At 33.0% G+C, this 1,153,433-nt stretch overlaps 97 protein-coding genes, 5 long non-coding RNA genes and 3 pseudogenes across 160 annotated transcripts in view; 62 read left to right on the plus strand and 43 right to left on the minus strand.

Moving 5' to 3' along the window:
* Window positions 1–18,199: 18,199 nt before the first annotated feature.
* Window positions 18,200–32,706, minus strand: LOC144847568 (centrosomal protein of 162 kDa-like). The gene is made up of 29 exons (XM_078703997.1): window positions 32,646–32,706; window positions 31,913–32,000; window positions 31,550–31,658; window positions 31,062–31,132; window positions 30,607–30,688; window positions 30,039–30,069; window positions 29,886–29,935; window positions 29,295–29,490; window positions 28,826–28,937; window positions 28,544–28,568; window positions 28,098–28,229; window positions 27,175–27,866; window positions 26,970–27,027; window positions 26,547–26,654; window positions 26,252–26,379; window positions 25,823–26,080; window positions 25,184–25,324; window positions 24,815–24,927; window positions 24,516–24,663; window positions 24,118–24,267; window positions 23,659–23,820; window positions 23,168–23,251; window positions 22,831–23,067; window positions 22,206–22,596; window positions 20,543–20,673; window positions 19,872–20,096; window positions 19,428–19,577; window positions 18,772–18,824; window positions 18,200–18,646 (listed from the first exon to the last, which is right to left on the minus strand). The coding sequence occupies exons 2-29, from the start codon at window positions 31,982–31,984 to the stop codon at window positions 18,412–18,414; spliced, it is 4,344 nt and encodes a 1,447-aa protein (XP_078560123.1). The 5' UTR covers window positions 31,985–32,000; window positions 32,646–32,706; the 3' UTR covers window positions 18,200–18,411.
* Window positions 32,707–32,851: 145 nt separating this feature from the next.
* Window positions 32,852–41,439, plus strand: LOC144847583 (1-acyl-sn-glycerol-3-phosphate acyltransferase gamma-like). Its single transcript, XM_078704017.1, has 9 exons — window positions 32,852–32,990; window positions 33,696–33,955; window positions 34,910–35,079; window positions 35,191–35,352; window positions 37,241–37,394; window positions 37,881–37,977; window positions 38,461–38,539; window positions 39,670–39,883; window positions 40,443–41,439. The coding sequence occupies exons 2-9, from the start codon at window positions 33,778–33,780 to the stop codon at window positions 40,577–40,579; spliced, it is 1,191 nt and encodes a 396-aa protein (XP_078560143.1). The 5' UTR covers window positions 32,852–32,990; window positions 33,696–33,777; the 3' UTR covers window positions 40,580–41,439.
* A 2,640-nt stretch (window positions 41,440–44,079) lies between these two features.
* Window positions 44,080–51,273, minus strand: LOC144847572 (uncharacterized). The gene is made up of 3 exons (XM_078704003.1): window positions 51,169–51,273; window positions 48,055–48,457; window positions 44,080–47,501 (listed from the first exon to the last, which is right to left on the minus strand). Exons 2-3 carry the CDS (start codon window positions 48,439–48,441, stop codon window positions 45,147–45,149), a joined length of 2,742 nt encoding a protein of 913 aa, XP_078560129.1. The 5' UTR covers window positions 48,442–48,457; window positions 51,169–51,273; the 3' UTR covers window positions 44,080–45,146.
* Window positions 51,274–52,085: 812 nt separating this feature from the next.
* On the plus strand, window positions 52,086–55,093 carry LOC144847526 (putative tubulin polyglutamylase TTLL2). Its single transcript, XM_078703928.1, has 2 exons — window positions 52,086–52,219; window positions 52,596–55,093. Exon 2 carries the CDS (start codon window positions 52,656–52,658, stop codon window positions 54,690–54,692), a length of 2,037 nt encoding a protein of 678 aa, XP_078560054.1. The 5' UTR covers window positions 52,086–52,219; window positions 52,596–52,655; the 3' UTR covers window positions 54,693–55,093.
* A 1,122-nt stretch (window positions 55,094–56,215) lies between these two features.
* Window positions 56,216–69,271, minus strand: LOC144847569 (uncharacterized). Of its 3 annotated transcripts, none has more exons than XM_078703999.1 (21): window positions 69,152–69,271; window positions 68,504–68,618; window positions 67,971–68,079; window positions 66,836–67,086; window positions 66,576–66,676; window positions 65,971–66,113; window positions 65,227–65,563; window positions 64,514–64,744; window positions 63,887–64,005; window positions 63,065–63,278; window positions 62,260–62,433; window positions 61,971–62,072; window positions 61,542–61,854; window positions 61,050–61,166; window positions 60,115–60,336; window positions 59,535–59,620; window positions 59,114–59,290; window positions 58,597–58,759; window positions 58,203–58,274; window positions 57,786–57,927; window positions 56,216–56,997 (listed from the first exon to the last, which is right to left on the minus strand). In XM_078703999.1, the coding sequence occupies exons 1-21, from the start codon at window positions 69,174–69,176 to the stop codon at window positions 56,869–56,871; spliced, it is 3,342 nt and encodes a 1,113-aa protein (XP_078560125.1). In that variant the 5' UTR covers window positions 69,177–69,271; the 3' UTR covers window positions 56,216–56,868. The 3 variants fall into 3 exon arrangements, with proteins under 3 accessions (XP_078560125.1, XP_078560126.1, XP_078560124.1); XM_078704000.1 differs by having other exon boundaries at window positions 63,887–63,996; window positions 65,971–66,116; XM_078703998.1 differs by having other exon boundaries at window positions 65,971–66,116.
* A 118-nt stretch (window positions 69,272–69,389) lies between these two features.
* Window positions 69,390–73,673, plus strand: LOC144848156 (U3 small nucleolar RNA-associated protein 14 homolog A-like). Its single transcript, XM_078704850.1, has 7 exons — window positions 69,390–69,473; window positions 69,708–69,759; window positions 70,028–70,095; window positions 70,407–70,620; window positions 70,849–71,002; window positions 71,385–71,509; window positions 72,566–73,673. Exons 1-7 carry the CDS (start codon window positions 69,451–69,453, stop codon window positions 72,662–72,664), a joined length of 735 nt encoding a protein of 244 aa, XP_078560976.1. The 5' UTR covers window positions 69,390–69,450; the 3' UTR covers window positions 72,665–73,673.
* A 16,638-nt stretch (window positions 73,674–90,311) lies between these two features.
* Window positions 90,312–106,388, minus strand: LOC144847571 (uncharacterized). Its single transcript, XM_078704001.1, has 15 exons — window positions 106,253–106,388; window positions 105,806–105,878; window positions 104,890–105,423; window positions 101,611–102,165; window positions 97,160–97,322; window positions 96,414–96,517; window positions 95,098–95,301; window positions 93,903–94,084; window positions 93,346–93,435; window positions 92,895–93,053; window positions 92,515–92,760; window positions 91,906–92,100; window positions 91,518–91,682; window positions 91,152–91,428; window positions 90,312–90,393 (listed from the first exon to the last, which is right to left on the minus strand). Exons 2-14 carry the CDS (start codon window positions 105,819–105,821, stop codon window positions 91,231–91,233), a joined length of 2,811 nt encoding a protein of 936 aa, XP_078560127.1. The 5' UTR covers window positions 105,822–105,878; window positions 106,253–106,388; the 3' UTR covers window positions 90,312–90,393; window positions 91,152–91,230.
* LOC144848232 (uncharacterized) lies at window positions 98,556–100,610 on the minus strand. The gene has a single exon (XM_078704947.1). It carries the CDS (start codon window positions 100,608–100,610, stop codon window positions 98,556–98,558), a length of 2,055 nt encoding a protein of 684 aa, XP_078561073.1.
* A 26,508-nt stretch (window positions 106,389–132,896) lies between the features above and the next one.
* Window positions 132,897–221,364, plus strand: LOC144847586 (3-oxoacyl-[acyl-carrier-protein] reductase FabG-like). 2 transcript variants are annotated; one of them, XM_078704021.1, is made up of 10 exons: window positions 132,897–132,909; window positions 218,979–219,094; window positions 219,602–219,732; window positions 219,870–219,962; window positions 220,116–220,201; window positions 220,512–220,605; window positions 220,695–220,764; window positions 220,895–220,931; window positions 221,025–221,088; window positions 221,206–221,364. In XM_078704021.1, exons 2-10 carry the CDS (start codon window positions 219,043–219,045, stop codon window positions 221,362–221,364), a joined length of 786 nt encoding a protein of 261 aa, XP_078560147.1. In that variant the 5' UTR covers window positions 132,897–132,909; window positions 218,979–219,042. The 2 variants fall into 2 exon arrangements, with proteins under 2 accessions (XP_078560147.1, XP_078560148.1); XM_078704022.1 differs by lacking the exons at window positions 132,897–132,909; window positions 218,979–219,094; window positions 219,602–219,732; window positions 219,870–219,962 and adding exons at window positions 214,698–214,837; window positions 215,977–216,107; window positions 216,231–216,323.
* LOC144848837 (uncharacterized) lies at window positions 142,128–145,665 on the minus strand. The gene is made up of 5 exons (XM_078705764.1): window positions 145,555–145,665; window positions 144,403–144,469; window positions 143,325–143,858; window positions 142,660–142,737; window positions 142,128–142,215 (listed from the first exon to the last, which is right to left on the minus strand). Exons 2-5 carry the CDS (start codon window positions 144,416–144,418, stop codon window positions 142,175–142,177), a joined length of 669 nt encoding a protein of 222 aa, XP_078561890.1. The 5' UTR covers window positions 144,419–144,469; window positions 145,555–145,665; the 3' UTR covers window positions 142,128–142,174.
* Window positions 163,487–165,645, minus strand: LOC144848908 (uncharacterized). The gene is made up of 5 exons (XM_078705860.1): window positions 165,621–165,645; window positions 165,453–165,571; window positions 164,625–164,838; window positions 163,814–163,987; window positions 163,487–163,626 (listed from the first exon to the last, which is right to left on the minus strand). Exons 1-5 carry the CDS (start codon window positions 165,643–165,645, stop codon window positions 163,487–163,489), a joined length of 672 nt encoding a protein of 223 aa, XP_078561986.1.
* LOC144848909 (uncharacterized) lies at window positions 168,832–171,435 on the minus strand. The gene is made up of 2 exons (XM_078705861.1): window positions 170,841–171,435; window positions 168,832–170,810 (listed from the first exon to the last, which is right to left on the minus strand). Exons 1-2 carry the CDS (start codon window positions 171,433–171,435, stop codon window positions 168,832–168,834), a joined length of 2,574 nt encoding a protein of 857 aa, XP_078561987.1.
* On the minus strand, window positions 171,444–334,193 carry LOC144848910 (uncharacterized). The gene is made up of 3 exons (XM_078705862.1): window positions 334,156–334,193; window positions 177,699–177,944; window positions 171,444–172,368 (listed from the first exon to the last, which is right to left on the minus strand). The coding sequence occupies exon 3, from the start codon at window positions 172,155–172,157 to the stop codon at window positions 171,444–171,446; it is 714 nt and encodes a 237-aa protein (XP_078561988.1). The 5' UTR covers window positions 172,158–172,368; window positions 177,699–177,944; window positions 334,156–334,193.
* Window positions 177,956–180,360, minus strand: LOC144848911 (uncharacterized). Its single transcript, XM_078705863.1, has 5 exons — window positions 180,186–180,360; window positions 179,915–180,015; window positions 179,309–179,454; window positions 178,563–178,899; window positions 177,956–178,125 (listed from the first exon to the last, which is right to left on the minus strand). Exons 2-5 carry the CDS (start codon window positions 179,991–179,993, stop codon window positions 177,956–177,958), a joined length of 732 nt encoding a protein of 243 aa, XP_078561989.1. The 5' UTR covers window positions 179,994–180,015; window positions 180,186–180,360.
* LOC144848610 (uncharacterized) lies at window positions 180,314–182,008 on the minus strand. 2 transcript variants are annotated; one of them, XR_013613888.1, is made up of 4 exons: window positions 181,921–182,008; window positions 181,269–181,383; window positions 180,736–180,844; window positions 180,314–180,399 (listed from the first exon to the last, which is right to left on the minus strand). It is a non-coding gene; the product is annotated as an uncharacterized LOC144848610 (long non-coding RNA). The 2 variants fall into 2 exon arrangements; XR_013613889.1 differs by having other exon boundaries at window positions 180,385–180,419.
* On the plus strand, window positions 182,170–193,071 carry LOC144847576 (U3 small nucleolar RNA-associated protein 14 homolog A-like). Its single transcript, XM_078704009.1, has 12 exons — window positions 182,170–182,257; window positions 182,539–182,590; window positions 183,598–183,665; window positions 183,988–184,201; window positions 184,430–184,585; window positions 188,857–188,979; window positions 189,585–189,679; window positions 189,925–190,048; window positions 190,664–190,741; window positions 190,869–191,671; window positions 191,974–192,073; window positions 192,411–193,071. The coding sequence occupies exons 1-12, from the start codon at window positions 182,235–182,237 to the stop codon at window positions 192,666–192,668; spliced, it is 2,094 nt and encodes a 697-aa protein (XP_078560135.1). The 5' UTR covers window positions 182,170–182,234; the 3' UTR covers window positions 192,669–193,071.
* Window positions 185,850–187,731, plus strand: LOC144847579 (zinc finger protein 862-like). Its single transcript, XM_078704013.1, has one exon. It carries the CDS (start codon window positions 186,186–186,188, stop codon window positions 187,710–187,712), a length of 1,527 nt encoding a protein of 508 aa, XP_078560139.1. The 5' UTR covers window positions 185,850–186,185; the 3' UTR covers window positions 187,713–187,731.
* On the minus strand, window positions 193,070–196,803 carry LOC144847580 (centrosomal protein of 57 kDa-like). Its single transcript, XM_078704014.1, has 9 exons — window positions 196,673–196,803; window positions 196,006–196,180; window positions 195,690–195,869; window positions 195,359–195,600; window positions 195,167–195,244; window positions 194,898–195,086; window positions 194,299–194,510; window positions 194,023–194,167; window positions 193,070–193,780 (listed from the first exon to the last, which is right to left on the minus strand). Exons 1-9 carry the CDS (start codon window positions 196,691–196,693, stop codon window positions 193,544–193,546), a joined length of 1,479 nt encoding a protein of 492 aa, XP_078560140.1. The 5' UTR covers window positions 196,694–196,803; the 3' UTR covers window positions 193,070–193,543.
* Window positions 196,883–204,321, plus strand: LOC144847584 (protein FAM76A-like). Of its 2 annotated transcripts, XM_078704020.1 has the most exons (9): window positions 196,883–197,141; window positions 197,580–197,644; window positions 200,031–200,091; window positions 200,210–200,362; window positions 200,594–200,766; window positions 200,921–200,989; window positions 201,606–201,771; window positions 202,180–202,281; window positions 202,797–204,321. In XM_078704020.1, the coding sequence occupies exons 1-9, from the start codon at window positions 197,037–197,039 to the stop codon at window positions 202,857–202,859; spliced, it is 957 nt and encodes a 318-aa protein (XP_078560146.1). In that variant the 5' UTR covers window positions 196,883–197,036; the 3' UTR covers window positions 202,860–204,321. The 2 variants fall into 2 exon arrangements, with proteins under 2 accessions (XP_078560146.1, XP_078560145.1); XM_078704019.1 differs by lacking the exon at window positions 202,797–204,321 and having other exon boundaries at window positions 202,180–202,517.
* On the minus strand, window positions 204,740–207,884 carry LOC144848912 (metabotropic glutamate receptor 7-like). Its single transcript, XM_078705864.1, has 3 exons — window positions 207,294–207,884; window positions 205,613–207,094; window positions 204,740–204,904 (listed from the first exon to the last, which is right to left on the minus strand). The coding sequence occupies exons 1-3, from the start codon at window positions 207,882–207,884 to the stop codon at window positions 204,740–204,742; spliced, it is 2,238 nt and encodes a 745-aa protein (XP_078561990.1).
* On the plus strand, window positions 208,534–214,593 carry LOC144847585 (3-oxoacyl-[acyl-carrier-protein] reductase FabG-like; annotated as a pseudogene). Its single transcript, XR_013613757.1, has 10 exons — window positions 208,534–208,580; window positions 209,014–209,116; window positions 209,265–209,395; window positions 209,539–209,631; window positions 212,569–212,662; window positions 213,055–213,148; window positions 213,421–213,490; window positions 213,608–213,644; window positions 213,736–213,799; window positions 214,093–214,593. The product of XR_013613757.1 is annotated as a 3-oxoacyl-[acyl-carrier-protein] reductase FabG-like (transcript).
* On the minus strand, window positions 220,944–225,414 carry LOC144847577 (uncharacterized). Its single transcript, XM_078704010.1, has 9 exons — window positions 225,169–225,414; window positions 224,564–224,705; window positions 224,353–224,471; window positions 223,741–224,123; window positions 223,387–223,643; window positions 222,580–222,781; window positions 222,194–222,267; window positions 221,947–222,063; window positions 220,944–221,801 (listed from the first exon to the last, which is right to left on the minus strand). Exons 1-9 carry the CDS (start codon window positions 225,286–225,288, stop codon window positions 221,605–221,607), a joined length of 1,611 nt encoding a protein of 536 aa, XP_078560136.1. The 5' UTR covers window positions 225,289–225,414; the 3' UTR covers window positions 220,944–221,604.
* Window positions 225,588–228,187, minus strand: LOC144849238 (uncharacterized). The gene is made up of 2 exons (XM_078706302.1): window positions 226,270–228,187; window positions 225,588–225,954 (listed from the first exon to the last, which is right to left on the minus strand). Exons 1-2 carry the CDS (start codon window positions 228,119–228,121, stop codon window positions 225,872–225,874), a joined length of 1,935 nt encoding a protein of 644 aa, XP_078562428.1. The 5' UTR covers window positions 228,122–228,187; the 3' UTR covers window positions 225,588–225,871.
* On the minus strand, window positions 228,331–237,478 carry LOC144849237 (uncharacterized). 2 transcript variants are annotated; one of them, XM_078706299.1, is made up of 3 exons: window positions 237,404–237,478; window positions 232,361–232,426; window positions 228,331–232,104 (listed from the first exon to the last, which is right to left on the minus strand). In XM_078706299.1, exons 2-3 carry the CDS (start codon window positions 232,411–232,413, stop codon window positions 228,927–228,929), a joined length of 3,231 nt encoding a protein of 1,076 aa, XP_078562425.1. In that variant the 5' UTR covers window positions 232,414–232,426; window positions 237,404–237,478; the 3' UTR covers window positions 228,331–228,926. The 2 variants fall into 2 exon arrangements, with proteins under 2 accessions (XP_078562425.1, XP_078562426.1); XM_078706300.1 differs by lacking the exon at window positions 237,404–237,478 and adding an exon at window positions 236,843–236,861.
* Window positions 238,159–246,381, plus strand: LOC144848422 (DNA mismatch repair protein Msh2-like). Its single transcript, XM_078705153.1, has 21 exons — window positions 238,159–238,283; window positions 238,709–238,758; window positions 238,907–238,942; window positions 239,131–239,218; window positions 239,686–239,831; window positions 239,953–240,141; window positions 240,259–240,475; window positions 240,758–240,816; window positions 240,952–241,072; window positions 241,269–241,379; window positions 241,590–241,840; window positions 242,238–242,352; window positions 242,557–242,702; window positions 242,999–243,170; window positions 243,275–243,338; window positions 243,534–243,756; window positions 244,206–244,373; window positions 244,591–244,682; window positions 245,198–245,352; window positions 245,706–245,881; window positions 246,058–246,381. The coding sequence occupies exons 1-21, from the start codon at window positions 238,250–238,252 to the stop codon at window positions 246,214–246,216; spliced, it is 2,772 nt and encodes a 923-aa protein (XP_078561279.1). The 5' UTR covers window positions 238,159–238,249; the 3' UTR covers window positions 246,217–246,381.
* On the plus strand, window positions 246,529–252,208 carry LOC144847368 (peptidyl-prolyl cis-trans isomerase sig-7-like). The gene is made up of 12 exons (XM_078703667.1): window positions 246,529–246,686; window positions 247,442–247,509; window positions 247,617–247,681; window positions 247,790–247,907; window positions 248,215–248,357; window positions 248,554–248,650; window positions 249,004–249,120; window positions 249,363–249,487; window positions 249,884–249,950; window positions 250,207–250,318; window positions 250,605–250,675; window positions 250,968–252,208. The coding sequence occupies exons 1-12, from the start codon at window positions 246,617–246,619 to the stop codon at window positions 251,487–251,489; spliced, it is 1,575 nt and encodes a 524-aa protein (XP_078559793.1). The 5' UTR covers window positions 246,529–246,616; the 3' UTR covers window positions 251,490–252,208.
* Window positions 251,644–257,647, minus strand: LOC144847369 (uronyl 2-sulfotransferase-like). The gene is made up of 8 exons (XM_078703668.1): window positions 257,233–257,647; window positions 256,494–256,738; window positions 255,766–255,909; window positions 254,707–254,786; window positions 254,124–254,271; window positions 253,524–253,621; window positions 252,976–253,133; window positions 251,644–252,633 (listed from the first exon to the last, which is right to left on the minus strand). Exons 1-8 carry the CDS (start codon window positions 257,456–257,458, stop codon window positions 252,455–252,457), a joined length of 1,278 nt encoding a protein of 425 aa, XP_078559794.1. The 5' UTR covers window positions 257,459–257,647; the 3' UTR covers window positions 251,644–252,454.
* Window positions 261,107–278,886, plus strand: LOC144847330 (protein mono-ADP-ribosyltransferase PARP4-like). The gene is made up of 27 exons (XM_078703619.1): window positions 261,107–261,141; window positions 263,679–263,839; window positions 264,280–264,466; window positions 264,640–264,703; window positions 264,903–264,981; window positions 265,285–265,413; window positions 265,811–265,972; window positions 266,411–266,548; window positions 266,811–266,987; window positions 267,903–268,063; window positions 268,527–268,667; window positions 268,930–269,028; window positions 269,168–269,351; window positions 269,491–269,644; window positions 270,064–270,194; window positions 270,696–270,914; window positions 271,125–271,330; window positions 272,213–272,294; window positions 272,392–272,532; window positions 272,925–273,111; window positions 273,810–274,071; window positions 274,290–274,389; window positions 274,933–275,103; window positions 275,483–275,563; window positions 276,000–276,182; window positions 276,693–276,875; window positions 278,786–278,886. The coding sequence occupies exons 2-27, from the start codon at window positions 263,708–263,710 to the stop codon at window positions 278,810–278,812; spliced, it is 3,780 nt and encodes a 1,259-aa protein (XP_078559745.1). The 5' UTR covers window positions 261,107–261,141; window positions 263,679–263,707; the 3' UTR covers window positions 278,813–278,886.
* On the plus strand, window positions 280,079–298,090 carry LOC144847578 (uncharacterized). The gene is made up of 20 exons (XM_078704012.1): window positions 280,079–280,261; window positions 280,435–280,539; window positions 280,853–280,888; window positions 281,370–281,435; window positions 281,608–281,643; window positions 282,161–282,214; window positions 282,751–282,822; window positions 283,221–283,310; window positions 291,219–291,290; window positions 291,675–291,719; window positions 291,939–291,962; window positions 292,398–292,433; window positions 292,580–292,660; window positions 293,021–293,071; window positions 293,608–293,693; window positions 294,470–294,563; window positions 295,135–295,434; window positions 296,013–296,107; window positions 296,577–296,676; window positions 297,115–298,090. Exons 2-20 carry the CDS (start codon window positions 280,494–280,496, stop codon window positions 297,330–297,332), a joined length of 1,602 nt encoding a protein of 533 aa, XP_078560138.1. The 5' UTR covers window positions 280,079–280,261; window positions 280,435–280,493; the 3' UTR covers window positions 297,333–298,090.
* LOC144847582 (tubulin alpha-1A chain-like) lies at window positions 281,657–348,485 on the minus strand. Of its 2 annotated transcripts, XR_013613756.1 has the most exons (5): window positions 348,318–348,485; window positions 344,285–344,507; window positions 343,723–343,871; window positions 341,572–343,303; window positions 281,657–281,666 (listed from the first exon to the last, which is right to left on the minus strand). XR_013613756.1 is itself a non-coding variant. In XM_078704016.1 (4 exons), the coding sequence occupies exons 1-4, from the start codon at window positions 348,318–348,320 to the stop codon at window positions 342,326–342,328; spliced, it is 1,353 nt and encodes a 450-aa protein (XP_078560142.1). In that variant the 5' UTR covers window positions 348,321–348,485; the 3' UTR covers window positions 341,409–342,325. The 2 variants fall into 2 exon arrangements, 1 of the variants encoding a protein (XP_078560142.1); XM_078704016.1 differs by lacking the exon at window positions 281,657–281,666 and having other exon boundaries at window positions 341,409–343,303.
* Window positions 298,422–307,388, plus strand: LOC144847520 (putative E3 ubiquitin-protein ligase HECTD2). The gene is made up of 21 exons (XM_078703923.1): window positions 298,422–298,501; window positions 298,889–299,038; window positions 299,276–299,386; window positions 299,524–299,732; window positions 299,944–300,007; window positions 300,111–300,614; window positions 300,734–300,986; window positions 301,328–301,429; window positions 301,674–301,847; window positions 302,106–302,305; window positions 302,653–302,769; window positions 302,919–303,024; window positions 303,118–303,195; window positions 303,306–303,509; window positions 303,841–303,958; window positions 304,339–304,574; window positions 304,890–304,967; window positions 305,275–305,343; window positions 305,498–305,646; window positions 306,417–306,513; window positions 307,028–307,388. Exons 2-21 carry the CDS (start codon window positions 298,896–298,898, stop codon window positions 307,211–307,213), a joined length of 3,198 nt encoding a protein of 1,065 aa, XP_078560049.1. The 5' UTR covers window positions 298,422–298,501; window positions 298,889–298,895; the 3' UTR covers window positions 307,214–307,388.
* Window positions 307,755–309,685, plus strand: LOC144848049 (interleukin-1 receptor-associated kinase 1-binding protein 1-like). The gene is made up of 3 exons (XM_078704716.1): window positions 307,755–308,113; window positions 308,238–308,434; window positions 308,690–309,685. The coding sequence occupies exons 1-3, from the start codon at window positions 307,850–307,852 to the stop codon at window positions 308,961–308,963; spliced, it is 735 nt and encodes a 244-aa protein (XP_078560842.1). The 5' UTR covers window positions 307,755–307,849; the 3' UTR covers window positions 308,964–309,685.
* Window positions 310,686–312,021, plus strand: LOC144848168 (carbohydrate sulfotransferase 1-like). The gene has a single exon (XM_078704867.1). It carries the CDS (start codon window positions 310,762–310,764, stop codon window positions 312,007–312,009), a length of 1,248 nt encoding a protein of 415 aa, XP_078560993.1. The 5' UTR covers window positions 310,686–310,761; the 3' UTR covers window positions 312,010–312,021.
* LOC144847694 (uncharacterized) lies at window positions 324,760–325,756 on the minus strand. Its single transcript, XR_013613774.1, has 2 exons — window positions 325,689–325,756; window positions 324,760–324,891 (listed from the first exon to the last, which is right to left on the minus strand). It is a non-coding gene; the product is annotated as an uncharacterized LOC144847694 (long non-coding RNA).
* LOC144847575 (protein-glucosylgalactosylhydroxylysine glucosidase-like) lies at window positions 326,041–332,823 on the plus strand. 2 transcript variants are annotated; one of them, XM_078704007.1, is made up of 10 exons: window positions 326,041–326,315; window positions 326,709–326,986; window positions 327,832–328,043; window positions 328,652–328,862; window positions 329,256–329,854; window positions 330,049–330,255; window positions 330,545–330,754; window positions 331,309–331,553; window positions 332,033–332,339; window positions 332,581–332,823. In XM_078704007.1, exons 1-10 carry the CDS (start codon window positions 326,166–326,168, stop codon window positions 332,637–332,639), a joined length of 2,478 nt encoding a protein of 825 aa, XP_078560133.1. In that variant the 5' UTR covers window positions 326,041–326,165; the 3' UTR covers window positions 332,640–332,823. The 2 variants fall into 2 exon arrangements, with proteins under 2 accessions (XP_078560133.1, XP_078560134.1); XM_078704008.1 differs by having other exon boundaries at window positions 326,041–326,306.
* Window positions 332,809–339,108, minus strand: LOC144847581 (24-hydroxycholesterol 7-alpha-hydroxylase-like). Its single transcript, XM_078704015.1, has 11 exons — window positions 338,926–339,108; window positions 338,514–338,652; window positions 337,992–338,166; window positions 337,563–337,709; window positions 336,222–336,306; window positions 335,891–335,983; window positions 335,582–335,803; window positions 335,056–335,151; window positions 333,762–333,850; window positions 333,515–333,602; window positions 332,809–333,338 (listed from the first exon to the last, which is right to left on the minus strand). Exons 1-11 carry the CDS (start codon window positions 339,106–339,108, stop codon window positions 333,273–333,275), a joined length of 1,383 nt encoding a protein of 460 aa, XP_078560141.1. The 3' UTR covers window positions 332,809–333,272.
* On the plus strand, window positions 339,465–341,169 carry LOC144847587 (protein jagunal homolog 1-like). Its single transcript, XM_078704023.1, has 3 exons — window positions 339,465–339,590; window positions 339,975–340,146; window positions 340,693–341,169. Exons 2-3 carry the CDS (start codon window positions 340,058–340,060, stop codon window positions 341,144–341,146), a joined length of 543 nt encoding a protein of 180 aa, XP_078560149.1. The 5' UTR covers window positions 339,465–339,590; window positions 339,975–340,057; the 3' UTR covers window positions 341,147–341,169.
* A 1,220-nt stretch (window positions 348,486–349,705) lies between the features above and the next one.
* LOC144848268 (tubulin alpha-1B chain-like) lies at window positions 349,706–354,185 on the minus strand (annotated as a pseudogene). The gene is made up of 3 exons (XR_013613838.1): window positions 353,954–354,185; window positions 351,059–351,207; window positions 349,706–350,677 (listed from the first exon to the last, which is right to left on the minus strand). The product of XR_013613838.1 is annotated as a tubulin alpha-1B chain-like (transcript).
* A 1,641-nt stretch (window positions 354,186–355,826) lies between these two features.
* LOC144848913 (uronyl 2-sulfotransferase-like) lies at window positions 355,827–360,021 on the plus strand. The gene is made up of 8 exons (XM_078705865.1): window positions 355,827–355,980; window positions 356,761–356,978; window positions 357,279–357,422; window positions 357,763–357,842; window positions 358,068–358,200; window positions 358,406–358,503; window positions 358,817–358,980; window positions 359,327–360,021. The coding sequence occupies exons 1-8, from the start codon at window positions 355,827–355,829 to the stop codon at window positions 359,485–359,487; spliced, it is 1,152 nt and encodes a 383-aa protein (XP_078561991.1). The 3' UTR covers window positions 359,488–360,021.
* Window positions 360,022–361,981: 1,960 nt separating this feature from the next.
* Window positions 361,982–388,595, plus strand: LOC144848915 (uncharacterized). Its single transcript, XM_078705866.1, has 35 exons — window positions 361,982–362,069; window positions 362,198–362,292; window positions 362,692–362,817; window positions 363,476–363,652; window positions 364,106–364,223; window positions 364,952–365,275; window positions 365,700–365,963; window positions 366,254–366,358; window positions 366,501–367,588; window positions 367,706–367,789; window positions 368,119–368,242; window positions 369,087–369,173; window positions 369,330–369,527; window positions 370,757–371,032; window positions 371,439–372,344; window positions 372,954–373,307; window positions 374,631–376,829; window positions 377,171–377,394; window positions 377,649–377,800; window positions 378,051–378,169; window positions 378,246–378,466; window positions 379,313–379,659; window positions 379,705–379,924; window positions 380,269–380,507; window positions 380,992–381,149; window positions 381,703–381,815; window positions 382,175–382,318; window positions 383,001–383,065; window positions 383,412–383,613; window positions 383,991–384,204; window positions 384,317–384,352; window positions 384,444–384,528; window positions 384,679–387,380; window positions 387,780–388,031; window positions 388,281–388,595. The coding sequence occupies exons 1-35, from the start codon at window positions 361,982–361,984 to the stop codon at window positions 388,355–388,357; spliced, it is 12,183 nt and encodes a 4,060-aa protein (XP_078561992.1). The 3' UTR covers window positions 388,358–388,595.
* Window positions 388,596–398,367: 9,772 nt separating this feature from the next.
* Window positions 398,368–400,293, plus strand: LOC144849108 (uncharacterized). The gene is made up of 3 exons (XR_013613949.1): window positions 398,368–398,449; window positions 399,390–399,623; window positions 400,144–400,293. It is a non-coding gene; the product is annotated as an uncharacterized LOC144849108 (long non-coding RNA).
* A 632-nt stretch (window positions 400,294–400,925) lies between these two features.
* Window positions 400,926–409,828, plus strand: LOC144849073 (uncharacterized). Its single transcript, XM_078706053.1, has 21 exons — window positions 400,926–401,231; window positions 401,617–401,752; window positions 401,898–402,014; window positions 402,171–402,241; window positions 402,850–402,898; window positions 403,320–403,348; window positions 403,791–403,949; window positions 404,371–404,412; window positions 404,612–404,720; window positions 404,885–405,007; window positions 405,108–405,174; window positions 406,033–406,144; window positions 406,258–406,325; window positions 406,917–407,132; window positions 407,352–407,457; window positions 407,831–408,072; window positions 408,218–408,284; window positions 408,487–408,566; window positions 408,669–408,834; window positions 409,049–409,120; window positions 409,234–409,828. The coding sequence occupies exons 1-21, from the start codon at window positions 400,944–400,946 to the stop codon at window positions 409,285–409,287; spliced, it is 2,373 nt and encodes a 790-aa protein (XP_078562179.1). The 5' UTR covers window positions 400,926–400,943; the 3' UTR covers window positions 409,288–409,828.
* Window positions 409,829–409,947: 119 nt separating this feature from the next.
* LOC144849067 (uncharacterized) lies at window positions 409,948–433,578 on the plus strand. Its single transcript, XM_078706038.1, has 27 exons — window positions 409,948–410,039; window positions 410,449–411,205; window positions 411,628–411,701; window positions 420,790–420,892; window positions 421,759–421,838; window positions 423,282–423,501; window positions 423,781–423,980; window positions 424,236–424,412; window positions 424,534–424,725; window positions 425,032–425,262; window positions 425,704–425,915; window positions 426,008–426,194; window positions 426,472–426,576; window positions 426,780–427,005; window positions 427,226–427,401; window positions 427,614–428,259; window positions 428,591–428,797; window positions 428,914–429,057; window positions 429,490–429,692; window positions 429,971–430,061; window positions 430,139–430,401; window positions 430,908–431,169; window positions 431,257–431,495; window positions 431,626–432,180; window positions 432,535–432,670; window positions 432,790–432,900; window positions 432,994–433,578. The coding sequence occupies exons 2-27, from the start codon at window positions 410,486–410,488 to the stop codon at window positions 433,204–433,206; spliced, it is 5,973 nt and encodes a 1,990-aa protein (XP_078562164.1). The 5' UTR covers window positions 409,948–410,039; window positions 410,449–410,485; the 3' UTR covers window positions 433,207–433,578.
* A 196-nt stretch (window positions 433,579–433,774) lies between these two features.
* LOC144849101 (SUZ RNA-binding domain-containing-like) lies at window positions 433,775–435,949 on the minus strand. Its single transcript, XM_078706099.1, has 5 exons — window positions 435,811–435,949; window positions 435,299–435,351; window positions 434,985–435,117; window positions 434,720–434,885; window positions 433,775–434,626 (listed from the first exon to the last, which is right to left on the minus strand). The coding sequence occupies exons 1-5, from the start codon at window positions 435,874–435,876 to the stop codon at window positions 434,568–434,570; spliced, it is 477 nt and encodes a 158-aa protein (XP_078562225.1). The 5' UTR covers window positions 435,877–435,949; the 3' UTR covers window positions 433,775–434,567.
* A 1,496-nt stretch (window positions 435,950–437,445) lies between these two features.
* LOC144849084 (uncharacterized) lies at window positions 437,446–444,124 on the plus strand. Its single transcript, XM_078706076.1, has 7 exons — window positions 437,446–437,602; window positions 438,577–438,915; window positions 440,091–440,207; window positions 441,054–441,167; window positions 441,349–441,462; window positions 441,767–441,883; window positions 443,366–444,124. Exons 1-7 carry the CDS (start codon window positions 437,542–437,544, stop codon window positions 443,626–443,628), a joined length of 1,125 nt encoding a protein of 374 aa, XP_078562202.1. The 5' UTR covers window positions 437,446–437,541; the 3' UTR covers window positions 443,629–444,124.
* A 925-nt stretch (window positions 444,125–445,049) lies between these two features.
* Window positions 445,050–448,889, minus strand: LOC144849078 (putative arginine--tRNA ligase, mitochondrial). The gene is made up of 13 exons (XM_078706066.1): window positions 448,739–448,889; window positions 448,343–448,419; window positions 448,001–448,112; window positions 447,834–447,920; window positions 447,647–447,735; window positions 447,192–447,555; window positions 446,995–447,101; window positions 446,660–446,893; window positions 446,237–446,361; window positions 445,876–446,062; window positions 445,549–445,719; window positions 445,389–445,452; window positions 445,050–445,216 (listed from the first exon to the last, which is right to left on the minus strand). The coding sequence occupies exons 1-13, from the start codon at window positions 448,775–448,777 to the stop codon at window positions 445,130–445,132; spliced, it is 1,743 nt and encodes a 580-aa protein (XP_078562192.1). The 5' UTR covers window positions 448,778–448,889; the 3' UTR covers window positions 445,050–445,129.
* A 47-nt stretch (window positions 448,890–448,936) lies between these two features.
* LOC144849077 (chromatin assembly factor 1 subunit B-like) lies at window positions 448,937–460,201 on the plus strand. Of its 2 annotated transcripts, none has more exons than XM_078706064.1 (15): window positions 448,937–449,005; window positions 449,390–449,516; window positions 449,667–449,799; window positions 450,160–450,271; window positions 450,377–450,480; window positions 450,571–450,667; window positions 457,279–457,366; window positions 457,550–457,725; window positions 457,830–458,057; window positions 458,362–458,487; window positions 458,824–459,123; window positions 459,335–459,411; window positions 459,565–459,690; window positions 459,782–459,877; window positions 460,003–460,201. In XM_078706064.1, the coding sequence occupies exons 2-15, from the start codon at window positions 449,397–449,399 to the stop codon at window positions 460,161–460,163; spliced, it is 1,944 nt and encodes a 647-aa protein (XP_078562190.1). In that variant the 5' UTR covers window positions 448,937–449,005; window positions 449,390–449,396; the 3' UTR covers window positions 460,164–460,201. The 2 variants fall into 2 exon arrangements, with proteins under 2 accessions (XP_078562190.1, XP_078562191.1); XM_078706065.1 differs by having other exon boundaries at window positions 459,782–459,850.
* Window positions 460,202–460,477: 276 nt separating this feature from the next.
* LOC144849094 (spermatogenesis-associated serine-rich protein 1-like) lies at window positions 460,478–462,547 on the minus strand. The gene is made up of 7 exons (XM_078706092.1): window positions 462,399–462,547; window positions 462,018–462,162; window positions 461,537–461,640; window positions 461,268–461,429; window positions 461,039–461,162; window positions 460,848–460,910; window positions 460,478–460,610 (listed from the first exon to the last, which is right to left on the minus strand). Exons 1-7 carry the CDS (start codon window positions 462,442–462,444, stop codon window positions 460,478–460,480), a joined length of 777 nt encoding a protein of 258 aa, XP_078562218.1. The 5' UTR covers window positions 462,445–462,547.
* A 218-nt stretch (window positions 462,548–462,765) lies between these two features.
* Window positions 462,766–466,137, plus strand: LOC144849089 (cilia- and flagella-associated protein 298-like). Of its 3 annotated transcripts, none has more exons than XM_078706085.1 (8): window positions 462,766–462,827; window positions 463,269–463,412; window positions 463,598–463,765; window positions 464,131–464,198; window positions 464,557–464,715; window positions 464,980–465,111; window positions 465,226–465,321; window positions 465,572–466,137. In XM_078706085.1, the coding sequence occupies exons 2-8, from the start codon at window positions 463,274–463,276 to the stop codon at window positions 465,671–465,673; spliced, it is 864 nt and encodes a 287-aa protein (XP_078562211.1). In that variant the 5' UTR covers window positions 462,766–462,827; window positions 463,269–463,273; the 3' UTR covers window positions 465,674–466,137. The 3 variants fall into 3 exon arrangements, with proteins under 3 accessions (XP_078562211.1, XP_078562210.1, XP_078562212.1); XM_078706084.1 differs by having other exon boundaries at window positions 462,771–462,838; XM_078706086.1 differs by lacking the exon at window positions 462,766–462,827 and adding an exon at window positions 462,873–462,891.
* Window positions 466,138–468,230: 2,093 nt separating this feature from the next.
* Window positions 468,231–473,974, plus strand: LOC144849086 (putative G-protein coupled receptor 45). Its single transcript, XM_078706080.1, has 2 exons — window positions 468,231–468,282; window positions 470,766–473,974. Exon 2 carries the CDS (start codon window positions 471,149–471,151, stop codon window positions 472,238–472,240), a length of 1,092 nt encoding a protein of 363 aa, XP_078562206.1. The 5' UTR covers window positions 468,231–468,282; window positions 470,766–471,148; the 3' UTR covers window positions 472,241–473,974.
* A 254-nt stretch (window positions 473,975–474,228) lies between these two features.
* Window positions 474,229–480,472, plus strand: LOC144849079 (WD repeat-containing protein 76-like). The gene is made up of 13 exons (XM_078706067.1): window positions 474,229–474,379; window positions 474,824–474,979; window positions 475,204–475,361; window positions 475,667–475,781; window positions 475,879–476,021; window positions 476,187–476,340; window positions 476,745–476,903; window positions 477,487–477,620; window positions 478,042–478,140; window positions 478,235–478,387; window positions 478,627–478,686; window positions 479,282–479,384; window positions 479,542–480,472. Exons 1-13 carry the CDS (start codon window positions 474,305–474,307, stop codon window positions 479,689–479,691), a joined length of 1,659 nt encoding a protein of 552 aa, XP_078562193.1. The 5' UTR covers window positions 474,229–474,304; the 3' UTR covers window positions 479,692–480,472.
* Window positions 480,473–481,366: 894 nt separating this feature from the next.
* LOC144849074 (ras and EF-hand domain-containing protein-like) lies at window positions 481,367–502,506 on the plus strand. Of its 6 annotated transcripts, none has more exons than XM_078706055.1 (19): window positions 481,367–481,482; window positions 481,602–481,649; window positions 486,375–486,549; window positions 486,861–487,027; window positions 493,854–494,003; window positions 494,702–494,792; window positions 495,070–495,165; window positions 495,405–495,604; window positions 495,738–495,806; window positions 495,888–495,954; window positions 496,566–496,654; window positions 496,784–496,854; window positions 497,215–497,351; window positions 497,873–498,136; window positions 498,647–498,797; window positions 499,058–499,254; window positions 499,533–499,652; window positions 499,972–500,048; window positions 500,326–502,506. In XM_078706055.1, the coding sequence occupies exons 3-19, from the start codon at window positions 486,388–486,390 to the stop codon at window positions 500,423–500,425; spliced, it is 2,208 nt and encodes a 735-aa protein (XP_078562181.1). In that variant the 5' UTR covers window positions 481,367–481,482; window positions 481,602–481,649; window positions 486,375–486,387; the 3' UTR covers window positions 500,426–502,506. The 6 variants fall into 6 exon arrangements, with proteins under 6 accessions (XP_078562181.1, XP_078562185.1, XP_078562182.1 ...); XM_078706059.1 differs by having other exon boundaries at window positions 497,873–498,058; XM_078706056.1 differs by lacking the exon at window positions 481,602–481,649.
* Window positions 502,507–504,231: 1,725 nt separating this feature from the next.
* LOC144849070 (syntaxin-binding protein 5-like) lies at window positions 504,232–538,339 on the plus strand. Of its 7 annotated transcripts, XR_013613947.1 has the most exons (29): window positions 504,232–504,509; window positions 506,358–506,455; window positions 515,641–515,722; window positions 516,308–516,408; window positions 517,993–518,127; window positions 520,153–520,216; window positions 520,604–520,811; window positions 521,142–521,223; window positions 521,529–521,686; window positions 521,804–521,879; window positions 522,114–522,267; window positions 522,370–522,437; window positions 522,723–522,763; window positions 522,914–523,119; window positions 523,568–523,938; window positions 524,219–524,447; window positions 524,767–525,016; window positions 529,242–529,358; window positions 530,067–530,105; window positions 530,990–531,112; window positions 531,436–531,570; window positions 531,691–531,791; window positions 532,124–532,214; window positions 532,755–532,866; window positions 533,285–533,380; window positions 533,503–533,627; window positions 534,320–534,441; window positions 534,784–535,005; window positions 535,053–535,070. XR_013613947.1 is itself a non-coding variant. In XM_078706044.1 (28 exons), the coding sequence occupies exons 1-28, from the start codon at window positions 504,387–504,389 to the stop codon at window positions 534,919–534,921; spliced, it is 3,645 nt and encodes a 1,214-aa protein (XP_078562170.1). In that variant the 5' UTR covers window positions 504,232–504,386; the 3' UTR covers window positions 534,922–538,339. The 7 variants fall into 7 exon arrangements, 6 of the variants coding, with proteins under 6 accessions (XP_078562170.1, XP_078562171.1, XP_078562176.1 ...); XM_078706044.1 differs by having other exon boundaries at window positions 534,784–538,339; XM_078706045.1 differs by having other exon boundaries at window positions 521,529–521,683; window positions 534,784–538,339.
* A 188-nt stretch (window positions 538,340–538,527) lies between these two features.
* LOC144849097 (NADH dehydrogenase [ubiquinone] 1 alpha subcomplex assembly factor 4-like) lies at window positions 538,528–539,863 on the minus strand. Its single transcript, XM_078706095.1, has 3 exons — window positions 539,628–539,863; window positions 539,261–539,382; window positions 538,528–539,150 (listed from the first exon to the last, which is right to left on the minus strand). The coding sequence occupies exons 1-3, from the start codon at window positions 539,743–539,745 to the stop codon at window positions 538,824–538,826; spliced, it is 567 nt and encodes a 188-aa protein (XP_078562221.1). The 5' UTR covers window positions 539,746–539,863; the 3' UTR covers window positions 538,528–538,823.
* A 4,123-nt stretch (window positions 539,864–543,986) lies between these two features.
* On the plus strand, window positions 543,987–552,344 carry LOC144849072 (SWI/SNF-related matrix-associated actin-dependent regulator of chromatin subfamily A containing DEAD/H box 1B-like). The gene is made up of 18 exons (XM_078706052.1): window positions 543,987–544,328; window positions 544,599–544,794; window positions 544,944–545,146; window positions 545,431–545,747; window positions 546,093–546,180; window positions 546,458–547,035; window positions 547,225–547,466; window positions 547,646–547,736; window positions 548,065–548,164; window positions 548,473–548,608; window positions 548,929–549,064; window positions 549,362–549,496; window positions 550,036–550,146; window positions 550,376–550,609; window positions 550,868–551,056; window positions 551,328–551,446; window positions 551,588–551,770; window positions 552,167–552,344. Exons 1-18 carry the CDS (start codon window positions 544,103–544,105, stop codon window positions 552,333–552,335), a joined length of 3,453 nt encoding a protein of 1,150 aa, XP_078562178.1. The 5' UTR covers window positions 543,987–544,102; the 3' UTR covers window positions 552,336–552,344.
* Window positions 552,345–552,410: 66 nt separating this feature from the next.
* LOC144849099 (DNA fragmentation factor subunit alpha-like) lies at window positions 552,411–554,629 on the minus strand. Of its 2 annotated transcripts, none has more exons than XM_078706097.1 (4): window positions 554,529–554,629; window positions 554,042–554,319; window positions 553,637–553,764; window positions 552,411–553,065 (listed from the first exon to the last, which is right to left on the minus strand). In XM_078706097.1, exons 2-4 carry the CDS (start codon window positions 554,286–554,288, stop codon window positions 552,904–552,906), a joined length of 537 nt encoding a protein of 178 aa, XP_078562223.1. In that variant the 5' UTR covers window positions 554,289–554,319; window positions 554,529–554,629; the 3' UTR covers window positions 552,411–552,903. The 2 variants fall into 2 exon arrangements, with proteins under 2 accessions (XP_078562223.1, XP_078562224.1); XM_078706098.1 differs by having other exon boundaries at window positions 554,494–554,615.
* A 61-nt stretch (window positions 554,630–554,690) lies between these two features.
* LOC144849081 (splicing factor 3A subunit 2-like) lies at window positions 554,691–558,363 on the plus strand. Its single transcript, XM_078706071.1, has 7 exons — window positions 554,691–554,806; window positions 555,328–555,476; window positions 555,852–555,970; window positions 556,238–556,347; window positions 556,570–556,757; window positions 557,067–557,135; window positions 557,239–558,363. Exons 2-7 carry the CDS (start codon window positions 555,351–555,353, stop codon window positions 557,869–557,871), a joined length of 1,245 nt encoding a protein of 414 aa, XP_078562197.1. The 5' UTR covers window positions 554,691–554,806; window positions 555,328–555,350; the 3' UTR covers window positions 557,872–558,363.
* A 1,636-nt stretch (window positions 558,364–559,999) lies between these two features.
* Window positions 560,000–568,653, plus strand: LOC144849071 (uncharacterized). Its single transcript, XM_078706051.1, has 13 exons — window positions 560,000–560,021; window positions 560,418–562,776; window positions 562,899–562,960; window positions 563,059–563,209; window positions 563,312–563,472; window positions 564,193–564,344; window positions 565,058–565,138; window positions 565,288–565,399; window positions 566,199–566,276; window positions 567,047–567,174; window positions 567,363–567,479; window positions 567,794–567,904; window positions 567,993–568,653. Exons 2-13 carry the CDS (start codon window positions 560,433–560,435, stop codon window positions 568,078–568,080), a joined length of 3,585 nt encoding a protein of 1,194 aa, XP_078562177.1. The 5' UTR covers window positions 560,000–560,021; window positions 560,418–560,432; the 3' UTR covers window positions 568,081–568,653.
* A 146-nt stretch (window positions 568,654–568,799) lies between these two features.
* On the plus strand, window positions 568,800–571,900 carry LOC144849107 (uncharacterized). The gene is made up of 4 exons (XM_078706105.1): window positions 568,800–568,939; window positions 570,120–570,226; window positions 570,666–570,771; window positions 571,365–571,900. The coding sequence occupies exons 2-4, from the start codon at window positions 570,133–570,135 to the stop codon at window positions 571,489–571,491; spliced, it is 327 nt and encodes a 108-aa protein (XP_078562231.1). The 5' UTR covers window positions 568,800–568,939; window positions 570,120–570,132; the 3' UTR covers window positions 571,492–571,900.
* A 1,726-nt stretch (window positions 571,901–573,626) lies between these two features.
* Window positions 573,627–581,776, plus strand: LOC144849106 (beta-microseminoprotein A1-like). The gene is made up of 4 exons (XM_078706104.1): window positions 573,627–573,767; window positions 579,739–579,863; window positions 580,906–581,014; window positions 581,400–581,776. Exons 2-4 carry the CDS (start codon window positions 579,752–579,754, stop codon window positions 581,530–581,532), a joined length of 354 nt encoding a protein of 117 aa, XP_078562230.1. The 5' UTR covers window positions 573,627–573,767; window positions 579,739–579,751; the 3' UTR covers window positions 581,533–581,776.
* A 465-nt stretch (window positions 581,777–582,241) lies between these two features.
* LOC144849091 (crk-like protein) lies at window positions 582,242–588,542 on the plus strand. The gene is made up of 7 exons (XM_078706087.1): window positions 582,242–582,674; window positions 583,327–583,446; window positions 583,925–584,072; window positions 584,426–584,542; window positions 585,036–585,167; window positions 585,993–586,124; window positions 586,350–588,542. Exons 1-7 carry the CDS (start codon window positions 582,649–582,651, stop codon window positions 586,488–586,490), a joined length of 816 nt encoding a protein of 271 aa, XP_078562213.1. The 5' UTR covers window positions 582,242–582,648; the 3' UTR covers window positions 586,491–588,542.
* Window positions 588,543–588,887: 345 nt separating this feature from the next.
* LOC144849095 (gamma-secretase subunit Aph-1-like) lies at window positions 588,888–591,642 on the minus strand. The gene is made up of 7 exons (XM_078706093.1): window positions 591,500–591,642; window positions 590,807–590,978; window positions 590,576–590,719; window positions 590,207–590,313; window positions 589,906–590,028; window positions 589,682–589,809; window positions 588,888–589,573 (listed from the first exon to the last, which is right to left on the minus strand). The coding sequence occupies exons 2-7, from the start codon at window positions 590,917–590,919 to the stop codon at window positions 589,418–589,420; spliced, it is 771 nt and encodes a 256-aa protein (XP_078562219.1). The 5' UTR covers window positions 590,920–590,978; window positions 591,500–591,642; the 3' UTR covers window positions 588,888–589,417.
* A 295-nt stretch (window positions 591,643–591,937) lies between these two features.
* On the minus strand, window positions 591,938–600,506 carry LOC144849103 (uncharacterized). Its single transcript, XM_078706101.1, has 3 exons — window positions 600,457–600,506; window positions 600,153–600,259; window positions 591,938–592,597 (listed from the first exon to the last, which is right to left on the minus strand). The coding sequence occupies exons 2-3, from the start codon at window positions 600,255–600,257 to the stop codon at window positions 592,277–592,279; spliced, it is 426 nt and encodes a 141-aa protein (XP_078562227.1). The 5' UTR covers window positions 600,258–600,259; window positions 600,457–600,506; the 3' UTR covers window positions 591,938–592,276.
* Window positions 600,507–600,777: 271 nt separating this feature from the next.
* Window positions 600,778–607,417, plus strand: LOC144849083 (GPN-loop GTPase 1-like). 2 transcript variants are annotated; one of them, XM_078706074.1, is made up of 12 exons: window positions 600,778–600,943; window positions 601,479–601,572; window positions 602,378–602,522; window positions 604,088–604,166; window positions 604,517–604,611; window positions 604,724–604,769; window positions 604,994–605,140; window positions 605,360–605,442; window positions 605,683–605,722; window positions 605,855–605,963; window positions 606,072–606,152; window positions 606,646–607,417. In XM_078706074.1, exons 1-12 carry the CDS (start codon window positions 600,788–600,790, stop codon window positions 606,717–606,719), a joined length of 1,149 nt encoding a protein of 382 aa, XP_078562200.1. In that variant the 5' UTR covers window positions 600,778–600,787; the 3' UTR covers window positions 606,720–607,417. The 2 variants fall into 2 exon arrangements, with proteins under 2 accessions (XP_078562200.1, XP_078562201.1); XM_078706075.1 differs by having other exon boundaries at window positions 605,855–605,951.
* On the minus strand, window positions 607,344–608,437 carry LOC144849102 (uncharacterized). Its single transcript, XM_078706100.1, has 2 exons — window positions 608,143–608,437; window positions 607,344–607,853 (listed from the first exon to the last, which is right to left on the minus strand). The coding sequence occupies exons 1-2, from the start codon at window positions 608,239–608,241 to the stop codon at window positions 607,509–607,511; spliced, it is 444 nt and encodes a 147-aa protein (XP_078562226.1). The 5' UTR covers window positions 608,242–608,437; the 3' UTR covers window positions 607,344–607,508.
* Window positions 608,438–608,584: 147 nt separating this feature from the next.
* On the minus strand, window positions 608,585–610,526 carry LOC144849105 (transmembrane protein 35B-like). Its single transcript, XM_078706103.1, has 2 exons — window positions 610,289–610,526; window positions 608,585–609,724 (listed from the first exon to the last, which is right to left on the minus strand). The coding sequence occupies exons 1-2, from the start codon at window positions 610,385–610,387 to the stop codon at window positions 609,431–609,433; spliced, it is 393 nt and encodes a 130-aa protein (XP_078562229.1). The 5' UTR covers window positions 610,388–610,526; the 3' UTR covers window positions 608,585–609,430.
* A 940-nt stretch (window positions 610,527–611,466) lies between these two features.
* On the minus strand, window positions 611,467–612,821 carry LOC144849104 (uncharacterized). The gene is made up of 2 exons (XM_078706102.1): window positions 612,664–612,821; window positions 611,467–612,222 (listed from the first exon to the last, which is right to left on the minus strand). Exons 1-2 carry the CDS (start codon window positions 612,760–612,762, stop codon window positions 611,926–611,928), a joined length of 396 nt encoding a protein of 131 aa, XP_078562228.1. The 5' UTR covers window positions 612,763–612,821; the 3' UTR covers window positions 611,467–611,925.
* Window positions 612,822–619,008: 6,187 nt separating this feature from the next.
* On the plus strand, window positions 619,009–649,197 carry LOC144849068 (afadin-like). Of its 5 annotated transcripts, XM_078706039.1 has the most exons (26): window positions 619,009–619,239; window positions 623,326–623,518; window positions 623,868–623,888; window positions 626,754–626,860; window positions 627,391–627,492; window positions 634,039–634,165; window positions 634,517–634,651; window positions 635,466–635,572; window positions 635,907–636,110; window positions 636,388–636,414; window positions 637,605–637,694; window positions 637,823–637,925; window positions 638,240–638,445; window positions 638,642–638,885; window positions 638,982–639,068; window positions 639,320–639,585; window positions 639,734–640,076; window positions 640,418–640,500; window positions 641,280–641,324; window positions 642,495–642,599; window positions 642,799–642,864; window positions 643,028–643,101; window positions 643,261–643,379; window positions 645,234–645,596; window positions 646,487–646,589; window positions 646,795–649,197. In XM_078706039.1, the coding sequence occupies exons 1-26, from the start codon at window positions 619,108–619,110 to the stop codon at window positions 649,106–649,108; spliced, it is 5,766 nt and encodes a 1,921-aa protein (XP_078562165.1). In that variant the 5' UTR covers window positions 619,009–619,107; the 3' UTR covers window positions 649,109–649,197. The 5 variants fall into 5 exon arrangements, with proteins under 5 accessions (XP_078562165.1, XP_078562168.1, XP_078562167.1 ...); XM_078706042.1 differs by lacking the exon at window positions 641,280–641,324; XM_078706041.1 differs by lacking the exon at window positions 636,388–636,414.
* Window positions 649,198–650,650: 1,453 nt separating this feature from the next.
* LOC144849088 (uncharacterized) lies at window positions 650,651–652,827 on the plus strand. The gene is made up of 6 exons (XM_078706083.1): window positions 650,651–651,088; window positions 651,506–651,605; window positions 651,724–651,772; window positions 651,855–651,954; window positions 652,154–652,212; window positions 652,402–652,827. The coding sequence occupies exons 1-6, from the start codon at window positions 650,794–650,796 to the stop codon at window positions 652,729–652,731; spliced, it is 933 nt and encodes a 310-aa protein (XP_078562209.1). The 5' UTR covers window positions 650,651–650,793; the 3' UTR covers window positions 652,732–652,827.
* A 622-nt stretch (window positions 652,828–653,449) lies between these two features.
* LOC144849080 (5'-nucleotidase domain-containing protein 1-like) lies at window positions 653,450–668,867 on the plus strand. Of its 2 annotated transcripts, none has more exons than XM_078706069.1 (11): window positions 653,450–653,618; window positions 654,159–654,250; window positions 654,558–654,739; window positions 662,116–662,198; window positions 662,858–662,942; window positions 663,163–663,337; window positions 663,598–663,698; window positions 667,357–667,469; window positions 667,936–668,088; window positions 668,324–668,504; window positions 668,731–668,867. In XM_078706069.1, the coding sequence occupies exons 1-11, from the start codon at window positions 653,514–653,516 to the stop codon at window positions 668,829–668,831; spliced, it is 1,371 nt and encodes a 456-aa protein (XP_078562195.1). In that variant the 5' UTR covers window positions 653,450–653,513; the 3' UTR covers window positions 668,832–668,867. The 2 variants fall into 2 exon arrangements, with proteins under 2 accessions (XP_078562195.1, XP_078562196.1); XM_078706070.1 differs by having other exon boundaries at window positions 653,465–653,599.
* Window positions 668,868–668,932: 65 nt separating this feature from the next.
* LOC144849096 (protein Mis18-alpha-like) lies at window positions 668,933–670,995 on the minus strand. Its single transcript, XM_078706094.1, has 5 exons — window positions 670,808–670,995; window positions 670,263–670,329; window positions 670,062–670,181; window positions 669,773–669,869; window positions 668,933–669,500 (listed from the first exon to the last, which is right to left on the minus strand). Exons 1-5 carry the CDS (start codon window positions 670,959–670,961, stop codon window positions 669,264–669,266), a joined length of 675 nt encoding a protein of 224 aa, XP_078562220.1. The 5' UTR covers window positions 670,962–670,995; the 3' UTR covers window positions 668,933–669,263.
* A 273-nt stretch (window positions 670,996–671,268) lies between these two features.
* LOC144849092 (mitochondrial transcription rescue factor 1-like) lies at window positions 671,269–672,893 on the plus strand. 3 transcript variants are annotated; one of them, XM_078706088.1, is made up of 4 exons: window positions 671,269–671,400; window positions 671,677–672,236; window positions 672,431–672,503; window positions 672,589–672,893. In XM_078706088.1, exons 2-4 carry the CDS (start codon window positions 671,689–671,691, stop codon window positions 672,757–672,759), a joined length of 792 nt encoding a protein of 263 aa, XP_078562214.1. In that variant the 5' UTR covers window positions 671,269–671,400; window positions 671,677–671,688; the 3' UTR covers window positions 672,760–672,893. The 3 variants fall into 3 exon arrangements, with proteins under 3 accessions (XP_078562214.1, XP_078562216.1, XP_078562217.1); XM_078706090.1 differs by having other exon boundaries at window positions 671,287–671,400; window positions 671,724–672,236; XM_078706091.1 differs by having other exon boundaries at window positions 671,370–671,400; window positions 671,840–672,236.
* An 8,779-nt stretch (window positions 672,894–681,672) lies between these two features.
* LOC144849082 (N-acylethanolamine-hydrolyzing acid amidase-like) lies at window positions 681,673–699,546 on the plus strand. 3 transcript variants are annotated; one of them, XM_078706073.1, is made up of 9 exons: window positions 681,675–682,040; window positions 682,447–682,611; window positions 682,826–682,952; window positions 683,057–683,147; window positions 683,344–683,435; window positions 683,580–683,752; window positions 683,968–684,030; window positions 686,987–687,082; window positions 699,186–699,546. In XM_078706073.1, exons 1-9 carry the CDS (start codon window positions 681,751–681,753, stop codon window positions 699,259–699,261), a joined length of 1,173 nt encoding a protein of 390 aa, XP_078562199.1. In that variant the 5' UTR covers window positions 681,675–681,750; the 3' UTR covers window positions 699,262–699,546. The 3 variants fall into 3 exon arrangements, 2 of the variants coding, with proteins under 2 accessions (XP_078562199.1, XP_078562198.1); XM_078706072.1 differs by lacking the exon at window positions 699,186–699,546 and adding an exon at window positions 687,180–687,864 and having other exon boundaries at window positions 681,681–682,040; XR_013613948.1 differs by lacking the exon at window positions 699,186–699,546 and having other exon boundaries at window positions 681,673–682,040; window positions 683,580–683,862; window positions 686,987–687,064.
* LOC144849087 (tryptophan--tRNA ligase, mitochondrial-like) lies at window positions 688,021–695,102 on the plus strand. Of its 2 annotated transcripts, none has more exons than XM_078706081.1 (7): window positions 688,021–688,159; window positions 692,237–692,482; window positions 692,880–692,960; window positions 693,135–693,220; window positions 693,301–693,419; window positions 693,511–693,997; window positions 694,759–695,102. In XM_078706081.1, the coding sequence occupies exons 1-6, from the start codon at window positions 688,052–688,054 to the stop codon at window positions 693,957–693,959; spliced, it is 1,089 nt and encodes a 362-aa protein (XP_078562207.1). In that variant the 5' UTR covers window positions 688,021–688,051; the 3' UTR covers window positions 693,960–693,997; window positions 694,759–695,102. The 2 variants fall into 2 exon arrangements, with proteins under 2 accessions (XP_078562207.1, XP_078562208.1); XM_078706082.1 differs by having other exon boundaries at window positions 688,068–688,159; window positions 692,268–692,482.
* On the plus strand, window positions 695,219–712,050 carry LOC144849085 (mucin-5AC-like). Of its 2 annotated transcripts, XM_078706078.1 has the most exons (11): window positions 695,219–695,340; window positions 695,468–695,526; window positions 695,730–695,806; window positions 695,966–696,146; window positions 697,343–697,419; window positions 697,581–697,762; window positions 709,360–709,438; window positions 711,024–711,204; window positions 711,469–711,548; window positions 711,678–711,858; window positions 712,022–712,050. In XM_078706078.1, the coding sequence occupies exons 2-11, from the start codon at window positions 695,472–695,474 to the stop codon at window positions 712,033–712,035; spliced, it is 1,107 nt and encodes a 368-aa protein (XP_078562204.1). In that variant the 5' UTR covers window positions 695,219–695,340; window positions 695,468–695,471; the 3' UTR covers window positions 712,036–712,050. The 2 variants fall into 2 exon arrangements, with proteins under 2 accessions (XP_078562204.1, XP_078562205.1); XM_078706079.1 differs by lacking the exons at window positions 697,581–697,762; window positions 709,360–709,438.
* On the plus strand, window positions 707,838–708,350 carry LOC144848233 (tryptophan--tRNA ligase, mitochondrial-like). The gene is made up of 2 exons (XM_078704948.1): window positions 707,838–707,914; window positions 708,007–708,350. Exons 1-2 carry the CDS (start codon window positions 707,842–707,844, stop codon window positions 708,348–708,350), a joined length of 417 nt encoding a protein of 138 aa, XP_078561074.1. The 5' UTR covers window positions 707,838–707,841.
* A 1,136-nt stretch (window positions 712,051–713,186) lies between the features above and the next one.
* LOC144849098 (uncharacterized) lies at window positions 713,187–718,198 on the plus strand. Its single transcript, XM_078706096.1, has 7 exons — window positions 713,187–713,289; window positions 715,774–715,916; window positions 716,164–716,228; window positions 716,661–716,698; window positions 716,807–716,886; window positions 716,988–717,050; window positions 717,142–718,198. The coding sequence occupies exons 1-7, from the start codon at window positions 713,229–713,231 to the stop codon at window positions 717,244–717,246; spliced, it is 555 nt and encodes a 184-aa protein (XP_078562222.1). The 5' UTR covers window positions 713,187–713,228; the 3' UTR covers window positions 717,247–718,198.
* Window positions 718,199–719,316: 1,118 nt separating this feature from the next.
* Window positions 719,317–724,432, plus strand: LOC144849076 (scavenger receptor cysteine-rich domain superfamily protein-like). Of its 3 annotated transcripts, XM_078706061.1 has the most exons (11): window positions 719,324–719,557; window positions 719,640–719,972; window positions 720,576–720,685; window positions 720,829–721,006; window positions 721,098–721,266; window positions 721,415–721,563; window positions 721,925–722,236; window positions 722,530–722,832; window positions 722,983–723,171; window positions 723,746–723,851; window positions 723,958–724,432. In XM_078706061.1, the coding sequence occupies exons 1-11, from the start codon at window positions 719,491–719,493 to the stop codon at window positions 724,211–724,213; spliced, it is 2,172 nt and encodes a 723-aa protein (XP_078562187.1). In that variant the 5' UTR covers window positions 719,324–719,490; the 3' UTR covers window positions 724,214–724,432. The 3 variants fall into 3 exon arrangements, with proteins under 3 accessions (XP_078562188.1, XP_078562189.1, XP_078562187.1); XM_078706062.1 differs by lacking the exon at window positions 723,958–724,432 and having other exon boundaries at window positions 719,317–719,557; window positions 722,983–723,177; window positions 723,544–723,851; XM_078706063.1 differs by lacking the exon at window positions 723,958–724,432 and having other exon boundaries at window positions 719,317–719,557; window positions 723,544–723,851.
* Window positions 724,433–725,099: 667 nt separating this feature from the next.
* LOC144847798 (mannosyl-oligosaccharide 1,2-alpha-mannosidase IA-like) lies at window positions 725,100–734,676 on the plus strand. The gene is made up of 11 exons (XM_078704318.1): window positions 725,100–725,800; window positions 726,144–726,359; window positions 727,461–727,541; window positions 727,691–727,785; window positions 731,152–731,275; window positions 731,384–731,477; window positions 731,659–731,774; window positions 731,878–732,097; window positions 732,209–732,381; window positions 732,660–733,284; window positions 733,327–734,676. Exons 1-10 carry the CDS (start codon window positions 725,132–725,134, stop codon window positions 732,870–732,872), a joined length of 2,001 nt encoding a protein of 666 aa, XP_078560444.1. The 5' UTR covers window positions 725,100–725,131; the 3' UTR covers window positions 732,873–733,284; window positions 733,327–734,676.
* A 661-nt stretch (window positions 734,677–735,337) lies between these two features.
* LOC144848012 (centrosomal protein of 85 kDa-like) lies at window positions 735,338–747,430 on the plus strand. Of its 3 annotated transcripts, XM_078704672.1 has the most exons (13): window positions 735,338–735,461; window positions 736,622–736,650; window positions 736,751–736,876; window positions 741,027–741,789; window positions 742,125–742,242; window positions 743,967–744,061; window positions 744,213–744,303; window positions 744,487–744,639; window positions 744,783–744,916; window positions 745,011–745,164; window positions 745,272–745,442; window positions 745,664–745,883; window positions 746,097–747,430. In XM_078704672.1, exons 2-13 carry the CDS (start codon window positions 736,644–736,646, stop codon window positions 746,258–746,260), a joined length of 2,196 nt encoding a protein of 731 aa, XP_078560798.1. In that variant the 5' UTR covers window positions 735,338–735,461; window positions 736,622–736,643; the 3' UTR covers window positions 746,261–747,430. The 3 variants fall into 3 exon arrangements, with proteins under 3 accessions (XP_078560798.1, XP_078560799.1, XP_078560797.1); XM_078704673.1 differs by lacking the exons at window positions 735,338–735,461; window positions 736,622–736,650; window positions 736,751–736,876 and adding an exon at window positions 737,834–737,915; XM_078704671.1 differs by lacking the exons at window positions 735,338–735,461; window positions 736,622–736,650; window positions 736,751–736,876 and adding an exon at window positions 740,236–740,482.
* Window positions 747,431–748,057: 627 nt separating this feature from the next.
* Window positions 748,058–756,428, plus strand: LOC144847562 (cGMP-dependent protein kinase 1-like). Of its 4 annotated transcripts, none has more exons than XM_078703984.1 (11): window positions 748,058–748,421; window positions 752,003–752,224; window positions 752,416–752,575; window positions 752,759–752,927; window positions 753,102–753,259; window positions 753,686–753,759; window positions 754,101–754,201; window positions 754,291–754,404; window positions 754,483–754,600; window positions 754,931–755,170; window positions 755,346–756,428. In XM_078703984.1, exons 2-11 carry the CDS (start codon window positions 752,032–752,034, stop codon window positions 755,486–755,488), a joined length of 1,470 nt encoding a protein of 489 aa, XP_078560110.1. In that variant the 5' UTR covers window positions 748,058–748,421; window positions 752,003–752,031; the 3' UTR covers window positions 755,489–756,428. The 4 variants fall into 4 exon arrangements, with proteins under 4 accessions (XP_078560110.1, XP_078560111.1, XP_078560112.1 ...); XM_078703985.1 differs by having other exon boundaries at window positions 752,007–752,224; XM_078703986.1 differs by having other exon boundaries at window positions 748,083–748,199.
* A 905-nt stretch (window positions 756,429–757,333) lies between these two features.
* Window positions 757,334–768,970, plus strand: LOC144848841 (26S proteasome non-ATPase regulatory subunit 2-like). The gene is made up of 19 exons (XM_078705769.1): window positions 757,334–757,449; window positions 758,338–758,394; window positions 758,644–758,808; window positions 759,179–759,300; window positions 759,816–760,046; window positions 760,135–760,293; window positions 760,394–760,538; window positions 760,686–760,743; window positions 760,982–761,134; window positions 761,340–761,446; window positions 761,835–761,962; window positions 762,887–763,137; window positions 763,236–763,337; window positions 765,983–766,200; window positions 766,298–766,466; window positions 766,579–766,800; window positions 767,256–767,374; window positions 767,496–767,610; window positions 768,062–768,970. The coding sequence occupies exons 1-19, from the start codon at window positions 757,366–757,368 to the stop codon at window positions 768,127–768,129; spliced, it is 2,673 nt and encodes an 890-aa protein (XP_078561895.1). The 5' UTR covers window positions 757,334–757,365; the 3' UTR covers window positions 768,130–768,970.
* Window positions 768,110–770,955, minus strand: LOC144848842 (tRNA (guanine-N(7)-)-methyltransferase B-like). Its single transcript, XM_078705770.1, has 6 exons — window positions 770,824–770,955; window positions 769,318–769,430; window positions 769,021–769,205; window positions 768,818–768,931; window positions 768,626–768,727; window positions 768,110–768,535 (listed from the first exon to the last, which is right to left on the minus strand). The coding sequence occupies exons 1-6, from the start codon at window positions 770,901–770,903 to the stop codon at window positions 768,398–768,400; spliced, it is 732 nt and encodes a 243-aa protein (XP_078561896.1). The 5' UTR covers window positions 770,904–770,955; the 3' UTR covers window positions 768,110–768,397.
* A 2,354-nt stretch (window positions 770,956–773,309) lies between these two features.
* On the plus strand, window positions 773,310–776,544 carry LOC144847904 (uncharacterized). The gene is made up of 3 exons (XM_078704481.1): window positions 773,310–773,437; window positions 773,559–773,790; window positions 776,280–776,544. The coding sequence occupies exons 2-3, from the start codon at window positions 773,662–773,664 to the stop codon at window positions 776,523–776,525; spliced, it is 375 nt and encodes a 124-aa protein (XP_078560607.1). The 5' UTR covers window positions 773,310–773,437; window positions 773,559–773,661; the 3' UTR covers window positions 776,526–776,544.
* Window positions 776,545–776,850: 306 nt separating this feature from the next.
* Window positions 776,851–784,085, plus strand: LOC144847903 (membrane-bound transcription factor site-2 protease-like). Of its 3 annotated transcripts, XM_078704477.1 has the most exons (11): window positions 776,851–777,083; window positions 777,276–777,778; window positions 778,128–778,232; window positions 779,316–779,582; window positions 779,680–779,783; window positions 780,043–780,289; window positions 781,007–781,187; window positions 781,857–781,960; window positions 782,926–783,118; window positions 783,435–783,510; window positions 783,735–784,085. In XM_078704477.1, exons 3-11 carry the CDS (start codon window positions 778,155–778,157, stop codon window positions 783,955–783,957), a joined length of 1,473 nt encoding a protein of 490 aa, XP_078560603.1. In that variant the 5' UTR covers window positions 776,851–777,083; window positions 777,276–777,778; window positions 778,128–778,154; the 3' UTR covers window positions 783,958–784,085. The 3 variants fall into 3 exon arrangements, with proteins under 3 accessions (XP_078560603.1, XP_078560604.1, XP_078560605.1); XM_078704478.1 differs by having other exon boundaries at window positions 776,851–777,778; window positions 778,119–778,232; XM_078704479.1 differs by having other exon boundaries at window positions 776,851–777,778; window positions 778,130–778,232.
* A 2,820-nt stretch (window positions 784,086–786,905) lies between these two features.
* On the plus strand, window positions 786,906–787,694 carry LOC144848916 (uncharacterized). Its single transcript, XM_078705867.1, has 2 exons — window positions 786,906–787,449; window positions 787,555–787,694. Exons 1-2 carry the CDS (start codon window positions 786,969–786,971, stop codon window positions 787,692–787,694), a joined length of 621 nt encoding a protein of 206 aa, XP_078561993.1. The 5' UTR covers window positions 786,906–786,968.
* Window positions 787,695–788,386: 692 nt separating this feature from the next.
* LOC144848917 (uncharacterized) lies at window positions 788,387–790,839 on the minus strand (annotated as a pseudogene).
* Window positions 790,840–800,430: 9,591 nt separating this feature from the next.
* LOC144847799 (sodium-dependent glucose transporter 1A-like) lies at window positions 800,431–816,489 on the plus strand. 2 transcript variants are annotated; one of them, XM_078704320.1, is made up of 4 exons: window positions 800,431–800,486; window positions 812,881–813,033; window positions 813,674–813,959; window positions 814,268–816,489. In XM_078704320.1, the coding sequence occupies exons 2-4, from the start codon at window positions 812,887–812,889 to the stop codon at window positions 815,728–815,730; spliced, it is 1,896 nt and encodes a 631-aa protein (XP_078560446.1). In that variant the 5' UTR covers window positions 800,431–800,486; window positions 812,881–812,886; the 3' UTR covers window positions 815,731–816,489. The 2 variants fall into 2 exon arrangements, with proteins under 2 accessions (XP_078560446.1, XP_078560445.1); XM_078704319.1 differs by lacking the exon at window positions 800,431–800,486 and adding an exon at window positions 811,394–811,570.
* On the minus strand, window positions 803,378–811,066 carry LOC144847807 (uncharacterized). Its single transcript, XM_078704333.1, has 7 exons — window positions 810,943–811,066; window positions 808,276–808,341; window positions 808,009–808,077; window positions 806,469–806,563; window positions 805,920–806,010; window positions 805,407–805,490; window positions 803,378–805,063 (listed from the first exon to the last, which is right to left on the minus strand). Exons 1-7 carry the CDS (start codon window positions 810,979–810,981, stop codon window positions 804,707–804,709), a joined length of 801 nt encoding a protein of 266 aa, XP_078560459.1. The 5' UTR covers window positions 810,982–811,066; the 3' UTR covers window positions 803,378–804,706.
* Window positions 816,490–826,317: 9,828 nt separating the features above from the next.
* Window positions 826,318–832,387, minus strand: LOC144847803 (uncharacterized). The gene is made up of 7 exons (XM_078704327.1): window positions 832,266–832,387; window positions 831,121–831,234; window positions 829,908–830,035; window positions 829,682–829,783; window positions 828,497–828,578; window positions 827,876–827,975; window positions 826,318–827,265 (listed from the first exon to the last, which is right to left on the minus strand). Exons 1-7 carry the CDS (start codon window positions 832,333–832,335, stop codon window positions 827,040–827,042), a joined length of 822 nt encoding a protein of 273 aa, XP_078560453.1. The 5' UTR covers window positions 832,336–832,387; the 3' UTR covers window positions 826,318–827,039.
* An 8,724-nt stretch (window positions 832,388–841,111) lies between these two features.
* LOC144847806 (uncharacterized) lies at window positions 841,112–867,982 on the minus strand. The gene is made up of 2 exons (XR_013613793.1): window positions 867,421–867,982; window positions 841,112–843,583 (listed from the first exon to the last, which is right to left on the minus strand). It is a non-coding gene; the product is annotated as an uncharacterized LOC144847806 (long non-coding RNA).
* A 12,610-nt stretch (window positions 867,983–880,592) lies between these two features.
* Window positions 880,593–912,314, minus strand: LOC144847802 (exodeoxyribonuclease-like). The gene is made up of 11 exons (XM_078704326.1): window positions 912,038–912,314; window positions 911,417–911,461; window positions 911,200–911,244; window positions 910,634–910,716; window positions 909,815–909,872; window positions 908,367–908,565; window positions 907,887–907,958; window positions 901,758–901,788; window positions 895,699–895,811; window positions 886,585–886,768; window positions 880,593–882,757 (listed from the first exon to the last, which is right to left on the minus strand). Exons 1-11 carry the CDS (start codon window positions 912,239–912,241, stop codon window positions 882,640–882,642), a joined length of 1,152 nt encoding a protein of 383 aa, XP_078560452.1. The 5' UTR covers window positions 912,242–912,314; the 3' UTR covers window positions 880,593–882,639.
* Window positions 912,315–912,542: 228 nt separating this feature from the next.
* On the plus strand, window positions 912,543–915,158 carry LOC144847804 (guided entry of tail-anchored proteins factor 1-like). The gene is made up of 4 exons (XM_078704328.1): window positions 912,543–912,738; window positions 912,987–913,152; window positions 913,965–914,032; window positions 914,495–915,158. The coding sequence occupies exons 1-4, from the start codon at window positions 912,649–912,651 to the stop codon at window positions 914,720–914,722; spliced, it is 552 nt and encodes a 183-aa protein (XP_078560454.1). The 5' UTR covers window positions 912,543–912,648; the 3' UTR covers window positions 914,723–915,158.
* Window positions 915,159–921,047: 5,889 nt separating this feature from the next.
* On the minus strand, window positions 921,048–929,767 carry LOC144847797 (DDB1- and CUL4-associated factor 6-like). Its single transcript, XM_078704317.1, has 15 exons — window positions 929,537–929,767; window positions 928,773–928,834; window positions 928,276–928,446; window positions 927,380–927,484; window positions 927,045–927,158; window positions 925,468–925,603; window positions 925,125–925,351; window positions 924,782–924,872; window positions 923,899–924,695; window positions 923,701–923,759; window positions 923,109–923,253; window positions 922,801–922,957; window positions 922,250–922,335; window positions 921,396–921,501; window positions 921,048–921,177 (listed from the first exon to the last, which is right to left on the minus strand). The coding sequence occupies exons 1-15, from the start codon at window positions 929,622–929,624 to the stop codon at window positions 921,128–921,130; spliced, it is 2,394 nt and encodes a 797-aa protein (XP_078560443.1). The 5' UTR covers window positions 929,625–929,767; the 3' UTR covers window positions 921,048–921,127.
* A 30-nt stretch (window positions 929,768–929,797) lies between these two features.
* Window positions 929,798–941,900, plus strand: LOC144847805 (mitochondrial pyruvate carrier 2-like). Of its 4 annotated transcripts, none has more exons than XM_078704330.1 (6): window positions 929,798–929,887; window positions 930,679–930,862; window positions 931,715–931,755; window positions 934,933–935,017; window positions 935,612–935,723; window positions 937,569–938,890. In XM_078704330.1, the coding sequence occupies exons 2-6, from the start codon at window positions 930,685–930,687 to the stop codon at window positions 937,630–937,632; spliced, it is 480 nt and encodes a 159-aa protein (XP_078560456.1). In that variant the 5' UTR covers window positions 929,798–929,887; window positions 930,679–930,684; the 3' UTR covers window positions 937,633–938,890. The 4 variants fall into 4 exon arrangements, with proteins under 4 accessions (XP_078560456.1, XP_078560458.1, XP_078560455.1 ...); XM_078704332.1 differs by lacking the exon at window positions 937,569–938,890 and adding an exon at window positions 939,388–941,900 and having other exon boundaries at window positions 929,875–929,970; XM_078704329.1 differs by having other exon boundaries at window positions 929,875–929,970; window positions 937,569–938,889.
* Window positions 941,901–954,796: 12,896 nt separating this feature from the next.
* LOC144848276 (uncharacterized) lies at window positions 954,797–981,322 on the plus strand. The gene is made up of 4 exons (XR_013613839.1): window positions 954,797–954,901; window positions 972,588–972,632; window positions 978,685–978,845; window positions 980,061–981,322. It is a non-coding gene; the product is annotated as an uncharacterized LOC144848276 (long non-coding RNA).
* An 8,842-nt stretch (window positions 981,323–990,164) lies between these two features.
* On the minus strand, window positions 990,165–1,062,205 carry LOC144847796 (SAM and SH3 domain-containing protein 1-like). 2 transcript variants are annotated; one of them, XM_078704315.1, is made up of 18 exons: window positions 1,061,597–1,062,205; window positions 1,027,324–1,027,458; window positions 1,026,892–1,026,944; window positions 1,024,851–1,024,885; window positions 1,019,533–1,019,622; window positions 1,014,489–1,014,592; window positions 1,012,631–1,012,690; window positions 1,012,220–1,012,301; window positions 1,010,996–1,011,381; window positions 1,010,611–1,010,661; window positions 1,010,308–1,010,373; window positions 1,009,776–1,009,872; window positions 1,008,577–1,008,728; window positions 1,003,650–1,003,859; window positions 1,003,304–1,003,454; window positions 1,000,756–1,001,843; window positions 999,434–999,565; window positions 990,165–992,362 (listed from the first exon to the last, which is right to left on the minus strand). In XM_078704315.1, exons 1-18 carry the CDS (start codon window positions 1,062,086–1,062,088, stop codon window positions 992,102–992,104), a joined length of 3,645 nt encoding a protein of 1,214 aa, XP_078560441.1. In that variant the 5' UTR covers window positions 1,062,089–1,062,205; the 3' UTR covers window positions 990,165–992,101. The 2 variants fall into 2 exon arrangements, with proteins under 2 accessions (XP_078560441.1, XP_078560442.1); XM_078704316.1 differs by lacking the exon at window positions 1,061,597–1,062,205 and adding an exon at window positions 1,035,759–1,035,864.
* Window positions 1,062,206–1,063,138: 933 nt separating this feature from the next.
* LOC144847850 (uncharacterized) lies at window positions 1,063,139–1,069,656 on the plus strand. Of its 3 annotated transcripts, none has more exons than XR_013613802.1 (7): window positions 1,063,139–1,063,210; window positions 1,063,668–1,063,900; window positions 1,064,642–1,064,764; window positions 1,065,872–1,065,934; window positions 1,066,445–1,066,522; window positions 1,067,875–1,068,699; window positions 1,069,004–1,069,656. XR_013613802.1 is itself a non-coding variant. In XM_078704384.1 (6 exons), exons 2-6 carry the CDS (start codon window positions 1,063,683–1,063,685, stop codon window positions 1,068,005–1,068,007), a joined length of 615 nt encoding a protein of 204 aa, XP_078560510.1. In that variant the 5' UTR covers window positions 1,063,139–1,063,210; window positions 1,063,668–1,063,682; the 3' UTR covers window positions 1,068,008–1,069,656. The 3 variants fall into 3 exon arrangements, 1 of the variants encoding a protein (XP_078560510.1); XR_013613801.1 differs by having other exon boundaries at window positions 1,067,875–1,068,062; window positions 1,068,177–1,069,656; XM_078704384.1 differs by having other exon boundaries at window positions 1,067,875–1,069,656.
* Window positions 1,069,657–1,070,873: 1,217 nt separating this feature from the next.
* Window positions 1,070,874–1,079,731, minus strand: LOC144848657 (transmembrane protein 183-like). Of its 6 annotated transcripts, none has more exons than XR_013613898.1 (5): window positions 1,079,387–1,079,522; window positions 1,073,948–1,074,037; window positions 1,073,092–1,073,425; window positions 1,071,949–1,072,744; window positions 1,070,874–1,071,905 (listed from the first exon to the last, which is right to left on the minus strand). XR_013613898.1 is itself a non-coding variant. In XM_078705492.1 (4 exons), exons 3-4 carry the CDS (start codon window positions 1,073,415–1,073,417, stop codon window positions 1,072,165–1,072,167), a joined length of 906 nt encoding a protein of 301 aa, XP_078561618.1. In that variant the 5' UTR covers window positions 1,073,418–1,073,425; window positions 1,073,948–1,074,037; window positions 1,079,599–1,079,731; the 3' UTR covers window positions 1,070,874–1,072,164. The 6 variants fall into 6 exon arrangements, 2 of the variants coding, with proteins under 2 accessions (XP_078561618.1, XP_078561617.1); XR_013613899.1 differs by having other exon boundaries at window positions 1,070,874–1,071,707; window positions 1,071,791–1,072,744; XR_013613901.1 differs by having other exon boundaries at window positions 1,070,874–1,071,529; window positions 1,071,593–1,072,744.
* Window positions 1,079,718–1,086,760, plus strand: LOC144848660 (glycerol-3-phosphate phosphatase-like). Its single transcript, XM_078705494.1, has 8 exons — window positions 1,079,718–1,079,850; window positions 1,080,353–1,080,420; window positions 1,081,071–1,081,163; window positions 1,081,599–1,081,739; window positions 1,082,163–1,082,225; window positions 1,082,724–1,082,874; window positions 1,083,986–1,084,085; window positions 1,084,779–1,086,760. Exons 1-8 carry the CDS (start codon window positions 1,079,757–1,079,759, stop codon window positions 1,085,008–1,085,010), a joined length of 942 nt encoding a protein of 313 aa, XP_078561620.1. The 5' UTR covers window positions 1,079,718–1,079,756; the 3' UTR covers window positions 1,085,011–1,086,760.
* A 361-nt stretch (window positions 1,086,761–1,087,121) lies between these two features.
* LOC144848659 (dnaJ homolog subfamily C member 25-like) lies at window positions 1,087,122–1,095,014 on the plus strand. The gene is made up of 10 exons (XM_078705493.1): window positions 1,087,122–1,087,281; window positions 1,088,309–1,088,337; window positions 1,088,706–1,088,765; window positions 1,089,101–1,089,203; window positions 1,089,438–1,089,544; window positions 1,092,066–1,092,203; window positions 1,092,352–1,092,416; window positions 1,092,726–1,092,921; window positions 1,093,275–1,093,340; window positions 1,093,833–1,095,014. Exons 1-10 carry the CDS (start codon window positions 1,087,185–1,087,187, stop codon window positions 1,093,950–1,093,952), a joined length of 981 nt encoding a protein of 326 aa, XP_078561619.1. The 5' UTR covers window positions 1,087,122–1,087,184; the 3' UTR covers window positions 1,093,953–1,095,014.
* Window positions 1,095,015–1,095,098: 84 nt separating this feature from the next.
* On the minus strand, window positions 1,095,099–1,101,276 carry LOC144848656 (GDH/6PGL endoplasmic bifunctional protein-like). The gene is made up of 6 exons (XM_078705490.1): window positions 1,101,181–1,101,276; window positions 1,100,129–1,100,324; window positions 1,099,435–1,099,764; window positions 1,098,279–1,098,434; window positions 1,097,482–1,097,598; window positions 1,095,099–1,097,191 (listed from the first exon to the last, which is right to left on the minus strand). The coding sequence occupies exons 2-6, from the start codon at window positions 1,100,313–1,100,315 to the stop codon at window positions 1,095,600–1,095,602; spliced, it is 2,382 nt and encodes a 793-aa protein (XP_078561616.1). The 5' UTR covers window positions 1,100,316–1,100,324; window positions 1,101,181–1,101,276; the 3' UTR covers window positions 1,095,099–1,095,599.
* Window positions 1,101,277–1,101,421: 145 nt separating this feature from the next.
* LOC144847679 (uncharacterized) lies at window positions 1,101,422–1,116,438 on the minus strand. Its single transcript, XM_078704168.1, has 10 exons — window positions 1,116,340–1,116,438; window positions 1,113,371–1,113,593; window positions 1,111,877–1,112,182; window positions 1,111,387–1,111,516; window positions 1,110,266–1,110,484; window positions 1,105,897–1,106,043; window positions 1,105,282–1,105,442; window positions 1,104,337–1,104,471; window positions 1,103,692–1,103,774; window positions 1,101,422–1,103,566 (listed from the first exon to the last, which is right to left on the minus strand). Exons 2-10 carry the CDS (start codon window positions 1,113,582–1,113,584, stop codon window positions 1,103,411–1,103,413), a joined length of 1,551 nt encoding a protein of 516 aa, XP_078560294.1. The 5' UTR covers window positions 1,113,585–1,113,593; window positions 1,116,340–1,116,438; the 3' UTR covers window positions 1,101,422–1,103,410.
* Window positions 1,116,439–1,119,182: 2,744 nt separating this feature from the next.
* On the plus strand, window positions 1,119,183–1,122,433 carry LOC144848363 (arylsulfatase A-like). Its single transcript, XM_078705084.1, has 4 exons — window positions 1,119,183–1,119,428; window positions 1,120,198–1,120,833; window positions 1,121,055–1,121,313; window positions 1,121,739–1,122,433. The coding sequence occupies exons 1-4, from the start codon at window positions 1,119,202–1,119,204 to the stop codon at window positions 1,122,195–1,122,197; spliced, it is 1,581 nt and encodes a 526-aa protein (XP_078561210.1). The 5' UTR covers window positions 1,119,183–1,119,201; the 3' UTR covers window positions 1,122,198–1,122,433.
* Window positions 1,122,434–1,144,229: 21,796 nt separating this feature from the next.
* LOC144848235 (NXPE family member 4-like) overlaps window positions 1,144,230–1,153,433 on the plus strand; it is an 11,468-nt gene continuing 2,264 nt past the window's right edge. The window contains exons 1-6 of the mRNA XM_078704950.1: window positions 1,144,230–1,144,235; window positions 1,144,483–1,144,557; window positions 1,148,298–1,148,363; window positions 1,148,516–1,149,108; window positions 1,149,481–1,149,539; window positions 1,150,260–1,150,412. Coding sequence (XP_078561076.1) covers window positions 1,144,230–1,144,235; window positions 1,144,483–1,144,557; window positions 1,148,298–1,148,363; window positions 1,148,516–1,149,108; window positions 1,149,481–1,149,539; window positions 1,150,260–1,150,412 — 952 coding nt within the window. The remainder of the gene's footprint in view (window positions 1,144,236–1,144,482; window positions 1,144,558–1,148,297; window positions 1,148,364–1,148,515; window positions 1,149,109–1,149,480; window positions 1,149,540–1,150,259; window positions 1,150,413–1,153,433) is intronic.

Here is a 1,153,433-nt window from a genome sequence, read left to right on the forward strand (position 1 = left end):
TCACACGTCTGACCATTGATTTATAGCTTACAAACGGAAACATTTGTTTTCAAGTGTTCCTAAGACGAACAATCTTACCGTCTGCAAAAAAACACCATATTAATAGATTGAAATAGTCGACACATGATTTATATCGTATATCCGACTATAAAATCACACGTAGGCTAATTTAAACGTGTGAGATAATAGTATTAAGACTGTGAACTTCTTCTGCAAATGGACAGTAGCAGACGGTAGTTGAAGAAATGGGTCTGGTTTAACATTAGTTCCCACTTGGAGGTAACACAACGACGTTATAGGCACATCGTAAGTGAGTTGACCATTCCTAAGTGACATTTCGGAGGATCCATCGCGTCCTGATTGGGCGAATTAATTGCGGCGCGCTTACGTAGAAACCAAGATTTAAACGGCGCGAAAATATATACGTATAGTTTGAAGAAGCTGATGCAGACGGTGCAAAAATATCAACGTTCAACGTTTGTTGTAGAATAGAGAAAATGCCACCAAGACAATTTACTATTAAAATAGTGATTTATTGTCTGATGTTCTAATCGCTATTAACTCGCTCTGTAGCATACCTCATGACAAATTATGTCTTGTTGCAATAAAAAAAAATAATTTAAAACAAGTCAACGGAAAATTAAAATTGTACCAAGACATGTACATATGTTCTAACTGTTATAGAAAACAGATTGTTCAAACTCTCGCGATATCTTCATCACATTCGTAGCTTTTGTGATATTGTTGCTAAATAATTATAAATATTTAATATGTGTTTTGTATTCACATTGCGTCGGATCAATATTTCTCACGTTTTAACCATTATTATGATCTTAGTGCTGTATATGTATAGAAAAGTGATTTACGGATCAAGAATGGAACTATGTAGGCTTAAGTGTAAACTTTCACAAGTTTCGTTCTGTCCACAGCATGGAGATAACTTAATTTGACGACGTCATCTCAAACACACAGACGTGTGAGTATGGGGAGTATGCATTTAAATTGCACGAAAACATGGAAATGCATGAGATGTTGTTGTCTTCTAAATTAAAGTAATACACATCAAACACGTTTCTATTCACTCATAAGGTTGTACTAATTAACTTATAGAGCCATATATTACATTTTGCAGACAGACAATAATGTACTAACGTTAGATGGCGCACTTCTGGTTATTATATTGTTTTTATTTCATACTAGACTTATACGCATGCGCAGAATAATAATTCGAATAAATTGCCGTTTCCTTCCATCTACCATCCCAAAACAAAAAGTTGCTAATTACTTGTTCATAGAACCTAAATCTAGATTTATGACGACAGACCAGACAATAAATTTCAAAACTATACTATGCGTCGTAATGGCGGCGGTTCGACTCATTTAACCAATAGGTTAACTGTACTGTTTGGTTGTACAACATCGACAGTGCATTGAAAACCGTCAGATGCGAATTCAGGCCTGTTTTATTACTTTTTTCTTATGCACGATCGAATTCATTATTGCACTAAAAATACATAATGCATTGTTAATGATTTCAAGGTTTTGTGATAGTTTTAGCCATGTGTTATGTTCAGTTCATTTCACTTTTTTCTTGTTTACTATTTTGAAGCTTATTTTATCTGATGGTGTGTTACAATTAGACCTGTTTCAAAGACAATTGAAAAGAATGTGACGAAATGTAGGAACCGTTTACTATTGGTATAAGCCCAACAGCATGGTAACAGTGTCAATTCGACGGCGGTATGAAAAACATTATTCTACAGTACATTGAATATTTGTGATTAATATTATGAAGATAGTTTTAGTTGAATTCATTTGGGAATGGCCGAAACGTAATCTAATACATGAAAGAACCAATATAACGTTGTGGAGATAGCAACACCTACGAGGACGCATACAATTATCAACTAAAACCAATCATAAGCACATTATACTGAAATAATTGGAAACTAATGAATTCTTACCTTAAGAATAAACCAACTAGTATTTTGTTGAAGACATTTCTGAGTTCATTCATTGGAAACCAATCTCAAACTAGTTTTACTCTCCAAGATATGAATGAAATAACTAAAAACGTTTTGCCTATGATATATACACTCCTCACATCTCTAAGATGTATGTTTTCAAAGTTAGTCGATAACTATTTTTACTCTCTTATAATGAAATAACTAAATAGCACTTTGCCTATGGTCTATACACTCCACACATCTGTAAGATGTATGTTTACAATGTTAGTCGATAACTATTTTTAGCAAGCAATGTGTGACAATGTCTTACCTTATAATCCGAAATGACATATTAGATAGTAAATCCTAAAATATACGACCTGTCATAAGCAAAGTGTTAAATTTTACCCTTAAAGGTTGATCAGTAAATGAATATTTAAAGAGCAGTCTATCTTACAAAAATGCTAAGCTTAGGTCATAATATAACAATATCACTACATGATACAATGTTTTTTTACAACAGAAAGAGCAACAATAATATCGCCAGAGAGACACAATATTGACGCGTGCGTACACAAGTCACATACTATTCAACAGCGTTTGAACGCGCGCGTGAAATCGTTGTTCAAAATGGTTTTTTTTATGTGCATGATCAGAGATAAGATACTATTAAACACAACAACTATAAATACATCTGGACAATGTTATATAACAACATAACGTTTTTCCCCTAAAATTCAAATAATCATTATGATACTGTAAACTCTTTTGAATTGCTACATAACATTACATGACGTTGAAATGCAGCCGGAATACTGAAACTCAAGTACTGTACTGAAATGAGTACTAGTTGGATCAAATTTCATATTATGAGTGAATCAGATTTAGTCGCATAATGCAATTGATGGAAGTTAATTAACGAATAACAAAATGACCTAAATAATGCCATGTTAAATTACCACCTCCACTTAAACATTTCAAAGAAACACAAAAATGAAATCAATTTAAAAAGCCACTAATGAGTCCCTTTTACAAATTATGTGAAAACAGTGGAGGCGTTCCAGTCTGAAGGATATAGTCGAACGAAGTTTGAGACCTACGCATCAACAATTCCACACCTACAACTGATGCAAACTTATAGCAAACGCAAATATATAAAAAAAAAAAAAACAAAAAAACACTATTAAATCTAGTAAATAGTTATTTTTAATTACAATGCATTCAGTTTGATTCCGCTGTCAAATTTGAGAAAGACCAACAAGTGAATACCGCGCGTGATACGCACGATGGAACGCACTATACTGTACGCACATGTACCACGTCATGCATTGCAACCGTAATGTAACCACCACACCATAACAAAATCAAATTTGCGTTCGAGCATTCCTTCGTGTTATACATTATATCCAACATTTGATTTGATTTTTTCCTACCGAATGTTCTAAACATAATTGGCATCGGAAATATCTTAATTTACCATCGCATATTGATTTTTTGTTTTTATTATTTCATAGAAAGATATAAAACACTTATGCAAATTGTTAGAAAATGAACTTTAATACTTACAACAGAGTCACGTTCCACGAGAAGGAATACTTGATATCTGACAGATAATATGTTGTGACGTAATATCGTCTCTTCTCTTTCAAAACATTATATATGCGAATATAATGTGTAAGAGAAATTATACAGATAAAATGTTTACGCATAAAAAAGAGAGGCAGCAGCTGTATCATCTATATATCGTTTATTTCACATTTATAATTTCACTAGCACGTGCATCAGAATGTATTGAACGAGGGGATACTGATCGGTTTTACAGGCCTACGCGTTAATAATATAGACCTACAGGTTTTGGTATGAATATGGCATTTTCAGTTACAAACTATTTGCAAATTTAAAGGATATATGCACAGGCAGTGGATGGGACTGACGTATGGACGAATATAATACTGTAATAATTTGTGTTCCTATAAGCCTATAAACAATTTCCACAAAGGACCTGTGCCCGAAATGTTCCTATACGAAATTAATTTAGTTAAAACAGAGGGTATCAGTTTGTAATTGTTCAATTTCTTATGTTATTTGTCTTATGACTTGACTCTAACCCGAATCTACTGATATACATTCATCAAATACGCGTCTAATAGACACATACTCATCTATACTGGCCGGATGGACATTTGACAACGTCCCTGGACAAACATCACATTAATAATGAAGTGTTACATCATGTTTCGAGTCTATTTTAACGAATGCTGAACAGTGTGCATACTAATATACCTGGTAAGGGTGAACTAACATACTTTATGTGGTTTACTAATCTTGGTACAAGTGGGTTCCTAGCATAAATAGAGATTATTGCATTCAATTATTGGTATAATGGTTTTAAAATGTATGATGGATAAATCAAAAGGCAAATATTACTGAAAATTACAATGATGTGAGTATCAGTGGCTGCATTTCAATGGAGATACAAATATAATAAGCACAAAGCTAAAGCCAAAACAGCCAGAAAGAAATTGCAGAGCTTTCGGGTAGAGAGTACTTGGAGATAAGTAAGTATATAACGAGCTGCCTGAGTAGATTGGAATACAAGAAAGTATAACAAAGGAGGCTGAAAAAAGTGTGTATACAAAAATTCATGATTAATTGAAAGATTGTCGAAATTGACCAAGTACAAGTTTTACTTTTAATATGCGAAATTCTACAAGCATCACTAAGTTTAATATAATAATAAACTCAGAACAAAGAGACAAAAGCCATTATGATAAAATATACTATAACAAAATAGGGCCTACAGTTCAAAATATTGAATTGTTGAAGTTAAAGATTCCTTTTGCGAGAAAAGAATGTTTCTCCACAAGTTTTAATGTTGTTGGTGCAACCCTGTGGAATAGCGTCGAAGAGGAGTTAAGAACCATCACATCCCTAGGGTTATTTAAATCAGAACTTCATAGGAAGTATATTTAGCAAAATGATATTATGTAAATGGTTTTTAACTCAATGCAGGGCCCCAATGGAAATCAGTTTTTAACTGTTTGGACTTACCCTGGGTAAACACAGTAATAATAATAATAATAATAATAATTTTTCGGAATGTCATTTATCTTCAACAGTTTTATTTGGGAGAAAGAGAACTGCTTCAAGAAATTGTCAAAATCTACTAACTAAAGAGAAGCAAAAAAAATATCTGTTTATACAGTAGTGTTATCTTTGAGTATCTTTCTTTTCTAAATGTATTCATGATATTATAAAGACATTATCATTATACGACACGAAACGTAATAAATGCACAATAATTCGAAATACCTGACCAACACGATTCAACGAATAACGACCTCATTACTCAGTACTGCTTAAGCTCTGTCTACACTATCAAACTTTATGTGATGTGCCCATGGACATGATGATATCATATCACTACCATATTTGGGTATATCACTATCATATTTGATGTAAGATTGGAAATAATGTTACCACTTTGTTACACGGTTTATATTTTAATTTGTTTTCTAATTACTTGTTAGATGTACCCAAATATGGTAGTGATATACCCAAATATGGTAGTGATATGACATCATCATTTCCATTATTATGAGCACATCACATTTGTTGTCACATAAAGTTTGATAGTGTAGATAGCTAAGCTTAACATACTGTTGTAAGATTGGAAATAATGTTACCTCAATGTTACACGGTTTATATTCAAGTTAATTTGTTTCTTAATTACTTGTAAAACTAAATCAAACAGGTGGCCTACATTTGTTTCTACCTCAGAGCTTGGGTCTCACGAAGTAAAGCAACGACGTTTAGGCAAAACGCAAGTGACCAATCACAAGCGACAGTTCGGAAGGTGTTGCGATTGCTCGAACTTGCGGCGCGCTTACGTCACTTGCGTTGCATCCAAATGGAAACCAAGATTTAAAAAAGAATCTTGATTTTCTACGACCAAAGGACCTACGCATTGATGAAAACCATCAAAACTGTGTCGATAAATGAAGTGAGGAAGCGCATGTAACCTTTCTCGCGCATGCGCACAATGAATTAACATAAATTGTCGCAAAGTTCCACATTAGAAACGCACAGTGTGTGTTTCCTATCTACCATTATTAAATACATCTTATTGTATTGAATTGAATATTACTGTGTGTGTTTCTTTAACTAGAAAATATTAAGAAGTGAATAAAATGAATGATAGAGTAAGTCTATGATAAAGTAATTGATACGAAAGCTGAATGATGTTTAAGCGTTTACGTGTTTCATTATTGAAGTATTATATCGATTGACTTAAGTGTTTTCAATTGAGGCTAAAATAGGAAGTTAAGCCTGTAAAATCAAAATGTTAGGTAAGAACATATATAGTTCAATTGGACTTGAGTTGGTGAAGAATTAGAAAATAAGAAATAAGATAAAGAGGCAAGATGAAAGAAGACACGAGCATAAATGTATTAGAAGTACAGGTATAGTCTGTATTAGTATATTCTTGTGTTGTAGGCGTTTTGACTATTATTTCAGAGAAGTTATTAAAAACATAATTATGGTTGAAATAACGAATTGGTATTTACAAAATGTTATTCTTAATTGAACAGAATGATATGTTCACGATTCCTCTTACTAATATATCGATGTAATTACCTCCGCCAAGGAGGTTATGTTTTCACCCCTGTATGTTTGTGTGTGTGTTTGTGTGTGTGTGTGTGTTTGTGTGTGTGTTTGTGTGTGTGTCTGTGAACAGCCTGGAGGCCACAGTTTTTATCCGATTCTCATCAAATTTGGCAACAATGATCTATGCCCCAAAAGCTCGGACGAGTTCGAATTTGAGGGGAAAAGGTCATAGGTCAAGGTCACAACTAACAAAAAACTATTTTACTGCCTAGAGACCACAGTTTTTATCCGATTCTCACCAAACTTAGCCACAATGATCAATGACACATCATATAAGTGTAGTTAAATTTTGAAGGGTCAGGGTCAAAGATCAAGGTCCACAAAAAACTAAAAAAAAAGAAATAAAAAAATAATAAAAAAAAAAAACTCAGTGGGACTTGAACCAGCGATGTCAACTGTGAGAGGCTGGATACATAACCATTACACCACACTGTCATCCACAACTTTGTAGTGTGCAGTTAACATATTTACACTTAGATCTAATAAAAAAAAAAGTAAAAAAAAAATATTCAGGGGGCATTTTATGTAGGGGAATTTTACAGTAGGCGGAGGTTTGTCCTCTCGGAGTACCCTCTAGTTTATTATTTAAATGTAGTATTTCAAATAGAAAAGATAATATGCCAATTAAAGTTTAAAATGCAAAGGTATTTTGTTCATAATATTTTCCAACAAATGTCATGAGTGAGAAAAAAATAATTATTAATCAAATAAATAAACATGTGGATGAAAATAGTTCACCGGTGTCCAATGATGACACCATTATATCAGGCGATAGGTTTACAGTTTAAATAAGATTCTAGCATTATTCAAGTATAAGCTTGGAAGAAATTTATAGTACTAATTAAATACTGTAATCAATAGTACTGTAAAAAATTGACGAAAACAATTAATTAATATTGCTACACATCTACACAAAGTACCGGACTTGGCAACATGATCTCTATGGAGTAGATTTAGTTCGTCCATTAGTACTACACCAAACGCTCTATTAATTTTAATGGGATTTATAATTCTGATTGATGTCACACCTGACTTGTATTTGAAAAGGAAAATTGTGGAATAAACACGAAATAATAATAAATCATAAAAATGAGGTGGTTGTTGAAAAATGATAAATATTTAATATCAACCCTACAGTAGATCTCTAAATTTTAAAAGTTGGTACATACATGAGTGCTGATTAACATTTAAGCAGAAAAATGGAAACAAATCGTTGAAAATGTTTGAATGACGAAAAAAAAGATACGAGAGTAAGATAAGAATTTATACATTTTAAATAGACAATATCGTCAGCATTATTTAAGTTGCATTTAGAAAAACCTGTCAAAAACTTGTCATTAGTACTGCGAGCATGTTATATACATAATATCGACCTAAATTAAAGAAGTATCCAAATACGTCTCACATTTGTATATTAACTCTAGCATATTTAATAGTATGTTTGCATGCACTATCTGATACATTCTTACATCTAGCAATGTTTCCATATACAATTCAGTATATGACAACTAGAAATTGATTTGACGCTGTGTACGCTACTAAATTATGATGACAAAAGTATGCCAAATCTATAGCTTACTAACTCAGTGTCTTACCAGAATTCCAAGAAAACGTTATCATTTAATCGGTTCTTGCATTCACCTGACAAAATAACTCATTTTATTCCGTCAACAGATACTATTTGGAACAAAAAAATCCCTGTTAAGAAACTGTCAAACGTAAAAAAAGACACAGCGTGTTATGATATTCCCTTATGCGTATATTGCATCTGATCTCCACTACGGTACGGTTCCTGTTGCTGCTACGCGTCCTGCAAAAATGATGACGGTGTCAAATCTAATTTATAAGCAGTTAAAGCATCTCGGGACTTGGCGCAATCAGCCTATGCTGCTAAATATTTATTGTAGTTTTTCTTCGTTCTTCGGATTCACTCGGTCATCTATACTCAAGAAGATAATGTCGAAAGGCATTTGGTTTACTTTCTTTAAGGTCATAAGAATCTGTAAACTACTCAGTTATTCCCAGACGTGATTAAACAATTAATGATATTGTTTGAGCCTACTCGACAGTTCTATTGACGATGGTCTGCTGAAAAAGTCATTCAACGAATCGTCAGCCAAACACACGCGCGCGTTTGGAATTACGTCATATAAAACGCGCACAACATGTTATACTGTCATGTGATTCGTTAGTGACAAGCGCGTTTAAACATTGATACAATATACTATGGCATTTGTACGCACGCGTGGTTAAATTCATTGTAGGTACCCAATCTACAATATGAAATAGAATAGTTTCTACTTTGAATTGGCTTTTGCAATTAAGCATACCTATCATTAATTTTTCAACATTACATCTATGATGGAATTTTAAATACATATATATAAAACATATTGTTTATTTCACTTCAATTCAATCTAGATGTATTTTAATATCAAGACAAAAATAATTTCTGTATTCGTATAAAATAAATTGTAAATCAAGTAGTGTCACTGTCAAACTTGTCACATTATTGAGATCAACAGAAGCGATTGTTGGCACGTTTATGCGATAGATCTATATTTTAAGTCTAATAAATTTATACATTCCGTTACAATGACAGAAAGCAACTGTTTCAGAGACTAATATATAATAAACTTGTTTGTTTATCATTCGTTGTACACCATTCGTTTCAATCAACATCGGCCAATGTTTCATGGCTCTAATTGTTCTTTTACTCCTGTGAAGTAAATTTCTATGAGGGACCTCCCTCTCCACAAGGCCCTATTATTAAGACAGTCCTGTTAATGGTTAAGTAACTACATTCTCTATATGAAGTCAATGTGTGTAAACTGACTTTGGGGTTGGGCCAACCGGCTCAGCTACAGTGATTAAGTTCACTTAGGCTGACCCTGGTCTCCCCAATTTCAGTTTTTTTTGTTATGTAGGCCTATATATACTGAAATAGACCGAATAAATAATGAAATGAAATAAAAACTAAGGGAAGAGCAGTATATCCTACAATATGGTGTTGACTGGGTTTCGTATCATACGCATCTATATATTTCTATCTAACATCTTTCAATTCTATATCTGTATTGAGCTTACTCTCTCCACGTTAATTTTAACATTTGTATTCCAAATATTGGTCAAGTGGGAAGATTGTTGTTTTAATTTAACTTCAATGCACGTATACTAACATGCAGAATGCTGCCGAAATCCCTCCACCGTTTGATTAAATCAAAGCGATGATTGCCGTGATGTAAAAGAAGGCTATTATGAAACAGTTCATTCATTATGAAAAACCATGGTAGTTGGATTATTCTGAAAAGGTGGTTAAGAAAACGAAATTATTGAAGACTAAGAAACACCAATATACAAGGGGAAAGTTCAGTTCAATATTTTAAAAGAAAAGTAAAGCTCTGTGTAAAAAAGTATGATGTTCCCAAATAGGGTAGTGATATGCCCAAATATGGTAGTGATAATATGACATCATCATGTCCATTTTTTGGAATTATGTTTCTACATTTAAAATACAGTAGCTGAACACTTTAAATGCACATCTAGGCGGACCAGTGGTTTAGATTTTCCAATTTCTACCATCTCCTCCTCTTAAAATCCCACTATCTTTTCACTGCAAATATATAATACCTCAATGTCGACGACCGGCACTAATTAAATTCACTAGTGTAGACTTATTAACTTAGTGCATAATAAGTAAATATTACACATGCTTAAGCAGGGATACATAGGAATATCTCATTAGACTTTAATGAAGTAAACAATACAAAGCAAATACTAGAGGAAAAACATAGCTGCATACTGAAAATGCCTATTTAGTATTATTAACAGAAATGACAACTCTCTTAAGACGAGATTTCCTCGTATTCAAACCACGATCAGTACACATTAGGTAATAATGATACCATTATCATCATCTCTATGTATTCAAATACGCCATACGTCAATCGTTTCGTTCTAATCCTTGCTGGATTTTAAATTGATGGCACTTAAAATTATTAGTACGACAATGGGTCTCTAAGTGTCACTTAAAGAATATTCAATGACATTATTCAAGATCTGTAAAATACAATTTGTAGTTTACATGTGGAAACACACACGTAAGATGTACCACCGTAATGAAATATAATAATAACAATACATTTGGCTGGACTTATTAAGCGCAGTTTTCAATAAATAAACTAAAATATATGGAACAGAAAAGGCAAAAATAACAACTGTAAAACTATGGGTCTCAAAGTGTCATTTAAAGAATGGTCAAAGATATTCAAGATCTATAAAATATAATTTGTAGTTACATAAGGAAACACTTAAACCGTAACATGTACCACCGTAATGAAATATAATACAATATATAATATAATAATCTTGATTATATCGTATACATGTCAATGTAATCTATGGGTATGTGTATTTGTTCAATATATATACTTCTATATATTTTTATATATTTGCAATATGTTATACCGTAAATACAAATTGTAAGTAGTAGTTGTACTAAGATGACATCGGGTATGAAGCGTCTCACATGCACACAGAGCCAAAATCGCATCTTGGACTTGCACAGTGTATGGACTCTAACCTTACGGTTTTCATTAAATATACCATTTCATGCTATCATTCTAAATAACTAACTTTCAATCTATTGCATTCCTCTTTTTTCATTCCATCCATCTTATCTTGGTGAAAAGGGAGGATACTACATTTTCCTCCTCTGAGTTTATAGCCTCTCTACTCGAACACAAATAAGAACATAGTTTAACAAGAAAATTTTAATCATGTATTTTACCGCCATTTTTCATTTCTACATTTTAATTAACATCGTATCTAAAATTTTAAATGAGAAAAAATATGGTTAATACTGAATTCTGGCATCTTATTATGTAAATATACCTGTATTTTAACTACTTTTAACACTTACTTTTAATTGTCACAAATGTACTTATATGTATATAATATATTCATCAATGAGAATTTAAATAAACGTGAGAAGAACTCACACAAGACAAAAAAAAAATATAATACAATAAATAAACTACAAAATATTATGTAAAGCAATTTTATTATTGAAGTGTTTGTCGAAGCAATAATACATTTGGATTAATTAAGCGCAGTTAAATGACAACTGTAAAACTATTTGATCATTTGAGAATGGAAATAGGCCTAAAGTGTTTGTCGAAGAGATGACGTTGACAAGGAGAAAGTTAGTGGACTAATTTGAATTCTACGTCATCAGTCGGACCTATGTCACGCGCTCCAATTCATCCACAATCTACAGATTATCAGCAGGAATAAACGTAAAGTCTCACAAATCCCCATATGAACATAATACGCTTTCAAATTCATATATATCTGATTGCTGAGCTGGCGCGCACGGTGTAGCGTGACCGATTCAATTTATTCAAAAAGAGAAATTATTACATTTGGAAAAGCATCGAGCATGACAATGGTTGATGATCGTAAATATAGAAATATATAAAGTACACGTGTGTTTAGACTTGCTCGCCCCAAGTCTGTAGTCTTTTTTAAACGTTTCGATTTTTGTTTGAAAACTACGTAATTGTGAGCTCAAGTATTATACGTATGGAACGCCATATGTGCCAAAATATTTATCTTTTTGCTAATATTAATTCGAATTATATTCGTGTTATACGCACGTAGTGGTGGACGCTTGAGTACGAAGTGATCCGCTATAATATCTAGCCGATTCCCAATATATAGTATATAAAATGAATCATGTATCATAGAAAAATCCGTGATACAGTATCATATGTGTAACACATGTGACAACTTTATAGGAGCAATGTCAAAGGTAACATAATTTACATGATATAGGACTCGCATGACGCAATAACATAGAAAAGAAACATTTAACAACATCATTCAACTTACCATTATTTCCTCTTTTTTTACGATTTGTAAAATGTTCAAATAGGCCTATGGTATGAAAGAACATAACATGTCAAAGAGACATTAAAATACAAAATAATAAGGCTCAAACTAAATACGAAACAGGATCATAATAACATTCTATTTCGTGAAATTAACCATGTTTAAATGTACCTATAGACATTGTATTAATAATAATTATCAAGTACACTTGTCATGAGCAAAAAAATCGACATTGTCAGGTAGTTAGTAAGGTGAATCAGGTGATCAGTATTTGAGCAAAGTTGGCGACCGAAGTGCAATTTGTAATATCTTCCTGAACTTTCTTTGGAAAATTACAAAAGAGGGTGTTTTAATGTAAATTTATTCTTTTGTGGTTCTTGTGTGGAAATCTATTAGTAAGCTTTCTCAGACTGAAAGAGGACCTGCATAAGTTACTTTACTGACATAGCGAAAGATTAAAACAGATTGAATATGATTGTAACCGTTAAATGATGATAATACATACGGTGATCTACCAGTACATTCTAGGTAGACCATTAAGGTAGTATCAATTAGAATTGCATTAATTTATGAATTTAAATGATCTGTCAAATAATAGGCCAAACCCTCGTTAGCATAACTATTAACTAAAACGCCAATCAACATACTGTACAATTGTTCACAGTTCTACAATAACAAAAACACGGATTCATAGATAGAAAAAAAAGTGCTTTTCAAATGGAAAACCGAAGGTAGAGTTCATGGACTATTTTAAAGTATAATACGTGGGGCAGATTTTAGCAAGTTGTATAAAGCAGGGAAAAGCTAGAACAGCTACAGCAACGCAACTCTTAACGCAAGTAATTTGACCTGCAATCACACAGTTGAAAGATCAGATCTGTTCCTTGTGATTGGTCAAATTACTTGCGTCACGCGTACGCCATTGCGCTGCGCCTACCGAAGGTAAAGTTTGAACTGAAGCAGTGTTTGTGTCAATTCAATGGTAATGGTGACAAGTGACAAAATCCATCTAATAGCAAATATTTCTACTATTGACAATTGTTTGGAATTGTATATGTACATATCAGCTTGTAATGGAATCCTAAGATGTATGATATATCAGGGAATAGTGATACTCATGTCTCCCTAGGTATAATCTAACTACATGGCACACGTGCACTGGAACAATTGTAGCCAAACAATGCCATTAATATTGAAATTCATATAAACGTTACCGTATAAAGCTCTGCCTACACTATCAAACTTTATGTGACAAAAAAAGGGATGTGCCCATAATATGGACGATGATGTCATGTCACTACATATTTGGAAATATCACTACCATATTTGAGCACATCACATATTTTTGTCAAACTAGTTTGATAGTGTAGATATAGCTTAAGAAACAGATAGCTTTAGTCTACTATTGCATGGAGAATTAAACTACAGTACCATACAAAGTTGAAATATTCAGTGTCAACGAAAATAATACCTTTTTCAAATGATTCATTATTAAGTATTGTTTCCAATTTCAAGTCTTACATTACATATCAATGAACCATTCATTAAATTAACTATAGGCCTCGAATTTCTTCTATTCATTCATTAAATTAACTATAGGCCTCGAATTTCTTCCCAGAGATACACGAGCCTGGGTGTTCTGGGCTAATGACAAATTTAAGCCTACATAAAAACTGCTGACATTTCTACAAAGTTAGTGCCTAAAAATGTTAAAATGAATTATAAATGTAAAATGGTTGAATAGCGTTCACTTGCACATGTAATGCGTTACACATTACCTTTTAAACGCGTTTTTGGAAGCACTATTAGTAGCCTATCTACTGCTTCCAAAAATTAGCTTGACTTCAGACGTGTGAAACAGTCTCAAGCATTAAGCACGAACTCTTCTTTCAAATTGTAAGATTTTACAGCACATTAATGTACAAAAATTTAATTTACACGATGCACATGGCTAACTATCATCACAAACTTTATAATCTAACTTCAGTTCGTGTAAATAATTTACAACACTGTTCATTCATTAATCATCCACACGTACATAATTCAGACAACGTGAGAGATAAATGAAACGATTTTAAATATAATATTGTGTGGTCGTTTTGTTCTGTTGAATGTATCATGTAACCTGTTTGTGTCAATAGCCATGCAACTACGTAGCTGTTGAGTCGGAAAGTCATTCTATACCACGCTTTGAAACACAACCGTGTGCAGAATGAAAGACTGAATAGAATGAAAATAGATGCGTATGCATAAAATGCATAAAAATACTGCACACGCGCGCACCAGGCTGGTAAGGTTATCACACATCGTTCATGGACTATTGTAAGGGCAGGTATGGTACTATGTGGGGCAGGATTTTAGCAAGCTAAAGCAAGAAAATACAGCTAGAACAGCTAAAGAACACAGGTGACAGTTCAGATCTGTTGCTTGTGATTGGTCAAATTACTTGCGCTGCACGTACGATATTTCGCTGCGCCTCTTAATATGGTAACCAAGCCTAAAATAAGAAGCAGTATCGAAGAATAAATTTGAAAATCGTAGAAATTTAAAACAAAATGGTAATTCATTTTCAGTCGACGATTTATGAATCTGATTTGGTGATTTATCTGTTAATAAAGCGGTTATTATTAATGCCTTATAGGCGCCTCTAATTTCCCTGGTAATTGGAACAACCTCTTATAAAACACATTTTAACCCCACAGGGAGTGATTTCTGTGATGTTTTAATCATTAAGTTAGACACAGTATGATTAGAAAGGGTTATTTTATGCAATAATTAAGCGTCGGTTCTACTGAGTTTGCAGGATGACATGTAGTAATACTGTAGGGCCTACACCAGGGAGGCGGCAACAAGCCCGTGGTCCTGGAATGGGTTTGTTAAGAATGTGCTGGGCATTTGTGGCAGTGAATCTTAGCACAATCTAAAGATAAATTTAAACCACCAAGACCAACATGATCGGCCATCTGTATGATACTTTAGGTGGGATTAAATACACGGGGTGAAATTCTATATAACTTGGCCCAATTTTGGTTATTACTGTTGAGATCATTTTCCCTTGCTGCACCCTCTCGCGACAACAAGACCCATGAGCAAGCAGTGAATAGAGCTCTAATTAGTAAGGTAAATTAGCGATGTCTTCAATATCAATCGTTGGGTAAATCTGTATTAGATATTCAGAGAGTAATTACTATACTGTTCTCGTGGGGAAAGGAGAAAATAAATGTGAACTGAATGAGTGAACACATAAACGTTAGGGCTTTAACCACGTGTAAGTTACTCATTAACACACACTTCCACCATATCATCAAATGTAGTTTTGAATGAAGCGAAAATGAAGGAGAAAGGAACCCGGATACCTTTTGAATATACCTAGGCTAAACCATAGAGACCAGCCTACCTGTAAAGATTGTTTCTCATGTGCACGCAACGTAAGTTGACCAATCACAGGCGATAGTTTGGATGATCCGTCGCGTCGTGATTAGTCAAATCAATTCCGATGCGCTTAGGTCCCTGCGTTGCGCGTGGGCAACAAGCTTTAAGCGTGGTTCCCACTGGAACGCAATGCAGCGACGTATTGACGCAAAATGATGTATTGCGTAATCACAAGTGGGAGCCGACGACGCAACAGTGCTGCAAAAATCGCAGGTTTGATTTCACGCAGGCGGGGGCAAACACAATTATTGGAAGGGCATTTGCTTATGTTGCGTAGGTTGCGTTACGTTGCGTCACTAGTGGGAACCAAGCTTTACGCGCAAATTGTTTACGTCGTTGCGTTGCGTGGGAATCAATGGGGCCTACGCTCAGCAGCTCTTAACAGTTTTTTGTTTGTACACCTTCGAACTAGGGATAATGAAGTCCGATTCTAAATGTATGTGCCAACAATATACTGTCTTTTCTGAAAGATTATGGCTTTTGGATTTCTTGTATTACGATACTTTTTATTGAAGTTCTTTATTTGGACTATTTACGTATAATCTTTCTTATCACGCACACATATAATTTGCATACGTCTTTGCCAACATAGAATAAGTGTCATATAATATAGCATTACAATTCAACAAAATTTGAATTTAGAGAGAATATGAATAAAAAATACAGTATTTGTGAAATGTTAACATATGGGTCAGCTTTCAAGATTAGTTAGTCATTTCAGGACATTCATGTAAATTATGAAGTGAAGAGCTTTACGAAACATTATCTCCACCGCATACATATCTAATACATCCGTGATATTACACTTTAAACTAATGTCATTGATGGATATAAATATGTTTTAAACATTTTTGTTTTTTTGGTCGCTTGTATAGAAACAGCTGTGATACGTATACAATTTAATGATCGATTTGTGCTTCACGCCGCTATTGCGTATGCCTACTATAAAATGGCCAGTGTAGTCGTGATATTAAAATATTCTGAAAAGGTGAACTCATCGTAAAACGTACTGAATGTGGTTGTACATGTTTCTATATTTGCTTAGTACTATTATTTACTTTCTTATTTTAAGTGTTTTGTATCCGTTGTCTAGTTTTACACTGCATATGCTTGGTCCCCCAAGCTGTGACCTAAGTTGTTGGTTACATTCTTATATTAAGCTTATTAACCACCAAGCTAGCTACAGCTCCACTATTTGCAATTGCGTTTCATATGAATTATAAAATAAGTAAGTTAAGCTTAAATCTGTTCTTTTTCGCGTTTTGCCATCAGAATCAAGAATTTTTTTTAAAGAAGAGTTTTTATTCGCCTGGAGTGTACCTCTAATCTCAGCGAATTAAAAAAAAATGTATTTTTTCAGTATTTGTTAAGTTATATGTAATGTATGTTAAATTAACCACTAGCCTACGGTGTGGTTGCAAATTACTTGAGCACTTTGTACCAGCCATTTGATTCACTTCATTTTCTTTAGTCACCCAGGAGTATAATAGGCACATACAATCCATGAATACTAATGCGTTTATTACAACATCATTAAGCTTGGTTCCCACTAGGACGCAGCGCGCAAGGACGTACGCGCAACGCAAGTAATTTGATCAATCATGACCCGTGTACGTATCATCTAAACTGTCGCTTATGATTGTTAACTCACTGGCGTTGTGTGTACGTACGTCATTTCGTTGCGCTTTTAAAGCTTGGTTCCCACTAGGACGCAACGCAAGGATGTAACGGCAACGCAAGCGTGTTGACCAATGACAAGCGACAGTGCGAATAATCCATCGCTTGTGATTGGTCAACCAAACTGCGTTGCGTCCTGGTGAGAACCAAGCTTAAGAGGGATGCAAGTTTTAGGACGTACTCCCGATAGATGCTAAATAAATATGCATTTCTTTTAAGGTGTGGGTAGCGCAGTGTAGTGAGGCCTATAGGACTGTTATATAAAGAACCACTATCATTTATAAATATATATTTTCACGAAATGCCAATATTATATTTATCTTAAATCCATATGGGCAATAAATCATTTTGAAGTAGGCCTATATAGTTGTGTACTTGTAGAAATATATTTGTAAGCAAATAGAGGGCGATAGACTACTTTAAAGTCTTTTGATTTCATTTATGCAGCTCTTTTTCCTACATATTTCATTTTTAAATAAATAAAAGTCACAGTAATGAGAAAAAAAATCTCAATAATTACTTAATTATTATTATTTGTTTTATGGATACCTTGATTTTATGAGTATTTATCTTCAACTACGATAAAAAGGATATTCAAGTCATTTAGTGTGCCAATAAATAAGAAAAAATATCGATATAAATGTATACACAAACAATAATATAAATATATTATATATAAAATAATGAAAACTATAAAAGGGTAAAGTGAAATCAACAAAATAAACTTTAAACCAATGCACTTTAAAGCACACGCTTAATTGTTAGAATCAAATAAATTCTAAATACTAATTTGTTTTCACATCAATAATGAGTTTGAATTGGAAGTTAATGTGGGTATTACAACACCTTGTCGTTGTAGCTCTTTTAACACGTCTAGGATTGAATCTAACTCCGCACGAAACCGTTGTAATTCGGTGTTTTTAACAAGTAGTAATTGTTTGTATGTTGTTAATTGTTGATTAGTTTCGGTCATCAACGTCTCCTGGGTTTTCTCCATCACATCTTTCATTTCTTTTTCGCGGTCAAGATGTCTGAGAAGAAATATCAGATTGCAAGATTCATTGATCATATAAATAGGTCTGTTACCAGATAATTGTTTAATATCGCTGTAATTACTGATTGAGATACAAAATTTGTCAAATTAACACGCACTCACCTCGTTTCCATGGCAATTATCTTGGCTTGCAACGCTTCAAAATGCTTCATTTGCTGCAATTAATGGAAAAAAATTTGTTTACAAAATATATTAGGGGTTGAGCGCTGTTTGATCATGGAGGTATACTAACTCCATGGTTCCATGTAGAACACAGCACTTAATCGGGATTAACTCTGATAAATTATTGTTGAATCATAGTCATTCTGTAACTCTTGTTTTGTAATATTGATGTGGTATACTCTGTGTTAAAATTGACCTTTCAATAAATTTTGCACAACTGATATGTCAACATTTTATTTTGGACAGAACAAAGTAAATTACCAAGTAATCAAGTATATACAATACAGGAGAGAGAGAGAGTTTGTACGGAAACTAAACTTTCTATGTAAAGATCCCTGCAATATTGTATATAACAATGTAAATATATTGCTGAATAAATGTGAATGAATGGATGAGGTTGTTTTGTTATACAAAAAGAATGCTATTGTACGCATCAATACACACAAGGTGTTAAAATGACCAGAATTTTACTTGGAATGCTTTAAACTACATTTGAACCGCCCTAGACTGGGTGGATATCATAGAATAACCTGAAAGCAATGATTCAATGATTACTTTCATCACCTAATCTTTATTATTAATCCCCAAATACTCACTGGACTATGACATGCTTTTGCTTCCTTCAACTCTAACGACAACTGTTCTATTTGAACTTTTAGCGACTCTTCTTGTATCCTAGCAACAGCAAGGGCATCTGCATCTATACGCAAACTTGATAGCTGATGCTGTAAATGTTTTATGGAAACCTAGCAGAGAAAAAAAAATGGTCAACATAGATATTAAATTTAAGTTTTATTTTTCTTTTCTCATTTCTGTTAATATTCATTTTGTTTGTTTTTGTATGGGAAAAACACCTTTGAGAAAAACCACCGAATAAAACCTCCGGGACTTTACAGATCAAAGCTTGAATCCTGTCCCACTAACACCACAACGAAGCCCCCCCCCCCCATGCCCCACCTAACTAGCTCTCAACCCCTCTCATCAGCTCCCAGCCTCCCACACCCGGTTCTCCCTCCATCTATCTGTTCCAATCTACCTACCTCTTGTGCTTCAACTTTGCTTTTTAATTTCACATTCACAGATTCTGAATTCTTTATCGCCGCTTCACTAACAACTCTTTCAATTTCTTTTCTATGATTTGAATTTAATTGTTCAATTTCTTCCATTTTGTCTTCCTTTGCATGTCGTATAGCACACTCACTCTCGGCAAGTGCTGCTTGTAATTTTAGTCTTTGTTGTTCCATTCCTATAGATAATGTATTGCACTGCAAAACAAACAAAATATATACAGTCAACTCTCCCAATACGAGACAAATTTGGGCTGTCCTAATATGTCTGGTTTTCTGAAAAGTTTTTGGGAATGTGTTTCTAATGGTAAAACTGAAATCGGGACCTTATGAAAAGTCTCCTTTTTGGAGAGTTTACAGTATTCAGAGAGTCTGTTATTAGGAGAGTTTTTCTATCTACCCTGCCTATGCAGCTCTTAATATTTATCACCAACTAAAAAATACATTATTTTACTGGCAATTCATTAAAACAGTGGTTATATTTTTAAAACAATCAAGTATGTTCAAGTAAACATAAATTTTTCAATTTCCAGGTATACAAAAAAAACCCATTACACGACCATGTGTTAACGGGGCACCACAAACACACAACAACATTACCATAAAACTTTCAATTAGAAAATATTAGTAAGTGTTTGACTAACCTGTTCCCTAAGTTGTTCATTTTCTTGTATAACATCTGAGATATGAAGGCCAGCAAAGTTATCTGGTTGGTATACTTTAGGCTGCCTACCCACGTCTGTATCACTAGTTGACTTCTTGCCTTTTTTGCTCCCTAAAAATATATAAAACACTTTTTTTCGAACAAGAATCATAGAGAGATGAAATGAAAATTATTATTTATTTCATTTATTTATAAATATGATAAATCTGGGAAAAATGCTGAACGTTTTACAATTCTTTAAGAAATTGATATAAGAGGATGGAAGAGCATTTACATAGAGATAAAAATTCGCACATATATAAACACTTAATTAAAGATACAAATTGTAAGACACACAGTAACAAAACTTGTTTTAAAATAATTGATAAAGCAAACACGAACTATCAATTAAAAATTAAAGAAGCCCTCCAAATTAAATGGAAGAGTCCAGAACACAACAAACAAGTTCAAGGCTATGCAATTAACTTAAGTATTTAATGCAAAGTAGTTCAGTACGTATTATATTACTACTTATTTATTTACACCTGTTATGCACAAACAAACATATTTAAACCTCAAGTGAAAATGCGTACAGCTCACTTCACTGATAATGTCGTATAAGAATACGACGAAACATGTCTGACATTAAAAGTTTTTATGTTGCTATCAAATTCATGTGTTAATTCTACTTTCTGTTCGGAAGTTTGGCCACATCATTAATGACTTTCCTCGACTAGTACAGTAACCAAGCAGGACCTTAGACAGTTTGAGAAACTTAACAAGGAGGTCGCAAAAGCAGACACGGATATCAATTTCTTAAAGAATTTTTAATAAATTCATTCACTACTTAATTTCTTCTGAATTAAATAATTGTAAATATTTTATATTATTATTAAAATATACACAGCATATTATTATGGTATTTGACCTGTATTTGATATTCAACACAAAAAAACAACTTTTAATGTTTGATTTGACATAAGATTATTTTACAAAAATGATAATTTGAGTTCTATCGACAAAATATGACGAAAAATATAAAATCCAGTATTAGTAATTCAGTAGTTTCAAAATATATTCATGTTACTTCTATAAAAGCAGTCAGAATTTATTTGAGTTGTTCTGGAGACAAGTGGTTATATAGACAATAATTCTGAATTCTACTTTGCAATGTCGTAAAACACACATGTAAATATATTTCATTTGTGACATTAAATTTACATCATTTTGGCTTCAAGTTTTATTGATATCCTTTGAGTACTGTTAAAAGTTTTTCACATTTTGAGGTTTCAAAATTTTGTTGAAATGTATTTCGAAGTCATTAATTTTCGCATTCAAATTTATATGATTGTTTTAAAGCTTTTTTTATTAATGTAATTTATCGTTTAATTTAAATTGTTTGGAAAATCCTGAAAATAATTGAATTGATAAAGTGTAATGAATACAGAAAGATAGCTATGAGGCTTTATGGGTAAATGGCTTAAAACAAGACATACTCTACAAGTCTAGTGAATTGGAAGGTATGTGGTTTGGCGATTCAGATTGATTGATAGACAGACTTATTACTAGACTCCTTTCCAGCAGTTATTTTCTTCTGCCTAGCCTCCATTTACAGAAATTAGAGATTGACAGACAGTATAAATTTGAAATGGGAAGCAACTGACCTTTTGTGGGTACTGGTTCATTTGCTGTCATAGCTGTTATAGTTCCAACTCTTTCTTTCATCAACCTATCACATGTTCCCTTTAAAAGCTCAATTTCATGATTTTTCTCATCCAATTCATTTATTAACTGTTTAAGTTGACTAGACTGCGCACCAGGTGTTTTGTAGGGTTCAGACTTATTACTAGACTCCTTTCCAGCAGCTATTTTCTTCTGCATAGCCTCCATTTCCAGCTCCATTTTCTGTATTTTGGCTTTGTATCTATCTTTAATACTCTGTAGTTCCTTTTGTAATACTGTGACACTGGTGTGAGGATGACTTTTGGAGGACACATTTGTTGTGTAAATTAATAACCGGTTTTCCAGTTGCTTTATTCTTTCCTCGTATTGAATCTGAAAATTAAAACACAAATCACCATACCTGTACATTAAAAATATAAAAATTCATTCTTGTTTTAAGTCACAGCCACAAAGCTCTGTCTACACTATCAAACTAGTTTGTGTGATGTGCCCAAATATGGTAGTTTTGTCACATTAAATTTGATAGTGTAGACAGAGCTTAAGGAGTAAAACTAATTTGCAATACAATATACATACAAAATATTTTTAAAATTACTAACTACTAACCTTAATATTGTTAAATTTTTGTTCCATAACTCTAAGCCCTCTCTTTGCTTCTTCATCCTTTTCTTCAAGTTCTTCTTCCAGCTTGTGAACCCTGTTTTCCAGGTATGACATCGTGTGTGACTTGGGTTTTGGAGCACCATCATCTTGGGCCTGGCCTGGGGCTGAAGCAGCCGCATATATCAAGGCAGGTAAGGAATTTGGGTATCGCTTTTTAATAATTTCTTCCATTTCTCTTACCTAAAAAAACAATGTTATTAAGACAAATATAGTAATGTAATGAAACACAAAATAATAATAATGTTTAGTAAGTCGTGATTGGTCAATTTAAAATTCTAACCTGTCTCTGAAGGTCTTGTATTCTGCGTGCATCTGCTGCTCTCTCTTTTGCTCTTCTCTGCGTTTCAGAATTCTTCTGGTTTTTCTAAAAAAAAATTGTCTTTTTACTACTGTATGAACATTTCAATTACAGTATTTTATTAGAACACAGAAGAAAAAATGAAAAAAGTGAAAACTGAAGATGAGTTCTAATGGCGTAACACAGAGGAAAAGGCATCTGGTTTAGCACTCCTTAAGCCCTGTCTACACTATGAAACTTTATGTGACAAAAAAATGTGATGTGCTCATATATGGACATGATGATGTCATATCACTACCATATGTGGACATATTACTACCATATTTGGGCATATCACTACCATTTGGGCACATCACACAAACTAGTTTGTACACAGAGCTTAAGGAGTCTTCCAATGCTGGGTAGTTGCATTGGCTTAAGCTGTTACACCACTGACTTGGCTCAGTGTGAATAAAATATTAAATTCCAAATACCTCTTTTCTATAATTGTCCAATTCACTTTTCAGCATTTTCAACTCTTCATCCTTGTCCTTCAATGACTGGTAGTCTTTGTCTAAAAGATCTTGATTTTCTGCGTACCATTTCAGTTTCTTTTTTAGCTTCTCAACTTCTTCATCATAATGCTTTTGAAGACCCTGTACAAAATGTATACATATTATTGTTACTTAAGCTAGATTTCAACTGAATAATAATAATGGTAGTCTTATATACTGTCTAATACAATGTTAAGCGCTTTACACACTAAAAAGATCCATAAAATATCTTATCTCCATATAATAACAAAAAAGAAGAGGAACAATTTACACCGCTCCATTCTCCACCACTTTGAAGCTTTCAATAGAAGTATTACAGTGGGACAGTGTTTACAAAACTTGACGAAAATAGTTACAACATGCAGAATAAAATACTTGAAGAATAAAATGTACTTGTACCTGAAATTCATTAATTTTGTCATCTCTCATGGCTTGTATAGTATTCTGTGCTTGGTTCCGTTCTCGTATCATTAACTCTAACTGCTTCTTGATCTCGTTTTCTCCATCTTCCAATAACCGAACACGGTGTTTCAACTCAGATTCCACAATCTATAGTATAAAAGGTTGAATTATTTTACTTGCACTATAAGAATTACATAAAATGATGGATGTAAAAGCCTAACTCCAAAATATTTTTCTTTGAAAATATAAAACATTGTAAGGAGCTCATACTGCGTAAGTATGTACTAAAAAGGTTAAATTATGTTTGTAAAAGTGGTGCATCAGCTTCTGCAATCAAAAGACCAAGAAACTTGAAAATTATTAAACATTATTTTTCAAAAGAATACTGTACATACTTTAGCTTCAACTGCTTCAGCCTCCAATTGAGCAATCCTACCAGCCCCAAGCACAGCTGTTGCCCCAGCCCTGATGTCATGCTGTGCTCTGTCACTGGTGATGATTCCCTTGTGTCTTAGGGCTAGCTCCTTTCGCTCCAATTCCTCCCTGCCAAAATAAGATACATTTAAAATGGCAAATTGATAAACCATAAATGTAAAAAAAAATTATGATAAGGCCAACTATAATGTAGGTCGTGCTGAAGTTAAATAGAAAATATCTTGTGATAAAATTGATAAAAGAATGATCAGAAAAATACCTGAGGTTGCCAATGTCTGTGTTAAGTTTCTGATTCTCTTTAAACAATCTTTCTTCTGTATCCTTTGTAATAGCCTGGTATCTCTTCACTTCACTGTACAGGCGTTCATTCTCCTACAGTAGAAAACAACAATCATTGAACTGCACACTGTATATTCCATATCATTAACGTCCTATTTGATACCTTTGCAACATATATAGAGTAAGGCAATCTAACAACAGGATGCATAAAGTGATAGTATTGACAGAGCTTTAGTGGATGTTTGATAGCCCATATATGGACACGATGTTATACTACCATATTTGGGCACATCATACTCTTTTTCTCAACTAGTTTGATAGTGTAAACAGAGCTTTAGTGTATGTTTACCTGTTGGTAGCCTTGTAGTAGTGTTTCCTGTTCTATAACTTCTTTATGCAACATTTTAATTTCTTCTTTATTATTCTCATCCACTGACCTCCCTGACATTAATCGTTTCTTTGCCAGATTTTGGTCGTCTTCACTGTTGATCTACATGGCAAGAATAAACAAGATTATAAGACTATAAGAGAAATTGAAGTAGAAAGTCTTTCATGTGTCGTTCAATGCTCATTAAGAGTTCTTACTTAGTAATCCTAAATCCTTAGTTGTCATCTTACAAGAAAACCTACATTCCATAAATCTTTTAAACCTAAACAGATCAAATGTCTTAAAAATGGTTTTATTGGTAGTAATTCAAACTTTTACTTTGCTTTATCATGAGGTAGAGATTTGTTGTAACAATGTATTTTAATTTTTATTGAAGAGGCTCTCTGAATATCAATCAGTTGACCCACTGGGCTAAACTGGAAGGGTTTAATCTCTTTAAAGATGGTTAAAATACAATTTTAATTTAAAAATATAGATATATTTAGCAACAATTTTTGTGTGTTTCATAAAATTATCAGAACTTTTCATGTACAGTATTTTATGCATGTATTCCCTACTGTGAATATTGGTGAAAGGAGCCAATTTATTATAATTAAATACCTTTGCTTGTAGAACGAAATTATCTTGTTTTAACTTGAACATTTCTTTCTCATGATGTAATTTTGTTTCTTCATTCTTCCTGTTAAACTCTCGTTCCTTTGACGCAATCTCTGCTTTTAATTTCCAGTTCTGTCGCTGCTCCTCCTTCCATCTCTGCTGCCATTCGGCCACTTCTGCAACAAGCGCCCTCTCTCGAGAAATTATCTGAATCTTTGAATCCATTAAACTTGCTGATAAATTTGGTTCATTGTTGGACCACTGAAAGTAAAATAATTATTATGGCTATGAAACATGAGAACATCGCTATATAGATAAAGATTGGTTGAACTTGTTAGGACTTCATCCACACAAAATTTTCTATTAATTAACAACACTGTTTTGTGTGAATGTAGTTGTACTGACACAGAAGTACACCAAAATTCTTCTTACTTCTGGAGGTGGTGACTTCTTTCCACGACTGAAGTGGTCTTGAATGTAATGAGCGAATGATTCAACAGATTCCACCAAATTCTTGTCTCCTGCCCTCGTTCTACCACTTTTTGTACCAACCTCTGAACCTAATAATAATAATTTTTTTTTTTTAAACCATTTTATTTTAATGACATCCAAAAATGAAAAAAACTAAATATCTGAACCTAAATGATGTTTTTTTAAGACAATTTTATTTAAATTTTGACTTTCAAAAAAGAGAAGAAAAAACTAAATATCTGGTAAGTTTACTAACCTTTGACCTTCTGTTTAGTGACTTGAGCAGGTGACCATGCGGTGGTTGATTTCAGCTTTGGTTGGCCATAGCCTGAACTCTTTACACTATCATACTTTCCTTTAGTACCTAAATACAATTCAGTTTAAATGTCAATCTCTTTCACAGAATATCTTGTAGTCTGGTTTCCAGAAGTAGTTTTTATGACTTATTAGTAAAACGTTAAAAATTTTGGCACATATGGCGTTTTATATGTATACTACTTGAGCTTGTGAACTGTACTTTCAGACAAAAATCGAAATGTCAACTGGTTGGTGGACTAACATAAAAAGACAATAAATACAGACTTGGGGCAAGTCTAAATATCTTGCTACGCTGTACAACATAATTACTCATTTAAAGTTGCCTTGTAAGTTTTAACTTTACACATATAATTAATATTACCTTTCTTATGTGGTTTAGATGTTGATAGCAAGTTGTTGAAAGAGTCTTCGTCATCAGCCTGCCATAAAAATACATAAATTTATTATTTTTCACTAGAAAAGAGCCAAGGGAGAAAGATGCTAAATGTATACAATCACTACTTACACTTGCAGTCTAGAAAAGAGCCAAGGGAGAAAGATGCTAAATGTATACAATCACTACTTACACTTGCAGTTACTAATCTGTCACTGCTAGGAACTTGGGAGGCTGGACGGAGACTAAACCCTGCTTCATAGTCATCTCTGGTGGCTGGTTGGAGACTAAAACCTCTACCATCCCCATTGGATGGTTGAAGACTGAATCCTCTGTTATTTTCATCCTGAGTGGCTGGTTGGAGACTAAACCCTCTACCATCATTTTCATCCAGAGTGGCTGCTTGGAGACTAAAGCCTCTATCATCATTCTCATCCAGAGTGGCTGGTTGGAGACTAAATCCTCTACCATCATTCTCATCCAGAGTGGCTGGTTGGAGACTAAACCCTCTACCATCATTCTCATCCTTTCTAGCTTGCTGTAAACTAAATGCACTATTGCTTGTGTCTCTCTCAGGAATTGATGGTAACCCAAATCCTGTGTCATATTGCGTCTGATGACCCGTCTCATTCTGTGTTGAAAACAGACTATTCACATCATATCTGGTGCCGGCCTCATCATCACTAGAATTAAGAACCTGGTGGCGCTGTCTATCCTCTTGAACTTCACGAAGGATATCCTCCACAGTCCTTGAATGAGGATCTCTCAACGAATCATGTTCGTCTTCTTCAGTTTCTGACCCATGACCTACGCTGCCACCACTAGCTTTCTTCAAAGCTGCATGTAAAGCTTCAATTTGTGTTCCTGTTCCTGCATTTAGTAAATCTACAGGGAAAATATTACTTAGTGTTATTAAGTTAATTAGCTGTTATGATGTGATGATATACTGTACTTTTTATGCCATTTTTTTAGCAGGTTTTTAAAATAAAAAAATCGCCCAGAAATCTGTATCTATTTTGAATGCATGTTCTCTTGTCAATTGTTTCAGTAAATCAAAATAAATCGATACACATTTTTTTATTTATCTTTTGTTTCAAAACTGTTTCAAAACATTACCTTCATCCTCAACTTGAGTTTTAATTTCAGGTGAATTTTTCTTAGAGTTTCCTGTACTCCTTTTGCCATCCTTCCCTCTAGTGCCACCTAACTTATCAATCAGGGTTGAGTCTCCTGTATCTAACAATGCAACTGTGTGCAATAAAACAAAAGTAAGTTATCTTATCATTATTCATACTAATTAAAGATGTAATGTCCCCCAAAACATGAAAAATGAAGATTAATTAAATCACACTTTGTAGTTTTAATAAAGTTAATCACTTACGTAGAAAAAAAAATGAAAAAAATAATGTTTTCCCTTATAAAATACTGATTTTTCAATTGAGTTCCTATGAGTTCTCCTTTTGGGGACTGAAATGGTTCTACTGGTTTTTTAGAAACTTCATGGCTTGTTTTTATTTTTGTGCTTTAAGTTCTGTAAATGTTATTTAAATAATATTCCTTACCTTTTGAAAGCATACTTGGATTTTTCTAAAAAGAAAGATGATATAATAATTATAATTAGATTATAATGATTTGAACAAAGTAGTAATATGATGAAGGTTTATACCAGATTCAAACGTATAGAAATCTATTTAAAAAATATTTTTAAAATAGTGACTATGTCGCTTTTTTTCCCTGAACTGTTTTTATTGTTTTTTTTTGTCAAATAAATAAATGAAATTTATGTATTTTTAAGGCCTAATGATGATTATACTGCGCAAGAGAGTTACAATTATTGTGCTTACTCCTTTATTGCTTTTAACTTCTGGAGAAGATTCCTCAATACTAGAATTTGATGAATCCAATTTCTTTTTACTGTTTCTCTTTTGTGTTGTTAGATTGTTGCTTGCTTCTAACCTGCAAAAGAAGAAACATTTAGAGCCTAAAAGCATGGACCTATAAATAGGTTTCATCAAACCACAGTTACGTCTTGGATTTGTGATATTAAATTTCCTTTTTTTATCATTTGTGTATGGTTTTGTGCAATTTGTTCTGGACCTCAATGGAATTAAGTATTTTAATTTTTTGGGATTTCCTTTTAACTAGAGTCTTACTGTTTTTCTGATTTTTTAATTGTTTTATATGTTTATAGTGTATGTATCTGTGTGACTGTGGTTAATAAAGTAATTAATCAATCAAAAGTTGACTGATTACCAAAACTAATTTAGGACTCATATTTATTAATAACAATGTGTACACTCCTTGAGTACATACTTAGTTTGCTGTGTTGTCATATTAAGTGTCTTAGTGGAATCTGCCTCTGCATTCAATCTGCCAAAATCTATCGTCCTTCCTTTATTGTTCTCTTCCAGTTCTTTAAAGAACCGTTCCTTATCAGCAATTTCTGCTAACGTTTCGGCCCCAGGGCCGGTTGATGATAAGCGATCCTTCTCTGGTCCCTCAAAATCATCTACAGTATATAAAAAAGTTATATCTAAATGCAGTGTTTAAAGAAAAAGTGCAATCTCATTCTCTATCTTGCATCTAAATGAATGATTTAATAACTAGCAATTTACAGTATAGTACAGTTGTACTCGTTTAACTTTGTATTTGTACAATTGTTTATGTATATGTACAGTATTGTGTATATTCCATATGTTTCTCAGTGGTTTAATTGTTATCATTTTTTATTGTACTTTTATCCTTGATTTTATGCATGTTAATTTTAGACAGTAGTTATTAATAAATGTAATTGTTTTAGATGTAATGCCCAATGAAACAAGAATAGATTTAAACATTTATAATTTGTAGAGTTTTTATTCTACTTTATTATTATTTATTTATTTATTTATTGAAATTTAATACCTGTATGAGTAAGACTTTCATCTAAGCTTGACTTTGAAACCAACACATCACTATTGAAAGGAAAAACAAAACATTTAGCAATTTCAACTATCCATGCTAGCTTCTCTTAACATTTATATCATCAGTATAGACATATACAAAAATAGTACTAACCTTTTTTTAGTTTCAATAGCTGATTTATACGCTAAAAAGTAATTTACAAAGAATTAATATTAAAACATTATATCAATTATAATCATTGCAATATTTCCTCTTTCAACTAAGGCATTCTAAAGAGATTTATTAAGGCATAAGGTGCCTGGGCGTAAGGTGCCTGGGCGTAAGGTGGCTGACGTAAGGTGCCTGGGCGTAAGGTGCCTGGCGTAAGGTGCCTGGGCGTAAGGTGCCTGGGCGTAAGGTGCCTGGGCGTAAGGTGCCTGGCGTAAGGTGCCTGGCGTAAGGTGCCTGGGCGTAAGGTGCCTGGGCGTAAGGTGCCAGACGTAAGGTTCCTGGCGTAAGGTGCTTGGGCATAAGGTGGCTGACGTAAGGTGCCTGGGCGTAAGGTGCCTGGGCGTAAGGTTCCTGGGCGTAAGGTGCCTGGGCGTAAGGTGCCTGGGCGTAAGGTGCCTGGGCGTAAGGTGCCTGGCGTAAGGTGCCTGGGTATAAGGTGCCTGGGCGTAAGGTGCCTAACAAGAATCAATCAATTCAATTAAGTCTTAATTAAACTGTGAAGTTAACATACGTTCTTCTAGACTGTCTCTACTCATAGCTACTTCTGCATCGCCTCCTGGTCTGCCTGTTTTCACAAACTTCTTTTGTTCACCCTTTAAAAATAAATAAAATAAAGCCTTGTGTAAACAATAGTTTGGTAGTCTGCGTTTTAGACCTACAGTACTGCAAGTTTTATAATTCAAATATATTTTATAATTGTTTGTATAGTAAAAACAAACAAATATACACACATATCAGGTACATACATTTTTGTCATGAAATGTTTTTTATTTCAATATGACATGAATACAGAAAAAGTTTACATAATAGACAATAAAGCAACTAGAATCATATTGAGGATCAATACTAGAAGAATAAATTATTCTTTTCATGTATAAGACCATTTTTAAACTAAAATAATATAATTAACTAAGTAGACAGATAAAGTACAAATATATCATATCTGGTTCTAAGTGCAATACTCACAGATACATGTTCAGGTTCTTCTTCTTTCAGTGGAGTTGACTGCTTCTTGGGTTTCAGCCACTTATTAGCACCTAAAAATGGGATACAGCTGCTGTCAATCTATGGAATTCATTACCGGAGCATGTAGTTTCATTTATTTTCCACTCATTTAAATGCATTTAAACCAACATACGTATACAATGTATACTATATGGGTGGAAGGAGGTCACAAGTAGTATCTTTAAGATGAACTAATCAATTCAAGTCAGGTCTCCAACAGGCATGGACCAAACACCCTTCAAAATTTGCACCGTATTCGAGATTTGATGTCATTTTCAAGAGGGCTTATAGGCATAGCCTCGCCTCGACTTCGGATCCAGCAGATGCTGAGCTCCGGAAACAAGTAAAAAATCAACTATGTACTCCTTTAAAGACTGAGAGAAAGAAAGCTAAAACTGAGAATTAGTCTCATCTTTCTTCTTTCTCATTTTGTGATTCTATAGCCTTACCTATAGAGGTATCGTTATCGTCTTCTGTCATCCACCATGGAAGATCTTCTTTTACTTTAGATGAGTTGGCACGGTAACGTTCACCATCAAAAGATTCATCCGATACAGACTATATTAATTTAAAAATATTCTAAAATGTATATTATTGGAATTAATATATCCTGAAATACATGGTTTAATGTTATTATTTATTTTAATTTTATTTGTTTAGTCAAATAAAACAACTTGATATTTTACTGCAGAAAATCACTGGAGGAATGATTTAAAATAAAATAAAGATAAAAACTAATGTGTAAATTTATTAATAGGCCTATTATTGTTTCTATATGTACATTTTTGTATAATAAAAATAATTTTCCAAACCTCTTGAAGGAATTTTTCAAAGGCACTATCAAGTTCTTTCTTGGACCACTTTTGATTCTTCTTTCTCGACATTGTGTCAGTAGTTGAGCTTCAATAAATTATTAATAAAAGAAGTTAAGTAAAACACTACACTACAACATTTTTGCTTAATTAAATTAAATTTACATACTGACTGCATCTACTCCTAGTTGTAGATACAACCTACAGATTATATTTACACCACCACAGCGCCTCTTTGGCCGATTGTCTCAATAGGCATAGATATAGCACGGGGATTACATCTACGAATACGCGTACTAGATGTAGTAGTAGTAGCCACTGCGTAAAATTGATAAACAAATTATAACAAATCTGTATAATTTATTCCTGATGATAGTTGATTAAATAAAAAATGAAATAAAAATCAATAAATTCAGTTTCAAATTGTATTCTTAAGTTGACTAGCACATATGAACAATGTGTTACATTATTAGGAGATCCCATTATTATTTATAATATACAGTATGCATATACTAGGCCTAGCTACTACTAAGTTGCAGATACCTAGGCCTAGCCTAGGCGCGCGTAACACAGTGACACTGAGGACAGGCAAGCAGCTCGGCGGAACAGCACTCTCTGAAGAGCCCTATCTAGGCTGGGCCTAGCCTACCATTTTCAGTCCTCTTGATAGCTTAAATATAATTATACTTATAGCCTATACCTAACTTAAATTCATTATAAAATATCAAAATACCTAAAATGTATTTTGAATAGAATTACTTCTTCCCGGAATAAAATTTAAACTTCGCTCTCTTTCATTATTATTATAAATGTCATCAAAACATTGTATATAATTGAGGGCGGTATGGTCGACTTTTCCATCACTGTACGTCTGTATGAAAGTCTAACCATATACACGACTGTACATGGTAGACTATCGTCATGTCAATCATTCACATTTTTTTCACACACACCACACAAAAACAAAGGTCACCCGATCCAGATCACATCACACACCACATCGTTTTTGTTGAGAGCCTGGAATTTCTGGTGGTAAGAAGCGTGCTAGCGAGTAGTAAAAGAAACAATACAGTGACAGGTAAATCTAGAAATATTATGTTTTGTTTCGAGATTGGTTATATATAGATTAGAATAAAAAATACTACAAACATCATTCTACTAACGCCTAGCCTCTACTAGTAGTAGTAGGCCTACTGAAAAGGCCTAGCTAGTAAGAGTACGTAGTAGTAGTACTATATAGGTATTACTACACTAGCCAAAGGGCGCCTAAAAGTTAAAAAAACCTATACAGCCTAGCTTATCATGACCATGTGCAACAAAAGAGTATAGTCGCACAGGGCCTAAGCCCTGAAATAGCCTAGTTTAGGTAGAGTAACCCTAGAAAGACTGTAGACATAGGCCTATATTTTTGTAACAAATATTTTAAGACGAATAAAACATTGTGATTTAATAAGTGGGGGTTGTATACATTTTACTTATTATTTTATTTTCTTTGATAATCTTATTTATGGCAATACTATATTTATATGAAATCGTGCAGGAAATAATATGAAACTATAAAAAATAAAATGTTTCTTTTTCCAGGAACCTGTTTAATAGCTGTTGTTTGTTCTTTGTTATCTTTTTGCTTTCAAGTTTGAGGAAGTGCTAATAATTTAACAAACTTGAATAAACAAAGAAATTTGAAATATGTATTTATTTAAATAAATAATATATTGAATAAGTCTTGATGACACAATTCAATATTAAATTAAAAGTTCTCTAAATTTTTACTTTATTTCAGCATAGTCATCTAAGTGATCAAAGTACAGACTAATCTATCGGTATATGTTAATTTGAGTAACATTTACAAGAAGAGTCACATCATGTCACTATTGTCCATCATTCAGAAGACTTACATCGTACCGCTAATTGTAGGCTACACATTCCTTGTTAGTGGTGTCGTCATATGGATATTGCAGGCTTGCTGCTTAGTTATCTGGCCGTTTAGTAAAAATCTATATAGACGTTGTGTTTGTGTTTTGGCATACCAACATTGGGTCCGTAAGTTAAGTTTTCAGTTGTGTTTGTCCATGTACAAAAAAAAAATTTCAAAATTCAAGTGGAGACAAGTTTGTAAGATTGTGTCTAAATAGAGCACATATCTTTATGCTACTCGTATGCACACTTAGAATAAAATACAGTAAAAAAAAAAACTGTTACATTTTAAAAATAATATCTGAACTTAAGTACATTCTTAAACATAATTTCTTTGTTACTCAATAATAGTTTATCTTATGCTCAATTAATTATTAATTAATATCAACATTTTTAAGTGCATATGCTTTCTATTTAAGTAGAAATCATTAAGTCAATATTAAATATTTTGGTATTTTTAAACTTAGAATCAAAATGTGGTACACATGGGTACATCATGACCACAAAATCTCAACCCTATACAAATACAACATAGATAAAGGTGACTCCAAATGGGTACATCATGACCACAAAATCTCAGCCCTATACAAATACAACATAGATAAAGTTGACTCCAAAGTTTGAAATTAACAAAAAATTAAATAATGCTTAATCATTACCGCTCACACCACATGTGATTCCTTAAATTAATTGTAGAATTTAAATTGTAATTTTGTTTTTCTTGTTGGTTTATTTGTGCTCTGTTCTGGGTTGACCAACTAGCATAGGTGTTTAGAATAGCACCTGTTTGGTCTTTCCTTGCCTTTTATATATTTGTTTAGTTTTTTCTATGTATTGTATATGGCAGAAATTGAATAAATAAAAATAAAATAACTAAACCAAATGTGTATTTTTAAATGTACACTTTCACATACTGTAGGTACATATACATTTAAATGATGATACTAATTTTGAACACATGGTTTCATATTATTAACAATGTCTTTTGTTATTTTTGCTGGCAGGTAATTCACAGAAAACATGCTTTAGTGCATGTGCACAAGAAAACATAAATAAAATACAAAAACTATTCTTTTTCAGAAATGGTCTTCTTGTTTGACCACTGGGCAAAAGCAGAAATCATTTTCTACCATGACGGAAAACTAGTAGATTATTTAGCGAAAGAGCACTCCCTCATCGTTATGAATCATCGTTTTGATGTCGATTTTTTAGTGACGTGGTCAACATGTCAAAAGTTTGGTATATTAGGGGTAAGTGGTAGAAATTAACACTCAAATTTGGTATCTCTTCCGTACCTCGCATTCCATTTTGCTTTTATTTTAAAAAAAAAAGAAAAATAAACATACTATTTTTCTTTTCAGTCGTCCAAATCTTTTGTGAAAGAAGAATTGAAATATATTCCAATTGTAGGTTGGGGCTTTTCTCTGATTGAGATGGTCTTTCTGAAAAGGAATTTTCAGAAAGATCGAAAGGCTTTGGTTGATGGAATTAGTATATTGAAAGATTATCCATTGAAATCTTGGGTAAGTTGTGTTGGAATTTATTTATTTAAAAACATATTTATACAGGATAAAAAAAAAACATATCAATGGGCCTGTTTCTGCTGCAACTGCTCAAAATACGGTATAAAATACGGTATTTTTTATACCGTATTTTTTAGTACCACGTTTCTGCTAACAATACTTCTTGGGTCGTATTAAAATTCATCCTTTTTACCCAAATTGCCATTCATTTTTATTTGGTCGACAATTAAAAGTCGTAATAAAGGAAGTTGTACGCCTCACTTTCAACAGCCTAGCCCTAGTGATAGAGATGTTGTGAGAGCACAGAAAACATCGTAATGGAGACAAGTAATTCGTTCCCTCCCCGAGTTATTTCTTTTGCAATGTTAATTGTACTGCTTTCGCAGGCTCTTCAGCTTTGAGTTTACTCTTGCTTTGGAGACAAGTCTATTCCGTACTCCTTTATAAATGTGGTTGTCCCTTTTATTACCTTTTAGTTGGCCGGACATTTTAGCTTTGCCCCCTCCTCCCTCCCCACACAGATTTATATAGTAAATACTGTGACGTCTTCGCTCCACATTTTCGCCGAATATATCTATACACGTGTGTAAAACAGCTGACAGTGACAGAAAATAAAAACACGATGTTGACCTCATGTCGCAGGTCAAAAAAAATACGGTATTTTTTATTGGTAGCAGAAAAGGGTACAAAAAATACGGTATAAATTTGTAAATACCGTATTTTATCCACAAATTTTGTGGGGAAAATACAGTATACAAAATACGGTATTTTTTTTATGAGCGCAGTTTCTGCTGCCAAAAAAATACGGTATAAATACGGTATTCAAAAAATACCGTATTAAATACGGTATTTTCTTGGCAGCAGAAACAGGGCCAATGTCAGGTATAGATATTGCACCTATTTTACAAATGAGTCCTGTTTTTTTAGAGCAATAGATTATGATGTATTGTCTTATAATGTGACCTTGAGTACTGTAAAACCAGAAACTTTCACAACAAGTTTCACTTTATTTTCCAAAATGCATTTTATAAGATAATTTGATGAGAAAAGTGCTAAACATAAAGCAAAAATGGAGGGAAAAAAACAAAAGAGCAAAGCTGGTTTTTATGGTATACCTTTTACATATCAAACGGACAATGACAATAAAAACATGACAAAAACAGTACAATACATAAACTTTCACAAATTGGTTACACCGACCATTTTCGCAACATAAAGCTTTTGCGAATTTGAAAAATACTGTTTGTGAACAAGATTGCAACCATGACCTTTCGTGGTGTTGAAATGCATGTACTCTGTGTGTAATGCATTGTAGTAAAATTCAGTATTCCCTAAAATGAATTATAGGATAAACCTAGAAGATGAGTTGTCAATGTCATAGTGCACTGACCTTCAATGACTTTCAAGTTTCTTGACTTTGAGAACAAACAATGATAATGGTTTGTTTGACCTGATATCCTACTACTACTATTGTAGTACTGAATTACTCTATGTACTGTATAAACACAAAGAGATAATGGACAATTTAGTGCAATAAGATTAATGTCTTCTGAAGTCTTTCAGTAATCACATGTAACTTAACAACTGGTCATTTTTAACATTCAATGTATATAAAGATAGCTATATATTTATATAAAGCTATCCTTAATTTTTTTTTATTTAGCTCATAAAAATGCATCATATAGAAATTTCATACAAAATTTTAGTACTTTTCTTCCATAAAGTTCTAGTTCTTTGAGAGTTATTATGCACTATTTAAGAATAAACTTATTATTATGAAAACTACACTGTACCTGAGGTACATTGAAAGTAGTAACGCAAATGTTGTTATTTATTACTGTACCTGAGGTACATTGAAAGTAGTAACGTAAATGTTGTTATTTATTAGATGTTACTATTTTGCGAAGGCACCCGCTTTACAAAACAAAAACAAGAGAAAGCAAACGAGGTTGCAAGGGAGAAAGGACTGAAGGAATTAAATCACCATTTATTACCACGTACCAAAGGATTCTCAGTTATAACGCAGGCGATGAAGGGCGTTGGTAAGTTACAAAACAACTGAGAATGAGAGAAATAAACTTTTAATGCTCCATATTGTTTATAGTGGACAAATATCTATTTATTAAGAGAGAATTTACTAGCTTTTTAGACTAATAATAATATTCGTTCTTGTATAGCGCTTATTGCACAATACTTCACATTATTACCCCGGCCATTTTTTGGATTAATCACGTGTGGAAACATATACTCCCATAATGCAGCTAGTAATCAGCGCAAAGTTGTGTCTTCACCTAACCAAGTACCCATGTATACACCTGGGTGGAGAGAGGGAAACGTAAGTGTCTTGCCTAAGGACACAAGCAATGCGGCGAGAGTTGGATTCGACCTCACAATCAGTAATCCAACGTCCAACACACTGCACCACATGCCCAGAATTTAAACTCGAACCCAGGACAATGGAATTTGAAGTTGAGCACCTACAAGCTACATTATTAAGTAATAAGTAACATATCTTCATTTTTCAACAGTTCCTGCTGTGTATGATGTAACATTATGTTGTAAAGACGACCCAACATTTATGCAAGTAATGTCAGCTAAAAAGCTAAAATTTCATCTATTAGTAAAGTAAGTACATTTATTCTTCCTTTTTTTAAAATTTTATTAATTATTAATAAAAAAAATGTTTTTTTTATTTCATATTTTATTGTATCAAAAACAAATCAAAAATGTGAACAGCAGAGCAGTCAATTTAACCAACCTGCAAACTTGTAAATAGCCTATTTCTTTCCCAAAAAGTTCATTACAAAATCCCAATAATAATACTACCGTAATAATAATTGTCTTTTGTATTGCGCCTAACCAAAATAAATTTTCTCTAAAGCACTACGACCACAAGGCTTGATCTATGTAGAAATTACGTGTGCTATGTGCTATGCGAAAGAGGTTTTCAGCAACTGTTTAAAGATGTCAATAAAGTTGGCATTTTTGATTGATTATGGAAGAGCATCAAATGAAATATACTTACTATCCTCTCCAAATTTAAACATTCCAACCTAAACCAAAACACTGCATATTAGCTTTATTTAACATTTTTGTTATTGTGTATAGGAGAATACCTGCAGAAGATATACCAACAGATAATGATGATGATAGCGCAGCATTCTGTCATAAACTATATCAAGAAAAGGTGAAATAATTATTAACAGCTAAACATCAATTATTTATAACTAGGATTTTGTGTTAAAAGATATAATATTTAAACTCTACTAGAACAAAGTGCCACTGTGTAGACATTTTGCAGTCAGTATAATTTTATATTACATAGCCTATGTAAATACGTGTACGTGATTGGTTGAAAGTGCATCACATGACTACCGCTGTGAGGATCGTAAATCCAGCAAATTCTCGAGTACGATGATATTGACTGTGTAATTTTCGTGTGGCAACACTCGCGTTTGCGAGTCATATACTGGGTCTTGAACTCGCGATGAAATTGTCAAGTCTCCATCACAAGATGCGCTTCATGCGCTGCGCCACGGAACTTGCTTGAAGAAATTAATCAACTAAACTATTTAAACTATGCATACATAGCGCCCTCATTTGTTATTAGTCCTCCGTAGATGTGATGTGATTGGTTAATACTCACAGTAGTAACCGGTACGTGCTCGACGCACTGAACATCCGGTGATTTGGCGCGGCTCGAAGAAGACGAATTATTATTTATTCGGCCTACCTGATAATATTATTATTATTAATGTAGGCTTATTGATGGAAATTCTTCTGTTATTATTTAAACAACCTAGGCTAGTGAATATTTTATTGCCAAGGAATCATTAATCAGTAATTATCTGTATATTATTCTTCGCAAGGTAAGGTGTCTAGGCAGCTTGTTTACATACAAAATACAAAAAGGAGGCCTAGTCTAGCTACCCAGCAGATATTCTACTTGTTGTTGGCTATGTAATATAACAGATATCACCTTTTATATCGGTAAAATATAAGATTTAACATCCCCTCGGGGAATTATATATTTCCCGAAGCGCAGCTGAGGGAAATATATATTCCCTCGAACATAACATCATTCCCTTGGGGATGTCAAATCTTATATTTCACCTCTAAGCAGGCAATATCTGTATAATATGAAATATAGCCTAGTAAATACTAGAACATGACTACCATTCCAGTGCATCCAAAATGTTATAACAGACAAATAGGTCGGTTATACGTATAGTCCTTCAAGAAAAATATAATTCCCTCAGGGGATCTCAACTGTTATAATACACCTCTAAGCAGTCAATATACTATGTTTTATGACAGGATGAAGCAGTGAACCATTTTCATGAACATGGCACATTGGACGGGTACCAGGGAAAATATAAACCATTGACGTTAAAAACCAACAGTGGTCCGGTGTCAGTTGTACTCTTCTGGTCTACTCTACTATTTACACCATTTGCTTACTACTTAATGTACTTACTTTACACAGGATCTATGTATACTTACTTAGTGCTAACTATTTGTACATACTTAGGTAAGTACACTAACATTTCAAGTACAGTTTTATTTATTACATATCTATATATTTTATTTGCAATTAAAGTCATAGTAAAAAGTACATGGACTGGATACATTTGTCAGTTACAAATTTTTAAATTTGTAAATGTTATCATGATGGAAATGCAAGAAAGAACAATTGACCTGCCAGCAACACATCCATTACCTCATACCATCATAATAAATCCAGCATTATAGATAGGGGGAGGGGGTGCTAAATATTGAAAATGATCCATCGGCTTGCAGAAAAATAAAAATAGTCATTATTTTATTTTTAAAAGACATGGCTGTTAAATTTTAAGGGGGCCTAAAGCCTGTTTAGCCTCCACCTAAATCTGCGCCTGTACATGGATTGAATACAGTTTTCAGTCAAATACAGTAACCATAAGACACAGTAACACAAGAATTTAATTGACCTGCTATACCAATGACCAGTTCATACCTCCATCCAACACCCCTAATACACTGCCGATAACATGTATAAGACTCTGGTGGAATTAACTTAGCAATATGATTTTTATCTTCTTTTTTTTTAGTGTATCTACTATGCAAACGAATGATATCGGAGACAGTATCATCAAAAGGTTCAACATATGGATCAACTATAAGTAATGGTAGTGCTACAAAACAAGAAACACAAAATTCAACAAATCAAGCTGAAAAAAAGGACTAACAAACATAGATATACGAGCATTACCAAATAAGGAAATATAGAGGGAGACATATCAGAATGCTGGCATTTTAGTTTTTGTATTCTGATCTAAAATGATTAAATAAATTGATAGTTACACAATATTGTATATGATGTAAATATGTATGTTGTGTTTACCTGTTGTTCCAACTGAAGCCTATAATGTTACCCCCTGGTGATCTGGTTCACAAAATAGCCCCTGTATCAGGTACCACCTACCTGATAGGACAGTGATTAATCTACTATTGGTAATCCTTGGCTACATTGCCTAAAGACATAAAATAAAAAAATAAATAAATAAAAAATGTTAGGTTTTATTAACAAATAATATTGATTGTTGTAGATAAACATGTCTTCTTAATATTAATTTTAAAGTGTATTAATAATAATAATACAGTATATTAATTATATCATTTTAAAGTCATATTTTAACTATGAAATAGATGAACCCAGGTAATAAATGGTGCAGTATTGTGTTTTACGGTCAAGCGTTGACATCTGAATTACAGTGCTGACATTGTATGTGGCTACCTAACAATTATAAATAGAATTGAGTTAAATTTATCTGATATCTTGAGATTACAAATAGAAGAGTGAACTTTACACTGTATTAAGCACACAATGTATGCTGCATAGTATTGTTGATAGATGGACAAAAACATTTGAATATTGATATACGGTACTACAATTACAAGTAATAAACTTAATAACATAAGTCAAGTATTGGTCATAATTAAACTCCTCCAACTTATTATGTTTAAATTATTGTATATAATATTAGCTCAGAAGTCAATAATTAAAATATAATAACATTCCAAATAATAGAAATAATAAATATTCTAGCAACCTCTTAAAATTACATTTTTTTTTTTATTATAGAAATGATGTTTTGTTAATTTTGTGTGCAATAGAATAGCATACATTACAAGCAGTATTTTAATACCAAATACTGTCATGAGTAAGTAATTTTAATTTGCCGACACTGATTCGGTTGTTTTTTTCCCCAAATTTTTAAAAATATTTTAGAATCTATTTTATCTTTTAATTTCAAGCAATGTGTGCGATATCAGAATTCTTTTTATTTAAAAATTATTAATAATAATAATAATTGAAAAAAGGGTGTTTATTTTAATTATATTAGTGTTACTTGTTAGGTGATCATTTAGAATAAAATGATCACCTATTGTTATTGTATAAAATCTTTATTATTATTTTTCTTTTTTTTTTTCTTTTTATTGTTTCTGTACACTATTTTGTGTAACAATTATCTCAAAAAGTTTAATGTCAATGATTACAAAAATTTCAGAATATCTTTCAAATAATATAACTTAATCCTAATAAGCTTTCCAGCGTGATCACTCATCCGTGACGACATTTATACGCCATTTTGCGAAATCACATTATCAATCATATCTCCATAATTCATTATCACATATTAATGAAATTCACTACACGTAAACTTCAGATCAAGGGTAAAAATATTAGCAAATAAAAACGCACGCGCACGTAGGTTCATGCGCGTGATATCGCGCGTTAAAAATTTAAAACGCTCAAAATTAAGTTTTGATCAATTTAGAGCATGAATTAGGCCATTTGCGTGTTTCAATAAATTACTGCGCAAAAATGCGTTTTTGCGCGCGCGATACTTAAAAAGCGTAAAAAATATGAATTTTTTTTACAAATCTCATTCTACTCACCATCCTTAGTACATTCACCAAATTTGAATCAGTTCCGACTTAAAATAACGCTATACGAGCACGTTAAAAATGACAAAATGCGCATATTAATTTTACAAAAGTTCTGAAAATGGTGAAAAATAGGTCTTTTTTAAAATGAAAATAATTCTTCAGAATGCAAGATGACCCCCGATTTTTGAAGCCATTGAGTTGTAGATATGAATTCATGTACACACTTTACGTACAAAATGTTTTGACGTCATCAAATGGCCACTTGAATTTAAAAATTAGGATTTGTTATCTTTTTGTGTAGATTATCACATTCAACAGAGTGCATCTTGGTTATGTGTGCTCGAATTTCGCACAACTTTCAGTATGTGCTTGCTTAATTAATTATCTTTATCATGAGTTGACACTATCTTCATTTTAATGACGTCATCACGCGTAAAAACTTGAATAACGTAGGCCGTGTAATTTCACCTTCGCAGTAAATTTGAATATCTTACAGCTCTTCAGAATTGAAGGTTACCTTGATGATTATAATTTATTATGAAAGCTGATGAAATGTAGATATTAATTCATATAAAAATTAAGCCTATCGGATGTTGTGACGTTAACATATGGCCAGTTGAAGTGAAAAAGTAGTTTTTTCATATTTTTCGTCAAAGTTATACACAATTCAAAGAGCGCGCACAGCGCTTCTACGTGCCAAATTTTTTTCCAAATCTTATATTTTTTTGCTCAATTAATTATCTTTCGAAATTGTCATCTTAAAGTTTAGTTTGATAACGTCATCATGCCAAAAAATTAGAACATGTGTGTCCCGTAATTTCACCTATGCTACACTGTATATAGATATACAGTATATACTGTACATATTGTATATGGCATATAGGCACAACTCAGCACTATAAACATATAATAGGATGGCATACATCAACATTTTCCGATCGTATGTTAACGTACGTGCATGTTTAAAAAAAATTAATTTCAGTAAAATGATAAAAATGATCACCTATAATTCGTCAAAGTGACGAATTAAATTCTAGTTAGTTTTAAGACTGTTGTGTCTGAAATTAAATATGAAAATTCTTGTTTTAATCTGATTATTACGTTTGATTTTAATTTATGCAAACAAATCTATTAACAAACATCTGTATAATGATGTAGATAATTTTTAAGCAATTATTTCCAGTATTACTTTGATAAAATATTTCATTATTCCAACATTCTTATTGTCATGTCTAAATAATTCAGGTAGAGAATTCTGTTTTTCTTCTAAATTTAAAGTTGCCGTTTAATAACAAATCATTTTGCTTTATCATGCAATATTACATCTTTTTAGATGACACCATGAGACCTAAGTATGTCATGTCATGCTTAGTCTTTGTACTTTAATCAATGTATTGTAAGCCTGCCCAGTGCCCACACAGTGATTGAATGTAATGTTGTAATGGAATAAATGTATGAAGTATTGTACATTAGCACAGGATAAGCCAATCCTGGATAGATTGATTGAATGAAATGTTATAAATTGGAATAAATATACGACTATTATAATTGAAAGTTTTGTTGTGTCTTGTATTCTTGAAATCTTATTTCTTAGCATTGTTGGCAGAAAATTTCAATAATTGAAGTTATCTTGGGGGTAGTTCGCGAAAAAAATCCAACCTGTAGTATGCACCGCCTGAAACAGTCTGCAGCAAAAATCACCTGTGACTCTCACATTTACATCAACATTTCTGAATCCACAGAAAAAACAGCAATTAAATTGAATTCTAAAAAAAAAGACTTTAAATTCCAACATTTTAGGTTTTTATTTGTTCCAACTTAAATGCATTACAATACATAACATGAATTGGCTTTTCTTTGATATAAACCATCTATTTCATCTAGTTTATTATAAATGACAACAATATAACACCTTTATAATATTAAATAACAATATTGAATATTCCACTAAATGTATGACAACAAATATTTCTTTTTAATCAACTAAATGATTCCAAATTACATCATTTCCAGTTCCAAAAACTCTTCTTTCTACTTATTACGGCTAGTTCATAAACAAATCAACATCTATTAATATTTCGGCATGAAATCAGTCAAACAGAGCACACACTTTGTACTTGCATTGAAATGTTTAACATAGGGGGGGGGGGGGGGTCCTAAATTATTTGTCTGTTGAATAAATAAAATAAAAAATTCAAGATGAAATAATGAATATCTGATTTAAAATCATATTTGAATAAAATTAAACATAAAATAAGATTAGAGTCCTTTTAAGTACAGGACTTAATTACAATATTGCAGCACGTTGTAACTTAAACTGGACATTTCTTTCTTTAATTTAAAAAACAAAGAATGATTGTCTGACGTATGTAGAACTATAATTAAAAATATTGCTCTCCGTTGTTAAACTCAGACATCCATTTTTTTAACACTATACATTTTTTTAATGGAACAAAATGGAATGTACTGTACAAGGAAAAAATATATATAAACAATATATTGGTAGTGTCGTGAAGGTCAATTACTGGACCTCCAGTGGCATATACTGTAGGTACCAAAGATGTCAATATAATATTTAGTACACACATCAGTACATTATCCAGAAAGTTTATGTACAGCAAACAGCATTCTAATAACTGCCTTCACCTCAAAACAAAATTGGAATCTTTTTTTTTAATGATAACAATTGCTACTATAAGAAATACGATTTCAAATTTTGCAATAGCGACTGTATTATTAACACACTGCTATTGGCCCAGCTTACACATTACACTGTATCATGTTATTAATGATTCTTTACTTCTTGGCATGCTTTTGCTAAATTTAACTATTATAATACTGTTTTTTGTTTATTAATGTTACTACAATTCAATCTGTCTTACACAATTGGCATGCATGTCTACCACATAAAGTACAGTCCTGGCACCTCGTTTACCCACCGCCATTCCTCGAGGGAGTTTAAGCTTGTCTCCTTGGACCGTAACTATTCTTATGAATTTTCCCACAGGATTATATTCATAGATAAGCGGTGGTCCATCTTTGGGAGTGCTACTAATAAGTATATTATCATTAGGGGCAACCGCCACTCCTGTGGGGTAGCCTGTAGGATTACCTTTGTTAAGGACTCTGAATACATTGAGAACTTGACTCATTTCATTGACTATCTTCACGTTGCTCTCGGCAGAATCGCATATGATGAGATGCCCTTTGCTGTTAGCCGCAACAAACCACGGCTGTTTAAAGATATTGTGAGGGGGTCTACCAATAATATTAAGTAGCCAGCCTAGGGTGGAGAACACTTTAACATTTGCTGCTTTGTGATCTACTATATAAATTCTATTATTGTGGGTTGTTAATCCCATTGGTGTTTGAAGATCATTTGAAAAGAAATTCCCTTTCAGGTTGTTGTCGGCATCTAGGTGATAGAATTTATGTCTTTCTGCATCTGTGACGTAAAACGTGTTTGGACTGCATGGGTCTGCTGCGATCCCTGTAGGGTTAAATGGACTTTCTTCGCTTTGTGGTACAGACACGTTATGCGAGAAATCACCTTTGCTATCCATGACAGCAACTCGTCGAGAAGCACGATTTGTTATAACCAAGCGTCCGTCACCAAGCACCGCGACATCTAGCGGTTCTCGGAGCTTAGCATCGACAGCAATTACAGACGGCAAAAAAGATAAGGACATAAGAGGGGCTGCTTGATTTCCGTGTTTTCTTCTATGAGGACTGGAAGGGGTTTTGGAAACGGAGATCATTGAATCTGATCCGAACGTGCTTTTAAGTCCAGAAGTTACGTTCAAAGTGAAAGGGTATCTTTTAATGGCTTGGTCATTAATCCTAGCAAAGATTTTATGTATACCTATATCAGATGGGGTGAACTTAATATGGCACTGATCGCTACCTCTATCTCTGACCTTTATTATCTCTCGTTTACCACAACCACTGGGTCGTTCTAACTCTACCAGTACATTTCTATCATTAGAGGTATTCCTTACAGGTTGGTTCTTTTCATTCTTCATCAACAATCTAAGATGTATTTCTTTGCTGATCACGCATGGTTTTTTTGGATTAGCATTTATTATAAAAGACTTGGCGTAAGACGTAAAGCCTACATCTGATATGAAACTGATGTCAGATGTGGTGGAGTCATCAGACAAGGCTTCATCCCCTTCTGTTGGCAGATTTGAAGTCGACTGAACAGGACTTTTCTTCTTCTTTCCTCTCCCTCTTGCAGGTTTCTTTTGTTTATTAACCTGTGCGTATTGTGGCTCCTTATTTGGATTTTCAGCGGGTTGTACATTTTCAGGTTCTAAATCTTTCGGATTCTCTTCTTTTGCAAGATCTTCTTCTTTTCCTTCACCACCTCCCTTATTTTCTTCTTCAACTTTGCTTCCTTTCTTTTTAGGTCTAGGACAGGTTGCATCTTTTGCTTTCTCCATCAATTTGTTTTGTTTTTCAACACTACCAATGCTCATCTCTTTTATTTCATCCAGAAATTCATGGTTTGGAAAAAACTGCACTTTGAAATCATACTTGTTTTGTTTTGGGATGGACTCACCAATCAAAGATTTCAAGCGAACTGAAGCTTGCTTAGAGGTAGTAGTAACTGATATAAAGTTACCAAACTTAAGCAAGTTCTCAGCAAAGTAAACTCCTTCTGTGATTTCTTTGGAGAAAGAAGCGATCTTACTGCGCCATGCTTCAATAACCGCTTCTTTATTGTTGTAGTCTTGTTCAATTTCCATTCTTAAGATCGTCATGTTCATGTCTAACATCGCCTTGATAGATTCGACGTGATTCTCAGCTTCAAACAAAGCTTGAATATGCTGATCTTGTAACTCTTCTTGAACGTGTTGCATTGTGTCTAGCGCCCTTTTCGCCGAATCCTTCTTCTTGCTTGCTTTTGTGATCTGTTCTTTAAGAGCTTGTGACATCGTGCTGTAGGTATCTTCAATCTCTTCAAGATTGTGCGCTTTATGTTGTACAATTGTGCAGTTTGAACAGACAGGAACTTCGCAGGTCTTGCAGAAAAACTCAATTTTGAATTTTGGATGTTTATTGCAGTATACCGGTTTTAGATGGATCTTTTGGGAGTCAGTAAGTTTATCAAATTCTTCTGTGGTGATTGTTTCATGTTCGGCTGCCATCATCTTGTGGATTGGGATGCATGAGGTGCACAGGTATAAGGCACAATCCACACACCACATTTCAACCTAATAAAACAAATGCACAATTAATGTTTTTTAACTTTACTTTTTGAAGTTACATCATACCTCTAAACATTTTGCTGTGAAATGTTGGTAAACTTTCATCTTTCATCACAAGATTTTAACCAAATGCTCAGGAATCAAGGTATCAACCAAGCTATTTAGTCTTAAGACCCTGAGACCAGCACATTAACATTATGAAATGTTGGGATGAGCAAGAGAGAAAGAAGTGGAGAGATGGTGTGGAGTGAGTGACAGTCAGTAACCCTTTGGAAGAGGGAGAAAGCTGATAATAAAAGATGATGATGATTATGATGTTGATGGATGATGATAATGATGATAATGATAAAGATGATGACGACGATGATGATGATGTTGATGATGATGGTGATGGATGATGATAATGACAATGATGATGAAAATGATGAAATAAACAAAAGACAATAACTATAATCTATTTTCTATAGCCTTTAAGGGTCTAGGCATGGTCTAGGTAATATTATACTGTAAATACAAAATGCTTGAAAATTAAAGCTTAAACAAAATGGTGGACATTTACCTCTTCACTCTTTTTACAAAGACCACAAGTATGAGTTACAGGTTCTCCTTCAACAGTTCCTTTGCTTTTACCTCCAATCTTCTGTAAAAATTCAATAAGGTTATTCAAATGGAAGTTATCCGGTAGAGCTTTGATGCCCCCTTCCGGTATCGGATGTTCCTTGCGGCATTCTGGACATTCAAGAACTCCTTCCTTCTTCTCTACCCACTGCTCCAGACAATCGCAACATACAGAATGGAGACAGGGTAGCATCTTGGGGTTTTCATAACGTTCTAGATGAATCGGACATTGTAGGAACCGTTCGTCCAGAGTGTTTGCCATGCTGTCTGCGTCCTCCAAGGACGATGAAGCGCTGCCGCTACCAATGCTTTCAGAACATGTAGCCATGGTAACAGATTGTTATCTGAAATTACAAAATAAACAATATGAAAAAAAAATAAAAATAAATTATTACTGGTGAATAATTCCTGATTACAGTATATAGGCCTAGCAACTTGTTTTTGTACTAAAGCTCTGTCTACACTGTCAAACTAGATTGACAAAAAAAGTGTGATGTGCCCAAATATGGAAGTGATAAGCTTAAATATGGTAGTGATATGACATCATCATGTCCATATATGGGCACATCACATTTTTTTATCACATAAAGTTTGATAGTGTAGACAAACCTTTAGAAAGTATTATGCACTATTAAGACCTTATTATCGTTATTGCTTATTACCTAACTAATACAGAAAATCACACTATTATCACTCCATTTAATATTACCTATTGCCTCTGACATGTCTAGTAATACATTCTATTTTAAGGCTGCTGTAGTAAGCATGAGACTTTATTGATCCTAAGTTACAGTATGCTGATGATCAAATTTATAAATCAATAACAAACCAAAGCTAAACACAGGACACGTTTCATAAGCCACACCATAGTCCATGAAGATTAATTAACAGTTAAACATTAGTACAGTAGTAGTAGTGTAATTAATCGTTTTAGAATTTTAGATAGATAAATTGAAGATAATTTATTGTCATGGTTTATGCAAATTTAATCAAATTATTATTCAAGGAATGTAAATTAGATTTTGTCTTTTAAAAAAAGACATCAGTAGGCCTAATCACAGAAAAAAAGTTGTAATTATGGTATTCTTACCATTAAACATAAATATTATACAGGGTTTAATAATTAGTAGAGGATATTAATCCATCTATTCAAAGCAGTTTTGGAGAGACGTTTTGGTCCATATTTTTCGCCTTATAAAATTTTCAAAAATAATTTGTTTCTTCATTGGAGACGGGGCCACATCATTCTCAAGATCAAGGTCAAGCATTCCAGGGCAAAAAACCCTCACCTCAATGTACAAAAATTACACTAGGACATATGGTACGTAATTATAAAAATTCACAACTGTATGCATTTTTTAATTGATGTGTTAAAAACTATGTCTAATAATGCAGAAATGATTATCCAATGACATCATATCATTACTCCAATCATTACTCCCAATCATTTAATAACAACAATCATATAGTCATCATACTATTCTATAGCCTGCATTCTATACTAACTGTACTACCTACTACTAATATTTTAATACCTTGAATAGGTACCTGCAACTTATGGTGACACGCCCCTTTTTGATGTCGCCAAAAAAGTGTGACCTGATATTCAGATCGCGCTGAAGGTCCTTTTTTAAAAAAATCTTTAAAATTACTTCTGGTTGGATAATGATGACATTATTGGTACCAAAATGTCAACAGGGAGTTGTTCTACTGCTGGGAATTTTTTTTTTCTTTTTTCTGATGTTTATTTCATGAGTTACAACGATTCAAAAATATACCTCATCAAAACACGTCTTTTTTTCATAAAAAGTGAGTTAGTCCATTATTTTCATGTTTCAGTCCATATACTACATGCTATTACGATTATTTTGACATAAGTTTTGTGTATATTGATAGATGTTACAATGGAATTTTTAGATGTTGAAATTTTGTATTTTTCCGCATGTTTACCTAGGCCTAGCATAGCATAGGATGTAGTGTTACGCAGGTATGTATCTCCCTGGTTAAAGAATAGGCCTTTGACGGTCTATGTAGACTCCTTTGTATACATAATATTCACTCTAAATCACTCTAAATATGTTTTAAAAAGTAGGAAATAAAATAAAACAATGTTTGATTTATAACATTCAATTATGTTTTGGTACTAAAGTTGTTAGAATACAGCGATTTTAAAAGATTGCAAATAAATATTTTTTATTAATAACAATAACCCGTATGAATATTAGTACGCTAGGTTGTCAGTTTACAATGCGGCCAATCAGAGTGCGTGTTTTTACCCAAGCTGGTGTAGATTTGGGTGTGCAAGTATAGTATGTTTGTGAATATCAATTCGACTGAAAGACAATTTGTAATAATTGTCAGAGGGTAGGGAAAAAGTTGTTATAACGTAAATGGGTTTGGTTGTTGTTGAGAAGAGGTAGATTCATGTTTGGAAAAATAATAAATTTAAATAATAATTTTCAAACAATTTTTAAGAATATTGCACTTCATTGCCACACTTTTTTTTTCTTATGCATTGAAATGCCTATACTGATTTTTTATGAAAAAAAAACATTAAAAAAATTATAAAAAATTACCATGTTGACGAATTTTAATTATTTTTGTGTTATTAAATTTCTATTTTTTTTCTTCATTTTTTGATGTATGACTCGATCTGTTTCAATAAGTTTGAATTTTCATGTTAGGTACCTACCTTGAACTAAACTCCCTACTATTTAGACAACTATTAATTATTTATTAGAAATAAAATAAGTAGGCCTAGCAAATCAATCCAACGAATATTCAAACGGTCAAATTTCCTCCATAGCGTTATCTAAATAAACCAATAATCCTATGCTTCATCAAATACATATATTCCCCTATCTAAGGCTAAGCCCTTCGTCCCGCCTGAGATTCAATACATTTCAGGGCGGCGAGACAATTTTCCCCCGGTATGATGAACGAATACATGGTGTACTTTCCAGGCCTAGCATCCCGAATTCAAAGCGAGTTTTTGTTCATAAAATACAACATAAAATAATGTTAAAATAGAACTAATATTATCCAAACTACTTACCCTGCTTTAGGTTAAGCTTATAACGTCTAAATGTCTAGAAATAAGGAATAATCCCATTTCAAGTTAACGGCTGTTGGGATTTTCCATTTTCTGCCAAAATCAGCAGTGACACGGTGTTGGCGCGCAGCAGCAGAGGGAGGAACTATGGTTCTTGGAATTAAAAGTTTTCCTATTTTGCATACAGTATATAATGTTTTAATTCGGTATTATGTATTTAATTTTATTTTATATACCTTCCAACTCACAAGCAAAACAAATAAATAATAATACACGTCAACTGTTATTAAAATTATATTAGAATATTAAAATTTACACTTTAACACTTGTACAACACGAAATGCATTGACGAATTGTTTATATTAAATTCAATGTACGTTTGAAATTGACGGTCCGATGGTTTTGGATTACCTCATTTCAGTGTGGTCACAGCTTGACCTTCATCGATCCATGCCGACTTTGACCGTCTTTTGCTATTTTTATTTTTTTTTTTTTTTGCTTTTCTATAGTATTAACTATTATTCATCCATCAAACGACGGTTTGTGAACAAACGAACGTTCAACCACTAAATAATTAAGACAATTTAAAAAGAAGTGCAGGGAGGGAGAAAAAAGCTTTAAAATTGATATATATTTTCATGATATTTAATATAATTAGGGCTAAGGGCTATTTATTATTGCAACATTCAATATGGTCATGATGATGTACAGATAAAGGCACATTATTATTTAAATAGTTTGTATTACAGTAAAATTATTTTATATGTATGGTATCAGTCTAATATAATAATATTTGATGTCACTCTCAAAATGCTCGGCTTCTTGCATGTCGCCCTCTCTCGATCAAATTAGGATTTGCGGTTGCTTAGCAACCATGCTATTTATTATGTAATCGATCTTCAAAAAAGTAGCTCTCACCACACACACGTAGGCCTACCAGCTGCTGACATGTGTGTGTATCATACCCGTTTGTTTTCTTTGTAGCCTCCTCTACTAGTTCAACATGTACTGTATCTTGAATTTAAAAAGTCAATATTAGGCTATGTTATTAAAGGTAAGATTCAAATTGTATTGTAGTCTAGCCTACCTAGTAGTAGGCCTAGCTAGGCCTAGTAGGCTACTCACTCCTCTAACCTAGCCTACGTACTACTAGGCCTAGACCTCATCTCATGGTAGGCAAACTAGGCTAGGCTAGCTGACCGAGGCTGTGAGCCCTTCCCCTGGAGGCTGTATCATGTATGGTGTGCTGAATACTTTAAAAATACTTTAAATAAAACTGGATATGGATGTAGCCTATTTTGATACAACATTTTAATTTATGTCAAAATATAAAACAGGCTTTTTTTTTATTCATTCTACCAAAACAAATTTTGAATTGTTTTATTTATATTTATTTATAATAATTTATTTTATAATAATTTATTTTTTAGGTCATGTCTGAACTACTAGCCTAGTAGCAGATTAATGGCATTGAACCACACTGTAAAGGAATGACTCAAAAGTCACAGAGCCCTACAAATCCTAATCCGTTTATTTTTCGCCTGAATGATAACGGGTCTGGACCAGAAGTTATACAAAATGTGTTCTTAGAAAAAGGATGGGAAGAGTTTGACGAAGAAAGACACAGGGACCATGAATGGAATCTATGGTGGAGAACAAGTCGATTCCGTTTGTCCGATTATCACGATATACATCCATGGCAACAACTCAACCATTTTCCGCGGACAACAGGAATCACGAAGAAGGATATGCTGGCCCGGAATATGAAGAGAATGAGAGGCGTGTATGGCGCGTCAATATTTAACTTCACCCCGCTCGCTTTTATTTTACCGAATGATTACACAAAATTTGTAGCAGAGTATTCAAAACTGCTTCAATCAGATAGCAGTAATAAAGAATTCTGGATTTGTAAGCCTGCAGATTTGTCTCGAGGTCGTGGAATCTTTTTGTTTAAAGATCTTTCAGAATTGGCATACGATTGCTCAGCTGTTGTTCAGAAATATTTATCGAACCCTCTGCTAATTAGTGGGTACAAATTTGATCTACGTGTTTATGTTGTTGTACTAAGCTTCCATCCTCTTGTTATTTACATCTACGACGAAGGAATTGTACGGTTTAGCACCGAGAAATTTGATTTATCATCAATCAACAACCAATTTTCACATCTGACAAATACGAGTATTAATAAACTAGGTCCATCATACACAGCTGATAAAGAACGCATCGGCCCAGGATGCAAATGGAGCTTTGCAACTTTACGAAACTACTTCCATCAGCAAAATATTGAGGGCAGTGTTCTTTGGAAACGCATTTCGAACATTGTTATATATACCATCCTCGCTCAAACGACAAGTGTGCCAAAAGTTTCAAATTGCTTTGAGTTGTTTGGCTTTGATATTCTTATTGATAATACTCTGAAACCATGGTTACTTGAAGTCAACTTTAGTCCAGCTCTGGGCTTAGATTGTTCCACAGATCACACAGTTAAAAGTGCACTGTTAAATGACATCATTGAGATGTTATCATTCACTGATGATCACAGAGAACAAAAAGAAATGTTGAAGTCTAAACCAACTTATGTAGGAGCTGCCACTAATCGTAATGTGCGAAGAAGTGAATCACCACAAAAAAGACTTTCTCTTCCCAAGACCATTTCAAAATCAAAATCTAAACTCTCGATATCTAGAAGTAGTACAACGTCTCTTCTGAAACCCGTCGGCAAAAGTAAAGAATTTATTGTTGATGAAAATAAAGATGTGAAGGCACCACCTCAACCTTATTCAAATGGTACTAAACCAAAAACAGTGGCTGTTTTATACAAGAAACAAATTATTCATCCTCGTATAGAACCTACAGTGACATCATCAAGTAAAGTGACCTCAGAGAATCCAAGTTTAAACTTAACTGATGGTACTTCTCAATTGACAAAAAAATCTGTAACTAGTGATGCAAAAATTGCCAACAGGAAAGCTGGAAATTTGACTGCTGGAAATGGAGAAAACGAAAAATTAAATTTAACTTTAAAGTCAACCAGACAAAAGACGAAGTCATTAAGATGTGTAGAGAAAACTCAGACTGGAAGGAATGAAACACATAAAAATGTAACAAGAGTGAATAATTCAAAAAGCACTGGATCATTAGAAACTACATCACGACCTACATCACGAGAAAGTTCTCTCCAGAGTTCACGGAAACCAGCATCAATTTTGAACACCAAGAAAGGTCCTCTGGACTTAAAGTTTGACCGAACAAATGGAAGTAAACATATCTTAAAACCTGCCGCAAAGATTGGTGATTTTAACTTAATATTTCCGTTTAATGAAGCCACAAAGCGTGCAAGCTGGCCGAACCTTGATATTCGGACTGTTATCCGTGAAGCACAAAAACAGCTGCGGCGTACCATGTGTCGTGGACATATAGTCCGAGGATCTGCCGGTACATTTACAGGATCAAAACCACATGGAGAGCAAATTATTCAACAAATACCTAATTTAAATATGACAAGAGGTCAAACTGTAAATTCATAATTAAGTCTAATATTTTAATAGATGACTTTTAAAAAAGTGAAAAAATATATTTTATTTATGAAAATGTAACTGAAATAAAGGTTGAAATAAAATATTTTCAATTTGCTTAATTCAAAAAGGCGAAAATTGTAGTTTTTTTTTATTGGAATTAAACTTGATTTGAAATAATATAGTATAAAATGTATCACTGAAAATGCCAAAGTAGAAGTTAGTAGTAGTAGGCCTACTCTGATAGCCCTATTTATGCTATAACAGGCACAATTGGTAGCTACTTATAAATTGAAATATGTCTTCCCTAGTAATATGTATGCCTAATTATTATTACTTTTGATCATATGTATAAAACTAAAATGTACAGTAAACACATAATGTGTCTCATCAAATTATACAGATCTATTTTATTTATTTTTAGTGTAATTATGTTGTGTATAACAAATAAAGTAATATTTTGAGATTTTTTAAATTGGAGAATTATTATATCAGACTAACTGAGATCCAGTTTTGGGTGGTCAGAAAGATATGTTTTCAAACTCAACATTTGTAACAATGTAAATTTAATTTAGCTTCAGTTTCAGTCACTTTCAGTAATAATGGAGAGAATATAAAAGCCCTACCGCATGCCTAGTACCAGTAGTACTATTCTTGTCTTCTAGTACTACTAGTGACCTGCTACTCTACTACTACTAGGCGGGACCGAGACTAGGGTCTAAGCCTAGTCTGGCTTCAACTCTAGGCCTACCTATCTAAGCCTAGGCTAGTAGTAGGCATATAGCAGCCTATAGGGCCTAGGCTAGGCATTTGCTTGCTTATTAATAATAAAATATTTATATACAACACAAAACATATAAACACAACAACTTCAGTGCTGACTTACTTTAAACTTACTAGCATGGTTTATTGATTCATCAATTAATTATCCTATATTTTGTCGTATCTAGCTAGGGCCTAGGCTTGGGTCAGTTTTTCTGTTTTAACAAAACAACGTGCGTACCACCAACATACGCACATGCGGCGATAAATCAAAACTATAAAAAAAAAGTTATATGCATAATATTACGCATGCGCACTTCAAAGTAGGCGGCAAATTACGTCGTTCCGAAAATGTACTCTAAGCCCTATATAATATTACTGTATGTATTTATTTAATCCGATTTGTTTCTTGTTTGACAAGCTAAAACAGTTGGGATAACCACTAAAATAGAATGATGTAAACTATCTGTCTATTAGTACAGTAATATTAATAATAGTATGTACATTTTCGAACAGAGGGTGTAAAAACAATAAATGGAACAGCCAGGTTGTCCCAAGTATATTTTAATATTCAAAGCGTAAAATTTGAATAACTGATATCATTTTTAGAACAGATTTTTAAAGCAATACAGTAGCAATTTTAGTTTAGTTTAGCCTAAATCAATGAGCAAGGAAAATAATGGGTTGACTTGCTTACTTTTGCGAGATGCCTCTCATCACAAAACAAAGTTACAATGACTAAGAACAACAAAATACAAGTGAACATTTCCAAATATTGTTTTAACTGTATAATTTATTATAACATTATTAATACTGTACACGTTATCAGGAAAGCTCCAAACACAAAGAGTATAGGTATGTCAAAAATAAGCCCACTGTGCACCAAGTGTTTGGAAATACAACATTTGAACTAATGTACTTTTAGGAACAACAATGAAACAAAAATAAGTAATAAATGCATAGAGTATTTTACATGGTATTGTTTACATATAAACATAAACTAAATCTGGTTGATGCAAGAAGAATTGTGAACAGAAGTTTGATTTTTCATTTAAAACTCGTTGTTTTGAAACATACTAAAAAATAACATAGTAATGTGATAATATAACATTTACATCACTGGACGCAGACGATAATTTAGCTTCAAATAAAAATAGCACATAATAATGCCCAAACAGCATTTTATAGCAGTAGTAAACTTAATGCGACATAGATATCTGACTTGCTATACATAGAAGCTATATACCACTATAAAACACTGAACAATACCCTAAGTCGTGGTAAAGGAAAATACAAAATAACATAATTTAAGTAAACATAATATAAAAATATCATTGAAACATCAACAAGTGTTCAATATAATACTGCATCCTGTGTATCCTATTCATATTTAATTCTGCCACCACTTCTGCCACCGTCTTCGTGGTCACCTCTTGTTTTGTTCGCTTAGTTGCGTTATAAGCTTCTTTATTTCATCTCTCTTGCAACTGACTTTGTCTTCTGCGAACCATTCAGACAAACCTCGTAAAGGACTGCTGTAGTTATTAATAGGCAGCTAGAACAAACAAGACACATCATTACATATCACAATTACACGTATTTATGGATAATTTTTATATGGTAAAGTTTGGTTCATTATTAATAATATATTGAGATTTAAATATTTTTCTAAATGGACGATTTGACAATAAACTAGACATTTAATAACAGATAATGATTTTGATTTTTAAAAAAAAAGAAGTATAACAACGAATTTTATTGAGATTTAAATATTTTTCTAAATGAACAACTTGACACTAAACTAGACATTTAATAACAGAATTATTTTGATTTAAAAAAAAAGAAGTAAAACAACAGATTTTAAGCCATATTGTATTCATTGGTAGCTGTTGTATTTCTATTTTGAATTTTACCGATTTGTAAAGCATACTTTTTAGCTTATAAATGTATCTAATAATATTATCAACTTTATTTTAAAAATGGATGCAACACCAGATTGGTGTTTTTTATGTCATATAAATCAACAGAAACAGAATAAATTCTAAACAGCCCGGTGATGTACTGAAAATTTGTTAGTAATTAATTTGAAATGATAAAGATTTTTTTATTTTGTTTCATATTCGTATTTAATGTTATATCATGGGGTGGGTCAAACTTAATGTCTTTCTGACTTATATGACCCTCCTCCCACATGATTACTTCATTGTATTTATTATCCTGTATGTTATTGTGTATTGTGGAAATAAATCGAATTGAAAAAAGATGAGAAAATCTGTGAGAATGAGTAAAAGCCACCCCAACCGAGATTCGAACCTAGAACCTTCTGTAATATAATATACTTACTGTAAAAAATGACTCGACATACTGCAGAAGATAAACGCCACAGTCATGATAGTTGCTCTGTTGTGGGACGTCAGGCTGCATTCCTTTGAAGTCAAAGTCACGCTTTTTACCCTTTCTGATTTTCCATTCAACTGTTAGATACCTACCAAAAGAAAGGCAATATAAAATGAAACTTATGGGGTTCTAAAGCTCTGTGATGTGTCCAAATATGGTAGTGATAGGACATCATCATGTCCATATATGGGCACATCACATTTTGTTGTCATACAATAGTGTAGACAGAGCCTAACTTTTATTTTTGACTTTAGGAACTTTGTTATTACACCAGATATTTTGGCAGAGTTTACCTCAAAACTAGTCAACATTCTTGTTGGTACGGTAAACAGATTTAAATTCTGTAGGAATTGATTTACTTACTCTTTCAATTTGTTTATACAAGTGTTTCTCTTCGATGTTCCCTTAAGTGAATCAAAGATTAAAATACATGGTCTGAAAGAAATACAGCAACAATAAATTATGGCATTTGTAAAAATGATGTCGATCAGAAATACTTTATTAGCATTTAAATTATATTCTTCCAAATCAAATTGTTAGACATTGAACTTGTTGTCCCAGACACGTCCCTCACTTTATAATATTGTCAAATCTCACATAACATGGTTTTTTTTATAGAAAGCCTTTTTTACTCCCTGTTTGTATGCAAAATTTTTTCGCATTATAACATGGTTTTTGGTAAGGCTTTTTACTCACTGTTTGAATTCAACATTTTGTAGCATTATAACATGATTTCTGGTAAGGCTTTTATACTCACTGTTTGAATTCATAGGACTGATGAGTATGGAATACATTGTTAGCAGTGTCTAGTTTCTTGTTAGTTTTGATTGGTTCTTGAATATTAGCAGGACTCGTAACTCGATCCTGTTCTGCAGTTTCAGTTGAATTCCTGTTGCTTTCACTCCCTCTGTTCTTACAATCTTTTATTAAAAAATCACATACTTGTCATATTAGGTGTATACAGTTTGAAATAACATTTAAAATAGAACATTAGTTATTTAGTTAATAATGTCATGCAGTTTATGGCTTTTATGTTGTAAAGGTGATTTACATTTATGTGAAGTATTAAACATTAAATACTTTGACAAAATTAAACTAGTTTGACAAAAAAATGTGAGGTGTTCAAATATGATAGTGGTATGCCAAAATACGGTAGTGATATGACGTCATCGTGTCCATATATGGGCACATCACATTTTTTGTCACATAAAGTTTGATAGTGTAGACAGAGCTAAGGTCTGCTTGAAAAATGTAGTGTACATTAGATAAACTACCTTCTTCTTTACTGTTGTTTTGTTTGCCATCCTCTTCCACCGATTCAGCATTTTCTTCCATTTTCTCTTCTTCATTGTTTGATTCCTCGGTTTCCTCCTCGGTTGAGAGACTCGAACTGATCACTTCAGGATTATCAGATTCACTTGTGTCAGTAATACTGATAGTAGTTAAAGACGCTATGGAGAAAGAAAAGCAAAATCTTTAATCACACTATTCTACCTACTGATCGGTATCTGTATATATGTATAAATAAAAACAATCTTTATTGTCAGTTGTTTACGCATATTTCGTCTAATTTACTGTACTGTATCACAAAATTATATAATATTTATATAAAGCAATAATAGTTTCAAATTGGAGGTTCCTCCATGTTAAAACATATTACTAGTGGTGATGCAGTATATACAATTTTTTTTGTACCTGATTGTTGGATATTGCTGTGTACATCAATCATGGCAGGCTTAACTAGACCAGGGAAACAAACAACAGCAACATACCAATGAGCACTGTAAAAAAATGTTTCAATAAATAAACTTTTAATCTAAAACTTCTACTTTAGATTTAAGAGTGAGTAAACAACTTTTGTATATGCAAAAAACCACAACCATGACTAAATCTGGGACTTGGTAGTTAAATAAAGTTAAACTACTTTAAAAAAAATCAAATTCAGGACCGACAATCGGTAGGTTGTAGCCGGGAACATGTGTTGAGGTAAGAGGCGAGGGCAAACATCCCTGCATGCGCACAGTGAAGGTTGGTTCCCACTAGAACGCAATGATGTATCGACGCAAAGTGTTGCATTGCGTAATCACAAGTGGAAACCGACGACGCAATAGTGCTGCAAACATCACAGATTTGATTTCACCCAGGCGGGGGCAAACACAATTATTGGAAGGGCATTTTCTTACGTTGCGTAGGTTGCGTTACGTATCTAGGGGGAACCAAGCTTGAATAAACATGATAATTTGTTCGTCGCAAATTGAAAACTCCCTCTCATTACCTTTCATTAACTGGAATAACAATGAAGTCTTTCTGGAAGAGGTCGATGTTTCTCGTCCATGACTTCACATGACTGTGTCTTCTTTCTGGTACTGACTTATGTGGTCCTAATTCAAATTTAGACAATGTATTTACACGCTTTGACAGACGTTTATAAAAGAACGAACTGAAAATGTGAGTTCGCTCTCTGACTTCCTCACTGAGAACCTCGTGCAAGAGATACCTGAATGTAAATAATAAAACAAATATCAAATAAACTTTGAAACAATTTACTTTTAACTTTTGTTGTACCATACATATCATTAACAAATATATTAAAAAAATACAAAGGCAAATTACTGAAAAAATGACAATGCTGTGGGTATCAGTGGCTGGATATCAATGGAGATACAAATAAAATAAGCACTGAAAAAATGACAATGCTGTGAGTATCAGTGGCTGGATATCAATGGAGATACAAATAAAATAAGCACTGAAAAAATGACAATGCTGTGACTATCAGTGTCTGGATCTCAATGGAGATACAAAATAAAATAAGCACTGAAAAAATGACAATGCTATGGGTATCAGTGGCTGGATATCAATGGAGAAAAAAAAGCGAAAAGGTAAATCAAAACGATAAAGTAAAACAGCCAACTAATATATTGTATATATATATTATGTTAAACTCATTTTTTTCAAAAATGGACACAAGCCCTTTTGCATATCAGCTCTTCATATATTAATAAAGTACTGTTTCAAACATCCCTTCACAAGTTTTTGATTTCTGGAATTTCCTCCTCTTAATCTCCTCTATTTATACTGATCATAGTCAATAGAAAGTAAATTGACTATGTACTGATTAATGTATTGAGATCCACTGTATGTATATATGACATGAGAGATTTGATTCGATTGCCAAATACAACTAAATTATTAATAATCTATTATTCATACTTCAAGTAAAAGTCGATAATGACATCGTTGATAAATTCCCCATCCTCTAAGCAACTCAAATCTTCACTTGTGACAGAGATTCTTCCCTTGGACTCATTCGGTGGGTAGATCAATTGCCTGCAAAAACAAAATGAAAATCTTTCATCAAAGAAATGAAAATAAGTTGTAGCTTAGCGAATGCTCGCCTACAAATCCTGAGGTTCTGGCAAACGATTATGAGCTGTAAACATTTAAGATATATTGTCCCCCTGAAAAAAATGATTATAAAGTTAATCACTTTGACCAAACATTAGATGTAAAAAAAAATGTAATTTAAAGCAAAAAATAGTCAAATTGTGTATCAGAGAATTGTTTTTGGTTAAATTTAATTGTTTATTTTATCTTTGTATATTGTGAAATTATTATTTTTGGTTTTTTTTTTAAGAAGAAATTTCTAATAATGTTATTATTAAAATAAGTAATAAACAAATGAATGTTAAATTAATCACTTACAAAGGTTGTTGTATTGGTGATGACCTGTTGACTATTGGTGATGACCTGTTGACTCTTGGTGATGACCTGTTGACTATTGGTGATGACCTGTTGACTATTGGTGATGACCTGTTGACTATTGGTGATGACCTGTTGACTCTTAGTGATGACCTGTTGACTATTTGTTGGTCAGATAAACTAGAAGTGGACGTGGACGTAGGCTTATCAGGTTCAAATGTTGATTTTTCTTTCTGAACTTTGACCTCTGTTGTTGGTTTGTATTTTTCTAAAATGTTGTCTATATTGTTTGGTGCTACTTCCAAACATTGCAGATCTTGAAAAGACAAAATAAATCTTTATTTCCCAAATTGTTTGTGGCCTTCAGTTATACTAATGTACTTATGTAAACTTAATGTTCTAATAAAGCAACTAGTACATAATGATTCTTACCCTTATTTGTGACTTGATAAGATTCGATAAGTTTTCTTATTTGTGCAATTTCATTCTCTGTTAATTTGTTGGCATGTATATTGATTGTCTTTTTTGATTGATCTGCAATAAAGTATTTTAATCTTGTATTAACATCTTACATAATATATATTTTAAAATAATGATAAAGAAAAGAAAATTACTATGATCAAGGAAAGGAGGAGTGTGAACACAGACTAATCTTTCATTGTTGTTGTTGTTCACTTTTATATATCTGGCTCTAGGTGACCCAGCACAACTGTATTCTTACCTGAGCTTCCTGGATCGTACCAGCTAGTTTTATTCATCTTTAACCTACTTCTAATATTAAGACCTACAGCTGGAACTGTTTGAAAAAATATAGAGAACTTTGAAGCACATGTGTAATATACGCACGACACCAAATCAACTGTCTTCAGCTCTAGTTGCATAAGTGACAAGGTATCTGTAAGAATTAAAGATTCAAGAAATGTTATTGGTCCATTTAAAATGGAAATTCACTTTGCTAGGCATAGTTAAAACAATATTGAAAAGATCATAGCACGTCAACTGTGTGTAGAAAAAATCTTCTTTGCTATAATTTTTAAACCTTTAGGTATAAAGCTCTGTCTACACTATCAAACTAGTTTGACAAAAAAAGTGTGATGTGCCCAAATGTGGTAGTGATATGACATCATCATGTCCATATATCGGCACATCACATTTGTTTGTCACATAAAGTTTGATAGTGTAGACAGAGCTTTAGACAGAACATCAAAATAGAGGCAACTCAGAATTAATCATGAAAAAAAGGGCTAAAGTTTGTTGCTTAGAAGGCATTTTTACAATGGCAATGTCAAACTTTTAGGTAAAAGACAGAACATAAAAACACATACTCCAAAAATCCATACAGAATTAATCATGAAAAAAGGGCTAAAGTTTGTTGCTTAGTAGGCATTTTTAAAATGGCGATGTCAAGGCAATCTGACAGACTTGCCTCACCCACCGGTAAATAGTAAATAATATAGAGGCACTCCTGTTCCTGCTCCTCTTCCTGTTTTATGTGTTTGACGAATCAAATTTTCTTTTTAACTTACCGTTCAAATTCAAAACTATTTTATTCCATTGAAAGTCAACACTTGTACAAGATGTATATTCTTTGCTTCCAATTCTAACAAGAGTGGCATCGAAGGATACGAATCGTAGACCATTTTGTGCGGTTATATCTGACTTTTCTAGGTTACAATCTGGTAGATCGTCTTTTAGTTTATCCTTTACTTTTTCACTACTTTTACAAGGTAATTCCCCATTCTAAAAACAAAAAAAATGAAGATAATAGAATTCAATACAAATAATAAATGCCATACTCATCCAACAGCAAGTGCAATAGATTGCCAACAAACTATTTTATGTAAGTCTCATTTGAGGCTTAGGAAGTGGAGTTGAAATTAAATGCAAAACAAAAATGTTTTAAAAAAGGTAAATATGCACTAGAAATATTATAGGCAAATTGTGAGCGAGTGTAAATGTGTTAAAAATACAGAATTTGGTTTTAAAGTGCATGATAATGTCATGTTATTAAAAACAAACGCTCATATTGTAACTTGTTTAAAAGCAGCATGTCTGGGCTGACCTAGATAGCTTGTTTACCTGCATACTTCTTTCTAAAAGGAGACAGCCAGACAGTGGCAAGTACTGTACTAATATTGACACAAGAATCATAGACAAATGGAACGCACTAGAGGGGGCAGTCAATACGAGTACTAACTCACTTGCCTCCTGATTCACTTAAAGGTAAGAACACTTAGAGGTAAGAGTTGTTGATTTGCTCTTGGAGAGAGAGGACCTGTTTTGAACTTGAATAAAACACTTAGATCACTGTGTATCTATTTATTACAAGTCATAAGGATAACAATAACCTGGTTTCTCATTTTGTTTTTAACCTTCTTCTTGACAGGTGTATTATAGCCACTTCCACTGTCTGAATCATCCAATCTGTGGTGACTGGTGGGCTTGAGTTCAGAGTAATCTGAAAACACTAAATATGTAAAACAATTCAAATCAATTTATTCTGGATTTTACAATACAGACAATAACACGTACATCACACATGCTAGACCCAGGGACTCCTACAGCGAACTCAATTGATTTTGATGGGACGTCCCAGCCAACAATAGTTGGCGTTAATTCTGTGTTTTAACCTTAATCTTACATTGCAAAAATAGCAAAATTATTGAATTATTAAACTTAATTTAAAATATAGTTGATGCTGATATGAAGTTTGCAGTACACTACATATGTAATTCTAAAAAGAACTGTTGAGTTTCTTAATGTTTTGATCAATATGCTTTAATCGCACTCAGGTGAAGACATCAAAGGATAGTTTAAGACAGCACTCACTCCAAAAAACTATTGTGAGTAATGTTTTACATTACACACACTCTACACTTCTCTAGCTACATTTTTGCAACATGTACATCACTGTATACTTTTGCAATGTGTACATAACTGTAGACTTCCAAAAATAACGTATAAAGAGTACAAACCTGAATCAGATTCCACACTACCATTGCTCTTCTTTTTATGAGAGCCAAATAACGCCGGTGAGTTACCATCGTCAGAATTGACACCATTAATTAACGCCGGTGAACTACAGTCGTCAGAATTGACACCATTAAATACCGCCGATGACCTACAGTCATCAGAATTGACACCATTACTTGTCTCCTCATCTTGACTCATTGGTTCCTCCTCATCACTAGATATTGATATACATACTAGATGGATGCAATATTAAATGTTTACTTGTATGAATAGAAAGATGAAGATGCTTTTCATGAATTCTTTACCTTTTTTGATCAATTTTTAACTAAAATGTATAATATGGCCACATCATTAGACTACTAATTACACTACTAATTACACTACCAATTAAACAAACCATGAAGGAAACATAAAGGAAAGTAAAAAAACACAAGGAAGAACGAAATATTTAAAGGAAAAAACATTGACACAATAACAAACCCTCTAGCCCTAAACAGAAAATAATTGAATGATAGAAAATGTTTGAGAGAGGGAGAGTTTTTTTTTAGTATTTTGACCATACTCTACATTCTCCTTAATTTAATCATTCTTCTTCTGAACCAAATTGGAAATCATTCTGGTTATAACCAGCCTTAAACGTGTACTTTATTTTTAATGAAATCAACTCAAATTAAAACGAAGAAAAGTTGATAAGTGAAACTAAGTAACATATTACCAGGTTGAACAGCTTGTTTTCTAGGCCTCCTTGCTGGGTAGCTCTTTGCTGGTGCCTTTAACCGATACGATTCTTTCCAATTACTAGATGATACTGTAGACGGAGGTGACTGCCGTTTCACCGGCAAATAAACTGTTTTTTTCTTGTTAACAAAAGATTCATTGTTCAAAGTTTTCATTTCTTCTTTTGGCACAGGGATAAGTTTCTGATATTTCTTAACAGAGAAATCACATTTACAGGAATCACATTTTACAAGGCTTCTTGATTTGATTCCACAATGCGCACACAGGGCAAGATTAACGGTATCTGTATCGTCATCATCTTCATTATCATCATCCTGAAATAATAAATAATAATACTAACTTCCATAGAAAAAAAACGACAAAAAAAATGTTTTCACTTATAAAATAACACAATAAATGGTTAAATTCAACCAAAAATCCATTGGCTGGCAGGCAATTTGACGATTTTTTGCTTTAAATTTCATTTTTTTCAGGTAACTAAATTTTGTTTAGATCCAATTTTTGGTAAAATAACTATTATGAAACATTGAAATGGCATATTCCAAAAAAAAAAATTAAAACAATTATTTTTTAGGGGAAAATACATCTTTAACCATAGTGTTACTACAATAGAAAATACAAAAACAGCCAAAACAATTTAACTGTGCTTGTACATAATCACAAAAAAAAAAATATTTCATATAATTTCTACCATCTCGTCATCGGGTGTACATTTTCTTACGTTTTCGGTTGAAAGGATTTCCGTCGTTGAAGCTGGTTCTTTCACTGGACGTGTATAATGGACAATTGTTGGTGGTGTCATTTGAGTTGGTAACGATCTAATAGAATGCTTTCCAGGTATTTTGCTGTTTGCATCATTTGTAGCTGCTGTTTAAAAAACAAAAATAAATTGTATTTGTATTGGTTCACTATAGTTAATCTTTATAGTCACCACTTAGTAGACTTTGTTATTGGTTGAGAACAGGAACACAATTTGACAAAACCAAATTTGATCATTACAACCATTCAGGAAAAATATTCTTTGTTATACACTTATTTGAATAAAAAATACCATATCATAAATCTTTCTTTATATATTTAGTTAAATTGCCAATGATAACCATAAGCGATTTCGTTCACTATCCTTCTTAAAGGTGGCAATCAATCAAACATATACAGTACACAAGATGCTCTATATAAACAAAGTCTTATTACAATTTTTTCGGAGTGGAGTTGTTATTTGTCATTTGAAAAAATCCTGACATGACAGGACTTGGATTGGTAGCCAAGCATCATAACCACCAAGCCACAACTCCACTCCAATGTGATTGGTCATATTGGTCTTACCTGTAAGTTGCTTATGTTGGATGATTTTGAGTAGTTGGGAAGAAGGTATTTGTATCACACCTTGCCTTAAGTCTGCCATGTTTACATTTGTGACATTTGAACTGAAATCAAAACACAGATTGAAGAAAAATATTGAAAAAAATCAAAAGACAATGCAATATCAAATATTGTACTTGACCTAGTAGTACAGCACAGAATATTATGGTACAGTATATTATGGTACAGTATTATATACCAATACAAATCATTTATATACCTACCGTTTTAGTACAATAATTGGTTGGTTTGTCTGTGTAAAGAGAGCTATTTCAGCATTTGTAACTGGGGCTTCTGAACTAGATTGTGTTGTAATGTAGGTCCTCTTCTGGGCTCTTGGTTTAGTGTTTGATAAGATGTTGGACTGGTACGGTTTAAAAGAGGCGGCTACTGTGCTGCCATCTACTTTGGGTAAGTTTGTAGATTGTGGTACTGACAGTTTTGGTATTTTACCTAATTTTTTGCTGTCAAATTCCTTTTGGAGAAGAAAGATTATTTTCAGCATTAAGAATCATTTTTTAAAACCAATTTGAAATTAAATTTCTTAAAGATGTATTGTCCCTTGAAACAAAAAAAAATGAATGTCAAAATATTCTAAATTTAAATTGGCAATATCAAAGTAATATTAAAGTTATTCACTTTAAGTCGAAAATTCGAGCCAAAAACAACAAGTTTACATAATTAACAGGTAAATTAATTTAATTACATTTCTTCTGGAAAATCGTCGCGAGCGAAAGTAAACAAAGATTTCAAACCACGAGTATGCATTATGCATGATGCTAATTAGGATTGTTTACAACTCGTCACAGTTGAGAAGGTGTTTTCACACAAATCTCGAGGAAATTTTTTTTGATTATGCATACAGAGTAGCCAAACAAGCGCGTTGCATTATGATATATGTTTTGATCGAAAACTTTGACTGGAAGTCAAAGTTATTTTTTGAACAAAAAAACGTCTGTATTTCAGTAAAATGATTTTTTTTTTGACTAGTTTTTGGTGAAAGTTAATAACTATTATGATACTTCAAAATGACCCACTTTTTTTCGAAATATTAAAAAAAAATTTTTTTTGGAATTAGTCAAAGGGACAATACATCTTTAAGATCTGTCTACACTATTCAAACTAGTTTGGCAAAGAAAGTGTGATGTGCCCAAATATGGTAGTGATATGAAGTTAGCATGTCCATATATGGGCACATCACATTTTTTTTCACACAAAGACTGAGCTTTATAGGCTATATATTATACAAATTAGTTATCCTGCAAAATACATGGATATAAACCTACAAACTTCATTCAATTTTATGTACAGACATAACTTATAATATAATTATATTAAACTTCAAGAATGAGTACTTACTATAGCACCCTTGTGTTTCCTAGATAATGGTGGTTGAACTACCACATGGCTTGTTCCTGTTTTCGTAAATAAATTCTTATGTTTTTCCTTATCAACAATGATAATATCACTGCAAAAACAATGTGGTTACATATAATATGTTTGTATATGATATATAAAGCCCAAATATCAACAAATTTTATAAATTGTATACACTTAGAAAGTATAATTTGACACTCAATTTTAAAAACATTTTAGAAATTACACACTGTACTATACGATTACATATTTGGTTTAACAGTATTTTGTTTGTATTTTTGCTTTTTTTCACATTTTTTCAAGACACAACTTTGCGCTGATTACTAGCTGCATTATGTGAGTATGTTTCCATACGTGTTTGATCCAAAAAAATGACTGGGCTAATAATGTTCAGCGCTTAGAGGTTTCACAACATTAGGTGTTATATAAATCCATGATATTATTATTTTTAATTGGGTCGTCCAGAATCTATTGTGTTTATATGTTTTTAGATTGGAAATAAACCAAACACATACTCATCATCAATTTCTTCTTCTTCTATTTCGTCAGAGGTTATGTCAGAGGTTATTTCAGAATTTCCGTATGCTGTTACGAAGCCTTGTCCTCTACCAGATTCCTCTGCATCTAAAGCTATTATACAATGATAAGACAATGATCTACTAAAGACCATGACATGATGTGTGATTTGAACTCCAAATTTGAAACAGCACAATGTATTTTTTTTATATATAAAAACCTGTTTCTGTTATTGCATTTATATATAAATATATTATACATATACAAATGTATATTAAAATAATTTACAATTGAATTTATTTTGCTTTTTATTGTTTATGTAAACTAAACAGCATTACCATATATTATAAATTTTATCATTACGATCATATGTTATGTTGATGGAATACAATCTTGTGACGCCTAGGGCCGGCCTAGTCAAGTCTCTAAGCCTTTTTTATATTCTCAGCATGCGCACATGAAACAGGGACGAGCTGTCCAACATTTTCCAGGTATGTCTCTCTCATCTCCACCACACACGCCGTCCATACGCCTGTCCTGCTGTCAACAATTACGGAGTTGGCAGACCAAAACAACAGACAATGGCCTTAATATAATCTCAATAGCATAAGACTGCATTTATAACAATAATTAAGGTTTATTCTTACCAGACAATAGATCGGAATAATTCATTTTCAGTAATGGTGTTTCCAGAACATTTTGAGATGATTATTTTTGGCTAGGCCTACCTAATCTCTCTCGCGCGAGCAATAATTTCCAAAACCTGAAAATAATCTTCTTTTTCGCCAATGTGACGCGTGTAGAGGGCGTTATTGCAGACTCTGCTGCCCCCAACATACTGTCAATCTTAAAAAAGAGGTCAAAGTTTATTTACATTCAACACATGTTTTTCTTTCACGTCGGCATTTAAATTGGAAGCTAGCTGTCTATATTTAGTATTATTTAAATGTTTAATCAAGGTATATTGTGGTAAGACTATTCATCAGTTTTGTTAAAACTGTATAAATCCTAAATGAACTATTTTTTGTTAAAATTAAAGGCTAAAAAAGGTCTAGTAAATAAAAAAGAGGCTACCCTCCCTCCGTTACTCGACCCACCAGCAGGAGGAGGAATGTTCATCCGTCCAGTGTGTGTTAGTCGGTTCGCCCCTTAATATATTTTCCAAAATCAATACTGTAATTTGCAGTCCTTGTTTACTTTCAGGTCAACGACAACTGACTCATCATTAAGGATCAGTGGTAGTGACAATGATGAGGTCTGGAACATTATTCATTATTAATTTAATTAATTAAACAACTTTATTTAGACAAATATTAAAATGTTAAATTTACTTTTTAATACTAATATAGACTAGGGCCTATTAGAATTACACAAAAATAATAATTTTTATTCATTTTGATTTTAACATTCTATAACTTTAAAAAAGACAGTATGTTTAATTATATATTGTTATTGATATTGTAGTTATTGATGAAATAAATTTATAATATAATTTTTGTTTAATATTTATTTATTGTTTTTAGGATGATGTTGATGATGAACAACATAGCAAACTTTTAAAGGCCATCGGATCTCTAGATGGAAAGAAAGGGTTAGTTTCATACACATTTTGATTATACATATTTATAAATGCTTGATGTATAAATAATGAAATTGTTTCTAACATTTCCGTTGTTTTTAGCTGGCTCAAGGTTAAGACTAGATCTTTAAGCTCTGTTCACACTATGTGACAAAACATGTGATGTGCCCATATATGGACACAATGATAACATACCACTACCATATTTGGACACATCACACTTTTTTTGTCAAACTAGTTTGATAGTTTGTTTACTGTGTAGACAGAGCTTTAGTTTAATAACAATTTGATAATATAAATAACTTTTTCATATCTTATTTTAGAAAAAGAGTTCAGCAGAGATCAGAGGCTGTTAAGGAAATATCAGAGTTTACCTTAGCCTCAAAAGATGGCAAATCAAGTCATGTCAGAGTTCATGAGTTGATGGGGACATTAAAGAGTACAACATCACATTCAGAGCTTAAGAAACAACTAATTAATGTTCAAAGAAAAAGTAAAACTTTGTCAGCTTCATTGCCAAAACATGAAGCATTAAAGGTATGGAAACTACACTTAAATACTGTTGAGATTACATGCCTTGTTGGCCAGCTAGAACAGACTCTTGTAATAGATCGAAATGAAACAACAGACGTGGCTTCTATGTACTTACTGCTGCGGAGGCAGTAACCTTTGGCTTTTATTTAGTCAATTCCTAATTAGCATACATAGTTACATGTGTGTGTGTATAGTCACTACAACTCTAACTAAAACTTTACTTATGTGTAGGTTGAACGTAAACTTGCTTATGAAAACACCAGTAATGAGCTCTCAAAATGGCACCAAGCTGTCCAGGCAAATCGAAGAGCCGAACATCTGTCGTTCCCTCTCAACCAATCAACCACCAGCCTTCAAACCACGGACACCTTTGTCAAGAAATTTAAGATGAAATACAAAGAGTATATTTAATTTAACAAAAGAGCATATCACTAAAGCTCTGTCTACACTATCAAAGTTTATTTTACAAAAAAATGTGATGTGACCATGTATGGACTCGATGACATACTGTAATACATCACATTCTCACTCCTGAGGATGATCAAATCATATTGATCAAAACGTAGAGAAACTCAACAGTTCTTTTCAGAACTAATATACATGGTGTACCGCAAAATGTTTATCAACATACATTATATCACTACCATATTTGGGCACATCACACTTGTTTTAGTCAAACTAGTTTAATAGGCAGAGATTTATGTAGCATACATTTGAATAGTGAATTGTTACTAATATTGTGTTTACATTTCAAATTGTTATCTTTTAGCCTGCAACACCACTTGAGGAGGAAATCTATACGTTGTTACACGGCAGTAAACACATGGAAAGACCTGACAAGGAGTTTACACAAGCAGAAGAGGAAGCCCTGAAGGCTATGAGTCTAGAGGAGGTATTTGTTAAACATCTTTACATTTTGAAATATTATAGATGACAGGCCTTGTCTTTTTTAAATTGTAGGTGTGCTACAAATTGCACTCCTCAATACATTCAGGGATGCTGTAGGTGTGCTACAAATTGCACTCCTCAATACATCCAGGGATGCTGTAGGTGTGCTACAAATTGCACTCCTCAATACATCCAGGGATGCTGTAGGTGTGCTACAAATTGCACTCCTCAATACATTCAGGGGTGCTGTAGGTGTGCTACAAATTGCACTCCTCAATACATTCAGGGATGCTGTAGGTGTGCTACAAATTGCACTCCTCAATACATTCAGGGATGCTGTAGGTGTGCTACAAATTGCACTCCTCAATACATTCAGGGGTGCTGTAGGTGTGCTACAAATTGCACTCCTCAATACATTCAGGGATGCTGTAGGTGTGCTACAAATTGCAATCCTCAATACATTCAGGGGTGCTGTAGGTGTGCTACAAATTGCACTCCTCAATACATTCAGGGGTGCTGTAGGTGTGCTACAAATTGCACTCCTCAATACATCCAGGGATGCTGTAGGTGTGCTACAAATTGCACTCCTCAATACATTCAGGGGTGCTGTAGGTGTGCTACAAATTGCACTCCTCAATACATTCAGGGATGCTGTAGGTGTGCCGTTTGTATTTTGGTGTGTAGAAGTTTACCAAATTTAAGTGTGTTATAAATCACACTCCTTAAGGGCAGTTTAGGAGTGTGTTAGGTGAGTGATCTCTCTCGCTCACCTAAAAAAAAAAAGGCCTGCTTAGATGCATGGCAGGATATGCTGGGTGAAACTTGGTTTATTGTATGTTGCCCAGTTTTGACTACATTAGAATAGATCAGCCTGACTGAAAATAAAAATGTTCTATAAAAAAAACTATTATACTTATGTGCCGTCAAATGTTACTGTAGTATGAACATATACAGTACTACCATATTTGGGCACATCACACTTTTTTGTCAAACTAGTTTGATAGTGTAGACAGAGCTTTACAGTATGTTATATGTATTTATATATATATTTTTTCACTAGGCAAAAGCTAGGCGAGCAGAACTACAGAAAGCAAGAGCTTTACAGTCCTACTACGAGTCAAAGTGTAAACGACAGAAAAAGATCAAAAGTAAAAAGTAAGCATATTAAAAGAAAAATGTGTAGAATGATAAATAATGAAATTCTCATTGTGAAGAGCTAGTGTTGCACATTTTCTGGCTGTTTTGATTTAGCTTTTTGCTTATGTGTACTGTATTTCCAATGAGATCCAGCCAATGATTGTCATTAATGTTATTTGTTGTATATTGTTAAGTTTATCCTATTATTTATCACTGTGCTCAAGTATACCAAAATGACTATAGTTGAGAACAGTGTTAAACTGGATCGTACATTAATGTTATTTGTTGTATATTGTTAAGTTTATCCTATTCTTTATGACTGTGCTCAAGTATACCAAATTGACTATAGTTGAGAACAGTGTTAAACTGGATCGTACATTAATGTTATTTGTTGTATATTGTTAAGTTTATCCTATTATTTATCACTGTGCACAAGTATACCAAAATGACTATAGTTGAGAACAGTGTAATAAACGGGATCGTACATTAATGTTATTTGTTATATATTGTTAAGTTTACCCTATTCTTTATCACTGTGCTCAAGTATACCAAAATGACTATAGTTGAGAACAGTGTTAAACTGGATCGTACATTAATTTTATCCTTTGCTTTACTGTGCTTTGATTTGCTGAGCAAGTTTGGTTGCCCCGCCCCCATATGCTGCCTACTAAATTAGGATTCCCTAGCTTTTCTATAAAAATTGAAGTACCCACAATGCACGTTATACGGAAGTCTTAGTCTTGTAAAATACAGACACAATAGTTTTTATCGTATTGTTTTCATTTAAATATCACTAAGATTGTCTTAAACTACAAACAACTAAAACTAGATTTGAACTCGTCACTAAGGACGAGTTAGGTTATCCGCAGCGCAAACCCCACGTGCACGTCATACGTTAGAATATTGCGCACAGAAAAACGATTATGCCATTGTAAAAATGTTAGTGTGCTCTCTATTTTGTGTCACGTCTAAGTATATACACTATATACTGTATACATACTACATAAGTATTTTTATGAGGAGTAATAAAATGTTCCCCAAAAGTTTGCTATCATTTGTTCATTTATTGTTAGTTCTTGATAAACCTTGGTATGATCAGTATGCCTTATTAATCAGGCCGCTCTTGTTTAACAAATTTAAATCAATTTTCCTACCAATCCATACAACATTTTCCCAAACTAGCTGAATTATTAAAAGCTGAATGTACAAGTTTAGGCTGTATTAGAAAAATAAAATTGTGCCACCCAGAATTGTTGTTTTGAAAATAGCACTAATTGTGTGTTTTATATTTTTATTTATTCTTCCTCACATCTCAAATGTGCAATAAAAATGAACTTGTATTTTGTTAAGTGGTACTTAATTAGGTTGACTAATCAATCAGGGATTTTTTTTCAAACAATGGCCATTTTTCAGTGTGTGCATTTTTTTGGTATTGAGGTTTTTAATTTTCTACAAATTTTCTTACGTTTTTCAAAAACTTATCGGCTTATTTGTGTAAAATGTATAACAAGTGCCTTTGTTTGGGACTTTAAAATGTATGTCAGTGACTAGTTTTCCTACTTATTAGTAGGCTACTAGAAATAGCACCAATTAAAATTCCTTGCACACACTTTCTTGTACCATGGAGGAAATATATATTTCTTCCACGCTTGTACTCAGCTTTTTTCCTTTTGGGTTACCATATATTTGTTTAATACTGTTTGATTACAGTACTGTTTAGAATTGGTATTGTGGTACAGGAGACATGCATAGTTGGTGATATTGTGTTCTTTCAACCAGTTAACAAAAGTGTGTAAAATTTTACGATGCTTAAAATCCATTATGGTTATAATGGAATTTCCTTTCTTCCTTTCAACTAAACTATGAAAACTTGTATGAAATGCCAGAAAATGATTGAGAAACACGCCAACTATCCTAGAGTTAAAACTTGGTTTTATATCAATAAGAGAGATCTGTTTTAATAAAGTTAAATTTGTATAATTATTTTGAATAGAAACCTTTTATTTTCAGTAAATTTATTCTCTATTTTATCATTGATCAAACAACAGTTGAGTTTTGGTACTGTAGAATTGAAAGTAGAATGTAATAGATAACCCATTTGTATGCGAGATGCAGAGTGAGATTAGAGATTGACATGGTATCCTACAATTCAAGGATCTACATAAAACAGTTTAATATATAAAAGAGATTTTATAAAATAGGCTAATTTAATTTCTTAATTTAATAACTTAATTATTAACTATTTTTAATGATATAATGTTTATTGTTCAAATCATTGTTTAAATCGATTTTGGGTGATTTATGTTTACTTTATGGTTTGTAATATTGTGTTTCTTTATAAGAGATGTATGCGACATTATTCTACAGAGAGAAAATAAAGGAAGGAAATAATTGAGCATAATAAACCACCAATAGCTGATTAAGGAAATATACAGCTTCCTCTACCTATTTTTTAAAGGATGAAAAAAAGAAAAGAATAAAAAAGCTAACAGAAAGATTTTGGGGGTGGGAGGTGGGGTTCTTGATCTCACTAAGAGTAAAAAAAAACTTTAGTAATACAGAGGGGTAAAGTATAGTGGGAGGAATTGAGGTCAGCCTTACAAAATTAAAAATGATTATTGTAATGAAAATTCTTTTAAACAGCATCAATCTGTGTTCAGTCAGCCGGCCCCAACCATGATTGGGGCTGAGGTGGATGGAGATGTAGGTTTAAAAAGAAAACATTGTACACAAAACGTTCTAGTGTTAGAGTGCCATTTCCAGGCATCTAGATGTCCATATTCCTACAATTTTACACACTTTTTAGCACTGATAGTGAAAGTTCTGCCTTTTTTTTGCTGTTAATTAGATCAATGTGTCTAAATATGCAAGTTGTCTGTATGTGTACAGCAAGGCTTCTGTGTGCACAATTATCATAGTATGTGTAATGGTTTAAGAGTGTGTATGTAACAGTTTCTCTTTAGTGTCAGGAGAGTGAATTCATCAATGATTATTAGATTAATTGCAACAAAGGCTATATTATACACCTATAATGCCATCAAGTGTTTTATAAAGTTATTTTCAACAGCGTCACCAATGATTTGTAATATACAGTAACTTTGTGTTGTATCTTCTAGTTGTGTTCCCTTTCAATGTTTGTTTATTTGTATTTTACATCCTTCTATTCATAGATAAATAAATGTCATAAATCCCATAAATAGACCTAAAAGTTGATAAGCAAACAAAGGATTCAAGCATATCTGTTTAATTATGGAATATATTGCGGTAAAGAAGACTTAATGACAAGTAAAAATACAAGTGTGTAAATATACATTATTTCAACCAATCATTGTCAATATTGTCATAGTTATCAGATGTGATTATTTGTGAGTTTTCATAATGATAACAGGCCTCGATTTTTGCATAATATATCTTGTAAATGGTGTATACCTATAACATTTACAAATTGCAAATTAATTTATATTTCAACCTTTTTACACTTTTTTTTACACATTGTTTTATAACTGTAAAACTATCAATTAATTTCTTGGTTTCTATTGTTTCTTACAATTTATTGTATTTTTGTTATATAATTATATGTCATACAAAACCATGATAAAAAATAAACAAAATGTATACACAATATATAATTTGTTTCACTTTTATTTACAAAAATAAAAGTATTTTATCCTTATTTATTTATAGCAATCAAATTTACAAATATACAAAAAAGTAAATACAAAAATAAGATATATGTAATAAGGTCACGAAAGGAACCTTATTTCAGGTTGCAAAATACAAATATATATATATATATAGAGTGTTTTGGTTCAAAACCATAAAAACTATGACCCAATCATGTGACCCAAGACAAACATATACTGACAAGATAGGAAATTTGAAAATCTTAATGCATAAATCTACAATATAAATGAGATAGCACATGTCCTTCAAAACTGTACAATTCAGGAAAAATATGTGAGTATAGTATATAGTAAACTATATACTATAGCAACCTACGGACCTAACATACATACCTAACGAAGTAATGTCCTATTTCTATCCTAGTGTAACACTAGGATAACGTATCTCAACGTATCAGTTTCTATTCTAGACTAGAATAACGGCTTGAAACGTATCTCTTAATTTCTATTTTAGGGAACACCCTAAAATATCGATTTTCAACGAATCATTGATAGCAAAGCCTGTACTAATTCATGTATTTCACTAGCGTGATAACAGATTACGCCACTTAGCTTCGTTATCTTTGTTTCTTAGTAGTTCAAATCAGGAATTCTAAGAACGTATCGGTTTATAGCGTGATTACAGAGTACGACACTTAGCTCTCCTTTCTTTTTTTCCACTCGGGAATTTCAAGGAATTCTTCAGTTCTTGTTGACGTACACACACAACAGCGTTACGAAAAGAAATGATGACAATCTGAGGTAGGTGTGTCTCATTAGTACGGTGTTAAACGGACTATACCGTTATCACGTGGGGTGTGGGTTTTGATATGGTTATTTATGTTAAAGTTCTTATATTTTCCTCTCTTAGGAGAGAGGGGCTATTGTTGGTTTATCCAGGTAAGCAGTGGCATAACGCAGAGGGCTGAGGCCCCTGGTTTAGGAAACCTAAGTGGACCTCCCAAGTTCCAACACTGGAGGCCTCGGAAGTTTTAAGCCTTTTTCGGCCATTTTTTTTTCGGCCCTCTGGATACTGCTAAGGGGCCCCCATAAGCTCCGGGAACCCTGGGTTTAGTCAGTGAGCGCTCATAGCCATTACGCCACTAAAGATAAACAGCACTCATAGACCAGCAACACCACTATTGGTTTGTGTAGTCCAACTTGGATCATTGAAGGAATGGACATATCAATTATCTAAACTCGTCAATGCATGAACTTCATTTTCTTCTTTTCTCCTACTCTTGAACTTGAGCTCGCTGATTACCATTTGCATCTTGTTCAGATTTCTTTGGGAATGTTGGTCACATCATCCAGATACAATTCATTCAAGTCCTGGGGCTGATAATTCTACAACAAAGTAAAGACAAATTACTATGTTTTTGTTTTTTGTTTTATATATATAAATTTATAATAAATTTGAAAAATAATTATATGAAATGGAAAAAAGTTTTTATTAAAATACCATAGCAATAATTTAATTTTTTAATTCAATAATTTAATTTCGCCATGATATTTACTGCTGGCCTAGGTACGTTAACTCGTGCGCTCGCATCGCGCTGCTAGCTTAGGCATGCCTGGAGACGGCGTAGAATCTAAGACCACATCATTGACTTCATATTGCAATGGTCTTAAACCTAAGAGCAAGGGTTTCATGGGGTCTTAAGCCTATTCTAAGACTAGGCTTAAGACCTTTATTGCAATCCGCCCCTGGTATTTTCGCCTATGAGTTACATGTATAAATACCATACTGTAAACATACTTTCTGCATTGCTTGATGGTCCAGCTTCCCTTCTTGATCGTTTACCTAAAAAGAAAGAATTTTAGGAAAATAATTACAATATCCATGTGGATGAATAGTACTAACTATATAACATTTTATTTAAACTTCCAAGAGACATTTTGAATAAATCATAAAATATTAAGATTTAACTTATTATTATTTGTATTTTTGGTAACTTTAAAGAACCAAACTCCTGACCAAACTGTAATACAATGATGAATTATTGGTGGCGTTTTGAATGTATAAGTACGTCAAAGTTACCAGTATTAAACACTTAATTTTTGCACTGATTCTGGAATAAAAACCGCAATCGAGTTTAATAGTAATCTATATTAGTGATTGATAAACGTGATTCAACCAGAAAGTGCTGTATTTATAACTTCAGATCGCTTTTTGAGCCCGGTTTTGAGTTAGACTAGCAAGTGCTTTGGGAGTTAGCTGATCGGATTACTAACGACACAGGTAAATAACCTCCGGTTAGACCCTTTGTTATTACCTAGCAACCGATCAAACACTTATTGCACAAGTTACGCCTCATTGAACAAGTATACCTATTGTTCGGCGAACCGCTTGTAACTATGGATACAGCAGATAAAGTCAATATAACAGTTAAACCGGTTTTCGCAAAAGATGACGAAATTCGAAATAATCATGAAGAATATCTAAAGAAGAAATATACTTTGCTCTAAGCAAAATAATCAATTGTGAGCACTTAGTTGGTGTACAAAAAGTAAAGAACCTTTGGCGAATATACATAAATGATAATAACCAACGGGTGAAAGTTATAACTACGGGTCTAAACATCAAGGGTAGACACGTAAACATATATGACACTAATCCATATCTCAACCGCACTGATAATGCAATCAGAATCTTGATAAAAGATGTACCTTTATCAGTAAGGAATGAGGAAATACTCGACACTCTGAAAAAAATGGGCTGCAAAATTGTAAGTACTGTACAATACATAAAGTTTAGAATCGATGGGAAACTATCACATTTTCTTAATGGAAACCGAGCGATATTTGTTGAACCGTTTAAAAATAGTTTGCCAAGATTCTGCAAAATTAATAACTTTAATGCCAGGTTATTCCACAAAGAACAAGTAGTTGACTTCAAATGTTTCGAATGTGGTATGCTTGGACATAAGGTAAACGCGTGTCCGAAGAAGCTATCCATAGTCGTATGTCATCTTTGCAACAAACCCGGGCATACCGCCAACAATTGCGACAACAAAGTTTTTGATGATGAAAACGAGATAGAGAGAAAGAAGCAAGAAGTTACTACTATCATAAGTAGTGATGAAGGGAAAGATAAAAGCGAAAGCGAAGAAGAACAAGAAACCATTGTTGATGACAGTGACACAGAAAATGTAGGTAAAAAAGTTCCAACTAAAGCAGAATATGTGATCGAAGTGCTGACAGATTTGCTTAACAAACTGGCAAACCCAGAAAATGCATCAGATTCCTTGGAACTAGACGGAAAAGTTCAAGAAATTGTGGAAGAAGCCTATCCAAATGGAAATTTGAGTCAAGAGGATAAGACACCACAAGATTCACAAGAAGTTCAAAAAACCAAACAAGAAAAGGAAAAACAAAAGAAACAACAGAAAAAAAGGTAAACTAGATTTGAACTCGTCACTACGGACGAGTTAGGTTATCCGCAGCGCAAACGCCACGTGCACGTCATGCGTTAGAATATTGCGCGCAGTATAACGATTATGCCATTGAAAAAATGTTAGTGTGCTCTCTATTTTGTGTCACTTCTAAGTATATACAGTATACACTATATACTGTATACGTACTACATACAGTGCAAAATAGGAGAAAATAAGTGACCAAAGTTATTGACGCTTTTGAACTTGATGACGTCATCACAATTTCAAAAATGGTAAATCATGCGAAAGATAATTGATTGACCTAGACAATATAAACAATTGGGGGAAATGGAATACGGATAAGTGGAGATGCGCTCTATTAAATGTGATGAGCTATGACGAAAAAGAAAAAAATCATATATTTTATTTTCGAGTGGCCATATGATGACGTCACAATGTCCGGTTAGCCATATTGATGCATGATTCGATATCTACAACTCATTTACTTCCAGAATCTGTAATTTTAAAAAATTTCACCACGTAGTTTGAAATCTATGACTTTTTAAAAAAAGGCATAATTTGACGAATTTTTGAACTTTTTCATCAAAAACACGCGCAAATTGTTCAATTTTACGTGCTCGTATGACATGATTTTAAGTCGAAATTGTTTGAAAGTTGGTAAAAATAGAAGTACATTCTTCAGAAATATTCATAAAATTTATAAAGATTTTAATGATGAGAGTTGTAAAAAGGTTATCATGGGAGGAGACATGAACTGTATTTTAGATATAGATGTAGACCAAAAAGGAAGTGTAAATAAAATAGATAAATCTGTAATTACTCTTAAAAATCTAACAAAAAATTTAAAGTTGATAGATGATTGGAGAACAATAAATCCAAACAAAATGCAGTTCACATGGCGACAAAAACTAAAAAATATTTATCGTAGGTTAGATTACTGGTTTATATCAGAAGATTTAGTAATAAATGGGGATATTATGTTTTGTGATATACGCCCGACGTTCTTTTCTGACCACCAAGCGGTCTCTATTAAGTTAGATATGCATGAACCAAGACATGGTCCAGGGCTCTGGAAATGTAATAATAGTTATCTGCAAGATAAAACATACACAAATTCAATAAATAACGTAATTAAAAAAACATTAGCGAACAAGTTCAGTCATGAAATTGGAAATTATAAAAACGAAAGTTAAAGAATTTTCAATTCAATACGGTAAAGCAATAAGTAAAAAACAAAATATAAAAAAAGAAAAATTACAAAAAGAAATAAAAATTCTAGATCAAAACATTATTAATGATTCTAATTATAATGTAGATGTTGAAACTATTATGGAAAACAAAAAAAATGAATTAGAAAATATTTATGATGTTGAGGCCAGAGGTGCTCAGATAAGATCGAGGGCTAAATGGATTGAAGAAGGTGAACGTAGTACATCTTTTTTTCTTGGTCTTGAAAAATCAAACTGTAAAAATAAACAAATTAAGAGCCTGTTAAACAATAATGGAAAGATTGTAACAAAACCAGAAGATATACTTGATGTTCAAGTAAAACATTTTAAAAGTTTGTATGAAAGTGTTAAAATATGCCCCAAAAAAATTGATGAATACCTGAAAAAGACAAAAGTGAATACACTCACTGATAAAGAGAAAGAGTTATGTGAAGGTAAAATCACTATTGAGGAAAGGGGCTGTTTTAAGTATGAAGAAAAATAAATCGTCTGGCTCAGATGGACTAGGTGTAGAATTTTACATTTTCTTTTGGGACGGTGTTATGTGATGCGTTAAATGAATCCTTTGATTCAAAGGAACTTTCAAACTCACAAAGAAGAGGTGTTATTACCCTTTTATTTAAAAGTGGTGAAAAACAAAATTTAAATAACTGGCGTCTAATTACACTCCTAAATACTGATTATAAAATTCTTGCCCATGTGTTAAGTTATAGACTACGTAGGGTCATTAAGTCACTAATTGATTCAGACCAAAAGGTTATATTAAAGATAGGTTTGCGGGGGAAAATATACGTTTAGCTAAAGATCTACTTTATTATACGGAAGAAAATGATATTGAAGGGGCTATGATGGTTCTTGACTTTAAAAAGGCTTTTGACTCGGTTAGTAGTAAAGTAGTAGTAAATTAGTAAAATTTGGTAATGTGTTTTGTGAATGGGTAAAAATTCTGTATAACAGAGTAGAGAGTGTCACAATTAATAATGGATGGGTATCAGAAAACATCAGAATGGAAAGAGGCATTTGGCAAGGGTGTCCGCTATCGGCACTTTCATTTATTCTTGTGGTCGAAATAATGGCTTCTAATATAAGAAATAGTAATATTTACAAGGGAATTAAATTACCAAATGTAAATGTCGAAGCTAGAATAAGTCAGTTAGCCGATGACACAATACTTTATGTTGGTAATGAAAAGAGTCTTCATACAGCGGTTAAAACTGTGGAAGAATTTTGTGAAATGTCAGGCTTGAAATTAAACAAACATAAATCAAAAGCTATGTGGATGGGTAAATGGAAAAATAGAAGTGATAAACCACTTGATTTATGTTGGGAAAAAAAGCCGATAAAGATATTAGGAATATATGTGGGATATGATTACAAGACTTGTGAAACTAAAAATTGGAGTGATAAACTGGTTGATTTTGAAAAGATTTTGAAAGTATGGAGTTCTAGAAATTTAACACTTTATGGGAAAGTAATTATATTGAAGTCACTTGCACTAGCAAAACTTACATACAATGCAAATATTATTACTGTACCAAAGTATGTTTATGACATAGTTAACAAAGTTATACATTTTTATGGAGTAAAAAATCTGAAAAAATAAAAAGGAAAACCTTAATTGGAAACCTAAACGAAGGTGGAATTAAAATGCCAGATTTTAAATTACATACAAAAGCACTTGTCACATGGCTAAAAAGGTTGTTACATGAAGATGAAGCAAAATGGAAATTTATTCCAAAATTTTATATTAATAATTTATGTTCAGAAAATATTCTTTTTAACATGACAGATGAAAACCACTTTATACATAAAATGCCTATGTTTTATGAGAGTATGTTGAAAGCATGCATAAAGTATAATAATTGCTGTAAAAGAAGTGTAGACACATATGATGATATAATGAATGAACAGTTGTGGAGTAATAAGTTTATAATACAACTTAAAAACCAATCACTATGTTATAAACATTGGATTGAATGTGGCATTATTTTAGTGAAGGATATTATAAAAGAAAATAGATTCATAACTTCAAAAGAATTGTTGGTAAAATTAAAGTACAAAGCAAACTGGTTAAATGATGTGCTTATTAAAAGCGATACCAATACAATGGAAAACTATAATCAAATACGAGGAAAATTGTTATTATAATATAACAGAAAATGTCATTAAGAATAGATATAAGGACATCACAACAAAGAGTATTTATCTCTGTTTTGTGGAGGAAATTTTTGACCTGGTTTGTCAAGGAAAATTGGAAAAATATTTTCATAATTTGAATATTGATTGGAAGTCATGTTGGTTATCTAAAGTTTGTAAAATGAAAGATAAAAAATTAATACACTTTAATTAAAAACTGTTAAATAGAATTTTAGCAACAAACAAAAGGTTGTTTATCTGGAAACTAAAAGATACTAATATATGTGGTAGATGTGGAGAGGTACAAGATGAGGAGCATATGTTTTTTACTTGTAAATTTATTCAAAGTTTTTGGACAAAAATATAGATTGTTTTAAAAGGTACCAATCATATAAACAAGTCTTTTCAAAATCTGGTAATTGGAACAAGAAGTATTCTTTTGCTGCTTTCACGGTTTATAAACAAAAGATACTGGCTGATGTTACAAATAAAAGTTATTTTAATTTATGGAAATCTTTTAAACAAGGAATTCTATTCAGAATGGAATGTGATATAGTGTATAAAAGAGAGGAAAGCATAAAAAAATGGGAAAAAGTAAAAAATATTATTTTAGCAATGTAAAAATGTATAATTGTTAAACAATAACAGGCTAAAAACACGAGAAAATATTATTACGACACAATACTTAGTATTCTAGTATGGTTTCTACCTTACTAGTTTTATTTACTGGTGCTATATGAGTTACAGTATATTTAGTTATCCGCTTGGTATACCAAGCGGATAACTCCTTGTTATTGTATGAGATCAACAGTTTTTTTCTGTATTATTCTTCTTTCCATCCTTCCTTTTTGTGGATCGCGTTTCTCTAAAATGTGTAAACATAACATTTCATAACTTTGACAACATATGGGCATTTACGTGAAGTTGTGCACCTCCTATTTTTGAATGACGTCATAGTTGCGCAACGTGACTTACGCGCAATTTTATGAATTTCAATGATTGATCATAGATTAAAAACCAAAAGTCATTTAGTATTGACACTTTGACAAAATTTAAGTCATATCAGGGGCAAACTTTCTACGGATTAAAAATGGCATGTTTCACAAGAAGTTACGCGCGCACGCGCATTTAAAATTTCAAAATGCGCAAAATTAATTTCTAATCAACTTTTTATGCGTTTCTTGTCATTTTGAGCATGTCATAAATTCCCACGGGCGCACAATTTTTTACGCACGCGGTACGCACGTAGCGTTAAAAACATATTTTTTTCTCTTGAATTATATTTTTCAAGCCTTTCCTAGTAATTTTGAAAACAATTTAGACCTTTTCCAATTTAAATAACGCCATACGAACACGTTGAATTAAACATTTCATGCGCGTTTTTTATGAAAAAGCTTAAAAAATTGTCAACATTTTGTCTTTTTTTAAACAGTCATAGTTTCTAAAGTAAACCGTGAACCGTTTATTTTTATTACAAAATCTAGAAGTTGATAAGGCTAAAAAAAACATTGTGACGTCATCGTATGGCCACACGAATGTAAAATATAGGATTTTTGTCTCTTTCGTTATTGCTCATCACATTCAATGGAGCGCATCACGCTTATCTGTATTCCTTTTTCTCCTACATTTATATATTGTGTAGGTCAATCAACTTTCTTTAGCATGAGATAAAAATATTTTAATTTTTATGACGTCATCATGCCTAAAAATTTTAATTACGTGGGTCATTAATTTCATCTTTACAGTAAATTTTATTCTGTAATAGCTCGTAAGAATAAAATGTGATAATCACGATTAAAACGTTTTCTGGAAGCTATTGGATTGTAGATACGAATTCATGTAAACATTTTGCCAATCGGATGTTGTGACGTCATCATATGGCCAGTTGAATAAAAAAAGTTGTATTTTCATATTTTGCGTAATAGTTCATCACATTTAAAAGGGTGCGCATCTATATTTTACGTATTCAAATTTCTTCTACACGTTAATATGTTGTTCCTAAGATAATTTCCTTCTGAAATTGCTATCTAAGTGTTTCATTTTGATACCGTCGCCATGTTAAAAATTGGAATAAATTGCGGGTCCCGTAATTTCACCTATTCTACACTGTATGTAATATGTATACAGATTATACTGTTTGCATGTATATACTATATGACACAAAATTGACAGAATTCAGCACTAACAGCATATCATATTCTTCAGTTCTTGTCATAATGCCATAATCTTTATCTCTGTGTGCAATATTCCAACGTATGACGTGCACGTGGCGTTTGTCGTGGTGCGGATAACTAACTCGTCAAAGTGACGAGTTTCATGTCTAGTTTATTTTGTGATGTTGTAATGGCAATTGTGAACCTATATTATGTGATGTATATTTTTATATAACTTTTGTCTATTTTTTAAATGCTTTAAAGATGTATTGTCCCTTTGTCAAATTCCACAAAAAAAAAAAAAAAGATTTCGAAAAAAAAGTCGGTCATTTTGAAGTATCATAATAGTTATTAACTTTCACCAAAAATTAGTCGGAAAAAAAATCATTTAACTGAAATACAGACGTTTTTTGGTCCAAAAAATAACTTTGACTTCCAGTCAAAGTTTTCGATCAAAACATATCTCATAATGCAACACGCTTATTTGGCTACTCTGTATGCATAATCATAAAACTTCCTCGCGATCTGTGTGAAAACACCTTCTCAACCATGACGAGTTGTAAACAATCCTAATTAGCATCATGCATAATGTATACTCATGGTTTGAAATCTTTGTTTACTTTCGCTCGCGACGATTTTCCAGACGAAATGTAATCAAATTAATTTAGCTGTTAATTACGTAAAATTTTTGTTTTTGGCTCGAATTTTCAACTTAAAGTGAATAACTTTAATATTACTTTGATATGGTCAATTTAAATTTAGAATATTTTGATCTTCATTTTTTTGTGTTTCAAGGGACAATACATCTTTAACTTTTTATATATGTAAAATACTAAAAATAAGAAAAACAAAAAAAAAACTTTAAGCTGCAGAGATAGTTTTCTACTGAAACAAAATTGATATAGATTATTGTAACAATTGTAAAGAATGAAATAAAAGTGAGTGAATCTCACAAAAGACAAAAAAAAAAAAAACTGTAATACAAGTTGCAAAATGGCATTGAAATCATTCACTAAAGTACCACATCAGAACGTAAATCAAACTACACCTCATTAAACTTTTAAAATTATAATTATATCATTGTTATTAAATTATGAAATATGTGTATACTTAATTACAAAGTAATCTAAATATACTAAATTCAAGAAGTAAATGTTAGGCCACACATCATTTAAGCCAAAGAAACTATGTTTTTTGTATATTAAAGTTCACATACATTTTACATTATAAAGTACAAATAAGTAAAATTTGTGTTATTTGTTTGTGCATCATTGAATTTGAATATATATACGAATGCATTGGAACATAAAAAAAATAATTGTTTAGTATTTAAAAACAGTACAGATGCTCTCATTGTATGATGTAAATTCCATAGCTATATAGATTGTGCTAAGATTTGCGGAATACCTTCTAGAACTTGGACAGGCCTTATAAGTTGTAGGAGCTTTATGCTGTCAATAAATGGTTGCATATCTTCCTCACAAATTTTGTTTCTTTCCTCAAGGTCCATAATCAAATGCCATTTATCTTCATAATTCTGTTTTGCTTCATTAAAATGTGTATTCATTTTCTGCATATCTTTATTGGTCAGACTATCTCCAAACTCTATCAACATTAGTCTGTGTCGAGACAACTTTGAAATGGCAATATCACTAACATTTGGGAATGCTCCGATTTTCTCTTTAATTTTTGTTGCCAATCCAAATTGTTCCGTTACTTTTATGGTTTCATAAAACAAAGTTAAGTCATGGCTTGTTAGATGTTCTCTGTCTATTAAGGAATTTAGTAGCTCAGTTGTGTTAGATGCTTCATCTAACTCACCAGTTGGCAGGAGATCTTTATACAAGAGTTTCAGCTTATTGAGCAAACGACGATGATCATACCACTCTGAACAGTTTACTTTAATGAGTTTAAAGTTACAATCAGAAATTTCTATGAAAATAAAAAAAAACATATATTTAAAATTCCAGTACAGGCTAAGAATAAGTATAAATTTAATACTATAATCAAACAAAATTTTTCTAAAACTTTTGTCGGAATTTAAACCTATGGTAATGGTAACTGTAGGCCTATAGGAATAAAGTGTAATACATGTTGCAATGATATAATCTTAAATTATAAAATAAAACTGCCAATATTGCAGTCATCAATAAAGCTATCAAATATTGTTGAATATGAAATTCCACTAGACATTGCAGTTGTATATAAGTTTGAAAATTTAACTAAATATGAATAATATCTGCAAAGTCTATGCCTAAATTATGTGTTTGTCGGAAATTGTATAGCATAAATTGTTGGAAATCCAATTCAGATAAGAAGGTGACGACCTCATTACACAAATTAAGTAGAATATTGGCACCCCAACCCTATTGAAATAAAACATACTTTCTACATTGCTTGATGGTCCAGCTTCACTTCTTGATTGTTTATCTAAAAAGAAAGTATTTTAGTACATTAGTTACAATATCCATGTTGACATTTTATTTAAACTTCCAAGAGACATTTTGAATTAATCAAAAACATAAAATATTAAGATTTAACTTGTTACTTTTTGGTAACTTTATAGAACCAAACTGCCAAGTACCATGTCAAAACATAAATCAAACTGCACGTCAAGTTTTATAGCAGTTTAATAAGTTAAAAACATATTTGACTATATGGTAAACGCCTATCACAACCTTCTCTTCCCCTCTTCAAAGAATATAATTTTCTCCCATCATTAATCCGACTTCAATCCCACCATGTGCGAACAACCCGTTATTCCAAATCATTTATCCCTAAGTCAATTACAGTTTTCAACAACACCGTTACTAGATAATTTGGTTCTGTTTAAGTAATTTTTATATAATGTATTTTTATTATTATGTATAATGTTTTTGTGCAATTTTGTATAGTGTGTACTATGTTCTTATATATTTAAACGTTCTTTTTAAATAGTGTACAAAAAACGAATTTCCGATGTTTTATTGGACCTAATAAATGCTGTGAGAGCAGCGCATTATTATTATTGAAATTATAGTTGGGTTCACTGCCTTAATACCATTAATTACCAGCAGCACTTACAATGAATATTAAAGTATGACCATGGAGTAAAGAATAAGTAATATTCTTTACTCCATGGTATGACACAAATATTCATTGTTGCCATGTTTAAAATAAAAAATAATAATGACAGAAATAAAATTTAGAATAGAATCATCATGGCACTAAAGAAAAAAAAAAAACATACTTTTTGGGGTGCTTGATGATCCCCCAAAGTCTAGCTAGGCTTAGTTTTGTAGGGCCTAACTGGTAAACAGTGGTAATGTAGGAACATTGTATGCTAGCTATAGGCCTAGGCTGGCCTTGTCTCCTTGCTGAGTTAATTGTCTTTCTTTTTTTGGCAGAATCATTTTTTCCCTCAAACCATTCGACTACAGACCTATATTCCATTATAATGATGATTATGATTATAATTGGTTGGATGTAGACCTACTGGAAATATTTGATCCGATGGAATGAAAGAAGCACGTTTGAAGTTAATTATTCTTTATTTTTATTAAGGTGCTGTACGTGTATACGTAAATGTGTCAATAATTTTTTTTTATTTAAAAGGGGGGAAGAGTGCACTTTATTATTAAATTTATTTATTACTGCTAGTTAAATATTATATTGCTATACTAAGAATGACTGGTTTTTGGTTTTAGGTATAGTAACAATAACATAATAATAAATATAAGAAATAGTTTATAATTTTAGAAGTATTAAAAATATTATTTAAGTCTATTCTACTGTACCTGATATTAAAGGACGTGCATAGTCTGTCCTATCCACTTGTGACGGTTGTCGTGGTAGATTTGAGGATGTAGATGGCGCATCTAAAATTACAAAATATATTAATACTCTAATTTATTTAAATTCACCTTTGAATCTGTCACACAATGCAGTCTGGTCCAATATACAAAACAGAAAATGTTGAAAAAAAGAAAAACTGAAATATATACAAGCAAATTGGGGAGTTTTTCAAATTTATTTTCCTCATTTGTATTCATAGTGTCCATGAGTCATAATCATTAAAAAACTGTCATTAAATTTTTAAATCATGGACTTTTGATACATCTACATCCTTAACAAGATTGCTGCATTCAATTCAATTTTTACATTTTGTTCTACTTTTCAAGTTATGTTCTCCCCATCGAAGTGGAAAAGGCCTATGTTGGTTTATCCAGGTAAGCTAGCACTTATAGACTACCAACACAACTATGTGTATTTTATCTATTTTAATCACTTAATTTTTGTTGTTTTGCTGTTGTTAATGTATTTTATTTGTATAGTTGCCAAAGTAAAGTCAAATTTATTTCCTGTTTAAATAATTAAAAATCTTAAAGCAACAAGTGTATTAAACATTCTATTTAAAAGAACTTTGACAAACAAAATACATGAGTAGAAAAACTTTTATTCGGAATTGAAACCCCACCAATATAATTTTATAAATACAAAATCAACAAATATGTTTACCTTTTGTTAGTTCATCACCAAACAATTTACGGTAAGGTCTCACATCCATTTTCATTTCATCACAAGGTAAATAATCTTGGTCAAACTTGCTAATAACATGCATATGAGCATTGGTGTTTGGACTAGATGCACAAGGAATGCACATCCTCACTTTACGAACTTGTGTATTTTGAAAGTTTGGACTACATTCACAAGGGATGCACATTCTTACTTTAAGACCCCGTGCACCACTCTGACTGAACACTTTCAATTCCTCTTGGAGGAAACAAAGTACCTAATAGTATATAATATATAGAATATTAAAATTAATTTAAAAATTGTATTGCATGTAGAATCAACAGTCCCGAGTATCAGCTGAAGCGAAATAATCAAATCCAGAACATCGTGAAATAAAATCATTTATGCAATATTCAGAATGGAAACTGATTATGATCAAAATCAATTTTTAAGTATAGTACTATATTTTTCTTTAGTGAACAAAATCTATATCAAAAATCAATCAAAATACCTATACCAACTTTGTAAATAAAGTATATATATATATGATGTTGTTTAGTCACTTTCATATCTACTAGCCTACCTTCTTACAGGCTTCAGGTAGTGGCTTGATTTCATCTTCTGTAAGCTGCTGTTCTAAAGGACTATCATTGAAGCCCTTTGTTCTAACTATTGTTGTCTGAAATATTAAAAAAAATAAACAATTTATTTATATTTGGTCATTCACAATAAAAATACTATCTTCTTTGGGACCTTTGATACAATAGTATAAAACATGATACAATTTTAAAATGCAAAAACAATTCCTAAAAGTTACCTTTGAAAATATTTATTACAATTTTCAGGGGTGGGGGAGGGGGTGCAAATTTTTGGAATATTCTGTGAAGCTCAACTACAAAACCACCATTTTGTGGTGTGATTTCATCGATCAAAGCTGAGCTTTCCTGTGATTGGCAGAGCTTTTTTGGAATCTGGCTATTTGATTGGTGGACGCAAATACCCACAGTGGAACTCGTGTGGACCAATTAAGTCACATGGTCTCTCTGGACTGATCAAGTGGTAAATTTAATGCAAACAAAAGAAAGACATCAGCATGGGTTTTTTTATGGGCAAACCTCCGTAATCTACAGTGTGTTTCATCAATGATCGGATGAGCTGAAGCATCAATTTTTTTTTTTAATTCAAAACCAAACTGGCTCCTGTAGGATTACGTTGCGCAACAAATGTTTCTTTCAAAAGTACATCTGGTATTTATGTATTTTTTTTTAAACATCATATTATAGTAGCAATTTTACACAAAATTGTCAGCATTTACACAACACTAAATCACAAAATACATATTTCCTGCAAAATATTTTTAGTTGCGAAGTAATTTTATTGTAAATTTGGGTAAATTTATTACTGCATTAAAAATAGGGTACTAATTGTAAAATTTACCTGTAACATACGGCATTGTTTAATGGTAGTAACATATAGAATGACTAGGTGATCAGCATCAATGTTCAATTCTACATGCTCATAGGGGTAGAACAGGTTCTTTATCTTCCATTTGAAATTTCTCAATAAACTTTGTTGCAGCACGTTGGAAAAGATCATCTGGAAGATAGCTACCAAAATCATGAAATAGAGAAACTGCACGCTTTTTTTTAAATCCAGGTGGTGGTGAGGCATGTGGTTTCAAACGTGACAGAACGTAGAAAATTTTTTCATTATTCTGTGTAAACAAAAAATAGTTTAATAAGTAGATCAGTAGGCTATATATAGGCTAGAAAATTGAAATATTAATGAAATTAGTATCAATACCTTTGTATTTATTTGTTCACACACTAATCCAAACTTTTGCATGAGAGACGCAAAGAATGATAATATCTCATCAGAATCACAGAACTTCTCCCACAGATGTTTTAGCAATCCACCTTTTAAAATGCCTTGGTCCAGCATCCTCCAAGCTGGTCTCATAGCTGGTACCTATTATTTTACAAAAATAGAATACAATTAAAATTAAATTTTAATTTATTAATTCAGAGTAACATTGGTAGGCCTATAGTTGAAAAAATGTATTGATCTTTGAGTTCATATGATTGGGTACCTGTAACTTAGTGAAGTGAAATTTATTTTTAATTAAATTTAGAAGCCAGTAATATTATGTTGCTGCACAGTATGCAAAACATCGTTTTTGTTAATTACTAACCATATCGTCATGGTCTATTACAGTGATGATTGTTTTAAACATGTCAACTAGTCGCATCAAATCTACAACTATTATATCTCTTAGATCCTTGTCATCTGGGTAGTAGAGGATCACGCCAATGTCATGTAAATACTCAAGCAGAACTTTGTGACCGTCTGTTATTTTACAGATTTTTTTAAGTACTTCATCTTGGATCTGTTCAAAAATAGATATGAACATACGTAAAACAATTATAATGAAAAGTTTATTAATATACTTTCATAAATTTTCAAATAATATGACAATGTAACAGTACAATAAATACCTACTATAAAGAGATTTAACTTTATATATCAAGTACATCTATTAGTGAAAATGGTAGTTGACTGAAAGCTTCACTATAAGTAATTGTTTTATTCAGACCCGTATTAACTAGGATTTTACACCAATTACAATGTAAACTGAAAATAACATGGTGGTATACTGAAAATTGAGATCTGACTAATAGAACAAATACTGTAAACCTTATTTGTGAATTTTTCTTTATAAAAGAAATTGCCACATTTTTAATATGGTAATTCATTAATTGTTTACATTGAACGCTATTTTCTATTAATTCTTGCACCTAACCTCAAAAGTTGGTAAATAGATGTGCTTCTTTTTCAAGATTTGGATTTCCTGCTGGACTTGCAACCATTTTATTGGCAAAGTGCGGATCATTTTCTTTGACAAATCCAGTATTTGTTTCATGATGGCAGAAGCATTGCTCTGTTTAAATGGTACACTGTTTTCAATGGTAAAAATAGTTGAACACACCATAGTTTCATATGGTTTGTCTTTTAGGGCTTCCCAAATTTTAGATTTTATTTCTTTAACCTGAAAGAAAGAGACACTTAATCACTGTAGTTTCTCATGTTTAAAGCTATTATCCAACAACATGGCACTATCTTCCATTCCATCAAAAAATGATTATTAAAAAAGAGTCATTTCTCTACAGTCTTTCAACTCACCTTTTGATTATTTAGACCATTTAAATGTGTACCTATCAATAATACAGGAGGACAAGGCTGACCATTTATCTTTGCATCAGGTCTACTGTTTGTGTATATGGAACGAATCCAAGAAAGAATGAACTCCAGATTTGTCATTCTGTGGTCATACTTTTCACCCTAAATTTTATAAGTACATATGATAACAAAAAAATCATGTATAATACTGTATACAACAATTGAAAAAAACGTAATTGTTCAATCTATTGTTATTCATTTATTGAGTAATGCAGGAAAAGAATTATTAATTTAGTTTTGTGTTAAATTGTCTATGGATAAAATGTGAAAAGCTAATTGATAAGTCTTAAAACTTTAAGATGTGTTCATAGCAGAGGTATACATTTTTCACTATAAAGTAATCACAATATAGGAATTGAAAATTGTGTTTAAAAACTAATAAAAGTGAGCTTACAGTTGTTGGATCCAAAACTTTAGCTGGGGCATCAAGATCATCACAAAGGTTGAATACTACGCATACAACAGCAAAAGATACCATGAAGATCTATGAGATCAATAAAACAGTGACATTCAATGAATGGTAAATATATCAAAATGCTTGATTATCAATAACATTTAAATTTAGAATTGTATAGGGTTTTTGTTTCATAGTGTTTTAATTTTTAGATTTAAAATGTCATGTCTAAACATAGCTATTTTACCATAGTACTAGAATTCTTATGAATAACATTTAAAGTTTGTTTTGTTACTATATTAGTGTTGGCCTTTCCTAACTTTGTTAGTCTTATATTAGAGGAGGAAGACCTGTGCAGGCAGAACTAACTTGTTAGGCCTTTTCTCACAGAAATATATGTTGGGAATATATATAAACTAATACCATGCTGGTCTGACTTTCTGTCCGAGTGGGTAATGCAGGCATCGGGTAAAATATTCAATATATATATATTCCCTGCATTTTGCTTCCATGTCTGTGAGAAAAGGGCTTCATGTAATGAAATGTAACTACTTTACCCGCTGCATCACATGATAAATTGGCTGTCCTCCGAAATCCCAGATATTCATCACAAACTTGTCGCTAGTCACCTTGTCATTACTTCCTTGTTTCTGAAACTCAATCTCTATTAATTCTTCTTCTCTTTTTGAAGGAATCTTTGTCTCGTCATCACTTCCGTCTTTCTGAAATTTTTCTTGTTCTATATTTTTGGTTGTTTGTAATTTAAATAAATTAAAAATGTTAAAATATTTTATTAGTTGACAAATAAAATATCAATATCATGTTTCTGTATGTAATTTCTATAGGACTTTTTTTAGGAAAATTTTTTATAGGATTATTTTATAAATGGTAATTAAAATTAATAATTATTGTAGAAAAGTACATTGTCAGACAATTTAATTTTTAGAAATGAAAGTGAAAATAACGAAGGATCTACAGAATATCAACGTTTCTGATGATTTCAGGTCCTGAGTTTGCTTTTCTAATGATTCTACTTGGCTTTTCGTTTCCTGATTGACAAGAAGACTTGTCATAGTGAGTTTTCAATTGCCATATATCTTGAAAGAAAACCTTGTCAATTATTAAGAGGAGAATTTGGCACATGCCTCTTAAGATGTTCCTCTTTCATTGAGTTTGTTTGAGAATAATAACAAATATAGTTTCTGGTTAAAACATGAGCAGAAAATAGTAGGTCTAGTTATTTCGAGACGCAGAGGCCCATAGTTTTAAAAAACAAAAAATTGAAAGAGGCAAAGTATATTTGTTTTGAATTATGGATCAAACATTCGAAGACACCAACTGTTTTAAAGTAAACTTCTATTCAATTTAACCACCTCTTCCATCTTTTTATTTTATCGGTTATTTTTATTTATGACATGAATACAGAAAAAGTTTACAGGATCGACAATAAAGCAGCTAGAATCATATTAAGGATCTATACTAGAAGAATAAATTATTCTTGTCACGTATAAGATCCTTTTAAAACTAAAATAATATAGTTAACTAAGTAAACATATAAAGAAAAAGAGACAATAAATCAAATATCGAATAAATGAAAAAAAGTAATAAAAATAAATCGAATAGCCCAGGCCACAAGTCAGCCCATGTAAAATTCAGTGCTTAGTTTTGGTAGAGCAGACAGTGAAATATTAGGTGTGAAATGTAATAATAATACGCCCTGCACTTGAAATTCCTATTATCATTTTTTATTACCCTCATCCATTTTGCTTTCTTCTGTTATAGTTGATTGTGCTGGATTTTCTTTTGACTGTTCTTTTATTCTGTCTTCTTTCACATGCTTCATGGGAGCATTTTCATAATTGCCAGAAGCCTGTTTTGTAGATGCTGTTGCATTTTGTTTTCCTTTCACTTGTTTCACCACTTCTCTAGCAATTGCTTTCTCATACATTTCAGAAGCTTTAAAAAAAGTGTAATTTGTTTTTGTATATTATTGTTGTTGTGCTTGTACACTACGAATATGTTAATTATTTATTAAAATGTTAAAAAGGAAGAAACACACATTTAATTGATTCATTTGCCATGCCAGCTCAGGAGTCGCAAAAGCAGGAAACCCACTGTCGCCTGAAGGACGTGCGGCTCCCTAACAACAAACCAACAAATGCAATATAGTACAAAGCTTTCAAAACAAAAAATACATCACACACATTTGAATAATGAATATATCCATGATATTACAGAATAAATCCAGTTCTGTGTTATAAATAAATAATTTAGGTAAAAAGAAGCAAGTTAAAACAAATTATATGAATAACATCCATAAAACAAGACAATACAACTACATAATCAGATTAAATAAATAAATATTAAACAAGAATCATACATAAAATAACACAGGATTTAACATGGGATTTTTAAAGCAATAAAAGAGAAAAAAAATTACTATTTAATCACGGTGGATTGATTTGAATATTAGCCACTTGTATGAACTAATTTTCAAAGTTTTCAAGGGCCTTATCTATGTTATGTTCTATGATTGTCATCCAGTTTTATTTTATTAATTTAAGTTTGTCTCCAAACTTATTTTGGCCTCCTTCTGCACTCTCGTATTTTTCTACTCTTGTAACTTTTTCCTTAGCTATAAATTGTAAATGTGTGTGCAGAAAAGCAGTTTAGATTTAGTTTAAAATTTAGTTTCATCAAAGTTTCTGTAGTTTTTACTTGTTTTATATCTATGGTTATTAACATTTTCCTTTTGTTTACCATTACAGCATAAATAATAGAATAATCACTGATTATGCAATACACCGGCCTGGCTTACCCTTTTCTGTATTTGTGACATATATATGAAGGTTAATGTATTTTTTTAAATCTTGTAAAATCAGTTATTATATTTTATAAATAATGAGTTTACTGAAGCCAGAAAAATATGGGTTTGTCACAAAAGAAATATTTGCATACTTGTGTCAATAAATGTTGGTTGGTTTTGACAGTATACTTGGAATTATATGTACTACAAACAATTTTTTTAACATCTATGGAACCATTATTTCACGCATCTTAATACTTACATGTGTCTGGTAGTTCTTCTTTCAATGTTGTTTCATCGACATCATCTTGAGTGCACACCGTTGTTGTTGCTATAGCGTCAGTTATGTCATGATTTGGATTAAAACTATAAAAGAAATGTTGATTAAATTAAATATCGAATGTCAAAAATGACAAGAAAAAATGCTTTCTTGGTAGAGAATACTGTATTTGTTTATACTACGTCATATTATATTAGTTAAGTCCACAAAATATGCTTTTTTTGTAGAAAAGGCAAAATTACATTAAATAGGTATTTATGAATTCTTGGTATCAATGTCCGATGACTTAATGTGTTTTACACCCTTTTGTCAATCAATTTCACACTTCAGAAAAATGTTTGTATAATAGGAAATGTGGTAAAATGCGATGGTAAAGAAATGGTATTTTTATATTTTCAGTGTTTGTAATGTTCACAATTCAGTTCATTAGTGGAAAAAACTCTGGTTTTCAGATGGAGGCACACACATATTTAGTGACATGATCCTTTATTTTTCTGGCAGCTATTGAAGATGTTAAGTTGTTTATAATTTTGTAAAGTGTATCTTACATATAATGTAAATAATAATAACCTTTAAACAATATTGTAACATGAAACTAAAAGAAAGTGCAAATACTTCTTTTGAGAAGTGTATTTTATTGTTACTTTATTTGAAAATCACTTTTAATTGTAATTGTATGTGTTTGCTATCTTTTAATTTGACTTGACAGTTTTAATAGATTTGCTTACCTTTTCTTTAGCAAAGCATTGATAGTAGAAGTTTTTCCTACTCCTTCAAGACCTACAAAAATAACTCTGCCTTGTTTAACTTCAGTTTTCCCTTCTTTCAGAGCTTCATTGTATGCTCTAACTGCTTCTGGTCCTCGAGCCTGTATCTCCACAGGAGTGAAGTCTTAAAACATAAAACTTATTAAAATTAGTACACAATCAATGTAATTTACCAAATGGGGCATTCCACAGTATTTGGTCCGTGGGTTGAACAATTGTATTTACTGATTTTGATATTACTCTTGGCCATTTCTCAAAGTAGAAGTTTATTAAATAACATTTTTTTTTATTTTTCTGATATATAGTTTCTAAGTTATTGAATATTAAATATGAAAAAACCATATTTCACGGATAGGACATTTTAAAATTCTAATTATTTCATAAACTATGCATCTTATTACTGTTTTATCAACAGATATAATTACTTTATGTCTCAATAATACATAATTCAAGTATTTAATTAAAATGTTGTTGTTTATTAATTCCATACATGCATTTCAAATTCATAAATGTCCATGATGTTTTAGGCGGTTTTTTTTACATTTATTTTAATGATGCCAAAAATCTTGATATTTCATTTTCTCCTGAGGACTATCATTAGATTATTAACACATTTTTTGAAAATTTTATATTTTGATGAAAATATATTTCAAAAACATTTCAGGACATTTTTGTTACGGACGAGATATACAGTATCATTTAAATCCTTATTATTTCACAAACCATGAATCTTTTGAACATTTTTTTGCCAGATATAGTTACTCTTTGTCCCTATTGTACATGGTAAAGCATTTTATAAGACATATTGCATGGCGAAATCGAATGTTGATATAAAGTTTGCGGTACACCACGTGTATTAGTTCTGAAAAGAACTGTTGAGTTTCTCGACGTTTCGATCAATATACTTTGATCGTCCTCAGGAGTGAGAATGCAGAAAGTCCAGAAAACTTGGAATATAAGTGGGAAGGGTGGGACTGGTGTGAAAGCCAGAAACAATGGCAAGTTCACACAGTGGGAGGGATTGAAACTAGCTATAGCAGAGCATTGTTTCTCAAGAACAATAGTGAATGGAAACTTGCTATAGAAGAGCATTGTTTCTGATAGGTGTGAAAAGCAGGGTGAGACAAGCTAAAAACAATAGCATTGTCTCAAAGTTGAGTGTGGACTGGCCAAACAAGACCATGTGTCCAGACTGGGTTGTGAAATGTAAACTGGCCAGAAACTATGGCATTGTTTACTGTCGATGAAGATTCTTGTTGAATAAAGATAGCCAAATGTCACTAATAACAAATCCAATATCTTGATGAACAGTGTTGTGTTTGTAGATTTCAATAGCTTCCCTGGTTCGTCTGGAATGCTAAGAAGGAACGGTAGCAATTAGTTCAGCATCTTTCCAATTAACTCGGTGTTGTTGTTTGTGAGAATGCATAACTATTGATGATTTGTCTTGTTCTCCTCTTCTGGCATGGCCTTGATGTTCTTTGAGCCTGGTTTGAAGGTCGCGTCCAGTTTCCCCAATGTATACCTTTCCACATTCACATGGGATGCAGTATACACCAGGTTGACTGTGTTTAGCTGGTTTGTCCTTGTGTGTTTGAAGACACTGTGACAACTTGTTGACTGCACTATGAAATACTTTTATGTCGGCGTTTTGTAGTACTTGCTGGATACGATGAGAAAGCTGTCCCAAATATGGTAAACATACAGACTTTCTGAACTCTACAGGATCGTTGTTGTTGGTTGACGATGACTTGAAGTCCTTCCTGTTGTAACCATTGAGTTCCAATGCTTTGTTGACATGATGTATTTCTTGTCGGAGACACTTCTTGTTGCTGATGGTGTGCGCTCTTTTACAAACTGATTTCTTCGTTGACGGATGGTGGAAAGATCGCTTGTGTAAATATCTGTCCATGTGCGTGGGTTTGCGATATACTTTGTGGGACAGAGTGCCCTCAGGTTCCTTTGTGACAAATACGTCAAGAAATGGTAAACTGTGGTCGTTTTCCTCTTCCATGGTGAATGCTATGTTACAGTGTTGAGAGTTGAGGTGTATTAGAAAACTATCTAAGTCCACCTTGTTGTGCTGCCAGATGATAAAAGTGTCGTCTACATATCGAAGCCAAAGTTTTGGTCGCTTGTTGGCGAAGTAGAGTGCTAGATGTTCGAGCTCCTCCAGAAAGATGTTGGCAATGACCGGGGATAAAGGAGATCCCATAGCCGTGCCTTCAGTTTGTTCAAAGAATTGATCTCGCCACTTGAAGTTGGTAGATGTTAGACATAGTAGAAGTAACTCATGGATTTCTTCTGCAGAAAGTGCGGTCCTCTGTTGGAGTTTAGGGTCAACTTGCAGTCGATGTTTGACTATAGTGCAAGCTTCCCTGACGGGAACATTGGTGAATAAAGACTTGATGTCAAAGCTGATCAGCTTGTCTGTTGGTTCCAGGTAAACGTCCTTGATGATTTCCACGAAATGCTGAGAATTCTTCACATGATGACCTGTTAGTCCTACCAGTGGATACAGTATCTTGGCTAGATGTTTTGCCAGGTTGTACGTTGGTGAGCCTCTGGAAGAGACAATAGGACGTAGTGGTATGTCCTGCTTATGGATCTTAGGTTGCCCAAATAGTCTGGGACAAGTTGTTGCTGATGGTTGAAGTTGGTGGTAGGTAGACTTGGGTAGAGCTTCAGAGCGATGTAGTTGTAAAAGTTTAGCTGCGATCTTCCTCTCGATGGATTGAGTTGGATCTTTCTTGATTTTCCTATACGTAGGAGTGTTCAAGAGCTGCATAATCTTCTTGTTGTACTCTGTAACGTTCATGATGACGGTGGCATTCCCCTTGTCTGCTGGTAGGATGTGGACTGTTGAGTCTGCCCGGAGAGTTTTGAGAGCATCTCGTTCTTCCTTGGTGATGTTGGATTTCGGTTTGGTGTCCTGACGTAACAGTTGAGAGATCTGCATGCAGATACTGTCTGATGAAGTTTTGTCAAGACCTGTCAAAGTAGGTTCGATTCGTTGGATGATCTCTTCCTTCGGTATAGTTGAAGGTGCCGTAGCAAAGTCTAAGCCAAGTACAAAAACTGATCTCTCGGATTGTGACAAGTCACGACTGCTTAGGTTCACTACAGTCTTGGCGTTAAACTGAGTACGGCTAAGAGTTGGAGCTGGTGTTTTCTCCCTTTGGTTGTTGTTTGCAAGACGATTGAATTTCTTGATTTGCTTCTTGCGAGTGGTCTCGAAGGTGAACTGGCCAGACTTGTGGGACCATTTGTTCACCTTGTCGTAGTCTCCTCGTTGTAAAGCTGTGTCTAATCTGTGACGAATCTCCTCCAAGTTCCTCTCGGTAAAGTTGAGTATAAACCTGGTGTGGCTGAGTCCTCTTGAGATAATAGTAGTTTTGGGGTGTTTTTTCATTTCAGTTAAAAGTATTAATACCACAATTTAATATTTTTGTTTTCTACTTTTAATAACTATATGTAATACATTATAAACAAATATTTTGAAACTATCATATTAAAAAAAATATATTGATGACATTTTTCGTCGGAACGGGACAGACATTTTTGTTACGGATGGGACATATCATTTAAAACATTTTTATTTCATGCATCTTGTTAACATTTTTTCCCATAAATATACTATACTATTACTTTTTATTTTACAGTAAGCTCCAATTATTCATAATTTTTTATTAAAATTAATTTCATACTTGCATTTAAAAATGCATAATTGTTAATTCTGAGACATTTTGATTACGTTTTTCCTCACTTTTCCTCAATTATTGAAGTAATGGCTAGAATCTAAGACCACAGCGTTGATAGTCATTTTGTGTTACTTTTTGGTAACTTTATAGAACAAAACTGTAATACAAGTTGCAAAATGGCATTGAAATCATTCACTAGAGCGTTAAAATTATAGATTAGGTTAAAAAATATCAAATTGCGTGCGATGCATGCAGGTATGCATGGCAGGCCTTTTAAATTATCAGAATCGACTTATTTATTTATATCGTTTAAAGACGAAACATTATAGACCCTAGTATTTATTTTTACATATAATGCAGTTTGTGACCTTATTAGATCGTTAAAACGCATATGAATGCTATTAAATAAGTACAATACTCAAAGTGAATTTGTAACACAATGTTGACTTACAGATTGCAGTAACAGAATATTCACTTTTTGAAAAAAAAATTAAAAAACATACTTTCTGTATTGCGTGATGGTCCGGCTTCACTTCTTGATTGTTCACTTCCTAATTTTAGTACAGTATTACAACATCCGTTTTGATGAATATAATATTATAAAGCCTTTTATCAATAATATAATTTGTTTCCCTAAAACCATTCTACTACAGACCTATATTAAGTTATTTCTGCTGTATTTATGAATGAGCTTATACTGTTTTGGTTTACCTTTTAATGTTGTCAATGCCTCCACTTCTTTCGTCATCTTCATATCTGTAAGTAGTTTAATGAATTTGTCCATCTTCTCTCCTTCTGCAAGTGTGCCTTTCATTTCCAATTTTAGGATTAACAAAAACGGATCTGTGTCTTCGTTGACCTCCTTAATGCCTTTAAGGCGGCCAATAGTTACTATGTTCTCTGTATTCAATTGCTGACCAAACGCTATCAATTTTCTTCGATGCTCTGAAAAATGTTTGAATGGAATGCATTTGAAGTTTGGTAATTTCACAATTTTCGCAATCACGTCTTGCACCCCCTGAAGTCTGCATATATTAGTAGCTTCAATGAGGATACCAATGTCTGCCGGTTTGAGAAGTCCAGGACCCTTAAGTAAACTAATCAGATCATAGGGTATATTTTCATCCTCTATTTTTTTCAAAGTAATGGTTGTATCACGATTCGTGAACTCGCTAAGTAACACTTTCAGCATGTCAATGTTTCCATGTTTCTTCCACCAGTCTGATACCTCTACAAGCAGTTCATTGTAATCATCCTCTTTCAATTCTAATAATAGTAATAATATGATTCATTAATGATAATAATAATATCATTACGTGTTAAAGAATCAAAACTGTACCATATAATAATAATTTATTGATTTTATATTTATTCTGCTATTCTATTAAGGAATTTGACCTTATTGATTAAAAAGTATTTTAACAAAATAGGGAAAAGTGACAACTGACTAAACTACTACCAAAAGTTAAGACTGAAAGAGCAAAGAAATTCACCACCAACTTCTGAGTTTTCAACCCATAGTAGGAAATCTTTATTTATTTTTTCGGTGCTTACTTTTCCATTTCAATTGTTTTACATTTTTTGATGTTTTTTTTATGTAATAAAATATTTCTGACTGCCGAGGATTGTAATTTCGGCGTGAATCAGTGGAGCGGGGTGTGAAAGCTGAAGGAGAGCGAAATGTGTATGACCAAAAAACATGCGCATCATCCACAGTTCGTAACTCTTCTAAGAGAGAGTTTAAAGCCTTAGAATTCTCCAGTTTCACTGACGCCAGTGTTCGAGTGCGGATCTCAGTGCCATACCTTTGCTTAACATGTCTGTGAAGTTGGTTACTAGTTCCTAGTTCCTTATTCAAATTCAATTAAAGGGACAGTCACAAATATATAAAAAAAAACAGATTTTAATACGTAATAACTGTCTAATTGAGTTGTTATTGCATCAACTTGTTGTTGCAATACGGCGAATAAGTAACTGGCTTTTACGAACGTTATAACACTTGACCTACTTAATTTTTTCAAAATATTTTGGTATGAATCGATCACCCTTGACCTACTCTACCATTTGCCACCCCAGTTCCGCGAACTTTTTTGCGTCTACGCCCTCTACGGCGAATAAGTAACTGGCTTTTACAAACGTTATAACACTTGACCTACTTAATTTTTTCAAAATATTTTGGTATGAATCGATCACCCTTGACCTACTCTACCATTTGCCACCCCAGTTCCGCGAACTTTTTTGCGTCTACGCCCTCTACGGCGAATAAGTAACTGGCTTTTACGAACGTTATAACACTTGATCTACTTAATTTTTTCAAAATATTTTGGTATGGATCGATCACACTTAACCTACTTTATCATTTGCCACCCCAGTTCCGCGAACTTTTTTGCGTCTACGCCCTCTACGGCGAATAAGAACTGGCTTTACGAACGTTATAACACTTGACCTACTTAATTTTTTCAAAATATTTTGGTATGGATCGATGACCCTTGACCTACTCTACCATTTTCCACCCTAGTTCCGCGAACTTTTTTGCATCTACGCCCTCTACGGCGAATAAGTAACTGGCTTCACGAACGTTATAACACTTGACCTACTTAATTTTTTCCAAATATTTTGGTATGGATCGATGACCCTTGACCTACTTTACCATTTGCCACCCCAGTTCCGCGAACTTTCTTGCATCTACGCCCTCTACGGCGAATAAGTAACTGGCTTTACGAACGTTATAACACTTGACCTACTTAATTTTTTCAAAATATTTTGGTATGGATCGATCACCCTTGACCTACTTTACCATTTGCCACCCCAGTTCCACGAACTTTTTTGCATCTACGCCCTCTACGGCGAATAAGTAACTGGCTTTTACCAACGTTATAACACTTGACCTACTTAATTTTTAAAAAATATTTTGGTATGGATCGATGACCCTTGACCTACTCTACCATTTTCCACCCTAGTTCCGCGAACTTTTTTGCATCTACGCCCTCTACGGCGAATAAGTAACTGGCTTTACGAACGTTATAACACTTGACCTACTTAATTTTTTCAAAATATTTTGGTATGGATCGATGACCCTTGACCTACTTTACCATTTGGCACCCCAGTTCCGCGAACTTTTTTGCATCTACGCCCTCTACGGCGAATAAGTAACTGGCTTTACGAACGTTATAACACTTGACCTACTTAATTTTTTCAAAATATTTTGGTATGGATCAATCACCCTTGACCTACTTTACCATTTGCCACCCCAGTTCCGCAAAATTGTTTACATCTACGCCCTCTACGGCGAATAAGTAACTGGCTTTACGAACGTTATAACACTTGACCTACTTAATATTTTCAAAATATTTTGGTATCGATCGATCACCCTTGACCTACTTTACCATTTGCCACCCCAGTTCCGCAATTGTTTTTGCATCTACGCCCTCTACGGCTAATAAGTAACTGGCTTTACGAACGTTATAACACTTGACCTACTTAATTTTTAAAAAATATTTTGGTGTGGATCGATCACCCTTGATCTACTTCACCATTTGCCACCCCAGTTCCGCGAACTTTTTTGCATCTACGCCCTCTACGGTGAATAAGTAACTGGCTTTACGAACGTTATAAAACAAAATGCATGCAGTAGTCAGCTAGAAATATTAGTGTACACCTGAGTATGCAGGTAAATGAAATTAGTTATACTATTATACTATTTCTTTCGTAAAACCAATAAAAAGATGGATTTCACTAAACAAGAATTAGCTACAAAGTTTTTACTGTACTATTTTAATTAAACACAGAACTTAGTACATTGTTTTCTTCATTTTAAATTTGTATTTTTAATGCCGGTAATAAAACTAAAAAAAAACAATAGTTCATTCTCTACCAATACATTTGAATCTGTCTCTGTTACTGGTTACAGACTTTGATTGTTTCCAGTAAACATGTAATATTAGAAATGAACCATGATGTTATTAAGAATATAAAAACAAATAAACCAACCATCAACAAAAATCCTCAAAGCCCAGTTCATTCGATTGTCTTTTAAAGCTGTAAGAAATCTTTCCATCTTTGTTACATTCTCGTTAATAAACCCTCTGTGCTCAAAGTCTATAATCAAACTCCAGCTGTCCTGATATCTCTTTACGGGATTGTTATGTAAATAATCAAGTGTAGATACTTCATCACTATTAAGTTCTGCTCCAAGCTGAAAAAGCCTTTGTCTGTAAGTTTTTATCATTAATACTTTATGATCCTTTATATCTTCTGGGGGCTGATTCATAAGATTTGATTTAAAGCCAAATTGTTTGGTTATCTTTACTGTGTCATATAAAATAGTAAGATTTGATGAGCTCAAACTTCCAGAGGCTGTTAAATCCTGTAGTAGATCCATGACACTTTTAGCTCTCTCTACATGCACGTTAGACATAGCCAGATGGTCTTTGTATAAAAGTTTCAATGCAGTAAGGTAGTTATGTTGATCATACCATTCTGCTGTATCAGTCATCAATTGATTGAAATCATCCTCTGAGATTTCTAGAAAGAAAAGTAAAACACCATTATAATTTAAAATATGTGCTGCATCGGTACCAACAGTAAGTCAAATTCAAAAAAAATCTTGTAAAGAAAAGAACGAGAAGTTGACTCAATTCTAATAAAATATGATAACATAATCATAGTTGAGATGAAGGATATGCAAATCCTTTATGCTTGTTTAATTATGCTGTAATGCAGTTTTGTCTAATTGGCTATTAATTTCACTCACTTATTCATAAAAGCCTCTACCCCCATTTCCAACTCAATCTTTAAAGATAACATTCGAACCCAGTGTACAGTTTTGGTCATGATTGCCAAATTCCTTGTCAAAAAATATTCTAAAAACTGTTGGCTCATTAAACGTGTAAATAACAACCCTTACCTTTAGAGGACGCCATGTTGTTAATTAGATCTCCTGTCTTTGTAAAGTATTTGAGGTTTCACGCAAACTTTGTCTATAAACCATAGACCAAAGAAATGTGTTAACAAATAGCAAAATCTCATTATTTAATTGTGAAAAACATTAGAAAGTAACAACACTGTGCATTGTAAAAAGCATTAAAACATGTTTGGTGATAGGAAGCCAAAACTAAATAAAATATTTGTATTTGGCAAATCCATAAAAAAAATAGCATGACACAAAAATGTAAATACTAGTGAGTTTGTTATCTAACATTTGATTTTATTACATAATTGATTAATTTGTATAAACACAAACTTTCTTGCTAATCAAGTCTTTCATAAATAAAAGCCCCTCTAATAGAAAAACAAAGACTCCAAAATTGTACCATAGAATTGACTTTTTGATAATTGACTAAACATTACTTACAATTCACCAATGTACCTTGTACCACTAAGGTTACTATTCATCACATGCAAAGGAGGCTCAGGTATCTTGATGTACAGCATATACATCTTGATTTGCTGCAGAGCAGGTTTCTGTAGTCTCACTTGCACGAGCCACTCCCTACCGAATGCCAAAAACTGCTGATTGTTAATTATTTAATAGCCTGTAAAACTGGTTTTTACTGGTTTCAAAATAACTTTACTTTAGTTCCTGAATTGATAATTACTGATCTTGTATGCAAACAGATACTTTGTACTGTACTGGATTTATCACCAGTATCGACAGAGGTCACCTTGAATTGTCTGCTTGATTCTATTCTAAAGGAAACACGGGCATACAAGTAACATTATACATACATTTTGTCCTGCTTTACACTTCATTTCTCTTTTAGTTATGACTTCCAAATATCAAAAAAATATGAAGCTGATATTTTCTTCTTTTAATTGTGAGTACTGACTGACTGACCTTAATTGGGCCTACAATTAGGTAGCAACAATGAGGTATTATTATAGTGGCAAAATGCTGTTTTTGTAAATCACTGTTAATAAGTGAAAACAAGTTACTTTTCTATTATAAAGTTGTAATAATAATAATTGTCGCTTGTATTGGATTGGTAGTGGCAACCTATTTTCGTTGAATTTGTATAGGTCTACAGTTTGTACCAATGATACCATGCCTAATTGTTTGTACAAGTTTATCTAAACTGTGGACTTGGTTGCCATAGCAGGCTTATGCCTTTACACGTTTATAATCTAATTGGTAACTTATTAATGTACTGAAAGTCAAAGATACTGTGAGCCACAAGAGGAGGTGAAAAGTAACCGATGACGTGTCATCAGTTGGAACGTATGACTTCATATCACGGAATGAAATACTACGGTAATATAAGTATGTTTCAGCATACTTAAATTAACACAGTCTAAAAAAGGGTTTTAATAATACAATATATGAGTACTTTATTCAACGTAGGCCTAGTAAAATACAATATGATGATGTGACTCACAATTAGTGTGTTTTGAAGTGAGAGGTATGGTGTTTCTGTAAATGTCTGACTATACTAGGTGTGTTAGTTCCTGCTGGAATTGTTTGATGTATTCAATGAGACTTTACTGCTGAGTACAGTACAGTTTTGTTTTAGTATTTATTGAACATTATCCTATGTTATATTATTAAAGTATTTTTTTGAGCGTTTTATTCAAACAGAAACATTGCACTGTATCTGATTTTATCTCAGTAACGACAGAGTCTGCTTGTCCACTCTGAAACAAAAGAAACACAAATTACAAGTATACTTAAAACATACAATTGTCTGATTTACAATATATTTTCTTTTTAGTTATTACTTCTAAATATCAAAATGCCTTCAAAGCTCATATATATCTGCTTCTTTAACTCGTGAGACAGTATATTTGCTGGCCTGTTAATTCATAAGGTAGCGACAAGTTAGGCATTTGTTACAGTTCAGAGTGGCAAATTGGTGTTTTTGTAAATCACTGTTGACAAGTCAAGTATGTTATTACTTTTCTATTATTTGTAATAATAATTTTCGTATTAATCTGGTAGCGGAAACCTATTTTTTTGAGTATGGATATTTTATACATTGTACTAAATGATATCAAGTCTTGTTTGTACAAAAGTTATCTATTCTATGACTGGTTGCCATAGCAAACGTGTTCCTTTCAAAACTTGTCATAATCTAATTAGTAACTTATTACTGTAATGTTGATTATAGTTAGTGACATCTACTGAAAGTCAAAGAGCCACACTGCGAATTGTTCATTATTCAAAATCCCGTAAAACTGGTTTTTACTGGTTTCAAAATATAACTTCAGTAGTTTGAATTGTTGATTATTGATCTTGTATGCAAACAGAAACTTTGTACTGCTACCTGATTTATTACCAGTATTGACAGAGGTCACCTTGTCTGCTTGATTCTATTGTAAAAATCAAACAAACACAGAATAGGGAAAAAATACAAGGTTAAGGGGTCGTTAACATATTTGCAAACATAACGATTAGACAGAAAATTATGTACATATATTTAATTTATAATTAATATAAATTAATACATATAAACAGATGATTGATTGATTTTGTAACAAGTAGAGAAATAAAAGTGGACGAAACTATGTAATTGTAAGAGAAAAAAAAGTTCCAGTATATAAAACATAAATTGTCAGTCAACTGTATGAAGCTCATATGCCTATATTCGTTCCATCCGTTACACTCCATCCCCTTTTCAATTCAAATCTCTCCTGAAAACTCACCTATTTAAATAGTTATTCTTTTCATGTTGCGCCGTGAGATTCCGGTAAAGACCGCTTTATAAAGGTTCAATATTATTATTTTATTTATTATTATATATTTGCTTCTTTTACTTGTGAGACAGTGCATTAATACCTGATCTGTTACTTTAGTAATTTAAATAGATAGCAACATTGTAGGTATTTGCTACAGTATATGAGTGGCAATTTGCTGTAAATCTGTAAATATGTTACTTTTCTATTATAAAGTTTTAATGATAATTTTCGTTTGTATTCATAGGTATAAATGGCAACCTATTTTTGTTAATATGTAAATTGTATACATTGTACCAAAAGCCTTGTTTGTACAAGTTTTATCTAAAGTTAATATACTGTTGAATGGTTGCCATAGCAGGCGTATGCCTTTCAAAACTTGTCAAAGTCTAATGGGTAACTTATTACTATAACGTTAAGATTATATAGTTATTATTTCAGTTCGAATTTATGACTTGTATAAATTATATAAGTAGGTTTTATGATGCTTATACCACACAGTGTATCCTGATAAAGGCTTTTACTACATATGAATATAAAGAGTACTTTATTCAACATAGACCTAGAAAAATACAAAATTAATAAATATATACAAGATGATGTGGCTGTCTGATAGGTGTGTTTCGAAATCGGGGTATGGTGAATGTCTGGCTAAGGTATGTTAGGTTCTTCTGGAACTATTGACTGTCGATGAGGTATTTTAATGTACAGACATACAGATTTGCTGCAGAGAAAGTTGATGCACAAGCCACATTATTATAAACGATGATCTACAAAATGTCTAAACAATAAAAGCATTGTAAACAGCAATATCATGTAACAGTAGGCCAGCATTATAGCTTATGCAATTATGTTCCAGGGTTAAACGCACACGTCTAAGAAAAGCAAAACTGGTTTTGATATGTTTTATTCTACCACCACCACCAGGTCATTGCTTGTTTTCCTCTTTAGTTTGCAAATGCACAGAACATGTACAATTGATGTGTTTTCTGATTCATCTAATAAAATCAATAAAATATTTATTTTATACTTTATAATATGAATTGCAAACATCAAATGTATGAAGTTAATTATATTGTAATTAATTAATCAGGTACTGTGTCTCCTTTCTACTAAGTTATTGTATTCCCTGCCCTCCGTGTTTGTTTATCAGGTACTGTGTCTTCTTTCTACTAAGTTATTGTATTCCCTGCCCTCCGTGTTTGTTTATCAGGTACTGTGTCTCCTTTCTACTAAGTATTGTATTCCCTGCCCTCCGTGGTTGTTTATCAGGTACTGTGTCTCCTTTCTACTAAGTTATTGTATTCCCTGCCCTCCGTGGTTGTTTCCAAGATATTTCAGAGTTGTTGGCAGCACATGTGTAATTTAGCCTGATATTCAACTGACCAATCAGTGCATCTCTTGGAATGTAGTATGTCATCGTATAATTGTTTCTCATTTCAACATTTAAAGGCAAAGTAAGTAATACATTAATACAGCTAACATAAACAAAAATGGATGTGAACTTTAACTGGAATATATAAATATACCGTATTTATTTGAATAAATTCCCCGCTTTAAATAACCCCCTCTCATCCCCCATAGAATATCATTTAGAATAAATGTGTTATAGTTGCTCATAGGGGGTGGGGGTATTTATTTTATTATACATGTTAACATATGAATAAAATAAAATTACACACCAAAAAATAAACACCTACTCGAATAAAAGCATCCTCCTTTAAAAGCGCACAGTATTACATTTCTCAAACTATTTGGTCAGAGTAAACAGTATAAAAAAAGTAGAGCTCTGTACTGTTGTCGTTATTTCTGATCAAAATAATAATATTATAATTACGATCATATTGTAAAAATATAGGCCTACAAAAAGACAAACATTGAAAACGTTCTTTCTCTTTTTTAAAACTTTTATTCATCTACTTATCTTATCTAGTAATAATAGGTATAAAAAAATAACTAGAATTTAATTCGTCACTTTGACGAATTATAGGTGATCATTTTTATCATTTTACTGAAATTAATTTTTTTTAAACATGCACGTACGTTAACATACGATCGGAAAATGTTGATGTATGCCATCCTATTATATGCTTATAGTGCTGAGTTGTGCCTATATGCCATATACAATATGTACAGTATATACTGTATGTCTATATACAGTGTAGCATAGGTGAAATTACGGGACACACATGTTCTAATTTTTTGGCATGATGACGTTATCAAACTAAACTTTAAGATGACAATTTCGAAAGATAATTAATTGAGCAAAAAAATATAAGATTTGGAAAAAAATTTGGCACGTAGAAGCGCTGTGCGCGCTCTTTGAATTGTGTATAACTTTGACGAAAAATATGAAAAAAATACTTTTTCACTTCAACTGGCCATATGTTAACGTCACAACATCCGATAGGCTTAATTTTTATATGAATTAATATCTACATTTCATCAGCTTTCATAATAAATTATAATCATCAAGATAACCTTCAATTCTGAAGAGCTGTAAGATATTCAAATTTACTGCGAAGGTGAAATTACACGGCCTACGTTATTCAAGTTTTTACGCGTGATGACGTCATTAAAATGAAGATAGTGTCAACTCATGATAAAGATAATTAATTAAGCAAGCACATACTGAAAGTTGTGCGAAATTCGAGCACACATAACCAAGATGCGCTCTGTTGAATGTGATAATCTACACAAAAAGATAACAAATCCTAATTTTTAAATTCAAGTGGCCATTTGATGACGTCAAAACATTTTGTACGTAAAATGTGTACATGAATTCATATCTACAACTCAATGGCTTCCAGAATAAGTTAAAAAAATCGGGGGTCATCTTGCATTCTGAAGAATTATTTTCATTTTAAAAAAGACCTATTTTTCACCATTTTCAGAACTTTTGTAAAATTAATGTGCGCATTTTGTCATTTTTAACGTGCTCGTATAGCGTTATTTTAAGTCGGAACTGACTCAAATTTGGTGAATGTACTAAGGATGGTGAGTAGAATGAGATTTGTAAAAAAAATTCATGTTTTTTACGCTTTTTAAGTATCGCGCGCGCAAAAACGCATTTTTGCGCAGTAATTTTTTGAAACACGCAAATGGCCTAATTCATGCTCTAAATTGATCAAAACTTAATTTTGAGCGTTTTAAATTTTTAACGCGCGATATCACGCGCATGAACCTACGTGCGCGTGCGTTTTTATTTGCTAATATTTTTACCCTTGATCTGAAGTTTACGTGTAGTGAATTTCATTAATATGTGATAATGAATTATGGAGATATGATTGATAATGTGATTTCGCAAAATGGCGTATAAATGTCGTCACGGATGAGTGATCACGCTGGAAAGCTTATTAGGATTAAGTTATATTATTTGAAAGATATTCTGAAATTTTTGTAATCATTGACATTAAACTTTTTGAGATAATTGTTACACAAAATAGTGTACAGAAACAATAAAAAGAAAAAAAAAATAATAACTAGAATTTAATTCGTCACTTTGACGAATTATAGGTGATCATTTTTATAATTTTATTGACATTAATATTAATAAACATGCACGTATGTTAACATACAATCGGAAAATGTTGATGTATGCCATCCTATTATACGCTTATAGTGCTGAGTTTTGCCTATTTTTATGCCATATACATTATGTACAGTATATACTGTACATCTATATACAGTGTAGCATTGGTAAAATTACGGACACACATCATGATCTAACTTTTTGGTACTGATGACAATATCAAAATAAACTTGTGAATAACAATATCGAAAGATAATGAATTGAGCAATAAAATATAACAATTGGAAGAAAATTTGGCACGTAGAAGCGCGGTGCGCGCTCTTTAAAATTTGTATAACTTTGACGAAAGAGATGAAAAAACTACTCTTTAACTTCAACTGGCCATATGAAACGTCACAACATTCGATAGGCTTAATTTTTATATGAATTCATATCTACATTTCACCAGCTCTCACAATAAGTTATAAACATCAAGGTCAACTTTAATTCAGAAGAGCTGTAAGGTATTCAAATATACGTTGTAGGTGAAATTACGTAACCACCGTTATTCAAATTTTAAGACATGATGACACCATCAAAATGAAAATATTGGCAACTCATAAGTAACATAATTGGTTGAGGTAGAATATATTAAAAATGTAAAAAAAATCGATCACAGATAAGCGAGTTGCGCTCTGTTGAATATGGTGGTATATGACAAAAGGGGAAAAAACCATATTTTAAAAATTCATGTGGCCAACCCTTTGCAAAAAAGCCGTATACGAACGTATACGATTTACATACGTTTCGTATATGTTTCGTATAGGAAGTCCATTTCGTATACGAAACGTATACGTCAATTCGGAAGTTCCTGCCCGCATAATAAACATATACGAACCGTATACGATCATTTATAAACAATTTCCTAATTATACGATCCGTATACGATCCGTATACGATACGAGTACGCGTGTATACAAACTGCATCATATTACCAAGCGAAAAGGGACTGTCCCTCTTTTTACAAGACGACGATAGCATACGTTTACGCATGGTTTACGATGGCAGGAGCATCTTGACTTCAATAATTAATGTACAATTTGTTTGTTTTTTTTAGTCGGTATATGTACATTAAATTCCCTATGATGATTTAGTTCATAGTTTTCGCTAATGAAAAAAATTGGTGCTGTATTTTACAAGACGTTATTTTTCTATCAAGCATAAAAACCCACCCAGGCTGTTCCGTCTTGTTTATCCCCTCTGCTATTTCTTTACCTTTGGTACGTTCCATTAATAAGTGAATCATACAAAATGTGCTGTTATTAATTTGAAAGTGCTTTAATTAATATTAATGTATTTGGAAATAAATAAATAAATATTAAATTTGACCCGCAGTATATTAAATTTAAAACGACTAAGTAAAATCCATAAATTACGATGTAATAAAAATGTAGAATACATGTGGCTCCCTATTATATATATGGAATGATCCAAATAAATTCGCCCAAAACGTGCCTGGTGTGTGTGCTGCATTGCATGCATCACATGGATGGATCAGATTTCATTCATTTTCAATCATCATTGTTGTTATCAAACGGAATTTTTTTTGCTACGGGTTTTTAACTTTTTTTAACTCGCCATAAAAAAATAAAAAATGGGATGTAGGCCTAGTTACAGTAGGCCAAAGTAGATAGTAAATTCGATGACTTCTAGCTAGCTAGGCTATAGGCATATTGTAATTGTATAGATCGAACATGCAGTAACTAGCTACTGTAGCAGCTCTAGTAAACTAAGAGTAACTAGGCCTGGGAAAAATACGCCAAGGAAAAGAGTCTGTGGTACACTCATTGTGAAAATAAGCTAGCTAGCTTTCCCCCATATATTAGATTTGGTTATATTGGTTGTATTATTATAATAACCTACTCTAGCTAGTAGAAAATCAACAACGGTGAAATAAAAATATGACGCATTATGGATATCATCGTTGCAGAGTTAGGGGGTGCCAACAAAACATTCAACAGCCAAAAATACAAAAGAAGAAGCTCCGACGCTAGCATTTTACTAATTTAGGCATCAGAACTAATTGCTGTAAATTTACTAGAGTTGTCACTGATAAATACAATTTAACATATCCTACATGTAACTTAAAAAATCCAAATGATAAATTATACGCAAACGTAGTAAAACCAGGTAAATGTTAAATACTTATTTTACATCTCCCTGGTAAAAAGGTACCCCACGCCCCCATTTTTATGCCTCCATCATTGACGGGCCAAGCGGTATTTAATTATATTTTTATTTATTTAATTCGTAAATTAAAAAAAAAAAATCGTTAATATAAATAAGTGAACCTTTGTAACTTTTTGTTGCATATGCGCGGGCGCGAGATACTATTTAATAAGATAGGCTTTATTCATATCATATGTGTTGGAGTGGTAAACAACTATGAGGCCTAGTTGCGAGGATACCGCCTCGTAACTACGTATTAACGTATAGACGTTGAATATGTGTTACTTAAAAAAGGATGTAATAAATTGTGTACAATATTAGTAGCTAATAGTTTTTTTGTGCCCCCTCTGTACACACGGCTGCTGGATATTTGTTTATCATTTTAATTAGTGTAGTACGAGTCTAACTCCAAATAAAGAGAATTCAAAGTTTTGATTTTTTTCAAGAATCTGATAAACATGACTCATCTTTTTACATAATATACAGCATCAGCATGTACAATCTAATTTAATTGTCACACAATTGAATTAACAAAGGACAAGGATTTAAAATAAACTGTTACAAATAAACAATTATGAATGAAATAGTTGGGGGTATTGTTGGGTCCATGGGAAATCAACAATGTTTAGTAGACTTATTTAATTTGTTATTTACAGTTGAGGGTGGTTATTTTTTAAAGACATGTTTTATGATTTCTTAATCACCAAGCAGAAATACCGCTGAGATAAATGAAAGCAATTCAATCTGTTCGCTTAACCGGGAAAAAATTGAAATTCGATATAATTGTATTTACTATAACCACTAATTTTGTTTTTAATTTTTTTTAATTCAACTTCATATTCAAAATCCGATTGTATTCATCGTTAAATAATTATTATTATATAATATTAATGTACATATCAACACATCCCACTTCTGTTTTGGATCATGGTTTTCCTCTTCGGCATTATTTGCCAAATTATTGTTACTCCATCTCCATGCTATACTACAACACATGTCGCGGAATAATATCGCTTAACATAAACGATGTAATTTGACCACCCAAAGCTCGCACGTGGTGTGACGAATTGAGAAGATCGAACGACGCGACGTACCCGATGATATGCATGATTGGCCACCAGAGAGCCGAGTCGACCACGAGTTGCAACTGTAGGCAACCGAGCGACGCTCGGTCGTCGTCGGCGGCTGAACTTACTGACCTCTGTCTATTTTATAAAGGAAAACTGCAAACAACATCGTGAAAATGGCCCCTTGTCTTGTCCTTTCTAGGCCTACCTAATAGTAGTATACCTGTTTAGCGTATTTTATTGACTTGCGAAAAACGTTGTTTGAATTCTATCGGTAGCCTAGGCTATCTAATAAATAGAAATAAATATGGTCTAATTATGTCCTAGCTCCTATATTACTAATACTACTACTAGACTAGTGGCTGGTGCTAGCTAGGCCAGAGAGCCAGCCTACGTACGTATTTGTTGTAATGACAATTTAAATGTTTTATTTAGCTCTATTTTACTCATTACTACTATTATAATTTATAAAATGGCCTAGTTTGTTCGTATATGATTCGTATACGTCCCGTATACGATATTCTTATCATCAATAAACAACGTATACGTTACGTATGCTAAACGTATACGACGCCAACTCTTTGTGGAGCAACAGAGTGGAAATAATGTAAACAGTGAAATCGTATACGATCCGTATACGTCGTATACGTTTTCAGCGTATACGGATCGTATACGGCTTTTTTGCAAAGGGAAATGATGACGTCATACCATTTTTTACGTCTAATGTGTATATGCATTTATATCTACAACTCATTGGCTTCCATAATAAGTTAAAAAAATTGGGGGTCATCTTTCATTCTGAAGAGTTCTATTCATTTTAAAGAGGCCTTATTTTTTACCATTTTTAGCACTTTTGTACAATTAATGTGCGCATTTTGTCATTTTTAACGTGCTCGTATAGCACTATTTTAAGTCTGAATGGACTCAAATTTAGTGAATGTACTAAGGAAGATGAGTAGAATGGAATTTGTACAAAAAATTGTTATTTTTTACGCTCTCTATATACGCACGCGCAAAAACGTGTTTTTGCGCAGTAATTTTTTGAAACACGCAAATGGCCTAATTCATGCTCTAAATTGATCAAAACTTAATTTTGAGCTTTTTAAATTTTTAATGCGCGATTTCACGCGCATGACCCTACGTGTGCGTGCGTTTTTATTTTCTATTATTTTTCCCCTTGACCTGAAGTTTACGTGTAGTAAATTTCATTAATATGTGATAATTAATTATGGAGATATGATTGATAATGTGATTTTACAAAATGGCGTATAAATGACGTCATGGATGAGTGATCACGCTGAAAAGCTTATTAGGACTAAGTTAAAGTATTTGAAAGACATTGTGAAATTTTGGTATTCATTGGCATTAAACTTTTTGAGATATTTGTTACACAAAATCTGTACAGAAAGAAATTGGGAAGTAAAATTGTTTTTGTATAAAAACAATTTTACACTAGAATTTAATTCGTCACTTTGACGAATTATAGGTGATCATTTTACCGAAATAATTTTTTTGCACGTACGTTAACATACGATCAGAAAATGTTGATGTATGCCATCCTATTATACGCTTTAGTGCTGAGTTGTGCCTATTATATGCCATATACAATTATGTACAGTATATAATGTATCTATATACAATGTAGCATAGGTGAAATTACGGGACACACATCATGTTCTAATTTTTTGGTATGATGGAATTATCAAAATAAACTCGAAGATGACAATTTCGAAAGATAATGAATTGAGCAAATAAATATAAGAATTGGAAGAGAATTTGGCACGTAGAAGCGCTGTGCGCGCTCTTTGAAATTTGTATAACTTTGACGAAAAAGATGAAAAAACTACTTTTTAACTTCAACTGGCCATATGTTAACGTCACAACATCCGATAGGCTTAATTTTTATATGAATTCATATCTACATTTTATCAGCTTTCATAATAAATTATAATTATCAAGGTAACCTTTAATTCTGAAGAGCTGTAAGATATTCAAATTTACGGCGAAGGTGAAATTACACGACCTACGTTATTCAAGTTTTTCCGCGTGATGACGTCATCAAAATAAAAATAGTGGCAGGTCATGAGAAAGTCAATTAATAGAGAAATCACATACTAAAATTTGAGAGAAAATCAGGCACAAATTATTAGAGACGCGTTCTATTGAATGTGATAAAATATGACAAAAGAGAAAAAAAACTTAATTTTAAATTCAAGTGGCCATTTGATGACGTCACAACATTTTGTACGTCAAATGTGTACATGAATTCATATCTACAACTCAATGGCTTCCCGAATAAGTTAAAAAAAATGGGGGTCATCTTGCATTCTGAAGAGTTATTTTCATTTTAAAAATGCCTTATTTTTCACCATTTTCAGCACTTTGATGCAATTAATTTGCGCATTTTGTCATTTTTAACGTACTCGTATAGCGTTATCTTAAGTCGGAATGGACTCAAAATCGGTGAATGTACTAAGAATTGTGAGTAGATTGTGATTTATACATCAAATTTTATTTTTTACGCTTTCTAAGAGTCGCGTGCGCAAAAACGTGTTTTTGCGCAGTAATTTTTTGAAACGCGCAAATGGCCTAATTCATTCTCTAAATTGATCAAAACTTAATTTTGAGCGTTCTAAATTTTTAACACGCGATTTCACGTGCATGACCTTGAAACGCGCAACTTTTTATTTGCTAATATTTTTACCCTTGACCTGAAGTTTACGTGTAGTGAATTTCATTAATATGTGATAATGAATTATGGAGATATATTTGATAATGTGATTTCACAAAATGGCGTATAAATGACGTCACGGATGAGTGATCACGCTGGAAAGCTTATTAGGATTAAGTTATATCATTTGAAAGATATTCTGAAATTTTGGTAATCATTGACATTAAACTTTTTGAGATATCTGTTACACAAAATAGTGTACAGAAACAATAAAAAGAAAAATAAAGATTTGATACAATAACAATAGGTGATCATTTTATTCTAAATGATCACCTAACTAGAATTTAATTCGTCACTTTGACGAATTATAGGTGATCATTTTTATCATTTTACTGAAATAAATTTTTTTTAAACATGCACGTACGTTAACATACGATCGGAAAATGTTGATGTATGCCATCCTATTATATGCTTATAGTGCTGAGTTGTGCCTATATGCCATATACAATATGTACAGTATATACTGTATATCTATATACAGTGTAGCATAGGTGAAATTACGGGACACACATGTTCTAATTTTTTGGCATGATGACGTTATCAAACTAAACTTTAAGATGACAATTTCGAAAGATAATTAATTGAGCAAAAAAATATAAGATTTGGAAAAAAATTTGGCACGTAGAAGCGCTGTGCGCGCTCTTTGAATTGTGTATAACTTTGACGAAAAATATGAAAAAACTACTTTTTCACTTCAACTGGCCATAATGTTAACGTCACAACATCCGATAGGCTTAATTTTTATATGAATTAATATCTACATTTCATCAGCTTTCATAATAAATTATAATCATCAAGGTAACCTTCAATTCTGAAGAGCTGTAAGATATTCAAATTTACTGCGAAGGTGAAATTACACGGCCTACGTTATTCAAGTTTTTACGCGTGATGATAGTGTCAACTCATGATAAAGATAATTAATTAAGCAAGCACATACTGAAAGTTGTGCGAAATTCGAGAACACATAACCAAGATGCGCTCTGTTGAATGTGATAATCTACACAAAAAGATAACAAATCCTAATTTTTAAATTCAAGTGGCCATTTGATGACGTCAAAACATTTTGTACGTAAAATGTGTACATGAATTCATATCTACAACTCAATGGCTTCCAGAATAAGTTAAAAAAATCGGGGGTCATCTTGCATTCTGAAGAATTATTTTCATTTTAAAAAAGACCTATTTTTCACCATTTTCAGAACTTTTGTAAAATTAATGTGCGCACTTTGTCATTTTTAACGTGCTCGTATAGCGTTATTTTAAGTCGGAACTGACTCAAATTTGGTGAATGTACTAAGGATGGTGAGTAGAATGAGATTTGTAAAAAAAATTCATATTTTTTACGCTTTTTAAGTATCGCGCGCGCAAAAACGCATTTTTGCGCAGTAATTTTTTGAAACACGCAAATGGCCTAATTCATGCTCTAAATTGATCAAAACTTAATTTTGAGCGTTTTAAATTTTTAACGCGCGATATCACGCGCATGAACCTACGTGCGCGTGCGTTTTTATTTGCTAATATTTTTACCCTTGATCTGAAGTTTACGTGTAGTGAATTTCATTAATATGTGATAATGAATTATGGAGATATGATTGATAATGTGATTTCGCAAAATGGCGTATAAATGTCGTCACGGATGAGTGATCACGCTGGAAAGCTTATTAGGATTAAGTTATATTATTTGAAAGATATTCTGAAATTTTTGTAATCATTGACATTAAACTTTTTGAGATAATTGTTACACAAAATAGTGTACAGAAACAATAAAAAGAAAAAAAAAAAGAAAAAAAATAATAACTAGAATTTAATTCGTCACTTTGACGAATTATAGGTGATCATTTTTATCATTTTACTGAAATTAATTTTTTTTAAACATGCACGTACGTTAACATACGATCGGAAAATGTTGATGTATGCCATCCTATTATATGCTTATAGTGCTGAGTTGTGCCTATATGCCATATACAATATGTACAGTATATACTGTATATCTATATACAGTGTAGCATAGGTGAAATTACGGGACACACATGTTCTAATTTTTTGGCATGATGACGTTATCAAACTAAACTTTAAGATGACAATTTCGAAAGATAATTAATTGAGCAAAAAAATATAAGATTTGGAAAAAAATTTGGCACGTAGAAGCGCTGTGCGCGCTCTTTGAATTGTGTATAACTTTGACGAAAAATATGAAAAAACTACTTTTTCACTTCAACTGGCCATATGTTAACGTCACAACATACGATAGGCTTAATTTTTATATGAATTAATATCTACATTTCATCAGCTTTCATAATAAATTATAATCATCAAGGTAACCTTCAATTCTGAAGAGCTGTAAGATATTCAAATTTACTGCGAAGGTGAAATTACACGGCCTACGTTATTCAAGTTTTTACGCGTGATGACGTCATTAAAATGAAGATAGTGTCAACTCATGATAAAGATAATTAATTAAGCAAGCACATACTGAAAGTTGTGCGAAATTCGAGCACACATAACCAAGATGCGCTCTGTTGAATGTGATAATCTACACAAAAAGATAACAAATCCTAATTTTTAAATTCAAGTGGCCATTTGATGACGTCAAAACATTTTGTACGTAAAGTGTGTACATGAATTCATATCTACAACTCAATGGCTTCCAGAATAAGTTAAAAAAATCGGGGGTCATCTTGCATTCTGAAGAATTATTTTCATTTTAAAAAAGACCTATTTTTCACCATTTTCAGAACTTTTGTAAAATTAATATGCGCATTTTGTCATTTTTAACGTGCTCGTATAGCGTTATTTTAAGTCGGAACTGACTCAAATTTGGTGAATGTACTAAGGATGGTGAGTAGAATGAGATTTGTAAAAAAAATTCATATTTTTTACGCTTTTTAAGTATCGCGCGCGCAAAAACGCATTTTTGCGCAGTAATTTATTGAAACACGCAAATGGCCTAATTCATGCTCTAAATTGATCAAAACTTAATTTTGAGCGTTTTAAATTTTTAACGCGCGATATCACGCGCATGAACCTACGTGCGCGTGCGTTTTTATTTGCTAATATTTTTACCCTTGATCTGAAGTTTACGTGTAGTGAATTTCATTAATATGTGATAATGAATTATGGAGATATGATTGATAATGTGATTTCGCAAAATGGCGTATAAATGTCGTCACGGATGAGTGATCACGCTGGAAAGCTTATTAGGATTAAGTTATATTATTTGAAAGATATTCTGAAATTTTTGTAATCATTGACATTAAACTTTTTGAGATAATTGTTACACAAAATAGTGTACAGAAACAATAAAAAGAAAAAAAAAAAGAAAAATAATAATAAAGATTTTATACAATAACAATAGGTGATCATTTTATTCTAAATGATCACCTAACTAGAATTTAATTCGTCACTTTGACGAATTATAGGTGATCATTTTTATCATTTTACTGAAATAAATTTTTTTTAAACATGCACGTACGTTAACATACGATCGGAAAATGTTGATGTATGCCATCCTATTATATGCTTATAGTGCTGAGTTGTGCCTATATGCCATATACAATATGTACAGTATATACTGTATATCTATATACAGTGTAGCATAGGTGAAATTACGGGACACACATGTTCTAATTTTTTGGCATGATGACGTTATCAAACTAAACTTTAAGATGACAATTTCGAAAGATAATTAATTGAGCAAAAAAATATAAGATTTGGAAAAAAATTTGGCACGTAGAAGCGCTGTGCGCGCTCTTTGAATTGTGTATAACTTTGACGAAAAATATGAAAAAACTACTTTTTCACTTCAACTGGCCATATGTTAACGTCACAACATCCGATAGGCTTAATTTTTATATGAATTAATATCTACATTTCATCAGCTTTCATAATAAATTATAATCATCAAGGTAACCTTCAATTCTGAAGAGCTGTAAGATATTCAAATTTACTGCGAAGGTGAAATTACATGGCCTACGTTATTCAAGTTTTTACGCGTGATGACGTCATTAAAATGAAGATAGTGTCAACTCATGATAAAGATAATTAATTAAGCAAGCACATACTGAAAGTTGTGCGAAATTCGAGCACACATAACCAAGATGCGCTCTGTTGAATGTGATAATCTACACAAAAAGATAACAAATCCTAATTTTTAAATTCAAGTGGCCATTTGATGACGTCAAAACATTTTGTACGTAAAATGTGTACATGAATTCATATCTACAACTCAATGGCTTCCAGAATAAGTTAAAAAAATCGGGGGTCATCTTGCATTCTGAAGAATTATTTTCATTTTAAAAAAGACCTATTTTTCACCATTTTCAGAACTTTTGTAAAATTAATGTGCGCACTTTGTCATTTTTAACGTGCTCGTATAGCGTTATTTTAAGTCGGAACTGACTCAAATTTGGTGAATGTACTAAGGATGGTGAGTAGAATGAGATTTGTAAAAAAAATTCATGTTTTTTACGCTTTTTAAGTATCGCGCGCGCAAAAACGCATTTTTGCGCAGTAATTTTTTGAAACACGCAAATGGCCTAATTCATGCTCTAAATTGATCAAAACTTAATTTTGAGCGTTTTAAATTTTTAACGCGCGATATCACGCGCATGAACCTACGTGCGCGTGCGTTTTTATTTGCTAATATTTTTACCCTTGATCTGAAGTTTACGTGTAGTGAATTTCATTAATATGTGATAATGAATTATGGAGATATGATTGATAATGTGATTTCGCAAAATGGCGTATAAATGTCGTCACGGATGAGTGATCACGCTGGAAAGCTTATTAGGATTAAGTTATATTATTTGAAAGATATTCTGAAATTTTTGTAATCATTGACATTAAACTTTTTGAGATAATTGTTACACAAAATAGTGTACAGAAACAATAAAAAGAAAAAAAAAAATAATAATAAAGATTTTATACAATAACAATAGGTGATCATTTTATTCTAAATGATCACCTAACTAGAATTTAATTCGTCACTTTGACGAATTATAGGTGATCATTTTTATCATTTTACTGAAATTAATTTTTTTTAAACATGCACGTACGTTAACATACGATTGGAAAATGTTGATGTATGTCATCCTATTATATGCTTATAGTGCTGAGTTGTGCCTATATGCCATATACAATATGTACAGTATATACAGTACTGTATATCTATATACAGTGTAGCATAGGTGAAATTACGGGACACACATGTTCTAATTTTTTGGCATGATGACGTTATCAAACTAAACTTTAAGATGACAATTTCGAAAGATAATTAATTGAGCAAAAAAATATAAGATTTGGAAAAAAATTTGGCACGTAGAAGGGCTGTGCGCGCTCTTTGAATTGTGTATAACTTTGACGAAAATTATGAAAAAACTACTTTTTCACTTCAACTGGCCATATGTTAACGTCACAACATCCGATAGGCTTAATTTTTATATGAATTAATATCTACATTTCATCAGCTTTCATAATAAATTATAATCATCAAGGTAACCTTCAATTCTGAAGAGCTGTAAGATATTCAAATTTACTGCGAAGGTGAAATTACACGGCCTACGTTATTCAAGTTTGTACGCGTGATGACGTCATTAAAATAAAAATAGTGTCAACTCTTGATAAAGATAATTAATTAAGCAAGCACATACTGAAATTTGTGCGAAATTCGAGCACACACAACCAAGATGCGCTCTGTTGAATGTGATAATCTACACAAAAAGATAACAAATCCTAATTTTTAAATTCAAGTGGCCATTTGATGACGTCAAAACATTTTGTACGTAAAATGTGTACATGAATTCATATCTACAACTCAATGGCTTCCAGAATAAGTTAAAAAAATTGGGGGTCATCTTGCATTCTGAAGAATTATTTTCATTTTAAAAAAGACCTATTTTTCACCATTTTCAGAACTTTTGTAAAATTAATATGCGCATTTTGTCATTTTTAACGTGCTCGTATAGCGTTATTTTAAGTCGGAACTGACTCAAATTTGGTGAATGTACTAAGGATGGTGAGTAGAATGAGATTTGTAAAAAAAATTCATATTTTTTACGCTTTTTAAGTATCGCGCGCGCAAAAACGCATTTTTGCGCAGTAATTTTTTGAAACACGCAAATGGCCTAATTCATGCTCTAAATTGATCAAAACTTAATTTTGAGCGTTTTAAATTTTTAACGCGCGATATCACGCGCATGAACCTACGTGCGCGTGCGTTTTTATTTGCTAATATTTTTACCCTTGACCTGAAGTTTACGTGTAGTGAATTTCATTAATATGTGATAATGAATTATGGAGATATGATTGATAATGTGATTTCGCAAAATGGCGTATAAATGTCGTCACGGATGAGTGATCACGCTGGAAAGCTTATTAGGATTAAGTTATATTATTTGAAAGATATTCTGAAATTTTGGTAATCATTGACATTAAACTTTTTGAGATAATTGTTACACAAAATAGTGTACAGAAACAATAAAAAGAAAAAAAACTAGACATGTAACTCGTCACTTTGACGAGTTTGGTTTTCCGCCGCGCAAGTGGTGCAACATGAACGTGTAACGACGTACCTTACCGTACCGAACATTAAGGGGATAGGTTGAGGACAAAAGGAAGTGTCCACGTTGGCATTATGACCTGAACTGAAGAATATGATATGTTTTTATTGCTGAATTCTATTATTTTGATTCATATATAGTATACACAGTATGATCTGTATCCATATCACATACAGTGTAGAATAGGTGAAATTACGGGACCCGCTATTTATTGCAATTTTTAACATGTTGACGGTTTTAAAATGAAACGCGAAGGTAGCATTTCCGAAAAGAAATTATCTCAGCAACAACGTATTAGCGTGTAGAAGAAATTTGAATACGTGAAATATTGATGCGCGCTCTTTTAAATGCAATGAATTATGACGCAAAAGATGAAAATACGACTTTTTTCATTTAACTGGCCATATGATGACGTCACAACATCCGATTGGCAAAATTTTCACATGATTTCGTATCTAAAATCCAATAGCTTCCAGAAAACGTTTTAATCGTGATTATCAAATTTTATTCTTACGAGCTATAACAGATTAAAATTTACTGTAAAGATGAAATTAATGCCACACGTAATTTAAATTTTTAGGAATGATGACGTCAAAAAAATTAAAATATTTATAATTCATGCGAAAGACAGTTGATTGACCTAGACAATATCAAAATTTGGGTGAAAATGGAAAACGGATAAGTGGAGATGCGCTCTATTAAATGTGATGAGCTATGACGAAAGATACAAAAATCCTAAATTTTATATTAGCGTGGCAATACGATGACGTCACAATGTCCGGTTAGCCATATTAATATATGATCCGATATCTACAACTCATTAACTTCCAGAAAATGTCATCCACAAAAAGTTGACCGTCTAGTTTAGAAATTACGACTGTTTAAAAAAAGGCATATTTTAAACGAATTTTTTAACCTTTTCATAAAAAACGCGCGCAAATTGTCCAATTCGACGTGCTCGTATGACGTATCTTTAAGTCGAAATTGTTTAAAATTTGGTAAAATTACTAGAAAAGGCTGGAAAAACATAAATCACGCGAAAAAAATACGTTTTCAATGCTACGTGCGCACCGCACACGTAAAAATGTGCGCACGCGTGGGAATTTTTGACATGCTTAAAACGACATGAAACGCGTAGAAAGTTGATTATAAATTAATTTTGCGCATTTTGAAATTTTAAATTAGCGTGCGCGCGTAACTTTGTGTAAAACACGCAATTTTTTTTCCACAGAAAGTTAGCGCATAATATAAATTAAACTTTTGCAAAGTTTCAAGTTGAAATGTTATTTGGTTGTCGAGCTATGTTAAATACGAGAAAATCGTTAAATCGCGCGTACGTCACGTTGCGCAATTGTAAGCATCATGAAAAGCTTCGCTTGACGACGTTACATAAATGTCAAAATGTCAACATAGTTAAAAAAATGTTATGTTTGCAAGTTTTAGAGAAAAGCGTTACACAAAAATCATACAGAAAGAAAGAAGATGAAAAAAAAGATGATGATGATGATGATGATTTCGTACAATCACAAGAGGTTTTCCTGCAACTTCGTTGCGGAAAACCAATAAAGATTTCATACAATAACAATAGGTGATCATTTAGCATTCTAAATGATCACCTAATAAAGATTTTATACAATAACAATAGGTGATCATTTTATTCTAAATGATCACCTAACTAGAATTTAATTCGTCACTTTGACGAATTATAGGTGATCATTTTTATCATTTTACTGAAATTAATTTTTTTTAAACATGCACGTACGTTAACATACGATCGGAAGATGTATGCCATCCTATTATATGCTTATAGTGCTGAGTTGTGCCTATATGCCATATACAATATGTACAGTATATACTGTATATACAGTGTAGCATAGGTGAAATTACGGGACACACATGTTCTAATTTTTTGGCATGATGACGTTATCAAACTAAACTTTAAGATGACAATTTCGAAAGATAATTAATTGAACAAAAAAATATAAGATTTGGAAAAAAATTTGGCACGTAGAAGCGCTGTGCGCGCTCTTTGAATTGTGTATAACTTTGACGAAAAATATGAAAAAAACTACTTTTTCACTTCAACTGGCCATATGTTAACGTCACAACATCCGATAGGCTTAATTTTTATATGAATTAATATCTACATTTCATCAGCTTTCATAATAAATTATAATCATCAAGGTAACCTTCAATTCTGAAGAGCTGCAAGATATTCAAATTTACTGCGAAAGTGAAATTACACGGCCTACGTTATTCAAGTTTTTACGCGTGATGACGTCATTAAAATGAAGATAGTGTCAACTCATGATAAAGATAATTAATTAGGAAAGCACATACTGAAAGTTGTGCGAAATTCGAGCACACATAACCAAGATGCGCTCTGTTGAATGTGATAATCTACACAAAAAGATAACAAATCCTAATTTTTAAATTCAAGTGGCCATTTGATGACGTTAAAAAAATTTTGTACGTAAAATGTGTACATGAATTCATATCTACAACTCAATGGCTTCCAGAATAAGTTAAAAAAATCGGGGGTCATCTTGCATTCTGAAGAATTATTTTCATTTTAAAAAAGACCTATTTTTCACCATTTTCAGAACTTTTGTAAAATTAATGTGCGCATTTTGTCATTTTTAACGTGCTCGTATAGCGTTATTTTAAGTCGGAACTGACTAAAATTTGGTGAATGTACTAAGGATGGTGAGTAGAATGAGATTTGTAAAAAAAATTCATATTTTTTACGCTTTTTAAGTATCGCGCGCGCAAAAACGCATTTTTGCGCAGTAATTTTTTGAAACACGCAAATGGCCTAATTCATGCTCTAAATTGATCAAAACTTAATTTTGAGCGTTTTAAATTTTTAACGCGCGATATCACGCGCATGAACCTACGTGCGCGTGCGTTTTTATTTGCTAATATTTTACCCTTGATCTGAAGTTTACGTGTAGTGAATTTCATTAATATGTGATAATGAATTATGGAGATATGATTGATAATGTGATTTCGCAAAATGGCGTATAAATGTCGTCATGGATGAGTGATCACGCTGGAAAGCTTATTAGGATTAAGTTATATTATTTGAAAGATATTCTGAAATTTTTGTAATCATTGACATTAAACTTTTTGAGATAATTGTTACACAAAATAGTGTACAGAAACAATAAAAAGAAAAAAAACTAGAATTTAATTCGTCACTTTGACGAATTATAGGTGATCATTTTTATCATTTTACTGAAATTAATTTTTTTTAAACATGCACGTACGTTAACATACGATCGGAAAATGTTGATGTATGCCATCCTATTATATGCTTATAGTGCTGAGTTGTGCCTATATGCCATATACAATATGTACAGTATATACTGTATATCTATATACAGTGTAGCATAGGTGAAATTACGGGACACACATGTTCTAATTTTTTGGCATGATGACGTTATCAAACTAAACTTTAAGATGACAATTTCGAAAGATAATTAATTGAGCAAAAAAATATAAGGTTTTTAAAAAAAATTTGGCACGTAGAAGCGCTGTGCGCGCACTTTGAATTGTGTATAACTTTGACGAAAAATATGAAAAAACTACTTTTTCACTTCAACTGGCCATATGTTAACGTCACAACATCCGATAGGCTTAATTTTTATATGAATTAATATCTACATTTCATCAGCTTTCATAATAAATTATAATCATCAAGGTAACCTTCAATTCTGAAGAGCTGTAAGATATTCAAATTTACTGCGAAGGTGAAATTACACGGCCTACGTTATTCAAGTTTTTACGCGTGATGACGTCATTAAAATGAAGATAGTGTCAACTTATGATAAAGATAATTAATTAAGCAAGCACATACTGAAAGTTGTGCGAAATTCGAGAACACATAACCAAGATGCGCTCTGTTGAATGTGATAATCTACACAAAAAGATAACAAATCCTAATTTTTAAATTCAAGTGGCCATTTGATGACGTCAAAACATTTTGTACGTAAAATGTGTACATGAATTCATATCTACAACTCAATGGCTTCCAGAATAAGTTAAAAAAATCGGGGGTCATCTTGCATTCTGAAGAATTATTTTCATTTTAAAAAAGACCTATTTTTCACCATTTTCAGAACTTTTGTAAAATTAATGTGCACATTTTGTCATTTTTAACGTGCTCGTATAGCGTTATTTTAAGTCGGAACTGACTCAAGTTTGGTGAATGTACTAAGGATGGTGAGTAGAATGAGATTTGTAAAAAAAATTCATATTTTTTACGCTTTTTAAGTATCGCGCGCGCAAAAACGCATTTTTGCGCAGTAATTTTTTGAAACACGCAAATGGCCTAATTCATGCTCTAAATTGATCAAAACTTAATTTTGAGCGTTTTAAATTTTTAACGCGCGATATCACGCGCATGAACCTACGTGCGCGTGCGTTTTTATTTGCTAATATTTTTACCTTTGATCTGAAGTTTACGTGTAGTGAATTTCATTAATATGTGATAATGAATTATGGAGATATGATTGATAATGTGATTTCGCAAAATGGCGTATAAATGTCGTCATGGATGAGTGATTACGCTGGAAAGCTTATTAGGATTAAGTTATATTATTTGAAAGATATTCTGAAATTTTTGTAATCATTGACATTAAACTTTTTGAGATAATTGTTACACAAAATAGTGTACAGAAACAATAAAAAGAAAAAAAAAAAGAAAAAAAATAATAATAAAGATTTTATACAATAACAATAGGTGATCATTTTATTCTAAATGATCACCTAATAATAAAGATTTTATACAATAACAATAGGTGATCATTTTATTCTAAATGATCACCTAACTAGAATTTAATTCGTCACTTTGACGAATTATAGGTGATCATTTTTATCATTTTACTGAAATTAATTTTTTTTGAACATGCACGTACGTTAACATACGATCGGAAAATGTTGATGTATGCCATCCTGTTATATGCTTATAGTGCTAAGTTGTGCCTATATGCCATATACAATATGTACAGTATATACTATATACTATACTACTGTGTAGCATAGGTGAAATTACGGGACACACATGTTCTAATTTTTTGGCATGATGACGTTATCAAACTAAACTTTAAGATGACAATTTCGAAAGATAATTAATTGAGCAAAAAAATATAAGATTTGGAAAAAAATTTGGCACGTAGAAGCGCTGTGCGCGCTCTTTGAATTGTGTATAACTTTGACGAAAAATATGAAAAAAACTACTTTTTCACTTCAACTGGCCATATGTTAACGTCACAACATCCGATAGGCTTAATTTTTATATGAATTAATATCTACATTTCATCAGCTTTCATAATAAATTATAATCATCAAGGTAACCTTCAATTCTGAAGAGCTGTAAGATATTCAAATTTATTGCGAAGGTGAAATTACACGGCCTACGTTATTCAAGTTTTTACGCGTGATGACGTCATTAAAATGAAGATAGTGTCAACTCATGATAAAGATAATTAATTAAGCAAGCACATACTGAAAGTTGTGCGAAATTTGAGCACACATAACCAAGATGCGCTCTGTTGAATGTGATAATCTACACAAAAAGATAACAAATCCTAATTTTTAAATTCAAGTGGCCATTTGATGACGTCAAAACATTTTGTACGTAAAATGTGTACATGAATTCATATCTACAACTCAATGGCTTCCAGAATAAGTTAAAAAAATCGGGGGTCATCTTGCATTCTGAAGAATTATTTTCATTTTAAAAAAGACCTATTTTTCACCATTTTCAGAACTTTTGTAAAATTAATGTGCGCATTTTGTCATTTTTAACGTGCTCGTATAGCATTATTTTAAGTCGGAACTGACTCAAATTTGGTGAATGTACTAAGGATGGTGAGTAGAATGAGATTTGTAACAAAAATTCATATTTTTTACGCTTTTTAAGTATCGCGCGCGCAAAAACGCATTTTTGCGCAGTAATTTTTTGAAACACGCAAATGGCCTAATTCATGCTCTAAATTGATCAAAACTTAATTTTGAGCGTTTTAAATTTTTAACGCGCGATATCACGCGCATGAACCTACGTGTGCGTGCGTTTTTATTTGCTAATATTTTACCCTTGATCTGAAGTTTACGTGTAGTGAATTTCATTAATATGTGATAATGAATTATGGAGATATGATTGATAATGTGATTTCGCAAAATGGCGTATAAATGTCGTCACGGATGAGTGATCACGCTGGAAAGCTTATTAGGATTAAGTTATATTATTTGAAAGATATTCTGAAATTTTTGTAATCATTGACATTAAACTTTTTGAGATAATTGTTACACAAAATAGTGTACAGAAACAATAAAAAGAAAAAAAATAACTAGAACTTAAACTCGTCACTTGAGGACGAGTTTGGTTATCCGCCCGCAACAAACGTATCTTGCGCATTCAAGTACTTTTCAATCATGACTTTTCCAAAAAGTAGCCTATTCGATAATAAAACTCCCTTTCAGTGTAATAAGCAAACAAATCTTTTTATTTAATTATTTACCCGTGACGGGATTCGATCCCGGTACCTCTGATACCAAAGTCGGTTGCACTACACATCGAGCCATATGAGCAGCTGCTGAAGAAAATCCGAACAACAATTACTCGTTCATTCGGTATGTCGTGAACCCCTCGATGCAAGTTGATTATTACCTATCAAACTAAATCATAATTTTTACTAGGATGAAATCTTCACACATTTGAAACAGTAACATATTATGAAAGTTCATACTTTCAAGTTTTATATATTAAAATGTGAAGAAAAAAGATAAACGTTATGTTTATTGTTTTGCTCTTTGAAAATGTTAGTGTTTGTTTGATGATCAAAATTTCAAAAATTATATTTAATATGCATATAATGTAGCCATCAAACACGTTTTAGCATTCAAGACTATAATAAATCAGACCTATGATTCATACACTGCAAGAAAATAAAATAAAAAATGGGGGTAACCTTGCATTCTGATGAACTGTATCGTTTTTAAAAGTAGACATATTTTGCAACATTTTCACAATTATTAGACATTTTACGTGCGCAACCAGTCATGTTTAACGTGCTCGTGGAACGCCATTTCCAGTTGAATAGTGAATAAAATAACGCAAAATTGTTAACTGAAGTTTGAAAAACACAATCTATGCAAAATAAAGGCTCATACGCGTTCCCTGCGCCGTGCGCGCGTGAAAATGTGCGCATCTGGTGGGAATTTTTTAAACGCTTAAAATGACCTGAAACGTGCGCTAATTTAATCAGAAAATGATTTGAAGCATTTTAAAATTTCAAACTCCGTTTACGCGCGCACTTTCTAATGTTACAAAATTCGGTAGCGATAAAACAGTTTACAATTGATGTGAAGCAACCGTGGCTGAAAATTCGTTAAAAAATATTTATTTGTTTCAAAGTTATGATCAATTTAAGAATTTCATAAATTCGCGCGTAACTTACGCTACGTGGCTCTGACAGCGTTCAAAAGCTTCGCAGTACAACTTCAGTTAAATGTCTAAATGTTTAGAAAGTCACAACATGTTATGTTAACACGTTGCAGAGAAACAGCGTGCACAAAATCTGAGAAAGAAAGAAGAATAATAAAAAAAAGTAACACTACAATTCCAAGGGCTTATCCGCTTGAGGCGGATAACCAATAAAGATTTTATACAATAACAATAGGTGATCATTTTATTCTAAATGATCACCTAATAAAGATTTTATACAATAACAATAGGTGATCATTTTATTCTAAATGATCACCTAAAAATACATTCAACTAAAACCAACTACAGGCATTTATGTTAACAGATTAACTACACAATAAGCTATTATCAAATGTACAAAATGCTTCATCACAGAGCATTGAACAATCATAACATTTCTAAAATACTATACTACTTAAATTAATACTTAAACTTGAAATAGTATACTAGTGTATCGTATAGCAACACATGAACATAATGCAGTATTGTTTATTGTAGGCATAAGCTATGCGGGTGTGTCGAAAGCGAAGACCTCGAAAGCGAAGACCTACGAAATGGTAGTGTGCACAAAATCCGACCAAAATCGTGATAACACCTTGAATTTACAGATCCTGAAAAAAAATTTCGATTTTAATCGTTATATTTATATCAAAAATCATGACTTTATCTATGAACAAGCTCACGCGTTTTCGCCAATGGAGTTAATATGGGTTTTACGAACAAACACATCGCGCTATTTGCAAGGCGACGGACGCACAAGAAGTATATCGCACAGAGCATTGAATTGAATGCAATATTAAGTCACTTGTTCCGATAACTTTGTAGCACACGTCGCCTACAATTTAAAACCATAGCCAATTGTATAGAAAAGTAAAGGATGGCGATAGGCTTATTTAGGCTTATTTTAGAGCCTATATAAAAAGTGTCCGTATTTTGATTTTACACTTGCTTTTAAAAATGTTACGTGTGAATACAACTTACAGAGATCTTTTTTGCATTTAAATATGTTGCTATGTGTTTTTTATCTACAATATTTGCCTATTTCTATTGTTTATTATCTAAATGTATGAATAAATACAATAAGATATTCATTTTCCTGTATTGTATTTAAACTTTTACATTTTCCCCATTGTAGCAAAGATCTTATGTATCTTAGTATATAAGATCTTTGATTCATATTGTATACTATTGCTATTTTACTTAATCGCCAGTTTCAAAATGTTTTCTAATGTAGGCCTATTCATAATAGACAAATAATATATCAGTATCAGAATATTTAGTGTGGTTGGAGAAGCGACAGTACAGTACTATGTAAAGAAAAATGTAAAAAGGAAAATAAATATTTCACCACTAAACAAAAAAAAATCTGCCGCAACGTTCACGCGCGCAACAGAAAATCTATCTATCCACCTTCTATCTATTTTGCATCCCCTCTTACGATCGTATGATGAACGTAATAAAGCAGAAACGGTGTTGAACACATCGGTTCCCACTTGTGATGACACGCAAGGTTATTTCCTTACGGCGCACTTTGCTTCGATCTGAAAACCAATTTCAGCTCTTAAAATATTTCCCGGGCCAATGACAGTTCGTCCCAAGAGCTTACCGTGAACTAACGGAACTTTATTTTATATCTTTGTATTGTCAAAGTCAAAAATATAGATAGACATCACCCTCTGAAAATTTTGCTTGATCGTTAACCCGTTATAATAGTATGATTCTGTTAGATTTGTTTGTGTAGTGTCAATTCTATATTTAAATGGTCATTATACACAACCGGTAACCTGTTTCTTTAATTTTTTAAAATTTATATTTTCTTTTGTTAATGGAGACTCATGGCAGGGATGCAAACATTTAGAAGCGGGACGTCGACAATCGGGAGACTGTTGAATAGTCGTCTCATCCACAAGCCTGTGAGATAGAAGGTTGGGGGTTAGAGTGGTTAATTAGCCCGATAAACATTCACCATCACTTAATAAAGATTTATAGAGAGTATCTCTTTTTGTATTCACCACGGGCAATGCTTGAAAACTTATTCTTATTCGATGATGAGGACAATTGTGGTTGGCGGAACTGGGACTTCATTAAACATGTCTTTTGACAGTGTCGGTAAACGTAATACCGATTTGAATAAACACCCGTTTTAATCTTGAAAAATATATTAAACGTGAACACACTATCGTCACTAATTACATTGCAACCGTAACAAAATCGGCAACTTTATTTTGGAACGAATATTTTGTATTTCAATCTTTGATTTGAATGGCTTTTGTCTTTGTGAACGTTGACATAATGGCTTAATTAAATGTTATTCGGAATTATGGAAGCTGTGAAACTGATGATATGTCGCAGGAAACGATCGATTTATAACCAAAATTTGCAGAACGCGGATGCCTATCGTTCGTTCTTTTTAGCTTTTTGTCAAATCATAATTTGAATATATTCTGTCAAATTTTGCCCGGGAAATATTTTAAGAGCTGGAATTAGTTTCCAGATCGACGCAAAGTGCAAACTTGCGTGTCATCACAAGTGGGAACCGACGTGTTCAACACCGTTTCTGCTTTACGTTCATCATGATTCTCATCGTAAGAGGGAATGCAAAATAGATAGAAGAGTATTTTCTTAACCTTATGTTGCGCGCGTCAATACGATACGTTGCGGCAGGATGTTTTCGTTTAGTAGTTCATACGTTGGTTAATGAAATATTTATTTTACTTTTTACATTTTTTTTCTTTACATAGTACTGTCGCTTCACCAACCACACTAACCGATACTGATAATATTATTTGTCCATTATGAATACATTAGAAAAAACATTTTTAAACTGGCGAATAATTAAATCAGTAATACTGACTACAATGGGGAAAATGTAAAAGTTTTAAATACTATACAGAATAACTAAAGGAAAATAAATATATTATTGTATTTATTCATACATTTAGACAATAGGCAAATATTATAGATAATAAACATACATCAACATAATAATATTTAAATGCAAAAAAAAAATGGATCTCCAAGTTGTATTCATGCGTATAACATTTTTAAAAACAAGTGTAAAATCTATGATACGGACACTTTTTATAGGCTTATAGGCTCTAAAATAAGCCTAAATAGGCCTATCGCCATCCTTTACTTCTTACAATTTACTTACTGTAGTTTATTTCTATACTTTTATACAATTGGCTATGGTTTAAAATTGTAGGCGACGTGTGCTACAAAGTTATCGGAACAAGTGACTTAATTAATATTGCATTCAATTCAATGCTCTGTGCGATGTCCTTCTTGTGCGTCCGTCGCCTTGCAAATAGCGTGATGTGTTTGTTCGTAAATCCCATATTATTATTAACTCCATATTGGCGAAAACAAGTGAGCTTGTTCATATATAAAGTCATGTTTTTTGATAACATAACGATTAAAATCGAAATATTTTTTTAGAATCTGTAAATTCAAGGTGTTATCATCGATTTTGTGTGATTTTGGTCGAATTTTGTGTACACTACCATTTCGTAGGGTCTTCGCTTTCGAGGTCTTCGGTCTTCGATCTTCGCTTTCGAGGTCTTCGCTTTCGACACACCCTAAGCTATGCATATTATTGTTCTGAGATAAAATTGGTAATAATAAACCATTCAATTAATATCTAATTGTTCAGCCATTATATTCTGACTGAATCCTTTGTATGCCTCGTAAGGTATGCTCCTACTCTATGCCGGTGGTTGTAAGGTTTTTTCATTATATTCTGATTTTTATAGTGATATTGACCCAAGTAAATCATTTAATGTTAAGTTTGCAGATGATACTTGCCTAGTTGGTTTAATTTCAAATAATAATACATCCCTGTTTAATGAATATGTTGAACATTTTGTAGTCTGGTGTAAACAAAATTTTCTTGAACTAAATGCCAAAAAAACTAAAGAGGTTATTGTCGATTTTAGAAGGAAAAATAAAACTAATCATGTAAATATTGAAATCGATAATGAAATTGTTGAAATAGTAGAAAGTCATAAGTACTTGGGATTAATAATTGATAATAAACTAAATTGGGAGAGCAACACTAAAGAACTCCGTACCAAGGCTAATAAGAGAATGTACTTTATATACAAAATGAAACGGTTTAATGTTAGTTCTCATCTCATTCATATGTTTTATTCCTCTGTTGTTCAATCAATCATTTCTTATTGTATTATTGTTTGGTTTTCTCATATCAATGTAAACAGTAAAAGTCAAATTCAGAGATTAGTAAACAAGGCCAGCAGAGTGTAGAAGTGAAATCTTTAGATGAAATGTTTAATACATTCATACTTAAGAAATTTGACACAATTATGCAAGACCTATTACACCCATTACATTTAGACATCATTATAAGTAGATCAGGAAGGGTTAGACTGACACAGGAAAAAATATCCACAAACCGTTTCAGATTTTCACCAATGTACATAGCATGCAATTTATTTAACAAAAACTTTTCAAGATAGTCACTTGTATCATTTGTATTTATTTATATAGTTATCACATCGTATTATTTATTCTACTCAGGTACAAAACATATCTCGAACAATTTTGACAATAAAGTTATCTTGTATCTTGTATGCTCCTACTCTATTCCGGTAAAACTCCGGTATGTAGAGAAATATTTATATTTATTTATTTACATAATAAATGTGGAACTACTAATGTAAATTAATGATACTATTATAGAAAAATAAATTTTCCACTGTGTAGACCCATGTTTTGAAGGCTTAACAGCCATTCTTTGAGTGATTCAATTTGTTGTCAATAACATAGTATTAAATAGTATTTGTTAGATATCTCTATTGATTAATTTAATGTAATGGCAACCATAATTTTACAAATTCCCATCCAACATGCAATGAATGATCTTAGACCACAAAAAAGTAATCTTTAATATTGGATCAAGATCAACTGTACAAAATGCTTTATCACAGAGCAATTGAATTGAACAATAATAAAAATTAAAACATCTAAAATACTAATTAAATATTGTTCTGGGATATTGGTAATAATAAACCATTAAATTAATATCCAATTGTTCAGCCATTATATTCTGACTGAATCCTTTGTATTCCTCGTAAGGTATGCTCCTACTCTATGCCGGTGAAACTCCAGAATGTACAGAAATATTTCTGTCTCGTACACAGACGAGACAACGATTTACAACGTATCAACTTCAAATTATAACTATAATTTATAGGTATTTCTGCCCATGTTTAACAACAAAACAAGGGCAACGTATTCCAACGTATCTATTAGCAATAAAGATCAACTCGACTCGAATTTAGAATTCTATCGTTCTCATAAACTTTGTGCTGTCTTCACGACGTGGTCACACGAGATGGCGCTATAGCGGACTGTCCCATTTATTAAGGAGGTGAACTACTGTAAAATTCTTATTTTTGTAATTGTTTTCGCACATCGTGGAAAGAGGCTATTGTCGGGTTTATCCAGGTAAGCAGGCACGTAATAGACTCGTAATTATGCAATGAGTATTATAAAGACAGACTATTTACAGATTCTTGATCTTTTTTGTCTAAAGTGACATAACAATGCTGTGTCAACAAATCTCAGAAGATTCAAATTTTTACAATGAAGCAATTAAAAGTCAGAAATTCTTCGTTTTAACATACTGTACATCTCAATTTTAAAATGTATATACTTTGACTAAAAGCACATCCAAGTGGATATCTGCTCATTAATCCCTTTGACAAAATGACAATTTTACTAGTCAACTCATATGGAAATGTTTTCAAATTTACAATGAATTTTTATGAATGATGAAATTAATGATTCCATATATACTGTACTATTTTCTATGTCCATGACATTATCATTTGACAAGTTATCATCACTCCATTTGAAAAGATCATAGCAATATATTAGATTTATCAACTTGAAACACCTGAAAGATCATTCCACCTCAGGTCAAGCATGCCAGGTTTTAATACAACTTTGTTTACTTCACATACCTCCAATAAGTCTCTTATAATAGTACATGAGAGATTACAATCAACCAAGTCAAGATGACGTAATTCTGGTAAGAATTGTAATAACCAAGCTAATTTGAATCCTTTAATTGCAGCTGTTGCAGTGAAGACCACAAATATCTAAACGTTTCCATGTCAAAATACAACCAATCTGCAAGACTTTCTAGATTACCAACTGACAAACTATAATCACTCCATTTGAATGAATCCATTAGATTTATCAACGTGAAAAGTGAAACACCATCTATATCTGAAAGATCATTTTCCTCTAGTCTAAGCATACCAGGTTTCAATACCACTTTGTTTATTTCACATTCCCCCAATAAGTCTCTAATAATAGTACCTGAGAGATTACAATCAACCAAGTCAAGTTGATGTAATTCTGGTGAGAATTGTAATAACCAAGCTAATTTGGATACATTAATTGCAACTAAATCAAGACCACTTAAATCTAAACTGTTCCATGTCAACATACTACCATGTTCATGGCAGGCATCTGCAAGACTTTCTAGATTATCAACTGACAAGTTATAATCACTCCATTTGAAAATTTTAACATCAGAAGGCATGGATCCATAAATTATCCAAGCCAGAGGAGGCATGGATCTAGAATCACCGGAATATATATCACCATTAATTAGATTTACCAACTTGGAAAGTGAAACACCATCTATTGCTGAAAGATCATTTCCTTTTAGTCTATACATACCAGGTTTCAATACCACTTTGTTTACTTCACATTCCTCCAATAAGTCTCTTATAATAGTACCTGAGAGATTACAATCAACCAAGTCAAGATGACATAATTCTGGTGAGAATTGTAATAACCAAGCTAATTTGGATCCTTTAATTGCAGCTAAATCAAGACCACTTAAATCTAAACTGTTCCATGCCAACATACTACCATGTTCATGGCAGGCATCTGCAAGACTTTCTAGATTATCAACTGAAAATCTAAAATCACTCCACTTGAAACGTTTATCAGGTATATGTATGAAGACATACTTAACGGAAGAGTAAAACATTAGATTTACCAACTTGGAAAGTGAAACACCATCTATATCTGAAAGATCATTTCCCTTTAGATTAAGCATACCAGGTTTTAATACCACATCGTTTACTTCACATTCCTTCAATAAGTCTCTTATAATAGTACCTGAGAGATTACAATCAACCAAGTCAAGTTGATGTAATTCTGGTGAGAATTGTAATAACCAAGCTAATTTGGATACATTAATTGCAGCTAAACGAAGACCACTTAAATTGAAATGTATCCATGTCAACATACTACCATGTTCATGGCAGGCATCTGCAAGACTTTCTAAATTATCAACTGACAAGCTATAATCAGTCCATTTGAAAATTTTATCATGAGAATGCACGAATCCATAAAATCTCCTAGCCAGAAAAGACATGGATCTAGAAACACCGGAATATAAATCACCATTAATTAGATTTACCAACTTGGAAAGTGAAACACCATCTATTGCTGAAAGATCATTTCCTTTTAGTCTAAGCATACCAGGTTTCAATACCACTTTGTTTACTTCACATTCATCCAATAAGTCTCTTATAATAGTACCTGAGAGATTACAATCAACCAAGTCAAGATGACGTAATTCTGGTGAGAATTGTAATAAACAAGCTAATTTGGATCCTTTAATTGCAGCTAAATCAAGACCACTTAAATCTAAATGTTTCCATGTCAACATACTAGCATGTTCATGGCAGGCATCTGCAAGACTTTCTAGATTACTAACTGACAAGCTATAATCAGTCCATTTGAAAATATAGCAGTTCAATAGATTTACTAACTTTGAAAGTGAAACACCATCTATTGCTGAAAGATCATTTCCCTTTAGACAAAGCTGTATGTCGTTCGATAGCAACGTGGCTTGCTTGTTAAATAATGCATTGAAAACTGCACCAGATAATTGACAATCACTCAAATTTATGTCATAAGTTACCTTCATCATAATTGTCAGTGAACCTACAGAAATATTACTTAAATCATTATCACTGAGGTCAATCTTTTCTAATTCTAAGGATATGTCATTTGCTTGATCAATAACATGATTCAATACATCAATACTACCAGATTTGAAATTCAGATGCAGTTGTTTACAAGAAAATTGCAACAAATGAATCAAGAATTTACGATTTGTTGACTTCATAACATTAATATACCTAAAACTGTATTTAAATTGAAAATTTTCCATTACAGCTGAAAGGGTATCAATCTCACTGTCTTCTAACAATGAATGCAATTCAAACAACCTGCCATCATCATCATCTATATAATCATCACTCATTAGTCCATGTATAATGATATAGATATGAACTAGCATAGAACAAAATGGTTTTGTTGGTTTAGTGTCTTTAGTTTCTATGACCTTTAATAGTGTATCTACAATACACTTTGAATTTTTCTTAAACCTTTTAAAACAAATGTTCATAAGTTGTACTAAATGTTTATTTTCAATTGTTTCATCATAATGAAGAACATTTCTCATCTCACACACAGCATCAGTTGATATATTTGGTAAATCACCTATTACATGTATTTCATGTTCTGGCTTCACATAGCTGAAATACTTTACTAGTGAATAGTAGTTTGGAGCTGTTTTCACCTTTAACCAATGTTTCATAATTTTACCAGCTTCTTTCCCTAGGAATTCTATAGTGAATATGATTGTCATGTGTAGATATGGATTTAACAGCATCTTTTTACACTCTTCTTCATTCATCTCATTTGACAAACATGCATTAGCAAGGTAAAACCCAGCTAAAGCCTCTGAAACTAGCTTGTGTGTGGGTGCAAAAATTGCCTTTCTATCTGTTTTAATATTAGATGCTTTTTTGTAAACAAATCCAAGTTTAAGTGCTAATTCTACTGTATCCTTGTCAACCATACCATCAAACTCATTTTTATAGATATAGAGTTTGTTTTCCTTTAAGCCTCCAAGCATACATTGACCTAGTGCAAGTATAGCCTTTTTATATGGATCTTTAATATCCCCAAATTCTGCAATTTTACTTCCCTGTACCTTTGTATGTTGATTCAAAGTGCAACAAATTATTTCTTTAAACAAATCTGATATGGTAATTGACACAGGATTTAAATTGAAATGCAAAAATGATGTGGATTTTTCAAACATGCTACAAATTATAAGTAACAACAATGGAGAAGAACACAATTTAAGTATATTTGTGTATTCGATTACATCATCAGAATCTGAATACTCTTCATCTGAAAGCTCCGAGTCTGAGTAATCAATGGAGGTATACCTCCATGTGTAATCCATGTGTGAGTCAAGGTTTAATTTTGTAATTAACTGCTTTCCTAATTCAGAATTGTCATTAAAGTATTTCTCAATATAAAGCTTCTTCATTTTTGCACTAAATCCATTGACCTGAACATGTACATCACAATTTTCAACAAATGTTGTAATATTTTCAGGTCGAGATGTTATTAATGTGATATTATTGTAACCTGATCTAAAATATAACAGGTTTAGTCGATTTTCAGAACCTTTCTTTAACTCATCTAATCCATCTAATAGGATCACTATTTCTTGCCCATGTTGAATCATGAATTGTTTAATTATTCTTACAGAATCTTCTTTGGTTTTTAAATTCATAAGAACAGCAAATCTGTCAAGGTCAAGTTGATCAACAATACTATCTATGATTGTCTTTCCTACATCTATGTCTCTGATATTTATAAAAAACAATACTTTGTCAGAAAATGCATCATCCTTACCCTTAGCCCAGTTATAAGAAATGTATCTGAGAAGAGTTGTCTTTCCCATCCCTCCTTTACCTGTAATTAGAACTTTACATGACCTGTTAGATTTTATAATCTTCAATACTTCCTCCATACTTGTAGGTTTAGCCTCTTGTTCCCTCGTTGCCTGGTCAACCTGTTTTTGTTTTGTAGATTGAAGTAATGTGAGATCTGTGAATACATCTGCAATATCTACTTTGTGTTCTTCCCTGAAAACTGCTGTTCCCATTAGGTTCATGTCTTTGTATAAATCTTCTTCAGAAACATCTTAATATCTGGTAAGAATCAAGTAAAGAATAAATAAATAACAATAGCTAAAGAGTACTTTTCAATGTAAGTTTAGTAAAAGAAAAATATCTATGCTGTACAGTAGTACCAATGTAGTAATAGCTTTCTGTCTATAAATTTTATTCCAAATATGTTTTTGCTTTGTTTTATTTCTTTAATAATAATTTTAGAGAAACAACAAAAAGCATAAATTCATTTTATTTTCTTTAAATAACTCAGTATCAGACAACGCTTGCAACATTTTTTCAAAACATACTGTAAAATACATTTATGGGAATGGTTAATTATTTCTGGTATTAAATGGACAGAATATAGTATAAAAATACCAATCAAAGACAAACAAACAAAATTAAATTCAAGTATTTTCAAGATAATTATCAATAATTATTATACTATCAAATCAGGTTTTTCTTCTTTTGTACTTAACGTACCATTATTTCTTGGTGATAGCTTTTTTCCTTCAGAATTTGAAGATGGTGGTTTTAATCCTGTTTCATGCAATTTTGGATCTAAGTAAACAAAAACATGTGAGATTACCAAAGTAAGCAACATTGGGCTCAGTTGCATTCTGGATGGGAGACTGTCTGGGAATATCGACAGGTGCTGTATATATCAGAGAGTGATAATATCGGACTACCATGTGATAGGCATGAGTTCAAGCCTATCTCTACCATACTGATTGCATCCTTAGGATGCCTTACTCTCATTGACTTCGGATGGGATGTAAAGCTGTTGGTCCTGTGTACATAATGCACGGTAAAGAACTTGGTACACTATTCAGAAAGAGTAGGGGAGGGGATTGTCTCCAGGTGTGCTGATCTGGTAGGCGCTACACTGCTGGCTGCCATTGGTCCATGGAGGGCCTAATCCAAATTTCCTCAGTTTATTTGAGGACCAAGAATGAATAAATATTATGGATTAATGAATCCATGATAAATACATTTATTATATAATTTAACATTCTAGATATTAATGATTTTGATGACATCACAAAATGTAATACAATATACAGTACATTCTATATGCTCACTTTATCTGCCAACATCTATTTTGCCTAATTTCTTTTTTATGTATAAATACAAAATATAAAACAAACCATCAAAAAAAATCTCCAAAGACCAGTCCATTTGATTGGCTTTTAAAGCTGTAAGAAATCTGTCCATCTTTGTCACATCCTCATCAATGATCCCTCTGTGTTCAAAGTCCATAATCAAACTCCAGCTGTCCTGATATCTCTTTACTGGATTGTTATGTAAAGAATCAAGTGTATATACTTCATCCCTATTAAGTTCTGCTCCAAGTTGAAAAAGTCTTTGTCTGTAAGGTGTTAACATTATTACTTTATGATCCTTAATATCTTCTGGAGGTTGATTCATAACTTTTGATTTAAAGCCAAATTGCTTAGTTATCTTTATTGTATCATATAGAATAGTAAGATTTGATGAGCTCAGACTTCCAGAGGCTGTTAAATCCTGTAGTAGATCCATGACACTTTTAGCTCCCTCCACATGCACGTTAGACATAGCCAGATGGTCTTTGTATAAAAGTTTCAATGGAGTAAGGTAGTTATGTCTATCATACCACTCTGCTGTTTCAGTCATCAGTTGGTTAAAATCATCCTCAGAGATTTCTAGAAAGAAAAGTAAAACACCCTTATATTTTTAAGAGGGTTTTGTAAAGGACCAAAAGTCGACATAATCCTAATAAAACAAGGTAACATAACTAGAGTTGAAAGATGTACAAATCCACCAATCATGAAGTGTGGGACATGTGTGGGAATGTGAAGTGCTAGTTTTTACAAGCATAGCCATAGACTTAAAACAAGACTATATATCATTGCATTGAAGATAATCATGACTGACAGTGACATATGACGTAGCTCAATAACAAAGGTTTGGGTTGGTGTCCGGTGGGGCTTAGTTTACCTTTTAAATTATGTTTTAGTTTCTTTATGGTTACGTTCATGTCATTTTGTTTTTTACAATGTGTGGCCTTGCACCCTTGGGTGAATCAAATGTTGTCCATGAGAAAATAAAGTATATTATTACAGTAATACTATGATGCAGTGGCTTTTTGTGGGTCAACAAACAGAATCTAACTGCACAATATTCAAAGGTAAATTGACATTGACTCCAGGTGTATCATAAATCTACTCTTTAAATGTGTAAACTTACCTTTAGAGGATGCCATGTTGTTAACTAAATCTTTTAGCTTTGTAAAGATGTTTCAGACAAACTTTTTCTACAAACGGAAGAAATGTGTAAACTAAAAATTAAAATTAATTATCATTTGTATTATTATACATTAAGTCAGTAAGAGAGGACTAAAAATTGTAAAAACTTTTAAAAGTTACGGAGGCCATAAAAGGACATTATGTAAATGAACCCATTAATTTGAAATGGGAATGAAATACTGTACTAATAAAAATCATTTTATTTCTTCAAAATATTCCAACTTTTCTGAAAGTTTATAAAATTACATAATACAAAGATATTCTGTGAAAAGGAAAATTTAACACAAACATTGTGGAAAGGGAACAAAATAAAATGTTGAAGGAATGAAAAAGTATTTTGAGGAAGTGCAAGTTCTTTTTTAACCTTATTAAAGACTTTTCACTATAATTTTTCGATCTAATTTAAGGTTACAAACTGCATTTTATGCAAATATGAAATACTCCATGGACCTATTGCAATAATTGTTTCCGTCTTTAAACAGTTAAAAATGTGAAAAATAGTAGATTCTAATAATTTAGATTCTTGCTATAAATACCAGAATGCATTGTTTGCACGTGGATTGATATTTTCGTTTTGCTTTTGTGATGTACTCACTTTCGATTAATCGTGAAAACAAATGGAAGATCCACAAGATATCAAAAATTGCATCAAGTCTCAAAGCTCAAATTACTGATCACCTGATTTCATCATACTAACTTTATGATAATTTCATTTTTTCGTTTTTCAATGTAACTCATTTCTATTCTTTTGTATATCTAATTTGTATATTTGTATTGTTTTCATGTCATTTCAACTAAATTAAATTTGTTTCATTTAATGCCTAGGGCCTATGCCTATTGTGTGCTCCTGGCAAGATATTGCTTGATAACATGCCGAATACTATTATCATATTAATGGAAAAAAGCTTCAAAATTTCTTTTAAAAACGAAGTGTCTACGTCGACACCTAGGCGTAAATACAATCCCCATTCTATATGCCTACTACTATATTGAGACGATCGGGCCTCCGGCAATCTAACCAAAAATTAAGACGAATAAAAATATTTAAAAAAATACTATTGGGTGAAAATTCTATTAAAATGCATTTACTTACAATTCACCAATGTAACTTGTAGCATTCACATGCAAAGGCTCAGGTATCTTGATGTACAGCATATACATGTTACAGAGCACCTGCACAAATTCACTCCCAGGCCTCCTAAACGCCTTTAAAACTGGTTTTTCCTGATTTTATAAATAAACTCTGGCAGGGCCTGTCTGTCTCTACCTGATGTCTGTGAAGTTGGTTACTAGTTCCTAGTTCCTAGTTCCTTATTCAAATTCAATTAAAGGGACAGTCACAAATATTTTTTAAAACAGATTTTAATACGTAATAACTGTCTAATTGATTTATTATTGCATCAACATGTTAGCCTTAACCTCCTCTACTTCTTCCGGTCAAAGTTCAATAACATTTTATGCATTTACACCCTCTACGGCGAATAAGTAACTAGCTTTTACGAACGTTATAATACTTGACCTACTTCCTTTTTTCAAAATATTTTGGTATGGATCGATCACCCTTGACCTACTCTACCATTTGCCACCCCAGTTCCGCGAACTTTTTTGCGTCTACGCCCTCTACGGCGAATAAGTAACTGGCTTTACGAACGTTATAACACTTGACCTACTTAATTTTTTCAAAATATTTTGGTATGGATCGATCACCCTTTACCTACTCTACCATTTGCTACCCCAGTTCCGCGAACTTTTTTGCGTCTACGCCCTCTACGGCGAATAAGTAACTGGCTTTACAAACGTTATAACACCTGACCTACTTAATTTTTTCAAAATGTTTTGGTATGAATCGATCACCCTTGACCTACTTTACCATTTGCCACCCCAGTTCCGCGAACTTTTTGGCATCTACGCCCTCTACGACGAATAAGTAACTGGCTTTACGAACGTTATAACACTTGACCTACTTAATTTTTTCAAAATATTTTGGTATAGATCGATCACCCTTGACCTTTTCTATCATTTTCCACCCCAGTTCCGCAAACTTTTTTGCGTCTACGCCCTCAACGGCGAATAAGTAACTGGCTTTTACGAACGTTATAACACTTGACCTATATATTTTTTTCAAAATATTTTGGTATGAATCGATCACCCTTGACCTACTTTACCATTTGCCACCCCAGTTCCGCGAACTTTTTTGCATCTACGCCCTCTACGGCGAATAAGTAACTGGCTTTACGAACGTTATAACACTTGACCTACTTAATTTTTTCAAAATATTTTGGTATGAATCGATCACCCTTTACCTACTCTACCATTTGCCACCCCAGTTCCGCGTACTTTTTTGCGTCTACGCCTTCTACGGCGAATAAGTAACTGGCTTTTACGAACGTTATAACACTTGACCTACTTAATTTTTTCAAATTAATTTGGTATGAATCGATCACCCTTGACCTACTTTACCATTTGCCGCACCAGTTCCGCGATTTTTTTAGCATTCCTCTACGGCGAATAAGTAACTGGCTTTACGAATGTTTTTGTATGGATCGATCATATATTACATACTAGAAATCATACCCGCCCCAGGGTGGATTTTAAATGTACTTTAAAACCTTCGCAGTACAATGTTGATATTTCATTGCTCCCAAACGCCATTAGTTTCCTAATGTGGCTATTATGATACTCCATTACCTCTCCGAACCCTTCACCTTCCCGGTGATTGGAATAGTTTAAAACTTTCCAGTGCAATTCTGTTTTTTTTTCAAAGCAACCCAAAACACTGAAGATGCCTGGCGTTAGAGATGAATAAAGAAGACAGAGGTCCAAGAAAAAGAACGAAAAAAGGATAAATGGAATGAGGGAAAGTAGAGAATCTGCAGAAAAAAAATTCCTAGAAATATTATGGATGGATTTGGAAATGTATTTGAATACATATTATTATATTTGATAATAGTAAAAACATTTTCCTCTGGTTTAGATTAGATTGAGATTGAGATATGGTTCATTAATTATAAACCAGTATTAATTTAACATACGTGTTTAGCTGACAGCTTGAAGAAACTGTCTTGACACGGTAACTTAGATGAATAACATTTATTTTAGGTTTACAATTAACGAACTATATCTCAATATTTGATCATTTTTATTTACTTGTATGTATGTATCATTGTTTATATTTGATATGTTATGCTAAACTGTTAATGTTTTGTATTCTCAATAAAAATTCCAAAAATTGATTCAATAAATGTAATCGTTAGTGGTTTTAATATGGAATGAAATAGATTTTTTAGTAAAGAAACTTGAGTCTAAGGTATTTTAAAATTGTTTTGTTATTAAATACTGATTATCAATTCCTTCACATGAATGAATGAATAGACTCTTATCCAACTCACACACAAGACAAACCAGGGTTGCGCGTAATCAGGTCGGCAACTACCCACCATGTGTACATGACACTTTTTTGTGGTCGGCTACCAGAAGATGCTAACCACAACTCTTTTTGGAGCAAGCACTATCTCTACATTATTATTAATTAATGCCGCGCGCCGGTACGGTAGCTTAAGTTCGTTGCCTTAGTCGGACACTTCTAACTATTGTTATGTTATACGATACGCACATTATCTAGGCATCTGTATATTTGTTTGGTAGTTAGTAGGATGTTTTATTTTAAGGAGTGCAGTCACATTCTTAATTTGTGCAAGTTTTAAAAATGAAGAATGAAAAGCGTTGGTAAACGAAAACGTAAAACTCCGAAACGGATAAATCGGAAAGAATTTAAAGTATATTTGCCTAAATGTTTTCAAAGAAAACCAACGAAATCCGCAACTCCTCATTATAAAAAGAGATGGATACAATCAATTCTTGATGCTAAAGAAGTAAACGCTGATAGTCGGCATGCACTTTGTTCAAAAGAGGAAGAAGAGAAAAAAGTCATAGGGACAAGAAGTAAGATTTAAGATAATATAACAATATGTACATATATACTACTATTATGCGAAGGGCACTACTTTCTGAAAGAAATCAAAGATAATTTAACCGTTATGTTAAGTTCTCAATGGAATATGTATCCTGCAGTTTTTGTTGTTGTCAGGAGCGATTTAAACACACCATGGGTAGCCTACAGTAGCTCTAATATTTTTTAAGAAATACCCTTTTCATTCGTAATTCACAAAATGTATTCCAAGCACAGTTTATAATATAAAATATTAGATATTCAAATGTAAAATACCATAACAGTAACTGAAAAAGTCAATTTGTTTACATTGAGTAGGCCTAAATGTATGATATGGTGCTGCCGCCGTTGGTCTTTTCGGATTAGAAAGCAATGTATTACATGAACTTAATGTGTATCTACATTATGATATATTGTTATGTATTCCATAAATAGTTGGTTTGAATAATTAAAAAATCTAAAATAAACTAAACAAGAAAGTAATGGTTTTTAAATTTTGTTTGCAGTGGCCTTCCATACAATTTGATGACGCCCTCAACTACAACTTAGGTACTTAAACTTTAAACACTACATTATCGAATGCAAGTACTGTCCTATGCGATGGGAATTCAATGTTTTGTAAACTTAAAAGCATCCTTAATTGTCATATTTTAAAACAAATGATAATTCCAATATAAATTATAGAAATCTTAAATGTATAAATAAAATAAATTAAAGATTGATCTTGCAAATAGTCACTACTACATGGCAAGTGACCAATGACACGGTCAAACATAATATATGTAATTAATTATTTTTTATTGCCATGGTTGAGTATGTATACATTTATTAATTATTAATTAATTATTATTATTAAACCATGAAAGGATCATATTTATTTAATGCGAATCTCTAAGTAGGCCTACACATACTGTTTAAAGACTAAAGCCATTGTTTAGACTCCCTAACATGTGACACGTCACGTATGTCAAGTTAGTTGTAGGCGTCTAGCTCAATATAATTCCTCTGATACACCTGACCCTGAGTTATTATAGTTATTAATAATATTGTAGGTATTTGTATAGCGCCAGTATCAACTAAACCGAAGTAAAAATCAAAGGCGCTAGCATTAGATGTTAAAAATAGCAATGGATGGTGATTTTGTAATATGTCGAGGGAGAGAATTCCATAGAGAAGCAGCAGAGAACAAAAAAGACATTTGTCCAATCAACAATGATACAAACAGTTGTTAGGAATATTAATCAACTTGATGGAATATTCGCACATAATAATTTATAAAAAAAATAACCGCTTGGCATGCTCTATTTGTCATATAATTAGAATCTATTATAGGGTTATAAAATTCGTTTTGATAGGACATAAAATATAAATTTAATTAAACGGGGTCAGTTAACGAATTTTTGAGTGAGTTATATTAGTCCTATAATTTTCCTAAAGAGGCACGCCGCGTATCGGTGGTTCCAAGTCCGAAATTATTCGATAATTAACCTGTTGGCCTACGTTTTGCAGAAATAGCATAACAGAATGTTTCAAAAGAAAAAGGAAAGAAAAAACTTTAACTCATTTAGAAGGCCAATTGACACTATGAACCCCAGTTCCCGGTCAACTTTTAGGCATAAACAGTACGTATAACCGATATGACATCAACGAACATGGCACAGAAACAAGGCCAACAGCCATTAAGTCGCGTGCTACAATGCATAGTGATACCGGACTGACAGACAGACCGACAGACAGACCGACCGACCGACATAGTGAACTATACTGACCGAAATTACTGAACATGTTTAAAAATGTTGAAATGTTTAAAAACATTTATATTTTTTTAATTTACACGTGCGTAGCCTGTCACTTTTGACGTGCTCGTATAACGTAATTTCGAGTTGAAAAGTAAGTCAACAAAACAGAAATCGGGCAAAAAGAGTGAGCAATAACATTTAACGCGCAGTGCGCGCGCAAAAATCTGCGCACTCATGGCAATTTTGTAAACGCTTAAAATTGCCTGAAACGTACTCTTATTTCATCGAAAATAAATTTTGAAAATTTTAAGCGCGCGTACGCATGCGTTACATGCGCTACGCACGTAATTGTATTGCCATATGATGATTTATGCCCTTAAATTTATGAGTACCAAATTTTATTTAATTGTGATTCATGGTTGTGAAGATATGATTACAAACGTGATTTCGTTAAATCGTGCGTAGACCGCGTATTCTTTTATTGCGCACCGTGAAAACATAACCACATCGATTCCTGGCCATAAGGAATATTCTGTGAAAAATTGACTTAGCTAGATTAAACTGATATCAAGATAAGGTCAGAAAGCGATAAAACGCATAGTGATACCGGACCGACAGACAGACCGACAGACAGACAGACAGACAGACAGACAGACCGACCAACCGACCGACATAGTGAACTATAGAGTCGCGTCCACGCGACTAAAAAGAGCAAATTGACGCACATACTGGTTATGCTTGACTAAAGGGCCATACTAGGGACGATAAGTAAGTAAGCAAATAAATTATACAGAAAAAAAAATAAATCGAAAAAGTTTTTAACCTAACTATAGGATAACCATTCATGCTGGCTGTCATATATAATACATCCAATCAGATGACGTCATGATTAGTAAGAGCATGGAGAAAATTCCTTTTTTTAATGTTTTTCTCCATGGTAAGAGCAATAATATCGTGACGATACAACGAGTTTATTGTTCTTGTTGATCATGACTTTAAGACTACGACTAGGACGATACGATCGACGATATAGGTAAACATTGTTCTTACATAAAACAATATAAATTATAAAAGTTTCATTCTCCATTATATTTTATGCTGTTTTTGATAAATAATATTTTAGAATTAATCTTTAACTTTATTAATCCAATCAAATGATTGTGAAAGAACAATAAATTCGTTGTCGCGTCACGATAATTATGTTTGCTCTTACTAGCTATGACGTCATCAGATTGGACTTGTGGAAACATTAATTTCATTAAAGATATAATTGGTAATATCATATGTTGGTGCACTGGATTCCTCTTTGGGTATTTGCCAAATGTTTAATAAATAAATAAAAATAAATAGTTCGAGGAAGAAAACCTTTTCGATTTATGTTGTTGTTATTTATCAACTGTCGATCGTTATATTAACTGGACTTAATAATGTAAGAAATAAAAATTACGGAAAGAGCGAACGAGACAAAAATTACTGAAAAGGCAATAATCTGAAAAATAATTTGGCAAACAAGGTCTTAACAGAACAGCTATTTAAATGCGTGTACAGTCCTGTTATTATGTGTACAGTTTTAAAGTGAGAGAAACTAAAGGAAATGATTAAGATAAATAAGGCCATATACATGGTTGCAGTCGCGTGCTCAAATTTGAGTTAGTGTTTACCGACCGACCAACCGACCGACATAGTGAGCTGTAGAGTCGCGTTTGTACGAAACTAAAACAGTGTGAGTAATTTTTAAACATTAAACAAATACGAAGTTATGCATACATTTTGTTTTTACTTGCCTGTCTCGCACTGTCTCAAACGGTAAAATTAATTAATGATGTCATGTATTTTTTTTAATGGTATGGCGATGCTTTGTTTTCGTGCATCACGTGCCCTGCTGCCTTCACCGGTGGTGCTGGTTCACCCATAACCAAAGAAATGTAATATCTCTATGTTATCACGTATTCTTTTGCATAAAAATAAAGCAATATGGTATATCATACATCTAATTTTATTTTTTAATAATTTGTTAATCTAAGACTTAATAATAACTTGTACAGGTCCGTATACTATGAACTTTATCGTATTGTAAATTAAAGGGCTGTGTTTTTAAACTTTAATTTTAAATTCGATATTGCATACACAGTGTTTTAATGCTTTTGGGCTCTGAAATTCATGTTTTTAAACTTATAGGCATTGTATAGAAATCGCTTTTAAAATTATATTATATAAAAACATTACATTTCTAGTATTAAATACAGAAGACGTGGTGCGGTCGTATGAAGATGATGTTGATGTACACCAGATTGAAATTAATGAAGATTATACAGCGAAAACAAAATATAGGAGAAATGATGAAGACGATGAGGATAGTATGGATGATAAAAAGAAAGAAAGAGGAAACGTAGATACAGAAACCGAAAAAGGATATTGTTATCCGGGAATGAGACAGTATATGAGAAAAAAGGACACCATAACCAGTACGAGAAATGATGAAGACGATGAGGATAGTATGGATGATAAAAAGAACGAAAAGGGAAGCGTAGACACGGAAGCCGAAAAAGGATATTGTTATCCGGGAATGAGACAGTATATGAGAAAAAAAGATAACATAACCAGTAAGAGAAATGATGAAGACGATGAGGAAAGTATGGATGATAAAAAGAAAGAAAGAAGAAGCCTAGATAATGAAGCCGAAAAAGGATATTGTTATCCGGGAATGAGACAGAATAAGAGAAAAAAAGACAACATAACCAGTAAGAGAAATGATGAAGACGATGAGGATAGTATGGATGATAAAAAGAAAGAAAGAAGAAGCCTATATAATGAAGCTGAAAAAGGATATTGTTATCCGGGAAAGAGACAGAATAAGAGAAAAAAGGACAACATAACCAGTAAGAGAAATGATGAAGACGATGAGGATAGTATGGAGGATAAAAAGCAAGAAAGAAGAAGCCTATATAATGAAGCTGAAAAAGGATATTGTTATCCGGGAAAGAGACAGAATAAGAGAAAAAAGGACAACATAACCAGTAAGAGAAATGATGAAGACGATGAGGATAGTATGGATGATAAAAAGCAAGAAAGAAGAAGCCTATATAATGAAGCTGAAAAAGGAGATTGTTATCCGGGAATGAGACAGTATATGAGAAAAAAGGACAACATAACCAGTAAGAGAAATGATGAAGACGATGAGGAAAGTATGGATGATAAAAAGAAAGAAAGAAGAAGCCTAGATAATGAAGCTGGAAAAGGATATTGTTATCCGGGAATGAGACAGAATAAGAGAAAAAAGGACAACATAACCAGTAAGAAAAATGATAAAGACGATGAGGATAGTATGGATGATAAAAAGAAAGAAAGAGGAAACGTAGATACTGAAACCGAAAAAGGAGATTGTTATCCGGGAATGAGACAGTATATGAGAAAAAAAGACAACATAACCAGTAAGAGAAATGATGAAGACGATGAGGATAGTATGGATGATAAAAAGAAAGAAAGAAGAAGCCTAGATAATGAAGCCGAAAAAGGATATTGTTATCCGGGAATGAGACAGTATAAGAGAAAAAAGGAAAACATAACCAGTAAGAGAAATGATGAAGACGATGAGGATAGTACGAATGATAAAAAGAAAGAAAGAAGAAGCCTAGATACTGAAGCTGAAAAAGGAGATTGTTATCCGGGAATGAGACAGTATAAGAGAAAAAAGGAAAACATAACCAGTAAGAGAAATGATGAAGACGATGAGGATAGTATGAATGATAAAAAGAAAGAAAGAAGAAGCCAATATAATGAAGCTGAAAAAGGAGATTGTTATCCGGGAATGATACAGTATAAGAGAAAAAAAGACAACATAACCAGTAAGAGAAATGATGAAGACGATGAGGAAAGTATGGATGATAAAAAGAAAGAAAGAAGAAGCCTAGATAATGAAGCTGAAAAAGGAGATTGTTATCCGGGAATAAGACAGTATATGAGAAAAAAGGACAAAATAACCAGTACGAGAAATGATGAAGACGATGAGGATAGTATGGATGATAAAAAGAAAGAAAGAAGAAGCCTAAATAATGAAGCTGAAAAAGGAGATTGTTATCCGGGAATGAGACAGTATATGAGAAAAAAGGACAACATAACCAGTAAGAGAAATGATGAAGACGATGAGGATAGTATGGATGATAAAAAGAAAGAAAGAGGAAGCCTAGATAATGAAGCCGAAAAAGGATATTGTTATCCGGGAATGAGACAGTATGAGAAAAAAGGACAAAATAACCAGTACGAGAAATGATGAAGACGATGAGGATAGTATGGATGATAAAAAGAAAGAAAGAGGAAGCCTAGATAATGAAGCCGAAAAAGGATATTGTTATCCGGGAATGAGACAGTATATAAGAAAAAAGGACAAAATAACCAGTACGAGAAATGATGAAGACGATGAGGATAGTATGGATGATAAAAAGAAAGAAAGAGGAAGCCTAGATACTGAAGCTGAAAAAGGATATTGTTATCCGGGGATGAGACAGTATATGAGAAAAAAGGACAACATAACCAGTAAAAGAAATGATGAAGACGATGAGGATAGTATGGATGATAAAAAGAAAGAAATAGGAAGCCTAGATAATGAAGCTGAAAAAGGATATTGTTATCCGAGAATGAGACAGTATATGAGAAAAAAGGACAACATAACCAGTAAGAGAAATGATGAAGACGATGAGGATAATGATTTACAGACAAGTACCAATGAAGAACACGAAAATGATGATGAAATTGCTTCTGCTGTTGATAAAATTATACTAACTATAAGCAGAGAGGATTGGAATTCAATAAAACCAAGTGAATATTCTTCAGGTCAAAGAAAGCTCGTTGGTCCTTGGACTGATATCCTATACGAAAAAGTTAGTTCTGCATTTCCAAAATGTGTTTTGGCGTTCAAGTACAACCGTGTAAAATCTGTACGTAGTAGAAAACAGTCATGCAATTTTTTTACAGGAAAAGCGGTGTGCAAAGGAGACCAATGCAGTGGGACATTTCTCTTTCAAATAGAAATACAACCCAAAGACAACGAACCTATTACCATGCAGTGCACAATAAACGGAGAAATATCCCACAGTGGCAGTGACATCAATAAACGCCAAGTTACAGGGAAACGACGACAAGAGCTTGCCGATAGATTGTTGAAGGATGGGACAATTAATCATTATTATTCGTCTTTGTCGAACATGCCTATAGAAGCTTTAAAGGCTGGGAATTTCACTGAATGTCAAAACCTGCCAGTACTAAGAAAAATATTATCTGAATCAATTCAGCGGGAAACACTTCACCGTGATAACATTCAAGAGATATTACTTTTGAAAGAAGCATACACCAAAGATAATAGTGATTACATACAATATGTGGCTGCAGATCCATTTACTGTATTTCTCTATTGTGATGAGCAAATAAATGTAATACGCAAATTATCTACAAATCACCAACTAGATATCTACTTAGACGCAACTGGATCGATTATAAGCAAAATCCCACATCAAAAGATTCCTTTGTTGTACTCATGTGTAATAAGACAGGCAGATAAAGTTCCAGCTGTTTCTGTTGCCGACATGCTCACAAGCGATCACACAATACCAAATATCTCTCATTTCTTAGGTCACGTCAAACGTGCTGTAACCCTTACTGGTCGTCATATTCATGTTCGTAAAGTTGAAACGGATTACAGTTTTGCACTAATTCAGAGTGCACTTTCTGTCTTCAATCTTATGAACATTAAGTCATATCTCAGGACCGCATACGACATTTCCACCAAAAGTAAAACAGACATATTTGTGGACTCGTTTACAACTGTCCATCTCTGTGCGGCACACATGATCAAGACCATTTCGAGAAAAATGTCTAAATTAATACCGGTATCATCTTCCATCAAGGTCTTTGCACTGCAATGTTTCGCACTTCTTCAAAACTCTACACAAACTGACGAGGCATTAAACATATTTCACAATGTTTGCATTGTCTTTCTTTCAAGCAGTAAAGGTACACAGTTCGTGAAGGCACATCGAAGGCTGGAAAAACAGTTTGGTAAAAACATAATAGAAGACGAAGAAGAGAGTAGCTGCAAACAAGAGGGCCTGCAAAACCTCTTAAAGGAAGAAGAAAACGTTGGATTTGACAATAAAACCATTCGCGAAGTGTCCCATTTACTGTAGTATTCGATGAAATTTACGACAATGTCGTGCAAAGTACATCATGCCCACTGCTTCATAATGAAAAGAAGACAAATGATCTGAAATGTCCAGGATTTATTGGGATTTTAATAAACGATATAATGCCAATATACCCATTGTGGAGTGGACTGCTTCTAAGTATTAATGTGAAATCAAACAGTATCACAACTAGAGATACAAACGCACCTGTCGAGGGATGGTTTAAATCTATAAAAGTTGACGTCTTACGAAAGCAATGCTTTAAGCGACCCGGCTCGTTCATTGCTACCTTAAAGGGTACCATAAAGGGCAGGATCCGTGAAGGAAATTTCCCTAATGTAAGAAATGTTAAGAAAAAGACACAAGAAAGCATTTCAATAAATCTAAGCAAAGAAGGTTGGCAAAAAAAGAGACGAAAGGGCCGGACAAATGTGTTCCACCCAAAGCAGTCAACAAAAACAGTCAACGAAAAAGACAACATAACCAGTAAGAGAAATGATGAAGACGATGAGGATAGTATGGATGTTAAAAAGAAAGAAAGAAGAAGGCTAGATAATGAAGCTGAAAAAGGATATTGTTATCCGGGAATGAGACAGTATATGAGAAAAAAGGACAACATAACCAGTAAGAGAAATGATGAAGACGATGAGGATAGTATGGATGATAAAAAGAAAGAAAGAGGAAGCCTAGATACTGAAACTGAAAAAGGATATTGTTATCCGGGAATGAGACAGTATATGAGAAAAGAGGACAACATAACCAGTAAGAGAAATGATGAAGACGATGAGGATAGTATGGATGATATAAAGAAAGAAAGAGGAAACGTAGATACTGAAACCGAAAAAGGAGATTGTTATCCGGGAATGAGACAGTATAAGAGAAAAAAGGACAACATAACCAGTAAGAGAAATGATGAAGACGATGAGGATAGTATGGATGATAAAAAGAAAGAAAGAGGAAACGTAGGTACTGAAACCGAAAAAGGATATTGTTATCCGGGAATGAGACAGTATATGAGAAAAAAAGACAACATAACCAGTAAGAGAAATGATGAATACGATGAGGATAGTATGGATGACAAAAAGAATGAAAAGGGAAACGTAGATACGGAAGCCGAAAAAGGAGATTGTTATCCGGGAATGAGACAGTATAAGAGAAAAAAAGACAACATAACCAGTAAGGGAAATGATGAAGACGGTTGGCAAAAAAAGAGACGAAAGGGCCGAACAAATGTGTTCCACCCAAAGCAGTCGACAAAAACAGTCAACGACAGACTACCAGCAGTACCACGATGGGGTGGAAGAGTACAAGGTGTACAACTTAGTAATACATGCACTGTAGACAACTTCCTTACAATCATATACATGGCCTACATCCAGTACGATGCATTTAAAAATCACTTGGAACGCCAATCAGACACAACTGTCGTACAACACATCCTTACCTGCTGCCTTCTAATGTCAGAGAAGCATTTCTCAGAGGCCAAATTCACGTGGTTAACATCATTTACTGAAGGTGAACTAAAGAAAGGACTAAACTGCTATGGGAGTGAATACGAAATTTTCGCCAAACATGTTTCGAACATGTTGCAGACAACTGTGAAGAGCAAGTGCTCAAACAAACAGTGTCCGCATCCGTACAGAGAGAAGAATACTAAAGGAATTGCTATTGGGTATGTAGAGCATGATGTAATATAAATGCAATAATATGAATTTTGATCAAATTTAGATTTAATTTTCAAATGATAATCATAATTTTTGATGATATAATGCATACTGTATTGCGAAACACCCTGATTGCAACAAACATGACTATAGATGAATTAAAATAAAGTGTAGGTTGTGGAAATAATGGTTTACCGTGCTTATTATTGTTCATAACAGTTGTTATTTATTTATTTAAATAATCAAACAATAATTTGCAGAGTTCAAACACCTGACAAGGAAGAAGAAACAGACATTGAGCATATGGTAACCGACTGGCTAAACCCCCAACCAACACGATGCAGTGCTTCATTCGAAGGCAACAGTCAACCAGAAACCAACTTCTTTACCGAAGAGAAAACAATATTGGAAACTGGAAAAACTGAGTAAGTTTAAACAATTTTTATGTTACTGTAATAATTGCAATTTGTGTTTGTATAATTACTTTATTATATTCACTATATAAATTAACATGATACTGATAAATAATGTAATTTATAAAAATATATATTGATTCATCTGTTTTTCCAGAATGGGATATTATTGTGCTGGTGTGCGAACGTATTCCAGACATATTTTTCGTCCCCTTCCTGTGATAATAGTTATTCCGATTAGTGACCTCGTTTCAAATGAGTATCTGTCGAATAATGTACTTGATTATGCCGACACATTGATTATCAGAGGATGTACATTCCGACTTGTTGGAGTTACTATGCACAGACCAGGACATTTTGTAAGTGTTATCCAATCTCAAGAACATGGATGGTTATACTATGACGGTCTTCAAGGCAAATTAAAACAATATGAAGGTAGATATGTAAAGGATTGTGTTCCAGAACATTTAATTCTAGTTCAGGTTTAACAGCAAATATAACGATCAGACAATACAGTAGCCAATAGATTAGTGCTTCAACTTGATTTAGATGTATCAATACGAAAGTTTAGTCATATATTCATTTTTTAATATCAAGGTTATTTTTTTAACAAATATGAATCACATATGAGAGATGAACAATGTCATTGTATGTGGGTGATTTTAATTCAGAGATTTGTACAAACATTGTAGGTCTACAGCGGTAAAATATTTAGTAATTTATAGATTTTATAATGAAAGATATTTATGCCGTAAACGATATGCGTAAGAACACCATTTAAACAACTTAATGTGATGCTTAACATTTAGATACAATTATCTTCCTACATCATAACTTGGGTAACAAATGCAATTGACAGTTTTGAAAGAAATTATTGTATAGCCTAATGTTATATAAGTTATGAAAGAATAATATTTAAATTGGTAAATAACAAATACTGTATTTCCAGCTACTTAGGCCTATAGTTTAAAATTACATTCGTTACATTACAATTATTGTATTGTTTTTAAAACAACTTTTATCACCCAGGGAAGAATGTGCGATTTTTAATTAATTAGCGGATAAAGGATTATCATGTACCTATACAATTTATAGGCCCATGGGATTAATCATGAATATGTTAATTTTGCTATTATAAAGTATATAAACTGTTTTCAGTTGCTGTAATGACATTGTAGAAATAACATTATTTCACATAATTGTTTTCTTTGTACACTATAATGGGTAATGTATTAGGTAAAACAACTTAGTTAAAAAAATTACTTTCGATCAAAATTGTTGTATTCTCTTTACAACTTTTATACCTCATGGAAGAATATGTGCTTTTTAATTGGCAATATTAATGGTTAAAGGATTATTAATGAATATCTTAATTTTGATATTATAAAGTCTATTAGCCTAAACCGTTTTCAGGTATTTTTTAAAAACATTATTTCAACATTTATTTTTGTGCGCTTATATAGACGGGTACTGTAGAAAATATAGTTTAAAAAATATTGTTTGTATTGTGTTTAAAACGACTATTATCACTCAAGGACTAATGTGCGCTTGAATTGTTAATTAATAAAGGATTATTAATGAATATGTTTCAGGTAACAGTTGATATGAAATTTAAAAAATCCACATTAGTTCAGCTTTGTTTTTTTTGTGCGCTTATAGATGGGTACTGTAAGATGATGTCATTGTAGGCCTATGTGGGTGATTTTTAATTCAGAGATTTGTTCAAACATTCTAGGTCTACAGTGGTAAAACATTTAGTAATTTATAGATTTTATAATAAAAGACATTTATGCCATAAACGATATGCGTAAGAACACCATTTAAACAACTTAATGTGATGCTTAACATTTAGATACAATTATCTTCCTACATCATATTACCTAGGAAACAAAATGCAATGGGAAAAAAAATTGCTTTTGACAGTTTTGAAAGAAATTATTGTATAATGTTATATAAGTTATGAAAGAGTAGTAATAGGCATATTTAAATTGTTAAATAAAAAATTATTTCAGCTACTTACATTACATTCGTTACATTACAATTATTGTATTGTTTTTAAAACAGCTTTCATCACCCAGGGAATGTGCGCTTTTTAATTGTTAATTAATAAAGGATTATTAATGAATATGTTTCACATTAAAGGTTAAGGCATATTTCACAATATGTTAATTTTGTTGTTATAAAGTCTATAAGCCTAAACCGTTTTTCAAACACTATTTCACCCAATTGTTTAGTTTGTGAGGTATAGACGGGTACTACAAATATAGTTTTAAAAATATTACTGTATATTGTGTTTAAACGACTATTATCACTCAATGAAGATTGTGCGCTTTTTAATATTAACGGTAACAGTATTAATGAATAATATGTTAATTTTGCTGTTATAAGGTAGTGTAAACTGTTTTTAAGTAACAGTTGCTGTAATGACATTTAACAAAACCGTCAGTTCAGATTTGGTTTGTGCGCTTTTATAGAATGGGTACTGTAAGCAAGTTTAAAAAGATATTACATTGGGATCGATTGCAACTGTTGCAATTAACGAGAAAAATTAGCCCGGCATAACATTTATTGAAGTGGGGTGGTATTGAATGACTATGCAGTGTGTCGTCACATGTTGACGTAAGAAGTTATTTATCAGTTCTTAGTTTATATACTACGATAGAGCCTACTTTAAATGCTGTTTTAATTTCAGGTAGTCATGTTCTACTTGTGTTGAAAAGTGTTAATGAATAAAACGGAATAAATAACTTGTGGTTATCGTTTTTAAACAAACTGTTGTATTTGTGTTTGCTTCAGAAATTATCTTCTAGAATCGTAACAAGTCAAAACAAAACTAAAATGAATTCGCCGTAAAAGGACATAGGTAAAAGTTCGCGGAACTAGTTTGGCAAATGGTAAAGTAGTCAAGGGTCATCTACCCATAACAAATTAATTATTGGCCGTAGAGGGCGTCGATGCAAAAACTATTTGGAAAAAATTAAGTAGGTCAAGTGTTATAACGTTCGTAAAAGCCAGTTACTTATTCGCCGTAGAGGGCGTAGACGCAAAAAAAGTTCGCGGAACTGGGTGGCAAATGGTAGAGTAGGTCAAGGGTGATCGATTCATACCAAACTATTAAAAAAAAATTCAGTAAGTCAAGTGTTATAACGTTCGTAAAGCCAGTTACTTATTCGCCGTAGAGGGCGAAGATGCAAAAAAGTTCGCGGAACTGGGGTGGCAAATGGTAAAGTAGGTCAAGGTTGATCGATCCATACCAAAACATTTTGAAAAAATTAAGTAGGTCAAGTGTTATAACGTTCGTAAAGCCAGTTACTTATTCACCGTAGAGGGCGTAGACGCAAAAAAGTTCGCGGAACTGGAGTGGCAAATGGTAGAGTAGGTCAAGGGTGATCGATTCATACCAAAATATTTTGAAAAAATTAAGTAGGTCAAGTGTTATAACGTTCGTAAAGCCAGTTACTTATTCGTCGTAGAGGGCGTAGATGCCAAAAAGTTCGCGGAACTGGGGTGGCAAATGGTAAAGTAGGTCAAGGGTGATCGATTAATACCAAAATATTTTGAAAAAAATATATAGGTCAAGTGTTATAACGTTCGTAAAAGCCAGTTACTTATTCGCCGTTGAGGGCGTAGACGCAAAAAAGTTCGCGGAACTGGGGTGGAAAATGATAAAAAAGGTCAAGGGTGATCGATCTATACCAAAATATTTTGAAAAAATTAAGTAGGTCAAGTGTTATAACGTTCGTAAAGCCAGTTACTTATTCGTCGTAGAGGGCGAAGATGCAAAAAAGTTCGCGGAACTGGGGTGGCAAATGGTAAAGTAGGTCAAGGTTGATCGATCCATACAAAAACATTTTGAAAAAATTAAGCAGGTCAAGTGTTATAACGTTCGTAAAGCCAGTTACTTATTCGCCGTAGAGGGCGAAGATGCAAAAAAGTTCGCGGAACTGGGGTGGCAAATGGTAAAGTAGGTCAAGGGTGATCGATCCATACCAAAATATTTTGAAAAAATTAAGTAGGTCAAGTGTTATAACGTTCGTAAAGCCAGTTACTTATTCACCGTAGAGGGCGTAGACGCAAAAAAGTTCGCGGAACTGGAGTGGCAAATGGTAGAGTTGGTCAAGGGTGATCGATTCATACCAAAATATTTTGAAAAAATTAAGTAGGTCAAGTGTTATAACGTTCGTAAAGCCAGTTACTTATTCGTCGTAGAGGGCGTAGATGCCAAAAAGTTCGCGGAACTGGGGTGGCAAATGGTAAAGTAGGTCATGGGTGATCGATTAATACCAAAATATTTTGAAAAAAATATATAGGTCAAGTGTTATAACGTTCGTAAAAGCCAGTTACTTATTCACCGTTGAGGGCGTAGACGCAAAAAAGTTCGCGGAACTGGGGTGGAAAATGATAAAAAAGGTCAAGGGTGATCGATCTATACCAAAATATTTTGAAAAAATTAAGTAGGTCAAGTGTTATAACGTTCGTAAAGCCAGTTACTTATTCGTCGTAGAGGGCGAAGATGCAAAAAAGTTCGCGGAACTGGAGTGGCAAATGGTAAAGTAGGTCAAGGTTGATCGATCCATACAAAAATATTTTGAAAAAATTAAGCAGGTCAAGTGTTATAACGTTCGTAAAGCCAGTTACTTATTCGCTGTAGAGGGCGAAGATGCAAAAAAGTTCGCGGAACTGGGGAGGCAAATGATAGAGTAGGTCAAGGGTGATCGATTCATACCAAAATATTTTGAAAAAATTAAGCAGGTCAAGTGTTATAACGTTCGTAAAAGCTAGTTACTTATTCGCCGTAGAGGGCGTAAATGCATAAAATGTTATTAAACTTTGACCGGAAGAAGTAGAGGAGGTCAAGGCTAACATGTTGGTGCAATATCAACTCAATTAGACAGTTATTACGTATTAAAATCTGTTTTTTTTAAATATTTGTGACTGTCCCTTTAATTGAATTTGAATAAGGAACTAGGAACTAGGAACTAGTAACCAACTTCACAGACATTGCAGATCTTGAAAAGACAAAATAAATCTTCATTTCCCAAATTATTTGTGGCCTTCAGTTATACTAATGTACTTATGTAAACTTAATTTTCTAATAAAGCAACTAGTACATAATGATTCTTACCCTTATTTGTGACTTGATAAGATTCGATAAGTTTTCTTATTTGTGCAATTTCATTCTCTGTTAATTTGGCATGTATATTGATTGTCTTTTTTGTTGGATCTGCAATAAAGTATTTTAATCTTGTATTAACACCTTACATAATATGTATTTTAAAATAATGATAAAGAAAAGAAAATTACTATGATCAAGGAAAGGAGGAGTGTGAACACAGACTAATCTTTCATTGTTGTTGTTGTTCACTTTTATATATCTGGCTCTAGGTGATCCAGCACAACTGTATTCTTACCTGAGCTTCCTGGATCGTACCAGCTAGTTTTATTCATCTTTAACCTACTTCTAATATTAAGACCTACAGCTGGAACTGTTTGAAAAAACATAGAGAACTTTGGACCACATGTGTAATATACGCACGACACCAAATCAACTGTCTTCAGCTCTAGTTGCATAAGTGACAAGGTATCTGTAAGAATTAAAGATTCAAGACATGTTATTGGTCCATTTAAAATGGAAATTCACTTTGCTAGGCATAGTTAAAACAATATTGAAAAGATCATAGCACGTCAACTGTGTACAGTATGTAGAAAAAATCTTCTTTGCTATAATTTTTAAACCTTTAGGTATAAAGCTCTGTCTACACTATCAAACTAGTTTGACAAAAAAAGTGTGATTTGCCCAAATGTGGTAGTGATATGACATCATCATGTCCATATATCGGCACATCACATTTGTTTGTCACATAAAGTTTGATAGTGTAGACAGAGCTTTAGACAGAACATCAAAATGGAGGCAACTCAGAATTAATCATGAAAAAAAGGGCTAAAGTTTGTTGCTTAGAAGGCATTTTTACAATGGCAATGTCAAACTTTTAGGTAAAGACAGAACATAAAAACACATACTCCAAAAATCCATACAGAATTAATCATGAAAAAAGAGCAAAAGTTTGTTGCTTAGAAGGCATTTTTAAAATGGCGATGTCAAGGCAATCTAAAAGACTTGCCTCACCCACCGGTAAATAGTAAATAATATAGAGGCACTCCTGTTCCTGCTCCTCTTCCTGTTTTATGTGTTTGACGAATCAAATTTTCTTTTTAACTTACCGTTCAAATTCAAAACTATTTTATTCCATTGAAAGTCAACACTTGTACAAGATGTATATTCTTTGCTTCCAATTCTAACAAGAGTGGCATCGAAGGATACGAATCGTAGACCATTTTGTGCGGTTATATCTGACTTTTCTAGGTTACAATCTGGTAGATCGTCTTTTAGTTTATCCTTTACTTTTTCACTACTTTTACAAGGTAATTCCCCATTCTAAAAACAAAAAATGAAAACAATAGAATTAAATACAAATAATAAATGCCATACTCATCCAACAGCAAGTGCAATAGATTGCCAACAAACTATTTTATATAAGTCTCATTTGAGTGGAGTTGAAAATAAATGCAAAACAAAAATGTTTTAAAAAAGGTAAATATGCATCACTAGAAATATTATAGGCAAATTGTGAGTGAGTGTAAATGTGTTAAAAATACAGAATTTGGTTTTAAAGTGCATGATAATGTCATGTTATTAAAAACAAACGCTCATATTGTAACTTGTTTAAAAGCAGCATGTCTGGGCTGACCTAGATAGCTTGTTTACCTGCATACTTCTTTCTAAAAGGAGACAGCCAGACAGTGGCAAGTACTGTACTAATATTGACACAAGAATCATAGACAAATGGAACGTACTAGAGGAGGCAGTCAATACGAGTACTAACTAACTTGCCTCCTGATTCACTTAAAGGTAAGAACACTTAGAGGTAAGAGTTGTTGATTTGCTCTTGGAGAGAGAGGACCTGTTTTGAACTTGAATAAAACACTTCTCAACTTAGATCACTGTGTATCTATTTATTACAAGTCATAAGGATAACAATAATAAAATACCTGGTTTCTCATTTTGTTTTTAATCTTCTTCTTGACAGGTGTATTATAGCCACTTCCACTGTCTGAATCATCCAATCTGTGGTGACTGGTGGGCTTGAGTTCAGAGTAATCTGAAAACACTAAATATGTAAAACAGTTCAATTCAATTTATTCTGGATTTTACAATACAGACAATAACACGTACATCACACATGCTAGACCCTGGGGATTCCTACAGCGAACTCAATTGCTTTTGATGGGACGTCCCAGGCATCAACAGTTGGCATTAATTCTGTGTTTTAACCTTAATCTTACATTGCAAAAATAGCAAAATTATTGAATTATTAAACTTAATTTAAAATATAGTTGATGCTGATATGAAGTTTGCAGTACACTACATATGTAATTCTAAAAAGAACTGTTGAGTTTCTTAATGTTTTGATCAATATGCTTATTACTGTCGAGGGTCCAGAGAAATATATGAGTCGAGAATTGAAATATCACACGGTTATATGCTTCCTTTAAGTCTTTATTTACCAATACCGTGATAGAGTTGATTAACTGTGAAACAATAAAAATGACATAATAGTATGGTTAGCTATAAATTATAATGTTCTTGGTTCTTAATTTAAACTGGTTTAACATGACCTATTTAAACAATTGACAGAATGATAATATTAACATTGATCCATCAGCAACAACTGCAATTAATACAGTCTTCTATAATAATGCATAATTGTTGTCCAGTATTACTATTACTATTATAATATGAGCATAAATATTAGCTATTCAAACAACAATTTAACCAAAAAACAAGCATATAAACTGTTATGCTTTCATAGAAGCAACAGGTATCTGGGCTCGCACTGGCCGATCGCCAAGTCGCCATGGGCGAAAACGTTTCCAGATTGGCGAAAAATAAAACGGCTACTTTAGCCATTTTGGCTATGACAGATGATAAAATAGATAATAAAATAATCATTTTGGCGAAAACATAAAGTCCAACTAAAAGGTCCATTTGTCGATCTTCAAACATTTATTTTGTTCGTTATCATGTTGTTTACTTCAAGCTCCATTTTTGTCAACTTGTTTCGTTGTACCAGGCGTCTCTTTGTTATTTCAATATGATGGAGATAGCAGAGGTAGACTGCACAGAGAAACAGACGTTACACGACACATGGATGATGGAGTCTACTCAAACTATCACGTGTTGCGCTGCACAAACGATCGACGACTCGACAGCCGACGGTCGGCTATTTACCGGGATTGTCTATTTTTCGATAAGGGTGTTCTTTTCAGATTAAAAAAAACATAGTATCTTCAATGAATGATCTTATCGAAATCAATATTTATGCGTTATACATTTTAGTCTCCAATAGTGTAGTTTCATATTTTACCCTTAATAAAGTTTCCTCGTGCGTGCAGTGCGTCAGTAGAGTAAACAAAACAACATTCGGGAAATGGTAGAGTCTAACGGGGATTTAGCTAAACACACACGTGCATTTATTGCGGACTATATAAACAGCAAGGCCGGCCACCGGCTTCTGTGTTGTTGGGTAATAAATAATCGAGCCGGGATGGTATAAATTTCTCCCCCGACAGAAACGGCTTTTCCCTGTGCTTTGGCCTATATTATCTGCACGTTCAACAACGATACGAGTGTTCGTTTGCTAGAAATATTTTTAGCATATAGGCCTACGACGTACCGTACATAATTTTGTAGGCCTAGGCGTGCGCTACTGCACTTTCGCACCTCTTGAGCATACCCAATTTAAAAACATTCACCCGCTGCGCAGCGGTGGGTGACCGTGAAAGTCTTAGGATTTTCGCGTGTTACGGAAGCCACCAGCCAAGCGTAAAAAACAAAAATAACATAGCGTTCAGGGGATTTCAGAAAACTGTAAAATGTTTCTTATTAAATTGATAACTGTATGAATGCTGTATGATTAAAAACAATTTGTTTTGATCATATAAAATTATAAAATGCAACAACAATTATTTTTTTAAATCAAATATACAGTGATTTAGGCATGGCTCTCTTTCCCCAAATGCCTTACAAAAACGTTCAGGGAACAGTGTATAGACCTATTGACATAGATAAATTAACTAAAACGTTTTTACCATTATATTTCAACAATTTTTAATTTTGGCTAATGACCGATTCATTTGGCTAAATAAAAAAATTGGACTTCAGCCATTTTGGCTATAGATAAACTGATTTGACTAAAAAAAATACTTTGACTTTCGCCAAATGGCTAAACAAAATAAAATGTTAGTGCTACCCCAGGGTATATCTCACTTATGAGATGGTCCCTGAAAGTTAAAACAAAGTTATCTAGGCCTAGCCTACCGAAAGTACCAGCCATAAATAACATCTCAAATAACACAACAAAATGACTATATTCGATAAGAGAATTGAGCTTACCGAATTCTGTAAACTTTTCCTGGCTTATGGTTCAGTAATTTATACAAAACTTTCTAAAATCTCTCTCTATTTATCTCTTATAATCTCCAACTAACTTCTTAAATCCTGTCTTCTTTCCTTTTCACACAAAAAAGGCATGTTACCATGCAACCTCCTCATATTACAATAGGTTGCCACAGAAAACCAAATATTTTGCCCAATATTAATTAAACTAGAAGCAATGGCTTCTACATTCCGGCCCCTTAATAGTTTACTAATTTAAACTATTACTAAACTACTACAAAATCTACTAAAGAACTGAATCGGTCATTCAAAAATGGTATAAGTTTCAACAAACATATTACAAAACTAATCAATTTTCTCAGATTCTAAGAGTAAACATAATTTAGCTATAGGTCTTTCGAATACTGATGATTTAGTCTTAACAACACATGATCTAACAAAGTTCTTTGCATCTCTTCGTACTTCCATCACTCTTGCTAAAGACCATGAATTTCTCGGTAATGTGTTATCAGCTATGAGCACCACATCGTCTACTTGAAAATTCCGACGAGGATTCAACCACTTCTGTCGTTGCTGTAATGTTGGTAGGTATTCCTTTCGCCATCTTGTCCAAAATAGATCGCTCAAGTATTGAACTTGTTTCCAGCGCCGTCTAGCGTAAACATCCTTTCTGTCAAATACGCCTGGTGGTAGTGATTGTGTTGACCGCTGGGTCAGAAGCATGTTTGGAGTTATGGGACTCAGATCTTCATGATAGCTTGACACAGTAGTCAATGGACGGCTGTTCACAATTAATTCAATTTCACAAAATAGGGTACAGAGCCCTTCATCATCCATCTTTATAGCTTGTTCAGCAAGAAGTCCCTTCATTACCTGCCGAACTGTTCTAATCTGCCGTTCCCACACCCCACCAAAATGGGAGGCTGCGGGTGGATTAAACTTCCACTCTATGTTTTTCTGATGACACCAGGTTTAAATTTTGGCTTGGTTCCAAGAATTCACGGATTCTTTTAATTGCTTCTCTGCACCAACAAAGTTGGTTCCATTGTCGGTTCTTATGCACGTGACCTCTCCTCTTCTGGCCACAAATCTTCTAATAGCATTCAAACAAGAATCTGTATTCATTGTGTGCAAAACTTCCAAATGAATGGCCCGTAAGTTTAAACAAGTGAAAATCAGGCCATATCTTTTCAATACACTTCTTCCTCTTTTAATCTCAAAAGGACCGAACACGTCCATACCAGTGTTCGCGAATGGAGGCTTATCTGGGGTCACACGTTCCGACGGCAAATCTGCCATCTTTTGCTCTCCTACTCTTGCATGTTGTTTACGACATGTTATACACCTTGTAACTATGTGTTTGATAGCCGACACGGCTGCAGGTATCCAATATCCTTTTCTCAGCTCAAATAAAACTGAGTTTCTTCCAAGGTGGCCAAGTTGTTTATGGGTGTCGATTATCATAGCTTGTGCAATCTGTGAATCTTTAGGTATTATTAACTGGTGCTTGGCGTACTCATCAAGGGTTGACTTGTTCAAACGACCACCAACTCGTAATAAATCATCTTCCCATACCGGGTCAAGTTTGCGTATCGCACTGCCTCTCATTGCGCGGGCAATCAAACCATTATTTCCTGTTTTAAGTGCAAGGATCTCCCTTTTGAAGTATTTTTGCTGCTCATGATTGATTATTTCTTTCTCTGCAACCTGAAGTTGTAGCAAGTTTAGACTGTGATTAAGTGGTCCGTTCAACTTCTCTATTTCTGCCATAACCTTCTCGGTTTTTTCTTTAGAGGCAGGTTCGTTTTCATATTTCTTCTCTACAGATTTCCTGAATAATACCTTTTGCTGTAGTCTCCCTTTTATAGCCAACAGCCATGCTACAGCACGTTTCAGCTTTCGGAAACTTGAGTACCTTTCAACTAATCGACACATTGCAGATTGCGTTTCATTTACAACTGCTGCATGAGCCTGTCTTTTTACCTCTGGATCGTCAAGTGGTATCACATTTAAGGCTGGTGATTCTTGCCACTTCTCCCATTCTACGGAAGATTTCTGTAGAAACTCAGGACCATGAGTCCATCTATCATTTTTTAGAAACTCATCGATTTTCATTCCACGTGATGCTTCATCAGCCGGATTATTAGCACTGCGTACATATTTCCATTGTGTAGGGCTCGAGGCATCAAGTATTGCAGTCACTCTATTTGCTACGAATGTCTTAAATCGTGCGGTGGTATTGTTAAGGTAGCGCAGAACAGTTTGACTATCTGTCCAATAAACAGTCTCATCTACTCCATCTAATTTATCTAGCAACATCTTAGTTACACGAACAGCCATGGTTGCGGCAGTGAGCTCTAGTCTTGGTACAGTAACATGTTTCAAAGGAGTAACTCGGCTTCTGGCTAACACTAGCGAACATCTAGCTTTACCTTGTTTGTCCTCATATCTCATATATGCTGCCATTCCGTATCCTTTCTCACTTGCATCAGAGAATACATGAAGCTGACGTGAAGCTATTTCTCCAAGACCTTTACTTATGTAACATCTAGGCATGTTCCATTCTTGTAGCCGTTTTAGCTCATCAAGCCATTGTTGCCATCGCCTGAAGTCCACTTCTTCATCAATTTTATCGTCCCATCCGGAACCTTTACGACATAATTCTTGCAGAATCAGTTTAGCCGGAAGGACGAAAGGTGAGACTAATCCTAGCGGATCGAAAACAGAACTTATCACAGAGAGCAGTCCGCGTCGGGTAGCTGGTTTATCAGGTAACTTAATGTCAAAGCCCAACTTATCGGTTTCTGCTGACCAACATACACCCAGTGCTCTTTCGCTTGGTAACTCTCCATTATCTAAATCCAGTGTCTTAAATTCAGGTGCTCGTTCATTGATTGGGATTGACTCCAATACAGCTCTACTATTGCTGATCCATTTGGTCAGCCTAAATCCTTAAATTTCTGCGCATAATTCTCTTAGACCTTTGGCTAGTTCCATTCCCTTTGCTTCAGTCTCAACTGATACCAAACAATCATCTACATAAAAGTTTCTTTGTATGGCTGTCACCACCTCTTGAGGATATCTTTCACCTACATCTGTAGCTGTTCTCCGCAGAGCAAGATTCGCACATGACGGCGAAGAAGTCGCTCCAAATAGATGGCAAGTCATTCTATATACGCTGGGTTCATTCTCCATATTGCCGTCTTCCCACCAGAGGAATCTCATAAAATCCCGATCATGTTCAGGAACTTTAACCTGTAGAAACATACCTTCTACATCGGACATAAGAGCTATTTCATTTTGACGGAACCTTACTAGAACTCCAATTAAGCTATTTGTAAGATCCGGGCCTTGTAGTAGCACATCGTTCAACGCAATTCCTTGGTACTTTGCCGCACAGTCGAAGACGACACGTATCTTATTTGGCTTATTTGGGTTGTACACTCCATGATGAGGAATATACCAAGTTCTCCCATAATTGATGTTATCTTTCACGATTTTTTCGGCATGTCCCTGTCTTATCTGCTTTTCCATAAATGCAATGTAGTCCTCTTTAAACTTTTGGTTTCTCTCCATTTTCTTTTTTAACGACAGGTGGTAGCTAACAACCTCTCAGGTGTGGTGGTGGCTGGTAATTGACTGAGAGTAGGCATAAATAAGTTGGCATCTACGTTCACACCAGGTTGGTATGGTTGTGCAATGGAGACTTGGCTTTGAGATGAAAGGACTTCTTCAATCGCCCTTTGTTTGGCTTCTGAAGCCTCCAGTTTTGTTCTTAGCTCAAGTCTGGCTTCTCTATTTTTCAGGTCCAACTTAGCTCGCTCAATCGCCTCACGTTCTTCTATTGCCGCCATCTCTGCATTTAAGTCAGCTTGTTTTTGAATTTCATTCAATTTAGCATCGGACAAGGCAGATTGACCACCGCTTGACCTTCTGCTTGATTTACGAGAAACAGCTTGAGATACGCTATCATTAGGATCTATGCTCACTCTTTGTACTGGATCTTCGTTTAGTGAGTCTTCTGTCTGTTCTTTAAATTCCTTCAGAGCCCTCTCTGTAGGCTCGAAATTTTTCCAATAATCTTGATGCTTTTCTTCTTTGTCTAGTAATTTGGTCAACTCATCATGTTCATCTAAAAAGCTTTCATACAATCCAATCCATACCTTATACTTGTCTTGTATTTCCCTTTTGGATTGTGCTTCTTGAATTGACACTTGCATCTTTTTTAGTTCTTGAATTATACTGCCACGTTTCTTTCTTTTTACTTCAATGGCATGGGTCAGTCCCTTTTCTGTCATGGTTCTTTACCTTTGTGCCTTAGCATCAGGATTAGTATCTTTAGGTTTAGTTGCTGGAGTCGTTTCACTCATCTTCTTAGTTAAAAGAGAATTCGTTAATGATATTATTGTCGAGGGTCCAGAGAAATATATGAGTCGAGAATTGAAATATCACACGGTTATATGCTTCCTTTAAGTCTTTATTTACCAATACCGTGATAGAGTTGATTAACTGTGAAACAATAAAAATGACATAATAGTATGGTTAGCTATAAATTATAATGTTCTTGGTTCTTAATTTAAACTGGTTTAACATGACCTATTTAAACAATTGACAGAATGATAATATTAACATTGATCCATCAGCAACAACTGCAATTCTTTTCTTTTTCTTTTCTTTTATTCAATTTTTCACACTTCAAAAATAATACAAGTATATGTGAAACATTAAGGTAATCAAACTAATTTAAACAAAATATATAGAGATACTTGTACAACAAAGAAGTGTGAAAGGAGGTCAAATAAGTATGATACTTTAAGCTTGACCCCCTAACAAGACTGCAGTTACGGTACATGACAAAAAACAGCACATGAAATATTGATATTTGCTGTACAAAATGCCTAGTAAAAATTAGAGAATAACAAATATCAGTAATAGTTGTGATTAAAATATAATATATAAAAAATAGAATAACAATAAATTAACATTATTAAAAATAATCATAACACCTTATTCATCATATGCTTGGATTAGAGATTGCTTATATGTAATTTTAAAACTAAAAAGTGAAGGTTTCTTTATCAGTGATTGTGAAAGACTTTCCCAAAGTTTAGGTCCGGTATAAAGTATTGAAAGACGTCTAATGTGCGAGTCGCAGTTTTTAACAGTGTATACATTAGTATTGGAAAAACGGGTAAAATGTGTATGGGTATCAGAAGGTTTAGTAAAGAGTGAACATATGTGGGTCGGAAGTAGATTATTTGTAAGTCGGTACATGAATAATGCAGTTTGAAGTTTATTAACATCAAAGACGTTGAGAGATTTAAAGTTAAAAAATAAGTGTTTTGAATGAGATCTGAATGATGCCCCTGAACAGATTCGGATTGCACGTTTTTGCAATTTAAAAATTCGGTCAATATTGGTAGTTTCGAAACTAGTCCAGGGGCATAAAGTGCTGAACTTGCCAGGTGTAACGGCCCAGGCAATGTTGCAGTATGATATGTACGGAAGAATTAAAGTATTATATAAATTAAATAAAATGTTTGATGGAAGTGTGTACTTTAATTTGTTCATCATACCAGTGTTTCTCGCAATTGTGTTGCAGATTGTATTGATATGATGTTTCCAAGATAATTTTGAGTCAATGGAGACGCCAAGAAATTTGGTTTCCTCAACACGTGTGATTAACTTGTCATTAATTAAAACTTTTAAGTTATGAGAGATGGATTTTTTGTTTTTATGTTCAAATATAATATAATTTGATTTGGATTCATTTAGCGATAATTTATTGATTTGGAACCAATCAGAAACTTTGCGTAATTCACTATTAATTGTATTAACTAAAATTTGATCATTTTTATGAGAATAAATAATATTAGTGTCATCCGCATAAAGTATAAATTTGAGGAATTTGGAACAGTTGGGGAGATCGTTTATATATGTTAAAAATAATAAGGGACCGAGTATGGAGCCTTGCGGAACGCCGCATAGAATGGAGGATAGTTTGGAGTCTTTTATTTTTGATTTATGTAAGTGATATTGTAAATAATATTTCTTCTTCACTTTTTCAATTTGCTGATGATCACACATTATTAACAATAATGATTGTAAATTGCTTCAAAAGGATTTAGATTTAATTGCTAAATGGGCAAATGTAAACAAACTTCCCTTAAATCCTGTCAAATGCGCCGTAATGCATGTTACAAGATGTAAAGAGATAGTTAACTGGGATTATACCATAGAATCAGACAATATTCCTAAAGTTACAGAATTCAAATTTCTAGGTGTTTATGTAAATAGTTCGTTGTCTTGTCATACACAAGTTAATTATATATGTTGTAAAGCAAGTAGATTGCTTGGTTTCATTTCAAAATGTAGTAAAAATATGTCCTGGTTAGCTATGTTGAACTTATACAAAGCTCTATTACTTCCAGTGGTTACCTACTGTTGTTCAATGTGGGCACCATTTGAGAAATCATATATTAATAGAATAGAAAGTATACAAAGGAAAGCAACAAGGATAATAATGTTTAGAAAGGAAGGTTCCTGGGACACATCTTATTTTCATAGGTTGAAAGTGCTTGAATTATTATCTATTGATGACTTGTTTAAATTACATAGACTTTCATTAGGATTTAAGGTGTTGAAAGGTTACTGTCCCCATTCTTTCAATGAGTATATTAAAACTAGTGAAAGATGTCTGGGTAGGCTTTTACGTTGGAATTCGAAAGGCAATACTTTTCATAATTCTGTATTTGTTTCCTTTCCTAGACTATGGGAGCAAATACCAAATGACATAAAAGATTCACAAACAATTTCAATATTTAAGGCTGCTCTAACAAAACACTATATTTCATGTTATGTATAATTTATTTGTATTTTTCTTGTATATGGTTTTATCTTTAACTGATTGTATTGTATGGAGTGAGTGCAGAATCTGTTTGGGCTTTAGCCTATTCTCATTCCTGGTTATTTTTACATTGATGACCGAATAAATATTATTATTATTATTATTATTATTAAAAGGGGGGAAAGCAGTGAATTGTTGGCGACTGGTAAGGTAGCTTTTTAAGAGTTTAAGAGGAAGGCCTCTGACACCATAGTGCTGAAGTTTGTGAAGAAGTATCTCATGATTGATAGTGTCAAAGGCCTAATACTCAAGTCAAGAAAAATACCAACGGTGTGTTCATTGTTTGAAAGTGCAGAAGTCAGTTTATCATAGAGATCAGTTATTGCAAGGTCAGTGGAAAAAGCTTTTCTAAAACCATACTGATGCTTAAAGAGGATATCGTATTTAGAAAAAAAAGTATAAAGTCTGTTGTAGATTAGGCGTTCTAAAACCTTGGACAGGCAAGGCAGCAGGGAAATCGGTCTGTAATTTTCAAAGTAATGGGGATCGCCTTTTTTGAATATAGGAATTACTTTGGCAATTTTTAAAAGGTCTGGAAAAATTCCAGTTTTAAATGATAGGTTAAAAATATGGACTAAAGGCTTGGATATAAAGTTTATAATGTTTTTAATAATTTGATTGGAAAATCCATCAGATCCTGGACTCTTATTGTCCCTAAGTTTTAAGATTATATCAACAATTTCAGTTTCCGTTATTGGAGTTAAATAGAGAGAGTTTGAAATAAAGGAATGATTAAGAAATGATTTAAAATTTGAGTTGCCATTATATGAAATACTTTGCGCAAGGTTGTTCCCAATATTAATAAAATAATCATTCAAGTGTTCAGCAATAAGTGCGGGATTAGTAATTTTACAATTGTTTTTAAAAAAGTGAGAGGGTTGGTTTTGTTTTTTATTTTTACCTAAGATTCCATTGATTGTTCGCCAGGTTTTATGAATATTGTTGGTATACTGGTTGAATTTCGAGGCATAATACTCTTTATTTGCTATGCGAAGTAAATTAGTTAATTTGTTTCTATATTTTATGTATTTGTCCTTATCGGTCTGTTTCTTAGATTTGAGGTAGGCAGTATAGAGCTTATTTCTGGTACCAATTGATTTAATCAGACCGACAGTGATCCATGGTTTACGCTCTTTGCGAAAATTACGTTTAATACGTGTAGTTTTAATACTGGAATTGTACAGACTGGTTAACTTGTTATTAAACAATTGATAGGCACGATTGGGATTGTCATTATTCGCATATATATCGGACCAGTCTGTATTTAGGAGGTCAGCAGATAAAGATGATATAGATTCATCGTCAATTTTTTGTAGGAGGATGAACTTATTGCTATTGGAGTTAGGTGGCTGGGAATATTGATTTTGATGGGTTAAAGAAAAAACAGGAAAATGGTCAGAAATATCTGAGTAAGTAATACCGGTAGAAATTTTGTCATATGTATTATTAGAGAAAATATTATCAATCAAGGTTGCCGTTTTTGTAGTTATTCGTGTAGGTTTAGTAATTAAAGGGAAGAAGTTGTTATTGAGCATTGCAGTAAGGAATTGGGACGTGCTATTATGAGTATTGCATTTTAACAGATCTATATTGAAATCCCCGCAGATGTACGCTGTTTTATTTTCATTATTAATGATGTCAAGAATAAGGGAGATATTGATGTTAAATGAGGTCACCGATAATTCAGGCATACGATAAACAAGACCAAGAATGATGTTTTTCGGTTTGGCATTGATTTCAATAAAAATGGATTCGGATTCTTGAGAAATAAGCGATGAAAGATCGGAACGGTCGTTGTGTTGTAATCTCTGATCCAGGTATATGTTCTGGTTTTTCTAGATAGCTCAATCAGTTTGTAGCCCTCAATGTTATAAAAAGAAAAATTTGTTTTATTGGAGTTGAAAAAGGTTTCGGAAAAACATAAGGCAGAGAAATCATGACTAATGGATTTTAAATAATCTGTTACTTCACTAAAGTGTTTAACGAGACTACGTGCATTTAGATGAAATAAACTGAAAGAAGAAACAATATTATTATATTTAGAGTTAAAATTATCAATGTGGTCATAATTACATGGTTCATGTAAAGTAGCATATTCGTCATTATCACTACGACCATTCAGACTAATATCAAATGGATTTAAAATAAGAGAGTTGATCCGATCGTATTCAATATCATGGTCAAGTGAGAAATGCGTTAAAACATGTAAGAATTCATCATTGTCAACTATTGAATTAAAAGGAAATAAGTTTCCAGTGCAAGAGAGGCAGATCCATGAATTTACTTCAGACCTATGTATACATATTTTATGAGCCATAGAATTACAAGCAATGCATTTTAATAGGTCTGAGCCATGGACATTATTACATAAAATACAATTCATTGTAAGAAAATAAAATATTCAAATAAATACAAATGTTGTGAAGACATTCAGTTTGTAGTTTTGGGACAATATAGATACAATATGTATAGGCTAGTAAGATTAGGCAATGAAAAAATAAATAGTAAAATAAAACAATACAAAACAACAAAAGTAGAGCTATAGAAACGTTCTGAGACAGCGTGTTGAAAGTATGATGAATGCTGCATTGAGATGTACCGTATGCAAATTTGACATGTGGTAAGAGTGCTTTACAGAAGTAAATCAAACAGTTAATACAGTCTTCTATAATAATGCATAATTGTTGTCCAGTATTACTATTACTATTATAATATGAGCATAAATATTAGCTATTCAAACAACAATTTAACCAAAAAACAAGCATATAAACTGTTATGCTTTCATAGAAGCAACAGGTATATCTCACTTATGAGATGGTCCCTGAAAGTTAAAACAAAGTTATCTAGGCCAGCCTACCGAAAGTACCAGCCATAAATAACATCTCAAATAACACAACAAAATGACTATATTCGATAAGAGAATTGAGCTTACCGAATTCTGTAAACTTTCCCTGGCTTATGGTTCAGTAATTTATACAAAACTTTCTAAAATCTCTCTCTATTTATCTCTTATAATCTCCAACTAACTTCTTAAATCCTGTCTTCTTTCCTTTTCACACAAAAAAGGCATGTTACCATGCAACCTCCTCATATTACAATAGGTTGCCACAGAAAACCAAATATTTTGCCCAATATTAATTAAACTAGAAGCAATGGCTTCTACAATGCTTTAATCGCACTCAGGTGAAGTCAAATACCGTCAGAATTGACACCATTAATTACTGCCGGTGAACTACAGTCGTCAGAATTGACACCATTAAATACCGCCGATGACCTACAGTCATCAGAATTGACACCATTACTTGTCTCCTCATCTTGACTCATTGGTTCCTCCTCATCACTAGATATTGATATACATACTAGATGGATACAATATTAAATGTTTACTTGTATGAATAGAAAGATGAAGATGCTTTTCATGAATTCTTTACCTTTTTTGATCAATTTTTAACCTCTAAAATGTATAATATGGACACATCATTAGACTACTGATTACACTACCAATTAAACAAACCATGAAGGAAACATAAAGGAAAGGAAAATACATTGACACAATAACAAACCCTCTAGCCCTAAACAGAAAATAATTGAATGATAGAAAATGTTTGAGAGAGGGAGAGTTTTTTTTAGTATTTTGACCATACTCTACATTCTCCTTATTTAATCATTGTTCTTCTGAACTAAATTGGAAATCATTCTGGTTATAACCAGCCTTAAACGTGTACTTTATTTTGAATGAAATCAACTCAAATTAAAACGAAGAAAAGTTGATAAGTGAAACTAAGTAACATATTACCAGGTTGAACAGCTTGTTTTCTAGGCCTGCTTGCTGGGTAGCTCTTTGCTGGTGCCTTTAACCGATATGATTCTTTCCAATTACTAGATGATACTGTAGACGGAGGTGACTGCCGTTTCACCGGCAAATAAACTGTTTTTTTCTTGTTAACAAAAGATTCATTGTTCAAAGTTTTCATTTCTTCTTTTGGCACAGTGATAAGTTTCAGATATTTCTTAACAGAGAAATCACATTTACAGGAATCACATTTTACAAGGCTTCTTGATTTGATTCCACAATGCGCACACAGGGCAAGATTAACGGTATCTGTATCGTCATCATCTTCATTATCATCATCCTGAAATAATAAGTAATAATACTAACTTCCATAGAAAAAAAACGACAAAAAAAATGTTTTAACTTATAAAATAACACAATAAATGGTTAAATTCAACCAAAAATCCATTGGCTGGCAGGCAATTTGACGATTTTTTGCTTTAAATTTCATTTTTTTCAGGTAACTAAATTTTGTTTAGATCCAATTTTTGGTAAAATAACTATTATGAGACATTAAAATGGCATATTCCAAAAAAAAAAATTAAAACAATTATTTTTTAGGGGGAAAATACATCTTTAACCATAGTGTTACTACAATAGAAAATACAAAAACAGCCAAAACAATTTAACTGTGCTTGTACATAATCACAAAAAAAAAAAATATTTCATATAATTTCTACCATCTCGTCATCGGGTGTACATTTTCTTACGTTTTCGGTTGAAAGGATTTCCGTCGTTGAAGTTGGTTCTTTCACTGGACGTGTATAATGGACAATTGTTGGTGGTGTCATTTTAGTTGGTAACGATCTAATAGAATGCTTTCCAGGTGTTTTGCTGTTTGCATCATTTGTAGCTGCTGTTTAAAAAACAAAAATAAATTGTATTTGTATTGGTTCACTATAGTTAATCTTTATAGTCACCACTTAGTAGACTTTGTTATTTGGTTGAGAACAGGAACACAATTTGACAAAACCAAATTTGATCATTACAACCATTCAGGAAAAATATTCTTTGTTATACACTTATTTGAATAAAAAATACCATATCATAAATATTTCTTTATATATTTACCTAAAATGCCAATGATAACCATAAGCGATTTCGTTCACTATCCTTCTTAAAGGTGGCAATCAATCAAACATATACAGTACACAAGATGCTCTTTATAAACAAAGTCTTATTACAATTTTTTCGGAGTGGAATTGTTATTTGTCATTTGAAAAAATCCTGACATGACAGGACTTGGATTGGTAGCCAAGCATCATAACCACCAAGCCACAACTCCACTCCAATGTGATTGGTCATATTGGTCTTACCTGTAAGTTGCTTATGTTGGATGATTTTGAATAGTTGGGAAGAAGGTATTTGTATCACACCTTGCCTTAAGTCTGCCATGTTTACATTTGTGACATTTGAACTGAAATCAAAACACAGATTGAAGAAAAATATGGAAAAAAATCAAAAGACAATGCAATATCAAATATTGTACTAAACCTAGTAGTACAGTACAGAATATTATGGTACAGAATATTATGGTACAGTATATTATGGTACAGTATTATATACCAAATCATTTTATATACCTACCGTTTTAGTATAATTGGTTGGTTTGTCTGTGTAAAGAGAGTTATTTCAGCATTTGTAACTGGGGTTTCTGAACTAGATTGTGTTGTAATGTAGGTCCTCTTCTGGGCTCTTGGTTTAGTGTTTGATAAGATGTTGGACTGGTACGGTTTAAAAGAGGCGGCTACTGTGCTGCCATCTACTTTGGTATTTTACCTAATTTCTTGCTGTCAAATTCCTTTTGGAGAAGAAAGATTATTTTCAGCATTAAGAATCATTTTTTAAAACCAATTTGAAATTAAATTTCTTGTGATCTGTCTACACTATTCAAACTAGTTTGGCAAAGAAAGTTTGATGTGCCCAAATATGGTAGTGATATGAAATTATTAGCATGTCCATATATGGGCACATCACATTTTTTTTCACACAAAGACTGAGCTTTATAGGCAATATATTATACAAATTAGTTATCCTGCAAAATACATGGATATATAAACCTACAAACTTCATTCAATTTTATGTACAGACATAACTTATAATATCATTATATTAAACTTCAAGAATGAGTACTTACTATAGCACCCTTGTGTTTCCTAGATAATGGTGGTTGAACTACCACATGGCTTGTTCCTGTTTTCGTAAATAAATTCTTATGTTTTTCCTTATCAACAATGATAATATCACTGCAAAAACAATGTGGTTACATATAATATGTTTGTATATGATATATAAAGCCCAAATATCAACAAATTTTATAAATTGTATACACTTAGAAAGTATAATTTGACACTCAATTTTAAAAACATTTTAGAAATTACATACTGTACTATATGATTACATATTTGGTTAAACAGTATTTTGTTTGCATTTTTGCTTTTTTTCACATTTTTTCAAGACACAACTTTGCGCTGATTACTAGCTGCATTATGCGAGTATGTTTCCATACGTGTTTGATCCAAAAAAATGACTGGGCTAATAATGTTCAGCGCTTAGAGGTTTCACAACATTAGGTGCTATATAAATCCATGATATTATTATTATTAATTGGGTCGTCTAGAATCTATTGTGTTTATATGTTTTTAGATTGGAAATAAACCAAACACATACTCATCATCAATTTCTTCTTCTTCTATTTCGTCAGAGGTTATGTCAGAGGTTATGTCAGAATTTCCGTATGCTGTTACGAAGCCTTGTCCTCTACCAGATTCCTCTGCATCTAAAGCTATTATACAATGATAAGACAATGATATACTAAAGACCATGACATGATGTGTGATTTGAACTCCAAATTTGAAACAGCACAATGTATTTTTTTTATATATAAAAACCTGTTTCTGTTATTGCATTTATATACAAATGTATATTAAAATAATTTACAATTGAATTTATTTTGCTTTTTATTGTTTATGTAAACTAAACAGCATTGCCATTACCATATATTATAAATTTTATCATTACAATCATATGTTATGTTGATGGAATGCAATCTTGTGACACCTAGGGCCGGCCTAGTCAAGTCTCTAAGCCCTTTTTATATTCTCAGCATGCGCACATGAAACAGGGACGAGCTGTCCAACATTTTCCAGGTATGTCTCTCTCATCTCCACCACACACGCCGTCCATACGTCGTATGTGTACTTCTAGCTCCTGTCCTGCTGTCAACAATTACGGAGTTGGCAGACCAAAACAACAGACAATGGCCTTAATATCTCAATAGCATAAGACTGCATTTATAACAATAATTAAGGTTTATTCTTACCAGACAATAGATCGGAATAATTCATTTTCAGTAATGGTGTTTCCAGAACATTTTGAGATGATTATTTTTGGCTAGGCCTAGGGCTAGGCCTACCTAATCTCTCTCGCGCGAGCAATAATTTCCAAAACCTGAAAATAATATTCTTTTTCGCCAATGTGACGTGTGTAGAGGGCGTTATTGCAGACTCTGCTGCCCCCAATTACATACTGTCAATCTAAACAAAGAGGTCAAAGTTTATTTACATTTAACACATGTTTTTCTTTCACGTCGGCATTTACATTGGAAGCTAGCTGTCTATATTTAGTATTATTTAAATGTATAATCAAGGTATATTGTGGTAAGACTATTCATCAGTTTTGTTAAAACTGTATTAACAAATATAAAATCCTAAATGAACTATTTTTTGTTAATTGTTTATGTTAAAATTAAAGACTAAAAAAGGTCTAGGCCTAGTAAATAAAAAAGAGGCTACCCTCCCTCTGTTACTCGACCCACCACCACGTTCACCAGCAGGCCAGGAGGAGGAATGTTCATCCGTGCAGTGTGTGTTAGTCGGTTTGCCCCTTCATATATTTTCCAAAATCAATACTGTAATTTGCAGTCCTTGTTTACTTTCAGGTCAACGACAACTGACTCATCATTAAGGATCAGCGGTAGTGACAATGATGAGGTCTGGTACATTATTCATTACTTTATTTAGACAAATATTAAAATGCTAAATTTACTTTTTAATACTAATAGACTAGGGCCTATTACACAAAAATAATAATTTGTATTCATTTTGATGTTAACATTCTATATTATAACTTTAAAAAAGACAGTATGTTATTGATATTGTAGTTATTGATGAAATAAATTTACGCCGTGGCTAAAGTAGATACGGTACCGTATTCTAACTTCTATTTACTAAAGGTACGGTAAAATTGCATTACGTCATAACCAGCCAATGGGGTGCTGGTACGTGTGTGACGTCATCGTATAAGGACTTAGTGGATTTTTTTTATATCGCGAAAACAGTGATCAACCGCATTTTCTTTATGCTTTATTTATCGCTATTATCGCCGTCGTGTGTGACAAAAACTAAATGTAGCCTACGTCTGTTATTATTATTGAAAAGCCAAAACATGTTGATTTTAATTCTAGAATACAGAAAACCGTTTCAAAAGAGGCCTAGGCCTACTTACTACGTACTATATACCTCATTATATGAGTTTGTTTGTGTAGGGAAAGCGATGCCAGGCTGGGGCCAGCTGCATGTGTGCGCTGATTTCTGTGACTCGTCAGCCCTGGGGCTACTGTCTAAATCATAGTATTTTAGGGCCCCTTTATTGTCCGCATTTGCTTGTTGTTTATGGTCACCATTGTAAACAAAGTTTAATAATAAATAGGCCATTTGGAATAAAAATAAAACCCTCATCTGCAGCGTACACACATCCACGCAGCCTGGCGCCGCCAATAGGAATTCTTTACAACATACAACAGACGCGATATGAAAAAAAATCCCAAGTCCTTATACGATGACGTCACACACGTACCAGCACCCCATTGGCTGATTATGACGTAATGCAATTTTACCGTACCTTTAGTAAACAGAAGTTAGAATACGGTACCATATCTTTAGCCACGGCGATAAATTTATAATATAATTTTTGTTTAATATTTATTTATTGTTTTTAGGATGATGTTGATGATGAACAACATAGCAAACTTTTAAAGGCCATCGGATCTCTGGATGGAAAGAAGGGGTTAGTTTCATACACATTTTGATCATACATATTTAGAAATGCTTGATGTATAAATAATAAATTAAATTGTTACTAACATTTCTGTGTTTGAACCTTTTTAGCTGGCCCAAGGTTAAGACTACATCTTTAAGCTCTGTTCACACTATGTGACAAAAAATGTGATGTGCCCATATATGGACATGATGATGTCATACCACTACCATATTTGGACACCTCACACTTTTTTTGTCAAACTAGTTTGATAGTTTGTTTACTGTGTAGACAGAGCTTTAGTTTAATAACAATTTGATAATATAAATAACCTTTTCATATCTTATTTTAGGAAAAGAGTTCAGCAGAGATCAGAGGCTGTTAAGGAAATATCAGAGTTTACCTTAGCCTCAAAAGATGGCAAATCAAGTCGTGTCAGAGTTCATGAGTTGATGGGGACATTAAAGAGTACAACATCACATTCAGAGCTTAAGAAACAACTAATTAATGTTCAAAGAAAAAGTAAAACTTTGTCAGCTTCATTGCCAAAACATGAAGCATTAAAGGTATGGAAACTACACTTAAATACTGTTGAGATTACATGCCTTGTTGGCTAGCTAGAACAGACTCTTGTAATAGATCGAAATGAAACAACAGACGTGGCTTCTATGTACTTACTGCTGCGGAGGCAGTAACCTTTGGCTTTTATTTAGTCAATTCCTAATTAGCATACATAGTTACATGTGTGTGTGTATAGTCACTACAACTCTAAATAAAACTTTACTTATGTGTAGGTTGAACGTAAACTTGCTTATGAAAACACCAGTAATGAGCTCTCAAAATGGCACCAAGCTGTCCAGGCAAATCGAAGAGCCGAACATCTGTCGTTCCCTCTCAACCAATCAACCACCAGCCTTCAAACCACGGACACCTTTGTCAAGAAATTTAAGGTGAATTACAAAGAGTATATTTAATTTAACAAAAGAGCATATCACTAAAGCTCTGTCTACACTATCAAAGTTTATATCAGGGATGTCACCACGCTGGTCGGCGCTGGTCGGCCCCGTCCAGCACTCAAAATTTCCGACCAGGATTCACAGGCTGCCGACCACCACTATTATTTATTAATCATTACGATATTTATATTAGGCCTAGGCCTAACTAAAATTCGTACTAAAACATTTTACCTAGCACATCGTTAATCACAGACAAGCTAGCCTCATATAGATAAGACAAAAGACTACAGCAAATGTTTCCGTGGTTACGTACGTTACTTTATTTGTAACACAATACCAGGCCTACCCTGCCCTGGTATTCATTGTTACAGCTTGTGAGTCATGGCGAACAACGTGCAACACAGCACAGTGTACAAGTTTAAAGTTCACATAGCGACCATTCAAGCGTTTTATTTTGCACAGATTAAAAATACAAACAAGTACGCAGTAATTAAAAATATACAACTACATAGACCCATGGAACTATAGTTCCATGATAGACCCAAACAAAATAATTTTTAATTGCTGAATGTTTTGTCACCCTGCTTTAATTATATTATGTTACTAGTTTTACATTTTTGTACTCTACGAACTACTAAAAAAAATAAAAAAACATGTGCATGGTTCAGTGAGACCGGGCAAGTTCGTTCGTTTATGATCGCCGAGCATGGTACACATAATAATCAATGAACTTCTAGCTAATTGTGATTCGCTTGCGTGCACGGTAAGTATTGACGTATATTAAAGTGTCAAGCGCTCGCCGACTTTCCGCCGATTGTGTATTGTTATATAAAACAAAAGCAAGGGCGTTTTTATCGCACGTATCCCGCTCGCCGGTACTAAAAAGAAAACGGCATGTTCCAAGTGCAATTGTCAGAATTCTATACTTCGCACCTCGCATAGGCCTATATAAAGTTCTCGAAAACATTGATGAACACCATTTCTTATCCAGTTTTCAACAAGTTATTATCGTTCCAGAATTACTCTAATTATCGTCGTCGTTCCAGAAAAGTCTCGCTTCCGATCATGTCTCTAGCACGGTTTGGTTTTACCCCTAGTAGACCTAAACGGAAAAATGAGGAGAACCACCACCCGGTACCTCAACCTACAAAGAAGGCCAAAAAGGGAAAGCAGTCCACTCATTTCCGAAATGAGTGGCTAAATGGCCGTAAATCTTGGCTGTTTTATAAGCCTAGCGAGATTGGGATGTACTGTCGCCTCTGTCAGAAACACAATATGCGACCATATGACAGAGATACTTGGAATATAACACCTTGCAAACGGCTCAGACTTGGCAGCATCAAGGAGCATGAGACATCATCAGCACATCAAACTGCTATGAATCTTGAACTTGTTGTAGAAACTACGCACAACATTGCTGAAGTTATCCAACCAGAAGTGAACAACTCAGCAATTACATCTGCGTTCAAATGCCTCTATTTCCTTGCCAAACGACGTATCCCGCATATTACTTACACAACTGGGATTGAACATTAAAGAGGATTTAAATGTTGCGAAGAACGTTACATACTGTAGTAACAAATCAATACAGGAAATGTTATCGTTTATTTCTAACCAGCTGGAGGAAGCAACACTTCTTGCCGTCAAGAACTCGCCTTATTTTGCTATTATGCTTGATGAAACAACTGATGTCAGCGTATCTGAACAATTAACATTGAACTGCCGATACATTGATGGCAATGGAAATTTATGTGTAAAGTTTCTAAAAATGATCGAACCATTGAGAGCAGCAATCGACGGGGACGGTACAGTTGCCCTAAACGCCGGAACAATTACAAACCACGTTACTGGATATTTTAATGACAAAGGACTTAGTTTTGAACATCTATGTGGTATAGGTACTGATGGTGCTGCCGTAATGACCGGAAGGCACAACGGCGTCGTAAAGCGATTGCAGGAAATTGCAAAATCTGCCATAGGAATTCATTGTTGTGGACACAGATTACAACTGGCAACATCACAGGCTGCCAACGCCGTACCATTTGTGAAGAAATTTTCGTCGATTCTTAGACAACTGTACGACTTCTTCAATAACAGTGCAGTCAGAACTGCTGGTTTGCATGCGATACAAACGGCACTCAACGAGAAGGTGTTGAAACCCATCGAACCATCATCTACGCGATGGCTTAGCATTGAACATTCAGTTTCTCGTTTGAAAGACAGTTTTATAAGTACTCTTGTAAGCTTGGAAAGAGAAGGAGAAGAACGCGGTGACGCCAAGGCCATTGGACTTTTTCATTTAGCAAGGACTTACCGTTTCGTTGCAACGATGTTGCTTCTTTGCGATATATTGCCACACGTCAGTCGCCTCTGCAAGGCATTCCAGGCTCGGGAATTCCAACATTGTTTGATCCAACCACTTGTTAAAGCAACACTTGCTACGATATCTGACATGAAGACGACAGATGGTCCAACTTTACAGGAACTACCACAACTCTTGGATAATCTTAAGTCTTCCGACATTGATGTTAAAGAAAGAACTGATGATGCTGATTACTTTGATAAACACATCCGTGGAAAATACATTGACACACTCATGGAAAATATTACTCAAAGATTCCCAGTTGATGATGTTACTAAACTTTCACAATTTAGTTTGTTTGATCCAGATTTGCTTCGCACTGCCGACAAAAACTTTGGAAATGATTACATTGCTACACTAAGTGAACATTTTTTGGATAATACCCGCACTGCCGACGTTCAAAATGAATGGAATAATTTTATGAACTTTGCAAAAGGATCTATTCTTAAGCAACAAGATTCAACTACCGATGTCATTGTGAACTATCTTTGCACTAACCGCCTGGCCAGGGATGCATTCCCAAATGTGACAAAGTTGGCCCAAATCTATCGGATTTTACCATGTCATACTGCCGATTCCGAACGGACATTTTCTCAACTGAAGCTTATCAAAACTGTTCCACGAAATAGACTCTGTCAGACAAGCCTTGATGGCCTGATACGCATCGCTATTGATGGCCCACCGGCCAGTAACTTTGACTTTGTAGAGGTTGTTAAGAGTTGGGCTGCTACAACGAATCGTAGAATCCGAATGCAATAGCACAATTACAACAAGGAACGTTAATAACATTGTTATTATGCTTTACTTATGTTATGCCACCGAATTATTATGTTATGCCATGTTTCTAATTTTGTGAATATTATATGTTAAAAGTGCCAGTAAAATGAGATCGATTTACTGTAGAATGAAGTAAAAATAAAGCAGACAAACGAAAATATAAACTGTTTTTTATTTATTATTATTATTTTACTCTAAAACACTGAATACATTATCACTAAAGAAGACAACAACAACCACGCGCGCAGCGGCAGGGGACTTCCCCTGCTAACTGCTGGACGTCCCTGGATAACTTCAGGTTGCTGAACTTCAGTTAACCCATAAACACGTGTCTGTTCTTGCCGTCCATGCACTACATGCTTGCCGCACAGTTGTGAAACAACAAATCCGGAATTCACGAATACGCTAAAAAACTCTCGCGCAAAAGAACACATTTATTATTATATCGAACAACAAGTAGTAAGGTCTAGGCTAATAATTTATCTACAGTATTTGATTAGGGGTTAGGCCTAAATAAGGAAGCGCCTGTTTTTGTGGAATTCAGATTTTGGGGCATCTATCTAAGCCTTGGCTAGGCCTAGTGGTCGTAGTGTCCACAAGGCTAGGCCTGACGCGATCTATAATTGCTATTCATTTCGTAAGCGTTTTTTTGTTTTCGCGAATAATAACGGCGACTCCCCGGTGGTACAAGGTTAGGCCTAGACCTGACGCAATTTGTTGTTATTTATTTTCATAATTCATTATGTTTTGCTAAAATAACGACACCCCCGGGGGGATTTGCCGACCGGCACTCCAAAAAGCTGGTGACATCCCTGTTATATGACAAAAAAATGTGATGTGACCATGTATGGACTCGATGACATACTGTAATACATCACATTCTCACTCCTGAGGACGATCAAATCATATTGATCGAAACGTAGAGAAACTCAACAGTTCTTTTCAGAACTAATATACATGGTGTACTGCAAAATTGTTATCAACATACATTATATCACTACCATAATTGGGCACATCACACTTGTTTTAGTCAAACTAGTTTAATAGACAGAGCTTTATGTAGCATACATTTGAATAGTGAATTGTTACTAATATTGTGTTCACATTTCAAATTGTTATCTTTTAGCCTGCAACACCACTTGAGGAGGAAATCTATACGTTGTTACACGGCAGTAAACACATGGAAAGACCTGACAAGGAGTTTACACAAGCAGAAGAGGAAGCCCTGAAGGCTATGAGTCTAGAGGAGGTATTTGCTAAACATCTTTACATTTTGAAATATTATAGATGACAGGCCTTGTCTTTTTAAAATTGTAGGTGTGCTACAAATTGCACTCCTAAATACATTCAGGGGTGCTGTAGGTGTGCTACAAATTGCACTCCTCAATACATTCAGGGATGCTGTAGGTGTGCTACAAATTGCACTCCTCAATACATTCAGGAGTGCTGTAGGTGTGCCGTTTGTATTTTGGCATGTAGAAGTTTACCAAATTTAAGTGTGTTATAAATCACACTCCTTAAGGGCAGTTTAGGAGTGTGTTAGGTGAGTGATCTCTCTCGCTCACCTAAAAAAAAAAGGCCTGCTTAGATGCATGGCAGGATATGCTGGGTGAAACTTGGCTTATTGTATGTTGCCCAGTTTTCACTACATTAGAATAAATTAGCCTGACTGAAAATAAAAATGTTCTATAAAAAAAACTATTATACTTATGTGCCATCAAATGCTACTGTAGTATGAACATATACAGTACTACCATATTTGGGCACATAACACTTTTTTGTCAAACTAGTTTGATAGTGTAGACAGAGCTTTACAGTATGTTATATGTATTTATATATATATTTTTTCACTAGGCAAAAGCTAGGCGAGCAGAACTACAGAAAGCAAGAGCTTTACAGTCCTACTACGAGTCAAAGTGTAAACGACAGAAAAAGATCAAAAGTAAAAAGTAAGCATATTAAAAGAAAAATGTTTAGAATGATAAATAATGAAATTATCATTGTGAAGAGCTAGTGTTGCACATTTTCTGGCTGTTTTGATTTAGCTTTTTGCTTATTTGTACTGTATTTCCATTGAGATCCAGCCAATGATTGTCATTTTTTCAGTAATTTGCCTTTGGATTGCATATACTATAAATTTATATCAGCAGAATGTCTGCTTTGACCATTATTGTACGGTTTTACTTCTTGTTAGGTTCCATCGTATTCAAAAGAAAGCAAAAGCAAAAGAAGATATTAAAAAGATGCAGGAGGTGATGGAGAATGATCCTGAGGCAGCAAACGAAATGATGACAAAGATTGACAAAACGAGAGCACAGGTATAAAACACTATATTACAATTCAACATAACGTCAACATTACGTAGGCCAAAACTTGAGTAGCAAAAGCTGATTTAAGGCCAATTTACACAGATGAAAAAAATGCGTAGCCTGTCTCATGTAGAATCTATCTGTTCTGAGCAGAAATCTCCCGTCCACTCCCTGATTTGTGTAAAGGTCATAAGGAATAACATAGATTCTATATTTTTATTACTGTTACCGCTCGTCTGTGTAAATTTTATTTTGGTCTTGTTTGTTAATGAAGTTTCTATATTATGTTATCAGGAGTGACAATAAAGAATTTACACACATTAAATTACAATTATCATACTGTTGCACTTGTGCCTATACCTTCTCATGTCAAAATAAATTGTAAACATTCACCAGAGATCTGGGACCAACTTCCTTGTTCCCTCCATTACACTCCATCCCCTTTTCGATTCAATTAATCTCTCTTGAAAACTCACCAATTTCAATAGTTATTCTTTTCACTGTGCGCTGTGAGACTCCGGTAAAGAGCGCTTTATAAATGTTCGATATTATTATTATTATATTTGTATAGTGTCAATAACGTAGTGAATTGTAATAATTTGTATTTTATTTCTGCCATAAAAGGAACGTGTTAGCCTGAAGCATAAAAACACTGGCAAATGGGCAAAGAGTACTGTTCGCTTCGGTAAATACAATCTACAGGTATAATACTTTCATTTCAATTCCATTTGTATTTTGTTTGTAAAAAATAATTGTTTACTCTATCAATCTGCTAATTAGAGATAATATATTATCCATATTTTAATTCTGAGCTGTTGAATGTGTATAGGCTAGAGAGCAGATTCAACAACAGTTACAGAAGAGCAGAGACCTGACCCAAAAAATTGCGGAGATCAACAAGAGCGATGAAGAGGATCAGGAAGAGGGCTTGGAGGGAGAAGAAGTTTTGGCGCCATCATTGACAGATATCAATAATCCATGGTTTAATGCATCGGCTAAGAATGTGACAAAGGAGGAGTCTAAGACGACGTCAAAGAACGCCAAGGATCATGTTCGTATATCCGCACTTGAGGCTGTAACTGCTCAACAAGTTGATGACAGTGATTCTGAAGATGATGACGCTCCAGAGATTATACGTCACATGTTAGAGAGCGTATCAAATGCCGACGTACTAGAGACTCCTGTTGATGATCAGGAGTTGTTAAGCGAAGGAGTAAATCGCAAACAGACTCTTGAGGATTTTGAATTCACTGGTTCTGATGAAGAAACATTACCAGAGGTGAATAGCAGTGAAGTCACACAAGATTCTAAGGAGTATAGTACAGCAGATAAAAGGGGAAACATAAAAGATATTCATGTCGATCCTATGAAGGTATTCACCATCAAACCACGAGAAATAAAATGTCTTGAACCAGATATTGTTGTTGGCGATTTTGAAAAGGAAGATAGACCAGACAAGCACCTTATGAATATACAAGAGGCGTTTGCAGATGATGATGTCGTTGAAGATTTCCACCAGGACAAAAAGAGAAAGATCGATGAGAGTACACCAAAGGACATTGACCTTACACTACCAGGATGGGGAGACTGGGGAGGGACTGGGGTCAAGCCATCAAAAAGGAAAAAGAAAAGGTAAGAACATTGTTTTAGTAAAAGCATCCTTTATTTCAAATAAAGAATAAAGAATGCAACAATCATCCCAGGTCACAGCTGGGATGACCAAGCATATGCAGGTCAAAACAAGACAACAATATACAAAACACTTAAAATAAAAAGGTAAAAATAGTAGAAAACACATCCAAAAGGCACAAAATTCAGTTTGTGAAAAAATAATGCATGATTAATAAGGTAGTTAAAACTAATTTGCATTGCATACTGTACTTAACCTTACCAACCACTTACATTATTAAGTTATACCAATTTTCTGTTAACAGATTCATAATTAAAGCACCACCTGCTGCTCCTCGTCTGGATCGAAAACTAGCTCATGTGATCATCAACGAGAAACGAAATAAGTCTGTCGCCATGCATCAGGTAAATATTCAAATCTGCTTCTGCAATTATAAGCAGCAGTTAAATATTTGACAAGAAATATTTCTTACAAAAAAAATCGCATCACACGATAACTGCCGTCTACATGCATCTCAATATTTCTCAGCAAATGTTTTCATAGACTCTCCTTTCCCAGACATACTTTGGGGTGTGCGCATGCCCAGTCCGAGTTCCCAAATACTCACCCGTAGTAAACTTTAAGCTACCGCATGGTAACTGTTTCCTAATGTTTGTTCTCTTGAATATAACTGCCTAAAGGAGTGGCACGAAAACTTTCCAATGTGGTAAATTTATTTTTTAAATTTTCTTTGTTTTGCAGGTGAATAATTTACCCTTTCCGTTTAATTCAGCTCAGCAATTTGAATCACATATTAGAGCACCAGTTGGAAACACATGGAATACTGAAGCTGTCTTCAAGAAATTGACAAAGCCCAAAATAAAAACCCAAATGGGGGCAATAATTGAACCCCTATCGGAAGCAGACGCTTTCAAAGATACAGTTAGTATTGAGGCTAATAATAAAGAAAAAACAAATAAAATGGATAAATCCAAAAGGAAAAAGAATTTTAAGAAATAAGTTTTTTGTGGTTTTAATTTGGATCCAATTGTACACTTTGTGTATGTAGTATTATTATTTTTCTTAAAATTTGAAATTGTAATAACTTACACATAAGTTTGATAGTGTAGACAGAGCTTTAAATGTATTGTATCGTTATCAATATCAGATCAGAAGTCTATACAGCATCCAAAAACACAACTAGAACACTAATTGTTACCTGTTCCAACATGCAATGTACCATCTATGGTACACTAACACTCTCAAAAGGTTCATCATTTCATTGCAGTAGCGCATGTCAACTTCGACCTTTCCATCTGGAATATGTTGAAACAATCTGATTATTTTTACGACAACTATACTACATATAAAGTTTATCGAATTATAAATTTATGGAACAAATAAATATTTTAAAACAACTGTAGTTTCTCTGAAGATTTTTATTGTCTACTTCATAATTGGGTTATCTAAATTCACAACTCATGTTCACATTAACAGATTATTTATATACATTTAATCAGTAAATAAAGTACATCTAAAACATTCAGTATATCTACAGTCATTTCCCACGAAACAATGGAGTATTTTAAATTGTTAAATTAATTCCGGAAGACTTTTAAATTTTCAAAATAAACTAATTACAGTAGCATAATTTTTAGACAAATGTTAATATTTTTTATTATACAAACAAGTTCACAATGATCGGAAGCAGAATTTTTCTATTTATTTCCTTTAACTTAATAATCTGGAAGATGGTCTTTCCCCCCAATATTTTTTGTCCAATATCGTTGGAAAAGCTTTTTAAAATTCACTTTTCTATTTTACTTATAATTGTAGTACAGTAGTTCTTTGGTACAGTATATATTTGATCAACTTTATGCAAACAAGCACAAAGTTCATTCCCAGCACACATCATCACGCCTGAGTGTAGTCTGCAAGGTCTGTATGTCCCTTAGAAGTGTTTTATTCTGACGTAGTGGTTGATTCTTCACTGTGATTGGCTGTACTCTTGACCCTTTTGTTTTGACCGTTGTAATGACCTGAACTTCAGCACTGTTTGAACTTGATGGTATTGAGACTGATGATGAACGACTTATTGCTCGCTTCTTTGTTTTCTTTTTACCTTCGAAGGCCTGCAATATTTCAAATGGACAAAAATAAAGTTTTTCAGATTTGCTACATAGTTGGTCCTATTAAAGATCTTAAAATGCCAACCAAGATGACCCACTAAAGACTGAAACAAATTGAAATGATTGTGAATGATAAGGTAACAAACTAATGTATATTGTCAACTGTGATATGTAGATAAATTATAATAAAATGGATTGAAACATAACTAGGTTAATATGTTAAACTTCACTCATTGCACGGTTACCTTTGATTTGTGCCTTTTTAATTTAGCAATCTGTTCTCCTTTGGCTTCCATTCTAATCACCAACTGCTCCAGTTCTCGTTCCAAATCTTCCCTTAAATGTCGATCATCTGTTTCCTGAATCTGACGAGCTATTTCTTGATGCTCACTAATATTTAAAACAACAAAAGTGAGAGTCAGGGAAGTCTGACAGGATAAAAATATCAGTGTGTGAAAATATAAGGTGTGCAAATATAATAATGTCTACAGAAATATAACACTATATTTTTAAATACTTACAATCCCATCTGCCCAAATTCATCTTGTAATCCCAACATAAGGTCGGCAAGGTCACTTTCTGAGGTAGACGATGATACCGATGGCCGACGATGGACTGTTCCATTAACTCGCTTCATGAGGGGGCCATTGTTACACCACGCAGGATTGTGCGTTTTCAACATTGCTAGTACACTCTGCAGATTGGAACTTAGTGAATGGCTTGGAGTGGTTGACTGTTAAAAAGATTCATTTCATTTATTTTGCCATATTATATACAAAGAACAGTAAGATAATAAAAAAAGATTAATAAACAAAAATTATCTCCCCTCCCCCAAAAGTAGCGTAAACAAACACGGTCTAGTTGCTCTCCATGACTAGTGGCTCTCAGATATTGCATATATGAATACGAAATTTCCATTTTAATAATAATGAAATGTCTTTAATGAACAAGTGCCAATTATGCTATTAATTTTCCTTATATAGGAAACTGAATTTTTACAGGGTTTCTCATATTAACTGGTCCTTTCAACAAGAATATTGAAATGTAATGTAGTACAGTACCTATCATGTAACAACATTAACAGTCTTTTAATACAAGGTATAATTAAGATTAAACTTACTTTGCCAGCAACAAATGGTAGAGTCTTAAAGTTTGCCCTGTAATGGCTTCCTGTTGTTGTTGCTGGTTTAGCTTTAGCAGGTTGACTAGATTGCACATTCCTTCGCTTCTTCTTTTTCTTTGGTTTTGTTGGTTGAGGGGGTGTGTTTGACGCTAGCATTATTCGGTTCATTTCTGTTTCTGTCTGAAGCTAAAAGAAACATTGACGATAAACTTATGTTTTCAAAAAATATGATTTTATCTATTTTAAGAATTACTAGTCTGCATTACCTCTGCAGCTTTTTCTTGGACCAACCTACGATGGTGTTGCTCTTCACGCACCTTCTCTTCAAGCTGTTGAATTTTTTTCTGAAAATAATAAATTTTACAGCATAAATGTAATATGTTAGGTATACCTTAATACATGGGGTGGAGTGTCTGGTATTTTTAAAATTGTGTACTGATTATTATAAATTTATTTACTTGAGTCTTTGTTTGAGTTTCCTGCAATTTCATGTTATCTCTTTCCAATTTCTCCACCTTTTCCTGGTGTAACTGTATCTCTTCAACCTCTTCTTTTTCCCTAGCATTAGCAATCAGCTTCCGCTCGTGCAAGGCCCTGTTACGATCATGCTCGGCATTCTGCACCATTTTGCGCATATATTCCAGCTGCTTCTCCAATAGATTACACCTACTTTCTGCCGAGTCCAAATGTAATTCTACTTCTGTTTAAAAAAAAGTGAATAGGTTCAGTTAAACAATTATTTAGTTTTTAGGGTAGAAGAATGCATAATTATTTTAGTTTTTTACACACCCTTAGTTTGTTTAGATATCTCTGTTTGCGTCTCTTCTTTAGCTGTGTGTTCTTGCTGCAGAATTTCTTTGTATTGTGTTGTTTCCGATGCTAAACTTGTTAAGTTTTGTTCTGCTTGAGTGCGCTCTAACTCCAACTTGCGTATCTTGTCCTGTAGACCACGCAGTGCTGATATGATTGCTGTCAGATAAAAAATAAAAATGTTATACTTTATAATATGCATATCAGATAACACAGTAGGCAAATTGAAATTGTATGCTGTGTTACACAGTACAGTATATTCAAAACAAATTCAGCATACTGTAACAATACTAACCACGACTTTTAGTCTCTGGAGCAGAATTGGTGTTTCTTGGTGAACGCCCTGGTGCATACTGATCATCTAATAATGGCCGTGAGTGCGGATATTCATTGTAAGAGGAAAAAGAATCATTACGTAGAGAATAGTCCATGTCTGTGCCTAGGCCTACATGATACGATGACGGCATTGACTAGAGTAGAAAAACAAACATGTTACGTAAACATAGATAGGCCTAGGTTTATATTATAGAGACTAGCCTAGCTATTTATAATATCTAGAATACAGACAGAGGCTACAGCAGTCAGTACAGCAGTATATTTAATAATAATAAATATTTAAATATGTTGAAGAAGCTTTTGTTTATTTTTATTTAATCTAATTCTAGGGGCCTAGGCCTAGCCTAATATAAGGCTAGGGCCCTACACCTAGAATAGAGGAGAATTCGGAGCCTGAAACAAGTGGCAATTCCATGGCACACTCATCATGCCCATCCATGTATGAAGACAATTGGCCTAGCTAGGCCTAGCCTAAAAACACTAGAAGATTGGCCGGAACGGAAGACGTGGATGATGGGCCACTGCATCCATCATGCGTGCATTTGCCAATGTGGCCTAAATACAGCTTAGCTTATTTTAAAATATCATATGACAACACTGAACAAGTGTATTACGTTTATACTTACTTGCATAAAGTTTTCAGTCATTTTGATTTATATAAAATTAAGTAAAATGGTTAATCTGTTAATCTAATAATCTCATTTTTCCTGTTTTGGCGTCGTGCGGCGGAAACTTCAAAATATTGCAAAAGGTCAACAATTTGAAGAAAACATTCCATTGGTCCAAACAAAAAGCCCGCCCTCAGAATATTTCTAACCACTTCCTACTTCATAGTCTTCTTTGCAGTCGTAATATAAGAACAAAAAGAAAAGACAATCGGTCGGCGAATTTGTTGTTGTTTTGAATTTGAAAATTGTCAATTTTTTGTTAATTTTTGGATAGAAATCTAACTTAAATCTTCTTTCTGTTCATAGTTCACACAATCAACAAATGAAGAGTGAAATGTCAGCAGTAGCTGAGCCGTTATTTGCGTGTACTAAATGCAATAGCAGACACCCGTTCGACGAATTGTCTCAAGGCCAACAACTTTGTAAGGTTAGGATAGAAAACGTCAAAATTGTCGCCGTTGTGGTCACTTCCTATAGAGCCCCGAGGAGTAAAATTGTTGGCCTACCAAAATCAAGATGTAGGCCTAAACAAATAATACTTGATTACTTTGTATTTTATTCAAATAATTACTAATGTGTTATGGATCTTTTAATAACTGTATTTTAATTTTGTAATTAATGACAAATGATTTTAAAGAAAAAACAAATAAAAAAAGAAAAGTCAAAAACTGAAATTTGTGGTTTTAACAAAGAAAGCCGCAGTTTTTTAGAAGATTCATAATCACATTAAAACAAAATTGATGAAGACCTAGTAATAGTATACTACTACCCAAACCCTATCTGATTCAAATATGTATTAAATCTGTACAAATATGTAATATTCAAATTGATTAGTATTAATAAATAATAATTTGTTCTCACACAGGAATGCCGAGGTAACTATCCCGTGGTAAAGTGTACATATTGCAGAGCAGAGTTCCAACAAGAGAAGTATGTCACATTTTAATGGTCTTTTAGGCTCAGTCATAAACCTTACATTTTAATGGTCTTTTAGGCTCAGTCATAAACCTTACATTTTAATGGTCTTTAGGCTCAGTCATAAACCTTACATTTTAATGGTCTTTTAGGCTCAGTCATAAACCTTACATTTTAATGGTCTTTAGGCTCAGTCATAAACCTTACATTTTAATGGTCTTTTAGGCTCAGTCATAAACCTTACATTTTAATGGTCTTTTAGGCTCAGTCATAAACCTCACATTTTAATGGTCTTTTAGGCTCAGTCATAAACCTTACATTTTAATGGTCTTTTAGGCTCAGTCATAAACCTTACATTTTAATGGTCTTTTAGGCTCAGTCATAAACCTCACATTTTAATGGTCTTTTAGGCTCAGTCATAAACCTTACATTTTAATGGTCTTTTAGGCTCAGTCATAAACCTCACATTTTAATGGTCTTTTAGGCTCAGTCATAAACCTTACATTTTAATGGTCTTTTAGGCTCAGTCATAAACCTCACATTTTAATGGTCTTTTAGGCTCAGTCATAAACCTTACATTTTAATGGTCTTTTAGGCTCAGTCATAAACCTCACATTTTAATGGTCTTTTAGGCTCAGTCATAAACCTTACATTTTAATGGTCTTTTAGGCTCAGTCATAAACCTCACATTTTAATGGTCTTTTAGGCTCAGTCATAAACCTTACATTTTAATGGTCTTTTAGGCTCAGTCATAAACCTTACATTTTAATGGTCTTTTAGGCTCAGTCATAAACCTTACATTTTAATGGTCTTTTAGGCTCAGTCATAAACCTCACATTTTAATGGTCTTTTAGGCTCAGTCATAAACCTTACATTTTAATGGTCTTTTAGGCTCAGTCATAAACCTCACATTTTAATGGTCTTTTAGGCTCAGTCATAAACCTTACATTTTAATGGTCTTTTAGGCTCAGTCATAAACCTCACATTTTAATGGTCTTTTAGGCTCAGTCATAAACCTTACATTTTAATGGTCTTTTAGGCTCAGTCATAAACCTTACATTTTAATGGTCTTTAGGCTCAGTCATAAACCTTACATTTTAATGGTCTTTTAGGCTCAGTCATAAACCTTACATTTTAATGGTCTTTAGGCTCAGTCATAAACCTTACATTTTAATGGTCTTTTAGGCTCAGTCATAAACTTTACATTTTAATGGTCTTTAGGCTCAGTCATAAACCTTACATTTTAATGGTCTTTAGGCTCAGTCATAAACCTTACATTTTAATGGTCTTTAGGCTCAGTCATAAACCTTACATTTTAATGGTCTTTAGGCTCAGTCATAAACCTTACATTTTAATGGTCTTTTAGGCTCAGTCATAAACCTTACATTTTAATGGTCTTTTAGGCTCAGTCATAAACCTTACATTTTAATGGTCTTTTAGGCTCAGTCATAAACCTTACATTTTAATGGTCTTTAGGCTCAGTCATAAACCTTACATTTTAATGGTCTTTTAGGCTCAGTCATAAACCTTACATTTTAATGGTCTTTTAGGCTCAGTCATAAACCTTACATTTTAATGGTCTTTAGGCTCAGTCATAAACCTTACATTTTAATGGTCTTTAGGCTCCGTCATAAACCTTACATTTTAATGGTCTTTAGGCTCAGTCATAAACCTTACATTTTAATGGTCTTTTAGGCTTAGTCATAAACCTTACATTTTAATGGTCTTTAGGCTCAGTCATAAACCTTACATTTTAATGGTCTTTTAGGCTCAGTCATAAACCTTACATTTTAATGGTCTTTTAGGCTCAGTCATAAACCTCACATTTTAATGGTCTTTTAGGCTCAGTCATAAACCTTACATTTTAATGGTCTTTAGGCTCAGTCATAAACCTCACATTTTAATGGTCTTTTAGGCTCAGTCATAAACCTTACATTTTAATGGTCTTTAGGCTCAGTCATAAACCTTACATTTTAATGGTCTTTAGGCTCAGTCATAAACTTTACATTTTAATGGTCTTTAGGCTCAGTCATAAACTTTACATTTTAATGGTCTTTTAGGCTCAGTCATAAACCTTACATTTTAATGGTCTTTTAGGCTCAGTCATAAACCTTACATTTTAATGGTCTTTAGGCTCAGTCATAAACCTTACATTTTAATGGTCTTTTAGGCTCAGTCATAAACCTTACATTTTAATGGTCTTTTAGGCTCCGTCATAAACCTTACATTTTAATGGTCTTTAGGCTCAGTCATAAACCTTACATTTTAATGGTCTTTAGGCTCAGTCTTAAACCTTGCATTTTAATGGTCTTTAGGCTCAGTCTTAAACCTTACATGTGTTTTTTAATAAAATATAATGTATATACATTTTGTTGACATGCAGTTCAATTTTTTATTTTAGTAAAAGCAATACAAATACAATCTGTCGGAAATGCTCAGCTAATGTCAAGACGTATGGAACGGTAAGGACTTGTGTGTTTTTTTAAAATATTAGAACCACTTACCAAATATAGTAGATTGTAGTATTTTAATAAAATTTGATAAGAGTTTCTATATAATTTGTTATAATTAATCTTACAGCCAAAGCCATGCGAGTATTGCAATGTAATTGCAGCATTTATTGGCTCAAAATGCCAACGATGTTCTAACTCTGAGAAGAAGTATGGAGCACCTCGTGTGTGTGAACAATGTAAACAAAAGTGTGCTTTTGACAGGAGAGACGAACGGAAAAAGGTAAAGTAATGTGACTTATGAGATGAATGTAAATGATTAAATAAGAAATAAATCCTAACGATCAAAACTAAACCCAAAATCAGCTGTGAATACTGCCACCACACAGACTAGTTCCGTGATAATCAACATGATGATTGTGGGATGAAGGCGAAAAATTAAATTAGTTCTAATAAACAAAACTGCTTTGTTGTGTATGGCTTATATTCACCAAGCAAAATGTGTTTGTTTTAGGTTGATGGCAAAATTCTATGCTGGTTGTGCACCCTTTCCTACAAAAGAGTTTTACAGAAAGCGAAGAAAAGAAAGTTTGATCTGATGTCAAGTCACTCATCCAGAAGCTCATCTCGGGACAGTAGAGAGCATAGTGACACCAAAGAAGCTAAGAAATCCTCAAGTAAAGACAAGTAGGTGAAATGAAATTGGTCGCTGCAGCCTCAACCCAAAACTTATTTTTTTATTTTGTAATGAAAGTATTACAACCATAACAGTTTGTGTTGAAAATCAAAGGTTTGTTAAAAGACATTTCATTACATTCCATTTGACATTTTCTGCCAACAGATCATCGTCCAATCATGAAAGAAAGAAAAGCAAAAACGATCATTCCAGTAGTAGCTCTACACCACCTGTGTAAGTAGTCATTTAAGTATGGGCTTGACTTGCTATTAAGTACTCACTTGCTATTAAGTACTTACTTAATTGCTGTTGTTTTATACTCATTCTTTTAACTGTCTTCACACATTCTTTGTACCACAAAACATTCCATTGATGTTGTTAAGTACTGCTTACAATACATTAATTATACTGTACTTTTTGATAATACATATGTAACTATTTAAAAAAATAAATGACACCATTTTTAAAAAACATTAACATATAATTTTACAAATAACATATTTTTGTTTTAGAAATGTTTGAATGTTGATTAAAATGGTTCTCTCAATATATAGACATAATGGATTTCCATTGCCCTGTCCCTCTTTTTATGGAGGTTTAGTTGAACCATCTTTACCCATTTACACAGACGAGCGGTAACGGTAATAAGAATATAGTTATATATTATACTATGTTATTCCTTATTACCATTTTCACGCAATGCGGAGCGGATGTGTTTTTTCCGCTCAGAATAGATAGAAATTCTACACTTTACAAGCTACGCTGTTTCCCGCTTACCATTTATCTGTGTAAATTGGCTTTTATTATCGATTCTGTTTCAAACACACAGTTTCATTTCTTAATCCTGTAGATCTGCTCTTCATAAGATCGTCTTCAATAACTCATCTGAGCTGATGATGAATGATCCTAGAAATTCTGATCATGTTGTTGCCATGACGCAGCTCAGAGAACAGGTTGCATCACTTAAGAAACAAGTGATAGAGAAAGATAGATTTGCCATTCAAAAAGAAAAACAGGTACGACAGTCAAACTACTCTCATTCAAAATGCATAAAATGTCGTTTGTATATTTTTGTATTGTTTTTAAGAGGGCCTCTTTAAGTCAGCTGTACTGCTGTAGTACAGCTGTTAGAGCTACCCTTGTAAAACAAAGTTGAATAAATAGGAAAAAAATTGTGATTTTCACATCCAGTATGTGAATTTCCTTTCAATAAAAAATCATGATTTTTATTTCATTGACTATAAATAATTATTTTAAAATACTTTTTTTTACAAAATACAATAAAACAAAAAGCTATAATTTATGAGGCCAGGAACATGAAACTTTTAGTTCTCTTTATTTGTTTGTTTTGTACATGTTCTGAACTTTGACACCTTGTTTTAGTATCCAGTATGTTAACTATTTTTTTTATTTTACTGTTGTAGATTGCTGAGTTAAAGGCGACATGTTTGAGTGCAGAGAAAGATTTAAGAATAAGAATGTTACAACTCCAGAAACAGCACTCAGGAACTATAGAAGAGTTACAGGTAAAGCCTGGTTTCCATAAAATCGCTACACCGTTTCCATTGAAATCGCTACACGCGCAGATGTCGCCGACGCGCATCGGGGAGGTCTCCCCGATTCATCGCAGACAAATCTGATGTCGGCGATGAATCGTATACGCGTGTACCAAAGAATATTTAGCACTCGCGTACTAGATCCCCGATAAATTCTAGCGTTTCCATAGAATCGCTACGCTCTGTCGGCGACAGCAGTCGGCGAAACGGTGAGCGATTTTATGGAAACCAGGCTTAAGATACAAGGGTGTAATTCAGCTGCAACCAACCTACAGTCTTCTCATATCTCTCAAACAAATGTTCACAATTTTTAGACTAATTTTCACCAAACGATGACCTTTTTTATGTTACCTTTTTTACGCTTTTATTAAACAGTATGGAGTTAGTGTTTATTTGTAACAGGATTTGATTTCCTGGCTGCTTTTCCGGTTCACCATAGCTTATGATAATCTGTGTATCAAATTTTTCTCAATATTTTCTTTCAGTCAAGAAACCGAATGTTGAACAAACAGTTACAGCAGGTAAAAAACAAGCAGTCTGTGACTTAAACTGAAATGTTAACTGTTACTTAGCTTCATACTAAAGACACTGAGTTGTTGCCACATGCTCCAATACCTTTGAATGTCACAATTGTTTTTTAATGCTACAACTAACGGTTTCAAATGTAATTGGTATGTTATGGGAAAACCTAATCCCAAAAAATGTTTTACTGTTAGATTTTTAAAGATTTTAATAACTGACCAAGAATGATGGAATCAAAAATAAGATGAATAAATTGAAAATTGAAAACTGTTATTTTAAAATATTGGACATAAAAAAAATATTTTAATAAACCATGTAGAATCTTAAAAGTTTGTCCTACTAATTTGCCCTCTATTTTTGTTTAAGCTTTTTTTGTATTTCGTGTCCAAATATCGAGCCAGTTTTCAGCCTTTTTGATAATTTTTTGATAATTTTATGATATAGTCCATGCTAATTTGGCATTGTAAGACAGCTCATGTTATTTGTATATTTAAATAATGTATATACATATGTGTATTAAGCGATAATGATAATGATGTATTTTAGTCGACTGTATATGATGACATGATTTTATAAAATAAAATAAAAAATGTATGCTAATCAAAAAAATATTTATTCTACAAAAATTCGCTTACCAAATTAATGGACTAATAATTTGTAAACATTGTAAAAATTGTAGTGATATTATTTGTAGGACTCAGAACTTAATAATTCTGCTAAAAGAGCTACTTTAAACTTATTGTATATGAAGGTTCACATTCTGCTATTGTTATTTTGCTATTGATACTTTGCTATTGATACTTTGCTATTAATACTTTATCATACTCTTACTTGGTATACAGTAGGCCTATTAGGTTCTGTAGTTTAAGTTATTTTATTTTCAATGTTGATGAATACGCGACCAAGTAAAAATATTGTTGGTTTGTATGGAAAAATGAGTAACTATCCAATATTTGCTCAACGATGACCAAGGAACTGGTGACGCCATGTTAATTCATTGTGCGCATGCAAAGACATTGAGAAGTGCTTCCTTGCCTGCGCAGTAGCTTGACACAGTTTTGACGGATTATAACATGTCAAGAGGTGATGATCAGCAAAACAATTGGATATATCTAAAGCTCTGTCTACACTATCAAATTAGTTTGACAAAAAAAAGTGTGATGTGCCCAAATATCATCATGTCCATGGGCACATCACATTTTTTTGTCACATAAAGTTTGATAGTGTAGACAAGACTTTAGGTCGGAGATAGAAAGCTCCCTCTATCTTGAGAATTATTCAAGTAATGTAATTATGTATGTCATTAATAATGCTTTTTGAAGTTTTTTAACGAAGTTGGTGAGTGTATGCATAGTGAAGGATGTCAATATTGTATAGATTTTCTGTTAATAATATATTGCTGAGCCTGAGTTTATTAGTTAATAATTGTAGGAATATTTGTATGTTTGGGCGGCATTTGTAAATAAACTAACGATGTTATTTCTGATATTTTATTGTATTTTTCTTGTATTAACAGTGAATATTTACAAAGGATAGGCAACTGACGGAATATGCGTTAACTTTCGCGTTTGAAACGCAATAGTATTAGTTCAAACGTTAAAAAAAATGAGTGAACTAAGATAATGCGTTAATTGTCTCGTTTGAAACGCAATAGTATTGGTTCAAACGTAAAAAAGTTCACGCGTTGTAAAGCTTGGTTCCCACGTGCGACGCAACGCAACCTACCCAACGTAAGAAAGTGCCCTTCCAATAATTGTGTTTGCCCCCGCCTGCGTGAATTCAAACCTACGATGTTTGCAGCACAGTTGCGTCGTCGGTTCCCACTTGTGATTACGCAATACAGAACTTTGCGTCAACGTCGCAACGTTGCGTCCTAGTGGGAACCACGATTTAGATAATGCTTGGTTCACGTACTGCTCTCTCCCGACGCCGTGCTTAATGACCGTCTTTGTCTTTGTAAATACATAGAATTAACAAGAGTTCGCGTCGACGTTGCTGTCGGTGAACGCAATCTGGTATCCATGGGTGCTGTATCGTCTACTAATGGCTTAACGTATCGTATAGCATAAATCTTAATTACAAATATACAAATTAAAACAACCCAGCAATTCAATATAAGCGCACTGGATATGTATATACATTTCGTAAAAAGTTCTCTTTCATCAGTTACAAAATACGGTGGAAGAAATGCCAGCAGGATGACGACTGTAGTGAAAGAACAGAAACTTAAAAATCTTGATTCGTAATAATTATCAGGCAGGCGACGAGCCTTGAACACAGACGCACAGCAAACAAGGATGAAAACAAAATTGTAGGCTAGACTAGTGATCACTTCGTTTATTTGGATGTTACACGCAAGCTCTATTCTTGGTGAGTCTCCCAAGACCTTGCGAGGAAGTACGTCTGGTGGATACAGTAGTAACCAAACGCTGGATATTATAACCTGGAAATAAATAATAAAAAATAAATTGCTTTCAGAATTAGTTGGTTAGATCAGGGAGTTGTAATTAGTAATTACAACTCCCTGGTTAGATCATTAATTGAAGGTTTTCATGGCGAAATCTATTGATATAAAGTTTGCGGTACACCACGTATGTTTAGTTCTTAAAAGAACTGATAATTTTCTCGACGTTTCGATCAATATACTGTACTCTAATGAATGATCTCTAAAACAGTAAGTACCACGTATGTGTAAATACTTTTATAATTGAAATTTAAGGAACAAGATTCTTGTTGATTAATCTTTATTATCCATGCAAAACATAAATAATTGGTTTACCTGGATAGAAACAACAATCAGTAAGATTCCAAGTTGTTTCGGTCGTTGGATTAGTTTCGGATTTTCTGTTGAATCTGTAGCAAATGCAACCGAAAATATTTTCTGAAGTCTAATACTCTTTAGCGCCATTGATGAATACATTAGGCAGCCTCCGATGGCGGGAAGAAGCCTCGCCGCCGCACAAACAGTGTCGGTGGGTTTAACAGCAAACGTTATTGTAGATACCAACACTATCGTCTCACCAAATAAAATGAGATAGTTTAGAAGAGGCTCAGAAGTCTGAAGAATCTGCTCTTTTCGGTAAAAAATGAAGAATGTTAGTACGATTAAAATGCCTACAAGTCCGATCGATGCAGTTATAAGAATCAGAGAACCAAGATGGCTTCCCCAACTGACATAGACTTCCTCCAGTATAAGACATTCCATGTGCGAGTTGTCAGGACCGGTTGACCCGTTACATTGCCAACATTCCCTGTGATTATTAGGATCTACAATTGTGTCGTCAGTACATGCTTTACATTCCCAACAACATCTCACTCTTTCGTAAATCAATACAGTTTTAAATCCGGCTGGACATGTCTCACTACATTGGGATTGTGGAATCGACCCGTTTATTGATGACCTCACTGACCAAGTAATGTCATCATTAAAATCAGAAAAGCCGTCTGTAGTTGTCCAAGTTCCCACAGGGTAAGCGCGTAACCTCCCAACTACGGCATCACGTTGGAAATAACTCATCTTGTAACGCCCCTGGATGTCTCCGTGTGAATCGAACTCTATGCGACCGTTTACAAGACTGTCAAAAGATGTTCTTCGTAATTCTTCCAGCAAGATATCGCCTGGCACCTGTCGCATTATTTCAACACATTTGCCGGTGGTCGGTTTAGTATCGTGACAAAGCGAGCTTTGTATGCTGTGTAGTGCGTAAGCGAACGCGTATACGCTATCCATCACCAAGGTATCGTGCGAATCAGTGTCGTCCTCATCAATGCATGACGTCATTGAGCAATTTCTTTCGTAATACTCCGAAAACCAAGGATTGTTTGACGTTGATGGATTAGTTGAGATAAACGATAAATCAAAAGCTCGTAATCGTTCTGAATACGGTACCATCGTGAACGATCCTTCTGCTGCAGCTTCATGTTCTGCAATGCCTTTGACTCCAGCATTCCCAATGGCGTCACTTGCGATCCATATAAAGACACCAGTAGCATCGAGACGCTCTACAGCATCAAATACAGCGTTGGCCGTTTCTAAGTCTAAGAACAACACCACCGCCACTGCACCTCTGTCTAAGAGTATTTGTACTATCTGCTTCATGTCACTATCAACTGATACAGCTTCTTCGACTGCTAAACAGATTTGATCTGCTGATTGTTTCTGGAACTCGCTGTAGCCATTGCGACCGTAGCTGTCATCAGAGTACAGAATAGAGACGTATGTCCAGTTGAAGTGGAGAACCAGATCAATCATAGCAGTCACCTACGAAAGTGCAAGGATTAAGCAAAAATTAAAACAAACACTAACTGTATGTTTCATTCATTTCATTTATATAAAGATTAGTTTCCACTATTAAGACGCAACGCAAGAATTTAATTAATTAAAATGTACAAAATACATTGAAAGAAGAGAAAATAAATATGGTAATGCTTTAAGTATAGTTACGTTACAATCGACGTACCTGGAATCTATCAGGCGGTACAGTCCTAAGAAAATACTCATACTTAATTTTGTCGCTAAGTTCATCACTGGTTGACAGGTAACTAATCTGAGGAACGTTGAACAGACCCAAAGTAGTGGCTGCCTGAATACTGCTGCTACTCCTCTGAGCACCAACCACACCAGAAATATTACGGAATTGTGTACAATCTGTGGGTGGTGGAGCTATACAACTCCCATCACATGTCTCTGGTTCGTTTACATGTTCCTGATCTAGCACAAAGTTAACACTTTCCCCCAAAGCTACCGCATCATAGTAACATGTATCTCTGATATCAAATCCTAGTTTTATTCCAGGCAACATTTTTAAGTCTTTGTTTATTTTATCAACAGCGTACACTAATGCCTCGACTCGTTTGATGTATGGAACGGCTAAAATGCCTTCACATTCACCACTCGTTTCGTTGTAATCATGAACTGGCATCAACGCCCCAAGAATCAAGTCACCGTCTACAAAATATTTATCTGTTGAAGATGATCTTGCCAAGCAGATTAGGAGCACGAAGTTGACAACGTTCATCAGCATACATTTGGGCATGGAAGATTGAAACATGGCGAATATGTTTAATCACCAAATGTGAAGTCTATGTTATGGTTTTAAGTAGCTGATCTGGAGGAGACAGCATAGGCCTAATTAATGAAAATAGTTATCTTGTTGACACAATCATCAATAGTCTATTATTAGGTCAGTTAATTAATAATTAAACATTCGACATTCTGTTGAACATATGACAAGTTCTCATCAGTTGTCAATCCACTCTCATCCACTGAGTTCCTGTATAACAATAAAAAGGTATAGTACATACATGAATAATTCGAATATTTTATATATTTTGCACCAAGGGCTTCTCTCGTCCAGTGCCCACATTAACCAGAGGAGAGGCATAATCCAATACGTCTGAGGCAGATACTAGTCGAATAACGGTTTAAATATTACACAGGCTCGCAAACAAATATTAAGCCTACTGGTGTGTCCCATCTTACAAACTTTCAACCCCTTTAAACAATTTGGAAAAAACTACTAAAACTAATAGAGGCATCAGTTGCAACCGTTACAATAATTAAAAACAACATACCTTTTCATTTAGGGCCTATGTTGGAAATTGCTTTAAAGTAAAGATACGATAATATCAAACACACCATGTAGGCCTATAGTAGGTCTACTAGACAAGACTGTACACACTTTGTTTTGCGATTGGTTAATTTGGGCATGTAGAATGTTAACACTCAAAGTCCAGTAGATATATTGAGTGAGTAAACTTTACTTTATTCTATATTACCTAAGTATATTTACTTAATCTAAATCAGACTGATAACAAATTGATAACGTTTGTAATTACTTAATGATCATTATCGGTAGATTCGGAAACATTTGATGACAGCTTAACCCTTAACCCAATTTAATAACTTCTAGAAAATAAATAAATAAAATATAGTTAGGGTTAAATTGGTATATCAAGTAGTTTGGAAGAAAGGGAAACGGTTTGTCCATAGAGGTATAAAAAAATTTATAGTACCTCCATGGTTTGTCTTTGATTACACCATGGAGGTATAAAATACCTCCATGATTACACGGCCTCAGTTATGGTGCCGTTCGAAACATACAGTAGAAAAGATTTCGTGGTTGGTTGAACATGTCTGTTTTGTTATTCAAGGTTCTTGGACATTGAAAACGTACCGGTAATTTTCAGATTAGTACTGCACACAGTAGACACTGCTGAGGCACGAACATGGCTGTGGCTACACAACCTATATCACTTTCAGGAAAGGTTGCACTTATAACGGGTAAGAATTATTAATTTTCTAGAAAAATTCAATTTTGGATTTTATCCCATACCGGTAGTATAGAACGTTGTGTACCCGGCAACAACGTGTTTAAACTTTTAAGAAGAGAAGTTTACAAATTATAGGCCTATTGGTTTTTAAATTGCAGGTGCCAGCTCAGGAATTGGCGCAGCAACAAGTGTTCTTTTTGCAAAGCTCGGCGCCAAGTTAGTTTTAACTGGCAGACGGGTAGAACACCTGGAGCAGACTGGTAAAGATTGCGAAAAACATGGGGCTAAGGTATTTTATTTGTCAAAAATATAGATTTGAATTACATTGGCGTACTAAAAAAATAAACTTACAAATGAAAATCCTAAGACTAAAGTTGTATTGTAAATAACAAAACGCGCGTATATTAAGTGAAATTCTCTCTCATTTGATAGCCTTTGATTGTACCTGGTGACCTAACTAAAGAATCTGATAATGTGGTACTCATAAAGAAGGCAGTTGAACACTTTGGTCAACTTGATATATTGGTATGTAAAATAATTAAATCTTAATGAATGATAGTACGTTATCATAATTACATTCTGGTTCTATTACTATATCGTTATCTTTGACGTCATAATGGACACATCATCAAAATTAACAAATTAAATTCAACACTACACTATTCAACATTGATTGGTTGATGATGGAAGATAATCTCTGTTCTAGTCTGATGAATATGGGCAGTCTTTTTGTGGTGTGGTATTTGGATTCAAAATAATTCTAAACAAATTGTACAAAATGTTTAATTCGTTGGCGCCAGTATTCTTTTATCGAACAATCTAATCTTATCTAACAAAACATTCATTGTGCAATGATAAAAAGACATATATATTGTGTAGACAACATATTTATCCATGCGTTATGAACACTCAATTAGGCCTATTTATTTGGAATTACACCTTTAGATCGGTGGCACACTTAGCACAAAGGTGCATCCTTCACAATATAAAATATAACAATTAACAGAAAAGTAAAAAAAGGCAAAAGCAACTATCAACCCTATCCTACCCCCCCCCCCCCCCCCCACCCCCAATTTACATCGATACATACAGTAGATCATTACTTTACACAAATGAATACAAAACAAGATATAGTAAAAGTGTATTAAATAAAATCAACTGATAAACACAGCTTATTACGAAAAACTTTGTTATTCTCATAAACATAAGGGCAAGAAAGAGAAGAATGTCAAATGTCGTTATAGTCTATTTGCTGCAAGTGATGTGTCTGGAGGAGGGGAGCAGCAGGGGAATGGATTAGAAATATTGGCACTCCTCTATCGTCATTCTTCTCATATAGGCTAAAACACATAGATTTAAAGAATGCCACTTCCTATCTCATCACAAAGTTATAATAACCTATAAATACACATAAAACAAACTTTTCTGAAAAACCGTATCAGCTACGTCATGATCATATCATAAACGAATCATAAACGACTTCATCGATTACAATATTCTGACATTTATTTTATTTTATCTCAAACACATCCAACAGCGAGCACACACTCGCCAATTAAAGGATGGATAAAAACTATTTTATAATTTATCGTGCTTATAAACTAAGTTTCATTTGAGGCTTGGGAGTGGAGTTGAAAGAGTCGTGAGTTACAACCCTGGCAGTAGGTAAGGATTGAACCACGGACCTTTGGATTGGAAGGCAAGCACGTTAACCACCAAGCTACAGCTCCACTACTTGGTTTAGGATTCGTTCGCACCAACGACCCCATCTGACGACACCCCCTAAGCTGGGGCGGATCCAGACATTTTTGAGAGGGGGGGTCCGCCGATAAAAAGGGCACATCAGATATTGAGTATTTGAGCCACAGCCCCCCCATGGTGGGGGTTGTGGCGAAGCGAATTTTGTTACAGGACACACTTAGATGGCCGGAAATGGCACTCTCGCACGCAAAATCCATGATAAATGGCACCTTTCTAGTTCGCCGGAAATGACACTTATTAGCAGGGTATAACGATGCAAAATTAAAAGTTGTTATTTTTCAACCAATTTAAACATTATCTGTTGGTATTTTGTTTCAATATTCCAATAAAGAAAGAATTACGAAAATCTGACTTGTAGTTTTCGAAATATAGGGTCTAAAACATTGCCGAAAATGATCGTTTTTAGCCACGAACGTTGTAAACAAATTGCGCCATTTTTCGCTAAAATAATTACATATAATTACGTTTTATAGTAATTTCTTTTATATATTAACATTGGAAATATCAATAAAATATGTTATTAAATGTTTATAAAATATATAGAGTTGTTTATTTAACGGAATTCGTACAAATTCATTGCTCTAAATTTGTGTAGTACCGTTCAGTACAGAGAGATCACGTGACTTCTTGGTACACGCGAGAGAAAACATTCCGCTGTGGGTGATTCGCGTCCACCAATCAAATAGCCAGAATCCAAAATCATTCAACCATGAGCTCTGCCGATCGCGGGAAAGCTCAGCTTTGATTGGCTTACGATGACATCATATCACAAAATGGTGGTTTTGTAGTTGAGCCTCACGTAATTTTCACAAATATTGTTTCAAAAATGAAATAAATGAACCTTCTTTATGGTATGTGTGATTTTTCTTTAAAAGATTTGAATAATAAAGGCTTCATATCGAGAAAAAAACATTTTTTTTGGCACTTATAATAAATATTTCTCAGAGAAAAAAGCACATGGCTTCAACTTGTAGAACTATATTATCTTGGCATAGGAAGACAAACAAATCCCAGGTCATGAGAGGCTCAACTACAAAAACAAGGTTGAATAGTCTAATTTCGATGATTATTTAGTAAACAATCTACCGCGTATGGTCGTACGCGCTAGATAGTACGATATTTTAACTACATTTTTTACATGTTTGGTTGGATGTAATGGAAATAAAAAATAGTTGATCTGATGGAATGATATGTAAATAAACAAATACTCAAAAGAATTATGTTTACAGTTCAATTATTTTCAGAATAATAATACATAAAAATGTGTTTACCAATGGACAAATAATCGAGTCAATGACATAGCGCGCATGGTAACGTACGCGGAGTTGAATCGTAAAAAGTTTACATGCGCCCTCTGTAGTATGTGAAACGATCTATTTTTAGAAGTTTAAGTAGAGATCATCACTCGTCACCACCTCTCACGATGCTCTTTGATCGGCCGCCGTAACTTAACATCGCGCTCATTGTGATAAATTTCTGTTTTTATTTTTGGGGTTAGTGTAGCCTACTCTGTGCATACTAATATACACACAAATATGTCACACAAATAAAATATTGAACCTCTAAAAAAAGGGCACCCTTAAAATTTAGGGGGGGTCCGGACCCCGTGGACCCCCCCTCTGGATCCGCCCCAGCTAAGAGTCTTACAACCCTGCATATGTAGGCCGGGAATAACTTCTTTTTTTTTAAAATCAAATTCAGGTAAACAATGCTGGTATATTATTATCACTGGGCCGGGAACAATTGAAACCACGAGCTTACAGGATTTTGATTCTATCATGAACACAAATGTTAGGTAAGTCAAAAAGATCGTTCGGCACTGAGTATACTTTTCCCCTGACGACGACATAATTGACGACCCAAACTTAAATGAATATCTCTCTACTGAATAAAAAAGGATTTCCTTGTTAAGCTGAATTTTTTAGAATCAACTTTTTAATGGACTACTCTCATTGTTGAATGAACAAATTATGTTAACCTGAATTACAGATTGCTTAATGGATTGCTTCAAATTTGGCATGAATTTTAATGGAATTGTTATAAGGTGTAAAATGTTTGATTTTATTGTTGTTCACTATATAGCGTAGGCCTATGTCATTGTAACTTGCAATTTAGCCCCTGGCTACGAATTACAGGTCTGTTGTTACAATGTTTTTCTTACAATTAGTGCATTTTCTTTAATTTCAGATCTGTTTTCCATTTGACTTCACTTGCGGTACCACACTTGATTAAAACTGAAGGCAACATTGTTAATGTGTCTAGTATCAATGGTATCAGATCGGTACAGTATTTATTATATCATTATCATGTAGTCTCTATGATTATTGTCTGCCGGTGTGACTCAACGAAATTGACTAGGACGCAACGCAAACAAGCACAACGCAATTACGTAAGCGCAACGCAAGTATATTGACCAATCACGACACGATGATCCAATTATTATTTAACTCATTAATGTGTGTTGGATGTACGCCCTTGCGTTGTTGTGCAAGTGAGAACCAAGCATGAATGGTCTTAAATGAAGATTAACATACCGATATTTGGTTCTTATAGATGCCAGGTGTACTTGCATACAGTATTTCCAAGAGTGCAGTGGATCAGATGACGCATTGTGTAGCACTTGGTAACAAACATTTTAGTTAATTGTCCAACATATTTGTCACAATAATCTTTTTTTTACATTACCCTTAACACCATTATCACCAATATATCAGCCATTAAAATATTTTTTTTTATACAGAAATGGCACCAAAGAAGGTACGAGTTAACTGTGTCAAGTAAGTATACACTGATGATTAACAGTCACTTGATTTCCGAGATAGTTAAATGACAGTTTGTCGTTAAAATGGAGAATTTTTTTTGTTACAGCCCTGGAGTCATTGTGACAGACATCCATAAGAAATCGGGATTCTCTGAAGAAGCATATGCCGCAGTGAGTGCCACCTTAGCTTGTGTTTCCACTCTCCCAGCAGCTGCAGCAGAGGGACGTACGCGTAACAAACGCAAGGGCGTAGGCGCGCCGCAAGCAATTCGACCAATCAGAAGTTATGGATTATCCGAACTGTAGCTTTGTGTGATTGGTCAACTCACCTGCGTTGCGTGCGTGCGCCCATGCTCTGTGGGGTTGCCTCCAATGGGAACCATGCATAATTCATTCTACAAATAGCATACACTATTTTCAATGTTAATTAATAATAAAAGTACTAATTTCTTTTTCTTACACAGTTTCTTGAAAAATGTAAAGAAACTCATGCATTGGGTCGAGTGGGTGATGTTGACGAGGTGGCTAGTGCTATTGCATTCTTAGCATCAGATTCTGCTTCGTTTATAACTGGTGTCACTTTGCCAGTTGATGGTGGTAGACATGCAATGTGTCCATGATTTTAAAAAATAAATCATTTTACAGGGTAATCGAAGTAGGCCTTGGCATATAATTTGCAAATATTTATCATTTGTCGTATTTCATTATGAACAACCACCTGTGACACCCATGAAAGAGAAGAGGCATATAGTAACGCCCGTTTTTATTTAAATAAAAGTACTACTACTAGACTATAAATTAAAATACATTTAGGCTTATAATAATATTAACATATTGTTAATTTAGTTTTCCTGATCCACGAATATATATGACGTTTTTTTTATACTTATTATGTTTTATTAATCGATTACACTCGCACCAACGTTTGGTTTAATTTTGAAAATGCAAAATAAAACTGTATCACTGTCTAATATATTTGTGAATGCGTTTATATATTGCGCTTGAAACGAAAAACGATTTTACCTGACGCGTTTTTTGCCGTAATGACGTTCACGGTTGATATTCATCAATACGTACACGTGTTGGACGTACCTGGGAAAACCTTCTGCAGAAGAAAGGTGGCTGAACAATAAACAAACAGTTAATTTACAACTAAAATGTCAGTCTCTACGCCATTGTCACTTTTAGGAAAGGTTGCGATTATAACAGGTATGGTATATCAAATATTAATAATATTAAATAGGCCATGAATATTAGTAGATGAGTATTAAAGCCTAGCTAGGCCTAGCAACTAGTCAGCCAGCTAGTGGAGGCTAGGCTAGCTCGGCCCTTTCTCTAGGTAGGTCTATATGTAAAGCCTAGCAAGTAGATAGTCACTTATTTAGGAGTGTGGATCAGCTTGGATGGGCTGTAGGCCTAGCCTGGTAGGAGTGGGCATGTAACTGTTATGCGCGATTTGAACGATTTGCGCAATTTGAAATTGTGCAAAAAATTCCTTGCGCAATTTGAAATTGCGCAAAGAATTCTTGCGCAATTTGAAATTGCGCAAGGATTTTCTTGCGCAGTATTAAATTGCGCAATCAACTTGCGCAATTTCAAATTGCGCAAGAAAATCCTTGCGCAATTTCAAATTGCGCAAGAAAATCCTTGCGCAATTTCAAATTGCGCTGCACAATTTGTAAAATTGTCAAATTGCGCAACAGAATTCTACCAGAATGCGTGTTAACGTCGACGATTGGTTAACAATAATAATTTATTGGAAACTAATAACTCAAAATGAAACATAATAAATGCGAAGATAACATGTGTATAATACACAACACAAATGGCATACACAATTAAATAATATTATCACTCATTGTAACTTGAAATAAATCAAAATGAATGTAAAAATAACAAAAATTAAGGCAGTAATAGTAATACACAACATCTACCGCCACCACCATTTAGACTTGCTATCAAAACATAGCCAGTAGTAGGCTAGAGTAGTACCGCTTCGTTTTCCTTTGTCGGGTCTTCGTTGGTATGCTAACAATAACAACAGTTTCACTATTAAAATAAGGAAATGCGATATTATCTTTAATTTTTAATCATTCTTAGAAATTACTATAAAAATATGGGTGTGCATAATTTCACAATCTGTCGAAAAACCATGCGCAATTTGCAGATTACTTGCGCAATTTAATACGTTGCTTGCGCAATTTGAAACGGATGTTTCAATTCAAATTGCGCAAGGAATTCTTTGCGCAATTTTAAATTGCGCAAATCGTTCAAATCGCGCATAACATAACTAGTCTAGCAGGTTAGTTAACCCTGTTAATTAATTAATAAATTAATTCATATTGCAGGTGCAAGCTCAGGAATTGGCGCAGCGACAAGTGTTCTGTTTGCGAAGCTTGGCGCCAAGTTAGTCTTAAGCGGCCGACCAGAAGATAACTTTGAAGAAACTGATAACAATTGCAAACAACATGGCGCTGAGGTATTGTAAAAGGAAATCCAATATTTTTTGGATAATATAGCTCCATAAAATAAATCCATTCTGGCAGGTTAATTCAACCTCAAGTATATATGAAATATTTGTCAATTTGTTTTCTTCTTACAGCCTTTGATTGTACCTGGTGACGTAACTAAAGAAGCTGATAATGTGGCACTGATACAGAAGGCAGTTGAACACTTTGGCCAACTTGACATATTGGTATGTAAAAAATGTGTAACCATTGCCATGTTCATTACCTCATCTTTAAAAATTTTTTAATATCAAGTTTATCATTTGTATCGCAGGTAAACAACGCTGGAATATTGTTATTGGGAACCATAGAAACTACTAGCTTACAAGATTTTGATCATGTAATGAATACAAATGCCAGGTAAGGCAGGAGAAAATGTTGAAGGGAGACGTTGAGACATGAGAAAGAAGGGAGGAGGGCCGGGTTGTTTAGTTGCTTGTACATCTCTGACTAAACTATTGTAGTTTGACAAAAAAAAGTGTGATGTGCCCAAATATGGTAGTGATATGATGTCATCACTGCTTTAGGCAGGAGTAGCATGGAGATATACACTGTTAAGTTCTGTCTACACTATCAAACTTTATGTGACAAAAAAATGTGCCCATATATGGACATGATGATGTCATATCACTACCATATTAGGGCACATCACACTTTTTTTGTCAAACTAGTTTGATAGTATAGACAGAGCTTAAAGATGTATTGTCCCTTTTACTAATTCCAAAAAAATAAAAATAAAGATTTGGAAAAAAAGTGGGTCATTTTGAAGTATCATATAATAATTTTCACCAAAAATTAGTCGAAAAAAAAATCATTTAACTGAAATACAGACGTTTTTTTGTTCAAAAAATAACTTTGACTTCCAGTCAAAGTTTTCGATCAAAACATATCTCATAATGCAACGCGCTTGTTTGGCTACTCTGTAGGCATAATCATAAAACATCATCGCGATCTGTGTGAAAACACCTTCTCAACTGTGACGAGTTGTAAACAATCCTAATTAGCATCATGCATACTCGTGGTTTGAAATCTTTGTTTACTTTCGCTCGCGACGATTTTCCAGACGAAATATAGTCAATTAATTTACCTGTTAATTACCGTACGTAAACTTGTTGTTTTTGGCTCGAATTTTCGACTTAAAGTGAATAACTTTAATATTACTCTGATATTAGAATATTTTGACCTTCATTTTTTGTGTTTCAAGGGACAATACATCTTTAAGAAGGCATTTTATCAGTTTATTGCGAGAATGGCGCAGGAATCATTACAATAAACTATTATGTTTTGATGTTTTGATCAATTGAAATTTGTTGTATTTCAGATCTGTATTCCATTTGACATCACTTGCAGTGCCTCACCTAATTAAAACCCAAGGAAACATTGTGAATGTGTCCAGTGTCAACAGTATAAGATCGGTAAGGTCATGTAAACATTAATGTGATTTAGAAATGTTTAATCTGTCAAAAAAAAAACTTCAGATAAATACATAATTTTTGTTTGTTATAGTTTCCAGGTGTGCTTGCTTATGGGTCATCCAAGAGTGTTATAGACCAGGTGACACGTTGTGTAGCTCTCGGTAAAAATACCTTTTTTATTTATTTTTAAAAAATTATTTTTCACAAAAATCAACATTTATGATTTGGTAATTTCAATTTAAATGTGATTTTTTTTTTCAGAAATGGCATCAAATAAGATACGAGTGAATTCTGTCAAGTAAGTATGTTGTATTTTTTTTTTTTTGGTTCAGTATAATAATTAACATCAGGGAAAAGTTAAAACTTTACTGTTTATTTTTTTAATAATATTTTATTTGTGTTGTTTTATCCTGTTGCAGCCCTGGAGTAATTATAACAAATATTCAAAAAAGGGCTGGATTCACTGAAGAACAATATGCTGCTGTGAGTATAAAAATATTTCTTTATTATTATTCAAAGTCTCAATTGTATGATACGTCAAAAAAGTGACTTATCTTTAGGTGACCAACCATTTTTACACACTGTGACCATGTTGTTCATGGTGGGTGGTAAAGTGACGAACATTGACACACCATTGTTCATTGATGTGACGTACCATCTAGGTTTTTTGACACACCCCTGCGTCAATAATTATTTGTAAATGATGCACCCATTACGCGCCTCTCCTAGGGGTCATATTGTGGGTCATACAATTGACAAGTGCATTATATGGTGCACTATTATCCAATAGTACATACAAAATACAATTAATCATTTTACAATTTTAAATTCTCTCCATAGTACCTTGAAAAAAGTAAAACAACTCATGCACTAGGTCGGGCCGGCGAGGCAGACGAGGTGGCTAATGCTATTGCATTCTTAGCGTCGGATGCAGCGTCGTTTATTACTGGTGTTAATCTTCCTGTAGATGGCGGTAGACATGTTATGTGCCCACGATAAAAAGAACAAAAATATATATTTTAGTTTTCCACAGGGTATATTTGTAATGATCAATAATATTATATACAGATACTAGTATAGTGTGCATATTTAATTTAATTCATAAATTAACAAAGAAATTTTCTCATAATAATAATATTTATTATGTAATTCTGTGCCCAAAATTATAAAATTTGTGGTCTGGAAAGGAAGTATAAAAAGTTATTTGCATGCCATCAAATAAATATTTTTTACAAAATAAAAAATTGAAGTACAGTATTTTCTTTCTTTATAATAATTGGTGATGTGGTTTGTTGGAAACGTGTGGTACATTTGAAACTATAGGAACAATTTCAGTTGACGCATTTTTCTTAGTTTGAAACGAGAAAAACATTTAGTTGACGCATAGTATGATCTTTCGCTCGCCTGCCGTAAAAGAAGAAGGACGAGCACCTGGATTTCAGCCAAAATAAAAATTTGAAATTCACCTAAATTTATAATAACAGTTTGTAAGATGTCGGCGACTACACCATTGTCACTTTTAGGAAAGGTTGCGCTAATAACGGGTAAAAAATAAATTAATCTGTCATTATAATTTAGGGCTTTACCTACGAGGCCTAGGCTAGCTAGCCAAGTGTAGTGAACCGTCTGTCTGGCAAGCTACTACTCGCCTCTCTAGTTAGGCATCCTGATCCTGCTGAATAAAGCAAAGCGAGGCCTAGCCAGCTACTATCTAGGATCACATGTTGTTGTAGCAATATGCGCGATTTGCACAATGACATGAAATTGCGCAAAGATTTCCTTGTGCAATTTAATTTTTGTTTTCAAATTATGCAAATATAATGTATGTGTGCAAAACAGCATTTTGAAAACTGTGCAGCATAATTTGCAAAACAAATGGTTAGGGTTGAAAAGTTACTACCAACAATCCTTTTCACCTTCTACATACAAGCTTGTTAGTTATTATTACTATATGCTGTAGTAATAGTGTAAAAAAAGGTACAATGACTGAATTAATGTTGCAAACAAATAATTTTGAATTTAACAAAACACAATTCTTAAACTTTTTGCAGGTGCAAGCTCAGGAATTGGCGCAGCAACAAGTGTTCTGTTTGCAAAGCTTGGCGCCAAGTTAGTACTGAATGGCAGACAAGTAGAAAATCTTGAGAAGACTGGTAAAGATTGTGAAAAACATGGATCTAAGGTTAGACCTAGTAAAATTCTTGTTTTATACAGGTTAGTAGTACGACAGTATTGTGTGTATTAAATCGGTGTTTAATTTGTTCTCAATAAAAGAACAGAACCTTGTTGCATTAAATTAAAGCAAATTATTTATTTCAGCCTTTGATTGTACCTGGTGACGTAACAAATGAAGCTGATAATGTAGCACTCATACAGAAGGCAGTTGAACACTTTGGCCAACTTGATATATTGGTATGTAAAACCTTCTGTACATATACCTCCATTATTCACTATCCCTAAACTAATTCTGGTCAACTATACATTGCTTTGTGAGTATTTAGTAATTATATTAACATTTTTCATTTTGTACCCCATTAATTAATTTGATTCTTTTTGTACACCCAGGTTAACAATGCTGGTATATTGTCACTTGGAACAATTGAGACCACAAGTTTAAAAGATTTTGATCACATGATGAACACCAATGTTAGGTAAGAAGAGAAGGTCAAAGGTTGTCTCTAAGGAAGATAAAATAAGGACATAAATGTATTCTGTAAAGAATGGAAATTTTGGATGCCTGGAGGAGGGACTATGTTATATATTTATCAGAGCCGTAGCCAACAGTACGATTGGTAAGCCTGGTTTCAACCTGACCACCTTTTCACAGAAGCCTTTGACAACTCAGTGGATTGAACAGCGATTGTTCCCTTTTTTACGAAAAACGAACCACTTTATTTATTGTGGCTACATCACTGTTTACTGATAAATTACATATTATGGATCCCCTCATTATTATTTCAGATCTGTGTTTCATTTGACTTCACTTGCAGTACCTCACCTAACTAAAACCCAAGGAAACATTGTGAATGTGTCCAGCGTTAATGGATTGAGATCGGTAAGGATCAAACAAATTTAGAAATGTATATTGTTACATTTTGTAAATGTTAAACTAGATTACATCAATTTGTTTTTTTTTTATCTTAGTTCCCAGGTGTGCTTGCTTACTGTGTTTCCAAGAGTGCAGTGGATCAGATGACACACTGTGTAGCACTTGGTAAATTTGACTTCTTCTTCTCTTACATTACAACAATTTATCCATCAACTACTCTAGGCCTAGTAAATGTGTAATTATGTTATTAGTAGCAATTTAGTATAATTGTTTTTTTTGTTGGTTTTTTTTACAGAAATGGCACCAAAGAAAGTACGAGTAAATTGTGTCAAGTAAGTACTAAGTTTTTCTCAAGTTCAATTTTAATTAATTCTGACTGATCAGGCATGAAGTTTACAATTTGGTTTTCATGATTTATTTTGCAGCCCTGGAGTAATAGTGACAGAGTTGCAAAAGAGGGGTGGATTAAATGAAGAAGCATATGCTGCGGTGAGTAATACTATTACTGTACTACTAAATAGTATACAGTGCTTTAATATATATAGTGCCCTAATATATATTACCTGGTACACTATTTAAATTTAATTTCAAAATTTCTTTCCTTAGTTTCTTGAAAAAAGTAAAACAACGCATGCACTGGGTCGGGCCGGCGAGGCAGACGAGGTGGCTAACGCTATTGCATTCTTAGCGTCAGATTCTGCGTCGTTTATTACTGGTGTCACTTTACCGGTTGATGGCGGTAGACATGCTATGTGCCCACGATAAAAATGAACACTTAGTATAAAATATATTGAAGTTTTTAAAATCATGCTACAGATGGATTCATTATAAATGATGGTATTTATAAAATTAGACATGCATGATCTGCACATTTAAATGGAATGCTTTATTCTGTTATTTGATCAGTACTGTAATTTATGTTTTTACAATTAACAACAACATTTATTTAAAAATATATTATTTGAAATCATTTACAGTTACTTTAATTAGTTGCTCAGCGCTAACCTATGTGTTTGTAGGGAATGCTAAGCTATGAATGTGCTCTAAATTGGTCAGTTGTGAAAACACAACCTCTTTAGTTTCGATCTTGACCGATACAATGACCTGCGCTACCGAGTCTGCTACCTTCAGGACATAATAGAGGACGCCATTCACTTGATCCATGTTGATCACGTTGCCGCCGTAATAGTGAGAAAAAATTCCTAAAAAGAAAGTAATAAAAAGGAGATTGTGATTGCCAAGTAACTGGGTTTCCTCGGTGTTAAATTATCTTCCTTGTGTCCGAGATACATTGGAGCAATATTGGACGTTTACATTTGAAAACCATTATCTTATTAATCATCTTACCTGCAGGAGCGATATCCATTAATTTAGTTATTTTTCCATTTTCTGAATTTATTTCAACTAGACTCCATGCAGACAGATCTTCACTAAATAAGCCTGGTGAAAAGGCTAGCAACTGGCCTATAAAAAAAACACAAATCAATGATTCCTTGTGCCAAGTTTGTTGCATGCATCTTGTATAGAGAGAATATAACGCATATATAAAGCATATCTTGTATTCCAACAAGGGACTAATAAACATAATATTTACCTGTTTTCTCATAAACTTGAAATCCAGTTAAAGTAAATTGGCTGACATCAAGGTCAACTATTCGATCAAGGTGCCTATTAAATAAAAAATAAACATGGTGCTTTACTTCTTTCTTTATGTGACAACAAAATGTGATGTGCCCATATATAGACATGATGATGTCATAACACTATATTTGGGCACATCACTACCATATTTGTCAAACTAGTTTGATAATGTAGACAGAGCTTAAGTCTAATATCACATGATACTTATTTCTCCATTTTCTTCAATTGTACTTTTTTTATATTTTGAGTTAGCAATACACAAACGTAATGGAAGTGTACACATTTACTACTACTATTAAGCTTGTGCTTAAAACATTTTGTGGTTAAGTCCTTACTTACAAGGTAGTGAAATTGTAGCAGTAAATCTTGGAAGGCATTTTCACTGGTTCGTCCTCATGTAGCATTAGTACATAGTACATCTGGTGTGTTAAGTCTGATACTGCCCATTGTAAGTTCACGTATTCATTCTCAGGTGCTGACTGGTAATCACTGTATACATTACCCATATACGAAATACGTCCAAAGTTTAATGTAAAGTTACCTGAGGGACAATGTTTTTGTTTATTTCTTGCTTTAATGGAAACAATAATGCGTCTAGTTCTGTATTGTTCAAAATCATTTTCTTAAGCTCTGTCTACACTATCAAACTTTATGTGACAGAAAAATGTGATGTGCCCATATATTGACATAATGAAATCATATCACTACCACATTTGACGTCATTATGTCTATATTTGGGCACATCACACCTTTGTTTGTCAAACTAATTTGATAGTGTAGACAGAAATGTGTCCAGAAGGCTTGTTTTTTTAAATTGTGTGTTATTCAACTCTCCCATCACCAGAAATTCTTGTGCTGGTTTTCCAGAAATATGTTTTTAGAGAGAAAGTTTGGATTCATTTGTTCCTCTAGAAAATTCTGGTTTTAGAAGAGTTTCCAGTTTTCACAGAGTCTAGTGAGAAAGAAATCATAACAAAGACAACTCTCCCATCACCAGACACTCTTGATTTGCCAGAATTATGTTTTAGAGTTTGGAATCATTTGGTTCTCTAGAAAACTTTTAGAAGAATTTCTAGAGAAGTCTAGTATTGAGAAAGTTTTATAAACTAACATGAATTCGTAATTGGGTTGCCTCTATTAACCTACCAGGGGATGTATCCACTTCTACAATCTGTAATGTAAGAAAGTCTGTCCTCTTGTACGGTGTCAATGCAACAAACGCTTCTGGCTTTGATGTCTGCAGCTCGTACTCCCCAGCAATTACCTTAGCATACAAGTCGATCCATAAGATCTTGTTGGCACGATCTTCTAGACCACCATTTCGATGCTCAAGAAAGAAGGCATATGGAATCTCTGGTGAATATGCCACGATGCCATCCATAAGATACTTGTAACTCTGAACCCTGGGAATTTTTTAAAGAACGAGTAAGTGATATCTGGCAACAGTAATACTTCATTTAAGCATTTACTTACTCTTTCAATTTAAGTACAGGTACTTACTTTGGTGAAGTTGTTGCGTATTGAAGCCCTGATCCAAAACCAAAATAAAATGATTCTAGTTTCTCGGTCAATCCGGTCATCTGATCAACAGATGCCATTGCACTCCCTTTATGTGAAAATTTCTGCCATGAAAAACCATATAAAGGCTTGCTGAAATTCTGTCCTGATAGACGACGCTTTTCTCTGGACTTCAAATGCAGTTGATGAGCATCTTTGAGAGGTTTTACGTTTCCTTCTTGTGGGAATTCTACGTCGCTTGGGTTAGCTTCAGTGGCTTTGGTTATCTTGATGTCAGAACATTGGTAGAAGGGATGTTCACCAGTTTTGTGACTTATGTAACGGAGTCGAAGAACGCAGTGAGAGCAGTCTATGTTGGGAATCATCTAGAAAACAATTATACATTCAAATTCATGTTTAAATGGTACACATTCTTGGTATGATTGATGTACTTAATTACTTACTTGTATTTAGGAACTGCACTTACAATTGGAATGGTGTACAAACAAGAAAATGGTATACATTCAAATACCCATCATATATGTTTAAATAGTACTGTACATGTATTGGTATGATGTACTTAATTTCTTACTGGTATTTAAGGGCTGCACTTACAATTGGAATGGTGTAGTTGCGTTGGTGGTACTGTGCATACTCATTAACATCACCAATGATAGCTACTGTGTGGAAGTCATTCATGTCTGTTGCCATTGCATAAGATATATCCATGTACCCTGAGAAAATGAACAACAAATTATTGACAAAATTCTCATTTTTATTATTGATTAAACAAATAAAATTCAGAAATTGAATAAGTTCTAAATACCTGGAAATCCAGTCTCGTAATGATTTAAATTCTGTTGAAATTTAAAAAAGATTGTACTGCCTCCAACATAAGATACTTTGGGATCTGCTGCTGCTATTCCACCACATGGAGCCGTGTGTCGGGTGCATGTCTGGCTACCAGGCTAAATTTAATAAATACATTTATAATGATGATATAAGTAAACTGTAAATATTATATTTATATATAATTTTTACAGGAAATATAAATTTTATAAGCTACTATCAGATCGATCAAGAAGTGATTTTTAGATTGGATGGATATGGGGTTATGATTAATATGAATAATTATACACACTTTGTTTTTTTTATTTTGTATAATTTACAATGAACCGGTTTATGCAGTAAATCCGAAAATTAACGTAGGGCCTTAACATTATAAAATATTATGCAGATGTATTAGTGCACGTTATGGAATGCACAAGCTAAAGCGAATCCTTCCTATCCTTGTAAAGGTTTATCATCATTTAATATGCATAATAAAATACGTGAAAACTACAATAATGAGCGATTTCAATTATAATAATAATATAGTTATTTAACAACTCAACGCGTGCGTATGAGTGTCATGTGACGGGGGATACTTACCGTTGATATATCGAACGCACCTCTTTGCCGTGGGTAGATGATACAAACATGGCCTTTGACGATACCGCTATGCTGTACAACAACAGCAAACAACACCAATATCAAACTTAACTGTTTCATATCGGCCAGTCATATAATTGAAATGTAATATATTATAATTATGTATTTTCTTGAGGTATAAACTACAAAATCAAGTCGCGTTTGCAGGATTCCTCTCACCTGTGCACGATTTGGTTTTTGCACAAAAATAAATACACCGTCACATGACAAGATCCAGGTACTGGTTAAAGAGGGCGTTGTTCATATTTGTCGCCCCCTACAGTGTTAGTACTTATGGTTAGAAGACCGGCTACGCTTTCGTTGTACGTGTACACTTTTGTACTATATAGGCCTAATTAATTGAACACCATACGTTAATCTAACAAAATAATTTACTTTATTGAACGAAAAATGTTTATACATATTTTTTAAATATTTTTCAAACTTGACTTTAAGTGTGATTAGCTACAAAACATTAATTATCTATGACAATTTTTTTTTCAACAATTTTTTTTTATAAACAATACATTTTTTTGTGGCAAAAAGTATAATCAAATATTGAAAAAAAAAGAAATTGTTTTTAACTTTAAATTGTGTAGCCTATTCTAGGCCTATATACATTTGACGCAATGATCTCTGGCCGTCACGTTTCCATACTTAAGATTCATATCGGTTTAGGAGGCCTAGGTGGTCTGGCAGGTCCATAAACTGGATTACTTATTATGTAAATTGGTCTTCCTGCTGCGTCTAAAAGAAAACATCCATAACATTGTGTTTGAGAGAGAAACACATCATTTTCATTTTAATTACTATTGGTCAGATGTTTGCCCTACTTACGTAATTATACTTTATTTTTTTATCTTATTTTAAAACCCAACTAACAGCAACAAAGAATTGGCCAATAACAGGAGGGTTCAATATGTACTTAACGTACATATTGAGAACACTTACAAAAACTCTTTTGGATCATCCGAATGTAGGGTCAAACATCTGACCAATTACAAGTTATTTCAATACTGTAAAATTAAAGTTAAAAAAAAAGAAGCAATATTGTTTACTCACCAGAAGAATACAGATCAACAGGTCGGATCCTTCCATCTTTTCCATATTCGAATAGACAGTTTGTGTTTATGGCGTAACCTTTATGTCGATAATCTGGAATAGTATCCGCCGATGTCAACCCAGTGGTCGGCGGATGGAACGCCTGTGGAGTAGTACAGTGTGGGCTTAATTTGGGACCAATATGAGAATAATTGATTGGAGAACTTGTTGAACTCTGAGCTGCTTTGGCTGAACTTGAAGGGACAGTTTTTCGTTTCTTGGTGCTTAGATCATGGGCAACTGTCGTGCTTAGATCATGGGTAACTGTCATGCTTAGGTCAAGTGGTTCCTCGTCATTTGATGGTCGTTTTTGTCCGTGCTGCTGTGAGCTGCTGAAATTATAATAAGGCACTGGATATGGTGTCCTGGTCATCATGGGTATCGGTAGTGGGTGTGTAGTACTTCCGGCGGGCATCATGGGAACAGGAGATGGATACGACGTGTGGTGGTAAATATTATGTCTGCCTACTGGCAGAGGGGCTGCGTGAGGTGTCATCGGTTGTCTACAAAACCTTTGCACAATGTGTTGGTTGGCAAAGATTGGTGGATACAGTGAAGATTGCGGATGAGGTACGTTTCCAACTACTTGGCTTTTCCGATTTTGCAAAGGTGTTGGCAGGGGAATTATGTCTGGTGTATTATAGTGGGAGTACGCAACTGGTTTGTAAATATCTTGTACAGCTTGTGACAGTGCGATGGGAGATGGTAGATGGCTCACTGGACTACCATTGTTACCATTATTACCAAACTCTTGGCTTAGACCTACTGGAATTGGTATCTGTTGTATTGGCGAATCATCAACGCTTTGAGGGACTGTGTCGGATGACGTCACTCTGTGTTTGAACTGTACTTGGTAAGTATCTTGACTAACGTCTCCAGATTGCCTGTTTATACATTGGTTTTCTGGAGTTCTCATTTCTGTGTTGACAGTTTTGCCGCTAACAGCACTGGACAAAGCGACAGGAAATGGTTTACAGGGAGAGTCCTCAACGATTTGGAGGAGTGGACTCTCTGGGCTGGCCACCCCTTGTGGTGAATGTTGTAATGGAGACTCAGCAGTGCGATCATCTGTAGCATTTTGGAAGGACGCGACTGTACATGGTGTCTGTCCTGTCCTTACCGAATAATTACTATCACCATCGGCTTCGGGCAACGTTGGAGTGCTTTCATTACTCACTGCAAGATCTCTGTTATTGTATTCCAATTTCTTTTGGAAAGCCATCAGCTGCTGAGGAAATGAACTATCGACAGTTTCAATAACTTCTCGTAAATATATCTGATAGCGTATACGTAATTCAATGGTGTTCTTCTCGGTATTGTCAAAATGTTTACCATCAAAATTCAGAACCCAAAAGTTATCCTTTCCATGTGGTTTATCTGGTCGACGTAGGATCTTTTTGAAACAGTCATTGCAGCTTAAATTATGCCGAACACTGTTCTTCCAACCGGTGTATTCCCCTCGAAGAAAATAGAAAGCATTAGACATAAAATCAATGATATCTTTGAATGTCATCATGATTTTAGGGTTTAAGTCGATTGACAAAATTATCATCTCGATGTAGGAAAATGGAGAGTTGAAATATCGCATTGTGTCAGACTTTCGCTGTTTTTTATTTAATGTTAACGGTTTGGCCGGTGACATGTATGTGCCGGGTGGGTCAGATGAGGTAATATCATCCGGTTCCAATTTGACATAGACGTTGTCTGAGCTGCTATTCTCACATTTTTCCAATTTAACGAATTGAAGAGGTTGATCACAGACAGTTGAATCCGGAGAGGTTACCGCGCTTAATTCTTTCCTGACGTCAGACATGTTTGCTCCACCAATACTTGCTCGCTTTTTTTTTTTATCTGAAAATGGTAATACAGCAAGATCTAGTTACTATATCAACCGTAATCTCCCCAACCCACAATCTCCACCAACACGGTACCATATCGATATCAACAAATTCAAATAAGGCTCAAAACTGCTGTTTTTAACATGTAAACAACAAATTAAAAGAAGCGAGGACAATTGTATAATTATTTTATGCGACTATTTTAATGACGGCATCCATTCCTGTGCTACTGTAAGCCTAAACAACGTACAATTTTCTACTAGAGAAAGTGACTTACAGCTCAATCAATTGTGCGATATATGCCTAATAATTCCAACAGTAAAAGCTATAGCACTAGATAAATGGTAACACTTGTGTGTATATATATTTGAAACAGTACAATACAACAATTGCTACAAGTAATTAACTAATAAGCCTACCTATATACGAAACATCAGTTTGCTGGCTATCGTAACAATGATTGTTTACGTTGGTATCAATGGATTAAAAGCAGACGACAGCTATGCTGATTTGCATACATGTGATTTAGTCTAGCCTGGTATGCTAATTAGCATATTTAGTTTATATTAACCAACATATGAAACGTACAAGATACCAATCGGACATTTAAAGTTACGTAGTAATGAATTAAGTTAAATCTCATTTTACTTACTGTAATAATCTTATTTATTTAAATCTAAATCTATTGTACATTACTCAATAAGAATATATTGAAATTGTTATTGCGTATGCCTATAATTCTATCATTAGTAATTAATATTGTAAATATTTTAATTATTTTTAAAGTTCAATATGTCTTTTCATGTCAAAATACTGATTGTTGTTTTCGAATTGAATGCCAACATTCTCGGCGAATTTCTTATCACTGTCACTGAAGTCATCAGGTCGACCAGCCGCATCGCCGACATAAACAGCGTTTTCTTTGTCGATTGTCTTGAATTGGTTTAAAGTACAGCTATAGTAATCCCACATGCCGGTATCAGGTTTTCTATATTTGTTCTTAGTCGTGGCTGCTAACACGAACATTGGTACATGAAGGTCTGACGTGATCTTTTCCACTTTAGCCATCCACTCATCTTTATCTTGAGCACCAGATTCGATGCCGTTCTGGTTGCTCATAATCACATTATTAATGTTGTGATAGAGGTTGTCTTGTATGATTGATTTGACATTTGGAGATGTGAAAACCCAGTCGTGTTCATTTTGAGGATATGGTTTACCACTTTTTGTCTTGATAATAGTGCCATCCAGGTCGAATGAAGCCACCTGTTCGTTTGAGTGAACTCCTTTTGTTTCATAATACAACAGTCCATCTGAACGTTCAATCCACCATCCAGATTGGTCACTGAGAGGCGGGTATTGTCTAGCGGTTCGGATACCAGACATCTGATAAACATCTTCAACCAAGTACGAAGCTACGCCATACCAGTCGTCAGCAGAATTTGAAACCATCGAACCAGTTCTAAAGAAGACGGAAGAAACACCCGACTGTCTGGAGACAACTTTTTTTGTTGAGATGTAGTCAGTTACTGGCAAATTAAGTTCTGGTTCTTTATAGATTAGTTCTCTTGCTGTGTCGTCAACATAATTTAGGATAGAAACAAACTCAGGTTGACAGTTCAAAGTGAATCGGTTAGTTGAACCAGGTTGCCTGCCGTTATCGCCGTTCCATTTACCGACCTTACTCCACAAGTCGTCTGGTGAAGCTTGTTTAAAGGACTGGCACCACACCATGTATACATACGGTGACGGTTCATGCTTAGGTGTAGGTTCATTTGATGGAAGGGTTGCTTCTTTTCTGTTGAAAGAAGGATAGTCTTGGATACCACAGCCGTCAACAATTAAACCAAGTGTCGATTTAGCTGCACTGTCTGCAATTTCACGTTCATCGAGGGCTTCACTGCAAATGAGAGAGAGTTTGATTATAATGGCCGATGTACCCTTTCCTGTCGGTAGCCAAATTACTTCAACTGTAGCCTTCATACACTTTGTGACAGACAACACCAGTTCTTTTATAGCATCTTTAGGGGACATTGGTATGTTCTCATTAACCGAGATTGATAATTCATTTCTTACTAGTAAATTTACGTGCTTAAGATGTTGGTAAATAAGCATGTGAGTAAGTTTCTCTGCCATTGCGTAGAGCGTCGCCGCTGGGTTACCGTCGGTCTGAGTTGCAAACGCAGACGCGTCACACACCCTCAGGTTGGTAACGCCTCTAACTTGAAGAAACTCGTCTAAACACTCCGGCATTTTGCATGTTCCTACTGGATGCAAGGCTGAAACAAGCATACCTCTCATCCAAGCGTTTAGTTCGTCATCGGTGTCCACATCGAGACCCGGTGCCACCTCATCCAACACCAAATCACGTAAACTTTTATGAACATTTTCCCCAAAAAACATGTTTCGAAGTATTCGAATTTGATCTCGAACTAACCGAGATACCTTTTCAAATGCGGGTGTTGTGTCGTCGTTGACAGTGTAGTTCCAGCCATACTCGAGACTAGGTTTGTCAAAGATGTTTGGTGTAGTAGCATTGAGTGACCCTCGATACTCCGGCCATTGGTCAATTATACGAATCGTACCTTCGTTTGAACCGTCGCCGTTGTCATAATTGACCGCCTGTGGAAATTCACCCTCGTATAGATATTCTGTTTGCTCAGAATGAGAAGAGTCAGAAGTACATAGTGGGCCGACTTCGTCAAAAAGCTTCGAGTTACCCATCACATACAGTTGTACGTCACTCATTTCCTCTGGTACACGAGTATTATTCGATCGGTAGTGTATAATCCACGAAAACGGTCCATTAATACTATCAAGTTCCGCAGTTTTATAGATTTCTCCATCGATATTAATTTCTGGTGCTGAGAAGTCGTTTGAATCGGATCTTAGTTTAAGGACATATGGTACCGAAATATGATCCCATAGATGTTGGCCTACATGTTCGTTATCCGCAACCTCTTCCACTCCAATTCTTCTTAGGAGATCCCTGGGACCTACACCACTTACTTGCAATAAATGTGGTGTATCAAACGAACCACCACTCACAATCACCTCTTTACTAGCACGTCGAGTACGGATTTTGTTCGATACTACGTCTAAGTATGCGACGCCAATTGCTTTACCGTTTTCAAACATAATTTTCGTTACAGTAGCAGATGTGTGGAGGTAGGGTTTATTTTGTTGATCCTTATAATAACCAGTATAGCTGCTTCCACGACCAGTCTTCGAGGCCCGATTTTGTCGAGCTTCATCTGTAGGGACTTTGTTGTCCAGACGTAATTTGTACTGTTGGAAAACACTGCAGCTGATCCTGTCGTTCTCTGGACCATTGTAGTCTGCTGCGTATCCTTTCCATGGTTTTGTTTTATCTTCACACAAGTATTGCATTTCAATCGGGAATTTTCTAAATGCTTCTTTGATTTGACTGTTGAGTTGCATTGGACCACCTTTACCATGCCATTGTTCACACATGTCGGTAGTTATACCCGTTACTTTTTCTGAATCATAGTGACAGTAATGATCTTCTACCTTTTTGTAGTACTTCGAAAATTGGTCGTGCTTCCAGCCGTCGGGCCATAAGTTCAAAACCTCTGGACTTGCACGTCTAGCAATAGCGCCATACACGCGGGAAGTTCCACCACGTCCTCGAAATCGAGGGATGTAGATGTGTCTGGCGTCTTTATTCTTGTTGTAAGGCTTAGCATTCGGGTACGACTGCACGTTTGTACCTAAAGCTGGTTGTGTTAGCCAGAACGGATCGTGCGGTGATGTGAATTTGTAAGAATTGGTATACCATTCATCCATTCCACTTTCTTCTGGTCCTCGTTCAAAGACGCATATCTTCCAGTGAGGTATTTCTGCCAACCGACCAGCTACAGCTAGACCTGCTGTGCCAGCACCGACAATTATGAAATCACATGTATCGTCGTCACTGAGATGTTCATCAGCATTACAACTATGGGTAGAAAACACAAACAAAATTATCACCAACAGAATAATTGTAATTTGAATGTTATGGCCCGGCCCTCATTATAATCAATTTTAAAGAATGATCATTAGGCAATAATAAGTAGAAGTTCCAAAGAGAAGAAACGAAATAGAAAGCGAATAGCAATGATTTGTCGAAGGCGAGGAGATGTAAAATGTCAAGAAACAAGTTGAGTTATGGACGGGAAAATAATAAAGTACATTAACTACTGCATTCAACTTACGTAATTGCTATAAACACCAAGCCGATGAAAATGGGATGATACTTCCACATCATTGTTGTTGCTACCCTATAAGGTAAATGAAACCATTAAAGATGTATTGTCCCCAAAAACATAAAAAATGAAGATTAATGAATAAGACTTTTAATACATGAGTTGGTAGGTTATTTCGCAGTTTTTAGTCGCGTGGACGCGACTCTATAGTTCACTATGTCGGTCGGTCTGTCTGTCGGTCTGTCTGTCGGTCTGTACTGTCTGTCGGTCCGGTATCACTATGCATTGTAGCACGCGACTTAATGGCTGTTGGCCTTATTATAAAGTTATTCACTTCTGTAGACATTTAAAAAATAATGTTTTCACTTATAAAAGGACAAACAAACCCATTGACTATTTTTTACTTTAATGTACAGTTATTTAAGGTAAATATTTTTTTCGATACATTTTTTGGTCAAAGTGAACAACTATATTACATTACATTAAAATGTTATATTCAACAAAACATTCTGAGGGTTATAGGCCTAGATCAAACGTTCGGAGATATTGGTGATAAAGAAAAAATAAATGTCTTTTGGATCACCTTCTACTAAACTGCGGTTTTGTTTACAAGATAGCAATTTTACTAACAGTGACAGACTTCTATAAAACCTTATATTCCTTTTCCAAAGTAGAACATTGTGAATTAGAGAAATCGTTGTCTTCAAACTATGTAAAACGATTAGCAATATCTGAAAAAACTGCTTTAGAGGGCATTTTAACTATGTCAGAGATAACATCATCCTTAAAAAATATGAAAAATGGTAAATCACCTGGATCCGACGGTTTTACAGTAGAATTTGTTAAGATGTTTTGGGGAGACATTTCACCGTTTATTCTTATCACTAAACTATGCTTTTAAAAGTGGTAAATTATCAATTACACAAAGGCAAGGAATAATTACTTTGGTGCGCCCTAAGGGCTTAAAAGGTAGAAACAAAATAAGTAACTAGCGTCCAATATCTCTATTGAATGTACCATATAAAATTGCAGCATCAGCTATTGCTAATCGTTTAAAAGAAGTACTGCCAACACTTGTAAACAGAGACCAAAGTGGTTTTATAAAAGGCAGAAACATTATGGATGGCATTCGTTGCATCTATGACATCATTTTACATGCTGAAAATCATAAGCAAGAAGGTTTATTATTATTAAAAATGTACTTCATTTTGTTGGATTTGGCAAAGATTTCATTCAATGGTATCATGTTTTAAATGCAGAAGCAAAGTCATGTGTTACAGTTTGGTCATTTATCTTTTTTTTTCAATGTATTAAGAGGATGTAGACAAGGAGACCCACTATCGCCATATATTTTTGATCTGTGTGCAGAAATACTTGGGGATATGGTGAGACAAAACCAACAAATCAGCGGTTACCATTTAGATGGGTTAAATATTTCTATAAAGCAATATGCAGATGACACAACATTTATTTTGAATGGTTCAAAAGAGTCTTTTCAGAACACACTCTCTACTCTTGAAAAATTTTCAAAAATGTCAGGACTGCAGATAAATGTTGAAAAATCAGTAGCCATATGGATTGGGGCAAGAAAATACAGTAACATAAAATTATGCCCAGAGTTTGATCTCAAATGGGAAAAAAAATATCGGATCTCGGAATACATTTCTCACCTAATCTTAATGAAATGCTAGACCTAAATTATGGACCTGCAGTAGACAAAATTAACAAGCTTGTAGAGGCCTTCGAAAAGAAGGCTGACAGTTTTGTTTTAGGTAGAATTGTTGTATGTAAATCTTTGATGCTACCAAAACTTAACTATCTGTTTAATGCATTACCAAACCCAGACCTGAAAACACTTCAGAAAATACATAATTCCTTTTTAAAATTTATTTAGGGTAATAAGCCAGATAGGGTTAAAAGAAATGCAATGATACAAGGATACTCAGAGGGTGGAACAAAAATGGTAGATATTTTTGGTTATGTAAAATCTGTAAAAGTAGCATGGATGAGGAGAGTAAGACAGGATGACAATATAAATTCAATGTTCAACACTTTTGTAAAGACATCCTGCTCAATTTTCGATTATGGATCCTCTCCACTGTTGGAAATTTCAAAAAAGTTAAGCAACCCGTTTTGGAAGGATGTTTTGAATTCCTGGGCTGAATTGACAAAAATTAGAAATGCAAATTTAGATTTAAATGGAGTTTTAAGTTCATCTTTATGGAGAAATAGTGACATAAAGAGAGACAAAAAAACAGTGTACTATGATAGATGGTTTAAAAAGGGAATTCGTTTTGTTAATAATCTTGTTAAAACAGATGGAGATTTTTTGAGCTATGAAGATTTTAGGTTCAAATACAACATAAAGTGTAATTACTTAGACTACCAAGGTATTATCGATGCTATTAAGACACAGTGGAATAGACTGTTGCCGTTTAGGTGCAGCATTGAAAACCCAGTAAACATAAATTATAATTTTCTATTCTATAAATGTAAATATGGTATTAAGGGTTTCTATAAAATATTTACCTCCGATAAATTGGAAGTTTCGATGGTGAGAGAAAAGTGGTCAAAAGAAATGGGGAAAGAATTTGAAAAGGATGAATGGAAACGAATTTGCTCTTTTCCTTTCATCTCGACAAGAAATATAAAGTATCAGTGGTTTCAATATAGAATTGTCAATAGAATTTTAACAACAAACACCTTTCTAAAAAAAATTAAGATAAAGAATTGTGATCTTTGTACTTTTTGTAAAATTTACACTAAAACAATTCAGCATATATTTTATGGTTGTATCCATGCAAATACTTTGTGGGCTTTTGTTATTCAACAAATTAAAAGCAAACAAACGAATAGGAAAAATTATAATTTAGAGAAAACCGTTACAAGAGAATTCATTTTATTTGGTAATGCTTACAATGTTGTAAATAATCTTGTCATTTTGGTAAAATATTTTATTTACATATCTAGATGTTCCGATATTAAACCATTCGATAGTTATTTAATGAGGACTGGAAACTCGTTAAAATTTTGATTTTATAAGATTTTATTTTGATAAACCAAGGCGAAATTTATTGTCTTGGGTAAATGGAGAACTAAGAAGATAGGCCTATACCTTTTACATATTATGTTTGCCTTTTGCTTTTGCCTTTTGAGAATTTAATTTATTTTGTTTTGCCTCATGTCACCGCTGTGTCGGTTTTGTTTTTCTTTTGCATATTTATACTGAATAAAAAAAAAAAATAAAAAAAATTTTACTAACAGCTGAGGCCCTAATTCCAACTAAGTACACGAAGTAGGACAATAGACACTTTTTTGTTGTTGTTGCCCGGTGAATAATTAAGATTGCAACAAAGAGTAGGCCTACAATTTATATCAGGGAACGGAAGTGTTTTTCACTATTCCCTGATTATAATATTATTATAATAAAAATTTGATAAAGTGCCCGGCCGAATAAGCGTCTATTGAGATCGTATCATTCATGCAAACCATAAAGGAAACAAGGTAGATTTTGAGGATAATTAAACACGCCTGCTGAGATCATCTAGGCATCCGGTTTGTATGTTAAATAAAGAATTAAAATCATGAACAACTTATGTTTGTACGGATAGAAATCAGTTCTTCGTTAAAATAATAAGCAATTTTTTATAGTCATTAGTTCGCGTCAGTGACTGCTTTTATGTTTTCCTGGTAGAGGCGTCGTTTACTTATTTTGTTTTGTTCTATTCATAAAAATACTGAATTTCGTACTTATATGTATACCTAAATATGGTAAATTTCTTCCATCGATTCCATGTACTCAATGTTTAAATAAGATAAAATACAATTTTCTATAGTCATTATTCGCGTCAGTGACTGCTTTTGTTTTCCTGGTAGAGGCGTCGTTTATTTTGTTATGTATTATCTTAGTAATAATAATAAAAATACTGAATTTCGTACTTATACCTATTATGTTAACATTTCTTCCATTTATTTCATGTACTCAAATTTTTAAAAATTACCGTACGGCTGCTGTACGGAAAAATTCAACAGCATATATTTCTATCATGTTTATCTTTACGTTAAACCATAAATACGTACGTATAGCAACTAAAATCTAGTCATTGCCAGATGAAGACAAATCGAAACGTCGCACTCGTAAGTATTCATGAATGGTTTAACGTAAAGAATTATATACAGATAGTTAATATAAAAACCAGATAAGAACATTTTTCGAAAACCTATATTTCGTTGGGTGGTTTTTGAAGAACGGCCATATGGTGGTCTACTGAGCCGCACTAAAATCTAGCTAAATTTCGTATACCTCACATTATGGTAAATTTCTTTCCATTCATGTCTTCAAATATTTCAAAATTATCGTACTACTGCTGGACGTGAAAAGTTCATTCGACTGGTTCTGGAGAACAGTCGTAGTCACTGAGCCGCACTAATCTTAAGCTATTTAATTATATACTACATAAAATAAGACTTAACAACATATATAACACCTACTTTCTGTAAACTGCAAATCAAGATTTTGTTTGTTGCACCGAGTACTTGTTGTACAAGAAGTACTGTACCACCATGGACCTAATAGTATTTATTTATACTTGGTTGACACACTTTGCGCTCAACTAACTGTACCAATGTGTAATTTTAATAAACACGGGATTTTAGTCGTAATTGGCGACTCCTTGTCAGGGAAGTCGTCAACACCTGAGTTGTCTCAACACTTCCACTGATCACATTCAACTGCGAGTTCTCGTTGCTTTGGAAATAACAACATGGTGGGCGTGTCTAAGTGTTAACTTACGTGGTAGGCATAGGCTTATAGTGTGTTTTCTTGACTTGTAAATATATTTTTCTTTAAGTATTTGACCCCGTCCCTCCAATTGAATAGGCCTACACAGAAAAACGGTCGCTCAACACCATGATGTCCATGCACAATTCACGATAGACTAGTTAATTAATTTATAGTTAATTTTTCCTAAATACTAGGCCCTCCCTACATAAAATCGTTTAGGCCTATTATTCTCTGATAAAATAATTGACCATATCAGCTTTACTACATACCTAAAGAATACGGTTCCGTGAGTAAATTGCAGTAAACGCCCGGCTCCTATTACCAGCCCGTTTCAATAAGACCAACAAACTAAACGGTAAGAATAATTGTTCAACAATTTATGTGCGATCAAGCAGTCACACTGGAATGATATGCAAATTTGACAAAAATTCTGATTAATTTGTGATTTTAACACACCTGGTAGACGTACCTAACTCGTAACAATATCGATATCGTATACAATATTATTTTTAATTTTAACAATAATTCACCAAGTTAATATGGACTTTGTACATTATCGATGAAATCTATAAAATTGTAGGTTATTTCTTGACTTTTTGACCTATAGAATGAATAAGCCCACTTGAAAGTTTATCAAAATTGAGGATGATTCAGTTCAGTCCGGGAATAGGAATGTCCTTTTTTTAATAAATAGATCATATTATTGGAATTTTTAGCTTTTATAAATATAATATATTACAAAATTATATAGGCCTATACGAAATATTTATCTTTTTACTGATATTAAGTCAAAACTCCGTCTGGAACCCAGACTAATTTCCTCCATGTAAAAACCAACCATATGATGATTTACTACTACAGTATTCTCAAGCGGGTAATTTGTAAACAAACACCATGTGCGATTTTCGCGCAATTTTTCAGGCAACCCGGCTAGATCGCGAGTAATGATTGGATAATGTTTTCATTTGTCAATTCAACAGCCAATCATATGTGTCGTTGTCTACTCTCTATCGGATGTCAGTAGAGGAGTTTAGTTTAGTAACAAGCTGCCGCTGCTGAAAATTCGGAAAATTCATTGTATAAATTTGTAAATAAATTTAATTTTAAAGCTGAAAATGGCGGTGCAACCAAATCAACAGTTAACTCTGGGTTTGTTCAATTAGCTAGTAACATTATAACACTCAACTAGGCTAGTCGTTAATTATTTGGCAACCAAAAACTTTGAGTAGGACTAGGCCTAGCCTAGCTAGGCCCAGCTAGCTAGGCTACGTAGGTTGTTTTGCAGCACACACAGAGACCGTGACAGGTAGCTGCTATTTGTAGTGGTAATTCGTAGCTAGTATGTAGTTGGTTGAGATATGTTAAGACTTGACAGGCCTTTTCTCATTTAATGTACACATTATACTAGATTCACAGCGAAAAGAAATGTATTTATAAATTATAATGACTGACCTGTACTGTATAGGCCTATTGATTGTAATGTAGGCCATTCAATATTGATATTTTATTTTGTTTAAATAAAATGAATTTATTATTCATTCATTCATGATGTTATTTTATTTTGACATTTTTAGATGGAGTTCAGGAAAGTGGCTTGTTGTCCTTTCTTCATTCAATGCCGGAGGTGGGCAATTTTAATTTCATTATTTTTATCAACGTCTATCAAAATTACTTTTTTTATTATTTACTACTACTAGTAATAGTAGTAGTATAACATATATTCTGAGATTAATATTATCATATTAATGTAATATTTATTTTATACATTTCAGAAACCAGATACAACTTTCAGATTCTTTGACCGCACAGTAAGTACATTTATTTCGTCAATTTGACAATTAGTCTTCTTCCTGTTGCCCATAATATATATAAACAGAATATGTCCTTTATTGTCGTGAACCTCATCAAATTATTAGTGGCAATTACATTCTTCATCATCCTGCCGTTTCTGTCAACGTTTTTTAATCTTTTCATGTTCTTATGTTTTCATTCAAAGGAATACTACACTGTTCATGGGAATGATGCGGTATTTGCAGCGAAGGAAGTCTTCAAGACGTCAGGAGTTATTAAATATCTAGGATCTGGTATGGAGCCCCACCCTATGCTTACCTTTTGATTAATGTCAAATATTTTATATTCTGTTATAGAAAAATATAGAATATAGAATAGTGTAGAATTATGATATGCACTTGTCAATTGTATGAACCACTATACGACCCCCGGGAGAGGTGCGTCATTTGTCCGTCATACCTTATGAACATGATGCACCCATCTTGACGCATTTTGACCATGTTATGGTGAGTGTTAATGTAATGGACATTGTTTTTTTTTATGTGACATACCATCAAGTTTTTTGACACACCCCTGAGTCAATAATTATTTTTAAATGTTGCATCAATGACGCACCTCTCGTGGGGGTCATATAGGGGTCATACAACTGACAAGTGCATTATTTATAAAATGTATTACGGTACTCCTTACACTTATAAATAGAACATATTGTAAACAGGAATCAAAATTTATAGCAAAAAACCCCACTTTTTTTAAACAGGAGAAAGAAAGTTGGCATATGTGGTGTTAAGCAAAATGAACTTTGAATCCTTTGTGAAACATCTTCTACTGGTTCGGCAATATCGAGTTGAAGTTTATCAAAACAAGGCGACTGGAAAAGGCAATGACTGGGTGTTGGAATTTAAGGTATTGTCATGTCATGTTAGCTATATATGGATCATCCATACAGTTCAAATGTTTAATTTTATATACATAATTGATTGACATTTTATTTATTTGAATGTAACTGTTTTGTAACAACTTGCAGGGCTCGCCTGGCAACCTGACTCAATTTGAAGAGCTACTATTTGGCAACAGTGATATGTCAACATCACCAGGCGTAGTAGCAATTAAAATCGGAGGTCAAAGGGTACTGGGCGTTGGTTACGCTGATGCAACACTTCGAGAGATTGGAATCTGCGAGTTCCCAGATAATGACCAGTTTTCTAACCTTGAGGTATGCTGAAAAACAAGAAATGTATAAAAACATTCTGATGTTCAAATCAAGGTCTGTTATGTAGTCTATGGTATTGTACAACAAGATAATTTGTTCCAATTTGTTTTCTTAATTTAGGCACTTTTGGTACAATTAAGCCCAAAAGAATGTTTATTAGAGAGTGTTAGTGGAGAAACCAACCCTGAAGCAGCTAAACTAAAACAGGTTATTATGAGAAGTAATATACTTGTTACAGAGCGGAAACGAACTGAGTTCAGTACCAAAGACATTGTACAGGACTTAAACAGACTGCTTAAAAGTAAAGGTGATGAACAGATCAACAGTGCTGCCATGGGTAATTGTTATTACTTATTATGTACAGATCTTAATAGGCGTGTTCAAAACGTCATCATGCCTATTAAAGGGACACTTTCCCATAAAATTAACTAGTACCAATACATATTTCAACACTAAAGCTCTGTCTACATGACAAAAAAATTAGTTTGATAGTGTAGACAGAGCTTAAATCGGCCCACATTCAGGGACACCCCTAATAAAGAAAAACTTTGTTGATTCCTGAAAGTGTTACATTACATTCTATAATTATACAATTAAAGAAAATTCTGTTGTTTTTCAGTTGAAATGGAGCACAAACATGCAATGTCATCATTAGCAGCCTTGATTAAATACCTAGAGGTAAGTCTGTCCACACACGCACACATTTTTTCAGCCCCATACTGGGATGTTGTTGAAAACATCCAAACTTGCAATTCCCAAATTGAAGAAATTTTAAAACATTCGTATGACAATAATTTTTATTATTTTATGTAGTTCCTTGGAGATGAAACAAACTTTGGACAATTTAAGCTGCAGACCTTTGACCTGAGTCAGTACTTGAAGCTTGATGCTGCTGCAGTACGAGCACTTAACCTGTTTCCATCTCCAACTGATGGTTTGTACAAGTTTTATTCATTTTTTGCCTAGACTGGTTTGAGATGATCTAGCTCCTCTGACTCACTGTTTCTATATCCGAGCAGTGCCAGTAGATCTTGTGAGCAGTTTGAGTAGCCCCTATAAGCAACCACGAGTAAAAAACTTACATATTACTTTTTTGTCTCTTTTCTTATTCTTTTTTTTTTATATTTAAGGTAATCGGACAACAAGCTTATTGGGCTTATTAAATGAATGCAAAACAGCGCAAGGTCAAAGGTTACTATGTCAATGGGTCAAACAGCCTTTATTGGACAAAGCTAAAATTGGTGAAAACAACATTAGTTTTATTTCAAAATCAATAAATACATTTATGAAGTCATCTACAGAAAATTCAATCTGGATGGCTTATTGCTTAGTTTATCCATCCTGTAATTGGCGAGTTACTCGCTGTTGGATGCATATGGAATGAAATAAAAATAACTATATTTTAGTAATAATTGCTGTTATTTAATTTACTTCATTTATTTTATATTTAGAAGAGAGACTAGACATTGTTGAAATGTTCTTTGACGATTCAGAACTGCGACAAACAATTCAAGAACAACTCAAAAGAATTCCCGATTTTCAACGTCTTGCAAAAAAGTTCCAACGAAAGAAAGCTACACTGCAAGATTGTTACCAAGTGTACCAGGGTGTGGAGTATATGCCAATTGTGATGGAAAGTCTAGAGACATCAGAGGTCAAATGCAAACCATTGCTGCTGGATCTGTTTTGTAATCCTTTGAAGGTAACAGAAAGCCATGCCAGACTTATGTTAGAGTGCTTTCAATTTGCGATAACCAAACTATTTCATGATTAAAAATGTTCATCTGGTTTTGAATATCCATGAGTTAGTAGTTCTTTTTGAAAAATTAGCGAAACTAACCTGCTTGACAGTTTCGCTGTCCTGCTCGGAGACTCAAAGTATGTCATGTTAATTCATTGTGAGTATACGGGGATATTGAGATGTGTGTCATCGCTCCTCACCAAGGTGCAGGCGACAACACATCGATTGACCTGACTTTGAAAGCTCCATATTCTCATAGTCTTTGGTTTGGTTTCAACTTTGTACAGATATTTTGGTTATTATTTTATTATAACAATACAGTAATTTAATGTTAACACATTTAATACTTTATTTCTAGGAAATTTTAATGGATTTTGATAAATATCAACAAATGATTGAATCGACCCTTGACCTTGATCAAGTACAGAACCACGAGTTTATGATAAAGCCAGGATTTGATGATAATTTACAAAGTAAGTATGTATAGTATATTAAGTTACATGGCATCAAAGTAAGTATGTATAGTACAGTATATTAAGTTCCATGGCATCAAAGTAAGTAAGTATACAGTAGTATATTACGTTCTGTAGCATCAAAGTAAGTACAGTAGATTGGGATTCCTCTGTGTCTCTTCTTTTGTTTCTAAATTATTAAATAACTGGTGTATTTTTTATCAGGTCTCAGAGAAAATATGGATAAATTGGAGGACAAAATGAAAGTTGTTTTGAACAGGGCAGCAAGAGACCTCGGCCTAGAACCCAGTAAAACTATAAAGTTGGAAAGTAACTCACAGTTGGGGTATTATTTCAGAGTAACTAGAAAGGTAATCTATATATAAGTATAAATATCAATACTGTATCTATAATTTGTCCAGTTTCAGAGGCAAATTCTATAATACAATGTCACATATTTATCACATGTGATGCCTGTATCATAGCCTCACCTTAACCACTATTACACTGTATTACACAAATGTTACCAATGCCATTTGCCAAGATACAGTAGGCTAACAGAGAATCAAGTGATAAATATACATATAACTTTTTTTTTGTGTGTCCAAACATAAAATTAACATATTTATTGCAAAAATATAAGACTGCAAATATTTATAATCCACAGGATGAAAAATGTTTGAGGAACAATAAGAATTTCTCAACGATTGACACAAACAAAAATGGCGTACGATTTACAAATAGTAAGCTGAGAGAGTACAACGATGAGTACATGACAGCGAAAGATGACTACAACGAAACACAGAGGGCGGTAGTAGCTGAAGTGATTGATATTGCAAGTAAGAATAATCTGTTATAACCATGAAGTTTGTGAATTTGATGTCTACCTCCATCATTCTCCGTAATACTTTTATTAAAATGTTAAAATATGTTTCTTTTTTAGGTGGTTATGTTGAACCATTTTTGCAGTTAAACTCAATTGCAGCACAGGTAGATGCTCTTGTAAGGTACAGTAACCATTCTCATAATATATACATAAGAAATACTGTGAAACATAAAAAGGAAATTTCTCATTTAAAATTCTAATTTGAAATGATAATTGTATGTCTTTAGGCACATGTGGCCAAGGAATACCAATAGTAAATTAATCACTGTCCTATCAGATAATCCCCTGATAAATGAAAACTTTGTTTATTATATAGTATTGCACAAGTTTCAGCAAACGCACCAATTCCGTACGTTCGACCCAAGATTAATTCGGTGGGTGAAGGCGGCATCCGATTGGTTCAAGCTCGTCATCCGTGCATGGAGGTTCAAGACGATATTGCCTTCATTCCCAATGACATCATTTTTGACAGAAAGGATAAAATGTTTCATATCATTACCGGTCCAAATATGGGTGGTAAATCAACATTTATTAGACAGGTAAGTTTTTGATTGTCTTTTAATTTTATTTTCAATTAGAAATGTTAATTTTCTTTACTCAGAACATAATCAATACATATATCTGGTCATTATTAAGAGTTGACCCCTTAGTAGTTACATCCCAGGTCTATTAGTCAAAGAGCATTAGTTCATAAGTATAGGCAGACCTGGAAATTTCTTGTAACAAGCTGATTTTTTCAGGAAAGTTCCAGAACTATGATTGGAACATCATACTAAAAGTCCGGAAAAATCACCTTGTGCTCTCCGAGAAATATATATATAGTCTACATTAGTTAAGTGAATGAATGAAGTCCGGGAATGTGAGTGACATGCTACACATACATTTAAATGTTTGCTAGCCTATTGAATAATTGAAGTTGACAAAATCAACCAAAGAAAAAATACATTTTTTAAATCAAAGATCTTAAATCTTCCATTTTGTTTCTCAGATTGGTGTGATTGTTCATATGGCACAGATCGGTTGTTTTGTGCCATGCCAGGAAGCAGACATCACCATCGTAGACTCCATCTTGGCTCGTGTTGGAGCTGGTGATAGCCAGCTGAAGGGAATATCAACATTTATGGCAGAAATGCTGGAGACTGCATCTATCCTGAAGGTAAAAATTAATTAATGTAAAGTAATTTTTTACTTGTAATGAATTAAGTAGTTTCGTAAGTCCTTGATTGACACCGAAGTGTTTAAGGTGATACCATGAATAAAGTTGGTAAAGTTCTTGAAAAAAATCTGTAAAAGCAGCAGCATCCGTATAAGCTACTTTCAATTTAAAAACGTTTCCGAAATGTATACACAATTTCTCTTTTTTGTTAAAACAGTCAGCAACTGAAAATTCTCTCGTAATAATTGATGAATTGGGTCGTGGTACATCAACCTATGATGGCTTTGGTCTTGCCTGGGCCATTTCAGAGTAAGTTCCTAAAACCTTTTGTTTGCCATTTAGTAACTAGTAATGCTCTTAAAGGTTGTTTTGAAAATGGTCCTAAAGCTCTGTCTACACTATCAAACTTTATGTGACAAAAAAATGTCATTTGCCCATATATGGACATGATGATGTCATATCACTACCATATTTGGGCACATCACACTTTTTTGTCAAACTAGTTTGATAGTGTAGACTGAGCTTTATCAAAACTGGCAAGCCACCCACAACAATTTTCACTAGTTAAGTTACGATTTTTAAGATGATTTTATAGGCAATGCCTAGCATATACTCCAAAATTATTATTATTATTACAATAGTAATTCAGTGGTATTTAATAATCATAAAAAATGTCATTCTAATTTTTATTGGTCTTTTTTATTTTATTTCATGGATTACTTTTATTTTATGTGAAGCGCATAGAGGCTTTATGCATAATGCACTTAAAAAGTCCAAATTTATTATTATATTGTTATCTTTCACATTTTTATTTTTCAAATTAGATATATTGCGACAAAGATTAGAGGATTTTGCTTGTTTGCTACGCATTTCCATGAACTGACCGCTTTAGCCGATACTGTGTCGTCTGTGAGCAACCTACACGTGACAGCTCTTACTACCAAGGATACTTTCACGTTGTTATACAAAGTGAAACCAGGTGAGTAAACCTTGTTTATCCTCTGGTTCCATAAGCGAATTCATTCACTATCCTTCTTAAAGGGTCTTTCACACCTGTTCCAGTTCAGGTGTGGAAAGACCCTTAAAGGTGGCAATCTCGTTCACAAGACAAACATATACACAAGATGCTGCTCTACATAAACAAAGTCTTATTACAAGTCTTTGGGAGTGGAGTTTGTCAGATCCTGACACATGACAGGACTTGAACCCAGGACCCTTGGATTAGTAGCCAAGCATCATAACCACCAACTCCACTCCGAAGTGCCCTCCAAATCTCTGTTTCCTCATCACCTCCTTCTAGGGTTCATTATTTGAATTCTCATTTTTGTTAAGGCGTTTGTGATCAAAGTTTTGGTATACACGTGGCAGAATTGGCACATTTTCCAGAGAAGGTGATTGATTTTGCCAAAAAGAAGGCAGCAGAGCTTGAAGACTACCAGTCAACACCAGCTGCGGGAATGGAAGGTGATGATGAGCCAGCTGCCAAGAAAAGAAGGCTCACCAAAAAGGTCCCATAACTTAATTATCAGTTGTTTTTATGATGATGTTGTGATTTCAAACCAATTTGAAACAACATTTAAAAAAGTATGGTATAAGTTCTTAATGGTAAAGATGTATATTTTAAAAAGTTAAGAATAATTTTATTTTTTTTTTTTATTGAAATAATTTGTTTGTTCTTATTCAGGATGGTGAAGAGATAATCAAGGAATTTTTAGAAAAAGTGAAAGCAATTTCAATGGAGAATATGTCAGTAGAAGAAGCTGTCACAGAAGTCAATAGATTAAAAGAAGAAGTTAAAAAGAAGAATAACTCATATATTACAGAAATACTCGCACAAATCTGAACTATATTGTGTTACGTGTAGTTTTTTTTTATGTAATCAACTGTCTCTGTTGATTTTTTTATACACTGCTTACTGTTTTTTCAAAAGAATTACAGTATAGCAATATTGTTTGTAGCGATTCAAAATCGCATTTATATTTAGAAATAAAATTTAAAAAAAATTGTCTTGTTGGTCTTGAGAACTTTGTGAATCTACGTCATTATACTTAGTGTCTGTTTTCCTCCAATCAAAATTTGCGGTCACGAATAGCCTTTCGCGTACAGACGTGCTGTAGCTGAAAAGTCAACCATGCATGAAAACATCGTTTTTTCGATCGACGACGCGCGATCGTCAAAATTTCAAAACAAAATTATTATTTTCGTAGTACCTAGGCCTATATTAATATCAGAAAAGTACATTCATGGCCGTTCTACTTGAAACAACACTTGGTGATATAGTGATTGATCTTTATCCCAAAGAAAGACCCAGGTGTAAGTATTTATTACGAACGATGTTTGCTAGGCTAGCTAGGTACAGAGAGGAGGAGACACTAAAAAAGGTTTTGGAGCAGACGATCGTTACCACCAGGACGATCGGGCCCAAAAAACCGTTCATACTAATCTACGCCCGGTAGTGCCCGGTAGCCTTGCATGATATTTAAAGTACATCTTATTAACAATTATTAGTGGTAAAGTTAACTTATATATATTTCTTTCCGGAAACAATTTAAAATCAGTTAAAATATTGTTAAACTTTTCATTGTCAACGGCGAACGCATTCAAACGCTACAAGTACAAATCATCACTTATCACAGAGGGCGGTCTTCAGTTTCGGATTAAACCTAATCAGTATTTCACATTAAAAACGTACAATATTTTTAAAAAACGTACAATAAATATCACAATAGCATTAAATATAATTTTAACATATACTTGAGACAATTTTATATTGTCTCAACGCATTCAAACGCTACAAGTACAAATCATCACTTATCACAGAGGGCGGTCTTCAGTTTCGGATTAAACCTAATCAGTTTTTCACATTAAAAACGTACAATATTTTCAAAAAACGTACAATAAATATCACAATAGCATTAAATATAATTTTAGAATATACTTGAGACAATTTTATATTTAGGCCTATTCTTAATTATCATATCAGGTGTAGAGAATGACCCAGAAAAAATTGCTGTAAAACTAGCCTTAAAATGATCATAAACAATAATAAACTGTTTTTGTTTTTTTAGGTTGTTTAAACTTTCTGAAACTCTGCAAACTCAAGTACTATAACTTTTGTTTATTTCATTCTGTACAGGTAAGTCAGTCAAAATTTTATTATTTTACAGATTAATTTATTGTCCAATGTCTCAGTGTTCTGTGTCCTATTCTGTTTTTATGTATTTCAATTTTTATTTATGTTAGCGTAATTTCATCGCTCAAACTGGTGACCCAAGTGGATCTGGAAATGGCGGAGAGTCTGTATTTAGGTAGGTTAACAATTTTATTAGGAACACTCTATCCACAATTTATTTGTTAATGTAAAGAAGTGGAATTTATAGAACATGATTTTATAATTGGCTTATATTTTATTGCAGGCAGCTGTATGGGGATCAAGCCCGTTATTTTGAAATGGAAACAACGCCACGCATCAAACACACAAAACTGGGAGCAGTTTCTATGGTAAACAATGGAGCTAACATGCATGGTTCCCAGGTAGGCCTAGACAACGATTTTTAGAGTTTTACCACTTTTTTATTTTTTTCATTTCCATAAACACAATCAATAGCGGGACTAATTATGGGACAATAAAAAAAAGGTTCTCAAATTTTGACATTGCTCGATTAACAATTATTATGAAGCTTGAAAAATTAATTACTTAAAACATACAATAATAAAGAAAATTATAATTATTAATAAGTGTGAGATTAGTTAACCACTTGATATTTTGATCTATTTATTAAGTTTCAATATGATTTACTGTATTTAGATCTATGCCTAATAATCTATGTTTTTGTCTTAGTTTTTTATTACGTTGTCTGAGAACGTTGATAGCTTGGATGGCATGCATACTGTGTTTGGAGAGGTTTCAGAAGGTTTTGATATCATTACTAAACTCAGTGAGTCTTTCACAGACAAGGAGAATCGTCCTTATCAAGACATCAGGTATGGCTAAATCAATCATTCTTAAATGTTAAAATCAGACTTTTATTTATGAATAACATTCTACAACAACCATTGAGTCCTAGAATTGCAATAACCTCAAATGCAAGTCTGTTACAGCCAGTGACAAACATAATGCAGTGGCATCATTCATTAACAATATTTAAATTATTGTAATATTTTATTTTGTTTTATTCAGAATTAATCATACTGTGGTTTTAGATGACCCATTTGATGACCCTGATGGATTGACCTTTCCGGATCGATCACCTGAGCCGACAAAAGAACAATTAGATGTATGAACTTCACTTCACTGTAAACCTTCCAATAAGCTAGTTTTCTATAAACTTGTATTATATTGTATAAATGTACTAACTGTAGAAAATATAAAAGAAAAAGAAATTAAATAATGATGTGTAGTCATGCATCAATTGTGGACTGGATAAAGTCTAGATACTAATGTCTTAAGCTCTGTCTACACTATCAGACTTAATGTGATGTGCCCATATATGGACATGGTGATGTCATATCACTACCATATTTGGGCACACCACACTTTTTGATAGTGTAGACAGAGCTTTACATTTGTCTTTTTATATAGAGTGGTCGAATAGCAGCACTAATGCTTTACATTTGTCTTTATATATAGAGTGGTCGAATTGCAGCTGATGAGGAAGTTGATAAAGACAAAGGCAAAACAGAAGAAGAATTAAAAGAAGAGTTGGAATCTAAAGAATCAAAAGCCAACGCACAAATCTTAGAAATGGTTTGAATCCATTTTTGTATTATGAATCACTATTACCATATACGACCTACTCCTTCAAGTATAGTCCAAACCTCAAATATAGTCCCAACCTCAAATATTATTCTACCCTAATTTTGAAAATTAAGTAATGCAATCCAAGTATAATTCCACCCCTATTTTTTGCCAAATTTAGTACCCAGGACTATATTTGTTCTTGTTTGTTTTTTTTCTACATTTCACTATTCTTTTAATGTATTTTTCAGGTGGGAGACATACCAGACGCTGATATTAAACCGCCAGAGAATGTGCTGTTTGTATGTAAATTAAATCCAGTAACAACTTCAGATGATTTGCAAATTATATTTTCCAGATTTGGACAAATTAACAGGTAAATCATTTTGCACATTTGCTAGTTGTATATGTAAACATTGGGTATTGTGTGTAAAAACAAAACTGAATCAAAATCAAATTATTTGTTTTTATTTGTACAATTTTCTGTTTTAATATGTTTTCTCCTAAGGAAGGTGAATAAATTTAAATAGATTTTTTTGTTTATGATTGAATCAGCCTTTATTCATGGCATAACTATATTTCATTTATTCATGGTCAAACACAGTAAAAATATAGCACATGGTTTGAAATTAATTTTGTTTGTTCAAAGTTACAGTAGTACTACTGTTAAGCCTCAATGATGTATAGGTTTTACCATGTAATTTCTATTTACCTTGCTATAAATAAGTGGAAAAGTAAAAAATGAATTGTGAAATGTCTTTACCTTTCTAAGCTGTGAAGTAATTAAGGACATGAAAACAGAAGAATCTTTGCAATATGCATTCATAGAATTTGAAAGGGTAAGAACTGGACATTATTAAAATATATTAGTTTAAGTTCCATTTTAATTCTCATTATAGTGAACTAACTGACTCTGTGACAAATGGAAACTCTCCTAAAACCAGACTTTCCATGAGGTCCGAAAGTTCCAAAAGTCTGTTTTACAATTAAAAACGCATTCGCAATACCAACATTTCTGCAAAATCAGACATTTAGATCAGCCCATATGGGTGCTATTGGGAGAGTTGACAATTTTGCTTCTTAAAATTTTCTTAGGTTGAAGATTGTGAGCAAGCATACTTCAAGATGGATAATGTGCTCATAGACGACAGGCGAATACATGTTGATTTTAGTCAGTCAGTTGCCAAATTGAACCAGAAACAAAAATGTAAGCTTATACCTTAGTTTGTAATAATTGAATCAGTTAAGGCCAACTCAGACAATGTCGTACGACAAGTCGTATCGTCAGGAGAAAAGTAAACATGTTTAAAGTTCTCCCGACGACCTAAAATCTACACCTGACACTATCTACAGACGACTCGTCTCATCTGGTTTCAACTCAGACAGCACTGACGAGCCTTTATGAAACCGCTTTCAATCTACCACTAAATATGGGTGTTTTTTATGTAGAATAAATGTTTTGACAGCTCAATAACTGATCTTTTTCTTTGCAGTTGTTGGAAGTTTTCCAAGTTCTTCAAAAGATAAACCAAAGCCCAGACATGAAGAAGACAGACAACCAAAGGTGAGTGTGTACTTAGGTGGAACGAGAGTGGAATACATTCCGTGATTAATGCTGTAAACACAAGATAACGGTAAATGAAAAACCGTGTAGCTTGTCCCACGTAGAATCTTTATCTATCCTCCTCAGCGTAAACCGTCCGTCCCGTCACGTTTTGTGTAAATGTAAATTCTATATTTTTATTACAGTTACTGCTCGTCTGTGTAAATTGGCCTTACAGTAAAGTTGTTCCTGATTCTTACCAGTGCTTTATTACAAATAATCCAACCTTTATTTCGTCCTTTCAACCTTTCAGATTTCGTCAAGAAAACAAGAGTCAAGTGAATCAGACTCATCATCTTCATCAGATGATGATAAACTCTTGAAAAAGAGACAGAAAAAACAAAAAAATGAAAACAAGAATTCTAAAAGGGAGAGAAGTCCTGATAATTATAAGTACAGAAAAGAGAGGGATAGAAAACAGCAGAGAGAAAGGAGTAGGAGTCGCAGCAGGGATTGTGAAAGAGGCCCTAGGCACAGAAGTAGAGATAAAGACCAAGTCAAGTCAAGAAGAGACCGAAGTAGGAGTCATGACCGTGAGACAAAAAGAGATCGAAGTAGGAGTCGTGACAAGACAAAAAGAGATCGAAGTAGGAGTCATGACCGAAAATCAAAAAGAGACCGGAGTAGGAGTCGTGACCGCAAGACAAAAAGAGATCGTAGTAGGAGTCGTGACCGCAAGACAAAAAGAAATCGAAGTAGGAGTCGTGACCGCAAGACAAAAAGAGATCGAAGTAGGAGTCATGACAGACACAGCAGATATTGTGATCGAAGGTGATGTACTGGCATTGTATTCATTACAATTATAGATTAAGATATGCGGGGAGGAGAATACAATCAAAGATTAATGCTATGTAAGATTAACTAAAACCGAAGGTGATGTATTGGCATTGTATTCACTATAATTATAGAATAACGAGGCTACAAAAAAGTCATCAAAATAAATCATATTTATTGATTTTTATTTTTCTAATTGATAAAAAAATACACTACTTAAATTAAACACAGTACAGTACTTCCTTCCAGTTGAAGGAATTGCAATTGTAAAAAACAAAACTACACATAGTATTGTTTTAAGTAGATTTGCTGCATTAGTACATTTGTAATCACGAGATGATTACTATGTTTATAATGCAAATAAAAAAAATTTAGTGTTGTCCAATTACCCTGAGAGATATCAGTCATATAGTCTCGGTTCTTCTCGAGACCGAAGACAATAATACAGACAGGGTTTTGATAATTCGTCTTCTAAGTACTCTTGATACAGTATATACAAATTTAAGATTCAACATGTAGTACCATATAAATAAATGGAGATCGGAGATGAAAGAGTTCAACGCATAGTTGGTTGGATGCGGTCGGTATAAACCTAAATATAACCGTAACATGGATGAAATTACAGAATTAGAAATTAGTGACGCACCCTGTACCTTTATAAAAATAAATAACTGCTTAATACAAAATATTTACAAGAATTTTAGCACCAAAATTCTTAAACAGCTATTAACAATAGGCTTGCTACTACTGTGCAAATAAAACTAATATAAAATACTGAATGACAATACTCAATATAATTTGATACAAAATATTAAACCAGTATCAACATTGGCAAGTAAAAATGTGTAATAAATTATTCCTAATTCTCAAGGATTTGTTAAATAATTGATGTCCTGTAACAACTCTAACTGTCTAGCCACTTTCCTATGAAATAAAACACAATAACCCCCTTTTATATGAAATAAATTACTTTTCGGTCGCTCCAATACCAAGTTGAATTTTTAATTGTTCAAAGCGTTCCTTGATAAAATGGTAAAATTCATATTCTAATGACATCTGCTGCATGAGTACGGCGTGCACCTCTGGAGAGGGAGACTCCTTGTGATTTGTCATCGTTGATGAACGATTACGTGAATACGTGTTACCTAAATTTGAAAATGGATCATTGTTATTAATGTGTATTCAAAATATATTTAAATTTACTTATTTTTCCCCCTGAAAAAATATATAAATTTTTTTTAATATTCCATAATAGTTATTCACTTTGACCAAAAATTGGATGGAAAAAAAATTATTTATCTGATTAAAAAATACTAAAATTGGCTGTTAGCCAGCAGGTTTTTGGTTGAATTTAATTGTTTATTTTGTCTTTTTATAAGTGGAAACTTTATTAAAACTATAAAATGGCCTATTAAAAATCTTGTTTTTTGGGGACAATACACCTTTAATGACGTAAAGTGAAAGTTATAGTGAAACAAATTTCTTACCTGGAGCCCTCATGTAATCGACAGCACCCGCAAAAAAACGAGGCAGCATTTTTTCTAAGACGGCAAATGTGTTTTCTAATTCATCTAGAATTCCCACAACTATAAAGTCACGTTCCACATTTTTCTTGGCAATTTCTAACGGTGTTCTGTCTTGAAATCTTAATTTTAAAAAAAAGAATACATTCAGATGTTTTAAAATGGTACATTATAAAAACTGTAAATATCACACACTATGTCATTGGCAGTAGCAAAGATACTCTACCCACCCCAGGGCACAAACTCTTTCTCATATAGTACTAAATATACTAAAATGTTTTATATGTTCATTTATATATTTTTTTATTGGCCTATTTTATTCCTTTTTTGTTATTTCTCATTTTTCGTATTTGTATCATTCCCAGTTTTTAAGTGTTAACGGCCTCATGCATGTCAGCCTCGGCTGTTATGAGTCGCCCTCATTAAACAAAGTTTAACAAAAATAAAAATTTGTAAAATATTCTTAAATATGTTTAATTTATATGGAGCTATTATTTTATTTAACACATTACCTGCATTGAGGACTTTGACCACAGAAAAATGGTATTATATATTGAAGCTTGTTACGAGAGCATTCAGATTTCTTTCTCAGAACACATTCATTTATAGTCTGAAAACAAGACAAAAATCATTTCATCTTACAGTGTAATTAGGCACATAAAACTAATTCTATAACTAAAGTATAGAAGGTTTTAATATCAAGTCATAATTTAACAGGGAGATTTAATTTAATTTTATGAATTATCCAAATACTAAAGTATGCAATATAAAACATAGCATAAATTATTTATTTCAATACATTGTACAATCCCTTCCCTGTACTAAAGCTTTGTCCACACTATCGAACGAAATATGATGTGCCCATGGACACGATGATGTCATATCACTACCATATTTGGGGACATCACACTTTTTTTCTAGTTTGATAGTGTAGATAGAGCTTTAGTGTACACCTTGCCTTCTTTACCGTCTTTTATGACAAAAAGCAATTATTTCACCAACAAAAATGACAAAGGTACATAATGGCCACCCCACTGTTGACATTCTGAATGTAGCACCAAAATGCAAGTACAGCAACATGCTTCTATTGTTTACACCGTTTGTTTCACTACCTGGTATTTTTCTTCTTCTGTACCCTTAAATTGACGGGTACTCTTATCGTTCTTGCCGTCACCAAATCGTCTGAAGTAATATTGTGATGTAAATCTTTCAATAGGGTCACGAACTATGTTGATATATTTCACATATGAAGAGCTGAATCTATAAAAAAACAGGTTGAGAACATTGAAATAAAATGTATTTGGATCTAGCGCCATAAGCACTAGAATTATATAATAACATTCACACTTCATCATTTAATTCTTCGGTATCTTCCATTTGTTTCAAGGTATATTGTCCCCCTGAACAAATATTTTTTACACATTTTTTGTGTTGAATATGCCATTTTAATGTCACATAATAGTTATTCAAATGGATCGAGTCTGTCATACAATGGGTTTTTGGTTAAATTTATCACAGATTATTTTGTCTTTTTATAAATTAAACCATTATTTTTCTTAATTTTTTTAATACAGACGTAAATAACTTAAAACTACAAAATAACCTATTCAAAATCCAGTTTGATTAATTTAAATTTTTCGTGTTTTTGAGGGACAATGTATTATAAATTGATGTTGGATTTGGAAGAATACTTACTTGGTAAAATCAATGTAATGCAAATGTCGCTGAAATAAGAATGGTGGGTCTACCTTCAAAAGAACACTCACAAGCAGATTCTAAAAAGAAATTTAAACAATTTCATGTTTGGCGGATGCCATTGATTATTACCTTACGATTATTGAAAGTGTGTTTGTTAGACTTGCTCCAAGTCTGTATTTATTGTCTTTTTTATGTCATTCCACACGTCGTCGTTTTGATTTTTGTCTGAAACCAAACTCAAGTAATACATGTATGAAATGCCATATGTGCAAAAATATTTATATTTTTACTAATATTAAGACAAAACTCCGTCTGGAGCCCAGACTATGTGTTTGTATGTAGGATGACAACCATTTTAATTTAACTTGTGGATAAGTTTGCAGATTTTAATAAAATATAAAAAGAATGAAACATGGATTTACCCATTCTTATTTTCAATTTAATACCAAATTGTTATACAACTAGTAAAGTTAGGTTTGCTCAAGGCAATCTAACAACAGGACACTGAGCTCGCCTTGTCAAGATAGGAACTTGTAACATTCCTTTGATCTTATGTCTGGATGCAACAACTACCAACAGTACTGTACTATGTACATATTCTCAGCGGTGCAGAGTGTATGTTAAGGGGCTTGGCACTGATTGAGCCACAGATAAACATCAGCATCCTGTTGTTAGATGGTCTTTGTTTGCTGTACACCATGTGTTTCCAAAAGAAAATAAAGTATGGTTGAAAATGTCTCAACTTTTGGTTTTGGTGTCCAAATATGGTAGTGATATGACATCATCATGTCCATTTATTATATGGGCACATCACATTTTTTGTTACATAAAGTTCGATAGTGTGGACAACAGACGCGGATTTAGGCAGGGGCTAAACAGGCTTTAGCGCCCCCCCCCCCCCCTAAAATCTAACAGCAATATCTTTTTTAAAATAAAATAATGACTATTTTTATTTTTCTGCAACCTGGCGGATCGTTTTTATCATTTATGAAATATTTAGCACCCTGTAATTTATAACGCTGGATCGGCCCCTGGACAAGGCTTAAGAATACAAACCTTCTTTTCCTCTGATGTACGGGTTTGGTTATAAATAACCGAGTTGATCATGTTGTATTTGTTAAGCTTAGCGAGATGTTTGAAAACGTCCAACACCGACCGACTACCACATTTACCAACACGATTAAAAATAATACGTTGAGCCTGTAAGGTGATAAAATATTAATGAATTTTTTAAGTGTATAGTGATGTTACATTACTTAATTCACTCAAACTTAGCAAATTTTGGTGATTTATATCTACTAATCATAGATAGTATAGAATCCAGTATCATCCAGTCCAACCACCATGTAAGTAGATAATTTAATTTTCTATTTTGTTAATTATTTGACTTTTTGATATTGATAACTTTAGGATAGAGTTGTTTTGATATTTGTGTTTCTGTTATGTTTTATCTTTGTATGAGACAAGCACCATTATTTCCACTTGTTCTGTGGACGAAATAAAGTTATCTTATCTTGTGGAACATTTTTGTTGTTGTTTTCACAAGCACTTTACGTATACCCCTTTCACATCGTCCAGCAAAAAAGTCTGTGGAGTTTACACACCATGGCCTCAACACCTGCATTTTGTATGGTGTGCACCCAGGTGTAAGTAAACTCCAGAGTTTTCCTACGCCATGTGAAAGGGTATTTATTACTTAGTTGTTATAACATTTATATTCTAAACTTTTTAAAAGTAAAACCAATTATTGAAAACCGATTACAATATCATAACAGCATCCTTACCGTTGTATCTTGCCAGTTGCCATATAAGGGTAATTTTTCAACTCCTTCCTTGGTTTCGTTCCAGTCGTATAACCATTTCTTTTTTCCAACAAATACTGGTTTACTTATTATAGTGTTTACTGGTTCAACAACCTTTGTCATTTCTTTTACAATGTTACCAGCTACTTCTGTTGACTTGTTTTGTGAAACTTTGTTAGTTTCTTCAAAAATATTTTTTCCCTCTTGAAAACCCATAATCTTTCTCTCTGAAAAATAAATATTTTTTTTATTCGTTGAAAAATCAAATTCAGTGAATAGAGTACATTAGTACATGGAATGGAGTTGTAGCTTGGTGGTTATAATGATTGGCTACCAATCCAAGGGTCATAGGTTCAATTCCTGTCATGTATCAGGATTTTTTTCTAATGACAAATTAATAATAATTCCACTCCCAAGGACTTGTAATAAGACTTCTTGCGTATATGTTTGTCTTGTGAACGGGATAGCCACAGGAGGATAGTGAATGAATTCGCTTATGGTTATCCTTGGCATTTTGCCTAAATATATAAACAAAAACATTAAAATCTCTACAATTGTCACCTCTACCATACAAATTATTTTTTGCTTTGTCGTCTTCATGCTTGACTACACACAACGAACCATCTATTTGATTGATTGACCGCCCCATACATTACATAACAGTTATTTGCTCACAACAAAACCACGTTTTAAAGTTCCTGCTTAAATCTTTTTTACTTACCTTCTATATGTTTCCAATATTCCTTCCACTCTAGCTTCGGTTTTCGCGATGTAATTGGTTTTTTCTTAGGCCCAACTTTGTGTTTGCCGCCGATGGACAGTACTCCGCTTGCTGAAGATGTACCTTCCCCATAAGATAAGCTCCCATTACTGCCAATATAAACATAGCAGATTATTAGAACACCAGTTATCAGAAATAAAGTTAACAATATTTTTTTGCTTGCCATTTTAACTTAAAGGTCCGTCCATATGAATGTTAGATAATACTGGCCGACATGAAACTAGTTTTACAGTTTTATAAATGTTGACACGTCATAATATACAGCACAGGAAGACATGACACCCTTCTAAGCCGGTGTTCAAGCCGTGATTTTAAATACGCTCAAGTCTGGCCTTCCAACAAAAGGCTTCACAATTCCAACTTGTGACAGGTTGTGACTACAACGTCTTTCTATATCGCCCTCTATAGTTTTGAACAAATCGAAGGCAGGAAGCAGACGAAGCTATTTTAATCACAGTTAATTTAATCATAATTTAATCATGCAAATTTTGTTTTGAATGATATACATATTGAAGTATGTATTATTTAAAACCAAAATTGAATTGTTATTGTATGAAAAAATATATGAAGAAAACCAATTTATCATTATGATATTATCACCAATACATTTTAACCAATTAATCATTACTTCTTTTCAAAAATCTGAGTTAAGTAATTACTTTGCAGCAGTAATGAGAACGATAATACTGCCCCTGGGATCAAAATATGCGTTATTTTGTCGAGATTTATAATTACTAATAATTGCGTTGAGATGTCAACAAAGAGTTGAGTTGATCATGGAATTAATTGACTAATTATAAGGACTCGCGAATGATATTCACTTTTATCTACGAAAGAAGAAAGACATCACTAAACACAAAGGTGTGTGTGTTGACAGTCGTATCGGTACAACGCTTCATTCGATTTTACAAGTCAACCGTTTGGATTTTTGTCTTTAAAAAAGTAAATCCAATATCCGGGGTGACGTTTTTCTCCATCTGCAACACCGTCCATCAACTATTTTTGTCGTACCAAACAGTTCTTACGACGGCACAATGCACAACGCTTTATTCGATTTTACAAGTCAACCGTTTGGATTTTTGTCTTTAAAAAAGTAAATCCTATCCGGAGTGACGTTTTTCCCCATCTGCAAGATCGTCCATCAACCTTGTTGTCGTACCAAGCACTTCTACCTACGTACGACGGCACAATGCAAAACGCTTCATTCGATTTTACAAGTCAACCGTTTGGATTTTTGTGTTAAAAAAAGTAAATCCTATTCGGCGTGGTTTTCCCCATCTGCGAGATCGTCCATCAACCTTGTTGTCGTACCAAACAGTTCTTACGACGGCACAATGCAGAACGCTTCATTCGATTTTACAAGTCAACCGTTTGGATTTTTGTGTTAAGTTAACAAAAATAAATCCTATCCGGCGTGGTTTTCCCCATCTGCAAGGAGGACCGTCCATCAACTTTTTTTGTCGTACCATAATTTAACGGTTAAATGATGAATGATTCGGTAGAAGAACAAGTAGATACAACGATGTTACTAGCGTCTAGATGGATTATATCCATAATCGGAATCGTCGCAAATTCGTTGGTCATATTTGTGTTTGTCTACAATAAAACATTTAAGAAGTCGCTTTCGTTAAAATTACTTCTACATCAGACTGTGATTGATTTGATTGGATGTGTAATGTTTTTAATATTCTACAACTATGTTCTTCCTTCTTATGCTGATAACGACATGATGACATTATTATGTAAATGTCGATCATTGTTTTGGTACATGACTTTGGCATCTTCGTATAACTTGGTAGTATTGACCGTCGAACGGTATATTGCTGTTATTCATCCGTTATTTTACCGAATTAAGTCTTTAAACGGGAATAAACTAATCATAAACACTCTACCTTTACTTATTCCACATATACCAGGATTGCTGGCGGGAATTCGTATATTTGACATAATGGAGTATGATAACGGCGTATGCTATCTGAAAGATGAACACCCTATGTTTACAGGCGTTTATCAGTTTGTCGTCAATGTACTTTTTCCTATTAGCATTATGTCCTATTGTTACGGCTGTATTCTGTGGAAATTAAGTCAACGGTCCATAGTAGGAAGTTCAACACCTCAACAACCGGGCGCACCAGGTTCCAACCTTAATGCGCATGCGCCGCGTATTAAAACAAACCTGATATTCACACTTATGCAGTCCTCTGTCGTATTTCTGGTAACAATCACGCCGAATTCTGTCTTTATTTTCGTGTATTGTCTGTGCACGTGTTTCGAGTATAACTCTGTTTTGCATAGAGTAACAGAATTATTAATAGCTTCTAATTTAACCATCAATCCATTTATATATTGTATAACGTTAAAAGAATTTCAGCGCGGTATTTTGAAAATTAGAAATGCCGTCGTGAATCTGTAGTGTGTGCGCCCCAAACATGGTTTATTCATCTGAATTGGGTGTTTTATAGTGTTATTACACTATTTTCTTGTTCATAAGCCAATTTCATTATTTATTCTGTCTATTTCAGTATATATGTAGGCCTACATAACAAACAAAAAAATGAAATTGCCAGGGTCAACCGTACCTAAGTGAACTTAATCACTGTAGCTGAGCCGGTTGATCTATGCAACACTGAACAAACCAATTGGAATTTTTTTTTTAAATGGCCTATAAAAAATGATTTTTTTTATTGAAATTCCGACTGTTTGTAAAAAATACATTTCTAAGAACACTGTCGTACGTAGGTCGCCCACTCACTGATGTTGTTATTGTGTTTTGCGGGATGACTACTTTAATCAGAATGTTTAATTAAAATTGCAGTTTTATGGCAAACAATCATCTGATCTGATTAAGTATTATTATCCCGCACCCACGAGGCTCCGGATTTATGGATTTAATTATCATTAATAGACTGATGTGCAACTAAAGTAGTAAAAGAGACGGAAATAAATGATGATATTCGAAACTATGTCGAGATTTGTGTTAATTTTTGTTTCACTCAAATAAATGTATAATGGCGGGGAAAAGTGCTAAGAAGTCATTTGATCGCATTGTCGAGTCGAGTCCGTATTTAAATAAACGCCCCGCGCTTTGAATAAACGTCCCCACGCGCGCCCGTAAACATCTTTTGGAATAAACGCCCCTCTCCGGATAAACGCCCCGCCACATGCATTGTATAACATATTGCTATTTGTACTTCACTGATACTATTAGCATTTTTTTTTAATTCTACTGTATTTTATCACTTCTTGATATTAATTCTTTTGTACTTGTTCATATCTATGAATATATTTTTTTCTACATGTTACCGTGGAACAACTGACCTTTCATCTACTGAGACGCATGTAAAGATTTAACGAAGTGCCTTCTACCAAAAACAACGTGTTTTTCCCTAACGCCCGACAGGGAATTTTTACCGGACATCACAGCACCAAGACCAACGGTGGCAGCAGCCTACTTACTCCTCACCGCGTTTAGATGTTTTAACATAATTATTTTTTTTTATCATTGTTGTTTTATATGTTGTTTTTAATACTGTTTTATTCATAAACCTTTTTACTTGTTTTATGTGATTTTGATAAAAATAAATGAATAAATACATCCACAAAAATAAACACCTCCCTGGAATAAACGCGACCCCTTCCCCTTAAAACACTCCCGAACAATAAACGCCCAGTACACTCAGGGCGTTTAGCCGAATACGGTATAAGCTGTGTTATATGAGGGCGCCAGACTAATGATTTCCAGTTACGTAACTTCTATTTTTAGAAAGTTAAAAATCAAAACAAACTAGGCCTCTAGGCCTAAACCCAGACGGCCGACCAGGAAGGACATTAGGCTTGGCCTACTAGCCCGTTAGTTGTTACAAAAATACTATAGGTTGACTAGCTCTTCTTATTTTAGGCCTCTACTAGAATAATACAATATAGCCTAGCTAAGTATGGCGCTAGCTAGGCTAGTTCCAATTCGCACCTAGAGTAGTAGTAGTAGTAGTGGTGGGTGTAGTGGATTAGGCCAACTTCGGCCACAGACAATTTCGGCCACAGACAATAATACTACCATATCTATGGAACGCCCATAGTGCCATTGATAGAGGAACAATGAGACACGACAATGTAATACAGGATTATCGATTTCATTGTGTTTTACTTTTGTTTTTTGTTTTTACACAGGAAAACACGGACACAGACAAACTTGGCAATTAATTAATTAATGAAAATAAAATACGAACACGTATTTTGTAGCTAGGTGGCATGATGAGAGAAGAAACAAAGAATTACGTAGATACCGATATTTCAGAGTACAAAAAATACAATACGGTTGAAATTAAAATGTATAGTTTTTACAAATAAAAGAAATGAATTGAATGAGGCCTAAGTGATACTAATTGTATGTACATTTTTCTATAAATATAAAACGAATTGAAGTACGTAGGGATATATACTAATTTTATTGTGTCGAGGTACAATAAATATAACTTTGAAGGAATAAGAATCGGAAGAAACAATTAAAGAGTATATAATTATTAAGAATTAATGTTGTAAGATGTAAATGAAACACTGGTAAATAAATGTTAATAGAAATGCGTGCGTTTGTTTTTGCGTGTAAAATTTTACCTAATAAAATGAACTTGAAATATTAGTAAAACACCACTACCCAAGAGGAATTATGCGAAGGCATTGAAGAATTTTTTTTTAGATATGTTTCTGAACAGGCTCAGAATGAATTTCTGCCTGTGTGCGTCATGAGGTAAGGTAAAAACATTGAATTACTCCTGTTTGTATTAAAAACCAATCAAATTAATGAAGACGACAAAGTTTTATTAAATTTATTTTTTTTATCACTAATTTTCTTCTTGATTCTGCTTGTATTGATGTGTGAATTCCTGATATTCCTCTTTGTTCCTTAGGTCACCTAAGCAATGGAAGGAAAAACGTTTTAATTAAATTTCTTTTTTTTTCTTAGCATTTCTTTTTTCATAGCCAAACTATTAATACATGAGATGCGATAACTAATAGCAAAAACAATAGCACGGTCTAATATATGCGTGAATGGCGCGCCATAGAAATCTGTTGTGGCCGAAACTGTCTGTGGCCGAAACGGTCATATGCCTAGTGTGCCGGTGTAGTAGGCCTAGAGTAGTAGAGACTGATTGACTGAGATGAGGTCTCGCCCAGCAGGAATGGAGTGGAGAGAGGATAGGGTAGATTTTTTCTAGTTCTAGTCTACTATAGAACATGGGCTTACCTAGATATAATATATTTTTTTTGAAAATTGATGAGACTAAAGGTATGCGGTCAAATGTGGAAAGTTTCCCATTCGACTGACGATAATCAAATCTTGAAAAGCCTCATAAACTTAGACCTAAACATAACTTAGAAAACAAAACAGATATATTCAAGTTTTATAGAAGGTATGTTTGTTGCTCCTATTACCATTCCCAAATGGGAAAAAGAAATTGGTATTGAAATTACAAACTGGTTCGATATTTGGTCAAGAAAAGTAAAAAATGAGAAAAACAAAAAATATGCACAACTTAATTACAAATTGCTTCTTAGAATTTTACCAACAAATTTACAATTATATAAATGGAAAATTAAAAACACAAAAAAATGTGAGTTATGTGATGTAACTGAGGATGAAAACCACATGTTTTTCAAATGTAAAAGCAATGTCTTATTATGGAAAAAAATCAATGAAATATTAAAAAAATCAATGAAATATTAAAAAAATTAGATAATAGTAACTGTTCTTTTGAAGAACTAGTTTTTGGATCTGAATGCAACATAAAGAATAAGTTATACTCAATTGCTCTATATTCTATATATAAAATAAAAATATTGTCAGAATTAAATAGGTCAATCTGTAAAAACTCATGGATTATGTTTAAAAATATACTTACACAAGAGCATTCCATGAATGTATTTTATTAATTTTTTTATTTTTTTTTATTTTGAAGGTTACTGTAAATTAAGTAATTTGTACAAAAATGTAAATAGTATAAATAAAACAGAAAGAGAAAAAAAAAAGGAAAAACACTAAAAAGGAGAGTAAACAAGAAGCACGGAAAATGCTATACTATACAAGAAACTAGTTGCTTTTGATTCTATATATGTATTGATATTGTTTCTGTTTATATGTAATGTAAATGTATAAATGATTGCTTACAGACTTCTTTTATTTTTAAAGATGTAAGGGGAAACTTTATATTTATAAATGAAAATATTTATATATTTAAAAAGATAATACGCAAACATAAAAAAAAATTGTTTATTTATCAAAATGATTATGTTTTGAAATGAAATAAAGGTGAGTGAACCTCACAAAAGAAAAAGAAAAAAAAAAAAACTTAGACCTTGCAAATATAACTTTTGTGTTTTGTTATTTTCAGATTGATGTACCACGACATCTGACATAAAAATGTCAAATGTTTTTAAAGGTTACCAATTTGTACTAGATCTTGACTCAAATTTCAATTTTAAACAAAAGAAAGAATTGCAGAAGAAAATAACTAACAATGGAGGAACTATTAATGCTTCACTCACAAATGAGGTAAATCCACAGGTTCAAAATGGTTGCAGATGTTTTATGGGTTTCCAGATAGTTTTCATGTATTTTCCAGGGATTCATTTATTGAGTTAAATTTAATTACAATAAATGCAAATTCAAAATAACTTGGCTTTATTTTTGCTACACACAGAAATACATGGAGGATGCATATTTTAAGTTCTGTGCTACACAGAGCAGCATAACCCTGGACAATAAAAATATTATAAATAAATCAAATTAAATTAAAATAAATATAAAAGATAGAAATGAAAGCACCAATAGAAAAAAAATGGATTTATTTATAATTTAAAATATGATATAAAAAAAGTGTAGTTCTGTTATTGGTTTGGTGGGGAATGTAAATTTCTGAGAAACAGTGTTTACATTGTATATTGTATTAACATTGTAATAATATCAATTCATTGGAAATCTTTTTCTTAAAGACAAACTTTCTAATTGTAAGCAACACAAGAAAAACCAAACAATCATACAAAGGTCGAACTGCACAGAAGAACAGCACCCCTATAGTTTCTACAGATTTTGTTAAAAGATGCTTGAAAGAAAACCGTGTTGTTGATACCAGAAAGTTCATGAATTTAGGTTCAGAATTTGAAGAAGGCAAAATAAAAGGTAATTTCAATACAGATAATATTGTATTTATTCTTAATACAAACAACTGTAAATTTGTCGAATTAGCAAAAGAATTTTATAATCCAGCGCTTTTAATAATAGATTTGATTTTTAAAATTATAACCCCTGATAGTTCTATAGAGTAAGTTAAATATTTACATTTTTTAAAACAGGAAAATTAGCCTCCACAAAACTGAGCAGTGTAAAGGAAGCAAAGTTTAATTTCCAGGAAATCAGGTATGTAACCATATTATACAAATTACTAGTTGTATAAATGGGCATTTTAAAGACTCTTGAGAAATCTGGATACAAATATTTTGATATCTTTTAGATACTGTACTAAAGAGTAGCAAAAAATAAAAGACAATTGTACTTTTAAAATTAAACGTTACTGTACTTCTGTTTAAAAATATATATATATAATGTTTCTTTTTAGAGTGTGGAAATGGGGTGACAATAAGACACCAGAATTTAATGAGGACAATTATGAAATTGCCAAAACTAGTTTTCTTCTGGTAAATAGCTGCCTATGTTGTTAATTGATCTAAAACTCTGTCTACACATTCAAACTAATTTGACAAAAAAGTATGATGTACTCAATGGTAGTGATATGCCTAAATATGGTAGTGATATGCCTAAATATGGTAGTGATATGACATCATAGTGTCCATATATGAGCACATCACATTTTTTTATCACATAAAGTTTGATAGTGTAGACAGAGATAATACAGTCTTTTTACACTAACCATTTCATTGACACTAGAATTTTAAGTAGAGGAATTTAATGTTTAATGTTGTTAATGTTTGTTTTTAAAGCAATCAAACCCATTTGAAGCTCTATTTTATCAGCTTGAACTTCATGTCATACCAAAAACCAGAAGGTCAAAGGGCAACCATTTTAACTTTCGTGTTTTCTGTCACTATGGAAACAGAGATCAACTCAAGGTAAATTCTTTATAATATGTTATATGTATAAACTTACATAATACTTAATTAATAATTTTAGTTTGTAAATTGTCAATTTAAAACATGTAGCTTGTCCCACGTAGAATCTGAATCTATCCTGAGTGCAAACCGTCCGTCCACTCCTCATTGTGTGTAAATGTTCATAAGGAATAACATAGATTCTAATTTTTATTAATTACTGCTCGTCTGTGTAAATTGGCCTTTAGTCTGTTTTTTTATCTATAGACATTAAGCCTGTATTGACTGTTAGGGTTTAAAGCACTTGTGCTTAATTTGTATCCCATTCCATTATCATGCTTATTGTATTGTATTTGTATATGTTTGATTTTGATCTTGGAATAAAAAATGAAAACGGTTTTTACAAATGATTTTACAGGATACAAGCAGTGGTACAAAAGAATGTCGTTATTTGCAAAGTAGTTCCGAAGCTCTTGAAGTTTACAAATACTTATACAACTTGTATCGTGGTGCACCGCACAATTACATCAAATCTGACCAGTTTATCTCAAGATGGATTGGATCAGATAAACAAAGAAAGGTACTGCTTATAATGAATTTATACTTTGTAGAAATTGATTTAATAACTTTATTCCCAGTATCAAGAAACTTATTACCAGCTCTTCTGATAGAGGGCTGTATAACATATAATGTATCTCAGACATTACATTGGTTTTTATTTGATAACTTTATTCTCTCTTCTATTCCCAGTATTAAGACACTTATTACTAGCTCTTCTGATAGAGGGCTGTATAACATATAATGTATCTCAGACATTACATTGGTTTTTATTTGATAACTTTATTCTCTCTTCTATTCCCAGTATTAAGACACTTATTACTAGCTCTTCTGATAGAGCTAGATTATAACATATACTGTACCTCAGCCATTACATTGGTTTTATTTCAGATTTCTTTTTTGTAAACATTAATACATTTGATGTGTCAGTCCCATAAAGTATTTATATTCTCTCATTTAGATATCAATGGAGTCCAGTTTTGAGTCAGGTGCTGTATCAAAGGAAGTGATAGAGTTGATAGAACACATCTGGCAGGAGGCTTATGAACAGCTGAATGCCCTCATCTCTCTACCAGATGCAAATATCAACAAAACAAAAGTAAATATATTAGCCTTCATATATGCAAAAGATTCCAAAATGAACCAGAATGGTTGTATCCAGCATGTAGCAGACCATTTTCACCACCCATTCCCAGGCACAACTAATAATGTATATTAATGATTATATTTAAAAGATCTTTGCCTTTTTTTAACCTCAAGCTACGGCCCTAAATGAAGCACCTGCAATTAGATAATTATTTACTAATGTATTGGCCTTAAAATGTATTTACATTCCAACTAAATTTCATTTGTTTTTTAAGGTAGACAAAGCAGAAGCAGTACTACTGCAAATTAGACACATTCTTGACACAGACACCGGTGTAATGGAACTCAAACAACTTAGTGAGCAATTCTTCAACTTAATTCCTCTTGATAAAGATCGCATCGGTACAATTCAAGACAAAGCCTCACTTGCCAAAGTACATGACATTTGTCAAGTGAGTTTTTATTTTCTTGAAATCAAATAAAAAAGAGAATTGTTTTTATGTCATTTTACCTAATAATTTGCTAACTATTTTGCTAACTTTGTTTATAAAATTATTGTTGTGTTAACGTTGAAGAGCAGTTAATTGTATTCCATCTCCTGGCAAGATTGTGCTTGATATAACATGCTGAATAAATATTATATTAACATCTTGAATTTAAAAAGCGTTTAATGTTGTGAAACTGTACGTAAAAACTGAAAAGAAAAAAGGAGACAAACTCAAACCGAAATATAATGAGGTGGTTGACATACAGGTGACAAGCTACCAATTAGTATTTGTAGGCTTTGTCCTGGGTTGACACAAAGCTGTAAAAAACTTATAAACGTTCAGTTAGATTAACACTTAAAACTGACATTACTCAACCCAATTACTATCCCAGCTTGAGAAAATCTTAAAATACTATCAATTTGTTGTCATTTTATTATAATTATGGTGGTTGACATAGTAACAAGCTACCTACTACCTATAGTATTTGTCTTGGGTTGACACCAAGCTGTAAAAAACTTAAAAACGTTCGGTTTAAGTGAATACTTAAAACTGACACTTACTTACCTCCAGCCAATTACTATCCCAGCTTGAGAAAATCTTAAAATACTATCATTTGTTGTCATTTTATTATAATTATAGCTAATTAAAGGAGGTGGTTGACATAGTAACAAGCTACCTACTACCTATAGTATTTGTCTTGGGTTCAAGTTCAAGTTCAAAAAACATTTATTTGTTCAACAATGGCATATTATTTTACAGAGTTGTAAAAAACGTAAAACGTTTCATTAAATAAACACTTAGAACTGACTTTACTCCAGCCAATTACTTTTCCAGCTTGAGAAAATCTTAAATTTTGTTGTAATTTTATTATAATTATAGCTAATCAAAGACATAGAATGTGTAAGTGAGGCAACTAATTTCTCACCACGTAACACGATGCAGGCAAAGTTCCGTGCTCTACACTGTCATGTTGAACACTTACCAACCTCATCACCAGAATACAAGACCATTTCTGACTTAGTAAGATCCAGCACTGAAAGGTAAACTATTTGATTTCACATTCATAGTATTATTAACTGTCAGTATTACTTACTTAATCCAGTTTCTCTCTCTGCATACCAGTATCCGTCTCTAGTACAAGTACATAATATAGTACATAATACTTTACTTACTTAGTCCGGGATATACACAAACTTATATGACTTAGTACAGTATATGACTTATATGACTAGATTCTTCCATAACTTCCTATCTGCCATTGTGACAACCAGTTCCTCTCTCTACATACCAGTATCCGTCTCTAGTACTAGTACATATATAGTACATATACTTTACTTACTTAGTCCGCGACATACACAAACTTATATGACTAGATTCCTCCATAACTTCCTATCTGCTATTGTGACAGCCAGTTCATCTCTCTGCATACCAGTATCCGTCTCTAGTACATCAATGTAAGTATGTATTATATGCTCATAATGTAACTCCTTTGATTTTTTTCAGTGGTAGAAACAAGTTTGACATAAAGAATATCTTTGCTGTTAATCGAGCAATTGAGGCGACAAACTTTACACATCATCTGGCAAATAAAAGGCTTTTGTTTCATGCATCCAGGCCAGCAAACTTTGTTGGCATACTCACAAGGTCAGTTTTCCTTAAACATTTGCATGAACATTATTATTCACTCACAGCCACTGATCATATCTGGGCCCTCTGGGAGAGACCAGTCTTTGACCGAAAAGGTCACCCAGTTTAAATAAATACTAAATGAATAAATGGTGTAAGACATGTCTCCTTATGCAAGTTGTAACTCTCGTTACCTGCATTACACTTTGACTGCTGTAGGTCTTTACCAAATGTCATCATTTGAAGATGAATAATAATATATTATTTGTGTGATTTGCAGAGGTCTTCTTCTGCCTAAGATTGTAATAGATGATTTTGGTGGTCAGCTGACAGATCCTGGAAACCTAGGAAGTGGAATTTATTTTACAGACAGCGCCAGGTAATCGTGTTTAATAGGGAATGTATACATTATCAAATTTTTTAATGTAGATAGATAGATACTTTAAATTGTACAATCCTTGTTGTTGGTGGCAATTCAGACCCCACCAACTTATTAATAAAATTAATTTCTTTAATAGTACAAGTGGAAAGTACTCATCTCGAAGTAAAGTTAAAGGATCTCGTTTCATGCTTGTAAATGAAGTAGCACTTGGAAAGTGTCTGGATATGAAGTCTAAAGATTACACACTCTCAGCAGCTCCAGAGGGCTATGACAGTGTCCATGGAGTAAAGAAGACGCACAGAATGAGGACACATTTTGTGGTAATAAAATAAAAATCATTGTTATGATAAAATTGTCATGATTGTATTCCTGTTGCTGATTTTGTCTTTGTTGCAAGAAGAATGAAATAAAGATTTAAAAAAAAATACAATTTAACTATTTTGTGAATTGTTTTTGCAGGATGATGAATTTGTTGTGTATAATAAGAATCAGCAACGTATTCGCTATCTGGTTGAGTTTAAACTTCCTAACGATGCAATCAAAGACATTATACAAATGTCACTGCAAGAAATACGACCCAGTCAAGATAGTCATTCGCGTCCTGTAGATATTAGTAAGTACCTTGTCTAAGTCTATTATCTCTTTCAATAAAGCAGTAGTAGTCACTACTCTTTGGTCCTACAAATTTAAATGTGTTTATTCTCCTGTAACAAAAGTTATTATAATAGTATTTATTTGACATATCAAGCACAATATTACCAGGAGTAATCAATAGGCATAGACCTGAACATATTTAATCACTCTTACTCCAACATTGGAATATATTACAAAATTACTTGATTACAAAGCAGTATACAATACAAAATTTAATAATAATAATATTATGCTACAGAAAAAAATAGGTTGTGTGCCTAAAAAAGATCTCAGACAAACGAGACAGAAAACAAATATAAAATAAAAACATTATTACTTCAATAACAAGTTCAGAGCTTATACAAATCTTTTCATTGATATTTATTTAAAACATTTCAGATCTCAATACCATTGAGTCACTCAAGAATCCTATGGATAAAATACGAGCAGGCTTACAGTCAAAAAGTAATAATTCAGTTCCACTGACAGCAGTCCACATCAGAGCACAGCTAATAGATCTTACAGCACAGGTCAGAGTTCAACTCATTTATGCATCATTTTGCAGATCATTCCATTTTGTTTGGCCTTTTCCTTTTATTCATAAAATAACCATTGAATTACTCCAGAAGGTGGTTGTATCAATACATTTAAGACATCCTCAACTATACTGTCTTTTTAGAAACCCACGATGTAATGCAAACCATTTAATGAATAGAATTAAATAACTTTTTTTTTTCGTCAACGGTTATTTTTATTTCAATATGACATGAATACAGAAAAGTTTACATAATAGACAACAAAGCAACTAGAATCATATTGAGGATCTATACTACAAGAATAAATTATTCTTGTCACGTATAAGACCATTTTCAAACTAAAATAATATAATTAACGAAGTAAATAGATAAAGTAAATGAGACGATAAATCTTGCATACTAGTATATTAAAGCAGAGGGTCAACTAATAAGTTTGATATTATAATATACAACTCCTATACTAGTATAATAATGTAAACATTACTGTTTGAATAGGTTGTAGTGCTACAGGCCTATAGGAATGACAGCAACGTTCCAATTGAAGCCAAGTATGTATTCCCTCTGGATGACATGGCAGCAGTGTGTGGCTTTGAGGCTTTCATTGACGGTAAACATGTCATTGGTGAAGTTAAAGATAAAGAGGTCGCTCATCATGAATACAAAGAGGCCATCAGAAAAGGACATGGGGCTTACTTAATGGATGAAGAAACACCCGTAAGTTGCACAAGATGTTAGTTGATGCTTGGTATTATGCACATCTGAATGTCACAAGTATTTGTCACTCAAGCTTCAAATTCACTTTTAAGTCTAAACTTAATTACCAAAATTCCAATAAGAATAGTTCTTGTATCATTCCAATATTGTAGAAGCTAGTTAATATTTTTCTATCAAAGAGACACTCAATTTTTTTTTTTATTTTATAAGGATGTTTTCACAGTGAGCGTAGGTAATTTACCTCCAAATTCAGATGTGTTGATAAAAATCACCTATGTAGCTGAGCTTGGTGTTGAATCTGGCAAAGTCATGTTTAATTTGCCTGGTAGTGTAGCGCCGTGGAAAAAAGACAGCGCCCTCTCGGAGACTACTCAAGAACAGACGGAAACATTGAAAGTTTCAGGCCAGCCAACAGGGTAAATACTGAGCATGTGTACTAAGGATGTATGAGCCAATAGCAATCAGGAGGAAGCATTTAGCTTTGTATCCTCAGCTTTTACCTATACAGTGCGACTAAACAAAAATTCAAGATGGACCTTTTAAGCTCTGTCCACACTATCAAACTAGTTTAACAAAAACAGTGTCAAATATGGTAGTAATATGCCTCAATATGGTAGTGATATGACGGTTCTAGGACACCTACCCCCTAGACAGTAACCCCCCGGATGTTTACCACCCGGACAACTACCCCCTTAGGACAACTATCCCCCGGACAACTACTCCCGGACAACTACCCCCTTAGGACAACTACCCCCTTAGGATAACAACCCCCCGGACAACTACCCCCCGGACAACTACCCCCCGGACAACTACCCCCTTAGGACAACTACCCCCTTAGGATAACTACCCCCTACAACTACCTATTATACACTGTTGCAGAGTCAGGTTGTTCCTAGGGGGTAATTGTCCGGGGGGTAGTTGTCCAGGGGGTAGTTGTCCTAAGGGGGTTGTTGTCCTAAGGGGGTAGTTGTCCGGGGGGTAGTTGTCCTAAAGGGGTAGTTGTCCTAAGGGGGTAGTTGTCCAGGTGGTGGTTGTCCGGGGGGTAGTTTTCCGGGGGGGGTAAATGTCCAGGGGGTGAATATCCGGATACGGATATGACATCATCATGTCCATATATGGGCACATCACATTTTTTTGTCACATAAAGTTTTATAGTGTAGACAAGGCCTTAAAGTTTTATTCATTGCACTTATAGGAATTTAAAGCAATTCATTGTATAAAAATATTACCTATAGGAACGATTATAGTGAGGGAGTGTTGCATAAAATAATTACTTGTTTAATGTTTTTTGATTTCAGAGGAACTTCAATCCAGATTTCCATATTAATGCCATATGATATTTGTTCGATTGAGTCTCCAACTCATCCAATCAGATATAAGGTAACACATTTACAAACACGATGTCTTACCAGTGTTCTGTTAATGGTCAATCCAATCATGGTGATGATGCAAATATGATTTTGATTTATTATTTTAGAAATCATCAACAAATGCAACGGTTGAATTAAGAAAGAACGCACGATTGGAAGGAAGTGGATTTCAGCTATTGATTCAACTTGCTGAAATACATGTACCAAGAATGTGGATTGAAAGACATCCAGATAAGACTAACTCACAGGTATGGACTGAATCAAAAGACTGAAAACAAACGACTGAACTGTGTATGTAGGAGAATATAGGAGACCTTTGTTCAGACTTCTCGCTCCATGTTTCTAGTGCTAGAAGTACTCTCCGATTAAGAATATAAACCACAGATCCCTTCTGCCAGAGTTGATCCTGTGAGATGTATTCCAGTGTACTAATTCACACTGTTGCTGTAGTGGATAGTGTGTTTAGGCTGCTGAAGTCTTAGGGCAGGAGAAATGTTATTGATAGGTTTAAATCATTGAGATTTGGACTAATGGAACTTGCATTTACATTACTATGTTGAGTGTATTTGGTCATTGTTTAATACAGAACTATTATAAACATTTGTTCTTTCACCGCTGCTATTATTATCTCATTTTCTAGGCATGTATGCTAACGTTTTATCCTGATTTTGAAAGTAAAGAAGATGCATCACCAGAGATTCTGTTATTTCTTGATATGTCAAACTCAATGGATATAAAGAACCAGATGCAAGCTCAAACAATTGTAATGCTGATTCTTAAACATCTTCCTAAACAAGCAACTTTCAACATTATTACGTTTGGAACAAGTAAGTTTTTACTGAAGATATCAGTTAAAATAGTTTAATAGTTTATTAAATGGTTTAATGGTTTATAGCGCAAAATGCAAATAGTCTCTTTGCACTGTTTAGCAAAAGCTTAAAAATGAAAAAGTTGACCAGGAAAAAGCCTAATAAATAGTATATTTAAATATGTAATTTTTATGTAATTTGATCTGATTAACTGATGACAAATTCAAATGAAATAAGAGAAAAAATGGAAAGAGAAAAAAAGTAAAGAATGGGAAACAGTATTTAACAGTTTTAACAATAGCATTTAAAGCTCTGCCTACACTATCAAACTTTATGTTTCAAAAAAATGTGATGTGCCTATATATGGACATGATGATGTCATATCACCACCATATTTAAGCATATCATTACCATATCTAAGCATATCATTACCATATTTAGGCATATCATTGCCATATTTAAGCATATCACTACCATATTTAAGCATATCACTACCATAATTAAGCATATCACTACCATAGCATATCACTACCATATTTAAGCATATCATTACCATATTTAAGCATATCACTACCATATTTGGTGGGCATTTTATATCCATTTTATGAATGAAACAGAGATCATACCAGTATACATTACACCACATTTGAGCAAGAATGATGTCATCTTTGGCCACCAGTTGATGTTTATTGAAACGTTTATATTCTTTTATAAAGGTTTTAATGAGCTGTTTCCTGTTTGCCAAGCTGCCACCACAGCCAACATTAAGTCTGCTAGGACATTTGTTGCGTGTGCTAAAGCCAATATGGGTAATACAGATCTGTGGCGCCCTCTACACAGCTATTTCTTGTTGAGTGACGACACTTGTGTTCGAAATATCTTTCTTATTTCTGATGGACACATCAACAATGAGGAATCTACTCTTGCAGCGATTCGACTCAATGCAAATTGTAACAGAGTTTTTACTTTTGGGATTAGGTAGGTAAAACACTTTTATGTTGTTTTTATTTCAAATTTCAGTTGCAGTCCCAATAAATACCGGAAACTAATATTTCTGGTTTTCCAGAAAATTTGGTATTCCAAAAATGGAAAAAAAGAATGTCTTTGGACCTCAAAAAAGGAGAATCAACTGTATTTGTATTGCTTTTTATTTAAAATTTATTTTGTTAATATTTGATATAATTTTTTATTTTTAGCGCAACAGCCAACAAACACTTGTTAAAATCCATAGCTCGTGTGGGAACAGGAGCTTTTGAGTTTTTTGATACAAGTTTAAAGTCAAGATGGCCAAAAAAGGTTAGATAAACAATTCATCGGTTATTCATTATATCTTTATGTTATCTAATATAATAATAATTTATTTGGAAGCTACACTTTTGAAACAGTGGCACACTTCTTGAATGAAGATGCGTCCAGTGTAAAGTAAAATAAAAGTTAGAGAAAAAAATTTAACAATAGGCCTATTTACAGTACAAGGAAACTTAAACTAAATTATGTACAAGATATTAAAAAGTAACATTAACAAAAGTAATACTTTTGAAACAGTGTCACACTTCTTGAATGAAGGTGCATCCATACTACAGTAAATAAAATAAAAGTTTAAAAAAAAACTAGATTTGAATTCGTCACTATGGACAAGTTAGGTTATCCGCCGCACAAACGCCATGTGCACGTTATACGTTAGAATATTGCACACAGAAAAACGATTATGCCATTGTGACCTGAAGAAAATAAAATGTTAGTGTGCCCTTTATTTGTGTCACGTCTAAGTATATACACTATATACTAATAGTCATTTAACTCCAATTAATTTACTAATCCTTAAATGGCAAAATTTAGATTAAACGTCAGTTGTTGAAAGCAATGCAACCAGTCTTAAGCAATGTGAACGTTGAGTGGGAACAGTTAGAAGACAGCGCCCCCAAACCAATCCAAGCACCGAGTCAGATCACATCGTTATTCAGTGGATCACGTCAAGTAGTGTATGGATACGTTCCATGCTGTCGACAGGTAAATGCCTTCAGTTTGGTCGACTTTGAATAGAAAACAAAAGAGTGCCACTAGAGATTACAAGGTCAGATTCCAAGTTCATTACGTCATACGTTCACTGGCATGTCAACGTAAATGTCCACTTAACCTAAATGTTCACATACTGTCGATGAGTAACAGTCGACTAGGACCCATGTGGACGTGGTCTTCGTTTACATTCACTCAAATCTAAAAGTTTCTATTAACAAGGAATCACTCTTCCCTGATTGATTATTACTCATAAACTTACTAAAGATCATTTACTTAATACGCTTGAGTACATACTCAACATTTATAATCTCCACATTTTTGTATGTATTATAATTGTTTTAATATTTACTGTTATTCAATTGAACTTAAGGCAACTTTGAAAGCTGAAATTAATGGTGAGGAGATTTCAACAAAGGTATCCACAAATGAACTTAACATCACAAGGGGTAAGGTAAGTTTATGCCAATGAATTTCTTTATTACCATAATTGGTTCTTGTTTGTTGGAGCGACGTTGTTGAGATTGGCTATGTGTTGCTTTTGTGTAATTTCATTCTTTCCTTATCACATGTTCTTAAAATGTATTATCTTTTCTATTTTGAGCCATTTATATTTTTGTTTTTGTTGATATAAAGTTTATAAGTATAACACGTATATATGATTTCTCCATGAAAACCTTCAAACAATGTAATTTATTCATATCATGAATCGAGGGGACAATTTTACTTCTTTTTCCTCCTTCTTTTCTTTGGAATTTGTATTGAAATTTTAGTTTAATTATGTGATTCTGTATTGTTTATTGGTTGGACTGAAAAAAAGAATAAAGAATAAATAAAATTAAATCATTTTAATTTGACTTGATGGATTTAATATTTTTATGGTTGCATAGATACTACACCAACTGACGGCCAGAGCAATTATCCGTGACTGGGAAGACGGAACTTTGGATGTTGACCCGGTAGAGCATGACATTAAGAAAGAAGCTCAGAAATCTTACATCATTGACCTCAGTAAAGAGTATTCTATAGTGACACAGTTTACAAGTTTCATCGCCGTAGAAGAACGAAATAAGGTAAAATTAACAATAGTCATATAAATTGTAATGATTTTATATGACTATTGTCTCAAATATGAGGTAAATCTTTACTTTTAGTACTCAACATTTCCATATACCTGTCTGTAGAGACTTGTAGAGAAATTAATAATAATAATAATATTTATTCGGTCATCAATGTAAAAATAACCAGGAATGAGAATAGGCTAAAGCCCAAACAGATTCTGTATTCACTCCATACAATACAAACAGTTAAGATAAAACCATATACAGTACAAGAAAAATACAAATAAACTATACATAACATTAAATATAGTGTTTTCCTAGAGCAACCTTAAATGTTGAAATTGTTTGTGAATCTTTTATTGCACCGCCACCAGGTTTTTTTGTGTCGTCAAAGGTTTGTTTGATTTTTGTAATGATTTTATTTCTAAATATTTCCAGTGAAGCAACATGTTGATTTGATTCATGTGGTAAAAGCATCAATGTACTTCTATGTTTTATACATTGTTTGTATTTATTATTTAGACTGATTTTGTGGACGCTATTTTTAAGCCAAGTATCCACGACCTTGTCGCAAAAGAGGATGTAGATAATATTCCTTACGTTTCATGGGAAGACACGCTTAGAATTGAAGATGTTCAATCAGATTCGCAAATACCTCCAGAACAAACAACTGAAGATAATTTATGTTATTCTGCTATGGAAATGGTAAGTAATAAATTTAATTTAATAAATACAAATTTCACCTGGCCACTTTCATTGAAGTATTACCTGGCCACCTTCATTCAAATATCACCTGGCCACCTTCATTCATATATTACCTGGCCACCTTCATTAAAATATTACCTGGCCACCTTCATTCAAATATCACCTGGCCACCTTCATTCACATATCACCTGGCCACCTTCATTCACATATCACATGACCACCATATTCACATATCACCTGGCCACCTTCATTCACATATCACCTGGCCACCTTCATTCACATATCACCTGGCCACCTTCATTCACATATCACCTGGCCACCTTCATTCACATATCACCTGGCCATCTTCATTCAGATATCACCTGGCCACCTTCATTCACATATCACCTGGCCACCTTCATTCACATATCACCTGGCCACCTTCATTCACATATCACCTGGCCACCTTCATTCACATATCACCTGGCCACCTTCATTAACATATCACATGGCCACCTTCATTCACATATCACCTGGCCACCTACATTCACATATTACATGACCACCTTTATTCACATATTACCTGGCCACCTTCATTCACATATCACCTGGCCACCTTCATTCAAATATCACCTGGCCACCTTCATTCACATATTACATGACCACCTTCATTCACATATCACCTGGCCACCTTCATTCACATATCACCTGGCCACCTTCATTCACATATCACCTGGCCACCTTCCTTCACATATCACCTGGCCACCTTCCTTCAGATATCACCTGGCCACCTTCATTCACATATCACCTGGCCACCTTCATTCACATATCACCTGGCCACCTTCATTAACATATCACATGGCCACCTTCATTCACATATCACATGGCCACCTTCATTCACATATCACCTGGCCACCTTCATTCACATATCACCTGGCCACCTTCATTCACATATTACCTGGCCACCTTCATTCACATATCACCTGGCCACCTTCATTCAAATATCACCTGGCCACCTTCATTCACATATTACATGACCACCTTCATTCACATATCACCTGGCCACCTTCATTCACATATCACCTGGCCACCTTCATTCACATAATGACCACCTTCCTTCACATATCACCTGTCCACCTTCATTCACATATCACCTGGCCACCTTCATTCACATATCACCTGGCCACCTTATTCACATATCACCTGGCCACCTTCATTCACATATCACATGACCACCTTCATTCACATATCACCTGGCCACCTTCATTCACATATTACCTGGCCACCTTCATTCACATATCACCTGGCCACCTTCATTCACATATCACCTGGCCACCTTCATTCACATATCACCTGGCCACCTTCATTCACATATCACCTGGCCACCTTCATTCACATATCACCTGGCCACCTTCATTCACATATCACCTGGCCACCTTCATTCACATATCACCTGGCCACCTTCATTAACATATCACATGGCCACCTTCATTCACATATCACCTGGCCACCTACATTCACATATTACATGACCACCTTCATTCACATATTACCTGGCCACCTTCATTCACATATCACCTGGCCACCTTCATTCACATATCACCTGGCCACCTTCATTCAAATATCACCTGGCCATCTTCATTCAAATATCACCTGGCCACCTACATTCACATATTACATGACCACCTTCATTCACATATTACCTGGCCACCTTCATTCACATATCACCTGGCCACCTTCATTCACATATCACCTGGCCACCTTCATTCAAATATCACCTGGCCACCTTCATTCAAATATCACCTGGCCATCTTCATTCAAATATCACCTGGCCACCTTCATTCACATATTACATGACCACCTTCATTACATTTTAGATTATACTAATTCCATTACTAATGTAAACTTTTTCTGTTCTTTTTTTATTTAAGAAAATTTACACTTCGGATCCAATGTGAGTCATATTACTATTATTATTATTACCAAACTTTGATTTCGTCTTTATTCTAACTTCCTATGTCGTATGATTACACAGTGGCCGTATTCACCATTCACACGCTGAGGCAAACACTTTTACCCTTAAAATAATCTCCTATCTAAGTGAATACAATTTAAGGGAAATACTTAAATATTTATTGAGGGAAATATCTCAGTGTGAATTATCTCAGTGTGTATACGACCATTTTACTCTAGAACCTATTCGGGGGACACCCCTATAAAAGGGTCATATACGCTCCCATGAATTGAAAAAGGGGCAATATACATTTTAAAATAAAACTACAGCCAACCCCTATTTAAAGAACACTCCTACGCAGGTGAACTTTGTTAGACCCCAATGATGTCCCTTTAATACAAACTAATTTGTACTGACAACGTGCAGTAGTAGTCAAAATACTTGAATGTTATGTTGTTACTGCGGCAACGAGCCAGATTTGTTTTCAAAATCCAATATTATTGACGTAACTTCTACCTAAGCCTTGTGTTCGTAGCGATTTAGATCAAGTTCATTTTGGTTAGGTGCTATACAAAAGACAATTATTATTATTAATTTGTTGATTTCATAATGTACATGTATAACAAGTTTTTTTGGTTTTTTTTCAGGGAATTTGCCTGTAAGTTATTCTTTTACTAACATTATAAACAAAAAAACGTGTTGTTATGAGAATCAGTTAATGTACACTTGTGTGGTATTAAGCTCAGTCTACACTATCAAACTAGTTTGACAAAAAAAGGTGTGATGTGCCTAATGGTAGTGATGTACCCAAATATGGTAGTGATATGACATCATCATATCCATATATGGGCACATAAAAATTGTTGTCACATAAAGTTTGATAGTGTAGACAATTCTTTAATAAGTTTCACCATCCTCTTTTATGATCAAAACAAGTCTTGTGATTGTTATTAAAAGCTAAAATAATGTAATATCTTTACAATAAAAAGAATAGAATACAATAGAGAATATATAATGATACGCTCAATGATTTCAATACAATGAACGTCAAAATGTATTAGTTTTTTTAAGGGTGCATAATTAGCTTAAAGATCTGTGCTGTGCGTAGCACAGATCTTAAAATATGCATCTCCATGTACTATGTATTGTGGGTGGTGTCTGTGAAAATAAAGAATTGAATGTTAAAAATCATTGAAATAATAATAATAATAATATTACTGTAAAGCTCTGTCTACACTATCAAACTTTATGTGACAAAAATGTGATGTCCCCAAATATGGAAGTGATATGCAGAAATATGGGAGTGATATGACATCATCATGTCCATATATGGGCACATTCAAATAAAGAGAGTGTAGACAAAGCTTTAAGTTTCCTTGATTATTTATAGATTATGGTACTCCTGAATCAGTAAAGATTAAGAGTAAGAGATACAGACAATTAAGACAAGCAGGTTTGTATGAAACATTAGAATTAGTATTTCAATTTGTTATTAATAAACCAATACATTTTTAAACTCATAAAAATATTATATCACTCTCAGGTTTTTAAAAATATTATATAATCCATCAAGAAAAATATAATTATTTCTCTTTTTTCTTTTTGTTGATAAAACCTGTTTTTTAGCTTGCTATGATTTTGGTTTAGAACTTAATGTAGCTCCAGATTTAAGTGGAGCAGGTTGCATGGGAAATGATATTCCACCACGACGAGGAGGATTAAATATTAAAGGTATGTTTTCACATAGAAAATTAGACTTGAAATGTGCCCATCTATGCTGTGTGTTTTTCACTGTTTTAGGTATGGTATATTTATGTGAGTGACTAATTTGATTAAATTGGCTTCTTAGGTAATATTCAAGTTATGATTAAGTGTTAAAGTTAAGATCCTTCTTGCTTTCTTTTGTTTTTATTTTGTTTATGTATTTAAGAATTTATTTATTTTATATGTAGTAGGAGTGGCTGGCTTATTTAAGCTTATGATGTATGTATGTTATTTAGCTGGTCACAATCAATCCTACTAATTTCTTTTTCTTTTTTATTAGCAAAGAAGAGGAAAAAGCCAGTGAGATTTTCACCAGGTAATCTCTTAGAAGACACATGGTGATACCTTTTGTTTCCACTAATAGTATCTTATTTAATATTTGAATACAGTATACAAAGGTTCTCTAAGAAACTTGTTTTATTAAAAACTTCATATGCTTTCACTTTCGTTAAAGGTGTATCCCCAAAACATCAATAAAATATAATTTTAATAGGCCATTTTGCAGTTTTGATAAAGTTATTCACTTCTATAGAAAAAAAACCTAACAAAATTATTATTTCACTTATAAAAAGACAAAATAAATGGTTTATTTTAACCAAAACTCATTGTCTGACATACAATTTGAGTTTTTGTTGCTTTAAATTACATTTTCAGGTAAATCATTTTTGCGATTCAAAGTGAATAACTATTATGCGACATTAAAATATGCCATTTTAATGTCGCATAATAGTTATTCACTTTGAATTGCAAAAAAGAAAATGTATGTTCAACAAAAAATGTTTAAATTATTTTTTCAGAGGGACAATATATGCTTAAAGAGTATGCCTTAGGCGATTGCAGTGTCTCTGCACCAACAGCTAAAGGTTTGCTTTTCTTTCTATTTTGTTTATGTATTTAAGAATTTAGTAATGTTTAAATTTATTGCAATTTTGTATATCATTTATTTTGGCTGGCTTATTTAAGCTTAATATGATGTATGTATGTTATTTAGCTGGTCACAATCAATCCTACTAATTTCTTTTTTGTTTTTATTAGCATTAAAGAGTAAAAAGCCAATGTTGCACTCACAAGGTAATCACTTAAAAGACACATTTCTTTCAGTTTTCACATACTGTTCTTATGAATGTTAGATCTACTTAGGTACATGAGTGATTGATTCATCTCTGTCTGTATTTTGATAATCAGAAGTTCTTACGATGCGTTGGGTTGTCTTAAACTGTAAACAATAAAAAGCGTGGAACGTCCTTACTGTAATTAAAACAAATGAAATGGTATGACAAGAAAAATGGTATTGCACTACAAAAGATAAATGTTTACTTTATTGTTTTTCTAATGGTTTTTCCACTAATAGTATCTTATTTAATATTTGAATATACAAAAAGTTGTTGGTTCTTTAAGAAACATACCATTTCATGTTTTGTATTTTTATTTGCTTTTAATTCTATACTTATATCTAAAGAGTTTTAAGGCATCCTGTAATTGGCAATTTTTTGCTGTTGGATGTGGTTGAAATAAAATAAATAAAAAATAAAAATAAAGAAACATGTTTGATTAAACTTTCTTTCTTTCACTTTCGTTACAAAATTAGCTCTAACTCTAGATTGTTTAGATTTGGACAGTGTATCAGCACCAACAGCTAAAGGTATGTTTTTCTGATAAAACAAAATGCAAAACATGTATGTATCTATTGTACTGTTTCAGATTAGAATTTGTTTGTGTGCCAATGTGTTACACTAGGACGATCTGCATTTGTGTGTGCCAATGTGCTTATACTTAAGGCCCATTTACACTAGGACGATCTGCATTTGTTTGTGTGCTAATGTGCTTATACTTAAGGCCCATTTACACTAGGACGATCTGCATTTGTTTGTGTGCTGAATGTGCTTATACTTAAGGCCCATTTACACTAGGACGATCTGCATGATTTTATTGTTTTTATTAATCATGACGTCATTTGATAGGATTTTTAAAAATATTATTTTTATCAAAAACAGAATAAATGATTATCCTATAGTTCTAGAACAAAAACCTTTCTATTTTCTTTTGTTTTATGTAAGAAAAATGCATGCTTATTTATCGTCGATCGTTATCGTCCTAGTGTAAATGGGCCTTTATGTATTTGGATATCCAATTATCTTTATTATGATTAATATAATAATGATTTTTTTTTGTAATCAGCATTTTCTAACAGTAAAAGAAAAATGTATACTAAGTCATTTTCTTCAGCAAATTTGTATGGAGAGAGTAAAGGTATGATGTTAACTTATTATTCATGTATGTTGGTACAGTACCTGTATCTCCATAAGCATGATTAATTATAAAAAATGTTTTTAATTACATGTAGACAAGTGACAGAAATCAACTGGACTGGCTATTAAATCAGCTCTCATGCCATTGGTATCATTGAACATTTCAGAAAAGAATTTGTTGATTAAACCATTTTATTTGTTTATCCCATGCAATTTTTACTCATACTCTAATTGAAGACATGGGTATTTCAGTATTCAGTATTGATTAATTCATAATCAAACACAGTATACCAAGTGGAATGGATTTGAAAAGGGAGGTACAACTACCTTATTTAAGTAATTTGTTCTTTAAGAAACTTGTTTGATGACTTAGTGTTTTCAATTTATTTGTGTGTTTAGAAGAACTCAGTTTACCTATGAGCGGTTGTTTTGATATTGATGTTCAACCGCCACCGTCGCCGCCACCTGGCAGTTTTGACAGCATATCAGGTAATTTCAGAGTCATACGACAGCATGTTTTATTTTTTTAATCAGGTATTCTATTAGTGATACAGTAATGTCACTCAGGGAGAGACCTCGTGGGTTGAGCAGGAGAGACTCATGTTGTGTAGTGTTGACTCAATCCAATAAAGTAGTAGCTAGCTACTGTAAAGTTGTGTCTACACTATCAAACTAGTTTGACAAAAAAAGTGTAATGTGCCCAAATATGGTAGTGATATGCTTAAATATGGTAGTGATATGCTTAAATATGGTAGTTGTACTGGTTGCTGTTTGCGTGTAGCCTATAGCGTTTCAAGTCGAGTCGTAAAGCGCGTCAGCGGTAACGCAATTTTCACCAGTCAGTTCAACTCGTCGAAACAAAATAAAGGTCAAAGGTTAGAGCGATGGTTCCCAAACTTTATTCCAACGTGTAAACTATAAAGGAATACAATAAACATTCTAAATAATAAAATGCAATAAATCCAGCAATATCATCAATAAATCATTCGATCAACGTTATCATTATTAGTTGAAATGCCTAATTGAATCTACTTTACTTTAAACCTTATAATAGCCTCAAAGATTAGGTGAGGTTTAAATCAATATATATAAAATCTCTAATCTACAATTATAATACTGAAACTACAAGTAACTAAGGTTAAATTACTCACTTGACTGTGGATCCTATATAATTCTGTTGTTTCTAAAACCTTTAAACATTGTTTCAATCATGTAAATTCCGTATAATAAAAATAGGTGTTCTTCCTTTATAACAGTAAGGTGAAGTGTGGTTTCTTTAGCTAATTATCATATCTTCTAAGAGAGAGAGGGAAGGTTTCCATGGTAATCATCTATAAGGTCATAGCTTTGGGTTCTTAGGAATGTTGGCTTGTCATAAATCATCCCTGTCTTACTTAAAGTGAGGTATAAAATAAAAGGCTAGTATACTTGGTATACAGTCCACAACACTCCCTGCCTAAAAATGTTAAAACTTAAAAGGGAACATTTTTAATCTACCTATTCTAATCACTAAACTTGTACATAGTAATTCAATCATTCCTAGTATACTTTCAATCAGAATAATCAAGTCTAAACTAAGTAGAGATTGGAGCTTTCTGGATCAATACAAGCTCGGAGATTGGTCTTAAGTAGGTACGTTGAGTTCCATCTCGGCATATAAGGATGTCAGCTTTGCGAACCTTTCCATCCTCACTAGGGTATGTCTTAATTACACGTCCGAGTGGCCAGTTGCATCTAGGGTCGTCCTTTTCACGTAGAAGCACGACATCATCATCTGAAATGTCTGGTTTGGTATGGAACCATTTCTGTCTGGATTGAAGATTTTGGAGGTATTCTTTTTTCCAGCGAGCCCAGAACTGGTCTGCCAGGTACTGGACCTGACGCCATCTCTTCCTTCCATAGATATCCTCCTTTACAAAGTTTCCTGGGGGTGGATGTGGTGGCATAGATTTCTGAGTTAATAGCATGGAGGGGCTGAGGGCTATTGGATCATTGGGATCTGCTGATTGTGTGGTGATGGGACGTGAATTAACAATCGCGCATGCCTCGGCCATTAATGTCACTAGGACTTCATGTGTGAGTCGGTGTCCGCCCAGTTGATCAAACATTGCTTCTAAGATGCGTCTAATGGTTCCGATCTGCCTCTCCCAAACTCCTCCGAAGTGTGAAGCATGTGGTGGGTTAAAGATCCACTGACAGTTTTGAGAGGTCAGGTACCTGTCAACGAGTGTCTGATCCATCTGTCTAAGTGAAGCATCAAGCTCGTTCTTTGCCCCAATGAAGTTGGTGCCTTGGTCGCTCCTGAGTCTGGAAACTGGTCCTCGTAATGCAATGAAACGACGTAGTGCCATAATGAAGGCTGATGTATCCATTGATTCGATTATTTCGACATGAACGGCTCTGCTGCAGAGGCATGTGAAGATTACAGCCCATCTCTTAGAGTCAGCTGCTCCACCTCTGGTTTTTCTTGTTTTGACAGGCCATGGACCAAATACGTCAGTACCGACGTTGGTGAATGGCGGAGTTGCCTCTAGTCTGTCTTTGGGTAAGTCTGCCATTTGTTGGGTTAAAGGTTTTCCTCTGAGTTTTCTGCACACAACGCACTTGTCCACGATACTTCTTACCAAGTTGTTTGCTCCAAGTATCCACATGCCTCCTGATCGAATAGCCGCAGTTGTTAGCTGACGACCTTGATGTTGCACTTGATAATGAAAGTGTTCTGCGACCAATTTGGAGACGTAACTGTCTTTCGGGAGGAGAACTGGATGTTTGCCTCCAAGTTCGAGGTCAGCCCTTCTTAAACGCCCACCAACTCTGAGCAGTCCGTCTTGGTCTATGAAGGGACTTAATTTTTGAAGAGGGCCAGTCTTGATCGTAGGTTGAGTTTCATTTTCGGGTGTCAGTTCTAATGTTTCTTTGCTGAAGGACTGGTGCTGGACCTCTTTTAGTATGATCATTTCCGCACGTTGAAGTTCAATCAACGACGGCCGCTCTGGCAATCGTTCTGTCACATCGTGCTGCTTGTTTACCCTTTTTGCCTTCAACACTTTGGTCTTCAGTATTAAGGCTGCAACTGCTCGCTTGAGAGATTTCCAACTCGAGAAGCGTTTAAATCTTTTGGTTCCTAATCCTGGGATTACATTGGTGGCTTTGGCGTGAACCTGTGTACGGATTTCGGGGTCATTTTCATTCAGCGGCAACGCCTCTTTCAAATTGATGGAATTTGTCGGACTAGGCTGTGAACTCCACAGAAACTCGGGTCCTGTGAACCATGTGGTATTCATAAGGTCTTCTGCTCTCACAGATCTTGACGCAATGTCAGCTGGATTCTGGTCGGTAGGAACGTGGTACCACTGGCTGGAGTCAGATACTGAGTGTATTCTGTGGACTCTGTTTGCCACATAAACGTGGAAACGTTTAGATTCGTTGGATATGTATCCCAAAATCACCTGACTGTCGGTGTAGTAAGTGGTGCTGTCGATTTTCATGCGATCCTTTAGCTCAGGTTCGATTGTCTGTACAAGAGCGGTAGCCATAACTGCTCCACACAGTTCCAAACGTGGTATAGAAACAGCATGTAATGGTGTCACTCTTGCCTTTGCTAAAAGTAGGGAGACGTGAGGTATACCATCTTCATTGAATTGTCTTAAGTATACTGTAGCTCCAATTGCCTTTTCACTTGCATCCGAAAAAGCATGTAATTCACGGCGTTTCACGGTACCAAAATTGGCAGGCTGGTAGCAACGTTGAACGTCTACTTTCTCCAAGTGGTGTAGAGAGTTTCGCCAGCGGGTCCACTTGGGGAGGCATTTATCTGGGAGTGGTCTATCCCAAATATCTCGAGGTGCATTCGGTTCGTTCTTCATTTCTGACATCAGCTCACGAAGGAGAAATTTTCCTTCGATAGAAACAGGTGCAACTAGCCCCAAAGGATCAAATATAGAGCTTGCGATAGATAACACTCCCCGCCGTGAGAATGGTTTGTCGGGTAAGTCTACCGTGAATGTGAACGTGTCTTGCTTCAGATTCCAGTGGACGCCAAGTGATCGTTGGGCTGGAAGTTGGTCTTTCTGAAAATCCACACTCTTCATGTTGTCGGCTCTGTCAGTTTCGGGGAATGCTTTCATCACACTAACATTGTTTGAAGCTATTTTGTGGAATCTTAGCTTCTTCGTGGACAATGTTTCTTTTGTTCTCTGAATTAGGCTAATGGCACTTTTGACATCCGGTTGTGATGTGAGTCCGTCATCAACGTAGAAGTCGCGGTTGATGAAGTCAGTTACATCTTCACCATGTGTAGTCTTGCATGTGTTTGCTATCATTCTTAGACCATATGTTGCTACTGCCGGTGACGAAATACTTCCAAACAGGTGGACATTCATCCTGTAGTCAACAATTGACTTGTTAGGGTCGTTGTCTTTAAACCATAGAAAACGTAGGTAGTCTCTGTGGTTTTGGTCTACGTGGAAGTTGTGGAACATTTCTTCTATATCGCCCATAACAGCAATCTCCCCGATTCTAAATCTGATGAGAATTCCAAGGAGACTGTTCATTTGATCAGGTCCCTGTAGAAGGGATTCATTTAGGGATGTGCCGTTGGATTTTGCGCTTGCATCAAACACAACTCTTATACTTGATTTCTTGGGATGACGGACAGCAAAATGCGGTAAGTACCAGACAGTTCCATGTGGTGCACGGCTCTCTGGTACTGGCGAAGCATGATTTTTAGAAAATATTTTATCAAAGAATTTTCTGTATTCTTTCATCATCTCAGGCTTGCGCCGAAGCGTTTTTAAAAGATTGGTTAGACGACCTTCCACTTGGCTTCGGTTGTTCGGCAAACGAGTTTGTTTAACTTTAAAAGGTAGTGGAAACTCCAAATTTCCATGTTCATTGGTATGTGCGCCATCTTCCATCTGCCTTATAAACCTGTGGTCTTCTACCGACATGGCCTTTCTGTTGTCGCCAGTTGTTTCTACAAATATGTCAGGCAGGGTTACCACTTTTGATGTGAGTATGTCTTTGGTGTAGATATGATTTACACATGTGGCTGTGGATTGGTCGGTGTTTTTTAAGACTGTTCGCTTGACTGCAGCGTGTGGTCTTCCGTCGGCTGCGCCGGTACATATTTGTCCAGAGACTGTCCAGCCAAGGTTGGTTCGTTGGGCCCACGGTGTGCCTCTAGGTCCGTTTATAGATTCTCTTACTTTTAGTGCTTCGGGACAATCTCTGCCGAGGAGAAGTAATATGTCAATGTCCTCTCTCAATTCGGGTATAATTTCTGCAACTGAATTTAAGTGCTTAAACTTTCTGCACAATGCTGGTGTTGGGATTTCTTTTCTATCTGAAGGTATATGTCCGTTTTCTATTACAGTTGGTAGGTTTTCTTGGTGCCCATCTAAAGATTGTACTACAAGGCCACTGGATCGTCTTCCCGTTGTGACTACTCGGCTTCCGCCACATGTAGACAGTTCGTATTCGTAGTTTGGTCCGTCGAGGCCAAGTTGATTAAACATTTTGGGGTCTCCCAAAGATGCGTTAGATTGATCGTCTAGGACCACGTAACCATAGATTTCGATAGTCGGGTTTTCCTTGTGAAATATTTTAGCTAATACTATTTTAGCGCATGATCTCAATAAAGTGCAGGTAGAGGTTTTGGTGCAGTGGTTGTTTACTTCCTTTGGGGTTTCAACTGGTTTGGCCACTGTCTTGTCTTCTTCGTTTGGTTTTTCAACTGGTTCGGCCGCTGTCTTGTCCTCTTGTTTGACAGCTTCTTCTATGTGCATAAATGATGCATGTCTTTCAGATTGACATTTCTTGCACTTGACATTTGTTGAGTCGCAGTCTCGTGCTCGATGTCTTCCTCCACACCGAAAACACAGCCCCTTCTGCATACAGAATTGCTTTCTCTCTGCTATGGGTTTACGGCTAAAGGTAATGCAATCTGCTATCTTATGCCCTTCCATCTCGTGGAAGGCACAACTGTTGTTGGACGGTTGGTCTCTTTTGGCTGTTGCCATCACTCGCACTGGTGGCGGTGTGCGAAGCTCATCCGATGGTTTGGGTTCCAACTCTATCGGGTAAATTTCAAGATCATTCCTCATACGGGCCTGTTCAGATAGGAAGTCTGTGAATTTACTAAACGACGGGTATGTACCACTTTCACCTTTTAGGTGTGCAGCCCGTTTTCTCCATTGATTATGAATTTCGTTCGGTAGCTTCGAGAGAACAGGAAAGAGATTGTGTGGATAGTCGAGAGTTGTAAGTCCTGGAAGGTCTTTCATCTGAGACCGTATGTCTTTACAAAGATCTGAGAGGTCGCGCAGTTTCTTGTTTTCTTCTACCCTAAATCGTGGGAAAGCACTAAGGGTTTTCAAGATCTCTGATGTTATCAGTGTTTTATTACCGAATCTTTCTTGTAACTCCTTCCACGCCTCGTTATAGGCGGTTTCCGGGTCCGTAACGAAACGATGACGAAATCTGTCTACAAGTTGTTTAACTTCTCCCGATGTGTATTTCGATAAGAATGCAAGTTTCTGGGTTGCCGGAGTTCGAGCTTGGTGGACCATGGCCTCAAAGGCTGCTGACCACGGTTTGAACATTAGAGCATTTCCGTTGTAAACATCTGGCTCGTGGGTAGGTTGACGTTGCCTTGCTAATGATTCTGTGATCTCCCTTGTCAGATCAATTTGTTGAGTGGCTGGAGCAGACTGATTAGGTTGGGATGTTGGTAGTTTTGAAAGGTTAAATGTTGGTGCTTCAGGCCTTAAAATGGCGTTTGCTGATGTAGTGTGTTCGTCCATAGTACGCTTTACATGGTCGTTGGATGTGTGATCCGGTGAAAATAGGTTAGGTTTGGTTAGTTCTTCTTCTTCGACCACGCGTAGAATGGCTGCCGATCTGGCCTGTTCTGCGGCGGCAGTCTGTCTGGCCCTTAGGATCGTTACTTCGGCCTCTGCTGCTGCCTGCTCAGCGACTGCTTGTGCCTTTCGTAGAGCAACCTTCTCTTCAAAGTCTGCCATTTCTTTGGCTGCAGCGGCGGCACCCTTGGCATTGGCCTTCATACTAATTACTGATGATAAGGATGGCGATCTTGATGACCGAGATCGATGGCTCGTTGAAGATACATGAGACTTTGTCTCTGATAAAATATCATTAGCTTTTTCGCTAGCTTTAATAATCATATTGTTCAATTGATTAGTGTTGTCTAGGTATATGGTTTTGTGGTGAAGTAGTTCATCTTTATATGCATTTGTTTTGTCTAGTTCATACAGTCGTGACAGTTCGGTCCAAGTTTCGGAATAGTGTTGTAGTGCCCGCTTGGCTTCTGTAATCGTTACTTTGATTGCTTTGTCATCGTCAGGTGTTTCGTGTAATTCCTTCACAAATTGTTCTGTTTTCCGCCACTGATGTGAAAAGTGGTTAAAAGCAGCTTCAATTTTGCTTGAAAGCATTTTTGCAGTTGGCTGACGTTCCCTGTGAGGACGTGTGGCCGTTGATTCATCAGGCAATGATGTGACTTCATCTGTGTGTTGTGGAGTGACGTTATCCATTCTATCAGATTGTACAATATCTTCGTTTTCCATAAATATAAATCCCAGTCAATTTACTGTACTGGTTGCTGTTTGCGTGTAGCCTATAGCGTTTCAAGTCGAGTCGTAAAGCGCATCAGCGGTAACGCAATTTTCACCAGTCAGTTCAACTCGTCGAAACAAAATAAAGGTCAAAGGTTAGAGCGATGGTTCCCAAACTTTATTCCAACGTGTAAACTATAAAGGAATACAATAAACATTCTAAATAATAAAATGCAATAAATCCAGCAATATCATCAATAAATCATTCGATCAACGTTATCATTATTAGTTGAAATGCCTAATTGAATCTACTTTACTTTAAACCTTATAATAGCCTCAAAGATTAGGTGAGGTTTAAATCAATATATATAAAATCTCTAATCTACAATTATAATACTGAAACTACAAGTAACTAAGGTTAAATTACTCACTTGACTGTGGATCCTATATAATTCTGTTGTTTCTAAAACCTTTAAACATTGTTTCAATCATGTAAATTCCGTATAATAAAAATAGGTGTTCTTCCTTTATAACAGTAAGGTGAAGTGTGGTTTCTTTAGCTAATTATCATATCTTCTAAGAGAGAGAGGGAAGGTTTCCATGGTAATCATCTATAAGGTCATAGCTTTGGGTTCTTAGGAATGTTGGCTTGTCATAAATCATCCCTGTCTTACTTAAAGTGAGGTATAAAATAAAAGGCTAGTATACTTGGTATACAGTCCACAACAGTAGTGATATATCATCATCATGTTCAATTCAATTCAAAGTTATGGATTAAAGCATTTGTTTATGCCATAATATTCTTATTTATATTTGAATGTAGATACTGAATCTGCAGACATCGATAGTATATTATGTGGAATGGATTTCAGAAGTGAGGTACTCTCGGATTTAGGTAAGTTATTTCAGCGTATTAGATAACATGATTCAAAAACAAGAATAGACTGGAAAAAGTTGGTAAACCAAGAAGAAAATAATTGTTATTGTTTATTTCTTGCACACACATTGTGATTCTTTGGAATTGTTGCAATAGAACAGTATTTTATATAGGTAATGTTGTACACATGTCTAGCTTTAAAGGCGAACTGAATGTTTGCGAAACGTTGTAAGTACCATTTTAGTACTTTTGATCTTTTGGATCAACAAAAAAGAAAAATTCACAATATATACATTTTACAGGAACAGCAGCCAAGTGGTATACTGGTAATTAATTAATTCATTTATAACAGTTAGGACAAGGAATTATAATTACTCCAGCACTGTTTTCCTTTTTTTTCAGTGGAAAGAAGCGGTGTATTATCTGAGGAAAAACAGTTGAAAAGTGGTAGGTGCTGGCTTTTAGCAGCATATGTATTATTTATGTAATGCTACAATTGTTGCTAGGTTATTATTAAGAATATCAGAATAATGTAAAGCTTGTATCACTCATTCAATTCACATCAATGCTGTCATTTATTTGTATTGTTCATTTGAAGTTTTAGCTTTTGAATGTTGTTACTGAAATGTAGAATATAATTATTCTGTTTTTTTATACTATTTTTAGCAATGACATTCAAGAAAAGAAAGGGTAAGTTTCTTTTGATTGGAAGTCAAAAATATTCAAATTAGAAACAATTTAATAGTCAGGTAGAATTAAAAGCTGTGCTATCCAAGATACACTTTTGCCTCCCTCCACCCAGGTGTAGAAAAATGGGTACCAGGTTAGATCAAGACACAACTTTGCACTGATTACTAGCTGCATTATGGGAGTATGTTTCCATACGTGTTTGATAAAAAAAAATGACCAGGTGCTTAGAAGTATTGTGCAAAGCGCTATATAAGAACAATTATTATTATAGAGGATTTTGAAATAGTGGGTGGGCTTAAGGGCTGAACTGCTGAACCTAACCTACTGTCTTATCTTTACATTGTCATTTTCAAAACTTTGGAGCCGGTTGCCTGTTTTTTTTGTTTTTTAAATTGTAAAACACTTAATAAAAAATTATACTGTTTTATTTATCAGGATTTTCACTTGGTTTTCCTAAACGCAAAACAAATGGTAAATATGTTTTCATTATGTGTAGCTTATTTTGTTGTTCAGAATTACTATGTCAGTATATGACTAAAAATGATCCAGCATAGTACAGTGACAATAGTATGTATTTAAAGTTGCAAACTTTTTATATTTGATGATATTATATACAGTTTCAGAAGCCACAGCACGTTATTTCTCACTAGAAAGCTGCAGTTCAAATGCATTTGAAAATCGTTGTCATTTCCAAACAGGTAGTGTTCAAATTATTTATTGATTACTTTAAATAAGTTTACAAGTTATCAACAATGACATTACAGTGGTAGAAAATCTGTAATACCAGGAAGAGTATTAATGTCACTCTTTCCTGGTATTACTGTACTTGGTAACTAAGTTTGTCAAAATCAGGGAGAATGATCTACTACCATAAACTAAATTATTATTTTGGATTATGTTGATAGTTTTTGCCTTGAGTAAAAACTTCATTACTGTTATGTTTTATAGATATTACTTTTATAGATACAGTAACAATATTTATTTGAATCAATGAAGTCAATAAAAATTCTCTCCAGATATGAAATTTCATCAATATTGTCAATATATTTTTCCCCTAGATATCAAGAGCGATGATGAAATTGATTTTGATTTACTGTCTTACTATCGGAGTAAGTAAATACTTTAGTTTTAGTACAGTCTTACTATCGGAGTAAGTAAATACTTTAGTTTTAGTACAGTCTTACTATCAGAGTAAGTAAATACTTTAGTTTAGTACTGTCTTACTATCAGAATAAGTAAATACTTTATTTTTAGTACAGTCTTACTATCAGAATAAGTAAATACTCTAGTTTTAGTACAGTCTTACTATCAGAATAAGTAAATACTTTAGTTTTAGTACAGTCTTACTATCAGAGTAAGTAAATACTTTAGTTTTAGTACAGTCTTACTATCAGAGTAAGTAAATACTTTAGTTTAGTACAGTCTTACTATCAGAGTAAGTAAATACTTTAGTTTAGTAAAGTCTTGCTATCAGACTAAGTAAATACTTTAGTTTAGTACAGTCTTACTATCAGAGTAAGTAAATACTTCAGTTTTAGTAGTGTCTTACTATCAGAGTAATGAAATACTTTAGTTTAGTACAGTCTTACTATAGAGTAAGTACTTTAGCTTAGTATTGTCTTACAGAGTTTTTTTATATTTTCAGTGGAGAATAATGAATTGGCACTTACTTCTGCAGAAAGTGATGCCATCTACCATTCTGTGCAAAGAATCTCTTCAGCTCAACACGAGGTAATATACAAGTACTATTTAACGATCGTTAAATAGTGTGTACTATTGCACACTATGTGACCCACAATCATCCAATCAAATGACAAGAATCTATTTAGGTGTTATAACAAATATCAAACAAGTTATTGAAGCATTTTTGATTATCTTATAAAATGTGAATAATCTTGATTACCTCCGCCAAGGAGGTTATATTTTCACCCCTGTATGTTTGTGTGTGTGTGTGTCTGTCTGTCTGTCTGTGAACAGCCTGGAGGCCACAGTTTTCATACGAATCTGGCCAAATTTGGCCACAATGATCTATGCCCCAAAAGCTCGGACGAGTTCGATTTTGATTGGAAAAGGTCATAGGTCAAGGTCACAACTAACAAAAAACTATTTTACTGCCTAGAGACCACAGTTTGTATCCGATTCCCACCAAACTAATAGCCACAATGATCAATGACTCATCATATAATTGTGCTTAAATTTTAAAGGGTCAGGGTCAAAGATCAAGGTCCACAAAAAAAAAGAAGAAATAAAAAAAAAAACATCAGCGGGACTTGAACCAGCGATCTTAACTGAGAGGCTGGATACATAATCATTACACCAAACTCTCATCCACAACTTTGTAGTGTGCAGTTAGCCTATTTACACTTAGAACTAATAAAAAAAAAATTATAAAAATATATATATTTTCTGGGGACATTTTATGTAGAGGAATTTTACAGCAGGCGGAGGTTTGTACTCTCGGAGTACCCTCTAGTTAATTGATATATTTTGTTGATGTTGATTTTTAGAGCATTAAATCATGGAGGATACCATGTCTACGTGAATTATTAAAACTTGAAAAATTGATTGAAGAACATGCTCAAATTATTTCGCAAAAGCAAGGTAAGAGTTTCAAGTATCAGTACCACATTTATGTAATATTTAAGAGTTTTAAGTACTGTACTTAATTGATATCCCATTAGTTGGTTTTTAAAGGTTTTATTGAACAGAGAAGACACAAGTACAGTTAATATAGAGTTTTATGGATTGGGTGCTTTGTAACAATGATCTGAAATTTCTACATTTTCTTTGATTTCTGTGTAATTTGATTACTGTAGTAATGTAACTATTAGAAATACAATTTTGTGAATATTGATCTATTTATTTCATGTGTTTATGTGTATTATTGTTTTTATGTCTTTTTAATTAATTTGCTAACTTTTTGTTTATTAATTATTGTTTTGTTAATGTTGGAGTAAGCTCTGTCTACACTATCAAACTAGTTTGATGTGGCCAAATATGGTGGTGATATGCCCAAATAGTGATATGACATCATGTCCATATATGTACATATGTACATTAAATTTGTTGTCACACAAACTTTGATAGTGTAGACAGAGCTTTAGTGAGCAGTTATTCTGGCCTAGCTATGCCTATTGTATGGAGTTTGCTAAATAAATATTATTATTGTTAGATGAAATTGAGACCTGCAAGAGCATCTTAAGTACAGCAGTAGTGGTATGTTTGCTGGAGTATCTACTTGTGAATCTGGTAAAGGTCTGTCTAAATGGAACAAAGATTTGGACACGAAAGGTTTACAGAACTGCATTTTATTCACTTTGGGAAGGTGAAAGTTATATTGACAAAATGTCAAAAATGTCAAAAAGGGCTGACTGTGTATCGATGCAATTACACACGAAGCTTATACAGAGAGGACTAACTCTTACAGAGTATGTTGAAAAACATATATTAGGGGCTTTGCAGAATGTACCAGGTATTGTTGAATTTCTTTTATTTAGAATAATTTTAATTATGGATAATAATAATGGAGCTAAGCTGTAAGCAAGAGTTTTAGACGCAAAGCCGCTTTAAATGAATAAATTTAAAATAAATAAATAAATGAATAAATTTAAAATAAATAAATAATTGAATACATTTAAAATCAATAAAATAAAATCAATAAAATGTACCATTGTAACGATAATAATAACAATACTAACAATAGAAATATGCAGTCTTATGTCTAGAATTCACTAGCCCTCTTCAACAAACCACATATAATACATAAGATATACAATTTCATTTAACAATTTTTTAGTAACACTAATGCTTGGTTCCCACTAGAGACGCAACACAAGGACGTAACGCAACGTAAGTGAGTTGACTATTTACAAGCGATGGATTATTCGAACTGTAGTTTGTCATTGGTCAACATGCTTGCATTGCACCGCGTCCTAGTGGGAACCAAGCTTAAGTGTCAAGATTTACCTCTTTTATTTAAAATATAAATTACCAGTTCTATACAGTATCATTATTGAATTAACATTTTTACTTATACATACTTATATGTAGATCTAGATATCAGAAGTTTCAATTTTGCTGGTTCTGAAGTGGATTTGTCTGCATACATATTAAAACTGTTGTGGTCTGAATTTGATTGGGAAAGTGTGAGTTGATTGTACTTGAATCATTATAAAGCACTGAATTGTAATGTGAAGTAATCATTATGTAACCTACATAGTAATGTGATTTTACAACTAATCATTCCAGTAGAAAAAAAACCGGGAAAAAATGTTTTCACTTATAAAATGACAAAATAAATGGTTAAATTCAACCAATAACCCATTGCCTGGCAGCCAATTTGACTATTTTTTTGCTTTAGATTACAGTTTTTTATGTAAATACATTTTTTTTCGATCCAATTTTTAGTCAAAGTGAATAACTATTATTTGACATTAAAATGGCATATTCAAAAAAAAATTAAAAATTAAGAATTATGTTTTCAGGGGGACAATATATCTCTAATTATCTTATAGAAAACATTCAGAAGACACTCTTAGTGTTCTACTGTATATGAAGTGTAAGGTGGTTACATTTGTATGTGGCCAGTACTATAACTATTTAATTATCTTATAGAAAAGTTTTTGGAAATTTTCTGCAACCTTTGCTGTAATTTTTGCCATCAAACGGAGATTTGTTGTTGCTTTGCTGGAACGTTCTGGCATCAAGGCACTAGGTAATCCATTTGACATTTTTGGGAATGATGACTCTTGTAGTTATAGTAATCTTATTTACTTTAGCAGCCCCTGACCAATTCATCTCTGTAGGCCTATATTTTACATTATGGTTTGTTGGTCAAATAAATGAAATGAAATGAAAATTTATTCATTAATGGACCATAGTAAGCGCCTTGAGCACTTTGTGGATATGTGCGCTTTATAAATCTTATTATCTTATCTTATAGTAGTAACGGTAAACCACTTAAATCATTACAAGAAAATTTGGAGAAAGAGTTTAAAATAATTTGCTGTGACAATAAATTATTATGTAATATTATTATTTATTTTAAAAAGGGGCTTCTTAATGCTTAACAGCACCTCATTAAACAAGCTTTGATTATTCTTGAATATTGAAAAGGTTTCTTTTTAAGTTTCATAATTTTTTTTTTTGGTAGATCTAAAACTGCAGAAGAAAGTTCACTTCATGCTAGCTATTGCCATTGCTCTTGAAAGATTCCAGTCTTCGAAGAATTTAAGAGAAATAAAAAAACCAATAAAACAGCTGAAAGCATGGTTAGATGAGAGTGAAAACGATAACTATGGACTTGCCTCACATCTAGAACTTGGCCAAGACTGGCGCGATGTGGCATCTAAGTTGTGTACAAATAAGTGATAGCTTAAGTATAAAGACTCACTGTTATCTATGCCTTTACTGCTTTATGCTGTATATATGGCAGCAGATACATAGTTTTGTCAAAGATGAGAGTTTTGTGAACCCATAATTACATTTTGTATAGTTTAGTACAGGGCATGTGTGGTATGAATACATAAATTTCATTTTTAAAGTTTTGTAATGTGAATGTTGTCATACAGAATCTACAGTACTGAAAAATGTAAAAACTTAAATAGTGTACATAGATATATAATATATATTATAGATACTCAAAATTGAACTAACAGTTTTATATTTTTATTTTCTTTTTTGTGAGCCACTTTATTTAACTATGTTACAAATTGTATACATAGTCATTTATTTTTTTATGAATTAATCATTTCATGAGATATTCAACCTTTATTTGTATTTTTAATTTTTGCAATGTAAACAAACATTTTTGCAATGTAAACAAATAAATGTATTTAATCATAATATAATGTCGATGTTTAATTTAAGTTTAGTATGTTAAATATGTTTAATGAAGAATAATAAAATCAGACTTTTAATAGTAGTTTTAATAGAGTTAGGAAAATGTAGAAACAAACTCAAAAATATTTTCACTTATAAAAAGAGAAAATAAACAGTTCAACCAAAAACCCATTGACTGGCCGGTAAATATATATTTTGAATAAATTATAATATGTGACATTAAAATGGCATATTCAGGGACAATTAATATACCTTTCGGAAATGCTATAGATTGAGAAATAAATGTAATCAACTTATAAAATATAAACTGAATAATGTTATTTATTTGTTTGCCTATTCTTTATAATTATCTCCAACTTTACATTCAATACATTACTACAGCAAAATGTACTTGAATGTTGTTTGACTATTAAACAACAATTAAACATGGTTAAATAGACAGAAGACATGCTGAGAATGTTGTGGTTTTTTTATATCTCGGAGATTGGATTGATTGTCTTAAAAAGTTATACTTGACGTCCACCCTCTATTTTCGATTATCCAATCAGAATTCCGTTATCACAATGAACCCCCTAAGGTAACGAAGAATATGTATTGATTGGCGAGTCAAAAAGTGGTGGAGTTTCCAAAACAACCACAAACATGGTTGACCACAGATCATAAATCTGTCTTTTAAAGTTTAATAAAACATCTAAAAGGTAAGTAAATAGAGAAAAATGAAGAATGAAATGTTTGTCAATAAACAGTGTACTGTCTTGATATTTCAATTACTAGATGATACAGTACACTGGCTATTTTAGGTAGCCTAGCAGCTAGGCCTACAGTCACGCTCTATCAGGTCGCAATTTGAACCCAGCGAGGCTCAGAGCAGCACAGACTGGCAAGGAACATGATTCAAGGCTACCTTAACCTAGGCCTATAGTATAATAGTTGGTAGTACAGTGCAATAGGTAGATTTAGATAGGCTCTAGGCCTACTATTACTAGTGTATCTACAATTCTAAATACTGACACTACTTTAAAAGGTCCCTCTAGCCTAGCTCACCCAACAGATGAAATTAAACGATATCGCTTTGTTTTTGACAGAAAAAAAATGAGTAATGGTGGAACTTTCGCTGTTCCTGGGAAGCCACCCCCACGACCTGGTGGCCGAAAACCAACCAAATTTGCAGAAAGAAAAGGATCGTTACCAGCAAGTATTATTAAGGCTGACTCGAGCAGACTAAAACTTGAAAGGTAGAGTAAACGGTCTTTCACACCTGTTCCGGTCCGGCGAATCGCACGTCAATGTTTCACGACGCTCTATGTGGCTATGCATGCACCAATCGATATGCATGTAGTGTGAAAATGAAACAATGATGTTTGATTTGCAGGCTTCAGACCGGAACCGTGCCGGAACAGGTGTAAAAGACTCTAGTTTATATATTACTTTGTTGTTGTTTTACAGTTATATTTTATTTCACATTTTTCTAGACATCAATCGCAACCAAAACTCTCAAGAGATGAAGGTGGTGGCTCGATGAACAATATATTATTTCAACGAGGGCGCTCCAATAGTTTGACACCACTAGATAGTTTAAAAAAGTGAGTTAAATAGTTTTTTTACCAATATCTGTGTTGCATATGTTGACAATATTGAACTCTTTTTATAATTAAAATCTGACTCAACTGGGTTGTCTGTTATTTTTCTAAAAGTTTGTAACTTTTTAAAATTTGTACAGGACCTTAAGTGCCAGCAACCTTGCCGCTTTGTCAGACAGTAATCTGTCAATCACGAAAGCATTGCCGTTTAAAAGCTATGATAAACCAAACACGATGAGCAGCGCCCTCAAAGACCAATGGCAACAGCTAGTCAAGCGATATTATTCTCAAATAACCAATGGTTGTGGCAACGAGCAATGTAGAAATAAGTTTTGTGCTTCATGTAAAGGTATTTTGAAATTTATAATTTATTTTCCCGGTGTTTTATTTTGATTTATTTAGATAGCATACAGGAATATTAAATAGAGACAAAAACGAACATGAAACTTAATTACATGGTACCAGGGATAGCCTTCTAAATCCCCAAAAGGTAGTCCCCTTTGTTTGTATTAATAAGAAACAAACATTTGTTTTATCTAATTACATTCTTGTTTTCACAGATCATGTGATTGTAAATCGAGGCAATGCTGTCATAGTTTGTATACATCTGGCTTCCCATCAAAAGTAAATGGAAATATTTTGATTTTTGTGTACTTCTGTTATATTATGTAACTATTTAAAGCTCTATCAAACTTTATGTAGCAAAAAATTGTTTTGTTTTTCATAGGCAATATATTTGTTCATCAGAGAATTTGATTGGTTGTTCCTTGCCAAAAGATGTCTTCCAGCCAGAAGAAGGCCAATCAAAACCTTTCTTATATTCGTTATACTCTTGTACACCATTTGCATCATTGTTTGTTGATAAAGAAAATCCAGATGAAACAGACTCTATTAGTCAAATGGATAAAAGAAACACTCTAAAAGCATCTAGTCTTGATAATGTTATATCCACCAATAAAAACCAGAAGTTCAAAGTTCAAGAAAGAGATCAAAGGTCATTGGCTGATCCAAGGCAGCTAGTAACCAAGAAAACTGACGTCATTGACGTGGCTTCCCAGCATTCATCATCAACACAATGTCATGATGAGTTTAAAAATGAAGATCTTTTACCCAACAAACTAAAAAGCTTGTCAATTGATTTGAGTAAAGTTGGCGTGGGTGCTATTTCAAATGTCCGCTCTTCTATTGACTTGGATCATCATCACCATAGCTACGATACTTTATCTTTGAGGTAATTATTACCATCTAAATATCAACTTGGGTAAACAAGGATAATATAGTACATTTGATGCAACTTGGCAGTTAAATACAATACTATTACTTTGATATATTTTTTATTTTACTATTTAGGTCTGTTAGTGACCACCAGCTTCCTAATAGATACCATACTAATTTACCATGTTCTCAAGTTAGTCTACACTCAAATCAATCATTAAGTTCTCTCTCCAACACGTTACCTTTTACTCCAAGTCCAATACCAAGCCATGAAGCTTTGGTGGAGACGGAAGACTTAGTTGCCTTTGAGCGATCGTTATCCCGCGAAATGTCACTAGAAATACCATCCGAATTTTCACTGACACACTTGACCTTAGACATGTTACAGGTATGTAGTATAGATTGCCAATGTCACTTAAGTACATTAGTATTGTTAGTGATTGGTGTACATTCTTAAACAAACAACTAGATTAGTAACAATTAGTTAATTTTATTTTATATATTTTATTTACATATGCAGTCAACTCTACCAATACTCTTTGAAATTCTCCAAAAACCAGATTTACATCCCAAATCTCTTTATTATCACATTTAGAATTCTGTACCAGAATTTATGGAATATCATTAAAAATTCTGTACCAGAATTTATGGAAAACCAGACATATTAAGACAGGCCAATATTGGTATACTGTACTAATGCTGACTGTATATTTGATATTTATTTCTTAGGCACCAGTTGATCACTATAAGCAATGTTCTGATCCATCATTCCTGATCAACACAATAAGAACTGTGTTCACTTCATCAGATGCTCTCAATTCCAGCTTCCTTGTAAGTTTTTTGTTATGTATTGTAAAGCTCTGTCTACACGATCAAACTTAATGCGACAAAAAAATGTGATGTGCCCATATATGGACACAATGATGTCATGTCACTACCATATTCGGGCACATCACACTTTTTTGTTAAACTAGTTTCATACAGTAGTGTAGACAGCGCTTAAAGGTTACTGTATATAAAAACACTGGGCAATAAGAACAAATTAACTGATGTTTTTTTATTTATTTTTATGAAGGTTAAAGAAGATGACTTTAGTAGTGGTGTTGACCTGGAAGCAGTTAGTAAAGCATATGACCTTTTGTTGAACCTTTATCCATGTGATGTCTTTCAGTCAACAATGAACAATTCACTTGAGATTCTTATGTCTTCTATCCATCCTGCATCTGTTCACAATGATGATATTAATCAGGTAAAATCTCACAAAATAACAAACATTTAAACTAAACAGTGAAATCTAAGCAAACAAATGTATAAAGCTCTGTCTACACTATCAAACTAGTTTGACAAAAAAGTGTGATGTGGCCAAATATGGTAGTGATATGCTTAAATATGGTAGTGCTATGGCATCATCATGTCCATATATGGGCACATCACACTTTTCTTGTCACATAAAGTTTGATAGTGTAGACAGAGCTTAACAAATGTTATCACTATAATCTATTTTTAGTTTCAGATATTACTTGCAAACCCCTTATTTGTTAGTAACCATGAACTCTTATGCAAATTGTCTGCAATATTGGGGGCGCTGTCTACATCTACGAAGAATGCTTTAGTGAAAATATTAAGCACCTATGAACAAACGAGCTTCCAAAAACTGATCACAATGTTTAAGACTCATCTATCTGCAATGCTACATCCACAACAAGGGTTTGTAAGATTCAACGTTTACTTGTGGAGGGTGTGCGCAATTTTTAAATAGTATTTATTTATTCTTTCTTTATTCTGCAAGCACTTTCAGTACTAGTGCACTGATTTTCAATGTGGGATAGTAATTGGAAATATCATAACAACAACACAGTAAAGACAAAGATTAATCAAAATAATAAATAGAAAAAATACACATTAAAAATAGAAATCAATTTTAGAAAAGAAAACTTTAAAGTTTAACTGTTGCGTATAAATTGTATTTTGGAATGAAGTTATTGACATATTTTTAAAGCTAATTTACAAATGCACCATAAAATAAAGTTAGATTGTTTTTTTTTAATTTATAGTTCTGAGGACAATCTAATTGATGTTGCAAAAGTTCTTGAAATTCTTCATGACGCCAACACACTATCTGAAAAGACATTAGCATCATGTGAACAATTTTACTCTGACGAACTATCAAGGTATCTAAAGAAACTCAGTATTCTCCATTTATTGTTCCTATGGTAGAATACGGCGTAAGCACTAGTCTCAGTCAGTCAAGTAGATACATCTAACTCAATATTTTATATTAAATTGATACTGTATGATTGTTTTTTTAATTTGAAAATAGAAATCTTGATTACAAAACGGAATATAATAAGTGGAGGCTAAGCCAGGAAAGCAAGTCAGTAACAAGTGGTTCTTTACTCAACTATCCATTTCTTCTTAATCCAGCAGTAAGTCACTGTATTCATTACAAAACAACTAGTACTAGTAGTAGTTTTTATTATTTTCGTAGAGATTAACCGATTCTGTATTTATGTTTTTAGTCCAAAGTACTTGTTCTTCATTTTGATGCTGTCATCCAGATGAGAAAGGAATATCAGTCTGCTATTTTACATCAAGCAGTGAGTTACTTAAATCAAACTTAGTCTATGCTTAATAAAATATCCAATCAAATATATATGTGATATATAACTGATTTTGTTTGTAAAAGCTATTTTTTATGTTTTTATAGCGTGTAAACCAAGCGCAGAAATACATTCAAGAAGGAAGTCGTTTTAAGAACATGTCAGACAGCGTTAAGTCAGCCATCTGCCCCTTTCTGGTGCTGGAAATTCGTAGGGATCATCTTATAGCAGATACCATGGCTCAAATCAGAGGCAAACAAGTTGACCTTAAGAAACCGCTTAAGATTAAGTATGTAGGCGGTGGTGAACAGGTATGTATCAGATTTTTTGTATCAAGTTTAAATCATATGATTTTGTTTTGTTTATATATTTAGGCAAATTGCCAAGGATAACCATAAGTAAAATCATTCACTATCCTTCTTAAAGGTGACAATCCTCCATATACACAAGATGCTCTACATAAAGTCTTATTACAAGTCTTTGGGGGTGGAGTTGTAAATTGTCCAAAAAAAAAAATCCTGACATATGACAGGACTTGAACCCAGGACCCTTAGATTGGTAGCCAAGCATCATAACGACTTCACATTTGTCAAAAAAATCATATACGTTGATATAAACATAACAAAATTTAATTGACTGTAGGGATTGGACATGGGAGGCTTACAGAAGGAATTTTTTCAATTGCTGACGGCGTCAATCTTTGAGCCTAGCTATGGCATGTTTCTAGAGACTGACGAAACCAGACTTTTGTGGATAAATGGTGAGTTTTTACTTCTTTTTTTTTAAACACAAGTTGGATTTTTGTGATGATTTATAGAATTGAAGTAGCGTTTCTGCAACTATAAAAGAGGTTTACTTACAGTATGGTTGCGAGGTGTTTTCCCAAATCATTTGAGTACTGGGTATGATCAACTAGCACTCATGTTCCCAACTAATCATAGAAGCACTGATGAAGAAGTCAATCTATGGTGACTATAGAATGGACCTGAGATGGACCTGATTTTTTTCAGCTTTTAAATAATAGAAAGTTTTGAACAGTTTGTTAGAATAGCATGTGTGGAATCCTTCAAAGAAAAAATGAGGGCCCTTCCTCAAGGCCTATCTACCAAGTAACAAGTAAGTTACTTATTCTTTTTTTAGGTGGATCTTTAGAATCAGACAATGAATTTGAATTAGTTGGAATCATCTTAGGCCTAGCAATCTACAATGGTATAATACTTGACGTCCACTTTCCCAACCTGATCTATAAGAAGCTTCATGGTGTCAAGCTAAGCCTAGAAGATCTGAAAGAAGTCCAGCCTACGTTAGCCAAAAGCCTGCAAGAGTTACTAGAGTATGAGGGCGATGTTGAAGAAGTGTTCTGTCAAACATTTCAGGTAATGTGCTTTAGATTATGTTTAGATGGCTGCACTGTATGTTAGTTATTGTACCAATGTTTGTTATTGACATCTTTCTCACACTGTATCAGATTCTTATTTTAAAACTCTGTCTACACTATCAAACTTTATGTGACAAAAAAAATGTAATGTGCCAATATATGGATACGATGATGTCATATCAGTACCACATTTGGGCATATCACTACCATATTTGGGTACAGTACATTGCACTTTTTTGTTTGATAGTGTAGACAGAGCTTTATCCTTTCCAACCACAGATTGTTAATTAAATGAACTTAACGTTTTTTACAGATTTCCATAAACTGTTTTAGTCAGGTGATCACAGTTGATCTTCTTCCAAATGGTTCACAGGTGCCGGTTACAAACAAGGTAAGAAATTACTTTTATTTCTGTATTTATAATTTTTTTACTATTTGTAAATCATACACGGTATATGTTCATCATTAAGCTCTGTCTACACTATCTAACTAGTGTGATGTGCCAAAATATGGTAGTGATATGCTTAAATATGGTAGTGATATGACGTCACCATGTCCATATATGGGCACATCACATTTTTTTTGTCACATAAAATTTGATAGTGTAGACAGAGCTTTAGTTTACAGAATTTGTTATATGTTAACGGGAAAGGGGTGTCATGAAGGGGTTCTGCTGTAGTGATCTTTTTTTTTTCCAGAACCGACAAATGTATGTGGATTGTTATGTCCAGTACATTCTTACAACCAGTGTGTCAAAACAATTTGAGGTACGTTCTCTTTTTTCTGTAATTTTGTTTCTGTAATTATCCTGTTCCCATGTTGCATTATGGAATACTTTATTACAAGCCCAAATTGATTTAAATGTTGTGAAACACTGTACAACCTTATTAATATAATTATTTTGTTGTTGTTTGTTTGCAGGCCTTTTCACATGGTTTTCACTTGGTGTGTGGTGGTCCCGCTTTGAAACTGTTTCAAGCAGAGGAAACCGAACTACTTGTGTGTGGTAATCCTGAGTTAGATTTCATAGCTCTAGAATCTTGTACTACATATGAAGATGGCTTCACCAGGTAGGATTATCATTGCTCATGAATTTATAGTTGAAATGAGGTGCTTTATAATTTTTGCTTAATTTAACATATCAGTTATTTACTATATTCCAATGTTTCTTATTCAGATTTTTAATTCTCATTTATTTTATTTATACGCTTTTATTTTTCTTTAACTTTTCTGTTATTTTTGTATTTTGTGTATTGTATCTGTTCTGAGGGTCCCAAATGATCAGCAATTGCTGGATGGATCACTCTCATTAAATATGGTTCAAATAAAATTAAAAAATAAATGGCCCTCCCCACAGAACTTTGGAAAATTTTTCTATAAGTTTCTGCTATTCTTCTATTAAAATTATGGTGAAAACATTGATTATCATCATATTTAAACAGCTTTTTTAAAAACTCACCTTTTAAAAAATATTTTCACCCTCGGTAAACCATATTCAATTCAGTTGAGATCCATATATTTTATGGCCTGTCACTCTCAATTTAATTGCTCTTTTTTATTTTATTCTTTTCATGGATTACTTTTATTTTTATGTGAAGGACATGGAGGCTTTACGCATTATGCTTTTAAAAGTCCAAATTTATTATTATTTTTATTATTACAAGTTACTAATATGCTTACATAAAAAGGCTCAATATTGTAATGTTTTGTTATGAATTTGGTTGTATAGAGAGATAGATTCTTTATTGACAACTGGGGATAACAGTGTCTAACATGGCACACAAATAGTAGGCGATACAAGCATTAGACTTAGATAATATTATATACATTTTTCCCCCAGACACCATCGGACTATTAAAGCTTTCTGGAGTGTTGTTCACAGCTTAGATGAAACACAGAAAAAGAAGTTGTTGAATTTTATAACTGGAAGTGACAGGGTAAGGTTTTATATCTCTATTTAGATTGAGTAAAATAATAACTAAAAATCCTGGTTTCCATACAGCAAGTAGGGCCTAGTCATTGGTATGTCTCCTATTAATTTGTCTGTGATTGAATAAACATATTGGAACAGGTGTATTTTTCATTTTTGTTGTTGTAAATGAGTTTAAAACATATTACAAAGCAAATGTTTGTGTGCATTTCCTGAAAATATGGCAATAATAAACTGCCGATATATAAATTAACAGGCAAAGAACAACTAAACCACCCAGTGATATGTTGAAAATAAATTGATTAATCTAGAAATTATAACGATGAGGAAATCTGTTGTCTACACTATCAAACTAATTTGACAAAACATGTGTTATGTGTCCAAATATGGTAGCGATTGATGGTTGTGATATGACATCATCATGTCCATATATGGGCACATCACATTTTTTTGTCACAAAGTTTGATAGTGTAGACAGAGTTTAAGAATGAGAAACTGCATATATTATACATTTATTTCAGGTGCCTGTAAAGGGGTTATCAAGTCTTCCAATAGTGATCCAGCGACATGGACCAGATAGTGACCGCCTTCCAACTGCTATGACGTGTTTTAATCGTCTGCTTCTTCCATCTTACGCTTCCAAGGACAAACTCAGAAATCGTTTAACAATTGCTCTAGAAAATGGAAAAGGCTTCGGCCTTACATAACTATCAGTTATAAAGTTGATGTACACATAGCATGTGGCAAATACAGGTTTATACAAGTCTTATACATTCCACTACTTATCTATTGTATATCAAATGTATGGACATTTTTTATTTATATATTAATGAAATGTATTTATTTTGTATTGATTGCAATAAAAACAGTTTATAGAAATGATTTTAAATTTGTTCTTTTGTATTGATGATTACAAATAATTGATAACAACAAAAATGTCAACAAAACTGTGAAGAAGACTTTAGCAACTCATCTATTTTTACTATCATTCGTTGAAGAAGTTTGGAAGCCCCGCCTCCACTAAAGCCTCCCTAGCTTTCTATAAAACTTAATAACTTAATAATTCACCGTATTCGACGGGTCAGTTAAATTTCGTCAATATAATTATAAACGCGTTTATTAGTCAAACGTTACGTTGCTTCCACATTTTAGCATAGAGTATGCTACCCGCTGTTGACGCGAAAACAATGTGCTTGACGTAGTTGAGCAGACTTCACTTTCAAACGCATAACTCTCAAATGATCTGTTTACATGCGAAACGGCGGTTCACTTAAAAATGTTTTTTGTTTGCTATTACTTTAGCTATTTATTTGAATAAAATACTTTATCTTGTATTGGTTATAATGTCGTTTAAGCCCTCCAGAGTGTATGCATCGCTTGTAGACCAGTCAAATACCCCTAGTAATAATAAAAACCAAGGTAACCCTAGGCCCAAAACGTCAACAGAAATCGAGGTGACGGCGACAGCAGAAGCCAGGCAAGTGCCGAATAGAGCCAATGTAACAGTGGTTGTCAGTAGTCGTAAAGAGGTAGCTGCTGAGGCTAAGAATAGTGTGGCAAGACGAACAGATTATATTTTTCAAGCTCTACATACATTTCAAGTAAAGGTAATAATAATGCCTAACAGTTGCATAAATACACAGTACACAAATACAATAAATGAAAAAAGTATTCATTTTTAATATTAAGCCTGTTTTATTACAAAATGTTTTCCTTAAAATATTTTTTTAGGAAGGAGATGTTTCAAGAACTGATTCATTACAAAGAGAGGATGGCTTGTATGTAATGACTACAGAACTTTTAGTCACATTTGTAGACATTGAGAAATGCTTAGCTGTTACTAATCTTCTGGTAGAAAAGTTAGATGATTCTGTTATTATAACTCAACCAGATTTTCACCATACACCTCACAGTGTTGAAGAACTAAGGTCAGTTATAAATACAATACAGTAAGTACATAATAATTCCAAACTCTAACCCATCTTGTTTAAGCTCACCCCAATTAGAAAGTTTCATGCAAAATAAACTGTGTGCCTCATCACTATATTTTGATCCTCTTGAATAAATAGCTAAATTTGAAAAACATATACAGTATTTAAGAGTGTGGTACACTTTCAATCATGAATTTGTACAAAATAATTACCATTTGATATTGAATTTAAATGTTTCTTTTTTAATATTAGAAAACAAGTTTTAATAAAGGCAGTCTCCAACTGTCGACAAAAAGCAGATAACATCGGCCTTCTCCTGGGCCAAGTCGTAGGTCAACCAAACAAAATCATAGAAGAGTATACAAAAGAATGGGAAGGACCAGAAACGGCACCTACAACTGAAAGGATAGGAAAATCATTGACGATGCAACAAAGAATTGCAAATGCTACAGTGCATGTGAAAGCTAAGGTGAAGATTAACTTTGAGATGATGGCAAAGGAAAAAGCTAAAGCCACTACAAGGTAGCAAAGATATATTAGCTTTGAAGTGTGCTAACCATGTGTCTACTGGACTAACTATGATATGGGTTTACCATTAGCGTGTAACTCGGCAATTACAGGATCGATAAACTATTTAATAATTAATAGTTTTATATTTGAAGTTAAGTTGACAGAGTCGGGAGTTACAACCCTGGCACTATATCAGGATTGAACCCCAGACTTCGTATTGGAAGACAAGCATGTTAATCACCAAGCTACAGCTCCACTACTTTATAAGCCACTCATTGACAAAGTACATTAAAAAGCTTGGCACTGTTCCAATTCTCTTTTAAGCTTGGCTCCCACTATGATGCAACACAAGGACGTAGACGCAACACAAGCAAGTTGACCAATGAAACGCGACAGTTCGAATAATCATTTGCTTGTGATTGGTCAAATCACCTGCTTTACGTCTTTGTGTTGTGTCTCTAGTGGGAACCAAGCAGTACTAATAAATATTACTGATACTGGCCAATGTTGCCTGTAATTGTATTGTTCACTATTTGTTGTTTTAATTTTACTATCTTGGACTACTCTCTATTTATTACAGATTCTGTTGATATTTTGTGGTTCAAATAAAAACCTCAAAATAGGTAGAATTTTTGTAAATAAATTGTCAATTGGTAAATAATACGGTAATATTTGTATGCATTTTGAAAATTAAATTAACGTTTTCTTTACCTGTATTATAATTTATTATACAATATGGTATTTTTAGATTTTATATAATTTTGACCTTTTGTTGTATAAACACGAACTTAATTATTCAATAAATATTGATTTATAATAATCTATTGGTTTTTACTACCGACGACACAACCATCCGAAATCCCCTGATTTAGTGAGGTACACTTTTCATTGTCCGTGTATTAAATAGTGGATCAGAATTGATTGTATTATTGATTTTAAAGACGTTGTACCTGTTCATTGATGCGTTTGTAATCAGAACGATTGTGCAGGAGTTTGTTGATGAATGCACGAATCATTCACGTATGTGTATGTACTACTGTAAAGTAAACAAATACTGTAATAATATTCAATAACTTGGGAACGTTTCATCGAAGAAAATAACACAGTTTTGTAAAGAATGTACACGTATCGGCTGTGAACATCGATTATCGTTGACGTATTTTGAAAGCGTCTCCGTTGTTTACTACAGTAGTTCAAACCTGTATACAGCCATAGAAGCAATACAAGGAAGAGTATTATAATCCAGTGTATATGAGGAAAGTGGTTGTATGTAGCACGTAAGGAACGTATGGACACATTTTTGCCGAAAATTGCTGGTGTGATCCTTTCAGTTTACCGATTCCATTTTCTATTGATAACTAGGCCTGACTTGTCGCGTTAATTTTCGCTATTTAATATTTTTGGATTTAATTTGACTCAATATAGTTTTTCTTTTTAGTCGAAAACATTGCTGGTTTGATGTTATAGCCTACAGTGGTTTACCCTTTCCATTTATACTGTCGTTTTCTATAACATCTGGTAACTTCGTCATGTCAATTTTTGCTATTTTATAATTTGGATTTAATTTGAATCAATATAGTTTTTCTCTTTTGACGAAAACATTGCTGGTTTGATGTTATATACCCTACAGAGTTTTACCGTTTCTATTTTATACTGACATTTTCTATTTTCTATAACATCTGGTAACTTCAACTGGTCATGTCAATTTACGCTATTTTATAAAGAGGATTTAATTTTACTTAATATCGTTTTTGTCTATTAAAATTAATACGCATTGATCTGAATTTGGTCTAGAAGCTTCTATTCAATTAACAATGAAATCGACAAGGTATTCGTATTTTTCCATCTCGATTGTAGCCGTGTTTATATTTATTCTAATAAGAGCACCGTACGAGAATAATACAGTGGACAATAGCAGTCATTATTTCGCTAAACCGCTCCATAGGAGTTTTGTAGCAATGAGTGGACGCTTATTTTCTAAAAATAAATTTGATCCGATGAATTTACAGCAAAATTCCAGTGTAAATGCTAGAAAGCATACAGGTATACACATCCTGGCTATTGGACGAACAGGTTCGTCTTTCTTGGGTCAAATTATAGCACAGCATCCTCAGGTATTTTACATGTTTGAACCCGGTCGTATACTTGATAATCTACGGAAGACACCAGATCAGAAAATTTATAAGAATACAAAGAATTTAGTTAACTATGTCGATATGATCACCTCTATATACCATTGTAGATTTGATAATATGAAGTCGTACTTGAAAGCAATTATGCAACTTTCTTTAACGTCGAGACTACAAGAAATTCCAGATTTAACAGAGAAAAATCTTTGTAGGCCCACCAGAGGAGTGTCTCACCGCAAGCAAAATGAGTCTTCATCTACAGAATGTGAACCTGTCAGCCGTGAATTGACGCACAAATGTCAAAATAAAACGTTTACAGTCATCAAAACTATTCGAATTCATAACATCACAAACTTTACCAAATTAGTGAACGACGATGATGTTGATTTTAAAATATTACATCTAATACGAGATCCACGAGGCATGATTTTGTCAAATCTTAGAGCTTGGCATAGAGATGTGATTCACGCAATGAACGAAGAACACCGTTCTCTTTTTGATGCCAACGACTTGCCTTCAGAACTTTACGAGTATTTAAACAATTGGTGTAAAGATTGGATAGAAAATGCCAATTTTGGATATTCCGAGATTCCATCATCACAATACATGTCAGTCAGATACGAAGATATATCACTTTCTCCAATAAAATCAGCAACAAAGATATATGCAAAACTTGGCTTAGGTGCTCTTACAAGTGAAATCATTGAATGGATTAATTACAGCACATCCGGGTATAAAGGTGGTTCGTATGCTCTTTCTCGAAATTCTACTTTGAATGCTGAGAAATGGCGTCAAAGTATGACGTATGAACTTGCTAAACGAATACAAGAAATGGACAATTGTGGAAAGTATATGGATGTTTTCGGTTACAAAAAGGTTAAAAGTCCCGAGGAATTACATGATTCGAGTTTTTCATTGATTGGAAAATATTAGAAATCTTCGTTCAAAGCGTAACCATATAAAAATAATACAGGTTTTAGCAGAACTTCGGGGGAAATACAACTAGGAGATGTCTTTAAAGTACTTTCTTTAGTAATATGCCATTAACGTAACCGTCAATGGATTTTCGACGAAATGTTTGCTACATAATTAATAATATTATACTGCAAAAAATCTGTAAAATAGGCCTAATTGATATTTAGTTAGATAGGCTAGTTCATCCCTGTAGAACGCAACAACTGATAGGTTACATTTTTTGAAACAAATGTTTTATCTCAAATTGTATAACCAGGGAAAGTCACACGCGATTAATTACACGTGTAAATTATAACTGAGGCAACAATAATACCATTGTATATGATTATAAAAATAACGCAAGTGAGTTTATCAAAACAATCACAGGTGTGACAGTTCGGATGATCCGACTCACCTCGTGATTTGTCAAATTACTTTCAACGCGCTTAGTCCCTCAGTTGAGTTAAATTGGCCAGTGATTTGCTTTTATAAATGTTTTTATCAGGTTCATTAAAATTAGATAATACTGGACGTGTTTGTGTGTTTTTTTTTAATGAAAAATGCTTGTGAACAATGACGTGACAGCAGGACAGCAGACGATCGAGCGTATAGTACACTCTTGACCAATCACAATTGACAGTTCGGGATACGATGTTCATGTGATTATACGAAAGCATATCATTGGTGCGCGCAAAAGCAGCAAGAAGAATAAAGCACGTGTGATAATGAAGTGTTGGAGCTATATTGTGTACTTCGTTTATTGATAACTGAGAGCTATCAGTGTGTATCATCCTCGTATATAATTGTTTCTTAGTTGTAATAAAGATCACATTATTATAACATCTAGCATGTTATTATAATATATAAATTTATAGGTACCAAAACTAATATTTTTATTTAAAAAAAAATTCGATAAGTATTTTAATAACACTAAAACAACATTCCTAATATAACAAATGATATGTAGTACTACTAAATCAATGTCTAATTGCATAGGACTATGTGTACAGTATTATGATCAGTGTAGTCAGAATTTGATAACTGAGCACGCATCTTTTAATATCTACCTCATCAATAATTAGCATTGATATCATATATCACATTGTTGGATATGATCAGTGTAGTCATAATTTGATAACTGAGCACGCATCTTTTAATATCTAATATCTACCTCATCAATAATTATTATTAATAATCTATATCACATTGTTGGATATGATCAGTGTAGTCATAATTTGATAACTGAGCACGCATCTTTTAATATCTACCTCATCAATAAGTAATATTAATAATCTATATCACATTGTTCGATATGATCAGTGTAGTCATAATTTGATAACTGAGCATGCATCTTTTAATATCTACCTTATCAATGACTATTAATAATATCCTATATCACAATGTTGGATATGATCAGTGTAGTCAGAATTTGATAACTGAGCACGCATCTTTTAATATCTACCTCATTAATAATTATTATTAATAATCTATATCACATTGTTCGATATGATCAGTGTAGTCATAATTTGATAACTGAGCACGCATCTTTTAATATCTACATCATCAATAATTATTATTAATAATCTATATCACATTGTTCGATATGATCAGTGTAGTCAGAATTTGATAACTGAGCACGCATCTTTTAATATCTACCTCATCAATAATTATTATTAATAATCTATATCACATTGTTGAATATGATCAGTGTAGTCAGAATGTGATAACTGAGCACGCATCTTTTAATATCTACCTCATCAATAATTATTATTAATAATCTATATCACATTGTTCGATATGATCAGTGTAGTCAGAATTTGATAACTGAGCACGCATCTTTTAATATCTACATCATCAATAATTATTATTAATAATCTATATCACATTGTTCGATATGATCAGTGTAGTCAGAATTTGATAACTGAGCACGCATCTTTTAATATCTACCCCATCAATAATTATTATTGATAATCTATATCACATTGTTCGATATGATCAGTGTAGTCATAATTTGATAAATGAGCACGCATCTTTTAATATCTACCTCATCAATAATTAATATTAATAATCTATATCACATTGTTGGATATGATCAGTGTAGTCATAATTTGATAACTGAGCACGCATCTTTTAATATCTACCTCATCCATAATTATTATTAATAATCTATATCACATTGTTGGATATGATCAGTGTAGTCATAATTTGATAACTGAGCACGCATCGTTTAATATCTACCTTATCAATAATTATTATTAATAATCTATATCTCATTGTTCGATATGATCAGTGTAGTCAGAATTTGATAACTGAGCACACATCTTTTAATATCTACCTCATCAATAATTATTATTAATAATCTATATCACATTGTTCGATATGATCAGTGTAGTCAGAATTTGATAACTGAGCACGCATCTTTTAATATCTACCTCATCAATAATTAGCATTGATATCATATATCACATTGTTGGATATGATCAGTGTAGTCATAATTTGATAACTGAGCACGCATCTTTTAATATCTACCTCATCAATATTTAATATTAATAATCTATATCACATTGTTGGATATGATCAGTGTAGTCAGAATTTGATAACTGAGCACGCATCTTTTAATATCTACCTAATCAATAATTAGCATTGATATCATATATCACATTGTTGGATATGATCAGTGTAGTCATAATTTGATAACTGAGCAAGCATCTTTTAATATCTACCTCATCAATAATTATTATTAATAATCTATATCACATTGTTGGATATGATCAGTGTAGTCATAATTTGATAACTGAGCACGCATCTTTTAATATCTACCTCATCAATAATTATTATTAATAATCTATATCTCATTGTTCGATATGATCAGTGTAGTCAGAATTTGATAACTGAGCACGCATCTTTTAATATCTACCTCATCAATAATTATTATTAATAATCTATATCACATTGTTCGATATGATCAGTGTAGTCAGAATTTGATAACTGAGCACGCATCTTTTAATATCTACCTCATCAATAATTATTATTAATAATCTATATCACATTGTTCGATATGATCAGTGTAGTCAGAATTTGATAACTGAGCACGCATCTTTTAATATCTACATCATCAATAATTATTATTAATAATCTATATCACATTGTTCGATATGATCAGTGTAGTCAGAATTTGATAACTGAGCACGCATCTTTTAATATCTACCTCATCAATAATTAGCATTGATATCATATATCACATTGTTGGATATGATCAGTGTAGTCATAATTTGATAACTGAGCACGCATCTTTTAATATCTACCTCATCAATATTTAATATTAATAATCTATATCACATTGTTGGATATGATCAGTGTAGTCAGAATTTGATAACTGAGCACGCATCTTTTAATATCTACCTAATCAATAATTAGCATTGATATCATATATCACATTGTTGGATATGATCAGTGTAGTCAGAATTTGATAACTGAGCACGCATCTTTTAATATCTACCTCATCAATAATTAGCATTGATATCATATATCACATTGTTGGATATGATCAGTGTAGTCATAATTTGATAACTGAGCACGCATCTTTTAATATCTACCTCATCAATAATTAATATTAATAATTTATATCACATTGTTCGATATGATCAGTGTAGTCAGAATTTGATAACTGAGCACGCATCTTTTAATATCTACCTCATCAATAATTATTATTAATAATCTATATCACATTGTTCGATATGATCAGTGTAGTCATAATTTGATAACTGAGCACGCATCTTTTAATATCTACCTCACCAATAATTATTATTAATAATCTATATCACATTGTTCGATATGATCAGTGTAGTCATAATTTGATAACTGAGCACGCATCTTTTAATATCTACCTCATCAATAATTATTATTAATACTCTACATCACATTGTTGGATATGATCAGTGTAGTCAGAATTTGATAACTGAGCACGCATCTTTTAATATCTATACCTCACCAATAATTATTATTAATATCATATATCACATTGTTAGATGTGATCAGTGTAGTCATAATTTGATAACTGAGCACGCATCTTTTAATATCTACCTCACCAATAATTATTATTAATAATCTATATCACATTGTTCGATATGATCAGTGTAGTCAGAATTTGATAACTGAGCACGCATCTTTTAATATCTACCTCATCAATAATTATTATTAATATCTTATATCACATTGTTGGATATGATCAGTGTAGTCAGAATTTGATAACTGAGCACGCATCTTTCAATATCTACATCATCAATAATTATTATTAATACTATACATGACATTGTTGGATATGATCAGTGTAGTCATAATTTGATAACTGAGCACGCATCTTTTAATATCTACTTCATCAATAATTAATATTAATATCATATATCACATTGTTAGATGTGATCAGTGTAGTCAGAATTTTATAACTGAGCACGCATCTTTTAATATCGACCTCATCAATAATTAATATTAATAATTTATATCACATTGTTCGATATGATCAGTGTAGTCAGAATTTGATAACTGAGCACGCATCTTTTAATATCTACCTCATCAATAATTATTATTAATAATCTATATCACATTGTTCGATATGATCAGTGTAGTCAGAATTTGATAACTGAGCACGCATCTTTTAATATCTACCTCACCAATAATTATTATTAATAATCTATATCACATTGTTGGATATGATCAGTGTAGTCATAATTTGATAACTGAGCACGCATCTTTTAATATCTACCTCATCAATAATTATTATTAATACTCTACATCACATTGTTGGATATGATCAGTGTAGTCATAATTTGATAACTGAGCACGCATCTTTTAATATCTATACCTCACCAATAATTATTATTAATATCATATATCACATTGTTAGATGTGATCAGTGTAGTCAGAATTTGATAACTGAGCACGCATCTTTTAATATCTACCTCACCAATAATTATTATTAATAATCTATATCACATTGTTCGATATGATCAGTGTAGTCAGAATTTGATAACTGAGCACGCATCTTTTAATATCTACCTCATCAATAATTATTATTAATACTCTACATCACATTGTTGGATATGATCAGTGTAGTCATAATTTGATAACTGAGCACGCATCTTTTAATATCTATACCTCACCAATAATTATTATTAATATCATATATCACATTGTTAGATGTGATCAGTGTAGTCAGAATTTGATAACTGAGCACGCATCTTTTAATATCTACCTCACCAATAATTATTATTAATAATCTATATCACATTGTTCGATATGATCAGTGTAGTCAGAATTTGATAACTGAGCACGCATCTTTTAATATCTACCTCATCAATAATTATTATTAATATCTTATATCACATTGTTGGATATGATCAGTGTGTAGTCAGAATTTGATAACTGAGCACGCATCTTTTAATATCGACCTCATCAATAATTATTATTAATATCTTATATCACATTGTTGGATATGATCAGTGTAGTCATAATTTGATAACTGAGCACGCATCTTTCAATATCTACATCATCAATAATTATTATTAATACTCTACATGACATTGTTGGATATGATCAGTGTAGTCATAATTTGATAACTGAGCACGCATCTTTTAATATCTACTTCATCAATAATTAATATTAATATCATATATCACATTGTTAGATGTGATCAGTGTAGTCAGAATTTGATAACTGAGCACGCATCTTTTAATATCGACCTCATCAATAATTATTATTAATATCTTATATCACATTGTTGGATATGATCAGTGTAGTCATAATTTGATAACTGAGCACACATCTTTAAATATCTACCTCATCAATAATTATTATTAACAATCTATATCACATTGTTGGATATAATCAGTGTAGTCATAATTTGATAACTGAGCACGCATCTTTAAATATCTACCTCATCAATAATTATTATTAATAATATATATCGCATTGTTGGATATGATCTGTGTAATCATAATTTGATATAACGCATCTTTTAATATCTACCTAATCAATAATAATTATTAATACTTAATGTTGGATATGATCAGTGTGATTTTGTTAAATTTACTGTATACGAGAGATCGAGTCGATGGGTTTTGAAAATGTGTTATTCTTTTGTTCCTAATCACCCTATTGATTTGTATCCGTTTGCTGTTTAAATTTATACTTTTAAGAACGCATCGTTTATGATGAACGTGTGCCGTTGTATGTATTGTAGGGGCTATAATGAGACATGCTTTGGCTTCTATTGAGGGTCCCAGTTCTTCTTAACAGAATAAATGTGCAGTGAATGAATAATGTGTGTTTTAACATCGATCTATACAGACCGTAATAATACTCTTCCAGAAATGATATGTTGCTATAATAGGCCTATGACGAATTTCCATTACATTAATAATTCAATTAAAAAGGAAATGTGTCAGAAATACTAAAGAATCCAGTAATCTTATTGATTAATAATTAGTTGTACCATTTCTGATGAACGAACAGAAAACTAAACTTGCAGCCAATCAAAAAGCTGCTGTACTGTATAAGTAGGGAATTTTAAGTAGGAGTTGTTTGTCATTGGTCTCGGCTAATCAGTTATTGCCATTTGACTATGATAGGCATCTTTATTACCTATAACTATGGGTAGACCAAACAATATTAAAATATAATGACTTCTTTCACTTTTTACAAGCTTCTGACCTAGTTTGTGTTTTAAAATGATTTTGGATAAATTGACAGATTTTACCATGTAAACTGTGCAAACTTAATGCAAACTTTAAACAAAAACCCCACAAACATCATTCAAACCACTTAATATTGATTATATCACTACTAGAACTGTAAAAGAAGACAATTTTTGAAATCAAATTATTGAAATAGCTCTAAGTTTGACTTTTTAGGGTGAAAAATGTCAATTTTGGATAAATTGACAGATTTTACCATGTAAACTGTGCAAACTTTAAAAAAACACCCCACAAATATCATCCACACCACTTAATATTGATTATACCACTGCTAGAACTATAAAAGAGGACAATTTATGAAATAATTTTATTGAAATAGCTCTAGGTTTGATTTGTTAGGGTGAAAAATGTCAATTTTGGATAAATTTACAGATTTTACCATGTAAACTGCATAAACTTAATGCAAACTTAAAAAAAACACCCCACAAACATCATTCAAACCACTTAATATTGATTATATCACTACTAGAACTGTAAAAGAAGAAAATTTTTGAAATCAATTTATTGAAATAGCTCTAAGTTTGACTTTTTAGGGTGAAAAATGTCAATTTTGGATAGATTTACAGATTTTACCATTTAAACTGCGTAAACTTAATGCAAACTTTAAAAAAACACCCCACAAACATCATCCAAACCACTTAATATTGATTATACCACTGCTAGAACTATAAAAGAGGACAATTTATGAAATAATTTTATTGAAATAGCTCTGAGGTTTGATTTTTTAGGGTGAAAAATGTCAATTTTGGATAAATAGATAGATTTTACCATGTAAACTGCGCAAACGTAATGCAAACTTTAAAAAATACCCCACAAACATCATTCAAACAATTGAATACTGATTATACCACTACTAGAACTATAAAAGAAGACAATTTATGAAATAATTTTATTGAAATAGCTCTAGGTTTGACTTTTTTGGAGTGAAAATGTAATTTTTGGATAAATTGACAGATTTTACCATGTAAACTGTGCAAACTTTAAAAAAACACCCCACAAACATCATCCAAACCACTTAATATTGATTATACCACTGCTAGAACTATAAAAGAGGACAATTTATGAAATAATTTTATTGAAATAGCTCTAAGTTTGATTTTTTAGGGTGAAAAATGTCAATTTTGGATAAATTTACAGATTTTACCATTTAAACTGCGTAAACTTAATGCAAACTTAAAAAAAACACCCCACAAACATCATTCAAACCACTTAATATTGATTATATCACTACTAGAACTATAAAAGAAGACAATTTATGAAATCATTTTATTAAAATAGCTCTAGGTTTGACTTTTTTGGGATAAAAAATTTCAATTTTTGATAAATTGACATATTTTACCATAAATTGCATAAACTTTAATGCAAACTTTAAAAAAAACACCCCACAAACATCATTCAAACCACTTAATATTGATTATATCATTACTAGAACTATAAAAGAAGACAATTTTTGAAATCACTTTATTGAAATAGCTCTAAGTTTGATTTTTTTAGAGTGAAAAATGACACTTTTGGATAAATTAACAGATTTTACTATGTAAACTTAATGCAAACTTTATAAAAACACCCCACAAACATCGTCCAAACCACTTAATATTGATTATCACTACTAAAACTATAAAAGAAGACAACTTATGAAATAATTTTATTAAAATAGGTCAAAGTTTGACCTTTTTGGATAAATTGACAGATTTTAAAGTGTAAACTTTACAATGCAAAAAAGGCCATCTGCAAACATCCTTCAAACCACTTAATATATTAAGACAATATTAATATTTGAAGCAGATATAAAATGATGCATGCTCAGTTATCAAATGACTAGGCCTACACTGATCATATTCGATATTGGTATATAGACAATTAATATTAATTATTGTTGAGGTAGATATTAGAATATGTGTGCTCAGTTTATAAAACTATGACTACACTGATCATATCCAACATTGTGATATAGGATATTATTAATAGTTATTGATAAGGTAGATATTAAAAGATGCGTGCTCAGTTATCAAATTATGACTACACTGATCATATCGAACAATGTGATATAGATTATTAATATTACTTATTGATGAGGTAGATATTAAAAGATGCGTGCTCAGTTATCAAATTTTGACTACACTGATCATATCCAACAGTGTGATATAGATTATCAATATTAATTATTGATGAGGCAGATATTTAAAGATGTATGCTCAGTTATCAAACTATGACTACACTGATCATATCCAACATTGTGATATAGGATATTATTAATAGTTATTGATAAGGTAGATATTAAAAAACTAAACAGATCATATCCAACAGTATGATAAAGATTATTAATATTAATTAATGATGATGTATCTATATTAAAAGATTTTTGCTCAGTTATCAAATTATGACTACACTGATCATATCCAACAAAGTGATATAGATTATTAATAATAATTACTGATGAGGTAGATATTAAAAGATGCATGCTCAGTTATCAAATTATGACTACACTGATCATATCGAACAATGTGATATAGATTATTAATATTAATTATTGATGAGGTAGATATTAAAATATGCATGCTTGGTTATCAAATTATGACTACACTGATCATATCCAACAAAGTGATATAAATTATTAATAATAATTATTGATGAGGTAGATATTAAAAGATGCATGCTCAGTTATCAAATTATGACTACACTGATCATATCGAACAATGTGATATAGATTATTAATATTAATTATTGATGAGGTAGATATTAAAATATGCGTGCTCGGTTATCAAATTATAACTACACTGATCATATCGAACAATGTGATATAGATTATTAATATTAATTATTGATGAGGTAGATATTAAAAGATGCGTGCTCAGTTATCAAATTATGACTACACTGATCATATCCAACAATGTGATATAGATTATTAATATTAATTATTGATGAGGTAGATATTAGAAGATGCGTGCTCAGTTATCAAATTATGACTACACTGATCATATTGAACAATGTAATATAGATTATTAATAATGATTATTGATGAATTAGATATTAAAAGATGCGTGCTCAGTTATCAAATTCTGACTACACTGATCACATCTAACAATGTGATATATGATATTGATAATAATTATTGATGAGGTAGATATTTAAAGATGCTTGCTCAGTTATCAAATTATGACTACACTGATCATATCGAACAATGTGATATAGATTATTAATATTAATTATTGATGAGGTAGATATTAAATGATGCGTGCTCAGTTATCAAATTATGATTACACTGATCACATCTAACAATGTGATATAGATTATTAATAATAATTATTGATGAGGTAGATATTAAAAGATGCGTGCTCAGTTATCAAATTCTGACTACACTGATCACATCTAACAATGTGATATATGATATTAATATTAATTATTGATGAGGTAGATATTAAAAGATGCGTGCTCAGTTATCAAATTATGACTACACTGATCATATCGAACAATGTGATATAGATTATTAATAATAATTATTGATAAGGTATATATTAAAAAACGAAACAGATCATATCCAACAGTGTGATATAGATTATTAATATTAATTAATGATGAGGTAGATATTGAAAGATGGGTGCTCAGTTATAAAATTATGACTACACTGATCATATCCAACATTGTGATATAGGATATTATTAATAGTTATTGATAAGGTAGATAATAAAAAACTAAACAGATCATATCCAACAGTATGATAGAGATTATTAATATTAATTAATGATGATGTATCTTTATTAAAAGATTTTTGCTCAGTTATCAAATTATGACTACACTGATCATATCCAACAATGTGATATAGATTATTAATAATAATTATTGATGAAATAGATATTGAAAGATGGGTGCTCAGTTATAAAATTATGACTACACTGATCATATCCAACAATGTGATATAGATTATTAATAATAATTATTGATGAGGTAGATATTAAAAGATGCGTGCTCAGTTATCAAATTCTGACTACACTGATCATATCGAACAATGTGATATAAGATATTAATAATAATTATTGATGAGGTAGATATTAAAAGATGTGTGCTCAGTTATCAAATTCTGACAACACTGATCACAGCTAACAATGTGATATATGATATTAATAATAATTATTGATGAGGTAGATATTTAAAGATGCGTGCTCAGTTATCAAATTATGACTACACTGATCATATCGAACAATGTGATATAGATTATTAATATTAATTATTGATGAGGTAGATATTGAAAGATGCGTGCTCAGTTATCAAATTATGACTACACTGATCACATCTAACAATGTGATATAGATTATTAATAATAATTATTGATGAGGTAGATATTAAAAGATGCGTGCTCAGTTATCAAATTCTGACTACACTGATCACATCTAACAATGTGATATATGATATTAATATTAATTATTGATGAGGTAGGTATTAAAAGATGCGTGCTCAGTTATCAAATTATGACTACACTGATCATATCGAACAATGTGATATAGATTATTAATAATAATTATTGATAAGGTATATATTAAAAAACTAAACAGATCATATCCAACGGTGTGATATAAATTATTAATATTAATTAATGATGAGGTAGATATTGAAAGATGGGTGCTCAGTTATAAAATTATGACTACACTGATCATATCCAACATTGTGATATAGGATATTATTAATAGTTATTGATAAGGTAGATATTAAAAAACTAAACAGATCATATCCAACAGTATGATAGAGATTATTAATATTAATTAATGATGATGTATCTATGTTAAAAGATTTTTGCTCAGTTATCAAATTATGACTACACTGATCATATCCAACAAAGTGATATAGATTATTAATAATAATTATTGATGAAATAGATATTGAAAGATGGGTGCTCAGTTATAAAATTATGACTACACTGATCATATCCAACATTGTGATATAGGATATTATTAATAGTTATTGATAAGGTAGATATTAAAAGATGCGTGCTCAGTTATCAAATTATGTACACTGATCATATCCAACAATGTGATATAGATTATTAATAATAATTATTGATGAGGTAGATATTAAAAGATGCGTGCTCAGTTATCAAATTCTGACTACACTGATCATTTCGAACAATGTGATATAAGATATTAATAATAATTATTGATGAGGTAGATATTAAAAGATGCGTGCTCAGTTATCAAATTCTGACTACACTGATCACATCTAACAATGTGATATATGATATTAATATTAATTATTGATGAGGTAGATATTAAAAGATGCGTGCTCAGTTATCAAATTATGACTACACTTATAATATTCATCAATGTGATATAGATTATTAATAATAATTGTTGATGAGGTAGATATTCAAAGATGCGTGCTCAGTTATCAAAATTATGACTACACTGATCATATCCAACAATGTGATATAGATTATTAATATTAATTATTGATGAGGTAGATATTAAAAGATGCATGCTCAGTTATCAAATTATGACTACACAGATCATATCCAACAATGTGATATAGATTATTAATATTAATTATTGATGATTTAGATATTTAAAGATGCGTGCTCAGTTATAAAATTATGACTACACTGATCATATCCAACAATGTGATGTAGAGTATTAATATTAATTATTGATGATGTAGATATTAAAAGATGCGTGCTCAGTTATCAAATTATGACTACACTGATCATATCCAACAATGAGATGTAGAGTATTAATATTGATGATGTAGATATTATAAGATGCATGCTACGTTATCAAATTTTGACTACACTGATCATATTTGATATTGTGATTGATGATGATATATTCATATAAAGAGTTTGTTCTTCTGTACAATACTCACAGTATTTTTTAATCCATCCACATGAAGAAGAGACACAAGAAGAGTTGTTTGAAATTGTGAAGCCTCACAACCTTACTAATTGTGATGACATTTAATATAATATTACAGCCATACACAAACAGTAAGGTAGTTAGGGTCACTACAATCTATTAAAATAATTAACATTAATTAACTGGAAACATTGTTAATTATCAGTTTGAGTTTGACTTTTGTCTCTTTTGTTGTAGAATTGAATCTCTCTTTATCCATTGCTTTCAACCTGAAAATAAACAGGCCTAACAGTAATACCTTGCCATTAGCAATGAAATCAACTTACTTACACACTAATATTTTATATAGATAGGCTGTCTATGACCCCCCAGCCTATCCCTAGCTAGGCCTATGCCTCTCTATACCATTCTGCTGGCTAGCCAGCAAGGCCCTAGGCCTAGTCCTATAATTAATAGCACAGGTCTCATATAGATAGGCCTAGAGTGTTTAGACTGAGCCTGGTTATATGCCTATTTATTTAACTAAAATAATCAGCCTAAACTAAGGCCTAATAAACTAGTCTAGGCCTAGGCCCTAACTAGAATACATAGAGCTAGCTAGTTAGGCTAGCCTACTAGGCCTAGCTACTTATTAGCTAGTATAGTAAGTAGGCCTAGCCTAGCCAGTTCCCTAGTAGGGCCTAACCAGGTGGGCCTAGCCTCTAGCTAGGCCTAGTAGTAGTAGTAGGCCTAGGCCTAGAGTAGTACTAGTAGTAGCCTACTAGGCCTAGGCCTACTAGCTAGACTAGGCTAGGCCTAGCCCTAGTAGTAGGCCTAGGCTATAGGCCTAGTAATACTAGGCCTACCTAGGCTACTAGCTAGAGTAGAGAGATGCTAGCCTACCTAGGCCTAGCTAGGCCTAGGCTAGCCTAATAAGGCTAGTAGGCCTATATAGGCCTAGGCCTAATCTGCCCTTTTTGGAGGCTAAAATATTGTCTAAAATAAGCTATGACCTACAAACATAGCTTAACTATCTGTTAAGGGTGACACTTATGATGGGTAATCAATAATATGCTTCTAAATCTACCTTTTTGGCTTGCAATCTTAATATCCAGTCTGGCCTAGGCCTAGGCCTGCACGGATCAGGTAGCGAAACGAACGAAGTAATGGGCAGAGGAGGAGGAGGCCTAGCTTGGGCCTAGGTTTCAGGCAGAAAAGAACATCTCGTGTTTGTGTAATTATATATCTATTTATAGTTATTTTAAAATATATCCCTAACATTTAAAAAATTATATATACTACTGATAATTAATTATAAGAATGATACTCTACCTAATGATATAATAAATTAAATGTATTTTCCGTACGAAATTAATTATATACGAGGATGGCATAAGTGATAGTTCTCTGTTATCAAAAAACAACTACATAATATACCTGAGTGTTGTTGTTGTTGAAATCATCATCATGCAGTAGGCCTAGGCCTAGGCTAGTGTAAATTGATAGCACACGGTGGTTCAGATTTTTTATAATTCAGAGATAATATTTATATCACATTTAAAATATGAAATTGATTCAATCTAACTGTGAAAAAAACATCGAAACTTCACAAAGTCTAGGCCTAGAAAATCCTCCTCCGTCAAGAAGAGTAGTGAAAGAAGCCAATCCTCGCTTTCCCGGTGGGCGGTATGACCAGTTCCTGGTGGTGAGTACCGTAAGTAACTAGGCCTAGCCCCTAGGCTGGGCCTCAAAGGGCTAGCTAGGCCTAGGGCTATAGTTCAGTAGTAATACTTAATAGTAGCTAGCTAGCAGTATTGCTAGCTAGCTATACTATTAAGTATTACTACTGAACAGCAGAATAGTATTAGTAAGTAGCTATATAGGTATGGTCTACTCTACTCTAGTCTAGCTAGTGACTGGGCCAGCTTGTAGTAGTATTAAAAGTGAGCTATTCTACTAATACTATTCGTTTGATTAAATTGGTAGGCTAGAGTAGGCCTAAAATAGGCTAGTTAGACCAAAATAATTAAAACAATTTTTGCTATTCTCTCTTTTAATTATTTTTTATATTGTGATAATATAACATTGTAAACATTTTTTATCGCAGTATGAAATTGGTTTGTTGCAAGTGGCTGGAGCTGCATTAGTTTTACTTTTTTTCGTTTTGCTAAATATTTTACTCTCATCCTCCATGAACACTGAACTGATTGTGGACAACACTGATGATTACTCAATAACTATTCCAAAACTCTTTTTCGAAGTATCAAATGATTATCAACAATCACTATCGAGATGGCAAGATCAGTACAGTAGAGATGTATGTCTATTTGCAGGTCATCATTATGAATCATCATCTGATGACCCTACAGTGTTTACATCTACTGTGTAAGCATGTTTGATGACTTACTTGTTGTGCACTTGTCAATTGTATGACCCACTATACGACCCCCAAGAGAAGTGCATCATTTACAAATAATTATTGACGCAGGGGTGCATCCAAAAACCTAAATGGTACGTCACATCAATAAACAATGGTTTGTGAATGTCCGTCACTTTACCACCACCATATGAACAACATGCTAATTGTTCTTCAAAATTGGTGCGTCATGGTTACCTAAAGATAAGTCACTTTTTTGACCCAGGGTGTGTCATGGTATGACGCACATCGGACAAATGATGCACCTCTCCCAGGGGTTGTATAGTGGGTCATACAATTGTCAAGTGTATTGTGATTTATTCAGTCAGTCAAGCTTTTATGTTTTGTAACATTTCTTATTCTCCATCCAGGTTGGCAGGGTTAAAAAGATTAATCCATGGTTGTGACATTATTTATTTATTTTATTCAGTTCACAACCAACAGCGATGAAACTGCCACTAACATGGTTGAATCTAAACATAATAAACTATAATAATAAATTCAAATAAGCAACAATAACATAAACAAAGATTGGAACATAAACAACAATTTAGATTTGTACTTCTTAATCTTAGCCAAGAAAATGGCCCTGCATTAAGGGGATTCTTCTGTCATGTTATTGAAAGCAACCCTCATACTGTAACTTGTTTACAAGCAGCATGTCTGAATAACACACCTGGATGACTTGTTTTCCTCTCCTCAAACTACTCAAGAGTTAGCTTCTGTAGAGCATCTTAGTGTAATTTTACGAATGTAAAGGGATTTCGGTTAGTGAACATTAAAAAAAAAAAAATTGATTTTTCTATCTAAAAAGGTTTCCATCAAATAGCAAGCAGCAACCATCTGTGGGCAATGGGTACTTAGCCACAGTAATCTACAGTAACACTGTGTATGTTAACGGTCTTTACAATGGCAAGAGTACTAGTAGTCATCGTGCAAGAGTGCCATCCACTGCTGCCATCACTGCATCTCTGCAGGAATCACCAGTATCTGCTTCTCACCTCTACACCTTAGATGTTGCAAAAGGTAATGCACTTGTCAATTCTATGACCCGCTAAACGATCACCGGAAAAATGCGTCATTTTTCCCGATGTGCGTCATACCATGATGCCCCCGTGCATAAAAAAGTGACTTATCTTTAGGTGACCATGACGCACCCATTTTGACCATGTTGTTTATAACATGGTGGGTGGTAAAGTGACGGACATTGACGCACCATTGTTCATTGATGTGACATACCAGGTTTCTTTATGCACCCCTGCATCAATAATTATTTGTAAATGACGCACCTCTCCCGGGGGTCGTATAGTGGGTCATACAATTGCATAGTGTTATCTATTATAACTATAAGTTAAATGTGTCGAAACAAAAATAAGTTAGTTAAATATTATGCTTCGATCACCTCTGATGATTGCTTGGGTGGGTGCTGTGTTATTATTAGGATTTGTTATAGCAGGCCTAGAATTATATTTTAGGCTGAGCTGAAGGCTTTGAAGGTGCTTACCTTTAGTGATGTTAAAGAGGCAGTGAGTTAAAACTTGTAAGGGTTGTCTCTTCTCTTAGTGTTTGTTATGTGTCTGTCAAAATTGTTTTTGAATGATGAGGTGGGTTTCCCCATTCCTCCTATTTTTCAGGTGTGTTTGTGCACCAGATAACAACAGATGATATAGAGGTGATCCATACAACATATGCGCACCAAGTGTTGAATAGACTTCTTGTTAACCAGATTATTATCAGTAGAAAAAGTAATAAATCGGATGAAATCAGCGTGAAATTGGACACAAATTTTTTACCAAAGAGTATTGATATAAATTTCAAAGAAAATCCTTTAAAGGATAATATAAGGTAATTCTTCTAATTTTATGATTTTTAAACTTAAAATTTAAAAAATGAAAAATGTTAATTGTATGCATCCAACAGCGAGGAGCCAATAGCAGGGCGTCTATGCCTTGTCACATTCTATTAAAATTCTTTTAACTACTAACATTTGGTGGAACCAACATTTTACACAAGGGTATCAAATCGGAAGTAATAATATCAAGTATAATAAGTTCAATGTATACTATCAGTATGCTATTCATCTAACATTCATAATTGAATAAATGTGTAGTGGTTAGTTTATCGAAATTCATTATTATATACAAAAAGATGAAAAAAAAATGATTAGTGGGATGATTCGCAACTGACCAGAATGCAAAATGAAATTATTAATTGTGCATAAAATATCTATGTTTATAGAAGTATGCAAGGAGGAATAATTACTCCTGAACATGACAGCACACAAGTGGTTACAGCTTACGTCTACTGGACAGATGTCCCATCATGCATCACTTTACCAAAGGATGTTTCAGCGAGACAATACAACTTTATAACATCTATTTCTAAGATTAGTGGTGACGAGGCATATTACTTCCATACAGAAGGACTCAAAATGGCTGCCAATAATGAGTTGTATCTAAGCCATGTCGCTGCATGGGAAACAAAATGGCGTAATGGGCATATAGACATTGACAATGTGTACTTATCAAGAATAATATACAGTAGCATGTACTATATATTGAGCTCACTTCCTCCTCTAAATACAACAGGCAGACTTGATTTTCCATTTTATGGGCTAGCACCTGGAGGACTTGCCAATGGTGGGGGCAACCAGGACTACATGGGGCATGTGTTTTGGGACCAGGAGACGTGGATGTACCCTCCAATTATGTTGTTTCATCCAAACCTTGCAAAGTCAATGCTTAGTTCACGAACACGACATATAGACGCAGCAAGAAATATTGCTAAGTTTAATGGTTACAATGGGACAATGTACCCTTGGGAAATGGCTTTTTCAGGTAATAACATGATATAACAAAATATACATTATAGTACAGCAGTTTTTAGTTTTTAAGAAACTGGAAAAAAATAAACATTCTTTATCTTTGGCAGAATTTAACATATTCCTTATAATACAGTTAGCAAAATATATTTATGTCTAACTATGAACATTTATTTTATTAAATTAAATTTTACGTTTGATAAAAATTAGGTTATGATGTCTGTCCAGACAGAACCGTTGGTAAATTTGAACAGCACGTCAATGGAGACATAGCATATGCTCTCCAACAATATGTGAGAATGACTGAAGATGTACAGTTCCTTCTTGAAGAGAACGGGTTCGATCTGGCTAAAGGTCTTGCTGAATTTTGGTATTCGAGAGTATACAATATTAGCAACACCAAATATGGAGTGAAGGGTGAGTTTATTCAATTTTAATATAATTCAATTCTACACAATGCATTGATTTAAGCATCTATTGAAATGGAAATATTCCAGTGACCACGTCATGAACTTATCTAATAGTATTATAAGCCTCCTGAACTTAGTATAAAATACATTATTCATCATCATACTGTATTAAGTGAGTTTTGATGAACCTAATTCAGTTTTACAATAAATTGTATACCAGCTTACAATAAATTGTATACCAGCTTATTGTTTTATATTTTAAGTACTGATACTAAATTGTTCTTTTATTCCCACAGGTGTTATGCCTCCTGATGAATACCATAAAAACGTCAATAACTCTGTATACACAAACATGGTAGCAAAAATAAGTCTGCTACTACCAGAACAATTAGCACAGATGCTCAACACCAGTGTGCCTGAGTGTTGGAGTGATGTTGGTAATCAAATGTACATTCCGTATGATGCAAGTCTTAAGTACCACCCAGAATATGATGGTTACCAATTGGGTATGGATTATATTCATGCTTAAATCATTGCTCATGTTTTATCTTTTTTTGGATACATTTTAGAGACTAATTGAAAGTTACACCAATAATGTTTTAAGGTATTTTTGTCCACATCTATTGTTTTAGCCATGATACTTTAAAAATTCTACTGAATAAGTGGCCATTTAACCCATAATTGGTGAAACATAATACAATATACATATCCACCTTAATTGCTGTAGGCCATCTCTGCATTTTCCTTTTCCAAGTTTATTTTTACTTTAGAAATATTTTTTTAGATAACTATTTACTGAATATATTAAATTTATTTGTCACAAACAGTCAAAGAGTGGACCATGGCCAACACAGATAATTTGGAAGCTATTGATAAAAAATATGAAACATGTCTAAAGCTCTGTCAAACTAGTTTGTGTCCAAATTTGGTGGTGATATGCTTTAATATGGTAGTGATATGAAATCATCATGTCCATATAATATGAGCTCATCACATTATTTTGTCAAATAAAGTTTGATAGTGTAGACAGAGCTTAAAACAAAATTGTAATTTATAATAGGAACTGTTGTGAAACAAGCAGATGCCATCCTCCTTCAGTTTCCATTGATGTATGACATGCCTGATGATGTTCAGGTCAACGACCTTCTACTGTATGAAACTTACAAGGGGAAGCCAGTGACTAACCCCGATGGTCCTGCCATGACTTGGGCGATGTTTACCATTAACTGGCTCAAACTCAAGAATTTCACTAAAGCGTATAATGTATTCAATAAAACATTCGCCAATATACAAGAACCATTCATGGTAAGATATTAACTGATATATATTTCCAATCAACTACTTCAAGTTTTTGCAACAGTAGACCCCTCCTTTGGGACACCCCTGTTTAGGATACACCCCTATTAAATGGGATATGCACATGGTACAGAAATATATGTTTAATACTCAGCCAACCTCTATTCTGTGAAAATGGTTTGTCACTTTGTTTGGTCTCAAAAGTGATAAGGTTTCTACTGGGTATCAGTGTTTGTCTCAATAGGCCAGTGATGATAGCTATAATAGTTTGCAGGTGCGGATCCAGCATTATAGATTTGGGGGGGGGGGGGGGGTTTAGGGGTGCTAAATATTTCATAAATGATAAAAACGATCCATTGGGTTGCAGAAAAAAAAAAGTCATTATTTTATCTTAAATATGTTCAGCCCCTGCCTAAATCAGGTGCCTGGTTTGTGTTACAAAAGCTTTCATTTTCCTATGATGTGCAGACTATTTTGTTTTCAAACAGACATGGACAGAGAACCCAGATGGTACCGGGGCTGTCAACTTCCAAACTGGAATGGGTGGTTTTTTACAAACAATAACATTTGGGTTTGGTGGTATACGGATAAGATCGTGCTTAGAATTTGACTTTGTTCTACCACCAAAGTCTACAACGTTTAATATTACTGGGTTGAACTACCTCAGTTCCTCGCTGAATTTTGTAGCTCGAGAAACATCGCTAAGCATCACTTTAACTGAAGATAATTATAGAAGCATCTTTCCAAGTCTTCAGTTAATTGTATCAAAAACGGAAACTTATGACCTCAAATTAGGTAAGCCAATTATTTTGGTGAATTTATACTTTTAGCTGTATTAAATTGTTGCTTGTGTCAACTTTGTTGTACAGCTTACGTATTTGCATTCAAAATTGAACTCCAATATGTTTTTATTTCGTTAAGTTAAGTTAAATTCCAACATAATTAAAAATAGTATATTAATTTTTCTCCATTGTATGATATATTTTTTAGTAATTTGTATTATTTAATAATAAATTATTTTTTCTATTGTTTTCAGGAAAAACTGTGAAGATTGCAAGAGTTCCTGCTAGAATTTGTAAAAAACAGATTGTATAACATTTTATTAAAAAGCAGATGTTATATTTTAAAACTTCTCCAAAATGAACAATGTCTTTCAGTTACTAAATTTGTATCACTGTTACAGGGTTTAGTTTCAACTTTATTTTTACTGTATTTATAATATATATCAATAGTAAGCTTATAGAAAACTTATTTATAATAAAACTTAATTTTGTTGGTACGTCTCCCTGTGTGCAGTGCTTATTCATTACAAGGTTGACATTCAACGCAAAATATGTTATTTCTAATTATCTTACATTTTTTAAATATAAATTCATATAAAAATACAAATTCTATTGTAATTAAAATATTTCATTTTTTGGAATGTTTGACACATATTTAAGTAAATTGAAGACATTTAGGCTTTTGCTAAACTTTCACACCCAAGTAAGTACATTGGTAGTTGGATTACATTTACACATTGAGCAATGACAAACTGTAGTTGAATTCTCACTCCCAATATCTTAAAAATTGTATGTATAATTAATGTTTTATAATACTGTATTTATTCAATTCAATAATTTACTAAAATTTTAAGGTTTAAGTTAAATATTTGGTTAATAATTTGCATTTGCACATGGTTAATCAAAAGGTAAAAAGAAAAAAAAAATCACAACTTGTTTATTAGTTTCATTTAGAAAACGTAACTGGGTAGGTGTGCTTTGGATGTTGAGTACCAACAACATGAATTTGACTCTGAAAAACAAAACATTTTTGTGTAAAATAACTACATAAAGCATTTTAAATTGGCCGAAATTTTGATATTGCTAACAAAAATATTCTATATTTATATGTTTGACTGGATTTTAGTGGTAACCCTAAAGAAAATCTTATTGCGTAAATCATGCACTGAAGTAGACATGTATACTTACAGGTTGTGGCAATGTGCTTAAAGCTGTGAAAGAAAGCTGCTGCAGTAGTAGTGTTATTAAAACATGCATTTCCATCAACGCAAACCATCTAGCAGACAAGAAGAAAACAATTTGTAAATCAGTTTTATTATTTAAGTGTGCAGGACTTGGTCTGGTTGTATTAACTCAGCCTATGACTTAGGGAAACGAGAGAAGGCTTCCAAATCTAATTCTATTACTCTGAATTTAATAATTTAGACTAGTTTACCTTCCTGGACATTGGTATCGACCTCCGCCAAATCCTACAAACCCATCTAGAAACAAGTTCTTATCAAGATCAGCTGCCAACCAACGATCCTACGACAAAAAAAGAGATGCGTCAGAAATCAATTGTGATATTATATTGCTGAAACTGCCTTTAAGCTGATATATTATCTGATTGGTAAGCACACCTTTTTAATTTGTTTAGATTATCTAATAGAAAGACTCGCGTTCATTTCTTTCTATTGAGCTTTTACTGGTTGTTATTGTTTACTGATTTTCCACAAACATATATTTCTTTATAAATCATTAAAAATCATTAAGTATATATAAATGTGGATGGTGGTCAAAAAAAGTATAAAAATAGACTTTAAGCAGAGACGACCATTTACAAAATAGACAAGAAATATTTCTTACAAAAAACGCTGCTCGCTTATTGACGTAACAGTTTTAAAGATATATTGTCCCTCTGAAAAATATTTTTTATTTCAAATTTGTTTTTGAATGTGTCATTTTATTGTCACATAATAGTTATTTTACCTGAAAAAATATAATTTAAAGCAAAAATACTTAAATTGTCTGTCAGACAATGGTTTTTGAGTTATAATTATACGTTTCTTTTCTCTTTTTATATGTGAATAAATATTATTTTTTGTTACAGAAGTGAATAACTTTGATATGAAACACAGACTCAATTTCTGTCACTTTAGTACAAACAAAAACTTTTTTTTTTCTTTTTGTTTTGATAATAATTCAATGATTATCTGACAGCGAATTACAGTATTATATAATATCATGGGACTCATAAATACCAGAAATGCTTTGGGATTTATCGTTCAACCCAGACGTTTTTTGGGTCTAGCAGCTGGGACCTATAAATTATAGTGGAGTATGCATTTTCGCAAAAATGTCAGTCTCTCAGTACTAAAACTGCTGCTTGCTTTATATCTGATTACGTCATCTCTTGTGACGTAGCGGGCTAGAGCAGCAGCATGAAAAACATTATAATCTGGTCAATATGAGGGATGACATGACACGCTGTGATTTGAATTTACATAATATGTTCTATTTGGATCATAATTAGAAATGTAAGAGACTTCCAAATTAATTTATTTATGACTGTAAACACATCGTTTTGTTTTACAATCTATAAATTAATCTAATCTCTGTACATAAATTACATTTTTGTAAAGCTGTCTACGCTATCAAACTTTATGTGACAAAAAAATGTGATGTCATATCACCACCCTATTTGGCCACATCACACTTTTTTAGTCAAACTAGTTTGATAAAATACTTACCGGTTTGAATGCATGTGGATTTGGGAAGTATCTAGGGTCTCTATGAGCCCAATAGGGAGAGATCATCAGCATATCACCTGCTGGGATAGTGTAGCCCTGAAATAAAATGTCAAAATTAAAAGAAGTGGCAATACATTAATCTCATAGGCCTACTCATGGAATTTTGTATTTTATTTTTTCTTTCTCATTCCCGAGTCCTGAGGACGATCAAAAGTCGAGAAACTTAATAGTTCTTTTCAGAACTATATATACGTGGTGTACCACAAACTTTGTAACATTTGATTTTGCCATGCAAACCTTCATTCAAACAATATTTTGTATGTGCGTAATTGTGTTATGATCAAAGGTCAAGGTAAACAACGCAATTCAGCCTTTTGCTGCTATGTAAATATATATTTTATGTAAATAGATTATACCAGTGTATATACAGAAAACGACCTACAGGATTTGAACCAAAGACCATGAGATTGAAAGAAATACCATCAAGCCATTGATATTATAATCTAGCATGCATTGTTTTACAGACCTTGAGATGAAACGACTTGATAACCTTTCTAGCAATGACACCTGGTGAGCGAAGTCTAATCGTTTCTAGTATACATCTCTTGATAGAGGGCAGTTTACCAATAATCTCTTCATCTATTATAAGGTCAGTTTGTTTGTCGCCTAATACATCATTTAATTCTGCAGAAACCTTTTCCATTTCTTCTGGATCGTCGAGAAGAAATGCAATTACCCAAAAACTTATCTGGAAAGAAAAAAGATAATTATAGCAACATATATATTTAATAAAATGAACTGGTGATAAAAATAACGATGTTCAAATGTGACTCACTGGAATAGCATTGGCTTGAGACGCCCATAAAAGCATAAGTGCGAAATTTGGTCCGTATTTTCCAACCTCACTCATCATCTGTTGACCCAAAGTCTGGAAAAGAAAAAGAAAATGTTTAAAAACTGACAACCTTGTTTACTTACTTCACCTTTAGCCGTTTGGGGCTGTTGGGGCACCGTAGATGATTTAAAAACTCTCCTCCATGAGGCCCTGTCCTCCACCATCCTCAGTATCATATTGTGAGTCAGTTTAGTGTTTGATGGTACAGTAAAATTGAGTAAAATATTCTGGTTCATTTAAATATTACAGTAATTTACAAATGAACACTCACCATTGATTTTGATGATTGTGGTTTTATGTCATTTTGAAATTGTGTAAATAGTTTGAGAAGCCATTGTTTGCATGCAGCCCAGTCTCTAAAAAAAAAAACCATTGGAAATTTTATTTTAGATATGTTACTTAAAGACACCTTCCCTACGTTTTTTAGATCTATTTTAAGATCACAAGCTATATTTAATGTAAAAATAATACTATATGGTCCTATTGCGATAACTTTTTTCGTCTTTAAATGGTTAAAATGTGAAAAATAAGTCGATTCTAATAATTATAGCGGCCAGCTATAAATCCCAAAATGCATTGCGCTCGGATTGATATTTCTGTTTTTCTTCTGTAATTCACCCACTTTTCAATCGATTGTGAAGCCAAAACAAATGGAAGACTCCTAACTTTTAAGCGAAAATACGGGGTTTTCCCCAATTTGTATCAACAGAGTCTGGCAAAAATAGAAAGACAATTAATGCAGCAACTATACAACGTCAGGCTAGGTATATAGCTAGCGTACGATGTTCGTACGTTACCGATGTTTACCAGCTAGGCCTACAAAACTAAGCCTAGCTAGGCTAGGCCTAAAAACCGTCCACGAGAGGTCAGTTGCCGCGAGCTACTTAGGTAGTGCATTGTTTCTCACTTTTTATCATAATTTACCATAAAACGTACATTTAAGACAAGGAATGACCTGGTTTAATGTTTTTAAAGTAATATATATGTATTATTTTTACAAAACGTCACAAATTGTAGGGAAGGTGTCTTTAAAGCAAAATTTACATGCTCTTTAATTACAGTTAACAATTGAGACTGTTGGACATATATCGGAGCTATATCATAGTTTTATCAGAGCTATATCATAGTTTTATCAGAGCTATATCAGAGTTTTATCAGAGCTATATCAGAGTTTTATCAGAGCTATATCAGAGTTTTATCAGAGCTACATCAGAGTTTTATCAGAGCTACATCAGAGTTTTATCAGAGCTACATCAGAGTTTTATCAGAGCTACATCAGAGTTTTATCAGAGCTATATCAGAGCTATATCAGAGCTATATCAGAGTTTTATCAGAGCTACATCAGAGTTTTATCAGAGCTACATCAGAGTTTTATCAGAGATACATCAGAGTTTTATCAGAGCTACACCAGAGGTTTATCAGAGCTACATCAGAGTTTTGTCGGAGCTAAACTTACTTTAAATACAGTCAACAATTACAATTGGTAACGTATGACATATCAGATGTACCTCTAAAACTTGTTGGAGAGCTACCGGTGTTTTCTCGGAGCCAACGCCATGGACGTATAAGAGAGTTACTTTTCACACCAGTACTTAAATCAGATGTAACTTACCGAAGCAAAAAGCCTGGAATTTGTGATCCATACTCAAACTGATCATCAAATTTAACAAATGTATCTTCAAGTTCTTGCATCTTTTCTTCACCAGACACAATTCCTTCACCAAACAAGTTCTTTACAACTGCACCAAACATTACCTTTCTGTGGACGTCAATAACAGAATCATGTGAGTAACAATTGTTTTAGTTTTAATTAGGTCCGACTTAATCATGAGAACCCCTGATAGAGATTATTGGTAGACTTTTATTACAGATATTGCAAGGTACAAACATTTAATTGACACTTTCCAGTTTGGTATAGTCTTTAAATACAGGTGAATAATTTGAGTAAAGAATAATTGACACTTTCCAGTTTGATATAGTCTTTAAATACAGGTGAATAATTTGAGTACATATGTTTATTATTTTAATTTAACCTTGATACCTTATAAGCTTCATGAGATCCATCTCGCCCCTTTTAGGTAATTTACATATCTCCTTCGAAAACTTGTTGCTGAGGTCTGCGTAGTAATTATTATGCTGTGAGGGCGCTAATCTTCCTTTCATTAGATCATGCATGTCTGTGTGGTACTTTAAGAAAAGTTCAGGTGTTAGTGATGCTGAAAAATATAATACTTTATGATTATTCAGAGCTTACATAAGAATCGTTTCTCAAAAGACTTTTTTTTTCTTATTATTGTTTTAGTTATTAGTGCTTTTAAAACATTATACAATTGTTAGGGCTGATGCAGGCTGTGGGCCTGATGTAACAGGTGCGGATCTAATCGGGGCCCAGCTGGCCTGTTCCCACCCCTAAATTTTGCAAATTGTAATGCAAAAGATAGGACATCTAATTAAGCTCAGCCCTTCATTTCACTATTTTTATGCCCTGGGTATATTTAATCCTGGATATATATGTGAGCAGAGGGGTAAAATTATATTTGTTACAATGTGAATTGGAGCTTACCAGTGTTTTGTACAGCATCTACAACTGCTTGTTGGAAGTCAACGTTCTTTGAATTGAAGAAATATTGACGATGATCATCAATGTCCATTAGAAAGGTCAAGTATTTGCCAGCGGCAAGTACAGTAAATACTGGGCCATGCTGTAAAAGAATTTACATGAAGTGTGGATAAATGGTAAAATGAACTTGAAAAAAAGATCAAAAGTCAAAGGCTATTTCTATTATAATCTGATAATTTTTTTATTTGAAAAAATACCATTGGCTTAAAATACCAGTTGCTTAGTTTAATTGACCTTCTTGTCATATGTAAAAATTTCAGAAAACATCCTCAGCTAAACTTTAAATGGTATGCAACATAATGTACCAAAAAAGACCAAACATACATATAATATAGTACTGCACTTGTATACCTACCATGTGTTCTGCATTTTTTATGTAAATCAAAGGAGTGACACCGAACTCAACACCAACACCCATCCATGGTATCCAACCACTGATCGTGGGAGGACCGTTCCGCCGGTTCAGCTTAACCATAAACAAATTCACAATAATAATTGCAACAATGCTTGATATTACGATCGAAATTGTGAGCAACATTTTAGAAACTAGGCATACAAAGTACTGTATTTGCTAAAAATGTGGGGAAAAATACCGGTACTGTTGCAACATAGCTTCAGTTTCGATCCAGGGCCTACAAAAACAAATAAGAAGAGCGCCCTCAAAAGTGAATTAGAAACTATGGAGCGCTACTTAACACTTTTTAATAAATTTACCATGTTTACGGTAACGCAGTTAAAATGAGTATGCTTCTACTTTCAATTCCTATTTTTGAGGTACTAATATAAGTTACGTTCGGCTAATACGACGATAGATACTTTGAAGTCATCGTTCGATAGACATGAAATGAACATTACATCGGCGTTTCATATTTCGTATTCCCGACACGTCACACTTGAGTGCGTTTTGCATGTGTGTCGTGTGTAATATATTTTTTTAATTTTTTTACAGCTTAAAACTAATGTTATATATCTAATAAGCATAGTATTAATAGTTACTATTGTGTATCCTTCATTAGTAAGGTATGTTTTTGAAGTTTATTTTGGTTGATATAGGTAGACGTATGTATGGGATGGCCTAGTAACATATGGCCTACTGACTAGGACTAGGCGAGGCCTACCTAGTACTCTCTAAGTAGTACGTAGTAGGCCACCACTAGTAGTACTGCTACTGCTAGCAGTTAGAGGCTTAGTTTAGGTCGGCTTATAGAGGTCCACTACTTATTAGCTAGCCTAGCTAGAGGGGTCATACTAATCTACTTCCGGTACGGCCCGATAACGCGAGGTAGGGCCTGGTATAGCTTGGTATGCTTTTTATGATATAAAATAATGTCAAGTACATTTTATTAACAATTCAATATTTTTTTTAGTGGTAAATTTAACTTGTATATATATTTTTTTTTCCAGAAACAAGTTAAAATCAGTTAAAATACTGTTCATTCGTCACAACGCGTTCAACGCCGAACAAAACATCACTTACAGGGGTGAAAATGGCGTCGCGTACCGGATCAAGACCAAGTGGTTCGGATGGTAGTGATTTTGATCACAGAGAGAGGGTAGCAGATCACTATAAGATAAGGTGCAAACACTGTTTCTCTAAGTTGTATCCTTATGGCTTATAATAATAATGTTCAATTTAATATAGCGCCTAATGCAAATTAATTTTGTAAGTGCAAATTAAAAAGGTGGGATTTGAGGAGTTGTTTGAATGTGGCGAGTGATTCAGTTTGGAAGGGCGTTCCAGGGAACAGCAGCTGACAAGGCGTGTTGTCCATAATATTTTGTTGAAGGCCATGTAGGTATAGGCCTGAGTAAAACCTCTGATTAATATTTGTCTTTAGTTTAGCCTACTGTATGAATAGTTTAAAAAAAAGTTTGTTCACTGATAGATGATTCATGGATTACAGTATTGGGGATCATGTCAAAATTGTTCTATTTACTGCAGTTACTGCAGGTGTTATTGGGTATTACACACACTGTTTGTTGCAGTGTTTGCCTCATAAACTTCTACATTGAAACCAACTACACCATACATAATGTAGTTACATTAGTGACTGCAGTAAATTAAATTTGACATGATTCCTTTGTAGAAAACAAATTTTAATTTCTATATTTCTCATTCTAGTGCTGAACTGAAGCCAAAAATGAAGATTTGTATGATTCTGAACTTAATAGTGGCTGTAAAAATTGCCGCCCTGGATGGAGCTTTACACCTGAATCTACTGCCACCACCAATTGACAGCATCAAGAGCCAACCATGGCATTACATCATCATCTGTAGCTTTCTCTCGTCCATTGTTGGCCTATCATCACTTTCTAAGAGTAATGCCGCACTTCTGAATGTTTACAAGACTGGAACGTTGCTATTCTGCCTTGGTGGTACAGTGTTTGGTATGATTACTCATTACAAGGAACTCCAATTGTACTTAGAGACGGGTAAAGGCCTTTTGATATTTGGTGTACCGTTTATTGTTATGCAATATGTTGGACTTTCTATTTACTTTGTTTTTACACTGTTGAATTATCATTATGCAAGCAAGTTATCGGATTCGTGGCACTTGAAAACTAAACGAAAATAAATAAAATTATATTGAAATTTGAACTATATTATTTTTTGTTTGATTTATTGATAGATACTGAGATGTCACAAACAATTCCAAGATCTACCCCAGTTTAAAAAAAAATTCTCAGTCAGATTCTTTTTATCTATCCCTTCCAAATTTGTCTTAAAAGTGTTGATTAAGAAAAGAATTATATTACTAAACAACATTTCTGTAACTCCATCCAAGTACCCAAATAAGGTAGTGTTACGTCACAACAAGCCAATCACACAACACTTACTGCAGCTATTGGCAACTTTTATTAATATTTGACTATAAACACATAATATAAACCAAGCAACTACATTCTGAAAATGAAATACAGTAAGCTTTGAAGAACATGATACTGTTAAGATTGTGTTTTTTTTAAACATTTGTCAGTACCAGTCATCACCAATTGACACATTATTTATCATCGTTTATTTGAGTTAATTTCAGCACTATTTGTTTGTTCTGTTGTTTTTTTCTAACCATGTTTCACATTAATCTTCAATTACTTGACGAAACACTGAATGCCGTTAACATCTTAAAGCTCTGTCCACACTATCAAACTAGTTTGACAAAAGTGTGTGTGTGCCCAAATATGGTAGTGATATGTCCAAATACGGTAATGATATGACATCATCATGTCCATATATGGGCACATCACGTTTGTTGTCGCATACAATTTGATAGTGTAGACCATGGCGAGCTTAATGTGTTTAGACCTGGCGCCGAGCGTTTAAATATTCGACGCGTTACGCGCCAACTACATTAATCAATTGACCAGGTATCTACTACCACCAAGCAGGACGCATTCTACTTCTAACATCGACAGTTCATCATCCTACAGCAATATGCCATAGGATCATTCTTAACTACAAATACTTTATTTGGTCGATTGTTTGATCGGGTAGACTTCTTTAGGAAGACACTTTTGATCAGTTAGTTCGTAACAATTGCATTTATACACAATACACATAAGATAGCAAAACATTATACATGGTAATTTATATTAATGGAAGATACAATGTAAACTTTTGCTTTAGCCGACGTTAAGCGGGATGTGTTCAAGGCCCCGAACCCATATTAGGAAGACAACTCATTACTGTTTTAGACATTCAGCCATGCCAATGATATTGCACCCTATTTTGGCAACAAAAATTCACGATAAAATAATTAATACTCCTCGCCTTCTTCACCGGCGTCATCTGCGGAATCAACACCGACTTCTTCGTAATCTTTTTCAAGTGCTGCTAAATCTTCACGCGCTTCTGCGAACTCGCCTTCTTCCATGCCTTCACCAACGTACCAGTGGACAAACGCGCGCTTTGCATACATCAGATCGAACTTGTGATCAAGACGAGCCCATGCTTCAGCTATAGCCGTGGTGTTGCTCAACATACATACAGCACGCTGTACCTTAGCTAGATCAGCACCAGGAACCACGGTTGGTGGTTGGTAGTTGATGCCAACCTTGAATCCAGTTGGACACCAGTCAACAAACTGGATGGATCGTTTGGTCTTGATTGTAGCAATTGCTGCATTGACATCTTTCGGTACAACGTCACCTCGGTAAAGCAGACAGCAGGCCATGTATTTGCCGTGACGTGGATCACACTTCACCATCTGATTGGCAGGTTCAAAGCAGGCGTTAGTGATTTCAGCAACACTCAGCTGCTCGTGGTAAGCTTTTTCAGTGGATACAACAGGCGCGTACGTCGCAAGTGGGAAATGGATACGCGGATAAGGTACCAAATTGGTCTGGAATTCTGTCAAATCTACGTTTAGAGCGCCATCAAAACGAAGAGAGGCGGTTATGGAGGACACAATTTGACCGATCAAACGGTTCAAATTTGTGTATGATGGACGTTCGATGTCTAGGTTACGACGGCAGATGTCGTAGATGGCTTCGTTGTCGACCATAAAAGCACAATCACTGTGCTCAAGTGTGGTATGTGTAGTCAGAATGGAATTGTAAGGCTCAACGACAGCGGTGGATACTTGGGGTGCTGGATAGATTGCGAATTCTAACTTGGACTTTTTGCCGTAATCAACAGACAAACGTTCCATGAGCAGAGAAGTGAATCCAGATCCAGTGCCACCACCAAAGCTGTGGAAAACTAGGAATCCCTGTAAGCCAGTACATTGGTCAGCCTGTAGGAAATAAAAGAAAGATGTTAGAACAATCCGTTATCGTCACGATTTTTTCACGATATTTTACCGTCTTCCCATTATCATTCTCTGTACATTTCAAAACAGCATACGTTAAAGTATCGTCTACGGATTCGTTTACTAACGATTCGTTTGTCCAATAATTCGGACAGCGTCGTACGACGAGGCCCGACGAGTCATCTTGTCAGGAGAAAGTTAGACATGTTTAAAGTTCTCCCGACGACCTAAAAACTACGCCCGACGCTACCTCAAGACGACTCGCCTCGTCGGAATTCAACTAGACAGCACCAACGAGTCAAGACGTTTCGTCGGGCCTCGTCTGAGATCGTCCCAGGTCGCAATTGGTAAATACGTTTCAATAATAGTAGGCCCTAATATGATGAGAATCATAGATTTCTTACCAGTTTTCTGATCCTGTCTAAAGCTAGATCAATTGTGAGTTTCCCAACGGTATAGTGGCCTCTGGCATAGTTGTTTGCCGCATCCTCCTTTCCTGTTATCAACTGCTCTGGGTGGAACAAGCGACTGTACATTCCAGTTCGAATTTCATCTGAAAAATTGATATTGGATTTACAGTGCATTTTGCGTATCAAAACTCAATGATTCTGAAGATAATTGGAGATGTGTAACAACACAAAATACCTTGATTGGGAATAAAAGACATGGGAAAGACATGGAGCATGGGAATGGGATGGGGTATATGGGATGGATGGATGAATGTGCATACACGATTTATATGTACATCACAAAGAAAATTAGTGAATAAGATGAATGATTAAATGTGGTACACTACAAGAATGAAAAACAAGACAAAGAGTACGTTAACAAGAGTGAATTGAAGAAAAGGCAAAACGAAAAAGAAAGAAGACAAACAAATGGAAAACCAGTACGGGACGCTTTGTGACCATTTATGCAAACATTGTTGAACTACTATAACGTGACCGTATTTGGAATAAAACTTACCAACAACTGTAGGCTCTAAATCGACGAATACAGCTCGTGGGACGTGTTTGCCAGCCCCTGTCTCACTGAAGAAGGTACTGAAAGAATCATCTCCGCCTCCGATTGTACTATCGCTAGGCATGTTGCCATCCGGTTGGATCCCATGCTCTAAACAGTACAACTCCCAACAGGCGTTTCCCATCTGGACACCGGCCTGGCCCACGTGTACTGAAATACATTCACGCTATAAACAAACAAATGTTTTTTTATTATGAGTTAATATAGGCCTTATTTAGAAAACATGAACTGTTTTAGAAACTGTTACAGATACTGAACCATGAAGGTATATTCCACACGTTTTGGCATTAGGCCTACTACTATACAGTAATCATTGAATTCTTGGAAATCCCAAACAAACAGCATATTGTTATACGTGGGCCTATATACAGGACAACACGTATCCCGCTATTTTTGTGGGTTATATAATTTTCCCGTTAAATGAATGGTTAAATGAAGTCATGTGGTCTTTTGTTCAGTACTAAAACTTGTCAACATCTGACTGCATGTTGCAGCTAATATACTCTCATCATCGCTGCTAAAGTTGTACTGTAATAATATATACCGCAGCATATTAATGCCGGTTGTCTGATGAGCTATTGCAGAGTATAAAAGATATCCGCTTGATAACTATTATTGCATGACATTTCGTGCTCGGAATCCGTGACCAATGAAGACTGAGATCAGACGGTAATAAATTCAACCCTTTATGTCTTCTAAATTACAAATTACCATGAACGAAAAGTGTGTCACAGCGTACGCATTATGATAGGCTACATGGAAAGTCTTTATAACAGTAAATCAAATCAACCTCTGTATTCATCTCATCAAAACAATACAGTACACATAACAAAAAGGAGTAAAAAAATGAAAGAAGATAAAAGGGACCTCTAGGAAACCACAAGGGGCTTGTGATGGGAGGCCCATAAAAGCTAGTACAAAATAAATTTAAAAATCCGTATAGGATCAACAGGGGATGCGCATACGGTAAGGAATACCATTGCCAGGACTACCAGTAAGTTTGTTTGAAATTTGAATGAATTGAAATACGATGTGGTTTTGATTGTCAGGTTTCAATATTGTTTTATTTGAATAATTTATTTTTGAGCTAAAGTTTAGATTTGTGTAATGAATAAGCGTATTAAAAAGATCAATCCATAAAGATAAATTATGTTAGATTCAGTTGCATGAAGTATGATATACTTTCTCTGTATTTATTGTCTTTTTTTTTAAATACAAGCTCAAGTAGTATACGTATGAAACGCCATATGTGCCAAAATATTTGTTTTTATTAAAAAAATATCCGTCTGGAACCCAGACTAGAAGTATGTCTATGTCGCTCTGCTCGCGTTATTTATTCATAATACCAAAGAACTTATAACACAAGAATCTCCTGTTCGTCCGAAGCGCGTAACAATTTCGAAAGGCATTGTGGGATAGAATAGAGCTATGGGTGGCGCCATTGTGAGCCATGGAGTAGGGCGCCCGCATCAAATTAGAAAGTCAAAATCATAGAGGGGATCTGCTAATACTCTAGGGGGGGTCGAGTAATTGACTGAGGAGTAGGGCGCCCGCATCAAATTAGAAAGTCAAAACCATAGAGGGGATCTGCTAATACTCTATGGCGGTAGAGTAATTGACTTCCTAGTTTGGAGGGGGCGCTTCTCCATGCTGTGAAATGGCGTCGCCCAGTTTGACCTTTTAACCCTGTACTTCCGATACTGTGTTTTGAATGCAAATTGAAGAACAGGAGATTCTTGTGTTATAAGTTCTTTGATAATACTGTTGGCTGCTATCGCGTTTTATGAAACTTGACCTTTTATAATTAATCCGTATTCACACCAATGTTTGCGATTGCTCCTAGACATTCCCAATGGTTGCTTCCCATTTTAATCAGTTTGTGTAAATCGATACATATGATTAGTAAGTTTAATCGTTTGCATCCGGGTCGGATATCACGAGCTTTTTCTACTACAAATATAATCCGCAGGGATTACGTCATCGATACACGGATCAAATAAATCCCTTGGTATTTTATATTTTACCTTTTTAATTTAAATATTACTGTGAACCCCTTTTGTTAAATCATGGAGGTTTTATACCTCCATGGCTAAATGGTTCGAATTAATGCGATGGACCGAATGTTCGATGTATGACGTAACTGTCATCGGTATAAGAATTGGTTATTACCCTGTTAGTGTTAGTTAGTGTTAGTTAAAACTGATTAAGCCTGCTTGTCGTTATATTGTGGGTATTTGGTGCAAGTAAACCCCTGTAGTGATTGAACAAGACCATGATTTAAAGTAATATTTGATTTTTTTTTTTAGAGAATCCGTAAACACCAAGTGGGCTTTTCCATTAAAAGATTAAGCCTGATTAGCTAACATGATTTCACACTAGGCGAGTTGTGTGTTGATGTATGTTGTTGTCATCCATATTCGCAGTGTGACCGTGCTCACAATCTATGCCGAGTCCCATTTCACACTAGGCGATTTGTGTGTTGATGCATGTGTAACGGCCGACTGTCATCCATTCGCAGTGTGAACGCGCTGTCGTTTCACAATCTATGTCCAGTCCCATTTCCAATCTCATTTATCTTCAATAATTCATTTAATAGCACAATGATATTAACTTTATTAACTGAAAATTGTTAATATTCCTATTCTACACAATTGTTAATCGGTTTAAATTTAACTAGTTACAATAGGCCAGCTATATTAATTATTTTGGATTAACCTAACGCGATCCGCTACTAATTCAATTCGGTCGCCTTGTGTTTTCGTGTTTATTTTTCCACTGTTTTTATATTCGCATTCAAATTAATATTAAATTACCAAAACTTTAAATAAAATATATTCATCTATTAAATTCATAATTTAAACGTTCTTAACTTCAATGTGTGGCTGTATGCCGTGATGCATAATACATGTACGCCCTACATGCAGACAATGAGAACTAGGCCACTTTCAATTATGAAATAATATGCAATATGAAATATATTGTGATGCATTTAAATCATGGAACTATGGAACTATAATATTATATTATAGTTCCATGATTTAAATGCATGATTGTTTAACAGAGAACGACATTATGGTGATAATGTATATGCCCTTATTTGATGTAACCATCCAATGGTGTACCATACAATGTGCTCTCAATTCAAGACTAATTAAAAGTAACTGGCTAAAGGCAACTTTACACAGACGAGCCGCGGTAACGGTAATAAAAATATAGAATCTATGTTTTTCCTTATGACCCTTACACAACAAAACGCAGAGCGGACGGGCGGTTTCCGCTCAGGATAGATAAGATTCTAGTACGTGGGACAAGCTACGCGGGTTTCCGCTTACCGCTTTACTGTGTAAATTGGCCTTAAAGGCGCGACGACAGGTCACTACTAATCCGCAGTACACTAAATCTAACTCTTCCCTGATCTAATTGATAGGGCTGATTTGTATTGATTCATTCAATCAATATTTTCAGAGATACAGAACCCATTTTCAGCTAATATTTCTCCCGTTTACTCCAAATAACATTAATTATTAATGTTTGCATAGAAAAATAGAACTATAAAGCTATTAGTCGTTGAATTGTCAATAACATAGCTAAACGCATGATGATTAGCAAACAAATACAGAAACAAGCCTCACTTTAAACTAAAAGGCATGGTTACAATTATTTTTTTTTAACGGAAAGGTTTTTTTTTTTACCAAACCGTTGTCGAATACTAACCGATCACTACGTGCTAATCAGCATATTGAATCTCATTATGAATAAAGCTAAACTCCGGATGAGGTACAATACCGTGTTCAATTTATAATTTAAATTGAACATTAATGTTTGAAAACAACAAAAAACATTAATCGCGTCAAATCTATAAATTTAACCATCCCCAACTGTCAAAATAAATCCTGAAAATTTAAAAAAAATCAAAATTATTTATAATAGGGCCTATAGCTGAATAAATAAACAATAATATGATAGAAATACTTACCATTTTAAAAGTTTAGAATCTTACAATGTTACGTTGTGAAATGAAAGCAAAATGTAAGGCGTTGCCTTCTCCAATGTGATGCGTGGAAAGAGCACGGTTAATATGCACGCCTGTTTCAATCTACAACCCGATAGCATCGATTCGTAGTCCACAATGCGCATGCGTTAGCTGATTTACTAGAATACTCCATGCTAGGATTGAGGGTGCGCGAAAATAAATTGAATACAAAATTCATCTATACAGTAATTATATTGCCATTTTCTTTGATATGTGGAAATGAATGAATAAATCTGTTTACGTGTGTATCAATCAAATCAATCTCTTTATTCATCAAAAACAATACAATGCAATAGGCCTAGTTTTATTTAACTAAAATGTTTTACATTAATTTTGGCATATCTATTTTTTTTTGGCAAACTTACATGGTAACATTAACTAGTACATGCAATTATTTTTTTTACAATAATAGATTCTGTTATAATGTATGATATTTTAATTCCTAATGCATTTAGAATTTATAATTAATATATGTGCGTTTGTCTCTGGAGGTGATTGAAATATTCTTCTAATATGACTCGATGAGTCATCTGCTTGAAATATTCATTAAGATCTGCGTTCACACAGTGATACAGAAGATTACGCGAGCGTGCAAACGTTGTTATTGATACGCGACGTGTAACGCGGTGCTAGGTAAAACGTGATGTTCATATTGAAATGAAATCTCGTCAATTACAGTACCTTACGATAATCATGTTGACAACAAATGTGATTCATTTCGCACTGCAGATGAACTGTAATTAACATATTGTACCGTATGTAGTTTATAGTCAAAGCTTATGTGGGAAGCGCGGGATGCAGCGATTAAAAAGACGAGAAATCAGACCAGAAACAAGATAATATTAATGTACTATGTTAGGCCTACACACCGGTATTCATAGCGTTAATGATAATTGTATCTGTGTGCCATATGTTAAAGTACTCATGTCATTGTATACATTATGTTGGAATGCTTTAAATGAAGTTTATTTCAAATATCATAATGGAGCGTCGAATGAAGTTACTCATTTCAATATTGGAGAAATTATTGAAACAAATAATTCCTCCATGATTAAACTGGTTAACTTAACGATTGAATCATCAATGCTAAAGACAAATTAATTCTCATAAAAACATTTATTAAACATAAAAACATTTAAAACTGAGTTACAAAAATGTTATTATAAACAAATCTATAAACATTGAATGTTCTCAAATTGATTAATTCGCTTCACATACAATCATACATTATTAATTTTTTTTTATCAATGGTCAACAATACAATTATTTACATATTGATGTTATACTAGTATAGGTGAATTTAAAATATTGATAGCACAATTATTAATAAGCTAAAATTGTTCTTCACTACTTGATTCATCAGTATCCATCATTATTTCTTGGTAATCTTTTTCTAAACACGCCATGTCATATCGAGCATCAGTAAACTCGCCTTCTTCCATGCCTTCGCCAACATACCAATGGACAAACGCGCGCTTCGCGTACATCAGGTCGAACTTGTGGTCAAGGCGTGCCCAGGACTCGGAAATGGCGGTATTATTGCTGATCATGCAGACGGCACGTTGCATTTTTGCTTGGTCGTCATTTGGAAAGTTTGTCGGAGTTTGGTGGTTTATACTAACTTTAAAACCAGTTGGACACCAGTCAACAAACTGAATGTTCTTGTTGTGTCTTAAGTTAGATACTGCAATATTAACGTCTGTTGGTACTACGTCACCACGGTAGAGCAGGCAACATGACATGTAGTGACCATTCTGGTGATTACATTTGACCATTTGACTATCTTTTTCAAAACAGTAGCTGGTAATTTCTGGGATTGAACACGTTTGGTGGAAAGATTTCTCTGAAGATAATGTTGGTGCAAAAGCTGACGAAACGAAGTGGATTCTCGGAAATGGAACTAAGTTTGTTTGGAGCTCACTCATGTCAAAGTTCAAAACTCCTTGGTATCTTAACGAAGCGGTTATTGACGATATTGTCTGTACAATCAGACGATTTAAGTTCAAGTAGGATGGCCGCTCAATGTCAAGATCTCGCCTGCAGATCTCGTAAATTGCTTCGTTGTCAAATACGAAAGAACAATCACTCTCATCTACGGCCGACTTCATCGAAAATACGGCATTATATGGCTCTACAACAGCGGTTGAAACGAGAGGTGACGGATGAATGGAAAACATGAACTTGTTTATCTTGGAAAATTCTTTAGAAAGCTCGTCCATTAGCAAGGACGTGAAGCCGGAACCTGTCCCTCCTCCTAAACTGTTGAATATTAGACACCCTTGCAAACTGCTGCACTGGTCGGCCTAAAAGATAATATTAATGATAAATTGAACGTAAAAATAGAATTAAGAGACTACAGAGATGCATCATTTGCTTTAGACTAGTATCTAATCAAGGCATTAACACAGGATGCTGAGATCAAAAGGTTTATCTGTGGCTGCGGCACGATCAGTTCCATACTTCTTAGCAAACACCGCGCGCCGAGGAGAGCATGTACATAGTAGTACCGTTTGTGCACCACTTGTATAATTCTGAAGAGAACTGGTAAGTTTCTCAACGTTTCGATCAATATACTATGATCTTCATCAGGAGTGAGAACCAAAAAGTCAAGGAAACTTTTTCTGTTTCCAGACAAGACAATTAAAAAATACGTTTAAGCATCAGGGAAGAATAAAGAAACTTACCAATTTTCTAACTTGTTCCATGACGTCATCGATAACGCGTTTTCCCACCGAGTAACGCCCTCTTGCGAAGTTGTTGGCAGCATCTTCTTTGTCGTTAATCATTTGACGTGGACTGAAAAGACGTTTGTAACGTCCGGTTCGAATCTCATCTATTTCACAATAAAAGAAACAAACATTTTTTTTCCACTTACGATTAAATCAAGAACCATGGTTCTTTAATTTATTCCAAAAACGTTGTAAAGCTCAAACTTTATGTGACAAAAAAAATGTGGTGCCCATTTATATAGACGGGATCCAGTCAAGTCGCCCCAACGCAAAGTCGCCCCATACAAAGTCGCCCAATACAAAGTCGCCCCATCGCAAAGTCGCCCCAAAACAAAGTCGCCCCGGCACAGTCGCCCCATCGCAAAGTCGCCCCATTACAAAGTCGCCCCATCGCAAATTCGCCCCATCGCAAAGTCGCCCCAACGCAAAGTCGCCCCATCGCAAAGTCGCCCCATCGCAAAGTCGCCCACGGTTTTAATCATATTGGTTGCGTTTGATATCGATTGCGTTGTTACTTTGGTCGCGCTAAATGTCGTATACATTATAATGTTTATCCTATTATATACATAATTTGTGCTTTAATTTTTATTTTACAGGTTTTAATGGAGTGATGTGCTTTTTAAAAATCATTAAAAAAATAGTCCCTTGTTTGAAAGTTCTAAAAAGATTATCCCTGATTTATAGTTTCGAAAATGTTAATTTAATATGATTTTAAAATTAGTTACCAGAGCCACAATTACGAATCTTTCTTCAACCTACGCGTGGATACCAGCTAACTTTTTAGGATAATATAATAAATGTATAAATGTGTAGTAGGCCTTCGTATAGATTTACAGTAGTTAAAACAATAACATTAACAGTGTTGTAAGACAATGAGTGTTATAGGCTACTTATTGATCATTTTGCATTTATTGACAAGTTATGTGTCTTAATTTTATAATGACTTTTCAAAATGAAGAAAAAAAAAAGGATTTCATCGCCGATATGATTGTTTTACATGCAGGTATTTTAGTAAAATTAAAACGCTACATTTTGACCATGGAAAAACCATCGTACAGTATCGTGTGCGTGTTTTTTTAAAAGGGGAATCCCCGATGGTCAGCAGAAAGACGTAGCAGCTGTGAGGAAACAGATACCAGAAGGCGCAGCTCCGATTGGTTTCAGAGAATGTTTTAGATGGCGAGTCGCCTTTTATTCAACAGCACAATGATAATTTTACTGAAGAAATTCTTTTCAACCCTTTTGTTTATAGAACATTCTAATTATCATGCCTAACAAATATCCTCATATCGGGTGTTTATTTAATTTTAAATTAAACAAGACAGTGAAGAGGCACGGAATAATACGTACACGGACGTACGACGAATACACACACGCACGTCATCATTTACGACATATAGTGGTGATATGATGCAATTTTATAATGGATATAATGATGGGATTGCCTTTCCAGGCTTACAATCAATGTTCATTGTATTATAATAGTAAACTGAATTATAAATAAATTGTTTTACGTAATTTGTTGCATATAAAATAAAAGACACAGACGTAGCCTACGTTTCCTATAAAATATTTTACATTTAAATAATTATGTACTGTTAAATGACATTATGCTGGATAATACTATAATCTTAAACTATGTTTACAAATTATTAATATAGGCCTAATAATAATAATAAATATTCATCGACCAAAGTAAAAATAATCTAGATCGTATAACATCATTTTATCGCGACCAAAATTAAACGCGATCGATTTCGAACGCGACTGATATCATTGTAAAACTCCGGCGGGGTTTCCCCATCTTCAGATGGTGCGTTGTAGTGCGACAACGGCGGAGTAATTACGGGGGTTCCCTCTGGTAAGCTAGCACGTTAGTGCGACCGCGGAGTGATTAGTCGGGGGCTTCCTCTCTGATGATGGGGGTGCGTGCCGATCGTGTGACCTGAGACTACATGGCGGGGCTTCCCCTTTTATGCCTACACGTTCCGTGTTATTTTGTGTATCATTGCGACATTTTACGCACTTGTAAACTATTTGTTAACGTTTTGGGGCGACTTTGCGATAGGGCGACTTTGCGATGGGGCGACTTTGCGTTGGGGCGACTTTGCGTTGGGGCGACTTTGCGATGGGGGCGACTTTGCGATGGGGCGACTGTGTCGGGGCGACTTTGTTTTGGGGCGACTTTGCGATGGGGCGACTGTGTAAGGGGCGACTTTGTATGGGGCGACTTTGCGATGGGGCGACTTGACTAGCATCCATATAGACATGATGATGTCATATAACTACCATATTACTACCATATTTGGGCATATCGCCACTATATTTGGGCACATCACACTTTTGTTGTCAAGCTAGTTTGATAGTGTAGACAGAGCTTATTAGAAGCCTCTTAATTATATAAACAAATAAATAAAAAACTGAAAAAAGGGCTAAACTCAAAGAAGGAACTACCAATCAAGTTGCATTTGTTTGCAGTATAGAAGAACAATGTTTACCTCCATGTTTGCAGTAAGCCCAAATATGGAGGTATACCTCTATGCCCAAACTAAACTTTAGAAACATTTTATAGAGAAAACCCCAAAAGAACACACAATATTATGAATTAATTGTAAAAAAATGTGATGCAACGTATAAATGGTGTAAATTGTTTAATGTAACGTTTCTATGAAAATTTTAGTTTTTATACATTACCCTTTTTAGATAAAAAAAAAGAAGAAAGTATTGGTGTACACCATGGAGGTTACCGTACGCTAAATATTGTGCAATAATTGTATATTTATTCATAAGCTATTTTTTAAGAAATAAAAGTAGGAAGAACTCATAAAAGACAAAAAAAAATAATGTTACCTATAGCAGTTGGCTCTAAGTCAACGAAGATTGCTCGTGGGACGTGTTTTCCAGATTCTAGCTCGTTAAAGAACGTTTTACAAGATGAGTCGGGTTGTTCTATAGTTGTTGATTTTCCTCCATTCGCGTCTATACCGTGCTCAAGACAATACAACTCCCAGCATGCATTGCCTGTCTGCACCCCGGCTTGCCCAATGTGAATAGATAAACACTCACGTTGAACCTATCAAATAAATAACAACAAAATTGTAAATTGTGTTGTTTTTAAAATTTACATCTTTATTTTTTATATGGAGCCTGTTCAGTACTATACTACATACTACTATCTATACTATACTAAACATATAACAAAAACAATAAAAAGAACAATAACTTGAATACAAAAATACAATAAATAATTGTTTGTCTGTTAAAAGAAATAAATTTATTTTGAGATAGTGTACGTGTGAGTCAGTACGAAACTTGTTAACCCATTACATACAAAATTTAAAAAATGTTTTATGCTACCGCAAACCTGACCTAAAACATCGATGGGTAAGTGCTGTACAATACTGTTTTAAGTATACTGTACTGTATTAAGTACTGTATTAAATATTGTATTAAGTACTGTACTGTATAAGTAAAATTATTGCATACATACCATTTTGTATTGAAGAAACTTTTCTATAACAATCTCAATATTATGTGTCTACTTCATAAAGTCCACGATCATAATAACGAAATGCTAAGTAAGCCTGCAATATATCCAATATTGCTATCTACTTCCTGTTAGTTTTAAATAAAGTTTACTAGTTCAATTATGTAACACATAGACGGTCTTTATTAAGCTGTTACAAATTGTTAATTTACTTGTCAATCAAATAAATTATATCGTATCCGGTCGTTTCATCATGGACCAAATCAATTTTACATGATATCAAATAGGTTTCCGGTCGTTTTGGTTCAATCACGGAATTTAATAATAATTATTATAATATTATATTGGTGTCGTCACTTTTATAACAGTGACAATTTAAAATAAATGCGAACATACAGAAATATATATCAAAAGGAATTTTACATCTTTTGTACCGTCACGAAAAACAATTGACTGATTATTTTTAATTTAAAGATGTATTGTCCCCCTGAAAATATAATTTTTAACGAAATTTTTTTTGAATATGCCATATTAATGTAACATAATAGTTATCCACTTTGACCAAAAATTGGATCGAAAAAAAATGTATTTACCTGAAAAAAATGTAATTTAAAACAAAAAATGGCCAAATTGGCTGCCAGCCAGTGGGTTTTTGGTTGAATTTAACCATTTATTTAGTCAATTTATAGGTGAAAACATTGTTTTTTTTTCATTTTTTTTTCTATGGAAGTGATTAACTTTATTAAAACTACAAAATAACATATTCAAAGTCTGATTTAATTAATCTTCATTTTTCATGTCTTTGGGGGGGACAATACATCTTTAAAGGACACTACAAAAAACATGAATTGTCCCCTTCATAAGGGCTTTTGCGTGTGAAAAAAAAAATCAAAAACAAATATACCAAAAAGAACAATGATAACTCAAGAAACTGAGCACTAAGGGAAATTAGTGAAAAACCTTTAACAAACAAAACCCCAAAAAACAATCAAGCAACATACTCTCAGATTTCTACCGTCTAGTTTGCCAGGCTCGTGGTCATACCACGAAGGAGCCTCCTATATTATAACTGCTTATTTTATTCTTATGTATTGTCAAACTGATTAAAACTAGGGACCCTATAGATCCATGTTTAATCGATACGGTACGTTAGATAACCATTGTCGTGGTTTTTGAATAGCTATTGAATCGATGACTCTAAAGACACTCGCATAGAAATAACTACTGTGATACGAAATGGACAAACTATCAAAGATTGTAATTTTGTTGGTTATTTATAGCATTTTTCTGAGCATCGGATATATCAAATATTACGGAGAACGACCAATCAACAAGCTTCCAACAACATCATGTTGCCGCTCAGACTCTAATACGACGTCAGCTAAAAAAGGTACATGTATAGGATTGTACGGGAGAGGAAGTTATGAAACATGTTTGGTCCATGGTTATAGCATGGAGAAATAAGTTTCTCCATGGTTATACCATGGACCTATAAATTATAAACTAATTTATAGGTCCATGGTTATAGCATAGTGGACTACAGTACTAATCTTCCCTTTATTATAGGATGGTAGTCATGCGTTACTGCTTTGTTATTACGTCACAGTTCTGTTATTGGGAATCCAACCAAGGAGTTTACCCAATAACAGTAAACAGTACAAAATATAGTAATGTATGCCTCCTGCGTACATTAGTATCTTTTATGTACGTTTCTGTTTAAGATTTAGCATTTTACTAATATCAGAATTATTAGATTCACTGTCAGGCTAGAGGTATGCCCATCGCCCGATTGACTCTTATTTTCTTGTTTTTTGTTTGTAGGCCTAATTTTCACCGTTATTATGGCAATTAGAGTTACGAACATGTATTTACTTTACTTTGATCCAGCCTCCCTAATAGTTTGCATACAACGTGTTCTTCTTTTTTTATTATGGCGGTCATGTCCTGTAATTGTACTTGACGTGAATAGCCATTCATTATAGCTTATTCAAATACATAGGACTACGTACCTCAATAGACACTATACCCTAAGCAAACAATTTGTAAAGAGAGATTTATTTTCATATACCGATTGGCAAACGTAGGCATAACAATGGTTTTTGGCTTGTATTATAATTGTAAAGTATACTGTAATGATGTATGGTATTTGAATATGATTTTTATTTTACAGGGAAATTGTTTCTCGATAAGAAATCAAGTGACATGAACAAGTTTATTTTGCCAATCAAATCAAACTCGAAAAACAAAAGTAGTATGCCTATTATTACATCAAATAATGGTCGAGGACGAAAGTTTCCTAGGAGGAAAAAGAAGAGATTTTTTTATTGGGGAGAATTAAAACAGACAATGCGTTTTCTACCTTTAGGCAGCACATTTGATACAAACACGGTGAGTTGTATATAAGAAAGTATGTAATGATTCCAATTTGAATTTTATTATATACTGTATAATGAATTTAGGTATTACATCAAACGTTTTACAATTTTTAAAGAAATTGATATCTGCCTTTGCAAGTTTCTTGCTGAGTCGTCCAAACCTGCTACAATCTTGCTTGGTGACTGTACTGTGACGTCATTCACAGGTCTGTCAAACTTCCTAGCAGAAATAAAAACAAGAAAACAATGTATAAATATTACTATACTATAATATATTGTTAATTCCTTAAATTATGTCTATCTATATATCTAGGGTGAACGAGTAATCTTCAACCGAGTACCTAAGTGTGGAAGTCGAACTGTTTTAGATATTTTCAAATATTTAGCGAACAGAAACCAGTATAATATGATAAGCTCTACAATATATGGCCCTCTTCATCTACCAGAAAATAAAAAGGTAATATTTTAAATTTGATTCAATTCAATGGTTCTTTTGTCTTTTTTTTTAAATTCTTGTGAACTCATCTATATTATTAAAAAATTATACCTATGTCGGCAAACGGTTTTCTTGTACGTTAACGCCACATACTAATATAACAACTAATATAAGCCAGCCGCAATGGTATAGCGCTTTGATTTTGGACGATTCAACAATAATTATTACCTAGGACGACGATGTAAGATACAAAAGTCTTACATCAAATTAGGGAGCACACGTATCATAGGTCATAGGTCATATTACAGTTAAGGTTATTTAATGTTGATCGATTTTTGTTTATCTATTTGTCACAATTTAGGCTTTGATAAAAGAATTAATTCTGGCGACGGAACCTCCGGTTTTGTTCCAGCGTCATATGCATTTTTTAAGTTTTCCAAAGTAAGTAGGTACCATGCACTCTTGGGCCTGGTAGATACTGAATAATTCAATCCGATAATTAGCTGTGTCGATCGTGTGTGCGTGCTGTGTTGGGTGGTGGCTTAGGCTGTTATGAGGGAAGTCAATTAGCAAATGCATGCACAGTAATGTATCGACAGTAGTCCTTAGCTAGAATGAAAAAACACATTTTTTTTATGGTTTAATAATTAATTACCTTATCCATAGCTCATCAAGAGTTAGATATATAAACATTATTCGAGATCCCATAGAGAGGTTCATATCGGAGTACTACTTCATACGTTTTGGCGACGATAGAAATCCTATGAACTTTGTGGGTACAGATGGAGAGAAATTTCAGGTAATTCTAATATTATTTATTTGATTGGTTGTAATTTAGACCAATCACAACGCGATGGATTATCCGAACTGTGTAATTGGTCAATTGCGTTGCGCGTACGACATTGCGTTGCTCAAGTAGTATGTTACGCCGTGTGTGCCAAATATTTTACGAATATTAAGCCGAATTATGAACTTAAGAAGTAAAGTGTATGACTTACTTACAGACCATTAACGAATGTGTACTAAAGCGACGTCCTGAATGCTCAGGGAATAGACTTCAGTATATAATTCCATTTTTTTGTGGACACAGCCCTCAGTGCAGGTAAGATAGATAATTTTCAATATTGTTTATTGAGTTGTTTTAGGTTCTTTTTTTTATTCTTTTCTAAAGCTCTGTCTACACTATCAAACTGTATGTGACAAAAATGTGATGTGCCCATAAATGGACATAATGATGTCATATCACTACCATATTTAAGCATATCACTACCATATTTGGGCACACTTTTTTTGTCAAGCTAGTTTGATAGTGTAGACACAGAGCTTAATTAAACAGGGGACATACCCTGCAGGGTGTTTACGTTACGTAACGTTTACGTTATTTCTGACTCAACGATTATTATTTTTTTTAACAGTTTGTTAAATAGTTCAATTCCTTTGGAGATGGCTAAAGCTAACATAGAACGAAGCTTCGTAACGGTAGGATTACTAGATGAAATTGAAGACACATTTGCTGTCCTAGAAAAAGCATTACCTCGATTATTTCAGGGGGCTACTGCTGAAATTGTTCGACGCCAAAGTATGTAATCTCAAGTATATTATAGTTAAACAAGTATGATTATTTTAATTATGACGATGGTTAATAGGAGGATGGCGTGCCTTACTTAAAAGTGTGGTTCCCACTAGAGACGTGACGCGCGCAAGGACCGAAAGCGCAAAATAGTAATTTGACTAATCACAAGCGATGGATCCGAACTGTCGCTTGCGATTGGTCAACTCGCTTGCGTTGCGTCTCTCTAGATAGTGGCAACCAATATTTATAAGTAACGTCGTAATAGGCACCTTGTAGCCTATATATAATTATTTCTGTTCAATTGCATTTCAACATGTTAAGTTGAGTTATTTTTATATTTTTTTTTTTTCAGAGCAAAAGAAGAGCAAACAATTTCAAACGAAGTCTAAAGTAATGCCAACAGAGGAAGTCAACAAAATTATATTAAAAGAAATGTATTGGGAATATCAATTATATGATTATGTAAAAGAACGCTTCAAAAATCAGAAGAAAACTCTGGGTATCAAAAGGTGACTCAGGGGATATGGGTAATACCGCATGCTAACGCATGCGCAGACTCTCTGAATCGAATTTGATTTACCGGATGCTGATCCTAGTATGAATGATAATAAATGTGATACCGTATTTATTCGAATAAACGGAGAGGTTTTATCCGAGGGATGCGTTTATTCGGGGGAGGCTTTTATTTTTTGGGTGTACTGTGTACTGTATAACATGTATAATAATAAATACCCATTAAATACAACATAAGTGATATCGAGAAGTGATAAAATACAGTAAAAATTGTATTGAAATGCTTGGTGTACATCATGCCAATCAATAACTTTTACTACAAATAGAAATGTGTTCTAATACAATGTTGTGTATATGTGAATGTGGTGGGGCGTTTATTCGAGGAAATATAAAGGCCATGGGATTCGGGTAGCGTTTTATTCGAAAAGGTCGCCGATCGTATTCAAATGAAAAGAGAAATCTTCAATGCAATTTCTCGGATTGTTGATCTGAATTACGATTATAAAATTGTGCGGATTATAATACTAATCTAAACATCATAGGTGAATTGAAATGGAGATGCACCCAAAGAAGGGAATTATTATGGGACACCGTCATGAGCCTACTTGTTTACTTTTGTCCACAATGATTTCGTTATTAAAAAAGACAATAAACGTTAAATTTAATCAAAAACCCTTTGTCTTTCAGACAATGAACTTCCAGTTGTCTATTTTTTAAATGACATTTTTATTACGCACAATTTTTTTTCGAACTAATTTTTGGTCGAATTGCTGTGAAAATGGACAAGAATTCAGGACAGGTTTTCAATTGTATTTCAGAGGGACAAATCTTTAAATTTTTAACCGGCAGTAATCAATAATTAAAATAAATAACCCAATTGTTTTGTATTAATTGATTGATGGCCACCATACCTCCTGTATAACTTAAAGTGAGTGAGTGGCCGAGCGGTTATGACAGTGGAACCGTAATTACGTAGCCATAACATCGGCAAGGGTTCGAGGCTCACTCACTCCATGGTTCTGGTGGTAGAACGAGTCTTCTCGGATAAGGACTATAAACCGTAGGTCCAGTGTACACATAGCTCATGTGCACTTTAAAGAACATAGTACATCTTTCGAGACGAGTAGGGGGTTACCCCGGTGTACTAGTCCCCACAAACACAACCACTGTCGTCACACACAGCCACTGTGCAATTAATCAGAGACTAAATATCATGCATGCATGCAATAGCATGCGCACAAACCCTGCTTGTTTTGATCCTTAAGGATCGTTAAGCAGTATTCCGAAAGATGGTGGTGATGGTTCTGGTGGTAGAACGGATAAGGACTATAAACCGTAGGTCCAGTGTACACATAGCTCATGTGCACTTTAAAGAACATAGTACATCTTTCGAGACGAGTAGGGGGTTACCCCGGTGTACTAGTCCCCACAAACACAACCACTGTCGTCACACACAGCCACTGTGCAATTAATCAGAGACTAAATATCATGCATGCATGCAATAGCATGCGCACAAACCCTGCTTGTTTTGATCCTTAAGGATCGTTAAGCAGTATTCCGAAAGAAGAAGAAGAAGAAAAATGGTTCCAAAAAAGAGAGCGAAGTTCCACCACCTCAACACACGTACGTAGTACCAAGCTTTAATGATTTTGCGCCCTCTATATTAAGTATCTGCATAAACTTTTTACCGTGTACGAAAACAGAGCATGTGCAGCTAGCTAGCTAGCAGACAGTACGAGGCAGTCAGCGTGGGTGCTGGTGGTGTGTGCAGTAAGAGGGCCTATACTATAGGCTATACCTAGCCTACGGAAAGGTTCCTAGATTATTATATTTTCTCAATTAGTATGATTATTATAAATTGATTTTTATCAATTAATGAATACTGCGTAGGCCTATTTAGTTAGTAGTATATGTTTCTGAGTGACGAGATTAAAAAGGCATCGACTCTCTAGACTAGCTAGCTAGCCTAGGTAGTAGGCCTAGCCTAGCTAGACTTAGGCTAGGCCTAAGCTAGGCATGAGCCTACACTGTATTCTAAGCATAAACCTAGCCTAGAGGCCTACTGCTTAGGTAGGTATCTATTTACAGCGAGTCAAATGGCTGAGCGGTTAAGGTAGGGGCGTCAGGCCTTATTTATATTAAATAAGAACTGTACATAATATTAATAGGCCTAGGCCTAGTAATGTATTAGGCCTAGGCCTAGTAATGTATCGATAATTATTATTACATTAAATAATGCAGGCCTCCTAGCTAGGGCCTAGGCATATATTAATAAGGTTTTGATTTAGACTAGGCTACACCTAGTCTATCTAGCTAGTCTAGCCTAGGCCTTTCTAGCTAGCTAGGCATAGGCCTATAATAATAGTATATTATTTATTAAAGGACAAGCCTGTAGCATATACTAATGGTGTAGGTTGAAAAATAGCCATGGGTGGGCCATATTTCTTTATTTTACATTTATTAACATTTCTTATCTTACATAGGTACATAAATCATGGGAATAGATGCAGTAATTGCAGTGTTGTTTGCTGGATTCCTAACATTGAGAACAATCAATACAGTGTATTCTTCATCTGTTAATGGTAGGTATTTATGGCTTTAATTTTATTTATTTGATCAAATAATGATCCTTTCTTTTTTATTTCAGAATATCAATATAAACATAACATACTGGTACTTCAAAATGTTCAGCCTTTTGTTGTCTTTTCAGAAACAACTAAAGATTTTAAACAAGAAAATAGCTTTAAAAGTAGACATTTATTGAGTGTTGAAGAAGATTGGGTTGAAGAAACTCCTATTCCTGAGGTAATTGTGACTGACTTTAGTAACACTTACTGCATATGGACTGTTTTACACAGTCAACTAATCAGTGAATAACAAAAAGTGTGAGTGATAGCATTTGCAATGGATTTTCTGACAGAGGTGAAAAGTTGTAGGCCTAATAAGCAGTACTGTGCAATCAAGACTCTGTGAAATATACTGTGTGACTAGGTATGCAGAAAATTGGGCTCTTCACACAGAAAACCAGCGGGGTGTACATCTCCTCATTCGGTACTGGGAAGGCCTACCCGAAAAAAAGTAAAGTGCAATTACGACTTTAAATTGTTTATATATTACGTGCACGTTTTTATTATACCACGTCCATACTTCTATGATATCACATACCATGTCACAAATTTGTTTGTTTTCTTTTCCACATTAAAGTTGACTTATGAAATATCAGGTGACACTTATCCAAAGGCGGTGGATGGCGGTAGTGTACTTGAGTACACCTGCTTACTTGTCTACAAAGTGGAGCCAGAACATACTGCAATCAATATCTCATTTGAGGTAATGTTTTTTCGTTTATAAGACTTAATAAGAATTTTTTCATACATAAAAGTATACTAAACTTCATCAAATGATCCAAATCTGTAACTACGTCAACTACAGACTTTTTTCTGGTCAATTTGTTTATTAGGGTTTTGCCTTGTTTATTTAACAATAACACTTTCTTTTTACACTTGTTTTAAACAGCGCATAGAGACTATTACCATGTATTTTGCACTATACATTTAAAACCATTAACTATCCATGGCACTTTTAATTGAGCTGTAATTTGGTGGTTGGCAATGCTTTCCTTCCAATCTCAAGGTCCAGGGTTCGAATCCTGACCATCACGATATCACTCATTCCAATGTCATGGTTTTAACTCATGAATCTTTGAAAAAGAAAGAGATACAAATGAGACTGCAGGCTACAGTATAATATGATCAGTAATGTAATGCTGTATTGTAAATGCTAATTATGAGCATATGAACTGTTACTATTCTTATAGCATTTTCTTCTGAAGACAAATGGCCACGTCATTGATACTTAGTATCAGTTGACTTCACTGCTGGTGTACTCAAGATCTACGTTTATACCATGCTATACACTATTTTGATTATTGAGAATAAGAGATATGTTACTCAAATATTTATGATAATAACAAACAATATTGTTTCAGGTTGATCTACCATTCAGTTCATTTCATGAGGATTCTTTCAGCGTCACACTTTATAGTGAAGCCCTTGGTATTTTACCATTACTCCCCAACCAGACTACTGATGACAGTGTAGATGATGAAGAGTCTAAAGCTGCTGTGAAGATTCTCCACCTGTTTCACGATCCCATTGTAGAGAAGGTACTACAGCACTATAATTAATTTTGTATGATTCATTTACTATATATAAACGGCAATGTTAATTAGTCTTACATTGATCTGAATGATAAATGAAACTAAGCCAGGACCTTGGTTGGTGTCATTTTTATCATTGATCAAGGGCTTCTCTCGTCCAGTGGAAAGATATACGTCTGAGGCAGATACTAGATGCAGGGGCTGCCATAAGAGTCAGCAGTGCTGTGATTTCAAATGCTTGATAGAAACCAATCTTACATTTTTGTACCAACATATTATTTTTAGAATTATGGTTTTTTTTATTTGTCTTCTTTAAAGAGGGTAACCCATATCAGTGATATCACTGCTTTCCACTGGGGCCCTCTAATCACTACAATACATAAACGTTAGACTACAAGCAAAACAATCACACACATACAAACTAATTACTAAAAGAAAGTCTTGCTTTGTTCAACACAGCTATATGTGAAAGTGGATATATCAGAACCAATGTGGGTTAACTTGACGGAGCCATGGCAGCGTCCAGATTGCTGGTGGGTGCCTGCCTTTCCAGACTGCTATCAAACTGTATATTCCGGTAAATAATAATATTATGTAGCAATAGGCAATTTAGAAGATACTTGCTTGATGTTAATAGGTCGGTTAACAAGCTAAATAGAAAACATTACTTGCTTGATGTTAATAGGTCGGTTAACAAGCTAAAATAGCTTGTATGACCCTTCCTTTTCTTTCTTCTTTTTCAATACTGTAATTACTGTATAGACATTTGGGGGATCCAAGTACGAATAATGTTTTTTTGTATTAAAAAGATAAATGTAATGACAATATTAGGGATGATGTGCTTATAAGTGTGAAAAAGTAAACTTGCAGTCAAGAAATGTACTACCTCAACTTCAAGCTCTATTAGAATTATTTCTTTTAAACATGTGTTATAGATATTTGTATTTTTTACATTCTATTCAACAACAATGACTCAACAATTGCAGGATGGGAAACTTCTAAACCAAGTCTCATAAGGTAGTGACGCTATATTGAAAATCTTGAGACTATAATGAGACTATAACAGGATTTGAACCAATGACTCTGGGATTGTAAAGCAAGTCAACCATCACAGTGCCACTACTTATTTATTTAATTATTGTACAGTAACCTCATTGTAATTTTTTTCTATTTTGTTAATGGTGGTCTTAATGCTTAAAGTCTATTTCTAGACTTATTTTGACCACCATCCACATTTGTATATACTTAATATTTATTTTCAAACTCAAATAATTAAATTTATTAGATTGAGTTTTATTTCCTCAGATTGTGTGTTCTATGATAGATCACCAGAACAAACCTGGGAGCCAGCTTATTGCTATCAGTTTAAAGTGTCAGACTGTCTTCCATTTAACACTACTTCTGAATGTTACTACGTCGATACAACATCATGTCTCATGGCGTTGATCGCAGATGCAGAGCGCCCTCAGGACATGCTATGTCCAACGGATGTCAACGAGACTGATTGTATCCAGATTAATGATCGCGGATTGTTCTTTACTCAGTATGACTTCAGTGTTCCAACTGTTGCTCCAATCCCTGAAACATACGAGAAAGATTTTTGTGGCATGTCTATGGAAAGCATTTGGAGTATGTAACACATTTCATAATGAATTTTGTATTTTTGGATACCATCTAATCACTAATTAATATGTTTACAATATATTTTTAAAATTTTGTTATTACATACGCATCCAACAGCGAGCACAAACTCGCCAATTACAGAATGGATAAACTATTTTATAATTTATTGTGCTTATAAAGTAAGTCTCATTTGAGGCTTAGGGGATGGAGTTGAAAGAGGCGTTAGTTACAACCCGGGAACTAGGTCAGGATTGAACTCCGGACCTTGGGATTGGAAGGCAAGCACGTTAACCACCAAGCTACAGCTCCACTATTTGGCAGAATATCTTACATTCAAACATGTACCAAATGTTTTTAAGCTTTACATCTAATGTCCATTGTTATGATCCTTTAACATTTCTACCTTAATTATCATTTGTTTTCAATTTAGTGGCCGAGGAAACAGCATATGAGCGGCAGTATACATACGACAGTACGATTGAGGAAGATGAGAACGGTTGTGTGCGTGTAATTATGCGTATAAAACCAATTATTACAACACCGCCACCAACATACAATCCATATAAAGCTTTACGTAAGACCGAGAAGTACATAAATGCGAAGACTTGTATGAATGCAAACACTACAGGATTCTACATTCAACCTATTCAACCAATTGATTGGAAGGATTTCAATATTACAATTTTGTTCACTGGTTGGTGTTGCTACTTATCATTCACATTTATTCAGCAATATATAAATATTTACCAATTATTGACATTATTACAGGGATCTTACAGAGACAAGTGTCAATTAAATGATTATTAAAAATGTTCACAATTTCTTAAACTAGATATTATTTTCTTGGAATTGTATTTATGTATTTTATCTTATTACCGTAACTTCAGAAAAGAGTGTCTGTTTTACATGAATATAAATAAAAAATCAATTTATTTTTTGTTTACAAATATCATAATTGATCTTGTTTTAACTTTAAATTTTTAGGTGAAATTTTTAACTATGTTGAAGTAAATCAAGTTTTAGTTTCAGAAGTTTATGTAAACATAACACAAAATACTAAACTCATTAACCAAACAAAACGTGTATTTGGTAAGTAAAGTTTTTAAACTTCTTTATCTCTCCTTTTAATAAGTTCAATTTGAGACAGGCACCATTTTTTCCACTTGTTTTGTGGACGAAAAAAAGTTAATTTATCTAAGAAAAAATTTTTTTATTTTTTAAAAATTTTTAGCTGTTCAAGAAATACCAATAAAAAGACCAGGTTACTGGGTATACAATAACCCAACATTTTCTGAATATCATTTTATCCTGAAACATGAACAAATACTTCACCATGGTGTTTTGGTCCACCCCGAAGCGTTCAGCCGCGGTTTCACCATGACGATTGATGTTCCAAAGGTTGATGATGTATACTTGGCCAAATTTGAAAACATCACACCTTGGTGGAAGACGGGAAAACATTTTGTATCGATATCAGATTACCATATGTTCAATTCAACCTATAATACGAATGGTGATAAAATAAATTTGGAAACTGTAATAGATAAGTTGGAAGGTTATTATGATGGGGATAGCAGATTGCCAGATATCACTTCTGAATGGGTTGTCGAACAAAATGATTACGGAGAAGAAATAATCGTCCAGTGTATATTTACGGTCACACCATTTCTCAATACTAAAGACGTTGTTAGGCGTGACGATGGCAGAATAAATTTCTATTTGTATTCTCGAGTTCTTTCATCGGTGGTGACCGATGATGTTCTTAAATTTTCTATCAAAGCCGATTTTAAGTTCCCACCAGGAGATAAACTAATTCTGTCAGCGTCCAGGAACAGCACCGTGACTGTTCAACCGTTTGTGCCACGTATTCCATCAGTCAATGCCACGCAAGAACCAGACTGCCAAGATGACATCACATATACTTTTGAACTATTCAACATTCTGGAATTTTCTATCAAGGATATTTGGATGAACGTGACCTGTCCCGATTTAGTTATCATTCCTTCGACTCTTGAAGTTGAAATTATTCATGATGTTAACGTCACAAGTGATAGCAACGCTGATGTCATGCTTACTACAGATCAAACATATCACATACACTACACAGAGTTAGCTCCTCAAGTCCTTGCAAGAGGGCAGCAGACATTTCGACTGGTCAATAACGGTGTTGCGCCTCATTACTCCAAAGTGTATCTTTCATTTCGCAAGGATAATAAGGCATTAGTCCTTCCATATTTGGCAGGTGTCAGTAATGAACTGTTTACACCCGGGATTGAGTATATTTTATATGGGCGTGATTTGATTGAGGAGGAGGAGGAGGTGATAATATTGACAACACCAATGAGTAGGACTACTGTGTCGTTAGGGAATGCCACAGCTGAAATGCCTGTTATGGGGGAGGAGGAGGAAGAAGTAAGTGATGGCGTGGAAGAAGAGATAAAACCTCTAATGTACTTGATGCCTGTTGGGTCGAATGCAACCTTCATTATAAATATAACAGTACCAGAAATAACCACAGAGGTCAGTGGTAAATAGTAGTACATTGAAGCTCTGTCTACACTATCAAACTTTATGTGACAAAGTTTGATGTGCCCAAATATGGTATTTATATGCTTAAATATGGTAGTGATATGACATCATGTCCATTATGGTCACATCATAGTTTGTTGTCACATAAAATTTGATAGACAGAGCTTATATTGGTGTGAGTATAATATTAGTATAGGCCTATGTTTATCTTCATTTTATTTGTGTATATTATAGTAGTTTTTATAGTCAGATTTAATCTTTAATTATGCAAAAAGGGACTTTATTTCTCCCATTCAATAATATTTCATCTTTTTTTTTAGATTGAGATTGATTTCAGAATGCCAGCAGCAGTGTTAGCTGTCTATTATTCAAGAATCATATTTATTGGTGGAAATATAATAAACCTGGATATGGATGATCTGGAGAAAGGAAGCAATGTCATGGGTAAGAATGGACATTGATCGACCTTTTTTTCTCCTGTCAATGGTTATTTTTATTTCAATATTATTTATTTGAATACAGAAAAAGTTTACATAATATAGACAAAAAAGCAACTAGAATTATATTGAGGATCTATACTAGAAAAATAAATTATTCTTGTCACGTATAAGACCCTTTTAAACTAAAATAATATAATTAACTAAGTAACCAGATAAAGTAATAAATCAAATATTGAATAAATAATAAAAAGAATCAGTAGTACGACATAAAATTAATCATTATTTACAGAAATTAGGTATTTTTTAGCATTGGCCCGAGACACAATAATAGATTTTGGTGTCTTAAGGTTGTCATTAAGTCCATTCTATAAGCGTGGTCCGGAGACAGTAATGAAGAATTCTAAAGTTTTTAATTTAAACGAGGGTATTTGTAATTGATACCGTTTAGCAATGCTACGTAATTTATGTGTGTGGGATTTTGTTAGTTTATTAAATCATTTTGACGTGGTCACTGGTAAATTGTTATTGTAGAATTTGAAAATAAAAGATACAATTTGTAAATTATATAAATTTAGGAACAGAACAATATATCATATTTTTGTTGGTTACTCCTTTTGTTTTCCCTTTTCTCGTCTTTTTGTATTTGTTTTCGTTCCCGTTTTTTTAAGTGTTGAGGGCCTCATGCATGTCAGCCCCAGCTGTTTTGAGTCACCCTCATTAAACAAAGTTTAATAAAAAAAATAAATATAAAAAAAAATAAATAAAAAAAAAAAAAATTTTTTTTTTAATTAGAACCCAGAAAATTGAACCCCATTTATTTTGTATTTTTTTAATTTATTTCTTTAAAGAATCATGGGACATGGCTACCAGAACTAACTTAAAGCAGAAACTGGGAAACTTAACCAATATTGCAGATAATTTAAGAAACGAAAGTGGTAAGTTTCCTTAATATTCTTAATATAGCTACATATCACATAATTTCAAAGTAATGTACCTGTATTATACCCGTATTATTTATACAAGTCTGTTTAATTGACTTTGGTAAATATTTAGTCTATACTTAGTTTGATTATATTCTTCTTTTCTTATAGATAACATTGTTCTTGAGTTTAATGTTGTGCTCCTGGATGAACAAGAAACAGTTTTAAAAGATTCAGAACATGAGTTTAAGACCACCGTGATTTACACAAATGGAAAAGACTTGGTACAGCAACAAAGTATAGCAGTATTAGAACCTGACATCCAAGTGTTCTTGAGAGTGGCTAATGAAAGTACAAATGCAGATCCTGGTAGGTAATACTGTATACTGAAATTACTAATCCAGCTCACATACTGTACATGTTAGCATTCTTTTACAATACATGGTCATAATCAAACACTTAATTCCTATAACTTGAATATTCAAGAGTTTTAGGTGTACAAAATTAATATTAATGAAATATTTCAAATTTTGAAATGTTCAGTTTTGTTATTACTGGTAAGAGGTACCCACTTCTGTGTTGGGACATTGGCCCAAGGCTTTCTCTTGGGATTGTTTCCAAATTGTTACAAATAAAAATAAATTTCTTCAATGCTGTATCAAATATGAGTGAGTCGTGGCCGAGCGGTTAAGACAGTGGAACCGTAATTACGTAGCCATAACATCGGCAAGGGTTCGAGGCTCACTCGCTCCATGGTTCTGGTGGTAGAACGAGTCTTCTCGGATAAGGACTATAAACCGTAGGTCCAGTGTACACATCTGGCTCATGTGCACTTTAAAGAACCTAGTAAATCTTTTGAGACGAGTAGGGGGTTACCCCGGTGTACTAGTCCACACAAACACAGCCACTGTCACACACAGCCACTGTGCAATTGGACTGGACCGTTTTATAGAGGTGTTTACCACCTGTTGGTCCAGATACTCCACTAACAGAGTTAGTGAGAAGTTGAATAAATAAAAATAAATAAATAAATCTGTAACTTTTTATATAGATTTAAGTCATCTTTGTTTTTATAAATTGTATGTAATGTTGAAATTTGTAGCCATAACATCGGCAAGGGTTCGAGGCTCACTCGCTCCATGGTTCTGGTGGTAGAACGAGTCTTCTCGGATAAGGACTATAAACCGTAGGTCCAGTGTACACATCTGGCTCATGTGCACTTTAAAGAACCTAGTAAATCTTTTGAGACGAGTAGGGGGTTACCCCGGTGTACTAGTCCACACAAACACAGCCACTGTCACACACAGCCACTGTGCAATTGGACTGGACCGTTTTATAGAGGTGTTTACCACCTGTTGGTCCAGATACTTCACTAACAGAGTTAGTGAGAAGTTGAATAAATAAAAATAAATAAATAAATCTGTAACTTTTTATATAGATTTAAGTCATCTTTGTTTTTATAAATTGTATGTAATGTTGAAATTTGTAAGCTGGGATTTCTAGCTTGTGAGCCATAGAGCTTCATTGGCTCTTTGATCCTGGACGTTTCTTGTTGAAAAAATAAATGAATGAAAATGATTTTTACTTTTTTGTACTAGGTGAAATCTTCCAGTATTATATAAAAGTGAATCACTCGTCAGTATCACAGTCACCAGCCCATCACATAAATGTTACCATCCATCTACCGTATATGGTCATAAACAAACACTTCCTACCTTATGAATATTCAAGAGTTCCATTCAGAGGTCAAATATTCGAACCCGGCTTTGAACATGAAAATGATGAGATTATGTTGTTGTACCTTTATAAACTAGATCTGGAGGAAGTCATTGAAGGAACCTTTCTTGTGCAGATAACAACTAAACTTATGGAAGGTAAGCTTAAAATATGTTGACATGTTATGAAAAAAGCTAAGAGATATTTTATGTATATTATATTATGGATAATTTTTGTGTGTAAAGTGCTTAGAACATTGTATTAGGTGCTATATAAGACTACCATTAATATTATTAGAAATTGTATGAGTATGTCATATGACGTATTTTAAACATTATACTATTAGTATATGAGAATTTTCCGGGTGGGACTTGAACCCACAACCTCCAGATCAAGAACCTGGCTTTCATATTTCTAGATCACTGAGCTTAAGCTTATGAAAGAGTTAGATTCGAGCCCAAGTAAGCAGCGGGTATTGCACTAACAGGATGAATAAGCCATATGTTCTCTCTGTTTTGCATAGTTAGGCAGATTTTAAAGATATGTTTTAAAAATATTTTGCAGGTATTTGTTTACAAGCTGAAGTTGAATACGAAATGTCAAGTTTCTACCAGTGGGGGCGGTACTACCCTTACACGACAGTAAGTGAAAATGTCATCAACATTCGTAATGCAACCCTCAGCTTCATCGGAACTTCTCTTCGTGATACTCCTGACAAATTGGTTGCAATTCATGAGCAAGTTACGTACAAACTCATCATACCTCTGCCTCCAATATCCAGCAATTTGACTATGGAGATATTCCTACCTAAACGAAATGTAACACGAAAGATTTGGGAAGTTTTACAAATACAAAAAGAGATTCCAGAGGTTTTACCGATCGAAGAAACTTTTTTTGATAATGGTTGCTATGCTGTGATGAAACCATGCTTTTGTTATGGAGCTGGAAATGTGTCTTTTGATGCCAGCTGGTTCATATCGAAATTTTCTTGTGAATTGAAAACTGACCAAATGTGTACCAACTCAACAGATTTAGACACCGGAGAAAGCCAGATAACAAATTGTGATTATTCACCAGATGTTTACAGCAAATGTCGGAATTTATCAAAAGAAATGTGTTTCCAAAACGAAAATGTGACCAACTATCTACAAAGTCCAACATTACACTTCCATCAGATGGCCTGCAATATATCAAACAGTACTATGAATAACAACAGTACAGCATTTAACCATTCATCTATTAGCAATTCATCCATCTGGAACTCCAACTGCACAGTTCATCGGACAGAGGAAGAATTATGTCTGGAATTCTCTACCACTTTCTGTCAAAATGCTCTATTTACCGAGTGCAGTTTTTCTGGGGTTCCTCACCATCACAACGAAAGTGAGAGTATAAACGTCACTAAACTTCACCTTGACGATTATATTGGCAACTGGAGTTGTGCCTGTTTAAAGGAAACTGAAGATGATGGTAATCTTATCAAACTTTATGTGACAAAAAAATGTGATGTGCCCATATATAGACATGATGATGTCATAACACTATTATATTGGAGCATATTACTACCATATTTGGGCACATAACACTTTTTGTGTCAAACTAGTTTGATAGTGTAGACATAGCTTTAAGCTCTTTCTACACTATCAAACTTTATGTGACAAAAAAATGTGATGTGCCCATATATGGACACAATGATGTCATATATTTGGGCACAACACACTTTTTTTGTTAAACTTTGATAGTGTAGATAGACCTTTATTACTTACTTTACTTAACTAGTGTTTTAACGATACAGTGTAATATTTATTGTCATTAAACATGCTAAAAATGATATTTTGTATGAAAGCATGTTATGAAATTTTATTCAGAAATTGATAACTAATGTGGCCTTTTTGGGAAGGTATTGAATCATATGTCACATTTTTTTCCGTTTAGTAGGCCTACATCAGATGATGATGACTTATGCTGTATTCAATCACTCAACAATTAAAACCATACAGAGGTGAAATGTGTGAAATTTTAACAGAGATAAAAACATCAAATCATTATATAATTATTTCCAATCAATTCTTAATCTAGATATTCAAGATATTGAAGATCCGTTGGAAGGTTTAAATCTAACGGCCATATTGGAAGGACACTACAATGCATCCAAGAAGCCATATCAGGTTTGCTCCTCGTTGTTTGCTAACAAATCATTGCTAGCAAAACCCGTCAAACCTTCTGATGAACAACTTTATCAGAATCTATCATCATCAGATCATCAGAATCTAACAGAAGATGAAAGATTTTATGAAATTCCAGATTTCTGCTTCGAAGAGACAATAGTTGAACTAGGAATGGCTCAAGTTGTTCATACTTCAATTAAAACTACAAGAGAGGGCGTTATTTGCACTTTTGCAGGTGGAAATAATCACAACCCTTATCAACCAGGTGAGAATAAGTTTGTTAACTTAATTTTAATAAGTTTTATTTCCTGCTCAGAGTCTAGATAATTTTAATAATCAACAAACACTTCAATTAAAACTACAAGAGAGGGCGTTATTTGCACTTTTGCAGGTGGAAATAATCACAACCCTTATCAACCAGGTGAGAATAAGTTTGTTAACTTAATTTTAATAAGTTTTATTTCCTGCTCAGAGTCTAGATAATTTTAATAATCAACAAACACTCAAAGCGCTCTGATCTTTACGAATAATAGCGCTATTTAAATTTCGCATTATTATTATTATGTAACATTCAGAGCCAAGCACCTGAAGGTACTCTTCATGACAACCTGTAGTTCATTCAAATTTTCAAGTTAAACGACGTGACCATTTATACTTTAAATTAGTAGGTTTTTTCCTCAAAGATGTATTGTCCCTTTGACTAATTAAAATAAAAATATAAAAAAAAAGATTTCGAAAAAAAGTGGGTCATTTTGAAGTATCATAATAGTTATTAACTTTCACTAAAAATTAGTCGGAAAAAAAATCATTTAACTGAAATACAGACGTTTTACGATTTTCCAAACGAAATGTAATCAAATTAATTTACCTGTTAATTACGTAAACTTGTATTTTTGGGCTCAAATTTTTAACTTAAGGTGAATAACTTTAATATTACTTTGATATGGCCATTTTAAATTTAGAATATTTTGACCTTCATTTTTTGTGTTTCAAGGGACAATACATCTTTAAATTTTTATATTTCTTAAAGATGTATTGTCCTTTGACTAATTCCAAAAAAATAAAAAATAACAGATTTCGAAAAAAGGTGGGTCATTTTGAAGTACCATAATAGTTATTAACTATCACCAAAAATTTGTCGAAAAAAAAATCATTTAACTGAAATACAGATGTTTTTTTGTTAAAAAAATAACTTTGACTTCCAGTCAAAGTTTTCGATCAAAACATATCCCATAATGAAACGCGCTTGTTTTGCTACTCTGTATGCATAATCATAAAAATTCCTCACGATCTGTGTGAAAATACCTTCTCAACCGTGACGAGTTGTAAACAATCCTAATTAGCATGCATACTCGTGGTTTGAAATCTTTGTTTATGAAATGAATTACGAAATGTAATCAAACTAATTTACCTGATAATTACGTAAACTTGTTGCTTTTGGCTTGAATTTTCGACTTAAAGTGAATAACTTTAATATTACTTTGATATGGCCAATTTAAATTTAGAATATTTTGACCTTCAATTTTTTGTGTTTCAAGGGACAATACATCTTTAATATTGTAAAATATAAATATTTGTTTATTTTTAGGTGTTAAATATAAGGCTGTCAATCTTCCAGGCTTTGGGTTAGGAGGTGATTCAGTATCAATATATGTAACCATGGTGATATCTGATGAGGTAGAGAATGTTCGTGACGAGACTCTTTTCCTCAATGCTTCCTCTACTTTCATGTACTTGAATATACCAATACCGCCACCATTGTGGCACGAAGAGAACTGCACATGCTCAAAGCCGCTTACACACTATTTTGACTTTGACTACCCATTCGACTGTAGCTGTGAATCCATGTTTCTTGTGGGTCATAGGAATGACCTTTGCAACTGTACAACAACGTTTCATGAAATCGAGGAGGCATACTTTGGTGCTCCCTCGTGTAATTGTGTTAATTTTTGCGAGAATAATGTACAATACTTCTTTAATCAACCAATTCTTAAGAATTTTACAGACTTTGATAATTCAACATGTGATTGTAGAGCTTATACAGAATTTTCAAGTTCTCAAAATAACTTTGATTATTTATCAGAATGTCGAGAGATGTATTTTAGAAATTACACTTGTCAAAATGTCAATCATACTGTTAAGAAGACGGTGGAGGAATGTCGGAATATTACAAGCACGAAATGCTTGGAGGTCAATGAACTACAAGGGCTGAATGTCGCTTGGTTGTGTCGATGTTCATCTGATAGTTTAAACTGTTCCTGTAATTTTGACAGTTTTCCGTTGTCATCAAATGTTGCAAATTACTCTATAATAGAGTGCCAGAGTACGCCATGGGTTAAAACCAATGATGGTTACAACGGTGACATTTCATTGTGTGATTGTGCCGTTACAGACGGGACTACTGCAAAGTCTTGTCACTGTTCTGGAATTTGTATGATACTTATTACAAGTTCATGTATCACATTCAACCAGACATTTTGCGAAGATGTCACACGTTCAAGAGAATATCTTGTTAATGATGGACACTGTACTTGTGAAAAATTCTATGGGTCGAATCATACCATTCAAGACGCTTTAAGATTATATAAATACCAAAAGCATGGAATTATTTTGAATAACCAAACGATGAATGTCACTAATACTGGAACTGTTTTAAATGTTACAATGTATAATTCTACTAATTCCAATGGAACCAATGTTATTCATGTTTTGTATGAAGACCAATTGAGCTTGGATAACTTTGTCTTGTACTGCAATTGTTCAGATGTAGATATAACCATTCCAGACATCAAACCAGTACAATGTAAAGAGATCGTACCAAAAGAATTCTTTGACTGTGAGTGCTTTGTGCCACCAGATAACGAAACTCAACTAATCTTAGATAATTGGGATTATAATTTGACAATCATTGACGAGGCTGTAACTTACCTTAGCGACGAGTTTGTTGTTATTGAACCCGAGTTAGAGATATCATTTGTACGTATTGAACCGAATCCTGTTGACATCGTTGATAGTTTGGACTTTGTAAAGTTTGGCTATAAGATCCAGCATACTGATTCATCCAATTCACCAGCATACAACTTGACCCTATTCCTTGATGCTGTTAACTTTACCATTACAAACGGCAGTGGTAAAGTCTTACCAACTGATATTTTATCCAGCCGATCCTGCTTTGATGAAACTCTTTGCGAAATCTCTTACGATAATGATGTCAGACATTTCCATTTAGGATTCCTTCCAGTGGATGTAGAAGGCGCTTCCTTTGAAGGAACGTTCTCTTTAGCTCTCCGAGATGATGTTGATTTCGTTGCCAACAGTATCATCATTGGAAGAGGAATTCTATGGTATGATAGCTGTGTTGTAGACTTTTCTGGTCGTCTGTATGGTCCAATCAATTCCTCAGACATCTGCCATATCTATGCACCAAACATCACTGCAAAACTAGAATTCACTACTGCTTATGCTTATATGTATCAAAATGATGAGTATGATGGCATACCCAACACTTTCTCCATTGGTGACTATGTTGACATTCGTGCACATCTGTGGGTTCCTGAAATCACATTAAATGTTGCTAATTACAGCATCAGTGGGGATAACATTTTCTCTTTCACACCAGCGATGGCGGTGATGTTGTTGACGGACAGGATCTACGTAAGAAACGACACAGCAACTCTTTTTCTGGATCGGCGTCACAATCCGTATGATAATGAATTCCACATTCTCTATCCCGATGAACAGTACGACACAGCAGAATTCACAGACAAGGGAATTTCATTTGTACCAGGTAAACAGATTAGGAGTTTAATTTTAGAGTATTAAGCTCTGACCACACTATCAAACTAGTTTGACAAAAAAGTGTGATGTGCCCAAATATTTGGAAATAAAAAAAAAATCGAATGGTATACAAGTTCTTCATTGTGCACTGTGAGCAATGTATATACAGACACAAGACCAATGGCTTTACATCCCATCCAAAGGATGAGGCAATGAGAGTGAAGCATCTTGCTTCAAGCAACATAGTACAGACAGGCCTCAGACTGTTGTTTTCTCGTACTAGTCCGAAATCCCTTAATACCGTTACACCATAAAGTTCTTTTAAACATTTGTTGACTGTTTTTGTTTTAGGTGTTCTAGTAAACCAAGCAGATAATATAGCATCACCTGAAGATTATCTCCTGTTACAGTTCATATTTACTTTAAAGGATGACCCACTCTGGAAGCAAGATGACATCATCCCCTTCACGGTATCTGTGGTGTACTACAGTGATTATGACGGACAACTTTTGACATTGATTGACAAGAATGTTGAATTAAAGGTCGTTGAACCCAGACTGATACTTAGAGTTGAGGTAAAGGCTATATGCAGATAAAAATGCTACTGAAGTTCACTATTATACTGTGCTCAAAAACTGTCACCTACATTTTTTTGTGTTTTAAAATTTAAAAAAAATGTTCATACAGTGGCTTAACGGCTATGAGCACTCACTAGCTAAACCCAGAGACCCCAGAGCCTAAGTGGCCCCAGAGAATGAGCAGCCCAATGTAACTAACCAGCATTGGGGTCCTCCATGGCTGTTTTTAATCTTTACTATTTGATTTCCAGATCCTTGATTATAAGTGGCAGGTTGAGCAAGTACAGAACACAACAGGTTACACTTGTGTTGAGAACACATGCTGTGAAGATGGTGAGCCATGTGATACAGGGCGTGTGTGTGTCACAGACACTTCTGATATGGATAATTGTGATACTCATAGGTACTGATCCTTCACCACTTACTTCTAATACAATAATTTATCTAAACCTCTCTCTGCACTATCAAACCTTATGTGACAAAAAATATATTGACACAGGTGATGTCATATCCCTACCATATTTGTGCACATCACACTTTTTTTTGTCAAACTAGTTTGATAGTATACACAGAGTTAAAATGTATTCTGCAAACCTGCAAATATGTCTTCGTTTAAGTCTTTTGCATAAAAATGTATATCTATTCCATTCCAGGTGTTTATGCTATTCTGGATTTGCATTGAATGCTGAATCCACCTGTACTGCTGTGGGACGTACTGCTGGTGATATACTGGTGTTTGGACTGACTGTATTCCACAGTCAAAAATATACTGGTTAGTTGGCCTAAATAGTGAATTGAATAGATTGCAAACGAATTCAGTTGATTTAAATAAAATATTTTCATTTCAGGTAATGCATTTGATCTGTACATAACGTTACACAGTGACCTCAAGTCTGACCTTCTACCAGATGCTGACACAATGGGTCACATCCCTACAGATGGTTACCTTGGTAATGTGAGGAAACCACGATTAACACAAATAAGTGATAACGAATTTCAGCTTTATGTTCATCGTTTTGATCATGTAGTAAACTGCGAACGTTTTACAGTGCAAAGCGGGGCAAACTTGGCAAGCTGAGGTAAGACTCCTTGCATATATATTTGTGTACTCATACTAAGCCAGAATTGGCTGGTCTTGTCATTTAAACAAGAGTGTGATTAAATAGATAAATAAAAATAAATACAAGGCACAGCACAATTTGGTGCCTAAGCTTGTGCATATTTATCAGCCTACTAGATGTCTTAGATCAGGTGGCAAATGTCTGCTAGTAGTTCCAAAGAACTTATAACACAAGAATGTCCTGTTCGTCCGAAGCGCGTAACAATTTCGAAAGGCATTGTGGGATAGAATAGAGCTAATGGGTGGCGCCATTGTGAGCCATGGAGTAGGGCGCCCGCATCAAATTAGAAAGTCAAAATCATAGAGGGGATCTGCTAATACTCTAGGGGGATAGAGCAATTGACTTCCTAGTTTGGAGGGGGCGCTGCTCCATGCTGTGAAATGGCGTCGCCCAGTTTGAACTTTTAACCCTGTACTTCCGATACTGTGTTTTGAATGCAAATTGAAGAACAGGAGATTCTTGTGTTATAAGTTCTTTGGTAGTTCCTAAGACTAGGACATCTACATATTTAGCAACTCCAACTCTGGAATTCCTTACCAATTTCAATCAGACAGTGTACTACTCTAAACTCTTTCAAGACCCAGTTGATGTCTTTCCTTTTCAAACAAGTTTTTCATTAATTTAAATTATTGCCACTTCTCGTCTATTTTAATTTATGTACAGCGCATTGAGAACTTGCTTATATGCGCTATATAAGAATGAACTATTATTATTATTTTTAACTGAATGATCAGAATAAGATGTCTAGATTGTGAGGACCAAAATTTACCTGTAATGAAATATTCTTTTTGTAGGCAACAATGAACTACCGTTCTTCAAAGCCGTACGACACGCCATTCAACATTAAATCACGACTGTATGACATGAAAGACATGAATGATACAATCCGATTCCCATTATTCGCTCCAGCCCCAAGTGTCCGCTTTAAAATGTTACCATCAAGTGGTCAGTCTAGCCCAATCAATTTTGAGGTTTTCTCTTCTTCTACGGCTCAAAATGAAGTCATGGTGAATGTACGAGAAGAAGATAAAATTGTGTTTCAGGCCGAAGTTGTTATACCAAAGATTAAGTGCAGTATGACTTTTAAATTAAATCTACCAGAAGGTAAAAGATTACTTGATTACTTCTTAAATCTGGAACCATAATCCATACTTAAGACTACATTGATACATTAAGTACAATAAAGAAAATCAAATCACTTCATTGGGTTCTTCATTTTTATTCATTTCTTAGGGAGTGGCATTACACTGGAAAATGTTACCATGGTTTCTATGGGTACTGGAATAGATTTTCCTGAAACTAATTTTGGTGAACCACAAGTGACTGACAACATTGAAGGACACAAGTTCTTTTTTGCCTATTTCCCTGATATACACAGTAAAGCAAACTCATTAAATACTCCACGGGTATGTTATTTTAATTTTCTGAAATTTAAATATTTCAAAATATATGTACTGTATATTCGTCAATAGTGTTGACAAGTTTTACCATTTCCTGTACTTATATGGTGAAGTAAACTATATGCTGTAGTTTATTTCAAAATAATGTAAATCAAACTCATTAAATACTTTTGGGTATGTTATTTTAATTTTCTGAAATTTAACTATTTAAAATATGTATATTTCTCAAAAAATGTAAGTCTTCACTAGTATCTTGTGAAGAAAACTACATAGTTTATTTTAAAATAATTTGTTAATTTATATACTGATATCAAACAATATTACAAAACAAAAAAAAATGTGTTTTTAAGTCTTTAGATTCCACCAAGCAGCAAATGTTCAAGTCAATGAACAGAGAACAGCAGCCATACCCAACAATCCCAGAATGCAATGCTCTCAATTCCAGTTTATACGAGCAGAAAATTCTTCTTGGGTGTTACCATAATAAAATGTCTTACTTTGGTGGTTTTATAACAGACATACACCCGTCTTTACCTTTTTATAATCTATCTCAAGTGATGACAAGGCAGTTATGTTTGGATCATTGCAGGTAATGTTTCTCATAGACTATATAAACAATTTCATTGTCATAAGTTCCACAATCAACAAATTGATTATTGAGTGACAGAACTATGAGGCCTACTAGCTAGCCTACTGTAAAGTAGTGTCTGTGTGTGACAATGGCGGACTAGTACACCGAGTGTCTCTCGAAAAATGTACTAGGTTCTTTGCACATAAGCTAGATGTGTACACTGAACCTACGGTTAATAGTCCGTATCCGAGAAGACTACCACCAGAACCATGAAGCAAGTAGGGATTGAACCCATGCCAATATATGGCTACAAATATGGTTCCACTTTCTTAACCGCTCGGCCAGGCCACTCACTTGCTCAACATACTGTACATGCTATCAAGAATCCACCAATAAAACTCCTTTTTTCATTCAATAAATCAGCTATAGTCCATCAATCAATCAATAAACCAATGTATTGATGACTTTCAAATCAGTAATAGTGTGTATTTATATTTCATAGTGATAGAAGATATGATTACGCAGGCCTGCTGAAGGGTGCTATCTGTTTGTGTGGGACTGAAGAGCAATTCATGCAATACTATGAAAATAGTAGAACATTTGAATTTAATGGCACTCTACATCATGCAACCCTTGATCATTGTAGTACACTCTGTACAGGTACATAAAGCTCTGTCAAAAAGTGTGATGTGCCCAAATATGGTAGTGATATACCTAAATCTGGTAGTGATATGACATCATATTTTTGTTTCACATAATGTTTGATAGTGTAGACAGAGGTTTGATAGTGTAGACAGATGTGCCATATATGGACATGATATGATGTCATCATATGACATCACACTTTTTTTGATAGTGAGACAGAGCTTTAGACATACTTTTTTAGACATGTCAAATGTTAAATTACTTTTGGTAAATGTGTTAGGGCGTGCCACTACTGTAAGCCCTTGAATACTCCTTATTCATTTGACATCCTAGAGTTTAGCCCTTTTTCATGTTTTATATTTCAAAGTAAAAGTTTCTTTGTTTTTATTATTTTTTTTTTTTACATTTCTTTTTTCTTTGTTTATAGTTCTATTATCAATTATTAATGTTTTGGAGGCAATAAATATTTATTTGATTGAATTTTGTTCTTTTTTAAAGAAGTATGTATCGATAAAATACATTCTTTTCTTACGTAACCAAATTACATTGTGAATGTTGTGTCTTTTAGGTGAAAATGCCTCGTGTGGGTCGATGGAATTTGCTTTACTGTATGGTCCAATACCTGGATCTGTTCCTAAGCAACAATGTGACTGGTATTCAGGCTTGTATGATGAAACTGAGGTATGGACATTATCTAAATTATTTCTAAAGCTCTGTCTACACTATCAAACTTTATTTGACAAAGAATGTGTCCATATGATGTCATATAACTACTATTTGAGTATATCACTACCATATTTGGGCACATCACACTTTTTTTTGTCAAACTAGTTTGATAGTGTAGACAGAGCTTTAGTTAAAGGTGGGATTATACTTACTTATATTTTTTCATTGTCGTATATATTTTATTTATATTTAATTCAATTTAAATACAAGCAAACTGTAAATTTAATCATAATATAGATACCAGGCCACCTCATTGATAACAGCACAGATATTTAATTTTAATATATTTGAGAAATATATAATTTCATTTTCAGGATGTATTTGTGGTTGAATTCAGTTTATCTATTCATTCATTGGCTACCAAGGGTATAGAGGAATACCTACACTTACAAGTAACATACGATCATGGAGAGAACAAAACAAGTACACTTCTACCGTTAGCACCCTATAAAATAGAGGTATGCACATTAAATACAGTATATATAGTACATATTGTACAAAACAAGTACACTTCTACCGTTAGCCCCTTATAAAATAGAGGTATGCACATTAAATACAGTATATATAGTACATATTGTACAAAACAAGCACACTTCTACCGTTAGCACCCTATAAAATAGAGGTATGTACATTTATACTTTCACTCCTGAGGCCGATTGAAGCATTTTGATCAAACTCAACAGTTCTTTTCAGAACTGTATGCGTGGTGTACTGCAAACTATATATCATCACATTTATATATCTTAGTATCTATATCGACAAGAAAAATACATTTTCAAATACAATTAAAATTACAACATGCAATTATTAAATTGACATCAAAAACTTAAACTTTATGTATTTATTCTGTCTTTGATATTGAAATGTTGTATGTTGATCGATCTGATTATTGGTAACTTGAATTTAAACTACATTCATAATAAAATATCTTTATAAATAGGTATGTACACTTATACAGTATATATAGTACATATTGTTCGAACTCAACAGTTCTTTTCAGAACTGCATACATGGTTTATTGCAAACTTTACATCATCACATTTATACTGTCTTTGATATTGAAATGTTTTTTGTTGATCGATCTGATTATTAATAATCTGAACTTAAACTACATTCATCATAAAATGTCTTTATTTGTAGACGGGGATAGTTAAACTCTTGATGAATGTTTATGTATCTCCAAAAATGAGTGGCTATGTTCCAGGGTATGTTGTTTTACATTATTAATACAAACATTTTAATGTGTTCTGCCTTTAATATAAGAGGTATGATACAACATTAAAAAACACTTCTATTGTAAAGTACAATTCATTTTATACAGCATAAGAAATTCAATTTGTTTTCATTTTGAGACAAGTTTTTTACTTCTAATCATGACCCCAATGATGGCATTCCTTTCTCTTATTTACCTTCTCTTGTTTTTGTATTGTGTTACTGTTTCTTATTGTTTATCATTCTTGTAATAATTTGTCTTAGCATTATTGAATAATTATAATATTATATATAATATAGTTCAAAGTTTCAACAAATAATATATTTTATATTTTTTAGGGATTATTTAGAATATTTTACAGAGGTCCGTCATGCTGCTCATTCAACTGTGACTGCGAGGGATGTTTACATTTTATGGATGTTGCCTAGTTACATAGAGTATGTAAATGTAACGAATCACCCATCACTACCATTTAAATATAGACACATTGAAGCGGTAGAGAATGTTGAAACTGACCCTAGAGTTGGAATCAAGTTTTATGTAAGTGTAATTAAATTGAAAATAGAGCATGAATACACCAAGTGTAAAAAGAATGCATTGTGTACTGTATATATTTTTACTGTATTTCTTCTTCTTTCTATGGACAAATTTGTTCTCAGTATTATTTTGCTAATCTACTTAGTTATATGTGAGTACCTTACAATCAAAGTAATTCCTTACTTAATTACTGTACAATTTTTCAATTAACAGTACAATTTTTTAATTGACTCTACAATTGTTCAATTAACTGTACAGTTTTTCAATAAAATGTACATTTTTTCAATTAACTGTACTATTTTTCAGTTAACTGTACAATTTTTCAATTTTGTTTTATATTACTCTTCAGTTAAAATGAATCTAATTTGTTTTTTGAACAGGTGAAAACCTTATTCCATGATGACGTGATAGGCTTCCACTTTATGGTGAGACTGGACCCACTTCACACCCTTCCACAGGGAGAGTACCACTTAATGTCAATGACACAGGTGTATTATGACTCTTGGGGGATACACAACCATTTTGAGGAAGACTACACATTTGATGTTGTACCCCATGCTCATCCTGTTGTACCTATTAAAATTACATTTGAAGGTAGGTTCATTCCATGTTTTTAATGTTGAAAGGAAACTTGTTTAGATAAGTTAACATTGATTTTGTTGTTGGAGCAATCAACTATTGTGTTATTTTGTTTGTATTATTATAGTTCCGTCAAAGTATACAGGACGTGAGCAATTGGATGGTGAGAACATTTTTTTTTATAAATTTTATTCAAAAATTGTAATGAATGAATCTTGTTGTACAGTTTGTTACAGAATTTTGTTTTTTTACAGATATTAAATTGTCAACCTATAATGTTCTATATGATGAGATTAACAACATTGTGTATGCTTGTTTCTTTAACAATACAATTAATGTGTGAGTTGATCTATATTAATTGAAATGTAATCTAGTTTCGAAATTGAATGTGCTATACTACTACAGCCATTGTATAATACAATAATACCGTTATGCTATAATATTGCTAAAGCTATGCTAAAAAACTTATATTTTGGGGTTTTTTTTCAGTTACAAGGGTGGTTGTTTCATGACTGGAGATCTTCCATCCTATCTCACAGAAACACCTCACACATGTGAAGATTACTGTAACTGCACTTACTTAGACAATCATCTGACTTTTGATAACTGTTCTAATTATGAACCACGACCCTCTAACTGCACATGTGGTTGTGTACCAGATTGTATTGAAGATATGATGTCTTGTGAAATTGACTGCTTAAATAATACATTCAGTAACACTGAGTTAAGCTCATGCTTAGCTGGTTGTAAGCGTTTTCAGGTGAACTGTACACAGGAATGCTGCCAAGACACATGTGACAAAGATTTAGACTTGTGTCTGCTGAATAACTGTGTTGAGTGCCATTATTTTGGAAACTGTTCTGTTGAGTTGAAATGTGCGGAACAATGTATTTCAAAGAATGATGGCTGCCGTCAGACCTGTATTAGATCACCAGTAACATGCCACGAGAACTGTTCAACTGTATCATGGGAATGTTTATTAAATTGTGACCAACTTTGTGGAGAATCTACAAACACCGACTGCAAGGAGTATTGCTACTCAGAATGCCTAGCTGATGAGAACCGTTGTCTCAGCGATTGTTGTTACACAGATTGCAATGTGAATGCAACCCTTTGTACCCAGCAGTGTTCCACTGATTGTGGGAATGATGGTAACTGCATTACATCATGTTTATTTAACTGTAATTCAACTGGATTTAACTGCAATGAAACATGTGCTGCTCAAGTTTATGATTGCCAAGATAACTGCAACCAGAATTGTTCAGTGACTAGTTGTACAGTTATTGTAGAAACGGACTGTGCTGAGGAAGAGGTCAATGACCTCGTGGCGAACATCTTAACAAACTATAGTTTAACAAATCTACAGAATTATGGAATTATTGGTCTTAAAAAAGCTTCTTTGATGTTGACGTCTGTAAATTGTTCCGGAAACTCTTGCACAACAGAGTTCCAGGTGACAAATACAAGCAGTAATTGTTCTGCCACAGCTACAGAATACTGCCACACAGATCTAGATTCCACTTGTGTTATCAACTGCGTTGGTCTTTGTGAAGCAACGTCATCATGTATTGGTCAATATCTAAATTGTTTGGACACATGTGGCAGTGACTCCACTGGGACTTGTGATGTTGTCTTGTTAAGAAATGTTTCGATCGATTTCTGTTTAATTGATGCATTGAATTGTGTTCTTATTATGAGTAACTGTTATTTAAGTTGTAATTCATCAGAATCGTGTTTGAATTGTGATGACGTGTACTGTGCCAGTAATTACACCCAGTGCGTTGAAATGGTTACCATGGACAACAGAACATATTCAGCAGACAATGTCTCACATCAGACTTTGAATTTAACTGATGGTAACCCATGCCTGTCTGAATGTAATCGCAACTTAACCACGTGCCAGCAAGTTTGCAGACAACGTAGTAACGTGTCATATATCTGCCATTCAACATGTTTAAGAGGCCATTATGTCTGTGCGTCGCAATGCTTGACGTACATCAACGAACACTCTCTCTGTGGTATTGCTCCTATTACTACAAATACGAACGAAACAAACTTAGTACATAACAGTGAATGCCAAAGACAATGTGAAGATGACTTGGTTATCTGTAAACAGTTATTCTCGCACATAATGAACAGAACAGTTAATAATATTACAACTGAAAACTATTCTCTTGCTGTTAACTGCTCGAGTTATATAGAATGTGTGGACATCTGTAACAACCTCTGCGCCAACACGCCCAGCTGCAGTATGTCTTCATGCCAAGCACAGTGTGTTCAGGATGCAACACAAGGCGTATGTCACTCTGAAGTGAATTGTACCATTTTGAAGGTGTGCGTGGAACATACCCGGCGTCGGCGCAGAGATGCTGATTTCTTCCCGGCAGATGTAACGTTTGGTATCTCATATACGACATTTAGAAGATTAAACAAAGAACCACTTAACCATACCTTGTTGGATGAAAGTCGAAAAAGAAGAGAAGCATTTATTACTAAACAAAACTCATTTACAAGTGTTACAAGTGAATCCGATCATGGTAATGTATGGAGTAATACTTTTGATATCAGGCACAACATTCACCGGATCCGAAGGAGTTTACACGATATGAATAATACATATTTGAACATTAGTATTCAAGATGGCGGTGGGTATGTAGATTCACAATGCACCACTAGGAATCAGCACTTAGAGTATTTAAAATGCATTGACACTTGTCTCATTTATTCTAATGTATCAAAAAATAATGTTACCGGGGTTGATGTTATGAATAATGCCTCGCTCCAGAACACCTCTTCAAGTGTTGCATGTGATAACTGCCAGAACATACAGCCGTCGTCACATGCAAGATGTTACACATTTTGCTACCAAACGGATTCATTTTGTTCCACTAACTGCAGCAGTAACTGTACTACGTCTAATAACTGTAGTTGCAGTGAGTTCTGTAACAGACCTCTTTCAGAATGCTTAGCAATTTGCGATAAGACTTCTCTTAACAGTTGTAATTGGTGTCGGCCACTCTCTTGTCAAGAAGACTCGTTCTGCTTGTGTGACAGAGTTTGTGTAAACATGACATTTATCGAGGTAAATAACAGGAAATGTGTTAGCGAATCTAAGTGTACTAATTCGCAAGAAATGTGCTTCTACGACTGTGAATGCAAATTGCCGCAGTATGTATTCCGACATTGGAGAGGTAAGTGTCTTTACTTTTTATTTAATTTTGTAAGAAGTAAGCATAGTTTATTCACACTTTGGCTAATGGAAATATGTATCAAAATTTACCATTTAAATTATCTTTTACAGGAAAATATTGATTGACTGTATGATTAGTGGCAACATTAAAATTAGAAAATTGCCTTGCTAAATGAATCCAATACTTAGTATTTAAGAACAATGTATCCGTAAATGTGAATACGGCCACTGTTAGTACATTTGGGTCGTTGGTAGCGTCCCTACCGCACAATAATACACTGTACATGTTTATTGATAAATAATTATATTGAAATATCGCATGTGGAAGTAAAATAAGTGACGCATAGAAGGTTAACACAGCATTCTATATTTAGGTCATTTTTTCTAAATTGTTTAATAGGATTGGATTCTAACGTTGGTAACCTCCTTGGTTTACTACCAGAGCCATACACTCTGTACGGCCTCGCACACGATGGACGCGCAATCATGCAAAGCTTTGATTTTGGTGCCACGTGGGCGGCAATATTGAAAAGTGTATGGCTGGAAGCTAAAGAAAAAGAACAATATATCGAAGCTACTAACTTTGAAGAGATTTTGAATTTAGAGCCAAATCTTGTGTTTCAATCGGAATTTCAAAATGACACTTTTGGTGGTAAGTTTTTATTGTAATGTCGAGTCATTCTGCGCACGCTCAAATGATTAGAATGACTTTTAGATTCAAAAGCTGCGTTGCGCGTGCTTCATGAAAACGAGAGAACTCTTTATTGCAAACTAAAACGTCAAGTGACATAACGGAGAAAGATCAAGCTTATCGTGACTTTGGCTTAAATCTGATTTATAGCCGTTCATTATAACACAATTTGAAATAAAGGGTCATGTTTTTTTAATTTTTGTTTTACAGTGTCTGGTGTTGGAATCCATTTCTTAAAGACTGTCTACGAATGGAAAGTAGAGGGAACTTGGCACTGTTGTAAATGAACCCAGAGATAAAGCTGAATGAGAGGTCTATATTGAATGTTGTATATAAATTGAATGTATATAGAATTATGAATGAAAATTTTGTTCTTTCAGGAATAACATGTTTTGTAATTCAATACCAGTGTCTTTATAACGCATTACCATGATTAAATTGTTTGTACATCGTGGAGTAGAATCTTGTAAATTTGTATTTTAAATCGATTTTATTATTAAATTTAACGTTTTTGTTTCATTTTAAGTGTTTGTGATCCCTTGAGTAATGTGTCTAAAAACGACGTAATAGAACAACGTAAATAGAATTTGACGCAAAACATTAGGAATATTATTATTGGCAAACGGTACAAGTGTGGTATGAGAATTCTCATTTACGACGTGGCGTTTACCGCAACTGAAGGCGTGGACATAATATGATCGATTGGAGGTACAAAAAACATCATATCTGAAATCAAATTACAACTGTATATACAGTACAGTAATATCACATTTTTTATTATTTTAAACATTGTTAATTTACGTTAAACTGCAGTGCATTAACAAAGATTTCTTGTTTTTATATATATTTAGACCAATAAAGATGAATTGAATTGAAATTGAAAATTTGAACTAGAAAATAGCATTGCTAGTGACAGACGGCCGCGATTGCGATTTGAAAATCGTCTTCAAAATCTATAGGCTATAACTCCCTATGGTCAGGTGGTGCTTTATTTGTTTATTTGTATCATCAGTCGGAGATGTAGCTTCTCTATCCGTGGACCGTATAGCCTACTAAAACCTTCTTACTTTCAAAAGATCTAGTTCATCACATGATAAATAATTGGACATAAACGATGATATAAAACTTTTATCTCAAAACAAAAGCAGAGAAATTTCAGGGGACGTTTAATATGTAATTTGAGAGGCTGTTTGATATCTGTTTGTAATTACTGATATTAATAATTGGAAATAAAGAACATACTGCTTCAAAAGATGATGATGATGTTTTGTGTTTTGAAGTAAGCCAAACTATTATTAGAGAAATTCATTAGTTTATAATCAATGCTCATTTATTGTATATAATATATGCACTTTGTACCTTTATTTATAAAAAATGACTTTAATTTGGCGTTTAGTTAAGCTCTATCTACGCTATCAAACTAGTTTGACACAAAAAGTGTGAGTGCCCAAATATGGTAGTGGTATACCCAAATATGGTAGTGATATGACATCATCATTTTTTTGTCACATAAAGTTTGATAATGTAGTAATGTAATGTTGAAAACGTGACAAAACATCCCCATAGTAACAATAATACAATTAATGTGTAATGTAATGATGTAGTGATTAATGTACTTACATTTTTCTTATATTTCGTATGTGATATTACACTTTTCGTACCAAAATTATCTGAAATTTACAAAACAGTATAAACCATTTTATATAAGGGGCTTTCATACAGGTAATAGAGTCAATCAGTGTCGGTTTTCAGATCACGAAGAAGCGTGTATTGTCGAATGAGATTTGTTGTATCTTGTAAACGAACTAAACAAAGGTAGCGGCATAAGTATTGTCAGACAGTTAAATATTCGTTATATTGGAATCGATTGAATTGAAAGTAATTATTGCCACACACACACAGAGTTAAATGTTATTTAAGTTCGTCAGTGTTGAATAGCCTCATTATAGAATGTATATGTTCTCTAGATGACAGATATATTGTTACTGCTGTAAGACGAGGATGTTGTTATTTATGAAGTTGATGTGTTGTTTTTATTTTTTCGAACAAAGTACAACAGGTAAGATATTTTCTATATTTTGTAAACTTCATGCATTTGTTTTATGTTAGCATTTGATTACCATATGGTCTGAGTACTTGTTAATTAGAATAATTAAAAAATAAAATAATGGCATTAGATTTCCTTCCTCATTGATTGCACCCAAGATGAACATTAATCATCTTCTTTTTTTTATAAATTAAAGTTTCTACAACATGAGAAAAATATTAGAGATAGAAACAGATATTTTTTATGTTAAAACCATATCATATTTTACTTAGAGAACCGTTTTACAATTTGGATCAATGATTGACAAAATATTATTGTTGTATTTGTTGTTGAATTAGTTTAGTAGTTTCTGTTATATTTATTTTTTTTATTTATTCATTTAGCATTCATTCAACAATACATTTAAAATACATAAACAAGGAAAAAATACAAAAATTTTTGATTTAAAAATGTATAAAACCAAAGTGAATTGATGCAAGGACGACCCATAAAATTGAATTTATTTCCAATGGGGTCCATTGCAAGAAGAAAACGAAGATGTGAAAGTGAACAAGGATCATAAGTAAGACATATGGAAGTGTGAAGGACATGATAATAATATTACATTAACAATGTAAATAAAGGTAATATAAAAAAAGTACAAATTATGTTTCGATTCAAATGATTATTTTTCTTTTCAGTTTCGGCTGATTCTTACAGATTGAAAGATGGTGGTAGTTGGTTAGAAGGAAGACTAGAAGTTGAACATTCTTCGGAGTGGGGAACAGTATGTGAAGATTTATTTGACTTGAATGCCGCGCACGTTGCTTGTAATTATATAACACTTGGTAAAGCATCAAGTTTTAATACATGTGGAGGTGGCAGCGGTCGTATTTGGCTTAGCCAGTTACAGTGTAACGGTAATGAAACCAGTCTGGAAGAATGTACTCATAATGGTTGGGGGAACGAACCGCACGGCTGTCATCATTCGCAAGACATATGTATTGTTTGCGGTAAGTAAATGGAAATATCTTAGATCTAATATCTTTTAAAAGGTTTTGTAAGATCATGCGCGTATCTAGTCGATAGATAGACAGTAAAGATATAGGGGCTTTACATCGAAGCACGTTTTATCCGTATCGAAGTGTTGATGAGCGATATCTTCTGCATGCGATTCGAAATTCTAGGCTGTCAAGGTAAGCTGGGCAATCGCATAGTCTAACTGATTGAATTTATACTTAATAGTTTGTGTGTTTGTTTTTATTTCGAATTCATACATCATACAGGTCGATAGGTAAGAGGTAATAGGTAACAGTCAAATTATAAAACATCAGACAAAAAACAAAGGAGTAACAATTGATGATGAATAGATTCAGGACAACCCACTTAATCCTAAAAATGAATTAGTTTCCATTATACGCAGTTTGTGCGCAGTTAGGCTACACAAGCAGTCATATATCAGCTTTTGAACGCGCGTGTGGGTCTTTGCGCAAATATTTGCACAAAGGATTTAATTTCGTGCGACTTGAGACGGTGAGCGTATTTTTTTATTTTATTTTGCATTTAAACATTTATTTACTTTCAATGTCATGGTAACAAAATAAAAGGTGATACATATTATGACAAAGTAACATTGTAGGGATGTATTGCATTTACCGTTTCTGTCTGTGTATAACGCTACACCCTTTGCATACAACGCAACGTTACAATAGAGAATTGTAGAATATCATCTACATCTATTCACATCACACACCCGTACTGTATGGTTGCAGAAACGAGCACATTGATGACACTTTGTGTTCTTTAGTAGAAAATTCACTCTGTTTTGCTTGGTTCCCACTAGGAACGCAAGGACGTAGACGCAACGCACGCGAGTTGACCAATCACACGCGATTGTTCGAATAACCGATCCATCGCCTGAGATTGGTCAAATCTCTTTGCGTTGGGTCCTAGTGGGAACCAAACCTAATGAATGATCATTTTCTGATTATGTAACATGTTTTACTAGAAATTGACTGGTGCCAGTCATCCCCTTGTATACATGGACTTTGTGTGAACCAGGGATTACAATACAACTGTCAGCCTAAATACCCTAAACATTTTTGACATTAATAAATTGCAAACTGCCCTCTTCATGTATAGGTACTCAAATAACAAACTTCCAACCACTTTCAACGGTTTCTTCACTAAAAATAACGAACTACACACATATAACACTAGGAACGCAAACAACTACATTTCCAAAAACTATAACAGTAAGCAAATACTAAACTCAATACTACATACCGGACCCCTACTCTGGAACTCTCTTAATCCGTCAATAACTAATAGCAAAACAAATAATACTTTAAAAATAAACTACAAATCTTATCTAATATCAAAATATAAAGTAAATTAATTATTTTGATCATATTAATAACTTATTATTAAATTTAATTAGGCAAATCATATAAATACCGTTTGTCCTTCCTGTCGTCCTTGTCGTGTTTGTATCGTCGTACATGTCCGTCCCTGTCTGTCAGTAGCTAACCTTCACCTTATGCATATTATTATTATTTTTAACTTTTTTATTCTTTCTGGTGGATCCAGGCTTAAAGCCCCTTGGGGTTTAAATGGTATTCTCCAGGCATAATGCAACTATTATTTACTTAATTTCCAACCATTTGTATCTATTATATTTTGGTATTTATTTGCATTATGTGAATAAATTTGAACTTGACTGGAACTTGAGTGTAACAACGGATACGAAGGAACCAATTGCGAAAGGACGCGGCGTAAGTATTGACCAATCATGACGTGATGAATCGTCCTAACTACGTCGTGATTGGTCGACTCACTTGCATGCGCCTACGTTGTTATGTTGCGTTTCTAAAGCTTGGTTCCCACCAGGACGCAATGCAAGGACGTACACGCAACGCAAGCGATTTGACCAATGACAAACGACAGTTCGAATAATTCTCATCGCTTGTGATTGGTCAAATCCCTTACATTCCGTCATTGTGTTTAAAAGTTGTATTTTAAATGTGTATTAATGTCGAACGTTTTGTTTCTTTTTTTCTTTCCAGTTGTGCCTACATCTGTTTCTATGATAATACTAGGCCAAACGTATTATAATACTTTAACTAAAGCTAATTACACGGACGCTGTTGAACTGTGTGAAAGGTCATACAATGCCAGACTGCCAGTGTTCAAAACAAGATCAGAAAGCAGCAGGAGAACCTTCATACCAGTAGAACGATTCTGGTTGGCCCTGAATGACGGAGAAAATGAGGGAGTATTTGTCTGGAGTACATCCAATGGAAACTACCCATTGAAATATGATAGTAATGATGAATAATATGATTTTTAAAGCCTGGTCTATGCATGGCTAATGTTTACAATCGTTGTTACCTATCCTATTTACAACGAGGGTGGGGCATACTGCCAACACTAAGAACGATGTGTCACCTCGGCCCAATGGTGACGACTGAGGCTGCGAATTTTAAGCTCTGTCTACACTACAACAAAAATGCGATGTGTCCATATGAAAATGATGATGTCATATCACTAACCATATAATGGGTACATCACACTTTTTTAAGTCAAACTAGTTTGACTGTGTAGACAGAGCTAAACTTAGTTAATTGCTGCTTCACTCTCATACTTTTACATATTTGTATTGAAAAATATTCAATCAAACCAAACGTTTGACGTCACATCTTGCGTTAAAAAAAAAATAGTTATAACAAGGAAGAGTGAAATTATTGTATTGATCGATTGCTGTTTGGTTTGTTATTTCAGTTATCTGCTAAGTTAATAGCCTATAGTTAACCATCATAAGTTTGTATACTAAAACACGATGAAATAACTCTGTATGTATTCACTCTTCCCTGGTTATAATTAAACAATATAACTTTTAGTGTGGAAGACGAATGAACCAAATAACGTTGTAAATGAGGACTGTGTTACGTTTGACGAAACAACATGGAATGATATTCCTTGTAAGCAGAGAATTTCTGTCATTTGCCAAGGAGGTATGAAATGGATAAACCAGTTCTAAAGCTCTGTCTACACTATCAAACTAGTTTGACAAAAAAGTATAATGTGCCCAAATGTGGTAGTGATATGACGTCACCATATCCATGTATGGGCACATCACATTTTTTTTGTCACATAAAGTTTGGTAGTGTGGACAGAGCTTTAAGCGTAGTCTACACAATATTAGCAAACTTTGGTTCAAACAAACTCTTAAGCTTAATAGGTATCCAGAATAATATCACAGAGGTTTAAACAAAAGCGAATTGGAGGATTCGGATGTAGATGCACGGCTGAAGTGCAGTAGGCCTAATAATACCACATTTGTACTCACGCCGGACATCTCCAATTTGTTTTAGTGTTATGTTTTAAAGCGATTGATAACTGTATAAAAAGTTTAGAAACCCTCCTTCAAAAAGACATTGGTATTTACTGTCTCTTCTTAAAGAAACCAATCTAGACGTGCCCCAAGTCTGTATTTATTGTCTTTTTTAGCTTAGTGCACCAGCCCACGTTTAGATTTACAAGCTCAAGTAGTATACGTATGAAACGCCATATGTGCCAAAATATGTAGGCCTATCTTTTGACTAATATTAAGTCAAAACTCCGTCTCAGACTACAACCAATCTAATATGTTTTTTTTAGATGCACTTATACCGTACTTGGGAAACTTCCATTACGTGTTGGTTGGTGACATGACATTTAACGAAGCATTCTCAGCTTGTGACAGTCTAGGATTGAGTTTGCCAGTCATCACAACACAAAGAAAACATAACAGCTATCGCTTGCTTAATATTTCGTTTTGGCTAGCGTTGAATGACAAAGATGCGGAGGACAAATTTGTTTGGTCAATGAGTGAAAGAGACAAAAGTCAAGGTTCGTAACCTTGGTGATAACTTTCACGGTGCTTCTTCTCTGTATTGATTCATATGGGTTTGTACAGGTTTTAGAAAGTTAGTAAAATGTTGGGAAATTCAATTCCGTGTTTTCAATACCCTTGAAAGTCCTGGAAAATGACGATTTTCTTATTAAAAAATGTAAAACTTGTGTACGAATTTTGATTTGGAAATGTTTATTTTTGGCTCTTGGAAAGTCTCAGAAGAGTTATTGAATTTGTTCCATTTATTTTCGGTGGTCGTCGGTATGGAATGTTGTAAACGGAATGAACAACAGTTTATTTTCTTTTTTATTTCATGTTTTCTAGTTGGTTGGAACTTGCTGTCACATTCTGATAATGCTGTAGATAGAGACTGCACTGTGTATGTTGATGGCCAATGGAACATTGTGAATTGCAACGACACGTATAGCGTATTATGTGAAAAAGGTATGCTTTTCATAGTACTATCTATCTATCTAGCTATCTATCTATCTATCTAAGTTTTTATATGGCGCCCGTTTTTAGCATTATTAATTAGAAAGAAAAGTTTTAAAGTTGACGTTCAAATAGAGTTACCAAATCCGCTCCTCTTAAATCGACCGCAAGTACTCACTAAACATTTAAAATAATATAATTGTTTTCAATTATCTATTTCGGTGCGTTTCTATGATTTTATTTCATTTATTTGTTAAAAAAATAATGGAGGTTATATGAAACACTACCATGTTTGAGCTAAGGTGTACCATGAGTATATGAGTTACTGTTTTATTTGTTAAGACCTTTGTAGTAATGCTATTGGTATGGAAGATGGATCGATTCCTAATAGCAACATCTTGACATCAACCAATCAAGAGGCTGCGCGCTATAGCAGACTTAATCAACAGACGTCAGAAGGTGTATGGAACGTTTCTACCCCTCGAGAATCCGAATGGATTCAAGTTGATCTTGGTGTTGTTGACATCATAACTGGGTTGATGGTGCAAGGTTGTGGCCACCACAACATGTGGGTGACAAGTTACCACGTGAACCACAGTTCAGATGGTGTTTACTTTGAATATGCGATGAACGAAGGCAATGGCACCTTAATCAATTTGGTATTTAAACAAAAACAAAATTACTTTATGCACAATTTATATTAGTAGTTAGGATTAGGCCTAATACAAATGTCGAAACAAATGTAAAGAAAACAAATATCGGAATTATTATTACGTTATGGTATTGTAATATAATTGTGAGACACAACTGCGTCAACGTCTAAAGCTCTGTCTACACTATCAAACTAGTTTGACAAAAATAGTGTGATGTGCCAAATATGGTATTGATATGCCCAACTATGGTAGTGATATGACATCATCATGTCCATATATGGGCACATCACATTTTGTTGTCACATAAAGTTTGACAGCGTAGGCAGACTCTTTAGGTAAATATTTCTATGGCGAAGTGAACTGTTATATTGGTTATTTGTATAAAGTTGGTTCAGTTCTGTAATATTGTTGAGATGATATAACTACATTACAGTATTTACGACTTTTGACAATTTAACATTTAAAATGTGTTTAAAGTTTAAAGGAAACAACGATAGCGATTCAATTGTGACAAATCTGTTTTATAACTCGGTCAAGTCTCGTTTTATACGCATTGTTGCTGTCAACTGGGAAGCCGGTGTTTGTATTCGATTTGAACCTATTGGATGCAAAAGTAAGTCTGAGCAGGCTTGCCTCAAGTCTGTAGTTATTTTGAGGCTTTTCGATGTTTGTCTGAAATACACAAGTAGTATACGTATGAAACGCCATATGTGCCAAAATATTTATCTTGTTACTAACAGTAAACTCCGTCTGGAACCCAGACTGAGCCATTATTTAAACTTGTTTTCACACTAGGCAAATTTATTCCAATGACCGAGAGCGCTTTAGTTTATGTACAGTCATATTGAAATTGCAATACTTTTTGCGAAGTGTTTAAATCTAACCAAACATTGATATTCTCGGATAAGCACTAAACCGTAGGTCCAGTGTACACATCTGGCTCATGTGCACTTTAAAGAACCTAGTACATCCTTTGAGACGAGTGGGGTTATGCCGGTGTACTAGTTCACACACTGTCACTCACCGCATATATACACTGGGCCCTGGGAGAACAGTCTTGAAGAGGCTACCCAGTATAAAGAATAAAATAATAATAATATTAATAATATTAACATTTTACTTTTTTAGCTAAAAAGTACTGTGTTTATTACGCACCGTGTCAGAATGGAGGCATATGCTCAGATGATAAGTACACGTATAACTGTGAATGTTTGGATGGATATTTTGGGAAGAATTGCGAGCATGGTAAGAACAACACACTCCAGAAGCAGATCTTAAGAGTTCACATTTAGTAGGAAGGGGATATAGAAACAAATATTTATATTTATATATGCTTGTAATTTTAAGATTTATCATTTTATGAATTTATTTCATCATCACCCAACAGTGACGGCACCATTAACAGGGTTGAAAGACATAAAGTATAATATAATGTACAAGAAAAAATCAACAAATAACAAGACAAAATTTAGATATTACTGACAAAACATTATGACGGAAACAAGCAAGCGAATCAAAAAAAGAACAGACCCATCAACTTTACACAGTGTGTGGTATGTACGGCGCTCTGGTCTTTTCTTCTTTTTTTTTCAAAGGGCGTCTTATAAATGCCATATTATTATTATTATATTATCTTGCGTTGTCATGTTTCTATTATTAGTTCTTTGTTTTTAGTCAAACAGAATTACCTTGCAATAACAGCAGTGGGTGGCAAAATGTACTATACAGCTTCAAAGATAGCCAACAACTCGGCCGCAATGCAGTTGTGTGACACTCTATATGATGCGCATTTGCCTGTGTTTAAAACAAAAGATGAAAGCGAGCGTATGAAGGATATTCCACATGATTTATACAAATGGACTTGGTTAGCTTTGAACGATCGTGTTACCAATCGTGATTATTACTGGACAACATATACCGATAACTACCAATTAACGTATAATGATAGTAATGCATATGTTTTATAGACTTTTTTTTTCATTGATATAATGATGTCAAAATGAAAACAAAAGCTTGAGGTACAGCCTCCTTATCTTAATGATTGACGTTATTACCTGTTGTTTTGCTATTGAGAGGGGCGCCCAATTTAAAGCTTGCTTGCTGTGGCGTCCCTTCTCCACTATGTCCACCATATATTTCTTTTCTTGCATTATATTAATTATGTTCATTATCGGTTGTATATTTATTATGTTACTCTGTATTTTGCTCTATTATTTGTACTATTTAATTATTTCTGCTATACCTACAATCTTTTTAGCGTGGAATGTTGGTGAGCCAAATGGTGAAACCGACGAAGAATGTTGCTTTGCTTTCCCGATAGCCACATTCGGTGATGTTCCATGTGACTGGAATTTGAGTATCGTTTGTGAAAAAGGTAAAGCGTAATAGTATTATTGTTTTGATCTGTAAAGCTCTGTCTACACTATCAAACTTGTTTGACAAAAAAAGTGATTTGCCCAAATATGGTAGTGATATGCCCAAATATGGTAGTGATAGGACATCATCATGTCCATGGGCACATCACATTATTTTGTCAAATGAAGTTTGATAGTGTAGACAGCGGATGTGAATCAAATCGTAGTAATGTTCATGATGTAGTCTGTAAGGCGTGGTTCTCACTGGAGACACAACACAAGGACGTACGCGCAACGCAAGCGAGTTGACCAATGACAAGCCACTGTTCGAATAATCCATCGCTTGTGATTGGTCAAATCACTTACGTTGCGTTACGTCCTTGCGTTGCGTCGCTAGTGGAAAACAAGATTTAACACAATCAATACTATATAGGTGGTCTTTGTAAATAATCACTGTATATATCTTATATTACTTCACGTTATGGTTATTATTTATTTAATATTATTTTAAAATGTTGAAGTTCTAGTTGTTTTGCTATTGAGAGGGGCGCCCAATTTAAAGCTTGCTTGCTATTGAGAGGGGCGCCCAATTTAAAGCTTGCTTGCTATTGAGAGGGGCGCCCAATTTGTGACTAAACAAAATAATAATAATTAATAATATATTGTTTTGCATGGCGAAATCAAATGTTAAGTTTGCAGCTCTCCATATGAGTTCAATTCAATTACAACTTTCCAGCTTTATTTGTGTTAAGCCTTATCTACACTTTATGTGACACAAAATGTGATGTGCCCATGTATGAACATGATGATGTCATATCACAACCATATTTGGGAACATCACACTTTTTTGTCAAACTAGTTTGGTAGTGTAGACAGAGCTTTAAGATACTTGCAAACGTCAATGTAAAACCATTTGTAATACGGGATCCATAATGCAGTACTACTACAATGTTTTTTTAGTTGGAAGCCTTCCATTCAGCGATAAGCTGTTTTACATACTACCAGACATTGTACCCTTATCCAACGCTTCTGCACTGTGTAAAGATCTAGACGCCGACCTTCCAATCATCAAGACACAAAAGGAAAATGAAGCGTTTCGTTCGATTGGACTTTCGTTTTGGTTGGCGTTAAACGATAAAGATACAGAAGAGGAGTTTGTGTGGTCAACACGTATAGATGAAGATCAACAATTACGTAAGATTTTGATTTCCACTAAAGCGTGGTTCCCACTAGAACGCAACGCAACGACGTATAACGACCTGCGATGTTCACAGCACTATTGCGTAATCACAAGTGGGAACCGACGACGCAATAGTGCTGTGAACATCGCAGGTTTGATTTCACGCAGGCGGGGGCAAACACAATTATTTGAAGGGCATTTTTTACGTTGCGTCGGTTGCCTTACATTGCGTCGCTAGTGGGAACCAAGCTTTAGGCGGCGCAATACAAGAACGTAGGCGCACAACGCAAGCGAATTGACCAATCACAAGCGAAAGTTATGTTCACGTCACGTCCTGCGCGTCCTAGTGGGAACATAGTGGGAACTAAAATTTTAGAAGACATAGTTTTGCGTGCGTGTAATGGGTTTTTCCGTGACATCTTTCCATGCTTAAGTGCTATTCATATAGCTAGACTATACGTAGGCTTTGGACATTGTACTAGTAGTAAATTGATGCATTATTTTGAATTTAAAAGATGATTATTGTTTTTGCAGTCGGCTGGAACTTGCTACCAGTTTCCGGTAATGGTATAGATAGAGACTGTACAGCGTATGTTGATGGACACTGGGAAATTGTCAATTGTGACGAACAATATACCGTATTTTGTGAAAAGGGTGAGTTGAAGTTTTAGTATTATGCCTACACAAATGACTGTAAACAAGAAATGAGCTGGTAAAGGCCAACTCAAGACAGCGTCGTACGACGAGGCCCGACGAGTTGCCTCGTCGGGAGAAAATTAAAGATCCAATCGAAATTAAAGTTCTACCAACGACCTAGACACTACGACCAACGCAATCTCAAGACGACTCTTCTCGTCGGGATTCAACTCAGACAGCACTGACGAGTCAAGACGTTTCTGTCGGGCCTTGTCGCACGACGCTGTCTGAAATGGCCTTAATACAATAGCTTTAAAAAGAAACATCTTTGTTTTATTGAGGTACAGGCGCTCTAGGCTATAAATACTCTCAAGTCAAATAGTAGTTTCCCGTATAGGCCAATTTACACAGACGAGCGGTAACGGTACTTAGCGGAAAACCGCGTAGCTTGTTCAACGTAGAATCTGTATCTGTCCTGAGCGGAAACCGCCCGTCCGCTCTGCGTTGTGTGTAAATGGTCATAAGGAATGACATAGATTTTATATTTGTTACGTTACCGCTAAATTGGCCTGTACTCTTGATGTTTCGAATACACCGTATCTTCATTTTATTTACTTTCTATGGTATATTGTTAATAAAAATATTTTATTTTATCTTACGTCATTTGAACACCAGCGGTCTGTCGTAGCTCTCTTGGGATGGAAGACAGAACGATACCTGATGAAAATATCTTGGCATCTAGTAACCCTGAACAAGCCTTTCATAGTAGGCTACAAAGATTCAATGCAGGTTGGCGTGGTGTCAACTCGACTTCTTCGCAGGAGTGGATTCAAGCTGATCTTGGCGGTGAGAAACTTGTCGCTGGGACGATTCTACAGGGTTGTGACACTATGGAGTGGGTGACAAGTTACCATGTGAATTACAGTTCAGATGGTGTTCACTTTGAATATGCGATGAACGAACGAAATGCAAAACTAAGTATTCTGGTAAAATCTTATGTAGATGATATGTGATATGTGATATTAATGTAGTATTGTTTTATGCATCTATTTATGAAAAAAAAGTAGGGGGGCCTTACGCGTGGTTCCCACTAGAGACGCAACGCAAGCACGTATGTGCAACGCAACTGAGTTGACCAATGACAAGTTACTGTTCGAATAATCGCTTGTGATTGGTCTAATCGTCTCTAGTGGGAAACAAACTTAACTAAAATAATGAAATGCAAACAACAGGACTATATGTAGTTTAATGCTAATTTTGATTAATGAACCTTTTTGGTTTCCTGTTGGGTGAGAGAAAGCAATAAATAAAAATAGATTAATAAATAGATTAATAAATACTGTAATATTTTACGGTTTAAATTATTTAAAGTTTGATGGAAATGTTGATCGTAACACGCCGGTGACGAATCTGTTTTATTACTCGGTCACCGCTCGTTTTATACGTATTATTGCTGTGGCCTGGGAGACTCAAGTCTGTATTCGATTTGAACTTATTGGATGCAGAGGTAAGTGTTTATATTCATCAAAATAATGACTGTGTATCTATTGCAAAGAATATTAAACAATAAACAATCCTGGATTCGATCCTGATCATAGTAATTGAATTACTTAACTTATAAACATATTTGCTTTTTTTGAATAAAATATTAGAAATGGATTATTGTAGTTATTACTCGCCTTGTGAAAATGGTGCTGAGTGTGTTAATATGGAAAACACTTACAACTGTACCTGTCTGGATGACTATTCTGGCAGACATTGCGAAATTGGTAAGAACGATCGTATTTACATGTGCCAATTAAACTATTATTAAAAACCAGCAACCAAAAAAAATAGCATTTGAATAGAAATCTGCTGATAAGCTTATTGTTTGAGTTATTAATCTTACAAGTATAATGTTGTGCTTTCATTTATTTTGTTGGTAGTTGAGTCTACAACCACGTCTTTGACCACAGGTCAGTCTACAACCACGTCTTTGACCACAGGTCAGTCTATGACCACGTATTTGACCACAGATCATATATCGACAACAAACGAGGGAATAATATCAAGTGAACAAGCAGGTAATAATATTTGAATAATGAAATTAAAAAGATTCTAAGAAGTGTACAGCATTTGAGTTTTTCCGTTGGGAAAACCCCAATTGGGAAAACCACAATTGTGAAAACCACAATTGGGAAAACCACAATTGTGAAAACCACAATTGGGAAAACCACAATTGTGAAAAACACAATTGGGAAAACCCCAGTGGAAATATTTTATTTGAACACCTGTTCATAATTAAAAGCAACATTTTGTAGCAGCATAAATAAAATTATCACACTAGATATTATTTTTATTATAAGTGTACTTTCTTTATATTTTACTATAAAACTTTTACTTACTGACAAGTTTCTCACCGCCAAGATCAGCTTGAATCCACTCCTGCGAAGAAGTCGAGTTGACACCACGCCAACCTGCATTGAATCTTTGAATTATTAAAAACCAGCAACCAAAAAAAATAGCATTTGAATAGAAATCTGCTGATAAGCTTATTGTTTGAGTTATTAATCTTACAAGTATAATGTTGTGCTTTCATTTATTTTGTTGGTAGTTGAGTCTACAACCACGTCTTTGACCACAGGTCAGTCTACAACCACGTCTTTGACCACAGGTCAGTCTATGACCACGTATTTGACCACAGATCATATATCGACAACAAACGAGGGAATAATATCAAGTGAACAAGCAGGTAATAATATTTGAATAATGAAATTAAAAAGATTCTAAGAAGTGTACAGCATTTGAGTTTTTCCGTTGGGAAAACCCCAATTGGGAAAACCACAATTGTGAAAACCACAATTGGGAAAACCACAATTGGGAAAACCACAATTGTGAAAACCACAATTGGGAAAACCACAATTGTGAAAAACACAATTGGGAAAACCCCAGTGGAAATATTTTATTTGAACACCTGTTCATAATTAAAAGCAACATTTTGTAGCAGCATAAATAAAATTATCACACTAGATATTATTTTTATTATAAGTGTACTTTCTTTATATTTTACTATAAAACTTTCTTTTATATTCTAGATGAGCTAGAGGATCGTTCTACGTTATCGGTACGAACACATAATATTAATTAATTACAATTTAGATAAACAAAGAATCGCATATATAAAATTGTTAGATAATCATTGTGACAAAAAGCAATGAAGTTAGCAACGTTGGGCCTGGTTAGAGTTTTGCTGGGAGACCATCTGGGAATATCGGGTGCTGTGTATGGAGTTGGGGTCCCATTAGGCATTTGAAATCAGCACTACTGACTCTTATGGCAGCCGCTGCATTTATGTAGCTGCCTTAGACGTATTGACTTTTGCCTTTCCTCTGGTGGTCAAGGTGGGCACTGGACGAGAGAAGCCCTTAATCAATGTTAGGACCAATCAAGGTGCTTGAAACAGTTCATTCATCATTAAATGTAAAGTTAATTAACAGCTTGTCATTCGCGACAGACGTCGGCCATATACACACAGTAATGCCAGTGTAATGTTATTTTTTGTATAGTGGTCTACCAGCGCCTACACTATCGTGTACATACCAAACGAGGTAGTTAGGATGTTTTATGGGAAAGAAACCCAACTGCAAAGTCTTCACAGTCTGGATCAAATGCTTGTGCAAGTGAAACATAACGCAACATTCGAAAATATCTTCAATTTTGTGAAAGTATGATATTTAAATAATTATATTAAGAAAATAATATAATAGTCTAACAAAATATTAAAAAATATTGTTAATATTTGTCATCCAAATATATATTGGACCCCATTTTTTTTTCAACTTTTACTGGCTATCTATTTTTTTTCTGCTGTTTGTTGTCTTTTAGTAATATTTTGCCAAATGCGAAATAAATAGATGTTTGTCCAAATAAGAACACGCAAATCACAGTCATTATATTTAGATTCGGTTGGTTTGTAATCACTATGGATACAGTTTTGACTCGCAAAATGGCTTTCGTGTTTTACTTTAGAGTAAGGTCTCTAAGAATGTTTTATCATTATTCAATTATAAACTAAAAGAAATTAAACTTAATTATAATGTTACATTATGTTCTTATTTTCCTAAAAATATGATTTTATTATTATAGAATGTTTTGACTGTTACGTCGACGTTGTTACCGTCTATTGAGGTAAGCTAGTAACTAGTTTGACAAAAAAGTGTGATGTGCCCAAATATGGTAGTGATATGACATCATCATGTCCATATATGGGCACATCACGTGTTTTTGTCACATAAAGTTTGATAGTGTAGACAGAGTTTTAGGTTACAATTTATTGATCATTAGCATTCTACTGATGACGTAATCTCCGTGTTTGTGTTTTTTTTAGAGAGAAGATGATAAGTTTAAAATAGTTTCAATGATTGAAGTTTTATATAAAATCGCAGCTTCACTTTTGTCCGAAGATGATATAATTGAGATCGACTCCGAGTACCAATGTATGTACACCTATATACTTAATAATGATATATATCTGTAAGAACAGGCCCAAATAGAGTATGCACTTAATATATCAAAGCAACCATTTTTAAAATGTAATCAATATAACAGAAGAACACATAGTTTATTTCAATTTACATTGACATTTTCTCGTTTTTTTCAGTTGTGAATATCAGAAAGATTTCATCATCCTCCTCATCATTCGATATTGATTTAGACGTAGACAGAGTGAATGGAGGGAGTGGATGTAGTATTTCAATGTCTATTTCACTACCACTGATTCCGGGTCAGTACAGCTTAGTGTATAACAATTAAGTACATGCTTTAACTGAATCTATTTTAGCATCTAAAACGAAGAAATTACAACTCTCTTTATTATTTTTTAGATGACTTTTTAATTCTCGTCATTTTCTATCAAAACCGGCCATTATTTTATGGGACAACTGACTTAGAGTAAGTAATAACTTAAATGAACTTTTAAAAAGTAGTATTGGACCACATACACTAATACTCCCAGTTATATGTTCCTTGCTTCTTCTTGGTTTTCCCTCTTTTAGTTAGTAATTACTGAATTGATTAGTTTGTTGTATGAACAATTTATATTATCAGTGAACACTCGTCGATCGTGCACTTATTTAAGAAAGGCGCCTGTTACGGGTATTTCGAAGCTAAAGAACTAAATCTCTGTCTACACTATCAAACTTTATGTGACAACAAAATGTGATGTGCCCATATATGACATGATGATGTCATATCATATCACTACCATATTTGGGCATATCACTACCATATTTGGGCACATCACACTTTTTTTGTCAAATTAGTTTGATAGTGTAGACAGAGAGCTTTACATGAAAATGTCAAATAATCAATGTAATTACTGTAGTAACAATATAATTTTACAAAGGATACTTTAAAAATGTTCTTTTTTAGGTCTGTAAGTAAGGAACGTTTCATTGGTTCATGAGTAGTTACTTTAAAAATGTTCTTTTGTAGGTCTGTAAGTAAGGAACGTTTCATTGGTTCATGAGTAGTTACTTTGAAAATGTTTTTTTGTAGGTCTGTAAGTAAGGAACGTTTCATTGGTTCAGGAGTAGTTACTTTAAAAATGTTTTTTTGTAGGTCTGTAAGTAAGGAACGTTTCATTGGTTCATGAGTAGTTACTTTAAAAATGTTCTTTTGTAGGTCTGTATGTAAAGAACGTTTCATTGGTTCATGAGTAGTTACTTTAAAAATGTTCTTTTGTAGGTCTGTATGTAAGGAACGTTTCATTGGTTCATGAGTAGTTACTTTAAAAATGTTCTTTTGTAGGTCTGTAAGTAAGGAACGTTTCATTGGTTCAGGAGTAGTTACCATCACATTGTTCAATTCACTACTAAACAAGATACCGCTACATGTTAATATTACCATGAGACATCTGAAGGTAAAAAAATAAATCATATAGATTTATATAGCGTACATTACATTAAGTTTAAGACATAGTTGAAAATTTGTATTGTAAAATAAGAACTATAAATGTATTGGATATGTTTACAGAATGTAACTGAACGAATATTAGCAGATGACTTAATAACGCAATGCGTTTTTTGGAATGTTACATACAAGTAAGTATATTGTTTAGTTAGCCAAGTGACTTGACATAACTTGACATCATGGGACGTGACTTGACATGACTTGACGTGACTTAACTAGACATGACGTGGCTTGACTAGACGTCCGACTTGACGTGATTTGACTTGAATTGACATGACTTGAGTAGACATGGGACTTGACTAGACACGACATGACTAGACGTGACTTAACTAGACGTGCGACGTGACGTAACTAGACGCGACTAGACGCGACTTGACGTGACTTGACTAGACGTGATTTGACTTGACTTCACTTAGGAGTGACTAGATGTGACTTGACACGACATGACTAGACGTGACTCAACTTGATTGACAAGACGTGCGACGTGACGTAACTAGATTTTACTAGACGCGACTTGACGTGACTTGACATGATTTGACTTTACATGATTTGACTTGACGTGGCTTGACTAGACATGATTTGACTTGACGTGACTAGACTTTACATGACTTAACAACAAATTAATAATAATACGATAATATTATGTGGTGCTATAGTTTAACGCTTACTTTTATTCATATTCTATACATTAACGTACTCACTATATATTTATGCTGTCACAGAGAGTGGTTTGATAATGATTGTATAACTTTCCACGAATCACATAACTCGACCACCTGTATATGTGATCACACAACAAGTTATGCAATACTAGTCGGAAGTGACGTCACGAATGTAAACTCTGGCGCGCAAGAGGCATTATCAATGATAACCACAATCCTTTGCGTTTCTTCTGTTTGTTGCTTGTGTTTAACCTTATTCGTCTACATGTTTTTTGAGTGAGTATTATAAGAATAACAGAAATAACAGTCACATAGGCATCTATAGATATACATTTACGTTAGGATAAAATCGCGCGAAACGAGGCGGGGGCATAAGCTCTCGATCCACTATCACGTTTTTCTAATAAATTCGAACCTCCCCGTGATTCTCAAACCCAGCCCCCACCCACACGTACGCCCTCATTCTTAAGTACAATCCATTTTACTTTTACTTAGAGAATTAAGGCACTCGGAGCGAAATAACATTCACAAGAATTTGGTATTCTCGCTGCTATTGGCTCAACTATTTTTCTTGGTTGGCGTGGATAACGTTAAAGAAAAGGTAATCTATCTAGCAATACTACATTCAAGTTGTAACCACGGACAGTTATTGGATAAAGAAAAACGCGCGAGATTGAAGTTGGTTCCCACTAGAGATGCAGCGCAAGGACGTACGCGCAACGCAAGCGAGTTGACCAATGATAAGCCCCTGTTCGAATAATCCATCGCTGTGAATGGCCAAATCACTGACGTTGCGTTACGTCTTTTCCACAAGCTTAAAGGCTACGTGAAGTTGTACGTACCACATGGATCATCACCCACACTTTCTATTGTGATTGATATAATTACATGTTGCGCGTACTGTCAGTATCGTTGAGTGAAGACCAATCAGTCATTATGCCTAAATATAAATCATAGAAATACTTTTTTTACAGATACTATGCACAGCAATCGCCATTATTCTTCATTATCTATATTTATGTGTGTTTACATGGATGACAATCGAGGGTGTAAATCTTTACCTTAAAATCGTCCGCGTCTTCAATTCAGATCTACTGAGCATGCGTGCATATATGATAATAGGGTGGGGTTTACCAGTGGTTATTGTTGGTGTCTCTGTCGCATTCTGCATTGATGGTTATGGGATGGTAACCAATGACACGGACGAACCTTACATGTAAGTGAACAGTTAACTTGCAACTAATCCACGAAAGTAGGTCCACGATAACGTTAATGTTCATTTTAACATCAATATAGTTTGTATTATCATTACTATGCTAAGTTCAGCACAATTTTGATTGCATTTTTTTCTTTCATTGAAGATGCTGGATAGATATAACCAGTTCTCTTCTGTATGCATTTATTGGTCCAATACTTGTTACCCTTTTGGTATGTTTTTAATGTTCAATTTTTCTAAAATAAACGGAAAATTAATAAACCGTTAACCTGTCTGTCAATTGTCAACTTGTTACCATTTTTTAATGTTTTTAATGTTCAATTTTTAAAATAAACTGAAAATTAATATTAAAATCTATCTGTCAATTGATATTACCTGTGTCTTGTTTAAGAGGTTCACTCATTTTTTTTAAAGATAAATTCATTTGTGTCAGTAATCGTTGGCAGAATAATTTTCAAAAAAAGTGACAGCAACGACAGATGGAAAGATGCCAGGTTTGTAGACTGTATTACAAATCGAATGAAGCTCTGTACACACTATCAAACTAGTTTGACAAACAATTGTGATGTGTTATATTATGTTTTACTTATATTTAGGTCAACTTTGAAAGGTATGGTGACTTTGCTACCACTTCTAGGCTTGCCGTGGATACTTTGCCTGTTTGCCAAGAACTCAAGTATAGCTTTAGCAACCATTTTTACCGTGTGTAACGCGCCACAGGGAGTGTTTCTTTTCTGTACTCATTGCTTGTTCAGCAAAGAGGTTTGTATCACTTGCATATATGTAAATTACTCGACTATTTTGTCGCTCAATATTTTTTTATTTATACCCGTTTTATGCATTACGTATACATTAGTATCAACCAAGTGTAACGGATTGTACGCGTCATCACATGAGAGTACGCACAACGCAAGTAATTTGACCAATCATAAGAATGTATATATTTAACAGTAAAAAGAAGTGAATTGTATTGCAGGTTCGAACTGTGATGACGTCACGCTGGATGCGACGAAAAGCTCAGTCCAGTATCGGCCCACAAACATTGTCGGTAAGACAACCTTCTGCTTAGTATTTCAACCTTCTGATAATATTTTACGGTGTATGTGACGATTATGGTGCTTAATCAATTAAATGAAACTGTAATATTTCTTATTTCTTCAGAAAACATCAACCACGGTGACAACCAATGCTCTGCCGCGGGTTGAGAGCAACTAATAGCTGTGTACTTATTTTGTAGTTACGACTTAAATTGGCTTGCTTCTTGCTGAAACAATGCGAATGTGAACAATAGCTAGCTTATGTTAAAAATCCTGCGCACCACAGAGAAACTGAAAGGGGCAGTGGCCCCCACTTTATTCTTTCATCTTCATTATCGATGACACCAGTCGTCTATTTTTTCAGTGCGTTCTGAAACAAGCTACAACTGACGCTAAATATATATTTTTAAAACTAATTGATCATACCTAATATCAACCCAAGAAAATATACCAAACGTTAATATATTGTCCCACTCTTCTTAGCCAAACATGTGGTCTCCTATGTTACTTAGTGCACCAAAAGCTGTTAAGTATGTACTTAGTATCGTCTATCGCCTGTGCTATTCTGCTATCCGTTTCATACATTTATTATTTATTAACTTTTTAAATCATGTGGTATATATCATTATTAGTAGTCTGATTTCATAGACGTATTATATTACAACTAGAGGCATTTATAACAAAATAAATGGAGAACGACTTAACTTTATAAAAGTTAGCAAAGTTTTTGTTTGTAAAGTTACTTTATAGAGGGCGCTGTAGCAAACTTTGTCGAATCGATCGTGTGTGTTATCTTCTTCCTCTGCTGTGTTGTGCTGCTGAAAAAGTAGCCGCGAGAGAGAAAGAGAGCGCGAGTGTCATGTGTATTTAAATGTTTTAGCATTGAATAGCCTAGCTGGCAGAACGACGGTGCTGAAGGCGAGATAAGAGGTAAGTATGTATTTTATCATGCACTAATACAATTCATACTAGGCCTAGTTAGTAGGCTTAGTTTTGTGGCATTTCATAGTTTTATACACTACGGTACGTGCATAGCCTAGCTAGGCCTAGCTAGCCTAGTCTGAATCCGACTGTCACTAGTCAGGCAGCCAGGTCGGGTCCAGGAGGTTGACTGTTCTCTGAAGAGGGAGACTGTAGTGCCAGGTATGGAACGCCAAAATATCAAAAATGTACACAAATATAAAAAAGTAGGACTAGGACTATTAACACTAGGTAACTAGGCCCATAATAATTATTAATATAATTACTAGGCAGACCTACTTAACTTATGCTATATCATTAGTCAAGTTTTACCTCTGAGACTGAGTGACTCAACAAAGTTTGTTTTCTCATTCTGCAGATGGAGTATTCTTGGTATTACAGTACATCCGATAAAAATGGAATTTAAACGTAAGAGAATTCCTGGAAGGACTGTTTCCAGGGAGCTCTTCAAAAATCACGAAACACCAGCAAGGAACCAAAGAAGTAGAAGGAAACATCAGCAAGAGAATGTTGGTGTTCCATTAGAGATTGCGTCAAGACAATCTTTAAACTCTAGGCCAAATGCACTCTCATCATCTGCACTCAAAACATCCACACTCAAAACATCTGATAATTTAAGTGATATTTCAATTCAATCTCGAAATTCGTACAGAAGTCATTGTACGCATTATGACTGGATGAAGCAGGAGAATGCCCCTGCTCTGTCACGATCCATGCCAATGACATTAAAAGATCTCCACCTAGGAAATGATGATTGGAGGAATCCTGAAGAAAGCCAAAGAAGCTTCAGCAATTCTTCAATGTCAATGACATTAAACGACCTAGAAGATGAAGATTATGTCACAAGAAGGAACTCTTACCGCCATTCGCGACCTATGACATTGGAAAGCAACTTAGACCATCATCAGATGAGAAACAGTTACCGCTATTCAAGCTCCATGCCAGTTCATACTTCTTCGCAGACATCGGATGGTTCCTGGAATGAACAACCGGATTTATTCCTTCCGGATTATTCCCAACGTCTAAGGAATCTACTTGTAGATGACATTGATGCTAAAACAATTCAGAGACAAAGTCCATCGCCAAGAACGAAACTTAAAAATATTTTATACATGGTAAGTGATTGCGAGTTTACTTAGTATGTGGTAAGTCAATAGAAACCACAAGGTTTTATATGTGTAAAGTCTATACTTTGTTACTGCTTCAGTTTCTTCAATTTTTAATTTTAAAAACATTTTATAATTATTAATTCATATCTTATTGAAATCATTTATCCTTCTCAATGACTTTAATATTTCTTTGTTTCTGTTGTATAGTCTTTATTGTAAATTGAAATGCTGTTCCAACACTTTCAGGCAGTTTTGTTGTGTTCCCTTTGCATATATTTTTTCAACTTTTCAAAGTTTATTTTTAATAGAATAAAGTTATAATGTTTGTAAAGCAATTTAAGTGTCATAGGATAAAACATTAAAAATTGTATGCAAATATTTCAGAATGTAAGTTAAATCAGATTTGTTTAATCTTTTTTTTCATTTAGAGTGATGATTGTTGTATAACGTCTAACACTGTAAAGTCAACTAGTTTATCACTGCCGACAGGATATGGTCAAAGGTATGTTTGATTAAATAGTGAAAATGAAATTAATAATATTTGTGTTTTACTGTTGAACTGTACACTGGTCTAATAAAAGGACATAATCCTTTATATCATAACTTTTCTATTAAAGCTGCATGTTTTTCCAAAATAAACCCATTTTGTTGGGATAGTAATGGCAAAAGAAAATCAATATTTTAAGCCACTGTACTCAGTACTGTACAGTAATAAACATGATCTTTTTAGTATACTCTTAATGTTTGGTGATTTACAATGTAGGGAGAATGGTATAAGAACAGGGTGATGGGTTAGCGTTTGTTGCTATGGTGATAGTATTGTGTACTTGGTTGTTTTACACTCCAGGAGATTAAGCGATTAAATTGACTCTAGTGAAATCAGAGGTCATCCTGACCTTAACTGACATTTTAAAGTTTAATGATCTTATTTTTTGTAGTAAGAATTTATAGTAAGTATTACTTTAATATTGTAAATGGTATACGAGCACATTAATTTAGGAACATCTTTTCAACATTATCACCGCCACTAAGCAAATGTGTAAATTCATATTATGTTATTCAATGGTGGGTGGAAGTACAAATAAAAGTTCACAAAAAGATCATTGTTGTAGATTTGTGAACACTGCATTTGACAACTAATAATGACAGACTTAGACTATGCTTTAAACAAATACCGTAAAAGAAAGTACAAACTTAAACTCACTAAGTGACACATGTACACATCGTAAGTCAACATTGAGCCTACAATGAAATGAACGTTTAAGTAAATACAATATTTCCATAGAGACTTCTACTACAACAATATGTATTTGGTTAACTGATGTACATTATGTGTGTGCTGGGTTTTATTATAGAATACATTGTAGAATGCATTCCCAAAGGGCAATACTCTCGTTCAAATTATGTTGGGGGCATCATGGGATGGACCACCATTGCAGATATTTTATTATGTATTTTTCAAATTTCAACTGTATTTAATAAAATGTTGCAGTTGCTTAGTTGCAAATATTATTGGAGATTCTAAATATGATTAAGTGAAAACTACAATTTTGACAATCATACAGAAGATAATTAAAAGCTTTGTCGTAGTACAATAATATAGTGGATACACAACCAAACAAAGAATGTTGACAAACATACAGAAGAGTATTTTAACTCCATTTATAAAAATATAAATAAAAGCTTTGTCAAGATTTAGTAATATGGTGGTAGATACACAACAAAACAAAGATCTTTATTTACAGTATAATTTCACTTTATTACTGTTATTAGTGATGTAACCAAAGTGTCTTGTTCTTTGGAAATGCCATTATTAATTTGGCAAATTGAATCTGCTGCTGCCTGGGGCTAGTTCAGCTGAGTAAATCACGCTCTTCTCTCAGAATAATTATGGTAATGGAATGAGATTGGTTTTGTCTTTGATTGGAAGCGCTAAGGAGATGGACTTTAATGCTGTAAAACAAATGAATACATTAAGCACAGTGAATTTCTGATTTATAATTCATTAATACATAAAGTATTAATTTGTTTTTGGCTACAAGAGTGTAGGTGTAATCTATCATTCCTTTCAGGATTGCTCATCTAAAAATCAAAATTTACAGAAACAGAAAGTTATCATCATAGTATTATTTATTATTATGCGTTTATGTGTATGTATGTTTATTTAAAATCATTAAATTTAGTGTATAAGAACTGCATATAGAGTATAGAAAGTTTTTACATTAATTTACTATATGGTTTTTAAATGTAAATTTTTTTTCAACAAGAAATTGTTTCATGCAATTCAATTCAATTTATTCCGGATTTTGCAATACAAACAATAATACTGTACATACATAACAATACATATATGGAATTGTTACAAATGTTATTAACATTAAAAATACTCCGAAAAGGTTTAACTGTGAACTTTCCAACAATGATGAGAGCAGTAGACCATTATTGGTACATTAAATAGACAGATGTTAGAATGTCATTGATACCTTAAGTTGGTCTATTGCAGCACTACAAGCTAATTAATGCCCAGTGTTTGTATGCCAAACATTCCAAACGAACGAGTGTAAACGAACAGTGCATGCTGACAACACTATCCCCACTTGCCCTGTGGGGGTCAAATAGTATTTAATGAAGCGAATCAAATTTCATATGCACCACAATCCATGGAGGCTCAAATATTATACAGTAACTCCATGCATTAAATAATAATAATAATAATCTTTATTGTCAACAAAAACAAAATTAAGTGACAAAAAATGGTGATATGGTAATACTGCCAGACTTCATTAAAAATTGAAATTTGTCAAAAGAAGCTATTTTTATCAATATGTTAAAATTCATATACTATCTATATTCCATTGGGTAGCTACATTTGCAATAATAATTGTCTATTGTATTAAAAATTGTTGTATAAATTAATTAACAAATACTAGTATGTGATATTACTAATTACAACTTTTCCATTGATTTTGAAACAAGAAATTCAGATGTTAGATACATAATATGACAACATAACATGAGGCAGCCAGGCAGCGTACAGATAAGACGTGTCTCGATTACTCTCTCTCGTGAACTGGTTTTTCGCCAGTGTTTTTCAACTTAAATCGACACCGATCCAGAATAATTGAACAACATATGGAACAGTAAGATCTGGATCTACGCTCAGCCTGTATTTTAACTATTTTATCTGAAATTTTTAATCGTTTTTATCCAGTTTTAATCCTCGTAAGACCATACTACGACGAGGGCGAGTCGGACCCAGGCAACGATCAAAGGAGAGGTGCCCGGTCTGGGCGGTGATTTCATCCTAAGCCTAGCTCGACTTTTTGCTGTTTTTAAGCCTAAGTGCAATATTGATCACCTCGATCTAAGTATCAACGACATCATAAATACTTTTTAAAGAAGTTTTATATGGATATGTACAGTTTTTTGATGTATTTTGGTGTTTTTTTATTCCGTTTTTATCCTGTTTACATTTGATTTGCTTCGTTGCGCTTGGCGGGAAGTTTTAATCAGCTGACCAACACTTGTTTACCTGTTTGATTGACTTTGCTAAGCTCCTGGACGACATTCAACCACTGATAAGGTAATTAAATCACTCTTAATAATGGCAGCGATTACTACAAATGTTCTTATTATTTTATGCCTTCTAGTGAGAATTAACTTTACCTGCCGCCCAACGTTAAACTCAGACATTTTTTCTACGTTAAACTCCAGCATATATGATAGCTGGGCAATTCAACCGAAGATACATACGGATAACCTGAATATAATGTCTCCCTTATGGACATTGTACGGATCTTCTAAACCGTATCCAGTTTGCCGCTTAAACTTAAAAAACCCAAGTTTCCTGATGGTACTTATTATTATCGCTGGAGACGTTTCTCCGAACCCAGGACCAATCAGAAACCCATGTTCAATTTGTAAAAAACCGATTGCGAAAACGCACAGGGCAATGAAATGCACTGAATGTAAATGTAACTACCATATCAAGTGCGGAAGAATAAATAAAATTGTATATGATAAGCAACGGAACTCGAAAGATAATTGGTTATGTCAAGAATGCCTCTTCAATCAGCTTCCGAATGATGAATGCATCAGTGACATTAATATTCATGACGAATTTATTGCCGACACAAATAATGTGAATGAAACCCAACAAGATGGACATACATGTACAGAAGACATTTACGAGCATTTAAGCGAGGAATTCAACGTGTTTAACAAAGGCCTACATTTTATTCACCTTAATGCGCGGTCATTAGTTAATAAAATGTCTGAACTAAGGCACATCGCATCGAAGACCAAAGCTACTGTTATATCCATCAGCGAGTCGTGGCTGGACGAATCCATCACCGATAACGAGATCAAAATTGATGGATATACAGCGCTCAGGAAGGACAGAAACCGGTCTGGTGGTGGAGTTTGTATCTACGTAAAAAATGAACGCGCCTTCACACGTAGAAATGATCTGGATATCGACGATTTTGAAGCAATATGGATAAATATATATCTGCCTCGTTCAAAGGAAATTGTGATTGGTACATGCTACCGCCCACCAAAACAGAATGTAACTTTATTTCAGAACAACTTTGAAGAAACTGTATCAAAAATCAAAGAGAGTAGTGAAATTTATATTCTTGGTGACTTTAACATATGTACTTTAAATATTAATCCAGTATCGCAAAGATATAATGATTGCCTTATAAGAAATGGTTTTAGTAATGTTATTAAGGATATAACTAGAATAGGAAAAGAAAAAAGCTCATGTTTGGACCACATTGTTACTAATGTACAAAATAATGTGAAGCAATCTGGAGTAATTAACATTGGCCTTAGTGACCATTTTCTTATTTATTGCACTAGAAAAATACCTAAGTCTCATGTTCATAAAAATGAACACAACTCCGCAAAATTACGATCTTTAAAAAACTATAATGTAAATAACTATCTTGAAACACTTAACGATATCGATTGGTCTGTTGTCACTAATAATGCCGATGTAAATATCGCGTGGTTAACTCTTAAAGATATCATCATTAAGGTGATCGACTCAATAGCGCCAATAAAAAAAGTTAGACTTAAACAAAACATAGCACCCTGGTTTACCTCCGAAATTGCCGATGAAATCAAAGTAAGAGACACACTTTTAAAACAATTCAAGAAAGATAAATCTAATCTAGATATATACAAATATTATTGTGCCTCTAGGAACAAAGCTCAGCGGCTGATCAAAAAAGCTAAATCTAATTATTTTCTCAATAAGATTGATGAAAATAAAGACAACCCTAAAAAATTATGGAAAACCCTCAAACAGCTCGGATACGAGAAGAAATGTAAAACAAACACTAAAATCGTTCTCGATGACAATGGTAAACAAACTTTCTGTCCAAATAGTCAGGTGGCTTAGCGACTAAAACGTTACACGGCGGACAAAAGCACCAAATTTGGCATGAGGCTTCTTTTAGGCGTACTAATTGATTTTTGCCTAGGAGCCACCCGATCAGCTTCCGATTTTCCAAGATGGCGGCCAAAATCCAAAATGGCTGCCAGTAAATTGGTATATCATATATCTCTGGCTGTAAAAGTTACAAATAGACAAATAATGTACTGAATCGAGAATTTCTGAGGTCAGTAAAACTGATTCAGGAAATATTATATAAAGTGAGTTCCAAGATGGCGCCCAAAAATAAAAATGGTAGCCATTGAAATTGAAATACATATAATCGTATACAAAGTCACAAATAGCCCATTCCTAATGTATTTTAGTCTGCAAATCAGAAGGAAAGTGCAAGCATTGCATTTTATGAATTTTTTAACCATGCTAGTTATAAAAACCCATGTTATCAAATTTCTAAAGTTTTTCCTTGACCTTTGACCTCAATTTGAATATTTTAATCCAATTGAAAACAAAATAACCATATCTCCGCAACGCTTACATTAAATTAAATAATTTTAGTGTCAAATTATTTGGAAGATGCATATTAATATTCGTCCTAATGGAAACATTTGTCAAAAAATGACCGGAAGTATGATTTTTGGTATTTTTGACCTTTGACCTACATGTCATATAACTTGGTAACTAACAGTTGGACAAACTTTAAATAGGTCTCAAATTAATCAGAAGATGGATGTTTCTATTCAGTCTAATACAAACTTTTCCAAGAAAATGACCCAGATTCTTGTTACTGACCTTTGACCTGTACTGGTAGTACACATTTCTATATCTCGAAAACTAGTGGTCGTAAAAGTTTTTTTATGAGAAATTGTTAGAAAAATATATATTTATATGTTTTATAATAAAACAGTTTCTATGAAAATGTAAAAGAATCATATTTATGATAACTAAATTTGTAATTTGTTAACATCCAATAGTATTTGTTATGTATTAAAATGTGTTATATTTGCTGATTTTAGGCACTTAACGTAAATTTATCTGAACTATGGATATTTAATGTAAAATTTGTTTTCTTTAATATAAAGAAAATGTAATTATCTATCAAATAAGACCATTTAAAAAATATTCTGACAAAAACTTAGTTAGTTACAGGTAAAAAAGTGTACTTTTACTTATGTGAACAGCGCCCTCAATCTTTATTTTCCCAAAAATACCACATTTTCAGAAACTGAACTGGTTATAACTTTTTTTTAATAGATTTTTTTTACAGTTACTTGTAATTTACATACCACCTCTACCATTTACTACAGCTACTTCATTTACATATTACGTCTGCCGTCCACAGATACTGTATGTGATTTCCTAGTTTACTGGCAGCCATTTTGGATTTTCCCACCATCTTTGCAACGAGTGACCTATAGGCCTATTATGTACCATGTCTAAAATATGTTTCAATGACCATGATTAGGCCTACTCCATGTTTTCCAACTTCGTTTGATACCTATATGCGATTTCTGCAACCAGAATGATATTCCAGTTTAGGCTACTGGCAGCCATGTTGGATTTTGGCCACCATCTTAACAACAAATGACCCATGTCATGCAAAATGTCTAAAATATGTTTCAATGACCATGAATACTTATGTTTTGATAGTTCATTTGCCTATATGTGACTTCTGCAACAAATGAAATGTGATTTTCCAATTTATTGGCGGCCATTTTGGATTTTGGCCGCCATCTTGAAAAATAAATTACGACCAGAGTGGCTCCTAGGCAAAAATCAATTGGTAGGTCCCAACGAAGCTCCATGCCAAATTTGGCGCTTTTGTCCACCGTGTAACGATTTCCTCATTTTTTGTTGTTAAGCCACCTGACTAAAAAGGCGTTGCCTCTCGTTTTAATGAGTTTTTCACGAATGTTGCGTCAACACTCGTCAAAAAACTCCCAAAATGCATAGGTCTTTTCACCATGTCCACTAACGATCTTCTTAAATACTACGTTAAATTAAAAGGAAAAATGTTTAAGCTAGAGCCTGTTACCATAGAATTTGTTAAAACTCAACTCGAAAGCCTAAATGTAAACAAAAGCGTCGGTCTAGATAATATTCCCTCAAGATTCTTACGTGACGGTGCGATAATCTTGGCTGAACCGATAGCTCATATCATTAACCTTTCGTTTAAAACCAATTGTTTTCCTCATGATCTTAAAATTGCTAAAGTTACCCCTCTATTTAAGAAAAATACTAGAACAAATGTTGAGAATTATCGGCCGATTAGTATTCTGCCTACGGTATCTAAGATTCTTGAAAAATCTGTAGCTATACAAGTTGAAAGGTATCTTTCCAAAAATAATATACTTTATGCCTATCAATCCGGTTTTCGGCAGGCCCATTCAACTGAAAGCAACCTCATAAATCTCATCGACGGTTTAAAAAACAATAAGTCCAAAGGCCTTCTTACTGGAATGGTTCTAATTGACTTACAAAAAGCTTTCGATACCGTCGATCATGTGATTTTAATTAACAAGCTAAAATGCATGGGTTTTAAGTGTACTGACTGGTTTCAATCTTATCTCGCTATTACTAACCGCACACAAGTTGTCAGTGTGAATGGTACCTGCTCTGAACCTCTTATAGTTACTCATGGTGTACCGCAAGGTAGCATCTTGGGCCCTATTCTTTTTCTATGTTATTTAAATGATATTGCTTCTTGTATTGATTCTGATGTTCAATTATTGCTTTATGCTGATGATTCTACGATTCTGTATTCTCATCACGATGCCACCAAAATCGCTCATAAATTAAGTACTGTCCTAGCTAAGTGCCAGGACTGGTTAACTGAAAACAAATTATCTTTACATGTTGGCAAAACCGAAAGTATTATCTTTGGTAGCAGAGCGAAGCTTAACAAAGTAAAAGAGTTTTCTGTAGAATTAATGGGCCGTAGAATCAAAAGTACTAAGCAAGTTAAATATTTAGGTATTGATTTAGACCAATATGTATCATGTGATATCATTGCAACTAGTGTTATCAGTAAAGTTAAGTCAAGGTTGAAGTTTTTACATAGGCAAAGTTCGTGCTTGAATAAAAAATGTCGTAAACTATTAAGCACTGCTTTAATACAATGTACATTTGACTATTCTGCCTCGGCATGGTACGGCGGTGTCAATAAGAATCTTAAACATAAATTACAAACTGCCCAAAACAAGATGGCACGTTTCATTTTAAATGTTGGTCCGAGGTCTCACATAGGTGCCAAAGAGCTTTCCGATCTTGGGTTTCTTAATGTCAGCCTCAGAAATAAGTTTTTAAGATTAAATTATGTTCACAAAATTCGTTATAACTTTAATACGCCTTCTTTCCTTAAGGATAACTTTTTGTTAATTTCTGATCATCACAACCATTTCACCAGGGGTACAACATTTAATTTTGTCACTCCTAAGGCTACTGGCGTTAATGATACGACTTTTTATTTCTTAGGTATCCGTGACTGGAACAGGCTCCCCAATTCACTCAAATCAATACAAAATAATGCAACCTTCAAAATAAAACTTAAAGAATATTTTAATAATGAACAGCTTGGTATTTCAGTTTAATTAAGCTATTTTTAATATTGTTTTTTTGATGTTTTCTTGTCTTGTATGTATTTTCTTGTTTTTTCATTTTTACTGAGTCATACTTAACGATAATTGTACTAGGCCCAACCACTCACTTTTCAGTCATTACGGATTGGACCCCATTGGAAATAAGTTTACTTTTTTGTCGACTTAATGGGTTATCCAGGTATTCTTTTTATACATTGTATATTTTAACTTTTATGTATGAATATCAAATAAAATCAATCAATCAATATATAAATCGTAAACAATAACACAAAAGTTTGCATTTCAAATATTAATAAAAGGTCTTTTGTTTGTAAGAAAATATGTCCGTTTATTTTGATATTTGAATTGTTTTTCCTGATCAATGAATTAATCCAAGTTACTAATATTAGCCTTTGCTATGATACTGTTGTAAATGCCTTGAGGCTATGTCGGCTTTGTTCTCACAAGCTGCTATTCACAGTGGCAGTAAGGGTGCACTATTACCGTTCATCTTTCTGCATATACCGGTATTCATTCATTTCTTTTATTTTCTTATTTTTTATATATATATAAATAGTTTGTAACTTCGTGGCTGTTTTTTTAAATTGTTGTAGAAAAACGAGTCCAAGACGAACTGCATCACTTCTGTGGGTTTTCAAGTTGCTTGATATTTTACATTGTGTACCACCTGAGCAACACCAACAACTCATTACCAAGGTATTCTACATGTACATCTTGTACATATCTACATTGTCAATGTCAGTCATTTACTGCATATTAATGTTTTTGTTAAGATTCAAGAATACGAGAGTCCATTTGGTACCACATTCTAAGAAAGCCTCTATCCTTAAAAAAACGCAAAAAAACACAGCCACATAAAAGTCTCTGTGATTTTTGCACCAAAAACATTGTTTGTTCATCCAGAGAGAGACAGAGAAATAACATGTTTTGCCAGTTTTGTGTTTTTATATTTTTTTTACAGTATTAGTTGTATGTTAAAGATGTATTGTCCCCCAAAATCATGAAAAATAAAGATTTTTAAAATCGGACTTTGAATAGGCCATTTTGCAGTTTTAATGAAGTTGTTCACTTCCATAAAAAAAAAAACGGGGAAAAAAATTATTTCACCTATAAAAAGACAAAATAAATAGTTAAATTACCCAAAAACTCATTGTCTTCCAGACAATTTGACCATTTTTTGCTTTAAATTACATTTTTCTCAGGTAAATAAATTTTTTTCAGACCCAATTTTTTGTGAGAGTGAATAACTATTATGTGACATTAAAATAACATATTCAACAACAAAATTAAAAAAAATATTTTTTTAGGGGGACAATATATCTTTAACATAAAATGCATTGATATTCAATTTTTATAAAGGATAAAGTTGACAGTTTGAAAGAGAGAGTAGGTTTACAGCCTTATATAGAGGAGACTGAAGCTTAGGAAAATCAGAGAATCTAAAGTGTATGACTCATAATGTATTCTCTTGGGATTAATGGATTGCATGGCTTTGCATAATGCTCCCAAGTGCCTCATCTATTTTTTTTTATCTGATTTTTAAAATGAATTCATAATTTTAGGCCTATTGGTTACGAAGATGGCAAGCATACGTTAGAAAGGTGAAGGGAGAAAGAATGCTGTTTATTGAACAACAACAACGGTAATATACATCAACAGAATTTGATATAAAAATACATCTTTAGGCACATTTAATTAAACTTGTAATTTGTATACAACAATATAGATATAAATACAAAGGCAAGCACTGATAAAATGACAGTGCTGAGGTATCAGTGGCTGGATCTCAATGGTGATACAAAATATAATAAACACTGATAAAATGACAGTGCTGTGGTATCAGTGGCTGGATCTCAATGGAGGAACAAAAACAAATAAGCACTGATAAAATGACAGTGCTGTGGTATCAGTGGCTGGATCTCAATGGAGATACAAAATAAAATAAGCACTGAAAAAATGACAATACTGTGGGTATCAGTGGCTGGATCTCAATGTAGATACAAAATAAAATAAGCACTGATAAAATGACAGTGCTGTGGTATCAGTGGCTGGATCTCAATGGAGATACAAAAAAAAAGCGAAAAGCTAAATCAAAACTATAGGGTAAAACGAGATATAGATATAAATATCTTGCACTGCCAATAAACAAACACAAGCTCCAACACTAACAATGGATCGTCTTGTTAGGATAGAGGCTTATATTGGCTCATCTTCTATACTAAGTAAAGTATTGTTGGCCTTTTATTATTACTCATTTAAGAATCTCAGAGCTATTGTTAAGTACGGTACTTAAAATAAAATAGTCAATATTTAATATTTGCTTAGCTTTCAAATGCGTTACTTAATACAAACTTTGTAGAGTAAACAAATTATACATTTCAGCGTCTTTTTACTTTATTTAAAATCAAGTGACCTAGTAGAAACCTTAGCTAGCACTAAGTATACCAATGATATTTGAAAAACAGAAACAACAAAACAAAAGAAGAAACAAAACTACTTTTAAAAAAGGAAAGTCTTAAGATAGTGTTTATATCGTAAATCAGATTGCAAGTTCTTGGAGTAATTAAGAATTGCTATCAAACTTTTTTTGTCAAACTAGTTTGATAGTGTAGTCAGAGCTTAGACAAAAGTCAGTAACTTAAACATGTTAAATGCAGATGTCCAAAATTAATGCTTTTCATCATTCTTTATGTCAACGTTGAGATATATTATAAATTATGTTGTAATTAAATTTATTGTATAAACATGAATTCTGATGTTATTAGCATCCTCATCGTTCATTATATACAGTCACCTTTCACCTTCATTAGAAAACAGTATTCAAATTAATGCCTTTCTTCTGTATATTATAATAAAGAGATTATCTATTTCATTATCGAGATTTTAGTTTTCAACTTGGATGTCACAATGCATCTTAATCTTTATTCTGTAGTATAATACTTTAATAGTTACCACAAATGTATTTCATTTATTATTTCATGTCTATCCTTACCATGAAAGCCTTCCACCAATATTGTTAACTATAATGTAATATTCACAATTTAGTATTCAATTTATTTGAATTTAATTGTTTTTTATTTTCCAGTGCAATTGACTGCTATAACAAGAATCTACAACTGAGAGTACTCAAGTCATGGATGTTAGTTATTATACATAAGAAATCAAAGGCTGATCATCTACATGAAAACCATCTGAAAGCAAAAGGGTTGAAATCTCTGAGTTATTGTGTAAAACGTTGTAAAATTGATGCGGAACAAGCGGCTGATTTCCATTTGTCTTGCACCCTTAAGTCGTACTTTGTCATGGTATGACACCTGTATATTGTTGCTAATTGGTATACTTTCTACATCCTCAAATACATATCTATTGTCCCATGGAGATCCTATATTTAATACAGTAATACACACTTTTATTGTTATATTTCCTCCAATACATATTTATTGTCCCATGAACGATCCTATCTCTATCATTAATAATACATACTTTTTCTTCTTTTCTAAGAAATGCCAAAGTTGACCTTTTGCCTAAAGCTCTGTCTACACTATCAAACTTTATGTGACAACAAAATGTGTTTTTTTTTCTAGTGGCAAAAACGATACTATTCCAAGAGGAAACATCAACTGAAAGTTTTCTTCCAAAAATGGGAAAAAGCGAAACTGGATAAAGAACGTCTTCGTATTATTCAGCATTTTAGCATCAAACAAACGCTGTCAAAGTTCTTTAAAAGATGGAAAGAACAGTGCGAGACAAATAACAAAGAAAGAATCGCATCATTATATTACAAGTAGGTTTTGTTTATTAGTATTTATTACAATTATTGAAAATTTCATTTCTTTTCTAACAAACAAATGAGTTTGTCTAGAAAAGTTAACCACAGTCGTGCAGTCTTCTTAACCAGGCAATTTTATATATGCAAGTCTCTATTATATAAATTAAATTTTGCTATCAGTAATGTAATTTTCAAACATTTATTTTAAATGAAATACTAACATAACAATGGTGTGAATCATTAAAAACTATTTTTATTCTTTTTTTTTAGAGTCCTACTAATTTCAAGATATTTCGCATTGTGGAGAACTGCTGTTCAAAACAACAGGATAGCTTATCAAGATGTTAGAAAAGCTACAAACTTCCATAATTCAATGATCGCAAGAAAGATGATGCGAGAATGGAAAATACAGACAACGAAAGCAACTCTTGCTAAGATGCATTACAGGTTTGTTTCTCATCAAACTTATTTTTTGTAAATTTTCATCATGTACTATCTTGAAGTGCATTTAAATCTTAATGTTTAGAGTTTGTGGTACTCTGATACTAATTTTTTTTCTTTTAAACAGTAATCACCTTTCGTACAAAGTGTTCTCTGGCTTGAAAAGAGCAGTGCAAGTTTCCAGAGTAGAACGTCTTGAAGATAACAGTAAAGCCATGGAATTGAAAAGATTATGGCTGTGTCGACATTGCCTAGCGACATGGAAAAGGACACTCAGTCAGAAGAGGTTTCAGAAACGAATAGAAAGAAAACAAATTATGTACTGAAAAAATGACAGACTTCTTCTACTACTGTCTTTTTCATAAATATATAAATATATATAAATAGTTTTAGGTTGTAATATTTTTATTGTAATATTATATAATACAGCATTGTATTGTTTGTTTTTAGTATTTTGTCTTTTAATTTATGTTTTTATAGATTACGACGCTTTATATATTGTATTCATTTGTCTAATTGCATGTTACATTCAACCAATCAAATTTCATTTTTACCTTGTTGTTTAAATGACAATAAATACTATTATATTTCAATTAATTTTTTCTGTTTATCAACTTCCTTTTAGACGTGCTTTTCAAATATGGTGCTTAAAGTTACAACGAAGCCATATCCAAACACGACTCGTCTCGGCTCTTGCTAACAAGAATCTTTTGAAGCGATACTTTACAGTTTGGTGCACAAAGGTCAAAGAAGCTGAACAACGCCAGATTGGTGCTATTTATTTACTTAGAAATTTAAGGATGAAAATTGTCTTCCAAAAATGGCTGCAGATTACTAAAAGAAATATACAACTCAGGTAGGTCATTTAAGCTCTGTTCACATTCTGGTCCGGTGGCCTGATAACAAATTCTGTAAACTGTGTTTAGAAGCTCATGCGAGTGAGTTGAAAAATGTGACAGCCAGAGTTTTCTCTGGCCACCGGACCAAATGGAACAGAGATTTCAGCCATAACTTTATCAACATTGTTAGACTGTGAACCTTCGTAAAGCTCTGTCTATCAAACTTTAAAAAAAAAAATCTGATGTGCCTAAATATGGTAGTGATGTGCCCAAATATGGTAGTGATGTGCCCAAATATGAAAGTGATATGACATCATCATGTCCATATATGGACACATCACATTTTTTTGTCCCATAAATTTGGTAGTGTAGACAGCTTAATCCATTCCTCTACCTTTCCAGATTTAGAATATTTGCTTTGTGTACCATGTTTTACTGTAATAAATCAATTTTCACAGGGAAAAACTTGAAGGATTTCAATCATCAAAGCAAAAATGCTGCAAACACCGGATCCTCATTGGTTGGAAGTCTTTACACCTGGAACGTCAGAAGTGGTCACTACAGTGTGCAAGAAATGCATGGAACATTTGGGTGTCATTGGTCAAGCAGAGAAAAATGGAGCAGATATTCAACCAATCACAGAACAGAGTAGAGAATAGATTACTAACAGGTGAGATGTAAATATATTTTGGTACTGTAGGTTATTGTGGTCATTTATTGTTTAATTTTGTTTTAAATTAATATAAATAAATTGTCTTTTAGTTTACTTCAATTCTTGGCTTGCTGCCAAAAAACGAGTAGACTTGAATGCAGAAAGAGCATTATCATCTAAGAAGTGTCTACAACGGAGCCTACTACATCAAATGCTTCTTGACTGGCAATTGAAGACTAGAAAGTCAAAGGTCATTGCTCCCATGCGGCTTAGACAAGACAAGAAGCTGTTATGCAGGTAAAATAGAAATGGTTTCCTTGGAAACTACTCTCTTTTTAAATTAAACAAAAGCTCTGTCTACAATATCAAACTAGTTTGACAAAAAAGGTGTGATTTGCCCAAATATGGTAGTTATATGACATCATCATGTCCATATATGAGCATATCACATTTTTTGTTACATAAAGTTTGATAGTGTAGACATAGCTTAAGATCCATTCAGAGTTTACAACAAATTGGAAAATAAATGTTAGAAATTAGATATATATATAATACATATTTTGATTGGTTGCAGAGTATTTACAGCCTGGTCAACATGGTCAGCTACAAGTTCTGACCGTAAGCAAAAGTTGATAATATTTCAGCAACGCAAACTTTACAAGATATTCATCAACTGGAGGTAAGCATTTCATAATAATTTACTCTGCCTTTAGTAAAGTTTAGTTTGCCATGTACTGTATTTTAAAGTAAATAAAAAAAAGATTTTTTTTTAAACTATGGTGTATCAAAAACCTGACTTTACTAGTGGTTACCTTTAAACTTAAATATTCATTTACTTCTTAATTGCTTTTTATTAATACATTTAATTTTTTTGTTCTTCAGGTCACAAGTTAATTTATTAGTTAAAGAAACAGAGGCAAAAGATAAATTGTTGAAGTTGAGGATTCGTCAAGTTATCTGCAGTTGGCGTGCTGTTGTCAGTCGTCACAAAAAACAAGTTAAGTTCTTTCAGTCGACCCAGAAGAGAATGATGAATCAATTGTATTTCACTTGGAAAGCTACATGTGAAAGCTTGGAAATGAAAAGAGAGATTAATAGAGGCAATGAGGTATGTTCTTTGTTTCATATAAAATTGTTACTACAGTAGAACCCATCCTTTGAACACCCATATTAAGGGCACACTTTGCTGTGAAAGGGGATAACACTATGCCAAACTTCTAGGGCACTTTGTTGGTCACAAAGGTGTCCCTTACTGAAAGGTTTACAGAATGTGCTCTCTCACAGTGTTGTTTATGTTGTGCTCGCCACGTCCACTTTTCTTTTTTAAGGCTCGGGAGTATATTATGAAGATGACAACAATAAGAAATTGGAAAAGAGCAATTCAACAGCAGCTACATCAGGAAACTGAAAGTTGTGAAAAAATACAACAATTACAAGAGTGTAACAGACGAAATGCTGCCTTCTCTGTCTGGAGAAGGCAACTTAGTTGTCAAAAACTGGCAAGGTAAAAGGGTTATTAGACTATGGATGTGTATTATTGTCTTAAAACATTAAACTCTGTCTCAAACTAGTTTGCCCAAATATGGTAGTGATATGCCCAAATATGGTAGTGATATGACATCATCATGTCCATATATGGGCATATTACATTTTTTGTCACAAACTTTGATAGTGTAGACAGAGCTTTAAATTTAGTGTATTATTATCTTCCAACAGAGCAAAGTGTGATGAGTTCCAGATACGTCACTTACATGGAGTGTTTATCACATGGCACCAACTGACTCAAAATGTACTTCAGGATTCCTTCTCAAGGTTCTCTATGGCAGTGCTGTCTCAATGCCTTATAGAAGATAGCATTGAAGGAACTGAACAAACCAGCAGTGATCTTGCATACCAGAGTAGCCCTGAGGGTGATTGGAGTAGGTTTCCTCTGGATGAGTCTAAAAGCTCTTTTGAAGATCAATTGAGACAAGTTGACATGATTGATGGGACAAACCATAGGCAGCAGATTACAAGACTGCAGTCACTTCAGGAGAGTGTAAATAGCCCATCTCTTAGGATGAGGTCCCAGAGTTGGTCTTCAGGCCAGCAAACTTGGATGTCAGCAGTAACTTCAGATTTAAGGTGTCATAATGATGACCATGTGATAGCAGATGGCAGATCCAAGACAATCAGTATGTTTCCGGAACAAGTATCTGGACTGTTTGTTTGCAATGAGAGAGGTGATGGGAACCATTTAAGTGACACCTGGTGGTGCCTCGATGACAGCAGAGGGCGCTCTTCCAGCTTAATTCCTTCAAGTGGAACAATTAGCAGTAGAGAAGACTCCGTTCCTGGTCTTCCTAGTGAATCATACACTGTAGTAAGTCAACATTGTTTTGCCATTGAATTCATACATTTATTTTGTCATTCATCCTGGTAAATATATCAGTAGACGAAGTTAGAACGAATCAACTGGACTTAGTGTAAAAACATTTGTAATTGTTTGTTGAAAAGTGATTTGTACTTTTTACGATATCTATAATATTTATTTATTTATTCAACTTTGTTAACAGCTGTACTACAGCAGTACAGCTGACTTGAAGAGGCAATCTCAAAAACGACATTCAAACATAAATATGCAAGAGGTTTCATAAAAGTATTAATTTTAGAATACAATACAGTAAGTGTACAGTATTTGATTGATTTCTTAGATTAGGTTAAAGAAGATTATACGACATTGGAAGCACTGGCCAGTGAGCATAGCGTTTAAACAGTGGTGGAAATATACTCAAGACATGAAGCTGCTTAGAGAGTCACAGCAGCAATTGCAACTACGACAAAAACAACTACACCAGAGGGCTGTGTTTCCATATTGGCTTCAACAAACGCACCTCATGAGACAAGCGAGGGAACACTATGTAAGATACTATAATGCACCTTGTATTGGTTTATTCATGGAATTTCATGAAAATGTTTTCCCCATACAACTCATAAACATTAATTATTTGTATTGTATGTAATTTTCCATTTACAGAATGTTGTGTTGATGTCAAACTGTCTTCATAAATTACTCCATTATAAGAAGCAAAGACATAAGAAACACAAGGACACAGTAACGGCAAATAACTTCTCACAACGGACACAACTGGGTAACTCCTTTGACACATGGAGAATTAAGGTATGCCAGTCATGTTGGTAACTGAGTGGCTAGGACACTTATAGTTATAGGACTCTCATACAGAGAGACCCAGGCTCAAATCCTGCTAAGACCAACTCTCAGTCTACCAACTGTTAATGAGTACCTCGGTGAAAAAATACTGAGGGGATAAGATGGAATGGAATGGGCCACCCTACCACTTTAATAATGCCAAGGCTTAGTACAATGAGTTCTAACAGCTCACCCCCTTAAATTCAGAAGTTATACAGTACTCACCTATACTTTTATGCTCTAGCTTTATTTGTATTGTATTTGGGTTAGAGTTACCATAAATATTTATATATACTCTATATAACCATGGAAACCTTAAAGTTTAAAGTTCAAAGTAATATTTTACCATTTTATTCAACTTTCTTGTAAACTGCATATAAGGATTTTATTTATTTTCTCAAGTCACTTGAAAACCAGAAAATCATTGGTGTAATGGATACGTGGAAAGAATACATGGGGTGGAGTGAAGATGCTGAACACAAAGTGCAAGTAATGAGGGAAGAACTTAAGTTGGTAACAATCAAAGAATGCTTATATATCTGGAAAGTTAAGCACAAACAACTACAGATGGTTGATGAATATAGGAATAATGTTCTGAAAAGGAGGTATGTTACTAGTTTAAATCTAACTTCCAAGTACGTAGCTAGTTAATTATTTAGAATATATTGGCTAACTTTCAACAATATGGGCTATTTACACTAATACACAATATGGGCTATTTACACTTACACAATATAAGCTATTTATACTTACACAATATAAGCTATTTATACTTACACAATATAAGCTATTTATACTTACACAATATAAGCTATTTACACTCACTTTATCAGATATTGTTATATGGAAAAGTTTTTTAGTTTTTAGTTTACCTTTGTTTTAGGTGTTTGTTGGAATGGTTAAAGCAATCGTCATTCCAAGCGATATCAAACAAGAACGTGCAACAATTCAGGACAAAACATTTGCTTAAAAAGGTAAGTACATTATAAATTCCTATCTGTTAATTTTTCAAACAAAACATGTTTTTATTTCCATTTAAATCCATTTTCAGGCATTTGGCAAGTGGAAATTTCAATTACGAATACATTACATGACGATAGAGAACATACAGTTAAGACAGTCTGTACTACTTGGTCAGATAGTGAATATCTGGCATGAATACACCAAGAAAAGGTCAAAATTGAGGACATTAGCGTCAAATGGTCGGCAAACATTTGATCACCGCAACAAACGTATCTTCTTTCAATTATGGAAACATCAGGCACAGAAGATGCAAGAAGCTACACATATTTCAAATTTAACCTGTCTGAGAAGGTGACTAAATTCATGATCTTTGAACACACTACTTATAGTTATTATTATTATTTTTATTATTATTACTTGTATAGCGCACATTTATACAACATTTATAATAATATTTATCAGAAACATATATTACATGCAAGTATTTATGGGTATAGTATAAGTGTAATGGAAACATTTCTGATCTCTGTGAGTATAACTTGTATAGCTGGTACTGGTGGTTCAGGTAACCGTCTACATAGAGACATCTGGTAGCCATTGACATCAAGTTGCCATTGACATCAAGTTGCCATTTAGATTAATGCTACTTTTAAGTGTACACAATATTTGTTTTTGTTTTTTGAGAGTGACATACCACAGACATTGCACTAAATTACACAAAGTAGTTTATAATATACTAGATCGGAACTCATAGACTTCTAGTGAAGCTGGCCCTGATGTAGTTCCATCTAGCAAGTTGACTTGCTTACAGTAAATGTTTATGACTGTTATAATAATAACTTAGCTTTTTGTACTAGATGTCTTACCAGCTGGCATCAAGAGGTTAAGAAAAGAGCTGAACAAACAACAAGCCTACAAAATCTGAGAACTAAGACGACATCAGTTCATTTACGACAGAACTTTCTCGTTTGGAAGAGAGGTACAGAGTGTCAAAGACTTCTAAAGAACAGTTTGAAAATAAAGGAGGAATGTAAGAAGAAGGAGGTGATGAAAACCTGGAAAGAGTTTATAAGATTATGCAAAGCTGAGAAGCATCACAGACAACAAATGCTTTTAAAAGTAGGTGAAGACATTCAACCTACAATTCAAAGTTTAAAATGATTATATTGTATTTGATGTTTTATAATTATGTACTCTTATATTTAGACAATTAGATTATGGAGAGAATGGTTTGTGATTGAACAACAAACCAGACAGAGGCTACTTCAGGTTGTAAATCATTGGAGGTCAAGAGTAGACAAGAGTAAACAATTGGAGCAGTGTGTGGTGATGTTGGAGACGACAAGAACAAAGTCAATTCAACAGAGGGGGTTTGTAATTTGGAAGGAAGAGACAAAGAAGCAGAAGATAGCAGTATCTCACAGCAGACATATGACAATGAAGAGGTATAATTTGCCCATTTTTCGAAAAATTCTCTGTACTTTAACATAGAAATACTGTATACAGTAAATTTATCCGAAATATTGACACACAAAGTGGTAACTATCAAATTAAATTAAAGATTTTTTTTTCTAGGATTGTCAAGTCATGGTTGAATTATGCTAAACAAAATCATGATAATAAGTGCAAAGTAGGAGAATTCAAAGATAGAAGATTACAAGAACATATGTGGAGATTGTGGAGAGAAAAGCTGAACGATCAACACAGAGTAAGAGAAGCAATAAAGACGTTAGAAGAGAAGAGGCTAAGGCGTGTTATCAATGCTTGGCATATGCAGATAAGAAAACAAAAAGAGCTAGTGAACACATGCAAGAAAGTTAACCACGCTCTTTCAAATAAGAAAATGCAAAATGTGTTTAAAAAATGGAAAGAATCTTTGGATGTAGTTCTTGTTATGAAAAGACAAGCAGAGTCAAGTGCCCTCGTACGGTTGATGTTGCTAAGGGAAAGAGCATTCTATGAATGGAAGCAAGCTACATTGACACAGCGGGCAGTTAAGCATCGTGAGGATTGCCTAATGAGGGCAGTGTTCTGTGCATGGAAGCAGCACTTTAAGGAAGATAGAGAACAGAAACAATTTGACCAGGATCTTCAAGAACTTGCAGACTGGCATTATCAAAGACGTTTAAGGTAATGTACACACATTTATCGATTTAACTAGAGTACAAAGACATACTGTATATTATATTTGAGAAAGTGTAAAGTTGATCCTTAATCTCTGTAAACACTATCAAACTTTATGTGACAAAAAAATATGATGTGCCCATATACGGACATGATGATGTCATACCATTACCATATTTGGGTATATCACTACCATATTTGGACACATCACACTTTTTTTGTCAAACTAGTTTGATAGTGTAAACAGAGCTTAAGGTAACATAACATAATCAATTATTTTCTCTTCATCTTTATAGTTTATTCAAACTACCATTCAGATATAAATAAACATATTATTTTAAACAACATTACATTCTTTAGGAGAGTAATTATAAGGGAATGGTACTATGACGTGAAAGTAGAAAAGTTTAGGAGAAAGCAAAAACAAAATGTGATGAAACAAACATTTAATACATGGACTACGAGGACCAGCCAGTCTCTGATGGCAACGCAAATAGTAAGTGATTATTATATTGCCATTCTTCATCAATGTGCTTGTAGCATGAATGTGGGTTATTCTTTATTTACTGATAAAAAGCTGTATAATATTTTTTTAAACCCATATATTGTTTTCAGGTTGAGTACAAACTTTATTCTCGATTCTGGAAGCAATGGAGGACAGCTTTTGTGACCAACCATGTCCTCAAAAACATGGATGTGAAAAGAAACAGCCACATTTCATCACAGGTAATTCTGGTTTTTTTTCAAAATCTACTATACATATAATAATTCTACTAAGCAAATGGAAGTTTCACAAATGTATTTTCTACTCCATTTCAGGTATTTAATAGCTGGCAACGACTGTCCAGTCTGCATAGCTATGGGAATCAACTAAGGCAACAGAACTCGCAAGAAGTTCTGAAAACCTCATTTTCAAAATGGAGGGAGGTTTTCAACAGCCTAAGCTCTTCCAGTAATTGTTCTTCCACCCCACCTACCGATAATAACTCTTCATGTTCAAGTGAATTGGCTGCTATTTGGGAATTCCAGTAATAATGTAGAGTATATGGATTTGCTGCAAACTTGAGAGTTTGACACCGGAGTGTCAACACCTATGTTTTTGTATGGTGGTAAACTCTTTAGTTTTGCTAGGCCATGTGTGTGAAAGGGGTTTAAATAATTGTAATATTGTACTGTATATACTGTATTTCATATACTTTTATCAGAATTTATAACAATCTAAACAAATATATTCTACACAATTTTATATAAACTGTAAAGAGAATTTGGAATTTGTATTAATGGAAAACCATTTATGTATTCATATATTTTTAATAAAATTTATTTGGCAAATGCTGCATAGCAATATTTATTTTCTTTGCTTGAACACTAAAGGTTGTTTGTGTTTTTCCTCCCTATTTCAATGCGCATTTTGTTAATAAAAGAAAACATTTTCCCAACTATCTGTATTTTTTTATCATGTTCTAACAACCACTCGGCAGTATGAAAACAGATTTAATCACTATAGCTACTCTTACAAGGATTCGGATGAAACAGTACGGCGGCACAGTAAACTTTAGTCTCAGATTTTACAATAAAAAATAAACAACTACATAAAATGTAACAATATAATAAGAAATTTATTACTGTATAATCCATATTTTTCTTATTTAAAACTCCATTAAAAATTAGTCAATATTAGGAAATGGCTGTATTGTGGAAAAAGTATCTTGTTTAACATTGCACCTTGTAATGACGACATTTTGCAACAAATAAATGTTAAAACTTGTTGTATGCTATTAAATCAATATGTTAAAATAGGTCAGCATCGATACATTTCACCAACGCAGGATTCGTCTGTATTTTTATAACACAGTAAAGATAGGAACAATATTTCTTTAGTTACTACCTACCCTGTGGACATAAAAAGTATTAAAATACAGTACGCATAATAGGAAGTTAGTAACACCAAATTTCCAATAAGAAAGGCAACTGATCTGTAAGCACCACATTTCTTACAGCATGCAGGCTAAATAAACGTTATTACCTGTAAGTTACAGTATTCTGCTGATACTATTGGGTATCACATGGATCTGTTATAGGACGGAGTATCATTCTGGTGACTTCATTTGTTACTCTTGAGCATGGGTCCCGCATCTCCCAGGCATGGGTCTCGCATCTCCCAGGCATGGGCCCCACATCTCCTAGGCATAGGTCCCATACTTGTTCCTGGGCATTTGTTAGTGCTATGGTTATCTTTCACATTTGTTTTAATAGATGAATGCCATCAACAACCAATCACCAATCTTCCGCTACTCAGACATCTTCCCCTGCTTGGACATGTTCGTCTTTCACGTTTTAATAAATCTTTCCCCGCTCTGGCGCACGCGTCCTCCACATGTTAATAACCTTGGTTATCTGCATGTTGTGTGCATCAAACGCAGGTTTGCATCAATGCATGTCAATTTAGATTCTAGGGTTGAAGTGACATGCTTCAATATCATAAATAAAGTACACATTTTCTATAGTGTTGTTTGGTGTTATCTTTGTAGCATAAATCCACTACCTTCCTGTGGTCCCTTTGGCTGTCTTATTATATTCTTCTCCGTCACAGATATCGAGGCCACTGGTAGGGCAGAATCTGTAACACCTTCTTCTTTTTGATCACCCATTATCCTTTGTCTTGCTTCTAAGTATTCTGCCTCCCTTTGTGCAAATGTCTTTGGTAGTATCTAAAAGTATATGAATAATTAAATATGCATTGCTCAGAAAATGAACTTTAATTCTTGAGTAGGTTTACAGGTATTACACTGAACTTTAACATTGATTACCTTGGTTTTGACATCATCTTGTACTACTCTATCAGAATTTGGATTATCCCGTTTCAATATCCTTAGTTGCGGATGATAAGCTGTTCGCTGGCTATCTTCTTGAAGGACAACCTTTTCTCTTATTTTTTCTTGCCTGATTCATAAATAAAAATGAATTAAATTATGTTAAATATTAATATTGTTTACTTAAGAGAAAAATTACTAGGCTAGGCCTACTGACAAAATAAATCTATTTTTCTTTGTGCAGTGAGTAAATGCAGTCAGTATGAGTAAATTGTGCAACAGATGATTGTTTATGTAAAAAGTAAACTTACTGTGTTCTTTTATTAAATATCTTATCTTCATCTTTCAATCTTTTATCAAGTTCCTGTAAAAACAAATAAAAATAGGTCTATATATCGAGCACAATTAAAATTTTAAAAATGTATTTTCCATGCCATAGGCCTAGGTATTTACTAGCCTAGTATAGTAACTAGCCAGTAGTAGTTCAAGTACTGGCTGTATTCCTGTAAATACTACTCGGTAGGTTACTGTACATCCACTGTACCAACTCTAGGCCTAGCCCTAGGCTAGCTAGCTACTTATTCAGCTACTTGCTCTAGGCCTAGGTAGCACAACAGGTCCAACAGGCTAGGCTAGCCTGGGCCTATCTAAGCTAGGAAGTATTCATTTATCTGTAGGCTATGCCTAGCTAGGCTAGGTCCCTCTAGCTAGCTAGGCCTGCCCTCCTAGCCTAGTAGGCCTAGGCCTAGGCTAGCCCTAGTTTGACATGATCGAGATTTTAGCTAACTAGTGAAACATATTTAACATATAGTATATTACAAACCCCACTATCTAGCATGTCTTCCCAATCTCCTAGTTCATCAGATTGGGATGAATCTGTTTTTTCCATTTTTCTTTTCTATAATTTTGTTCGATAAAAAAGCAGACTACACAACAACAAAAAACGTCAGGCAATGGTTATTTGTACGGCCACCGTGTGAAAAAATACAATGAAACGAGCGGCCGTACGAATAGATAATGTGGAGTTGATCTCGTTTCATTCGTTTTATTTCAAATTTATGTCAGATGATTTATTTAAAATACACGGAAAAATTATAAAATAATTTAGGCATATGTTATGACTACATTTATACGGTTTTGAATTCTCTTCGAAGTTGTAAGTTACAATTAGCCTATAATTAAAATAATTATAATTATAGTAGGGGCCTTCCTACAGGTGACACAAATTATTTGCATATTAACTCGAACTATCCATAAGAAATACTCCTCCAGTTCGCTGTAGTCCGCGTGGCCATTTATAGTACAGTACGTGAGTAGGCCTATAGGCCCTTGTCGATCACTAAAATCTAATGAAATGTTGCACTTTCCAAATAAAAAAATAGGTTTATTATACTGAACAGAGTTATAAAGAAGAATCACAGGTCAATGTTTTTGTTACTCTATTTTGTTCAATAATTAAGTCTGGACAATAAGAACTTTATAATTTTTTTACAATTTTCAGTAGATATGTCCAGGCCAGGAGTAGGCCTATTCTTTAGTTAGTTGAACAGTGTGCAATGCTAGGTAATTTCAAAATTTTAGAAGTTCTTTCAACCATCATCATTCTTAATTTGAAGACATACCCCACACGTAATAAGACTAGTGTTTTGTGTATATATAGGCCACATATACATTTATTTATTTATTTGGAATCTTTTAGATCGGTGGCACACTTAGCACAAAGGTGCATCCTTCACAATAACACTATAAGTATAACAATTACCGGTAATTAATTTACATACAGAAAAGTATAAAGGCAAAACAACTATCAACCCCTACCCTACATTTTCAACAATAGACTCTCTTATTACAATTAGTCTATATAATGCATTCACACCTAATCTCACACTTTATCTCCATGAATCAATTAATAACATAAAATCGATTCATTCTAGTGAATATAACCTATTCAGTTACTCATGTTTGTCGATTACCATTGATATTCGATGTAAAATGATGTAAACTATCCGATGTTTGTGGAGCCATGTGCATCGGTGTTACCACCAACATACTTATAAATAGTTTTCACTCCGCACCTACTTCGAACATATCTATTGTCCGGTTTTGAGTACTATTCATCTGGCTCACCCTCTAACCATGGAGGTAAAAAACCTCCATGCTCTGACCAACCCTAAACTGAGGTGAACATTTAGTGAGGGTGTGCAATTCCGCAGTAATTTTGGGATCCTGTTATATAAAACAGTCGGGCATCATCTCAGTTTTTTTCTTAACATTCCAAAAGCACAAAGAGTTCGATAACATGAAAAACTAATATAGGTTGATCTTCCGCTTTCGTGAATATTGCTTATATAAGGCACCTCGAAATTACTTTTAGTTGAGGTAAGGTAATCAATGTTGTGATAATTTATCGATATAATAAAACAAAAGCGTAAGACAACCATTGACAGGTTCGATTGAATATAACGATTACCATTACGCAATTTGCTTTCGAAGGTACGACACTTGTTAGAGCTTCTTCTTCAGTCTTCGAGATGTTGTAATACAATCATTAAAAATGACTGATATATTAGGTTTTGGTATTTTAGTTCTCGTCTGTATCGGGTCTACTAACTCACGTAAGTTTTATATTATTTATATTGTATTTAAATTAATTGTCTTTGTTATTCAATATGGGCCGAGGTGCCCTGAACTAACTCCTTTATTGTGTCGTTTTCTTTTTTGATGTCCCGCATTTGTAAATAACATGTATTTTTATATTAATTATGTTGAAGAGATATATTTTTTACCTATATTTTTATATATATTGTAAGGTTTGCATGGCGAAATCAACTGTTGATATATAAAGTTTGCGGCACACCACGTATATTAGTTCTGAAAAGAACTGTTAAGTTAAAGAAACTCACCAGTTCTTTTCAGAACTAATTAATATACGTGGTGTACCGCAAACTTTATATCAACATATATTTTTATACGTACAATGTTTATATATTTCAAGTTTTGTGTTTTTTAAAGTGCTTTATTGTAGATTGCAATAAACTTTACTCGTATCGTCGTATCGGATCCTTAATCCTGACTATTATATTAGACCAGTGACTAGTTGGACTAAGTTCTCTGTCAATGCCTCCTCGCTGTGTTTGATTCTTGCACACATTATATAACATTATTGGTGTAATAAGGTGAATGTAATACTGAATAAAACATGTATATTAAACATTAGTGAACCTGTACTGAAATTGACTGAAATGGTAATCGGACATCGATAGAGAAATTGAGCTCTTGTTTGCTTTGGTATTAAGCTCTGTCTACACTATCAAACTTTATGTGACAAATAAATGTGATGTGTCCATAGGCCTATATGGACTTGATGATGTCATATCACTACCATATTTAAGCAGCTCACTACCATATTTGGGCACCTCATACTTGAGGTGTAAAGCTGATCCTTAGATAACATAACAAACTTTCAAAATTATTTCTCAACTTTAGGCCTAAATTTTGCATTTTGTCACATAAAGTTTGATAGTGCAGACAGAGCTTATTATTCTTGTAAAGGTCTTCTTCACTGATGGTTATGTTGATTGTGTTATAGAGAGCATAACGATGTCGGGTGGCAATTACTATTATGAGGGACGGCTGGAGATATGGTGGTACACATCTGGATGCTGGCTTTTTTGTGAAGATAGATGGGAATGGGGAACTGTATGCGACGATGCATTTGACATGAACGACGCGAACGTTGCGTGTCGCTCGATGGGTTACGTTGGAGCTTCGCATGTGTGGAGTTCTGCATATTTTGGCGCTGGGGGTGGTCCTATTTGGTTAGATGATGTCAATTGTGCTGGTCATGAGAGTGCCCTCTGGTACTGCTCTACACCAGGATGGGGAAATAATAACTGCGGTCATGGAGAGGATGTGGGGGTTACCTGTGGTAAGCGTGTTAACATTTTTTTAGTTAAATATAATTATATATAATTAATATATATACGGAGTAAAGATAAACTAACGTATTTCCTATAGTTAACAAAGTGTGGACCAAAAGTATAGTTAGTAGAAATACTGAGGATGTTCGTGTTGAAGTAAAAAGGCGGTAGTTTCATCAACATATATTGTAATTGTTATAACTGTACTGACAGACACCAGAAGAGAACATTGTAAAAGTTCATTATTTAAGAATTAATATTTATGTGTAATGTTACTAACCCAACCTGCCACTATTTTCGAAACGAAAAAGGTATAATCATTGAAATTCTAAAATTGTAGAAGTTATACAACATACAACACTTTCCCTAACTTTGTCTTTAGTCTATTTACGGTTTTCCATGGTCTACTGTGGATTATTGAGGCATAATGTTACTTAGAAATAAGTCATAAAAATAATAAAATTGATGTACTTATTGTGAAAAACAGTGTTATTAATGCATGTGGCAGGGGCGTTTATTCGAGAAAAAAACGCCGCTCGCTTGTTGACGTAACAGTTTTACAAATTATCAAAAACGTAAGTCTCTAGAACTATAGCTACCGCTTGGTATAGCTTCTGAATGAGTATGTCCTCTTGGAACATAGCTGGCTACAACTGCGGCGCGAAAACAAAGTATATTAACTCTTTTTTTTAAAAGTACATTTAACTTTAATATATTAAAAATGCAAAACGTGTGGCTTGTAAGCTTTTAAATTCATTCATAATTATTATGCTTACATATTTGTGTTATTGTAATGTTTAAATATATAAGTGCATATTAATAATTAAAATCATTCGTCTTTTATTTTACCAATATTCAGTATATGAAAATACGATATTAAACAAAATCTGTCATAACACTTTAACGTTAAAAATGTCCCACTAAACAATCAAATATACCGTAATATCCTCATCAAATGTTTTTGTTTATTGTGTACTTTTTAAACATTTAATTTAAACATTTTCAGATATTGACCACTGCACTTATCTGTCACCATGCATGCTGTCAATATATGTAAATACGATATTTAAACAAATCTGTCAACACTAACACTTAAAATTAAACATTCCCACTACCATCAAATATCCCGTTAATATCCCCACCAAATGTTCCTGTTTATTGTGTAATTTTTAAACAATTCCAGATATTGATCACTGCAGTTATCTGTCACCATGCCAAAATGGCGGTGCGTGTACAGATGGCGTAGGAACATACACTTGCTCTTGTGTAGCTGGCTACTCTGGTACCAACTGTGAAACTAGTAAGTATTTTACCAATATACACTTTTAAAAATCGTACATTCCTGTTTTTTTCTGTAGCCAACTAAATGTAAATAAAGTAATTGTAGACGACCTGCCAAAGCTGTACGTGTTCTTCAAAATACGCCCACTGTGGGCCTATTCAAAGGAGAGTGGGGGTGGGGTGTTATACACAGTCGTAGGTAACGTGAATGTTACACTGTGGCGGAATTGCCACGGGTTTGCAGACAATTATCATTTCTTTTTCAATGTCTCCTGAGCGTATAGTATATCGACCGCTAATATGCCTATATGCATAGAAATAAATCGAGGCTTATTGGCTGATTATAGAAGATCGTTTGCGAAAACGTCAAATATCTATTATTAGCCGAGAACCGCAATCCAGTCAATAATTTTTTTTATAATCGAACATTATTACTATGATTATTATTGTGTTGATATCCAATACAGTAATTATATAATTCGGCATAAACAAAAGTAGAGGGGGCACGTAGAAAAGCCGTACCATTTATTGAACGCGTGCGTCAAAAAGCCGTGTCATTTATTGAGCGCGTGCATTTAAAAGCAGTGTCATTTATTGAGCGCGTGCCTTTAAAAGCCGTGTCATTTTGAACGCGTGCGTACAAAAACCGTGTCATTTTGAACGCGTGCATAGAAAATCCCTGCCAATTGAGCGCAAATTTTCAAAATCATCCGTGTACAAAGGCCGTGCCATTTATTGAACGCATGCGTCTGTGCAATTTACGATCCAGTCAAATTTGTGATGTTTTTCCCCTATTTAATAAACAAATTAATATGTAGAATAGGCACGAAAAATTAATACCATCATCCATCACATTATTCACCAGATATAGACGAATGCGCATCGAGTCCTTGTCAACATGGAGGAGCTTGTAATGATGGTGTAAACCGATACACGTGTAGCTGTGTTGCAGGCTCAGTCGGAACACATTGTGAAACAAGTAATATGATAGATTCAAATTTGATAAAATTACAATGAACCAGTGATTGTCCGATAGGTTTAAAGACTATTGTATGAGGTATATCTATGAATGTATTTCATAATATTTGTAAATTCATTAATTCATCAACTTTTACAATCGATGAATTTCAGTTCTTTAACTATAAATTTGTTTTCTTCAGATGTTGATGAGTGCGCGTCGGCTCCTTGTGTAAACGGAGCTACGTGCGTAGATGACCTCAACCAGTACACATGCACATGCGTACAAGGGTATAGTGGAACACACTGCGAAATAGGTATTTTTAGTTCTTCCTATGTACTTTAATCGTGTCGTTATATTAATAAACAATAGTATTGTATAGTATACTTTCAAAAGTACTATTGAACGACCGTTCAATAGTGCGTACTATTGCACGCCATGTGACACACAATCGTCCAATAATCAAATGACAGGAATTTATTTAAGTGTTATATAATATATGCTTTTACCGGTTATAATGTCTCTATAGGTGTCTTCTATTCTCACTTAGAATAGCTTTGCTTTTGTTTCTTTTTTCGATAGGCTCTTTAAATTTGTATACATGTAATTTAATCTTGTAGATATCGACGAATGCGCTTCTAGTCCGTGTCTGAATGGTGGGACATGTACTGACGAGCTTAACGGTTACATTTGCACATGCGTACCATGGTATTATGAGTATAACTGCGCAACATTAGGTAAGCAAAGATTCAAAAGCATAATTTATTTACGTTTATTTAATATTATATGATTGGTGGTATTAGGCGGATGGTTGAGTTTTGTCTCATTGGCCTGGTAGCCATTTCTACACATCATTCTAGTATCATTAGACCAATATTAGAATATGCGGCCCCAGTTTGGGGATCAAATATTACGAAGCAACAGAATCAACAACTTGAACAAATTCAGTGAAGGGCCTTTAAATTTATTTTCCGCATGCTACTTATTCCGATGCCCGCAGCTTCCTTGGTTTTTCTACCTTAGAAGACCGCCGTGTTCGACTGTGCAAGGATTTTTTTGTTAAAATCAAAGACCCCAGTCACAGATTGAATCATTTGTTACCGGAGGCTCCTTCTGCTGCTTATAATCTTAGAAGACTCCGTGAGTTCTGTATCCCTAGAGTTAAAACTAACCGTTCAAAAACGTTTATTATTAATCACGGATTATTCCAAAAATGGTAAACATTTTGTGTTATGTTTCCGCGACCTTCCGTACCTTTGTGTGTAAATATTATTGAAAATTTTTGAAGTTTTTAACATTTTTTAAATTTGTAAACATTTTTAATACTTTTTAATTTTTATCCTGCAGGCCTATGTCTTTAACAATTTGAATTTTATATTTATTGTTTTTATAATAAGTGATTTTTAATTGTAATTTTGTTTTAATTTTTTGATTGTATGTTCTACATTTCTGAATGTCTTTTATATTTGTATATTGCATTTTATTTTTCTGAGTGAAACGCTTTTGTTAAACTTCAATCTTTCGTTTGATTGCAATAAAGTTCTATTCGTATTCGTATTCGTATTCGTATTCGTATCAACCTATTTCTAATTCATATTGATTTTTATAGAATGGTATGTTACTTGTTATGCTTGTTGGTTCCATTCCCACTATGACGCAACACAATGACGTAAGCAAATACTAATGACAAGCGACAATTTGAATAATCTATCGGGCTTTTGATTGGTCAAATTTTTGGGTCGCGCTTACGACGTCTTTGCGTAGACTTTCTCAAAGTCTGTAGTTATTGTCTTTTTATGTTAGTCCGCCAGTCGACGTTTCGATTTTGTTTGTTTCGAGTTGAAGTATTAACGTATGAAGTCGAAATGCAGTCTAAAGCTTGGTTTCCACTAGGACACAACGCCCTAAGCAACGTAAGTAATTTGACCAATCACAAACGATGGATTATCCGAACTGTCGCTTGGATTGGTCAATTCGGTTGCGTTGCGCTTACTTCCTTGCGTTGCGTCCTAGTGGGAACCAAGCTTAAGAAACTAGTTCTTGCGTTGCGTCCTAGTGGGAACCAAGCTTAAGAAACTAGTTCTTGCGTTGCGTCCTAGTGGGAACCAAGCTTAAGAAACTAGTTCTTGCGTTGCGTCCTAGTGGGAACCAAGCTTTGGATGTCATGCAATTTGTTTTTGGATGGAAATAACTATATAACATTTAATTTAAAATTAAAGATACATCGTATAGTACATCAGATCTGACACCGTTTCCAGACAGCGCACTTATAAACAAAGCGTATAAAATAAAACAAGTGCGCAGCAAGATAGAGTGTATAAAGCATTGTACGTCATCGAGTGGATGCCAGTCTGTCAACTACGAAACATCTACGGGAAAATGTGAAATCAACAGCGAGACGAAGGCTAATAATGATGATGTATTTAGTACAAGTTATTATGGTTATTATTACTATGAGTACGTAGCAGGGGGTGGAGGTTAATTAGTTGCAACATCACAAGACGGTGGATTCTTTAAATATCCAGACATTTTTAAAAGTAAATGCATTTTGTAGATTTTGTTATTGAAGATATAGTACAGTGTATAACACAATAACAGAATTAAGTTGCCACTTTGTTCATTAAGTGCTTTACCAAACTATAGTTAAATATATATGTATATATATGGCCTAATCCCGTCATGACAGACGATAACCTCAGTATTAATTATTTAACTAAGCTAAGTTCTGTTGGGTTCATTTATTTGTTAATACAGATTTTTTTTTTTAAAGGATTTAATATATATATGCAGTACAGTAAAACACAATCTTTTTTGGGACACCACTATTCTGGTGACACACGAAATGAAAGGCAATATATGATTTAACACTATCGAGGGACCAACCACTATCGAGGGACCAATCACTATCGAGGGGCCAACCACTATCGAGGGGCCAACCACTATCGAGGGGCCAACCACTATCGAGGGGCCAACCACTATCGAGGGGCCAACCACTATCGAGGGGCCAACCACTATCGAGGGGCCAACCACTAACGAGGGGCCAACCACTATCGAGGGGCCAACCACTATCGAGGGGCCAACCACAATCGAGGGGCCAACCACAATCGAGGGGCCAACCACAATCGAGGGGCCATCAATAGTATTAAGGAATCACTTGGATTATAGAGGTATAAAATTAGATTTTGTACCTCGATGCTTGGAGGGGCCAACCACTATCGAGGGGCCAACCACTATCGAGGGGCCAACCACTATCGAGGGGCCAACCACTATCGAGGGGCCAACCACTAACGAGGGGCCAACCACTATCGAGGGGCCAACCACTATCGAGGGGCCAACCACAATCGAGGGGCCAACCACAATCGAGGGGCCATCAATAGTATTAAGGAATCACTTGGATTATAGAGGTATAAAATTAGATTTTGTACCTCGATGCTTGGATTGTGAAAGTGTCATGTTAATAGATGTTCTACTCTAAAAGTTAGATGATGATGCAGTTTTTCTGTAACTATAATTTGTGTAAATTAAGTCATTATTTTTATACCATGATCTATATATTATAAAATTGATTATCAGACCTTAAGTACGAAAATCTAATAGAAAGAGATATTCCAACATTATAAAAATGTTATGGAAAAATAAATTTGTTGAATGAGTTTGTAACTAAAGCACTCTACACTTTATGTGACAACAAAATGTGATGTGACCATATATGGACATGGTGACGTCATATCTATATCCACTATTTTAGAGACTATGTATGCAATTTTAAGGAAATGTACAGATGTTTAAGTGACTTCCCGAACCAATGTAAAAAATATCGTAATTTGTTTGTGTAGTTTTGTTGCATTTCACTAAATAAATGAATGGAAACTAGGGTAATGCTTAGACCTAATATTTATTACCTGTATATCCATAATTTTATAGTTAAGGACCAACATTGTGTAAATAAAATAAGGTTGGTTGTTTGAATGTATGGTATATTCCTACATCTTTTGGAGTGGTCTTAAGCCGAGTACTTTCATACCGGTACTAAGAATACCCTGAGAATGGTTGAAGAGGAGCAACCTAGCCTGTAAATGAAAATTATAGAAAACTTATGTTTATGGAAACAAAGAATATGAAACATGGTCATGGAGTCTTTAATTTTAAAATTGTAAATATTTATTTTTAACAATGCAGGTTATTTCATAGTAGAAAACATGGAAATAAGTAACACAGTGTTTGTGCTATATTGTCCCTTACCTCTGCAAGGTCTCTGGGAGTTCCTTTAACTCGTAATACTTTGTTGGCTATTGAGATCAGGTGGCTAAAACAGAAAAATGAAAATTCACATTTGAGCCATCAAAAAGGGTAAGTAATAAAACAAACATCCAAAGAAATAAGATTGTAATTGGCAACTTACCAAAGTGTAAAAAGGTAATTAACAATATGACTTGCTTCATTTTCAGTGTATGCTGTTTGGATTGCTCCCTCAAACAGAGCAAGATGATGTACAAGTTTAATAGCCTCTTCTTCCAGGAGTAAATTAGTATCAGCATCTAGATTTAAAGACACACCACTCTTTCTACAAATACTACAGAAGTAAGATATTGAAAATCAAAATGAAGATTTGTAAACAAACATGAAGTGATAAATTTGTTTAGAAACTCTTTGATTTTCTGTTGGAAGGTCTGATCATGTGACATACCTACTAATCATGTGACATACCTACACTGATCATGTGACATACCTACTTAGTCTTGCATGAGTATACTGCAGAAATACACCAGTGTTTCCTTTGGCTTGTAATGCTCTATCCCATTCAAACCTGTAATCTGATGTCAATCTAGATTTCAAATCTTGAACTATAATAGCAGAAACGCCAAGTGTTTCAGCAACGTGTTCCTCATCATCTTCACTTTCAAATTTCTTTGTGGCTAAAATATTAAATAAATTGTTTATTAATCGTACTCTTGAGAATGATTATAAATTGTTGAACTAGAATTTGGTTTTGAGATTGATTATACTTTCAGAAAAAAAGTACAGATTAAAAACAGAATTTTGTTTTGAGTAAACACTTAAAAATAATTTATATCATTTAAATTTCTTACTTTTAGAGGCTCTCATGTTTTGTAGCATATGTAACTTAGCCTCTTCTATAATATCTTCCAAAAAAACTACATTGCCTTTCCGAGTGCTCATGCCGAGGACGCGTCCAAATGAAACATGATGGCACCTTCCAGAAAAAAGAAAAAAAATTCTTATTGTTGTTGCAGTTACTGTTCTTGTAGCCATCTTGTACTGCAGACACATGGCTGTCATTCACAGATACTTAGTATCAGTTGACTTCACTGCTGGTGTACTCGAGATCTACCATGCTATACATATAATTTACAATTGATTTCATTGCAAATATTAAATCAGTGCTGTATTAAATACTTCAATTGGGGAGCATCTTAGAACACATTCTCAGCTTTAGTGATTACATTTTATTATTTATCCTGACCAAAATCTTTTGGGATGTGATAGCATACCTATCTGACCAATCATGGCCAATCTTACTAAGAGTCTGGAACAACCCAGAAAAGTGATCTGCCTGGCTTTTATCTACTACATAATACATGTTGTCAAACTTGTAACGCTTGAATCGCTCGATCGCTGCAGCTAGATCACGAGTAATGTACAGTGATGTGCCATCGCTACGAGCAAGGGTCACAAACTTTGACATGGATCCATCAAGTGAAAGGTCAATTATGTCAGTTCCATTTCTGTTATTAAAAGAAAGTAAGACAATTATTTGTATTTTCTAACTTCTTGCAACCATTTTGCAAACCAACAAACAAACCAACAAACTCTGTGATGTACTTACGTGGCTTTCTGAAGTAGATTTGTTTCTTTGAGTTGATTCGTAAGATCTTGAGCTGATTGTCTGTACATAGATTCCCCAGAATATTCATCAAATTTTATTCCTAAACGCTTTAACAGAAGGAAAAAAGAATATTTAATAAAATTTATAGAAAAAAAGGTATAGTTGGAAGACATTTATCATCTGCTTGTCATTTTTACCTTGTACGTGTGTGAGTAATCAGAAACACTTTGATCACGAATTTCATGCCACAAACTTAATATTTCTTCATCGCCATCTTCCATTTTTCTAAAGATTTCTCTTGCCTTCATTTTGAACTCTGAGTTCACTTCAGCTTCACTGTTAGCTGCTACATAAACGTCAAATAATGTTCTTGTTGAAAATACAGTTTGGTTTTGTTTCTTCAATCCTGCTGCTAAGATACCAAACTGGGTTCCCCAGTCACCTAGGTAGTTGATACTGGTCACCTGGTGTCCAAGCAATTTATGCAAATTTGTTAAAAATTGACCTATAACGGTTGACCGCAGATGACCAGCATGAAATGGTTTTGCAATATTTGGAGAACTGAATGTAAGAAAAAATTTTACTTAAAATAGACTGTTTAATAATAAACTAAATTGGTATTCATTTGTTTAAAGAAAATTCATGCACCAACCTGTACTCAATTATAACTTTTTTCTTTGGCTCATTGGATCTTGGAACGCCATACTGCTGGCCAGCTGAGTTTATTTCTCCTAAAACATACTAACAACAAAAGTAAATCATGGAATGTGTCCACTTATAGTAAGTTTAGTAGTGAGAAGATGAAAAGTCTACAAAATATAAGCTCTTTTATTTCTTACCTCAACAAATCTGGATGGCTTTATCTTGAAACTGATGTGAGTTGAATCTATAGAAATATTCTTAATGTACTGTCCTGGATGTGTTATCTGAAAAATAAACTACAATGATTTTATCTGATTTGTTTTGGTAAGAAATAAAAGGAAATTCAATTTTGAGTTGTCTTTACCTTAGCAGCAACCTTTCCAGCATATTTTATGAGTTCAGGGTCTGAGAGTATTTGACCCGGATTCTGAAGATCACTTAAGGACTTGACAGACACACTTAATTCACCTCCACATCTAACAACAAAATTAAGTACCAAATTATTATTTATTTAGTATTAAAGTTACATATGCACAGTAGAACTACTATTTAGGGGATCAAACAAAGTGGCCCCTTAATTAGGATGTTCTCAGGGTTTGCTGTTTATTATTTTTGTCCTTATTCGTTTCGTGGTAAAGTGTATAAAACTAAAAGAAGGGATTTGATACTTAATTTTCAACTGAAAAATACTAGTTTGTAACTTCACCTTTTCTTTAACATAAGTTGAGGAAAATTAATCAGTGGTAGAATTTGCTCTTCTGTCAAACCTATTGCCATGGAAACCTGCAAATACAATTTCAACATGAATTATTCAATAAATATATAATTTTATTATATAAAAATTAAATAATATATTTTATACATACATAAATATAATTTTGTTTTCATTTATTATCATTTAATCAAAATTACACATACAGAATGTGTCGCAAATTGGGTACCGGTAGATTCAATTATCCTAGGCTACCACTGGATATCCTCGGAGATATGATTGTACACCGAAAATATTCCGTGTACCTTGGTTAAAATATTGTCACGCTTCATTGATCTTGTAATTCATGGGCCTAGCCTTTAACTTGCTTGAAAACGACTGTGTTCTTACCTGTTTTGCTACAATTTCTCGTAATTTTTTGGTCGCCATACTATTTAATTTTACAATATATCGATTACTTCCAAATCAATTACAAATTACAATTTCTATCGTCATTTTATCGGAACGAAGGATTACATAATCCGATATTTCTATGTTTTTGTTGACATGTGCGTTTTGTTTTGAGAGGGCGCTGTGTTATAAATATCTGAAAAACCCCGCGAAATAAATTTCACAACACCATCTGACTTTACTTGGCAAGAACGACTGCAAATAATAGTAAATATACTACTTTTTCTGACACATAATTAATGTATAAGTTTTTATATGATATTTATACCGATTTCTTTATTAGAAATATATCTGAGGATAATTTAATCCTAGAGTGTGCATCATAAAAATGCTCCGCTAACTCAGGCCTGCACTGCATCATCACATGATGATCAATAATGTAATGACAATCCAGAATCATGCCTGCCTGCTGGACGTGCTCGTGCTTGGTTGGTGTGAATGAGAAATAGGGTATTCGAGAAAGTTTTAACCAGCCTAAGGAGAAACTTCAACAGTTCCTAGTTGTTTTACTTTAGAAAAAATATATATATTTGTCACTTTAAAGTTTATTTTTGTTTTGGATTTTTTAAATTTTTATTTTGTCATTATTAGTAGAAAAATGAAGTTGGATACACCAGAGATATCATGGCATGGACGTGACCCTGTTTACAGCATTGATGTGCAGAAAACAAAAAAGCGTACACGCCTAGCAACAGGGGGTGCAGACAACAAAATACGTGTAAGCAATACTTATTTATCTGTACATTTCTATAAATTTAGTAGAATTTTTTCACAATTTGTGCTTCTGTCATTTATTTATTTATGACTAGGCCTACTGTATCTTAAAATCTTTATACTTCTGTATTTATAATTGTTGTCTTGAATATAGATATGGTATTTGACAGTTGATAATGATGGTAAGCCTTGGGTTGAGTTTGCATCTAACTTATCAAGACACACTAAAGCAGTGAATGTTGTAAGGTTCTCAACAACTCAAAATCTACTAGCATCTGCTGGTGATGGTTAGTGTTCAACCAATAATGAATGTTTATGAGTGTAATGGTACAAATAATGGCATGAGAACATTTTTTCCCTACGCTAAAAAAGTACTATTGAATGACCATTCAATAGTGCGTACTATTTGCACGCCATGTGACCCACAATCGTCCAATCAAATGACAGGAATTTGTTTAGGTGTTATATAATATTCAACCAATAATTCCACTTCTGTAAGCATGTGTTACATACAATTGGTACTATTGCACTGTAAATATGTTATATTCAGTGCTTCAATAGTACATTATACATAATGATTTAATACGGAAGTTGGAAAAGACTTAAACAATGATTTATTATATCTTTATATTGGTTTTATTATGTAGAGAGTGTAATCTATTTATGGAAACTTCAAGAAGGTCAGGTCGGATCATCATTTATGGACAAAGAGGAAGAAATAGAAAACAAAGAAAGTTGGACTGTTCACAAGATGTTACGGTAAATATATTTAGAAAATATAACTAGTTCTTCAAATTGTATTTAAATTTCCTATTATTATTGTATAAAAACTGTATCTTATTACTTAATTAATTTTCTTTTTAGAGGTCACTTAGAAGATGTATATGATCTGTGTTGGTCTAAAGATTGCAACCAACTTGTATCTGGGTCTGTAGATAACAGTGCAATTGTTTGGGATATAAACAAAGGTATCTTTTATTTTTACAAATAACCTTCTCATGATCATTAATTGTCTATTCTAATAATTATACCTCTACTGATATTTTTTTTTTTTGCAGGTGAAAAATTATTTTTATTGAAAGACCACAAGAATTATGTTCAAGGAGTTGCCTTCGACCCTCTAAGTCAGTATGTTGCAACATTCAGCTGTGACAGGTATGTTATACATTAATGTTGGAATCAAAAGACAAACTGCCTACTAAAGATAATGGGTATTTCCCCAACTATATATTTTTGGTTATCCGCACTTGGCGGATAACCCCTTGTTATTGTCAGGATCTTTTTTGGTTATCCGCACTTGGCGGATAACCCCTTGTTATTGTCACGATCTTTTTTTTTTTCTTCTATGTTATTCTTCTTTCTTTCCCGGAATTTTGTTGGCAGCGTATCTCCAATTCTGGTCAACATAAGATTGTTTAACTTTGTCATAAGAGTGACCTGTAGCTGTAGATGTGCAAGAAATTTCGTTATATGACGTTAGAGTCGCGCAGCGTAAGTTACGCGCGATTTTATGAATTTCAATGATTGATCATAGATTATAAACCAAAAGTCATTTTGTATTGACACTTTGTGAAAATTTAAGTCATATCAAGGGCAAACTTTCTATGGATTAAAAATGGCATGTTTCACAAAAAGTTACGCGTGCATGCGCATTTAAAATTTCAAAATGCGCAAAATTAATTTCTAATCAACTTTCTACGCTGATCATGACATTTTAAGCATGTCAAAAATTCCCGCACGCGCGAAAAAATTTACGCGTATGGTGCGCACGGAGCATGAAAATCATGTTTTTTTCTCTTGAATTATGATTTTCCAGCCTTTTCTAGTCATTTTAAAAAAGATTGACATCATTTCAAATTAAAATGACGTCATACGAACACGTTGATTTATACCATTTGCGCGCGTTTTAGTTGAAAAAGTTAGAAATATTGTCAAAATAATGCCAATTTTGAATCTATTATAGCTTCTCAGTTTTCTGGAAGCATGTCATAGGATGGCATAATAATTGTCGACGTTCATAATAGTTTAACGTATGTGCATGTTGCATTTCCGCGGATAACACGAACTCGTCAAAGTGACGAGTTCAAATCTAGTTTTTTTTATTTTTTTTCTTTTTTTTCTATTTTCTTCTTTCTTTCCACGAATTTTGTTGCACGCATATCTCTAATTATGGCCAACATAAGATTGTGTAACTTTGTCATAATATTGACCTGTAGCGGTAGATGTGCAGGACGTTTAGTTTTTTGACTTTAGAGTCGCGCAACGTGACTTACGCGCCATTTTATGAATTTCAATGATTGATAATAGATTAAAAACTAGAAGTCATTTTGTTTTGAAACTTAGTGAAAATTTAAGTCATATCAAGCGCAAACTTTCTATGGATTAAAAATGGCATGTTTCACAGAAAGTTACGCGCGCACGCGCGTTTAAATTTTCAAAATGCGAAAAATCAATTTCTAATCAACTTTCTACGCGTTTCATGGCATTTTAAGCATGTCAAAAATTCCCACGCGCGCGCAATTTTTTTACGCGTGCGTGCGCACTTAGCGCAAAAACACCTTTTTTTTCCTTAATTTTTGTTTTTCCAGCCTTTTCTAGTAATTTTACCAACTTTTAAACTATTTTGACTTAAAATCATGTCATACGAGCTCGTAGAATTGGACAATTCGCGCGCGTTTTTGATAAAAAAGTTCAAAAATTCGTGAAAATTATGCCTTTTTTAAAAAAGTCATAGATTCTAAACTACGTGGTGAAATTTTTTTAAATTACAGATTCTGGAAGTTGATAAGTTTTAGATATTGAATAATGAATCGATATGGCTAACCGGACATTGTGACGTCATCGTATGGCCACTCGAATATAAAATATAGGATTTTTGTCTCTTTCGTCATAGCTCATCACATTTAATAGAGCGCATCTCCAATTATCCGTATTCTATTGCCCTCCATTTTTTTATATTGTCTAGGTCAATCAATTATCTTTCACATGATTTACCATTTTTAAAATTGTGATAACGTCATCATGGTCAAAAACGTCATTAACTTTGGGCACTAAATTTTCACCTATTCTGAACTGTATGTAGTACGTATACAGTATATAGTGTATACTGTATATACTTTGACGTGACGCAAAATAGAGAGCGCACTAACATTTTTTCCAATAGCATAATCGTTTTTCTGCGCGTAATATTCTAACGTATGACGTGCACGTGGCTTTTGGGCTGCGGATAACCTAACTCGTCCGTAGTGACGAGTTCAAATCTAGTTCTCTTTTTTTTTAGTTATCCGCTTAGTAGCGGATAACTCCTTGTAACTGTATGAAATCATCTTTTTTTTCTGTATTATTCTTTCTTTCTGTCAATTTTGTGTCTCGCGTATCTCAAAAACTTGTAAACAAAACATTTTATAACTTTGTCAACATGTGGGCATTCACGTGAAATTGTGCACCTCCTATTGTGAATGACGTCAGAATTGCGCAACGTGATTTACGCGCGTTTTAACGAATTTCGCGTATTTAACATAGATCGAAAACAATATAGCAATTTAAATTGAAACTTAACAAAAGTTTAATTTATATCTTGCGCTAACTGACTGTGGAAAAAAAATGGCATGTTTCACACGAAGTTACGCGCACACGGGCGTTTAAAATTTCACAATGCGAAAAATCAAATTCTAATCAACTTTCTACGCGTTTCATGTCATTTTGAGCATGTCAAAAATTCCCACGCGCGCGCATATTTTTACTCGCACGGTGCGCACGTAGCGTTGAAAATAAATTTTTTTCGCGTGATTCATGTTTTTCCAGCCTTTTCTAGTAATTTTACCAACTTTTGAACAATTTTGACCTAAAATTACGTCATACGGGCACATCCAATTGGATAATTTACGTGCGTTTTTGATGAAAAAGTTCAAAAATTTGTCAAAATTCGTCAAAATTATGCCTTTTTTTAAACATTCATAGATTCTAAACTACGAGGTGAACTTTTTTTAAAATTATATATTCTGGAAGTTGATGTGTTGTAGATATGGAATCATGCATTAATATGGCTAATCGGACATTATAACGTCATCGTATGGCCACGCGAATATAAAATATAGGATTTTTATATCTTTCGTCATAGCGCATCACATTTAATAGAGCGCATCTCCACTTATCCGTTTTTTATTTTACCCCGATTTTGATATTTTCTAGGTGAATGAACTATCTTTCGCATGAGTTAAAAATATTTTACTTTTTGTGACGTCATCATGTCGAAAATTGTAAATAACCTGGGTCACTTATTTTCATCTTTACAGTAAATTTCAATCTGTTATAGCTCATCAGAATAAAAAGTGATAATCATGATTAAAACGTTTTCCGGAAGCTATTGGATTTTAGATACGAATTCATTTGAACATTTTGCCAATCAGATGCTGTGACGTCATCATATGGCCAGTTGAATATAAAAAGTCGTATTTTCATATTTTGCGTCATAGTTCATCACATTTAAAAGAGCGCACATCTATATTTTACGTATCCAAATTTCTTCTACACGCTAATATGTTGTTGCTGAGATAATATCCTTCCGAAATTGGTATTTTAGTGTTTCATTTTGATACCGTCGCCATGTTAAAAAATGGAATAAATGGCGGGTCCCGTAATTTCACCTATTCTACACTGTATGTAATATGTATACAGATTATACTGTTTATACTGTATATACTATATGACACAAAATTGACAGAATTCAGCACTAACAACATATCATATTCTTCAGATCAGGTCATAATGCCATAATCTTTTTCTGGGTGCAAAATTCTAACGTATGACGTGCACGTGGCGTTTGTCGTGCGGTGACGAGTTTCATGTCTAGTTTTTTTTTTTTTTTCTTATTTCTTTCTCCCTCATTTTTGTGTCTCACGTATCTCAAAAACTTGTAAACATAACATTTCATAACTTTGACAACATATGGGCATTTATGTGAAGTTGTGCACCTCCTATTTTTGAATGACGTCATAGTTGCGCAACGTGACTTACGCGCAATTTTATGAATTTCAATGATTGATCATAGATTAAAAACCAAAAGTCATTTAGTATTGACACTTTGACAAAATTTAAGTCATATCAGGGGCAAACTTTCTACGGATTTAAAATGGCATGTTTCACAAGAAGTTACGCGTGCACGCGCATTTAAAATTTCAAAATGCGCAAAATTAATTTCTAATCAACTTTTTACGCGTTTCTTGTCATTTTGAGCATGTCAAAAATTCCCACGGGCGCGCAATTTTTTACGCGCGCGGTGCGCACGTAGCGTTAAAAACATATTTTTTTCTCTTGAATTATATTTTTCAAGCCTTTCCTAGTAATTTTGAAAACAATTTAGACCTTTTTCAGTTTAAATAACGCCATACGAACACGTTGAATTAGACAATTTGTGCGCATTTTTTATGAAAAAGCTTAAAAAATCGTCAAAATTATGTCTTTTTTTAAACAGTCATAGTTTCGAAAGTAAACCGTTAACCGTTTATTTTTATTACAAAATCTAGAAGTTGATGAGTTGTAGATATCGGATCATGCATCAATAAGGCTAAAAAAACATTGTGACGTCATCGTATGGCCACACGAATGTAAAATATAGGATTTTTGTCTCTTTCGTTATTGCTCATCACATTCAATGGAGCGCATCACGCTTATCTGTATTCCTTTTTCTCCTACATTTATATATTGTGTAGGTCAATCAACTTTCTTTAGCATGAGATAAAAATATTTTAATTTTTATGACGTCATCATGCCTAAAAATTTTAATTACGTGGGTCATTAATTTCATCTTTACAGTAAATTTTAATCTGTAATAGCTCGTAAGAATAAAATGTGATAATCACGATTAAAACGTTTTCTGGAAGCTATTGGATTGTAGATACGAATTCATGTAAACATTTTGCCAATCGGATGTTGTGACGTCATCATATGGCCAGTTGAATAAAAAAAGTTGTATTTTCATATTTTGCGTAATAGTTCATCACATTTAAAAGGGTGCGCATCTATATTTTACGTATTCAAATTTCTTCTACACGTTAATATGTTGTTCCTGAGATAATTTCCTTCTGAAATTGCTATCTAAGTGTTTCATTTTGATACCGTCGCCATGTTAAAAATTGGAATAAATGGCGGGTCCCGTAATTTCACCTATTCTACACTGTATGTAATATGTATACAGCTTATACTGTTTGCATGTATATACTATATGACACAAAATTGACAGAATTCAGCACTAACAGCATATCATATTCTTCAGTTCTTGTCATAATGCCATAAACTTTATCTGTGTGCAATATTCCAACGTATGACGTGCACGTGGCGTTTGTCGTGGTGCGGATAACTAACTCGTCAAAGTGACGAGTTTCATGTCTAGTTCTATTTTCTTCTTTCTTTCCACGAATTTTGTTGCAGGCATATCTCTAATTATGGCCAACATAAGATTGTGTAACTTTGTCATAATATTGACCTGTAGCGGTAGATGTGCAGGACGTTTAGTTTTTTGACTTTAGAGTCGCGCAACGTGACTTACGCGCCATTTTATGAATTTCAATGATTGATAATAGATTAAAAACTAGAAGTCATTTTGTTTTGAAACTTAGTGAAAATTTAAGTCATATCAAGCGCAAACTTTCTATGGATTAAAAATGGCATGTTTCACAGAAAGTTACGCGCGCACGCGCGTTTAAAATTTCAAATTGAGAAAAATCCATTTCTAATCAACTTTCTACGCGTTTCATGTCATTTTGAGCATTTCAAAAATTCCCACGCGTGCGCAATATTTTTACGCGCGCGTGCGCACGTAGGGCAAAAACATGTTTTTTTTGCTTGATTTTGGTTTTTTCAGCCTTTTCTAGTAATTTTACCAACTTTCAAACAATTTCGACTTAAAATCACGTCATACGAGCACGTAGAATTGAACAATTTGCGCGCGTTTTTGATAAACAATTTCAAAAATTTGTCAAAATTATACCTTTTTTTAAACAGTCATAAATTCTAAACTACATGGTCAATTTTATTTTTTTTTACATATTCTGAAAGTAGATGAGTTGTAGATATAGAATCATGCATCCATTTGGCTAACCGGACATTGTGACGTCATCGTATGGCCACTCCAATATCAAATATAGGATTTTTGTCTCTTGCGTCATAGCTCATCACATTTAATAGAGCGCATCTCTACTTATCCATATTCCATTTTCCTCAATTTTGTAATATTGTCTAGGTCAATCAATTATCTTTTAGATGATTTACCATTTTTAAAATTGTGATGACGTCATCATGTTCAAAAGCGTCAATAACTTTGGTCACTTATTTTCACCTTTTCTGCACTGTATGTAGTACGTATACAGTATATAGTGTATACCGTATATACTCAGACGTGACGCAAAATAGAGGGCGCACTAACATTTTTTCAATGGCATAATCGTTTTTCTGCGCGCAATATTCTAACGTATGACGTGCGCGTGGTTTTTGCGCTGCGGATAACCTAACTCGTCCGTAGTGACGAGTTCAAATCTAGTTTTAATTTTTTATTTCATACGCATCCAACAGCTAGCACAAAGTCGCCAATTTATAATTTATCGTACTAAACTAAGTCTCATTTGAGGCTTAGGGAGTGGAGTTGAAAGAGTTGTGAGTTACAACCCTGGCACTAGGTCAGGATTGAACCCCGCACCTTGGGATTGGAAGGCAAGTATGTTAACCATCAAGCTACAGCTCCACTATTTCATGTATTTATTGTATTACAGATCTTGTAGGGTATACAGTCTTCAATCTAAGCGATGTGTTAATCACCTGACGAGAATGTCAGTCACCTCAACAAACAGTGTTGGAGAAGTAAATGTTTCCTTATTTTAAACATTTTTTTACATTCAACTGGTTGCTCATGAGCTGCTCTCAGATAGAAACAGCAATGATTTCAAGGAACTAGATCTCCTCAAAACAGACCAGTGGAGTGGAAAGCTTATAATAGTATAATGTAATGTGTAATCAACTCTTCCAATCATTTTATTTTTATAGCCACAGCAAAAACAGGTTCGCATGTTTCACGATGACGACAGCTTAAAATCATTCTTCCGTCGGCTGTCGTTCAGCCCCGATGGGGAGTTGTTAATTGTACCGTGTGGTGTGTATGATGCTGGGGAAAGCAGTACATTGAATACTACATTTGTGTTCTCAAGAACATCATTAAGCAAGTAAGTTCAATCAGAAATTTTATTTTTAAATCAGTTTATTAGGTTTTACAAAGAAGTACTGTACTAACATCTCCTTTTTTGTACTATAATTATGATTCTTTTAGGCCCGTTCTTCACTACCCTGGACCCACCAAGCCCACTGTTGCTGTGCGGTGCTGCCCTGTGCTCTTTGAGTTGAGAAACAAAGAAACAGAGGAGGCTGGGGATGTAACAAACGGAGAGGAGATAGTGAAAAATGGAGAGAGGGTTGAAGGAACTGAAGAAGAAATGAATGAAAAGAAAGATGATTCAGATGTTAAAAATACTAAAAATAAACCAAAATCATTATTTAAGTAAGTCACTATTTGTGTAGCCTTATAATTATATCCTATACATAGTCATTTTGTTCGTGTAGCCTTCCATACTTATGCAGTCATGTTGTTTTGTATAGCCTCCTATATGCAGTCATTTTGTTTTGTTTAGCCTTTCATACTTGGGCAGTAATTTTGTTTTGTATAGCCTCCTATAATATGCAGTAATTTTATTTGTGTAGCCTTCCATGCTTCCGCAGTAACTTTTTTGTGTATAGCCTCCTATATGCAGTAATTTTGTGTTGTGTAGCCTTCCATACTTATGCAGTCATTTTGTTTTGTATAGCCTTCCATATCGGATGATTTTTGCTGTTGCATCAGAGGATTCCATTCTTTTGTACGACACAGAGCAAACAACACCATTTGGACTCATATCCAAGATACACTATCAACAGATTAATGATATATCATGGTATGTAACGCATAATTATATTTTATTACCCTCGGTATATCCTCGGGACGGGTATAATCCTACTTCAGGTCTAATCCCACCCCCTACTTTATCTCTGATTTCACAAACAGGCATATCCCCGGGTATAGTCCCAGTATTAACTTTTGGTCTGAATTTAGGCCTCTCTCCAGTTCAGATGAGTTTTTACAAGAAATGCTTACCAACAATATTTTGTTTCCCCGGGTATAGTCCCACCCCCCAAAGTTGGCCCAATTTCGTGTATATTGTATATAATATGTTATGTTATATTATGATTTATGAGTACAATATATTTTTTTTTGGTTATTTAAAATTTAGGTCTGCAGATGGAAAGTTCTTAGTTGTGTGTTCAACTGATGGCTATTGTACTATTATTCTGTTTGAAAATGAAGAACTTGGAGTTCCATACAAAAAGATAGAAGCCACAACACCATTAGATAAAAACATTAATTGTAATGATCTCAGTGCAGCAACAACCAATAAAATTCCTTCTACTGTGGATGTGCCAAAGTCTGTAGATGTAAAGAAACAAGAATCAACCAATCAAAAAACCTCAACTTGTGAACCTAGGCGAGTTGCCTTGACAACTGTGAAAACTGCTTCTAATGACTCTAAATGGTAATTCTACTATGTGAAATGATGATGTCACACATGAGCAAAATGTCAATTCAAACAAATGAGACATAATTAATGTAGCTCTCTGGAAACAATCCCAATCTATCTTTGAAATTTGAACCTGTGTCAATAACATAACATTTAAAGCAAATCAGAGTTAATAATCATCATCCTTTTCTAAATAAAAATAGTTTTATTTTCTTCTTTTTTTTAGTCAAAATCAGCATGCAGAGAAGAGAAGAATTCCACTCACAAGTATTTCATCCCCTCCAACAACAGGCTTAGATAAGGGTAAGTTAACAATGATAGATGCATAGTGCTTGCTATAGTCAATTTGAATATGGTAGTGATATGACATCATCATGTCCATATATGGGCACGTCACATTTTTTGTCACAAAGTTTGATAGTGTAGACAGAGCTTTAAATGTGTATTATTTTAAAGCTTCAAGTAAGTGTGAAAAGCCACAGCCAAGGAGGATCCAGTTAACATCGGTTCCAAGTTCATCATCATCATCCCTGGAAACCAGGACCAGTGAACCGAATATTAATGGAAGTGTTCCAACTCAAGGTAAAGTATAAACAATTTATCTTTGTGTGAAAACAAATTAATGATGTTCAACTTTAGTTTTGTAAGTTTCTGTCATGATTCTTTTTTTTAGTTGGAATTACTCAACCACGAAGAATCCAGTTAACATCTGTTCCGAGTTCATCTTCTTTAGGGACGAACGGTAAAAGCAATGACAGCTCTTTTAAAAGTAATTTACAAATCACACACAACATTACAATCACTATGAAATACACTATTGAGTTGTGGGAAGGTACAGTATATATAGATCATTGTGAAAGTAGATCATGGTAAAAGTAGACATTTCTTTTTTAGCTTCAAGTAATGGTGCCGGAAATCCACAACCAAGAAGGATCCAGCTAACAACATTACCCTCTTCCTCAGCAACAGGCACCAGTGGTATCAGCAACGTGCTAGCTCAAGCTAACAGTGTTGCTAAGGACAACACAGAGATTGCTGACTCTATGGCAGAGTAACATTTGTGGCCTAGGCATACCATACCAGTCGTATCAATAAATTGAACATACACAAGCCACGTATTGTAAATAGCCTTAATTTATTGCCATGTCAGAATGTGAAATTAAGTATAGTACTTAAATATCTCATTTTTAATATGCTATTGGAAGACATGCTTTGTAGGTTTGGGTTAAAATAGATCATGTATTGTACTGTATTTTAGCACTTATAATAACTGGATAGTTTTATATTGATAGATTTAAATAAACTACCAAGACAAAAACACATTATTTACATTTAATTAAAAAAAATATAATTGAAAATTCATTGAATGTTATATGGAAGTGAGATAGCGGATATCATCCGGTGCTATCAATGGCACGGCAGGCTTCCACGAACTTAAGTCTGCTACCACACTAACATCGTCTTGAAACCTTCGTCGTCTTTCCTTAACTGTATATGGTTCACTGTGAAGAAAGAGGAAAGTCAGTACAAGAATGCATAACTTAAGCTCTGTCTACACCATCAAACTAGTTTTGATGTACCCAAATATGGTGGTGATATGCTTAAATATGGTAGTAATATGAAATCATGTCCATAAATGGACACATCACATTTTTTTTTCACATAAAGTTTGATAGTGTAGACAGGCCTTAACATTTATGAATGTGAATACAAAATAAGAATTGAGAAACGTGCAGTACCTTGAAATATCTGGAAGCTTCTGTAGCGGTACAAAGGTGTCTGGCTTTTTCAAGGGAGGGCCACTGTAAGAGATTTTAATCAATATTAGTGTCAATTTTTAATACAAGTTTTGAAAATGATACTCGTGAAGAAGCAGTGTACAGTTTAAGGCTGTGTTGTTTTGTGTAAAAAAGTAAAATTAAAACATTACCCAAAATTAACAACAGGTCTGGAAGAGCCCTCTTTGTGAAAGTTAGGGGAGTATTCCACCACCTGATAAGTTTTATCTCCCGGTGATGCGTATGGAAATTCTCTTTTCTCCCATATTGAATTGTCTGTAAATAAAAAAATAAACATTTATGTTAGGCTTTATTGTTACAGGTCAATTAATCAGTCATTCTATCTAATTGTCTCCCGCTGCAACTCGATCAAATACTTACATTTGCGTCGTCTACCATACAAAGTTGAATGCTTTATTTCTTGAGTTGATGCTAAGTTACTTGTATGTTGTAATTCTCCATTTTCGTTACCAAAAAAGCATTTCTTTCCTGTTGTGAAGTTTTGGTAGAATTGCCATTCATTGTATGTCCGCCTTGTTTGACCTGCCAAATATTACATATAGACTAATTATAATTATATCGCTGGAGAACAGTATTGCTTGAATTCTTCCCATATATCTAATTTTTTAGACAACATGCATTTAGCTTACCAGGGAATGACCTTTGACCTGCTGGAAGACACTCTGGATGTTTAGCGTCTCTGTCAGCTGGTGATGGTATATACCTCACCATTGACTCCCAGTCAGGACCATTACTAAAAAAAATTTGAAAGTATATTAAAATATCATTTTAATAATTTGCACAGTGAAATTAGTTTATAAATTGCCAGTGAGAATAAAAAAATCTGCTCCAATTGAGATTCGAAACCTGGAATCTTCTGCTTAAAATGTAAAAGTGACATTGCCATTAGACCACTGTTTGGTTGGTTGTGGTTTGGCGTGGTATATTTATTTATTTCTGTCTATATTGTGAAGACACCTTCAGTATCGTAGGCTAGTACTGATATCACTGGTGGATCACATAAACAAAATCAAACGTACAAAGTAAAAACAATATAAGTAAGTAAAATATAACAAAGAGAAAAGTTAATATAAAATAAAATACCTGCCGTGGTATTTATTTATAATATACCTGGTGTATTTGACATCAATGGCTTTTCCATGCGGCTTCCACTCTGGTTGGCTTCCATGACCAGGATGAATGTAAACTCGTCCACTCGGTTTGCTCCTAAGTTCTTTCTTGCATTTTTCTTCTTGAAAATGCCGTCTTTCTCGTTCTGAAAACATTATTTTGTTCAAAAAGTAATGTAAATTGTCTTTTATTTACAGTATAGCCTATGTATCCATAATATATCATACTTAATATTAATCTTATACTACTGCTGGATCTACCAACAATGTTCCATTAAGCAACTATTACAGAAATAATCAGTTAAGTAAGTACAGTTGGCCTAAGTATGCACTTTAATTATAGTAGATTATTTTAACAAACTCATGTTAATATCGTGAATACCTTTCCTTCCTGGTACCCCAATTTCTGTTACGATATGTTGAGCCATGTCCCTTCTGTACGGTTCATAATCACACAGTGTTAATCGTTATTAAGACTAGCCTAGTTTGTTTACTTAAGTTAGTTAAGTTTCAGGAAACAATCACTGTGTACTTATTTCCTCTTATGCGCGTTACATTGCTAGGCAACAACGTCTGGCTCGTTCATAACTAATTTACTATTCTGATACTTTTAATTATTATCATTATGTTCAATAAATGTAAGGATATTAATAATATATTATTTTTAATGGACTGTATTTATTAATAACAAACATTATTAAGAATTAATGCAAATATTTATTTTTAATCTTAGACCTAGTATGTATGTTTATCACTTCTGCCGTCTGCAATTTTTTTTTGTCGAATCGAAAACAAACACAATATTTTTAGTGTTCGTATTTTGTTAGTAATTACACTTTGTATATATATATAGGCATAAATTAATCACCGTTAAGGTATATACAATAACTATTCATCTTATTGTGTGTATACTTAGGTGTCTACTATATCTAGGCCTAGACTAGCTATTTATGGCATACCACCATACAACAAAACCGTGCGTCGACAATTGATTTGGACGGTGGTATGGCGTAGGCGTAGCCTAGGCCTATACTTTCTAGGCCTAGGCTTTTGTAGGTTGGTAGGTTGTGGGCCTAGTCCTAATTAAATGTTTGAATGATTAATGGGCTAGTGAATTAATTTCTATTTTGTTTAGGCCTAGGCCTATATGTTTTCTAAATTTACTGAACATATTGTGAACCTAGGCTAGGCTATAAATAGGCATACATAGGCCTATTTATTAATTAAATTTATTAATTATTATTTCATTCAGACACCATGGTACGCTTGTTGATTAAGAGGGCAGATGAAACGCAGTTTCTTTTTGAAACGACTGTAACTATACTTGTCAAGGATCTTCTTAACGAATTGATAGCAATTCATAATGCTAGACTTAAAGTTGACCGAATTTGCACAGGTAAGACTTTTAAACCAAAAGATAAGAAACTAATAAATTTGTGTCTATTAGTATTAGTATGTTTTTCGTGATTACTTTTGTTAAATATGCTTTCCCATTGTATTTGTTTAGGCTCTATCTTTTTATTAATAATTTATCATAGTTTTTATATTTGTTGCATTCTTAAATTTTATATATATTTTTAGAACTTGGAGAACTATCAAAACATGGCATATCGTTGCCACCAAACATGCAAGGATTGGCTGATGAACAGATTGCTGATCTGAAACTGAAAGATGAATGGGCCGATAAATGTATTCCAAGTGGGGGCGCTGTGGTAAATCAAGATCCAATTGGAAGACGAAATGGTCAAGGTAAAATTCTACCATTATTTTGTAGAAGTGCTTTACTTTAAAAACTGTTCTTGTGCGTACTGCCTTCTGTGAGAATTGAGAATTTGTTAACCAAGTACTTTATTATAAATAGACTTCAGTATTTATTATTATTATTATTCTATCTAATTTATTTATTTATTTCAAAAACCTTCAGAAGGAGAAGAATATACACATATAATAATAAACATTTAAAATACAAGAATAAAAAGGAAAAAGGCAATAAAAGTAGAAGACTAAGAAATTACAGGGGCATAGGGTAACAATTTAACACTAATGGATAATTACAGTATAGAAACACAAGGTTGTGTTTAAACCACTAATTACAAATGTTTTTCATTTCTTAGCACCGACTGAAAAAATGGCTGATGTTATCAACAGAACTGTAAGTGAGGCCAAGAAAATAATCTCAAATGTAAGTTTTCAAATTGGAATCTAATATTTAAAAATATAACCAAAATCTTTCATTTAACTGTCTTATTTATTTTCAAAACTCTTAAGCTCTGTCTACACTATCAAACTTTATGTGACAACAAAATGTGATGTGCCCATATATTTTTTATATGCACAACACTGAATGGAATTGCAACAGCTTAGCCAGTGGAGCAGTAGCCTTCAACTATGAAGTTTGCTCCTAAATGGAAGCAGAAGAAGTATATGGATATGATGATGTCATATACTGTAACTACCATATTTGGGCACATTCACTTTTGATAGTGTAGACAGAGCTTTATATCCATATTAATTCTCATGTGTTTTGTTTGATTTATTAGAAGCAAGCTGCCGCAAATGTTTGCATGACAAAGCAAATGGTACAAGAAGCATTAGATCAGCTGAGAGGTGCTGTGATGATTGTCTACCCAATGGGCCTACCTCCTCATGATCCAATACAGATGGAGCTTGAAAACAACGAAGATCTTGAAGGACAACAGGTAAATATTATTATTGTCAAAGTGTGATGTGCTCAAATATGGTAGTTAAATGACACCATCTTGTCCATATATGGGCACATCACATCTCAATCTAGTGTGATATGCCAAATATGGTAGTTATAATTATATGACATCATCTTGTCCATATATGGGCACATCATCAGAAAATATCTATTATTGATTGGTCAGCACTTGATTGGTCAGAACTTGATTGGTCAGAACTTGATTGGTCAGAACTTGATTTGTTTGTTAAATTTCTTTCAGGCATCCTTGCAAGTTCTTGACACTGCAAACACATCCCTCTGGTTTTCTGCCAAAGAAATGAAACCTGATAAAAAATTACAAGATTTTGTAGGAAAGAATGAGAAAACAAAAATCATCGCAAAGTTACAAAAGGTAAGGAGTATTAAAATAAACACAAATTATATTTGTAAATGTTTGGCTAGCAATATTCATCCAGTCTATTGTAATAATCGCAACTTGAGTGAGTGTTTTTTGTTTGTTTTACAGAAGGGTCATGGACCACCAGGAAGAGAACGTGTGTTTTCAGAAGCAGAACAAAAAGCCATGATGGCCCATGCCTACCAAAAACAAGAAGAATTTAAGGTAAGAAGTTCTAAGTTCATAGCTATATATGGTAAAATTAAGCATGTTCTCAGCTGAATTATGCCACAGTTGGTATATGTATATGCTTAAAGTCTACTAGATTAGACTAAATACATTTATAAATATTTATTTATTATTAAGTAAATTATATGTATTATTTGTGGAAACTAATATAAACAACAACTATTATAAAATAATGAAAAAAGAAATGATATGAAATTCTTATTTATAATATTTTTTTTTTTTTTAGAAACTTGAACAAGATTCTGAAGACTCTTTTATGAATTCTGATTGGGCGGATTCAACTTCACTGAAACGTCAATTCCATGGTTTAAAGAACATAAAGTGGTGACAGTGTCTTGTCATTCAAGTCAAATTCTTTAAAGCAATTCCACAAACTATTATCAGTGCCGTAGCCAGCATGAGGCAGACGAGGCATACTACTGTACTTTGTTTAAGATATACTTAAGTCATTATGAAATGTTAGGTTATAAAAGTATAGTATTGTTGGGAATATATAATAATACCGTAAGCTTACTTGTCTGTATTTGAGCATTATCATATTTTTATTTGTACAGTATTTTGTTTTCCTAATTTAGTCATTTTCATATTAATAAAACATCCAATACAGTACTATCAAAGGCTATATTTTTTTGTAATTGTTTTTGTCTGTGTCAGTAATAGGTACGCCCACCACAAGATGTGTTTTTCATCTTTCTGGGCTTGTACCTTCTTCTTTCGAAATTTTTGTATATATTGTTCATTGAAATCAATTTTGTATATGGAAGGAGAAAATAAATGTTGCTTTGAATTGAATTCAATTCAATTCAATTATTTTGGTTTTGCAAATGTCAAGAAAAAAAAAATGGGAAAACAACACTTCGTGCTGAATTACATTTTTAAAAAACATTTGCTAAAAAAAAACAAGAGCCAATAGTTACAAAGAATCAACGTAGGTCGATAAATCAATTTGTATTGTTTGGTTTTTGCAAATGTCAAACATAGATAAACAAGAAAATCATAAATGAGAAAAAAGACATACAAGAGCCAACAATGTAGTTCTAAATATCATTCTTTATTGTTTGGTTTTGCAAATGTCAAGCACTCTTTATGTTCAAATGTCAATAACATTGTGCCAAATTAACAAAAGCGTGAACTATTAAATTTATTAGAATTATGTTCTAACTAATACACAGGGAGGGATAACACTTTCACCATATTGTGGTCATTCTGAAAGATTTTTTTGAAGGTTTTTTTTTAAACATGAAAAATGAAGATTAAGAAAAAAAGAAGAGTTTGAATAGACCATTTCGCCATTTTAATACACTACGTAGAAAAATAAAATGTCGCTTATGAAAAGTCGAAAATAAACAGTTTAAAGATATATTGTCCCCCTTTGGGTAATTTAACTGTTTATTTTGTCTTTTTATAGGTGAAATAATTTTTTTCCCCCGTTTTTTTTCTTATGGAAGTGAACAACTTCAATAAAACTGCAAAATGGCCTATTCAAAGTCCGATTTTAAAAAATCTTTCTTTTTCATGATTTTGGGGAACAATACATCTTTAACCAAAAACCCATTGACGTGAAGTGAATAATATATGAATATAAATGTGCATTAAAATGAAATATTCAACAATACATCTGTAAATCAATAATGCGGCTTGCCGCGACCCTGACAGATATTTTTGCATCCATTTTGTATCATGAAAAACTTATTTCCCCATGAATTTCTGATCAGACTGATAATGACGTACGCGTGGGAAAATAAGTCAAGCGTGTCTGTCAATCAATGACCTCCACAAGACGTTCAATCACAAAACGTGTGATGGGATTCGAGACGGATGGAACACCGCTATGTCTACACTTTTCATCTTTTATCATAGTAAGACTACAATTGTATTCATTTAGTGTAATTTGAAGTAGTTTTATAAGTATTTTGGGATCATTTTGTTTGTCATTGTTGTTTCTTTTTAACATTCCTTTTATATAAAGCTCTATCGGAGGATATGCTACTCTAGGCCTATCTATGCAATCACTGCTCGCGAGGCTTGATTCACGACGGTCAGAGACAAGGAGATGAGATTTCATTGAGTCAGGTCTCTTTGTTGAGAGGTGCTTTGTCGGGCTTTTGATCAGCTAGCTAGGCCCTAGGCTTTTGTTCTTGCTTTGGATACAAAAGAAATGTACTGCCTTTTTGTTCTCCTTAATCATATAGACTAAAAAAAGTCTTCCCCTTTTTAATAAAGGCATAAATTTGTAATGCTAAATTAGTAAAAAAATTAAATATTTATTAAAGATATATTGTCCCCCTAAAAAAATATTTTTTTAAATTTTTTTGTTGAATATGTTATTTTAATGTCACATAATAGTTATTCACTCTCACAAAAAATTGGGTCTAAAAAAAATTTATTTACCTGAGAAAAATGTAATTTAAAGCAAAAAATGGTCAAATTGTCTGGAAGACAATGAGTTTTTGGGTAATTTAACTGTTTATTTTGTCTTCTTATAGGTGAAATAATTTTTTCCCCCGTTTTTTTTTTCTTATGGAAGTGAACAACTTCAATAAAACTGCAAAATGGCCTATTCAAAGTCCGATTTTAAAAATCTTTCTTTTTCATGATTTTGGGGGACAATACATCTTTAACCAAAAACCCATTGACGTGAAGTGAATAATATATGAATATAAATGTGCATTAAAATGAAATATTCAACAATACATCTGTAAATCAATAATGCGGCTTGCCGCGACCCTGACAGATATTTTTGCATCCATTTTGTATCATGAAAAACTTATTTCCCCATGAATTTCTGATCAGACTGATAATGACGTACGCGTGGGAAAATAAGTCAAGCGTGTCTGTCAATCAATGACCTCCACAAGACGTTCAATCACAAAACGTGTGATGGGATTCGAGACGGATGGAACACCGCTATGTCTACACTTTTCATCTTTTATCATAGTAAGACTACAATTGTATTCATTTAGTGTAATTTGAAGTAGTTTTATAAGTATTTTGGGATCATTTTGTTTGTCATTGTTGTTTCTTTTTAACATTCCTTTTATATAAAGCTCTATCGGAGGATATGCTACTCTAGGCCTATCTATGCAATCACTGCTCGCGAGGCTTGATTCACGACGGTCAGAGACAAGGAGATGAGATTTCATTGAGTCAGGTCTCTTTGTTGAGAGGTGCTTTGTCGGGCTTTTGATCAGCTAGCTAGGCCCTAGGCTTTTGTTCTTGCTTTGGATACAAAAGAAATGTACTGCCTTTTTGTTCTCCTTAATCATATAGACTAAAAAAAGTCTTCCCCTTTTTAATAAAGGCATAAATTTGTAATGCTAAATTAGTAAAAAAATTAAATATTTATTAAAGATATATTGTCCCCCTAAAAAAATATTTTTTTAAATTTTTTTGTTGAATATGTTATTTTAATGTCACATAATAGTTATTCACTCTCACAAAAAATTGGGTCTAAAAAAAATTTATTTACCTGAGAAAAATGTAATTTAAAGCAAAAAATGGTCAAATTGTCTGGAAGACAATGAGTTTTTGGGTAATTTAACTGTTTATTTTGTCTTTTTATAGGTGAAATAATTTTTTTCTCCCGTTTTTTTTCTTATGGAAGTGAACAACTTCATTAAAACTGCAAAATGGCCTATTCAAAGTCCGATTTTAAAAATCTTTATTTTTTATGATTTTGGAGGACAATACATCTTTAAATAAAATTTTAAAAAGAAAATCAGTATTTAGTATTTAATATTAATAATATAATATATAAAGTATTTCATTAAATAAAACACAATCTTTATTGCATATACTTGTTTGCACTTTTGAACATTTCTTAATATTTTAAGCCTAGATAATTTTATAATTTTAATAGACTTGATATAATTAAACATGTACATCAATGCATTATTCCCAAATATATATTTTAATATTCTAATAATTAAACATTATTATATAGCATCTTGTCACAGATTAATTTTTATATATGAAAAATATGATTAAATGTACATGTATTAACTAGAATGCATTTTCCAAAGAAAACACTATTTAAGTCTGTAAAATCAAACTTTTTATCTTCTAATTTCTAGTTTAAAAAAAAAAGCGAAATTTATGATTTCACATAAAAAATCCACACAAAATAAATGATATGCACTATATTCTTGATATTAAAAATGTTAATTGCAACAATTTTAACTTTTAAAGTACAGATTTTATCTGTTCTGAATATTTAATATTTTATACAGTTTGTATTTGTATATCAAGGGCTCTTAATGATCAGTTCCTTCACTGGAACTGTATAGGCCACCTTCAGTAAAAATTGTATAAATAGATAAATAAAACTAGATATTCTACCAGACAAACAGTTTTCTGATTTTTTAACTCTAAATTTAACAATTTCATACAATACACTATAGGTACATATATATTTTTGTCGATTCAATATTTGGTCAATAAAGGTGAATAATATCGCAGAGTACAGTATCAACAACAAAATATTGTCTTTAGTTATTATTTTCAGGGGTAAATTTAAGTTAAAATAATATAGAATTAAACTGATATACTTTTTTAAAAACAAATGATAATAAACTAGCCATGTAATAATAATAATATCACAGCCACCAGTATCATTGAATATCAAAGATGCAATCAAACCCAATGTACATGGCTTCTGAAATAAACTCATTAGTATAATATGGCAAACACATTTGCTAAATTATGCCATTGTAGTCAATAATACAGTCTTATCAGTGTTGGATATTATTACAGTACTGTACTTAGTTTCTATGGTTACCTCATACTCAAGAAATATTATTTTGAATATAGGCTTTAGTACTGTGTATGTTCTTGATTAAAAATAATATTATTGTACATTATTGTGGAAAGCGTAATGTCTGAATGATGGAAAGAAAAAGACATTATCAACGTAAATGATAGAAATTGCAAATGAGTTTATTATTTTAGCTTGGAAAGTACAGGACAGAAAATTAAGAAATTGAAACCATGTCCTGTATTCTCCAGAAGTCTTTTTTACCTGCAAGATTTACTGAATTAATTGCTTCTAGCTGTCAATGGTGTAAGAAAATAGAAAATTGTCTATGTAGTAGTACAATACAGGGAAAAATTTCATTTTAAAATTTTGTTTAGCAATATTGCTAATCAAACTGATTTTTGAGTCGAGAAACATAGTTTTGTATTGTATTTTTTGCTATACAATTTTCAAAATGTGTACCAATAAGGTTGTTTTGTATAGCTTTTTGCTATGCTACACTGCCGAAATTACTCCCAATTATTTATGTTAGTATAATAATAACAGTTCAATAATAAGTAAAACATATTATAATAAATATTCTAATTCTAATTAATACTATACAGATATTGTAAGTACAATACTAATTATTGCAATTGTTTACTTAGCATAATTTATTTATTTACAGAGATGCGGTTTGTCAATTAAATTTGCTTACGGACGCACAATTAGAAATCAGCAGGCGACGAACCAGTGTTGGTGATTATGTCATTCTCAAAGGTCACACTCAAAGGTCACACTACTACATCGTTTTAAGACTGGATAATCATTCAAGAATAACCATTAGAACTCTCACCATGAAATCGTGATGCCGTCCATGTTGCAGATAGGATGATAACCCATGAAGCCAGTATATTAAAATACATTTTTAGAGACAATAGGATGCTAACGGACGCCATTTTGTGCCCATTTGAATGATTGTATGCAGGATGATTTACTAAAATTTTACACCAAATAATTATAAACAATGATATAAAATGGTATTGATTTAAGAAGGTACTTAACTGTAAGATGGAAGATGATGCTGAGAACTTGACCTTAAATGTAACACATGAGCCAGAACATGATAGCTATCATCTAAATGTAATAATTCCAGTTTCTGTCATCATGATTATAATCATGATGATCTGTCTCCTAGGCAACAGTATTGTGTGTTTGATTGTTTATCAAAAACCAGCAATGCGATCTGCAATTAACCTTCTGTTGGCAAATCTCGCTTTTGCAAATATCGTAATTTCTGTCGTGTGTACGCCATTTTTTGTTTTATCGTTATGCATGGTGGACATCGTAAGAACGTCGCACATCGCATGTAACATTCATGCGTTTATGTATTATGCGTTTAGCATGGAGGCAACGTTTATTCTTGCTGCCATAAGTGTCGATCGCTATTTTATTATCGTACATCGTAGAGACAAACTTAACCCACGTTTAGCAAAAATTGTTATTTGCGTAACGTGGGCAATAAGCGTCGTTGTGTGCTTTCCTCCTGTCCTGAATGGGTTATCCAGCTACAAGTTTGGACATGTACATTGTTACCCTCCTGAATCGGAGACAACAGCGGACAAAATTTATCTAGCAATTCTCGCTTTAACTCTGTTTATTGTTCCTATATTTATAATGCTCTGTTCTTACTTGTGTATATTAGATACTGTTCGTAGAAATATGTGCCGTGTGCAAAACTTTCCAGAATCTTTAAGTGTTAGTCAGGCCGGTAAGCTGGGCTTAAGACGAATAATTTCACCAAAACCATCTGTTGATATGAGATTTAAGACTAGAGCTTTCACAACTATACTCTTAATATTTTTTGTTTACCTTATTTGTTGGTTACCCTACTGTATTGCAGCAACAATTTTGACTTTCGGTGGAAATGAGCCGTTTTCATCGACACAAGAAATCGTTCTTGTTGGCTTGACTTATTTTAATCCTGCAATTAATCCTATAATCTACTGTTGGCGAATTAAGAAATTTCGAGAAGCGTGCGTAGAGATTGCGCCACGGTTATGCAGCCTGCTACCGAGAGTTCCGCATCGAACAAAACGAAGAGTAAAACCAAGTGCAATATACGAGTGCAATGACAAGACCTTATCTTCAACTGTTCTTTAATTTTAATGTTTTGTAAAAAATTAATGAACAAAACCTTGTGTAGAAAGGACAATTTTTTATTTTTTAAAACACCATTTTTAATAATACAAATTCATTTATTTTCCACAAAATGGAAATATGTTTAAATCATATTCTCTCATCCTGATTAAGTACTTGTTTAATTTCCTCATTCTACTACTCCAAATAACATCAGTCAAAGCTATTAAATGTATCACATTTTATCATTAAATTATGTTTATTTAAAAAAAAATTCATTCCACCAAATCTGAACAAACAGTGGTGACCCACTAGCTAATAATGTATGTAACTTTAGAAAATAAAAGGTCCAAATTTTAGGTTTAGTATCTGACATTGTAGGATTCCTACATGATTCCATTACAATATACATGATGTAAAATGATTTAAATCTTAATATAAATTAAAATGTAAGTAAATTGTTTGTACATTAATGTTTTTAGGCAGTGCAAATATTGAGGAACTGAATGTGAACATTATGTGAATTATATTATCATTTTATTATTTTGAATAGCCTCTAACAAAATCTGCTCACGGGCGGTTAAAGAATTTTTAAATGGGGGACCTCTAAAATGTTAACAATATTTTGTAAAGTAAATAATTTTATCTGTCAAAGAGGGTGTGGGTGCTGTTGTTGGTGCTACAGAAATGTTATAAAATACAGGTTAAAAAATACAATACTAACTGTAGGCCTACAGTAGTTGTAGCTATGTCCTACAATTGATGGTATTATTATTACTCATTAAGTGCAATGCTTAGTACAACTCCCATAATGGTGTTTTTTTATTATTTTTATGTTTTTAAGTACAGTATCAGTATTTTAGTGTTATATCCTTGTATTCTGCCTAGGGCTGGCACATATGCTTATGTATCTTTCATTTTGATTTACATTCAACACAAGTTATAATAAACTCAGGTTTTCCTTAAGAAGGAAAGTGATGGGCCAAGTGACACCCCAAAGGCAAGTTAAAATTCTGTATTTTAGCAGAATTTTCGTCGTGTCAGTGTTGTCATAAATGACATAATTTCCGCCGATTTTTGTTTATCATTTAGCATTTTTGCTAGTCCCACTATTGGGTGGATATGATATCAATATATATTCATGATTTGTGCTAGTACCAGGGTGGATCCACAGAAGCATGGATTTTATGTCATGAATGTTAATTTCATATTTTCTTATCATGAATATTAATTTCATGTTTCAAAACCATAGGTTAAAGCAATATAAAACAAATGATAATAAATTATAAATTGAAAATTTTTAGATTTGTTACAATTAATAGTTTGTACAAAAAGAATATTTAAATATATAAAAGTCTAGAGATGAAATGAGTGTATTTATGTGGTATTATTATTAAGTGTGTTTTATGTTAATCAGTGACTTTACCACTGTATGCATCTCATTACAAATGAAGGTTGGTAATGGTTACCATAGCATTGTTTACACAGAGCTCAAACAGTAAAAACACAAACCTTCTATTGTGTCAACTGATAACCTTTCAGTTCCAAACACGCACACTGCGTAATAAATACTCTATTTATAGAAAAGCATTCAATTTTATTTATTGATAAATGGTAATGTCAAATAAACTATGTATAAATAAAATAATCAATTTTTTTAATCAAAAGTACATGTTAATGAGGTGATTTTGAAAATGAGTGATTGATTGACTAAATGACAGGGACAGTATATTTTTACATTTATTGTTTGCTATTTGTATTGCATATATTATTTATATAAATGTCATGGAAAATGTTTTGTTTATGAATTTCCATATTATAATAAATAGACTATTGTATTGTATATATCATTTTATTACTACTAGTGTACTACTAAAATCTACTATCTCATGAGTATAATATTAAATATTCATACACTAAGCTATACCAATTCAAGATTGGCTTACCGCAAGAGGGCGCAACTTAAAACCAGTGAAGCATGAGGTGAGAGAGACTTCATTCCGCGAAAACGCGCGAAATACGTATTATTGAGGTCGAGTACATCATTTTCAGCAGCAGTTTCCTGTATTATTGGTATTTTGCTTCAAAATGATTGGTATTGCAAACGTAAAACGTAGTCGATTAGAAGAAGATGATATTGCAAATGAATCTAAAAAGAGGAAGGTAATGATTGAATTGAAACAGTTTGCATAGGATTTACTAAACAATAACATGATAGGTAGTAGGCCTAGTAGTACTAATAAGCAGGTGAAAGCATGCAGGGCAGGCTCGCCTAGGCTATATATCTACTGATGTCTATCTTAAGTTAGCCTGCAGGCACCATTTGATACAAACAGGCCCGAATTTATAAAGCGCCAACCATGACAAACAAGGATGTTCCTTTGTCTGCCCAGAATATGAATAATAATAAACCCAGAATAATACCTTATGTCTTAATGAACAAAAAGAATAGTAAAAGATGAATGAACACAAATTATATATGAAGAATGATAGTAGTGTAGTATATAGTAGTAAGTCACAAGTGCATCATGATTTGGTGCTCCATACACGTCAGCGGCCGAAACCTTTTTAATATGTGACAATTGTTTCATCAAATTGTATAAATAGGTGGTTGATGTTTGTCGAAGGTCAGCAAGATTAAAAGTTTTTGATAAGATTGAAAATATTATTAAAGAAGAAATTAGTGAAACTGAAAAAGAAGAAATTAGTGAAACTGAAGAAGATTTTGTTGTACTTAAGTCTGAGCCTACCACTGTAAATGACGTATGTAAATATTTTATCTTATTTTGTTTTTATGTATTTAATCTTATAATGTTTATAATATGTCTAATATTTTAGATATATTTTATTTTATTCCAAAGTTAGACTAAACATGAAATGAACACAAACGTTGAATTAAATGAATTTGCCGTTCCATACATGGCTGCTGAAAGTACCTACTCACAGTTTATCACTTACATATTGAATTTCTTTTGTTTTTTCCAAAGGTACACTCAGACCTATCAGAATATGAAAAAATGAGGCAAAGAAATATTGAGGAAAACAAAAAGTTTTTTGCTTCGCTGGAAATCTTCCAGACTAAGAAAGACATGCTAATGTTCACTCCGAATGGAACTAAGAAATCAACAACTCGAGGCTTAAAAAGGTAAACAGGAACACAAATGTGTTAACCTTAAGTTCTGTCTACACTATCAAACTAGTTTGATAAAAAAAATGTGATGTGCCCAAATATGGTAGTGATATACCCAAATATGGTAGTGATATGACATCATCATGTCCAGATATAGGCAATTTTTTTTGTCACATAAACTTTGATAGTGTAGACAGAGCAATACATAGATTATTGGATCAAGTTTGGAGGAGGTGGTACTACAGTAAGCTTTTTTCACACTGAACAAATACATTGTTTATGCTTTTTTAAAATCATACATTTTATATTGAATTATTTAGTGAAAAAAAGAAAGCAGAGCAAATTGTTCTTCGGCCTCGTTCACTAAGGCTGCAAAATATTTCTCCGAGTGGGGAATACATGCCCGTAGAAATGGTTGAACCTGAGAAACGACAAGTAAGTTATACAGTATGATGTTGTTTACTTTCTATTTACTTTTTTGTTTTCATTTATTAATTAAATTAATTATTGTTGGTTTTTTTGTAATTTCTAGACAAGAAAACCAACTGGACCAATCCCTATGGTGCCAACTAATATCAAGAATGAAGGCAAAGAAAATTTGACGATAGGTTTCAGTGACTGCGTGCAATGTTTGCATAATCGCTCAACAGAAACACATTCTCCACGCCACAACAAGTAAGTAATTTTGCCAGTTAATAACTCATGAATACTTTGATGTCTATACTTCAAAAATCTGTTTTAAAATTATCATTTATTTTATTTCATCTTTTATTTCGGAAAAGGAATACAAAATTCTCCATAGCTCAAGAACAAATTACAAGTGTCTACATTACTTTTCAGATTTGTAGAAGCACTAAAAAATCTGAAACTCACAGAAGAGAAAGTTGCTAAAGTTGTTCCTAATAGAATATGTTCAGTTGTGGCTCATCCATCATCGTCTAAGCTTCTTGTGGGAGTTGGTGACAAATGGGGACACGTTGGATTGTGGGATGTGGTAAGTTGTAACTTAAGAAACCCATCCCAGATGCAGTACATATGCAGACACAACAAATGTTTATTATTACATTATTCAATTAACATTGTTTTGAAACACAGTGTAATCAGAAAACTAGAAATATGTAATTTGTATTTTTGCATTATACAAAATTACAGATAAAAAACAATGAATATATACAGAAAACATAGATCAAAACATCAACAACATTTTTTAAGTTTTAACTTAAGAATTCATCCCATATATTATGCAGTACACATGCAGACACAACAAATGTTTTTGAAACACACTGTGTGCAATACGAAAAATATAACATGTAAGCTTTTTTTTTCTTGCAAATAATACACTACAATCTCAACAAATTTGTTCTGAATTTATCTTTATCAATTTGTTTTCATGTGTAGGAATCAAAAGATGACAATGATGGGGTTTATCTATTTGAGCCTCATTGTAAACAAGTACCCAGCCTTAAATTTGCACCGGCAAATTCTGAAAAGTTGTTTACTTGTAGTTATGATGGAACTGTAAAGTGTGGTGACTTAAACAACATGGTCTTTAATGATGTAAGTTATAAAGTGAGAGTTATAAACATATATCTAAACTCCCAAAACATTGTAAATCCACATAATTAAATTAGATGGGTACAGATTCTGTTCAAGTTAATGTATTCAAAAACATTGTCTCTCCGACACGAAGGTCAAAAGGATCCTTTAATAGAGGTCATATCATAGCTTTCTACATCTCTTATTATATATTACCATTTTGTTATTGTGTTGTATTGTGTACCATTGATAGACATTAATGAATGTTGGAATAAGTGCATTGTGTAGGATTGTAGATAATAATAATATATATCATTTTGTTTGACAAACCCAGTAAAGAATTTACTCACATTCTTTAGCTTTCGCCATCTTGGCTCACTTGTGATCAAGCCATCAGACAAGACGGCGAAAGCTAAATAATGTGAGTAAATTCTTTACTGGATTTGTCAAACAAAATGATATATATTATTAATAATAAATGTTGAATTATTAAAAACTCTAAGTCACTTAATGCTATAAATAACTGGTGGTAAAATTATGATGTACAATGTAAACGTTTCTAACACAGAAAATGTAATTTTTTAATATTGCTGTACTTTTTCAGATATATTCAACTGACCCTGAGGAAGACCTGTGGATAAGTTACATGGACCTCCTTTCACCAGATGGATCTCAACTGCTCGTTAGTCAGAATAGGAAGAACGCATATGTTGCTCTCATTGATCAAAGAAAATCCAGGTACAGTACTCTTACTTAATTTAAATCAATTTTCTTAAATCATATAACTATTTAGTTTTATTTGGTTCTGTTTTATTGAAGTTTGATTTTTGTTTACTATAAAAGTATGTACATTTAGATGGTGATAAGCTTTGATTAGCTAAATAGCTATACCTTAATATCACCATTTGGCAATTATATTGTTGTTTTTGTTGACAATATAGATTATTATGAGTAGTACTGCACTCTCAAATTTCATTTCATTGACGTGATAATAAAGTTTATCTTATATTAGTAAGAGTATAGAGTACTACTCTTACTACTACTCTTACTACTACTCTTACTAATATCAGTAAGAGCAATGCTCACAATCTTACTATTACTGAATTGCTTAAAAACACAATTTGATATTTTTATGTTTTATTACTTATCTTGATTGCAGTTCTTCAGTCCCGTCGTACATGTTACATGATCGCAAGATAAAAACTTTATCCATCCACCCACAGAACAGGAATCATTTCATTACGGCTTCAAATGATACGTATGTATCTTAGTTATTTAATGTTTTTACATTATTATAGTATTTAACAAAACAGTTATTTTTTAGTATTGTTGAAACTAAATCTCTCTTTTAGGACTGTTGCATTATGGGATCTACGCATGTTAAAAGAACAAGGTACAAACAAGCCACTAGAAGTCATACGGCATACGAGGGCTGTTTCAAGTGCGTTCTTCTCACCAATCACTGGTAGAAAAGTTTTATCTACCTCATTTGATGACCACATAAGGTAATGCTTAACTACAATCTTAATGAATGCTCACTGTACTACAAGTTGCTCCATGCTACAAGTATTTATTCAAGTTAAACATTTTTAAATAATAAGCAGCTGCAGGTAGTTTAAGTGATATTTTGCATATTCCAACCTAAATTTAGCAATTATCATTTTGCTGGTAAGTGTATTAAAATCTAAAATATGTGCTTGCTCAAATTTTTAGTTTAATCTCTACAAACATTATACTCTTACAGAATAGCAGAATTTAACGAAAGTGGTTCAACTACAGGGCTGGAATTGAAGTTGAAACTCAGGTAAAAAATTATATAATTAAAACTCTAGGCAATGTTAACAATAATAATGCTGTATATATGTTAATTAATATTTATTATACAATGTAGTCGTTTGTAATTCAAATTAGATGAAAGTATTTTTTAAGTTTGTGTGTATGCCGTAAGGCTGGCGTGGCTTATACCAGTCGTATCCATGGATTAAATGCCATGTTCACAGGAACTACATTGCTTTCGTTTTTTTAAGTTTTAAAAGAAGTCCGGAGTCCCTTTAATTTAGTTTGCACATTGATTTATGTATGATTAATCTTTTATATGGACAGAGCGCCTGAAAATATTTACACTAAGAATATTTTTCAGTACTGGTTAAAAAGAAAAGATGACTTATGATGTTTAAATTAATGGTGCCAAATGTGTTTCTCTCAAATCACATGATGGCTTTCTATTTTTAATGGGGTCAGCAGGTGTCCTAGGCAACGCCAACAAAGTGTTTTGTGTTTTCACCACCGCCTAGTTCAACTTTACATACTTTTAGAATAAATGTAAATTCTTTCTCAGAAGCAGTTTTTTCAACCGCGCATAAATTAAACATAAAATGCCCACACAATTTGTTTGACAGACATAACAATCAAACTGGTAGATGGGTTTCAAACTTTCGTGCTCAGTGGCACCCACAGTTGGAAGATATCTTTGTAGTCGGTTGCATGGATCGACCAAGGAGGGTAAGTTTTTTTTTCGCACAATTTGGTTGCATCTCAATCTAGTCTTAGACCGTTTAAACCTTCTCTTTCTCTTAACAGTGGTTATTTTCATTAATTCTTATCAAGTACTAGAATTTTGGTGTATATAGCCAATGTGGTATTTGTTTTGTCAATACAGATTGAGGTATATTCTACTGATGGCAATGTCTTGCACAATTGTATGGATGACGAGTATCTTGCATCTATTTGTTCAATCAATGAATTTCATCCATCACGAGACATTCTGATTGGTGGGAACTCAAGTGGGCGTGTCCATGTGTTTATGTAAATACACATCCTTTAAATATAAACATTTTTAATAAACATTGTATTTGCTTAGTAAGTATTTTTTTTAAAAGCTCTGTCTACACTATCAAACTTTATGTGACAACAAAAATGTGATGTGCCCTTATATGGACATGATGTCATATAACTAGCATATATGGGAATATCACTACCATATATGGGCACATCACATTTTTTTGTCCAACTACTTTGATAGTGTAGACAGCTTTAGAAGTTTGCATGTTGAATATATATATATAGCCTAATTGAGTTTAAGAAAAGTGGCCAAGTTTGAAGGTTTGAACAAATACATTGGAAGAAACTATGTACAGAGTATGGTACTAAACAAAATGTATATTATATTTTATCAGGAAAATGCATGAGTTTGTAGATTGAGGGCATTGATTGGTGGAGTGATATTATTTATGAAGTAAACAAAAAAGGAATGAGATGAATTGCAATGAATGAGTGAAAGGTGAAGAAAAAAAGAATGTAATTTTAAAAAGATTATTTTGAAATTAGGATGAATAGATATGATATTTATACACTTTAAATCAAGATACTTATAGAGTAATATTTTTTTGATGTGTTTTATAATGTACACTTGAATTAAGAGACAAAATAATAAAGTGTAAATATATACAGTGTTAAACCTACATGTCCACCTTGTTTTGCATATTATTTTACCCTAGCCTTTTTGTATTTCATTCATTGAAGGTGTTAAGTGCATGCTTAAAACCCGGTTTTAAAAATATTTAAATAAAGTTTAGCTGTTGGTGTTTAAATGTTCGTTTCTTTTGCTTTATTTCTCGAATTGATTTCTCAATTACAGTATGATGTTTAAGTATGTACTTAAGAAAGTGTGAGTATAAAGATGTTTACAAGGTTGGTATCTCGTCATTGTCAATTTAATAGTGTACGTGCCTACATTATTTGAACGAGTGTTTGATTTCTTGTAGACCAGTTTCGTGGAGGAATGTTAACTTTCACCTAACCATACTTTGTAGAAATTGATTACAGTAACTCAATTTTAAGCGTTTAATATATTTTTACTAATGTTTTTATGTCGCTTGTATTGTTGAGGGCCTCTCAAAATCAGCTTTCGCTGAATGGGTCACCCTCTTGAAATATTGTTGAATAAATAAATACGTTTAATAATTTTTTTTATTTGACACAAGCAGTTGCGGTTGCGTCGTCAGCAATACGCGTCAGCAAAACGAATGCCATATACATGTGTCCGCAACAACCATCTGTACATAGTATTAGTACAGTTAAAAACAATATTTCATTCCATTTACTGTAGTATGAAGTCATTGCCCTTACTTTTACCTATCCGGTCTTGCTGACTTATACATTTTCAGTAAAAGGGTCTTACAACTGAAGAAAGAAAAAAACTCTTCTGTTCAGAAATTCTATTAAATAAATGTGTATTTGAATTAATTGATCATTTTAAAGCTAACCTATTCATATTGTAATTTTTATAATTTATTCTTCAATTCTAATTTAATTCTATATTTGTCATATCAAGTACGGCGCCTCAATATGTACGTTGTTAGAATAAAAATAATAACTTCCCTTCATTAAAATGGATTCTTCCAAAATACCTTAAATCTGAATGTTTTTGTATTGAAATTACTGAATGATGTGTATAATACTCTAAAAGTATAAGTGCTGTATATTAAAAGGTGCTTACATGACCCGTAACGTACTTAAGTTTATTTGAGAACACTCAGTGAACCGAGACGACGGACTTAAATCTACAAGTTGGCCACCAGTTCTACCACCAGCAACAATTGTAAGTAAATACACCAAATCGAATATTTTTAGAATATTTAGCTTCTAAACGGAATATTGTATAATTATCTCTGGTATATTATATTTAATCGTTTGGTTAATTGCCTTTGATTTACACAGGGTATTTCAAACAAGTCGTTTATGAAAGAAGTAACGACACCTCGTTCGGTAAGTAATACCGTGTATGATTTTATTTGGGCGATAGTTATCTTTAAACATTATTTGTATAGGCCTACATGTAAAATACGATCAATAGGCCTACCTGTTGAGATTTATTATGTTTACGATAATTTTGTAGTGACTATTTATAGCTAATACATTCGATTTCAAAATCTAACGTATTGTAGTCTAATTCATTTGTCAGTTTAACGTGTATATGTCGTACCTACTTGTGTTGTACCATTGACAAGTATGACAATACAAGTGTATATACAATGGTAAGGCCAAGTACGGTATAATACAGTACTGTATAAATCTGACTTCAACTGAAGGAGACAAGTTTTACTATTATCCGTTTTGTTGATTTAATTTGAATATGGAAAAGGTTTTAATTGTATCCTTTAAAAGGCCAGGAGTAGGCCTAATATGTAACATACATGTCTATACTAGGCCATCATAGCATTGGTCGCGTGCGAGAACATCGGATATCGAACATTCAAAATGTCAGATTTCAACAACATATATCGAACATTCAAAATGTCAGATTTATTTCAATTACCGAGGTTTGTTTAGTTCGTCTTTAGGAGTCTGTATATCATTTGTCGTAACTGTAATAATAGAAAGACTTCATTAAGCGCGTATTGTGACGCGCTGTTCGTTAATGTCAGACTATCCTGCATCATTGTTGTATGATTGTTTATTATGTAATTACCTTAATTTGGTTGTACGGCTATGAAGATTAATTTACTACATACTGTATAGTCGAAGTGTCTACTATTTGAATTATTGAATGTCAACTTCATGTAATTTTCATTTTGTTATTGCGGCCTTATTTCGATCCATCTTATACAAATACTTCTGTTTACCGTCAAATCGCAGTACAAACTCCTTAAGCGTGGTTCACACCAGAGACGCAACGCAGTGACGTACGCGCAACGCAAGCAAGTTGACCAATGACAAGCCACTGTTATTATGCCATTATGAGAAATTTATACTGGTTACATATGTTTTTATGCATCCGCAAAAAATATCGGTACGTTTTTGGGGAATCCACCCACTGAATTATTTTACCCAGAATGTCCATGAGATATGCAATTTAACTGTTTGATTGAATATTGATAGGAAAATTATTCATTTTTATTTGCCGCTATTTGCATTAATAATTACGGCAAGTAACATATGGTGCTATCATAAATATCGATCTAAATCTAATGTCAAGAAGTGGTCGGCATAGGTTACGTTGGGTTGTTTTATTAGGCCTATGAAAGTAAAGCAATGTCATTAGTACGTTTGGTTGCCACTTGAACGCAACGCAAGGACGTTAGCGCACCGCAAGTAATTTGACCAATCATGACGCGATGGATCCCAACTGTCGCTTGTGATTGGTCAACTCACTTGCGTTGCGCCTATGTCGTTACGTTGGGAACTCTCTGCAGAAACTGCGGTGTCATTTACGCGGTCATGGTTCAATGCACTGCAATACATTAATGAAATGCAACAAAATAATGATGCTTTCTAATGATTTTTTTCTTCAATTTGTTAATGAAAGTGTTCTTATTAGTAATTTTGTGTAATTCTCACCATTCAAACTGCCATAAGTCATCTTTATTCTTTCAACAAATATTTTATTTACATTTGATCATGGCCTAGGGTGCGTTGATAGATCAAAACTGATTTAATGTTTCTACACACAGTTATACAATTACACTAAACACACAGGACACGTTCAAGTTAAACGTGATTTTAACTATTAATGTATCTTCACGTGAGACAATCAACAGAATACAGAGCATGGGACAAGTTTATCACTCAAAGTTATTTAAATTTAAAAAAAAAAACAAATATGGCGACAAAAATATGTGGTAACCGACAAACCAACATTCACATTGCATCAGCAACAGATGGATTGATATCCTTCCATTAAAATGATTGATTCAAATATCTACTAAGTGAACCACAATCATTATGTTTAATTCAAATTTACATGTCATGCCATAAAGCATAGAGGTATATAGTGATAATATAGTTATATCATAGTTCAATATATAATATCTCTATGCATAAAGTTTCCAAGATTGAATTTCTTGGAATGACTCCAGTATCGCGTTTAACCTTGGTGATACTCGGCAAAAAAAAGTATAGATTTCCATTCTCCCTCTTAACAAACATGAGCAATTGGCTCCGTGACACTTTTATTTTTTCTTCTTCAATTTAAATTAAAGCCTGTGTTAGCTTTATTATTGTATATTATTTAGGCCTACATAAATGTGTTCATATTTGTCGCAAACCAGGACAAATTTAATTGTGTAGGCCTATGAGGCGCGCCTACATACTTTTAAAATCTAAAAATTAAAAAAAAATACAGATAAAATTTTGCATCATGTTATTAGCGTGACATTATGGCAGTTAAATTGGTTGATTAGAATGCTAATTTATTGACATCGTTAATTAATCCAGCATATGGCATTTTAAATCAGAACATAAAAATTTAGAGGTCAAAACTCGTACTTTTGTATTGAAAAGTGTTTCGGTCCAAGTACACAGACACGGATCCATTATATATAACTTGTATTTTGCACTTCAGTTCTACGTATTATAACGAACAAAATATATGTTTATGTACCAGATAAAACTGCGAATTATATATCTGTATATATTACCAGACCAGAGCCCTTTATCCAGAGAACAAACTAATGAATCATGTTTTCGTTTGAACAAATGCCCTTGTTAAACATAAATTATTATTTTCATCAATTTAACACTATACATATCGATGTTACATAAAAACTAATTCTCATTATAAAAGGTATAAAAGCTTATTCGCTTTACGTGGTATTCAACAGGTAGATTGGTTAATTAATAGCTATTACGCGTTTGACGTCACCGTCTGACGCAGTCATAACCATACATGACTCATAAGTCCGTGTTATGTTGCATGTAATTTGCGTTGGTCAATGTATATTTGAAATCTAAAGAAAGCATTTATTTAAATGGAATACGATCAGCAATTGATTGTGATAAAGATACTGACATAAAGCCACGATTATTATCATTATCATCATCATCATTATCATCTGCATCATCATCATCATCCTCCCTTTTATCATTATCATCATCATCATTATCATCTTCCCTTTCATCATTATCATCATCATCATCTTCCCTTTCATCAAAATCATCATCATCTTCTTCCCTTTCATCAACATCATCATCATCAACATTATCATCATCATCCCTCATCATCACTCATCATCATCATCATCATCATCATCAACATTATCATCATCATCACTCATCATCATCATCATCATCCATCATCATCAACATTTTCATTGTTTATATCATTACTATATAAAGTAATACATATGTATTTTTTTACAGGATGGATCATGATATTTGGTACGGTTTATAATAATACATTTTGAATATTATAATGCTTGCTATAGGCTTTATCATAACGGATTAATAACACCGCTAGCAATTATATAACCACACAATAATATCCAATTATTAATATGTATTATATAACATACATTATATATCGTATACTAGACCGCCGCTGAAGATAATAAGGTATATGGATATATGCTTAATTAATTCTAAAGTAAAGATTTTTTTCAAATCAATTTTAAAATAACTAGATGGTAGGCCTATAATGTATTGTTGAGCTAAAAATGGGTAATATAGGCCTATTTCAGTTTACTACTAAAATCATCTATATTGGCATTGCAAGCTAACTATACATAACAAACATCATCAATACAGTAGCTCTAGCGGCGCAACGCAAGGACGTAACGCAACGTAAGTGATTTGACCAATCACAAGCGATGGATTATTAGAACAGTTGTCATTGGTCAACTCGCTTGCGTTGCGCGTACGTCCTTGCGTTGCGTCGCTAGTGGGAACCACCACGCTTTAATGTGATATTTCAATTACATTAAATCGTAAACATTTTATAACAAATCAGTAATATAACTATTCATGTGTATGATACGACGGTTCTAGCACGTAGCATTGTTCATCATTTGCATGCGGCGGCCTAGGTATAAAACTCGTTAGATGCACGTTTAAAAATTACGAAATTCGATTAGACTTTGAAATAAATTCAAGACAACGGCAATAGATGAACGTCTAATTATTTCTGGAGTGCCTTTATAGTTATCTACGTCGGGCACGTGTATTTGTGATATCTATTCGAAATCATGTGAAGTAGCCAGATGTACTGTAAAGTATTTACTTAGCTTAGCAACTTCTATCTATTCTCTCGCATACATTACCTTATCTTTCTATTTGTAGCTGTAATAATAACGTAACCGTCATTTTGATTGTTTATTTTGGTTCGTATCGCTATAATTAGTAATTTGCCACAATGCGATTTATTTATTAATTATATAGAATATTCATTATTTCTGTAAAACATTCTCGAGGCATGAACATGTCACTAAATTGGGCTTTCAAATGATTGAAGTACTTAAGTATAGGCCTAAGGAAACTAAACTAAGTGCGTTCTAAGTCTACACATTGTGCTAAGTCGGATGTGGAACTGTTTTTACCATTGAAACAATAACACTGTTTGTTGGATTTCATTAAAGCCTCGCGTTGTTTGTTGAATATTTGAATTCTATTAAACCTTGGGTGACCCTTGGTATTGTGATCATAAATGATCCTCTTATTTTAACTATAGATTTCATTTTTAATAGAATTAATTAGCCGTGACTTATTTTTCTTGTGAAGGGCTGGTTGTGCTATGGCAATCATAAACCCTAGTCCTGAGTCTATTCAGCAATTGTTTGCGGCTTGTGATCTGGATGGCAGTGGCTTTATTGAGAAAGCTGAACTCTCCAGCGTCTGCAGTGAACTCAGCCAGGACGAACTGCAGAAAGTCTTCCACGAATTGGACAGAGACAAGGTGAGAAACAAAATGATGATCAAGAAACTCGTGTTCTATAGTTGGTTCATTATTTGTTGTCGCAAAGTCGAGTTTAGGTTCTCCATCTAGTTACCAGCATGTCTGTACCACATTTAATTGGCCTTATAAAGCTTTGGTTCCCACGCAACGACGTACGCTTAACGTAGGTGAGTTGACCAATCACACGTCAGAGTTGGACTATCCATCGCGTCGTGATTGGTTACTGTAAATTACTTGCGGTGCGCTTTCGTCGTTCTTAACTGTTCTCCAACTGATTTCCAAACGTTTTCATCTATTTTAATTTTTTCTAGGATGGTCGAATCAGCATCACGGACTTTTCCGAAGGCTTCCAGAGCGTCAGTGACACGTTGTTAGCCGTCAGCAGACGACGCCGGCGGAAGTTGACCAATCAGTTTAGTAGTGAAGAGTTCGATGAAATGATTGGTAAACTCTCCAGTGACTTTGAACTCCTCAGTTGGTGAGTTCAAATTATTATGCATTTCTACAGGACTCTCTCACCCCTCCTTCCTAATATGATCAAGGCAATCTAACAACAGGATGCTCAGCTCCGGAGATCAAAGGGTTATCTGTGGCTGCCCCACGATCAGCAGACACCGCGCGCGACGTGGAGGAATGTACACGGTACAGTACTTGGCAAGGCGAGATCAGTGTCCTGTTGTTAGATTGCCTTGGTATGGCCTATGGTCTGAAGGAAGTCTCTGATGGACTCGACAGTGATCTAGCAAGCCCTTGCGATTGCCGCATCCTTATTTATTCTACATTGTTGTTTTCACACTATTATATTTCTTTTTTTTATTGGTATGACAAAGAGTAATGCAACCGTTAAATATCCGCGTTGGTATAAATGAAGTATAGGGCATACATTAAATATTTGCTTCACCTTTCTACATTATGTTGTGGAATCCGGTTAGTTACGCAACTACATGTTTATTGGTAGCATGTCTTATCAGCAACACCAAACAATGACAGTATCTACATGTTGTATAACATTTTAAGAGTTCGTGGGACAATTGACTTGATAGAACTTGTCGTCGTATATGGCGAGCATAACACCATTTGGTGATTGTGTACAAGAATCTTTATTAACAGAAAGTCAAATTGTGTTTAAATGTAAACCGGACAGTGAATGGTAAGTTTAAACATATATAGACTGAAGCTAAAGTGCCTATCTGTAGGCCTAGAGGACTTCGGATCGAACCATTTCAACCCTATTTTATTTGTGTCAAAGCGTGGGTGTAAAACATAGTAACCCGCCTATGTATTTTAATATACCTGTACTGTTTTTTTTTAAATATGTAAAACATAACGTAGGCATACTGTGTACCTATTTTTATACAGGCCTATGGCGAAATTATTGAGGAATGAAAATTTCTGTGACAAAAAGTGTGATGTGCCCATATATGGACATGAGATGTCATATCACTCTACCATTGTATGGGCACATCACACTTTTTTGTCCCATAAAGTTTGATAGTGCTTTGGATATTTAAAATGCCATTTTAGAAACCAAACTAATCGGTTCGGACATTGTCAGGCCTATCAGTAAATTTTGAGGATGTTGTCTGTAGTTATCCTCGGATCTATAGTTTAGATGTATGTGCGCCGCCTACGCCACCAATTATCTGTTGAGGCCAATCTTTTATAATTATTGAAGTGACCTATAACTTTCATTGTCTGCTAATATAATATTTACAGGTGTTTGAGATTTCAGTGTATTGCGACTTTTGAGAACCGTGACGTAATGGACAACTTCATTGTCTTTGGCCTGATTTTATAAATCCACGTTATAGTTTCTTCCAGTTCATGGTTCGCACGTAGTCCTAGATATTACGTTATTAGTTTATTAGCTTATTTTGTTGTTTGTATGTGTACACACGTAGTTGTTGTATTTAGTACTTGTTTACTTTACTTTATTAGTGGTTTAACTTGATCCGGATGCGGATCGATCGAGTACGCCTACAAATTAAGGCCTACCAAGCTAACCGACCTGCTGTACGCACGTCTGTCTGCCCCACTAAAACGTGGTTCCCACTAGAGAGACGCAACTCAATGACGTACGCCCAACGCAAGCGAGTTGACCAATGACAATTAGCCACTGTTCGAATTATCCATCGCTTGTGATTGGTCGATTGCGTTGCGTCGCTAGTGGGAACCAATATTTAGTAATATTAATAATAAATAAATATTAATAATAACACACCCACACCACCAATATAAATTAAAATGTATATTCGTCAGTGTTTGGCGTGTAATAATGAAGGTAGATGGAAGGATTAATATATGTCTATTTAATATACACATTTCTATAGAATGACGGTATAGATATTTTCAATGAACTGTGGCATTCGTGTACACGTAAATAGTGATGGTAGGATGTTGTAATGAAATTAATACCGTCACTCGTATAACCACCTGTTGGATATGCTATTGTTATGATAACGAGACGAAAAGGCCCCCTAGATGTATTTCATATCGAGTGACACATAGGTCTATCTGTACGTAGGACCATCACTGACCTCGACATTATTGATTTTTGTCAGTGAAGCTAGGGAGTACGAACGAACGTTTTGTTAACTTAGCAATCTATTGTGTTATTATCTGGCAGACTGACTCTGAATAGGAATCTGGATAGGCAGTACGGATTATATTGCTGTTATATCAGCACAGCTCGTCTTTGCGACATATGGATATTAATATCATTGTTGAAAACATTTAGTATCGTTCACGTAAATTGACTAGCGGACGGATATGTGTTGTACTAGTTGAAATTCATTTATACAGTTACCATATTCACATTATGATATACTGTGGATCGTTCAGACCTATCACGTGATGTTCTTACTTTTGCTAAGTTATCGTATTGTGGTAATATTTTGTTTTGTATGAGAATTATAAGCATCCCTTATGGCTGTGTTCGATTATGGATGAGGAGAAATTAAACCATTTATTTACCGCGTGTGACTTAAACGGTAGCGGATTCATAGAGTTAGAGGATTTACAGGAATTATGTGGAGACTTAGCAATAACACAACAAGAATTAAATGAAGTTTTTACAGAACTGGACAAAAATAACGATGGAAAAATTAGCCTTATTGAATTTCGTGACGGATTTCAACGAGTTGAATCCCTTTTTTCTCGAAAAAGGACTACAAACAATAATGAATACATCGCACCGGTTTTTACCGAGCTTAAGGGTTCGGCTAAGGGATCATGGGAAGGATTTATAGCAACTTTAGGATCACATGTCCATCTTATTCCAAGGTAAACATTCATATTCCTAACAATTTAAGACATTTTACTAGGAACTAACTTGAAAACATTAATAGAATTGCCTAATTAAATTCAGAAACAAAGGTACCGTACTGGTAGTAAATTCTTCAGATTCATCGCGAAGTGACAAACTTTAAAGCGTGCGTTCAAATGTTGATAATCAGCGCGCCGCGCGCGTAAACTTTGTGTGTATTCGCGAATGATGAACATGCTTAATTAAAGTACGGAAAACAGCAAACAATTATTTTTATAAACACACATTAGATCTGAATGTTATTTGTTATATTGGACGTCTACTTATCAATTCAGAGTGAATCTGTCAATAAGACGCTTTGCAATGTTAGCTCACGAATCTCAAATATTGTTTACATAAACGATTTTGAAATTACAAAAGATTTTTATAACGATTTACATTTTGAAACGGATAGACCTATTTTATTGTTTGAACTACCCGATTGTTAAGCCAATATGTTATATTTTGTGTTGTCCCTTGTGTGATGAGTTCAAGAGTCTAGGTTATCATTTTGTATTATGCAATCTGAATATTTAGATCTATTTTCTCTGTGCTTGTGGAATAATAACTGCAATTTAAAAGGTATAATAATTATACAGCAGCACATTTTGTATTCCATCCCAATGCATATTCAACCATCTTACTTCAGCATGGTGTCAGTCTAGTTTATTATTTTGATTACGTCATTAATAACTGTCATCGTCATGCTATAAACTATTGTCACTGCCAAATTTTTACACTTATCAACCAAAGAAACACAAAATCTACGCGTGCGTAATATTATTATCAGCGTTTTAACGCGCGCGTCAAATTTGTATATCTACGTGACGTCATGAGAATATCTACGAATTATAACCAGAGTGTAGTTTAATCATAGTTCAGTACTGCTGTAATATTACGTTTTATTTATGAGACAATTATGTATTCATTTTGGAATGAATTGAGGTACAACTCGTCCTGAATGTTTATCACGTACATTAGCCAACGTTATGGTTATTTTATGATTATATCGTTATGCGTATTACTGAACGAAGTCAACAGTCAACATGGAATGTTTTAAGTATGTGCATGATGTTTGAATGGGCTCTTGGCTACCAAAGTGGGCAGTAGCAAACATAGGCCTAGTATTGTTTGTCTAAATCAAAACTTTAGCAAACAGCATGTATAAATTGGGGTTTGTCAAAACTAGATGTAAACATTATTTATGTAAATAATTCTCAGATACAGCAAACTACAAAGTGACTTTACTGATAGCCTTCATTCGAAGTCCTTTATCATCTTTTTTGTTGTATGAATATCCAAGGTTTTGTGCTTTTTTACGCTGGCTCCACGACTACTAGCGATTTAATGCTGGTCCAGCTCCACCACCCTTTTATTTCGAAATACATTGTTACAATCCTGACAAAGTCATTCAGAAATGAATCAATAAAAGAATCAATTTTGTTTGCCGCGATCAATACAATCACTGCCAGTAGATGGCCGTCTGTTTTCGAGCTTAATCGGGGAAATAGTTGTCATTATTTACTTTTTTTGACGAAAATGTCTCAAGATTAGACCAGGAAAGATTGAAATTACTCTTAATTTCACTCTTCCCTGATGAGTCAACCGTTTTAAATCGAGATCTGTATACTACTAATTATTTGAGCAGGAAAACCAGGACAGTTGGTGGACTGTGTAGTCATTATTTTGATACAGTATTAACAATTTCTATTAGATAATTGCCACCCTCTGATAGGATTACCTTGGTAATACCATGATGAATTATAATATAGTGTGAAATGCCTGTTTCAAATCATGAATCACTATGTTCAGTTTGTGAACTAATTACATATACTCCGCATTATTGTATAATATCTTTACGTAATTTCCAATTGAATCTATGTAGGCCTACGAGGTATCCATGCAAAACATCTATTATGATTTTAACATTGTTGGTGGACGGATTGACCTTCTGTGTCAATAGCAACTAATTGACCTTTCACCTTCACTTATAATTCAGAATAATATTTAGTTTCTTATCGCTGATTGGTTGTACAAGTTCTCCTCATTTGCATTTCTGTAGTCTGCCCTTTCGCTTTATATACGTCGCTTTACGCGGATTTAATTTTAAGTAAAGTTATATACTATACAAGATTGTCCTTCACTAAGCCTTTGTTTGTTGAGTCTGCTTTCTATGTGATATCGATTAAATCAGACTTGACATTGCATAGGCCTAATTAGTATCTAGATACGATACACATATTTATAATCATAATCTTGTAATCATTGGAGTATCCGCGCGAAAATATTCATGTTTATTTCGAATTGAATTGTTATGCCCATATTTGTGAATGTTTTAAATGTCATTATTTTGCTGTAGTTGAATGTTACTAACTGAATCTAAAGTATATTAGTAGTTTTTTTCTTTCTTTCGAAACTCGTTATTATTATTTGTGCTTTCATACGTGGCTATATAAGGAAAAAGTTGAATTGAAGAATTGCTGACGCGTTTCATAATAGAGTTGAAAAGTTCCAAAACATTAAAGTAGATCCGTATAATAGCATTGACGTATCTAGTATACAAGAGTGATGCTGATTGTATTTCAATTGTTTATAATCAAGCTTTTGTAATGCTTGTTATTATAAACAAAAGCTCACTTATTTTATTGATATTGAAAACATTGCGTCTATATTAAAATTGTACAGTAGAGAAAATAATGTATGTGCATGATGCGGGTACTGGTATTTTAATTTGACATACTATAAACTGGGGCTTCTCATAGGATATCAACAACAATTAGGAAACAGTGATTTTATCTAGCGAACGTTTAGTGTTATGATTAGGTTTGGATAGTATTGCAGTGATTTTAGTGCATGACTTATGGACAAGTAAAACCTCCTTAGTCCCCTCTCTCTCCTCCATAAAGTTTGTAATACTGACATTCCATCCGTCCACGTAAAAATACACCCGTTTAGTATTCGGTCATTGTTCTCAAATCCCCTAGATAAATATCATTTACGCTAAATTAATTTTTCACAAAGCCAGCTATTATGAAATCATCTGTCCTGTATTGATCGGATGTATTCTTCGATTTGCCGGCAAATTTGTCAAAAACAGTAAATTGTGGTCATCGTGACCCTGTTTCATGGTAACATGAAAATTAGTAGTAGGCCTACTGTTATAGATAATAATAGTGTATATGAAGATCTACTGTATCTTTACGATATTGCTACTAATACACTTTTTAAAATCATGCTAAATGTATTGCATTACTTTTGCTTGTGAAATATAACTTACGAATGTGTATCACAACACATCAGGGTAAAACAACCAGAAATTGCCACGTTACGTTGTATATAACGTTAGCCTTGATATAAAAGGATGGAACACCCATCGTTCATTAAACGTTATAATATTATTTTAAATCACTAAGCTTATTTTAAAGCATAAATTCTGAATGTGGCTCGGATTCACGTGATCAGGCCAACGTACTATTTCCGAATATGGATATTATTTTCTGAATATGAATATTATTTTTCCAACGTAAGGTTATTAATAGAATAGGCCTACTTTACTTAACTGTTGACATTTGTAATAATTAGCAAGTTAAATTATTTTGCAATTAAAGCGTATCAATCATTACTTTGTATACCAGCATTTTCATACAACAAACGGTAGAGCTGAAAAACGTTGACAATTATTATTATGTAATGGAAAGAGTAGATATTTCAGAGTTTTCCGTTTGTGATAATAATAATTTACCAAGAGATATCGCGTCTGATGTAGAACTTAGGCTATCAGGTACTGGGTAAGTTTTTTACTAAACATAGCCTAATTAAGTCAAGTTTGTATACTCTTGGAAGAACTTCATAACTTCTTAAGATGCACCATAAACGAGGAGAAATCGGTGTTAAGTCTCAGTCACTATCTGGTATGTACAAATTGTGTGTATGAGGAATTGATGCTAAATCATGCGTTTTGACTTTTTTTAATGAATAAATCTATTTTTGTTTCTTGCAGTCAAGAGCAAGTGTGCGAACTGTATCAACAACTCCATTCCTCCGAAACACCACAACTGCTAACGCAATTTGAAACGATTATTTTTGAGGTTGTGAAAGACATTAAGCAACAAAATTATGAAATCGAACGCCTTGAAGGTTCCCTTAAGAGGTAAGAACAATATAACACTTATAATATATAAATGGGAGAATAACCTGCGACTTGCAGCCTACTGGGCTGAATTATGCACAGGTGTGGACGACACGTACCACAACTTTCCCCTAAAGCTTGGTTCCCAATATGACGTTAACGCTACGACAAAGCAATTTAACCAATCACAACTGTCGCTTGTGATTGGTCAACTCGCCTGTAATGCGCTTACGTCCTTGCGTTGCGTTCTAATGGGAACCAAGCTTAAGGGTCCCTTCGTTTCGAGTTCTGCCACCAAACGGGCCCATTCGTCTGTCCACAACGACAGGCGCTGAATATGTAAATAATACAAATATATTGATATAAAGTTTGCGGTACACCACGTGTATTAGTTCTGAAAAGAACTGTTGAGTTTCTCGACGAGTGAGAACGATCAAAGTATATTGATCGAAACGTCGAGAAACTCAACAGTTCTTTTCAGAACTAATACACGTGGTGTGCCGCAAACTTTATATCAACATTCGATTTCGCCATGCAAACCTTCAAACAATATAATACAAATATAATTGACATAATGAAGCATTTGAAGAGCAGACAAATATATATCAAGAACAAACAAACATAGGTGACCGTGTTCTTATATAGTATAAGGTCGTTAGTTATCAATTATTACCGATTGATGCATAATTATTATTATATAATAACTTTTTTTTTTGCAGGGCCAATGACTCCCATAGTGAATACTTAAACAAAATGGAGTACGACATAGAATCACAGTTATCAAAAGTAGAACAACGTGTTAGAAAAGAGGTCAATAATTTTAATTATGATTTTAATAATGAAAACTAATATTCTCATATTACTCAATCTTTCAATTCTTTCCTCCAACCATCCGCCATTCAACCCCCACCCCTTTCCGCCATTCATTCAAGAAAGTTTTGTCGTTTTTAAGAATAATTGGAGCAAAGAAAAGTCTATTTCATATAAGTCATAAAAGTAAATTACCGCTAACTACATTTATAACGAATTATAAATTCGTAACATGTTTGTTTTCGTCAGCATGTTTATTAATTTTTATTTCACTCAGGAAAGGGAAAGATCAGAATTAGAAAAAATGGAGACCAGACGACAGTTAGAGGCGGAAATAATGGAATTGCAAGCAAACTTGACAAGGTTTCAGAAGGTATAAAACATAATTTTGTCGTTTGTTTGACATGACATATATATAAACAGTCAAATAATAAAACATCAGAGAAAAACAAAGGAGAAATTCGTGAAATTCGATGTAAATACTAGTCCATTCTGTATCTGCTGTAGAAGAAAGTGTAAACTTCTTTTTAATTTTGTCCTAAATTTGTTAATGTTTCATAATATTTTTAACTAAATTTATTTTTCACTATAATATATTTCCACCCCCAATAGTTTGAAGCAAGGATGTACAGTCGTGACAAGCCAAGAGATGAGATGGTTCAGGAACTTAAGCGTCAGGTTGAAGAACTTATGGTTGAAAACAGGACGCTAAGATCAAACTTAACAGAAGCACAAACTAACCTAGCCCTCACCAGATCTGATCTTGCAACCGTTCATTCAGAATACGATGAACAGATGGACTTTATCACTAGGTTAATATTCTTTATTGTGTTTTGCTAGATCCGATATAAAGTAGGCCTATTTAAAAATAATCGACAATGTCAACTACATTTATCGCATGTTTTCATTATTCGTAATTAAATTGTCTTTCCATTCATTTTACAGCGATCGTGATCAATTAAAAGAAATTGAGCGAGAAAATGACAATCTCCATCGACAGGTTCAATTATTACAGTAAGGACAATAATTTAGTAAACGCGTTGACATTGACTTTTGACGCAATACACCCTTAATAACATTCTCAATTTATTTTAGGGATGCCAACAAGAAGTTACAAGACACAAATGATGATTTGCGGTCAGCGTTGGACACGAGAGCGAAGGTAAACTCAACGCGCAACTCGGATTTAGCCGACGGCTTGCCATTGGTCAAAAATTAATTGCGATGCGCGTACGTCATGGGATGCGCTTACGTCATGTGATGCGCGTACGTCATGTGTGAACCAAGCATAAGCAAAATAATAATAGTAAAAAAAAAATAAAATATGAAAATATGGCAGTAAAATAATCTATTTATACTTATACGGAGAATCGTATTTGATTAAATCTAGGTTATACTAACAATGATTTCTTTAGAGTGTGAGTCATTGCCATCTGTGTAACCATATGTCCTGTTTGCATTATACATTTTCCCTTTTATCTTTGCCTAGAAAATGAATTAATCAATAAAAATGTAATATCTCAAAAATGAAATAAAATAAATAAAAGGATACCTTGTCAGGTCCATGACAGTCTTCTTTCTCTTTTTGTGCTACAGTACTGTAGTAGTACATACAAAACACCATATTGATCTTATCGTACACAGTTCACATTTTTTTTGTCGATTCCATTCATATTTCATTATTACAATTGGATCATTTAATAATGAACTATCGTTTTAAAGTAGTATTCAAAAACATTTTGTAGTCCATATTAAAAGTTTTATGTTTTTTAGACTGGTTCCCGGACTCCAACACCTGGTAAATTTGGAGGACAAAACGGTCCATCTTTTATGAGCGAGTACTTAGATCCGAATGAAATCAGGTAAATCAATCAATCAAATCAAATCAATCAAGTACTACCACATGTACACCATCATATATCTCATAATTGTATACGGTGCATTACAATCATTTTTTGAAGATTAATTAATTAATATATTTTGTTTTATAGCAAACGCCGCCGTCGTAGCTCACTGTATTATCAGCAAACAGGAGATGGGGAGAGCGTTCCCGATGAAGCAGGTACCATAACAACGTTACCAAAAACAACCTTTGCAAAAACATTGTTTTTTCAATTTAGGATATAAATTACATCACATATTAAACATGTTTACAGTCATATTTATAATAACAAAATAATATTATTTTGAGAAAACTTTTTGTGTTAATAAGGTTTATCGAAAATAGCGTGCGCGACGCATGGTGGGAAGGATTTGGGAGTAAACGTCACGACGCGTACGTACGTGATTTGTTGTTTGTACGTACGCGTCGTGACGTTTGCTCCCCAAACCAAACCCTCCCATCATGCATTGTGCAATGACGTTCCTCGCGAAATCAAGCTATTTGCAATAAACCTTATTAAAATGATTTTTTTTTTTAAAGATTCTGGTAATTCAACGATGAGAGATCCAAATGAACTCGACTCTGAGATTGATGTGTTAAGTTTGGATGGCGAACTTCGTCGAGTTCTGGAGGACCATTCCCGCCCTCCTCGTGATATTTCAGTTCCAGTTAAAGAGGTATTATTATAAAATGTTTCTGAATAGAAATACAATATGGTTGATAATTCAATTCAATATTATTTATGTATTCATCCCTCATGGGGCATAATTAAAAGAGAATGTCTAAACCATCTATTTCATATTTTTTGTAAATACGTTGGGTAGGCCTACTGCAAACCCAACTGTACCAGTGTTTTAATTAAAATTAAATATTAAATTAAATACAAATTGTGTAAATATGTAAACATAATGATGTGTAGTTTATCTATATACAAAATGTATACACTATTAAACTTTTTGTGACAAAAAATGTGATGTACCCATGAACATGGTGATGTCATATCAATACCATATTTGGGCAACTAGTTTGATAGTGTAGACTGAGATTTATGATAAAACTGTTTTTTAATGTAGTTTCCCACATAATATTGCAATTGTATTTGTTTATGTATTTTGTGATTAAAGGGCCCCATCGGAAAGCAGTGCTCATTGATCTGGGTGACTCTTTAAATAAAGAAGATAAAACATTTTTATTTCAGAGTTCATCAGGGAAAGCTACTGAAGCGAAGTTTGAAGGAGAAAGCAGTCAGAAAGAACCCGTATCGGAACCATCATCCAAGTGTTCGACACCAGACTCAGCAAAGACGATGACAGCTAAGCTTATGCGTAGTGATACTTTACGAGGAAGTGGACGTAAAAGGACGTTACCGCAGGTTCCTTCTAAGGTATCAGACGATGAAAATGACGAAAATGAAGAAGATTTATTTCAGAAATTATATTCCACAATTAAAAATGTTTTAGAGGTAGGGGATAGTTGGTGTTAGACCCTGTCGTCACGTGATCCTCTGTCGTGCATGGTGATTGGATGATTCCTGATTTACCTTCTAAATCTTCACATTTTGATGTGTTAAGCATGAAGTGTGCTGCTAAGTACATACTTACTTATTTTACCACTCAGGGCATACACTTATTCTAGTCAACTTTTATTTGTAAACCCATTAATAGCATTCCTACCAACCCCGTTTTTACATGTAATTTTACTGTTTTTGTGTAAAAATATCATTTACATTCAAATACAACGTTGCCTTTAGTCATATAGTTTTTATCATGTTGTTTGGTTGTTATGTTGTGCAAAAACAATTTGTTTTGTTTCGGACTGTAAATTCGTCAATCGTTATTGCTAGTGTCTACGTATATACAGACCATAATAAATCAAGAACATTTGCACTTTGAATTTAGTCCATCTTCACATCCATAAATCTAAAAATCGATTTATTAATTTATAAATAGCAACTTTGATATTCTTTTTCCAGACACCAACTATATCGCCCTCTACAGTTCCCCAACAACCACCAGATCGGATGTACAAGATAGTTTTAGCAGGAGACGCAGCCGTTGGAAAATCAAGTTTTATTTTGAGGTTATGTAAGGGTGTCTTCCATCAAAACCTTAACTCTACGCTCGGTAAGAAATCAAAATCAAACTTGGTTCCCACTAGGACGCAACGCAAGGACGTGTAAGCGTAGCAAGGCACTTGTTGACCAATGACAAGCTACAGTACGACTAATCCTTCGCTTGTGATTGGTCAATTACACCTGCGTTGCGCTTACGCCTTGCATTGAGTGGGAACCAAGCTTAAATGGTGGCGTTATTACACATCTATACGATTTGTTTTATACATTCATCTTTTTAAAATATAAATAATAAATATTTTGCTCGTTTAGGAGTTGACTTCCAAATGAAAACGATTGAAATTGATCACAAAGTGACAACACTTCAGCTATGGGATACGGCCGGTCAGGAACGATTCCGTAGCATCGCTAAATCGTACTTCCGACGGGCTGACGGAGTTCTCTTATTGTACGACTGCACGTACGAAAGGTCGTTTATTAACGTCCGAGATTGGATCGAAGCTATTGAGGTACGTATTTGTAGATATAGATGATGCCTAACTTAGTTATACCACTCAGAGACGCAACGTAATATGTAAAAGCACCGACAGTTCGAAGAATCCATCGCTAGTGATTGGTCAAATTACTAATTATTGCGCTTACGTCATTGTGTTGCCTCTCTAGTGTAAACCAAGTATTAGGACATTATTAAGCTACCGTTTTATGACGAACACATTATGTTGACCGTTTTAGTGACAATGATTAAACCAGAGTATATAAAGGATGTGTTTATCAATTCGACTTTTAGGATGGTGCGCAAAAAACTATTCCTGTGATGATTTGTGCAAACAAAATTGACGCACGTGCACAAGCCAGTGCCGAGGGATTGAGGTGTATTCGAACAGAAGATGGCGAGAGGTTGGCCAAGGTATTCAGAAGTTTATATATTTCTAAAAATAATTCAAAGGACGATTGTATATTGCAATCAATGTTTGTAATTTGTAGAGAAATGTCATACCAGTAGATGCAATGTATTATGTTGCTTTCTAAAACTCCGTCTACACTATCAAACTAATTTGACAAAAGAAGTGTGATGTGCCCAAATATGGTAGTGATATGACATCATCATGTCCATACATGGGCACATCACACTTTTTGTCACATAAAGTTTGATAGTGTAGACAGAGCTTTAAATATAGGGTCGTCATTGTTATTAATTAATTAATAGTATATTCTTTTTTGTTCAGTCATTTAATGCATTGTTTATTGAAACGAGTGCGAAAGATGGGTCGAATATCAATGAGGCAGTAATGGAACTTGGAAGGTAAGCAAAATACTTGAGATTAGGCCTATAGGTTACCTCCTCCTTAAATAATGGACCCGTCATATTTGTCCTGCCAATGACAGTGATTTAGTTCACTTTTGGTTTTCCCTGTCTCATGTTTCTCTGTTATTTTATTGTTGTACCTTTGTACTGTCCTTGTTTTTTTAGACGAATGAATTAAATGAAATGAAACAATTTGTTACAAAAACGTAATCATTAGTGTCACTTGCGTGATAACGGTCTCTTTTTATATGAATTTTAAACTTTTAATTTGTAGACGTTTGCGACAAACAGAAGATATAGAAGTTCAACAAAGTGGGTTAAAACTAACAGACGGTGAGGGCGTAAAGAAGGAATCAAAGTGTTGTGATTTTTAAGTCATCACCAGTGACGTACTTCCTTAAGTTGTTTTCTTAAGTCTTAAGTGTTTAGACTTAACAGTCAGTGTGCTTCCTTAAGTCGTTTTTTAAGTACGTGTGAAATTACAACAATGTTGCTTCCTATTTGATGATTCCATGTACTTCCTTAAGTCGACAGTGCGTCCAACATCACCAATATAAGTCTCCAGATTACATCACTTGCTTGAGGACCAGAGCAAGCATACTGAATACAAATCACGTCGTCTTCCCATACTAAGTATTATTAATTTAAGCAACTTCCCGATTGTCTCACTTTTTCATCGGTTTTATTTTATTACATTTTACATTCTTCCATTTTTAGGTATATAGGCCTAGCCCTAGTAAGCCTATTTTATATTTGACGGGATTTTTATATGTTAAGAGAAAGTTTAATTGTGTCGCTTTCTAAGTGATTTAAGAACTGAGTTTATCTAAACTCTCTTTTAATGTCGTACTTAATAAGCGAATCTTATTTCAGTCACGGGCATGTTCAGACAGTGTGTCTGAGCGCGCATGTTCAGACAGTGTGTCTGAGCCTACCCAGAATGACTTTTCGACTCAGCACTGCGTTGCGCGTCGTGAAAACGAAAGGTATATATTAAGAAGTAGAGAGAATAACTAAACGAGGTGATAATGACGAGTGTGCTCTTTACTGCGCATGACATGAAACGGTATAAAAAGTTTGAAAACTTCGGAATAATGATGGTAGTTCATTAGCATAGGCTCTTTCATTGGACATTTTACGGTAGATTAATTTGTATTTAGACATCAGTAGTATATTAAGTTAATAGTGTAAATTATACTTGAATTTCATCCGCTAGTACCTTGAAGAACAAATTGTACATAATATATTTGTAAATATTGATTTAATTATATTATTTATATAAAAATAAGGTGTGTACTGATTTGATATCAGTTTATGAATTATTTGTAAGGCACAAGCGTAAAAGGACGTAAGCGCAACGCAAGGTAGTGACCAATCACAAGCGATGTCGTTATTGCGTTGCGCGTCCTTGAGTTGCGTCCATAGTGATAGCTTTAGCGATTAGAGTATAGGTCGATCCTATTGGCTCAAATATAGACGTCGTAGTTATGACGTAGTTAGTTAGTTACCATCACCGTGGAATGATCTTCTACTACTTTATTGTATTTATAAACAAAACCTTCCTAATTAATTTTTCCTTGAACAACAACTTTAACCATTTTGTGCAATATACCATTGTGTTCCCTTTACATATAGTAATACTGTACATAGTTAAGGAACTATTTTCTTATATTTCAGATTTAGACTTTAGTTGAAGTTTGTCCATTTTATATATATTTAAACTATAGCATTTTACCTTGTATAACGAGCAGCAGTGATTAGAAAATCTTGATTGTGTCAGTACTCATCGGTTAAGAACCGTGATATGATTAGCATTTATAATATGAATATAGTTTTTGTGAAATTTACATGGAAAGTGAAATTATGGGATACCTGACCAATAAAATGAGACTGATTTATCGAGCAATAGTATTTTTGAAAAGAAAGACATATTAGAAATCACAGATTGAATGAAAAAAGTGGAGTTGTAATATTACGATATTTACGACTAAGTTCCTGCTGAAACCAGTGTACAAACTATGTTGTTTCAATAAGTAACTTTGAAATGTTTTATTTCAATCGTAAGAAAGTATTTATATCCGCTGATTTTAATCTTAGTTATTAGTTTTCGATAATAAGACAACTTTAAGTTTAATTTACGCATTTTACAGATAGTATGTGCAATAGTAAATACGTTTTCAATTTCATATTCCCTCAGTTTACACCCACTAAACACCCCCAATGAGTAGGTATCGATGAAGCTCAGTTAGTGACAACATTTTCCTCTGGTTTCTATTAGTATAGTTCATTGACTGTAAACCAGTACAAATGTATATTTAACTTACGTTTCAGCTCAGGTTAAATTAATTTAATTTTTCATGGTATTTCATTTCATTCCAGCACGTACGTCGTCTTTATTTCGAGATTCATGCAATAATGCAAACAAAGAAAACACAGTAAACAATAACAAAATGTATGTGGTCCATGTAGTTTAATTGTGTTTTACATTAAAGATGCATTGTCCCTTTTATTTGTCAAATTCCCAAAAAAATAAAAAATAAAAGATTTCGAAAAAAAGTGGGTCATTTTGAAGTATCATAATAGTTATTAACTTTCACCAAAAATTAGTCGAAACAAAATCATTTAACTGAAATACAGACGTTTTTTTGGTTCAAAAAATAACTTTTGACTTCCAGTCAAAGTTTTCGATCAAAACATATCTCATAATGCAACGCGCTTATTTGGCTACTCTGTATGCATAATCATAAAACTTCTTCGCGATCTGTGTGAAAACACCTTCTCAACCGTGACGAGTTGTAAACAATCCTAATTAGCATCATGCATAATGCATACTCGTGGTTTGACATCTTTGTTTACTTCCGCTCGCGACGATTTTCCAGACGAAATGTAATCAAATTAATTTACGTAAAATTGTTGTTTTTGGCTCGAATTTTCGACTTAAAGTGAATAACTTTAATATTACTTTGATATGGCCAATTTAAATTTAGAATATTCTGACCTTCATTTTTTTGTGTTTCAAGGGACAATACATCTTTAATATAAACATTTGAATGTTCAAGTAGGCATAATGATTTACTATGTTATTGCAGAATATGAATTTTATTAAAGAGGGCCCATGAATATCAGTTAATGGGCTAAACTGGAAGGGTTGAAATAAAAAAATAAATAACAAATGAATAAAGTGATGGTTTCAAGATGTTGATTTTTGTTTTTCCGGATTGAATAGGCCTAAATTCATATAATTTTTCTTACGGAAATCATATAAATCGGAATAAATCTAGTTTATTTTCAATGTAGTAAATAAAAACCGTTTTAAGTATCAGCTTACTTTTATGGTTACCACTACGACTTTGATAAAGAGATCAGTAAAGAAAAAAAAACTTAAGTATCGATGACGATATAGTATCGCAACTTTTGTACACACGCGCGCTAATTTGTGTCTACACTATCAAACTTTATTTGACAAAAAAATGTGATGTGCCCATATATGGACATGATAATGTCATATCACTACCATATTTCTGCACATTTTTATAACTTTTACGGTCAACTAGTTTGATAGTGTAGACAGAGCTTTAGACATACACTCGTGAGAGGGCTCTCTATAACTTTATTAAATAAATGATAACATGGTTCAGTAAAGTATATTTAAATAGCTTAAGTTCTACCGGCTGTTAATTTGGACATGTCTGTGGCCACTGTGCCATGCCTACAAAGTATTTTATGATGTTTAACCAAGTTATCTAACAAAATAAAATTAAATCACCCCCTCTATATTAAAATAATGTAATTGCAGCATAATAAATTATCATTCATGCATGAATAACCATGAAATATGATAATTTTAATTTTATTGAAGTAAAATTTTATGACAAAATATTATTTAATTTAATTTAATTTGTATTGGCAACTTGCAACTAGAGAAAGTAGAAAAAATGCCACGCCACCTACCTCTATTAACAAATGTAATATATTTCTATTTATATTTTTTTCAGTAAAAAAAAGTAATGTATTTTAATTATGAATGTGTATATATATAGAAATAACGATTTATAATATGACAATTTGAAAACGCAAAAGAATAAAATAGACCATTAAAAATGTGCACATAAATATCAGAGTGTGGTGTGTGTGGTTTTTATTTTGTCAGCTGGTGGATGGAGACTACGAATGAATCCGGGGATTAAAGCCCACAATGCCATTGCTGCATTGAATGGATGGCCACATAATAATACACTACAGGTTTTAACGATGTTTCTTTCTACAATATGACTGATATAGAATGCGAAATTTTAGCTTGTTAGGCGAGTTTGCAAAGCAGACAAATGGACCACGATGACGACGAAATATTTAAAGAAGAAGATCAATGAATTGACGCAAGGAACTTCGTCAAATTCGGCAAAACTCGATACAGAAATATCTGAATCGCTACACCCTAACCATTTCACAGTCTGCAAGGTAGGCTAGGCTTGACGGTTGCCCCTCCCCCTTCGTTAGTTGACTAGGATTGCATAACATTACTACTTATTATTCGTTGTAACTAGGGCCTAGGCCTAGCTTTTTTACGTTAAAAACATATGCTAAGCCTAGACGAACTAATTGTGGTGTACATTTTCGTTTAATTTAACCTATAATAATATTAATACAAGTCTGTCCATCATGTCAATATGTCTTCAATGACAATTCAATCTGAAATGGGTTTTTTTGACAGATGAATGTCAACACAGACAGTTCATTTTTAAAAATTACATTTAATTAATTATTAGATTTTTAAATTAAATGTCAACTTACAGTAATAATGTGTGGTTATCAAATGGTAATTGTCATATTTTATATTAGGATATTTTATGAATTTTACTGTGTGTACTATACATCAATATTTTAATTTCAGAAATTGTCAATTTTTAACCATATTTTTTTGGTGAAGTATTGTAATTATTCTTGTTTGTAATTCATACGTTCTACTCTTCATTCTTTCATTCATTTGGTAATCATTCATGTCTTATGATTTGTTTTATTTATGTTTTATAAATGTATAGGTAATGTAAACCTATTTCCTATATTTAGTATTCACAGTGCATTGACATAAACATTAATTTTAGTACAAGAGCGAAGAAGAAGAAGACCACATCTTAGTGATGATACATTACTTATTTAGTTGTCTTTAAAGGGATCAGGGGTGTAGGGGAGGATGTAAATCTATGCAATAATTTGTGTGTAATAAGTGTCTGACCTTGATTCATATTTTGTGATACTAACTTTTATTATATCAAAAACAATAATTGTTATTTAAAAAATAATTCAATTTTTTTTTTTAACCTGTACGTTCATTGTTCATGTCATGTGAATACAACTTTAGATAATTCATTTATGCTAATAAAAGCCTCAATGTTTAAAATATTCTCATTCTGATTATTTCATACTGTTTATGCCTATCTTAGTAAGTGCCAACAATTTGTGAAATTATTTTCAACATGCTATGCATTAGCCAACTATTAATTTATAGTAATTTTAAAATGAAATTTAATATATATAATATTTACTAATAATATTTCTAGTTAAATTTAATTTACTAATATAAAATGTAGATTCTTGGGTATGTTATAACCAAGAACAAGATAAATAGATATGCTAGCAGAGACTTAATAAACATAAATGCTAATGCTGTTAGCTGTAAGGCATGCAGTATATTGATCAATCTATAGTACACATAGTGCAATTTAACATGTTACATATTATTACTACAGTATAGAGAATGCTTATTAAAATTGATAATTCTACAGCTGGTCACACTATTATGAAAGTTATTAGAATTTACATACAAAATATGCCTTTATCCTACTGTACTAACTAACCCAGGTTCTTGGCTTCAAATACTGTACTGTCAGATGTCAGGATTTTTTCCCAAGACAACTCCACTCCCAAACACATTTTTAGGACTTGTTTTATAGACATGGTAAATACAGAATGAACTATCATGCCTATATTTTGTGGTTTGTGTATATAGTAGGACAAGGTATAACAAATTGTTGAGTATAGAAATCTGTGTCAAGAAGATGGAATCCTAAAGTTTTTGTATGTTATGTTTTAGGTCGTTCGCCATGGCTTTCCGTTTGAACCTATAGCGATGGCATATGATCTAAAGTAATTGTATGTTATGTTTTAGGTTGTTCGCCATGGCTTTCCATTTGACAGCGATGGCATATGATCTAAAGTAATTGTATGTTATGTTTCAGGTTGTTCGCCATGGCTTTCCATTTGACAGCGATGGCATATGATCTAAAGTAATTGTATGTTATGTTTCAGGTTGTTCGCCATGGCTTTCCGTTTGAACCGACGGCGATGGCATATGATCCAGTCCAGAACATTCTGGCCATTGGAACCAAAAATGGTTCCCTAAGGATGTATCCTTTACTTAAAATCGTTAAACTTAGTGTCTTTAAAATAACTGAGAATGATTTACAGTAATGATGAGTATTTTTATTAATTTTGGTAATCAAAGGGATGTTCTGTTTATCACCGCGTGACTTTGGTATAAAAAAAGTATGTGTGCTTAAATTTGGTAGAATTGCTTTAAGATGATGTGGTACTTCTTTACACTGTCTTAACTTATGTTGTTTTTTTCTTTTATAAACTAAACAAGTTTTTTTCTGGCTATTAAAAGTTGTGTTCGTTAGAGTTAGGAGCAAAATTTGGATCCCATAATTTAAAAAAAAAACAGTCAAGCAAAAGCCCATTGACTCGAAGAAAGTGGATTTCTGGGTAAATGTAAATATCTTTTTTATAAGTGGAATCATTATTTTGGTTAATTTGTTTGCCAAAAGTGAATGACTATACATATTACAACTATCAATGTAATGTATCTATGTATCTATATATATAATGTATGTTTCATGTTATAATATTTGTGTTTTTTTTAAATTTATCTTTTTGACTTTATTATTCATTACTAAATGTCATTCATTCATTTATTTACACAAAGCAAAATTCAAAATGTGAAAAATGTAAAGTAATTATTTCTATACAAAAAATAAAATGAAATGTACATTAAATGGTTTATGAGGAATGATTGGCATTAAATATTAAAAAAACCCATAAGAAGCCAAATATTAGTAAATGATTTACAGGAAATCCAAATTGTAATAATTTATTAACACATGGCTTATGTTTAAAGCGTTACGGCGAATGTTTTTTATTTTGTTATCTAACTTGTTGACAAATCTTTCAACGGCTAATTATCAAATAATCCGATATTAAACAGAACCAGATAAAATGGCACAATCATGGTTGATAACATTTGCATTATAACGTACAGCATCAGCAGCCATTAGATGCGGACTGGGTAGTGAGTAAACCTTAGTGCTGCTAAGCACAGCAGCGCTGTCATCGTCGTTCTGATACAGCTAGTATTACAGTATTCATTCTAATTAGTGAATTATTTAGCATTGAAGTACTGTGCAGTAGTAGCAGCAGCCAAGAATTGTGTCTTTATTTAAGCTTTGGTTTGCAGCTAGTGAATCGTGACCACTTAGTCATTCCTGTAACATTACCAAGTAGTCTTACCATTTTGCTACGACGATGGATAATATAAATCTGTTGATAGTTATTTAAATATCATTGAATAAATGTAGTTCTTATAATCTACATACATTTTATTTAAACACTAACCTGTACAATTCCTACAATATTTAGTTTTTACCATTTTGCCACGATGATGGCTGATCTGTTGATAGATATTTAAATATCATTGAATAAATGTACTGTTAGTTCTTATAATCTACATACATTTTATTATATCCACTAACCTTTACAATTCCTACAATATTTCATTTATTAATATCTGAATAATATCCAGTTTAAAGTATGTCAGGTAATACTTAAAAATGACCAAACACACAAAGCATCTACTAACTCAATACTCTTTTATTAATAATATGCAAAGTGTCAAATTTTCAAGCAGAATTTATAAGAAGAAAAGAATGTGTTCTCGATTTCAAAATCAATAATTAATATATTTGACTGGCCTTAAATAGTTATGTTACCATTCATTCTTTTGGTCTGCCCCAACAATCACCAAAATGGAGAATATAATTTAATTTGGTTTTACACAAGGACTGGCATTATATTATTATGTTTAGTTTTGTCTATTACTAATTACGTTGAATCATTATATATCATAATATCAGCAATAAGAAAACAAACAAGGATTTAATTCCTGCAATATACAACAGTTGAATATTCTTTTAAATTCTAATTAAGCACATTAAAGCTGTTAGCCTGTCTTTATACTTTTTACTTTAAAGCACCTCATGATTCAACGAATCGTAATTAGAATTTCTAAGTTGATCCCTAAAACTTAGCGTTTTCACTGTTTTTCGTCTCTGAATAGCTAATGCTTTCTGATCTAAAGGCTTGTTTTCACTGTTTTTCGTCTCTGAATAGCTAATGCTTTCTGATCTAAAGGCTTGGTAAAAGACAACTTTCAATATGTTCTTTTTCTTTGATTGAGAGTAATTTTTTTTTGCATTGATACTATCATAAGCACTAGTAGCAGCATTGATTAATTGATTGAGATATAGTTATTGTATTAGCATAGTAGTGACTGATTATCTTGTGTGACTTGCGCAAATATCAGTGTACAAATTACATTTAAATCTTCTGTTTTACATTCTGTACAGTATTTGTAAGAGAACAGAGTCCTACACATATTGCCATAAACATACTGTGTTTGTATAGGCACATACTGTACATATTGTTTCCAATGTAGTAGAGAAACAAATTATTAATATTACCATGCTTATTGTATTAATTTTGTCTCTGATTAATGATGCCCCAAACTGATGATGTCCCAAACTGATGATGTACATTTATGTAGTTAGTGTACAAGTTTTCCTCCTTCTGCTCCAATCCTCCTCCCTTCTCCTCCTCAACCCTCCCCCTCTTCCACCTCAACCCCTACATATAGTGAGTGTACAAGTTTTCTTCCTCCTCCTTCCTTCTCCTCCTCCACCTCCTCTTCTACCCCTTCCTCCTCTGCGCCTTCCTCCTCCACCCCTTCCTCCTCCACCCCCTCTTCCCTCTTCCGCATTTGTGCGCTAGTTGTATTAAAGAACATAATCGTGGAGTTAAATTTAAAAACAACAAAATTAAGCACTTGAAGAATGGTTGTATACTTAGTATCATTAGTAGTAATATGATAGGGGTTTTTAGTCAAGGACCATCTGTTTGTCTCAGTAGTTTGTTTTTCTATTGATTTTATTGATTTCTTGATTTCGATATCAACCCACGCATCTAAACACACTAGTGATTGTTTGCCCTGTAAATGTCTATATACTAGGATATGACATTATCATTTATAAATTATATATTAGTTTAATTTATATCTTGTATAATTTTGAACAGTTTTTAAAATTTATTTTGATATAAATAACATTTAATTAACATGTTTAATCACCTGGTTTCCTTGGAATATAAAATATACTCTTTTGCTTTTGATGTTTTTTTTTTAAATGAAAATGTTTGTTTTTAGTGACATTTATCAAACTACAATATATAGGGTGTACCCTATTGTTTATTTATTTTTTAAATTCAATTTCCTTGTTTTCCTTGTTTTCTGTGTACAACTATATCAAACTAGTTTGTGCCTAAATATGGTAGTGATATGACATCATCATGTCCATATATGGGCACATGACATTTTTTGTCACAAAGTTTGTTTAGACAGAGCGCAAGGCTTAAATATATTAAAAATATTTTACTTTTAAACATTTAATAGAGGTTATTTATAATAATGTGGAATGCTGTAGAATTCATAAGATTTTAGAGGAGGCCTTTCACTCAACATTTGCTAATTCAGTATAAATAATTTGAATGTTAGGAATGTTTAATGAGGAGTTGTATACAAGCTATGAATCAGTTCCTTGCTACCAACATGAAATAATGGTTTGAAATGCTTCAACCAAACTTTTCTTTTCACATCCATGATAAAGAATCCACTTTTGAATATGATTTGTAGTGTTAAGGTATGGTTTAGTCTTTAGTAAATTATGTTAGGGTGAACATTTGATTTATTCATTCATTTCCTTTTTTTCGGATAGTAGTATCCATACAAATCATACAAAAATATATACTGTAAAGGCGTAGAGTACATACTATACATACCCTCTTTCAGTCATGGGAAGGACGGTCTGTTACATTTTCAATTTCCTTTTAACTTTGTGATCAATGTAGATGTTGGTCTTTCTCTTGGATGTCTTACTTTTCTGTTCATTTTTAATGTCATTTTTTTGCAGAAACCTCCTTGGAAAGTCTTCACATGTTTTCATACTATATATTATTATTCCTTTAAAAATATTAGATGGGTTTCTTTTTTTCCATAATAGAAGTAAAAATCTTCATGTGCTTGGCTAGTTAGACTAAAATACTATCAATTTCGATACTGGTCTTGTCAGCAAAGGGCAAAGGTCAGTTCGAACCTTACAAGCTTGTATAGTTCACCTAAATGAATACTTCAGTAAATTTAGGACACGTATGACATATTGTGTAATGATCCAGACTACAGATACACAGTCTACCCGTGGGTCTACCGACAGATAACATAATTTTGATCAGTGACTGAACCTTATGTGCAAACACCTTGTAATATTGACTTAATATATTTATCAGTCAACCCAATTCAAAACACTTGATGTGTGTACACACGCATTGATTGCATGTATAAGGGCTTGGCTTCTTCTCTTCTAACCACTAAACCTGTCAACAATTATTTTTGATATTATCATAAATCCTGCCATGTTGTTAACCTGTAGTGTATGTGAATATGTTGTTTTTCCAATTTTTTAAAAATAATTGTCACTGACTTTTTTCTTCCTTTTAGATCGTCAGTCACACAACACATACAACTAAAAAAGCTACCATATTTTTTATTTGTAGGCCTACTGTAGTTTAAACAGTATTAACTATTATTGTAATTCTATGCCAATTATAATGAGATGTATTATTATTGATTGCTATACGACTACTACTATATTTTTTTAGCACAAACTTCCACGTAAAATGAAACTTATTATTATTATTACTTCCTAGAAATATAAAAAAAAAACATTAAAGAAAACCGGATGTCAGGGACAACATTCTCTTGAAGCTGATTCTAACCTCATTAACATATTAACTCAAAAACTAATTTTAAACTTGAATACCAGTTTTACCATCTTAGTTTAAAATTTAATTTTTTTTTTTAATAAACCGGAATAAATGTGTAAAATGTAAAACTGTAAAATCATCCTTTATTTCAAATAAAAGCATAATAATGTAACAAACATCCTAGGTCACAGCTTGGATGACCAAGCATATACAGGGCAAGACAAGACAACAAACACAAAGCACTTTAATAAGAAGGTAAAAATAGTAGAAAATCCAAAAGGCATCAAATTCGGATTGTTATAAAAAATTACAATACTGTATACAATACATTCTAGTACTGTACAGTAGTCGCTGAAAATCCTAGTAGTGGTAATATTTTATGACTTACTTTTTATGCCTGTCACATTATAATGAATACAAATATTAGGATGAATGTTTGAAATATATGTCACAAAATTGTAATGTATAATTTGACCCAGACACAAATTTGTCATGAAATGCTACTTTAAACCGTATACAGTAGTATAATTCATCTGATTCGGTTCAATAGTAACTCTTATTCTACCGTCGATCAATATCCTAGTATTAGCAATATCATTAGTAGAACAAGTAAATGTATAGCATGCGATCATCTATTGCACTCGCCCGCTACACACGCTGGATCGCCATTGACTCCGATAAGCTTTAAAATAACGCTTGACCCTACTCTAAGTAGACTGATTGTAATTTGAATATTGTGATAATTACATTTTGTGACTTAAGGTGTTTAATTCGAGAGCATTCACTTCTCTTTTGTAGTTTTGTATTTGTTTTTATTTCACATGGAATTTCAAAATATATGGTATTATAATATTATTGTACAAATGTGTACATACTTATTATTATGTGTGTTTATAATCTGTTGTTTAGCACTTATCATTATATTCTTTACAACTTACACCAGATAACTTATTACATGATATTTACTTAATTGAAGCAGATTATGACAATAATACAGTCCATTTTTCTAAGAATATGAATTTTTTTAAGTGGTATCATTTAAAATAGACATTATTAAACATTATACATTATGATTTAAATCATGTTGAAATATTGTTAAAATCTTATCATTTTAAAATACTCTATATAAACCCATCTTGTATTTCCTAATAATATCCCATCATGTAAACAAAACATTTGAATTAATTAATAATAATTTTTTTTAAGCCAATACATTATTTTCACTATGTCATTATAATTATATCAATGTTGTAAAAATTGTGTAATTCTAAAATACTCTATAATAAGCCCATCTTGTGTTTTCTTACATGATAATAGCCCATCTTGTAATTGCCTTTATTCTTAATATTGAAACTTATTTCTTAAACTTAATTGGTATTTCAACTCGGGCATTAGCCATAATCTGAATATTAAACAAAAATCAATAAATAATGTATATGTATATTGAAAACATGCATTACCCAAGGAAAGATGTTTTCAATTTGTTAAGGCGTGTTGTATTCAAAAAATTGTTTACAATTATATAACAACTGTTGGAAATTGCATCAAAGTTGAGCGTAAAAAATAAGGGTACTATCACTTTCATGGCCCTAAACACATTTGTAGCTTTTAATTCTGGCATTAAATTCTATCGATTATATATTTTGCTATCTATCCTTTTGCTTGTTGAATTACATTTTTTTCCTGTAAAATGAGCTGATCAAATTCAATCTTTTTATTGCATGAGACAATCGATCTTTAAAATGTAAAATATCGTAGACATATCTATTGATAGTTTATGGCTGGAAACATAACCGCAATTTTTGCATCTTTATTTTGTACAGTAGTACAGAGAACGCTGTAATACATATTTTTTCATCAAAATTTTGGAATTATGAACAATAAATCTTTCTTCCTTATGGTATCATCTCTGGCTGCTACCTTATTATATCTTCTTTTTTTTTTAATTTAAAATTCATATAAACAAACTACATTTTAAAACCTGTATTCTTATTTAGAATCAGATTAAAACGAAAAAATAAAGCTCAAAGTATGTTTAGTTTACTTATCGGTAAATTTTTGTGGAGCGTGATTAGGCAAAGTCGAAACCTACTCACATCAAACCACCCACACAGTGTACGTAGGTCAATAACTAAGTGTTTATTACCTAGCTCCTACAGAAATGACACTCTCGTATTCTAGGTTTTCATTTATTTAATTCATTTTAATTCAATTCAACAACATTTTTTCAATAATAGTAAGACCAATAATACAAGAAGAATAAACAACAAGAAACAGTAATACAATACAAAAACAAGAAAAGGTAAATAATACAAAAAGTTGGATTAGAATATCATTTTCATATTGACAATTAGAGTATTAGTTTATTTATATTTAAGATATTTTCTTTTTTTTATCTGTATAATTTAAATAAATTATTTATTTGCTTGATATCTGCTTACAACCGTTATAAATTTGATGTAATTGCGTACCATATGGCACTGATGTGTGTATCATTAACTGTGATGAAAACATTTAAACTGATATGTTATTGTTACTATACAATCACTTATTACTATTTTGGAATATTTGGGTGTTTGTGTATTTTTCTATTTGTTATAAACAAAGTGTTATATTATGCATGCTTGTGTATCAATATTACACAGAAACAAAAAGCCTATGAAAGATCTATGCTGTTTGATTATTATTCCCGACAACGACGACGACCAAAGCTACGTTAGTTGTGTTGATGAGGTTGTGCGTTGAAGCGGAACACATTCACTATCCTCCCTTCACTCTGCTAATGCTTTCTTCATACACAGCAGACTAAAGCATAGAAAATGGCTGACTATGTGTATTAAGTCATACTCTACATTATCTCCTTAAAGATGATGTCTGCTTTGTTATTCTACCTACTAATCATTTATTATTACCTTTTTCAATATTTAAAAACAAGGTATATAGAGTAAATATTAATTTGCTGTTATAAACCTTTCCATGATTCAAGAACATATGATTTCAAACCCCAATAATTAATTGTTCCAACAATATCTTTTGTATGATTAAGCCATAATTTGTTATATAGTTTTCAAAATACATTCACATTGTGGTACAGCTAATAAGAACAACAATTTTTAATATTTAGAAGATATCGACATATAAATTGTTCATTTCATTTGGTATTCCAGATGATGTATAGAATGTTAATGAATTGATATTTCAACTAATTATTAATGATAGTATGGTAGATACAGTAGCATAGCGCAATTAATTGATTTGCCATCCTATTACTATGATTATGCTAATACTCAATTCAATTAGTTGTACTTAGTATAATCTCATTAGCTTGTTATACCTTAATGATAATAAAAATTGCCTTTGGATATCTTTTATATTCCACAAATTATTAAATTTATTTGGATTGAATATTAGAAAAATAGTATAGTAAATACAGAATACAATTTGTGTTTTTAAACTGGCCTGTGTGAAATAATATGGCGATTCAGTAGCAATTCCTTGTACTTTTATTTTATCATAATTAATAATTCCATCACTTAGTCTAACCCTGAACTCTATGTTATGTAATGTGCACATTGTTTGTGAAAATAATCCGCTAAAACCACTTTTATAATCAGTAAAATTTAGAAAGAAAAACTAATGAATTCAACTTTTATACACAGTATTAAAATCAACTTATTATGATGTGTATGTGATTAGATTTATAGCGTTGAAAATAAACTACAGCTGGAACCCACGTTAATGTTTTTGGCACTGTGGCCCATTATTAGGGGGTGTCCCAGAGGTATTGTATTTAATCTATAGTACGTTGAACTCTGGATTGAGCTATGGTAATTTTATGTTAATGTAGTGTCTGTGCAGTTAACAGCAGTTGGACTAATACTGCTAGTAATCTAGGTCTTGTACGGTTCATTAGATCATCTAAGGTGCATCTAATGGATTTTAACTTTATTAGAAAAAAAATGATGGCGGACTATATCCAGAGCTTTAAAAAGAACAAAATGTTTTACTATATTTGATCAGCGTATTAAAATAATGTTAGTATGACATGCTAACTGTCACAGTCATGTGTTTACATGCCTGATGTGTTAATACAATAATTAGCACATTAATGTTAATATGTTTCATTTATTGTTTTCAAAGCTTAGATACAGTGGGGTAACGCATAGGCCTGAAGCCCCTGGTTTTTACCCTTTTTCGACATATTTTAAAGCCTGTTTTTTTCTCTGAGCACTGCTCAGTGTCCCCCATAAGCTTTGGGGCCCCTGGGTTTAGCCAGTGAGCGCTCATAGCCGTTATGCCACTGCTTAGATACAGTAGCTTACCACATAATATAAATTGAAGTTAATACTTTATAAATTAATTCCAAAACATTTTTTTGTGTGTGCATGTAGAAAATAACCGTGTGAATGAAAGATTGAATACTTCTTCCTTAACAAGATACTTATAGATTTGGACAACCAGGTGTAGATTGCCACGAGAGACATGATAGTGACGTGGCCATTATTCAAATTATGTTCCTCATCAATGAGGTAAGTTTAGTAATCTAAACATCTTTATAGATCCAAGATTATAAATAAGAATAGTGTATCCCAGTATTGCTTTCATAGTTACTGTACACACTTAAACACCATATCAATAATTATAATAAATCATTTTAAATTTCTACAACTTCAATAATTTTTTTTATTTAAAAAAAGCATTAAGTTTAATCATTAAGTTCTTAGTTCTTATTATAATTATGACATATCAAAGGCAGCTTGTTCTTCTGTTGTCTGCCCTTCTTTCTGTATCTTTCATTGCACTGATGATGATGTTCGGCGTAATAACGAAACATGTTTGCAAACAATTTTGTCATTAAATTAAGTTTATTATTATTGTTTGTTATTTTATTATGCTGTCGGAAGTTCGGCAACATTATTCACATCACCTTAAACAATTTGGTGTCAATCAAGGACTTACGAAAGTTGTAAAGATCTCGAAAAAATCTGTAAAAATCTTGAAAAAATCCGTAAAAGCAGCAGCTGATATAAATTACTATTTAATATATTATTATTAATGATAAAATATCTAGATATTTTATTTTAAAATTATTATTTATGATGAATTTATTTCAGGGTGCTCTTGTTACTGTGTGTGCTGATAACAGTCTCAACATGTGGAACTTGCGGCAGAAGAGGCCTGCTATATTACACTCTCTCAAATTCAATAAAGAAATGTAATTATACTCCTTATATGTCAAACAAATGTATTAATTGACACTAGGTATACTATATGACGATATTTGGTGGGCGCTGTTTGAACTTGGTACCCCGCCCACTTCCGCCCCCACCTGAAGTGTATCCATGATTAATTATTATTACACAACTATACCTAACCATACCTTAGAAAAACCCACACAGCACGACTAAATATTATTATTGTTATTACACAAATGTGCGTAACATTTCTTCTTAAATGCATGTGTCTGTCTCTTTATTATAAAGTAATAGAGACTTGACTAATATACCTAACTTATATCTTAGACAAACCCACACAGCACGACTAAATATTATTATTGTTATTACACAAATGTGCATAACATTTCTTCTTAAATGCATGTGTCTGTCTCTTTATTATAAAGTAATAGAGACTTGACTAATATACCTAACTTATATCTTAGACAAACCCACACAGCACGACTAAATATTATTATTGTTATTACATAAATGTGCGTAACATTTCTTCTTAAATGCATGTGTCTGTCTCTTTATTATAAAGTAATAGAGACTTGACTAATATACCTAACTTATATCTTAGACAAACCCACACAGCACGACTAAATATTATTATTGTTATTACATAAATGTGCGTAACATTTCTTCTTAAATGCATGTGTCTGTCTCTTTATTATAAAGTAATAGAGACTTGACTAATATACCTAACTTATATCTTAGACAAACCCACACAGCACGACTAAATATTATTATTGTTATTACACAAATGTGCATAACATTTCTTCTTTACATGCATGTCTCTGTCTCTTATAAAGTAATAAAGACTTGGATATTGAGGCAACTTAATTCCACGAAGGCAACTTTGTTCATATTATTATACCATGTATATTGTCAGCTTAATATTACAATAACAACCACCCATAGTATCCTATACCATTTCCATACAAAAATCAATTTATTCCAGGGAAACTAATATGATGATTATGTTTTGATTGCACAGTCCACTTACCATTGCAAGCAAAATTATCAATTTACCTGAATAAAAATTAGATTTCCTTTTGCCAATTATTGTAAACTATATTGGTATAGAAGATAATTGTTTATTTGTTGTTATTGTTTCTTAATGGCACTCTGCATTTAGTCATTAAGCGTCCATTTCAGGTTTAATCAAGACAGTTAAATTCTAATTTTTCTGTAGATTATTATTTTGAAAAGGTTCCCATTGTCTTATCAAAAAAAAAAAAAGTGATGTGTCCATATATGGACATGATGATGTCGTATCACTACCATATTTGGGCACGTCACACTTTTTTTTTGTCAAACTAGTTTGATAGTGTAAACAGAGTTGAAATTGAAAAAAAAATATTGTAAAAATGTAAATGTTTATTTTTTTTTCAACATTACATTATAAATTTGATATAACGCTCTTAGAATGAAACCATTATCAAAAGCGCTGTATCGTAATTATGTTCCATAAACTTGTTGGAAAGGAAACGTTTTTTTCAACATGGCCTTATAAGTATCACTGAACATGAAGGGGGTAAGTAAGAACATCACAAAACAATCTTTTTTTTTCTTCTTTGCAGCATCACATATTGTCACATTCCATTTCAAAGTAAATGGTTTTATATTGGAACAGAAAGAGGCAACATTCACATTGCTAACATTGAGACATTCACTCTATCAGGATATGTTATCAACTGGAATAAAGCCATAGAATTGTAAGTCATATAAAATCTTTTGATTCATATAAAATATTTGCGTACCTCACAAAAAAATGGTAAAATTATTAAAGACCCCTTCCCTGCAATTTTGGACGTTTTTTGGAAAATAATACATATATATCACTTTAAAAACCTTAAACCATGTCATTCCTTGTCTTAAATGTAGGTTTTATGGTAAATTATGATAAAAAGTCAGAAACAATGCACTAGCTCGCGGCGATCGACCTCTCGTAGACGGTCTCAGGCCTAGCCTAGCTAGGCTTAGTTTTGTAGGCCTAGCTGGTAAACATCGGTAACGTACGAACATCGTACGCTAGAAATATACCTAGCCTGACGTTGTATAGTTGCTGAATTAATTGTCTTTCTATTTTTACCAGACTCCGTTGATACAAATTGGGGAAAACCCGGTATTTTCGCTGAAAAGTTAGGAGTCTTCCATTTGTTTTGGCCTCACGATCGATCGAAAAGTGGGCGAATTACAGGAGAAAAACAAAAATATCAATCCGCGCGCAATGCATTTTGGGATTTATAGCGGGCCGCTATAATTATTAGAATCGACTTATTTTTCACATTTTTAACCATTTAAAGACGAAAAAAGTTATCGCAATAGGACCATATAGTATTATTTTTACATTAAATATAGTTTGTGATCTTAAATTAGATCTTAAAACGTAGGGAAGGGGGCTTTAACTATAGTCATTCACTCTATCAGGATATGTTATCAACTGGTATAAAGCCTTAGATTTGTAAGTCATACGTATACTTCTGATTCATATAAAATATTTGTATACCTCACAACAAAATGGTAAAATTATTAAGCCATAGAATTGTAAGTGATATATTAGTTTTGATTCAAATAATTGCATAACAAAATGGTAAAATTATTAACTATATAAAAAGACTTTTGATGCTTTAAGTAGAAACATAAACATATGACTCATGTCAATATGACACATGATTCAATTGAAGAAGAAAGTTGGGTTGTTCTCAAAAAAGACATAACAAATATGTATACACTTCTTTTTCCTCCTTATTTCCTTCCCTCTCATATCCTACTTCTTTCTCTCTCCTCATTCTTCTACCTCTTGGTAAAGAATAGGAAATAAATATACTTTTTGTGCTGTCTAATTTTAAACATTTTGGTTGAATTAACAATTTATGTCCTATGCATTCCTGATTTTTATTCATTTTTTTTCATTCAATTCTTATAATTTAGTATTATGTTTTTCTTTCATTGTGACTGTTAAAATTTATATTCCAAATGATGTAAGTTCACAGAAATTAAATATTGAATTTGATACATTTTTCTGAATTATATGGTTTTGGCATAAGTATTTGTTTTATGCACCTTGCTTGATACCCTATGCTTGGGTTTATTTCGGTTAAGGGGAAAAGATTATATCTGGGTAACAATGAAGCTAGCAGCAATATGTGGTTGGTTTTGTGTGCACATTTCATATTATAATTCTGGAAAGAGGGTTTAGTTTGTTTTTTTGGTTTTTTAGTTTGGTTTTTAATGGTACACTGGGCAATCCCAAGTAACACAGATTGAATGTATAAACAGTTCTGGTTTTTGATATACGATTATGTATTTGAGCTTGCTATTATTATACACATTATGGTCTTAAACTAACACAAAATAATGTTAATGCTTAATATTCATTGTAACACTGACCCTTACAAGTTAGTTAGTTAGTCTGAATTTGAACAGATAATGCTGGTAATACTACATACAGGGACGGATCCAAGGGGGTGCCCAGCCCAATTTTAATGCAAAAGTAAATTAAGATCAGCCCTTCATTTCACCATTTTTAGGCCCTGAGCCCACCCTATTTCAAAATCCTGATCCGCCACTGAAATACTTAAAATCTACAAGTATATTTAATTTTTCTTATTTCTGCTGAAATATAGCCATTTTATAGACAACCTTTATGATATTCTCAGGACATGAACTTAATATTTATGAGTATCTAGAATGTCACATCAAGCTGTTTGTGTGAAGTATATCTTTCTTTATTACAGATCCCGTAAGACATTACCAGGTCCAGTTATTCACTTAAGTGATTGCCCTACTGATCAAAACAAGGTATGCTTATTCTTGCTTGTAGCCTGCTGAAATTGATGTTATATTTTAAAGCTCTGTCTACACTATCAAACTTTATGTGACCAAAAAATGTGATGTGCCCTTATATGGACAGGATGATGTCGTATCACTACCATATTTAAGCATATCCTACCATATTTGGGCACGTCACACTTTTTTTTGTCAAGCTAGTTTGATAGTGTAGACAGCTTAAAAATGTCTTTGATATTCTTTTGTGAGAGTACAGTACACCTTTATTCATGCTCTTTGCTTTGATCACACATAATTATTTCGCTTTAAATGAAAGACTTGTCTTGAAAGAGTTGGCAGCCATTGATTGAATCAATTATTGTATTTTTTTAAAATTTATGCTTTTAAATGATTTTATAGTTGTTGATTGGCTTTGAATCTGGTACTGCTGTAATCTGGGACCTCCGTACCAAAGCAGCTGAGAATCGTTTTAATGGAGCTCAGCCGATACGCTCAATAAGCTGGCACTTTGAGGGACGTCAGTTTATGTGCAGCCATACAGATGGCTCGTTAAGCTGTTGGGATATCAAGTCTCCTTCTAAGCCAATCAGCGTCACTTATCCACATGGTAAGCAGGAGTTCAATTTCTCTTTATTTATCTCATAAACAAACAAAACACATGACAAAAAAGGAGTAAAACAAATTAAAAAAAAATGAAAGGGACTTCGAGGAAACCACAAGGGGCTTGTGATAGAAGGCCAACTAAAAACTAGTTACATTAAGATACCGTTAAAAAAAATTGCTGAATAGACCATGACAGGATCAACAGGGAACGTGCATCGTTAGGGAATACCATTTAGAACAAAAAAAATTAATACTAAAGAATCACTGACGGGTTTGAATAAAGAACGATTTTTAGTTTTACAATGTTTTAACTTTTTCTTTTTTTTGTAACCAGGGAAAGTAGCAGTGAAAGGTGGTAAGCCAGTAGACCCATGTGCACCAATTATGAAGGTGGAATGGAAATCTGCTAAATTAGGGTAAAGTATTCTCTTTTTACATAGCATAGTAGTCATTTGCACAATTACCAGGTATCCTACCTTAAGCTCTGTCTACACTATCAAACTTTATGTGACAAAAAAATGTGATATGCCAATATATGGACACAATGATGTCATATCACTACCATATTTAGACACATCGCACTTTTTTTGTCAAACTCGTTTGATAGTGTAGACAGAGCTTAAGACAGAACAGTGACACTCTGAAGCATGAAATAATAATGATGATGATAATGAATTATAGCAAAATATAAAATCAAATTTATTTTATTCCTTAATTTCAGTGAGCCTTATGTCATATTCTCTGGTGGTTTATGCCAAGAGAAGGGGGGAACAGGAACCCCTTGTGTGACCATAATTCAGGGCAAGAATACCACAGTTCTTGAGATGGAGTATCCGGTCATTGACTTTGTAAGCCTGTGTGAAACACCATGGCCAAGTGGTAAGTACATACTTAGTTGCATCTTACTTGTTTGTTAAAGGATTAATTAGCAAGAAATCATTTATTGAAGCATTAAAATGGAAATCCGTTGATTTATAAATGTTTGTTTTTGTTTAGCTGAGAACCAAGACCCTCATGCCATACTAGTGCTGTTGAACAATGACCTAGTAGTGATTGACCTCATGTCACCAGGGTAAGTACGCTTCTCGCTTCTCTTTTTCTTTTCAAGTGATAAGAATTAGGAAATATACCAATGAGGCCAACTCTTCTAACACTGAACACCTTTGGCTGACCTAATATATCTGTTTTTCAATTCATGGTATTTCAAATGTGTTTTTGATAAATGAAATAGAATAAATTTAGTTTTGGAAGATTTTAAGTTGAGTCCAGTATTGGTATAATATACTCATCTCTGTTTAATGTGTAGATATCCATGTTTTGAGAACCCATATCCAATGGACTTACATGAATCACCTGTGACATGTGTACAATACTTTGCTGATTGTCCTGCTGATCTGATACCTGTCCTCTACTCTGCCGGATCCAACAGTAGCAGAAAAAAGACATCTTATAGTAAAAAGGTCAGTCTAAAATCAGTTCAATTGTTAACTATGATCTGTGGCAAAAGAAAATTAATTAAGTGTGGTACTAATGAAGTACTAAACTTTATTTTTTATCGACAGAATTGGCCAATAAAAGGTGGACAATGGGGCACTGGTGGAAGTAGTGACCAAGAGATCATTATTACTGGGTAAACATTCATGTAATATGTTAAAATGACAAATAATTGTACATAAAGATGTTCCATGAATGATGATATAAACCCTTTCAGCAATTTACTGTTACTACACCATTGTATTTTTCTTGACTAACATTAATTACATGGTATACCCAACAGATGAACTTTCATAGATAAAATATATTAATAAAATGCAATATTAAGGAAGGTTGTATCTGTCCACCTCATCACCTTTGGTTTGTAAAAAGTATTGAATATATAATTAATTTTAATCAATTTGTTTGTTTTTGTATCAAGCCATGCAGATGGATCATTGAAATTCTGGGATGCATCCCAAGGTAAGCATTGACATTGTTATAGTTTAAAAGTGTACCCAGCAAGTTATCTTCACAGGGACTAAATCTCTGTCTACACTATCAAACTAGTTTGACAAAAATAAGAGTGACTAAATTGTTATATTATAGAATTTCAATCAAATGTTTTTACAGTGACATTACAAGTACTCTACAAATTAAAAACAGCCAAGGTTTTTGAAAGAGGCAAACAGCATAAGAGTCTGGATGGTGATGAGGAACCGTATGCTGTACAGAAAATCACCATGTGCCCTGACAGTCGCATTCTGTTAGTAGCTGGTGCCAGTGGCCACTTACTGCTCTATAGATTCAGTAAGCTGGAGGCATCTTGTGAGATTACGGTGAGTATGTCTTTCTCATATTCTGGTCTTTTTCTCTTCTTTCCTGCTCTGGCAAATAACACAAATGAGTATCTGTTTATCCACTGGTAAGAGGCACTCATAGACTACTAATGCCACCATTGGTTTGTGTAATATATCTTTCTTACAGTCAGGTTGGCTGTTTACTTCACTCTAATTGATGTAGTGGCACTGTATCTTGATAGTTGACATGCTTGCTTTCCAACCCACAGTTCAAATCCTAGTTTTTCTGAAGACCATTACAGTGGCATTTACTGAAGTCTCATATGAGACTTGGTTTAGAAAGCATGGGTTTCCCAGTCAACTCATTAGAGGAGATGGTTATCTCTCTCACTGGATTGAAGAATTTAAAAAGAAAAAAACAGATTGATCTAGTGTATTTTGATAGGATTTTATAATTATTTATTTTGATTAATAAATTTCTGGCCAGAGTTTGGAAATATCAATTGTGTACGAAGTAGAGGATCCAGATACACCTGAGACAGAACTACCACCGATGCCAACTCCAAACTCGCTCAAGCGTAACACAAGTACCCTCAGCGCTGAGAGCACAGCGGGTCTTTCAAACAACGTACCACCACCAGCAGCCCCACCAAGTCCAAACCCCAGCACCGGTGCTCATAAACCAAGTACCAGCTCTGGGGAAGGTATGCGAGATGGTGTTCCGAATCTGAAAGTAAAATCAGGCCTTCAGAAATATACAATGGGATATCAACCAGACCTTTGCTGTCAATTACTTTGGACCGAAGGAGAACCACCGCCGCTTGTAACATGCCTTCAAATTAACTCATTCTACGGTTTGTAAGTGGACGTTTCTTATTTACATTTATGAATATTCATAACTATTTACATTTCTTAAATATTACTATACTACTTGCTATATTACTATTGCTTTTTAATATTTATATGGCGACATATGGTCACTGTAGTGTGATGATGAAATAAGATAAAATAAAAAATGAAAAAACTATTTTTGAAAACTATATGTTGTATAATCATATTACTGAGTACTGTGAATTGGTTTAGATTTTGAGCTTCAATCACATTTTTTTTATTATAACTGTGTTGTATACTCATTCAGAATTGCGTTTGGTACTGTGAATGGTCTTGTAATTGTGGATTACATACAGAAGACCTGCTTACTTCACATGGGTACGCCAAATCTTTACGGCTCCGCTGACCCGTATCAGCGCACTCCGAGGTCACCTAAGAAACCCAAAGTTCCACAAAGTCTTGGAGATATTGTTGAACAACTGACGGATTCAGAACGGTCAAGACAAGCTACAGGTGCAGTAGCTGCAGCTGAACAGGTCAGTTAACTAATGGTCAAAAACATGCATTGAATCAACTGAACATTTCTCTGTTTTTGTTTTTTTTTTTTTTTTGGTGCACACTGTAACTTCATATACTGGGTATAATGTGTTATTGCATAATTTATACTCTTAAGCTCTGTGGCAAAATATGTGTCCATATATGGACATGATGTCATATCACTACCATATTTGGGCATACCACTACCATATTTGGGCACATCACCGTTTGTGAGTGTAGACAGAGTTTAAGGTAAGATACAATTTGATTGATCTAATTATTAGCAGTAAATATCATTTGTTTTTTAATTTGTTTTAGCCAAATGGAATTTGCGTCAGTCCAACTGGTAACAACTCAAAGAAGATGAAATCTGTGACTGATGGTAAACTAACTAGGAGTAAGTCTCAAACTTCATCCCGAAGAGTGACCAAAACACAATCGAATCCATGCGACACAGGAGCTAATGGGGATAGAGATAAGGACAGTGCGGATGCTAGCGGAGTTGGAGGAATATTTAGCGGCCTCTTAAGTCAGTCACGCAGTACATTTTCCTTATTTGGAAGTCAAGGTCTCACCCTCCAGTTTGTCCAATATTATCTTCATTTTTCATTTTCATTTCATTTTTTGAAAGAAAACCAAAACATTTTTTCATTCAAAATATTTTTTGTTAATTTTCGCCAAAAAAACGTTTCATTTCAAACGCATGTGCCATGTCTTGATCAAAAGAGAAAGAAAAACAACATTAAAAGAATATACAAGAAATAAAACAGGAAAAAAAAAACAGCAAAGCACATCTATCGGTCAATACATTACTATCTTATATACATCTTGCATTTTGCAAAAATTCTTGCATGCATATTATATTAATTGACCTGATCTTGAATGACATGACCTTGAATCAATCTTTTGTTGGCATTTATATTGGATTATTAATTTAAATATTTGAATGCTGTGTAATAATATGAAATTATGAATAAATTTAGTTGTATTGGAATAATAAAAATGTCTCATAAATACAAACATTTCAAATAAAAACTATAAAACACATATTAAACACTTTTGGTGAAAAGAATTTAATTTGTACACATATTATGTTGATTCAAGTAATGATTTTGAAATATATATATATACTTTTTTTTCAACGTAATAATTAAGCCTTTTGTAATACCTTATAATTATTGTAAACTGATTTATATAAGTATGATATATAATACTGAATTAACAGCTTAGAACTAACAGTATAACATAATGCTTGTTCGTACTCAAACTTAAATATAATAATAATAATGTAATATTATAATTATAGAATTGGTCTAATTATAATATGCAATAGCTTGCATTGTACAGTGTAGCATTAATAGCATCTTATTCTATTATAATAACACATTCAACATACAGAAATCACTCTCATTACTATTATATATTAATCTCATTCTATAGCATGTGGCATTTTACATTATTGCGCTTTATAAATCATTTTTATGGTATTCATTTTTTAGGCATGCAAACCATTCATTTTTATTTTTTACTTTTCAATTGAATTTATATATCTTCTATATTTCATTTTTTTTTAATTATATAATTCTCTAACTTAGAATTTTAATTTTGAATCAATACATATAGAAAAGGTTAATCTCTAAAGCATTAAAATAATAATTCAAACATCGGTAAAACTATAAATTAAATATTTTTTTCAAGCTGCTTTCCTTTTTTATCGCTTAATCTTTTAATTTGCTTTTTTGAAGACAAAAATATTTTCGCAGATTTATATTTTGCTTTTACCATGCAGTCATTTCAGTACCATTTCAAGATGTATTGTCTGAATTATGACTAATTTAAACTGTTCAATCATTAATATAATAATAATAATATCTAAGGTTGATTTAATCACCTTATTTCAATAAATTCTTGTAAAGCTCTGTCTACACTATCAAACTTTATGTGACAACAAAATGTAATATGCCCATATATGGATATGGTGATGTCATATCACTATCACATTTGAGCACATCACACTAGTTTGTTAGTGTAGACAGAGCTTAAGGATTGAGCAGGGTAAACTATATGACAGACAATACTTCTTATCACAAATAATGATACAGTAAATCTTCATCTCAGTGGCAGCAAGATGGCACCTATGCTTTAACATGGTTACTTTCTCTTCTTCACCGTCAATATTGATGAATGAAGATAATTTGCATAACTGGAGGGAACTTTGATTATTCCATGCACTATAATAACTGGAGTCCTTTCACCTGTGTCTGTATATTCCTTATCACTGTTTTGGCTTTTTCCACAATTTGCTATGTTGGCATTAAGACTGGTAAAACACTTGGAATTCTCCTTATTTGTCCACTCTGTCTCCGTCTTCGTCGTCGCTTCTTCCTCTGTTATTATCCACTAATATTGGATGTACTATTTGCACTATTACATTTTATTGCAAATGTTGTACCCATATTTGGTTACTGTCTTTCCATTTATGGTCATTTTACTAATATGGGTATATTACAGTTTGTAATGATTTATAATAATAGTATGAAACTGCTATATAAGGCTTATCTACAGTTGAAACTTTGTCTTTATTTTTACTGCTTGTAGGCTAACAATAGAGACAGGTTGTAGATTCTGCCTCTTTTATTCATCACACATCTATTAACAAATTCATCTCTTTAATATTAACAACAACATTGTAATCTGAAAGATTTACACTAGCTGAGCAGCAGCTGCTGCAAGTCTTCTTTCAACCATCTAATGAATGTTGGTTCAATCTCTCTCAATGTTATCAAGTTTTTCAAGCTTTCTGCATATCTATTTTTTGATATCAACATTTTATATATCTATCTATAAGCTTTACTTACTTTTGCTGTTATAGCATTGAGATGGAGTAACCTTTGATGTGTTATTCTATACAGTACATACAATATTATACGCTTCTTGTTTTGTATACCAATTTTCCTTATTAAATAGTCCTAATACTTTGTTCCCATTAGAGACGCAACACGAGGAAGTAACGCAACATAAATGATTTGACCAATCACAAGCAATGGATTATTCAAACTGTCGCTTGTCATTGGTCACCTCGCTTGTGTTGTGTCTGTGTACTTGCGTTGCATCCTAGTGGGAATCAAGCTTTAGGAGTGATACTGAAGTGCATGCATTGAATACTTGATATTTTATGATAAATTAGTTAAACGCAAGAAATATAGGTATTCTTAAAATGAATGCCATGTTCTGCATGTGGACTTGAATGTGTATGGTTAATCTGTGATGTGTCAACAAGGATAATATGCACTCTTTAATGCACCTACTGTATATCCATAGATAGACAATTAATATTTTATAAGAATAAATAAATGGTTATTTTGATACAAAACACGAAATCTTCCTATTAAGTTGAATCTTGTATGTTGTATCAATATGTTGATATAAAGTTTGTGGTACACCACATATATTTAGTTCTGAAAAGAACTGTTGACTTTCTCGATGTTTCAATCACTATACTTGATCGTCCTTCAGAACTAAATATGGGTGGTGTACCGTAAACTTGATATCAGCATATTGATTTCACCATGCAAACCTTCAAACAATATAAAATCTTATGTATATCTTATAATTCAATATAGAAAAGGTTTGTCCAATTGATATCCTACAAATTGTATACAGATCATAGTGTAGGAATGGCTAGGGACTAGAAGTACATACAGAATGTACTGACATTAAATCTTCTTAGGCTGTAAATTGTCTTACCTCACATTGTGTGGGTTTTATTATGGATTTTAACAGCTTATTCTAATGTCATTTTAGGTGCTTATTAATAACTAAAATGCTTTTTAATATAACTTTCATGGAACATAACATTTCCAAGTCATTGACACCATGAAGAGATGCATGCATACAAAAAGTATCATAACTAATACGCATAATTCATACAATGAATATGTTCATCTCTTCCTGGTGTTAATGACAATATTTTTAAATGCCATCAAAGAATTTGGGTAGCCATTAATAACCTATATTGTGAGTGGCTTGTATAATATTTAAACAAGCTTATCCAAATTCTTTGATGGTCATTTCATATATTATAGTATTAGTACTGTATATGACAAGTATAGTCCCAGGGGTCTGGGTATGAAATTTGGCCAAAATTAGGGTGTAGCATTACACCCGAATTTACATTAACAATTGAGTATATCAAACTATTGTGTCTAAAGTTGCTTAAATTAGGGAGTGGGATTATACCCAAGCATGAGATTATACTTTGTGTTATATATAGTAGAATTATACCCTTTTCACGATCTGCAAAATGTAACAGGTTGTAACAAGTTGTAACCAGGTTTGCATAGTGTGAATACAATTTTGTGGAAAGACTTTCCAAAAGATCGCAGGAAAAAACACACTGATAAGAGGCCTGTTTTTGTTCCGAGATGTCCCGAGTTGTTACTACGTGTGCGTGTATTGCCCTGATATTAAACTGACCAATCATAGTATTCAAATACTGCGCAACTATGCTTTCTCCAGAGATTTCTCGCGTTTCGCGTATGCGTGTATGAAAGCAATAAGTCAGGAGATCAAACCTAGTTACAAGTTGTTACAAGTTGTAACAAGTTGTTACAAGTTGTAACAAGTTGTTACAAGTTGTAACAAGTTGTTACAAGTTGTAACAAGTTGTAACAATTTATGCAGATGTGAAAAGGGTATTGTAGTAGTAAAAAATTTTTTGTGAGGAATATTTGACTGTACTTTTTGTATACTTCCTTTACTAATGCTTTTTTCTCTTTCTCCACTTCTTTTAGATCGAAGTGAGAGTTCGTTTACTCAGTCTCGCAGTTCTAGCATGTCAAGTCTGGACAGAGAGTCTAAGGAGGGTGTACAGAGTCTGTATTTTGTGGAGTCCTATGCAAGAAAAACAGGCAAGTACAGCACTATTAATATTCTATTTTAAAATATTGCAATAATAACTAACATCATTATTAACATCACCTCTGACATGAAGTATTAGCAGTTTGTGTGTGAGTGTGTGTGTGTGTGTGTTACTATTTGAAAGTTGTCATAGTATTTTAAAAAATTGTCGAAAGAAAGGATTGCTATAAGGAATTGGAATGACTACTTGTTGTATGTCCAGTAGATTGGACTACTGTAGGATAGATGCCACACGGTGGCTTAGTAAACATTAAGTCTCATCTTTTTATCGAGTTAGTATGTGGTGTTTTCACAACCATTCCTTCATGCCAAAGACATTAACATTATGTGTACATTTATTTATTTTATTATTAAATTCTGTAGCTTTATTGTGCCAAGGTGTAACAAAATAGACAAAAAGATTAGGCATTTTAAAAATAAAAATTCCAAGTACTGTAGTAATAAATTTGAAAAAATTAAGTATAATGTTATGTTTTTAAGGTATTTAGAAGGATAGATAAGTTAATTTTACTGGTAAAACCTGTATATGTGTATTGTAGGTATTAACATTGTATAGCAAACCGACCTTAGGTGTGAGATGAGATGTACTTTTTTACATACTCGCGCTGTGTATGTCAGGAATATTAGACTTTTTTTTTTATATTTTGTTTTGTCCTACGTACCTTACCTATAAGAATTTTCACCCCTCCATTGCATAGACCCTGTAACTGGACAGGTTATACCAGAAACGGAAAAAAGTAAGTAACAACCGTACAAACGGTCTCACTAAAGGTTTCCACACTTTTGTATCTTTTCTGTCAATGAATAGTGTTGATGGTATATGGTTATATTTATCCTTACAAAGCCTACAATCTGCATTTTATTAACTACTTTTTTCCTTACATATTCAGCACCACATTACAGTTTTATCTCATATTGTATACTTAGTCTCTGAACATGCGTTGTTTTAGATAATATTCTGTATACATCTTATTTTCAGTTGTTTTTTTTCTTTGTGGCTGGACAATCTGTGCATGAATGCACTAATTTACTGCGTCTTTTGCATCTCGTGCAGGAGTTAAGCTTTCTTTTACAAATATTATTTTTTTTATATATTTTCTTCACTGAGCTCTTTAAATTATTCACACAATTCATTGTTTTCACTTTTTTTTATATACATTTAGTTTACTTTTTATTTTTTATTATGTTTATGGATGTTTTCAAGATTATTTGTTTGAAATAAAATTATTTAAATTTAAATCAGAAGAATGAAGCTAACTAAACATTATAACAATATATTTTAATGTAAATATATTTTAATGTAAATATATTTTACTATTAATATTTTAATGCTTCTTGTTTATTGTGCCAATTATTCTTATTCTATATTTTTCAATACAATATGTTACTTTAGCAAAATACTTTGGATAGATATTAAAATAAATATTTTAAATTGTTACTATTTTTAAATGAATTGATATAAAACAATGTATTCAAGTATTACCATGTTTTACGTGATAAAATGATTATAACAATGTGTGTACTCAGCAAACTGTATATAACTTTTAACATTATTTTTTACAATGGTTATTTTTCCCCTAGAAAGTCGGTAATGTTACAATTTAAAACTTTATTTTATTAGATCCGATAACAAGTCCATGTCTTTGGGTCGGTACTACTCTTGGATCTACTTTGGTTATTGTGCTAAGTCTACCGCCACCTGGTGATCAACGAATCTCACAGCCAGTCTTTGTTTCTCCAAGTGGTATGTATACAGTGTAACTCCTCCTTTAGGACCGCCAACCATATTAAGGGGACACTTAAGGGGAAATATACATTTTAAATGATGTTTTAACACTACAACTATTCATGGGACGCCTGTATTAAAGGGACATATTCCCAAAAATGAACAATTGGAAGTATATGTTTTAACATTACTAACCCTTATTAAATGGTCACTTTGTTGAGTCCTCAACCTGTCCCCTTAAGTTTTCATTTTGCTGTTGCCCAGATACAGTTTACTGTATATTGTTAAAATTATTAAAATTTACAATACGTTTTATATTTTATTTTTTTAATTATTTACAGGAACTGTCCTTTGCATGAAGGGAACAATTCTTAACATTGCATTCTTGAACAGTAATGGAGGACTTATATCGGCAAGTACCGAGGCATGGAAAGACATGAATTATGAACAAAAGGAGGGAGAAAGAGAAAAGAAAAGTTAGTACATATCACCAGCTAATAACAGCATATATGATGATAATATTTAACACTGCTGTGATGCATAAAAACCATAGATAAAATATGTGTTTATCAGTATGTTTTTTGTTTATTGTACAGAACCCTCAATGCCGCCACGTGTTCCTAGAATCTCCCCGTCAGCTTCAACCGAGATGGCCGATAGGCAATTTGCTGTCATTACTTCTGAGAAAGAATCTAAGGTCAGTATTCATCACACAAAGCTGATTGTATAACAAAAAACATTGATACGATAACGATAGTATTTATTGTCATTGTTACAACTAGGTACAAATGCAGTTTGGTGAAACATCTGGTTACTTTAGACAATTACGTAAAGATAAAATTTAGCATTTAGCAATTTTGCATGATTGGAATGATTAACAATTGTAGAGCACGTCCTAATGCATACCTTGCCATTTGAAGTGAAATAACAAATCTATCCAATTTGAAGTGGAATACCATAATTTTGATCATCATAAGAATCCAGTTTTATCTTTTCAATGGAATGCTAACGTAGTGTATAACTTTTCAGGTGATTTCATTGCCCTCGCAGACCTGTGCTTACAGGGCCAAAATTGCTGAATCATCGTATGTGGTGAAAGCTGATGTTATAAGCATGCCTAGTAAGTTTGAAAATATCAGGCAATAATCTATTTTTTCTGATTTTTTTTAATGACTAAATCTCTGTCTACACTATCAAACTTTATGTCACAAAAAATGAGATGTGCCCATATATTATGATGTCATATCACTATCATATTTGACCACATCACACTTTTTTTGTCACACTAGTTGTTTAGACTAGCCTATTACTAATATTACTACTAAAAGCTTTACCATTTTTCTCATTATTCTACAGCTAATATTTATCATGAATTGTACACCTACTAGTGCTACTGTACTACTAATAGGATAGGAATCGAACCCATGAATACCAGATCACCAACTGGTGTAATGCCACTATAAAGCTCTGTCTACACTTTCAAACTTTATGTGACAAAAAAATGTGCCCATATATGGAAACAATGATGTCATATCACTACCATACTTGGGCATATCACTACCATATTTGGACACATCACAGTGGATAGATCTTAAATAGTCATAATCTATAAACTTATTTTTATTTGTTGCAAAATAATTTATAACTGTTTTCTATTTAGATAAAGAGCTGTGCCTAGCATGTTACATAGCAAATGGACATGTTGTTATCTACAGCTTACCAAGTCTACGACTATTACTGGATTATGACTTTGTGCCACTCACAGACTTAAGGTATATTAGTTTGTTACCACTCACATACTTAAGGTATATTAGTTTGTTACCACTCACATACTTAAGGTATATTAGTTTGTTACCACTCACAGACTTAAGGTATATTAGTTTGTTACCACTCACAGACTTAAGGTATATTAGTTTGTTACCACTCACATACTTAAGGTATATTAGTTTGTTACCACTCACAGACTTAAGGTATATTAGTTTGTTACCACTCACAGACTTAAGGTATATTAGTTTGTTACCACTCACATACTTAAGGTATATTAGTTTGTTACCACTGACAGACTTAAGGTATATTAGTTTGTTACCACTGACAGACTTAAGATATATTAGTTTGTTACCATTTTGTGGTTTTTTTAATGCCATGCATGGTACATTTTGTAGCTGATTTTTCCAAAATTTTTGTTTACAGAGTTGGTCGAACATTCCAGTTTAGTGCCCATGGCAAGGCCCTGTACCAGTGCAGTCCTACTGAAATCCAGCGGTTGACTGTATGTGCAGAACACAGGTTTGTCTGCTTCTATTTTTGTTTTTGTTCCTTCAAATATTGGTATATAAAATATTTATTGTTACAAAATTCTACACTTTTTGAAGTAGTTCTTTGATTTTCTTTTGCTTTTCATTTTTTAGCAACAGTCTACATGACATGCTCGGTGACCTGTTTATCCCATGTACGACACCCGAGGCTCCCTCTCGAGGTTTCTTCAAAAACCTCTTCAGCGTTAGTTCTGGTTCGCTAGACCGCCAAGAGCTCTGTGAGTATACATGTATTTTAATACAAAAAATGGTTGAATAATATTCAGTGTACAGTTATTTTGTCATTTTATTTTATACTGGGTAACCTCTTCAGTCAAAGACTGGTCTCCAGAGAGGGCCCAGTTATGATCAGTGGCTGTGTGTGTACTAATACACCGGGGTAACCCCCTACTCGTCTCAAAAGATGTACTAAGTTCTTTTAAGTGCACATGAGCCAGATGTGTACACTTGACCTATGGTTTATAGTCCTTATCCGAGAAGACTCGTTCTACCACCAGAACCACGGAGCGAGTGAGCCTCGAACCCTTGCCAATGTTATGGCTACGTAATTACGGTTCCACTGTCTTAACCGCTCGGCCACTCACTCACAGTTCATTGACAATCAGTGTTCTATCACACCAGTTATTTGTATTGCATTTAAAATTTGATTTTGATTTGATAACTTCATTGTACAAATACATGCATTTATGATATTTTAAAAGGTTCTAGGAAATAGCAGAAGCTAATCTAAGCCTAGACCCTGCTGAGATTAACAACATGTACGGTACATTTGTGACAGATGGTGACCTTCCAAAGACATTGCGTATTATTAAGCCAGATATTGTATATTGAATTTCATTTTTTAACCACCACTCTTGAGTGGTATGTGCGCTATATACATATTATTATTTATTATTATTTGTATTATTAGTTGGAGAAAACAGTGGGAAGCCTTCAAGAAGCATTGCCAAACACGTACCTGGTACAGCTGGAATGGAGGCTGTTAAGGCTCAATCTCAAACTGTTGGTGGAGAAATAGCACGTACAAAACTGGTAGGTAACCTTTTGTTTTTAAAAGGTACTACTATGAATTTGATATCTTCATTATCATTTTGGTAGGACATGGTGGTTCAGTCGAGCAGGAGTTTTTCAAACGCTTTCTACATACAACTGTATTATTATTATTGATGTTATAGTTAATTCAAATTATCCAAGGAGAAAATTATTACAAAAACTTTAGTCTGCTTCAAAACATCCGGTTTCTTTTTATGAATGAAGGAAATAAATGTTATTTTGATTGATTTATTGATAAGGCAGAGGAATTAAGAATTCCTGGCAGTCGGAATAGTTTACTTTTATTAAGTCGTAACAATATGTTCTTTTTTGTATTTGTAGGAACTAATTAAACGAGGAGAAAAATTGAGTGAGACAGAGAAGAGAACATCAGAGATGATGCAAAATGCGGAAAGTTTCGCATCTGCTGCCAATGAACTAATGAAGAAACAAAAAAACAAGAAATGGTATCAACTGTGAATAGAATCAGCAGGGAAACAACAGTAAGATGGTTACATGGAGGATGCATTGCCACTTAAGGGCAGCATTCGCTTGCCAGTTGAGGCGATATTCAGTTGCCAGTAGCAGGCAGCATTCATTTGCCAGTTGAGGGCAGTATTCATTTGCCAGTTGAGGGCGGTTATTCATTTGCCAGTTGAGGGCAGTATTCATTTGCTGATTAAGGGCAGTATTCATTTGTCAATAGAGGGCAGAATTTATTGCCAGTTGAGGGCAGTACTCTGTTGACAACAGTGGTTGAAAAACGATATAGGTTTTAATATTTTTGCTTTTTTGCATTTTAACACATTTTCATAATTATTACAATTTATTCAATTAAATAATTTTTTTCATTCTTATATAATCGTAATAATAATTGCCCCTCAATTTGATTTATAAAAAAGAATGACCCAGTAAGATCAAATGTCATGACACTATTTGGTGCAGAGAGGAATTTATAAATCACATGGGTATGTGTTGGTGACTATTATTTGTTGGCTATGTGTTAGCAATAATAGTATTGAAAGTTTAAAAGTGCAATAGGCTAGTTAGGTTGTCAGTACATGCTACATTATATCTAATTCCTATAATACGTAGTAGCTATGTTTAAAACTGCACGTTGTAGTCACCTCATCCTAATCATTCCTTCAACCAAATCTTATTTGTATGTTGTTTCTTAATTTATAGATTTATTATATTTATTAGTGCAAATGATGTAAATTATATGTGAAATATTATGAAGCAAAGATGTAAATGCTTGGTACAAATAATGTTTATTTACAGTATTATTAATATTGATTTACTAATAACAATTTTAAACTAATTAAATTATATGTTTACTTACAATTTTTATGTATTTAATACATTTTTCTCGTTCTTTCAAGATTGCAGGTTTTGTTTGATGTATGTATACATCGCAAGATACAGCTTATAACTTTGGTTGACTAAAAAAAGGCATTATATACAACTACATACATGGTCAATTGGTATAAGAAGAAAAATATATATATTTAGTAGTGTTATTTATACCATGAAACGTGTAATCTAGTTTAGAAAGATTTCAAGTAACAAAACCATATACAAACTATTATATGACATACGATAGTTTTAAAATACTTGACGATGTTCATAAAATATATATAAAAAAGAATAAAAATGAGACGGCTCTTTATGGTAATTTGGTTAAAATTAAAATACACAATTATGATGATGCAATGTTAAACCAATTGTTGATTTGTTTGGTTTCAAGCATTAAGTGTAATATAATAATAATAATAACTGTATAAAACACCATGCAAAACAATATAAACATTTAGTTAGGTTTAAAACATAATATATTAATTTTGAAGCTTTGTTGTATACAGTATTTGTTATAAAGTTTTCATCAAACCTTTTATCACAGTCTTAGTTTAGGCATGAATAAATGTATAAAGCAATTTTAAAACCCCAGCATTTTTGGTTTTGTAATGTTCTACAACATTAACATTGGTATATTAATAAACACGCTGTAAAAAGCAAAAATTAAAAAAAACGCAAAAGTGCTAAATAAAAAAAACCAAGTGATGTATGAAAATATCTTGTTATGAATATAAAGATGATGTTAAATATATTGATTATGAGTCTCCATATAATATTCTATTATATAAATATAAACAGTGTATATTGTTGTGTTTTATTGATGGTTAAGTGATAATTGTAAGCCATTCTGCTAAGTATGATTGACACCAAACAAACGTTATTTATCTAAAACTTATTTTGTAAGAAACTGTATATTGTGGTTTATTTATCAATTTCTTACCCTATCAATTCTGATCTCTTAACTCACCATCATTCCAATGTACATTAGTTTAACACAAGTTACAACATGCTATGATAGTCTGATCTCTTAACTCACCATCATTCCAACGTACATTAGTTGAACACAAGTTACAACATGCTATGATAGTCTGATCTCTTAACTCACCATCATTCCAATGTACATTAGTTGACCGCAAGTTACAACATGCTTGTTCTCATAAACCATAATTTGAATTGAAAAACTTTAATTCTCTTAATATTATTAAGATTTAAAAATGTATGCATGAAAATCCGATCACATTTGTAAATAAATTTCGATGTTAAATTCGTGTTAAAATATATATGTACTCATTTGTATAAAATCCATGACCAAACGTGTGTCTGCATTATCAAAATAAGAATTTTAACAACTTTTCATTTTTAAAAATCTTAACACCATTATGAACATTTCAAATAGTTTTGGGGGAATTAATTTCTGTAAAATATTTTTACATTTGTGAAGTCATTAATTTGCTTTAACAGTATTGTAGTAAATTTAGCATGACACACTTCTTCAATATCATTGTGAATTATACAAACAAATCATATTTTATTGCTATATAAAATGCACATTATTTTATATTATTGTAACCCAAAAGATAATTGTATTAAAAATCCGTTCATCCGTTGCAGCCATTTGATAAAGTTTCTTCTGGTTGTTTCCACCGGTATAATTTCTCAAGTAGGTGCTTGATACATTGTGGTGTTCTAATGTTTAAAACCGCTCTGATGCATGATATTTATATTGAATTATTTTTTAATTTATGTTTTTATATTATTAACTTTTATTTAACTATTCATCTTAGTATTATTTAATTAATTTTATTTATTGTAATTTAAACAATGATTTTACCTCAAAATTCAAACTATTTTTTACCAGATTCATTCTTTTTATACATTCCACTCGTGTGAAGCAAGCCCCATGGTTTTGGAATATTTCATAAGTCACGCTGTTTTAGTGTATTTGAACGTTTATTTACCAATATATGTATTTGTCACTGTCGTTGAATTATGCACGCAATAGCTGCTTAGGCAGCTAATTTAAACATCAAAATTAAGACAAAAATGCTTATATGCTTAAAATGTCAGGCTACAGTATATGATATATTATATTACTAAATCAAGCTAATAATCAGTGTATGTGTATAATAGCTAACCAGCTATACAAATAAGCCGAATCAAAGAACTACATTTTGTTTTACATCATGCAATTATTGGCCCCAATTATCAGCTTGCATTCAAAATGTAAAATAATGGTAACCATGCCGACATAGTTTTAAAAAAAGATCATATTTAGTATAATGTTTGTCATAGTATGTTTATTTATTCTACAATCGCCAACATTCTTATTTGATAAATTAACAACCAAATATAATTTAATGTTCACGATATTGGATTGGACATTGTGATGTGTTCAATAAATCTATTGTTAAATTCTTGTTTCTATAATAACAGTATTGAACTCTGAATTAGTGTTTAATAATGAATATGTGCTGTTGTTAATGAAAACTTAAATCACACACATTATGTGTCATTATCTCATATCATTAAAGGCTCAGAGAAGTATGTCATTTGTCTTATTAATTTGTTTTCTAATACCACTATCATACCCAAAGCGAAACTTGTGCGTGAAGTTGTTGTTTTGCGGGAACATGCGTTAATCAATTGGTTGTTGGGTTAAAAAATGCTCATGGATGCAAATTTTTTCAATGCCAAATTACCTGAATATTCAAATGAAATACAAACACAAAATTACAGTAAATCACTTTATTTATATCTGTAAAACAATCAATAATATAATATTGTTTCATACGCTAAAGGCCAATTTATACAGGCGAGTGGCAACGGTAAGTGGATACCCATGTAGCTTGTCCCACGTAGACTCTATCTATCCTCAGCGGAAAACGCCTGTCTGCTCCGCGCTTTGTGTAAATGGTCATAAGGAGTAGTCAAATTAAAATGTAAACTGCTCAATTTTTTTTTTTTTAACATTTGCACACATGTAACTGTAGTCCTTTATACTATAAATACAATTGTTTTGCTATACATCATGCAATTGATTTACTTAATATGTTTCCTTGGGGTATAGATGGCATCTTATTGTCTTCCTTGGGTCCAATTGGTACCACTTTAAATGATTGGAAATACTCTAAAATGTTCGCAACATCTAATGGATTCAACTTGTACTCTTCTGCAAGTCTTTCTACTGGCCACTCATTTCTGTTTCTTTGATATTTTGCAAGTAATTGTAATGCTTGTGGCACGGACAATCTACCGTCTGGTACCTGGTCATCATTATTCCACAACTCTGTTGATTCTGGTTGTCGCAAGCGGTCTGCAGGCAAAACTCTCGAGTCTTTTGGCCTATTATTAAACTGTGAAGCAAAAAATTGATAGATATGAATTGAATTAAAATATTTGTTTGTTTAAATATAAACATACAAAAAACAAACAAAATAATTATTCATTCTGTCTGTATACTTACTTTTGGATCATTACCGGACGAATCCACATTAACACTCTGTAGCATTGTCAATAGATTATTATCTTTCTTTTGAAAACGTTTAATATCATCACTGTCAGTAGCAATAGGGCTAACATTTTTATCTACAAATAAACATATTTTAAATTTATTTAATGTCACTTTTTACATAAATTCTCAATAAATATTACACGAACAATTTATCAATAATAACTTTATAAGGTAAGGTATAAAAGTAATCTTAATATAATTATTTAGAACCAACATATTTTACTCTACACTCATGAATGAGCGTCCCTAAAACAGGGACGAATTGACTACGTGGAAATCGGCTGAGAAGCAAATACTTGATTTGCTGAAAAGAACTTACATTTACTTGTGGTTGGGGTAGCATACTTCGGAGCTGGCTTTGGTTGCCGATCAAGTACCCGATGCGCCCTGTTTTCAACATTGAAGTTTTTAACTCCTCTTCTTAAAATATTTCCCATTTATATTGTATTAAACCTGGGCTTATTTATAAAGTAAACCACTTTTTCTGTACTCGCGACTAACAAGCTAGGCCTCCATGCTCGATTCTCTCTGATCATCTCTCCTGAGATCGTTTTAAAAAAACGTCACATTCCAAAAATTCGCGTCAACTGTGCTATGTGACGCGTTACTGATTTGTCAATGATATCCAATATAAAATTATTTTAACTTTTTTGTGGAAAGTGGGAGGAGGACTTTTAAACAATATTCGTATCTATAAGGCAATGATGGTTTTGCGAGAAATTTTGTGTAAATTTCACTCTACTGTTATAACACTTTTCAATACGTGCGGCGTGGTGGAAACATTCTTTGCATACATTATCAACCATCAGAATTGATTAAGAGGCTTTATAATTCGTTGTCTTCGTGTTGTTGCCTCCGATCCTGTTACTGTGATTATGAGAAGTCCTTTATCGCCAACTCGGTTTTGCAGTATGTACGTAGTATCATATTGTGTAAATAACTATATTAATATTAATGCACACTTTATATAGAGAGCGAATTGGGTATGTTAAACATGCCGCGTTATATACGAAGCACAGATAAGCCATACTTTTTCTGTCATGGCCCATGCTGGCGAATAAACGTCGCCGAAAATATGTTTGTCCCGAGTGACCACACCCCGGAACGACAATATCGCTGTCGCTCGTGGTCCAGGGTGTCGCCACACCCCTATCTGTATTTTATAATAGGCCTAATAGTAGATAAAGTATAGGCGTAATGTTCTTGAATGATAATAAACTTGTAGGCCTAAATACCATATATAAATATTATAGCAAATGTGGCAATTCTAATATAATTAGAACGTAATAAAAAGAAACGATGAACCTCATAAAAGACACGATAGCCCTTACCGTATACACCACAGGAATAGACTTCTATACTATTAATCTAATATAAAGACTTTATGTGACAAAAAAGTGTGATGTGCCCATATGGACATATCACTACCACATTTGGGCACATCACACTTCTAAAAAACTAATTTGATAGTGTATACGTACGTATAATTTTGCCGTAATAATGGAATGGTCCTACAAAATAAATGTGTATTATTTATATTTAGGCCATACCATCATGTAAGGATGAATTTGTCGATGATGTCTACGTCGTCCAGAGATCAAAACGGAAAAGATGAGTTACGCACTCACACAAGGTACGTAGTATACAGAGTGAAAACTATAGATATCTTGTACTTTAATAAATAAAAATTCTGATTTTAATTTTTTAGATTGTTGGGGTTGGTTTGGGGCTATAAGCCTACAACTGCTGTCAAACCAATTATCAAAGATGGGTACTGATGGTATGTCCTTTTTAAAATTAAACATAATTTAGTTGCGTAAAAAACATGAATCAAGTATGGAAATGCATACTGAGGACGTCGGATTTGTCGATATTGTAGATGAAAACAGTGATATACGTACCAGAAAACTGAACTATGGTGCCCATAAATTCTGCTTTACAATTACATTGTTAGATTGTGATGTTCACTGCTGAGTGAAACTGATAAATGATCATATAATTTGTACTGATGGTACGTAATGCCCTTTTAAATATAGTTTATAAATATCATAAAATATAGATGGACTACTAATATCTACAGTTTGTACGAAATAATCTTCTTTATTATATTTTAAACAGATGGATGATGGATTTGTCGATGTCGGCTATACACATCTGAAAACGGCAACGGGACACTACGAACACGTCACCACGTAAAGGTACACCAAGAAACGATGAAATTATAATCCATATTAACTATCTAGCTGCTTTTAGTTTTTTACAGATTTGCTCTGGACCGCATTCGAATAAGAATAGATGCGTTATCTGTATGGTAAGTATGTCGTTTCAATTGTGGAGTTGACAAGCCTAAATATTACGGGATAGACATGTGGACATTATTAATATTATGTTATTCTCTTTTAAACAGATTGATGAGGTACTTGTCGACCTGTACCACGACATCTGGGGCGAAGACTGTATCTTATATAGGTTCATTGGTATTACACACACGTGACCACGAACGTTCAAAGAAGGAACACACATGGTACCAAACTTGAGACAGTAGACCTATAATTTCCATCATATATTGTAGTAAATATGGAAATGATAAAAATTAATGCTTTTTTCTATTTTTAACAGATTGTGGATTGTCGACTTGGGCTACGTCATCTGTCAACGGTAAGATGGGCAACACAGTACCGTATAGGCCTACATACATCAATAATTAAAATATTTAAACTATCTAATATTTATAACAATTTCTGTCGTAAAAAAGTACCAAGATTGCATGAGGACGACGCGATTACGAGCAATGCGACACCGAGTGAAGACTGATCGGGTATCGGATCAAACATGAAACAACGGATTACTGTGTGGGCACCCCCAGATCAAGCCAGATGACCAGTGCAGTTATGCAATTATCATAGAATATTATATAAAATTATATTAAAAACAATTAATTGTGGTTTAAATTGTATTTCAGTTACGTCGTATAATGATTTCACTCATCCATAAAACTGCTTTACCATATACTTTTCATGCAATGAATGGTATTTACCTCTCCTTATTTGGCATCCCTCTCTGCTCCCTATGCTTCCCTTTTTTCTTAGCTTATTGTAAGGTTATGTTAGGCCTAAGTAGGCCAGGTATTTAAGTTCAGGTATGTAAGTAGGCCAGGTTGTAAGTAAAGTCCAGGTATTTAATTAGGCCAGATATTTAAGTTGGGTAGTACAGATAGGTTAGAAGGAGAGGTTGTGTACCATTGCATCTGCCTTTGTTGTCTTCTATGTGTCTAACACTTCATCATCTAATGCACTAAATTTCATGCTCATAATTCATAATTGGATAAATAATGTGTTTGCTTATCAATATTACGTCATAATTGCATACTACTGCCGATATGTAACGCGTTTCTATTTTTGTGTACTATATTGTATTTCAAATAAGTAAGTGACTTTTTTCTTGAATAAAAACATGCATTTTGTGCATGTTTTGGATATATATCGCATTGTAATTGTATTTTTCAAAGTTGTTTAGTTTTTTAAATTAATAAATAATAAACAGTTGCAGTGTATTTTATGAACTCACTCGGATATTCAGTATCGACGAGGGCACAAAACAAAAATCACGTTTTTTTTCTGTCTACAGTATCAAACTATAGTTTGACAAAAAAAAGTGTGATGTGCCCAAATATGGTAGTGATGTGTCCAAATATGGTAGTGATATGACATCATCATTGTATCCAAATATGGGCACATCACTTTTCTTTTGTCACAAAGTTTGGTGTAGACCAGGACCACAAAAATGAAAATTATAGAATAGGCCCAATGTCAAAAAATATAAATTTGAACATTTTAAAAAGTCGCGGCAAAACCTTGCCTTGATAAGTATATAAGTAAATTCCTTATTTTTAAGGCCTATCTATAGACGTATTCCCAATAATTGCATACTTCGTATCACAAACATACCCCAGTGGAATTTTCCACTCGAAAAAGTGTTAAATATGGGTGTCCCTGAATGTTATATGAATAAATGTATTGATCCATAATTTGTCGTCCCTTTTCCAAGAACAAAAACTTCCAGGAACATTTTTCTAAGAGAATCAACCATGCCCATCTGATCCGATCACAAAATCATTTTATAAAGACCGAAAAAATAAGAAAAATCGCCAACTCCTGGTAAACTGAGGTTTAATGATAAATACATTATTTTTATAGTTTTGATCGAATTCTGATTATAATTATTAATAATTTCAATAAATTAAATAATTTATACATATTTTCAACAATTTCGAATCTTTCATTCAATGATATTGATTCTCTAACTATACCCAGGAAAGCTGTTAAATTACGTACTCCAAAGAGACCTCCAAAAAGTATAATCCATGGAAAGCAAGCGCCACCAAAATACAAGCCCGGAATACAGTATAAATTATTATGCAATTTACATACACTCCCTTTCATAATCTTTCAATTTCTTTATTTCCAACATTACAAATTCTCTTCCTACTATATAGGCGGCCTATAAAATTTTAATTTTAAGCAAATTGTTAATATTCTATCAAAATGCATTCTATTTTTTTTGCGGCGGTTGCCTTCCATATGGAATTTTGTATTGGCCAACCCATAGTTGGGTTGCCAATTGTGCACCAAAATACACCTCTGCTAGAAAAATGAATGAACTTTACTTTTGTCGATGATGTCGATCGTGTCGCGCGCTTCCTACTCTTTTTCATGACAATGAATTCGATAATTTCTGACTTGTCTAGGCTAGCGTAGTTTTATTCTATTAATGCCGGTGATATTGTAGTTTGTTATGAGTTCGATTGATTTGTCTAAATTTAGGTACCAGAATAGTAAGAAGACAGAAAAGAAAAAACTGAGCGTAGGCCTATCGTTTGCAGCTGATGACAAAACTGTACCGAAGAGCAACAGCAGCGGGTCGCCGCCGGTGAAAAAGCTTTTACCTTCAGTTGTTGAAAATTGTTTGTCAGCCTCTGAATCTACACCAGAGAGTTTCAAAACAGATTTCTTTCATTGTGGTCAGTGTTTGATTATTATTATAAAAAAAAAATTCATTTGATAAATGTCTATCCTAATTCCTAGTAATTTTTAATAATCCTATTTATTTAATAAAATAAAAGGCTATTGATTGTGCCGGAGACTGTGTTTTGTGGTACCCGTTTTGGTGTGTGGACCACTGGTGGGCACCACTGTGATTGTTTTCATTCAATACATAGTTTTTTTCAGGAATATTCTTGATTAAGAAAGAATGTCTAAAATGATTTTTGTTTTTAATAATTTGGTTTTAGATATCACATGTGTTCCAGAAACACCAGAACAATCAGAAGATTCATCTTTAAGCCCAGTGTTCTACAAAGGAAAACCTACACAATTTAAGCCCAGGTCAAACTTGACAAAAACAGATAATTGTCAAATGGATTCCGAGGCAGAGAATGAGGATTTGCTATCGGACCAATCTGATGAAATTAACAATGACAGACAAAGGTTTTTATTCATTTAAAATAAATGGAAACATTTATGATATTTGTGTACCACCTAGTTTGAATATTAAATAAATATTTCTAAAATTCCATGGCAACTAATTCATATTCCAAATATGTCACTTTAATACTTATATTTGTTCATACATTTAGTGATGATGACTACAAAGCAACAATAAGTGAAGAAGAATATAAAGAAACATTATCTGATGAGGAATATAAAGAAACAGTAATAAGTGATAATGAAGAATCGATAAGTGATTCAGTGAGTGAGGAGGATGAGAATGGAAGCAGTAAATACTCAGATCAAGATAATTTGACAAATGGACACGCGACCAAAAGAAAAACTAAAAAAGGTTTGGTAAAAATAATTTTTATTATGTTTGTTTTTTAGAGAATCACAAACAAAGTAGTGGACCTGTAGCTTAATGGTTAAACATGCTTGGCTTGCAATCCCAAGATCCATGACTGTAAAATACTCCATTCTCTAAGCCACAAAAGAGACTTTATAAGCATAATAAATAGTTTATTTACCCTATAATTTGGCGAGCTACTTTATAGACCTATTTGTTGAAATAAAAAAAATTTTTTAAAAGGAATGAAATCAATTTTAAAATGAAGAAATATTATTAATATTTAGGTAGAATACAATCATCCGATGAAGAATCTTCAGATAATGCTTCAAATCCTACTGATGAGAAATCAGAAAAAGAAGAAGATACCAGTCAACTAAGAACCTGTGCTAAAAGAAAGATGAGACTGCTAAGTGATTCCGCTGAAGACTCTGACGGCAATCAACCTGAAATAAACAATGAAGCAATTGAAGAGGACTCTGACGGCAATCAACCTGAAAATAAGGAAACAATTAAAGAGGAAGAGAAGAACGGTACAGAAGAGATTGATGAAGAAGATTTAATTAATCAAATGATTGATGTTTTCCCTCATCAGAGTAAAAAGGTATCCCAAGCTAAAATGTTTGTATTTGTATGGCCCTGTGGTTGTATTGTGGGCCTTTCATGATCAGTTCCTTCACTGGGACTGGATAGGTCATCCTCATTGAGGCTCTGTCTATACTATTAAACTTTATGTGATGAAAAATGTAGTGTGCCCATATATGGACATGATGTCATAAATAATTTTGTACCACCACCTCACTGTGTTTGCATAGTACTCTAGTACGTGCTGCATTCTCAACATGACAATCTGTGTACCGCAGAGATGTGTAAATGTAAATTATTGTAATTATGTCTAAATATATTTTATGAAGGTAAAATGTCAAATATTGTTTTTAATTTACTTAAGGTTCTTCGTCGCTCCCTTGTGAAGAACAACTGGAGTGTGTGTGATGCAGTTGCCACTGTGTTTGAGCATCAGTCTTCAGATGACTCAGGTAAACAAGAGAGTCTATCTTGGGACCCGTTCAGACTTAGTTATTGACCTGTGAAAGTTGGTTCCTTCCCACCAAAGGTAGCGATAACTATGTTCATGAAATCAACTTTCCAGGTCAATAACTAAGTCTGAATAGGCTTTAAGATTGCAAACCGTCACTATGTTGCACAGTTTAAAAACTTAAATTAAAACAAAAATTATTATATCTTAGTATTATATTTCCTCCTTCATTAAATTCTTGGAAATGTGTTGACATTATATGAATTTGATCTCTTTAGATGACAGTTTGCCTACGATATCAACAAAAAAGAAGAATCAAGGATCAAAACCAAACACAGGAAATAATACCAGCAGATGGATAAGTAAAACAGACTTTCGTTCAGTTGCTGTTCCAAAGAAACCGGGTGCTATGAAAATGACAAATGGAAATAGTAAGATTAAAAAGAGACGTCGTATAGAAGTGAATGATAGTTCAGATAATGAGGATGAAGTTGAAAAGCCAAGTAAGAGGACGAAAAAAACTGTCAAAAAGGACTCGGATGAAGAGTTTTGTCTTCTTCCAAAAGCTCGCACAAGTCACAGGAAAAAGAGAGTAGTTGCAACAGCAACTACTGACATCAAATGGAAAAAAAATTTAAACGGAGCTCTTGCTTCAAGTGAGGACGAATCCGTTGATGCAAATGGAGATGTATCTAGTGATGAAGAAGGGGAGGCATTCACAGAAGAGTTCAAAGTCAACGTTGTGGAATTTTTTAATACTTCATCTGTTGATGAAATGGTTTGTATTGAGGGAAATTCGTTAAAGAAGGCACAGGAAATCGCAAGTCAGAGACCATTTAAATCCTTTAATCACCTTGTGAGTAAGATTTGTATTCTTCCTATATTTTCATATATATTTAGGCAAATTCCCAAGGATAGCCAGAAGCGAATTCATTCACTAAAGGTGGCAATCTTGTTCACAAGACAAATATATGTTAACATATACTGTTATTCCTCATTTTAAAGGGCAATTTACCAAAGTGGTAATCTTTTCTCATTTCTTTAGATGACAGCAATGGTTTCTACTAAAGGATTAGGAACACACCTTGTAGAAAATGCAGAAGATTTATTTACTCAGAGAGCAATGCTGGTGAGTTTGATGACAGAATGTTCAAAGATTACAGGCAACACTCAGAAATTGCTTGCGACCAATCTTCCGAGGAAAGACTCAATAGATTCGGACGATGAGGCTGACGATGATGATAAAGATAGATGTATTGTTAAGCATCCAAAACTCCTGCGTGAAGAGTAAGTTTGCTTTTTGTTTGTTTAAAAACTCATGCAATGTTATTTACAATTCAATTAAATTCAACTTTATTTTTAAAAAACTGTCCATTTAATAAAAAATATAAATACAATAAAAACAGAGAAAGAAAAATAAAGCATTATGTCTAAGCCTAATATTTTAATTGCATTTTTATTTGTAGTCTAAAGTTGAAGCCCTACCAAGTAGTAGGTTTAAACTGGCTGTTGTTAATGGACCAACAAAATGTGAATGGAATCCTAGCAGATGAAATGGTAAAGAATCGATGTGCCCATATATGGACATGATGATGTCATATCACTATCATATTTGGGCATACCACTACCATATTTGGGCACATCACACTTTTTTGTCAAGCTAGTTTGATGGTGTAGACAGAGCTTAAGATTTTTACTGCCTTATTTTTCACCACTTTCCCTACTGCTGTATGTTGATTTGTAAAGTAACTATAATTCCTTATTCTTTCATAGGGGCTTGGCAAGACCATTCAAACTTAAGATTTTTAATGCCTTATTTTTCACCACTTTCCCTACTGCTGTATGTCGATTTGTAAAGTAACTATAATTCTTTATTCTTTCATAGGGGCTTGGAAAGACCATTCAAACAATAGCATTTCTTGCTCACCTTGTGGATACCGGCAAAGTTGGACCTCATGTTATTGTTGTTCCTTCTTCTACATTAGGTATTATATTATACATTCTTAATAATATAGGTTATTTCTAAAAATTTGTTTTTTTTTAAATTATTTTATTTGACCCCATTACTTAAAAAAATCTCATTGTCAAGCTTACAGTAGGTATGGGAGAAATATCCTATTTTAGTGTGATTTTTGCATTGTTTTTTTTTTAGATATGAAATTGTTATTCTGAAATAAAATAATCAATCAATATTCGACTGGGTTGTTTTGAACAGATAATAGCAGATCTAGCTCCACAAAATCCTTGCTGTTTAAGCGAGCAATAGGAGTAGCTAGTTTTAATGTTTTTTCAGATAATTGGGACAGAGAGCTGAGTATTTGGGCTCCTTCATTGGTTGTGCTTTTATACTTTGGAGCAGGAAATGAGAGAGCAATGTTACGAAGACAGTTAATGGCTAGAGTGAGAACATGCAACATCATTCTTACCACGTAAGTATACAGTTTAAATCTTTGTCAAATTGAATTAACGTTTATTTTACCCCTTACAGTAATCTATTAAAAGTTTTTATACGACAAATTAAGGATGGCAAAATCCCAAAAAGCAAAGCTTGAAACAGCTTACTGTACTTTAAATATATAATTCATCATAAATAATGATTACAATAGTAAATTATAATATAGCTAAAAATGTAGAGTAATTACATAAAAGAAAATATGGCAAATTAGACAAAAATGACATTACTGTTTTGTTTATCATATTACTTTGTAGGTACAATGTATGTTGTTTTGTTTATCATATTACTTTGTAGGTACAATGTATGTTCAAGTACTGCTGAAGATCGTTCGTTATTTCGCAAGTTACCGATACAATATTCTGTGTTTGATGAAGCACATTTCTTGAAAAATATGACAAGTCAAAGATATGTAAATCTAATGAAAATAAACGTAAGTAGGATATGAATAAGGGGATGAAAAAAAATAGGAAAAAATCAAGTAAATAGGTTTCTTATTTACTGTAGGTATAGGTATACAGTGAAACACCGTTGGCACACCCAAAAACTAAAGGGAACACATTTGGGACTTAAAAGTGTCCCCTTAATAGAGTATCCAAAGAGGGGTTCTACTGTGGTTTGAATCAAAGAAACCATAGAGTATCTTATCCAAAGCTATGCCCAGTGCTATACTAACACTGTAGTAGTATTGAACATTCAGTATATATTGTTTTATATTTGTTTTGAATAGGCTACAAACCGGTTACTACTGACAGGAACTCCACTACAAAACAGTCTGTTTGAGTTGATATCTCTCCTGAGTTTTACTATGCCTTCTCTATTTACGGGGAAAACGAGTCATTTACAAAGAATATTTTGTATGAAGGTAAGTCTTTGCTCACTGTTCTTAAATGGCTGTTTTAAACTTTAATAATTATCATCAGCAATAGTAGATCTCACTATTCTTCAATGGTTGTTTTAACTGTAATTATCATCAGCAATAGTAGATCTCACTGTTCTTAAATAGTTGTTTTAACTGTAATTATCATCAGCAATAGTAGATCTCACTGTTCTTCAATGGTTGTTTTAACTGTAATTATCATCAGCAATAGTAGATCTCACTGTTCTTCAATGGTTGTTTTAACTGTAATTATCATCAGCAATAGTAGATCTCACTGTTCTTCAATGGTTGTTTTAACTGTAATTATCATCAGCAATAGTAGATCTCACTATTCTTCAATGGTTGTTTTAACTGTAATTATCATCAGCAACAGTAGAGCTCACTGTTCTTAAATAGTTGTTTTAACTGTAATTATCATAAGCAATATTAGATCTCACTGTTCTTCAATGGTTGTTTAAATGTAATTATTATCAGCAACAGTAGAGCTCACTGTTCTTCAATGGTTGTGTATTTTTTTTTTATAGAAACAAAGGCAAGGCATGAAGGAGAATGAAATAAGTACATTTGAAAAAGAACGAATAGCTCATGCAAAAAAGATTATGCAACCTTTTGTTCTAAGGAGAGTAAAAGCTGATGTAAGTTTAGCTTCCATAATTAAGAGTTTGGTTTGCAATTTAAACACAACTTTCAGGTTGTCACAAATACTTTATAGTATCTCAATGATTTTGTTTATGTTTTTGTTTAAGCAACTCAGTTAAATAAAGTGTGATCCTTGAAAGTGTTTCTTTTAAATCTCTATATTGCTTAGTAACCAGTGTGATGTAATAGTTAAAAGTCATAAATTGTATTTTTTATGTTTTTTAGGTTTTGTCTCAATTACCCAAGAAGATTGAAATAATTGAGACGTGTAAATTAGAGACAAAACAAGAGCAGCTGAACAATGACCTTAAAGCAAAGCTGACTAGAAGTTTACAAACTGATTCAAAAGTCTTAAAAGGTGCCATGATGCAGCTTCGTAAGATGGCCAATCATCCTCTTCTTCACCGGGTTCATTATGATGATGAGAAACTTAGGGAAATGTCACAAATTATGCTTAAGGTCAAGTATAAGTTCAATACACTACTTAGCGCTGATTACTAGCTGCATTTTGGGAGTATGTTTTCGTGCGTGTATGATCCAAAAATGACTGGGGTAATAAAATGTACAGCGCTTAAAGGTTTCACAACATTAGACAAATCCAGGATATTATTATTACCTGAAATATTGAACTAAAATTGGCAATATGATAATATGTGGGATTTGGTCCCCTTACTTTCAGATTAATTTTATTCTTGAATTAAATGTTTATTGCTGTAGGATGAGGAGCATAAAGAAGCAAATCCAGCCTTGATATTTGAGGATTTCAGCGTGATGTTTGACTATGAAATACATCATCTATGTCACCGTTATCCCGTACTGAAATCATTTAGATTGCCAATTGAAACTATCATAGCATCGGGGAAACTAATAGTTCTTGATAGATTACTACCTGAAATGAAAACTAAGGTAATGCATCTTGTTTTAGCTTTTTAGAAATTTATTGAATGACTGTAATGACCACAGTCAATCAAAAGAGATTCCGCATTTAACAACAACATTTATTTAATCTAGGTATTTTACACAGCGAAGCAGGATTTATATATTGTACTGTTTTATTGTGATTTTGTTTTCTTCTCTCTCGTTTTGGAGGCATCTTTTAATAAATTAATAACTTCAATTGTTCTTGTATTTTAAGTTTATTTTATGGTAGTTTTGATTATTTGTTTATATTTTGTAGAATGACAGAGTGCTAATTTTTAGTCAATTTGTAATGATGTTGGACATTCTGGAGATTTATCTACAACATAGGGGATATAGATACCTGAGGTTGGATGGACAGACACCAGTCACTGAAAGGTTTCAACTATTGATAGTTTTATAGATAATTAATTGATAAAAAAATTGCTTAAAACCGTAACCTTGTGTATTAAATCAGTTATCATGGGAAGATTTATTTTAGATGAAATTAATAATTAACATTTCTCTTTTAAAACCTAGACTTGAATTGATTGACCAGTATAATAAAAATCCAGATATATTCATCTTCTTGTTATCAACAAAAGCTGGTGGTTTAGGAATCAACTTGACGTCAGCCAACACTGTCATCTTACATGATATTGATTACAATCCATACAATGATAAACAAGCCGAGGATAGGTGCCACAGAGTAGGACAAACAAAGTAAGCGTTTGACTTATTAGCGTGTTGGTGTATATCAAATAATTACCGGTAGTTGAAATTTTGATCACAACACAAAAAAAGAAGAAAAACGTTTACCTCATAGAAAACATTTACGTCATCAGATAAAGTCAAATATTCTGCTGATGAAGTTTACAGCTTTATACTACATCTTCTTTTATTGTGTTGTGATCAACAATTTTACTATTTATTTAAGTGTGATACAGATGAGGGAGTGTTGAAAACTGTAGATGGATGTAACTTGCTAACATTTTTAGTTGTTCACTCTTGCTACAGTATTTGCATTTTATATGGAATGGTAGGCTTCTAATTTTGCCCACTCAAAATCATAGGATTTACTGTATTGAAGCTAAAGTAAAATGTTGTTCTTATTCTTAGAGTTGTAAACGTGATTCGACTAATTAGTAAGAACACAATTGAAGAAGCGATGTTGAAGCGTGCTCAGTATAAACTAAAACTGGAGAAAGGCACGATATCGGGGCAAGCGGATGATGAGGACACAGGACCAAGTGATTCTGCAATGCTTAAAGAGGCGCTTAGTCTATGAATAAGTCTGACAAGTATGTTGGAAGTAGTTTTTTGTTACCAGTGCTATCTGAACCATGACAATATTACAATAAGATACAGAAATCAACAGACATTTATTTATTTTTAAGTATTCTCAATGGCATTGAATACATTATTGCCATTCTTTGCTAATTTATTTAAACATTTACATTCATTATTTCATCATATTAATAAGCTCCTGAGACATTTAATGATTGCTATATGTACTTCTAACATACATACTATTTCTTAACCTAAACAACCATCCTGTGGTTTGTGAATATTAATAATTAATTACAAAGAAGATATATTTGATAAAAAGAGATATTTAATAAAAATTAATCAATTAATTGATATTTAAATCCATTTTTTATATCAAAGTAAAAATTAGTAATTGTTTTTTAGGTTAAATTTGATAAAAAGGAGAAATTGAGAATAAATTATTTGATGATAAAGTATATAGGCCTGCTAAATGGAAATACTCTCTGAAATAAATAATAACTATATTATTTATTATGTAAATATATTCAGTTTTCATTGTTTGGTTGAGAGGATTTCAACCATATCTGTTAGTGTTTTGCTTGCTTATAAAGTTTCAAAATTTCTATACCATCTTTTAATTCATCATCTTCTCTTAACCTCTTATTGCAATATTGTTGAAGGTCATTGACCTCAGATGACCTCATTTTTGTTATTTCAACGATTTCTGCTGGTGTTGCATCTGTAAGAATCTGGTGGAAATAAAACACCTTGATATCAGTATAAGAAGCTGGCCTTACTCTTTTTATACATTGTTATTGGCAGGGTTGGATCCACGGGTAGTGTTCCCCTTAACAGCTAAAATGACATTATGAATTACTTTTAGATATCTATTTTTGACAGACTTAATATTTATGTTGGCACTCCCCCGTTTCAATAAAAGATCCGGGATCTGCCCCTGATTGGTGGTAGTTGCCTGTGTTGTAATAAAAATGATAAAGTAAGTGCAGTGTTACTTGTTTTTTCTTATTTTATTTCCATAGTCATCTTTTCTAAAGCTCTGTCTACACTATCAAACTTTATGTGACAAAAAAATGTGCCCATATATGGACATTATGTCATATCACTACCATGTTTGGTAATATCAATACCATATTTGGGCACAATGATAGTGTAAACATAGCTTAATTATTGAAAGTAAACTATCAAATATGAATTACAGCCACCAAAGTAGAAAGCTGACAATTTGGTTTTCAGGATGTACTGTACATACTGACATAGTAACAGTACGTAAAGTAAGAAAGGTTTATGAGCATGGTTTACCTGCAATTCATGTTTCGTTAGAAGTGGGATGCGTGCTGGATTTTTCTTGATTGATTTAGCCACGACACTCAACACCTTCTCTGTGGAGTCTGTTTGATCAGTTCCTTCAGTGTTCACCAGCTCAATATCTGTATAATTTATAATAAGTATCTTTAAGGTATATAACAACATTTTAAAAATGTTTACATTATGGAATATTTTGAAACATTTATGGAACTTTCTACCTAACTATGTTGTTCTTAGCACATCAGTCAACAAATTGAAAAAAACAAACATTCCACAAACACCAAGAGAAGAGGCAACCCTTACGAGTTTCAACTCACTGCCACTTTAACATCACTAACTAAAGGTAAGCATATCATATTTTGATGATCATTTGCTAAATACATTTCACAAAATATGTACCACTTCTTTTTGCAGTCCAAGTTTCTCCATCTGCAAGGGCCATTAACAGCACATACTTCGGCAATGTTTGAAAATATTCATCATCCTCTAATATTGTACCATCAATATCTTCTACAATTGTCAATCTGTCATTTTGTACATTGAAATACTTCTTGACTTTGTCCACAATATCTGTTATCGTTGATGCCGTTACTCCAATTTGTTTTGTTCGATCCGCATTACACACTTTCAAAGGTTTTCGGTCCATAATGACATTAAATAACCATTACCAACTCCATCTAAAATATTATAATATATAAGTTCATTAAAATTAAATTTGGCAAAACAGAGGGCTAATTATACCATTCTGACACTGTACCCTTCACTGAATCACCCCCTCACTCACAGCTAGCTAGTACAGTAGGCCTAGGCTAGACCAAGTCACCTAAATTCATTTAAAATGTTCATCTTACATTCATATAGACGACCCACTTATATTAAAGTAAACCTTTTAAAATAAGAAGAAAGTAGGCCTCATTAGACGTTTATTATTTCCTAAACCTAGGCTACTACTCTCTACAACACTGTACTTCTGTCTGAAAAAAAAAACAACAGCAAAAAAAAAAATGGTGTTTGGGTGGATGGATTGGGAAGGCTAACAAAATCTGCTTTATAGAGGGAAGCAGACATTTTGAACATTGCGGCGGTCGTACGTAGTGTGTACCGTGAAAGCATTTTTATAATTTTATGGCCTAATTTTTTTTTTTAAATTAAAATTAAATACAAGTAAGTCATTACTAATATTATTTAATCCATAATACGTTAACGTAATATATTGCCTACATCAGCAGAACTTGCCTAAAAAGGGAGGCCTCAATATGCTTAATTTGGTGGTGTTTGGTTGATCTGTACTGTAAAGTGTGTACTGACTAGCTAGGCTAGGCCTAGGCCTAACACCAAAACAGGCAGCAGAGGTTTGTAGTAGAACGTTTCGGCCGCCACATTTCGGTTGTCGGCTACTGTAGCTACAAGCAGCTAGCTGTATGTGGTGGTGATGATCAAATAATTATAAGATATAAGCCTAGGCTAGGTCTAAATTGATAGTATATCATTCATATAATATAAAATTTAATATATAGGCCTACACTGTACAGTATTATTTTATATAATAGGCCTATATTAATTACTAATATTTAAATACCACAAAAATGTATTATTAATTTAAAATTAAAATAATATGCCTATTCATTTATTGATATTGTTAATCATTAATTTCGGTCAAATAATCAGATTTTTTTTTAATTCAGAAAGAAGATAAAAAGCGTAAACCATGGATTTCCAGAATCGAGCCGGCGGTAAAACCGGCAGTGGAGGAGTAGCATCCTCATCCGAGAGCAATCGAGACAGAAGAGAGAGACTCAGACAGTTAGCTTTGGAGACGATAGATCTTAATAAGGTAAACACATACTGTAGCCTATAACAGGATGGTGACTGAATGCTCTCTCTGTTTTTATTAACTTTGTACATTAAATTTTCTGATTTAAGATAACTTGTAATTTTAATTAATAATTTTTTTATATTCTATACCAAGGATTCTTATGTTGTAATTTGTATGTTCTTTTTATCTGTTCCTTGGTTTTTAGGACCCAAGTGAAAATAAGTTTTTAACTTTTCTTGGCATTCCTTGTAATCAAGGCTGTTTTTCTGTGCAATTGTTTTTCTATTTTCTATCTATTATATTTTATCTATTTAAACCTTGATTACCAAATAAAGAAAAAAAAAACAAAACTCCAATTTGTGTTTTTATGATGATTTATCATTTTGTTCACAGGATCCTTATTTTATGAAAAATCATCTTGGTTCATATGAATGTAAACTCTGTCTCACTTTACACAACAATGAAGGAAGCTACTTGGCACATACCCAGGGTAAAAAGCATCAGTCTAATTTGTAAGTTGTTTTAAAACAATTTAGTTTTTTCATGTTTTATGCCGTTTTCTTCCTGTTTTGTAATTGCTATTGTATTGTTACATATTTTTTATATATTTGTAAAACAAGCAATGAATTTCCGAAAGGATTAATAAAAGATAATTTGAATTTAATTTGAATTTATTAAACATTTTTTATATTTTGCATGTATTAAAATGTTTATGGTTAAAAAGTTTGAACTTAATGTGGCTATTAAGTTAACCACTGATGATATTTTTTTCATTGTAGAGGGCGACGTGCCGCAAAAGATGCGAAGGATGCTCCTGCTCAACCAGCTCCAGAGAAAGCAAGAGTGGAAGTACGAAAATTTGTAAAAATTGGTAGACCTGGTTACAAAGGTTAGTTTGAGAAATTTCGTTTTACAATTGCTTTCCCTTTATTCTCCATTTTATTTCACTTCTTCTGAAAATGTCATCATCATCATAGTAACATTTTATTTCCAAATAATGGTGGCTTTACCAAGTAAACAAATGCTTGTGTCATGGGCACCAAAACAAAACAGAGAAAAAGAAACAAAAAAAACACTAAAAACGAATTTCACAATCACAATTTATTTTTAGTAACAAAACAAAAGGATCCGGATTCTGGACAACAGAGCTTACTGTTTCAAGTTGATTATCCTGAGATTGCTGAGATCACTCCAAGACATCGGTTTATGGCAGCTTACGAACAAAAGATTGAACCTCCCGATAAGAACTGGCAGTACCTACTATTTGCAGCTGAACCGTATGAAACTATCGCATTCAAGGTAATGGTATTAATTTGATAGTTTACTGTATTTACATTTTGTTCCCGTTCTGTGTTTCATTTGTTTTCTTCTTGTTATACTGTTACAATACTGTAACGTACAGCGAAAGTCAAGAAATGAATGAATATATGTAGTGTCCAAAACCAGATAATTAGCCATTAAGCCATTAATTAAGTTAATGAAATCATCAATCTTTTGTACAGTAACCTTTCCTTATCAATGTGTATTATTTAGTTGCTCATATAATATCCACTTTATATCAAATTGATTTTGTGATTAAGTGATTTATGAAAAGTTCTTTTATTACAGGTTCCCAGCCGTGAAGTTGATAAAAATGAAAGTAGATTTTGGACACAATGGAACAGGGAAACTAAGCAGGTACTGCTCTTTCTACTGTATTTTTTTAAAAAGTGATCCAATATGAAATCTGTCAGCTTTTCTGTAAATGAATGTATTTAATATGCTTAATTTCCTCTTTCAGTTTTTCCTGCAATTTCATTTCAAGATGGAACCCAAACCAATCTCTGCTGTCCAATCAGCACCTCCAATGAAAGGATCAGCGCCTCCTGCAAACCTTCCTCCACCACCTGGAATGCAAAGAGGACCACCACATGGCATGAAGCATTCCGACCAGAACAGACCAATGAGACCAAACTTAGGTGACAGACCACCAAACCTGCCTCCTCCACCATTGATGGGAAGAAATGGACCACAAAGAATGCATGGGCCTGGTTCTGGTAACCTACCTCGTCCTCCCATGCCACCAATGCCCCCTCCACCTGGTATGCCACCATTTAGCATGCCCCCTAATATGTTTCCTCCTCCAGGATTTCCTTACCCTCCAATGCCCCCTATGATGAGACCCCCATCTTCACAATCTGATACAATGAACAACGCTCCTCCTCCACCACCAACCACTTCCAATCCTCCCCCTCTGAACCCTCCCCCTCCACCCATTGGTTTATTACCACCACATCCTACTGGGGGTGTACCACCACCTCCACCCTCTCTCACTTCAATGAGTAGTGTGCCACCATCTCTTGGTAATATGCCACCTGTTCCCCCACCACCACTACCTGTAGATGATGACATGGAGGAGGGTAATGATGATTAATCCAAACAATTTAAACCTCTGTCCACACTATCAAACTTTGTGTGACAAAAAAATGTGATGTGCCCATATTTGGACATGATGATGTCACTATGATATTTGGACATATCCATACCATATTTGGGCACATTACACTTTTTTTTGTCAAACTAGTTTGATAGTGTAGACAGAGCTTAACAAAATGATACTAAGTGACCAGCCATTCCAATTACTGTACTCCATATAACATCTGAGTATATTCCTAAGAATGTCTTTGGAACTGTTTTAAAACATGATATCATAACTTTAAACAAAGAAATGCACTCTGTAAATGGATTATTCATTTGTATGTGTCCAACTTACTTAAGTTATTTAAGTACTAATACTTTGGTATTGTTTTTTTTATACTTTACTATGTACATGGTGTGCCACAAACATTTATCATGTAAATTAGTACAGTTTCAGTGTATGATTTAAACTGAAATAAAACTGACATTAAATATCATGTTGACCACATTATTATTATTGTTTTGAATTGTGTTATAAAATTGTTTGGTTTGCTAAATGTATACTCCACGTGATTATAATTATTTTGTTTGTTTGAAAATTCCTTGAACGATCCTCTGGACAGTAACCTACAAAATAACAGATATCGTCTAACAGTCCAGTGTTACTTTGACGGCATTATAGTTGCCATTAGCTGTGAATTCTCCTGAGGATGACGCAATATACCATGAGGACAATTGACATACAACCTAACCCCCAAGTGACATTTGTTCAGTCTAATTGACTTTACGAAAGATTCAAATCGAATTAAAAATGCGTGCGTTATCACTTACAGAAAAGTTAGTTAATTCTTTGGCGGTGTATGTTACATGTAGTATGTTGATCTGTTTTCAGTATTTGATACATTTATGTTTGTTGTTGATTATCATTTTAATGTTATCCTACTAATCTATTAAAACATGTATTAGTAAAAATGAGAACTGCGACGCAACAAACGAAAATGTCAACATGCCAAACCAATTATCTAGTTTTAATAACAATTTAAAAATTAAATATAATTTTTCTTCAATAAAACAGAATATACAATGTGTGTCGATCCTTACTACAACCCCACTGTTTTCATTGTATCAAGTTAAACCATTTTCTAACGGTACCGTTAAATAGTAATTTATGCAAGTGAATGATGTAACTATATAACAGATGTAAAACACATTGCTGTGACGAAGCCGTTCCGGAAACTTCCAAAACGGTCCATTTTTCTGTCATCATAGTATTGCGTACAGTAATTAAGTTCTGCTTAAAAGGTTACTTTTGATACAGTTCAATATAAATTGACCTTTTCTCCCACGTGGAAGCAAGCAACGCATGCCTCCTTTATAAATTAATAATTTAGACTAATTCCGGATCAATCGATTTGAAATGCAACTATGTAATGATATAATTTATTATTCCAGGTAATTGGCAACACCCACGATTATTCAGCAAAACATTATAAACATTTTTTTTATGAACATTATGTTAAAAATTGCGTTTTTTTTAAATTTGTTTTTTTTTATTGATTAACTGTAATGAGTTTATTCAAATGCAATTTAATTAATTGCTCTGATCTCATCAAATACATTGTGTAGGAAATTGCATAAATGATGCTGTTATTGCTTAAAATGTTATTTTTGCTTATGAATTGTTAATGTAGTTTAATTTTTGGCCCCAAAAATTGAAAAAAAATTTTAAAACACTTATTTTTATTTGTATACTTGTTGTAAATGCATATAAAATGTATACAGTATGATTACCACTATAATGAGATAACGATGCTACAATTTAAATAACGACTCCTTCTATACCGTGCTATACAGAAACCAATTAAGCATTTACTTAATGGTGAGTTATTCCATCCTGAATTATGAATATGTGTGCTTATTTAGAATTCATAGAAGTTCGAGCATTAACATATTTTAGATATTCCCACTATATTAGTACAATTTATATACTAATAGGGTCTATTGATTGATCCCATGGATGCAATAAACGCTTAATAATACTGTATAAAGAAAACGCGGATGATAATTAATTGATTTCGTAATGGAACAGTCTGCTCTATAGCAACGAACTTTGACACTATAAACACTTGGTAAAGGCGGGTTTAGTGGAGCGTAAAAGGAATGCTCGTAAGTTTTCGTTCTTACACAATTCTATTATTATATTAATTATAGGCCTATCTCATTTAGGTATTGGGTGCATATTCTTATTTATAATGTTAGTCTATGCAATATTACAGGTCATAGTCTTTCACATGTTCTTAAATGAGTAAGTTTTGACTTGTTGATTTGGTGGCTGAAGCTTAAGCATGTGCATGATGATGATGATTGCTCGACCGTCATTCGCCTAATACTGTAATATAAGGAGGATGATCCATTGAGTTTTTCAGGAGTTATACTACTATTACGTAATGTAACTTGTATGTAATGGGCATGATGTCAGATAGACCCTTATATTAAAAATACGTCCGTGTAAACATGACGGGCCGAAATAAATTGTCACATTCGCACATTTATTTTATTTAGGTTTATGATTAAGCAATGGAAAGCGAAAGAGAACTGAAGTTGGCAGACCTCCGTCAGAAAAGGCTGGATTTCTTTCAAAGGAATTGTTTCAATAAAGAGAAAGAATCAAACAATTATTCTAGTACATCCCGGCGGAAACCAGATGAACTTATAAAAGACTGTTTTGAGGAGTCACAGTGGGTACCAACAAGGAGGAATGATTTATCAAGAACATGTAAATCTGAAGTGGAAAATCTTTGGTTGAACAATGGAAATGAAAATTCTGCAAAACGAACTGTTGATAAGAAAGAAGATTTATCTCTTCACAATAAAACCAGAACAAGGAGGCCAAAGACAAGACAAGACAAAATGAAGCATCAAAGAAATACCCATCATAATAAAACAAATAAAGATGACATTGAAAAGATAAAACCTTCACCTAGGCTACAAGAAAATGTCTTTGATCTAGACTCTCTGCAGAAAGCTGCCAGAGATGGAGATGATGTTCTAAAAAAATATATAAAAGAACTTAGTACAAAAATGATAGATAGTCAAACAGGAGAAATGAGTAATAGACCTACTACAGATAACTTGGATCTTCATGTCCTACCAAGTGCACACAATGATGATTATACTAACTTATTTAAACTGGATGCAAAAGATCAAGATTCCAGTGGTAGTCCTCGAGAGGATGACAACAATTTATTTCAAAGTCCGAGAAAAAGATCAGATGGTCGGTTCGATCTGAATCGTTCAAATTCAACTGATTTAGAATCTCACAGAAGTTATACCAGTACTATCGCAGAATCATCAGATGATCACATGCAATATCCTAAACTAAGTTTAGAAGTTGAAAACCGAAAATCAAAATATGTTCCAAAGATATCCAGACCAGCAATAGAATCATCTCAACTCCAAAAGTGGGGTTTTTATAATGACCATGAAAGTGATTTATCAATGAAAGAGGAGGAAAAGTTGTACCATACTTTTGAATCCGATCAAAATGATTTTGATCTCCTAACACATCGTCCAAACAATCGTCCTTATTCACCTCTTGTCTACTCTGCATCATACAGTGAGAGTAAGGGTTCTGAATCGACAAGAAATTCACCAAGTTATGATGAATTTAAGCTAGTAACTCACAGACCAGCTACAAACTCTAGTAATAAACTGTTTGAGAGAGTTGATCATTGGTACGAAAGTAAATCTCACTCAACATTTCATGAAAGTAATAAACCCAGTTTATCTAGTGATAGCAATGATAGCATTGACAAGTTTTTAAAGACCGGTACTGAGAACCGAAGGTCGACGTCACCAGAACAACATATGATTGGCATTTGGAAGTATCATCAAATAGAAAAGCAGCGAAGAAAATCACATAAGACCAGTGATGATATTGATTGTCCAACTATCTTCCATGAGGAACTGGTTGCCACTGAAAACAGAAATAGTAGATGGCAACATAATCAACAGGAAAGTGCTTTCAAAATCAGTAATTGGAGTTCTGATGATGAAGATAAGAAATCTTCAATGAGTCGAGAAGAAGTTATGCCATTAAAAAGGGATGATGAATTGTGTTTTGAGAGTGCTCCATGGAGGTATTCTGCAAGCCCGGCTTCTCCAAGAGAATATTTGACACCAAAGCCTGAAATAGAATTAAACGATGATATGAATGATAATGTAGAAGATGACAACATTCAGGATTGTATTAATCAAACTCAAAATGTAAGCAATTTACAAATAAGAAACACAAATGATGTGGATACTGAAAAACCAATTTTTGATTTTTATGATAAACAATTTAATTCTCTTCCTTTGAGTAGAAGCCCAGAACCTTCAGTAAGCCATTATCATCAAGTTCCTAAAGTTAAAAACAATTTTGAAAATGATATACCATCAAATGATTATGTCTGTGTACCCTCCTCTGCTGAAATTGAAGACAGAAAACCGCCAACATTAGATCTTGCCTTTATTACTGATGACAACAACCAGCATGAACCAGGTGGTGAAATACCATTCCCCAACAAAATAATTGACAGTGACCCTGATGTTAGGCTTCAAGTGCCTGCAGAGAAAAAGAAACAATCAACTTCTCCATTGAATTCTAGGAAAAAGACTGCCAACAGACTACTTGGTAGAGGACAATCACAAAAACAAAGATGGTCAACATCCTCGAGCTTGCCTAGTTCAGTGTTGGCTACAAGAGTGTCTTCTTTATTAAGCAGTTCTTTAAAAGATAGAAAAACAACTGGAAGTGGGAAAGAAGTATCAAGAAATAAACACAGAGAAGGAAATTCTGCTGAGAAATTGAAGACGTCACATCAGAAGAAAGTTATAAATGGAAACTTCTTTACTGTAACACCAGCTAACATGTCTACAGGTAAGGAAGTCCATTGATATTTAAATAGACCAAATTTAACTAATATCTATTTCTCAATAATTCAGGTTTTAAGAGAGTTTTCAGTACTTATTTTGTATAATTACTTTTCTTGTTTTCTACAGATTTTAATTTAATTTCACAAAAAGAATGTATTCCTCCTCTTACTTTGCAACTTTTATCTGATGTAAGTATAATGTATTTATCTTCCTAAAATCAAAAAGTATTTAGATAAACGTGTAAGTTTTCGTATTTCAAAAGTGAACCTTGAAACTTCTTTTACAGAGTCCAAGAGGAGGTGAAGGGTTGTCAATATGGCAGCTGCTACCAGATGAGCTTTTATACCACATTTGTACGTACCTCTCGCCATCAAGTCTGGCTGTTGTTGCTCAAGTTTGCCAAACATTTCATCGCATTGCTAATGATGAACTTCTTTGTAAGTGTATTAACCTTTCTTGTGTATCATTTGTCATGCCACTTTTTAGATTAGACTTTAAGATAAGCAAAACTGTGAACATTATGAATTTTACATTGACAGGGAAAACAATAACATTAAAGAAGAAAGAATTAACAGATGATTGGTTGATTCAAATTGGTGAAAAGCGCCCAACAGACATTTCTTTACTCCAGTGTAATGGTAGCAAAGTCACTGAAGATGGTTTGAGAACGATGTTTAGGACCTGTTCAAAGTCTCTAAAGGTAATAAACCAGCGGATTAGGATTTTTAGTTATTGTAGTTATATACCAGTCTTTCAATTTCTTATATTTTTCATAGTCATAATTAATATTTTCTACATAAATCCCATTTACTGTTATGAAACAGTATGGTGTGCATCGGTTAAATTGGAATTTGTTGAAAATGACTATATAGACAGCTGTAGTTATTAAAAGAAGAATATGTTTATTTGAGTTAGACTTCATTAATGGATGAAAATATGTCTTTTATAGATCTCTTCTCATTATAAAAACATTGTTTAAAAGGTCACATTAATATGTTTTCAACAAAGGATAATTGCTATAGTGATGGTTGTTGTAACATCTGGAAAATATTTCAAAATTTATCAATAAATCATTTCTTTCTTTTTCCTTCACATTAAAGGATTAAGAGATACAATGTAGAAAAAAAGAAACAACTTTAGTGATTATAAATGTAGGATGCTCTATAAACTACTACTACATAATCAGAAAAGTACAGTAACTGTATGATTGTAGGTAGAATAAGTGTTTTTTTAGTTTTCTTGAATGGTATACAGGCACATGTTTCAATCAAATACCGTAATCAAGATTATACTGTTCTAAAATTATTATTATCTGCAGTTTCTCTAGACCCCAGTCGTAAAAGCTGTGTTTATAACAGTTTTATTGGCAAAATCAACTAAAAAAAAATTTGAAATTTTTATTATGATTTTCTTTTTCCAGAAACTGAACGTGAGTGGATCAACGGGGGGTGACCTAATTGGTGATTCTATTCTTCTGCATGCATCTCGTTGTGTAAAGCTAACAAGTCTAGATGTTAGCTGGTGCAGCGTGACAAATAATGGACTTGTATCTATTGGTGAATCTATCGAAAAGTATGTTCCCACTTTTTTTTATTTTTTATTTTTATGTTTTTATTAGAAAGGTTAAAGCTAATTGGCTTTGTTAGTTTAAGTGAGCTATATGATCTGATGACAGAATAATGATGTCACAGAGTGTCTAACATTCACAAGAGCATTTCTGTCTATGATGATAGGAAATATGAATTATTGACTAAATAATAATTATGATAATTATTATCATATTATGATAATAATATTGAGAAATACTCTGTAATTGGTAAGGTATTTCTGATGGATGTGTATGAAAAACAAAATTAATGAAAATACAAATATTTTGAAATAATCTTATATTGTAAGTTGAAAGGGTTGGTGGTTCTTAAAATAGCCCCGTATGTCTATTTTCCACTTTCGGTACAACAACACATTTTCAGTGTTGAGATTGTGTGAGATAAGGTTTTCCTATCAACATAAGTAGCTTTAAATTAAAGTATTTTTCATTGAGAAGATTGTGTTTTTGTTTTAAACAACGGAAGTAATTAACTTTACAATTTTTGTCTCATGGGGTTACAGGTGGTTGTTCAATTCACAAATTTTGTTGTATTTACAGGATTTGTTGATGCAATACTAGATTTATGAGATATTAATCTAAAGCAGTGATATTCAACTTGGATTAATTCATAATAATGTAAATAGTGATATTTTGTTTCCATTAATTTGATATGATTATTTTTCCTGCAAATTTATAGGTTGCAAGTTCTGTGCCTGAATGGTTGCCAGGCAATAACAGATGATTCTATCAATATGGTCTTACAGAAACATTGCAAAAGGTATGCTTTCATTTAAAAATAACTACATGTATCTGAACAACAAATCATGGTTTAAATGAGTCCAATTTAGTTCCAAATTGTTTCTAATAAAAGAGGCCAACATTAATGACATTGACATCTCATTATGTGAAATGTATGTTCTTTTATAGTATTAATGTTCTGGAGCTATTTGGTTGTTTTAACATTTCACCTGCTGTCATTTCACAAGTTGGTAAACTGTGTAAACACCTTCATACATTGAATGTTGGCCAGTGTTACAAGGTTTGTATACTATTTCTTAAGCTCTGTCTACACTATCAAACTTTATGTGACAAACAAAATGTGATGTGCCTATATATGGACATGATGATGTCATATCACTACGATATTTGGGCACATCACATTATTTTTAAAACTAGTTTGATAGTGTAGACAGAGCTCTATGATGAGAAGATCCTTCTTGTTGATTTACATTTAGCAGTAAACGTACACGATGTAATGAAATGCAGCATAGCCTATCAAACTAATTCAGTACTTCTAGTTTGATCCAATTCTGGAATGTGAACACAACTCAATTAATGTTGCAAATTAAGTCTATTCTAAATTCCGATAATGTTTGAAATATGTGATGATAAAATTAACAAAATAAATAATGACAATTTATTATATAATAACACGATACAAATGTTATATTATACCTTTGGGTGCCATTACGCAAATTGGAAATTAAACGGCCAGGAAATGTAGCTTTTATATAAAGCTGTTTCCGTATGGAACATGGTTTTCCATAATTAAACTTTTCATAATGCTGAGGATTTTATTGATGCATTACACAAGTATTTTTATCTTAATTTTGCACACTATATTTAATGAACAAATTACTTTTAAAATTAAACGATTTATATTATTACTGTAAACACTGAAAATTTACTGAACAAAGGTTTTCTATGAGAGAGATTACTGTAGCTCTGTGGTCCTCTCCCCAATATTGCCCTCCCCCAAAAAATGTTAAAATCGCTCACTGAAATCGCATCATGCCGTAGAAATATTATGCTATTAAATACTGTGGTGATTGTTTCAGATGACGGATGATGATATGGTGACCATGGTAACTCATCTGGAACATGTTCTGAATTTAGACATGAGAGGCTGTAAACAGGTAGGAAAGGTTGGAAGTTGGAATTAGTGCCATTAAGTGGGCTCTAAAAAATAGCGTATCTATTAATCTAATCGTGCACAAATCCAAAATCAATCCAGCCTACTAAAAGCAGAATTTGAAGAAAAAAAATTATTTTAGTCTAGTTTTTAGTTTTTTAAAAGTCTATTTGCTTCATAATTTCCATACAACCAAAGCCTACGCTTCTCAAGGGGCATGTTGCATAATGAATTGTATAATTCAGCTACGTCTGCATGATCCTTTTGGGTTGTACCATTCTCATGAGGCAACATTGATTAAATGTCATATGAAGTGCTTTAACACCTACTCACCTAATTCAGTTTGTCTAGGCATCAAGTAGAAATATGTAATTGCCTGGAAAATAAAATTTGTTTGTTTATAATTTATATTTAATAACTTTATTTCCAAAAATTGTCACACACTGTGAGTTACAAGATCTGATCAAGTCCTACGTCTACTCTTAAGTCTTAATACTACTTACAGCCAAACAAATAAAAAACAGAATGAATCAAAATAACAATTAAATGCCTCTTATTTCTGTTTGCTGGCAATCTCACGTAATAATAAAAATACAAATAAAATATTGTACCCCTTAGATTAGGTAAAACTGGTTGTCCAGCTTTCTTGTCTATGCAAAAAGAGGTCACACAGCAAAGCAGCTTTCTAAATCGGCTATGATATGTACAGATTTGCATTTTGTTTTGTATTATTTAATTAATTAAGCATTTATTTAAAACTGTTTAAATTCTCAGATGCATGACACAACAGTACGGAAGCTAGTGAGAAGTTGCAAGAAATTAAAAAGCATTTCTTTAGCAAATTGTGGTCACCTTACAGACGCATCGCTAATTGAAATATCAACGTACTTACCCACCATCAAGTAAGTACTTAAGCCTCAAATGTTTGCACCATCATGTTGTGTGTTGACTAAACTGTAAAACTATTGTTTTATTTAATATAAACAACTTCAACCAAATTAATTAAAATTCTTGTTTTTATAATAGTAATCAAGAATGTTCAAGTTAATGCAAGCAGTATATAAATAAAAGTTGATTATTATTTTATCAGAATGATTGATGTGTCTGGCTGTAAGAAGATAACAAACCAAGGTGTACACTCCTTAGCTAAAAGCTCCTATAATCTGTCATCTCTAGATCTAAGTTCAACTTCAGTCAATTATAAAAGGTTTGTTGAGAATTTCAACTAAACAATGATAAATAATTCATAATTATTAGATAATTTATCCCTTTATTATATACAACCTGCTGTATAAAACAAATTTTAAAAGTTGAACAAGGGGTTAAGAAATATCTACAAATTCATACATGGGTATAAAGCAAATACGTCCAGGACTTCATAAAGACAAGTTTTTGACTTAATTATCTTTGTGTCTGTCTATTAAGTAGAATTTTTAATTGGCCGGTCTTTATTGGATTAAATACCCTTCCAATAAATTGTATTGAGATAAGTAATATATCTGTTTGTGTTTTATTTTACAGTATCTCTTCTCTGTCAAGTTATTGTGGAAAAAGCCTGAGAAGTTTAAAACTCAACTTCTGCAAAGATGTCACAGAAAAAAGTGTCTTGAAATTATTACAGAATTGTCATCGGTAATTGTTTTTTCAAAACATATTTTCTTTTTTTCATGTGTACACTGGTTGCATGATTTTTATATGATTTTTATATATTTTTTTAAAGATTGGAGGTGTTGCAACTGTATGGTGTAAAGGGATTACGCAATTTATCTTCAATCAAGAGTCAATTTCCAGCTCTGAAGTTTGATTAAAACATATTGCTGCTTTTTTTTTACATGTGTGTGCAATTGCCAGTTGACAATTATTAATGTGTTTATATATTTTTGTACAATTATTTTCAAATGGGAATGGTAATAATATTATTTCTGGAAGTGGAAGATGTGATGTTGATGTAGAGTGAATAGTTTTGGTTGTAATAGTAATAGTTGTGATCGACCGGTATGAAGTAATGCCTCTCTTCTGCCATAGAAACAAAATAAAATATATAATAGGTTGTAAACGCCGGTCACGGAGGTAAAAGTGCTCAATGATGCTAGTTCTAAAATGTTATAACTAGCGTTTTATTTCTAATATAAATATTATTATGTAATGATTTATAGTAATTTTAGCAATATATTTCAAATGTTCATTAATATTTTTTTATTTTTTTAATACTGAATGATGTATGCAATGATAATATTGAATCTTGATACTACGTAAATTTACATTTAATCCATTTTATTTATGTTTATCAATGTATTAAATTAAATAACATACAGTACTATGTATATTATATAACATGACCTATTTTATGTGAACTAATACAACTGATTTCAAACTCATAATAGGACTATAGTCTATTTTATACGTTCCGTTTTATGCGTTCTCAAAAATACCTCAAAAAGTGTATGCTGTTGGGCAAATATGGTGGCCCATCCCCTAGAGGCGGAGTCATCGACGTCAATTCCTATACACAATCATAATCTAAACTAAAATATAGCTTTGCTATGTAAATGTTTACTGACATCACTAAGTTTGAAGCGCGTATAAATACGCGGATCCGTCGGTATCGTCTGCAACCTATCGTTTCGGACCTCTGTCAACACCTCTTTTTTGTTCGTCGATTTCAAGGTAGGTTTTGATTCATTTGGATATTATAGGCCTAGATTTTTGCAAATGTCTAATAATTGTTAAATAATTTTGTGAACAAAAACAGGAAACATTTGTGTTTTTCGATTCCTTTTTTGTTTTTAACGATTCTTATTAGTTTACATGTTTAGTATATTTGGTTATAAGTTGTTAAGAGGTTAAAATGTACTGTTATTTAGTAATTGAATTTACTTTTTAATGTATATGGAACTTACAAAGTCGCGCGGTTTTGTCAAGCTTAGCTGAATTATATTATATATAATTATTATAGGTACCTTTTATTATTAGTGGTACTCTGATACAACTCAAAAGTCACCAAAGTTGCGCTTTATTGCTGTTAGTCTTACCTAAAACAAAGTTAAACAAAAATAAATATTGATTTTTGTTTAGAAATGTTTGTTGTAGATATTGTAAAAATCTGTCAAATTGTAAGATCTGTATAATTTTTCCGTAAAAATAACCGGATTATTTCATACCGTAGATACTTTTCAGTTCAAATTGTTTTTTTCAAAGACGTTTACCAGGTACTTGTGACTTTGACGACTCTCTACTCTGCAAGTAATATCACAGACTCCTAATTATGAGGACACTGTCTTGACCCGCTTCATAGACACCCTTAAAGTTTAGGCGCCATTCTTGTATCAATGCCATTATGTCATAAAATTCATGTTTGTTAATAACTAGGTCTGAATGGAATTCCATATGTTTAATAAACACTACCTCTATATCCACAGATTGCAAGCCTCAGTTTAATATATTACCATCTGGATAGGTCATAATTCTGTTATTACATTAAATGCTATTCATTTATGAAACTAAAGAGAAGATGAACTGTAATTGGCATACATTATTACGTAATAGTAAATTTGTGAATAGAAAATAAAATTAACCAAAATTTGCAATACTTAGTCTCGGCTTTTTTATTTAGTAATAACTTGATATTTCTATATAATATTAACTTAAGAAACTTAGTTTAATCAATATTTGTTTGCATCATCATCTTGATTGAATTTTGTAGGCCTAGGATAGGATTTTTAATAACTGATAAGTTAGGGTGCTTTATCCCAGACCAAAGCAAAGTAGACCTATTAGTGTACAGTCCAAAATACTTGTAAAAAAAGTGATTATAGTGAATACCGTGATTTGGTTTTCTTTTTTCTAGATCCCACGGCACCATGAGGACTTCGGTGTGTCTATTGATATCTCTTCTTTCTCTTCTTATGATCTCCAAAGTCAGGTCGATGGAATGTGAGGCAGCATTTGGTCCATGTAAGTTCTTTTTTAATGTATAAATAAAACATAAAAATGGGTACTGAGGATAAGACCATCTATATAAAGCGAATATTGAATTCAAAATACTCGAATCGCTGATTATTTTTGGCCCAACCTTAATGAGAAAATGTTTTTAAACATTATTCCCAGACTCAACCTGCAATTTTTTGTCAACGTCTAGATTGACACAATGAAATTAATTTTGATCAAGGACTTGTTTTTGCTAAACAACAAAACAATTGTTGCGAAATTTTGTGAGTTTGAGTTTTTCTTCCAAAGATATGACACACCTCGCTAACATTATGTTGTCCCACCTTAAATGAGAAAATGTTTTAAAACATCAATGAATCCCAACTATCATCAACATCCATGTTCAAGACACAAAGACATTTTTTGATATATCAAGTGATTTTAAGTTTTCTTTTTCCTTTCAAAGACGCGTGTAAGGACGGTACAGAAGAGTATACCTTAGGAGACAAGTGGACCACAAAGGACTGCAAGGAATGCAACTGTCATGGAGCCTTCTCAATTTGTTGTACACTGTAAGTTGCCTTTCAATCCATCCATGTCTTTTATTTAAAGATATATTGTCCTCCTGAACATTTGTTTGTTGTTGAATATGCCATTTTAATGTCACATAATAGTTATTCACTTTGACCAAAAATTGGATCGAAAAACAAATTATTTACCTGAACACACTGTCAAATTTACTGGAAGTCAATTTGTTTTGGTTGAATCTAACCGTTTATTTTGTCTTTTTATAAGTGAAAACATTTTTTTTTCTATGGAAGTGATTAACCTTATTAAAACTGCGAAATGGCCTATCCAAAGTTTTTTTCATTAATCTTCATTGTTCATGTTATGTGGGGAGAATACATCTTTAACTAGATTTTGTATCGCCCTGACGAGTCGAGTCAGTTAGTAAAACTATTTTGGCCATGAAAAAACATGTTTTTAATGATTTTCTAATAACGTTTATGCGCAATTAAGGCTATAACATTTATTGTTGCTGCCTACAAACATTCGGGCGACGGACCGACTGGCTGTTATGTTAAATAGATTTTAATAGATCAACTTAGGCCTAAGTGTATTTCATTTATCCTGTATTATTTCATCAAACTGTTTGTTTTTATAGCGTACCAAAATACTTTGATTGGTTTGATCCACCAAAGGGTTGTCGGTTTATTTGGGATGAACCTAAATGTAAAAGCAGAGCAGTCGATGAGTTTGATGAAAAGAAACCATGTCCCGAAGACTACTAATACAAAACACTTCAAAAAACTATTCTCGTTGAAAAACGTCATCATCATGTTTATGCGCATGCACATAGATTCGTTACGTCATGCTTTATTGCTGTCATGTGGTGTGATTTTTGCTAAGTATTAATAGAAACGTCGTAATTACTGTCGTCATCGGTTGTTATAGATTACGTAGGTGTTAAGTAAAATGTTATTAAGTCATGCTTAAGCTAGTGTAGGCATCATTATGCGAACCAAAAAATCGTACAAGCGATTTAAATGGTATCGCAGTTTACAAATGTGTATATTTTTTTCTCAAAAAGTATTTTAAATAAACTAGGTTTGCCTAGAAGTCTTTCCTCTGTAAATGTCTTCTTTAAACTAATGAATTGAATAAAAAAGTGGTTGAAAAATACCCGGCTGTTATACTTAACGTTTTTTATGTTTTCTTCCATGTTTTTTTCAGATGTAATAATGATAATGTTTCAAAACATAGTTTGATGAGTGAATGTTTTTTATGTTATACTAACCGAGTATGACATAATTGTCTTATTTTGAAAAGATAGAAGTGAATTCGATAAAATCGTGTTTCAACCCATTTCCGAACCTAACTTCACTACAACATTAGTTATAAAGGATGTGTTTCATCGTGGTATTTAACTGTCAAGTAACATTTATAGAGTTTTGCTGTTTCAGTCTATTGTCGTCGGTATCGATTCATAACAATAGGCCAGCATTTAAACATTCTGATATTTCTTACGCATATATTTTACCCAGATGCGTATATAATGGAATGCAACCATTAACTTCAAATTATGAATATTTTGATGATGATAACAAAGACACCAGAGTAAGTATAAACCAATCATTTCTATATAAACAAACAAGTAATGATAATGATACCATTTATAACACCTGGATATCGGATAAAATATGTGTTAAACAGTTGTTTGTTTAATTTTTATATAATTCTAATTTCAATAGATTTTAATTGAGTGTGATGGTACCAATTGAGTGTGATGGTACAAAATTGAGTGTGATGGTACCAATTGAGTGTGATGGTACCAATTGAGTGTGATGGTACCAATTGAGTGTGATGGTACCAATTGAGTGTGATGGTACCAATTGAGTGTGATGGTACCAATTGAGTATGATGGTACCAATTGAGTGTGATGATACAAATTGAGTGTGATGGTACCAATTGAGTGTGATGGTACCAATTGAGTGTGATGGTACCAATTGAGAATGATTTGCATTATTTTGTAGATTCATTCATGTTTCCTTTAGGAACAAACAATTAGGCACTTTTGGAATTATAACAAGTTTAAGATGAAAATAACCAGAATGTAGGCCTATTTAAAAAATTTAAATATTATAATGACGTCACTGCGTATAGTTTGTGGAGACACAATGAATTAGTATTATCACCTGGGAAATTAACTAAGGAAAATTTGATCATCAATTATTTAGTTAATTATAAAGTATTGACTATACTCTTACAAATATTGCATGCAATGTTTCATAATATATAATTGAGAAATATTTCATTTGTTTCGGATTGTTGCTACGTTTGTAACAGGGAAGAGTGTCACTCTTTCCTTGTTTTTTAACCTTTTAATTTTTGGGAATTTTGTAATGGGCGCATCGAATTGACCAATAAAAAGTGATAAGTCGAATAATCCATCGCTTGTGATTGGTCAATTGCGTTGCGCTTACGTCCTTGCGTTGGAGAGCGTTTGATTTTGGAGATCAATGCAAAATATTACACTCGCGATAAATGTTGAGGCTGGTATTAGGCCTATTTTCAAGTCGGCTTATCCAAAATGAAAACTGTTTCATATGGCGTCGTATCCATAATCAAAATAACAGCCTCAACTACATAGTTGTGGCTGCAACTACCGCTAGTTTTTTTTTTATCGGAATTAACACAATGTTAGTGCCAAGTAATATACTTTGATGACAGACAGCCAAAATACAATGTAACTATTATTCTGAATTTAAACAAAGGCTAATTAATCTAAACGCCAATATATGTCATGGTTTTCTCATTCAAAAATGAAAAACAGAGGCGTAACGATTGTTTGAGTGTAACCACGTGTAATTATTATACAATCCCCATTAGATTGGTTCCTCAGGGAGGCTTCCCATACTGTATTACAGTCACCATGGAAGATACCCTTTTAACAGGATGTAGAACTTATATAAATAAGAGTGTGGCATCCATCAGTTGCATCAGTTATAGAATTTGGATCATTTGATACACAGCTTCTAGAAATTCTTGAGTTATCGTTTTGTTAGAGGTAAGTCAGGCCTGCTATCCGATTGACTTTTTTTTTATTAGGCAATCTTTCACTTTGAATTTACAATGTTAGAGTAGAGTTACAAAGTAGTTTTTTAGTCACTTAATTGAAGTTACAAATTGGACTAGTGTTATAATTTGGGATGAAATGGGTGTTAATATCGATTATCCTGTTTGTTTTCCCTTTTAAAATTATTATTTACAGAGAGGTTATTTTTGTAAGTGAATGTTTCTGTACGGCACCATGCGTTGCATGTATAAGGACATTATATCCTCAGTTACTCATTTTGTTCGCGCTTTTTCGGACTAACATTACTAACATAGTTTAAAAACCGTTCTATCAAATCTTAGCGCCATCACACACGTCCTCGTGTGTTATTGTTATTGTTATTATAGTGCGCCACCTTGCGCCCTATCGAGGGACATCTCTCTCTCAGTGTTGGTTTTGTTTATGATATGATATATTGCGTTGGTTGACTATATTCGTTTATACTTTAATAAAGTGTTCATATATCTACATAAAATTGATGTGTCTTATTGCCGTGGTGGCAGCGCATTACCCACGACCGCTAAATCGCTTCAACAAACAGAAGACAGAGACACTTCATACCTTTATAAATCACTGAACATTTTTCTCGCCCGCTAGGCTACCCGACTCGACGTCGAAGTCTAGCTCGCATTATATAGACGTAGTCAATCGAACGCCCTCTCAGCCGACAATCTTCACGCACGTGAGTATAGCCCAGCCTTGTTCACGTTACACAACATGGCTACTGCGAGAGCCCCAAAACAATGGCAGCTTACCAAAAATGAAACAGTTAACTCTTTTGAAAACTGGCGACAGAATTTAGTATATATTTTAACTCTTGATACCAATTTTTCACCATTCCTAGCTGACACATTTACTTGGAAAAAGAAAACTGCAGGAAATCCCACAAGGGGAATACCTGACGACGACGACACTGTCCCAGCCGCTTCTAGAAAAACCTCGCTACAAAAAAATGCTCAACTTGACCTTATGTTAGGCCAAATTGCAAACTTTTGCTCAGTCATATCCAGGAATTCTATTATAAAACAATCAACATCACTCTCTGACATTTGGCAGAAAATACGACAACATTTTGGTTTCCAGTCCTCTGGAGCGCACTTCTTGGACCTCTCAAACATCAAACTGCTCACCGATGAAAAACCTCAGGATCTCTATCAACGACTTGTAGCTTTTTTTGAGGACAATCTCTTAACAAAAGACGGGGGTATCACGCACCATGGTGAGGAGGTAACCACAGACGAAGACTTATCACCGTCACTGGAAAACACTATTATTGTCATGTGGCTCCAACTTATAAACCCGGGCTTGCCACAACTCGTCAAACAAAGGTATGGAGCAGAGCTACGTAATAAATCACTCGCCTCTCTGAAACCAGAAATTTCCCAAGCTCTTTCTTCACTTCTGGACGAACTTCGCAATATCGACGACTCCAAAGCATGTCGCACGGCTATTTTCAACAGACCGCACAGGCCACAGTATAACAACTTGTCTAAACAAAAGCCACCGAACAAAACTTTCTATAAATCTTGCATCTTGTGCCAATCTTCTGGACGACCACACACCTCACACTCACTAATTCAGTGCAGATTTCTTCCAGCAGCTGATAGAAATAGTCTCAGCAATTCACGCTTTGTACACGCTGAAGACGACTATACTACAACCCCTGACGAAGAACTCTGTATCGAAGACCTCACTCAGAGTTCACAACCTGATATACCCATCGGCCTAATCGACAAACCAGCTTCAGCCAGCCGAGTCAAGGTAATTCAATCACCATTCCTGAACACATACTATCAACATTTCCCTGTGAAGTTGACACTCGACACTGGTGCCACTACCAATCTCATTAAGGCATCGCTTGTCAGTTTTATTGATATGCCTATGACACAGGCAACTCAGATTGCTCACCAGGCTGATGGAGTAACACCTCTCGAAGTTGTAGGTGAGGTCAATTGTATGCTAACAAGAGGCGAATACACATTTCAACTTGACGCGTTAGTCGTAAAACAGCTAGACGTTGATGTACTCGCAGGCAATCCATTCTTAGTCAGCAATGATATTGCCACCCGCCCAGCTAAACGCCAAATCGTCATCAATGGCTCCACCATACTCAATTATGGCTCTCAACCCAATCCAACACCGTTGATCCAAAGAGTCCAGGCATGCCTACTTCGGTGCCCAACACAAACCACATTACTACCAGGTGATTACCTACAACTCACAACCCCTGATAACTGTGATCCAGACTCACTTCTCGCTCTTGAACCTAGACTTGACAGCAAAGTTAACCAACACTCTCAATCAGATAAAACCTGGCCAAATCCACAAGAAATACAATCAATCGGACACGCTATTCGAATCATCAATAACACCAACGACCCCATTGAATTATCTCGTCATGATCATCTATGCCAAGTCCGTCACATTTCTATGGTTACTCAAGCCGACACTCACGTACCTCATATCCCTTGTTCTTCCGAACCTGCTTGTCGACCTTTTTCATCCGATATACTCATTGATCCAGACAAGCAACTGCCACCAGAAACACGTAAACAGCTTGCGTCATTACACGCCCAGTATGACCATGTTTTTAACCCGAAGGTCTCAAAGTACAATGGGTTCAGTGGCAAAATTGAAGCAATGGTCAACATGGGTCCCGTGCAACCACCTCAACGGAAAGGGAGATTGCCTCATTATAACCGCGACACATTATTAGAACTGCAAGCCAAATTTGACGACTTAGAAACGGAAGGTGTTTTCGCCAAACCAGAACAAGTCAACACCACCGTTGAATATCTCAATCTATCCTTTCTCATCAAAAAACCAAACGGCGGCAGTCGTCTTGTAACCTCATTTGGGGAGGTTGCTCAATATAGTAAACCACAACCGTCATTAATGCCAAACATCGACAACGTTCTGCGCGACATTGCCCGATGGAACTTTATTATTACCACTGACCTCAATCAAGCATATTATCAAATTCCTTTGGCTTCACACTCCATGAAATATTGTGGAGTAACTACACCATTCAAAGGTATTAGAGTCTACACACGCTCAGCAATGGGCATGCCTGGTTCGGAGACATGCCTCGAAGAACTTATGTGCCGAGTACTGGGTGATTTAATTCAAGAAGGATGTGTCTCAAAAATCGCAGATGATTTATACATTGGAGGCAATACACCCCAAGATATTCTCCGCAATTGGCAACGGACACTCTCTGCCTTATCGAAAAATAACCTACGCCTTTCGGCACGAAAGACACACGTCTGCCCCAAAACTACTACCATATTAGGGTGGATATGGTCAAATGGGACATTACGAGCCAGTCCACATAGGATTACAGCACTTACGTCAGTTAAACCTCCAGCAACCATTAAAGGATTACGATCATTCGTCGGCGCATATAAGGTTCTCAGCCGAGTCCTCAAAGGATATGCTGCTCTCATGGATCCACTTGACAAAGTCACTGCTGGTCAACAATCTCGCACCAAAATTAACTGGACTGAAAATCTGTTACACGCATTCAACACAGCTCAAAGTGCCCTTAGAGACAATAAAACCATAACCATCCCTAAAGCCCAGGACCAATTATGGATTGTCACAGATGGCTCAGTGAGAGAGAGGGGTATTGCCGCTACGCTCTATATCCGCAGAAATGGCAAAGTACTTCTTTCCGGGTTTTTCAATGCAAAACTTCGAAAACACCAGGTCACATGGTTACCATGTGAGATAGAAGCATTATGTATTGGCTCAGCTGTTCAACATTTTGCACCTTATATCATACAGTCTTTGCACACCACTCAAGTACTCACCGATAGCCGTCCTTGCGTCCAGGCCTATAACAAACTTCGTCGTGGTGAATTCTCTGCAAGCTCAAGAGTCACTACCTTCTTATCATTAATTAGTCGCTACATGGTAGATGTTCAACACATATCCGGAATTGCTAACGTTCCAACAGACTTTGCCAGCCGCAACCCACCTGAATGTTCAGACCACTCATGCCAAATCTGCAAATTTATCGCAGAGATTGAGGACTCCGTGGTACGGGCATTTACAGTCTCCGACGTGATAGAAGGAACTTCAAAAATGCCATTTACTAACCGTGCAGCCTGGCTAGCCACACAATTAGAATGTCCTGATCTTAGACGCACTCATTCATACTTGACACAAGGAACCCGTCCGTCTAAGAAAATGGTTAAGATTCCTGAGGTTAAGCGGTACCTAAGATTCACCACGGTTGCTAGCGACGGCCTTCTTGTCGTACTCGATAAACAGCCATTCCAACCTACTAGAGACCGTATTGTAGTTCCCCGTAATGTTATCGATGGCCTTCTTACCGCCGTTCATCTTCGTTTTCATCATCCATCCAAACATCAAATGAAACGTCTTGTTGGCAGATACTTTTTTTCATTGGACTTAGACAATGCCATTGATATCACTTGCTCATCGTGTCATCACTGTTCTTCATTGAAAAGCATTCCACATAGGCTTAAACCTCAGTCAACATCACCTCCGTCACATCGTATTGCTCAATCATTTGCAGCAGACGTTATGCGCCGATATCGCCAATTTGTGTTCGTTATCCGTGAAACTGTATCATCATATACGCTTTCTTCTCTCTTGACTTCGGAAACTCGCGATCAACTACGTACTGCCATCATTACTCTTTGCGCTGAACTAAGACCACTTGGAGACGATAATCTCACTATTCGTGTCGACAACGCACCAGGTTTCCTCGGTTTGGACCAAGATCCCACCTTAAGAGAAATGGGTATTAAGATTGAATTTGGTAGGGTTAAAAACATTAACAAGAATCCAGTCGCAGAAAACGCAATCAAAGAACTCGGTCTTGAATGTCTTAATGTTAATCCCGATGGAGACTCTTTAACACCAGTCACTCTCGCGATCGCAACTGCTAATTTGAATTCCAGAATTAGACAGGGTGGCCTATCTGCACGAGAAATCTGGACTCAGAGGGACCAAATTACTGGACAACAATTGCCTATCGAAGATCGACAGCTCATACAAGAAAGACATTTTCTCTCTGTTCAAAATCATGCTGCTAGCTCCAAGTCCAAAGCCCATGGTTCATCCACTCCTGCTTCTACAAATGGGTCTATCAATCTTGGTGATTTGGTATTCTTGTATGGAGACCGGGACAAAACCAAGCCTCGTGATAAGTATATGGTGGTAGAAATCTGTGACGACCGCTGTCAACTTCGTAAATTTACTAAGTCACAGTTCCGTTCCAAGTCATACGATGTCCGAATCTCAGATTGCTATCGTGTACAACCAACATCGTTGTTGCATTCACCAAAGGATCGCATTCGAGGTTTACCTAACGATCCTGATTCTGATTCGGACTCGCACATTGACAACACCACTCCACCAGTTGCTATAACTACACCGCCCGTTGAATTATCTTCTGAAACATACACTCTTAATGGCAATCCTCAACGTCGTTCTACTAGAACCAAACAGCCGCCTAGATGGCAAAACACTGGAGAATGGGTATTACACCCTTAGACTTTGCATTTGTTTTTACTTTTGAACTTTTATTTGTTTTTACCTTTTTTGTTTTCGAAAGAAAGGTGGAAGGAAGAGGCGTTGCGCCATCACACACGTCCTCGTGTGTTATTGTTATTGTTATTATAGTGCGCCACCTTGCGCCCTATCGAGGGACATCTCTCTCTCAGTGTTGGTTTTGTTTATGATATGATATATTGCGTTGGTTGACTATATTCGTTTATACTTTAATAAAGTGTTCATATATCTACATAAAATTGATGTGTCTTATTGCCGTAGAGGATATTTTTTCCCTATTTTTTAGGCCCAACCTTTGATACATACCGTTCTTAAAATTATATAGAATAAATACACGTCATACTCATTTTCAAATATATATTTTTTCGCAAAATTACAGATATTTAGTTAAAATGCAGATGATTATTCAAGTAAGTTTGTTAACGTTGACAGTGTTGCACGTGGCATACGCTAACAAATATGGCTGTCCGATGTATAAAGCTACAGAGTTGATGGCTGGCCCACGTAAGTAAACATTGTCAGATACTGCAGCAATTTACTTAAATTCATCATTATTTATTAAGATCGTTAATTTGGTTTTTCGTTTTTTGTATATTGAAAATAATGTTTGAAGAGGTTATCTCATTTGCTTAACTGATTTTATATGCTTTTTTTTATTTTGGAAGCTAATGTCTACGTTGCTTTTTGTAAACCGATAAATAATAAATATTTACTCTGAAAAATTAAATTTTTGAAGACGTTTAACTCATTTGTATATGTTTGTTTGCTGATTTTATTTTTTTAAATTTATTTTTTATTTTGGATACCAATTCTACAACTTTATGATGCTTTTTTAACCCGATAAATAATAAATAACGAAGAATAGACCAACGTAAAATTAAACGGTACTATCTCCACGAATATAATAAACAAAATTATATTACTTTGTGAACGTTTCTTACATTATGATACAGCAATTAATAATGTATTCATCGTGTTCGTTCTGTTCCATCAACCCTGACTCGACGCATTTATTTTTGGATTTCATTCACGTGTACTTAATATCAGCATACTATCATCAATATACTGTCATGTCATGTTTATTGGAATTGTAAACTAATTAGTATATTCCAAACAGTAATTACTGATGCTTGTGTTTATTTACGCGCGCGTCTTCTTATCGATGTATCGGAGTGGTCTTACTTATTACAAATCTATCATAAACTTATTATTATTTTTGATTAATTTTCGATTGAGAGCTTGTGGTTTGCATGAAGGGAGCCAAGAAGCCATCGAAATGAAGACTTTTACACTTTTTAAAAGTTATTTTTACTTACGAAAATATTAATTGAATGCCGAAATATTGAAATGTTTATTAATCTTTATTTTATTTATTGCGAATTCAGTTTAATTCGAAGGTTGGTATTGTTAAAACCAATGTTTCAAATTTAGACAGTTTACACACAGATCCACTGAATTGACAGCGCTCGCTGTACAATTTTGTTAATAATAAAATACATCCATTACAATTTACTTCTGGTATGAAAATGATAAATTATAATTTCAGAGAAATGTAAGGATGTGGACGGCAACGAACACAGAATTGGCGATACCTGGCGAACAAAGGATTGCAAGAACTGTGAATGTTATGACTATTACCATGCGTGCTGTGACCTGTAAGTTGATTACATGTTAGGCCCATACACCACACTACTATAGCGGCATTCTATGCTTTATCATACAAAATGTATAATCTAGATTGCCTTGCTTAAGCTCACGGTCTACACTATCAAAAACTGTGACAAAAAGAGTGATGTACCCAAATATGGTAGTGATATGCTTAAATATGGTAGTGATATGACATCATCCTGTCCATATATGTGCACATCACATTTGTTTTGTTACAGATTGATAGTGTAGACAGAGCTTTAGACTGTAATAGTATAAAAACGTTGGTTAGTGTGTCTAAAGAGTTCTTAAAATGTTGTCATACAGTTGAAGCGGGGCTCATATTTTACATAGAAACAATCAGTAGACTTAATGTGTTATTTTATTTTACAGCAAACCCCAATACGTTGATTGGAAATACGCTCCTGACGGTTGTACATCAATATGGAACACTCTCACTTGCCAAGAAGAATTTGTTTTGGAATATGACGAAAATATTCCATGTCCATACACTGACGGCATATGAATACTATACGGTGGTATCATCAACTACTACTTGAAGAATCTTTTCAATTTTGCTGCATTGAAGATTTATCATACTGTCCACATAAAACATAAAAAACAATCTAATATGGACTATGCGATTGACACTGAAAATAATTTTACAATGAACAAATGGACCACTGACTAGGTCTCCTTTATAGTGACAATAGTTGTTCATTAGAAAATGTCACATTTGTTGAAATAAAGAAAGAAACCAGAGAAATCAAGTAATTCTTGTCTTAAGTAAATCTTGTCTTGTGAAATTAAAATAGCGTGATACAGTACTGTATAATTATATTAAGTTTTGATGAAAGTTTTTTGAACAACCAACATAGAGGGCGGGTGTCGTAAACACATCATCCACACCCAGCCAGTGGCCCTCTAGAGTCTAGCTAGTACAAACTTGTTACACTCGATCCTTGGGGCGCGCCATGCCTACTTTCTCTTTACTTTTAATTTTCTATACTAGTGATGGAAGACCCTAGGCAAGAGGCTGTACCTCTACAATGTTTGTCATAGGTTAAGTAATGTACTGTAATTACGATGAATAAAAATGACCAAATGAATATAAAACAACATTTGACTGGCATTATTTGTAAACCATAAGAAGCGGTTATTGTTTTGTGTATGCAGCCCTTCTCACACGATCTCAGAAACCCGTTACACAAGTTCACCCCTGGTCAAAGGGCCTAGCAAAATGATGCATCATAAATGAGCTAAATGGAAACGGTATTATGAAACTTCCTGTTCCGGGGAAACACAGAAAATATTTAATAAATAGTTGTGAAGTCCGAAAGCATAACAAAATAATTGTTTCATTACAATCAATCATTTATTGAATCAAAATTTAAAGGAAACAATTTCTAGGCCTACGTTATTTATGTTGACAAGTTCTCCCGCGTAGGGGGTTACGGTGTTCTTCCCACACACACAACACATACACACAGAGAACACAACTAAGCCTACATTGTTGAAAATTCACACAGCGGCGGCGATAAGGAGCCGCTTTATTGATCATCATCAATTTAAAGTACACTGTCGAGGGGCCTTCTTGTGCTGATGTTGGATGTGACAGGCACATTCACTTTAATCAGCAATCATGGTGTCACCCTTCGATGGTAATATGTAAGTGTTTTTATCACTAAATTTTGCCATGAAATGGAGCTGGATATTAATTATGATTAGGCCTAGCTAGGCTACTGTAGGCCGAATGCAGCTTCCGCCACACTTCCATGTTGGAGGGCGGTTGTGTGTGTTGTCAGTCGCCTGAGGTTATTCGAAAGGCCTATACCTAGTAGGCCTAGGCTAGGTGTGTTTTAATTTAATTAATGATTTTTTAAGTGAAATGTTATTGAGATAATTTGTCATATATGGGAGACAAATTATTACATTTGGATTTTTAAATACAAAATAATTGTAAAGTTGGTAATAATATTATAGTTTTTTAGGCTAGTATAATTTATTAAAAAGAATTTATTTGGTACAACTTTAATAGTTTAGAGTATAGAATAGCTGCTATTTGCATTCAATTCACACCACCACTATTGTACAGTAACCTCCAAAAGGCCTAGTCTTGCTATAGATTTAATAATAGTGTAAACTTTAGTATCCTTCCTAGCTAGTAAGCTCTACAGACAGTATACAGTATTCACATTCATAGAATATACACTGTAGTATATAACTTAAAGTGTAGCTAGGTAGGTGTGGTTTGAATGATTTGAGTATTATATTATTATGACTATGAGATTTTGAATTTTATATTTATATATATTTTTAGATGGTTCTTTGGTGGAATATCTCGTAGTGAAGCAGAGTTGCGATTGAAGGATAAAAGACCTGGAATGTTTTTAATTCGTGAAAGTAACACAAGCCGAGGTTCATATGTCTTATGTGTTAGGTAACATTTCTAAATTTAATCCAGCTTTTTAATTGTTGTATTTGTTTCTCATTATTCACAGTACACGCTATACATTTTACTTTACTGTGTGCAGGGTACATGTACATGGATTAAAGGGCCTTTCACACCTGTTCCGGCACGGTTCCGGTCCGGCGAATCGAACATCAATGTTTCGTTTTCACGACGCTCCACACGGCTATGCGCCAATCGATATGCGCGTAGCCGCGTAAAAACGAAACATTGACGTTCGATTGGATTTGCCGGCGCCGGACCGGAACCGTGCCGGAACAGGTGTGAAAGACCCTTTATGCAGCTGAACTTCCTAATTTTTTTAATGTTGTGTTTCACATGTTTCATTTAATGTTACAAATTAGAAACTTGGGTTTAAATGAACATAATTCAACACATTCAGCAACATGCATTTCATAAACACAGCAGCTATTGTAGTACTACTAACAGTTATATTTTTAATTTTCAGTGAAAACTCTAAGGTATCGCATTACATTATAAACAAACAAGCTGAAACAAACATTTTCCAAATTGGTGATCAGACGTTTACAAGTTTACCTGACATCATACAGTTTTATAAACTACATTTCCTGGATACAACAACCCTAATTGAACCCGTAAGTAACATTCAGTTTATACCTTAATTATTTTTACCATTTAATAAATTTAATACATTTTTAAATAAAAAAATATTTAATAAATTAGTTTTTTCTCTCTTAAGCTCTGTCTACACTATCAAACTTTATGTGACAAAAAAATGTGATGTTCCCATATATGGACATGTCACTACCATATTTAAGCATATCACTACCATATTTAAGCATATCACTACCATATTTGCCTTTATTCCAAAATTGTTGGTCCAAAGTAAGTTACATTGTGTATACATACTATCTGTTTTAGAAATGTTTCAGTTTTTATTTTACTATTTATTACTCATTAAACCTCTCTTTAATATTTGTATTTATAGTGTCCAAAAGGGCCAATATATCATCCACAACAGTCTCCCTCGACGGCCCTTCCTCCAGTTTCACTACCAACCACAGGTGGAGAACTTTTTGTCGCATTATATGATTTTAAAGGAAAGGTTAGTTGTTTTTTTATGCATACTTCTATGTTTTTTCTATGAAATAATTTGGGTTAATACTATCAATTGAACAATAATGTTTTGTTCAGATAGTAGAGGGCTTTTATTTGTAATCAAACCAGGAAATAGACAAACAGGAACGTTAATCATTGGTAGTGGTAACCATACACACACAATGTATTATGCCAGTTTTGTCATTTAATTTGGCAATCTACCAAATTTATTTCCCTCGAACCTGTATATTTATAAATACATTGTACTTACTACATCTTTTTTTCCAAAAAAACTAAAGTTAAATAATTTATTATTGCGATAAATATTAATATATACAAATTGAAATAAATGAATACAGATTCTATTGTTCCTAAACTTATATTAAAGAGTTAGTTGCATGGAAAGCCTTTATTTATATCATCTGTGTGGTTGAGATAAACATTGGAGCATTCTACCAATTAAATACATTTTTAAAATGTTCTCTATTGATTCACATTAGGATGAAGAAGACTTACCATTTAGCAAAGGAGATAAATTATTAGTTATTAGTAAAGATGAGGATCAGTGGTGGACTGCTGTTCATACGGCAACAGGGGCTAAAGGTGCTATACCAAAACCATACGTTGAAAAGGTAACTACAGTATTTAAGTATATACTTAGCAAATAAGATACACTATTAGTTATTAGTAAAGATGAGGATCAGTGGTGGACTGCTGTTCATACGGCAACAGGGGATAAAGGTGCTATACCAAAACCATACGTTGAAAAGGTAAGTACAGTATTTAAGTATATACTTAGCAAATAAGATACACTATTAGTTATTAGTAAAGATGAGGAGCAGTGGTGGACTGCTGTTCATACGGCAACAGGGGCTAAAGGTGCTATACCAAAACCATATGTTGAAAAGGTAACTATTTTAGTCTATACTTAAAATGCATCTTACTCTTATCTCTATTCTTCACATTTTACTCAATCCACCCAATGTAGGTTTTATACAATTAATTCAAGTAAACTTTATTGTCAAAATCTTACAATGATATATTTTGTACCTTAGTAGAATCATTAAATAACAAAAATTGATAAATATTTCAATAAATGATAATACAAGTTACTATCTTTCAAAGTTTTGATTAAATAAATTGCAATTCTGAAATGATTTGTGAACATTTTTTTCTGTGTCGGCCTAGCCCTTCCTAATCTGAGTGTAATGGTAGGATAAGTCTTGTATAATTGAGTTAATTTTCCTAAGTATAAATGTTTTAAACGTATCTAGAGATATTACAATTATTTACAATTCTTTGAAATTTACTGTTAACATTGATATCCATTGCCTATTTTATTTCAAATTCAGAATGTCTAAATAGTTAGTTTACCTTCGGATTAAAGTTTGTGTCGTGTATGGTTGTTATACAGTACCTTCATAGTTCATGTAATAATGTGCTTTTGTTATTTATAGTTTATACCTTCGGGTTCACAAGTGGTTTCAACTGGTGAAATGAATACAAATACTGATTCAGAACCTAAATTTGCTATTGCTACTCAACAAAGGATGCCTAGTGCTTACGATCCAACTCAGTTGAAATTAGAAGTAAGTTACAACTTTCTTTATACAGTCAACTCTCTCAATACTGGACACCTTTGGGCTGGCCTAATATGTGTTCACTGATTATAATCTATACTCCAAACTTTCTTGGTATCTTGTTCAAATTCCCCAATATCCTAATTGTATTATATGATATGTCATGTAATAACCTCCACAATTGTGTTTCTCTAATATTTACTACTATGATACTACTTTTTTGAAATCTTTCAGGTAGGAGATAAAATCCAAATTATAAAAACACACGCAAGTGGGCAATGGCAAGGAATAAACGAAACAACTGGGAAAACTGGTTCATTTCCATTTACACATGTACAAGTATTAAAAGACAATGGTGAAAATAGTATGACATAAAATAAACACAAAAGAACTTAGAAGATTACCAGCCAGCCATGATGCCAAAAGGATTTAAAACTAAAGATTGTTTTATTCCTTGGCTGGATATGAAATAAGAGTACGATTCCTCGCCATATCAATTGAGATTGCCCACATCAATGATGAGCATGTTGGCTAATAACAGGGAGTGTCAATTTGAGGGTGTGATTCATTTTATCAATTTAGGGTGTGATTTATCTTATCAATTTAAAAACAATTTGATTTTTGCTCATTCAATTTATATATTATTTTACAAATTTATCACTGATATTCGATTGAGTTTATAACAGAAAGGCACCACTATCTTACAACACTTTTAGAAAACATTCAACCTCATCGAAATGTTCAAAATCATCAGGGGGATTAAAAAAAACATCAAGACAAATTCATTTTCCACTCAATGACAGCACGCTAGAGGATATACAACTAGGCTCTCTCTCACACATATAAACCTAGATATAATACCATCAAGAGAGAATTTTTACATCAGAGCAATTCATAGATGGAACTTGCTACCAGAACATTAACAGCACACGTCATGAACAGCACACGTCATGAACAGCACACGTCATTAACAGCACACGTCATTAACAGCACACGTCATTAACAGCACACGTCATTAACAGCACAAATACATTGAAAAACAACCTTGACATTTACACAAACAAAAGGAGGCAACTATTGTGAGCATTAAGCTCACTGCCTCTTTACATCACTAACGGTAAGAATCAGTCACAAGTAGTCTTCTACAGTTACTACTTGTATTGCTAACATCCAATATGTTGACAAGGAAATCATCTGAAGAATGTTTACTGCAGTAATTCTGGGTCAGTTACTGCAGAAATGTAGTCAGAGCTAGAATACTCACCATGCTGTACACTCAAATGTTCTGTTCTTCGTATATAGTTAAATTAGTTTATTATCTAAATAGAATATGCCAGCAGTTACAGGACTATTTTTTTTTGTAACTCAATAATCATGTATGAAGCTTAGTTACATACTAATTATATTCTTTCATCATGCAACAGTACTTAACCCATCACTACGAGTGGAAGTCTATGTGTCTTCACAGAAGTTAAAAATGAAAATGCAAACATGCTGTCTGACCATAAAATGTTTTCAAATTAGCCAAACATTTTGAGATGCAAGCAAGCACATCAAGTTTTACACACAACAGTTTAATGATAATAAGTTACACGATCTGCATTTATACTCTGTGTTTATAATTGCTAATAATACTAGTATAGTGTAAAAAAGCATTGTACATCATTTGATAACAAATAAGTGAATGTTTATTACTTTTTCTTAGATAGCAATGTTTTGTTATAGCCATTTCACTATTTAATTTATACCATACAGTAAAATCCGATAATGCCTCATTTGACATCTCCATGTTTTTGTTTTATGTTATACATTAATGTATGCTTACTTTAAGCAGTATTATATCATCTGTACAAAGCATACACTAAGCACCAAACAGTTTGTGAAATACTTGTTTGAATATTGCACCCATGCACACGATTGAAATGATTTTGTATTGAAACGTTGGAATATTATACCAATTAATGTTATTGTGGATGATCAAAGTTATACAAAGTATGCACTTTGAATGTGCTAATATTTGTCATTATGTGGCTTAGGGAGTGTGAGGGTTAAATCATGTCTACCAAGGTAACAAAACTCTTATTATACTGTTAATACTGCAATCTTAAGCTTTGCATCTATTGTCCAATTCTAGTCTTTAACTTGCAAACAAATTAGAGGTTACGGAGAGCATGTAAATAGAGCTAGGAGTTATGTAATATTATCGGTGCTAGTTTTTTTTTTCCAGCCTTAGTACATTATTTCTTGATTTTTGTGTCACTCCCTAAGCTTCATAATAATAAATCTTAAATTTGAGGTACTTAATTTAAATCCTAACTACACTACAGATCCAATTAACTTAGTAGAAATTCTCAGAATTACAGAGAAATGTCTAAATATGATAATCATGTTTTTATGTAAAAATGTATACTGTAACTGCTTTTTTTATTACCGTTTTTTTTAATTTTAAGATTTAGAAAATGATTTTAATAATATCCCATTGGTTAGTTAATTTGTACAGTAGCAAACTTGTAATAATACATACCCAGTATATGGTATATAACAGCTGTTTGATGAATTTTTGTTCGCTAGTTGTGGTTTATGACCTTTCTTTTGACCTCGCCCCTTTTCCCCTGCCCCACCCACTTGATCAAGTACTGTGTATATGGATGAATGTTAAAACATATTTTAACAGCACTGATTATTTTTATGATTCATAAATCGTCGTTTGTCCATATTATGTGTGCCTTTAAAACACTTGGTGAATCAAACAAAAAAGATAAAAGCAAATAATTCTATTAGCAGAAAGATTTTAATCATGTAACATCAAAATGTAAACACAAAGAAACCAAATTTTGAACCCTAAAATAGTCCTTTTGAACATGCAAAATGCTGTAATATCTAGTGATTGGCCTCGGCACCCCATTTTAATATCACACATATTCTCCTATACCCACAATTGTTATCATATAGTATGAACAATCAGTAGGCCTGGGAATGGAAGGTAACTATGCCAACAACACTGAGAGCAACATCAATATATCGTACCCATGATAGAATAGACCTGAGAGAGAAACGTAGGTATAGTATCAAAGGCAACATTTGTTTTACTTATTCTGTATAAAATACCATTAAATAGTTTACATGAATTGTACTACATTTATTGTTTTCAATAATTCTTCGGTAGTAACTTAAATGTAAATCTCTCTAAATCTGGACCAGACTTGGTCTTTAAATGTTATTTTGTGATTACCACAATAGTTCTTTGGAGGAAAATATAAATAATAAAAATCATAATATGCACAACAACGCCGCATAGTCCACTAAATCTTGTAAGCATTGGAAAAACTTATCGATGTTGTCAATGATTTGAGAGATCCACCGGCTATGAAAAATGCCATTACTCCCGTAACTGCTAGTACAACGTATACAACTGCTAAAACTAGACCATATAAATGATGTGTTGAGAGGAGGAGAGACTGAAAATAAAAAATATGGTCAATAAATTAAAAAAGAATGTCCAAATAAACTGGTTAACTTATTAATCATTCTCCTACGAAGCAAAATGTCCGTATGTTTTTACTTACCATAAGTGAAACACCTAGATGTGTTGCCAACACGTATACAATGGCCAGATACTTGCGATTTTCACAGCCCCAGAAGAAAATAACATTCCAAAATGTGTGTAGTAGAATAAACGCCATTGTCATAAATGCTACAAGTAAAGCAAAATTGTTAAATTCTGTATTTATTTTATTCTTTGTCAATTCTATATAGAGGCATCACAATAAATACTGTACATGCAACTTACCTGATGTAATAAGGAATTGATGTGGTCCACCAGTGAGACCAACCGTTCCAGGGCCCTTAGAGTCTGCCAAAATATTACTGAATGAGAACAGCCCACTCATAACACCAAATCCAAAGCCAGACACTATGTTAAAAATAAACAATAAAAACAACTTTGATACAATGAGGAGTACAGATATGATTTGTGATTGACTTGCACTATTGTAGTCCCATGGTTGTGGGTTCAAGTTAGTACTGTACTTAGTACTGTACTTAGTTTGCGCTTGTGACCATTGTTGGAATAGCCCGCAATTATTACGTACCATAAGCATACATGTGTTGGCTTTTTTGTGAGGTAGCTGATGTCTGTGAGCCATTGTTTGTTCTATTACTAGGTTCACTGAACTGCTGCAAACCATCTTCAGCTTTCCTGTAAAATTGAAATTATTGGTTATAATATCTAATTTATAAAACACTTGAAAAGCAGACTTTTGTTGTTTGTTCAATTTCCAGACAGGCTACATCAAACAGAGAGTTTCAACCTTTTTACAGTTTATGTATTTAATTTAGAGTCAGAATGACTATATTAAGCATGATAGAGCAACTAAATGTTTTGTCTTATTATTTCATGTTTTTATTAGTAAAATAGAAACTGTTTATAGGATGTACATTTACTTGGACATGATAATTACCGAAGAATTCTAAAGTAGAGATATCTGAAAGCTTCTTGAAAGAAAACGGAGAAAACTAATCCAAAAGCCAGCTCATCTTTAAGAGGTACTACAGCAGCCCACCAAATTGAAGAAATCAGTAACGCTATCAGCCAGAAAAACATTCTGAAACAAATCATTATATAATATTTAAACAAAGTTGATTGTTCGTTAAAAACCAATTGTACTAGTTTCTAAGTTCTATATACCTACCCAGCAATCATTACAATGATCCGTAAGGGTTCACGTACGACGGTGAACAGGAACATTGCTACTGCAGGACCATAAGCAATGAACATGGCACCGAAAAACTGCATCACGGTCATGCTGAATTTTTCCCAATTACAGGACTCAGTGTTTTATTCAAGGCACTTGTTTGATAAATCTGTGAAATCGTAACAAAATGAATTGTTTAGAACCTTCCTGACAAATCACTGCTTGGAATCCATTTAGTTTTTTATTCAAAATTTTATATTTATATTTTAATTAGTCATTAATTAATAAATTATTTAGGTAATTAAAAACCAATAAAAAGAGACGTCATTTTACCTTTCAATATTTTATTGATATTATTTAATAGCCAACTTATGTATCGTTAAAGATCCCGTATTGTTAGGTCTAAATAATTATATGGATCACCCTCCCACACACACAACTTACTGTATTCCTATACCTCCCTCCTGCACACACCACATACTATTACTGTACAATACATTGTTTGGCACAACAAATTCAGTTTGAGCCTATAGTATCACCACTTGATCATCTCCAAACAGAGTCAGAGAGGCGAGTAGGCAGGCCTTCGCCAACCTGGGCCTTGGCTATTTAGGCCTAGTGTTCTGAAAAATGGCGGTAATCATCACTGTGTTATATTAATTAACGGATATAATATTTATTTATACAAACCTTTCAATTAAATTTACCAAAATTACAAATCAAATCGGTGTGTTAACAAAATTTCATCGACGGTGGTAAACAATGAAATCAAGATCGTCGACTTCCTGCTTTTGTACTAGGCCTAGACTTCAAATCCAGCATGCTTTATTAATTTAGAGCGTCATTTGGTGTATTCGATTGGGTAATATTTATTCTCACCAGAAAATTGTTAGCTGATAATCTAACAATTTTCTATACAATTGTATACCTCCATGGTTTTAAGTACAATACTTTTTTCATTCGAATGGTAACGCAAATTGTTCATTAAATAAGTAAATCTTAACATTCGAAATACTTTACTCTGCTAACTTTTTTTTTAAAATGTCTCCAATCGAATATACCAATTGTTTTAAAAGAAATGTCCAAAGAAATCAAACTAAAATAAAACTTAAAAGAGATTAAAGACAATTTATAAAATCATTCAACTTTATTCAGGTTTGTATAAAAGTAAAAACATTTATTATTCTAGGTCTTGCCTAGTGATACAAAAATATATGACAAATGTTGTAAAATATTCTTCTACAGTAAAAATATCGTTTGTATGCATAGTTTTTTGCAAGGTATCTGAGAAATGTTGATTGTTGAGGTCCAGATCATTGACTAATTGTTTTTCCATATTAGCGATGTGCTTTCACAAATTAGATTGTCATTCAAATGTGTGCGTTTAATTGAATACAGAAAACTCCATCCAATTACGGCTATTTATCCTTAAACAACGATTAATGTGATGATGATACACAAGCGTAACTATTCCTTCTTTGGCTTTATTGGTTGTGTGGTCTCTTTAAATCCATTAAAAACACAAACAAATAAAAGCAATGCAAGCAGAATAGCTGGTATAACTTCTACTGTACTTCCAAGAACAGCCATCGAATACACAGATATCACTGAAATTGACATCAAGATTAAAGCAGAACCTCTTCTAACGAACGGTTTTCCAAAAGCAAGGAGAGATCCAAAGCACAGTTCCGCAACTCCACATAAAGTGCGATAGAATGCAGCATTCGGCATTGGGAAGCCAAGCTGTACTAATGGAAACACATGAGCCCAGTATTTAAATGTGTCAACCTGCAAAATACAAAAGGATTAAACACTAGTTTTCAAGAAAAAAGATTGGGTATTTGATATAAACTTTTAAATTAAAGTGTTTTTTTTTCTTCTTCCATTTTGAATACCAATTTGTTCATAATTCAAAGCCATATTTTTATATTTGCGGATGAATAGTACAGACAGTATATTATAAATATTAATAATATTTATGTAATGTTTTATATAATTTTTATTAGCAAATATTAAAAATAAATGAAAAGTTTTAATCAGTAGGCCCTATTAATTACTGTCCGTTACTTTAGTTACTTTTGTTTTCCTTACCATCATATCATGATACGGTTGCAAAGGGACAATCTTTGGAATGCATCCTTACCATCATATCATGATATGGTTGCAAAGGGACAATCTTTGGAATACATCCTTACCATATCATGATACGGTGCAAAGGGACAATCTTTGGAATACATCCTTACCATCATATCATGATACGGTTGCAAAGGGACAATCTTTGGAATGCATCCTTACCATCATATCATGATTCGGTTGCAAAGGGACAATCTTTGGAATACATCCTTACCATCATATCATGACACGGTTGCAAAGGGACAATCTTTGGAATGCATCCTTACCATCATATCATGATACGGTTGCAAAGGGACAATCTTTGGAATACATCCTTACCATCATATCATGATACGGTTGCAAAGGGACAATCTTTGGAATGCATCCTTACCATCATATCATGATTCGGTTGCAAAGGGACAATCTTTGGAATACATCCTTACCATCATATCATGATACGGTTGCAAAGGGACAATCTTTGGTATGCATCCTTACCATCATATCATGATACGGTTGCAAAGGGACAATCTTTGGAATGCATCCTTACCATCATATCATGATTCGGTTGCAATGGGACAATCTTTGGAATGCATCCTTACCATCATATCATGATTCGGTTGCAATGGGACAATCTTTGGAATGCATCCTTACCATCATATCATGATACGGTACGGTTGCAATTAGTCCATGGGCCAGACATTTTTTCGGTATCAAATTGGTGGCAAATGCTACCATACATTTTTGGAAAGCTTAATATGTCTACTTTTCAGAAATCCATGATAGCAATGTCAATTGTACAGCTTAATAGTCAATTTTTAGGATTATATAACACCGCCTACGGAAAATATGCAACACAAAATTTTGGGGTAGGGGGTAACATTTTTGCTAATAACTTGGGATTGAGTGAACATATTTGCATTTTCTTTGTGTCAGTATGTAGTGTATAGACTGCTTAAGCATAATATATTTTTATAAGTAAATCTAACAATTATTGACGCCATTAGAGGTCAGAAGGTCATTGAACTTTAATAAAAATGAATTTTTTTCTAATATTAACTTAAAACTTTCAGTTTTTAACAAAAAAAATAAAATAGATGTTATGCAAACTGATGTTTTCATGAACATATAGACCCAATAAACAAGAAAATTGAAGTTAAAGATTAACAAAATATGAATATACTGTGTATTATGAAGAAATTTGTTGTTTTTAGTAATTTGTAATCGTTTACAATTATGGGGTAGGGGGTAACATTTTTGCGAATAATTTACAATTTAGTTAACAGATTTGCATTTTCTTGCTATCAGTATGTAGTGTATAGATTGCCTAATTGTAATATACTTTTTAAAAATGAATCCCGCATTTATTGACATCTTTAGAGGTCAAAAGGTCACTGACCTTTAATCAAAAATGCAATTTCTTCTAAATTAGCTTATAAATTTCAATTTTAAACACAAAAATACAAGAAATCTTATGCAAACTAATTTTTTCTTAAACCTATAGACACAATAAATAAGAAAATTGAATTTAACATTTTTTCAAAATTGAATATGCTGTGCATTATAAAGAAACTTGTTCGTCATTAGTAATCATTGACAATAATGGGGTAGGGGGTAACATTTTTGCTAATAACTTGGGATTGAGTGAACAAATTTGCATTTTCTTTGTGTCAGTATGTAGTGTATAGACTGCTTAAGCATAATATATTTTTATAAGTAAATCTAACAATTATTGACGCCATTAGAGGTCAGAAGGTCATTGAACTTTAATTAATAAAAAACGATTTTTTTTCTAATATTAACTTAAAACTTTCAGTTTTTAACCAAAAAAATACAATAGATATTATGCAAACAGATATTTTCATGAACATATAGACCCAATAAACAAGAAAATTGAAATTAAAGATTAACAAAAAATGAATATGCTATGTATTGTGAAGAAATTTGTTCGTTTTCAGTAATTTGTAATCGTTTACAATTATGGGGTAGGGGGTAACATGTTTGCGAATAACTTACAATTTAGTTAACAGATTTGCATTTTCTTGCTATCAGTATGTAGTGTATAGATTGCCTAATTGTAATATACTTTTAAAAAATGAATCCAACATTTATTGACATCTTTAGAGGTCAAAGGTCAATGACCTTCAATCAAAAATGCAATTTCTTCTAAAATAACTTATACATTTAAATTTTAAACACAAACTTATAAGAGATCTTATGTTTATGTTTTCCTAAACATATAGACACAATGAACAAGAAATTGAAATTAAACAAACAAATATTCTATGAATTTATGAAGACATTTTGTCCGTTAATAATACTTTGTTATTAACAATTATAGGGTAAGGGGTAACATTTTTTCTAATAACTTTGTATTTACTGATCAAATTTGCTTTTTTTTGTATTAATATGTACTGTGTAGGTTGGCTAATTGTTATATTCATGTTGAAAAAATAAAACGTAACATATTGACATCATTGTAGGTCAAAGGGTCATTGAACATTAACAAAAAATACAATTTCGTCAAAATTTAACATGAATAAAGTTTCAATTTTAAACACAAAAATACCAGAAATCTATTACAAACTGGTGTTTTTTTTAAACCTATACAGACAATGTACAAATACAAATTGAAGTTACAGATTAAACACAAATAAACATGTATAGGCCCTAACAATATGAAGAATTTTGACCGTATTAGTAATTTGTAATCCTTAAAATGATGGGGTAAGGGGTAACATTTTTGCTAATAACTTTGAATTTATTAAACATATTTTGCATTTCTTGGTAACAATAAGTAGGGTACTGTATAAGCTGTTTAATTAAAAATTGTTATATCAAAAAATTATGCAACATTTTGATCTCAAATAATATTACCAATAGTGGCTGTGTAGTTTTATTTAAAGCCTGTAGACAAATTGTATTGTTGTGGGGTACAAAATAACATTATGCATGACTTGTTGGAGGGTATACATTATTTTATTTATTGAAAAAAAAAATTAATGATTTTGTTTTAATATGAGGATATAGAGCTTTATAAAAACATTTATTTCATCGTAAAGTTACAGGATGGATAAACTATTTTATAATTTATCGTGAAGAAGTGGAGTTGAAAGAGTCGTGAGTTACAACCCTGGCACTAGGTTAGGATTAAACCCCGGACCTTGGGATTGGAAGGCAAGCACGTTAATTACCAAGCTACAGCTCCACTACTTTTGATAGGGTATTTGGTTATTTTCACGCTGCTGCTCTAGTTTTTAGGCTATAGTGTGTAAATTGTTATTATTTTACATTTTGTACTTTAAATGAATTAATCGACTCATATCAGCTGCAGTTTAGCAATTCACACATTCATAATATAATTAATTCTATTATATTACATCGTCAAATTCCAGTGGAGCCTACATCATTTAAAACAACTGGGTATATATGGAAATCTTAAAAAGACATGATTTTGTTATCGCAAAATGAAGTATGATCTTGTACAATGTTCCTTGACATTTTGGAATGTGATACTTTGCAAGTTTCCCGATTTTGATCAATGTTACCGCTAATATCTTTTAAAATGTTATGGAAAAAGCTGACAAAAATACTAGAACCAAGTACCCTGGTACAGCACGTTATAGTCTTCAGTCTGTATTCTCTAGAGATGTGAAGGGCATCCAACAATGGATAGAAACACTATTTGGCTCAGTGGCGTCTGTGATCAATGAAGAAAATGTAAAGTATACATGACAGTCTCTTCTGAAGATACCAGATATTAATTTTCCTTCCTGTGTAAATTGCATTGACTGGACCTAGCTTTAGGTGGTTGTGTCAGAGTTATCCTCCAATATAATTCAAACTGAGATATGAAAACAGAGAGATACCCAGTTCTTTCAAACGTATGTGGAAGCGCCACCGGTCTCTGAGGCTGTAGTGTAAATTTCCTAGTAAGTGTGAATTGCTGAACTGCAGCTAATATGAAAATCTAAAAAATTGACATATTAATGAGTTTGAATAAACTAACTGTTTTCTTTAAATCAAGATGAAGGAAAATGTTATTGTCCTGTAATATTACAATACCATAACAGTTTTGTTTAAAAAAAGAAGAAGAAAACTACCTAATTTGCATTTGCAGACGAGATGAACATTTATAACCTTAGAATATCTTATCATTTACAAATACAGATCAATTACAGATATAATTGGTAATCTAAACAATTGTCATTTCTATGATTACTATAGACAATTGAATGTTTGGAATATGTAAATTATAAAAAACAATTTACAACACAGAAGCTGGATATGTTTATTATTATCAATATGTAATAACAATGAAACATCAACGATATTTTTAATTAATAATAAATCAAATAATGTATACCCTCCAAAAAGTCATGTTATTTCGTAACCTATAACAATACTAAACGGTGAATATTTTTCTATAGGTTTAATAAAATAAAAATCACATAAATCTATTGGTAATAACAATTTGATAATGTTTTAATATATAGCAATTAAACAGTTGATATACTACTTATTGGTACCAAAAAAGGCAAAATCTGTTCACTAAATTCAAAGTTATTAGCAAAAATGTTACCACTTACCCCATAATTTTGAATAATTACAAATTACTAATATGGTCACAATTCTTAATATTATTATTACTGTACACATGTTTATTTGTTTTTAATCTTTAACTTCAATTTCTTGTCCATTGTCTTTATAGGTTTAAAAAAAAGTTTGTATTAGATTTGTTGTATTTTTGCGTTAAATATTGAAACTTTATTAATGTAAATTTGGACGAAATTGCATTTTTTAAATGTTCAATGACCATTTGACCTAAAAAGATGTCAATATATGTTACGTTTTATTTTTTTCAAAATGAATATAACAATTAAGCAACCTACACAGTACATATTAATACCAAAAAAAATGCAAATGTGATCACTAAATACAAAGTTATTAGGAAAAATGTAACCCCTTACCCTATAATTGTTAATAAGAAATTACTATTAACAGACAGAATGTCTTCATAAATTCACAGAATATTTGTTTGTTTAACTTCAATTTCCTTGTTCATTGTGTCTATAGGTTTGGGAAAACATTAACATAAGATCTCTATATATTTTTGTGTTTAAAATTGAAATTTATAAGTTAATTTAGAAGAAATTGCATTTTTGATTAAAGGTCATTGACCTTTGACCTCTAAAAGGCATCAATAGACGTTGGATTCATTTTTTAAAAGCATATTACAATAAAGAAATCCATACACTACATAATGATAACAAGAAAATGTAAATCTGTTAACTAAATCTTAAGTTATTTGCAAAAATGTTACCCCCTACCCCATAATTGTCACAAATTACTAATGACGAACAAGTTTCTTTATAATGAACAGCATATTCATTTTTGAAAAAATGTTAACTTCAATTTTCTTATTTATTGTGTCTATAGGTTTAAGAAAACATTAGTTTGCATAAGATTTCTTGTATTTTTGTGTTTAAAATTGAAATTCATAAGCTATTTTAGAAGAAATTGCATTTTTGATTAAAGGTCAGTGACCTTTTGACCTCTAAAGATGTCAATAAATGCGGGATTCATTTTTAAAAAGTACATTGCAATTAGGCAATCTATACACTACATACTGATAGCAAGAAAATGCAAATCTGTTTACTAAATTGTAAATTATTCGCAAAAATGTTACCCCCTACCCCATAATTGTAAACGATTACAAATTACTAAAAACAACAAATTTCTTCATAATACACAGTATATTCATATTTTGTTAATCTTTAACTTCAATTTTCTTGTTTATTGGGTCTATATGTTCATGAAAACATCAGTTTGCATAACATCTATTGTATTTTTTTTGTTAAAAACTGAAAGTTATAAGTTAATATTAGAAAAAAATTCATTTTTTATTAAAGTTCAGTGACCTTCTGACCTCTAATGGCGTCAATAATTGTTGGATTTACTTATAAAAATATATTATGCTTAAGCAGTCTATACACTACATACTGACACAAAGAAAGTGCAAATATGTTCACTCAATCCCAAGTTATTAGCAAAAATGTTACCCCCTACCCCAAAATTTTGTGTTGCATATTTTCCGTAGGCGGTGTTATATAATCCTAAAAAATGACTATTAAGCTGTACAATTGGCATTGCTATCATGGATTTCTGAAAAGTAGACATATTAAGCTTTCCAAAAATGTATGGTAGCATTTGCCACCAATTTGATACTGCTTTCGCAAAAAACTGGACCTGGCCCATGGACTAAATGGGACAATCTTTGGAATACATCCTTACCATCATATCATGATACGGTGCAAAGGGACAATCTTTGGAATACATCCTTACCATCATATCATGATTCGGTTGCAATGGGACAATCTTTGGAATGCATCCTTACCATCATATCATGATACGGTACGGTTGCAATGGGACAATCTTTGGAATACATCCTTACCATCATATCATGATACGGTTGCAAAGGGACAATCTTTGGAATACATCCTTACCATCATATCATGATACGGTTGCAAAGGGACAATCTTTGGAATACATCCTTACCATCATATCATGATACGGTTGCAAAGGGACAATCTTTGGAATACATCCTTACCATCATATCATGATTCGGTTGCAAAGGGACAATCTTTGGAATACATCCTTACCATCATATCATGATACGGTTGCAAAGGGACAATCTTTGGAATACATCCTTACCATCATATCATGATACGGTTGCAAAGGGACAATCTTTGGAATGCATCCTTACCATCATATCATGATACGGTTGCAAAGGGACAATCTTTGGAATACATCCTTACCATCATATCATGATACGGTTGCAAAGGGACAATCTTTGGAATGCATCCTTACCATCATATCATGATACGGTTGCAAAGGGACAATCTTTGGAATACATCCTTACCATCATATCATGACACGGTTGCAATGGGACAATCTTTGGAATACATCCTTACCATCATATCATGACACGGTTGCAAAGGGACAATCTTTGGAATACATCCTTACCATCATATCATGATACAGTTGCAATGGGACAATCTTTGGAATGCATCCTTACCATCATATCATGATACGGTTGCAAAGGGACAATCTTTGGAATACATCCTTACCATCATATCATGATACGGTTGCAAAGGGACAATCTTTGGAATGCATCCTTACCATCATATCATGATACGGTTGCAAAGGGACAATCTTTGGAATACATCCTTACCATCATATCATGATACGGTTCCAAAGGGACAATCTTTGGAATGCATCCTCCAACAAAAAATACTCCAACTATTACTGCTATCTTGTCAACAATTGATGCCCTCATTTCTTTACAAATAAATTAGTAAAGTATTAAATTTACAACGGTTTGGATCACACAGACAGGAAAGTAGATTTGCGGGTAGGGAATCAATGATCAAAGAGATTAAGTTTCTTTATGTGAGTTAGATTCATGAATATATTAGAAAGTAAAATAAAATTGCAATTTTAGCCACAAAAAGCCTCAATGATCCCACAGATTACACCTTCTAATTCTTTGCTCTCTGTCTGCTCTCTTTGCTGCTGCTCTCTCTGTCTGCTGTTGGTTCGGTTGTTCTTTGATTGTTTTTCATGCAGCAGCAGTTGTTGTTTGACAAAGTTGCCAGGATTTCATATTTATCAATTCATTTTTATTACATTACGCAGCTGCATTACGTTTGTAAAATATAGTTTTAATGAGTACAGTATATAATTATGTACCAATTATTTGTGTATTAAAATCCAATGAAAACATACTCAAAATAATTTAAGTATTTAAGGTGGTTAAATTAATTTTAACTTTCTGGCAATCGACACACAAGGATCGGATTTGCAAACATGGCGACTTGCAGTGAAATCAATCGTGAGGAAGCTGATACAATTAAATCAAGTCCTACAGAAAATACCAATGCATCGGCTTCGAAAAGTTCAAACGAAACACCATGTTTAATCGTTTTAGGAATGGCTGGTTCAGGAAAAACAACATTTGTTCAGGTAACAAGACTGTATACGCAATAGCTAAACTGTAGGCCCTTTCCTAAAACTGCACCATCTGCAGTTTCCAGGGATAAATTGCTTCGTGACATGGGGCGAAACGTCCACGGTCACAATAATGTGTTTTGCAATATAAAATATAGCGTTATCGTGAGTACATGTCATTATTATGTCAAATGATATGGTATATTTATTTTATATTATTATTTATTTTATATTTATTACATTATTAGTTTCTTCCAGAAACTAATGTAATAAATAAAACTGAAATAGGCCTAGGCCAGGACCTATGTTGGAATTTTGTTTGTGTTTTGTGAAAAAAAATCAATTAATAGGCCAATATAATATAACACATTTTATTAATCACCTTCATATTTAGTTGATGCGAATTTCCTCCTTTTATGACATTATGGAGCAGCTTTCAATATCAGATGAGAATGAACCTAAATCACTAAGTCAAAATGAAATAAATATACAGTATAGTATAATATAATGACAAATGTATACATTTTTCTTCTATTTCTTATACATACAGAGATTAACCGGCCATTTGCATGCTAAGAAGACCCCTCCATATGTGATTAATTTAGATCCAGCCGTACATGAAGTTAATTTTCCAGCCAACATCGGCAAGTTATAACGCATTATCTTCTTCATTTCAATTCAATTATTATTAAAAAAACTAAAACTAAACTACAAACGTCACAAAACAAGATTATTCGCTATGTTCTTGGTCTGGAATATCGTTCACATATTGGGTTTAATGAATTTAAGAAATTAAATTGGCTTCCTGTTGAGTATAGGGTCCAACAACTAAAACAAAATTATGTGTTTAAAGCATTACATGGCATGGCGCCTGACTACTTGACACAAAGTCTATCCCTTAAAATTAATAATTACAGATTAAGAAATTCTCATAATTTATTAGAAGGGTCTATGGTTCTGGAAGAAATTCTTTTACTTACAGTGGAAGTAAAATATGGAACGCTCTACCACAAGAAATCCGATTGAATCAAAGTCTATGGATATTTAAACGTAACGTCAAGAACCACTATTTCAACATTTTAAAAGCTGCAGATCAATCTATATCATGTTTTAATATGTTTACAATATGTAATGTTTATTTTTATATTTATTATGTATTTTGTGTGTTTGGTAGCTTGATTACTTATTCAAAGGACCACAATGGAAATAAGTTTAATTAATTTTAAACTTTTTGTGTTGTCCTTGTTATATCCATTTCTTTTGTCTATTTGTAAGTTTATTTGTTTCTTGCCGTCTCTAGTTTTATCAAATTGTATTGTATATTTATATATATATATATATGGATATTTCGAAATAAATCAAATGAAATCAAACACTAAAAAGAGCTTTGTAAACAAATTATGTGATAAAGTATTGCCATGCCAACTGTAAAATGTGTAATTCTTGCAGATATTAGAGACACTGTAAATTACAAAGAAATAATGAAGCAATATGGACTTGGACCTAATGGAGGAATTATGACATCACTTAATCTGTTTTCTACAAAATTTGATCAAGTCATGCAGTTTGTTGAGAAAAACAGTACAAATTCAGAGTATGTTGAATTCAATCATTCATTCATCGAAATTGTTTTTTCCAAGATAAAAAATAACATGGTACAAATACAACAAGAATGATAATGGAAAGGGATACAAAATAAACACAAGTGCTTTAAACATGTAACCCTTACAAAATTGAACAAACATTAGTACAAAGAAACAAAATAACAAAAATGAATAAATTTTGAGTTGACTTTCTAAATTGAGAATGTGTTGTTTAGCTATCAGTATGATGATGAGGTTTATCTATCAGTTTGATGATGAGGTTTATCTATCAGTTTGATGAGGTTTATCTATCAGTATGATGAGGTTTATCTATCAGTTTGATGATGAGGTTTATCTATCAGTTTGATGATGAGGTTTATCTATCAGTATGATGATGAGGTTTATCTATCAGTATGATGATGAGGTTTATCTATCAGTATGATGATGAGGTTTATCTATCAGTATGATGATAAGGTTTATCTATCAGTATGATGATGAGGTTTAGCTATCAGTATGATGATGAGGTTTATCTATCAGTATGATGATGAGGTTTATCTATCAGTATGATGATGAGGTTTATCTATCAGTATGATGATGAGGTTTATCTATCAGTATGATGATGAGGTTTATCTATCAGTATGATTATGAGGTTTATCTATCAGTATGATGATGAGGTTTATCTATCAGTATGATGATGAGGTTTGTCTATCAGTATGATGATGAGGTTTATCTATCAGTATGATGATGAGGTTTATCTATCAGTATGATGATGAGTTTATCTATCAGTATGATGAGGTTTATCTATCAGTATGATGATGAGGTTTATCTATCAGTATGATGATGAGGTTTATCTATCAGTATGATGATGAGGTTTATCTATCAGTATGATGATGAGGTTTATCTATCAGTATGATGATGAGGTTTATCTATCAGTATGATGATGAGGTTTATCTATCAGTATGATGATGAGTTTATCTATCAGTATGATGAGGTTTATCTATCAGTATGATGATGAGGTTTATCTATCAGTATGATGATGAGGTTTATCTATCAGTATGATGATGAGGTTTATCTATCAGTATGATGATGAGGTTTGTCTATCAGTATGATGATGAGGTTTATCTATCAGTATGATGATGAGGTTTATCTATCAGTATGATGATGAGTTTATCTATCAGTATGATGAGGTTTATCTATCAGTATGATGATGAGGTTTATCTATCAGTATGATGATGAGGTTTATCTATCAGTATGATGATGAGGTTTATCTATCAGTATGATGATGAGGTTTATCTATCAGTATGATGATGAGGTTTATCTATCAGTATGATGATGAGTTTATCTATCAGTATGATGAGGTTTATCTATCAGTATGATGATGAGGTTTATCTATCAGTATGATGATGAGGTTTATCTATCAGTATGATGATGAGGTTTATCTATCAGTATGATGATGAGGTTTATCTATCAGTATGATGATGAGGTTTATCTATCAGTATGATGATGAGGTTTATCTATCAGTATGATGATGAGGTTTATCAATCAGTATGATGATGAGGTTTATCTGTTCTTTCAGGTATGTAATCCTTGATACACCTGGTCAAATTGAAGTGTTTACTTGGTCTGCTTCTGGCACCATCATATCAGAAACTTTGGTTAGTATGATATAGTTTAATTATCATGACTTTTGTTAAGCTCTGTCTACACTATCAAACTTTATGTAACAAAAAATGTGATGTGCCCATATATGGACATGATAATGTCATACCACTACCATATTTGGATATATCACTACCATATTTGGGCACACTTTTTTTTGTCAAACTTTTTTTTGTCAAACTAGTTTGATATGTAGACAGAGCTTTAGACATTACAAAAATTGTTTTATTGTAGAAAAGGGTATGCTTAAATGAATAGTAACTGAAATGAAAAAGGGTATGATGATAGAAAGGGAAACATTTATATTGGATGTAGGAAACTTATATTTGTCACATTTCTTTTGTAGGGCTCAACATTTCCTACTGTTATAGTGTATGTGATGGATACTGCCAGAAGTGTTAATCCAGTCACCTTCATGTCAAATATGTTATATGCTTGCAGGTAGGCTCCAGCTTGTCCCACATAAGTATCTCTGTCATATCAACAATCTTATTTTTGATAATCACAGTATCACCATCATTTCCTAAACTGATAAATGTTCTTTTTTTTGTAGCATTCTCTACAAGTTTAAACTACCCTTCATTGTAGTTATGAACAAGGTAAGTTTCCACCATTTATACAATCAAATTTACAGTACTTGGTAATCATTTATTGCTAACTATATTTTGTTTTCAGCACAGCGAATTTCCAATAGCATAAAAGAATATAATTCTTAATTATTTATGCTACTGAAAATTTGCTTTGCTATATGCAAAGCTCATATTAGAATTTCATTTAGAGAATCCTTTGAAGTAAACTATAAATAAACGTTAATTTTATTTAGACAGATATTATATCAAACGATTTTGCTGTTGAGTGGATGCAGGATTTTGAAGCATTCCAAGATGCTTTGGCACAAGAAACTTCATACACTTCAAACCTGACACGGTCAATGAGTCTGGTATTGGATGAGTTCTACCAAAACATGCGTGTAAGTATACGAATGTCAAATTATACTACAGTACCCATATCTGCAAATCTATATCTCAAAGCAAAATCCAAAATGTTTACTGCTGCTGTCACAATAATTTTGAACTAGTAAAGTGATGTTTGCTAAAGGCTCCCCTTGGATTTAATGAAGACAGAGGCTCAAGATTTCTCCACAAGTATTCTTTTCCATTTCTAAATGTTTGTTTGAATTTGATTGCAGTGTGTTGGTGTTTCAGCTGTTACTGGTGAGGGTATGGACGAATTCTTTAAAGCAGTAGATGAAGCAGTAACAGAATATCAAACGTAAGCAAAGCACAATACCTGATACAATACAGTGGAGCTGTAGCTTGGGGGTTGTAACTCACGACTCTTTCAAATCCGCTCGCTAAGCCTCAAATGAGATTTAGTTTATAAGCATGATAAATTATTAAATCCATACATACAAGTTACTCGCTGTTGGATGTGTATGAAATAAAAAAACAATTTTTTAAATACAAATTATTTAATTAAAACATGTTTATATCGATCTGATATTTCTTTCAGAGAATATAAACCAGAATATGAAAAGCTACGTAAAGAAAGGGTAAGTTTACACAGTGTTATGATGACCTTTAAAATAGATTTTGTTTGTGTTGGTTTTCTGTATACATTGCACATTTGGACCCTAAGCATCCTTGATACAACTAGGCCTATACCTTTACTTATATATTTTCAGTTATTAAAAGAAGAGAAGGCAAAAGAGGAGAAACTGAGCAAGTTGAAATCGGAGGCTGGTAGTGGAACCAGTGTCACAATGGAAGGCATTATATCTGGTGATGATACAAGTTAGTGTTTTAGTATCAATTATTAAATGCTGGTAAATAGGTTTCATATGAAAAGAACTTTAATATAATGCGATATTCGTTTTTTATAACTGTACTTATTCCTTCCAGATGGAAGTGCTAAAGAACAGGATGTTGCAATTGGAATAGGAGATCAAAATGATGATGAACTGGAAAAAGATGATGTTGAAGGTAATTGTTATTTTGTTTACTAAAGCCCGGCGCACACTAGAGCTTCCGGCTGAGCCAACTGGCACGAGTAACACTTGCCTCACAGTGTGCGCCGTGGATTTCGTGAGGAATCGGCCATGCGTGCCGCTGAGGAAAATATCTATCGTGTTTAATATTTTTTGGCACGCATGCCATTTTCCTCAAGTGTGCGCCGAACGTGAGCTTCCTGCTCACTAAAAATTCCACTGCGCATGACATGTTCTGATTTATTATGATATTTCAGCGCGTGCCATATAGCGTAGTAAGTAATTATCCAATCAGAAAATCGCGTACTGGAGGCGTTTAGTGTGCGTCCGATAGAATGCGATCACAGTTTGCGGCAAATTTGTTTGTGTTACTCATGCCAGTTGGCTCAGCCGAAAGCTCTAGTGTGCACCGGGCTTTATAAACCAAGTGAGAATCTTGAACCAGATAGAATCAAACCAAATTCTCATATTCATATTTTGATTCTTAGGTCGGGAAGAGATCATAGAGGAGGAATCGTTCAATCGGTTTAAATCTAAAAGCTCCGAAGGTGTGATAAAGTAACCAATCTGAACTGCAAATATTAGATTATTTACAAAATTCCAAGCTGTTTTACTGTCATCATTGGATTTGAACATCAGGCCATCATGATCACTTCCTCTCAGTGGTTCTAAGGTGTGTTTTGTTCATTTTAAGCCATGAATATAAAATTAATACATATTTATTGAAGGGTGAAAAAAAACATTCCATTAAGGATTCATTAGCTGAAATGCAGGTGGCCATTTTACATTTGAATAAAATTCAAATAGTTTAATTACACATATATTTTTAATCATGTACATGGCAGCAATATGAACAATGACTGTACAATACATGTATAAATTTGTAGACATATTTTACTTGTAGTAAATAATTGCTGACTAAAGTACCATATAAAATAAGCAGCTGTCTAGTAGTCTTTAGTTCAACTAAAGTGCTTATTAACAGAATTAATATTTTTACGATAAAGTTGACCTTTTATAATATTTGACATCTGTTGGTTTTTTTCGATAAATGAAGATTTTAAAAACCATTCATGACTAAAGGATTTTGTTGCTTTTAAAATGGACGGAGCTTACAAATTGCATTTTTGGATATTCTTATAGGTCTGGATAATAATGTATTAAAATACAGTGCTATTAAACACCAGTCACTAGTCACCAGTGACTGTGACAATACTTTGACATTAATTGTGACATAACATTAATTGTGACATCAGGAATGGATAATATTAATTCAGGTCTTAATTTTTTTTACGACAAAAAGTTAATTTGCAATTTTAGAACATAAGGAAGTAAATTCTTGCGTGTTGGTTTATAAAAACCGTTTTCGTTTTGTTTCTTCACCAACTTCGTAAAAGTGAACTCGCTTCTCAGCTTTCTTCTTCAAACTCCAAAGTAATGCGATAAAACAAATTCCTGGTAAGAATAAAGATGAAATTGTTGTCGTCGATAACGCCGTCAAGGAGTACAGAAGTGTACTAGTAACGATAAGTAGACCAATGGAGCTGATGCGTACTGCGCGCTGTGTCCCAAACGCCAACAGCGTTCCCATTGTTATCTCCGATATGCCTACCAACGAACGGTATACATCTGGTTCGATGTTCAATCCTAGGCAAAGCCATGGACAAACTGTAGCCAAGTCATCAAAGTTTGTTTTCTGTAAAAACAAATTTCTAATGGCATTATTTATTTTATGCTAAGTTTATTCAATATACTAGTATTGCAATTTTTTTCTTTAATGTTAATTTCATTCAATTTTTATCAATGCAACATAATTATTTACTTTAAGCTTGTGGAATTGCATGTTTATTCAATACAAGTATTGCAATTTTTTTATTCAATTTTTTACAATGCAATATATCAGAATCAGAACCAGATCGTAATTACTTTGAACACATTTCTATAACTTGAATTTAAATTAGAGCATTGTGTAATATAATACTTACCACTCGATCATGCAAAGGCTGCAATGGTAGGACTTTTGTAATCCCAGAAGAAACAAAATAAAGGCCGAGACTAAAAACAATAGCAACTTTTATGTCCATTTCAAACGACAACTGGCAGTGTTTGTATAGAGTAGAGGGTATGCCACACAGCACTATTGATGAAGGTACAAGGGCTGTTAATCATTTATTAGTTATAGCCTCGTATAAATTAAGCACTGAAAATGGGTTAATAATGTGGGTATACTGTGATATACAGTAGTAAAGCCTGTCAATTGCTAATGTTAATTCTACTATTTAACTGAATTTAGCAAATACTATATTGACTCAGGTAAGCCCACCCCAGATTTTGATATGAAATAGTTCAGGCAAATATTAAACCAAAGTTTGTTCATAACCATACAAGCCTATCACACTTAACTCCAAGAATAAACTACTAAAATCATTTAAGAAATGTTGCTTTTATTACATTTTTTTGAATAATAAATACAGAACTGTTTTAAGAGTGAATCATACAATATAAATTGAATATTATTAGTACTTGCTAATTAATTATCTACAGAAAACTTTCTGTGATTTTGTATTTTATGATGACTATGAAAAAACAAGAGTAACGTTTGCTGTATACCGTATGATTTGAGAATATCAGTCAACATCAACAATGTGGTATACTGGTAACCTTATTTTTGACTAGTTTATTTTAACAATATACAGTACTTATTGTTTCTTTCTGACTTTCTAGAATATGCACTAGATGGTGAAATAATACTGTATGAATTCTTGTCCAAATTTACTCAAACTCAATTTTTGAGGTAGATTGATCATCATCATTTCAATTAATAAATGGTGTTAGATTTTAATTAAATTACATTGTTTTCAAGCTTTCTATTCTAAAACCACAACCAAATTACTAGTATTAATATTTAAATAATTACACCAAATTTAAATCCAAGATTCCATGATTTACATATATTTCAAAAAGTACATTTACTAATATTTATTGAAAACAAAATCTTAGTAAATCTAATAAAAAATATTTAAAAAAAGATATACATTGTTGCTAGAAAAATAAATGTATTTCTTACAAAAATTAGCATACATTATCGGAAGTGGTATAAATTCCTCTAAAATTAAAAATTCCCATCATCTAGTATATATATATATTGTAGAAGTAGTACAGTGTGACAGTACTTGTAGTTTTAAAATGTAAGGAAGAACTATGACCATGACTTTGGTTTACTCTGATCTTATTGAAAAGTTAAGTTCTGAGCTGGTTTAGCTTTTTAAAATGCTAGTAACGATGATGATCACCAAACAGCAACCAGAAGAGAAGAGCACCAAAAACCACTGGAATAGCGATCTCCATAGGCGGTTTCTCAAGGCTTATCAATGTGTAAGCAGCTCCAACCATTATAATAAGAAGGCCAATAGTACTGAACCAGGCTGCATCAGGACGTCCAAATGCCACCAGCACACCCATTGCAATCTCCAGAGCGCCGATAACAGTACGGTACATATCAGCTTCCATTTTCACACCAACTTGCTTAAGTGGGAATACTTTGTTGAAACTTCTGAAATCGGATACCTGGAAATTGAGTTAATGTTATTTGTGTTATCGACAATAGAGAAATTAGATAGGTAGCTACTAGCTACTGTAGGAGAAATATTGTCAATTGATTCTTGAAAACCAGTGTCAAATCCATGTTTTTGAAAAAAGAAAAGGTACTGTACTAGAGTACCCTTTTTTCAAAAACATGGATTTGCCACTCTAGCTACATTCACTTGTTTTAAAGAATCAATTGACAATATTTATTAATACCTGTACTATTATTTAATATTATTTATTTTATTCTAATCTATTCTATACTTTATCTTATAAACAATCTTTATTAATTGAAGAGGGGCAAAAGCCTGCTGTGATGGGCCTTTCTCAAAACAGACCAACTTGATTAAATTAGGCCTAGGATTTCTCAGTCTCTTACCCCTCCTTAAACGAGGCCTAGATCTGAACTGAGACACCAGAGAGAGCTGAGCTGAAGTTGATTGAACTGAGACGGGCAGGGAGGGAAGAGAGTAGGCTAGATAAAACCAGGCCCAGCCAGGGAAGAGTAACTCTTCCCTGATAAAACTTAATAATAATATTATTTACCATTTTACCGTGCAATGGTTGCACGGGTACGACCTTGGGTACTCCAGATGCAACAAATAGAAGCCCAAGAGCAAGGCTAAGAGCACGATGAAATCCCATTTTTAATTCTAGGCCTAACTAAGATCTTCGAGCAAACGGCACTCGGGTCGTCGGTGGAGTCGTTTCGGCGGCGGATCGAGAGTGGGGGATTGGAACGTGTGTGAACGCTATCTTTGGTGTGGTGAACGTAACGTGTGATGGAAGTGAATGCTGCCCTCAATTTGTTTTTAATTGATCAATTTTCTATACACAGTACAGCAGCGCGCGGGAAAAAACCACAATTGTTTTAATACAATAGTTTATTTTCGTTCACTACTACACAGTTTTGATTTATATATATATTTATAGTTTTGTACTGATAATTCATAAGAATAAATGAGCAAGAAGTACGTAAAAATATAAATAGCAAAATATTTTTCTTTTATCCAATCAGAACATAGAAGCTCTGTCTACACTATCAAACTTTATGTGACCAAAAATGTGATGTGCCCACATATGGACATGATGATGTCATTTCACTACCATATTTGGAAATATCACTACCATATTTGGGCACATCGCACTTTTTTTGTGAAACTAGTTTGATAGTGTAGACAGAGCTTTAGAAATTGTGAAGTTTATAATTAATTAATACCACCGGCCGATCATAATATGCTCAAATACAAATTACATTTAGTAGGCATAATACAATTATTGCGCTTTACACATAACAAAATACAAGGGCGCGCGCGCATAATGTGATTTAAAAAAAAATAATATGGTGATGCTTATTTTGATGATTTGTTGAGTTGGTTCTTTGTTTAAACATAATATTTACAGCCATTGCACCTTTATAAAAGTAAAACATGTGGTTGTGTGCTTGAAAAAAAGTAACTCGGCCAGCAGAACTAACTAGCCATGGCTGCTATCTTCTTTTTCCGAAGTCGATTTAAAGCTGTCGCTAAAACAATGCAGTGAAGCTTACTTCAATTGGATTTTCACAGTGGCACTTTTAATTTTCGGTGGCCCAGTAAACAGGTTACATCTCCCTGCAGTAAAGTAGACAATGTGAATTTAATAAATCCTGTAACGATTCTGACACTTTTCAGTGGTTTAATATAATAATAAAATGTAGGCCTATTACAATTAATTAACACTTAATTATGCAACGTAAAACATAATTGTGTAGACTACTCCTAAGGACGTCGTACAATCATCATACACAATGGATCGATTATCCGAATTGATTGTCGTTTGTGATTAGTCAACTCACTTGCGCGCGCCCTTACGTTGCCAATCAAATCAATAGAAAATCAATTGAATTGAGATTAATAAGCATGGACAATGATTAGATTTTATAAACATAATATTTTTTATTTTTTTTTTACAAAATGTATGCTGTTTTGACTTCTTTTACGGGCTAATATTGAGGAAGTATTTTTCTATGCCAAACAATATTGAAATGCAGCAATAGGCATATCTCAACAATGGCTGGAAGGAAGAGGAGTGTTTCCGTACATTAATGTGTTCCATTTATTATATCAACCAGAATTTTCAAAAGCTAATACTTTGAGCTCCAATTTATGATAAAAATATAAAATAAGACTTGATCCCAGTCCTCAGCTTATTTTAATATGACGCCGCTCATCATAAAGTAACCATCCTAGAAGACCAGCAACAAGAGCATTAAAGGCAATCTCTGCCGGATGATCCCCAATTATCGTCAGCACGTAAACACCAGAAATCATTATATTCATGAGGCAAAAGGTACTGAACCGGGCTGGATCAGGACGTCCAAACACCATCAATGCACTCATTACAATCTCCATAGAACCAATACAAGTGCGGTACATTTCTGCGCCAATACCAATGAGATTAAACGGGAACGCAACACTGTATCTTCTCCAATCCGATACCTGGAATAAACCACAAAACCCTTAATCCCATTTGTTTAAAACTATTTACAATTCATTGAATTAAGGCCACGAGAAATTATGAGACGATGAAACGTGGCATGCACCGCCCGCAAAAAAGTTCATCTTTCATCCGCTGGCATAAATTACGATTGAAGGTAAGTTTATTGTAAATAGGCCTACATAACAGGAAAATAACGCTTAAAAAGGAACGACGTTTCGACTCCATCATGGGGTCATTCAGGTTCAATGAAGAAATTCTAAAAAGCATATAAAGCAACTAATTATATAACACGAATCGAAGTGTCAAAGTTTGAAATTGAAACTTTGAAAATATTGTTTGGGTTAGGGTAATAAAAGAACACATGCGCCGACATTTTGTGAGAATTGTATTGTATTTCCCTAATATTATATTAATTGTTAAACATTGAGAGCAACTCTTACCAATCTATCGTGCAGTGGCTGAACAGGTACAACTTTGGGAACTCCAGCTACAATAAATAAAAGTCCTAGTGCAAGCGTAACTATACCACGAAATTCCATTTTAGAATTAAAAAGCAAATTTCAAATCAAATACAATATACCGTAAGGAAATACATTTACCGAATAAATGTAAAGGAAGTAGGTACCCGGAAGGGGTTTGAAAGCATTACACATGAAATAACAATGTTGGTTCTTATTTACCCAATCAGAACGATCATATAGAAGATGACGTAAATACAGTCTAAAGGCTTTTAAGATATTTCTATTTATTAATGGCATAGTTTCACGCGCAGCCGCGCCGATGATGATAGGAAGAGAAATTTAACCACGAATCCTACAAATATAATATATTGAGTCAGCTTATTCAAATTAAACTACAGTAATTAATTAATATCTTATGTACAAACACTACTAGCTAGACTATGGCCTATTGTATTCAATAAATAAAAATGATGATCATATAGTTTATGATTTCCCCAAAAATGATCAACTCCTTGATATATTCTGACCAATAATAACCTCACTAATTAAAAAAATATACCACAGTTTGTTACGTCCTATTTTTTGTTTAATGATGTTATAGATGAATACAAAAATACTATAGGTGTGAAGTTTATTAAATGTTATTAATATCGCCCTCACAAACTGTTGCCACTCGCCGGCGGTTCATATATCCTCAAATTCAAATTATATTTAGTAGGCATAATACAATTACAATTATTGCGCTTTGCACATAAAAATACACAAGGGCGCATAATTTGTTTTTTTTGTTAATAAAATGGTTATTCTTATTTTGATGATTTGAGTTGATTCTTTTTTAAACAGAATATAACAGCTCCATTGAACCTTTATAAAAGTAAAACATTTGGTTTTGTGGCACGACTTGCAAAAAAAGTGAACATGCTTGAAAAAGAAAATGGATCGTCAGAATTGATTGTTTGTGATTGGTCAACTCACTTGCGCGCTTAGGTTGCGCGTCCACCAGAATCAACCAAATCAATAGAAAATACTATCAATGGGCCTATTATATTGAATTGAGATTAATGAGCATGGACAATGATTAGATTTTATAATCATTATTTTTCTTTTTTTTTTACAAAATGCTTGCTGTTTTAACTTCTTCTTTTACATAGGCTAAAGCTCTGTCTACACTATAAAACTAGTTTGACAAAAAAAGTGTGATGTGCCCAAATATGGTAGTGCTATGCCCAAATGTAGTAGTGATATGACATCATCATGTCCATATATGGGCACATCACATTTTTTTGTCATATAAAGTTTGATGGTGTAAACCGGGCTTATGAGGAAGTATTTTCTTGCCCAAACAATTGAAATGCAGCATTATGAGACGATGAAATCTGGCACCGCCCACATGGCAAAAAAATTATCTTTCATCCGTTTTCAAGGAATATTTTTTAGGTTCCGGGTCTAATGAAAGACAACCCGCACCGACATTTTGAGAGAATTGTATTGTATTTTCATATACTACATTATTAAACATTGAGAACAATCTTACCAATCTATCGTGCAGTAGCTGAACAGGTACAAGTTTGGGAACTCCAGCTACAATAAATAAAAGTCCTAGTGCAAGTGTAACCGTACGACGAAATTCCATTTTAATTAAAAATAAAACAAATTTCAAATCAAATACGATACCGTAAGGAAATATATTTACACAATGAATATAAAGTAAGTAGGCGCGCCTACCCAGAAGAGGGTTTGAAAGCATAATAAACATGAAATAATAATGTTGGTTCTTATTTACTCAATCAGAACGATATAGAAGATGACGTAAATACAGCGAAAGGCCTTTAAGATGTTTTTAGTCGCGTGGACGCGACTCTATAGTTCACTATGTCGGTCGGTTGGTCGGTCTGTCTGTTTGTCGGTCTGTCGGTCTGTCTGTCGGTCCGGTATCACTATGCATTGTAGCACGCGACTTAATAGCTGTTGGCCTTGTTATTTATTTATAATGAAATGAAATGAAATGAAATGAAATGAAATTTATTAATGACATTTCACGCGCAGCCGCATGATAGGAACAGAAATTTAACCACGAATAACCAAGAACAAGGTCGCGTGCTCAAGTTAGTGTTTACCGACCGACCTACCAACCGACCCGACAGTGAGCTGTAGAGTCGCGTTGAGTCAGCTTATTCAAATTAAAATACAGTAGTTTAATATCTTATGTACAAAACACTACTAGCTATTTACTAGGGCCTTTTTTTTCAATTTCAATAAAATGTTGTTGTTATGATTTCCCCCATATACTATAACAATGATCAAGGCCTTGATGTATTCTGACCAATAATAACCTCACTAATTAAAAAAAATGATACATCATACAGTTTGTTACGTCCTATTTTTGTTTGTTTAATGATGTTATAGATAAATACATACTAGGTGTAGGCCTACATAACACCTAGTATCCATATTTTACAACTCTGAATCGACATTGAGAATTATTTGCTCGAGTAAATAAACCGCGCCACACTGTTTAATTTTACTCGGTTAGACTGTTACATTAGAAGGTGGCCTCATATATTGTACTGTACTAATTCTAGTATTATTTTAACTTAATGTCACCTACTGTATTATTGTGCCTTTATCGCTAAATTAGTAGCGAAATATCTGTTTCATGGAAAAAAAAAATGTTTAATACGTTATGCAAGGCGATCTTGACTTTGGAGCTTTAATGTAATATTATTACAAAACATGGTCGCTCGGTCGCCAGCGGAGGACGGATAGGAATTTTCAGAGATGCTTTTCAGAGATGTTTCCCCTATCCAGGGGATTTTATTCTCTGTTTTTCGCCTATCCGAAGTGTGTGGTCGCACCGTCCCAGATTAAACATGATAAATATTTTTAAAAATACTTTGTTTTCGCCTCTCTAAATATCTCTCTTTCAAAATAAAAGAAAAACATTTTATTTTAAAAAAAATCCGTAGGGATTCGAACCTCAGCTAGTAGAGCTGAGAGAATTCAAACGATAGTTACTAGAGCACTATCCGTTTTGCCACAATGTACACGAATAATGAAGGGTGACAATAGTATATTCTTATACGCGCTTCATATTACGTCATTCTAATCGTTACGTCATAAATTTGCATATTCATGACGTAATTTTGAGGAAACGAATATAGTTTTAACCTCAGTCGGTAGAGCGTCGTGGAACACAATTATCGTTCAAACCCCATGCCGGTCGATGGTCATCATTGAAAAGAGTTAAAGCTATGCGAGCTGCTGTGTTTGGGGTTCACAGATTTAAACGTCCCCCTTTCCACCACATACCAGGAGGCAATAACATCAAAAAAAGCATCTGATGCTGTGGTACAGAGTGCTTTACCGTGCTAGAGGCACCATCACCACCACCATCATTTTTTTTGTGGCTTGCCGCCTTTCGATCTCGTAAATTTTATGTTTAGCGCCCTCCATTTTAAGAACACCTAAGTTATGTCAGAAAATTTGGAACAAATAAATAGAAATGTGTAAAGATGCCGATGCCTACCTAGCCTGGCCGTACGTGAATACGTAAACGTGGCCCGTGTCAGTTATTTATTTTTTTTTTTACAAAGCATCATTTTCAGAGCCTGGTTTCAGAGATAATACAGAGCCATATATATAAAGAGTTACGACATTGAAAATTAGAAGCCATTTTTGTGTCAAAGAATTCGCACGCTGAGGGTGCGTGCGTCTCTTTTGTATAGCGTTTTCCTATAGTTCATGCATTATTTTTAGATTTTTTTGTCTATGAAATAACGCTTATATTCCGTTTTTATTTTAGTAATTAATTTTATTAATGGTATTAATTTGGTAACATATATATATTGTGTCTATAATAACAAAAGAATAAATGCTAGGGCCTACATGCAAGTCAGGATACATCAAAGCATGAACCAATACAAAAAACACACAAATTCACCCCTCTTTTTATACAGTATAGGCCTATGGCTCCTGTGTGTTTTTGACACAAACTTTCAGAGACTCGTTCATCATTTCATTTGTAATAATTTGCCTTTATTATTTTAATATTGTTCATACCCTATTCAATATATTAAAGATGTATTGTCCCTTTGACCAATTCCAAAAAAAAAATTTTTTTTTAATTTCGAAAAAAAGTGGGTCATTTTGAAGTATCATAATAGTTATTAACTTTCACCAAAAATTAGTAAAAAAAAAAATTATTTAACCGAAATACAGACATTTTTTTGTTCAAAAAATAACTTTGACTTCCAGTCAAAGTTTTCGATCAAAACATAGGCCTATCTCATAATGCAACGCGCTTGTTTGGCTACTCTGTATGCATAATCATAAAATTTCCTCGCGATCTGTGTGAAAACACCTTCTCAACCGCGACGAGTTGTAAACAATCCTAATTAGCATCATGTATAATGCATACTCCTGGTTTGAAATCTTTGTTTACTTTCGCTTGTGATGATTTTCCAGACGAAATGTAATCAAATTAATTTACCTGTTAATTACGTAAACTTGTTTTTTTCGGCTCGAATTTTCGACCTCAACTCAAGTGAATATATACCTTTAATATTACTTTGATATGGCCAATTTAAATTTAGAATATTTTTATTTTATTTTTTGTGTTTCAAGGGACAATACATCTTTAACAAATATATCCACGACACTTTATTATTTTATTTAGTCATCAAAGCATGCATTATGAATTGAAAATATTACATAATTGTTACCGATTCACCACGATAAGCGCTTAAAGCGCTCATGAGGTTAAAAGTCAAGGTCATTGTAAACAAATTATCAACAAAAAAAAAGTAAATTGAATTTACATGCGCAGTTTGCTGTGCATGAATCGTGACAACAAATTATACAAAATACTCACAACTTTTTTTTAAAAAATATGCTTCTAAATATATAAAAACAATTGTTGAAGTTAGTTTGAAAATAAAATTCGAAAATATAACCGTTTTTCGAAGCACGCTGTTCGAAACGCGACAGACGCGTTGAATGAATCTAGGCCTAAACATACAACGTAAAATCGTCTAAAATCCATCTTTATTTGTAATAATCACTATTTTGAAGCATGTATACAATAAATGTATAATAAATGAAGATTATGTATCAGTTACAGTGTCTAAATCGTCATATTTCCATGTAAAAATGTGATTTTTCTACCGGAGAAAAGTCGTGAACATGTCCTCACGAGGGCCGCGCCATATTGTTTACCTTTGAATGTAATATGAACCTTGACATGTCAGATGCATTATGGGCTTGAAATATTTGTTCAAACTCTGCGCAAAGGTCAGTTTATTGAAGCATAACTTTTGACAAACATTTTGATACCAAACTTGTTTTAATTTCATAAGTTTTCGACGCATTTTCGTCTAATTTTCTGCAAGCTACACATCTAAAATAGCGGACTAAGCTCCCGAGGGATGCCGGTGCGCGTGAGAATCGCGAATTCCAAGTCGCTTTCGGGATGTTATTTTTAACATTCCCGGTGAACAAACAGCGGCGACGACGCTCTCGGGGCGGCTCCTGATAGGCCTAGGCCCCATATGGTCAACCTCGGATGAGTCGGTCTACTAATTTCTTTATAATTTCGAAACCGGTCATTCATAATGGTCAAGTTTGGTCTTATTTTGAAGAGAAGAAATAGGTTCTGATGAAGAGATGAGTTTTATTATGAAATATTTAATATTTTTTGTGCATTTGGTAGTCAAAGATAAATTACAAATTTTTAATAATTTTCCTAAAATATTTCTAAAATTTGCATAATCTATACTCCGCAAAAATAAGTTGTAACACAAATTTGATAACATATTTGGAAATAAAATGTCCTTTCCATTATTTTTCTTTTTTAATTTTTTTAATGTCTGTGTTTAGAAAAAAAGTTAGGGTTAATTATGTGACATATGCTTTTTGGGTCCCCGGGGAGCAAAATAAACTTGGGGGTCAATGGGTTAATAGGATGTAGTTATGGGATGTTTCGTTCCAAAATCAATCAATCGAACTTTATAATGTACTAGCGCACGCGCGCGCAATATTCTTTGCCGCAAGTACTTCTGTACGCTGTGCACATCGATATTTCACCGTAAAATGTGCAATTACATTTTTTTAAATATAAGAAAAAGTTTAAAGTATTTTCTTGCTCCTATACTTTACATGCAATAACGGAGACAAGTTTGACACAAATTGATCTGCATATCACGTGACTATAATCCAATGTCGTAACTCTTTATATATATGGCTCTGATAATAATATAAAGAGCGCGCCCCCTCACAAACCCCCAACGATGAGGGCGTCGTATAATATCAGTTTTTACGTTTTATAAAAGGAAGGAGTCAAAAGAAGGTTGTCTCAGGAAAGCTGTAAATATTCTGTTTCTTTTGGATTTTTTTATTGAATTAATTTCATGGATTTATACTAAGGATATGGATCCGTCAATTTTTGTTCCTAGAAATGGAGAGACTATTTCTCCAACAGAACTACAGAAATTACGAGATGCAATTGAAGATTGGAATAATAGCAGATTAGACTTGTTTGAAATAAGCAAACCAACTGAGGTATTTTGAGATTTTGATCACTATAAAAGAGCTGATATTTGTTTGTTTTCGTTTGAAATTTACCTTGTCAGTATGTGAAAAGAATGTAAAAACTATCATTAAAAGATGGAAGTTGTGTTTATGAATGTTATTAAACAATTATGTTCAAATAATTCGTATTTTCGTTGAGGAATTTCACGTGTGAATATCCGGCGGTGGTGGTGGTGGTGTCACTCTTCCCACACCTGGTCGAATTTTGAAATTATGACATACGACGCAAGAGTGTTTGTCACAGGGCGTTCCCCGCCGCTTAGCTGGTCCTTTTGCTGCCTAGGCCTAACATTGCCAGACAAGTAGGCCTATGAAGTAAATTGTGGACACATGCTTTTTAAATTGAAATGCAATGTATCAAAGTTGTGACTGTTTTAATGCTTGTTGTGTACAGAAATGAACATAACATTTGATATGGCTTGTAAAATACTCATAAATCAACATCACTTGTTGAATTTATTCTTTACTTTCCAGCAGCTAAATGTATCTGATTTTTTAGGTTTATGCAACCTTGGTTTCATCAATTGGGCCATGTTTCAAATCATATTAACCTTGCCTCACTCACACAGTAGCTGCCACCACACAGGAAATTATGAGGAAGTTGTTGATAAAAATGCTGTTGATAGGATGTTAAAATTTCTCCTTATTTTTACAACCTGTCAAACGGCACTCAAAAATACGATTAGAAATAAAATAGTTTTGAAAGTTCTTTTTCTAAAATTCTGATCATTTTACTTTTTATTCAATTTAAAAATGTAATATTCCTCTTTTTCCTTTGATCTGAGACGATATAAATTCCTTAGTTTCACTAACTAGTTAATTTAGTAAATCCATATCACATTTCGATCATAATATTTTATTGTTCAATTAACATTTTAACATGGCATTGTATGCCGATTGTGACAGGAAGTATAGTTAACAAACATTTTCTTAAGCTAAATCCTTGATGTGTGGGCAGATTACCCAGAACATAGGATACACAGTTGGGTAGGATTTAACCACAATTGTATGGTAGTTTTTGTGACTTTTTTTGAGTAGGACAAATAATTAAAGTTGACTATCCCACTATTGAATTTTTATAGACTATCTAAAACAAAGTATCGAAAATTACAATGCGAAAGATAGGAAATTTAGTACAGTACTTCATTTACATTTGTAATTACACTGTCATGCATTGGACAATTAATATACTGATGTAGCTTTACAATGGAGGCTCTATTTTTTAAAAAAAGAAGAAACAATCGCGATGAGCTATGTGTAGGCAAGTTTATTTACCATCACTTCAGAAAATGTGATTTGTGTTCTGAATACAGACTTGTGTACAGTACTGTAACTTATTTAAAACCTTAAACTGCATGTCTATGCTACATTTATATGCCAGTTAATGATCCAGCGTAATGAAATGTAGGCCTACTGTACTTTGCGTGTCTGCTATTGTAAAGTCAGTATTCATTCAAATGACACTTGACCTTGAAATGACTTATATAGTGTAATAGTCATCAATATTTGTGTACTTTTATCAACATAGTAAAATGTATGAATCATGTCTAATCCACTGTTTTGTTGTAAAGTATGGAGGAGTAGCCTGGATTAACATAACATTTAAATTTCCTAACATGGTCTTCAATATTTACAGTAGTCTGTATCTTATATCTCATTTCCATTCATTCAAAAATATAGTTTGAAGTAATTTTAAGGAGAGAAGAGAATAATTTATTTTTTTCAGTTCTAGTAATCTGAACAATGTGTATATTATATTACTGTATGTTTTGATATATAATTGATCAAATCATATTGACCGAAACATCAAGAAACTCAACAGAACTAATGTGGTGTACAGCAAATTTCATATCAACATACATTATTTATAATTGACAAAACTTTCCAATACCTATCCTCAATTTAATTCTTCATTTTAAAAAAGCTATCATAGAAATCATACAGATTTTTTACATGAATATATAAATCTTTGTTTTCAATTCAATTTTTTAGGTTAGGTTAGAAAAAGTATAACTACATTATTTGTAATGTTTATAAAAGGTTATTACATTACAAATACCAAAATAATCTAAATTTAATCTGATCTCGATCTATTAGAATTGACTCATCATTTGTTGTTTATAGGTGTTTCCCATGTACTGTACACACTTACTAGTAAGTCTATACTTATTGCCTACTGCTGTACTTAGCCTATTGCTTGAGTGGGAAGCTGACCTAATTACTGTGGTATTTATGTGGGTGTTGAGGAATGTCGTTCTTTCCACCAATATTGCTAAATATTTACTATTTATTATGACAAATTATATAAACATTACAAAATGCCCTCTGATATTCTTAATTTTGGAGATGAAATTATTTGTTATAAAAAGAATCTACGTACAGTACAGTAGTGTTGATTAGATGATTCAAACATAGTTAAAACTGAAATCACATAATTACTATTGATACAAAGAAAATAACTAATTAATTGACAATACTGTAGGGCAAATTAATTTGAGGATTTTTTGGAATGAGATTTAAAAGCAAAAATGATGAAAGCAAAAATGTAGACCATGGCAACTAATAATATTGGTAAACAATTACGGTACTTTATGGGCAATTTGGCATAATTGCTGGTTTGGCTTTATGCTATATCCTTGTACAGTATGTAGACTACCAGCATAAATTGTATTTAGTGATACATATCATTAATTATGTTCATTAAAAATTATCACAGCTACTGACTTATAGGGAATAACTATACAAAAACATTTGCTGTGTCCAATGTACACACAGCAAATGTCTTTAAACAATACATTGTTTAACTTGCTGCTTGCTAAACAAATTGGAATTGTTTTTATGAAAGTTTGAACTCTGACCCTTAGAATTATGTTTAAAAAGTAGAGCTATTCATGCTCATTGTTTGATACCATTTGTTTGTTGTAACTTAAAATTAACAATAACATTCATAATGTCATTACAACAATTTAGAAAGTACATTGTTTTAACAAACATTATGGTTATACCCTAACCCTATAGGTTATGAAGAGTCAAATACACAGGATCATTGAATGTCAAAACCACAACATTACTATTATGTACAGTATACCATGGAGGTATAAAACACCTCCATGAGTATACTATCGATGGTAAGAGTGTACTAGTGTACTAAACTCTCATGCTGGTTAAGTATGGGAGCTTAAGTTGTGGTGTGAATGAAGAATTAAACAATAGCCTAGTGTATTGACTGTTGCTGTACCCTGTGTACCTATTTCATTATACAGTTGCTTAGTCATGCTAATATGGGTTGTATTGTATTATGAAGGTATTGTTGTAAACCTAGTGGTAGGTAGCATTCCCACCTATCAAGTATAAACTCAAGGCCATTTGTATTTAACAGTTTTAACTTCTTTTGCTGAATGATATTATTAAAACAAATGTTGTACTCAGTAGCAGGTCACATGAATATTGTATTTTCTTTACACTACAGGTAGACTATATAGTACTGTATATGCATGTACTGCAGCATCATTTGTGTTGTGTGTGGTACTTGGCCATGCTATTCATATTTAAAAATAATACAGTACCAACTGTTTTAGTACTGTACTATATTATTATTATTAATTTAAAGCCTAATTCTGAACTACTGTACAGTACATCATAAGATTGTTTTCATTTCAACCACCCTTCTAGATAGTAGTACACTTTTAGTAGGCCTACACTTAATCTAAAGTCTACTACTGGTGGTAGACATGATCCCTTTTATATGAACAGCAAGAATTTATCAATTAACAGCTCACATCATACTGTTAGTTTGGTAGTTCAGTTCGTAGGTTTTGTTTTATGCTGTAGGATTATTCATAATCCATCCAATAAGTGCTTTGGGAATTCATAGTTATTGCTGCCTAGAATTTTTACTAGTTGTTTTGACTTGGTGGCTGGGGTGGATCAGATCAATATTAAAACAGGGAGTTGTAAGTAAGTACTCTACGGTAACTCACATGACACAAAACTACTACTGTATGTATATAATACTGAATTATCATAGTTTCTAAACTTGTTGTTTTATCTTTTTAGAATGGAGAATTTCACGGTGTTATGCGATTCTTCTTCCAAGAAGCTGGAGCTAAGGTAGCAACAAAATGTATAAGAGTGTCGAGTACGGCAACAACAAAAGAGGTGAACGAGGCCCTCATTGAGAAGTTTCACCCAGACATGCGCATGTTATCATCCCCCAAATATGCACTTTATGAAATCCATGCCGCAGGAGGTTAGTATCATATCAACTTACTTAATTGATTCATATTTTTAAAGAAAACTACAGTAACTGCAGTTTAGGGATCAATAGATTTGTATTTAGTCGGAGAGCCTCTGGAGGGAGCTTCATTAGCCATTTGTCCGCCAGGATAATAACATACTCTTCCTGCTTACACTTGTCCAGCTGATGTCGCATTATCCAGAGCCCTGTATAGTGAAATAAGAAAGAAAATTTTCCATTTTTGTTTTGCATATTTTTATTGGGCTGTATGCTCTGATTAATGTCTTGCAAATAATATTATCTTTCAATTTAATTACTTTTTTTCAACAACATTTTTAAACCAATCATTTGATGTTTACAGAGGGTAAAAATCAATATTTAGGTAAATATTTATATATCTCAATTTTAGTTAATGTTTCCTTGCTTTTATTTTTTTTAAAGGTGCATGTTGCATTTCCCAATATTTTTTATAATGTTATACTGTAGATGTCATTTTAACATTATGTCAATTATTTTATTTGTTTGCATTTTTGTATCTGAATAGATTGATATTCATTTGAGGTGTATTAATAAATAATAATCATTTTTAGTTATTTTTGTTTTTTAAATAATGTTGTACAAGATGTAATGCTTCCAATAAGCCAAGCTTCTTTTGTGAATCTGAGCAGGGAGATGTGGACAGTAGCATGTTTTGAATGTTACGGTTGAGTGATTTATTGCAGATTTTTAATTTAATTAGTAAGACTTACTACAGTAATTAATTGAAAGCTATGTACAGTACTTTGCTGATCCATCAGGTCTAGATGTATGAAGGCTAGTGATCTGGAGATTGTGGGTAAAGCATACTTACTATTCTCAATTATTAAGTACAAACTACTGTATATCAGAGTAGGGCAAGCATCTGACCAATGTATTGAATTCAGGGTGTGGCACCTAACCAGTCCTTTTGTGCCACTTGCCTTAAACTTAATTACTTTTTTGCACATTGTGCTAAATATGTTAAGTCAATTGACTTTCTGATGATTAAAAATTGTTTATAATTTCATCTGGTTAACTAATTGAAGAACATTGCAGCATTCACTGTACATTACTCTACAGTAGGCTTAGATTAGGCTATTAAAATAATATTGAATTAGAAAAATTCTTTCCATAATCCATAAATAAACTTGAATGTTGTTTTCATTATTGTTTAAAGTTTCTATTGTCAATTAGTGTCTGCCTGCTGCAATTACTGTTACTATACAATTGTACAGTACATGTACATTAATGTACACAGTACAATATACTTGGACTTAGAAATTATCAAAGACTAATTCTTCTGTGATATCTTTAAATAATTGATTGATTTTCTGGAAACAAATTCCTTGGATAAAATAATAAATCATCACAGTACTGTAAAACAACAACTTGTATTATTTTAAATTCAAGGTATTTGAATGGTCCCGCCAAGAACATTTAACAGTTACTGTATACTGTACTCCTCTGTTAATTTCCACTAGCAGTATTAGAAATAATACCAGGATAATTATATTCAAATTATTCATACAGTAGTGTACATGTTTAGAAAAGTTGATATGGCATTACAATACAAACAATGACCCACTTTGAATGGCTGTAAGCTTGAATACTGAGCATCTCATGCTGAGCGCTTCACATGTTGTCCGTGGCTATCATTTCACATTTCTGCAAAATTCATGTCATTGACTCGTACTCTTTTCATGAAATGCTCTTGTCTCTGCTTCTTTATTATGCCATTCATCATCTAAATTGATACTTAAGTTTGTACGAGAACTTGAGTTTTCAAGTATAACATCTTAATATGTGGCAGTGTACAGTATGATGATCTGTATGAGAAATTATTCCATTTATATGGCCTGGTGAGATAACGATGCTGGATTGTTCGTGGCACACCTAAATGCTAAAGCAAATAATATAATTTATTACACTGCTGGGTCAGTTTAAGGTCGGTTTTGTACTTTAGCTGACTTTGCTATCAACCTGTCTTTTTATTATTTCAGAAACTGCCATGGATACTAAAAATTGTCTGATGAAAATCATTCTTACAATTCGTCATTGTGTCCACATACAGTAATTACTTATTTGTATACAGTAGCTGTATTTAATGCAATATAGTCTTTAAGTTTGTTTTTTTCTTCAGTTTCAGTCATAAAATATCTTATCTCAATATATTTCAGATATCAGATTTTATTGTTTTGTAATTTGTAGGTTTTGGTTTCTCTTAGTGTATAAACTTAAAGCAGTATAATAATTGCAGGTATTTTTTTGTAGTAGACTCTCAGGCACCAGCAGGTGGTTAATACCCCAAATAAATCACACCTCAAATTTGTGTACAAACATGTCAAAGAAAGTATGGAGGAGAGAGCCTATCAACACACCTTGGATTTTCTCCCTCATTTATTCATAGGAATGCAGTGAACCAATCAGATTTATCATGCTTTTTGTTAATATTACCCTGGACCTCCATGTTATTGTATCAATGGCTTCTTTACAAAACATGGAGAAAGTATTTAGACTATTCTTTATAGATTTATACAATTCTTATTGCTGTTTTAGTCAGTCATCCAAAATATCTTGTTTTGTTAAAATACACAAAACCATACATTAGTTTCTAGATTTTCTCACAGACCAGTAAACTTGGTAGTCTAATAATATCTAAAAACATCAGTATTTGCATGAAGAAGTTATACTTTAACCAATGGAAAGATTATATTGTGGATTATTTACACTTGCATTTTTTCTTCAATAAATGTGTTACTGTCAATTGTATTTAAATATTATTTTAGTTTTTGTTTTGCTTTAAAATTAATACTCTATTATTAGTACCGTATTAGTTTGGTTTTATTTTAAATTATTGTATTTGGTTTGAATTCAAGTAGTAAGGTAAATACTGTATGACACTTGACTGTGGGTGTGCATGTTTTGTAATATAATGTTATTTGTGCATGTATGCATTACAGTATTCTGTACTTGAGTAAACTTTAGTTCTTGATATTTAGTTATTTATTATTCAGTTATTTATTAGTTATTAAATTAAATATTTGAATGATTATAGAAATGAAACATAAAAAATTCAAGTAAAAAATCAAATTACATATATAATTCTACCTTATTTTGGACATTGTTTTGTGAACCAACATATTGTACTGAAGATTAATAAACTGGATTGTAATGTAACAATCATCATTTGTGTTGGATGAGATATTAATATCTAAATGTATTTTATTAGATGAACGAAAACTGGGCGAGAAGGAAAACCCACTATTGGTGCAGCTACACTGGACTGAAAGTGACAGAGAGGGACGGTTTTTACTCAAAGTGGAAGATGCCAATAAGGTAGTCCATTTTGTCAATTTGTAGTCATAAAAATATCTTTGAGGGTTGTTATAAATACTTTGATTACTACAGTATATTGATGTGCTATATGTATAATATAAGGATGATCCCACTTCTTCAAATTAATTTTACTACAGTATTGTGAATGAGTGCATTGTGGTTCTTTGTTTTAAGCCCATCCAAATTGTAAACAAGTTGAGAAATGAAATCATCCATACAGTACTCCATGTAATTGTATGGAATGGAATTGAGAATTAAAAGGTCTGCATACAATCCATGATTCACAATATGGTACGGTATACTGTACTGTAATTTTCACATTAGAACTTTTTAAAATCTATAACAAATTAATTCTTGTTAATAAAAGATTATTATGAGCATTTTAAACAAACCACACCCTTTATTGTCTGCAGTAGGAAAGTTCAATCAGAGGTCAAGAAATATTGAAGGAATGGAAACAATGATTATAAACTCATGATTCACAATTAAAAATAGAAAAAATAAATAAAATTCATAATTTTTAATTTCAGGATGCTTTTGATAACGGAGCAAACCGTAATTCAAAACGACGTTTATCAAGAAGAGAAAAGAAGGAGCTGAAGAAGAAAGAAAAAGAGGCCAAAAGGAAACAGGTAATTATAAAACGAAGTGAACATTCAATTTTGCCCCTTAAGAATGGATAGTATCATTCAAGGCAAATGTTTTCATTTAAAATGTTTTATATTTACGATAATCACTTATTCTGTTGCGATTTTATTGCATGCATTTCTTTTTATATGGACACAAATTTCAGTATCTGTGCCACATATCTTTCTTGGCCTAAATATTGCACAATTTAAATTTTGATCTACATTTGGTTATCAATCATGACTTTGTACATGTCCTATATTTGACATCACTTTCCAAACTAAGCACATCTTGAATCGGTAATGTACAGTGTGACGCATTTTCTTTTTCAGCCAATTTTGTTTTGTACTACATTGATTCATTTTAGATTATTCTATTACAGTTCAGGATTATTTTTAAAAAATGCTCAGTCTTTGTACAAATTGGTATTTTTATAAAAAAAACATGAAAATAATAATACATTTATATTAAATTTTAGTACAGTATAAGGAATATGGTAAAATATTAGTCTGTGAACTTTGAACTAATAATATTAGCAAGAGTCAAGAGAATGAGTTGTTATGGATTTGTAATGAGTAAGCTGGTAATTTAGCCTTGACATTCAGATGATCTTAAAGTACAAGATGATGATGACCAGAAAGTCTGTCATCATTGTTGTGAGAAAAAAATTTTACTTTAATATCTTTATGTACAGTACTGTACTCTGATTTGGTTTTACATTCTACCTTCACTTTTTGTCTGTAATTATTTTTGTAATATTAGGAAAGCCAAGGGATTTAATAATTATCTTGAAATAATTTCATTTGTGTTTAATAATTTGCAATGAATATTAAATAAAACATTGTGAGGTAATATCAGCAGCTAAGCTTGTTCCAAGTGTGTCAAGTCCTATCTAATTAGACCTGCCTACCACCACTGTTGGCTGTAATATTTGCCCTTACACACACTCTAATTAATCAAACTTCTTTATGCCAATTAACTTCTTCCAAGCCAAATTATTTAAATTCTGAAAGCATCAGGACTGCCTCACTCTTCACAGTTGACCTGTACGTACATAGCTTTAGGTGGACACTATGCTGATATAAATTATCACATTGGTATGAGATAACTATCATGTAAACAAGAATTACATAACATTTTACGGAAATTATTTTATTTTATATGCAAGATTTTTGCCCTTTTAGCATTGAAGAGACATACAATACTTTCTGTTCTACTTTTTGTATAAACTAATAAAAACAACAGAATTATTTATTAGTTTTCAAAACAAGTTTGTTTTTTTAATACTAATAACAACAAAAAAACTACTCATACTACTTATTGTTAGGCAACGCTTAGTAACTATTACTAATGATTAGTGCACTTGCAAATACTTTTGCATGAATTTTGTCCTCCAATTTAACATTAATATCTTGGTTTGTCGTGTGATATAACAAACAAGACACCCATTCAAAGTAAAGATGACATGCGACTTAGCACAGCGGAGCAGCATTACAAGGAAAAGCCGGATTCCCTGTTTACACGTAGTATCTCCAACCCAGAAGCTGTATTGAAGCGCAGACGGGAACTGAAGTTGGGGAAAAAGCTGGATAAAATACTTAAACGCCCAAACTCAGGTTAGTCGCTTTTATTTATTTCACTATAGACTTCCTCATTTACATACAACCTGTCCTATTGGTATACTAGACATGAAACTCGTCACTTTGACGAGTTAGTTATCCGCACCACGACAAACGCCACGTGCACGTCATACGTTGGAATATTGCACACAGATAAAGATTATGGCATTATGACAAGAACTGAAGAATATGACATGCTGTTAGTGCTGAATTTTGTGTCATATAGTATATACATGCAAACAGTATAAGCTGTATACATATTACATACAGTGTAGAATAGGTGAAATTACGGGACCCGCCATTTATTCCAATTTTTAACATGGCGACGGTATCAAAATGAAACACTTAGATAGCAATTTCAGAAGGAAATTATCTCAGGAACAACATATTAACGTGTAGAAGAAATTTGAATACGTAAAATATAGATGCGCACCCTTTTAAATGTGATGAACTATTACGCAAAATATGAAAATACGACTTTTTTTATTCAACTGGCCATATGATGACGTCACAACATCCGATTGGCAAAATGTTTACATGAATTCGTATCTACAATCCAATAGCTTCCAGAAAACGTTTTAATCGTGATTATCACATTTTATTCTTACGAGCTATTACAGATTAAAATTTACTGTAAAGATGAAATTAATGACCCACGTAATTAAAATTTTTAGGCATGATGACGTCATAAAAATTAAAATATTTTTATCTCATGCTAAAGAAAGTTGATTGACCTACACAATATATAAATGTAGGAGAAAAAGGAATACAGATAAGCGCGATGCGCTCCATTGAATGTGATGAGCAATAACGAAAGAGACAAAAATCCTATATTTTACATTCGTGTGGCCATACGATGACGTCACAATGTTTTTTTAGCCTTATTGATGCATGATCCGATATCTACAACTCATCAACTTCTAGATTTTGTAATAAAAATAAACGGTTAACGGTTTACTTTAGAAACTATGACTGTTTAAAAAAAGACATAATTTTGACGATTTTTTAAGCTTTTTCATAAAAAACGCGCACGAATTGTCTAATTCAACGTGTTCGTATGGCGTTATTTAAACTGGAAATGGTCTAAATTGTTTTCAAAATCACTGGGAAAGGCTTGAAAAATATAATTCAAGAGAAAAAAATATGTTTTTAACGCTATGTGCGCACCGCGCGCATAAAAAATTGCGCGCCCGTGGGAATTTTTGACATGCTCAAAATGACAAGAAACGCGTAAAAAGTTGATTAGAAATTAATTTTGCGCATTTTGAAATTTTAAATGCGCGTGCGCGCGTAACTTCTTGTCAAACATGCAATTTTTAATCCGTAGAAAGTTTGCCCCTGATATGACTTAAATTTTGTCAAAGTGTCAATACTAAATGACTTTTGGTTTTTAATCTATGATCAATCATTGAAATTCATAAAATTGCGCATAAGTCACGTTGCGCAACTATGACGTCATTCAAAAATAGGAGGTGCACAACTTCACGTAAATGCCCATATGTTGTCAAAGTTATGAAATGTTATGTTTACACATTTTAGAGGAACACGACTCACAAAAAGGAAGGAAGGAAAGAAGAATAATACAGAAAAAAAATATTGATCCCATACAATTACAAGGAGTTATCCGCTTGGTATACCAAGCGGATAACTAATAAGTAACTCTGTTCTAATGATGAGAATAGTTTCTCGAAACATGTCAAGACATTTTAAGGCAGTTTGCCTGTTTATCAAATGCCTCACAATAGTTATTTTAACTATAGACTTTATATTCAGCATTAGTTTATTGTAAATTAATTTATTATTGTAGTAAATGAGTTTGTTATTGAAGTCATAATACTACCAGCTGTTTCTACAACTAGGTCCATGTCCAAAGCCAGTATCAATGATATTCTTAGTATTCAGTATAGAATTTGATTGGGATTAAAACAGGATTAACAACCAATTTCATGTGTGACCTGTTTATTATATCATTGTTTATTTTTAGATTAATATTTATTAATCAATGATAATTCATATTATTTTAGTATTAGGAATATTGTATCCTTGTTGAGCTTTTGGACCTTCAATTCAAGGTGTTTATTAAATTTATTGTTGTCCTTGTTTTCATGACAAACTGATAAAGGATTCAAGGAGTTCAAAGGTCGGCACATTGGATAATCAATAATTGCTATCGCTATTCTGTGTCTATGTTTTTCACCAAAACAGCACTAATATTTTTCAGTTTTCCTTTGCGTTAAATAAAAAAATATATTTTTCACCAATTATTACAAATCCTGTAGGATTGAATTGGGTCATTTCTAGGTTGGCATATAAATAGTGCCATATTGATAGTGGAATTTGAGATGATAGCTTTCACAATACTCCTGGGACATCAAATCTATACAAAGCAAAAAAACCTAGGCAGCTTGTTATAATATGCTGAGTGACAGTTAGTACAGATATCATTTCATGTAACTACGCCTAAATACTGTACTGTAGTAATTTTGAAGAATCATAAATATGAATGATATTGTCGCTTCAACCATCCAATATTATTATCGAAATATTATATTATATGTTAGTTTTTATTTACAGGTAGAATCTGTTATTTTTTTATTAAAACTAAATAATAATTTTACCTAGATTCACTTTTCTTTTATCTTAAATTAAAAGAAAGTTGTTAAAGAACTTGTTGTCAACTACTGGTAATATCCTGTATACTTGTGGTTTCCGTTTTGACCATACTTTGTGGTTTTATTATTTTGATCTTTTAAAACAACTCAATTTAATTGTTTACTGAATTCAAAAGTTGACTGTTTTTTTTGTGAGAAATTTCCTGTTTTTATTGTACTTTAAAAATAAATTCTATGGATTATTTTTCTGTGATCAGTGCGCATAACTGATTTGTTTAAGAGTATAGGTCAGAGGTTAAATACTTATATATACTCAATTATATTCTTCTACGTATTGAAAAGATTTTAAAAAACAAATTTAAAAAACCAATTAAAATTTCTATTTAAAGCAAATTAAAGATATTATTATAACCTGTGAATGTAGTAGTGATAAAATACAAATGTTTGATAATGATATTGATTTTTTTTTTCATCATCAGGTGGCATATTGAAAATCTACGCTCACAGTATAGTACCACAGGCACCTTATAAATCATTACTTGTATCTGTAGACCAGACCTCTGAAAGTATAATAATAGAGGCTTTAGAGAAATTTGGTCTACAGCATCAGAATCCTGCCAACTACTGCCTCGTCAAGGTAACCAGGCCTAGAACATTCCGTGTGCTCCCAGCACGTATGATGTGCCTGTCTATCTGTGTGCTGCACATGGGGTTTATGTGATGTTCTATGTTGCTGCTATATTCTTTCATATCCCCTGGATTGTCAATAAATCTTCCCTTATTTTTTACCAATGTTTGTGTGTGCTTCTCTTGTCAGTTCACGTATTGTTACAAAGGTTTTATACTTTTAAGATAAAGACATAATATTTCATTTATTCAATTTTATAGAATGAATTTAATATTTGAATGAATTATACTATTACTAAGTGATATTTAGCATCGTGGTACATTTTATTACGAATGTTTAACTTTTTTACGTACTACTGTATATAGCATGACTACATTTACCTTTCAATTGCCCAGTTCACCCAAAATGGTTGGTTTAAAATTAATGTAAACTGTACATTATGTAACAAACAAATGTGTTGGTTGAATTTGATCATTTTACACATATAACAGCATACATACAGATTCGGCTATGGTTTACAGCATATACATTACTTGAAACATATCATGTTTTATTTGTAATTATAAGTAACTACTTAGGAAGCAATACACTAGATTTGAATTCTAATATTGAGTATATTTCATCTCAGTCAAAATTTAAAAAAATATATACCACTAATAAGAACGTGTTGATGTTTTAAAAATAGGACTGATAAAAATTATACTGGTATTTTAAATTTGTTTATAATATTGTTATTAATATTGGAAAATCATGCTTTGTCTCATCTTTATGATAGATGTCATCAAGTAATGATTATTTATGAGTTTTAATTTTACATTGAAAACAAACAAGTATGTTGCCAACCTTCCACACAGAGGACATATTGTCTGTTGGTGGTGAATCATGCTATCATTTTATTTCATAAACAATTTACTGTTTGAATTGCTTTCTCAGAATGAAATGTACAAACATAACATTACAAAATGGATAATATATAGCTCTGTCTACACTATCACTAGTTTGACAAAAAAAAGTGTGTGTAGCCAAATATGGTAGTGATATGACATCATGTTCATATATGGGCACATCATATTTTTTTGTCACATAAAGAAGGGAGAAAAAAAGACAGACATTGGTTTTAATGGCAGAAAATGACCTTATAAATTGTATGCTACAGCTAGCTATGGAATTGCTTTGTGTTCTAAATGTGTATGTTTATAGAATGAACAATGAACTCTATCTTGTGTACATTAGTCATGTGATTAAATAGTGAATAGCTTGATCAAACATCAGGTTTAAAACGAAGTGTCTTTTTACTATTATTGAATTAATAATCATTTTTACATTTTACAGGTTGTAATATTTTTTACCTTTTTCCTTTTTGTATCCTTCAAGCATGACAAAATACTTATTATAATTGTATATTAATGTTTTTCTTGTTATACTATGCCAATTGACAGAGTTGATTTTAAACAAATTTATTGTAGGTTTATATATACTGTACTTTATACTGTTACAATTTGTATTTGTACACAGCACATTTTATTTTTTTGCATGGCTAAAATTGTTTTTTTTTGCTTGCATTTATAATGTTACTTTGCTTATTTAACCCGCATCCAAATATTTGTACCAATACTGTAGAGGTACTGTACAAAATATAATGTTCATTTTTTTTCCTCAAAACATTAAAAAGTACATTATTTTCTTTTGAAGGCAACTGTTCCACCAGGAGGGAATGCAAATGACCAAACTGAGCAGCAGGGTGGGTTTGCTAATGAAAATGTGTTGAAGCCCGGTGAAAGCCCTCTGGATGCACAGATGAAACACCCACCAAACCAAGGTACAAACTCATATTATATAAAAATATGGTTTATAGTGTTCCCATCTATTGACACATTCAATTCAATTTATACGATGTTGTCTTTGTTAAGGCCAACTTAGAGAGCGTCTTAGACGAGTCATCTCGTCGGGAGAAAGTTAAACATGTTTAATGTTCTCCCGACAACCCACAAACTACACCCAACTCTATCTCGTCTAGACGTTTTGTTGGCCTTGTCTGTCTGAGTTAGCCTGTAGAGTGCATCAGTTAACAGAATTCAAAGATGCAAAATATATCCAGTACAATATGGCTAGTGCATTTATAAAAGATATCACCTTAATTTAACACATTTGAATTTGCATTATTTTGCAGGAGAATTGGTTTTTGAGCTAAAGAATCGTCCAGATGATCACCCAATGTCTAAAAAGATGGTAGATAATGATAATTATGAGAGCCGATCTTCAATACCCCAGGACAGGCTACCATATTTCTTAGAGCTCAACCCAGGTATAGTAGTTTACCTGTTCATTCTGTTCATATTCACTTTCTGTGGGAAAGCATAAAGTTAAATTATGTTTAAAATCTATTTAAATGTTAAATACTGTTATTTGATTTGAATTAGTATTACTAGAAAAGAAGCTTAATCTAACCTTAATCCTAAATATTTGTTGATTCACACATAATTTAGAATTCGACCATACACTACAGTAGACATGCGTTCTGGATTACAGCTTTAATCTAACCATAACCCTAAATATCTAAATTTGGTAGATTCACACACCAATTGAACCATACACTAGACATACATTCTGGATTAAAGTGTGAATACAGACAAGTTCCATGACTTACTAAATATTTTAACATCATAATCTTCACTGTTGATATTGTTGATGATTTTAGCATGAGTGAATTTATTAAATTATTCATTATTATTTCATATTAATCTTTTTTCCATGAGGTTAATTATCTTTGTAGATGGGAAAATTTATATTTTATTCAAATAGCTTATTCATTATTTAAATGAGAATGTATTTAGACTCCATTTGAAGAGGTATAGAGAAGATACAACAATGCATATAGTATTCAAAATATTACTAATGAGAAAATATTTTGGAATTAAATGTTAAGCTTTGTCTACACTATCACATTTTATGTGCCTGTATATGGACATGATGATGTCATATCACTACCATATTTGGGAATATCACTACAATATTTGGGCACATCACACTTGTTCTTGTCAAACTAGTTTGATAGTGTAGACAGAGCTTTAGAGTCATTTGAGCAACATTTGAAATTATATTGATATTAACAATTGCAGATGGTACAGATGTTATTGATTATAAACCCAAGAGACATCGTCTTCAGATGGATGTAACTGAAGTTGGAAGTGAACGGTCCGTGTCATCTACTGGCAACTACCTACAGGTATTTACTGCTCTCTACTATTTAAACGCCCTGTTTAATTAACCATACAGTACATATATATCGTCATCTTAAGAAGCTTTTTAGTCTTATAAACTAGATAGCCTTTTCCATTAAGCAGTGATAACCAAGTGAATGCAGCAGGTTTAAACATAATAATTTACAAAACAAAGGAAAATGAAAAGATGCATGCAATATTAAATTAAGTTTTGATCTCATCTTTATTATTAATTGATAACACACTAAATAATAAATGTGTAAACTTGTTTCAACCTATGCTTAGCTGTGTACAACTAATATTTTATTATATTAATCATGTATTTCATATTTTTAATAGCTATTTTCACAACACATTCTTCCGCGTCACTGCGTAATTGCAAACATGGAGGGCGTTATTACAGTGACACCAACGAGCCGTGATGCCGAGACCTACGTGAACAATCAGCGGATATTTGAGACCACTATCATCCAAAATGGTGCCGTTATCCAGTTTGGAAAAATGCATACGTTTAGGTTTTGTGACCCGTTGCGGGAAGATCAGGTAAAACATTTTATTTGTAGAATTTAAAAACAGAATTTCTTTTCAGGATAATTGACTATTCAAGTTTACCCTGATAAACCGACAAATGCCCTATTCTTCTCGAGGATAATTATGGTGCAGTCCATAAACCATGCCCTCAAGTACAAATATTTCATGTGACTTATGAAATAAAATCATGCAACAATATATTTCTGAATGCTCTGAAGTAAGATACAATAGGTATTGTGTGTTCTACAGTATGTCCATGGTAAATAAAAAACTATGTTTTGCTTTATAGCACTACCATTCCAATTGGCGAATATATGTAAGTTTTACCAGCTCAACTCATGCCATGCTTTTAATTATTGGCTAAACATCTTTGTGTTCTATTCTATGCTTTTTATTTCATGAATAATGTTTCCACATTTTATTTAATGAATAATTTATTACATAATTTCTAAGGAAACTACCACTAAAAATATATAAATGTTTTCTTTATGGTTATATACTGGATTTGTTTTTATTACAGCTGCTCATACTACTCACATAGTACAACTTCCATTTAAAAATAAATACATTTTTATTGTTTTTTTTAATATCCGGTGTTTGGTTATGACTTTATGATGATTTTTCTAAAAATTGTTTTAATTTTGTTTACAATGTTTATTAACATTAACTAATTTGACTTATTGAACAGAATTTTATAAAAATGTTGTATAATTCTACTAAACATTTGATATTGATCAATATATCTGGTTCAGTTGCTTCTTAAATACTGTGAAATAAAAACGATTTTGTTCTACATATATTTTATTAGTCTAGATATTCAACAAATAACACTTAAGCTTGCTTTTATTATATCAATCATTTAAACGTTTTAATGGCTCAATTTGTAGTTATCCAAATGCCATTAAACGTCTTAATCACTAATCTAATATTTGTAAATTATGTGAAACAAGCATCGTTCATCACTTTCATCTGAAATAGAGGCAGAACAACACAAAATATCAATTACAAAAATCATGAACATTTTATCAATTGTTTTTGTCTAAAATCCAGCTTTCTTAGCGAGCCTCTCATATCACTCATTAGAAAATAACATTATTTGATCAATGATTTGATGAGAAAAACATTACATTAATTGTGAATGTAAACAGTTTGGTATTTCATTATTGTGTAGAAATCAAATGTCTCTTGCATGAGAATTAAGTCTGTGTCTTGTAAGATTGATTTATGCTGTACATGCTCAACATGTTTGTAAAAATGCATGTAGTCTTATGTAAATGGGGGAATAACCTGCGACTTGCAGCCTACTGGGCTGAATTGCTCACAGTTGTGGACGACGCATACCACAACTTTCTGCTCCCCTAAGGGTCCCTTCATGTCGAATGCTGCCACCAAACTTTGCCCGTTCATCTGTCCACAACACAACAGGGCTCCTATGTTGCATACAAATTAAATTATTCTGGAATATGTATTGTGGTTCCTCACAGATTTTTATTAATTTATCTATAGCAGGATAGGCGGTCTGATGGTGCTCCAAGATCTCCAACCAGACCAGTGGAGACTACATTTGATGTCGATGGCAACATTGAAACAACAAGAGTAAGTGCCTATTGTAGACAATTGTTACAAGTGTATGTTACAATTTAATTTTTGTCATTATATATCGATGTAAGAGATAGAAACTCATGGGTGTAACATTTTATTTACTGTTATGCTTCTTTTTTTAGCAACAACAAATGGCGAGAGGTCAGCAGGATATACACCCACCTGTGCCAATCCCACGACAGATTGATGAGGGCCTGCCGGCTATCCTTGAGTTCAGAGAGAATGGTAAAATTTTATCTTATTTCTAGTACAGTTCATTTCTAAATTAAGTAGATGGAAGGGCAACTAAAACTCTACTGTATTTTGTGTCTTTTATTTTATGATTCAATATTCATTCATGTACATAAACTGTGCATGATTATGATTATGTGCACTTAGTTCACAGCTTTAGATGTCAGATTGCGAGGTTCACAATTAATGATCACAGAAACAGTTCATCACACTTTTAATGATCATTTCAAGGCTACCTTAAAGTACAATTGTCTTTAGAAGGTTTTTACTTGTTTTATTACCGTTTTTTTTATTACCCCATTCCACAGCTGAAGACGCTTTTCTTGAGGCAATCATTGCTAATGTTAATGCTTCAGCTATGCCGTTTAAGCTAAGCCCAACTTACAATGTCTACATGGCTTTACGCTATCGACTGTCAAGGCTTTACCGACCTGAGATGGGTCCTACAGAGCGTGCTCAGAAGTTAACTGCGCTTTTAAATAAAATGGCTGACCTTGTTGAGAGAACAGTGCAGGTACTTGACTAAGTTTCTTATATTAAAAATAAAATCACATAAATAATTATTAAAAATTAAAATGATAAAAAATGGCCTTTGCAATTTTAATAATCCCTGAATAAAGTGTAAATTTAGTAAAAAAAAATCAACTTCTAATATCTAAATATTAATCACTACTTTTGTAATTGATGTACTAAAACCTTTTTGTCTACAGGATAGTTTCAACGTTGCTGGTTTACTTGCCTTCTGGTTGGCAAACTCCTCTGAGATCCTTAACTTTGTTAGACACGATAAAGATATGGGAGGTCTATCCCAGGATGCACAGGACATCCTGTCCGGTGCTGTGCAGGAATCGTTCAAACTGCTTGTTAAGTGTTTGCATGATGAACTCAACACTGTTATGAACGCGTTCTTAGATCCCAGTGAAGAGGCCGATGTAGAGAGAGATGGATCAACTGGTATGTATACCAAACACACATTTAGTAAACATCTACGAAAATAAATAATAATAATAATAAATGACTTGAAATTGCTTATATTGTTTTACTTTGTAGATGATGATATGCGCAGTACTGATAGCTGGGGTAGAAGTGGAGGAAGGTTTCAAGGCAGAGGGAATTATGGACCTATGCCAACTATGGGTTAGTTGTGATTATTTGTCACAGTTTTCAAACTCCTTCAGTTGTAATAATTAATTAATAACACAATGCAAAACAGGTTTTCTTTTACCTGATTGTGTAATCCTGTATAAAGATGTTGTTAAATAAATAAATATGTTGCCTCTCCATCCAAGATAATAAATTGGTACATGCACCGCATTTTATTTTCCAGCCTCTAAAAACCAACAATAATTGTGAATTAAATATTTTATTTTTTTCTTTTCTAATGACAGTTGATGTAGTTCAGACATTGGCATCAGCAATGACATTGATACGACGTTGCCGTGTAAATGCTGCCCTTACGATTCAATTTTTCTCTCAATTATTCCACTACATTAACATGTGGTTGTTCAACGCCATGGTAATGGAAACCCAGCTGCGTCTCTGTACCAGGGATTGGGGGAAACGCATCAGACGGCGTCTTGGTAGAATTGAGGCTTGGGCCTTGAAGCAAGGCCTTGAATTAGCAGCTGAATGCCACTTGAGTAGGGTTATACAGGTAAGATTTAACCATGCTACAAATTTATTTTTTTGGTTAATAAAAACATTTAATAAACTAATTGTAAAACATGTATGTGCTTCAGAAATATGTTTTAAATCTAGTTGTGTGTATTGTAGTTAAATTTGATGGTGTAATTATATTGTAGGCTTCCAATCTGCTACAGTCACCTAAAAGTACTGAAGATGACATCGCATCCATTAGCTCCAAATGCTTTAAACTGAATTCCCTCCAGTTGCGTGCCCTCCTTGAGAATTACCTTCCAAGGCAAGGTGAACGACCTCTGTCACAAGAACTCATCGAGAGAATTGTCCGTGTGGCAGAGAACACTGCAGATGATCTCACAAGGAATGATGGACGTCCAGTTCAATTGATAGAGGATCCTGATCCAATGCTGCCATTCCTGCTGCCAGAGGATGGCTACACTTGTGACATCATTCGTGGAATTCCCAATGGTCTACAAGATGAATTGGCTCCTTTAATGCAAGGAGGTATTGTATATCAAGTTTTATATTTTACATTAACAATTCCTTAAAAGATACAGTTGACTCTCCCAATACCTGGACTCTCTTTCCCAAAACCAGACTTTTTTTTAGGTCGAAAAGGTCCCAAATTCCTTTTTACCATTAGATAAACACATTCGGAATACCAGACTTTCCAGGAAAGAAATATAAGTGGACTGTAGTTTATAATAATGTCTTACTTACTTAGTCCGGGACATACCCGAACTTATATGACTAGATTCCTCCATAACTTCCTATCTGCCATTGTGACATGTCTTAGTAAGCTCAAATTTTTGTTTTATAATGACTTGTTTAATTAATTTGTCTAGGCCTGTGCCGACTAACACCTCAACTTTCAAGTACAGGGGACTGGACAATTCATTTAAGAAGAGGTGGATCTGATGGAGGAGAGGTATATATTACATTTTTTTTATACTACTGTATATTTGTATATTCACCATGGGTTATAGTGATAGAATTAGCTTAAATGCTTTTTCTTGTTTAACACGCAGTCATTGCTAAAGAAGTAGATTAATGTTCACTACACACTGTGTGTTTTGTCCTATTCACCAATGAGTTAGTATTAGCTAGTAATTGTTATCACTGTTTTCAGTATACATCACAACATCCATAATTATGTGGATTTCTCACAAGCTAGCTTTCCCTTCAGTTCCTGGAAAACACACTCACATGCACTGCCTTGATGATAATAGCCTGTGTTTTCCTACTGTAGTTGAGTTACTTATTCAGGTACAGGAAATCAAACCCACCAATTTTACCACTGATTAACACCACAGATATTTTGTTATTCAACTAGGTGCCAAGCAATTACTGTACTTAGCGGTAATGTAGTCTTACAGTTATAAGCATCTTGAGTTGAATGATAAAGTGAATTAAAAAACAATCGCACTGTGAGAAAAAAATGATGTTTTCTAAGATAAATTATGTATTTGAGGATAAAGGTTTAAATTAATTTATGAACTTGTCCCTTAAAAACTTTTATTGTGCATTAAAACCATTCTGGAGCACATAAATTCTGAATTTTGTGTTTCTGAATTGTACAAGAAGAATTACAAATAAATGAAAAGCCGCAGCATTGACTGATATAAACTGACAGTGTTAACCTATAATACTTGTATCAACTAATTGATTACTTACTTTTTAAATGGATTTGTACACTAATCTTTTTAGTATACCAACCATGGATCCATCTTTCGGTTTAATATCCTAAGTCAGGTAGAGTCCCAGTTATCTTCTAGATTTCATCTCTTTATTTTTTAATTTCTTTCCTGCATACTTTATTGTTTTTAAATCCTTTTTTATCCTTTCTTTATGTTTTATAATTTCTTATCTACAGCGTTTATAAGTTTGTTTGCATTTTTGTTGTTTTAAATAATGTTATGCAAAAATTCCTTACAATGAAACAAAATTATTATTTCAGTTTATTTTTGTTTTGTTATTTAGATTAAAAAGTGTACATAATACATACTCTGAGAAAGGACATCCTATCAAGTTTAGATGTTAATTTATTGATAATTTAAGAATTTGTCGTGATTAAATTTGAATCTCAATTGAGAGTTTGAATGTTAGGATGATATATTCTTAAAGTATATATTATATGCATTTGTATTATATTTCTATTATGTTTAAGGTTCAGGAATTGCTATAAGTCTTTACTCCCTTTCCTTGTGCAATAGTTGCCAATTTGTATCTATCCATGTAATCTTGTCTATTTCCTGGGCTATGGGTAAAACCTTAAGGACAATCCACATCAAACGGATAACAATTGAATAGCACACATGGTGGCCCCATGCCTACTATTCAATGTTCTATTACATTGTCTATTTCCTGGGCTATGGGTAAAACCTTAAGGACAATCCACATCAAACGGATAACAATTGAATAGCACACATGGTGGCCCCATGCCTATTATTCAATGTTCTATTACATTGTCTATTTCCTGGGCTATGGGTAAAACCTTAAGGACAATCCACATCAAACGGATAACAATTGAATAGCACACATGGTGGCCCAATGCCTACTATTCAATGTTCTATTACATCATTACTGCCGTAGGTGTGCTTTGTCCTTTTATCCGCATCTCATCTTATTATACATTGTACATGTACTGCATGACGCAAATGAATGTGTTTTTGTTGTCTTTTTGATTGTTTTGATTTTAATAGCATCTTTTATTTTTAATATTACTGTAAATAGGATATTATTATATTATTAGCAATAATTTGAAACAAATTAGTCTTTTGAATGACTGTATTTGAAACTTATATATTTAATTTGTGTTTTGTTATTATTACTTTTCATGTTAAAATTGAAATTTGACTAATTGTAAATAATGCGTTAAGGTATAATGCACCAGTAATGCATTTCTTTTAATATTGAATACAGAATGGTCCCAGCAGCCGAAGTCCACGTGATGAACCTGAGGTCATAACCATAACCTTCCACAAACATAACACTCCAAGCATGGGTCTTAGTATTGTTGCAGCCAGGGTAAGTATCAAATCATAAAGCACATTTATTTTACTTTATTTAAACAGGTATTATAATGTTTTATACATTGCTTTATTTTACCAATGAACTTGTATTAAAACACCTTGTGTTCTTCTACCATCTTAACCACTGGCATTCATTGTATGTTTAAGTTTATTTTATATATATTGTATATAATTCATTGTTCTCTTTTGAACAGGGAACACACCAAAATCAGTCCGGTATCTATATCAAGTCAGTGGTGCCCGGAGGAGCCGCTCAACTGGTAAATATCGTAGCCTACAGTGTTTTTTTTTCTACACCCACATAATATCATTAGCATCAACAATTACTTCAATTTTACAAAAAAAAACTAGGAAGATTGTGTGAATGGTGTTGCCTCTAATGATAATCTATAGTATTGTAATTTACATTCTGTTTAATTTTAGGATGGTCGACTTGAAGCAGGTGACCAGCTGTTAAAAGTAGATGGTAACAGTTTGTGTGGCCTAACCCAAGAAAAGTAAGTTGAATTTAGTTAATTTAAGTTTTTCATAAAAGTCATAAAAGACTTGTATTCTAAAGAAAAATAAAAGGCATTGAAAAAATAGCTTGTTTTATATTTCAAAATTATTATACAGATCATTTCATTTAAATGTGTTGCTTTTGTTTGTCCTTTCAGAGCTGCAAAGTTTCTTGTAAGAACAGGAAAAACAGTAACATTGCAAATTGCGAAGAAAGCTGCTGAGTATCATGACCTTTCAACTCTGCTCAGTCAACCATCACCTGTTCTGCAAAGGGGTAAGCTAGCAAACAATATTGATAAGGGGTGACATGCTAACTAACATGGTACAAGGAAATGTTGGGTGAAAGTATCTATATAGCCAGCTATATATTAGAGGGTATCTAACAAGATTTGAACCCAACCTTGTAGAATGCATCCATTTAACCATCTTGTCATACTTGACTGCTAGTAATCGTTATAGTAAATAATAGTAAATATATACAAACACATACACAAATTGATTATCAAGTAGACGCAAACATTCCTTAAAATGAAGTAGTGGATTATTTCCACAAAACCCAAGTTTATTTTGATACAGGTTTCCTGCAGACTTGAATCAACATGTGTGCTTAGCTGTGAACTGGTTGCCAGATTGCATTCACCCCCTTTAGCATATATTGTGCTATTTTGTTTTCAGCACTCCTCACTCACACTGGATACGCCACTTATTCACACTGTAATTGTTGTTCATTGAATTGATACTTGTATGCTTTTGATACATTGAGTACAATCAAAGAATATATATCACAAGAATGAGTATTCCGCAATTTTTGCATGAGAAATTTGTAACAGAGAGCTCCAGAGAGTGATGCCCGCCCTCATAAGGGCGGATGTATACATACTAAATAAGACTTGATTTAATAGATATTATACATGTCACATTAAATAGAATTATGATAATATATTTTGCAATTGTAAACTATTTTATAATACATATTTATTAACAAACTAGTTTGCACTTCACTTTTACAGACAATTATTTACTAACATGCTAAATTAGTTCACAAAAAAGGCCTAACACAGCAACACCAAAAATCAACGAATCGTTACTCAACACGGCCTATTCTTTACCATTGCCGCGTACTACTCTACGCCCGGTAAATTAAGTATTGTTTTTATGATATAAATTAGTATAAAATACATGTTATTAATAGGATAAAATGTTAAATTTCATTAACATTTATTTGTTTTACCAGAAATAAGTTAAATATAGGAATATTATTAAACTATCCTTCGTGAAAACGCGTAAACACCAACACGCCCGGTCACTCTATCGTATCGCCCGGTTGATAAAGCGAACTGTTTATACGGCAGTTTTTACTAAATAAATTGCCTAAAACGAACAATTAAATATCCAAACAGCATTTAACATGATGTTGGCATGTAGTTGATAACATTTTTTACCATGAAAATACTACCGGTGGTCCAGCCTTTGATTAGTGAAACCGTCACAAAAAGTTGTATACATCCCAGATACATCCTCACTTATGGCGGCGCCCTACCACATGGACAATATTACTGTTACAGGGAAAATCGCGGATTACTCATTCTTGTGATATATATTCTTGGTACAATAGACATTTACATTAACAATAGGCAAACAATAGTATTGAGCAATAGTAAACATTGTGCATACATTTTGCATGAATGTATTCAACACAGTTAAGCGTGCTTCTCACTAGGACGCAACGCGAGGACGTACAGACTAACGCAAACATGACCAATGACAAGCGACAGTTTGAATAGTCCATCGCTTGTGATTGGTCAACTCGTTGCGTTATATCCTTGTGTTGTGTCACTAGAAGGAACCAAGCATTAGAAAATGCACCACTGAAACAAATATAAAAAAATATTATAATACTATAAAGCTTTAAGTATGAAAATAAGAATTGCTCGTTGCAACATCAGCAATAATTAGCATATTCCCTCATTCTTCCTTCCCATTATTGTTATGTGTTGCCTTTTATAAATTCTTGTAATGTGTGTTACCATATCCCCCTTGCTATTAACAGACTAATTCCATGCATATATTATTCTGTGTGAATAGTGTTTGAATCTAGTTAGGAGCTTTGTTGATTTATTTGTTGTAGCGCATAAAGGAGAAAGACAACCAAGACCAAAGAGCGAAGATTTCCTACGTGCAGGTCGCCCTCACTCTCCAAGCCAACAATGGCAGAATGATCAAACATATGCCACTGATAGTTTACCACGAAGACACCATGCAAGCAACTTTATCAGTGCTGCCAACAAAGCTAGGTCCTCTCCTAACCTTGCTGAAGATCCAAGAACAGGTACTCCACCTCAACATGCCAATACATTGCGCCCACAAGAGAATGATCCATACCATAGAGGGCGCTACACAGCCAATACAATTGAGCGCACAAATCGTGGACCTTCCCCAGCAAGTAATTTGGACAAAGCAAATAAAGCTCGTTCTTCACCTAATTTGTTGGGTAATTTGTCATATTGTATTATTAAATTAATGATATTTCTGAGATAGGATTTTTTTAATATTACACGTTTTATTATTCATGCAATTCTTTCCTCATTTTGCTATTTTCTGTTATTTTGTCATCTGAACTATATAATTTATTTACAGTTAATAATAATATATACTATTTTGTTTAATTATTATAGTTATTTGCAAAGGTTCTTCAAGCCAATTAGCAAAAAAAATAAATCACACTGCATCATTAAATAGATAGCAAATTATGTTTTCACCAGATATAGCACTATATTACAAACATTTATGTAATCATGCATGACCGCACATCATTGTTTTTGTTTTTATGTTCTACAAAATGTTTTTTTATCTAAAACCTTTTTAATACTATATTTTATTATATATAAATAACATCTACTTACATATATTAGTACATAATATTAGTAATATTCTTAATAACATTTTTCCTTATTTTTATTTTGACATTTGTTATTATTTGGTCTTTTTTTAGTTTCTTTGTATTCCTTCTCTTTAGTTACAGTGACATACTTCTTTTTATGCTCGATGTGTCAATATAATGAGAGGTCCTAATTTCTTTAGTCTGTCTCGTTATTATATTCAATAATATACAATCTGTGTATGCAGGGCAACATGTGTAGTCTTGTTTATAAAGCTCTGTCTACACTATCAAACTTTATGTGACAAAAAAAATGTGCCCTTATATTGACATGATGATGTCATATCACTACCATATTCTGGAATATCACTACCATATTTGGGCACATCACACTTTTTTTGTCCAACTAGTTTGATAGTGTACACAGAGCTTAATAGATATATCTAACAAAGGTTGTTGACTAACCATATTTATAATAATTTATGTTATTCTCCTTACCTTAGTTGACCAAGATCAATTGCCACCAAATACTGGTATCTATGCTTCAGTGAATAAGGATAGAATGCGCATAGGCTCCTCATCCAGCCTTCGACCCCAAGATCAGAGGTTAGTGTTTGTAATGCTAATATTTCTATATATTATAACCTAAATAATAAATAGAAAAATTCAAGTACCCTTAAAATATTTAAAGACAATGTGTGGAAGAACACCTTTTTATTATTATCTGTATTTATGTTGAGCCCACAAGGTAACCATTTTTTGTATGTTGTTTAACAGTAAAAAATGCATTGTTTTATTTTTTTGTTTTCAGAATGCAAGGTCTACAGCGTGAAGCACAGATGCGTTCCCAATCTGTATCACAACTGCCTGGTGGAGACTACATGGGAAGGCCAGGTCCAGGCGGAGGAGGATCCACCAGCAGCCTTCAGAGACCACCACAACAACGCTATCCAAACTATGCAGAAATACCAGTCCAGAGAGATCCAAGAATGCAACCACCACAAAGACAAGATTACTACCAACCCCCTGAGGATCGTCGACAGGATTACTACCAACAGGAACCACACAGAGTAGGTCATTCACCCCAACAAGGAGATTACATACAAGGACCTGGTGGTGGCCGTTACCCAAGCCAGCAAGATTTGCGTGGCCAGAATGATCCAAGATATCAACCACAAGGTGGATATCTAGGAGGGTATCAACCGCATCAGCAACAACCATATCAATTTGGACTTACCCAGAATCCACTTCACTATTCGTCAAACAGCCGACTTAACAGACCCAATGACGATTACTTAGCTGTAGCTCCAGGACAACAACCACCTGATCAAGGAAACTATCAAACCCAACATCCTATGGAAGAAGATAAGAAAAAGGCAGCCATGGAACGCTATCATGAACGTGTTGCTAAGCAACAACGTGAAAAGTCGCAAGGGAGACCAATCAATGCGCGACCTATTGAAGCAAAACGTATTACAGATGCTGCTGGTCCTCGTCAAACTAATCGTGCTCCAGGTCACAAGAATGCTTATGCACAGAAAGATATTCCACCAGGAAAGTTTCAGCAAGCACCAAAGAACGCTCCTAAAATTCAAGTACCAGTCAGAACCACACCCCTACAAAGTAAACCTGGTAATACAAACTCTCTTCCTAGAACTCAAAAGCCAACAGTCACAAACTTGGATGATAGAGGATTCAACCCAGCAGTTCAAGAATTAAAACAGAGACATTCTTATGGTAGTCAGCCAAGGCAACAAGACAACGAGAGTGAAAGAGAGAAACGCTATGAGGAAGAAATAGAAAGGATGCGCGATGCAGAAATTCATGACTTATCACAGATTCAGTACAGATCTCCAGAGCAGAATGATCGGTTCGAAAAATTGATGTTGGAACGCGAGTTTGAAAGAAGGTTAAAGAATGCTGAGGAATATTCTGATGATGAAGAAATGCCTCCAATGGCACGAGACCAAGCAGTTAGAGAACGACGTTTGCAAGAACTTCAGATGGAACGAATGAAAGAACAACAAATGGAGAAGGAAAAACAACGCAGAGACGAAGAAAACCAACGCTTAGAAGAACAAAGGAAGCAACAGCAGAGGGCAGAACAGCAGAGGGCAGAACAGCAGAGGGCAGAAAAGCAGAGGGCAGAACAGCAGAGGGCAGAACAGCAGAGAGCAGAACAGCAGAGAGCAGAACAGCAGAGGGCAGAACAGCAAAGAGCAGAACATCAGAGGGCAGAACAGCAAAGGGCAGAACATCAGAGGGTGGAACAGCAAAGGGCTGAACAGCAGAGGGCTGAACAGCAGAGGGCAGAACATCAGAGGGTTGAACAGCAGAGGGCTGAACAGCAGAGGGCAGAACATCAGAGGGCTGAACAGCATAGATTTGAAGATGAGAAACGACAGGATGATGCCCGAGTTGAACACATGTTGAGACAACAGGAGGAAGAAATGAGACAAAGACATGAGCGACAGAGACAGGAGCAAGCAAGACGCGAAGCAGAAATTGAAAAAGAACGAGAACGAATTGAAAGGCAGATGTTGATAGACGAGCAAAGAGCGCGATATACAGAACGATCTCAAGATCGTCACCAAGAACCAGAACCATACCAACCAAAACCGTACATGCCAAAACTAGTTGACCCTGACGTTCTTGGTGGGTACATGTCCAATCTAGGAGGGGGTGATGGTAACTCTGCTGGCCACCCAGACAGAATGAACGGTAATGCAGAACCTGTACCTCACGTTCCTCTTGCTATTCCCAAACCAGCTGTAAAGCCTAAACCAGCTACCAAGCCAAAACCTGTTGTCAATGACAACAATTCTAACCAAAATGGAGGTGATGACTATGGAACACCACTGAATTCACAAAATTTGAACACTTTCAAAGTTGGTGACACAACCCCAACGGTTATAGGATCTCAGGAAGTTTACAGAGATCCTCGTGCCAAGATTCTTGCTTCAAAAGATCCAGGATCTCCAAAACCTGAAGAACCTCAGAAGTTGTCTTTCCAACAGAAGATGGTGATGTTCCGGAAGGAAGCTGGAGAAAGAGGGACTCCTAAAGAAAGACCTCGTTCATCCAAGTTTGAAAGAGAATTTCTTGCTGAAAATCCAGACCTATAAGTAACCATATAATGATAGATAAAAGTGTAACCTTCTAGTGGAGGTAATAAATTGTTTACCTTCCAAAAATTAGCTAATATTAATAATAATTAAAAAAATAAATTGTCATTTTTTAAGTGCCTTGTCAATAGATGTATGGGCAACAAGCATGTAGCCCTATGTCACCCTATAAACAACCCCACACCCTAGCGGTTCTCATATAACAGTTTTGTATAAAAGAGTATTATCCAACGTCTATATTATTTGCACAGTTTAATTAAAAATGCTTTTATTTTTGTTAATTAGCAGCATACCCAAGTTGGTGATGGGTTAGATAGTTCATTTAAATTTAGTTTAATATTAGTTGATAAAAACGGCTTAACTATATTCTTTAATATTTATTATTGATATCATTTATGTATCCTTACTAATATTGATTAAGAACTTATATTGATTTGTATTGATTACCTGTATCATGTATTGATTCTTATTACAAGAATATTATTGTTAAAAACATGTTTTCATATGTTTTAATTTTCTGTAATAATATAGTAACAATAATTATAATAATGAATTTTCAGAATTAATTTGATGTAACTTATCATTTAAATTACTTTTTTATTTTGCATGTCTTGTGTGTCTATTTCATTTTGCTTATTTTTTGACAATAAACACATTCAGTTTACATTAGTTTACATTATCATTTATTAATACACATTTTATTACTGAACAGTAAATGACACATTTATTTATTTTATTTTATAACGGTTCAATAGGCTAATAAATAATTTAATAGTAATAAATTCAACATGGTTTTATATGTACAAAAGATAACATATAGTATAGAGCAGCATAACTATTGTCTTGTTTTACAATGTATTGTAAATATCAATAATTCTTGAAAGCAATCAACTACAAAAACCTACAATTTGATCAAGTCAAGTGCAAATCAGTGTATATATGTTAGAGATTACGCTGTTGGTATAGTTTTAAAATGCTTTATTTAAAAGAAATGCTTGACAACCATGGTGTAGTTATAACAACGGTATCAATCATTGTATATTAGCTGGGTGTTCTTACTTAAGTTTTAAACATTTTGGTTTTTGAAGTTTGCAACAATTATGACTTGAAAGTTGAACAGAAAAAGTATTGAATCATTAAAATGGTTGAGAATTTGTGTATTACAATGTTAGTGTTTGAACTTTAATATTCTTGTTTTATAGCAACACTAACAATGACATGCAATTATTAAGTTTATGTATTTTAAAGTTTGTTAGTTTATTACTAAAGCTCCAAGAAGCACATTTTGTAAATAATATTCAATAAAATTTGTAATAAGCAAGACAATTTTAAAGATTTTTATTTTTGTTGTCTGACGTTTGACATTTCGATGACTGTTTTGTATTATGTACTGTTTAGTACACTGATTTACATTTCGGATGCATTTTTGCGTTCCATACTTTTATAATACAGTAGGCTTATTCGACTGGTCTGTTCTGAAAAGATCTAACTCTGTGCGAGTGAGTAGATCTTTTCGCCGTTGATCAGAGCTCATAAATCGACCAGTCGAATACACCTGATAATATAGAGGGCGAAAAAATGATGGCGACGGTGGATTTCCTTTCCATCTAAAATTAAGCAAAATACCTGGATTAAGTGGATTCATATATTGTTCGTTTATAGGCCATTTTTAAAATAAACTAAAAATGATTTTTCGAGGGTTACCTCGCTTATTTTTAAGGTCTGTAAATATTAGTAAACCGCTGGTTCATTGTAGTGGGCCGGTGTGTTCTGAAATCTCAACTCATGCAGCCGCAGCAGTAAGAAGAGCACATCAAGGGAACCGGAGCTCTGATGTTGTCATCTCCAGGTCCCTGGGCCTAGGCCCAATCGGCTTACTATCACATTTATGTGTACAATTAAACAATGAACCAGCCTATCCAATAATTACACAACATAGATGTTACGCAAGTAAGATTAAACCACGAAAGAAAAAACCAAGTAAGTCAATTTTTTTAATTTCTATCCTAGCCATACCTATCTAATAATTTATATACTGCAGTATTATTTTGCACATTTTCTTACAGCACCTAATTAATAATAATAGTACAGTATTAAATAGTATTTCCATCTTCTACAGTAGCTTGATTCAGTCAGAGGCGCAGTATATTTAAGATTGTTCAGGCCAACCACCTTTAATTTAATACTGAATAATGTAACAATAAATCATAATTATAAAATGCATATAATTACAAACTAATATTTAACATATATTTATAAAAAAAAATTAAAATGATAGAAACAAAATACAATGTTAAGGATAAATAAATGCCATTTAATTGACTCGATCTTTCTTGCAGTAGATTAACTTGATTGAACTATTGCTCTAAACTTATTCAAATTTATTTACATTTTTAGTACGAGACTTGGAACCAGTTGTTCACAGCATAGACAGATTTTACGGCCTAGACCCATCATTGCCCAAGCTCCATTTGGATGAGGTTGAAGAATTAAAAACGTAAGTAGTCATTTTATGTAACTAAAACATTAATCAACTAGTTTAAAATGTCTATTTAAAGTTTTTTTTTATGTTCACAGTACTGATTCATATTTTGTGCATTGTTTTTAATCTACAGTGCTGATGACAATGTCAAGAAAATGTTCAGCTTAGAATTTGCAAGCAATGTAAGTAAACCATCTTGAATTCACTCGTTGATAAAAAAAAATCTACCTTGTGACTTTTTAATTTTTAATTATTTGCTTTTAGGCAGAGATAAAACAGTACAAATCTTACAAGCTAATGCAAGAACTGAAAGAAAAAATAGGAATAGAACACACTGCTAGTAAAAATGTACTCCCACTAAGAAGTAAGTTTCATATATTTGTGAAAATCATCTGGTTTTTGTAATTTATAATAAATTCTGTGTAATTAAATGAATGTAAAGGTTACTCCATTCAATCTCGGCTGTCCTTTCGTTATATTTTTTTTTCCTTTATATTTTAAGGCTGCCATTTTTTCTTTTTGTTTTACATTTAATGCACTTTTATTGTGCTTTTTTTTTGCAGTTGCCCGATTAACGATGGCTGTAAGAAACTGCGGGAAACATGTTATTAAAAATCCAAAGGTAATATAGTAAACAGTACAGGGAACAGTAAACATTACTGCTGGTATTTAATTAATTGTTTATTCATCTGTTTTCAAGGATTTTCTAGTTTTGCCAAGGTAGGCATTTTGTGCCAGCCCAAATGTGCTATCAGCACCAAAAACAAAATTCTATAAATTTTACAACTATCCTCAATATTTTATTTTGCAGGATAAAGCAAATAAACGGAAGATGCTAATCAATATTGATAGAAGGCGGAAGTACTTGAAGCGTCTGCGAGGCCGAAACTATGGCCACTTTGAGAAAATTGAAGAAGAACTTGGTATAAAATGGGTACCGATTGACAAGTATAACAAACGTAAATCAAAGCGTCAAATTGAACAGAAGGCGATCAAGGACAAGGCACATTGGGATAGAATTGCAGCAAAACAAGAATTTGAAAGGAAACGAAATGAGGAAAATATGATTGAAATTGTACGACTGAAAAAAGAACTTGGAAAAGAATTGACAGAGGAAGAAAAACATTTTGATAATAAGTAACACTTTACAGATTTATTGTAACAAATTCTGTATAAAAGTACAAAGTACAATTGTTAACAGAAAAAATCCAATAAAAAAACATCTAAATACTGTAAATGAGTTTGTTGTTTTTTCTAGGGACTTACAGCAGGTGTACTAAGGCTTATGGTACACCATGTATAATTTTGTTTATCTGCCTTTTTGCATGGTATACCTTAGTACATTACTAATGTATATATGCACACTCACCTATTTATTGAAATATCTCAAGATATATTTTAATAAATAAATAAAAATTAAAAATTAAATAAATTAGATTAATAAATACTGTAATGCTCAATATATTGGAATATTCAAATGGCATATTTGATTTTGTGCTCCATAGAAAATATGTGCAATACTTTTACTATTCAAATGGACAGTAAACTTTATCTGTTGAATATTCCACTTAATGTGTAACGCAGAACTACTGAACAAGAGTAGGAACTCAATGGAAAATTCCAATTGAATGAAGACACCTATTGTCTCATCAAGGAAATGAGAAGATCTACCTATCTAAATAGGCCTATATATTAAAACAAAAATTGAAATTGATGAATGGTTTATAAAAGTCTTTTTAACCTTCGTTGATGGATGAATTATAGCCATAAAACATGAAAGTATAGGAATAATAGCATTATATGATTTGATTTGTTGCACTTATTGCGTTCCATATTTCATTGGAGAACGAATTGACTTTTTAATATTTTGTTACCGCTCCCCGACGAGACGTGTGCGGTTCAAGTTGACGTGAAGACTAAATCATGAGCATTTTAAACGAATCTTCCTGTAGCCTGAGTGATTTTGATGCTATAGGCTTTGATCTTGATCATACTCTTTGCAAATACAAGTTAGACATACTTTTTCCAGTATGTTGTAGCATTTATTTATTATATAATAGGCCTATTACTAAAAACACTAGGCCTAGCTAGGCTTAGGCGTCCCTACACAACATGTGCTCAGTGCTGGGTGGTCATCATAGTGCATTTCGTCCCCTCGTTTATGGAACGCCCAAATTCATGAAACGCCACAAAGGACAAAATATGTCATGTTCATTTCGGCCGACAGGTATGGTGTGCCAATAGCCAGAAATCATGTGGAGATTTTTTTTTTCGCGGATTAAACCTAGCTTAGCTAGGTAGGCCTAGGCCCATCTTGGCAACAGAGAAGACTTCATTTTTATGGTGGTAGGACTAGGCCTTACTTAAGCCTGTTTTCCTGTCGACGCTGTTGAAAACGTTCAAGTTGAAATAATAACGATAGCGAGTACCTTTTCCTGTAAATCGTTAACATTTCAATGATGATGATACATTTTTTTTTTACAATTTCGTCTTGTAATTCATCCATCCATGCTCACAGTTTTTTACCCCTCTACTACTGTCATTGTCATAAATTACGTTTTATTTCAGTTTCTTTACAAATGTTTAGTGAAACACCTTGTTGAAGATCTTGGCTATGATGAAGATATTGCTCGTCCTCTAGAAGAACATAAAGATTTTGTGTACGTACATCCCACAAACAGTTTCAGATCATTGGCAACCATAACATTAAAAATAAAATATAACGGATAAAATAAATTAAAGGTGATTATTAAAAAAAAGAAAAATTGATACAGTTTACTGTTGTGTTGCTGTTGTGGACTGACGAACGGGCGTCGATTGGTGGCAGCACTCGACTGGAAGTTGTGGTGTCATGCACACCTGTGCACAATTCAGCCCAGTAGGCCTGAAGTTCCAGGTTATTCCCCCATTTACATTACATTTAACTTTTTTTAAAAATGTTGTTTTCTTGAATATCATTTTCTGTAGAACAAAGGGTCTCGTTATGGACGTTGAAAAAGGAAACTTTTTTAAGTTCTCAGAAAATGGGTACATTTTACGTGCCAGTCACGGTACTTGTCCTCTGAGTGACGAGGAAATTGAAGAATTGTACGGTAAAGAGCGCCACTGGAAACACTTCAAAGATCTTAAAGAAACATTGACACAAAATTGTGAGTACAAAAACATGGTTGGTGGCAGATCTCTTGAAAATAGCAGGGCCGTAGCCAGCAGGGGAACTGCACAGATCGTCATATTTTATATAAATAATTATATTTAAAGCATCTTTGCCTCGTCTGTTTTTAACCTCTCGCTACGGCCTTGATAGAATGTCATTGTTAATACCAATGCTACTTACATAACCAAAATATTTTAATATACATTTTATCCTTCTTGTGCCCTCATCCATACAACGTATAAAAATGGGGAAATAGGAACAGAATAGAATTTTAGAAAAATGGTTCTGAAATCCCTGGCAATTGATCAATGTATTTTCTTTCCTTTTTTTTTGCTTTGCTGTAGGCCTATTTCTCTCATTTTTAAGCAAACTGTAGATCATCAGGTGATCAGGGGTTTTTTGTTTTATTCTCTGCTACTGTATGATAAAAAGGTCCGGAAAACAATCTGACAAAGTTACATAGAAATTAACAAATTCAGAAAATCTAAAAAGAACAAAATTCTAGCTAGACTAAATGCTATACTGCCCTCTAGAACAACATTTTGCAAATCTATTTAATACAATACATTTGACAAAACAAAATATCAATTTTATTAGCTTTATTTTATTATACAATTTAAATTAGAAGTTTAATTTCTGTCATCAATTGCAAGATTTGAAAGAAGGTAATGATACAGAGAGCTGTAATATCTCTACTACAAACAAGTAATGAATTAGAAAGGAAAAGATATAAATAGAACATTGATTAGTGTGTTGATTACCTAAATGTATACATATGAATAATGATCCAAGCTCTACGGAGTTGTTGTTGATAATTAAACAGAATGTATGGTAACTACAGTCATACTTCATTGATTTTTATATATTAGAAAAGTAAAATTTCCTTGGAATTTGTAATTGAGAATAATATATATATTATATCAATATTTTGTTATTAAATCCATGGATTAGAATCAAGTAGTTAAGACTTAAAGATGGAAATGAAATATTTAATTATTCTTTTGAGAGCAATTTAAATTTCTTCATTTGCCTGAAGAACCCAAAGTCATTACGCCGTCACATGCCGTTACACTCAACATTCTAATATTCGATATTATCCTCTTTCATATTTAAAGTCAATGGTTTAGTGTATTCTACTGAAGGCAATTATATATAGTATCTGTCTGGCAATGATGTATTCAAATGTTTTTACTGCAGAATAACTATTATAAAAAAAAAAGTCATTTTAAAAAAGACTTTCAAAAAATGTATCCTTTTAAATAAACAAATTTTGCATAATATTGAAATTTGGAATAAGTACACCAAAATTACCATGGACCATCATATTATGTAGACATTTTCAGTTTTAATAGTAAAATTGTATGTAGAGAAATAAACTATAAAATAGCCTTTTGTATTCATTTCCGACTGACAAAAATTACGCTAGATACTTTTGTTAAGTGGGCATTGATGTACAGTCAGCATAATAAATAGAGAGATGATGACATTTCTTATGATAAAGACAATGCAATTATATTATCGTACAGTATAAAACAGAGTATATTCCAAAGTAAGGGGCGTGAGCCTGAAATTTTGCAAAAAGTAGTAGATGAGATTGATTTATAAATTTGCATTAACTAATAACATGGATTTACCAAAGCATTGTGTTTGATTTTGGCTTTAAATTAGACCTGGGATTATACTAAGAATGGGTGCAGCACCTTGATTCCGGGATATTGACTCTATTCCATCATAACAAGTTCCTGTTGTTCATGTTTAAGAATCTTAACATTTGTGTATCCTACACAGGGTATTAATTTACTTGGAGACTTATTCTGTATAATGTTTGAATCATGTTAGTTTGATTTGTTTCATACTATTAACTTAGATTTAAATACCATGTGTGTGTAAGGGATATGTATTTTATTTTTACTTGAACATTTTTGTTTACACTCTGAATAATATAAAATAATAAAGTAGGTATGAATATTACAATAAGTGAGTGTATCACATTATTATGTAACTGTCACACCTTTTTTGTGGAATATAATTGCGTTGAGGTTTACTGCTTCGTCTTGTATTTCAAACTCAGTTTTATCCAAGAATACATGACATGTTATTGCATCTCTTGTATAATTATTATCAACTGTAATGTCAATTCACAATAATGTAGAAATCTGAGCTTTATTCCTTTGAGGGATAAAGCACAAGAATCAAATGGCATTTGCTAGAAGAACTATAAATGACGTTGCTTATTTTATATATTCATTAATGGTTTTTTAGTTAACAAAGTGCCAACAAAAATGTTCAAGTAAAAATAAAATACATATCCCTAACACTTACTGATATTTAAATCTAAGTTAATAATAAGAAACTAATAAAATTAACATAATTCAAACATTATACAGAATAAGTCTCCAAGTAAATCAATACCCTGTGTAGGATACACAAATGTTAAACATGAACAACATTAATTTTATCAAAAGGTCAATAAAATAACCATTACAAATGCCTAATATATGTATTCAGATACAATTTAACAACATATTCAGTTTATATAGTTTATTTTAGTATAGCAATGCCTCATAAACAGACATAGTCTACATGGCCTTAATATTAAAGTCCTGTTTTTTAGAAAACACAACATAATTCTAGAATATTAAGCTTGGAAAAAAACAGATATAAAAAGATAATTAAAATAAAAAATAATAATTTGAAACTACAAAATAGAAATAGATGATAATGTTCTGAACTTTAAATCTAGGACAAACTGAATGTTTGATTCTGATAGATGATTTTTATTTTGCCCAACGGTAACAGATTCTTCCCAGGCATAAAGTAGCCTCTGTTGATACCATATTAGTTTACGCATTTATTTGATGTATACAATTCAAAACTGTAGAGGTATACTCATTCGTAAATCATACATTCATTCATACACATTTATTCAGTTATTTGACAATGAGTATTGATTCCAGTCAAAATTGGCTTTCTTGATAGAAACACTTAATTATAATGTTCAGAAGTCTACAATGATAATTTTAATAATAAAAGAGTTGTGATGGTTTGAAATGAATAATGTATAGTTGATAAACAACAGATACTAACTAGAATTGTTTGTACTAAGATTGAAGATGGATGTATTCCATGTAGTGTTTAATAATAAAAGAGTCCTGATGGTTTGAAATGAATAATGTATAGTTGAATATAACAACAGATATGAGTCCATTGAAGCTCGTATTGTGTAATTGAAATACGATTAGCCTAGTGTTTAATAATAGAAGAGTCATGATTTAATTAAATGTTAAGAAGTGCATGCTTTCGTTCATTATTATCTCAGGTCTAAGCTGATAAATTATCAGATGTCTTGGGTACTTCTTTATTAATTTATTCTCGCATCATCAAGTATTCAAAACGCACTTAATTTAAATACATCCTGCACGTCTTAAATGTTCAATTTTTTGGCAACCAATATTTTCAGGCCAAGAGACAACCTGGCGTTCGGACTTCATGATAATAAAAAAAAAACTTGTCTGTTCCAAATGTGGCTTTTTGTTTTTGCCGTTGAATACATAATGACGTATACTTGATTTGAAACTGACTTTAGCCCATATTTATTCCCAATAGCAATTCGATGATCTACATTTAATGATGGTGAATTAACTTATTGACATAAACTATATACTAACCTTTGATGCATCGATTTGCTGTAAAAAAAGCAGCCTCCGGCATGCCACAGTAAATGAATCAGTTTCTGTCGTTAGTATTATCTCGTTCAATTTTAATAACAGATATCAAACTGTATGTTCTAGATTTAAATCAGGCTATTTTTGATGATCAATCAATTTCTTAAAATGTCATTTTCTATTTACTGAAACAATAATAACTCTGTACAATAGCTCTTGGCAATGATAGGATAGTAATAATATGGTGATAAACATTAAAATGTTTGATGGTAATATTGTACACTACCAGCTAATTCTTTTGTCACTTGGAGGTGTAAAAGTTATATTGTACAAAAAAGTAATCTGTGTATTTTTTCACATTGACGATAAACCAAATGGTAAATCATAAATATTTAATATTTGATATTTGAGATCCATGATAATGGATGGCATGTACAGTAGTAAAATTATAAATATTTGCTATACGATAGTGACATTCTTGATGTAATAAGATTTCCCATTGTAAATATTCAGTTCACATTAATTTCTACAAAGAGGATATAGCTTATAAATACCATTGAATTGCTTAATATCATATTTGTTGATGCTTTTAAATAACCAACAATATTTGGTGCAAACATCGAAAATACTACATTAAATTTCTATTTTTAGCATATTTTATAGCATAATTATTTCAGCTTAATTCGGATTAAATAAAAATTATAAATTGTTATTTAATATGTCATTTTAGCACCTTTTTACATATTGAATTTGATATGTTTATAGTTTACTTTAAGATGACACGTATCTGTCACTACAGAATAAAAACCTAACCATGCTTAAATAATCACATTAGTTCTTAAATCTGTTAGACAGTGCTTACAATTTCATGAATGCTAATATTCTCATACAATGGAACTTCTCGTATACGTCTTGGACGTTTTACCTTTGGTGTCGGTCTAAGTGATGCATCATGGGAATTTTTCCATGCATAAATTATTTCGAAATCCTCCTGTTTATAAGATTTTGGTTGAATAAGTAGTTTTTCTTGTCGATTTCGCTTTGTCCAGCACCATACCCAGATGAAATTATTCACAAATATAATTCCAAGAAAGCCAAAAGTGATGGATTCTGCTAATAAGGATTTGATAAACCATAAATCGCAATCGTCACAAATTGTTTGTTGTTCATCAACTATCACAATTTTTAAATAATCAATTACAGTTGAGCAGTTCTCTGTTGATAAACTGCTGCAGTTGTCCATCGTCGTTTGATTGCACAGTGAACTATTTTGCATTAATTGTTTTTCTTTGGTGTCCTCCACCAAAATATTTGGATCACAATTTTCATAATTTACTTCATTTTCACATTGAAATTTCCATGTACTTCCCTTTGGCTCGATGGCATAATAACAAAAGTCTGAATCCGATGCTGTTTTGATACAAGGCATTTTTTTCAAAACAAGGATGTTCAGTTTTTGTTCATTGAATATTGTAGCGTTTAGTAGTCCTTGGTCAGTTGATGAAGTATTTGAATTTTCTGTAGAATTCATCTTTGAAATACCTGTAGTCTTCACATCATTTTGTTTCTGCGAGTCAGGTATTGGTAGTAGTGATATCGTTGAGGTTTGCACACCTTCTGTGGATATCATGTGTGTCTGGGCCGTAGAATGTATTGTTGTCATTTTTACCACACATTCTATCACTGGTAATGCTGATATACAGATTAAAATCAATGCAAATCTTGCTCTTACATCATGCCACCCCATACTTGATTTGTAGTATTCAATTTGTTTGTTTTAAATCAAACAACGTATTGCACTCCCGAAAACATTCTTGTAAAAATTGACATTCTGATTGATTTGCCTTTAAAATTCACCGAGACTAAAAGTCAACAACGTACATTTCAACGAAACTGCTGACAGCCAAATTAATTTTCTATTTGAAAACTCATCACACTAGCTTCTTTCTTGCCTATAAATGCGGACACTTAAATTCCCCGAAGACATTTTTAACCATTAACCGACCAAGCAGTTAAGATGGATGACCTCATTACATTCGTGTCCGTTCGACAATAGATTTTCATTTGAGATAACAAGTTTGATCATTGGTTGTTGTGCCCTCTAGCATACGTCAACTTTTGTCATATCCATTGATTATTGGATGTGCCTTCTTGGTATCGTGCGATAATCACTAAATTATGTTTATCATAAAATAGAAATGACAAAAAAATTCCTCACAAGATGTATGTTCTGTTTCCAAGTCGAATTTGGTTAGACCTGAAAGTATGACGCTCTTCTTTTATAACAAATAACATATCATTTCTTGCTTAGGTTACAGACAAATTCTCCTGCATGTGAGATGATTTTCTATGTTGCTCTTAAATCAAAAATATTCCTGAAATGTTCAATGTTTGTTCTTTTTCAAACTTAAAGTGGTCTGGTTGACGTTAGTTTTGGAAATGAAGCCATGATCATCATCGTCGGTGAATTTTGCTACTGTAATATTGATGAATTCAAATTCCCTGAAGAGTTACAAAATTAAGTTGGTGTTTTCCTCAAAGTCCTTTCTCAATAAATCTGCATAAAGTAATTATCAAATCCCCATCTGCCTCTTGGCTAATTTGCATTCGTTTTCTATGCATTATGATAGCGTTCATTTATCAGTGTAACTGTGTTCAACCAAGCACGACATTTTCACAGCCATGTGTGTCGCATGTACAAACACTGTAAACTCAGCATTTTATACATGCTGACGCCGGAACTCATTGTGGGAAACAATTCAAGATTCAGATGTAATGTTGATATATTTGGTTTCCCACTATTCTGACAGCTTTCTATGTGTTTACATGAATAGTGAAATGTTTAATTGAAATTTTTTTTGTTTTAAATGTTTTTTGTTTATTTTTATTGATACTTTTACCTTTTTTGGGATTGTGATTTTTTACACTGCCAGTGTGTAGGTCTTATTTCATTATTTGTGTATACAAATCTAAAGTGGTGGTACTGGTTATAACTTCAAAACGCAAACTAACTTTTTATTCACATGTTAAGCAAGCTGAAGAAACATGATGGCCTAGACTACCCCACTAACAAGTCATTTTACAACTTGATGGCCCCAAACTACCCCATTACAAGTGATTTTTTGTAGTGTAAAGCTCTGTCGACACTATCAAACTAGTTTGACAAAAAAAGTGTGATGTGCCCAAATATGTTAGTGATGTGACATCATCATGTCCATACAGATATGGGCATACTGTATCACAGTGTAGACAGAGCTGTATTTCTCAGTTCCTTTAAAAAGTAATTCTTATTTTTAATTAAAGCATATTAAAGTAATATAAGAGATAAAATAATTGTTTATCTTTGTAGTGATATATGATAATTGTAAAGCCTGTATTTCTAATCTTACAACATATTCACACATGAGCAGTTTTCAATTTTGTATCACTGAAATGTATACACACATGAATGGTTCTATATTACATTAGAGAATACATGGTCACGTTTTCCTATAAACCTACTTCCAAATGTCATTCAATATTTTGGATCTATTTCTGATAGTTTTACTGCGTTTCAATATTAATCTCCATCTTGTAATCGATGCTCAGTGTGTCAAATATTTTTGTGTACGTCACAAGTTTTCCAATACTGACGTGTACTACTTTTTTTCAATATTCTTTTATTTTCTACCAAATACATTTCCTTCCTTAATATTTTTTTTCCTAGCCTCTGTGCGATTCTTTGAAAACTATTTTGACATGCCTGGATCGCTGGTATTTGCTCGAATGGTTGATGCTGCTGATAAAAAGGTCTGAATTTTTATGGTGATTTGTTTTAATGTTGTTTTTGACCAATGCATCTTGCTCAGTATCAATACCTTTTATTTTATTCTATTTTTCTTCCCAACAAAATGAATATTTTATTGTTGGCTAGACATGTTTTAATGATTATAATAAGCCATAGTAAGGTAACCATCAACTTAACAATCCAGCATATTATTGATCATAAGTTGATTACACTGCTGTTGCCGAAGGCAGTATAAAACAGCAATGAAGTGTGTGTAAATTGTGTTTTTGTCATTTACCTTTCAGTACTTGCAGTCTGTTTGCAGTAGTTAATTGCTCGTATTATTGCTGGCTGATTATTCTTTATTGCTTATTATTGCTTGCTTCATATATATCAATATAACTGTCTGTTATCAATACAAACTGTATGCAGTACTTCTAAGCCAGCTATTTTAATGTTCACCATACATACAACTGTATCATATTATATCAATATTTTTGTATTGTCTATCATAAGCCATTTCTTCTTTTCTCTTTTAATTTTGTTAATTATTTTGAATATACATTATCAAATGAGTAATAAAACAACACTGTATGCAATAGTAGACATTTTTATTTACAGTAAATGCAGTACATGATCAACAATCAGCTTGTTTATTCTAAATATATTTTAATAATTTTAGGCTGGAAAGCGGCTTTATGAATATAACTTCTTAAAAGAAATCTCAGCTTCGTTTCAAAGAGTTTACAGATATCAAGCTTATTCTGGTTTGTTGGTTTTTATCATTCTTAGAATTAGTAATTATACAGTCTTTGTACATTAAACCAGTCTTTAATCCTTGTGCATTAAATCAAAAAACAACTAAATAATACTTTTAGAAATGTAAGTTTACTTCTAAAAACACTTATTTTACCAAAATGTAATATACTTTATCATTTAATCACCTGTCCTATTTTAAACTTTTATTTTACAATAATTTATATTTAGAGAATTCAGGAGGTTACTTTCCAAAATACAAAGAGGACCCTTTGCAGTTGATATATCCATGTAGTGACAGTGTCAAGAGCTTTTTACGACGACTCAAACAAAGCGGAAAATTTGTTTTTTTAATGACAAGTTCAAATGATGACTATGGTATTTCATTGCTTGAGCATACTCTAGGGTAAGTAATTTAAATATTGAAATTTAGTTCTCAATAATTATCATACCTGGGTAACATAAATACAATATTTATTTATTCACAATATTTTACCGGGTGACCCAAACAGTCTGGTCTCCTTTAGCGCCCTTGTTACTGTACATATAAAAAATATATTTAAAAAAAAGTAACAGTAACATATGATACAAAACTTACTAATAATGTATTACTCTTAGAGATAAAAATAATGACAATATATATTTAATTTCTTCTTTTTTTTTCAGAAAGGATTGGCAAAGTTATTTTGATGTCTGTTTATTTTTAGCAAGGAAACCTGGATTCTTTACCGAACCAGACCCAACTAAGCGGCCTTTTCTGGATATTAGTAAGTTCACAATTGATTTTAGCCAGACCCAAAAGCAGCATTCTAGATAAAAAATTCTCTTAATAAATTTACCACTAAAACATTTATAACTACAAAGAATTCGGTAACAATTGGACAGAAGCAAATTTTCAAAATCTTATAATTTTATTGTATTTCCCTAAGAATTAGTCCAAACAAAAAAAGTTTATTTGTTTCATGTAAAGTTGATACTACTGGGGGCGCTGTTTAAAAATGGATTGAAAAATATGAACTTGGCAAAATCTAAAATAAACTAGAATAATATTTGAGGATCACATGATGTTAATTGACAAATCAAATTTATTAGCTGTTAAAAACAATTTATGAAGAATATTAATTTGAGACATTGAAAATTATTTAATTAACTGTGTTTTGTTTGTGTCCACAATGTATTTATGGAGAGTAGGTCTGTGCTGATTGTGTTTGTAACTGTGCTGGTGTTTTGTCAACTGTAATTTTACTTTGCTTTAGGTTCTCTTCATTCTGAATATTCTGAACATTACAGTATTCCGTGTCATGTTGATATCTGAAGGTCGTTGAATTTTCGTCTCTGGACAAATTTTCCTCATGTGTGATAGGTTGATTCCTTGATGCACGTTGTGGTATAAGGAAACGTTTGAAAAAACATAAAACCACAGCTGATATGAAGATAACAAATAAGCTACCAAGAATTATACAAGCAATAAACAATATATTAATAATATCAGATTGTTCTTCATATTTATGTAGGGCTATACTGCACATTTTTATATCCAAACCACCGTCACAATTTGTCCACTGTGATTCACAAAAGTAATCACCAAAATAATCCTCTTGTAATATAAAGCTATACTTGAGTAGTAACATACTGTTAGTGTCACTCCCAATAATATTAGTTAATGTTTTATTCTGCCTTGTCCACTGCAATTGAATTGGAGGGTTACTGCTGAAGCTAATGCATGTGAGGTTGACTACAATCCCTAGTGAGGGTTGTATAGGCTCCTGATGGCATTCTGGTACACCCGCAGAGAATAACACATTTAGTATCACGCCAGAAGAACTTAAAATTAAATGTTCGTTGTTATCAAACACCATACAAGTGTAATTATTTTGATGTAGATATCGACCACTTTGTACGTTTGCATAAATTTCAATTTCATTTGTGTCTGTACCCAAAGTGTAGGCAGATTGTTCTTCTGTTGGTAATCCATCTTTCAAGAGAACTCCATCTTTATAAATGGCGGTCAACTCCTCATTTTGATTCTTACGAAACCAGTAAACTGACTGATCATTTTCCAACTGTATAAGATCACAGTACAGGTGAAATGAAGATCTACTTCCTTCACACAAATAACCAGTATGATCACTTACACGTTTGAAGCTTACACCACTGGCAGAATTAAGTATGCCATAGACCACCAGCAGGCAAAGCACGGTGTAAAACATGTTTTGTTAAACTGTTCCTCCATGGTTAAACGTCATGCTACCCTACAAGCTATCCTTGTCATGTGGTTGTGTTGACTTGGCTTTTGTGTTTATTTCCCTGTTCTGTGGGTTTCTATGCTTGTTTCCTTTCTATACTTATTTGAGTGACATGACAGGTCATTGTTGTATACTTAAAGGTTCACTGATTTCAGAAGAAGAGCTGAATAGAATACAGAAATACATAAACTAAACTATTTCACTAATGACTCACTAATAAATCTTCAGATTTGAGTTAACCAAATTGTTGATTTATTGTTTTATACTTGTGTAATGATTATACAGATTTCCTCCATGTGGATTTTGTTTTTCATCAGCATGATAGTCATCATAGATAAAGTTGTCAACTGTTCCAGAGTCCTCTAATGACGGATCAACTGAATTTGTCACTGATTCTATGGGATCCAATTGTACTTGCTGTTGTCCTGCTGATATACCACTGGTGGTTGTTGAGTCTCTCCTTTTACATGTACAAACACCAATCAGAATGCATAATGCTAAGAATACAACACCTCCAATGCTTACGCCAATGACAAATATTAAAGAAGATGTTTGTGTAGACTGAGTTTGTGGATTTATTGTTGAGATAGTAGTTTGTGTAGTAGGCTGAGTTTGTGAATTCGTTGTCAAGTTACAACTGTTCATACCATTATTACACATGAATGTACTATTTAAATCATCAACTGTTAGTGTAAACGTGTAATTTAAGTAAGTGAAAGTAGTTGTATCTTTCTGCACAACATCTTGAATTGTTTTGTTATTTTTTAACCACTGTAGCTGTACACTGTGACCAAGTCCGGTAACACCTGGATTACCAGGTTCAGAATAGCAGGACATCTTAATATTTGAACCAATGAAATCTGTTGAAAAGTCTCTTGACTCACAGATTGGGTAAATCAGTGATGGTGTATATTGAGCAAGTACAATAACACCAGATGATATTCGTACTACCTCACCTGTAGACTTCAGACTTACTTCACAAGTGTAATTATTACCATTAAGTAAATAACCAAGATCTCGTCCAGTTTCTTGTCTTATTTGAACATCATTTGTACTATGGTTGCTGTATGCTTCTTGTTCTCTTCCCAAGTTGTTCAGTATCAACATTCCATCTCTGTAAATGATTGTTCTGTCACCATTTCTTGTTTCTCTATACCATGAGATTGTATATTTGGTCATGTTTGATACTGAGCATTCCAGTTGGCCTGTTGAACCCTCATTGAGAGCTATAGAACCTTTAGGCTTTGCACTAAATCCTAGGTCATCTTCAACTGAATTAACAATAAGGAATCTAAAAATGGCAAATAACAGTGTAACATGCCGGTCCATAATGTTATGCTATCTCCTTACCTACAGTCTACTACATAATTATAATTTTTTTTGCATTTTTATTTATATTCTTTGCTAGTTTCCTTATTTTAATATTATTTCCTTATTGGAATACCATTACCTTTGTTAACAACTCTAGGAATCATGTCTCATGCGTAAAATAATAATGAAGTACATTCAACCTTGTCGAGTCATTGTTTATTTCACACACCTACAGTATTATTCAGATTTTGTAGGCGTTGCAGTACAGTATCGATACAGTATTATTCAGATTTTGTAGGCATTGCAGTACAGTATCTATACAGTATTATTCAGATTTTGTAGGCATTGCAGTACAGTATCTATACAGTATTATTCAGATTTTGTAGGCGTTGCAGTACATTATTGATGATGTTAATACTGTAGAGTACAGTAGAAAATACATTTAAAACAACATAAGAACCACTTGTTTTATAATCCATTATTTGCCAGTCATAAAGAAAATAATGATACTTACCATGTCATGATGTGTTGGTGATTGGGGCTTCCTTGTTTTGTTTGTGTTTTCTTAAAATCATTGTTTTGAATCATTGCTATTAATTGTTTTTAAAAATTCAGTTTTAACTGGGAAGATGATTTTTTAATAAATAAATGAATGAATGTACGCCTTTATCCAGATTTGTTTCTGTCATTTATGGCAACCTGTGGAATATTTTCCCAAATGTTAACTCTACAAAAATACATAGTTTTTGTGTACATTAGTAGTATTTTAAGAACATTAAAATGTGATGCAATTGTAACGCATTTACAGAATATCTACTAATATATGTACTAAGTGGTTGATAACTGTTTAAATTTGGATTATTTACAGAAAACAAATCCTTAATTGTAAATGAACTTAAAGTTGGACAGAGTTATTCACAAGGAAATATAGATTATTTGATGAAGTTTATAAATAAATCTACAGACAAGACAAATGCTAAGGTAATCTGTGTTTGGGCACGGCATTTCCTTTCCTACAAATCTTATTTTACATTATATCCAAAAGGAAGTGGCCAATTGTAAAATAAAGTTTATAAAATATTACAGGTTTGACAGTAAAAATATTCTACAATTGTTTTCATAAGTTTAATTTTGCACTTAAATTTGAATTTATGAAAATAAAAATCTGAAGTGGAATATTAATACCACAAACGTAAAGTTCAAGGTTAATGACCTACAGTATATACACCCGATAAAATGTTTTTCAACACCATTTATTTTCAATACTGTGTTTAAATGCCTCTCTATTCACAGCCTTTATGTACAAAAGAATAGGGATTTTACTGAGTAATTTTATGCTTTTGAAATAAAAATAAGGAAACTATATACAATGATTATTGGAATGTACAGTATGATCAATAGACTTGGCCTTGCACCGTTGTTGTTTCATGAAACATCTTTTTTACAGGTAATGTATATTGGTGATAGTTTACGGTCGGACATATTTCCACCATCACAATATGCAAACTGGACGACAGTAGCTATCTTGGAGGAAATGAAACATGAAGGAATTATGGGATATGAAGATGACGAGCCTAGCTCAAAGAAGTGCAAAATGTCTGTAAGTGACTGATGGTATAGTTTGTCATCATTATCATTATGACCAATGTTTTAATAAGTTTCTTATTTAGTGGAATATTAACCTCTGTCTACACTATCAAACTAGTTTGACAAAAAAGGTGTGATGTGCCCAAATATGGTAATGATAAGCTTAAATATGGTAGTGAAAATCACCTAAAATCAGACTCATGAATATTAGAAACTCTCAAAATAAATTGTGATTACATTTCTTTCAGCCACAAAATGTGCTAGAACATGAAATTATAGTGTCAAAGCAATGGGGATCGTTTTTTGTAGAAAAAAAAGAAGAAAATGTAGAACATAATCACGAGGGTTTTGTTGCCATGAACACACTATGGGGTTATTTTATCAAGACTCACGCCACGTTTGCTATTCCTCAACTTGAATATATCTCAGGTTTGTAATAATAATATTCTGCAAAATGCTGACAAACTATAATACATTAGGCTTGTTTTGAAATTCCAACAATTTCACATTTTAAGTTTTGCCTGGTGGTAAACAAGTTTCAATACTTTATAGAAGAATGCAGTATTCATTGTTTTGATGTTAGTTGATGGATGTTTTTTAAAAATAATATACATATTTTATAGTGTTTAATTTTACGCCATTTTGTTTGTTTCAGATTTACCAATTGAATACAGATTTCACACATTTTCTCATCCAGACACAAATGTTGGTGGATTCTATCCCAGTGTACCAAAACCTTTACAAGAATTCCTTTAGTGAACATCAATTGTTCAGTTGTTATTTAATGCATATGGTATGGTTTAGGGATTTGTATACATGTGGATGTTGCAATTGAAATCAAGACTAGAATCTAGTGGTTGGAAAACTTGTATACAGTATTTTAATTTCAATTTGCACGTAAATGTCTCCGTATCTCTGCCTTAATAAACACCTTAACAAAGTTGTTTATTTATTCAACAAAATGGGTGTTCAGGGGATTCATTACTCTAATAAAAATCAAATGATTCCTTTGATGTATAACTAGTTAAATGACAAATAACAGCAATAGAGTACACAATTCTTGGAAAGACCAAAACTATAATAATTTAATACAGAATTAATTAAATTAATATCTGTTCAAAATATTTGCTATATGAAGCACTTAAAGGCTGATTTTAAAATAAAGCGTGAATAACAATTTAATAAATATTATCGTGTGCGTTTTCTCTTTACTCTTGCTGGACTCTTGCCTAATTTTTTACTATTATTTACATCAAAATCAGGCATGCCCTCATATGATGTAAATCCTCTTGCTTTGCCTGTTTCGGTAACCACATCATCTTCCATTTTTTGCTGAGGCTTTTCTTCTTGATCCGTGTCATCACTTTTCAAAACGTTCTCTATGTTGATAATTCGTTTGTTCAGTGAGCATATTGTAGCCTTTACCTGAAAAGCAGCAAACAAATCATTAAATATTAATACTAATAACATCAGGCTTTTAATGCTTAGTGCTTTATTTATTTTTAATGATTGATGATAAGAACACATTATCATTGTAAAGCTCTGTCTACACTATCAAACTAGTTTGACAAAAATGTGATATGCCCATATATGGACATGATATTTGGGCATATCATTACCATATTTAGGCACATCACACTTGTTTTGTCTATCTATCTATCTAGACAGAGCTTAAGACATTTGAACTATAAACAAACCTTATAAAGGTCATCTTGTAAGGATCTGGCAGATGGAAGGTCAATAATACTGTCGGTGTCAACTCCTGCTGTTTTCTCTCCACTACCAATGTGATAGCTGAGTTAAAATAAAGAGAAAACAAATAACATAATATAATTAAGAAAACAACCAACATTATCCACCAACTCCTTCAACATTAAACCACCACTGTAAATTCTTACGGTCACCTTTTTTGTCATCTACACATTTTTGTTGCTATCATTCTTCATCTGTCATCATCATTATTAACAGTAACATTGTCATCCGTACCTTTGTATTTTGTTGATATCAAGGGTAAACACATCCCTTAAATTGTCTAGTACTCTTGGCGTGGTCTGGTATATTCGCCCAATCATCTCGTCACATACGCAGAAAAGTTTTTGATATGTACTAAAAAAAACAAAAAAACAATTTATAAAACTTTTGAACAAATTGAATAGAAATGAATAGAATATACTTTATTTGACTTGCCTTCCAATATCTACTCCTTTCTCTGATGTAATCAGGTCTTGTTCACTCTCTACCACTTTTGTAACACCTAATATTAATAATTACAACAAAAATAACTTGTAATGTCATATGATATCAATTGCTACAGATTACTATAATTATAAATACTATTAAATAGCATGTTCATATCTTGCCCATCGTAGTAACTGTTGCTAATCCCCAGGTAACATAACTTGATAGCATTTTTGTTTGTAGCTTTTGAAAATGTTTGTTTTTAATCTTGTTCATATTTAATTATTAATTATTATTTAATATTATTATTAATAATAACATTACTACGTGTTATTTAAAATACCAGTCCAGGCACAGTTAAAAAAATAGGCTAGGCAACATGAAACATAATGACTCATTCGGCCTTCTTCTGATCTGAATGATGGTTGGTATTTCCCATGCCTCTCACGGCACCTCACGACACGAGCTAGGAGGAGTAGGCCTAGTAGTAGATAGCTAGGCCTTTTTTTGGCTTAGTTAGCTAACTTGTTGTACTTCCTTCTTTCATTACTTACGTCGCAGAGTTATAGTTTTAAGGTCATTATTAGCACATATCCATGAACAAGAGTCGCCCAGTATATTACCGCATTTTAAACATACTATGACTATTGGATATTCTTCTTTTTCACTGATGGTCGAACCCTCCTCCTCTAAAGATCTTCCATCCATGTTTTCGCGCGCTGACTGTCAAAATTTGAACTTCAACCTCTGACATTACGTAATTTGATATGACGTCGTTAAAAGGGGAAATTCCCTTGCTTGATGCATTATGCCAATAGGTAGTAGGTTTATTCGAATTAATTAATAATAGGCTAGGCCTAGTAATAATAGATTCAAAATAAGCTGAATGAAAATAATAGTAATATAAAAGGCATTGATAACATTTTGAAAACTCATTTTTTAAACTTCTAAAATTAAAAAGTACTATTAATAAAAGTCACGTGATGGTGTGAGGTCAAAAAAACACAACGTGTTTTTGTAATTTGTGTCAACAACATTCAATGTTTGGTGTTTGTGTATAGAAAGTACTATAACCTACATTAGAAATTTATATATATAGGTATAAAACTACTAGGCCTGCCTACTTTTTAAACCAAAACATCAATAAGTAAGACCGGTTATTTACTATAAACATTAATTCGATAAATATTATATAAGGCGACTACACTATGTGTGCACTCCACTAGCTAGCCTATCTAGGCTTAGAGACTATTGTATTGACAGTGTATCTACCAATACATACTAGGCCTATACTGTATACTATTTTACTACACTCTATATATACTATAGCTAGGCCTACTCTGACTTGTGTGTATTGCAGTGTAGGCTTACTTTACCTCTTCTAAATCTAGCACAAATATTTTTTATTTTTTTATTATATCAGCTGCTGTCAAACATGCTCTGTTTCCAAAATCTCAAATTATTTCATAGACCATGGAAACTACCACGATTATTTGTACAGCCACAGCATAATGATGGAATGTGTATTGTCAAAAATAAATATCTAAGTATTATAATAAATAAAAGTTGCAGCTTTTGTTATGAAGATAAAAACAGAAATACTTGTGAAGATAGTAGGCCTGCTCTGAAATCATTTTTGCAAATCAAAAAAGTAGATTCAGGTGCATGGTTGATGAAACAAGATCTATTGACGACGACGACAAAAACCAGTGATATTGTGCTTGCTGCAAGGAAGTACTCAGTTTTTGGAAGTCAAAATGTTTGTGTACGATATTATGCATCAAGAAAGAAACGACATGAAACAAAACCAACAGAGGAATTGGAATCTGATGAGGAGGAGGAGATGGATGATGACGATGATGATGATGATGATGAAGAGGACGAAGTTGATTTACTACCAAAAGGGTGGAAAAATATTGTACAGGTAGTTCCCTCTCTTCGTCTGGACAGTGTGCTAAGTTCTGGACTTGGAATTGCCAGAAAGTAAGTCATTTAAAATGGTTTTAGGGAATATATCATGATTTTGAAGAAACTAATTTCTCCATATAATATGTTCTGGTACAGGTGTCAAGATCACATAGCTCACCATATTTATGCACCTTTATTTATTTATATACCAGTGTGACATTATGCATACTAAGTAGATACTAAATTTAAATTGCCTTACGATCTTTCAGAAAAGTTGAAGATGCATTTCTTAAAAGTAGATTACTTGTAAATAATGAACAAGTTTCAAAGAAAAGCAAAATGGTAAGAAAATATTCCATAGTACTATTTTAAAGTTATTAAGAAAATGATAAGTTAAATGACATTATAATTTTTCTTTACATTGTAGGTGAAAGCAGGTGATGTTCTTGATATGATAAGAGATGATGATAATGACAACATAGTTATGCGTGTTGTTGTGTTAAAGGTTGCATCGTTAAAGACAAGTAAAAATCAAATTAAAATAAAGCTACGTCGGTGGAAAAAACTTGACTTAAAAGGGGAAGAATCAAAGACCTGAAAAATAGGAAGAATTAATTGGCGTAAGAATTGGAGATAATAAATAGATAAAATAAGGTGACGTGTGTTTGTTGATTTCAAGTGGAGGGAAATCATTCTTGTCAATAGACAAATAAAATAAAACAGAAGCCTTTGCAATCTTTGTTTCATTATAAAGTTTTTTATTTTAAAAAATGGCCAACAAATATTTAGTTGCAATCGACAGCGGCAAACCAGGGAGGTATAAAAATAATATTATACCTCCCTGGGCAAACCTTGCAGCACTCAAATGACACTGTACTGTAATTGTATTGTACTATCTTTGAAACGTCCCTGGGGATGACCGGACAGTAAATCACGTGCCTATACAAACATGGTATCACGTGATAGTACTTGTAAAACTACAACAACACGAGCTATATTGTGTAGTCGTTTTTTGATAACTGAGAGCTATCAGTGTGTATCATCCTCGTATATAATTGTTTCTTAGTTGTAATAAAGATCACATTATTATAACTTCTAGCATGTTATTATAATATATAAATTTATAGGTAGCAAAACTAATATTTTTATTTTTAAAAAAATTCGATAAGTATTTTAATAACACTGAAACAACATTCTTAATATAACAAATGATATGTAGTACTACTAAATCAATGTCTAATTGCATAGGACTATGTGTACAGTATTATGATCAGTGTAGTTACAATTTGATAACTGAGCACGCATCTTTTAATATCTACCTCATCAATAATTAGCATTGATATCATATATCACATTGTTGGATATGATCAGTGTAGTCAGAATTTGATAACTGAGCACCCATCTTTTAATATCTACCTCATCAATAATTATTATTAATAATCTATATCTCATTGTTCGATATGATCAGTGTAGTCAGAATTTGATAACTGAGCACGCATCTTTTAATATCTACATCATCAATAATTATTATTAATAATCTATATCACATTGTTCGATATGATCAGTGTAGTCATAATTTGATAACTGAGCACGCATCTTTTAATATCTACTTCATCAATAATTATTATTAATAATCTATATCACATTGTTCGATATGATCAGTGTAGTCAGAATTTGATAACTGAGCACGCATCTTTTAATATCTACATCAGCAATAATTATTATTAATAATCTATATCACATTGTTGGATATGATCAGTGTAGTCAGAATTTGATAACTGAGCACGCATCTTTTAATATCTACCTCATCAATAATTATTATTAATAATCTATATCACATTGTTGGATATGATCAGTGTAGTCAGAATTTGATAACTGAGCACGCATCTTTTAATATCTACCTCATCAATAATTATTATTGATAATCTATATCACATTGTTCGATATGATCAGTGTAGTCATAATTTGATAACTGAGCACGCATCTTTTATTATCTACCTCATCAATAATTATTATTGATAATCTATATCACATTGTTCGATATGATCAGTGTAGTCATAATTTGATAACTGAGCACGCATCTTTTATTATCTACCTCATCAATAATTAATATTAATGATCTATATCACATTGTTGGATATGATCAGTGTAGTCAGAATTTGATAACTGAGCACGCATCTTTTAATATCTACCTCATCAATAATTAGCATTGATATCATATATCACATTGTTGGATATGATCAGTGTAGTCATAATTTGATAACTGAGCACGCATCTTTTAATATCTACCTCATCAATAATTATTATTAATAATCTATATCACATTGTTGGATATGATCAGTGTAGTCATAATTTGATAACTGAGCACGAATCTTTTAATATCTACCTCATCAATAATTATTATTAATAATCTATATCTCATTCTTCGATATGATCAGTGTAGTCAGAATTTGATAACTGAGCACGCATATTTAAATATCTACCTCATCAATAATTATTATTAATATCATATATCACATTGTTCGATATGATCAGTGTAGTCAGAATTTGATAACTGAGCACGCATCTTTTAATATCTACCTCATCAATAATTATTATTAATAATCTATATCACATTGTTGGATATGATCAGTGTAGTCATAATTTGATAACTGAGCACGCATCTTTTAATATCTACCTCATCAATAATTATTATTAATAATCTATATCTCATTGTTCGATATGATCAGTGTAGTAAGAATTTGATAACTGAGCACGCATCTCTTAATATCTACCTCATCAATAATTATTATTAATAATCTATATCACATTGTTCGATATGATCAGTGTAGTCATAATTTGATAACTGAGCACGCATCTTTTAATATCTACATCATCAATATTTATTATTAATAATCTATATCACATTGTTCGATATGATCAGTGTAGTCAGAATTTGATAACTGAGCACGCATCTTTTAATATCTACCTCATCAATAATTATTATTTATAATCTATATCACATTGTTGGATATGATCAGTGTAGTCAGAATTTGATAACTGAGCACGCATCTTTTAATATCTACCTCATCAATAATTAGCATTGATATCATATATCACATTGTTGGATATGATCAGTGTAGTCATAATTTGATAACTGAGCACGCATCTTTTAATATCTACCTCATCAACAATTATTATTAATAATCTATATACCATTGTTCGATATGATCAGTGTAGTCAGAATTTGATAACTGAGCACGCATCTTTTAATATCTACCTCATCAATAATTATTATTAATAATCTATATCACATTGTTCGATATGATCAGTGTAGTCAGAATTTGATAACTGAGCACGCATCTTTTAATATCTACCTCATCAATAATTATTATTAGTAATCTATATCACATTGTTCGATATGATCAGTGTAGTCATAATTTGATAACTGAGCACGCATCTGTTAATATCTACATCATCAATATTTATTACTAATAATCTATATCACATTGTTCGATATGATCAGTGTAGTCAGAATTTGATAACTGAGCACGCATCTTTTAATATCTACCTCATCAATAATTATTATTGATAATCTATATCACATTGTTGGATATGATCAGTGTAGTCATAATTTGATAACTGAGCACGCATCTTTTAATATCTCCTCATCAATAATTAATATTAATAATCTATATCACATTGTTGGATATGATCAGTGTAGTCATAATTTGATAACTGAGCACGCATCTTTTAATATCTACCTCATCAATAATTATTATTAATAATCTATATCACATTGTTCGATATGATCAGTGTAGTCAGAATTTGATAACTGAGCACGCATCTTTTAATGTCTACATCATCAATATTTATTATTAATAATCTATATCACATTGTTGGATATGATCAGTGTAGTCAGAATTTGATAACTGAGCACGCATCTTTTAATATCTACCTCATCAATAATTAGCATTGATATCGTATATCACATTGTTGGATATGATCAGTGTAGTCATAATTTGATAACTGAGCACGCATCTTTTAATATCTACCTCATCAATAATTATTATTAATAATATATATCACATTGTTGGATATGATCTGTGTATTCATAATTTGATATAACGCATCTTTAATATCTACCTAATCAATAATAATTATTAATACTTAATGTTGGATATGATCAGTGTGATTTTGTTAAATTTACTGTATACGAGAGATCGAGTCCGATGGGTTTTGAAAATGTGTTATTCTTTTGTTCCTAATCACCCTATTGATTTGTATCCGTTTGCTGTTTAAATTTATACTTTTAAGAACGCATCGTTTATGATGAACGTGTGCCGTTGTAAAAATAAAAATATTCCATATCTTTTTATGTTTAATATGTATTGTAGGGGCCATCATGAGACATGCTTTGGCTTCTATTGAGGGTCCCAGTTCTTCTTAACAGAATAAATGTGCAGTGAATGAATAATTTGATAAATGAGGACGTGTGTTTTAACATCGATCTATACAGACCGTAATAATACTCTTCCAGAAATGATTTGTTGCTATAATAGGCCTATGACGAATTTCCATTACATTAATAATTCAATTAAAAAGGAAATGTGTCAGAAATACTAAAGAACTCAGTAATCTTGTTGATTAATAATTAGTTGTACCATTTCTGATGAACGAACAGAAAACTAAACTTGCAGCCAATCAAAAAGCTGCTGTACTGTATAAGTAGGGAATTTTAAGTAGGAGTTGTTTTAAATGTCGTTGGTCTCGGCTAATCAGTTATTGCCATTTGACTATGATAGGCATCTTTATTACCTATAACTATGGGTAGACCAAACAATATTAAAATATAATGACTTCTTTCACTTTTTAAAAGCTTCTGACCTAGTTTGTGTTTTAAAATGTCAATTTTGGATAAATTGACAGATTTTACCATGTAAACTGCATAAACTTAATGCAAACTTTAAAAAAACACCCACAAACATCATCCAAACAACTTAATATTGATTATACCACTACAAGAACTATAAAAGAGGACAATTTATGAAATAATTTTATTGAAATAGCTCTAAGATTGACAAACTTTAAAAAAACACCCACAAACATCATCCAAATCACTTAATATTGATTATCACTCCTAAAACTATAAAAGAAGACAACTAGGCCATCTGCAAACATCCTTCAAACCACTTATTATATTAAGACAATATTAATATTTGAAGCAGATATAAAATGAAGAATGCTCAGTTATCAAATGACTAGGCCTACACTGATCATATTCGATATTGGTATATAGACAATTAATATTAATTATTTGTGAGGTAGATATTAGAATATGCGTACTCAGTTATAAAACTATGACTACACTGATCATATCCAACATTGTGATATAGGATATTATTAATAGTCATTGATAAGGTAGATATTAAAAGATGCATGCTCAGTTATCAAATTATGACTACACTGATCATATTGAACAATGCGATATAGATTATTAATATTAATTATTGATGAGGTAGATATTAAAAGATGCATGCTCAGTTATCAAATTATGACTACACTGATTATATCCAACAATGTGATATAGATTATTAATAATAATTATTGTTGAGGTAGATATTAAAAGATGCGTGCTCAGTTATCAAATTATGACTACACTGATCATATCCAACAATGTGATATAGATTATTAATAATAATTATTGATGAGGTAGATATTAAAAGATGCATGCTCAGTTATCAAATTATGACTACACTGATCATATCCAACAATGTGATATAGATTATTAATAATAATTATTGATGAGGTAGATATTAAAAGATGCGTGCTCAGTTATCAAATTCTGACTACACTGATCATATCGAACAATGTGATATAAATTATTAAAGATGTATTGTCCCTTTGTCAAATTCCAAAAAAAAAAAAAAAAAGATTTCGAAAAAAAAGTCGGTCATTTTGAAGTATCATAATAGTTATTAACTTTCACCAAAAATTAGTCGAAAAAAAAATCATTTAACTGAAATACAGACGTTTTTTGGTCCAAAAAATAACTTTGACTTCCAGTCAAAGTTTTCGATCAAAACATATCTCATAATGCAACGCGCTTATTTGGCTACTCTGTATGCATAATCATAAAACTTCCTCGCGATCTGTGTGAAAACACCTTCTCAACCATGACGAGTTGTAAACAATCCTAATTAGCATCATGCATAATGTATACTCATAGTTTGAAATCTTTGTTTACTTTCGCTCGCGACGATTTTCCAGACGAAATGTAATCAAATTAATTTAGCTGTTAATTACGTAAAATTTTTGTTTTTGGCTCGAATTTTCAACTTAAAGTGAATAACTTTAATATTACTTTGATATGGCCAATTTAAATTTAGAATATTTTGATCTTCATTTTTTTGTGTTTCAAGGGACAATACATCTTTAATAATAATTATTGATGAGGTAGATATTAAAAGATGGGTGCTCAGTTATAACATTATGACTACACTGATCATATCCAACAATGTGATATAGATTATTAATAATAATTATTGATGAAATAGATATTGAAAGATGGGTGCTCAGTTATAAAATTATGACTACACTGATCATATCCAACATTGTGATATAGGATATTATTAATAGTTATTGATAAGGTAGATATTAAAAGATGCGTGCTCAGTTATCAAATTATGACTACACTGATCATATCCAACAATGTGATATAGATTATTAATAATAATTATTGATAAGGTAGATATTAAAAGATGCGTGCTCAGTTATCAAATTCTGACTACACTGATCATATCGAACAATGTGATATAAGATATTAATAATAATTATTGATGAGGTAGATATTAAAAGATGCGTGCTCAGTTATCAAATTCTGACTACACTGATCACATCTAACAATGTGATATATGATATTAATAATAATTATTGATGAGGTAGATATTTAAAGATACGTCCTCAGTTATCAAATTATGACTACACTGATCATATCGAACAATGTGATATACTGTAGATTATTAATATTAATTATTGATGAGGTAGATATTAAAAGATGCGTGCTCAGTTATCAAATTATGACTACACTGATCACATCTGACAATGTGATATAGATTATTAATAATAATTATTGATGAGGTAGATATTAAAAGATGCGTGCTCAGTTATCAAATTCTGACTACACTGATCACATCTAACAATGTGATATATGATATTAATATTAATTATTGATGAGGTAGATATTAAAAGATGCGTGCTCAGTTATGAAATTATGACTACACTTATAATATTCATCAATGTGATATAGATTATTAATATTAATTGTTGATAAGGTAGATATTCAAAGATGCGTGCTCAGTTATCAAAATTATGACTACACTGATCATATCCAACAATGTGATATAGATTATTAATATTAATTATTGATGAGGTAGATATTAAAAGATGCATGCTCAGTTATCAAATTATGACTACACAGATCATATCCAACAATGTGATATAGATTATTAATATTAATTATTGATGATTTAGATATTTAAAGATGCGTGCTCAGTTATAAAATTATGACTACACTGATCATATCCAACAGTGTGATATAGATTATTAATATTAATTATTAATGAGGTAGATATTTAAAGATGCGTGCTCAGTTATCAAATTATGACTACACTGATCATATCCAACAATGTGATCTAGATTATTAATAATAATTATTGATGAAATAGATATTGAAAGATGGGTGCTCAGTTATAAAATTATGACTACACTGATCATATCCAAAATTGTGATATAGGATATTATTAATAGTTATTGATAAGGTAGATATTAAAGGATGCGTGCTCAGTTATCAAATTATGACTACACTGATCATATCCAACAATGTGATGTAGAGTATTAATATTAATTATTGATGATGTAGATATTAAAAGATGCGTGCTCGGTTATCAAATTATGACTACACTGATCATATCCAACAATGTGATGTAGAGTATTAATATTAATTATTGATGATGTAGATATTATAAGATGCATGCTAAGTTATCAAATTTTGACTACACTGATCATATTTGATATTGTGATTGATGATGATATATTCATATAAAGAGTTCTTCTGTACAATACTCACAGTATTTTTTAATCCATCCACATGAAGAAGAGACACAAGAAGAGTTGTTTGAAATTGTGAAGCCTCACAACCTTACTAATTGTGATGACATTTAATATAATATTACAGCCATACACAAATAGTAAGGTAGTTAGGGTCACTACAATCTATCAAAATAATTAACATTAATTAACTGGAAACATTGTTAATTATCAGTTTGAGTTTGACTATTGTCTCTTTTGTTGTAGAATTGAAGCTCTCTTTATCCATTGCTTTCAACCTGAAAATAAACTGGCCTAATACCTTGCCATTAGCAATGAAATCAACTTACACACTAATATTTTATATAGATAGGCTGTCTATGACCCCCCAGCCTATCCCTAGCTAGGCCTATGCCTCTCTATACCATTCTGCTGGCTAGCTAGCTAGGCCCTAGGCCTAGTCCTATAATTAATAGCACAGGTCTCATATATATAGGCCTAGAGTGTTTAGACTGAGCCTGGTTATATGCCTATTTATTTAACTAGGCCTAGGCCTAGGCAGGCATAATCAGCCTAAACTAAGGCCTAATAAACTAGTCTAGGCCTAGGCCCTAACTAGAATACATAGAGCTAGCTAGTTAGGCTAGCCTAGGCCTAGCTACTTATTAGCTAGTAAGTAGGCCTAGCTAGCTAGCCTACCAGTTCCCTAGTAGGGCCTAACCAGGTGGGCCTAGCCTAGCTAGTAGGCCTAGGCCTAGTAGTACTAGTAGTAGGCCTAGTACTAGTAGTAGCCTGCTGCTAGGCCTAGCTAGACTAGGCTAGCCCTAGTAGTAGGCCTAGGCTATAGGCCTAGTAATACTAGGCCTACCTAGGCTACTAGCTAGAGTAGAGAGATACTAGCCTACCTAGGCTAGGCCTAGGCTAGCCTAACTAAGGCTAAGCCTAGCTAGAGGGCCTAATCTGCCCTTTTTGGAGGCTAAAATATTGTCTAAAATAAGCTATGACCTACAAACATAGCTTAACTATCTGTTAAGGGTGACACTTATGATGGGTAATCAATAAAATATGCTTCTAAATCTACCTTTTTGGCTTGCAATCTTAATATCCAGTATAGCCTAGGCTTGCACGGATCAGGTAGCGAAACGAACGATGTGAGAGCAGAGGAGGAGGAGGCCTCCTAGGGCCTAGGTTTCAGGCAGAAAAGAACATCTCGTGTTTGTGAAATTATATATCTATTTATAGTTATTTTAAAATATATTCCTAACATTTAAAAAATTATATATATTACTGATAATTAATTATAAGAATGATACTCTACCTAATGATATAATCAATAAATGTATTTTCCGTACGAAATTAATTATATACGAGGATGGCATAAGTGATAGTTCTCTGTTATCAAAAAACAACTACATAATATACCTGACAACACGACCGATTGTTTATGACTAGGACCTAGACGTTTCGGAAGCCCTCTTGAAGAAATCATTTTCAGGCCTAATCCCAATCTCCTATTTTCGACATGAAGGGTTGGGAGAATATAGTTTATACATTTTTAACTCTACTGATAGCAGTTTTAGCATCATGTACGCACAGTTTCAATGTCGCAGGAGGAGGGCCAGCAGCAGAGTCAATTCAACAACAACAAGCTGGCTGGACGAGGGCTCATCACACAAACCTCGTTCACAGGAAAGAGGACCTTCCCCCGCGATACAACGTAAATTTAGATCTCCCAGAAGAAAATAGATGGGCACCTGTTTTACTACATTACAACAAAACTATGTTGGCCCAAATGGTCAAAAATGCTTTGGCGTAAGTTAAGTTTTTCATTTTTATTTATATATAGGCCTATTAATTAATAAAAATAAACTTAAATTAATTAGTTATTTCTTAATATTTACTTACTAAAAAGCTATTAATTTAGCTTCTGATATATTTTAATATTTAAAATGAATACAATTTACAGTGGGCCTAGGCATACTGACAAATGAGAAAATGTTACCTTTATTAATTATCATTCTTTATAAATTTGTACATTTTTAAACAAACTTAGGGTCGGGAACAACAACAAAATACAGTGTTTAATGTATTTATATGTAATTTTCTTCATCGTATATTTTCACTACCATATGCAAAGATGATGTTAGATTTATTATTTAATGCATTTAAATTACAATCCATCAAATAATTGTTTCCATATTTTATTCACCTTTTGAAGTACTGAGTTACCTAAAGAAGCTATTCCACTGGTTGACTTGATCGGATCTGAGCTCAACAAGTATATGCCTACTCCATATTCTGGCGAAATAAAAGGCATTGCTAAGTTTCTTAATGTCAGTATTGGGGAAGTGTTTGCACTCAATATTTTATATGAAGCAACAGCGTAAGTTTTATTTTGTTTGTGTTGAAATATTTACCTTTGATGGTAATGAATGAAAAGTATAGTACCTATGTGCCTTTAAAGGTTTCTGGCTCAGATGAACAAAACATGAATGCAAAAAGAAAAAAAAATCAAAGTGGCTCTATGTATTATTTATAGACAAAACTGTATAATTGCAACAATATCTAATCATTACTTATTAACACAAATATTTCAGGTTCTGCACAAGTATAGTAGCAGTTGATAGCAATAACATGATATGGCATGGCCGTAATTTAGACTACAGTTTGGCAGTTATACTACGCAATTTAACTGTTGTATTGGATTGGAAAAGAAACAATCGTGTAAGAAAACTTGTAGTTGCTGCTAGCTTTGCTATAGTAATTTGATGAAATTTAGGAATAATTCAGCAACAGTTCACTTATCAATAAAATATTCTTTTTTTCAGACTGTATTTACAAGTACATCATATATTGGAAATATTGGTGTATTTACCGGTATGAAACCAAACGTGTTTACAGTTTCCATCAATGAAAGAGGTGAATGCGATATCCGTATAATGGAACAAGTTCTTCTCTAAGACTAATCTGTACTAGAATTCTTAGATTATATTGTTTTGCTAACAAACAAAAGAATAATGTAATATGTAATTTACTTCAAATCTGTTATATTATTACTAAAAGGCTAAATGTATCCCTAATTTCATGAATATGTCAACAATGGTTTTTTTTTCAGACAAAGGAAATATTTATGAGAATATTATGGGATTGTTAAGTGCTTTAATCAATGGTACCTCCACATCATTTACAAGCTTTTTAACTCGTGAGGTAACCCCATTTATTTGTATTTGTTTATTCCTGTACTTTCTCTCACCATAGTTAAGATCATTTCCCATTTCTTGGTTTCAACTACCGAATTTCTCCATCTAGAATTGACACTTCATTCAATTATATTTTATTTATATCTTGCAGGCTTTGGAGTATGATGATACATTTAAGAAAGTGTACACTAGACTTGTAGACAGTCATATAATTGCACCTGTCTATTACATCCTTGGAGGAGTGAATCCTGATGAAGGGGTTGTTATAACAAGAGCTAGATTAAAAGCACTTGATATCAATATATTAGTCCCATCAATAGACAAGTAAGTTTTTATATTGTTTTATTGACCTACACCTTGGGCACCTGCTTCATTATAACAAGAGCTAGATTAAAAGCACTTGATATCAATATATTAGTCCCATCAATAGACAAGCAAGTATTTATATTGTTTTACTGACCTACACTTTGGGTACCTGCTTCGGTTCCAGAATAAACATTTAAGGATTGCCACTTAACAAGTGACATAATCTTTTGTAGATGGTTTGTCTTGGAAACCAACTACGACAGATGGACAACACCGCCACCTAGTGATGACAGGAGGTTAGTTTTTTAACTGGCTAAAAGCTAAAAACAAATCTGTGTCATTTTCAAATGAAATTTTACACCTGATTGAGAAATCTAAACCTGTCGTGATTGCAATTACTGAGACTCACTTAAATCCCGCGTTTCCTGACAAGTTGATAGAGTTAGAGGGATACTCGATGGTGCGACGTGATAGGCAAAATCGCAGCGGTGGAGGTATCATCATGTATGTTCGTGAAGACCTATCTTATCGAGTTTGGTCTGAACTTAATAACGAATCACTGGAAAGTGTGTGGATAACAACCCGGCCAAAACGTTTGCCGCGACAATATTCGAACATCTCCTACGGCCTTATCTATCACCCGGAGAGTTCTGTAAAAAATCTCTTGGATCTATGCTTTTCTATGTGATAGAAAACAACGTGTTAAACTAGGCGATGAATTGTCCCCTTGGACAGTCGTTAAGGGTGGTATCCCCCAAGGATCCTGGTTGGGGCCCATGTTGTTTATCATCTTTGTCGACGATCTTCTGGATGGGGTGCCGTGCATGAAATACATGGACGACACCTCCATCCATGAACGCGTCGGCAACGATGGGGCAACTGTACTCCAAACCACTCTTGACGAAACTGTCCAGTGGGCTAAGGATAACAATATGTACCTTAATATTAAGAAAACGAAAGAGATGAGAATTAGTTGTAAAAGGTCAAAGACTGCTTTTGAGCCACTCCATGTTGGAGATTGTAATCTGGAACGTGTTGACGAATTTAAACTTCTTGGTGTGATTATTTCTCATAATTTGTCATGGCAACCTCATATTGATCAAATGATTAGTAAATGTAATTCTAGAATGTACTTTCTCAAACAGGTGCGGAGGGCAGGCCTGGATGCCCCCGCACTTGTCCAATTTTATACTAGTATCATTAGACCAATATTAGAATATGCGGCCCCAGTTTGGGGATCAAATATTACGAAGCAACAGAATCAACAACTTGAACAAATTCAGAGAAGGGCCTTTAAATGTATTTTTCCGCATGCTACTTATTCCGATGCCCGCAGCTTCCTTGGTTTTTCTACCTTAGAAGACCGCCGTGTTCGACTGTGCAAGGATTTTTTTGTTAAAATCAAAGACCCCAGTCACAGATTGAATCATTTGTTACCGGAGGCTCCTTCTGCTGCTTATAATCTTAGAAGACTCCGTGAGTTCTGTATCCCTAGAGTTAAAACTAACCGTTCAAAAACGTTTATTATTAATCACGGATTATTCCAAAAATGGTAAACATTTTGTGTTATGTTTCCGCGACCTTCCGTACCTTTGTGTGTAAATATTATTGAAAATTTTTGAAGTTTTTAACATTTTTTAAATTTGTAAACATTTTTAATACTTTTAAATTTTTTTCTATGTCTTTAACAATTTGAATTTTATATTTATTGTTTTTATAATAAGTGATTTTTAATTGTAATTTTGTTTTAATTTTTTGATTGTATGTTCTACATTTCTGAATGTCTTTTATATTTGTATATTGCATTTTATTTTTCTGAGTGAAACGCTTTTGTTAAACTTCAATCTTTCGTTTGATTGCAATAAAGTTCTATTCGTATTCGTATTTCGTATTCGTAACCTGGGACTGTGTATATTGCCAGATTGCAACCCATGTCAGTTTGAGGCTGTAATTCCACATTGAGTAACCTGGGACTGTTTATATTGCCAGATTGCAACCCATGTCAGTTTAAGGCTGTAATTCCACATTGAGTAACCTGGGACTGTGTATATTGCCAGATTGCAACCCATGTCAGTTTAAGGCTGTAATTCCACATTGAGTAACCTGGGACTGTGTATATTGCCAGATTGCAACCCATGTCAGTTTAAGGCTGTAATTCCACATTGAGTAACCTGGGACTGTGTATATTGCCAGATTGCAACCCATGTCAGTTTAAGGCTGTAATTCCACATTGAGTAACCTGGGACTGTGTATATTGCCAGATTGCAACCCATGTCAGTTTAAGGCTGTAATTCCACATTGAGTAACTTGGGACTGTTTGTATTGCCAGATTGCAACCCATGTCAGTTTAAGGCTGTAATTCCACATTGAGTAACCTGGGACTGTGTATATTGCCAGATTGCAACCCATGTCAGTTTAAGGCTGTAATTCCACATTGAGTAACCTGGGACTGTGTATATTGCCAGATTGCAACCCATGTCAGGTTAAGGCTGTAATTCCACATAGAGTAACCTGGGACTGTGTATATTGCCAGATTGCAACCCATGTCAGTTTAAGGCTGTAATTCCACATTGAGTAACCTGGGACTGTGTATATTGCCAGATTGCAACCCATGTCAGTTTAAGGCTGTAATTCCACATTGAGTAACCTGGGACTGTGTATATTGCCAGATTGCAACCCATGTCAGTTGAAGGCTGTAATTCCACATTGAGTAACCTGGGACTGTGTATATTGCCAGATTGCAACCCATGTCAGTTGAAGGCTGTAATTCCACATTGAGTAACCTGGGACTGTGTATATTGCCAGATTGCAACCCATGTCAGTTTAAGGCTGTAATTCCTGTAGGTCCTATATTCCAGATTCTGTATTGTGTATAGATTAAAAAAAGATAGAAAATCATTTTTTACATTAAAATTAATCATTTCATTTCAAAATTGTAAAGACTAACTAACAAATACAGAGCTACATTATTACCTGACTATTACGTTTGCCGTAGCAGGACCCAAAATTTGGAACAGATTACCAAGTCACATGAAACACTTAGACGACTATAATCAGTTTAAAAAACATTTAAAGGCACTATATTTCAAACAATGTTATGATACCGATTGATGTGAAGCGCCACTGATTATAATTAAATGTTGTATAAATGTGCGCTATACAAGTAATAATAATAAATAAATATGTACATACATACACTTGCCATGCAAAGTTTAAGCAATACAATTTTGTTTTCTTATACTGTATCTCCAGAGATCCAGGAATTAAATATATGAAAGCTGTTGGCAGACAAAACATCAATGACAAAACAATGTATCAAGTATTATCAGAGCCACCAGTTCTTAATAAGTAAGTTTATCTTCTTATATAAAATAAGTTACCAAAATATTAAGCTTGTTCTTAGGGAATTTGGTGCTTAAATGTATTGACTTTTTATTATTTTCAGTAAAACTACGTACACAACATTGATGACAGCAGCACAACCTGGTTTGTTTCAAACGTATATCCGTCATTATCCCTAAAAGTTGAAGAAAAAAAACCAATCCACTATGCATACACTAAATGAATATAGTATACAGTGTGTATTGTATACTTTATTATTATTTTCAGTAAAACTACGGACACAACATTGATGACAGCAGCACAACCTGGTTTGTTTCAAACGTACATCCGTCATTATCCCTAAAAGTTGAAGAAAAAAAAACAATCCATTATGCATACATTAAATGAATATAGTATACAGTGTGTATTCTGTAGTAATAGCACTGTTTTCATGATCGGTTGATTCATTGATTATATTTAAATTCATCACTACCCAGAATATTAATAAATAAAAACGTATTCAATTCCTTTTTATTAAAAACTCAGTTGATGTATTATTATTATTTCAAGTGTGACTATATGAAAACAGTTGTGTAGAAAGTGTCACTTGCACAAAGAAAAAATACAATTTTCTATTTTTTTTATATAATGTTAATGATGTAAAATAATATAATACAATTATATTTTTGAAATTCTTATTTTGTTATTTGCAGCTGTTAATTAATTGTAATAATTGCAATAAAAACTAATTATTATTCATTGACTGTAAATATAACAATTGTAATAGAATAAAACTGAAAATAAAACCACATACTGTATCCATCTATTTAGTATTTAGTTACAGAATAAAATTAATATTAATATTTTATAAATTTCTCAACCATGACTTCACAAGGGAGTTGGACAGACGTTGGGTCATGTAATTCTGGCAATTTTAAAAGGGTACTCACGAATAGGGAAAATTTCTATTTATTTCTGGCAAACCTTTAATTTAAAATGGCGGCCTCCGTCTCTCGGACGTGTGCTTCACAGTTGCGTTTTAAATCCTTTACTTTTGTACAAGTAAGCAAAAATATTCAAAGAAGGTTAAGTACACCAATTTCGGTAAGTATGTTTCTTCCCTCACTTATTTTAAAATAATAATATATAGGCCTAGGCACCTCTAGTCGAGTCTAAGGCTAGCCCCTTAACTAGCTAGGCTAGCTAGAGTAGGAGGAACCTCTATCCTCCTCCCACTCAGGACGGACCTAGCCTAGGCCTAGATGAAGATACTAGGCCTAGAGCTGAGTGAGCAAATAAGGCTGGGCTTGCTAGAAATAGAAGTAAAAACAAATTGTGAATAATTTTTTTTTGCAATTTGAGGTTTTGGGTTTTTTCCTGTCAATGTCAAACTTGAAATATCAGGAGGTTTAATTAATATGGAATCATGTCCAAACTATAGAGGGTGATATAACATTTTGAAAAAAATAAATCAAACCATAGAGGGCGCTGTTAAATAAAAAATATTGGAATCAATTGTCGTATTCGATTGGGAACTTTTGTTGTCAACGTAAAGATTTGTTGAGTACTTTTTGTATTCGAATTGTAAATTTGTGCTCAACAGAAAGTCATTCGAATAGAAAACTTTGACAACGAAAGCTTTTTCGTTAAGAACAATCTCAACGCTCAAAATACTCAAAACTACTCAACAGTCCACTCGAATACGACATATAATTAGTAAACATTGATGGGTTTGTCACGGGGCGGAGTGGAAATTATTATCGTTTTTTAATTGTTTATCTAAAAAATGGGGAGAAATTTATTTTTATTACAATGTCTTTCATAATAATTAATACATTAGTCCGGTGGCAGGAGGGGGGAATCACCACCCGAAAGGGGACAAATTGCCATCCAACTTTTCTAGACCAGAATTTTCCGTAGATTACGAATATGGAAGGTAATCGATCAGGATAGGAAGCGTTTTCGAGATATAAGGGGTCAAAGTTCAAAATTGACCAATTACAACAATGTATTATGTATATGTATTATAACAAATTTATTGAAGCACAATTTGGTCTTTTATTACATTTTTATGATTATAAGTGTCTATTCAATCACCTTATGAAAAAAAAATCCTTTGTAATTAAGGGTCAAATGTCAATATTGACCAATCATAGAACGTACCTATAAAACCAAATAAAAACTTATATTTAATAAAAATTGGATGTTTTCTAATCCTGTTAATCAATCATACGCAATGTAAAAGAGCGAATACATCATTTCATCAGTTGACATAAGGTCAATTTCATCACAGGTCAAAGGTCAAAATTTTAATACACGTATTAGTTAACAAATAAATGCAAAGTTGTCCAAACTATGATATTGATGGTTTTACAAGTAATCAAATTATTTGATTAGTAAATTTATGTTATTTCATTATAATTTTGATTAATATAATTATAATTAATACTGTATTTAATCAAATCAGACTTTGATCAGGATAGGAAGCGAATAGGAAGAGATAAGGGGTCAAAGTTCAAAATTGACCAATTATAACAATGTATTATATACATATGTATTATAACCAATTTATTAAAGTTCAATTTGGTCTTTTAATACATTTGTATGGTTGTAGGTATCTATTCAGTCGCCTTATAAAACAAATACTTTTCAATTAAAGGTCAAATGTCAATATTGACCAATCTGCATATAAACCCAAAATTTGCATATAAACCCAAAAACTAACATTTAAGACAAAATGTTATGTTTTATCATTCTGTTAAGACATCTATCAATCATACACAATCAAAAGAGCACATTTATCATTACACAAGTTGACATAGGTCAAAGGTCAACATTTGTACAAGTGATATACTAAATAATGCAAAGTTATTCAAACTATGAGATCGATGTTCATAAATGTAATCACGTTATTTGATCAGTGAAGTTATGGTATTTTTATATTTTTCTAGTGCGCATTATTTTAAATGTATTAATATAATACTGTAAAATAAATAATAAAATTATTAATATTATTAATATTATGACGGTTAAAATGTTATGATGTTAACATGTTACGCTGACCTTCAATGATTTGCCACTATACAGTTGCATTTATTAGGGCTACAATATTCGTTTTTGGAAAATAAACTACTATTCATCAGAACCAGAGAATACCAATTCGTACAGGTTAGGGCATAGGCAGATCCAGGTGGCCAAACTCAATCCACAACTCACTACACAGACAGACCACAGTTTTTATATAGCCACAGATAGTTTGGCCCATACAGGAAAGAGTTTCCTGTACACAAAAGATTCTAAAATAACCCATATGGATTTGCCCGAATGAACCCTCTAAGGACCCTTTTGGGATCTCTATGTGGTGTGCTACATAAGGCCCTTTAGAAATTAATATGGGGTAAATAGTTCATAGATGAACTATGGAATAAAACTAAAATGTTCACCCTCAATCTTTAAATAATATTTATGGATTTGCCCAAATGAACCCAAGGGCCGATCCTTCATGGACCTTTCGGGGTTCTCTATGTGGGTCTACAAGAGACCCTATATTGGAAATACTGTATGTGGGGTGAAAATGTGGGTTCATAGAGATATAATAAATATCCCTGTGCACCCTCGATCATCCATAAGAAACATTTTATGGATTTGCCCAAATTAACCCAAGGGCCGGTCGTTCTCCATGGATGGACATTAAGCCCAATAATGGAAATATAAGGGGTGACACTGTGAGTTCATATAGACAGGCGCGGCCCATGGAATAAAGCTGCCTGTGCACTCTCGATCCTTAAGGAACACTTATGGATTTGCCAAAGGCCGGTCCTCCATGGATGGACATTAAGCCCAATAATAGAAATATAAGGGGTGACAATGTGGGTTTATATAGACAGGCACATGGAATAAAGCTGCCTGTGCACGCTCGATCCTTAAGTAACCGATTTGGATTTTGCCTAAAATGAAAAAACATCAGGTCATCTATTTAGACCCTTCTCTACTGTATGTTCAGTTCTACATTTGGCCCCTGTATCGGATCAATGCATTTGGCTACATAAGTTACTGTGTTAGAAATATATCGGGTAACTAAAACTGTAGGTTCCAATATTAAGCCATGGGAAAAGCCTGTCTGTGCACCCTCAATCCTTTTAAAAGGAACCCATATGGATTTTCCAAAATGAACCAAGGGTAACTTCTGAATTCTCTATGAACCGTACATTCCGTTTATTGGAGATACATGGATACCTGATTGAAATTGCTCAAATGTTTCTGAAAGACATTGTACTGTATAGTAGTAGTATTCCCCTTCCACACCTCTTTAAATTAAATCCGCCCGATAGGCTCTTATGTACAGGATTTCAAAGCAATAATCACACTTGTATTTTTCAAGCAGTATAATCTATTAGATTGAATAAAAATATCTATTATAAACAATTTGCCGTTAGAAATCTCTATGCCATGTCGTTATTTAGATGAGAAAAACAGGTCAAAGGTTAAAATTACAGAAAAATAGTGTTTCAGTCACTTTTTTAAAAAAATGTTGCATTATGGCAAGTATTAACATATATATTGTGAACAATTTGATACCAAAATTGGCTCCTTACGACAAATATTTATTAATTTTTGTTTTTATAACCTTATCCAATTATGTCAAAGGTTAATAACCACACTTCCGGTCATTTTCAAGCAATATCATCTGTTACACTGAATATAAATGTATATCTTGGGAACAATTTGCTCCTATTTTTAATTCTCTCCGACCTGCCGTTACTTAGATATAGCAAAAAGAGGTCAAAGGTCAAAATTGCTAAAAATGGGGATTCCGGTCAATTTTACAAAGAAAGTTCTGTTAGAGCTAATATAAACATATACATTGTGAACAATTTGACACCAAAATTATCTCACTAGGTCGAAAATCTCCAGAGATATAGCATGTTTTTATATTGGTCAATTTTGAACTTTGACCCCTTATATCTCGAAAACGCTTCCTATCCTGATCGATTACCTTCCATATTCGTAATCTACGGAAAATTCCGGTCTAGAAAAGTTGGATGGCAATTTGTCCCCTTTCGGGTGGTGATATCCCCCCTCCTGCCACCGGACTACATGTTGTGAAGTCCCAACAACCAAGCTAGTTTTCATTTAAGAATTAAATTGAAATTCATGATTTCTTTTTCACCAATTTTTCAGATGAGAATTTTTTCTGGTATTCAACCAACAGGTGTGCCACACATTGGAAATTATCTAGGTGCTATTAAACAATGGAAAGATTTACAGGAACAACATAGGCATGTCATGTATAGTATAGTTGATTTACATTCTATTGCATTACCACAAGATCCAAAACAACTAAAGACTAGTATCTTGACAATGACTGCCATATTGCTTGCTTGTGGTATCGATCCAGAACGTAGTATTCTATTCCAGCAATCAGCTGTAAGTCAAATCTTTTCATTCATTCATTCATCTTTTTATTTTTGAATACCATGATGACATAATTCATAGCAATAGAAAAAAAAATCTTACCCTAAAAACTCCTAGCTCTTCTAACTTTTCTGGCTGTTTTACTGTATCGTTTTGATTTAGCTTTTCGCTCTTTTTTTGTATCTCCATTGAGATCTAGCCACTGATACCCACAGCATTGTCATTTTTCAGTAATTTGCCTATATATATATATATTCCACTGTATATGTGCAACCCAGTACCGTTTTGATTACGATCATGCCGGAAATTACCTCACGACATTAACAACGTGGCGATTAATGTCCATTAATGTTAACTAATATTCTATATTATTCTTAGCCTTTTAAACTTGTTTACATTGTTTTTACAGGTAAAAGAGCATGCAGAGTTAGCCTGGGTTCTTGGGTGTAAAATTACACTGGCTAGGCTGAATTCTTTTACACAGTGGAAGGTAAATGCAAAAAGCATTATTTTGTTTTTAATATTGTTGAAGACACCATGCATTCAAGAAGTCCCTACATGAAGTCGCTGCTTTTGTGGGTGAATGCATCTTTTAATTACTTTATTATATTATTATAATTAGCTTTACCTCTAATGTGTAATTAATCAGATTTTATTTGTCTAGGCTAAAGTTGGTTCAGACAAGAAAAAAGCATGTGCTGGTTTGTTCACCTATCCAGTATTACAAAGCGCTGATATTTTATTGTACAAGTAAGTTAATGGTAATGGTTGTACTTGAGTACTTGCTTGCTTATATTCATTGTGACTGACAATCTTGAAATCTGTGACAGGTCAACACATGTTCCTGTTGGTGATGACCAAAAACAGCACTTGGAAATGGCTCAAGAGGTTGCCAGGATATTTAACAACAACTATGGTGAATTCTTTCCAATTCCAAAGCCAATTTTTGGTAAGTTTTAGTTTGTAGATTAAACAATTGATCCAAATAGTAATTGATTTAGATCGTTCTAAAAAACGAAGACTTTAATTGTTTTTTTCAGGTAATGTTACAAAAGTTAAAAGTTTAAGAGATCCAATGATTAAGATGAGTAAATCCGACGACCAGGTGTTATCACGTATTGAACTATTAGACACTCAGGATCAAATAGTAAAGAAATTTAAAAAAGCTGTTACAGATTTTACGTCTGAAGTGACATTTGACCCACAGTCTCGGCCAGGTGTATCAAATATTGTAATGATACATTCCGCTGTGGGTGGGAAAACAGTTGAAGACATTTGCAATGAAGTGAAAGGACTTGAAACAGCTGAATATAAGTTAGTTGTTGCAGAGGCTGTCAATGCATTTATTGAACCAATAAGATACAAAGTATCATCATTATTACAAGACAAAGAGTACTTGCAAAATGTTTTAAAGACTGGAGCTGATAAAGCCCGTGAAATTGCAGAGAAAAACTACAATGATGTGAAACAACTTGTGGGTTTTATTTGATACTGTTGGTTCACTACAACTGTTAAACAAAAAATGTGGTGAGTTTTGTATATTTCATTTTGGAATTCACAAATGAATTTTGTATGTAGATGTTGGTGGTGAGTGGCCGAGCGGTTAAGACAGTGTAACCGTAATTACGAAACCCTAACATCGGCAGGGGTTCCCGGCTCACTCGCTCTGGATGTCATGTCTTCTTGGATAAGGACAATAAACCGTAGGTCCAGTGTACACATCTAGCTCATGTGCACTTTAAAGAACCTAGTACATCTTTCGTGACAAGTAGGGGGTTACCCCGGTGTATTAGTACATCACAGCCACTGATCATAACTGGGCCCTCTGGGAGACCAGTCTTTGACTGAAAAGGTCACCCAGTATAAGTAGAATATTTCAATTTCATGTTGCTATTGTATTTTGCCATAAAATACAATTGTTGATCTTTAAACAAGAACTATTAACTATTTTTTCAGCTGATTCTATTCCATGACTGTTGTCGTGTACAACTCCCCCCATCCCCCCCGCCCCCCACCACCACCCCATATACCCTAATAAATATAAAATGAAATATCAATAATTCATATGTGTTATCAAGAATAATATCAACATTTCATCCCTTCTTAAAAGGAGTGGTTTTGACCTTGTTTAAAGGAGATTAATATTAATTCAAATCTAATTCATAAGGTCATCAAAATTAAGATAAAGATCTACATTTCTACCAAGGTTATTGAGAACTTATAATGTTATTGCGTTTATTGTTTAAGATTTTTGATTTAATCATGTCTGACATTCCTTTTTTTTTCAGTGAAAGCTTGAATGTAGGGCGCAGAGGAGAGGAGAGCTGCCTAGACCACTGTTGCCAAAAGTTGCGTCTCTCTAACTAATAATAATACAAAAAATATGTAAAATTTAAATCAGTACAAATTTGGAGCGTATAGAGAAAAATATTGATAAACAATCTCCAGAGCTGAAATATTGCATGAAATATACCTATGTTGTTTAATTGTATACTGAAAAAAGCAAATATTAATCAGAGATAATTGAATAAATAAACAAACGAGTTGAACCCATATTGCCTTTTAAGACCAATGTATATTATTATAGTATATAGTATCCACCCAATTCACATCACCACTTTTGGTTGAGTTTGTGCCCATCCCATTTTACTTCCCACTTCCTTGACTTTTACTTCCTTTTTGACTCTGAAGAATTAGTCCAATAATCCTTTTGATATCTTCATTCAAAACGGTGGTAATTAAATCAAGGATGAATCCGGGATCTGTTAATAAATACATCTACACCCAACCCTTTGATTATTTGCATCAGTTATACTGTGTGTGGCAACATATACCTGGTAGGCCATATAAAACCAGACACTCAGTTCTTGGTAAGTAGTGTTACCCAGTTTTATTTGGCCACTTTGAGACTATAAGTTTTTATGGCAGAAAGTGACAGTAGTAAATAAGGTGCAGCAAGACGACACACTAATTTGTTTTCCTTGCCTCACATTACAGAGCGATGGATGCTAAATTGATCCTGGTTGTTTTTGGAATGTTTGCGGTGATCAATGCAGGTATGAACCATTGCAGCTTCCATTCTCTTATATGACTACTGTATAAACATGGTCAAACTACTGTATATGCTGAATAGGTAGGAAGAAATCTAAGAAAAAATGCATTGATTTTATTTTTCCTTTCCTTATATTTTTTAATGTCGCTGTACAAAAGGTATTTATAAAGTTATTGGTACTTAAGATAACCTCCTTGGTATTTACAGACCAATGGACACCCTGGTTTGACCGAGACAATCCATCTGGTACTGGAGACTGGGAAACTGTGGGCAGTTTGTACAGCGTAAGTGAATTGTCTATGTCTAATTGGTTCTAATACTGTACCATCCTTGCTAAGATTTATATTAGAAATGTCACACCACACTGTCACATTGTATAAATATAATGTTTTATGTATAATATATTATTATAAATTTCTATGTTTTATGTATGTTGATTTTAGGAGAATCCGAATCAAATGTGTCGGAATCCAACAGGCATTCAATGTCAAACTACTGGTGGTTCACATTACACTTCTACTGGAGAGGTTGTCAGTTGCAGTGCTAGTACTGGTCTTGTTTGTAAGAATGCTGACCAATCTGACAACTATTGTCGGGATTACAGAGTTCGCTTCCTATGTCCAGGTTAGTACTCCTATACCTTAACGTAAAGCTTCCTATGTCCAGGTTAGTACTCCTATAGCTTAACGTAAAGCTTCCTATGTCCAGGTTAGTACTCCTATACCTTAACGTAAAGCTTCCTATGTCCAGGTTAGTACTCCTATAGCTTAACGTAAAGCTTCCTATGTCCAGGTTAGTACTCCTATAGCTTAACGTAAAGCTTCCTATGTCCAGGTTAGTACTCCTATACCTTAACGTAAAGCTTCCTATGTCCAGGTTAGTACTCCTATAGCTTAACGTAAAGCTTCCTATGTTCAGGTTAGTACTCCTATAGCTTAACGTAAAGCTTCCTATGTTCAGGTTAGTACTCCTATAGCTTAACGTAAAGCTTCCTATGTCCAGGTTAGTACTCCTATACCTTAACGTAAAGCTTCCTATGTCCAGGTTAGTACTCCTATACCTTAACGTAAAGCTTCCTATGTCCAGGTTAGTACTCCTATACCTTAACGTAAAGCTTCCTATGTCCAGGTTAGTACTCCTATACCTTAACGTAAAGCTTCCTAGGTTCAGGTTAGTACTCCTATACCTTAACGTAAAGCTTCCTATGTCCAGGTTGGTACTATAGCTTAACGTAAAGCTTCCTATGTCCAGGTTAGTACTCCTATAGCTTAACGTAAAGCTTCCTATGTCCAGGTTAGTACTCCTATAGCTTAACGTAAAGCTTCCTATGTTCAGGGAAGCTTCCTATGTCCAGGTTGGTACTCCTATAGCTTAACGTAAAGCTTCCTATGTCCAGGTTAGTACTCCTATACCTTAACGTAAAGCTTCCTATGTCCAGGTTAGTATTCCTATACCTTAACGTAAAGCTTCCTATGTCCAGATTAGTACTCCTATAGCTTAACGTAAAGCTTCCTATCTCCAGGTTAGTACTCGTATACCTTAACGTAAAGCTTCCTATGTCCAGATTAGTACTCCTACAGCTTAACGTAAAGCTTCCTATGTTCAGGTTGGTACTCCTATAGCTTAAACTAAAGCTTCCTATGTCCAGGTTAGTACTCCTATAGCTTAACGTATAGCTTCCTATGTCCAGGTTAGTACTCCAATACCTTAACGTAAAGCTTCCTATGTCTAGGTTAGTACTCCTATATTTTTTAATGTCGCTGTACAAAAGGTATTTATAAAGTTATTGGTACTTAAGATAACCTCCTTGGTATTTACAGACCAATGGACACCCTGGTTTGACCGAGACAATCCATCTGGTAGTGGAGACTGGGAAACTGTGGGCAGTTTGTACAGAGTAAGTGAATTGTCTATGTCTAATTGGTTCTAATACTGTACCATCCTTTATATTAGAAATGTCACACCACACTGTCACAGAATATGTACATTGTATAAATATAATGTTTTATGTATATTATATTATTATAAATTTCTATGTTTTATGTATGTTGATTTTAGGAGAATCCAAATCAAATGTGTCAGAATCCAACAGGCATTCAATGTCAAACTACTGGTGGTTCACATTACACTTCTACTGGAGAGGTTGTCAGTTGCAGTGCTAGTACTGGTCTTGTTTGTAAGAATGCTGACCAATCTGACAACTATTGTCAGGATTACAGAGTTCGCTTCTTTTGTCCAGGCTAGTAACTTAGGCCAACATTTTACAGTAAAGTATTACAGTATATGATTTAAGATAGTAGGCCCTATTGTATAGATGGTATGACATCCTCTTTGTATTCAAAACACATTTAGTATGGTATATAAATCCCCTATTTATCTAAACAGACTAATTTGTTTTATAGCATCCTACCAAAGACGTGTTGGTGGTAACATCAAGTGAGGCCGAAAGAACACCTCAGTCAGCTGCTCTATTATTTTAGCTTAGGCCAATTTAATTAACAAAATTAAATAATAATGAAAAATTAAGTAATAACAAAAAGTGTTAAGAGCTGTATTGTGGGCTAATTAAATTTCATTTTCACAACCAACAGTGCTATTGTATTTTTTTTCATTTGTTTTAATCACATTTGCTTTTTCAAGTAACATATTCCTAAATTAAAACCATCATCCAGGGAGCTAGTCGACACCTCTGGTTTCAATCATCCCTGTGAAAGCAAAATTACATGGCCTAGGATTTAGTGGATCCAGGCGTTAATAAAACAGATCTCCTCCATGCAATTTGGTTTTCTGTGGGGTGCACTGTCCGAGGAAACAAATTGCAGAGGATACAGCAGGGATGGGAAGCCTTTTCTTTTGGTATATCACTCAGAATTTTAAAATAAAATAGGACAATAAACGACACTGCATTTCAGAACCATGGTGTAACAGCATTTTCAAGAATAAATTAGTTTTCCATAGATAAAGGAAAATTAAGGGTTACCTGATTGGCTGTTCGTCTAGTCACATGACTAGCAAAACAGTAACTTGCAGTACTCTAAATGTAGGAATCATATTTCATGGCGTGGTTATTCAATTTTATTTCAGACAACTGTCCATATGATACATACAAACATTCATTGGTGTAACAACCATCAAACAATGAGGACCAAGAACATAGTGCCTCTCCATTTATTTTAATACATTTAGGAATCCATCAATATATAGACCTATTCATACAATATATAATTTATCTTTGTTTTTTTGGCTCGTCATTCTGGCAACAAAAAAACTGTACATTTATCAACATTTCATAAAAGGAAGGATGGAATATTGCCAGGTGGTTGGAGAAATTGTAAGTTCGAATTGTGAATCATTGTACTGTACATTTTTTGTTAGTTTTAAACAATTGTTGAGGAGGATTTCATGTCTGTGGGAAACATTAATTTGGCAATTCTCATCTTTTATTAGAAAAGGCAGCTAACTAAAACAACATAACTTTGGAGACTAGAGTGTGTTTTTATTTATGAACGTACGTTGGGGGCGTAACGTAACCGTAAACAAAACAAAATGGCAACTGAAGGCAAGGAACAACTAAAAAGTTGAAGAAAAAAAACCAATCCACTATGCATACACTAAATGAATATAGTACACAGTGTGTATTGTATACTTTATTATTATTTTCAGTAAAACTACGTACACAACATTGATGACAGCAGCACAACCTGGTTTGTTTCAAACGTACATCCGTCATTATCCCTAAAAGTTGAAGAAAAAAAGCCAATCCACTATGCATACACTAAATGAATATAGTATACAGTGTGTATTCTGTAGTAATAGCACTGTTTTCATGATCGGTTGATTCATTGATTATATTTAAATTCATCACTACCCAGAATATTAATAAATAAAAATGTTTTCAATTCCTTTTTATTAAAAACTCAGTTGATGTATTATTATTATTATTTCAAGTGTGACTATGTTATATGAAAACAGTTGTGTAGAAAGTGTCACTTGCACAAAGAAAAAATACAATTTTATATTTTTTTATATAATGTTAATAATGTAAAATAATATAATAATTATATTTTTGAATTCCTTATTTTGTTATTTGCAGTTTTAAACTTGTTTAAATTGTTTTTACTGGTAAAAGTGCATGCAGAGTTAGCCTGGGTTCTTGGGTGTAAAATTACACTGGCTAGGCTGAATTCTCTTACACAGTGGAAGGTAAATGCAAAGAGCATTATTTTGTTTTTAATATTGTTGAAGACACCATGCATTCAAGAAGTCCCTACATGAAGTCGCTGCATCTTTTAATTACTTTATTATATTATTATAATTAGCTTTACCTTTAATGTGTAATTAATCAGATTTTATTTGTCTAGGCTAAAGTTGGTTCATAGACCCGATCTGCTGAGACCACTAAACATTCCACCTTGACAGATTAATTACCCATTACATATATTGTTATTATATATATATAGTAGATGTAGAATAAAGAATAAACACTTCAGTGCTAGCTTTCAACTATAACAGAACTTGTCTCTCTCTAACTTATTTGTATTGTAAAACAGTACATTACACTGGCGACGAGGATGGCCCTTATTGGCAAAATTGAAGAATTTATTGAAGGAAGGGAAGATTGATCACAGTATATTGAGCGTTTAGACTTGTACTTCAAGGCAAACGAAATTACTACAGAGGAGAAGAAACAAGCAACACTGTTAACAGTTATTGGCCCATCATCTTATAAGCTTTTACGAAATTTGGTTACACCAGAAAAACCCAAGGATAAAACATTCGATGAGCTGGTAACAGCTATGAATGGGCATCACAGTCCAGTGCCTAGTGAAATTGTACAGCGATACAAATTCAACTCACGCTTTCAAAGTGATAATGAAACGCTGCCTGAATTTATGGCATCACTTCGATCGCTGGCAGAATTCTGTAACTTTGGAGCCTCGCTCAATACAATGTTACGAGATCGTCTAGTTTGTGGCGTCCGTAATGACGGAATTCAAAGAAGTCTTTTGGCAGAAAAAGCACTGACACTGGAAAAAGCTGTTGAAATTGCAACTAGCATCGAGACTGCAACAAGAAATGTAAGAGATCTGGCACAGCCAACCTCTGCAGCTGCAGTTGAAAATGTAAACAAAATTGCTTACAAAAAGAAGTCAAAATTTACATCAAATACAGATAAGAAGTCGAAACCATGTTTTCGCTGTGGAAAAAATAACCATTTTCCAGACAAATGTTATTTTAAGCAAACAACTTGCCATTATTGTAACAAGGTAGGACACATTCAATCTGTTTGTCTTAGCAAAAAGAAGGGGAAGCCCCAAACGGTTAAAAATGTTGTGGCAGATGAGCCAAGCGATGAACCAAGAAACATAGCTACAGAAATGTATGAAGAATTATTTGGAATAAAGACCACGTCTAGTCTTCCACCTATGAAAGTTAAGATACTGTTAGATGGTTTGGATACTGAAATGGAAATTGACACAAGAGCCTCGGTATCAATAATGTCGGAGACGAAATTTAGGCAATTATGGCCTGAAAGAAAACTTGAACCATCGTCAGTTAAGCTACGTACGTACACTGGACAAATAATTGATGTTTTTGGTAAAATTAATGCTGAAGTTACATACCAGAGTACTACTACAATATTACCGTTAACGATTGTGCGAACAGATGGACCTACCCTAATTGGTCGAGACTGGCTTCAGTTTACAAAGTTGGACTGGCAACAAATCAAGGTAATAAACCAATTAGATTTAAGTTCACTGCTTGGTAAATACCAAGAAATATTTAAAGACGGACTAGGTACCCTTAAGGGTACTGAAGCAAAAAATTACGTTGATAAAGAGACAATGCCAAAATTTTGCAAAGCCAGAAATGTTCCGTACGCTTTGCGACAGAAAGTAGATGACGAACTTGATCACACGAGAAGGCATTATTGAACCTATACAGTTTTCAGACTGGGCTGCACCAATAGTTCCGGTACTTAAGGCAGATAAATCTACCGATAGGATCTGTGGTGACTACAAAATTACTGTAAATAAAGCAGCCAAAGTGGATCAGTATCCTTCCTGGGGATTGAAGATATCTTTTCATCGTTAGCTAACGGAGAAAAATTTACTAAATTGAACATGTCACAAGCGTACCAACAATTACTCTTAGATAAAGATTCTCGAAAATATGTTGTAATCAACACTCAAAAGGGACTTTACCAATATACACGGTTGCCGTTTGGAGTCTCTTCAGCACCAGCGATTTTCCAGCGTGTCATGGAAGGACTATTACAAGGAATTAAAGGTGTTACAGTATACCTGGACGATATATTAATTACAGGAAAAAATGACTACGAGCATTTCAAAACTCTTGAAACCGTCCTAAAGCGACTGGCAGATGCTGGACTGCTGTGTTTTTATGGTTAAATCTGTTGATTATTTGGGACACACGATCGACAAAGAGGGATTGCATCCCACAAACGCCAAAGTGAGAGCAGTTAAAGATGCTCCAGCGCCTCAAAACTTGACTGAACTGATAGCTTATTTGGGATTGTTATCTTATTATGGAAAGTTTTTACCAAACTTATCCAATACGCTTGCTCCGTTATATGCCTTACTTCGTAAGGATAAAGCTTGGAACTGGACAAATTTAGAACAATCTACTTTTGATAAATCAAAGGAATTGCTACTTTCCTCCAGAGTACTCGCACATTATGATCCAAAAAAGGAAATAATACTATCGTGTGATGCATCTCAATATGGAATTGGGGTTGTGTTAGCTCATCGACAAAGTGACGGTACAGAAAGACCGATCGCATTTGCATCTAGAACACTTGGAGACGCGGAAAAAAAGTATTCGCAAATTGAGAAAGAAGGTTTGGCATGCGTTTTCGGAGTAACCCGATTTCATTCTTACATTTATGGTAGACATTTCACATTAGTAACAGACCATAAGCCATTGCTGGGTCTTATTAATGAGGACAGACTTGTGCCTAGCCAAGCATCAGCTAGAATCCAACGTTGGGCGCTGAAATTAGGCACATACAAATATACATTAAGATTCAAACCGGGTGGGTAAAGGCAGTGAAGATGGGTGCCGCCCAATAAAGGTAGTTTTCAAGGAGGAATGCACCAAAAGAGATGCCTTTGAAATTGCGATACAAAAAAAGTGCGCAGTAAGTAATGATAGAACAATAAAGGAACGGGATGAGTATAATAAACTTAGGGACATATTGAGGGATAGGCAAAGCAAAGGGGAAAAAGACTTGGTAATTAGAAGGGGGAAAATAACTCGGTTTCGTTCCCAAAGCACTACCCAATCGGAAGAGAACACTGCCTAACAATGTAAGTTCCACGCAGTCAGAAGATGTTAATGATTTTTTTAATGTGTTTTATACAAATTGTGATTCCCTTCTAAATAAGAAGAATGAGCTTTTGTTGCGTTTATCTTCAGAGAAAGCTGATATCATTGCTTTGACTGAGATTCTACCAAAGAAGTACTTTTTTGAATTGTCTATAGAAGAGTTTCATATCCCTGGATATCAGATGTTTTTGCCAAATGAAAAGCTTTCATCTGGTAGAGGAGTTGTTATTTATGTTCGAAATGGGATGTCTGCCACTCCTGTTTTGTTTAAAGATATTTTGTTTGAGGAATCCATGTTTGTTGAGATTAGAGTCAAAGATCGCACCTTTTTAATTGGATGTGTGTATAGAAGTGACTCCGGATCTAATGTCAATAATTCTGCCTTGTGTTCTCTGTTTAGAAAAGTGGCATCCTTTTCTTGTTCCGATTTTATTATAGTTGGAGATTTTAATTATAGGAGTATTAATTGGGAGCTAGGATATGTGACTGGTGAAGATGGTAAAAATAGTCATAATTTTTTCGACACCATTAATGACTTATTTTTAGCTCAGCATGTACGAGACCCAACCCGTTATAGAATAGGAGAACAGCCCAATGTTCTGGACCTGGTATTTACATCAAATGAGGATTCTATTAGTGAGGTCCTTCAAGCTCCACCCTTAGGTAAGAGTGATCATATGGTACTTCGATTTAAAATTCCTGTTAACTTAATCAAAGATGAGGTGGTAGAGGTCAGAAATTATTTCCATGCTGATTATGATAAGTTTCGTGGTTTTCTTGATAGTGTCGATTGGGACACTGAGTTATTGGATAAGGACGGGTTACACTCGCACGGTTCTTTTGATGAGATTTTATCTAGAGGTATGGAACAGTTTGTTCCAAAGTGTAAGAAACACTTGTCTGGAAATTTTAAGAGACCTTTGTGGTTTACTAAGGAGGTTGATAAGTCTATTAAACAGAAGAATAAATGCTGGAAACAGTATATCAAAGCAAAGCGTAAAGGGCATGAAAGTGCTAGTGTCAAATGGAACACGTTTATTAGAGTAAGGAATGATACTGTCAACTTGATTAAGAGTTCTAAAAGCATCCTTGAAAATAGGATTGCAAATGAGGTTAAAGTCAATGAAAAGTCTTTCTGGCGCTATGTAAATTCTCAGTTAAAAACCAGATCTGGTATTCCAACTCTTAGAAATTTTGAGGGTAAACTTGTTGTAGATGACCAAGAGAAAGCCGAGTCTTTTAATTCTTTTTTTAGCAGTGTCTTTTGTAAGGAGAACTTATCGAATGTTCCAAATCTGGATAAAAAGATTGAGGCTTCTTTGTCAGATATTGAGTTTAGTGTAGAAGATATTCACAAGCTGTTGTCTAACTTAGTTATAGATAAGTCAGCTGGCCCTGATGGATTTCACCCACGGGTTTTGATTGAATTAAAGGATCAAATTGCTTACCCTCTCAGTCTAATATTCACTAGATTATTCAATGATCAGAAGGTCCCTCTATCGTGGAAGGAGGCAATTGTAATACCTATATTCAAAAAAGGCAAAAAGGAGGACCCGGCTAACTATAGACCGGTTAGTTTAACGTCGGTCATAGGGAAAATGATGGAAAGGATTATTAGGGATAAACTTGTAATGTATCTTGAGAGTAATGGTCTTTTGTGCAACGAACAATTTGGATTCAGACAAGGTAGATCATGTGCATTACAACTACTTGATGTCCTGGAGAGTTGGACTACTAACCTGGATAACCATGATAGCTTTGATTGTGTTTATTTAGACTATAAAAAGGCTTTTGATAGTGTGCCACACCAAAGGCTTCTAGTCAAATTGAAAGGTTTTGGTATTACGGGAAATCTACTAGGTTGGTTCTCTAATTATTTGTCAAATAGAACGCAACGAGTTAGTGTCAATGGTCAATTATCATCACAGGCTCCAGTATTAAGTGGAATTCCACAGGGTAGCGTTGTGGGCCCAATCTTATTTTCAATCTTCATTAACGATTTACCTGATGTTGTCGAATCTAGTATACGTTTATTTGCAGACGACACTAAGTTGTATAGAGTGGTCAATAACATTGATGATGCGGATTTATTTCAGAGAGACATTGATAGTGCTTCCCATTGGTCTAATGTTTGGCAATTGCCATTTAATGACACTAAGTGTAAGGTATTTCATTATGGTCGTGATAATCTTAAGTTCTTGTATTCAATGGCTGGTAATTTACTACATGAGGTAAAGCAGGAGAAAGATCTGGGTGTTACCTTTGATCCTAGTTTAATCTTTAATTTGCATGTAGCGGATATCTGTAAAAGGGCTAATAAGAAACTAGGAATGATTTATAGATCTTTTAAATTCTTGAATAAAGATGGATTTTTGAAGCTGTATAAGTCTATTGTCAGGCCAACGCTTGAATATTGTAACACTGTTTATAATCCTATTAGAAAACGAGATCAGGATGAAATAGAGAAGGTCCAGCAAAGAGCAACAAGATTGATTCCTAGGTACCGAAATATCCCTTATGAACAACGTTTGAGAATTCTTGGTCTTCCTACTATGAGATATCGAAGGCAGAGAGCGGATATTATCCAAGTTTTTAGGATTGTTAAGGGTTTCGATCGTATCTCGATCAACACATTTTTTGAATTTGATCTAGAATCTCGGACCCGTGGACACACATATAAACTCAAGTTTAAAAGCTCTCGTCTTAATATTAGGAGGGACACCTTCTCCAGGAGAGTTATTCTCTTATGGAATGCTCTGCCTACGGATGTAGTTTCATGTGCTACGGTGAACTCGTTCAAAGCAAAACTTAACGTCGCATGGTCTAACCACCCGCTGAAGTTTTCACCCTATATTGAATATGATTTTATTGCTAAGAGGGGCTTTTAAGCACTGAGTGCTTCGCCTCGATCCCGTAGACGAAAGTGTACGGGAAACAAGTAAACAAGTAAAGACAAAGTCCCATGCCAATGCAGATGCCTTAAGCAGATTGCCATTGCCAGGAAAACCAGAATCAATTCCACAACCTGCCGAAACTGTTCTATTGATGGAGTCTATGAACCAATCTCCAGTTTCCACGGCAGATATTAAAGGTTGGACGGTTAAAGATCCAACACTTTCTCGAGTTCTCTATTACATTGAAAAGGGTTGGCCCAATACTAACCCAAACATTGAAAACTTGCAACCATATTGGATCCGACAAAGAGAACTCTCTACACAAGATGGATGTATTTTGTGGGGAAATAGAATTGTTATTCCACAGCCTGGTAGAAAACAGTTGCTACAAGCACTACATGACGGTCATCCTGGAATTGTCAGAATGAAAAGTTTTGCTCGGGATTCATTATGGTGGCCTAATATGGACAAAGACATTGAGGACATATCAAAACAGTGCGATACATGCCAATCCAATCAAACTTTACCACCTAAAGAACCATTGCACCCATGGAATTGGCCTAATAGACCATGGTCACGATTACATATCGACTATGCTAGACCATTTATGGGAAAAATGTTTTTAATACTTGTTGACGCACACTCAAAATGGCTTGAGGTAATTCCGGTAAATTCCTCAACGACAATTTGCATCGCATGGACTGCCAGATAAAATAGTATCTGACAATGGAACATGTTTCACTAGTGATGAATTTCATACATTCGTAAAGCGAAATGGAATAAGACATTCTTTAACAGCCCCATATCACCCATCATCGAATGGTCTTGCGGAACGTGCTGTATGCACATTTAAAGAAGCAATGAAACGTATGAAAGACGGATTTATCGAAACAAAAGTCGCAAGATTCCTATTTAAATATAGAAATACACCTCATACCACAACTGGCAAAACACCAGCAGAATTACTTAACGGCCGAAAATTAAAAACGCATTTTGATCTTTTACACCCTTATCAAGCAGATCGTGTTATCACTCAACTTGAAAACAGAAATTAGCACATGATCGTCATGCAAAAGAACGCACTTTTGTAGAAGGGGAGGAGGTGTATATAAAGAACTTTAGAGGACAAAATCCAAAATGGTTACCCGGAACAATAATATTAAAATCCGGGCTCATCTCATTCAAGATAAAACTAGAAGATGGACGAGTTTGTCGTCGTCATGCCGACCATATCAGGAAGCGTTATAGGCCTGTTCAACCTCAGGATAAACAGCTTACAAACAAAGATGATCCTCCAAAATTACCTCCAATGCTCATTAATCCAAATAGAACAGTGGAAACATCACAATCAACTGTCGAAGCACAGCCTATAACTGCTCAGCGAAGAGTATACCCTACTCGCGATAGAAAACCACCGGAAAGACATTGAAGGACATTCTTAATAACTGAAATATAGAAACTTTTATGGACATTATTACTGGACAATTTAAAATTTTGATCTTATATTTTACTTTATACAGTGCATTATACCATATACATTTAAAGTGATTATTAAACCATAACTTAGTACAGTGCTTTGATCAAATTATAAATAAATAGCTTAGAATTGTTTATAATAAAAGGGAGGGAATGTAATGTATTGAACTTGATTAATATTACTTGTTACCAATTATTTATACTTCCTTCACCTGTTGCCATAGATATTATGTTAACCCACTTCTATATAACCCTTGGCTACTTAATGGTCACTAATGTCGAAAGTAGACCCTCTGCTGAGACCACTAAACATTCCACCTTGACAGATCATAATTACCCATTACATATATTGTTATTATATATATAGTAGATGTAGAATAAAGAATAAACACTTCAGTGCTAGCTTTCAACTATAACAGAACTTGTCTCTCTCTAACTTATTTGTATTGTAAAACGGTACATTACATTCACCTATCCAGTATTACAAAGCGCTGATATTTTATTGTAAGTTAATGGTAAAATATCAGTTGTACTTGAGTACCCATATTGCCTGCTTATACCCCTTGTGACTGACAATCTTGAAATCTGTGCACTTGGAAATGGCTCAAGAAGTTGCTAGGATATTTAACAACAACTATGGTGAATTCTTTCCAATTCCAAAGCCAATTTTTGGTAAGTTTTAGTTTGTAGATTAAACAATTGATCCAAATGGTAATGGTGATGTTTATCGTTCTAAAAAACGAAGACTTTAAATGTTTTTTCAGGTAATGTTACAAAAGTTAAAAGTTTAAGAGATCCAATGATTAAGATGAGTAAATCCGACGACCAGGTGTTATCACGTATTGAACTGTTAGACACTCAGTATCAAATAGTAAAGAAATTTTTAAAAGCTGTTACAGATTTTACGTCTGAAGTGACATTTGACCAACAGTCTCGGCCAGGTGTATCAAATATTGTAATGATACATTCCGCTGTGAGTGGGAAAACAGTTGAAGACATTTGCAATGAAGTGAACGGACTTGAAACAGCTGATTATAAGTTAGTTGTTGCACAAGCTGTAAAGTATCATCATTATTACAAGACAAAGAGTACTTGCAAGATGTTTTAAAAACTGGAGCTGATAAAGCTTGCGAAATTGCAGAGAAAAACTACAATGATGTGAAACAACTTGTGGGTTTTATTTGATACCATTGGTCCACTACAACTGTTAAACAAAAAATGTGGTGAGTTTTGTATATTTCATTTTGGAATTCACAAATGAATTTTGTATGTAGATGTTGGTGGTGAGTGGCTGAGCGGTTAAGACAGTGTAACCGTAATTACGAAACCCTAACATCGGCAGGGGTTCCCGGCTCACTCGCTCTGGATGTCATGTCTTCTTGGATAAGGACTATAAACCGTAGGTTCAGTGTACACATCTAGCTCATGTGCACTTTAACGAACCTAGTACATCTTTCGAGACAAGTAGGGGGTTACCCCGGTGTATTAGTACATCACAGCCACTGATCATAACTGGGCCCTCTGGGAGACCAGTCTTTGACTGAAAAGGTCGCCCAGTATGAATAAAATATTTCAATTCAATTCATGTTGCTATTGTATTTTGCCATAACAATACAATTGTTGATCTTTAAACAAGAACTATTAACTATTTTTTCAGCTGATTCTATTCCATGAACTGTTCCCGCCGCCCTATTTACTTTAGTATCAAGTGCAACACTCAGGTCTTGGTAAGTAGTGTTACCCAGTTTTACTTCACCACTTTGAGACTATTCAAACATAATAAGTTTTTATGGCAGAAAGTGACAGTAGTAAATAAGGTGCAGCAAGATGACACACTAATTTGTTGCCTCACATTACAGAGCGATGGATGCTAAATTGATCCTGGTTGTTTTTGGAATGTTTGCGGTGATCAATGCAGGTCCCGGATGCAGGTATGAACCATTGCAGCTTCCATTCTCTTATATGACTACTGTATAAACATTGTCAAACTACTGTATATGCTAAATAGGTAGGAAGAAAAAATGCATTGATTTTCCTTTCCTTATATTGTTTAATGTCGCTGTACAAAAGGTATTTATAAAGTTATTGGCACTTAAGGTAACCTTTTTGGTATTTACAGCCCGATGGACATCATCTTTTAACCGAGACAAACCATCCGGTAGTGGAGACTGGGAAACTGTGAGCAGTTTGTATGACGTAAGTGAATTGTCTACTTGGTTCTAATACTGTACCATCCTTGCTAATACTTATATTACAAATGTCACACCACACTGTCACAGAATATGTACATTTTAAAAATAAGTATAAATATAATGTTGTATGTATATTATTATTATTATAAATTTATATGTTTTTTGTATGTTGATTTTAGGAGAATCCAGATCAAATGTGTCAGTATCCATTATCCATTTTTTGTCTAACTACTGGTGGTTCACAATACACTTCTACTGGAGAGGTTGTCAGTTGTAGCGCTAGTACTGGTCTTGTTTGTAAGAATGCAGACCAACCTGACAACTATTGTGAGGATTACAAAGTTAGCTTCCTATGTCCAGGTTAGTACTCCTATAGCTTAACGTAAAGCTTCCTATGTCCAGGTTAGTACTCCTATACCTTAACGTAAAGCTTCTTATGTCCAGGTTAGTACTCCTATAGCTTAACGTAAAGCTTCCTATGTTCAGGTTAGTACTCCTATACCTTAACGTAAAGCTTCCTATGTCCAGGTTAGTACTCCTATAGCTTAACGTAAAGCTTCCTATGTCCAGGTTAGTACTCCTATAGCTTAACGTAAAGCTTCCTATGTTCAGGTTAGTACTCCTGTAGCTTAACGTAAAGCTTCCTATATCCAGGTTAGTACTCCTATACCTTAACGTAAAGCTTCCTATGTCCAGGTTAGTACTCCTATAGCTTAACGTATAGCTTCCTATGTTCAGGTTAGTACTCCTATACCTTAACGTAAAGCTTCCTATGTCCAGGTTAGTACTCCTATAGCTTAACGTAAAGCTTCCTATGTCCAGGTTAGTACTCCTATAGCTTAACGTAAAGCTTTCTATGTCCAGGTTAGTACTCCTACAGCTTAACGTAAAGCTTCCTATGTCCAGGTTAGTACTCCTATACCTTAACGTAAAGCTTCCTATGTCCAGGTTAGTACTCCTATACCTTAACGTAAAGCTTCCTATGTCCAGGTTAGTACTCCTATACCTTAACGTAAAGCTTCCTATGTCCAGGTTAGTACTCCTATACCTTAACGTAAAGCTTCCTATGTCCAGGTTAGTACTCCTATAGCTTAACGTATAGCTTCCTATGTCCAGGTTAGTACTCCTATACCTTAACGTAAAGCTTCCTATGTCCAGGTTAGTACTCCTATAGCTTAACGTAAAGCTTCCTATGTTCAGGTTAGTACTCCTATAGCTTAACGTAAAGCTTCCTATGCTCAGGTTAGTACTCCTATAGCTTAACGTAAAGCTTCTCAGTTAATCCACATCGTTGCCATGGTGAATAAGTAAATTTAATTTGTTTGTTGATGGTGGTATTAATAGTACTTAAAATAATTCTATACTTTGTGTTATTTACAGGCTACACTAAATGGACACCCTGGTTTGATCGAGACAATCCATCCGTTACTGGAGACTGGGAAACTGTGAAGGATTTGTACAAGGTGAGTGAATTGTCTATATCTACTTGGTTCTAATACCATCCTTGCTAATACTTAATTAAAAATGTCACAGAATATGTACATTGTAAAAATAAGTATAAATATAATGCTGTGTGTTGTTGATTTTAGGAGAATCCAAATCAAATGTGTCAGAATCCAGGTAACATTCAATGTCAAACTACTGGTGGTTCAGATTACACTTCTACTGGAGAGGTTGTCAGTTGTAGCGCTAGTACTGGTCTTGTTTGTAAGAATAAAGACCAACCTGACAACTATTGTGAGGATTACAGAGTTCGCTTCCTATGTCCAGGTTAGTACCCCTATAGCTTAACGTAAAGCTTCCTATGTTCAGGTTAGTACTCCTATAGCTTAACGTAAAGCTTCCTATGTCCAGGTTAGTACCTCTATAGCTCAACGTAAAGCTTCCTATGTTCAGGTTAGTACTCCTATAGCTTAAGGTAAAGCTTCTCAGTTAATCCACATCGTTGCCATGGTGAATAAGTAAATTCAATTTGTTTGTTGATGGTGGTATTAATAGTACTTAAAATAATTCTATACTTTGTGTTATTTACAGATTACAAATGGACACCCTGGTTTGATCGAGACAATCCATCCGTTACTGGAGACTGGGAAACTGTGACGGATTTGTTCAACGTAAGTGAATTGTCTATATTTACTTGGTTCTAATACTATCCTTACTAATACAGTACCTAATTAAAATGTCAAAGAATATGTACATTGTAAAAATAAATACTGTATAATGTTATATGTTGTTGATTTTAGGAGAATCCAAATCAAATGTGTCGGCATCCACAACACCTTGAATGTGAAACTACTGGTGGTTCACATTACACTTCTACTGGAGAGGTTGTCAGTTGCAGCATTCGTGATGGTCTTATTTGTAAGAATAAAGACCAACCTGACAACTATTGTGAGGATTACAGAGTTCGCTTCCTATGTCTAGGTTAGTAGCTTGGGCCAACAATTTACAGTAAAGTATTACAGTATGTGATTTAAAATAGTAGGCCCTATTGTATAGATTGTATGACATCCTCTTTGTATTCAAAACACATTTAGTATGGTATATAAATCCCCTATTTATCTAAACAGACTAATTTTTTTTATAGCATCCTACCAATGACGTGTTGGTGTTAACATCGTGTGAGGCCGAAAGAACACCTCAGTCAGCTGCTCTATTATTTTAGCTTAGGCCAATTTAATCAACAAAATTAAATGATAATGAAAAATTAAGTAATAACAAAAAGTTTTAAGAGCTGTATTGTTGGCTAATTAAATTTCATTTTCACAAACAACAGTGCTATTGTATTTTTTTTCATTTGTTTTAAACACATTTGCTTTTTCAAGTAACATATTCCTAAATTAAAACCATCATCCAGGGAGGTAGTTGACACCTCTGGTTTCAATCATTCCTGTGAAAGCCAAATTACATGGCCTAGGATTTAGTGGATCCAGGCGTAATAAAACAGATCTCCTCCATGCAATTTGGTTGGGTGCTTCTGTGGGGTGCACTGTCCAAAAAACTTACATGCTTTATTGTAAAATGATTTGTTGCGAGGAAACAAATTGCAGAGGATACAGCAGGGATGGGAAGCCTTTTCTTTTGGTATATCACTCAGAATTTTAAAATAAAATAGGACAATAAATGACAACATTTCAGAACCATGGTGGAATACCATTTTGAAGAATAAATTAGTTTGCCATAGATGAAGGAAAATTAAGGGTTACCTGATTGGCTATTCGTCTAGTCACATGACTAAAAAACAGTAACTTCCAGTGCATGCTCATTACATAATACTCTAAATGTAGGAATCATATTTCATGGCGTGGTTATTCAATTTTATTTCAGACAACTGTGCATATGATAAATACAAACATATGCATTAGTGTAACAACCATCAAACAATGAGGACCAAGAACATAGTGCCTCTATTTATTTTAATACATTTAGGAATATATCAATACATAGACCTATTCATATAATATATAATTTATCTTTTTTTTTTTGGCTTGTCATTCTGGCAACAAAAAAATGTACATTTATCAAAATTTCATAAGGATGGAATATTGCCATGTGGTTGGAAAAATTGTTAGTTCGAATTGTGAATCATTGTACTGTACATTTTTTGTTATTTTTAAACAATTGTTGAGGAGGATATAGGCCTAGTATTAATTGCATGTCTGGGAAACATGAATTTGGCAATTCTCACATTTTATTAGAAAAGGAAAACAACATAACTTTGGAGACTAGAGTGTGATAAAGTTTTTATTTATGAACGTACGTTGGGGGCGTAACGTAACCGTAAACAAAACAAAATGGCAACTGAAGGCAAGGAACGTAGATGTTGGGTTATTGTAAACAGGCAAGATTTAAAAGGTATTGTATTGTAATACTGACTGTCATCTAGCTGTGGTAATGTAGGTTAACGCTACAATAAATAATATTATCCAGCAGCACAAAAAAGAACATAGGCTAGTAGAGTAGGCTAGGTTGGTCACACGAGAGACAGACAGACAGTGTAAACTGTCTGTAGCCTAGTGATGTGCATTTCGACTGTACTGCCAGTCATTTCGGCCGGGTTTTAGTCATTTCGGCCGCCTGATATGGACCGCCCAATTTCATGAAACGCCAAGAAGGAAAACAATTATGACACGTTCATTTCGTCCGCCAGATATGGCGCGTCAAATGCCATAATAATTGTATATTGTAGCAAAGATAGTGTAGCAGGAAGATGTTACACTTCGCTTAAAAAGTTAGAGAACCGCTCGAGATAGGGCGCCTCCTAAATTCCTATAATGTTTCCTACTGGTACCGTATTCATTGTATATGTTTCCCCTTATAGACAGATCGACTATTTGTATAATATTATTGATTACAATAAATATTGATTGATTGATTACACATGCCATACTACCTATTCCCTTTTAGAAATAAACCATACGTAATCGATTATTATATAGGCATACACATTGTAGGCCTAATATTATTACTGTATTACCACATATTAATACCCCTAATATATTTATTCACTCTAATGAAGAAGTGTTTCTAAAGCTAGGTATTAAATTCTGTATCTCTGTCCAATGATAAACAATTAGATGTAAATAATTTTAAAAAGTTCAATTGATTTGCAAATAAAAACATTAATATAAAAAAGATATTCCAGGTACGGGTGTCTAGAAAACTCAGATCTAGAAAACTCAGATCTCAGATATATCTGAGTTTTCTAGATCTAGAAAACTCAGATATATCAATATCTGAGTTGTCTAGTTCCAAAATGGAACTAGAAAACCCAGATCATTAATGCACTTGTCAATTGTATGACCCACTATACGACCCCCGGGAGAGGTGCGTCATGGGTGCGTCATTTACAAATAATTACTGACGCAGGGGTGCGTCAAAAAACCTAGATGGTACGTCACATCAATGAACAAGGTGTGTCAATGTCCGTCACTTTACCACCCACCATATCATAAACAACATGGTCACAGTGCGTCAAAATGGGTGTGTCATGGTCACCTAAAGGTAAGTCACCTTTTTGACGCATGGGTGCGTCATGGTATTCAAAAGTATGACGCACATCGGACAAATGACGCACCTCTCCCGGGGGTCGTATAGTGGGTCATACAATTGACAAGTGCATAAGTGGATCATTCCATTATTATTAGAGGGTAGCTTGTTTGAAATACTACAGTACAGTATTAATTACGTTTTCTTACTAATAATAATAATTATCTTACTTATTATAAGTAACTTGTAGTAGCAGCCTACTACGACTTAAATCATAAAGAAATACAGTATACACCTTTTAAAATGTAGGCTTAGCATTTAGGCCTAGCTTAGCAAACTCAATTCAAGGCTCAACGATGTAGCCTATCGCGAAGAAGAGTAGGCCTGGCCATACTAGGCTAGAAGTGGTCAACTCGTACCCAAAATAACTCGTACCTATTCCCCACTTGGCTAACTCGTACCTCAATCAATATCCACACCAACTCGTACATACCTAATTTTTAAGCCTACATTTTAACGGTAACATGCACTGTATTTTATGATTTAAGCCGTAGGCCGCTTCTACATGTTACAATATTAGTAAGAAAACATAGGCCTACACAGTAATCAGTTTTAAACTGTAGTATTTCAAATGATCTACCTTCTGATTAATAATGGAATGATCCAAATGACCTACCAACCAATCATTTGACGACCTGAGTTTTCTAGTTCCATTTTGGAACTAGAAAAGTCAGATATTGATATCTGAGTTTTCTAGATCTAGAAAAGTCAGATATCTGACTTTTCTAGATCTAGAAAACTCAGATATCTGAGTTTTCTAGATTTAGAAAAGTCAGATATCTGACTTTTCTAGATCTAGAAAACTCAGATATATCTGAGATCTGAGTTTTCTAGACACCCTCCAGGTACCTAAACAATTCCAGATAATTGAAACACAAATTTGTATTCCAAAACATAAAAATATGATTTATTTGTACTTTCTATAAAGATAACAGTACATTTTATATGTTAATTCGTATTAAATCTTAATTTTACAGTCATATTATTCTTCTGTTATATAGCCTATTTCCTATACAATAACCTTCCGTATCCCTACTCGACGTGCGAGGCGTCCTTGAAATAGGCGCCCATAGTGTATCGCGTTTATTTGCATTGATCGAATAGGAAGTGTGATATCTTCCTACTACACTATCTTTGATTGTAGGCCTACTTACTAGCCTAGGCCCTAGTCCTAGTAATATATTATTGTAAGTGATGACCATATCGCTGTTTATTATTTCCTTTGTGTACTATTCCTACAGTCTAGGCTTACATGTATAATGTTTTGTTAATGAAAATTTAATTTCACAGATGACACTGAACTTAATGTGACAGAAGTTAATAAGGACAAGAATCCAGTTGCTGTTTTATTCAGCATAATGGATAGTAGCACTGAAGTACAAAATGCTTTCAGGAAAGCCTGTAATGTAGATAATCAACATTTAATTATTAAGGTATTTTAAACACCTTATTTTCGAAAGCAACAACAAAGCTAAAATCACTTTGCACGATTTCACAGCAGGCTACTACATTGTAGTACTGTAGAACTGGTAGAAATATAGTGCAGTAATTAAAAATGCTTCACAAATGGGAAGGCCATATTTCCAAATACAATCCAAAGTACACTTGATAATAATAACTGACTACATCTGAAATTTCAGAAGTCTCATTCAAATATTCTGTTTAATTGTTTACTTACAGTTGAGGAATAAACGTGGATCACTTATACCTATAAATGGCTTTGTTACTCCAAACACCAAGCACATGTATGTATTATATTATTTAAATTCTCTTGTAGTCTATGTAGAATTGTTTGTCAATGAAGCTTTTGTATGCTGTAGTCTTAAAGCGCTTTAGAGTTTATTTGGTTTCTCCAGACACATCTTTGGATAAACATAATGTCATATATATTACTGTAAATAATTGCTTTGTGTAAATAAATTGAACTTGAAATACCAGGGGTGGATCCAACACCTAGCACTACTATTTTATATCTCCCATGTTTAATTTAAGTTCTTTATCCACCCCAGAATACACTATATTCAATTCAATTCAATAAAAGAAAGTAGGCAGTGCCCAAGGAGATAGAAATCTTGTGGCGGGCCAGCCTATTTACAGACAGGTTTTTTATAAATACTAGAATAATACTTAAATATAGTAATTATTATTTATCAATGTTTATACTATGTTACTTTCAGGCCATATGAGGTTCAAGTAGTTCGTAGGTATCAACATGGTAAGTTTATAACTAGGTGAATTAATATACATTTTATTTTTGATCAGAGTACAGTACTTGGTAAACTGTAAACTTATATTGCAAATATTGTTTATGTGTTTTGTTTAGTGAAACCAAAACCTAGGTCTGTTAAGCTACCAGATTATAATGAAGCTCTAAAGGAGAGAATGGAAAACATGGTCAAACGTGTAAGTTTAGTATTTTTAATTATACCTTATATTCAAAATAAATATATATTATATATACAGCTTGAGTATATTATTATACTCTATTCTGTTTAATCAATCAGATTGAAGCATTAGAAAGTTGTGCACCAGAATTGAGAAATAAAAGGCAGGATAAGATTGATAAGGTAAGATTTTGATAACAATTATAATTGAATAAAAAGTAATAAAAAGTGCTCAAATGATAGTTTAAAAAAAATATGATTATTGTGTTTTTAGGAAGTGAATGAACTAAATGATAAAATGAAATTCTTGAACAAAAGGATGAGTGAAGCTGAACAAGTACAGTGGAAAGGCATGTTCAAACGGCATCCACTCTGGTGATGGCACTATGACATACACTGTGATGTTTTTTTTGTTTGTATAATGTAATAATTTAATATAGATAGTACCTAAATGTCTTTCATTATTAAATGTAAATCCTGTAGTATTAGTGTGTTTTCATACTAGGGTTGTTGTACCTCAAAATGCACACATTTACACAACTTTTATATTTCCATTTCAAAGAATAGTAACCATAATTAAAATTGTACACTCAATAAAAAAATCTATATAGATATGTATAGTATATGATGGTGTATAGGTTATGTACAATAATAAAAAGTTGTAACCAGGTCTGATCTCCCGATTTATTGCATGTTTTATACACACATATGCGAACCATGAGAAATCTCAGGAGAAAACATAGTTGCACGCTATTTGATCACTACGATTGGTCACTTTAATTCCAGGTCAATACACGCGCACATGCAGTAACATCTCAGAACAAAAGGCCTCTCATTTGGTCTTTTGTGAAATCTCGGGAAATTTTCCACAAATTGTCTTCACACTAAGCAAACCTGGTTACAAGTTGTTACTTTTTGCAGATGTATTATATACCAAAGATGCTCTAGGTAAACTTTATCACTATTAGAAATATACTGCTGTCAGAATATATTTAAACAATAGGATGGTTACATTACAATTTACATAAGCTTTTCAGTCTAAAGTGTGGATAATTGGAACATTACTTTGTGTCTTCTCTTTTCACTCCATTTTGTCACATGTCTTTTTATTTATATGTTTTTTAGTAGAATTTACAGTGATAAAAAGAATAGAAATGTTAATGGATCTGAGCCAAATTAAATGACAATTTGGAGAATTGTGTTCAAAGGTGCTGTAAATGTAGAATGTGTAATATTTAAATATTGTATGTATGCATGTAGACATTTAAAAAATATATTTGTTGTGTTTTTGTTTGCGATCAATAAAAGATATATTTAAATGTTTTAAGGTACACCGTTTTACATGTTTTTAATTTGAAAGTATATCTCTGTATAAAAAAGTGATTTTTGGCCCATGATAATGTTGATGGTGACGTTGTTGATGATGATGATGTTGATGATGATGAGGATGTATGATGATGGTGTTGATGATGATGTATGATGATGTGTTGATGACGATGTTGATGTTGATGATGAGGATGTATGATGTTGATGACGATTTTGATGATAATGATGGTGTTGATGACGATGATGGTGATGATGATGTTGGTGATAGGATGTATCATGATGATAATGATGGTGTTGATGATGTTGATGATAGGATGTATGATGATGATGTTGGTGATAGGATGTATGATGTTGACGATGATGATAATTGTGATGAGGATGTATGATGATGATGTTGATAATGATGGTGTTGATGACGATGTTGTTGTTGATGATGTATGATGATGTTGGTGATGGTGTTGATGAAGATGATGATAGTGATGGTGTTGATGTCGATGTTGGTGATAGTGTTCTTGATGATGATATTGGTGATGAGGATGTATAATGATGATGTTGGTTGGTGTTAATGATGAAGATGATGATAGTGATGGTGTTGATGACGATGTTTGTGATGGTGTTCTTGATGATATTGGTGATGAGGATGTATGATGATGATGGCGATGTTGATGACGATGATGATGTTGGTTGGTGATGATGATGATGTTGGTTGGTGATGATGATGATGGTGTTGATGATGACGATGTTGATGATGAGGTTGTTGATGACGATGATGATGTTGGTAACGATGATGATGATGGTGATGATGATGTAATGGGGTATTGATCCGACTCAATCACTAATAATCGTAATAGTGGCTTGCGTCTAGTATATTAGACATACGCAATCAAACAAACCTTTGATTCAATTTCTATCAATTCTCTCTGTATAATAGTTTCCCTATCCTTCATTTGTACAGGTAGATATTTGGTTTTCTATGATACATGTCCGAAGGGTCAGTGTGTATGGTACGAAAACATTTTCCCTTATACCTAGAAAAAAATATGAAAAGCCCAAAATATATAAATGTTGCTTTTGTCACAGAATGTAGGGAAGTGAATACGTTAGACCTACATAATTAAAGTAGGATCGATATCCGGTTTTATTGGGAACACGGTTTCGGTTCCGACTTGTCTGACACATCGGTATATTGTCAACAATAGATCGGAAGATGGTATATTAGTCATAACCATATCTTTCCTAGATCATCAAACAGTGTAACTAAAGAAAATCGTCCGCCATATTTCACCACCAATAAACAATGAGAATGATAATTGATGATATCGTTGTTGTTGTATTATTTACTGTGAAATGTATTAGCTGTGCAGGTAAGTCTTATCTTTATTCAAGTAAACAACATTTATAGATACAGAAATCCGCCGATGACATAACATTCTTTGGATCTTTTAGATCCACCAAAAGAAGGAGATGTCCGCTTGGTTGATGGCACTAATAAGTCTATAGTATCAGAGGGACGAGTTGACGTGTACTTAGATGGACAATGGGGGACAATATGTGACGATGGATGGGATATATTTGATGCAAATATTGTCTGTGTTCAACTTGGTTTCGACTCTGCAAGATCAGTGCAGTCGATCAACGCGTATCCCTCGGGAGAACATTTACCAATTCATCTTAAAGATGTGTTTTGTATTGGATACGAAGATAATTTAAGTAGTTGTGAATTTAGAAGAAGAAATTTAAAGTGTGAACATTCTGAAGATGCAGCACTTGTGTGTAACAGTAAGTTGTTGTAAGCCGTCCAGGAGCAAAACGAATAGCAGACTTTATTTTTAAAATGTATTTTACAAGTATGCATTCTTGACCACACATTTATTATATTCATTCATTCATCTTTTATTTCGGAAAAAAATTCTCCATAGTTCAGTAACAAATTAGTGTACATTATTGCAAATATAACAAATACATATATATATTCCATTCCAAAATTGTTTATATCTCTACCAAGCTACCTTCTTTGTTTTCTACTCTTATTCAGTCTCCACCCACTATTCAACACGCTGTTTCTATTGTTATATTTCTTTTATTCCTGTCCACCCAGGCAGCACTTGCCAAATCATATGCTATGACTTTATCCAAATTCCCTCACTTGCACTGATGAAGGGCTAGTGTTGCCCGAAAGCTCTGCTAACTTTTCTGGCTGTTTACTTTATCGTTTTGATTTAGCTTTTCGCTTTTTTTTTTGTATCTCCATTGAGATCCAGCCACTGATACCCACAGCATTGTCATTTTTTTTCAGTAATTTGCCTTTGGATTTATATATATATGTAGATATATAAAAAAAAACAAAAAAACCTACGCTACATCTTTATAATATTAATATAGCACTTCGTCTACGTGGTGGTGTAAGTGATGCAGTTGGTCAAGTAGAGGTGTTGTTACCACAACCTGCTCCGTTCTGTCAAGACTATTTTAATGTAACATCAGCATATCAAGTAGGTTTACTTAATTATAAATCATTTGCCTCTTATAAAACTCACAACAATTCGAAATAATTGTATTATTCGACAATTTCGGAGCGTCACTAAATTTGACGCACAGATTTCTTCTTCAAGTTCCTGAATTTAATTATTTTCAGGTATGCTTTGATCTCGGATACTCGGGTTTAGAGGAATTCAATCGTTACAATAAGACGGAGTTGACGTCATCATCTAGAACCGTTACAACTGATTGCATAACGTCATTAAGTAATGAACTATGTGGTGATGTCACAAAGTGTCCGTCAATGCGTTATGCTTCTGTAAATTGTAGTGTTGGTAAGTATCCAAAATATAATATGCCCTTTAATAGCATCGTGGTACGTGCTTTAATTGTCTAGAATATGAAATATATACAATTTGTTTGCAGCACCAGTTCGAATTATACCGGTTGGAGACAATCCTTTAGAAGGACGACTTGAAGTACAGGTAGACGACTCTTGGGGGTCTGTTTGCAGTGATGTATGGAACAATAAATCGGCGGCCGTTGCGTGTCGACAACTTGGAAACTTTGCGCTCAAACCAGTAAATCAGTTAAGGTATTATTGCATGGTACCATACTGTATAAGAAATGTGTTTACGTGTTAGCTCATCATTACATTGATTTACTGATTGTAATTGTAATTAAGTACACGTCATTTGTTTAGGGACGTCTTCTATTTTGTATTGTTTTTTTAATAAATGCAGATGCTGTGGGGAAGTTGGTATAAACAGCAGAATTGTGTTTAACAGTCTCAGTTGTATTGGCAATGAAGAACACGTTGAACGATGCCCAATAAAAAACAAAACCAGTGAATCTTGTGCAATGCAACATAATGTTGGAATGGTTTGTACAGGTATGTAGATACCGTCATCTTTTAGTAAGTTTCTTTTATTCATCCATAAGAAAATATAGTAAAAAGCATAAAAACATCAATATAATTACAGTAAAATATGGACAAAACGAAGGAGAGAAAGGCAACACTACATGTCTGTCGAACTCAGCTTCGATTTCGTTTAGAAGATATCAAGTGAATCATGTATCAAAGTACATAGTATAGGCCTAAATCTAATAAAAAGTGAAATATCTAAGATAACATAATAAAAGTTGATGAGAATTACATATTTAACACAAAATATTTGACTTTAGTTTTAAAAGGTTTCCTATAATCAATTTCTCCGTGAAATTAATCAAAGTTTGATGCACGTTTAATATAGATACTCGTCTGGTTGGTGGTAGACCTGGCTTTCCAGAAGGCCGTGTAGAGATTGTGTCTAGACGACAGTGGGGAAGTATCTGTGCTGACACATGGACTATAATGAATGCTAATGTTGTTTGTAATCAACTTTATGAAGTCGCAGCCTATGGCATTGGAGACTTTGGAAGAGGTTCCGACCGAACGTTACTTTCTAAGGTTGACTGTGTCGGGGATGAATCCAGCCTTACAGAATGTTCTCATTTAGCATCCATTAATACAAGCAGCAGTGATATCTGTACTACCAACCAACATGCTGGAGTTATCTGCCAAGGTGAAACAGTTAATTATATATTAATAATTATAAGACGATATTCAACCTTTCTATCTTTAGATTACAATAGGCTATTGCATGGCGAATAGACAGTAAACAAGAGACAAAGTACAGATGAGAAACTATCGACGTTTCAGTTCTTTATGTTACAACCAAACGTCGAGACGTTCTCATCTCAAAGTAACACAAGCCTTTAGTATCGTTGGATTGCTTTAAAAAAGGGTTATAAAACTTAACTATACAATGTATATATAAATATATATTATTAACATTGATCGCTCAATATGTTATAGATGTTAGACTACAGAGTAGTACTAATAGTGCAAATGAGGGTCGAGTTGAGGTACTGGTAGACGGAAAATGGGGAAGTATCTGCGGCATTGGATGGACCATTATAGAAGCTAATGTAGTGTGTCGTCAGCTCGGTCATTGCTCGGCTCTGCGAAAGGGTATTGGGGAACATCGTGGTACTGACCGTATGCATTGGACCACAGTCACTTGCAACGGTGACGAGCATGCATTACGAGACTGCAATTATACTACGGGGAATGAACCGTGTTATAATTTCCATTTTGAGGCCGATTCAGTTTGTGTTGGTGAGAAAACCTTGTTTCCTTATTTAAAAATGTCATTGTGTTACGCAATAAAATATATATTTCCATTCTTCACACCCTCCAAAAACAAGAACCACACGCCTGGATGATGTGAAATTAAGTGATTATTACGCCTATACTTTTTGTTTATAGATTCCTGTCCAGACTTATATACAATAAATCATATTATTATTGAGTCTGAAAGAAAAACATTTAAACCTGGTGATACCATTCGACTGAACTGTGAAACTAAGTATGTACTTGTGGGATCTTCAGAAATGACTTGCCTTCATGGATGTAAGTGGAATCAAGATATCCCATTTTGTTCACCATTAGCAAATGGTAAAGGTAACTCAATTATTATGATATCATAAAGCATGGTTTTTCTTAATAAGATTGTCGTCGATTCTAATGCTCACCTCATCATTTTTCACCAATAGGTTAAAATGAATGCGTTTCTTAATTAACAACGTAATCTCTGTTTTGTGATATTACATAATACGTACATCAATAGTTGTTTCATCGTGTTTGTAATATACAAACATATATGATGGTTATCTACAGGCAAAAAATAACTTTGCAGATATTCTTCTTTATTTCATGTAACTATAAGGTGAGAATAGCCCATCGAACATAGTGACAATAGCAGCACCATGTACTGTGATCGTTTTCATCCTTATTACTGTAAACATTCTTCTTTATTTCATGTATAAGGTGCGAATGACCCATCGAACATAGTGACAATAGCAGCACCATGTATTGTGATCGTTCTCATCCTTATTACTGTAAACATTCTTCTTTATTTCATGTATAAGGTGCGAATGACCCATCGAACATAGTGACAATAGCAGCACCATGTACTGTGATCGTTTTCATCCTTATTACTGTAAACATTCTTCTTTATTTCATGTATAAGGTGCGAATGACCCATCGAACATAGTGACAATAGCAGCACCATGTACTGTGATTGTTCTCATCCTTCTACTTGTTGTTGCGTTTTGGATTCGAGTTATAAAACACAAGCAAGTATTATTTACGTTTATTATAGTCCTATATATTGTAAAGGTTTTTCCACTTAAATTTAATTATTTTGGTTTACTCATTAAATTGTTTTCAATTATTTTACAGAAACAACAAAACCTGTTTAGGTAGCCATCCACGCAATCATAATAAAGCAGTTGACTTAAAATCCTCCAATATGTACGATGGACGTTCAGGGGGTACATACGAATCTATCGGACCTAGACCGTTAATTTACTATCAAGGAATGCTGGGCGTTGACACGTCTGGTGAAACAGACTCCGCCGGTTATGAAATTCCTAACGCTACATATGGATCTGGTGATGAGGGTGGAACAACATCTTTTTGTACATTTGTATTTTAAGTATTAATAGCAACGCGGCGCCTTAGTTGTGGGAGGTGTATAGGGGTTACACAAAAGCAGTGGATATGATGCGTGTGACCATGGAGAAATAAGTTAACCCATGTAATCCTAACTTATTTCTCCATAGTGTGAGAGCCAACACGAGAGACCATTAAACTACGGTGATATACGTGACACTAATGGGCGTATTAGCGTGGCCTATGCGCCGTTACATTATAATTATAATTCATTATTTTCCCTGTTCATATGTATATAAAATAAATTTTACTGGAAGCTTTTTGTGCATGAATTTCTTTTACATATACATAAACATGTTTGATGTTGGGTCGTTTTAGCATGTGATGTGACCCATCAATATCAATGATAAATGTGAAAAAAAAAATGCAAAAAGGAGTTGATATCCAATAGTCATGAAGACGAGTTTTAAAGCTATACAGCATTGAAGCATTTACCACCTCAAATACGTTCCAAGAATCTGTAACTCTACATGCAAAAGAATTCGTTCCTCGTTTCCAGTCGATATATTTTATTTTATCAACTTTTTAGGTATCTAAATTGCCAATTCCATGGATTCCTAATGTCCAGTCGATATATTTTATTTTATCAACTTTTTAGGTATCTAAATTGTCAATTCCATGGATATGTCGGCCCTCAGCCTTCTGTATTTCCGCGTAAGAAAACCTTAATTAATTTTGATATGTGTGATTTGGTTGATTTACTTTTATAAATCCCCAAACAAACATATAAAACACTTTCAGGCTAAATTCTCACGAAATATTTGTAAAAAGTTCCATCGAATTGATCCTCCCTTAGATATTGCCCTCTATAGTTTGAGTTATTCTTAAAATTTATTACGAGGAGTGGTGTCACACATCGACACAAACAAACAAATCGCTAGTCGATTGTAAAAGTTCCAACATGGCAGCTTCGAGAGGACCGATTCTACCTTTAAATCAGCGTTATGTTAATGGTATTCCTGTTGTTTCTGGTCGTCAAACACTTCGAACTAGAGAGAAATATATAGTATGTTTAATTTTTTTGGTATTTGCTAGTTTATGTTATAGTGCCTTCTTTCTAATGCCAGAACTTATGAGGGACCGAGTGTCAATGTCAATATCGGGAGTTTCTGGTGATCTGCTGCTACCACCACCGAAATTAGAAGAAGTGGCTGTAGAGGGAGGCCTGGGTGGAAACCTACACCATCGAATTAATGGTCTAGAAGATATCCATATAAAAGAAGATCAAGATAGATTAGCGTATCAAATGGAACAAGAAAAAGCATTAGATAAAGCAAGACAAGCAGTAAATATAGAAAATAATAAACATTCTGTTGATGAGGTCAATAAACCAGCTGCTGTTGAAGATAACAACGGCAATAAACATGAACATCCTGAAGATATTAAAAAAGAATTGTTTTTAGTTGAAAAAGATAAGGAACAAATGAAAGCCCTAGAAGAGAAAGCAGAAGAAAAAAGAAAAGAAATAGAAATGAAGATGGCAGCAGAAAAAAGGGACAAATATTTTACTCAAAAAGACGGTGAACCTGATGACGCAGATATAAAAGAAAAAAGAGACACTGTTCGGGATGTAAGCTTTAACTTGTTTTTTACTTATTCATATAAATATTTAATACTGATTGTCTGTGTAATGACATGCCATGTATCGTTTTTTTCCTGTGGCCTAGTTATTTTGCAGTTTAAGTTAATTTAATTTGTAAAATATATTTTTACATTTAATGATTTTAAAACACAACTAGAAAGAGACTACAACCATAGAGAGCCCAACAAACAATAAGAAGAATTGATGGCTACAAAAGCGAAAGCTTAAGAAGACTCTATCAACAAATGAACAAATGAATGTACATACATTTTTTTAAACAATAAAGCATCAAGTAACGTCTGGTATAAAAGTTAAAATGTTTTATTTTCAGATGATGGTGAGAGCATGGGACGGATATGTGAAATATGCTTGGGGTGCAAATGAGCTTAAACCCATATCGCACACTGGTCATTCAGCAAGTATTTTTGGACGATCAGCAATGGGTGCCACTATTATTGATGGTATTGATACATTATATATTATGGGTTTGCAAGACGACTACCAGAAGGCTCGTAATTGGGTTGCCCACAGCTTCACATTCAATCCTGTAAGTTGTAGTAAGAAAATGATACAGTATAGTAAAAAATGGATTATCAATTGTTTCCTGTAAAGTTTGTGATGAAACAATTGAATTATTTTAGAATTGACCTGATGAACGATGATATTTATGATTTTGAAATAAAAAATGATTTCCTTTCATTTTAAGTTTTTAAATTGAAAAAGGCAGTACTATAAGGAAATAGCTTAAAGTTGATAGTTAGCATAAGTTATGATGGTGGCGGCCCAGGGGTTGGAAACATATCATCGCATCCTAGATGATATAAAAAAATAATCAAAATATAAAATAAGATCAAATGCAATTGCAACAAGAAAAAAAACAGATGACTCTAATGTACTGTACTGTAGAAGCAGAGATGTGAAATATACCCTATTGTCAGATGCATTAAAAATGGACAAAGGCTAAAGTTTAAATTTATGACTTACTGTAGAAGAGGGAAAATGCACCAAAAGAGTTTCCCATTAAGGGTATATAGTATATAGTTAAACAAGAAATATTTCTTACAAAAAACTCTGCTTGCTTATTGACGTAATTAAAAAAATGTTATACATTATTGGCTCATTCAAACACCTCATCCATGTATCATTGTGCTTTACTCACACTGGGCTTGTCAACACTTGTAATGGTAGTGTGTGGCTTCCCCTGGGTATAAAATTTGAGCTAAAAGTAAAACAGCAACCTACCCCAGTTGCTGGATTTTTACACCTTGAACCACAAGATAAGGTGCAAGTTGACCATAATGTATGTTGGTAAAAAGATGCATGAAACTTGACCTTGCTGGGTAAATTTTGTTGAGTTTTAATTGTTGTCATCCAAATGGTTCGCCTGATTACTGTAATCCCAAGAGTAATTTAGGTTACACATGTAATTGAGTTTACAATCAGAACACAACTTAAGAAAATTAGGATAATTAACTTTGTTTTTATTTATTAAATCATGTACAGCCTTGTATTGATAAATAACTATATCTTATGAAACATCAATATCATCCAGATAATATTATAACATACAACATTTGGAAAATGTTGTATTATGTTTTATCATAACATTAAACAAATTTAAGCATTTTGTGGTTTTTTTGTTGTTTAGCCAAGTGATATATCAGTTTTTGAGGTGAATATACGGTTTGTTGGTGGACTATTGTCAACATTTGCTCTCACTGGAGATGAGGTGAATATGTATATTTATTTTATTTATCAGTATTTAAGCCAAACCATTTATTGGGGTCATAATACCAATCTACCAGGTGTATATCACCAATTGATTCAAGTTCCTATTTATTTTCAATGTTTGACAAGAATTTGTTTGCTAATGTTTAGGTTTTCAAAACAAAAGCTGTAGAGATAGCAGATAGGCTTTTGCCAGCATTCAATACACCAACAGGTATTCCTTATGGTCTTGTCAACTCAAAAACGTACGTATTCAGTAACTAGCTTTAAGCTTGGTTTTTAATTGGACGCAATGATTTAGATTATTGCTGTGTTATGATTGGTCACATTACTTGTTTGTTGCATTGCATCCAAGTGGGAACCAAGCTTTATATTATTTGATTTTTTTTGTCAAATACTATAAATAACTTTCTTCTTTTGTTCTGTTGTGCTAAGTGCCATACTGTATACTGAATCCTCAAACACAAGGTTTCAAACAATTCTATATTTAATAGTACAGTATTTATTTAACATTGTATTTACACACTACAGACTGTTTGATGAATGAGATCAAATCTCTATTCAATCACCATGGGCTAGGCTTTGAGGAGTATCATGAAATAAGGAAATGGTAACACTTCCTATATTGATTTCTTTTTGTCTGTTTACCTGAACCGGTCTACCTAACCTACAGACTGGATTTGTAGACTAGATATTATTGAAGGTCAAACTTGTGGTGATGATATTTCCATCTTAAAAATTAAATCCACAGTATTACTATTAATTAATAAATGATGTTTTGAAAATGTTATACTTATTGTCTATATATTTGAACACTTGAGTTTTTATCACCTTATGAACAACTAAGTATATGAGTGTATGTTTATTGGCATTTAGTATGTAATAACAGTTTAAACAGTAACTAGCGTTTTCTCTTGGGTATAATTAAGTACATATAATGATCACCACTGTACAGCTTTAAAACATATTTAATTGCCATTATCTAATAACAGTAGTTTTAGCATTGTCACCAACTAAATGCATTTAATTATACACTTCACTTCACTTTTAAATTTCAGCTTCATGTCTACAGTACTATAATTTAGTTAGTTATTCTTTATTTGGTCCAATATATAAAAACATACATCAGAAATTCCTCTTATATACACTGCAAAGATAGTAACAAATATACATACAAAATACAAATCAATATAAAATCACATATAAAATATCAAAAAGTCTACGATCCAGGTGTTCTCTCCATGAGTTAGCGTTGAACAAATTGTTACAAGTATTATCTTAAAATATGGACTTTAAATTTATTTCAAAATATATTTTAATAGAGTAAATGGTATTTCTTTTTGTTAACTAAGCAAACTAATACAGGTACTAATGTTTGTGTGATACTGTATGAAATAAAATACAAACAGTCTTGGAATGTACTTTAGGTTAAATAGGCACCATCATTAGACATTTCTGATAGAATTATGTCAGTGATCATATCATATTAAATTTCACAGTAGGATAATTTGCCAATCAATTATTTAAAAAAACATTCATTAGAGAATGACCTATGGCTATAAAGTTAACTCATTTTCTATCTAACAACTATTATACAGTAGAATATATAATATTACAGTCATCAACAAGATTTTTTACGTTAAAGATGATAACTTGGGAAATGTACATGAATAGATTGATCAAATATTTGTATAATCTGACAAACTTCAAACTATAATATTAAACTGTTTTAATATTTCATAGTAAAATATATTCTATAGTAGCAAATACATCAAGTCATAGTATAAAATTATTAGAGAATATTTTAAAATAATCTGAGTATGTATTTTAATATTTAATGGTGTATAAGAATAATGAAATCCCCAGTGGGCCATAGCCAAGTCATTGATGCATATGTTGACGGGTATCTTTAAAGCCTAGTAATGTACATGTTGTTTAATAGGTTTGTGCTGTTTAGAGTATAATTTGCAATTTCCATCAAGTAATATTAATTAGCTATATATATATATATACTAACATTTGCTTTCATTTGTAAATTATTTCTACTAATATGACTGATATAATAAACAATAATTCGTTTCTGTTCAACAATTATCAAAGTTAATGAATAATTACATTTTAACGATAAATCATCATAAATATTTTACATTAAATGTATGTGTATGCTTAGTATGTAGAATCACTAGTTACATTATCCCCTTATGTATTACAGTTAAATATAGTAGTATGCAGCATCCTATTCTAGTCTCACTCTATAGTACTGTATGTGTATGCTTAATATGTAGAATCACTAGTTACATTATCCCATTATGTATACAGTTAATATAGTATGCTAATCTCATTCTAGTCTCGCCCTACATTATTTAACATTTTTATTTCATACATTAAGTACTTTTTTTTTAAAACAATATTAAACTTCAATACAACTTGTTTTATTAACAACATATGTTTTCCTTTAATAACTAATTTATTACACGACCTAATGCATTTAAAATATCGTTTTTTTATACAAGAATTCATAATTTTTATTGACAATTGCTCTTCTGTAAATGCTTTTGTAAGCTAAAAATAAATTGGTTATTTAATAGCCAATAAGTACAGTACCATACTATCTAGTATATTGCATGAGCGGACATGTGTCAGGTATCATGTTTGTATTATATAATCAGCAATTTAACAGCTGCTTTAGATCTTATGATCTACTTTCATAAAGTTCATTGATTTCAGAGGATGTCCTGGCTACTTTTAGGTAACATTGCTACCGACATACTCAGATAATTTAAAATAACTTAACAGCACAAAGTTATTAATTTCTGATTCTACCAATTAATATGCAAATCATTATCATTTTAGCCATTGTCCGCCGACCACTGCAATATTCAAATTTTTTATTTTATGTCTTTAGGCAATGTGGCCAAGGATTACCAATAGTGAATTAATCACTGTCCTATCAGATAGGTGGTAATCCCCCTGATACAGGGGCTATTTTATGAACCAGTTCACCGGGTAACCCCCTACTCTTTTCAGATAATGAACTGGGTTCTTTAAAGTGCACACAGGTTATAACTGTGTACACTGGACCTACGGTTTATAGTCCTTATCCGAGAAGACTTGTTCCACCACCAGAACTAGGAGCGAGTTGGCCTCGAACCCTTGCCGATGTTGTTGGCTCTTTAGGTACGGTAAACGGCGCCCCTGCCTTAACCGCTCGGCCATTTGACTCGCATAAAATAGTATTATCTAAATGTTTTAAAATTGAATATTTATGTATTTGGCTTTGTTTGATTTTAAGACTACACTAGTGTTTTAATTATATATACTTAATTCTGCAAGTACTGTACTTAATTCTGCAAGTACTGTACTTAATTCTGCAAGTACTGTACTTAATTCTGCAAGTACTGTACTGCAGTATGTAACAAGCTTGATAATGAGGTTGATTATCAACTGCCTAGTGTAATGTGCCTTAATATACTGTAATCTTAATCAATACTCTATTAATTCATTTCCATGACTATAACAATATGTGTACATATTTTAGTGTTTCAAATGTCACAACTTGTCATGTATATAGTGTGTGTTATTCATTCATGGACACTTATATATATTTGTAGGGGTAATGGACGGAATTGGGGCTGGGCATCTGGTGGAAGTTCTATTCTTGCTGAGTATGGCTCTATGCATTTAGAGTTTGCTTATCTGTCTGAAATTACTGGTGATCCTAAATATTTACAGAAGGTATCATTATTTATTTACTTACACAATAATGGAGAGTATTGTCTTTGTTATTCTTTATTGCATCCATCCTTTCTACTTTTACTATAGTTATGTGTTATTTTATAATAGGTACAAAAAGTGCGAGAAGTATTGAACAATATGAATAAACCTGATGGGCTTTACCCAAATTACATCAACCCCAAAACTGGACGATGGGGACAAAGTAAGTGCAATGTATTTATACACACACAAGTACAGTTTGACCATTGAGATGACCATTGAGATGACCATTGAAGAATTCCTCCATGACCATGTGAAACTAAATTAATTAGGGCCACAGCAAAATAATCTCCTGTTTTACTTCATAATCTAATTTATATAAAACATATCTACTTTTTTTATAGATCATGTTTCTATTGGTGCATTGGGAGACAGTTTTTACGAATACTTATTAAAATCTTACATCATGTCAGGCCAAAAAGATGAAATGGCTAAGAAAATGTACTATGATGCAGTTGAGGTAAGTTTTATCTCATTTACTGTTTTTAGTAGCAGCATCCAAATAATTAAATTTATATATTATTATATTTTACATACTTATATTTATTGCATATTTCTAATAGGCAATTTCAAGAAGATTAGTACAGAAAACTCCAGGTGGCCTTACCTACATTGGGGACCTACGTTCAAGTCGAATAGAGAAAAAAATGGACCACCTTGGCTGTTTTTCTGGTGGTATGCTGGGCCTAGGATCAAAATATGCTTCACCAAACTTACAAGAGAAATATTTGGAGCTAGGAGGAGAAATTACAAAGACATGCCACACAGCTTATGATAAAACAGGTATATATTGCAACACAATGTTTATCATTGCAATCAGATGTAAATTCAATGAAGTATGTGTACAAATCACAAGCGATTTTACTATAACATAATTTATCATTGTTTGTTTAGCTACAAAGCTAGGACCAGAAGCATTTCGTTTTGAAGGTAAATCTGAGGCAGTAGCAATGCGCCAAAATGAAAAGTATTACATCTTGAGACCTGAAGTCATAGAATCATATTTTGTTATGTGGAGGTTAACAAAAGACACAAAATATAGAGACTGGGGCTGGGAAGCAGTAGAGGTAAATCATTATTATTTCAAATAAAACAAAATACAGTATAAGAACACATTTAAAAATGCCCTTTTATTTATTTGAAAATGACTGTATTTAATTACTAGATGAAAATGATTCATTTAAATTTGTTATGAATAAATAAGTAATAAAGATAATTTAAATGGAATTCAGGTTTTAAAATACATCAAACAAAGATTTGTGGAAAATATGGTTATTCCTCTACAGAATTGTTATTGAAAATAAATTATTTTAAAAATTTATATTCTTTTATTCCCTTTTTTCAGGCTATAAATAAACATTGCAGAGTGCCAGATGGATTTTCTGGGATAAGAGATGTTTATGCATCAAAAGTTAGCCACGATGATGTGCAACAAAGCTTTTTCTTAGCGGAAACACTTAAGTATCTTTATTTATTATTTAGTGATAATGATTTTATGTCATTAGATGATTGGGTTTTAAATACCGAGGCACATCCACTTCCTGTGAAGAAGTCATGATTTACACAGCGAGGTACAATCAGATCTGGTACACTCCCTGTGAAGAAGTCATGATTATCACAGCAGGGTACAACCAGATCTGGTACAACCATGGTACAACTGGACTTGACATCAAGCAAACTGTCTTTAGACAGGGATGAGCATTTAAGTTATCAATTATAAACATTTAAATCGGTCATAAAACCTAGAATCTTTATGTCCTAGTGAATAGTTTTATGACATTTTATCAAATTTTTTTTCACAATTATTGAAATTCCTCTTTTGAATGAGTACAAAATGCAGCACTAAAATGATTACGGACAAATAAAATGTGTATAGTAATAAATATATAAATTATTGTATAAATTAGTGAAAAGTGTCAACATTTCTGTAGTGCTGATCATCTCATAGCTTGATATATATAACATTTAAAGTTTGTTCAACTGTACAAATCCTAGCATAACCTTTTGTTAAGTTATTTGGCGCCAATCACAATCAATATGCTTTTGATATACATGACTATAATCATATGTGTAAACATTGACATTATTATTTTGTTTGTTATCTGTATTATTGTATTTTAATATATTGAGGTACTATTTTAGTGTTCAAATGATAGATTTAAACACAAGAGAGTCACATAGGCTGAACAATTATGAATACAAAGTTGCTAAGTAAAATATTAAAACTTGAGAATTGGTAAATACAGTTGTAACTTATTTATTAATGATGATGATCTTTAATACAGTATTTAAGTGTAAAACAACCTGTGATTGAAATACTATTTTGTAAAAAGTGGTCTATGTTTAATATGGCCTATATAATGTATGCAAGTCAATGTTAAATAGACATTTATTCTTGTTTGAACATTATTTTTGTGGTAAGTTAAATATTTTAATTAAATCATAATGTCAGTTACTAATCTCATTCATTTATTAGTTGATCTCAATATGTAATCTTTTTCTTGTTATTGTTGTAAATTTAGCCCAATTCCTATGTTTATACGTATAATTTTTTACTGCATAAATTTAAGTGTTGAATGTATTTTAAATAAAATCTGTGTTTTTAGTATTCAATATACCGTAACATCTGGACGTTTGTTCTATTTAAAAGTGTGTTTAAATAAATTTGTTAATTTGTGTGAGAATATTGATGTATTTGTGTAAAGTGCTGTTATTATGCATGAATTGATTGATTAAACAATAACATGCTCACAATTACAATGATTGTTTTAAATATGCAGTAAATGTGCTTTAGGTTGTAGATATTGCAATATTGAAGAACATTATGTAAATAGTCATTTTGTCTGCACTTTTATTTTGTTTGCTTTTAGTAAAAAGATAAATAGTACAGTAAATATACAATATATTGTAAAATGTTTTACTTTTTGTAACAATGAGTTCAGATTTCCAAAGTCTTATATTACAATTGTACTATATATATCTTTAACAATGTACTAGTAGTAATATAACTATTAATAGCAATTCATTATTTATTTGTTTTAACACATAGTGCCCTGATGAAGTCATGTTTTTCCTCTTTTTTGAGTACGTACATATATAATGACCACTTTTATCTCAAGCAGCCATTTCTTGAAAATAAAAATGTAGGGCTATGTTTTTTAATTGAACTTAGTAGTTATATTTTTAGTTGTAATTTGACCAAAATATCTCATAATAATTTATGCATACCTAATTGTAATTATAGTCTTTGTTCATTAGCATTTTTATCATTTTGATGTATTTTATTATGATTGTTTTAAAACTTATGGTCAAATGTTTTCTTTTATTTTTTTTTTCGTGTTAAATATATCATTAAAAAATAATTGTTTAATTCTCTTTATTTTCGAAAGTTGTGTTCATAAAACAATTGAAAAAGAATTCCTTCTGGTCCACATGGATTTAAAAAAAAAAATCACCCGGAATATTGTTTTCACGCTGCTGCTCTAGCCAGCTACGTCCCATGAGGACTACTCATTCAGATTATTTAAAGAACTATCTTTGATATATGTATTTTTGGGATTAAAGGACATCTTTTTAATAATTAATCATAAATATATCTGAAGAAAGAACAATGATTAATTTTAAAATGTCGAGCAGCGTTTTTTGTAAGAAATATTTTTTGTTAACTATTATCTGCTAATATTGCTATTATTATGTGCTATTATTTCATAGCAACAAGTTACAATATGTAGACAAATTTGATTCATCAACATTTAAAGTGTTTTTTACTTTTTTTCTTATTTTATTGTGCATCATGACGCGTAAGTTTTTCAGAATCCAGGAATTTCACTTACAATTCGGTTGTATTAAGTGCTTTGAGTTTGATTTTCTCTGTCAGTGCGGTATTGTCAAGTAACACCAAGGACCTATCTAATTTATAATCATAAGCTGGTTTTATACCGTATATGGACAGTAAACACATAATACAGGTAAATTATATATAGATTACACAGCGCCCTCAATTATTATATTGTTACGTTACGCGTAGTGTGTTGTGTGTGGTGTGTCGAATCATCGAAAATAAAGTCGTAAATAAACGGTATTTTACTGTTCTATAACTCAAACACTTACATTATGTACTTGACAAAAATACTGTTGATTTAAACAGGTAAAATGAAACTTTTCATACTACACTAGGGCCTACTAACTAGCTAGGCTAGGAAGAGGAGAGAGTTGGCCTTTTCGTTGTTGTAAAAATTCTCTAAGCCTCTCGGACGACTTTACTATATAGGCCTAGTACTAGCCTAGGCCTACTACTCCTAGCTAGGCCTAGGCTAGAGCTATTTTAATATAATAGCTTGTCATCCTCGAGTAGTGTACGATGTTTGAATCCGGGACAATTTGCTCAAGGGTAGGGTGGTTGGACAATATCATTATCAGCCCACAAGTTTTAGCCTGAAACGTCCCACTTTTTTTAGACCAAATCAAGAGTGTTAATATAATATTAATTATTAATACATTTTTTTGTGAATTTGTGGTTTTTTTTTATCAGTAAGTTTTTCAATTATAAAAAGGTCTTAACTCGGCCTGATTGTTGTTTTACAATACTCAATCCATAATAAAGGAAGGAAGGCAATATTGAAATTTGAATAGCCTAGGTCTAATTATTAATATTATTATTATTAATAAATAATTAATTAATAAACACTAACCATGGAGGTATACCTCCATGTACTAACATTGCAGCTTTGGCAAACAAATACATATTGATTGAGATATATCCTCTCATCAAATAAGCTGCATCGCTAATTTGCACACAAATTTAAGTTCAATCATGGACTTATAAATTAGTAATTTATAGGTCCATGGTTCAATCCTCAAGATGAATTGTCCCTCAAAAACATTAAAAATGAAGATTAATAAATTCAAACTTTGAATAGTAGGCCATGTTTTGACTTATAAAATCGATTACGGTAAATTCAACCAAAACCCCATTGGCTGGCCGGCAGCCAATTTGACTAATTTGCTGTAAATTACAGTTTTTTCAGGTAAATATTTTTTTTCGATCCAATAACTAAAAATATTTGACATTAAAATGGCATATTAAAAAAAAACAAATATTTTTTCAGGAGACAATATATCTTTAAAAGTCATAGATAAATAATAATCTTTATTGTCTTTCTTTCCCAAATATACATAAAAGATACATAAGGTGTGTTTAAATTAGAGTGGACATTTTGTAGATGACCAGTTCATTGTTGACCAAATTGACTTTCCTAATTTTAATTAATAAATGGTTTTAAAATGTTATTGATTTGTTTCTTTCAGATTTCAAGCGAACTGATCAACAATGACAGGTAAGCCATGGTTACGTTCAATCTTTGATGCATAATAACAGATATTTTCAATGATAAATAATAATAGTGATATTCGTATTACATTGTTTTTACTTGTTAGATCGATTACTGAACGATTGGGCAACACCAAGAATTGCAGCAACAAGTTCATTTCTGGCTCCTCATTGTGAAACAACTAGCCCTCATTCAAAAAGTAGAAGTTTATTTTTGACTGGTTTAATTGAAGGTAATTTATGACTTGTCAAATATCAGTAAATTCTATAAAAACCAAATATACTGAGGGGGAGTAGATCTTTTGTATACAAATATGTTGACGATAAACTATTCATAGCAAATGAACCAAAACACAAAGAAGTCTAAAGCTTTTTCTGGAGGCATAGCAACTATAATCTATGTATAGTCATTATTCGTGTCAGTGGGATTCAATTCACACACATACAACTCCTACAGTTTTTGATGGGATTTTGGTATACTCAGTACTGTATGTCATTTTCAATTTTTTACTGAAATTAACCTTTACATTACTATATGTTTACATCGACCAGAGAGTTGTTAATTAAACTAATTAATGTTGATATCAAGTTTGCAGTACACATGTATATTTAGTTCTGAAAAGAACTGTTGAGAGAGAGAGGGATAGGGAGTTAATTTATTAACAACTCCTTGCATTAACTTAAAGAGAAAAAAAACTTTGATTCAGATAATATCTATAAACAGTAAAAAAACAATTTTTTTTAAACTACAAGAAGATCTAAGAAACAATATTTTGGTACAGTATAACATTGTATACATTAGAATTGATATGTGATGGCTTTTAATGAAATGTTGATTTTGGAACAAAGAAAGTTTCAGGAAGGATATGACTGTTTAGAGGGTTTTTTTTCGTGTGATTTATTGCTTTTATTCAATGTTTTGTAATGAACTATTATTTGATGTGTTACTAATTTAGCTTGTAATAGTAATACCTGAAAATAAAATACAAATATTTTGTATACAGTATTTTTCTATGTCATACAGCATTAATGATAGGTACATACGAACTAAGTTGTAATTGACTGGCTTGTATTCTTCTGGCATTGTCTCTGGTCAAAGGTGGTTACCGCAACAGGCTGGTCCAACCTATGATTGTATTTATTCATTGTAGTCATCGCTGATGCACAAGCTGGTGTATGTTTTGCCAACTGAACACTCCCCGCATAATTCACTTCCTTGAATGATGGTAGGCAGTGATTGTTTGTATTTTAGCATTTCTACAATACAGCATGGTAGGTTTAATTTAATTGATTTACATTGGGTACATTCAGTCTATTCATATTTTGTACTGTAATATCTTATTTTCCCAGTTGATTTTCACAAAAATTTACAAGAATTGATATGTTAATTTGTATTAATTAATAATTCTTTGATCTCATTCTGAGTTAGCCTCACCAAATGAGTGAGCTAATATAAAACAATTGTTTTTCAGTAAGTACTCTGTCCGTATCTGTAAGGAACACCTTTTTACTCAATTCCAATTAAAACAAATTAGATAGGGATCAGATTATCTTTCAGTGACTATGGCAACCAATGCTTTGTTGAATATACATTTCATGTTGTTCTGTTGGTTGTCGTGAGTTTGCACTGAATGTAGTTTTGAGAGGTTTTAAATATTATTTAGTTGTACAGATTTTACCATATCCACTAGCTGCCAAAGCTAAGAATTTTTATAATAAAAGCAACCATTGTGTACTGAGGTCATCATCATCTGCAACCATTGTTGTTATAGTGATGTCATCATCATCGTCCTTTGTTATCATAGGATCTTTTTTTGACAGATCCTTCACACATCCTAGTTTGTAGTCTACTAGCTTGTAATGACATGTTATAGTGATGTCATCATCATCCTTTGTTACTGTATCATAGGATCTTTTTTTGACAGATCATCCTACTGTAGTTTGTAGTTTACTAGCTTGTAATGACATGTTATAGTGATGTCATCATCGTCCTTTGTTATCATAGGATCTGTTTTTTGACAGATCCTTCACACATCCTAGTTTGTAGTCTACTAGCTTGTAATGACATGTTATTGTGATGTCATCATCATCATCCTTTGTTATCATAGGATCTGTTTTTGACAGATCATCCTAGTTGGTAGTCTACTAGTTTGTAATCACATGTTATAGTGATGTCATCATCGACCTTTGGTGTCATAGGATCTGTTTTTGACAGATCCTTCACACATCCTAGTTGGTAGTCTACTAGTTTGTAATCACATGTTATTATAGTGATGTCATTATCGTCCTTTGTTATCATAGGATCTGTTTTTGACAGATCATCCTAGTTTGTAGTCTACTAGTTTGTAATCACATGTTATAGTGATGTCATCATCATCGTCCTTTGTTGTCATAGGATCTTTTTTTGACAGATCCTTCACACATCCTAGTTTGTAGTCTACTAGTTTGTAATCACATGTTATAGTGATGTCATCATCGACCTTTGTTGTCATAGGATCTGTTTTTGACAGATCATCCTAGTTGGTAGTCTACTAGTTTGTAATCACATGTTATTGTGATGTAATCATCGACCTTTGTTGTCATAGGATCTATTTTTGACAGATCATCCTAGTTTGTAGTCTACTAGTTTGTAATCACATGTTATTATAGTGATGTCATTATCGTCCTTTGTTATCATAGGATCTGTTTTTGACAGATCATCCTAGTTTGTAGTCTACTAGTTTGTAATCACATGTTATTATAGTGATGTCATTATCGTCCTTTGTTATCATAGGATCTGTTTTTGACAGATCATCCTAGTTTGTAGTCTACTAGTTTGTAATCACATGTTATTATAGTGATGTCATTATCGTCCTTTGTTATCATAGGATCTGTTTTTGACAGATCATCCTAGTTTGTAGTTTCCTAGCTTGGAATGACATGTTATAGTGATGTCATCACCATCTTTTGTTATCATAGGATCTGTTTTTGACAGATCATCCTAGTTTGTAGTCTACTAGTTTGTAATCACATGTTATTATAGTGATGTCATCATCATCCTTTGTTATCATAGGATCTGTTTTTGACAGATCATCCTAGTTGGTAGTCTACTAGTTTGTAATCACATGTTATAGTGATGTCATCATCGACCTTTGTTGTCATAGGATCTGTTTTTGACAGATCATCCTAGTTTGTAGTCTACTAGCTTGTAATGACATGTTATAGTGATGTCATCATCATTCTTTGTTATCATAGGATCTGTTTTTGACAGATCATCCTAGTTTGTAGTCTACTAGCTTGTAATCAGATGTTATAGTGATGTCATCATCGTCCTTTGTTATCATAGGATCTTTTTTTGACAGATCCTTCACACATCCTAGTTTGTAGTCTACTAGCTTGTAATCACATGTTTCCTGTTTCTAATATGCGCTGCTAACAGTATCCTGCAGGAAACTGTACTGTGACTTATGCATTGCTGCACAGTAAGATCTGTTTTTAAAGTTGTATTGTTCATACCATGTTTCTATGCATACTGTATGTCTGCTAGATCACTCACTTATTGTGTCTAGGATCTGGTAAAATACTCAAATATACACTTATTTGGATTTAAGTGAATTTTAGACATTAAGTATTGTGGACTTTTACACTACAGTATTGCATTGGCAATTGATAAGTTTATTTACTAAAGAATTCTTCTTCAAGTATGAGTTCAGAGGATGATAGTCTGTATGAACCACCACGCCATAGGATGTCTTTACCCGCTAGATTCCTACGCCCTTCTACTTGGTATTCTTGTAGCATAGACGACCTCGATAGTCTTTGCTCAATCGATTCTATAGAAAGAGATGATCCTTTGATTGGTAAGTTTACATGAAAACATTCGGAATGCACTTTGAAAGCGCCCTCAAGATTGGTTCCTAAATTAGCATGGCGTCAATAACAATGCATGCAAAGCCTGTAGTGGTATTTTAGTGTGAGAAGACTCATAGAATGTTTGTAGGAGCATCTGCAATGCTCAATGAGGGGTTTGATTAACTTTGTTCTCAATTGTATTGTGCTTAATGTAAGTATCATAGTTTAAAACAGAATTATTAATCAATATATTAATGGTTCAATGAGTATAGCCTGAATAATGAATAGAGGTATGAGAAGAGCATGTTATTTTGTATGGCAGCTCAGTGAATGTGAATATTGTTTGTAGAGCTGTAATATCTTGCATGAAGCTTTAGGGGAAGTGAGTCATATACATGGTAAGGCTAACACTTTGATATTGAATATCTCAAGTATCTTTATTGTAGATTGCTCAAATGCTAAAAAATGTGTGTTTTTTTTAAATAAAATGTGTACTTTTAAGGCTATGAGAGCAGTTTTTTTTATTGTGTTTTGTTTACACTTGTTTTATAGGTCATGAGTCGAGAAGTCCACCAGTTGCTCAAGTACTGCCTAATACTCCAAACAAATCTCGAACATTAACAGCAACTAAAGCAGACCTACATGAACCCAAAAACTTGTTCCAGCGGCATGATGTAAAGTATTCACACAGACCTTCTGAGCCATATAGCTCAACAACAGGGTTCAAAGAAATGAATGCAGTAGATTTCTCATTTGCAGATCAGACATTTGTTATGCTTAATGAGGAAGATACACTTCATCAGTCTGCTATAGATAATGAACTAAAACGAAGAGGAGAAAACTTTGGAACTGAAGAATTACGACGGGGTGGTGCAGTAGGTAGAGATTCATTCATTGAACTACCTGAACGAAAACAATTTGATCGTGTTAAGCCATCAAATATTGCAATAGCTACATCATACAGTCAAGTGTTACCACGTCCACCTATTTCTGTTGGAGCAGAGATTCAAGCTAAACCATCATATTTGACGACAGAAAGTGCTTATTATACAGCAGGAGCAGGTGGTTACAACACAGCAGGCAAAACATATGATATGCAAGCATGGCAACAATCGCAAACAAATCCACATTTACAAGCTCATTTAGAACACTTACATTTGTCCAGTAAAGGTTTAAACACCGCTTTGTCATCTTTAAATCTTGGAACTAATAATACTAATCAAGATGTTGGATCTGTACAGGAACCATCACGACTTAGTGCTGTTATACGAGCAAAAGATAATATACTTCAAGAAAAGAACATTATTATTGATAAGTAAGTTTAATTACTATCAGCCAATTTAATATCATTTCATATATAGTCAATAAGTATTATGTTATTAAAAGCATAATTGATTTTGTGTCAACCTGCTAAGCTATAGCTACCATAATAGATTTGAATGTTGAATGCACGACAGGAAGTTGGTGACACTTTGAGAATATATTGCAAAATGAAACAACTGAATTAATACAGGATACAGTGTGTATGCTTGATATAACATATTTGCATATTTTATTCAAATCAGGCATACATTCTGTATGATTCTGTAAAATGATATTCAATGCTTAAAGTTAAACTATCACAATGGGATTATTACTATGTTTTTCAAGGCAAAAGTTGGAGTTGGCCCACTATGAGGAGCAGATAAAAGAGTTGAAGACCCAGGAACGTCACCGTCAATATGCACGTGCCTCAGAGGAAGGCGACATGATGCTTTTGAAGATACAGGTATGACATTTAAATTTTAACGTAGTTTAAAAAAAAATATTCGGTAAATCATAATAGACAATATTTGTTTAGAAAACTATAACTTTCAATATACAAAAGAAGAACATAATAATAGTTACTAACCCTATCTAAAGTTGAAGGATTACATGTACTGTAATTGTATTCTTGTTAAAATTGAATAATCTTTAAACTTCCTCTTGTGAAATAACAGGTAATTGACTGCGTAGGTCATGTGACCTACACAGGTTTGGTCAAGGTTTAGCAACTAGCAGTATAAATGCATACAAAATAATTTATATTAATGCCTACACTTTTGGTCACTTTAAAAAAATAATATCCTTATTATATGATATTAATTCCCCTAGCAACTACCCCTGGTAAACTTATAAACTATGATCATTTTTACAGGTATCCTTCAAATGGTGTTATTCGACCAATGTGCTTTAGTAACTACCAGTATAAATGCACACACATCCCAACATAATAAATTAAAAGGCATACTATATCTGTCAAAGGGTGTTATTCGTCCAATGTGCTTTAGTAACTACCAGTATAAATGCACACACATCCCAACATAATAAATTAAAAGGCATACTATATCTGTCAAAGGTTGTTATTCGTCCAATGTGCTTTAGTAACTACCAGTATAAATGCACACAAAATCCCAACATAATAAACAATAAGGCATACTATATCTGTGAAAGTGTGTTATTCGTCCAATGTGCTTTAGTAACTACCAGTATAAATGCACACACAATCCCAACATAATAAATTAAAAGGCATACTGTATCTGTCAAAGGGTGTTATTCGTCCAATGTGCTTTAGTAACTACCAGTATAAATGCACACAAAATCCCAACATAATAAATTAAAAGGCATACTGTATCTGTCAAAGGGTGTTATTCGTCCAATGTGCTTTAGTAACTACCAGTATAAATGCACACAAAATCCCAACATAATAAATTAAAAGGCATACTGTATCTGTCAAAGGGTGTTATTCGTCCAATGTGCTTTAGTAACTAGCAGTATAAATGCACACACAATCCCAACATAATAAATTAAAAGCCATACTGTATCTGTCAAAGGGTGTTATTCGTCCATTACAATGTGCTTTAGTAACTACCAGTATAAATGCACACACAATCCCAACATAATAAATTAAAAGGCATACTGTATCTGTCAAAGGGTGTTATTCGTCCAATGTGCTTTAGTAACTACCAGTATAAATGCACACAAAATCCCAACATAATAAATAAATAAAAAGCCATACTGTATCTTTCAAAGGGTGTTACTCGTCCATTACAATGTGCTTTAGTAACTACCAGTATAAATGCACACACAATCCCAACATAATAAATTAAAAGGCATACTGTATCTGTCAAAGGGTGTTATTCGTCCAATGTGCTTTAGTAACTACCAGTATAAATGCACACAAAATCCCAACATAATAAATAAATAAAAAGCCATACTGTATCTTTCAAAGGGTGTTACTCGTCCATTACAATGTGCTTTAGTAACTAGCAGTATAAATGCACACACAATCCCAACATAATAAATTAAAAGGCATACTGTATCTGTCAAAGGGTGTTATTCGTCCAATGCGTTTTAATATATAATTTGTTTTCAGTACATTTTTATCTTCACTAAATGACTGATAATATGGTCAAATGTTTCCTTTGGTTTTCACAACCTTGCAATTGAATTTTTGAAATTATTATTTTGCAGGAGTATCACTATGAGATCAGCTCATTAAAGGCTCAGTTAGCTGAAGTATCAACATCTAAAGTAGCTGACATTGACACACTTAATAGAGCACTGGGGTAACATCATTAGTCTTATAAAGTTAATTTCCAACTGTTAATAGATTTGTAAAATTAGTAGTATAAGCTATACATATTTCATTAATGTTATCATAGGGATATGTTGTTGTAATAAATAATGTTATTAACTATTATTTGTATTCATTTATAGAGAAAGGGAATATGAAATTGATCAACTGAAGAAGTCCTTAAAAGAGTCTACTGCATTTAAAACAAAAGAAGTTGATGATCTTAAAAAAAAGGTAAATAATAAAAAGAAATATACATAGATACTGTATTGCTATTTACCTCATGTGAATGTCTTCTTAAATGAAGTACAGTATTTGGTAGTTAAATGCCTTTGTAGAATCTTGTATAAATCTGAAGTGAAAATATAGGGACATTTGACATGGCATAAACAATTGATACACTGGTCTATTTTTAAGCTTCTTTCAAGGGAATCAAGAAATGAAGAAATTAAAGGAAAGTTTGAACGTTTAAGAGAAAAATATGAGAAAGCAAAGCGTAAAGAGAGTACATACAGCAACTACATACAAGAACTACCAACGATGAAGGACCATCAAAATAATGTTGAAAGAATATCCTTTTGTATATCATTAATATTAAGTTTGAGTCGCTAAGATTATATACCAGTTCATAATTACTGTATTTTATTTAATATTAATATTCTATATTTTAAATGATGTGCTTTCAAGAAATTTTTCTTTAATTTTGAATTTACTTGAAAAATTTGAAAGAAAAAGAGACATTATTAACCGAGAGAATACATCACTTGGAGAGTTCCCTCGCAGAAGTTCGTAAAGCCAGTCGAAGCAAAGATAGGGAGATCAGTGAGTTTCATATGTCAATAGAAAGGTAAGAATGTCATTTTCAATTTGGAATAATTCTGCTTAAAACCAAAAATTCAATTTCTATAATATTTGCAATTATTATATGCTTTATTTGTTAGTTATAAAGAAGAAATAAGTAAATTACAAGTTGCTATTGGTGCAAATAGAGGACAAGACACTGTTGACAATTTAAAGTTGTTTAAGAAACAGGATGTGGAAGAGTTAAAAAAAGATAACAATTTACTAAAAAGTGAAGTCAATCGTCTTCAAAAGGTATGCAAACTTGATGTCAATTTAATATCAACGATAATAAGATTGTTAAATTATTTTAAAAAATAATAATAAGTTATTTATTTGTCAAAATTGAATTTTTTGTTTAGCTTGTTGAAAGCAAGCACACAAAGTTAAAAAGTTTAAATGAGCAGACTGAAGACAAAGTGAAGTGTTTAGAGAGTAGAGTAGAACAGGAAGAAAGTACAGTCTATTCACTAAAAGAAGCCCTTCAAATTAAAGAAGCTGACCTACAAAAAATGCAAGTGTCAATGAGACAGGTAAGGAAACACACACACAGATGCTGGCAGTATGTTATGTTATGCACTCAGAACAACAATAATAATGGTTGTTATAAATATACTGCCTGATACAAATGTTCACATGATTTACACACACACACAAAAGAAAAGTTCATGAAGTATCCTAAATATGATTTTTTTTTAATTATTCATATGGTAGTTGACTGCATTATTAATTAATATTTTAAATTTGAATTTAGCTTGCAGCCCAAAGCCAAGAAATGTATGAACATAATCTAAATCTAACGGAGAAATGTCAGAAACTAGAAAAAACAGTGTGCCAAGATTACTTGGAATGTAGCCAGCAGCTTCTAGTAGAGATTTCAGCATGTGTGGCAGACCTCCAATGTCTTGTACATATACTTGTTGAGCAAGCAGAGGGCAAAGAACCAGATATGTCCATGTTGCTGGGGGTCAAATGTAAGTTATTACCTTCTATACAAAAACCATACCTATATTCATTAATGGATGTCCATAATAATCATAGTTGGTTACTCATGTGTGTAATTTGAGTGTTAGGATTAGCATGTGCATCAATATAGGACACTTTAATTCATGGTAAACATTTGTTAATTTAAACCATCTTTATTTTTTGTTAAATTGAAAGTGATGAATGTGTCTCTCTTTTTATAGCGTTGCCGTCAATGCTGGAGGGTGACATGAATAGTACAAATGCAAAATCAATGAAGACTAAATTGAAACAAGTGCAAGAGTTACAGGCAGAAATTGATAAACTTAGATCTATGTTGTCAGACAAGTATGCTGAAGATCTTGGTGACCAGTGTATTACACAATAATCATTTACAATGCATACTTTATGAAAACTAATCAATACATAGAGTTGAATAGTATTTATACAAATGTTATAGATCATTAACTTTAAGCTTTAAATCTTTCAATCTATCTTTATTTTGTTAACATTAGTAAAATAAAGACAATTAAACGACTGATGAAAATGGAACTCAATAAAACCTTAAAACAGGTTGCAAGTATGAGTCCAGTTAACAGTTGAGAAAAGAAATATGTATATAAAATGGTAAAATTACATATTAAAATAGCAGAATGTTAAAACAAGAAAACTATTAAATCTTGTAAAATGACATAATATTGTATAAAAGTTACATAATGCACAATGGTATATAAAATAAAGGAACAGAGATCCTTGGTAGAAATGGGACTATTTTGAACAGATAATACATGTGTTAGGATATGTGTTGCTTGTCAGTGTGTGTTGGCAAGTTTGCATTTCAGGGGACGGGGATGTTGTCAAAACAGATTTAAATAACATTTGCATTGTTAAAGGTATTTGAAGTACAAAACAATATATTTTTATACAATGTGTTACAATGTTTGATTTTGATTGTATACCAAGTCTTTATTCAACTATTCATATTGTGTGGGTGTATATAAACAACTTGGTTATTTAGTAAACTTATTTCTCCATGGTTGTACAAACAGAGAGCTGCAGTTGCATTCTGAACTGTCCTCAGAACCAGTACTTAAGTACAAAAGGCACCAGTACTTAAGTACAAAAGGAATTGATATTATTAAATGGAATATGACATGTATGTATATAATGCTGTTTTCTAGATTACAGTACTTCAGTCACTTTATTTAGCATTTGAAAAATTCTACCATTGAATCTTATAGTATGCCTACTAATTTATTTCATCATTTATTTGTAATTTATCTTTTTGACCAGATTCAGTGCAATATTTGTCATTTAAAAATGTGTTAACTTATTGTTTATTTCATATATTACTGAATTTAACAAGAAAAATATTTATTGTATTGAAATTTGGATAGACCAGGTTCATTATTATTTGTTGTTATACATTGATTTATCCTTACAGTTTGGGTAGTATAGTAGGTTTAATGCCACTGTGTTGTGTTTTTCTAGATTTCAATGTATACTTCTGTTTAAATAAATTCAACAGTATTGTACAAATGCTGGAACATAAATAGTGTATGTGCTTGTCATTGTTTTTATTTGTCACCATTTTACTTCATACATAAAACAATGTTTAAATTATTATTTTGTAATTGCTATTTTTGCTTTTATGACACATAATTGCATGTTTATTGCAGTCAGTATCATTACTCTTGATCTCTGTCACACAACTAACCATGCTAACAATAGAAATATGATTTGAATAAACATTCCTTTTTTAATAACATCCCCCTACCGCCAACCTCGAATAAACAACCCCAATAGAACATCATTTGGAATAAACGCCCCTAAGATGTTTATTTATTTTCTCGAATAAATGCCCCGCCACATGCATTAGCCTAGTAGACATTTCATATGAATTAAAAATTTGTATAATATAATTAGTATTTGGTTTTAATATTTTGTTTTTGTTTACAAAAAATGTTTCCCCACCAAAACATTTGAATATTTATTTTCCAATACAGTACCTAAACCTTATAATTCTCCTCCATGCCTACTATGTCTGTGCAATTGACACTGACAGACTTTGAGTTACTTACAGCATGCAGGGAGAGTAAATTAATCAGGGAGTTGTACAACTTCCTGAATTTAATAATAATGTGACATTTTTCCATGCTCCTCATCATATTCATATACACACATAGCAACAACCTTGGTATTTACTCTATTGTGTTTATAATACTGATGATGTGTGTGCATTGTAAATATCGCACACTCGATTTGAACTGGACCAAGGTTTCAAGCATGCACAATTTAGCTATGTAGCAGAGTTTTGTTTGTGGGCGGTAAGGGTGTAATCTATCAACTATTGATATGTAAAGTTTCTTTGAAAAAGCTTTAGGCTGCTGACAGTGACTGTAGTTGTGTCACGAAGTACACTGCATCATCATCACTTCTTGGCTGCTACTAATAACTAACACTGAGTATATACGATAGGCTTTGAAAAATACTTCGGGAGGCCTACATTTTAGGCCCTACACAGTAATATTTTATAATCAGCTAAAATGGTAATTATTTAAAGAAGGAATAGTCCAAGAGCATTAGTTCATAAGTATAGGCAGACCCGGACATTTCTGGTAACAAGCTAATTTTTTCAGGAAAGGTCCAGAACTATGATTGGAACATCATACTGAAAGTCCTGAAAAATCCTCCTTGTGCTCTCCGAGAAATCCAAGATGGCGTCCAATATGGCTGCCATTTTAATTAGTCTATAACTTTGTAACCGCTTGTCATAGAGTATTGGTTTTGGTGGCAAATAGTTCACAGTATATACATTCCTATTTGCTCTAACAGAAAATTTGGTCAAAAAATGGCCGCTACTACAGTTTCTTGTAGTTTGACCTTTGACCTGGTCTTATATTTCGGTAATGGCTTGTCATAGAGAATTGAGATTAGGCCCAAATTGTTCAGAACATGCATATTTATATTTGGTGTAATAAAATATTTTATCCCAAAATGACCGGAAGTGAGGTTATTGACCTCTTATTGACCTATTCAAATATCTTTTACCGTATCTCACGAAATATTTGTCGTAGGGCATAACTTTTGGTGTCAAATTGTTTGGAACATATACATTTCTATTTAGTCTAATACACCAATTTCCCCTAAAATGCTCGGAAGTAAGTTAATTTATTGAAAATTTAAAAAATCAAAGAGCTGCATAGGCAGAGTATATGAATACTGTAGATAAAATCAAAAACAAAATGTTAACTCTTAACCCTTAAAACATGTTTTGGGCATAGCACATCATCAGGTAAAGTGAATTGTTACAAAAAGAAAATATAAAGTCAATAAATTACAAAGAACAACTGTCAGTGGCTAATCAAAGTTGGTTAAGTAAACAAAAGACAATTGGAAAATACCTATGTACATGGCACATATCCGGATTGTCAAAAACAAATGTCAAAGACCCTTTATCTGCAATTTTTAGATTAGATTTTTAAACGCGACTCTATAGCTCACGATGTCGGTTGGTAAACACTAACTCATATTCATATTTTTTCATTATTTTGACACTGGATATTAATACTTGGAGGCAAATATAAATGTTTTTAAACATTTTTCAAAATTGTTTAACATTTTCAGCAATTTATGTCGGTTGGTCAGCCGGTAATCACTAACTCATATTCATATTTTTTCGTTATTTTGACACTGGATATTAATACTTGGAGGCAAATATAAATGTTTTAAAAAAATGTTCAACATTTTCAAACATTTTCAGCAATTTCGGTCAGTCAGTAAACAATTACTCACATGCAGCCATGTATATGGCCTTGTTGACTTATTAAAAATAACGCATTTTGAAACATTCCTTGTTTTAAATATTCGTTATATGGTTTATTTATGATAAAATGAGAATGTACCCTAGGTATTTCGCATCAAATACCATTTACCTGGCATGCATAGACTTTTTTTTCAGATTTTATTTGGTACTTGTGGAAATCCATGAAAAATAGATTGAAAGACACGGGCAATGATCCCGGTACCTCTCACATATTAAGTGAGTGCTCTACCATTTGAGCTAGTCCCCCAGTTACATATTTAACTGTTCAAAGATGAAAAAATTATCGCCATATGCCCTATAGCCTATAGGATTTATTATATATTTAAAATATGCAAAATAAGGGTCTTTAAATCACTGTGACATTGATCAGCAGCATTTTGTTACAGTCATTCATCATCTGATGTTGCATCTTAAACATCTTGGTGTTTGTTGCTTTTTTCACATCATTATCATCATGTTCATCTGTATAGGTGTTGTTGCATGTTTGCCCAAAACAGTTATGACGTTAATTTGTTTTCATCTTTAAACAGTTAACAAGTTAAAGTCGAGGCTTGCCAGTTAGAGAACATTCAAGAGTGCATTCTCTTTTAAAACAAGGAATGACCTGGTTTCATGCTTCAAAATGCATTATTTTTACAAATAAAATGGTCTATTACATTTGTTTTTGACAATCCTGAGTATAATACATGCCATGTACATACTGTAGTGTTTGCCATTTTCATGCGAAATGTATATGACCTGAAAATTTCATTTTCACAGTATCATAAAGTCTATACATTTCCTAAATTACATAAAAGTTATACTTCTATGAACAAAAATAATTATCTGAATTTCTATAATAAAATAATAAAAATAACGACGTGATTTCAACAAAGCACTAATTCGCGTATGTAACGCGAGTTAAAGACGAATAAAGCATTTAAAATGTATTCATGACATCTACATATGGGTGGCATTTTGTAGCAATAACATTTCAACCATAACTAGTATGAGAATTTACGTTTCCCTGTTTTTTGGTCATGTCCATTTTTTGTAACAAGTGTTACCGATATTCTTTGTTCTATCGAAGTAAAATTTACCCTCAAGGTTATTGTTGAAAACAACAAAACACTCTTCAACTACCCAATAAAATGTAACGCCATTTTTTTGTTTACTTAACCAACTTTGATTAGTTATTGACTTGATATTTTCTTTTTGTAACAATTCACTTTACCTGATGATGTGCTATGCCCAAAACATGCTTTAAGGCATTTTTTGAAAGTTGAAACTTTGATTTTATCTACAGTATTCATAATACTCTGCCTATGCAGCTCTTTGATTTTTTTAATTTTCAATAATTTAACTTACTTCAGAGCATTTTAGGGAAAACTGTTGTATTAGACTAAATAGAAATGTATATGTTCCAAACAATTTGACACCAAAAGTAACGCTATACGATAAATATTTCTTGAGATACGGTAAAAGATATATGAATAGGTCAATAAGAGGTCAATAACCTCACTTCCGGTTATTTTGGGATAAAATATTTCATTACACCAAATAAAAATATGCATGTTCTGAACAATTTGGGCCTAATCCCAATTCTCTATGATAAGACTTTACCGAGATATGATAAGAACAGGTCAAAGGTCAAACTGCCAGAAACTGCAGTAGCGACCATTTTTTGACAACATTTTCTGTTAGAGCAAATAGGAATGTATATGTCCTGAACTATTTGACACCAAAATCAATACTCTACGACAAGCGGTTACAAAGTTATAGACTAATTAAAATGGCAGCCATTTTGGACGCCATCTTGGATTTCTCGGAGAGCACAAGGAGGATTTTTCAGGACTTTTAGTATGATGTTCCAATCATAGTTCTGGACCTTTCCTGAAAAAAATAGCTTGTTACCAGAAATGTCCGGGTCAAACTCTAATGCTCTTGGACTAGAAAGGGGAAGTAAGTTTTTGTTTGTTATGACATTTGTTATTATCTGGGTACAGCGGCTGTGGCCATGGCCGGCAGCAGTTACAGCACGTCTTCCATAAATCAAATTAATAATACTCTCTCCTCCTACCACCTTGTTGTACATGCAACAATACATTGGTATAGTGGTATGCTGCTATCACAAAAAAACAAATATATTCTCTGGTGAAACATATGGTATTATCACAATGTACAAATGTTTTGTGTCATCAAATCATGGTATAAAATTAGATGATTGCTAAAAAACTTTCTGCAGAGAAAGAATTTAATTGTAAATTTAAATTAACAAATATTTTTTTATTGTATTTTAAATTATGGTATTTATTATCTAATAAGACAGATGAATGATTTGATCTACAAAAAGAATGGGAGCAGGAGCATCAAAAAAGGATAAAGAATTAGAACCAGTGCAAGAGAATAAGTTGCTGGTCCTCATCAGTAAATGTCTGAAAGACCTTCCCTTTCCAACAGGTTCTATTACTGAGCAGGTTATCCAGAATGTAATCTCTAAAGCTGAACGGGTTGAGCTACTTGCAGATCAAGATATCATCAAAAAAGGTCTTATTTATTATTATTTTTCATTGGCATATAATTATAAATTCCATGTTATACAGTTACTCATCTGCGTCGCAAAAGACCGTCAATTCTGCTTTCCTTGAATATTATAACCATATCATGATCTATGGACATACTTATGTTTTTTAATATATTGTTTATATTTATAATATTTCAATATTTATTTATTTCAGGTCAAAGATCAACTGGCATTTATATTATATTATCGGGTGAAGTTCATGTTTTATCCTCTACCTCCACCACACTTGCAACATTGTTACCTGGTGATTTCTTTGGTGAAATCAGCACTCTATTTTATATACCATGTACAGCTCATGTTAAAACCAAATCAAAGTACGTTATCTCTAGATATTCACTTAGAATTTAAAGGAAATGCATTTCTTTATGGTCTGGTGGTGTAGTAGTAACAATAATGTCACAAGTTGTTATGTGTAGTACTGATCTTAGGTGGCCTATTGTAGATATCACCATTCATTATAATAATACAGTACAATCTATTTTTATCATTAACAATAGAGCTGTATTAATTTTATTGAAGACTGAGAATTTACAGAGTTCATTGAATGATATTGTTGTTAATATGGACATGGCTGCTTATTATGTATCTAAGCGTTACTTAGATACCAATGGTACACTTAGCCAGCCAGAACTCATGCATCGCATTGCAGTTTCTGCACTCAAGCAGGTAAAATATTGCTTTATGAGTCAAAATATCATACATGTTATTAACATTTTATCGCCTATTTTATCATTATTATGTTACTAACAAATTATCCCTCTTTTTTGACTAGTGTAAGTGTAAATAAATTTACTTCCGATCTCTATGATAATGTATAAAGGGTATTATTCTCTTGTATAGATTCCAATGTTTCAAAATTGGGCAGAAAGTGCAACTGAGAGTTTAGTACAAAAGATAGAGACAGATAGCTATGAAAGTTTGGTAATATTTCCAGCAGGGTCAGTTATACAGCAGCTAGGCCAACCAGCCAACGAAATAACAGTGATTACTAGAGGAAGGTATGTTGCAGCATACTCTTAATATACATTCACCACACATTTTTATTTTTGTTTCTGATGATAATTTAGGTATACATACAATAAATCATTATTAATAGTATATATGATAGTATTAATTGTTAATATTGTTATTGGTCATTTCAAATTGGCAATAATTATGTAAATTAAACTTTAAAAAGCATAAAACATCACTGAGCCTACTAATAACAAACCTACTACCGGCGGAGAGTAGAAATCACTTATTAATGAGAAAACTAAATACAAAGATAATTTAGCATTTTAAAGTAGGTGCCTACACCCTGATAGTGTTCTATTTTATGTAGAAGGCCCCCACTGGTGTTTAGTACAACTGATTGAATAAAAGACTTATTGTATATAATAACAATTTGACTGCTGATACCTAAATAAATGATTTGTTTTTGAAAGTGTTGAGCTTCAACATAGCAGTGGAAAGGTGAATCTAAATGCTAAACGTTGGCCAATTTGGATTGCTGAAGAAGGTAACATTTTGTAAAATCAGAATCACAGACCCCATCCAGGCTAGTTTGTTTTATATATATCTGGATCAATTTTGGAAAAAAAAATTATATATACCATTGTACACCATTGGCCTAACATAATGCAATTACTATTATGTCTATTCTATATAATTTAAATAAACTATTGGCCAGATTCGCAAAAGTTTTGTCGCCAATTTTCTGGTTTATAAAATCTGGTATATTAAATCAATTTATTACACTAAACTGTCTGGCAAACCTTGAATTAATATAATTGTTTAATATAATGTAATTTCAGTTCTGATTCTGTCAGTTAAAGAAAAGTGATTCTGTATGTATTTCAGGTTTTTATTCTGGTGTAGATCGTCAGTATAGTATAAAAGCATCCACTGTGTGTCAAGCTATCATCATAAACAATTCACACATAACAGATATTGCTGATAGGGTGAGTCATCTTAAAATGTTATTTCAATATATTTATAATTTTAGAATGTGTAATCTCTCTAATTTCAATTTATTGCTCATTTTTTTTAGTACAAATCAGGTGCTGGTTTAACATTGACGAAAACTTTAGATCAGTGGAGCAAATTATATGAACGATGGACTCCTGAATTATTTCAAAAATATCAAGCACATTTACAAATAGAGGTAAGTAGAGGAGCTGAATATTCTTTAATAATGCCTTTTAATTTTGTTGTTAATCTAACCTATTTGCATCTTTTCCAGACAATTTTAAAATATGTTGGTGATTGTCAATTATTACAAGATGTTCCAGTGGGTTTTCTTTATTCTTTGGTTATAGCAAGTGCTGTACATGAATACCAGGAAGACATAACAATTATAGGTAAGGGTTATTACTATAATAATCTTTATTTATTCCACACATACTCAACATCAATTGAGTTTGCTGTAGGAGTCCCCCGTGTCTAGCATGTGTGATACATGTTATTGTTTGTTTTGTAAAATCCGGAATAAATTGAATTGAATTGAATTGAACATCTAAAACAAAGACCATGAGAATCAAATTTCGCTATTTAAAGTACAACTAACATTAAAAATCACCTTATTGTTTAAAAACTAATTTACATACATTTTTACAATTACATGATTCGTTTACCCTAAAACTATTAAACTAAATAACTAACACTTTATTATGTTGCATTTATTTACACAGCTGATAAAGAAAATCTTAAGGCAAGCTTGAAAAGGAGCAACTCAAAAAGGAAGTCAATGAAAAAAGAATCCACACAAGGAGGAGTGAGCTCCATCCTGAAACCAGGTCAATTTTATGCAAATGTTGCATCTGACCATTTTAAAGAGGAAGACAGATTTTTACTATTATTTGAAGGATCTGTTAAAGTAAAATATTCTGAAAAAAGTTCAGGGAATTTACTTGAAAGAGGCAAACTATTTTGTAAGTGCCTACTGTAAAAATGTGTAAGCATATAAATTGTTACAGATAGAATTGCTGACTTATAATTGCCAATAGAAAAGTTTATATTAATAAAGAAAAATGTCCATTAGGATTGATTATAATGATATATGACAATGTACTAGGTTATATCCTGACTGTTTTATTCTTTATACAGACATTCCATCAAGTAAGATGATGCAGTGTACAGTAATTGTGAAATCTACCGCCATTTTGCTCCGATTTACAGGAACAGTGTTTTTACATATTTGTAAAGACTACCCAAAGGCCATCCTCAACTTACCAAACAAATCATGGTGAATGTGAAGATTTCAATACAAAATCAAGCACAAATGAATGTGTATTACTTCCACAATATCCACATTATTTATGTATTTACTGATTGTGTTGCTGATTGTGAGATGATGATTGGAAAAAAGCACTTTGTAGTTCTTTTCCAGTTAATGCACAATCAATGATGAATTGCAAAAATGAATTCTTTATAAATTAAATGTTGTTAAACATGTAACTTGCTTTTATATAAATATGTCATCCATTTAATTTCTGAATAAATTTAGTCTACTACCATTAGTCTTTAGTTACTAAATGTACAACACAGTATATTCATATTAAACCAAAATGTTGCAGATATTTTCTAGTTCCTATCTTCGCCCTGCACTATCTTGTTGAGTATCTGAAATTGTAATAACATTATAAAGTGGTGTAGCTCTGCGTTGTTCCCATAAGATTGTGTTGATAATTATCTTGTAATGGCCGATGTACTAGTAGTACTATGATTTCAAAAAATAAATTGTCATGACATCTTTTTGTTGAATGCCATGTTTTTCCTGTTGAAAACTGAATTAAAAGAAAAAGAAATAACAACGTTTACTTGCTTTATTTAAATTCAGATAGACCTACACAGTGCAGTAGATGCATTTATAAAACATTTGGTATTTAAACTATGTGTATTTTATTTACTGTGGCAAAATGGACAATTTTAATGTGGAGCCTGAATCTGGTCCACTACATTTATATGTATGTCGTACCTGTAGTATAAATCATAATGAAGGGCAATGTCTTGTCTTTCTGTTACTCAAGTGATTTTCAAAAAAAGCTCCTCTTAGAATAGATAGAACTCGATATTAATTTTCTAGATGTGATCATTGACATGCACAGTTTTTATTATATAATATCACCAAATTGTTAGTTTAATCCCAAACAGAAATTGGTTTAATAAAACCGATGAATTTGGATCTAATTTACAGAACAAATTGTCATTACATTTACGAACATATACTATATTAAATCACACACTAAAAATTATACAATGGATAATTAAACTTCAATTGAAATTTTAACTTTGTGTTATTTAAGTTCATTATTAGTTGTATTTTTACAGTATTATGCTACTATGTATTTCGCTTTATTATTTGTGGAAATAAATATTATTATTATTATTATTATTATTATTCCCAGCTGGTCATATACAGTTGGGTTATCAGTTGTGTTATGGTACAAATTGCTTCAAACAAGTTATCTAATTCACATTGAAAAAAAAAGGTTAAAAACGAAAATCATTCTGACAATCAAGTAAAAAAAAACATCCAGCCAATGGGATCCATGTATACAGGGCTCTTACTGATTGGTGTGTGGCGGTACGACCTATGGGTGACGTATGGTGGTGTGTGGTGTGGTGTTTGGTTTAATACAGTGATCTGTAATAGCCGAAGGCTGGATGGCAATCTTTTAACGTTATCGCAGTTCAAAAGTTATTCTCCATGGAGAGGGAACCAACAAGATGGCGGCTGCGGCAATCGACCACACTATGCCCTACGCTGTACGCACTGCTACACCTGTGTTGAGAACGATACGCAACGCAGCGCGTTAAGCGTATAAACGCGAACGCATTCTATCCTCATACAAAAAATGCTAATTACCAAGAAATTATTCATTCCATTGCGTAACAATATATTAAATTTTATAAAAAGTTCACTGTGCTTTGGCAAGAATATGTGTTGTAATTTATGTGGTCTTAATGTATTATATTAGATTATTATTTTTATTTAAGGCCGCCATTTTGTTGGTTCCTGTTGGAATCACTTTTCAGTTTGGAGTACGCCCTCTAGCCTTCGGCTTACAGCTCACTGGTTTAATATAATACTGGCTGGTCAACAGAGGGCGTTACTTTAATCAAAATGGCGACTACCAATAAGCAAAACGAGAAGAAATCGGAACAAAAAACTGAAAAGAAACAAGGAACAGACCAAGATCGGGAGCTTGTAAGATATATGCGATAAATTATATTTTATACTGTTATACGTGATGGCTGTTTTAAGTTGTTGTGTGTATTTATTGTACTTTTACAAACGAAATAACTTTCTGCATATTTGCAGTGTCATGACTCACATATCACATTGTCATGTTCAGGCACCAAACCTACTTAACTAACTTGGCCCTGGGTAGGCCCCTAGGCCTAGGTAGGGTGAGCCTAGGAGGACATAAGTTACTACCGTACCTGATTAATCTTTGTCCTAGCCTCTTTAAAAGGCTCTTTGCCTTGCTTGATGTTTTAACTTTTATGTACCGCTCAACCAGCGGATTTTTTCCCTTTTCGCCTTTGTTTGTTTGTTTGAATTTGTATTTTATTTTGTAATTTACTATCCTACTCCTAGGCCTAGTAATACTTTATTTACTAGGCCTACTATTAAACAGCATTTTATTTAATACGACAAGAAGCTAAAGTATGCTAATTTATTACAAAAACCAAAAGTGATTTTTTTTTAGTTTGTAATGTATTGTTGAAAAAAGGAAACCTTCTCTTGCAATGAACTGAGATGCTGAACTTAATTAAACATGTCTACTCAAATGTTGACAATTAATTTAAAGAGAGAAGAAAAACAACAGATATTTCAACTAAAGCTGTAGCATCCCATTTCAGATCGTGAGATTTTCACACACAGTCACTGAAGACAATAAAATGTAATTCACAACAAATAATCGACAAGAAATGGATAAAAAAACAGGAAAATAGAGATAAATGTAGAACTGGTTTATAAAATCTGCCCACCTTGAGCAATACCATCCATTGAAAGTTTAGATCTGGGATTACTATAGCCTATTATTAAACTATCTTTGCAAGTAATGTTTTTGTTTCCTTTCTTATCTAGTCAGAAGAAGATAAGTTGTTGCAAGATGAACTTAATATGCTTGTTGAAAGACTTACAGTAAGCAATTACTATCAATATTTTTACTTATCTCAATTTAAATGTGTACAAATAAACCCAATTTTTAAGAAAAATTAGTCTGAGATTATACTAACTTAACTAAGTTCAATTAAATTATTAATGTGCTATCACTCATTGTCCACAAATCCATTTTGTATTCAATTTCTATTTATACTGTATTACAGGAGTCTGATAAAACATTGTATAGTCTATTTTGTATTCTATTTCTATTCACAATGTATTTTACAGGAGTCTGATAAAACATTGTATAAACCTGCATTAGAACAGTTACGCGTCTTAATCAGGGCTTCAACAAGTTCAATGACCTCAGTTCCTAAGCCACTGAAATTTCTGCATCCTCATTATAGCACATTGATTGCTATTTATGAAAAAATCAATGAAGCAGAAAATAAGGTAATAAAATGATTAATAGCATACTTTACATATACAGCATAGATATACAATGCATTGACTCAACACAAAATAATATACCCTCTTGGATATTTCTACACAAGTTTGTAACCAAGTTAGATTTTGACATTATATTTCAGTATCTACACCACTATTGCCTCTACACAGGGGTTAGGGTTAGTTACCTGATTGTATGTATTCATTATCCACACATGCTTCTACATCAGTTTATTAAATAATTTAGATTTTCACCTTATGATTTTTACCCAAACCACTAATTGCCAAGTTGCCTCTACACAAATGTATTAAATAATTTAGATTATGAGCATTGCCTCAACTGTATTATTAACAAAATTGCTATGTAAATTTACAGAAATTTTGTGCAGACATTCTATCCGTTCTGGGTATGACAATGAGTGACAGCAGAGAGTGTCTTAAGTACCGTTTACTTGGATCCAAAGAAGAGATAGGCTCATGGGGTCATGAATATGTCAGGTATTTATTTTCATTGTTTTCTTCAGGTAGGGAGGAAGTGTTTATATTTAAATAATTTGTAGTGAGCTTATATACTCTTACTCTTCCTCCTCACACTCTTCCTCCTCACACTCTTCCTCCTCGCACTCTTCCTCCTCACACTCTTCCTCCTCACACTCTTCCTCCTCACACTCTTCCTCCTCACACTCTTCCTCCTCACACTCTTCCTCCTCTCACTCTTCCTCCTCACACTCTTCCTCCTCACACTCTTCTTCCTCTCACACTTCCTCCTCACACTCTTCCTCCTCACACATAAACTGTACGCCCATTAGCCCTGATAAAGGAAACATTTTAGTTTTGTTTAGCCTTTTGTTTTGTATCTCTATTGTTACCCACCTTATTGTTTTTTAGCAATTTGCTTTTGGATTTATATTTATGTATGTTAAGTAATAGCTAGGCTAACAAGGTAAGTCAGTAAATTTACAGTCCTTCAATTCACAAATTAATTGTGTTAATTGTTTTTGTGGTTTAACTAGGCATTTAGCTGGTGAAATTGGCCAAGCCTGGAATGAACTAGATGATGACAAAAAAACAAATGAAGAAAAAGAGAAACTTCTATATTTGACACGTGAAATAATACCATATCACATGAACCACAATGCTGAAGCCGAAGCTTGTGACCTGCTAATGGAAATTGATAGACTAGACCTTTTAGAATCATTTGTTGACAACGATGCATTTTCACGTGTGTGTTTGTACTTAACAAGGTTAGTAGCATATTGATTGATTGTAATCAAATAATGCAGTGGTCAGCATATCTTGTAACATTATTAAAAGTTATTTTATTATTTGTAGTTGTGTTAACTATGTTCCTGAACCAGAAGATTCAACCTTGCTCCATACAGCTCTTGGAATATTTCGTAAATTTGACCGTTACCCAGAAGCTCTTCGTCTTGCTATTCGTCTTAACAATATTAAGCTTGTTGAAGAAATATTTACAACATGTAAAGATAGGTATGTCTTTGTGTTTTAGAATGGTATGTCTTTGTTTTTTTAGAATGGTACAACTGGCTTAAATGTATGCAGCACATAACTTATCTGCTTTTTGTTTCAGAATGGTACAAAAACAAATGGCTTACATGTTAGGTATGCAGCAGATATTCTTGGAACTGAATGAAGAAATGGAAGAATATGATGACCTTGTTGAAATCATGTCAAATTCTCATCTAAATACAAACTTTTTATCTCTTGGTAGAGAGGTTAGTAACTATGGTTGTGTGTGTGAGTCCATTGGGTTATGTTTGAAAATGTATACAATATAATGTTTTCCCACGTATCTATGTAACATTGAAACATTAAATTAACATTAAAACTAAAAAATACAAAATCAACATTTAATTTTGTAGCTCGACATTATGGAACCAAAAGTTCCGGAGGACATTTATAAAAGTCATCTAGATTCAAGTAAGTTTGTTTTTCTTTTGTTTGAAAATCATCAATGTTAACAATTTTTTTAAAGAAAAAATTGTAGTTTTAAATCAAATTTATGTACTATATTTATTCGAATAAATGCCCTGAAGCATTTATTGTTAATATGGAAAATGTGTATAATCAATTAAATTATAGAAGTGGGGCGTTCATTTGAATAAATATTGTATTTGGATTAATATGAGACATGGGCTTTAATAAATTGTATCTTTAGGATCATCATTTGGTCAAACATCGTCTCAAGTAGATTCAGCTCGACAGAACTTGTCATCTTCATTTGTTAATGGTTTTGTAAATGCTGGCTTTGGACAAGACAAGCTTATTACTGAAGATGGAAATAGCTGGATTTATAAAAATAAAGAACATGGTGAGGTCATTGATCACACATTCCACCTTTTAAAATAGCATTCTTGATATTTGCAGTTTATTTTATGTATGTCATATGTTTAATTTTCAATGTCATTGTTTTAATAACTACTTAAACATTATGTACTCAGATGTGAAATAATGTACTGTATGTTAAGCACATTTGACAATGTATAGCCATCATAATATTGCCATTATTGTTAAAGGTATGATGAGTACAACAGCTTCTCTAGGATTGATTCTTCTTTGGGATGTAGATGGTGGATTAACCCAAATTGATAAGTATCTTTATTCATCAGATGATTATATTAAGGTAATTTTTCAACTGTTTAATATTATTTATAAAGTCCTAATTTATAATAATTTACCAACCGAGCTCCAGGTGTGCAAAATTGAAAATACTTTTAAACTTAAAACAATAATAATCCTGAGTATAGTATAATATCATAGTATCTTTATTTTTCCATTTAAACAATTAACAGTTGTTTTAAAAACTGGAATATCGTACAGTATATAAATAAAACAGTAAAACACAATTCACAAGTGTCTAAAAGATTAATAATTACTTTTTATTATTACTAATTATTTAATACTGCTCATTTATGATAATTAGAATAAGTTAATATCCAAGAGTACAGTTTAACTTAAAACATAAAAACAGCACTCTCTTATTTACTATTACTATTACCTACTTGTTTCAGTCTGGTGCACTGCTTGCTTGTGGTATTGTTAACTCAGGAGTGCGAAATGAGTGTGACCCTGCTAGAGCACTCTTGTCTGATTATGTTCTGCATAGTAATAATACAATGAGAATAGGAGCCATATTTGGGTAAGTATAAAATGATTAAATAAATGACAAATAATTGCTACAGTTAAATAATTCCCTTATAAAACTGTTAATTTATAAAGATATCCGGTATTCTTAGTTGTACTTTCTACAGCCAGACATTTTCTATATACTATATGCTTGGGAGTATGATCCAACTAACTTAGGATTAATTCATTTTTAATGCAATCCTAGTTTAAATTGGATACTCTAATTTTCTTTTCATACCCAGGCCCCCTGGAACTTGTTCATGTCATACCCAGGACCCCTGGAACTTGTTCATGTCATACCCAGGCCCCCTGGAACTTGTTCATGTCATACCCAGGCCCCCTGGAACTTGTTCATGTCATACCCAGGCCCCCTGGAACTTGTTCATGTCATACCCAGGCCCCCTGGAACTTGTTCATTTCATACACAGGCCCCCTGGAACTTGTTCATGTCATACCCAGGCCCCCTGGAACTTGTTCATTTCATACCCAGGCCCCCTAGAACTTGATCATTTCATACCCAGGCCCCCTGGAACTTGTTCATTTCATACCCAGGCCCCCTGGAACTTGTTCATGTCATACCCAGGCCCCCTGGAACTTGTTCATTTCATACCCAGGCCCCCTGGAACTTGTTCATTTCATACCCATGCCCCCTGGAACTTGTTCATTTCATACCCAGGCCCCCTGGAACTTGTTCATTTCATACCCAGGCCCCTGGAACTTGTTCATGTCATACCTAGGCCCCCTGGAACTTGTTCATGTCATACCCAGGCCCCCTGGAACTTGTTCATTTCATACCCAGAACCCCTGGAACTTGTTCATTTCATACTCAGTCCCCCTGGAAGCTAACACGAAGGGAAGATGGGTAATAATGCTTCATCAAAACCTGCTCCAAACATTTTTCATCCATATTTTCCTTGCTTAAATTTATTTTGTTTAGGCTTGGTTTGGCTTATGCAGGCTCTAACAGTGAAGATGTACTTGGTTGCCTACTTCCAGTAATGTCTGATTCTAAGTCTAATATGGAGGTAATAGGAATAACAGCTGTAGCATGTGGTATGATTGCAGTTGGAAGTTGTAATGGGGATGTAACGTCTACCATTTTACAGACCATGATGGATAAGACCAAATCACGACTGAAAGAAACTCATGCCAGATTCTTAGCCTTGGGGCTTGGCTTAGCTTACCTAGGTATGTTTGTTTCAATTTTTATAGACAGCATAATATTATTATGTTCTCATCAGTTACAAGCAAACAATGAATGTATCAATATATTGATCTATGAACAGGTAAACAAGAATCTGTAGATGCTACTCTAGCTGCTTTAGATGTCATTCCAGAACCATTTAAACAGTTTGCTAAGATTCTTGTGGAGGTCTGTGCTTATGCAGGTAATTTTTATTCTACTTGGATTTTTCATAAAAGGGAATGAATGAACAAATGAGCAAACATCTTCTGTTTACAGATAGGAGTAATATAACTGAACCCTCAATTACATAGGGCACAGGCCTGCTTCTGTTCTCTGGTGCTTTACAGATAGGAGTAATATAACTGAACCCTCAATTACATAGAGCACAGGCCTGCTGCTGTTCTCTGGTGCTTTACAGATAGGAGTAATATAACTGAACCCTCAATTATGTAGAGCACAGGCCTGCTGCTGTTCTCTGGTGCTTTACAGATAGGAGTAATATAACTAAACCCTCAATTATGTAGAGCACAGGCCTGCTGCTGTTCTCTGGTGCTTTACAGATAGGAGTAATATAACTGAACCCTCAATTACATAGGGCACAGGCCTGCTGCTGTTCTCTGGTGCTTTACAGATAGGAGTAATAAAACTGAACCCTCAATTACATAGAGCACAGGCCTGCTTCTGTTCTCTGGTGCTTTACAGATAGGAGTAATATAACTGAACCCTCAATTATGTAGAGCACGGGCTTGCTGCTGCTCTCTGGTGCTTTACAGATAGGAGTAATATAACTAAACCCTCAATTACGTAGGGCACAGGCCTGCTTCTGTTCTCTGGTGCTTTACAGATAGGAGTAATAAAACTGAACCCTCAATTACATAGGGCACAGGCTTGCTGCTATTCTCTGGTGCTTTACAGATAGGAGTAATATAACTGAACCCTCAATTATGTAGAGCACAGGCTTGCTGCTGCTCTCTGGTGCTTTACAGATAGGAGTAATATAACTAAACCCTCAATTACATAGGGCACAGGCCTGCTTCTGTTCTCTGGTGCTTTACAGATAGGAGTAATATAACTGAACCCTCAATTACATAGAGCACAGGCCTGCTGCTGTTCTCTGGTGCTTTACAGATAGGAGTAATATAACTGAACCCTCAATTATGTAGAGCACAGGCCTGCTGCTGTTCTCTGGTGCTTTACAGATAGGAGTAATATAACTAAACCCTCAATTATGTAGAGCACAGGCCTGCTGCTGTTCTCTGGTGCTTTACAGATAGGAGTAATATAACTGAACCCTCAATTACATAGGGCACAGGCCTGCTGCTGTTCTCTGGTGCTTTACAGATAGGAGTAATAAAACTGAACCCTCAATTACATAGAGCACAGGCCTGCTTCTGTTCTCTGGTGCTTTACAGATAGGAGTAATATAACTGAACCCTCAATTATGTAGAGCACGGGCTTGCTGCTGCTCTCTGGTGCTTTACAGATAGGAGTAATATAACTAAACCCTCAATTACGTAGGGCACAGGCCTGCTTCTGTTCTCTGGTGCTTTACAGATAGGAGTAATAAAACTGAACCCTCAATTACATAGGGCACAGGCTTGCTGCTATTCTCTGGTGCTTTACAGATAGGAGTAATATAACTGAACCCTCAATTATGTAGAGCACAGGCTTGCTGCTGCTCTCTGGTGCTTTACAGATAGGAGTAATATAACTAAACCCTCAATTACATAGGGCACGGGCCTGCTGCTGTTCTCTGGTGCTTTACAGATAGGAGTAATATAACTGAACCCTCAATTATGTAGAGCACAGGCCTGCTGCTGTTCTCTGGTGCTTTACAGATAGGAGTAATATAACTAAACCCTCACTTACGTAAAGCACGGGCCTGCTATTCTCTGGTGCTTTACAGTTAGGAGTAATATAACTGAACCGTCAATTACATAGGGCACAGGCTTGCTTCTGTTCTCTGGTGCTTTACAGATAGGAGTAATAGAACTGAACCCTCAATTACATTGGGCACAGGCCTGCTGCTGTTCTCTGGTGCTTTACAGATGGGAGTAATAAAACTGAACCCTCAATTACATAGGGCACAGGCCTGCTTCTGTTCTCTGGTGCTTTACAGATAGGAGTAATATAACTGAACCCTCAATTACATAGGGCACAGGCCTGCTGCTGTTCTCTGGTGCTTTACAGATAGGAGTAATATAACTAAACCCTCAATTACATAGGGCACAGGCCTGCTTCTGTTCTCTGGTGCTTTACAGATAGGAGTAATATAACTAAACCCTCAATTACGTAGGGCACAGGCCTGCTGCTGTTCTCTGGTGCTTTACAGATAGGAGTAATATAACTGAACCCTCAATTACATAGGGCACAGGCCTGCTGCTGTTCTCTGGTGCTTTACAGATAGGAGTAATATAACTAAACCCTCAATTACGTAGAGCACGGGCCTGCTATTCTCTGGTGCTTTACAGATAGGAGTAATAAAACTGAACACTCAATTACATAGGGCACAGGCCTGCTTCTGTTCTCTGGTGCTTTACAGATAGGAGTAATAAAACTGAACCCTCAATTACATAGGGCACAGGCCTGCTTCTGTTCTCTGGTGCTTTACAGATAGGAGTAATATAACTAAACCCTCAATTACGTAGAGCACGGGCCTGCTGCTGTTCTCTGGTGCTTTACAGATAGGAGTAATATAACTAAACCCTCAATTATGTAGAGCACGGGCCTGCTTCTGTTCTCTGGTGCTTTACAGATAGGAGTAATATAACTGAACCCTCAATTACATCTGCTGCTGTTCTCTGTGTGTGTATGTGGTACAGAAATTAACTTTTGTTTCTTTTGAAGGTACTGGCAATGTGTTAAAGGTGCAGCAGTTGCTACACATATGTAGTGAACATATTGAAGCCGAGAAAAGCAAAGACAAAGATAAAAAAGATAAAAAGAATGATGATACAACAAGTGATTTGGCAGCTCATCAAGGTGTGGCAGTTCTTGGTATTGCTTTAATAGCTATGGGAGAGGAGATCGGTGGTCAAATGGCATTAAGATCACTTGGTCATTTGGTAAACTGTTTTTTTTTTATAGATATTTAGAATCAAATCTTGCATCTCATTTTAAAAATAAATTGTATAGTTAACAATAGATTTCTACTTTCTTTAGCTTCGTTATGGTGAACCAGTTATTCGTCGCGCTGTTCCACTTGCTTTAGCACTGATATCTGTATCAAATCCAGAACTTCAAATTTTGGACACCTTGAGTAAATTTTCTCACGATACAGATCAAGAGGTTGCTCATAATGCAATATTTGCCATGGGAATTGTAGGAGCTGGTAAGCATATCATTATTATAGTTTCTCTATAATCTGTGATGACACAGGCATTCAGTTTTGGTAGTACAGTTGTATTCTAAAAAATATTTGAATGTTTAATTTTTATTACCAGGTACAAACAATGCCCGTCTTGCAGCTATGCTTAGACAACTTGCACAATTTCATGCTAAAGATCCAAACAACCTATTCATGGTTCGCATCTCACAAGGTTTGACTCACTTAGGTAAAGGTACATTGACTATGTCACCTTATCACAGTGATCGTCAGCTGTTAAGCCAAGTTGCTACTGCCGGCCTTCTTGTTACAATCACTTCAGCTTTAGATGTTAAGAATAGTAAGTTTTTGAACTATGCTAGTTTTTCTTTTTTTATAAAACCACCAATAAATGATTGGTAATATGCACCTGTATTACTATATTCAATGCTTCCTTAATAAGCACAAGATGTGAATTCAATTTTTGTGCAAGATGGTAATAGAGCTGTCTGCGTCATCCTCACAGCTGACCACTATACTTATTTTAGAATTCTCATCTTGGTGATTCTTTTACATTTTCAGTTTACCAATAATCTTGTCCTTAAGGCAGATTTTTATTCCTAGAGATCACCCAGTACAGTATAGAGAAGAAAGATGTTTCTATTTTTATAGCAATTTTAACTAATTTTTATTTATTTGTAATACAATTCATTTCAGTCCTTGACTGTCGTTTTGTAATATATTTTTATATACCGAATAAAATAAAATAAAAATAAATATATATACAGTTATATCTATACAAAATTATATTTACAGCTATTCTTGGTAAATCTTCATATTTACTGTATGGATTAGTTTCTGCAATGAAACCAAGAATGTTGGTTACATTTGATAAAGACTTGCATCCACTACCAATTCCAGTTCGTGTTGGTCAGGTAGGATTATACACTATTTAGCATCCAAATCTGTCAACTGCTAAACCATTGTATAATTTAGGAAGCATAAACTACATGTTCAAACATCTGGTAAACAATTAATATGAAGTATATTTTGTAGGCTGTTGATGTGGTAGGCCAAGCTGGTAGACCCAAGACTATCACTGGTTTCCAGACACACACAACACCAGTATTATTGGCTCAAGGAGAACGGGCAGAATTGGCTACAGAAGAATGTATCCTTTTAAAAACAATTTCAAACAAACATTTTCAATTGGAAAAAACATCTTTTTATTTTACATTGCTCGGTCATATCTATTACTTTTCTGTTTTTATGACATAGTGTATAATAAGTGTATCCGACTGGTACTTACAAGCCCCTCAAAAGACCCACTCACACTTTGAGCAGCTAGATCTCCTTAAAGACGACCATGTATTTAGTTTTACTAAGCCGTAAACTATAGAAAATTCATGTATAAAGTCTAAACATTTTCAGTGATATTTGGGCAACAGAAAAACAACTTCACAGCTTTGTTTTAGCTATGATCTCCTTACCTCATAGCTAAAACAAAGAAAACTTATTACACATTAATATACATGGAAATACTGCCCCATTTAAGATACATACAACTAACAATATTACCACAGATGTAAGTCAATCCATTGTTTTCCTGAACTTGCTTTCAGACATACCATATACTCCTATTGTTGAGGGCTTTGTTATTTTAAAGAAGAATGAAAACTATGAAGAATAATGACATCAAATAAAGGATCTACTGAGCTAGTCAATCCTTTCAAAATGTATTGTAAGCAAGATGTGTCTTGCAATCTTTACTATTGAGTGGTCTTGCCCTCGTGGTCTTGCCCTCACAGAATATTAGAAAGAATTTTTATATATTTAATTCTTTTCACAACATTGTTAATGCATTGCCCAACACATAAGCCTAACTTTATTGTTCTAAATGCTTGTAACGTGTTGATAAAAATAAATTGGATGAAAACACTAAGCTTGTAGCAGACTGTTTAATCAGTTTTATTAGCACTAGTAAAAGGATCTGGGACCCTACAAAATACTGCCATGTGCTTAGATCCAGAATTCCTCTCTACTTTCTTTCCTTCTTCTGTACTTGTTTTCACTTCTTTAACAACTGGATCTTTTGCCTATATTAAAATAAATCATTTTTAATAAGAGCTGTTCCATCAGTATTTTCCAAAAAATGTATACTGTATGGTTGATTGTTTTACACTTACTAAATCATCTTCTGTCAACCTTTCAAATAAAGGATGTTCTGTAAAGTGAGTTACCATCCATTCATGGACATCTAGAACATCTGTTATTGTGTAGATTGTGGCCTAGAAATTAAAAATTGTAAGTTAGTCTCCAGAAGACTGAACTGATTGTTATACTAAGTTCCAATGGCATTATTATTTTGCAACGCTTACACCTTCAGCTAAGATATAGGCATATTCTGAAAGCAAGGTTGGACTAATGATTCTCCACTTGTGTTTTGTTTTCTTGAAGTGTGGGTCTGGGAACAGAAAGAACATTTTCTGAATCTGGAAAAAATAAAGCAAAGATTTTTGTAAGACAATGAAGATGTTTTTAAAATGTTGAATTTGTATGTACTTTCTTTAATGCATCATACCTGTCCTTTTTTGAAAAAGTTAGGGAGGTATTTCATTGCATTACAACGGCAACATGCAACATTATTGTAGTATCCTGGTTGGTTCTGCCGTAAAGCTGTGATGCGATCCTTTACATAATCTGCTACCTTTACACGAATTTCCATTCCAAGCATTAGTTTTTCTGGAAACATTGTGGATAAAGCAACTGCAAGGAAATTATATGTTAAAAACTACACAGCAAGAAATCAACCCTGCAAAAAGACTTGTATGCTTTATTAGATCATTGATTGATTTACAATATACTATAGTAACTATACCTAGTAATCCACCATAACCACATCCTACATCAAGAAATTCAACTTTCTTCTCAGTAGATTGCGAGTAGGATGGGTAATATATTGACCAATCCATGGCATCTGGGCATACTGGACTAGAAAGAAAACAAAACAAATTTTTTGAATTGAAATAGAAGGAGTGGGTTCATACAGTATAGTCTGTGCAAAGGGGACAAATAAGAATGTCTGTAGGAAGTGGTGGGAATCATCATCTTCATAAAGCCTCACAGAGCTTATAAAAGAACTTGCTTATAATTATATGCGCTATATAAATTATAAGAATCAACTATTATTAATGTCGAGAAAACAACACCAAACCGAGCCGAACTCACCACCTTTTTATTTGATCGTCGATGTTAAAAAGAAATATGTTTACGCAACAGAGAATCAATTATTTAAAATTGTCAAAATGTTAATCATGTAATTATTATTGACAATTCCAATAATGTGTTTTTTTGTATTATATTATATTATCAATACTGTAGTAATACACTAATTAATATAATAATAATTAAATAGATACTCACTGTACCTAAAATATTTATTTTTAGTAGCAAATTAAAACACAAGGGTATTTAAATATAATTGTTATATTTAAATATAACAATTAGAAAACAAAACAAAATACCCAGGCCTAGATAGTAGGCTAGGTAGTGGTAGTAGGCGGGAGGCTAGCTTGGCCTAGCTGGGGAACAGACGATCGAGACCATGGACGATCGGGTCCACATTTTGTGGTCCCGATCGTCTTATGTGTTGGTCCTGATCGTCCTACCAGTTGGGCCCGATAGTCTTACCAGTTGGGCCCGATAGTCTTACCAGTTGGGCCCGATAGTCTTTAGTGTTATATAAAATAATGTGCCACATGTCATTCCTAGTGCTTAGTGTCAACGTGCGTTTCTTGCGTAAATTAAGATTTTAATTAAAAAGGTTAATTAGATTTTTCTGATTTTATCATAATTTTCCCCTAATTAACACTACTTAGTACTGGTTTTAAGAGTTTCCTTCCGAATACTCTCAATTTATGAATAAATGTGATTGATTTTGATTATTTAACTTGTGTTGTACGAAACTGTAATTCCAGTATTTAATTTTTGCTCTATACAGTGTGATATAAATTATAACTTGAATTCTCTCTCACGACAAAATTAATAGCACATGCGTGAAACCTGATTCGGTATTAATAGTTAATACATATTTTCATATTTTTCTGACTTTAATTTTAAATCGAATAATTATTTTTTTTATTCCAAGAAACTTTTGGGCCCGATCGTCTTTCACCCTTGATGGGCCCGATCGTCTCACGATTTGGGCCCGATCATCCGTGGTCCCGGCCTAGCTTAGTAAATCGAATGCCGCCTAGCTAGGAGGAGGCTAGGCCTCTACTAGCTAGGTAGATCTGGCCTCTGGCAAGGCGCGCGTATGCCTCAAAATAAATATATAAACATTCAATAATTAAATGGGCCTACAGAGTTAACCATTTAGCCTTACTACTCAAACGTATGATCAGCAATTGGGTTTGAATGAGCTCTTTGTCTGTAAAATTTCTTCTGTGGCATGGGCGCCGCCATTTTAAACGAATTGTTGATCTCTCGAAGAACGTGGGTGTCACGCCAAATTAGGTTCTACAAAATTGGCCTCCGAACATCAAACTTGTCGGCGGCCCAAACCGGTCCTAATTCATATCAATTATTTAAAAACCAGGCCATACCGCACCAGTAGGGGCCTATAAAGTGTAAATTATAAAATAGGATATAGTCCCGATATAGTTAGATTGTTAATTGCATTTTCATCAATAAATTCATGTTTTTTAGGCGATTTTGGTTTGGTCTCCGTAAAAAATTCTCGATCTGACCGGAATGTAATATATGCGTCAATAATAATTGTGTGCGTCAAGTAGTAACTATTATTGTTTGCTTTGATAGGCAAATACAATTTGTTGACGCGATTATTAAAACATAATATACGACAAAATGGTCTAAAACTAAACTATAATTTTATTGATGAACATGCAATCAACACTATCCACGTTATACTAGTTTTGGTTAGGGGGTCAGTAGGACGGACAACAGTAGGCCTTAATGGGTAAAATCATTATCGCTAAATAAATTAAAAGCGCTGTTCCGTTGCTTTCGGGTAATCTTAATAACTGTTTATAAATCATGTCCCGATGACGTTCGAATAAAAAATAAAATCATCAGTTTCTGAATTATTAGCTTATTAACCGTATATACCCTTCGAAGAACGTTCAGAGATTGATACTTCTTCAATACAGGTATTGATAGTTGGCCATTTCACCATCTTCAGTACAGGTATTGATAGTTGGCCATTCACCATCTTCAGTACAGGTATTGACGGTTGGCCATCACCATCTTCAGTACAGGTACTGGTAGTTGGCCATTACCATCATATTTTTTGTTAATTATTGTTTAATGCCTTCCATTCCAAATATACCCGTAGCCAAGTTGTAAAATAACACCAAATTGGAAAAATTCTAAAGGTAAAAAGAAAAACAAAAGAATGGAATCTTTTACCAACAGTGAAATTATAACAAGTTTAGGTATGAAGAAACCATAATATTTGTTGTAAATAATTGTTATGTATTGTCCCTTGAAACACAAAACATGAAGGTCAAAATATTCTAAATTTAAATTGGCCATATCAATGTAATAATATTAAAGTTATTCACTTTAGGTCGAAAATTCGAGCGAAAAACAACAAGTTTACGTAAATTAACAGGTAAATTAATTTGATTACATTTCGTCTGGAAAATCGTCATGAGCGAAAGTAAATAAAGATTTCAAAGCACGAGTATGCATTATACATGATGCTAATTAGGATTGTTTACAACTCGTCACGGTTCAGAAGGTGTTTTCACACAGATCGCGAAGTTTTATGATTATGCATACAGAGTAGCCAAACAAGCGCGTTGCATTTATGAGATATGTTTTGATCGAAACTTTTACTGGAAGTCAAAGTTATTTTTTGAACAAAAAAACGTCTGTATTTTGATACTAATGACTCACTTTAAAAAAAAAATTGTTTTGGAATTAGTCAAAGGATCTTTATTTTAATGACTTCCATTCCAAATATAGGCCTACCCGTAGCCAAGTTGTAAAATAAAACCAAATTAAAAAAATTATATGTGTTTATTCTACTTTGTATTTTTGTAATAAATTACCATTCCTTAACATACAGTAACATAGTATCTATATGAACATTCTAGAATATAGAATTGTTGGATTTTGGTTCGCAAAAGTTATTGTGAAGCTGTTGTTTAAAGTGTCTGAAATTGTTAAAGGTTGAAGTTAATTGAAATTAAAGCTTTGGGGTTATTTTACAACTTCGTGTGTATACATGTCTCAAGGGAGTTCCTAGTGTACTTGCGCTCGGAAACATACGTAATAGGAGTTCGTAACAATTTTACATTTAACGTTTACTTTGAATGCCTCTTTTCACAAAAGAAAATGTTAAGACAATTTTAACTTTTCTGTATTATTTTCAAATTATGTATAGTAAGTACGTGCTTATTTTGCTGTATGTTACGTACGTTACTGACATTTTAATCCAGTCAAAAGAAATAATAAATAATACTACTAATAATAAACTACTATTATAAAGAGGAATGGCACATGTATGACGTTAGGCTACGTAATAAGCATACAGAGAGATTTTCGAAAACTGGCCAAATCGCTAACTATAGCTAACAAATAGCTAAATTTAATTCAATTTTCTTCACTTTTATTGCATCATGAACTTTGATGAAATTGACAAAATATAAAAATAATAAACACATAGGAAAAGTAATTACACATTATGGGTGTAGTGCACATTTAAATTACTCTACTGTACTATGTTTCTGTCAAAGATTTTATACCCTTCGGCTTAATATTTACACCTCTCTGGTTTCTACAGTTTTGAACAGTGGTGAATCTTGATATCGAGGTGAAAGTTCAACAATGACAATCATCACACGACACGGCAGCCGGGCCTAGAAGATGATCCATCATCAACGTGCTCATGCTTTTGACGCGTTGTGTGTTGTTTGTGTGGGTTTCCAAAATTCCACTGGTCCATGTACCTTCAACTTCTCCATCTTTCATCTGTAAGATAAGATTTTGTATGATCAATAATCTTTTTATATACTGTGGAATTATTTGCACGCTGTAAAAAGTTAAATACACGAACGTAATTAATTTAATAAATTAAATGTTTTCTTTTTACAGACCTAACAAAAAGCTAGGCCACACTGCGTTGACACCTGTTGATAGAAGGCCGAATAGTGGTGGTGTGTGGTGTAATAGGATAGGCTTAACTTAATATTAAAAGATGTCTTCGTCACCTTTCTCGGCAGTTGGCAAAGGAGGGGCAGTTGGGATTGGTATTCATAACTTTACAGCTTGTGGGAGAGGAACTGTATTGGCAAATGCTATTCCATCACCAGCCAGTAAATCTCATGTAAGTGTGTACGAAATCATTAATTTGTTATTATCATTGACATTTTATCGTATTCGATTTGGACTTTAATGTTTAGTATAGTTTTTCTGTTGACTTTAATGGAGTATCTTAAGAGTTGAGATTGTTCTCACTCAACGAAAGCCTTGTGTTGTTTAACATTTCTATTTGAATGATTTTCATTTTACCATTTGAATACAAAAAGTACTCAACAAATCTTGACTACAAAAGTTCCCAATCAGATATGCCAATTGTCAACCGTGTGTGTATACTATTAATAAATCAATATTTTTGCACGATGGCTATATAAATGTTAATAGTGTCAACCATACTACTTGATCAGAATTGTATTGCCTAACTTCACATGGATTCCTAAGTGGTAGGTCTTGTCTAACAAATTTGCTACAAACATTCGAAACAGTCACTGAAGCTCTAGATAGTGGTGAAGATGTGGATATCGTATACCTTGATTATATGAAGGCGTTCGATAGCGTTCCACATCGAAGACTAATTCACAAGCTGATAGGCTATGGAATATCTGGTAAGACTATAAATTGGATAGCTGAGTTTCTGGCAGGAAGAACACAGAAAGTAATTGTAAGAAATACAACATCCAAGCCGGTAGATGTAGTGAGTGGAGTCCCACAAGGATCAGTCCTTGGCCCAATCCTATTCATCCTCTTTAAAAACGATCTTCCAGATAAAATTATCAGCGCAGACTTTAACATGTTTGCAGATGATGCAAAGATTATAAAGACCATCAAAGAAAAATCGGATTCAAGAAAACTTCAAATTGATCTTGATAGGGCTCAGGAATGGTCAGAAGACTGACTGCTAAAATTCAATACCAAGAAATGCGAAGTGCTCCATGTTGGCAGAAAGACCGAGAAATCAGAATATTGTCTAAATGGAGAAACGTTATTGGCAGTAAACGAAGAAAAAGACCTTGGTGTTGTCTTCACTAGCGACTGCAGCAGCAGCTAGAGCGACGAATAGTATGAGAACTGTCAAAAGAACATTAAAAAATATTGACAAAGAAAGTTTTCAGGTCCACATATGGAATACTGTATACAGTCCTGGTCTCCTTACTATAACAAAGACAAAGAAATCTTGGAGAAGGTGCAGAGAAGAGCTACAAAGATGGTCAAGTCAATAAGTGATCTACCATATGAAAAAAGGTTAGAATATCTTGATCTTCAACCATTAGAGACAAGAAGACTACGAGGAGATTTGATTGAAGCTTTCAAAATTTTGAAAGGCTTTGAGGATATTGACCCAAAAGATTTATTTAAATTGTCTCACAACATCAGAACCAGGGGACACAGCTTAAAACTATATCGTCCAAAACTTAGAGGAAATCTTATGTGCAGGGTCAACTTTTTTACCATCAGAGTCATACATCACTGGAATTCTCTGCCTGAATATGTAATACAAGCCTCTTCAGTGAACATCTTTAAGTCTAGACTTGACAACTATTTTCGGCTAGAAATGGAATCTAATAGGCACTAGCCTAAACTATTTCCATCAAACATTAAGTGTAAGTGCCTTATCAGCACAGAGAACTAGCCAGGCTCAATGTTGACTGGGCCAATAATAATTATATATTCGTTGGTAGTCAACTGTGCCGATAGCAAATAATTAATATTATATGACAGCAGGGAGGTATGACAGTGTGTAAGATTTGTACAGACCAGATATGGTAAAACAGAAGAAATGTTGTTACTAGATTGTACATCAACACACTAAGCCAGAAGGTATAGTCTGGTTAATTAGCATTAGCTTATACCACTATATTATAATATCTCTATACTTATACCCAGAGTAAACATACCAATAATAATATTTACAGAGGCTCTTTATTCTCTATTTTTGAACTATAGGCCTCTAATAAATTATCTTGACTAAAGTCATCAACAATATAATATGGCCCTAGCTAAAAGTGAAGCATTTTAGTTCAATATTATACTATATTCTTAGCTGATATTCCTTTGTTTTAAAGTATCATTGTTTATACTTCATAAAATAAAATATATTTTATTTTTGTTAATTCATTTAACAAAAGAATTTGGATAATCAAAAGTTAAAAGCAATTTATAGACATTAATTACGGGTTATTAAAGGGTTACCATCAATAAGATATACAGCGTTGAGCTGTAGGTAGTATATTTATTTGTGTTATCTTTTTTGTTATTGTCATTATTTATGCACATGAAAGGCTGATTTAAAAAAAAAATATTTTCATTTTTAACATAAACTGGTGCCAATTTCACAATAATGTTCCTTGCTACTTGCATCTCTTTTCCATCTAATAAACTAAACAAATTCCATCTGTCACTGAAATAATTATTTTTAAATTTTAGACTGATTCAAATTTTCAATTCCCAAGTTATTATTCTTGATTTGAATATTGACATAATTCTGAAAAAAATTAACCTGAAACTGAAAGTAAACATTGTGTGATTTTATTAAAATGATTTAATTTATAATTTCAGAATTATGACCATCATGAACAGTTAGCGAAGCCTGTGTGCAACTGCTTTCGTAGTACATCTCAGGTGATTTGCCAAACTTGTGGATTGATGTTTCATGGTCGATCACGAATGATATGTCCTCAACATCCACAAGTAATTCATCTGATGGATGCAGACAAGTGTCCAAAGTGCCATTCTAATACATTAAAGGAATTTATATCGTCCCCAAAGGCAAAAATAGAAGGTACTACAGAGCGGTGGGACTAATAACTATGTAACCACAAAAACACCTACTTTCTGTAAAGTTTTGTAAAACTATATTTTCAACGTTTGTGTTTCCTGCTATGTTCTCTGGCATTTTAAGATAATATAAATTGTCTCTTGTTAACTGCTAAATATTTTGTTAATTAAGATTTTACACCCAAATAAGTAAACAAATTAAAAGCAGTTTCTCTTCACGTATGTTTGTTGTTTGTTGTTACAAACCCCCTGTTACACACCAAGGATTACCCACTAAGTTTTGTAGACTAGTTTCCAGTGGGGGGTCCTTCTGGTGGTGAATTGGTCGGTACACTTTTTCAAGAGTGTACTGTATTCTGTAATATGCATTTGGTGCACACAGTACAGTTCACTATATACATGTATTCCAACCTGCAAGTTGAAACACACGGAAGAGTGGCGATGGGATTCAAACCGTGTACCTAGCTGGAAACCTATGTTCTTTCACAGTTCAGTGCACAACACACTGACTACCACCAGTTTAGCCAACTGCATTATGCCGCTCTCTGATATATCACCAGTTAATTATATTATTGATACTTACAAGTTAAAATGACTATAGCGAGGCATTTAATGAATATGCAAACTGCCTTAAAATGTGACATGTTTCGAGAAACGCCTAGAGTGCTTATATATCAATAGGACAGGTTGTGTGTAAATAAGTAAGTAATTAGCATAGCTATAGTCATTTTAACTCGTAAGTTTGGTGGTATTATTCATGATTATTGATACTTATAGTTAAACAAAATTAATTTATTCTATTAGTAGGAATGTATTAGCAAAGTTTTTTTTGTACTTCAAATGATTACTTTTGTTAAATAGAAGATGTTTTCTTATTTCCTCCACAAGATGGTGGTGTTTAAAAAGTTATAAATAAAAATAAAAAGATGGGATATTAATAAAGCATTGCTACAGTAAATCAATTCATGCTGAAAATCATAATAATGACTGAATTTAGAAATATTTAATTACTTTTTATTTTAAGTTTGAACTTAAATAATTATGTTTTACAGACTGTTTGTGATGACTAATGTAATGTCTGGGAAATAAAGTCTAACAAACATTTTGAAAACGCTGGGGGCCCAAAATGTTAAGAATGCATGATTTCGACGGCGGCGGCGGGTCGCGCGACACACGAGTCGAGTTCAGAGTTTTTAATGTTTATAAGCTTACAATCATAATAATTATTATTGTCTTGTTTATTTACGTGTTAGCTATGGACGATGTTTGTACTGTTAATAGTATCCTTTTAATAAATGATTATATTGAGGCTAAGCCTGCCTATAAAAAGGGCTAGGCTAGGCCTAGCCTAGTAGCCAGCTCTAGTCTAGGTAGGCCTAGCCTACTAGCTAGCCTACTACTAGGCCTATGCCTAGCCTAACTAAGGCCTACCACCTAGCTAGGCCTAGCTTATCTATAAATCGTTTGTATTTGTGATTTTCTGATAGCCTACTAATATCCGAGGAAGTAGTCGATGATGACTGTTGTTATTATTAGTGTTAAATAAAAAAATATCCATAACATAATAGGAGGCCTAGGCTAGGCCTAAAATAAATGTTTGTTTTATTTAACTGTCTGTTGTGTGTGCAGATATGAGCTTCAATCAAAGAAATTAACATGCTGGCTATGAATGCCTGGTTTGCTTTGGTTATGGGCTTTTGGTCAATTCTATACTTGTTGGATGCATATGCAAAAGTAAGTTTTACACACTTTTTAAGATCTCAGTGGCTGATCTAGGAGGAGGACACTATTTTGTCAGCGAAAACAGCAGTTTTTGGCACAGGGGACACTCACTCTCTCCATCATGGTTCTGGTGGTAGAACAAATCTTCTCGAATACCTATAGCATAAACTAAAAAATAAATAAATAAAATCTGGCTCATGTGCGGCACTAGTACATCTTTCAAGACTAGTAGGGGTTAGTATATACACTGTCATACACGCTTATCATAACTCATCAAGAGGGCCCCTTGATTGTTAGCATTTGCTGTTTAGGGTCACCCTCTATAAATAAGGTGAAATAAATAAATAAAAAATACAAATTTTTAATTACGGACTGTATTGCACATGTCCACAGTTTATCCATGTCTGTATGCGTTGGTAAATGTAAACACAGTTAAAACGACTGATACTAAAATGGCAGTTTGGAAGGACTAGTACTAAAATGGTGTTCATGGGATGGATTGATTTTGTGGTAAGAGACAGTACCACCTCAGCCTCACCATAGTTGGGACTGGGGTAAAACAATATCAACTGTCAGTGTTCTGTTAGTTGCCAAGCACTCGTCTAGTCACTAAAATCTCTGTACCGGATTATCTTCAGAAGGTTTGAAGTAGACTAAGCCATATAGGCATATTATAGATCCCCACTCCAATTTTAGGAATATAGACCTTGGCAAGTAGTTTTCCCTTTTATTACAAACATAGAATTGTGTGCAATGATTCAATGTTGAACTCGGCACTCAATTAATGATTAGTGGTTCCGGTTAAAAAGAAGAATTTATTTAAAAAAAAATGTTTCATTAATCAAGTTGTTAGATTGCACTCGTAATCAATTACAACAAATATATAACAAATTATGGGTTTTTGATTTAAAAGATTGAAAAATATAAATGTTTCCAAGGATCTGCACTGTATTTGTTGAATTTTAGGGTGCTCTTATGGATATGCATGGTTTGCTTATTATATTAGAAAACTGTGAATGAATATAATAAAATATGTTTATCTATATAATTTATTATACTCCACTTACACATTTTGGTCACTTTTTATACATACAGACACATAAACGTTATGGACAACGCTATTGTGAGTTCAAAGAACGAAATGGATTCCAGGTTACAATGGCCCAAGTTCGTTGCTACTCTACTTGCCTCAACCATATTTTTTTAAGGATTGGCCAATGGAAGCCCACAATAACACGAATTTGGTTTACTGGTGGTGTTTGGTTTGGTATTATTGCGATGGTTTCTTCAATTGGCCTTCTCACATGGACATTGGTTAAATCTTTTTCAGTAGAAAAGAAGGAACGGGTGCTGACTCCTGTGGTACAGTATATTCATAGGTTATACATACTGTAAATGGATTTGACACATTAGTCATTTTAACCTTTTCTAAGTTAATATAGATTTGTTTTAATTTCAGATGCCAGGTGTGAATTTACCCCTCAATCAAATTGTGTATTACTTTTCTGTTTTGTTTGTAAGTGGAATTTTTCATGAATTAGGACATGCAGTAGCAGCAGTAAGGTAAGTACAGTGTAAATAACATAAGGTTCACAGCCTGCAAATAATTACTGAAACAGACATTTTAGACATTGTAGTACATTGACTTAAATCTGGTTACTATACTTACTTAAAAAACAAGGTTATTTAAAAAAAAGATACTGATCATGTAAAAGGTATTAGAAGCCTTTCTTCTTTTTTAAGCTCATAATTCTATTCCTTTCTATTTGTTGTTGCAATTTTGTATATTTTCATAAATTACTACTAGTTTTTGTGTTTTTAGGGAACAGGTTGGAGTAAATGGTTTTGGGATATTTTTGCTGGTAATTTATCCTGGTGCTTTTGTTGATCTGCATACAGATCATCTTCATGCTGTGTCTTCTATACGCCAGTTGAGAATATATTGCGCTGGAATATGGCATAATTTTGTTTTAGTTGTTGCTGGTGTTCTTGTAATGTCAACATTACCAACTCTTCTTTCACCCATGTATGTTACAGGAACTGGTGTGGTACTTACTGATGTTGTTAAGGTATGTTAGGATGTATCCTAGTAAAATTTATCTAAAAACCAATACAAAAGTGTGCAATTTGAATCAACATACCCAATTCAAATTGTACAATGCTGACATTCAGACTGATAGAATTTACCAATGACATAATGGGCCCTAGAGTGATAGAATTTACCAATGACATAATGGGCCCCAGAATGATATAATATAGCAATGACATAATGGGCCCCAGAGTGATAGAATTTACCAATGACATAATGGGCCCAGTTCAGACTTATATAATTTACCAGTGACATAATGGGCCTAGTTAAGACTTATAGAATTTACCAATGACATAAGGGCCCAGTTCAGACTTATAGAATTTACCAATGACATAATGGGCCCAGTGAAGACTTATAGAATTTAATAGTGACATAATGGGCCAAGTTCAGACTTACAGAATTTAACAGTGACATAATGGGCCTAGTTCAGACTTATAGAATTTACCAATGACATAATGGGCCCAGTTCAGACTTATAGAATTTACCAATGACATAATGGGCCCAGTTCAGACTTATAGAATTTACCAATGACATAATGGGCCCAGTTCAGACTTATAGAATTTACCAATGACATAATGGGCCCAGTTCAGACTTATAGAATTTACTAGTGACATAATGGGCCCTTGAGTGATAGAAGTTCAGACTACTTATAGGGTTAGGGTTATAACATAATTAATCACTCTTTTATTCCTCATAGAATTCTCCAGTGTTTGGTGCACATGGTCTCCAGACAGGCGACTATATTAATGCTCTAAATGGTTGTCCTGTGAACAGTATTGAGGACTGGAGTCGATGCATGGGGGCTATTGTTTATTATCCTGCACCAGGTTATTGTATGCCTATTGGTAAACTACAGCAAATGAGTCACACCATACCGTGTAAGTTATCTATTCAGTTAGCATGATGCATGGGGGCTATTGTTTATTATCCTGCACCAGGTTATTGTATGCCTATTGGTAAACTACAGCAAATGAGTCACACCATACTGTGTAAGTTATCTATTCAGTTAGGATGATGCATGGGGGCTATTGTTTATTATCCTGCACCAGGTTATTGTATGCCTATTGGTAAACAACAGCAAATGAGTCCCACCATACCGTGTAAGTTATCTATGCAGTTAGCATATTCGTTGTCCTGGCAATGGTTTCCTTAACAATGCGCATCCCCTGTTGATCATATCATGTTCTAACCTTAATTTTATGTGTTTGACATATAGTGCCTCTCTCCACTACATTCTGAAAAGAAAACTATAAATTGTCAGCCTCAAGAATACAATATGATCTATATATGGTCCAGCTAACTTGTAGATCCATAAACGTTACTGACAAAAGTAAACCTATTTTATTTGATAAATAAAAGATTTTGTATTTGATGAAAAAGGTATTGATTGATTGGGTTCAGTTCCGTGTACATTTTTTGTTACCTCGATTTGTGAAAAATTCAAAATTATTTCAATTTTAATTAATTTATAAGAGGTAATTTATATAGTTACAATTTTTATATTTGTAATATTGTATTTCTCAAATTGCACAACTTTATTTTATTAGTATTTGTTGGATATGGTGGACATCCTGAATGCTGTAGCAATTCAAGTGTATCAGACTTATGTTTCAGCTATGAAATTGTTTCAGATGCTAATAATAAAGAAAAGGTAAAAATTATACTGTTTATTATTAAATAGGGTCTGTCTATCTATGCATAGGGCATCTAATCAAAATATGACCATGTATCCACTGTACCTGTGCATAGGGCATCTATTATATTAATATGATTTATAAAGCACATGTATCCACTGTATATCTACCTGTGCATAGGGCATTCAATAATAATATGATTTATAAAGCACATGTATCCACTGTATATCTACCTGTGCATAGGGCATTCAATAATAATATGATTTATAAAGCACATGTATCCACTGTATATCTACCTGTGCATAGGGCATTCAATAATAATATGATTTATAAAGCACATGTATCCACTGTATATCTACCTGTGCATAGGGCATCCATTAATAATATGATTTATAATGCACATGTATCCACTGTATATCTACCTGTGCATAGGGCATTCAATAATAATATGATTTATAAAGCACATGTATCCACTGTATATCTACCTGTGCATAGGGCATCCATTAATAATATGATTTATAAAGCACATGTATCCACTGTATATCTACCTGTGCATAGGGCATTCAATAATAATATGATTTATAAAGCACATGTATCCACTGTATATCTACAGTACCTGTGCATAGGGCATCCATTAATAATATGATTTATAAAGCACATGTATCCACTGTATGTCTACCTGTGCATAGAGCATCTAATAATAATATGATTTATAATGCACATGTATCCACTGTATATCTACCTGTGCATAGTGCATCTAATAATAATAATCTGATTTGTAAAGAACATGTATCCACTGTATATCTACCTATGCATAGGGCATCCAATAATAATAATATGATCATGTATCCACTGTATGTCTACCTGTGCATCATAGGGCATCTAATAATAATAATGGTTAGGGTTAAGCCCTGGTACTAGCAATGAACCTGTCTGGTTAACTGGAAATTACATTTTAACCTTCAAAGTTGTATATTTTCAGAGCTATTCTTGTGTAGAAGCTAGGCCTGTGACAGAACAGCCCAGATGTCAAAAGAACAGCGATTGTCTTGCTGCAAGAAGAACTGTGTGTGTTCATCCTTTTTTAGACAAGAGTACTAAGCTTATTAAAATCATGAAAAGCAAAGGAAAATCAGTGTTATATGTTGGGGATCCTTATTTGTTTGGTCATTCAGGTAATTCTTTAATTTCTGTATTTATCTAGTACTTCATTTTTTTTTACCATTTAATTTTTCGTCCATTCTCAACATATGAGGGATTTTTTTAAAATTATGTATGATATTTTATATAATATATTGGATAAAGGCCCCTTAATACTAGATCAATGATAAATAGATATACAGGCATATTTTCGTCAAAGACAGTATTAATGCTTATTCTATAGTTCTGCAATGAAAACTATGCTAAACGCATGTTTATTTATCATCGATCGTTGTAGTCCTAGATAAATGGGCCTTAATGAATTTAATTTTCACTTTTTTTCTTTGACAGTGAGTGTCAGTAATTATATACCAAAGTATTCATTCTTACCACTGTCTCTTCCAGATGTAATTGACCTTTTTTGCAGGTAGGCTTTTTAACTTGTAATTATATTTCATGTTTAGATAAAATAGTTTGTTGATTATGTTGTTAAACACCGTATTGCATGAACCACTAGGAATCTGGTTTATTGTATTTCTTGTACTAAATGTAAATCTTTTAAACATTAATGTTGCATGAAACAATACACCCCTTCCCTCTATTTTTTGGTTAGGTATACATGAGTGATGCTTGATATGTTTATTTTGTTAGATATCTCATCTCACTATCTGGAGCTCTGGCTATCCTGAATGCTGTGCCATGTTATGCCCTTGATGGCCAGTACATTCTCACCGCTTTTATAGACTATGCTTTGAAAGTAGTTTTGCCAAACAAAGGAGATCGGGAATCTTTGCAATTCATAACATTACTTTTTGGTACAATACTGCTGGCATTTAATATTCTACTGGCTCTTTGGACACTATTTGTCACCTGAAATCTCATTATGAATCATTTTATGAGATTTTTTAATGAACAACTAAAAATACAGAAAGCTCAAACATTTGTATTTTAGACTGAGTAAATTGTATATTTTGTAGACAATAAACAATTCATAGTAAATGATTCTGTTAATAGTTTCTGTTAATATTTCTACCGCATCTCACCCATTATCTACTCATCAAATTTTAATGAAGGAATATTATACTTGAATAATTGAATAAATGAAAAATGCATAGGTGTTAAATGGATATCAGCTAAATGTCAAGTTTAATGTTATGTCACAATGTGCTAAAAACTAAACTGTACTAACTTACTACACTAGAATAGATAATACAATTAATAACTAGACACTATTTTAGCGTCGTGCGTTTGCGTGCAGATAATGTCCGAGTGATAGTATAAAACAAATGCATGTTTTATATTCGTGTAATGGTACAAATAATGGCATTTGGTGAATGATGGAAGGTTATATTTCAACTCGGCTTGCGCCTCGTTGATATATAACCTTTCATCATTCACCTCATGCCATTATTTGTACCATTACACTCATAAACATTCATTATTTGTTTTATATAACATCTAAATAGATTTCTGTCATTTGAATCAAATAAAAGGTAGGCCTAGCCAAGGGCAAGGCCTACATTTTATTCACATTGATTAAAACAGTAACATTTGGTTTTTAATAATGATGTAAATAACCGGCGTGAAGTTGGTTACTTATTATTCGATATTCAATTTTTTGTGTGAAGTTGGTTACTTATTCGACATTCACATTCACATGTATGGGGCGCAAAATGTGTAATGATTTAATTAAATGATTTTATACTTACGGCTTGGACCGGGGTGACGATACATGGGTTGGGGAAAGTAGGGTCCAGTCATTTAAGAAAAATACCACTTGCCCCGGTCCATGCCGTCTAGCTGTCATTTTACGCCATTTTAAAACGATACTACAATTTAAGGTTTTTTTTTTTATAAAATGCAATATAAACATATGATTTATAGGGCTATAATTACGTTATAAACGGCATGGACCGGGATGACGATACATGGGTTGGGGCAAGTAGGGTCCAGTCATTTCAGAAAAATACCACTTGCCCCGGTCCATGCCGTCTAGCTGCCATTTTACGCCATTTTAAAACGATACTACAATTTTACGTTTTTATAAAAAATGCAATATAAACGTATGATTTATAGGGCTATAATTACGTTATAAACGGCATGGACCGGGATGACGATACATGGGTTGGGGCGAGTAGGGTCCAGTCATTTCATTTGATATTGCTTAAAGTAGCAGTTATATGGCATGGACCGGGGACATCACTTGCCCCAACCCAAGTATCGTTATCTCAGTTCTAGACGTTTATGTGTATAACATTTTAACTCATGTTATATAACTAAACAATTAGTACCTATTTGATATTGCTTAAAGTAGCAGTTATATGGCATGGACCGGGGACATCACTTGCCCCAACCCAAGTATCGTTATCTCAGTTCTAGACGTTTATGTGTATAACATTTTAACTCATGTTATATAACTAAACAATTAGTACCTATTTGATATTGCTTAAAGTAGCAGTTATATGGCATGGACCGGGGACATTGCTTGCCCCAATCCAAGTATCGTTATCTCAGTTCATATGTTTATGTTTATTCAATATATAAAAAGATTCAACATTTTAAAGTTGTGTTACAATCCATAATTATACGTTTACATTACTAAACGGCTTAATACGGGGTGACGGTGCATTGGTTGGGGTAAAGTAATTCCCTTGGTCCACGGTGTCTAATGGCTACTTTAAACAATATTTACAACACAAATACTACGTGATACATTGGTTCAGGCCTAATATTATAGATATTGGGATAATGTTTGGACCACATGTGCTGACTGCTGTCCTAGAAGCTATCTAACAAATATACAAGGTAGCCTGGTTGTTCACCTCTTTGGAGGGTGAATGATGAACTTCTATCGTACAGATCATCTTGCGTCGTATGTTACCCACGTGTCCCCTTCCCTCAACCTACATTTGAAATGTGATGTCGTATGTATCGTAAACGCCTGTAGCGTATATCTGTATTAGGGAAAACATATTTTGTTAGAGTTATCTTCTTTTTTTTCTCTGTAGTGGTTAACCACCACCTTTATACATTCAGTCTTTCATACCTATTTTATTCATATTTCATTTTCGTACTATTTTTTCTCTTATCTCTTTAAGAGTTACAGTGTATGTACTGTTCAATGTTAGGGTGTAAATATAGGAACACTTCGGGATCATTGAAAGTAGGCATATATGGTATACCAATTAGTGCCTTGTGTTCGCTTCTAGAATTTTCCATTATTCGGATTTCCCTAATCACTTTCTGTTACAAATTTCTAATGCAAAAATCGCGGATTACTCATCTTGTGATATATATTCTTTGATTCAGGGCATGGCTTAGTTAGACACGTTTTTGGTAGTTGACATGTGTGGCCGCACCGTCAAACACTATAGCTTGTCCCCGTTGTTTATTGTATGAAGTTAATGGGGACTGAGACGAGATTGAACATTCTACTAGAATAAGGTATATAGGCTAACAAGAGTCATGGCTTAATATACCAACCTTTGTTCTTTAACGATTATCACCTCTTGATAAAACAGTGTAATCGTAGACGTTCCTTCGTCTTCATCGCTTACGTCGGTACTTATTATGCTTACTACAGGATTGATGAAACGTATTGGAGGGACTCAGGACTCTGAAATTTGTAAATACCCGTGCACTCCAAATTCTTTCTCCGTTGCATTTCCTGTTTATTGTCAAATAAAAACTACGTAATATTTTTAGGGCAGTATATATTACACGTATGTCTACAGCAATTAACCATTTTTTAGATGTTAAAATTGCTATAAAGCTGTTTTATCTGCTATGAAGTTGGATTGTCATTGATGTCGCTGTTGGGATAAGACGTACTCGACGCGATCTCCTGGTTAACCATTAAACTTTGTATGCTACAGTGAACAAGATATGTTACCGACGTCGAAACGAAGCACACGTGCTAAGGCTACCACTCCAGCCAGCCCAGACCCGCCAGCAGTACCTGAACAGGAGATGGAGTTGCTCGGCCTAGACTTTAAAAAATTTGTCCAGGATTCTTTTAAATCTGTCTTACAAGGCCAATCTCAAATAAGAGAAGATCTAAGCAAAGCCATTGAATTTAATTCTGAAAAGATTGCAGTGCTTGAAACGAAAGATAAGGCGAGAGAATCAACGCTAATTAGCATTTCAGCTGATATTGAAAACATGCGAGAACAACTAACTGGCTGCCATCTTGAAATTAACAGAGCCGAACGTTTTTCTAGACGAAATAACATCAGGCTTGTTGGCCTTGAATTAACTCCTGGCGAAAATTGCATCCAGGTTGCAAACAGTATTTTGAAAAAACATTTCACACTGTCAACTATGCCTGTTATTGAACGAGCGCATCGAGCTGGACGGGGAATGAAAGGTAAATCACCTCATATCTTGGTACGTTTTTTATCTTACGTAACTAAAATTGAAATCATGAAACAAAGACATGATGCTCTTAAAGATGAAGTGTTCTATATTATAGACGACCTCACCCCAAAAGATCTTGCAGAAAAAAAGAGATGGAAAGACCGAGTCAAAGAGCTATACAAGAACGGGGTTAAACTACGCTTCTCCGCCGGAAAATGGCGATCAACCAATGGATCTTCATACTTCCAAGAGTAGCAGTTTTTGTGCTTATTACGATGTAACAATTACATTATATGGCATTAACTTTACTATATTAATGCCCAGCAATATTTACTTTTTATTATAACTTTTGAACTATTATTTAAGTATGGCGTAACAGCAACTTCTATTTCATTAAGCCCAGAACCAATTTGGCTTATCAAATTATTTCTTATTATTTATTGAACTAATATATTAGCGCTCAGAAATATATTAGCGCTCACAAACACTTAGTTTTTTACTATATACTCTCTTAAAATTTCTGCATGAATCTGAAACAACTTGATTTTATTCAATTGTATTTTTTCCAACGTTGTTATTTAATTATTCTGCATACCCAAATACATGCTTAACCTGAAACCCAGGAGCCGCCCATTTATGTAACTGAATTACTATTTTATATATCATGCTAAACTTGTTTTGTTTTAGAACCCTTTTTATTTATTTTTTTTATGCTAATCCTTATTTATTTTTTTATTTTAGAGAGACGCTTGCACCGGGCAATATATGTACATATTCGCCACATTTCATGTCGCAGCCACAGATAAACCCTTTGATCTCCGGCGGTCAGCATCATGTTGTTAGATTGCCTTGATATATAACGTAACGAAATTGCAACATGGGATCTATCACTGTGGTTAAAACACTGCCTTACTTAACAATTGGCAAATTACCGAAATGTGAGAATATTACCATACCTGTAGAGCAAAACCACACGGTGATATAACGGAAGGGTGCATCCAATAATTCAGAGCTTCTTGAACAGTCGCTATTCTTCTGTCTTCTGGCATTCTATAAGGGAAAAGAACACAATTATAAAATGTTGAAAACATGTGAAGTTATTTGCAGTGTGTTTACACCCTAAAACTGCGCAAAAACATTAATAACAATTTATTTACATTCGGACAACTTTTTAAACGCTTAAGAGCGCACTGTTTCAATTGTTAATCATGCAATTCTGTCAGTATGTTTTAGTCGCGTGTGTTCAACGCGACTCAACAGCTCACTCTATCGGTTGGATGGTCGGTCGGTTGATCGGATGGTCGGTCGGTAAACACTAACTCAAATTTGAGTACGCGACTGCTGTATATGGCCTTGTTAGTATTAGGAATATTTTTTACGTGTGAGTTATTGAATTGTAACTGTGTATTGTTTGAATATCAAATCACTTTACTGAACTTACCCTAACTCAATGGACGGGCTACGGATATGCCTTATCCTCTTGACACACACAGGATTTGAACATTCAGACTGTTGGATATTTTCTTGAAAGATGGACATATGTCGCACAAAAAAGTTGTACTCCGATCCAAAAGCATCTATGTTCTGCCGTTTCCGTTGTGTAAGTTGTATGTTGTGGACTTCACAAAGCCATCTGACTTTCGCCAACGTCCATTTACCTTGGTTGCAATTGTTCACAATATTTAGCAACAACTTGCACACGTCACCTCCATGATCTTCTATGATTTTATACAGCATAGGAACATTTAGGATAAGCCTAGACAGTATAAGTAGCAAGTTGTCTATAGTGCATGTGTTTTGTATAAAACAATGACAACTTGTCCACCCCATATTGGAATATTATTTGACATATGAGAGTCATTTCTGCAGAATGCATTGCCTTAGCTTTTACTCCGTCGTTTCCAAATTTCTTCCGGATTCTCTATGTCTTCTTTTCGGGGCTTCTTTACTGGACTTTTTTAGACTTGGTTTTGTTCCTGGCAGTGGGTGTGTTTACTGAAGCGGATTTGGTATCTGGTTCATTGGATTTTCCATTTTTTCGGTTAGTTTTACATTCGGATTGTGATGCGCTTCCTCTAATTTACTTGCATTTTCCGTATTTTGTGGAACGTTTTCCTGTGCCATCCGATTTTTATTATTTGAACGTCTTTTCTTTAGTTGTAGGAGCCCATTCTTTGATTTTGAGAAGTACTTTCCCGGCTTAGTTCTTCGAACCTGTTCCTGTGTTTTCCCCTTAACTTTTCGTTTTTTGCTTTCCTTGAGATGTACTTCAGCTACTCTTCCGGTAATATTAAGGTAGGATTTGCGTATGAAGTGTGCTGGTCGTAAGCGTTGACGGTTTCCCCCGAGATAACCTTTTTTGACGTTCCCAAACCAATTTTCAATAACCGCATTTGTTGCTCTATTAATTACATATACTGGTTTGTGGCTTGCAGTTTCCTTCCCGTACATTCTGTTTAGGTCTCCGAGGAACATTGCGCTCTATAGCGGGAATATATGCAAGAATTGGTCGAGTATAATTTTTGCTAGTCCTTCAGTGTAGTATGGATTCTGTTCAGGATCAACCGGTGTATGGTCATTGTTGACACTTTCGTAAACTTCATTAAATGTTACGTACCAAGGCGATGATTTCCTGATTGTTGCAGATCGCTCTACATCTTCATCTTCATTTCTTCCTGCTTCTTGACATGCGTCTTCTGCTTTCGCCACATGCGATGCTGTAGGTGTCTTGCTAATTAGATTGTTCATGTACTTCACTGATGCATCAACCGATGTCGACACTGTTTGGTGTTTAGTATAACACACAAATGCCTGAAAATTGTTGATGCATCTTCCAGTTTATACTGAGTTTGTAGTGCGGCGAAACAGTATAATACGAACTGTCTCTTCTTAACGTCAGTTGAAAGACTTTTCAATCTGCGCGAAATATCATGAATCATGTGTGCAGCACAAATGTGCGGATAGGAGCCTTTAATTTCATGAACGCTCTCGTGGGCAATGCGCCACGTTCGTTGCAAATATCCTTTGCAATCTTCTGAATTAAAGCTTCGCAAGACTGCTTTGATAAGGGCCCATGAATAGTCGATCTCAACTCGTCTTGGTACCACTGACGCCACAGGCCTGGTTCGGCTTACGGTATTCAGAAAACGCTCCAGAAAATGTTGTATTTCCGAGGCATGCTGGTCTGTGCTTATCATCTTGCAAACCGGAATACCAGCGCGACCTTTTTTTGGGATTTGGCATGACCAGTGCATAATACAAAATTTGTTTGTCCTGTCCAGGTATTCATGATCGATCCAGTGGCGTCGAGGTGCAATGTTACAGGTCCGTTCTTTAGTTGGTCCAAATACAGCTGCGCTTGTTTGTCAATCATGAGGTGGACTTTGAAAGGAAATATAGTGAAGTACTGTATATATCCACCATTAGTATACTTTGATGAAGGGGGTACATCAGCGTACACATGCCTTACAATGTCCACCTCTTGACAAAAGTCTTCATGAAAATTTTGAAGGATTTTTCTTTCTGATATTATTTTTCGCAACACGCCCTGGGTGGAGCAGGCTGTCAAATTTCCAGATTGTTTCTCTGTCTTGGTCATTTCCCCAACAGTTTTGAAATACCACATTGGAACTCCTGTTTTCTCCATTTCTCTTCCTACTTGTCGTCTACGCTCTCTCTTGATGCGTCTCTTTTCACCTTCTTTGCTTTCATTGACTATTCGTCCTTTTCGCTCTACAATCATCTTTACTATTCTCTTTTCTTTAGGTCTTGTTTGTATTGTAAAGTTATAACTGGCACACCCATCAAACTTACAAAGTGCTTTCATTTTAAGCCAGGGACCTGATTTACGACTATTTTCAACCTTTGTTGGGTTTTATTTAAAAACTGAAACACAACATGGTATCACCTTATTAAATTTTCTGTATACGACGTCACTCCAATTATTACATAGTCTATGTTTGTTTTTTGATGGCTTTATTTTAACCCATTCGTCTGATGAAATAGAAATAATGAATTTTCGTGGTGCTTTCGTACTGTAGGGTTCATTCGAATTTGTAAGTGGATTGCCTTTAGATTGTGCAGAAACGTTTGAGTTTAAGGAGAAATCGATATCTTCGTTATGCTTACAGGAACAATCATTCTCAATCAACTCTGAGAAATCCGACGCATCACCTTCAACACCTTGCCCATGTTGTCGAGAAAGAAAAAAATTATCTATGTCCGAATACGTACTAACCGTATCTTCAGACAATGAAACATCTAGATCTTCATCTGACTTATCTTCTAGCCCCCTTCCTGGTCGTTTCGGATTTTCTTTTGGATCCACACTATCCCTTTGTTTTGTTTTCTGTGTGTCTTTTTTGTACTGTTCCTCGTCCAGGAACTTTGAGATATCCGATAGATCACTATCAACACCTTGCACGTGTTGCCAAGAATCATTAGACAATATATCCTCAGAACGAACGTAGTCATTATCAGAAGATATAATAATTGTTTCTTCGTCTGCACAATCGTCTAACCCGTTTCTCGCTTGTTTCAAATCTTGTTTTGGTTCCACATTATCCTTTTGGCTTTTTGTAATTGCACTTTCTTGAGTGTCTCTGCTAAACTGTTTACTACCACTTGTTGATAGGTCTATTCCAGTTTGTTTATTTTCTTGAATCTTTTCATTTCTTTTCCCCCTTTCTGTTTTTTTTTACTGTTTGATTCCTCGTCCAGGAACTGTGGCACATCACCTTCAACACCTTCCCCGTGTTGCCAAGAATCATTAGATAGTACATCTTCAGAATGAAAATATTCATCTATGTCCGAATATGTACTAACCGTATCTTCAGACAATGAAACAACCCATGTATCGTCACCCCGGTCCATGCCGTTTATAACGTAATTATAGCCCTATAAATCATGCGGTTATATTGCATTTTTTATTTAAAAAAAGTTAAATTGTAGTGACGTTTTAAAATGGCGTAAAATGGCAGCTAGACGGCATGGACCGGGGCAAGTGGTATTTTTCTGAAATGACTGGACCCTACTTGCCCCAACCCATGTATCGTCATCCCGGTCCATGTCGTTTATAACGTAATTATAGCCCTATAAATCATACGTTTATACTGCATTTGTTATAAAAAAATTTTTTAATTGTAGTAACGTTTTAAAATGGCAGCTAGACGGCATGGACCAGGGCAAGTGGTATTTTTCTGAAATGACTGGACCCTACTCGCCCCAACCCATGTATCGTCATACCGGTCCATGCCATTTATAACGTAATTATAGCCTTATAAATCATACGTTTATATTGCATTTTTTATAAAAACGTAAAATTTTAGTAACGTTTTAAAATGGCAGCTAGACGGCATGGACCGGGGCAAGTGGTATTTTTCTGAAATGACTGGACCCTACTCGCCCCAACCCATGTATCGTCAGCCCGGCCCAAGCCGTAAGTATAAAATAATTTTGTGCCCCATACATGTGAATGTGAATGTCGAATAAGTAACCAACTTCACACAAAAAATTGAGTATCGAATAAGGAATAAGTAACCAACTTCACGTCGGTTATAAACTATTATTATTTATATGGATTTTATAAACGCACCTACTGTAGTGTTAATTATGTCAACAAACGATCAAACAATCCTATGCCTAGCAAACGCCTAGCCTATTAAGTAATACCCCTTTCACACCAAAACTCCGGGGTGTCTCCGGAGTGTCTCCGGAGTTTTGCTTTTGGTGTGAAAGGGGTATAGTACTAACAGGCCTAGCTAGGCCCACTAACACTAGCTAGGCTGCAGCAATACGAAACTTCAACTGGAACTCATAGGCTAATTATGTTTTTTCCAACGATTCCACGTCTTGTAGGGATGTCCCCATTGATTAATCAAAATCCTAAAAACGATCTAAAGCTAATTTAAATGCCCTTTTGAATGAAATTAGTACATATATATATATATCCGAATCGTACACAAAAATCTTCTGCTCCATATACTCGGTGGTGTTTACAAACAAAACAGAGGCAAGACAACAGGTGGCGCTGTTGTATTTCACAGTAATTTGTACACTAGATATTTTTTTCATCCGCGAAACTTTTTTTTTCTTACACAAAAATGCTTAAAAAGTACTATTAAACAATCGTTTAATAGTGAGTACTATTGACCCACAATCGTACAATCGAATGGCAGGAATTTATTTAGGTGTTATATAATAGTTCTTGTTTTACTTGATCCTGAAAATGGTTCCATGATGGTTCCGAAACGTTTTTTCATTATATCTTGAAAATAAAGCATGGTGTAGTAACTGGAGGATACGTGAACAACTCTGTACGCCGGATATAGAAAAACTGACCATAAGTGCAAGACCCTTCTATCTACCACGAGAATTTTCTCAAATTTTCCTTACAGTGTGCTACATACACCCAAATGCAAATATTCATAATGCGAGTGAGACTATTTCCAGTACTGTTCACCGGTATGAAACAATGGCACCGGACGCTCCACAAATAATTCTAGGAGACTTCAACAAATGCACTTTGAAGAATGTGCTACCTACTTATGAACAAGCAATCTCTGTAGAAACAAGAGGCAGTGCTACGCTGGACTTATGCTACTGCAATGTGAAAAAAGCATACACAAGCAAAATCTGTTCAAAACTTGGAAATTCTGATCATAACAATATACATATTATGCCAAAATACAAGACAAAATTAAAACAGTCAAAACCAGTAGTTATACAACAGCAGTTGTGGAGTACAGAGGTGGTTGAAAAGTTGCGTGGCTGTCTAGCATGTACTGATTGGGATATTATGTTCGATGACGATGATACTCTTGATGTAAGGGTATCTACAATCTCAGCATACATATCCTTTTGTGTTGATATGGTTATACCCAAAGTAACAAAAAAGATGTATGCAAATGAAAAACCATGGATCTCTAACCAACTAAGGAAACTGTTACAAGATAAGCGTATAGCGCATAGAGGAAAAGATACTCCTAAAGTCAAGGAAATTCAAAAGGAAATAAACAAGTGTATAAAAAATAGCAAACTGAAATACAAAAAAACACTAGAAAATAAATTTAAAGACAAAAATCCTAAAGCAGCATGGAAAGCAATTAAAACACTAACCGGCTACAAAGAAACCATATTGCGTGTACATGGAAGTGAGAACTTCGCTAATGACTTAAACAACTTTTTCTGTCGTTTTGAATCCGAGATATTAGTTACCAAAAATGAAAATGAAGACACAGAAATCCGCGAAAATAAGACTTCATTAGTAAACAATGCAGTCATAAATGTAGTTGATGTGCGTAATGTATTCGCCAAAGTAAAGCCTGGTAAAAGTACTGGCCCTGATGGAATTGGAAATCGTGTTATTAAATACTGCAACCAAGAGTTGGCACCGATATATACCAAACTTTTTAATGAGAGTTTAGCAAGTGGTACAGTGCCCAATCAATGGAAAACGGCCTGTATCTCACCAATTCCTAAGATAAAAAATCCCAAGGAACTTAATGACTATAGGCCAATAGCTATCACATCCAATGTTGGTAAGTGCCTAGAAAAGATTGTACTTAGGCAGTTGCTTGATCAGACGAATTTTTTTCTCGATCCTCTCCAATTTGCCTATCAGAGTAATAGAAGTGTTGAAGATGCTGTGCTCTTCCACTTACATAATATTTACCAACATTTAGATGTGCCTAAATCATATGTAAGATGTTTGTATATAGATTTTTCTAGTGCTTTTAATACCGTTGAACCTGGTTCATTAGTACGCAAACTTAAAGAAATGAACGTAAACGACACATTGACTTTATGGATATTATAATTTCTTAACAAAAAGGTTCCAGTATGTTAAACTAAACGGTATTTTATCTGATAAAAGAACTGTTAGCATTGGCACGCCACAAGGGTCTGTTATCTCCCCAATGTTGTTTTCACTGTTCACCAGCAGTTTCAGAGCCAATTCAAATGAATGTTGTATAGTAAAATATGCAGATGACACAGTCATCACTGGATACATTACTGGCAATGATGAAACAAGCTATAGACAACTAGGATGTGATTTTTATCACTGGTGCTGCAATAACAACCTGAAACTAAACATAAAGAAAACAAAAGAAATGCAAATTGATTTTAGGAAAATTAAAGAACCCTTAGAACCTCTGATTATAAATGAAAATGAGATTGAAGTAGTAAATGAGTACAAATATCTGGGTTGTATAATTGACAATAAGCTAAATTGGATAAATAATGTAAATAAAGCCACATGCAAAGCCAACCAAAGGATGTTTATTTTAAGAAAAATGAAGTACCTACAAATTGACAAAACCATACTTAAATTGTTTTATAACTCTGTAATTCTCAGTGTAATACTTTTTTGTAATGTTTGTTTTTATGGTAATACAATACAAAAAGATAAAATTAAACTTAATCGAATAGGAAATAGAGCAATTAGACTAGTAGGAGAGCACTTACCTGATATTGAATCCTTGTATAAAGAAAATGTGTTAAAAAAAGTATCATTGATGATGAAACACATCCTCTTCACAAACAATTTGCTCTCATGAATTCTGGCATAAGACTACGTGCACTTAATACCAAAACAAAACGGTTTAGGTGCTCGTTTGTACCTAATGCTATACACTTATATAACTCCAGAGTACAAAGATAAAATGTAACCGCTTTCGTTTATTTTTATAGCTCACGCATGTATTTTTAATGCTTTTATATAAACTTTAAGTCATCGTTAGTGCAATATAATAATAAATCATATAATATAATTAAATAATAATAATTTTTATCTAATTTTAACAATTTTTAGCCTCTTAACTTTTTGTGTGTGTTTTTGTAAATTGTATTTTATATTTTTGTATTTTGCCAGTTTTCAAATCACATTTCTGTTTTTTAAATGGACAATAAAGTATATATGACTATGACTATGACTATGACATTATATAGTAAACGTCTTTTAAAATAATTAATTTAATTAACCATTTAAATAAGTAAATATTAAATGAAATGATGATTGTAAGATTGAATTTATTATTATTTATTAGAGTTGAGATATTCCACCCGATATCCGATTAAAAAAAAAGAAAACAAATCAATGCCGACTTGCCGATTTAAGCATTTGTCTCCAGCGGTCGGTGAAGTCATACCGGAAAGCTTAGTCTGGGCTCCAGACGGAGTTTTGTCTTAATATTAGTAAAAATATAAATATATTTGCACATATGGCGTTTCATACGTGTATTACTTGAGTTTGGATATTTTCAGACAAAAATCGCGGTCGAAATAAAAACAAATAAATAAACAAAAAAGACAATAAATACAGACTTGGGGCAAGTCTACGGAAAGCTCTGTCTACACTATCAAACCTCCATGATCAAACTAGTTTAACAAATGCAAAAAAAGTGTTATGTACCCAAATATGGTGGTGATATGCCCAAATATGGTAGTGATATGACATCATCATATCCATATAAGGGCACATCACAATTTTTGTCACATAAAATTTGAGCTACATAGGGAATAGCCGGAAATAAAAAAATACATTAAGTATTAAGTAAATTCAATAAAAGAAAAGGTTTAAAATTGAGAATTTATTCCGAAATTTCCACATGATTTATCTTGGATTTCCGTCTTTCCGACATAAATGTTATGGAATTCCGTCTTCCCTAGATAATCATAACATTCTGCATTTCAAAGAGAAAACTGATCTGGAATTCCGTTTTTAAAGAAAATTATCGTCATGGAAAGACGTCAATTATCATGAAAAGAGGAAATATTTATCTCTGAAAGACGTCCTAATCACTGTTATTCCGTGTTAAAAGTCTTGTCTTGTCTGTCAAGTTTCATTCAAAAAAGTCTGTTAGTGATGATTAGTAATAATAATAATATTTATTTCCAAAAGATGTCTTAATCACTGTTATTCCGTGCTACAAGTCTTGTCTTGTCTGTCAAGTTTCATTCAAAAAAGGCTGTTAGTGATTAGTAGTAGTAGTTACGCTAGACTTTCATTAAACCAGGGTAGTAACAAAGTGCGAGGCAGCGAGGCAGGCGAGGCAAGTCAAATATTTATGCGAGGCATCGTTTTACCGTCACCAAAAATGCGAGGCACCATTTTATTATTTCCCAAAAGTGCGAGGCATGAAATTCAACAAAATGTACGAATCCGGGTGGATTCGGCCCTGGAGGCGTTCGTCCCACTTGGGGCCGAACGTCTTACTTTATAGTCCAAACCAAAACAAAAAGTTTTTAAAGGTGTTTAATAACATATTTCATTGATATTGCAAATGTTTTCGATATAATATATAAAATAAATTACAAAAAAATGTAATTATATCATAAATTATGCATTTTATTATTTCGAAAACTGTGTTTAGTGCATTCGCAAAAGGACCAACAGAGGGCGTCATTTAGTCAGTTGTTTATGGCTCGGTGGTCTGAGCTCGTGTCTATGGCATTCAAGGTACCGAGATCGAGCCTCAACTTGGGTAACGAAACAATATAAGATTTTTTTTTATTATTCGTATTGTTTGTTCAATTTTATTTCTTAGTGTATAGATTATACACATGATTTATAATGAAATCTAGATACAAAGTAACTTATGTCTTTATTATTATGTAACAAATGTGGTTTATGACATTACACGCAAAGGGATCTTTGATCGGATTGTTATACCGGCTATTGTATTTGCGTTAGCAAGATCCTATCATATATTATAAATAATTAAAGATTCTGAGAAAATCAATCAACCAATATATCTTTTACAAATCAATTATCTTTATTTAAATCAATGCATATAACCTATAATTCGTCATAGTGACGAATTAAATCTAGTTATTATTATTATTATTATCATACACCAACTTCCTCTTTAATTTCATTGTACACATCTGAAATGTAAATGAATATTAAATACGTATATTCTAAGATCCTTCTATCCAAAACAACAACGTACTTCCCTGTTTAAAAGTAAGATTTCTTTTTATAATAACTAAAGATAGAGGGTTCAATGCCATAGTCAGTTGCCGACTATTGTATAACAAAATGATTTCTTTAAATCACACAGGCATAGAGAAAATCGTAAAAGAAACATAAACGTGTAGTTCATATCAAATTATACTATTGTTGAAACATACAATGAGGGATGTATCAATTTAATTTAAGAAAAAAAAATTTTATCTAAAACTGTTACGTCACAAAGTCGAGCGGCGTTTTTTGTAAGAAATATTTCTTGTTTTAAATAAGGTTCAGATAAGTGATTACATATAAGTAATTAAATAAGAGAGTCTTTATAATAACAAGCACGAATGTGCGATACTCTCGGGGTACAGCAAAATAAGCTGTAATGACGTCATAAGACGGATGTAACGTCACATACACATCAATAACCTCGGTACCAAGTATGGCTATACGGTACCATCTTCGAGACGTCATATGGTTGCATGCGGTATGAAATTAAAAAAATCCGGCTCTATATAGCTTTGAGGACATGTCCCTGTATATCATGCCAAATCCCAGCTCAATACTACAACGAATAAGGGAGGAGTAGTACTTTATAAATCGCACTTTTTACTCAAAAGTGTCGGATGGAGGAGAAGATGAGAGAGTCCTAGACTCGGGTACCCCGAGTAAAAATTACAGATTTGTAATCTTTTCGCAGACAGAACAATGCTTTATTTCTGTATCTTATGAATTATGCATCATCTAAGAATTAAGACAAACAATGAATAAAAATCTTTTCTTGTTCGGTTATTTTGAAAACTGACTAAATTTCCAGATGTTTTTTTTTTTTTTATCTTTTATGGGTCTCTCCCATCTTTATTCATTCAATCTTTATTCATTCAATAATGTATATACAAAATTCATTATTATATAATATAATAAAATAATATTATAGAAGAAGTTGTTAATATAAGACAGCACACAAACAATCTTTTTATAGTACTGTATATAAATATTGCACATACATAAAAATAAACTTTATAATATTATACCTTATGAATATTGTTTCAAAAAGAACATTCATTTTTTTATTTACACAATTTTTCAGGTAAGTAATACGTTTCATTATTTTTATACATAATTGTTGTTTATAGCATTGATAAAATGTATATTCTTATATTTTTTTCATTTATAAAGAGATGATGAAGTGAGGCATATTTCCATTTATTTAGTTGTTTTAATACATTAGCTTTGTATATGCTTAGCAAACCAATTGAAAACACATGATCTACATATGTATTTCCAGTGCCAAGTATTATATTTTTGAAATTTGCCTCGATATTGAATTTAGTTATTGTATGCTCATTTATGTAAAGCCACAAATTATTTGCTTCCGCACATTCAAAAAATAAATGTGCATCATCTTCAACACAGTCGCATTGTATATGTTTACAATGTTCCATATACATAACCTCTTTCTAGTTGGCATAATCCTATGTAGTAACTTAAAGTTAATTTGTTTGAGCTTGTTTTCCTTAATTAATTTTATTTTACGCTCCCAGGTTAATTTCCAATCAATTGTAGTATTAAAGTACAACTGCCATTTTATTTGACATTTTGGTTCTATACCTTTTTTTCTAATAAAACAGTTATACATTTGCTTACTTGTTATTTTACATAATTTAGTAGCAGACTGAATCTTGTCCTGTGTTGTATTTTCATTTTTTGACTTAATAACGTCTTTCCATTCTTGTGGAATGGCTTGTAGTAATGTGTGAAGTTCTGCTATCCAATTTGATTTTGTAATTAGAATTTCGAGTAACATATTCGAATTAATGAATCTATTACCAAAAACAATATCTTTTATTTTTCTAATACCGGATCTTATCCAGTTTCTATACAGTAGAAATTCTAATCATAATCTCGAGCGCCCGATGTCCACTTTCGATCAATTTACTGGTTGTTGATCGCTTGGGTTATTTTTTAGACGCAAAAGTATTTGGTTCATTTGCATATTAAGCAAATGCAGCTTTTCTTTGCTAAGTAGCAATTTGTTTTGGTGCAGTTGCAGCCTTTATCGAAGGGTGGGAAGCAAGCTTAAACTTAAGGTATGTTTACTTCAATTTAAAAAATGTAATGTAGGTCTATGTAATTATAAGGGCTAGGATATGTTCGTTTGTGCTTTTATCTTCATAGATCGGATACCATTTACTATCGGCGCGTCCACCTTGAATCGACTTCACGCTATTTTACCATAAATAGAAATGTAATTACCAAATGTGAAAAGTTCGGTATTCATTTGGATTTTTAGTCAAACTAGCCTGGTATTTCTGTGTCTTTTTAGGCTATTATAGGCCTTTGGATACACAGATGTTGTTCTACAGTATCCTTTACACATTTCTTGACGCCGGTAATGGAGGGATGAATCTCAGTGGACAGTTATGAATCTATTTAGATCCCACAATGTAAATAAAATGTAGGGAGAATTCTTCTTCCAGCCAACTTCCACAATCTTTTTCTACTTTCATTAATCGTTGTATACTATTTTGTAATAGCATACGTCATGACAAGCAATGATAATATGGTAGGCCCATTCTACAATCCAGATTGACTTAAAAATCCAGGTGCTGAGTTAAAATTTCTCACTTACAATAAATAATATCATGCATGTTTACTCGATCTTATTAGTATCATAGGCCTACAATTGATTGTTTTCATTGAGGTAGGCCTACAGTATAGAACTCTCCATGCCGATGGCATCCTGTAGATGACCTAATGTTGTTTTCAAAACCAAAGTAGGGCTATAGGCTAATCGCCTTTGCCAGTTTTCGTAATAACAACAATGTCTACAACTTTATTCATCAGGAAACAAACTAAAATAGCTGAATGGTGATGAGTTATACATATGTACGACTATTCATACTCTTTGTAAATAATTGTTCACAATTATAGTAGCCTAAATGAATTACCAGATGTTTTTAAACATCCGGTAAATTCAAAATATGTATTTCAAACTTTAAGTTGATAATTTAATGCAACGTTCATTAAATTGAGGTTTTAATTTTTTGGAACAATTTTAATTTATTAATTTATTTGCACCTCCCTGTAAATAAGTGTATCGTTTATTTCGGGCCTGTAAGGTTGCAAATTCTACGAAATTCTCGGGCGATGTGGGTGTACCATGGGCACTGTGAGCTTCAAATATTAGAGAGCTGCTGACGAGTATACGTACACGTTTGGTTTGGCTACCCAAATTTGAATCATATAGGGCCTACCCTAATTTAACCAGACGTGTCACAAGGCACGAATAAGGTAGGGTAACCCATTAACTGACTCGAAAGTAGCAGAACAATTTGGTGGCTTGTCAGTTATATTAATATTTTATCTGCAGAACTTTCAGACCTAAACAAAATGTTTAGAAGAAACTATTTTAACTGCCGCATGTTTAGTGTGAAAACTGCTCATGTTTTTACCGAAGAAGTAGAATTGTTGTTATGGTATATGTCCTTAAAAGATCAAATTTTTTATTTTTTAACTCATTTAAACCCAATTTGTGTTTTGTATATAGCATTATAGAGTTGAGGGATGGGAAGAGAATGGGAAGAACAATTTTTAAATATATTCTTTATCCACTCAGTAACGAAATATTGTTTTAAATGTTTTATAGGCCTATCAATAATATACCACTAAACACAGTAAAACATTTACGATTTAATACTTTTTTTAAACTGTCCCTGAAATAGTCGATTGAAATAGTAAAGTACATGTAACGATACACCACTACGACGTTTATATTTTTGTAATTATTAAATAATACAAACGTTGAGAAACAATTGTCAGTTAAAAAGTTTTTATTTGTATATTATGTGTTTAAATATCCAGCAGTAGAGCCTACCCGCAGTCACAGTAATAAAAATGTTCTTTGTATGTGTTTATATATCTAACAGTAACCACATTCACAGTAAGAAAATTTCGATTCAAATGGCGACCAAAAATGGTTAATACGTATCTACAATATTGTCAAAGTATTGCAATACTTATCTCAGTTGTAAGTTTATTCTCCAAGGGCCCATAAATTTACCTACTTGTGTTAAGCCAAGGGCTCATAAATTTACCTACAAACTGGGAGTCTGAGAGATTGGAATGTTCCATTCATCGCAAATCAATACACTTGTATAAACGTATATTAAATCTATCAAAATAGTATTTTTAGTCGCGTGGACGCGACTCTATAGTTCACTATGTCGGTCGGTCGGTCTGGTATCACTATGCGTTTTAGCACGCGACTTATGGCTGTTGGCCTTGTTTTAAGAAAATCGGCCTGTCTTCAACATTATGATACTGTACTCGAGCTGTTCAACCGGTTTTCAGCTATTAAAAACAATTATCGTAGGAGGAGATAGGAAAATGCGAAGCATCCTCGTATTATTGTGTGCGGGTATTTTTAGTCGCGTGGACGCGACGCAATAGTTCACTATGTCGGTCGGTCGGTCTGTCGGTCCGGTATCACTATGCGTTTTATCGCTTTTCTGTACTTTTTAAACTGTTTTGATGTACAGACAAGTTTTAACTATGTCGGTCGTTAGTCGCGTGGAGAGCACGCGACTTATGGCTGTTGGCCTTGTTCAAGAGGACATCCATTAGACAGTGTATACCACGATCGGAAAACACCCCTATTTGGAGCAAATCGTTGAACCTAAATTCGTTTTAATTGTCAATAACTAATTATCTAACTCAATTTAATTAGTAAACAGGGTTACATCAGGTGGTTAAAATCAGTACCGAGATTCTAACCAACTTTATTATATACCATCGAGTAAACATTCTAGAAATAACGCGCGATTTACCGATTTTTGCCCTTACGTAAATTTATATATAGATGAAACATTAAATAGTTCAATGACGTGGTAAAATATTTGATTCTTCAGATCGCGATTTTCAAAGTTATTTGTCAAAAGTAGTCCTTAACCAAGTTTACAATTTAGAAAGCGAAAAGTAGTAGAAAGGAAAATGTTGTCTTGTTTTATTTTAATACTTTGACACGCACATACATCAAGGTGGTAAAGTAATATTAAACACACTGTTACAAAATCAAAAAGTAGCTATTGGACTACGGTATATATCGTACTTTGCACATATAGACCTTTGGACTCAAGGCAATTATTGCAATAACTACATAAGAAACACAATATAGTATGAAAGACTTTGGATTTTAAAGTTAGTTAAATTAAGGTAAAAATATGTGGCAATGAGTTCAATATGATTTCACTATTTTCAAACGTGTGCATGACCATAATAGGCCTACAGTATATGCATTTAAAATTATTCAAGTTTTCTCAGCTATACAAATATATATTATTTACCGAAGAAATGGCAAAAGAAAGTCTCAATATAAAAACAAAAATTTAAAACAAAAAGGATCCAAATCAAAATTATATAAAATGTTAAACTGACCAATTAATTTGTGTGCACAACATACATTTAAATACTTTATATTATCATAGAAATGGCCATTCATTGGCCAAGGTAAAGATTCGTTTGTTACGTTATGTATGCGGGCAAGACTTATGGCACCGTTTAGATTGATAACATAGTCATTCAGTGAGAGGCGGAGGAATCCATTTTAAAAACATGAGAGATACCACATTGCCTAAAAAATGTAACATTTTTTTCATTCCTATGTCGTAACATGAACTTAGAAATTGCCAAACATATAAAACTGTACCTACACAAAACACCTCAAAACATGCACCTATACATTTCACCATTTTAACATTACTCGACATCAATGGGTCAAGCTTACAGAGGAAGAGCACATTATATGACTGGTTACAATAAAAATGTCTAATCATCATCAGAAAATGAAAATCATCATTAAAAGCTGTAACTGTGTTTATGGAAACTGTGTACAGCTTTACCAGATAATTTTTTTTTTTTCGTTTCAGTATTATCTAGGTCTTCGCTAATATTTTCTTGAAGTATAATTATCTTATAAATAAACAATGCATTTCTTAAGCATTTCCTGAGCTAACCCTAGCATCTCATTAAACAGAAGTTTGATACGATTTCACAAGATTTACTTTCATTTCTATTACATTACAATTTTCTTTTCCATTACAATTTTTTTTTCATGAACCTTCTAGCTAAAATTCTATGACTTTTGAACTATTTTACATGGCCGGTTTAAATGTATAAATAGTTTTAAATATAATAGTAAAGCTAAACAATAAAATATTGTCATTTTTACTGTATGTTTCTTTCCATCATGAAAGCCAGGCCTGACAAAAAGTCCATGATTGTCCAGGACAACCACCTGTACAATAACTGCTTAACAAACAGGTGGTTTTAGAAGAGTTTGGTGCGAAGCCTCATCAGGAGATTTATTGTCAACACTGGTCGTACTACCGTCTAAACTACTAGAATCGCAAACAGCGCCAAATGGATGATGAAAGGGCTCCACCGACAAAATCTTGAAACTTGAATTACTGTAGCTATCGTCCTGACTCATTATCGGTAATTCAGAGGCGGGTAGTTGTTCGTTGAAAACAAGACCGTTCTCTGCCCGTGGCGACGGAGACCCTGAAAAGTCTCGTAGTTCAAGATCAGAACTATTTAAATCTGGTGTGCTTTTTGAAGTTTTGTTGGTTTTTTTGTGACTGGAAAGTTTTAGGAAACTAATTTTAGGCTGAAAAATATAGAAAATATATGTATTATTTCCTAGCTTATTCAACATTCAAATTTGGCTACTTTAATACCTATTTTACTTACCTTGTTTTTATTTTTTTACCTTATTACAGTACTTGTCCCAAAGTCTCTTTTGATCGTTTACTTTTACATCTCGCCACCAGCAGCGCAGGCATTTCATTCTTATTCTTAATTAGATTCCAGCTCAATTATGACATGCCATGTGTGCAAAAATGGATTTTATGGATATTAAGCTGAATCGGCTAAAACCTAGACTAGCCTCAAAGTAACAATCTCTTCTTCAGTCACATATCTTATTACAAAAGTCATCTATGATACTGTACCTTATAGTAAACTGATCGAGCAGATTGAGGCCTTGATGATGTCTGTAGACTTCCATATGTTGGTTGAACAAAATGGTCTGCCATCTAAAATCAAACACAAACAACTTATTTTTAACCTTATCTTTATACTAAAGCTCTGTCTACACTATCAAACTAGTTTGACAGAAAAAGTGTGGACACGATGATACCACTATCATACATCACACTTTCTGTCAAACTAGTTTGATAGTGTAGACAGAGCTTTAGGATAATACTGATTGTCCATGAATTATCCATGAATAGCAGACACATAGTAAAGCACAAATGGGAAGCAAACCAAGATAATGATGATGACTTGATTACCAACCATGATATTAACAGCAAGGCAGTTATCTCGTCGGTGGCAGTTAATCACAACTGGTAGAGGCCTTTTGATGACTTTAATTTAAAGCTGTGTCTACACTATTAAACTGATGTGCCCATATATGGACATATGACATCATATCACTACCACAAAAACAAGTACATTCTTACCCTGGTCATCATTTGACGAGCTGTTTCCATTTCTTCTTTAAAAGGGAAAGCAGGTTTTAAGTCCTCATAATTTGATGGATCACAAATACGTCTGAATTAAAAAATATGGTAGATATGATGTATTTTATTGCATTACCAAACTATCTCATACTAATCAAATTGCTTTTTAATGTTAGGCTCTGTTTACACTATCAAAGTTTATGTGACAAAAAGTGTGATGTGCCCAAATATGGTAGCGATATGCCCAAATATGGTAGTGATATGTCATCATCATGTCAATATATGAGCACATCATAAAATAAACTTTGATAGTGTAGACAGCTTTGCGCTGATTACTAGCTGCATTATATATATAGGAGTATATGTTTCCATTAGGGTAATAAAGTGCAGCGCTTAGGCGCATTGTGCAAAAAGTGCTATATAAGAACGAATATTATTATTATTATTCTTAATACTTTGGTTACTTGCTTACTTGGTTGAGTTGACATAACAATATATAAAATACATAGTACTTTTGTAGTTGACTGAATTTTATTAAATCTTACTAACTTTGATATTGTTTGCAAGGCATCAACACGATCCCTATTCATTCTAAATGCCTTGATCACATCTACTGCTTCACTGCAAGTACATGCAGGCATTCTCTATATAAAACAAACAAGAAGTACTCAGTAGTATTACATTTATGAGTTGAATCGGGAGAATATTGAATGATTGTTGTACTGTATATATAACAAGGCACAACTACAAAACATTATTTGCTATTACAGTATATAACACACTTTATTTACCTCCGCCAAGGAGGTATATGTAATCGGTAGCGTGTGTTTGTTTGTTTGTGTGTTAGCAGGATTACTCAAAAAGTAATTACAAGATCTTTACCAAAATTAATATAGATAGATATGTGGTCAAGGACCATTCCATTAAATTTTGGAACCATTTGGGACCATGGTCCCAATTCTGGACCACTTTTTAGTATACTTTTCAGACCTGCTAGTGTTAAAGATAGGACAGAATTTTTCAAAAGCCGGCGAGCAGTCTTAAAGTAACAAGTAAACTGAAATTGCATTTTCTCGAGAACTGCTTGTCCAAAAAACTTCATTTTTGTACTTGTAAGAGGCAAGAGTTATAATTTGTAATTTTAAAACATCATTTGATTTAATGTGCACATTTTTTTATGCGAGTAGTTTAAAAAACATATTTCTTTTCAAATTCACTCGTTTGATTTTTGCGTTGCTGTTCTACTGTCAACTGAAGCTATTGTTAATTGAAAGGCTTGTTACATAACCATTACACCAAAGTCGCATACACATGCTTGTAGTGAAATTAGGCTAAATCACAAACAGCATTAAGACACACACAGATATATATATATATTTTTTTTTACCGGAGAAATCTTATGTAGGAGAATTTTACAGTAGGCACTCTCGGAGTGGCTTTCTAGTTGTATTCTTGCAATTTGATTGGTTAATTATGCATCATGTGTTATTATAGTTTTACCTAATGGAAAAGTGATATCTAATGGTGATAATTAACACCTTTTTGTAAACATTTGAGAATTTTTGCATTGACTGATCCAAGTCCAAATTTGGAGTACTCACTTTTTTAATGGCCTAACATTCGTCAATGATCTACAATGGATAAATTGAATAAAGTAGGTTTGTTATAAAACAAATAATGAATGTTTTATATTTGTTGAATGCAAAGAATATTTTGGCTCCGTCTCATTATAAATAGAGCAGTCAATTTTCCAAGTAATGAGATTATTTGTACCACTCACAAAAATTCATTATTTGTATACTATATAATACACAAATAAACTTGTATTCATTTAATCTGCAGCTTCTCTCTTTAGTCATTGTAGAATAGTAGAACAATTTTAAATATCGCCATTGAATATCACTTTTATCCTTTAATAGAACTAATAATGAATGGTACATGATACAAAATTAACCAATCAAATGGAAGATACACTCAGGTGTGTTAATATTTCATAGATTTTCACCTAAAAATTTAATACTGAAATACGAACACTGTTTGCTAATTTGCCATTTTAATAAATGTGTTTTATCAAAAGAAAGATGCATACCCTCACAATGTGATTTAGACATAAGGCCTTTGTAGTGCAGTCTTCAACCAGACTTATTAACTTTCCAGCCTAAAAAAAAACATTGTTATTGAAAAATCAGCACAATCCAATAAAATATTAAAGAATAGCAGTCTGTCAGCTGGTTCGTTTGTGATACTAAAAATGTACTATAACAAAACATTGTACAGTCTGAGTAGGCCTTTTTATTTAAGCCCTACAGTAGCTGGGCTACAAAAAATAAGTTTTTAAAAAATATGAAATATTTACCTCACTAGCATGAAAATAGCCTTTGTACCCTACAATCAACCGTTGCTTTCTAAATGGCATATCTGCCTAATTAAAAAAGAAAAAACTTAAATTAGAAATATAATATTGCATATCCCTAACTTTGAAGGAATCACCTACCACTTCTTAATTTTGGGACACTCCTATCCTATAATATTGAGGAAATTAGGACTCCAAAGGCCAATATTCAATTCATTAAACTTTCAACATTGAACATTATTATACAGAATAAATAAGACAACACTATGCCGTGAAAAGAATTAAAGCCTTTTTAGTTGACCTCTACCGGGTCCTACTAAAACCAGGCCAGGTAAATGCCCTCATATATTTTAACGCTTGGATACAGATAAGTTTATAAACTTATACAGTATAATAAACTGCGAGACATTTTAGGCCACGTCCTTCAGATAATTTAATTGCATCGAACAGTTCCAGTTTTGGGTGTTTCAATCAAATATCTTTTTCTTCAGCAACTACTTCATCTATTTTATATATTATAGACAGGTAGCTACTGTAGGCCTCTAGTACTAGTAGTAGAGGCCAGCTAAGTATTTTTTGTTTGTTTTATCTCGGTTGGGTTCTTCATGTTAGCATCGCAATTAAAATCAAATCCAAGGTTTAATGGGAACATTTTACAACTGAATAAAAAAAATGATGTAAATTGTTATTATAAATAGTACTGTACGTAATAAAATATTCACATTTTTAAATTTCTAGCTACAGTAACTTAATCATACTTCATGATTGAGGCCTTTTTCTTCCTTGCCCTAATCAATATTGGTATACTGTAATTGTTTTATAATTAATGTAAATTGATTAACCATAAATCAGTAATAAATTAAATTGTTTTTAACATCATTATGGGGAAAGGAAGATGTTATGATGGATCATTAAAAAGAGACATATTGTACACAAAGCCTAGGCCCTATTAACAATTATTAGTACTATCTAGGCCTAGGCCTAATTAATAATAATGTGGAATGATAATAAAAAACAGGCTTAATTTATAATATAAATCAAAATAAAATAAAATATAGCCCGGTAGTTTTCAATATAGTTTATTCTATTCATTCATTCATTCATTCATTTATTCGGTCAAAATCAACATACAATACATGATTACATAACAATGTTACAATACAAAAAGTTAAAACTTGAGACAATAAAAAGAAGGATAAAATGTTATAAACAATCTAAAAACAATGCAAAAGCCTAAAATGATGGTTAAAAAATGGCTTAAAAATGGTTTAAAAATGGCATAAAATACAGCATTAAAAACAGAATATCGTTCAGTACCATAGTTTAAAAAAGTCAGAAAAAAAAATACAAGTTATAAAAAGACAAAAGAATATTAAAAAGCGTTTAGTTAAAAAGAGAACAGCAGAATAAAGTTATGAACATGAGAATAAAACAGTGAAGTTGATTTCGACCAGGATAGCCCAAAAAAACCAATTACCTAGGTTTATTTCCGTTGGGGTCCTGTAGTATTGTATTGTGATTTTAAATTATTTTATCCTTATTTACCGGTTTTCTCTTTTGTTCGTTAAGTATTCTTTAACCAGTTTTCTAAATATCCCAACACTCATGGTGTTTTTTATGTCGTTTGGTAATTTATTCCAGTCATTAATGGCTGTAGCATAAAAAGTTCCATCGATAGCTTTAGATGCTTTTGGCGGAATGAAGTTGAATTCACTTTGTCGTGTACCGTGGCTATGTTGGTCACACACCTTATCAAAATATTCATTTAAATACGGGGGAGCGGAATTATTTAAAATCTTATGTACTGTATTTAACTTCATTTGAGTTACTCTGTCTTCGACATTTAATAATCCTAGTTTATTCAACTCTTTCTGTCCAATATGGGTTCTTGGTCCTTCACTTAAAATATATCTAACCATATTGTTTTGCATGACTTGTAACTTATTTTTACATTTCTTTGTAGTGGCAGAATACCATGATGAACATGCATAATCGAAATTACATTGAATAAGTGCATAGCTTAAAATTTTTCTTGCATTTTCATTTAAAAAAGAAGCTTGTCGGTAAAGAAATCGTTGTCTTGCCGTAATCTTTTTAACGACTGCATTAACGATTTTTTCGCCCGACAAGGATTTATCTAATGGTATACCAAGGTAGTTTATGGAAGAGGATTCTTTTATTGGCACACCATTGCAGTGAATTGAGAAATCAGTGGCCTCCTTTAATTTAAATTTGGAACCAAATAGTATCGCTTCTGTTTTTCCTAAGTGAATTGATAGCTTATTATCAATTAGCCACTCGTTACAAGATTTCAATTCAGTGCTTAGTTTTTTGGCCAATAAGGTCGGGTCCTTTCCAGAAACCATCAGGATACTATCATCGGCATATAAAATAAGTTTACAGTTAACACTAGTCGGCATATCATTGATGTAACATAGGCCTAATAATTCGTAAATGATAATAGCCGATAGTGCGCATTTGGCGTTTCATAGAAAATAACGTTTTTCTGGCGGCGACTCAACCTGGCTTAAACTAAACCAGGCCTAGTTAGGCCCTCCTATCTATTATAGGCCGAGGCTAGCTTAGGCCTCTAGGTAGGCTAAAAGGAGGCCTACTGGCTAGCCTAAAGATTCGTTAGGATAGGCCCTAGTAACAACAATTGTATTGTACCTTTTTTAGTTGGTCGCACAGATTATCAAAATCAGTCATTTCTGTTTTTTACAGGTTTACCTTTTATTCAAAATTGTGTTGTTTACAACTTCGCCATGACCACCGCCAGTTGGCAGACGCCGCCAGCGTCTCACAATATGTCTTTTTATGGAACGCCTTTGCTGCCTTCTGTTCTAAATTCAATCAACGAGAAAAAATCCTCAGCATTTTTTTTTTTTATATAATAAGCGAAACCATACTCTTTTGCTCTATTTCCGCGCCGCAGATCTGTAATATTAATAATAATTGTTAAAATTGGTCGTATTCATACATTATATAAAATTGTAATTCCTGGTATTGTTGGAGATGTGATTAATTATTCCCATCGCTGATCACGTGAGAGGATTGATTTTAGGGGAATCCCCATAGCTATACCGACCACCTGACCTATTTTAGTTTGTGCGCCATCTCATCATCGACAAAACAGGGACAGTGTTTGTTGTCTTTAGAATCAACTTTAAATACAGTAGATATTGTAATTGAATGTTAGGAAGGTCCATTATTATAGTTTTTGTAACACAAAGTTCTGTACTAGGCCTATACGATACATTACTACTAGACTAGGCCAACATAGCCAGGCAGGTCACCAGTAAGTAAAATACTAGAATAGTTAAGTATTATTATTATATTGTTTGTTGTTCTGTACAGTGTACAGAATCATTGTAGCCTAGGCTAGGCCTATGTCTCTCTCTTTCTACCGGGCCCTATCTATGTTTAACATTATTATTATTTTTTTGGAGTTGCTGGTTTGATTCCCTAATAATAAAGTTATGGGGCGCTATTATCGTTATAATTACTCACCATCTTTATTGAGTACAAGGGTTAATAGACTTTACTCAGCATATTAACAACATCTTGCGTTAAGTACTTTCTGCCGCTACTGCAGTTTTGCAACAAAACTGAGCATAAAACTTTACGGTCACTCGCCATCAGCAGGTGAATGTTTTTAAATTGGAGAAGCTCGAGAGATTGTGGTGTGAAAGTGCAGTAGCACCATACATTCTTTGGGAAACTTTGCCTCGAAACTAAATGAACATATATGAATACTACGTATGTTTTCCATATACAGAGACTAATGCCTGTATTGCCATTGCCATATTTGCCATTCTTATTCAGTGTGTTTTATGATTTAAATATATCGGTCGTGTTTTATTTTGGTAAAAATAAAATGTATCTCTGGCAGGGGTGCTGTAGATCCAGGATTTTTAAAATGTGGGAGCACTAACAGTAACATATGATTATTGATTAATTTATTGTCAAAAATAGATATCAAAAGCAGTTTCAAATTTAATTTTAGGTCTCAAGATGTGAGATCGCATGCTTTAAGCTACGACTGTGTAAGGACCTGTGTCTGCTGCAAAAAATTAACTGGTTAATAACCATGTGAATAAATTACCCCCAATTTCTTGGCAGCAGAAACAGGACACATTTTTAAAAACTGGTTAAATGGCAGCCTGACAATAACTGTTATTGCTGTGCAACTTTTAGCTGTAGCACAAAATAACAATTTGATTGACAGCCACTGACCTCGAGTCAACTACAGTAACCTTTGAATTGACTGCCAGTGCCCATTGCCTTTTGTGTATTGTTAACGTCGATGAATTTAAATGGTTACTTAGGAGCAAAAATTGAGCAGAAAAACAGTTTATTCGGCACTATATAGCAGAAACATGCTATGCATGCGTTGATCATAGCAGCTGTGGAACCACTGTCCAAAACATGTACCCAAACAAAACATCTTTCAAGACAATGAGGATGTTTAGTACAGCCCAATTCAACAACTCCCTTTTTGTATGCTACCAATTTGATATGTAAGCAATTTCAATGCAACCAATTTCATATGTCAATGTTTTACCTACCCGTGTCCTCAAGAAAAACCAACACTTTTTTTTAAAACAGATAATTATGTCAGATGATGAAGATGTCCTGTTTGAGACTTTTGATGTTGGTCTGCTCAACAAGAAAGCAAAAAATGTGGCAGATATCCTACACACACCAGAAGATAGAAGACTGATTAAAACACTGTTTCTTTGTGGAGCTTTTATGTCTGTTGTGAGTTTTTTTGTTTTTGTGAAATTCCAATACCATACTTTTTCCCTCATAGAATATAAATTTCCTTCTCCATCATTTCATTTCTATAGCCCACCAGCCTATTTTGAAAATTTGTCAAATGTTCATTGTTTTTTTATGCAAAGGGAACATCCACTATTATTACCACTCCCCCTTTTAGAAATCCAGGTCCACCCTTCTGGAGAAAAATGTCAGGAAATCCACATAAAAGCAAGCTTATGTCGACATGCAGCTCAACTCAAAGGAACTAGTTGTGTGAGAACGCTTTGTCGACATACGAGCAACTGAGCGAAAATGAAAGGAACAAACGGTGCAAGCGCTTTTGTTGACAATAGAATTGATTGTAACTAGTTGTTACGGCACACATGACAGGTCTGTAGGAACAAGTATGCGCGAGCCCTTATATGGTAACATTGAACTGATCGTTAGTGGTCGAGGTTATCTAGTTTTCAGTTCCAGAAATATTAAAACATGGGCAACTGAAAGGAACTAAGCTCATGTTGACACAGTTGAGCTGAGTTCCATGTCGACATAAGTGCACTGCATAAGTCTTATATAACCTATTCAGGTTTAAGTACTATTAAATTATTATGATGATATTGACTTTTTCATTTACTTTTAGGGCTTATGTATTGCTGTTCTCGGGCCGACTTTACCATTTTTAGAATCACAGACAGGCAGTACTCCCTCCCAAATAGTTTATGTGTTTCTAGGCAGAGGATTTGGATATTTCATTGGATCAATTTTGACGGGGTGTATGTTTGAGATGCTGAACCCTCTGATGTTCATAGGAATATGTCTTGCCACATGCACGTTCAGTTTGTGTTTTATTCCAACAGCATCGGATGTTAGCCTGGTCATGTTCTTGTTTGTTTTTATTGGCTTGGCTATGGGATCATTGGACACAGGTAAAATATCTTGTTCTTTACTTCTTTCTGCTATGTTAATTACCACCTCTATATTGTACTTGAGTAAGTCTATCACAACAAGATCAATCTTTGAACTGATAAAAATTCAGTGACACAAGACTAGGCTGTTGGCTAATAAAATCGAACCTGTAGTTTGTGTCATCTTTGATTGTTCATTAATTTGTATACTGTATAACAAAATGTCTTTTCTTTAAATCCTATGCCTCAACAACTACCTTGTTTTGTTGTTTGTCTTGATTGATTAAACCTGTTTGTTAATTGTTTTTTACTTTATTTATTCATTGCAGGAGCTAATGTTGTGTGTTTGAGATTGTGGGGAAAAAGATCACCCCCATTTATGCAGGCCTTACATTTTAGTTTTGCCGTGGGAGCACTGTTAGCGCCATTAATGGTCAAGCCATTTCTGACCACAGAGCTGACTAGAAATAGTCGAAATGCCAGCCTATCAGAGGATTTTCATACTGAAACCATAACTATACTGTATAATGCAACTGAAATTTCTACAACAGACGGACCACTGTCCACAACAGAATTTATAACCACTAGTAGTTTTGCACGATCGACTGACAATATTATTACCACAGAAGAACGAATGTCCACTAGCATTGGTAGTTCAGTACATCCAACTGACAACATCACTACCATTGTTAGTTCAGCACAACCGACTACCAATGTTAATACAGCAGCAAAAGAACCAATTTCCACTAACACTAGTAGTTCAGCACAACCGACTACCAATGTTACTACAACAGCAAAAGAACCAATTTCCACTAATACTAGTAGTTCAGCACAAGCGACTGACAATATTACTACCACAGAAGAACCAAATTCCACTATTCTTACAGTACCAGTAACAGTAACATTAGGTGGCGGTGATGATAAAAAAATAACCAATATCTACTATATAATTGCTGCATTTGTTGCCTTTAATAGCTTAGCATTCTTTTACTTTTCCTGGAGCTCCCCAAAGAAAAAAATGCATAATCAAATGTCTGCTAGTGTATCTGGTACAAGTTTTAGTAGTCGCTTCAATCAACAGATGCTGTCAATAATGTTTGTGTTCTATTTCCTGTACGTAGGAGCAGAGATTGCATTTGGCAGTTTTATCTTTTCTTATGCCATTGATAGTAAGTTAGGGATGAGTGAAGATGAAGCTTCTTTACTTAACTCTTCCTTCTGGATCAGCTTCGCTATGTTTCGTGCCATTGCAATTTGTTGTGCAAGCTATTTTCCTCCTTATTACCTACTCGTAGCAGACATGATTGGCTGTATAGCATCTTCTTTTCTCCTACTCTTTTTTGGTGGTACCTACTTATACGCTCTGTGGTTTGGTACGATTTTGCTTGGTGCTTCAATGGCTTCTCTTTTTCCAACTGGTCTATCGTGGTTAGAACAATATCTGACAGTTACTGGTAAAGCCGCAGCAATGCTGGTAATAGGTGCTGCTGCTGGTGAAATGGTAATACCTTTTCTTGTTGGCCAATATTTTCAAGAAGATAGTGATAAAGGTAACGATGATATGTTGATGTACATAATGGTTGCTATTTCTGTGGCATTACCCTTGTTGTTCTATGCCGCAAATACAATTGCTGTAAATAATGCTGAAAAATGCCTACATAACAAAAAACCTGAAAAGAAAGCAATGCTGTCTAAGGCAAACGTGGAAGCAGCCATTACAGAAGCAAGAAAACCAAAAATGCATAAAAATGGAAAGACCATTACATTCTCATCAAAAAAGCACAGTGAATAGTATGTTATATTTGTTGTATTTAGTGCATCAGGGTTACAAACTGTTGTTCATCAACAGGTCAATTTTTGTCTCAGTTTTAGAATAAACAAATAGGCTGAAAGATACGCATTGCTAGTTTGCCATAACACATTCCTTTTTAACAAGAGTTGTGGTGTTATCAAATAAGCTTAGTTTTGATTAAAATAAAAAAATGAATAAATGATACAAATAAAAGACCAGCATAAACATTAAATATTAAATCATCTCAGTGATGTGGGCATATCAATTTTATTTATTTATTTTTTTACTCCCAACCAACCACACCAAAAATTACATAATTATCTCATTTAGTATTTTTTTGCAATTTATTAAAAAGTCACCTGTTTTTCTGTATGGTACGCACAGAGGTGGGATCGTACAATAACTGTAGGATTAGTGATACACTAATATGATTGGAGTATTTAACAAAAAGACTAACCAATAATTTTGAGTAATACTCAGATTTTGTTTTCAATTTCGATAGTTGTTTAAATGTATCTTTTAAAAGTTTTTGTATTATGTTTATGATAAATCATATAAAATGAAATACTAATATGATTATTGTAATAATTAAGCAGTTGTTGACAAAATGTCAAAAACCAAGACTAACCAAAAGTTGGTGGTGCATTTGTTGTTTTTATACTTTAAAAAGTAATACTCAGAATTGTTTTTAAAAGTTGGTATATGTTGTGTTTTTGACAAATTTGTCATTAATTAAATACTAATAATATGATCAGTGTATTAATTGTAGTTTATATACCCAGGTTGAATGATATCTGCCTCGCTTTCTTTGTTTATATACTACAGGAGACTCGTTTTATAATAGATTACATTCCATCTGCTTTTAAATATCTCTTATTCAGTTCATATTTCAAAAGAATGCAGAATAACTTCTTGGAATGATTTCATGGAATGTGTAATAATGTGATATCACATTCTATTTTATAAGGATGGCGATCAAGAGGATGCTGTGAATGATTATAGTGTTGAGCAAGACAAGATGATTATGTTGATGAGTAAGGCGACGGAAATGATTATGTTGATGAACAAAACGACAGAAATGATGATTATGTTGATGATTAAGATGAAGAAAATGATCATTATGTTGACGACCAAGATGATGAAGATGATTATGTTGATGCGCAAGACGACGGAAATGATGAGTATGTTGATGCGCAAGACGACGGAAATGATGAGTATGTTGATGCGCAAGACGACGAAAATGATGATTTATGTTGATGAGCAAGACGACGGAAATGATGATTATGTTGATGAGCAAGACGACGACGATTATGTTGATGAGCAAGACGACGATAATTATGTTGATGAGCAAAACGACGAAGATGATTAGGTTTATGAGCAAAACTACGGAAATGATGATTATGTAGATGAACAAGACGACGGAAATAATGATCATGCTGATGAGCAAAACTACGGAAATGATGATTATGTTGATGAACAAGACGACGGAAATAATGATCATGTTGATGAACAAGACGACGAAGATGATTATGTTGATGAGCAGACGACGGAAATGATGATTATAGTGATGAGCAAGACGACGGAAATGATGATTATGTTGATGAGCAGGACGACGGAAATGATGATTATGTTGATGAACAAGACGACGGAAAGGATGATTATGTTGATGAGCAAAACGACGAAGATGATTATGTTGATGAGCAGACGACGGAAATGATGATTATAGTGATGAGCAGACGACGGAAATGATGATTATAGTGATGAGCAAGACGACGAGATGATTATGTTGATGAGAAGACAAACGGAAATGATGATTATTTTGATAAACAAGACGACGGAAATGCTGATTATGGTGATGAGCAAAACGACGAGATGATTATGTTGATGAGCAAGACGACGGAAATGATGATTATGTTGATGAGCAAGACGACGGAAATGATGATTATGGTGATGAGCAAAACGACGAGATGATTATGTTGATGAGCAAGACGACGGAAATGATGATTATGTTGATGAGCAAGACGACGGAAATGATGATTATGTTGATGAGCAAAACGACGAGATGATGATTATGTTGATGAGCAAAACGACGGAAATGATGATTATGTTGATGAGCAAAACGACGAAGATGATTATTGATGGGCAAAACGACGAAGATGATTATGTTGATGAGCAGACGACGGAAATGATGATTATGGTGATGAGCAAAACGACGAGATGATTATGTTGATGAGAAGACGACGGAAATGATGATTATGTTGATAAGCAAAACGACGAGATGATTATGTTGATGAGCAAGACGCAGAAATGATCATTATGTTGATGAGCAAGACGACGGAAATGATGATTATGTTGATGAGCAAGACGACGGAAATGATGATTATGGTGATGAGCAAAACGACGAGATGATTATGTTGATGAGCAAGACGACGGAAATGATGATTATGTTGATGAGCAAGACGACGGAAATGATGATTATGTTGATGAGCAAAACGACGAGATGATTATGTTGATGAACAAGACGACGGAAATGATGATTATGTTGATGAGCAAGACGACGGAAATGATTATGTTTATGAGCAAAACGACGAGTCGATGATTATGTTGATGAGCAGACGACGGAAATGATGATTATGTTGATGAGCAAGACGACGGAAATGATTATGTTTATGAGCAAAACGACGAGTCGATGATTATGTTGATGAGCAGACGACGGAAATGATGATTATGTTGATGAGCAAAACGACGAAGATGATTATGTTGATGAGCAACAGGACGGAAATGATGATTATGGTGATGAGAAGACGACGGAAATGATGATTATGTTGACGAGCAAAACGACGGAAATGATGATTATGTTGATGAGCAAGACGACGGAAATGATGATTATGTTAATGAGCAAAACGACGGAAATGATGATTAAGTTGATGAGCAAGACGACGGAAATGATGATTATGGTGATGAACAAGACGACGGAAATGATGATTATGTTGATGAGCAAGACGACGGAAATGATGATTATGTTGATGAGCAAGACGACGGAAATGATTATGTTGATGAGCAAGACGACGGAAATGATGATTAGTGATGAGCAAGACAACCGAATGATGATTATAGCGATAAACAAGACAATGTAGGTGATGATTATGTTGATGAGCAAGACAATTGAGGTGATGACTATGTTGATGAGCAAGGTCAATGTGATGGATATAGTGATGAGTAATAATACATATATGATGGATGATCTACGGTGGTGCGAGAAAGTCAAAGGAGATCATGATTTATGATGAGGAAGACAACAAAGGTGTCGATTATGGTGATGAGCAAGACGACAGAGATAATGGAACTTTCTCTTTCCCTCCATTTATATTCGTTCTTTCGCTTTGACGGTTAAAGAGATGAAGATACTGTTGTAATAGGCTATACGTCGTGTAGTATAACACAGAATACTATACTTAAAATTACTAACGTCGTGACGCTATAGATCCATTGAACTTAATAGTAGTAAACTAGAATTTAACTTGTCCCTTTGACAAATTATAGGTGATATTTGTGATGGAAGAATTTACCGGACGTTTTCAATGGTTTTTGAAAAAAAAAAATATATATATATACACGAGACAATGGAGACAATAGTAGCGTCTACCTAGGCAATGAACGTATTTAGGAGCACATTTATTATCTTTATAATGTATAATTAACGTGTGACCCTGCTAATGTAAACAGATTTTATTGTATTTTGGACTTTGTAATTGTTAAAACTGAGCTCTGTGATCAAGAGAAGGTGGTCTAGTGAACACAGTTAATATATGTAAGTTTCATTATTTCTCCTCTTTTCGGTATTATTATTATTCCTACCAATTGCCAGTAGGCCCATTTTCCATTTGTAGGCCCACACATTTGTTTACTAGTTCCTGCAGGACACGTAGGTTAGTTGACTTTATGATATAATAAACTTTATTGAACATAGGCCTACGCCTTTAAATCGGCGGCACACGTTCTTCTGGACGGTGCGTTCTTACATATACATTACATACATTATGTTAGCCTGAAGGCTAAATAAAAGTATAAAGAGAAAATAAAAGAAAAAACATTTATAAGAAAGGAAACGGATTGTACAAAAAAGAAACTAAAGAGCAAAATGTTATTGTGTTTGATCGTCCATGCAAAATTCTGAGTAAGACCTATACAAATACAATTATGATTAAAATCTGTCTGGAATACATATAAATGGAATAGCCTTCAGAGTTTAAATCAAGAATTATATAAATTAACAACATTTATTTAATTGTTTGGATTACTCGTAAAATGTGTTATTCCGGGAAAGTGAGATTATATTCTCATTCTCATTTTTCTGGTTAAACATTCGTGTTGCTGGTAAATCGTTTGCCTTTGATACAGTCTATGATAGCAATAACAGAACTTGTGTAACTAACTTTTATAAATACTTGATAAGAAGTACTCTCATTAATATTGTAAGCTCAATAAACAAGACGAAGTTCGCGTGTTATTTTATAGATAGCCTAACCTTCCTTGATTTTACTATAGAATTTTAAAAAAGTAAACGAACATAAAACAAAAATCATTTGTATCTGTAGTTTCAAATATAGACTGCAATCCGGAATCCACCATCGTGTATTTCAGATTAATCTTTTGATCTTGATCATAGTTGGTTGTTTCATCAAAGACCCCTCTTTTCCAAATTCGAACTCCTTCATAAAAATCCTAGTTACGGGTCTGATAGTACCCGCGTTTACTTTCAGTAATTATCTTTATATCAACCCTCCTTTGCTGACCTTCCCCAATTGTTGTCTCTGCAACGAATTTCACACGTTACTTGTATTGTAACAAGGCCAACAGCCATTAAGTCGCGTGCTACAATGCATAGTGATACCAGACCGACAGACCGACAGACAGACTGACCGACCGACATAGTGAACTATACTGACCGAAATTACTGAACATGTTTAAAAATGTTGAAATGTTTAAAAACATTTATATTTTTTTAATATACACGTGCGTAGCCTGTCACTTTTGACGTGCTCGTATAACGTAATTTCAAGTTGAAAAGTAAGTCAAGAAAACAGAAATCGGGCAAAAAGAGTGCGCAATAACATTTAACGCGCAGTGCGCGCGCAAAAATCTGCGCACTCATGGCAATTTTGTAAACGCTTAAAATTGCCTGAAACGTACTCTTATTTCATCGAAAATAAATTTCGAAAATTTTAAGCGCGCGTACGCATGCGTTACATGCGCTACGCACGTAATTGTATTGCCATATGATGATTTATGCCCTGAAATTTATGAGTACCAAATTTTATTTAATTGTGATTCATGGTTGTGAAGATATGATTACAAACGTGATTTCGTTAAATCGTGCGTAGACCGCGTAATTTTTTATTGCGCACCGTGAAAACATAACCACATCGATTCCTGGCCATAAGGAATATTCTGTGAAAAATTGACTTAGCTAGATTAAACTGATATCAAGATAAGGTCAGAAAGCGATAAAACGCATAGTGATACCGGACCGACAGACAGACAGACCAACCGACCGACATAGTGAACTATAGAGTCGCGTCCACGCGACTAAAAATGTGTAATATTTTCATTCAAAAGTGTGTGCAGCTGAAGCAGTAAAATGTCTTCCTCGTCTCTCAACGAATTATCTGAAGATGAATGCACAAAGTTAGAAGTGCAGTCAGATACGTCCGAAACAAGCCGTGTGGAGTATGTTATCAAGGATTTTCGTGATGTAGTGGACAGCCAGAATGCAGAACAGAATGACCAAAAATGGCCGAAAACAATTGCTTTGTTTTGGGGTTTCATTAGTCTTGTAAGTTGGCATAATTAGTTTCTAGCGATGATTGCTCCTGATATAACTGATGTTGTAGCAAAAAGCCAGGTCGTAGGCCCACTGATTATGGAAATTAAATGAAGTTTGTGTGGTTTGATGATACAATTAAAAAAAAAATTAAAATCTGTTTATGCTATATTTTGAGATAGAAACATGGTAAATAAAAACACAATAACGAAAAACATTATTTATTATCATTATTATTATACTTTATTTATCAAAGCTTAAACATAATCTTATATTATACTTATTCTCACAAAGGGTCTGATTATAGGAATACTTGGACCGACAATACCCGATCTCTTGTACCAAGTAGACGCCAGCTATGGTCAACTCTCTTACATCTTCCTTAGTCGTGGTTTTGGGTATATGACAGGCTCGATAATATCTGGATTTCTGTTCGAACGTTTAAATGCTTATGGGCTTCTAGGAACGTTTCTAGTGCTGTGTTCTGTGGGTGCAATTTGTGTTCCAGTTACGCACACACTTTGGACTGTCCTGTTCGCGTTTGTTTTCACTGGCACCGCAATGGGAGGACTTGACACAGGTTTGTTATACCAATTAAAGATGCATTGGATTATTAGGAATACAATGCCATTCACTGCGAGGAGTTACACAGGGAAATGTATGGTTTTTAAAACCAATCCTTGTGTCTGTGACGTGTGTGGTTCATTTGTAAAATTACTGCAGTTTTCTTCCACATAATTTATCCAACTATTTGTAACATTGCAGATATTTCTTACTACATAAGTATATAATATAATGTTAAATTGTGTTTCTATTTAGGAGGTAACGTTTTATGCCTTCGAATTTGGGAGAGAAGATCACCGCCTTATATGCAGGCTCTTCACTTTATTTTTGCTGTTGGAGCCAGTACTGCACCTCTGATTGCTAAACCGTTCATAAGCGTTTTTGCTGTAGTAACACCGACATTGGGAGATGTATACAACATGACTAATACCACTTTTAGTGGTGAGAAAACTACGCAAAGTATGCAGTTTCCATTGACTAACGTCACTGAATATATGGTTAGTTTGTGTTCTGAAAATGAGACCTGTAATTTTACGACAAGCACTATTGCTATTGAAGGAAGTGAAAATTATACAATCGAGACTACTGCGAGTTCCACAACTACGATCCCTGCCATTGATTTTGGTGAAGTCGAAGAACTCGGGAATATATTCATAGCGTACGCCATTATTGCCACAGTAACGTTTCTTGGATCTTTAACGTTTTTCTACTTTTGTTTCACGGGTTCATTTGAATGCAAACTCCAATGCAGAAAATCAATCAACCACGCTCCTCTAGCAGAAGATGCAGTTATTGAACAAACCGATAAATGGTTTCGAATTCAAATGCTTTCCATTTTATTTGTTTTCTATTTTCTTTATGTAGGAGGTGAAGTGGCATTTGGTAGCTATATATATTCATACGCAATTAATTGTGATTTGAAATTAAGTAAAGACCAGGCGTCTCTTCTTAATTCCCTCTTCTGGGGTTCTTTTGCAGTATTTCGCGGATTCGCGATATTTTTAGCTTATGTATTTACGCCATTGCAGATGCTAATGGCGGATGTGATTGCCTGCGCAGGAGCATCCATTATATTATCACTTTTAGCAAACGTCAGTATTGTGGGAATCTGGTTTGGTACGGCTTTGCTAGGAGCTTCAATGGCTTCACTCTTCCCAACAGGGATATCTTGGCTAGAACGCTACATACATGTTACTGGAAATGACGCTGCTATTCTAGTAGTTGGTGCATCTTTTGGAGAAATGGTCATCCCCTTCGTGATTGGGCAGTATTTTCCTGATGATCAGACTGGTGATAGCAGTCAAAATAAGAAGGAAAACATAAATTCTCTTATGTACCTGATGTTAATAATTTCATGCCTTACATTCGGTTTGTTTTTATTAGCTTATAAACTTGCATCAAAAAAGGGAGACCGATACAGTAGTACAAGAAAGGAGGCAAGTGAAGATATGACTGAAACATATACTTGACTTCCCACAAATCGTGTATTTTAAAAACAATTGTACGAAATATATTTGAATTATGATTCCGTTTCTCGGACTGCTGGGTACGGGATCATAATTCTCTAAACGGTTACAGGTTCGTTAATATCACTTACTGTACCGTGTGTCGCAGCAGCAGTAATTTATGTAAGATACATGTTGTAGTCAGAAGACACAGCAGAGTTATTTGTATCCGCAGCGAGAAACTTACTATGTTAACATGTTTTAAAAACTACAATACAATGTTTTAATTGAACCCGAGAGAAAATGTTATATCCTTATAAAGGCGTATTGAATTTATTTTGTTTGTAAATATTCAGAATATTAAGTTGTCTTATTAGGCCTATATTCGATCAAATAGAGCCTACTTTAATGTAGACATTGATTATTGTTCTTGACAAATAAAATAACTCAAATTTATCTATATAATTGAATTTATGTTCGAAAACAAAATCCCGTACCTCAACAGAGAAATTTTCAAAAATGGCAACATTTCGACACTTTATTTTGTTGACATAACTGGTTACTATATCGTAATTGGCATGCGCACATTTACGAAATGTGATCTGCGCATGTTAAATCAACATATTTTAAAAAGTCGATATCTGGTCATTTCATTCAATGTTTAAAAAAATGACCAAATTCCGATCCTTTTATATTTATGTTTCATAATTGGCATGCGAAAAATCAACATATTTCAAAAAGTCGATATCTGGTCATTTAAAAAAAAAAATCCCAGTACCACTCTTTTTTTTTTAATTACTGGTTACTATATCATAATTGACATGCACAGAATCACAAAATGTGTTCTGCGCATGATACCTCAACATATTTTAAAAGTCGATATTTGGCCATTTTTCGAAAACAAATCCCTGTACTATAGTACAGGAAAATGGTCGAAATTGGCCAAATTAGATCCATTTATTTTTTGACATAACTGGTTACTATATCATAATTGACATGCGCAGAATCACATAATATGCTCTACGCATGTTACCTCAACATAATATTTCATAAAGTCGACATCTGGCTATCTTTCAAAAAAAATCCCTGTACTACAGTACATGGAAAGTTTCGAAAAATTTCGACTCTCTATTTTTTTGACATAATAATGATACATGCATAAGAATCACATAATGTGGTTATGTTACCTCAACATAATTATAGTCCTATTTAAAACTTCGGTTTTGGACATTTTTCTATAAAAAAAAAACTCACTGTAGGCCTACTATAGTACAGAACAATTGTCGAAAAATTGCAAAATCTTGACCCTTTTATTTTTAAAAATAAAAATATACAGTGTGGTCTGTGCATGTTACCTAAATACATATTTGAAATATTCGATGTTTACCATATTTTGAAAATGCCCTTGTACTAGACCAGGAAAATAGTCGATATTTGTCAAATTTTTGCGATAAAAAAATTCCTGTAGACTTAGTACAGAAAAATGATCAAAAATTGCCAAATTTCGACCTTTTATTGTTTTACATAACGATATAGTACAGAACAATTTTCGAAACATGACGAAACCTTTAATTTAGGATATGCAGATGTGCAGAATCACATAATTGTGGTCTGTGCATGTTACCTCATAAATACACATTATAATGACAATTATAGAAAAATGTCGAAAATTTTTTTGACATGAAGTGGTTAATGACACGATGTCATTATAATGATAACACAATATACGTGTACATAATAGCAACAATAACGCATACTAAATTGAATTTTTAAAAGAAGGTCAAAATTGGGTAATTTTTGGAAAATAATTAAATATCACGGGTTTTTCCAGAAGAATGGCAAACACTTTGACCTTTTTATTTGTTGGCCAATGACACCATTGGTGATAACGCAATATACGTGCACATTATAGTAATTATAAGGTATAAATGGAAATTTAAAAAGATAAAAATTTGACCATTAAACAAATCTCGGGCATAGTGGGTCTAGACTGTAATCCTCTGATAATATAATCTGCCACTTTTTTTAAATTTAACTTGAGTTTTATAAAATTGAAAGATGAACATACAGAAGGTATTTGGTATAAGCACAGGGAAATTAGCCGTTTTATTTGTGTCCATACCCACGAATTGTAGACGTCTGTTTGCTATTCTCCTCTATTATACAGTAGGGGCCTACAGTATGTATATTCAATGATCATTACATTATAAAAGACATTATATTTCATAATTTGATTATAAACTACAGTACATAATAAAAGACTTTATCAAAAAAAAAGCCAACATTTACATACAATATAAAAGGTGGTACTTAATTCTAAAATAGACATAGCTATACTATCCTACCAAGCAGTAGTAAAGTATAAATATTACGAAATAAGATATAGACGCGATGGATGCATTACTGACGGTAGTGCATTCTCGAGGCTGGTCGATTATTTAACATCCAAGATCGGTCTAAAATTAGTATTTTATTTATAATATATCCTAATTCGTATCATTCGCACTTTATACTGATAACAATATAAACACAAATGAAACAGAAAGAAATAACAAGTGCTAAAACAATTACTTTGTCAATAATAAATATATATAAATTGATAAGCAATAGGCAAACTCAATTAAATGTTTTTACTATAAAAGTACATAATTCTCTAAAAGGTAAATGCTTACAGTTATATGGAAATCGTGTAAATAAAGTGTTTTAAAGAATACGGTGTGATTTGAAGATTCTTATTGAAACTTCGACATCTATGTTTTTTGCTTAAATTTATTATCGTTCACTATGATAAGAATTTAATTAGCTACTAAAAGTGAGTTAAATTAACAAATTTAGTAGGCATATAGGCTACATTAAAAATCTCGAAGTTAAAAAAGAACAGGATAATCAACCGTTCAATGCAGGACAGTGTCTACTACTCCACAAAGTAAAGCTACACTTACATTTCTTCCGTATCACGGAATGGAAGACGGCGCCGTTCAATTATTCTATGATCTTCCATTGTTTAACAGCACGGCGCCGTATTCCGTTAACGGTGAAATGGAAAAGGTGTGAATGTAGCTTAAGGCCCATTTACACTAGGGCGATAACGATCGACAATAAAAAGATAAATATGCATTTTAATACCTAAAACAAAAGAATTTTAAAAAGTTTTCTTCCTAGAACTATAGAATTATCATCTATGCTTCACACGTCCAATCAAATGACGTCATGATTAGTAAGAGCAATAATATCGTTACAATACAACGATTTTATTGTTTTATTGATCATGACGTCATTTTATTGGATTTAAAAAAATATTATTTTTATCAAATACAGCATACATGATTATCCTATAGTTCTAAAACAAAAACTAATTTCTTTCGTATAAATGTATGTTTATCTATTTATCGTCGATCGTTATCGCCCTAGTGTAAATGGGCCTTTAATTGGAGAGCATGCGCAGTCCCTCAACATCAGTGGTACAGATCGACTTATCAAATAACTTTAGAAAGTGGTGGGTATGGTGTCGGTGTTTTAGTTAAATCCGGTGTGTTGGGATCTAACGTGGTAGGTAATAGGATTATTTCACCACCACAGTGATCACACTTTGTGTTAGTCGGTGGTATGGCGGTTTGATCACCCTCTGTATTTGCAACTCCAGACATTGCAGTTGGCTCTTCCTCCTCATCGTCTTCGTAATCATAATCATCATCATCAGCCCTAAAATAAAAGACGACATAATACTAAAGATTCTTAATTCGTAACACAATCTGGTACCATCACGGCAATATTAATTCAGCGTGGCCCTTTATCTGATTGTAATGTGGTTCTTGTTTTATGCAAGCCATCATGATTAATTTTGTTAATATAAACATGGACCTATAGGTCCATGATATAAACAACTATTTTCAGCACATCACCTAACTTGTCATGACGAAGTTCTATTCTACTTGAATCTGTAACATTATAAGGTCACGTACAACAACAAAAAAGGCGGAGGGAAGTATGTTTTTAAATTGTAGGACACTGACCGGAAGGGACACAATTTTATGTTTTGTGTGTCGGTAAGTTCCTTGTTTCTTGAACTATTCACATGCTTGTCAATTACTACAACATACACAAGTTCGAAGATTTCATAATTTATACAAATACCTTTGAAATGGGATAAATTCGCCGTTTCAGTAATCGACAAGGGGAAAAAAGTCCTTAGAATGAATTATTCGGATGTAGGGAGAGGACGATGAACAACTGTTTTTTACGTGACATAATTACTAGCATGTAATAATTAATATAAACTTTTGTGGCTGAGTCAAACTTGTAAAATAATTACCTGCAAGCGACGTAACACGCTAATACCACTATCAAAGTCATAACAGTTGCAAATACTGCACCCATGGCTATCATTGCGTCATCAGAAATTTGTGTTGGGCCTATAACAGACATCACATTCATTATAAACAAGACATTTGTCTCCTACATTATACGTGTTAAGGGAAAAACAATCACCTATTTTTAAACTACGCGTCGTGTTTATACCTTGTCAGGTCAGGTTTAATTATTTTCTCCCGAATTTTAGGAGAGTTTTTTTGGGGAAATCGCCACCTGATTACTATATCCTATAGTTAATGTCCGAAATTATTTGGCCACTATCACATTGGATAAAGGAACACAAGGATATGGATCCGTCTAAAATCAAATAATTAAACTTCCGTTGCCGACAGAGCGCGGACCGTCTACAAAGTTACAAAATAAACAATGCACACTACTGCACACGGTAAAAGACATACATGGTCAAATGCATTATTTTGTAGTATATCGATTAACGTAACTTTTAGTTTCCGGCTCAATATAATAATTCAAATATAAAAAATGTTGAACAGAGTCTAGTTTTACAATCCACTTAAATCATCTACATTTTACATATCTTGCACCTTGTTATACTATAACTAACCATCTGTGTCCAGCACAATTATGTCATCAATAGATGCCACACAACCGCTGTCGTATTTTCCAAATTTGTTTTCAAAGACAACCTAGTAATGTAAGTGAAAACGAAAACCCCTTCATTTCAAAGAATATAATTATCTCCGTAGTTTGTATTATTTACGAAGATGTGTCTGTGTAGATATCGGAATTAATAAAATGTTTACACATTATACAAATATTGCCTGCTTAGAGTAGAGGTAAATTATAACATTTTAAAAGGCGATATTTTGTATAATATAGGCAAATATCAATATATCTTGCTTGGTTGCCCTCTCGGTTGTTGGATCGCGGACTGTTTTCATCGAGAGTTTAAAACTTTTGTTTATTTGATTAAATGTTATATTCCACCTAATACAATTATTTTTACCATTGCATGAATAAAGCTTTCATTCAGTACGAAATTAAAGAGTTAGTTTGCATCTTCCAAGACTTGTATTAATAAGCATGTTTTAATGAAAACAGTGCTTTAGCATAGACAGCGGATTGGAAATAGGAAAATCATGTGTGCTACCAGAGTACATAGAGAACTAGAAATATATATTTAGAGGAGTTAATAGAAGTTAAAGATTATTTAGGAGCAAAATTAACTGAAGACGGAAGAAGTAGAAACGAGATAAGAAGATAGAATGACATAAGGAAAATTTAATGATTACATAAAATTTCTGACAAGCAAAGGCAAGCATAAAAACAAGGAAAGATAATGGTTAAGTCATTGTTATGGAGTGTTGCATTGTATGGATGTAAAACATGGACGACAGGGAAAGAAGAAATACGCAGGATTGAAGCCTTGCGATGGTAAACTCAAAACAGAAGAAATGACAATTGAGTGAAATAGAGGAGGGGAGGCAAATGATTAAACAGATAGCGGAGCAGCAAAAAAATGGATTGGACGTTAGGGAAAGAGGATGATTGAAAATCGTGATAATAATCGAGATAGAAGATATGAAGATAAAACAAGAAGAGGAAGGACAAGATATGCTTGATTACAAAATAAAATAGATATTCGGAAGAAACACTAAATAGAGAAGTATGGAGAAAAAAGACCTGCCAAATGGCAGATTACAAGGTAGACAAGGTATCTAGCGGATTGGATTGATCTTACCGCCGCTACAAGTCTTTACATATCTATTTGTTAATGACGTAAAATTACCTGAAACGGACCAGAACAATCACGGATATGCAGTGTTTCTTTCTTCCAATACGGTGTATTCTGTGTAAACACTTTCTTGTCGCTGTTGCAAGTGGTCGTTACCTTCATATAATACAAAATAATTATTATAATAATGACATAATTATGACATTTTACGAAAATTCATTATTAGGAAACATATTATATTACGAATTAAAATTTAGTAGACAATTTACGTTTCACTTACCTGAAGGGCGCATCCATGTCCTAGTTTAATTTCAAACTGTAGCTTGCCATTTCCCTTAGATAAACGAAGATCTTTACCTATCTGAAAACCAGATGTTCCTTTTTTTCCACTCGACGTATAACAAAAATCTTTTATATAAATTTCAATAGAGGAGAATATTATTATCATTTGTTAAATGTGTTCATTATGGGAGAAGGAAGATTGTTAGAAAAATATTGAAAGAAAAAAGTGGCATTTTGCAATTTATGTATATCACCTAATTTCAGTAACTTAAGTTCATAAAATAAAGGTTCAGATGGAGTTATGCGAGATGAAAAAGTAATATTAAAGCACATTTAATAAACTTATTAAGTTTATCAAGATGAGAAGGATAGTCAGCAGCCCAAGTTAAATTATTAAAATAATGTAGATGAGGTAAAATTAAAGAATTATGTAATGAGAGAAGGATACGCTGAGTAAAAGTGTACTTAAGACTATTTATAATCACAATTGTGCAATATGGTTCTGATGTCCATCTCGTGTTTTGAGATAATGTTTGATGTCAGACTGAAGCGTATCCTTCTATTCTTTAGTCCATGCCCCATCCAAATTCAAACAAATGAAAAATGGAATTGCACAAAGTATTTTACACGTGGAGTGGACGGCGTGATTGGAAATTTGTAAAACTTTTAACCTACTACACTATTTTTGTTTTAACAGAGCACGGATAAACACCCTCACGATGTGATGCAATTTCATCATCGATTCAATTTTTTCATCATCGATTCAATTTTCATCATCGATGCAATTTTCCTCATCGATGCAATTTTCCTCATCGATGCAATTTTCCTCATCGATGCAATTTTCATCATCGATGCAATTTTATTATCGATCCAATTTTCATCATCGATTCAATTTTCATCATCGATGCAATTTTCATCATCTATGCAATTTTCATCATCGATGCAATTTTCATCATCGATGCAATTTTATCATCATCAATGCAAATTTCATCATTTTAGTTTTAACCAATATCTTACATAAACGGCGTTCCACACAATATACCTACCTGCATATTAGACTATCAAAATCCTACAATTGATGCAGGCCTAGGCTAGCGTGTGGCCTCTGGGCCTCCAATGTAAGTTTTACAGAAATAAAATGACCTAGCCATTGGAGGCGGAAACAGCAATTTATTCCCAATTGGGACCATTTCTATTAAAGTTGTACGTACCTGATTGGCGGTAAAAATAGTTACAACTAATTTCCCAATTGAAATCATTATTTTCCAATTGCATCAAATCTTTTGGCAACTCATGACTGTTGAAATCACACTCCCATATAGTTTCTAGCCATATCACCATAAACAAAATAAAAAGTAGTTCATTCATAAGTAGTTTATCATTATAATATCAACCTGGTTACAAATTAGTATATTAAATAAGCAAGATAAATTATATGAGACAGTACAGTATTCCTGATGATATCAGACATGATTTCGTGATTCGATACTTGGAGTATGTATTATATTTTAATACTTTGAGTTAATAAGTATTTTTTGGGGATGCGAGGGGTGGGTTTCCAACCAAATATGCTTGAAAAAAAATAAGGCTTAATAGGCTACCGACGATAATTAAACCATTACAATAGGGCATCATATTCACCAAGAAACACAGGTTATACACTCAACTGGTTAATCAACGATGCTGTGATATGTCTTTTGTACGCACACGTTAATGTTGTGTGTCTGAGTGAGTGGCCGAGCGTTTAAGACAGTGGAACCGTAATCCATAGCCATAACATCGGCAAGGGTTCGAGGCTCGTTCGCTCCATGGTTCTGGTGGTAGAAAAAGTCTTCTCGGATAAGGACCATAAACCGTAGGTCCAGTGTATGCATATTGCTCGTGTGCACTTTAAAGAAGCTAGTACATCTTTCGAGACGAGTAGGGGGTTACCCCGGTGTACTAGTTCACACACACACCCACACTCTCTCTCGTGGACAGACGTAATACACGCCGATGACACGATGTGACCCTTAGGGGAGAAGAATGTTGTTGAAAAGGTGTAACATCTAAGTCCACAGCGCTCTGATCTTCATGAAATAGCGCTATATAAATGTCGCATTACATTACATTCTTGTTATTACGCTAAAAGTGAGCGCAAATGTAAATAAAAAGAAAGTAAGCCTACCCCGCATTGTACAATCGTTGCCTCTAATCATTTTTCTTACCCACAGAGAGTGAAAGCTGTAAACATAGCCTAGGTCATCTTAGTTAAACAATTACCTTTCTGGTATGGCAGGCATAGAAGGAAAATCAAATTGTTGTGCAAAAAATGAATAGCTGCTACTGGGCAATAAAAATGAGGTATAATACTCACTCTGACAATCCACCAATGCTAAGAAAAGCAGGTAATATATAATAAATACCCTTTTAAAAAAAAACATCATAGTGGATTTCTGGATATTTTTTCCAAAATGTAAACGTCGTTCAAAATATAAAGTGTTAACGATTGCAATAGTAGTAGTACAAATTAGTATATGATCGAGTGTACCAAGCAGATGACTTGTTTTTTCTGATATAACAATATGTTATTTCAATGTTTTATCAGGAAAGAGAAAGTTCACTCTGGTTTTACTGGAGTTCTCAACTAGGATTCGCTGAAAGAAATTCAAATCGTACATAATTCATGTTCATCACAGCCAGTAAATAGATTCATGGAAGTCATTAATAATTAAAAAGCGAAATACAATTAATTTATAAATGAATAATTTATTGTTCATTCTTTATTTTAATTTTCTCCAGTTTCAATGGCTTTGATATGATATTGATATATATCCATGCTTGAATGATATAGAGTTAAAATAAACGCCTATTCCGTTTCACACAATCGGACCGTGACCACAATCTTCATTCATTTTTTTTCTCTTGTGACGGTAATTCATTCATTCATCTTTTTATTTCGTAATACCATGATGACATAATATATTCATAACAACAAAAAAAGCTTAATCTAAGAAATCATTGTACAAAACAAACAAAAAAATTAAAATTTAGGTTGTACAGAATAACAGACAAAATAAATAAATAAATATAATCAATGCAACAAAGAATTCCACTGTGTATGTATATGACACATTAAGAACATGGCGATTAAATGGCCATGATCAAAGAATTACTACTTGTGTTCACACGATTTTAAAAACAAAAAAAAAGATTTTCTATGGAACTCATTGAAACATTTAAAACAAACAACATGCTAGCATTACAATGTCTAGACTACTTAGCAGCAAACGCAATGCATTGTTAGAGCATACTTTCAATGATAGTGCTCGTATTATATCTACACCATAAGGTGAACAGTACATGCTGACAGAGTAACTCTTAAATAGATAACATTTAGTCGTAGTAGAACATTTACCAAACTTTCTACTTAGTAGAGAGTTGGCCCTAATACAAATAGATCGATATTGACGATTGTATGGAAGGCAATCACCGCCAAATATACAATTACAAACATACAATATATTCGTGGAAATACTCGCACAAACGTACAACGTACTCGCAGAAACATACAACGTATTTTGAAGAAAAAAACAATTACCAAGAGCTTCATTTACACTGGTTTTATGTTCAGATGAGTTAATACTGTTAAATAAATAGGAGAAACGTTGACGCGTGCCATAGGTCACACATTTCATTTTCTTCGTTAGCACTACCTATAATGTTGGAATTGGGTATTGGCGTAGCTGGATTTCTTAACCTTACCCAAGAAACTATTATAGTCCTTATCGTCAAAATACCTGGCAATCGAGTCCGCCCTTAACATTTCTTCATTAGATTTAAACTTTTTGAGGGCATTTTTTAAATTAGATCTAGTTATTTTCATTTTTTCATAGATGTGGCCATATCCGGGTTTGAAAGACTCATTCACTCACTCCCCCACTCACTCACAGACTCACTTCAAAACAGCTTCCCGGGCATGTTTATGAAATGCAGCTGCTCGGTTATTCCACTATAGAATTAATTCTATACAAATTCTGTGGCTTTAGTGTCATTATCCATAATTACTACGTATAGTTTAATAAGCAGTCTGTGTTCCAGACGGAGTTTTTACTTAATATTAGTAAAAAGATAAATAGTTTGGCACATATGGCGTTTCATAAGTATATTACTTCAATTTCAGGTTAAGACAAACATCAAACTAATTACAGACTTGAGGCACGTCTATTTAATAAGGTAAAAACCAACAGAAATTGGTTATGATTAGTCAATGCAGATGGATGTTTCTTTTTTGTACAAAAACACGATCGTACGTACAATTAAACGCCACGACTCACAATCAAATGACGGGAACTTATTTAGGCGTTATAAAAACAAATACTGTACATCTTCAACAATTTTAGATTATTTAAAGGTACTGTATATTGCCCATGGCCCAATGACAAAATAATATTTAAAAAAAAATAATCTCATTTTTTTAATGTCACATATTAGTCAGTTTTTTTGTTAAATTCAACTGTTTATTTTGTCTTTTTATAAATAAAATTATTATTTTTAATTTTAATATATTTATTTAAATTATTGGTTTTTTTTAAGGAGGATTATTATTGTTATAATAAATTAATTAGTTTATTTGAAAGTTATAGGTATATCAGTTTTTCATATAAAAAAGGAATTTTTGTTATAACTTAACACACAAATGTGCGATATCAATTTCTATTCAATGATTTTGATGAATTAATGTAAACTTTGACCTATACAATGTTGTGACGTTATATGAAAACCAACATTTTGATTAATTATTTTTTCTCTGTCATAGATCACCATTACATTCAACAGAGTGCATCGGAAGTACGATTTTCTCTCTACATTTAAAATGTTCTTGCTCAGAAAATTATCTTTCTCAATTAATATGAAGTCATCGTGTCTAAAAAAAATAAATGACGTCACGTATGATATATAGGATATCTAATCCTTTAGCAATTGATTTAAATTAACTAATAGGATATTGTTGGTAAAAATTGTTTTTAATAGGCCTACACTATACTAAAGAAAACAAATCGAAACAATATGATCAGGTTAAACGCACAGGCACATTTCTAGTTACATTTTAACTTTGATCTTGATTAAAGAACTTATCCGGAACATACACGCATATACTGTAGTTTGATTGCACAATATCAAATCTTTAGATGAGATGATAGACCTACCTGATTTGATTAAAAATTGATCACGACTCTTAACATACATGTATTATGCACATACAGGTATGGTCAAGTATTTTATGACGCACTTACCGACTTAACTTAAATTGACGCCGACCGTGCGTCTACAACATGTCACAGCAGATATTCTGCATGGGTGTTTATACTATAGAGGTCGCTTTATAATTTGCCATTCACCAGACACTACCATTTAAATCAATCACATCGATTCATGAAAATTGCGCTTCTTAGCCACAATTTAAAACAAAATTATTGCACTGCACACACCACCGGATACGGTAAAAACACACATTATCAAATGCATTACCTAATAATATTCTATAGAATAACGTAATTTTAAATTTTCGGAGGTTTTCGGAACAATTTTTATATAAAAATTACATATTTTATTAATATTATCAACTGCTTAAAACTACGGTCGTAAGAAAGTGAACTTTGCGTAGTCCGATTTTGATTAAATTAAAAATAAAAGTTCATCTATCTTGCTATTGTCAATTAATCTTCAACGCAGACATGTTCATGTAGCAATCAGACTGCGCATACGATTTCTACATGGGTACATTTTGTTGTTGATCCTGATTAAAATATTAACACCGTCTTTGATTCGCAACGTTCTATAGAGGTTCGCGGTTAGAGACATGGGGTTCAAAAAGCGTGTATGTTGGTTTGATTGACAGCAGTGCTTTATCATAGGCTAGGGCGTTGGAAAATCTTTTGAAGTCACCGTCGACAGGTATCATTTTGCTATATAAAATACCATGGCATTTGTCATGTAAATAAAAATTGACAAATTCATTGATGCAAACATGTGCAGCGCCCTCTGTAGACTCCGTATCCACTCGCCATTTTCTTAACACAAGTTTCACAATCAGTTGTTTCATAATTATGACTTACTGAATTTCTAATTCATGTTCAGTTTGAGTGCAAAACTCATTATTGACCCAAGCACCCGATTATTCGTACGGATCAATCGTCCCAGGGTCTTAAGACATTATTACAATTTATTTTAAAAGTTACAGTATTTTAAGTTTAGTCATAGATGATTTTTTTTGCGCTTTACTTTAGTGCCACTGCCAGTTATCGCACATTGTGGTCCACCGGATACACGTTTCAGAGGGTACATATAGCTAATGCGCAACTACTTCAACAACGTGGTGGGAAAGTATATGGCAATGAATAAAAAATGAGTCAGGTGAGGACGTATCCATGAAGTTGTCTACCAGGTGAGAGCTGGTATTTAAATGGTGCGTGCCTCTTTTAAAATTACATCCATAAAATCTGAAGTCTAAAAAAAACTAAAAACCAGCAAGTTATCTATCCATACAGAATTGGTGAGAAAGCTCTCATTCTATAGCATTTTAATCACAGTACAGCTTAAATGACACTTGGACTGCCATAAAACAAACATCATTTGAAACAGCAAAGAAAAATAAGTGTTTCATACAAAAGAAAATGCAAAACAGCAAGATGCTCAGCAAGCTACAGCTTAAAGGCTTCGCAGAATGAAAAAAGAATGGTGGTTGCAAACATAGCTGATGAAAACTACTCAAGAGTTTTCTTTGGTCCATTGAGACGGATCAGAGCTGTTTAGATATTCTACTTAAACATTCATGTTGGAATGAATGGCATGATCTCATCTGGTAACCAGCAATCGGACAAGTTAAATATATAAAAAAACCAAGCGGATAACTAAAAATAAATCAACAAAATAGGGTTGTCTTCAAATCTATTTACTCTATTTCTGTTCTGATTAGAATATTGCTTAAATATCAAAATCCTGCACCAGAAAAACATGGTCGTCCTTCCCCGACAATCCTGATTGATGGCATAACACTCAAAGTAGTCAAACGCTCAAGTTACCAACTGTGGAAGCATAATTTCAAGTGACAACAGACTCGACAAAAAAATACAAAATCTCCTTTAATAGTGCCTGTTCATCATTCGGAAAGCTCACATGGACATAATCTTGGATCCGACAATCAACCAGATTCGAAGTCTACAAAGCAATAAGCTGCTTTTTTTCTCTCTTTTGTGGTGTAATCTACCACATTTATTCGTTCATCATAATTATTACAAATACATATTAACATAATTACTCTATTTTTTCCCATTATTTTCTTGAATTTAGGATACTCAAGGTTATAGTAAATAAAAGTAACAATACATATAATAATGTTTACAATACAGTGTAGTATATACATCAGTATATCTAAAATGGCTATATAAAATATCTCATCAGGAGGTGGGAACACCATGAATGATTAATAAAAAGTATCTTTTATATTGTAAATATATGAATGTACATAAAAAACTAGCACCATTTGCATTACAGATTTTTTTAAAAACTTTTGTTGTGTAACATAAACTGAATATATTAAAAATTAATTATTCATTATAGAATAGCAATAAGCTGCTTTGTTATGCTGTTGTCAGCAGCTCAAAAAGACACATAAGGAAAATCATGGGTATTTCTTGGCAGGATCACCTCACAAAATTGGACATACTTGAAAGAGCTGGCATTTACAGTATGAATCGAGACGACTCATCATTCACAGCTGAGATGGGCTGGACATGTATCCAGAATGCCAGCAAGAGGATCCATCGTATCATGTACCTACGGCGAGTCTGAACAGAGTGCACCCGGCAGAGGAGGTCAAAGCCTTGTTTTAAAGCGATGTGATCAAACGTCATTTCAAATATGTTTTTCCTTTTACTCTGTTCATTGTTGTGGTAAAGGTAAGAATCCTAATGAATTTGATGCAATGAGCAATCAAATTATGTTCAACAATAAGAAGACGAATTGTACACAAAAGCAAAATCATTTCGTCCGATAAATCATTTAATTGAGTTTAGAGAAAAGATAAAATGAGTATAGGCCTTAATATTACTATTTAAAAACATAGAGAAGGAGATGTTTATTATCACTGTTGAAATAGTATTTATATTATAGTGCATTACAGTACTATCGCTGCGATTTTATTACATACAAGTAATATCTCCTTCCATTAAGATCCACAACCAAAGAAAGAAAGTGATCACAATTTCTTTGCAGTTGTCTACCAGTTTACATACGCACTCGTAAAAAACTGATGTTATCATTGAAACAATGTATCACATGAATATTTTGTTCAGATCCACGGCGTTTAGTGTAGATAAGAAATATCGCGATTAATGTCAACATTTTGACATATAATTTTGCAAATAATTACAGAATGGCGATCTTTCTTTGCTCATCTGGGATATCAAGATATGATTACAACTTAACACAAAGCCAAAGACAAAGGTAAAAACATAATCAACCGTTGGGGGCGTTATGTTTTATACATGGGTGTTCTCGGTGTTTATTTTGTAAAGCTATGAATTCCTATTATTTAACTTAAATTTTCAAAATTGTCTCCCCTTATTATATGACAGATTATATTTGGAGAGGAAAATTGGCGTACAGTAGTACCAGGCATAATGTATGCGATAGATTATTTTGGTGGTGGACTAGCTATAGTAGTAGGCTAGGTCCAGGTCCCCGCTCTCCTAGTTTTCAGTTTGATAATATGTGTTCAGATTCACCTATACACTATACTTATAATACTATATTATAATTGTACGGTATTGGTTTACAGGGGTTATTTACATACCTTTAACTCTACCGCATGCACAAATCTAAGGGAGATCTGCTTTTGTTTACAATCGCCATGTTTTAGTGTAATCGTTGTTCACCATATTTGTAGTAAACCAGAATGAGAATGAGTTTACATCTTAGAGTTACATAATATAATGTAGGCCTCTAGTGTCACAGTAGTTTAGAATATACAAAAAAAAAGAGACTCGTGAGACACGTGTTAGTTTAAAATGTATTTATTTTTTATTAAATTATATTACATTCTTCTTTAAATTGAAACTATTACCGACCCTTACTATGAATATATTTTTGTCTATCCCAAAAGACAGATTAATCGCTGCATTTAATAATCGAATACATATTTTCTGATCAAAAAGATTATTAATAATTAGGCTTAGCTGCATGCATGGATGAGTACTAAATGGGGTGTAACTCTCGTTAAAATAGTCAAAAGAACATGAATGTGTGTTTAAGCAGTAAATAGACAATTATCTAAGTAAAGGACTTTTGGTATATGATTTTCATTTTAAAATTTAAATTTAACTACCCTGTTACTATTATTATTAGGCCCGATTATTTGAGAGTTTGTTGCATAATTTTGTTTATCGGTATACACAAGTTCTTGTATATTATCCCAAGACGGTTCAATGAGTGTATTATTACTCTGAGTAAGTTTCATATGACAGTAAACAATTATTAAAAATAAAATGTTTGAAAAGCAAAAAGGATATTTTAAGAACATCATGGTAAGTATAGTGTAACGGATGGTAACCAATGAATCAACTCTGTCAATAGGAGTTCCATTATAGATTAGGACATTTTTAAACATTTTGATAAAATCTATAGTTAATTGAGTTATTCCTTAACATAGAAATTCCCTAACCACTGAAAGAGGTTTTAACCTGAAACAAGACACATTATCAAATTATTCTATTTAAAAAAAAATCAGGTTATATTGGTAAATTGAGCATTTATTTTCTATTTATCAACATTAGTTGACAAGGTGATACAATGTTAGAAATTTAATTATTGGCTCCCACCTTTAAAAACGCTTATCATTGGATAACAAAATATCTATTACGGAGGATGCAGTGTTATCATCGCCTGCAATAATTGATTTTACCGCAGAGAGAAAAAGCTGTAAACTCTCCCTAGGTCGTCCTAGGCCAACGTTTTGTAGACAAACTATGACCTTTCGGATCTGACATGCAATGAAGCGTGACGGAAGGTCAAGATGCACTGAATGATATGAATAGCTGCTACGCAGCAATCAATGTTTGTCTATTTTATAATCTTATTTTACAATATTAAAAAAATGTGGAAATTGAATTAATCAAGCAATCGGGAGATAAAGTTACACATTTTTAATATAGTTACATTTTGGGTATGCTTTTAGTGGAGATAGAAGAACATGCTTTATTTATCATCAGTAAAACCAGTTTCGTAATGATCGTGTTTTACGGGTAAGTTCGACCACGGAAGAGTGAATTATTGACAACGTAGGCTCTGAATGATTTGAAATTATGTTTAAGCCTACTGTACGTATACATTCTTTTCATTTAGGTCATGTGGTCTGTTAAACATTAATGTTTATGAATGAGTTAAAATGAGTTGAATGAAGAATTGCAAAGAAAATGAACATGCTGTGCCTTCTGCGCTGAAAGAAGTAAAAAACGAAATCATTTGAAATCGCCTCTATGTTCTATGCCTATATAAAACGGTTCAAACAGCTCCTACAATGCCGTACTACTTCGCGGTTTAAATATCTGATTAATCATGTTAATGGTATAAGTACATGTAAATACGAGTCGTATGTAATTTAATAGATCGTGTAAAATAACAAATTATATTTGTTATATTACCCGATCTATTAAATTACATATATTAAGATAGAATCATGTAGATATTTTAAATAACAAAGCACTTCTCTACGTACGCTTTGTTGTTTTATTAACTGGAGCGTAAATTACAATATCAGACCATGGAGAAGATAGACGTATTGGAGAATTATTCGTGTTGTTAGGTAAACAAACAAAACGTTTAATTAAAACACAACCCTGGTTATCTTTCAGAGAAAGATAGTACGGACTGTTCGATTGCATCTTGACGCCAACTACGAAGAAATGGAGCGTAAAAAAACAACGGTGTTCTGATAACTTCTCAGCGTACACCAATTTGATAAACTCATGATGGTTGGTAAAGTATATCGCAACATCGGCTGACTGGCAAGTAGGAGCGATGTTGAAAACCCCTGACATTCAAAACTAATAACGTTATAGAACTTTTACAGAAATTTGGTATTAATGCAATTTGTTGACATTCATATAATAGATTGTGTGAGTGTACATCTGTAATTTCAAATAATAATCAAATTAGTGAAGATTTGTTTTTTATTATTTAATAAACTGTATATACATTGGTTAGTTTTTCTTTAATGTTTTACAGAAACTGAGATACATTCACAATGAAATTCAAAACGTGAATTTTATGCTCTGTCTACACTATACTATCAAACTTTATGTGACAAACAAAATGTGATTTGCCCATATATGGACACGAAGATCACAATGTTTTCGTCAAGCTAATTTGATAGTGTAAACAGGGCTTAATGCTGATCTATTACTGGCTGTAGAGTACATAACAAGTTTTAGAGTACAATACTGTATTCGAAAGTAGTACATTTTTATACTTAAATTATGATAAAAAAAAAATCATCAAAATAACCTGTACAAGTTAGTTAACTAAATCAAAAAAGTAAACTCCCAGGGATACAGCCAGGGACAGAAGCTGGTTGGTGGAGGAAGGTTGGGTAGGGAACAATACAAAAAAACACTTTGTTAACAAGGTAGTTATTTAAAAAAATGATTGAATATGCTAACATCATATAAATGCGTAGCATACTACTGAATGCGATTGGGTTCATTGCTCTGTGTTCTATAGGCATACCGTTACGTCACCGTGTGCTTGATTAGGTATGCATGGGTAAGCTTGGCTAATTAGTCATGCATGGCTAAATAACATCTGCCCAAATGTCAATAGACCTAATACTTGTTTACCTATTACTTGTTTACCTTCACATAATAAAATAAATTAATAGTAATTTATCAAGGTATTATGTTAACATGCAGATATTATTGTGTTGAATTACTTTTTAACCTGATGATAATCTCTATCGGTTCCATTTGTTTTTGGTCACGTTTTTCCCATTAAGTAGCGATAGGCATAATGGTTTATAGAAACTGTATTACCATATTATTATCATCTTATAATACCAAAATAAACAATAGGCCTAATTTATATTCTGACACACAGTCATGTAGTCATAATTATTTTATGGGAGTAAACTAACTTCTTCTAAATCGGGAAAGTTCCTCAAGCACCGTTTTTTATTTTACTGTAAATTCCATTGTGACCATTTTGCTCTCACGTGCTTCATAAACGTCAGTAAAATCATCCGTAATATACTACAGAGTTCATTAAATTAAAAGAACGCAATCAAATCAAAAATCGAATAACATGGCACACCATGATTCTCTGTTATTCTGGTAGACGCATAGTATCAAATATTTACGATTCAATGGAAGACTTGAGTTGTGTTTTTGAGAGTTATGTTCCTATTATGAAGCATACACAAATCTGTATGTGGAATATGTTGATTAATGCATATCATTGCTATTATTATTTCGATATCTCATTCATATTTTAATACCTAGAAATGCGAAATCATAAATATGTGATTTGTTATGTTATAAAACAAGTCACATGATTCAAGCATAACACAACATTATATTCAAAATAAACCTCCACCAAATATTAAATGATGATTAAATCGCAAAGTCTGGAAAAAGTCTTTGCGTCTGTCGTAAAGATGTCAAGATGAAACAAAATTAACATAAATTTGAGAAATAATTCATTTGGTTTGGTAAGGAAGGCTTAGTCTTTGCTAAACTTGGTGAGCCGTGGAGTTTTGCCGTTCGCGTATTGATGCTTCCCGCCTCATTTTTGACTGTTGGTTCTCGTCAAAGTTCGTTTTTATCACCCACATTACAAGTCCGATAAAAACTGTTGAAGCAAGTATGCAAATAAATATAGATTCTATTATCATTTTATATCGTACAATTCCATCAAAACTGCTCATATATCCAGGTTTTGTGGCCGCATTGTCTAATTGGTCACTGAAGTCTTCACCAAATACATAGTCTAACCACGTTGAAAATATCATCAACCCACACACTACGTAGCTCCTCATCTTCTTGTTATTTCTGAACGTATGGCAGCGTAGCAAATATCAACACATATAGAAAGTAAAATAATCCATGTTGCGCATCGTACAATTGTATTCGATCCGGTGGAAATTTAGTGATATTTAATTTCAACTTAATTCCAGATAATATGTGTTATTACTTTACTCTACAAAAGTAGACACTGACTGGTTTGTAACATCGAACCAACTGAAGAGTATGTAATTGTGTAAACATACAATATTGATTGAGGCGGCCCACCTTACTTGAATATAAATAGAATAATTGAACGGTTGTTTAACACGAATCAAAGAGAAGTAATCGTTTTTCCACCGTAGGACACAGAATTATGCCGACAAACGTTTTTCGAAGATGTATTTACGGGCAGAAAGTGATTTTTCCCGCGTTCACATTGCAGACGGCAACGTTCAAGCGTTACTTTTAATGATTCGCTAATCGCTAATCAGAATGTATGTAGCAGACTTCACAAACGAGTATGTAGAAATTTATATAAGCGAAATATTTTATAAAAGATTTGAATGTGACGAAATCAATTTCGTTATGACAGTGCCAGTAAAATTCCTGTGACGTCACAGATGTTCTGCAATTATATCTGTTGAGATAAAATATAGCAACACTTTAGGTGATTCAGTCGTTAAAATATTAACATAATAAGTTGTTCAAGGCTCAGTACTTAGTATGCTTGGGAACAGTACCTAATTAGTTCGAGAATGAACACATTTTCAACTAACTAGTAGTTTGTATCTCTTCGTATATGAAATGTATTCTACTACTATTGTTATTTCTGTTAACTGAACTGTGTAGACATGTCAATAAAAGCAAACAATAATAATTGGTCGTCATTTTTAACGAGATGTAAGAATCGGTTGATGCATTTACAAAAGTTCGTTAGCATGGCATGCAACATATTTGCAGAAACGTTCACTGTCCTTAGCTCCAAATGATTTTATTCTGTTGATCAAAATATGCAGTTTAAAAAAAATATCAGCTTATTGTTTCTTTCTTATTGTTTATTGTTTCAACAAGTTTGGATTCTGTGAGGTTTTCTAGACTAAATGATATCTGACAACCATCAACTTAAAGAGAAGTATAAGACTAGAATAGCGTGTGCATCTAGAATAATTGGATCATTGGTTGAAGATGTTAGTGATGTTTACGAAAAACATACTCTAAAAAGTTTATAAAATGATGAATACCTATATTACGCCATTTACCATACCGTCCTGTAAGTTGTTTAAAACACACTTTACCAAAAGCTTACACGCTGCCATGCAAACAATGTTTGCAACCCCATGGTTTGGAAAACACAATGCCATTCTGATTTCTGTTCAGGCTGATTGTTTCGATTAATCTTTATCTATTCAAATGATTTTGTAACATTCTACGGAATGTCCACATCCGGCTATTACACTTTGGTCAAATTTGTCTGATTAGAATAACGACAGATTTACTTAGCTTTTAAGATGTTCTACTTTTAACAGCTCTTCCTGTAGCTAAGTACTTTGCCAATAAAGAGAATAATGATGACATTAAAAACTAATCTTTTACCGTGTAATGATTCAGGTGTTACAAAAAAGGATTTAAAGTAGGACATTTGTCACAAAGCAAACCGGCGTGTTTCACTAATGTGTGTCTACATTCTGTTTACGACTGTGTTTAATACCTATTATCGAATTGGCAGAAAAGCAATGTATCTCTTTGTTAAATTTACCCATCGTAATTATAACTGTGAAAAAAGCAATAATTGTTAAGTGGATTCGTCACCCGTTTCTATCTTTAATATTATTCATTAAATGTTTTTCTTATTTCAATAGAGGTTCGTGAACTTATACTTTATAATTGAGATGTAAAACCCGGCCTGCATAACGAAGAAAATCTCATCAGTATTAACTTAAAACTTAAAAAAAGACAGGGAAACCAAACAATTGAAAGACTTGAACTCGTCACCGTGTCGAGTTCGGGATATCCGTGCAAATGCAACATGCACATACGTTAAAATGTAAAAACTTCTCATATAACAAGAAAAATGAATTATTTCATCAGTTTTAACTTAAAATAACTAAAACTAAAAAAGACGAGGAAACCATACAATCTTTTTTATTATAAGACAACATTACCTTTGAATTTTATTTTTATACTGTACATAATGTAATGTTTAACGAAAATCCAAAGTTCTTAAGAGGGAATTTTTAGTCTTTTACTCTACAGCTGACTATGTCGGTCGGTTGGTCGGTAAACACTAACTTGAGGACGCGACTGCAGCCATGTATATGGCCTTGTTTGATAAGAAATTAAACCTCATTTACACTCGGACAACAGTTTACAAAAAACCTCCATCGAAATTTGTTACTTTTCTCAATCCTCAAGGAAACCTGGATTTCCAACAAAAACATGACGATTAGCGTCTTTGAAAATATTATCAAATAAAAGCGAGATAGTAGATAATGACACACTATACTACAAGATATAAAAAAAAATGTCCACACAATTTAGAATATCAAACAAAATCGTTATAGCGATGAAAAATAAATGCGCTGGTAATGGACTGTATTGATGATTAGCTGTAATATATAATAATATTATAAAATAAAGTGATATTACAAGCGTCATTTTCTTGATAACCTTGGTATTGAATATTATATAAACTTGAAAAAAGCCTTAAAAATTCATATAATATTTTTAATGTTTGATGAAAACATTTTCGGATAAAAGTTCATACTTACTTTAAAACACTTATATGAAATAATATGTCTTTAAGTAATAATAATAATAATTATACTGTACTTTATTTTTGAATATTTGAATGGGTTGTTTTGAAATTTTGAGGAAAAAAGGTGATTTTTCCTATCCATTACTCAACTGATTTAGTCAATTACTTACTTATACTTATTTTTTACATTTAGGCCTATATCAACTATATCTAGACTACTATCATAATTAATAATAATGTATATTAGGTGACGACAAATTAAATATCTCGGACACACAATTAGGAAAGGAGAAATAATTCTGATGACACTATGAGGAAAGGTAGAAGGAAGAAGAAGTTGTGGTCATCAACGTTTGACATATTTCTCTGCAATTAATAACACTCTTTTTCAAACTTCACATAACTGGAGAACAACGGTCATCAACGTCTGTAAACAGACAAGATATCAGAAGAAGAAAAAGAAATACTAATATTGGTAAAAACGTTGAAATAAAATATTGTACTGATGTTTCCTGAATGCTTAAAGCCGTACTCTACTAATTAACCTCATTAAGCATGTTAGTTAATGACATTTCTAATCGGAAGGTTCTTTCAGATCTCAATGTCACTCTGCAATTATAGTATTATTTAGGAATATATCTTTTTTATGTGAATAATTTAGATTGGCAGCCGAGAATTGGGAAAAAAAATAAAGAAAGGGATGACATCATAACATGAACATGATGACTGGCAGATAAATTTGATGGATGCGCCGCATTTACATAAGGTGTTAATATACAAATATTGCCTGCATATAGGTGAATTATAACGTTTGACATCCTTGACATCTCGACTCCGACGGAAGAAACTTATTTATGTCAGTTGGTTTTGATCTTACCAATTGTTTATTTTTATACATTTAGTTAACAGGTAATTTTCTACTTTGAACTAATTGCGTTTAAATTGTAAAAACGAAATAAAAAAAACAATCATTTTGCAAATAATCTTCATACAATAATACCTCAAGGTCAAGTTCGCTAAAAGTCGGTGCCAATTCCATGGCAATTAACATTATTAGCTAAACACTGAATCAGCTATTTCAAGCTCTAATAACTCAAAAATAATGATTACAGAAGTTATGACTTTTACATTTTTGCTAAAATTAATATGCATTTTGAATATTACAGAAAAGGATGTGCTTATATAATAATACCGAATATTAATATATCGATACCGTGTATGATTATTTATAGTTAATAAAGCATGGTTGTATGTTGTTGTTGTTCTGTTTCAAAACCGGTCGGTTGTTTTCATTTTATAATCACACTAAACATGTAGCACTACGGAATACAATAACAAAAAAAACACGTTAGGTTAAATTAGGCACTATTATAATGATAAAGACCGTAAAAAGGTGAACATACTTAAGACAAAAATGCACAAATAGTACTATGGAATATTATAATGGCGTACGGTATTGGATAATGTAATAAATAGGCTAAATTTGATTCCATTGTAATTTTAGACTTACATTTTTTATTATTTCGTCTTTGTAACCAATGCTTTTTCTAATGTTTTTGTCTTGTTAATCGTCATGTTTTTATGTTCCCTTCAATTTCCAATGTGAACATGACCTGGCATTCTTTGTACAATTTGTTTTGACTGATTGATCGATCACTTTATTTCAGAATAAAAATCCCATATATTGGGCCTACAACAGACAATACAAAACGGAAAATCACACTAAAATAGGAATTTCTTTTGATTTGAAGATCCTAACAGATCGTTGTACACCTTATTCAAAACTCTTATTCTAAAAGCATAGACGCACTTGCGGACATGCTGATAAAAGGAGGGTAGTCTTCTCGTGGAAAACATGTTACTAGCACTAGTGCTTAGGTACAGTAAGTTTAGCAACATTCTCAACGAGTCTCCTCTAGAGATTTAGATTAAATAGTTTTATTTAGTTATTTCTTATATTATAATATGAAAGGCGTATCCCATACTTCATGTTGAGTTCTGGCATTTTGTATTTCCACTTTTCACTTGTCTTCACAGCGCTTCGAGACTTTAGTTGTTAAAACCATTAAATCAATATAAATAATGATAGATAATATTTTGTTTTAATGTGTTTTGTTGAATTTTTAAATGAAAAATCAACAAATTGATATTGCTACACTCATGAATTATTCACCTGAGAAAATGTTGCAAAGATATGTAATTCATAAATTATTCACAACTTACTACCTTAGCATAAAAGTAATTATTAATACCGTAATGTTGCAATAAGCTTGTAGTTAACATTAACAAGGCCATATACATGACTGCAGTCGCTTGCTCAAATTTGAGTTAGTGTTTACCGACCGACCAACCGACCGACATGGTAAGCTGTAGACTAACAAGGCCATATACATGGCTGCAGTCGCGTGCTCAAATTTGAGTAAGTGTTTACCGACCGACCAACCGACCGACCGACCAACATAGTGAGCTGTAGAGTCGCGTTTGCACGTGTACAGGGATGAAGGTAATTTCTAAAAGAAATAATAAGACCGTAATGTGATTAGTGGTAGTTATGCTACGCTTCCTATTAAAGCGTGGTTCCCACTAGCGACGCAACGTAACGCAACGCTAAGACGTATTGACGCAAAGTGCTGTATTGCGTAATCACAAGTGGGAACCGATGACGCAACAGTGCTACAAATATCGCAGGTTTGATTTCACGCAGGTGGGGGCAAACACAATTATTGGAAGGGTATTTTCTTTCGTTATGTAGGTTGCTTTACGTTGCGTCGCTAGTGGGAACCAAGCTTTACAAAGAGGCCAAAAATGCGTTAGTACTGAACTTTCAGGTATCGCCCTCACCCCTCCCCCTTCAAAATGGCAATTCACGATTATTTTAACCACATTTTATTTCATTTTGGATTCATAATGTAAAACATTATCAACGAACGACACATCTTTCAACAAAACTTTCACATCCAGATTCTGTTGAGAACAATATCCTAATATAACTCGGTTGTTAGGCACTCCGCTGTTTTTACACCTCATTATCATATAAATGCGTTGCATTGGGTTCGAACGAACTCCCCTTTTCCTGAAGAAGTGCCCTTTTCAAACAGAGGCCATCAGCGACAATGCTAGTAAATAGGCCAAACTCACAACAATTTTTAGTAATTCACTGCATCTAATCAAATTTCTTCTAGACAAGGCCTAAATTAGTTTTACAGTTTCTAATGCCTCCTTGCTCTCTTTTGAGGGACAAATAACCTCGTGTAAATATCCTGGCTACGGACTTGAAATGTCACTTAGTCACCTCTTAAGGCCCATTTACACTAGGACGATAACGATCGACGATAAATAGATAAACATTTTTCTTACATAAAACAAAAACATAGTTTTTGAACTATAGGAAAATCGTTTATGCTGTCATTGATAAAAATAATATTTTTCAAAATCCGATCAAATGACGTCATGATCAATAAAAACAATAACATTGTTGTATTGCCACGATATTATTGCTCTTACTGATCATTACGTCATTTGATTAGACATGTGAAAATGTAATTTCATCAAAGGTAGAATATATGGTTCTCTTATAGTTCTAGGATGAAAATTGTTTAGATTTCCTTTGTTTTATGTATGGAAAATGCACATTTGTCTATTTATCGTCGATCGTTATCTTCCTAGTGATAATGGGCCTTTATCCGAACCCCCGAAAAACAAAAAATTCCACGCGAGCCTGATTTAAGAAACAGAAACATTACTTAAAACAGAACACCGAATCAGATAATCACAAGCTGTGATTACAAGGAACCAGACAATGTCAACCAAGTAAGACCTGTCTGAACTATATCATTCATTTTCAATATTCTATATAACATCTATACGTAGGCGACAGCTTTTGAATCTCAGTGATTGATAAAGAATGAAAGAAATTGCGAATAGATATCAATTGTTAATGTATTACGACGTGGCCATCTGACTATAATATTTGACTGTTGAAAGCCTGACACTGACAGTTCTAGATTTTAAGGAATTAAAGAGACTAAATATGCTTTTATAATGGACTGATACAAATCATGAATCTTTCAAATGGGATGTGTTTTATTCATTAATAATATATTGTGCCCCTGAACATTTTTGTTGTTTTAAAATATGCCATTTTAATGTCACAAAATAGTAATAATTGACCTTAAAACTGTAATTTAAAGCAAAGAAGGTGAAATAACTGTATTAAAATTGTAAAATGGCCTATTTAAAGTCTGACTTTGTTAATTTTCATTTTTCATGTTTTTGGGGGACAATACATCTTTAAGGCAAAAAAAAAATTGCTATTACTGGTAAGGTTTGGTTAAGGTACATACTACAGGTAAAACCATGAAAGATAACGCAAATCCAACCAAAATTAAATTCGCTAAATATATACTAAAACAAAATTTAATAATATGTTATGGGTCTGTATATGTATAGATATAAACCCAAATGGAAATGTTAAGCTGTGGGAATCAGTGGATCTCAATGGGGATTCAAATAAAATAAGCACAAGCTAAATCAAAACAATAAAGTAAACCTTTAATGCGATTGGTGAATACAATTGGTGAAAAACTTTGTTTAGTGGTGGAAATAAACGAGGAACTACTTTTCAAAACATTATTGTTTTAACAAGGATGAACCTCCGTGAAATACTTAGTAAACCTTTAATGCGATTGGTGAATACAATTGGTGAAAAACTTTGTTTAGTGGTGGAAATAAACGAGGAACTACTTTTCAAAACATTATTGTTTTAACAAGGATGAACCTCCGTGAAATACTTAGTATTTAAGGGAAATATTAAATTTAGTACAATTGGTGAATACGGCCACAGAGTCCAGGTAACTCTGCATGTTCAGTGGTGAAAATAAGCAAGGAGAAGTGGTATTACAAATATTGTTTGAAGGAGAAATCTCAGTTTGGGAAACAAACTGTTAGGATTATCAAACGAAGCAGACATCCAAGTATACGGTACTCTTATTCTCTTTAATCTTTCCCAAATGGCATACTATATCATTTATACATTAATATACAGTATATTCTCATTTTCTATGAAAACATCCATTTATGAAGAATTAAGTGTAATTGTGCTGCAGGGTTTAATTGAAGATAATTTTTCTGAAGAGCGGCTTCTCTGTGGGAGCAATTTTGTTAATGTCAATAGATAATTTGTGATACAATCACGTGTTGATAAATACTCACTAAAACTTTGAGAGTAATTAGGTTATAATTTATACTTAATGGCAACACTTAAAATTCTATGGTAACTTTAATTTTATGAGAACAGTTTTTTTAATATAATATAAGTATTTTAGTGGTGTATGAATTGTATTGTGGTGGGCCCAAATGATCAGCTTTGCTGGAAGGGCCACTTTCATGAAACATGGTTCAATAATAAATAAAATAATGTACATCAAAAGGAGAATATTGAACTTATAGAGGAAAGTTTTAGTCATATTGGATAACGTAACAAAGCTGCTGCTGCTATTTTAATAGAATATGGTAAAAATAGTGTGGAACACCTCCTACATTGTACAATAAAAAGAATCTAACACACATAACCACCCTTAACACGAACATTTACACCAACAATATAATATACCTTTTCTAAAGCATATGCCTTAATAATCAATAAAGTCTATATGCGCCATCAGCTGTCACGATGTACTGGTAAACACGATAATTAAGTAGAATATCACACACAACGTGTTTTATTATTAAATCAAAAATGAATTATAGAACCATACAGATTGCTTAATTATATTATTATTACGTACAACCAGCCGCCACTAAATCAATTATATTATAATTATATTATTGTACAATTCTAGAATGTACAGAGAAAGCAACATTAATAACGGCCAATTACCTGAGTGTTACTCCGAATCTAAGTAGCTATTTAACCAAGTAATTGATTATCTAATTATACTGAGCATTGGATTGAACTTAACTCATGCGGTACTTTTCCAAAATCCTTTAATAGTTTCCCTGTGAAAGGAATTCGACAGATAGAAATACTCGTATACACTTTTGACCTATTTTAATTTTACATTTCGCATGATCATGACCTAGTTTCATCAAGAATGAATGAATAGAACGAATAGGCCTAATACAATTATTAATTGGCAACACGCATTATACACGAGTCACAAATATATTATATACGAGTCTCACATGAATATTATACACGTGTCACACGAATATTACACACATGTCATACGAATATTATGCACGTGTCACATGGATATTATGCACGTGTCATACGGATATCATACACGTGTCATACGAATATTATACACGTGTCACACAAACATTATACACGTGTCACACGAATATTACACGCGTGTCACACGAATATTAACACGTGTCACACGGATATCATACACGTTTCACACGAATATTATAAAAGAGTCACACGAATAATTCATGGGTCACACGAATAATTCATATGAGTCACACGAATATTATACACGTGTCACACAAATATTATACACGTGTCACACAAATATTATACACGTGTCACACGAATATTATGCAATTACAAAGGTGTTTGGGTCCGATTTTGTATAAGGAATAAGCGATCTTTAGGCGATGTTTCGTACTTTTTAATTGTTATCCTCTCTTTCGTTATTTAGATTATCAGAAGCAATATCAAAAACAAAGAATCTTTGAATTGAAAATGTAATAGGTAATAATATTTCATTACCATATAGCAAAAAACACTGTAAATAAATTGAAACTGGAAATACAAAATTAGATAGATAAATGAAAAAGCTTGCTTTAAAAAAAGAAGTCTTCAGAGTCTTAAAAGAGTTCAAATTAGCACGTGGTCGGTTTGAAATTGGTAGGCATAAAATTCCACAACATTGGAACTATCGTTGCAGTAAAAGCTCTCGGACCACAAAATGTAAGATAAAGTGAAAAAATCCTAAAAGTGTCTACGCAAGTGAAACTAGGATGTGGATACGAGTTGACCCAAAGTAGACACCGAGAAGACTGCAGACAGATAAACGGATGCGGAAACATGATTGAAAAGATAAATAGACATAGAAAGCTTTTATGGATTTGGAAATCTTGGAAACGAAAGAAAAAGGAGTACGGTATATTGTGATGATGTACAAATACTGATGTCATTAAAGAGACATAGATATTTGTACACTATATAGTATTGACATGACCATCATAGTAAACCAGAACTTCCTATTATGTTATCCTGTAAAATATATTTAACAAAATAAAATGAATATAGGCATATTATATCTAATTTTGTTGTTGTATTTCTGTATTCCAGGGAAGACTCTTCCCTGGGTATACAAATATGAAAACATAGCAGCAGTCAGAAAGCTGAACTATGTTTAACAATATGAATAATTATCCATTTTATTTGCATAGGCATACCCAGCACAAGATTTCCTCATCTTCTCGGGATTATGCCTTCCTCCATAGCCAATTTTCTTAAATTCACTTTTCTGTTGTTTATCCAACAAACATCTATTTCATTTTTTATATTCCTTACCATTTTTGTTTATTATTTTGTACTGTTTTGCTATGGAGGAAAATAAATGTCTTTTGAAATGAAATGAAATGAAAGTCCAACATCAAGAAAATAAAAAAAAATAAATAAAAAATAACCAATAACCAAAAACTTAATTTATTATATTGCTATTTTAATGTCACATAATAGTTATTCAGTTTGACCAAAAACTGGATCGAAAAAAAAAAATATATTTACCTGAAAAAAAATATAATCTAAAGCAAAAGATACTTAAATTGTCTGCCAGACAATGGGTTTTTGGTTAAAATTAACCGTTTATTTTGTCTTTTTACAAGTGAAATAATTATTTTTGTTGGAGTTTTTCTACAGAAGAAAAATGGCCTATTAAAAGTCTGATTTTATTAATCCCTATTTTTCATGTTTTTGGGGGACAATACACATTTAGGCCTAACTAATTTTTTTCATAGTTTATCTTTATATACATCTAAAATTAAATGTCTTAAGTAGCTTTAAGTGCTTTGAATTGTTCTGTTGATGTTGTTTTTGTTCTCGTGTTGTTAATGTATTCCATTCTCTAAGTGGCGGGCTCCCCGCTGTCGAGAGCGTGGATTGAATTTTTGTAAATAAATAATTGCAAATCTAAGAACGCATGTTATATATCTTAGTATCATTATTTTACCTATTAATTAATTACATTAATTAGATGATTGTATCTAGCTTGATATGTTGTAACTTACCGCGTTCGCACAAGTCGGTAATAACAACAGGACGGATTTGTAACATGCCAACTCAGACAGCATCGTACGGCGAAACGTCTTGACTCATCGGTGCTGTCCGAGTTCAATCCAGACGAGACGAGTCGTCTCGAGATAGCGTCGGGCGTAGTTTTTAGGTCGTCGGGAGAACTGTAAACATTTTTCATTCATTTTCTCCCGACGAGACGACTCATCGGGCCTCGTCGTACGACGCTGTCTGAATTGGCCTTTAGACAACACTATTATTTTTTTTTATTCATTTTTATTTATCTTATGTGGGTTCATCTCAATTTTATTTCTATACATAGCCTATGTTCCTCATCTCTTTACATATATTTTTTTCAAAACACATTTTGTTTGAAAAGTTGTATTTATTTCTTTACATATTTCACATTATATCACATTTCCCATTGTTTTTTGTTTTCATCTTTTACCTACATACATTCTAGTAGTATTGCATTCCTCCTTTTATTTTCCATTAACAAACATATTTTTTTCTTATTACATTTGGTTTCTATTCATCTACATACATAACTAAGACACATTATGACCCCAGCATAACGTCGTCCTGATTTGATTTGAATTCATCAACTTACTGGTTCTGCATAATATCATTATTACATTGTTTTTTAAATCAGGTAATTAACATGGATATATTCTACAGCATAAACACTACACGGTACCGGTACGCAGCTAGAATAAATTCTAGTGAATATATAGACCAATATTATTTCTATTAATGTACTTTACAACATTCATTTATGAATTTTTGATAACAGAACGTTAATAACAGGTACTTTATTTACTACTTTATAGTGTGCTAATGTATAACAACAACTGTTGCTTTATGAACTTCAATGCCGCACACATAAATGCTTCCAAACACTATTACTTTAACAAAACATTTAGTGAATTAAGACTAAAATATAATGGAAGCAGATGCCTGTGAAATACTGGGTTAGTTTCTGACACCATAGTATCCATGGTAACATGACGTTAAATGCGAAATTGAACGTCACGTGCCATCGCGTCCGACTTCGTGTTCAAATTTTATGACGATTATTGAGTGATTTCATGTAGAGAAAAAGAAAGCCGTCAAAACTACATTAACAGTAATTCCAGGCCAACAAGATATTGATATCATATCTATGATGACATGCTGTTATTGATTTGTTCTACATGCACACGAGTAATAGCAACAACAATGTTAACACTCGTCAGTGTTGCGGGCATTATCATTATCAACTACCGTACAATATTAAAACATACATAATTCATATTTAAGATAATCAATGTTGCATTGTCTGTCACCTTTGCCTTTGATATCTTTATATGACATACACAAAAATATGACCGTTAACATTAGTACATCATGAAAATAATATTCATGTCGCCTATGACACGCATTTCTGGACATAAAATATTAGCAGCAAAAATGTAAATATCAAATAAATAGAAAAACACATAAGAAAAGGGAGAAAAGAAAAAAAAAGAAGAAACTACTTAAAATTAGTTTTATTAATGAGGTATAAAACAAGAAAGAAAATTTGTCATATACTGTATAGGAAAAATCATTACAACACAATTTACATTAGTAATGTACGGTAACCCTTATAACTTGTTATTAACAAGGTTAACGATCGACAATTAAACTAGATAGGCATTAATTGTCTTACATAAATACAAAAGACGAAATAAACCTTTTTATCCGAGAACAATTATAGGATAACCATTTAAGCGGTCTTTGATAAAAAATAATATATTTTAAAAACTAATCAAATGACGCCATAATCAATAAGAACAATAACATCGTTGTATGTCACGATATTATTGCTCTTACTAATCATGACGATTTGATTAGACGTGTGAACATATCATTTTCATCACAGGCAGCATAGATGATTATTCTATAGGATGAAAAAAAAACCTTTCTTTTATGTTAAGAAAAATGCATATATATCTAGTTATCTTCGATTGTTGCCCAAGTATAAATGCGCCATAATTAATTTGTATTAATGTTTATAAACAAAATAAGTTAGTCCATTCTAATGTTATAGGGTAAATGTATAATTTATTAGTTACGTCATTATCAGCACCGACATCGTCATCTCACAATCCTATTATCAATAACATTTCTCTGCGTCATCGTTCACTTTTATATTATAAATAAACAACATTGTTTTCAATTACTTTACCAATATGCAGTGATTAATTATTAACGACATGGATGATTGATAATGCAGCATTTCTAACAATAAATCAAATATTTATAAATTATCTAATTATTCATAATAATTTACAACACTGCTCACAACTGACTGCGTATTATATTATTCTAGTTTTTTTTTTATATAATTATTATTAAAAATATAGGTCTAAACGAAATAATAGAAAAAAACACGTCACATAAATCTAAATTGAAAAACATCGGATTAATATTGATTTGAGTTTAGATCTAGCTTAAATACTCCAATTGATTTTATATTACTTCTGGGATGTTTGTTCCGGCATATTGCTAACTATGTGGCTGCTACGTCCCTATCCTGCTTATGTCACATTTTGATTACATTAAAGTTATTGTTTCAGTATAGTATCGTTTATAGAATTATGTTTAATTTAGTGTGTGGTTCCATAAAGAATGCATTTATAGTGGCTTAATATGACACGTTTTCAGGTTTAAGAGAGACCAGAAATAGGTTAAATTATCAGCCGATACACGTATGCAGTATCGCGACAATAAACTGCCTATAGGTAGTGTGTCTGTCGGTGCAACTCTGTCCACAACAGGGAGATTATTTAGAGAGTTAATGCCAATTTACACAGACGAGAAATAACGGTAAGGAAAAAACAACAAATATAGAATCTACGTTATTTTTTATAACCATTTACACAAAACGCAGAGCAGACGTGCAGTTGAGATGTACCACCTCAGGATAGATATTATTCATTTGGGACAAGTTTATCGACATTTCCGCTGTTTATTAATATTTACCGGTACTCCTTTCAAGCACGGAGGTATACCTCATGTTTGAAATAACCTGAATAAATCTGTAAATAGCTAAAGACTACTTTCTGAAATTTAATTTGCATTTAAAAATTGTAATACGCCATGATAGATTGACAACATTGTTTGTGTGTATAAACATGGGCATTGAAAATCAGCGTCCCTACTTTTTATTATGATTTTATACCAAACACAATCGTATACATCTCATATTGTCGCGATTTCACTCTATCATAAGGCATGTCTAAGGTAAAAATGTAATAATAAAGCTTGTGATATTCCCGATGTTTCATTGTTTTTAAATATAATTAATTAAAAATTTCAAATCCAAGACACATTCAACTGCAGTCACATCATGTTTTTACAACAAAAATGTTGCTGGCTTCCACATTCAAACAAAAATGTCATTTAGAAGACCATCCAAATTATATTCATCTCTCCACATATCCACTAACATTTCATTTTCAAACTGACATGGAATGACGCTGAGACTACGGTAACCACAGGCCCCAGTTTTAATCGACGAGAAAATGAATATAGTCATCTATGATACATTACATTATACAAATTTTGTATGGCGCCACCATGGTATTGTGCCTGCAAGCTTTTAAACAGAAATGAAAACCAATTTCAAAATATTTATTGAAATTAATATTTCAATCGTATTAATATTTACACTCATTAAGCATTTGCATTTATGAATAATGATGTTGCTGTTTTATGTTGGTTTTAATAACAACACTAATTCGAAGAAAAAATGCATGAATGATTATTTATAATGAAGTCTCTCAAATTACAGTTAAAAGGCAATATTGCATAAAAACATTGCATAATATCTAATAATGTAACCGAGTGACCAAGACAGTTGTTGTAAACAACAGCCAAATTGTATCGGCACATGTCCAAGGTTCTCGTTGACAGTTAGTTCTGGTGGTAAAAAATCGTACATAATCTAGAATGCTCGTGTAAACTGAAAATCTGTCTACACTATCAAAATAGTTTGACAAAAAAGTGTGATGTGCCCAAATGGTAGTGATATGCTTAAATATTGTAGTGATATGACATCATCATGTCCACGAAATTGCAGACGACGACGAATTTTTAATTCAGAATAATTTCAACAACAAGACAAGGATAATGTATGTGAAAAATCAGTCTAATGTGAACAACTCATTGGTAATTGCTAATGTCTATACTTCGACTCCTTGACATTGCAGGCCTATCCATAAAATAATTCCTCAAATAAAAATAAAAATTTCACAGCGTTTAAAATTATTCATAGTATAATTCATAATATAGGCCTACCACATTATTTCAGTTTTTATTACTGGTATCTGTTTTGTCTATACGGAATTAAAAAAAATATCTCGCATTTCACAGTTGATTAAAATATTCCACTACTAAGATTTCTTCGATAGGGAATGAGTTTACAATTGTGCTGTTCGTTGAGGTTAAAATATTAATCATTCTGTAGATTTGTGTTTTTTTTTGTAATGAAAAATATTATAAAAGGGCTTTCGTATAATATTTGTCAAGAGTACGAATCATATATTTTTTCAGTTTGTACAATTGTGAATGAATAAATATGTTAGTTAGTTTTGATTCTCATGATTCACTCTTTCCGGGTTTTCTCAACAGTAGGCCTAGCTCCATTGAAAATGTGTGCTTATATGTTAACGTCTGAATGCATTTGTAGTTTTATCATCACGAACGACAAGTTAAATATTCATTTTTACCCAGGAGCTGGCCTTTAAACGAGAAAATACCGATCTTCTCATTAAACAAGAATTATACAATCATAACGGGTGGTGCTGACATAACCTAAGTGTCACATAATTACAAAGGTCAAATTATTATTATTAAAGGTTATTTTCGGTATGTAGTTTAACATCAGATTATGATAACACTAACACTAAGTTAATTACATGGTATGCCCTTACGTAAATTTATATATAGATTCTAAGGGGCTACGGTATGTCTTTACCTCATGAATCAGTGATACAAAAGTAAGTCCACAATGTCTTTTAAATGTTGTTTGTAGAAATAAATAAACAGTAGTATAATTGTTTACCACTGAAGAAATACATTTCGAATAGTTTTTAAAACATCCGACATGGTGTTTTATTCGTCGCGTCTAACATTGAGGAGCTTTTGATTTGCGAGTACTCGGAGGCCATGTCGTCGATTCAGGTCCAGATGGCAACATTGGATTTGTCATCATCATCATCACGAAAAAAAAAATAGATTTTTTAGGAGATAATAACTGATAAATTAAGACGGATAATTTACGTAAGTCCTAGTCTTATTTTGTCACAAATCTAAAACTCGACCTTGTCGAGGGACATCATGTGGCAAATGTGGTGTTGTTTATCATCGAAAACTACACGCTAGATAATAAGGATAAACTATATTCTGAGACTGTACTTATTTGTTAACATGACGTAATATAGTATTACCTTCTCTGTATTACCGTTAATTTCGATTGCTTATCTGTTATACTTATACAAATAAGTAATTGCTTTTTCATAGTTTCATTATTGGCAAATGGATGTCGGTATCACTACAAACAATCACTACAAACAATATTAATCAATTAAGTCTTTTGGCCAATTATGTACTATATTTAATTATATTTATCGTTTCAAATTAATTAATTAAAAAATTTCAGTATATCACCGGGCGGTTTAGAATTAATGTTCTTTGCCTGATATATTTATATATTTATATATATATAATTAATCAAAAGTTTGGTGTGTTTTATGGAAAGAAATGGTATAGAAGAAAAATGATAATTGACAAAACAATGGCAGTATAAGCAACACTTGTGATCACAGAAACCATCTTCTTCCCGATGCATACACTTCACAAGGTATCCACAAAGACACGTCTGATTTGGCAAGAAAGCCGCAAGAACACCAACTAGAGACGAACGAAACAGAAGAGCATAGCAAGAGGGACTACCAATCGGCGCTAATTCTAAACATAACATAACATTCATACAGTTCAGAAATGAAAGGAAGAATGATAGCAGACGAGATAAGATTTGAAGCAGATGAAGGTCTAGAGGATATGTGAATGAATGAGCTACTTTTTTCATTTCACCAAGGCCAATATTATACGAGGATGATCCATCCAGCCGAAGCTGATCATTAGGGACCCTCACAAAAATGCAATATGACGAGAAATAAACATCAAATTAAAATAATATTGATAATTTATAAAGATAAAATAAAGCACAAAAAATAGATTCAAAAATTAAAAGAATTAAATAACATTATTGACAATCTCAGAAGAAATAAGAGGAAAAGGAAGCAATTAAACAAGAAAATGGTTCTTGTGCAGAAATTTGAAGGAAGAGTAAGATGAAGCAAGTCGAATATCTAATTAAAAAAAGTTGGAGCATTGAAGCTAAAAGACTGTTTGAAAAGTTCTGGGAATAAGGATATCACCGTTAGTGATCTGCCGTTTGGCCATGCGCCTATTAGATGTGATCTAATATAGTCATAAATAACAAGGGTACTGATGGAACACAAAAAGGTGTGGGCAGTTTTTGCCGGTCGAAGTGTTACAGAATACGGAACAAGTCAGCTTAGGATGAACTACTGTATGACAACTGAATGATTGAAGACTATCATAGCTGTAACTTCTTAGTAAAACACGAAGACAGGATGAGAAAGTGCTTAAAACAAGGAAAGCAGCCGAGGTGTGAACTTTCATGAAAACTTTCGAGGAAGACTTCCATGAATATTCACGAGCTTAATTAAGGCATGAATTAGGACGGGTTAGGTACGTGCTATTATATGGATATCGATGAAAATAGTTTGTGTCGAAAGTTTTCTGCAAGCCATCTGTGTGGCTCAATGGTAGACTTCACAGCCTGTGAACATGAATCCCTGGATCCAAAATCCATCGAGATGTTTTCTTTACTAGTTAGGAGACTATTCAGAGGTTTAGGTTAAGTTACATTTAGGAAATAGGTCGGCTATCTTTACATTCTTTAACTATTATACCATACATTATAATTAAAGCATTTATTCAGACTTCTAGAAATCATATTCATATGTCATAATGTTCCTCTATAACACAATGGGACAATTTGAGAAGTAGGCTTATCAGATTAAATTATTTTCAAGATTGAAGAGTTGTGAAAAGGATAGTCCAGTCAAAGAAGCATAAAAACTCCTGCTATAAACCAAGAATAAATATTTTGATTGATTATTCGTTATTATTTGGAAGAGTCAGTATTATAGATATATAAGGTTAATTGGTCTTGGTGAACAACTTAACCTTTTAAGTTTCATTTGTATAGAATTGATTTTTAAAGACTTCATTACAATTCTATCTTTCAAATGTTTATACAGTATTATGATGTTGGTTGCATAGTCCACAAATTAACTGACAAACTATTAGGATAATTTGAAATATCAGAAAATCGTTATTTTATTTGCTACATGTATTAAGTGATGATCATTTATCTATTCAGTCTGATTATACCCTGTGGTAGTATCTTAAGGTAGTAAGGCATTAGCAACTTGAACTTATATGGGCACTGGGCGAGAAAGAGGAAGACTTGTTTTTAATGGGAAGAAAAGGAAGTATGAACAGCAGGAGTATTTACTAAGCATCGCAATGGACTGGACGTTTTTTAGGCTGACAATTATGGATAGAAATGTATAGAACTGGACACTTGACGTGTAGAGGAGAGTTGTCTAACCTCCAATGGTGGTCTACCTTTACTGTTTAGGCTAGGATTTATGTTTTGAACGAACCAATTCCTAGTCCGATCGTATTAAAAGTAAGTGAAAAGAACACGGATTCATAGAAGTGTATTTGTTTTGTCCCTGTCAGTAGCAGGGAATATATATAGTGAAAACACACTCTTTCCTGTAATAATACGAATTGTATGTTTTTTCAAGTAATTTTAAGTCAATTCAAAATCTTGGGGATTAGTATTGATGAACAGACATACTGAGTACGAACTTTCTTTCGAATTGAACTAAAACAGGTACGGGAGTTATTTCAAGGAAGGTAGTCGTTGTTAAGATAATAATGTTCAACTGGAGTTTATGATTCATATCATTGGGATCATGTATGAAATTTTCTGTCAAAATAAGTAACCAACATGAATATTCTTTTATTCACATAATTTTAGTAAAGAATTCTCGCAATCAAGAGTCTAAAAACAGAATGTCGGAGGTCACCAAGATGCATGGAATTCATTGATCACTTCGTACACTATGATTTATTAATATTGATCAAAAATGGTTGAAGTCTAATTCCAGGAATATTCTGCTATCTGATCACTGTTCAACTATACGGCCTGTGACAGTCTATTAAATTATACTCAACGCACTTCCATCCAGCTACAATTTCACGACTATACATTGAATTTCAGTGAATGAAACACATGGTACTCATAATGACGTAGATATTGTTGATTTTGTATTGCAAAGATCGAATGTCATCATCCTCTCAGTAGTTGGTGTGTTGCCAGAACAGGCTTTGGGCTAGTTACTATTGACTTTTGTATATGTAGTATAGAAGTATGCATAGGGAATATTGGAGTGAAATTACTCTATAGACAATGCTAGACAGACGAACACGCACATAATGACGTCAGTGGGTGCACCGGAGGCTGGATGCACCTTCGTTGATGAGAGAGAAGACTAGGAAAATAGTTCGATTACAAATTAAAGCACCGTTTAAGACACCAAATGTTAATAGCAGGTGTGTAAATCTAAGAAGTGTTTTGCAGATCAACGTTAATTCATGGCGTTACTTAATTGACGTAAACTTGCATGTGAATAATTACAGAGTGTCAAGAGTGTATGATCAATGAAGTATAATTCTACCATCTACCTGCATATAACAAAATCTGTTATCATATTACTTCTCAACAATTTGCATTAATGGTAAATGCAAATAGACTATGCAAATTAAGCAGCTTGAAAATATTCGATTACAGTATTACGTAATTATACCGTAATATTACGCTACAGTACTTGAAGTTTGCCTTATATTACACTCCGTAACTAATTCAATAATTTGAAATGGTCAAAATGATGTCTGATGTTGCGTCATTTAAAATGAAATAAAATAGATATAACTGGTGTAACACAATCCAAGTTGTCAGTCGGCCTAATCTCAAAAGTTAAAACTGATCAAAAAGGAAGCCCATCTGAAAAAATGATTTTATATGCAACTTTCAGTAACATTACTGTTTCCAAATGTTTCCATCTCTTTTTCAAGACAACAATGAAAACTAATTATTTTGTATAAGGAGAAATTGGGTCGTCCTGAATCTATTTGTCATTGTATTTTTACAGTTTTTAATAGAGATTTGAAATATAAAAAAAATGGTCAATGGTGCAGCAATTAAGAATGAAATAAAAAAATATATGACTATAAGTGTAACATCTCACAATCCAACAAATCTGATTATCTGTTAAAGTTTTCTACATGATGATACAAAAGGACATTGGTCAGTCAGTCTAACTTCGAAAATAAAATGTTTCTAGAAAAGAAGCACATCTAAATAGTCTATAATAGACACGCGACAGCCTTACATAATGTAGCGCCAAAGCCCCAGACAAGATTCGATCAGGCATGCCTCTCACATAACGTTTGTCAGTATGACACACAAATTCATTCTAAATCACACTTTATTAACCAATCAGTACATTAAACATCTAAACAACTTAAGGCACCAATAATGATTTGTTTTAACATTGTGTAATGTGAATATAGGCCTAAGTAATTATTTATGCTATTGGTAATACACTTTCTTACCCCGTATACATAAAAGACTACTAACAGCACAGGAATTGGACATACATTCCTATTCCTTGTAGACAGACACTTCCTGAAACAAACTAAAATAATCTTCAACAGAATCACCACCAATATTAGCTGCAGCAGAAATCACAATAAGAGAATAAAACCAGCCAAAATCAACTTCCGCGGATAACAAACAAGAGCATATACTGCAACAAGACTAATATATACCAGGGAAGAGTTCACTCTTCCCCGATTACTACTAGGCCTATTGTATCTTTTTAAAATTTGGGAAGTTAGAAAAGAAAAAACTACAGTAGCCTATTTAAAGATATATTGTCCCCTTAAAAACACTTTTTAAATTCTGTTGTTGAATATGCATTTTGATGTTAATGTTTAATAGTTACGTTGACTAAAAATTGAAAAAAAAAAACAACAAATCTACCTGAAAAACTGTAATTTAAAGCAAGAAATAGTCAAATTGGCTGCCAGTCAATGGGTTTTTGGTTGAATTTATCCGTTTGTTTTGTCGTTTTATAAGTGAAAACATTATTACATCGTTTTTTCCTACGGACGTGATTAACTTTGTTTGATTAACTGATTTTATTAGGCCTAACCTTTATTTTCTATATTGTTGGGAACACTATCTGGACATCTTAAATTCAAAGAGAACTGAAGATAATCCTGACGCTGTACAATTACATTTTAAATATACTAAATACTTACGGTGAGTAAACCGAATTTTAGCTTGTAAGATAAATTGCAGAAATGGCTTCTTACTTTGTTATGTTGAATGTGTGAGAAATGTCACACAGAAATAGAAAACGAGGAACACATGTTGTTTTAATGTAATGATATTAAATCAGGTTGGCGTAAGTTCAGCGCAATGGCAGTTAAGTGTAACTACCAATGAAACACTCCGGTCAGGCTTTCCAAAATGGTTTAACATAGTTCTGGAAACAACACAATTGAACTGATTTTGTTATTTTGCATTCGCATTAGTAAAATGGAAATCGACAATTGGAAATATTTGGAATGTAAAAATCTGATGAAGAACGAATATCAAAAATATTGCATAAATATAATGGGTAAGGACGTAGGCTAAGGAGCCCCATCGCAATGAGGAAAAATAGTTTAGCCTCTAGAAAAAAAAAACACTTTTTTCAGCTGAAACAAGAAATCACAGAAATATAGGAACATGTTATCATTTAGCCTCTAATAAGTAATATGTTGTAATTGCTTCAACTTTATGTGCACTCTAAGATGTGTCTCTACTCCATGTTCAAACAATGATGGATTGATGTGTTTATTAAACAATTAATGGGGATTTGTAGAGATAGGGATTTATTACATTTGTATAATTATTATTGTTATACATTTTATAGTTAGCATTGCAATGTGGTTTGTAGAACGCCCCTTCAAGTCGAAGTGTGCCACTGTTACAAAAGTGTAAATTATTATTATTACTGTATCATTAAACACTAACAAAAGATAAAGCAAATTAAACAATGTTATTAAAAACAACATGAATACTTTCTTAGTGGGAAAAATGTGTATAGATTTAATGTTTAGCTTTTTGTGTTGTATATGTATAACCAATATTAGGTACTTTAATGGATATTACAAATGTGCATTCTTATTTTCTAATATGGGGATAGGATGTCTGATCAGCATAATTTAAAAAATGTTGCATGCAATATCTTGAATAAAATGTAGGTTACCCCTATAACTAAATATAAAGAAAATGTACAGCAAATTCCAATCAAGGATAGCAGGTAAAATTTTTTTGCAAGAGAAATGTTAATTACACGTTGGCCTACGTCACCGCGTGAAGCCAAACACACCGCTCATACGCACTATGTATAAAGGTAGTGGCCAAAATATCTAACTAATTAACAAGGGGATTCACTGCCCAGCTAGTCTATTTATTCTTAGCTCTAATGTCAAATAAACACAATTACAGAATTCTAATTAACAGTAGTCTGTTCGAATCTTACTTCACATATTATTCCAATGCATAGCTATCATATCAGAGTGAAATATTGAAGTAGTGCAAGACTTTAAAGGTCAGAGTTCAAAGTTAATCTGAAAGTCTGAAACCATTTTGTAAACAATCCAAGTTTGAAGATGAGTTATATTAAATTGTGAAAAGTAACTATATTTTATGGATTAGGATGCCTGATGAATCAGTTTAAAAGCTAAAAATAAAACTAATTCCTCGATTCCTGGACATGATACTAATAATAATGACGATGATAATAATAATAATGACGATGGTAATAATAAGCTATAGGCCTGTTTTCATTGGTCTTATAATTTTATTACGTTTTGTGATGCAAGTAAAGTGTTCATACCAGCTCTTATATACTATAATTAATAAATAAATAAAAAAACACATTATCTTTAAACGGAGGTCAAGTTTTTTTGTTTAATAATCTTCATACGATTCAATCTTATTCTTAGCCTGGAATTGTGTTCAACCCGAAGTTTTCTTATAAAGCATTAAAAACGTTTTTAAACCAAGGGCACACTAATATTTACGCAACATTACTGTATATTTACTGGTAGGCTTACATAATGTGTATCTCAGTTTATTTAAATTTTAAACACGTATTTATTTAAACAGTTAATACGATTATTTTGAGGTACCATTAGCCACAGCGGATTTTCTCAAACTTTTCAATCATATTTAAGACTATACATAACTTTTAGCAGAGAAGAGTATTCCTAAACTGTTATCAGTAGCCCTAGTTAGTATTATTTATTAGGTATTCAAAAGCAGATCTAATTTAGTAGTAACTTGCCCGGATCGCAAAAGAGGTACGGCAGCCTCAGTTTCTGACCACATGCTTACTCAAACTCATAATTATAATTTAAAATCAATATCTATAATAATGCTCTATTTGCATTCATTTGTAGAAGTGATGCCCATAGGCCCAGAGAGTCAAAGTATGTATGTGATAAATGTTTATCCTCTACCCTACAATCGATTATATACCGCCAGAAAGCAAAAACATACCGGTAGTTAGGATACTGTTTGTACCTAGAAGGTAAATATAAATCAGGATATATTAGCATACCTGTATATTTAATATAAATACACGATTGATAATACTAATAGTACAAACATATACTTAGCCTATGTACGAGTTGTAAGTGAACCGTCGGCGTAGCATACAGCAAGGTCGTGTGCTGTGTCAGCTATATAATGCATAAGAAGAGCTTGGATGTATGCATTTTCACAGATAATAAACATAATGTGTTAAAAAAATGTGTGATTAGTTAACACCGACGTAATATTGCATAATGTTATGATTTACGGTAGTAATTTAAATGTTGAAAATATAAATAAATATCGTCATTTAGTTTTTATGGAAGGTTTTCTGTTGCTTAACACGTGCACCTTCAGTTTGACGTACATAATATTAAATCTGTATTATAGTCTTACATTTATTATAACTGATGGTTAAATATCACAAAGCAAGCACGTTGAGATAACACCATGTAATCTAACGTAGCCGGCTATGCCCGTATACTACATAAATGAATCTCACTCTAGTGAATAATAAAATAATGCGATGGTCTGTCCTACCTATAGAAAATACATCTGAATATAATGAAGATATATTCGGACAACAGTACGTCAAAAACGCTCAAGAGAATCGTATTATTATGAACTTACCCCAAATGATGCGATATTGAAAATATATTATCCCGCCCGCTGACCTGAGTACTGTTGAAAACAGATGACAGCGTATGCTGTAGGACTAGAATAACATCCAACGCGAATATTATATTCCTACTGTATGCCGAAACAGCGAGTGCTAATATTCATTTTATATGCCATATGGTATCGGTCCATGAATTACTTCGCGCATTCTCTGTCTGGCGGTGATTTCTGACCAGGTTGAAAACTAAACGTCGTTTGCCAGTGCAGTTTATACATTTGTGAATAGAGAAGACTGCGCTAGATGTAAAATGATAATTAGTGTATTCAACAAAACGTATTCTCTTGTCATTAGGGAATTTACTTCTTTGGAGAGTAGTACATTCTGCTGTGTACATGACTCAGTGATTAATACCTCGACTGGAATTCTGTGACGTCATCTTATAAATTGCGCCCCGGGCACGTGTAAGAGTTTAAAGAGTCCCACGAAGGAAACAAAATAATATATTGAAATAAAAATAACAGTATGGAAAAATGAATATATGAATATTATTATAATAAGGTCATGATTACGTTAATAAGCAACATATAATAACGCCACGATCAAATAGCATAATGATAATGATCATAGTTGGGATGATCTTCTTAGACGTCAATGACGTAACATAGGCTACGCTAATGTTTTGCAGTCATTGATGATGAAAATGATGATGACAATTAGGATAAAAGACGACAATATTGATGTTGATGTAAATAATATGACGGTGTTCTTTGTGTGTGTGAATATGTGATAGCATACCTTTGATTGACGACGACGATAATATACTACTAAAAATGATACATCATGGGCGGATCAATACTTACGATGCAACATATTATTACGTCAAAGTGACGAATTAAATTCTAGTTACAATTATTAGTTCAGCACTTCATTTAACAATTATTTCGACCACCCTCACCCAACTATTTTGAACATCCTGAACCCGTCACTAATAGGGTTTTGTGATAACTATTTTTATAGGAAAAGTCATGTCACCTTAATAGGGGTGTACCAAAGGAGGTAAATGGTGCCTTTGTCTACACGTGGCCATATCGAACAATTGTAAAATAATTGATGCGGGCCTAGAATGGATGGACGGATGGTGCATGGGTAGATGATGACATTCATGATTCTTGGAGTGAATAATATTAAATTGTGGTTGTAAAATCGGGAGGACCATTAATTGTATGTCAAAACATCTTAAGCTCTGTCCACACTATCAAACTAGTGTGACAAAAAAATGTGATGTGCCCAAATATGGTAATGATTTCCTAAATATGGTAGTGATATGACATCATCATGTCCATATATGGGCATATCACAATGTGTGATAGTGTAGACAGAGCTTAAGATGAAAAGTACACATTTTTTTTATGTCTTTAGGCACATGTGGCCAAGGATTACCAATAGTAAATTAATCACTGTCCTATCAGATAGGTGGTAATCCCACTGATACAGGGTCTATTTTGTGATTCAGTTCACCGGGTAAGAAAATCTATGAATTAATAAAATACTCACTGACGAGGGCGCGCTGATATGTGCGCATGTTCGAGGAGTTATTTGTATTGATGAGTAGGCATATAGACCTTTGATTACATGCTCACTATCTAACCTTCGTGTTTTACAAGTGTATTGTTTTCAAATTCAACATCATGTTGTGGCTATATAAATGATAATTGCTTTTTAAATTCGAAGGCCGAGCTTGAACAAAACACCGTTAGTGAAAATACATTAATGTGTCCGTCTTTACTACTACAAATGTTCGCGCTATATTTCCAGCAGTAAAAGTATTATTCTGTCAAGTGAACGTGTCTGCTATTTCTACTGTCATGACAATCCCGTTATTCACATTTGACCCCAGTGACCCAACCAAGACACAGATTTGAGGGACCACGGCCGCCTACTCTAAATGGCAACTCTGTAATCGGAACTCACCGACGGTTCAGTTAAAACTAATAATCCAATTCTGATTTTTTTTTTTTTTTTGTGGTTGGGGGGAGGGGGGGGGGGGGGAAGAGGGGGAATAAATGTTTAAAGTTAAGATTTAATCACGTTCCATTAAACCACATGAACGATAGGCATATAATATGCAAATTTTGGTTTTATTTCTAACTGTTAACTGAACACGGTGTTATAACATTTTTGTTAAACAGTGTGATCGAGGTGGGGAGGGTATGTCCTACGGAATTATGACTTGGCTTACCTTACGATCTGTTGATCCAAACGTCGTCAATGCGCCAATCCAATTGTATTAAGCTCAAAACTCAATATAACATAACGATCACTAATGTACAGCAGTCAATAAGACCGATAAACACATTCAAGTTGATTTGCATATGTTCATTTAGGTGGGACATCATATAAATTCACTGAACTCAGAGATTGGGCTACGGTGACAATATTGCATGTCATTGACCATTTTTTGTGGTCGAATAACTTAAAGGACGTTCTACTCGACTTGTATTGTAGACCACTTCACTGAGTATATTCTAATACTAGAGTATCGTACCTATGAATCGACTATTATTACCTGTGCATTTTTCTTCATTATTGTATCTACAGCGTTTGAACACCGGGTCGGACCCTAAGTATTTGAACTGTATATATTAATCCATGTGCACTACTTTTCGCCACACAAAACAGTATCAATACTCCGTTTTACCATTTGTGTTCAATCATTCTTTATTCATGATTAAACATTTGTACAAAAGCAAGTTTACATTCAATCCAGGTCAATGTTTGGAACTCAAACAAGGCAGAACACATTCAAAATTCAAGGAAATATATAAAAGATACAAATACAGATAAAAACATGTTCGCTATTACGCTAGTGAGTCATATTAACCCGGGCGTCAGCAGCCATCCCCTCCCCCCGCCACCTTTATATACATGTTATTTCATCATTGGGAATTTAAAATTACCACTTATAAAAGCAAAACAAGTTTAAAATAAGCATACAATTATAGAAGAGGTAATAGTACGTTCGATTATTATTGATTAGACTAAACATGGCATTTGATTTGTAATCAATAATCATCAATCACTATTTTACTTTAACTTACTCATTGATATTAATTTATTGAAATGATCATTGATAGAAACCTAGAGTGTAAGTTGTTGACGACAATGCAAAATGAAATGAAGTGACATGGAGAACAATATTGTTAGGTAAATTCGAAACCGAAGTTATTTGGTAACGGCCGTGGCACCAATATCCATTTGCTTAGTGATTGCGCTAGAATGTATTGCCACTCACTATTGTTTCTGTCACCTGGGTACGATTGAGAAGGTGAACAATTGATAAAGAACTTTCCACACACAAAAAGGGCAACTGAAGAAGATGGATTTAGGCCTACCTACTGTAATAGATGAAAATAATCCCACATGTGATGACGATTGCTGTCAGAAGACGCGATACCGCACTATGTTTAACGTCGCTAGACGTGATATCGGACATGTATCGTGTAAAACTTAACCTATGAATGCTCTAACCACGGCGCCACAATGCCTCATATTGTTGACCTGTATTGGATCTGAACAAAAACTGGTATCAGATATTAGACCTACATCCGCTTAAATCGCAATCCATACATCAATTGGTTTAGTTACATACTATAGAGTTCAAAGTAGCAATCTATTCTAAGATACTTTAATCATCAGTTTACATATTAAAAACCATCAATCAATGACACAAAAGTACATTAAAACGCGCACTGTTAATAAGTGCATTAATTAGTAATTATGTATTGGGAATTATACAAGCATTTCACATTGTTTCTGACAACACTGTGGCCATTATTAGCTTGCTGAGCCAACTAAATCACTACTGCATTTAAAGTACATTGAATAATGTGTTAGTGACAACACGAATAAACCGATACGCGCGTTCCTTTCTTATATGCATGAGTTTGCGTCGTATTTATGTCACTAACAATTTATTTACATTGGTTTGGCATAAACATACCTTAATAGGCTAATTTTGATTTATTTTTAAATTAAGTTTCATACATTTACACACACACACGCACACAACAAAGAAAAAAATAACATCATTGTTTCACGATTGAAAGTTTATTTGTGGACCTCGCGTTTTGCATGCGGACGACATGAACATAAATCAAGAAATTTGATAAATAGGCCTAAAGGAACTTTGAAAACTTTTCAACTCAACGCCCTCTATACGTTTCATATTATCATATTCCTTGTGCTTGTCACGGATATTAAATATAGGTCTAGTGAAGACGTTTCTGTAAAGTCACCCTACAATCTTTATTCCTGTGCCACATTTTATTACAATCACGCTTTGAGCGGTTAAGCCTTTAGGTAGCGTTTAAGAATCGTGCATAGGCTCATATGCCTAATTATTATACTTAAATTCGGGTCGGTTCATGCTCTCTCTCTCAGGGTAGGCATGGACCAACCTTCTGATCCCAACCTCTTCAATATCGCTTTCCTAATTCTCCCAACCAGCTATACTCAATTAATATGTTGCGCACACGACCTACTTTCAATACCACACAATATTGTTGGTAAAGAAGAAATTCATTTCTTCATTACATGTTATTTAAACGAAACTTGATGGGTAGGCCTGATATATTTTCAAGTATACAAAGTAGTGACGTTTCCACAAGTGCTATTACAGTAATACTTTCGATTACTATTGATTAGACTAAACATGGCATTTAGTTTGTCAATCGATAATCATCAATCACTGTTTATTTTTACTCATTAATATTCATTTATTGAAACAATTATAAACCGTGCATGCAAAAAATACAAATACGATACGTGACAAAACGAATAGAAAATTAACACACGATAAAATAACAAAACTAGAAAGCCATTCCGAGAGTGCATACCTCCGCCTACTGTAAATTCTTCTACATCAGATTTAGTCACTGGAAAGTGTGTGTCTTAATGCTGTGTGTGATTTAGGCTAATTTCACTACAAGCATGTGTATGCGAGTTTGGTGTAAAGGTTATGTAACCCGCCTTTCAACTAACAATAGCTTCATGCGACTAACAATAGAACAGAAACGCGAAAAACAAACGAGTGATTTTGAAAAGAAATAAGGTTTTTAAACTACTCGCATCAAAAAACTTGTACATTAAATCTAATTATGTTTCAAAATCACAAATCTTGTACAAAAGTGAAGTAGTTCTCGAGAAAATACAATTTTAGTTTACTTGTTACTTTAAGACTGCTCACAGGCTTTTGAAATTTCTGTCCTATCTTTTAACACTAGCAAGTCTGAAAACAATTTTAAAAAGTGGTCCAGATTGCCTCTAATGGAGTGGTCCTTGACCACCTATCTATCTGTATTTTCATTTTGAGTAATCCTGCTAACAAACAAACACACGCGATCGATTACATATACCTCCTTGGCGGAGGTAAATAACTGCAACCTGGAGAGGTACAATATGACTATTAAACTAACCGCAACACTGAATATATACCTAATCCAGTGGGTAGTTGTCTGAGTGCAATTCTTAGTGGTAGATATGAAATAATCATTTAATACGGAAGTCTTAAGAGGAAGTTGTCTGGATACGAAAAAAAAAATCAAAAGTCACAACGACGTTTTGAATACTGTATGTTTTTAGGGATAAAATAACACAATAAAATTGTCTATAGAAGACCTAATAATCTAAGTATTTAATCTATGAATTCACTGTGAAAACCATCACTCGATGGATTGAAATCAATTAAAAATATTCATTGATTGCAGCAGTATGATTAAGTCTAATTGTACTGAATTTAATTTTTGTTTCAGTTAATATTTGTCGTAATCGGCTTTGAACTAATTTTTCCAGGTAAATTTTGCAAGATGACCCGACAATTTAAATAATCGAACATTGGTTATACAATTCAATGGCAATAGTAATTTAATACGCCTATATAATACATTTAGATAAAGGTCAATTTTATTCAGGAATAATAACTGCATAAAGGCCTATTTTATTTTTATGATAATGATAATGTTTGACTTTTTCTACAATATTTCTGCTTAAATCAATTAAACAATTATCATCATCATTCGCCGGTACTATACGTACCATTTATTTGTATCAACAGAATATATATATATATAGGAGATCCCGCCTCGTGAATAAAAACACTGAAAGATGAGGGCGTATCAATTTGATCTCTGGTGCGCGTGCGTACAACTGAGGACTAGTGCTGTTCCGCCGTACCACGCCGAGAATGTTAAAGAGTCGCTATCCAATCGAGTTTGAACAATACCATGAAAGCCCCAGTGGTCTAATGGTTAGGACATCTGCATATCAAGCAGGCGGTCCGAGTTCGAGTCTCGGTTGGGGCGACTTTTTCTCATTCTCACAGATTTCCTCATCTTCAAATTAATTAATTAAATTTCAGTATATCACCGGGCGGTTTAGAATTAATGTTCTTTGCCTGATTTGTTATATATGTATATATATATATATATCCCACAGCATTGTCATTTTTTCAGTAATTTGCCTTTGGATTTATATATATACATATATATATATAAATTAGGATTAGGATTCAAATCATGCGATGTTAAAAACCAAGTATATCAACATAAACCCTATACTTACTTACATAGGCCTAGACATAACAGAACTTATTCCTCCATAACTTCCTATCTGCCATTGTGACAGTCAGTTCTTCTCTCTGCATACCAGCATCCGTCTCTAGTACATAAATGTAGGTGAGTGCTGGTCTTCCTTTGTTAGATGGAGTTTTGACTTAATATTAGTACAGATTACAGAATGACTACACGGCAATCATACTATAAGGGACACTGAACACATACATTTAGTATAACATATTGACCCAGGCTATCGTCACCTCGATACAAGAATAACTCGATTGAAAATAATCCTCGATTAATATTAACAGTAGTATATTGATATTGATACAAACAATTTTAATTGTAAACACGAAACAATTATTCTCAACGTGAAATTACGGACGAATGAATCATCGCTGTACTCGATCCTTGATTCTGTTTTAAATAGCTGTTCCCTGGTACCATGTAAAGTAACCCCACACCCCCAACAAACAAAAAAACGAACAGATCAACAACAAGTAACAAAACAAAAACTGAGGATCCTAAATTGTATTTGTATACGTGGAATGTCATTGGAATTAAAAGTATTTAATACAGCTATACTCGTATCTAGATAACTTGCGATAGTCAGTTAGAATCTGTCTAGTGACAGATGCAGGATCGGATGGGAATGAATAAGCAGTAACGAACATGTATAAAAAAAAGTATAGATCACCGATATTGGAAATTTGTAACCAACAATTAACTGTAAAATGTTGCACACTAAATAAAACGTTTATATTTTTAATGACGTCTATTACCTAATGCATTTGATACGTTTGTAATTAACCCTATTTTTAACGAGACTACACAGACTACTTATAAAGCAGGAAAACTTAAAACTAATCGTACTGTTTGAAACAAAATATTTGAAACTGAATAATTACGGGTTGAAATAGATGGCAGTAAGTCAATGTCACTGTTAATTGCATTTTAATCTCAGTTGCAAGAAGTTAGCGAAATCCATAGATATTTCATAACAACTCTATCGTACGCATTACCGTACTATTGTAGGTTACCGCTTCAACAACTGCTTAAGCCTTTGATTTACTCGTCCACATCTGATCTCTAACTTCCTATGATTAAATCGATTAATCAACTAATAGAACAATAAAAACAGTGATTGTAACTAGTTATTGCTAACTTCCAAACTAGCAAAACTCTAGTCTACAACTTAAAATCAACCATCCGCAATGCGCCAATCTTCCAACAAGCTATCAAACTATCAAACCACCATCCAACTATTAATCAAACCACTACCAATCAATCAATATTGATCGATCAATCAATCAATCAATCAAACGATAAATAAATCTGTCAATAATCATAATACAAATTTTCTTCATGAATATATCATTTCATCACATAACAAGTGCAATAAAAAATAGTAAGTTGATAAAATATTCTTATAGTTATTGATTTCGATCTTTATAACTTACATCTTTGCATTCTTTAAATTAAATTGAGCAGGTTTAAGATTAAAATTCATAAAAATAATCGTTTTTCATGTGGGAGTGACGAAAGTTAACATTTATTGAGTCTATAAATGAAAAAAAATCATTAAAATGTGATAACTATTAGCATTTTAAGACATCGAACTTAGACAACATGTCTACAAGAGTCCCAACGATAACATCAATCAAGGGGTAAAAAATCAAGTATGACGTCACATGACAAATCAAATAAGCTTTATTGATAGCCGATTCTCGGTACTGTATCTACTGTAGGCCTATACTTTTTCCAATATCATAGGCAATGTAATATCAGTGTCACTGTGTATAGATCACATGTGAGGCATCTATCATAGGTCATTAGCCTAACCTTACCTTAACATAATACAGGCATTTTCTTTCTATTTTAACAGCGGTTTTAATTGGTTCTAGACAGGAAGTTTGGAAAGACGGTAATTACAATATAGTGGGGATAAGTTAATATTTTAATCAACTTTAACACTAATTGCATCCATCACAAATCTTAAGATATACCGTTGACGTTACAAATTAAAATCGTATTAATATCTCGAGTTGTATGTATCTTCAACATGGGCCGAAATACTAAATAGAACGCCCTCTGTCGCTCTCTGCATTTTGCCAAGTATATAATACTTCCCAAATGTTCTTGATTTTTTTTTATCTTACTCGACGAATTATCACAATTTTCAGAATAAAATTTACAAAATCAAAAGTACAGTTTTCAGTACATACTGTCCTGTAAATGTACTAGAATTACTGAATTATATATAATTAACTGCAGTGTACATCACAAATGTGTTAACCTAGATGTTTAAAAATGATCGAAGCCAATCCATGAGAATCGGACAATCATTGGTTTAATTACTTTTTAGTTCTTGTTAGGAATTCAAAGTTTCTTCAAAATGTTTATTAATGTACTGAATATTTTAGAAAATGCATAGTTTAATATAGCTTTAGAAATGACAACTAATGCAAAATTATGTATGATGTAAGTTCCATACAATACATGACACTGCATTCTTAAATTCATGCACATACGTAAAAGACAAGGATTTACCTGGATTTGGAATAAATATCTTTTCAAGCGAACGATACAGCGGGACTTTGAAGCGGTGTATTTCATTTCCTACGTAGTATCTGTCAGGAGGATTCAGATCGAATTATTAACCGGTATCCATTCGACATTTTGAAGTCGTAAATTTGCTAACATCAACCTGTCTCATTAATTATTATCATTGATATTCACGCTTTCATTCCAAAATTATGTTTCCACCACTTGTTGATAAATACATTCTGTAATTCGATCTTTGAATGATTTATAACACTAACGATTGTTTATAAAATTCAACATGAAATGTATTAATATGATTCAAAACGTCAGTGAAACTTTCCGCATGATTTATAATACACGTATAGATGTTAGCGTTATTGTATATTGCTTTACGTTTCCATATCATGACGAACTTTGTACAAAATTTGTTGTGAATCGTTAATATATTCAGTGAATATTGTAAAGCCAAGACAATATCAATTGATTGCATTTAATTTCTACATTGCTAAGTAGGCCGAGGAAACGATAACATTATTCTAGGCCAAGCCTGCAGCCAGAATTTTCACATGGGATTCTTTTCTCCGTAAACAAATGAAGAAAAGATAGACTGAGGCCCGGAGACTAGTAGACGATCCTTGCTGGCTAGGTAGGATTTGCCACAAAAAAAGCGTCATGTCTCTGCTAGTTTCCAGTTTTAAAAGAAGGTTCTTACTGTGTTATATGTATGACAGATATTGCCTTTTCCATCTAACATTTGCTGGTTTCATTAAGAAATACAGATACTGTAGGAGCGAAATATTTTTAAAAATTCATTTACTAAACTTTCGAGATTTTATTAAAATTAAAAGAAACATGTACACGTGGCGTCAACAGCGCTTTAATTAATTACTTATTTGCATAATAATTAATCAACTCATGTCATTTCTTCGTGTGTGATAAACGAACATGAACGCAAAATAACTATTGTCCAACTCACTAGGAGTCTGAGCTTATTAAAATTAATTGGAATGACGTGTACCAACTGTACTAAACGAATCAAATAGAGCATGTATTATTTCATTGTAGTTGAAAGCAAAGAGAATAATGTTAACTATAAATTCATATATAGAAAAAATAACACGACACGGTAACTCAAAGACAATCAACTTTGAACTGAATACGATATGTTCTGGAATGTTTTTTTTTAGTTTGTTCAGTAAACTTTGATCATTGGTATATTATGTATGAAGACATTTTATTTTTTCCGAAGACATCAAATCCCATAAATATATCGAAAAATCCTTTCAATTTCAGAAAGATGGCTTCGATAATACGATGAGTGGTCCGCTATTAATTGGTAGATTAAAATTGTCTGAAATCATGCTTTCTGTGAGTTTTACGAAAAGCCGATTTCTATAAAAATGCAGCCGATTTGATTATTCATAATTGTGCAATATGAAACAGCACATAGTTCTTAGTGATGACGTGATCGATAGCATACTTTCAATAAGTTTATCGCCTGTTACATCACTCAATGAGTTTAGTGCGTTTTACTTGATTTGCTTTAATAGATTTATTAGGTTTTACATTTTCTTTCACTCAAATATATGCAAATAAATTAACACATTAGTAAGGCATGAATTAGCTATTCATAGAATTAACAAGATTGAGTTTAGCGATATATGTAACCTACTTAAAATAATGACCTCTAGGCATCAACATTTTCTGTTCAACTCCGATACAATCCACGTTCTATTTCATAAAAAAAACACGCTGCGTACTCGAGCGAACACGCCCGCAGGTGCTTTGGAACTTTTTCATTATTTCATTTGCGTATTGTAAACAAGGAAGAAACTTTGCTACATAAACAACACAATTACGGCAAATGATCTCTTCTGATATGACGTATGCCTATTCCTGTGGCAACCTTTAAAAAGCAAAACACAAGGATATGCATTTTCTGATTACGATATTTGGTTAAAAAAGGGTGGCTGTTTTTGTCGAAAATTCGTTGACTATCTATATAATGGACGGTATCAATGCGTAAACCTCTTATCTCTTCCTTTCCTTCGTTTTTACTGGTATTGAAACCTGATATGAAACAATCATGTTTACGTCATCACGGACCAGTGACAAGTTGTAAATATGTAACACAAAATGCTTGTCTTGCAATCGGTTTGTTTAATTCAAATATGTTAAAAACTGTCTCCATTATCTATCTTTTTTATCTATCTCTTCTCTGACTGATAACATTTTTTTTTTCTTTTTTTTGTAGGTTACGCCACGTTTCATCTCATATTTTCATTCATTTTTCTTTTTGTTTTTAATACCACGTAATATCTACCAATAATCTACCAAACTATCTTGTTTTAAGACACATTTTCTATCTATAAACTGATTACAAAGACAGAAAAATACTATATAGTATAGCATTTTTAACAATATTTTCTGATAGAATGTTGATTGACGTGGCATTATTATAATGTGGTGGATCTAGAACTATAAAACACGTCTTAAATGTTCTTCCTGTGCGAGCAAAATCATAAAGTTAATCCGAATTTACATTGATCCTTTTCTGTTGCTTAGATGATTATATTGGAATTATTGTATTCTTAATACTGAAAACATTATGAAACAAATTTATCCTAGCATTAACTATAAGCTTCATTAAAAGATTGTCTGCGATATAAAATGTAATCGCACTCAATCGTAATCACAAATCTGAATCAAATCTATAATTCACAGTTTATTCAAACTACTTCCTATTATAAAAAACAACCTAATTATGTATATTAACATACTAACTCTAATAAAAACATAATCATTCCATGCTTAAACCATCTATGGTTTAAATTTGGTAAAGGACTTTATCCTGAAAAAACACAGAAACAAACAAACGAACTAACAAATATCGCAGACAAATATATACCTCTTATGTAATAACAACATAGAAATAAACATTAAGACCAAGCTTCAATATTCAAAGTAGGCCTATATTAATAGTTAAACACTACGGTATATGCCGACTTTTGTTTCTCAATACTGTTGCACTGCCTATAATACAGTGAGCTTTCGATTTGACAAACTAGGTACAAGTTTAGGTCATGTTAATTCATTGTGTGCAAGGGGAAAGTGGACTTACTTACCGTAACGAAGGACATTCACTCCTGTCTATTCTCTTCTCTCTTCAGGTCAAATTTAATTTCATATGTTCCCCTATAGTTCACCAGGTAGCTTAGGGTCTTCCTTTCCTTTTTCCCTCTGGTGTAGGGCTGTCCTTTAGATACATTTTCTTTCCTCAGCAGATGACCTATCGAGTATTGTATCTATTTTCTTTTCTCATTGGGTAAAAAGTTCTTAGTTGAAAATCTTAGGTCTTCTTAGCTTCTTTATGTGAAAGACTGATGGCTGATTGATGTCATTTGTTGTATTTCACCAGCATTCTGAACCATGCAGTAGCACAACTATGGTATAACTTCAATTTGGTCTCTAAATAGTATTAAGCATGTCAAGCCTTGTTTAAACGATCCTTTATATTTGTGTATGTTTCGCAATCATCATGTCTAAATCTATACTCCCAAGATAAGGGAACTGTATGGTTGTCATAAGATCTTTTCCGTAGAGTTTTTAAGACGAGGTGTGTTCTACCAAGTGTTTTTGTGAGTGTAGGATAACAGGACCAAATCAAGCGAAATCGAGAGAAGAGTGCCCATATTATTCCCTCAGCACACGCATACAAACCCCGTCTATAATTATATTGAAGCGAAGGGTTGACATCTCACATTCTTGCCTGACTGATCCGGTCTTTAGCTGGTAGTCCGAACGCGTTTCCTCTATTCCTTGACAGCCTGTGTGGTTTCTAGGTTCAGACGACAGATGACATATCAACACGTAGAAATCGAAAGTACCTTAACATTTGATTCCTATAGCAGTTTGTTTTCTATGCCTGTGTAAATGATACATACATATCCTAGGCTTAAGTTCCTACATGCTTATTTCAGAATTTTCGCTGAAAACAGTCTTTAATTGGAAGACATTTCACGCTATTAAATACAGTTATTAAATAAAGTATAATTCATTTGATTCAATTTGATAAAATGTAACTATTCGATAAAAAATTTATATCGGACAGACATGATAAAGTGATGTTTCAGATGTGGATGTGGGCACCCTTAAATTCTATTGAAAAACATGGGAAAAGTTTTAAACAAAACCAGATACTAATGCAGGTTATTCATGTAAAATATCAAAATAGATAAAAATGAATGATGAATAGTAAAAAATGAATTGTAATCATAACGGAACTAAGATTACTTGCTGCACGGAATTACACCATGACAAAACATTGTATTTTATTGATACTACTGTAGTTTCATACAAGGCTCTTAAGTATAAATACAAAGAGTAATCATAGAAAAGATAAAAATGATTCCCTAAAATATTTTAGTAATCCATCTTGGTTCTTAAGTGAATGGTTTGAATAAATCGTAACTTAAATCAAAATTACAAACTAAAAACAGATAATAATGTTTGGTAAATTAAAAAATGTCTAGAGCAGCTGCCAGTGACTGCTGCTGCGTGATAAAACTCGGAGACATAAAAAAATACTAGTGTTACAAAGACAACTGGAATTAACATATAAAAACAAGAACTGTAAGTAACAAGTGACTACTGTATACAGAATAGGAAAATCAATGAACTGAAAACGGTTAACATAACATGGCAAATTGTGTTTCAGTATCGATACAAAACAACATAAAAGCATAATAACAGAACAGTACAGTACTGCAGAAACAGGACGATTTCTTCAGCGTGATCTTAACAAACTACAACAACTAGGTCTACTATAAAAAGGACACTGATATCTTGGTTTTAATGAGGATTACCATGTGATAGAAAAACAGATTTGTATTCTTTCAAAAAAACAATGCAGTAGAGTAATGACAAGACTGGCGATATTGTATCTCGTCTCTTTGATGCCATTATGAAAAAGTATACACACATGCATAAGTAATTTTTGTCTTGGTTTATAAAAATGTATGTCCTTTAATTCTAATTACCCCTGGAAAGTACAATAAAACACTATAAGAAGGTAGTATTTTTTCACTGCTATGAATTGGTCGTTTGTACATCCTCTAAGAGTACAATGCCAGAGCAGTACCTTTTATGTGGTTCACAATTCCACTGTATTAAGAGAAATACAGCAGGAAAATGAAATGTTAAAGTAATTCCTCTAAATAACACACTGCAATATTCATTGGTTTCAAAGTGCACTTCCATTTAAGACAAACGTAAGAAGGAAACATTGGTATAAGGAATTTAATTCTTCTAATTTGTAGAATACAATGACATTCCATGGTAGCCATCTTCTGTGGTTTTAAATAAATTTAAGTTCCAAAACAATTAAGTTACAATAAATACTGTTAAAAAATTGTTTGAATTGTGGGATGAATTTCACAGAGAAGTATCGTATCCTTTATGTATCTTGGTTTCAAGAGTAAGCTCCTAAACATTTTGGTTCCTTTTTAGTTTGCAATGCAACAAAAAAAAGTATCTTCTGAGGATCAATTGGTAAATCAACTAAAGATGTCAAGACTTCAACACAATTAAATTTTAATGGAAGCACATTGCTATAGCCTATACTGTGGTTTTAAAGAGACAACACTTCTCACAATGATACAAGTTTATATGTTCCAAAGAATTAAAGAAGTATTATCTTCTGTGAATCTTTGTGCTGAGAGTCATTAGAAAAATAATAATCACAACAAGGAAATGTTCTCTGTATACCCAACAGTAACATATTTTGCATTAAAATGGTTCAAATAAAGAAGCCTTCTAAACACAACATAATGATTTTTCATTTCAGTATGAAAGAACATTTTAACAGAAGAGTATCATTGTTTTTAGTTTTGATGAAACATACAATCAGAAACACAGTTAATTTGTATCTTCTGCAGTTCCAATAATAGTTATATTACTCGATATTATTAGTCCATTGTACTTACTGTGGTGGGAGGGCAAGCTACTTGCAAACATAAATAATGAGGCAGTGAGAGTAAGCACCATATTTGCATATCTGCATCAGAGACTGGTAGGTTACAACGCAAGGAACAATGTAATAGGACAATGGTCACTGCCAAACACCTTGGTTCTTATGACGCTGTCACACAAGCTAGGCTGCAGTTTCTCAGATAACACAAAGTAATCCAAACGCCTGTAAAAAAGAAATAAAAAAATATTATACAATATAACGTTACAATATAATAAAACGTGATATTAAAAAGAAGGCAGGATGCCCACAGGGGCTTGTGAAATGCTGAGGAATAACTTTTTTATGGATAGTAATGAAACTGAAACATACTTACTATTTTCTCCTTTAAAAGATTTATTTTTTTGCTTAATAATGTGTAAGCCATACTCAGGGGGTTATATTATACACAAACATATAAATTTTTCTCATAAAGCACATGGATGTTGGACAAAGAAATTTAGTAGGAAATAACTATACTCAATGTATTCTATTTAAAAAAAAAATTGAACAGCAGCCAAAGAAACAAATTGTACAGATCAAAGAAAATGAAAAACATACACAACAGATAGTAGTTAGCAGTTTGCAGTAAAACCATCATAAACATTCACATAATAAAGCTTTACAGGTAGCTCACCTGTAAGTTTAACTTTAAATATTAACCAATATTTACAATACATTATATGTATGTATACATTATTTTCTGTGAGTGAAACAGGATCCACATTTTTTTTTGAGGGAGCATTAACATTTAATTTAATAGTATGTCTAAATTAGTAGTTCATAATTTTAATTTTAGCTTTCGAAAGTTGGGATCCGCCTCTGTGAAAAAAAGTATTTGAGCTTATCATGTGAGAAGTTGTACAACTTAAAACCTGGTTTATTGATGATATGATGCTAGTGTCAAATTAAGGTCTATGTCATTGTTGGTCTTATTTTTCCATTTGTAAAATTCATGCTAATTCAGAATAAAACAGAACTGAAGTGACTCTAATGGTTACATGATGCAGAATGCTGTAAATTTTAATCCATTTTAACTTGTCATAAAAATAAAGCTTATATGTGTGCTGCATTTAAATGATGGCACTCTCAATTCCAATTTGTAAAATTGCTAAAATAAAAGTCTCATGGAGATGATAAAAAAAAACTGTAAATGCTAACTAATGCTCAATAAATGCATATACACATGTAGAAATACTAAAACAAAAATATTAAATACTTCGGCTCTATAAAAGACACTCGCAATTGTTTACTGTATAATCAGGCTGTCAGTGTCGGACTTCAAAGTGAACATGCACTTCTTAAGGGTAGCTCTGGGTTTAAAATGTATATTGTTTATTATAAAATAAATCTTTGCAATAACCTTTAAGATTTCGTGGATTTCTTTTATGGAACAAACATACATAGTGTAACAACAGTAACAGTACAGTTACAGGTTTGTTTATGGTACGCTGATCTGTAATTTGCATAAAATGCCATGTGACGCTGACATTTACTAGCTAATACAGTTAGTTAGGATAATGCCAATGTATAGACAAGAGGTTGAATAGTGATTGCTAAATGATTATGTTATATTGTACTATATAATAGTTATACAAAAGTACTAAAGTAAAAAAATGGAATAAATCAGTTACCATAATGGAATGATTGCATCAACAATCTTTATCTCAACTCAAATCAGTCATTGATGCCACAATTATGCAAGGAAGTAGTATATTTCAACGAACTGAAACCAATTCCACAAGAAAATCTAAATAATAAACACCTATCTTTCATGTAGAACTTGACTCGATATTGTCTGATGATATTGATCACATTATATTTTGCAATTATATACCACGAGAATACAAGTTATTAGCTCGTAGTTAAAAGTAGAAATGAACAAGAAATAAACACACAAATATTTCTACTGATTAAAAACAGACAGAGTAGAGCAAATGAAAACTCATTTTTCTGACCTGGTTTTTAAAAAGTTTGAATGTGATTCAAAGTCTTTATAGTGTTTATATACAAGTCTATGAATAACAACATTGTTTAAAGGTTTAGGGAATAGAACCACTATAGTAAAGTAAAGGTTTTAAGATGGTTGTAGCATAACAACCAAATCGTAGAGACATTCTAAACCATGCTTGATTTACTTTTTGAAACACATGGTGTACTGAAAATCTAACTTTTCTATAATTTTTTTGTTTATTTATTTTTTTTCAAGGGTATTCCAGTTACACATGTAACTGATTTTATGTCCGAACACAGCCTTAGTCTTTGCCTGGACCCAGAAACCATCAAATCCAGGAGAGGAGCTAGGACACGTGTCCCAATATTCCTGCATGTGCACAATGAACTAACATGACATACTTTGGGCATCAGTCGTCACAAATCGCAAGATCCCTATTTTTAATGGCAAGCATGTAATTAAAAAATAAGAATTTATTTACCTATTTAGGAGAAACCATTATAAATCTAATTAATTTTATTTTTTAGTGCATTGTATTGTAATTGCATTGACATTTTAAAATTGAACATTTTTTTAGGCCTTTAATAATATCATTAAATTAATGATTAAAAGAATTAAACGATACAAACTAAGCTCTTTTAATAGTCATTATAAACAAACTTTGTAAGTGATGGCAAAGAATATAAATTAGATACAGATTTATTGTTAGACTAGCGATTCACACGTTTGATTGAAATTAGTAATTAAATAATGGTTTTACAATAATCCCAGTTGCTCAAAGAACTGGACTTGATGTCTAGCTGAGATATGAAGATAAACGAGGAATCAAATATTAAGTTAAAAAAAAAAACAACTGTAAATGTTGAGTGAAGTCGAAATATGTAGACAAACCATAGAGATACTATAACTGCAAGAGAGTGAACCAGGCCACAGAGATGTGATGCCAAAAGGGCATTGATACCCACAGCAAAATTCATCACATATACAGTAGTGGTGCGTACTGTAGGTACTGTAGACAGTTAAAACTAGTGTGTCTGTTTAGCAATTCTGTGGTGAATAACTTTCAGAGAGGTGATAAAATTGGAGTTTTACTCTCTAGTTAAATATAGAATCCCTTTGAGGAAAACACTACATACAAGATTCAAGATTCAAGATTCAAGAAATTTTATTTGTCCATAAAATTGGAAATTCACTTTGCTTGGTAGATTAAAACAACAATATTGCAACAATTTAAAACGTGCAGAACTATAACAGATAAAATACAAGATAAAAAGTTAAAAATGTAAAACTATTTAAAAATTGCATTATCGTCTTACATTAGAATTAAAAATATGAATGCTATTTACAACGAAGGATTTTCTAGTTCTACAAAGATTTGTTCTTGGAGGTCGTAGCCTAATTACCATGTCTAAATAATCTTTGGGCACTCTTTCATTGCAAACAGGTTGATTTTTAAAGTAAAATGTGCTTTTGAAAACTGTAAAATTATTTTAGATAACTTTCGATAATAAAATTGTTATTTTTTATGAGAGTGAACAGATGCAGAGAAGTGTATTGTATAGTATAAAGATCCAAGTTATTCTTATGAAGCCGGAATTATAAAAAAAAAAGAATAAACATGTATATTGGGTATTAGTAAACAATGAAAGGCCAAACAATTCCAAATTATTAATTGTGATTAGAAAAATGACTAATATAAAATGCAAATTTTATATTAACATATACAGTAACATTACATATAAATTGCAGTCATCTTTTTTAGGGAAGGAGTCATGATGTCGGGGGATCTCCCTGTATTTTTTTTGCAAAGTATGGTTTTCTATTATGCAATTTCAATAGTAAAAAAGTATAGATTTCCGAACATTTGGACCTGAAGGAAATCCACATTTGAGAGACCAGCAGTTTGGTGTTGGGAGAGTGGAGTTGACAATATCTTTACTAGCATCCATCAAATGACAAGTTGATAATTAAAGGAAATGAAAAGTTTGTTTGTTTTTTTGTGAAAGTACTGTACAAACTGCTAATACTTTGCAAAAATAATTTATGGAATGATATTTACCAGCCTGTGTTCTTAGCTCTAGCATTCATCATATACGTCCAGAATGAGTACTCGGCAGTTTTCTCTGGATACAGATGTCGATACGAGTCAATGAATCCAGCTTCCAGAAGATCTGTGAAACCTTGTCTTTCCTGGTCAGTAAATCCAGCTGTTTTGTTACGATTAGACTTAGGATTTGCAAGATCTGCAAAGAAATTAAAAAAAAAAATGTTTTAAATGTTTCAGTTTTTGAAAATCCCAACATATTTAAAACAACTATGAATACTATGAGTTTTTTAGGCAATTTTGCAGTTTTTATCAAATTATTCACTTTTGCAAAAACAATTTTTTTTTTCCTCAGCTAATTTTTGGTCTTTCAACAAAAATGTTTTTTCAGCGGGACAATATATGTTATTCTTTAATATTAGAAAAATATCAATGTTTTTTTTTTTCACAACTTGATAATGAAATGCACACTCCTTGAATTTTTCTTATTTAAAAAAATTATTTTAATGTAAAATCGACATAGTGAAATAGAATGTGCCACAACGTAAGAAAACCAAACATCAATTAATCACTGTATATTTGCCTTTCTGTAGAACTCTGTAGAAATACAAACTAAACATGTCTTTTTTTTTATCATATTAAAATCAATACTTACTAACAATTTGAATTTTTCACACATAATCTTTTAAACATTTTATGAACTTCACAAACTCATTGAAGTAAAATATTGCATATTCTGTGCATAGCCAAAAGCAGATAATTCATTTATTCTTATAGTTTTATTCAGATCCATAAAATACATTATGAAAACCTATCCATTCTGATAGAGAATACTGTCTAAATAATAAATACCACCTCCAAGGACTTTGATAATAAATAATTTTAATCATTCTACAGTATAGTACAGATTGGACTTTTTTACAATTAATATACTGTAGTGGCAACATGATGACGACATTAACAATTGATAGTTGGGTTTAGAGTAGAATGTAAAAAAGTATGTTAAAAACTTGTAAAAAAATTTACCAACTATTACAAATACTAATTGTATTGAAAGTAAATTATTTACATACTATACCAGAAGGTGCCAGGCTTTATAAAAAATGTTTGCTGTTTTCTTTACTCAAATTTAAATCTGCCAATAAGTTGACAATTTTTAAAAGTTGACTTGAGTAACGGAATATCTCATTAACAAGGGACTTTATTTTTGTACTAACAATACATTTCAATTAATAATACTAACATTTCTTTAGAAACACTAAGAAAGCAAAGTAGTAACAACAGATTAACACACTCTTTCATATTTGGTCATATTGTTGAGTTCATCATGTAATCACTAGTACTGTATTATTTATTTAAAGTATAGAATACATCAACAAATAGCATTAATGCACAGTATACACTGATTTGATATTAATGCAAATACTGGAATAGACATAAGCTTATAATAATAAAATATTTAATACATTCACTCTCCATTATAATCAAATTTTAATAGAAACACATACACTGAATAATGGTAATTTGTTAAGGTAATGGCAATGTGTTTGAAGACTATTTATCGTGGGATCGTGGGTTAAAAACAAACACTTGTATCCTAGACACTTTACCTATGTTTGCCTATCTCCACCCAGGTGTATAAATGAGTAAGATCAAGACACAACTTTGCGCTGATTACAGTAGCGATAGTAGTATGTTTCCATACATGTTCGATCACAAAATGACCGGAGAGGTTTCACAACATTAGGCACTTTTCAAATCCAGGATAATTATCACTATGCTCATATGAATGTTTACATTAAATTTGTAGTCCCTGTATAGTATAAAGATCCAAGTTATTCTTATGAAGCTGGAATTATAAAAAAAGTAACAAAAAACTTCATTTTTGTACAAGAGGCAAGAGTTATAATTTTTGTAATTTGTAATTTTAAAACATAATTTGATTTAATGTACAGGTTTTTTGATACGAGTAGTAAAAAACCTATTTCTTTGCCGTTCCTGTACTAACTGTTATAGTCAACTGAAACTATATTTGTTGAAAGGCTGGTTACATACAGTACAGTAACATTTACACCAAACTCGCATACAAATGCTTGTAGTAAAATTAGCCTAAATCACACACAGCATTAAGACACACACAAATATATATATTTTTGCTTTTTTTCCGGAGAAATCTTATGTAGGAGAATTTTACAGTAGGCACTTTCGAAGTAGCTTTCTAGTTTATTACTGTTGATGAATCAAGACAACAGAATTGTTACCGGATTTGTATAAAGTTATTTATATTAATTTAATTTGTAATAATAAAGTTATTAAAGGTAATAATAAATGTATAGTTTGAACTGATTACATATTTGTAGTTTGTTTTATCTATGGATGGGTTTCCTTGAAGAAATCAAGACGACAATGGTTCTTTTGCTAAGTTTGATATTAAAGATTTGAATTAAATTGATTGTGTGTTAATTATTCCAGAGTTAGTGAGGTATGGTAATAATAGATGAACAGAATACATCAGTTTAATGGCCATTAATCACTGCAATAAACATAGCATTAATAAATGATTATTAATAAACTTTGGTTAGAAATCTCACATATTGAATTAAATACTGCTAAATTAAATTATTAATCATGTCTGAAACTGTGTCACAGCATTCCAAAGCTAAGTGGGGTTTTTAACAATGTTTTCGCAAATGCTATAATATTTTAGTGTATACAGTAATAACTGATAGATATCTTAGTGTGTAGGGAAACCCAGTACTTGTGAAATTTTAGTTTTTGGTCTTTACACTTTTTACAGTACAGTATGCAAACCACAGTATAACTTGTTGGACTGCTAAGTTAGGTCCTACAAATCTGCTCTAGTAGAAATTGAAAAAAATTTCAAATTTAGCAGTCAACATTTCACCAATGAAAACTGTCAAGACAGAAAAAGTAAAGTAAAAGTAATTATTATGATATTCATTTTTGTATTAATAATAATGATAGAAATGAATATATATATATATATATATAAACACGTCAGGCAATGAACATTAATTCTAAACCGCCCGGTGATATACTGAAATTTAATTAATTAATTTGAAACGATAAAGATGAGGAAATCTGTGAGAATGAGAAAGTCGCCCCAACCAAGACTCGAACTCGGACCGCCTGCTTGATATGCAGATTTCATAACCATTAGACCACTGGGGCTTTCATGGTATTGTTCAAACTCGATTGGATAGCGACTCTCGACTGGGGCGAGATCGAGTCTCAGTTGGGGCGACTTTTTCTCATTCTCACAGATTTCCTCATCTTTATCGTTTCAAATTAATTATATATATAATTATTTGGTCTTTTTTGTACACTTAATCTAGAGGTTGAATCAATCATTGAACACACTCAAATATAAAGGAGTTTTGTATTTTTTTTTACAAAACCATGACAGTCAGGCAGGCATACCAAACTAAACAGTTTCATCACTTTTTATTATTTCTCCCAACACCAAAGGATAGGCCTACCAATTTCTGAGAACATCAATGGTCGTTTATTGTTGTCTCAGGTTTTATAAACATGAATCGAGACCTTCAAAAACCAGTTGAGTTTGGATCTCAAAAACCAGGTATAATTGATATTCCTTTAATTAAAAAATGTAGGTAGAGTGTGCTATACAGTAATACCAAGATATTCACAGTACTCAACCTAATTGTAAAACTACACAAACAGTTTTTTTTCCAAATTAGAATGAGAACGCTAAATTTAATGTGACACATTGATATTTAAGCTTGATGTGAGTTACATATGCAGGTTGTTGTCTGGTCACGTTGAAAGGCACCGTGTCCCTGTAGGCTTAGAATATCACGAAAGGACTGAGCGACGGCTGTCATACTAAATAACATTCAACAATAGTTGCAAGTTTCTGGGGACAAAGTGACACAATTAATCAAGTCTTGAATTTCTTTTTTCTGTTGCATTGAAAACTACATGGTTACTACTGTATATAGGAATTATGTTTACAGCCACTAGAGTGCAATTATATAGTCTAACACCAAACAATTCCAATTTAATAATTTTTCCATCAGTTAGGAATTACTGTAGGATTAATTCTGAAATTTATTATTCTGCAGTTGAAATTCTGTCTCTGCTACAGTAGGATTTTACTAATGATGAAATGAGACTTGGTTGAAAGCATCTCACATAAAAGTTAGTTTGGATGCCCTTGTTTCTTCTTCATATTGGATAAAAAAGGGTGACATTCATGTAGTACTGTAGACTCAAACTTTTTTAGTTTTGTTATTCCATGTGCCCTTAATGCCAGATATATTTTATAATCTATTATATAGCATCTTCTGACAGACTCCAATGAAAAAGCCTGTATTCTTTTGCAAAATTGTATGCTGATCTTTCAATTGATCTTTTGCCCTGAATGAGTTTACAACCAGGTCACCAGCTCATACTGTACACTACTCTTTCCTTCTACCATTTATAGTGCCCAGCAAACTGTACACTTCTCTTGAATGAGACATTAAAAAAGGAAATTTAATATTCACCATTCCATTCCGTGAATTTGGTTGTATAAACACAATGTGTGATATTTGTGGGTTAGATTTTCAACCAATGACAAACATCCGTAATAAAGAAATGTCACTAATTCTCTGTCAAATTTGGAAAAACTATAAGCTTTATTTAACATTAAATAAATCAAAGTTTCATCAAAAGAAAATCAAGCCAAAAATAGACTTTAATCAAATTGGGCAAAAATTCTGAATATGGCAAAAAAATACATGTACTGTATTAGTACATATTCCACTAATTAAATTGGTGGTTTTTGCCAAGAGGCTTATATGTAGTAATCAAAACGAAATTCCAAGAAACAAGATTGTGTTTCAATTTCTGGACCAACTGCCTAAAGAAATAATATACTACGAATACTGTAGATAATCTGACAATAAGTACCGTCATTAAAATAGCCAATTTCAGCACAATTAAGTATTATCAAAACTAATCTGAGAAAATAGGTTATCAAACTCAAATGAAATTCAAATTTTGTTTTGGTGACTAATTACAATCTTCTTCACCATATCGATTCAAATATAATGTAATTTAAAGATGTCATTAAAAACTAATAAACTTTAATAAAGATTTTAGGAAAACATGCTGCTTCTTAACATGATGGCCTGCTTTTAGTTTTACTTTTTTGAGTAAAAAAAAATATTAATGGCAATTTTTTACATTATAAAAGATAAATTTAGGATTAAACATTACAACATAGATTTTACTTTTCTTGCTAAAAGTAAAAGGATATGTTGTCAGTATTTAAAAAATTGCAATCTTAAGACATTTGATGTCAGAGTGTGCAAACATTTGATGTCAGAGCATTTAAACATTTTATGTCTGACCACTTGAACATTTATTTGATGTAGAGCATTTAAACGTTTAATGTCAGAGCATTACACTTTGTATTGTAAATAAGTATTTAGAAAAAAAATCTTATCGCAAAGAATTAGAGTAGTTAAAAATGTTGAAAATTTTAAAACATATGTCAGAATGTTTAAAACAATTGATGAAAGAGCATCAATGGTTTGGTATCACAACAGTCAAATATTTTATATCAGACTAGAGCATTTAGTTTGATTTTGATCTCAAAGCAGATAAAATTTGTTGTCAGTGTGTATATATTTGTTTTCAGTGTGTATATATTTGATGTCAGAGTGTATCACATTTGATTTCAGGATGTTTACAAATTTGATGTCAGTGTTGTAATGTCAGAGTGTTAAAAAATGTGATTTCAGAGTATCTAAACATTTAATGTCAGAGTGTTAAAATATTTGATGTCAGAGTGTTAAAATATTTGATGTCAGAGTGTCTAAACATTTGATGTTAGAGTGTCTAAACATTTGATGTTAGAGTGTCTAAACATTTGATGTCAGAGTGTTTTAACATTTGATGTCAGAGTGTCTAAACATTTAATGTCAGAGTGTTAAAACATTTGATGTTAGAGTGTTAAAACATTTGATGTCATAGTGTTAAAACATTTGATGTTAGAGTGTCTAAGCATTCGATGTTAGAGTGTTTAACCATTTGATGTCAGAGTGTGCAAACATTTGATGTCAGAGTGTCTAAACGATTGATGTCAGAGCAGTTAAAACATTTGATGTCATAGTGTTAAAACATTTGATGTCAGAGTGTGCAAACATTTGATGTCAGAGTGTGCAAACATTTGATGTCAGAGTGTTAAAACATTTGATGTCAGAGTGTGCAAACATTTGATGTCAGAGTGTGCAAACATTTGATGTCAGAGTGTTAAAACATTTGATGTCGTAGTGTTAAAACATTTGATGTTAGAGTGTCTAAGCATTTGATGTTAGAGTGTCTAAGCATTTGATGTTAGAGTGTCTAAACATTTGATGTCCGAGTGTGCAAACATTTGATGTCACATTTTATGTCAGAGTGTTTAAACATTTGATGTTAGAGTGTCTAAGCATTCAATGTTAGAGTGTCTAAACATTTGATGTTAGAGTGTTAAAACATTTGATGTCATAAGTGTTAAAACATTTGATGTTAAAGTGTCTAAGCATTCGATGTTAGAGTGTCTAAGCATTCGATGTCAGAGTGTGCAAACATTTGATGTCAGTGTTCAAATAATTGATGACATGAGTCTAAACATTTCATGTCACAGTGTCTTACACATTTGATGTCAGAGTGTTTAAACATTTGATGTCAAAGTGTTTAAACATTTGATGTCAGAGTGTTAAAACATTTGATGTCAGAGTGTTAAAACATTTGATGTTAGAGTGTCTTAAACATTTGATGTCAGAGTGTTTAAGCATTTGATGTTTGAGTGTGTGCAAACATTTGATGTCAGAGTGTTAAAACAGTTGATGTTAGAGTGTCTTAAACATTTGATGTCAGTGTTTAAACATTTGTCAGAGTGTTACAACATTTGATGTCAGACTGTGTAAACTTTTGATGTCAGAGCAGTTAAAACATTTGATGTTAGAGTGTGCAAACATTTGATGTCAGAGTGTCTAAACATTTCATGTCACAGTGTCTTACACATTTGATGTCAGAGTGTAAACATTGAGGTCATAGTGTTTAAACATTTGGTGTCAGATCATTTAAACAATTTTTCAGAACAATTAAAAACAATTTAAAAGAGACAAAATAAAAAGATGTCAGAGCATTATAAACCTTTGATATCAGAACAGATAAAAATGTTGTCTCATGCCAGAAATGTCAAACATTTGATTTCAGATCAGAGTGTTTAAACATTTGATGTCTTGAAAACAAATTATGTCAGATCACTTCATTTCATCATCATTTGATGTCAGAACAGATAAAAATGTTGATCTAAGAACATTCAAACATTTTGATGTCAGAAATCAACTGATAGAAATTTTGCGTCAGAATATATTATTATTTTAAAATTTGATTTCAGAGAGTTTATTATGGCAATTACACCCGATCGAAGGAAAGGCAAGACAAAACAAAAATTATTTTTGAGCATTAAACAAAAATGAAAATTAATTGAAAGTGCAAATTTTCCATTTTTTTAATACTTTTTTTGTAGTGGAACCTTTTAATATTAGCTATGATTTAAAAGATTAACCTTTTTTCTTCTTCCTCCCTTTTCTATGTAAAAAAAATGAAAAAATGTCCTCAATAGAATGATAACATTTTTGAAAACCTGTGATACACCTGTCATTTGTTTTGAATATAATAAATCGATACATATGTTGAAGTGATTACGTAAATATCTAATTAAAAAGAAGAGACAATCTCTAGAGGGCAGTCAACTATTCCCAACAGGTTGTTGTACCTACGAACCCTTTTAAGTAAGCGGCAATCTGAAGTCACTTGTTCATATCACTGTTTACCTGAACATTCCAAAGTCATTCACTCTTAGAGCTGTTTACCTACGACTTAACAATAAGCAACGTTTGAAAGTGAAAAGTTCATAAGTGCATAAACCGACAAAAAGCACATTTTATTAAATATCAAAACTGATGACAACTTTATATTTTTTATTTTCACACCATCCAAAAGATCTCGCTTTTATTTTTACATGACTCGCCAATCACAGGATGGGAAACCCATGAATACTAAAACCAAGTCTCATATGAGGCTTAGGTTGTCATGCTGTATTGAACAAGGCCATATACATGGCTGCAGTCGCATGCTCAAATTTTGAGTTAGTGTTTACCGACCATCATAGTGAGGTGTAGAGTCGTGTTGCACGCGACTAAAAATCTGAATATGAATCAAAGAGTCTGGGATTGGTATGCAATCCGTGTCCCAGTGCGACTACATCGTAACCGAAGATTGTTAAAAAATAAGGAAAGGGAGTTATAAAACATTTTTGATTTCTTGAGATTGCCTACAGTACTGTATACCAATGTGTAAAAACATTTTTTCAAACACATTAAGGATTTTTGTTGTTGGTTTACCACGATCACTTATTACTGTTCTCTTCTGAACGGTTCAATGTACGGAAGCAATGAAATAATTTTGATATGATTCAAATGAAAGGAATATACTTGTCCTCATAAAAATGTTTTTTAATATTTTGTAGTAGAAACAATTCCTAACATTAACAATAAACTTGAAAACAAAAGTCAATATGTGTAAGGGTTATTGTAAAAAAAACATTGTTTTTAATTGCTTCAAAATCATGTTAATGTTATAATAGGCTCTTTAATGGTAAAGCTTTAATTTCATAGCAAGATAATTACAATATATAAGGTGTATGATTACAGAATTGATAGTAAAAGTACACTTAACTCCTTTTAACTAAAAAAGAAAAAAAATGATGTTAGGAAAAAAATAAAAGCCAGATCTTTGTACAGACATTCTAACTGGCATGCCTTCTTGGTAGAGACTATGAATGTATATTTGTAAACCATGAGTGAAATGGCAGAGCAATTAAGGCAGAGGCACCGTTTAAAGTACCTAAAGAGCCAATAATATTGGCATGGGATCGAGGCCGACTTGTGGTTCTGGTGGTTATTTTACAAAAATAGCTGGTTACCTGATGAACTGGTTCATAAAATACAGTAGTCCCTGTTCAGGGGGATTACCACTTATCTGTGATTATTTACTATTGGTAATCCTTGGCCCCATGTGCCTAAATAAAACAAAATAAGTACATACCTATTTCTTGATGTGCTACATTGAGATCCCCACACAGAATCACTGGCTTCTTCTTGTCCAGATCTTCAAGATAACTGTGAAAATCTTTGTCCCACTCTCCTCGATATTCTAGCCTAAGAAAAAAAAAACACTCATGCCATTACAGGAATTTATACTTAATAAAACAAGGGTAACCCCAAATAAAGAATTGGAACAAAGAGTATTCAACATTTTTATCTATTTGATCACTTTCAAGAAATGGTGCATACCAATAATTGAAATGGTTTACAGTATAACTGCTACACTAAATCAAGGAAAGACAAAATTGAATTGAAATATTGCAATCGAAAAACGAAAATGTTATTGTCTTAAAACTAGAGATGAAACAACGTTGACTATATTAGAGAGCTATCACAATTGGGAGAAAAAAGTATTTGCATCGTTCCACTATCTTTATAAGCACAACAAATAGATACTTGAGTATCAAAATTAAGCAAACAAACACTAACAATTCCCTACATGCTGAAAAATAATGTTAATTTCACTACATCACTAAACATAAATGCATAAAAATTCACACTGAATTTTACTATCATTGATTGCATAAATATAAAAAAAATATCTATGCAGGAGAGCCAGCTAGTATTAGTTATTCTTTTAAAGCATCTTTTCATTTGTATTCAGTTCAATGAAAATAATTATTTTTGTATGATTGTTATGACAATAGTCAATATATAAATCTTGACTCTTCTATAATCGTGACCTAATTTCGGTGAAAGCTTTGATCTTGATATTAGAGCTCGGCGGGAAATCGGTCAAGCATTATCTAATAATCCATAGTATTTGCCATGTTTGCATTTGTTGAACTTCATTTCAATAATGTGTTATCAGCTGTTAACTTTCTCATTTAAACAAATATCACCAACTTCTATATTTATTTATCAAATTAAATTCATACAAATCAATTATATACAGTTTTATTTTTGTAAGCTTGCGATATACTGGTTTGAATAAATGTTGTAATACCCCTTTTACACGGCCAGAAAAGATCCAGCACTGCATAAAGCTGAGTCATTCCCAGAAACAAAGAAATGTAGATCAATGTATAAAAACGTTGTGGCTAAAAACTACAAACAAAAACAATATTGAGATTGTCAATTCAGTTTTTTTATTCCACTATTTCTATGCAATTTTTTTTAGTTGTCATTTTCAGAAACAAGGAAATGTAGACCAATGTATACAAATGTATATATGTGGCTAAAACTACAAACAAAAAATATTGAGATTGTCGGTTTTTTTTTTGCACTATTACTGCGAATTTGTTTTTAGTTGTTAGGCTAAAAAATTGCATCTTTTCATTGTTTGACTAAGAATGAAGAATTGTCAATTTTATACATTTAGAAAGTTGAGATGGATGTTTAACTGTTTTTTGCTATTCTTTCTTACGATATTTATTTTCCTTCAAATTTTCAATTAATCTTTTTATATATATATTTTTTTAGTAATAACAAAATTAAAATCATTCTTTCTGAAATGTTGCATTTGTACTGTACAACAAAATGTTATTGTAAACTAAAACAGTATTTTCTTCTTATACTATTATTATGTGCATTATTATAGCACATCAGGTGATGCTTAGCACAACTGCGGATACATGTCACATTTGGCGATAATCCATGCACTTCCAAAGTGTAGAAGGCTATGATTTTCATACTTTTGAATAACTCAATGCATTCAAAATCTGATGCATCAGGCAGGGATATCTTGATAGTAAATTTTACTATGTTTTATGACAGTTTCATATAAAAATGAACATCTAACCTTGACAGTGACAAAGGTCAATATTTTGTGATCAATAACAGAAACACTTGATAATATTATAGGGAATACACCCTATTACATACACATTCTGCATGTAAACGAGAAGTTTGTTGCATAACTTTGAAAATGTAACGTTTAATGAGAATTTAATTCCACAAAAAAGTCTACTTGGGGAAATCTAAAAAACTTTTATGGTCGCTTTTGACCTGTTGGAAGTGTCGGCAAGGACAGTTTGACCTCTTGCACTTTATAAAGCATCATATTTGCTTTCCTGCATGATGCATACAGTATGAAGCAACAACCAGGGATTGAGAACTCATTATATACTGCCAACATTTGATTATCAAACATAGGAACAATATTCAGTGCCACACCCAAACAAAGCTGTGAAACAGCTGAAATGAAAGGCTTAACTATTGCAAGAGAATATTCAAGCGCAAAACACAAATGGTATTGGTAAATAGTTCACTGTACATGTACTGTATTCACTGAAAGTTTGAGCGTTAGTCAAGCGTTAATTTGCTGCTGAGGTACAGGTAGTGTAAAGGATACGTCTGGTGGTGATCAAGAAGAAATGATACTGATTTGCATAAAATTCCAAACATTGTCTAATTTTATAGTAGAATATTATCTATTTATAAATATTTTTTATATTTTAAAAATCTGGATGTCCCAATTTTGGGGTGTGTCATTGAAATATGGGACAGTCCAGATTAAATTGAGGACAATTGGCATGCATTCATAACGTGGTGTTATGCTTTCAATTCAACAAATTAATCATGTGTTCAGATTTTGTATAAACACTGTAGCGAAAATAAACTATAAATTTATGCTGATCAAATTTCCTAAAAGGCATGGTAATTCAAAATTATCTTCAATCTTGATTGTTGATGTGGTTGGTAATGTAACTGCTTTAAATGGTACGCATCTAAACTCGCCAGGTTTAAAAGATTTGTTTAAGCAAAAAACCTCATACAGTACAAACAACGTTGAGTGGGATATTAGATGGTTGCCTGTGATTGGCTGGATTTGTTGAGTATAATTCCGAAATGTCAGCCTCAGGGATTTGTTACTGAACTGTATATATTGTACCGAACTGTCTTTAACTAATCTAAAGGATTACCCAATACAAGTGCACCGTTTGAATGTCAGTGTATAGTATAATTGCTGGTGTAGATAAACTAAAAGTATTTGATGCAAGTTTGGATGTCAAATTAAAACAGCATCTGTACGATTGCATAGAACGTCTAATTAAATACTGTCTCTGAAGGCTGTCCACAGACATTGGTTTTATTGATAGAACATCAAACAACTAACAACCCCCAAAACATGCTGCAAAATAAATAACACAGTAGTGAATACAGTTTATTTACTTTATTCTTCCTCCTAACTGCGTTTCATCCTCCATGAACGGTACTGTATGCAGCAAGAATGGAAACTAATTCAAATGTAAGGATTAGTTGTCATCCTGAATCTATTGTTATTTTCTGATTTTACTGTAATTTAAAATATAATCAGGATGCGTGTCTATATCAGTTTTCTATTTATAATTGTACTGTACAGTAATATATTAATTATTATGCATTAAACAATTTGTAAATATTAATAATAATCAATAAATGATCAGGCCAGGGGCAATAATAATAACTAACTTTTAAGCTGTGTATATTTTTATATATATGATTATGTTAGTGTATTTTATACGTACTTCGTTCGTTGTACTCAGTTTTGTATTTTGCCAACGGAAGATAAATTTCATTTGTTACAAGAAGGACATTAAAAGTTATATCTATCTATCTATCTATCTATCTATATCTATCTATCAAACGAACAAAACAAACAACACTATAGCAAATAGCATAAAGTTGCTGCGTTTTGATAATAATATAAAAATACATTATTACATATAAACTTTTGTATCCTACAATGAATAATAGTTGCTTTATAAATATACTGCACACTTCCAAATCAGAAAAAAACCCAAAACATACGACTTACCAAATCAACTAGTAGTGCACAGTAGTCACACAAAAAATAATGCATCTGCATGGCTAGAGAGTCCAGAATCTTTATTTTAAATTCAATTTTCTTGTTTTGATTGATGGCCATGTAACACAATTGGTTAGAATATCTTTCAAGTAAAATTGTTTACTTCTGTTTCTAATATTCTCAAAAACACATCAATGTTTATTTATTATTAATTACCATACAGCTATTTTTGGTAAATTCTGGTAGATTTGATTGAACCTTGATATCTACTCCCTTCGTTTATGTTTTATGAAAGATTGTAATGTTTTCCCCTGAGGTGCCTCAAAGCTAACATTTACCTTGTGTGGGCTTCTCTTGAAGTTGAATAAAACAAATACAAAATTGTTTATAATAGTTTATTTTCTTCAATGAAAAATGCAATAACAAGAATTCTTTGACATTACTATGTTTCATTTTGTTTACATTTGATCATGTTCTTTAATTTGATGAACAGTGAGTTGAACATTAAGTCTAAACATAGTATGTGGTTAAAGTAATATATTCTTCCATTTGATTTAACATTGGATGTAACTTAGACTCTTGAATAAACAATAAAAATGCCATATAAACATTCTTGTTATGACTTTTTGTGTAAGGATCTTGTGTAAATGTAAATTCCTGCCAACTTATAGATCCATTTTAATCAAGGCTAGATGACGTTCTAGATTTAGGCATACATACTATAAACATATTTGATGCGATAAAAAAAAAAGAAAGGATATTTGGGGGAAAAAATTGTTCTACGTCCAAAATTGGAGAGCTGCCTTTTTGAATGGTTCAGGCCTAGCCAATTGTTAAAAGTAGTTGCTGTGTTAAAAACAAATAAAAAATGTTTATATTAGTGCAATGGAACAAATAATTTCATTAGAAGATGAACATTTGTATATTCATCTTTCACCGAATGAAATTACACATACTTGTTCATCGCACAAATATAAAACATTCATTATTTGTATAATACACTATTTCCTATGTGACAAAACACAATACAAAGCTAAGATCAATCTGGAATCCACAATATTTTAGGATTTTTTTATTAAAATAAATTCTCTTTACAACGTAATCTCTTATACAACACACTTTTTGTTGCCGTGCTAAAAATGTGTGTTAATTATACTTGTACTGTGTTGTATATTTGTAGCTGTTCACCCCAGCTGCATCTTTTGTAATTGTTTAGTGAATTGGCTTTCAGAAACTTGTGTTCTTTCATTGCCATGATTAATTGACATTATTGCTAACAGCTTGAGTCAATTAGCCACAATAAGCATCTCTTTAGGTTGTTTAAATTACATCTTATAAATGACAGCATTATTAAATTCTACACAAAAAAATCCAATTACATTTACTACATCTACTTTGTTACTAGGGGAAGCAAGGAAATTGCAGAAGCTTTGACAAAAGATAGAATTGAAAACTCAAGGTCAGGAATTGAAGGCCGGCTATTTTATAAAATATTACTAGTGATGAGCACTTGTTATTGTAATGCACGCAAAGAAAATTGCTTACATGCCGAGAATAGGAGATCAAGAAATGGACAAATGATTAAAATTAATAATAGAGTAGATATAAATTAGTATGGTAGTTATCACGTATTTGAAATAAATCTGTTTCAGCAATGTATTCGTGGCTGGAAACAGGACGAGTCTGTTAAACGACTTTACAAAACATGATGTGGTGATGTTTTTCTTGATGAAATATAATTCAGTATTTAATTATTATTATAAGTATACATATTATATAAGAATACATTTATGAGGTCCTACTATCATAACAATAATTTATAGTTAGCTGTACTTGTTATTTACATTTTTAGTACATAACTAAAGTTCAACCTCTTTGCAACTTCTACAGCTGACTATGTCGGTCGGCCTGTCGGTCGGTAAACACTAACTCAAATTTGCGCACGCGACTGCAGCCATGTATATGGCCTTGTCTATATACTAGTTCTCTTTTTTTACATTGTGCATACAATACATATTTGGTTTAGGAGTAGATTGTTGAAATTTAACTTTTGAATGTTATCCCGGATTTAAGAAAAAGGTAAAGGTATATTTATTATTGTCCTCAAACTTAACTGGATAAATAACAAGAACACAACCAGGATCAAAACGCCTAACTTTGGTAATATGTTGAGAATCCTTGTCTTTGTCTGCAGTTTTAAAAATTGTGATCTTGACTATTTACTAAAATATGACTAAAAAACAGATAAAGTAAATAATGGTTTACTATACCTTACTAGCTTCTTTCCGGCATTTGGAACATCTGAAAATTGAATAAAAGTAAAGTTTACTGAATAGAAATTGACTGTATGTAATTGCACATTTATAACCTAACAAAAGAAAAAGAAAACTGATATTGTAATGAGAAAGCAAGAGTCCCAGAAGAGCTATAGGTTTGTTCAGCAAGGAAAACATGAGAAAATGTGATGTATTTGTTAAGCTAGCATAAGATAGATGTGGGGTCATCTTTAGGTGATCAAAAATTAAAAATGTGAAATACAGTAAGAATTGTTTTTATCTTTTACAAATGGAAAACATACTTTAACTTTTAAATTTTTCCTATAGGGAAATACTACTTAAGGAAAAAACTTACACTTTATTGACAACGCAAAATATTAAAGTGAAGAATTTAAAGTGAAATAGCTCACTAAATAAAAGATACAAAAGTTATTTTTATTGTTATTTTTGGAAGACTACCAAAGTAAACATTTTTATTGTACAGATATTAAAAATCATCATTTATTATAAATATAAATTTGTGTTTGTGAGTAAATAAATTTTGATTGCTGATTTGTTTACTATGTGTCAATACTGCCAATGGTACCGTGTACAATATATCGATACATCATAATTTTTTTAGAAATTGTAAAATCAAAATTACAATAAATTGTAGAAAAAAAATTCAATTCAATTATTTTATTTTATCAATCACTCTGGCTCTGTCGTGCATAAAACATGATCAAATATGATGAGTAAATACAGGCAATACGATACTAATAGGGTAAAATACAGTACAAATAAAAAAAAACATGGTAAGTAGTAAACAATAAATAAAATTCTTAGAAAATAGTTCAAAGATAATTTTGTTGGAAGACCATTAATGCAATGGGTTTAGTAAATTGAGTAACGATGACAGATTGAACATATAGGCTATATTTATGAGTTCTGTAACTTTAAATCTTAAATCCTAAATTCACTGGTAGTATTAAACAGTCATTCTGGAGTTTATTGAACTACAGTATAATTTTAGATATGTTGATTTGTAAGGATGTAGGAAACTATTTGTATGAACGAGAAAATAGTAGGCAAATTGTAGCCTTAGGTTTTTATGCACAGTAAATTTAGGGATTACAATTTACAATTCTATTTATCAAAATATTTAACGTGAAAAAAAAGTGTTTTTCAAGGAATAAACATATTTAGCCAGAAAAAAAAAGCAAAAATTCTACAAAACATGGTAATTTATTGGGTTGGAAATAAATTCTGATCAATTTTATGATATAAGACAATTATTCTGCAATAATAAATTAAAATTGTCCCCTTCAACTGTAAATAAACACATTCAAAGCCTAGAGCAAGCACACTCCTAGAATAAATTGTAAGCTTAAAAGGGAACTGGATTGAGAAGGTTTGTTTAATAATAGCATAGCTGTATGAGAAATAAGTCAACGTCAAGTCATTGACATGAATTGGGTGAAATCACTGCACTATAAAGATTTACAAGGTGTACAGTTACTAACTAGGGGCTTGTTTCTGCTGCATAGCGCCGAATAACCTGTGTATTTAAAATTTCATCATTTTTAGATCGACCATATTTATGCTAAATTTGTGCTTCCAAAACAGTTTAAATTAGTGGTTTGCGTTACCCAAAATGCAATGCGATCTGGAGGTCAAATGTTCAAGATACTACAGCTGTCAATCAAGTAACACATACACAATTTATAATAACACATCTAAGTGCCATGTGCGACTATACTCAAAAATATTTTGCACAGTATACAGTAGGAAGATGATGGTGATTTCTAAACATAAAATTATGAATATTCTGTAAAAATGGATCAAAAACTAGTTTATAGTTCAACATTTTAATTGTCAAAAGAGAGAGTTCCCTGACGATGATGTCTGACACATACACAAACTGCTAATTTGTATCAAAAAATATGAAAAAAGATTCAACAATAAGCTATGAAGCAATTTTTTCCAAAATCACTTTTTTTTCCAACATCTCCTAAATGCCAAATACATTCTTATTTCCGGTAAATGTAATAAATGAGATAGCGTTAGCAAAATTTCAACAGTCACACTCATAAACTAGATTATACAGTGTTAAAGTTGATTCTAAAGTGACAATACATAAAGATTAAAAAGAATCTCTCTACTTAGCCAATTTTTAGAGTGCTTTTATAATCAAGGCCTGATTTTAAGTGCAGTTTATAGTCATTATTATTCATAAATGTTTAAAGATTGATTAATCTTTTTGATAATAGTAAAACGAGATCAGGTAAACCGCTACCTTCACTATTAAGAGATACAGGTATGTTTCCTTTATATTTTTTCTAACAAATAGAGGGCTCTACAACATATTAATGATACTAAAAATAAATTCATTCTCACTTTTCAAAATGACGCCTCTGTATTAAATATTTCATAATAATAATGGAATATTAAATATATTACATACAGTGAAATAATGTATGTGGCAAAACAATCATTTGATTTTTTTTAAATCTGTTTTCATTGAAAATATAATTTTTTGCTATTTAACTTCTTTTTCCAGATTTAGGTATCCTGTTTTATTGTTGAACATAAATAAATAATATGAACTGTGCATTTAAACAAAAACAAAATATTATTTCCTACTTAAAGGGGGGTTCCGGGTTTAAAATGAATAGTAAAAAATGTAAAATATATTTGCTTGTCTCTTGAACGGTAAAAGTTTCAATTTATATAAGCGCCCAGTGAAGCAGAACGAAGGCTGTGAAATGAGGCCAGATTACAAGTGCAGCTACGGCGATATGACACTGTGTTACAGAATAGGAAATTCGTGAAATGGTCAATCTTCCGACGACTCGTTATCATTAACCATATCAATTACTTTTATAAAATTATACTTATCTGATGTAATTTTAGTCGGTCTTCCCATTTATGAAGTCAATTTTCTAAGAAAATTTATCAAAACAGTGAAAACTTAGATATGTTTGCACTTTACGTTTGCCGATTTTCGCACTGACTTAGGGAAAGCCTTCAAAATCAATGAAGCGTAACGTATACATTCCTGCTGAGCGAGGAGAGCGAGACGACGATACACGTGCTCTCTCTGCCCATGCTTGGCATCGTCACGTGATAAGCAGATACAGTATACAATACCAAACTGGTCGGGTCGAGTATACCCCGTCTATAATCGCAACATGAACGATGTACAGTATTTGATTGAAGGTCGACTCGACCTACCGGAATGGTATAGATAACATAGCTCGAATGAGAGAGAGTTGGAATATTTGTAAACATAAGTATTGCTAATTTTAACAAGTGTAGCCTATAGTAAATGGCCTGGTAGTATCAATTCGCATAGGGTCTACTACACTAGCTAGCTCAATTTTTAACTGGGCCGGATCGGCCAGGTCTCCTCCTACTACCTGGTCTACTTGCTTGATGCAGTATCCGCTTTTTTGGAGAGTAAACTAGGCCTATTTTAGGCCTACTTATAGACGATCGGGACACCATACGTGCGGACGGCGATCGGACCTTGTTTTGCCTCAATATTTACAGCCGATTTTGTAGAACGTTTTAGGTTTAGATTGTTTAGGAGTTTGGTTGATAGGATGGGTTTGGATCCACTGAGTTTTGTTATTTATGGGCCAATCGTTTAGTAGTAGGCTAGCTAGGCCCATGATGGGCCCCAATGTTTTAAAACGTAGGGTAGCCATCGACATCGTGGCATGGAATCCCTAGTCAGAATGGCTCTCACCCATGACAAAAAATGATTTAGGCTAGGCCTAGCCTAGTACTTGAAGCCGATAATACGATCTGAACTATTCGAGGTATAAAAATAGTATAACTGTATACAATCTATATATAATCTGTACTAAATTTTGTATTTCATTAAATCTCAAATAAATATATGCTATTACTGTTATTATTACACTTTAGGCCTAGCTTAGAAAATCTACAAAAAATGTATTTCACAATGATCGGGTGGTCGTCGTTTGACAGGGGAGAGAGATGTAAATTAGTTGACAAACACAACGTACATGACGTCGCGAGTTTGGAATCCACTGATGACGTGATTTTGTGAATATCTCATGAATATTAATGAGTTTCCCTAAGCTGCTGAAAAACAGACTTTCCATGAATTTACCCTAAAATGTATATGAAATTTAATTTTTTTAATTTCTCGTTATTACTTCTTCATTCTGACATGTCTATATTGTTATAATATTTTTTATTTAATAAATAAACGATATTTAAAAGCAATTTTAAACCCAGAATCCCCCTTTAATACCTGCTTTTCAGTGGTCAATGAGGCAAAAAATGTATAGGCCTAGAGCATGTTTTAATAACTTGAAAAAAGCAAAAAGTGCGATCTAAACGGTTTAATTTCCCACTGAAAAGATAGTCGTTCCTATGCTAGATCGACCATAAAAATACATAAAAAAAGCCTACAGTAGGCTAACCTTAAATTAATTAATTCAGGTATGTTATTTTTTTCTTCACAATTGGCCAGTTTATTTTAAAATATATGTTTTTTCTGAACATTTTATAGATGCGCGAGAAATAGCCATGTATGAATGCGTGAGACCTAAGAAATCGGCCAACATGCGTGAGACTCTTGGATTATGCGTCAGAGTCGCCAGGTATATGTATTTATATATACTGTATGATCAACTCTATTCACAAATACTTATAAGTAAGACTAGGACATTTCAACAGCCTGGCTCATAAACTGAAGATTGCTTAGGAGTGTTAAAGTTGATTGCAGAGTGACAATAAAATAAAGATTAAAAGCAACATCCGACAGATTGTCAGTCTTAACAAATCTTGATATGCAATTATGATCAAGGTCTCAATTCTAATGCATTTTTACTGTCATATAATACTAAATTTCCAATCTGATTTAATCCAAAATAGAAAATAGAGGGGGCTATTTAAACATCTGTGAAGTTTGGACAACTTGAACTAGTAGTATTAAATGATGTAACATATATTTAAAAAAATATTATTTAAATAATTGTTTAAAATATATTTAACTAATTTAGTATTTTTAAATATTACAAGTATTTAAACATACTATAAAAACATACAAAAAATATGTTTTGCAGTGAATTTGAATGTAAATTACTTTGCTCTCAGATTTATTAATATTTTCAAAGAAATAAATTATCTGTAGTATTCACCAATCACACTTAAGTGAGATATTTCCTTTAAATATTAAGTATTTCACTTAACTCAATAAATATTTAGGTATTTCCCTTAAATTGTATTCACTTAGATAGGAGATTTTTCTTAATTTTAAGTGTTTCTCTACGTATCAATGGTAAATACAGCTACTGTTCCGCAAGCCCACACCCACATTTACAATAATTTGCGCAAAAGCAAAGTTCAGTAATAACACAAAGTAATGCATAAACGTTACAGTAGCAGACTCATTTTCAAACAAATACAATTTCTACTGTAAGTAGGACATTAAGAAGAATGGCTCATAAACAATATAAAAAAGTGTTAAAGAAAACTGTAAAGTGTCAATATATATCACATATGAACGATTCCTTCTCCTTAACAAACATTTCTTGATGCAATTATGATCAAGGGATAATCTTTCTGAAAACTTGAATTCTAATTTGTAAATATCTCAAGCTTGTTTGAATTCTAAGGTGTTTAATATGTTTAATGTCACTCTGTTTCTTTAGTTTAGTCTAGAAACACTTCTACTTGTCATGTAGAAAAGGTCCTTTCAACCTTTTTCAATCAATGTTGACAATCATGACAACTTTAACTATACAAGTAAATGTTATAACTGTGCGTCCTAACAAATTGGTTCAGGGGCATATCCAGGATTTCTAAACACAATTGGACAGTGGATGTCTAGGCTATAAAAACACAAGTTCAATTTGTAAACTTTGTTTAAATACATCTGTACACATCAAATCAATTCAAATATATCTACCAAAGGCAAATTACTGAAAAAATGGCAATGCTGTGGGTATCAGTGGTTGGATTCTCAATGGAAATACAAAATAAAATAAGCAAAAAGCTAAATGAAAACGATTTGCAGAGCTTACCAATTATACGCATATGTAGCTATTATTTTTGCATACAAAATTAGACTAAATTTATTTTAAATAATAATAATAAAGTACTTACATGCAGTGACAAGATAAAACTTCTCGTATTCTGCAGTTATAACACGTCCTTCTTTATCATGTTTATCACAACCTATAAATACAAAGTACTAAAAAATAACTGAATCACGAATGTGCTATGCGACAACAACAGGCAATGTTGTGACAAAATACAGCATTATAACACACATAAGCTGATTTTGAGATTGTTGTGCATGATTGAATATTATAAAAAATCCAAGTCCTAGCTTTTGAACGGCCAAGCTTTTGATATTAGATACAAGATGGAAGAGGCCTATTTCAATAAATAAATAAAATAAACTTTGGATAAAGTATGCGTGTCATTTAAAATAGATATTTCAAATTGTTGAAAGCATGAAAGTCAATCTTTTAACAGAAACATTTTAAAAAAATCATATTATAAACAATACAGATAAATATCGGCAAGTGGAACTCAGCAATCCGATGATTAAAATCAAAACAGATTATTCTTTAAGTTTACCTATTCCATATGTTACATTCAATGGTTTGACCTTTGACATAATACCAGTGCCAGCATACCCAGCCTGCTCAGCTTCATGCCAGTAACTATGGTAACCATCAATATGACACTCTTTTGGAAGTGATTTTTCATTGCACTTGGTCTCTTGAAAGCAAAGAATATCTGGGTCATCAAGTTTTAAATAATTAAAACCATCTTTCTGTGTAAATAAAACAATAGAACATTTATTTGTTAAGCTCGGTCTACACTATCAATCTTTATGTGACAAAAATGTGATTTTCTGCCTATTATTATTTCATATCACTACCATATTTGGGCATATCACTACCATATTGGGCATATTACTACCATATTTGGGGACATCACACTTTTTTGTCAAACTAGTTTGATAGTGTAGACAGAGCTTAGAATGTGTAAACAGTTTTAAATGGAACTCTAGGTACATAATTTCTATTGTTTGTAGAACAGTATGCTGGAAGTAGTAAACACACCAACATTGAGGAAGCATTATCATTGGAAAAGGTTGGTGAAGGTAACAACAGAGAGAAATATGTGCAAAAGGAAGGCAATGGTAGAAGAACTGAATGAATAGATAATATTATTCATTGGAGAGGAATATTTATTTGAATGTCTACAGTTTATAACGACGAGTGAGTGGGCGAGTGGTTAAGACAGTGGAACCAAAATTATGCAGCCATAACATGAGTTTGAGATCACTTGCCCCATGGTTCTGGTGGTAGAATCTCGGATAAGGACAATAAACTGCAGGTTTAGTGTACACATATAGCTCATGTGCACTTTAATAAACCTAGTACATCTTTCGAGATGAGTAGGAGGTTACACCGGTGTACTAGTACACATTCAGCCACTGTCACTAACGAGTCACAGCCACTGATCATAACTGTATGTAGTAGCTTCAAGATCAAGATGTATGTATGTAGTAGCTTCAAGATCAACCAATCAATTTAAATCCGGTCTTGAACGGGCATGGTCCAACCACCCTCTTAAATTTGCACCATATTCAAGAGTTGATGTAATTATCAAGAGGGGCTTATAGGCATAGCCTAGCCTGGACTCCGGACCCAGCACCGCTGAGCTCCGGAAACAAGTAAGTAAACAAGTAAACAAATAACTGAGAGACCAGTCTTTGACTGAAGAGGTCACTTAGTATAAATATACTATAGCTGAACTGATTTTCAAATTTTTCGGTGAATATAAAGTTAAAGTCCTACTTTTTTATAGTAATTAAACATCAAACCGGAAACACTTGACAACAAAAAGCATTTAGAAATTGTTTTTGTTTGTGAATTCAAGATTCTTCTGGCTAACTTAGTTTTGAGAGATTGTACAGTTCAATGCCTTCAAACAGCATGTAGACCAACTTCATGTCCTGTTGGCAAATATATTTGTAAAAAAATCAAAAAGCAAAACAATTATAGAAACTATACCTTGACCCATGCTCTTAAACCATTCACATTCCATGAGGAGATTTTTAAGTTCCATGTTCTAAAAATACAGAAAAATATAGAATCATAATGGAGTCTTGCATTTAAAAAAAAATTTTCAACTGCTGAAAAATAGGTAGAGAAAGTCATCAACGGTCTACAATAAATAATTCTTTAGGGTACAGTACAGTCATTCATTAATATAAAACTCACTGGGTAAATCAAACTTTATTTCATTTGACCAGCCAAAGTTTTTGAGATATTCAGTGTATTTTATGTGTGTAAAGAGGAGAAATTAGTACCAAAAGAGAAAATGTGGTGTCACATTTTGCTTGGATAGAGGCAAACACAACCAATGACATTGGCTCCATGTCAGCCATAGGATTATTTTTCAAAATTCTCCTGATCAATAGACATTCAAGGTGAGGGTCCAGCATACTTTCGAGAGTTGTTCATGTGGTACGTGCCTTCTCGAAGGCTTAGATCTGATGGCTATCAGCTTGAACTTGTTGAACCCAGACCTGTACGTTTCTGGGGTGATACAGTAGGTCATTTTTATTGATCCTTGTCTTAGGACGGTCTGTGCAATTGCTGGTTAACCGAATGCAGTTATGTGGTTTTTGTCTAGTTTTTTTTAGGTGTAGGAATCTAGTTTTTTCTTTAATTTTGCCTTGAGCACTTTGGTAAATATGTATGCAATCTTATAATATTATTATGTATATTCTTTTTCAAAATTCCAGAATATATGAGGTCACAAAAATGTATCCTTTTGACCAGCATCAATGTAAAATGTTTTTCATAATAAAATCTGATATTACTTACTCTCCACTCTCTGATTTCTTTTCTGTGCTTAGCTCCAAGGTATTGGCATCTTCTGGTATTGGATTTGATTCTGTTCCTTCAGTCTAAAAATTTAATTTACTCAATCAAATCATTTAATCAGTTACTAATGTGGTAATGTGGAGTTATTTATTACTTTTTTCCTTGATTTTTTGCTTTATTTTATTTTGGACAACATTTTTGAAGTTGCAATGCATTGTGCATTCCTATGTACTTCAATAACTAAAATGTAGGCATTCAGGTTTTACTGACTGCTCAAATTGTGATTTACTCATTTGACTGTGCTCATTTGAATTGCTGCGCTCATTTGAATTGCTGCGCTCATTTGAATTGCTGCGCTCATTTTACTGCAGTACTCAAATAGACTGTTATGCTTATTTAAATTACTTCGCTCATTTGACTGCAGCATTCGTTTTACTGACTGTGCTAATTTGACTGTTGTGTTTTGACTGCTCATTTTACTGTGTTCATTTGGCTGTGCTCATTTGACTGATTTTTTACAAAACCAATATACATTATTATATCAGTAAAAAACATAATTTACTAGCCTTGGTTTGTTTAGAATCATTTGAACCATTCTCTGTATCTACAACCTAAAAACAAAGACAGTTTTGAAATTTTATATTTATTAGGGCATACAATTCAACAGTTTTCACAATTTCAAAGACTTGCAGCATTCCTCAATTTTATATCATTGTTGAGACTCCTCTCTGTTTTATAGATCTGCCATACATAAGTTCTTATAAAGTTACAAGGCCTACTTGCTTTTTTCTGTTTTGAATCATCACTTTTTTCACCCTCATCAGCAGCCTGATAATAAAAATGAAAAAAAAAAATTATTTATATATGCAAAAAATATAATTAATAATATGAGAATAAATAAGCATCTCTCTCGTGTGTCTTTAGATAAGACATAATTAAGGAGCAATCTGGCAAGACGCACTGTTGACCGTGCCAATAAAACATTTTAAAAAAGACAAATGGAAAGTTCTGTTGGCCGTGTCGACAATAAAACTCCCAACTCTCCTGATAATTGGAAATCTCTCAACATTATCATACGCTGTCCCCTGTAAACAAAATGCAATTTGAGAATAGAAAACATACAAATTGGTCCGCAGGGTTTTTGATTCTTCTTTTTTTTGTTCAATAAACAATAAGCGAGATAATGAGTTGCTACTGCATTGGCACACCTGAAAACCTATTATTTTTTAAAGCGCCCTCTATGGTTTTTCAACATGTTATAGCACCCTCTATAGTTCGACATGCTTTTATAAGCTCAAAAGTCTGATTTTTTTCCAATAAATTAATGAAAGCCGATTATAAATATAACATTCTCTGAAAACCTCTAGGCCTATCCGGTATATGTGGCAACCTCCTCTTTCTTACCTTGCGTTTTTTAGGTGGCATCCTTACTTTCTGTACAGAAATGTCACAGGGTTTTGTAACAAAGAAAAAAGCGGACCTGGGACCGGGTGAGAATTTTACTAGAAAATGTGGTAATCGGCCTATTTCTCTCTGCAGCAGAGATGGAATCGGATACGTTATATTTAAATACCTAGACAAACTTTGAAACACCTTTGCAATTATCATTAAACATTTGCTGTAGTTAGAAAGCACGACCAGATGCAACCTATAAACAACAAAAACGTGCACGGCGAAAGTTTTTCTTCGTTACTTAACCTATGACCTTATATTTTATAAACACAAGTTTATTTAAAAACATTACAATCTCATTTCATGTAGACTATAAAAATAAAATTTAATTTAAAAAAATGTAATAATTTTATTTCTTAAAATAGATCATTAAATTGTTAATACATTACCAATCAAATTAATGTAATGTCTTGTTGGCTAGGCTAGGCCTTCTGCCGCTTCCCATCTTGGAGTGTAGTATAGCCTAGTAAAGTGTGCAGTGTAGCGTAACCAAACAAACAAAGCAAACCGGACACACTCACGCTTAGGTTAGGGCCTAGCCTGCTAAACTTCTTCATTTAATTATGGCTTTGAGTGGAAATGCTGTTATAGTAGGGAGTATAATATTTATGCTACACCTGTTCAAGATATGTATACCGTTTTTTGTAAACAAGGTGGGTTGAAAATTGAATGACAAATCAAAAAAAAAAGAAAGGTGAAAGGAGGCTGGCTAGCCTAAAAACTTATATATAAGTTATAAACTAGCCTAGCCTTTAGGCCTAGTTAGGCCTATTGATAGGTATAGTCTATCCTAAAAGAGAGGATTGTGTAGGCTAGCCCTCTAGTAGGCTACTAACGGCACTAATAATACTAAGATTCATACTCATATAGGCATGTCAAATAATGGATCGTATTTTTTTAGGTTTTAAACATTATTTTTCAAGTCAGTAGAAGGGAGTTAAATTTACAGGCCAGTCTTTTACAACTTCAATCGGAGAAAGACGAAGTAAACGTCAAAGATGAGTTTCCAAAGTATGCAAGATTAGAGCGAAAAATAAATAAAATTGTTGCTGAATTAAAAGAAGCTAGTAAGTTCTTTTTTTGTTTTTAACTTCATATATTTGTTTTATTTGCTTGTATACATATAATTAATAATATTAATATATTGTTTATATATAAATATATTATTTATTATTATTTTATAAAAGTCTGATTTAACCAGATCATCATGATGGGACTACCGACTCGAAAATTAAATAGTTATCTATCTTTAGCAGTCATTTTCATCTCTGTATATTTTATATTATGGCTTGTTTGTCAAATTAATAAATGAAATGAAAGTCTATTTTGAATTAATTAAAAGATTAATTAGAACACAACATGTAGAATTACTATGGAACTTCCAAAAATTACTACAAAATTCATCCAAATTTCGGACGTACGAAAATGGCTATAAATACAGTATTATGGAAATAGTACTGTACTAACTACACAAAATAAATAATGGGACACCCCAGGAAAAATATTATTTTTACAAATCAATGACCAAACACCATGGAAAGCCCTGCTTCCAGGTTTCCCCGATCATACAGCGTGTTGGCCTTTCATTTTAATGTGTCAACAACACTGTCACATCATGTTTTTAAAAAACTAAAACAATTTTCAATTTACTAAAATTACAGACATTTTTTAAAGACTACTTTAATTAATAACAAGAATAGTTGTAGTTGAGAACTCGGAACATGCGCAACTTTGGTCATAGGAACAATCAAAATGCAGAATAGTTTTTTGCATTATGCTCTTCATTCATGTCGCTTTGTACCACCACAGGCACAGGTATGACATGCCATGCCAAGATGTTTTTAACTGTTTTTTGTAATATTTTAATTAATCCTTGCAGGAAATACTCATCGCTTTGATTCCTTTAAAGTGCGCTGGATTTTAAATATTGCTGGTAAATGTTTATATGTAAGTAAAGTTAAGATTTGTTGTAGCATCTCTAATTAAAAAAATCAAATTAAAATTAATTTTCATCTTCCGTCAAATAAAATTATTTGTACCTGTTTACGAATAAAACATTCATTATTATTTTAACCCATTGAAAGGGCAACACTCTCCAATTTTTGAGAGTAGAACAATTATAGACGGAGCACACTACATGATCAGTCATCATCAGACCTCTTGTCCTGTGTGTGGTTGCTCACTCCTACTCCTGTAACAAAAATGAACATACATTGTACATAACGACACTACTCTCTCTCACTCTTGAGTTATTTTATATCATGTGACCCACAATTGTACACCAATCAAATGACAAGAATTTACTTAAGTGTGTTATATAAAATATATACTACCAAGGTATACTGTAACTTTTGTATTATTTTATGAAAACCACTATTTTAACTAAATTATATCTTCCTTTTCTTGCAGGCATTTGGATTTCTGGTGTTAGTTTGGTGTTACCGTACAATACCAATTGTTACCTTGAACGAGAACTGGCTTTTTCCTTTGGCTCATGTTCTTGCCTTTCCTACTGGACAATCTGGTTCCATCGGAATTACATGTTGGGTTTTGATCTGCAATGTAGTTATTGATAAAAGCACTACGCCCATTTTGACAAGATTGAAAACAAGCTCTGCAAAGAACAAGCAAATATAACAGTTGGGATCTTGGTATAATCTTGCAACCAGCCTGCTGGTGTTGTTCAAAGCAAAAGGTTTCTTTGCAAGGAATTGTTAACACAGTAGACTAATATAATACAGTTAATATAGTTTAACGTATAGTACAACCTTTTTCTAAAAAAAAACAACATAGTCAAAAATGACTTCTTATGTACATCATCTCCTTCATGTGAATTACAGTACGGTATGTTAAATACAATAGAATCCTCTCCAAGGTGGAAATACATGATGTTTTGACACCATGGTCAACCCCTATAAGTATATAAGGGAATACTTAGGTGTACATTAGGTGTGTCCTGGGTTTGTTTCTACTGTAAAAAAACGAATGATAAGACAAACATGTTGTGACAGGGTATGTCAAAAAATAATATTATGATAAAGAAAAAGATAATAAAGGGTAAAAAATAATTACAGTAGGTATTGGAATTTTCAAATTATTGAATATTTATTGTAAACTTACTTGCACATGCTGGTATAGTAGTAGTGTATCTAGTACAGCACATTTCATGGTATGCCAAGCTAACTCTAACTTCCAGCAGCTAGATCAGTGTAACAAGCAAGTCGGTCTTCACATGGAAATAGCTGACCCTTTGTTGGATAGGCGACGCATCCAAAAGGTCCATCTGAAATCCTCATGAGTCGAATATGAATAATTACTTTCTTTAAATCTAAAGTTGCAATCGCACTGGGCTTAGTTTAGTATAAGTCAAAACCTCAGAAAGAGAAATCTTACTTATGTCCGCACATAGACATTCTTGAACACATGAACAAAGCTTTCAAACCACGAGTATGCATTATGCATGATGCTAATTAGGATTGTTTACAACTCGTCACGGTTGAGAAGGTGTTTTCACACAGATCGCGAGGAAATTTTATGATTATGCATACAGAGTAGCCAAGCAAGCGCGTTGCATTATGAGATATGTTTTGATAGAAAACTTTGACTGGAAGTCAAAGTTATTTTTTGAACAAAAAACCGTCTGTATTACAGTTAGCTGATTTTTTTTTCGACAAATTTTTGGTGAAAGTTAATAACTATTATACTTCAAAATGACCCACTTTTTTTCGAAATCTTTTTTTTTTTTTTTGGAATTTGTCAAAGGGACAATACATCTTTAAACTTACTCTGTGGCGGTAACATTCCAGGGAAATTTACTGGACTGTTTACACAGGAATTATGGTAATTCAGTTTTACTGAAAAAAGTCCAAAAGTAATACATAGAGAATTGTATAATTATAATAAACTAATATTAAATGATTGAAAGAACAATAAGTATACAATAAACATTTTTCTTATTTTGGTTTAAATACTTTATTGCATTTGAAATAAAATAAAAAAACATTCCACTTCATTATTTTAAAATTGTTTGAATTGTTTACTTTTGAATGTATAGTAGCAAAGTAAAAGATGTTGTAGTATTTATCGTAATTATATTGAATAAGAACATTTACTGTATAGGAGGAATTTGCTATGGTGGGCCACTCGTTCTGTCAATCTGCATGTAATTTCTATACATTTAATTTTGGGTAAATCAAATTCTCGAACCCTGTTATGTTTTTTTTCTTCTTAAATATGTGGTGGCATTCAAAACACATTCCAAACGAATCAGCACCTTTTGCCGCAAACAACTAACTGGGAGATTAAAACGTGTAACAAAATTTTTCAATAAAAATCAACAAAGCCTATTGCCTAGTACAGTATACACTACTAATGAATTAGTTATTTATTAATTTCTTTTTTTACATAGTCGGAAAACAAAATGTCACTTTTTGCTCATTTTATAGGTAATATACATGTACAGTGTTTAACATAATTTCAGTTTGCAAAAAAAAAGCGTATTTTTAAAATAAACTTTATATTTGAATTTCACTAAAAGGAAATGTGTTTCACTGCTTTTTGCTTTTGTGTATATGTTTTTACTGTTGTAGTTTATTATGTAAGATGATATAAATAAGTGTTTACACATTCATTCATTTTACAATGGTACAAAATAAAAAACTACATGATCAGTATGAGGATGGCACATACATTACGTTGAATAGGGATGTCAAGATTAATCTTTCTGCTGTGATGGCGCTAGTTACACCCTGTTATGCATGATTAATTACTCAAATGACATAATGCACATAAACGGCATAAATACCGAGAAGGATTGGTAATCAGAGTTCACTATGGGTGCGGCAGACTTTATGCTATTGTAACAAGCCAGATGTGTTTTAAATAAAGTACAAATAAATGGAGGTGATGCCGTTATTTATCGCAGAAACTTATTGACCGACATACTATTATTTCACTACACTTTATGTACTCTTTATCCTGTTTGTAATTATTTAGAAAGCTTTGGGATACACAAAACAGTGACTGCCTCATACTTTGAAACAAACTAAAATCACATCCACTAAAACAATGTAAATACTGCAGTAACTGCTATAGAATAATTTGGCATTTTGACCTAATTATTTTTAAGGGAAAGCAGTATAAAGCTCTGTCTATACTAGTTTGAAAAAAGTGCCCAAATATGGTAGGGTTATGACATCATCATGCGGCATAGTGTAGTCAGAGCTTTATATTTTTTGAAAAAGTTCAATCTGCTATGCCATTTATTACTATACAATAGGAAGAGAATTTGATTTTTTTTTATTTCAGTAGTTATAGCCAGCAATTTTTTAGTGGAACAACCATAATTAATATAAAATAAATACCTTTTTTTACAAACACTGCATGTTTCAAATAAATAAAAGTAAATTGGGCTTTCCAGATATCATAATTTCTATAATTGTAAACATTTCATCGATAATATTGCACATAATATCAATAATTCTAATTATTTACATAAATTGGCAGAAAAAGCAGTTTGTAGTTACTTGTAGTCCTTTTATACCTCTATTTTTGTGTTAATAAAAAAAAACAAAACAAAAACTTATTTTTCTTAAACTCTCCTAACTAGAAAAAAAAAATATGCATGATACAAACAATACTGTAGGAACTGGCAGTTATAAAGGTGGGAATTTTTTTTCTTTAAATGAATAAGTTTTTTTTTTCACTCATACACATTCTTCTGTGAGGTAATTTTTTAGGTACTGTTGCAACAGTATCTTCTGCAATAAAGTTTATCGCATAGTGTGCGTGATGCATGATGGGAAGGAAATGGGGTGTGTGCATTGTATTTAACAAGATGTTTATATTTCTCCCTTCCAATTCCTTCCCACCATGCATTGTGCAATGACACTTCTTGTGATATCATGCAATCTGTAACGAACCTTTTTATCATTTCTTTTTAAACAGGAATTCTCTTAAAGAAAATAAAAAATATTCTATGCAATTCTTATGTGAATATAACTGTACTGAAATGTTTTTAATATGCTAGAACTAAACACACTTATCCCTTCATAATACAAACGATTTCATAGCGACCTTTCATTTTCACAAAAATTACGTATCTATGCAGCTATTGAGCATAACATTCATTGTTTCTGAGCATGCACAGAACATGCTTCAACTCGACAGCTACGTAGTATAGTGGCACGTCATGAAAATGAAAGGTTGTTATTTGTCCTAGGTGGGAAAATACTACAGTATTGATTTCTCTATGTGAAGTTTTAAAAAGGTTCTCATTCATGAGAAAAACTGAAAATACAAATCAGTTATAACATAATTGTTACAACATAATGTTCAGTTTTCAATACAGTAAAACTCAACATAGACAACTGCCTTTAGATTACTCAAACTAAATTTGTTATTATTTTTTTTTACATGGTCAGTTCAGTACAATGAGGACTTACAGTAAGTATACAAGATTGACTCAACATTTGAGAAATACTTCGATCATAAGTATGTGTTGTGTGCTCTATGGTGGCTATCAAATCATCATTAAAATTGTTTGAATTGTTTACTTTTGAATGTATAGTAGCAAAGTAAAAGATGTTGTAGTATTTATCGTAATTATATTGAATAAGAACATTTACTGTATAGGAGGAATTTGCTATGGTGGGCCACTCGTTCTGTCAATCTGCATGTAATTTCTATACATTTAATTTTGGGTAAATCAAATTCTCGAACCCTGTTATGTTTTTTTTCTTCTTAAATATGTGGTGGCATTCAAAACACATTCCAAACGAATCAGCACCTTTTGCCGCAAACAACTAACTGGGAGATTAAAACGTGTAACAAAATTTTTCAATAAAAATCAACAAAGCCTATTGCCTAGTACAGTATACACTACTAATGAATTAGTTATTTATTAATTTCTTTTTTTACATAGTCGGAAAACAAAATGTCACTTTTTGCTCATTTTATAGGTAATATACATGTACAGTGTTTAACATAATTTCAGTTTGCAAAAAAAAAGCGTATTTTTAAAATAAACTTTATATTTGAATTTCACTAAAAGGAAATGTGTTTCACTGCTTTTTGCTTTTGTGTATATGTTTTTACTGTTGTAGTTTATTATGTAAGATGATATAAATAAGTGTTTACACATTCATTCATTTTACAATGGTACAAAATAAAAAACTACATGATCAGTATGAGGATGGCACATACATTACGTTGAATAGGGATGTCAAGATTAATCTTTCTGCTGTGATGGCGCTAGTTACACCCTGTTATGCATGATTAATTACTCAAATGACATAATGCACATAAACGGCATAAATACCGAGAAGGATTGGTAATCAGAGTTCACTATGGGTGCGGCAGACTTTATGCTATTGTAACAAGCCAGATGTGTTTTAAATAAAGTACAAATAAATGGAGGTGATGCCGTTATTTATCGCAGAAACTTATTGACCGACATACTATTATTTCACTACACTTTATGTACTCTTTATCCTGTTTGTAATTATTTAGAAAGCTTTGGGATACACAAAACAGTGACTGCCTCATACTTTGAAACAAACTAAAATCACATCCACTAAAACAATGTAAATACTGCAGTAACTGCTATAGAATAATTTGGCATTTTGACCTAATTATTTTTAAGGGAAAGCAGTATAAAGCTCTGTCTATACTAGTTTGAAAAAAGTGCCCAAATATGGTAGGGTTATGACATCATCATGCGGCATAGTGTAGTCAGAGCTTTATATTTTTTGAAAAAGTTCAATCTGCTACGCCATTTATTACTATACAATAGGAAGAGAATTTGATTTTTTTTTATTTCAGTAGTTATAGCCAGCAATTTTTTAGTGGAACAACCATAATTAATATAAAATAAATACCTTTTTTTACAAACACTGCATGTTTCAAATAAATAAAAGTAAATTGGGCTTTCCAGATATCATAATTTCTATAATTGTAAACATTTCATCGATAATATTGCACATAATATCAATAATTCTAATTATTTACATAAATTGGCAGAAAAAGCAGTTTGTAGTTACTTGTAGTCCTTTTATACCTCTATTTTTGTGTTAATAAAAAAAAACAAAACAAAAACTTATTTTTCTTAAACTCTCCTAACTAGAAAAAAAAAATATGCATGATACAAACAATACTGTAGGAACTGGCAGTTATAAAGGTGGGAATTTTTTTTCTTTAAATGAATAAGTTTTTTTTTTCACTCATACACATTCTTCTGTGAGGTAATTTTTTAGGTACTGTTGCAACAGTATCTTCTGCAATAAAGTTTATCGCATAGTGTGCGTGATGCATGATGGGAAGGAAATGGGGTGTGTGCATTGTATTTAACAAGATGTTTATATTTCTCCCTTCCAATTCCTTCCCACCATGCATTGTGCAATGACACTTCTTGTGATATCATGCAATCTGTAACGAACCTTTTTATCATTTCTTTTTAAACAGGAATTCTCTTAAAGAAAATAAAAAATATTCTATGCAATTCTTATGTGAATATAACTGTACTGAAATGTTTTTAATATGCTAGAACTAAACACACTTATCCCTTCATAATACAAACGATTTCATAGCGACCTTTCATTTTCACAAAAATTACGTATCTATGCAGCTATTGAGCATAACATTCATTGTTTCTGAGCATGCACAGAACATGCTTCAACTCGACAGCTACGTAGTATAGTGGCACGTCATGAAAATGAAAGGTTGTTATTTGTCCTAGGTGGGAAAATACTACAGTATTGATTTCTCTATGTGAAGTTTTAAAAAGGTTCTCATTCATGAGAAAAACTGAAAATACAAATCAGTTATAACATAATTGTTACAACATAATGTTCAGTTTTCAATACAGTAAAACTCAACATAGACAACTGCCTTTAGATTACTCAAACTAAATTTGTTATTATTTTTTTTTACATGGTCAGTTCAGTACAATGAGGACTTACAGTAAGTATACAAGATTGACTCAACATTTGAGAAATACTTCGATCATAAGTATGTGTTGTGTGCTCTATGGTGGCTATCAAATCATCATGATTCATCATCACTACTGGAAGATTCCATTGTTTGCTGATTTCGACCTACAACAAACAATTTTATATTATTCTTTAAAACTTCTTATTTTATGTCTTTAACACATGGCCAAGGAGTACCAAAGAGTACCAATTTTAGTAAATTAATCACTGTCCTATCAGATAGATGGTAATCCCCCTGACACCAGGGTTATTTTGTGAACAAGTTCACCGGGGTAACGCCCTATCCATCTCAAATGATAAAGTTATAAGGAAAAAATACTTACCTGATCTTAAATTTTGTAGCGTTGACATCATGCGCAAAATGAACGATGGTGGAACCGTTATCGTATCTCTTGTTTCTTCAAGCATTAACTCATTCACACGCATAACCTGCCAAATAAAAATGTTAATTTGTTATTGTATATGTACGAGTTCTAAAAAAAGGTTTAATAACATTGCTTCTATCAAATAGCTACCCAAATGGAAATGTTAGTTAGTAGGTTAGTTATAGTGGGAGTGTAAAACCCCAACAAAAATGTTAGTTGTATATCAATGTTTATTACATTCCATAAAGCTCTGTCTACACTATAAAACTTTATATGACCAAAAAATGTGCTATGAGCATATATATAAAGTATATAAATCATACTGTAAATTATAGAAACAGTGCTCATATTCGGAACATGATCTCATAATCGCGTCGAGCATAGCTCATTGGCGAAAGTTCCGTATTTTTTAGTTGTATGAAAAAATGTCTCTGGCGATATATATAAATCCAAAGGCAAATTACTGAAAAAAATGACAATGCTGTGGATATCAGTGACTGGATCTCAATGGAGATACAAAAAAAAAAGCGAAAAGCTAAATCAAATTGATAAGTTAAAACAGCCAGAAAAGTTAGCAGAGCTTTCGGGAAACACTAGCCCTTCATATATATATTTTTTTTTTAGTAATACAGACATAACAATACAAAAAAAAGCTAGATTGTGCCAAGGAGTGGCAAAAGAGGCCAACAGCTTCTGTCGACAATTAGGCGTGCCACTCTAACTGGACACGATAACACTGCCATATTTGCGCACTTTTTTTGTCAAACTAGTTTGATAGTCTAGACAGAGCTTTACATAAGGTGTTAACATACCTCATCCGCATTCATAGGCCTACATGGCTCATCTGCCAACGGTGCCCATAGCTTGATATCATAGTCAATACCACTTGTTGCGAGAACTGTAAAAAAAAAAGCAACTATAGAATCAGTATCATTTAAACTGAGTGATTGGAATTCAGTGACTTTACTTCTATTAATTGTGTAGGCACAATTAAAAGATTATGGCTTGTAAATAAATATTAGACAGGTATATTATAATTAGTCATGTTGCAATCTGCTATTGATAGATGTTTTATTTTATTTTTATCTTTTACTAAGTCATTTTTTATCTATTTATTTGTATTTATTTTTTAGCTTAATTTATTTTCAAGTAATTGTTTGTATCATTATAGGCTAACCAAACAGAAGATTTTTATTTAAATCCAAGCATTAGCCTTTATTTCTTACCTTGTATTTACATGCACCACTCATTACAGAGTACATGTACATAAATGTATGAAAAGAACACAAATACACAAATAAATAAAATACAGATTTGTTTCTGCACTTCCAACCAAGACTCAAATCTACCAAATTCTACTAACTTGGTTCATAAGGATGTGGCTGAACACAATTTACAACATGTCTGTCGCCCTCTAGAAGCATGAGAAGTTGAGTAGTATGACGATCCCAAATGAACACGTGTCCGCAATCAGAACCACTAAGCACAAGATTATCACCCCAGAATCCAGATTCCTTGATCTAAATTTAAAAGTAGATATTTTAATAGACACATTTTTCTTGTTAGTTTCCAAACTGCCCAACACATGTATCAAAATGAAATCCTTTCTCTTGATCAAAAGGTGGTTTTAAAGAACTTTAAATTACATGCACGGTAGCCGTTGTTGCTCACCATTGTTCTGGAGTTTCTGTGACCTCTGTATACACTCTTGACCTTTAATGAAGTCACATTTCTAAATTGCTCTTTTTCTTTCTCTCTTTCTTCCCTTGCCTTTCCAAGCAAAGCTTGCCGAACTCGTTCTCCTTTGCTCATCACTCTGAAAGTATAAAAATCATTTAAATCGTAGATAATTGCGAGTCAATTGTTAAAATTCTTCAATACTATGGTTGTTTCTATGGTTTAAGTAAACACAACAGAAAACATTGACAAAAGAAAACTTTATTTCCAATCAGAAGAATTTGCTTGCAGTCAAATATACAGTACCAATAATAAATCAAACCAAAGAGATTTATAACAAATCTTTGAATTGAGAATGTAACCACCATTGCAAATAGTTAAAAGAGTTAAGAGTATTTCCACAATTGTTGACAATGTGTATGAAGTCAATTTAGAACAAAATTAATTACTTTTCTGTATGTATAAAATCAAACAAAATCTCAAGAGATGAACAAAGGATAATGATGATGTCATAACATACAAACAAAATCACAAATATATAATGCAACCAAAAAGTTTATGTTATATTTATAGTTTGTTTTCTTACCTTTCTGCTTTTGCTTCTTCTCTTGAATTACCCACATCATCGCTAGCTTCTCCAATCCCCTGAAAAAATGTTATGATCATTTTTTAAATCTACAATGTACAGAAGTATCTATATTTAACGGCTTTGGGGCAAGCATCTTTTAAAAATTTATACAAATGATTTGACACTTTCTATCAAATATCAAATTGTGATGCATACCCATCTTCTACTGGTACCTGCTTCTTCACGACCCTCATTAGAACACCTTTCTTCTTCTTTTTGATCTTTTACTTCATTTTCTAATTTATTTTTAATTTTCTTTCCTTCGTTTTTATCACTTTTCTTTCCTTTGGAATCATCTGAACTTGAATTGTCAGAGCCACTACCATCTTTATCACCACCATCATCATCAACTTTGAAAACTTTTTTACTACGTCTGGAACGACTACGGTCCTTGGAAGTTTCAGATTCCTCGGCAGCACCTTCGGACGCAGAACTATGTTGACTGCGTCTCCTTTTCTTGTCCTCAAAACTACCAAGATCGTCAATTGTTGTACAACTTTCAGATTTTGCTGGCAATGTTGTAGAAGATGGCATGTCTGTATCACCTGAGCATTTTTCCTGCCAATCAGAATGTTTTTTAGAGGAAGATATTCTATCAAGTGGTGTTTCATTAGGTTGTTGATTATCTAAAGTTTGTTTAACTTCATTGGTTTCAGAACTTTCGTCTATTTGACTTGAACTTTCTGGCATAGAGGTTGCTCCTTCACCTAAGGAGCATGCCTCCATTCTTAAGGAAGTTGATTGTTGACTATCAGCAGAATGTCTTGATTCTCTCTGAGCAGGACCGACTCTTTCAGCTCTTGGTCTTCTGGGTTCTTCAGTTCTGAAGGATGTATCCATAGATGTTCTTGGAAGATCAAGCAGAACTAAAGGTTGGCTACTGGCAGCATCCTCAAGCCATCTAGTAAAGAGCTCTGACATCCGTTGCATCACACTTTGTGAAGACTGTGTTTCTAAAACAAAAAGTTTCAAATAATTATCGTAAACTAATTTCTTGTCAAAATTTCAGTGTCAAGTAAAAATGTATTGATAGGCTTACCTGCACTTTCTGCCCGAGGGCGTGCTGTTGGGCCAGTATCTGACCAATCACCTCTAACACGTAGTCTTTTTACAGGATTAACCGGTGGCATCTGCAAGAAATGAAAATAACAAAGGTTCTTTTGAATTAAAGTAACTCTTTAATTCACAGGAGGCACAAAATACAGCAGAACCTATTAAGGGGACACTATTAGGACCTACCAAAGTTTTTTCTCAATATGGTGTCCTCTGAATAGGCACTAACTGTTAAAACAGGTATTGCTATTAGTTCGTTTCACAGGAAATATGGGTGTCTTCTGAATAGGTTCTACTGTAGGAATCTACAACAGTATATATACACTTACTTCATCTTTGTCTAATAGAGGATCAGCTTTTCTTTCATCGGGTTCTTCAATCAATGTATCTTTTTCATCGGTGCCAAATAAGTAGATGTACTCAGAGGAGTAGCTTACAAGCATTTCTCTTCCATCATGACTGTAGCTAAGAGATGTTGGCCTGCAATACTTAGTCTGCAGATGTATTGGGCTAAATCTGCTAAACATTCCATGAATGCCACGACCAGTAAAGTTACCTATAACGCATTTCAATAGGATTAACAAATTTGAGACATTACTGGTTTGTGTTAGATTCTGATTTTGTGAAAGATGACAGTGCTCTTAAAACTGACAATAAAAGAGATTCTCATACCAGAGCCTTTAGTGCCAAGCATTCGTCTGTCAAATATTCTTATCGAGCTATCAGAACAACCAACGGCAAGATGATATGGAACGACTGGATTCACGGCCAGTGAAGTAACTGCACAACGACAGTTTATAAGTACATCCTGAAGATAAATGAAAATAATGAACTTATGAGTGAACTAGATAGAATATTTTCATGAAAAACATTGACTTGTCTATGAATGAGGTGGAGCCGAGTTTAATAGCCAGTATGTCTTTTAAAAATGTTCCATTCATCCATGAATAGAAAGTATTCATTATTTTTTTATTAATAACACAACTACTATGAACAATGCTTGGAATTTATATGGCACACATTAAAACGCACTAGACTGCATTGCACAAAATGTAAGACAAAAGAACATGAATGTACAATGTACCACATGAATGTACAACCTGAATGTGCAATGTACCACCTAAATGTGCAATGTACCACATGAATGTCCATTGTACCACCTGAATGTACAACCTGAATGTACAATGTACAACATGAATGTACAACCTGAATGTGCAATGTACCACCTAAATGTGCAATGTACCACATCTGAATGTGCAATGTACAACCTGAATGTGCAATGTACAACCTGAATGTGCAATGTACAACCTGAATGTGCACTGTACCACCCGAATGTGCAATGTACCACCTGAATGTAAGGGCGTGTGGCGCTGTGTGTTGGACGTTCGACTACTGATCGTTAGACAGAGGTTCGAATCCAACTCTCGCCGCATTGCTTGTATCCTTAGGCAAGATACTTTACTTACGTTTACCTCTCTCCACCCAGGTGTATAAATGGGTACCCGGTTAGATCAAGACACAACTTTGCGCTGATTACTAGCTGCATATATGGGAGTATGTTTCCATAGGTGTTTGATCAGGAAATGACTGGGGTAATAATGTTCAGCGCATTGAGAGCTTGCTTATATGCGCTATATAAGAATGAACTATTATTATTATTATTAATGTGCAATGTACCACCTGAATGTACAACCTGAATGTGTAATTTACCACCTGAATGTGCAATGTACAACCTGAATGTGCAATGTACCACCTGAATGTACAACCTGAATGTGTAATGTACCACCTGAATGTGCAATGTACAACCTGAATGTGCACTGTACCACCTGAATGTGCAATGTACAACCTAATCGTGAAAATAATGCATGTCATGTGGAACATAATCAACCAATCAAATGGCAAGGGATAGTTGCGCAAGCTTATGTCGATAACCGATTGTAACTACTGTAGCTATTATCTTAATGTGCGCATGATACGTTTCATATTATATAGGAAACAGTATGCACGAGCACTTATGTAAACTGATCGCTACTGGTCATGGTTAGCCATACTGCACGCGTGACACGATTCAAAGTTTTCATCTGAACTCATTTCCAGCTCAACTCAACTGCATGTATGTCAACATATTTTGTGCTACTTTGAGTTGTGGTCAGTTGCATGTGAACATTATCTTTAGGAAATATCTGACAACAAATGATATTTAGACAATTAGTAAAGTACATTTATTTATAGAAAAATAAGAACACTACCTCTCTACACTCATCCTTATTACAATTGGTTTTCATTCGTAAATCAAATAATCGTACTGTACCATCTTCACCACTGGAAATGAAAGCGTGAGGGTCCTGAGGTATTGTTGCCAGCTAAAATAAAGCAATTTTAATATAATTATGGACATTTTTTGTGACCATCCAATATACCCCATATATTATCATTTTAATTTGAACATCTTTTACTTATATTATATTATACGTTCCAGATATCTGGAAGTTTATACACAATGCCAATAAATGTTACAGTACTGCAAAATGTCTATCAACCCATCAGGCATACAAACAAAGCAAAAGCCATCCAAATACAGTACCTCATATACAGTACCATAGTGGCAATTGAACATGTTGAGACCGTGAGTATCTTCTCTCTCCAACTCATTAAATGCCAACATACCATCTCCTGAACACGATACCACCTAGGAAACAAATAGTAAGACTTTTAATAGAGCTATTTTGTATTATAAAATGATTAAAGCACTGTCTACACTATCAAACTAGAGTGTGATGTGCCCAAATATGGTAGTACTATGACATCATCGTGTCCATATATGGTCACATCACATTTTTATGTCAAATAAAGTTGTGTAGACAAAGCTTTAGACCATTATCAACAAGGAAGAAACTTACTTTTGCCCGATATGTGCAATCTATTGTTTTTTGTATAGTGGCAACATTAACCATGTAATAACCAAGTAAGGAATAAAAACTCCAGAGGAATGAGACTATCTGCATGATAAACCACGCATGAAATCTGAAGTTTCCTATAGGCACGATCGATCATGTGTGTGAATTAGCATTTGCTATCACCATGGTTGACTTTGCTGCAGAGTTTACATGAGCTCTAACTTATAATTGGTCAAATTTTTGGTTATTATTTGTTTGTTATCATTTACACTGTCAAAGACTGGTCTCCCAGTACTAGTACACTGGGGTAACTCCCTACTCGTGTTGAAAGATGTACTAGGTACTTTAAAGTGCACATGAGCTAGATGTGTATACCTACGTTAATAGTCCTTCCGAGACTCAATCTACCACCAGAACCATAGAGTGAGTGAGCCTCGAACCCTTGCCGATGTTATGGCTACTTAATTTCTCAGCCACTCACTCACTCAATGGAATTGGATATACATCCTTGCATATCCTAAATTAGGGGAAACCAAATTTAAATCCTTTAACTAAATTTGTTTATTGTACAGTATTATATTACCAGCTTATTCCGAGATACAGGAATGTATTTAGCACAGAATATATTGGCTCTGTGTCCTGATATAATTGAGGCAACCTTCGTCCTAGTGTGGCCATTGGTTACAACCAGGTGTTTGTCATCTGATCCTGATAAAATGGTTTCCCCATTCTCACTCCAACATATACTGTTAACCTGTAAAGAAATCAATTTTTAATGTACGTTTTTGTAAAATAATAAAGATCAAATAGTTAATAAATTTGCAAGAATTTGACAGCAGACATCCATTCTCTAGGTAATGATTCCTTGGACACCGAAGCACAATTCTGGTTATGACTAAACTCAAGAGTTCACTTTCATTGTGTCATGGATTGGAAGTGGAGCTTTAGAGGGGAGGGAAGAACAATCCTCTGGATCCACCCCTGGAACTGTACTCTTCAGTCAACATGAAAGTTGTTTATTCAACTTTTCACTTTCAATGTTGTTCATGCTGACAATGTGCTAGAGTTGAGTATACTTACACAACCAGAGTGAACAGCTAGCTTTGTGTCTAGCTTCAATCTTTGTACAAAATTAGCATCTCCTGGTTGATAAAAAATTAAAAACATAAAAACAAAATCTGTTTAGGGCAGAATGGTTTGTTTGTGCTACTATCTATTATTTGCCTTTATAAACGCTTTTTTTTATTTGGTTCATCCAGTTATCTTTTGATCTTCCTTTTTGTTTTCCTTATTGTTTGTTTGAGGTATCATCTGATATGGTAAATGTGTCCAAAATAAAAAAATCAAAATGCGCAATTTCAAATTGCAAGAAAATCCTTGTGCAATTTGAAATTACGCAAATCGTTAAATCGTGCATAATAACTATATTTTTACAGTATGAAGATGCATAGACTACCGTGGTCAAAATGACATAATGAACAATTTATGCACAGTGCCTGGACACCAAATATTGACTGTGGTGATGGAAAATATTAATTTACATACATTGCAGGAGTCGCATGGTCAACTGTGCCAGAAAGAAACAGAAACTTTAAATTACTTTATTAAAGAGGTTTACCATACAGATAGCAACAAATAGAGAGAGGAAGGGTTTTGGGAAGTACAAGTTTCAGAATCTGTAGTTCTTTTGCATAACTAGGCTACATTCTAGGCCTAAGCCTAGTAGCTTTTCATTCTTCATCAAACTTCACAACTGTAGCAGCCTGCTGCTGCTGAGCTGCTGCCAAAACACAAACTTGATTCAATCTTGGAAATTCATCTCAAATTAGGCTATATTTACTTACCAATAATGCTTCTACGAAGTATTTGAAAATCTAGAGAACCAATTGAACGAGCTCGAGCTTTCCATGTTATATTTCTTTTTCTGTCCATGGCATTGGAACTATTTAAAAATTATATTTTTAAAGACAACAATCAAGAAAATGAATTTTGTTTTGATTGAAGCTACATCCATGTCAAAGGTCAAAGTCAAACCAATACAGTGTATAGCCTCTTTGCACCATACACAAAACACAGAGAGCAACTTTTATTTCCCCCCCCCCCCCCCCCCCCCCCGCGAAGCGCGAAGAGACTATCATACTGTTCCAATTGTTGACTAGTTAGTAAGGCTAGACGGTGATAAATAAGCCACAAATGTAAATAAAAGTAACAATAGTATTTCTCAGAAATCAGCAATTTATTTTGATTAATTTAATGTTTTATTAGGTTAGTTAGTTAGGTAATTATTTAAAGTACTCATCTTCTTTAATTTAATGTTTGAATTTACATTATGACAGTTACTAGGCCTAGACTACTGACTGACTGATAAAAAACTTGTAGGGTCTTAGTCAGTCAGGCCTAGCTAGGCCTAGTAGGCTTAGCTTAGAAGACTAGGCCTAGGCATAGAGCATAGGACCTAGTAAGTTCGGCCTAGTCTGGGTAGACTAGTCCCTAGGGTAGGCCATATAGGCTAGTGTATCCATAACCTCCATTGTGTATCTAGCTATACATGCTTTTTATAGTCATAGGCCTAATATTAAACATAGAGTTTTATCATTTATGCGCAATTTGAACGATTTGTGCAATTTGAAATAGAAAGTATTTCCTATATCTGGCCCTATTAAGACATTAATTGTTGCTGGTTCTCAAATCAGTACTGTATGTAATACTAATAGAAATACTAAAATAGGCCTAACTAAAGGCTAAATTGATGCAGAGCCGAATTATCCTTTTTAAATGTAGCCTTAGGCTTATTTAATATTCTGTAAAATACGCTTTTGAAATTGTACAAACATGTTATTTTTTGTTAAAGTCATTTTATTTATATTACAAAATTGAATTGAAGGGTTTTGATTGAAATTTCTACAGTATAGAATTAGAAGAAAACTAAATGTCAATGTAAATTTAAAATTATTTGTTTAAACCTATACTTTTTGCTTTGTTACAGATTTAAATGGCACTAAGGCTGTCTGCCTTTCAAGGTAGAAATGTTCTCATAAGCAGTATACGAAAGTCGGGTACAGATGCCACGACAGCAGTCAAAGCAAGATCATCAATTCTGTCGAGACTTGATCAGCGCATTCAAGATGTGCTACCAGGACGGATGAAGAATCTATGGAATCATCCAGCAGGTATAAACAGACAAACTAATCTCTGTCTACACTATCAAACTACTGTAGTTTGACAAAAAAAGTGTGATGTGCCCAAATATGGTGGTGATATGCCCAAATATGGTAGTGATTTGACATCATCATGTCCATATGTCCAGATTTTGTGTAGTGTAGACATGCTTTATAGTACAGTTGCCACCCAGGACAGCAATTGACTTTCACTCACTGATTTCATTTCATTCATCTGCTCCCTTACAGTTCACCAGGTGGTTTTTGGGTCTTCCTCGTTGCTATTTGCCTTCTAGTGTCCAGTTTAGGACTGTTCTGTCGGGTTCTTTTCTCACCAGAGGACCAATCCAGCACCAGCATCGTCTCATGATATCCTCTTGTTGGCATTAAGTAAAGGGCTCTTGGTTGCATGCAAACAGAGACACAAATTGATTTACAAAAGCGACTATTGGCATGGTCAATCATGTGTGTCATTTATTATTTTCTATGAAAAATCTTGTTTTCTCTCTGCATGGTCACACCTGTGCATCTGATGCCCAGTCACAATAGACCACATAATTAAGGTGGCAATAGAACGCATGGTTGAGTGCTGATAGGAAACATTCAATTTGATTGTCGCTGGTCGCATGGTCAATGACTATCGGCATGTTCAACCATGTCGATAGAAAATACTATCAGTTATAAACATGGATGGTCGACCTGGCCTGTAAATATTGTTTTTAACAGATAAATAAATCAAAATTCAATATTCGTTTAATAACGGAAATAAATAAGGCTCATTTTTTCCTGCTCTTTTCAAATTATGCAACCTGTAGTATTGGTATCAGCATATTAAACCATGAATATTATTCTTCATTCTGATAGGTTTAAAGACTATACACTTCTGGGCACCATCATGGAAATGGGTGAGTTACTTTGTTGCTGGGATAACCTAAATATTATTATATAATTGTATTAAATATTCAGTATAATTCTCAAAATATATAAAGTAATATTTGGGTATTATACAGTAGCTCTGAAAAATTGGATACATGGGAATAGAAACTGTTGCATGCTTTAATCTTTGAGAATTCTGATAGAATTGTAATTTTATTAAAATTGTCTGAAGCTGTTGATTCTGTATTAAACTAACTACAGTATTATTAATGTATATATTTATATATTGAAAACATGAATTAATTGTAGCATGTTAGGTTGGGTACCAGCAAAATTAAATCTTTTACTTTCAATAATCATTAAATATTGAATGGAAGACAATTTAATAGTGCTGCTAATTTATTGTAAATTGGACTTCCTGTACTACTATGTGTAGTATGTACTGTTGTAAATATATTGAAAAACCAATTAGTTAGATATTTAAAAATTGTTTGATTGTACTGGAACATTAAGCAGTGTACTAATTACTAATAATTATAATTGTATTTTAGTTGAAATTCAATCTAGTTTGCATTTATTATTGCCAACGTCGATGATAATATTCTTTAATTACACCCATTAGACCCAATTATAACACCCATGGCAGGAATAATGAAACACATGACATTCCTATTCCCCTGGATAACATACTCAATGTCACCTTTTGCAATTTCAATTTATTGAATGACACGCACAGATTGTAGGGACATCGACTCTACAGCTTTACGTTCAATTCTCTTGGTGTAGCTATTAAAAAACACAAGGCAAAGTCAATACAAATAATACAGTATTTCCTAAAAAAAATGAACACTTACCTAAAATAACCTATTGTTGACATTTTGAACTTATGAAATTCTATGGTTTAATGTACCATTTTGTATACAATTATATTTGTATTAAAAAACAATTTTATCTTTGTTCATGCATGTTCTATACAACAAGTTCTATCAAAAACAAGAAAGTAAAACTTTCAGCTAATGCTATATAAATCCTTCTTTCCATGGATTTATTTCCCCACATAAATTTATCTCCAATTTGTATCTTGTTATATTACATAGCCTATGTAAATACGTGAACGTGATTGGTTGAAACTGCGTCACATGACTACCGCTGCGAGGATCGTAAATCGTATATATCCTCGAGAACGATGATATTGACCGATTAATTTTCGCGTAATTATCGTGTCCCCTGTCATTAAACATATACATTCTCGAGTTCGATGATATTGACTGTGTAATTTTCGTGTGGCAACACTCGCGTTTGCCGATAAATAAACAAAAGTCATCTACTGGATTTGAACTCGGGTGGAATTGTCACTCCATCGCAAGACAACGCTTCCACCGTTGCGCCACGCAGCTTGCTTGAAGAAATTATTCATCTAAACTATTTAAACTATGCATACATAGCGCCCTCATTTGTTATTAGTCCTCCCTAAATGTGATGAAACACCGTTTGTGATTGGTCAATACTCACGGTAGTAACCTAGTAACTAGTACGCGCTGAACATCCGGAGATTCGGCTCCTCGCGATCGAGAGAAGACGATTAATTGTTTATTCGGCCTACCTGATTATAATATTATTATTAAAGCCCCCTTCCCTACGTTTTTTAGATCTAATTTAAGATCACAAACTATATTTAATGTAAAAATAATACTATATGGTCCTATTGCGATAACTTTTTTCGTCTTTAAACGGTTAAAAATGTGAAAAATAAGTCGATTCTAATAATTATAGCGGCCCGCTATAAATCCCAAAATGCATTGCGCGCGGATTGATATGTTTGTTTTTCACCTGTAATTCGCCCACTTTTCGATCGATCGTGAGGCCAAAACAAATGGAAGACTCCTAACTTTTCAGCGAAAATACAGGGTTTTCCCCAATTTGTATCAACGGAGTCTGGCAAAAATAGAAAGACAAGTAATGCAGCAACTATACAACGTCAGGCTAGGTATATAGCTAGCGTACGATGTTCGTACGTTACCGATGTTTACCAGCTAGGCCTACAAAACTAAGCCTAGCTAGGCTAGGCCTAAGACCGTCCACGAGAGGTCGATTGCCGCGAGCTACTTAGGTAGTGCATTGTTTCTCACTTTTTATCATAATTTACCATAAAACGTACATTTAAGACAAGGAATGACATGGTTTAATGTTTTTAAAGTGATATATATGTATTATTTTCCAAAAAACGTCCAAAATTGCAGGGAAGGGGTCTTTAATAGGCTTATTGATGGAAATTCTTCTGTTAATTTAAACGACCTAGGCCTAAGTGAATATTTTATTGCCAAGGAATCATTAATTAGTAATTATCTGTATATTATTCTTCGCAAGGTAAGGTGTCTTTCTAGGCAGGAGGCTTGTTTACATACAATACAAATACTATAGTATAGAATAGGAGGCCTAGCCTAGCTTCACCCAACCCAGCAGACTTGTTCTTGGCTATATAATATAACAGATATCGCCTTTTATATCGGTAAAATATAAGATTTAACATCCCCTCGGGATGATATTATGTTCTCGGGGAATTATATATCCCTCAGCTGCCGCTTCGGGATATATATATTCCCTCGAACATAATATCATTCCCTCGGGGATGTCAAATCTTATATTTCACCTCTAAGCAGGCAATATCTGTATAATATTTATCTCCAGTTTGTATCGTGTTATATTTATCTCAACAAGAAAAATACATAGGCCTAGGATTATGTATAACATTGGAACTGTGCGCAAATATAAACCTAGGGCTAGGCACAACAACATTATAATTCATAGACCCATACAGCCGACTTTCTTTCTGACCAATGCATGTTCAATGCTAACAAAATGGACGAATTACAGGAAACAATCAAGCCCATGAAGGCTGATCAGTGATATTGCGATAGTGACTGAAACTTAGATAACCGCACTTTCTAATTCTGCGGAGTATAATATTGACTGCTTCAATAACTTTAATAACAAAAACAGCCACATAAGAAAGGTGGTCGTATAATAGAGTGAAGGAATTCAGCGACATCATTGTTCCGGAGGAACTAAAAGTACAATGGCTACTGTATAACCACCTACCAAGATTTGCACCATATTTAATAAGTCCTTCCACACATGTGCTGCCTTCATGTACTGCTTATATTGCTATACCCTGTGTATTTAACTATCATAAATTATTATTGTAGGCACTTGTTATTGCTGGTTTAGCAGATCTAGCTCGTCCACCAGAAGCCCTCAGTGTCAGGCAATCGGGTGCTTTAGCTGCCACAGGTTGGTTCATTTTGTTGTGTTTTACATCCATCAATATCTTTTTGATTAATTATTTATTATTTACTAAAGAGTAATTTGTTTTTAAAATGGTTGATAATGTTTTAGGCCTTTAACAATGAATATATAAACCAAATTTGTTTTATTTGTGTTAGATGGTGAAAATAAATTTTTACCCTTTTTCTTGAAATTCTATATTTTTTATTGTATTTTGTGTATAATTTCATGCATTTCAAGTAAAGTCTTTAATTTGTGTTAGTGGTAACTGGTTTATAATTAAAAGAGGTACAGTTAGTATGAAGAATAAAAGAAGAATTAATTTGAGTCAAGAGGCCAAGCAGTTAAGACAGGGGCACACAAGTCCAAGGCTCTCCTCGACCGTAGTTCTGGTTATAGAACAAGTCTTCTCAATTAAGGAATCAAGTCCAGTTTACAAAACTGGAGGTCCAGTGGCTCATGTGCACTTTAAAGAACCACCCAGTGCATCGTTCGGAGTAGGGGTTTACTGGTCCATCTCAGCCCCGTCATTTGTGGTAGGCGCTGCACTGGGACAGCCATGGACCATCAAATTAATCAATATTTTGATTCTATTTTCAGGTATAATTTGGTGCCGTTACTCACTTGTAATTATTCCAAAGAATTACAACCTTTTTAGTGTCAATTTCTTTTTAACTATAACTGGAGTCACTCAACTGATTCGTATCTATCTGTAAGTTTTAAAAGAACATTTTTTAAATATGCACAACTTTTGTTTCCAATACCCCTTTTACATTGCCTAGCAAATCTCCAGAGTTTTCACACCTTGGAGAACTTCAGAGTTCTTTATTGTATTAAAACTTGTTAGTGTGGGGGAATTTTTTTGGAGAGAGAGAAAGGTTTGGGGTGGGAGTAATCTCTACAATAATAATAATAATATATATTTTCTAATTATTGATTGAATTCATACAAATCCATTCATTTCATTTTCGCATTTCCTTTCAACTATTGCTTTCAGTTTAAAAATCGTAAATATCTTCTATGAAATATTTGAAGAAAGAAAGTAAGAATAAAAATTGTCATTGAAATTTTAAAATGTAAAAAGTTACAATACTGGTATTAAATACCCAAGATTGGTGTGATACTAAAAGCTGATACAATTCAAGTAATGCCAGGAAATTAAAGAGATCGACGAGATCCACTTAACAATTATTCTTATTTCATTTTAGACAATAATATAAGTATATCAAATTTTGTTTATTAGTGCTAGGTCAAGTATCAACATATTTTCCTTTTAAATGAGTACTGTACAGTAGTACTAGTAGTAATCATCACAACCCTGTAGAGGCTAGCAGCAACAGTATTATTTACTTTAATGTACACTATGTATTATTGTAAGCCTTTTTATTATTACAGTCATAATGATGATGGTTATGGTTTTTCCAATGTTTCAATATATTTGAAAATAACCTTAGATGAGGAATTCACATTGATATGGTAATTTGTTCCAGTCGTTACCTGCCTCTGATTAGTTGTGAAGTGCAATCTTAAAATGATGCCCTCTCATTACAAGGTGCAAATTTCAAAAAGAAATTAAATACATTATAATAACCATCCATTATATACTGCAAACTTTATATCAACATGCACTGAAAACAATATGACCACTAGAATTTATGTGTACACCACACAGTGTTGCTTGTTTTTAGATGAGAATAGTGATATAGATACATTCTGAGCTGAAACTAAAAATGTTATGGCCCTATATTATCTAGCTAGTCAGTTTTATAGATTGCTTTTATACATCTACTATACTAAAGTATAAAGTGAACTTTTTATTCAAATTAATCAAAGGCTAGATGGGAGATTAGTCTAAAAAAGCAGTGTTTTGATTTTGGCTGCAGAGTAGAAAAGTTTATAGATCAAACACACTACAGTCACCACCCTTGCGTTGCACAAATTCTAAACATTTTCAAGTTCAAGTTTAAGTTATCTTTATTGCTGGATATTAGAACCATTAAGTGGAACTAATACTGAATTGAATATATTCAAAGTTCCAATCAAATGGCAAGGATACACTCAGGTGTGTTTATAATCAGGCAGAATCGTCGTTTACCGTACCTAACGAGCCAACAATACCGTCATGAGTCCGAGGCCCACTCGATCCTAGTTCTATTGGTGGAACAAGTTTTCTAGAAAAGGAATATAAACCGTACTGTAGGTCCAGTGTACTTTAAGAACTTAGTTCCTCATTCGAGACGAGTAGGTGAACTGGTTCACAAAATAGACCCTGTATCAGGGTGATTACCACCTATCTGATAGGACAGCGATTAATTTACTATTGTATTGGTTGGCCACATGTGCCTAAAGAAGTTTTTTTTGTAAATAAATAAAAAGTATCATGCTCATCTTCATCAACTTTAGCATTCATAGAGTACCTATTATCTCAATTTATTATTTCGAAGCATTCTATACATTGTCATACTATTATAAATAATTAAAGTACAGTAACTACAATTTACAAATTACATACAATATTGTTTTTACAATATTCTTCAAATTATATTATTTTTTTCAGGGGGAAAAAACAAAGCGAAGATTTAAATTCACACATCCAAAACTTTTATGAAACAATACAATAATGGCAAAGATGAGACAAATTGGCACTGAAAAATGAAGGCAGCTTTTGAGTTATATTAATTAATAATATTAAAATAATAATATGGATACCTAGTAGCAGCTTTGTGACTTACTATGAGCTGATTACAACTGCAATTTATTAGATAGGCAGCTGAATTTTATTTTATTAGACATGTTTGTAATCCGTGTAAATGAATATGTACCTATAATATATTTGAAATAAATAAAAATCAATTAATGAAGACATTCCTTGATAATAATAATGATACAGTAAATATAGGAAAAAAATACCAGTCACCCAGATAATATTAGGACAATTACCCAATTACTGTAACTAACATCACTACCATAACTTATACCCTTTTCACATCTGCAAAAAGTAACAACTTGTAAATTCATGTTTTAACCAGGTTGGCATAGTGTGAAGACAATTTTGTGGAAAATCTCCCGCGATTTTACAGGGAAAAAAATCTTAGGAGAAAAACACACAGGTGTGTAGCCTGTCCCAAGTTGTTACTGTGCATGATTAATTTCCCTGGTATTAAACTAACCAATCATAGTAATCAAATAGCAGCCAACTATACTTTCTCCATGATTTCTTAAAGTTTGCGTATGCGTATATGAAAACCTGTAATAAATCAGGAGATCAAACTATGTTACAAGTTGTAACAATTATGCAAATTTATGAAAAGGGTATTAGTAATAGTAGTTGTCCCATTATTAGGATAGATTATGTACTGTATCAAGTTTATATTTTGTTTTTAATAAAAGTTATGTTTTTTCTTAGTATTACTAATGAAAATAAATTAAGATTATAGGAAAAAATACCTACTACTAGACAATTACCATTAACCATAAGGGGTAGTATGAGCTAGTTTTTCAGATATGATGTTTAAACTTGTTGATACCTGTAGTATTCTATACAGAGAAGTATGTGACTTTTATCCACAAATTATGTCAATCTGTCCTTAAGATACTCTACCTATTTATATTTTTCTAGGAAAAAACTATGTTTTAAAATTTGTTTACAAAATTATCTGTTTTAATACCAAACAGAATAGTAATTTGAAATGGAATATGACAAATATCATTAGGATATAGATAATTACAGTAATTTCTTTTTGTATTTATTTCATATTAAAACTGTAACCATGTACATACAGAAAATTGAATTATTATTTGATTATTTAAACAGTATTAAAGATTAAAAAAATGTTGATTATTTATTTATATTATGCTAGAGGCAATAAAACAGGATGCTACAGACAAGAAGATTATATTATTTTCAAATAAAATGATTTTATATCAGAAATAATTAATAAATGGCTCATTAGTTTTATTGTAATCACATCAATTAGTTCTGCATTCTTTCCATGAAATTTATGATGGTGATGATTGCTGTGTACAATACTTTTCTTCTTCTTTATCTCAAGAGAGATTCTATTCTGTTTGAATGTATGCAGCATGTACTTTACTTTAACATTTTAATTGGTGGCATCACATCACCCAACCTAATTGGGTTTCTTTACAGTGTCAAGGTCCACGGGTGAGGATATTCAATGTTGAAAGGGCCAACTGTTTGTTACAAATAATTTAGTTTTACTCCATATTGTTCATGAGTACAATAATTCTTGTTACCCCTTAAAATTATGATTAAAATCACTGTAAATGGAGTTTGCCTAAAGCCATATGGGCTTATTTTGTCAATGTTGGGAAAAACATCCAAGTACTAATATCAACGTTTTTGTTGCTTTCAGATATGAACAACGTTTAAAAAAGGAAGCAGAAACAAACCAAGTTGTTTAGTGAATTAAACGACTATAGAAATCATGTAGCTGCACCATATCTTGCTGTAATTGTAGTACTGTTCATAGAATTTGGAAAATATTGTTTTGGGGTTTTTAATCTATAGTAAAATATATTTATACTTAAACTGCAAATGTTTGTGGTTATTTTATGTCAGCTTTCATTGATATTAATTGTACAATCATGAAATATTTGAAATAGATCCAACAGAAATAAATCAGTGAATACCAAAACTAAAATTTTATCTTGTGTTTGAAAGTTTGGTTTTTATTCAAATTCAGATTTTATCTTTGTGTTTGAAAGTTTAGGGTTTTGTTTTCAAAGTGTCTTGTCAAATAATTTTAATTTTCTTACAAAAAAGTAATGTCAAATGTTTATATAAAAGAAATTGATGTGCATAGATTTTAAAAAATTTTTTTCATTTTGGTTGTACAATCATGAACAATGATAAAATAAATGTGAACATATCTATAAAACTTTTAACCTACCTGTGTAAAGTTACATTCACACATTGCCATTTTTAAATAATGGAAATCATATTATTCAGAATTTAACAGCACATCTTCCGTTCAATAGAATAGAAGAAGTGTGAATATAGATTTATACAGTATACAGTTATAAAAAAAAACCACCAGCATACTTTCTTCAGATACACATTTTTAGAAGGTTAAAATTTCCATTTTTATTGCATACTGCATGTTAAATTGTGAGGTTTTTTTTCTGTACTGTATGTATGTGTCAATTTTTATATTGAAATAACTACAAAATCATGTTTATTAAAAATCTTTCATTAAATTATTTAATACTCTCTACTGTTTGACGATATCAAGGCTAACCTGTTAACCTTAGATATTAAATTTTGAATTTTATATCAAGGATAACGTTTTCATTTTAGATATTACATTTTGCAGTTGAAGTAAAGTTTGTTTACATTAGCCATTTCAAGGTTTATAGCTGTACATATATATTTATCTAGGACTATATAATATTTATTACAGAAGTTATATAAAACATTGTGAAATACTTTTCCTATGCAGTTGTACATTGTAATAATTTAATAAACTCTGAAAAATGCTAAATGTCTTACAATTATGTAAACAATTAAAATCCAATTCAACTTTTGAATAACTGTAAAAGTAGCTAAAGTCTTTAATCACCAAAGCACCAAATGGTTGTAAAATTCATAAAGAAAACAAGTCATTTTAAGAAAGAAATAAGTTTACCATTAAATCTTTACTTTCTTAAATGTTTATTTGGTGAATTTACTTTAGTTCCAGTAATTTTGCTGTCATGTTTATTTCAAACGTTGGAGAAAACTTCATTACGTTCTTTAAAAATACTGAATTGGATTTTAATTTTTTACTTAAAATTTTATTAATAATTCTGAATGTGCATGTTCATGGCTGGGTGTATTTACTTGTGCTCATCAAATTATCTAATATGAATATTAAGGTGTTAATGGTGTAGGGTGTATTATTATATTGTATTTTAGTCAATATTTCTCTTAGGGTCACCCCACAAAGTAAATACATGCTGAGAATTGAGTACTAACTCTAACTTCTAGAACCTTGTGCCAGAAACCTTGCATTGTTGTTGCACTCACTTCTCTAAATTCACAACAATTTAAAAATCATCATAATAATCAAATATAAAAAATACTTGAAAAGCACTTTATAAACTACACTTTAAAAATATTAAGACTGTTTGGCAAGGTGGTACAGGAGGGAAAAAAGAAATGTGTAATTATGTGCTTGGGTTTATATTATAATGTTTAGTTTAGTTATCTGTTTTAATTCATTTTAAATATAGTATAGCAGCTGTGCTATTTATTTCTAGTGTGACAATCTAGTACATTGGTATTCTTGCTTGGGATTGTAAAGCTCTGTCTACACTATCAAACTTTATGTGGAAAAAAAATGTGATGTTCCCATATATGGACACGATGACGTCATGTCACACTATATTTGGGCACATTTTTCTAGTTTGATGTGTAGACAAAGCTTAATACATGTTTAGTTATCTATTTTTAATTCATTTTATTAACAGTTATTACTATTTAAATCTAGTATATTTTCTCCGAGCAGAGTAGGGGATGGATATTTTTGCTTATTGTAATACATTTTTAGTTTCTGTTTTAATTCATTATAAATATAGATTATAGCAGCTATACTATTTATTTCTAGTATTGCAATCTAGTATCTTCTCCAACCAGGGGGAGATGATGGGTATTTTTGCTTGTTTTATATATAGGCCTAAGTTTTAATTATAGTGCAGCAAGTATAATATTGTAGAATTTGTTTGTTTATTAGGGCACTACTGACTGTGTCAGTCGGTAAATTTTACCACAATTTATATTAATATCATGGTTATTTATTATTTTGCTGAAATTTACAACATTTTAACAACACGATTATGATACGTTACCCGAGTTATAATAAATTATATTACTTTTTGCACAATTCTATCTTGTAAACTAATATTGATTTATTTAGTTTTCTATATTTACTATGATTTACTACCTGTACATTTGACGCCAATGTTACGATTAAAGAATTTAGAAAACTTTTCAATATAATTTTCATTGAAACAAACTAAATTTATATAGGCCTATATATAAATTCAAAAGCATGAAGAAACCTAAACCGCCCAGTGTTATACTTGAAATCTGTGAAAATGAGATTAAATTACTGAAAAAAACATTCTAAGTATAATGGTTTGCGCCATCTGTCGATGAAGAAACGTGTTAAAAACTTGGATTTCACTTTAATGTGGTTTAGCGCATTTTGTTTATTAAATGCTTGATTTAACAGAGTAGTAGATGTCTGAACACATTTTGTTCACATGACACTTGGCTGACAACATTCATCAAAATGCCTACACGTAATAATTATGTGGGTGTCATATGCATATTAGGACTAAAATTGATACAAATACTGTACCTAAATTAACCAAATTAAATCTACATTTATTTCATTTTCATTTATTTATTCATGGTCAAACACAGTAAAATATTTACGTGGTTTGAAATTATTTTTGTTTGTTCAAAGTTAAAAATTCACATAAAAATGAGTTAAAAAGGTTAACATTTTGTAAAATACAAATAAAACACATCATTTAAAATGATGATTGATGAAATAATGTGATCAAATAGCTCTAAAATATCAAAAGATAATATCAGTAGTCAAATGTTATTATATTTTCTATCCTCAGCAACATAACACTCTTGATTCCTGTGCCATTTGACGTATAATCTAAACAATATTTTTGTTTTGGCCTAAAATCTTATGACAAATTTAAATTTACTTTATTTCGTCCTCAGTAAATTATTATTTCTCTGGTTTCCTTTTCATTTAGCAGGAGGCAATTTACCTTACACCAATTGGAAAAAGCATTTATTTCATAATGATATTCTGTTTCACTAAACTCTACTCTTTAACAGGCCAACTATGGCAGTGTCATCAGCATATTTTAAGTAATGTATGTTATTAATTGTCGACTTACAGTCATTGCTGTAAAGTATAAATAAAAGGGGACTAAAAACACATCCAAAAATGAAAAATGTTGTATAACTTTTCAATAACAATTAGCTCACTGATTGAATTGCTTCTACCAAGGCATTCTAACAACAAGACACTGGGCTCACCTTGCCAAGATAGGACACTTATCTTATATCTCACAATAAAATACATCTGGCAAAGTGCCGGAGATAGGCGATAGCTACATCTTCCGTAGAAGCGTAGTCTGCCAGGAGCAGCCGCTATTCCTTTGACACACGACAAGTTAGTGACACTCTTCCCCAGTAGTGTGAACTGATGTGATACAGTGGTGGCGGCCTTCCAAACAACATCTTCAAAAGTTGGTCCTGCCTTGGCCAGTACGTAGGTGGGGCCGAATGGTCCAATCGAACATCCCCGATTAGCCTACTCGACTATCTTGAGATCAGGATAAGGCCAGAAGCCTATCAAATTGGGCTGTCATCAGCGAATAGCCAGGAGCCACTCCCAAGCCCACCGCACAGACATGCCTCGTCAAGTCGCTGATCTTCCGCCCACTTCTCAAGCGCACAGCTCGACTTTCCATGTCCCAGAGGTCCGCATGCCGAGACAGTTGTAGATCTCTGCAACCGGTCAAGATGAAAGCAGGCGTCGAACACCTTGGGCACCGACAAGGTGATGAGACTCACCACACACCGTCAGTGTTTAAGGGCCAACTCTCTCTAATCATGCTTTCCAGCATCTTGATGGTGCCGTGAGTTTTCCTATCCAGAGGTAGGATGTTGGTACCATCCCCCAACATGTGCTGGACGTTCACATGCTGCCTTACATCCTCCGGTGTCTAAATCCCTTTTCTCGAGGCTCACCTACGCCATCCAGTTTAGTGCTCGCCACTGCACTCGAGCCCTCCGTCAAGTGCTTCGCTCGAGCGGTTTGAAACATGCCGAAGCATGGTACTTCATCACGTGGGCCTGTATGTTGTCCAATGGACCGCATCCAAGGTGACACGATATCTTTTCGCACGGCCGGGGCACTCGCCACCGGGCAAGTCCCTCCCCTTTTCCCCACCGATGCGGCCTCCTTCGGGGTTGAACCGCTCTGTCTGCCAAGAGCACCTCCACAATTTCGGATACGTCCGTTTCGCAGTATCGGCCACTGGTAACTGATCCATATCTGGGGAAAGAGATTTAAACATGAGTGATTGCTAACTGAGGACTTGCAGTCCACACATCGATACAAATCAATGTCCACATCGATACAAATCGATGTCCAAATCGATGGTGCAATGTTCACATATGCCCTAATACAACGGTCCCGCACCATCATCTGTAGGTGAAGAAAAAGAAAATAAATCAGGGCTTCAGCTTGTCATGATTTAGAACCACCAACTTGTTACTAAACTGAACCTGCTGCAACAAACAGGAAGAAGTTGAGGGCGTCTGTCGAAGTAACTGTATTGGTCCATGGATTAATTTAATCATTAGGCGCAGGAGCCCCGGATAGCGTTACGAAGTCGTTAACTCTGTCAGCCCATGGTCAGCCCAACTAATGTGTTTTTCCCATGGACAACTTATCAATAACTAAACTTTGTCACCACCCATAAGTGTGCTGTTCATTTCCTATTGACCAATGAACACCAATGTAACTGGACCTGAGTTTCTTGCTATTCGACCTTGGGTGCAAATTATACAATTAATTGATGTTAAGGCCACTGACTACTCTTTTCTGTATAGAAACACTGAATTGACTGAATAATAAGAAAACCCTACAATAATTTCTACTACTACTTGATATGGTGTTATACAAGAACTATATTAAAAGAATAGAATGTATGGAGAATGAAAAAAAAAAGTTAAACGTTATATGTAAAACATCACTTAGATGATATCTATCAGATATATCATTTTCTAAACATTGTTTCATTAGTTATATCACGGAAAAATAAGTTAGTTATAAATAAGTAAGTTATTTCTCCATAATATATTTATATTTGGTTTTACACGTAATATTTCATTAAGAATTTCATTTTCTGACAATGTGATTGAAAAATGATGATGTTAACTGTTGGGCCTACAGAAATGATACAAATTCTCAGTTGATATGACACAAAATTTACAGAATTCAGCACTAACATACTATATTCTTCAGTTCAGGTCACAAGTTTCAGGGGCGACAATGCAAACATCCCGCTAATATATCTCTGTATTGCCAAGTAACACATGGGAAAAGAACAAATAAAAAACAAAAACCATTCAAAACAGACCTATTTCTGTTTTAAAAAAGATTTAAATGAAATAATTCTGTACACTGTACTGTACTTGGAAACACGTACTTGATTTGTGATATCCTCCGTTAAAAATACAGTAGAAAGTGTCCCCTTAATAGGAGTTCTACTGCCCCTGGAACAATTCCTAAAAAAACATGTCCTCTTCATAGAGGTTTCGCAGAAAAAAACCCAATACCAATACTGATCTGGACTCGGAAATTAAAAATGTAGCAGGCAACGTTTCACCAATAAAAACTTTCAAGACAGACAAAGTATCATAATTATTATGATATTCATTTTTATTTAATAACGATAAATAGATATAAATATTTCGTCTTTTTTGTTATTTTGTGATGGAAAAAATATTGAGTGAACATTGGCACTGAGCTTAAATGTTCCCCGTCCCCTTAATGTCCCCTTTATAGGAGTGTCCCCTCAGTAAGGATTGGCTGTTTCGCCCCTTAATAATATATGATGGTGTCCATCTTATGTCCTCTCAATTTTAATGTGCTACACCCGATAATCCCACGAACTAAACGAAAGACATTTGCTGACCGTTCGTTCGCCGTAGCAGGACCCAAAATTTGGAACAGATTACCAAGTCACATTAAACACTTAGACGACTATAATCAGTTTAAAAAACATTTAAAAGCACTATATTTCAAACAATGTTACGATACTAATTGATGTGAAGCGCCGCTGATTATAATTAAATGTTGTATAAATGTGCGCTATACAAGTAATAATAAAATAAAAAATAATATAATAGAATACACATCTAGCTCGTATGCACCTAAAGAACCTAGTACATCTTTCGAGACGAGTAGGGGGTTACCCCGGTGTATTAGTACATCACAGCCACTGATCACCAACTGGGCCCTCTGGAAGACCAGTCTTTGACTGAAGAGGTTACGCAGTATAAATATATATTTCAATTCAATTCAATAGAATAACTGTACAGTAGGCTCCCATTTGATGCAATGTGTTACCCAATCCATGCTATCCATTTGAAATAATGTGCTATCCATTTGAAATAATGTGCTACCCGATAATCCGTATAGAATAATGTACAGTACAATTATATCCATTTGATTATGCTACCTAATGTGCTATCCATTTGAAATAATGTGCTATCCATTTGAAAGAATGTGCTACCCGATAATCCGTATAGAATAATGTACAGTACTATATCCATTTGATTGTGCTACCTAATGTGCTATCCATTTGAAATAATGTGCTATCCATTTGAAAGAATGTGCTATCCATTTGAAAGAATGTGCTACCCGATAATCCTTATAGAATAATGTACAGTACTATATCCATTTGATTGTGCTACCCAATGTGCTATCCATTTGAAATAATGTGCTATCCATTTGAAATAATGTGCTACCCATTTGAAAGAATGTGCTACCCGATAATCCGTATAGAATAATGTACAGTACTATATCCATTGGATTGTGCTACCCAATGTGCTATCCATTTGAAAGAATGTGCTATCCATTTGAAAGAATGTGCTATCCATTTGAAAGAATGTGCTACCCGATAATCCGTATAGAATGTACAGTACTATATCCATTGGATTGTGCTATCTATTGTGCTATCCGTTTGAACTAATGTGCTGTCTGTTTGAAATAATTCAGGTTTTTTTTTTTGAATATGTTTTGCTATCCATTTTAAACGTGCTAAACAAGTTACATATTTGTTGATATAAATTTGCGGTACTCCAAAGTCAAAGTCTCCAAAGCTATTCCATCATTTTGTATTCGGGGAATCGCCCACAAGTGTTTTCTCAGAGCAGAGTATGTTCCGTATGGGGTTCTGTATGCTATTTTTTAATAATGTACAAAAAATGAAATGAATAATCATATTAATTATCGGTATGTACGGAGAAAGCTCGAGCGGAAGTCGAGAGTTACTTTTGCCAACAAGACGAAGCGCGAAACAAATAAAAACGCAGCCCGAAACATCTGAAATAATATACAATTTCTCAAAACATGAAAACACAGAATATATTATATTAATATAACTTTTTAATATTTCCAAAGGCTCGGAAAGGAAGAAGGGCCTTAAAAAACTGAATTGCTATATGTTAGACCACATTTCCATAACTTTTCAAAACTCATCGAACCCTCTGCTAGTAGGCCTAATTAATATAGGAGCGTATCGCCAAATCATTAGAAAAAAAAACATGGCATGAAGATGTAATTAATCAAACAACGGCCAAAGAATACCAACAATTTTAATTTAGGTTTCGATTCGTAATTACTAATGTGGTGGACTAAGCCTAGTTTGAAACTATAGTGACCATTTATTTTAGAAAGAAAGATAGAAAAATTTGTTTCCATCTCCATGTTAATACCAAGGCACTTTTCAATTAAAAATTCTGGCCTAGTATTCTTGCAAGGTCGTCACAGCTCCAGTTACAAAGGTCGTCACAGCTCCAGTTACAAACGGTGATACAAAGTGTCAATCATTTGACCAGTGAACAGCCCACTGGTAGGATAGTCCTTGAAACCGTCCGTAAAACACATTAATCACTCACATCAGTCATGCCGCTAATGGTTGAAAACCTCACTTTTTGGGGTTTTCAAACGTAACGCTATCCGGGGCTCCTGCGCCTAATGCCATGATTGGTCTCAAACAGCAAGTTAAATTTAGGATTTTCGGGCTTACCTAGGCCTAGTGATTTCTATAGGGTTTCTATTGAGTTATTTGTTTAAACAGTCCAGTATATAAAGGTTTGACCTCAAACAAATTGCAACAGAAGTTTTTATTGTTTTATCTAGTTTGAGGGTTAAACCATGAGTAGCATATTCAAAATTGAATAAAATAGGAGAACCGGAATGGGTCTAATTTGCATATTTTGAAAATTGCGGCCATTTTTTATAACTGTCCATATCTCCGCAACCACTGGGCGTAGCGAGTTAATTGTTATGCCAGAATGTTCACAATTAAATATATTTCTATTTACTATATTATGGGAAATGTTGTCCATACTGACCGGAAGTACGATTTCTGGCTTTTTGACCCTCATCCTAGTCTCCTTATTATCTTGGTAACTAATAATCATAGGGACATGAGATTGGCTGCAAATTGTTTAGGACACTGGACTGAACTTTTTTGTCCGAAAGTGATCGGAAACTTTCTTATTAACCTTTGGGTAATTGTGTATCTCAATAACTATCAGTGACACAAACTTTCAAACAATATGTATTAAAGGGAGTATAGAAAGACCAATGGAAGTCTTGGAAGAGGACAAAAACCATGACGACTTCTTCCAAGCATAGCCAAAGAATGCAGTGGACTAGTATATAGGTGATGTCGAAGTGAAGGCTGCCTTTCGACTTAGGGACTCCGCTCGTTAACCAACTCATTCTCGTCGAAGGTTACGTAAGGTCGTTTTTTCTCATGAAGATACAAAGATAAAAATCCTGTCTGGGGAGCAAAACATTCATCATCTAGCTATGTCGAATTTATACAAGATGTTCAAATATTTCTTGATAGAACAAAAAAGGAGAGAAGTGAGCGTTCCCAGCTGATAAAAATCCGGGACCAAAAGTACGGAGTCCTCCTTCGCCAAGGAGTGGTCAATCGCAAGTGGATCTTTCGTCGATCGCGTTGTAGTCGAAATAAAAACCGAGTCAGCAGACAAAACTGCAACTCAACTACCATGCATGTACACTAACATCGACAGTATTTCAAACAAAAGTTAATATTTGATTTTAGTTTGTGATGTAAAACCAGATAATATTTTTATAACAGAAAGTAAATTAAAAGAAGTTGATTGTTCGAACGTTTATTTTGATATTATCTTATTTACTATCTTTAAAAAAGACTGAGTGGGTAAGGAAACATCTGGCGACTTTTTGTCATTAATTTACATTGCCTGGGAGAAGAAATATCAGTATGTTTAATCAAATATGGGAATAGGACTTTTTTTCTCGCTTGCATATATCGGCCTCCAGGTTACATAGAGAGTACAACCGAACCATCAGAAACACTGTCCAAACTGTCCGTTGATAACCAACTACTTCAAATCTATAAAATGGACAGACTATTTTGTGCATGGTGGAGCCAACCAGCGAATAAAAGATGTTTACGATGTTTGCAACGAAAATGTCCTTACGAAGAAAGACCAACCTTCACGTGTAGACCTAATTGTATGTAACTAAAAACGAGCTTGAAGAGAGAACTTGAATTACTTTTCTCCGATTGGTCCAGGCGACCACTCAGTTTTGGATTTTGGTTTTATACTAGAAAGACTTTTATTTCTAAATACGTTTACATGAGATTTCAAACCAATGTTACACCTTTTTTCATTGGTGAACTGGTAGAAACTTGTTGAGGCCATACTGTAAATGTGGGACTGTTTTCTATCTAACTATAATAAAGCTATTAATCAGTTTATTCCCAAAAGTAAAATGTGTTTAAACAAACCACCCACCAAACACAAGATTATCGATTATTATTAAATTGAAGCAAAAAAACGTTACCAACAATACTGTTAGGCTAGAAACGCATGTTTCTGCAGTAAAGCACGCCAAGCTAAAATATTTACGTCTATGCCAGAAATCATAACTACCACGGATTTTTACTCCGGCCACCGGACCGGAATCTGGGCTACTGATGTGAACGTAGCTTAGGGCGTCACAGCATCCTCGGCATCCTTTTGTTAGATTGCCTTGCTTCACGTCCTAAAATAAACACACATTTGATGCATATAAAAAATATAATAACTGTTGCCAGTGAAGCCCATTCATGTCAGTTATTTTTGGACTGGTAATCTACTAATGAGATAGAACCTGCCTGTAAAGCAAGTGAATCCATTGAAAAGATAAACGGAAGAATCGGAGTCTTGAAAAGAACAGAGAAAGAAGGATAGAAACAAGGAAACGGTTGGTGTATGACGTTGATGTTCACGTTAATATATTAATGATCTTGTTTAATCATAACCAGGAAAGTTAAATAAAAATATTCTGTTTCTGCCATTTCGTTAGTTATAATAATCTGCTTATAAAAATTGAGTGGTTGTTGGAAATTTGTACCAGGCATTAAAATCAGTTATAAAATATTAATAGTTAAAGACTCTTTTCATTTATTTCTTTATTATTGGCTTAGGTAGTAAAATTGGATTCCAAGAAACCAATTATTTTACTGTCGAAATCATTATTTGATAACAATATGTATGGTAATTATATAAGCATATCATCCATAACCTTGGCTTCTGAAATTGTGATTGTGTTGATGTATTCAAAGTGACACACATCAAACTATCTTACAAAATTGTTAAAAAGATACTAAAAAGATAGGTAATTTTAAAGTTGTTACCGTCTTGTTTTTTGTTTTGTTTTTTGGCTTTAACGAAATACAGATATGGTAGCTAGCCCTAAGGAATAAAACTTCTGCGCCGTGTTGTTTATAACATTTTTCAATGTACCCTCGCTACATACATACAATGTTACATAGTTTCACACGCGTATAATGGTTATTATCTATAGTTAACTTTGCAGATAATTTAAACAAGAATACCAATCGTATTCGTCTTTCGGATGGGACGTTAGATGTATAAAAAACTTTATTCAAACATAATATAAATATTATGACTGTTTAAGTCCTGTATTTACTGTACTACATAAAAAAAACTTACACCAGAGATTAAAACAACTTAAACTATAGTAGTGTTTAGGATAAACATATTTATTCGAAATTATTTTATTTAGGATAAACATATTTATTCTTGGTATGCCTACACTTAGACGGCATATCTACACATGTCTTCCGAGTCTATAGCATAATATGCTAAACGGCGGATCTAGCCATTAATGGGTGGGTTTAGTCAGAATTAGCAGTGATTCCATCAACTGTGATGCTGTATTTATTTGTGAAACGAACAAAACGATATTAACATAAAACGTGCGGTGAATTAATTCATTGAATACTATGTGAAATTAATTATAAGATTCCAGAGGATTCTTGTCACTTTATATTTATACATAGAGAAAAGTAATATTCCCATCACTATTTCCAGATTTATCAGTAACTGTAGATACGTCATATGCATGTCAGTGCTTTGAACTAAGAGAACATTTCCAATCAGTAAATTGAGATGTACGGTGTAGCTTGTTTAGTAAAGTACAGAGTACGTTGATTGCAGTAATACTTTATGCGAATATTATTTACTAGTTACGGATAACGAGAATAAGTGCTATAATATTACCTGGAATTCTAAATTAATTAATATCATTATGAATAGTCTAAATGCATAAAGTACTATATAGGCACATTTGCACACAGTGAGTAACTGTTTTGCATTGATTGAAGAGCTTTTTTATGTCAAAAAGTGACAAACACAAAAATGATTACCATCTTTCGCGTTCAATTAGATTGAATTAGGTTCGTACGTCAGAATTGTTCGTACAGTTTATCAGACCATTCCCCTCTACACCTGAATTTTTCAACTGGTAAAGCAATACAAAGCATTGATTATATGGTCTCATCAAATTACAGTCAGTAACTAAGACATTGAATGACAGACACACGCTGTCCATGTAATATCTTTTACGCTATGAAACTATTGCTACTATTGAAATGGCAGTACTTGTTACCGCAGCTGACTCTGGAGAAATTTCACTAATCTGCGTAAACTGACACTTTCCCAATAATTATCATTTGAGTATCTGAAAATCATACAACATTTGGTTAAACCAAGCAAGATAATTAAATACATAAGACTCATTAATTCCTTCTTTTTTTATCATTCTCTTCTTTAAGTATTTTGAAAAGAACTCCATATTAATTCATAAATAGATGTATGAAATTCAATTTGTTGTCAAAATATATACGAATATTAGGATATTAGAATGTTCTCTTAAAACACAATTTTTCAATCTATTTTTTTTCGAAAGATTTCCTTCGACATATGAAATTAATATGTTTGCAGGAGAGTGCATCTTGGTACAAAAACTAATAATCAATGGACCACACATCCAATACTGAAGGAATACCAATTAATCAGCTTATGCCATTCGACACTATGTGACGCCAAAAATGAAATTACTACTGTAACTGTCAGAAAAATTATATATTTATATTAATAGAGAAACATAAAAATTTCAATTTGAAATTCGTTGAAAAAATCAAAACGAAATTGACAATGTAAAACATCAATGGAAAAATGCAGAAGTTCAGAGATTATTAGTAGATGAATACTAAAGGACGAATATTAATTTGGGCCATGTAATTATTACCAGACGTCCAATTAGACAAATAAAATATATAAAGAAGAAAAAGAATGATAAGAAAAATAAGTAAAGGAAAAAGATATTGGAAAAAAACAATAACTAAATCATTAAAATGATGGAAGAGTGGGCAAAAAGAAAAAAATGAACAAAAGGAAATGAAGAAAATTAAAACAAGTGAAGAAAAAGATATCAAGAGAAAAAATAAAACCAAAAGAAAGAATCAATTAGATTTGAACTTCGGGTTATCCGCGCAAACGCCACATGCACATGCATTAAAATATGAAGGCCGACAATAATAATATATATAATAATACTAGTACTAGTATAATAAATATTTTATTTTGAGGCAGAAACAAGAAATTTGTCTGTTTTATTTATATAATAATAATATATAATAGATAAAGAAGAAAAAACAATAAAAAAAATAGAAAGAAAAAATCAATAATAACGGAAAAAAATATCATAGTGAGAAGAAACAAAAATCCAAAAAGGAGAAGAAAAAATAATAAAACTTAGAATAGAAACCCAGAGAAACTTCTTTTCAACAGTCTAAAAAGAAAAATAAATGAAAGAAAAAAAGAAGAAAATAGGTCAAGAGATGGAAAACTGAAAAAAGTAAGAGAAACAAAATCAACAATGATTAATTATATTATCTACCGTTCGCCTAGAAAGTAACATAGCTTTTTTTTTTTTTAAATGTGGGTAAATCAGTTAATCTAAAGGTAACAGCAATTTCTTGAATTTTTGATCAAATCATATCGAGTTTAACACTTCTAGTTCCTATTTCAGTATAATTTATAGACTGATTCATTCTATATTAATTTGATTGAGTAAATCTGTCCAATTAATAGTTGATTAGCTAATTCAGTATCTAGATGATGTCTTAATTTATCATCAATACATTTACTGAATAGATCAATGCACTTTTTCATTGCGTCATTATGCCACGTGATAGACATTATACAACTTCGTCCTGCAATTTTTAATTACTTTGTCATAAAAACAACTTAATTATAATTACCTTCTATATCAATACGGTATCTGGCTCTCAGTAATTGGACATTAAATGGCAGATTAATTGATTATTAACGGTTTATAATTAAAATCCTATCAACTTGGATTGTGCAGCAATGAATGTTTCTACAAAAACACCCGATCAATAGTTTGACCATAAATATTTATGCGCTAATTATACTTCCAATTATCAGAGAATGTTTGTGGATTTGGGATAAATGATGACTATCATACTCACTACAACTTTGAATTAATTGCATTAAATTACATTATTATTTTAAAAATCATCTACCTGAACAAATATTTTGTCATTTTTGTTTTGTTTTGAATATGCCATTTTGATGTTCTATAATAGTTATTCACCAAAAACTGGATCGGCCATTGGATTTGTGGTTATATGTAACCGTGTGGTTTGTTTTTTATAAGTGAAAACATTCTTTTTTTTTCTCCCGAAGTGATTAACTTGATTAAAACTGCAAAATGGATTTATTAATCTTCATTTTTCTGGATGACAAGACATCTTTAAGAAAACGTGAGACATTGCTATTGTGGACTCAGAAAAAAACACAATGTTTTACAATAAAATGTAATTTCTATTTTGAAAAAGCTAACATATAAAGGTAAATATACATCTTCAATTGTGTAATCATGTTTTCTAAATCTAAAGAGAAATGGTGATGCTGAACTAATTTATTCATCTCAAGCATGAAGGTAAAGTTCATACGTTAACTTGAAAATTGTAAATATGGCGTTTATAATCTATATAGGCCTACTTAAATCAAAGAAGATCGAATATTTAGCTGCTTGTTGTTTTGAAAACGGTGGCCTAATTAAAAATCTAAATGAAAAGTTGTTTTTTTTTCAATTTTAAGATTAGTTTTAAAAATTAGAAGCAGAAAAAATATAATTATTCGTTGTACACAATGTTTTAGCTTTTTTTTTAATGCGAACACTAATTAATAAATTATCATAAAACAATTCCGTGACAACATGTTAATCCACGGAATAAATAACAGTGAATTATTACAATATATTTCATGCATAAGCTATGTTGAAGTGTTATGCGGCGTGGTTGCCTTTTTATAATTTGGATACTAAGCATAATAAATGATCTGTAAAATTGGTCTATGTAATAACCAAATGCAGTTCTTGATCTATACAATGTTGATTCTATGTTTAATTTTTCAGTCATACATGCTTGAATTGTGTTGATAACAAATCAACTTTCTATTCAACTTATTGGCAGATTGTAATCTTATTGGTCAGATTGTGACCAATGACAATGCTTGTATTTTCTACTATTGTCATGCGCAGAAAACATTATTGATATTGTACAACGTACACTAGAAACATCTTTATTATATCAAGATTCCTTGGGAGTAAAGGTACGAAAATACGTTACGCGCTTTCACGTCGACTGAAAATAACTTATTAAAAGCATCGTTACAAAACAGGTATGACGATTTACTTATTTTCACTGATCATTAACCAACACATCTTAAACCGTCCATTAAATAATATTATGTAAGTGATATTTATATTTTAGAAATGTTACCATGCGATGTATGTAATGCTTGGTAATAATAGGAAACAAGAAATTAGACACACGCGATAGAAATACTATCACTTTTTGTTTTTGTATGCGCATGTCGCGTCGTCCACCACAATTTTGAATATTTTAAAGAGACATTTTTTAACTAAGGTTAAAGAATCAACGCTTTCTGGACATTATCCTAATATTTGTGATGAATTCGCTTAAAGTCATTAGGGTTTATGCCATTTTGACATTCATTATAATAATCCAGTCGTTAGTATAAATTGCAATGTATATAGACAATTTCATTTAACACATAACTATACATTTTGGAAGTACTGTAGGGCTATCGTTTACTGTATGAAAAAGCGGTTTTTATTATCAATATTATTTTATTTATGACAATGTATCATTAATTTGTGCATTGAAATAAGTATTTCAGATAATGTTCAGGGTTAGGACAACACACATTATTAATATCACATCAATAACGTAAGTGAAATAAACTGTAACATGTAACTAAGAATTCGGTGGGAGATGTTATTTATACACATCTTAAATTGTTCCATTATTTAAGATTTTATTAGGCATTTTTCAGTGGTATCTTACCAATTTAATGATTTAATCAATTACAATAATAGGTAAAACATGATAATTCTAAACACAGTTTTAAATCAAGCAATTTTCTTTCACGGCAATTGATCCAGTTCCCAAAGTATAAGGTCCTATTTTCCTGCAGGTAGTACACGTCCCTCGTGTTGTCCTGGTGCAATACATAAATGACATCTCCTATACAAATCCAATACAGACAACTCACTGATGAAACTTGGTGAATATGTTGTGACGATTATCAAACTATTATAGTCACTTAAATTAACAGTCAGTTATCAATCAATCTATCATCTATCAATCCAAAAAATATCCGTTGTTAATATTTTATTAAGAAAATGTAGAGTAACCTAAACTTACGAGGAATGAATAGAGGATCGAAAGGAAGTATTTTGTTGGCGAAAACATCTATAATAGTGTTTCAGCTTCCTCTTGGATTTTAAACGATCTGTCATTCAATATGTTAGCAGACATCTATCAACCCAGAAAGATGTATTCCTTTGTTGATCTTTCATTAATTGTACAGTAAGGCAACCTAAAGATTCGAATTGAAAGAGGAAAACGTGAATGATGACGTTTGTATATATCTTTTGATATAGATGAGAAAGATAAGAACATTTGGAGGCCTAAACATTGCGGAAGAATGAACAAATTGGACCTCAATATCTGCTTAATATGCAGATGATTATACAATATGATTGTTGTTTCCTATTAAAACGTGTTCTACGATGGAATCACATTATAATATCATACAATAATATAATGTATTAGATTATATATGTATTATTAATAAAATAATAAATTGCAACTTCGCTACATTTTCCTTAAATTAAGTTTACTGAACATTTCGATCGGTGTGAATTCAATTCTTGTAAGTTAGATTATGTTGGATTAAAGTGCTCTAATATAATCGACTGCATTAACGTGTGGTGAATTACCAATATATATTGCGAACTAAAGAAGTATGTAATCTAAAAACTCTCTAACGTACAGTATTTCAAAATATAATTGAAAAACATATGTTCTAAAGTTATGTTCGATTTCTTTTACTGTATTAAGCGTCATAAAAATCATGGAAGTATAGAGGAACTTTTAAACTACTAGAGATTCAACTGGACAGGGACTCCTTAAATTGGCCGACGTATATTTAGTATATCAAAATAATAATATTATGAAGAACTATTAATCACAATTGTTTGTATACAAATCAGAACAGTTTTATAAAATTGATTTTTATTTTTAAATGAATGTCTTGCAAAAAGTTCTAAGAATACATTATCGCGTTGATGCGATCTCAACATTGGCGTAGTGGTTGGCATATTATTTGATTGGCTGATTGGTACAACCAGGTACAAACATGTTCTCCGCGGTACAACCAAGGCAATCTAACAACAGGATGCTGAGTTCCAGAGATCCACACGTTTATCTGTGGCTGCGACACGATCAGTTCCACGCCCCTTATTGGCCAATTAAGAAAGACGAGTGGTGTTAAACGCTAATAAAAATATAGAATCTATGTAATTCCTTATGACCATTTACACGAAGCGCGGAGCGGACGGGCGGTTTCCGCTGACGATAGATACAGATTCAAGCTGGCATACACTAAAATCAGTACAACAACCTACTAACATTTGTGTAATCTTAGTTACTACCGTTGAAGTAAATATTCAATTAAGAATAATTAGAAATAGTTCAAAATATACGTTTTTTATTCAAATTTAAGAAATTAGCAATACAGCCAATATAACAAATAAACGCAGATGAGGAAAACATGTGCTCAGGATCCACCTGATTCTCTATAGGCATACCATATCTCCACGTATATCTTTATCTCCGCATTATGATTAGGTTAAGCCTGTGACCTATGGGACAGGCGTCACATGTGATAAATATATGACACTGTATTACAGAATTTTCCTATGATACTAGCCAAATTATAGATACAGTACAGATAATCATGTACAACACCCATGGTTAACTTCAAAACAATATATAAGAACAATTAATAAGCAATCTACAGCATCTACATGAAATGGATCAAAATACATATTATGTTGCAATTATACATTCTTGGTCTAGGTTAGTATCTTGGTATTTTTTCTTAAAATCTCAAACTTCATTTTAATGCTTCTAATGATGTCATCAACCGTACAGCGTAAATCACTGTAAATGATCAGTAACATTAATCACACATTCACAGACAATTTACAAGTATTTTCAACACATCATATTAAACGTGGTATTTTTAGTAATACGTGTAAGTCTAAATAACTGGTTTATTCTTTAAAAGTATGTCGAAATGTGTAGGAGATGGGTTGGCAAATAATCTACAGTACTAGAAAATGAGATTAACTCTAAATCTAACTATCTCTATCATTTAAGACATATTAAAGACAATATCTGTACAACTCTTCTCTGGTACAATTTAACTTCCTAATTTTTGACAATTCTCTCTCACCACTACAGGAAATTTAATGTTTGTTCGTAATTATTATAGCATGTACTGTATCTACAGTAATAGGTAGGCCTAAAGTTTATGATATAGTTTCACAAGATATATATCTCACCACTACAGGAAACCTAATTTTTGACAATTCTGACTCCTCGTCTTATGGACAATCTCACCACTACAGGAAATGTAGTATTTGTTCGTAATTATTGTAGCAAATTCCATGTACTATATCTAGAGTAATAGGTATGCCTAAAGTTTGTGATACAGTTTCACATATATCACAATGTATGATACAGGCGTCAGTAAAGATATATATTACACTGTATTACAGTATTACGTATGATACTTGCCATTTAATATGTGGAGATGCAGTACAGAGAATCTATATATTATTGTTATTTTGCCATTGAAATTAATAAATGTTCTTGAAAATCGGGTGATTCGATTTCATTTCAATGAAAAGTAATTTTAATATCACCTTTACTATAAAATATGAAAAACCATGGAGGTAATATAAACATGTGTTTTCATTACCTTCTTGGGAAAACAAAACAGGTTGAAAAATTCCATAGCTTTACGACTTCGTCATTCATGGCTATTCATGTCATAATGCCTTACACAGTAAGTGCTGTTTGAATTATTGTCATTGAACCTATAATTAGCCTACACCGAGAATGGTAAATTTTTCTAAATATAGCAATGCCTATGCAATTTTGCTAATGGAAGACTTATCTTCCACCCTGTAAGCTGTTATAATCGTATTTTCATTACTGCAATTAATTTAGTATTATAAATAGGCCTAATATTATTGTAGAGTTCTTGTGGCCACGTTTATGTAACTATTCGTCGATTATAAAAACTAATTTAAATTTTCCATCCTCGTTATCGGTATTAATCTCTTTAATTTTTAATATCAAAATTCACCTTGTTAATTTGCAATTGTTAAATATATTATTGTAACATAACCTCGTAGGCCTAATAACATTAACCGCGAAAAATATTATGGATTAACCCTAAAGTACCCTAAAATCTTTGAGGGAAAAATATTTAATTTTACCTCCCTCAATGCTAAAATTAATTTATGGAGTCAGATTTGGATGGTGATAATTTCTACATTTTTTAAAAAGTTTCATAACACTTTCAGATTCAAAAACTGATTGAGAAACGTAATGTTAGAGTGACACCAAATGTCAGCTCATTGGACACAAGATTTCTTAGATTTGCTTCGTAGACGAAGTATGCCTCTAAATACATACTTTTCTTTGAAAGTTATCAAAGCACCTCTTTTTATATACTTTTTTTTTGATAACCAATGTCTTATTTTGTGTATTTCCTGATTAGATTTATCTTTGACAGTGTCAAATAAATATAAAAGTATCCGCAATTACTTTACATTTAAATAGCACCTTTAAAACTCACCGGTAGAATATCTTGTTACTAATACAGAACAGTAACATAGTTACTGGTCACACATGCGTTTTAACAAGATTTATATTTCTTAGATTATCGGTTTTAAAATGTATCAAATAATATATTTTTCTCATGGGTGTAACCTTAGACGATTGAAAAGTTACTAATATGTTTCTAAAAAGGTAAGTTACATTATATTGCCATAGTTAGGATTTAGTATCGACATGCTTGGGATGTTTGCTGTAGTTTTAATCAAGAGTAATAATTTTAACATGGAATAATATCGGGTTTTTGCGGACTGTTCATTAGCTTTAGTATTAGCCTGTAGATTACGTAGGGCCTATATTTAGGCCTACAATAAAAAAAATTGTGTCGTCTCATTTGTTAAATAAAAAAATACATTTTATGATTTCGTTCTGGTCTGCTCTATCATCGCCAAGATTATCATGACACTTTTTGCAGTATAGCAAATAAATGCTAAAACTGTAAATTACTGTTGGCCTGTTTGTAATTTTAAAGATTAAACACTCAGGCAATCGTTTGTAATGTGATGGCGCTAGTTACAGTTCGTTATGCATGATTAATTAATCGAATGACGTAATGCATTTACGGCATAATACTGTACGTGGAAAGATTGGTGTTTGGGGTTTCATTGCGAGTACGAGAGACCAGTATACTTTATGCTATTGCAACAAGCCAGATATGTTATAATAAGAGTAAATTTGATAAATTTAGGTGATTTTGTTCTTATCGTCAGAAGCTTATTGGTCGCCATCATAAAATGGACTTATAGGTTATACAAATTCACGGCAATTTTTTTTTCGGACGCAGTATCGCTAAATCAGAAAGCATTTAATTTAATTTATATCGTTTGGTCATATTAGCACTAAAATTAAAGGAGTACTATACATATCCACACATTTTAAATACGGTAAGAAATCACGTGTCGTTACAGGTATCAAATCTAATGTGTACTTTACAATATAAATTCAACTATATCAACTTTCTGTCAGTTTAGATGCACTGATTCTAAATGCATGACTTATGTTTAATTCGTCCATATCACCTGTCAAAATAGTTTAATTTATGCTCATCTCTGTTTAACACTTGTACGTAAAGATCTATACGAAAGTGCTCTGATATCTTCTCTCTCGTTGACAAGTTCAAATTGTAAATGACAATGTTAGTTTCCAGTACTATTATACGCGTTGTATAATAGATGCAAATGGTAACACAAATTGTCCATCTCATATAATTGATAATTTGTTTTTTTTCTGTAAGACATTAAATTATCTTAAAAACTATCTAATAAATATTTATTTATTTATTAGATTTATACATCTATTTTCCACAAAAAATACGTGTGTGTCAACAAATGTGTGTGGATGACTGGCTGATGCCTTTCTGCCATGACAAAAGTTCATAACTAATGCGACATAATGTCATCTATCAGTTCACAGTAAGCTCATCATCTTTGACATTGAATGTCAATGATTGTTTTTGATCCAGTCAATCAATCTGGCATAACGTCGTTCATGTTTCTGCGATCCCAGCATAAACAACTACGAAGAAGATTAACTTTAAACAGGACTGTGGCCACCATTATTAGGATTGAAACTTTATCAAATTTTTCAGGACATAGGCTATATTTGACCTTTATTAATCTCTTCCTATCACATCAGTGAATTATGAATGTAGATTTACAAGAATTATATGACATTTCAAATATAAAGTACGTCTCCGAGCCCTTAATGGCATCATGGCCCCTCCCACAGTAAATATATGGAGAAAGCCTTTAATCCATTTTACAACAATATTTCTTTGTAACAAGATCTGATCATCATTGTATTGTTATCCTGTGTTATTGTGTGTAACATCTTTCCGTCTTACTCATGGACATCTAATGTATAGGCTCATTACCTTGCTGTCTAATTTATTATTTATTAAATTGTAACTAACCAGAAACTTATCTCATTAACAATAAAGATATTGTTTATAGAGACTATATCCACAAACCAAATTTTCCATTGGTACTGCAATGTACATTGTACAGTATATCGTAACCTTTTGTGTGGCTAATTTATATTTCAGTAAACTTCCTATATTTATTTCATTAGGTTACTCATGCGAATAATTCTAACTTAAAATGTGACATAGTTTTAAAAAGAAGTCATCATGTTAGAAAATCAAGATGATATCATGTTAGAAAATCAAGATGATGTTTTGATGTACAAAACATTTTCTAAGATTAAAAATTAACTTAAATTAAATTTCCAAATAGGCCTTACAAATAACAGAAAATGACACCTACCTTCGGTAAAATATGAGATAACGTATAGAATGCGTTCATAAACTGAACTATAGTTTTAAAAGTTCTCCCATGATATTTTCGTTCCACCGAACCATAATGAATAATTCGTCAAATCAATTCTATATCAAAAAAACATACATTCATTAGCACAGGTACAGTAAATTGGCGTACGCATTATAAATATCTTAAAAATCCACTATCTAACATGAATATTTTCTTTGGCGCATTCCATAATTATGCGGTAATTATTAATAGCTATCAATTAATATATCTTCAGAATAATAGTTTAGTGGTGAGTGTACAGTATTAACTTGTGCTCAAATTGCCACCAGGTAAAATGTTTAAATTATTCTGTACTTTAGTACTACACCGATACTAATAACCTAACGAGGTTTAAATATTCATTTTTGTTGTATCATTTCATAACGACAACGCACGTATAATCAGTGACTTAAACACTTATACAACCTTCAGTTGAATAAGTTAAATATTATTTCCATAAAGCATATTTAAAATAACGAATATACACGCTATTATCTCTAAAGGTTATATAGATATTGATTATGACTAACGATATTGAATTATTTTATTCTCTCCAAAACGTCAGATATTTTAATTACTGTATACTTTAACACGTTCTTTAATTTTATGTTTCTGTTTCAACTTTCAATATAACTACAAAAATCAATAAATGTATAGCAACCATTCTGCGTGTAGTTCAGACTTCAGAAGTCACATAGATAAGTCAAACAAAGAAGTAAACGGTGGGATTATAAACAAAACAGTGAAATACTATTTTAGAAAAATAAAATCTGCGTCTAACTTTAATTATACATATCCAGAATCACATGCAGGTTACACGTTTGGAATGTTCATTTTTCCAATAAAATGTTTATATGCCAGAAAATGATGTTGTATGCTTATTCAATAATATTGCAATAATAATAATTCCTAGCGTAAATATAATTTCAAGTTAAATTAAAGGGTTGTTAAATGTTTTAACATTAATACTCAACTTACTACATGGTAGAATATAAGATGAGTTAAGAAATAATTGTAATAGTAGGTCTAACAGGTAAGTACAAAACTCCCAGTTTTCGGGTGTTCAGATTTAACACCAATACTTATTATTATGATTGGGGTGTTGCACAAATTGTCTTATTACTATTTTGTTAATGGTTTTTACACATTTGTGTACATATTGCTCACATAAACCTAATGATCTAGGTTCTAGACTGTGTTTCGACTTAATATTATTAAAAAGATAACATTAGTTTGGCATATATGGCGTTTCATACGTATAATACCCTTTCCGGACAAACACTCGGCAGGTTTAATAAACATAGTGAGATTTACAATTTTTACCCATCTCACCAATTGATATAAACTATTATTGTCTAAGAGTGAATTACTTCATCTTTCCGGGTAACATAAGGCATGGTAGCAATGCATTTTAATTTTTATCTGACATTACTTGTAAGACATTTGTCTTTTATTAAAAGATAATAGCACCACCATCAGTTTTTTGTGTAAGCTTATTACATTACATCATTACATTTCCCATCATGTATTAACTTTAGAAGCAACTGAAACGTCTTTTTGTAATTTTTACCGCTCTTATTAACAATATAATAAATGGTGTGATATAGCCTTTTTGACATTTAAACAAATTTTTAAAGCTTTTAGCTTTATCACATATATTTGTAATATCAAAATTAGCAGTATAATACAATGTAAGATGGCAGCCCTATTTAACGTGCGTTTTATATCAAGTTCAAACCAATGTTTACTGTCACAACAAATTATGCCTATATTCCGAACACATTGAAACATTTCTCAAAATCAATTTGAATTTCTTCCGTGTCTCTGATACATTTTTGTAGATGTGTAATTTATAAAAATATATAGATTTTTAATACAGATTCGTCAACCTCTATTCAGCCTAGTAGTTTTCCAAAATGCTTGAAGGCTATATCAAATATTATTTGGTTTTGATGAATATTTTCACTTAGTTATACAATACAAATTCAATTTAGAGGCGAATCAAGCAAAAACAAATCTAGATTCAATTGACAATGGAACACATGGATTACTTTCTAGTAGGCCTAACTGGGCTCAGTTTCTATGTCAATTTGGATTTTAAGAAATGGAAAGATAGGCCTACATTTAAATTTTACGAACAAGCACAACTTATGGTGGAAGTTTCGGTGCCAAAGGTGTCTAGTTCGCAAAAATTAGAAAATGTTGTTCTAAGTGTGTTAAATCACAAAACTACCTATGATAATACATGTCGCATTATTAAGTAGTTATTACTTAATAATTAGTATTAGGCCTACTTAACCTCAATTTAAATTAAAAATTAATATATAGTTATTCATTAATAATAATAATTACATAATATTACTGAAATTGAGGTTTAAAAAGAGGAAAAGGGTATGGTGAGAGTTGTAGAATTATTATATATGTATAATATAATATTACTTTTCGTAATCCATGTTAAACAAACATCATTTATAAACTTTTTCAAATGTTATCCTATTTTGATTTTGCATAAAAAGTGTTATCTTCCGTGACAATGCCTTGAAGATCATTAACCCAGCATTATGATTTAACACTGCTATTAATCCATCATTCATTATCGCTAACTTCATAAATCATCATTTTAAATGCCTTTCAAAATCAGTCAATTAGTCAACATGTTGTCTAATGTTTCACTAAAACCATCATCATGGAATGTATATTTCGCGTCGCCTGTTGGCCAGTTGCATTCAAGAGAGAAAAAAACTAAATAAATAAATAATGAACAATAAATAAAACTGTTACTTCAAAAAGTCGAGCGGTGTTTTTTGTAAGAATTATTTCTTTTTATTACCGGTACCGAGTCTATGTAAAAAACATACGCTTAAAATAATACAGAGATGATAGGCATATGAATAATAACCAGTCAGTTCCAATTTCAATTACTTTGTAGTCATACAGATTCGTGTGAACTCTTCGAATGTAGGTTATCCTACCCGAATACTGTAGCCATGTTTTGTCAGAAAAATGATGTGTTGTCAGATTGGATATTTTTGAAGCGTAAAATTGTTTTTGATGTGTGGATCGGAACCTACTTCGCACACGTTTGTTAGAATTTCTATGAATAAGTTCGAACATGGAATGAATGAATAAGTAATGTAATGGGAAAATAACAATGAACACTGAACATACCAGCTTATCTGCTGGAGGGCTGCTTAACCTACTAGATGTTTATAGTTGGGCTGGTTGTTGTAGTAGACTTAACTAGACCTATTAAACTCCAATTTCTACACCAGGCTTCCAAATGCCGGATTTATCACACTTGCTTAGCAAAAATTGCCTTAAATCATTTTGCTTAAGCAAAAATAATTGTAATAAAATACTGTATTGATGAATGCCAGCCTATGACTTTAAACACGGAAACCTTCTTTTAACCAATTTACAGTTCTGTTTGTCAGTAGTACTAAAATTATGATCAAATCTGCACTAATGATAAAAATCAAGCACAATTTGCATTCTGCAGAAACGGTAGAACTGCATTTTCCGTCATATCTTTAAAATGTAAATTGGCTGTAACGTATCTTGTACAGTATCTTGTACTGTACTTACAAAATGACGACACTATGCAAACCACCTCGGTTAGATAGTAGATTAAATCTCACATTGACCATATTTACAGTAAGATAACTTACTTGAATATATATCCTGTTTAAATGCTATAAAGCTAATAATGCAAAGAAATCCAGACTGGTATTAGGGTGGTATTAACATGTTACTTAGGATAATATTGTTTTACGAATGTTATTTAATTCGCCGTTTTAGATACGTGCAGAAAGCAAGTTATGACATGCATGTATTTAATTGCCATCGGTTCAAAAAAGAAACTGCTGGACTGTTTAATGTCAAGAAACGGCAATAGGCCAATCCACAAACGTCCAACACCTAACCGAAACCCTCTAAATAATATCTCACTATTTTATTACATGTCAACAATTGAGTTAAGATTTGGAATATAACAGAAAAATAATTTGCTTGCAGAAATGCTGTGATATACCTCCTAAAGCCTAGCACTGGAGGCATAATTTAAATTTATGTGGAAAGGACTTAAGATTGTTATATTAGATTCACGGCATATCAATTATGTGGTGGTGAATGTTGTACAAAATTATACAAATAATGAATGTTGAAGAGTGCGATCGTACAGTAAATTCATAAGTGAACAATGAAATTCTATTGTCACGAGGCGAAGCCCGAGTAAAAATAGAAATTCATATTTCACCGAATGAAACTATTTGTAGTATCGCACGAATATAAAACTATAATTATTTTAAAGTTTTATTAACAGTTAGTTTTATATACCATCTAAGTAGATTCTTGGTATTGCTATTGTTCTGCTGAGCTTGTTGTGAAGGAGAGATCGCGTCGCGTGCGTCGCTGCTTCCGTTCAACCATATTTTTTTTCGTACGTGAGAAAAAAACTATTACACGATCATTGGATAGTACGTAATATTACACGCCATGTGACCCACAATCGTCCAATCAAATGACAGGAATCTATTCAGGTGTTATATAAAATAGAATATTTGATAATAAACATGTTGGTTATTTCACCAGACATTCACCGTTTGTCACTATATTGTATATCCTAATGTTATTGTTTTAATCAAATATCAAACTACGTATGAGTACTCTCCCTTGCGGCGTCAAACCAATTAATATGTATAGAATAGATGTTGAATTGTTATAACTAATTTCCCATGGTGTCCAACACAGCGCTAATATTATTGAAAGATTGATTCAATAGCGGCAATTTAACTCGACACACTATGCGTTGCGTACTCGATGGACATGGGCAAAGTAACACTTATTTTCCCATTGGGCTAATTTGAATTATACCACTTTAAAGTTCCATGAAGAAATATATTTCCTAATTTACTATTAAAAAGTTAAACGTTTTAAGTATATACACATTTTGATATAATTATTATCAATTAAATGGAAATTAGATCACACTTTATAGTGAGTCTTAAATCTCTGGTGAAGATAAGTTAATTAGGCCTATTACTGTGTTATTTGCAAATTAGTTTTATAACACTATATTAGGAAGGTTTTTCATTTATTTCATTTCATCAGAATCATTTACTACAGATATAACAATATCATTCATTTTTTCATGGCCAAAAAACAGCGCCACTCCCGCCTCTACGAGACCCAGTGGAGTAACCACCGAGATGAACGTTACCCCATCCTTGATCGTAACGTGCTAATGTATTTATAATATAAAATGAAGGAAAAATGTTTAACAGTTTGTATCGAATATATGTTGTAAGCTGAACCTTTTTTATGTTTTCCTTTTACGTGCATGCTGCAACGATGACTTGCCATTCATATTAAATAACTTTACAACCAATACTTGTTTCCTTGTATTTGTTTATCGGGCTCACATGTGTCAAAATATGTTGTAAGCTGAAATAATTATGCTCATTTAAAATTAGAAATCAGTTTGAATCACATCTATTTAGCTATTCAGTGTATTCAGTAGTCGTTTTTGACCTGTGTACGAAATTCTCTATACGTGTATCGGATTTTAAATCTTCTTTAGCTAGCTAGATTGTTTTAGTAACTGTAAATACCAATCGGGATTGTATGTATAGTTTAGTATATGTTTTTAGTTATTTAAATGAAATTATAATTGAACAGTTTTTTTTTTAATAATTGAGTATAAAATAAAATTATATCGAAATGGCATGACAAACAAGTAATGACATGACTGTTATTAAATTAAATCTTAGGCCTACAATTTGAATTTTAACTAGACATTGAATTGATATTAATTAACAATAAAAAATCACATGAAGATGATTTAAATCGGAGCGTCTCGAAAAGTGAAAATATCTGAACTTTGGAACATCCTCTAGAAATAACTCTGCACCTAGACTTTAAACAATCTTCTAGATTTGCTTTCATCTGGACTTATAATGCAAAAAAAGTGTCAGTTAAATTTCAGTTCTACTACATTACGGGAGAAATCATTCTAAAACGGAAACTTTACATTCAACTGTGAACTTTAGGAAGTGTTCTAGTAAAGTCACCATTATAAGGCCAACGCCTGGACTATAGGAAATCATTACATTTTGTTTCTTGACAACAATTACAGATTGGGTTACACACCAATGTTATAAATGGACACAGACATCTTAATGAAGTCACTCCATTTTGCTACCTAAATATTAGTCATTCTTGACAGTTAGCTATCAACATTTCGTTGTACTCCATTAATTTCAAATCTGTACACATAATGAATCAGCAGTGATACATTAGTTCAACCGTGACAGACATTATTAATCAAATAAAACGTTTCTTTCTTGTTTAAAAAAAAACATTGTAAATTCATTTTACTTGTTAATTTATATTCAACCAATAGGGACAATTTCATTTGTTGAAACAAATTATCTTTCTTTATGGCGCTTTTACTACGCAAACACTTCGCTGTTTCCCTTCAATATTACCCCCAACAAACGTTGGATTCTAAAAATGGTACAATTATCATGATCAACGAAATAGCAACTTCAATAGTAATCATCTAATGTAATGTTTGTTTTTCGATGACTTACTGAAAAGAAGTAGGATCTAGGTTTTGTTGTCATCATGACTATTTTAAACAAAAATGAAACAGAAAATAAAACAACACAAATGAGTATGGAAATGCATGCTGAGAGATAAACAAGGTGGAGAGAAAAATGAAGTGGATTATTTTCGACAAAACAATGGTTTAGGACTCCATGCAACAACTAAAAAACAAGAAAGTGAGATAGGCATGAAACATTGCCAGACTAGACTTGGGTAAAACTTACAACAGAAATGGCACACGCGACAGAGCAAGAAACAACTAAATAGAGAGATGAGGTTGTGCTGGTATACTGAATGAGAGCTGCACAGAAACAGAAAGAGATTTCAGCTTGATGAGGTCTTCGCCCCGTAGTTGACTGAAATCGTAAAGAGACAAGACATCATCTTGCTAATGTATACCAACCCATCCTTCATCGGTTCTTGTAATTTTATTATATTACGTATTTAATTGTAGGTATATACTCTGTATACATCACATTGTACTCATTGAATTGGACTTGCCCCAAGTCTGTATTTATTATATAATGTTATTCCACCCGTCGGCGTTTCGAATTGCCTGCAAAGCTCAATAAATCATACGTATATGCAATGCCGAAATATTTATCTTTTTGCCAATATTGATTCCAAATACCTAGACTATCATACTATTTAAAACGTTTTACTATATCTCCGCAATCTATTCAAACGGGCCAATTTGAATACAAATGTTGCCTTGGTCAATATTGCACAAACAAGTTCTTGAAGGGATTTATTTTAATTCCATTATCCATCTTTAATATTGCCTGATCAAATTCTGAAATAATTAGCTAATTTTCATTAGGTTAGTAATAATTATATCTTCGTTCTAATTACTTATCCAATTTATTTTCAATATCTTAAGGCATATTCATCTGTTGTTTTGCCAAAGGCCCGATCATATTGTGTTTTATATAACACCTAGTGTATCCCAATTTTTATTGGAAGTTTATTGTATTTTTTTATAACGTACATACATAATGTTGTTCTGTTGACCGCAACAGCAGTTGCTTTATACTTCCAAACATCTTATTTTCCAGCACGAATTTCTTATTTGAACCATAAACACAATTTTGAAAATAAATTGAAATAAGAGTAATTTAAGCATGAAGTTATAAATTTATAACTTTAAGAATAATGTACTATGTTTTCAATTTCTATTATTTTTGGTATTCCAGCTATTTGTTTTTAAAATGAGTGATACAGTAACAAAGCGTATCATTTTAAAACATAAATATCCACTGACAACTTTAATTGATGTGCTGCAATATTAATATGTACTGAATTATCACACTATCGATTTTCATCATTTCCGAATTTCCCATACTGCACTACCTAGTTAATGTACGCCTGGTCACGCTAGGTTATACATCTATTGAATATCAATGTTATTATATCATTGTAGCCCAAAGGGAATATAACATGTATTGTAAGTTTAGCCTACTATGGAAGCCATGCGAATATTAATATAAATAGCCCACAAAAAGCTGTTAATGTTGATCTTGTTAGGTTTTATCTTCTTATCTTTGCTGAACAATCAATATCAATCATATTGGAAAGGATACTAATTACTCTCATCAATCGATTAGAATGTGTTGCTACCGAAACCACACGATGAGGCATTTGCCAGGCGAATATATTTGAATAAAAAATAGGCCTGTAACCATTCTTTACAAAATGAGATAAGTAAAATCGAGAGTCCCTTTATATTTTGGTTGTTATGCTACAACCATCTTTTTTTTTCTATACTTTACTTTCTTTTGGAAACACGTTATATCTCCATGCTTTTTTCTATTCACTTTTTGAACGTATAGAAATCGTGTCCAAGAGTCAAAACATGCCCTTTCCTAACTGAAATATACATAATAATGTAAAACAAGTTGACGCTAAATGGAACCGTTACACGGATTCCTTTATTCTTATGCACATGCTATATTATAGAGTAGGCCTATACATTTACGAGAAATCAATCATGTTCCATAATTCAATTCTATAATGTTATTTTAAACACCTCATTTTTAATATAGCATGCTGTTTTGTTGCCCACATCGAACTCTCTATACTAATGGATGTCGTTACTTCCCATTGATATCAAGATTTAAATGTTATATTATATTGTTATGTCAGCGTTGGGGTTGAACTACATCTGTTCTCTGACCAAGTAGTTATACTGTAGTACAGTAACCTAATACAATAACTTCTTGCTCTGACAACCCTTCTTTTATTATCTAGTATTGCTTTATGACAACTGTCATTACTCAAAATCAGATTTCCTCTTTGTCTGAAACTTACTTTTCTATTTCATCTTGTCGATCTTTCCTCTGTACACGACACAACTTATCTAAGTATGATCCCTCTCAACAAGGCAATATACATGGCTGCAGTCGCGTACTCAAGTTAGTGTTTACCGACCAACCGACCGACCGACCAACCGATCGATCAACCGACTCACCAACCGACCCACCAACCGACCCACCAACCGACCCACATTACTGTAGAGTCGCGTTGCACGTGACTAAAAGTGACCAAACCGTTACACTAAACATCTTTCGTTATTGCTGAAATGAATCTCGGCATACTGCAGCGTCACTCCGAATCTCGCAAATTGAAATTAAGTAAATTACATTTAAATGCAAATGTATACCGTACACTATTTCCTTTCTCATGAAAATGCTAAATTAATTACATAATGATGTAGCGGCTTAAGAACATTGTTTGAAGTTCCTAAAATCTTTGTGAATCTAGTGTTTCGTATCTTTTAAATGATTTTATTATCTAATAAGAAAGGAATTAGAATTAAGCATTTATTCACAATGTATTGATTTTGATTAGCTTATATTGAAAGAATTTTTTCTATTTATTTATATAGAAGTTTCGGTACATGCAATGCCTAAACGTTAAGCCTGTTTTTGTGATAATCAATCAATAATTCATAGACCAAATCCTTCTAACTAAATGAAAGATTTTAATAGAATAGATTACGAAATTGAAATGAAATTCAAATAGATATATACGGTTCCTGTAGGAGCTGGTATTTACAACTTGATTTAAAAAATATTTAAACCTTTTCTCTGTTACGCAATAAAAAGATATGTTTAAAACAAGTTAGAAAATTCAATTCAATCAATAGATTACTATGTAATAAAAATACAGAATTGTTTTCCGTTTTTATTATTCATGTTTTTATTAGCCTACTGTGATAGGTATGTAGGCTTCTAGTAATAATCAACTGCATTATAGTACCCCTATTAATAAATTAAATGAGTGATTTTCATGTAACTTTTTGTGAAATTGTGAAAACACGGTGAACTTTATGTGTTTTTTTTTTATGCTGGGTTTTTTTTTCTTAGGCATTGTAAATACTGTTTTTAAAGAATTCTGAACATTTACCATGATAAATGTGTTCATATGTCATTTCTGTTTCCGTTAGATTTTCTATAAATGCGAACCACGGGACAAATTAGTTTTAGACCTCAGATTTAGAGAAAAAAGGTATTTAAATTGTTTGTATGATATGTTTTTTGGAAACATAAGTAGGCCTATGATATTTCAGTATCGTAGTTATACATTAAGGTTACTGTAGAAAACAAGATTATATTGTTTTTTTTAAACTAATGCTTTTTTTAAATAACATCAGTAACAACAAAAGCCCTCTCATTGAACAAAATGGAGATCAGTCAGGGGGAAAATGGCAAAAGGCTTCATATTTTATAGGAGTTTTATCAGATAATCTAAATTGTTATAACAACACTTGTAACTTGACCACAGTGCTGATGTCCCATTCTCTACTGCATTGTCATTTTTAAATTTAGGCAATTAGGCCTATTGGTAAGGATTTCAGTCACTGTCAAATACACACGATACTCTACTCTAAGTCTTATTACAAGTCTTGGGAGTCTGGGAGTGAGATTTATATATTTTATTTGTATCATGAGAACATTCTTGGCGTCATCTCACAGAATTTGAACCCAAGATACTGGTATTTGTAGGCGTGCATCTTAACCACCAATCTACAACTGCAATACAATCAAACTACAAGCCCACTCCATAATTGCCCTAAAGTGAGAGTCCGTTGTTTATGACTTTGGTCTAAATAAAATTGAAATCATATTTTTGATTCATTTACGTATTATGTATGTATTTCATTTTATATTTTGCAGGAACTCACATATAGGATATCTTTACCAAAGCGATTAAAGAAAGTAAGTTGAAATTGTTAACATTTTAGCATAATTTTAGGACAACATGAATATGTTGATCTTGTGTAAGTGAAAAGGAAAACAACTAATATAGTATTAGGCCTATACAGTATGCATCAATAACTCGGTCGGTTGATTAGTTGCTTATTTACTTATAATCTCATTCATCTTCGCTTCATGATTTTTGTTTTTGCTATGCACATACACATCTGTACGTAGGCTTACTCAAGGATCTTCCCTCCAATAAAATACCTTCAAATAACTTTATTGTTTCAATACAGACTATACAACCCTTAAAGATGTATTTTCCCCAACAAATTTTGGCTGAATATGCCATTTTAATGAAAAAAATTACTTACCTGAAAAAACTGCATATGTAAAGGTTTAATTTAAACATTTATTTTGTTATTTTATAAGTGAAAACATTTTTCATTTGTCTATGGGAGTGATTAACGACAAAATGGCGTATTCAAAGTTCGATTTGATTAAACTTTATTTTTCATGTTTTTTGTCGGACAATACATATTTAATAATTAAAGAGGCCTCCGGTAAAATAGATCATAACAACACTGATATTTAATTTGGAAGAGATCTGAAATGAATCGTGACGTATTTTATATACTGTTGCCATATATTATGGTTAACATAACAAATATACTTAATAATGTTCTGCAATACATAGTCTTCTAAACCATAAAACGATACAGGTGTGAATAAGATATTGATTTCGTAGGTATGAAAGCAATATAATATTTCCTGACGATTATTCATAAACCAAACCACACGATGGATAGGTATGAATGTGAACAGAAAAGTAGATCTATGGAATAGTTCAAAAGTACGGTAAAATGAACGAGGTTAGGAAGCGGTAGGGAGATCTTTTATGTGCGAAAACTGGCAATTTTTGATGATTATTAGTGATTTACAGTGATATACATACAAATGCGCATTGGACTAGATACTACAAACAACTTTCATCTCACCTTGGTGGTTCCCGCTAGGACGCAACGCAAGGACGTAAGCCACAACGCAAGCGAATTGACCAATTAAATGCGATGGATTATTCAAACTGTCGCTTGTGATTGGTCAATTCATTTGTTGCGTGAATATCACGGAATTGTGGAAATGTTACGCTTAAAATGCAGTTACTATTTAAAACTACTGTATTTAAGATCCATGGATAGAAGATAACAAATGTCAATGTACCAAATCAAATTTAAACAAATGTATTTAATATTTTCATTTTCATGTTCATACAACAACGATGGTTTTTGATGAAACAAATACATCAAATTTACGTTAAATTTACATTTACAACATTTGGAAGCATCGATGCATAAGTTGACATCTCCATTAAAAGTAATGAACTTTTTTCTAGTGAAATCACAATTGGTGTTTTTTTTTACATACAGACCTCTCAAATTGACGATAAAATTATTATTTTTTGATGTTTTAATACTTGTATGATATATATTCTCAACATGGTTTACAGATGGCGTCTGTGCTTACCGCTTACAAATAATTTCAAAAGACACGTTTACAAATACTTTATTTTGTGTTTCAAATAATTCTAAATAAACAGAAACAGAAGTATAATAAAGACGATAGCAACAAACCGTGGTAATAAAATAATAAAAAATGCAATAAAATCACAATGATAAAGTGTGGAAATGTACAAACTACTAACCATTCGATAAAAGACACCGCCTGCGTCACGATGTCATTAACTTGGACTATTTTATATTTTATTCGTGATATTACCAAGGATATGTCACAAATGTCCGAATGGACAATTATCTGCTGCTTTTTCTAAAAAGTATACTAACGTGTTTAATACTATAATGTGATATTAAACACGGGACCACACTCCTTATCTGAAAGGCGGTGAGTTCAATCTGTGCCCGGTCGCATCATAAACACACAGAGTCGCAATATCACCGTGTATAACAACTGAATACTGCCGTCATTCTCAATGTTCTAGAATACAGAACTAAATCTTGGTCATCGCCAATTAGTTTGTTGTTATTGTATTTAGTCGCGTGCAAACGGTCGGTCTGTCGGTTGGTCGGTCGGTCGTAAGAACATTTTTTTGCTTTGATAAATAATTTGTAGACCTATCTAATGTCTTTTGATTGGTTGATCATCACAATTTTTAAATTATGTGTCTATCTTATTTGTAATTTGTAATTTTTATTTTAAAATGTGTGGATAAACCAATAAAACAAACAAAAAAAACAAACAAACTTTCTTAGAGTGGATTTGGTGAACATGGCAAATACGTTGAGATGTTGGCAAAAATGCGTAAAATTGAGGGAGCTATGATTTTTACTTAAGTAGGCCTACAGTGGACGTGACGTCATGACACTGCAAAAGTTTACCAAAATCATGGCGGAATGTCGTAAAATGCATTTCAATTAATTAAAATTATATTAACAAACAGTGAATTATCGATTTTTTTTAGAAATACAGGTTAGGGCAGTTCCTTTTTACTAGGAAACCAAACCTCATTCAAGAAATTTAAGATATATGCTACTGTAGGCCTAAGCATGTTCGTGTAATAATAACTATCCATGGCCTATGCTTATATATGCCTAAATAGGTTCTAGGACACCTACCCCCTAGACAGTTACCCCCCGGATGTTTACCACCCGGACAACTACCCCCTTAGGACAACTACCCCCCGGACAACTACTCCCCGGACAACTACCCCCTTAGGACAACTACCCCCTTAGGATAACAACCCCCCGGACAACAACCCCCCGGACAACTACCCCCTTAGGACAACTACCCCCTTAGGATAACTACCCCCCGGACAACAACCCCCCGGACAACTACCCCCTTAGGACAACTACCCCCTTAGGATAACAACCCCCCGGACAACAACCCCCCGGACAACTACCCCCTTAGGACAACTACCCCCTTAGGATAACTACCCCCTTAGGATAACTACCCCCTTAGGATAACTATCCCCCGATCAACTACCTATTATACACTGTTGCAGAGTCAGGTTGTTCCTAGGGGGTAATTGTCCGGGGGGTAGTTGTCCAGGGGGTAGTTGTCCTAAGGGGGTTGTTGTCCTAAGGGGGTATTTGTCCGGGGGGTAGTTGTCCTAAAGGGGTAGTTGTCCTAAGGGGGTAGTTGTCCAGGTGGTGGTTGTCCGGGGGGTAGTTTTCCGGGGGGTAAATGTCCAGGGGGTGAATATCCGGATACGGCCTAGATAGCCTAGCCTAATTATTACGTTCCCTTAACCATGCAGACATACTCCTACTTGCAAGTATACATTAATTCGATTAATCTACATTTGGTTCTTTGCAATAAAAGATAAATGATCAGGGAGTGTTCGTTGACAAACTACGTTAATAAATAATAATCCTAAAGAGTTGTCTATTAAATTGTTGGGCAATTCAAAAGCTATCTTCATCGAACTACAGTGTGAAATGAGCATCAAGGGAACTTAGGCCAGAACACTACGGCAACGTTACAAGAAAGTAGCACAAAACCAACCTAGTTCTTCATAACCCGTACTGAGGTAGCTTGTATTTGAAATTAAAATCATGTATTGTACTGCCCAATGGTGACGATTTATGAACAATCTATAATGGTGTACCTACACTTTTTTTTCTGGCGACACATTATACGAACATTCGTTTATCACCATCAGGGTAGATTCACACTTATTTCCCATGTGGTATTATTTCTAAGATTATTTAATAGACATTTCATGTTGTAGTAATATCATCAGAGTGACGGCCACGAAATGTTACAAAAGCTTGATGCGCTTGTACAATGCATTTGTTGTCATTTTACCATGTGCCTCTAGGAAATATCACTTAAATGTATTTATTTAAATTCAGTTACTGAACCCAAATTGTAAGTATTGCCTTTGAGAAAGACTTTTAGTTGAAGTAATTAAACCCACATATAACATGTAGTATTTAGGAATCAACCCAGAAAAGTCACTTAAATTGTTATCAATTTTACTCATAGAAGAAAACTACCCAATTTAGGGACATGACTAGAATACTTTAGATTGAGAGAAGCGTGATCACTGACACATTAAAGCAATTGTACAATAGCAGAACAAGTCAACGTATATCAAATCATATATATGTTTTAAACTTATATTATTGTTGATATTAAACTTAAAGAGTTTATATATCTATAATTTTAATATCATGCAAATATATGTTATCTACAAAAAAATATTGATATAAATAGGCCTTTTATTATATTTAACATTTTAAAAGCAATCGCTTTTTCAGTTAACATTCAGTTTTTTTTTAAATACAATGAATGTTAGGCATATGCTCTCCTTGACAATATCCTCCGGACCTTTTCTTACGACTGTTTCTCTCGGATATTCCCCCACACACTCTCATAACATTATGTATATCATTATTCAAACACATTTACATCTGTTAGAGTGTATTATTACATACTGTATTTATACTCCAATAAACAATAGTATTTTATTATAGAATAGTCATAAGATTTGGACCTAGTACCGTACTGTTTCTTAAAACCCTTCATATTTTTCATAACGCCACTGCAACAGTGGTTATACAAGTAATCAACTAAGGCATAACCAACTCTATTATTAGACTGTAGCTGAAGTTTACATTATAAAATCTAATAAAAGCCTTGCATCAATACAGTATGTACATAATCTTGAATTTCAATTTCATTTAATCAAACCATCCATAAATCCGTTTTATTACAGATACAAGTCAGCAAAAATATTGATTATGTTCATAAAAAAAGTAGATTATTAATTTGGTATTTTAGTCTGGGTGTAAAAATATTCCTTATACGACTACTGTATAGAAACTGTCAAGTTAAAAAGCATTAGGTTTTGCAACATACTTTCTGAGCAGTTCTATAAATCTAGGCCTACATGATTTTGACAAAAATAACAATTATATGAAGCTCATTTTTTAAATGAAATATTTTCTTTGAAACCTAAAAACTGTCAACGTTATGGATGCGTTTGGAATAATATGCCTCTTGTAGATAATTCTATTTTCAGTGGATAGGGGAAACTTATTATTATACTTATTATATATCAAGCAAACTGTGGTGTAACAGTGCAATGGTAATTCAGTAGGAAAAACAATATAAAGAACTATAACAACTAAAACATTGTTGAAAATACCTAGACTTGCTCAAAGTATATTATAGATTTTATGTTAGTTGCCATGAGTTGGCTTTTCGATTTTTGTCTGTAAACGAGCTATAGGCCTATGTTTGAAACGCCATATGTGCCAAAATATATTTTTACTAATATAGCCTGGTTTCCATAAAATCGCTACACCGTGTCGCCGACTGCTGTCGCCGACAGAGCGTAGCGATTCTATGGAAACGCTAGAATTTATCGGGGATCTAGTACGCGAGCGCTAAATATTCTTTGGTACACGCGTATACGATTCATCGCCGACAAAATCGGCAAAGTTGAACATGGTTGAACTTTGCCGATTTGTCTGCGATGAATCGGGGAGACCTCCCCGATGCTCGTCGGCGACATCTGCGCGTGTAGCGATTTCAATGGAAACGGTGTAGCGATTTTATGGAAACCAGGCTTATTAAGTCAAAACTTATGCTAATGTTTCACACTGTAGGCATATAGTTTCATGTATACCGGGTGATTCAAATCTTTCTGAAATTATAAATAAAACACAGTGCTGAATTGTGTATTATAATTATTTGTGCTGATTTTAGAAGTTCCGAAAACATGAAAAATAAAGTTAAACTTAGAATACGGAATTTTGTAGTTTTAATAAAGTTATTCACTTCTGCATAAAAAATGAAACATTATTGATTTCACTTATAAAAATACGGAATAAACAAAAAAACATTTTACTAGATTCAATTTTTGGTCAAAGTGAATAACTTGTTATAGGTAGGTATTGTATCTTTAATTTAAAAGTTGACTATGAAATTAAAATATGGGCCAATGGGAAGAAGTGCTTTCATTGATCTTGGCTTTTCTCTGTAAGGAAGACCAAATCTTGCCGATTAAGTGACACATCTGAAACTAAAGTTATGATTTTTTTTGCAGAGATGAAGATTGCCCATTTCATACTCTTGGCAATGGTTGTCATAGCAGCTTTGAGTGTCAACGCACAATCAGAGGAAGATGATCCAGCAGACGATGGATATCTTGACTTTGTGAACCAAGCCTTAGAAAAACGAAGATCATCAAGGACGCGACCTTCTAGGGTAAGTATAATTTTAATATTTTTAATGAATAAAATTCGAAATATGTACAATAGGGAGCTTTCGATCTGCGACAACCGACGACTAAACTACGTCATATTAGTTCATTGTGCGCATGTGTAGATATTGGGACAAATATCTTTAAAAGACGGACAGAATTTGTAGAATCACGGAACACGACAGAGAAATACGTTCGTCTTAAACTGGGTTAACACATAGCCTTAGACATAATGTCTGTGGTTAACCAATGTGTTGCTGTCTATTTTTTTTTATCAAACTTTAGGATATTATATAATTGATCATAGATTACAGTCCAATAATAAAAGATGATTATTCATTTCAACAAGTCGTCAATGAGTCTAATGTATAACTTTAGTTAAAAATGAATTCCATACATTCGTGAAGAACTATGAATATAAATTACTGAAACCCAATTTACTATTATTCCTGGTATTTTCAATATCAAAAAGCAGAAGTAAAATTCTCATAAAGTAAAAAAAAATGAATTATAAGTAGAAGTGTATGAATATAAATGAGTAGAATTCAATTTTCCATTTTGAATTATTGTGCACATACACCTGTTTCGAAGGACAATTTAATATTATACGGCCTGATACGTGTTGAATTTTACAATTCAAATTTACACTTAGGGTTGTCAAACGTCGATTGCAATGCAAACGAAATAAACTATAAATAATGACTGAATATGTCATTATATAAAAATGATGGAATGACAAACTAGAAATTGCAAAGTGCAAGTGAATGCTGCGAGCAGATCTGACGCAGGGTCCTCTTAAACACAAACCAAATGTATATAATTAGAACGCTTCTCATTGGATAACTAAAGACACTATGCAGTGTACAATCGTCGCCTGCAATTTTGATTTCGCTCGCAGAGAGCGAAAGCCGTAAACTTAGCCTAGGTCATATTAGGCCAATGTTTTGTAGACAACCATGACCCTTCGGCCCTCACATTTCTGTGCAGAATATGGAGAAATTGTATTATTTTGTTAGAATAAATGTTGTTTTGGATCTTTGTAATTACTAAGCATTTAGCCTTCCTCCAATAAACTCCACATAAAAATCCTCCTGAACAATAAACGCCCAGGCGTTTATTCAAACAAATAAACGATCATGTGATTATTATTGGATGTAATAAGAAGCGATTTGATAAAGGTGAGTTGTGTTACTGACCTAATTTTTTATTTTTATTTTCAGTGTTTAACGTATGGCAAAACATGCACAGTAAACTATTTTGGAAAACATAATTGCTGTTTTCAGACAAGATGCACCGGTGCCCGTGGCATGCCATGTAAAAAGGGAAAATCGTGTGTTTGTGCAAACTACAATGGAAAGTGATCTAATTTAGTTACACAGTGGTTAAGTAAATGTTTAGCAGTGTCATTTGAAAAAAAAAAGAATAGTTTGGTCCCCTTGTTTTATTTTCTTTCACTACACCAGGAGATCGATTTTCTGTATAAATTAAAAACTGAATAACAACATTTTGTGAATATAAAAGTATGTAATATATTATTTTTGTGAATTTGAAAAACACTCTAGTTCATATTTCTGAAACTAGTACTATACCCCTAACATTCTAAAGTAACATTTTAATATAAATAGTTTATTTTGTTCTGCTTAAACTTAAAAGCCAAATGTTTAAAAACACTCAAGAAACACAGAAATATTATTGTGTAATAACGTCACCATTTTGTATATATTTGAAAATCTTCTATGAATCACAATGGAGCAGTTACGATGGCCTGTAAGTGTCACAGCAACTTTCAAAAAATATTTTTTTTTAAACAATTGCCATGACATTTACAGGCCACCGTAGCCAGTCATATAAAGTGACTAAACTTTAATTGGAGTAAGCTTGACATTACATCAGAAAGGATTACATTTTGTATAGGTATCATGACATTTGAACTTAGTGCGTAATGGAAGTCAAATGCGTGTTGGGGGACGGAAACGAGCTATATGCAGACGATCGGGAATCACGGATATTTAGCGCAAATACCAATAATCAATCATCCAATAACACATTGAAAAGTTTGTCGAAATGTCATGACAAAATCTCTAATAAACAGATAAAAAACAGAGGAAAATACATTACTGTTGTTTGCAGTTTGATAAGTTTAGAGATATCCCAATGGAGAATTCAATATTTCTACCCAAATTGAACGTGTAAATGATTGTTTATATACCACAAGATACGGAATACATTTCATTGTTAGATTAGCAAACATAATTTGCACACAATTTGAAAAGGTGTGTAGTTCCAAAAAAAAGTTGTTTTATTACGTTAGTGTGTCGTTGTATGTGGTAAATGTTTGATGCATAAAAGCTTATTAATTGTAATAAAAGAGAAAAAATATGAAAGATGGAATTATTTTCAATTAGAAATGAATGGTAATTGTAATGTTACTGTCCACCGTCTATAGGGGGCGTAGTATAATAAAACGTTTTGTACAGGTGAACATTTTGTATTGATTTTTATTCATTATACATTTTCCTAATGTGTTCCTAAAGTTTTCAAATGAAACTAAAGTTTACATTCTACAGAATACCATGGAGGAATGACAAGTTATTGTTTGGGAGCATAAGCATAAGCTACATCTAGGGCATAATACCTATATTTCAGAGGCCTTCTAACACTAGGGCTACTCCATAACAGTCGTTCCTTACCTTCATTTTGCAGACTCGTAGACACCAGTGTTCAATAAGTGTTGCACACAACATTGCATAATTATTAAATCCATAGAAACTTTCAAATGATATTCTGAACCTTCCTCTAGGTTTGCTATAGCATTAAAAATAGTTCTTGCCTTGTCGAAATCAAAACTTTCCCGTTTTTAATTCACTTTTCCTATGTTAAATTTTCGAGATGTACATTTCTTGAGCATGGTCTGAGCTACAGTTATGCAAATGAGATGTAAATTATTTTCAAGTACAACTACAGGTGTAAATACATCTTTAAAACAAATTACAACCATAGCAACATTTCCTTGGTCTGTGTCTGATGCAATCAATCTTATTAATGAAATGGTGCTTTGTACAAACCGCCTTGTATATATTGACCGGTAGCACTAAATTAATGATATAGGACTACATAATTCTAATAACATGTTGTGCTCTAAATAATAATTTACCCAGCAGAAGGAAATGATAGGTATCTTTCTTTGACGAACCTGACCTTGTATGGCTAGCGTAATTGCTTGGCGTAATTGGCTAGCTTAGCTGACGTAAATCAGCCGGCAAAATCTTAATGAGTATCTCCATATCCATCCACATTCATAACCTAGGTTCCTCGGCATAACCAACTAGTTTCTAGTAAATTGTGATATTTTCACAGTATATTCCTTATGGCCAGGAATCAATGTGGTTATTTTTTCACGGTGCGCAATAAAAAATTACGCGGTCTACGCACGATTTAACGAAATCACGTTTGTAATCATATCTTTACAACCATGAATCACAATTAAATAAAATTTGGTACTCATAAATTTCAGGGCATAAATCATCTTATGGCAATACAATTACGTGCGTAGCGCATGTAACGCATGCGTACGCGCGCGCGCTTAAAATTTTCAAATTCGATGAAATAAGAGTACGTTTCAGGCAATTTTAAGCGTTTACAAAATTGCCATGAGTGCGCAGATTTTTGCGTTAAATGTTATTGCGCACTCTTTTTGCCCGATTTCTGTTTTCTTGACTTACTTTTTAACTCGAAATTACGTTATACGAGCACGTCAAAAGTGACAGGCTACGCACGTGTAAATTAAAAAAATATAAATGTTTTTAAACATTTCAACATTTTTAAACATGTTCAGTAATTTCGGTCAGTTGGTAGGTCGGTCGGTAAGCACTAATGAGCACGCGACTGCAGCCATCTATATGGCCTTGTTATTCTTAAAATAGATAAAATTGAAGTTGTCATAAAGGTATTCCTCTTTTGTCTAATTTGACTATGGCAATTTCTTACTACACAAAACCTGATTGTTATTAGTGGAGTTATCTGCTTGTAGCTTTGTTTGTTATCATTATGGTTCGAAGTGTAGCTACACAGCGTAAATACATGTGTTGCTTCAGAGGAATCGAGCAAATACCAATGGACTGTAGAATTTCATTTTATAATTAAAACACCCACTTTAAACACTGTCGTGGGTAGAAAAATTTAATTAGAAAACGACGCTATGTTTCATGTCATGTTTAATTATTTAAATGTCAATACTATAGTCGCCAAATAGTTGAATTAAAACGTATTTAGATAAAACCAACATTCATTTACCATTTCACCACTAATTGCGATCCGATTCAGTCAGTAGCGTAACCACGTGTTTTGAATCCTTTATAAAATGTATACAAATAAATACTGTACTCAGAATTGGGAATAGTTAGGGAACTTAGTAAATGAAACATACATAAGAAACCTATTGGCGAAAACCATGGACCTACAATTTATAGGTATATGGTTAAACCAGGTTAAATAGTAGCTCTTGCTTAAGATTAAGATAAGATTTACATAAATCAGAGTATATTATTTTGGTGAATTTCCTATCTTATAAGATTACGATAAATGTCTGTAGTAGGCCTACTGTTTTTTAAACTTTTTTCAAAGAGGCTTATTTCACGCCGCTGGTTATTATGATTCATCTCTGTCGAAAAATAAGTAGTATTGTGGTATTCAATGTTGTTGCAAAGGTTTCTATTTTATTTTACAAATAGTTAAAGATGTATTGTCCCCCAAAAACATGAAAAATGAAAATTAATTAAATAATACTTTGAATAGCTTATTTTGTAGTTTTAATAAAGTTAATCACTTCAGTAGAAAAAAAACCCCAATGTTTTCACTTAAATACCACACATAAAATGACCAAATAAATGGTTAAATTCAACCACAAAAACCCATTGGCTGGCAGCCAATTTGACTATTTTTGCTTAAAATTACAGTTTTTCAATAAATAAATTTCTTTTCGATCAATTTTTGGTCAAAAATGGCATATTCAACCAAATATTTTGAAAACAATATTTTTTCAGGTGGAAAATACATCTTTAAACAGTTAAACCCGGAGCTCCCATTTAAACGTATTTTTAGCGAAAGATGTTACGGATTAGAATTGAATATAAGAAATTGTTTTTACTTTTGGCTAAAGTAAGCCTTGCTAGGTTGCTGCAGTAGATTTCTAGGTACTCAGCTGATTCAGAAATATTTATATAATAGGGAGGTTTCGCAACCTTACGAATACGATAACGAAAACGGATACGTCATACATTTGTGAAACTTTTGAGCTGATCCCCATTTCATATTCGTAAAGCGTATTCGTGTTGACGAATATCACCAGTCATATTCGTAACTACAAAACGAGTATAGTTTTTGATCTATTTGCACATTTTGCATTTGAATCAGGAATGATTCATGATTATAATATAATTATAGATTTATTGAAAGTAATTTACTAAAGTAATTTACTAAAATGCCAAGTCAATTTTGATAAATAGCAGTTTTTAAAGTCCTCACTCGCTTTGATGTTACGCTAGGCCTAGGCAGCCAAGCACCAAGCAACACGTACCTGCGCTTCGCTCAAATTTACCGCAGTCATATGTTGGACGCGCCTGAATATTTCGTTGCCATGCGAAACAGATTTTTACTGGCTTACGAAAACGAATACGTGTGCGTGACGTATCCGTTTTCGTTATCGTATTCGTAAGATTGCGAAACCTCTCTATTTTTGTATGGCTTACGAAAACGAATACGTGTGCGTGACGTATCCGTTTTCGTTATCGTATTCGTAAGATTGCGAAACCTCTCTAATTAGAACACATATTTGAAAGAAACTGCAAAGATGAATATTTTTCCCATTGGAATATAACATAGCAAACACTTGAACCTACATACGTCATCAATGCATTGACACAGAAATCATTGAAAATGTTATAAAACAAAATAACGATACATCAGTCAGATGTGGGTCCACATTTCTCTTTGTCGGAGTATTTTTACTCATATTTTAATAGACAATGTTATTTTCATACAGGAGTAAAACACATATAATATAGTTTTCAAGGGTATATTTTACAATTTTACCTTACAACACATAATTACTGCTTTCGAAGAAATACATATAACACCACCTAGACCTACATTCCTTCGTAGGCATGCTTTTTCCATATGTATATCAGTCACATATTTATAAAATAAAATCAAATAAAAATGATCTTAAAAGATGCAAGCCTAACTTAACACTTTGAGGCTTATTTTTAATTTAAAAAAAGAAGATATATTGTAATTTATAAAAAAAAATTGTTTTAATAATTTGATAAATAAAAACTTAAAAATTAAGACTTTGATTCATTAAACGTATTTACAATTCAGTTCAGAAAGAAGAATAACTAAAAACAAAAGTGAAAATCACGTTTCATCAAAAAATAATTAGCTAATTATTATTATTTAATATCACACACTAATCATCCAAAAAAGTAAAATAAAACTTCAACATCAGAATTATTTTGAGTTAAAAACAAATAAATAAACAAATACAACTATTTTAAACTAATGTATACAAGTACGGTACGTTACGCTGTAACAGCTTATAAGACACCTGATTAATTATTCCATTGTTAAAATACAGTATGTTTAAAGTTTAAGAACGTAAGCGCAACGCAAGCGAATTGACCAATGATAAACGACAGTTTGGATAATCCATCGCTTGTGATTGGTCAAATTACGTACGTTTCGCTTACGTCATTGCGTTGCGTTCTAGTGGAAACCAAGCTTAAGTTTCGACGAATATTTTGTTTCGGTTTTACTTTATATAGTAAGCCCTAACATTGTCGTTATACTACAGGTTGTCGAGATGATTTTTCTATTCGATTTTGACATTACAAATATGCAAATATTTGGTAAACTATAAAATTGAAATGTTATTAGCAATCACAGTCCTTCTTTCTCTATGTACATACGAGTTATCCGTTAATCTCACATTGTATTGTAATAATAAACAGACTACGTGATCAAGATTTTAAATGTGGGTTATTTTTAGATATATTAAATTTGAATGAAGATCTGCATTTTAGTAACTCACAGAATAAAGGAGACGTGTTCAATGAGAGGACCAAGAGAACCTACATAACTATAGTTAAAATCAATAATAACCATTACATAAAAACCCTTCGCAAAATGTTCAACTGTAGAAAACATTCGTAGTTATATCTCGGAATCTTACAACAATAAATATTGGATACAGGATTTGTAACCAACTAGATCTTGACAATTTGTATTCATAGATCTGACAATATTTATAGCCATATAACTTGACAATACTTGGCAACATTTGTAGCCTTGAAAATAATTTAGTCATAGATCATTTGTGGCCATGACCATAACAACATGTACAGTCAAAGATCTTGAACAAATTTGAAGTCACAGATATTCACAGTATTTTTAGCCATAGCACTTAAGACACATTTATTTTACTACAGATCTTGGAGACATTTTGTAAATACAGACTAAACAACAATTGTAGCCATATTATATCTATGCAAAATGTAGACAACATTGTAGATTGTTGGCAATATTGTATCTGTTATTTGGAAAATAATTGTAGCAACAGATCGTGACAACATTATGTCTCTGTGACCTTTGACCTATTTGGAAACATTTTTAAAGGTTTGGCAACATTTGGAACCATTTATCTTGACAACAATAATGTTAATATATGATCAGAAGATGACGAAAGATGATTCATATCGATATCTGTAACCACATGTCTTGGCAACATTTGTACTACTGATATTGAAACACATTTGTTGGTAACATTTTAACTACTGTACAAAAGTGGAAAACATGGTCTACATAAGTAAGTGATCAACATTCTGTAATCATGTAACGATGGATCTAAACGAAATGTGTTACCATAGATCTTCGCAACATTTGTAAGTAGGCTTATTGTGTAGGGAAACATATTGTAACCACGGATGTAGGTAATATTTGTAATTGCAGAACATAAATATGAACAAGGCCAACAGCCATAATTCGCGTGCTCTCAGAAAAAAATGAACTTTCAAAAAGTAATGTACTTTAAAACTTTTCTGTACATCAAAACAGTTCAAAAAGTACAGAAAAGCGATAAAACGCATAGTGATACCGGACCGACAGACAGACATAGTGAACTATAGAGTCGCGTCCACGCGACTAAAAATATTTGGCAACATTTGTATTTGTATTGTAATTTCTAATCATAGACCTTGAAATAATGTGTAGCTATGAGCCTAAAAGACGCTTGTAACCATATAGCTTGTAACTAGTCCTATAGACAGTGAAGCCACTTTGTAATCATAGTCTGCTAACAAATGTTGAACATGGCCGACCATCGGAAATTGGAAACAGTTTTGGAAACATTTTGGCCACATTCATTTGAATGGATGTTAATACATTTTGTAGAAATACATCTATATATTGTGCTTGAAGTAACAGTTCTTAAATTAAACAATTCAATTATTAGCTTTGGTGATATCACTTTGTCAAATTTTACAAATTCCATTATTTATTAATTATTATCCAAACATTTTATTTGTACTCTTGCAAACTACGGAATCGGTTAACGCATTACAACAATCTTTTTAAAATGTGGCTGGTGGCATGTGGTGCTTTTTTTCTTTTTTTTCCTTATGTGTTGGTGTATTGTTGCCAACTTTGTTTCTTTCTGTCTTTTTTTATGTATGGAAAACAATTGGGAAAAGATATGATTACAGTATGTCATATTAGCAACATGGATCTAGGCTAACTCTGAAGAGTATAACGTTTACTCGCATTATTTCTTGGATTTTGCAGCCCATAATTTTGTAAGCAATTTTCAATTTTGAATGTTGAATAGACGCTACTACTGAATGTTATTCCTATTGATGGATCACTCTTCTGATTTTTACCGAATGCATTCATTAACATGGTTCGGCGGGTGTGACATCGGTCCACATTATTCTCAGTTTTCTTTTCCCTTACATTAACTAATATTACGGCTTTGTAAGAAGGAATAATAAAATTCGATTTACTGATGGATATTCATTTTAAACGAGTCTATCAATTCAAAACTCATCCGTAATAGTTATACAAGGTCGATAAATTATTTAACGATAGGTTAAAGTGAATTTACAGCGTCTCATATATTTCGATTTAATATTGCATTATGCTTTAAGGGCAAGTTCTGAACATAATTATGATTTAAATTTCTTTTGTGAAAATATTAGCGTTTCAAAAAAACTTTTATGTTTTATGTTTTAAAACTTTACCTTGAATAGAAATACATTTCTTTATGATTTAAAGGTCAGATATGACAATGTTTTTAATTCAAATTCGTTTTTTAAAATGATAAACACTTGTGTCAACCTATACATTAGCGATTCAATATCCGATGTAACATTGAACATTATTGTAGGTCTATTTCCGTTTTATTTTTAATTAAAAAATAAATTTAAAACTTTAATTTGAATAGAAATACAGTAGGCTTACCTCTCTGAAATGAATTAATTCAATTCGTCATAATAGTATCTGATACGGAAACATATTCTAATAGTTTCCACTTCTCAATTCATTTTGATATTTCTATAAAAGTACACAGTGCGTTATATGATTGATTGAGTTCGCGGCTATGAAATTTAAACCATCAATTTGTTCTAAAAACCTTTTAAATGCGATTCTGTTACCAGATATTAAGTTAATTTGATTTGCTAAAATGTCAAATAACACTATAGGAAGCATGTGCATGTAATTTTGATTACCTTACAGTATCGCACCAACTTAAAGGAACTGTTACACATACACCATAGTTGCGGATTTAAATTGTTATCACGATCATTGCAACCGATACCCTACTGTATTAACCAACGGCATAGACGTCACTACACAAATGTTCTTTTCTTTCATTTCAGTAGATAAAACAACAGTAGGCCTAAAGCTCTGTTTACACTATCAAACTAGTTTGACAAAAAAAGTGTGATGTGCCCAAATACAGTAGTGATATAACATCATCGTGTCCATTATGGGCACATCACATTTTGTTGTCACATGAAGTGTAAGTGTAGACATAGTTTAACAATTGTGTGAACTACAGAAGTTTAATGTGATATGGTTCAAACTATTTTACAATATCAAGATTAAATCTATTGCATGTACTAAAATCGTAAAGAAGTTTTATTTTTAAAAAGTGTTAGATATTTGTTTCTAAAAATTAAATTCAAATTTTAAAACCAAAACACGTGCCTTTGAACAGGAGGCAATGATGAGTTTAAAAACACAACTACAGCATTAAATGAAACTGAAAAATCTAGTCTGAGAGTGGAAAAACCTCAAGAATACCATTGTTATTGAATACATTAATTTGTAGCTTAAGTTATGTTTTTAATTCTTTTTCTCGAATTGTAAATTAAATCCGATGTATTCACTGAAGTATGATACATATTCACAGGGACACATTACTACTTAAAAGAATAAGGCTTTACAATATGTAACTGTGGCAAATGTATTGTGACACAACTAGTGCTTCCCTGAAGCCTTTTTATCCACTAGGCGAATTTATTCGCGCTAATCAAAAGCGTCAGCATTATTTTGCGTATTCCTGTGATGGCGCTAGTTACAATCCGTTATGCATGATTAAACACTAATGAACTAGGTAATGCCTAAACCGATGTGTTTTTTACAGTACTTGTCGCCAGAAGAATAATTGACCGACAAAATTAACATAATCTTCCATTTCCAAATCCCTTCCTGCGACGAATTCTAGTTATTTGAGTTTTTCGTTTCAGCAAAATGGGTAGTTTGTTAGTTTGTTTCTACTTTTTGCGAAGCGAAACATTTCGCAACCAATCAGAGCTCAGTAAATAAGTTATGACGTCGTTCACAAGAGCACTTATGTGAATCAAAAAACTCAGCAGACATACGATGAAAATGAAAATCGCAGCTATCGCTCTTGTAGTGGAAACGATTATTTTTCATTGGATTCGTGCCAATAAATTCGCCTAGTGAAAATCAGGCTTAAGGCTCAAAGTTCAAATAGCTTTTTTTTGCGAAGCGCGAAAATTGCGCAACTGACCAGAGATCATGAATTGATTTGTCACGCGTTCGGGAGCACTCATGCGAATCGAATAGCAGCAGACACGCGATCAAAATGAAAAATCGCATCTATAGTTGAAAATAATACAGGATAGCACATTTTTTTTCGCCGTATAGATTCGCGCGAATATTTTTTTCGTAGTTGAAAACAGGCTTAATGAAAAAACTACTTTGGTATTTTAACAAAAAAATGAGTTTACACCACACAACAGCTTAAATAATAGGAAAAAAGGACATCTAGGAGAACCGAACCAATGACCTTTCTTACAGTAAGTCGACACTTGGCTGAATTACATAGTATTTATTATTCATTATTTTATGAAAGGTTATTTTATTAGTGAACTGTGAAATATCACAAATAGTCGCAGTTGGTAAAGCACAACACAAAATAACTTTTTAATTAATTTTGTAACATAAAAACATTACGTAAAAGTCTAAACTGTCTGTTGGCAATGTTTAAAAAATATGATTTCGTTTGGCCTAACGAATATATTATGACATTGTTTTGTTAGCACAAATGTTGACTTTTTTTTAAAAACATGAATGAGAGTTAAACAGAAAACGGATTTCAATAATTCAAAGGAAATTTCATTTTAAAACATAAAGTAAAAATGTATATATATTTTTAACACTCGTGTCTATTAGATATGAAAGGCTTATTTAAAAAATTCAAAATGAATTTTTAAATTATTTTTAAAAGTTAAAATGTAAACAAATATATCACATCCGTTGGTTAACACTCTTGTGAATTAACAATTGAAAACCAGTTTCAATAATTGATGGAATGACTTTCAAAAGTTCAGTTTGTGAATGTTGAAATTAAATTAAATAATTAAATGGAATGGAAACAACCTATAACTTCAAAGCAAAATAAATATTTCGCAATTTAAAATCTTTTTGCCGATGTTTGATAGGCTACTATTATGAGTAATCTTTAATACGTACAATACTCAAGTTATGGTTAAACAAAATATTGTTGTCGTTTTGGTACATTATCAATCACTCAAATTGAAATAATTTTAATTGAAAAGGGATCTTTTTAGTCAAATTATTAATAATTAGCAAGCAAAACTTTAACAATAAAATGTTTTTTTGTATATAAAATATATTATTTGGAACAAACACGACTTTAACAAAAATGTTTGGCACCGAGTTTCAGAAAGATTTAGGTACAGATACAGATATGAAAACAGGCATTAAATGAAGGTATACTTAAAATAGAAAAAAACAAACAGAGGCATCTTGTAGTTTAAAAAAAATCTTCTTGTCTATCGATGTTTGGCACCAAGTTTCAGCAAGATTTTAAAATCTGGGTTCCCGAAATAAGCAAAGGCATTAAACAAGGTAGTGTATAGTTACCATCGAAAAACAGAGCACTATAGTTTTGTTTAAATCGTATTGTCTATCGATACAGTTTTTAATATTTAAAACAATCCAGTGAATGTGATTACTTTTAAAATTATTAAAGATGACTTAACAAAGTTGATTCAAGTGACAATTATAATTTGTATGTAAAATATCAAAATAAATAATTCAGTGTTTTAAAAAAAAAATTTAAAATCAGTTATTATTGTTACTTTCATTAAAATCTTTGTATTGGATATTAATATTGACACATTCAGTTCAGAAATAAATTTAAATTTACGCACATGTCTTATAAATTTAAAACTTGTTGGTGAATCAAGTTTAAAAACTAAAAAAAAAAATGATAAAGATAAAGGAAAAATTCTTCACCAATAGTTGGAATAAAATATGATGTGAACTTTATCATATAGAACATTAGGGTAAAACACATTGGTCATTGTAATGTTGGCACATAGATTGACTGAAGTCACTTAACAAATTTTTCTATATAACATATACATCACAGATAGACTGTTCAAAAAGTATTAGTTTAAAATAATGGAGATGTTTCCATTTTGTTTGAAAATTTCAATATTTACAAATAAGAATTATACAGCTATCATGTAAAGCATATAAACAAATAAGTTACAATACAAATTATAAAACTCTGATTAAAATAAAATATGGTTTTCTTAAAAAACATTCAAATGATAAGTTACTATATCACTCAGTTTGTGTTTATCCAGAATTTGTTTTACTAAATATCACGTCAACCACACACAGAAAGCACCTGTTTAAAAATAAAATCCTAATAGTTTCTTGATTCTTGAACTCTCATCTGCTCTAACGCAGATTTCAGTCTTCGTATATGTCTAGGGTCGTTGACGCCGCACGTCTTCAAGTCATCTACGTCCATGTTGATTACAATATGAAGCTCATCCCAGCCATGGTCCATGAATGGTCTTGTATACATGGGTAGACCTAATGAGATCAACCATTCAGGTACAGTCAAACCACTTCCCGATTTAATTACTACCTTAGCATCAATCGCCAAGTTTTCACAAAATATCTAGAAGAATAAAAAAAGAACCTTTAGTTTAATAAACATTTCGTGATTATTGTTTGTTCTTCTTAAACAAAAATGGTTACTGTATACTATAGATTAATTTAAGGTGGAGTTTGTTTTTAAATAGATTAAGGAACTGTTAATTATTTGTCACTGAAAAGAAGATGGTATACTTTATCCTGGAGGGTGAAAAGAATGAATAAAATTATTATAACCTTGACTGTAAAAAAACAGTTTTATAATAGCATACTATTGCTATATAGTTATGGTAACAATTAATTAAGAATGCATTTTATGGACAATGTTGTAAAAAACTATCAATAGTAGCGTATACAGTTTTTCAAGTGGAGATCATATTTGCTGTATTTTATTCCTTTAGTTTTAGCAAAATATGTTAAAAGCAATGCATAAAAAAATATTTAAAAAATATGGATTATTATATGAAAAAGCATGCCATCATTAAGATTTAATATTTTGTCAGAAACACTTTAACAACTGGTAAATGTCATTGTCCTTTTAGTTTTACATCAATATGACACTTACTGTTGTAACATATTTAAAAAACAATGAACAACTTGTATTTATAACTTCAAAGGGTCCGCATTAAAAGGGCAATCAATTCAAATATATCTAAAAATCAGGTATTTATTTCATTGAGTGATTATGAAGTAAAGCAGAGTTATAACATTTGTCATTTTTGCGATTATATTATTATTCTGTATATATGTGATACATTTTCTGGTCGATAGTATCAAATAAATTCTTTGTAAAAAGAACAGCAAAAAAAAAGGTTACTTTCACCATCTTAGGGAACATTTCAAAATCATTCTACATTTTTAACCTCCCCCCCCCCCCTATTTTTTTTGGTAACCATACACACTGTTTATTGCTGTGAGTGCCTCATTGTACATTAAAACAAACTAAAATCACACTTTTACTTCAGTTTAAATATTATTGGCTTGTTCAAGAAAGATTCTCAAATATATAATATGTATATGGTTATTGTTGTAAAAATAAAAGATGAGAATGAAACAAACAAACAATATTATGTAAATGACGTTAGTGCTAAAACCATGTAAAATATAATATTTTAACAACATCTTGATTTGAACACATGACCCTGGAATTGGTAAGCAATGTTAACCATCAAACTACAGTGCCACAATACCAAAATAACTACCAGTACCTACATAACAAACTTTATACAAATGTTGAAAATCTTAGTTCATGCAACAACAATATCATCACTTTAATTAATATATTCACTGAGATGAAATTCAGAATAATGTATGAGACATTCGATTAATAAATATTTTATTCATTAAATACAAGTGACTACTCAACATGTAATATGCATATTTTAAACGTGGTTATTTGTCCGGCATTACTATAGTGCGTTAACATAGCCTTACACTAAACTCAGTTTCATAATATCTTAATGCACTATGTAATGTCGGGTGAATATACACGTACGTTCACAAATGAACAGTGGTTATAAAATATATTTATAAATAAAATTGATACAGCAATTAATTACTAGTATTCATAATTATGTACCATAAAATCTCAATTAGAAACAGTGTATGGCTTTACTAAACCTATAAAACGACCAATTCAAAGTTTGATTAATACATCATTATTTTTTAGGAACAATACAGAAGAAGACCGAAGCTTTTAATTGAGGTTTTACAGTCCAATTTTGATTAAGATTTCAAAGAGTAGGTTAAATTACTCAATAAAAAGTCTATCTATTATTTGCTCTCCATTGAGAATAAAATTATGAACACAAAAAAAACCAAATTGTTAAATTAAATTAAGATAAAGAAGAACAAATATTTAAACGAGTAGGTTAAATTTTTTAATAAAAAATATTACCACGCCTATCATTATTTGTTCTGCATTGAGAATAGAGTAATAAAAAAAAACAAAATTAAATTGAGATAAAGAAGAACAATATACCAAACAGCTATACATTTTACATCTCTATAAATGTACTTAATACAATCTTGAATGAAATTTCCATAGATGATTGGTATTAATAAATAAATACATGTTTGTCAAATCAGAAATAGACAGTTGCGTTTTAAGTACTGATATCATCAAATTAAATAATGCTCATAAATAATAATGATATATCTAATATTGGGATAACAAATAAACTGACTCAGTTGTAACTAATTCTTTCAAAAATCACTGTCTGTTTGATTGAGTATCGCTGTTCATTGTTTCTGAAAGTGCAAATCAAGATCTGTTCATTTATCGTGAGTAGAAGTATATGGTATTGTTTCTGTCTGCACTTTGTCTGGCGCTCAGAAATTGGGATCTTTAATTTGATGTGGTTTGATGTGTCGCAGAAAGAAGATTAAACTTTAAATTAAAGTGAACAACATTCCATATAATGATCTTCAAAACAAAACTCAAATTAAAACACGATACAAAAAAGTAGCTTCGCATATATCGGTTACATATCATTTGCAACTTATGGAAACCAATATATTTATATAAGAATATGTATTGCATTTTACAGTATGACACGATTTATCTCAACCCAGTGATAATGTCACCACTATGCACAACTGTACATGATTATGTTGAACTGGTTGTCAAAAGTACAGCCTAGTTTCAACAATAATAGTATTCTATCATATGATTTCTAGTCTAAAGTATCTCTGTGAATCGCGTCGGGTGCTGTATATACCGGAGAGTGATGGTGTAATGATAATATCGGACAAACATGTGATAGGCATGGATTCGAGCCTATAGTATCTGAAACCAATTCTGAGTGATAGGTTAAAAACAGACGAGGCAAAGATGCTTTAAATATAAATTTTAATATAAAATATGACAATCTGTGCTGGGAAATGGGAGTGGGTAGTGAAAATTAAAAACTTCAGACGAGGCGAGCACCTTGTCTGCCTCATGCTGGCTAAGGCTCTGGTATCATACTGATTGCATCCTTTGGCAAGATGCTTTATTCTCATTTCCTCGTCCTTCGGATGGGATGTAAAGCCGTTGGTCCTGTGTACAAGAACTTTTTTGAAAGAGTAGGGGATTGTCTCCCGATGTGCTGATCAGGTAGGTGCTGCACAGCTGGCTGCCATGGGTCCGTAAAAGGCCTAATCCAAATTTCCTCAGTTTCCAGTTTGAGGACCAGAATAAATACATTCACATTTCAACCATTGCTTATCTGTTTTTTCAACATTAGCAATAAATGTTCTCACAACCTCGTAGAGCAACACTTTAGTATGTGAAACAATTAAAAATATGTGTCAAAATAAAGTTTCAATAATAATGTATCGATGTAGTATAAGCAGTTTTATTGAATGTAAAGCAGTCTCTTGACATAGTATATAAGTCCTAAAGATGAACTTCTGGAAACACTGAAATCGTAGCTACACTGAAATCAAGCCTAAATTAGGCAATTGGAATTATTTTAGCATCACAATTAATATGCTAGTATCAAAACCTGTTATTAATCATCAGCCAAATAAAGCAACCTATTTCCAGTGATCTTTTTGTAATTGATAGGCCTACAGTGGGTGAAAGTCAATATTTACATAACAAGCTATAATTAAGCAGGTAGGTGACTCTTGAAGCAGAAGTTATCAAATAGATTGCCTTGAGTTTACTATTAATTGGTTTATTCCTGGAATATATATCATGTATTTACAAACTGATTCCCATAGGAATGGGGTTAATCAAAATTATTACATGTTCTAAATTTTCTGATATAGATATGAATTAAATTGTGTGAAATTGGGGTAAAACTGGTCAAAAGTTATCATCGTTTTCTGGATGTCATGCAGAAGATGATCTAAATATAGAAGAATATCAATCAACTGCTTGATAGTTCTAAGTGTAAAAAGGCTAACTGCACACTACAAAGTTGTGGATGAGAGTTTGGTGTAATGGTTATGTATCCAGCCTCTCACAGTTGAGATCGCTGGTTCAAGTCCCGCTGAGGGTTTTTATTTTTTTAAATTATTTTTTAATTTGAATCTAGAAAGAATGCTTTAATGTTTTTTTAAGGATAATTATACATATTGTAACAATGTATGTTATATGTAAATACAGAAAAAGAAAAGAAGAAAAATAAACAGAAGAAAACCTTCAAATTAAAGGAGGAAAGGGAACAAAGAGTACTTTTGTCAATTCTTGAGAGTAGTAGCAATGTATAGCAAGAGTCAATTTTAACTTTGAAAAAAAAAGCCAAACCATATGTTAACAGAACATTTGGAAGATACATTAATGAACTGGTCAACTGGGTTTGACAAGAAAGCTTAACATATTTAATTGAATATTGAAATGTGTGAAATGTGAATGTTTAATGTGAGGATTTAATCTTTTCAATATTTGATGATGTGCATTTGGCTCCAGACAAGAATGTGCTGGAACATACCATTTTATTGTATTGCTTTGTTAATGTTTGAAATCCAATATGGCCAAAATCGTTTAATCACACATATGAATTCTTAATTTATTAGTATTTTTAAAATTTAAATTATTAGAACATTACAATTTTATTTGTATAGCCCTTGGCAACAGCATTGATAACGTTTTTCGTAAGCGGTGAACTAGAACAAGCATTGTGAAATAACCCCAATTTTAAAAAAAATTGGTGTTACAGGATTTTTTCATAATGTTATTAGATTAAGAATTATACCGATTTTCAATGAATTACAAATGCTAACCGTGTAACTATTCCTAATAAAAATAATATTTTTCTGTGTAATATTGACTATTCGACTATTATTTATATACTTTTTTTAAAAAGAAAAATGTATCAAAATTTATATAAATGACAGTCAATTTTGGTGAATTTCATTACAAAAAAAGTTCTGTATTTATAGACTTATATAGACTGTATATTAAGGCATAAATTATGGAAAAATTAGTTTATAGTTTCAATGTAATAATTCCAATTCTATAGAAATTTACAGTCACTTTCAGCCAGTCTGTCAAACTTTTTGCTTATTGTCTAGCACTCAATATGAATTAGTATAATGTTGAAAGTAAAACAAAATTCACTCTATAAAGGCAACAACACACCCACATTCTAAGTTACAGATTGTGTCAGATAGTTTGATGATAGACAGTTTTTATTTATTATTTTTTGATTGACAATAATTATTAAATTATAACTGTCAGAATATCTTCAGGTCTATATTAAGATCAGTACAAATTTATGTAAAAGTCCCATGGCAAAGACTTTATTTATATTGCTAGGTGAATGACACGCACTGGCTACAGTATTATTGATCAAGGCAGACTGAAATCAAATAAATTAGGTTATTAGGGTTAGTTTATATACTTACTTAATTTAATTATTTTTCAGCTATCTATTTTTTATTAAAACATTTTTAAAGCTCAGTTATGTTTATGTATTTTTTGATGGAGCCTCATATGTTTAAATTAATTTATTGTCCCCCTAAATATTTGCGGCAAAAAAAAAATATGAGTAGGCCACTTTATGTCACATAATAATTTAATATTTATTTTGACAAAAAAATAAAAAATAAACAAAATATGTAGCTGATAAAACTGTGATTAAAAAAAAAAAAAGTTGGGTGGAAGCTCATTTTCTGGAAGTCAATGAATTTTTTTATTAAATTAAAATTAAATTAACTGTTTATTTTTATTTTTTTTAAAATATTTTTTGGCAACTCACAACATGGCCAAGTGTGCTTTTATTCGTCTTTATTTTTTGGTTTTGGTGACAATTACATTTAAAACCTCTCCACATAGGGTTGCAGAAAAATAATATCTGTAAAAAAAATGGAAACAAATCTGTCTTATATGAAATAAGAGACTAAAATTATATTTCTGAATTCAAATTCAAACTAGATTTATCAATGAATATCAATTGATATGAAATAGCAATTGAATAATATTATAAACTACATCATATGGATATTTATAAGGATTATTGTATAATACATGAATCTTACATGAACAATTCATCAATATTAATTTATAATAATAACTGGAAGCAATCTATGTACCCATTTTATGAATAAATTAGATAAATTTGAATAAAATAAAGACCATGAAGTCTCACCAATTGGATACGACAACATGTTGTGCTTTGTAAACATAAATGTTTCACTAAAAAGGTTTTAAAGGGAAAAATAATTTTCAAACCATTTTTCTTATTTTCATTGACATTATCATATGTCAAATGAACACTTTGTATATTCGTCTTGTTGATGTATTTCACATCATCTAAAAGAAATCTGGAAGTTTTGCACACACCAGATTGTTACCAGTGGTGTTTTGTTAAAAAATCTGGGTATAAACACTTAATGCAAAATGCTCTTACACATAAAAGCCACACACAGGTCAATTGAAACAATTTTATGTTTTCGTGACATTTTAAAAATAATTTACATACTGTATTATATGAAAAAAATATGAGTCAATAAGTTTATTCTTGAAAATAATCAAATAGATCGGAAAATCAATTTATTTGGGGGTACCTTTGTCTTATTTTATATAAAATTATTCAGAGGACCTTCTGGTATTACATGTAAAGATGACTAAATTATGTTTACCTTTTATTCACTATGTTCTCAACAGTACTACCTTAACAAATTGATTATGTAATACACATTGTATGTATTGTACCTGATGTAACAGACAATGTGATGTAAATCAACCCTAACATGTACTAATAAATAGGTCCCTAAGCCTAACAAAATCTGAATAGTTTGATTGGCCGACTTTGGCAAATATAATAATAGCTTCTAGCGACATTTGCATTTACCTATTGAGTATTATACATTTCAAAACCTTGTGTACGAGATTGATTCATGATAAACTTTTGTGTGTAAGGACATAGTGTATCTAGTATCTAATTGTTTTGTTTAATTAATTAATTAAACATAAACTAAAAGAAAAATCAGGCTAAATAAGGATGATAAAATTAAGAGTTAAACATAGTGGTTTAACATTGGTAAATTGTGTTACTCTTTGAATTTGGATAGATGGATAGCTGGATAGGCCTAATGAAATATTGAAGAACTTCTTGCAGCTAAGAAAGTTTAAGAAAGCAAGAAAACCAAACTGTGTACTTACCCCCATTCTCCCTACATCTTTCAAATGCGTGATTCTAATTCTTTCAAGCCCTTCCGCTACCTCAATTAACGGATGTTTCAGTTCCTCTGTGTAACGCTGAACCAAAGCTGATGGAATACCACAGACACCAAGCTAATAAATAAGACAAAACAAACATTTTCTATATAATAAATATAAAGAAATTGGTAATACAATTTGAAATAATGAAACAACATTTGTTTTTCTATTTACTAAACAGGTGAGAGATAGACATACTGTTAAAAGACACTGCAAACATTGGAGCAATGTTTACACAGTGTATGTATTACAAATCTTGCATTAATTCTGTAAAGTCCTTAAATCCAGTTTCGAAAATTCTTCTAATTTATCATTTAAGGTAAAAGCAGCTTGTGTTTGGTATGTCATTTTTGACATTTATTTTACTACTGGACAGAAAAAAAGTTTTGAAACCCTTCTGAACTAAACTGACAAAACATGTTGGTTTCATTCTAGAGCATTAGGAAATATTAGAGATTTTACTTTCCATTTTTTGAATTAAAAAAAATCAGTTAGATTAGTGTGTCTCACAAGGATCACTGCTATGTTGAAATTTGACAATCACTGCTTCATTTCAGTATCAAATAAGCATGTTATGCTGAATGGCTGCGGTAAGTCTATTGTTTTCCAGCAAACTACAGAATTGTCAAGTGTGGATATAACCATAAGAAAGTGCCATTTTATCATATATTTGATTTACAACAGTACCATTTCTGACCATAAAGGGGTGTTATTTACCTAAATTCGCTTTGAATACAGTGTCTAAGCCCCCCTCAAAATCCTGGATCCTTACATGGTTATTTTATAGTTTTATAAATACATATTTTCCAGACACTAAGTATAGAGGTTACAACCTTTTATAATGAGCATATTAGTATTTGCATACATGTACAGAACATGCCATGCTTTTATAGTCAAGTCAATATATAGACAGATACTGTCTGGATATAATTAAAACAAAATATGCACAACAGGTAAAACATATTTGATATTACCTGATAAGATAGGGCAAAACAAATTTGACTTATAGTTGAACAGACGTATTGATTTGTTCATAGGTGTGGAACATACAATTGCTTGAAGTAGACTGGTAAGAAATGGGGTTAGGCGCAGTTAAATGTTAGGTAGAGCTAATGCCGAATGACACATGATGCATAATTAACCAATTTAATTGCAAGAATATAATTAGGTGTGTAATAAAAAGTAATAACATTAATACTATTTATGGTTAAATATAAAGTGTAACCATTCTTAGATTAATCAGAAGTAATGAACAAGGAACATACCCTATCTGTATATGGTTCTTGTGCTAAGTCTACCATATCGTCTTCAAGTCTCTGTCGTAAAAGAACATCTAATGGAGAGCCTTGAGGGCGTGGCTTTCTCGCAGGATGTATAGGTATTGCCGGTGAAGGACTCAGTTCTTCATCGTCTGATAACATAATTCTAGAAGGTGATTTAGATTCTAACTTTAAATGAGATAGTTTCACTTTATAAGACTTTTTCTTCCCAACATTTGGACCAGATCGCCCAAAATCATTAGAATCTGTAAGTGGTTCAATAAAGTCCGGTTCAAGAGGTATTGCCGTACTTCTAATAACATGTTCCTTTTTGACAGAATGGGGTATTGAAGTTTTATAGGACAGTGCACATTCATGGGCACTAGCCGTAGATTCATTTGATCCTTTATCTGTTCCTAACCCATGTACAAGCAAATTATTTTTCCGTATAGTTCCTGGAGTGATTGCTGGACTTGGTGTTGGACTTCTCGTTGTTCTCGCAGCAGAGTCATACAGTTGAAGAAGCTCCGATACTGATGGAGGTTTAGTTTGGTTAGAACTGTCATCATCATTATTAAAATAAACGCCATTTTCTGATCTCCCAGTCGAGATATCTTTAAACATATGCACATCCTTCTCGGGAAGTTCCCTGTTAAGATTTCTCGCAATCGTTTTACAGTTACTATTTGTATCGTCCTTATTAGCACTTTCACGTAGACTCTTATCAGATTGAGTAGAGTCTGTGCTATTTTCAATTAAATTTGAACAATCATAATCATAATCATTAGAAGTCTCTGAAGTCTTTGGAGAAGTCGTTGAATCTGAATGATCTTCAGATGAGGCAGGCATTTCTTTTTTGGCTGGTCTAGGCCAAGTGCCTCCAGAGTTGTTGTTGATAGATATATTGTTTTCTCTGATGCCCGAGTGATCTCGATTGTTGTTGATTAAGTTTTCTGTGCTAGCATAGCAGCCAGAATCTCGTGCTGGGAAACCGGACAAATTTGGTAGCGATGGTGGCTGATGAATGATGAATCCACTAGCAGCTGGATGTTTGAGTCTAGCATCAGTTGCTGTCATTGTTAAATTATCTTCATCTGCAAATGAACAAAAAGAAGCAGAAACATTTAGAATAATTACATCATCATAAATAATAATAATAAAGCAATGGAAATTTGTTTGCCCTATTATATTTAAAAAATATATATATATATGACAATGTTTTTCACTTGATTGCTTTATTCAGTTTGTGCATGAAAAAAAAACATTAGAAAGAATAGAAAATGCCGAACGATTGTCAAAGTGAACTTCTCCCTGAAGACTTTCCTCATTTAAAAAAAAAGACTATTAAAGAGAGACACAATTCAAAAAATGGAATATGTATTTATTGAATCTAGTCCAAACTTATTCAAATTTCCAAATTTTAAAAACATCTATTAATATTTGAAAGTTAAATTCAGATAAGTGTATATCTTTCAAGTATACAACAAATAATTCAAATGAATATAAAAATACTGATACCTAACATATATTACAGTTTTTCTATTGCAAGATAGTGAGAAAAAAAAATAACTCACTCTGATACTACCTTTACTATAGCATTACAATTTTACAATGAATATGAGAAACAGTGGAGATCTGAAGATCAAGGCATAATCCATTGGGACTTGAAAATATCTCGACGAAAATATATGAAGTAATGTTGATTTGTAATTAACAATACAAGTTGGTAATATGCAGGACTATCTATCGCTATCCTACACGTCTCAAGGGATATATATCCACCTGATCTGTTATTCTTTAATACTGTTATATTATATAATGGTAAATATCTAATCACCAAATATTCAATATTCAATTCTGAACACAATTAGATTCAAAATAGAGAAATTTTTAAGTAAAAAGTGTAGTTTAAAAATACATTTTTATTTCTCTATTGTATTGATATGCTTGTCATAATGTATGTCATTTTGTCACTGATTATGAAGACCTGCCTAGCTTAAATTATTTATTGTGTGGTACTGTATAAAATATTCTTTTTTATTATATTTAATTTAAATCTAACTTTTTTTTAAAAGACTCGTATGATGGAAAATACTGTTTCTATCTTAGTAATGCTGATGAAATGGTAATTTAAAGTATTCAATATAGGGCAGTGGCTATTTAAAAAAAATGTTGTTATTGGTCAGAAAAACTAAAAAAGGGAGCACGTCTATATCCTTTTCACATCTGCATAATTTGTTACACCTTGTAACACGTTTTAACAGGGTTTGATCTCTGACTTATTACATGTTGTCACAAAATATTTTGCAGTCATGTAGTCATGTAATAAGCATATTGTTACACAAATTGAATAATAAGATCAGTATAAATCCAATACAAACAAAAAACAACAAAGTAACATGAGGGCAGCAAACATACTATAGACACCCTATGATGTCTCTCAGTTAGCATTGATGTCATAGTTATACATACAGGTATAGGCCCAATTAATAGATATTAATATCTTAATATCAACAGAGTGAAACTGTTGTTAGATTCTCTTTATTTTACTTACCATCTGAGTCTTGCAATAAGTTAACAGCTGTTAATATCTTGACCTGGTCAAGAGAGTCTAAAATATTTAACTGGTTTAGATCCTCTTTGTCAAGGTTCTTGAATAAATCGATGCTTTCATAGCCATTTAGCTGGAATGTTGTTAAGTATTGCTAAAAAGGAAAACATAAATATATTAAGAATTAACAATTTTATTAAGAATTGCATGTTAAATGTTACTGCAACATGAAAATCCCAGCAAGGTACTGTCATGAATCAGGATTCAAAGCTGTTTACTATTTCTTCCACAGGAAAATCAAAACATCAAAAGAAATATGAAATAAGAAAAATGAAACATAAACATGTACCTCACAATTAATCTTTTTTAGAACTGATTCTACACTTATTGGTTGCGCAAATTGCTCATTTCTTCTCCGTCTTTCCTTGTGTTTCTCTAGTACCGGTTTCTCCTCAATAATCTCAGCATAAATGAACTTGAATGTCCCAACTTTATTATTTAGCATTCCAAGCCAAATCCCATTTGGAGGTTTGTTGATAATTTGTATAATATCATCTCTCTGTGAAGGGAAAAAAAACTAGAATAATGCAATTTGTTACATAATTTTTTGTTTAATTATTATATAATATATAACCTCTATAATTATTATTTCATTAAAAAAATGGAGTAATATATTTTTGTAATATACACATTTAAAATATCCAAAATGTATTAGAACTAATGAAACCAATTTAGTTAAGTAGGCCTAGACCTATAATGCAGTTAAACCATTAAACATGTTACAATTTTGCCAAGTCAGTACTGAAATTAAATGAATTCTGTAGCCCGTTGCCAGTGGCATAATGCAGGGGGAAGAGGCCCCTGGTTTAGCACTCAGGGTCCCTCCAACGCTGGGTAGTTACATTGGGCTGCTCATGCTCTGGGCCCCTTAAACTCTGGAGCCAAGTGAGCACTAAGAGTTGTTACTATTCTGACTTGTTGTCAGATTTGAGAATTGCTGTATGCTCCTCAGAAATGCTAACTTGCTTTGCTATATCCGTCTATTGTTCATACCAAACGGCATATAGTCAGAGTTCTATTCCACACATAGTGAAATTATTAAATAATGATACGAAATGTATAACGTTTCAAATGGTCTTATAACTTAATTTTACATATTAATAGTTATATTTTTATATTTGTAAATATTGTTGAAATTCAGACTTGTGCTGCGATTATGATATTTTTGAATAAACCTTGAAATAACGTAATCAATGGATAATAACTTAGGAATACTAAAGAATAAATAAAAATCATGAATTCTGAAAAAGGAAATTGATTTGATTGCGTGCCAAGGTACTTTTGTAGATAACCTCCCTTCACACAAGAGTGATATTTAGACTTGAAAGAGATATAAATTGCTATGTTAGTAGATTTCTACTGTAGCTACAGGGAATAATATACACATTTACTGATGACTCATTTTGAGTTTACTGGACTGAGAGCAGTTAAAGTGGTGTTTTGGGGGAGGGTAAATGCAATAAATGGGGTGATTGATAACAAGGAATGCAATCATGCTGTGTATTAATTTAATTGCATTTTATAATTTGCCTACGTTTTGTCGGCCAATAGCCATAATCATAATGGAATTTTATAATCATTTTAGTAATGATTTTTAATTGTTTTATTGACTGAGCTGATTGGCTATCTTCACTATGAATCTTATTACCTAATACTTTTTGGAATAAAATTCTGTATATATCAATTTCATGACACAAGTTGAACTTGATACCTACACCCACATGGGCAGAAAAAAAACTGTATGTATATTTGTAAAAAAAAGTAAAAAATTAAATAAAAGTGAATGCAATTGTTTTCGTGTTTAAAGTTTTAGACATGTCAGCTGCCCTTATGCAAGTTGCTAGGAAACAAAAGTAAATAAAATAAAAGAAAGAAGAGAGGGAAGAACAATACAAAAAAAAAGAACAAAAAAGTGAAAGAAGTATATATGTAGAATTAAGTCAAATATATGCAATAGAATCATTTTATTATTTGCTGCTGATAAAGTTCTATGGTCAAAAAAAGAAAAGAAGGAAAAAAAAACATGTTTTAAAGAGAAGAACAAAAATGAATGATGCTTATGTTAGCCACACGATGCTATTATTTAGGTGCTGATTGATATTTATGTATTGTCTGTATTTAAAGATGTATTGTCCCCCTGAAATCGGAAAAAAATGTATTTACCTGAAAAAACTGTAATTTAAAGCAAAAAATTGGCTGCCAGCCAGTGGGTTTTTGGTTGAATTTAACCATTTATTTTGTCAATTTATAAGTGAAAACATAATTATTTTTTTTCTATGGAAGTGATTAACTTTATTAAAACTACAAAATAACATATTCAAAGTCTGATTTAATTAATCTTCATTTTTCATGTTTTTGGGGGACAATACATCTTGAAATTGAAGTAAATTGAGAAATAAATGGGTTTTTTTTTTCTGTTTGGGAAAAAAACAAGTTGCTTTACTTGTCATTACCTCCTCCTTCAGAAGTTGTAGTCTTCTGTACATCTTTACTAACAACAACATGCTGATGTGCTGTTATATTAGTATGTGAGAAACTTTAGATAACATTAATGTTTAAGATAGTACATTCCATCATTTAATTCATTAGGGCATTTAACCTCCTGAGCACCTGCCTTTCTCAATTGCACCGTAATGTTATGTAGTGCCGCATGAATCATTAATTTCTTTCACATATAGGCCTACTGAGTGAACGTTATTCAGATACTGAAACATCGACACTGTAATGACATTACAAATTTGGAAATGACATTACGTTGACAATTAGGCAGTAAGTTTAAGAGACAGTTGACATTTTCATTCGATAATTGACATAAAGCGGCGCTGATTATAATTTTATTATAAAAATGTGATATATAAATGTAAATATTACATAAATGTGTATCCTTACATTTGATTGGTTAATTTTAATCTCACATGCTGTTCAGTATTATTTCTATTAAACAGAGTTCTATTGCATGGTAGCAATTCTATAGTTCTATTGCAGAGAATTTTGTAAGCATGTATACAATTTTGTGCCCATAATGCACTTTGTTGCTGGTCCTATTCTTTCTTATCTGTAACAATCCACTTTTCTTCTGTTTCAAGTTTCTAAATTATGTATATCATTCTTGAAATGTATCAGGATTTCCCTTACTTTGATATCAATAAAACGTAGCATCTAATTTAAAGGGTAATTCAATACAATTGTGATCAAGACACTAAAGCAGTAATAATTATCATCTAGATTAAATATTCATTACTGTATTAATTTATTATAAATCACAATCTCCATTCATTAGACTTAAATTATTTATACAGTGTGGTTATAATGGATATCAAAGTAAAGAGGATTCTAATGAAATCTATAAAGTACAGATAACCTGATGTGTCATTAACAACAATTATTACATTGTCTAAAAATATCGTAAATTGCAATGTGTTACTGTAAAACCTCATATTCCTCTAATAAATGAAGCAATTTCTTACTCAATTTTAAATTATCTTTCTGTTTTTAAGGACACAGTTTGTAATGAATTTACAAAAATAAAAGAAATGTGTTTACTTCTCCCTATTTATTTTGTCTATTATCAAATTTATTATATTAAACTTTTATTAAATAAAGTTTTTATTATTATTATTATAAACATTAACTAATTGTCATTTACTGAGGCTTTTGTAGGCTATGTTATATTTCAAAGAGGTCCAGAAAGACACCTTTCTCTAGTACTGTATGTCAATTAAAACATTTCAGGTGGCCATAACCTAATCGGGCCTACAACCAGGGAAGGATTCGGGCAATTATCCCTTGTCCAGTGACATACTACAAAAATGATTTTCGACATTTTAGTTTAGAGATAAATCCAAAAACACCAGAACAATATGCACCCAAGAGAACAAAGAGACCTAATGACACAAATCCTTTATAAAATATTAAGGCTCTTCTAATCTACTCCAAAATATTCATTGTCGTAAGTTCCACAATCAACATATTGAATATTATAGTCTATCACATCAAAACATCATTTTTACAAACAAGACAAGAAAATTTGACATGATCAGAAAGGGTTTACAATGAAGATTATGAACAGGTACATAAAAGTAAGACAACGAAACAACAATTAAACTTAGAATTAAGACAATTAAACAGGACAATTAAGTCCTGTCTTGCTCTTCTCGAAGTGGGGGAACGTACTGTACTGTATGATGTAGTGAAAATAGTGTAACTATACATCAGTGCCACAATGAAGAGGAAACATAGTTGAAATACTAGTAGAGGGCGACATTACTATTCTTTTCATCTTATCAAAGATAATACAAACATACTGTACACCAATTTATTTAGTTCTTCTAATAAGGACTTGTTATTGGTTAGAACTAGGAGCATTGTATTCATTATTTACTTAGGTGATATACTGGACGCAATAAAATATCAAAATGGTATATACATTACAACATTTCTCTTTTCTTTTTTATGTACAAAGATTGTGATGAATTATAAATTATAAATAAGAGCGGCGAAACCCAAAAAGTGAAAACTTGTGAAGGGCTGCCTAAAATAAAAAATAAGGTACAATTTTATCGGATAACAAAAACCAAAGTAAAAAAATGAAACAGATTGAAAATATCAATGAAATTCTAAACTTAAAAAATACTAAAGGATATTCCCTAAACGTCTGTTCAGTATTAAACTTGTTCCTTTCTGTAAAATTATTTGGAAAAAGGTAAACAAATAAAATAATTCTTAATAATTAATTAATTGATTGCAGTAACTTCTGGCCTGAACATTGCCCATCAAAGGTTTGCAAGAACCTAGTAAAAAGATGATGAATTTTCCACAAAGTTCACAGAAATATTAAAGTGAAAAAGCTTAAGGTGGGCTTTACGTCGACACAAAACTCAAAGAAACTTTTAATTCAACCAACTCAATGCAACTGACCTGTTCTTCTTTTCCAAAACTGAAAGGAACTGGACAAAAACTGAAAACTTTTAATCAAATCACATGTGAGTGTCCATGACCAGTAACGATCGGTGTTACGTTATAAGCACTCACGCACAAAACTATGAATCTTGTCATGCGCGCAGTATGGTAACCACTACTAGTTACAATCAGTTCCATTGTGAACATAAGCACCCACACACTGGTGCCAATTCCATTCAATTGCTTGAAAGTTTAAAAAAAGTGCCCTTGTGCAACTAGTTCCTTTCAGTTACCTAAAACTAAGTTTCTGTACTTACTTGAAGTTTCAGAGAATTCTTGGCATAAGGGCTTGGGCAGAAATCTTGAATGACTCGAGCCTTTCCACAGAATGGTCCAGTGTACTCAGACATGCCTTCCTCTTCATCTTCCTCTGGTGATGACTCAATTGGCAATAGTTTACTTTCTTGAGCTGAAAATGAAAGTTAGGAAGGAATATTTACAAACAAATTATTATTGAACTTTAGAAAAGGGGAATTTGAAAAACAAGGCTAGAATACAGTTGATGTTAATGTTTTTACTGTTGAGATTTTTCTGAGATTATTCTTGTAGATGTACGTATATTTGGATGTTGTTAATTTGTATTTACTTAGTAATAATTTATATTTAATTGTACCAATTAAAAAAAAAGATGGTCCTAAAGTTTAGGTGAATCAAAGTGGGTGAATGTTTGGCAAAAGGTTCAAAGAGAGGACAACAAAGAAAAACATGAATTCACCCTCTTAGTGCAGAAAAAAGGAACAGATAGTAATGATTTGTCAGATGAGCGAAGGCAACAATATGGAACTAATTGAGGAACAAGTTGGATGACGGGAAAAAATAAGCTTATAAACGTTAAAACAAGATAATAATACAATTTGTTAAATGGGGAGACAATAAAGGTCAATGATAACCGGAGTGATAAGCGTGGTGTAAAAAGTGTACACACACAGGCAGCCAAATTTGTATTTTTTGGAGCCGGAGAAGACGTTAGTTGATAAAGAAGAGAATTACAGTAATCAAGATTTGTTGAAAAAAATCATAAACAAGAGTCTTAGCTGAATTGTTGTCAAGGGGGCCTCTCTGTCTGATTCTACAATGGTAATATTTTGAAAATATCAATTTGACGATTTGCAGATAGAACTTTTATGTTGGTGAAATATGAGTGTTTGATAAAAGATATCACACACCAAGGTTATGAACTAAAGTTGGTAAGTGTTTGATACGATATCACACAGTAAGGTTGTGAACTAAGGATGCAGTTCGTATATGTATTTAGCTTGAGTGATTTGGAAAAGATATAACTTTGTTGATGTTTACTTGGCCAATATTGTTATGTTGTTTCTGTTGATGTTTTTGGTAATTTCATTGCTGCTGTTGGCAATTCAGTTCTTAAATCAATAATACAATGTTGCTTTTTTGGTTATTGATAATAATTAAAATTGATTTTGAATGTTGCTTTTAACTTGGTTACTCATACCTGACATTGTAACACTGCTATTACTACTGCCACTAGTAGAGCTCAACAAACTTTCATGCGACCCTTGCTTGTCATTTAGACCATTTTTATTATTGTGCTAAAGAAAACAAAAATAAAAAAGTTAAACAATTTATTATTATAATAATTATTATAATATTATAACTCATTTTATAATAGAAGTTTATCTCCATTTTCTAATGTGCAATAAATCCTTTCCATGAGACCCGCTTTAAATTGGTTTGTTTATATGCCACAACTCTACAGATCACACATAGACCTATTTAATGCAAATTATGTATTTTAATGACTCTTAATAATAACTCAATACAACAACATGGAATCAAAAACGAACAAACAACGCCAGCCCAAGAGGGTGCACTGTTGTTTTTTTAAAGAAACATTCTTAAAAATAACATCTTGACAAAAAGCAATAAAATCAAAACATTTTAAACATCTGAAGCTTTTAAATAAATATTGTGTTATTTTTTAAAATAGTATTTGCAAAAATATAAATATATATTAATTTTCTTACCTCAGTGTGTTTCACACCACTGTTTGATATCTTCCTTTTCAATTTTTTTAAGACACCTCCAGATTTCTAAAAAATCAAAACAATAAATTAATCAAGCAATCAATAAGAAGTGATAAAAACTAGTTTGCCAAAAAGTGTAATGTGCCCAAATATGGTAGTGATATGACATCATGCCCATATATGGGCAGATCACATTTTTTGTCACATAAAGTTTGATAGTGTAGACAGAGTTTTAGAGAAGATGGAAGTTCCTTGTGTGAACTTAAAAGAACCCAGAGAAAGTATTCCATTATTCCTACAAACCTCAATTCCAGATGACCTTCGGGTATTAGATGACCCTTCTTCTAGACTCCTCTACAAACGAAATAAATGATATATGTTGATGGTGTGATATGAAATGGAGACCTACAATGTTATGATTGATGAATGAAAGAATGGATAGTAAGATTGTTGTTTTGAACGCTCGTCGCATTTCTTGTATCCTTAAGCAAGACACTATGTTTGCCTCTCTTTGCACCCAGTAAAAATGGGTACCTGGTAAGGACGTCAAGACACAACTTTGCGCTAATTACTATCTACATTATGGGAGTATGTTTCCATATGCATAAAAAAAATTGTTAAACAAGTCTATAAGAGTGGAGTTTTCATGAAACAGGATTGATAAAAAAATCATTACATTTATTTTTACCTGTGTTCGTACAGAACGAGAGTGTTTTCCTTCCTTTTGATACACTGGAGAACTATCTGACATCCCACCTCCTGTAGACATCGCTCTTCTATGATTCAACGACTCCTTTGCAGAGGGTGACTCGGACCGCATTCGTGAACGTTCTGATCTCATTGCACTTGTCCACGTGCTGTAATTGTTTGTCATTATAAGTTCTGAGTTTAAATCAAGGTTTTCAAAAGTGGATGAAACGCTGTCATCCATGTTACTGGGCGAGTTGTTTGTTCTCACAGTGTAATATCCATTCTCACTGGTACCATTTGGTTGAACTTGAGTATAGATCCGTGTCATATAATCATTATTTGCTGGCTCATCATACTCATGTTTCGGTGTTCCACGGAAATGATCTGTGAATAATTGAAATAAACGTGAGTAATGCTCTAATTAATCTAGAATTCTACTTTACTACAGTATGTATAATCATGGACCTATAAATTACTAATTTATAGGTCCATGGTATAACTATGGTATCACACACAAAATAAAAAATAGTAATAGCACCCTCTACATAAAATCATTATTAATTTGCTGGATCATCATACTTTTTTGTTATGACATGGAAATGATCTGTGAATAATTGAAATACACTTTCAATCAAATTGCAAATAGATTTTTCTTCTACTTTATGAAATATGCCATTTTATGTCACATATTTATTTCAATTTGACCAAAAATTGAATACAAAAAAGGAAATTAATACTGAAAAACTATTAAAAAAAAACCAGTCAACTTGGCTGGTAGCCAATGGGATTTTGGTTTAATTTATAACTGTTTATCTTGTCCTTTTATAAGTGAAAACATTTTTACTTGTTTACTTGTTTACTTGTAATCCCTCATAGTCGTATGAATAGAGGGAAATTGAGACGAAGCAAAATTGCTTATAAGCCTCTCGCAGTTATCATGACATATTGTACAAACGATGTGAACTTTAATGGATGGTTTACCCAAGCCTCGTTTAGCCTATTTTTAAACAAATTTAAAGAACTAGCAGAAACAACATAGTCAGAAAGACCATTCCACAAAAGTACAACTCTAAACGAAAAAGAATTTCTTCTCAAGTTTAAGTTTATTTTTATTTTATGGAAGTGATTAACTTTTTAAAACTACATTATGGCCTATTTTTTATATCTTTTGGGGACACACACAAGATTTTTAAATTAGAAATACATAGAACACTCTACAAACCTTGATTTAACATAATAAATCCAGGCTCATCAGCTTTCTTTTTCTTCTGCTTCCCTGGTTTATATGAACTCTGGCAATCCATCTGGAAAAAATAAATAAAGGAAAATAGGCCTAGATTAAAGAAGTTTATCCAATTGTTATCCACATTTTTTATCCCATTAATTATCTCAATCATCTCCAACCATAAAATTTCACAAAAACAGATTCCAAATTCTCTCTTATCCTAACAATTGTATGTTGAGAAACCCACTTTAAGGATCAAAAAGTTGACAGAACAGAGGCACCAATTTGGACAAATTAAATATTGGTCAGATATAGAGGGCAGTATTTTGGGCACTACCAAATATAGATGGCATGATTTAATGATGGACAAATTATCTAACATATATGTTTATATGTTTGAATGCATACTTCATCTACACTGTAGAGTAATTCTTCTACTGGTTTTTGTCGATCTTCATGGGACTTCATCTAAAAAAAGAGATTGATTAAAACACGCATTAGTACAAATGAAATGAGAATGTGGATTAGTATTATTTTTGTGTTTGCAATGTTGTTTACAAACATACAGGTATGTAATGCACTCATATATTCACAGATGTATATAAAAAGATTACATTCAGTTCTGTGAATATCCATACCAGGCATGTGGTTTCATTTCCATCAAAAAGCAACATACAGCTTTACTTTTTCATATATTTTCTTAAACTTAATTATACATTTGACAATGATGATTAATAAATTGTTCATGCGACATCCAGCTCTGGGAACTTGACTTATTAGTTATGTCAATCATTATTATTTGAATAATAAATCACATCATGACATCAAGTGTTGAAGACAATTGTTTAATTGATTGAAAAGTGTATGAAAATAGCAAAATTGAGCAAAAGTCTTCTATCACAAGAATTTGACAACTGTTGGAGGTGCACAGACGTCTTCATTTTTTGTCAAACAGCATCTCATCTTCCAAATGTTATAACTCCTTAACTATATACAGCTCTGTTACCAGTTGTAAACAGTGCCCTCTTCATTTCAGATGTATGTAAGATCATATAAACAGACGGACAGAGGATTGTTGATGAATAAAAATCATGGAATCATTTATCAATGTAACATCAGTTCTGATTGGTTAATTGAACAACATATTGGCAAAATCAGGCAATTGTGACAAAGACGGATTACGAGTAAATAGATGGAATGTGTAAATAACCCTTGGACATCTCAACTAATTAAACAAAATGAATCTTCACTGGACATAAAAAAAGTTGATATAAGAGTTTCCCTGAGGTACAATGGACGAAATACAGATGAATGAGTGAGCGGTTTATTAATAATGATAAGCATAATGGACGTCGCTCTCAAATTAAAGTTCGAAAAATCGTTAATACGTCTTGAAATGTTTACGCTTTTAATAGTTCACAATCTGGAGCATGACGTGAATATAAATAAACCTATCCTGAAAGGCTGTAATCAAAGTATTATTCATTTCTGGTCAAGTTTATTCAACCACATATTTATCATAATATATACGATTACAAATATTACTTACTAAGGATGTAAGGGGTGTTTTTGTCCTCTCTGTTGCATGAAGCAACGATTGCCCAGAATTAATGAGTGCATGTTTCCATTAAAAAAATGTATAGGGCATATGTTTCATAGAAAATCGCTAGCCTAAACAAAGGAATTAGAAGGTGCCCTAACGAAAACAACATGAGTATTGGTACGAAAGGTTCCAAACTATGCGTATCTCGATTGGATATATCGTAATAATATAACACGTTAAGCTTGATAAAAGGGGAAACAATTGGCACGATCTAGGCTATTTTAGTTCAGGCATTGTACTATTATTCCACTGCTGGTCTTTAGTTTTAAAAAGGGCACTTAAAAAGAAAAGGGGGGTTGGTTCAAAACCTACTGGCAACAATGATTCCATGAATAAATATCTAATAGTAAATCCAGCAAAAGAGATCAGATCAAGCACATTGGACAAAACGTAACTTAAGTTAATCATGATAACCGCTATAGTTATCAGCTTCGTCTGAACTATAGCACTACATCTACATCTTACTATATTTTACCAAATCTTTACGTGTCTTTCCGGCTTTATTCCAGTCTTCAAACTTGGTAGGTGGGTGCAACTTAGTATAAGAATGAATGAGTTAGGTCATCAAGGTTAAAGGTAAGCCCCTAATTGAATCATGTGGGTACAGAAGGCCTACACTTGATACAGTAATAAGAATGTGCAAAGATTATTTGAACTTTATACCTTTTCCCAAGCATCCTCTTGTGACAGTCGACCTTCCTTGACATCATTTAGCAGTTTCAATATATCTGCTTCAGTCATTGTACTCTCATTTGCACGGAATGTATCTGAAAAATATAAATTTCACTTCTCATATTAAGACTACTTTGGAATGAAGTTCATTAAAATACAATTTGATGGTCCAGACATGTGATATGGTCATCCACAAATTTGCACAAAAACACACATGATAACACATTTGTCACATCTACCAAAAGTTGGTGCATGACCGTTTTTTATGACTATATGAGGGGATATGCATAACATAACATAACATAAATTGGTTTATATAGGCCTATTAAAAGAAAAAATAATTCAATAATCATAAATATAAGTAATATTTAAGTTATATTTCAACAGAATTGCACTTGCATAAAACAAAATCGCACTCAGCTAATGAGCTCTATTTTATGTATTTACGCCCAATTGGTGTCAAAAGATTCTCCTAAAAGTGCAACATAGGCATATTGCTAATTATTAGTCAATTAACAATACAATGAAACCAAATGTTTAAATTGTATGGAAAACTTATTATTTACATATTTTAAACTAAAAATAATCTTGCTGAATGCCTTTAAGCCTAATAGAGAAGAAGGAAGATATAGCAATTCGGACAAGGGATCAATATTTCCAGGTAAATGTCCAGAAATGACCGATATTGATCACTACTTTAAAGATGACCAGGTGACTGGTCAGTGATGTGTAATGAAAATAATTAGGTGACGATGATAGAAACTGATACTTTGAGGTCGTTAATCCTTCTGTTTGTTCATCGTGTCTAGTCCGCATGGATTTGATGTGTTTTAATGCGTGCGTGCGTGGTAACAGCTTAATTATTTCTATGTTAAGACCCAGGAAATGTGTCTAAGCCAGACTCGATGAGGTATTCAATGAGTTATTAAGAGCTGTTAAGAAGCATCCAAATTAATGATCAATTTTCAAGACTCTTTGTTTTCTTCTTTTTAGGTCATTGAGTTGAGAGTACCTCATGAAATGTATGTCATAGTTACGTGTGTATATTCAAATTTTGTATAAAATATTAAAATAATAAATAGGTATTTCAGGATAGAGACTGTACAACTATTAATTATATACAATAACATTGCTCAATATTAATATGGAAGATATTGATTATCTTTAAAAATTATGGATAATTTTTGGGAAACAGTTTACAACTGAACTGGTTCAAATTTAGTCCACATAAGAAATATGTTGTTTTTCATGAATTCAAAGTGATTTTTGGTGAGAATTTTTACATGAATGAGAAATTCCGACAATATATTTTGGCCAATACTATGCTAGGAATTACTCATGTTGTGTTGTTCTTCATCGTAATGTTAAACATAAAGTGCAAATAACGAAACATTCGATCCCATGAAACATAGTGTTAGATTTCCATATTATTTCATTTCCACGGTAACGTGATCTGCTATGAACTGCTTTCGATAAACAGACGGAAAAAACCATGGGTTGAACCGATCAAATCCTGTTTAATCAATAATGGAAAAGGCTTTCTGAATAATAATTATCAGTATGTCGAGTGCGCAGAATGCTAATGTGAATTTGTATATAGCAGCTCTGAATGGCATTCAAGATTTTTTAATCCCTTGATACCATGCAAATGGCGATTCACATACCGTGTTCAATGTTTTAGCCTGCACAATAAAATACTGTACTCACTCATCTACAGAGGATTTGATTGGATCAAAATAATTTGCTTTATCACATGATACTGTACATCTCCCTTTAAAATGGAGTACAGTACTTTTTTACAATTTTTATTCAGTGTAGAATACTGTACTTCAAATAAATGTTTATAGTATTCTATTTTGAAATACGTTCCTTGAGTCATATACCCCTTTCACACCAAAACAAAACTCCGGAGTTGAGACCCCAGTGTTTTGGTGTGAAAGATAAAATCAAACACTACTCCAGAGTTCAAAACACAGGAGTTGAACAGCTGAACGTTCTGCTGAATTTTTTGTGTAAAGTAATTATCTACAACAAATAGACTAGAAAATAAAAGGATTGCATTTTAAAGATTACATTGGATTGAATCCATAAGATTGAATCTACAAACTTGAATATACATGATTTGCAAGTTTGAGTCTACTAGATTGAATCTACAAGATTTCATTTTCAAGATTAAATTAACAGGATTGAATCCAAAAGATTGAATCTACAAGATTAAATTTACACGATTGAATCCACAAGATTAAATTCCAAAAGATTGGATTCAATCTTGTGAATCCAATCTAAAACAAAAGTTTAATCTACAAGATTTAACCCAAACGTTTTAATCTACAAGATTGAATCCAAAAGTTTTAATCTATAAGATTCAGTTTACAAGATTGAATCCACAAGATTAAATTCCATAAGATTGAATCACCAAGATTGAATCCCAAAGATTGTTTGAATCTACAAGGTTGCATAAGATTGAATCTACAAGATAATATAAATATCTATAAACATAACATTTTTAGATCCATGCTTCCATAATTAGATTTTTTTTAAAACTTAATTTCAAGATGGAGGGCCTCTTTCACTAATATTAATGTACTGAGTATCAAGTTTAATTACAATCTATATGGCCTAGCTTATAACCCATTTGATATAACTATCCTACTATTGGCAATGTAACACAACACCATACATAATCATCAAAGTGACCAAATAACAGCAAAAATAAAGCAGTTCTACAGAATGAACATCTATTATGAAAATCAGCATTAGATTGTATTTGAAATTTGATACTTATTAAATTACTGTAAAATCATGGAGAAATAGAAGAAAACAAGACAGCATATACTTATTTTACCACAGTATATGATGGTATAATATCGGCGTATAGAAAATTCATAGGCATATAGAAAACACACTGTGACCAGGTTCACAGCATTAAGGTAGAATTATGTATGTGACGTACATATTGTTTGACAGAAAAACAGTACAAAAACCCAGTAAAGTTGAAGGTAATAGTTTATAAATTAAAAAACAGTAAATATGCCTATGATGTAAACTTTTGCACTGGTAAGTGTCAGCTCAGTAATGACAAAACTACTACTAATCATAAGACATTTTGATCATTGTTTCTGCACATTGACTTAATTAAATGCTAACCGATTTCCGTACACACAAGAAACAAATATGATGTGAGGCTGAACATACCATTTTGGATTCAATGTTCTCAAATCCTCAGAGATGTCAATATTTTTCTATATATCAAATTTATACACAAAAACAATTTGTACTGTAATAAATTATGCACAATTCTTATAGGGTTTGTTTACTGTTATAAATTGTTTAATTTAAAAACAAGTTTTTCAAATTTCTCTAATGTTGTGTTTCCGAACTAATAATTTCATAAAGCCCACTCAAACAAGCACCCTAGAGAGCCCATCAGAAGAAACACAAACAATTGTTGACATTTTGTATCATAGACCAAAGTGCTCATCAACCATGCGTTACCTTCAATGAAATTGATCAGATATAATTAACAAGGTAAATTAGATGAAAGAGAGCATAAATAACATGCCTAGGAGAATCATTGCTCTACTTAATGGTGACATGTTTACATATACAATACACTTCCACTAATTTGTTTAATTTAATTAGTCAAATTCACTATTGTTTACTATTCTCGTAGAAATTTATAACAGTGGATATGCTTTCTACCATGGATGAATTTATATAACAAAAAATCTACTTCTGCTCAATGGTGAACCGTGTATGTACTTTGGTGTCAGATTGTAAATAGAAAATAGTGTTGTCTGCAGTGGATGGAATTTTTAAAATAATTATAGTAAATACTAAAGTAATAAACAATTTACTAATAACAAAATTTCTTATAGCATTTTTATCACTGAATCAGATATCTGCAGATGCTCAGAAACAGTACTGTATGCAAATCAAAATGTGATATTACCACAAAAGTTTTCTATTGTCACACTCGTTTGTGGAATATTAACAAAACAAATGCCATGTGACCTAATATTGTCCAATCAAGATTCTACTCAGGTGTTCATCTACAGCAGATGAATCTTTAAGTTTACTCATTTTTAAATCTTGGTTCCCACTAGAGATGCAAAACAAAGATGTAGATTCGATCAACACCAGCAAGTTCACCAATGACATGTGAAAGTTTGAATAATCTATCACTTGTGATTGGTCAAATCACTTACGTTACATCCTTGTGTTGCGTCTCTAGTGGGAAGTATTAAAGACAGTTTTACATTACACTTATTGACTTCTCAAGGTGGTATTTATATAATTACTGTATGTGATTTTACTAAGCCATGAAAGAAGTTATGTTATTTCTCATAGGATGTACTTTTTTTACAGAAGTTTTGCCGTTACACATTAAAAGCTGACAAAAAGATATTTCAAACATTATTTCATGAAAACAAGGCAGAATGAGAGATTATATTATAATTTGACAGCTGTAATTGTTTATTTTGTTATTCCTATGTTGAACTACATGCGTATGGTAGCTTAGTATTCTTGTTAATAATTGACAAAACATTACTCCATAGTATGAAAGTAGACAACATTTTATGAAGGATAATCTACCTATACGCTGATGACGTAATAAGCTTGAAACTTGAAAACAAGTATGTTTAATGTACAACATTAACCGAACATTGACGCTACAGTGACGTTCATTTAATGATAATAAAAAAAAATTATCTAAACCAAACAATTTCATTCTGGTATTACAGTGTGTTCTTTATTTAAATGTATTTTATTACTTTAGCATAGTTGTGTCTTGTGTACTTGTCTTCCCTTTTGTGATGAGTAATGGGGTTACCCCAGTTATAGTTCAAACAGTCACACTATTATAAATAATGTAGATAACTGGTTGTTGGAAATGACATGGGACATGTTATTGAGATGAAATGTAACATCAAGTCCAAGTACTATATAATAATCTGCTTGTTGGACGGAACAAAAGTGCTCAAAATACAAAACCAGAAAAAATAGATTAAAACTTTAGAGTAAATTTGTTCACCTTTTTGGCATTGTGGCTGTGTTTGGCTTCTTGCTCTTCGGCCGAACAAGGAGAAAAACGAGGCTTTCCTATGAACAGATGGTGGAGTTTCTGAAAATAAAATATATAATATTTGAATAATTATAGTAGTTAGACAAAACATTATAAAACATACAAAAAATACTACAATTGTTGAATTTGAATATATTTATTGGCAATTTTTAATCTCTATTTTCGATAGTTTAGAAAGGCAAGTATAGAATAAAATGTGAAAAAAGTTTAAAATTTCAAAAACTAATATAATCATACATACATTGCACCTGATACATTTTGTAACTTTCAGCATATATTAGCTAATATGATTTATGCACATACAGTTTTCAGATTAAACACAAAAGTATCTATATCCCCTGACCTATATATACATTCATATACCATTGATCGATCACATAATAAATTAAACAATGGTATTTTTGGTTGAATAGTTAATTGGCCTAGAAATATTGTACATATGGCGCTCACTAATCAGCCGTTAGTAATTGCCCAATTGAAAATCATATTTTAGGAACAAAGTTATTAACATATCAGTACATTAAAAACATGGAAATGGATCAAATGTGACCTAAAGGAAGGTTAAGACATACTGTAAAGCGTGGTTCCCACTAGCGACGCAGCGCAAGGACGTAACGCAACGCAAGTGAATTGACCAATCACAAGCGATGGCTTATTCGCTTGTGATTGCTAACTGTCTATAACTTCGCTTGTCATTGGTTAAAACGCTTGCGTTGCGTTTACGTCCTTGCATTACGTTCTAGTGGGAACCAAGCTTTAGCTGCTAAAAGAAGCAAGAAGATGCACTGCCAAAAGTAGCAAGAAGATGCACTGCCAAAAGAAGCAAGAAGATGTTCTGCCAAAAGAAGCAAGAAGATGTGCTGCCAAAAGAAGCAAGAAGATGCGCTGCCAAAAGAAGCAAGAAGATGTTCTGCCAAAAGAAGCAAGAAGATGCACTGCCAAAAAAAGCAAGATGTCCTGCCAAAAGAAGCAAGAAATGTGCTGCCAAACGAAGCAAGATGCGCTGTCAAAAGAAGCAAGAAGATGCGCTGCCAAAAGAAGCAAGAAGATGTGCTGCCAAAAGAAGCAAGAAGATGCACTGCCAAAATAAGCAAGAAGATGCGCTGCCAAAAGAAGCACGAAGATGCGCTGCCAAAAGAAGCAAGAAATGTGCTGCCAAAAAAAGCAAGAAATGTGCTGCCAAAAGAAGCAAGAAGATGCACTAAAGAAGCAAGAAGATGCGCTGCCAAAAGAAGTACGAAGATGCACTGCCAAAAGAAGCAAGAAATGTGCTGCCAAAAGAAGTAAGAAATGTGCTGCCAAAAGAATCAAGAAGATGCGCTGCTAAAAGAAGCAAAAAGATGCGCTGCCAACAGAAGCATGAAGATGCGCTGCCAAAAGAAGCAAGAAGATATCCAGCCAAAAAAAGCAAGAAGATGCGCTGCCAAAAGAAGCAAGAAGATGCCCTGCCAAAAGAAGCAAGAAGATGTGCTGCCAAAAGAAGCAAGAAGATGTGCTGCCAAAAGAAGCAAGAAGATGCACTGCCAAAAGAAGCAAGAAGATGCACCATCAAATCAGGACCAAACACTCAATAAATCTATACATTTTTCCTTCTCATTTAATGAATATAACAATCAGGCCTATATTTTTGCTTATTCTGCGTTTATTATGCTTTTTATGCTGTTGAACAAACTTTTTAAATTCCAAATATTGAACTATATATTCAACTCATCAAACTGGTATGTTAGTTAATTAAAAGAAAAAAAAATTACATGATGATGTGTGATTAATGTGTTCAACTTGTTAAATTTTTTGTTTAAAAAAGTGTGAAATATTGATTGGTTGGTATGATTTATCTTAATCTCCAGAAAAATAATGTAATAGGAACAACAATATGTTTTGCAATTTGTATGGCGCTAAGAAATGATTAATTGCCAAAGTAAGGAGAGATAAATAAAACTGGAATTGATTTAATATTTAAAGTATTATAGTATTATCTATTTGTCTGCTGTAAATGCCAAAGTTGGGTTGAGGTAAAATATTTTAAGATAATTGGTTTTTGAAAGGAAGATTTTGACTTGAGAAGCAAGACTATTGCTCTGTGTGTGTTAATGTCTCTCTGTTATAAAATAAACTGAGAATTTTCCTCAAACTTTGTATAAGCTTCCATGAGCTTAGATGTAATGTATTCGGGTAGTACTGTCTTTTTGATTTGAATGAATGCTGGCTGCTAAAGGTGTACTAGTGATTGATATGACACCACCATTGTCCAACCGTGCATAGATCAAATTTGAACATCAACTTTTTCAAAAAATCACCATTGCATTGAGGCCATGTTTTTTCAGCATAAGCTATCTAAGCGATTTACCAAATATTTAGCAGACTAGAAGATTTGATACGGTACTATTTCTAGCCACAGTGGAAAAAAAAATGTACTCAAAGTTGTTCATCTTTAAGAATGTTAGATTCTATCACACTACAGGACACTACAAACATCTCATGATTTTGTATCTGCATTTGATTACACTTATGTGACAAGTTCCACTACATATCACCAACAATTTCTCATGAATCTGACATATGTCAAAACTCATCATCTTTCATTTCTTGAAGTAACATATCAGATAATTTTCTTCTTGCTGTAATCTTTCTTTCACAGTCCTTCACACAGATTCTAAGATATGAAATGACTCAAACAAACTTGAATCCATTCCACGCCTATAATCAAACTAATATAAAATGGGTTGAACACAGTAGTGCAATGTACAGCAAATGTTGGTATAGGAATAATAGCATGTGTCCAGTTTGAGTCTCAACTAACTAAAATAAATTTCAGTAATCTTTATAAAAAATGTGCCATAATATAAAATGTCAGTAGTTTTTTTTACGCTTCACATCAAATTGTCATTCTGTGAGTATATGCACATTTTTTAAGCATACACAAAATGATTTTCTAACTTGACTGAGTATTGTAGTTGCTTGAGACATTTTATTTTTATTTTATTTATTTTATTCAATTTTCAGGCACAAAAATACATGACAACAAGACAGCGGTGCAGCACCCTGAGGATTGCCATGAGTGCAAAGCACTATCGAGATGGCTCTCCATATACTGCACTTGAACATATAAGTAAACCATAAAAAGACAAAGATATAAAAATTTTAAAATTGCGAGGCATCAAGTTGAACAATCATTAAAATTGAATCTAAAAAATATATATATATAAATATTATGTACAGATAAAAATGATTGTTTAAAGATAAAAAAAATAAAAAGTTTAGAGTTGCCTGACATAAGACCGGAGAGCTGTCACAAACATGATGAGGCCAGGCCACCACACATGACTTTTAGTTGTGTACATCATTGATTTGTCCATAATTCTTGCATTTTGCCAGGGGTTTCCAATAATTTACGGCCAAATTATAATTTTGTGTAGTTTGTATGTATTTTGTAGTATTAATTTCTGTGTGTCCGTAATTGTGATTTCTGTAGTAATTACGGACGTTCCGTACTTGAGATCTTTTGAGATGGAGAGGGGAAAGATGGGTATTCTTTAAAAATTGTACCAAATTGAGAAAGATGAATACTTATTTTAATATACAATATATCCTAATTTTGAAATACAAAAAATATAACAGTTACTGTAGGCTTTCCTAGCATATTAAATGTGTTAATATATACAATATCACACATTAAAATCTTAATATCAGGAGGCGGTTTCTCAAAATAGAAAATATAACAGACAAACATGAAACCATTCTGCACATAACAGGGGAAATAAAATATTGGAAAGAAAAGAGACGTAAATACTGATGATAATGATGATGGTAAAAAATACATATATAAATACAAATATAAACACAATTTGAAGAAGAAAAGAAACAAATCTCTTAAATATACACAGCCATCTAATTAAAATAATGTTTTCTCCTCATCTCAACACCTTTGAACTCTTCATCTTAACTGCTTCGTTGCAGTGATTTTATTATAATAATAATCACAATATCTAGTGTCAGTAAAACGCCAGGTCATTACATTTACTACCTTTGATGTCATAACCTTTTCACCTCATCAAGCAATTTTAAAAAAATAACAAAATAAATAAATACAATATATAGTTGTATTACATAACTGTTTGTGAATTCATTAATTATTTATGAATATTTAATATCGGTTATCCACACTAAGTCACACGCAAATTGTAAAAGCCCACGGGGAGAAATTTTCTGCTTTGCAATCAGACAACTAGAACAAAGGACACTGCAACTACTAGTAAATCATAATCATTATTACATTTTACACAACTGAAAAGATAAATATGATTTATTCCTTTTGTTTGTTGATTTTCATAAATATGTTCAATGAATTTATTTATTTTTTATGCATTAAATATTTAATTTGTTGGCATTTTTCCAAGATGAAGTACTGTAGGCATGTGGCTGTGTGTAACATTGATTTTCTTGTATATCAAAATTTGGCTATAAATTATAATATATAAATACAATTTTAAAATCGTGAATAAATTATGGCAATGATGTAAGACTATTTGAATCATGTTCTGCTGTATGTATAATAAATAATAATAAAAAACATATATTTAATTATTATAATTAAAAGTATAGATTATAAAGTTGCCTGCTAGAGTGACATAGTATACAGTATATAAAATGCTCTAAGGAAATTATAGTTTCCTTGAGGGATTCTATTTTCTCTATAATATAATTATATTACATAACCAATATTCTATGTAGTTTGGCCTTACTCAGCATAGAATGACCGTATTTCTACTGAAATTGATGATGTTTACTGGAGTACATCAACGGATTAATTCACAAACAAATTTTGTACATTGAGAGTCGTTTTCGACAATAATTATGTCCTAATTCTTCTTCATTGAGAAACTTAACCTATTAATTGAAGTACTTTAAACCATTTTGTGGATCACCTGACTGCATTCAAAAAGCTCACCTTAAATTTCTCTATAACATTTTCCCTATATAATGTTTGATCCACAGATATCTAGAAGTAATGCCATTTCACGTTCTCGTATTTACATAGGCTATGCAATATTATAATTATATATAAATACAATTTTTATAAAAATTTATTTCGAGGAGAAAAAATTGTGATACCACCATGTATGCAGTCAGTGAGATGGGTTAGGGGTAAGGGAAGATGTTATGGGGAATAATAATCATAAATAAGATACAGTGTAAATACAACATATTATCTATAGCTTTTAAAAATAAATTTAAACATTTATATTGAACAAAAATACATGACCTACCTGGTGGGTCAGAGTCCTTTCTTGAAGAGTTTGTACTAAAAATAAAATTAAATATTAAATTAAGAATTAATAACACATAATTGTATCCTTTAATGCATACATGAAACAAATATCATATGCATTTCATTTTCTAACGTACACAACCAAAACATGTATCAAACTATGGACATATTGTTACGTAATGTTCAAGAGCCTATATCCATAAAATCCAATTTACAAAGTAACGGTAATAAAAATAGTGTCTATGTTATTTATTATGACTATTTACAAACAATGCGGAGCGGACAGGCGGTTCCCGCTCAGGATAGTTACAGATTCTATGTGGGACAAGCCACGCGGTTTTCTGCTTAGCATTACTGCTTCTCTGTGTAAATTGGCTTTAAAGAATACCCTGTAATTCAAAAAGTTTGCTTCAATTTCAAGGTCTTCTCTTAATATATAAAATAGCTAAATAATATATAATAACATTAAAGTTATCATAGCCCACTGCGCGAAAAAAAAATCCCCCTTTTCTAAAAACGTGTAAAGCAAATGAACAGTAAATAATCGAATGCTCTACAATAAGTAAATCAACCAATGTTGACCATGCATCTTTAATTTTCAACAAAATCAATTAAATGTCACATATTTATTCAGTCCAATATTCACTGATAAATTCACCACTTTAGGGGTATATATCATGCTAAAAATATAAAACATTTCGCCACTTGCTTCATGATATTGAATCCATAAACATTTAAAACGCATTTCTGATATATTATGAGTATTAATCAATGACAGCATCAATATGTTCATTTAATGTGAAGGGAAATGGAACGCACTTTGATTTTGCCTAATTTACCGTCAAGAATTGATTGTGAAAAATATTTCAACTATCAATACAATATTAAACAAGAAGCATTATTTAGATTTTGATATACTGTACAATAAATTCAATAGACAAATACTGGTGTATTAATTGCATACATTTTTTTTTTAGGATAATCACAAGAATTTTTAAATAACACAACATAACATTATACAAAAGCCTACAGTTAATATCTAAATGAACAGAGAAAAAAGATAAAGATTATAAGAGTACGGTATGTACTATTTGTCCTTCTTAACAAACACTGGATTTTTGTTAAACAAATATAAATAAGCTTACAAAATAAAATAATTAACATTTAAGTCTAAAATAAGCTATAAATACTGTTATTAATTAATACTCTACTTTTTCACAAAAGAGTAGTGAATATTTTTAATTTAATGTATGCCTACAATAGAATACTTATTTAACACTCATCATGGAAAAAGGTGTCATTTTAGGATACATTGACAATTGGCATAAGGCCGGCATGGCCTACACAAGTCGTAAGGTAATCCATTTAATTAAAATCCCAAGGCGTTCGCACGAATGATGTTCGTTATCACTGGTGTTAAACAGTATTCATCTTTTTTAGTTTGCACATGGTGTCCCCAATTCCTGAGCTGAATTCACACGCTTCAAGATTAATCTTATTATTTTATTATCAAAATTACAATACTTTGCAAAAACATTAAATAATTTTTCAATCTCACTATTAATAAGGTTAAATTTTTTGGAAGCATCACTGGAGTCAGCTGTGTGTTGGGTCGTACGCCCCAACAATGTGGTGTAGAAGCTTGTAGCCAAGTGAAGTTCGAGGCTTCAAACAAAGCTTTTCTTTTGAGACCAGCAGCAACTGTGATGATAAATGTTAGTGTGTGCACAGTGTGTTGAGCGTTGGACTACTGATTGTGAAATTGAGGGTTTGAATATAACGCTTGTATCCACCCAGGTGTACAGATGGTTACCTAGTAAGGTCAAGACTTTGCACTGATTACTAGCTGTATTATGGGAATATGTTTCCATATGTGTTTGATCCAGGATATTATTATTATTAAATGCTTAACTACCCTAGCCTGGCTTGTTTTCTATTTATTTGAAATTGAAACCATACCATATAATTACTAACTTTATGTTTATTTTACATTTTTGCTGCCAACAAACATTGGTATTTATTTTGTAGAACCACCTTACCTATGTGAACTACCAACACTTTTTATGTCAGGATTCATGTCTTCCGACTTCCTCTGGAATAAAAAAAAAGAAAAGAAAAAGTTTTAAATAGATTTCATTCATGTAATGATTATAAATAGATAATAATAGAAAACAATATTTATAATGCGCTTTATACAATCACTGTCTCACAGTGCAATGGACTACAGTAGATTTCACATACAACATCTGCCATCTTCGCTTAAAGTCTTTCCAAAATGTTCTCCAAATATTAACTGGGTTCAAAGGACCTTCAAGAAGACTTTTTCTATACTACCAGAACTGATCGAGAAAAACATTGTAAAAAGAACACCTTTTCAGATTTCGTTCCTTTTCAGTTGAGCAATTTCCAAACTTCCAGAAGGAAAATAATTATATACTTTGAAATTTATCAAAATAACACACATATAGTACCTGACTACTTTGAGAATCTTGAGAGAATTTTCGCTTCCTTAGTTCTTCCATTTTCTCTAAGACATCATTGTAGTTTGTGGAAAATTGAGAAGCTAATGTCTGTGCCAATTCTTCTAAAGTTCCAGAAGATCCATCCTACAATAAGAAAATAATAATGCTAGTTCAACAACATTAATAAATACATGATGGTGTAAAAATAAACCAGTATTGGCATGGGTAATGATATTGTTTTTTGCCATGAAGAAATAGTTGGCAATATGGCAGAGCTAGAAATTGAAAACAGGAAACTGAGAGTGGTATAGAAAGAAAGCAATTTCCTTCACAAAAAAAAATGTTTAATTCTTGATGAGATTCCACATCATGGAAAACCTAATATTTAATTTTCAGTTTGTTCATATTCAACAAATCTTTAAGCTTTATTAAGAGATCACTTGTTAAAATCTGACATATATAACGAAAGATAAAGAAAATTTAAAAAAAACCTAAGTTATTGGCAACTAGTTGCGCACATAACTTGCTGGTAAGATACAGTATTTGCCTTCTTCAAATCAGAGTAAAGTGTTTTCAAATACTGTTTCTGAGATGCACACACAAAGTACTGTATGCCATTATGACATTTATGTTTTGTGTTTAAAATTCTCCTTTAGGGCAAGTATTTTGTTTGAATTCATTTTGACTGAATAATGATATCAATTTGATGCTCCTTTGATTGTACATTTACAACTAAATGCCATAACCAAATGCAGCAGACAAAAAGTATCATTAAGAGCCTTGTTGAGTATCCCACTGTTTAATCATGAGAAAATGTCTGGATCAAAAAACCACAATAAACATTTAATACTCATAGAAAAAGCAGGTCTGCAATTTTATTAGTTTTTAATAACAGTAAAGCATTATGCTCTAAAAAAAACTGGGTAGGTATTATAGATACTGTATATTAGTATGTGTTCATAGAGAAAAGTAAATTATTAAACCCAATCAATTCCATGTTTTAGCCGCACGTTTCATTTCATTAACAATAAACTGTTTTTTTTTGTATGTAGACATATTTAATGTTATGCTAACAAAATGAGGCCAAATTAAAACAAAAATTTAGTTTCATGTCACCTCCCTCATTAAATTTTGTATTTTCCATTTATTTTTTTCAAAGAAAGAAAAAGGCATTCATCAATTGCATGATCACTATTGTTCGTTACGTGATCATTATTTTTAAATGTTGATAGTACGGTAGCCATGAGAGTGTTGTTCACTATTTTTAGTTTGGTTTAGTTTTAATAGTAAAAAATCTTAAATCTTGAACATGAAACAATTCTTTATTGGGGCCAATACTGCTGCTATCACCAAATAACCCTTACATTTATAGTATAATCGCCTTATTTTTGACATTTAAATATGAACAATTCAATTTTTAATACATAAAATGCAATGTGACCTTAAATTAGATAGAACGTAGGCAAAGTGTCTTTAATAATACATGACCTTGCAAATAAAATATAATGTGTAATATTTCTCTCATTATTGAGAAAGGAGTATTAGAAGAAAATTGGACATTATAGTTGTTTAGGATTTGTCTACGCTGTGTATGCTACATGTTCACCTGTTTATTTAGTGATATATGACTAGCGTACATTTTCATTCACAATGTATCTGTCACATAATATAATGTACAGACATGGACGTACATGTTTCCAGGAGACAATTATAATACACTTGTAAAATATATTCACAAATTCTGATGGAAACGACTGTGTAGTTGTTGAAGCAATAATTTATAGTTATTTTAGTTGGGTTCAAATAATATATTGATACATCTTGCTGCTTTATGCATGTTTGCCCTATGGACAAGTACATTTAATTATTTTCACATCTGCATTTTAAATTATTTTCTGGATGAGTGATAGGTATTTTCCACTTGGGTAAGTAATACCTGCATGAAAATATATTAAATACCACATATTTGATAAAAATATTTATAGATCTGGTATATTAATTGTACTTTTCTAGAACATGTTCATCATGATTTTGGAAAGATCAGATAAAATGAACTTTATTTTCATTGACACTTCATGCACATGTGGTAGCACACCCTGTAACTTATCTTTGCAAACAGCAAACCACTGTGTATTGCAAGCTCTTTGTCATGTTTTTTCTTCCATGTCTCGAAAAGAAATAATGATAGTGGTTGTTGGGGAATGATGCTCCTAATTGAGTGTGTGGTTTGTGGACTGCGCCATTTATTGAGAGGGGTTTTCAATGAATTTTCTACTCATTTAGTATATCTTGGTCTTCGAGGAGAATAAGGGTATTGTTGGTTTATCCATGTAAGCTGGCACGAAATAGACTTAAAACTTTGGTACAACTAAATAATGTTAAAAGGATTTTAAATTCAAGTTACTATTTATATACAAAAAAGAAAATTGACATTAGGCTACAGTAAATTATAATTTCTAATCTAAATAAATACATTGAATTATTGTTTATTTAAATTTACAGAATGTACAGTGTACGTGCTATACATATTGTGGTCAGGCTAAATAAAAATAATGATTGATATACAGTATGATAATATAAAAATGATTTTGGTTATATAATTGAAATTATATCCTGTTATTGTGAATATGAGGATTTCAGTCCCCTATAACAATACATAATATATAAACATGTATACTAATATTCTAACACGGCAGTTGTAATTCAGCATTAAGCACTAAAACTGGCATCATGATTTCCTTTCTCGTTGCTTCTTTTGTGCTAATATTGATCGTTTCTATCCGACTTGTAATATCAGGCTAATGTAAGGTGTTTCATTAGAATTGTATATCTATATCACTCATCACAATGTGCATTTCACTGCAGCAGGTTTGTGAAATTAAAGGGGCTGCTGCAGGTTTCATGCATGAGTGATTACATGTCCAGCATGAAACAGGGAGATGTAAAATCTATGAAATAATAATGCGACATCAAAAAAATATGTTGATAAATTAATTTGTTCAAAAGATTCCCTATCCAATCAAGTTTGAACAAAACCTCAAAACATTCAATAATGTAATGGTTAATTCAATGGCAATGGCATATCAAGCAGAAGGTACAGGGTTCAAATCTCATTCTCAGTTTTCCTTATTTTTATACAGTAGATGAATTGACATTGATACTGTACTAAAATATGTTCAATTCAATTCAATTAAAAAATAAATGTCTCTTTGAATTGAATTGAATTGAACATATTTCAGTACAGTATCAATTTATGTTAATATACTTTAAATGACATATAATAATATTTGATTAATTCATCTATTTTAAAAATATGTAACAGAAATAAAAACTTATATTACAGGTATTTCATTTTTCCAACAAATTGTAAAAAACAGAAAGTAGCAAAAGACTGACAAATTGTGTTATTAACACAGTACCATATTAAAAATGATAAGTTCAAATTTTATAGTACGTACATGGTATTCCTTTGTTTGATAAATAAATTTTAAGGAGAACGACAAAAAAATGATTATAATGACAATGCCGATATTGATGCTGAAGTCAGTAAAGTTTACTAAAGAAGCTGATCTTAAAACTTAATTCTTTTATTTTGTAAAATGTTATTATCTTGTTGCATATATTTTGAACATATTCTAATAGAATTTGCACAATATAATAATCAATAAATTATTCTTAAAATAATAGAAATGGTTGATAAAAGTTGGTTAACACGGTCACTATGATACGGCACATCATGTAGATAATTGGATTTTATTAAGCACACCAATCTCTGTTTGAATTAACACACAGGCCTTGCTTATTAGATTACAAGAAATCAACATTTCACAGATAAATAGCGCGATAGGGCTGGCAAATTGCATTAGGTTTTGTTAACAATCGACACTTTGTTTAAAACGCGTGGAGATTATTAGCCTACTTATTAATTCTATTAAGCTTTGTATACTCACTCTGTACTGTAGAATGTGGACATTTGCTACTGAAGTTGATTGACAAGAAAATCTTAATAAGATAAGGTTAATATGAGCAGTCAATTTATGTAAACTGGATTTTACTTTCAAATTATATAATATACTTATTATTATATAATAATAAAGAACTTTTTTGGGTATAGATACTGTACGAAGTTCATAATATCTCAATATTTCTGAATATTTAAATTAAATATTATATAATACAGTATTTATCTTGGGCACTGTGTAACATAGTTTCAATGGTTCCAAGTAGCATCACAACGGATACTGTATAGTTCCATAAATCAATTGCGTGATAAAATGCAATAGCACTCGAATCTGCTACATCTCACTGACACCAGGCAAGCTTCGTAATGGTGTAAGGTGGACATAAATAGATTTACAATTTGCTTGCTTTTGTGTTAGCATTCGTCAATGACAATACAGGCTTGGTTGCAATTGTATTTCTTGGTATAGATCATTAAATAGATTGTATCTTTCAATACATTTTTTTCCATTCTGCATTCAGTCGTTAAAATCGGACGTGTCTTGTTAAACGAGCTTGAATACATTAATCAATTAAGATGAATTGATATCATGAATGATCAATAAACATTTGTGTAAATATAATTTTGATTGCAACAAAACTAGGTCAGTTCTTCACAGTGTGTTATACATTTAACTGTCATTTATATCTTCTTCATTTTAATGACCTAATAAAAATACTAGTTTATATTTAAGATTAATAATATATGTTATACTGTATCAATAGATTTAAATGTATAATACTAAGAAAGCGCAGTGGACAAGATGATGTCACATACAACAACTTTCCCCTTGGTGGTTATTCGCCCATCTATGGAAGAGACTGAGAAGAACTAATTCATCGGGGTGATCCCCTATTCCTAAAGATACACTGGGTTTTTAAAGTGCATACAAATTAGCTGTGTTTGAAGTCCTTTTTCTACTGTACCTCTGAGCCTGGTTTTGGCAATCTAATGGACCCTACAACACTGAGAACTGAGGGTCATTAGGGTCCCCATGTTGGGGCAAAGTTATCCATCACTCTAGCGTTTTGTTTGTAAATATAAAGCCTTTTCACATAGAATTGCGGCAATATCCCAGTAAGCAATCCGGTAATATTGCCGGTCTATACCCATTCACACAGAAGGTAATATTACGGTAATTTTACCGTTTTCTGTGTGAAAGGCCACAGTGAAAAAGGCGCAATATTTAAAGATTACTGTCTTAATAAAATAGAGGTCGCACTTTTTTAGAAAAAAAAAATGGCGGGCACCGCCGACGAAACATGCCATGCGTGCACATGTTTGCTGATGTTGTTTTGTGTGTCCGTCGTTTAGTTTTATTGGTTTTTATTTATGATGCATAACACCTATATTTTTGCCCAACACCACTCAGTGCTAATAACTGCCCGATCGTGATGGCCATTCTACAGAAACAAAATCTATTAGGCCTATAAATAGACGCGAATTTAATTATCAGAAGCTGTTATGAGCTAGCACCAGGCGCGCGCTCGGGGGAGGATGTTCCTGCTAGAACTATGCTAACTAGGGCCTAGGCTAACATACGTTACAGCAAGTTAAATAATCTTTGGACCAACATCTGTTATATTTTTATTATTATTGGCCGTATTCTTCCATTGTATTATTTACACACTAACCTAAAAAATATATATATTGATATCATCTAATAATTTGGCCTAAAATAAATGCCACCATCTTTCTCAATCAAGGAAAATGTCTCGAATTTATCCTTGCCTCGCTGCGTAAGCAGGCGTTATATCGTGGACTCTTTCACACGATCAGGTTTATGACCGTGACGGTAATATTACCGCAATTTTACTATGTCCAGAGGTGGTCTAACGGAAGCCGGCATTAAGGGGTTTTAACCCTTTCACACATAAGCTGGCGTTCGCGAATTACTGCAATATTACCGTCTTACAGCTCTGTGTGAAAGGGGCTTAAGTGGTATACAGGCTACTGTATTTTTATGGAAATAAACAATAACAAAGCTTTAAATAATAATATATTCCCATGAACCTTACCTGAACTATCAAATACAAACAAAGTGTATATCCTCTACAGAATACCCTACCAGAATAAATAAACACTTTTGGTGATATTGAATTCACAACTACAGGCTTTTGGAAATGAATGAAAGTTCATATATGCTGGTGGTACTGTACATACATACATTAGAAAAATATCTTAATATTCAAGGTATGTTGAATGTTGTCCTAGAACCATATGGGCATTAATTCAGAACATCATACAAAAGTTTCTTCAAGCTTATTTTTGTCACAGATGAAAAAATATGTTAGGCTTAACAGTTCCTTCAAGTTTGTTTTTTTTTGTCACAGTTGAATCCAGGGTCCTTCCATAGTTAGTTCAGGAATCAATCTGATTGGTTAAATAGTTTACTAATGGTTAAAATCGCTGATGTGTGACTTGTATTGCTAGTGTCATAAAGATAATCTGGTACCTTGAGTTTTTTCATCAAACTCCAGGTCAGTAAAATTATGCTAAAACAAAGTTTGGCACAAAAAAATTTTAAAAGTATTGGTTTTCTGAAAGTTATGTGATCTTTCACATACAATATGTCAGATTCTAACATTCAACCCAGACTATTAGCAAGTATCTATGGTTATTTTAGGGTCTGTTTCTGCTGAAAAAATCAAAATAATCGATTTTTTCCAGTCACCGCAAACCACAAAAATAATCGCGTTGCAATTGAAAATTGCTACGACTTTAATCGGTTATTCAGGTAATCGGCTTTTAAAATTACGTCACCATTCCTCCACAGCGCATTCAAGTTATGAAAGGCCGATGAGAGTTGGTTCATGGAGGTATAAAATAGTTTTTTATACCTCCATGGTTGGTTTGTTTACATCCTATCGCTGCCTAAAACTCTCACATGTAGGATTAAAAATTACTTTTACGTAAAGCTATATTATTTGTAAAATAAACATCTAGGCCTACTACTGTACCACATACAACAGAATAATGATGTTATATTAATAAAGACACGTCGGCGAGAAAAGTTCTTTTCGCCGTTCGTTGGTTCTACCTTCGGCCTGCTAGAGGCTATATATTTCTACCGAAACAGACAACAGGCCTAAAAAAGGACATGTAAAACATCGTTAGCCTGGACTGGTGGGATGTAACGGTGTACTTGTAACACAGAATCCTGGAGTCTCTCGGTATAATTCTCCCCCACAAAATAATAAAAATCAAATCATTGTTTATTCGGTCTACATCGCGATCGTTGTTTTGCTGATCGTCGTCGTCGATATCACGCAAATAAACAGCATGCTTTGTGACGTGAATAAGTTTGCCATACTCTAGAGGTCAAAGTGGGGTCAATAATCGCTATTTGTGTTGCAGCTCAAGACTGCTCCACAATAATCGGTTAAAACAAGAAATAATCGATTAAAACACGCAATGGATTGAGTGTTTTCAATCGGTTATTTTTAATCGGTTATTTTATTTTGCGCCGTTTCTGCTGCCCAAAAATAATCGATTAAAAAAATAAACAGTTAATAATCGATTATTTCTGCTCAGCAGAAACAGGCCCTTAGTTAAATTAGAATCTATCTACTATCTGCTATTATTTGTATGTGATTTAATATACCAAAAATTCCAAACATATTTCCTCTATTTAACAAGAATATGGTCACACATTAAAGACTGATAATAGGGAACAAGAATGTATAGATAACATATAGTAGCAGTAAGTATTTAATCTTGTGAACATTGGTTTGATGAAACCTATATTAAAGTAACCTATTTTTATAACACTACAGACAAAACTATGTTGATAATATACAATCTTAGGAATAAAATATGTAGGACTGAACAGTAATAAATGAGGACAAGCATATGCATGATGGTAAGGTTTCATATATTATATAAATATATATATATATATGGAACACGGTAAGCAACACTATACTATATGGTACGTTGTAATATAACACAAGAAATAAAAAATACATTTTTAAAAAGCATTACATTACAATTCTAAAGTGATAAAGGAAATTTAAAATTGTCAACAGAACATAGACAAACATTTCTGGCTTTGATTTTTTTTATTTGCGGCGTGAATTAATAGCTTTGAATAAAAAAATATATGTACTTTACCACATAAATTGGGTAAACATGTATTCTTATTTTTCCCACATTCCCAGACATAAACAACTTCAACAATAAATATATATTTGACATTAGTCTATTAATACCTAGTTTGTTTGTTAGCCTCTAATTTAACGTTCATGAGAAAATCCAAACATAAAGAAAGTAATTCATAATTGAAAGTGATTGCAATCACACTTTAGTTATCTATTTCAGGAAATATGTTTCAAGGAGAATTGGCAGATGATTCCCTATCTGTACACTGTATTGCTTGTTAAGAAGTTATACAGTTAATAGTCTTAAGTACTAATTCACCATTGTATCACATGCAGTAGCCTACCTGTAATTCCTATCAGTATAAATATATTCTCTGTCAAGTTAATTCTGTAATTCCTATATTATCTATCAGGTTGATTCATCAAACATGCTGTAGACAGTTGAGAAAGCTAGTCTTCATCCACTGAACCTTAATAAAGAACTGGAGGTAGAAAACATTCCCATCAAGCCCAGGAGTGCCAAGTCAAAGCTCAAATAAATAGGGACTTTCCCCTAAATAAGAAACAGATGTGACAGATGTACTCTTTATCAACCTGTGAGGTAAAATGTGATTTTCCTCAAAACATGAAATAAACAACCTTGTTAAAGGGTACTGTAAAGAAAATGCACCCTTTCTACTGTACCAATATCAGGTGTAGTACATGAAACAGGCTCAAAATATAAGGGTAGATACTCTATGCACCCTTCCTATAAATAAACATGGATTTTGCTAAAAATAAGAAATACAACCAACCCTCATAGTGAGGACGGTTACACAGTAGTACAGTAAGTATTGTCAGAGGGTAATGCACTCTTTCTATCATAATATCAAGGGTGTAAATTCAAGCCTCGAATAAACTTGGATTTTCCTGAAAATATGAGGGTAGAAATTCACCTTTCCTAACAATCCAAGTCCTGATTGAAATCAACTTGGATTTACCTAAACATTATAAATAGACTTGTCAGAGGGTAGTAATTCTATCCAAATTCAAGGAAACTGGGATTTTGCCAAAATAAGAATAACCATTGAAACAACAGTAGTGTTCACAGGGGTGTAAGCATAAATAAATAACAAATAAGAAAATATTAGTCATGTCAGTCGGGGTAGTAATATGGTACCATTTATGATGGTGTAAATGAAAGAAAAGACTCATCAATAAGCTGGGATTTCCTGAAAACTATATGCAGACAGGTGTGAACAGGTAGTGAAATGTACATTCCTTCAATTTCATGAATGTTGTCCAGATTTAAATACTGTAATGTGGGTTTTTCCTCAAAATAAAAAATATGCATTCAGAGGTATTTGAAGGAAATAATATTTTTTCTATAATTAATGAGATTATACATTTTTTATTTAAGTTTATTTATTTATTGCCATGAAATTTAGAAAATTCCAACATTATTATTATTTTTTGAAGAATTTCATTTAGCCTATAATTTTTGTTAAAGATGAAATTTCTTTTTGGAAATAGCTATAAAAAACGGCAAAACAAGTTTATGAATTTGTACATATAGTATCATAACAATATACTGTATTTTATGCTTTTTACTAAAAGAATAGAAACAAATAAATTAATGTTTTAAATGTTAACATTGTTCAGTACAGTGTGATGAAAAATACATTTCTGAACATTATTGAGTTGGAAATTAAATGTGACTTAACATTCTTTAGGCAAATTAAAAATGGCACTAATGTTTTCTGTGACAAGATGAAGTTTCTATGGTAATACTAAAACTGCACTAGAATAATTATTTCCTAATATTAGCGTACATGCGGTAATTCCATCTGATTGCAAAGTGCTGTAAAGAAGGATGGAATCATGCAACACTATCTGTAGATTGCATATTTAATGCTCTTTTACTGCTGACGCATTCTTGTGTTGTCTATCAATATATTTTACATGTTGTCAACATTTGTTTTTCCTGATCTTTTAACTTAAGAAAGACACAAACTGTACAATTTAAACAATCCATGATTTGTGCTGTTTTCACTCTGATAACGATGGGAGTCTGATATTTTGAATCAACTAAAAAATATCCGATGTCCCGATAAAAAGCAATTTCCTCCCGATATTTTGGATAAACATATATATAAATATTTCTAATTTCTACTACTCTTATAGAAAAAAAGAAGAAAATATGCTAAATGACGAATCTGCAAGATGTTTATATTAAATTTGTGTATTTGTTTAAAGTGAAATAATGAGCTGACATCATATTTTCTGCCTTTGACAAATCTGACATACCTATGTTTACTATTATAAATACTGTACCAATACCTTACATTTTTAGTTGAGCCATATATGGCTTGGATGTCATTTTCAAACAATTATAGCATCCGCTATAGTTTTGGACATGATTTCGTATTATTTACAGTGTTCTTTGTGTATGCCAGTTTTATCTATTATGATGGACCAATAAAGATTAAATAATAGAATTGAACACATGTTTATGGTCCATAAAAGTCTATTCAATTGTATATACTGTAGATCCCTAGACAACTTACAAAAAAAAATGTTTTTTTCCACTACCTAAAATACAGGTTTTTCTGCCACAATTTGCAGGACGTCATCTTATAACCAATGAAAGTGATGCAATATCTGAAATCTGGTATTTTTTTTAGAAATATTATACCATGAGTTTGACTTGCGAGCATTCTTATATATTTTTACACACTGTTTAAATATTTTCTATGCCTTCCAAATAAATATATCAAGGTCAAACTGCATTGCATTGCAAAAAATATATATATATATATAAATTATCATGTTTTTCTAAAATGAGGATAATCGATGTTCCCTGCTAATAAGGTAAATCTTGACCTAAATTAAATTACTTTCCACAAATGGATATTTAAAACAGGAAATGATTAAAGGTGAATCAGTGGTAAAACCATTTAGGATTAAATATTAATCAACGGCCATGCAATACTATGCAATAACAGGATAATTGATGGTCATTTACAATTGGTAAATCACTTTTTCCAAGGAATTCAATTCTATGCTTATACTGTATTGCCATTTTTTTATTAGTTTGTATAGTAGGCCAGACTATATTTACAGTACACAAAATGTTTACTACTGGTTGTTAAAAAAAAAAATGATAATAAATTATTATTTCTGAAGAAAGAATAATTGAACTGTTACGTCAAAAAGTCGAGCAGCGTTGTTTATAAGAAATGTTTCTTGTTTAAATAAGAACATCAAAGATGAAACCAACCTAGTAGAAATCTAACAACACAATCATGATGAAATTTCAGAATATAAAAATTATTTAAAAACCAGAAAAAAAGTATTGTTTAACACATTAAAAAAAGACCACAAAATATCACCGACACATTTTTTTTGCCAAAATCTTGGGAAAAAACCCATCATAGTCTGAAAAGAATATGAATCTTTAAAATAAATGTATAGATATTTATTTATTTCAACAATACTTTATATGATGGTGGTCCATCCAGGGACCTTCAGAAAATTATATTTGGGAAAAGATGAAGAATTTCATATTTCAAAGATACTGTAGTCTTTGATTGATTGATTTATTTGGTTCATACATAAAATACATTTTAAAATGGCACAGAAAACATACAAATACACCATTTAAAAAAAATACAACACCAGAAATATATCACAAAAAACAGAAGACGTCGAGCAAGGGAAACAGAACAAAATGAACCAAGGATAATTAGATACAGTTTCACATTTTCAGTGTAACTTATTTCCATCTAAGTCCATGTACATTTAACTGAGACATCTTTAATTATAGTAATTTTAGTAATATAATAAATGCATGAAAATGTACATAGAATGCAAAATAAACAAATTATTGTACCTAAAAACACCAGTCCACTGTACAGTTAAACAGTTCACATAAACCTTTAATTGTATCTTGAATCCCAATATAACAATTCATATAATAATGTAAACATACAGTTCACAGAGAGGACAATATGTAAATAAGATATTAATATATTCATCTTTAAATTGTATGGAGTTTTTTAATAACAAACTGTCATTATTATTGCATACAATAACTGCCATATCACCTTATTAATCGTAGATTGAATGGAACCATTCTCATAAAACGATGAATCACCATTCTGAGACATGACAGATCGTGACATTTTTGTTCATAATTATGTGTTTCTCCAGCTTCTTCTTTGAATTTTTTTTTACTGAAGTCTACAGAATATTTTTTCTAATGGACACTCTTGAATTGATTGAAGAAGGAATGTTAGAATACAATTTATTCAATTTTTTAAATACTGTATTTAATCAATAGTCTTCAGCATCATTAATTTCTTCTGACCGATATAACAGTCCGATGAATGCATAATCAAGCCTAAATAACCAAATAACCTAATAACACATTGACATAAATACTCTCTCTAATTTATAACTTTTTTTACATGCTACAGTATATCTCCACTACAAGTGTAGTGTTGAACTATTATTAGCAGTATCCTCTCAATATAGAAATCAATTTCGGACAAAGTGAACTACCGAAATATTGGTTATACTACAGAATAAGATGAACTAATCTACTTTTGTACCAATACAAAAAATGTCAAATAATATTGTAATTTGTCTTCGAATGCTCTTGGTCTATGTTTTAATGGCTTATATGCCTAACCTACTGTATCAGTACTAGATAAGTGTTTATTTTATCTATACTTCTTCTAACTTTGATCAGAGAACCACTTTACACCATTCTGGAGAGCTTGTTTGTCATCAATTGATATTATGTGTTATATTTATACTGTATCAGGGTACAATAGTTAAGGAATTTGTTCTACAGTTAAGTTAGGTAGTCATTTTTTGCCACTTGCTGCCAATTTGTACACTTTGATTAGAGAAATTAAGTGATTTTCGACCACTTGGAGCTTAACATTCTAGTACCAAACATACTTTACAGTTTGTCATATTGTGTTTAAATTAAAATTATATCATCATACAATGATCAAGAATTGAGACAACAGCATGAGTACTATATTGAAAAAAGCTTCCATGACTTCATGCAGCTTAGATGCAAACAGCAGACTTCTCATTATCACTGTTTTAATATGAAAATTCAAGTGAAACTTGTGTACGTGTTCTGGAAAAAATCAATAATGAGCAATCTGTTTCAAAATTTCATACTAAAGGCAAAGGAACTCAGAGTTGTACACTTTTATTTTCCTATAGAAACAAAGCTTTGATAAACTGACAGTTTCTAAATTGAAACCATCAGGACTTTGTCAGTAATTTGAAACAGAAAAATCTTTTTGGTTAGTGATGTCATAACTGAGTGGTTAAGATTCCATATAATACTAAACTAGCAAGGAACTCATAGATCACACTTATATTTCTCTATAGAAGAAAGGAATTGTTGCTAAAATGAACAGTTATGGAAATACTAAAGACTGTCACTTGGACGTATCTTAACTTACTTTCAATAGCGTAAGGAAAAATCTTTCAAAGGTTTAGATGATTTCATAATTGAATAAACAATGTATTTACTCTAATTTACTTTACAGCAATTACATACTAAAATAGCAAGGACTCATACATTCAAACTTTTATAGCAGAAACAATTATCTAAAGTTAAATTTTGCAGTTGATCTCCAGACTTTCACTTTTCCATTTTTACAGTAAATGAAAATGTGTTCCGAGTTTAGTTGATACCATAACTGAGTAAATGAAGTATTTACATAACAATTCCATAATAAAATTTAGAACAATTATTGCTTCTTTCCACAACACCTTCCAAAAGTAAATTTAACTCATTTGATTGAATGTTTTAAAAGCGAGTAATAAAATGTTTCAAGATAGAAAATAAGTTTTGTCTTTGTTGCCCAATAAATTGAACACATTATTAAGCTGACTTATATGATTCTCAATGTAAACACACATTATGAATTAGAACAGAATCAGCATGTTACAGTATAATCATCATGCATTAGCCCTGGCAAAGGAATGGCTACCTTTTCGGTTTTCCCGGTTGCTTTAATTTCAAACTCTTTTATAGACAAAGTATCACAGAAGCGATTTTCCACAAGTTCAATTATTTTGTCTTTATGAAACTATGGATATTGAGATGTTTTAAAAAGTATAAAACTTACCCCAGCAAAGAAGGCCAAATGCTTGATAGTTCTGCTTTCATTTGACAGTGTTAGTTTGATTGTAAGTCAAAAAGCTCACTTTCTTTAAAATAATAACAATGCATTTAGCATGCCTTTGAGTCATAATACAAGCTTTACCTGTTTAGTGTGAGGAATTCTATTGTAGTATTTAAATACCTCTAGCCTTTGTTTTCAAATCCATGTGTATATTGAGTCACACTTTTATTCAATTGTTAAACTTATAAACATTTAGGAAAAAAAGAAAATTGTTCAGTCAGGTGTAAGGAGTTACAGGAATTTTCATTGGTACACAAATATTTCAAATAGAGTAATTATTATTGCAAGACACATTCTCATTACTCTCAGATGAACCTATTCATATATGTCACATTATTTTTTCAATTTTAAAATATCCATATAATTACACACATAGAAATGGTGTTGGTAGTATGTATGAGTGTCGCTTCCTGGACAAACGAAGTGGGGGGGGGGGGGGGGGACAAATACGAAAGGAAGAAGTTATAACTATCAATTGTACCGTCTGCTACAGCTCCCTCTAATATAGAATTCCTAATGTTTATATACCATTCTGTGATTAGAAATCCTGTACATTCTCTATACACTAGCAGACGGTGTTTTTTTGTTCAACGTGTGAATTGTGAATTTCCAGGGCATTTAAATTATTATGCGTGAAATACCATAAACAAATAATTGTTTTTGTGTCTACTATAGAAATATTTTACTTAGACAAATAAAAAGGACTGTTTCCATATTCCACACAATATGATATATTGTATAGCACCATTTGCATTGTATGTACTTCCAGAATATAATAATGAATATATTTTGAAAACATCTGTAAACAATCAGTATAGACATGTTTACTGAAAATGATAAAAATCATTCTGATTGAGTAACTAGAAAATTCACTCCAATTCTATTGAAAACAAAACAGAAAAGATAGCAATGCAAAAGGCAATCATTATTGTTAATAGAATAGCATTTTAGGGGAATAATAAAGCAAGTTTATACATTTACAAGTTTGTTTAATAATGCCTGTACCACAAATTGAATGTCTATTATTGTCATTGTTAGGTTTTTATTGTTAATGAGAATGTTGAAGAATAAAGTTGAACAAACAAGTTGTTAACACAAACATTTATTTTATATCAGAACAAAAGTGACTTAATACAAAATACTAAATTTAGTATTATTTTATAGAAATAATGAATTCTGTTCTGTAGCTATTCTGAAATATAAATAGAAATATATGGAGGAATTTTATTGCTAAACATCTGTAGACATTGTTAGAAATTTGTCATGGTTTCGTTTCTACGGAAAAGTAAATAGAAATATTTTTGAAATTGAAAATATCATAAAAATAGATTATCGTATTCCTTTGTTAAAAAACCAGGTCCTGAACAAATTGTGGTAATACCTGTCTGACGCCAAGTGAATCCTTGCCGTATGATTGGCTGATTTCGAGTTGTGTACTGTTGGTCATTTTCTTCCATTTTATCAATCAAGTTTACTCATCAGTGTTTTGTAAAAATGTTAAGGTGTAGACAGGATAAGTCGATGAATTACATAATACCAAAACCCGAAATGTAGAATTTGCCATTTATAACCGATTTGCTCCCACTTGAGTATGTGGTTCACGGACAATAACATTATCAGATTGGGGTGTTTTTATAATTTTTTATTTTCGTAATTCTATCCTCTTTTCGATAGATTCGAAATTGTCTTGTCAGTTTATCCAGGTAAACTAGGCATGAAATAGACGGCAGAGTTTGCCATCTTTGCTCTGCATCTAAAAAACAATTACACAAACCAGAAATGTTGTTTAGTCTATGAGTGCCGCTTATCTGGACTGACAGGCCTTTTCCTGCCAAAGAAAGAACAGAACACTATAAATTTTAAAAAACCTATACAAGATGTGCTATCATCCATAAGCGGCACCCAACTATACACACTTTACTTCATCATTTCTTGAAATGTAAACACGTTTTTAGTCGTGTGGACGCGACTCAAAAGTTCACTATGTCTGTCTGTCGGTCCGGTATCACTATGCGTTTTATCGCTTTTCTGTACTTTTTTAACTGTTTTGATGTACAGTAAAGTACATTACTTTTTGAAAGTTCATTTTTTTCTGAGAGCACGTGACTTATGGCTGTTGGCCTTGTTTTAAAAGCGAGAGGACATACCTTGATCTACTATTTTGATTATTATTGTGTAAAAATATATACAAATTATTCAATACAACTGGGATACTTTCACCAAAGAGAGGAGCCAAAGTTAAGTATTTCATACAGATTGATTGAAGATAAAAGTGGTGGGTTTTATGTTGATGAATTAAATAATTTACTTAATATGACCATAGAGATATTATATAATATCTCTATGATATGACAGTATAGTGTTATGAAACAAATATTGAATGCTATGCATTTGTTGAAAGATTGTGTGTTCTAATTAAACTTGTGAAAATATTCTTCTCATTCAATTTCAACTCAGAAACATTCATTTGGCATACTAATAAGAAATACATATTTCCATCTTACGGATAAATAACTGCATGGATTCTTGTTTAAAAAAATATTATAATTATACAGTGGAATATGAAATAAGTTTGTATAATCAGGTTTATAAGAAGAATTGTTGAAAACCTGTGAAAATATTCTGCTCATTCAATTCATAAACATTCATTTTTTGCATGAAAACAAGAATACATATTTCCATGGCTTGTTGTTTTTTTTAAATATTATAATTATACAGCGTAATATGAAATAAGTTTCTATAATGAAGGTCAACAGGTTTATAAGAAGCTTACAGCATTTCAGTCAGTTTTCATAAACATAATTTGTAATGGGAGTTTGATCGTTGATCAATAAATCGGTAAAAATCCAGCAGTCAAATAACTGTTATTCTGTGTTGTAGCTAAAACTGCAGCGATAACTGGTTATGATGTTCTATCTCCCAATCATGTGGGTGTTATTTTCATGCTGCCATTTAACCGGTTATTGAAAATCTGTCTTCGTTTCTCATACAAACAAATTGCGGGAAATTTGGTAATTTTTTTTACAGAAAAAGCAGGCCCAAAGTAATTATTTCTGTACAATACAGATGCAAGCATAATCCCATGTGATATTATAAGCCATCCTTTGAATAATGTGAAATCAACTGTTTAAGATAGTCCAATTAATTCATTTTGTAAATTAATATATCTACCAAAAGATAGGCTTATACACCTGGGCCACACCTACTGTACATGTAATGAATCTTCTTTCCAAAATAGGTAAGTGTATAAAAACAATGGCAGAGCAAGCAGACAAGACACAGATAACAATTATATTATGTGATATATTTACAATTGACTATTTTTAGAATACTAAGCCTGTTTTCCTAAAAACCTTCTTCTAAAATCTCTAAAAAATATTATTGATTATTCTCAGTTAAAGCACTTGATGATCTATAGCAAACATGGATAGGAACATTTCTACATTCAGTACACCCAGAGTACACCTCAGTAAATATTGACTTAAATCTGTACTGTAGGCTTGACAATGATATCATGTACAATACTGCACAGGTGTCAAAAAGAGCAATAAAGTTTTATTATATATTCATTATTTAAATCCTTAGTTTACCTTGATTTTAAATTTGTAACAAGCTTATTGGTGGTATGATAAACCCTAGATATACTCAGTCCAAGGACAGGTGAACCTCAAACTAATTTTTTAATTTACAGAAATAACTTTTTTAAAAATGTGCTACTGTACTCTATCTCATCCTAAACCACAATGACAACAATTAGTTTGAGATGGGAAAACTTAAGTATTGTTTGCCAACAATTTATTTTAAGTTTGTAGAAAAGTATCATGAATTCAATATTGAATGGTGCCCGTCATCGATTTTAAAAATGCAAATGTTTATACCTAGATTAGATATAGTAGCCTCTGGTCTGTCATGTTAATGTTTTGGCGACCGGCCTAAAAACTATATATTTTTTTTAATGGTTTATTGGCATGATGCTACAGAAACAGACTCTTAAGATAACTATGCTATGAAAATAGTTTTCTTCAAAATAGGAGGGAACAGCAAGCATGCCTTTTGGATCCATCTCTGTTGAAGGATCATTTCATTTCATTATTTATTCGGTCTATTTCAGTTATTATAGATAACAAAAAAAACTGAAATTGGGGAGACCAGGGTCAACCTAAGTGAACTTAATCACTGTAGCTGAGCCGGTAGACCAAACCCCAAAGTCAGTTTACACATGACACAACTTTCTATATTGGCAAAATCAGGTACAAATGCATCGATCCAATTTGTAAGTCGGGGCATCACAGTTTTCAGTACAGATCAAAATAAGTTAAATTTGGTATTCGACCTAGTATGGTTCAATGTATGGTCTTGTGGGTTCAATGGATTTGGAGATTAATATTACACAAAGAACTGCTGGTCCTTGGATTATTTACAGGATTTGTTACAGCTTAGACTTAGTTGATTATAGAAAAACAGAGGTATAGAACCATAACCCTATAATATCAAAGAAATGCCAGCCATGTAAATATTTATTTGTGAGATAAGCCTACATTTTACACAAATATTTGATAAATGATCAATGGTTTTAGAAATAATTAGAGGACTTTGTGTTAACCCTAATTTGTATCACTAGAAACGTAATTTTATTGAGAATAACATATATTCAAAATTGTCAAAAATTCATAAATCTAATTTTAATATAAAATTGAATGGTCTATGATAAAAAAAAATATGACACAATAAGGAAGGCATCATAAATTAATGAGGTACATCATTACTGATTATATGTTAAGGTCACATAGTTCATTTAATTTCTAATAAAAACCATTAAAAACTCATTGTAATTATAATGTGATTACTACCATATATCATAATTATATCATATTTCAAACTCATTAATACTCTGACTGTGGTTGCGTAAAACTAATGTTTTTAAAACATAAAACTGATTAAGCTGGTAAAATTTCAGCATCTTAATCTGTTTTTAATGTTTTATTGTAATTACAATGATACATTCAACCAAAAAGTTTATCATACACCAAACAACAAAATTTGATATATAATAATTATCTTCATTCCTATTATATCTGTGGCACAGAACCAGTGGCATAACAGGCTCGCTCACTGGCTAAACCCAAGGGGACTCAGAGCATAAGCAGCCTCACTTCAACTACCCAGTGTTGGATGGAGGGCTCTTTAAGAGTTCTAAACCAGGGCATTTTCCTCATACGTTAAGCTAACTGTATAAACTGTATAGAACATACACACATATAAACAAAATATGGATTTGAACCCTGGATTATTAGAATGGCAGGTAAGACCACAAAGCTGCTTATCCACACAAAAATCAAGACCTTAGACAGTAGATACTGCAATATATCAAATTTCTGACTGACTGACTAAAACAGTTAGGGGAAAATGGCAAAATCATGCCCTCATCAATCAACTCCTAGAAAGTAGGAAGCCTTTTGCCATTTTCCCCTGACTATAAAGAAAAATAAAACAGTAGATTTTCTAAAATTGGAAAAGATATGATGTAGGTACAAGATTTATTCAAACTGGAAAAATAAGCAGTACAGTATTTGGAAATGTTTAAATATATTAAAATGCAAGATATCACAAGAAGCAACGCAAGTACTTGGTGATTATTCTAGACCAAAACACCCATACGAAATAGTGAAGTCATTTGGATCCTTCAAAATCTGACCAAAGGTCGTCAATACCCACACATAATTCACATTACTTTATCTTGAATTCTATGACAACAACAACAAAACCAATATTGTAAATATTTTGTTTATCATCTTTTATCACAAATTATTATTGTTCACTTGGCACAATTATTGACTGTTGAATGTTTTTCCATGTTAAAAGAATGATGTCCTTTAAAACATTGGCAAATAATAGCTTTTATAATACAGTACACATAAATAGATTCTTTTCATTTTAAAGGATTGTAGGTCACATGATATTCAATAAATGTTCTATTGGACTCATAATGATGTCATTGAGTGCATGTCATCGTTTTGCATGTCTATATTTGATACACAGTGAGCATGAAAATGTGTTATACCTCATGAAATTATTTGTACTATTGCACTCATAAACATTCATTATTTGTATAATATTGTGCTGTACGTATGCATATCTGTAACACTAGAAAATGGAGAATGAAGTAACAACAGATTGTAATTTAGCAAGGTGTACATATCAATATGATCATAACCTATTCACACAAGCAGTAATATTATCCCAGGGTTTAGGCTAGGCTTAGCTTCAGGCTTTTTAATCAATGCCAACATCTGTCAACTAGAGTCCTATTTTCGCTGTGTGTGCTCTTGTTGAGATGTAGATATCACAGACATAAACAGACATAATTTTTTGGTATGATTTATTTGTACACAAGCTGAAATTATTGTAGAAAATAAACTTCAACAAAAGTATATTGATTTGAGTGGCATACTGATCGGGCCTTTTTCTGCTATGAGCAAATAAATTGAAAAAAATGTATAATAAATTTAATACCCACAACCCAATTTCTTGGCACATTATTTAAGGCTTGTTTCGCACTAGGAATGAATGTTTTCTTCGCAAGAAATTACGATTATCCTCTGTTTTTTATGTTATTCTTATACAGTATTAACTTATTGAGAAGCTTCTGTCTCCAAAAGAACTTATCAAATATATCATTGAGGAAATCAATTAATTCCTCATCGATTATACAACCAGAATAACTGTTTAAATTATTTCCTATAACTACAATTAATCATTTGATAAAAGTTCATATGTACTGGTATAAAAATAAAGTGTTTTTAAATGAGCTTACAGCACAAATTCAACATACCTTGAATTTTCAACACGTTTTATGTGTCTTCATCAGAAGAATCCTGTAATGTTACAGTAGGAGTTAATGTTAATCAACAATTATTTATTATATTTAATATCAATTGAATCCACCTAATTGTACAAGGTGTAAATTCTCCTTTCTCTTTTTTACTACAGAGTGAAAATTATTATCAATTCAAATCGTTATTTTTATTGATCCTTTCAATAATATAAAATATAATTTCAAAATATAATAGGAAAAATAGCCATCATGGCTAGTATATACTTTCACGTTTGCTAAAATGGAAATTAACAATAAAAGGCAAATTACCATCCTTTATAACATTTTATATAAATGTTAGCATTTTTGTCCTTCACATTGCATATTGTCTTTAAGTTTGAACTGAATTGGAATCCATGTCTTCTGCCCTATGCAAATTATTTCCACCACCTTCAGAAAAAGCGTTTCGGTTCCTGCATACTCAGTACACAAAGAAACAAGTTAAAATGTACTTTTTTTCCCTGCCCAAAATATCAATGAATTCATTGTTTTTAAGAATCATCATTTCAAAATTAATTCAACCTAAATTAGTTCTTAAACTCCCTAAAAGACCGAGATAGTTCACAAAGTGCTTAGACACTAATGTACAAACGGCTACTGTACACTGTGTTTCAATCAATAATCAAAATCTATATTTTGCATTTAATATCTCGAAGTATAGCTGTATGTTCAAATGATATTATAAATAGGATTTGAAAGTAATTTTGACATTGTTTTAAATCCCTGAGCCTAATAAAATGACATAAATTTATTATCCTCTCTTGGCCACCCAGGTTAAATGCTGTTAAGCTATAGATATAACTCAGAGTAACATATTAACACTAGTTATACCTGACAACTTTAATGTACGTATTAAAACATGTCAGAATGATCAAAGAGGAAAACTTTGACATTACCATTAAGTGCTAAAATATTACAAATAGATAATGCGTTAAAAATAAATTATAAGAATAGCTTTTTGCTGTACTTTCCTGATATTATTGCAAAATTGAGTAACTATATACTATTATTACTAAACTGTTGATAGATACTGTAGTCCAATTGCCCATTTTACTTCAAAATCAAGTTTTGTTGATGATACAGGTTGTGATGTCTGCTAATAATGATAGTTATTATAAAAGGGGCCTAGCAAATGGAAACAAAATACAAACAGCCTTCATAAAGTACTTTTGCATTGGCAAAGTTATGCAATTTTTGTTAAGACCATCTGTAAAATGCAAATTGGATATCACTTTAATAATAATTACATGGATTTATACAGCACAACTGATTTCTAATAGACAAGATAAAAAATGAAATAAAATAATAAAAATAGTAAAAATATGTTTTCTTTGCAACTACAAGTACTATTTTCTTGGATCATACATTTTGTTATTCATTTTATAAAAAAGGTAAAAAAAGAAAAACTAAACAAAAATGAGTTTTAGAACCACAATCCAACTAGGCCTAGTGCAGATAACCAATTACATATTCTTTTAAAAAATATTTTCATTTTCAAACCAGTAGTTGAGTAGTAGTAAAATAACTATGTAAATGTTGCATAATTACACTATATTTCAATGAGTAAATGTATGCAATGCTTTATACATTGAACATGTCATTGCAACATTGCATTGACTTAACTGTTAACCTCTTAAATGTTAAACAGTTAATGACTTTTACAGCTCTTTTCAATTCAATCCACTTTCAGTTTTGTTGTATCTATTGTGCCCTTGTAATGGAAATCCTGTAGGATCAGCTGTTAACCAGGTTGTTAACACCTCAGCCATCCTCAACAGCCCCCCATGGGTTTACCCTTGAGATGGCTAGACTATTACCACATTTACAAACTCCTATACTTCCTACAGTGTGGATATAGAACTAAAGTTTCAAAGAAATGACAAATTGCACCTCTCTTTCAATGTCTACACAATATCTTCACTATTCTATCAAAACTTTATTTCTCCATTTTTTCTGAAAATGACTTTTTGTACCCAATATGTTGTCAGGGTTACCGTGCAAATGGCAATTCATTTTTACAGCAACAGTCACAGAAAACCGAACATGTTGTGTTTAGAAATCCTATATTTTGAAATGTGAAGATTTTAAATCCACAATTTAATTTATTAAATATTATTTTTTATTCTGTTGCATTTTACAAGCACAAAATACAAAAAAAAATGTCCTGTAAAAAAGTTTTGTGGAGATACAAGCTTTGAGTAGTGATGATATGTAAATAAAATAATATAATACAATAAATATTTTAGTTCACTGTGATAACTATTACGTAATCCATTTTTTTTAGTTGGAAGTGATTTGGGGGGGGGGGGGGGTGTTGTGGGTCTTATAGATGGTTCAACAACCCATGTCATGGTCATCGATTTTAAAATAAATTGCCTCTTCAACTCTAAATCTAGCACAACTTGAATGGTTCAAATACTCATCATAATGTGTTAGATGACTCATAATCTGTTACCATCTTCCATTGACAAAGAAAAATGTGCAAAACAGAATTAATACAGAATTGTTAGAGCATGTAGCAAGTTAATTAGAAATGTGTAGAAGAAACTTACAACACTATGCAAAATGATAATGTTATGGAGGACTATGATGTTTAAAGACAATGATGACTCAATGACAATAATGTTGATGATGATGATGATGATGATGATAATTGGTAGTGTTGATATGAATGTATGATGGTGAGAATGAACAAAGCAATAAAGATGACAGTTTTTTAATTTACACCACGTGGTGTAAATTATGATGATGATGGCAATTGATGATGATCATCATCATGATAGCGATGATGGCAATTTACAATGATGATCATGATGATGGCAATAGATGTTTGACAGTGATGATGATGATGGTTATGATATTGGTGATAGTGACGATAGTGATGATGATGGATATGATGATGTTGATTGTGATGATGATGATGACAATTGATGATGATATGGCAACAATAATTGAATATGTGAATGTAGACAACTATATCATGGTAAAGCATTGGGCATTTTTAGCATTTTTCTACATTTTAATGCCTTTTTTTTCCTCTGGGAACTACTCAGGGGCTCCCATAAGAAGGGTTTAGCCAGTGAGCACTCATAGCCGTTAGGCCACTGTAAAAATGGCATTCAATTCAATAGTAAGTACACTAAATATATTGTAGTGGAAATGCTGTTATCTTAAAAGCATACTTAATTAATGTACTTGGTTCTAATATAATAATACAAATACTACAAAATTATATTTTGAATTGACACCTGTCATTTATTTAAAATAGAATTCATTTTACGCTAAAAATAAATTGGAAAAAACTGTTGTTTTCAATGCATGTTTCATTAATGATATTACAGTTACCTTTTGTTCAATTCAGATAAGGTGTACAACAATGACTATGTACTTGACCTCACGGGCATTTACTGTTGTGCAAGATGTTTATCATTATGTACACTAGGCATCATGTAGTTATAATGGACACTCTCAGTATGATGTTCACACATGTGAATACTTGTAACTTTTAACCACTAATGTCATAAACAACTGTTTATTGTTAAGAGTAAAATAATGTTTAGAAAATACAATTTAAATATTTTCTTTAATACTGTATTTATTCGAATAAACGTCTTGCTTTAAAAAAAATGATCCCTTCCATAGAACATCTTTTGGAACAAACATTCCTCTTGAATAAATGCCTCGGAACGTTTATTTTCCCCTCAAATACATGTCCAACGAAATGCATATACACAAAATAATAGCACATTTCTATTTGTTATAGAATTCATTAACTTCCATGATCTACAATTTACCAAGCATTTTAAAACATTTTTTTACAGTATATTGTATCACTTCTTGATACTAATTGTGTTATATTTTTTAATATCTAGAAAGTATTTGATTATACACATCATGTTACCATTAGTTGGGGACCCCTTTGGAAACAAGCCTCTGGGCTTAAAGGGCCATCCCCTGCTTTCCATGCTTATTTTCTTGTCTTGTCTTGTATTTTTATATTTAATGTTTCTCTTTTTATTTCATTTACATTATACTGTTTTATATATTTGTACTGTATTTGGAAAGCAATAAATATTACTTACTTACTTATTATTATAGCCAAAAAATAAATATGGTAATCATATTTATCTCTATAATGAAATGTGGTATATGTAATGTACTGCAGATACAATTTAAATATTTTCCTCTTTATACTGTAATGTCTATCCACTAAAATGTCCCGATATCACATTCACATCTCTCTTTATATTATTGTTAAATTCTATTCACTGTTCACCAGATGAACCTGTTCTATATATTATTATGTTCTTTACATCGTTTAAACACAGTATTAATGTTAAATTCTATCCACTAAAATGTCAAGATATCACAATCTGCTGTCTATGGGTTTTCTATGAAACAAAATATAAATGCTATAATATATAACAGTGATAGTACAATTTAATTATTTTGTTTTTTATAGTATTGTTTCACTGTTTTCCAGTGTCTTTTAGCCTACATCATTTTAAAATTAACAGTCTTCTCAAATACTTTTCTGCTTTTATGATTTATCCACTAAAATGTCCAGATATCACAACCTGCTGTCTATGGGTTTTCTATGAAACAAAATATAAATGCTATAATTATATAGCAGTGAGTACAATTTAATTATTTTGTTTTTTATATTATTGTAACTGTTGTCCAGTGTCTTTTACATTGTTTTTAAAATTAAATGCAAATGCATTTTAATATTTCGCTCTTTTATGATTTATCCACTAAAATGTCCAGATATGACAAAAATATTTTTCTATATACATAACATAATTATTGAAAATTTTGATAGTTTCTGTTAAATTCTATCTGGCATTTGCCCATTTTATTCTACTATGCTACTTAAAAGTCACCTATTTTCATTGTATTCGAATTAGATTTTTTTCTTTTCATTATTCAAAAACTTTATAATTTATGTTAAATTCTACCCAATAAATTGTCCAGATATCACAATTTGTTCTTCTATTCATTCTACATGACATTGATATGACATTTTAAATACTTTGCTCTTTTAAAAATGTTAATGTTTATTGAAACAGACATCATGTAATGAATAGGTCTACTCGGTATGAAACAAATTTACATGTAAATGCTTTTAAACATTTGTAATAAATGTCTACATATCACCATCATCTAATTATTTTCAGAATGATTATCTATTTTTAAAGAATTTTAAAAATTACATTTTTAACTAACAGTGGTTTTGGTAGACTATGAGTGGTGTGCTACCTAATACCTGGATAAACCAACAATAGCCTGTGCTCCCCTGATGGTATGCTATGTTGCAACAAGTTTTCCTTGAGCACCCCTCTACAATAATAGCCTAACCACAATGCCCTCACATGGGGATGCCTCAACATACCACAATCAAAATTTCACTTAAAATTTTGAAAATATAATTTTTAATATATTTATCTAGTACTGCTAAACTCATGAGATGAGCATGAAACACAAATGTAATTATAATGTATGCACAATAAAATACAAAAAAATGTATATAATATATATATACAGTGAATATGTAAGGTATTATGTTTAATGCAAGTAATTATTAATGTCTATCTATGTGTCTTAATACAATAATACAAATTATGTTTAGTAGCAGACCAATTTTACAGTATGTATACATCAGAAAAAAAACTGTTTTCAATAATTTCCGGTTGTCAGTTTATACTGACTGTTGAGTTCTTCTAATCTAAATATTCAATAACATTATACACTGTATGTAGCCTACAGTATAGCAGTTTTCACATAATGCAAAATTACACACCAAATAATTGATTGAATGTTTTAGAATTTACAGGCTAGTTCAACATACGTCTTGTAACATAACAGTTTTTTTTTTACCCTTTAAAAGACATTGGCTCATTTCTTGATGACTTTTCAACCATTAGCATACAATGACCAGTTTCTGATGCTAGAAAATAAGAAATAACAGGTATATGTCCATCAACTTCTCTGGCAATTTGCCCATTTAACTACCTCAGAGCATCCCATTTTGATGATGTTTTGGTCGAAAGATTACCCACTGATTTTTTGAATCTTTTTTTTTGTCATATACAATAGTTGACAAGTTATAATTTGGGAAGCAAAACTTCAGAAATACAAAAATAAGACTGATACTCAGGACAACAACATCTATCATTTTCTTTCATAGGACATTCGTTTCAAATTAATTAATCATTTTCAATATATCACCGGGCATTTTAGAGTATATTCTAAGCCTGTGGTGTTTATATATATAAAGTACCTCTTTGGAGACTAGTGCTGTTCCGCCTTACTATGACGAGAGTGGTATTGTTCAATTGAGTTTGAACAATACCATGAAAGCCCCAGTGTTCTAATGGTTAGGACATCTGAATATCAAGCAGAAGGTTCCAGGTTCATATCTCGGTTGTGTGACTATTTCTAATTCGCACAGATGTCCTAATCTTATCGTGTTTTAAATTAATTATAAATTTTTAGTATATCATCACCGGGTGGTTTAGAATTTGTTCTGTGCCTGTGTGGTGTTTATATATTGCCTGATTTGTTTATATATATATACCTATATCCTTCAGTAGATTTTCTGCACACACTAAAGCCTATTTGGGCAGTACTTCAGAGCAGTATTCTTTGAACTAATGCCAAGTACTTTCTATTTTGTTCTCCTCTTGGGATCTCAAACCTGGTTAGTTTACAAATTGATGGTGGGAGCTGTAATAAACTTGTTATACAACAGACAAATAGAGTAGAAAATAAATGAAACCAGGTGTTGAAATGATTTTTTAAAGTGATAGCCAAGAACTCCAAGAAATAAGTTACTGTTTAAATTAAAAGTGTTGTACTTACCCTTTGAGTATTTTTGAACATCTTTCTAAAACTTTTTCGTGAAAACATGGTTTCTTACTATTGGTCTTGTTACTACTGTATAATTATTTCAAATAAAGACACAGCACACAAAGACCACAACTGCATTATCCCAAAATAGTTTCCGAAAGTGAGCTGATATAGGAAAATCTTATTTCAACTTTCCTGACATTGTTTTTAATTGATTAATGTAGCCAATCACACATTTTCTTTTATATTCCGTAACTTTATATGCCATTTTAATGTACTTAAACACACCTAATTATTTCCTATTAAAACATATCTGTAAAACATCTTGTTTTTACTATTTCCTGACATTGTTAACTTCTTTAAATGGTATCTTATCATATTTCAACGACTCAAATTTTAATAAAGCACTGTTCTAAGAATGTTGTGCTCAAAGGGCTTTCAAATTATGCAATAGATAGATAGAAAATATATTGAAATTTAATTTGTATTATACAAGTTGTTTTCTAGTTACTGTGTTTATACCTTCCCATTTACTTATAGTAGTTTCTATTCTAAAATTCACGAGGATTTATTGTACAGTATCGGACACATTTAACAATCAAAGAAGTGACAAATCAATCATGAAATTGAGGCTTTATGACATACAGTATCAGTGACTGAGTATGCATGACAGACCCTATTCAAAGAACTCCCCATGGTACGTGACTCATGCATTGTCGAAAAATACCCCAGCACTATTAAATTCAATGACATTCACAGAAGTACTACAGAAACATCCGTAATTCTACGACAATTCAGCCCAATTAAGGACATACGGAAATCAAGAAATATGCTATGGAAATACAAACAAATAAAAAGCATAATAATTTGGAAAAGCAAAAATTATGATCGAATCAATGATCGACCCATGCAATAAAGAGGCAAATCATTTAAATATAGCTTGGTGGCCTTTCGTTACTACAAAGCACTGTAGTGTAAAGTCGAAAAAACATTCCGAGCATGTTCAGAAACATGTGCATGTGCGGAATGACTGTTTGATGTGATGGTAAAAAACTAATGAAATTTTCTGTCTACTATGGACATTTTTTATCACTATACTGAAAATTAATTTTAGAAAATTGAGAACTCTGCATGGATAGAAACTTTATATGCAACATGCAGTAGGTATAGTATATCTATTTGCATGAATCGGAAGTTTTGGTCTATACAATGCAACCAGAGTTACATAATTCAACTGGTGTGAGATTCACCTAGTGGAAAATGGGCTTTATATCACAATGGACCATGTTTACATGTGAAAGCCCACCTTTGTGATTGGGTGACAGGGGTAAATTCTGCTGCAAGGGTATGTTCAGATCCATGGAGTTATCACAAGCAAGGTCATATTATAATTAGCGTTGTAAGAGCAAGTGTACAAACAAGTGTTCATACTGGCTTAACTAAAGTTTTCATAAGAAACTGAAGTGTCACACATTTTGGAGAACATTTGGTATGCTAGAGTAAATTTGATTGGTTGGAGGTGAAAATTGTTGATGCATGACTATCGTAAGTGTCCTTAAGTGATATTACACCTTGAGCTGACGATCAGTGGCGTAATTGCTGGCTCCCACTAATCTTTTCGTGGTTCAGACCTGAATGGAGTTGTACGCCGAATGCTTAACTCTGTAGGTCTGAACAGGTCCTTCGAATTCTGAACATACTGAAACTACAGTCTATTGTCTATGACTCACAGATCCCACTACTGTGTGTATGTTAGATATAAAGGAAAGAACTTATAGACAACACTTCTCTTTTGTTTTGCGTAATTTACACTTAAAAGATACTTAATAGTTTCCATAAGTCTAGTACAATTTTAGAACAGTAATTGAAAAGTAAACACACCATAAAATCTTAAAATTAGAACAGGATCAATCTTGTGGTTTTTATCAATTGTGTACTAATGATGGCAAAACCACAAATGACCAATCACAAACAGCAAAGTAGATTTAAATGGTCACTTGATGATGACAATTTATAACCATAATGGTCATTTTTTATTCAATTGTTAAATTTAATATTGAATAGAGATTTAACACACCCTGTTTATATTGAGACTACCCTTTGAACTTAAGAGTATTTAAAAGTGTATTGCATCAGGAGCAGATTTAGCAGGTTTTTGGTCGCCATTCTTCCCTTTGAAAGCTAAAAGCTAAAATAAGATACAGAAGCAGAACCTACCAGCATATGACATCTAGAATATGAAGTCATATATCATTTTTTTTATTTTGGATAAATCTTGCACTAGCATATAAAATTTATTGATGGTTTACTAGCCAGCAATAAAAAAAAACCTGTAAATTGTAATTCACTTTTTTACCTGCTACCTGAGTCTGGTTGTTGAAATATGGTTAGCCTCTCACATTTTGGAAAAGTGTTACAGATGTACTGTATCACAAGCAAGTTTACTAGATGATACATTTAATGTTTATTTTGCTTGCCAAAGGCTAAACTGCTAGGCCTCAGTGAGAGGGTGCATCCACTAGCATATTTAATAATATCATATTGGTACAGTACACCCATCACATTTGAAAACTAATTGTATACATGATTGTCTAATACTACAGTATGTCACTTTAATCATAGAAAATTTAATAGTAAACTAATATCATTAGACAAGATATATACCTACATTAAAAATTCTGTTGGTAAAGATATTCAAAGCCAAAATCCTTCATCACACCAGCAGATGCAAGCTATTTAAAGTAGAAGTACTTTCATGGTATTTTAGGGTTAGGCATTTAACCATTAAATGTTTACATTGAAGTTCAAATGTTAAATTAAGAAGGATCAGTGAAGATGTTATTGTCTGTAAGTGTATCCTCATCATTTGATTGGTTGTTTTTGTATCACATGCTATGAATTACTTTCTCCTGTTTTCCAGAGTACTATTGCACTATTCAGCTTTTTGTAAACATTTTGAGAAATTTGTGCCACACACTCGACTTGCGAGTGAGGGCCATGGCAAGCCAACCGAATGCATTTGAGACTATCTCTATATTGTACACAGAAAAAAAAAGTAACATCAATTTAAATAACAGTGTAAAGATACCACAACATCGTGGCCAACTCAGACAGCCTCGTACGATGTGGCCCGACGAAACGTCTTGACTCGTCAGTGCTGTCTGAGTTGAATCGCGATGAGACAAGTCGTTTTGAAATAGCGCCGAGAGAACTTTAAACATGTTTAATTTTCTCCCGACGAGACAACTCGTCGTACGATGCTATCAGAATTGGCCTTATAGAAATGACCGTAGACATTTGATGCTGAACTTTATTCATGAATACACACATTCCTTAGCAAGATAGATAAAACATATTTCGTACATCATACAGTAGACAAAAAATCTATACTGTATTAAAAAGTTGAAAAAATATGAATTGCACTTGGAACAAATGATAATCTGATTGAAATAGTTCAAAGTGAAAGGCACAAAAACCCTTTATAACTTCCCATAGTTTCAGCACAAAACAGGAACTTTGTATTCTATCAATATTCTATTGTACAAAAGGTGCACGCTTCACTATACTAATTGCAGGGCTAGACCCGACATTAAAAAACGATGAAGAAATCAAAACAAATATCAGCTGCTGAGCAGGAATAATCGGTTATTAACCAATTATTTTTTTAATCAATTATTTTTGGGCAGCAGAAATGGCGCAAAATGAAAAAAACATAACCGATTAAAAACACTGAATTCATTGCATGTTTTAACCGCTTATTGCGGAGAAGTTTTTAGCTGCAACACAAATAGCGATTATTGACCACATTATGACCTAGGTCAATTGGTGAGTATGGGTAATCCTCACTCACAAAGCATGCTGTTTATTTGCGCGACTGACAATCAGCAAAATGACGATGTGGACCGATGAGATAACATGTGATTGTTATTATTTTGTGGGGGAGAATTATAGCGAGAAACTCCAGGGGAACAAAAAAGGATTCTGCATTAACTGTTGGAGTGCACCGTTACATCCCACCAGTCCAGACTAACGATGTTTTGCAGGTCCAATTCGGTAGCGATACTGTATGTAGCCTAGCTAATAGTACTAGAGTAGTACCAACAGCGAAACAAACTTGCTCGTCGACGTGCTCTTATTAATATAATAACATCATTATTCTGTTGTAGGTGGTAGTAGGTCTAGATGTTTATTGGGTTATACAGTAGTCAATTGACTATGATTGGGTTTACAAATAATATAGCTTTTACAGAAGAGTCAACTAACTCATCGACCTTTAATAATTTGAACTGCGTGGGTAATAATGACATTGATTGTTAAAAAGCGTCAGAGACAAATTTTCAATTGCAACGCGGACAATTTTGTAGTTTTTGGTACTTAGGAATAATCGATTATTTTGATTTTTTCAGCAGAAACAGACCCAATGTTAAGTTATCTGGAATAATCTACAGTAGTAAAGATAAGATAAGGGGTGAGGGGATTTAGAAGTGGGTGGTACTGGAGGTCTGTTGCTATGTCAGATGATTTTTATTATGGGCACTTATCAAAGATAAACGAACTTGCGACAATTATATTTTCAAATGGTGCACACTGAACATTGTCGCATGAAGCGAGATGCATCACATCAAACTGCTCTTTATGATGGGACTACAATTTTAGTGTCAACTTTAAATCGAACGCGTGGAGACGACCAATATGTCAATTCTCAACTTTCAATGTAGTGAATTCAGATGCTCCAAAAAGGATCTAATGGCCATGATTTTAAATCTTATTATATAGAAACTAAATTCTATCATGTTGCTGTATATGCAGTAGCTGAAAATAGTCAGGGAAGCAGTAGCTTAAATCAACAATTTGATTGACAGTATGTAGTTTTAAAAATATACAATTAAAAACAAACTAATAACAATCTAGTGTAGTCAATAATTGAAACTGAATAGAACAATTCACAGATTTAATTGCTTTATAAGTGTTGCCTATCACTTTACAGAATGTATTTGGTGGACTTGGTTTTTTCCCCCCTAATAATATCAATAAAACAAAACATACATTTTTTTTCTTTCTTTTATGTAGACAAAAACAAAAAGGCAAAACATACATGCTCCCCATGGTACTAGTAAAATTGAAAGCCACTAAATATCAGATACACTTGGCAGTGGAAATGTGAAAAATGCCAACCGCACAACAATAGAAAACAATACAACAATACATTGTATGTTTTCTGTGACCTCTGCGTAAAGTAAATGCATGTTTTATATTTAAATACATTTTCTACAATGAGATTCGTTCCTTTAACAAAATAAAATAATTGTTAATAAACCATCATTGTTAGTTTATTCAATATGCCTACATATTGGTTCCTTTTCAACTCTACTTTTAGGTTTCTGTTTTTCTTTTGGAATACGAAAACAAATCATTATTGAACTGGCTTATTGTCTGAAAAGTGAGTCATTATAAAAGGGGTGGCCTTGTATACTTAAATGGACAAGTGTTGATATAATTGTTTTACTGTTTAAATATGGTTAATCACTTTAATTTTTACTTACTAATTCTCACTGCATTCAACGATTTAATTGTGATAATTTAGTCAGTATAGAAAACACAATACAACAATTAAATTATCATTATATTTAGTGTTAAACGGTTGGTATGGTAGTATGAATATTTGATTAGGCAATCATCGGAAATAGATGATGGTTCTTGACCCTATCTACAATTTAAGAAGTAAACTTGTTCACTTTGGTGGTCATTAGTTTTATCTGTTATCTGGGGGTCAAGAATCAGATGAAATCGTGCAGGACATGAGCAAAAGTAAGATTGTTTTCAAATGAGTACAGTAGTTGCTATTGTGGGAAAAAATACAAGAAAAAAAAACAAGACCATATAAACAGTCAATCTTTTTCATTTTGTTCAAAAATTGTGATGAGTCTGAATTACGATGGGGGATTCTCCTTTATGGGTATGTAATTCATTTTTAAATGGTGCAAAAGACATCAAATTACACAAGCAAAATTTACAAATTTTGCATTGTTTTCTTTGAGCAATTTAAAAAAAAATCCATGCACAATTTTTCAAACTGCATATTATTGCATATGAAAGCAAGTAAAATTTAAATAATTAAACATTATGGTGGTGGACGTGAGCAGAGCAACATACCTAGTCAATAGTAATAATGACTATCATTTAAGTTAGATAGTAGTAGAGTTAAATAATGAATTAAAATTAAAATGGTAAAATATTTATCGACTTGCTATTTTATACTTACCGGATTGGAAAAAGGTTGATGACTCAGATTTATGTTACGTTCATGAAGAGTCTTACTTATCATCAATTTCAACTGATTTTTGGGGTAGACAATGAAGCCGGTATCACTAACCACCCCTCCTCCACCTCCTTTATCATTTTGAGCAAATACATCTTCCTCTTCTTCAACACTGTTGTAGCAGTTTTGATCAACCGGTCCGGCCTCTCCAAATATGTTTCCAAAATCATTATTTCCATTGGAACCATTTTTTGACGGTTGGTTCGGCTCTAAAGTAAAATATACAGGGGCTCCTCCTTCTGTTTTTAAACGATTCACGGCCTCGAGAATATCAATTCGATGCACAGAAACATCTACTCCTATCGCGTCCAAATCTGGCTCCCCGATTTGCTTACACGTTTCTAAATCATCGTAACCATTATCAATAAACGCTTCTAAGTACTGAGAAAGATCTAAGGATCGCAGCCATTCCTCGACAATGTTACTATCTTCCATTTCGCATATTAAATATTTGCTTCACAAATAAATGCTAGGCCTAATACCAATCCATCTAGCCCTCCAAATTACCTGGCTGCAACTGGGGCTATTAACAATAACCCGGGTCTCTCGCGACGTACTAAGCATGCAGTAGTTGTGGCTGAAAAAAGTCTTGTTATTTTTTTACCCAAAGAAGTGCATTCAAGCATATCATTTATCTAATAAATATTCATGATATGCTTATGCCGCCGTAAAATCATATTACAGTATCTTGGAAGTTTTTGATTGAATTTGAATGAATTTAGTTTTTTGTTTTAATTTCACATAATTGAGTTATCATCTTTGAACAAAAATTGAATCGAAATAAATGTATTTATCTGAAAAAACTTTATGATTGAATCATGGAGGTATTGAATGTAAAAAATAGTCAAATTGCCTGCCAGTTGGGTTTTTAGTTGAATTTGACCATTTATTTTGTCATTTTATACTGAGAAAACATTTTTTTGTTTTCGTTTTTTACGGAAGGGAATAACTTTATTGATATCAAAATTATCTATTCAAAATCTGATTTAATTAATCTTCATTTTTCATGTTTTTGGGGGACCCATCTTTAATAGTTTTTTGTTCATTTGTTTTCTCCTTTTTTATGTGTGATACACTATAATATGAAGTACGACACAGATAGTACCGCAACAACACAATAAATAATTAATAAAAACTACAAAATTAGGATAACTTATAAGTTTCTCAATGCGAAGACAATGGATACGTGTAAATTATTTAATCCTCTATTATATATGTCGCGTGTGATTTCAAAATTAGTAATACTGCCCTCTAGCTAAGTCCTAGCCAGGGGAATTTGCCAGAGTTAAAATAAACCGTTAAAAAATATTAATACATTTTACATTACATTAAATTACTTTAAATATAAAATATACTATAAGTAGTATATGCATAAAATTACTCTTGATAGTAGCATATTATAATAATTTATAATTATACAGAAATAAGTGAAAACAAAAGAGAAAAACAAATTGACAAACTGTTGACCTGGCAACTCAGTGTGATCAATTATTTTATTTTTGGAGAAAGCCTTCGTGGTATCTCGTGAATTAAAACACTAAATTCTGGTTAATCCTGGTATGTACGAATATTATTTTCTATTTATATATTTAATCTATATTCATTGCATAGTTTAATAAAGTTTTGTGTGTTTTGGATTTGAGGTATATTTGTTACATTTAATGTTGCAATTTATCCTTTGTTAACCTGTGCTAAGCTAGCCATTCATTATATAATAGCCTATTGTATCTACCTATAACAGCAGCTGGATGATGCCAATGAGTGTGCCAAAAATGAATGATTGTTTATAGGCCTACATCTGATAGGGCCTAGCTAGGCTAGACTTGCCAACGAAACAATAAAGCAAAACTGGAAAGGCTGAGTGAGGTTTAAAGCATGCCTCTTTCTTTACTTTATGCATGTTCTGAATTTATTCTCAACCATGGTCCATGACATGTCCGATTTTAACAAGTTTTATCACTGCATATAAACTATAATTATTGATGAATAAATTAAGTTGTATTTTTCTTTTCAGGTAATTACAACAATAATGTCATACTCACACCATAGGGATCTTGGTACCATCGATTGTAAAGTTTATGTTGGTGAATTGGGATCCGGGGCAGCTAAACATGAATTAGAACGTTCATTTGGTGTATATGGACCTTTAAGGAATGTTTGGGTAGCCAGAAACCCACCAGGCTTTGCTTTTGTCGAATTTGAGAACCCTCATGACGCAAGAGATGCTTGTCGTAATCTCGATGGACGGTAAGTTATGATGCAGACAGTACAGTAGTTAACATTTCCCTTCAAACTTTTAGATTTCAGTTAATTAAATATTACAAGAGAAATACAATTGAACCTTTCTTATAATCTTATTTATTGATTGGATTGACATTTTCTGTGTAACATTTAAATTTTTATTATATAAAGTATCTTATCATATGACCATGTCCTACCTTGAATGATAATTACTTTTATTTTGTGATTTATTTTTTATTTTAAACTTTTAATGTTTTTAATATACTGTATTTAAATAGCAATTTTGTATATATTTTCTTATTGTAAAATTTTAAGCAATTTTTTTTCTTGTAAATACTGTATCTGATAGACGAAGTAACCGGCCCTAAATTCAAAGTTTTATTTTAAACTGTTATTCCTTGCCTTCTCAGATTGTGCATTTTTGTATTTTTATGGCTAATAAAGAAATACTGTAGAATGAAACCTTTCCTACTGTCTGTACACTTTAAACACATAAGAGGAGTGCTAAATTACCAACTGTTAAGCTCTGTCTCAAACTTTATAGTATGTGACAACAAAGTGTGATGTGCCCATATGGACATAATGATGTCATAATCACTACCATATTTAAGCATACTGTACCACTACCATATTTGGGCACATACTTTTTTATCAAACTAGTTTGATAGTGTAGAGAGAGAGCTTTAAGGTGCCAAAATTGAGTACTGTATAAGTATATAAGCTCAAATTATTATTTTCATATTCTAGAATTGTTTGTAACCGGAGAATCCGAGTTGAGATGTCATCAGGAAGATCACGGAGAGGGCGTGGTGGAGGTGGTGGTGGTGGTGGGCGTGGTCCTCCTCGTAGAAGTGGTCGATACAGAAGCAGGTAGTTTTGTTAAGAATACTTTATGTTTTTAACATCTGTTTTCTCCAAATAATAGCGTTACATTTATTTATCAGCTGTAGCAGAAACAAAACCAATAGTAATATGATAATGGGTATTGTATGCATGTAGTAATTTCATGTTAACATTTTTAAACATATTTTTTGGAAAATTAACTATACCAGCAAATTAGAAATTATTCATTAAAAAATAGTGTCTTTTTTTATCAACTGATTTTGTATAACATATTATACACAATTTCTGGTCTTTTTGGGTTGTTTAATACACATATAGGCTTAAAATATGTAATATTTAGATGATAGTAATCTATAGCAAAAATGACGGTTAAAGTTTACTTGTGTATTTTCTTTTTTTTGTCGGTTACCTTATATATTTACTGCCAACTTTCCAGGCTTAACTCTTCAATGAATACAGCACAACAAACATCATGTGATCACTTCTATCCAATCAGCAGCAACCATCTTCTGATTCAGCCAATCAACATTCAGCTCACCCTATCACCAGCATGCTTTGCACCAGCAACTCCTCCTCATTGAGTTGCGTCTGCTAATGTTCCAACGTCCCCGTCAACTCTATTCGTCTCTCTCATCCCACAACGAAAATCCTCATAGAAGTGGACTTCGTTTTTGTCAAACAAATTCTTAAACAACGCCCTAAACAACATCAGCGCCGCCGCGAAGACTTCATAGTAAAAGGTTATCGGTAGGCGCATGTGCTGTGTGATTGACAAATAACAATCAATAAGAGAAAATCAAAACTCCTGTTAGGTAAAGTACACTATCTCGTTAAAAAGGGTTAAAATAATTCCTACTAAATGTTTATATACAAATTACATTTCAAAAAAAATTTAGAGACAAAATATTCAAATTATTAAATTAAAAACAAACCTGCCCTGTCCAAACTCTGAACATTCTGCTACAAGAATGTACTCTACTTTTCAGTTGCTGGTAATTCTTGAAATAATGACGAAGAAGAGAATTATTTTGGAAGAAAAACCAAGTGGTCTAGTCTGTTACGGAAGTTCTATTTAAAAAGACCATACTACAATCTTGCTTTTTTCTTGTGCTAATATTGCAAAACTTGTTTCAGATCCAGATCACCTCGTCGAGGATACCAAAGTCGTGGACGATTTCGAAGCCGTAGCCGAAGCAGGTACAGTATTACTTTACGTTATTTTCATGTGAACTTCCTCCACCACAAAACCGCAAACTCTAAAATTCTAAAAGGTCCCAAATCCATTTTTACCATTTAAAACACTTTCTGAATACCAGGCTTTACGGAAAACCAGAGAGCTGACTGTTTTTACTATTTATAAAGGGGCTACAGAGCAGTATGTTAGGGATTACTTGAATTCTTTAGGAAAGGTACTACTGTAGCATTGCCCACCACTGCACATTTTTTTTTATAAAGAACTATTCAAAGAGATTTTAAAAACAGAAAGCAAATCATTTAATATTTTTTGCTTTTTTGGTTGTCTGCTGTCAATGTCCCTTGTTTTATTTTCGTGTTTCAAAATGTGTTTTGCGTGACGGCTTGTGTTATTTTATATCTATAAAACATATTTAAATGCTTGCAATTTTTAACTTTGTGGATCACAAACTCATCTGTATTATGTTATGAATGAATTATTGTAGTATGATGGGTAATATTTAATCGTTTCAGATCTCGTGGGAAGAGATCCAGGTCAAGATCTGGATCACATAAATCAGGATCAAGGTCGCCCATAAGAGATTCAAAGAAGTAAGTAGCAATGTATTGATGATATACCAATGAATAAGAATAATTACGAGGTAACACTATACTAGTAATGTTTGAGATACAGTACACCATGAACATTTCTTAAAATGAAGTTTTGGAAAGATTTCGAAATTTTGGCTTTGTTGTAATACAGAATTCAGTTGCGGTATAGCAATGTCTAGACATAAACATTAACTACAGGAATTCACTGTGTATATAGCGAAGTTTACTTAACTATTAATTAACATATCAATAAAGAAAAATAGCCCTGTATTATCATCATGTTATTTATAAGAAATACGATTTCTGCATGCACAATAGAAATAAAAAGGAACTAAAAAACAGAATATGTTGTTCAACTGTCGGTTCAATTCGTTAAACAGCTTAAAAGATTTTGCGGGAACAACGTTTTTAAAAGGTTGGATTACAATAAAATTGTAATAAAAGCAATGAAGGGTGAAGAGGATTAGATCTGAATACTTATTGTATTTTACAAACACACAATTCAATTGTTGGTGTCAATAGTTGTATTGTTATTCAATTGTGCACAAACATTCCAATCTGTCAATAAACTGAACTTTACCAACAGAAGCCAATTTAGTTAATAGGCTTTAAAACATGTAAGGACTAATGAGAAATTTAACTTTTCAAAATATTCTTAATTGGGGTTAATCATCTGGTTGTATTCAAGATGGTGATATTTCCTGATATAGATGTTGTATTTGGAATTAAAGAGTTAAAGAACAACACATTCTGAGACGAGGGCATACTGTATCCCCATGCTGCGGTTTGGGTTCAGCTTTCTTTTTTTTTGCACAAAACTTTCACAACATTAGGTGCTTTATAAATCCAGGATATTATTATTATTATTGTGTATCATGATAACAGTCAGGAGGAAAATGGCAAAAGGCTTCCTACTCTCTAGGAGTTTTATGTGATTAAGTTATAAATATCGTCCATATTGTTTTGACAACTCTTAACTTACTAATAATACAAATAATAAATAATTTATCAAAAATTACCAATTTGTGAATCAATAGATCAAAGAACTTTATTATCAACACTGGTGTCTTTAATGGTTGTTAGTTGATTTCCCTTGCATGGTCGGGTACCCCGCTTTGAATTTGTGTTTTTGTTAAAACTTTACGGATCTTTTTATTTTATATTTGTTGGTTTTCTAATTGAATTGTAAATATCCAATCTTATATTGTTTATATATATATATTAATTGCAATAAAAATGATTGTTATTATTTTTTGAAATGACTGCGTACAGTAACAAATAAAGGAGGATGATTATGGTGCAATAACAAGTAGCAATAAAACAATGTTTATATAATTTATATTCTTCTGCAGAAGCCGTTCTCGTTCCCGCTCTAGATCACGTTCAAGATCACGCTCGCGAAGCCCGAACCACAATGGCACTAACAGCATAAAGGAATCGAGCAAATCGCCAAGCCTAAAACAGGAACAAGACGACGATGAATAGTCGTAATAAAAATGCCTTTTATCTCAATTATAATGATTTTGCTTATTGAAAAAGGATTCAAAGTTATTCATCATTATTTTAATATCAAATTTAAGTTTTGTGGTGACAAATCAATTGTAAAAAAATGCCTGTTATCTCAATTATAATGATTTTTCTTATTGAAAAAAAAATATAAAGTTATTCTGCATTATTTTAATCAAATTTAACTTTTGTGGTGACAAATCAATTGTATGAATTTCTTATTTTTAAAACTTAAAATACTGTAATGCAAACATTGTAGTAATTATGAAACATGAACATTTATTTTATCGCATTTATAAATTCTTATTTATGCAGTCTAATACCCCTTTCACATTAAACATTGTGAATAAACTCCGGAGAACACCAAAGTGTCTCTGTTAAACATATTCGCCCAATGGTGATCTGACCAGTATTTAGAGTCTGCATTTCCTTAGTTGGAAGAGCAATGTGCATTTAGATGTTAAGCTCTGTTCACACTATAAAACACCAGTGTTAACACCCTGGCGAGTGCAAAATCTGGAATTTTGCTAGTTATTGTGAAAGAGGTGTAAAAATGTATTAAAGGAATAGAAGTAATTTTTTTAATTGCAAAATCTAATCAATTTAAAACATGAACTTGAATTTTGTAATGTTTGTTAATTGAATTAAGAATCTTTGAATGGTGTGTGAAGGTTATTCAGCATTATTTTTAATTTGTTGTGACAAATCAATTGGATGATAAATTTGCTCTTTGATTTAATTAATGCTATTTTAATGCTACCGAAGAATCTATAACCAAATGACTTCAAATTAGTATGTACTTTTATTTTAAATGTTATGTATAATTTTGATTGTGAATGTCATCATTTTTAAAAGTGTGTTGACATTAATAGAAGTATTTTTCTTAATTGCAAAATCAAATCAATTTAATATCAATTTGAAACATGAAGTTGAATTTTGTTAATTGAATTAAGAATCTTTGAATGGTGTGTAAAGGTTATTCAGCATTATTTTTAATTTGTTTAAACACTTCTTGTGGTGACAAATAATCAATTGGATGATAAATTTGCTCTTTTTTTGACATGATTTTATTATTGCTATTATATCTAAACCTACCGAAGAATCCCATAAACTCCCAGTCTACTCAGCTGTAAATGAGTACCTTGTTGAAAATACTAGGGAGGATAAGGCGGCATGGAAAGGAACTGGCCACCCTACCACATACTGTAATGCAGAGGCTTGCCAAATGAGCTCCTAACAGCTCATTACCCTATGTTCAGAATTGACTACGTGACCTTATACCTTTTACCGAAGAATCTATAATAACCAAATGACTTCAAATTAGTATGTACTTTTATTTTAAATGTTATGTATAATGTTGATTGTGAATGGTCATCATTTTTTTAAAAGTGTGTTGACGTTGATAAGTTATATTACAATGCTTAGTATGTGCTTTTGGGTTTTTCTATGTGTACAGATGAATAGTACAGTAATTAATTTGACAATGTACTTTAAAACATCATGTGATGTACAGTAAATGAGATAAATGATAAAAATATCTTGTAGTTGTTTTTCTGTATTAAGTCTTTATACTGTACTGTATGAATTAAACTTTTATGGTGGAAATAAAATATAGCTTGCTTTCATTAGTTTGTTGTATTGGCTTTTTCATTTTACAAATTACCAGTCTTCTCAACACCATCCCTCCCCCCGCCCCTCCCAACAAAAAAAACAAACTAAATTATAAACCATTTTTGGGACACGGGTCTTAGTAATCTTAGGTAGCTTGTTCTCTAATTAGAATTCCTCCAAAAACAAGTGGATTATAAATTACCCTATTGAGAAGGAAATTAAATGTCAGAATGGTTATCTTGTCCTCCGAAAAGTGAGTGTATTGTATAGTAATCGGGTTGGTTTGTATCCTGTCCATTTGTCTGTATTTCAAATAACTGCAGTATTTGTCTGATTTTCTTCAAACTTGTTCTATCCTAAAAATATATGATTTCTTGGCAAAAAAGAATAATGCTAAATATAGTACTTACTTTGTTTGTTAGCACGACAGTGTCCACAATTTGTAAGTTATCATCCTGAATGTTTAGGTGTTAATGGGTGACTATGCCTATTGATTTTAAGGAAAATTGATATATTGGTCATTTTAAAATCTGACTTACCTGTATCTTACATGAGATATTAAATAGCACGCACTCTCTCTCCGAATATAGTTTTCCCTGATATATTTCTGCCAAGTACTTCACTCAGTTTCTGAGTGCTTTCATTTTTAAAAGTTTTTTTTCTTCAATCAGAAAGAAAATATGAAGGAAAATGTTTAGTTGGGTCCCCTCAAACTGCTCTCTAATTAGACACCTAATTGGTGACAGTGGCCTAGGCTGCTTTTTTGCTTTCCTGGCAGCTGTGACTATGATTTTATATTTTCTCCTTGCATCGTGTTTGTTTAATTTTTTGATTTGTATTATTGTTATTATTACTATTATGTATTATATTTTGTAAAATGTATCTTTTTCCTGAATAAATAATGATAAAAGATAGACGATCATCCATGGCTGTGGTAATGTGGTCTTCAATAATTAGAGGGAGTCTTTGATAGCGAGGGCTTTAATTGGAGGGAGTAATTACATTACTTACGAGATTTAGTGGTAGGGATTAAATTCATAAATGTGTCACATAAGATCAACTCACTTGAACAGAAACAGCGAGGAGTCTGAGAAGCTAGAAACTAGCTCAAAACATAGCAGTCAGATATGCCTATAACAAGCGAGATGTATAGGGGGACTGGTACGCAAGATGACATTATGAACTGTCTGTGTCATCATATTCTTATGGCACATTAAACCACTGCATAAACCATACTGTCGCAATCCATAACCTTAATGTTGTTGATTTATATCTACCAAGCACCATTTTTGGGTCAAAGTCAGCACAATAGTGTTGTTATGTTTGTTAAATTAAAGGAATGGAGAGGTAAAAAATAAAACTATCTAATGGCTTTGTATAGTGTAACAAAGATTTACAATACTGTATTATTATATAAAGATTACGAGATACCGGATACATAATGCATAATTTATTTTGGCATTTACTGTGCCATAGACATGTTGGCCTCTAAACAGCTTATTTACACAGTACAGTACCGTGTTTTTTTTCTCTGCTCTGTTGAGTGCATTCTACTGTATATAATTTCATAAATCCAACTATAATATCATTATATTAAGGTTATTATTAGCATTTAAATAAGCTATACAATATACATAAAAAGAGGCATAGCTGCTATTGTACACTATTTTAAAATATAAGTTAAAGTATTGGTACATGACCCGAAAACAACACGGCTCTAGCGCCTGTGTGGTTGGTCAGTATCAGCCTGACCACTAATTGATATGTTCATTTATGAGATTTCTCAACAAGATTATTAATCATTAAAATGCAAAATAATAATACAAAATACAGTACAGCTCAAGACCAGCATCATGACCCAACTTCCACTCTCCCCAGCCTCCACTTACTCTCTCCTGCCTCCACTTATCCTCTCCTCTGCCTCCACTTACTGTACCCTATCCCAGCCTCCACTTACACTCTCCTCAGCCTCCACTTACACTCTCCCCAGCCTCCACTTACACTCTCCCCAGCCTCCACTTATACTCTCCCCAGCCTCCACTTACCCTCTCCTCAGCCTCCACTTACCCTCTCCTCAGCCTCCACTTACCCTCTCCTCAGCCTCCACTTACCCTCTCCTCAGCCTCCACCTACCCTCTGCTCAGCCTCCACTTACACTCTCCCCAGCCTCCACTTACTCTCTCCCCAGCCTCCACTTACCCTCTCCTTAGCCTCCACTTACCCTCTCCTCAGCCTCCACTTACCCTCTCCTCAGCCTCCACTTACCCTCTCTTCAGCCTCCACTTACCCTCTCTTCAGCCTCCACTTACCCTCTCCTCAGCCTCCACTTACCCTCTCCTCAGCCTCCACTTACACTCTCCCCAGCCAGAACTTTTCAACTTTTATTCTCCTAGCTACTGCACTGAACCAATTAATTGCAAACCCTCCGGTTGGAAAGAAACAAAGCTTTCAAAGTAATTCCTGTTTCTTGCAATAAAAGGTATGAAATAAAACAATTTAGCAAAATCACTAATATAGTACTAATATCACTTTATACATTCTATACAATTGCGAAACTGTGGATGCCACCAATGTATGATTCGAACCCATACAACCGGATCTAGCACTGTTGTTGTGAGGCTGGGATTACCACGCCGACGTGTTCTTTCGCTCTGAAAAACTAGCCTCAATTTATGATTTCGCATGTCACCGCTAACGTTGAAAAATACATCAGCTAGTTGCAATCCCATGATTTCGGCTTGTGGTAGATTTTGATAGTTACGGCAAAACACTTTTAAAATTGTCCGATAGCTATAGTTACTGGCATAAATGTCCTTGTCAAATTGCAATGGTTTATTCTTTTTAGAAACAGGTTCTTCAAACATCAGGTAATATGTAAATTCCGCACCTGGGTTTCCTTGAGACCATACGTACTTACATATCTGGTTTTTTAATGAATATGGACTTACAGTTCCTTCTCCAATAGGGCTGTTGATTACAGTTTTTCTACGCAATGGTTCATACATTAGATATAAGGCACATATTGTGATGTATCGGACTCCATAAGTTCCCTCAATTAGCTCTTTAGACAAATTCTGTGGAAGCTTAATTTTCGGATCTCTATGTCTGAGAAAGAAAAAAAAACCTTTTTAATATACACTACTACCAAGTAATCACAAATTACTCACAAAAGTAGTTAGTAGTGCAAAGTTATACATAGTACTAAAATAAAAAATCTTCATAAATTTCTTTTTTAATGAATAAAATGTCACAGCCAAAATCTAAATATATAGAGATATTATATTTTTCCTGTTTGATATTATGAACATAATAAATGGCTTAATTTGGCACAAGCAATCAGCAAAAACGAAACTTAACATTTTTTTTTTTTATTTCCAAACCCAACCAACAGCAAAAGAAATTCGCCAATAACAAGAGGGGAAAATATATTATTATAAATTATATTCTATTACCTTAAATAGAGAGACCTCCAGAATGCTACAGTATTTGTTACTGCACAAGCATCATGACATAAACAAGCAAACCTCCAGACGTCCTCCGGTGCGATGTACTTGGACAACTGGAACCAGATATCTGGAGGATAAACTAATCCTTCACTAACCATCGCCTCCTCATGATGGACAACGTTTGGCTGCACGTTGCAATTGACATCCAATTGCTCATCTTCAGTGACATCTAGCTCTTCAAGATTTTCAATTTCAAATTCATCATCAAAGTTTTTTTCATACCAATTTAGGTTTTCTTGCAACTTTTTTTGAGTAACATCAACTATGTCCATGCTTTTAACTGCAAAAATAAGAACAAAAATACATTGACTATGTTGATAGAAAATATTACATGAAGAAAGATACCAATCGACTGCGTGTGACCAATACAATAATAACAGTGCATACATGCCAACACTCCCATTTCGGCCGGGAGACTCCCACATTTTTAGACTCGTCTTCCAGCCTAATATTGTGCTCCTACATTTTCTCCAGGCTTACAAAGATAACTACATTTTTATGTATACTGTGTGGTTTTCTGCATTAAAAATCTACATTAAATTTACAATATTTAAGCCATTGTACGGCCATTTTCGGTCATAATTTTCTGATTTTTTTCTCAATGAAAAGGGCATTCCCATCACATAACCACCACGCAATACTGCTTGTGACATCACACACTGCACTCCGATCCTTACCTTTTGATAATAGATAGAGGACACTGTTGACCTAACAAAAACACCACCTCCCATTTTTTTTAACTGTAGATGTTGGCATGTATGACAGTACTTAAAATGAAAGTAGAATGCAAGAATGACATTACCTTTCTTTGTGATAGAGCAATTCAGCTTCTTCACATTTCTGTCTGATGAATAAGCTGTTGACGTGTTGGCATAGTCATTTAAAGTTATGGCTGTAATATATAAAAAACAAACAAAAATGTTTTTATTAAATTAAAATATACACTATAAAATAACATTTGTGATTACAGATATTGTTTCTTTTTAAATTGGATATGTCATTTTAATGTCACATAATAGTTGAGTAGACAAAATTTAAAATATTACTTGAAAAAAAAACTGTAATTTAAAGTACAGCAGAAAAAAGTCATATTATCTGGCATACAATGCAATTTGTTTGGGACAATATATCTTTAGTTCTATATACTTGTTCTGAAATAAAAAATACACTTTACAATTTTTGACATTAGGCATGTCATTTTCTCAATCCACAATATTCATTACAGAACCATAGCACTCATATTTCAACTATATCTCATACATTCTTCATTGCATTTTGTAGTTACTAAACTAGTATGAAGTAAGAACCTAGCAAGCATACCTACTGTACCTTTTATAGTTTTACTATCTCCATGCTATCTCTAAATCAATTTCAATATTACAGCAACAATATGAATGCATTTAGTGAAATCTTCATTTAATGAATGCCTTCTGATTGTGAAACAATTTTGATCTAAAAATATCTATTACTACAACACTGAATGGACATATCTGGTTAATTTTAATATTAGCTTACAATGGCTAATATCAACAAGGTAAGATTAGATAGCTTCCTCCATTGCAGTATACAAGGCTGAATTGGGTAATTCGGTTCCATCAATTGGCTTTGCCAATTTGGCAAAAGCTTCCAAGGTTACAGTATCTCCGGGTTTTCCCAAATTTCAGTTCCAAATTTGCAATGGTTAAAATTATGCAATGGCCACCACCAAATGTGGTCAACAGTGTTCATCCCCGAAAAACATGAAAAAGGAAGATGATTAAAATAAGAATTTAAATAGGCTAGTTGGGAGGTTTAATAAGTTATTCACTTCCATAGAAAAAATAAGAAAATAATAATTTCACTTGGTTAAAGATGTATTGTCCCCCAAAAACATTTATAAAATCAGACGTTGAATACAGTAGATTATTTTGTAGTTTCAATAAAGTTAGTCACTCCAGTAGGAAAAAAAATAATAATCTTTTCACTTATAAAATGACAAAATAAATGGTTAAATTCAACCATTAAAACGGTAGCGGGATGATTAGGCCCTGAGATGATTCGGCCCAGGACGATTCGGCCCGGGACGATTCGGCCCTGAGGCAATTCGGCACACTTAGATTTATCGTCTTTGATATGAATTTTATAAGCATAAAACAAGCTTTTTCCCCCAAACTTTATTTTCAGAGAGACTATGGGGTACGTACTACTAGGGATAAAGATGCAATAGCATTTTGAAAACATTGTCGAAAATGAAAATTTTTTAAAAACATGAAGGCCCTGAGGCAATTCGGCACACTTAGATTTATCGTCTTTGATATGAATTTTATAAGCATAAAACAAGCTTTTTCCCCCAAACTTTATTTTCAGAGAGACTATGGGGTACGTACTACTAGGGATAAAGATGCAATAGCATTTTGAAAACATTGTCGAAAATGAAAATTTTTTAAAAACATGAAAAAGGAAGATGATTAAAATCAATTTAAATAGGCTAGTTGGGAGTTTTAATAAAGTTATTCACTTCCATAGAACTTGGTTAAAGATGTATTGTCCCTCAAAAACATAAAAAATAAAAATTCATAAAATCAGACTTTGAATAAATTATTTTGTAGTTTTAATAAAGTTAATCACTCCAGTGGAAAAAAAAACAGAAAAAAAAATGTTTTCACTTAAAGAATGACCTCTCGTGGACGGTCTTTAGGCCTAGCCTAGCTAGGCTTAGTTTTGTAGGCCTAGTTGGTAAACATCGGTAATGTACGAACATTGTACGCTAGCTATATACCTAGCCTGACGTTGTATAGTTGCTGCATTAATTGTCTTTCTATTTTTGCCAGACTCCGTTGATACAAATTGGGGAAAACCCGGTATTTTCGCTGAAAAGTTAGGAGTCTTCCATTTGTTTTGGCCTCACGATCGATCGAAAAGTGGGTGAATTACAGAGGAAAAACAAAAATATCAATCCGCGCGCAATGCATTTTGGAATTTATAGCGGGCCGCTATAATTATTAGAATCAACTTATTTTTCACATTTTTAACCATTCAAAAACGAAAAAAGTTATCGCAATAGGACCATATAGTATTATTTTTAAATTAAGTATAGTTTGTGATCTTAAATTAGATCTAAAAAACGTAGGGAAGGTGTCTTTAATTATAAAATGACTGATGATTATAAATGGTTAAATTCAACCATTAAAACCCATTGGCTGGCAGCCAATTTGTTCTAAATTTTGCTTTAAATTACAATTTTTGGTCAAAGTGGATAGTTATTGTTAGGCGACATTAAAATGGCATATTCAACAAAATTTGTTTAAGATAAAAAAAATAATTCTTAATAAGAATTATTTTTTTCAGAGAGACAACACATCTTTAAAAAGATGAATTGTTTTTAAAGTAAATAATTGTTTTTTCTCATCCAATTTTTGGTCAATGAATAACAACTATATAGTATTACTATATGTGACATTAAAATTATAAATTATATTAAAGCCCCCTTCCCTACGTTTTTTAGATCTAATTTAAGATCACAAACTATATTTAATGTAAAAATAATACTATGGTCCTATTGCGATAACTTTTTTCGTCTTTAAACGGTTAAAAATGTGAAAAATAAGTCGATTCTAATAATTATAGCGGCCCGCTATAAATCCCAAAATGCATTGCGCGCGGATTGATATTTTTGTTTTTCACCTGTAATTCGCCCACTTTTCGATCGATCGTGAGGCCAACACAAATGGAAGACTCCTAACTTTTCAGCGAAAATACCGGGTTTTCCCCAATTTGTATCAACGGAGTCTGGCAAAAATAGAAAGACAATTAATGCAGCAACTATACAACGTCAGGCTAGGTATATAGCTAGCGTACGATGTTCGTACGTTACCGATGTTTACCAGCTAGGCCTACAAAACTAAGCCTAGCTAGGCTAGGCCTAAGACCGTCCACGAGAGGTCGATCGCCGCGAGCTACTTAGGTAGTGCATTGTTTCTCACTTTTTATCATAATTTACCATAAAACGTACATTTAAGACAAGGAATGACATGGTTTAATGTTTTTAAAGTGATATATATGTATTATTTTCCAAAAAACGTCCAAAATTGCAGGGAAGGGGTCTTTAAAAATCAAATTATTCAGGGAACAGTATAAGCAATGATTGTGGATCTAAAATAAAACATAGCTGTAGTGTAAATTGATGTTGGCAAATAAAGTTGTCCCACTATTAGGATCTGACATAATTGAAATTATGATAGAAAAAAATCTTTTTTTTTCATGATTTGATCTTCACGTTCAATTGTATGGTATATGTCGTATTCGAGTGGACCGTTGAGTAGTTTTTCCGTTGAGTACTTAATTATTTAACGGAGTATTTTGAGCGTTGAGATTGTTCTTAACGAAAAAGCTTTCGTTGTCTGCAATGTTTTCTATTGAAATGACTTTCTGTTGAGCACAAATTTACAATTCGAATACAAAAAGTACTCAACGAATCTTTACGTTGACAACGAAAGTTCCCAATTGAATACGACAAATGTCTATGTTATGCGCGATTTGAACGATTTGCGCAATTTGAAATTGCGCAAAAAAATCCTTGCGCAATTTGAAATTGCGCAAAGAATTCTTGCGCAATTTGAAATTGCGCAAAGATTTTCTTGCGCAATATTAAATTGCGCAATCAACTTGCGCAATTTCAAATTGCGCAAGAAAATCTTTGCGCAATTTCAAATTGCGCTGCACAATTTGTAAAATTTTCAAATTGCGCAGCAGAATTCTACAAGAATGCGTGCCAACGTCGACGATCGGTTAACAATAATAATTTATTGGAAACTAATAAAATGAAACATAATAAATGCGAAGATAACATGTGTATAATACACAGCATAAATGGTATACACAATTAAATAATATTATCACTCATTGTAACTTGAAATAAATCATAATAAATGTAAAAATAACAAAAATTAATGTAGTGAGTAATACACAACAGAGCCATATATAGAGAGAGTTACGACTTCGAATGGATTAGAAGCCATGTTTGTGTCCAACTATTCCTATGTAGCGTATGGAGTTGAGTCTTTTGTTTTGAAAATGTATAACGTTCAAAAGGCTTTAATTATCGAATTTAATATCAAAACAATCAATTTGATTAAAGGTTTTTGTTAAAATAATAAAAAATTTATAAAGTTACTGCGAACATGATTTAAAACAACAAAAATAGCAATTTCGGAACGGCTCTGGTTGTGCGCTCCATGCACGCTCTACGCGTGCGCGTTTAGTTTGTACAGCGATTCTCTATAGTAATGCATTGTTTTTACATTTTGTTGTTTAAAATCATGTTCGCAGTAACTTTATGATTTCGTTATTATCTTAACAAAAACCTTTAAACAAATTGATTGTTTTGATATTAAATTCGATATTTAAAGCCTTGTGAATGTTATACATTTTCGAAGCAAATGACTCGACTCCATACGCTACATAGGCATAGTTGGACACAAACATGGCCGGCGTGCACACCACGTGACTTTCTAAAATCCGTGAACGCAATGCTGTAACTCTCTCTATATATGGCTCTGATACACAACATAGTCTAACGCCACCAACGTTTAGACTTGCTATCAAACATAGCCAGTAGGCTCAAAGGTCTATCTTTGGTAGGCTAGAGTAGTATTAGCCGCCCGCCGTGCCCGCCGGGAACACCACCGCTTCGTTTTCATTCGTCGGGTCTTCGACGGTATGCTAACAATAACAATATTTTCACTACTAAAATAAGGAAATGCGATATTATCTTTAATTTTGAATCATTCTTAGAAATTACTATAAAAATATGAGTGTGCATGATTTCACAATCTGTCGAAAAACCTTGCGCAATTTGCAGATTACTTGCGCAATTTAATACGTTGCTTGCGCAATTTGAAACACATGTTTCAATTCAAATTGCGCAAGGAATTGTTTGCGCAATTTTAAATTGCGCAAATCGTTCAAATCGCGCATAACATCTATATTTTAAATATAAAAGAGCAGTATAAATTTGATAAAATGAATGTACAACATTTCAGGTCAAACATTCAGTGCTTGTCTACTCACTATTGTTAGTATTTAGTAGGCAGGCTGAGCTACTACTTGATAATGCCGATATTCCTCCTCTAAAGCCTATCAAATAAGCCAAGTCATACCACCCTATTTTACTTTTATAGACTACTAGAGGGCCTACAGTATAATTAGATTCTACTCTAGGCCCTAGGCCTAGGATAGATGCCTAGCCTTGCTGAAAACTTACAGCCTTCTTGAATTTTAGACATTACATGGAATTTAGCGGGATGTCGTCTACATTGTCGATTATTTTTTCTTTTCTTCTTATTATGCATTTTGAAACATTTTTCGATAATTGTTCATTGAACCGAGGAGAAAAAAATGTAAACAAAAAAATGATGAACTTACGCGTACCACACGCAAGAGGGCGCGCGTACTATAAAAACAAAATAGGCCTACCACCTCTAGGCTAGGCTATAATAAAAGACTAGGCCTAGGCGTTAAAGTTTGTTTTGTGTGGTTTCCTCGATCAAAATATACTATTTAATTGTAAATATTTGACAAATTATGTTTCTAGGAGTCATTGGAAATCAATAGTCTTGTGTTTCAAACCAAACATGTCTTCTTTAAACTGTCAGTGTCAGCAGTTGACCACTGAAAATGCTGGGCAGTTTCTTGACTCGATAGACACTGTGCTCATCGATTGTGATGGTTTGTACTGTCAATAAGTCGTTTCGCCCTAAAAAAATAAAAGTTTTGATCTAGTTATAGAGGTAGACCAGTAGATTAGGGCCTGGTAAGTGTAGACTAGAGGGATCATCCGACTAGAGTTACAATAGTGTGCAGTTATATAGCTACAGTACATTGCATTTTTACTACTATCTAGGCCTAGCTAGGCCTAGTAGGCCCCCTAATAATAGTAATATGTAATATATTTATGTTATGTTACAAATCTGTTCCATTTTCGGAGTTATATTCTTGAATTTACATTTTAATTAAATTCAATTCTACCTAGGCCTAGAAATAATTTCTTAAAATTAATTATGGCAGGAGTGTCTGATAAGTCTTTCATTAGTTTCAATCATCATGCTCAAGATTTAATTGCAAAATGATTTAAATTCGTTTCACCCACTCTTTCCTTTTTTTAGCAACCCCAAAAGGTGAATACCACATTTACACTGTACACATAATAATTATTTAAATTTGCATGCAGGTGTATTGTGGAATTCAAATGACACAATAGATGGTGCAGTTGAAACTATCCAGATGCTTAGAAAGATGGTAAGCTAATCTAATTGTTTAATTCAGCTTATAAATGAGAGACACTTTTTGCTTTATTACCCACATTTTTTTTAATTCAAAGTTCATAAAAAGTATCAATCACTTTTAAAATTCAGTATTCTTAATTCTTTATTGCACAACACAACAACAAAAAACACTGGCACTGTAAATTAAAAGCAAATTGGCAGGAAACACAAAAGGGAACTTGGCCTAAAAAAGTAATCTCGAAAAATCCATCTCGAAATCAAGCACACTAGGCATTAAAGGAATAGAAATGTGTATGATCCTATTTATATCAATATATATTAACGATCTTTATAACCCTAAACAGTCAAGCCTTATTTATTTATTTTATAGTTTATTATTTTCCAAGGTACTTTGATTGCATTTTGTATCTTCTTGTCTGCTTTGTTTCTCAAATATGTAAAATTGGCAGGGTTTACATACACATTATTGAAGTAGCAATTCACAAAATGTTTACAGCATTCATTTAGAAAAGAAGCCTACCCACAAGAGTCCTAAAAAAAGAGGTTTTATGGTATATAAAGAATATAGAAACAGCATTTTCTTTGCTTTGCAACTTAATATCTATTCTTATACATTTTTTAGTGAGCTATTAATAACATTAAATGTTTGTATTTCTATTTCAGGGTAAACAGCCAATATTTGTAACAAATAATAGTACAAAGTCAAGACGACAGTATATAGAAAAGTTCAATAGATTAGGCTTCAAAGTGTCAGAGGTTGGTATTATTTATACAGTACTGTAAAACCTGAATATGAACGTGAATGTCTGTTTTCACATTACATAATACTGTATGTTACTTATTATTACAAGTAATTTTAACAAGATGTTTTCATTGACATCATTCATGACTGTATAAATTTAATTATACTTGGGTATGTTAATAACAATAGTGTATTTTATTTTAACCAATACAAATAAATTGAGCAGAATACTTAGCAAAATGCCGAGGGTGCGCTATGTAGACCTATTTACTATTTAAACCTATATTAAAGATCTATACAAATAACTCAAAATGTTTAGAAGAGGTCACAAATCAAATAGTTTCTTGACAAAAAAAAGGGGCAATCTTGAACAAATACAGAGGTATACTTACTTAATTTAATTTATACTGAATCAATGCACTAACACGGTGTGTGTCCTTTTTGTATAGGATGAGATATTTGGCACCGCATATGTAGCTGGTCTGTACCTTAAACACAAGTTAAAGTTCAGTGGAAAGATCTATCTGATTGGTGGATCAGGGCTCGCTGAAGAGTTGACAATACAAGGAATTCCGTTTATTGGTCCAGGAGTAAATGTCCATTTTATTTTGATACACTTTGAAGCTTGGCATGGGCATTAAAATTCCATTTGTGTTAAATTGTTTCTACACTATTTGTTCAGACATACATACATACTGTTGGTTTATGTATACGCTCACCCCTCATACTTTATTTTCTACTTCAAATTGGCAGTGATTTTCATGCAAAATGAGCCATGTGGACATTTCCTGTCCTATGAAGACACCCACATCCACCCAACCCCCTCACACATCCCTCTCTAATTTTATGTTGCAGAGGAATTTAATGAAGACTATACCACCCCACTACCTCCCTCCTAATTTTGTGTTGTAAAGGATATGATTATTAAATTGCGAAAAAACATGATTATATAAAAAAAGATGAATTATGCAGTAAGCAAATTAAAATTAATTCTAATCTCTTTTTACACACAGTACGACCATGTTGAGGAGGGTGAAGATGTCCACAACTGGACCAATATTGAACTTGATCCAGAGGTTAGTATAAATTAGATGGAATAACAGTAAAAAACACATTCAGGAATAGGCATATAGTACCAATCATAATATCAACATGTTACATGATTGGTATTGCATTGTATGCCAACCTGCTATTATATATAATTATATTTTGAACACACAACATGTAGTAGTAATCTTAAAGCTATGGAACGAAAGATGGCACTGTGTTGTTAAATAATGGAAAACCATATAAAGGATTGAATAGCGCGGTCTACCGACGGAACAAGTGTCACTGTAGCTTTAGACTGAACAAAATCTCAGTCTTGATAGAGTATAGTAAACCAAGAAAAAATGCTGAGGAGATTCATAGTAAACTTGCAGTGCAGCCGGATCTAGGGTTTTGAAATTGGGGAAGGTGGGGGTGGCGAGAATCACAAGGCCTAAAAATTGCTGAATTGGATCCGCCTATTTATAGTGCACTATATTATGATGATAAAACATAAATCACCAAATACTATTTATATTTTTCTATAGGTGCGAGGTGTGCTTGTTGGTTTTGATCCTTTGATTTCATTCCGTAAAGTTTGTCGTGCTGCAAGTTACCTTACTGACCCTAGTGTTCCATACATAGCCACTAACCTAGATGGCAGATTACCTATACCAAACAAGGGTAGAGTTATTCCAGGTGAGACACATTGTCTTAATATGTGCTCTTGATGCTTGCATCTACATTCAATGTGTGGTGATGCAGGGGCCGTGCATAGAAACTTAAGAGCAATGTAAATAATGTTTGCATTCATTACAAATTTGTGATCTGTGAATTGTGCGTAATGCGCCATGCTAATGTGTGCCAGACATAATGAAAATACACCATTATGACTCATAATTTACGCATTCTTCCTGGATGGTATCTCAATGTTATGTGTATAGATTGCACATAGAGACCATGTGGTCAATGCAATTGAATGGTGCCAACATATAGCGTTAATATTCTATGGGGTAAACTATTTGTAACATAAATGACATGCATTGTCATACATTGAATGTGGACTGTTGAGTAACTGCCAAGTGGAAATTGATACAATTACTTTAAAGATGTATTGTCCCTTTGACTAATTCCAAAAAAATAAAAAATAACAGATTTCGAAAAAAGGTGGGTCATTTTGAAGTATCATAATAGTTATTAACTATCACCAAAAATTTTTCGAAAAAAAAATCATTTAACTGAAATACAGACATTTTTTTGTTTTAAAAATAACTTTGACTTCCAGTCAAAGTTTTCGATCAAGACATATCCCATAATGAAACTTGCTTGTTTGGCTACTCTGTATGCATAATCATAAAACTTCCTCACGATATGTGTGAAAACATCTTCTCAACCATGACGATTTGTAAACAATCGTAATTAGCATATACATAATGCGTACTCATGGTTTGAAATCTTTGTTTACTTTCGCTCGCGACGATTTTCCAGACGAAATGTAATCAAACTAATTTACCTGTTAATTACGTAAACTTGTTGCTTTTGGCTTGAATTTTCGATTTAAAGTGAATAACTTTAATATTACTTTGATATGGCCAATTTAAATTTAAAATATTTTGACCTTCATTTTTTTGTGTTTCAAGGGACAATACATCTTTAACAAAAATGCAGTTTTCATAATCTTCAAATAAATATGCTACTTTTAGGAGGCTTAATAAGCAAGAGCTGAAAATATATTAGCTTATACTACCAGGTCTGTCTATTGTTGGTACTGTATATATATGTATTTATTTTTTTTCAAATTTGTTTCTAGGTACTGGATGTTTAGTAGACTTTGTAACAAAAGCTGCTGCTAGGCAACCAACTGTGGTTGGCAAACCAAATGAACTAATGTTTCAATGTGTCAAAGAAAAGTAAGTTTTAATGGTTTATTGGTATTACAATGTGGAGTGCCTCTCAATATTTATAATCCTGCTTCATTAATTTACATTTTTCTCAGTTCATATTTTAATAATAATAATAATCAAGGTTTATTTATTTCAATTGTTCTTGCAGTTAAAAAAAATGAATTACAACAATCATGACAATTTATAAAAATTAGATACATAATATAAAAACATTTAACATCAAAATTAACATCTCCATGTTTTTGTTTGTTAGTCAAAATAAATTATGATATATTACAATACATTTAAGAATTTGATTGCTTTCCTGTTTAAAATTCACAAAAAAATAAAATGTTCTACTCCATAAATAATTTTTCTAAAGTAAACAAAGTTTTTCTTCCAAATATGGTATCATAGTACTGGTGGTCTAGGTTAAGGACTTAAAACTGTAGGTCCATGCTGTGCTAATGTGCACTTGAAGAACCTAGTTCATCTTTTGAAAAAAGTGTTCTGGTCAATTTTTGCCCCTGTGTTCTGGTTATTTTCATTTCATTATAAACCATGTGTGGCCTTAGGTCACAATTGGATGAAATATATTCTAACTAAAAACTTAATAATACAGTAACATAAAAAATATCTATTTTATACAAATGTTGTTCTCAAAGATTATGGTGAATTGGCAAGTGATTTGATTGATTAATGATGATTGTTTGTTTATAGGTTTCCATTGATTAATCCTGAAAGAACAGTCATGGTTGGTGATAGGTTAGATACAGATATTTTACTTGGCAAGAATTGTAATCTGAAGACACTTATGGTTTTAACTGGTATATCAAGTTTGGAAGATGTCCAACACAATCAGCAGAGCACATCTGAATCCCTCCAAAAACTAGTTCCAGATTTCTACATTCCTGCATTTGGGGACTTACACAAATTGGTAAAAAAAGAGTGAAGAATTAAAGATAATGAGAACTACGATCTGATATAGTAAAACCAGGAAAGAGTGAATTCACTCTTCCCTGGTAAAACAAATGTTTTATAAACTTAGCTTGGGACCCACAAAGGTGTTTATATTCATATTGTATACAGTAATAGCACCTTTGTGTTCATGTGGATGATTTATATATTATAATATGCAATTGGTGATGACATTTATGATACAGAAATGGCAATATATTGGACACATGCTGGTGTAATAATTTTTATTTATTATTTTTATTGTACAACGGACAACACATTGGACGAAAATCTAAGTTAAGAAAGTACTACTGTAGAAGACATAATCACAATTTCATTTTAATATACACTTCTACTGCATATGGTAGCTATTGAATGTTTCTATTTTTAAACAGATAATTTGTATTGTTCAGTTTATCTATTGTTCCAATGCATGGTAGTGTATGCATTATGTTTGGTAATTTTTTTAAAAATTGTATTCAGTTCACAACCAACAGCGATAAAACCGCCACTAACAGGTTGAACTAAACATAATAAACTATAATAGTAAATTCAAATAAGCAACAATAACATAAACAAAGATTGGAATATTATAGAGATTTAACAATTTTACCATTAAATACATTTAAACTATCATAAAATAAATCAATATCCAAACAAGTAACAAGCACACTATTAAATGTGTTAGTAAACATTATACATGCATGCATTGTGAATTGGATACAATATGTATGGGGAAATGGGGGTAAAATGTAAAATTTGAAAAATATGTCTAGTACTTAAGTAGGCATGCAGTAAATGTTATTATTAATTGCTATGGTAATAAGGTAAAACATTTTTTTTTTTTAATGGACAAATCACTGAACATTTAACACAATTTGAATACTATTGGATCTAACTGACTGTTAAGGCTGTAAAGACAAAACAAAGTTGTGCAACACAATTGAGTTGGCCAATCAAGTTTGGATGATCGTCCATCATTACATGATTGGTCAAATTACTTGTGGTGTGTTTACTGTACGTCCTTGTGTTGCATCCAAGTAGGAACCAATTTTGAGATGTAACAAATGTATTTCCAATTAAAACCAATTTTACAATAGGGTTTTGATTTAGATAAAAATCTGTAGTAATAACACTGTAGTACTTTAATTAAAGGATTGGTAGTACCTTAGATGTACAGTATATTGTTTTAGTTTGGGCTATGAAATAATCATTTAGTAAAAAGGTTGATATTACAGACATAAATGTATTTATAATAAGTTGCAAACTAGTATTACCTGGGAATGACATGTAACCACTCATTGCCTGCCAATGCCAATCTCAGCACAATAACTCAGTGGCATAACGCAGAAAAATCCACTGGTTTAACACTCTTAAGGGGCCCTCTAACGCTGGTTTATTGGACCGCTTATGCTCTGTCCCTTCAACTCAGTCTAGTGGCCCTGGATTTAGCCAGTGTGCACTCATAGCCGTTACGCCATTATGTAGTAAAATTAATTTTTCGCTTTGAAATTTTGCAGTTATACCAATTTATACAAATATACATACTAGACATAGTCTTTGATATTGTAATAATAGCAAAGAAAATTGTTTTACATAATGAATGATTTCTACAACTAATGAAATGCAGTACAGTGCAATAATTTAATTATTGCATTGTTCTGTTATATATATTATATATATACTCAGTTGAAATAGTGTTGACCACTGCTGCAAAGGTTTGATGTATTAAATACAGAGTGAAGGAATAACATATACTGTGTTTGATTAGTTTAATTATAATATTTTGTTTTGGTACAGGAGGCCAATATGCATTAACGATGAATTTTCCTGTCTTACACCCTTGAGAAAAATTGAGTGCAAAAGTCTTGCATGTTTCCAGAAAGAATGTTTAGAATTCCGATGAGAGAGATATATGTTACAATTAAAAGGCAGCATGTTGCGACTGAAAGAAAGTTTTGAAAACTATTCTAAATATTATTATATAGCTAATCCTTTTTAAATTATAAAATGATTTCAAATCTGCAACCACTAACTTCTAACGCATTCCCTTAAAGGTTGACGCTTTGTTAGTGTATAAACCGCCGGCAGCAAATTTTGCTTTTTTTTGTCGATGTGTCGCGAGTGAACAAAATGTGTCCGTAAAAACTACAAAATATCAAAAACAAAATGGGACTGAGGGGCGTATTTATCTTTCTCTGTTTTATACAAGGGTGTGATTCACTTATTGAAGGCTTATATTGTGGGAAACAGAACTGTTATGATGGTAGGCATAATGTATTTATTATGAACATACAGTGCGTGTCTCTGGTAGGCCTAGCTAGGCTAGGCTAGTGTTGTGGCGATTATTGCTGCTCGCTGACACTGTATGTTTGATTAAAGTTGGTTCGTCCCTTCTTGTGCTAGCCACCTTGTGTCCTTTTGACGACCAATTTGTTATAAATGTGTGATGGTGAAATTACCTCTAAATTATTGCGCCTACATCTCACCAGCTCCAGGCATACAGACCCGCCCTAGTCTACTGTAGATTCTAAGACTAATTCTATCATATCTGACTTTTAAAGGTTCTCATATAATGATTTTAGCAACTTAGGCCTAGCTAGGCTAGGCTACGTCAATCACAAGCAAGTTAACATTTGAAGTATACTGGTAGTGGTGCAGGTGTACAGTATGCAAATAGAATAGTGATGTACTGTATGCAAATGATTTTTAATTATTTTTTATTCAGGTATAAAAAAGAATATTGCAGGTTGGCAGCCAAAAAGTTGAAATAAGTTGCATTACAAAGTTTAAAAATTACAAAAAAACTTATATAAAAAATAAAGGAATTAATGAGTGAAAATGATTACACAGTTGATAACATTTTGTTGATTCACTTTTGAAACCAATTGAATTGTAAAATAAAGTGCTTTACCTAGAGAAATTCAATTAAAAAACTATTTTATACACTTTCTAAGATTAAATGAAATATTAAAAAAGAAATTGCAAAATATATAAGAAATGGTTTTTCACGTTATTTTTGTTATAATCAAAATGAATTATAATCTGTCTGCTGTGGTGTGTGATGAGTTCATTAAAACCATTTCATTACCACAAAATTAAAATTTTTAAAAGTCAATTTTGATTTAATAATATGTATCCCTTTTGTTGAAAATACTAAATTAAAAATTTAATTTAAAAACAAAATAACCTAACAAATCTAATAATATTTTTTTAAAAAGCTGTCTTGCAATTATCCTTAATCGTAAACAGTAAACTAAATCTCTGTCTTTTTTAACAATTTTTTTCTTTAGTTTTGAATATCTCAAGGGATGCAACAAAAGTAAGTAGACCTACTGCAGTGTATTACAATGTATTTTGCATCATTCAATAGAAACCTACTTAGCCAGGGGTGGATCTAGGTGGCTGGTAGTAACTGGGCATGCCACCCCAATTTTTGTCAAACACTTGACATATTTATTCAATCGCCCTGGGTGGAAGGTTGTTCAGGAGGGTTTATAGCTTATTTGGGTGTAATATGGTAACATGTATAATCAAATAAATACCCCTATATATGAAAAAAATACAACACAATTAATATTGAGAAGTGATAAAAACTATTTGAGTGAATAGTGTATGTATTATACACTGGTAAAAAGATGTTGCAGCTCTATATCTGTAAATATCTATACAATTGTTTTCTATATTAAGGGAGAAATCAGTAAGAGTTACAGACGTTTAGCAAGAGTTTACCATCCCGACAAATATAAGGTAAAGATGAATTCAATATTGTTTGTAAATTAATAATAAGCAATATCAAAATGAACTTTTAACAGAGTGAAAGATACTGGACATACATAAAATGGTATAAACAGTTTCCATTATAACACATCCAACAGTAACTTACCAACACTGCAAGATGGATAAATAATGATGCTTATATTTATCTCATTTGAGGCTTAGTGAGTAGAGTAGAATAAAAACAGTTTACAATCTTGACTCTAGATCAGGATCGTACCCCGGACCTTGGAAAACATGTTAACCAACCAGCTGCAAATCTACTATTATGGTATAAAATATAAACTCAAATTTGTATAATTTTTCAGGGAAAAGATGGAGAAAAGAAATTTATTTCCATAAGCAATGCATATGAAATCTTGAAGGAAGAAGATTCCAGACAAGATTATGATTATATGTTGGATAATCCAGGTAGGATAAAGATTATCTAAACACTGTACAGTAATCATAACATAATGAGAAGAAATATCTATTTATAATTTTTACTAAACATATGTTAGTTAATCCAGTATAATTAGATGATCCTATTGTGAAAAATATAAGTGTTACAAACTTATAAAGGACACATTTCAAAAACCATTTTTATTACACTATATTTTTAAATAAACCAAGAACAATAAATACTTTTTAATGGGGTTTTTTCAGATGAGCTGTACAGAAATTATTACCGGTACTATAGTAGAAAGGTCGTTCCAAAAGTTGACCCCAAGATTGTTGTTACTGTAACAATTACAGTTGTTTCCTTAATTCAGGTGAGCAGTATTAATATTATTTTTAAATTTAAGCTCTGTCTACACTATCAAACTAGTTTGTTATGATGTCATCATGTCTATATACATGCACATCACATACAGTTTGATAGTGTAGACAGAGCTTTAGGCACAAGGTTTTTCAATCTTAAATTTGCTCACTGTACATACAGTACAGTACATCATTCTGTCAAACATACACACACAAGTCTTTGGGAGTGCAGTTGTCTTGTCTTGAGAACAAATCCTGACATGCAACAGGATTTGAACCAGGGACAGGGGTAGTTCGGATAATTTAAAAAAATATAATGATTTGACATATTTAACCAAAACATTATTGTTTTCTATATTGAAACATCTAACAACTGAACATAACATAGTTGAAAATGATCCACAAAATATTTTGGTCAATTCCACGATTTGTTTTAAATTTTTTAAATGTTCAACTTCAGCAATCTTATGTTTGACATCAAACTAAAAATAATGTTATATACTTTTGGAGGTACACACCTAATTGGTGACCGTGGCTTAGGCTGCTTTTGTGCTTTCCTGGCAGCTAGTGACTATGATTTTATATTTTTTTTTTGCGTTGTGTTTGTTTAATTTGTTGATTTGTATTATATTTTGTAAAATGTATCTTTTGCCTGAATAAATAACAATACTTTTAGGATATTTAAGTGATTAAAAAAAAAAATGATACAGACATATTTCCATTTAAAATATTATTATTACAGTAAGCATAGCCAGCATTTTCACAGTAAAGTTTATTTCAATATATATGCTTTATAATCAATAATCAAAATATATAACAAAAGACAAGCTTCCTAAGAATGGTGTACTGCAAATACCCAACAAACACAATAAGACAATTACTGTAGATTTTGGCGACGCCTTCAAAAACAATAAGGTAAATAACAGTGATTTGAATAATAATACAACTTAACACTAATTCTTATTGGTCTAATACATCATGTGACTGCTTGAAGGTGATTATTAAAAGTCAGTAACATTTAATTTAACCACTTGTCACCTGAATGTCATTCAGCACAGATTTCTCTATTTATGCGAAGTAATTCATTATGCCGTTAACACCTAAGGAAAAGATGGCGCGTTATCGAAAGCGCTTGAAGGAGGAAGGAAAATATGATCAGGTGAAAGAGCGAGAGATGAAACGAAAACGAGAAAAGAGAAAGAATATGACAATCAAAGAACGAAACAAGTATTTAGAAACTGAAAGAGAGTATAAGAGGAAGAGTAGAGAAAGAGCAAAGGCTGCCGAGAATATAGGTATATCAAAACAAGTTATGGAACAAATGGAGAAATGGACTGAAAAAACTTTACCTCCTACTCCTAAACAAAGAAGTAGATATGTGAGAAGACTTTCAAAGAAGTATATAATTGATGATGATGGACATCTACTAGAATTTAATGGAAATAGCATTCAAGATGTTGCAGTTAAAGCTGAGATTTCTACATAAGAGATGACATATCTTGGCAAAGTGCTAACAGAAAGGACTTTGTCTTGGCAGACAAGATGCCAGTCCAAACGTTTCTTGGTAATGTCCCTTAAAAGAGTGCTCAATCATTCTTAAATGAGAATCCTAATGTCAAGATTGGGCTTTTAAAATGTTGCCAGCTGCGTCCTAGCCATGTTAGCCTTTTCTTCACAATCAATGCATGTGCAGATATCATGAGAACTTTCAGTTGGTACTCAAGGAAATATACCTACCAAATTTATTTTGATCTTGCCATCCCTATGGCACATTGAAATTCTAACTTCTTGATCAAGTAAACCAACAATATGATTAAATCCACAATACTCGACTCAAATGTAACATATACTGTACAGTTTAAAACATATTTTTGCATTGTATTATGCAATTATTAGTTTTTTTAATGAACCCGATACATTATTTCATGTAATGGGTATGTTACCACAAAGATTGGTCAAATATATTCAATAAAATTGTAGTAGTATATATTTGTAAAATTGTTTTTTTTTGTCTGGCTGTTACCATTCATATTAATATCAATATTTAACTATAGATATTGATTTTTGGAAGTTTGCCAATTTTATTGTATTTGGAAGTTTCAAGAATAAATTTACCTCAAAGTTTAGATTTATACTTCTTTTCTACAATATTTAAACCCTTTTATACTGATGAATGAATGAATACAAAAAAATGTCAGTATGTTACCATAGAATTGCCCATATACTGTAATAATAACATGACAATTTTCAACTATTTTTTAGTAAACGATAGGATACATTGTACATGAAACAACACAGTATCTTCTGTTATGTTTAAGATACTTTTTATTTTGCAAACTCGGGTGCAAATTAATCATAATAAAGGACAATCAAACACAGGGAAAAGATTTACTGTGAGTTATATATAGATGAATACAAATTATTATAATTATCGCTATCCTGCCAAACACACTTAAAATTTTAATTAGAATTAAACATTGTCACATTTTAATAGACAAAGATTTAAAAATATTATTATTAATTCATTTTCAGTACTATGTTTGGTGGGCACGTTACAATGAAGCAATCAGTCAGATTATGATGGTCCCAAAGTACAGACTAAAAGCTATGGAAATGGCTTCATCGCAAGGACTTCTATCAAAGCAAAAGAAGAAAGATAAAAGAACAAAGGTAGGGCTGATCCAACTTGCTTCACACTGTAATTTATCAATGTATATTCAATTCAATACACATTCATTAACTCTCTTTGACAGTAATACATAAGAAAATACAAATAAATAATAAATATAAGTAATATGATTTCCTAATTTATTATCAGGAGGAAATAAAGGAAGAAGAAAATGAAATATTAAGAAAAATAGTAGAAGAAAATGCAGATATACGGTAGGATAAATATTAGAAATATTTTAATACTTATTCTACTGCAGTAAAATGTACATTTACTGCAATAACATATGATTTTAATTTATTTGTTATAATAGTTTATGAGGCAGTCACTACAGTAAACAATGTAATGATTCCCAACATATGCTTGCTAAATTATTGCAGAAAAATAATGTTAAAGAGCAAACAAAAAGTAGTTACTGCATCATTATTTAATTAAATGTTTTTAAGGAACCCTTTTATTTTGTAACTAATGATCTTTTTTTGTAATCATGCCTTCTCAGTTTCTATCATTTACTATTTCTACAGAGGGGTATACTGCAAGCCAAGTGTTGTGGATGTACTATGGGTGCAGCTATTTATATTTCCATATTATATATATAAATACATTGCATGGTATATACGATGGATTTGGAGGTTTAATATCAAGAAAGAGGAATATGGGGATGAGGAGAAGAAATACCTTATAAGGAGCCACTTGAAAGTATCACAAGGGCAGTTTGATGTAGGCCTACTTTTATTTATTTTCTAAAGTTAGACCTATATTAAGTGGAAACTTTCCTGTGAAATATATTATCTTTTAACACTAACCAACCCTTATTCAGGGGACACCACTATCTATGGGAAACCTTGTTGGGTACCAATGGTGTCCTCGTAAGCTTTGTTCCTATTCCTAATTTGCCAATGAAAACACATACAACTGATCATATGATAATAGCCTAGACATTGTATGAATACATTTTAATTGGTTGGCAAACACAACATTAAAGATAATAAAATCAGGAAAAGCTATCACAGTTCTTAAAGATGAACGTATTGCAATGTTAATTAATTAATCACATTATTTTTTATTGCTAGGCCATTCCTGACGAACAGAAAGATGTGTATTTTGAGAGGGAAGCTTGGATATTAGACAATTTTAAGGTAAAGTTATGTATGCCTTTTTGATGTTAAACTAGTCTTTTGGAAGTGACTTCATTAGACACAGAGCAAGATTTTTACTAAACATTTTAAACTGGGCTAATACTAAATTTAACCATTATTGAAGATGTCCCATAAACATAATGTAATGTACCAATGACATACAAATTTATATGCAAAGGTTATACTGTACTGTATAAAATATATATTCTCTCTTTTTCAAACCCATTTTGAACTTTGTACTGTAGATTTTAGGCCTCAGTGATTGCTTCTTCTATCCCTAATACAATTTATTTAAAGAAACTTTAAACCTACCAGTGATACACTGGAAATTAATTATTTATAAATAAGGAAGAGTAAATCTGTGATAATGAGAAAATCCACCCCAAATAAGATCGTCATATTTATATGCAGACCAGCAAGTCTTTAAGGTGTGATATATATAATGTAAATTGTCATTCATTGTAAAGTTCTATCTATCTATTATATTTGTAGGTACTTAAAGAGGAACTTGTAGAAGAGGAAAAGAGAAAGTTAGCAAATAATAGCAAATATAAAATGTATAGAAGGTATATGAAGAATAAGGGGGTTGGAAGAATGACGTTTGAAGATTAAAACAACTTTGTGTATTAATTAGTTAGGTGCCCAACATGTGCACTAGGGGGCTTAACATGCTTACAAAATCTCTTTAGGGGTATATTCAAATTTGTGAATGCATTTGTAACCAACATGTTGTAAAGCTCTGTCTACACTATCAACTTTTATGTGACAAAAAAATGTGATGTGCCCATATAATGGACATGATGATGTCATATCACTATCATATTTGAGCACATCACACTTTTTTTGTCAAACTAGTTTGATAGTGTAAACAGAGCTTCAAGAGGTGACTCCTACTAATCTTCCCTAGTTGAGATGATGTTGATGCCACATACGATACTACATTTACTTCAGTGCACCACCCACTGCACAACTTTTTTAATATTACTGTGAAATAGCTCTAACCAAGGCAATAAAACAACTCGTAACAGTCCTTTGATCTTATGACTGGCAGCGACAAATACCAACAGTACTGTACTATGTACATATTCTCCATGGCGTACGGTGTCTGTTAAGGGGCATAGAACTGATCGTATTGCAACCACAGATAAACTCTTTGATCTCCGGAGCTCACACCCTAACACAGTTATGAACATTGAACTATTCAGTAGGCAAGCAATATATTAAAATATCTGTTACTTTCTCTTTAATGGAAAATAATAAGGGTAATGTTTAATTTTGGATCTGAAAATGATTCATTGAAGGTAAATTTTTCTATGTCTCTATATTTTCTATTGTCATTGGACAGGCTTGCCATCAACTAAACTAAATGTATTCAATCTTATGCAAGGATGGTTTTCTCTATTGAAATAGAACTGGTAGCTAAACATTTTATTATTTTGATTTTCCCCTTTTAAATACAACAACTGGGGACTTTTTTTTTTTTCTAGAGAAAGTTCTACAAGAACAATGGTTCGTTAGGTTATGTCTTTACCTCACAAATATTTATTTATATCTTCACAATTGCATTAATTACATTTTAAGATTCGATCTCATTGTTAGACCTTTTTATTGGATTTAATGCTGTTTAAAATTGTTCTACATTTTAAAAAATCTAAATATATTACAGATATTTTGCTTTTGTTCCTAGCAACGTTTTTAGCACTCGATTACTATACATTTTTACAGAACTTGCATAGTATATTTTTCTTTTCTCTTACATTTTCGTAATTTCAAAATTGCATACTGCTTTCTTTACTAAACTATTTGATACAATTAAATGTTAATTTGTCCAAGGTCAATAATATTGAAATGGTCTGTCTACTTGATTTAAAACAATAATAGAATATATATATATATATATACACTACGTCCCACCTCAATTAAGGGGACACTTTGTTTGTTCCTGAAGCAGGGCCGTAACCACCAGTATGGTGGGTAAAGTTTCAACCTTTTTGGCAGAGGCCTTTGGTAACCCCATAGCCTGCACAGGGGATTGGTCCCTCTTGTTGCGACAACTGCACCAATTTGATTCTCTTGGCTACGTCTTATGTAATACTACAGTAATAAAGTGGACTATTTTATACAAGTACATCAGTGTCCAATGAGGGATTTAAAAGGATATATCTCCCATACACCCACTTTTTCAGATTTTTATATTTTTTACTGTAACATTGTATGTTACTCAACAGTGTCTTACCAAGCTGTAGTAGTGGTTTATGTTTAACCAGTTAGAGCTTCATCATCTATATACCACCTGACTCCTGAATCAGGTGACACACCTGTTACAGGCAGGTTCATTTTATCAACAATACCACCTTTTATTCTATTGACAATGTCTACTTTATCTGCACCTGTAACTAAAACAGATACTGTTCTAGCAGCATTCAAACATGGGTACGTAAGAGAAAGTCTGCTAGAACCATCTGATGGATTTACGGTGACACTGACAAACTGGCGGTCTTCTTCAAGAGTCGAGCTGTGTGGGAAGAGTGAAGCGGTGTGTCCATCTTTTCCTAAGCCTAAAACAATGTAATCAAATATGCCATTTGTCCTCTTTCTGATGTCATTGTCATAGTAGATACTTTGTTCCTCGTCACAATTCTCCCATACGCCAGTTATTGGCATCGGATGCACATTCCTATACGGGATGCTAATGTAGTCTATCAAATTCTTAGCAAGTGATTTAAAATTTGAGTTGTCATTATCAAAATCTACACACCTTTCATCAACCAACCAAATATGAGTATCTCTCCAAGGGAAGCTGTCCAATTGGGAAAGTTCATGAAACAATGGAACTGGACTCTTCCCACCAGAAAGCGCCAGGTGGAAATATCCTCGCGACTTAATACTGAAGATTGAAGAATTATATATATCCACAGCAAGCGCTTGTATTACTTGTTTGGCTTCACCAGATACTAAAAACTCATTTCTAAATGTTGAAGTTTTAAATGCAATATTGTGTTGATATCTGTTTTCAAACAGTGGTTCATTCTGCTGTGTTACAAACTGAGTGCCAGAAGTCAATGAAACAAAATCTAAGATTTCTCCATTATTGATTCCTCCTGGGTATTCTCGTGGAATGGTACCTTCGAGATCTTTTAGAAGTGGTGACCATATTTTCCAAGACTGCATTAGGTCATCAGAAGCAATGAAATTTTGCTTTTCTCCAAGGAAGCAAGATCGTAAAAGAGCTGAGTAGGCATCTGCTTCAACAGGTGGAGAATAATGATTGAAGTCTTTGAAATCAGAACCAAATAAATTCTGGTCTTCAAATGAATTTTTTGTTGTCCAACCTGCAAAAACATTTGGTCGAGGAAGATTTTTACTTACCAAAAGCATTGGTTTGGTTCCTCCTGTACCACCAGTGTATATAACAATTTGTTTAGTGCCACAAGCACCCTCTATCCCGTCATCATTTACACAGAAAGTGTTTTGTTTAAATACTATTCTTGCATAACCAGATTTTGAGTCCATCTTTTTACCGGAGACCAACACAAAGGGAACACCAAACCATCTAGGAGAGTTTATGAATAACGTGACACCTGCAAATGTAGGAACAAGACTTGTGAAGTTGTCTGCCTTACCCAGTTCATCTCGAAGCTCTTCCTGGTAGGCTTTATACTGACCAATCACTGCATGCTGTTTTCTGATTGGCTGGATTTTGTTCATAAGATTTATTTTCTCAAATCTGTGCTTTTCAGGTGAACTGATATTTGCTGGTATTTCCATAGCAATAAGTGCTAATATTTCTGTCAGGTGATTCTGCATGACATCTCGTATAACTCCATACTCATTATAAAAACTAAAACGACCTGTATCAACAATAAATAATACGAATTACTGAAATGCGAACGCAGGTGTTACATGGTATAACGCTTTGTATACACTAGCAAACTAGTTTGGCAAAAAAAGTGTGATGTGCCCAAATATGGTAGTGATATGATGTCATTATGCCCATATATGGCCAGGGCACAGCACATTTTGTTGTCACATAAAATTTGATAGTGTAGACAGAGCGTAAGATAATGTACAGTAGGTGAATTACATTTAGAACATGTCTTTTGGTACAAAGCCTTATAGGTAGGGTATTGGTTGTACTTACCTGTGACATCAAGTTTTTCTTTCATAACTATTTCCACTCTTTCCACATGATGCTTATTCCAAATTTGTTCGTACTTATCTTGATTGAGCTGTCGGAAAGGCAAAATCGAAGATACTCCTGGTTCAAGAAACATACAATTTACATTTAAACTCAAATTAATATAGAACAAAAGATGCTTCTTATACATGAAGAATATATAATTCATGAAGAATATCATATCCAATTTATAACCAATATTAACTATGTATTAGCAAGTAACATCTTTGACAAATATTGTAAATTATTTTTAACAACTGCATGGAAAGAACGCAACAAAATTTATAATATCCTTCCATAACACAATCTTTTACTTTTCGCTCAAATGTATTGAATGTATTTTTATAACCTAATGTTTATATACTTTTTAATGTAATAATATTTTATAAATGTATTTTATTGTGTATTAGGATAAGTCCATATTTATTTTATTTTGTTGCACATCTCTTGAGAATTGTGCCTCTGTTATAAAAGAGAAACAATAAAGTTATTATTATTATTATTACAATATTAAACATTGCAAACTTTTGTGGTTCCAAGCAAGTATATATACTAGAATTTATTTCATTTCATAAGTAATGTTTGTTCAAGTTCAAGTACTGTAGTTTATCAAATTATAATGATACTTATGCTTAAATTTGTCTAACCCAGCAATCCATTTTTTTTATTTTCCTACATGCATTTGTTCTTAGGACCAAACATGTGGTGCTTAGGAAGTTTGTGGAACATTGGACTAAACCAATAGGATTTTAAATATGTACCTGTTTTTCCAAGATAATGGTCAATTCTATACATTTCCTCATCATGTAGATGTTCCATAAGTTGGTCAGACAACTTTGTGGCTGACTCTAGATCATGCCCAAAGGGCTTCTCAAGGACAACACGCAGCCATGTATTACTCACAGTAGGCCTGCAAACTGAAAGTCATTGATATGTTGATTAAAACCACCATTTTACTATACATATCTTAATAAATTGAAATGAAACAACGTATGTGGCTTCTATTGTACTGACTGTCATGGAGGCAGTATCTGTTGGCTTTTATTCAATCAAGGCCATTGTATGGCTAATCACTACAACATCCATCTATTAATAAATTACGTCTATTCATATATTGATTAAATAACATATCAAACACATTATCTAACATCTATCTATTTTGCTTTAAAAATACGACATCACTAATGACTTATTAATTCAACAATATTGTATCAACTTATGTACATATTCACGGAGCAGAGGCCTATATGAATAAATTCCCTGTGCAAGGGGACAGAAAGAATACTGTCTCTATAACTTTTCTACTTTACAATTTAGGTCAAAATACAATACTACTAAAAGTATACTGTATTATAACTAATCTTTCAAACTTTCAAGGTTGGTAAATAAATAATTAAGGTTTCAACCCATGTGCGACTATACTCAAAACAAGGTTCTGCACATTTAAGGAAGATGATCATTTCGAGGGACTGTCTATTGAACTCATTCTATAAACCAGTCCATCTTTTAACTGATGGAAATAGTCTATCTATTCCACTCATAAACATTCATTATTTTTATTATAAATACATTCTGTCTGAACACAAAGGAGCTCATGGAACGTCTAGACCCGAGTGAAAAAATCATGGAAGTCTCAAGTAGCTTGAGATGGATAGGACATAATTGTAAGAAAAGATGAAGAGTAACCAGTAAAGAGAACTTGGCATTTAGAAGTAGAAGGTAGAAAAGAAAGAAAAAGCCAAAGGTGACATAGAAAGAAAGTAGGAAAATTGATTTGAAAGAACATGATGCGCAAGACCAGAAAAAAGTGGAGAGATGGTGTAAGTAGCAGCCTGGAACGAGTGACGGTCAGTAACCCCTTGGAAGAGGAAAAAAGCTGATTCAAATAAAAGATGATGATGTCATGAAAATACTTACAGCTCCCCACATTTTCAGCAATACTGGCATATGCAAAAGCAGGTACAGACAGATAAAACCAACGACCATTTTCTTTAGCATGTTCTTGGTCTGCTTCCATTTCAAACATCTTGCAGAGTTCCTGGTACTGTTCCGCTTTCTTTAGCTGTTTGTATTGCACACGTGAAAGGAATTTCTCCCTCAAATCCTCGCAGTTGGACGAGATTGGGACTGTCAATTTGTTGCACTGAACACGCTCATTGAGAATGTTTTTCAGGAGTACTGTACCTTCCTCTGCATTAACCCTTGTGGCACCATACAGTTTTAGATGATGACCAACAGATTCCATTTCTTTAAAATAAGAATTTTAACATTAGTATGTTAATACAATACAGTATTTAAACTGGTCTATATCAAAATGACTGCAATAGTACTGACATGAAGGTTTTAATTACAGTACATTTAAACTCGCTGGGTGTGAGGAGTGATGGTAGGGATGGGGTTGGGGGTAACAGGGTATCACAGAATTTTACTGGGAATGTTTTAGACTACAGGCCACAGAGCAGTTGAGGGTACCAGCTCTGGGATGTGTATAAAATAATACACATACAATATTTATTATTGTATGCTTTTGTGTTTAGTATAAATAATATGCATATTAAGAGAGGAATACTTACTTTATATAGTATAATTTACTACTAAGATGAAAACTTACCTACAAATAAATTAAAAAATCCTTGCCACAGATAGCGTTGAGCTAGATCACCGGTAGCCCCAACGATGACAACACTGGTAATTTTAGGTGTAGGAACAGGGTGTTGGGTTGATACCATAGTAATAGCACCTATGATTAATGCCATAGAAAGCTGCATAAAACTTGCTTTTAAAGAAGTCATCATCATGACAATTATCTTAAGAAAAAAAAATTATATAAATGGGCGGTCAATATATTCAACTGTGCAAGTTTCAAGAGAAATGAACAGGATAGGCCTACAGTATTTTATTAGGTGTGATGGTAAATGTGTTTTTAAATCAAAAATAAAGGATTTTCTTTGAATTTCACAGGGATTTCTTTGTGCAATTTGAACACAAAATGACATGAAACGTAGTAAGCATAAAAGGGGAAGCCCTGTATTCACTCACACCTGCACTTGATCCGGTTGAACTAGCTCTGTTACTTAAATTCAAATTCTTTATTTTAACGAAGTAAACATTGTTGACTTATCATATTCATAAACCCATCCACGCTGCTGCAAGAAGATCGCAGCCTTTTTAGGCTCCTGCGCAATTTGAACTAAGTATTTTGATTCAAATTGTGCAAGCAAGGAAATGCTTGTGCAATTTCAAATTGTGCAAATTGCACTAACAAATGCATATGAAATATTACATATACAATACATATTTCATACAAGTCATTAGGCCTACATCATGGTTCCATCCATACCAAGTAGCTACCTGAAATAAACTAGCTAGGCCTATGGCCTAGATTTATTGTCAAAAAATGATTATTATTAGCTAAGCTACCTGGCTTCTTGGCTAGGCCTACAAACTAGACTCTAAAACACACAGGTATCACTCCCCCTGATATCCTCCTCCTGCACACAGGCCTAGCACACACACGGGGAGAGAGAGGTCAGCAGCAGCAGGAGGCCTAAAAAGTCTAGAATAGTAGGTAGGCCTTGAATGTATTTCTAGCCTAGATTACTTCAGAAACTAACTTGGAAAAAACATAAAAATATAATGTAAAATTTTAATAAATTCTCTCACTCTAGTCTAGTAGAGGCCTAGCCTAGGCCTACACGTCGTCCAGGTACGTCGTTTCGTTTGTTTTTTTATAGAAAAAACCTCACATGTGAGGATTATTCCATTATTCGTATAGGTGTGTTATGTAAGATCATGGAACTATAATTATAGTTCCATGCTACAGTGTAGTAAACTATTAAGTATTATCCAAAGCAGTACAACCATCGAGCTACGATGTTATGTAATTAACGTCATGATACAACCATTATACAAATTTTTTCTTCAACTTTATTTCTGTAAAATCAAACATTTTATACAAATACATTCAATTATTTTTGTTATATTGAGATCTACCATGAATGTGAACATATTTATTTATTTTTCACCTCCACGGATATCTACCATCAACAGTTTTATGAAGAAAAATACAAGAGTATGCAATAAAATATGCATAATGCATCTTGCTATAAACATACTGTCAACTTTTGGTAAGTTAACTTGTTGTAGACCCACTACATTACAGGCAAAATATTCAAACCCAACCCCTTTCCTATACCTGTAGGCCTAGACCTAATGCAAATATAATATTTAAAATTATGAATAAAACACTATGAAATTGTAAATTCCCAAGTACTAATCTAATATAACTTTTTAATTTAAGAAAATCAATAACAAAAATTACTAAATTAGCTACATTCAACCTTAAGTTTATTAACACACGCGTCATCTATTCTCACCATCTTAATATTCAACACCTCAGTATTCAATGAAATATAAAGATAATTAACTCAACTCAACAATATGTCATGGCAAGTATTACATTTTATTTAAATTCTTGACTAGAGTAAAAAAAAATGTTGTCAATTCTATTTTTAGCCCTGATGGTATATTAAATGGCAACATTTTTAAATTATATCAATGAAAAACATTATATACAAATTACAGAAATTAACCTTAAAAATAAAATAACAGAATTTAAATTAAATATTTCAAATTATACAATATATTTCTCAAATCGAATTCATTTAGTTAATAAATAAAAAAAAATTGTATGTATGCCTACTATGGATAAAAAAAGCCCTTTCTGTTTTTTATTCTGGGTTGAAAAGAAATGAGATAGAGATGGGTGGCCGCCCTCACATGAGCGGATGTATACAGAATAACGAAGCCTTGTGAAGGCATGTACAGTATAGAACAGGGAACATTTCCATTAAAAATATGTTGATTAATGCTATTTTGAGTAAGAACAGTTTTGTATTGCATTTTTAAATACACAAATTATAGATGGTTATAAAAATATTGACATAATTTTAGAGGCAAAATTGTAAGTAGATACACATGATTAAAATTACTGATCACTTTTACCAGTTTAAACCTTTTCGATTTAAGTGCTGTGAGACCTTTTGGTAAAGAGCGCCTCTAAATATTCATACTACTGTATTATTGATAAATTGATGCTTAAAAACAGAAAGGATAAATAAATTATGACTAAAAGAAACATTAGGTTCTATGCAGATTACTGCATGTCACCTTCCAAACATTTATAGTTGATGTAGAAGACTTCATTGAGGTCTAAAGCTCTGTCTACACTATCAAACATTATCAAAATGTGATGTGTCCATATATGGGCACATCACATTTTTATTATCACATAAAGTTTGATAGTGTAAACAGAGTTTTAGCAACACTCTTGGTGATCCAATATAGTATTTTATATATAAGATATAGTTTGAACCCTGACGATTATAAAAAACTTGGTATTTCACATAATAAACATTTATTACACAGTGCACACTCTCAATAGAAGACAGACTGAACATCGGAAAAACTCTCGGAAAACCAAAATATAGTTAGATGATTTTTCCCTATTAAAATTGCATTTGGAAAACAAGACTTTCTGTCAACCCAGACATCTAATGGTCTAAGGGTGTCCGGCGTTGCGTCAGTTGAACGTATGTATACGATATACTGCAATGCAAAATAACACCTTACTGTACGAAGCATAGTAATGGAAAATATAAACCATTGCATACATCCCACTAGCGACGCAATGCAAGGGAGTTGACCAATGAAAAGCAACAGTTTGAATAATCCATCGCTTGTGATTGGTCAAAATCACTTGCGTTATGCTTGCGTTGCATCCTAGTGGGAACCAAGCTTTAATAACGCCTTTATTTGTATGTACAGTACTCATTACTACCTCTAGATTACTTTTGGTTGTATTTTGTTATGCTTCAGTAACTATTCCTTATACTCAGCTTTTTCCATTGTCTTGTTCAAGTTCTTTCATAGTCTTCATACACACTAACAGTTTATTTTTTATCTTGGTCACCTTTTCTAAACGTTCAGTTGAATTTCGTTTCAGTTTGTCAACACTCTTTTCTAGGTCTGATGACTTATTTTGTAATCTCTGCAATAAAAATTAAAATTACAGTGCAAAAGATAGGACATTAGGTTCTTTTCAGATCTTAATTTCACAATGTTTAAAAGCACAGTACAATTCATGCATACAAATATTTTTTTATTTATATTTACCTCTACTTGTCCCAACAAATAAACAATTTTCTCCTCAGAAATTTTTATCTCCTCATTTATCTCCTTCAGCTCCGATTCTTCAACTGTTGAAAGACACAAATAATTTTTAAAAATACAAGAACCCTCTTATAACTGGTAAAATATTTTTCAATTCGCCTCATTACTAGTTCAAGAATAAGTAAGTAAAAGAATCATAGGATAAAACAACTGTGGGACTACTAAGCTCAAATGATTACTTTTGTGTTTGTTATATTCTTGTTATAATAAAGTCACACAGGTTTGTTACATTATGAAGCTTTATCTGAATGGTTTAAACCTGGTGTTCTTAACAGATGGCCTAAAGGCTAAATGAGGCCCATGGATACATTTGATATGGCCCACGAAGAGCAACTGTTAACATACTCCTGGGCAGAAATGTCCCTGATGCATATTACCCTATTTATATACAGTATAGTAAAGGATTTAACTTTCTAACATACTGAGGGTGTACTACTCCATGACTCAAAATGGTGTCGCCCATTTTCTCTGCTCTATTAAACAATGATATTCAAAATTTTACACGCTTTTAACGAACAGGAGATTCTTGTGTTCTGTGATAAAGTAGGGTAAAAGCTTTTTTTTCCCGCACTACTATGCATAACTTACCAAGCCTTATTGTTTCTTCTTGGTTTATAATAGCCTGGAATTGCTGTTTATCTTGTTCCAGTTTTTCTACAATTTCTTTTTTAAATCCTGGGCTAATTTTTAAATATTCAAAGAAACCACTTGAATCAGATGTTGCTGTATAGACAAAAAAAAACAAAAAAAATAGAAGGTAAAAACAAAATTGACAGAAATTGAAAAGGTAAACCAGATTTTGTCTGTTATTCTCTACATAGATAGTCTTAATCAAGTACTCAAAATGCTTGGTTCTCACTAGAGACGCAACGCAAAGCGATGGATTATTCGCGCTGTCGCTATTGTCATTGGTAACCACGCTAGGGTCCTAGTGGGAACCAAGCATAAGCAAGCTCATGAATGAAGCCTGGTTTCCACTAGGCGAATCCAATGAGAAAAAGAAATCGCTTTATCCTTTCCATTACTAAGATTGTTACCAATTTAAACTTGTACACAACCATTCTGTTGCTGGAAGAGATCGTTTTTAGCTAAATTTGTTTTAAATCCGCGATTCACCTTCTGTTTGTATTTCTAAAAATGGCTCAAAATCAACTTATTGTCTGTTTAGTCATTGGATTTCGTTCATGTCTGCCAGTTTCTATATCTATAGGAGAGGAGGTCCCAAGAGATTCAACTGGTGCTAGCCTCAGATCATTAGTTTGAACCCTGGATAGCGACAATGGCATAAATTGGGTGCTGGCATGAATTTCCATTGTACTTAAACATTCTCGCAGCTTTCAAGATTTTTGATTTTGTCAAACTGATTAAGCTCTGTCTAAACTATTAAACTTTATGTGACAACAAAAAATGTGCCCATATATGGACATGATGATGTCATATCACTACCATGTTTGAGCCTATCACTACCATATTTGAGCACATCAAACTTTTTTTGTCAAACTAGTTTGATAGTGTAGTAGACAACTAACTTACTATCATCAGGACTGTAAACTGCATCATTTGTGTAACTTGTACTTTCTGGTATATAACTTGTGGCCGCAGGGTTGGTAACTTCAACATTATCTTCTAATTCACATTTGATACAAGATTGTGTGATTGTCACTGTGACTGCATCCATATTATTTCTTGCTTCTCTAAACAACAAAATTATCTATCCACTTAGTTTGGCTTTATTACAATAAAAATATATAATTAATAATATTTAATTTCTATTTACAAGGTCATTGCTCGTTGCGCTGTTTATGTTACACGCAATTACATGTTTCTCCCCTAGGGCCAAGTTATGGCACTTTTATTGCTGTGTGAACTAAAACACAGGAGTAAAACCCTACACATCTCGAAAGACTTCAGATGTACTAGGTTCTTGGTTCCCACTGCATACAAGGATTTTGTATAGACGGAACGAGAAGATTTATCACCAGCACCATAAAGTGAGTAAGCCTCAAACCCTTCCCATAAGGCTATAGATTATGCTGTCTTAACCACTCGGTCATCCACTAACAACATTAAATGTTAAAGAGAGGTCATTCTGTAGGATGGGTATCAACTAGTGAATAATATCAATTTATTAGTTGTGGAATAACTTACTCAATTTGTGAGGTTCCTGGTAAATGCGTTCGAAGGTTGTCAAATGCGACTCTGCGGTGTGGTGAACCTTTTCTTGATCGTTTTGTGACAACAGGCTCCGCCGGTGAAGCATTCGCAACCGAAGCTGTATCTCGATTTGAATTTAGTCTACATTTAAAGAAAACAGGCGTTTTTCTTAATAAAATATAACTGGCATAATGACAAAGTGTAATTGATCTCTACTAATATCAGCTTCTAGAAATGGAACTAATGTCTTTTTATACAGAATAGAAAATACGCAACAGAAAAACGTCTGCTTTATGATGTATTGTAATGATTTACCATTTAACTACAGATCTTAAAGATGTATTGTCCCCCAAAACCATGAAAGATTAGTCTATATCGTGCCTAGCTTACCTGTATAAACCGACAATAGCCCGTGCTCTCCAGAGTGAGGGCTTTAGATCTGAAAGTGAAAAGTTCCTAGAACACCCCTGTATTATAATGGACCAGTCTGCAACCACGCCCTCATGTGGGAAACGTTCTAACGTACCACCGTCATCATTTTCTTTCATAACGTGGAGACGTAACGACGTATGATACAAGTGATAACGTTGTTATACATTGTACAGTATACAAAGTTCCTAAAGAAGCTTACGTGCTAATTACCAGACGACAGGATATTTACTATTCTTATCGCCGGTTGCAGTACCATTTGCTATATTGTTTGTTCCGTTTTAAATCTGGATCTTCCTTATAAATAAGATTAAAATAAAGAAAACACCCAATTTCCATTGGATTTTAGGCCTCTGAACAGCCACACTACCAAGAGGAACAAAAGAACAAAGGAATTTACTTTACACCTGGACTGCCTCAGCTGGGGCGTGGACTCGCTGTTGCGTGAAACAACAATAAGAACTCAGGTTGTATTGTTCATTTTATTTTGCCTAGTTGCGTATGTACTGTGTTCCGTCGCCGATATGCCTAAATCGGAATGCATGTAGAGGCCAGCGTGCGACAGTCAAGTGGGACCGCCACTTGCTTTGCATTCACTGCTGCACCTGCAGCCAGGAGTCGCTGTGTGACATATGCGTGCATTGGACGGCTTCCCCGACGTTGCCGCGTCCGTCGTGGCATGCACGGGTGGTAGACCCCACACCCGAGGAGGTTCAGAAGGAGCCCCCGGCCTCGCTAATAGAAGCCGAAGCGCCGGTAGAATTGCCCGACGCACCTGCAACGGCCGCTGCGCCTCAACCGCCCAGTAGTACGCAGGACAAAGGTTTGTCACCAGCCGTACTGGAGGCCATCGCAGCAGCGGTGCGAGCTCTACAGAGTGAGGCTGTGCCCTCGGCATCCTCGCTTAATTATCCCCCTGTGCCAGTACTGCCTCCGCAGTACTTTCAAAGTCGAGGGACGGAACCATCGCCGGATGCCGGTGGGTACGATAAGACCATGATAAGACCACTGCTTAGTTAAGATCGCTCCGACGCTGCACAGGGAGTAGACGGGTTGTAGGCTGTCGTCAATCGTGTAGTTCCTGCTGTACTATCGTACATTGGAGACGAGTACGCGTACAATGGTCCGAAAATATATTCCACTTTTGAAGTGCGTGCTCCACTAAAGTGGGTAACGACCTGTCCAATTGCGCCACTGGACCCAGAACTGGTCGCCAGGAGCCTAAGACCCGTAGGGCTGCTGCGCAAAATCTCGCAGCAGCCTTCCCGCTTCCGCAGGAACAATTCCAAAGATACATCTCGGCACCACCGATCCCGGATGCAGCAAAAGAGCGTGCTCGCGAGGACCAAGGACTCGACGCCATCGGTATATTTCTGTCTCTTTCGGCCGCAAAAACTGAGGAGGCGCTAATCGTGGTCGACCGTGGTGCATGTGAGATGTTAAGAACGGTCTCGATGTCGGGCTACCTTCTGTCGTTCCTCGCAGATCCGTATCATTCACAGCACCTTGACGCGGATGTGATCAGCAGATTACTGGCCTGGTCGCGGACCAACAAGCGAGCACGCCGGGACCGCAGTTCGTGACATGGTGACCGAAGGTACCAGTGACGTGCAGACGAGGTCCGTGCCGTCGGGGGCCAGTTCAGTGGGAGGTCGCCTCCTACGGTTCGTTCGATAGTGGGAGAAGCTGATGGTAGACAGCTGGATTCTCTCCACATTAAGCTACGGCTACCGCATAGAATTCACGAGCCCTCCAGTGTGTGGAGGTCCTCGTCCGACCACAATCCACAAAGATCCAATAAAGCAACGAGCACTTATGGACGGGATTGCCGCGCTGCTCCACAAAGGAGCATGCTGGCTCTGGCCCAAATCAACCGTAATCTTAACTGAGAAGTCCTCGGGGTACTGCCGACTAATTCTAAATCTAAAACGTCTAAACAAACGATTTATCCGGCCCCGCAGGTTTCGGATGGAGACAGTCTCATCGATCCTGTTAAGGCTAAGACGAGGAGACTGGGCCGCATTGATAGATTTTAAAGATGCATACTTTCACGTACCAATCGCAAAAGAAGAACGCTGGTTGTGGTTTCGAATCAACAGTTGTCTCTACCAGTTCATCGTGATGCCTATCAACGGCCCCGCGCGTGTTCATGCGCATTGTTCGAGCGCTCAGTGCGTCCTTTCACAAGCACGGCATTCGCATATTCATGTATCTAGTAGATGACTGGTTAATCGTGGCTCAGTCCAAGGACCGACTGGTGAGCAGTCTCAATTTCGTCCTTCTCGTAACGGAACGCGTAGGGTTCTTAGTGAACCGGGAGAAGTCGTGCCTGGTGCCAACTCAACATCCCATTTATCTCGGAGCGCAGATAGACCTCGTGTTGGGCAGAGTGTGCCCCTCACAGAAACGGGTAACCAAAGATCTAGTTCCGTTTTGTCGGCTACGGATGTGGCCGCTGCAACTTCATCTGTCAGCCTTCTACCGGCCAGGTTCAGACTCATTAGACATAGCGGTCCCGATGTCGGCGTTCATTATAACACACTTCTAATGGTGGCTAACGGACAGCCGATTGTTAGTGGGCAAATCAATTCAGAGATCAATTCCGGACACACGAATAGAAACGGACACGTTCCGAAGCAGGTTGGGGTGGTTACTCCAACCAAAGTCACGTCTCCAGCGTTTGGAATGCCAAGGAGGCGTTAGCCCACATCAATCTCTTAGAACTTTGGGCAGTAGACCGAACGCTGAAGACGCTACTTCCAAACATAACAAATTCACACATCCATATTTGCTCGGACAACACAACCGTGGTCGCGTACATCAACCGACAAGGAGGTACGAAGTCTCCGACTCTCTGCTATCACACATGGACGCTCATACATATCCGCTTTTTGCCAGTCTTCTTTACGATCACCCGCTGAGTCTTCCGGTCCGCGCGGATCTACTGACGCAAAATCGTGCGATGTTCTCGACGATCAACCTACAATCCCTAAACCTGACTATTTGGCCATTGTCAGGGATCAGCTCAGAGACTTCTGAATTCCGGACGGCCCAGCCACCCAAATCTAGAAGAGAGTCGACTCTCACCGTCTACAACAGTAGATCTGCGCCTTTTTACATTACCTGTATGAATCAGGCTTGCAAGTACGCACTGTGTATGGCTACCGGTCCGCGGTTGCAGCCATTACTCCGCCATTCAAGGATGGCTCGACAGTTCTTCTGCAGTAATCACGCAATTGTTACGCGGTATGTTCAGGGAAAATGATAATGGTGGTACGTTGGAACGTTCCCATGTGAGGGCGTGGTTGTGGACTGGTCCATTATAATAGAGGGGTGTTCTAGGAACTTTTCACTTTCGTATCTAAAGCCCTCCCTCTGGAGAGCACGGGCTATTGTCGGTTTATACAGGTAAGCTAGCACTCATAGAGTACTAACACCACTACTGGTTTGTGTAATTAAATTAGACTTTGAATAGGTTATTTTGTAGTTTTAATAAAGCTAATCACTTCTGTAGAAAAATAAAATTGTTAAATTCAACCAAAACCTGGCAGCCAATTTGACTATTTTTAAAATTTTATTTATTTTTTTTCTGATGGCATATTAAAAAAAAACATTTTTAAAGAATTATTTTTTCAGGGGGACAATAACCTTCCTAATCAATAAATCTTCAATATGTTTACAACTCTTTTTTTACAATGCAATAGCAATCGATCTGAATTTTCCATGACTGTTTTCCAAACAGACCTAATCACACTATTTAGCATTATCGCTGACTGTCTTACAGTCTGAGAAACTGTCCCTTTAAAAAGCACCACATATTCCTTTCATGAGAAAGTGTCCCTTAAAAAAGCACCACATATTCGTTTCATGAGAGTGTCCCTTTAAAAAAGGGCGTCACATGAAAAGGTTATAAAGGAGGGGTACTACTGTATACCTCTTTTTTGGTGAACTGACTGCGATGACTCCTTTTGTTAGTGTGACATCCATCTGTGAAGTCGGTACTTGTAAACGTGGAGAGGTTCGTACCATGCTTGAGTCTCCTTTACTGAGAAGGCAGGGCCACCGTGGAGCAGCAACTATTGTCAGGTGTTGAACATAGTCCTCAGATTTGCTTGAACTTGCTATATCTAATGCTGTTTGACCCCATTTGTTTCTAAATAAAATTTAAATAACCAAGAAAAAAAATAGCAATTTATAATCAATAATCACGTTGTATAACTTTTTCAGTTCACCAAAAGCTAACTTATGTTCCTTGTGTTCACCGATCATCTAGTGAACCTTCGTTTTCAACGCTTGGCCCGACTATGTGGAATAACCTCACTAAAACAATACACAACTTATCGTCGGTGACAAATTTAAAAAAAAATGTTCCTATTAAGTAATGTTCACTAGATGATTGGTTATTGTACAGTAAAGTGCTTTGATCATTGTAAGGCGGTATATAAATGACAATGTTAATCTTAATGTTTTTCAAAAGTATTCGCATGGACCAAAAGATGTTTTTTATGCGTAATGCTTTTAACTGCCGATGCCTTTTCTGTGACGAATCTATACTGCAGTTTCTTGAGTTGTTCATTTCAGCAAAGGAGTTCAATTTGAAATTCAAGCTCAGGAAATATTTAGAACACTCATGCTTTTAAGAGCACTCATGCATGCAATTTGCAGCATACAGTAGATTATTTTGTTTGTACTGTTGCAGTACAGTTTGCTCCTTGACCCTAGGCTCACATATAATCAATCAGAACTCTTCAGTCTTCTCAATTTATAAACCGTTAACTTAACATTTGTTGTTGTTTGTTGTCTCTAAATCCAAAATGAATTAATAGGGCACTTTTAATTTGTGACGACCAAGGACCAATTAAAACCTAGATCAGGTCGATTGATGTGTCATTGGTCGTCGTCAGGACCTAGAAACCATCAAACCTGTGTCGAGGTGAAAACACACATCCCAATATTCCCTATGCGCACAATGTACTAACGTGACATAGTTTGTTCATCATCGCAAATCGAAAGCTTCCTATTATAATTTAATATCTGTGAAATAAAGCAATAAACCTTATGTTTAGACTTGCTGATGCGTTCATCATTCGCCGGATAGAAGGCAGAATGCCTGGCTGCTTAACCATCAAATGCAGGACAGTATTGCCATCGTGATCTTGAGCGTCTGTCATTGCTGATCGTTTGTCTGTTGATATAGTTTAAAAAATAGTGAAGTAGATACTGTACAATCCAGTAATGTATGCATAATCAAGTGGTACAGTTTTCTGACCAAACCATGCCAAACCACTTCCTAAATGTTTTGTACTCAAGAATGTGTTAAGATACAAAGATCAAAATCTAGTTAAATCCTTCAATGTAGGTCTGACATACACAATTGCTACTTAACTTATGAGAGATGAATAAATACTAATACTAATCAATATTTAAAGAATTTGAATAACCAAAAAACAGCCTATAGTATTACTCTAATTACATAAACAGGTTGAAGAGTAAATAAATGTAGTCACTGCAGTAGTAGTGGATTCATTTTGACACTGTTCCTTACCTGGAGTAATATTAATGATAGCATCTGTACAACATATCATCCAATGTGAAAAGTACTCAACTGAAATCTCCTTCTTTAATAACGAATGAGCTAGCAACAACATTGGCGTCTGTCGATTCACATTAGCCAGGGAAAGATTGCCACTAAGCAAGTCGACAGTTGAATCTAGGCCTCGTATCTGCAACTTGTTGTGCAAGCGTAACCGTTGGCTTATTATGGCCCTATGAAGAGCCGTATCACCAGCTTCTGTTTGTAGGTTAGGATCAAAACCTTCTTTTATCAACCATTTGACCATTGAATATTTACCTGAAAATGAGACATTGGCAAACAATTAGCAAGTAAAAAGAAATAGTGAGATGAAGCATTATTTATACAATTTTATTAAAGCTATCACAAATTTATGAAATTATAGATATGATAAAATAAGAAGTTTTTTTATTAATGACTATTTAAAAAATAATGCTGGTCGCCTGTTCTTGTGTACTGTAACCCTGTGTAATAATAATAATAATAATACGAATTTGTAATGCACCAATTCCATTTTAAGTGATCAAAGGTACGGTGTATGAGAGAGCTTAATTTGAAAGAAACAGATGAGTTTTCAAGGCAGATTTAAAGGCAGTAGTAGAAGAACATGATCTAATAGAGGCGGGTAGGTCATTCCATAAGCGAGAAGCAGCAGAAGTAAAGGTGCTTAGGCCATACGGACTGGAAAGGAGATTTTTTGAAGATGAGCGAAGGCGATGGGAAGGTGTGAGAAGAGGAATTTGAACGAGAGAGCTTTATAGGTTAAGAGAAGTATTTCAAAAATGATGCTCTTTTTGACTGGTAGCCAATGAAGACTACGGAGAGCAGGAGTGACGTGATTGTATCTTGGGGTGAGCGTGCATACACGGGCGGCATTATTTTGGATGAGTTGCAGGCGTTTAATTAAGGAAGATAGAACAAAAGGAGTTACAGTAGTCGAGCCGAGAAGAATTGAACAGTGAGTGAGAATTGTATTGAAATCAAGGTACAGTACTTCAGATGCAGTTGTACTTTGACATGTCAGAATTTACTACTTGTTTTTAATACTAAAGCTAGAGATGGAACACAAGTTGACCAATGACAAGACAGTTTGACATTGGTCAAATCACTTACGTTGCAATACAGTACGTCCTTGTGTTGCATCTCTAGTGGGAACCAAGCATTAGAGACAATCTCTACTTTTTTCAGCGATTTGAAACATTCAATTACATAAAATATGGTTTCGTCAAACATGTACTATGTAGTTCTTTAATTAGAGAAGACATAAATTGATAGATTTTTAATCATAATAGAAAAGTCTGTTTCCTGTTCTTTAATTATAAAGTCTGGGCTTCATTTTGTAAAAATCGGAATTCACCACCGCTTTTTATCATGTAACCCACAATTATCCAATCACATGACAGGAATCTATTTAGGTGTTATTTAAAAAGTCATTAACATTATAATTAGTATTAAACATTGACAAACCTAAAGCACAAGCCCAATGAAGCAGTGGGTACTGGAAATCTTTAGATGGATCTGGAATGTTATCAGATATCTTCCACCCTCTTGTCTTGTAACTTTGTATACACACAGACAACTCAGTCATGTTCTGCCGGTTTGTATTCATAACACATATTAGTAAAGGACAATGCTCATAGCTACAGTTCGCATCACAAAATGGCAAATGAACAGATGCCATAGTGTTCACCTGAAATGATAATTTAATGTATCATAAAAACAACTTAAATGAAATTTTAAATGAGTAATTGTTGTCTTATATATACAATGCCTACAAAAATGTTCATACTGTACAGCCCATACACACTATTAAGGCAATTTTCCACTAGGTCGAATTTGTTCGCGCGAATCGAAGGCCTCAGCTAATACGCATGCGTAGAGAAGGATTTGAAAGAATACGTATGCGTACAAATTGGCGCTTTCGAAAAAAAAAATTATGAAATTGTTTTTTGGGCCGAAACACATCATTTTTTGGAGATTTTACAGTGTAAATCGGCAAACCTAAAAAAAACCTGGCAAACCTCCTCCAAATCACTTATTATTGGTTCTATCATGACTAGGACTATCATAGCAAGTAATTTATGAGAAAAAAAATTATGAAATTGCTGTAAGTTGTCTTTTTTTTGGGCGAAAAACAAAATTTTTTAGGTAAAATATCAGATTTTACAGTGTAAATCGCGCAAACCTCAAAAAACCCTGCGCAAACCTCCTCCAAATCACTCAATGTCTATTTTTTATAAGGTACCGTATATTCCGGCACTTATGATAAATAAAGTTACATGATGAGTTAAATGATGAAATTTGCGTGATTTCAATATTTTAAGCAAAAAATAATTATAAAATTTAGTTTGCGTGATATCTGTTTTATAACTAGGCCTACTAATGTACCTACATTTACCGGCACAATTATATTCTAAGTTGATGTGTTTTCAAAATAAAGTTACTGTACATAAATATTTCATGCGCGATTCAAATTTTTATTTGATATAACAAATACATTTTTGTTTGACCCTGCTTACAAATGTATTTATAAATAATGACATGTTGAGATAATGATTTTAATTGTTTAATCACCGTTTACTATTTGTTTTATGTACGCACCCAACAATCCTGGACGCCATTTCCGCTCAAGAATAGTGCAATCACAAAAACAGCTATTTTAAGGAGGTTTTTTATAATGTACTGTATCTCTGTTATATTTGAATGATTTTTATGGCAGTTTCGGTATTGTTATGGCAAATTAATTACCTACAATGACATTTTATTTTTTAAGTTATGAAACATCGTCGGCATTGTCTTCTTATTCTTGCGTCATGTTTGTTTAATTTGTTATTGTATTATATTATTTTGTAAAATGTATTTTTTGCCTGAATAAATAATAATAATTGATTTTTAAAGTCTAGGCCTATCTCAAAATTGTTAATACGAAACTTTTAAAAAATAGATTCATAGGCAAAACTTAATAAATTATTATTTAATAACATTCCAGAACTTTCATAGACTAACTCAACATTTATTAACGTCTAAAATACAAAAACAAGACAGTACAATCCATAAATAGTTGGCAAAACTAGCGTGCTTTTATGACGTTCCATACATATAGGCCTAGGCTAGGGCCTACATATTATTCTGTTGGGGGCCAACTTAGTTTTTTGGCCAACCTGATCACAATCCAGTGTGCTCCCCAGGCCTTTGAAGCGTCACGGTACCGTGACGCTTGGGTTTTCTACTGAGACGCTTTACGGTCGGCTGTGACGCTTAAAACCTTATCCGTGACGCTAAAAATATCAACCACAACCATGGATTAATCCATGCCACAACCAATCTAAAAATAGATTAAATTAATAACAGGCAGGTACCGAAGCGCGGCGGCATGCATAAAGAGCCTAATGCATACGAGACACGTGATATGACCACTAGACGATATTACAAGCCAAGAAACAAAAGACAAACAAACAAAGTGTTATAACAACTGAGATGCGCTTTCACCGGCCGCCGCCAAGAGATGTAAACACGTGTTTTGTTACTGCCATGTCTCTCTTTCGATCTCTAGTATTGGCTGTTGTCTGAATCGTCTTTTTACTGTTTGCTAGCGCGCTATGAAGTTTCGTTTCCGGCCAACTAGAGTTGTCCTAATGATGAGTAGGCCTATTTTTTTTATTAGGGACTTCCCCCTGACGTTCGTAATGAACGCAAAAAAATGTTTCTTATCATGTATGTTTACCGGCGGAAAAAGTAGGCTATGATCGTTTTGCTGTTTGCTAGCGCACTATAAGTGTTGTTTCCGGCCAAACTAGAGGTGTCATTGAACATGAATGTTACGTGCGAGAGTACCATTTCCGGCCATTTAGGGTGTCAGTTACCAAAAATCGCTTCGCCACAGCCCCAACCATGGTGGGGCTGTGACTCATGTACTTAGTGCCGGAATGCCCCGGGGGAGAAAGCGTGACGCTTGATGTGAATCCTGGGGAGAACACTGCAATCCCATTTGGTCTAACGCCTATTCTTCGGCTAGCTACAGTAGATAATATTAATAAGACTCTATAAATAGCTAGTCTCAGGGTAGCTAGCTAGGCCTAGTACAGTAGTAGCCTAGAGGGCTCCCCCGTAAACTAGTCTACTCACTAGACTTCTTAAACTAGGACAATAGAATAGGCATAACTTGCAACTAGCCTAGCAGGCCCTAGCCTCCGGCCAGGCATAGGCCTAGTCTAGTTTTCGAGTTAGGCAGAGGGGCAGCCTACTACGGCTAGGTAGGTCCTCCCCTCCGTCCCGCTACCTATACTCCTAGGCTAGGCCTCTAGGGCCTGGATTTCCTACCCTAGTAGGCCCTGGCCTAGGCTAGGCCCCTAGGCCTAGGCCTAGGCCTAGCCTATATACTTTTTAATCATCCTATCTATCTATCTGTTAAAACAAACGTCTCTGCCCAGACTTACCTTTATTAACACGATCCACAAATTCTTGGAAAACTAATATTAATATCGATAAACACCCTACTGTACGTTTGATATAATTATTAATAGAAAAGGTTCCTCTTTCTTTTCTAGGCCCGTACAGGAGGAGGTGGGAAGTCGGGACACACACACACCGTATACCATCAAGCAGCCACCAGAAGGAGCGAGAGTGCGCGGGTCACGTTTCGTACCTGCCCTTCTCTGGTTGGTGGCGCTGTTACTTTTTCTTGAACAGCAGAGCCATAATTATTGAATTCAATAGGGCTGTTTGACCATTTTATATGTTCTACCTGGTGGTTCTTTCTAGGGCCATTTCTTGAACAGAGCCACTATTCACATTGCCATGACAATCAAATGTACAATATATTCGGATCATAAAAAAAAAGAACAAATGGATTTTAATAGTAATTTTATAGGCCCACCCGGTATTAAAATTGATATTTTAATATACTCTATCTGACCATGGAGTTATAATCTGACAAATCACAAATATGGATTAATAAGTTATAATATTATTAACTGTGTCATTGGTCAACTCGCTTGCTTTGCGCTTCGTCCTTGCGTTGCGTCCTAGTGGGAACCAAATTCAGGCTTAGTTGACCTGCCCAGCATGCATAGGGCCTATCCATGTGTATCTTCTCTATTATTTACGGCCGATTTCGTGCACAAGTAAAATAATTCGTACGGTATATATAACTACATTATTGAATCTATTGTAGATTACATATAACATGCCTACACAGTGTAGGTGAACATGTAGTGAACTCCCCCGGCTGGGATATAACTAATAATACAATTTACAATACACACAATACTAGACATCTTTAAAAAGTGATTTATTCAATTAACAAATGGACGGTAGGGAATACCGAATATGCTTACGGCCACATTATTTATCTATAGTCTGGCTTATCAATTTGAATACCATTATAACTAATTAGTACATTGTTTAATTGTCCTAAAATAGTTGGCTTAAAGATGTATTGACCCTTTGACAAATTTAAAAAAAATAAAAAATAAAAGATTTCAAAAAAAGGTGGGTCATTTTGAAGTATCATAATAGTTATTAACTATCACCAAAAATTTGTCGAAAAAAAAATCATTTAACTGAAATACAGACGTTTTTTCGTTTAAAAAATAACTTTGACTTCCAGTAAAAGTTTTCGATCAAAACATAGCCCATAATGAAACGCGCTTGTTTGGCTACTCTGTATGCATATTTCATAAAACTTCATCACGATCTGTGTGAAAATACATTCTCAACCATGACGATTTGTAAACAATCATAATTAGCAATTATGCATAATATGCGTATTCGTGGTTTGAAATCTTTGTTTACTTTCGCTCGCGACGATTTTCCAGACGAAATGTAAACGAACTAATTTACCCGTTAATTACGTAAACTTGTTGTTTTTGGCTCGAATTTTCGACTTAAAGTGAATAACTTTAATATTACTTTGATATGGCCAATTTAAATTTAGAATATTTTGACCTTCATTTTTTTGTGTTTCAAGGGACAATGCATCTTTAAACAGTGTGGTATGTGGTAAATACAATATTATCAGTTTTGAAATTAGGTCGTTTTAGTACAGCCGAACCTTCACTTTTCGTCCTCGATCCGAATCCCGGATATTTTAAATGGCACATATTCATAGTGAAATCTGAAAGTATTATGTATTGCTATAATATTCATTAAGTAATTTGATAAGGGACATGTTTGTAAATGATGAATGAGTAGGCATAATTAAAATAATACAGGTATCTTTCTACCAGCAAATTCACAGTGAAATTAATTATATTCGGCCCGTGTGTGACACAGTTGTACAGTGTTGTTGGCCTATTCCTGTTTTCCGATACTCCTTGTATAGCATTCTATACTACTGGTAGTGTATTAATTAAACCTACGTAAGTATTTTTTTCAGTTTTTAAAATGATCATAATTATGGTGTTTAACACTTAATAATGTAATATGGTTTTGACGATTTTTACAATTTGATGATTATTATTATTACAATTATTATTGCTACTGTTATTAATAATTAATGTTTTTTTTTTCTCTTTTGTGAAATTCACTAACCATTATTTCACATTTTAATTACATACTTATTTTTGAATAAATACATTTCTTTGTAATCAGTTCTTGTTTCTCTTACTTTGTTTTTGCATTTACAGTATACTTAACACCACACAGGCGCCAAACATTAATTTTAGAACGCCCGGGTGATATATATTCTGAAAATCAATTATGTAATAATATACATATATTTCTTGTTATATTACTTTGTTATATGTTAAGTTTCCCATCTGTCTTACAGATGTATATCAATAAATATAAATTGTACAATTCATCATTAAGTTTCTTTAATGGAAACAAAACAACTCAGCTACGCTTGGAGTATAGACTTTTGCACATTAGGTTGTATTGTCTTTAGTAACTCTCTCTATTTTGTATAAGAGTAAAGGGCAATTGAATATAGGCCTATATATAATCGAAATGTTTATAATGGCCATGTATATTACAAATTATGAAAGCGACGTAGAAATGGACCCTATGCGTTCGTGTATAGCCTAGACCATTATGTTATTTTGTCTTATGTATCATCATTCGACCGATGTCGTTAGATACAACATAACTGACTATTGCAAGTCTTTGAGATGCAAGCCTTATTATGTGTATTTAAATAGGCAGGCACGGCCGGCCGGTCAGCGACAGAGATAACGTGTATTAAAAGTTAATTAGTTTAGGTGACGTGTATAAAAGTAGAATCGGGTTGCATTATTCACTCACCACCTACCTCTATTGTTTTTTTTTTATATAGTATTACCTACTCCTGAATCGTATCGATGGACAGATTCGTAATATTATTGGAACTGTTTTCAATCATGCCTGCTCTGGCTGCAAATAGTAACAAACCAAACTTCGTGATATTTCTAGCCGATGATATGGGCTTTTCCGATCCTGCAGTTTACGGCAATCCGCTGGCAGATACACCAAACATCAATAAGCTTGCTAAAAATGGTTTGAAGTTTACGCAGTTCTACAGTGCTTCGTCTGTCGGCAGTCCATCAAGGTAAAGGTTTTATAGCCTACATTAATGTGACCAGGCCTGCAAAAATAATAATCTTAATGTGTCATATTTAATTACTTCTGGTGCATTGTATGTAGCAAGTCTGTATAATATAAGGTGCTTTTGAATATCAATCAATTTGAATTCGGACGCAATTTATCTTTAAAAATATAATATCATAAAAAGAGAAAATGTAACTCTTTCTAATGCACCTTGCGTGTAGGCTAGATGGAAACAATATTCATGAAGAAATGTTTTCTTTTTATTTTAATTTCTCATTTCAAACGTGTGCCAAAGCAGTCAAACAACAGGACACTGAGCTTGCCTTGCCAAGAAATGAACTCGCAACAGTTCTTTGATCTTATGTTAGATTGCCTTGCAAATACCAACCGTCTGCGGCATCTGATCGTGCCGCAGCCACAGATAAACACTTTGATCTCCGGGGCTCAGCATCCTTTTGTTAGCCTTGGTTGAACCCTCTGATTCATAACTTGAAAATAATTTGAAAATGATGAGCGGATAAGACAGTGGAACCGTAATCCATAGTCTTATGGCAAGGGTTTGAGGCTCACTCTCTTATTATGGTTCTAGTGGTACAAGGACTATACACCGTAGTAAGTGTACACAAAATGCTCATGCGCACTTTAAAGAACCTGGTACATCTTTCGAGACGACTAAGGGTTACCTCAGTGTACTAAACTCACACAGCCACTGTCGTAAAAATATTGGTTTTTGATATACCGTTTATTCTATTTATTTACTTTTATAACAGAGCTGGAATTTTAACTGGACGTTATCCAGTTCGTTCAGGTGTCTGGGGTAAAGATACTGCAGTCTTTAATCAAGAGTTAACAGGAGGTTTACCACACGAAGAAATAACCATTGCCGAAATGCTAGCCGAACAAGACTATAAATCAGCTTACATTGGAAAATGGCATCTTGGTGTAGGATACGACAGAGAATTTCTTCCGTTGCAACATGGTTTTGATAAATACTTTGGTGTACCACACACACACTCTGATTGTCCATGTGAGATATGCTTCTATCCAGACGAACCGTGCGACTACGATGAATGTGTAGTTGAACATGCTCCTTGTCAGCTAATGTATGGAAACAGAATTCTTGAACAACCAGTAGATTTGACCACACTATCAGAAAGATATGCTAGAGCAGCTTCAAGTTGGATTCAGGAGTATTCTTGCTCAAGTACACCATTCCTTCTATTCTATGCATTCCAGCATACACAAGTGCCACAGTTTGCCGGTCAAAGATTCGCAAACAAAAATGTTGGTGGTCATTACATCGATTCTTTGGCAGAATTGGATTGGCAAGTAGGACAAGTTATTGATGAATTGGCGAAACATGATTTGCTTGAGAATACTCTCGTAATATTTACCTCAGATAATGGGTAAGTTCACAACACCGTGTATAGTAGGGATGAATAAATGTATTATTATGTTATGTAAGTATGCATAAACTTAACTAAAATGTCGTGTATATATACGTGTACAATATAATGTACACGCTATATATTAGTCATTATTAGTCTGTTAGTTATTCTTTATCTCAGTTATAATTAACTAACGTTTCTTAATTTATTACCGTACTGTACATTGTATGCCCTTTTAGTCCAGATTTAGATCAGATGGAAAATGGTGGATTTAGCGGCCAAATGCGATGTGGAAAAGAATCAACATTCGAAGGTGGACATCGTGTACCAACTATACTAAGTTGGCCAGGCCACATTCAAAGCGGCATATCTTTAGAATTACTTAGTCATTTGGATATATGGCCAACACTTCGAAGACTAAGCGGTTCTTTGGACGATGATTTCAACGTCGTTCTCGATGGAATTGATTTTTCCGATGTTATTTTTTCACACACAAAGGTTAGAATTTTACATACACACATACATTGGATATTAATTAAACCGTTTTTTATTAAAATGCCTATATTCACTCAAATACATATAGATTTACGAAAAACAATTATTGTAGCCTACTATAGATTGATATGTTTTGCCCTGACAAGATATCAAGTGTTAAATATATTTATTATCACCGGAGAAGGTTTAGGCCTATAATTTGTTCTGTGCAAATGTTTTGCTTATTTGCAAAATCTTTCTTAAAAAATGCAGAATGCTGTCGAGAAATAATTTGTGACATTTGACACTTTTAGAAATTTATTTATTTTTTATTATTTGGTAGATTCAAGTGGTAGGACAAATTTCTTAAACATATTTTTTGTTCTTTTACATTTGTTAACATTGTGTAATTTTGTTTATATATTTTTTTGTATTTTATAATTTCATAGAGCCGCAGAAGAACGATTTTGTATTATCCCACAAGGCCAGACCCAGAAATAGGAGCAATAGGTATCCGTAACAATCAATATAAAATTCAAAATATTAGTTGTGAAGAAGTGTGTCCGAACAGCAACGGAGGATGGCTTTGTGATACACAACCATACATTTTATACGACCTTCTTCTTGACCCAGAAGAACGTCATGCACTGTCCAATGACACAGATCACTATTGGTCGACACTGCTACTTATGACAAACCAGTTGTTCAATGTTTCGAGTCAAATCGAATTTGGTGAAAGCGTTCTTACGGATTTCGATGTCACAGCCCAGATGTGCTGTGACCCCGAGTGCGAACCTTTTCCACACTGTTGTAAATGTAAATCACAATATAGCACTGACCTTTTTCCACTGGACCAATCATGTCACGGGTCTATGGCAAAAGATCAGAAACATGGAAACAGACATTGATTTTAGGCACCTTATGGTATCCAGATAAAGATTTCTATACACTGTATAGCTTTCACATTAATTGGCTGTTTTGATTTATATTTCCATCCACATTATAATTATTTTGCAATAGCCCTTCATATTTTTATTAAAGATAATTTGTCCCCCTGAAAAAATTTGCTTTAATTATTTGAGTATTTTAATGTCACATAATAGTTGACTGAAAATTGGATCGGAAAAAATAATGAAACTGTAATTAAAAGCAAATTTTTGCCAGCCAGAGCTTTTGTCAGTGGTCTAAATTAAAATGTAATTTCGTTTTTCATTCGTTCGTTCAATAGACTTCAAAATGACAGATTACACTGAAAATGAAATTAAGCATCCATCAATCATTCTAATTGTATGATGAAACTTATTTTGCTTAAAGATGTATTGTCCCCCTGAAAAAATAATTCTTACAAAATTTTTTGTTGAATATTACATTTTAATGTAACATAATAGTTATCCACTTTGACCAAAAATTGGATCGAAAAAAATGTATTTACCTGAAAAAAAATGTAATTTAAAGGAAAAAATGGTCAAATTGGCTGCCAGCCAATGGATTTTTGGTTGAATTTAACCATTTATTTTGTCATTTTACAAGTGAAAACATTATTTATATAAAGTGATTGACTTTATTAAAACTACAAAATAACATATTCAAAGTCTGATTTAATTAATCTTCATTTTTTATGTTTTTGGGGGACAATACATCTTTAGAAGCGCTTTATTGGTGTTGTATTTCTGAGCCCTGTATTGGTATTTGTCATAGGCATTGATAGTGGTACCAATGAGAGAGTTCTCAATAACTAAGTTTAATGTTCTTTTTTATCCATTTGTTCAAATAGACTTCAATATCAAAAACAAATATCACATGACAGATCACATAGATTGTAATTAAACGATACGTCCATCATGTTGACAAGTAAATTAATTACCTTGCTTGTTGAAAAGTTCTGTATAATAGTGTTGTTTTATTTCTGTGCCCAGTTTGGTATTTAAGCATAGACAATGAATGGTGGCCTTTCTTGTTGAAAATACGTTACTTGTTAGTTGCGTGCAACGCGACTCTACATGTCACTATGTCGGTCGGTTGGTCGGTCGGTTGGTCGGTAAACACTAACTCAAATTTGAGCACGCGACTGCAGCCATCTATGGCCTTGTTATATTTCAGACATTTCTTAGTGGTACGGTTTAGAGATGCTCGGAAATAACATTGAATTTATTTTTCATTCAATTATAGAGCTGAATAAAATATTAGAGAATTATATAGAGTATACAATTATTATATTAACACTTTAGACTTTGAGTAATCATTACGACCAACATGCTGCCAAGCTAAAGTGAATAAATCATATACAATTGGCTTCCTTGTTGTATATAGTGTTTATAAACATTGCTGATTTGTCATGAGCAAGATAATGGTAGGCGCGTCCTGTAATGAGAAAGTTTCCGAAAACTTTTAAATGCTTAGAAATAAAAAGACTTTTTAACTGCTTTCTACTAATTTTTTTTATTTCATACTTTTACAATTTGATTAATAATAAAATTACAAACCCATAATGTGAAACTGTTAAACCTTCAATCAATGCAATTAAAACTACGTGCTTCGTTATGTGAAAGATTCATTCTTTTTAACAGTAATTCTGAGTGCACAAGAAGTAATAGTCAAAAGTCAAAATTGGAAACTGATACAATAAGGCAACATTTGTATAGGCTACCATGCAACGATGGCGTGGAGTATAACTAAAATGGTAGGCCTACTGTAGACATAGGCCTACAGTATATTCAACACTATTTCTGCTATGCGTAGTACGATGCGCATCAACAGTGACGATTCAACTTCTCGTCAGAGGGGGACGCGAAATCGAAAAGTATGTCCTTACGTTGCGTTGTTGCGTTGGGGCATAATTGCTTTTATTAGTGGGAACCAAGCCTTAGCATTAGTTGTGATTTTATGACGTAATATAGAAAGGTATTCCCTGTGAAGTTCGTTGCTAGTTATTCATTTTATTGTAATTCTTTATGGCATGTCATGTGTCACAAATCACAAACACGATTTACGCAAATTAGTATTGGACATATTTTTTAATATTCGTCATTTTAATAAATGACATTTCCATCCAATGATGATTTATCTGTGTTTGTTTGTTGTCCTGTCCGGTCGCTAGCGTAACACAAATATATATTGTTACTGATATGCATATATAACAAGGCCAACAGCCATTAAGTCGCGTGCTACAATGCATAGTGATACCGGACCGACAGACAGACTGACAGACCGACAGACAGACCGACAGACCGACAGACAGACAGACAGACAGACAGACAGACAGACCGACCGACCGACATAGTGAACTATACTGACCGAAATTACTAAACATGTTTAAAAATGATGAAGTGTTTAAACACATTTATATTTTTTTAATTTACACGTGCGTAGACGTGCTCGTATAACGTAATTTCGAGTTAAAAAGTAAGTCAAGAAAACAGAAATCGGGCAAAAAGAGTGCGCAATAACATTTAACGCGCACTCATGGCAATTTTGTAAACGCTTAAAATTGCATGAAACGTACTCTTATTTCATCGAAAATAAATTTTGAAAATTTTAAGCGCGCGTACGCATGCGTTACATGCGCTACGCACGTAATTGTATTGCCATATGCTGATCTATGCCCTGAAATGCCCAAATTTTATTTAATTGTGATTCATGGTTGTGAAGATATGATTACAAACGTGATTTCGTTAAATCGTGCGTAGACCGCGTAATTTTTTATTGCGCACCGTGAAAACATAACCACATCGATTCCTGACCATAAGGAATATTCTGTGAAAAATTGACTTAGCTAGATTAAACTGATATCAAGATAAGGTCAGAAAGCGATAAAACGCATAGTGATACCGGACAGACAGACAGACAGACAGACAGACCAATCGACCGACATAGTGAACTATAGAGTCGCGTCCACGCGACTAAAAAGTAATTGTATATAACTAGATAGTACGCGAGCGAAGCACATATGATTCTCGAATACACAGTAATTTCAGCGTAAAAAACGATTTCAAATGTACGTAACCCAGGACTACAATATATTGTCGTTTTCAGAAACGAATAAATAGACACGATGATTTATGTAGTCAACTACAATTAGCACCCTGGAAATTAGGCCTACTTCTATACGCCTATAAATATTTACAACGGCTAACAACATGTCATTAGCAAGTGAACAATTGGCAGTTTTGTAGTTAAGCTGCTAGTTTATTAATACAAAGTAGTGTTTTGACTTTCTTTGCATCCGCATCAACTGATGCCTTCTGATGAATTATCTGTTAGATTACGTTAACATGTCTGAAATGTTCGTCGTTAATTATTGCAAATATTTCTTGAGGTTGCTGAGTTGAATACAAGGTGCAACTGTTATTAGCCATTTGTAAACTTAAACACGTCACAGCATTTTGATTTGCACATCTGACCGCAACGAACCAATGATCGAGAATATACAGTATATAGAATTTTGCCTTGAAATGTTAATATGGTTTCGTAAAGACCGTCTTGACCTGAAATTAAATATAGAAATTATAAAAGATTATTGCCATGAGAGACAATGTCACTCGGAGCTTAAAGCTCAAATGCCCAAGTTTGCACCGATTTACATCCACAAAAAACAGTGCTCTCAGTTAATAGTCCAAATTCCTTTACTATCGGTGGAGATTATGATAGAGGTATTGATTAATCATTTAAGAAGTATTTATTACCATTAGTAGAACGATCTCGTACTGATTTGATCTCGGATTCGTCAAGTACTCTATCATAAATTTGAAACATCGTCACGTTAGCTTGTGCCTCGGAGCCATCACGGTCCAATTTTGATTGTTGTCTCATTGAAATAGAAATCTAGATGGGTAAGTTGTGTATAACCAATACTTGCGATCTCTCCATTCCTCCAGAGTTTGACGTTTTGGTTGATTCCATCGAAAGTCAGAGTAAGGAATGTCCAAACTTCAGGCAATAGAACATGAGCTCTTGTCAGTTCCTGATTTCCATAGAATACAGTTACCTCAGATTGATATAGATTACCATTTGAATACGTTTGTTGTATTCGTAGACTGGTTCCCTTTTTCGGATAAACCAATAATATCGCCCATAGAACTCTGGTACGGGTAGACATAGAAGGCGATTGTCAACGTTTGTGTTCCGCTGGAGTAATATGGGTCTAAAGCCATCGTAGCCTCAATCGACTCTGACGTGTCATCTGCACACTCATAATTACCATAGTTACATGGTCGTATTGGCAGCTTTCCGTATAAGTTTTCCAACAAACAAGCCATACTCAAAGTAAACAGTGTGATGGGATTCAGAATTCTCTGAAAATAACCTAAAAGTAGTGCAAGATCGTCAACATGTGAACCCTGTATTTTATATCTGGCACAATAATTAAGATGATCAATTTGGAAATGCGTTTATTATTACATGGTTCAACACTTTAATTGAATTACAATAGGCCTACTGTAACTAGAATACAATAAGAATGTGGCTTGTTCCGATCACTATTTCACTCAAATTGTTAAACGAAGACAACGATCGAGGACCTGGAATCTGGAAAATAAATAACAGTGTCCTAAACGAAGAAAATTACAGTATTGCTATAAAAAGAATATTTGAAAAGGAAAAAAAATAAACATAACCTAAACCCAGAAATGTTATGGGAATATATAAAAATAGAAATTAAAGAATTTTCTATAAAATATTGTGTAAAAAAAGAAAAAACGAAAAATATTCAAAAAGAAATATTGACCAAGGAAGTCAAAATACTAACTAATCAATTAGATAGCAGTTATGATGAAGACATAGATAAAAAACTTAGATCAAAATCAAAAGATCTCGAGGAAATATACCAAATTGAAGCACAAGGTGCCAAGATAAGATCCAGAATAGAATGGTTTGAGAAAAACACACCATTTTTTTTTGTGGTTAGAAAAAAAACAATGCAAAAAGAAAACATATTACTGTTATAAAGAAGAAAAATGGTAAATTTACCTCTGATAAAGAAAATTTTTTAAAAGAACATGTTCTTTTCTATGAACAGTTATATGAAGACAAACAGATAAAAATAGAAAATATAAAAGATTACCTAGAAAATACAAATATGAACACACTTTCACAATGTGATTCTGCAAAATGTGATGGAATTATTCTAGAAAAAGAACTCACGAACGCTGTTGAGAAAATGCATCTAAACAAAAGTCCAGGATCGGATGGATTAAGCGTCGAATTTTATAGAACCTTCTGGAATGAAATTAAACACATTTTACGCAATTCTTTAAATTATAGTTACAATCAAAATAAATTATCCTGCTCACAGCGAGTAGGAATAATAAATCTAATATTCAAATCAGGTGATAGAGAAAATTTAGAAAATTGGAGGCCAATTACTCTACTTAACTTAGGTTATAAAATTATGGCACACGCCCTTTCTAACCGAATGCACGACGTTATTGGTTTGATAATATGCATTGACCAAAAAGCATATATAAAAGGAAGGGTCGGCGGAGAAAATATTAGACTAGTAGACGACTTACTAAATTTTACAAAAGATAATAATATACCTGGTGCAATGATCTTTCTTGATTTTGCTAAGGCTTTTGATTCCATAGACAGAAAGTTATTGCTTAAAACAATCGAGAAATTTGGCTTCGGCAAATCGTTCATAAAATGGATTAACTTAATTTATGCTGATACACGATGTAAAGTGATAAACAATGGTTGGGTCTCTGAGAGCTTCAAATGAATTGCGGAGTTAGACAAGGGTGTCCACTGTCTGCCTTATTATTTATCTTAGTTGCCGAAATTATGTCAATAAATATAAGAGCGAATCCACTCTGCAAAGGCATCACACTACCAAGTACAGAAAATGCTGCAGATAAAATTGTTAAAATTGCCCAATTAGCAGATGATACTGTAATTTTCACGCGTGATGGACATAGCTTAAAATATTTTTGAATTGAAATTCAAAAATTCTGTGATATATCAGGCTTGAAATTAAATTAAAAAAAACAAATGGCATTTGGATTGGATCAAGCAGATTTCTTGATTCCTCTCCATATAATATTTTATGGACAAAAGAACCAATTAAATTCTTAGGAATTTACGTTGGTTACGACGAAAAGTTGTGTGAAAAAAAGAATTGGGACGATAAAATTGTTAATTTGAAAAAAACTTTACAGTTATGGAAAACAAGACACTTATCTTTCTTTGGAAAAATAATAATAATTAAGACTCTAGCTATATCTAAGCTCATTTACAATGCTAGTGTAATAAATGTACCAACATATTTCTTTCCTATTGTTGAAAAGGAAATTTATAATTTTATATGGAGCGGAAATAAAAAAAAAATTAAAAGAACAACACTTATTAATAAAAACGAAGACGGAGGTCTCAACGTGGTTGATTTTAATGCATTAGTGAAGTCTCTAAAACTGAGCTGGGTCAAGCGTTTGCTAAGCCCAGATCCAGGGAAATGGAAATTTATCCCTAGACATTATATGTACCCAATAGAATGTACACTTAAGATTAGTAAAATTAATACTTAAAATCATACAATTTTAAAAGATATGCCAGTGTTCTATCAACAATTATTAAAAGCTGTTGTGATTCTAAATAACATATTCAGTACAGAACCACACACTGTAAACGAAATTAAATCTCAACAATTATGGGAAAACAAGTATGTAACACTGGATGGCAAACCAATGTACTTTTGCTCCTGGTTAAATTCTGGTATCAAAATAATCAATGATATAATTGTTGATAATGAACTAATAACATATCAAAGGTTGATTCCAATGTTATGTAATAAAGAAAACGGGTTGATTGAATACTTTGCTGTTGTCAATGCCATACCGCATCAATGGAAAACAATTGTTAAAACACCGAATGTCGAAAATGAAATAGATAAAACCTTTGACATGCTTACATTTTATAAACAAAATAAATCATCTACGTTTTATAGATATCTTATTAATAGTAAAGTCTCTATCCCAAGATCACAAGTGAAATGGGAACAGGAATTTGGTGTCGATTTAAATTGGCACGCAATATGGTGTAATAAAGTTTTAAACACCAAACATATTGTAAAAGTTGCCCAATTCAACTTTAAATTGTTACACAGAATTATAGCATGTAGGAAAAAATTAAAACTATGGAAATTAGCTGATAGTGATATATGCCAAAAATGTAAAATACAAGTAGAAAACGAAAAACATATGCTTTATACATGTAATACAATTCAGCCAGTCTGAAGAAAGTTCGATTCAATGATTGTGTTGATGAAGTGTTTTCCTGTTAACGAAACACAACACAACTTTTCAAGTTGGACTAATATAGTCACTGAAAATACAATAGCAAACTCATCAATGAATTAATTTCTGTTTTTTGCTTTTCAATATATAAATCATGTATAACAAAAATGTACAAAGAACGATATGTAACCTATACAGAATAGAACTTTTTAATTTAATTAAGAATGAATACGCATGTAACATTATCAATGCTAGAAAAAAATGGGTAACGTCAAAGAAAAACTGTCAGAATTTTTTCAGTAAGCTTTAATGGAAATAAAGTATATTTTCTGTATGTATACGTATATTATACTTTTAATTTGTGTATATACATTTCCATTTTATTACTTGACAGTTTTTATAGGTTTTTTATGCCCGTGTATATAGGTCTAATGTATTATATTTGTGTATATTTGTTATCGTTCTTGGTTTTAATGTTAATTTTATGCATATGTGTATATATTGTATGGGTATATATGTGTGTATGTATATATATGTTTGAAAAATATAGAGCCATTGTCTGTAAGAATCAAAGAAATATAAAAAATAGTGGCAGACTCAAAAAAATGGATTTCTTTCAAATTTTGCACATGGCTATATATGTGTTGAGAGAAATCAAATATGAAGTATTTTTTGTTTCACACATATATTTCCATGGCAACGGCCACATTTGTTTTGTGACAAATTTTGTCCTTTTTTAAGGTTTTTTTAAAATGGAAATTGGTACTACTTTGATGAACGATATTGATGTTTTGTTCATTTAACTATAAAAAATAATTAGTGTATGCATAATAACAATGCATTGTGTACCTGTTTCATATTTTTTTTATATTTTTGATTTCATACTTTGGGAGATATCATTTATTTAAAAAGGGGTGTTTTTCACTTTTTTTAAATTGTTAAATGTAACTAAACTTTACTTCGCCATAACGCCCAAAGTGGTGTATTTTTTAGCTGATTTATTACAAATAGGTAGTTCTAATGTTTAATAAGTGATTTCTAAAATAAAATATTTGGGTAATTTAAAAATCTACAAGCAGTGTTGGCAGAAACATAGGCATTTTTCTAAAAAAAAATATGGTATATTAGTAAAAACATTTTATTTTCTTTGATTATCTAATTTGAAACTCATTGGTCAGAAAAATTCTTAATGTTTTATATAGTTCTAGTTGTGTTGTGAGAAAAAAACCAATATTTTTAATTATAGATTCTGTAATTTCCAGTTTTAATGTCATTTTATAGGTTATATCCTCTGGAAATTTGAATAAATTATCAGATCGTTGTGAATTTTAATCTTTGCAACAGATTACTCCTCTCTTATTTTGAAGCTCCTCTTTCATTTTTTTACTTCTTTTATTTGCTAACCTAAACAGATCCCACATGCCCATCCACCACAACTTCCGACTACCCCCCCCCCCCACCTACCCTGAGAATAACCACACAAAAATAAATTTTTTTTACTGTGAGTTGGATTCAGTAGTAATTATTGATTAATAATTATCTGATAATTATTTATTTTCCCTTAGTTATGCATAGCAACAAGGTAACTAAAATTGAGATATTCTTTAGATTTTTCATACTTATCTTATACAAATTTAAATTTGTAGATCATTAGCAGGCATGCCTTATTAGCATTTTCAAATTACCATTTCACAAGGTCATATTTGTAAAGACTTTCTTCTGTGATTATTTTTATTCATGAAAACCCCATATTTTATTTACAGCGGCCACCTCCCGTAAGCGGCCACCCCCCTTAACGGACGCACTTTGAAAAGCCTGTTTGTTCTTCCTATCTAATTAGTGCATTTGGTACCTACCGTAAGCGGCCACCTCCCGTAAGCAGTTTTATACTAACAAGGCCAACAGCCATAAGTCGCGTGCTAAAACGCATAGTGATACCGGACCGACAGACAGACAGACCGACATAGTGAACTATAGAGTGAAAATGAGATTTTTTGTATGATAAATGACTTCCCGTAAGCGGCCAGTCGAAAAATGTGATACTTATTGCATGGACCTATGAATTAGAGGTCTATGTTTATTGTATTTCTTTATATATTAGCTTTATTTCGAAGCGGTTTTAAAAACATTACTGTGAAGAGATGAGAAAACTACACAGATTTTGACCGACCATTTTTCATATGATAAAAGCTTTTAAAATTTGTCTGAAAATGCTAAAAAATACTAAACCACCTGATTATAAATAATAATACAATTAGCTGGAAAATTGAGAGGCTCGTTTCGTTAAGAATATTGTGCATAGCCATAATACGTGATTTTGGCCCTTTATCGGCAGACCACTTTTCCAGGTCCCGAGGGTGGCCACTTACGGGAGGTTCAACTGTATTTTAAAAAACAATTATCCTTAGTTACGCATAGAAAAACAGGTTCTAAGATAGCATAAATAATACATTTTGACATAATTTGACCCAACAAATTACCCTTTCACAAGATCAGACATTTTCAACGTAAATTTGCGAAAAAAGTAGTAAAGCTATGTAATCAATTTTTTGTAGTCATGAAACCCTATATTAAAAATATTGTACTTAGTTACGTATAGAAACAGTTGCTACAATACACTATAGGTAAAATGTTGATGTCATTTGACCTAAATATGTAAAATGTAATTTTTTTTTCATGAAAACATAACACTAAAGGTCAATTTTTTTACCTTTATTCAGATTTGTCAAGACTTTCCTTCTGAGATGATTAGGATTCAGTATTTAAAGTAAATTTGGCAAAAAGTAGAAATGTAAAACTATGTAGAAAAAATGTTTTGTATTTATGAAAAAACCCTTATTACTCGGGGTACCCGAGTCTAGGACTTACTCATCTTCTCCTCGTCCATCTGGACACTATTGAGTAAAAAGTGCGATTTATAAAGTACTACTCCTCCCTTATTCGTTGTAATATTGATCTGGGATTTGGCATGAATATACTACAGGGACATGTCCTCAAAGCTACAGAGCCATATTTTTAGTCGCGTGGACGCGACTCTATAGTTCAATATGTCGGTCGGTCTGTCTGTCGGTCTGTCTGTCGGTCTGTCGGTCTGTCTGTCGGTCCGGTATCACTATGCGTTTTATCGCTTTCTGACCTTATCTTGATATCAGTTTAATCTAGCTAAGTCAATTTTTCACAGTATATTCCTTATGGCCAGGAATCGATGTGGTTATGTTTTCACGGTGCGCAATAAAAAATTACGCGGTCTACGCACGATTTAACGAAATCACGTTTGTAATCATATCTTCACAACCATGAATCACAATTAAATAAAATTTGGTACTCATAAATTTCAGGGCATAAATCATCATATGGCAATACAATTACGTGCGTAGCGCATGTAAAGCATGCGCACGTGGGCTTAAAATTGTCAAAATTTATTTTCGATGAAATAAGAGTACGTTTCAGGAAATTTTAAGCGTTTACAAAATTGCCATGAGTGCGCGTTAAATGTTATTGCGCACTCTTTTTGCCCGATTTCTGTTTTCTTGACTTACTTTTCAACTAGAAATTACGTTATACGAGCACGTCAAAAGTGACAGGCTTCGCACGTGTAAATTAAAAAAATATAAATGTTTTTAAACATTTCAACATTTTTAAACATGTTCAGTAATTTCGGTCAGTATAGTTCACTATGTCGGTCGGTCTGTCTGTCTGTCTGTCGGTCTGTCGGTCTGTCTGTCGGTCCGGTATCACTATGCATTGTAGCACGCGACTTAATGACTGTTGGCCTTGTTAAATTTCAAACCGGATGCAGCCATTTCACGTCTCAAAGATGGTACCGTATAGCCGTATTTGGTAGAGGTTATTGATGTGTATGTGACGTCACATCCCGTCATATGACGTCATTACAGCTTCTTTTGCTGCACCCCGAGTATCGCACATTCGTGCTTTTTACTCGGGGTACCCGAGTCTAGGACTTACTCATTTTCTCCTCCTCCTCCATCTGGACACTATTGAGTAAAAAGTGCGATTTATAAAGTACTAAGTACTCCTCCCTTATTCGTTGTAGTATGGAGCTGGGATTTGGCATGAATATACTACAGGGACATGTCCTCAAAGCTATAGAGCCGGATTTTTTAATTTCAAACCGGATGCAGCGATATCACGTCTCGAAGATGGTACCGTATAGCCGTATTTGGTAGCGAGGTTATTGATGTGTATGTGACGTCACATCCTGTCTTATAACGTCATTACAGTTTCTTTTGATGTACCCCGAGTATCGCACATTTGTGCTTGTTTTTTAAATATTTTCGCATAGAAACAGTTACTATGGTAAAATGTTGACCTCATTTGACCTCAAAATGAATGAATTTACAAGGTCAAGTTTGTTATCACTTTAAGATTATTAGAATGCAGTAGAAGTGAAATTGAGAAATTCTTTGTATTCATAAAAACGCCATTTTTTTCGTTTTTTTTTAAATTACTTTTCTTAGTTACACATAGAAATGGTTGCTAAGGTAACACTATAGGTCAAAAATGAAAATTGTTGAGAGTTATTATGAACTATCTTGTAAATTTTGATCAAACATTAATAGTAATTTGTAGTAAAGTGGGGACCTGTCCTGTTTTGCATTCTGACCCCTTTTGACCTTACAAGGTCAGATTTTTTGGGAGGTCTTTTTGCTCTTTACACAAAATAGATATAAACATTTATAAAAACCTTGACGCAATTATTTCAAAGTTTAACATTATTTTAACTAAATATTTCAATGCAAAATACTGTTTTTCTTGCAATTAATTGAAATAAACCTGGCAACACATTCTCCTATTTTATCTTAACTATTCGTATGACTCTAGTAGCATTATGACGAGCCACATATACATTTTATTATTGGATTAGCCATATTTAAATTGTGTTTCATGTGTTTTGTTTGTTGATATTTTGTTTGTATTTTTTTGCATTTTCCGTATATTCCTGGCAACACAAAACATATGTACGTAATTTACCCCAGTGTTTTTTTCGTGATTATTGTTGACAAACCTATTAACTATCAAATTACAAAACCTAATTGATATAACAACACCACCTTGGAAGTTATAGGTACGTTTATGAGGTATACTTTAATAAAAAAACTATTTTTTAAAAACACTCCTTTCTAAAATAATGGTATCAACCAAACTCCATTTTGTAAATTTTTGTTTTCTACATTAAATGGAACTCAATACATGTTGTTTACACTGCTATAAACAAAAACTGTATACTGTAAGTATTTTTGGTTAAAATAAGTATACAAGTTTGTACTTTTTCACTATAGAAAATCTGTGAAAAATGGCAAAAACATCAACATTTGGATAATTGACCGTTGTCATGGCAACGGAGGCTAAAAATTAAAATGAATGTTGTAGATATGCTTTTTATTGAAATGTCTATTCATGGTAACAATTTTAAAGAAATCCATTTTTTTACATCTGCCACCAAATCTTTGATTTGGACAGCACTTCCCCATCCTGAACAGAAATTTCCCCATTTTGGACACGATATAGCGCCACTACTTCCCCATCCTGGACAGAAATTTCCCCATTTTGGACAAATTGGATTTCTCCATATTGGACAGCTTCCCAAATTTGGACACGATTATAGCGCCACCTATCGCTTTTGTCCTTATTCTGGACAAAATATTTCCCCATTCTGGACAGAAATTTTCCCATTTTGGACAAAATTCACTACACCTATTGGCAAGTGCTGCCTGGGTGGACAGGAATAAAAGAAATACAACAAAAGAGACAGGGTGGTGAATAGTGGGTGGAGACTGTATAAGAGTAGAAAACAAAGAAGGTAGCTTTGTAGAGATATAAACAATTTTGGAATGGAACTCAAAAAACAGCTTAAATAGTGGTTAATATTGAAACTTAAATTTTGGTAGTCAATGGAATAATTTTACCGATCTGGGAGTATGTTCCTAATGTTAAGTCCAAAAGGTTTTGTGGTTTTAAATAGTAATTCCCAGTGGTTTTCTTTGTCTTTGCAAGTTTTGTCGCTCCATTTGACATCGTGGTCTATTGCAATAACTCTGAAATTTGCATTCGAGTGACCAGCTGAATTAAAATGTTTGGCTACAGGTTGATCAAGCTTTAATGTTTTGATAGCTGATCTGTGTTGTGTCATTCTCATACGGAGAGTGTTTTTTGTTTCCCCGACGTACTGTACCGACGTTTTTGGTTAGACAATTCCGAAAAATGCGGCCAGTTTGGTTACTCTTAAATTTTTCAGTAGAATCAACCAATGAACAAGTTTTGCAAGATTTGCCGCAAAGGTGACTGCCCAAACTTTTCACTCTTAAATTTGGATCTGACTAATATATCACGAAGGTTGGGAGGTATACGAAATGCAATAATGGGTGGTTCCGGAAAAACAGTCCTGAGACGTTCTGTGGACTGTAGAATGGGCATATGTTTCTCAATAGTAGCCCGTAATGGAGGCAACCTAGGGTGATAGGTTGTGGCACTCTGGTCGAATTTGCCTGACGTGGTTTGTACGTATCTGTTTTCGGATTTAGATTTTCAGAATCGTACCGAAGAACTAACCGGACATCTCCGGAATAGAAATTACAAGAAGAAGGAATACATCGAAATTAATAAATAAAAAAAGTTTAAAACTGAGTCTTTATAAACTTAGTGTTGATGTCACCATGTTTCAATTTAACCTTGGACACTTGCCACCTATATCTAAACTCACACAAACTAAACAGAATCACACTCCACAACAAACAAGAAAAAAGATCAGTATCACTCGAACGAACTCACTTAAAATGAATATATTTGTATACACTGGACCTAAACTCTGGAATTCTCTACCTTTATCTCTTTAAAAAATCACATAACTGTTCTTTAAATCGTCAATTTTAACTGGTTGAAGGTTCTTTGCAAACAAACATGAATCAGAATAGTCTATATATTTTAAATTGCAATTCCCAAAATGTTCCCATCAATGTTTTTACCACCGTTTTCACCAGTAACGTAACAGAACCACAACATTGTTGATCAGCAAACAATAGCTACATAAATTTACTGCAATTTTTTAACTAAAATTATTGGTGTACGAGTGCAACTTCAAGTTCATATTCTTCTCCAAATCTGTTCACTCCCTGTCCATCATGATGTTCTACACTCTACCACTAAATCTACTAGATCAGCATTCCTCTCTGCAACAATTCATTTAAGTAATATAGATCGGGGGTATTTCCTTGCTGGTAGTATGTACTCAAACGTGCTTGGTCAGAAAACCCGCCCTACCCCGCTCTCTGAATATACGGTACTGTGTTCGACCAACAAATGCTCATAACAAGTTTGTTTGAAATTTACCTACTAATTCAAGAAACATTTATTGACCATATTTTAGCATAACATTAACAATGGTTAGCATATAATATATATAGTCGAGAGACTAAAAAAGGCCCAATGGGCCTGTCGCTGTAGTCCCTCTTTACATTATACAAGTAAACATACAAATACAAATAATAATAATACAACACTTAGACTTACTACAAAATGTTAACCTTAAAACATATAGTCCTATCAATACAAGAAACTCACCAGAATCTTTGAATATATTTACTATTTATTTAGCTTCCTTTGGTTGTGACTGTACAATCAAAACTATTGTATCATACTCATGGCTTCCTGCAAATAAATTAGTTATAAATAGATGGTACGCTCGCTTCGCTCGCGTACCATCTAGGTCGTGTCCACAGATGGTTCTCGAATACACAGTAATTTCAGCGTCAAAAAACTGGCGATTTCAAATGTACGTACCGCAGGACTATAAATACATCGTCGTTTTCAGAAACGAATAAATAGACACGATGATTAATGTAGTCAACTAAAATTAGCACACTGGGAATTAGGCCTACTTCCGAAGGAGAAACTTGTCTTAAAATGAGTCCAAAAAACTAAACCTGTCCCTGTTATAGTCGATTGAAATAGTAAAGTACATGTAACGATACACCACTACGACGTTTATATTTTTTTAAATTACCAATTAATACAATAAACAGTAACCACATTCACAGTAAGAAAATTTCGATTCAAATGGCGACCAAAAATAGTTATTACGTTCAGTTATTTACAATATTGTCAAAGTATTGCAATGCTATATCTCAGTTTTAAGTTTATTCTCAAAGGGCCCATACATTTACCTACTTGTGTTAAACCATGTAGGGCTCATAAATTTACCTACAAACTGGGAGTCTGAGAGATTGGAATGTTCCATTCATCGCAAATCAATACATTTGTATAAACATATATTAAATCTATCAAAATAGTATTTTTTTAAGAAAATCGGCCTGTCTTCAACATTATGATACTGTACTCGAGCTGTTTAACCGGTTTTCAGCTATTAAAAACAATTATCGTAGGAGGAGATAGGAAAATGCGAAGCATCCTCGTATTATTGTGTGCAGGTATTTTTAAGAGGACATCCATTAGACAGTGTATACTACAGTCGGAAAACATCCCTATTTGGAGCAAATCGTTGAACCTAAATTCGTTTTAATCGTCAATAACTAATTATCTAACTCAATTTAATTAGTAAACAGGGTTACATCTGGTGGTTTAAATCAGTACCGAGATTCTAACCAACTGTATATACCATCGAGTGAACATTCTAGAAATAACGCGCGATTTACCGAATTTTGCCCTTACGTAAATGTATATATAGACTAGATGGTACGCGAGCGAAGCGTACCATCACCATAGATGGTTCTCGAATACACAGTAATTTCAGCGTAAAAAAAGTGCTTTTTTTTAAATGTACGTACTGCAGGACTATAATAGCTATTGTGGTTTACAGAAACGAATAAATAGACACAATGATTTATGTATTAAGCTAAAATTAGCACACTGGGAATTACTTCCGAAAGAGAAACTTCTCACAAAATGAGTCCAAATTTGTTATTTGGACTCATTTAAACAAACCCAATTTATGTTTTGTGTGTAACATTAGGGTTGAGGGATGGGGAAGAAGATATGGGTACAAAGAAGAACAATTTTTAAATATATTCTTTATCTACTCAGTAACGAAATATGTTTTTCATATTTGATAGGCCTATAAATAATATACCACTTGATACAGTAAAACATTTGCGATTTAATACTTTGTTAAAACTGTCACTGTCATAGTCGATTGAAATAGCATAGTACATGTAACGATACACGTACCACTACAACGTTTATATTCTTTGTAATTATTAATTAATACAAACGTTGAGAAGCAACTGTCAGTAGTAGGCCTACAGTTTATTTGTATATTGTACCTTTTATATAACAGTAGGGCCTACTCACACTCACAGTAATACGTTTATTTGTACATGTGTTATACATCTAACAGTACCCACACTCACAGTAAATTCAATGGTGACCAAAAATGTTAATACTTATTTACAGTAATGTCCAAGTATTGCAATTTAATCTATATAGGTCTTAGGTTAATTCCCCGAGGGCCAATAAATTTACCTACGGCTGGTGGTACTTGTGTTAAAGCAAAGAGTTATATTGGAATGTTCCATTCATCGGAAATCAATACATTTGTATAAACGTATATTAAATCTATCAAAATAGTATGTGCTGTACTCGAGCTGTTCAACCGGTTTTCAGTCATTAAAAAAAAATATCGTAGGAGGAGATAGGAAAATGCGAAGCATCCTCGTATTATTGTTTGCGGGTATTTTTCAAGATAGACATGCATTGGACAGTGTATACCACGATCGGAAAACACCCCTATTTGGGGCAAATCGTTGAACCTAAATTCGTTTTAATCGTCAATAACTAATTATCTAACTCAGTTTAATTAGTAAACAGGGTTAAATCAGGTGGTTAAAATCAGTACCGAAAGTACGAACCAACTTTATATACTATCGAGTAAAAATTCTAAAAGTAAGGCGCGATTTACCGAATTTTGCCCTTACGTAAATTTATATATAGATAATTGGTAGTTCAAAAAACGCCCTCTATTGGTTAGTATACACTTATCAAGGTAAGCAGAACGAGGGGGTTGGGCTTATTGGGCATGTATTATAATAAATATACATTAGCAAAACCATACGTATTAGTGTTCACTGGCGTCGGTAACGTTAACTAAAACGGTAAGTGTAATAATATATTGCTATGCACATCATTGATGCTCATTTGTTTTGCTGTATAATAATGGTTAGAATAATTCAATTCAATAACATTTCCATTCTTTTTTTTTGTCTATGATTATTTATTATATATGTTTATGATTATGTGAATGAAAATAAAGAAGGAAACAGGTACATCAATTCTGTATTAAAACATAAAAACAAAATTGATAACAATTATAATTAAGAAGATAAGCAACAACAGAAATAAATATGCAACATCGGAACAATAAAAAACAATTAATCATGTCTCCTAAATAAGGAGGGGTTAACAAAATTGATAATATGCAACATAATATCAAATTCATGTGCGCCCATAAGAAAAATGAATTTGTCATTGTCATTTAAATAATCAAAATAAATTGCCCTCAATCTCTCAAATTGCTATACAAATCATAACGTAAATCTGAATAAAATGAGAATTTCACTAGAAAATGAAATTCATCTTCAAGTTCGTTCGAATTGCAAAATGGTGTCCCCTTTCAATCATTAACGAATGTACACGCTTACGTTATCAGTTTAGCAAAAAACGAGATCACAGTTGCAGTTGTTACACAATTGAGTGGAAAATGTTTGCACAGATATGGTTGTTTACCCAATTGAAGGAAAATGTTTGCACAAAATGTGCTTGTTTGCATAAATGTGACTTTTTGCACACGTAAGCTTCACGGATACCCACAGAAAAAAAAACCCAGATATCTTGTATCTATGTGCTTAACCACAAAAGAGAAAAAAACCTCAAAGGGTGGATATTACTAAATATAGGGTACACAATGACGTCATTTAATTATATAATGCAAAATAATTATAACCAGTTATTATATTTATTATAAAGGGTATATAGGCCCCTTTAGTTGGCATGATTATTGGCATTAAATGTTTTGACCTTATGTGTGTAAATGACCATTTTATGCTTAAGGGGTCCATATTCCCTCATTTTATTTATTATCATTTAACGTAGATGAAGTATTAGTTATACGTGTAGGTTTGTTTGTTATTTTGTGGTGGTCTGTATAGGACTCCAACGACAAAAATGTTATTATTATGACATCTTATTTCTACAAATAGATTCCAATATGTCTTTATAAGTTGTAATAATGTATATTTATCAATATTAATTGTGCTGGTAGTGTAGTATTTTATCTCTCAGTACATCGTAAACTCATTGAACTCATATACACAATTGAATCATTTTAAATAATTATTTCATTTACAGTAGGTGTGTTGAATCTAAAAGCTATGAAGATGACTGCTCAAATCAGAGTATACAAAATGCTCTTTTTCGTAGTATTGGTGTATGCAGTTTATAGAATTATTGTAAGAAACTATATTTTATATTTATGAATTTAGATAATTAAAAAACAATATACAATAGGCCAACTTAATATGGCCTAGTAGAAATAACATAATTATAAATAGCGCCATGTAATGACAAATCAGTGTACAACATACACCTGCCCACTTGAACTTCATCCTATTGATATCACGTTGAATTAAATTTATGTGGAGTTAGATAGCCGAGTGGTTAGGAAACTTATGACTGTCATAAAGATATACGCCGGGATCAATTCCAGACAACTCCCAGTCCACTCAGCTGTAAATGAGTACCTAGTTAAAAATACTAGGGAGAAAAAAGGCGACGTGGAAAGGAACTGGCCACCCTACCACATAATGCTGAGGCTTAGTACAATGAGTTCCTAACAGCTCATTCCCCTATTAGTGGGGAACCTAATGTAATTCCGTGAGATTTTAATGCTCAAGTTGAGTTCTTGGCAGTTTTAGAATTCTTAATACCAGCAAAATTCATTGCAACTGGGGGCCAATTTTTCCCGACCCTATTTTGGCCGCCATCTTGGATTTCAAAATGGCCCCCATTTTTTACTAAAAACTGATAGTAGCTTCTATTTTAAACCACGTACGAACGTAATTTGTGTGATAAATCTTACAATATTATGATAAATCAGTCTAATGGTACAATTTATAATAATAGCATATGGCAGCCATATTGAATTCCAAGATGGCCGCCATTAAAAACGTATATCATGTATGCATTTTATAGTCAGGGTTCTCGTGTATTTCCGTAGGATTTTAATGCCCAAAGTGAGATTTCACTTCTTTAATATGGTGCTAGGATACAAAAAATGCTAGGTAACAAATTTTCACAATCCCGTAACCATGGTTACAGCCCAAAGATCAAAATGGCGCCCAATTGGCCCTATCTCCGTATCCCTTTGGTCTATCAACAAGATATTGGTATCAAAATACTCGGAGCGTGTATATTTATATTCATTGTAATGGAACATTTTGACGAAATGTAATAGGAAATGCTATTTTTCTGCACTATTGACCTTTGACCTTGACTTGCATTGTATCTAATGACGGCTGGCCATTGAAATTTTAAAATGGTCTCAAATTGCTGAGACCATACATATTTATATTTATTATAATACAACATTTTGTTAGAAAATGACCGGAAGTAAAGTTATTGACCTTTGACCTAATAAACATGAACTTGATGTATACAATAATCGGTAATTATTTGTGGTAGGTATTAAACAATGGGTTTATACATATTATTATCATTTGAATAGCTAATTTCTAATTCACATAATGAACCAGCTTGGCTTGATGTAGATGACCAAATAACAGAAAATAAAAGAATGTAATTAATTTGAATGTAAAGAAAAAAAATCTGTATTTAAATAGTGCTCTTTTCCCGGATCAGGCTCTAGAAGAACAGAAGGAACACAGTTAAAATGGGTTGGTGGTCTTGTTGGCGCGGCATTACTCAAAATGAGGGAATCGAACTGGATTTCCCATCGAACTCACTATTCAACAGAAAACACACAAATCCTTTAAGATTTTATCAAAATACATTCATAACAAAATCAACACTTTTTTTTAACATTGTCTTAGTAATAATTTCAAAAAATGAAGTCAAGAAATATATCTTAAACAGAGATGATAAAAAAGGAGTTGAAGCTCTTTGAAGTTTGTGAGCAAAGTCTGGTTGTGGACTCCTTGAAAAAAAAATGAAACTAAACACATTTAGTAGCTTGAAGGGAACATAAAATGCTGTAAACATCAAAAACCTCTTGGTCACTTCTAACAATCTCACTCCTTAAATTGATTCCTTGGCTTGGCGATATAACTACAAAATGGCAGTCAACGTTAGCATTGGAAGATTACTTCTTATATCGAAACATCCAAGAAGCAACCCCAAGGAATGTCAATCAAGCAACTGAACCAAGCAATAAAATTATCATCTACGACCACGTAATAATGTATGGCCGGCAGCAGTTCAATGTATGAGAAACCTCTATATATGAAAAAGAAAAACAAGCATTAGGAAATAAAATGGAAAGGTACAAAAGTTTAAGAATCAACCACTCTCACTCCTTGACTGTCTTAATGGAAACGAGGATGCTGACAAAATAAATGCATGGTATTGATTGATTAATATTTATAAAATATATAAAAACTAAGTATGTGAATTAGAAATTAGATATTCAAATGATAATAATATGTATAAACCCATTGTTTAATACCTACCACAAATAATTACCGATACATGCTCAAATAGATAAATGCTTATTGTATACATCAAGTTTCTGTTTATTAGGTCAAAGGTCAATAACTTTACTTCCGGTCATTTTCTAACAAAATGTTGCATTACAATAAATATAAATATGTATGGTCTCAGCAATTTGAGGCCATTTTTAAATTTCAATGACCATCTGTTTTTTAGATACAATGCAAGTCAAGGTCAAAGGTCAATAGTGCAGAAAAATAGCATTTCCTATTACATTTCGTCAAAATGTTCCATTACAATGAATATAAATATATACGCTCCGAGTATTTTGATTCCAATATCTTGTTGATAGACCAAAGGGATACGGAGATAGGGCCAATTGGGCGCCATTTTGATCTTGGGGCTGTTACCATGGTTACGGGATCGTGAAAATTTGTTACCTAGCATTTTTGGTATCCTATCACCATATTAAAGAAGTGAAATCTCACTTTGGGAATTAAAATCCTACGGAAATACACGAGGACCCTGGCTATAAAATGCATACATTATATACGTTTTTAATGGCGGCCATCTTGGAATTCAATATGGCTGCCATATGCTATTTTTATAAATTGTACCATTGGACTGATCTATCATAATATTGTAAGATTTATCACACAAATTACGTTCGTACGTGGTTTAAAATAGGAGCTACTATCAGTTTTGAGTAAAAAATGGGGGCCATTTTGAAATCCAAGATGGCGGCCAAAATATCGTCGGGAAAAATTGGCCCCCAGTTGCAATGAATTCTGCTAGTCCTAAGGATTCCAAAACTGCCAAAAACTCAACTTGAGCATTAAAATCTCACGGAACTGATTTTTGGAACATTAGGTTCCCCACTATATGTTCAGAATGAACACGGGACTCACCCCCTCCCTTCAGTTAAAATCCACAAACTGAAATAAATCGTGTAGGCTAACCACATTGGAGTATGCTACACCAAGCAGATACAATACTAATGGTGGTGAACATTCAGTGATCAATATGGCTGTAAACGTTTATTAAACATTATTTCTATAATTATGAGCTCAGCTACAATCACGAATTACAGATATAATGTTTCTGTTTGTAATCTGTGTAACAGAAATCATGACAAAACATTATTTTCTCCTAAAATGTCAAATACTGAATTTTGTTTTTAAAAACGTAAAAATAAAAACATTATAGTTAGGCCTAAATATAATTTTTTAAAAACGTGTTAATAGTAAAATAATTATCAGTCATATTGACATTTCAGACTACTCCACGTTTTTCATTCCTTGTGCCAGTATCGTCTGATGTGATTCCAACTATTAAAAGGTTCAACCAACAGGTATGAAACATCTATATCATAAATAATTATTATGTTGAGTTAATAATGTATCATTCATTTTACAGGTTAACACTTTGCGGTCAAATTATTATTTGTAAATATGCTGTAGGATCGACTATTGACAATCGAATACTGTATGAAAACTGTATTTCTTAAAATGTATGTTAATTACTTACCGTATTATTGATAAAATTTAATATAATTTAGTAGGCTATTAATTATGATTTCATACATGTTCGTAATTCGGGGGACCTGGAAATTACGATGCACAACGATAGAACCCTTCTTTTATTAGTACAAACTTTATATTCTGAGTAAAAGGTGATCAATTCTTTATTTTATAATTATACATTTTTAAACAAGAAATAATGCATTATTTACAATTTTTTTAACATTTCGTGAAACGTAAATATAGAAATAATAAATGAAATAAGAATATAAAGTGAAAGCCCGTAGCCTACAGTACAAAACAAAAATATAATTCGAAACTTAACTATAGTACTGTACATATTCCGTTAGGGGCGTTACTCGTTAGGGTCGTATAGTGACCCACATACCCAGCATTCAAGTAATTCAAACAACAATTCTATTTCCACAGCCGCCGACAAACGTACTCACTATCAAACAATTCATCATCTAAAAAGTAGTAGTCACATCATTTAGGCGGGTTATTTATATTTTAAAAAATATAACACAATTTTAATATGGCGATGATACATTGACGAATGTGTCTGATTGAGCCAAGACTGGGACTGCTGTTGTACAATACTTCATGCAGTACATGAATGTTATTTATTCAGTTTTGCATTTTAAAGAAAGAAGCACGTGAATTTATATCAGAAATATGCACAACAAAGTTGAATACTTGGATTTGGGTACAGGTGGGGCTACTGTCAGTTTTTACCTAATATTAACCAGATGGGTCGTGCCCACAGATGGTTCTGGAATACACAGTAATTTCAATGTAAAAAGAAAACTGGCGATTTCAAATGTACGTACCGCATGACTATACTACATGTCGTTTGAAGGAACGAATAAATAGACACGGTTTATGTAGTCAACTAAAATTAGTACCCTGAGAATTACTGGAGTCAAATTTAATCAAACCCAATGTGTGTTTTGTATGTAACATTAGGGTTGAGTGATGGGGAAGAGGATGGGTGAAAAGAGGAACACTTTTTAAATATATTCTTTTATCCACTCAATATTTGTTTTCATGTTTTATAAATAACATACCACTAAACACAGTAAAACATTTGCGAATTAATAATTTGTTGAAACTGTCACTGTCATAGTCGATTGAAATAGTAAAGTATATATAACATATAAAATACAATAGAAAAAGAAAAATATTACATACTGTAAAGGCAAAGGCTAAAACAACTATCAATCCCGTATAGCTAACTACAGTAGTGCAATACTATAATATCTAAAGGTATTAAGTTTATACCTCAAGGGCCCATACATTTACCTACTTGTATGAGAATTTGGAATGTTCCATTCATCGTCAATCATTACGTTTGAATAAACGTATATTAAACCAATTAAAATAGTATTCTTTTTAAAGAAATTGGTTTGTCTTCTTCTTGATTTGCTTAGCCGGCTTTCAGCTATCAAAAGTACCTATCGAAGAAGTCAACTTAATTAGTGAACAGGGTTACGTAAGGTGGTTAAATTCAGTACCGACTTTATATACCCCCGAGTAAACATTCTAAAAGTAACGCGCGATTTACCGAATTTTGCCCTTACGTAAATTTATATGAAGATACAGGATGTGATTCTTTATCTTAGTTTAAAACACATTAAACAACAGGAGCGTGTTAATAATACTACAGTACAATTCTAATTGAGCCTCTACCTGAGGCATACATTATAATTCTTTAATCTTATAAAGTGTTACACATTCAACAGGAGTGGGAGTGGTGTGTGTGATAAGAAATAAGCACAGTATTAAACAACGGTGGTGAAACTTACCCGACTGAACGTTGAATACTGATTTTTAGTCGCATGCGACGCGACTCTACAGCTCACTATTTCGGTCGGTTGGTTGGTCGGTTGGTCGGTAAACACTAACTTGAGGACGCGACTGCAGCCATGTATATGGCCTTGTTGAACTCGTCTCTCCTGCCGGCGGGGAAACAACAATTTACAAAAGAACATAATACCATGTGGAATTACGTGGGCTTGTTTACTTTATTTTTGTAAAATGCTTTTTATCAAAAAATTAAAACCGCTTTATCAACAAAATAAAATCTTTACAGGCCTACACATAGAGTGCTAATTATTAGGTCGTCATTCGTTCACTCATAATAAGATACATGGTTGTAACAATTGTATATACCTATGCTTGGTCCCACCAAAAACGTAACGCAAGGACGTAAGCGCAACACATGTAATTTGACAAATCACGAGCAATGGATTATTCGAACTTTCGCTAGTCATTGGTTAACTTACTTGCGTTGCGTTCCTGCATTCCTAACTAAAAAAAAACATTTTAAAAGCATTCTTTGTTTCTATTTTATTTGTTGTACAGTTGTTTTTCACAAAATGTATCAAGACTACGTTAGTTGGGTGTCACGAAACCTAAGACCACGAAAGCTAAGACCCCCTAAGACCTAAGATCACGAAAGCTAAGACCCAAGACCTAAGATTACAAATTCTAAGATATACTACAGCTTAAAAACAATACTTGTTTATCCATACATAATTTTAAACATAGTAGGTTTCATTTATTACCATAAATATAATTAAATACTCCCGCAAAACATAGATAAACATTATTTTCGCCCGTTGAGTAAATGTATATTTTTTCTTTACAACAAACAAACTTGACGGGTTGTTTGTTGGTATATATTTACTCTATTGTGTTGGTTCAGAGGATGTTTTTCTTTCGCACCTGCCTTTCTTGTATTTTGACTCCAAATTTGTTAATTAACTTTATCCAGAATACCACACTTTAAAATTAGGACTTATAAGTACTTTCAGAATGAGAAATACATAAAACACATAAAAACAAATAAATAAATCCTTTAAATTGATGATTTTACAGACGTGTTTCTTTGTATACTGTAACTCCTCCACATGCTCAATGTTTGTGTTTCTATGGAGCGCCAAAAGAGCAACAATAATACTACAAGTATAAAAACAGAAAGAAAACGAAACAAAAAAAACGTATTTTCATGATTTTTAAATTAAAATTTATTTTCGAGTATTTATTTCTTCGTACTAGCATGATTATACTATTATCATTACAATTTAAATTTTACATTGTTCCATCCACACTGTAGATGGACTCCACAGAGTTTTCAGCCCTCTATATAATTTTTGCTCTTTTGACGTTCCATAGAAACAAAAATATTGAACTGCTGTAGGCTAGTCATGCGAAATTCGCAAACAGTATGTGTGCGAGAAAAACGTCTGTAAAATCATCAATTTAAAAATGTATTTGTTACTTTTTATGTGATTCTTTTTCATAAAAGTGCTAATTATAAGGTGCGGTATTCAGATTAAATGTTGGAGTTAAAATGCAAGGCAGGTGCAAAAGATAAATATTTGTAATCTTAGGTCTTGGGTCTTAGCTTTCGTGATCTTAGGTTTCGTGACACCCTACGTTAGTTCGAACATTTTGCGCAAGCTTAGAAAAACATAAGAATGCGCATAATGACTCATGTTATGCGTTAAAACTGCGTATCGTGAAACGAGAGATCGCAATAACTAGCTACCAAACATTTCATTTTTAGGTCTATACAAAACAAAAGATCCAGTTTTATGAGTATTTAGCAAATCAAACAAACAATGCTGTCAAGGTATGTAGGGAATACATTTTCTTTTAACAAAATGGTTCTGAGGTTGCCATTAACTACAGTAATCGTTATTTAAACAAAAGTATTGATCGTTGTTTTTTCTTTTAATAATTTCATTTCTAATTTTCGAGGTTTTCGGTTAATGTTATTTACAGAAAAAACATGTTGGCATTATAAATTCGACAAACACAAGGTATTATAATAAGCATTCTGGACAATTTGTCAACGCCGGTAGCTACTTTAATGTAATAATTGAAGCTAGAGATATCAACAACAGTCATTCCATAAAAGGTGGTGCATTTTGGTATGCAACTATAAGAAATAAGTTTGTAAATGTAGCAGGCAAGATAACTGATTTTGATAACGGTACTTATGAGGCTAAGTTTTTTGCTGCACAGCCAGGTGAATATGATATTGAAATTATATTGGTACATCCGTCTGAAACAACTAAGTTTATTGAAAATGTACTTTGGCCGATGGAAGATAGAGTCGTTTGGGATGGTAAATTCACATCGAAGGACAATAAACGACTAGAAACAAAGCTATGTACATTCAAAGTGCAGTTTGAATACAATAATAAATGCGTTTATAATTTTTCACTGGCGATGGGCAAAACCGTATTTGCGTGTGATAAACCAAAGCAGAAAATGCTTACCTGTGATTCGTTGACGTCACTTAAATCAAAGACTACTCACATTGAAAAAACATTTTCTAATTTATTTGCTGAAAATGCCGCTCTCTTTGACAAGTAAGTGTATATATCATATATAAATATATCTCCATTTAGATAGCACATAAATGACTTGGAAAATTTGATTCCTGTTCCGACCGGTAACTTAGATGTTTTTTAAAGTGTGTAATTCCAGGATGAGATGAGATATTTAAATGTATTGTTATTTTCTGAATTGTATTGTACATTGTCTACTAGGTTATCAAGTCAAGTTAAGATAATCTATACATGCAGAGAAAACGTTAATAGTATTTTTTTTTTCGTTTAAAAATGCTAATTTTGTGGTAAGGTAAACCGCCTTTCAAAACAGGATTCCCACAAAATCAATATATCCGTCCCACATTTGAACAACCAGGCGTTGTATGAAATGCATAAATATTGTTTCTGTAGGTCTGTAACTTACGTTAGGATTTTAAATGGTCCTCTGAAAATAACAGTCAACAACACAGGTAAACTTTTTCTACTTTCTATTTATTCATAGGTTGTATTTTTTCATAGGCCAGGCTGTAGCTTTCAAGACATGAGAAAATACGGTACACTTGGACATCAGAAATGAAAAGAAATATTACTAAATAATTGATTCTGTAGGGAACAATGGCTTTAAACCACTTAAATCACCGGGCGGTTAGAATGTATATATATATTAGGACAGCTGCATATCAAGCAGAAGGTCCGTGTTCGAGTCTCGGTTGGTCATTCTCACAGATTTCCTCTCATCTTATCGTTTCAAATTAATTAATTTTCAATATATCACCGGTCGGTATAGAATTAATGTTTTTTGCCTGTTGTGTTTATATATAATATATAAAAAGTATCTCTTCGGAGATCCTGCTTCGTGAATAAAATACTGAAAGATGAGGGCGTATCAATTTGATCTCTGGTGCGCGTGCGTACAATTGAGGAACTAGTGCTGTTCCGCCGTATCACGCCGAGAATGTTTTTTTTTTTTTTTTATCTTTTGTGGTAAACTACCACCTTTATTCAACAATTACAGAATCTCATATATATATTTACATTATTTCCTGCATATTTTTTTTGTTATGTTATCTATTACAAAATATATTGCATGTTTAATGAAAAAAGTTGTTTAGTTATGAAACGTTTGTTAACTTATTTATCATAATTGTGTATCTTTCAGTTTATATATTTGTATTTGATTTGCCCTTTAGGGAAATGCTTAACAAGTGGTGTAGTATACCAGGCCACTGTCACAAGAAATGGCACTAACAAAATTGAAACATATGTTGGACTGACAGAAAATACATTTAAGTGTAGATACAATGGGCATACAAGCTCATTCTGTAATGAAAAGTATAAAAATAGTACAGCGCTTAGCTAACATGTTTGGAAACTAAAGATGACAACATTAAATATAATATTAAATGGCGAGTATTAGCCAAATGTAAGCCTTATTCCAATAAAAGTGAACGCTGCAAACTATGTCTGCAAGAGAAATATTTCATTATATATAAGCCTGATATTTGCTCTCTTAATCAAAGAAAACGAATTATTTAGCACATGCAGACACAGAAGAAAATTCTTATTGAGATATAAAGGTTACTAATTAAAGACACCTATTGATAAATAGAACGGTTGAATATACAACTATTGTTTTGTTGCTTGCATATATTAACTATAAACAGTCTCTTACTGATCATTGTACTTCTAATTACTTTACTCAGAGCCTAACACTTGAAGATTGAGGAGGTATTTTATCTCTCTCATGAAACAGTTTGTAGTGTTAATAAATATGTTGAATTATTAACCTGAGTCTTGATTTTTTTCATTCATATTTGTATATTATATATAATATCAACACATTCACACGTATATATATAGAAATACATATACTATATATATCAAACATATATATACATACACGTACCCATACAATATATACACATAGGCCTATGCATAAAATTAACATTAAAACTAAGAACGATAAAAAATATACACAAATATAATACATCAGACCTATATACACGGGCATAAAAAATCCTATAAAAACTGTCAAGTAATAAAATGGAAATGTATATACACAAATTAAAAGTATAATATACGTATACATACAGACAATATATTTTATTTCCATTAAAGTTTACTGAAAAAATTCTGACAGTTTTTCTTTGACGTTAGCCCATTTTTTTCTAGCATTGATAATGTTACATGCGTATTCATTCTTAATTAAATTAAAAAGTTCTATTCTGTATAGGTTCCATATCGTTCTTTGTACATTTTCGTTTTTCAACGTTATTTTATATGTTATACATGATTTATATATTGAAAAACAAAAAACAGAAATTAATTCATTGATGAGTTTGCTATTTGTATTTCCAGTGACTATATTAGTCCAACTTGAAAAGTTGTGTTGTGTTTCGTTAACAGGAAAACACTTAACAATCATTGAATTGAACTTTCTCCAGGCTGGCTGAATTGTATTACATGTATAAAGCATATGTTTTTCGTTTTCTACTTCTATTTTACATTTTTGGCATATATCACTATCAGCTAATTTCCATAGTTTTAATTTTTTCCTACATGCTATAATTCTGTGTAACAATTTAAAGTTGAATTGAGCAACTTTTACAATATGTTTGGTGTTTAAAACTTTATTACACCATATTGCGTGCCAATTTAAATCGACACCAAATTCCTGTTCCCATTTCACTTGTGATTTTGGGATAGAGACTTTACTATTAATAAGATATCTATAAAACGTAGATGATTTATTTTGTTTATAAAATGTAAGCATGTCAAAGGTTTTATCTATTTCATTTTCAACATTCGGTGTTTTAACAATTGTTTTCCATTGATGCGGTATGGCATTGATAACAGCAAAGTATTCAATCAACCCGTTTTCTTTGTTACTTAGCATTGGAATCAACCTTTGATATGTTATTAGTTCATTATCAACAATTAAATCATTTATTGTTTTGATACCAGAATTTAACCAGGAGCAGAAGTACATTGATTTGCCATCTAGTGTTACATACTTGTTTTCCCATAATTGTTGAGATTTAATTTCGTTTACAGTGTGTGGTTCTGTAGTGAATATGTTATTTAGAATCACAACAGCTTTTAATAATTGTTGATAGAACACTGGCATATCTTTTAAAATTGTATGATTTTCAGTATTAATTTTACTAATCTTAAGTGTACATTCTATTGGGTACATATAATGTCTAGGGATAAATTTCCATTTCCCTGGATCTGGGCTTAGCAAACGCTTGACCCAGCTCAGTTTTAGAGACTTCACTAATGCATTAAAATCAACCATGTTGAGACCTCCGTCTTCGTTTTTATTAATAAGTGTTGTTCTTTTAATCTTTTCTCTATTTCCGCTCCATAAAAAATTATAAATTTCCTTTTCAACAATAGGAAAGATATATGTTGGTACATTTATTACACTAGCATTGTAAATGAGCTTAGATATAGCTAGAGTTTTAATTATTATTATTTTTCCAAAAAAAGATAAGTGTCTTGTTTTCCATAGCTGTAAAGTTTTTTTCAAATTAACAATTTTATCGTCCCAATTCTTTTTTTCACACAACTTTTCGTTGTAACCAACGTAAATTCCTAAGAATTTAATTGGTTCTTTTGTCCATAAAATATTATATGGAGAGGAATCAAGAAATCTGCTTGATCCAATCCAAATGCCATTTGTTTTTTTTATATTTAATTTCAAGCCTGATATATCACAGAATTTTGTAATTTCATCAAAAAAATATTTTAAGCTATGTCCATCACGCGTGAAAATTACAGTATCATCTGCTAATTGGGCAATTTTAACAATTTTATCTGCAGCATTTTCTGTACTTGGTAGTGTGATGCCTTTGCAGAGTGGATTCGCTCTTATATTTATTGACATAATTTCGGCAACTAAGATAAATAATAAGGCAGACAGTGGACACCCTTGTCTAACTCCGCAATTCATTTTGAAGCTCTCAGAGACCCAACCATTGTTTATCACTTTACATTGTGTATCAGTATAAATTAAGTTAATCCATTTTATGAACGATTTGCCGAAGCCAAATTTCTCGAGTGTTTTAAGCAATAACTTTCTGTCTATGGAATCAAAAGCCTTAGCAAAATCAAGAAAGATCATTGCACCAGGTATATTTTTATCTTTTGTAAAATTTAGTAAGTCGTCTACTAGTCTAATATTTTCTCCGCCGACCCTTCCTTTTATATATGCTTTTTGGTCATTGCTTATTATCAAACCAATAACGTCGTGCATTCGGTTAGAAAGGGCGTGCGCCATAATTTTATAATCTACGTTAAGTAGAGTAATTGGCCTCCAATTTTCTAAATTTTCTCTCTCACCTGATTTGAATATTAGATTT

Source organism: Antedon bifida, chromosome 7 (genome assembly GCF_963402885.1).
Source record: "Antedon bifida chromosome 7, ecAntBifi1.1, whole genome shotgun sequence".
NCBI lineage: Eukaryota > Metazoa > Echinodermata > Crinoidea > Comatulida > Antedonidae > Antedon > Antedon bifida.

Bases quoted from the DNA above. Each gene is read 5' to 3' on its own strand.
- LOC144849091 (XM_078706087.1), top strand. From the start codon at position 582,649: ATGGTGTCACCCTTCGATGGTAATAT. The intron at 582,675-583,326 runs GTAAGTGTTTTT...ATATATTTTTAG, and splicing joins TCACCCTTCGATGGTAATAT to ATGGTTCTTTGGTGGAATAT. The intron at 584,543-585,035 runs GTTAGTTGTTTT...GATTCACATTAG, and splicing joins TATATGATTTTAAAGGAAAG to GATGAAGAAGACTTACCATT.
- LOC144847582 (XM_078704016.1), bottom strand. The intron at 343,872-344,284 runs GTAAGTTTTATT...TCAATTTTTCAG, and splicing joins TTTAGAGCCTACAGTTGTTG to ATGAAATTCGAACTGGAATG. The intron at 343,304-343,722 runs GTAAGAAATCTA...TATTTCCTACAG, and splicing joins TAGACAGGATCAGAAAACTG to GCTGACCAATGTACTGGCTT.
- LOC144848363 (XM_078705084.1), top strand. From the start codon at position 1,119,202: ATGGACAGATTCGTAATATTATTGGAACTGTTTTCAATCATGCCTGCT. The intron at 1,120,834-1,121,054 runs GTAAGTTCACAA...ATGCCCTTTTAG, and splicing joins ATATTTACCTCAGATAATGG to TCCAGATTTAGATCAGATGG. The intron at 1,121,314-1,121,738 runs GTTAGAATTTTA...ATAATTTCATAG, and splicing joins TTATTTTTTCACACACAAAG to AGCCGCAGAAGAACGATTTT.
- LOC144847580 (XM_078704014.1), bottom strand. From the start codon at position 196,693: ATGACTGAAAACTTTATGCAA. The intron at 195,601-195,689 runs GTGTGTAAAAAA...TTTTTTAAACAG, and splicing joins GATATCTAAACAAACTAAGG to AAGTAGAATTACATTTGGAC. The intron at 195,087-195,166 runs GTAATGCAGACT...TGTTTCTTTTAG, and splicing joins TCCAAGAAAAAGCTGCAGAG to CTTCAGACAGAAACAGAAAT.
- LOC144849101 (XM_078706099.1), bottom strand. From the start codon at position 435,876: ATGGAAAAAACAGATTCATCCCAATCTGATGAACTAGGAGATTGGGAA. The intron at 435,352-435,810 runs GTTTGTAATATA...TTGTTTTTACAG, and splicing joins AAGACATGCTAGATAGTGGG to GAACTTGATAAAAGATTGAA. The intron at 434,627-434,719 runs GTAGTGGATTTA...CTTCAACCCTAG, and splicing joins GCCAAAGGGACCACAGGAAG to AATCTAAATTGACATGCATT.
- LOC144849068 (XM_078706039.1), top strand. From the start codon at position 619,108: ATGGATCCGTCAATTTTTGTTCCTAGAAATGGAGAGACTATTTCTCCA. The intron at 623,519-623,867 runs GTTAGTATCATA...TGATGTTTACAG, and splicing joins TGAAATCCATGCCGCAGGAG to AGGGTAAAAATCAATATTTA. The intron at 637,926-638,239 runs GTAAAATTTTAT...CCCATTCCACAG, and splicing joins CCTTGAGTTCAGAGAGAATG to CTGAAGACGCTTTTCTTGAG.
- LOC144847576 (XM_078704009.1), top strand. From the start codon at position 182,235: ATGTATAATCAAGGTATATTGTG. The intron at 182,591-183,597 runs GTCTGGTACATT...TATTGTTTTTAG, and splicing joins GCGGTAGTGACAATGATGAG to GATGATGTTGATGATGAACA. The intron at 190,049-190,663 runs GTATAAAACACT...CTGCCATAAAAG, and splicing joins TTGACAAAACGAGAGCACAG to GAACGTGTTAGCCTGAAGCA.
- LOC144847587 (XM_078704023.1), top strand. From the start codon at position 340,058: ATGGCGTCGCGTACCGGATCAAGACCAAGTGGTTCGGATGGTAGTGAT. The intron at 340,147-340,692 runs GTGCAAACACTG...TTCTCATTCTAG, and splicing joins GCAGATCACTATAAGATAAG to TGCTGAACTGAAGCCAAAAA.
- LOC144849102 (XM_078706100.1), bottom strand. From the start codon at position 608,241: ATGGACATAAAAGTTGCTATTGTTTTTAGTCTCGGCCTTTATTTTGTT. The intron at 607,854-608,142 runs GTAAGTATTATA...TTGTTTTTACAG, and splicing joins AGCCTTTGCATGATCGAGTG to AAAACAAACTTTGATGACTT.
- LOC144847583 (XM_078704017.1), top strand. From the start codon at position 33,778: ATGTCACTATTGTCCATCATTCAGAAGACTTACATCGTACCGCTAATT. The intron at 33,956-34,909 runs GTAAGTTAAGTT...ATTCTTTTTCAG, and splicing joins GGCATACCAACATTGGGTCC to AAATGGTCTTCTTGTTTGAC. The intron at 35,080-35,190 runs GTAAGTGGTAGA...TTTTCTTTTCAG, and splicing joins AAAAGTTTGGTATATTAGGG to TCGTCCAAATCTTTTGTGAA.
- LOC144848659 (XM_078705493.1), top strand. From the start codon at position 1,087,185: ATGGGACTGAGGGGCGTATTTATCTTTCTCTGTTTTATACAAGGGTGT. The intron at 1,089,545-1,092,065 runs GTGAGCAGTATT...ATTCATTTTCAG, and splicing joins CAGTTGTTTCCTTAATTCAG to TACTATGTTTGGTGGGCACG. The intron at 1,092,417-1,092,725 runs GTAGGATAAATA...CTATTTCTACAG, and splicing joins GAAGAAAATGCAGATATACG to AGGGGTATACTGCAAGCCAA.
- LOC144848012 (XM_078704671.1), top strand. From the start codon at position 740,326: ATGAGTTCAGAGGATGATAGTCTGTATGAACCACCACGCCATAGGATG. The intron at 742,243-743,966 runs GTATGACATTTA...ATTATTTTGCAG, and splicing joins TGATGCTTTTGAAGATACAG to GAGTATCACTATGAGATCAG. The intron at 744,640-744,782 runs ATATCCTTTTGT...TTTTGAATTTAC, and splicing joins ATCAAAATAATGTTGAAAGA to TTGAAAAATTTGAAAGAAAA.
- LOC144849098 (XM_078706096.1), top strand. From the start codon at position 713,229: ATGGCAACTGAAGGCAAGGAACGTAGATGTTGGGTTATTGTAAACAGG. The intron at 715,917-716,163 runs GTATTTTAAACA...GTTTACTTACAG, and splicing joins ATCAACATTTAATTATTAAG to TTGAGGAATAAACGTGGATC. The intron at 717,051-717,141 runs GTAAGATTTTGA...TTGTGTTTTTAG, and splicing joins GGCAGGATAAGATTGATAAG to GAAGTGAATGAACTAAATGA.
- LOC144849087 (XM_078706081.1), top strand. From the start codon at position 688,052: ATGGCGGCCTCCGTCTCTCGGACGTGTGCTTCACAGTTGCGTTTTAAA. The intron at 693,221-693,300 runs GTAAGTTAATGG...AATCTGTGACAG, and splicing joins GCTGATATTTTATTGTACAA to GTCAACACATGTTCCTGTTG. The intron at 693,420-693,510 runs GTAAGTTTTAGT...TGTTTTTTTCAG, and splicing joins AATTCCAAAGCCAATTTTTG to GTAATGTTACAAAAGTTAAA.
- LOC144848915 (XM_078705866.1), top strand. From the start codon at position 361,982: ATGGGAATAGATGCAGTAATTGCAGTGTTGTTTGCTGGATTCCTAACA. The intron at 365,276-365,699 runs GTATGTAACACA...TTTTCAATTTAG, and splicing joins GTCTATGGAAAGCATTTGGA to TGGCCGAGGAAACAGCATAT. The intron at 379,925-380,268 runs GTATGTTATTTT...TGTGTTTTTAAG, and splicing joins ACTCATTAAATACTCCACGG to TCTTTAGATTCCACCAAGCA.
- LOC144848657 (XM_078705491.1), bottom strand. From the start codon at position 1,079,474: ATGCATAATAAGAAGAAAAGAAAAAATAATCGACAATGTAGACGACAT. The intron at 1,074,038-1,079,386 runs GTAAGTTTTCAG...TATATATTACAG, and splicing joins GTCTAAAATTCAAGAAGGCT to CCATAACTTTAAATGACTAT. The intron at 1,072,745-1,073,091 runs GTAATAGAATAT...TTTCTTTCTCAG, and splicing joins TGGAGGTCTCTCTATTTAAG to ACATAGAGATCCGAAAATTA.
- LOC144848656 (XM_078705490.1), bottom strand. From the start codon at position 1,100,315: ATGATGATGACTTCTTTAAAAGCAAGTTTTATGCAGCTTTCTATGGCA. The intron at 1,099,765-1,100,128 runs GTAAGTTTTCAT...CTTATTTTAAAG, and splicing joins ATTTTTTAATTTATTTGTAG to AAATGGAATCTGTTGGTCAT. The intron at 1,097,599-1,098,278 runs GTACATATTTAA...TTCTTGAACCAG, and splicing joins CCATTATCTTGGAAAAACAG to GAGTATCTTCGATTTTGCCT.
- LOC144847796 (XM_078704315.1), bottom strand. From the start codon at position 1,062,088: ATGGAAGATAGTAACATTGTCGAGGAATGGCTGCGATCCTTAGATCTT. The intron at 1,014,593-1,019,532 runs GTGAACAAATTT...TATATTTTTCAG, and splicing joins ACAGCCACAATGCCAAAAAG to ATACATTCCGTGCAAATGAG. The intron at 1,010,374-1,010,610 runs GTTTGTAGGAAT...TTGATTTTTTAG, and splicing joins GAAGGTCATCTGGAATTGAG to AAATCTGGAGGTGTCTTAAA.
- LOC144847797 (XM_078704317.1), bottom strand. From the start codon at position 929,624: ATGGACAGAAAAAGAAATATAACATGGAAAGCTCGAGCTCGTTCAATT. The intron at 924,873-925,124 runs GTAAGTGTATAT...CATTTCTTGCAG, and splicing joins CTCTATTAGACAAAGATGAA to ATGCCACCGGTTAATCCTGT. The intron at 922,958-923,108 runs GTGAGCAACAAC...TTTTAAATTTAG, and splicing joins ACAGAAACTCCAGAACAATG to ATCAAGGAATCTGGATTCTG.
- LOC144849103 (XM_078706101.1), bottom strand. From the start codon at position 600,257: ATGAGGGCATCAATTGTTGACAAGATAGCAGTAATAGTTGGAGTATTT. The intron at 592,598-600,152 runs GTAAGGATGTAT...TGTATTTTGCAG, and splicing joins AACCGTATCATGATATGATG to GTTGACACATTTAAATACTG.
- LOC144849106 (XM_078706104.1), top strand. From the start codon at position 579,752: ATGCAGATGATTATTCAAGTAAGTTTGTTAACGTTGACAGTGTTGCAC. The intron at 579,864-580,905 runs GTAAGTAAACAT...TTATAATTTCAG, and splicing joins AGAGTTGATGGCTGGCCCAC to AGAAATGTAAGGATGTGGAC. The intron at 581,015-581,399 runs GTAAGTTGATTA...TTTATTTTACAG, and splicing joins TACCATGCGTGCTGTGACCT to CAAACCCCAATACGTTGATT.
- LOC144849238 (XM_078706302.1), bottom strand. From the start codon at position 228,121: ATGTCTGACGTCAGGAAAGAATTAAGCGCGGTAACCTCTCCGGATTCA. The intron at 225,955-226,269 runs GTGAGTAAACAA...GTTTTCTTTTAG, and splicing joins TGTTGATCTGTATTCTTCTG to ACGCAGCAGGAAGACCAATT.
- LOC144849072 (XM_078706052.1), top strand. From the start codon at position 544,103: ATGAGTTCGATTGATTTGTCTAAATTTAGGTACCAGAATAGTAAGAAG. The intron at 544,795-544,943 runs GTTTTTATTCAT...TCATACATTTAG, and splicing joins ATTAACAATGACAGACAAAG to TGATGATGACTACAAAGCAA. The intron at 545,147-545,430 runs GTTTGGTAAAAA...ATTAATATTTAG, and splicing joins CAAAAGAAAAACTAAAAAAG to GTAGAATACAATCATCCGAT.
- LOC144847804 (XM_078704328.1), top strand. From the start codon at position 912,649: ATGGCTTTGAGTGGAAATGCTGTTATAGTAGGGAGTATAATATTTATG. The intron at 912,739-912,986 runs GTGGGTTGAAAA...GTATTTTTTTAG, and splicing joins TACCGTTTTTTGTAAACAAG to GTTTTAAACATTATTTTTCA. The intron at 914,033-914,494 runs GTAAGTAAAGTT...CTTTTCTTGCAG, and splicing joins TTGCTGGTAAATGTTTATAT to GCATTTGGATTTCTGGTGTT.
- LOC144848837 (XM_078705764.1), bottom strand. The intron at 142,738-143,324 runs GTTTGTTTTATA...TTGTTTACTTAG, and splicing joins TTTGGAGATTTTTTTTGATG to ATCCAAAATTGCATGAAACA. The intron at 142,216-142,659 runs GTACGTTAAGTA...GATTCTTACCAG, and splicing joins GCTATCACCAAGAAATAATG to ATATTAAGATGTTTCTGAAG.
- LOC144847803 (XM_078704327.1), bottom strand. From the start codon at position 832,335: ATGATGTTTTTTTTTAAAAGGGTATTTATTATATATTACCTGCTTTTC. The intron at 831,235-832,265 runs GTGAGTATTATA...TGATATGGCTAG, and splicing joins AGCATTGGTGGATTGTCAGA to AAACTATATGGGAGTGTGAT. The intron at 827,976-828,496 runs GTTAGTTATAGT...TGTCTGTTATAG, and splicing joins AATTGTGCTGGACACAGATG to GCCCAACACAAATTTCTGAT.
- LOC144848911 (XM_078705863.1), bottom strand. From the start codon at position 179,993: ATGGCAGACTTAAGGCAAGGTGTGATACAAATACCTTCTTCCCAACTA. The intron at 178,900-179,308 runs GTAAGAAAATGT...TTATTATTTCAG, and splicing joins AAATCCTTTCAACCGAAAAC to GATGATGATAATGAAGATGA. The intron at 178,126-178,562 runs GTAATATGTTAC...GTATCCATCTAG, and splicing joins AAAACAAGCTGTTCAACCTG to TATGTATATCAATATCTAGT.
- LOC144849095 (XM_078706093.1), bottom strand. From the start codon at position 590,919: ATGACCGTGATGCAGTTTTTCGGTGCCATGTTCATTGCTTATGGTCCT. The intron at 590,314-590,575 runs GTAATTATCATG...TCAATTTTACAG, and splicing joins CTCTACTTTAGAATTCTTCG to GAAAGCTGAAGATGGTTTGC. The intron at 590,029-590,206 runs GTACGTAATAAT...TTTTTAACATAG, and splicing joins CCAACACATGTATGCTTATG to TGTCTGGCTTTGGATTTGGT.
- LOC144849092 (XM_078706088.1), top strand. From the start codon at position 671,689: ATGCTCTGTTTCCAAAATCTCAAATTATTTCATAGACCATGGAAACTA. The intron at 672,237-672,430 runs GTAAGTCATTTA...ACGATCTTTCAG, and splicing joins GGACTTGGAATTGCCAGAAA to AAAAGTTGAAGATGCATTTC. The intron at 672,504-672,588 runs GTAAGAAAATAT...TTTACATTGTAG, and splicing joins TTTCAAAGAAAAGCAAAATG to GTGAAAGCAGGTGATGTTCT.
- LOC144849105 (XM_078706103.1), bottom strand. From the start codon at position 610,387: ATGGGATTTCATCGTGCTCTTAGCCTTGCTCTTGGGCTTCTATTTGTT. The intron at 609,725-610,288 runs GTAAATAATATT...CTCAATTTCCAG, and splicing joins AACCATTGCACGGTAAAATG to GTATCCGATTTCAGAAGTTT.
- LOC144849078 (XM_078706066.1), bottom strand. From the start codon at position 448,777: ATGGCGACCAAAAAATTACGAGAAATTGTAGCAAAACAG. The intron at 446,894-446,994 runs GTAAGTACATCA...TTTTAATAACAG, and splicing joins AATCTACTTCAGAAAGCCAC to AAATGGAACTGACATAATTG. The intron at 446,362-446,659 runs GTATGCTATCAC...TTTTTCTGGAAG, and splicing joins GGCCATGATTGGTCAGATAG to GTGCCATCATGTTTCATTTG.
- LOC144849099 (XM_078706097.1), bottom strand. From the start codon at position 554,288: ATGGACCGAAAACCTTTGAAAGTGTGTAATGCGGATCGAACAAAACAA. The intron at 553,765-554,041 runs GTACATATTTTG...TAAATTATACAG, and splicing joins TTGGACTGCAAAAAGAAGTG to ATATTGAGCTGGTGAACACT. The intron at 553,066-553,636 runs GTAAACCATGCT...TATTTCCACCAG, and splicing joins TAACGAAACATGAATTGCAG to ATTCTTACAGATGCAACACC.
- LOC144847904 (XM_078704481.1), top strand. From the start codon at position 773,662: ATGTCTTCGTCACCTTTCTCGGCAGTTGGCAAAGGAGGGGCAGTTGGG. The intron at 773,791-776,279 runs GTAAGTGTGTAC...TTATAATTTCAG, and splicing joins CACCAGCCAGTAAATCTCAT to AATTATGACCATCATGAACA.
- LOC144848909 (XM_078705861.1), bottom strand. From the start codon at position 171,435: ATGGAGAGAAACCAAAAGTTTAAAGAGGACTACATTGCATTTATGGAA. The intron at 170,811-170,840 runs GTCTAAGAGAAT...CAGAAATTTAAG, and splicing joins GGGAATGGAACTAGCCAAAG to GATTTAGGCTGACCAAATGG.
- LOC144847330 (XM_078703619.1), top strand. From the start codon at position 263,708: ATGTCAAATGTTTTTAAAGGTTACCAATTTGTACTAGATCTTGACTCA. The intron at 266,549-266,810 runs GTAAATATATTA...TTGTTTTTTAAG, and splicing joins CAAATATCAACAAAACAAAA to GTAGACAAAGCAGAAGCAGT. The intron at 269,645-270,063 runs GTAAGTACCTTG...AAAACATTTCAG, and splicing joins TTCGCGTCCTGTAGATATTA to ATCTCAATACCATTGAGTCA.
- LOC144848910 (XM_078705862.1), bottom strand. From the start codon at position 172,157: ATGACAGAAAAGGGACTGACCCATGCCATTGAAGTAAAAAGAAAGAAA.
- LOC144847798 (XM_078704318.1), top strand. From the start codon at position 725,132: ATGGCAGCTTCGAGAGGACCGATTCTACCTTTAAATCAGCGTTATGTT. The intron at 727,786-731,151 runs GTACGTATTCAG...ATATATTTGTAG, and splicing joins GGTCTTGTCAACTCAAAAAC to GGGTAATGGACGGAATTGGG. The intron at 732,098-732,208 runs GTATATATTGCA...TTGTTTGTTTAG, and splicing joins CACAGCTTATGATAAAACAG to CTACAAAGCTAGGACCAGAA.
- LOC144849073 (XM_078706053.1), top strand. From the start codon at position 400,944: ATGGAAGACAGAACGATACCTGATGAAAATATCTTGGCATCTAGTAAC. The intron at 403,950-404,370 runs GTATGATATTTA...TTATTATTATAG, and splicing joins ATATCTTCAATTTTGTGAAA to AATGTTTTGACTGTTACGTC. The intron at 405,008-405,107 runs GTCAGTACAGCT...ATTATTTTTTAG, and splicing joins TTCACTACCACTGATTCCGG to ATGACTTTTTAATTCTCGTC.
- LOC144849080 (XM_078706069.1), top strand. From the start codon at position 653,514: ATGAGCATTTTAAACGAATCTTCCTGTAGCCTGAGTGATTTTGATGCT. The intron at 667,470-667,935 runs GTAATCTGTGTT...TCTTTTTTACAG, and splicing joins CAGACAAGACAAATGCTAAG to GTAATGTATATTGGTGATAG. The intron at 668,505-668,730 runs GTTTGTAATAAT...TGTTTGTTTCAG, and splicing joins TCAACTTGAATATATCTCAG to ATTTACCAATTGAATACAGA.
- LOC144849084 (XM_078706076.1), top strand. From the start codon at position 437,542: ATGACTGATATATTAGGTTTTGGTATTTTAGTTCTCGTCTGTATCGGG. The intron at 441,168-441,348 runs GTAATATGATAG...TGTTTTCTTCAG, and splicing joins CGGAACACATTGTGAAACAA to ATGTTGATGAGTGCGCGTCG. The intron at 441,884-443,365 runs GTAAGCAAAGAT...TTAAAATTAAAG, and splicing joins GTATAACTGCGCAACATTAG to ATACATCGTATAGTACATCA.
- LOC144849107 (XM_078706105.1), top strand. From the start codon at position 570,133: ATGAGGACTTCGGTGTGTCTATTGATATCTCTTCTTTCTCTTCTTATG. The intron at 570,227-570,665 runs GTAAGTTCTTTT...TTCCTTTCAAAG, and splicing joins TGAGGCAGCATTTGGTCCAT to ACGCGTGTAAGGACGGTACA. The intron at 570,772-571,364 runs GTAAGTTGCCTT...TTGTTTTTATAG, and splicing joins TTCTCAATTTGTTGTACACT to CGTACCAAAATACTTTGATT.
- LOC144847679 (XM_078704168.1), bottom strand. From the start codon at position 1,113,584: ATGGCATCTGTTCATTTGCCATTTTGTGATGCGAACTGTAGCTATGAG. The intron at 1,110,485-1,111,386 runs GTTTATTGCTTT...AATTTTATTTAG, and splicing joins TCAGCAAGTCTAAACATAAG to AAACAAATGGGGTCAAACAG. The intron at 1,106,044-1,110,265 runs GTATACAGTAGT...CTTTAAATGTAG, and splicing joins GTCAGTTCACCAAAAAAGAG to ACTAAATTCAAATCGAGATA.
- LOC144847579 (XM_078704013.1), top strand. From the start codon at position 186,186: ATGTTATCGTTTATTTCTAACCAGCTGGAGGAAGCAACACTTCTTGCC.
- LOC144847903 (XM_078704478.1), top strand. From the start codon at position 778,155: ATGCTGGCTATGAATGCCTGGTTTGCTTTGGTTATGGGCTTTTGGTCA. The intron at 779,583-779,679 runs GTACAGTATATT...TTTTAATTTCAG, and splicing joins AACGGGTGCTGACTCCTGTG to ATGCCAGGTGTGAATTTACC. The intron at 783,511-783,734 runs GTAGGCTTTTTA...TTATTTTGTTAG, and splicing joins GTAATTGACCTTTTTTGCAG to ATATCTCATCTCACTATCTG.
- LOC144847526 (XM_078703928.1), top strand. From the start codon at position 52,656: ATGACTCAAAAGTCACAGAGCCCTACAAATCCTAATCCGTTTATTTTT.
- LOC144848660 (XM_078705494.1), top strand. From the start codon at position 1,079,757: ATGTCTTCTTTAAACTGTCAGTGTCAGCAGTTGACCACTGAAAATGCT. The intron at 1,081,164-1,081,598 runs GTTGGTATTATT...CTTTTTGTATAG, and splicing joins TAGGCTTCAAAGTGTCAGAG to GATGAGATATTTGGCACCGC. The intron at 1,082,226-1,082,723 runs GTTAGTATAAAT...ATTTTTCTATAG, and splicing joins ATATTGAACTTGATCCAGAG to GTGCGAGGTGTGCTTGTTGG.
- LOC144849097 (XM_078706095.1), bottom strand. From the start codon at position 539,745: ATGGGAAATATTTTAAGAAGAGGAGTTAAAAACTTCAATGTTGAAAAC. The intron at 539,383-539,627 runs GTAAGTTCTTTT...GTTTATTTGTAG, and splicing joins TACCCCAACCACAAGTAAAT to ATAAAAATGTTAGCCCTATT. The intron at 539,151-539,260 runs GTAAGTATACAG...TTTGCTTCACAG, and splicing joins CGTCCGGTAATGATCCAAAA to TTTAATAATAGGCCAAAAGA.
- LOC144847520 (XM_078703923.1), top strand. From the start codon at position 298,896: ATGAGTAATGGTGGAACTTTCGCTGTTCCTGGGAAGCCACCCCCACGA. The intron at 299,387-299,523 runs GTGAGTTAAATA...AAATTTGTACAG, and splicing joins CCACTAGATAGTTTAAAAAA to GACCTTAAGTGCCAGCAACC. The intron at 300,615-300,733 runs GTAATTATTACC...TTTACTATTTAG, and splicing joins TACGATACTTTATCTTTGAG to GTCTGTTAGTGACCACCAGC.
- LOC144847575 (XM_078704007.1), top strand. From the start codon at position 326,166: ATGAAATTGATTCAATCTAACTGTGAAAAAAACATCGAAACTTCACAA. The intron at 326,987-327,831 runs GTAAGCATGTTT...CTATCTAAAAAG, and splicing joins ACAGTGTTTACATCTACTGT to GTTTCCATCAAATAGCAAGC. The intron at 328,044-328,651 runs GTAATGCACTTG...CCTATTTTTCAG, and splicing joins CACCTTAGATGTTGCAAAAG to GTGTGTTTGTGCACCAGATA.
- LOC144849104 (XM_078706102.1), bottom strand. From the start codon at position 612,762: ATGGAATTTCGTGGTATAGTTACGCTTGCACTAGGACTTTTATTTATT. The intron at 612,223-612,663 runs GTAAGAGTTGCT...GGTTTATTCCAG, and splicing joins AGCCACTGCACGATAGATTG to GTATCGGATTGGAGAAGATA.
- LOC144847577 (XM_078704010.1), bottom strand. From the start codon at position 225,288: ATGAAACAGTTAAGTTTGATATTGGTGTTGTTTGCTGTTGTTGTACAG. The intron at 222,268-222,579 runs GTAAGTAAGGAC...TTTATTTAATAG, and splicing joins TGCTACAATTTCACTACCTT to GCACCTTGATCGAATAGTTG. The intron at 221,802-221,946 runs GTAAGATGATTA...CTTTCTTTTTAG, and splicing joins AATGGATATCGCTCCTGCAG to GAATTTTTTCTCACTATTAC.
- LOC144849237 (XM_078706299.1), bottom strand. From the start codon at position 232,413: ATGATGTGGAAGTATCATCCCATTTTCATCGGCTTGGTGTTTATAGCA. The intron at 232,105-232,360 runs GTAAGTTGAATG...TTCTACCCATAG, and splicing joins TTGGTGTTTATAGCAATTAC to TTGTAATGCTGATGAACATC.
- LOC144847572 (XM_078704003.1), bottom strand. From the start codon at position 48,441: ATGGCTACATGTTCTGAAAGCATTGGTAGCGGCAGCGCTTCATCGTCC. The intron at 47,502-48,054 runs GTAAATGTCCAC...TTGTTTTATTAG, and splicing joins TTTGTAAAAAGAGTGAAGAG to GTTGAAATGTGGTGTGTGGA.
- LOC144849094 (XM_078706092.1), bottom strand. From the start codon at position 462,444: ATGGCTCAACATATCGTAACAGAAATTGGGGTACCAGGAAGGAAAG. The intron at 462,163-462,398 runs GTATTCACGATA...TAATGTTTTCAG, and splicing joins TGGGGTACCAGGAAGGAAAG to AACGAGAAAGACGGCATTTT. The intron at 461,163-461,267 runs GTAAGTATTTGA...TTTTATTTACAG, and splicing joins GTATGGTAGACGACGCAAAT to ACAATTCAATATGGGAGAAA.
- LOC144849082 (XM_078706073.1), top strand. From the start codon at position 681,751: ATGAAGGGTTGGGAGAATATAGTTTATACATTTTTAACTCTACTGATA. The intron at 683,753-683,967 runs GTAAGTTTTTAT...AATCTTTTGTAG, and splicing joins TTAGTCCCATCAATAGACAA to ATGGTTTGTCTTGGAAACCA. The intron at 684,031-686,986 runs GTTAGTTTTTTA...CTGTATCTCCAG, and splicing joins CCACCTAGTGATGACAGGAG to AGATCCAGGAATTAAATATA.
- LOC144849085 (XM_078706078.1), top strand. From the start codon at position 695,472: ATGGATGCTAAATTGATCCTGGTTGTTTTTGGAATGTTTGCGGTGATC. The intron at 695,807-695,965 runs GTAAGTGAATTG...TGTTGATTTTAG, and splicing joins CTGTGGGCAGTTTGTACAGC to GAGAATCCGAATCAAATGTG. The intron at 696,147-697,342 runs GTTAGTACTCCT...TGGTATTTACAG, and splicing joins AGTTCGCTTCCTATGTCCAG to ACCAATGGACACCCTGGTTT.
- LOC144847850 (XM_078704384.1), top strand. From the start codon at position 1,063,683: ATGTCATACTCACACCATAGGGATCTTGGTACCATCGATTGTAAAGTT. The intron at 1,063,901-1,064,641 runs GTAAGTTATGAT...TTCATATTCTAG, and splicing joins TGTCGTAATCTCGATGGACG to AATTGTTTGTAACCGGAGAA. The intron at 1,064,765-1,065,871 runs GTAGTTTTGTTA...AACTTGTTTCAG, and splicing joins AGTGGTCGATACAGAAGCAG to ATCCAGATCACCTCGTCGAG.
- LOC144848422 (XM_078705153.1), top strand. From the start codon at position 238,250: ATGGCGGTGCAACCAAATCAACAGTTAACTCTGG. The intron at 239,219-239,685 runs GTATGGAGCCCC...TTTTTTAAACAG, and splicing joins TATTAAATATCTAGGATCTG to GAGAAAGAAAGTTGGCATAT. The intron at 242,703-242,998 runs GTAATCTATATA...TATAATCCACAG, and splicing joins ATTTCAGAGTAACTAGAAAG to GATGAAAAATGTTTGAGGAA.
- LOC144849074 (XM_078706054.1), top strand. From the start codon at position 489,491: ATGGATGAGGAGAAATTAAACCATTTATTTACCGCGTGTGACTTAAAC. The intron at 495,605-495,737 runs GTTAATATTCTT...TTCATTTTACAG, and splicing joins CAGATGGACTTTATCACTAG to CGATCGTGATCAATTAAAAG. The intron at 499,653-499,971 runs GTATTCAGAAGT...TTTTTTGTTCAG, and splicing joins ATGGCGAGAGGTTGGCCAAG to TCATTTAATGCATTGTTTAT.
- LOC144849096 (XM_078706094.1), bottom strand. From the start codon at position 670,961: ATGGATGGAAGATCTTTAGAGGAGGAGGGTTCGACCATCAGTGAAAAA. The intron at 670,182-670,262 runs GCAAGTCAAATA...TGTTTTTTTTAG, and splicing joins AAAGGAGTAGATATTGGAAG to TACATATCAAAAACTTTTCT. The intron at 669,501-669,772 runs GTTTGTTTATAG...GCTGCTTTTCAG, and splicing joins TACAAGATGACCTTTATAAG to GTAAAGGCTACAATATGCTC.
- LOC144848232 (XM_078704947.1), bottom strand. From the start codon at position 100,610: ATGAAAAAACACCCCAAAACTACTATTATCTCAAGAGGACTCAGCCAC.
- LOC144847805 (XM_078704330.1), top strand. From the start codon at position 930,685: ATGGCACTAAGGCTGTCTGCCTTTCAAGGTAGAAATGTTCTCATAAGC. The intron at 935,018-935,611 runs GTTGGTTCATTT...TTCTATTTTCAG, and splicing joins GGGTGCTTTAGCTGCCACAG to GTATAATTTGGTGCCGTTAC. The intron at 935,724-937,568 runs GTAAGTTTTAAA...TATTTTTTTCAG, and splicing joins CAACTGATTCGTATCTATCT to GGGGAAAAAACAAAGCGAAG.
- LOC144848842 (XM_078705770.1), bottom strand. From the start codon at position 770,903: ATGGCGGCGCCCATGCCACAGAAGAAATTTTACAGACAAAGAGCTCAT. The intron at 769,431-770,823 runs GTAAGGCTAAAT...TTTTCTTTCTAG, and splicing joins GCTGATCATACGTTTGAGTA to TCCAGTATGCCCAGATGCCA. The intron at 768,728-768,817 runs GTAAGCGTTGCA...TTTAATTTCTAG, and splicing joins CCTATATCTTAGCTGAAGGT to GCCACAATCTACACAATAAC.
- LOC144847802 (XM_078704326.1), bottom strand. From the start codon at position 912,241: ATGATAATTGCAAAGGTGTTTCAAAGTTTGTCTAGGTATTTAAATATA. The intron at 895,812-901,757 runs GTATAGTAAACC...TTTTTTTCTTAG, and splicing joins GCCGGAAAGAAGCTAGTAAG to GCTAGAATATCGAGGAGAGT. The intron at 882,758-886,584 runs GTAAATATCATT...TCTTTTTTACAG, and splicing joins AGAGCTAAGAACACAGGCTG to GCGTTTGGATTACTTTGTGT.
- LOC144847369 (XM_078703668.1), bottom strand. From the start codon at position 257,458: ATGGCAAGCAAAAAAATATTGTTAACTTTATTTCTGATAACTGGTGTT. The intron at 256,739-257,232 runs GTAAGTAAAAAA...TTTATTTTTCAG, and splicing joins ATATTGGAAACATATAGAAG to AGAGAAAGATTATGGGTTTT. The intron at 254,787-255,765 runs GTTTGTATTCTT...ATTTCTTTTTAG, and splicing joins GTACATCAGAGGAAAAGAAG to AATCTGCTTGTGAGTGTTCT.
- LOC144849077 (XM_078706064.1), top strand. From the start codon at position 449,397: ATGAAGTTGGATACACCAGAGATATCATGGCATGGACGTGACCCTGTT. The intron at 450,481-450,570 runs GTATCTTTTATT...TTTTTTTTGCAG, and splicing joins TGTTTGGGATATAAACAAAG to GTGAAAAATTATTTTTATTG. The intron at 458,488-458,823 runs GTATGTAACGCA...TTTAAAATTTAG, and splicing joins CAGATTAATGATATATCATG to GTCTGCAGATGGAAAGTTCT.
- LOC144849088 (XM_078706083.1), top strand. From the start codon at position 650,794: ATGATTTTTCGAGGGTTACCTCGCTTATTTTTAAGGTCTGTAAATATT. The intron at 651,606-651,723 runs GTAAGTAGTCAT...TTTAATCTACAG, and splicing joins GAGGTTGAAGAATTAAAAAC to TGCTGATGACAATGTCAAGA. The intron at 652,213-652,401 runs GTAATATAGTAA...TTTATTTTGCAG, and splicing joins ATGTTATTAAAAATCCAAAG to GATAAAGCAAATAAACGGAA.
- LOC144849086 (XM_078706080.1), top strand. From the start codon at position 471,149: ATGGAAGATGATGCTGAGAACTTGACCTTAAATGTAACACATGAGCCA.
- LOC144847586 (XM_078704021.1), top strand. From the start codon at position 219,043: ATGTCGGCGACTACACCATTGTCACTTTTAGGAAAGGTTGCGCTAATA. The intron at 219,963-220,115 runs GTATGTAAAACC...TTGTACACCCAG, and splicing joins TTGGCCAACTTGATATATTG to GTTAACAATGCTGGTATATT. The intron at 220,606-220,694 runs GTAAGGATCAAA...TTTTTATCTTAG, and splicing joins GCGTTAATGGATTGAGATCG to TTCCCAGGTGTGCTTGCTTA.
- LOC144849076 (XM_078706061.1), top strand. From the start codon at position 719,491: ATGAGAATGATAATTGATGATATCGTTGTTGTTGTATTATTTACTGTG. The intron at 720,686-720,828 runs GTAGGTTTACTT...AATTATTTTCAG, and splicing joins ATGTAACATCAGCATATCAA to GTATGCTTTGATCTCGGATA. The intron at 721,007-721,097 runs GTAAGTATCCAA...ATTTGTTTGCAG, and splicing joins TTCTGTAAATTGTAGTGTTG to CACCAGTTCGAATTATACCG.
- LOC144849083 (XM_078706074.1), top strand. From the start codon at position 600,788: ATGGCGACTTGCAGTGAAATCAATCGTGAGGAAGCTGATACAATTAAA. The intron at 605,141-605,359 runs GTAAGTATACGA...ATTTGATTGCAG, and splicing joins AGTTCTACCAAAACATGCGT to TGTGTTGGTGTTTCAGCTGT. The intron at 606,153-606,645 runs GTAATTGTTATT...TTTGATTCTTAG, and splicing joins GGAAAAAGATGATGTTGAAG to GTCGGGAAGAGATCATAGAG.
- LOC144848168 (XM_078704867.1), top strand. From the start codon at position 310,762: ATGAAATCGACAAGGTATTCGTATTTTTCCATCTCGATTGTAGCCGTG.
- LOC144848913 (XM_078705865.1), top strand. From the start codon at position 355,827: ATGGACAAACTATCAAAGATTGTAATTTTGTTGGTTATTTATAGCATT. The intron at 358,201-358,405 runs GTAATTCTAATA...ACTTACTTACAG, and splicing joins CAGATGGAGAGAAATTTCAG to ACCATTAACGAATGTGTACT. The intron at 358,981-359,326 runs GTATGTAATCTC...TTTTTTTTTCAG, and splicing joins TGAAATTGTTCGACGCCAAA to AGCAAAAGAAGAGCAAACAA.
- LOC144849071 (XM_078706051.1), top strand. From the start codon at position 560,433: ATGGAAAGCGAAAGAGAACTGAAGTTGGCAGACCTCCGTCAGAAAAGG. The intron at 563,473-564,192 runs GTAATAAACCAG...TTCTTTTTCCAG, and splicing joins CCTGTTCAAAGTCTCTAAAG to AAACTGAACGTGAGTGGATC. The intron at 567,175-567,362 runs GTAAGTACTTAA...TTATTTTATCAG, and splicing joins ACGTACTTACCCACCATCAA to AATGATTGATGTGTCTGGCT.
- LOC144849089 (XM_078706085.1), top strand. From the start codon at position 463,274: ATGGTACGCTTGTTGATTAAGAGGGCAGATGAAACGCAGTTTCTTTTT. The intron at 464,716-464,979 runs GTAAATATTATT...AATTTCTTTCAG, and splicing joins AAGATCTTGAAGGACAACAG to GCATCCTTGCAAGTTCTTGA. The intron at 465,322-465,571 runs GTAAGAAGTTCT...TTTTTTTTTTAG, and splicing joins AAAAACAAGAAGAATTTAAG to AAACTTGAACAAGATTCTGA.
- LOC144848841 (XM_078705769.1), top strand. From the start codon at position 757,366: ATGGCGACTACCAATAAGCAAAACGAGAAGAAATCGGAACAAAAAACT. The intron at 761,963-762,886 runs GTAAGTATAAAA...TATTTTGTTTAG, and splicing joins AGAATAGGAGCCATATTTGG to GCTTGGTTTGGCTTATGCAG. The intron at 767,611-768,061 runs GTATCCTTTTAA...ACTTGCTTTCAG, and splicing joins AGAATTGGCTACAGAAGAAT to ACATACCATATACTCCTATT.
- LOC144848916 (XM_078705867.1), top strand. From the start codon at position 786,969: ATGTTACCGACGTCGAAACGAAGCACACGTGCTAAGGCTACCACTCCA. The intron at 787,450-787,554 runs GTAAATCACCTC...TCTATATTATAG, and splicing joins AGCTGGACGGGGAATGAAAG to ACGACCTCACCCCAAAAGAT.
- LOC144848908 (XM_078705860.1), bottom strand. From the start codon at position 165,645: ATGTGTGATGTACGTGTTATTGTCT. The intron at 165,572-165,620 runs GTATTGTAAAAT...TTACATATTTAG, and splicing joins TGATGTACGTGTTATTGTCT to TGTTTTCAGATTACTCTGAA. The intron at 163,627-163,813 runs GTAAGAATACAG...ACTTTATTGCAG, and splicing joins GTACGATCCAGGAAGCTCAG to ATCCAACAAAAAAGACAATC.
- LOC144847807 (XM_078704333.1), bottom strand. From the start codon at position 810,981: ATGACTGATTTTGATAATCTGTGCGACCAACTAAAAAAG. The intron at 806,011-806,468 runs GTTAGTAAGATT...TTTTTAATTCAG, and splicing joins GCCTTGCAAACAATATCAAA to ACGTATTTGTGATCCATCAA. The intron at 805,491-805,919 runs GTAAGAATGTAC...GTTTGATTTTAG, and splicing joins CTCGTCAAATGATGACCAGG to ATGGCAGACCATTTTGTTCA.
- LOC144848049 (XM_078704716.1), top strand. From the start codon at position 307,850: ATGTCGTTTAAGCCCTCCAGAGTGTATGCATCGCTTGTAGACCAGTCA. The intron at 308,114-308,237 runs GTAATAATAATG...ATATTTTTTTAG, and splicing joins TACATACATTTCAAGTAAAG to GAAGGAGATGTTTCAAGAAC. The intron at 308,435-308,689 runs GTCAGTTATAAA...TTTTAATATTAG, and splicing joins CACAGTGTTGAAGAACTAAG to AAAACAAGTTTTAATAAAGG.
- LOC144847368 (XM_078703667.1), top strand. From the start codon at position 246,617: ATGGCCGTTCTACTTGAAACAACACTTGGTGATATAGTGATTGATCTT. The intron at 247,510-247,616 runs GTAAGTCAGTCA...TATTTATGTTAG, and splicing joins GTTTATTTCATTCTGTACAG to CGTAATTTCATCGCTCAAAC. The intron at 250,676-250,967 runs GTGAGTGTGTAC...TCAACCTTTCAG, and splicing joins AAGAAGACAGACAACCAAAG to ATTTCGTCAAGAAAACAAGA.
- LOC144848156 (XM_078704850.1), top strand. From the start codon at position 69,451: ATGTTTAATCAAGGTATATTGTG. The intron at 69,474-69,707 runs GTAAGACTATTC...GTTTACTTTCAG, and splicing joins TTTAATCAAGGTATATTGTG to GTCAACGACAACTGACTCAT. The intron at 71,003-71,384 runs AGATGAAATACA...TTGTTATCTTTT, and splicing joins CACCTTTGTCAAGAAATTTA to AGCCTGCAACACCACTTGAG.
- LOC144849079 (XM_078706067.1), top strand. From the start codon at position 474,305: ATGATTGGTATTGCAAACGTAAAACGTAGTCGATTAGAAGAAGATGAT. The intron at 474,980-475,203 runs GTATGTAAATAT...TTTTTTCCAAAG, and splicing joins AGCCTACCACTGTAAATGAC to GTACACTCAGACCTATCAGA. The intron at 475,362-475,666 runs GTAAACAGGAAC...TGAATTATTTAG, and splicing joins ACAACTCGAGGCTTAAAAAG to TGAAAAAAAGAAAGCAGAGC.
- LOC144847562 (XM_078703984.1), top strand. From the start codon at position 752,032: ATGGGAGCAGGAGCATCAAAAAAGGATAAAGAATTAGAACCAGTGCAA. The intron at 752,928-753,101 runs GTAAAATATTGC...TCTCTTGTATAG, and splicing joins CAGTTTCTGCACTCAAGCAG to ATTCCAATGTTTCAAAATTG. The intron at 754,202-754,290 runs GTGAGTCATCTT...CATTTTTTTTAG, and splicing joins TAACAGATATTGCTGATAGG to TACAAATCAGGTGCTGGTTT.
- LOC144847571 (XM_078704001.1), bottom strand. The intron at 94,085-95,097 runs GTAATAAAAAAT...CCAAAAATATAG, and splicing joins AGAAAGCAAAATGGATGAGG to AACAAGAAAAATTTCAGAAA. The intron at 91,429-91,517 runs GTATTGATACTA...TTGTTTACACAG, and splicing joins GTGAACAAATAAATACAAAG to AATAATGAAAAAATTTTCTA.
- LOC144848912 (XM_078705864.1), bottom strand. From the start codon at position 207,884: ATGTTTCAATCTTCCATGCCCAAATGTATGCTGATGAACGTTGTCAAC. The intron at 207,095-207,293 runs GTACGTCGATTG...GCACTTTCGTAG, and splicing joins TACCGCCTGATAGATTCCAG to GTGACTGCTATGATTGATCT. The intron at 204,905-205,612 runs GTAAACCAATTA...TTTGTAATTAAG, and splicing joins TGATTGTTGTTTCTATCCAG to ATTTATGCTATACGATACGT.
- LOC144849067 (XM_078706038.1), top strand. From the start codon at position 410,486: ATGGAATTTAAACGTAAGAGAATTCCTGGAAGGACTGTTTCCAGGGAG. The intron at 427,006-427,225 runs GTATGTTCTTTG...TTCTTTTTTAAG, and splicing joins AGATTAATAGAGGCAATGAG to GCTCGGGAGTATATTATGAA. The intron at 430,402-430,907 runs GTGACTAAATTC...TTTTTGTACTAG, and splicing joins AATTTAACCTGTCTGAGAAG to ATGTCTTACCAGCTGGCATC.
- LOC144847799 (XM_078704320.1), top strand. From the start codon at position 812,887: ATGTCAGATGATGAAGATGTCCTGTTTGAGACTTTTGATGTTGGTCTG. The intron at 813,034-813,673 runs GTGAGTTTTTTT...ATTTACTTTTAG, and splicing joins GTGGAGCTTTTATGTCTGTT to GGCTTATGTATTGCTGTTCT. The intron at 813,960-814,267 runs GTAAAATATCTT...TATTCATTGCAG, and splicing joins TATGGGATCATTGGACACAG to GAGCTAATGTTGTGTGTTTG.
- LOC144847578 (XM_078704012.1), top strand. From the start codon at position 280,494: ATGGGAAATGATATTCCACCACGACGAGGAGGATTAAATATTAAAG. The intron at 291,291-291,674 runs GTAAGTTATTTC...CTTTTTTTTCAG, and splicing joins TGAGGTACTCTCGGATTTAG to TGGAAAGAAGCGGTGTATTA. The intron at 295,435-296,012 runs GTATTGTTGAAT...ACTTATATGTAG, and splicing joins GGCTTTGCAGAATGTACCAG to ATCTAGATATCAGAAGTTTC.
- LOC144848233 (XM_078704948.1), top strand. From the start codon at position 707,842: ATGGCTCAAGAAGTTGCTAGGATATTTAACAACAACTATGGTGAATTC. The intron at 707,915-708,006 runs GTAAGTTTTAGT...ATGTTTTTTCAG, and splicing joins AATTCCAAAGCCAATTTTTG to GTAATGTTACAAAAGTTAAA.
- LOC144849070 (XM_078706044.1), top strand. From the start codon at position 504,387: ATGACGACGAAATATTTAAAGAAGAAGATCAATGAATTGACGCAAGGA. The intron at 504,510-506,357 runs GTAGGCTAGGCT...GTTATGTTTCAG, and splicing joins ACCATTTCACAGTCTGCAAG to GTTGTTCGCCATGGCTTTCC. The intron at 532,867-533,284 runs GTATATTAGTTT...TTTTGTTTACAG, and splicing joins GTGCCACTCACAGACTTAAG to AGTTGGTCGAACATTCCAGT.
- LOC144847581 (XM_078704015.1), bottom strand. From the start codon at position 339,108: ATGTTGCTCACAATTTCGATCGTAATATCAAGCATTGTTGCAATTATT. The intron at 338,653-338,925 runs GTAGGTATACAA...ATTCTTTTACAG, and splicing joins TAAAAAATGCAGAACACATG to CATGGCCCAGTATTTACTGT. The intron at 333,339-333,514 runs GTAAGTATACAT...TTTGTTTTTCAG, and splicing joins TAAGCACATTGCCACAACCT to AGTCAAATTCATGTTGTTGG.
- LOC144847584 (XM_078704019.1), top strand. From the start codon at position 197,037: ATGAAGAGTGAAATGTCAGCAGTAGCTGAGCCGTTATTTGCGTGTACT. The intron at 197,645-200,030 runs GTATGTCACATT...TTTTTATTTTAG, and splicing joins GCAGAGTTCCAACAAGAGAA to TAAAAGCAATACAAATACAA. The intron at 200,363-200,593 runs GTAAAGTAATGT...TGTTTGTTTTAG, and splicing joins GGAGAGACGAACGGAAAAAG to GTTGATGGCAAAATTCTATG.
- LOC144847568 (XM_078703997.1), bottom strand. From the start codon at position 31,984: ATGTCGAGAAAGAAGAATCAAAAGTGGTCCAAGAAAGAACTTGATAGT. The intron at 25,325-25,822 runs GTATTTAATTAT...CTTGCCATGTAG, and splicing joins ATTTCGTTCTACAAGCAAAG to ATCAACAGTGAAGACGACCA. The intron at 24,664-24,814 runs GTATTTTTCTGA...TTATTTTGGCAG, and splicing joins ACAGACATTGGCAACCTCAG to GGAGGAATTGGAGCGAAAGG.
- LOC144847569 (XM_078703998.1), bottom strand. From the start codon at position 69,176: ATGAATTATTCCGATCTATTGTCTG. The intron at 62,073-62,259 runs GTAAGAATACAG...ACTTTATTGCAG, and splicing joins GTACGATCCAGGAAGCTCAG to ATCAATCAAAAAAGACAATC. The intron at 58,275-58,596 runs GTGAGTATAAAA...TATTTCTTTCAG, and splicing joins CAGTCCTATGAATTCAAACA to ACCATGTATTTTAATCTTTG.
- LOC144849081 (XM_078706071.1), top strand. From the start codon at position 555,351: ATGGATTTCCAGAATCGAGCCGGCGGTAAAACCGGCAGTGGAGGAGTA. The intron at 555,477-555,851 runs GTAAACACATAC...TTTTGTTCACAG, and splicing joins AGACGATAGATCTTAATAAG to GATCCTTATTTTATGAAAAA. The intron at 557,136-557,238 runs GTACTGCTCTTT...TTCCTCTTTCAG, and splicing joins GGAACAGGGAAACTAAGCAG to TTTTTCCTGCAATTTCATTT.